This window comes from Bos indicus, chromosome 5 (genome assembly GCF_029378745.1).
Source record: "Bos indicus isolate NIAB-ARS_2022 breed Sahiwal x Tharparkar chromosome 5, NIAB-ARS_B.indTharparkar_mat_pri_1.0, whole genome shotgun sequence".
NCBI classification, from domain to species: domain Eukaryota; kingdom Metazoa; phylum Chordata; class Mammalia; order Artiodactyla; family Bovidae; genus Bos; species Bos indicus.
In genome coordinates this window covers 107,826,646-108,899,394 of record NC_091764.1, presented here as the reverse complement: position 1 = coordinate 108,899,394, position 1,072,749 = coordinate 107,826,646, and the positions used below count along the sequence as shown (strand labels likewise).

At 46.5% G+C, this 1,072,749-nt stretch overlaps 13 protein-coding genes, 4 long non-coding RNA genes, 3 other non-coding genes and 1 pseudogene across 70 annotated transcripts; 11 read left to right on the top strand and 10 right to left on the bottom strand.

The window, feature by feature from the left end:
- The first annotated feature begins 12,533 nt into the window (after positions 1–12,533).
- DCP1B (decapping mRNA 1B) lies at positions 12,534–55,058 on the top strand. The gene is made up of 9 exons (XM_070790330.1): positions 12,534–12,716; positions 16,667–16,707; positions 18,697–18,824; positions 39,227–39,293; positions 41,483–41,618; positions 48,026–48,154; positions 49,689–50,459; positions 52,238–52,486; positions 54,840–55,058. The coding sequence occupies exons 1-9, from the start codon at positions 12,573–12,575 to the stop codon at positions 54,918–54,920; spliced, it is 1,746 nt and encodes a 581-aa protein (XP_070646431.1). The 5' UTR covers positions 12,534–12,572; the 3' UTR covers positions 54,921–55,058.
- A 15,878-nt stretch (positions 55,059–70,936) lies between these two features.
- Positions 70,937–137,333, top strand: CACNA2D4 (calcium voltage-gated channel auxiliary subunit alpha2delta 4). The gene is made up of 38 exons (XM_070790328.1): positions 70,937–71,140; positions 72,863–72,944; positions 74,225–74,341; positions 75,947–76,006; positions 76,725–76,887; positions 77,074–77,205; positions 80,766–80,826; positions 81,434–81,584; positions 82,356–82,430; positions 82,694–82,783; positions 82,860–82,973; positions 83,321–83,399; positions 84,947–85,095; positions 86,121–86,183; positions 86,941–87,021; positions 87,476–87,550; positions 88,174–88,260; positions 88,781–88,852; positions 94,078–94,139; positions 95,222–95,289; positions 95,724–95,769; positions 95,854–95,951; positions 97,308–97,401; positions 102,531–102,626; positions 103,584–103,711; positions 106,834–106,914; positions 128,737–128,798; positions 130,449–130,493; positions 130,680–130,742; positions 131,610–131,680; positions 132,021–132,096; positions 132,483–132,535; positions 132,808–132,863; positions 133,259–133,279; positions 134,070–134,187; positions 135,513–135,625; positions 136,209–136,291; positions 136,896–137,333. Exons 1-38 carry the CDS (start codon positions 70,986–70,988, stop codon positions 136,998–137,000), a joined length of 3,345 nt encoding a protein of 1,114 aa, XP_070646429.1. The 5' UTR covers positions 70,937–70,985; the 3' UTR covers positions 137,001–137,333.
- On the bottom strand, positions 109,724–123,717 carry LRTM2 (leucine rich repeats and transmembrane domains 2). The gene is made up of 5 exons (XM_019961746.2): positions 123,315–123,717; positions 117,543–117,752; positions 116,953–117,099; positions 114,323–114,913; positions 109,724–111,837 (listed from the first exon to the last, which is right to left on the bottom strand). The coding sequence occupies exons 3-5, from the start codon at positions 117,029–117,031 to the stop codon at positions 111,383–111,385; spliced, it is 1,125 nt and encodes a 374-aa protein (XP_019817305.2). The 5' UTR covers positions 117,032–117,099; positions 117,543–117,752; positions 123,315–123,717; the 3' UTR covers positions 109,724–111,382.
- A 4,106-nt stretch (positions 137,334–141,439) lies between the features above and the next one.
- ADIPOR2 (adiponectin receptor 2) lies at positions 141,440–188,060 on the bottom strand. 2 transcript variants are annotated; one of them, XM_070790329.1, is made up of 8 exons: positions 188,042–188,060; positions 162,697–162,953; positions 156,276–156,395; positions 148,895–149,066; positions 146,950–147,136; positions 146,588–146,775; positions 144,974–145,167; positions 141,440–143,963 (listed from the first exon to the last, which is right to left on the bottom strand). In XM_070790329.1, the coding sequence occupies exons 2-8, from the start codon at positions 162,865–162,867 to the stop codon at positions 143,835–143,837; spliced, it is 1,161 nt and encodes a 386-aa protein (XP_070646430.1). In that variant the 5' UTR covers positions 162,868–162,953; positions 188,042–188,060; the 3' UTR covers positions 141,440–143,834. The 2 variants fall into 2 exon arrangements, with proteins under 2 accessions (XP_070646430.1, XP_019817303.1); XM_019961744.2 differs by lacking the exon at positions 188,042–188,060 and adding an exon at positions 184,871–185,033.
- On the top strand, positions 179,901–181,817 carry LOC109558612 (protein SDA1 homolog; annotated as a pseudogene).
- Positions 188,061–194,883: 6,823 nt separating the features above from the next.
- LOC139183231 (uncharacterized) lies at positions 194,884–214,100 on the bottom strand. Its single transcript, XR_011566802.1, has 3 exons — positions 213,621–214,100; positions 197,082–197,180; positions 194,884–195,343 (listed from the first exon to the last, which is right to left on the bottom strand). It is a non-coding gene; the product is annotated as an uncharacterized lncRNA (long non-coding RNA).
- Positions 214,101–215,038: 938 nt separating this feature from the next.
- Positions 215,039–297,732, bottom strand: WNT5B (Wnt family member 5B). The gene is made up of 5 exons (XM_070790327.1): positions 297,400–297,732; positions 230,409–230,558; positions 229,151–229,398; positions 223,263–223,555; positions 215,039–218,830 (listed from the first exon to the last, which is right to left on the bottom strand). The coding sequence occupies exons 2-5, from the start codon at positions 230,483–230,485 to the stop codon at positions 218,372–218,374; spliced, it is 1,077 nt and encodes a 358-aa protein (XP_070646428.1). The 5' UTR covers positions 230,486–230,558; positions 297,400–297,732; the 3' UTR covers positions 215,039–218,371.
- On the top strand, positions 255,167–271,285 carry FBXL14 (F-box and leucine rich repeat protein 14). Of its 9 annotated transcripts, none has more exons than XR_002180839.2 (5): positions 255,167–256,674; positions 259,926–260,039; positions 265,251–265,457; positions 265,633–266,385; positions 269,246–271,285. XR_002180839.2 is itself a non-coding variant. In XM_070790326.1 (5 exons), exons 2-5 carry the CDS (start codon positions 255,745–255,747, stop codon positions 265,696–265,698), a joined length of 1,317 nt encoding a protein of 438 aa, XP_070646427.1. In that variant the 5' UTR covers positions 255,167–255,570; positions 255,672–255,744; the 3' UTR covers positions 265,699–266,573. The 9 variants fall into 9 exon arrangements, 5 of the variants coding, with proteins under 5 accessions (XP_070646427.1, XP_019817297.1, XP_019817296.1 ...); XM_070790326.1 differs by lacking the exon at positions 269,246–271,285 and having other exon boundaries at positions 255,167–255,570; positions 255,672–256,674; positions 265,633–266,573; XM_019961738.2 differs by lacking the exon at positions 269,246–271,285 and having other exon boundaries at positions 255,167–256,632; positions 265,633–266,573.
- Positions 297,733–315,387: 17,655 nt separating the features above from the next.
- On the bottom strand, positions 315,388–582,837 carry ERC1 (ELKS/RAB6-interacting/CAST family member 1). Of its 9 annotated transcripts, none has more exons than XM_019961732.2 (19): positions 582,750–582,837; positions 558,940–559,764; positions 519,961–520,377; positions 512,391–512,465; positions 507,103–507,258; positions 505,801–505,884; positions 501,994–502,161; positions 494,023–494,190; positions 480,513–480,650; positions 478,852–478,992; positions 477,816–477,956; positions 475,834–476,027; positions 461,746–461,881; positions 450,200–450,331; positions 430,850–431,010; positions 379,857–380,001; positions 360,344–360,442; positions 338,395–338,583; positions 315,388–320,266 (listed from the first exon to the last, which is right to left on the bottom strand). In XM_019961732.2, exons 2-19 carry the CDS (start codon positions 559,606–559,608, stop codon positions 320,129–320,131), a joined length of 3,351 nt encoding a protein of 1,116 aa, XP_019817291.2. In that variant the 5' UTR covers positions 559,609–559,764; positions 582,750–582,837; the 3' UTR covers positions 315,388–320,128. The 9 variants fall into 9 exon arrangements, with proteins under 9 accessions (XP_019817291.2, XP_019817290.2, XP_019817292.2 ...); XM_019961731.2 differs by lacking the exon at positions 582,750–582,837 and adding an exon at positions 582,594–582,736; XM_019961733.2 differs by lacking the exon at positions 582,750–582,837 and adding an exon at positions 582,420–582,439.
- On the top strand, positions 515,368–522,676 carry LOC139182973 (uncharacterized). Of its 2 annotated transcripts, XR_011566479.1 has the most exons (3): positions 515,368–515,565; positions 517,109–517,508; positions 521,998–522,676. It is a non-coding gene; the product is annotated as an uncharacterized lncRNA (long non-coding RNA). The 2 variants fall into 2 exon arrangements; XR_011566478.1 differs by having other exon boundaries at positions 517,109–522,676.
- On the top strand, positions 582,691–632,877 carry LOC139182972 (sterile alpha motif domain-containing protein 1-like). Of its 2 annotated transcripts, none has more exons than XM_070788696.1 (3): positions 582,691–583,170; positions 592,057–592,167; positions 628,071–632,877. In XM_070788696.1, exons 1-3 carry the CDS (start codon positions 582,767–582,769, stop codon positions 628,228–628,230), a joined length of 675 nt encoding a protein of 224 aa, XP_070644797.1. In that variant the 5' UTR covers positions 582,691–582,766; the 3' UTR covers positions 628,231–632,877. The 2 variants fall into 2 exon arrangements, with proteins under 2 accessions (XP_070644797.1, XP_070644798.1); XM_070788697.1 differs by having other exon boundaries at positions 597,851–632,877.
- Positions 632,787–658,559, top strand: RAD52 (RAD52 homolog, DNA repair protein). Of its 8 annotated transcripts, XM_070788691.1 has the most exons (13): positions 632,799–632,931; positions 641,993–642,063; positions 648,320–648,417; positions 649,409–649,510; positions 649,610–649,751; positions 649,844–649,911; positions 652,022–652,140; positions 652,770–652,845; positions 655,814–656,010; positions 656,154–656,299; positions 657,031–657,120; positions 657,412–657,627; positions 658,052–658,559. In XM_070788691.1, the coding sequence occupies exons 3-13, from the start codon at positions 648,337–648,339 to the stop codon at positions 658,111–658,113; spliced, it is 1,299 nt and encodes a 432-aa protein (XP_070644792.1). In that variant the 5' UTR covers positions 632,799–632,931; positions 641,993–642,063; positions 648,320–648,336; the 3' UTR covers positions 658,114–658,559. The 8 variants fall into 8 exon arrangements, with proteins under 8 accessions (XP_070644794.1, XP_070644795.1, XP_070644791.1 ...); XM_070788693.1 differs by lacking the exon at positions 641,993–642,063 and having other exon boundaries at positions 632,787–632,931; positions 657,412–657,668; XM_070788690.1 differs by lacking the exon at positions 641,993–642,063 and having other exon boundaries at positions 632,790–632,931.
- Positions 658,560–659,205: 646 nt separating this feature from the next.
- Positions 659,206–789,096, bottom strand: WNK1 (WNK lysine deficient protein kinase 1). Of its 15 annotated transcripts, none has more exons than XM_070788670.1 (31): positions 787,839–789,096; positions 733,484–733,656; positions 725,649–725,869; positions 723,599–723,756; positions 704,873–704,961; positions 702,846–703,065; positions 701,227–701,560; positions 700,292–700,479; positions 694,631–695,872; positions 692,294–692,377; positions 685,810–685,959; positions 683,155–683,433; positions 682,383–682,480; positions 682,019–682,181; positions 681,380–681,496; positions 680,900–681,073; positions 680,612–680,669; positions 680,352–680,474; positions 678,465–679,867; positions 677,280–677,363; positions 675,732–675,815; positions 675,006–675,066; positions 672,630–672,712; positions 670,690–671,336; positions 669,760–669,959; positions 668,209–668,403; positions 667,263–667,355; positions 664,765–664,806; positions 663,273–663,299; positions 662,261–662,448; positions 659,206–661,834 (listed from the first exon to the last, which is right to left on the bottom strand). In XM_070788670.1, the coding sequence occupies exons 1-31, from the start codon at positions 788,604–788,606 to the stop codon at positions 661,517–661,519; spliced, it is 8,064 nt and encodes a 2,687-aa protein (XP_070644771.1). In that variant the 5' UTR covers positions 788,607–789,096; the 3' UTR covers positions 659,206–661,516. The 15 variants fall into 15 exon arrangements, with proteins under 15 accessions (XP_070644771.1, XP_070644772.1, XP_070644773.1 ...); XM_070788671.1 differs by having other exon boundaries at positions 680,352–680,471; XM_070788672.1 differs by having other exon boundaries at positions 685,810–685,956.
- LOC109559769 (uncharacterized) lies at positions 789,092–811,112 on the top strand. 5 transcript variants are annotated; one of them, XR_011566475.1, is made up of 5 exons: positions 789,092–790,639; positions 791,508–791,616; positions 798,850–799,042; positions 800,783–800,999; positions 810,223–811,112. It is a non-coding gene; the product is annotated as an uncharacterized lncRNA (long non-coding RNA). The 5 variants fall into 5 exon arrangements; XR_011566477.1 differs by lacking the exons at positions 798,850–799,042; positions 810,223–811,112 and adding an exon at positions 794,711–794,827 and having other exon boundaries at positions 789,547–790,639; positions 800,783–803,946; XR_011566476.1 differs by lacking the exon at positions 810,223–811,112 and having other exon boundaries at positions 789,547–790,639; positions 798,843–799,042; positions 800,783–803,945.
- An 11,599-nt stretch (positions 811,113–822,711) lies between these two features.
- LOC139183396 (U6 spliceosomal RNA) lies at positions 822,712–822,818 on the top strand. Its single transcript, XR_011566984.1, has one exon. It is a non-coding gene; the product is annotated as a U6 spliceosomal RNA (small nuclear RNA).
- A 35,533-nt stretch (positions 822,819–858,351) lies between these two features.
- On the top strand, positions 858,352–930,660 carry NINJ2 (ninjurin 2). 2 transcript variants are annotated; one of them, XM_019961708.2, is made up of 4 exons: positions 858,352–858,751; positions 928,995–929,133; positions 929,692–929,867; positions 930,294–930,660. In XM_019961708.2, exons 1-3 carry the CDS (start codon positions 858,605–858,607, stop codon positions 929,847–929,849), a joined length of 444 nt encoding a protein of 147 aa, XP_019817267.2. In that variant the 5' UTR covers positions 858,352–858,604; the 3' UTR covers positions 929,850–929,867; positions 930,294–930,660. The 2 variants fall into 2 exon arrangements, with proteins under 2 accessions (XP_019817267.2, XP_019817265.2); XM_019961706.2 differs by having other exon boundaries at positions 858,368–858,751; positions 928,995–929,226.
- Positions 882,427–917,359, bottom strand: LOC139183229 (uncharacterized). 3 transcript variants are annotated; one of them, XR_011566797.1, is made up of 4 exons: positions 916,155–917,359; positions 905,265–905,413; positions 899,394–900,680; positions 898,130–898,291 (listed from the first exon to the last, which is right to left on the bottom strand). It is a non-coding gene; the product is annotated as an uncharacterized lncRNA (long non-coding RNA). The 3 variants fall into 3 exon arrangements; XR_011566796.1 differs by lacking the exons at positions 898,130–898,291; positions 899,394–900,680 and adding an exon at positions 882,427–882,729 and having other exon boundaries at positions 916,155–917,317; XR_011566795.1 differs by having other exon boundaries at positions 898,130–900,680; positions 916,155–917,324.
- TRNAE-CUC (transfer RNA glutamic acid (anticodon CUC)) lies at positions 884,604–884,676 on the top strand. Its single transcript has one exon. It is a non-coding gene; the product is annotated as a tRNA-Glu (tRNA).
- Positions 930,661–931,626: 966 nt separating the features above from the next.
- Positions 931,627–1,029,390, bottom strand: B4GALNT3 (beta-1,4-N-acetyl-galactosaminyltransferase 3). 2 transcript variants are annotated; one of them, XM_070790324.1, is made up of 20 exons: positions 1,029,211–1,029,390; positions 956,158–956,261; positions 955,116–955,193; positions 947,904–947,999; positions 947,417–947,507; positions 946,939–947,039; positions 946,528–946,595; positions 945,086–945,164; positions 944,904–944,970; positions 942,995–943,138; positions 941,980–942,089; positions 941,163–941,263; positions 940,891–940,952; positions 939,544–940,348; positions 937,613–937,932; positions 936,761–936,914; positions 936,477–936,549; positions 935,966–936,119; positions 935,241–935,367; positions 931,627–933,680 (listed from the first exon to the last, which is right to left on the bottom strand). In XM_070790324.1, exons 1-20 carry the CDS (start codon positions 1,029,377–1,029,379, stop codon positions 933,572–933,574), a joined length of 3,012 nt encoding a protein of 1,003 aa, XP_070646425.1. In that variant the 5' UTR covers positions 1,029,380–1,029,390; the 3' UTR covers positions 931,627–933,571. The 2 variants fall into 2 exon arrangements, with proteins under 2 accessions (XP_070646425.1, XP_070646426.1); XM_070790325.1 differs by having other exon boundaries at positions 939,544–940,345.
- LOC139183344 (small nucleolar RNA SNORA70) lies at positions 1,002,332–1,002,468 on the bottom strand. Its single transcript, XR_011566939.1, has one exon. It is a non-coding gene; the product is annotated as a small nucleolar RNA SNORA70 (small nucleolar RNA).
- Positions 1,029,391–1,045,628: 16,238 nt separating the features above from the next.
- Positions 1,045,629–1,072,400, bottom strand: CCDC77 (coiled-coil domain containing 77). Of its 3 annotated transcripts, none has more exons than XR_011566794.1 (13): positions 1,072,272–1,072,400; positions 1,071,449–1,071,641; positions 1,068,226–1,068,278; positions 1,066,248–1,066,491; positions 1,062,117–1,062,259; positions 1,056,534–1,056,630; positions 1,055,564–1,055,636; positions 1,054,038–1,054,129; positions 1,052,940–1,053,088; positions 1,049,457–1,049,673; positions 1,048,109–1,048,234; positions 1,047,342–1,048,028; positions 1,045,629–1,046,534 (listed from the first exon to the last, which is right to left on the bottom strand). XR_011566794.1 is itself a non-coding variant. In XM_019961705.2 (13 exons), exons 3-13 carry the CDS (start codon positions 1,068,261–1,068,263, stop codon positions 1,046,388–1,046,390), a joined length of 1,479 nt encoding a protein of 492 aa, XP_019817264.2. In that variant the 5' UTR covers positions 1,068,264–1,068,278; positions 1,071,449–1,071,641; positions 1,072,272–1,072,400; the 3' UTR covers positions 1,045,629–1,046,387. The 3 variants fall into 3 exon arrangements, 2 of the variants coding, with proteins under 2 accessions (XP_019817264.2, XP_019817263.2); XM_019961705.2 differs by having other exon boundaries at positions 1,047,876–1,048,028; XM_019961704.2 differs by lacking the exon at positions 1,071,449–1,071,641 and having other exon boundaries at positions 1,047,876–1,048,028; positions 1,072,272–1,072,376.
- Positions 1,072,401–1,072,749: the final 349 nt, after the last annotated feature.

Below are 1,072,749 nucleotides of genomic sequence, written 5' to 3'. Positions count from 1 at the left end.
GTATTATCAACTGAAAAACCTCATGGATAGAGGAGCTTGGCGGGCTACAGTCCATGAAGTCACAAAGAGTCGGATGTGAGTGAGCGACTAAGCACGCCTGTAGGAACGGAAAACCATCTACCATTGAAATCTTACAGACATCATTAAGTGCGAACTATTAAAGACGTGTAGGTACATATTTCATTTTAAATATTATTTAACACATTAAGAGCACAATCAAACCAAAAAAACCTGTGAGCAGATCAATCATGCTCTGGCTAGCGGGTCCCCTTGCACAGAGAACATGCCCATCAGAGGCCATCCCACTCCAGCCCCCTCCTCAAGCTCAGGTCTCTCCCCTCCCTTCTTTCCCACAAGCCCTCCGGCTGCCCCATCCAGCCTCACACTGTTGGCAGCCAGAGTCACAGCTCTACGGAGTCACTGTCTGGCCTCTGCTTCTGTGCCTTTGCGCTTAGTCCTGTCTGTCTTGAGACCCCATGGACCATAGCCCGCCAGGCTCCTCTGTTCCTGGGCTTCTCCAGGCAAGAATACTGAGGTGGGTAGCCATTCACTTCTCCAGGGGATCTTCCTAACCTAGGGATCGAACCCTCGTCTCCTGAGTCTCCTGCATTGCAGGCAGATTCTTCACCCACTGCGCCACCTGGGAAGGCATACCTTCAGTAGCATCCACAGATTCATATCTCTCAGTGGAGGAGATGGCTCTCACTCCCTCCTTAAGCAAAGTTCAAGGGAAGGTTAAAAAGTTTTTTTCTTTTTAATGGGCTTGGGACTGCAGCTCGCAGGTTGGTAAGAGAGCAGATTAGGACAGAAACCCCAGCCTGATGGTTAGGGGAAGGCTCTACTTTTGTTTCACCTGATGGTTCTGCTCACGTGGACATTCCAGCACTGTGTTTAGAATCAGATTTGCTACATCTTAAGCCAAGTTCTCTGTTTCTGCCAGGTAAGGGTCAAGCTGAACTGAGTTTTTTATTCGTTTTTCAAATAGTTTTATTCTATTTATTTTTTACTTTTGGCTATGCTGAGTCTTCATTGCTGCACAGTCTTCGTTTTCTCTTATTGCAGAGAGCGGGGGCTACTCTCTCGTTGCAGCAAATGGGCTTCTCATTGCAGTAGCTTCTCTTGTTGCAGAGCACGGGCTCTAGGGCACAGGCTCCATAAATTGTGGTGCACAGGCCTAGTTGCTTCGAGGCACGTGGGATCTTCCTGGATCCGAAACTGAATCTGTGTCTTCTGTGTTGGCAAGATTCTTCACCACTGAGCCCCCAGGGAAGCCCCTCAACTGAGTTTCCCCCCCGCCAAGTTGGTTGAATCACACTGGTTTAGACGGGGGCCCAATTCACCCTGCAACAGCACTTCTGTCCATGCAACGCCAGGCCTGGCTCATCCCAGCTGACGGTGAGGCTGTTTGTCCACAGCCCTGAACTTCATGGTTGGGGGCCCCTTCATTTTAACCCCCAACACCTCTTGACACCCTGACTCCCCTTTTCCTAGAAGAGGCGAGTGGAGCTGGCTTGAACCACCTCGGAGAGGAGAGTGCTGCATTTCCAGAAAGTGTGTGAACCAATTGTCAGATAGAGCCAGCATTAAAACTGAGTTATGTCCTCCTACAACTAAACAGATGATGACATTCAAAACAAAGGGAAGAAATACTCAGAAGCTCATCACTTCCCAACCGTCTTACTGCATTTAGTGCCATGTCTGTTCTCGGAGTTCACTCCATCACGTCTGTGTGGCGGAAACACCTCCCGCCGTGGACCTCCATGTCTTCCCCAGGCCTACATCCGGCCAGGATCATGCTGTTATTCCAAATCGAGTCACGGCGAGGGTATTTACAGCAGGAAAACCAGAAAATGCCACCTGTCTGCCGTTGATGTGTTGTTTTGGGGTCTGCAGACTGGCCAGTGGCTTGGTTTTTCAGTCCCTTGAGCTCAGAATGCTCTTTACATTTTAAGAGCTGTGAAAAGTGCTCAGGACCTCACTCTGAGGGAACATGAGTCTTGTGTCCATTTGGAAAGTAGCTGACGTTTTGTCTAAGTCGGGTGAGCCTTCCAGCCAAGAGGGGCTCTCCTGCCAGGCTTGTCCTATGAGGCTTCTTATCCTCCCACTGAGTCAGCGTCAGGACTCAACTGACAACTGACTGAACGTGATGGAGCTCGAGGGGAATGAATCCCGGCGTCACCAGCAGAGACGTGTGAGCAGATCCAACAACAGTAAAATTGTGTTTTGATGACTGGAAGCAGTAGATAAAGGAGAAAACACAGAACAACAGCCATCTCCGAATCACAATGTTAAGTGGGTGCTTGGCCATCATCCAGGTAATTGAATCAGCATCAGCAGCCGCCCCACCCCTTCTCTGCCCTCCCTCTGAAAGGTCTGTTTGGGAGCGTAATGATTGCCAAGATTACCCAAGTAATTACAAAATCTATCTGTGCCCTTTTATTTTTATACGAGTAGTAATTCATCTCCATGTCATTCTGAAACCCATACATGGCTGAGGGCTCTTGAAGGAGCCACCCTCATTTAAAAACCAACCTTCTAAGTATCAGCAGAATTCCCTAGACATTTAGCGAGAAGGCAGTGATTAAATCTCAAAGCTGAAAAACAACAGAAGCAAACATCTCAGTCACCCTGACTCCCTGTACTCTGTTTCCGGCCCTGTCCCTCCCCACATTACAGCCAGAATCATCTTTCTGAGACGTAGGTGTCACTTCTCCTTTAAAAACCTTCAAGTGCAACCCGCTGTCAAGTCCCAAAGGCCCAGTCAGATGCTGTCTCTGGTCTGTTGTACCTAAGTTCTATCCTTAACGAGCAGGAAGCTTCTAAATCAGAGGTTCCCATACTCTGATGCACATTTAAATCACCCTGGAGCTTGAAAAATTCCCCACGCTCAGGTCACATCCTGTATCAATTAAATCAAACTCTGCTCACCTTTGTTGATGTTCAGTCGTTCAGTTGTGTCCGACTCTCTGTGAACCCATGGAATGCAGCTCGCCAGGCTTCCCTATCCTCCACCACCTCCCAGAGTTTGCTCAGCCTTGTGTCCACTGGGTTGATCTGTCACTTTAGTTAACAGCAAAACTGGAATAATTTTTTGTTTTCCCAGATTGCCTGGAGAACTGGAAACTGTTCTTAGAACTTTTTTTTTTTTTTTTTACAAATCTGTCATAATGAACACACAGTACAATCATTTGTTTTACTGGTTTTCCTCCATTAAACTTTAAACTCCTGGAAAGCAGGATCTATATTTAATTTATTTGTTATATTGATGATATTTAAACAGCACTTGGCACCTAAGAGACACCCAACAGATGTTTGTCAAATCAGAGAACAACTGAATGAACAGATAAACAAATGAATTATATTAAGCGGGAGACACCGAAATACACTGAAGCTTAAGAGGCCTTAAAAATAAGGGATAAGAAACAAGGCCATCGGCGTCACTGTAAAGGACAAAGCGCCCCATTTTGCACTAAATTGATCACCATGGGCCTTGATAAATGACCGCATTGGAAAGAGCATTACCTGGAAATCAGGAGGCCCGAAGCCTCACCGTGTTCTGCTATTAACAAATAACATCTCAGTCATTTATTTTTATTAAGTACTTGATATGTTTCGGCTCTTGCATTTTTTTTTGCTTGATTCTCAACAAAAATCCTACAAAGTCAGGACCATTAAAAACCTCATTCCACAGGGAAGGAAGCCGACGTCTACACAGGATAGTAAACTGTCCCCATCCCCACCCCCACCCGAGCTGAGCCAGATTTGAACCCAAGGGGCTCGTCTTTTGATACAGGGGCTGCAGTGAGGACCACTCTGAGGACACTCCCAGTTTACGCTGCTGCTGCTGCTAAGTAACTTCAGTCATGTCCAACTGTGTGACCCCATAGATGGCAGCCCACCAGGCTCCCCTGTCCCTGGGATTCTCCAGGCAAGAACACTGGAGTGGGTTGCCATTTCCTTCTCCAAAATCAACCATATTTCAATTAAAAAAAAATTAGTGTATTAGTTTGAAAGGCCTCAGAGGCAGCCCCCACTGCCTCGTCCCACCTTAAGCAGGCTCCCCGAGTGTCCACAATCAGCAGTGAAGGTCGAGCACGGCAGAGGCCGTTTGTCACCAACAGGAAACGCAGTGATCACCCTGTCTTTCATCTTCAAGTAACCTCCAGGGAGACAGGCAAGGCTGCTGTCAGGCTTTGTCCACAGAGGAAGCAGAGCCGGCCCTGGACACTCAGACCCTGGTTTAAAGCCTCGTGTTCTGTGATGACAGCAAACAGAGTGTCTCAGAGGGCTCATTCAGCAAGGCTCACAACAGTCACAAAAGTAAGTGTTAGCATCTCCTTATCACACATCAGGAGAACCCGTCTGCTTTCAACGTAATTCCGTCCACAACGGAAGACATGGATGAAAATGCAGGAAAGCACCCACCACCATCCACGAGACCATCACACTGCCAATCTGCCTGGCTTCTGGAGGGAGCAGGCACCCCGAGAACACCATCCATGATTCCTGCAGGTGTAGACCCAAGTCCTGTCCCAGGATCTCCAGGACACCACAGAAGTGAGTTGGGGGCCTGGCAATGGCCATCATGTGGAAAATTAAGACTCACGCCCGTCAGTAACCTAAACAGTGAGGAGAGGTTATTTGCACTTTGCAGTAATGTGCTTTGTTCTCTGCTCAAAGTGCCTTAATAAACAGTGCAGCAGCCGTTTTTGTTCTGGAAGCGAGGACGGCTCTCTTGTCCAGGACAGACATAAACCCTGCTGTCACCCAGAGCAGGGGCCAGTGCCGGACCATCCACGGAGCCATGCCTCATATAGTCTGAACTTCACATGCCTTTGCTGTCTCACGACCACGTGAAGAGGCAGACATTACCATTGTCCTTATTCTGCAGATGCAGAAGCTGAGGTCCAGAATGCTCGAGAGTCTTCAAGGCTCCACAGTGTAGAGGGGACCAGACCCCAGCCTCTGACCCCAAGCTCACAGCAGTGTATTGTCTCCAAAAAAGAACGACATCATGCCACGGTAATGAGATTAAATCCTCTGAAGTTTAGGGAGTCTGTGTGCCTGCTCAGTCGTGTCTGACTCTTTGTGACCCCATGGACTGTAGCCCGCCAGGCTCCTCTGTCCATGAGATTCTCCAGGCAAGAATACTGGAGTCGGTTGCCATGCCCTTCTCCAGGGCATCTTCCTGACCCCAGGATAGAACCTGACTCTCCTGAATTAGCAGGCGGATTCTTTACCACTGAGCCACCTAGGAAGCCATGAGGGAGATTGAAGGAATCCCAAATCCTAGAAAAATCAGCCAGCTCAAGGGGCTCAGATATATTTCTGGTCATTAAAGCATCCCGTAAACACGAGGCCAAAAGTCTCAGTGACTTAGATGACAAGAGTGGGAATAGAGTCCAATCCCGGAGGATCCCAAGGGGCGTCCACCTTGCGTTTGTCCTAGAACTTCATTCCATTAGTATCACCTTCTCCAGCCACTGGGGCTCTTGCCAACCCTCCCTTCTTTTCTGCAAACCCTAGTGCTTACCTATGTGTCACAACTTAACCCTCGATTATATATTGTCTTTTACTGCCCCGGTCTTTCCACATATGTTAATCGTTGTCCACTTGACCAGATTATTATTCCTTGAACTGAGTAACAAGGCTTCATCCTGTCCCCCTTCCAGTCCATCGTGTGTTTACAACAGACACCAAGGGTGCCTACTGACATGTAGAGGGTCCTTGATGCAAGCTGCTCACTGATTTGTTAAATAACATAGACCAGGGGGTCAGCAGACTTTGCCAAAGACCAGAGAGCCACCGTTTCAGGCACCGAAGTTTGTCTGATTTCATCACATCCACCGTTGCGGGCTGAAAGCGCCCCAGACAATGCAGTTGTGCGTGGCCATGTCCCAGTGAAACAGGGACCAGACTCAGCCTGTGGGCCCGGACTGTGGACACAGCCCCACAGCGGCAGGTTCTGTCCCCACCTTGGGCCTCCAGTCCCTTCCAGGGTCCCTGCTCCCCACCAAGCCATGTGTCTTTCTAAAGCCTCTCACCTTGAATTTTGGTGTAGTTCAGCCCAACATTGCACAGTTCATTTTCCTCTGGGGATTCATACGTTAGTTCAGAAAGAGAAAAATCAACCACAAAGTGATAAGCTGCTGTGGTCAGTTGTAACAATAACAAGTAATTAGAAAGTTCTTTAAATGCATTCCACCCATTCCTGACACTTCTTCCTGACCACTTCCTACACACCTCTGTGGAAGGCATCTCAGAGAGTTAGAAACCTGCCTTTCACCTGAACTAAAAGTCCACAGCGAGCACTGATCACCCTGGCAGGAGACCATTGGAAAGATGGTGAGGATAAGCGTTCCTTCCTCCCAACGCCCGCCCAACACCTCTGAGAACAAGAAACACAACCAAGGAAAGAAGAAAAAACCTTCCTTTTTTTTTTTTTTGGCTAAAGTATTCCACCCTCACCCTTGATAGGACATAACATTTCAGAGTCCATAATGGGCTGCTCCCTTGAATTAATTGCAATACATATTAAATAGATTGTTTATTATTGCTTCTGGGTTACTCTCCGTGTTGGCAAAGATTGCTGTACCTGACCTGGACGGTTCAACCACACAGAGTCTGTAAGCACCGCCCAGACCCTTTCCTCCACAAGAGTGAGGAGACTCGCCCAGAACTGTGGACTCCGCTCAAACCAGAAGGCCATCATGCCATCCCTAGATGACTCAGTGCCACTGCGATGAACCGGCCAGGACCACACATGCCCACTTCATGTGACAGGCAGCTCAGAGTACAGTGGACAGTCCACTAACAGCCCACACAAGCCGCTCTGCCCTGGGAGAAACTCCTTCACGTGAAGTCAGCCCCACTGAACAGCGGCTTCCTCACTTACAGGACAGAGAGCTGCCTGTGTTTCCACAGACCCAGCAGCTGGTCTCTGCATGGCTTCCGCCATCCCCTCCTTGGGGCAGTCATGAAGCAGGGAGAGGGTCCACTGCCTCAGTCTGTCCCTTCCACATCCCACTGCCCTGAGTAACCGGGGACTGGGCCCATGCATGTCAGTCACCAGTCAGGTCTTAGGGTGTTAAGCCTGTTATCTCTTCATGAAGACTCAAGGCCCTTCCCTTTCGCAGCCTGCTCTGGGCTCTGGACAGCAACTGAAAAGATGCTATCATAGATGCCCCCCAGGCCCATGAAGCCATCACCTGACCCCTGACGATAAGTGTGGAAGGACTAGATTTTTTGAGAGTGGCAAAGAGAGGCAAAAAGGGACCAGAAGAGAACACGCAAGAATGGTCCTCACTCCAAAGAACCCCGGTTGCCCCAGGCCCTCTCTGAGTCGGTCAGGCAAGCAGAGCCTCAGTCCAAGCAGCTGCTGGGGCCCAGACTGGAAACGTTCTGACTCATTCTCCAGGTCACTCTCTCCTCCCCATCAGGCCTCTTCCCTCCTCACTTCTGCCCCTTCTCACTCTGTTTCAAGACCCTCTGAAAACTGTTTTCAGCCTTAACCCCTGGGACTTCCCTGGTGGTCCAGTGTTTAAGAATCTGCCTGCCAATGCAGGAGACATGGGTTCAATCCCTGGTTCATGAAGATCCCGCGTGCTGCCGAGCAACTAAGTCCGTGCGCCACAACAACTGAGCCTGCCTGCCACAATTCCTGAAGCTTGCATGTCCTAGGGCTTATGTTCTGCAACAAGAGAAGCCTGTGCACCTCAGCTGTAGTAGCCCTTGTTGGCCACAACTAGAGAAAACCCACATGCAGCTACAAAGACCCAGCGCATCCAAAAAAAAACCTTAACCCCTTTGCAATCTTGTGGGATACCGAGATATATCTCCTACATCATTTCTTCCTCTAATTGTAAACTTCCTAATAAATATGTCTCAGTTCACATCCTCTATCACATAAAAATATTGGGATGAACTGCCTTGGGATTTAATGTATCCCTTGTCACTTATGCTGAACTTTGTTGAGATGATCTGAGCCCTGGCTGGGTAATTAGACAAGAAGAATCCGCCACACACCACCCCCCCACCAGGCTTCTACTAGAAATAATGGGTGAGGATAATTATAACAGTAATAGCGTTTTCATTTGCAGAACATTTTACACATTGCAAATCTTTTCCGGGGACATTTTCTTCTCATCTACCCTGTGAAGTTGTGATATGATGATCCCCAAGTTCCAGTACCCCAAGTACATGAACTGTGAACTTCCAGATGTTCAAGCTGGATTTAGAAAAGGCAGAGAAACTAGAGATCAAATTGCCAACATCTGTTGCGTCATCAAAAAAGCAAAAGAGTTCCAGAAAAACATCTACTTCTGCTTTACTGACTATGCCAAAGCCTTTATCTGTGTGGATCACAACAAACTGTGGAAAACTCTTAAAGAGATGGGAATACCAGACCACCTGACCTGTCTCCTGAGAAATCTGTATAGGTCAAGAAGCAACAGTTAGAACTGGATATGGAACAACAGACTGGTTCCAAATTGGGAAAGGAGTACATCAAGGCTGTATGTTGTCACCCTGCTTATTTAACTTACATGCAGAGTACATCATGAAAAATGCTGGGCTGGAGGAAGCACAAGCTGGAATCAAAATTGTTGGGAGAAATATCAATAACCTCAGATATGCAGATGACACCACCCCTATGGCAGAAAGCGAAGAACTTAAAGAGCCTCTTGATGAAAGTGAAAGAGGAGAGTGAAAAAGTTGGCTTAAAACTCAACATTCAGAAAACGAAGATCATGGCATCTGGTCCCATCACTTCATGGCAAATAGATGGGGAGACAGTGGAAACAGTGACAGACTTTATTTTTTTGGGCTCCAAAATCACTGCAGATGGTGACTGCAGCCATGAAATTAAAAGATTCTTGCTCCTTGGAAGAAAAGCTATGACCAACCTAGATAGCATATTCAAAAGCAGAGACATTACTTTGCCAACAAAGGTCCATCTAGTCAAAGCTATGGTTTTTCCAGTAGTCATCTATGGATGTGAGATTTGGACTATAAAGAACATTGAGCACCGAAGAACTGATGCTTTTGAAATGTGTTGAAGAAGATTCTTGAGAGTCCCTTGGACTGCAAGGAGATCCAACCAGTCCCTCCTAAAGGAAATCAGTCCTGAATATTCATTGGAAGGACTGATGTTGAAGCTGAAACTCCAATACTTTGGCCACCTGATGCAGAGAACTGACTCATTGGAAAAGTCCCCAGTGCTGGGAAAGATTGAAGGTGGGAGGAGAAGGGGACGACAGAGGATGAAATGGTTGGATGGCATCACAGACTGAATGGACATGAGTTTGAGTAAACTCTGGGAGTTGGTGATGGACAGGGAGGCCTGGCGTGCTGCAATCAATGGGGTTGCAAAGAGTCAGACACGACTAAACTGAAGTACCAGGTGAGGTTAAAAATAAGTAAAACTAGTTTCTGTTTCCAAGGGGGTGCCTTTCCTGCTGTGGTCTGCCACTTCAAAAAGAAACGAACCATGAAACTGAGAACAACTGATAACACTCACAGCTTCAGACCGTCTCCTTCCACTGGCAGAAAGAGGGCATTCACTGCTGACTCGTGTCACCCTTTGGTATAAAATTTCCAGCATGAAGAGCTGGGAATCCATACGGGCAGCACCAGGGTATTTAAGTCATTTTAGGGTCACAAACTCTTAGGGAAGCTCCTCTTTCCCCTCCAATACATTCTGCTGCTGCTTCTAAGTCGCTTCAGTCGTGTCCAACTCTGTGCAACCCCATAGACGGCAGCCCACCAGGCTCCCCTGTCCCTGGGATTCTCCAGGCAAGAACACTGGAGTGGGTTGCCATTTCCTTCTCCAATGCTCTCAGTCATGTCCGACTCTTCGCGACCCCATGCATTGCAGCCTACCAGGCTCCTCCGCCCATGGGATTTTCCAGGCAAGAGCACTGGAGTGGGGTGCCATCGCCTTCTTCACCAATACATTCTACAACCTGACAAAGGCAAAACGTAGAGGTTCTTTATACACTTAGGGCTTCCCAGGTGGAGCAGTGGTAAAGAATCTGCCTGTCAATGCAGGAGACATAGGAGACACAGGTTTGATCCCTGGGTGGGGAGGATCCCATGGGGTCGCAGAGGTCAGACATGACTGATCACGAATACACACAAATGCAAATGAAACACAGTAAGGAGCACTGATGGAGCAGACTGTGTGTTTATGTTTCTAGACTAGCAAGCTGTAAAACATCAGTTTACATTTGTATACAAACATCCATACGTGGCTACAAAACCAAACATTTTCCAGTTTCATATCTATTTCTAAATAATTTAAGCATACTGTGTTCTTACAATTACCTTAAGTGGTGAATTTTATCTTAGTCACTGCAACGGTATAAACAACCTAAACCCAGACATTATTTTTTAAAAATACTGTAACTTGTTTTAAGTTATGGTTTACAACTTTGTAACACCAAATGTTAACACAGATCTTATCTCATAACAACAATTATAAAATAATCAAAGACTCAAATATTTGTCCAAGGTGCCATGATGAGGGGCTTCCCCGGTGGCTCAGCAGTAAAGACTGCCTGCCAATGTAGGAGCTGCAGAAGACATGGGTTCCATCCCTGGTTCGGGAAGATCCTCTGGAGGAGGGCATGGCAACCCATTCCAGTATTCTTGCCTGTAGAATCCCATGGACAGAGGAGCCTGGCAGGCTACAATCCACGGGGTCACAAAGAGTCAGAGACGACTGAAACAACTTAGCGCACACAGACGCACCATGATGAGGTTTCTGAAAACACAGGGTAAGTATGACCACGCTATGGAAGGCAGTGGGAGTTGAAGTTACATGAATTTTAAAAGAATTTGCCCATTTTAAATGGCCTTTTACTAACCTGGAGCCTCTAACTTAGTATACTTGGATAACTGATGGTGACCCAAATTTACAAACACGGATTATTCAAGTCGAAATTAGACAAAAGTCTGTGTTCTTCCTAGAAGCTTAGATATTTAAGCTTTGGTGGGCGGGAGGGGGGTGGTGCGGATAGAGAACAAAGCTCTCAGACTAGGAGATAAGCAACACAGCAATGCTGAAGTCACTGCAGCATGATATATCTCCTTTCTCTGAGTGTGATCTCTAATCTTCAAGGTCTTTCACTTTTTCTTTATTGTTTTCTTTAGATATGGAAAATTAAATGAACCTTTCAAGTTTTTAATCTTCCTTAGGATGTAAACTCTGGAAGTTCAGGACTTGCGTATTCTCTTTCATGCCAACTTAGATCTCAGTGTTCTGTAAATCATGGGCTCTTATAGAAAGCTGATACTTAATGAGTACATTCTACCAACTTATGGCTGAGTAACACAGAATCAGCATTTAGAAATCTGTATTCAGCACAAAGCACTGGACCAAGAACTAGAGAGACGACTATATACCTGAAATTATCAGAAGGTAGACCTTGCCTAAAGACCCTCAAGACTCAAAGATAAATTTCTTTATAAAAGAAATGTTAAAGCTTTATTGAAACATTTTAACAAAAATGTACATCCAGTTATACATGTACCACAGTGATTAACAGTTCACCTTTCTCTCAAGTTTTTAAAAGCAAATCCCTCATCACAGGCTTTCCAAGCACTCAGACATCTTATCAGAAAAGACTTAGTGTATTGAGAAGCTGTCAGGCTCATGGCAGTGGGTACACATTTTGTAAACTTCTCAATCTTGCTTGAAAGCTCAAAAATTATCACTGGCGACAATAATTACCCCCTTGTTTTCCTGGAAGTGACAGGTGCACGTTATTTATTTTCTAAAAGTGTCTGTCAAATGCCTTCCTGAATAACCATACTTTGTCCATCTTCCTTTCAAGTAAAAATAGTGCTTGGTAAAAATAAAAATAAAAAAACTAGCTCAGCTTGCAACTCAAGCATTCAAGTGTTTTCCTGGAAGTAAATATGGCAGCTTGGCGCACGTGCTTTACGCATTCTTCCTATTTTTTTCCACACAGAATTTTAAAAATGTACCAAAGAGTTGAAATGCAATAAAAGTAATAATTTTTCTGCCTTACTGCGTATACTGTCTAGCGATACTGGCCTGTAAAGCGCGGTGCCTGCCAGGATTCCTGCTAAGACACCTGCACTTTCTCCCACCACTTTCTCCCACCATTGTCTTTGCAGCATTCGTGCAAAGCGAGCACTGGGCACGAGTCACGTGAGTCTTAGGATTGTCGTGAAAATGGTTCTGGTCCGCAGACCCCCTGAAAGGGTCTCAGAGCCCCCCCTACTCCCCCACCCACGGCGTCGAGGACCACACTTTGCGAACTACCCGGCGTCCGTACACGAGAAATCGCAGTATTCCCTCCCTGTTCAGTTACGCACGCTCGAGGCGTGTATATCACTACAGGTCTGACCGCGGAGCGCCAGGAGCAGAAGTGCCAGGCGTTCAGCTACGCTCCGGTACCCGGGATGCGCACAGCATCGCGCGGGGGCAGCCTGGCGGTTGCCGTGGCAACGATCGCGGGCCCGCGCGGGGTGGCCATCGACCAGTGACGCCTGAGAGCTCCGCGCTCCGCCGACAGGGCTGCGGCGCCCCGCGGGCGGACGGGAAGATGGCGGTGGCGGGTGGCCCGGCGGGGAAGGGCCGCGACATTAGCCTGGCGGCCCTGCGGCGCCACGACCCCTACATCAGCCGCATCGTGGACGTGGCCAGCCAGGTCGCCCTGTACACCTTCGGTCACCGGGCCAACGAGTGGGTACGTGCGGGCGGACGGGGTCGGGGAGAGGGTGGGGGCGGGGCGAGCGGGGACGACCCTCCCGCGGTCCCTCGGTCCGGGGATCCCGACCGCCCGTCCCCGGGCCCCTCCCGTGGCGTGGACCAGACTCACGGAGCGCGGACCGGACTGAGCCCGGCCGAGCGGGTCGGACATCTCCCCCGGCACGTCCCAGCCGGCCGCGAGGAGAGCCCGGACGGGACACAGCCCCGCGCGTTCCTGTCGCCTCGCCAACTCTCTCCAGCCGGTCATTACAGTCCCCCCGAAAGCCACTCACAAAAGCGAAAACACTAAGAAGTGGGTCCTGACATGAGAGAGAAGAGAACAGCTTTGCTCTAAGTTCGTAACCGAGGAAACTCACCGAAAGGGGCAGGGATGGAGAGATGCGGGGACCCCTGTCCCGCGTGGTCCCGGGGGAGGAAGCGGGCTGTGTGTCCCCTGTTTTCGGGGGAGTGTGTCGCCTGTGTTTGTGTAAAGGACTTTGACCGACGTAATGGACAGTTTCAACGCCATCTTTTCAAATGTGGATATTCTACATTTTGCTGTTTGGTGCAGTGTAGAAAAGTGCCAGAAGCATAGTGTCTTAATGCCGAGGAAATACCAAAGTAGAGATGAGGGTCGGAAGTGTGGTTCCCTGGAGTGACTTGACACCAGGGCTAGAGTCTGGGGATTCAGAGAAGTTAACGTGTACAGAAAGGGGTCCCCCTTGAGTAAAGGTGGTTTCCTACAGGCTCTGGACAGGGTCAGTGAGTCAGGCACGTGTTACCATAGTTACCGAGTGAGTAACTGTAGTGGTTACCTGGGGAGGCCTTTCTACAGCCTCATCGGAAAGCCCAGGTGTCACAATGCATTATTTACAGGAGTTATGTTTTCCTGCTTCCTGGACTTGTTGCCTTCAGACAGTGCATAATTCATCCCACAAAAGGTCATTCTTTCAGAGTACTCATTTTCAAGGTTGTGGTAGCAGGAAAAAAAGACAGAGACCTGGTTTAGCTGCAGGGCAGTTGCTGGGGGCAAAAGAACTGTCACCGTGTCTCCACAGTGGGAGCTTTTGGACAGAAACCTGATGGAAGTGTGTGGGACATTCTTAAGATAGAGGAGACAGTACTTGGAGGTGGACATAAAGGAGGAGGGTTCTTATGACACTAAATATGGATGAAGGATGACTTCAGGCATTCAGCAGGAGGAATATGGAAGGAAGAAGGGACAGAAAATGAGCTGCTGTAAGGAAAGTTAGGGCTTCCCTGGTGGCATGGTGGTAGAGAACCCGTCTGCCAATGAGGAGACCCGGGTTTGATCTCTGGGTCAGGAAGATCCCCTGGAGAAAGAAATGGCAACCTACTCCAGTGTTCTTGCCCAGAGAATCCCATGGACAGAAGAGCCTGGCACTAGAGAGGGGGCAACTAGAGAGCCCTTGCATCACAGCTGCTGAGCCCGCCCCCCCTCAAGCCCCCTCACCCTCAAGCCTGTGCTCCACAACTAAAGAAGTGCCCAAGAGCCACAGCGAAGACCCAGTGCTGCCCAAAAGGAAGTACAGCCCGCCAATCAGAGTCTCTGGGTGTGAGGCCCAGGCATTTGTTATTCGTTGAAGGCGTCTTAGGTGACTCAGATGCTGCGTATGTGATTGAGAAAAGCAGGTTTAGAGGGTAAATGGAGACTGACTTTTCATTATTTTAACAGAATAATCAGATGTAGATTATGTTGTTTGGAAAGTGTCCACTAGTCTGCCAAACCCCAGTAGTTTGCGGACTAGCATTGTTTTACATTCTACTTTATTGTTTTAAATTTTGAACGGCTGAATTTTTTTAGCACTTCTTAGATTTTATAATATAGTATCAAATCATTAGATTGTACTTTTAAAATTTAAGCTAAAATCCCTCAGAACTGTAAACTTTTAATACTTTAACATAAAAGTCTTTTTTACTTGCAGGACGTAAGGAGAATCTAATAAAATTTTGCTTTTACTGTCTCTCAAACCCCCAAACCTGGCTTTGCATAGAAAGAAAAAAAAATCTGCTTACCCTGGATAACTGTGGAGGGAACAAGAAAATGCATGAATATGAGCTGTTTCAGCCATAATAAACCAGAAATTGACACCCAAAGGCCTTTTCATCTAAGTGTCCTAGAGCCTTTGATAAAAAATATGTTTTTAATAAAAAAGTCTAGGTGGTGTAAGCTGGTCATCCCTTTTCAGTGGAGAAACTGAGACAAAGAACATAAATCAATTCAGAATTGCATGTTTTGAGTCAGAGAATAATTTCAGGAGAAGCATGCCTTGAATTTCCAAAACTAAAATTGGACATTAAAGCCCTTTTTTTTCCCTTAAGGAAAAGGTAATTTCTGTTACTGCTTTGTTAAGGAAAAAACAAATAAGTCAAAGGCTATTAGCTTTCTCTACACTGATCTGTTCTCAAGGCAAGAATATTGAAGTGGTTTGCCATTCCCTTCTCCAGTGGACCACATTCTGTCAGACCTCTCCAATCCAACCAGTCCATCCTAAAGCAGATCAGTCCTGGGTATTCATTGGAAGGACTGATGCTAAAGCTGAAACTCCAGTACTTTGGCCGCCTCATGCGAAGAGTTGACTCATTGGAAAAGACCCTGATGCTGGGAGGGATTGGGGGCAGGAGAAGGGGACGACAGAGGATGAGATGGCTGGGTGGCATCACTGACTCGATGGACATGAGTTTGGGTGAACTCCGGGAGTTGGTGATGGACAGGGAGGCCTGGCGTGCTGCAATTCATGGGGTCGCAAAGAGTCGGACACGACTGAGCAACTGAACTGAACTGAACTGAGTACTGATCTGTATGAAATCTTGCCTAGGATATGGGATGAAATAGTCCAGAGTCAAATACTGAAAGACAGAAAAGTGTTCTGTCTTCATAGCAAGTAGTCACTTTACTTAATCCATTTAAGGATGATGAAATTACTTGAGCATGGAGAAGCTCGTGCTTCCAATTTCTTGTGTGCCTCTTGAGAATTATCATTTTAATATTATAGTTTTGTTTCCTAAAGAAAGTATTTTTCACCAAAAAGACAAGAGTACTTAAATTTTGAATGGCACTGCTAATGGACATTAAAAAATAACAAAATATTGAGAGGTTTAATAGAATGCTGGGATTAAGCCATGTAAATAGCAAAAGTATATTTAAAATTCTGAGTTACATAGTCTAATTACTAGTTAATCAGACAAATGCATACCTAAGTTTTTTTTTTTTTTTTAGTAAGCAGAGCATTTTCATCAGGGCCTGGAGAGATGGAAAAGAGCCCTTCCCAGGGAACTGAAATGATCACTTCTCATTTTCACTTTACAAGTTTCCCACTTCCTTTGAGGCTTATTTCTTGCATCCTAGCTGGGTGATGTTTCCGTCTTACTTTATTTCAGTTTTCTGCACCAAATAGGTGATTAATTTGTCTAAGAACCGCGGCTGCGTCGCTGTCTTCTATGTAGTAGATGAAGTAGAGTTACAGGCAGGTCCTCTATTCTCCTGGGTGACAGGACATGACAAGAGAAAAGGAAACCAGAAAGCGGAGGCAGAGAGGGTCGTGTGACACCAGTGGTGTCTGCGGCTGGCCGTGCCCCCAGCCCAGGGACAGAGGGCTGGCGGCGCGTGTACTACCACCCTTCTTTCTTAGGAGGCTGCGGCATGTTTGTTTCCTTTGTCCAACCAGAGGTGTGTGTGGCCCCTGTGCTTGGTAAAGAGAGGCGGCAATGGTTTGTTTGTAAATGGCAATAGGAGGGCACTTCCTGCTGCTTAAGCAACAAAGTCACCGCTGACAAAGTCTGCTTTTCGCCTTTCCCTAAGAATTACCCCCCACTTGAAACAGAATCGAATCCCTATTCTCTAAGATACTGTGTTCTCTGACCTCTGTGACTATTTCCTATTAGTGAGGAGAATATGCTTAAGTTGCTGTTTGTTTTATTTCTTAGGAAAAGACTGATGTGGAGGGAACCTTATTTGTTTACACAAGGTAAGAGTCCTTCACTTTTATAAAGAAGCTGACAGCCTTTGAGTCCTGTCTTTAGCTCTGTGTGTCCCCCTTCCTCAAGTGGAGTTTTATTACAGTTCAGAGACGTGCAGGCACTGAGTCTGAGTTTGAAGTAACTAGTTGACATATGGAAGGGAATACTGAATAATGTCATCTGTCTAGTGTGGTGAATACTAATTACAGAATATAATGTGAACTCCAGTATAGCTGAACTTAAATCTTTGTGTTCTTTTTAAAACAGAATTAAATATTTATTCTTCAGCTCAAGTGAGTGGTACAAAGTGCTTGAATATAGTGAACTGATGAGGAGCTAGGAGTGCACTGTTGAGAATGTTAGATCATTTAAGCAGTGTCTGGAAGAGAGTGTTATTGGCCACCCCCGCCTCTGACTCTTTAAAGAAGCATGATCCAAGATTAAAGATGTCTCTGAGTCCTCCATTGTATAGCTAACAAAATAAGTATTAGGAAAGATTTAATAAATTCATGTTTTAGGGTAATTTTTATCACATATTGTTAATATCTGTATAGTTAACACATACACACAGAGATATGTAGTGTGAGTACTGTCTTGACAGCTAAACTTCTTGTTCGCATAAACATTCACATAAAATGCCATAGCTGAGTCCTGTCACCATCAGCTGGTTTCAGAGATAGGACAGAGGCCTGGTGCAGACTCTTCTCATACACACACACACACACACACACACACACACACACTCTCTCTCTCTCTCTCTCTCTCTCTCTCTCTCTCTCTCTCATCTGTGTTTATACGCCCATTCATCTTTGAAGATAAACCACGGTGTGGCTAGACCATCCCCGGGATCAGGTGACAGGCAGTGCCTGGACAGCCGCAGAGGCTTTGCAGAACTGCCAAAATACTGGAAGGATCAAATTCTGATTCTGTAAAAACACCTAATCCCATTTTAAAAATGATGTCTTTGCTTCCCCCCATGTCTGTCTGTAATAGAGTTACGCCCAATGGTGGTTTTCAGAGCACCCTCTGTTGAGAGCTTTGGGAGTCACTCTTCACACTGCCCCAGAATTTAACTTGAAATGATGGTCGTGATTACATCTGGTATTGCTCATATGCCCAGCACCGCTCTACCACTCAGTAAAATAAATTAGGCAAGGATGGCCTTCCATCAGTTTTAAAATAAATCTCAAAAGAAAACTGTGGTTAGTAAATCAGGTGATTGGAGGTGAAATAAAACTTGAGATGCAGACCCCGTTTCTCCGGGTTGCACACAGCATCCCTGTGGGCGTGTCCCCCGGCCCCGAGTGAATCTGCAGGCCTGCACGTGTGCCTTGTTTTGTTACGGAAGTTGCACAGTTGGGTTGGTGTCTGGCTATCCTCCAAGGGTAGACAGATGCACTTGTGGTTGTTAGCTTCGGTGTGATCAGGGTTCTCCCTGCCTGACAGACAGTAGGCACTACAGGTTTATTGAACAAAATTAAAAATAAAAAGTCACTAAATGTACAGTTTTATGGACAAAAAATGTTATAGTAGCTTATCTGTGAGACTGTTGGCTTTATCTTGAAGAAAAGTAGATATCTGCTCTTTGCTTTAAATTGTATAAACTTTTAATTGTACTGTATATCCTCACTAGTTCATTGACCAGAGTTACATTGTTTCTGTAAGAAATGATGCAACTTTCAATTTCAGACCAACACCAACATTTCCTGTAACTGTGATACAGTCAAGCTTCTTTAAAAGTATGTGTCAGTAATTTTTTTTAAAGTGGTTACCATGTCTGCCTTAAATGAGCTTGCAGCCTAGGTGGGGAAACGAGCTGTGTGTCTGTGCACCCCCACCCCCCAGACATAGGGCTGGACTTCACTGTACTCGTGCGCACGTTGGTGCGGCTCACGGTGAAGGGGCAGGAAGGCTGAAGGTGCGACGGCCGCCCCTGTCCTGGAAACGCTTGGCTCTGAACGCCCCCTCTCCATGTCCCCTGCCCCGGCGACCTCTAGGTCCGCATCTCCGAAGCACGGCTTCACCATCATGAACAGGCTGAGCATGGAGAACAGGACGGAACCCATCACCAAAGACCTGGACTTCCTGCTACAGGACCCCTTCCTTCTCTACAGAAACGCCAGATGTGAGTCTGCACGTGTGAGGGACCGTGGTGATGGTCGTGGTGTTTGGTGTCCGTGACTGGGGTCAGCACGGGTGGCCTGGGAGGTGCAAGGCTCGGCAGGGGATGGTGTCTTCCTCGGGAGAGTTAGATGGAGACAGTGTGACTGAAGGTGTGAGTGTTTAAAGCTCGTCCTCCGCAGCTGGGCCGCTTTGTGTGTGAGCCCGAGCGGGGCCGGGGAGGTGAGTCCTGGGCCGAGAGACCACAGAGGACCTCGACTAGCGATTGAGCTTGTGGGTCCCTGCGGCTGAGCATCCAATGGGATGCTCGAGGGAGGGGGCCTGTCTTCCAGAAGCACTGTCTTTTGAGTGCATAGTAAATGGACATTAAAGTCCAATGAGGTTTTATTGTTAAGAACTTCCTAACACTTGGTAAAGCTGCAGTCCTGTTAACTAAGCAGTCCCTGTCAGGCTTGAAATGAGGTAGCAGCCGCCCACCCACCATCTATGTCCATTTCCCTCTTGCGTCTCATCTGACTGCTTGTGCTGCACTGTGGGGCGGCCCACAACAGTGGGTGAGAGTGACACGATTCAGGAGCTTCTCCACACAGGAAATGGGAGCAGACTAGGAGCTGCAGGATCACGGGTGCCTGTGCTTGCTCCGTGATGACTTTGCAGTTCAGAAATGGTTTCTGTTCATCTTCCACCCTATTCTTTGAGCTCAGGGTACAAGAATTTGCCTACTGTGTACTACTCAGTGTTACCTTAGTAACAAATGTAACACGAGTCATATTTTGTGCTTTATCCCCATTGACTTGTTCTGAAGTAAATATAGCATCACTTTAATACTATATTTACTTAAAATTATATTCACTTGTAACTGAGTTGTCCTAATAGGTGGTCATCCTATTTAGAGCATGCAGTTAACCTTTTATAAGAAAAAAATTACAGGAATGCTATTAAACATGACTTTCTAATGGCAGGTCCTGTGAAGTGAGAAGTTTAGTAAAATAGAGAAATATTTTGTTTTCTATTCCTGTTTCTTTGCCCAAAGGTGTAGTTTAATCAATTGTAACTTGTAGTTCAAATTTTTTGTGTACTTACTGTTATGTCAGGTTATATTTTCTTTTTTTGAGATTATTAGATTCTATGTGAGATTGATTTGTAATTCAAATCCTAATAAAATTAACCACAAAAATAAATATAAAATGAACGACTGTCAGTGGCTTATAATAATTTTTGGTTGCTCTTATTTTGGATAAATACTGAGTCTAGTCGATATGGATGATACTGACCAATTCTTGCTGCAGTATTACCTATTAGGTAGTATATACTATACCAAAGATAGGAAAATACAAGCTCTGTTTGACATGGTTGATCTCCTTAGCCCCACAGGGTTTGTCTGCTAGGGTCTGGTAAACATGCTCAGCCCCTCCTGGGCTCCACGCTACGCTGTCCCATGCTGTCCTGCGGGCGGCTGGTCTGAATCGAGCTGATCTGTGTGTGTCAGAAACACACTGATTTTCACAGACTTTAGTACCAAAAAAAAAAAATGTAAAAAAAAAAAAATCTCAGTAGTCTTATATCAGTTTACCTATTGAAATGGTAATATATTTTTTAGTATATTGAGTTAAATAAAAAGTCTTATTAAACTTAATTTCACCTGCTGCTTTTTATTTTATTTAAAATTCCATTTGTGGCTTTCCTTTGTGGTTCACCCATGTTTCTATCGGATGCACCGTTCCAGGTGTTTTCCTTCATTTTCCCATGTTTCCTCGTCCCAGCTCTGAGGGGCAGACTGCTCCCTGCTGCTTTGCAGCTGAGAGAACCGAGCGTCTGGGGGCCGCAGCCCTGCCAGACCCGCACGTTCTGACGTCAGGCCCGCTGCTTTCCCTGCACCTGCTGGGCTGCCCTCGCCCCTGTCCCGCATGAGCGCAAATCGAAGGCAGCCTTCTCGGTGCATGTTCAAGTGTCTCTAATGAGCTTCCATAGGAAAAAAGTGAAATCAGTTGAACAGCGGGGAGTGAAAGGGAGTGAATCTGTTTACCTTCCTGAGTTTATTTTGCTTTTTGTCTTTATTATCTGGTGCATCTTGACTGTGCAGCCAGTCATTCGGTTTTAGTTTATTTACAAAAGCCTCTTCAGCCTCTGACATCTGAGTTTCCCAGAAGGCTTTGCTCCAGGTGCTCTCAGAGGGTCAGTACCTTGCAGATGTTTTTAAATAACTCTGATACTCAGTGTGATAACTGCCCCGGGTTTGTATATTCTCTGGTGGTATAAAGATTCATTCATCAGCCTTTGGAAGATGAACCCAGCTTTCCTCAGGACTGTTTTTTCGACTGTACCTCTCGAGTTCTGTTGAGTCAGGGATCTCTGTTTAGTCCTAACGTTTTACTTGTGCCAGCGTGTGTCACAGGCCAGGTTGGGACACGTCAAGAGGCAGCACTGAGAAAGGGTTCTGGTGGGTTTTTCAGACTCTAGGTTTTTAAACACTAAGTTTAAAAAAATTAGTACCTGAAGAGGTAACTGTCCCTTTCTAGAATTGTATGGATTTAGAAGAGCAAAATAAAGAGGTAGATATCTCAAACTTTAATTTAATTAAAAACAAATGTTAATGAATAAGTAACTTTGGATTTTGGCCAAACACAACCTATATGGTTTTATTACAGTAAAACATTCATGATGTTTAAGCCTGGCTGTCATGAAGTTTGACCTCTGTAAGCTTTCAAGGTACATAGGGTAGTTGCTGTATTAGGACAGAAATTTTATTTTCTCAACAAACTTACACTGAGCATTACTGCCTCCCAAGCATGACGTCATCGCTTTCTATGGGTTATTTAATTCTCATCACTTTTCCTTAGAAATCCTCCTATTTCTGTTTTGTAAATGAGGAAACTGAGATTAGAGGGATTACATAATTTACGGAGTCTGTAACTTTTTTGAGATGGAAAGAGCATCTGAACTGAGTAAGCCCAGCCTCAGACGTGCAGGCCCACGCAGCAGAAGTGCCAGCAGAGGAGCAAGGGGTCTGAGCCAGGTTTACCTTTTAGTTTTGCAGTGTACGCTCCAGAGGTGAAAAAGCAAGTTTCTTTTTTTTTAGGTTGAGGATCTACTATATCTCAGTTATTAGAAAAGAGAATATCAAATAAAAATAATGTCACATAAAGCTGAATTTGGCCATTTCTTGTATATCATTACCCTCTAGTAACTGTTTGCCATTTCAAAACTAAATAAGATTCTGGTATAGGGAGATGTATTTTAGAACCATATTTTCCTGTAAGACTAAGACTGTATCATCTTATTTAAGATAAGTTACAGACAGCAATGGCAGGAAGATTTCAGAGCTTAGCCAGCATGTTGAATACAGTATTGTCTATGGTGACAGAATTAGAATGAAATTCTTTTGAGCTGGTTGATTTTATTGCAGACATAAGCTTGGCGCTTACAGCAGATCAGAAAAGGCAGAAGTCAAGATACTTAGAATCAAAGCTGTTTTAGAAAACCGCTCAGTTTTAAAGTGAATTCACCATATTGGGTAGTTTTGTTTTCATAAAGAAGCACAATTTGAATGCCTCATTGACATTTTAGGATCTGAGAAAAGCTGCCTCAAGTAGTGGAAAAGGGTGAAAGTGATGGTTACAGACAGTCCTCCTCTTTCGGCTACACTGCGTCCTACAAGTTCCCTTTTAAAGTGATTGGCTGGTAGACTTCTGGCTCAACGTGGTAGATTGAACACATTCCTGAAGCAACTGAAATGACAATGAAGGAGTAAAAAGAAGATACAAACCCACGAAGATGGAGGGTGGATTTTATGAACAAGACAGAGGAGGACCTGCTGTGACTGCTTCACTCATCACGACCGCTAGCTGTTGCCCTGCAGGAGGTGGCACCTCTGGTCTGTTAACATCAGACCCGACAGTGTGATCTGGTTCCTCCCGACTCACCCCTCCAGGAGGCTTTTGTATAATCCTCTCCCCACCCCAGGCCTCAAGTACGGTTGTGTGAGTCACTTTGGCCAGAGAGATGTGGGTAGAAGTGAGCAGATATGTACAAACCAGCTCCTGACTGACCACATCTCTTCCTTCTGCTGTGAGGACTCAGGTTGTTTAGGCAGAAACTGCTCTGTCAGCCTGGGTCCTGGAATGATGGTGACATGATACAGAGGTGGCCCATGACAGACATGTACTGCGTAAGCCATTGACATTTGAGTGTTGTTTGTTACTGCAGCGTAACCTGGGCTATTGTGACAGATACACAAGCCACGCAGGAAAGTGGGGGAATCCAAGCATAGGTTGGAGGTAAAAGAATTCTGAGAACAGTGGTAAAAAGTCCATGGTGACCCCCTGTGCAGCTGAACTAAAGAAAAGTCTTTAGAGTAAGAAGATGGAGGGCTTCAGAAGGGTATCCAAGAAAAAGTTTACACCTGAGAGTTTGAATCTCTTGGGGTATTTACAGTTCCTTTTTCAGTGATTTTGCTTAATGATGTAGAAACATTGAAAGCTAAGGGCATGAAAAACAACAAGGGAAGCAATTCTTAATTCCTGGGAAAACAAAATTTTGTGCAGAAAAGGAAATTGAGTCATAGTACACCATTTGGCTCCACTGATCATGAAGACAAACACCAAATGTGAGATAGTGTTATACTTTACATTGGAAGTACGAGGTGGGGAAATTGTGTTGTGTTTCTAGGTGAGAGTGTGCATGTATTGTCAGGAAACTAAATTCTCTTCAGTGTATTTTTTAAGAATCAAAAAATAGTGTAGGGACCTCTCTGGCGGTCCAGGGGTTAAGATTTCACCTTCCAACGCAGAGGGTACGGGTTCGATCCCTGGCCAGGGAGCTAAGATCACATATGCTCCACAGCCAAAAAACGAAAGCATGAAACAGAAGCACTACTGTAACAAATTCAGTAAAAGACTTTAAAAATGTTCCGCATCAAGAAAAAAAATCTTTAAAAACAGAAGGAGTACACATGACATAGGAAAACAGATTGACACAACAGAGAAAACACTGGATGAGAAAGAGATGGAGAGCAGAAGTCACTGTCAGGGAGGAGGCTGCTTTTGGGGAGCAGCAGTCAGGCCCATCATGGCTGGAGAACTCTGCTGTTGGTTGTAAAACCTCAAAGCGTCTGATATTTAAAATTATATATATATATGTTTTATTTTTATGAAAATTTAAATTAAAAATACAACTGGAGAGGGCTTCTCTGGTGGCTCAGTGCACCTGCGTAGCAGCCAGCAGGGGACATCTCGTGCCCCTGTCTATAGAGCTCGGTCTCCACGGAAGGGACTTTAGCATGCGGTGATGGCAAAGTGAACTCGAGGCTCCCAGTGGCCGGGTCTCAGCCCTTTCCTCTTTCCAGTCCCACGTCCATCCCAGGCCAGGCTTCCGTTACATTACCTGCGCTGGTTCATAACTCCTTAGAGTGAGAAATAAGCTTCCAACACCAGCCAAAATAGAGCAGGTTCACACTGACACTCCTCTCACTGGCTATAGTGAAAGTTGTGGACAGAAAACCAGAGAGCCTGCGGATTCTAAGAGTAAACAACAGCAGGCGTATCAAAAGGGAAGTGAGAACTTGAAGAACAGCCAGTGTGGTGGCGAGTCTCCTGGTTTATTTGCTCCTGCTTTATCTCCTGAGTGTGACTCAAGAGCGAGCCATGTTCCAGGACTGCGGACAGAAGCAGCAGAAACCAGGGGAAACCTCTCTGTGGAGGCCTGGAGAGTGCGCTCCTGTGACTCAGAGTGTGAAGAGTCTCCCCTCCCCTCCCAGCCCGGCCCGAAGCCGGCTGCCCTGCAAACCTAGGCTGCCACCTCAGCAGTGAGGGATGACAGGCACGTGACATCCCACGGAAAGGCTGCCTGAGAGACTGGAGAAGGGTCCCCTGTGGCCTCAAGCGTGCAGGGAACTCATACGAGATGTATATATATAGGCTTCCCAGGTTGCACCAGCAGTAAAGAATCTGCCTGCCAATGCAGGAGACGTTCAATCCCCGGGTTGGGAAGATCTCCTGGAGGAGAGCCTGGCAATGCACTCCAGTGTTTTTGCCTGGAGCCTGGTGGACTATAGACCATAGAATCACAGACTCAGACACAAGTGAAGCAACTTAGCATGTGTGTGTATACACACACACAGACACACACACACACACACGTCTTCCCTGTGGCTCAGACAATGAAGAGTCCACCTGCAATGCAGGAGACGCAGATTCAATCCCTGGGCTGGGAAGATCCCCAGAAGAAATGAATAGCTACCCACGCTAGTATTCTAGCCCGGAGAATCTCATAGACTATATAGACACTGGAGTCTCAGAGTCAGACATGGCTGAGTGACTTCCACTTTTTCATATACATATATATATATATATGGGCTTTTTTATTGATGTTTCTTTGCTTTACCCTGCACGCTGCCCAGCTATGGAGACTACTTGACAGTGTGAGAAGTTAGACCTCTTGAAAGAAACCCTGACTCTGGCCAGAAGACTGGGGAGAAGGGCCCCTGTGAGCTGGAGAGTGCGCTGGACAAAAAGACGCCCTGATTCTGTCCCTGAACTGACACAGATCCCGAACTCACCTGTGAGCATCATCCACACACACACACCAGAGCCACAGAACCGCAGCCAAGACCCAGAGAGCTAACCCACCATGTCCGCCACGGCCACGCACCAGGCCAGCCCCTGAGTGGCATCTGCACAGGGCAGACACACCTCTGAAAACAGAGCTGACTTGGGAACCATCGTCCACAGAAGGCGGGACGGGACTTCCAGTCTGTTGTTCAGTCACTCAGATGTGTCCGACTCTGCAATCCCATGGACTGCAGCATGCCAGGCTTCCCTGTCCTTCACCATCTCCCCAAGTTTACTCAGATTCATGTCCATTGAGTCTGTGATGCTATCTAACCATCCTCCTGTCTAAACCTGAACAGCGTCTCGACACTCTGAAGAGTTTTCAGAAGACTCAGATTCTCACAATCTCAACAAAATGTCCAAATGCAACGCAGCATTATCCATCACACAGAGAGCCAGGAAAATCTGACAGCTCTCATGGGGAAGGTTGGTCAGCAGATGGCTGCCCCAAGATCACCCACATGCTGGCGTGGTAGGCCAGTGGCTGGCTGTAAGGCAATTACTGTGCCCTGTGAGGTGGCACAGGTCCTCAGAGATGAGTGGAAAGATGGAAATTCTCAGCAGAGAAGCAGTGTAAGAACTCAAAGGGAACATTTGGAACAGAAAAATAAGGTGTCCAGTGAATGGCCTTACTAGCAGTACAGAGATGGCAGAGGAAAGACGAGTCAGTGAACATGAAACACATCAGTAGATACTATCTGACCTGAAGAATATACAGGGAAAAGGTTAAAAAACAAAGGAAAAACAGGGCCTCACAACGCCTGATGGCCAGTACCAAAAGGTCTGAATTTGTGTCACTGGAGTCCCACGAAAGGAGAAAGGCTGCTGTAGAAAAAGTATTTGAAGAAAGCATGGCTGAAATTTTTCCAAATTTGGTGAGGCACAAATGTATGGATTCAAGAAACTCAGAAAACCCCAAACAGGGTAAACTCAGAAAAAAATCATGCCCATAACCATCATCAAACTGGTGAAAAACAGACTTTAACAAACAAAAAGCCCTGAACCAGAAATGACCCATTACAGAACAATGTTTTGAACGACAATAAATTTCTCTTAAGAAACCTTGGAGTCTGGAAGACAGTGCTGTCCCCCTAGAATTCTATCTCTAGTGAAAATGTTCCTTGGGAAGGAAAGTAAAGATACTCTCAGATAAAAGAAAATCTTCAATACTTCCCTGTCAGCAGACCTGCTGTGAAATAAAGGCTGAAAGAAGTTCTTCAGACCTAAGGGGAGTGTTGCTGAGGGAAGGTCGGGGCCTTGGGGTAAAGGAGGAGCAACATAAATAGTGAAAAAAAAAAAACGCTCAGATTCTTTAAAATGCAAATGACACAAAAGCAAAAGTTACAGCAGTATCAGGAGGGGGATTCTTTGTGTATAGATGTAACTCACATGACAGCTGTAAGGTTAAGGGTGGTGGGGGACAGGAACTGTGTGGTTGTGAAGTCTTTGCGTTTTGCTTGAAGTGGTGAAATAACTGTGTAAACTGAAGTTAGATATGTATAGTGTGATTCCTAGAGCAGCCACTTAAGAAAGAACCAATAGATAGATGAAAACTGAATACTAAAACATTTTAATAATCCATAAGAAGGCAAGAAAGGAGGTACCAACAGAGCAAAAGACAGGGGAGACAAACCATGGAAACGCTAATTAAAAGAAAACCTCTTGGGAGTAACATACACACTACTGTGTAGAAGAAAAACAACAGGGACCAGCGGTCTACCACAGGGAGCTCTGCTCAATACTGTGTAACAACCTATACGGGAATTGAATCTGAAAAAAATATATATATACCTGAAATGAGCACAATGTTATGAATCAACTATACTTACATTTTTTAAAATAAATAGATTTTTTTTTAACTTGACGAAAGCCAGAGATGCTATATTAATATCAAAGTAGACATCAGAACAAAGAAAATTACCAGGGGTAAAGAGATACATTGCATAATCTTAAAAGGATCAATTCACCCGAAATACTTAACCATCATTAATACATGCACACTCAAAAGTTAAAACCCGCAGTTGTGCTTGGAGACTTGAGCCCCGTGTTCTGTGACTGGCAGAACAAATGGCAGCAACACATCTGTAGGGGACTTGAATAACACCATCGACTCACTTGAGGCAATTGACGTTTATCGGACGTTCCACCAACCACAGCAGAAGACAGCCTCTTCTGAGGTGCTCATGGGCCAGCGCCCAAGGTCAGCTTTATCATGGGGCATAAAGCAAGCCTGAAGATTTTTAAAGAAATAGGAACCATACAGAATATGCCCTCTGACCACAGCAGAACTGAACTAGAAACCAGTAACAGATAACCTGGAATACCCGCAAAAGTTTTCAAATTAGACAACACACATCTAAATAACTCATGTGTCAGAGAGGGAAGAAAATTAGAAAACAAGCTGAATAAATATGAAAAGACATGTCAAATGCGAGTGATATTGGGCTGGTAGGGAAATTTATAGCGTCAGATACTTCTATTAGGAAAGAAGAAAAGTCTCAAATGGGTAATTCAGGTTCCACCTTAAGAAACTAGAAAGAAGAGCAAATTAAGCCCAAAGCAAGCAGAAGGAAGGGAAAATAAGAGCAGCAATCAATAAGACACCAAAAAACAGGAGAGAAAATCAGCAAAACCTAGAACTGGTTCTTTGAAAAAAGTAAAACAGATAAACCTAAACTCCTTGCCAGAATGATCCAGCTTGCCTGTCTGTACAGGTCAACCATGACTGCCATGCACATTACCTCTTTCTGTTCTAACTAAACTTGTACATACCCAAAAGACTTCTCTACAAACCCTCATAGTAATTTTATTTGTAAGAGGATAATAGCAGTGAGAAGGTCAAATTTGCACAGATAGGTCAGAATTTGGAAGCACCCTCTTGTGAGACACTGGTTCTCGGTGCCAGGTCACCATGAATGAACTAGTCGTGGACCACCCGTGCTATGCTGAAAGCATCGGCATGGGTCGTAAATTACAGTCCCCTTGTGCACAGGCCTCATCTTATCTTTTATTTGTATTCTGTGTTACCAAATGAACACGGCAAATGACCAGATCTGGATAAGTAGGTAGGCATAATGTACTTAAAGTAACTCCCAGATACTTGTATCTTAATCCGAGTCATTACACACCTACATATGTCTGATGTTTCTGTCCAGTCTAATGATGTTCTGCTCAGGGTGATCGAGAAGGAGCCACAGAGTGGCCCCGCTTTCCCAAAATCCCTCCCTCTTTATGACTTCGTGATGGAGATTGACACAAAGATCCTGCCTTGAGCTCAGGTCACAGTGCTTGAACCTGGGCAGGTGGCGGAAGATGCAGGGGGTTTTGGTGCCATCAGCCTCTCCTTGGCCTCAGACCGCTGGGAGGAGCGAAACCTCTCCCAATCCAGCAGATTCTAAGTCCTTGAGGCTTTATCATCTGTTGTCTTAACCTTGGAATCAGTTCAGGCAGTTACTACAAAAGCAATTTGAAAGGTTAAAAGTGAGCCCTGTGTAAATTTATTACTAGGGAAATGAAAGTCATGTTATCTGCCCACAGATAATGGCGAGTTTATTTTTCCATTCTGAGATCCCTATTGGTATGTCCGTAGCCTCAGTTAGTACTTCCTAACCTTTTGGGGGTCACAGAGCCCTTTGAGAATCTGATGGGCTTCCTGCCTGCCTTCTTCCCCCACACCTTCAAATATCAGCTTTTTTCCTGCTACGGGCCAGGCCTTGTTCTGGGGGACTGTGCTTCATGCTGACCCACCTCCAAAAGCACCTGTCTGCACGTGCACACACCATCTCCCATACAAACTTCAGGGATTGAGTATTGAACCACTGAAGTTGTCTAGAGTCCAGAAATCCCTTCAAAGTAATTGTACGAGACCTCCCCGGTGGCACGGTGGACAAGAATCCACCCGCCAATGCAGGGGACACAAGTTCGATCCCTGGTCCAGGGACATCCCACAGGCCACAGAGCAGCTAAGCCCACGCAGCACCACCACTACTGAGCCTGTGCTGTAGAGCCCGCAAGCCGCAACCCCTGAGCCCGAGTGCTGCAAGCACTGAAGCCCGTGCACCCTGGAGCCACCGCAGTGAGAAGCCCACACTCCTCAACTAGAGAGTAGTGTCTGCTTACTGCAACTAGGGAACAGCCCACCCAGCAACGAAGACTCAAATACTTGACGCTCTTGCTGACAGAACCTTAGTGTTTGCAGGAATGACAACAGAATGTTGTCTGTTCAGGACCTGGGCAGGGAGAGGAAGATCCTCGTTCAGACCACGTTGGCGGGGAGGGGTGGGTACAGGGAGTTTGACCTTTCATGGCGGTCAGAAGAGGTGCTCTGTGCTGTCAGTGGGCTCATTGCTATGCATGAGTGCAGTGGCCGGGACAGCCTTCAAGGACACTCTACCCGCCCCCCGCCCCCCACCCCCAGCCTGTGCTTCTTAAGAAGAAGCAATTTTAAATTTACACTGTGGGCAACAAATCTTACTCATTGTAGCCTCCTCTGCCATTCTAACTGAAAAACTGACCTCTTCCCTACAAACCATGGCTCAGGAGCTAATGTGTTTTCATACGTGATTAAGGGGCGCACGTCTACAGGGAACTGAGTGATGACGCTTGTCACTCCATCCTTAAACCCAAGAGTTGCCTTTTTGTTCTCTTGACGGGGTTCAGCACGTGAACGGGTCTGAGCTCTGAAGGAGACTGTTTATCTCAAGAACTGGCCCGCTCTGAAAAGCCACAGCAGAGCCTCACTGTGGGTTCTTGTGTTTCTGCTGTTGCCTTGGGATACCCAACAGCTCCCTGGGTTACACGCTCTGTGTGGGTCCTCAGCGCTCCTCTCGCCTGGCCAGCCAGTCCACGCGGCCTTCACTCCTCATCCTTTGGGACCAGGGGACTCACTGCAGACAGGACCTCACACGGAGTTCAGGGGAAAACTCTCTCCTTGGAACTTAACAATCTGGCATGCGTAGATGAGGAAGACCATGTGACAGCACTGTGTAAGTGACGCACAGATACGATGTGAGAGGAGAGTCAGAGAGAGGCCACTCTGGGAGATTTCCCTGGTGGCCTAAGACCCCACGCTCCCAATGCAGGGGCCCCTGGTCAGGGAGCTGGATCCCACATGCCGCACCCGCAAGATCCTGCATGCCACAACTAAGAACCCAGCGTGGCCAAAAAAATAAATAAATATTTTTAAAGAGAGGTCACTTTTATTTTATCTGAACCACAGAGACTTAACGTCCTCGACTTTACCAAGAAACATCTGTGTAGCAGTGCTGTTTGGATTTACGCGCTGCTCTTGTGACTCGACAATGACTGTATTTTATCATTTGTTTTTGAAAGCCCAGACTAACATGCTAGAAGTCTGGATCTCGGCAGAGAGAAACTGGATTCCAAAACGTTTTCTGAAATGCTTAATGAGTGAAGCGTCTTTTAGTTTCCCTAACACGGTGCTTTGCATGTGGCAGTCGCTCGGGACGGCTGCATCGAGTGTGTCTATTCTTGTCCAAAAATCACTTAGAAAGTAGTCTCAGATAATCAATTTGAAGCTATTGGGATGTTATTTTTAACCCACAGAAGGAAAAAATTACAATTTTTTCATGTTCCTGTGGGTTTTGGAGAAAGGAAGTTTTAGGCAAGAACTGGTATTAGAATTATCCTCTGTGTCAACCATAGGACTCTAATTTAAAAAGGAACCAAACCATAATTTGACTGCTTATAACCGAAAGGGCTCTGGGTTAAGTGGGGTCTGCTATTTCCATAATTATAGATTAAGGTTGAAACGAAAGACGTACAGAAACTCCAGCTTATTTTCCCTCAGTCACAAACTAGCATGAGGCCCCATTACTAAACCACTGCTGTGTGAAATCTTAGAAATTTTTCATTGATTATATATTTCTATGGTTAGTGTATTTCAACAAAGCTATTCCTATCGCTGCTGCTGCTGCTGCTAAGTCACTTCAGTCGTGTCCGACTCTGTGTGACCCCATAGACGGCAGCCCACCAGGCTTCCCCGTCCCTGGGATTCTCCAGGCAAGGACACGAGTGGGTTGCCATTTCCTTCTCCAATGCATGAAAGTGAAAGTGAAGTCGCTTAGTCGTATCCGACTCTTCGCGACCCCATAGACGGCAGCCCACCAGGCTCCCCCGTCCCTGGGAGTCTCCAGGCAAGAACACTGGAGTGGGTTGCCATTTCCTTCTCCAATGCATGAAAGTGAAAAGTGAAAGTGAAGTCACTCAGTCGTGCCCAACTCTTAGCGACCCCATGGACTGCAACCCACTAGGCTCCTCTGTCCATGGGAGTTTCCAGGCAAGAATACTGGAGTGGTAGCCTTCTCCGATTCCTATCACTAGTAAACACTTAATTCAGTAATCTGATTTCAACATGAGAAAGTCTGTTTTTCATCAACACAAGTTTCTGACCTGTAAAAAATACTCTGTTTTATGTTTGCCTTAAACATATATTCCCCACAAACTATAATTCTATGGGACAAGACTTATATTGCTATATCGAGATTCACTCTGGATAACACAGTTTCAGTGTGTTTTGGGAAGAATTGACAGTTTTAAGATAATGTAGGTGCTTATCTATGTAAGCTTCAGAATACTACTGTCAGATTCGACCGGAATATGCTGTGTTTTCTGCCACACCAAAGCACTAATGCTTGTACACCAAGAGAAACACTTGTAAACCTGCAGATTAATTGCATTATTTGAGCTCTGAGTTGCCGGTGCCTGACAGATAGTCCATCGGGGAACTGGTGTATGGTAGCCTCGTTGTAATAATAAATACACAGGAAATGAGAACACTGGTGCCCACGCAGTGCTAGGCTGTCAGAATTTACAGCTGCAGGGAGCTGATGGCAAAAGCCCATCAGCATAAGTTATGCCAAAGATGATCAGGTGTTTGATGTAAAATAAACTCGGAGTGAGGGCGGGAGCATGAGAGGGTTGGTGGAGGAGAGCCCCATGCTGTGAGTCCCTGGGAAGCTGTGGTCGGCCATGGGGAGGCCTGCCTCGTCCAGACTACAACGTGTAAGCCGGGATGGAGGCACCTGTCGTGAAGATGGTTCAAGATCTAACGTCTTGGATTTCAGTTTAACTCAACAAACATCTGTTGGATACACCACACTGCTCGTAATGCAGTGGGGGGAGCAGTAAACACTTATGACATGGGCTTTTTCTTGTCTAGTCCAAGGATCTACAAAAAACTATAGGAGCAAAGAAGCAGTAGTCTAGAGGAGTCTTGAAGGACAAGGTGTCGGGAGGGAAGACACATCAGAGAGCCCACACCTATCTTCTGGGAGATTTGGGGGTTAACCAGTCAGTTTATGGGCAGAATTAAACTATAAATTTAAATGGCCAACAAAACAGAATAAATTGTTCCTATTTATATTTATTATCACCCATGACTATTTCTGCTGCTTATTTTTGTGTTTATTTACTCTGTTAAATCTCCCAGACTAAAGCAACTTTATCCTCAAATAAATAAAATTAGGAAGTTGGTATATAATTGAGAAGATTCCATGTGACCGTTGATGAACCTGAGGGCAGAGAGACCTCAGATTGCCTGTTCGGGAGCATAAGGACCTCTGTGGGGATTTGGAAGGTCTAATGACATAACGTGCATTTGTTACAAGTGAAACCTTTGGAAGATTAACCCATCTTTTCCTCTGAAGACAGTGAATTCTCATTTACAGTTGGGAGATCCATATAATTTGATCCAAATTAGTGTACCGGTTTAGTCGAGAGGCTGATTCTTTGTCATTGTTTATGGCCTTAACTTTGTAAGGAAGTTATTTAGAAGGAGGAAGGTTGTTTTCACTTCATAGCACTTGTCTAGGCTTTCTCCTGTTTTTCCCCAAATGTGCATGTTTCAGTCACTCACAAAATACAAGCTGCTTCTCATCCACTGGGAACCTTTAGTGTTTGGAGATCATGGGACCCCTGATTTGTGAGGTGCAGTAAAACCATGTCACATGAGAAGAACCAGACCAGGGGCCAAAGATAACAGTGCTATGTGGACTCTCGGGGCCAGCAAAGGTTCTGTCCGGGTTTGGTCAGTGGAGCTGAGGCAGAATATGAATGAAAGAATGTGACTCTATAGGCCTTAAAGAGCGTGCGGATGGAGTGCGTCTTCAGTGCATAGTCCGAATGGGGCGGAATGGCCGGTCAGCACAGAGCAGCCATGCAACCTGTTGCCCAGCCGTGGATACAGAGCCCGCCTCACAACCCCTGCCCTCAGACACCCCGCTTCCTGCACCCCCTTCTCCTCCTTCCCTCCACCCTCCCTTGGGTCCTCGTGAGTTCACACGAACCTTAGTTTAAACAAGATGACTTCCCATCTCTTACAACCACGTCTCCAAGTCATTCAAACATAAACATTGTTTTTATACTTTATGTATTTTGTTTGTAACGGCCGAAGAGGGGCATATTTTATGCAAACAGATTGAACCGGGAAACGGGACTGTGGCCACAGGAGACCACCCTCCACCTGTATGTCAGGTGCTTGAACCACCCACCTGTGCCCACCTCCAGCTCTGACGGTTCATGACCCTCACTTTCTGATTGTTAAACTATCCTGTGGTCTTTCGGAAGGACAGTATGTGTATGTCTGCATGCGCAAGCACAGGCATGCTTAGGAACAAATGCCAGTAATCAGTCACCATCCTTGAGGTCGAGCTACAAAAACTATCGGGAAAATCAGGACAAGAAATCAAGCAATTCTGTATTCTAGCAAAGCCTCAACAACAAGTGTTTACACCAAGTGTATGATTAGATGTTCTTGGTCCTTCCACTGGGATTATTATTCCACTCATTTGAGAAAGACTTACTGAAGGGAATGGGGTTTGAAGGAATTTTAAGATTTTTGGCTTATCCTTAAGTGCCCAGAAGAGGTTTGTGTAATTTACACTCCCTGGTTTCCATGGCTTTTCCCAGTGCAAAGAGAGGACTTAAATGCCTTCTTTCCTGCCTGCTGTCCTATCCTTTTGAGAGAAATTAGTGAGATCACTTTGAAAGGGAATGACAGTGGGGTGGGAGGGGCGGAAGCAGTACCACATCTGACATCCTATCCTGCTTGCACAGACGTCACCGTCGCAGTTCCAGCTGACCTACTCAGTAACCATATGGAAATATGGCTTGTATTTTAAAGTTGCCCACGTTAGCATGAATATCGCTAAAAGATCACAAACCCCCTTCATGATTTGGAGTTGAAAGATTTTTGAGGCCAAATATGGAACAAATGATGAATGTCTTCAAAGAAGAGATTTATAGAAATAGTTGTTAAAACATAAACTAGATGAGGTAACCCCCAGGGAGGTTGGAGAATAACCTCATGCACCATGCTAATGAGGATCGGAGGTCCCCTAATGCAGGTGCACTCAAGGACATCTGCTTTTCCCTCTGTGACCCTTTCAACCAGCCTCTTCAAATATCAATTTTAGACTTTTCTGCTGGAGAAATTTAAAAAGAAGAAAACAACATCAAATACCATCAGCTTGCTCTCTCTCATGTCTACTGTACCCTCAACATTCAGATGTGAGATCTAATACGTAAATTCTGCTTTGCTCATCTTTCTTGCAGAATTAGAAGGAAAGTAGAAGGCGTAAATAGATGGCATTTTAACAGACAGGTCCCAGCGGTGGTACCTTGCCTGCTGCCTCAAACATTGCTCTTTTCAACCAAGAATTCCCAAAGCATGACATAAACCAGGCTAAGGCAGTTTTTAAGCAGAATTTCACGGCTATACTGTTAAAGGCCTGCATTCATCAACATGAAGAAGACTGAACCCAAAATGTGTTCATGGCGTGGGGAGGCCCATCCTGGGCGTCATTAACTGATTTAGAGTGAACATCAACAGTATCTTCCTAGTCCTCCCCCCATCTTTGGGTCTCTTACCTCCAGGAGAGACATAGGAGCAGCTCAGCTGAGCCTCGTGCACCAGCGTACCCCTGGAGCCCGCCTGGGTTTTGGCGGGGCGGCGGGGCAGCGGCTGGTACCCGGGCGTGGAGTGGGGAAAGAAGGCTCGCAGCATGGTGGGTCTGAGGCCCCAGAGTGCTCAGAGCATCTCCCGCTGACCGCTCAGCACCCCGTGTCCCAGGCTCGAGCTAGGCTGCAGCGACCACTCCCAAGTCTGAGAATGCCAGGACCACACCTTCTCCCTCGGTTCTGTTCAGCTTGTCTTCTTTCCTTCCTGCGGCGCCCACTGCCCACCCCAGGCTGGCCTCGCCCTGCGGCCGCCCGGGAAGAAGGGAAGCGAGATGTGATGGATCTATCAGCCCGTCAGCTTGGCACCTCCCAGCCGGTGACAGGCTCTGGTTTGCGTGGGTCACCACCAGCCCCTGGGACACAGGACAGCGATAGGCCTGCCCAGATGGGAACGCGGGCCCAAGAGGCGGGGGCTCCCGTGGAATGTGGCCCAGGCTGGGAAACTATTTTAAGGAGAAGAAAGTTAGGCCCAGTTCTGTGTGTTATCTCATGCTCTCTCTCGGGAGCGAGGACTTGGTAAATCTGTTTTTCCTCCTCGACTGTTTTAAGTTGTACATTGAAATGGCACATTAACTGGGATGAAAAGAGTCGTTTCAATATGACCCCGTTCTAATCTTAAAGCCATGCTGCTTTAGAGATAAGCGGTCAGTCGGGTCCTCAGGAAACCTCCACGGTGCCCCTCCATCCCTTTAGGCCCAGCCCCCCTCCCTTCCCCCCATCGACGTCTGAAAGATGTTCCCACGGATATCTTCCCGACCGTCTGCATTTCGGGTTTCTCGCAGTAATGACATAAGTCAGACTGCTTTCCCATTTATGTCAATAGTTTGCTTGGCGTCCGATCCTTACGAGAACCTGGTTCCTTTTGTCAAGTGTCACAAGCGTGTGACATCCCCCCAGACGGCAACAGATACATTTCTACTTTCACGTTCTCCTGACGAGACATTCACGGCTGCTCTTCCCCGGCTACTGGGCTTCCACTTCCTTGGTGACGTGTTTTTCTCCGCTGCCACCACTTTCCTCCTTTGGTAGTTCTGGAAAATTCCATCTCCACCGAGAGGAAGTTTTCACTGTAACCAGAGAACAGAGCAAGATCCTGGGTTTGTAACGAGGACTGAAGCCTCCAAAACCCACAACGCCTTCAGGTTTCTTAGTCGCTATGATCTTAGTGTCGGTGGTCCAATCCACTCTCGCTCAGGGGAGCACAGGGCTGTGGGTCAGCCTGCAGGAACCTGTGGGGCAGCTAGCACCGGGGATCAGTGTCCATGGGCCGGGAAGAGCCCGGAGTCAAGTCCCCAGAGGCTCGCTTAATGGTCTTGGGGTGAAGGACTTTCTTTTGGCTGCTGAGGCTCTCAGCGCATAGCCTTCAAACCCTGACTCTTTTTTTTCCAGTGTCCATGTATCAGAGAGCAGTATGTGCGTGTGTTTCAAAGAACGCGCAGTGGTCCGACCAAGAGAAAGCTGGGGGTTTTTTTCCCACTTGCCCCGCCCCTGCACTCACAGATAAGATAGATTCCTGGTGCACGGACCACAAAAATTACCCCCATTTATAGGGGTCAGACTTATAGAGTCCTTTTAAGGATTCTGCTTAACAGCACTAAAACAACACTTCCTGTACCTTTTGGTATCTGAATCTTTACTGACAAGAAACAGAAAGACCCACAGGGCCGCTGGTAGGTGAGTCGGGCTGGGACGGGGGCAGTGATTAAAATATCACAAATGTTTTAATGACCGAATAATACCCATATAATTAAATATTTTGGAAGTTTAAATCAAAAAAATTATTTTCTTTTAAAAGTATATTTTGTTGGGTCTCATTGCGCTGTCATAACTTAGCAGCTGTTTTTGGTGAAGATTTTTTAAATGTGTGTGTAGTTAATGTGTTGTTGATGTGATTAACATTACCAGATCCTCAACTAGATCTTTATAAACTTATTTTTGACCTGTTTGTGTCATTGTTTAGTCGCTAACTAGTGTCCAACTCTTTTGAGACTCCATGGACTGTAGCCTTCAGGCTCCTCTGTCCATGGGATTCTCCAGGCAAGAATACTGGAGTGGGTCGCCATTTCCTCCTCCAGGAGATCTTCCCCACCCAGGGACTGAATCCAAGTCTCCCACGTCTCTTGCACTGGCAAGTGGATTTTTTACTGCTGAGCCACCTGGGGGGCCTTTAGACCTGTTTAGCCTTTGCTATAAAAATGACGTAGATCGTATATACTAATATATACAACTTACTTGAAAATTAACTGAATCGATAGCAACTGTATTATGCCACATTGTTCATCACTAAATCACTAAGTCGTGGTTATATCTAGTCTTTGAACAGTTGTAAATATTCTGTGCGGACACTTTGGAGTTGCAGATTCATTACTGAATTTTATTTTCCCAGCACTGTATCCTCACTTAAGGCCTCCAAAACTGATCTTTCACTTAATAACACCTTCCCGGGAAAAAGGAGAAGGGAGAGAAGCTTCCAGGCCTAATATGTGTGTCAGGCGTGCAACAGTTACAGAAGATGGAGCATGTGTGTGTGAGTGAGAGCTCTGTGTGAGCGTGTGTATATGAGACTGTGTGTGTGTGGTGAGTGTGTGTGTGTAAACCTGTTTGTGTGAGTGAGAGCTCTGTGTGAGTGTGTGTATATGAGACTGTGTGGTGAGTGTGTGTGTGTGTGTAAACGTGTTTGTATGTGTGAGAGCTCTGTGTGAGCGTGTGTATATGAGACTGTGTGTGTGTGTGTGGTGAGTGTGTGTGTATGTGAACGTGTTTGTGTGAGTGAGAGCTCTGTGTGAGTGTGTATATGAGACTGTATGTGTGGTGAGTGTGTGTGTGTGTAAACGTGTTTGTATGTGTGAGAGCTGTGTGTGAGCGTGTGTATATGAGACTTTGTGTGTGTGTGGTGAGTGTGTGTGTATGTGAATGTGTTTGTGTGCGTGAGAGTTCTCTGTGAGTGTGTGTATATGAGACTGTATGTGTGGTGAGTGTGTGTGTGTGTGTAAACGTGTTTGTATGTGTGAGAGCTCTGTGTGAGCATGTGTATATGAGACTGTGTGTGTGTGTGGTGAGTGTGTGTGTGTAAACCTGTTTGTGTGAGTGAGAGCTCTGTGTGAGTGTGTATATATGAGACTGTATGTGTGGTGAGTGTGTGTGTGTGTGTAAACGTGTTTGTATGTGTGAGAGCTCTGTGTGAGCGTGTGTATATGAGACTGTGTGGTGAGTGTGTGTGTGTGTAAACGTGTTTGTATGTGTGAGAGCTCTTTGTGAGTGTGTGTATATGAGACTGTGTGGTGAGTGTGTGTGTGTGTGTAAACGTGTTTGTGTGAGTGAGAGCTCTGTGTGAGTGTGTGTATATGAGACTGTGTGGTGAGTATGTGTGTGTGTAAACGTGTTTGTATGTGTGAGAGCTCTGTGAGCGTGTGTATATGAGACTGTGTGTGTGTGGTTGAATGTGTGTGTATGTGAACGTGTTTGTGTGCGTGAGTGAGAGTTCTGTGTGAGCATGTGTATGTGAGAATGTGTGAATGTGTGTGAGTGTGTGAAGACACGTGAGGCAGTGATGCTGCAGAGCTGGAGGTTGGAGAGTTGGGGCTCGTCTTCCGTCTGCTCATCCGGCTAAGCGTTCGGCCCGTGCCTGCTGTGTCCAGGTCCAGGTTGTGTCTGCATACCCTCTCCTTGGGCTTACAAAGCCCCAGCTCGAGGTTTTCAAGCTTCGACTCCAGCGACTAGTTCACTTATTCTACGAGCATGTACTCCCCTCACGGTGGAAAGGGGATCTGTTTCCCCTTCTTGAGGATGCTCATGCACTGGTCCTCTGTGTTTCTTGCAGTGTCCATCTATGGAATTTGGTTTTATGACAAGGAAGAATGCCAAAGAATCGCAGAGCTAATGAAGAAGTAAGTGCTGCGGGATGTGTTCTGCGTTTCTGAGTGTGTGGGACTGCACCGCGGGGTAAACAGAGCCCGTCTCTGACAGCAGCTCCTTCACCATGCTTAGCAACACCTTCACCATTACTCACCAGATGAAAAATAAGCGTAAATGACAATGTCTCACACTTCCACTCAGTAGGATTTATTATGTAGAATAGTCCCCCTCCCTTTTTTTCTGTGCATGTGATCTGTAATATCAGTTTTTCTGGGTGGCAGTTTTCCTTAATACCATCCTCATTTGTAAATTAGCAGTTTTTTCCTCTGAAAAGCTATTGGTATATCTCTGAGGAGAATGTTCAGAGTCTTTCTGAAAGGCTGCCCCATCTCCTCTTGGGTCCCCATGCCCTCCTGCCCCAAGGACTCCCCTCCATCTGCCTGTGGATCTTGAACCTCCTTCCCGTGTGAGTGAGGGCTTTGCTCAGTCTTTGTTTTCAATATCTTTGGAAATATCTGAGCTAACACTAGTTTAGTGATCAGCAGATGGACTCTCTCTCTTTCGTGTTCCTAGTCTCTTTTCTATTAATCTTTCAAGGCCTTGTTGACTGGTGCCAGTAGGCATGAGACTGGGGGGTACTTACATGACTGTCTCCTGGTCCCACTCTTGCTCCCCTGATGACCTGAAAGGAAGCCCAGGTCAGCACACTGTCCCCCTGGGGATCTGTCAACCCTCTGAGGTTCTTGAGCCCCAGGGCCGCTCATGGGAAGGGAGTTATTTCCCTGCATTCCTGTGGCTGGTTCAGAGCTTGGAAGCGAGTGAGCTTCCTGCATGCCATGACCCTGGGCCGGGACTGGGCTCAGCCATACATGGAATCCAGCTGCCTCCCACACAGGCTCAAACGAGCAGCTCCATCTGCTAGAGAACCAACCATTTGTCAGTTTTAAATCCTGGGTCAATGAAATGGCCACAGTAGCAGGGAAACATATACATTACCATCTGTGAAATAGATAGCCAGTGGGAATTTGCTCTCTGGCTCAGTCCGCTCAACCCAGTGCTCTGTGACAACCTAGGGGTGGAAGATGGGAGGGAGGCTCAAGAGGGAGGGGCTATATGCAAACCTGTGGCTGATTCTTGTTGATGTATGGCTAAAAAGTGGTCGTAAAATATGGGCTGTGGGGAGCACTTTTTTATAGATAAGACTGATTTCTGAAAAGCCGAGCTGGTGAGAGCTAATTTTAGGTAAGCAGCTCAGGCTGCAGATGGTGATTAAGTGTGTTCAAACTGGTATTTACCACCGTAACAGCTAGTTCCTAGAACATTCCTGTGATTGTAAACTGCGGCAGATAATAATAGCAGGGCTTCATATAGATTAAAAGGCACCGTGTCTCCCAGCCAGGAGGCGATGTGAAGACACTCAGGTTCTGTGGTGATTCTTCAGCAGCTGGGGCAGGACCTGCTTGGTGTCGAGCAATTAGCCAAGCACAATGCATGTGGACTCTCCACCCATCCTCAGAGCTGAGCCTCAGCGAACCCGCAGCTTTCTTTCCCCGCAAACTTCATGGCAGCAATGGGGAAGCATGAGCCACGGTCAGAGCCCTCCCACGGGAGGGAGACGCGCCCCCCTACCAGCAGGGAAGAGGCCTGGCCTCCCCTCTGCAAGGTGTTAAGGAGGACAGAGGCGCTTCCCAGTGCTGTGTTTTCACACCCCCTCTTCTGCGGTGGGACCTTCGCTGTGCTTCTAAACCATCCAGGACACAGGGGCTGGGCTCAGCTGCGCTTAGACTCCCAGGCACTTTGGAAGAAGGGGGAGACTGGATCTGCCGTGTTGGGAACCTAGTCTCCAGGTTGAGAACCCTGAATTGGGTTCTTCAGCCATTCAGGGGTCCCTCCTAATGCTCACAATGAGGAGTCACAGATTTTTTCTGAGAAGGACCCAATAGTGAATACTTTCGGGGCCACCTGGCCTCCGTCCCAGCCCCTCAACCCTGCCCTGGCTGGGTGACAGCTGCCATGGGACACCAGGCAGGGTGGAAGCCATGCCCCTCCAGATGCAGTCCTGTGGTCAGTGAACTTGGGACCTTGACTCCCATGTTTCTCCCATCACTTCCAGTGATCTTTTTTCTAACACGATCGTAACAAGATAAAAACAACTGGGTGAGGACTTGCTGGCTGTGTTGAGCTGTCTTTTCTGGTATGGATCTCGTCTTTGTTTTTGTAGCCTCACTCAGTACGAACAGCTGAAAGCCCACCACGGAACGGGAGCCGGGGCCTCGCCCGTGAGCCTCGGCTCAGGAGAGGGCAAGGAGGCCGACATCTTGCGGATGCTGACCAAGGCCAAAGACGAGTACACGAAGGTGAGTCCCGTCCCCACCATGACGCACTCAGATTCCAGGTGGGGACCTGCCCGTTAAGGCAGACTTGGTCCCCTTCCTTCCGCCAAACAGAAGCCTATGAGTAATACCATCTTTGTTGACTTTTAGTAGACTGAAGACTGTTTGCTTTTAAGTGGATTAAAACGTAGCCCCAGGGGCTTCCCTGGTGGCTCCATGTTAACGAATCCACCTGCCAATGCAAGAGATGCAGGTTCGATCCCTGGGTTGAGAAGATCCCCTGGAAGAGGAAATGGAGCCCTCTCTAGTGTTCTTGTTTGGAGAATCCCACAGTGGGCTATGGTCTGTAGGATCACAAAGAGTTGAACATGACTTAGCAACTGAGAAACAACAATAAAACACATCATGTGTGTAGTGTCCATCGCCCAGCTGAGAGATCAGTAACAGAAGATGCTCGTCCTCCTGCCATCACCAGCCAGATAGTGTCCAGAAGCACCTGCACAGCCATACTGGCCTTGCTCCATACCCTTCTCGCCTCTCACTGCCCAGCGTGTGACACCTGGGCCCCTCTGGGGCACCCACCATGTGACCAGGGCGACCCAGCCTCGCCGCCCCTGGGGGAGCCCCCTCCTCCTCTACTCATCCATCAGCAGGGGACATCTTTGAAGGCTCAGTTCATGTGTTCTCGGTCCCTCGTATGGCTTCTGACCCACCCACCAGGGGTACCTGCCCCAAGAGCCCCCAGGTTGGGCGAGTCTGCTCACGTCTGTGTCATCCACTCTTCCAATACACAGAGCGTGGGCCTCAGAAGCGGCCCGGGCCCGGGTATGGGAAGGTGGGCATGGAAACACTGCCCTTCCTCGGGAGTCTTGCTATGAGAGCATGTGACCACAAGTCTTCAGGAGGACAGAGTGCTGGATGTCGGGCACATACCAGGAGAACAGCACGGCTCTGACTGAGTCGTACACCAACTGACCGCTGAGGCCTCTGCAACTCCAAACCTCTTAAATGTGTGATAATCCCAGAAAGTGAGAGAGGAAATACTTGGAGCTGGAGGAAGATGATATTGATAAAGCGAAACCTGGCAACACTACAAATGCCTTTTTACATGAAGTTAATAGAGTAATTTGAAAAACTTGTTTTGGACAATATTTTATGTTTTCTCCCTGAAGAAGCAAATGCCTATCAATCTGCTGTGAAGTAGCAGCACCGTGACCTTGAGCTTCTTCCTCCATTAGACTTAGTTGGAGGGCAGGTGAGCTTGGTGCAGTGGCCGGGCCAGGGTGGGTCAAGGGCTGTGGGGCTTCATGCCGAGTCTTTAGAAGTGGCCTATTTTGAAGAACGTGTGCACACGTATAACTGAACCACTTTTATGAACACCTAAAGCTAATATAATTTTGCAGGTCAACTATACTGCAATAAGAAAAATAAAATAATCAGTGGGCTATTCTGTATTTAAGACTGTTTTGTGGTTTAAGGCAAGAAGGAAGATTTGTCCTCTGGATATACCTCTGACTTAGCTATGAAATTAAAGAAGTATTGTCTTTTGATGTTCAATGAGAAGATTTAGCGGAGAAAGGGAGATCAGTGGAGAAGTAACTCCAGAAAGAATGAAGAGAGCCAAAGCAAAAACAGCATCCAGTTGTGGATGTGACTGGTGATGGAACCAAGGTCTGATGCTGTAAAGAGCAATACTGCACAGGAACCTGGAATGTTAGGTCCATGAATCAAGGCAAATTGGAAGTGGTCAAACAGGAGATGGCAAGAGTGAACGTCAACATTCTAGGAATCAGCAAACTAAAATGGACCGGAATGGGTGAATTTAACTCAGATGACCATTATATCTACTAGTGTGGGCAAGAATCCCTTAGAAGAAATGGAGTGGCCATCATGGTCAACAGAAGAGTCCGAAATGCAGTACTTGGATGCAATCTCAAAAACGATAGAATGATCTCTGTTCGTTTCCAAGGCAAGCCATTCAAGGTCATAGCAACCCAAGTCTATGCCCTGACCAGTAATACTGAAGAAGCTGAAGTTGAACAATTCTATGAAGACCTACAAGACCTTCTAGAACTAACACCCCAAAAAGATGTCCTTTTCATTATAGGGGACTGGAATGCAAAAGCAGAAAGTCAAGAGATACCTGGAGTAACAGGCAAATCTGGCTTTGGAGCACAAAACGAAGCAGATCAAAGGCTAACAGAGTTTTGCCAAGAGAACGCATTAGTCATAGCAAACACCATCTTTCAACAACACAAAAGACTCTACACATGGACATCATTAGATGATCAATACTGAAATCAAATTGATTATATTCTTTGCAGCCAAAGATGGAGAAGCTCTATACAGTCAGCAAAAACAAGACCGGGAGCTGAATGTGGCTCAGATCATGAACTCCTTATTGCCAAATTCAGATATAAATTGAAGAAAGTAGGGAAGTCCACTAGACCATTCAGGTATGACCTAAATCAAATCTCTTACAATTACACAGTAGAAGAGACAAATAGATTGAAGGGATTAGATCTGATAGACAGTGTGCCTAAAGAACTATGGACGGAGGTTCGTGACATTGTACAAGAGGCAGTGATCAAGACCCAAGAAAAAGAAATGCAAAAAGGCAAAATGGTTGTCTGAGGAGGTCTTACAAATAGCTGAGAAAAGAAGAGAAGCTAAAGGCAAAGGAGAAAAGGAAAGATGTACCCGTTTGAATGCAGAGTTCCAAAGAATAGCAAGGAGAGATAAGAAAGCCTTCCTCAGTGATCAATGCAAAGAAATAGAGGAAAATAGTAGAATGGGAAAGACTACAGATGTCTTCAATAAAATTAGAGATGCCAAGGGAACATTTCATGCAAAGATAGGCACAATAAAGGACAGAAATGGTATAGACCTAAGAGAAGCAAAAGATATTAAGAAGAGGTGGCAAAAATATACAGAAGAACTATACAAAAAAGATCTTCATGACCCAGATAATCACAATGGTGTGATCACTCACCTAGAGGCAGACATCCTGGAGTGCAAAGTGAAGTGGGCCTTAGGAAGCATCACTATGAACCAAGCTAGTGGAGGTGATGGAATTCTAGTTGAGCTATTTCAAATCCTAAAAGATGATACTGTGAAAGTGCTACATTCAATATGCCAGCAAATTTGGAAAACTCAGCAGTGGTCACAGGACTGGGAAAGGTCAGTTTTCATTCCAATCCCAAAGAAACGGAATGCCAAAAAATGTTCAAACCACCACACAACTGCACTCATCTCACACGCTAGCAAAGTAATGCTCAAAATTCTCCAAGCCAGGCTTCAGAATACGTGAACCATGAATGTCCAGATGTTCAAGCTGGATTTAGAAAAGACAGAGGAACCAGAAATCAAGTTGCCAGCATCTGCTGGATCATCAAAAAAGCAAGAAAGTTCCAGGAAAACATCTGCTTTATTGACTATGCCAAAGCCTTTGACTGCGGGGATCACAGCAAACTGTGGAAAATTCTTAAAGGGATGGGAACACCAGACCACCTGACCTGCCTCCTGAGAAATCTATATGCAGGTCAAGAAGCAACAGTTAGAACTGGACATAGAATAACAGACTGGTTCAAAATCGGGAAAGGAGTACATCAAGGCTGTATATTGTCACCCTGCTTATTTAACTTATATGCAGAGTACATCATGTGAAATGCTGGGCTGGATGAAGCACAAGCTGGAATCAAAGATTGCTGGGAGAAATATCAATAACCTCAGATATGTAGATGACACAACCCTTACGGCAGAAAGTGAAGAACTAAAGAGCCTCTTGAAGAAAGTGAAAGAGGAGAGTGAAAAAGTTGGCTTAAAACTCAACATTCAGAAAACTAAGATCACGGCATCCAGTCCCATCACTTCATGGCAAATAGATGGGGAAACAATGCAAATAGTGAGAGACTTTATTTTTCTGGGCTCCAAAATCACTGCAGATAGTGGCTGCAGCCATGAAATTAAAAGACACTTGCTCCTTGGAAGAAAAGCTATGACCAACCTAGACAGCATATTAAAAAGCAGAGATATTACTTTGCCAACAAAGGTCCGTCTAGTCAAAGCTATGGTTTTTCCAGTAGTCATGTATGGATATGAGAGTTGTACTATAAAGAAAGCTGAGTGCCAAAGAATGGATGCTTTTGAACTGTGATGTTGGAGAAGACTCTTGAGAGTCTCTTGGACTGCAAGGAGATCCAACCAGTCCATCCTAAAGGAAATCAGTCCTGAATATTCATTGGAAGGACTGATGCTGAAGCTGAAACTCCAGTACTCTGGCCACCTGATGCGAAGAACTGACTCATTGGAAAAGACCCTGATGCTTGGAAAGATGAAAGTCTGGAGGAGAAGGGGACGACAGAGGATGAAATGGTTGGATGGCATCACCAACTCTATGGACATGAATTTGAGTAAGCTCCAGGAGTTGGTGATGGACAGGGAAGCCTGGCGTGCTACAGACCGTGGGGTTGGAAAGAGTCAGATACTACTGAGCAACTGAACTGAACTGAGAAAATTTTAAAGTAGAAGAAAGAAAATGAAATTACCCATAACCCTACCACCCAACAATGTCTGCCTTTAGCACTTCAAGTATATTTTCCCCCAGGCTTCCCTGCCTCGTGGATACTTGTGTCTGTGTGATAAACAGGCTCATGTGATGTAGCTGTTAAAGCCTCGGTTTCTCTGCGAAGAATCCGTTATACACTTTTGCCGATTCTGTGTGTTTTTCCAAGTAGGGAAGGGCATAGAAGCTTTGGGTAGGGAGAGTTGTAGAAGCTTCAACCTCTGGATAATGAGCTGCAAGCTGTGGAAGTCAGTCTTGTTCTGAGCACTTTTTACATGAAAGTGAAGCTTCATTGGTAGATGGCCTGTGGTGGTGACTCAGGAAGCAGCTGCTGGCCGCTTCCCCTGGGGGGTGCTGTCCACGGCCCACCTCAGCATGTGCAGAGTAAAGCAGTTGGCAACCCAGGGACCCTGAGTGCAGACGGGAGCACTCGCAGAAGTGAGCCGAGCTCCACCGTCTTCGGCACAGCCAGCAGGCTGTCAAGCCTTTTCACGCCAGCATTCTATCAGTGACTCTATCAGGGACCACACTCTGGTCTCATGTTGCTGATCCACATCTCAGAAGCCAGGCCAGTGGTCCTGTGGCCATAACTCACCTGAGAATTGGAAATAACTTTTTATGACTCAGAAAGTGTGCCATTTAATAATACTAGTGCCAGATATGCAAATGGCGGACGGAATTCTTGGCTGAAAAAAGTCCTTTGCGCAGTGAACTTTCTAAACCGAAGCAAGCACAGTGGTGATCAGCCCCAGCCCCGACATCCTCAGATAGAAAGTGCAGCCAACAGCCGTGAAGCTTATGGAAATGCTCAGGGTCCGGGGTGGGGGGCTGTTGCGGGTGGGGGGGAAGGTTGTATTCATGGCCACTCCACACTGGGGACAGAGAAGTGTGTCCTGGCCCAAGGGCACAAGTGTGCCATTGAAACGAATGACGCCACCAAGCCCACCTTGCAGAAGACCGCGCTTTACGGTTTTATTTGCTGTTTCAGCAAGGGAGATGTGGACAACGCTGCCGTACCCTCCCGGCTATGAATCCCAGCGTGTGAGCAATTGCACGGTTGATTAGATTAATGGGCGGTGATGACTCGGGATCTGAAATGACGAGGCTTGTCTCTCATCTCTTTCTCTGTGAAATTCTAATTTGTAGTGAGCGGTTCAGAACACTCGGATTTGAATTATTCTGTTTATGCAAAAATCACTCATTAAATAAGGATGATGTTAGTAATTTTTAAAATCAGTGGTTTGAGTCAGCTTTACCCGTTGGTTTATAGACCAAAGCGGGTCAGTCGCTCTGAGGATGCAGCTCTCCAGTCTTAAGTCAGCTGCCAACTGGGCTCGGAGCCCTCCCCTGACCCAGACGAGGCACCCGGGGAGCCTTTGTACTGCTGATTACCGTGGGAGAGCCGGAGACTTTGTTAAAGCTGCTGCTTCTCAGGCAGACCCGCAGACTGTCACACCTCCGGGCGTCTCGGGGCCTCTGGATCCTGCAGGCCGATGGAGCACTGCTGAACTGTGCCGCTGAGACACACTCAGTGAATTTGGTTTAGACTCAAACACAGCTTGGGCTTCCCAGGTAGCCCTAGTGGTAGAGGACCCACCTACCAATGCAGGAGGTGTGAGAGACCTCGGCTTCGATCCCTGGCTCAGGAAGATCCCCTGGAATAGTAAATGGCTACCCACTCCAGTATTCTTGCCTGGAAAATTCCATGAACAGAGGAGCCTGGCAGGCTACCATCCGTGGTGTCGCCAAGAGCCAGATACAGCTTAGCAACTGAGCACACAGATACGATAAAGAGCATGAAGGTGCGTTCTTCTTAAGAGATTAAGTTTCTTTTACACCAAAAATAAGGTTCTTTTTTCTATTTCAGTGTAAAACCTGCTCCGAGCCCAAACAGATCAGCAGCTCGTCCGCTATCCACGACAACCCCAACCTCATCAAGCCAATTCCAGTGAAACCCAGTGGGAGCCGGCAGCAGCGGGGCCCTCGGCCCGGCCAGGTGCACGGTCCTTGCTCTCCACCCGGTCCCGGTGATTCCTGAGGGACTTTGGCCCTGAGGCTGGTCAGGGGCGAGGGGGTGGAGGGCTGTGCTGTGGAGGTGCCCTAGAGTTGATCCAGGAAAGAGAGATTTCAAAGTGGAGGTTTTGTCATTATGTATAATTTGCTCTTCCTACAAAGGATTACTGTTTTGATATTTGGCATTTCCCTTACTCTGTGAACTTGACTCCTTAGAGGTTAATGTGTTCCAAAAGACAGCAGCCTAATACCACGTTGGAGCCGACGAGACTATTACCCGTTGGGCCGTATCCTTCTGAGGTCGGCCACTGACAAGAGATGCAGCCCTTCCCTTGGTGCCCAGTCCGGGGCCATGTGCCCTGTGTGGGTGGGACTCCTGGTCTAAGGACTGGTGTCAAGTCCCCCTTTAGAGCCCATGACCCGTCACTGTATTTGCCTCTAAGATACAAACATGAAACATGACATCAGTTTTTGTATGAGTATATATATTTCTCAGAATACCCCAGCATCAGCAAAAGGGCTAATCTGTAAGTTCCATCACTGAGTGTGGGTATAACCAGTACCTATGGTTATTCCTCATCAAAAAAATTTTTTTAAAGGGAATTGTTGGTTTAAATCAACTTTAAAGATGAACATGGAGCCAAAAGACATAAAGACTGGCTCATGCAAGTCTTGCATTGAATTTTTTTTTAAGTCTTTTCTAATTATCTTTTAGTTTTTATTATAAGTTTGCTTTTCGTGGAAATTGTTTACAAGAGAAACTGGAATATGTGTCTTTAGGCTACACGCGTGTTCTCCTAGCCCAACCGCAGGGAGCAGCAGCCGCAAGAGGCACCAGGGCACAGGCAGGAAGGAAGAAGGCCTGTCGCCAGCCATGGTTGGCATTTACGCCTCTGACAGGCTGTTAGAGCTACTGCTGTGTATTTGGATCAAGTTAGAGAGAGTGATGACTTACAACTCTCCAGCCCTTAATTTCTATCATTCTGTGGAAAACTATCAGGAATTCTGAAACCCTTGTGTTTCTGTGTTTGCTCGGTGTCTCCAGGTACTTTGCAGGGGGAGGTGTGCTTCCTGTTGAGGCGACGGTCCTCCATCTGCCAGTGTCTGTGATTTTGCACACGGTCGTCCCCAGGCCCAGCAAGCGTCTCCTGACTGCTCATCAGTCAGCGGATAGTGAGGGACTTCCACGGTGGTCCAACCTTTAGGGCTCCAGGCTTCCGATTGCAAGGGGCCTGAGTTCCATCCCTGGTTAGGGAACTGGATCCACATGTGGCTCGGCCCCCCCCAAAAAAATTCAACAAATACTGAAATATGACAGCTGTCTTGGGATGGGAGGGAGAAGCCTGTGACAAAATTTGATGTTAGAAAGGCAGTCCCAGATGTGTACACTTTATAATCATTAGGCTTTTCTATCCTCTAATCGACCCCTTGTAAATAAAAACCATTGGGTGGGTAAGTTAGGTTTCATTCCCCCCATCACACATGGACATGCTCTCAGACGTGTGTGTTTGTTCCAGACCTCAGACCCGGAACCCCAGCACCTGTCCTTGACGGCACTCTTCGGGAAGCAGGACAAAGCCCCGTGTCAGGAGGCCACAGGGCCTCCCCAGACCCTCCCCCTGCAGCAGCAGCAGCCAGAGAAGTTCCCAATGCGGCAGGGGGTTGTCCGATCCCTATCCTATGAGGAGCCCCGGAGACCCTCGCCCCCTGTCGACAAGCAGCTCTGCCCTGCCATTCAAAAGCTCATGGTCAGGAGCATGGACCTACAGCCGCTGGCAGAGCTGCCTGAGAGCCGGCCCTGCACAGACGCCCTCAGGGCGGCCTGCGCTGGGCCCGCCCAGACAGGGTCTCCCCGCAGCCGCGCACTCGCAGCCCCTGGGACTCAGAAACTCCTCCAGGTGCAGAGCATACCCGGGGCTGAGAACAGGTGTGAGCCCGGGGCGCCAGCACCTGCCAGCTCGGCCACCACCCCCGTGTCCCTGGCCCAGCCCACCCGTCTCAGCAGTGCCCTCCCGCCCCAGACTCCAGGGCCCCGGGCCCTCCCCAGACCAGCACCCCCCGGCCCCGGCCCCGGCCATCAGCCGGTGACTGGGCCGGGCGAGGTCTCCCCACGGGAGCTGCTGCGGAGGCTCCAGGCGGTACAGCAGGAACAGCAGCTGCCAGCGCCCGGCCGCCCAGCCCTGGCAGCCAAGTTCCCCACAGCCACCCCGAGCACCCGAGCGCGGAACCCCCTGGAGCCCTGGAGGGACCCGCCCCCCAGCACTGAGCAACCAGCTCCCCTCCTTCAGGTAAGTGTCCTCCTGCCGGGGAGCACTGGACGGGGTCCATGCAGAACACCGCGTCTACCTCCACCTCCTGCCAGGAAGGGGTCTGCTCTCTGCGCAGCGTCTGGGAGCCCTCCTTTCAAACATGCTTCATTCCTAGAGAGAAGACTTCTCGTTTCCACATGTGACATGGATACGAGAAAACCCCAGGTCGTTGTGGTTGGAAACTTAGGGTCTGAAATTGTTCCAGGGTGTCAGACCTCTGGTCCCCGCTGGATATGTCGCCCACAGTAAACTGCTGTGTATTCACGGTGCAGTGCGCGCCTTCAGGCACTGGCTGCGGGCCAGGGCCCTCTGCACGCGCTGCGTGGAGGTGAGCTGGGCGCCTGTCCCTGTGGGTGCCGCAGCCTGTGGGCTCTTGAGGTCAGCAGAAAAGCGGGTCACCGGCCCTGGAAGGCACAGCCTCCTGCCCATCTCTGCAGGGATAGCTTACTGAGGGTCAGGAGAAGGCAGAAGCTGCCCCTGCCCCAACGACATGCACACTGACTGCCAGAAAGGAAACGTCATTCTTAGAAGTGCTCTGTCCTCCGGGGACGCTGGTTCTCTGTGGTCACTAATAACTCGGGACGGTGACAAAACTGAAAGCTTGTCCGTTTCTTCACTGCCCATGTGCAGGCAGCATCTGGAGATCTGAGGGACTTTTTTCCGTTTGGGTTGGTACAGATCATTGACAGCGCCTCAGGGTTCAAGTTGGGGAAGTTCTTCCTGTGTATTATGTGTCCTCCTTGGTCCTTCTGTCCTGTTTGGGCAAGCGGCTTCCAGCGGGGCCCCAGAGTCGTTCACTTTTAGGAACCAAGGCCGCAGGCGTGGAGCACAGTCTTCGTGTTTGTCAGACTGGGTCAAAGTGCTCATGCGGGCCGTTGATGGTGAGACAGTGGCTGCTCCCCACCTGCATCCTCGCCCCGGCGCGACCTGCCCCCCTTCTCTGCTTGTCCCTGAGGATTCAGACCAGGCACTAGGAAGCTGGAGTTAATGGTTGGCGGTCACCCGCACGGGCACGTCCCCCTTCCCTGCTCACAGGCCACAGAGCCAGTGCTCTACGAGCTGCCCATGGAGGCACCTCTGCTTCAAACGACGACTGGGGACAGTTACACAAACCACCCGCCCCCTCTGCCTGCTTTCTGCCCAGGACGGTGCCTAGAGGGTGACTGAGGTCACAGCAGCTCCCGAGGGGCCAGGAGACTCTATTGAAAACTTGGTTTTAGATCTGGTAGGCAAGAAAGGCAGACTGACCCGCCCAGACAGACAGGTCACTTGCAGGGCCTGCAGGAATAGTCCCCAGGGCGCTCTCCCCCCAGGCCCGAATGCAGAGAATCAGGAGGTGGGGGGGTGAGGATGTGACTCTGTGACCCTGCCCGTCCTGCCCACGCCAGGCGAGGAACGGGGCGGCTCCCTCACAGCAGGAAGATGGGCCCCAGCAGGCAGGGGCATGGATGGCGAGCCCCAAGGGAAAGGCCAGGTCCTAGATGCGGTCAAGTGGTAACCGGAAGCGGGGAAGTGAGGTGCTACTCAGAGGACGAGCCTTCATGCTGAGGGGCCAGTGGGTATGACAGCAGACGCCAGGCCCATGGCACCGGGGTGGGGTGGGGGCAGTGCAGGCGCAGCTGGCCTCCTGTGGGCGGCCCTGACGCTGGAGCTGTGGGCGGTTAGCCTTGGAGCCTGCCGTGTCCCCCTCACTGTCCTCGCCCTCCACATGCGCCAGCCGCCCGCACCTGCCCACCTGCCTCCGTCTCCCCGGCCAGGTCCTCTCACCCCAGCGCATCCCGGCCGCCGCGACCCCACCTCCACTCATGTCGCCCCTGGTGTTCGCGCAGCCCAGCTGGGCCCCGCCGCAAGAGAGGAGCCGTGCACCCTTGCCCCCAGGAAACCAGGACCCCGCTGCCACTCCCACCGGCCTCCTCCTGCCCCTGCGGACGCCTGAGCCCCCGGGGACCCCTGGCAGCGCCCTGAGCAAGCTGCAGCTCCAGGAGGCCCTGCTGCACCTCATCCAGGTAGGCGGGCACCGCCTCCTCCTCGGCCTCACCAGAGACCCTTAGGGCACCCTGCCCACTTCCTGCCCCTTAGACCCTTGGGGTGCCCTGCCCACTTCCTGCTCCCCAAGAACCAGAGGGTGATGCAGCAGCTCAGCGCTTCTGGGTGGATGAGTCCGCTCCTCAGGGTGCTGTCCTTGGAGAAGGGACTCAGTCCTCCAGGGCAGGAAAGGAAGAGGCAGGCACCAATCCCGCAGCCACTGGGAGAGTCCTTGGCCTGGGGGCGTTGGGAACCAGCAGGAGTTGGAGAGAGGCTGCCCTGAGCCCCGGGGAGGGGGCAGCGGGGACCGGAGGAGCGGCTGTGGCAGCCCAGGCGTGTTTTACAGAGATCTTGAAGCCTGCGGTGAGGATGGGGTGGGATGACCTCCTGTGCCCGCTCGTCCCTGTGAAATAACGAGAAGAAGGACATTAGCACAGAGCTGTGCCGGGCTGGGTTTCCAAGACCAGGAGACCGAGGCCAAGGGACAGGCCTGAGGGCACCCTCCAGCGAAGAGCAGAGCGGGGGCCGCAGCCTCACCGTCCAGCGCCTCTGCCCACCCGACGGGCCCGCCACGAGGCGGCTGGGCGGCCCAGACAGAGCACAGCCCAGGACTCGGGGCAGGCCCTGAAAAGAGCAGACGTTTGCCAGTAGACCCAGACAGCTCAGCTCTCGTGCCCAGGGGTCTTTTGGGTAAATAGTCTCTTTGGGTAAAAGGATTTTCGTGTTATTTTGCTTGAGTGTCAGGTGACCTTGAGAGAGTGGCCAGCACTTCTGTGCTCTGTGCTGCTGCTGCTGCTAAGTCGCTTCAGTCGTGTCCGACTCTGTGCGACCCCATAGACGGCAGCCCACCAGGCTTCCCTGTCCCTGGGATTCTCCAGGCAAGAACACTGGAGTGGGTTGCCATTTCCTTCTCCAATGCATGAAAGTGAAAAGTGAAAGTGAATTTTCTCAGTCATGTCCAACTGTAGCGACCCCATGGACTGCAGCCTACCAGGCTCCTCCGTCCATGGGATTCTCCAGGCAAAAGTACTGGAGTGGGGTGCCATTGCCTTCTCTGTCTGTGCTCTGTAGTCCGGCTCAAAAGTTTGAAGGTAACACATTTTAGAGAGGAGGGGAAGGGGTCAGGAAGCAAGTGTGCATGAAGGCGGAGCAGATAGGAGTTGCCCACACCTCCCTGATTCCCAGGAAGGGGAGCCCCCTCCTTTTCCAGAGGCTGGTCATTGTAAGTTCATGAAGACTTGGGGACGACATCTGTACACTTCTGTGAGCAATAGACAAAAACCCCTTAAATGTGAATTGACAGGCACTTATTCCATCTAATAACCCTGTCCACAGTTCTCTGTGCAGGGGCTGAGACACTGCGGGGCTGCAGCGGCCCCTCCCCCGGGCCTCGCTAGTTAGATTTCACACGTCTGTCACCTGCACTGGCTGCTCCCCCGTGAGCGCCTGGGAGTGAGCAGGCGTGTGAGCCATGGGTGGATCACCAGAGCGCCACGGAGCTGGGCAGGAGGGAGTCTCCAGCTTCAGAAACAGAAAACCTCCATGGGTCCCTCGGCCCCTGGAGCAGCAGCAGAGCCCCCGGTCTCATTGCTGCCCACCAGCCAGGGCCAGAGCCGTCCTCAGCTAACGGGGCCAGGGCAGGGCTCTGGCTCTGGCTTCACCAAGCACGTTGCCTTGAAGTCTTAACTTTGGCCCACAGCAAAGGCTGGCCTCCGCGGTGGCTCAGTAGTAAAGAACCCGCCTGCCAATGCAGGAGACCCAGGTTTGATCCCAGGGTCAGGAAGGTCCCATGGAGAAGTAAGTGGCAACACACTGCAGGATTCTTGCCTGGGAAATCCCATGGACAGAGGAGCCTGGTGGGCTACAGCCCATGAGGTCATAAAGCATCTAAACAGCAACAACCACCACTTGTGGGTGACTTGGGGGACCTTTCAGAGCCACCAGTGATCTCTCAGCCAGGCGGGCAGGATCGAGTGGGTTCTGTCCTCCCCGAGCAGCCTCCAGAGGCCCGGTGTCTCTGCAGGCAGCAGACTGACCAGGCCTCTCTCGAGCCGGCCTCACTCCATGCATCCCCAAGGCTGGTGCCCCACGCTGCAGGCCACGAGCACCTGCTGCTTCCCCAGCTGACCGCTGAGGACCGATACCTGACTCATACCCCCCCACCTCCACGGCCTGGCCTGCAGCCCCCCTGTTCACACAGACCAGACACTGTGAGCACACAGGTGGGGAGGAACAGCTTAGGATCCGGGTGCCGGCCCAGCCCCAAGACAGACTAAGCCTCTGCTTCCTGCAGCCGAGTCTCACCCCCTCAGGGCTTCTGATTCTGTTTTCCAGAACGACGACAACTTCTTAAATATCATCTACGAGGCTTATCTCTTCAGCTTGACACAAGCAGCCGTGAAGAAGACTCTGTGAAAGCAAGACATTTCAAAACCCATGTCCGAAGCCCTCCAGTCCAAGGCTCTTTCTTGTCAAATGTTTCCCTAAATGTTTCTGCCTTTTTAAAAAGAAAAAGGATGTATAATATGAAATAAAATGTTTCAGACTTTTTCAGTCACGCGTCTTTTTTCACTCCACCCTTCAGGGTACCGGGTGCCAAGGATTGCGCGCGTGGGAAAAGCCCTTTGCTCACATCACATCACAGCAAATGCCGTGCTTCAGCGGTGTTTGCTTCTTACCCATCCTCAACCATTTCTGAAGAGTATTCTCCCCGTGGAAAGGGCCCTTCCCTTCCGGGAACGTGGTTGCTTTTTCATCAGCTGCTGCAGTTATTTCGGGACCGCAGAGAACATGCCAACCGCCAGGTGGCAGTGTAGGCCCACAACCACCGACGCGCCCCACCGGCCTCGCCAGTGACAAGGGGAGCGATTTTCCAGACAAAGTCAACCTGTTTGTCAACATCCATGGGCACCGATCGCTGAGCCCTTGATGGGAAATGCTTGCTGAAAGTATTCACCGCTGGTTTCTATGGGGCTTGTCCCAGGACTCCACACACGTCCCAGGCTTCCAGCAACACAGTATCTTTCCAGCCCCTTCACCAGAAGCGGGCCTCTGCTCCCAGGGCAACATTTTGTAATCTTCAGCAAATAGAGCTGAGAAGAAGGTCACAGATCTTGAAGCCAGTTCTCAGCCTCTGCAGGGAAGCCGTGGCTCAGACGGGCTTGTGTTCACAGAGCCAAGGGGCTCGCCCTCGGAAGGAGGCAGGAGGGCTCTCTCCAGCCCTCCAGGTTGACCTAGTCCCTGCCGAGCATCGGAGATGAAGTGAGCTTTGCATTTCTACAGCCCTGTTCTCGGACCATAAAAAGATCTCCAGATGCCCACACAGGAGCCAGGCCTCACTCTCCTTTTAGGGTCAGAAAAGAGGCGGGGGAAGTAGGTTTCCTCACAGCTTCTGCCGCCTGGACATGGACCGGAAGCGCAGACCTGGGGCAGGCGCGTGGCCACGCTGGGTCTGAGGGCGCCTCCTCACCCGCCACCCAGGGAGGGAGCTAAAGTTGCCGGGCCCCTCAAGTACAGCGAGTCCAGGGACCTGCTGTCACCCCCGAGTCAGGGAGGGACAGGTCCTTCTGCGTCTCCAACACTCACAACATCTGACGCGACGACAGACCCTCGGCACTTGAAGCTCATCGCTGCCTGTGCAGGATCTCTGTGTTCTTACGGGGCAGGAGGGCAGGGGGAGACACGTGGACCTGCTGCCCCCACACCGGGAACTACTCCCCTCAGCCCCACACCCCCCATACTCAACCTGCAGCAAAATCAACCTTCTCCCCAACTGCAGTCCGACCTCTAAAACAGGCCTGCATATCCTTGATCAGTGTTCAGGGTCGCTTCTCCAGCTGGGGGAAATGAAAGCCACTGAAAAAATTTCCCAATATACTTGTGGCAGCAAATGGCTGATTTCTGAAATAAGCATTTTTTTTACTTGATTTGGATAAATAAAATAGCCCAGTCAGAGCACCGACAGTGCAAAGATAGCTGAGAGGACGCTCCCCCCGACCCCCTCGCAGTGTGATTGGAAGGACGCCCCCTCCCGGCATGGTCCGACCGTCACCACAGGCTTCACTGGGCCTTTCTAGGTCAGCACTGCGGTGATCGGGTTTGAAAATGAATTCTCCATTCTTTCCTGGAATGAATAGCTTTGGAAGTGACAGGCCCAGTTTGTTCAGAACAAACACGGAGCCCCCTTCAAAGGGCTCTCGGAGGCGGGGGAGCTGAGTCCCTCTGTGTCTGGGGGGCAGGGGCTGCTTTGTCCAAAGGCCTTTCCCTAGAGGGTTCAGGAGGTGGACTTCAGGGCCACCTACACACAACCCCACTTTGCTTTTTCCCACCTCACCCCGATTCCGAGACCATTGCAGACAGCCCGCCTCCACGTCATCGGCTCCCGACAGCCCCTTGAGGCTGACAGAATCCCACAGGAGGAAGGTGAGATGGGTCCCCGGGCTCTAGACTTTAACCCTGGAGACGGGACCCAGGTCAGTTCTGCCTGGTGTGGGGACAGAACACAGGGCCTTGGTCAGACGGCCTTGCCCCCAAGTCCTGGAAGAGGGGCCCCATCTCAGACGCTGCTTTTTCATTTATAAAGCGAAAGCTGTTCACACCTCTCAGGTCCTCACAGGGATTAAATAGGAGTGACTCAGGGGACTCCACCTCAGGCCATGAAGGCTGGAAGCACGGGCTCCATCCCGTCAGATGGAGGGCCCAGCTGGGACTCCCATGACCTCGCTTACCACCCCGAGGGGCACCCCTGTGCCCTCTTCTCCCCTACTCCTCTATGGATGGTGGGAGATAGCTCCCCTCACCCCTTCTCTTCAGAGGAGAAGCCCTGACCTTCAAGGCACAGCAACCCCATCCCCATGACCCAGCTTCTGCCGCCGCCACCCTACCCTCATTGCGAGGCCGGAAGAAAAAGAAAGTGTCACTCAGTCATATCCGGCTCTTTGTGACCCCACGAACTGTAGCCCTCCAGGCTCCTCTGTCCATGGGATTCTCCATTCAAGATTACTGGAGTGGGTTGCCATTCCTTTCTCCAGGGGATCTTCCCGGCCAGGGATCGAACCTGGGTCTCCTGCATTGCAGGCAGATTCTTTACCGTCCGAGCCACCAGTGAAGCCCTCATTGTGAGGCTGGAGGAGGAGATGCTGAAGGGATATTCTGTCCTGGACAGTCTTTGCAGGTCTGCGCTCTGCTCTTCCCCGCTCATCAGCATCCTCAGGAACATCCCGCGCCTGGCCCTGCGACACCCACCCACTGGGTCGCCTCTGCACGACCCCCCAGCACCGGCATGGACTCCAGGCCAGGGGCCACATCCCTGGTAGCGGGTGACCGCCTCTCCCTCAGACACTGGTCACAGCCCCCGGGTCCTGTCCCAGGACAGGCAGGAGGACATGCGTCCTGCACAGGAAGATCAGCCGCAGGCCAGCCCAGCCAGAGGACACGTCGGCCCGCACCATGAAGGCCGGTGGCCCTGGTGCGTAGCTCCCAGGGCAGGTGCTGTCACGTCAGGTTCGGGCCTCTGAATACCAGTGTGCAGGTGGTCCGGCCGGGTGTCACCCAGATGCAGGCGGGAGGGGGAGCCCAGAACTGACCCGTGGAGCCCCACGGGGTGGGGTGGGGGCACAGCGTCACCTCTACAACCCAGCTGCTCACTCACCAGCAGAGCAGCCGCCTGCCTTTCCACCTGCCTGCTCTGTTCAGAGGGCTTCCCAAGTGTCTCAGTGGTGAAAAGATCTGATGCCTGCCGATGCAGGAGACCTGAGTTCAATCCCTGGTCTGGGAAGAGCCCCCGGAAAAGGAAATGGCAACCCACTCCAGTATTCTTGCCTGGAAAATCCCATGGACAGAGGAGCCTGGCAGGCTACAGCTCATGGGGTCACAAAGAGTTGGACACAACTGAGCGACTGAGCATGCACACGCACACACTCCATGCAGACCTGTGCCACCCCCTCCTTTTCAGAGAAGCCGGGTGCGTCTCCGGCCTTGGTGCACAGAGCCGTCTCTGAGGTCTCGTGTTGTCGGCAGCCAGCAGGCTCAGCAGCTCTGCGCCATGGAGTCGCCTGGCTACACTGGGGGGTGGGTCCCCAGCATTTGCTGAGTGCCTGGTTTTCTGGTTTCCGATGCTCAGCACCCTCTCTTACAATTGTAGGCGGGGTGGGGTGAGAGAGGTGGTTACAAACACTTGGTATATTTACCTCAAGCGTGAGTATCCAGATAGATTTTCACCAAACTGAGTTATGAGTAATGCCTCCCAACAGAGCCTTGCGGAAAGCACACAAATAAAAACTGTGCAGACTGTGGTCCTAAATCTCCGGGTGCGGCGGGGTGGGGAGGAGGCTGAAAGCCACGCACGGCTGACTGGCCCCCTGGTGGCAGCTCGAGCGCCACGCAACCAGCCCCCTGTGGGAGTTAACTGGGGCACTGTGGGAGGGAGGAGAGAATGTTCTGGATGGTGAGAGGGGTGGGAGCCAGCAGTTGTGAGCCAGAGGCTGCAGCAGCCACGTGGGGCAAGTCAAGGTGGGCTTCCCCGAGGTTGGCAGGTGCTGGATGGACATGTGAGGGGGCGGCGGGACCTCTCAGATCTGAAAGATGAGGTCCCAGCTAGCTGAGCCCGCACGCAACCCTGGAAGACATAGCCCGACGCCTGGGTGGGGGTGACGTTCTGAGGACCGGGGCGCCGCCCAGCAGCCAGGGGACCAGGCTCCACGTGTCCTGTGACGATGAGCCCGGGAGTTCCAGGAGATCTCTCCCAGCCCCTGTATCCTCCCTTAACCAGTAGCCCTGGAAATGCCGTCCCTGTGTCTCTGCCGCAGGGACAGTGAAGTCATCACTGGAGCAGAGCAGTGTTTCCTGAGCGGGCCCCCACCTCCTTGGGCAGAGGGGCTATATCTCTGTGTGTTTCCTGGACAGGCCCCTGACAAGCATGGCCCCTGCCCACCCGGGGTCCCCAGGGTCCTCCTGATGGAGGAGCAGCCACTTTGAAGTGGCCCTGCCAGTAGGCACCAGGTTTAATCAGTAGAAATGGGGCAGCAAAGGGCCTTGGACCACCCCCCACCTCTCCCCACTGCCCAGGCCCGGATGCCATCGGGGCCCTGCCCGACGTGAGTGCCCAGAGCTGGGCAGCAGAGGACAGAGCAGGGCCTGGGAGACCCACTTCTCGGGGGCACTGGGCTGTCAACCATCTACAGACCTCACCCTGCTCTGGACATCCGCGTCCCCAGTGAGAAACTGCAGGGGTGGGCTTGGTAACAGAAGGTAAGCAACGCCCAGGGGCGCTCTCTGCTGTTCCTGGCCCAGCGATCCAAAGTCCAGGTGCCGCTGTGGCCACTTGGTGCTCGAGTGTGGGTTCAGAACTCACAGGTCCTGGGGGACTACCCTCCCCCCTCCCCCCAGGAGCAGAGTGATCATGTCCACAGCACAACGACAGGTTTAGCCCCCAGACTTTGGGGAGCGGGAGTGTGCGGCAGACAGAGGTCCTTTCCAAGCTGAGGCCAAGGGTCCCAGACCTCAGTCCTCTCTGTTGTCCACCTGTGTCCATCAGCAGGGGGACCGCGTGAACCAGGCTGCTCTGAGCCCGAGCAGTCTGGTCACCGTCCAGACAGAGGCCAGACGTGGGCATCCTAGGCTCACTGGATGGGTGGTCTCTGCCCACATCGCCGTGTACACACGCCGGTCACCCAGGAGGCTCGGGGCTGCGAGTGAGCAGCTCCTCAGGTCAGGAGGCTGAGTCCAGGCCTGACTCTGTGGTTCGTTTGCTCATTTCTGGGTGGAACTGACCCAGGCCCCCAGCCACAGCATCCCCGTCAGTGAGGGTTTGAACCAAACGTGGCCTCGTCTAGCCCCGCCTGCCTGGCCCCCGTGTCCTCCAAGGGCCTTCCTTTCTGGTTAAGATGTAAGTTCAGGAAAGGTCAGCCCCAAGCTGACCAGGGTGCCGGTTGTGACACGGCCCCCACCGCCTCTGCCTCTGCCCCTGGACAGGGGTCTTTGAAGGACACTCGAAGACCAGTGGCTTTGCTGCTGGTGTTACCTCTGAAGGGTCACTGGGCAGGTCATGGGCCTTTCCCGGCCGCCCTCAAGAAGTGGCCAGGTCATGTGTGGACCAGGCCAGCCGTGCGGCCCTGCCTGCTTCTCCCAAAGGCCCTGAAGCTTTGCTGGAGGCCACTTTGCAAGCCTGGCCAGAGGCCGGATGGGAAAGAAGAGAGAGGACCTTGTGAAGACAAAGATACAGTCTTGATTTTGCTGCTAGAGACACAGCCCCAGGAGGAGTCCCGACCTTGTCTGGGACACCACCTCGTGCTCTGGGGACTTCCTCTGCCACCCCTCCCCCAGCCCCACGCTCTCCCCACACCCAAGGGCAGGGGCATTAGTCAACCTTCAGAAGTCAGTGTTTATTTATAAAGCTGCTACTGCTGCTTCCAGCATCTGAGAGCATTTTGCAGGCATTAATTAAGGAAGGTTCCCGAAAGCCCAAGAGGGAAGGGAGGAGGGGCCTGGGGTCGACAGGGACCAGTTCCCCAGCTGGGGGCCCTCCCTGTGTTTCCCTGTAGCTTCTCAGTCTCCTCAGGACATGCATGTGTGTACACACATGCACACATGTGCGTGCACATGTACACGCATGCACGTGCACACACATGCCACAAAGATGCCCATCGTGTTTGCGTGCACACCCATCAGCCCACTGGCACCCTTCCTAACTGCCCATCCTATCCCTGGCGGAATCTCCTGAGCATCCCTGAGCAGTGACCCTGTAGTCTGACCCCACTGCCCAGGGGGGCGCCCCACAGTCACCCCACACCCCTTCCAAAACCCACTCTGGAAGCCCCTTTCAGCTCCAGTCCCCTCCCTCGTGGTGGGGAAGTTTTCCTTGAGGCCAGAGGGTTGGGAGTGGAACCCCAGGACTAGAAGGGGGTTCAGAACCCAGCAGCCGCTGGAGTGGCCCCTGGGGTGCACGGCAAAGCGCCCCAGGATTAACAGCAGGGATGTATTGTCTGGGATCTGGAGGCCGGAAGTCAGGCGGAGAAGCCAGCAGCTCTGGCTCCTTCTGAGGGACAACTGGTCCACACATCTGCTCACCTCCGGTGGCTTTCGGCCATCTAAGGGTGTTGGGGGCAGATGGGAGGGGGCTTCTCAGGGCTCAGAGCCACCACCTGGGCTCTGCTTCCCCCTCACGCAGTGTTACCCTCCCCATGCCTCTGCCCCAGAGTCCCCTCCAGAAGGACATCCGTCGTGGAGGATGAGGGCCCATGCTGCTCCACGAACTCCGAGTGAGGTCACATCCGCAGGTCCCGGGGGTTAGGACCTCGGCTTACAAATCTGGGTGGGGGGCACCATTCAACCCTCACCGCTGTGTTTCTCTCCTGAATTTCACACAAATGGGTCACGTAGCCCATGGTCCTGGTGGCCTTCTCCAGCTCCCGTGCTCCACTCCACACCGGCTTCTTGTCTGAGAGGCTGGTTTCGAGGACCTCGGAACCGCTAGACCCGGGGCGGATCTTCGAGGGCGTCCAGGCAGCACTGCTGTGAGCACTTCTGTGCACGGCTCCCGGTGCAGGTCCGAGCTTGTTCCTGAGAGCGGAGGGGTCGCCGGGAAGCAGCCCCCGCCCAGATAGGCTGCAGATGGTGTCCCGTGACTCCCCACCCCAACAGCAGCCCCTCCAGTTCTAACCCATCCCCTCTGATGTGGTGCGTGGTGTCCGGTGGTCTAGCTTGTGTTTCCCAGGTAACTCCAGATGTGGAGCACGGGTTCTGCACGTGTGGTCCTGGCCGCACACACGTGGTCTTGGGGCCACGCTCCAGCACTTTCTTGCCCTCTTTTCAGTGTGGGTTTGTCCCCATCCTATTCGCGTCCCCATGGAGTCTTTTGCTGGAGAGAGAGACGCCTTCTCAGTCTATTGTCTTTCAATCTTCTATTGGTGCATTTTGACACAATTATAAATGCTCTTAATCTTAAAGAAGCCCAAGTCATTAAATTTTCTCTTACAATTTAGTGCTTTTTGTGTTTTAAGAAATCCTTGCCAAGCCCAGGGTGTATATTTTTAATTTACGTCATTATGATCATGTTACAAATCCTTCTTCCCACGAGAACTGTTTACACTTTTCATCCTTTGCCGTCTGCACATGGAATCTGCCGCTTCCAGTCAGCTGTTTGTCCCCACAGCCCCTCACCCTGCGCGCTCCCTGTGGTCACTCCTGTGTCGCACTGGACGGTGCTGCTGGGGGTGGGAGCGCCCGGTCCAGGGAACCTCTGTCCTCACTCTGGGCGGCTGCTCAGAACTTGGTCCCCAGGCTGACCCATCCTTCCCTCTGCGGAGGGCAGCACAGCTAAGGGGGTGCTCCAGGTGCCGGGACCGCCAGGCAGAGACCTGGACCCGCAGGCCTGGGACGCAGCCTAGGGACCTGCATTTCCGGCAGGCTCCCTGCAGGGCTCTGATCTGCAACCAGATTTCTTCTATTCCAGGAGCATTGATTGGACACTTGCTGTATATATCTGTACTGATTCAGTGCTGGGAATAGTGAACAAAGCAAACAGGCTTCCTCTGAGAGGAGATGAATAACTGATGGGAGAGATGAGAGTGATGTTCAGATGGCCACACTCACCTCGGGTTAGAAGTTTCTCGTGCGTCCACCTCCTTGGCAGCCTGTGGGCTTCCCCCTCCCGGAGAGAGCCCTGCTATCCTCGTGGCTCCAAGCTCCCAACCCCAACAGAGCCAGTGTATGGCAGGAGGGTTTGCTGGGTCCTGACAAGAAGAGAAAATGAGAAATGGACGGGGATGCAGGGAGCAGGGGTAACAGATGGGAAAAGTGAAGAGGGTCCCAGATGGCTCACAAAGTTGCATGGTATGTGGCTTCTCCAGGGGACCAGGCATGCATGCGCGGTAAGTTGCTTATCCGTGTCTGACTCTGCAACCCCATGGACTGCAGCCCCATGGACTGCAGCCCACCAGGTCCAAGGGATTCTCCAGGCGAGAATACTGGAGTGGGTTGCCATGCCCTCCTCCAGGGGATCTTCCAGACCCAGGGATCAACCCTGTGTCTCTTATGTCTCCTGCATTGGCAGGCAGGTTCTTTACCACTGTGCCACCTGGGAAGCCCCCAGGGAACCAGGAGGCCCCACGAAAGGAGAGATCAAGGCAGTGAGCCGGAAGAACAGAGAGCACGGGACCCAGAGGCCGGTGGTCACGGTCGAGTGAGCCTGCAAACACCTGGCTGCAGAGGCCCTGGGCGCCCCCCTCTCGCTGCCCTCTGCCTCCCGCCCCCGCACTCTCCCCCTCCCGCTCAGGGGAAATGAGGACACGGCTTAGGCTAAGAGGGATGAGCCTCTAGCTGCACTTCCCAAAATTGCCGAGAGGCTCCCCCGGCACCAATAGCTGCCTGTGCTCGCTCACGTGTGGCTCCCACACAGCTGCTGACGCTTGCTGCCCCCCCCAGGCCTCCCCCCTACCCACCCGGGATGTGTCACGGCACCCTCCCCATCGAGGGCGACTGGCCTGCCGATCGGCCGCGGTGTGAGGACAGTGACAAGGCGGGAAGGGCCAGGGTGGCTGCAGGACCCCGTGATGAGGGGGTTCTGCAGAGCTCGGGCAGGGAGCGGGGATGAACCATACACAGTCCTCCAGGCCCGGGCCTCATCCTCTGGGGGGTGGAACTGAGAGCCCCAGAAACGAGGGGTGTTACTCTCCCTTCCCACTAGCACCTCTGCCACTCTTTCTCCAGGTAGAATCAGGAATCCCTTCCTTGGAAGCACCCAAGGGCATCGTGGACTGAAACTCCAGTCCCCTGTACCCTAGGCAAGACCTGGGACACCCCCCGGAGGACACTGGACAGTGAAGTCGCCTCCTCCTTTCTTCCTGGAGCACAGGGTCTCTTCTTCAAGGAGCAGGCACGCTAGCTCCCCTGAAGGCATCCTGGGCTGGAGGGTTGCCCGTCAGTCAATGCACAGGAAGAGAACTTATGTGTGAACAGTAACGGAGGCCGTTTCTCAGCACCATCTCCCGCACTAAGAACTTGGTCAGAACCTCATCCATGCTCAGGCGTGCGGCAGGCACGCTGTCCGAGCAACACCTGGCCTCTTGGTCTTCCTTGGTACCAACGCCAGCCCCAGGTGAGACCCTGGGACTCGTTAGACCTGGGGATGGGGACCGTCCCCCTCCCATCTCTCCAGCCCACCTTATACCTTCGGGTGACAGTGTTGCTCGCTTCTGGCCGGTATGTCAGAGCTAAAGTCTGCCAGCAGAGGGGGCCAGTGAGACTCTAGGGAGAATGTGTGCCTTCCTGCTAAAAAGAATAGAAGCATGTGGCAAGGCCCTTCTTTCTCCTGCCTTGAACTCATATGTGATGTCTGGAAGGGCAGCAGCCATCTTGTGACAATGAGGTGACAAGTGTCACAAGAGGATGAACACAGAATACAAAGGAGGGGAGAGTGGAGAGATGAAGCACCCAGACCTTGGCTCTGTGCTGACAGTCCTCCTTTGTTAGCTGGGCTTCCTGTTACCTGCACTGAATACATACTTGCCCTACACAGATAGGGAATGTCATCTCTGTTCCACAGACAAGGATAATGGGGTGCCCTGCATGACAATGCTGAAGAAATGAGCTAGAATTCAGACCCAGAACCCAGACACCAGAGCCTGAGCTCTTATTGCCTATGAAGTCTGTTAAACAAATGAGTCGTTTAAGTAAGATTGCAAGGAAAATGTTTGTTCTATTTAAAAGGATAATTACAGGCTAATTACCAATGAGTTCTGCCTTCCTATTAAATTCAGTGCAGTGGCCCCAGCTCTAAGGACAGATGCATCCTTCCCTGGTGGTGGTCACTTGGATCACTCCTCCCCAGAGGATCTGGGACTTACCAGGCTGAGCAAATGCAAACCCTGTTGTGGGGCCGGAGCTCAGGGCAGTCTGGTCGGACACCATGCCCCAGCCCAGTCCAAGCCACCCAGTCCAAGAAGGAGCCGAGGCCACCAGGGGAGCCTCTGTCCTGAGTCCCACCTGCAATTACAGGCAAAGACCAGGCACCAGGCCTCCAGCACTTTCTGGAGCCCTCTCTTCTAGCTGCCACTCGAGCCCACTCAGTCAAGGTTGGCAGTGGCTAGGAAGACAGAAGCTGTGGGTTCCCTCTGTGTCCCCTCAGTGAAGCACGGTCCTGTCCTGCCCCCGTGGTGCTGCTCAGCCTCTGCCCTGGACCACGTCACATTCCCACGTGTCACCCCCAGCCCAACTCTGAGCCAGCCCTCACTTGTGGGTGCGGGAGGGACTCAGTGGCTGGCAGCTGGTCTCGTTTCCCCTTGTGGCCTCTCTGTGCTGCTCCTGGGTCTGAGAGAGCATGGAAATTCACCAAGTTCTTTTCCAGCAAGTCCCCCTAGCTTCCCAGGCCCCTCGGGGCCTCCCTTCTCCTTTCCCTCCCCCTAAACACACTCACTTCCTCTAACAGGTATTTATAGACCCAGCAGGTCCCCAAGGGGCCTCTCTGGGCAACCGGCGGCCTGCCTGGCCAGGCTCTAATGAGCACACACCTGCTGCCCCGGGCTTTGAAGGGTCCGAGACTCTATAGGCAGAAGGCGGGGGTCTGGTGTCCCACAGCGCCAGCAAATCCAGCTTGACACCAGGGTGATGCTGGGCCTGTGACCTGCATCCAAGGCATGGTTCCTGTAACCGCAGGGTGGTATGGGGCTGGAGGAGGTGCATGGCAGTTAGACACACAGCACCCTGCTTCCTGGCCTTATTTCTCTGTCCCTCCTCCTGGGTTAAGAGTAGGATTGGCCATGTGTGATTAAAGGCACGGGGAATCTGAGCCCAAACTCTCCTGGGCCAGAGTCTCCAAATCTCCAGGAGCCGGAACCAGTGCCTTGTAGCAGTGAATGTTTTAACTGAGAAGCGGTCTCCGGGGATCTGAGTAGGGGTCCAGACGCATGGCCCTGCCCAGGGCAGCTGCAGATGTGCCCTTTTCTCCAGCTTTTAAAAAACCCACTCACCATCTTAATCATTTCTAAGTATACAGTTCAATACCACTAAGTACCCTTCAGTATTCTTGCCTGGAGAACTCCATGGACAGAGGATCCTAGCGGGCTACAATCTGTGGAGTTGCAAGAGTCAGACATGACTGAGCGACTATTTCACACACACACACACACATTCATACCACCATGCGAGCATCTCCAGAACTCTGCATCTTGCAAAACTGAAACACCGCCCTCACCAACACTAACCCCCAGCCCCTGGTATCACCCTTCTACTACTGTCTCTATGACTCTGACTCCTCCAGGGACCTCTTACAAGCGGAATCACACAATACACGTCCCTCTTTGTCTGGCTTATTTTACTGAGTACCATGTCCACAAGTCCCCTCCATGGTGCGGCAGGTGTCAGAGCTTCCTTCCTTAAGGCTGAACCACATCCCCCTGTGTGCACAGACTGCTCTGTTTACCCACCATCTGTTGATGGGCACCTGGGCCCCCCAGCTCGTGGTGATTGTGACTGAAGCTGCTCCGAGTGACAGCTCTTCCTGTAGGACAGCTCAGCCCATCCAGGTTCGCAGGCCCGGGGATCAGTATCCGCTGTGTCCTGCTGGTGCGACTGCAGTGCCTGAGGTTTCCCCAGTACCCTATTCACCTCTTTGTAAATGTTCTTGTTGTTGTTCAGTTGCTTAGTCATGTCTGACTCTGTGACCCCATGGACTGCAGCACACCAGTCTTCCCTGTTCTTCACCATCTCCTAGAGCTTGCTCAAACTCATGTCCATCGAGTCAATGATACCATCCAACCACCTCATCCTCTTTCACCCCCTTCTGCTCCTGCCTTCAATCTTTCCCAGCATCAGGGGCTTTTCCAATGAGTCGGCTCTTCACATCAGGTGGCCAAAGTATTGGAGCTTCTGCTTTAGGACCAGTCCTTCCAATGAATATTCAGAGTTGATTTTCTTTAGGATGGACTGATCTGATCTCCTTGCTGTCCAAGGGACTCTCAAGAGTCCTCCCCAGAATCACAATTCGAAAGCATCAATTCTTCGGTGCTCAGCCTTCTTTATGGTCCAGCTCTCACATCCATACATGACTACTGGAAAAACCATAGCTTTGACTATTCGGACTTTATTGCCAAAGTGACATCTCTGCTTTTTAATATGCTCTCTAGGTTTGTCATAGCTTTTCTTCCAAGGAGCAATCATCTTTTAATTGTAAATAGTCCCTTTAATAAACTCTTTCCAAGTCAGTTGAATTGTCATCCCCCCCTTCCAGGACTTGTCCAATAGAAACAGGGGCAGAGGGCAAGCAGGGCCACGGACCCTCCAGCCCCCACTGAGCTGCCCCAGCTGACACCACGTGGGATACCAATGAGCCTCTTCTGTGCAGCCTTGCTCAAAACACACCCTCAGGAGCTAAAGAGATAATTGCTTTTATTTTTAAGCCACTAAGTATAACTTTGCAGTAATAAACAATGAGAGTCTCACTACTTACCAAAAAAGTGTTTACAGCATTATATACCCATGGTTCTCTGCTTTTGCTCCTTCTGTTTCTCCTATCCTATCCGTTCTGTATAACAGTCCCTTCAAGAGTCTCCAACTGGTGAACTCCTGTTCATCCTTTAAAGCCCAATTCAGATGTCCCTTTCACTATGGAGGCCTTCCCTAAAATTGCTCCTTGCCTTCTTCCCACCACAAGGAAAGAATAAATGTCTCTTCTATCCATACTATGCTGCTAAGTACTTCACTTAGGCATGACGGCACTCAGCCGAGTGGTGGCTTTGAGACCAGGGTCCCTGGATAGACTCTAAGTATTTATCTCAAGCATCACGTCCACCCTTCCTTCCAATCTGTGCCTCACATCTCCAGGGCATGGTGAGGGGCTGACACCAGGAAGACTCCCTAGAAAAGAGGGTTAAATTTAGGGAAGTTGAGATGAAAGACTGAAATACTCTTCCCCTTGTGGGAATAAAAGCTGGATGTAAGAATAAAGCCAGATGTAAGTTCTCTCCTTCCTGGCCAACAGCTGAGGGCTGAGCCCTGAGGTCTGAAGGTCAGAGGCCTCTCTGAGTTTGGTAATGCCCTTAGCTATTGCTCTGGTCATTTTATTCCTGCTAAGAAATGCCCCCTCTGAAGGACTCAACTCTGAAGCCCTCTGCCCTCCCCACCAAGCCCCTGCAGCCCTGGGGAGCCATAAGTGGTGCAGTAAGGGGACCCATAGCTGGAGCGGGCCAGAGTGGACAATGTGTGCACAGCGAGTTGTGTCTTAGAGATGCTGGAAAGGCGTGTTTCTTTACACAGCCTGTGGGGGCAGCACCCAGTGCTTTACCCACCACCCTAACATCACATCAGCCTGTTTCTTTGCAAGAAGTCTGCGGGCTTCCCAGCAGATCTGAGGGGCTGGGGAACCAATCACCCCCATGTCTGTGATGTGGACAGATCTTCCTAGCAGCTCCAGGGCCTAGAGCGTCAGAGTCAGGCAGCGGCCGCAGTGAGCAGGTGCTAGAATGGGGCGGGGCGGGCCAGGGGATCATGGCTCACGTCACGTGGGGGGTCACCCACAGCAGACACAGAACACGGGTGCAGAGGGAGGCATAAAAGGGAGCATTTATTTAAAATAACAGAGTCTGGGGGAGGGAGTAATTAGGAGCTTGGGATTAACAGACAAACACTACTATATATAAAATAGATAAACCAGGCCCTAGTGTGTAGCACAGGGAAATATATTCAATATCTTGTAATAACCTATAATAGAAAAGAATCCAAAAGAAGTGGTCTATGTGTATGCATAACTGAATCACTTTGCTATACACCTGAGACATTATAAATCAACTATAATTTTTTTAATTGAAAAAACAAAAAATTAAATTAAAAAATAAAATGAAAGAGTCACTCCAAATGACAAACTTTAGGAAGTGGATGAATACCACAAAAATCACAAAACCTAGAAAAGTCACAGATTCTTTTTATTTGCTAATTGACCAATACCCCTCTGTGGCACTTTTTCTGAATTTGTTATGATTCATAATGAAGAGTATGCAGAATTCCCCTGAAACCCAGCATTCCTAGGAGCTAAATTCCAGCATCTATAGCGATCACTGCCCCTCCAGACACGCAGCACTGACTCCCCACCAGGGATGCACAAGAGTTTGTCTTGGGAACCCTTGCTTCTCCGGGCATTTCTCTGCTTTTGTGGCAGCCTCACACCCCATTTTGCAGGAAGCAGCGAGTTTGATCAGGACAAAATGCACCAACCAAGCACTCTGACCGGTGGCAGGGGTGGATGTGGCCTCATAAGGCACTATTGCCAGTTTGGGCCCCCAGAGACAAGAATTTTCATCAAATCCTGTTATGTGTAATTCCTGTCGGAAGAGAAGACAGCATATGTCATGTTTATAATTATGGGCAGTCAGTGTCGACTGCTTCCTAACAGGAGCACCAGGCCTGGAGAGAACCAGGTCCCTCACCGACCACTTTATTCCATCGTGGGTAGAATCTTCTGCAGACAAGCTTGTGGTCTTGTTTCCCTCCCCTCCTGCACACTGCCAGTGGGGGACGCTGTGAGGTGGTCACGCTGCTGCTGGGGGGTGGTCCAGTTGTGGGGCAGCAGCCCTGAGGGCAGGCGGTGAGTGTCCCTGGAGCCACCCTGCCAGGATGGCTGGAGACAACAGTCTAGGTGGCTACACAAGCCAGACTCATTGTATCCCTGCTTGGCTTCCTCTCGGCTGGACCCCTGTGGCCCACAGTCCCCCCAGCTCCACCTAGGATGGGGGAAGTCAGACAGAGGACCTGAGATGCAGATTGACATAGGCCTTGACCAGCAGTGGCTGGACGTGCATTAGGGGCTGGATCTGTGCAAGGGGTGGGGAGGGCGGGGGCGGGGGGCTGGAGCTTCCCAGAAAATGGGTCCCCGACCTAGAACCAGGTGAGACGTGGAGGACTTGGGGCCATTGGCTGTGGACATTACCTGTGACCTGGCCAAAGGCAGCAGGCTGGACGTGGGAGCCCACGCAGAGACACCCTGTCCCCTCGCCTCCCTGAGCAAACAGGGATGCTCACATGGATCCCAGGATGGCTCTGAGCTTTCAGGAGCAGATTCATCACAGGGTCAGGGTCACTCTGTCGTCTCCTGGGTCCAGAGACTGGTCTGCCTCTGTGACTCGGGAGACTGAGGCTCATGCGTGGTGAGCTGGCCCCCACTTCTGAAACCAGGATAATCCCACTGAGGTCCCTGACTCCACCCTCCTGCTGCCGGGCGGGGATTAGAGAAGAGGCCGGCGGATTAACTGGCTCATTCTGTTCCAGCCTCTCCAGTCAGCCCCTCTCCTGGGAGCCTGCTGCTCAGGTGGGGCCACCCCTCTGCGAGACAGACAGGGGAGCCCCCTCCTTACGCACAGACACTGCAGCCAGGACCCTACTGGAAGCTGGGGAACCACAGGCTTGTCCAGACCCAGAAGCAGAAGGTGTGGGCCGTGCGAGGCATCTGGGCAGACAAAGCTCAGGGTCTGAGGCTGCTCCCCAGCCTCATCCCACATGGGCACCATGCCTGGGCCCCCCAGCAACCACGCAGACCCCAGCCCCATCCCTGTGACCTGGGCCTCCCTGCGGAAGACGGCGATCCTCCTGTGTCTGCTGTCCAGCACGTCCCTGTCCCCCACACGGGGGCAGGTCAGGATCCCCGTGGAAACGTAAGCCTCGAGGCCAGCCCCCCGCCCCAGATACCCTTTCCTCCCTCTCCTCCCCAGCCCATCTCAGTCCTCGCCCCCCTCCAGATCCCCTGGGGCTCGGCCACCCAGTCCCCCTGTCCATTTCCCCTGTGAACTTCTCTTCCCCAAATCTCTGCCATTTGGGGCCCCACCCCTACCCCTCCCCAGACCTGATCATGGAAGCCCCCACGACTCCTGGCACCCCCAGCACCTGCGGGGTGATCGCAGGATGAGAGGTTGGAGTGGGAGCTGAGTTGCTGGAAGTGACCATCAGGGTCCCCCAAGGATTTGCCAGGAAACCCACATCTCGACATTATGAGGGTAAACAGGCCTAAACTGACCACTACCTGTGCAGCCAGGAGTCAGGGGGAGTGAAGGGGGGTTCCCCATTCCCTTTTTACACCTGTCTGCCTTCCTCTTGGCCCCAGTCCTACATTCTGTCACTAAGAGCAGCTCCGGGGAAGTTTCCAGTCATTCACAACTGTGTATAAAGTACTGTGTGGCTCCCTGGGGGTGTCTGGTCTTTAGTGCTCAGTTCTGGTGGCTCCGTTAAATACAGTTCCAGTTGGGATGGGTGCAGAGCATCCTGGACTAAAGGGGCTACCTGTTCATCACACCTGAGCCCAGCACGAGTCAGATTGCTGTCAGCCTTGGCCTTACAGAAGGGGGCCCTGCAGCCCATGGATGCCCAGGGTTTGTGTGGGGCTGAGCCGAGCATGAGGTTTGCAGTTCACTGTCCCCACGGAGAGGGTCCCACCTCTGCATTGTCACCTGCCTGTGGCCCCAACCTCCCAGACACAGCTCAGAGGCTCGCCCTCTCAGACTCACACCCCGCCACCGAGCCTTTAGAAGAGGAGTCGTGGCCCCAGGGTGACCCTGCAAGGGGCAGCTGGAGGACAGCTGGCCGAGAAGCTGCATCTGTGCACGTCCTCAGGGTTTCCCGCCCAGCCTGCCCACCCCCAGCCTCGTTCCTTTCTCTCTAGTCCTCGGGGTGTGGGGTTAAGGCTTGGCTCCGGGTGGTCAGCTCTGCCCCTCAGCGGGGTCCTAGCCAAGGTGCTCTGATCATAGTGTAACTGTTGAGTCCTGACGGGCCCTCTGGGTCCCTGCCCTACAAGGAGTGGACTGTGTTGGTGTGTTCTCCTGGGTGTACGGCACTGTGTAATTTGTGTGTGCCTGTGTGTGTCCATGTCTACGTGTATGTCTATGTTATTTGTGTCCCTGCATGATTGTGCAGGTTTGTGTATGTGCAACAGTGGGTGTCTCTGCATGTAGACACAGGCTTCCTATGTGCATGCGTCTGTGTGCATCTATCTGGGTGTGTGTGCATGCATGTGTACGTGTGTGTGTGTGTGCATGTGTGCATCTTTGTGTCTATGTGTGTGTGCATGTGTGTATGTGCTTGTGTGTATACATGAGTGAATCTTTGTTTCTCCCTGTGTGTATATGTATGTGCATGTATGCATGCATGTGTGTGCAAGGGTCTGTGGATGGGTTGTATATGTGTGTGCATGTGTACATGCATGTGTGTCTGCACACGCATGTGTGCATCTGTCTGTGTGTGTGCACGTATACATGCACATGTGCATCTGCACATGCGTGTGTACATCTGTCTCCGTGTGTGTACGTGCACGTGTGTGCATTCATGTGTGTGTGCATGTGTGTGTGAGTGCATGCATGCACACTTGTACTCCTTCTGTCTGGCAGAGTGAAGCTGTGGGCAGACACCTTTGGCCGGGACCTGTATGACACTGTCACCAAGTACTCGGGCTCCCTCCTGCTGCAGAAGGTCAGTGCCACCCAGGGCAGCTGGGCAGTCAGCCAGGTGGTCAGAGCCAGGGACTCCGTCCAGGTGGGGAAGCAGGATGTCTGTGCTTATGAAGGGCTTATGGGGGCCATCTAATCCAATCCCCATTTCAGATGGTGAAACTGAGGCCCAGGGAGAGGAACGATTTGCCTGAGACACAGAGCAAGCTGGTGGGATGTCAGCTCAGGGGCCAGGAAGCCAACACTGAGATGGGATCAGGGAACAAGAGATTGTGGGGGTGAGGGACCGACGGGGGAGAGGGAGTGAGTGGGCCAGATGCAGGCCCCACAATGGGGAGCAGGAAGGGGCCAGCAGAGAGCCGCCCACTCAGTGCTCCACCCTGCCTGCCACGGTGTCCTGGCTGCAGGGCCCCTGGGCAGGAGCTGGCCACCACCCCCCATGAGTAGTTCACTGCTCTGTCGATTAAAGATGACCCACCAGCTTCTCACTAGACCCCTCAAGCTCCAGTCCCCCTGGCATCGCGACTTCCAGACCATCACAAAGGAGGGTGCTGCTGTCCTACTGCCCATGGCCGAGTGTCCATGTTCCCCATCTTATCCCCTCTGCAGCTTCAGATTGTTTCTTAAGCACTGCTGAAAGGGGCCTCTGGCTTTTAAGGTCATGCCTGTCCCCTCCGGCTGTCCTAGTCCTGGGCAGGTAGCAATGCCAGCTCCCCCCGACTCCCCTCACTCTCCCCACCGCCACACCAGCCCCTCAGCCAAGCAAGTTTCTTCCGATTTTCTCCTTCCTCTGACTCATGAGGGAGCTGGAGCCATGACTGTTTGGGGTAAAAGCCATGGACTTGCAGTTTGGGGAACTAAGCAACTTGTGCCCAGGTGGCTTCCCAGGGCCCAGACAGTGACTCAGTGGCCCTCTTAGCGCCCAGGCTCACTGGCCGAGGGTCAGGCAGTGCCCAGCCCTGCGGCTCATAGGCTGTGGGGGGCACAGCAAGATCTCGGGCCTCGCAGCCCCTGAGAGCCATCCCTGGAGGCAGCATGTGGAGGCCCAGCCCCTGAGCAGCTGTGTGACCTCAGTTGAGTTTCACGACCTGTCTGAGCCTCAACCTCTCCCTCTGACGGATGTGAATCAGAGGACGTCTGATAAGAGAAGTCACTTGTCATCTGCAGGAGAGGTTTTGGAGGAGACAGGGCCATCCTGGCCCCGGTGTGGACATCTAGTGGGAGGGCGGAGACTGCTAGCCATCCGGATGGACTTCTGGGTCCCAGAAAACAGGTGTGTGTCTCCATGTGTCTCCTGAACAGAAATACAAGGACGTGGAGTCCAGTCTGAAGATCAAGGAGGTGGACGGCTTGGAGCTGGTGAGGAAGTTCTCAGAGGACATGGAGACCATGCTCCGCAGGAAAGTGGAGGCTGTCCAGGTGCTCAGCCTGGGGTCTGGGGGTCTGCCCACCCCAGACACCAAACACCCGCCCTGGGCCCTCCCACTCACATCACCTTCCACCCCATAGCTCTGTGAGCCACCAGACCCTTGTAAAGGAGGTGGGGTGGGGGCAAGGGGAGAGAGAGGAGGGCTGGGGTGGGTGCCCTGCCTTAGGGAACAGCGTCCAGGGCTGGAGGGCCAGCCCATGGTGTCAAGAAAGACCTGCATCATGATTTCAGGTTCAGTGGTGGGACGGGGTGCAGAGTGAGGGCCCAGGAGTCACCGCTGAGTGAATGGTGGGTGGGGGCAGAGGGTGGGAGGGCCATGGGGTGACTGACTGCCTGTGAAGTGAACCCCCTCCCCGCCCTTCCCTGCCCTCCTCCCTTCTTCCTCCCCACCATCCCCCTTCTCCCCTCCTCCCTTTTTCCCCTCCTCCCCCTTCCCTCCAGGGTCACAGCCACAGACCCTCCATGAGGGTGCCATGGGGAATCTCCTGCAGAGCAGCACTAAATAACCTTTGCCCCGTGGAACTTCTTCATCTTGCCCTCAGCCACGAGGGTTGGGTGCAGGGCAGCAAGGATTGCTCTGCCCAGTTCACAGGAGGATAAACAGAGACCCAGAGGGTGGCAAATGATGTAAAATCCCATCTTCCTGGTAATAAATGCCCTGCTGTGTCTCTACTTCTATTTACTGCACATTTTCTTTCCTTTATCTTTTTTCTTTTAAGCTATTTGTTTATTTATTTGGCTGCACTGGGTCTTAGTTGCAGCATGTGAGATCAAGTTCCCTGACCAGAGATCAAACCTGCAGCCCCTCCACCGGAAGCTTGGAGTCTTTACCACTGGATCACCAGGGAACTCCTCTTTGTATTTTTTAATATATTTTATTTATTTATTTATTTTTGGCTGCTCCATGAAGCATTTGGGATCTTAGTTCCCCAACTGGAGATCAGCCCCAAACCCCTTGCAGTGGAAGCGCAGTCTTAACGACTAAACCCGCAGGGAAGTCCCAATGACTTTAATTTTTAAAGCAGTGTTAGGTTGACAGCAAAATTGTGAAGAAAGCACAGAGTTCCCATTTACTCCCCTGCCCTCACAAACACAGCCTTCCCAGCTGCCAACACCCCCACCAGGTGGTACACTTGTACAATCAACAAACGGACACCGATGTGTCATTGTCACCTGAAGTCCGTAGTCTGCTTGAGGGTTCACTCTTGGGGGTGTGCATCCCAAGGGTTTGGACGAACATGTAATGACATGTACCCACTGCCATAGATCACAGAGTAGTTTCACTGCCTTGCAAAGTCCTGCTCGCCCCTGGCCACGGCTGACCTCTGGGCTGTGTCCCCAGGCTTCTGTGTCTGACCTTCCCTGGAACACTGTGTAGCTTAAAGGACCCTGGGTGTTGCCTTGCAGACTGGTCTCCTGTCCTGTGACCTGCATCTGCCTTTTGGCCACTGAGACTAATGCTGCTGTGCACGTTCGGTGCAGGCGCTGGTCTGAGTGTCTGTCCCTGGTTCTCGTGGGTGGATCCCTGGGAGTGGACCTTACGGGGCCCCTGGCCTCCTTTCCCCGCTCACTCTCCCCTCGTGTCCCCACCGCAGAATCTGGTGGAGGCTGCCGAGGAGGCCGACCTGAACCACGAATTCAACGAGTCCCTGGTGGTGAGTTCTCCTGCCCCACAGCCCTGGGAGTTACGACAACTAAAGTCCCGAAGCCCTTCAGGCTGGGTCCCCTGAGGATGGGACATGGGGCGAGGGTCGGGGGGAAGAGGCCCGGCATCGTCTTTCAATGCATGCAGGTATGTGTGGACCTGAGGGCTGGTTCTGAACCGCACAGGTGTGTGTGAACCTGAGGGTTGGTTCTGAACCACAGAGGTATGAATGAACCTGCAGGGTTGGTTCTGAACCACACAGGTGTGTATAAATGTGAGGGTTGGTTCTGAACCACACAGGTATATATGAACCAGAGGGTTGATTCTGAACCATTCTGAGTCCTTGAGGAGCCATTTGTGGCCCAGTTCAGGGCCAGACTGCAGGCTGTCTCTTCAGAGGGAAACCCCCTGCAGGGACCCTGTTCTGGGTCCCAGGAGCCCTCCCACTCCCATTAGAGCTCAGGGTGCTGGTGGGGGCACCTCCATCTGTCCACCTCCCCTGAATCTGTGTCTGCCTGTCTGTCCCAATCCTGGCTATGTCCACACACCAAGCAAAGTGGGGACTGAAGACATAATCCAGACAGTTTACTTCAAAACCCGAAGAAGCAACCATCAGGTCCAACTGTTTGGAACTTGCCCCGAATCAGCGGTGGCTGGACTCCTCAGCCAATGTGGATGCCGCTCCCGTCTGACCCTCTCTCACCCCCTGTCCCTCTTGGTCACCCTAGTTCGACTATTACAACTCCGTCCTCCTCAACGAGAAGGACTCAAGCGGGGCATATGTGGAGCTGGGGGCTGAGTTCCTCCTAGAGGCCAACGCGCACTTCAGCGACCTGCTGGTGAACACGACCCTGAGCAGCGTGCAGCTGCCCACCAACGTCTACAACAAAGGTGCCCTCCGGACCCCCCACTCCGGGAGCAAACAGGGCCCCCGGGTCAGGGGAGAGTGAGCGCGGGTGTGGATGGCCTCGCTGCAGGCAGCGTGCTTTCAAGTGTGTGCTTGTGTGTGCGTGTATGTTCAGCAGGTGAAGACTGATTTCATCTCCTCTGCATTCCCCCAACAATCTCACCCTTCAGACCCAGATATCTTGAATGGAATCTACATGTCCGAAGCTCTGAACGCTGTCTTCGTGGAGAACTTCCAGAGAGACCCAACGCTGACCTGGCAGTACTTCGGCAGTTCCACGGGGTTCTTCCGCATCTACCCAGGTGAGGACCCGGGGAGGCGTCTCCACAGTCCTCTAGGCTCTGTCTCTGGGAGCAAGGTGACGCTGCAATCCAAGAAGCCCACTTTCAAGTGAAAACTGATGAAGGGATGAACCAACGATGCCGTTGGACCCCTCGGTAAATAGCCAGTCAATGCCCACCTGGACTCTGGTCCTGCAAGAAGCATGTGGGAGGTGGAGAGGAGGGCCAAACAGTTCTGACCTTCAGAAGGCTGCATCCTCACTGAAGAAATGGGACAAAGTCCATGTTCAACAGCGGGAACGAGGTTAAACTGGCTAGCGGGCAGCCCAGCAGACAGCCAGGGAATCTCCCTGGTCTACTGACCAAACAGAAAACAGAAGCCCCTCTACAAGGTCTCCAAGAGCTCTGCCTCCTGTTACTTCTCATTCAAAAGGATTCACCTCCATAGCTCTCACCCAGTCTTATTTTAGCCCCCTCTCCAGAAAACCTTGATATGGCCCTGTTTGGTGAGACAAGTGTTACTCCCCAATCAATAGAAATTGTCTAGAAGACAGACAAGAAATTCAGGCAAGGCTTTAAATTTGGGGCCCTGGCTGCAGCAGTGGGGAGCAAGAACAAAACCCAGGTTCCCTTGCTGGCTCCCGCGGGCGAGGAGCTGGTTCCTTTTATCAGGGTGAGAGTAGGGGTGCGTCCCAGGGTTGGGCTGGAGGGGTGCCTGTGTGGTCTGCCCACCCCTTGGTGGTGTTGAGTGCAGGGGACGTGCGCAGTGCCCAGGTTTTGTTCCCAGTTCTTCAGAAGTGGCAGTTGTGTTTTTGATGTTTTTATATCTTGTTGTCCATAATCTGCCTCAACTGCACACGTGTGCAGTTATTTTTAGTCTATAGTTGCTTTGTATTTTGTTGCTCAAGGAGACGTTTGTCCAGGTATAAGCACTTCAGCCAAGGGTCCCAGGTCCCCAGCCCCAGCCTGTCCTGAGGGTCCTGAGGATGGTTCCATGTCCCCCAGGGTTTCTCTTAGGAGGAGTACAAAACAACCTCAGAGCTCACGGCTTCCCCAGGGTGGACCCTCCCATGAAAAAATCGTGTGAAAATGTTAGTTGCTCAGTTATGTTCAATTCTTTGCAACCCCTGGACTGTAGCCGCCAGGCTCCTCTGTCCATGGGATTCTCCAGACAAGAATACTGGAGTGGGTTGCCATTCCCTTCTCCAGGGGATCTTCCCAACTCAGGGATCAAATCCGCCTGCATTGCAGGCAAATTTCATCCAAGCCACCAGGGACACTGCTGTCTCACTACCCAAATCCACAACAAGTCATTGGTTCTTTTCTGTTCTCTGGCGCCTCAGTGGACAAGTTCATCCCTCTTCCGTGGAACAGCCCTTCAAATGCTTGGAGACTCCTCCCATGTCCCTCATGCCTTCCCCAGGGTGGAATTCCTGCTGCATCAGGGCTCCCAGAGCTGTCAACTTGTCTACAGACACAAAGCTTGCCCGTTTTTGTCCTGGGTTGTTTGCTGCTCTGTCACTGGGTTCTCTTCACAGTCTGGCTTTTCCCTTGTACTCTGTGGATTCCCTTTGCATTCTATTCACTGTGACTTTTGACCCGCAGAAGTCTTTGTGCTTCTTGGTGTCAGGGGAGTGTTTTAATGTTGTTTGCTTCTCAATATTTTTGAATTCCCCTGTGAATTCTTCTTTGAACTTTTAGTAATCTAACAGTGTGTTTTGTAATTTCCCAATACATGGGGATTGTAGCTTTATCTTTTTATTATAAATTTCTCATTCAGTTGTTTGCAGCCAGAGAACATGGTGTATATGGTGCTGATTGTATGAAATTAGTTGGGAGCTAGTTTAATAGCTTGTCATCAACTGTTGTAAATATTCTACATGTGCTTGAGCAGAATATGGGTGTTTTAATGGTTGGATAGAAATTCTGCTCACATCATTAGATGAAGCTTGTTAATCGTATTATTTAAATTTTCCATGCCTTTACTGATTTTATGTCTGCTTGCTCCTCATTAACCTTTATAACATGCTTTTAAAGTCTATTTCATCAGATATTCATAGAGATATTAGTGTGCTCTTGGTTGGTATATGCCTGATATCTATATATTTTCCATCCTTTTACTTCCAATCTTCTAGGTCACTTTGTTTTAGCCATATCTGTTGAAAATAGCATATAGCTTTTTAATTTTTATTCAAACTGACAATCTCTTTTACTATTTGGCAAGTTAAGCACATTTTCATGTATTATATTGATATATTTGGACATGCTATAATCTTATTTTTTAGATTTCTCCCTCTTCTGTTTTTATGTTTCCTTTTTGCTTCTTCCTTTCTTTTTTAATGATTTACCTTTTTTTCATAAATTCTCCCCCTCCAATTCTTTTTTTTTTTCCTATCACTTCTGAACTTATTCCTGTTTCCATTTAGTCATTAGTCCTGAATGTGTAACAGGGATTTAACAGGCACGTGTGACACAAGGTTTTACAATTAAATCATATTTTACCCTCTTCTCAGTCAAAAAAGCACCTGAGAACTCTCCTGCTTACATCTCTGCCCCCACCCTGACTTCTTAATCTCCCCAAATTAGATGCCTTTACTGTTACCTGATACAAATATCTCGTGTGTGCTCCCCGGGCCTTTCCAGATTCTAAGAAAGCAAGGCCATAGAAATGAACATCTCTCCCTCAAGACGTGTAGGCAAGCAGAGCTCTTTATTGAAGAGGGACTGTGTGCAGCAGGGTGAAGGCAGGAAAGGATTCCAGCTCCACGAGGACCTTCAGGGAAGGGGGTTAAAGGCCATGTTGGGGAGGGGCCTTGGGAGCCCACTCATCTCCTGCTCAGGTCTCAGATTGGTTGGCATCCAAGTGAGGTTTTGAACATCACCAGTCTAGTTTCCTCCTGGTATGTTCATGCCAGAGTCAACTTCAGCCTGCAACCACGGCCTGGCCTCTATACCTGTGGGCTGTGAGCCCTGAAGGGGGTTGTACATTGTGGGGGGGAAAAAAAAAAAATATATATATATATATATATATATAAGAAAGGAAAAGGGGGGAAAGGAAAAGGAAAAAAAGGGAGGGAAACAAAATGAAAATCTCGTTTCACGTAGTCCGAGGTCCACGTGCTTGCAGTCAGAGGTTTTCATCTGTGGGGCAACCACTTAGGAAAATCTGTCGGGCCTCGCCCGTGTCTCTCCGGGCGCTGGGAGTTCAGGAGTTTGGGGTTCCTACCTGTGAAGTGAACCCAGCTCTGGGTCTGGGCAGTTGAGGGTGAGTGTCCGTCCATCAGCTGCCTCCTGCCTTGCTGCCCCCTCAGTTTATAGGGTGTGATGACTGGTCCCACACACACTGCCCACATCCCCACTGGCCCTGCCCCAGGGGCCATCCACACACATGGAGACACAAAGATGCACACACACGTGCACACAGACACACACATGCACACAGACAGACACACACGCACACACATGTATACACGCACACATATGTACACACACACCCATTCACACATCCTGGCCATCCTGGGATCAGCACCCAGCCCGGGGCTCTGGGGCAGCCTCTCTGAGTGAAGCCTTCTTTTCCCCAGGCATCAAGTGGACGCCGGATGAGAACGGAGTCATCACCTTCGACTGCCGGAACCGTGGCTGGTAAGCGACCCCAGGGGCCCGGCCTCTGGGGCTGGTGTCTCTGCAGCCTCCGGGTTTTGCCTAGCTCTCACCAAGGGCCTGTTCTGCACCCACCCCTGGGCCTCAGGTGTGCAGAACTAACCCAGCACAAGAGAAGAAGAGTGTTTGCATCACCCCACAGCTGCTCTGCTCCAGGACTGACCACACCTGTCCTGATGCCTGACACCTCCTTCCAGGGCCCTGAGCTGACTGCACACCCACCCTCTGCCAGATCCCGTCTCTCCCCACACCCCTCCTCTGGCAGATCTATAACCAGGTCTGGGGGGTCCGGCTCCCTCCCTTCCCACTGTCAGATCCCCCTGGAACTCAGGCTGGCCTGAACCAAAGAGGACAAGGGTCACTACCGAGACCCGACCATCCCCACCTGACATGCTTGCTCAGTGGGCACGGTCCCAACCGTTGCCCCCGCAATGGCTGCCCAACAGCTGGGTGGTTTCGGACACAAGCAAGCCTGGGCGTTGACTTGAACTTTGAGCCAGAGTCTGAACAGAAACAAGAGAGACCCAGCCAACAGTGGTTCTGACTCCGGCTATCCCACCGCAGACCTGTCCCTCCCCCTCTACTACAGGTACATACAAGCCGCCACCTCCCCGAAGGACATCGTGATCGTGGTGGACACAAGCGGCAGCATGAAGGGGCTGCGGATGACCATCGCCAAGCACACGGTCTCCACCATCCTGGACACGCTGGGGGAGAACGACTTCGTGAACATCATCGCGGTAAACACGCCTCCCGTTCGAGAAAAACCGTCCTCCATCTGTACCAGAGTGACCTGTACTTATGGGCTTTGTCCCCTGGAGCTAGGGCCTCCCACCCAGGACGGGCTTCCAGGGGTCCACAGTTTCTGAGATCGCGTGGGAAGTGCATATGTCCATTTCTCTGAGGCAGCAGCTCTCCTTGGGCTCTCAGACTAGTCTGGGGTCTGATCAAGATGAAGGAGATTCTAAGTAGACCTCTAACTCAGCCCCACCCCTGTGCCCTTGGTGGCGTCATCCTGGAAAGACCCTCCTTTCTGCAGAATGGGAGACCCCCAGCTCCCACTTCCTTCATCCCTGAATCCAGACACGTCGGGAGGGAGGGGCCCACAGTCCCCGGTCCTGATTCTCCTGAGGACCACTCCACCTGCCCCCAGAAAGGGATGAAGTGAAGGGACAGACAGACAGAAACGGAGAGAAGAGTTGGGCGACTCCTGGACTCTGTGAGCTCCAGGGGTGGACAGCACCCGGCTAGCCTCCCCAGAAGATGCCCAGGCCAGGACTTGGGAGAGAATGTTCAGAGTCAAGGCCCTGCTGTTCCCTGTACTCCCTTCCCTCTACTCAGAGAAACTGCCCAAAGCGTAAGGTCCCCAAGATCATATTACACAGGGGCCTGGGTAAGCCCACCCCTGACCCTCCGTGAGTCGTGAGTCGTGAGCTTCGTGACTGGGCCCTGACTTGCCAAACTGACCCTGTGTGTTCTGCCCTCTGCCCTTTGGCCTCTGCCCTCTGCAGTATAATGACTACATCCACTACATCGAACCTTGTTTTAAGGGGATCTTGGTCCAGGCAGATCGGGACAACCGAGAGGTGGGTGTACCCAGAGCCCGTCTGGCTTCTCCTTCCAGGGGTGGGGGTGGCCTTGCCCCCAGCCACTCACGGCCTCTCAGCTTCTCCTGGAGGCTTCTGAGAAACCTCTGCTGTAGACATCCAGCTGTGAAATTAGGGGATGGGTCCTGCAGTCATGCTCTTCTGGGCAAGTAGCTCTGCACAGCCTCTGAAAGTACCACCAATGGTGAAAGTTCCCAGGCCCAGCGACCGCTGACCCTCCTCTAACTTCTTGTCTCCAACAGCACTTCAAACAGCTGGTGGACGAGTTGATGGTCAAAGGTGTGGGGGTTGTGGACCGAGCCCTCCGTGAAGCCTTCCAGATCCTGCAGCAGGTCTGATGTGTCTTGGGGAACACAGGGCAGGGATGGGGCAGAGGAGGCAGGGAGTCACAACCACTTCTCCCCACAGTTCCAAGAGGCCGGGCAAGGAAGCCTGTGCAACCAGGCCATCATGCTGATCACCGATGGTGCTGTGGAAGACTATGAGCCAGTGCTGGAGAAGTACAACTGGCCAGACCGCAAGGTTCCTCTCGGGGAGGGGTGTCGGGGAAGGGGTGCCGGGGGAGTTCCTCCTCCTGCCGTGTCTGCATGCTTGGCCCATGAGACCCAGGGTGACGTTCAAACATTAGGGTGACCACAGAGCCCCACTCGAGGGCACAGAATATGGTGGGGGTGGAATATTGTGGGCTGTGAGCCTCACCAGGCAGACCCCCACACCAGGCAGGCATCCCCCTACCATGAGCCCAGGCCCTGGGCCCTTCCTAATTAGAAGGGCTGAAAGTGCACAGTCCAAAGCCCAGACCTAGACCCAGATGTGGCCAGGTCCCTAATGGCTGGGATTTGATGAGCCTACCGGGTCTCATCCACCAGGTCCGGGTCTTCACCTACCTGATTGGGAGGGAAGTGAGTTTTGCTGACCGCTTGAAGTGGATCGCCTGCAACAACAAAGGTGGGTGATGCCATGTGAGCCAGAGTGTCTGGGGCCTCTCCTGAGCACAGGTGCTGAGCCAGGGCTCTGGTGCAGAACCCAAAGCGGAGGTGACTGCATCCACCCGCTTCCTCCTCAGACAATCAAGATGGGTGCCGATTGCTCCTTGCAGGGCTCTCACCCCACGACACACCCCCTAAGACGCACCCAGAAGTCAGGACTTCGGGTCTGCAGAAGGGGGGGCCGTGTCTTCAAATGAGGTTTTACCCAAACTGCCACACAGAAAACCAGGCAGATGGGGGACCGACACTTCAATGTCGGTGCTCTCTGGTGTCCGGCCTCCATTCCAGCTGCTGCAGATGAAGCCCATGGGCTTGGTTCTGCTCCAGACTCAGGGCACAGGCCATCGCTTTCTGTAGAACAAGGCTCTGTGTATAGCAGCCCTCATCTCTTTCTGGCAAGAACCCGATACTCAGGCTTCATGGTGTTGACTCAGGCCCCTCGACCCCAGCAGGATGTCCGAGCACCTGCTCTGGACGGTCCCAGCCCTGGGAAATGGACGTGGTCAGGACGGCAGGGATGGCCCTGACTCTGTCCGGAAGACAGGGAGGTGGGGCGGGGAGACACACACGTGAGCCGTCAGTGAGGGGACGATCTGAACTGAGCTGTGGGCAGAGGGGCACAGGCTGCCCAAAGTGTGGGTGAGGGGCAGCTCTCCTGCATCTGGGGGGTCAGGGCAGGCCTCCTGAAGGATGTGTGTCTAAGGTGAGACATAAAGAAGTGGTAGGCGTGAGTCAGATGTGCAGAGCGAGGAAGGGCATCAGAATGTCTGAGACAAGAGGCGTCCTGGAAGTAAAAGCGGCCCAGCTCCCCAGAGCTGGGGAGAGCGTCCTGTGGGTGATGGTGAGCAGACACGTGCTAGACCAGTCACAGCCTGTACGGCATTTGCCTCAGCTGTAGCCCCTTCCCCATGACTGACGGGGACTGTGGTTAGAGAAAGGCGGAGGGAGGCTCTCTGCAAATAGACTTGAGGGGTGGGATGAGGGGCAGGCGGTGAGGAGTTCCAATATAAAATCAAAAATTAAATTTTGAAAAATGCTATATACTTGAAACTAACACAGCCTATCCCTTTTCCAGTGGATCTTCCCGACCCAGGAATCAAACTGGGGTCTCCCACATTGCAGGCAGATTCTTTACCAACTGAGCTATCAGGGAAGACATAAATCAACTAGACTCCAATATAAAATAAAAAATTAAAAGATGCAGGACAGAGCTGTCTGCCAAGGGGTTCACCCCTGCAGGACAGCCCTTCAGGGGGTGAGGGGCAGGCTTGTGCCCTGAGTTGAAGCCCTGCTGCTCCCAGGGCAACTCTAGATCTTGAGGGGGTGGGGGTTCTCCCAAGTCCAGGCAGGGCCAGGCCTTCATGTCCTGGCAGCACCACTGCCCCAGGAGAGGGCGGCCTCGGGAGAAGCAGCGCCCAGTGCCTGACCCAGGGCAGCTCCCAGCCAAGAGCTGTCAGCAGCTGGGGGTGTGCTCCTCGCGTCCACGGCCACCCTCTCCCCCACCAGGCTACTACACGCAGATCTCCACACTGGCGGATGCCCAGGAGAACGTGATGGAATACCTGCATGTGCTCAGCCGGCCCATGGTCATCAACCACGACCACGACATCACCTGGACCGAAGCCTACATAGATAGCAAGGTGGGGCCCCAGGGAGCAAGCGGGGGCTCCTGGGTTGGGGAGGGGTGGGCAGAGCACCTCCTGGGGAGGCATTGTGGAGTGACCTCCCCACCAGGGGCGTCCCCCATTGGACAGAGACTTTAGCCCCAGACTGTCCCTCCTCCATGGTCCTTGCCTGCCTCCCTGTCCTCTCCCACCCACTCCAGGAAGAAAGGGGACTGACCAGTGGTTCAGACACTGCAGCTTAACCCAGCATCCTCCCTTGGACCACGGTACCCAATGAGACTCTTGTAGGCCCCTCCCATGTAGGGCCAGACTTGTCAGGTAGACGGTCAGATGAAGTGTCTAGGAAAGGGACAGTCTTGTTGCTCCTCAAATCCCATCACAAACACAGACCGCCATGTCAGGTTGGGATTAAGAGAGACCTGGGAACGGTGGCTTCCATAGGAGGGACATGTGTTTCCCTCTCCCGTACAAGAAGCCTGGAGGCGGACGACGAGCTCCTGGGCCCCTCCCGCTGCCCCCTCCCCTGCCATCCTGGGGTCCACCTTGTGTAAGCGGCTACCGGGGCTCAGAATGGTGGCAGCCACATTCAAGGCTTCCGGTGGAGGAGGGAAGGGGCGCACACCCCACCTCTAAGGGAAATGTCCACAGAGTCTTACCGGACACTTAACCTGGCATCTCAGTGGCCAGAACTTGTGCCCCGGTGGCTCCTCGGCGTGGCTTCTTGCTGTCTGAGCCTTTGTTCCTGGGCTCGTGCACGGATGGACCTGTCCTGTGGGTGTGCCTGCATCCTTGGCGTGGCCGAGACAAGAGGCCTGGGTGAACGGGTTCAGGGCAGGACCATGGGCTCAGGGCTCTGAGACCCGCCCTGACTCAGGGCTTTGCTTGCTGTGGTGTCTGCCCCAGCTCCCCTCCAGCCCCTTCCCCTCCGGCCTTTCTGCCAACTCTCCTCCTCATTCAGAGAAGGAAAGCCTCTTTGCGGGCAGTCATGGTGACTTGGGTCCCCATCTGCAGACTCTGTCCTATCGCCCGCCCCCCTGACAGTTCTCCACCCGCAGGCACAGAGCCTGGCGCTGCTGACCACCGTGGCCATGCCTGTCTTCAGCAAGAAGAATGAGACGGTGAGTGGCTGCTCATGAGCAGCTGCCCAGGTTAGAGCTGGGGCTGCCGGCCGGCTTCTTTAGACCCGGGGTTCTTGACACGGGCTCAGGGTCACCATGGTCGGGTGTAAACACAGGTTCCAGGCCCTGTGCCCCAGGAACCCACGTCTCTGGGTTGGGAGGGGCCGGCGGGATCCTCACTTCTGGAAGCTGCCCTGTGATTCTGCTCACCCAGCAGGTGCTGGCCAGCTGCTCTGGGCATGGGACCCTGCCTGGGGATCCTAGGCCAGAGGGGTCACCTGCCCAGCGTCCAGCAAAGCCACACTGACCCTGCAGGTGTGGGCAGGCTTTGACTTATCTGTGAAGGCTCTGGTGGGGGAGTCTGAGAGCCTCCCCTCCTCCGTGTGGCCGGAAAAACTTTCCTTACAGGCCCTGTGTGCTTCACAGCCCCCCAGCCCTCAGATTAGGGTCCCCCCGGATCCCAGTACTTCAGCCTCTGCTGTGAAGGCTGATTATTCATTCAACTCTGTATTTCATTTAAATATTACAACTTCAGTGTTAATACAGGACAGTAATCTTCCCAGCATGACGTTACTCCTGGGGGTCTCTTCTGCTAGGTTCTAGGTTTTTATTCCAGGATCTCAGCCTAAACTCTAACTGCAGAGCAAGGACTGCCTCAGGTGCAAGTGGCTTCCTCTTGTGGGTCTGGGAGGGCTGGGGGTCCAGCCTGGCCTCACGCATGGGAACCGGGTCCCCTGACACCGGCGTTTCCTTCCAGCGGTCCCACGGCATTCTCCTGGGCGTAGTGGGCTCTGACGTAGCCCTGAGGGAGCTGATGAAGCTGGCGCCCCGGTACAAGGTGAGCCTGGATCAGCCCCCGAGTGGGGCCATAGGCCCCCCCAGGAGCCACTTCAGCAGGCTCAGGAGCCTCCCTGCAGACAGCGTGGCTGAGACCAGAGCTGGGACGGAGTCTGCATTCCTCCTCCTAATGCCCCCTCCCCAGACACTCCACCCCTGACATGCCACCCCCATCCCCCACCCAGACACGCCCCCAGACACCGCCCCCCACATCCTGCCTTCCTGCCCCACACCCACACATGCCCCCCAGACATCCACACACACACACACACCCTCGATGTGCAGGCACAGAGCAGAGGGGACGGAGGCTGCGGCCCCTGGGATCCTTGGCCACATCAGCTGCGTCCTGCTCTGTGGTCTCTGGCACTTCTCCCCATCCTGGTCCTCCTCCCTGCCCAGTCCCAGTCTTCCTGCACAAAGACCCCCTGATACCCCCTCGATCTCTGTCTCCCCAGCTCGGGGTGCATGGCTATGCCTTTCTGAACACCAACAACGGCTACATCCTCTCACATCCTGACCTCCGACCCCTGGTAGGTGCCAACCCTATTTGCCTTGACGTCTTAACCGTATGGGATTTGGGGGTAGTTCATGTGTGTGTGTTCAGTCATGTCTGACTCTCTGCGACCACATGGACTGTAGCCTGACAGGCTCCTCTGTCCATGGGATTCTCCAGGCATGAATACTGGAGTGGGTAGTCATGCCCTCTTCCAGGGGATCTTCCTGACTCAGGGTTCAAACTTGGGTCTTTCTAATTCTGGGCAGCTCCTTTACCATCTGAGCCGCCACACCCAGATTTGGGGGTAGTTTATAGAAACGGTTGAAACAGTGAATGGGTTCCATTTAAGAACCCAATATAGGGGCATCCCTGGTGGTCCTGTAGTAAAAGTCACAGGGAGACAGATTTCTGCTCTGGATGAGGGAGAACTTTTTAACAATTAGAGTCCCAAACCAGGACAAGCTCCTCGTCAAAGGAGATCTCCCTCCGAGTCCCGGAGCATCCATCGCGAATACTAGCCAGGGCCCCTCTGCCTTGGGTGAAGGAATGGCCGAGATGCTCTGGTTTATGGCTCTGCCCCACAGGCCTTCTGGAAGGGCTGGGCTTGAGCGGGGCCTTGGGTTAACCTCGTGTCTCTCCCCTGCCCGGCCCACTCAGTACCGAGAGGGGAAGAAACTGAAGCCCAAGCCCAACTACAACAGCGTGGACCTCTCGGAAGTGGAGTGGGAGGACCAGGCCGGAATGGTGAGTGGCGCAGGGAGAGAGAGTGGGTGGCTGGACGGCGGGGCCCGGGGGTGAGGAGTGCGTAGGCGCTGAGCTCACGCCGCTCCCACGGTGGAGACTTTCCGGGCCCAAAGCAGAAGTGGTGCTGCTAACAGATGGTTCTCCCTATGGCCCCAGAGAGATAACAGCTGCTCCCTCCGAGGTTGAAGGAGCTTGTGTCTGTAGCCGCAGAGGTTGGGTTCAGGCGCCTGTAGGCCAGCCTTGTTGTCAGGAGCTCCTCCTGGAGGAACTTGTGTCTGGAGGGTCGGCCACAGTGTCCCTCGCTCATCAGCCCACTGGGAGCCTTATCTTGGTGAATTCTAGAATTCCAGCTAAGGGGAATAGAGCCCTGGAAGCAGATCTCTTTTCCCACCCTGGCTCTGCTCACAGGGGAAAGGGGAAAACCAAGCGTGTTCCCAGGGTTGACCTCTAAGCCGAGGCTCAGAGCCTCCACACTCCAGTGTGTGCCAAGCAACTGATTTTGTTTTCTTTCTCCTCGAAGCTGAGAACAGCCATGATCAATGGGGAGACCGGGTCTCTCTCCATGGATGTGAAAGTCCCACTGGACAGAGGGGTAAGCACTCTAGGAAAAGGCTGAGGTCTGGTCCCAGGATGTGGCATCCTGGTTAATTAAGGTTGGCGGTGTTGACAAGGGACCTGGCTGAATCAGAGTGTAAATCTTGAGAACTTGCTGGAGCCTGGAGGGCCCGAGTGAGGGACCCAGCCCAGCCAGCATCAGCCCCACGGAGCTTTGGCCAGGGAGTGACCCTTCTCCAGGGCTTGCCTCTCAGGGGCCTAGGGTGAAGCAGCAGCAAGCCCAGCCCTTCACGGGTCTTCTTTCTGCCTTGCGTGGATGCTAAGTTGCTCAGTTGTATCCGACTCTTTGCGACCTTCCCAGACAAGAATACTGGGAGTGGGTTGCCACGCCTTCCTCCAGGGAATCTTCCCAACCCGGGAGTCAAACCTGCGTCTCTTATGTCTCCTACATTGGCAGGTGTGTTCTTTACCACCAGTGTCACCTGGGAAGCCCTCTTTCTGCCTTACCTACCTGCTATGTGGCCCTTTTCTCGTTTATGGTGGAAAGGGGGAAGGTGTTAGTCACTCAGTCGTGTTCAACTCTTCGCAATCCTATGGACTGTAGCCTTCCAGGCTCCACTGTCCATGGAATTCTCCAGGCAAGAATACTGGAGTGGGTTGTCTTTCCCTTCTCCAGGGGATCTTCCCAATCCAGGGATCAAACCCAGGTCTCCTGCTTTGCAGGCAGATTCTTTACTGTCTGAGACACCAGGGAAGCCCCTGGAAACAGGGAAAGTGACAGTTAATTTTGCAAACTGTTAGCAGCTCTTGTAAAGCATGTCATATGGGAAGAAGTTGAAAATTACTGCTGTTCCTCAGAGCTGATTTTCAGGACTGGGTCTACCCAGCGATGCCTTCCTGTCCCCACAGACTTGCTTGTCACTTACAAGGGATGGCTTCCTCTTTCGGTGTAAAAGGCCCCACTGGCTTGCACTGACTCTGCATTGTCCCTTGACATATTTACAAATGTCACCTCTTCCCTCCCACTACTGCTGCCCTTTCGCCTCCGAGGGAAGAACATGGGCATCCGTCGGCAACAATTAGACCCAGGTTCTTTCACAGACACGGACTTTCCTGGAAGCCAAACACGGAAGCCCTGGGAAGGAAAGTAACTCTCTGCATTCCTTTTAGATGTGCAGGCTGGTTCTCACTGGGACCTGCGTCAGTTCTTTGGCCTCTGCCTGTTGTTTTCAAGCTCTGGACTGAGAGGGCCTCCCTCGGGCAGACCGGTCAGCATCTCTGATGACCCATCAGGCCCAGCAGGTCCTTCTCGTGAGCCAGAAGAGGCAGGGGTGGCTTCCAGGCACCTCCACCCTTATCTCAACCAGACCTCCACTCACAGGCGTTGGGGTGCTCCCACCTCAAAAAGAGGAGAAATAAAGACAGTTTCAAATAAAGGAGATCAAAGTTCATCCCTAAGAGAAATACTTAAGGAAATTCCTCAGGCAGAAGAAAAATGACACAGATGGAAACTTAGATCAACACAAAGAGAAATGAGCAGCATTGGAAACGATGATTGCATGGGTTAGGATAAGATTTCATTCGTTCTTTTAACTTCTCAAAAAGACAACGGTTTAAAGGGAAAATGTTGACATTGTGTTGTGGGGTTTGTAATGTGAGCAAATGTAAGATAACAGCCGCACGGAGGGAAGTTACCCCATCGCATTAACACACGGAAGAAACCAGCACGCGGCTACCCCAAAGCATGCTGAACACACTTGACAAATCTTCACTGGAAGCAGAAGGAAACATCTGCGGTCTGATTAAGAAAAAACCGTGTGTGGAAAAGTTCACTTCCAGTGGTGAATGACTGAACACTTTCTGAGACTGTGAACTTGGTAAGGTGTCTGGTTTCACCACTTGCGTTCAACATTGCTGGGGGCCTGGCAAGAACCTGTCTTTGTAATAAGGCCGGGAAACAAAACAAAAGCCATGAACAGTAGAGAGGAGAGAGTAAAGCTATCTTCGTTCACAGCAAGATAATTGTTCACATAGAAAATCCCCCGAATTTGCAAAACAGCTGCTGGAACTAATAGATAAATTTAGCCAGTTCACAGAACACAGAGTCACTGTTATAAAAATCAATTATACTTTTATATATAGCCAGAAACATTTGCAAAATGAAAATACTTTTGATTTCCAATTTCCACAGCACAAATAGGAATAAATCTTACATATATGACCTCTACACTGAAAGCTACGTAACACTGCAGAAAGCATGTCAAATAAAAAATTAAATAAATAGGAACGATAACCATGTTTATGGATTGTAAGATCAATACTCCTAAGATGTCTATTCTCCCAAAATTAACCTATAGATTCACTATAATCCCAATAAAAAAATCTAACAGACTTCTAGACATAGAAGAAGGTGATTTTAAAATTTATATGAATATGCAATGTCTCCTTCAGTCCATTCTGAAGGAGATCAGCCCTGGGATTTCTTTGGAAGGAATGATGCTAAAGCTGAAACTCCAGTACTTTGGCCATCTCATGCGAAGAGTTGACTCATTGGAAAAGACTCTGATGCTGGGAGGGATTGGGGGCAGGAGGAGAAGGGGACGACAGAGGATGAGATGGCTGGATGGCATCACTGACTCGATGGATGTGAGTGTGAGTGAACTCCGGGAGTTGGTGATAGACAGGGAGGCCTGGTGTGCTGCAATTCATGGGGTTGCAAAGAGTCGGACACGACTGAGCGACTGATCTGATGAATATGCAAAAGACCTAACATGGCCAAAACTATGTTGAAAAAGAAGGACAAATTCTTTTTGTTGAATGAGATGGATGATTCACAGTATCTGATTTCAAAGCTTACTTCAAAGCTGCAGTAACCAAGCAGAGTGGTATTGACATGTGAATAGACAAATGGATCCATGGAACAGAGACTACAAAAATAAAGCACACAGAAAAACACTCAAGTCGCCAGCATATTTTCGATAAAGACACCTTGGCAAATCAATGGAGAAAGGAAAGACTTTTCAACAAATGGTGCCGGAACAATTGAATAAATGTATCAAAAGTCACTGAGATATACTCATACCATACACAAAAATTAATTTGAATGCCGCTCAATTACAAAGCTCTCAACGTACAAGCTAAAACTATAAGGCTTCTAGAAGAAAATGCAGATGAAAACTCTTTACAACCTGAGGTTATGTAGTTTTCTTTGACAAAATACCAAAGGCATTAAACATAAAATAACATTTGAAAAATTGAATTTCATCAAAAAACAATTCTGTTCATCCAGAGACACAATTAAGAAAATGAAAATCCAGACACAGACTGTGTCCAGACCATAAAGAACTTCTCCAGATTACTAACAAAAAGTCTAACAATGTAATTTTTAAAATGTGGGCAAGACACTTTAGCAGACGTTTTAGAAATGAAGAGACATGACCAACAAGCCCACGAAAAGCCCAACCAGCAACTTTAGTTGTCAGGGAAATGCAAATTAAAACTACTTCCATACCCTCTAACATAACTACAATTTGAAAGACCGATAATTCTGGCAAAGATGTGGAGACATTGGAGTTCATACATTGCTAGTGGAAGTATAACAAAATAACTTGGGGAAGTTGGCAGTGTTTTATAAAGGCAAACATAATTTGCATATTTTGCAAAGGAATTCCTTCCCTGGTACTTACCAAGAGAAATGAAGACACACGTCCACAAGAAGAACGCTCACAGCAGCTTTATTCAAAACAGCCCTAAACTGGAAACACCCCGGATGGCCACGCACGAAGGGCAGACCTAGCAGTACACCATGGTTTGCTGTCCTTGAAGTACTTACTCCTCGGAGGGAAAGGAACAGAGCACTGACGCCCCAACAACACGGGTGGGTCTCAGGGACACTCCGTGGAGCAGAAGTGGCTGCAAAAGGGCTCGTGCTGTGAGAACAGCAAACCGAAGCTGTGGGGATGGAGGTCAGGGCAGAGCTCGCCCAGGAAGGCGGGGGCTGACCGGAAGAAGGCAGAGCGATTGCGGGGGCTGCACACAATCCCTATCTCAACCCAGGAGGTAATCCCACAGCAGCATGTGTTTATCAAAACTGATGAAATGATACATCTAGATGTGCGCATTTCAACTTTTTATTCAATTAAAAAAAAAGAGAAAGGAAAAAAATGTTAATGCTCCCCAGTTTCAGACTCAAACCAGCCCCACGTGGAGCCCATCAGTGCCCTGGCTGGCCCCCAGCTGCCCCCATGGCTCCCAGACCTCCCACCCAACTGGGAGAGGGTCTGCCTGAAGCAGAGAGGGCCAGAGGGCATCAGGCAGGATGAGGCCCGAGCTGGGAACTGTCCTTTCTCGTTTGGTCCACTGCTGGTTTCCTATTGAAACAAACCTTTTTTGCTACCTTCTCGCTCTGTGTCCCATCCAACATCTTACTCCAGTTTCCAACCCAGAAGAAAAGCCTGAAAAAAAGGCAAAGGGGATAAGGACAGCCCCATGGCCAAGTGCAGTGTGCGGCTTTCCCAGAGGCATCCAAGTGTGTGCAGATGGTACAGCCTATGGGGCACCAGAGCCCAAGTCAACCTTGCCCTTCTCGCCCACTATAAACACCCTCACCACCTCCCAGCAGCCCACTGGGGATGGTCTGATTTACAAACGGAATGCGATGCCCAAGAATGTGAGGTCACTCACCCAAGCTCACCAGCCCGCGAATGACCAGTGGGGCTTAGACCAGGGCTGTATGATGCCTGTGCCTGTCTTAGCTGCAGTGCATACCCCCCGATGCCCTGACTTGTGCAAATTCAACTCAGTTCAACATGGCAGCTTTGAAAGGAAAGAGAAGCTGTGAAAGGCAGCAAGGCCTGGAGGGGTCTGGACTCCAGAGGCGAGCGGTTCCTGGTGGGAAGTACAAGTGTGAGCTCAGCCAGCAGCCTGTGCTGGTCCCTCCTGAACCACGGCCACCGGCCAGCACAGGGGCCACCAGCCAGCCAGGCTTTCTGGGTTTCCATTTCTGTTAATTGACAGTAACTGAGATTTCAAATTTCCATTCCTGAGTGGTACACATGGTAACTCATGGCCCCATAGGGACAGTGCAGTCTGGACTATGGCCCTCAGTCAGGCACACCTTCCCCAGGGCTGCAGTGTCCCAATGGGAAAAGGTCTTGGGGGGGGGGGCGGGCAGGGCGGGGCACCAGGCGGCACATGGGGAAGGGGGGAAGGGTGGTTGGCACTCCCTCCCCAGCCGGCACACTTCCCTGGTGCCTCTTTCAGAAGCGAGTTCTTTTCTTGACCAACGACTACTTCTTCACGGACATCAGTGACACACCTTTCAGGTGAGGGGCCTGGATCTTACTTGAGGGGGCTGGGGGCGGGGTACAATGTCAGGGCCAACCGCTCAGGTGGGACTTTCAGGTCTGGGACTGGATTCACTCATAAGTAGTTGGCAATTTTGTGATAACAGAAAAAGACCCAGGTCTGCACTCGGGAAAACTGAGGTCTACACCTGCTTTGCTGTGTGACTCGGTGTTGCAGTATGGCCCGGTGTTCAGGGCCAGGAGCTAAACTAAGCTGGAATCCCAGCTCCGCCACTCATAGGCTGTGTGATCTTAGGCAAGTTACTTAACTGCTCTATGCCTCAGATGTCTCATCTATAAAACGGGGGGTGATAATAATAGCTGCTTCTCTTCAGTATTGAGAGAATTATTAATAAATGTCATGCTCTACCCGGAGGTCTTAAAGCCATGCAATTGTAAGTAGTTGTAAGATGAAAGGTAAGCCTTGAAGGTCTCTCAGTTTCCCTCCCATTATATAAGCGTTCAGCTTAGCATCACACGTGCACAGAGCAAATGCCCCTATTCCTGAATTCCCCATCGCTCGATGAAGGGGGGTCCCCAGTCCCGACTGGTCCCTGGGGTACCTACAGGAACTTGTGACATTGTGTCCAGATCCTTCCTTCCTTACTCGGGATTCCTGAGGTGGGGCCCAGGCGCTAAGACCCTATAAACCCCCTAGATGGTTCAGGTATCAGCCAAGCCTCAAAAGATGATCTTCCAGGAGGGAGAGGAAGGTGAGGTGGGATTCTCCAGGCAGGAGGGGCCTCCCTGACCACGGGACATGTGGGACCCTGAGACCCTTCTCCATCCTCGGAGCCCCCGAGAGGTCCAGGGTGAATCCAACAGAACGGGAGTGGAGGGGGCCTTGCTCTCTCTTGTCCAGCTCCTTCTCAGAAAGACGCTGATGACAGAGCAGAAGTCTTTGCCAGGGTTCTGGGAGGGAGGCACTCAGAGCCAGGGCGGGGTGGGGGCGGCGGGTTGTACTCACTGTCATGGGCTGTGTGCTCGGAGGGTCCGAGGTTGGGGGGCAGCAGGCCGGGCCCCAGCTGACCTCTAGCCTGTGTCCTCTGCTCTGCCTGCAGCTTGGGGGTGGTGCTGTCCCGAGGTCACGGAGAATACATCCTCCTGGGGAACACGTCGGTGGAAGAAGGTGGGTCGGCTAGTGCCCAGGACCTCTGCACAGTTCTGAAGAAAACTAGGTTCTCCAGGGACACAGGGCAAGGCCAACCCAGCCGGGGCTCTGTGGGCCAGGCTGTGCAGCCAGAGGGGCCTGTGTGTCCCAGTGCGGGCCTCTGTGCTAAGGGTGTGGCCCCGGACATACACAGCCCTGGGCTCAGCTGGGCACGATGAAGCCAGGCGAGCCAAGGCTTCCTCAAGGGCGATCCCAGGGGGCAGGGTACGGACAGGAGGTGTTGGGATGGAAGGCATTTAGAGAGCAACATGACCACGACACCATCAGGCTCCATGCTGAGCCTATCTCTGCCTGAGAACCCGCCAGGATGCGGCTGGCCCTCCCTGCCCCTGAAGCTGCTTTGAGAGCACTGGGTCTGTGAGCCCTGGACCGAGCACAGATTCTGCTTTCAGGCCTGCATGACCTGCTTCACCCAGATCTGAGCCTGGTCGGCGACTGGTGAGGACCCGGGGGCTGGTGCAGTGCAGAGCGGGGATGGGAGGCAGAGGGGACTCGGGGTAATGGGCTCTGCCGGGTTTCCAGGATCTACTGCATCACGGACATTGACCCAGAGCACCGCAAGCTGAGCCAGCTGGAGGCCGTGGTACGCTTCCTGACCCAGGAGGACCCCGCCCTGGAGTGTGAGTGTCCCTTGGCCTGAGCTCAAGACTCCGCGGGGATGGAGGGCTGGGTGGAGGCTGGAGTGCCGTGCTTGCAGAGCTCAGAAATGGCTCAGGGAGACCAGAGAGACCCCCTGGAACTAGAGGACACAGCCAGCCCCCCGGGCCACACCAGTGACGAGGGCTCTGAGACCTGTAAGGGCACGGGTGTGTCCCCGTGGCAGGGACTAGGGTCCCGTTAAGCCTCTGTCCCCTGGGCACTGTTAAGGGCCCACAGTGACGGGCACTGGCCTGCCCATCATGTTTGTCCCCGTCACCCAGTAGGGCCCCCCAACCCCGCTCCCCAGCCAGCAGGCAAGGTAAGGCTCCCTCAAGGCATCATCTCCTGCAGCCTGTGATCTGTGAGTGTTCCCTTAGCCGGGTCCAGGTAACCCCAAGTCCCTGCACGAATGCAGGACCACCCTCCACTGGGTCCCACTTCTTCCTCTTCAGAAGGAGGTGTGGATCATCCTGTCACATCAGTGTCCCCCCGAGAGAAGTCCCCACCTCCCATGCCATTCTGACAAGGCCTCATTCATTCATTCATTCGTTCATTCCACTCTCAAGTCTGTGCCAGACACGTTCTCCAGCCAGCCAGGCGGGGTGAGGGTGGTGGTGTTCATCAGTGAAGCTTCTGATGACTGCAGACCAGGCCGAGCGATCACAGAGTCTGCGGGTGGGGGGAGAAGCCAGGTGGTGGGACCAGCACTTGAGTGGATGTTGGCTAGTCCTTGCAGGCGTGATGAGGCCATGAGTAGGTATTGTGTGGGGAAGGCGGGCCCTCATCAGGGGCGTCACTCAAGCTGCGGGTAAAAGGACCCGCCTCATGGCAGTCCTCTGGGGCCATGAGAACTCGGGGTCGTAAAGGGGGCTGCCGGTCTCTGTGCAAGTGAAAGTGCCAGATTGCATGCCATCCACAGGGTGTCCGTTGTGTGGATTTCACCGCAATAAACATCAATAAACGTTTTAGAGAAAGGAAGGGAGAGAAAGGGCCACCCAGGCAGACAGGGCGGAAGCATCAGACCAGGTATGCAGAGGCCCCAAGGCCAGTTTTTGGGGAGGGGAGGCAGGGGCAGCTGGCAGGCAAGCCTCCTGACTTCACGGAGCCTGAGAGCTGGCGAGGCCTGGGAATCGCTGAGTTCTGCCCACACACTGGGGCCGAGGACATGGCCTCCCGGCCTCCGGAGACGACCTCCTCCGGCAGAGAGCAGGGGCTCTGAGTGTTCCAGACCTTCTCTGGGGCACCTCTAGACCCTGAGGGTCAGGGCTCCTGGGCAGGGGGTGGGCGCCCACATCATCGCGGAGGAGTAAGCGGATGGTGTCCGGACTTTGCCCCAGGTGACGAGGAGCTGCTGCAGGAGGCGCTGTTTGACGCGGTGGTCACGGCCCCCATGGAGGCATACTGGACGGCACTGGCCCTCAACAGCTCCGAGTAAGTCCTGGTGTGGCTGGGTCCTGCCCCTGGAGTCCCTGGGTCAAGGCAGGGCCTCCCATGACCTGGTGGGTGGCTCAGGAGACCACCCAGGCCCTTTGGCCTAAGAAGAGGGGAGGGTGGGAAGACGTGGGGGGTCACACTCATAGACGTGGGAGGACGGCGACCCTCACAGCCCCCCGGGACAGCAGGGACTTGGCAAAGCTTCCACTGAGGAAACATCCATACCACACCCTATAGCCCAGTTCCCAGAACCCTTCCCTTGGTGCCAGGCTCCAACTGGCAGGGGCAGGGGGGACAAGCATCAGCCCAACTGCCCCCGAACAGTACAGCTCAAGCCTTTGAAGGGGCCTGTTTCCAGCTGGTGAGATTGAGGCTGCATGTGGTACAAACGTGACCTTGGTGAGTCCTCTCTCCCTCTGCTCCTCTTCACCTGGGGCTCTGGTGTCTCACGGGAAGGTGGAAAGAAGAGACAGATGTGAGTGTGTGAGCGCACACATGAGTACCAGGAGGGGGTTAGGCACTGCTGAGCTGAAGGACGCAGGGGCCACACCTGTTCTTGAACAGTAAGAGTCAACATTCACATCCCAGCGATGTCAGATCTCTCCTAGACATTTAATAATCAGTGCTTCCTCTTGAAAACACCAACAGAATCTTACAGGAACAAGCACTTAATTAAAAAAGCAAGACGTGGAACAGTGCATGGTGATATGCTCCCGTTTCTGTTAAAGGGGCAGAAACATAATAGGTAGGGGGAATGTGTACTTATATAAATCTATGGAAGACTGTGTAGGAAACAGTCCTCACTGGCTGTTCCGGGTAAAAGCACAGACAACTGACCCCAGGACAGAGAGATTTTCTCTATATAATTTTTGGTACCATGTTGAGTCCGTGTGAACATGTGTGCATGCTCAGTCCCTCCATTGTGTCCTCCTCTGCAACCCCATGGACTAGAGCCCACCAGGCTCCTTTGTCCTTGGGATTCTTTAGACAAGAATAACTGGAGTGAGTTGCCACGCCCTCCTCCAGGAGATCTTCCTGACCCAGGGATCGAGCCCCCATCTCCTGCATTGGCAGGCAGATTCTTTACCATCTGAGCCACCTGGGAAGCCCTGTGTTATCTATTCGAAATTAAATGAAACTAAAGAATGAAGGATATGGTGGGCCAGCACTGCTCCAAGTACTTAGTGTACATGAAGCCATTTGATCCTCACAACAACCTGACAAATAGATCCTATCATTATCCCCATTTTACAGATGAAGAAACCAAGGCCGAGTGAGATAAGCAACTTGCCCAAGGTCCTCTGCCTCATTAGTGGCAGAGCCAGAGTCAAAACTAGGTAGCAGGTTTTCAGAGTCTGCACTCTTGGCCCCTATACTGTCCTGCCTTCGACCATGGGGGGTGGGTCATTGGGTTTGGTGAGAAGAGTCACAGTCTTTATGTTTCCAAGTTCAGAAATTAGCTGATGTTTTTAATGTCAGGGGGACATTGAGGAGCAAATATTCTTGACCAGGGAGTACGTCAGGAAAGATGACCTGGGGTAATCAAAAGAGCACGGTATTGGCAGAAAAACAGAGACATGGATCAATGGAACGGAACTGAGAGCCCAGAAATACGTGGATAACTCCTACTTGACAAAGGAACAAATAATATACACTGGAGAAAGGATAGTCTCTTTAACAAATGTTGTCGGGAAAACCGGACCGCCACACACAAAAAGAGAAAGAAAGAAAAGAAAAGAAATTATAGACCACTGTCTCACACCATAAACAAAAATCAACTTAGAAGCATTAAAGACTTAAATATAAGACCTGGAACCATAAAACTCCTAGAAGAAAACATAGGCAGTGTGCTTCTTAACATCAGTCTTTAAAAAAAAGTAATAATGGTATTTATTTATTTATTTTTGGATAAACTGAGTCTTCGCTGCTGTGCAGGCTTTTCTCTGGCTGCGGAGAGCGGGGGCTGCTCTCTATTTATGGTACTCAGGGCTTCTCACTGTGGTGACTTCTCTTTGGTAGTGCTCTAGGGTGCTCGGGCTTCGGTAGTTGTGGCTCCCAGGCTCTAGAGCACAGGCTCAACAGCTGTGGAACCCAGGCTTAGTTGCCTCACAGATGGTGGAAACTTCCTGGATCGGGGATCGAACCCGTGTCTCCTGGACTGGCAGGCGGATTCTTTACCACTGAGTCACCAGGGAAGCCCAGACATGAGTCTTGACAAGATCTTCCTAGATCTGTCTCTGCAGGCAAGCACAACGAAAGCAAAAGCCGACAAGTGGGATTACATCAAACTCCATAGAGAAACATGTGCATGCACGTGCCTACATATCTATGCTTACATTTTTTTAATGGAAGAATAAACGAGCGAGCAAAAAGCTTACTAATAAGAAGAAGGAAGGAGCAGAGGGATGGAGACAGAAACAGATTCTTCTGAACATGGTTTACTTTGCATATTTGACTCTGGGACTGTGTAAATCATGTCATTATAAAATGAAATTAAATTTAAAAAATAAACTCTGAAAATTTGAAAGCAAGTGAACACAACTGTAAACTCTAAACAAATGAAAATCTTAAAAACTGTGTTCCATAAGCACATTTCTAGACACTGTATTTATTGGCACTGTTATTCCAAACTACATGGATAAGCAGAGCAAATAGTGTCATTAATGTTGTTAGGAACAAGATTTTCAGCCAACGAGAAAAGAGGCACAAATATTTTTAAGCTGTTTTTTTGATGTGAACCATTTTTAAAGTCTTTATTGAATACGTTACAATATCGCTTCTGATTTTTGTGTTTTGGTTTTTTGGCCCCAGGGCATGCGGGATCTTAGCTCTCTGACTAGAGATCAAACCTGCAGCCCTTGCTCTGGAAGATGAATTTTAACCACTGGACCATCAGGGAAGCCCCACAGTGCAGATTTTTTAAATCAAAGAAGTTTAGATGGAACATTAAATATGGACTGGAAATATCAATGAACTCATGATGTATTTTCCCTGAAAGAAACAAAGAGGAGATCCTTGTCCACTGAAAGGGCCGATCTCAATGAGCACCCCAGACCCAACCACGTGGAGTTTCAGTGTCCACTCTAAGAAGCCCTCACTGAAATGAGCCAGTGACCCCTGGAGAAGTGTCTGCTTCCAGGACCGGGGCAGGAGGTGGACAGAATGAGCCGGGGGCATCTCGTCATCCCAAGTGCAAGTCAGTAAAGACTAAGGAGGTTGTGCTCACAGGACATTGGAGACAAACTGAAGAGGCTCTCACCGGCCAGACGAGGGGCAGGCGGACAGCACGAGTGGACCCACCAGGCGAGAGGCAGCAGGTGTGGTAACAGCAGCTGTGGATCAGAGCACAATGAACACGTTAAAATCCTGGATTCACTGTAATACTGAAAAAAAAGATCTCAGTCATCTTTGGAAGATGGCTATTATCAGAGAGACAAGCGATAACAAGTGTTTGTGAGGATGTGGAGAAAAGGAAACCGTTGTGCACAGTGAGTGGGAACGTAAACTGATTTTGCCGCTATGGAAAACAATGCGGAGGCTCCTCCAGAAATTTAAACAGCACTATCACACGATCCAGCAACCCCACTGCTGGGCGTTTATCCAAAGGAAGCAAAGACAGGCCACTGGGGAGATGTCCACACGCGCCTGTCCGCTGCCGTGCTGTTCACAGCAGCCAAGACATGGAAACAGCCTCAGCGTCCACTGGTGGATGAACGGACAAAGAGGAGATGTGGCGTATGTACTCAACGGACTATCACTCGGCCTGGAAAAAGAAGGGAATCTTGCCATTTGCAATGACATGTCTGAACCCAGAGGGCGTTATGTTAAATGAAATAAGCCAGACAGAGGCACGTGAATACTGTGTAGTATCACTTACATGTGGAATCTTTTTTAAAAAGGTAACTAACTCAGAAACAGTGAAAAAGTGATTGCTGGGGGCTGGAGGGGCGGTGGGGGAGGAGACAGGAGAAGGGGACAGACCTCATAAGATGAGTAGGGGCCGAGGGTGGTGATTCTACTCAGAACCCTGGGTTTTGTGACTGAGATGAGCAAAGAAAGTGGAACGTAAATGTTCACACACGCACACACATACATACACACACGCACACACACACACACACACACATAATACATACACACACACATAAAAACACACGCACATACACACACGCACACACATACGCACACACACGTAAACACACACACATAAACGTACACAAACATACACACATGCATGCATACACATGCACACACGCACATGCACACACACGCACGCACAAACACGCGTGCACGTACACACACGTGCACACACGCACACACGTGCACACATACATGCGCACACACATGCACACACGTGCACACACACATACACACATGCACACACAATGGAGGGAATCCTTTCACAATATATAAATGTATCAAATCACCATGACACATGTTTAAACTACCTTACAATTTTATGTTAGTTATACGTTAGTAAAGCTGAAATCTGGGACTTCCCTGGTGATCCAGTTATTAAGACTCCACACTTCCAATGTAGGGGACGTGGGTTCGAACCCTTGTTGATCTAGGATCCCATGTGCTGCACAGTGTGGCCAAAAAATAAAAGGTAAATTTTTAAAAAACAGCTGAAATTTTTAAAAAAGTGACGACTTCCCATGTGGCGTGATCCCCATAGGGCCACTCTGGGCCTGTGAGAAGGCTCAGAGCCCTCCAGCCCACGGGCCCTCCCCAGATCTTGGTTTGCCCGGACTTCTCTGGATAGATGTGGAAGTCTGCTCCTCCCCAATCTCAGGAATAAGGCAAATATGTGAAACCGGCTTCATGGGACATGGTGCTGAGTGTGTGCTGGGAACAAGGAGTTACTTTCCTTAAGTCCTGGGGCTAAAACCTCTCTTCCTGAGTTCCTTCTGTCTGCCAGAGTCAGCCGCTGCCCCAAAGCTGAGTGCACGCAGCGGGCAGAGGCCCAGGCGGCCCCGAGCAAGGGGGGTCTCACAACAGCAAAAGCCAGTGCCCGGCAGCCCCCGAGAGATCGACCGCAGGACCTGGCTCTGGGAGGGGCCTGTGGATCCTCCCCAGCGCCTGCCCTGGCCCAGTGTGATGCCACCTGCTTTGTCTGCCCACAGCGAGTCCGAGCAAGTGGTGGACATGGCCTTCCTGGGCACCCGGGCTGGCCTCCTCAGAAGCAGCTTGTTCGTGGGCTCCGAGAAGGTCTCTGACAAGTGAGTCCCGCCAGGCACCGGGAGCAGAGTCTCTGGGGTGTCACTGTGGTTAGTGAGCAGCCTGATGCTGGACTCCAGGAGTGGGGGGGACGAAGAGTTGGGGCTGACATACTGGGGAGCCAGAGAAACCTGCCTCCTACCCAAGCTCAAACCACCCTGGACAGGTCCCCAGCAGAGGAGGGAAACGTCACCCCAAGAGGGGAGCAGATGTGGGCCCCCACAGGGATGCATCTCTGAGTGACCGGCTGGATCTGGTCGTGCCATCCTTGTTGACCACGTACCCCCTGCCCTGAGCCCACGATTCTGCCTCCCACTCCCACCCCAGGTTGACCAGGCAATGTCCAGAGACATTTCTGTTGTCACAGCTTGGGGAGAGGGGCTTGCTACCAGCAGCCAGTGGGTAGAGACCAGGGGTGCAGCCATGCACCCCTCAGTGCAGGGGGCGGCCCATGATGGTGTCCGCCCCAAATGTCTACAGTGCTGAGTCTGAGGAGCCCACTGCTGGTAAAGCCTGAATTCCAGGAGAATCCCACCCAACCTGGGACCACCCCACCAGCATGTCGTAAAGAGCAGAGACGGACACGAATGAGCCCCCCTGCGACTGTATGGTTTCCTCCCGCAGACATGCTAATTACCCAACAGAGGAATCAAGGTGTTTATCCAGAAGAAACACGAGCAGTTTACAGGGCAATGAAGGCCTTTCATTAGGCAGAACCCCTGCTCTTCCGCGCTGTGCCTGCTGATGCACCAGCATCTGATTCTGGAAAAGGCTGGAAGTGCTAGGGAGCGTCGTCTGGGACAATGCCCGCTCAGGGGCTAATCTGTCCTGCCTATACCTCCACCAAGGCAGAGGGGAGTCGCTCCCCTGGCCTGGCCACGGTGACCTTGTAAGAACAAGAAGACAGGGAAGACCGTGCTCCCGGATCTAGGGGACGTGCCAGGTCTTTTTCCTTGCAGGAGGTTCCTGACTCCGGCGGACGAGGACAGCATGTTCACCCTGGACCACTTCCCTCTTTGGTACCGCCAGGCCGCAGAGCATCCTCCCGGCAGCATGGTCTTCAACCTCCGCTCGGCAGAAGGACCAGGTAAGCCATGTCCAGAGCTCCACGGCCAGGGCATCCCCCCTCCCCCCAGGGATACAAGACAACCATCCAGATCTCGGGGTCCCCTCCCCACTGGCCTCCACCCACACCCAGGGTGGGTCATTTCATTCCCTGGTCAGCAGTCAACAATGCCATTTAAAAGCTAGAACTAAGGAGAGAGGTTGACCCAAAAGTCAGAAAGGGCTGGATTCTAGCCCAGATTCTGCATAGGAGGCTATTGGGACAGTTGGCCTCTAAGAATTTTCTATTTCTAAACTTCTGAGTGTCTCTAACAGATGCTCATACCATGAAAGAAACAGACTTTATTCCACAGTGGGGACGAGAGGGCTGGGCTGTTGACGTCTCCCAGGAGGGCAACCCTGAGCCCCAGCCAGCCCCTCAGCCACTCCTGGTAATAACAGGGTGCCTCCCGGCTGCCAGGTCACTGAGGGCTGAAGGGCCTGAGGAGGGTGGTGAATGGGCCTCAGGCCCCAGGCAGCACAGGCCTGCTCGTCCAAGGGCTGCAGGGGTGGGTTCAGAGCTGCAGCCTCCAACCCCTAACCCAGCCCCCACTGCAAGAGATGGCCCAGAAAAGAAGCCAAGCAGCTTCAACAGAGCCCCAAGCAAGCCGCACAATGTTCAGGACAGATTGGACCCGGAAGCACAAAATCTCACTCTCTTGATTCCCACTTGAAGAGCCTATGGTCCAGAGAGGGTCCACGAGTCCCCTCTGGGGCTCTGACCCTGCACAGTGAGCAAGAAGGCCTGGGAGTATCCACGTCCTCCAGGCCGAGTGAGCCGAGGGGGCAGGAGTGGAGAAAAGGGGAGGAGGGCGGCTGGGAGTCAACTTGGAGTGGAGGCTTGTCCTCCCTCCAAGGTGCCTGTCCACCAGCACCAGCACCACCACCCTCAGGCAGCCCAGCGAGAGCCGGCCCACTGAGCTGGGGCAGGGGAGGCCCAGGCCCCTCCTACGGCCGCCCTCCAGATGCCTTCCCGTCCATCTTCCCGTCGCGTTACTGTATGCTTATCCACACGAAGCTCATCTGGCGTGCACGGCCTCTTCTTACACAGGGAGAGTCTGAGGCTCACCAGGACCACACAGTTGGGGGGAGAGGGGCACAGGGCCAGGGTCTCACTGCACTTCACTGTGCGTAAGGCGGTGGTGGGGCAGGAGGCAGGCTGTGACCCCAGCGAGCACCCACGAGAGGCCCCTTCCCTCGTGGAGCCGAAGCCTCGGGGGCACCTCCTCCTTCCCATGGGTCTAGAGCGGGAGGTCCGTGAGGTCCTCAGAGGTTCTGGGGTGGCACCCTGTCCAACCCCCAAGGATGACAGGCTCCCTCCTGTCCATATTGTCACCAGAACGGGCCTCCTAGTAGCTTTGGGGGGCAGGGGACAGGAGGGTGGTGGGCGGAGCTGAGTGCACGGCGAGGAGGGAGAGTTGGGGACCAGCAAGGGGACCCTCATACATTCCCCACCCACTGCAGAGAGAGAAAACAACCTGTATAATGGGTGACCCCAAGAAGGCGAGCGGGGTTCAGCTGCAGGGTGAGGGGAGGCCCGCCTCCCCAGGCTGACTCTCAACCCTCTGCCTGACCCCAGGGTTAGCCCTGCCTGAGCTGAGCTATCTCTTGCAGTTGGTGCTAAGACTGCCAGCACAGAACAGGGTCTCACCAGAGCCCTGGCGGCTCAGGCCTGTGGCCTCCGTACCCACAGCCCCCTTTCTGGGGTCAGCCCCAGGCCCTGCCTCCACCCCCTGATAGCTGGCTCATGCAGCCAGGTGTCGGGCCGGGTAGCTGCCCAATGACACAGATGCTAAGATCCCCAACACCCCCAGAGACCGTGTCATCAGGGCCCCACCCATACGCGGGTGTCCCTTCCAAGCCCTTGGAACACACACAGGGAGTCTGTCCTGGAAGCAGCCTGCAGCCGGTGGAGCCTGCGGGGGTCATCCCATCAGTATCCTCCAGACATTTCTAGAAGGAAGTGGGGGAAGCCGGCTTTCGTTTTAGAGAAAAGGAGGGAGAGAAACGGCCACCCATGCAGAGACATGTGTTCCCGTGGGTCTTCATCATAGCGAATTCCTAGATCCCAGGACCACCTTCCGTAGATTCAGTTCCTAGAATCAGAGTTACTTTCTGTTTCTGTGAGATACTTGGTCCCAGCAAGGTGTCACGGGTGGTGCTGGCCTGGAAACAGCAAATAGGAGAAACCAGTGGTTGATTTAAGTTTCCTCACGGCTGACACTGGGAGTCTCAGGATCTATTTGTTTCAAGCAGCGTCTGATGAAAGACATTGTAACAGGAGAGCACGTGAGAAAACTGTACCTCTTTCTCAGGAATCTTAGTGAGAAACTTGACCCCGTGGACAAGAGCGCCCTGAAGAGCAGGTCCAGGGACGTGAAGTCCAGGAGCCACGGGTGCACTCGTCCACAGCCCTCAGCGTGGAAGCTCTGTGCGGATGCAGAGCTCGAGCTGGTGCTGCACCTGGCAGCCTGGCTCTCCTCGGAGCCGGGGAGCCACCTCCAGGCGGGCCCCGGAGCCTGGCCAAGTCCCCAGAGCACAGCTGCCAAGCGGGCAGTGACGTGGAGGCCCTCAGGGTTTATGGGGGCTCTGTGGATGTGTCAGACACCAGCCGGCCTTCTGGGCCCCATGCAGCCCTGGCATCTCGCTTCCCGAAGGGGCTGTCATTGTCACCTTGACTCACGTGACTGATGAAGGACAACCCAGGGTCAGCCAGCACCTTGTCCGAGAACACACCCCGTCTCCCACTCAATAGGGGGCTGAGATGCCACACAAGTCCCTGGGTGGGCTCCAGCAGGGTCCCTGGGCTCCAGCGGGCAGCTGCAGGCAGGCCAGTCCGCAGTCAGGGACCTGGCGATGCTACACCATCCAGAGGGGCAGGGACCACCTGGCAGCTTCAGAGCTGCACGGAGAGGTGGGCGTCACCCCGCCTTTAGGGCACATGTAGGAGACACTCGACAAAGACCAGAGGTGGGTGGTACCAGGCAGCCCCCTGGAAGCCCCCCACTCGCTCGGGGAACATGGTGTTTACCGTTGTCCCCAGCCCGCCCCACCTTCGGCTCCCCCTCAGGTGCTGAAAATGTGACTTGGCAATTTTTCCCCCAGAAAGTCCCAGCAAGCCTGCGGTGGTGACGGTGAGCACAGCCGTAGCCGTGAGCGTGGACAACAGAACGGCCATCGCTGCAGGTAGGGGCTGCCCCGGGGCTGCAAGGCCGGGCGGCGGGGAGACAGAGTCGAGAGCAAGGCTCAGATGTTGCAGGAAGCCCTGCGTGTGGTCTGCAAGGCCCCAGTCTGTACAGATGAAATGTGGGGCCGGGGAGTGAGGGGAGTCTTCCTGAGTCACTCTGTTTATAAAACCGTGACGCCTCAGATCTAACAGTATTCATGCATAAAGTAAAGCCCAGACAGGTGAAGAGATCTGCTCGAGGTCACCCAGGACAGAGACCACCCAGACCTCCTTCCCACCCTCTGCGTGCTGCTCCCGCCTCCACTGTCCACCAAAGGGAAGAGGGGGCTTACAACTCGGACCCTGAAGTCTGAGCCCCTACGCAAGCCCAGTGTTTCCGTGCCAGTTCTCATCCTGCCCTGGGGTGATCAGGTTTGGTTCCATTTTACAGATGAGGAAACTGAGACCCAGAAACATTGTTTGCCCAAAGCCTCACGGCTAATAGTTAATGAACTAGAATTTAAGCTCAGATCACCTCTTGAAGGCGTGGGATCACAACCCTGTGTTGCCATTGGAGACAAAATCTGCGAGAGCGCCCAGGGAGACTCGCAGGCTGCCCCAACTTCTTGGAGCCTAGGAAGGTCCTTGCCTCCTTGATAGTTGTCTGAGAGCCATGAGGCCTGTGTGATGAGGGTCCTGCATCCAACCTCCATGGCTCGGACCTGCCAGGTCCTTGGGGTCTCACCACTGTGAGTGCCGGGGTTGGGCACCTGCCTTATGGGGGACTCAGCTGCTGGGGGCCAGCACTGGGGGTCGGGACCCTCACGTCTTCTCCCCCAGGCTGGGTGCAGGGTGCAGCGCAGGCAGGAGCCACCAGGCAGGCAGGCTGCCTGCCCCAGCAAGGGGCGTACGGTGCCGCCCACATCTGGATGAAGCGGGAGCAAGTGGCTGGGTCTGGTTGCTCAGCACCCTCGTTCACAAATATGTGTGTCACAGGTGTCCTGAGGCTGTGCAGTAGGGCATGCGGGAAGGACTCGCTCTGTCCCTTTCTGTCCTTCACCTGGGCTGCTGATCCCAGGGCCCTGGCTGAGTCTGTGGCCCACCTGCCCCCCTCTATGACGTGGTCATCTCAGCTCCCGCACACCTGAACGCCCGGTGAAGGGAAGGCACGGGGGGTCAGGCTGCTGGCTGTGCTCTCCTGCTCTCTCCAATTATTTGATATCATTTTTAACTCAGTGCTGAATTAGAGCCGGGAGGGGTTGCCATGGAAACCGTGTCCGGGTGCCTGTGGTTTAACTCGCTGCAGACAATCGCTCTGACGCTCCAGAGGAGGGAGGGCACGGATGCGATCGGACGGGGCTGGGGCACTGGAGACCTTTCTCCCTCGATTATATTTCTTTCAGTCTCCTTTTGTAATTTCCTCTTCCTGGCCTATAGCTCAGCCTCCCTGAGCCCTTGAATGCTGTCCTGGCGGCTCCTTCCCTTGTGTACACACGAGCGTGTGTTGACAGGCGGCCACACGCCCCCTGTCTGTGCAGGGGAGGAGGAAGGACAGCCTCAAGGCCCAGCCGAGGGCCAGGCAGGTGGACGAGGAGGGATCCTTTGACCGCTAAGTAGCTGCTTTGCAAGAGTTTATGCAAAATTTCTAGGAATGTACCGTTCTGATCAGGACCCACTATCAAGTCTCTGTGAGTGCCAGGCCTGCTTGGGGAATATCTAGAGCATCATGTGTGGCTGCCATCAGCTGCAGCTGTGTCCCCAGCACAGCGGCTGTGGTCGGAGGATCTCTGTCTAGAGCTGCGCCTGTGTGAGCCCAGCAGGCCTTCACACCTCATGTGCCCAGAACAGCGCACCTGTGTGTTACCCACACCTGTGCAGGCTGCGGGGGCCTGTCCTCTGCCCCCACAAGCACCAGTCTCCCAGTTCTGCTGTACCCATCAGGGTTCCAGGGGGACACCTCCCCCTGCTTACCCCAACCCAGGCAGAGGTCCAGCTGGGACCTCCCCCAGTTACCCCCCCTACCCAGGAAGGGGTCCAGCTAGGACTTCCCCCCAGTTACTCCCTCCCCAGAGAGGGTCCAGCTAAATTCCTGGAACAGGGGCCTACTAGCTCTCTTCTCCCTAGGGTTTGCTCCTGTCTCACTGGGCTGGGGGTGGGGGCGGCGGTGGTCACCCAGTGGAGGGCTCCCAGTTAGGAGAGAATTCCATCTTGGTCTGAAGAGTGTAACCTGTGTAGCCCAGGCCCAGTCAGCCAGAGGCCAGTCAGGCAAGGTGGGTCACTCGGGCATCAGGTGGATGACCCACCCGGAGGGCTTCTTGTCCTCCCGGCCACTTCCTCTCCTGGCCGCCGTCCCCAGGCCTCCGGTCCATGATTTTGATCCTGTCTGCTGAACCCTTAGGAGAGGTCATCTGTGTGAGCCCCAAGTCCTATCGGCCTGTCCCTAGAGTCAGTCTTAAAAGCACAGGATGTTAAACGAGGTACCTCCTGCAAACCCAGAGACCTCCCCGAGACTGGTGAAACCTGCTCCCCTAAAGTGCCCTTGGGGAACCCCTCTTCCATCACACAGCAGGGTCCCTGGGTCATAGGTGCACCTCCTACCCCACGGTGTCAGCCCTCAGCTTCAAGATGGCCAGGCTCACGGCAGGGCTGATGCAGACCCGGGTCTCTGTGCTCCCCCACTGCCCTTTCAGGGGTGCCCCAAAGCCAGGCCTCAGCTGGGAGTTTCCATTCACCTTAGGGGACTGGGGACACCCCATGACCCTGCCTGGGGACCCTGTCCCAGCTCCCAGTTCCAGGCTCGCCTCCCGCCCAAGGAAACCAGGAGGCACGTAGGAAAATACAGTCTTTATTGGTCATCTGAAACAACAAACCAGAAATATAATTTTGCCTTTAAAAATCTTCTGTCTCAGGCTAAGACTCCACCATTGACAACACCCAGCCTTCCCCCACTCCCCGAATCCCCAGATCCGGTGTCAGCCAGCACCTCAAAAGAAGGAAGACTGTGGCCAGCCAGGTGGGCAGCCTGCACTCGGCACCCCCGTCCTTGTCCTGCCTCAGACCCGTGTTCTGGGCACCCACCCTCCCCGAGACCTCCCGTCTCAGAGCCAGAAACCGGCCTGATGGCTCCCAACCCTCCATAAGCTGGGGAAGGCTGGTCCTGCAGAGAGAGCCCCAGACTCACCTCAGATCACACTGACCAAGGAGGCAGACCTGGGCAAGGAGAGCCTGCACTGCCCCCTCCCACCCCCGCCCCCAGCCTCGGTCCCTTTGGGGGTTTAGGGGCTACGGGTAGAGATAGACAGGCTCCCAGGGCTGTGCTCTGGTTTGGGCCCCAGTCTAGGGGCCGCGAGGATTGTGGGAAGCCAGGTGGAGCAGACAGAACGCTGGGAAAGGGACCCCGCCCCCCCACTGATGCCTCTGAGCAGAATGCAGGCGGCCTTTCGCTGCTCCCAGCGTCTGCTTGGGATGTGCTGGCAGGGCAGTCACAGAGTATGAGCCAGTCCCCCACCCCGAGGTCACAGGCCCAGGGATGCTGAAGGTAGGGGCGGGGGGATGAAGGTGCAGAGCAACAGTTCTGGGGCTGCAGGCTGCGGGAGTGGGGGTGGGGGACCCCACAGGGCCTGGCAGGGATGTACTTCGGCAGCGCTGAGGACAAGCCCGGTCGGTGGTCTGTACCTAGACACCCGGGGGGCCCGCTGTCCACACACGCTGCAGCCTCAAGGCTTCTGGGCCAGCAGTGTCCCCCAGAAAGCCCAGCAGGAGAGGTGTGAGCAGGTTACCATGGCAACGAGCAGCCTCATCCAGCACCTCCACCTTGGCCCCTGGGGAGGATCTGAAAGGAATCCTCGTGGCCATGGGTTTGGGCTTCTCCCCGTCAGCTGTGGGAGGTTGTGTCAGCAAGCAGGAGATTGTGTGGTCTGGGTGCCGAGACCATGTGGGAGGCCTGGCTCTGCTCCCCGAGGTTCTACGACCTCTGTCCCCATGCGACTGTGAGTGCAATGTCGAGCGACTGGGAGAGTGACCAGTGAGCAGGGAAGGGAGGTCAGTAACTCAGGGCCTGGTGGTGTCAGCCAGAGCGTGGTGCTGGGTTTCCAAGTGCCGGTCTCAATGGCAGGGCTGGTCTGACTGCACGTTGGTACCAGCCACTGGAAGCTGGGCCCAACATCGACCAGCTCAGAAGAGAGTTCCAGAAACTGGCCCCGCACCCCAGATGCAGGCTAAATGAGTCAAGCCAGAGGTGGGGAGCATCACAGGCTGTAAGCTCTGACTGCAGGAGAGGCTGAAGGGGCATGGGGGCGCCGGGCCCAGGAGCCTCTGTGGCACACCTGTCCTTTCTGCCCACAGTCCAGAGCTCTGGGGGCCCCAGGAGGAGCGTCAGCACACGCTGGTGGCTTCCGGAGGCTCAGAGTCCATGGAGGCTGGGAGGAAGGTGGAAAGGGGATGGCAGAGAGAGAGCCAGCGCACTCCCCCATCCTCTTTGCCGGGCTCTCAGGCCACGGAGGAGATCTGCTTCTGGTCCTCCTGCTCGCCCTCCGGGTCGCCCATGAGGGGCTGGCGCTTCTTGAGCTCGCGGTGGTACTTGGCCATGAGGGAGGCGTAGATGCAGCCGTAGGCGGCGGCCACCACCATCATGATGCAGACCACACCGCAGACCACGCCCGCGATGATCACCGTGCCGATGGCCCGCCGCACGCTCACGGGCCGTGGCCTCTGCTTCTGAGGGCAAGCGGTGCTGGGCTCGGGCTCGGGCTCAGGGCCCGGCTTGGGCTTGGCAGGCTCCGGGCTGGCCTTGGTGCAGGGCGGCCCGGAGACCTCCTGCCCGGCTGAGCTATTCTGATCCTCCAGCTGGGAACAGTAGTTGAACATCTCCATGGGGACCATGCGCATGTCCTTCCCTCTCAGCTCCTTGGGCAGGGTGCAGGCCAGCTGGTCCAGGCGCCCCCCTGCATCGGGAGAGAGAAAAGGTGGGATGAGAACCAGCAGTCCCTCTCCCAGCCCCAGGTCCCACGTGGAGGGCCCAGGAGGACCATTTTCCACCAGCAAGGCAGTGAGTCCTGCAGCCACAGAGATAGGAGAGGAAAGTGGGGGACTAGCGTGTATGAAGCCTAGAGCCGGGGAGGTGGGTACACATGGTGGCATTTAATCCATGCAGAAGCCTTGTGACGTGGACAGTGTCCCTGTTCCTATTTGATAGAGAAGCACCAGACATCCCCACCTTGCCTGCTCCCTGGAGTCAAACCAGCCACCCCCTGCCCGGTGCTCAGGAAGGAGGGGCCACGACCCAGATGCAGTCCATACCCCTCTTTGCCTGATCCCCGCTGGCCCACCCAGGCACTGTCCTGATCCCTGCTGACCTGTCTGTAATCCCCGGCACCGTTCTCCCCAGAGTCTCATGCCCCCAGGCTCCTCAAGCTAACACCAAGGGCAGAAGTCAGAGCCACACTCCTCCAAGAGGGACCTTGGTCCCTAAGGTACCTCCTTGGAGAAGGGAGAGGAGAAACCACAAGAGTGGTGTCCTTCTTAGAGCAATAGTGGCCCCGTCAGTGCCCTGGCTGTAGCACTCTGAGCCCAGAGGCATCTTGTTAGGGCACTCCGAAGACCCCTGAAGGCAGAGGAGGGGCCATAGCCAACGAGGGCATGCAGGCCACAAGGCTGCCCAGGCTCGCCCAAATGACGGCAGAGCCAGACTTGACCTGGGGGAGGCGGGTGCAGATCGCAGGTGGGACGAGAGGAGAGGAGCTGCCCAGACACCCCCTTTTGGCCTCTTTCAGTGTCCGGAGACCAGGATGCAGGCACTGCCTGCCCCAGTGGAAGGGCCTGGGCTTCTACCCCCTGTCCCTGCCGGCGCCCAGCCCAGCTGCTGCAGACTCCCCACACAATAGACATCAGTCTTTCCCGGGTGCAGGAAAAGCCTAGGTTCTTTGTTTTGGTTTGGTTGGTGTCTTTTGGAGGCGTGCAGGGTGGAAAACAGCTCCAAGAGTGACAAGATCCTACAATGTACATTCCCCTCCGTGCTCTTTTCTTCCTGGTGACCGATGACCGTTTGGAGGGGCAAGGATGTCCCCTGCAGGTCACACATCGTTCTGGTTGTCCAATTCCCCCGTGCCGCCAACCGCCTATGCAAGGCTTGCACCCTGTGAACTGTGTCCAGGGCCTTTGTACCAGCGGGAACTGGCCATGGAGATGGGGCGACCTCACCTTCCTGCTCCAAAAACCTGAGGCCGACTCCCTCCCGGCCACGTCATCTTGTGCAAAGTACCTAAGTCGCGTAATCGCTCACGAGGCTCGATTTTCATGGCTGTCATAAGAATGACCATCTCAGCTGCTCTAAGGGGTCAAGCAGGTCATGGGTATGGAAAGATACTTGGAAACTGGAAACTATACAAGTGTTCATTATTATTTCTCCTCTCACAAAAAATGGGAGCAATTACCACAGTGACTAATATTTTATGGCACTTCATCATTTGTAAAATGTTTTTAATTAACTAACGTATGAGAATATTAGGCAAATAATGAGATTGTGGAAACACTCTGAAACAAAAGGAGTCAGCCTGATGAAAGCGTTAGAGTCCTTTTCACATCAATTCATTCATTCAGCAAATATTCTTGGAGCCCTACTTTGTGCTGGGCACCAAATTGGGTCTAGTTAAGCCTGGTTAAATATTACGACTTCTACCAGCAAGCAAGTGGACATATAAATGAGTGAGCTTTACTGCAGACCCACTTTACACTGAGTACTTTTCCAGTTACTTTCCATGTGTTTCCAATTTAATCTGCACAGGGATTCTCTGAGGCAGATATTGTTATTTGCCCCATTTCGCTGATGGGGGCACAGCCACAGAGGCTAGCCTACTTTCTCAAGATCACACAGCTAGTAAGTGGCAGATCCACGAAGCCAACCCAGATCTGGCGCTTTTAACCAGGAGGCTTATATCTTTGCCCTCCTGTCCATTTCATTTAATCATTTTGAAGCTTTTTCTAGGACTTGCCCGGGGTTAACAAAAGGAGTAAGGGAAGGAACTGGAAACCAGAGGCTTTGGGCTTCTTAGCTAAAGCTTTGATAACAGAACTTCTTGGGAGGAGGAGTTGAGATCAGCGTCAATATGAAAATGGGATTGCATCTGCGGATCTGAATTCCGCTCTACCTCCTGAAACTGTGGGTGTGTAAGAGGTGGCTGCATTATTCAGAGGAGCGAGGGTGGTTTTAATCCATCCCCTCTTCCCTGGGCCCAGGGATGCCGAGGGGACAGTTACACGGTGTGTTCAAGCCTGTCCTGAAAACCTACAGAAGGGAGAGCACGTGGCAGGGAGTCAGTCTGGAGAGAGAGAGGGTAGAGAAGGACGGCTGGAGTGGAGGAGACACAGGAGGAAGGGGCAGCACCAGGCCCTCTGCCTGCTGCTGGCCCGTCCAGTCTCCCCTGCACTCACCTCGGTAGGAGAACCACTCGAGCCAGCGCTTGAAGTCCCGCAGGTGGCAGTCACACTCCCAGGGATTGTCTGCCACCTGCAGCAGCTGCAGGCCGGCCAGGGGCTCAAAGGTCCGGCGGTCCAGGCTCTGCAGGCGGTTGGCGCGCAGTGACAGGGAGCGCAGGGCAGGCAGCCCGTCGAAGAGGCCAGGCGGCAGCCGGGACAGCCCGTTGAGGGACAGGTCCAGGTGGCGCAGGCGCTGCAGGGGCCGCAGCAGCGCGGCGTCCAGGGCCCGGAGGCTGTTGTTTCGGAGCTGCAGCTCCGTCAGGTTGGCCAGGTCCCCGAAGGCCATGCGCGGCAGCCGGTCCAGGAAGTTGTTGGAGAGGTCCAGCCGCTGCAGGCCCGACAGGTTGGCGAAGGCCCCGCCGGGCAGGGAGCTCAGCCTGTTGTTGAGGAGCAGGAGGCTGCGGGTGGCGGCCGGCAGGTCCGGGGGCGGCGCAGTCAGGCCCAGGCCGCTGCAGTCCACCTGCAGGCCGCGGCCGTCACACGTGCAGGGGAAGGGGCAAGCAGGGACAGCCTCCGCCGTGCACAGGGCGATCCAGCAGGCGAGCCCTGGGGGACAGACAGGGGACAGAGGGACAGACGGTCACCGCCTCCTCCTGTTGTCCTCTTCATGCAGATCCCACAGCGGGGCCTTGCCAGGATCCCCATGGCCACCCACAAGCGTGCACTAGCGTGTCCTAACCACGTGAGACAGAACTCAGTACCGCAGCACCCTCACGTGAACAGATCCCGGGTGGTGGGTCACCTCGGGCACCTGGGCCCCTGACACGATAGACGGACACGACAGAGGACGTGGGGCTGTGAGGGGACCTTCCACGTCCCTCTCCAGGGGCGCTGCAGTGGGAAAGATTCTCTTCCCTTCTCTCGATGCCCACCCCCCACACGCACCTAGAGCCGCATGGAGAGTGGGTGGGGGCCGTGCTGTAAGGGGCACACCAAGCCCCCCTACCCCAGCCTGCAGGAATCCCACAGCCAAGACGGTCCAGCACCTCAGGGTGAGGAGGGAGCCCCGGCACCCAGTTCCCATCCCGAGACTGCTGTGGAAATGACAGGGTGAGACGCCAGTTCCCCCTCCACGCAGAGGACGCTGGGGTGCAAGCCACACAAATCTTGGGCCTGGACACGCCCCACATCTGTTCTCGCTCCACGAGCAGCCTTGCCCTTAGCTGGGGGCTCCGTCCCCAATTTCTGCAGGAGGAATCCGATGGCAGCGTTCCTCTCGTGGTCTCACAGTTTGCCCAGAGCCCTTGTGGCGGGGCTGCAGGGGAAGGGGCCCTCAGAAAACAATGCCTCGCTCCGGGGTCTACCCTTCTAAGAGTGAACTCAAAGCCCCCTTCACTGTCCTGGGTGTCCCCGTGGAGGGGGAGGGAGGCTGGCCAAGCTCAGAGGAAGGCCCCAACCAAGGAGCGATGGACAAGTTCAGACCCACGCTAGCCACTTGGCTCCACTGGGAGGGGCAGCACCTCCCTGACCAGGTCCAGGAGGGGGTGGCTCTGAATCTATGTCCAGCAGGGGTCTGGGGTCTGGTGTCCCGAAGGGCAGGGCCTGAGGGAGCAGGACAGGACTGCACCCCCTTTCCTGGAGGGTCAGTGACACCTGAGAGACCTGACCAGGCTGACACCTGAGCCTCTCTGTTCTCAGGGGCGAAATGAGCACAGGTAGGGCCGTGGATGCCAGCTGGAGGCCCTTCCGGCCACCCGAGGTCACCTGCTGGACCGCTGACCTGTCGCCCTCTGAGCCGACTGTGGTCCAGGCAGCCTGCCCAACTCCCCCCGCCCTGCCACTCGGAAGTCAGCCTCCCTTCCTTCGGGCCCCACTTTCCCCAGAGAAACACTCAGCCCATCCGGCCTCCCCACTCAGAAGGACCGACAGGACTAGAGATCACCGTCCCCCCGCCCCGAGAAATTCGGGCCAGCGTGAAAGCTCCGGTGACGAGAAAACAGAGCCGTGTGTTGCGAGGTGTTGAGTGATTCTAGAAGGAGGCTGAAAGGGGAGCTTGGCGTCTCGGGGCTCAGCCGCTCTGCATGGTGAATAATTCAGCTCGTCTATGTCGTGGGGCGGTGGCATCTCAGGGCTGACCGGGCGCCGGCAGGTCAGGTGGACGGACGTCCCCCCGGGATGATTCTTATCTCTTACCCCGTAGCCCTGACCCTTCAGCTGTGCGAGAATTCCCAGGGCTTCCTTCACCCGACAGCTCACTAGTCTCCCCAGTGGGAAGTGGGCGGCCTCTGTGTACCCATATACAGGGGAGGCCTGGACCACACCCCTAGAGCCCTTCCAGCGCCATGTCCCCAGAGCCCACTGGTTCCCTCCATCGTGGGGCCCTAAGAGCGGGCTCCAGGCCCACTCAGCCTCCAGCCAAGCACAACAAGAGGTTTGCCATTAGAAGAGGGAGATGGGGCCCCTGGGCTCAGGAGCAGACCCGTCTAAGGGGACAGACCTGCATGTGGGACCCCGCTCCCGATCCGCCCATCACGGAGCTCAGAGGTGGCTCTTCCCCTGGAACCACGGGCAGGGCTGGTGACAGACACCCGGGCAGATGGTCCCTGCAGCCCCGCTAGCCCGACCTCCCCCCACCACCCACTCACAAGAGATCCGCCTCCACAGAGCGAGCCAGGTGTGCCCCTTGGTGCCCCTTGGCTCAGGGCTGCCGCCCGGGGCCAGCATGGTGGCTGACTGCGGCCAGGCCCTGCGCCTCCGGGGAGAGGAGCCCCCGTCCGGCCGTTCAGTCACTCCTGAGAGAGAGGGAGAGAGAGATGAGCAAAGCGGGCATCAGGTGTTCCAGCCCAGGGGTTGTGGAGGGGGCTGGTGTCTCTTTACACTCCTCTCCCGTTCTTCTCAGCTCTGATTCCCTGGCTGGGGGAGAAGGGGAGGGAGAGGGCTGAGAAGCCAGGAACCTCAGCCTCCCTGGATGAGTCAGGGAGCGTGCAGGGGCAGGCGGGCATCCCGGGAGCCCTCAGATGGAGCCCAGATGGCACTGAGCTCCGGGCTAGGAGGTTCAGGAGCTGTCCATCCCCCTCAACCCCAGCCCCCATCCTCTGCCTGCCCCTTCTCCTTATCTCCCTGGATGATCTCCTGAACGTGTTTGGAGTCATGTGACCTCTGTGTACAAGCCTCCCCCACATCCCAGGTGCCTAAAGCCAGGGCTACCTGGCTCCCCACCCCACTGCACTCTTACCATGGCCCCCAGGGAGGCAGAGACCAGGCCCAGCGCAGGGGCAGTCGGTAGGTCAGTCAGTGGGTGGGTCACGGGAGAGCCCCAGGCCCCGCTTTCGCCGCGGGGCAGCCCCCTGCTTTTCCTCCACGGTCTCCTAGTGGGGGAGCAGCCGTACTCCGTCCTCCGCCTCCGGCAGGTCTGGGGAAAAACTCATCAGCTCAGGGGCTCGTGCTGCAGTGGGGAGACAGGTCCAGCAGAGGGTGAGCTTGCAGGGCCAGGGACAAGGAGAGGGGGTTCTACGTCCCAGGGGACCTGCTCCCACCCCAACCCAATGGCACAGGCCCTCCCTGCTTCCCTCCCAATGTGGCCAGGGGCCCCATCACAGCTGGGCCTGGCGCCAGGTGGGGAAGGCCAGTTGGGAGGGGGACCGCGATGCTGCTCGCAGAGGGCGGCCACATGGGTCCCCCCGGTGGCTCCAGGTTGCAGCCTCCCGCTCCCCCTCCCACAGCCAGTTTAATTCTGGGAGCCCGGGAGCCAATGGCAGAGCCGAGCAGACGCTGAGGAGGTGGGAGGAGCTGCTGGGGGCCTGCTGAGCCCTGGAATCTCATCACCATCAGGGTTTCCCTCGGGCACCAGGGGCCTCTCCCGCCTCCTCCCCCCTTCCATACAGCTGCCAAGCTGCCTCCTGGCCTCTCGAGCCCAGTCGGAGAGCAGCGCCCGCGGGTCCTTAGCAGCGGCCAGGCAGGGGCACCTGCTTAGCTTGGGGGCCACTCGGGATGAGGGGGGTAGGGAGGGAGGGGACCGCTGTGGTGGGGTGGGGCGGACCTGGCTCTGGCTCTGGACTTCAGCCCCCACCCCCTGCTCTGGAGGGCTCACAGCATCGCAGGGGCTGCAGAGGAGGCACGCTGGGCAGGTGTGGAGTGAGGGCGCAACCTTGAGGATGGACCAGGGTCCTGAGCTTGGCGATGGAGGAGCAGCTCAGGGGTCATCTCCGGATGCCCCCCCACCTCCCAGCACCAGACCCCATGGGCTCCTGGCTGAAACACCCAGGTCAGGGTGGGCTCTGGGTTCCAGTCTGTGCCAGCCGCTCTGTAAGTTAAACCCCATCGGCTCCCTGGGTCTCAGTCTCCTTATCTCGAAGGCAATAAGCAAAACATACTGTCCCCCACGAGACCAGTCTAATCGTGGGAGGCGAGTTCATGTCTGCTGAACTCAGGACACACTGTCTTGGAAGACAGTCTAGGTGACCCCAGGTAGACACAAGGAGAAGCCAGGGCCCCTATCCTCCCCAGGGAGGGGTCAGCAGCTTACAAGCCTGGCCGCTGACCACTCTTTCCTGCCCCCAACCTCACACCCCTGTTCCTGAGCCCATGCCAGGCAAGCAGCTGTCACATGGCAGTCACCGTGGGCCAGGCTCACACACAGCCTCCAGACCTCCATCACCGAGGTCACTGTCCACCCTCTCGGCCCCGACCCTCGGAATAGCCCCTCAATGCTCCCACCAGCAAGGACCCTCATGTCAGCCGCTCAAAGCATCCACCCGGTACTGGGCGGGTCAGCAGCCACCCAGGCTCAGAGATGAAGACCAGCTAGCCTGGTCACACGGCCGGCCAGGGACAGAGGCCCGCTCCCTGGTGATGGTTCCCTGCAGTGGCCCCAGCAGGTGTGGGCTGAGCAGGGTGCACACACGCTCCCAACATGGCATGTGGGGAGACAACCCCAGAGAGCGTGCAGCCCGGGCACGTGCTGACACACGCATACGCATGCACTCACGCACCCTCAGATGCTGCCCCTCCGGCAGTTCTCAGGTGCCCCCAGCAGACAGGTGCATGGGGTGGCGGGGGAGGGACCGCTGGCCTAGAATCAAGATCGAGAGAGGCCCCTAGGGGGTGCTTCCACACTCAGACCCACCCACGGGTCTTTCCGGCTGCCATGGGGAGACACGTGGCGGAGAGCCCTCTCCCCCAAGCCCAGGCCCCATGCCCACCTGGGCTCATCCCCACCTCCCCACCCAATCCCCAGAGTGAGCACCTGTCCGTGAAGGTGACTTGAGTGCAGGTCCTGGCACCCCACCCCCCAGCGTGAGGTGCATTAAAGCCAGCCAGGTCCATTAAAGCCACTGTCTGGGGGGAGGGGACACTGGTGGCCCTGAGATCTCCAGAGAAGCCTGACAAGAACAAGCCCCTCCCCAGGTCCATGGGGTGCAGACTGCTCCTTGGGGAGTGGTCCTGCCTGCCTGGGGACCCCAGAAGCACGCCTCAGGGACCCCTGGGCCCAGAACTCTGCCCTCCGGCCCACCTTCAACTTGAGGACCCCCTTCCCCCAACAAAACCCGGAAGCTTTCAGCCTCGTTAGGAAAGTGTGACCTACATCAGGAAGCTGGGGGCACAGCTGCTAAGGCAGGCGCTGGCCGCTGAGGAATAAATTCACACTGTCTGGGAGGGGAGACCCCACACACCGTCTGGGAGGGGAGACCCCACTCAGGTGGAGAACGGAAACAAGTGAGGGTGGGGGTCTCCAGGCTCCGAGCCCCTCAGCCCTGTGGGCATTTTTGTCCAGTCCAGGGACAGGGGCACAGAGCGGAGGGCAGCCGTGCTGAGAGAATCGGGGCTGAGATTGGTCAAGAGCTGAGAGTCGAGCACCCTGAGTACCCCCTCAGAGCAGAAACTGGGGCTTTATGCCCCACCCAGCCTCCTGCTACTCAAGGGCAGTCCAGGGATCAACAGCACCAGCCTCCCCAGGGACTTTCTAGACCCAGGCCAGGCCGATGGGGTTGGAACCTGCCTCTTAGAAGATCTCAGGCAATTCATGTATCTGGTCAAGTTTGAAAGGCCCTGGGCTTGGTCACTCCTCTCCTGGGGGGCTATGTCAGGGGCCCGGGCAGCAGGGGGCAGTGCTGGAGTGGTACGGGTACTGGAAGCATCACCTCCTGCAGGAAGGCTCTGGACCGGGGAGACATGTTACCATAGCCACAAGTAGCTGTGCGTGGTCCCTGGTCCCCCAGCTATTCCCCGGGCTGAGACGCGCTGTCAGCCCCACTTGCAAATGGGAAAACAGAGGCCCTGGAGACTCAGTATCTTGTCTCAGGTCAGGCAGTAGAAGGTGGCAGGCTTGTGTCCGAGCAGTCCAGCGACCAGTCTGCTAACCCGGCTGTCTTTGCAGGCCTTTAGGCCGGTCCTGCTTTGCCCTGCCTGCACATGGAGGCTGCCGGAGCAGGAGGCAGGGGGCAGGGACGGGCTGCACCCTCTCAGCTGCCCAGCTTCACAGCTGACCCCATGTCTCCTTGTCCGCTGGCTCAGTGTACCTGATGCAGTTGTTCTTATCAAACTGGTCGCCCCCTCCCCGACGCCCTTCTTCCCAGGGACGCTCACAGATGCCATGGGGAGAGTCCTGGGGGGCAGGGGTCTTCCTAGAGGGGTGGGGAGGATGCTTTCTAGAACCCCTGCAGCAGGGGCTGTGCACTGAGGTGAGCATGTGGGCTGGGAGCTCCAGGGAAGCCGGGGCGGGAGGTGCTGACGGGCAGGAGGCGGCAGCTGGAGCAGAAGGGCCCACGTGCTCCCTCCCAGCCGCGTGGGGGGCCGTGTCCCCTGGAGACTTGGGGGCCAGAGTACCCTGGAGACTCGGAGGCGGGCGCCTCGCCTGGCCCCGTGAAGGAGAGGCCTGCCGTGTTCCTGCCTCCTGCAGACACCCAGCTTGGGGGGCCTCTGATCTCTCTGTGCTTCTGCACCCACCCTCTCTCCCCCTCCAGGCAGGGCTGGCTCAGTCTCCAGTTAGAAACCTCCAGGAAACCCCACAGGCCTGGTGTCCACGCCCCTCCTCACTGCTGCCAGGTCACGTCCATCCCCCTTAGCCCGGTCCACACCCCACAGCCGGCAGCGTCCACTGTGCCTTGACTGGCGCGCCTGCCCCTGGGACATCATGCCGACCGGCCGCACACCCTCCCCCCTGGACCTCCACCCCAGAGCAAGACTTCTGCAGTCTGCACTCTGCGGAGAGGTGAAGGTCACAGAGGCGAGAGGCCAGGCTGAGGCCACTGCCCAGGGCCCCGAGGGCAGCGCCCTCCTTCCCGCCTACCCAAGCCCAAAGACCCCCCCATAGGCAGGACTGGGGCACCCACGCTGAGCCCTGGGGGGTGGCACCAGGGCTGTGCCCTCCACCCGCAGCCGCCGGTCTGGCCTTCCGGGCCCTTCCCACCTCTTCCCTGCCCGGCACCCGGAACACGCGCGGCTCAAGCAGTGCGGAAGCAGGTTTTTTTAAATCTCTAAATTTGTTCTTGGAGGAGACAGCCTCCTGGTTCATTTTTAAATGCGAGTCCCGTTTTCATCCCCAACTTCCTACAGCCTGGCTTCCTTGTCAGACACTCCCGATCTCAAGCAGACCCTCTGGGAAGACGGACATAAAGTACCCCCACCCCCGTCACTTCTCATAGGAGTTGCTCTTGGGCAGGCTCTGGACTAGGCTCAATGGTGGCCTCGGGCAGGCAGGAGATGAGGAGGTCTGATCTGTGTAGTGGTGGGGAGAGACCTCCCCTGGCACCCCAACCTTTACAGACCCCTTCCCAGCCCCTCAGCTTGGGGACTGAAATGCGGGCAGGGTTTGCTCGCTTGGCCCCAGACACAGCTTCCAGGCAAACGCAAAGGAGCCAGATCGGATCTTAAGAAGCCTCCCCCTCCTCCTTCCGCCACCCCCGGCTGGCTTCCCTGGTCTCCCTCTCTTGGCAGAGCCGAGCCTGTGCAGTGGGGAGGGGGGAATCGCTGTGGGTTTCCCTCCCAGCTGGACTCCTCCACCCGTCTCCACGTGCTCAGCCTGCCCCCCAGCACCCCACCCCATGTAGTTATCTAAGCTGCCGGGCGTCAATCTGAGTCAGACCAGGTGATACCCAGCCATGGCCTGACAGCCAGGTGCCAGCCTGCCCCCGCCCACCCCAGGCAGAAGACAGCAGCTCAGGGAGAGGACAAGGAGGCCCGGACGCCTGGTCAGGGGGCCTCTGTCCTGCACTGTCTTGTCCTGGCCACCCCAAGCTGAGTCCACCACCCCCTCTAAGGCTTTCTGACCCTTTTGTAGGTAGAGGGGGTGTACAGACTCCAGCCTCAGCTTGGTTCCTGGGGCCCCCACCAGGCCTGGGTGGGCTGAGAGCTGATCCAGAGCCTTGAGGAAGGGCAGGAGGAAGGGCTTGGAGGCTCCCCTCCCTCGTCCACTCCCAGCCACGCCCCCCAGGGAGGCTCCGCTGGAACCTAGGGACTAAGGTCCAGCTGGGGCAGGCTCCCCTGCACCCCCGTCTAAGGGCAGCCTCCTGGAGGCCAGCGCCCCACACTGAGGGCATCCTGTAGAGAGGTCAGTCAGCCCCCTGAGGTCCAGTGCCCCAGGCTGCCCCCTACCCCACAGACGTCCGCTGTGTCCCCTTCACATGGCACCCAGATCCCAGGGCTGTCTGTGCCGAGCTGGGCATGCAGGTGGCCCAGGGCCCCCGGCTGGCGCCCCACATGCTGCAGGGATGGTTTCTATGCCACCGGGCCTGTCGTCTGGCCCTGTGGCTGCCTTCTCCCTCCTCCTCCGGCAGAATGCTGGCTCCTGTCCCCAACACTGGGAGGTCAGAGTTCCCTGTGCCCTTCAGCTGCCCAGATGTCCGGTCCTGAGTCCCGCCCCAGCCCCAGCCATTGCCCCCAGGTAGGAGGCATAGCAGCTGTCCCTGCAGGCACAGAACCCAGCAAGGATGGGCTCGGGCCCCAAGCCCAGCTCCCGCAACGCCCCCCCCACCCAACCCTGCACCCCCGCTGAGCACTCAGCACTCACCTTTGGCAGGAACAAGCCCCTTGAATCAGTGGTCTGAGCCGTCCAGCCAGCCCCTCCTGGAATTCCTGGAGGAATCAGACAGCGGCACAGCCCGATCCCCAGCAGGACCTGGGTCCCCAGCAGGACCCGGCAGCAGTGCACCGGCGGGAGCAGCCTGCGGCTGGCTGCCTCCTCCTGGGGCCAGGGCTGCCGGGTCAATGGCAAACGGAGGAGGAGAGGGAGGGACAGAGGGAGCCGCGGAGAGGGGCAGGCGGGGAGGGGCGCGTGTGTGCAAGCAGAGAGCAGCGGAGTGACAGTGGGGGAACATCCGCGATGACAGCGACAGGCGCGCACACGGGAGGCGGGCGCTCGGGCGGGCGGGCGCACACACACGGAGGCGCTCACCCTTGAAACCTCCCATTTCAGAGGGAGCCGCGGCCGGCCGTGAACTCCAGGGGCAGAAGCGCTGTGCACCAGCGCCCCCCACCACCACCTTCCCTCCCCGCCTCCGCAGGCTTTCCCGCCCTGGCTGCCCCCCACACAGCATCCTCTAGCTCTGTCCCCTCTCCCCTTTCCTTTGGGGACCAAGCGGCAGGACCCAGAGCACAGAGGTCCCCGGGAAGCAGTGGGAAGCCGCTCTGAATCTGTTCAGAGGTGGGGGCCGTATCTCCCACCACGCCTGCAGGAAGGGAAAGCTGAACGACAGTCTTGGTCAAAGGGACACCTTCTGGAGGGAGGGGTACATGAGCGCCCATCTGTCTGAGGTCCTCCAGGGAGGGGCCCCAGGCCACGCAGAGCCAGTGGCATGCAGACACACAGAGGTCACTGAGCCTCGTGACCCGAGACCAGGGCTATCTGGGGAGGGAGACGCAGGCAGGCTGGGCCGGGGCCTGGGGCAAGTTTTCTGGAGAGCCCTGGGGTGAGCCTGGAGGAGCACGGGGGTGGGGAAGGGGGGCAAACCAGCCCCTTCCCCAGCCTGGACCTCTGGCTGGATGGGGAGAGATTGACATCAAGAGCTCAGAGGTCTCTCTACCAGCCAGTCAGGACGGAGGCGTTGGAGAAATTGATATTCCAAGGGAAGGCAGGGGTTGACCCGAAGGAAACGAAGTCAGGGACCAGTCGGGGAGGAGCCGCCGGCCAGAGCTGGACCCTGGTGACCTTCCTGGCATCTTTCAAAGCCTGCCTGATGGCTGGACGCGTGGCGTGTTTGTCAGGGGTATCCAGAGTCCCTCTTCCTTTACGCCCGCTTTTGGGGGTCCGTGGTCAGCACTGGGTGCAAGCTGAGAGACCCCTCGACACTCCTGCACCTTCTTTCTCTGTCTGCTCTGCTGGGCAACAGCAGGAGTGCCCAGAGGAAAAGCAGCCTTCCCTCCCAGGATCCCAGCCTCCCGCCCTGCATCATGAGACTGGCCCCCACCTGCCCCACACACCCCCTTGTCGCCCGGCTGCTCCCAGGACAGCATGTCCTTCCCAGCATCTGGAACCCTCTCCTCACCCACGGGGCACCTTCCCCTCCTTGAAAACTCAACCAGAACTCCCGTCCTGGTGCGCATGTCCGGCTGGACCTTCTTCTCTGACCCATATCACAGAGGACAGCTGTCTGTGGGTGGGCGGGTCATCCCAGGTCTACAGTGGAAGGCCCTTCCAGAAGAGGGGTCTGCCTCCCCTGGCTGAGTGAGGAATGGGCAGGGATGGAAGAGCTCAGCCAGGTGTCAGGGTCCAGAGGCTCTGACAACCAGCCATTAGCTGTTTGTGAACCGGATGCGGGGTTACTCACTGCCCCAGAGTGGACAGGTGGATGACGAAGTCTCTGGGGTCCCTGAGCACCAGCTCCCCAGCTGCTACATAAAGGATGGGCCCCGTTGACCCACAGCCGCCCGACCCCCCAGGTCAGCACAGCCTGCCGCTGGGTTTCAAAGGCACGGTCGACAGGAGAGCGAGGGGGGTGATGGAGTTTCCGACTCCCAGGGCACGGCGGCTCTGGCGGGGCGGGGTTGTGCGTGTGCCGCACGGCTGTTTTGTTTTGCCGTCTGTGATGACAAAGCAACGCGGAGGTGACAGCCAGGACACAGAGCAAGGAGGAGCGTCTTGATAAGCTGTCTGCCGCCCGTGGCCTTATTGAGGCTCTTTGTCTGCCAGCCGTGTGAGCGAGCGGGTCTTAAAGAAAAACTGCTTTGCAGGAAGCAGGCAGAGGAGGGCATGAGGCGGCGTGGATCAGGGGGACAGGCAGGGCAGGGGCAGGAGGAAGGGGTCTGCTCGCCCCCCCTCCAACAGGTTGTGGCAGGTCCCCCTAGGGACCAAGGTCAGGCTCTGATGTAAGGACCTGCCAAGCACAGGCCTGGGATGTGGGGACAGCAGCCTGGGAGGATGGAGGCCTCACCTGCCTTCGGCCTCTCCATCTGCAAACCCAGGACCAAGGGGTGGTCTCACCTGCACAGAGCAGGCTTCCGGGGGGTTGCCAGGCAGGGGTGGCCAGCCTGGGGCCCACTGGAGCAAGGGATGAGGTGTGAGAGCTGCCCTGGAGTCTCCCTGGAGGAGGCTGGGCTCTTTGATGGGGTGGAAAAGCATGATTCAGTTTGTGAAGCAGGCATTGAACAAAAGGGTTTGAAATGATTCGAGCCCCAGGTAACGTGTGGTGGAGCACAGCGAGCGAGTTGTCCTTAAATCCTTGAAGATGCCCCCTTCCTGCCCACTTGTCTCCCCCCAGGCCCTGCACCCTGCCTGCCTCACTCCAAACCAACCCCTGCTCTCAGCATCTAACAGTTCTTCCCTAGGAAATTATTCTTCATGTCTCACCTGAATTCCCCGTCTCTTAGTGGATTTCCCTGGGTCCTCTAGGGCACCAGGCACAGCTAGATCTCCAGCATTAAGCACCTCCATCTCTAGGAAGGAGGGGTTCCGAGTGGAGGGAGGAGTTCTGCAAGGCCCCCACCCCAAGGTAAGGGGAGTCCTTGCAGAACTGGCTCACCAGTCAGGGGGCGGACTCTGCAGAATTCACAAGCATTTATTTTACTTAGCTCGAAAAGTATTTATTGAGAGCCTTGCTATGTGCTAAGTGTTATTCTCGGGGCTAGGGAATTCCAGCCCCCTGCTCACTGCTAGCCCCCATTCTAGGTGGGGCAAGACAGACCATGGACGAGGAAAGTAAATGTCATGCTTCCTAGAAAATAAAGAGTGATGAGATAGAGGGTGAACAGCCAGTCGAGGGGAGGACCTCATTATCCGGGAGGTCAGGACACTGCATCAGGAGATGCTGTTTGCGCTGAGATCCAGTTGTAAGACGGAGCACTTCATTAATTCTAGGGAAGTGCATTCCGAGGGTGGGGGTGCTGGTGGAGGGGAGCGGGTGGCTGGTGCAAAGGCCCTGGGTTGGGAACAGGCTTGTTCAAGGGAGTTAGGGATTCGGGCTGAAATCAGAGAGATCGGCAGGGCCTTGGATGCCAAACCACAGAGAAGTTTCTATTTTGTTCTGAGGGCAGCGGGAAGGCCTTGGAAGGTTCTGAGCAAGGGAGAGACACAACTTAACCTTCAGGAAGGTCACTCTCTAGGCTCCGTGGGGAAGGATCCGCTGGGGGGTCCGGGGCATTAATCCAGGTGGGATGGGGGTAGTGGTGGGGTTGGAGAGAGTGGGGAGATTCATGAAGTTTGGGAACAAGGGGAGCAGCACTCTGGCGGGATGTGGGAAGATAGTGACCATTAGGTGGGCGATGTGGCCTCATGTGGGGAGGGTTCTCAAGGAGGCTCTGGTTTGGGGAGAAAGCCACAGTCGGGTTTTGACCATGTGAAGTCTGAAATGCCTACTGGTGACCAGGGTGGACCGACAGCAAACAGTGAGGTGTCCCAAGTCCTAGGACCAGGGCCTAGGGCCTGGAGGGGCTCGTGAACCCACTGTGAGATGGACCCTGGTTCCGGAGCACAGGCTTGGGGGCTTGCTCCTCTGTCTCCACCCGTGAGCCTCAAAGCCCTGTCTCATTAGGGAAACCTTAGCCCCGCCCTCTCGAGATGCCCTGGGTTAGAATCCCAGAATTTCTTCCAGTTTGGAAATGCCACAGCTCCAGGAGACCCGGCCCTGAGCCATGGAGTGGCAAGGCTGAGTCTGGCTCTAGAAAGAGTCTGAGAGCTTGGACCCAGAGGCCAAGGTCAGGGTTTCTTGAATCCCGAACCATTCACACTGCTCCCCTCTGGCCATTGTTAGAAGATGCCTCCTCTTTTGCCCAGCTTCTTCCTACACGTGAGAGAAGTCTGTCTAAAATGAAGGGCAGGGCGACTTCCCCAGTGGCCCAGTGGTTCAGACCACGCTGCCAGTAGAGGGGGTGTAGGCTCGCTCCTCAGTCAGGGAACTGAGATCCTGCATGCCCTGGGGCACAGCCAAAAGACTAAAAATGAATAAATAAAATGAGCATCAGGGGAGGTTGTAACAGGAAAAACGAGGGCTATGGCTGAGGGGCCTCCTGCAGCCGTAGGGAGAAATGGGGGAGGGGAGCGTCCTATCTCCTTCCCACCCACTCCTTTCATACACACACACCCCCAGACCCGGCAGGAGCAAAGAAGCCCCCGATTGTGGTGGGAAATCTCCCTGTTGGGGTGACGTGGTCTCGTGAACACGGCAGAATGCTGGGGACCCCATTTCACAGAGGAAGGAGCCGCAGACCTCGAGGGGGCTTACCCAGGTCCATCAGCGCCCTCCCGACAGGGGCTCACATCAGGCCCAGAGGAGAGAGTGGCCAGGGGCCTTAGAGACCCCGGGCAGTAGGTCTTCGTGTTTAGGGGCCGGTGACTTGGGCGTGGATCCCCCCTTCCCCCCCGAGCTGTCTACCATGTGGACTCAAGCTCGGGACTTTAGCTGTCTGACACCCAGGACATTGTCTCTTATCTTCATCCCTGATGGTAGGAAGCAGCCTCGTTTCTTTATGCTTTCTCTTTCTCTACAACTTGCCTGTCTTCCTATTCTCTGGGCCCAGATTTCTCCTAGCCTCTGGGCACCACCTCGCATTCTCCCAGCCTGTCTGGGGACCAGAGAGGCATGGTGGCTCTTGTGAGCAGCAGCAGCAAGCCGGGTTTTCCGGGGCTGGGAGCCTCCTGCAGGCCTGCTCACTGGGTCCTGCTTTGTAAGGAGGAGCCTCTTAGCCTCTTACACGGGGGCCTGAGCGGGCCGGTGGAGGGGTGTCGCTCCCACAGGGCCCTGGACTCCAACCTGGGTCTCAGCGGGAAAGTGGGACCACCTCCCCGGGCACCCACCTTGAGCTCCCAGCTCCTTGACCTCATCATCACATCTTGGGGTGTTTTCTGGTGTTGTCGGCTCTGGAGAGACCGAGCCACACGCGCCCCCAGCCCAGGCTGCCAGGTGCCCCCAGCCCTCTGCGGATGCACCTCCTCCCTTGGACTGGTATCCAACACCTCTCTTACCATCTCTTCGCTGCACCCCCGCCCCGCTCCCCGGCAGCCGTGGGCGTCCAGATGAGAATGGAATTCCTGCAGCGCAGCTTCTGGGCTGCCACCCGGCAGGTGGGTGTAGGGGTGTGGGCGGGCCACTCAGGGTGAGGACCCCAACCTGTGCACCTGAAGTGCTGCCACCTAGGTCCTGCCCGCATCTCAGCCCCGGACCCCCCATGCACATACACAGGGCACACACGACAGGAACACACCATACACATGTCACACCACACAAGTCCCCCGTGTGCACACACCACACTCACCACATAGGCATGTGACCCCTGCATGCACACCACAGGTGTCCTTTGGGCTCCATTCCCCAGACACCACACACATACATACCATGCACAAACACATCACACACATCACACACACACCACACACATCACATCACACACACATCACACATCACATCACACACACGTCACACATCACACACCACACACACATCACACCACACATACCATGCACAAACACATCACACACATCACACACACCACACACATCACACACACATCACACACACATCACACACATACATACCATGCACAAACATCACACACATCACACACACACCACACACATCACACACACATCACACACATACATACCATGCACACACATCACACACATCACGTCACACACACAACATACATCACATCACACACACGTCACATATCACACACCACACACACTACACACACATCACACACACACATACCATGCACAAACACATCACACACATCACACACACCACACACATCACACACACATCACACACACATCACACACATACATACCATGCACAAACATCACACACATCACACACACACCACACACACATCACACACATACATACCATGCACAAACATCACACACATCACACACACATACCATGCACAAACACATTACACAGATATCACACACATCACAAACCACACACATCACATCACACATATCACACACACACATCACACACACACACCACACATACCACACGCCTCACACACACATCACACACACACCACACACATACGTACCATGCACAAACACATCACACACACGACACACCACACACATCACATCACACACACATCACACAATCACACATACACATCACACACACACATCACACACACCACACACACACATACCATGCACAAACACATCACACAGACATCACACACATCACACACCACACACATCACACACACACATCACACACCACACACATCACATCACACATCACACACACACCACACACGTCACACCACACACACCACACACATCACACATACACCACACACATACATACCATGCACAAATACATCACACACATCACACACCACACACATCACACACCATACACATCACACACACATCACACACATCACACACACACATACATACCATGCACAAACACATCACACACATCACACACATCACACACGTCACACACACATAACACACACGTCACACACACATAACACACGTCACACATCACACACATCACGCATCACACACATAACACACACATCACACATCACATCATACACATGTCACACATCACTCATCACACACACATCACACACATAACACACACACATCACACATCACATCACACACACGTCACACACACATCACATACACTGCACCACACACATCACACACTCACACGCACAGACATGGATACACAACTCAAAGCTCTGCCCTTCCCTCCAGTGTGGTGCCGCGGAGGGGCCGTGCCCAGAGAGCTGCCAGGACAGTGTGAGTGCCTCCCCAGTGGGAAGAGGGGAGGGACAGCCTCCACCCGTGTCCCCCTGATGGGCCAGTCCCTCCTTCCCCAGCCTGGGCTCCATGCAGAGGCCTCCCCACATGGTCCAGCGGGCAGGCAGCAAGACCAGGGGTCAGTGTTAGGGCCTGGCCTTGACCTCCTTCTGGGCTTCTCCCCAGGACCTGGACTGCTTTGTCGTCGACAACAATGGGTTCATCCTGATCTCTGAGAGGCCCCAGGAGGTAAGGCGCTCGGAAGCAGAACTGGAGGGGTGGGGGCGCTCACATCGCCCAGTGACCTCTACTGTCAAAAAGGCTGGAAGCAATAATCCTTGCCCAGAGACAATCAGTAGACAGTCTGAAACCACAGCTGGCACTGAGAGACCCCAGGATCCAGCCTTTTCACCTCAGATGTCCTCTGTTTTGTCTCCCCCGCTCTATTGGTGGGGGGTTCCCCGAGGCCCCCAGGTTTTGTCTGCAGCCTTGCCCTGGGGGCCCACCCCAGTGTCCTGAGCCCCTTCCTGCCCCCCACCACCTACTCCTGTCTGCCTCCCCCTCCACCCACCTTAGTTCATTCAGATATCCGGAGCAGAGCCCACAGATGGGGCAGCTCACGAACCACAAAGATGCTCTTCTCACAGTTGTAGGAGCTAGAGCCTGAGGGGGCCCCCCTGGGTAGCAGGGTTCTCAGTGTGTCCCAGCGGCAAGGGGCAGGGAGCCCCCTGGGGTCTCTTCTGAGAACACCAACCCCATCAGGTGGGCCTGTTGCCCTGGAGGCACCTTTTTGCATGTGAGTTCGAGGCACACGCTCAGACCTCAGCGCCCACCCTCCCAGCCTCCGTGGGGCCAGGATCTGGATGCTCTCTCCCCTCCTCTGGACCTCCTGGGTGGGAAAGTCCATCCTCACCAGCCAGCCTGGCCTGGAGGTGCCCCATCACACCGGCTGGCCACACACCCAGGACCCCCTTAGACCCAGAAGGGCCGAGGAGAAAGTATAACCTCCCCACACATACTTACTAAGCCCCAGGAGGGGAAGCCCAGATGCAGGTGAAATCGGGAGCTCGGCGCGACCCCCTGTCCCTCCCTCTCCCCCTCTTCTTGCCCTCTCAGGTGGGCCGATTCCTGGGGGAGGTAGACGGTGCGCTCGTGACCCAGCTGCTCAGCATGGGGGTGTTCAGCCAGTAAGTGGGGCAGGCACCCCCCTCCCCGAACACATAGAGAGGAGGCGGGGTCAGATGCTAAACAGATCAGATGCATCTTGGATCCCAACCTCAGAACAGCACAGGGACCCCCAGGGCTGCAGAGCAACCTCCTTAGGCCCGAGGCCTGCGGGGTGGGAAGGGCTGGAGTCCGCCTGAGAGGGAGAGCTAGGTCTGCTGTCCCTTGTCTTTGAGCAGCCCGAGCCCAGAAATGTCATTTTCTGACCTGCGGACAAAAACCCTGCTGCAAAGTCTCCTGGGGCAGGGTGGGGGTGGAATACGGGTGGGGTCTGGACTCACCCTGTCCCATTTCTGGCTTCAGAGTGACCATGTACGACTACCAGGCCATGTGCAGACCCCCGACCCACCACCACAGCGCCTCCGAGCCCCTGGTCAGCGTGAGTGTCCCCCCGGGGCTTCCCTCCACCAGATGGTGGCCTGTCCCTTTCTCTCCAGGAACCAGGGCCCACCTTGGCCCTCTCCCACTGCCCCTGCCACTCACAGTCTGCTCCCTCCCAGATCTTATCTGACGGGGCAGGAGGGGTCAGGGCAACTGCTCCAGCAGAGGGACAGCTGCAGCCCCCTTCTTGCCTGGTTCCCACCCTCACCCCGACACGGTCCACAACCCATCAGGGATCCCATAGACGCCACCCAGGGTGATGACTGGCATTATCCCATCATCTGCTCTACAGCAGGAATTTCCCAGAACAGCTTTCTGTTGATCCCATTGCTGGGAGGGGGTCGGGGGAGCCCGGGGCTCACGGTGTGTCCCCTCTCCCCCCAGCCCATCTCTGCCATCCTGTCGGCTACCAGGTGGCTAATGAACGAGCTCCTGCTGTGAGTGAGGGGCTGGGGACTTCACGCAGGGGTGGGCTATGAGGGGGCCCCTTGAAGGGAGCTGCTTGAGGTCCCCACAACCCCAGAGGAGGAGGCTGAGGTCCGGGGTGGAACCAGCCAGGCACATACAATGCCCCCTCCTACATGCAGCTGCCAGGGGAGGGCCTCTGCACCCCAGGAGCCTCCAGACAAGGGTTCCCTGCAGGGAGGGGCAGACAGCCCGGGGACCAGTGAGGAGGGCAATCAGGTCTCTGACCGCTTCTATCCAACAGGCTCCTGCTGGAGTGGAGGGCCTGGGGCTCCTGGCATGGGGACCACAGGGCTGAGGGTGAGTGCTCAGTTGCGGGAGCCCAGAGCCCAGAGCCCAGCATCATTCCAGCCGCCACTTGTGGGGAGGGGACTGCAGAGGGCCCACCGCTCATGTCCATCCTGTCGGCCTCTTAATCACCTTCCCTCACCTCTGTGTGACATCATACCATCTCGGGACACCACGGACCTGTGTGACATCATCCGTGTTCCATCATCCATCCCATGTGACATCATCCATCCCGTGTGACGTCATCCATCATATATGACATCATCCATGTGACATCATCCATCCCGTGTGATGTTGACCATTCCCATGTGACATCATCCTTTCCATGTGACATCATGCCCACACCATGTGACACCACCATCATCACCATCATCACCACCCCGTGCTGGGCCACACGTCCTGGACAGCCAAGACCGTCTTCCATCATTGTAAGTAGAGCGGCCGAGGAGCCCCAGTGCTGGGCTGGGAGGGTCCCAGGAACCTCTCTCCTTCCAGGACTCCTCAACAATGAAGGCCCCTCCCAACTTAGAGCCTTGCTCCTTAGGGAAGGGTGCGTAGCCCAGACCTCATCCCACACAATCACAGCCCTGCCCCAGGGAAAACGGAACCCTCCAGCCCTCTCCTGGGCAATAGCTCTGATGACACCAGAAGGCAGTGTCCTGTGGTCTAGAGGCCAAGGCCCCACACAGGGAACAGCTATCTGCTCACCCAGGAGTGGACATGGGTCCTCCAGGGCAACTGCCAGGCCTCTGAGTTTGCCGAGTCCTTTCTGAGCCCGCTTGAGTGACCACACAGGCCCCACTGAGGAGTCCAGGAAGTCTGGGCACTGGGCCCCCCGCCCACTTCTAAGTGACCATGGGGTCAGTTGCGGGGGGAGGCCCACGGCTTGTCCGGGAGCTGTGTCTGCAGAGCACCCGCTGGACCGTCCACAGGAAGTAGGGCTGTCGTCTCCCAGGCCCCCCACACCCTGACCTCCTCCAAGGCCCTGGACATCACCGCTGACGGTGAGGAGAGAGCCAGGCGTACCCAGGGTCACCCAGGGCGTCACTCACACTCAGCTGCTCCCTCTCCCCCGCCCCCCAAGTCCTGATGGCTTGCCATCTGCCAGTGGACGGAGCGTCTTCCTCCCGGCGCAGTGACCACACTGCCCAGGCTGTCGAGGCCCACCCCACGGGGGTGACCGAGGCCCCGCGTCCACACCCTTCCGTGTCCCCGCAGCCCACAAGCACAAGAAGCAGGACCTGCTGCAGCCCTGTGACACCGCCTACCCCGTGTTCGTCCACCAGACGGCCGTGCGGGAGGCCAACGGCACTGTGGAGTGCCGCGCCTGCCAGAAGTGAGCGGGGAGGGGAGGGAACCGGGTGGGGTCCCCGCGGCAAGGCCTCTGTGCCTTGGTGGAGGGACACAGGCCTCGGCCCAGAGCATGGCAGCCAGGTGGGGACAGGGCTAGCATAGTGTCCATGTTGGCAGACAGGAGAGATGGCCCTGAGGCCAGGCAGACTTGGGGAAGGAGGGCCAGCTCTTGCTTAGACGTCTGTCCACGCAGAGAACCAGGAGGCTGGAGGACGTTTCAGGAGTGGCTGGGGCACCTGATACCTCTGCCTGAGCTCCCACAGGGAGGCCAGGCTCTGGCCCAGGGAGGCCGGGAGGCCTGACTCAAAGTTCCGTGCTGCTCACTCCCACCCCGACCTTGGGCCACCGCCCACCCCCAGGATGTTCCATCCTGACCTGGAGGAGATGGCCTCCCCTAGGCTGTCCACTTGCCAGCATGCCACTCCCCAGGGGCTTCCGGGATGTCCCTGAGATTCAGGGCACGAGCAAACTGCCTTCTCGTGGGACGCCTGGGACCCTGGCCTCAGACACAGCCAGCCCATCGTGTGCAGGCAGGCAGTCATTGTAGGACTCACACATCCGGTTTCACGGGAATGTAGTTATTTGTACACTTATCTCGGAGGCTGGCAGGGTGGACACAGCGAACAGTGTGGGTAAAGCCAAGGCCTCAGAGTAAACAGACTTGCCTGAAGAGGAACTGGTGACCTTGGGTGCAACACTTTACCCAGAGGAGTCAGCTTTCCCATCTGCAAAACAGGGATAATACCAACTTCGTATGGTATGAAGAAGGTTGAATATGTACATGTGAGTCTGTTGTGCACGTGTGTATGAGCACGTGGATGTGCTGTGTGTGTGTGCACGTGCACATATGAAGTCCTCTACCCCGTAGGAAATGCCTACGGGCAGTGTCTGTGGCCAAAGCACTGGCTGAGCCAGTGACCGCAACTGGCTTGCACCCACCAGGCTCCCAATCAGGCAGCATGCGGGCCTGGGGCGCCACCTTGTGGCCAAGCCTGAGCACTGTAACCTCGCTGGGGGCCGGCCTCTCCACACCAGCCTTTACTTGATAGTCTTGACTTAGGCCTGTGTTCCCCGCGGACGTCAATAACGACTCCCATCCCCCTAGATGTCTGGGCTTCCTTCCCTCCAATCCGCTAGGAAAGGAGCAGGGCAGCTGTAAAGGCTTGTGGGAGATGCAAACCAGGTTGCCCCCCACCAGGGGGCTAACCTGGGCCCCCAAGCCCTCGCGCCATCTCCAGAAGAGCCTCCCTGAAGCCCAGCATCCGGCTGCTCGGAGCCTCCACGGGCCAACCTCTCTCGTGTCCTCAGGGCATTTGTGATGCAGCAGGTCCCCAGCAGCAACCTCCTGCTCCTGGTGACAGACCGCACCTGTGACTGCAGCATCTTCCCGCCAGTGCTGCGGGAGGCGGAGGAGGTCAAATATATCCTCTGGGGCTCCAGCCTGTGTGGGGCGGGGGAGGGTGGAGGGCAGGTCATCACCGAGGGGCTCAGATCTAGAGAGGTGGGGCCAGCCACCCTCACCACCAAGACCCTGCCCTTCCCACGGCTCCGAGGGCTGACCTCTGACCCCAGAAGGCAGTGAGGCAGCCAGTCCCACCAGAGGTTCCAGAACTGAGTCCCCAGAGGCTCCTGGGTGGCTCAGACAGTAAAGAACCCACCTGCAATGCGGGAGACCTGAGTTCGATCCCTGGGTCAGGAAGATCCCCTGGAGAAGGGAATGGCTACCCACTCCAGTATTCTTGGGCTTCCCTGGTGGCTCAGACAGTAAAGAATCTGCCTGCAGTGCGGAAGACCTAAGTTCGATCCCTGGGTTGAGAAGATCCCCTGGAGAAGGGAAAGGCAACCCACTCCAGTACTCTTGACTGGAGAATCCCATGGACAGAGGAGCCTGGCGGGCTAGTCCTTGGGGTCACAGAGTCGAACACGACTGAGCGACTGTCACACACACAGGCTCCAGCGTCATCTCTGCCTCAGCTGTGTTCACCTTAACAGTGACCTCTGCACATAACGCCTCTGTCAAGTGCGACAGGATGCGTTCCCAGAGGCTCCGCCGGCGCCCGGACGCCTGCCATGCCTTCCATCCAGAGGTGGGGGATGGGGGGGGGGTCTTCATCCCCAAACCTCAGCCCAAGCCTGTACCCTTCAGACATGAGAGCACTCTACACCCAGTGTGCAGCTGTGAGGGCACTTCTGGAACCCCCATCCATGTCCATTCATGCAGGGAGGGACCCAGCAGTGTTTTTATGATGAGACCTGGTCTCCCAGGGGCCAGGCCCTTGGCAAACTTAAACACAGCTTCTCCACATAGCCCCCATCGCACTTGGATCCACAGGGTCCGGGCAGGTAGGAGGAAACCGTTAGGCACATAATACTGTGGTGACCAGCCCTGAACACTGTAGTTGGGCTTCTTGTATTCAAGTCGTCCTTGCTAGACACGCTGAATCCACAGCCAGGATGCTCCCAGAGTTCCGGGCTTCTCTGCAGTCACTCTAAGAGGATAACTCCACAGCCCTTCCATCTTCCTTCTCCTAGAAGCAGGAGGTGGGGGGCCAGGGCTCCCTCCACTTGCTGGAACTCCCCTCTCCCCCAGCCCTCAGTCCCTCTTAGTCCCAGAACCTCCCTCCTGACTCCCAGTCTCCTGGTCGCCTCTGCCTGGACTGGTACCTCACCGGGAGTGCTCTGGGTCCGCAGGAGAATGCCCAGGACTGCGGAGGCGCCTCAGACACCTCGGCCTCACTCGCCCTGCTCCTGCTGCCTCTGTGGGCCTGGGTGCTGCCACCCCAGCTGCTGCGGTGACCCCGCCCCATCAGGCCTGCTTTGACACTGGGAAGTCAGCAGTCCACCATGCTGTCTGGCACTCTACAGCTGGGTTCTTGCCCAGGGCCGTGCTCGTCCATCGTGGACCTCCTGAGATTGCTGGTGGAGTCAGAAACCCGTCCTGAAGACCTTCTGGGGTGCCGGGTACCCTCTACCCCACGTCTCAGTGGGCAGTCTTCCCCACCTCCTCTTGGGGAGTCCAGCATGAGCTCAACCTGGACCAAGACCAGAGAGCTTTAGTTCCATCTATTCCCCCAGATATCCAGACCCAGCTAGAGACAGGGCAGCTCTTTCTAATGAGCCTGGTTGGTCTTCAGTAGAATCCAAGGACTTAAATGTCCTGAGGAGGAGGAGAGGAATGAGGCTGAGGGCAGAGAGGGGAGGAGGGCAGAGAGGGGAGGAGGGCAGAGAGGGGAGGAGGGCAGGAACGCTTCCCACTAGAGATGTAGCTGCCCCAGGGTAAGGTATACAGCAGGGCAGCTCAGTCTCACAGTTGAAGCTCAAAAAAGGTGTGTGTGTATGTGTGCGTGTGTGTGCGTGCGCGCGTGCATGAGAGAGAGAGAAGGCAGGTCCTTTACATGAACATGGCTGAGTGTGATGCCCACAAACTATTGCTATTAAAAAAGTTTATAAATGTCTTTGCAAAGCCCTGACTTACCATTTGCCTCTTTCTAAGAACCTAGTAGGTTAGCGATACAGCTGCTCCACTGGAGAAGGATGTGAGTCCAGGGCAGGGGGCAGGACCAGTTGCAGCCAGAGGGGTCCTAGCAAAAGACTGGTCTTCAGGGAGGCGTAGTCAGGGGGGTCCTGAAGGCTCCAGACCCCCCGGAGGCCCAAGGACCCATGGTGGTCTTTTTCTGGCTGATGATCTACAAGAGAGACCACCTGACTCTGGCCTTGGAGCTGGAGCTTTGGGGAGCATTCCCATTTGCAAACTGGAGTCCAGTGGGGGAGACGGATGCATCTGGGCACGCCCCCCACCCAGGGGTCTCGGGGCCGCGGCTTCCTCCCACGCAGACCTGGCTCCCCAGGGACTGCGGTCCCCATGGTGGGAGTGACACTGAAGGCAGAACCACGCAGAAACCCTGGGGTGGCCTCCACTCTCTACGTTCAGCCGGCCTCCCCGGAAGAGGTGACCGCGATGTGCAAGGCGTGCACGTGGTGTCCGTGTCCTGAACCTGAAACCTCGTGGCCTGCGGTTGGCACCCACAGCGTGTCACCGGCTCTCCTCTGAAGCACCTGCTTTCCTGGTGGAGGGGAGGGAGAAAGGACGTTGGAACAACAGGCAAGGTCACAGGTGCCCGCCGGGTGCAGGTGGGCGAGGAGGCAGCAGGGGGCCCACCTCCCACCCCCTCAGCTCAACTCCCCACCTTCACATCACAGAGCCCTCCAGGCGACAGCCCCTCCCTCGCTGTGCCCTTCTGGGGCATCGGAGCATGTCCAGACCTTGACCTCTAACCTCTCTCCAGGACAGTATCCTGTTCCCCCTCCCCACAACCAGGAAGAGTCTTTTCAGGCAATTTATTGACGCTCTTCGCCACACAATTTAAAAACCACGCTTAGGAAGTACTGGGGCCGCTCCCAGCCTCAGCCCTGTCTCTGTGTGACCAGGAGGGGGCTGTGGGGCCAGGACTCCCTGTCAGAACCAATGGAAGCAAAAACCGTTGATACGATAAAACTGCTCTTCACCTGGGAGAAGGGAACATAAGCCCTGCCTTCGGAGGTCAGGGCTGTTCTTGCCCTTTTCTATTTTGGTGGTTCTAACCCTCTGCCACCCACCACCGCCACCACCACAGCCCAGAGGGCAGCAGGTGGCAGCCTAGCTCGCGCTGAAGAGCCGTCACCTTGGTTTCAGACCAAGTGAAGTCTCTCAGTCGTGTCTGACTCGTTGCAACCCCATGGACTGTAGCCCGCCGGCTCCTCAGTCCATGGAATTTGCCAGGCAAGAACACTGGAGTGGGTTGCCATTTCCTTCTCCGGGGGATCTGCCCGACCCCGGGATTGAACGCAGGTCTCCCTCATTGCAGGCAGACGCTTTACCATCTGAGCCACCAGGGAAGCTCAGACCAACAAAGTTAAAACCAAAGTCACTGAATAGATGACAAGATTCTGGGGGAGAGAGTCCTGAAGTCCCTTTTCCTAAAAAAAAGCCTGTGGATGCCCGAGGGTGCCAGGGCTGCCAGCTCTGTCCTCGGGGCAGGGGTGTGTCAGCTCCTAAGTCACCTCTGAGCATGTTCTAGTGCAAGTGCTGCTGAAACAAAAGGCCTGAGCACCGCTCCATGACGTCAAGCGGGAATTCATTCCGGAGGGCGAGGGAGTGGATGTCTCCAAGTCAAAGATGCAGACTCGGGGAAGAATGAGGGCAAGAGCTTGGCGCAGACGCCAGCCCATCCCTGCAGCTCAAGTGAGGGATGCTGACTTGGGGTGGGGCAGGGATGAGCTCACAGCTGAGAAAGCAGCTGTCTCAGCAGCCCCGGGTGCTGTCCCCAGAGCACGGTCCCCAGGCCAGGGTGGCAGTGACAGGCCATCCTTCCTGCCCGGCTAGACTCCCGCCATCACCACCAAAGGCAGAGTCACACTAGACCAGATTGCCGCAGGTCATGGGGCTGGGGGCGGGAAAACCTGCCCAGGAGGACACAGGGGACACAGGCGTGGGGTCAGCGCTTGAGCCCTGACCGAGTAGGACACTTGGAGGCCAGGGGTTACTCACGGGCGCAACGGCGCCCACAGCCACCTCCAGGCCAGGGAGCCCGAGCAACTGTCAGGCCAGGATTCAAAGACGCCCTCATCCACTCCTTTTCCGGCACCACGGGTATCACCGTGAAAAGGGCGCCTACAGACAGCTCAGGAAAGGACTCGGGAAAGCCAGGGGGTGTCTGTAGGCCTCGAGCAGGACGGGAGGGGCTTCCTTGGCAGGTAAGACCTGGCCTTCCGATGCAGATTCAATCCCTGGCTGGGGACTAAGGTCCCACATGCCTCGCATCCACAAAAATCAAAACATAAAGGAGAAGCAACACCGTAACAAACTCAATAATGAAGACTTTTAAAATGGCCCACATAAAAAATAAAGCAGGACACGACCCAGTGTCCCACCCTCCAGGTTCCCTATGCAAAAAACCTATTCCTAGACTTAAAATCAGAATGCATCCAAATGCTGGAAATTCCCCTGAAAAAAACTAAATAAACCCAAGGCAAAAAGGGCTGGGACCTCCTCTCTTCTCTTAAATTACATAGGAGGTTAACAAACCCCCAAAACTTTCAGTCAAGACACACGAGGCTTTTATTTTTGGCCGTGCCGTGCAGCAAGGGGATCTCAGTTCCCCGACCAGGGATCAAACCTGCAACCCCTGCAGTGGAAGCCCAGAGTCCTAACCACTGGGCAGCCAGGGAAGTCCCTACATGAGACCTGAATTTCCCTCTTAGTGTAGACTATGTCGCAAGAGTCAGACTCACCTCTCCTAATCTCACCTACAAAACACAAGTGAAACAACACATCTGCTCACTGGGGGCTGGTTACAATCGCGTGAAGTGCTGAGTGCTCTCACGCGCCCCCTTGTAGGATGCGTTCTTTACGTGTTATTTTGGTACCTCTAATGATAAATTAGTAACTGCCCCTTGGAGCTGGCTCTCCCGTCCACTCTTGTGCCTGGGACCCCAGTTATGATCAAAGTGTAAGGAGGGCCGGGAAGGCTTGAGCTGGGCATGAGCACTGGTTTTTATACTGAAAGTGAAAGTGAAGTCGCTCAGTCGTGTCCGACTCGTTGTGACCCCATGGACTGCAGCCCACCAGGCTCCTCTGTCCATGGGATCCTCCAGGCAAGAATACTAGAGTGGGTTGCCATTTCCTTCTCCAGGGGATCTTCCCAACCCAGGGATCGAACCCAGGTCTCCCACATAGCAGGCAGATGCTTTAACCTCTGAGCCACCAGGGACCCTCTTTATTAACTCATCATCATCCTGCCTGCCATCATTAACACGTTAGGAAAATTAAATGGAAATGTGAAATATACAAATTACAAGATTTATCTAATTAAAACTGCCAGAGAACACCTTCAACTTTCGCACTCTCAACACTACACTGGGGAAACCACAGTATACAATATGACCTTCAAAAAACTGGTAGCCCAGTGAGTGACAAACCCCAAAGCGTCCTGAGATGTTGTACTCGGTATAGAAAATACCTTTGTGGCCAAAGAATCCTGACTATTAATAATTTCACAAGAGCTTTATCTGTTGGTCAGTCCACAGACAGCCTTTTCAGAATGGTCTCCAGCACTCAGAGTGGGATGTTTCCAGAAATTTTAGCTTCAGTATCTAAATGAAGGCTTCAAGTTAAGAAGTACCAAAAGCTATGAAGAGGGAAGCTGAGGCAGTTTTTTCTTTTAAAAAAAAAAAAAAAAAAGGCACAACAAAAAACATTCATATTCCACTTGGTTTTTTTATTAGAAGTTTGAGAATACAGCGAGGAGGGACATCCCATGGTGAATGGGGCCATCGCACAAATGCCCTTCTGAAATCCCAGCCGTCTATGATCCCCAAAAATGTGCTTTGTGGCTTTGACAATTTATAAACGGGAAGGGGGAAATACTGAGAAGGCCACTCTTCAATGGGTGAGAGGATGAAGCTGCAGAGGTCCGAAAAGGCCAAGGGCCCGAAGAGAAAACGAACATCTGCACAGAGCAAGCGAGCCTCTGACTGCTGAGAGTAAGGCATCCAGGCGCCGACCTGTGGGGTTCCCAGCAGGCAGAGGCGTGTGTGAGGCAGGCCAGGGCTTCGAGGACACACGGAGGTGGGTGCACACCCGCTTCCCAGGGAGGGGCCGGGGTGGGGGCTGTCACGGGGTCGGGGTGGGGGGACGTCTGGTTGGTGATCACGTCACTTTCTAAGTGCTTGTGCTGTGTTGAGCCAGGTGCAGCTCCTCTTTGGGGGGGGTGTGTGGGGGGCGGCTGGGCCCCGGACTGCTGGAGGTGTCCCGGGGGCCGCATGTAACACACCGCTTCCCCGGGCAGGTGACCGGACGCAAGGCTGGCTTCTGGGGGACATCCTGAAGCCCAGGGAGCCTCCTCCCAGGGGTGCAGTGGGGAACTGTCTCGTGGGCCGTGCTCCTTGGAGGGGTAATACTGCTCTCCCACCTGTCCACACGGCACCAGCACGCCCAGCACCGGGGGCAGTGCCCTCACTCAGGACCAAAATACTCCCAAGTTCTACAAAAGATTCTTGCTTCCTGGTTCCCAGGTTTTGCTGGAGACACAGGGGAAAGGAGACACCTAACCAAGAAAAAAACCCACACTGAGTAAACAGGAGACCTTCCCACGCTCACAAACACTGGTGGAGGCGGCCAGCCCAGCTCAGGACCTGTTCACGTGTGACGGCTGCCGCTCCAGGTGCGATTCAACCATCACAAGTTTTTGCTGAGTAAAAAATGGACTCGGGGATATGTGGGCAGGTGCAGGCCTCCCAGGAGCCAGACCCTCCACACCAGACTCTGACACCCCCGCAGGACACCTTTGGGGCTCAAGCAGCCTTATTTGAGCAGCTCCTCAAAGACACAGCTTCAAGGAGCCAACCAGACTCCCTGGCAGTAATGTATCACTTCCTTCTAAACCTTCCTACCACACCACCCCTAGAAAACTGGGCTCTTGGGTGCTGGTCACCCCAGCACTGGTGGGTAAAGGGCTCTCGCCTGAGGTGTGCTGCTGGCTTCCCTGTTCCTGGAGACCTGATCGGGGAGGTGGGGGTGAAGGGGGGTGAGGTTGTGTTCACGTGCCCAGCCCCCAGGCACCAGGACAGCACCACAGGGAGACTCTCCCCCACCACAGTTGGCAGGCCCTGGGCCCCTGTGCGGCTAGCCTCAGGCCAGGAGCTATGGTGCCAGGGAAGGTGGTCTCTCTCCTGGCAGGGGGCAGGGGCTGAGGGGGAGGTAAGGCAGTGATTCTCCTGAGGGACTCATACAGAGTGGTCCAGAGCTCCACTGCAGACACCTCATCCCCACCCCTGCAACCACAAAGGATGCGGGAAGCCCTGCAGGCACTCCCCCAATCCCCACCAGCCTCAGTGACGTTCCTGGGTAGGTGGCACAAACAAGTTGCTCAAACTCTGACACGTCACTACTGCCTCGATCTCACACACCCCGCTTCCCCCAGCAAACACGCCGCCCCCGCCTCGCGCTCTCCAGAGTCGCCAGGCGGGGCGGGACAATGCTGCCCCGGAGCCCGAGGTGTCCCCGTCGGCAGAAGGCACCCGGGGCGCCGGGCGTCATACATTCTGGGGCTGTCGCCTGATCCTTCGGCGGTCACGTGTGCAAAACTGGAACAGCGTGTGGCTCTCGCGTGTTTCGTTCTATACAAAAGCCTGCCTCCCTCCCCTAGCCCTGTGGTTTAAACATTTATATAAATTTTTATTTAAACAGTAAGTTAGAAATCTTATTTACATTAATTTCTTTGTTCTCCCAAAAGGGCATCTAAAATCACACTGCCACCCCTCAGAGGACATAATAAATGTTCGCCAACACTGGTCGGTGTCACCATTTCTAAGGAGAGAGGAGGGAGGAGGAGGCGCCTCCAGCTGATGGCTACAAGCGCAGAGGCCAGCGTGCCCGCGGCGCGAGTGCCCTCCGTTGGCCAGACCCAAGAACAAGGCAGGGCTGGGCCATCTCGCGTCTTCTCCACCTGTGAGGTGTGATTTATTTTTGTTTTCTCTTCCCAGTTGCGGACCACGTGGAGCCCTGGGGCGTCATGAAGCCCCGCACTGTGGGGCTCCTCTGGCACTGGCGTCACGGCCAGTGGGGGTCACGTCCCCGGCCTCTGGCCGCTGTCACAGTGCGTCCTCTTCGCTGCAGCCTCCGCCAACCATGAAACGGAACTCCTGGAGGTTCGAGACCCCGTGGAAGTGGACGAACGCGCCAGCCACCACAAAGATGTGGAAGAGCTGATGAGAGTGAAACTGGGGATAGAAGCAGGGAGGGCGAGACGTCACTAAACGTCGGCAGAAGATCCCGAAGACCACACGGAGCCGGGGCAGGGGTGGGGCGGCGGCTCAAATTCAGGCGTCCCTGGTCTCAGAGCACCCAGCAGGCACAGCACATTCTGCTGAGGGGAAGGCCCGCTGTCCCCACAGAGACGGAGCTGCGGCCCCAAGCTCGGGACGCAGTGCACACTGGCACCGGGGCCCAGCAACGTGCTGTGTTTCCTGTGCACTCTACTCCTACTCTGGCCATCTCAGGATACCCCACCTTCCCTTCAGGGCCAGGGCTCTCGCTGCTGTGAGGATCTAAAGGGGCCGCTGACCCGACAGAAGGCAGGCCTCAGGCAGTCATGAGGGCGATGGGGAGCAGCCGTGCACACAGGGAAGCTTCGCTCCCTCCCTGACCGCTCAGCTCCGGAAGTGCAGTCTTGGTTCCTAACAGGCCACGGACCGGGACTCATGAGTGGACTGGTACCAGGCTGCCCATTGGTCCCCTGCATTTTCTCCCCTGACCTTTTCCTCCTCTCAGTTTACCTTTAACAACCGTCTGGTTATCCCACCTCCCTTCCAACCACACACAGAATTCTGGTGCTGAAAATGACCTGGGTAAAAACCCAGTGTGTCCCCCTCCTCCCACACACGAGACCAAACGGAGGAGGCCTGAAAACCTGCCGCCCGGCACGGGGACAGGGGGACGACGACTCCACGCCTGCCCTGAAGGCAGCACGCTGAGTAAGGAGCACCCGAGCTCCCGGACCGGTCCCGAGAAGGCACTGGCGGCCCATCACGGGGCGGCGGGCCTCACAGAGGGGCTGCCCCTGCAGGGCTCGCCCTCAGCCCTGCACTCACCACGCTGACGCAACTCAGAGGGAAACTGGGGCAAGGGTACTTCCTCAATCATGTCACTTCCCTGGGTGCCAGTAACTAACTCACAGATGGACAGATAAGACAGTGAACCCTGCCCGCCCCCAGTTGCTGACCACACTTACCCAGATGTCACACTTGCCGGGGAAGAAGCGCTCGGGGATGCGGGCAGCGTACAGGGCCGCCCCCGTGATGTATAGGCCGGCCATGAGCAACAGCCAGCCGATCTGCCCGATGGTGGCGGCCTTCAGGAAACCCTCCGAGATGACGTAGTGCAAGGTGGGGATGATCCCACTCAGGCCGAGGCCCAGAAACACTCCTGGGAATCACAAGGACACAATAGAGACAAGGAGAAAGAAAGGAGGAACAACTTGGCACGATGCCAGTGACTCTGTAAACTGAGCATCTCAAAAGCAGGATATAACATTAGCTTCTAGTTTGAAAGGAAAAAGAAGGTTCTTCAAACCCTGGGATTCTGCCATGCAATTCAGCACGGCTACGTTCTAAAAAGAGATCTATTTACAAAGGCAAAGAGAGAGCCTCCTGCTGAAAAAGCCTTGGCTCCACAAATCAGCAGTCCTCAAGGAGCTTGGAGTGATGTGTTGCTGAATGCCTCAGGAACCAACAACTCAAGTAGTTGGCTTACAACACCCTATATGCGCTTCTTTATAAGACGCAGGTTACAGTACGGAGCAGTTCTGTAGCTTTATCCTTCCTTGAGACAACGGACACCCCGGGGTGAGAGTGAGGTGGGGCGGGCGATGAGAGAGAGAGGGGCCCCAAGTCCACCAGCATGGCCCCCCCACAGTCGGACTGCCTTCGAACCCTCTACAGCAAGTGATCTGCAAACTTCTGGACATGCCCTAGGTTATAAGACTGAACTGAGTCTGGATCACCAATTTTTTTTTTTAATGAACTGAAATAAAACATATCAGACTGTGTCAAGTTGAAGGTTAAGTACCATTTTGTCCAAGTTGTATAATTTATGTTACTTATGTATTATAAAGACGTGTCTAGGATTGAAAAAGAAAACGTCACGATCAGAAACAGCCTAAAGGTAACCGGGGCCTACAGCCACCGTGAAGTGTGTGCCTCAACCAAGCACCCCATGGACAGGAAGTGCAGGTAAACTGTGGCTTGGGCTTTAATACAAGATGATTGAAAGCAAAAAGACTGAAAGGACGAGCACCCCTTTTAGGACTTCCTGTTCATTCTCGCCAGGCACTGGGTGTGGTACTAGAGGCAAAAACACTGAGGGCACAGCCCTGGCTCCAGCGGGGCCAGCCAGGCCCTCGCACCGGAAGGAAGGGGCTTTTGGCTGGTTTCCAACCAAACAGGCATGATCCTGAACATAAAACCCTCTTCATCCTGTACCAGAGAAGGTGTGTGCTATCTCTATAACACCATCAGTTTGGGAGTAAAGACTCTTTTTTTTTTACACATTTTAAAATGAAAATACATAGAAAGGAACCATTATTTCACAAAAGTTATGGAGCCACAGCTGTAAGGACCATGTACAGCCCTAGACTCATGTACACGGTACTACCAGATGCATCAGCTCAGCACCCACCCCCACTGATGCTGTGAGACGAGCAGGGACACCCCAAGATTACAAGCCCCTCAAGAACAGGAACTGTGACTTCTCCACCTCTGCATCACAAGCGCCTAGCCTGACGCTTGGCCAACAGTGGCCCTCTTGTGCAGACTGGCAGCACGGAACCCCAGCCTGGGCTTCTTACCTGCTCTCACGCCCCGGTACTGGGGGGTGGCGAACATGTCCCACTGGGAAACGATGATGGCTGCGATGCCCAGAACACAGATAACAATCAAGTAGATGAAGCAAGGTTGCGGGTTACAGTAGAAGGAGTAATAAAGCCAAGGAACAAAACTTCCCATAATCAGAAGAGCAATACCAGAGTAATCCAGTCTAGGATAGGGAAAAAAAAAATCCATTTACTGTTGAACATCGCTGCCCACTACAGGCTCCAGGCAAGAGTGCCCGGCAGGCGGCATTGAGGGCCCTGCCAGCGCTGCTGGACGCGCTCCCTGAGCCCACGGGCTTTGGGCCACGGATCCAAACAGGGACTCTGCAGATACTTACTTGGAGAAGATCCTGGAGACCCCTTCTGAGTGGCAGTAGACTGTGTGGAACAGCCATGAGAAAGAAAGGCAGAGAATGGCCCCCAGGAAGAATAATCCGAAGACCACCTTTTCCTGCAGGGGGGCCACAAAGGAGATGTTGGGGCGAAACATATAAAAGATCCCCAGGCACAGGAAGAACACACAACCTAGAGAAGAGGACGGAAGAAAGCCAGGATTACTACTTTCTGAAGAGAGCGTTATGTATCAATTACATTTTCAGTCCTGACATCTGAATCAAAATTCTTCTGAACAACTAAATCTTATCCAAAACATTGGTCTGCTCCAGACACTGTTGGTATCACATGCCCCTCAGCTTCACAAGCTCAGTATAACAGGGTAACTTGTGATTAATCCAAAAAGAAAACAGACAAGGCCTGCTAACTAAGCCCACCTCTACCTCTAGATCCATAAGAAATTCCATTTATAATGTTTTTGGCACATGTGCTGAAGCCAGGTTTCAAAGGCCCACTCGGCAGTTTCTTTTGCAATGAACGCTGACCCCTCTAAACTCTGCTAGGAAATACAGCTTGTCTCCACCAACCGCTCTAAGGAACCACCTGCAGCTCTGATCCTCACCAGCTGGCCCACAGAGTCAGGAGTTAGGGACAGTGAAATGCTATTTGGGCAATTTCAAACCATTTTTAAACTGTTCTTCACAGTAAGATACTACATTCTTATTGCTTAGGGAAAGGCTACTTAACACAAGACAAACACAGAAATTAAGAAGTTAAAACATTTGCTAAGTGATTCTGTGTGATCATTTAGTAAAGTTAGAAGTCAGCAACAAACTCGATCTGATTCTCTACTCTGATCTACTCTCTGATTCTGGAGAACTTGGAGGAACAGAGGAAATCAAACATGTGGTAAGATACGTACATTAAACGGGGAAAAGCCAGACTACTCAATACATTCACCAGGTTGTGCGATCGTCACTATTTCATTTCAGAACATTTTCACTGGCCCAAAAAGAAGCCCCACACCTGCTCAGCCATCGCCCATCACCCCGCCCCCGCCCCCCAACAACCCTAACAAGCACTGATCTACTGGACTTTGCAGCTCGTGGACTTCCCTACCTGGGGTACTTCGTGTGTATGGATCGTACAGCGCCCGGCCTTTGTGTCCGGCTGCTTTCACGTCACACAAGGTTTTCACGGCTAGCCCGTGCTGTCGCCCATTCTCAGCAGGGCTGTATAATACTCCACTGAATCCAAATACAGTATCCATATACTGCACTTTATTTATAGGTCAGGTGATAGATACTTGGTTGTTCCCACTTTCCCCTTACGATGAATAAAGGTGCTAAAAACATTCATGTACACACCTTTGTGGAAATATGTCTTCAATACTCTTGGGTATATACCTAGAATTGCTGGTAACTCCGTTTAATTTTCTGAGGAACTGTCAAGCTGTTTTCCATACAGATTGCGCCATTTTCCAAGCCACCAGCAATGCGTGAGAGTTCTAATCTTTCCATATCCGGGCAAAGACCCGTCACTTTCCATTTTCTTGATAACAGCCCTTCTTGTCAGTGTGAAGTGGTATCTCACTGCACTTCCTCAAATGACTCACGATGTCATTGAGCACCTTTCTCATATGTTCACTGGCCATGAGGAATGACTTAAAAGTCAACTTACTTCTGTGAAATAACTACTTTCCTCTTCATGCTCATTAAAATATTACAGCCAATTCTGCAGTGCCTTTTCCTTGGCCTGGTTTAAGGACATGTCTGAAAACCTAGTGTAAACTGAGACAACCAGAGACAACCACGGAGGAACTGCATCACTAGCAATCCAGTAAACAGCAACTGCAAATTCAAAACACACTTTTTAAGTCCTGTCCTTACCCTTAAACACAGCAGTGGGGAGGACCAGAATGGTCACAGTCATCATTACTACTCAACATACCCAAGAGATGTGTCCAGATGTTGCCTGTCTCGGTGTGTATTCTGAAAATGCTCTTAAAACAGGCCCGGAAAGAAGGCATGGGGGGCCGGTGTCCATGCAGGAGGAAGTCGTTATCCTTGAGCCACTCAGGTAGCACGTCGTGAGGGATCACTCGCCATCGACCTTCCCAGACCTGGAAGAGGATCAGCAAATATTTCTGTGGGTTTAACTGTCGATTTAGCAACATTGACGGCTATCTCTTACCACATTGCCTTACAATGAGATAAAGTAAACTATCTTTAGAAAGACAAATGCATTCAAAGGCATATGGCCTATATTCTGAAAAAACTGACTGAGGAAAAAATACATTCTTTTTATTGGGGTAGGGGAGCTTTTCTAAGGAAAAGGAAAGAGCAAATGAAGTTACAGAAAATACCCAGGCGACTTCCCTGGTGGCCTAATGGTTAGGATTCTGTGCTTTCACTGGGGAAGGCCTGGATTCAGTCCTGAGTCAGGAAACTGACATGGGCAAGCCACGAGACATGGCCAAGAAGGAAAAGAAAGTGCTTTCCAGCTCTGTTTCGGTCTGGCCAAGGCAAGATGAGCGACTGAAGTTCCGCCCATACAGAAGCTCCTCCTTCATCCTTCACTACAGACTTTGTGTTAATCGTTCAGTAGTGTCCGACTCTCTGTGACCCAATGGACGGTACCCCACCAGGCTGCTCTGTCCATGGAATTCTCCAGGCACGAAAACTGGAGTGGGTTGCCATTCCCTTCTCCATGAAGTCGCTCAGTCATGTCCAATTCTTTGTGACTCCGTGGACTATACAGTCCATGGAATTCTCCAGGCTAGAATACTGTAGTGGGTAGCCTTTCTCCTCTCCAGGGAATCTTCCCGACCCAGGGATCAAACCCGCATTTCAGGCAGACTCTTTACCAGATGAGCCACCAGGGAAGCCCAAGAATACTGGAGTGAGTAGCCTATCCCTTTTTCAGCAGATCTTCGCAACCCAGGAATCAAACTGGGGTCTCATGCATTGCAGGTGGATTCTTTATCAACTCAACTACCATATATACCAGGAAAAATCCCTGTTGTATTAATAAGTAAGACCATTTTTATACTTAATATTCCTGTTGGTAGGGGAAAAACGAAGAATCACACTTAGGTACCTCTTGCTAAAATTACCTCCCTCTCCTTTGGTTTCTCTTCCAATCCCAGCAAATATAATCAAATACAAAGAGCAAAGGGGTAGGAAAACCTTGGATCTCTGTCATTACCCAGTTGAAGGAGCCTTCATTAACTACAAAAATCCTCAAGCCTCAGTGTCCTCGTTTATAAAGCGAGGACCAGAGTATGGGAACTTACGAGGATCCACAGAAATGACCCCCAGCATCCCCACCCCAAAGGCGGCGTGCAATCCCCACAAGCAGCCACCCGAGAGCTCAGGTCTGGGGAACCACCAAGGAGCGCAGCCTCCCGCCCTTTAGGCCCCTCTTCCTCGCTGCCATTCCCCTCAGGCTCTAAAGGAAAGGGATGGGGGTGGGGGAGCCTCTCTTAAAAGACACGCCAGCCTCATTACCCTGCTCCTTTCACATCTCAGCCCAGCGAGCTCACACCGTAAGATCACTTCCGCCTACACTAACCTGCCTTTGCTGAGCCAAACAGACGCCAAGGAGGAGGCAGAAGCACGTCCACCTAGGGCTTCCCCTGGCACCCACCTGCCGGCCACCGTGCCCGCCACACTCTCCCCTCCCTGCACTCCACCGGGGTGGGACGATAAACCGAGAACAGCAGTGACCCCTCACAATGGCGCTCATGCTCCTCCCGACCCCGGGCCTGTGCTCACCCGCCCTCCCCCTGCTGGTTCCTAATGTGCAGCAAAATAAACTCATCGGTCACCAGATGCTGTACTCGGCTTTACTTGGGGAGAACTTTATTTTCTAAGATGGAAACCAATCCTCACCTCCCTCCAGGCAGTTCACAGCCTGCAAACGGCTCTGCTGTGATCGTATGAGGAGAGCTACTGTGTTATCACACGAGCAGTTACTAGCTCTTACCAGTGACACCGGTACACAGTGTCAGAGCGACTTCCCCCGATGTTTCTAAACACACACTCTGGCCTCTGAAGACTGGGCCCAGGCGCTGTGCCTCCATTACACTGCACCTGCGGCTCAACTTGCAGGGCAGCCAAATGCCGACCAAACAGGTATCCTCCCCGCTCAACTCCAGGCAGGAAGAACAAGGTCAAAGCTTAGTCAAAGACACCTTTGTTTATAAGCTTGACAAGGGCAATGCCTAAATCAAACATCTTAGCAATGGCTCACTAGGTTGGTGTTAGATCATATGATAAACAAAACATAACAAACAAAAAAAAATGACCCACAAAAGACCTCTATGTCCACATGTGCCAGACTATGCTTGTAGACTAGCAACGACTGAAGGCTGGAATAAAAGAGACGCCAAACACAAACACTCTCTGAAGCCTAAATGATTTTATTTATTCCCCCTATTCCTGTAGAAAAGCCTTCTCCACAAGGGAAAGCACACAAGCAAGGTGGCAGGACACCGCATTCTCAACTGTCTGCTTACTTGCTTCCAAGAAATAGAATCCGGTGTCACCAAATACAGGCAGGCGGGTTTATCAAGGACAGTCAGAAGCTTGGCCGCGGTGGGTGGGGTGACTCAGGGAGCCTGCCCCTTTCGCTCAGACACACTTCTAGGGGATAATACGGGTTCATAATAATTTTATGACCCACTCCTTTTCCTTCAGTAAATCATAGTCTATAGCAAATAAGTGTCCTATTTATTCACCACCTGTTAGCTCTTAAACTGGAGAGTTTTATTTGCCTTACTCTCTACTCTTGGTTCAGAAGGGAGAACAAAAACTCAAGTTACCTACAGCACCCCACTGATCCATAAATATAAAAATCCCTAGTGGCTGACACTGAATACTCAACTCTGAGATTTAAGGGAAAAACTTGCTTTTGGAAACCAAAATGTATCATTTGTATTCCTTTGCTCTAACTCTACTGAGACAGTGATTACTAGAATGGGTTTAATGTTTCAATTGGCTTTTTCTTCACCAGTTTTCAAACACTGATTAAAATTTTCTGGGCTCTAAAAGTAGATCCATAAATGTTTAGACTCTGCCACCCTCTCCCCGAAATTCCTCTGGTCTTCAAAGACATGTCTATATTCAGATTATAATGTTTTCCTCTCAGCTCTGGTCCAAACTTCAGGACTCTAAGTCAACTGGCCCCAATTATTTCCAGCATCATTGTAAATGTAGAAAAACCTAAATTTAGTTTTTAGCATCTAAGACTATATACATAAAAAGTCTTGGTTTCACAAAACTCATGAAAAAGCAAAGTGTCAGAAAATTTTTTCTCTAAATGATCAAGAGTTCTTCAAAAACGTTTAATAATAAATTTACACACACAGGTTGAACTGTGTTGACCTGAGGTCACACCTGCCAGGATCGGATGGATCAAGTGGCTAAACCCATACATACGTATCAGGGTCCCTGATGATGTTTTCGAAACAAGCAACCCCAATTCCAGATGCCATTTTAGGGGAACAGAGCCCCACGGGGATCCTAATGACTCAGAAAACATACCAGCCACACTGACAACACTGGATGTGTGTGAAGACGAGGCAAGTCCTCCCTGAGGAGGAGTCTATCACCCACTGGACCCTGAGAGGAGCAGCACGCTGCAGAGCAGACTCAGGGGCCTAGCGACACCATTTCAGGGTCTGCAGGCATCAGGCACCCCCAACTCTGCTTCCTTCTGTCTTATCTAACTGGTCAATACAACATCTACTCTGTGAGCCGGTTTCCCAGCTAGATGATCTAGTTTTCTCAAACCTTTATCAGGGCTGCTGTAGACACACGAGGACTAGTGCACTGAACAGGGCTAATGTCCTGACGCTGCTCCCACTCACGGGGACACACACTCTCCCCAAAGGGACGGTACTCCCGCTCTCCTAACTCGCAGACTTCTGTTTGGGAAGGACTAAACATACAGCTGCACTCTGCTGGAGCAGCCGTGAAGAGATACCCCACGCCCAAGGTAAGACGAACCCAAGTAAGACGGTAGGTGTTGCAAGATGGCATCAGAGGGCAAACACACTGAAACCATACTCACAGAAAACTAGTCAATCTAATCACACTAGGACCACAGCCTTGTCTAACTCAATGAAACTAAGCCATGCCCGTGGGGCAACCCAAGACAGGCGGGTCATGGTGGAGAGATTTGACAGAATGTGGTCCACTGGAGAAGGGAATGGCAAACCACTTCAGTATTCTTGCCTTGAGAACCCCATGAACAGTATGAAAAGGCAAAATGATAGGATACTGAAAGAGAAACTCCCCAGGTCAGTAGGTGCCCAATATGCTACTGGAGATCAGTGGAGAAATAACTCCAGAAAGAATGAAGGGATGGAGCCAAAGCAAAAACAATACCCAGCTGTGGATGTGACTGGTGATAGAAGCAAGGTCTGATGCTGTAAAGAGCAATATTACATAGGAACCTGGAATGTCAGGTTCATGAATCAAGGCAAATTGGAAGTGGTCAAACAAGAGATGGCAAGAGTGAATGTCGACATTCTAGGAATCAGCCAACTGAAATGGACTGGAATGGGTGAATTTAACTCAGATGACCATTATATCTACTACTGCGGGCAGGAATCCCTCAGAAGAAATGGAGTGGCCATCATGGTCAACAAAAGAGTCCGAAATGCAGTACTTGGATGCAATCTCAAAAACGACAGAATGATCTCTGTTCGTTTCCAAGGCAAACCATTCAATATCACAGTAATCCAAGTCTATGCCCCAACCAGTAACGTTGAAGAAGCTGAAGCTGAACGGTTGTATGAAGCCCTACAAGACCTTTTAGAACTAACACCCAAAAAAGATGTCCTTTTCATTATAGGGGACTGGAATGCAAAAGTAGGAAGTCAAGAAACACCTGGAGTAACAGGCAAATTTGGCCTCGGAATACGGAATGAAGCAGGGCAAAGACTAATAGAGTTTTGCCAAGAAAATGCACTGGTCATAACAAACACCCTCTTCCAACAACACAAGAGAACGCTCTATACATGGACATCACCAGATGGTCAACACCAAAATCAGATTGATTATATTCTTTGCAGCCAAAGATGGAGAAGCTCTACACAGTCAGCAAAAACAAGACCAGGAGCTGACTGTGGCTCAGACCATGAACTCCTTATTGCCACATTTAGACTTAAATTGAAGAAAGTAGGGAAAACCACTAGACCATTCAGGTATGACCTAAATCAAATCCCTTATGATTATACAGTGGAAGTGAGAAATAGATTTAAGGGCCTAGATCTGATAGCTAGAGTGCCTGATGAACTATGGACTGAGGTTCGTGACATTGTACAGGAGACAGGGAACAAGACCATTCCCATAGAAAAGAAATGCAAAAAAGCAAAATGGCTGTCTGGGGAGGCCTTACAAATAGCTGTGAAAAGAAGGGAAGCGAAAAGCAAAGGAGAAAAGGAAAGATATAAACATCTGAATGCAGAGTTCCAAAGAATAGCAAGAAGAGATAAGAAAGCCTTCCTCAGCGATCAATGCAAAGAAATAGAGGAAAACAACAGAATGGGAAAAACTAGGGGATCTCTTCAAAAAAATCAGAGATACCAAAGAACATTTCATGCAAAGATGGGCTCGATAAAGGACAGAAATGGTATGGACCTAACAGAAGCAGAAGATATTAGGAAGAGATGGCAAGAATACACAGAAGAACTGTACAAAAAAAGATCTTCATGACCCAGATAATCATGATGGTGTGATCACTGACCTAGAGCCAGACATCCTGGAATGTGAAGTCAAGTGGGCCTTAGAAAGCATCACTATGAACAAAGCTAGTGGAGGTGATGGAATTCCAGTTGAGCTATTCCAAATCCTGAAAGATGATGCTGTGAAAGTGCTGCACTCAATATGCCAGCAAATTTGGAAAACTCAGCAGTGGCCACAGGATTGGAAAAGGTCAGTTTTCATTCCAATCCCAAAGAAAGGCAATGCCAAAGAATGCTCAAACTACCGCACAATTGTACTCATCTCACACGCTAGTAAAGTAATGCCCAAAATTCTCCAAGCCAGGCTTCAGCAATATGTGAACCGTGAACTTCCTGATGTTCAAGCTAGTTTTAGAAAAGGCAGAGGAACCAGAGATCAAATTGCCAACATATGCTGGATCATGGAAAAAGCAAGAGAGTTCCAGAAAAACATCTATTTCTGCTTTATTGACTATGCCAAAGCCTTTGACTGTGTGGATCATAATCAACTGTGGAAAATTCTGAAAGAGATGGGAATACCAGACCACCTGATCTGCCTCTTGAGAAATTTGTATGCAGGTCAGGAAGCAACAGTTAGAACTGGACATGGAACAACAGATTGGTTCCAAATAGGAAAAGGAGTTCGTCAAGGCTGTATATTGTCACCCTGCTTATTTAACTTCTATGCAGAGTACATCATGAGAAACGCTGGACTGGAAGAAACACAAGCTGGAATCAAGATTGCTGGGAGAAATATCAATGACCTCAGATATGCAGATGACACCACCCTTACGGCAGAAAGTGAAGAGGAACTCAAAAGCCTCTTGATGAAAGTGAAAGTGGAGAGTGAAAAAGTTGGCTTAAAGCTCAACATTCAGAAAACGAAGATCATGGCATCCGGTCCCACCACTTCATGGGAAATAGATGGGAAAACAGTGGAAACAGTGTCAGACTTTATTTTTCTGGGCTCCAAAATCACTGCAGATGGTGACTGCAGCCATGAAATTAAAAGACGCTTGCTTACTCCTTGGAAGGAAAGTTATGACCAACCTCGATAGCATATTCAAAAGCAGAGACATTACTTTGCCAACAAAGGTTCGTCTAGTCAAGGCTATGGTTTTTCCTGTGGTCATGTATGGATGTGAGAGTTGGACTGTGAAGAAGGCCGAGCGCAGAAGAATTGATGCTTTTGAACTGTGGTGTTGGAGAAGACTCTTGAGAGTCCCTTGGACTGCAAGGAGATCCAACCAGTCCATTCTGAAGGACATCAGCCCTGGGATTTCTCTGGAAGGAATGATGCTAAAGCTGAAACTCCAGTACTTTGGCCATCTCATGCGAAGAGCTGACTCATTGGAAAAGACTCTGATGCTGGGAGGGATTGGGGGCAGGAGGAGAAGGGGACGACAGAGGATGAGATGGCTGGATGGCATCATTGACTCGATGGACGTGAGTTCTGAGTGAACTCCGGGAGTTTGTGATGGACAGGGAGGCCTGGCGTGCTGTGATTCATGGGGTCGCAAAGAGTCGGACACGACTGAGCGACTGAACTGAACAGAACTGAAACATACAGCATGGAATGACCAGGAACAGCCATCTTACCTTACAAACAAACTCTTCCATCCTCTCCATGGCATGGTGGGCTTGCAGGAGGGGGGACATGCCCATGAACCCCTCATCTTCCTGAGATGCTCCATCATCGCACTCACGCTCCTCCACGCTCTGCAAGGCAATCACAGAGACAGTCAGGGACAGAGGTCAGGAGCCAGAGGAAATGAACAATACCTTTTCCTTGAAAAGATTACACTGAAAATCTCTTAAGGTTAAAACAAGGCCTCAGACAAGTTAACAGTATAGGAAGTAAGGTCTGTCTATTATAGAATTACTACAAGTACTAAAAATAAGAGGTGCCTGATTCTTCTCTGCAGACAACTGAACTATGACAGCAGCATTCCTGCTTGTTTCAGTAGCAAGGTTCAGGAGTGGCCTTGGATGCTTTGTTTTTTGCTGTAAGAATTATACTCATAGACCACAAAATACTATCACATATACAAAGCTGAGACATTACTGAGGGGACAATCTCCAGTAATCCCTCCTGGAACGTGTAAAATAAATCTAATGCAGGAAGTGCTCTAGGGGAAAGGAGGAAAAACAGTGTAAAACTATTTACTAAATCCTTAAAACACACCAAGCCCAAAAGAAAGGCCATTAATTTAATCCTGACAACTCTTACTGTATCAGTATTCTTATCTAAACTTATCTATAGCACATCAGGCAGGGACTTCCCTGGTGGTAGAGTGGATAGAATCCGTCTGCCAGTGCAGGGGACGTGGGTTCGACCCTGGTCTGAGAGGGAGTGCCACCGCACGCTCTGGGGCAGCTAAGCCCACGTGCCACAACTACAGCCTGCGCGCGAGAGCCCAGACCTGCAGCGACGGAGCCCACAGGCCACAGCCGCTGAGCCCGTGCGCCTGAAGCCAGCAAGGCTCAACTGCTGAGCTTCAGTAGTGGAAGCCCGTGCGCCTAGCGCCTGTGCTCCACGGCAGGAAAAGCCACCACAGTGAGAAGCCTGAACACCACAACTAGAGAAAGCTCACACACAGCCACAAAGACCCGGCACAACCAAAAATATTAACAAAATAATCCCGTGCACCACAACTGCTGAGCCTCTTATAACAGAATACTCACAAACGTGTCCCCAAAAAACAAATGTCTAAGACACAGGACTATAAATAGCTATTTATTGTGGTCAAGCATTGCAGAGTTGCTAATTAGCGATCTTCACAGAGTGGGTGGTAGTAAATTAAGTTTCCTTGGTTAAACAGAGGATAACACGGGAGGAATTAAGTGGCCAGAACAAGGACAAAAATGTTTTCTCCACGACACATGGGCAAATTTACAGCTCTGCCACATGATGACGGTCTGGAAAAGTCTGCGCTGGGCACGATATACATTATATAAAAGCCTCTGGCTTCCAATATGGACTCTAAAGAATGACCCTGTCAGGATTGGAAATTACTTTCAATTCCCCTTCCAGTGGCCACTAAACCACAGACCCAAAGATCTGTTTCAACAATGAACTGCATCTAAGGCGATCACACATGAGGGCTAAACGCACACTATGTTCTGCTGCTCTCGTCACACCTCTAACTGCCATCAACACGAATTATGAGGAGAAACAGGGCAGTATGAATGGTGAACAACGAAAACCCAAGCTGCCTAAAGTAAAGGCAGAAACCGTAATGCTCCAAGGCTTCCTATGAATAAATCACTATATCTACACTTAAAGAGACGTCAGTGCTCTGAAGTGAGTACAAAGACGCTTTCAAATCATTTTTTCCTGCCTCCGTCAGTGAAGTCCATCTGTGAGAAGAGTTAAAGTGGGTTATATCTCAAAATACAACAATATCCAACTGATGATCCATACAAAGTACAAGCTAAAATGTTAATTCTCCAAGGTGTACTTTACCTTTGGAAAGAGAACCAGAGTGATAAAGACCAAAGTCCTTAAAGATCAGTCTAACACAAAATGACAATAACCCATCAGTCTACTGGGTGTTTGTCTGCTTCCGCCCAGCTCAGCTCAATTCAGTTTAATAAATACTTATTAAAAGGATGTTTTCTATAAAGGTGAGTAAAATACAGTCTCTGCCTTCCATGCGTGTACAATCTAATAAGGGACCAAATTAGCCACAAAGATAAGTGTAACAAAAATAAGGTACAGTCAGTTTAGAAACAGAATGTGGAGCTCAAGAAAGGCTGCATGAGGAATTAGAATTTTGGAAAGATACAAGAACTGTCGAGACGGAAAAGCAAAAGCACTCTTTTGAAGAAAAGAGACTAGTTCAGTTCAGCTGAAACTTAGGGGAATAGCTGGACATAAATTACATATTTACATACTAAAAGTCAGCAGACAAGTGCCACAGGCTACAATCGTTGTTGTTCAGTTGCTCAGTCGTGTCCAACTCTTTGTAACCTCATGGACTGCAGCACGCCAGGCTTCCCTGTCCTTCATCTCCTGGAGTTTGCTCAAACTCATGTCCATTGAATGCCATCCAACCATCTCATCCTCTATCGCCCCCTTCTCCTCCTGCCCTCAATCTTTCCCAGCATCAGGGTCTTTTTCAATGAATCGGCTCTTGGAATTAGGTAGCCAAAGTATTGGAGCTTCAGCTTCAGCATCAGTCCTTGCAATGAATATTCAGGGTTGATTTCCTTTAGGACTGACTGGTTTGATCTCCATGCTGTCCAAGGGACTCTTCTCCAGCACTACAGTTCAAAAGCATCAATTCTGTGGTGCTCAGCCTTCTTTATGGTCCAGCTCTCACATCCTGACTACTGGAAAAACCACAGCTTTGACTATATATACCTTTGTCCACAAAGTGATGTCTCTGCTTTTTAATACACTGCCTAGGTTTATCACAGCTTTCCTTCCAAGAAGCAAGCATCTTTTAATTTCATGGCTGCAGTCACCATCAGCAGTGACTTTGGAGCCCAAGAAAATAAAATTTGTCACTGTTTCCACTTTTTCCTCTTCTATTTGCCATGAACCAATGCGACTAGATGCCAGAATCTCAGTTTTTTGAATGTTGAATTTTTCACTCTCCTCTTTCACCCTCATCAAGAGTCTCTTTAGTTTCTCTCTACTTTCTGCCATTAGAGTGGTATCATCTACATATCTGAGGTTGTTGATATTTCTCCCAGCAATCTTGATCCAGCTTATGATTCATCTAGCCCGGCATTTCACATTGATGTCACTCTGCTTATATGTTAAATAAGCAGGATGACAATATACATACAGCCTTGACATACTCCTTTCCCAATTGTGAATCAGTCCATTATTCCATGTCCAGTTCTAACTGCTGCTTCTTGGACCTGCATACAGGTTTCTCAAGAGACAGGTAAAGTGGTCTGGCATTACCATCTCTTTAAGAATTTTTCACAGTGTGTTGTGATTCACACAGTCAAAAGCTTTCATATAGCCAATGAAGCAGATGTTTTTCTGGAATTCCTTTGCTTTCTCTATGATCCAACGGATGTTGACAATTTGATTTCTGGTTCCTCAACCTTTTCTAAAGCCAGCTTGTACATCTGGAAGCTCTTGGTTCATGTACGGCTGAAGTTGGCTTGAAGGAATTTGAGCATAACCTTGCTAGCATGTGAAATGAGTGCAACTGTACAGTACTTTGAACATTCTTTGGCATTACTGTTCTTTGGGAGTGGAATAAAAACTGGCCTTTTTTGGTCCTTTGGCCACTGCTAAGTTTTTCAAATTTGCTGACATTTAAGTGCAGCACTTTAAAAGCACCGTCTTTTAGGATTTTGAATAGCTCAGCTAGAATTCTATCACCTCCACTAGCTTTGCTTGTAGTAATGCTTCCTAAGGCCCACTGGACTCCACACTCCAGTATGTCTGGCCCTAGGTGAGTGACCGCACCATCATGGTTATCCAAATCATTAGGACTTTTTTGCACAGTATTCTTGCCATCTGTTCTTAATCATAATCATAATGCTGTCCACGATGAGAAGATAAAGGTTGAGGAAATGGAAAGGTATCCGGGGCCAGGACACCAAATCTGGGTCAAAGTGTGTGTGCCCCTCCAGAGGTCTGAGAACGGAGGCCTGCTGTATCCACATAATTACAAGGACTACAAGCTAAGGCCCCCATACAATATGACTTCGTGTGTTCATAAAATACCTGCCCAGGAAGATTAAGGACACAAACCACTAGGTGACTTTATAAGCTTCAGAACTTCTCAAAAATTCACTTACATTAGACTGCTCAACCAGCTCCTTAGTACAGTTGCTGAACTGGGCAAATCTGCTCCCTTCCAAGTATCCGCTCACTAGACTTGCTCCAACTATCAAAACTATCATAAACTCTGTGCAATGTCAGTATGATCTCGGTACTGAAAGAGCTGCCATAAACCACAACAGTCAGGCCCCAAACCACACACATGCTGTCCGCGACCTCCCCTTTCTGAACAAGACCCTTAGGGTGCTGCTCACTTTTCTGCAGTAAGGAACTTCGCTTCATCTCATCAACAAGTTATTGTTTGCTTGCTTGCCTTTTTTAATTAACCATTTTTTTAATTGAAGTACAGTGACCTTACAGTGAATGCTGTGTTAGTTTCATGTGTGCTGCAAAGTGCAATTATACAATTATACATCAACGGGCTATATCTTGATAGTCTTTTTGCAAAGTTGACAGGTTGAATCCAGCCTTAAATTTAGAAACCTGCAATGTGTAGTAAGGGCACTAGCAAGCTGATATATCTAAGCCCGTACACACACAGGGGTCAGTGGAAACTAAGGTGTCCACAAAAACAAGAGCTGAAAGAGTAAGTGCTGCTGACTGCGTTTCCGGTATCATCCGACACAGCAAGTGCAACAGCTAGTCTCCGTGAACGTTCCTCTTGGTCTGCCGAGAAATATACATACTCTCAACCTTAAAGACTAGTTCTCTCTATCAAAGTTTGATGGAAAAGATCTTTAAAATCATCCAATTTTTTTTTAAAATTCTCACAAAGCAACTGTTTTTTAATCTTTATTGAAGTTCCTAAGTAGACCTCAAGAAAAGAAAACAAAGTGGTTGGCAGACAGGAATCTAAGTACAAATCAGCTTTCTTATGATAAACTAACAAACTGTGGCATTCTTATGAGTTTGGTTAAAGCAAATCAGTCCAAGAGAATAAATCCTAGGTTAAATGAATGAAGAGTTGGTTCTAGCCCCCATTTATGAGGAAGAATCTGGAGCAGAGGAAAAGTAGGACAACCACAAAAGCTGTTCTCTTTATTTAACTTTATACCTTAAAAACTCAGAGATATGAAATAAAGCCATAAAACTAAAGATCAGGGTAACCTGGTTTGAAATGTCTCTTTTGTGTTATCTATAGGTGCTTATGAAACACAAACTATAAACTTCAGCAAATACAGTTAAAAGAGCCAAGGCTTTAGAGTCAGAGACCTAGAAGTAATAGTCTATGCCCTTCAACCACTGCATAACACTACGTATTTCAGAAAGAATTTTGGCTGATAGGATATTGGGACAAGGGTTAAAGATCTGGAATTTAGACTCCACTGTCTAGGATTATTTGTTAACAAACTGACTCCCTGTACCCTCTGTCCTTCATTCCAGCCATACCGAACATTCTGCAGGTTCACACGGCAGCATACACCAGTGTGCATGGACACACTTCGCTACTATCGTTACTGCTATTCCCTAAAAGCACTGTGCCCTTTCTGAGTCTGCACATCTGCTACTCCCTTTGCCTGGAGTGCTTTCCAGACCTTCAGGAACCAAGTCAAGACTCATCTAGCTTCGCTTAATACATTTCCACTTCCTTTTAGATAACCCCAGTCATAGAAAAAGCAATCCTAAAATTCATATGGAATGACAAAGGACTCTGAACAGTCAAAGCAGTCTTGAGAAAGAACAACAAAGCTAGAGGCATCACACTTTCAGACACATTACAAAGCTACAGTCATGGACACGGTACGGTACTGGCGTAAAGACAGCCACACTGGTCAGTGGCCCTGCTCAGACATCTACACCTTTGCTCTCCAGGAAGAGTTACTTGAGTCGCTTAAAAGGTGGTCTTTCCTCTGGAAGGTAAAACAAAAGACTAGGTTCTTTTCCCAGAAGCCTACTAACTCCCAAGATATGCACTGGAGACAAAGCATCTGGAGAAGCAGTTTCAGCACACACTCAGGATTTCTCCAAAAACAGAAACGATAATGCCCTCACTAAAGCATGGTCAAACCATAAGGGATATACGGTAACTACAAAATCCATATCATTCAACAAGATAGGGCAGCTTAAGTGTGGTCTTATGTGTCAACAGAAAAGGTGTGACTAACTCCTAGATAACTTAAGAGACTTTAGAACCTCACAAACGTCCTCGAGGTTCCTTTTCAAAACACCATCCTCTCTCCAGCACAGTCCCCATAATTTTTAACATTCTTCCTCCAGCCACATTCTCATAAATCTGTTTTTACTCACCGTTCTTTCACTTTAACTTACTTTTTTATGATAGGAAGAAAGGACAGACGCCTCTACAAGAGGCTCCCGACCTCCGTGGTGGACGCCACTGTCACCGTTCCTCGCGCCATCGAGCTGGTGCCCTTTCCTGAGCCTGAGAGCTGGCTCTGGAGTCTTGCTGTGCTCCAGCCGGTTTTCCTCTGTCTCGTTCATGGGACACCCAAGGCTTTCTGACAAAGAGTTCTTTCTTTCTGTCCCTTCTTCTTGGGAGGGTGGATGTTTAGGATACTGAGTTGACTCTACAGGAGAGAAAGCTCTGCATTAACGTATTTGCATGAGTGACGGGAGAAGACATAGGTTGTATTATTATACACTAATATTAAAAAAAAACCTATTTTGTTGAAAAAAGGACTGCCAAAATCTACTTTTAAATGAAAAAAGCAGAATACAAAAGATACATGCATAATATTCCCACTTACGTATTATAATAAAAGTATATAATCATAAACAAGTATACTTGTGTACACAGGATCGCTATTTAAATATTCAAAACTGTGTTTTCGGTGCACAAGTATATACACAAGGAAGAACCTAGAGTCAGGAGGGAGGCGGCTTGCTTTTCATCTTATTCTGCCTGCATTTTTCCCCCATATGCCATATACTACTCTTTCAGTTAAAAACATACCTAATATAGAAAGAATATAAGTGGATTTTATGTACTACAACTAGGTTTTACATATTCAGTTTCATTTACATCATCACAACGATTCTTCAGGGTATTCTAATTTCTACCTCACAAGTAAAGAAATCAAAATTCACCACACTTTTATGAAATAAAACAATGCCTCTGACTGACAGGGCATATATATTACTGGTAATGTTTTGCATTTAAATTGCTTAAATGTCTGAAATTTCAGTATTTTTGAGCTGTTTTGAACTCTAACTGGACTACCCTGGAAGGTAAAACCTCAGGGCCAGAGCACCCTTTCATACCCCTCTGAGCTCCCAGAAAGTGCTGTTCACATAAATGTTTAACAAACAGGATGACATTTAAATGTTCTTAAGTGGTAAAAACACTTTCAGAAGTCATCGATATGTCTCTAAACTGGATCACATAAGTTTCCTAGGAGTTCAATAATTCCAAGTCCTTGGCCCTAAACTCGTAGGACACAAGCTTATTTTAGAGATTTAAGTTACATATCCAAATAAGGAGATGATCACAGCCAATCCAACTAAAAAGATGAAAACAGGAAGAAGCCAAGGTACATGTTATACTCATAAATCCCAGGAGATGCAAAATTCTTACTGAGGGAAAGGAGGAGTAGGGCGAAGTGGGAGGGCCTAGCCAACATGCAGAGAAGGTGAAAGGAACATTTAGTGTTTATGTGGACACACAAGACTAAGCATTAGCTCAAGAGTTCAAATTAGACTAAGAATTAGCCAGCTGTTAGTTTCATGAACCATCTGAGTTTGTTGCAAGAGTTCTCTCAAGTTTTTAGAACAAGAACAAACACAATCTTTAAAGATCACCAAAGCTGGGCCTGTGCCCATCACATACGGGCCTGAGCAAGCTCATTCTGATAGTGAGATTATCAACTGTGCTACAAATGCCCACTTGTGAAAGAGCAAATGTGAGTGACTTACACACACACACTTACAAAGCTGTTTCACACCCATCATTTCACTCTGTTTTAGGGAAGAGGGATCTAACATCTACTGTGGATCGGCAAAGTTAAATTCTGTATCACAGGATCTCACATAATTCTTACGTATGGCCCTCTAGGGTATTTTACCCCCCATTATACAGATGTGGAAACTGAGGCTCAGAGATTAGGTTACTTATCCAAGGCTGTTAGTCTCTAAGAGCAGCTGGAACTATGGTCCAACAGTACTTGCATAAACGATTTTCTTGCTAAGAAGAATAAAAAACAGGGGAAGTATCTGGAATTAGGCTTTAATTTGCTCTAAGATTCTTAACAGGAAAAGGGAGTGAGATGGAAATGGAAAGTAAGACTTCAGAGTACCATTATCTGTTAACCCAAAGAGTTATTCTAAGGGAATAGTTAGCACATTCTAAGTTATTCAAAGAGAAATTTTTCATTCATCAAGATTCTATGAATGTTATGCTTGCTGTATTACACAGAAGTTGACAGAGAGAAAGAGAGGGAAAAGAAAGAAAGGAACCCAATACACAACAGCTGGCAGGAAAAAACAAGTTAACTGAGAGGTGTTCTGAGTCTATGAACAGACGTAGAAATCCTACACAAGTCAAACTGGGTAACTTCCAGCAAGCAAAGCAGATCTAAGGTCTTTGAAAAGTGGCCTCCTGTGTTCTAGGAGCAGACTCAAGCGTCACTTACTCTGCCCAAAAGCAATGGGGGTTTGCCAAGCAGAGTAGAGGAAAGGTACTCTGTGAGGAGAAAACAGCAATATGCAAGGCAAGGAGTCCAGGGTCTGCTCAGAAATGAGAGAACAGGGACAAATTCAAGATATGCTCAGTAGAGAAAAATCAACATTTGGATAACTGAATGAGGGTCCATGAAGACTAGACAGAAAGAACTCAGATGACTCATGCTTCTCGCTCGGGCAGTCGACTGCACAGAGGACGCCACTCACGCAGATGGAGAGATGATTTGGGAGAAGTGAATTCATGGGAGAAGAATGAATTCGTTTTCAGAAATGGGGTCTGAAGTACAAGAAACGTTCAGCTGGCACCAGGAAACACAAGTCTGGAATTCAGAGGAGAGAATGAGCTTGAAAACAGAACTAGGCGTTACTAGAAGTGATACTAGCATATTAGTTAATACTGGACAAAATCCTTTTTTAAAAAAGTTATGAACTGTAGCTCTAGAGAAGATTCTTGAGAGTGTCCTGAACTGCAAGGAGATCAAACCAGTCAACCCTAAAGGAAATCAACCCCGAATATTCATTGGAAGGACTGATGCTGAAGCTCCAATACTTTGGCCACTTGATGCAAAGAGCTGATTCACTGGAAAAGACCCTGATGCTGGGAAAGATTGAGGGCAGAAGGAGAAGGGGATGACAGAGGATAAGATGGTTGGCTGGCATCACCAACTCAATGGACATGGGTTTGAGCAAACTCTGGGAGATGGTAAAGGACAGGGAAGTGTGCTACAGTCCACGGCATCACAAAGAATCAGCCAGGACTCAGTGACTGAACAACAACAACAGGAGTTTGATGGGGTAAAAATCAAAGTAAAAAATCCAGGAGAATGATTACCAAATAGTAGACTGTAAAGTCAGGACTGGAACCTACTAATCTCTCGACTCAGTCAACTGTACTCACACCAGGGTTTCCTTCCCAATGGGAAAACCATGAAAAATTTAAAACTCTACTTCTTAGACTTCATTTTCCCTTCAAATAATACTGTATAAGGTAAACTTATTATGTTGCTTAAAAGCAACAAGGTTGCTTAAATGGTTACCTTAAAGCAATTTTTTTCTACCTGAAGAAACTGCTAACTTAATGGTTTGATACTTGTGGTGTAAAAATCTAACTCTATTCCAGAAAAGGTATTTTCTAAAAACCAATACTTGTCTGCACGTTGGTCTCAGGATGTGCTCACTGCTGAGAGCAACAGATACATAGGTTTCCTGAATGAATGTTTCATTCTCCAGGGGAAAAAGAGAAGTACTTAATCACAGTTACACTGGGTTCCTGCCAAGGTAGACTATAGTGCAATGTATAACTTCACCTATTTCATACTGTTCATTTTTATGTTGCCCCCAATTTTAAAAAAGCGAGCAAGCTGTGGAAAGCAGTATGGCAGTTCCTCAAATAAATTAAAAATAGATTTACTATACAATCCCAGCAACTCCACTTCTGGGTATATATGTACTGGAACTGAAAGCAGGGTCTTGAAGAGACATTTACACACTCATGTCCATATTCACAACAGGTGAACAAAGAGCAGCCCGAGTGTCAATGGATAAACAAGCACAACATAGTGATACACACAAGAAAACATCAGCCTCCAAGAAGGAGAATTCTGACTCAAGTCACAACCTGGATGAACCCGAGGACCACATGGTAAGTGAGGTAGGTCAAGTACAAAACCCAAATCTGTACGATTCCACTTGCCATAGGTGCTTAGGGAGTCACACTCATAGAAAGAATGGTGGCTGCCAGGGCTGGGGGAAGAGGAATGGGAGTTACTCCCTAATGGGGATAGTTTCCGTTTTTGCAAGAGGAAAAAAAGCTTTGTGGATGAATGGTGGTGATGCTTGCACAACAACATGGATGTACAACAAGGTGACTACACACTTAAAAAGTTACAGTAACTTTTATGTGTATTTTACACGTTTTTTTGATTGGGGGGTAGAAATACACTGTGGCACTATATTACATTGCCTCTTTGTCTAGTAAATTTTTTATTGATGTAAAAAATATATTCAGAAAAGCACACTGAGGACACAAAGCTGACAAAGCGTAAGTGCAGTGTACCCACGAACACTAGCGTCCAGAGGACCTCACTCCCTGACCACTGCAAAGCTTTGTAAAGTGAGAACTTTGAGAGGTCCAACCCCTTTCATTGCCAGTTAATGGCAAGAGAAATCTTCCAGCAAGGTTCTCTGAAGACTGGCCAACTGCCATGGACCTAAGTCTTCCAATTCTGAGGACCAGCAGTGTAATGGCCCACTGTATAAGCTGGGGCACAGAGAGTGGTGCGCAGTCTAAGGCTGGTGGCATATCTTCCCAGTTCTATAATTAGACTCTTCAGTAGTGGAAGACAGGCTGTAAAATGTGTCCCATGATTGTGCTGGCTTCCCCTGAGGTGAAAGTAGCCAATTTCAAAGTGACTTGAAAGTTGTACACTGAAATCACTCCAGCGTGCCCTGTCACTCCACACTGGGGTATGCGTGTGAAGTCAGTACATGGGTAAAATGAGACTTCTGGTATCAAGTTCAGGCTTTTCGCGTTGGGAAACCTGAGTGGTACAGAATGTCCTACATGAAAGTACCAGCAGGTTACGCCCCTCCTGATTTCTTTAGGATGCAAATCTAAACTTCTAATAATGAAACGAGATTATTTTTTAGGATGGAATGATTTATTTCAACAATGGAACCAGCAGGGATATTAAAGGCACAAGATTTTCTTTTGAATACTAGCTATTTTTTCTCTTTTTTAAATCATTATTAAAAGTAAATACTAGATGTGTTACCTTGGCTGGTTTCAAGTCTTCAGAGAACTTTGCTGGAAGATTTCTATCACGTTAACTGGCAAGGAAAAGGGCTAGACCTCTTACAATTTACCCTTTTAAAAGCTTTACAGTGGGAATTCCCTGGCAGCCCAGGGATTAGGACCCAGGTTCAATCCCTGGTTGGGGAACTAAGATCCCACAAGCTGCGAGGTACAGCCAAAAAAAATAAAAACATAAAAATAGTTACAGTGATGGGGCAGAGGGGTCTTCAAACACCCCAATCTACTATTTCCCTTCACTAACTTTCTGATTCAAGCCACCACCACGTCGTACCTGTCCTAATACAAGAGCCAGTTACCCACCCCCCCAGGCCACTCCTGATCCTCAGGACCCAGTTCCCACAAGGCAGTCACAGGGTAACTTTATCAAAAGGCACTCCCTTGCTTTCTGAGCCCTCCAGTGGCTTCTCTTCACACCTAAGGAAGCTCTCACCTGGGCTTACAAAATCTTAAATGACTTAGCCCCGAACTCTGGCCTCACCCTGTACCCCTTTCCCCCTTGCCCACTACGTTCCAGCCTCAATCACCTCCCATCTACTCCCCAAATACTCCAAATGCTCAAAGGGCTCCTCGATGTCACTGGTTCCCACGGCCTGGAATGTTCAATGCCCAGATCTTCCCAGGGCTGGGCTCCTTCTTCACATGCGAATCTCTATTTAAAGGTCACCTATTCAAAGAATCCTTCTCTGACCACATCATCTCAGTCTTTCCTTATCACATCACCTTTTAATCTCACAGCACTTGTCTCCGTTATTTTTATTTGTTTACTACTAGTCTTCTCTCACTAGACTGAAAATTCCTCAGAGACATTATGTATCTTCTTTACTCTTATATTCCAAGTATCTAAAATTGCTTCTGGCACACAGCACGTGTATTCACTAAACATATGCTGAATAAATAAGCGGGGAATCACGACCCACACTTCAAGGATAAGTTAGGCAGAAACTAACTTCCCTGACTTCCCCAGGTTCCGGACATTGACTCCTTCAACTCTTCTTATTTACTAATGTTTCTATTATAGTAGCTGTCAAAATTGACTACATTTCTCTGTTCACTGGTCTGTCTGCCCCTTCTCAACTGCAAACTTCTCAGGGTCAGGGAGCCTTTTGTGGAATCCACTTTTGTATCCACAACCCCAAGCTTGGTCTGGGATGCAAAGAAGGACCTCACAATCCTTCCCTGTATGATGTGGAGGAAGGAGAAGACAGGGACAGCTAACATGCAATCAGCACCAAGCGCAAAGAACCCTGGATTCTCTCTTGAAATCCTTACAACAGTTTTGGGAGACTGGCACAACTGTTTCCTCCATTCTGGAGATCACAAACACCCAGAGGGATATAAATAACGTGTCTTAAATGACAATAATAAGGGGCAACCTAATCTACCCAATCAATCTAGTCCACCTAATACCCCAGTTAATGCTCTTATCCACAACCCTCTATGTTAGCATGAACCATAAGCTGTTCTCAAATAAACGCACAGTAGCACTTAAATGACAAAACCAGGAGGTAACACTGACAGACTGCTGTACTTTACAGCAATGTTGAAAATATTAAGAAACGGGAAGAAAATGGGGAGGAGCACAGAGCCTTGCCACATACCACAAACAATAAAATGACTGGTTAAAATTGGAATTCTTTCCAAACACTCAGAACATTTCTGAGTAGAAAAAAAATGTTAATTAAAAAAAAAAAAAAAAAACGGTAACTTGGAAAAGAATAACTGATAAAACGGGAAAAGTTCCCAACATATGCTACTGACACAGCCCTTAACAAATGGCACAGCTGATAACTGAGATGGAGCAACAGTTAGATTTTTAAGACAGGCACTATTATGCATTCATGTTCATAAAATCTCAACTGTTGGAAGCACAAAGAAACATTTCAAATCAAATGCAGCTATTTCTTAAAGATGATCTTGAAGCTATAAAGACAGGCAACACTCATCATTTATGCTACTTTCCTTCTTAGCATGAAGTAGGGTAACTTTTAAGTAATATCACCAGGAACCTCACTCTTCTAACTTACTGCCCCACCCACTGACCAACTTTGCTGAGAAGAAACCAGGCAAAGTTGATCCTGTGCAGCAGAGCTGGGGCAAAGCCAGTGAGAGCCGGCCTCTCAGGCTTGAGACCTACTTCCCAAGTACAGTGTTACTGTCCATCTCTACCCAAGTTCAGAGGCTAATTAAGAGGGCCACCAAGTGCCAGAGAAGGTGAGCCTTTACACATTCTCTCATTTTAACTTTAAAACCTGCCTGCTGCAGACAGTACAAGCTCTATTTACAAATAAGAGGACAGGGGGTAAGACCAGTCTAGGTTACACAAGTCACAAAACAAAGAAGCGAGAACTGCCCAGTTAGGCCCCCTCCATGATACAACACTGCCTCCCACAAAGGGAAGTGGTTCTAGTCTTCCTAGTCATGATGTTATCTCTTTGAAGGGAGGTGAACCGTTGCTCAACACTTAACGGAGCCAACTCTAATAGCTGACCTTTCACCCATCATCTCATTTAACCCTCCAGCAATCCTTATAAAATGGGGTCCTATCTTACAGATGAAGAAATTGACACTAAAGGAGATCAAGTAATTCAATGACACAAACTGAAGTGGAAGACTACAAATTCAAATCTGTATCTGACTCTAAAGACCAGATCTTAGCTCCACCTTGCTATTGCTGTTCAGTCATTCAGTCATGTCCGACTCTTTGTGACCCCATGGACTGTAGCCCACCAGGCTCCTGAGTCCATGGAATTCTCCAGGTAAGAATACTGGAGTGGGTAGCCATTCCCTTCTCTAGGGGATCTTTCCAACCCAGGGATCAAACCCAGGTCTGCCACACTGCAGGCAGATTCTTTACCATCTGAGCCACCAGGGAAGCCCATTACTCCACATTACAGGGCTTCATTTAAGGTACAAACAGTGCATTATAGTGACTGGTCATGGTCATGAATAAAAAAATATTTTATAAAAAGGACTTCCTACAACTCTTATAGTCATGTTATGATGTCGTTTCCCTTTCCCAAGACCTATAAGCAACTCTGAGTTTCTAAAACAAAGAACAGTGCACAAAAATCCAAGTATAGATGAGAAGAACAACAGTCCTAAATGTAGTCAGTCAGGGAAATCCTGAGAAGTCCAGGGTATATAAACTGTCATACCTACAATGAACCAAAATACGTAAATTATGCAAAGACTTCCTTCCAGAAATCATCTGCCCTACAATACCACATGTGCTTAGTCGCTCAGTCATGTCCAACTCTTTTCGACCCCATGGAATGTATCCGGCCAGGCTCCTCTGTCCATGGGGATTCTCCAGACCAGAATACTGCAGTGGGTTGCTACGCCCTCCTCCAGGGATCTTCCCAACCCAGGGATCAAACCCAGGTCTCCCGCATTGCAGGCAGATTATTTTACCACATAACCATACTCGTGTTCCAACTACATCAGAAATAAAATCTTTCCAGGTATATCTGGATATCTGGCCTGTAGAGTCAGTGTTTCAGGCAAAATCAAAACCCCTACACTTCAGTAAAAAGCTGTCTAAGCAACCATTACTCAGGGCCCCATCTCATCCTGCATAACACCCTCTACAATACAAGTTTGTTGGGGAGAAGGGGGATGGGGGAGGGTTACAATGCTGCAGATGGAGAAACCAAGAAGTGGTTAATTATCTTTTTCAGTATCACAACCAGAAATTTAGGAATAAAACTTGTATTTGTAACTTTTCCCAGGATCACTGAATTCCATTAAACCACAAGGTCTTCTTTCGATCACCAATTAAAAAAAAAAAAAAATGGGGAAAAAGAAAAAAGAAAGATAGAATATATAACTATCTGCAGACCTCACAGCAACTGAACACTCATTTCAAGTGGAAACAAAAATAGTTTTCATTCTTAAATTGATTTGTAGAAGTTTCTATTAGACATTTCAGAAAGACTCAGATTTATATGTATTAATACTATGCCAAAGCCTTTGACTGTGTGGATCATAATCAACTGTGGAAAATTCTGAAAGAGATGGGAATACCAGACCACCTGACCTGCCTCTTGAGAAATCTGTACGCAGGTCAGGAAGCAACAGTTAGAACTGGACATGGAACAACAGACTGGTTCCAAATAGGAAAAGGAGTACGTCAAGGCTGTATATTGTCACCCTGCTTATTTAACTTCTATGCAGAGTACATCATGAGAAACGCTGGACTGGAAGAAACACAAGCTGGAATCAAGATTGCCGGGAGAAATATCAATATCCTCAGATATGCAGATGACACCACCCTTATGGCAGAAAGTGAAGAGGAACTCAAAAGCCTCTTGATGAAAGTGAAAGTGGAGAGTGAAAAAGTTGGCTTAAAGCTCAACATTCAGAAAACGAAGATCATGGCATCCGGTCCCATCACTTCATGGGAAATAGATGGGGAAACAGTGGAAACAGGGTCAGACTTTATTTTTGGGGGCTCCAAAATCACTGCAGATGGTGACTGCAGCCATGAAATTAAAAGACGCTTACTCCTTGGAAGGAAAGTTATGACCAACCTAGATAGCATATTGAGAAGCAGAGACATTACTTTGCCAACAAAGGTCCGTCTAGTCAAGGCTATGGTTTTTCCAGTGGTCATGTATGGATGTGAGAGTTGGACTGTGAAGAAGGCTGAGTGCGGAAGAATTGATGCTTTTGAACTGTGGTGTTAGAGAAGACTCTTGAGAGTCCCTTGGACTGCAAGGAGATCCAACCAGTCCATTCTGAAGGACATCAGCCCTGGGATTTATTTGGAAGGAATGATGCTAAAGCTGAAACTCCAGTACTTTGGCCACCTCATGCAAAGAGCTGACTCATTGGAAAAGACTCTGATGCTGGGAGGGATTGGGGGCAGGAGGAGAAAGGGACGACAGAGGATGAGATGGCTGGATGGCATCACTGACTCGATGGATGTGAGTCTGAGTGAACTCCAGGAGTTTGTGATGGACAGGGAGGCCTGGCGTGCTGCGATTCATGGGGTCGCAGAGTCGGACACAACTGAGCGACTGAACTGAACTGAACTGAATTCTCCTAAAACCAAAACTGAAAGTCTCAAACTTCAGAACATATCCATAACAGCAACTGGATGACTAAATACATGTAAAGATTTTGAAGTTTCCAGTATCAAGGAGTCAATCAATCTAACACCTGCTTATCAAGTTTCCAAAGTCTGTGAGTATTAACCAACAAAGCAAGACACCAGCAACCTGTTCCCTCCATCAAAGTTGATCATCAAACCATCTGCACCCTTGGTGCTGTTGTTCACTCACCCAGCGTGTCTGCCTCTGCCACCCCATAGACTGCAGCATGCTAGGCTACTCTCTCCTCCATCATCTCCCAGAGTCTGCTCACATTCATGTCCACTAAGTCAGTGATGCAACCGAGCCTCTATTTAAAAACTGGCTGAGAGAAATGACATCTGCATGAGACCTACAAAATGTGGTATATCTATCTACTCCTCCAGGTTCTGTTTCTGGATCAAGTAATCCACTAATGGATCAAACCTGAACATGTAAAGCAGCCTGATAAAAGACAAAGAGGCTGTTACTACACTGAACCAGAAAATGCTTAAAAGATTTACAATTCAAATTTAAAAACACACTGTATTTTAAACAGGCAAACAGTGCTGTGATGATTGGCTGTGCATATATTAAAAAAAAAAAAATTAGATCCCTGACTTATACACACAAAAAAATTCTTTTTAGGCAATATCAAGACCTAAATATAAAAAACCAAACTTCTAAAGCTTTTAGAAAGAAATGCAGAGACCTTAATGCCCTTGGAGTACAGAACAGATTTCTTAGATAAAGCACAAAGAATACAAATCAACAAGGAAAATGATAGATCTGATAATCATTTCCATTCACCAAAACAAACCACATAAAAAGGTGACAGATAAGCCACACAAACTAGATGATACTGCAGGTCACTTCACAGATACAAACAGGATATACAATAAACTACTAAAAGCAATTTTGGAAGTCAACGCAATTAGGGGTAGGGGAGATGGACAGGGACAGACTCAGCCAAGAAATGGAAATCTGAATGGTCACTCAACATTTCAACATGCTCAGTCTCACAAACAATCAAGAAAAAATTTAAGGTAATATCATTTCACACTCATCTGACTTGTAAACATGTAAAAAATCTGACAATGCCATGGATCTATAAGGATTTAGTTAGATACAGCAAATTCTCTTTCTCATGCTAAAAAACACCAAGGGACACAATTCTGGAGAACAATTTGGCAATGTCTGATAGAATTTTAAATTCTCATAATCTCCAAAATCTCAAACCAGGTAAATACCACTTCTGGGTAATTTACACCAGAGAACTTCATTTCAAAGTCAGTAACCATACACCACACACACACATACACGATCACAGAACATTGTATCTGCCTGCAAAACAACCTGATACTTCTCTAACCTACTTTGATTCCTAAAGTGATTTCATAACCAATTTATGGCTCCCAACCTGTAGTTTGAAAAACCTGCCAATGATTTTACATATGTGCACAAAGATTTCTAACCAGCAATGTTCACTATAGCACTGTTTTTAAAACAGGAAAAGTGGGAACAACCTAAATACCTTACCAACATGAAAAGTAAATTTAAACTGGTTGCATTTGTATAATACAATAATACAGCTATAGAAGATAAAAGTGATGACTAATTAGGATGAACCGTATGAAAGTGCCATTTTTGTAGGTCAAAATGGGTTTAAAAAAATCAGCATTTTCAAGAATCTAAAAAACATGTTTCATGAAAAACAAGTTACAGAATATGTAGAATATTGTTTTATATAAAGTTTGAAAATGCCCAAGACATAATATTGATTTGTTTATGAATATACTCCAATGTAGTAATTACATAAAAACAGGCATTAGAAATGATCAACACTAAATTCAAGATAGCAATACTTCTGCAAAGTGAAATGTAACCTAAGAAGGTGCTTCACCTGTATGTGGGAAAATGTTAAGATTTTGAGAGAAATGACATGTATGGTGGGTATGTGAGTGTTAATTATATTGGTCTCTGTATTTTCCATTTTAAATATGTTAATGAAAAAAATTTTTATTAGCCAAATAAAATACACACGTGCAACCTAAATTCAAACCAACTGCCCTTTACAAAACTTCTTTCATTGGTTTGAAATGTTAATACATCATCCTTCCCCTTTTCTAAACTCAGGCTTCTAGCCAAAAAAAAAAAGGCTTTATGTAATGCCCAATTTCCTTAAAATCTGTCAAGGGAAGATTTATCCCTAGAAAACTGGTCTAGTTCCTTCTTCCAGTTCAGTGCTACGTATTTTACCATATTTTCATTTTTATCTCGGCTGCCAAGAAAATTCAAATCCAAATTTTATTCTTAGTCATTGAATTAAGCTGCCACTTGGAAAAAGAATATATGCTTCCTCCTTTTCCTTATATATATATATATATATATATATATATATATATAAAATACATGTATTTTTCATTATAGGAGACTAGAATGCAAAAGTAGGAAGTCAAGAAACACCTGGGGTAACAGGCAAATTTGGCCTTGGAATACGGAATGAAGCAGGGCAAAGGCTAATAGAGTTTTGCCAAGAGAACGCACTGGTCATATCAAACACTCTTTTCCAACAACACAAGAGAAGACTCTACACATGGACATCACCAGATGGTCAACACCAAAATCAGATTATATTCTTGCAGCCAAAGATGGAGAAGCTCTATACAGTCAGCAAAAACAAGACCAGGAGCTGACTGTGGCTCAGACCATGAACTCCTTATTACCAAATTCAGACTTACATCGAAGAAAGTAGGGAAAATCACTAGACCATTCAGGTATGACCTAAATCAAATCTCTTATGATTATACAGTGGAAGTGAGAAATAGATTTAAGGGACTAGATCTGATAGAGTCCCTGATGAACTGTGGACGGAGGTTCGTGACATTGTACAGGAGACAGGGATCAAGATCATCCCCATGGAAAAGAAATGCAAAAAAGCAAAATGGCTGTCTGGGGACGCCTTACAAATAGCTGTGAAAAGAAGAGAAGCGAAAAGCAAAGGAGAAAAGGAAAGATATAAACATCTGAATACAGAGTTCCAGAGAATAGCAAGGAGAGATAAGAAAGCCTTCCTCAGGGATCAGTGCAGAGAAATAGAGGAAAACAACAGAATGGGAAAGACTAAAGATCTCTTCAAGAAAATTAAGAGATACCAAGCGAACATTTCATGCAAAGATGGGCTCGATAAAGGACAGAAATGGTATGGACCTAACAGAAGCAGAAGATATTAAGAAGAGGTGGCAAGAATACACAGAAGAACTGTATAAAAAAGATCTTCATGACCAAGATAATCCCAATGGTGTGATCATTCACCTAGAGCCAGACATCCTGGAATGTGAAGTCAAGTGGGCCTTAGAAAGCATCATCACTACGAACAAAGCTAGTGGAGGTGATGGAATTCCAGTTAAGCTATTCCAAATCCTGAAAGATGATGCTGTGAAAGTGCTGCACTCAATATGCCAGCACATTTGGAAAACTCAGCAGTGGCCACAGGACTGGAAAAGGTCAGTTTTCATTCCCATCCCAAAGAAAGGCAATGCCAAAGAATGCTCATACTACCACACAATTGCACTCATCTCACACGCTAGTAAAGTAATGCTCAATATTCTCCAAGCCAGGCTTCAGCAATACGTGAACCGTGAACTTCCAGATGTTCAAGCTGGTTTTAGAAAAGGCAGAGGAACCAGAGATCAGATTGCCAACATCCGCTGGATCATGGAAAAAGCAAGAGAGTTCCAGAAAAACATCTATTTCTGCTTTACTGACTATGCCAAAGCCTTTGACTGTGTGGATCACAATAAACTGGAAAATTCTTCAAGAGATGGGAATACCAGACCACCTGACCTGCCTCTTGAGAAACCTGTATGCAGGTCAGGAAGCAACAGTTAGAACTGGACATGGAACAACAGATTGGTTCCAAATAGGAAAAGGAGTACGTCAAGGCTGTATATTGTCACCCTGCTTATTTAACTTCTATGCAGAGTACATCATGAGAAACACTGGGCTGGAAGAAGCACAAGCTGGAATCAAGATTGCCGGGAGAAATATCAATAACCTCAGGCATGCAGATGACACCACCCTTATGGCAGAAAGTGAAGAGGAACTCAAAAGCCTCTTGATGAAAGTGAAAGAGGAGAGTAAAAAAGTTGGCTTAAAGCTCAACATTCAGAAAACTTAAGATCATAGCATCTGGTCCCATCACTTCATGGGAAATAGATGGGGAAACAGTGGAAACAGGGTCAGACTTTATTTCTGGGGGCTCCAAAATCACTGCAGATGGTGACTGCAGCCATGAAATTAAAAGATGCTTACTCCTTGGAAGGAAAGTTATGACCAACCTCGATAGCATATTCAAAAGCAGAGACATTACTTTGCCAACAAAGGTCCATCTAGTCAAGGCTATGGTTTTTCCAGTGGTCATGTATGGATGTGAGAGTTGGACTGTGAAGAAAGCTGAGCACCAAAGAATGGATGCTTTTGAACTGTGGTGTTGGAGAAGACTCTTGAGAGTCCCTTGGACTGCAAGGAGATCCAACCAGTCCATTCTAAAGGAAATCAGTCCTGGGTGTTCATTGGAAAGACTGATGCTAAAGTTGAAACTCCAGTACTTTGGCCACCTCATGCGAAGAGTTGACTCATTGGAAAAGACTGGTGCTGGGAGGGATTGGGGGCAGGAGGAGAAGGGGAGACAGAGGATGAGATGGCTGGATGGCATCACCGACTCGATGGACATGAGTTTGAGTGAACTCCGGGAGTTGGTGATGGACAGGGAGGCCTGGAGTGCTGCAATTCGTGGGGTCGCCAAGAGGCGGACACAATTGAGTGACTGAACTGAACTAATACGTATAATTATACTTCCAGATCTTTTAAGTTACAGAAATTCTGGAATGAAATAAAATGAAAATAAATTTGAAGAAAATAAAAATAACCCTTCTGCTCCACAAGGTTATGGAGTTTTCACCATCATTGCTTATTTCCTGACCAAAGGAATGGGTATGTGGATAGAATTATGCATACATATTCATGAAACTAAAATTTCAGGACACACAGGATTAAACTCAACATGCTACCAATGAAAAATAATTAGGTAATATACTAACAACAAAATGTATGCTAAAGAAAGTGAAGTTGGTCAAAATTTAATAGGGTAATTATTTCTTTCTCTTCAAGACCGTTATGCTTTGTATGCTTTGTTTTCCTGTGCATGGACATTGTAGAAAACTCATAAGTGCAGTAAGAATATGTAACTTAGAAGCCACATATAAAGTAAGTTCTGTATTTTTTGTGTGTGTGTATGTGGTGTTCAACTGAAAAACTTGAAATGTCCTTTTGCACAGGTATTTTCCCCATGCCTAAAGATATTCTGGCAGCTTCCCGACTTCGGCTAGCCTTTCCCTTCTGTCTGGACACTTACAAGGTCTACCGAAGCCAAGATACCATTTATGCGGTACACATGCCCTCTACCACACGGCAAACTCCAAACCAGGGGTTACATGAAACAAACCCCCTAATTAACCCAGTCCTTTAACTTCCAAAACTGAATGTGTATGTACTTACTAAATAGGTTTGGTTAATGATTTCCTTACAAACAGGTCCTAGGATATTAACCAGTCTTATTTACCTCATTTTAGAAATAAAGGATGATATAGATAATATACCCAAGATGACCAATTTATGCTGTAATTTTTCAAGTTTACATTACACAAAGACTTTGAAAAGGTTATTTTTTAACAAAATTAAAGCACTTCACTTTATTTTAAAGCACTTCACTTTAAAGAACTTCACAGTAGCCCAAAAGAACACAATCTAATTTAGGTTTTAAAAAGAACATAACATTTACTCACCACCAGGACTGCAACAGACATGAAGAAGTTATATACACCTATCCTCAACAAGTATATTGTCTACTGGGCAGTCACCCAGATTCTTTTAGCAGGGTTGGCAAAATTACACTGCCTTTCAGGGCTAGACAGGGAATCTAAACAGGTGAGCAGCTCTATCTAAGGGAGAACATACTAGATAGAACTACTACAGAAAGCTTGGTCTTGCCTAAAGTAACTCTAAACCAACTTCAAACAAAATATATCTCCCAGTGAGAGAGACAGACTACACTGCAAGATATGTTCAACTGCCAATCAGATAAAGATTGAAAAAAAGTTCAAAATGGTATAAAGAATCTAGACCTCAGCCACAGTTCTGACAAGAGTTTACACTGCTGTGACCTTTCTGGGTAGCCGTCTAGTAATATACATCAAAACGAAAAATATGCATTTCCTTCAACCCAGTAACTAGACTCAGAAAGTCACCCTAGGGACTTCCCTAGCGGCCCAGTGGCTAAGACTCCGTGCTCCCAGTGCAGGGGGCCCGGGTTTGATCCCCAGTCAGGGAACTAGATCCCACATGCTACAACTAAGGTTCACATGCTGCAACTAAGACACGGCAGAGTCAAATCAATAAATATTGAAGAAAAAAAAGAAGACAGCTACAGAAAGTTGCCCTAAAGGCCACCAGCACGCGACATTGTACATACAATGCATACATATTAAATTTAAACACTAGGCAATCTATTTAAACAATCTAAACACCCAGCAATAGGAAAAACTATTAAATTATGGTGCACACATTCAATAAAATACCAGGAAACTAAAGGATGGAGTAAATACAAACATACTGACCTGGAAAGCCATCATGGACCTTGGTTTTTAAGCACACTCCATGTGTTCAGTCGCTAAGTCGTGTCCAACTCTTGCGACCCCGTGGACTGCAGCCCCCCAAGCTCCTCTGTCCATGGGATTTCCCAGACAAGAAAATTGGAGTGGGTTGTCATTTCCTCTTCTGGGGGATCTTCCTGACTCAGGGATTGAACCCATGTCTCCCGCATTAGCAGGCAGATTTTTTTTTTTTTAACCACTGAGCCACCTGGGAAGCCCCTTAAACATACTATGACCAAGATGCCGCCATCAGCCAAGCTCCCAGTGCTACTTCTGGTCACACCTGGAAGAAGGACTCCAAGACCCAGCCTGAGAAGGGCTGGCTACTATCAGTGGTGTGGGTCTTCTGAGAAACGCTCAAAGAAAGTCAGTCTACAGTCAACTTGTCAAGCAGAAATAAACACAAGCCGCCCAGCAACCTATGGCAGTTACAGGATTAATAAAGTAGACCCTCTGGTCTACACTGAGAAGCTTACACAGCTGAATATTCACTGCACATCCAATATGGGAGAGTTTCAAATTGCAACCAAATAAATCTGGAGAAAGGAATGGCAACCCACTCTAGCATTCTTGCCTGGAGAATTCCATGGACAAAGGAGCCTGGTCAGCTACAGTCCATGGGGTCACAGTCGGACATGACTCACAACTGAGTGACTAACAGACAAACCCAGCAAAGAACTGGCAATGCTGGTGATGTTTATGGCACAGACTGGTCACTGCCACCCAGAACATCTAGACAACTTTCCTCAAGAACCAAAAGACCTTCTCTCCTACGCTGTCCTGAATGTAGACCTCCCAATAACACCTTGCAAAGCTCTGACCTCACCAAGAACCTCATCAATCCATCAAGGCTGCCAGAGTTCTTTTTTGAACCTCTATGATGCCATGTAAGCTTCTAAGACTTTGTACACTCATTTTGTGACTGATGAGAATAAAGGTGCAAAAACCAAGAATACAGTGAATGCGTATTGCAGAATTGCACACACACATGTTAAGGGGCAGCAGTGCAACTGCAGCCAAGATATCTCTGGAAGTGGTGACTAAACTACAGAAGAAATAAGTGAAATGATGCCAAGACCATCAGTCAGTGTTATCACAACTGTACGCTTCTCTAAGGTCACCGAAGTATGAGTAGCTGCCTTGACATTCCTCCAAGGGCAAGATGAACAAGAAGAACAGGGCAAGGACTTAGAGTGCTAATGCTGCATGCCTCGGGGAGAGGCTCCGAACACAGGACAAGAATGTTACCAAAGTACTTCAAAAACAAGACAAAAGTTACAACTGTTAACTTCTCAATGATCCATTCAATTCAGGAGCTCCAAAGATTTGCAGAAAAACCACTAAAGCAGCTGAAGAGTTATAAGCAAACTTCTGAAGTGAAGATACTGCTCATGAACTTCATCTCCAGACTGGCAAGAATTCACAAGCTCTTTCTGTCCCATTGTGCACAGGTTTCTGCAGCAGCACCAAGAGGAGGAACAAGACCCTTCTGTTTGCATTACCGACTTCTCTGCACCTGGTAGTCCCAGAGACCCCTGAGGTGCTGCTCAGGACCACGCCACCCATTCTGTCATGACAAGAACTCTGGGGAAGTCATGACAGGAGGAAGCAATGCCCTGAGAGAGACAACAGCTCAATGACTGAAAAACTTCCTGAAGACTTGGCCCAGTATAAAATACACTCTTGACCTCTCCTAGAACTCTGATTCAGTTCTTCTGAAAACTGAATCCTCAGGTATCACAGAAGGAACTCCAGGGTAAGCCTACAGAGGCCTCAATAAAATCAAGGGTGCAAGAATATGGAGACTTAGATGCTAAAGATTACATTCCAGGAACTGAACTTCTGAAAGCTGAGGAACAGAACGCTGAGAACCATCTGGATAGGTGGGGAAATACCAGGCTCAGTGAAGAGGAAGCTGATGTAAATGGGGGGTGTGCACCACTCCTTTGATGAAGAACAGCTAGAAATCTCCAAGAAACTGAACAAGCTTCATGGAGGAGCCAGAATGTCCAGTCCAAAAGTAATTGCTTCTTCAGTGAAGAGCAGCTGGTGCTACAGGATAAACTTCTGAAAAACGAAAAAAGCAGTAACTTCCAAGCAAATTTTCCATTCCAGGGAAAATGCTAAACTTGTGTTATTAATCTGAGTATTAGTGAATTAAGATTGTTCATTTGCATTTAAAAGTCCAGAAGCACTATTTTTTGAAAATCACCCCAAAAAAAGTACACTTGCTGAACAATGACTGGTTTGATCCCACTTTAAAAACTCTGTAATACAAAACTGAATCCTAATATGCAGATTTTAATTAACAATGAAGCAACATTGGTTTATCAATTGTAACAAACAGAGTATGTTAATGAAAGATGTTATTAATAAGGGAAAATGGAGTGTGGGTGATATGAGAACTTTCTCTACTAGCCACACAATTTCTGTAACTCTAAAACTGCTCTAACGAAGCCTTAATTTTTGTAAAACCTGCATGTGTTAGATGGATTTGCAAATAAACATTTGCATATGCAAAGAGAGAGGGAAAGCTCTATATCAAATTTGTTAGCAGTGGTTTCCTACAGAGAGTAAGGAGCATAAGGAAGAATTTTTACATTATGTATCTCTCAACTGTCTATTGAGGGCCTGTTATTGAGGGCCTGGGTGCTGAAACCAGACTGTGTGTGCTCAGCCGCTCAGTCGTGTCCGATTCTATGTGACCCCATGGACTGCAGCCTGCCAGGCTCCTCTGTCCATGGGGATTTTCCAGGGAATTCTACTGGAGTGGGTTGCCAGGCCCTCCTCCAGGGGATATTCCCAGCCCAGGGATCGAACTCAGGTCTCCAGTATTGCAGGCAGATTTTTTTTTGACTGAGCCACCAGGAAACCAGACTGCATGGACTCAAACCCCAGCTCCATCATTAACTATCTGACCAACTCAGGCAGCTAATCTCTCATTGCCTCCAGTTCCCTCATGTGCAAGTAGGGACAACAGTTTGTGTACCTGTACTGAGCTGCTGCAGACATTAAATGACTCACTGCCTGTAACATGTAGACTGGAAAACTATCTGGTCCGTAATAAGTGCTCAATAAATAGTGTCCACCACCAATAAGCATCTATTGTGTTCAATAAATAGTGTCTACCACCAATAAGCATCTATTATGCCTCATTAAAAAAAAAAAAAAACCTTGACTGGTAAAACAAACAAGGAAAACTTGGTTCATCAAGCCCCTTCTAGTGAAATCTTCAATACAGAAAATACAATGTATTCAACTGCCAAATAAAAATGAGTATTTAACAGACTGCAAACCAATATTTGGCAATATAAGCCCATTTACACAGAAATAATCACCAATAGATTCTACAAAGATAATCATAAAAACAAACCCTTGATTTGTGTTGTGATTTTTGCTGATTCTATTTACTTTTTCCTTTACATTTTTCTGACTCATTTTAACTTTCTACATTGAATATGTGTTGTTTTTAATAAAGTAAAGGAGTTGGCAAACATTTTCTTTTGAAGGCCAGATAGTAAATATGTTTACCGTTTACAGGCCACTCAACTCGCACCACAAAAGCAACCAGACAAGACCTAAATGAGAGCATATGGCTATGTCCCATTGAGTATTTAATTTACAAAAACAGGCAGCGGGTAGGACATTGCCCACAAGCTGTCACGTTTGCCCACCCCTGAAATAAAGAGGGAAACAAAACTGTGTTCATTTTGGAAAACAAAAAGAAAGTGCATCTGCTAAACTGACACTGTTGACTGGGGGGAAGGGACTTGTTCATTCATTAATATATACAAGAGTAGGGACAAAAAAAATCAACTTTTTTATTTAGGCTCTGGAAATTCTCCTTCTCATCCTTAGTGCCCCAGTAAGAGAAAGCTTGCTAAGGAGCCTAAAGTCTGAATGGGTACACATGCTAGTAGCTAGGCAATTACAAATACAGGCAAAAAGAAATACCTTTCGTATTTATATAGATTTGAAATTTCTTCAAATGTCATAATAATTCACCACCAGTGGCTGCCACCACAGGGCCTTAAGTCCCAACTAACTGATGAAAAGGATTTTGGTTTTGGATCAGGACTGTCAGCACGGAAAAATTTATGAGAAGAGATGAAAACATCTATGGACAACTACCAGCACTAGAAGTGAAATTTCTATGAGATAAACATGAGGAGTGAAAAGAATCAGGAATGAACCATCTATGAAAGTCTAACAGAATTACAGTCAGAGGGTGGCAAGACGAGACACGCAAGTGGCCTTTGGGAGGACACTTCAAACTTCAAAAAGTTTCTGATCTTCGCCCCAAAAATAAAGCTTTGGATTGGAAGAAACTATTCTCAACATTTCACTTGGGAAGCAATTTGAAATGTTATGACAGATTTCTCGGAGTTTTAAAAGGTTTCTTTGGAGGATGGACGAAGGGCTGCTTTGGGAGGAGATGCGATGGGAACAACCCAGGGCTGAGGAGTCCAGAGTCTAAACATAAAGACGTTAGCAGACCCCTCTGCTTAAAAAACACGCCGACCCTGCACCACAGTCCGCGTGCCGGGTACGAACGCGGCGGGACCCGTGCACCTTTCTACCCGCGACCGCGCCAAATTGTTAAGCCCCAGCGGCGAACGAAAACAAGGTCCAGAGCCAGGGGCGCCCGCAACGAGCTCCGGCACAGACGCCCAGACCCGCCGGACCGGTGAGCAGCCGCCTCGAGGGGCAACAACGACACACCGGGCCCAGGACCCGGTCCGGCCAAGCCGCCTGCGCGCGGGCAAACGCCGGTGAGGGGTCTTCCCGCCGCAAAAGCCGGATCGGGGCCCGAGCGGAGCCCACCTCTGAGTGCGACCGGCGGAAACCCGGAAGGGTGATCCGGGGCCGAGCGGACCCGGGGCTGGGAGGGGAACGGGACCGAAGGAAGCCGGGGACCCTGGGCCGGGGGAGCCGTGGCTGAAGGGGACCCGGGGCGGCGGGACTCGGGACTGAGGAGATCCGAGGCTGGGGGAACCAGACTGCAGGGAGCGGAGGCTGAGAAGATCCCGGGGCTGAGAGGATCCCGGCGGAGGGGGCCGGGGACTGAGGGACGCCGGCCCGGGGGTAGGAGAAGGGGACCGACTAGCGCGCTTCTCGCTCGCCCCGCTGCCGGGACACCTGCCCTCAGCCCTCGCCCCCGCCAGCCCAGCCTCCCTCCCTAGTACCGCGCTCCCACTCCAGAACCTCACCAGAGCTCGCCGCCGCCTCGCCGCACGTCTCGAGCTCCTCGGAACCGCGGCCGCTGGAAGTCCAGAGGAGCGGAGGTGGCGCCCGCTGTCGCCGTCGCTGCCGCCGCCGCCGCCGCCGCCGCGACCCAGCGTCCGGGAGGCTCCTACAGCTGCCGCCGCCGTGACGCTAATCACACGAGGCTGCCCTAGCCAATGAGAAGGCGCCTCGTGCGCAGCCGCGCTGGTCGAAGCCGGAAGCGTCCCCTGGCCGCTCCCGGACCTGGAGCAGCTTGGGTGGGTCGGGAATCTAGCGGGAGGCGCCGAGCACCCGGGGACACGGAAGTCCCTTAGCTGCCCTCCCACCGGAAACGGGAGCGTGTGCAGCGGAAGAGGCGTGGCCGCCCTGCTCAGGACGCTTCCCGGTTTCTATGGATACGGCCCGCAAGCTGCGGTCGGAACCGAAACCAGGGATTGCTAGACACAGTCGGAGGCGGCTTCAGACCTAAACGCGAAGCGTCTTGCGACAACAGCGATTGCTTTTTATTACCTCACGGAGACACTACCATTTGTGCCTCATGACTTCCAGAAAACGAATGTGAGCCCGCTCCTCTTAAAAGTATAAAATTCAGAGCGATTCTAAAAATGTTTCAGTGTAATAGCAGGTCAGAAACTAATTCAGCAATACTGTGTCCATTTGCCCAAAACGATTAATTTCTACTTGTTTCAACCGAGCTTTAACTTCTTTAAACCCAAAATCTGCCTACATACTTATTCTATAACAAAACAAAGTGTAGAAGTTGGCCGGTGTAGAAAATGTTTTCTTCACATTCAGTGCTCTGAAGAGGTTATATTGCCTTAACTGTCAAAAATCTTGTTATACTAATTAAAGGAAAGCCATAAGCTTTCAAGGACGCCCATGCCCCAGGCTTGTCCATCCTGAAATTGAGTGGCACCTTGTGAGGCTCCCAGGCATGGAGGCCTCGTTTTTATATCCCCCATTCCTTGTAAGCAAGACTCTACCCTCCACGTCCTTCCGGAGTTCCAAAGGGCAGATTTGAACTGTTGCTAATCAAGGGAGGAGACGCCAAGAAACCACCTGAGGCAAGATTAAAGGGACCAGAGGAGTTTAGCTAGATTAGGAGACCACGTGAGACCCTGCAGGGCTTCCCTCCTAGCTCAATCGGCAAAGAATCTGCCTGCAATGCAAGAGACCCAGGTTCGATTCCTGCGTCAGGAAGATCCCCTGGCGAAGGAAAGGGCAACCCACTCCAGTATTCTTGCCCGGAGAATCCCATGGACAGAGGAGCCTGGCAGGCTACAGTCCATGGGGTTGCAAGAGTCGGACACACTTAACAACTAAACCACCACCAGTATGAGATCCTGTACACACCCTAATCTTGTCAACAACCCCCACCCTTGGGAAATATTGCTGTATAAATGCATGCATGCTCAGTCATATCTGACTCTTTGTGGCCCTGTTGACTGTACCCTCCCAGGCTCTTCTAAGACTCCTTATCAAATCCTCCTGGATAAGAGGGCTCTCACCCAACTATGCTGGCACCCTGATCTTGAACTTCTAGCCTTCAGAACTATGAGAAATAAACTTACGTTGTTTATAAGCTTTAAAAAAAAAAATCTTCCTGGGTGGGGACACATTTTCTCAAGGCCTGCTATATCTGCCTTTGCCTGGCAAAATAATAAAGCTATCCTTTTCTACTTCACCCAAAACTCTACCTCTGAGATTCAATTCCCCAATGGGGTATAGAGAAGCTGAGCTTTCAGCATCACTCCCTGGGACCATACCAAGAGAAAAAACAAAGGAAACTGGAAAAGCATCACAGATCTCATATCAAAAGACCTAAGGTCTGATACATAAGGGAAAATGTTTATAATAGAGAACTCTTCAGCCTGGAAGTGTAAAATCGTAAAAGTGATTAAAGTTACTAAAATCAGAAAAAGCATGAATAAGATGGTCTTAATACTAGTATTTTAGAATACTGGTATTAAGTCTGCCCAGGTAAGCTTGAAAAAAGCCAACAAGGACTTCCCTGGTGGCTCAGTGGTAAAGAATCTGCCTGCCAATGCAGGAGATACAGATTCGATCCCTGATCTGGAAAGACCCCCACACACCAAGGAACAACTAAGCCCATGTTCCACAACTACTGAGACTGTGCTCTGGAGCCCAGGAGCTGCAACTCCCGAGCCCTAGAGCCCATCAGATCAGATCAGTCGTGTCCGACTCTTCAAGCCCCCATGAATCGCAGCACGCCAGGCCTCCCTGTCCATCACCAACTCCCGAGTTCACTCAGACTCACGTCCATTGAGTCAGTGATGCCATCCAGCCAGCTCATCCTCTGTCGTCCCCTTCTCCTCCTGCCCCCAATCCCTCCCAGCATCAGTCTTTTCCAATGAGTCAACTCTTCGCATGAGGTAGCCAAAGTACTGGAGTTTCAGCTTCAGCATCATTCCTTCCAAAGAAATCCCAGGGCTGATGTCCTTCAGAATGGACTGGTTGGATCTCCTTGCAGTCCAAGGGACTCTCAAGAGTCTTCTCCAACACCACAGTTCAAAAGCATCAATTCTTCCACAATGAGAAGCGTGTGCACCACAGCTAAAGAGTAGCCCCTGCTTTCCACAACTAGAGAAAGAGCTCCCGAGGCCAGGAAGATCCAGCACAGCCAATAATAGAATACATAAATAAATTAAAAAAAATTTTTTTTTAAAGCAGACAACCTTATACTTATACAGCACCTCAGAAACAACGCCAGTGTGTCTGCACAGCAAATTTGACTTACAGAAGGCAAAGAGAACTGGGGCCTCAGGCTTAATGAGAGGTCTACTGAGGACAACAGAGCTACATAAAGACGAGATTGTTCAAAGACTTCAAACTTTGTCTGCATTCTTCTCTAGGTGATTTTGTTTTGACAAACCAAAGCACTTTACTCTGGAGCAGTCCTTGCCCTGCTGAAACATATGAAAAAGAGCCTTATCATTTTCCCCCCAAGATATACCTCCCATTCTATCATTATGGTCCCGCCCTCAGATCACTGCTGCCAGTTCCTGATGCCCCCCAAAGATGAAACAAACCCCACCATTTCTTCAGAATGCTCACACCTTCTCAGTCAATGAAGACATTGTCACCATCCCCAACCTGAAGGACTGTCCGTGAATGGGTTCACCCATATCTCTTACCTAAAGGTCACCATTAAATGTCCCAAAGCAGATTTTTCACGTCTCTCTTGCCAAATGCTCTTCAGTTCCTAACCTTTGTATATTGTCTTCTAAGTAGTCATGCAAAAACCAAGGGGAATTCAGTCAAACTCTGCATCCTCCAGTGTCAGCTGCATCTTTAGAATGTGGGTTCCCTCCATCCTGAAGGTGTCCCACTTCTCCTCAGGAGGGTGGAGTACCTCCTCTCAGCAGCACCCACAAAAGAGTCCCTTCCCCACCCACTCCCCATCCTAGTCACCGGTGACCCAACACTGCCCAGCAGCACAGCTAGTCGGATGTGGTCATCTGTACAATGACCAGATGCTGCTGACAGCGAGGCGCATCACTGGGTAACATTCACAATCCAGGTGCGGTCACTCCGTGACGAGGTATCAGGGGTGCCACGGGGTGCAGCTGAAATGGTGACAATGGACTTGCTCTGAGGACAGCCTCAGCCTGCATTGTGATCTGCAGGTCAACAGCCAATGAGAACTGAGAGGTCCCCAAAGTGAGCAGCAAGTGAAGGTGCAGCTTTCAAATTCTGAAGCATAAAGAAAATACTCTAGACCGCATAGTGAATTTAACTTTGCGATCCCAGTTGGTTTTATTTTTTTGGGGGGGAGAGGGGGAGCAAAGTTTGTTTCCTTCTCCAATAAAGAAAAGAGAAATTATTTCATTTATTATTTTTTAATCAAGGCAATTGCTATTTTTAAGAGAAAAAGAAAAATTGTTTTACTAGTGACAATCAAAATTAGCAGTGTTCTTCGAAAGAACTTTTCAAAGTCTACAGCTTTTCCAAAAAGAAAAATTACAAAAGGAAATTTACGCTTCATTATTACAAAATACCTAAAACCAACCTAAACTTTTCTTTTCTCTTCCAATATCTCTAAGCTTTTGAAAGATAAACATCAGAACTAAGGGGAAAAAAATCTGGACAAAGTGGGAACTGGACCATGAAAAAGAGAAACCAGGAAAAAAAGAGCAAGAAATGTCAAACCATCCCTGGTGTTTGTCCCATATATATGTTGTAGAAAAGAGAAAATGTATTTATACCCTTTTAAGTACTATGGTGGGCCTAAGGAGTAAACAGAGATAAGACATTCACAAGAGAAAAACTTACAAATTTAATATTTTTACATGTACACAGGAGTCTTCAGAAAGAAAATGAAGACGTGAGAAAGTCATTAGAGTCAAAAGCTTATATTCCTTTTTACACAACAAAGAATTGCGGTGATGCCACAAGGCGAAGGGGCTTTGGTGAGGGGCAGCAAATTGGGGTGACCCAACAGTGCCCTGCAGCACAGCTAGCTGGAGGTGGTCATCTGTACAAATTGGGGGACAATACCTAGGAAATATGCTGCAGGAACTCGTGAAAGATCAGGCTCACTCTAGTGGGGTTCTCACTACAGGTCCATTTTGGTTTAAGTCAGCTCCCAGTCGAAGGAGATTCTTCAGAGTCATCACATTGTACACAGTAAACTTATACAAAGTTTAATGTCAATATCTCTCAAGAAAACTGGGAGACAGAAAAATAAAAGAATGTTCTCTTCTGTTATAAGGAAATATCTTTTTCATGGGAACTGTTAGGAGACCTGCTTTTAGGTAGAAAGGGGGAGGGTTGGGACTTCCCTGGCTGTCCAGCAGTTAAGTTAATGCAGGAGGCATGAGTTTGATCCCTGGTCAGGGAACTAAGATCCTGCATGCCAAGCAGTATAGCCAAACAAATTTTAAAAATAAATTTTTTTAAGAAGAAAGGGGGAGGGAGCATAAAGAGCCCTTCCTGTATCCCAATTGTCTTCAGCTCACAATAATAAATACACCAAAGAGGCATACTTTGGGGTTATGTATTCAGGGCCTCTTAAGTGTAGGACCAACGGTCAAAAGCAGGCAGCTAATCAGACTTTGAAGCATTGGGATTCAATGCTGTTAACTGCTTTGAAACTAATTTACAGCAGAATTAGAGAGAAATACATCAATATCCATATTCTGGATTGTTGTTCAGTCGCTGAGTCATGTCCAACTCTTTGTGACCCCATGGACTGAAGCGTACCAGGCTTCTGAGTTCTTCACTGTCTCCCAGAGTTTGCTCAACAAACTCATGTCCATTGAGTTGGTGATGCTGTCCAACCATCTCATCCTCCGTCGTCCCCTTCTCCTTTTGCCTTCTTCTCCTTTTCTAGAATCAGGGTCTTTTCCAATGAGTCAGCATCAGGTGGCCAAAGTATTGGAGCTTCAGCTTCAGCATCAGTTGTTATTCTGGCTTAATTGTTATTAAACTGATCTCAGATACCTATACTGATAAAAAATAAGAAATCACATTCATCTTAGATTTGCAAGTTTCCAAGGAGTCCATTTCAAATGCTCGGAAAAACATCACAACACCCTAAACTCTCATTTGTGCCACATGGTGGTCATGTTTAAAACTGAGGATAGACAGCAGTATAAACATTCTGGTAATCGTGTAAATTACATTAACGACTTCTCAAGCACAGGTTAGGTAACATGGCTCTGGGGAAGCAGCATCGTTACCAGTGAGCTGCTGACTCACCGCTCAGCTATGGCCCATGTGTTAGCTCTTGCTCAGCTTTGTATCATCACCAATGAAAAGAAGATGCTTGCTACTACATTTTTTTTTAATGGACAGAAAGAAAACACACAGCTTTGTGGAAGTGCTTGACACTGGGGAGAGGTAGAAGATAGGTCTGAGAACTAAGAAGGCTTCACCTTTATCAGTAATATTTCATTTCTTCTATGTGAAAAAAGCGAAAGCAAAAGACAAAAGTGTTTAATGTTTATTAATCCTGGGTGCTGTGGCTGTCTATTAGCATCTTTTCAGAATATCTTTTGGAGTTTGTTAAAATAGGCTTTTAAAATAAAATGTGAAGATAGGGAAAGATTAAAGGCAAGAGGAGAAGAGGGCGGCAGAGGATGAGATGGTTAGATAGCATCACCGACTCAATGTGTCTGAACTCGAGCAAACTGGGGGCGATAGTGGGGGTGGGGGAGCCTGGATGCTGCAGTCCATGGGGTCCCAAAGAGTTGGACATGACTTAGCAACTGAACAAAAACAAAATAGACTTTATTGAAATATATTTTACATACAATAAGATGCACCAATTTTTTGTGTACAAAAGGATTCCCCCGTCATGTTAATGAACATACCAAAACCTCATTTATTTACTTTTTTTTTTTTGGTGAGAACCTTTAAGCTCTACTCTCTGATTTAATTTTGATTATACAATTCAGGGACTTTGCTGGTTGATCCAGTGGTTAAGATTCTGCCCTTCCAACGCAGGGGATATTGGAAGGGGAACTGAGATCCCACATGCCACAGAGTGCGACCAAAATAAAATAAAATAGTGTCCTCAGATTTTGGTAATGTCAATGAAAACATAATCAGTCGATCTAAGAAAAAAATTGGAAAATTTATTCCAGACAAATTTGAGGACTATAACCTGGGAAGAGCATCTCAGAAAGCTCTGAGAACTGTCCCTCCCACGAGGAGTCAAGACATAGCTTATTTAAGACATTTTTGAGACAGAGGGCTGTACATTAAATGACATACTATTGATAGTTTGCCAATTCCAGACTGAAGTGCCATCGTAGTGGCTCATGTGACCCTTTACAAGATCAAGAAGGAATGTTATCTCTTGAGGAGTTATCTATTGGTACAGGGAGAATGTTGCTGTTTATGGCTGAGCAGGTATTTCTGCTTATAGGGGAGCTTCAGTTGATGCCTAAGGCAGACACATAATGCGCAGTGCAGAGAGGTGAGGTCAAGGGGCAGATCATTTTATGTTTAACTTTTTTCTTGTTATAAATATGATTTTTGTTTTTACTGCAACTTGAAACTTCAGTCTTGCAAAAGTAAATCATGGGAATTCATCGAGAAGCCGTCTCCCAGGCTGTCATTCTCACTGGAACACTGAATAAATGCTACTGTGCTCACAGCTCACATTTTTGCACTTGTTTCCAGTCCACAGTTAGAACCATCTCATTAGAGTTTTAATTTGCCTTTTCCCGATGACAAATGACATTGAAACTTTATCGCATACTTATTGGCCATTCTTTTCTTTCACAAGGTATCCGTTCAAATTCAAATCTTTTGCCTGTTTAAAAAAAAATAGATTGCCTTCCTCCTTATTATTGAATTGTAACAGTTCTTTGCTTACAAGTCCTTTGCTAAAATAAAAAGCAAGCAGAAAAAAATTTTTTTTAAACTCTAGGGTTACATAATATTTCAGTTACAAAAGGCTGTTTACATGTAGTCTCTCATTTGCTGTGAGAATGCAAATAGATACATAAAAGTTTTAATAACCATAAACACATGGTAACAATGTTGTGTTAGAAGGTACAGAAACTGAAAAAAAAACAAAACAGGAAATGGAGGTGAAAATCAATAAAGAAAAAATTAGTTTCATAAGTAATTTAGAAGCAGCCGTTGGTTTAAAGTCTGTTTTTTCTGAAGGAAAAATTCAAGACAGCATCTGTTCTGCTTAGCAGCTCCTTAAGCAATCATCCCCCACGCAGAAAGCTGTGAACCAAAAAAAAAAAAAGAGCATTTGTTGCACTAAACTTTAAAATCTGTAATACAAAGTAGTTCATGTGCTAAATGCGTACTATGTGCTAAGTCACTTCAGTTATGTCCAACTCTTTTGACTCCATAGATTGTAGCCTGCCAGGCTTCTCTGTCCATTTGATTTCCTTAGGCAAGAATGGAGTGGGTTGCCATGCCTTCCTACAGGGGATCTTCCCTACCCACGCCTCTTACGTCTCCTGCATTGGCAGGCAGGTTCTTTACCACTAGAGCCACAAAGAACTTTACTAACCTTTAAATGTCTTGACTTTAAATGTTTGACTGTGTAGATCACAACAGACTGTGGAAAATTCTTCAAGAGATGGGAATACCAGACCACCTGACCTGCCTCCTGAGAAATCTGTATGCAGGTCAAGAAGCAACAGTTAGAACCAGGCATGGAACAACAGACTGGCTCCAAATTGGGAAAGGAGTACATCAAGGCTATATATTGTCACCCTGCTTATTTAACTTATATGCAGAGTACATCATGCTAAATGCTGGGCTGGAATCAAGATTACCAAGAGAAATATCAGGTATGCAGATGACACCACCCTTATGGCAGTAAGGGAAGAGGAATTAAAGAGCCTCTTGATGAAAGTGAAAGAGAAAAGTGAAAAAGCTGGCTTAAAACTCAACATTCAAAAAACTAAGATCATGGCATCTGGCCCCATCACTTCATGGGAAATAGATGGAGAAACAATGGCAACAGTGAAAGACTTCGTTTTCTTGGACTCCAAAGTCATTGAAGATGGTGACTGCAGCCATGAAATTACAAGATGCTTACTCCTTAGAAGAAAAGCTATGACCAACCTAGACAGCATACTAAAAAGTAGAGACATTACTTTGCTGTCAAAGGTCCTTCTAGTCAAATTTATGGTTTTTCCAGTAGTCACATATGGATATGAGAGCTAGACTATAAAGAAAGCTGAGTGCTGAAGAATTGATGCTTTTGAACTGTGGTGTTGGAGAAGAGTCTTGAGAGTTCCTTGGACTGCAAGGAGATCCAACCAGTCAATCCTAAAGGAAATCAGTCCTGAATATTCATTGGAAGAACTGATGCTCAAGCTGATGCTCCAATACTTTGGCACTTGATGCGAAGAACTGACTCACTTGAAAAGACTCTGAGGCTGGGAAAGGTTTAAGGCGGGAGGAGAAGGGGATGACAGAGGATGAGATGTTTGGATGGCATCACCGATTCGATGGACATGAGTTTGAGCAAGCTCCAGGCGTTGGTGATGGACAGGGAGGCCTGTCGTGCTGCAGTCCGTGGGGTTACAAAGAGTCAGACACAACCGAGCAGCTGAACTGAACAGAAATGTCTTGATGTACAGCTAAAATCAGAACTTATACCCAGCAGCTTATCAGGGTCATTTGATAAGAATTCTCTCATCAGCTTACAAGGATGAACCCTGGGACCTGGGGCTTACACTTTGGTAAAGTGACGACTTGCAGAAATAAGTTCCAAGAACTGGCATTTACTGAGGAGGGGACAGGACTGACCTGGAATTGAATTCCAATGCATGTGACCTGAGAGTCACTGAGGATTGAACTGTGTGGTTGGGGCTGTTCTCAGAGCTTGTTTCGCGGGCTCTTGTCCCTTTTCTGTTGCTTTAGGTTAGAAGTTAAAGCAAACTGGGGGGAGTAGGGGGATGTGGCAGAAAGACAAGATTCCTGCAGGATAAGTCCCCAGGCCCTGCAACGAGTCAGCCTCTCCCTTCCAACTTTCTCTGTTGAGCGATTTTATCAGCCCTGCCTGTGGGGCCTCTGACAGGCCGAAACCAGAAGGGAACAAAAGAGGAAAGGGTGAAAGAAGAGGGTGTGAGCACCAGGAAGGCTGGAGGTGGCACAAGGTGACCAGTTCAGCTCCGTCCTCACAGATAAAGAATCACTGCTTCTTCTTCCCAAGCAAATGGAGGAAAGAGTCAGAGGTTTTCAATCCTTTGTGCACAAAATCAACACCTGGAGGGCGTGTTAAGAATGTGGGATAAATTAGGTGTTTGGGATTAACATATACACACTACTGTATACAAAGCAGATAACCAACAAAGACCTGCTGTACAGGACAGGGAGCTCTAGTCAATGTGCTGTAATAATCTAAATGGGAAAAGAATTTGAAAAGAAATGAATATATATATATACACACATACACAAAATTGAATCACTTTATTGTACACCTAAAACTAACATTGCAAATCAGCTATACTCCAATATAAAACAAAAACTTAATTTAACCATATGTAAAATAGATAGCCTGCAGGAATTTGAGGTATGACTCAGGGAACTCAAATAGGGGCTCTGTATCAACCTAGCGGGGTGGGATACGGAGGGAAATGGGAGGGGGGCTCAAGAGGGAGGGGACATACGTATACCTACAGTGGATTCATGTTGGTGTTTGACAGAAAACAACAAAATTCTGTAAAGAAATTACCCTTCAAAAATAAAAATAAATTTAAATTTTTAAAATTTATTTTAAATAAAAAACCTTTGCCTATACAAGATCTTAAATGAATTTTTAATTAAAAAAAAATCAAAGACTCTCAGGTGAAAAATGGCTTACATACCTCTAGAAACTACGCTGCTGCTGCTGCTAAGTCACTTCAGTCGTGTCCGACTCTGTGTGACCCCATAGACAGCAGCCCACCAGGCTCCCCCTTCCCTGGGATTCTCCAGGCAAGAACACTGGAGTGGGTTGCCATTGCTAGAAACTATAAAAACAAAAATATTAGCTATATAGAAAATATCTGCAATATGACCATTGCTGATTTCTGTAAATGTACTTAGTCTTAATAAGAAAACTAGAAAACAGAAAGTGAAATAAAAAATCAAAGTTTTGGGGGCTTTTTGTTCCAGGCATACGTTTATTTTATTAAATCAGGTGTCAACCAACTTTCTCTAAAGGGCCATAGAATAAATACTTTAGGTCTTGTTGACTATAGAGTTTCAGTTCCAACGATTTGACTACTATTGTGGTACAAAAGTGCCCATAAACAACATGAAAACAAAAGAGCATGTTTATGTTCAATATAGTTCTTTTTTTCTTTCTTTATAGAAAGACTTTTTTTTCAATATAGTTCTTTTCTTTTCTTTTTTTTTTTATAGTTCTACTTATAAATATTGGGTGGGTAGGGAGGACGAATCACTGTTCCCAGAGATTCTGATGCATTAACACAGTAGGCTTCAGAAATCAAGATTTTTCTTTTTTTTGGCTGTACAATGTGGCATGTAAAATCTTAGTTCCCCGACTATGGATGGAACGAGAGCCCCTGCAGAGGAAGCATGGAGCACTAACCACTGGACCACCAGGGAACTCCCAGAAATCAGATTTTTGCCTGTCGGAATCTGGCAATTCTGATACCCTGGTCTCCTGCAGGCTCAGTTTCCCTGCATCCCTCTCTGTACTCAAAAGGACCGATAGGTACTTTCATGTTCTCTTGTCCCTGTCCTGAAATTCTGAACAGGAGGCCCACACTTCCATTCGACGCTGGGTCTTACAGATTACATAGCTGGTGCCATCTGCACCCATGGACCGCGTTTTGATAAACATAGCAAGGGAGGTTAGCTCTTAGCTTTGAATCTCCCACTCCTGAACATATTCAGGCAATTATGTCTAGACCTATCGGATTTTAAGTCTCATGGACAACCAGCATTCGAATAAAATCCCTTTGCACAATTTCTTACTTGGCAGTCTTGGGTCAGGGTTTCCAGGAATGTTTATTTCCAAAGGGAGAGCCCAGGGAGAGAGGCGGCCATTACTGCAGGAAGCGAACTCCTGGGGTTGGTTGTGGCAGAGGTCGGTAATTACTTGTGCAAGGAAGGAATAAAGAAAAAAAAAAGAGCGAAAGAGAGACTTCCCTCCTAGTGGTCCAGTGGTTAAGACTCCTAGCTTCCACTGCAAGGGGCTTGGGTTCAATCCCTGGCTGGGGAACTAAGATCCCACATGCTGTGGGTGGCACAGCCAAAAATAAAAAAAAGGAGAGACCTCAAAAATAGTACACGGGAAAAATATCACTGTCAGGCATTTGAGAAGGTCAAATTGGCCCAACAGAGGAAATAGATAAGCCTGAAATTCAACACTCTGGAGAAAACTTTGGTCATTGAAAGCTGGACAAAGTTGACATTTGGAACAAATTCTAATCTGATCTAATTTGATGAACCGGTTCAGCAGTGGATGTCAAAGGGTAGAGATGTGGACTCAGGCTGCCATAGTATTCTGTGGGAGAACCAGGAGAGAGGAGCTTTAGGACAGCTCATCCAAAGTTCACATTTCCCAGGGACTTCCCTGGTGGTCCGATGGTTAAGAGTCTGCCTTCCGATGCAGGGGACACAGGTTCGCTCCCTGGTGGGGAACTGATGCCTCAGGGCAACAGGCCTCGAGAGTCCATATGCCACAAATGGGGAAAAGCTGCAAGGAAGACCCAGAGTAGCCAAAAACACAAAGTTTACATTTCCCAGTCCATCGTTCACTCCTGGTGCAGCGTCAAGGATGCTCACTCCACAGGTTGGGAAACCAGAACCATGGCCATGAGTCAGTTCCACCCCAGACTGGAAAATAAAATCAGTACACATTTGAGTTATATCTAAAAAGCAAACTGCTTTTTCCACTATAATTGCCATTATAATTGAATAGACTCATCTCCACAGTCAAGTCCGGTTACCCAGGCTTAAGAGACTGGCTGGCCTTAAAGGAAAAGACTGTGTTAGTTTTATCCAGAAGAGTCAGCTGATTATTCAACAGTGCTTGTTGGTTTCCTTCTCATTCACTCATAAGTGGCTTCAGGAAGGTATCAGTCATCAGGATTTTCAGTATCATTGTCATCAGTGCCACATCTATGCAATAATTATAGTAATAATAGCTAATACATTTATGGAGTATTTACTATGTGCTGAGCATTTTCTAAGCTATATATACACTCATGTAATCCTTAGCACAAGTCCTAACGTATGACTTAGCACCATTGCTCCAGTTTACAGATGAGGAAACTGAGGCCCAGAGAGCCTCCTTATTGTTTAAGGTCACACAGCGATGAAATAGCAGAGCCAGGATTCAACACAGGTGCTATGACTATGTAACCCAAGCACTTAACCTCCAGATTATGTAACAAAGGGCACCAAGCAGGGAACTTAGTGAAGCGAGGCAAACAGAGTTGTTCTCAAGGTTTGGGGAGTTACAGAGTCTTTGGAGAAGCTATAACCTTCAGAAAAATATATAAACAGATATTTACAAATTTCCAGAGGACATCCCCTACTCCTGCAGGACCACATGTTGAGCTTTAGGACTCAATCCCAGGTTAAGAAAGCCTGCTCCAGACACTAGTTGCTTCAAAGTATACAGTGGTTATTGCTACCAAAAGACAAAAGGATTATTTAAAAGCTAATGGCTCCAGGGACTTCCCTGGTGGTCCAGTAGTTAAGACTCTGACCTTCTATTGCTAGGGGTTTGATCCCTTGTCAGGGAGCAAAGATCTCACACGCCACGTGGCAAAAATAAGCTAATGGCTCTGTGAACTGTAAACTCAGCAATAGTCAGACAACAAGCCTGACACTCCCACCACGTCACCAAATCCAAGAACTGGCTATTTTTAAATAACAAAGTTCAAGGCTTTTCATCAGCTGCCAAATAATTTCGAAATGGAAGAGCAGATCACTGCAATTTTTAGCATAGAACGTGATGCCTGGCCTGCATTGAGTCCTCAACAGGTGTAGACAGAGAGAAGAAAAGCAGACAAGGAAGACACAGAGAACTTGACGCTTCTTAGTGCTGAACCCAATGTGATTTCAAAAATATCATTCAACTTTTCTTTCTTTGTATCTTTTTTTTCATTCCACTTCTTTTTAATGGCATTCACTTGTTTGTTCACTTATATTCTAGACTCGTTGAGTATTTCCTTTGAAACAACGATGCTAGGGCCTCAAGGCTGCAAATTTAAAAGTTACTGTGGGGGCTGCCCTGGTGGTCCAGTGGTTAGGACTTGGTGTTTTCACTGCCAAGGGCCTGGTTCAATTCCTGGTCAGGAAAATAAGGTCCCACAAGCCTTTGAGCCAAAAAAAATTTTTTCAAGAAAAAAATAAAGAAAAGTTACAGTGGAGCAAACACAGCACAAATGTGAAATAGGAGGAATGCCAGTTGTCATGTGACAAACAAAACCAGCTATTAAAGAAGCGTATCAAGGAACTGTTTTTGTTGTTGTTTAGTCACTAAGCTGCGTCCAAGTCTTTGGGACTCCATGGACTACAGCCTGCAAGGCTCCTCTGTCCACGGGATTTCCCAGGAAAGAATACTGCAGTGGATTGCCATTTCCTTCTCCAGGGAATCTTTCCAACCCAGGGACCGAACTGGCGTCTCCTGCATTGGTAGGTGGGTTCCTTACCACTGAGCCACCTGAGATTTGAGTGACATAATGATCTCATGTACAGCAATGCTCATGGGCCAGCCTCTAAATGGCAAGAGGACTGGAGACCACAGAACTATGAGTCAGAGGAGAATGGATATATACGGTATGGTATGTACGTACGTTGTAATACTATGCGTCACTAAAAGGAATAAACTCCATCCACACAGATCTCAAAAACACACGGGCTAACACCAAGTTGCGGAAGAACATGAAAGGTAAAATCACACTGATCTGAATTAAAGAGAAAAACGTGTAGGATGGAGAGACAGAGGGAATAGGACTGAGAGCACCGGGTAAAGGGATTTTTAGACATTAGACATTTGTAATGTTTTATTTCTTTGCAGGAAAAAAAGACAACCCACATAGGACAAAGGTATAACGGTTATAAATCTTGGGCTGTGAGAACAATGGTGTTGGTTATATTGTTCATGTTTTATATGCTATTATCTGTGCTTAAATTTTTAAAACACCTTTTAAATTTCTGAAGATTTTACACATATATTTTATAAGAATTACAGAATCTGAAGAACAATGTACAATTTTGGCTAATATCATCTGAGTTGTATAAATAATCCTGCTAAGACATGAGGTTTATTGGGGCTGTGCCCCAGCTCCATGGAGTTGGCCCCACCAAGTCTGCTCTGCATTCTATCCTTCCTAGATTCTGACGAAGTGGACACACACGAGTTCAGATCTTCTGTCCTCACGAATTTAACTCCACCATGGAATTCAGGGTAAGTTATAAGGAGCATTCTGTTTGAAGTAATAAAGTCATGAATTAGGGAGAAATGTTTCTCTTGCATTTATCTTTGCTGTTTACCATGTCACCAGCGTCTGGTAGGAGTGGCTTCTGTTTGAGAGATACAGCTTTGTGGGCAAGGCTGCAGCCAGATAGGAAGCGGACCTTGCTCCAGGCGCCGGGTGTCGTGGCTGACCTGGACTCCTGACGCAGAATGCTCTTCCCCAGGGAGTACATCTGATAACCCACCAGCCTCACATGGTGAGAAAAGAGTGTACATAGCTGAAGTGAGGACACTAAATGAGTAAAGTCTTTTGGAAAAGACCCTGATGCTGGGAAAGATTGAGGCCAAGAGGCGAAGGGGGCGACAGAGGATGAGATGATTTGATGACATAACTGACTCAATGGACATGAGTTTGAAGCTCCAGGAGATAATGGAGGACAGGGAAGCCTGGCGTGCTGCAGTCCGTGGGGTCGCTCAAAGAGTCAGACAGCGACTGAACAACAACAAAAGTCTTTTCAAGTGAGATGTAAATTATGTCATCTCTTTAGGGAAACGTGTAGTGAGAGGGATACATTAGGAGTTTGAGATTAACATATACACACTCATATACAAAATAGATAACCAGCAAGGACCTACTGTATAGCACGGGGAACTCTACTCAATATTCAGTAATAACCTATACAGAAAAAAACCTATTCTTTTCCCATACACACACACACACACACACACACACACACACAGACATATAACTGAATCACTTTGCTGTACACCTGAAAACAACACAACGTTGTACATCACCTATACTCCAATATTAAAGAAAAAATTAAATTAAAAAATAAATTATGTTATCTCTTCAATTAATGGAAGGAAGTCTAAACTTCTAGTGATTTTAGATTTTAAGGTCAGAATATACATGGTGGGACTTCTCCGGGGGTCCAGAGCCTAAGACTCTGCATTCACTGCAAGGGACACAGGTTTGATCTGGGGTCCAGAAACTAAGATCCCACCTGCCATAGGGCATCAGTTCAGTTCAGTTCAGACACTCAGTCGTGTCCGACTCTTTGTGACCCCATGAATCGCAGCACGCCAGGCCTCCCTGTCCATCACCAACTCCCGGAGTTCACCCAAACTCATGTCCATTGACTCAGTGATGCCATCCAGCCATCTCATCCTCTGTCTCCCCTTCTCCTCCTGCCCCCAATCCCTCCCAGCATCAGAGTCTTTTCCAATGAGTCAACTCTTCGCATGAGGTGGCCAAAGTATTGCAGTTTCAGCTTTAGCATCATTCCTTCCAAAGAACACCCAGGGTTGATCTCCTTCAGAATGGACTGGTTGGATCTCCTTGCAGTCCAAGGGACTCTCAAGAGTCTTCTCCAACACCACAGTTCAAAAGCATCAATTCTTCGGCACTCAGCCTTCTTCACAGTCCAACTCTCACATCCATACATGACCACTGGAAAAACCGTAGCCTTGACTAGACGGACCTTTGTTGGCAAAGTAATATCTCTACTTTTGAATATGCTATCTAGTTTGGTCATAACTTTCCTTCCAAGGAGTAAGCGTCTTTTAATTTCATGGCTGCAATCACCATCTGCAGTGATTTTGGAGCCCCCCAAAAATAAAGTCTGACACTGTTTCCACTGTTTCCCCATCTATTTCCCATGAAGTGATGGGACCGGATGCCATGATCTTCCTTTTCTGAGTGTTGAGCTTTAAGCCAACTTTTTCACTCTCCTCTTTCACTTTCATCAAGAGGCTTTTGAGTTCCTCTTCAATTTCTGCCATGAGGGTGGTGTTATCTGTATATCTGAGGTCATTGACATTTCTCCCAGCAATCTTGATTCCAGCTTGTGCTTCTTCCAGCCCAGCGTTTCTCATGATGTACTCTGCATATAAGTTAAATAAGCAGGGTGACAATATACAGCCTTGACGTACTCCTTTTCCTATTTGGAACCATGGGGCATAGCCCCCCAGTAAAGAGTATATGTGGTGAATCAATGACTAAATCATTGGGATTTCCTCCATTGACTAGCTTTGTAAGACGTGTCCTGTTGATGTGAGGATGGGAGGGTGAGAACAGAGGAGACTGGAGGAGGGAAGGGTGCAGCCCGTGGGGCTGTGCAGATGGCTGCCTACAGTGACACAGGGTTCAACACTCAGAGCCAAAAGCCAAGGAAGAGAAGTTGATGACTTCTGGTTCCCCCAGGTGAAGACGCCTCTGCCCCCCAGCAGGCTCTCCAGGGAAAACAGTGGAGGGGCCTGCACCCCTTCTTCCTCCTTTCACTCTCACCCCTCCAGGAGCTGGTCCTCTTCCAACCTCAGAGTCTCAGCCCTCAGAAAGGTGTGTGACTTTAGCACCTGCCTTTCTGCGTTTTTCCAGAAAGAGAGTCAGACTGGAGTGCGGGAGATGTGAAAGAGGCCAAGTGTCCCCTTCCAGCCTGAGTCCCGGAGCTAATGCAAGGCTGCAGTGAGCCCTGCGTTCTCCTTTCCTTTTTCTTTAAAAAAAAAAAAAATGTATTTACTTATTTATTTGGCTGCACTGGGCCCTAGCTCCAGCACTCAGTCACGGCCTGTGGGATCTAGTTCTCTGACCAGGGATAGAACCCAGGCCCCCTGCATTGGGAGCTCGAAGTCTTAACTGCTGGACCAGCAAGGAAGTGCTGAGTCCTTCTTCTAACAGCAGGAGAAACAAACTGTGTTGATGGGTTCTTTGGTCTGGGAAAGGGTAGTATCCCAACAGAAGCTTAGGATGTTTCTGACAAATTATTAGAGATCATTTGATACAGAAAAACCCCAAAACAAAAACGTGTCAAGAATTTCAATTGAACCCACTTATTATTATAGTCCATTTTCCCTAGCTCCTCTTTGGCAGCCAAATAAACTGTAGTTGAAGTGAAAGGTCTTTGAGGACGAAGATCAGATTAGGGTTATTTCAGCTGTTTCCCAACTGTCTGGAGGTGTTTCTGTTTCTCCCTGGTCTGAGTCTGATGGCAATGATGTTCCCGGCCATCACAGACCCCATAGCGCTGAGTGAGAGGCTTAGGGACCAGAACACAGGCCTCAACAGGCACCCCGAGGGGCCCTCTCATTGGTGGAGGCCATGTGGGGTGACAGGCCACTGCCACTCAGACGGTTATTTCAAAATCAAGAACAGGGAGAAGTAGGACCAGCCGGGTTGGGCCATCCCCACATAAAGTTACAAAACCAACATTGGCCTGGCGTCAGGCATCCGAGGTATGTCTTCCAGATCCCCGATTCCCTCTGCCCTAGACTCCCTCTACCCTACTTCTGCTCCCCGTCCAAAGGTCGGGGCTCGCCCTAATGCCTGAAGTTGCAGATAGACTCGCTCACATGGATTATGACACTGTCTTTGGACACAAAGCCAACTGGGCACTGGCGGAAAGGTCAGATAGCAGTGAGATGCTGTTCTCGGAGGGAGAGTAGTCTTTTCTTTCCTGTTGTTAACATTTGGTTGTTTCTTTGGCCACACAGGAGTCTTCGTCATAGCATAAGGGGTCTTTAGTTGAGGCCTGTGAGGATCTGGTTCCCTGACCAGGGACTGAACCCAGGCCCCCTGAACTGGGAGTGCAGTGTCTTGGCCACAGGACCACCAGGGAAGTCCCGGGTCAGTAGTCTTGGATCAAGATCTTATTTTCCCTGTCCAGGGTTTGAACCTAGCCACCAGCCCACCAGGAGCTAGAGGCTAGAAGCAAAGTTCCTTGATTCTTACCCCTTCTGAAACTAAGAATGTTTCAAGGAGGCAAAGCTGTAAAACAAATACAAAGTTTATTATTAGGGACACAGCATATACATGGGAGAGCGCACAGTGGAACAGTTTATTCTTTTCTGTCAGAGGCAAGGCAGAGACACACAGCCAGGCAGGAGTGTGGGCATCCTGAATAAGGAGCGCAGTAGAGAGGGGACACAACAGTTTGTATAGGTCAGTCCTTGCAGGGTTTTGCCAACATGTGGCCAATTAACTTGTTTCTTTCTCCATACCTGACTGGTCCTAGGACCCTCGTCAAGATGCGTGCGCAACCGTTTTCTAGGATGGATCCCGCCACAGAGGCCTATGGGTGCATGTCCAGACTTATTATGGGATGGGAGCCCCTCCCTTTCCCACCCCCAAGAAGCCTTCCTGTACATGTGCAGACAGGGAAGTCTTCCTCGACCTCAGCCATGGGCACTTCTTCTCTGTGCTTTAGCAGAGCTCAGTTTCTGCCACTAGCTTTGTCCTTGGAGTGTCTAGGTGAGAACAAAGCTACGACTTTATTCCACTTGATGAACGCCAGGTGTCCAGCCCAGGGGTCCATCTACCTCCTACCTTGATGCCAGCCTGGGAGGAAGGGCAGCTGTGGGGGGGACTTGTGCGGGAGGGGCTCTCCGCTGCAGCTCTGATCTCTAGGCCGGAAAACAGTGGGTTGTTCCCGCTCTGTGGGGAGGAGCCTGAAGAAGACTCACTGGACCTTTCTTTGTTGCTTTTAGTTTGGTTTTGTTGTTTTATTAGTTTTACATCTACATGTTGTTATGCTGTTGTTCAGTCACACAGTTGTATCCGACTCTGCAACCCCATGGACTGTAGCATGCCAGGCTTCCCTGTCCTTCACTTCACAGAGCTCTAACTCGTGTCCATTGAGTCGATGATGCCACCCAACCATCTCATCCTCTGTCATCCCCTTCTCCTCCTGACTTCAATCTTTCCCAGCATCAGGGGCTTTTCCAGTGAGTCAGCTCTTCAAATCAGGTGGTCAAAGGATTGGAGCTTCAGTTTCAGGGTCAGTCCTTCCAATGAATATTCAGGGTTGATTTCCTTTAGGATTGACTGGTTCAATCTTCTTGCAGTCCAAGGGACTCTCAAGAGTCTTCTCCAACAACTTAGTTTGAAAGCGTCAATTCTTGGGCACTCAGCCTTCTTTCTGGCCCAACTCTCACATCCATACATGACTACTGGAAAAACCATAGCTTTGACTGTATAGACTTTTGTCGGCAATGATATCTCTGCTTTTTAATATGCTGTCTAGGTTTGTCATGTTGGATATGTGTTATAGTAACATATATTTGTGTGTGTATATCTATATATTTATATATGAATGTCAAAGTTGCATTTCACACTCTTGTCAGAAAATTTATAGGAAAAAAAAATATGAACTTGTTTGGTTAAAGATCATGAGGCAACACACTGGTTACATCCTGCACCTTTGAAAGTCAGTTAAGCCAGATAGGCTTCCCTTGGTGGCTCAATAGTAAGGAATCCGCCTGCAATGCAGGAGGTGCAGTTTTGAGCCCTGGGTTCAGAAGATCCCCCGGAGAAGGAAATGGCAACCCACTCCAGTATTCTTGCCTGGAAGATCCCCTGGACAGAGGTGTCAGGCAGGCTACAGTCCATGGGGTCGCACAGAGTTGAGCACGACTGAGGGATGAGCATGCAGGCTCACGAGATAACATTTACCATTTTAACCGTCTATACGTGCATAGCTTGGCTACACCAGGGACGCTCACAGGCTTTTACAGCCGTCACCACCGTCTGCCCCCAGGGCCTTTTCATCGTCTCGAAACTGAAACTGTATCCACATGAAGCACCAGCTTCCCCGACCTCAGCGCCGGGACCTCCATCCACTTTCTGCCTTTGTGAAGGTGACTCCTCTGGGGACCTGGGAGAGGCAGACTCCCTCAGACCTGTCCTGCTGGGACTGCCTTCTCAGCACAGTCGCTGCAGGGATCCTTTGTGTTGTGAGTTCACAGCTCCTCTTCCATCAGCTCGACTCTTTTGTTTTCCTGCTGGGGACTCTGACACTGAAAACAGACAACCAACTAAGTGTGCTTGGCCCAGGGGCTTCCCTCTCACCACCCTAAGGTATACTTAAATACCTTTGCCAGAGTGGACATTTTCCAGTGTTTTTTCCTGCCTGTCCACCTCACGATTGGAGTGTTAACAGCTACTCCTGAGAATTTCCTGGTGGTCTAGTGGTTAGGACTCTGTGCTTCCACTTCAGGGGGCACGGGTTCCATCCCTGGCTGGGGAACTGAGACCCCATCTGCCGTACAGTGTGGCCAAAAAATAAAAGAAAACAAAAAATCAGCTGCTCGATGCTCTCACTGCTAAGGGCTTCCCAGGTGGCGCTAGTGGTGAAGAACGCACCTGCTAATGCGAGAGGCATAAGAGATGCGGGTTCCATGCCCGGGTTGGGAGGATCCCCTGGAGGAGGGCAAGGCAACCCACTCCAGTATTCTTGCCTGGAGAGTCCCAAGGACAAAGGAACCTTGCAGGTTACAGTCCATAGGGTCGAAAAGAGCTGGACGCAACTGAAGTGACTTAGCACACACAGCTCTCAGTAGGACCCGAGCTGTGACTATGAGGATGGAGGGCCGGAACTGTCTTCCCCCATCAGGAACCCGAGGAGGGCAGGCCTCTGCTCACCTTCCTCTCCAAGTACAACAGGCTCTTAAAACGTGCTGTTTGTTTGCTTGCTCTTTGTAATTATTATTTGTAAGTAGTATGCTCAAATGGTTAAATACACACACAGGAGCAGCGTGTGGTGAAAATAAGCCCCTCGCCACCCCGAGCCCACATCCTGGTCCCCTCCCAGCCGTCGTCTGTCCAGAGACGTTCACAGGTAACAAGCACGTGGGTGTCTTTTTACACGAAAGATTTCACCTCATGCCCAATGCTCTGAATTGTGCTCTTTGAAAAAGTACATAAAAGTCAGCGTGTAATATGAAAAGCTCCCACCACCCAGCGCTGATAAAAACTCATCTTTGCTGTTTCCTTTTTTCCCTTATATAAAAGAAGTAAAATGTTACAGATAAAGTTGAAATATGCTGTAACCTTCACAGACAATCCTCTTCTCAGCTCCTTACCCCAGAGCTGAACACTGTCACTTATTTCTTTCAGTAATTTTGTATGTTTCACATGCAAATTTATATATGGCTGTGAACAACACGTAGTATCACTTTGTGTGATTTTCCAGTTCACATAATAACCATGTTTAATACCCATTCCCACTGACAGGCACTTAGGTTCTTTCAGACTTTTACTCCCCAGATAATGCCACAGGAAACTTCTTGCACATACATTTTTGTACACACATGTGAACATATGAATAGGATAAACTTGTAGAAGTGCTGTCACTGGATCAAAGCATACGAGCATTTTATTTTTAGTTTACTTTTCAAATTTTAATTTATATTAATTTGTTTATTTTTGGCAACCCCAGCACATGTAGGATCTTAGTTTCCCATCCAGGAACTGAACCTGTTGCCCTCTTCACTGGAAGCATAGAGTCTTAACAACTGTGCCACCATGGAAATCCCAGGATATGTGCCTTTTACATTTTGATAGATTGTTCTGAGGAAGTGGTGCTACTTTTTGCTCCCAGTAGCAATGCATGGAGGACCTGTTTCTTCCCTTCATCTCCCACACAGCAACACATCAAATTTGCTCATCTTTACTCATCAAAAGGATGAGGAACCAGAGATCGAATTGCCAACATCTGCTGGATCATGGGAAAAACAAGAGAGTTCCAGAAAAACATCTATTTCTGCTTTACTGACTATGCCAAAGCCTTTGACTGTGTGGATCACAATAAATTGTGGAAAATTCTGAAAGAGATGGGAATACCAGACCACCTGACCTGCCTCTTGAGAAATCTGTACACAGGTCAGGAAGCAACGGTTAGAACTGGACATGGAACAACAGACTGGTTCCAAATAGGAAAAGGAGTACGTCAAGGCTGTATATTGTCACCCTGCTTATTTAACTTCTATGCAGAGTACATCATGAGAAATGCTGGACTGGAAGAAACAAAAGCTGGAATCAAGATTGCTGGGAGAAATATCAATGACCTCAGATATGCAGATGAAACCACCTTTATGGCAGAAAGTGAAGAGGGACTCAAAAGCCTCTTGACGAAAGTGAAAGTGGAGAGTGAAAAAGTTAGCTTAAAGCTCAACACTCAGAAAAGGAAGATCATGGCATCCGGTCCCATCACTTCATGGGAAATAGATGGGGAAACAGTGGAAACAGTGTCAGACTTTATTTTTGGGGGGCTCCAAAATCACTGCAGATGGTGATTGCAGCCATGAAATTAAAAGATGCTTACTCCTTGGAAGGAAAGTTATGACCAAACTAGATAGCATATTCAAAAGTAGAGATATTACTTTGCCAACAAAGGTCCGTCTAGTCAAGGCTACGGTTTTTCCAGTGGTCATGTATGGATGTGAGAGTTGGACTGTGAAGAAGGCTGAGCGCGGAAGAATTGATGCTTTTAAACTGTGGTGTTGGAGAAGACTCTTGAGAGTCCCTTGGACTGCAAGGAGATCCAACCAGTCCATTCTGAAGGAGATCAACCCTGGGTGTTCTTTGGAAGGAATGATGCTAAAGCTGAAACTGCAATACTTTGGCCACCTCATGCGAAGAGTTGACTCATTGGAAAAGACTCTGATGCTGGGAGGGATTGGGGGCAGGAGGAGAAGGGGACGACAGAGGATGAGATGGCTGGATGGCATCACTGACTCAATGGATGTGAGTCTGAGTGAATTCCAGGAGTTGGTGATGGACAGGGAGGCCTGGCATGCTGCAATTCATGGGGTCACAAAGAGTCGGACACAACTGAGTGACTGAACTGAACTGAACTGACTCATCTATTAAGGATTTCCCAGGGAGTTCAGTGGTAAAGAATCTACCTGCCAATACCAGAGACATGAATTCTATCCCTGGGTTGGGAAGATCCCCTGGAGAGGGCAACCCACCCCAGTATTCTTGCCCGGAGAATCTGATGGATAGAGAAGCCTGGCGGGCTACAGTCCATGGGGTCACAAAAGAGTTGGACACAACTAAACAACAACAGCAAACTCATCTATTAGGTGGAAAAATTATATCTCCTATGTTGCTGCTGCTGCTGCTGCTAAGTCGCTTCAGCCGTGTCCGACTCTGTGCGACCCCATAGCCGCCAGCCCACCAGGCTCCCCCGTCCCTGGGATTCTCCAGGCAAGAATACTGGAGTGGGTTGCCATTTCCTTCTCCAGTTCGTGAAAGTGAAAAGTGAAAGGGAAGTCGCTCAGTCGTGTCCGACGCTCAGCGACCCCATGGACTGCAGCCTTCCAGGCTCCTCCATCCATGGGATTTTCCAGGCAAGAGTACTGGAGTGGGGTGCCATTGCCTTCTCCATATCTCCTATAGTTTGAACTAATATTTCATTTGCTCTAAATGACGTTAATCACCTCTTCATGAGTTTGGCCGTCACTCCTCTGAGGTGGCTGGAGGACAGCAACCAAAATGGGGGAGGCGGTCTGGCTGGAGCCCCTATGGAGCCAGGTCTTTAACCGTTGGGTGTGGCAACTCCCCCCACCAGACCAGATGGCCACACCTGGGGGCTGGGAGAAAAGAGGGCCTTTACCCCAGAGGGCTCTAACCTAAATGGCTTTGTCAGGAAAAATACAGATTTCCGTCAAGGCAAGAAGGAGTGAGAATGTTTTCTGTCCACGGAATTCTCCAGGCAAGAATACTGGAGTGGGTAGCCTTTCCCTTCTCCAGGGGATCTTCCAGACCCAGGGATTGAACCTGTGTCTCCTGCATTGCAGGTGGATTCTTTACCATGTGAGCCACCTGGGAATCCCAGCTGTGTAAGACTGTGTTTCCATGGAATCTTCTGGGCACTTTCCTTAGTTTTCCAAAGTTGGGTTTTCCGTAAATGAATGAATCTTAGGCTTCATGGTCTCTTTCTTGTATTATAAGGCCTTGTATGTCATTTGTAATTTTAAAAATTGCCGTGCCCCACCCCCCCACACACACACCCACCACCGCTCTGACTGCGTAAGCTTTCAGCCTCATGAAACTCTTTCCACCTCTGCTTAGAATTCTACTAGTCCCAAGATGGCATGTCCAGCCTTCGGACTGTGGTTAACACTGTTGTATGGAATGTCTAGAGACTGTTAAGAAGGTATGGCCTAAATGTCCTCTTCACAAGGAGAAAAGGTTTTCTTTTTAAAGTCTCTAGGAGGTTATGGATTTTTTTTTTTTTTTTTCCTGCACTGCTCAGCTTGTGGGATCTTTGTTCCCCGACCAGGGATCAAACCTGAGCACCAGCAATGGGAGTGCGACATTCTAACCACTGGACCCCCAGGGAATCTTGAGGTAACGGATTTACACTAAACTCATCGTGGTCATCATCTCAGAATCTGTGTAAGTCAGGTGTTGTTCCCCTAAAACTTAGTGTGTCAATTACATTTCAAAAATATAAAACTGAAAGAAAAAATAAATAAAGCATTTCTCTACATGCAATGCAAACAAACAAGCAACACCAAGACAAAACAAAACAAAAACCCCAAACGAAAACCTCCATGTTCTGATTTCTTAACAATTTCGCTTCCCCTGTTGTGTTAAGAGATGAGCAGACACAGCAAGAGGTCCCCACCCCGCCCCAGGTGTGAAGTTGGTTCTCAGTGTTTCTGTCCTAGATGGTATCTGAAGGCGTGGATGTGACCTCAGCAGAGGACACAGGCACCCCGTATTCTTCAGCTCTGAAAGAAGAGCAGGTGCATGTGGGCAGGACGTGCCAGGGCCAGAGGCACAGGATGTGTTCCTTCGGACCAGCCTGCCTGCATGCTCATGTTCTGAGTAAGCGCTGGGACACTTGCAGGGTGTCTGCTGGCTTCCAGGGTGACACCCCACCCACTCCCTCTCCCAGGGAGCAGAGTGTCCCCGTCTGATGAATGGGCATTGTTCTCCGGGAGTTGGTAAGTCAATTGTTTAGAGTTAGAAGGCATTTCCCCAGATAAACAAGGGAATGTGTGAGCTTTGCTATTCAGGGCAGCTCTAGACAACCGCCTGCCTTGCTGAAATCAAGGCCAGGGTTGATGGTAGCAGAAGCCCCACCCTGAGTAAAGACCTGCTTCTCAGCTTGTATCCTCTGTGACTGCAGAGCAGTCCCAGGTCTGGGCCCTCCAAGTGGCTGCCTGGCCTGGGGTGTAGGCAGCGAGGAGACGGGGCTCCGAGTGGGTGGCCAGACCCTGTGGAGGGTGGAGTAAGGGCCTGGTTCCTTGGCCACATCTTCCAGAGGTTCAGGGTCGGGCCCGCTTCCCTACTGCTTCTGTGCAAGGTTTCTTTGCCCTTTTGAGGTTCCCTAAGGTCCAGGAACAGCAGTAAATAGACTTAAAAAGTGGTTTCCAGACTTTCCTGTAGTTAAGATTCCACCTTCCAATGCAGAGGATTCAGGTTTCATCCCTGGAGGAGGAACTAGGGTCCCACTTGCCACACAGTGCAGCCAAAAAAATTTTCTTTAATACATTTTTTTAATGACTTCTTTTGGAGGAGCACAGTGATCCCCTTCTCAAGAAAGACCAAAGTCAACCTAGAGAATGGTGAATTTCTGGGTGTACGAAAGGCCAAACGAATCCAGGTTAGATTTCTTGCATTTGCGATTGGCTCTGATCAAGAGCGTGCATGCAAGCTCAGTCATGTCTGACTCTTTTCAAACCCTGGACTATAGTCCACCAGGCTCCTCTGTCCATGGGATTCTCCAGGCAAGCGTACTGGCGTGGGTTGCCATTTCCTCCTCCTGGGGATCTTCCCGACCCAGGGATCGAATCCTCATCTCCTGTATTGGCAGGCAGGTTCTTTACCACTGAGCCACCTGGGAAGCCGCAACTTTGATTGAGAGATGATTCCAAAGATCTTATGTGTCATAATTGTGTGCTTTTTAAAAACCATGTTACCTTTGATCTTGTGTTGATACAAGTTCAACGTTCCAATATCTCAGTCTTTAAAAAGACCTTATGGGACTTCCCTGGGAGTCCAGTGGTTAAAACTCTGTACTTCAACCACAGCAAGCGTGGCTTTGATCCCTGATCCGGGAATTAAGATCCTACATGCCGCACTGTGAAGCCCAAATGTATAAAGAAAAAAATAAACTAGGCCACAGTGAACTTTCTACACATGTATTTTAAAAAAATCATAAAATTTTAAAAAATAAGACTTAATGTTTTACAAAAAGCTTTCACAGCCTTTATCTTATCCGAAGAAAATATATTATGGTGGCTCAGATGGTAAAGAATCTGCCTGCAATGTGGGAGACCCAGGTTCAAACCCTGGGTTGGGAAGATCCCCTGGAGAAGGCAATGGCAACCCACTCCACTATTCTTGCCTGGAGAATCCCATGGACAGAGAAGCCTGAAGGGACACAGTCCATGGGGTCGAAAAGAGTCAGACATGACTGAGAACTAACACATGTTATGATCCTTGTTTTATTGCTAAGGGAACTGCCTGAGATCACTTAGCCCATCCTCTGCACCAAACCTGAGCCCTTCTGTGGTTAGCTCCCCTGAGGGAGGCAGGCCTCACAGTCCTGTAGCTGAAATAAGTCGCCAAGGAGTATCTGGTTTTCAACCTGTCTCCAGACGCTACTAAAGTTCCCCAAACATCTCAATGCCCCTTATTTTCTTAAACTTCTCTGGGGAGTGAAATCTATAACTCTCAGTTACCTACCCTGGTGACAAATAGCCTCTTTCTGCTTAGAAAGATATCCTTTATTTCCACTTTGATTCTTTTTGTTACCAAAAAAAAAAAAAAAAAAAAGTCTATTTGGCCAAGAGAGTGTTTTGGTTTTTTTTCGTTTTTGTTTTTTAACCATTTTATTGGGAATACACAATAAGGGGATCAGAAAACAAGCCAGGGATCACTGGGTCAGTCCACAGCAGACCTAAAATAACAGCTAAGAATGGGAGTGGGCACACTGTTCAAAGTTCTCGCCTGTCTTCTGTGGCAGCCGAGCCTCACAAAGCCCGCCTCGGGGCAGGAAGCACTGGATAACAAACCAAAGCCTGGAATCCTGGTGCTGCATCCAGGGCTCTCGCACAAGCTGTGAGTAGAGCCGGACAGGAATTCTGGTGTCTGACTCTGGGGTTAAGGAGCAAGTCCTTATCTTACAGGGTCACGCTGACTTGTAACTTAACAGAATTTTTATCTGGGAGAGCCCTCAATTTGTGGCCAGACTCAGGACTGGTGGAAGCAGAAGCAGAGGTGACCGCAGTTTCTTTAGAGAGAATGTGACGTCCACGTGCTGGCTGGTGGCCTCTGCTGGCTGGTCCCCGGCCAGGATGGGCGGAGGGCATGCAGTGGCCAGCTCTGCCCTTCGCAGACCTGTGTGGGTACTGGCATCAGCAGAGGCTCCTCTCGGGCTGCTGTCCCCTGGACTGGGACCATCTGAGCGCCCCTTCGGTGCACAGTGTCCTCTGCGTTTCTCCAAAGCTAGACGGGCCAATGATGAAACCAAGCTCAAGGCTCAGGTCTGCCTCCAAGAAATGCCCTCCTTATCTGGCCATCCAAAGTGGTCTAACTGACCACAGCAGAGATTAGAAACAAGTCTAGGAAGTTATTATCCGTTCACACATCTTACGAAGGAGGAGGCTTTGGGGACAGACTGTACTGAGTTTAGTTTCTTGTGTGTGTGTGTGTGTGTGTGTGTGTGTGAGCTCAGTCATGCCTGACTTTTGCAACCCCATGAACTGTAGTCCGCCAGGCTCCTCCGTCCATGGGATTTCCCAGGCAAGAATACTGGAGTGGGTTGCCATTTCCTTCTCAAGGGGATCTTCCTGACCCAGGGATTGAACCTGTGTCTCTTACATCTCCTGCATTGGCAGGTGGGTTCTTTACCACTAGCGCCAGCTGGGGAGATGCTATCAGGAAGGCCCACTGTCCGCTCGTGCAAAGTCAGTTTTGAGCGCCAAGACACTGACTTCTACCAGGTTGATGCCTTTCACACTTTAACCCCAGCTCTTCCGCAAACAGCCATCTCCCTTGTGTACAAAGCAGATTCTCTGAGCCCGCAGCCCTGCACAGCTGGTCCTCTTACCTTAGATTGAGGAAAGCCTTGTGCCTCCATCAGAAGAAACTTCCCTGCTCACCCTCCTCATCCTAAATTCATGGTGGTCTGAGGGACAGATCAGTGTGCACATCTGAGGCTCAGGAGGAAACAGGCCCCTCTTACTTCACATCCTGGGATCACTCAGAAACCCACCAAGGAGACAGAGGGGCCCCTGGAGTCAGTCAGCACCAGCCAGCAGCTGTGTGAGTCAGAGGGTGTTCCTTGACTTCTCTGAGTCTTTCCTCCCATCCGGAACTTGTGGATAATAACACCAACCTTGCGGAGATACCGAGGGAATCATAGATGATGTATGCAAAGCAGCTGGTACAGTCAGTCCTCTGTGGAAACTACAGTGACTCCCCACCTCTGGGATGATGACCATCAAGCAAGAAGAGCATCTGGCTGCCGGCTCAGAGGCTGACGCAAGCCACTTCCGAGCCCGAGCTCCACTGTCATCACCCATGTCTCGGTGGCCCATCCCAGCCGGACCGGGCACTCCCCTTATCTTCCTTCCACACTCAATTTTTAACAAATTAGTAAAATATGGGAGTTCCCTGGCAGTCCAGTGGTTGGGACTCTGAGCTCTCACTGCCGAGGGACAGGGCTCAATCCCTGGTTGGGGAATTGTGTGCTGTGTGTTCAGTCACCCCTGTGGACTGTACCCCGCCAGGCTGCTCTGTCCATGGGATTCTCCAGGCAAGAATCTGGAGTGGGTTGCCACGTCCTCCTCCAGGGGATCTTCCCCACCCAGGAACAGACGGCTGTTTGCAGAAGAGCTGGGTTTAACGTCTGAAGGGCATCCGCCTACTAGAGGTCTCGCAGTGTGGAAAAGAATTAGTAAAATCACACTGACCTAATTCTTCCCAAATGTGTTCAAATGAAACATTGAAAACTCAGCTGTGCTGCTGCCCGGAGTCTGTTTCTGGCACAAGCACCCCATGTCCAGCTTTTGAACTAACGTGTGAGTGGCAGACGCTGGGCTGGAGCTGGTGAAACAGCGCCACCGTGTGGCCAGACAGGAGGGCAGCCAGGCGCAGAGCTGGGGACCTGGCCATGGCTCAGGGAGATGGAGGTCAGGTCCCCTCCGAGGAAGAACACAGCCCCTTACATGTGTGAGTGGACTCACGTCCTCGTCCACAAACGCTCCTCTCGTCCTCAGCCCAAGACGGGAAAGCAGGACCATGAGTGCTCTCCAATCAGAAGGATGCAAGCAGGCGGCCGCAGGGCATTTGAAGGGCAGGGCATTTGAAGCGCAGGGCATTCCACATTTGCCGTCTCTGCTCCCAAGGGCCCTGGGAGATCTACAGGAACATCTGGCCACCCTCATCCCTCCCAGACGTTTCCTCTTGGTGAGGACTCCGGCCCTGCCGGCCAGGGGGTGCAAAGGAAGCAGCTGGCACCGTAGAGTCATTACCCTCAAAGGGGAATATCTTTATTTTGTTGTTGCTTTTTGTTTAATTGTTTAAAAAAATCTTTTTCTTCTTTCTCAAAGGGACATATCTTTACAATTTGGTTTTGGCCATGCAGCATGCAGGACCTGATCCCCAACCAGCGATAGAACCCGAACCCCCTGCAGTCGGAGCGCCCATCGCTAATCACTGGACTTCGAAGGACATCCCAAAGGGAAGTATATTTAAATCATTAGCAGGAACTCCTGACCCTTCAAATCGAGCTCAGAGTAAAAGTCTACATTCTGGGATGGAATGGCAGCAGGTTTGCCACCGTGTGGGTATACCCAGACGGTGTCCAGTCTGGGGACACCTCTTAGCAATTTTACCCCCTCAACCCTGCGAGACAGAGAAAGGCTTCACCTCACCCCTGAAGGTTTTGAGGGAGCAGGAGCCCCCCTCACACTCGGCCTGGGCTCAGGTTTTCACCCCTTTGAGGAAAGTGTCAGGACCGGCCCCACAATTACACGATGTCACGGATAAGGGACTTTGCTTGAGCGTGTCCAGAGTAAACAGTTAGGGGTCTGCATGGGACAACAAGCTGGAGTGTGTCCTCCCATCCAAATACCAGCAAAGAAGCCCCTCTCACCTCCATGAACTCTGAACCCCCTGCTGAGGTCCTGGGGAAGTGGGGGGCACCGGCCAGGGGTCCTCCCAGGAACTTGGCTCAAGGACCAGTGAGGGAGTCAGAGTGACTTCCAGTGGCTGTCAGTTCGGACCCTGTGGTTCCCACCACGAGGAGCCGGGCGGTAGGTCCCGAGGGCCTGGAGCACACAGGATCCCTCTGAACCCCGATGTTACCCTCCTCCTTTAAGCTGGCTCAGATCAGTCTCTGTCCCTTGCAGCTTTGAGAACAAACCACACAATCTGAAGCCAAGGACATGGTTTTAATCTTTTGTAGGCCAGTTGGTTTAAACATCTTCTCTCATGGACCATTCCTCTTAAAAATGTCTACCAAAGGAATCTGAGTGACCGTGTGAGGAGCTGTTACGGGCACAGCTGGACGTCCCTTGGTGTCGAGAAAGGAGGTTCTTCTCTAGGTACTGAAGACACAGCAGGAGACGGGACCACAGATGCCCTTAGGCAGAACCTGCAGTATCATTTGCTCTTTATAACCAAGTTAACTCTGCAACCCCATCCCTTCCCTAGAAACAAACTTTTCTTACATGAAACTGGTGTCTTGAGTGGCTACTGGCTCAACATCTCTCCCAGCAACTGCCTCCCTTTCTAGAGTCCCTGAGCTCTGCCTTATTCTCCCTGGCCCCAGATACTTGCTCCTTGGAAGAAAAGCTATGACAAACCTGCTAAGCTGCTAAGTCACTTCAGTCGTGTCTGACTCTGTGCGACCCCTTAGACGGCAGCCCACCAGGCTCCCCTGTCCCTGGGATTCTCCAGGCAAGAACGCTGGAGTGGGTTGCCATTTCCTTCTCCAATGCATGAAAGTGAAAAGTGAAAGTGAAGTCACTCAGTCATATCCGACTCTTATTGACCCCATGGACTGCAGCCTACCAGGCTCCTCTGCCCATGGGATATTCCAGGCAAGAGTACTGGAGTGGGGTGCCATTGCCTTCTCCATGACAAACTTAGACAGAGTATTAAAAAAACAGAGACATTGCCAACAAAGATGTGTATAGTCAATGCTATGGTTTTTCTAGTAGTCATGTATAGATGTGAGAGTTGGGCCATAAAGAAGGCTGAGCACCCAAAAAAATGATGCTTTTGAACTGTTGTGTTGGAGAAGACTCTTGAGAGTCTCTTGGACTGCAAGAAGATCAAACCAATCAATCCTAAAGGAAATCAACCCTGAATATTCACTGGAAGGACTAACATTGAAGCTGAAGCTCCAATACTTTGGCCACCTGAGGCAAAGAGCTGACTCACTGGAAAAGATCCTGATGCTGAGAAAGACTGAAGGCAGGAGAAGGGGGCAACAGAGGATGGCATCACTGACTCAATGGACATGAGTTTGATCAAACTCCTGGAGACAGTGAAGGACAGGGAAGCCTGGCGTGCTGCAGTTCATGTGGGTCGCAGAGAGTTGGACACATCTGAGTGACTGAAAAACAAGCAGATACTCCAAAGCTGGAGTTCTGGCCCCTGGACTGGACATGGTGACACAGAGAAGCCAGCAGAGAGCATCCCCATCACCCGTGCCAATCCAAGAGCCCAGGAGGATCGATGGGAGGTAAAACGAGGAAGAGGGGCCAAATGTGAGGTTTCACCTCCAATCTCTGAGTTCCGTTCAGAACAGCAGAGTTAACAGCCATGGTTGATCCCTGAGTTGCCTTTGTGGGGGGTGGGCATACATGTATCACCTTATTAATTCTCACGACATCCCCTGTCCCTCTCACCCAGACCAGGGCTCTGAATGATCCCTGTCCCCTCACCCTCATGTGTGTGTGCCCCGTGCAGCAGGTTTTCGAGGAAACGTATCCAAATAAGGAAAGAAATAGAAGCTTCAGTGGAGGGTATTTAATGTCTGAGGGAACTACATCCGAGGCAGAGCCGAGCCCATGCCAGGAGCTGGCCCCGGCCTGCCCCGGCCAAGGAGGGCCAATGGAAGTATCAGAGCATCTGCTCCCAGTGGTTTGGGAGCCCGGTGCGACCACCTGACTGGGCACCACCTGGCTTTCTGCAGCTCGGGCACAGGTGCTGTGGGAGCCGAGGGGGGAGCCCGTGAACCCTGGAGTAAGAAAATCTCTCACTGGAAATATGGGCCCCAGAGTCGGGGGAGGAGCTGGTCCGGCCATCAGAGGTGACAAGGGGCCTGTCCTCTTTCCTGTAACTGTGGATTCTGCAAGCACATACAGACGAATATGTGAGAAGGCACTGGGCCTCTCACGGAACCGGTCGGTGTTCTGCTGGAGACCCAGAAGGTGCCAGGGGTGAGGCTGAGTTCCCGTCACCATCCAAGGGGCTGCCTGGCTTAGCAGCCAGGGTCGCAGGGCCGTCACCCACCCAACAAGGACTCCAGATGCCATCCACTTCTCCCTCCAAGCACCCTCTCTGTCCTCAAGGCCTCGTTGGGTAGACCATGGACATTCCCAAGCCCCCACCTCTAGAGAGGCCCCACCAGGGCAGGAGACAAAGCCCGTGTCCCACCCACTGGGAGCAGAGACCCCCAATCCTCAAAGATCTCCAGCATCTCTTAAATAAGTTTCTCCTTTCTGTTGTCTTCTTTTAATTATTTACCATCCAGCCTTTCCTTTATACAAATATAAAATATATTTATATAGATTTATATCCCATAGACTTCCGGGCCCGGCTCGGAGGAGCGGGCGGTGGCCCCGGCTACTTGCAGACGAACTGGTCCACGACCTGCGTGCACTTCTTGCAGCGGACGAAGCAGCACCAGTGGAACTTGCAGTGGCAGCGCTCGGTCCGCACGCTCTTGAACTGGTCGTAGCCGCGGCCGCAGCACATGAGCGCACAGCCGTCCAGGCCCTCGGACGTCTTGTTGCACAGGCGGCCCCGCGTGCCCAGCGAGCCCGTGCTCTCATCGCGCAGGCAGTAGTCCGGGCTGGGGTCCACGTACACCAGGTCCTCAGGGGTGGGCGGCTTGAAGCGGCTGTTGACTAGCTCCAGCTTTCCGCGGCGGGTGATGCGCATGGCGGCCGCGCTGTCGTACTTCTCCTTTAGCTGGTCCCCCACCTTGCGGAACTCGGCCAGCTGCAGCCAGCAGGTCTTGAGACTGCAGGACCCAGAGACGCCATGGCATTTGCAGGCCACGTCTGCCGTCTTGTACACAGCCTGCGGAGGGGAGAGAGAAGAGGATGAGAAGAACGTCCCAACAAGAGATGCCCAGAGGCCGGCTGGGGTTGCCACAGGGCGAGTGCAGGCGGGGGCTGGTGGGGTGGGCCTGTGCAGAGGCGCAGGTTCTCCAGCCGCGTCCAAAGGTCTCTCCTTAGCAGTAGCACATAGAAAACTGCGGGGAGGTGATGCCCACGTCTGATCTACTTCCAGAACGGCACTTGCCCTTTTGACTTTGCTGCTGTTTGGTCGCTCAGTCATATCCAACCCCATAGCCTGCAGCCTGCCAGGCTTCTCTGTCCATGGGGTTTCCCAGGCAAGAATACTGGAGTGGGCAGCCATTTCCTCCTCCAAGGGATCACCCCAACCCAGGGATGGAACTCGCGTCTTCTGCATCTCCTACATTGGCTGGCAGGGCCACCAGGGAAGTTCCTTTCTGTGTTATCCAACTCTTAATACTTAAAATGTGTCATAGTTACCAGCAGGGGAAGAAAAGAAGATATTTCTATCTTGATCAATGTCTCAAACAAATAAAAACCAACAAAATGAATCCAGCTTCTACCTAATACAGAGTCCAAGACAGAAAAAAAAGAATCAGCTGTACCAGGAGCCTACAACAGAGACCCTGTCTGGCCACCGATCCTGCCAAGTCCCCCAGGAATTAAACGCTCCCCTTTTCTGGGTTAAGTGGGTCATTAGCTCTGCAGAGCCGTCAGGCACCTCCCCATAAACCACAGCACACTTGTGACAAGACACCCCCTGGGAGTGGCTGCGATGGGGAGAAGTGGGGCGGGCCCTCTGCCACGGGACAATGGATCGGGGGAGGGCGATGCTGGGAAAACAAACCCACCCAGAAGTCACTGAACCACAGCAGCGGGAGGAGACTGAACGTGGGCTACCCCAGACCCAAAGGGAAAAGCAGGAGCGGACCAGAAGCTGCTCACAAAGTGCTTTTCAGCGAAAGCATACGGACGCATTGTGTCCAGCGGCCCTGGCAGCCGTCCCAGAAGTGCAGATGGTGGGATAAAGATGCAGGTCCGCCGCCCAACATTTTCTTCTGCCACGGCTATTGTCACCGATGCAGGCAGGACTCATTTGTCAAGGGCTCCTCTCAGCTTTCTTTTCAAGGGTCCCCAGATTGTGTCTTTATTCGGCAGGAACCACTGCAGGTGCAAGCAAGAGCTTCCGCACCATCAGCTCATATTACGACTGCCTGGACTCCTCCCGATGTTTTTCTGGTGCAGGACTACCCCCACTGTCTTAGGGTGGAGACACTGAGGACCACCCAGGAGGGAGTACACCCCAACCTTGGAGCTTAAAAAGGGTTTAGGATGGAGAAGGCGGGCAGGCCCCTCCCCGAGCACTTGGCTGGTGGCTTGAAGGCAGAAGTGACCCCCCATTCCTACAGACACTTCAAAGACAGCGCCTGCAGTCACCCTCTGGCTCCAATCATTCCCTGGAAATGGTCCTCGGTTTGGAGAGGGACTTCCAGCACCCGGCGCTGTTAGGACTAGGAGGAAACATTAAGGGCCTAAAGCTGTGTACCTGTCCTAAGTGAGTGGGGGAGAAGGCAGGATAGCATCTATCTCCGCGGGGAGCAAACACTCAGGGGGATTTGGGGAAAGAGAGTCAGGAAGGCTCCAGGGGAGGGACAGGAATTTCAGTAAAACAAATCTAGAAGGGAGGGCGCCACTGAGCCCCGCTATTAACACGTTCATTCTCCTTCCTCTAGGAAGAAAGACATCACAGAGACAGTAATGCCTGTATTTTACATATTTCACTGTTGCTCATATATAGACACGCCTCTTGCAAGAGAAGGGGGAGGGGATTTTTGGCCTTCCTGGTAACTGAAAAAGCAATAGCATGTTTTTAAGTTTTTCTTAGTGCTCTATCTTGCCCCCAGCAGAGCCCCCCTCTTCCACATGTAACAGTGTGGCTGAGCTCAGTTACTGGCAGGATGTCACAGGATGGGGCAGTTTTCATCTAGAAAATGCTCAGAGGCCCTGCAGGGACAAGGCGGTATCAACCCACTGCTCTGGCCTTCAGTATGTAAAATGGGGTTTGGAGGTTCTCAAAGGCAAGAGAAATTTCTCACAGTGTCCCTGAGGTTTACATTGCACCAAGATCTCAGATCCTAGATAGCCTACTTTAAAAAAAAAAAAAAAAAATCCAGTTGTAAAATAGCAGTTCAGGGACTTCCCCATCCCTGCCAGTACTCAGTCCTTCCTGAGGAAGGTTCTGTGTAGGTGTGAGGACGTGGGAGGTGATGGATGGAGGAGGCCTGCTCCTTGGAGGTGGGATGAGAACTCGAGAGAGACAGAAGTTCCCCACCTGGAGCAGATGGAGGCCAGTGAGAGATAAAGTGTTGTGAAAAGGTATGGAGCCTACAGGATGGGGGCCCAAAGACGGAGAGCAGACGGAGGAAGCCGGGGAGGGTGTGGGAAGGGCAGATGGAAGGCGCAGCAGAGATAAGGGCTGGAAAAAGCAAACAAACAATTAAGGGTGATGAAATGAGCAGCCAGCAGAAGTGAGGTCAAGATTCGACAGACAAGACCGGATGAGGGTAGATGCCTGGTCCCCTCTGCCTCTGCAACAGAGTCAGAGAAGGAAAACCTTCCTCCCTGTGACCTCTTGCTAGGAGGCCCAGGGGAGTTTCCTCTGTCACGTGCGCCCACTCGCTAAAGAGAAGAGCAGAGGGCCCAGGGCCCCCTGGTCCTTGGGAGCTGCAGCTGAGATGGCGAGGAACGGGAAGCACGTCTGAAAGGCTCCACTGCCCTCCAGACACAGATACCACGGAGCACAGGGGATGCGAAGACAGTGGAAGGCAACTGGGCTTCTTTGGTGTCTCAGACAGAAAAGAATCTATTTGCAATGCAGGAGACCAGGGTTCGATCCCTGGGTTGGGCAGATCCCCTAGAGAAGGGATTAGCAACCCACTCCAGTGTTCTTGCCTGGAGAATCCCATGGACAGAGGAGCCTGGTGGGCCCACGGGGTCGCAAAGTCAGACACGACTGAGCAACTAGCACAACACCTGCAGGTGGTATTTACTGGGATCCTGAAAAATGGGTAGAATTTGGGCATTTAGGAGACAAGGTGAACCTTAACCTTTTTTTTTGTTTGTTTCTTTTTATCAACCAGGTTAGATGCCCAAAGACTGGCAAACAGAGAGGAGGTGGAGCAGATGGAAGAAGCTTCACAAACGGCTGGCGGAGCCGAACAGCACTGGTCTCTGAGCCCAGGTTCACAGGCCAGAGCTGCGGCCTGGACTCCTGACTCACCACAGATGGGCACCCACGCCTGGCTAGACAGCACTCTGAACACGGACTCTGCAGAGATGATGCTGGGCAATGACCAAGTCTAATCCCGATGTCAGATAGTGATGGTGCTAAGTGTACACGCGGGTCCTGCATCCTACCAAGACCAGGGACCCCAAGTCACATGAGAGGTGGTTCCAGTCCCTCTGTTTGACATGTGCTCCTATGAAACATGAGTTAATTTTTTTTTTTAATTTAACATAGAAACACTTTTTAAGAAGTATATCCATATCCTATTATTGAATCACCAGTGAACCAACATTAAATTTCTGAATTTATTTCTCCTCCAGAAACTGCTGTTCCTGTTTTTTTTTCCACTGGCTCATCTTTGGTCTCGTGAAGAACCTTGCCAGGCCCCAAACCTGGGTTTGACATGGACCTGGGTGTGGACAGCTCTCCCGGAGCAAGGTCTGTGTGCTTTCCTGAGAGGTCAGGGAGCAGAAGGGTCTCCTGCCACCCAGCACTCGGGCCTCACACCTCTCTCCAGGGGGACCTGGATGCACAGTGGACACCTGACCAGCAAAAGACAGAGCTTCCAGCTGAGCAAGCCCTCTAGCCCCGACAGAGCAGACCCTGCCCGGGAAAGAGGAGCAAGCCGTGTGCCCGGAGGCTGGGGGCTCCCTGAGCAGGTACAGCGGATGGGCACAGAGCTCTCCAGCAGCCGTTCAGGAAGCCTAGCGACCTGGGGCGCTCTGCACATACGATAAAGCCAGCTTCCCGAAACCTACGTGTTACTTCCCACTGAAATTGAGGCTCAGAAGCCCTTGAGTCTTATATGAGATTGATGAGCCTGGGCCTTCAAAGGGTGGCCACCTTCTGCACTTCCACTCAGGTTAAAGCACACGCACAGGCAAGAATCTCAGTGGTCAGACTCATCTCTTCCTGGACCAGCCGGCAGCGGGCAGCACAGCCCAGGTACAGCCGATGGTGTAGGTGTGTGTGGGGTGGGTAGGGTCCTCCGTCTGGGTGTGTATGGGCTTGGGGGGTCTACAGTTTGGGTGCTTGTGGGGAGGGGGATTACATGGTCACTGCATATGTCCCGGTGGCCAGCAAGCCGCCCAGGTGCACAGGGGGCAGAGCCCACCCTCCAGGTATGCGTGTGGCGGGGATCGCTTACCCTCCGGCCTGCCTCATTGTTCTGCAGGTTCATGAGCACGCGGCCCTGTTCCTCTGAGCCCTTGGCGAAGTTCTTCTCCCTTTCGCGGGCGTCCACGAACTCCTTGGCGAAGCGGTAGCCGTAGTCCACGTTGTCGCCGCAGCCGCCCCACAGCCAGTCCCGGGGCAGGTCCTTGGGCCGTGCGGCCCGGCTGCAGCCGCAGGTGGACAGCTCGCCCTCACGGCAGGCACGGCTGATGGCATTCACCACCCCAGCCGCGCTCACGGCGTAGGTGAAGGCTGTCTCCCGGCTCCCTGCGGACAGAGGGGCAGACAGACAATGGGAGAGGTGAGGCCCTCCCCCACACACACACCCCCCACCACCCTGGCCCACACCGGGAACAGGGCATCTCCCACTGCCGAGGCTCCAGGGTTAGAAAGAACCTGGACCAAGAACCCAAGTTTCCCTTCAGCCCTAGCCAGCACCTCATCCCATCTGGATAACTTTACGCACTGGCACCTTCCTATCAGGCGGGCCTGAATGGACCAGACAGTGGAATTAACATGTTTGTGGACCAGCTGGAAGGAGACTGAGTAGGAATCATGGGACCTGGAGCGCAACTCCTGGCATTCATCTCTCCCTCACAGACCTGCTTCTCACCCTCCACGAGTCACACATCTGTCTGTCTGTGGTTGCATCACCTAGGTAAACTCACACATCTGTGTACAGCTGCATCCCCTAGCTAAACAGCAGCCAAGACCAGGAGTAGAAGTGAGCCAGGATCACAACGACCAGAATCATCCCAGCAGCTTCCCTCTGTCTCCAAGGTCCCCACTGCCTCCAACCCAACAGCGCTGGGGCACAGACGCTCGGCACAGTCTCTCTAAATGTCCAGATCATTTCCTGTAAAGAATCCATGGCTACAGCGAGCCACTTAAAGGGCCGTACGTAGGATGTATGCTCTACTTCAATAAAAATGCTTATAAAAATAATACTTGGCCAAAAGAGACATGCAAATCAAAACCACAGGACATCCCTTCACACCCGCGAGGAAGGCTATCATCCAAAAGGCAACTAGTAACAAGTTGATGAGGACATGGAAAAACTGGAACCCTCATGTGCTGCTGGTGGGAACATTTGATGGTGCAGCTGCTTTGGAGAACAGTCTGGCAGCTCCTCAAAAGGTTAAACACAGAATTACCATGTGACCCAGCAACCCCAACACCTAAGACTATAACCAAGGTAAACGGAAACATGTGTGCACAGAAAAACCTCTACCTGAATCTTCATCACAGCATTATTGATATCATCTAAAAAGGTGGAAACAACCTATAATGGCCATCAATGACACAGACGAATGGGTAAACGGAAGGTTGTACGTGCAGTGAAATAGTATTCAGCCATAAAAAGTACTGAGGTGTTGGGGACAGGCTACAGCATGGATGAACCTTGAGGTATTAACGGGAAGTGAGCACTTCACATTTGGTATCCTGCATTGGACAGACACAAAAGGCTACATATTGTATGGCCCCATTTATATGAAATGTCCACAGTATGAACTTTCATACAGACAGAAAGATGAGTGTTGTCTGGGGTTTGGGGAGGAGGGAGAAGACATGGAGCACGCCCACGAACAGGAGCTCGGTGTCTCCATAGGGCTGTAACAACATCCTGGCTGGCTGTACAGCCTGCTGAATATACACTGAACTGTACACTTTAAAATGCTGTGTTGTATGGAATGTGCATTATATTCAGTAAAATCATTATGAGAAATAATAAATCATACTCGTATGGACCCAGACATGGAAACAGGGAAGGTGTTCTTAGCAAGGAACTGAGATTCAGTCCTGATTTCCGTGAGGAAACTGGGCAGAATCTTCTTTTTGAAAATTAAATAAAATTTTCAACTTTTTAAAAATTAAAAAAAATTAAAAAAATTTAAACATTAAAAAAATTAACATTTTTGAAAATTAAAAAAAATTTTTTTCTTCTTTTTGGCTGCACTGCATTGCACGCAGGATCTTAGTTCCCTGACCAGGGATCAAACCTGTGCCCCCTGCAGTGGAAGCGTGAAGCCCTAACCACTGGATCACCAAGGAAGTCCTTTTTAAAAAAAAATTTTTTTTAATTGGGCAGACTCTTCTGCTCCCCATGTCCCCCTCTTCTGAGCCTCCAGGGTCAAAGATGGCCATCCCATAACCTTGTCTTGGCAGGTGGTGAGGCAGGCGGTCTGAAGTCACTGCTACGTCCAGTGTGATCTCCCACCTGGCCCTACTTCTGGATGGTCAGGCAGGACACAGTGAAGTTTGCCACCAGAACACACGGGGCACATCAGTTTTGCTCCTTTAAGCAGGGGCCGACTTCTGGTCAGATATGGAGTAGAACAGCACCAGGAAAGCCAGGTGATACAGGAAGCCACACGGGGACCAGTGGTTGGGACTGACATTTGAGCCCCTGTGAACTTCGGCCAGAGTCAGGATCTATGGGTCTAGGGAATCAGACTGTGTCAGCGCCCAGGATGGTAAGATGGCCAAGAACTCTTTGGGAGGAGGGGGCCTGGATCCCCCTTTGAGGGAGTCATGTCTGAGAAATCTTCTTATAACAGGCCTTGACACCCTACCTGGCATCCCAGGACAGATACCATCTGAAGCTGGACCAGACCTACACTCTGTCTGTCGGGAGCATTGCTTTTACAACCTGCCTTGGAGAATCGGGGCCTTCCCTGATTGAGATGGTAAAGAATCTGTCTGCAATGCAGGAGACCTGGGTTTGATCCCTGGGTCTGATCCCTGGATCGGGAAGATCCCCTAGAAAATGGAACGGCAACCCACTCCAGTATTCTTGCCTGGAGAATCCCCTGGTCAGAGGAGCCTGGCAGGCTATAGTCCATGGGGTCACAAAGAGTTTGGATACGACTGAGCATCTAGCACTAACACTTGGAGAATCATGTTGGGTTCCCAAGGCCACCCAGTCTGTCTGTGTTAAATGACACTAATCACCAGAATGTTCTTTCCCAGAACAAGCTGAAAGATGACTTCCTATCACTTCCCTCTGCTGGAGCTAATCCCTCCTCCATCTGACAGCCCTTCAGTATTTGAAAACAACGAATATGCTTTTTATGTTTTCTCTTTTCCAAGTTACATATGTCTGATTTCCTTTTTTTTTTAGTAAACACACTTTGCAGAGCTGAGTCACCCTTCTCAGAACTGCCTTTAAAAACAATGTTTCTGCAGCTGAGCGTTTACTGCAGACACCAGGGCTCTGAGGGTCCCAGCCCACCATGTAGCTGGTGAATCACCCTCTGGTGAATCCGCCTGGCATCTCTTCCAATCTCTCTGCCTCCTTTGTTTTGGAGCATCACTGGGCCTGGAATGCAGGCAACCCCGCCCTACTGGGGCAGCACGAGAGTCTCAGGGGAGCCTCGGAACGGACCTCGTGCTGCTCTCAGCGAGCAGGTAACTGGGGACTTCGGAGGGGAGGAGCAGTGTGGGGACATCTCTGTGTGTGTGCGTAGTTGCTCAGGTGTGTCTGACTTTTTTCGACCTGTGTGGACCGTAGCCCACCAGGCTCCTCTGTCCACGGGATTCTCCTGGTTCTCCTGCACTGCAGGCAGATTCTTTACCATCTGAGACACCAAGGAAGCCCATGTGGGAAACAATTCAGAGGATAAAGGCTGATAAACCAGCAGCCATGGAACTCCTGAGAGATGGTGCATCTCCACCCAACAGGGAGACAGCAGGACAACATCACGCCCTCTGTCCCACAGCTGCCCAGCCACCCGGTAGGTGCCTCCAGGTAAGGGGCCTGGTGCCCTCTGGGGCGCTCTGCTGCCCTCTGGTGGTGGATGCTTGCAGTGGCTCTAAGGGGAGGTTCCGCAACAGTCATAGGGAGAGGGCCCATGAGAACCCAGCCTCCGCCCACCTTCCCAGGCAGCACAAGCCTGCAGGCAAGGTGCAGAAAGGGACAGTGACAACAAGGACAACAGCAGCGTTCCGTTTGTGACAGAACAGGGCACAGAGACTGGTGTCCGCTTTCACTGGTGAAAGCGTGCGTGCTAAATCACTCACTCGTGTCCAACTCTTCGCGACCCCCTGGACTGCAGCCCGCCGGGCTCCTCTGTCAGTGGGCTTCTCCAGGCAAGAATGCTGGAGTGGGTAGCCATTCCCTTCTCCAGGTATCTTCCCGACCCAGGGACCAAACTTATGTCTTTTGCGTCTCCGGCACTGGCAGGCGGGTTCTTTATCACTAGTACCACCTGGGAAGCCCTCCCCACGCAAACTGGCACACTCCACGGAGACTGTGGTCCCGACACCCCTTCGTCTCTAAAGCAAAGCCTCACTTTTTTGGTCTTCACATGACGTGACAAAACTACATGAACTGAACAGAATCTGGCCAATGTCAGGCATTCACTTGGTCCCAAAGAAACACTAGTTCCCTGGCAGTGACTACGGGGTGCCACTCTCTATACCTTTTGCGAGGAAGACAAATTGATGTGGGGGCGTAATTCTTGAGGTATGAGCCTACTGTGTTCCCCTCTCTGCCGGCTGAGAATTAAAGCCACCTTCCTATTTCCTCCAAACTCTTTCTCCGTATTTTTTATACAGCTTTGGTAGGCAGACAAAGCCAAGATTTTGGCCTACAACATACCTGGGCCATTCTAGTTTCCTCACCTGAGATACAGTGGGCAGGGAGAACGGCTGACCCAGATACCCACCAGGAAGAAATGACTATTTGAGAAGAACTGATAAAGAGTGCCTTGGACTGCAAGGAGATCAAACCAACCACTCAATCCTAACAGACCTCAGCTCTGAATATTCATTGGAAGGACTGATGCAGAAGCTGATGGCATCACTGGCTCAATGAACATGAGTTTGAGCAAACTCCAGGAGATAGTGAAGGACAGAGAAGCCTGGTGTGCTGCAATCGATGGGGTCACAAAGAGTCGGACACGACGGAGTGACTGAACAAGGATAAACTATGAATGAACCCCGCCTGACCCCCAGGTCCATTCTTTTGGGAAAGTTGCCCAGTGGGAGGGTTACAGGAACTCATGAGCATTCCTTTCACAGATGTCAAGCTGATATTCAAAAGAGAAGCAAGGTTCCAAGTGTGCTTCCCCAACCTCACTTTCTCCATGTGGGCCAGGTGCTAGGACTCCACAACAGAGGCAGAGAAGCCTGAGCTGCTCTGCCCACTGCCTGCCAGAAACGCAGCCGAGGGGGACTCCAGAATGTCGCCTTTAGGGGGAAGCTGTTCTGGGAGAATGTGAGCTGGGACCTGAGGCTCTAACACCTTTCTTTTATGGCCCTGGGGATAAGAGCCAGTAGAATAGGGCCGGATTTCTCAATTTCTTGCCAGGGAGGGGAGGACTGCATTTCAAAAGGACCTAAAACAATTAGACCCCAGATCACACCTCCATCTAAGCAATGGGGCAGCCAAAGAATCTTGGGCCAGGAGCTGGAGAGGGAAATGTGGGAATCCAGGTGGGGGGAGGCTGAGGGCTTCAGGGAGTGGCGGGTGGGCGCCCATCTTCCTCCTTCAGTCTGCCCATCCCCCACTTTCACACACATTCTCTTTCAAATGAAAAGGCCAGGACTGGATCTGGGTTGGGTTAATGACAGCCACTGCCAATCTGACCCAAAGCCTCTCTCCCAGAGTCCAAAAGGAAGAGATGAAACTCCGTAGGTAGTCAGGGCTGCAATTCTGTGTTCTCTGCCCACAGCTCCGGAGGAGGCCCTGGAGCTGAAACTGGGGCACTGGTGGTGAGTGGGCTTCTCAACGTGCTCAGACTCAATGCGGACCCTGACCCCTAGCTCGAGGCCTTGCCCGCTGGGTGGGAAACAGGGCCAGCTGACCACCCGCCACTGGAGACGCCCTCCTTGCCCGCAGGCCCCGCCCGCCCCGCTCACCGATCTGCAGGACTCTCCCAAAGACGGAGGCGTCGTCCACCGTGCTGCAGTTCCACCGGCGCTGCCGGAACTGATGCTGGCACTCCCTGATGCCCGTCCTGGCGCCCTCCCCGATGTAGGCCATGTGCTCCTGGTAGAGTTGGCACAGCTTCCTCTGGCCGGCGGACAGCCCCGGGAGCTGGCTGCACACGGGCTGGGCCCCGATGATGAACATCTCGGGTCTCTGCACCGGGCTCATCGCCAAGGACCTGCAGCCAGAGGGCCGGGGTGAGCGCACGGGCCGGGGCAGCAGCAGGCCCGGAGCTCCACGCCCTCCCAGAGGATGGGCCCTGAGCCAAGGGCTTGGGAAGGAGAGTTAGTACAGAGTTCCTGCCTTCAAAGGGAAACAGAGGCACAGATGCAGGCGACACTCGAGATGCGGAATGCCTGAGACCGCCCGCCTTGAGCATTTAGATCCAAGTGACCAGAGGGGGAAGGGCGCTCAGCGATGGGAGCAGCCTTAGGAGAGTGGGGCGAGTATGCAGGGTGGACGCAGGGTTCTGTGCAGGAGGGTTGAGGCCACTGTGGCCGAGTGTGCGAGGTGTGTGGAAAACAAACGAGGCCTTCAAAGAGAATTCCCCTTAGGCCTTAAAGTAGAATCTGATTTACATACAGGGCCAGATACTCTCAAAGTTCTCACTTCCTGCTCACCCCCACAGCCCCTGAGCCCACCCTCTAGGGCTCTCCCCTGGCTCATAGAATAAAATGCTGAGCTGTGGATCTGCCCGCCAAGCAAGATGAGAGCAGAGCCCAGACCAAACAGGGGTGGGGTGGGGGGTGCCTGCTGTTTCCCTCTGCACCTAGCAATGACAGTCATCTTAAAAACACAAAAGGAAGCCACACGTGGTCCCGTCAATCCCTCATGCGGGTTTTCAGACTTATAAACCAGGAACCCTAGTCTCCTTGCCCTCACCAGCAGAAGAAAAAAAAATCAATATTCTTATTGATCCTATAACAACAAAAGAGCTATTTCTAACAAGCCGTGGAGATGGGGGCCGGCGGGGGGAGTGGTGGGACACGGAGAAGGGATTGTAGCCAGGACCAGAGAAGCCAGATGAACTAATCCTTCATCCTCTGGGAGCCGTCATGTTAACTCTGGGGCTGGAGAGAGAGAGGAAGACCTGTCCGGTGTCCTGGGGTTCTATAAAGGAATGGCCCCTTCTCCCCACTCCATCGCCCAGAGGAGCCAGGCTGGGAAGGGCTCCGGCTCAGCACTCACCACCAGGAGCTGGCTGTGGCTCGGAGCGGGGCCCAGCAGGCGAACAGCAAGGCGAGCAGGGCCGGCAGGCTGGGCATGGTCCGCCTGCGCCCCGCCCCCCCCAGGGCCGGGGACGACCCCGGGGACCGACGGCTTCCGAGACGGGGCTCCCTGGAGGGAACAGATGGAAGGGAGAATCAGTTTGGGATGCACCAGGAGACCCTGCTCCCCCGGAAGGCCTGCCTCCCCGCAGGCTCTTTTCCACCCTGGCCTTCTCACCTGAGGGTTGCCCCTGGCTGGGGGCGGGCGGAGCAGGGGAGCCCTGCTCAGGACCACTCCCTAAGGCAACTGGGAGCCGAGAGACCAGGAAAGAGAGGAAAACGAGACATTTCCACATCAGGCCAGAGACGTTCGGGATGCTGTGTACACACCTGCCCTCCTCCAGAGACAGGACCATCCCCTCTGCCCACCCCACCCAGGGATGTAAACGTTGTATGGAGCTAAAAACATCTGGCGAGTCCATTCCCTACGGGGTTCTCGGGAGCCTTCCCTTTCAGTCTGCACCTTCTCCCTTAAACCCATCTTCCACATCCCAGCCCACGTCTACCAGGACAGACAGGAGAAGGCAAGGATGTTTCAGTTTCTCAAACCCACTTCTCTGGGAGATGTAAAAGCCGCCCCTGGGCTGTGTGGTGGTATCCCCACTCCAGTAGCCGTCCTTCCTCTATGCTTTCCAGGGGCCCCATCAGCCCCCGCTCTCCGGCATGGATGCTGGAGGAACTCTCTGGAAATGCACCCCTCCCCTGCTCCTCCCTAAGCACCCATCCAGGGCATGACCCACACCTCAAGGCCCCTCAGCACCCCAAGCTTCATGAAACCCTGGCTCCTACACTCTGATCCGCCCCCCCCCAACCACCCTTCACACACACATCTCACCGCTCAGTGCAGGGCTTCCTGGCTCTCCCGGAGGGGGCGGCAGGGCTTCTGGGTCATCAGCCCAGGAGGTATTTCTGTTCTGGGGCCACCGGGAGAGGAAGGTGGCCGAGCAAGGCCCGGGGGTGCTGGGCCACAGCTGTCCCCACCCCCTCCGGGCTTTTCTTCGGGAGGTCCCAGCTGGGGCGGGGACACCAACAGGCAGGTGGCGGGCAGCGTGGGGTGGGGGGCAGATCAAAGCCAGGACTCGCTCCTGCCCCTTTGTCATGCAGAGCCGGCTCGGAAATGATCCGGCCTGGCCGGCCACTAACAGCTCCCCCACACCCAGCTTTCCTAACAGACCTCGCGCCCTCCCCGACCCTCCCCCGCCCCATAAATCCTCCAGTCCCCCAGGGCAGGAGGTCTGTGAATGCCCGCCTGGGACCAGAGATGGAGCAGAGATAGGGCCGGCACCAGAAGCTAATGGCTTTATGGAGGGGAGGGCACCAGGGCCGGAGCAGGACGGGAGGGAAGTTTCAAAGAGTTTCCTTGTCCAAACACCCTGGACACCACCACCAGCCCTTATGGGGGACTGGAGGGCCGGGTGCCCCTCCCTGGGGTCCGCTCTCTCCACGCCCACTTTGCAGCAGGCCTGTCCCCACACCTGAGAGCCGAGTTCTCTCTCCCAGCGGGTGACACTTCTCATCCCCAGGTCCCTCTCTCTCTCAAGCCTGTCCGCCTCGCCACCACCATCAGGCCCCTGTGAAACCCCTAGGGCTCTGCAGGCCCCAGGTTCAGCCGAGGCCACACTGGGGCCCTGTCTCTGTGGACAGGAGGCAGGGCAGCTCTGACCGCCGGCAACAGGCGCTAAAGCCAAACTTCCCTGGAGCTGCTAATCTCGGCTCATAAAAATCACCCGGGGCAGGAATCACCAAGCAGCTGTTCGGCCACCCTGTGCTCTCCAGCAAACTCTCGGCTCATTAAAATACATATATGTGTGTGTTGTATTTTACGTATGGTGACATATATGCTTCCGGTGCTCTGTGACAACCTGGAGGGGTGGGATGGGGTGGGAGATGGGAGGCAGGTTCGAGAGAGGGGGGATATATGTATACCTGTGGCCGATTTACGGTGATGTATAGCAGAAACCAGCAGTTATCCTCTGATAAAAAGTTTAAATATATAGATATTAAAAATGGGGGGGGGGGAGACCCTACCACGTGTGCTAGCATCTTTCTGTACCTTCCAGATAGGCGGCACCTGAAATTGAACACTTCCGCCCCCAAAACACACACAGCATCTCTCAGGACACATTCTTTCCTCAGGACAGAGGTGACACCACCCCCAGGGGTCATCTCCCCTGCCTTTCCAGGGTAGAGGGGCAGGAAAGGCAGGTGTTGATGACTGGCCTCCTTGGCATGGACAGAATGGAAGCAGAGTCTTGCCCTGTCCAGCCGGAATAGAAGGCAGAGCTGGTTAAGTAGGCGGGGTCCAGGGCAGGATGCCACACACTGCCCCCAATCCCGCCCAGAGAGCCAGGTCAGATAGCTGCTCTGCCCTCCTGACTTGGTGTTTCATTCACTCAGCACAGTCATCCAGCAGATGTGCCCTGGGGGCCTGCTATGTACCTGTCACGCCCCTAAGTGCCAGATACAGCCAGAACAGGCAAGGACATGCTACTTCAGGTCCAGTGAACCCCGAGGAAGGACTGAGTGGGGACAAAAACCCAGAGTGAGGGTGTCAGTTCATCCTGAGTAGGGCCCTCTGGGGAAGCCTCCCCCAAACCCCAAGTAGACAGATGGGGTGCAGCTCTGGGGCCGGCGGGCCCCTCTGTGCACGTCTAGGATCCCTACTGAGAGTTCTTCACTGTCGCAGCCAAAGGGGCACATAACTGAATTGGGACTTTGCCAGCCACCGGTTTTCATTCCCGAAGAGGCCGCGTCCACCCCGTGCAGTTAGGAGACCCAGAGAGGGACTCGGGTGGGTGGAGCTGACCCAACAGCCCTGCCCTGGAAGGGGCGAGTTGGTGCTGTCCACACAGAGAGCGCAGGACAAGCGCCTGCCGCGGTCACTGCTGCCCACAGAACCCCCACTGGGCTGCCCCCAGAGCCTGAGGACTGGAGCAGCTTAGGTGCCCATAGGAAGGGTTGTCACCTCCCATACCTGCCCCGGGCCTGCCCCCGCCCTCCACAACCTGGAAACCTACCCAGAAGGAAAGCCTTTCTGAGGGTCGCCACTGGTCACTGTGTGAGCCAGCGAGGAGTCGTGTCATTCAAAGGCACATGGCAGTTTTGTCAGCGGTCCTGGCCCGGCAGGCGGATAGCCTCAGCGTTTGGGAGGGGAGCGCGTCCCCCTGTGACCTCCCGGGCGCTGTCCAAGTGCTGCCCTTGGTCCCCGGATTTCTGAGCCTGGGGGAGGGGTGGGCGGGGCAGGGGAGGAGGGTCCTAGCGCCTCAGGCCTGTGCCTTCTGTCCCCCAGCCACTCCATCTGTATCTACCACCGCGGAGAGGGCTCTTCATGGACCTCAGGACTCCTGACAACCCCTCCTGGAGTGCAGTCTCCTTCACCTCCATCCCACTTTCTGGAAGTGCTCTCAGCCCTGGGGCCCAGACATCAGCTCTCCTGCAGCATCACCATGCCCTCCCTGCCAGCCCACCGCCCCCCTTCATTTGAAAACTCTCGAAAGTTCCCAGCCGTTGAGCCCCCGAAACTTTTCCACCTGGCCTCCTTCTACCTCCGCTCTTTGCCTGAAGTTCCCACCATAGGGTCTCCTTCCCAGTCCCCCTCCTGCTCTCAAACAAGCCCTGCTCCCCTCAGGAAGGATCTCACTCCGAGCCTCTTCCTCTCCAGCAACTGAGCCTCAAACCACTCTCAAGTCCACAGTCAAGGTTCACGTCCCCGCTAAAGCTACCTTTGTTTAATCCAATGCCAGGAGGCTCTTTCCACTGACCTTAGCACCTAGAGGGCAGTGTCCATCCTGCCCTGCCCAGCCCACACGCACCCTGGGGACCGTGTGTGTTCCTACTTCTCCGGCAGGTGCAGCGTTTCCTGAAGGTACAAGCATGCTCCACCCTGCCTCATCCACTGGGTCCCCCATCCTGCCCACTGAACGTGTACCTGGCAATAAACAGGTTCTGACTGATGACCAGTGACAATATCTAATGCTAGTGAACATTTATTAAGTACTGTCTACATGCACTGAGCCAGATCTGTTGCATCCATTTTTCTCATTTAACCGTCACTAAAATTCTATGGTATAGGCCATTTTTATTCTCACTTTGAGCAGAGAACTGAGGCAAGGAGGGGCCAGGTAACTTGGTTTCACAGCCATTGAATGGGAGACCCTGGCTTGGCAATGAGGCCTTTCCCTTTTCCCCCACACACAGGTAAACACACATGCCACCCCCGGAGCAAACATTTTCTCTGCTCTGCTCTCCTGGGTGTTCACCACTGTCCTCCTACCAAAGCTGTCCCAGGACAATATCCTGACTTAGGAAGTGGCCCCAAAGCAAATGTTGAATAAAAACCTGCAGATCGTGGACTTTCTTAGTGGTACAGTGGATAGGAATCTGCCTGCCAGAGCAGAGAACATGGGTTTGATCCCTAGTCTGGAAAGATTCCACATGTCTCAAGCAACTACGCCTAAGAGCCGCAACTTCTGAGTCTGCACGCCTAGAGCCGGTGCTCTGCAACAGAGAAGCCATCATGGCAAGAAGCCCGAGCATCGCAACGAAGAGTAGGCCCCACTTGCCACAACCACAGAAAGCCCATGAGCAGCAATGAAGACCTAGTGTGACCAAAAAAAAAAAATGCTGATTGCAAAGTAACTAGTATAAACACACACACACACATACACACAGAGCCTGTGGTAGGAGGGAAAGAAAGCCAGACTTGCCCTCAACTAGAATGATATGCGGATTGAGAACAGGTCAGGCTACTTAAGGCTGGAGAAATTAAAATAGAATAAAAGAATTTTTCTTTCATTTTTTTCATTGAAGTATAGTTGATGTACAAGAACCAGAATGATAGTTTTAAGGAGCTAGTGTTTACGCTGCAATGGGGAAGCCCAACCAAGCCGAGAGTTGAGGGCCTGGGGAGACTGCCTATGGTGTGTTGTGAGGTTTTAGGGGAGACGCAGGCAGAGGGGAGGAGGAGCGTGGTTTTAACAAGCAATGCAAGGTTTGGGAGAAGGTGGAAAGAAGTTTCAGATTGTTTATAACAGGGCTGCTGAGCAAGGGACTGTGACCCCAGCTGGAGACCCTACTCTGACAGTGAAATCACATTGCCTTTCAATGAATACAACTGTCAAGGAGTTTTTTTTATTTTTTAAATTAATTAATTACTTTTTTGGCCATGCAGCTTGGTATGTGGGATCTTAGTTCCCTGGCTAGGGATCAAACCTGTGCCCCCTGCAGTGGAAGCTTAGAGTCTTAACCATTGGACCAGCAGGTAAGTCCCTAAAGTCTCCTTCTTAATGCTTCAAAAATACAGAATTCTCCAGGTCCCAGGGCCTCAGGAAGTGTGAAGTGCCCTTTGCACCTGCTGGAATGAGTCCCACAGAGCAGGCAGGCAAGTGCCCAGACCCCGATCCCTGTGCAGTCACCAGAAAGGCTGAGCCTTACCAAGTCCTCCTCATCTCACTTGGGAAAGCAGAGTTTTCTCCCCATGAAAAAGTGATCGTGTTAATTGCTCAGTCATGTCCGATTCTTTGTGACCCCACCAACTGCAGCCTCTGTCCATGGAATTCTCCAGGTAAGAATACCAGAGTGGGTTGCCATTTCCTTCTCCAGAGAATCTTCCTGATCCAGGGATCAAACTCAGGTCTTCTGCACTGCAGGCAGATTCTTTACCTGAGCCACCTGGGTGCCAAGCAAAAATTCCTCCGAAGATAAGAAAGAACTTTTCCTCCTCCTGAATCCTGATAAATTAACTTACAAAGATGTTCTAGAGAAGAAGGTAGAACCATATGGCCAGAGGTGAGTGTGGTTCTGGAAGCAGGGCACCTACACCCATGGACTTCATTTCTAGGACAGCCGAGAGGAGAGGGGAAAACAGCCTGAGTGCGCCCACCTTTTCCCATTGTCTGTGTTCACTGGGTCTGCTCCTCTGGGGGAAAGCACTTACCTGGGCACGTGCCACCCACGTCTGTGCATTGCTTGGTTGGGATACAGTGAACAAGGCAATGAATGAAGCTCTGGATCTCCGCTGCTGGCAGGCGGATGCCCTCTCTTCATAACAGGCTGATTAGAATTAAAATGTTTGTCTTGTGCTACCAAGTAAATATGTTCCTGTTTTTGCAAACCTAATCATATTGTAAATGGACCTGGGGAAATCTTACTATTTAAGAAAGCAGGACTTGGGACTTCCCTGGCAGTCCAGCGGTTGGTCCACTGTAGGGGGCAAGGGTTCCATCCCTGGTTGAGGAACTAAGATCCCACAGGCCACTCTATGTGGCCAAAAATTAAAAAAAAAAAAATCAGGAATCACCAACCATCAGACAATCAAGTTGCTTTGACTAATATAAGGTTCTGAAATATGAATGCTTCATGGGTTGGGGAGGGGACACAGGCTGATTTTCCAAACTCCCCATCATTCTCTATTGCCTCTGTCCTGGCTGCTTCACGAATTCATTTTGCTTGCCAATTTCCTAAAAGCTTTTAAGCATGTAACTTTGTTATTTATTTTTTGTGACTCTGTTATTTAAAGGAATCTTAATATGTGTGGTGGTGGTGGTTTAGTCACTAAGTCATGTCTGATTTTTGCAACCCCATAGACTGTAGCATGCCAGGCTCCTTCCTCCATGGGATTTCCCAGGCAAAGATACTGGAGTGGGTTGCCATGTCCTTTTCTAGGGGATTTTCCTGACTCAGGGATCAAACCCACATCTTCTGCTTTGCAGGCGGAGTCTTTATCACTGAGCCGCCTGGAAGCCTACTATGTGTATTAAATATTATATTTTTATATACCACTTATAATAGTCATTTTACCATGTGAATAGTCTTTCTGAACTATTTATAATTCTGGATTTGCACACATGGGGTTTTCTGAAAGCAGTTACATATACCGGTTCTTTTTCCTAAACAACTCTGTTATTTCTTCATAGAACCAGAGAGTTTGGATAAGTTATTCCCTCATCTCACTCTGATCTTTTTGCTTGGATCCACAGGGCTGGAATAGGGATGTGGGACACTGGGCATCCACCTCCACCAGCCAGGCACTGGGGATGTAGCTGAGGAAGGACCAGCTGGACAGGCTTCCAGGGCAGAGCGGAAAGGATGGGGCGGCTGACGGTCCTAAGACTGACAGCCCACACCGACATGCCCCCTGGCTGCCACGAACTCTAGATGATGCCCGTTGCCATCTCTAGCTGGTCCCCTGGTCTGGATTGACCCTTGGGCTGTGCTGCAGAAGAGGCAGGTCCTCAGAGGGAAGAAGTGCCAAGCATCCTTCTAATGACGCTGGAAGCAGGAAGCGCTCATCCCGGGCAGAAGCCCCTACTTCTCAGCTTCCCTACCCAGCTCGACACCCACATTTCCTTTCCCCAAACCAGAGTCACACGGGTGCCTTTGGATCAGGTCTGGGGGTCTCACAGGTTCTGGCTTTTGGGATTAAATGACTCGTGTGGCTGCTTCTGGGGAAAGCAAGGTCCCCCTGCCCCGGACAGGTTGAGGGGGCTCTTGGCTCATCACCGAGATTCTTCTCTTTCATGACTCTGCCAGGCTCCTTCACAGGCTCCCAGCCCTCCTACTAAGGCTCCCAGTGAACGCTGCAAGAACAAAGGCCGAGCTGGGTGGCCAGGTGGCCAAGGTTGCCTCATTGGGGTCCACAGAGAATGCAGGGAACACACAGACGCCCGCAGGCTCCTCGAACTCTGCAGCCCCTGCTAAGCATCCAGTGTCCATCCTGTGACAGATAATGACTGTGGGCCCACCGAGCACCACGGAGGGGCAGACAACAGATGAGTGAGGGGTCACTCCCCCTAGGAAGACAGCCTCACTGCGCTGCCCGATATGGTAGGCCACCGGCTACTCATGACTACTGAGCTAAAATGACTCAGCATTTCCCTGGGGTTCCAGTGGTTAGGGCTCGGCGCTTCCACTGCAGGGGACCCAGTTCGATCACTGGTCAAAGTTAGTTTTAAGATGAGGACCCTTGTAGCAGGACCAGGGGAGGAGCGGCCAACCCAAGCAGGCCCAAAGATCCGGCCCGAGTGCCATCAGCGGCGGTGACAGAGCTGTAGGACTCCTCGCTGTGGTTCAGCTCTGCGCCTCCCAGAGCATAGCCGACTTGCATTATGTGTTGAATCCAACAGAAGCACCACTTGGGGCGGGGAGGAGATGTCCATATTTATTCTCTTTCTGTGACAGCCGCATCCAATGAAAAAAAGGGCTACAGGGTCCACCCAGGATCTGGAAAGCCAGCTGGGCTGTTGGAGCTTGTCTCCATGTCTCCATGAATAAACATTCGGCAGAGGAACCCTGAGCAAACAATGTCACTAATGACGTGCAAAGCAGATGGGTCCCCAAACCCCACCAGCCAGGGCAACACCAGCTCCGCCCGGCGAACTCTAGCACAGAAATGTGTTTTGCCGAGCAAGGCCAGTGACTCTGTAACTGGACACACGCTGAAGTTCCACGGGGCGGAAGTGTTGAATCAGGAGGCATCTTTTGACTCTGCAGCTTCCCAAAGCTGACCATGCTCTGTGACCATAGCCTGTGTCTAGGTGATGCAGCAGTTCAGGTCGCAGAAAAGAAAACAACTCTCTCCTGCCATCTGGGTTCCATCAGCAAAATAAAACAGCACGGTGGGTTTCAAGAGCAGTCGGAAATTCTAGAAAACTGATGTAAGTGTCTGAGGTCCACCGCAGCAACACGACTACTAATTCCTGGAAGAAGCAAAAGAGAGGTGTGTCTTCTCTGCGTTCCTTCCGCACTAGCACGGTCTCCGCACCAAAGTGATGCACGTTCGTGACAAGGTCCCTCCCTAATTTATATGTCAGTTGTATTTCAATAAAACAAATAGACTTAGAAAACTAACAGGGAAATTCTAACAAGGACCATTTGCAAAAAATGCCCAGAAGCCAGTGCCTGCAAGTTCAAATCAAGGACACATTTGCAGGAGCAAGAACGAGGCAGGAGTGTTTTTTTTTTTTTTTTTTAATTAATTATATATTTTTCGCTGTGCTGGGTCTTCACTGCTGCGAGTGGGCTTTCTCTTCGTGTGGTGAGCGGGGGCTACTCTAGTTGCGACGCACAGGCTTCTCATTACGGTGGCTTCTCTTGTTGCAGAGCACGGGCTCTAGGTGCATGGGCTTCAGTAGTTGTGGCACGTGGGCTTAGCTGTCCCAGGGCATGTGGGATCTTCCTGGACCAGGGATCGAACCAGTGTTCCCTGCGTTAGCAGGCAGAATCTTTACCACTGAGCCACCAGGGAATCCCTGGCAGGAACGTTCTTGATCTTCTGCGAAGGGCCTCACCCTTGCAGATGCCACTGTCTAGGGGGCAGAAACAGACAAGACAGCTGGGTCTGGAGCCCTCATGTGTATGACAACAGTCAGCTTCCGCTAGGCTCCCTGGCCACCGGGCTGCACAGGAGCGACTGCAACCCCTCAACCTGCAGAAAGGCCTGAGCTTTTCACCCACAGGAACGTGAAAAAGCATCCTGATGACAATTTCCAGGTTCAAAGGGTCAGACCCCTAGGAAAATCTCAGTACTAAAAGGTGTTTGCATCGAGAGAAACCAGACACCCAACCTGAAAAGCCAGTATCAACAACCAAAGAAAACCTCCCAGCAGAGCCCAGAAGTATAATGGGACCTATCAGGCTCCATGAGGAACAGCAGGGAACAGGGTACAGGAATGGTGAAATGGTTGTATTTGTCCAACATTCAGAAAACACCCTGAAAGACAGAGGCAGATCCAGAAAGGTCTGCATTCTCACCCAGTCCTGGGGTGCTCCCCATGACACAGTCTCTGCTCTAGGCTTTAAAAGACAGCTTCCTTCTCCCTCTCTACCCCCTACGCAAGACACATATTAATTAAAAAAAAAAATCAGATAAAAGAATATTTGTTGTTGTTGTTCAGTGGCTCAGTCATGTCCGACTCTTTGCAGTCTGCAAGTCCAGGGACTGCAGCATGCCAGGCTTCCCTGTCCTTCACCATCTCCCAGAGCTTGCTCAAACTCATGTCCATCGAGTCGGTGATGCCATCCAACCATCTCATCCTTTGTCAGCCCCTCCTCAGCATGAGGGTCTTTTCTAATGAGTCAGTTCTTCACATCAGGTGGCCAAAGTAGTGGAGCTTCAGCATCAGTCCTTCCAGTGAATATTGAGGGTTGATAAAAGAATATTTATTGGGTGCCAACTGCATACACTGTACCAGGGGCTGCAGGAAGTGAATAAGAAAGACAAACTGCTCGCCCTGGTTCAGCGAGTGCAGCCAGGCTGGAACTGTCCAGGGAGGACATGGCGGTCACAGAGGGTGGTACAAGTGCTAGGGCCACGTTCCCAGCCCTTTTCAATTCCAGGCAGCCGCTGCCAGCGAATCTCTAGCTGTTTGGTCCACTGAGCAAACAGAACTTGTGATGATATGTAAGCATAGAAGTAAACCTCCTGTGACCTGTTAAGCCCCCTTTGACTTAAACAAACAAGCAACTTCAAAAAAAAAAAACAAACTGAAATACATATACACAGAATAAAATGCACAAATAAATACACAGCTCGATGAATTCTGACATTTGTGTACACCCACGAAACCACCACCAGATCCAAGTGCATCTAACCGTGAAGCAAACCAAACTGGTATGCTGCAGAAAAATGGGGAAAGAATCTCTGATACGCCTCTCTAAAGTTACTTTATTGCTGTTGTCCAGTTTATTTGGATGTTTCGAGATAGTTTACTCTTTTCGGGGGTGAGGTGGAGGTGCGGGAGGTCCACTCAAGCAGGATCTAGAAACACTCTTAACAGGCACTAGGCGACCCTCCCCCAGGATGGAATAGTCTGCTTGTTTAATTTTTCAGGATCCCTAACGTCTAAGAGATGGTCACGAAAACATTCAGGCTCCAACCTACAAAAGGGGTGCGAAGCAACTCAACTTTCACGTGGAACTGGGTGCTTTCTCATGTAGAACACCACAGACGTAATCCCTCTGCTGCTGCTGCTGCTGCTGCTGCTGCTAAGTCACTTCAGTCGTGTCCGTCTTTGTATGACCCCACAGACGGCAGCCCACCAGGCTGCCCGTCCCTGGGATTCTCCAGGCAAGAACACTGGAGTGGGTTGCCATTTCCTTCTCCAGTGCATGAAAGTGAAAAGCGAAAGTGAAGCCGCTCAGTCGCATCCGACCCTCAGCGACCCCAGAGACTGCAGCCTTCCAGGCTCCTCCATCCATGGGATTTGCCAGGCAAGAGTACTGCTTTTTTATTTTTTGCCACCCATTGCTTTTCATGGTAGAACAGAAGTGGCAGACAATGTTTTCAGGTCTTCAAATCTCCCTTTTCTAGCTTTGTTTAGAATTTAAATGGATGGAATAAAAAGATTAAAAAAAAAAAAAAGTGGGGACTTCCCTGGCAGTCCAGTGGTTAAGACTCAACACTCTCAGTGCCAGGGACCCAGGTTCAATCCCTGGTCAGGGAAATAAATTCTCACAAGCCCAAGCCCTACACCATGGCCAAAAAAGGAAACAAAACAACTCCCCACCCTCAGTTTGGAACACAATCCATGCATCAGAATGGAACAACTAGCTCTCTCCAAGGACAATTTAAGATGATCAAATTTTAAGATCTTTTTCTATTTATTTCTTGATGTAGACCACTTTAAAAGTCTTTATTGAATTTGTTACAATATTGTTTCTGCTTTATGCATTTTGCTGTTTGGGCATGTGGGATCTTTTTAGCTCCCTGACAGGGATCAAACCTGCACACCCTGCATTGGAAGGCAGATTCTTAACCACTGGACCATCAGGAAGTCCCTAAGATGATCTAAACTAAACCATGGAATCTGTTTTTTCCCCCTTCAAATTAAAGTACAGTTGATTTACAATATTGTGTTAGATGTATAGCGTATCGGTTATTTTCGCTGATTATACTTTATTATATGTTATTACAGGGTAATGGGTATAATTCCCTCTGCTGTACAGTATATCCCTGTCGCTCATCTATTTTATACGTAGCAGTTTGTATCTGTTAATCCTGTACGCCTAATTTGTCCCTCCCCTCTTAAATCATGAGATTCCTTATGTTGCTTAAGGATGAAGAAATGCTCAAATCTTAGCACTTCCTATTTTATACTATATAACACAAAGATATTAGCATATTCACATGGTACTCACAGCTTTCCATTGGTGTAGGACACCTCTTCTTAGTAAATGCTGTGTTTATAGTGGACACGTGGCTGGTCAAGCCTCAGCCCAAGAAGCGGGTGCACCATTTCTACCATGAAGCATAAGACAGGCTGCGGCTGGGGTCACAGTGCAGCTCGCCCACTTCTCTGTCTGCTAGAACAGTTTCTTAGCTTATGTATTATTTTTCAAAGTATGCCAAATGTTTAGCATTTATATATAAAATCAAGAGAATGGAGAACCAAGCAAAAAGAAGACCTCAAGGGCGGGGATTTCCATTTCCCCAGAGCACGTTTCTAAAAAATTGTACTTGTTATTTATTTATTTTTGACTGTGCTGACTTTAGTTGCTGCACAAACTTTTCTCTAGTCCTGTGAGTGGGGGCTACTCTCTCATTGCAGAGTGCAGGCTTCTCATCGCAGTGGCTTCTCTTGCTGCGGAGCACCGGCTCCAGGCCACGCGGGCTTCAGCAGTGATGGTGCACAGGTTTAGCTGCTCCGTGGCATGTGGGATCTTCCCGGACCAGGGATCGAGCCTGTGTCTACTGCACTGGCAGGAGGATTCTTTACCACTAAGCCACCAGAGACGCCCGGTGCTTTTTCTTTCAATATACTTAATAATATGTTTATTATTTATTTGTTTATTCCTCCCACCCCAACCCTCGGCACATTTAACAGTTGCTCACACCACTGTTTGGAGGAGCTGTTTCTCCTCCCCTGCTGCAGTTTATCAGTCACCATCCTCCTCACTTAGTGGGGGAAGTGAGGCCACTTTTGTGGACTTCTGCCCACGCCTGACTATCCTTCCAGATGCACAGTTTTTTTTAATGTATATATTTATTTATGCATTTGGCTGTGCTGGGTCTTACTTGCAGCAGATCTTAAGTTGCGGCCTACAGGATTTTTTTTTTTTTTGAGGATAATTGGTTTATAATGTTGTTAGTTTCTGCTGTACAGCAACGTGAATCAGCTATAAGTATACGAAATCCCCTCCCTTGTGAGCCTCCCTCCCACCCCTCCACCCCACCCCTTTAGGTCATCACAGAGCTCTGAGCTGTGCTCCCTGTGCTGTACACCAACTTCCCACGAGCAACCTATTTGACACATGGTAGCGACCTAGCAGCAGCAGCAGCAGCAGCGTATATATAGGGCTTCCCTGGTGGCTCAGATGGTAAAAAATTTGCCTGCAATGCAGGAGACCCAGGTTCCATTCCTGGGTCAGGAAGATCCCCTGGAGAAGGGCATGGCAAACCACTCCAGTATTCTTGCCTGGAGAATCTCATGATAGAGGAGCCTATGGGCTATAGTCCATGGGGTCGCAAAGAGTTGGACACGACTGAAGCCACTTAGCAGAGTGTCAATACGTCAGTGCTACTGTTTCAATTTGTCCCACCCTCTCCTTCCCCTGCAGTGTCCACAAATCCATTCCCTCTGTCTGCATCTCTATTCCTGCCCTGCAAATAGGTTCATCTGCGCCATTTTTTCTAGATTCTATACATATGGCATTCAGGATCTTTGGCTGCAGCATGCAAACTCTAACGTGACATGTGGAATTTAGCTCGAACCCGGGCCCCTGCATTGGGAGTGTGGAGTCTTAGCCACTGGACCACCAGGGAAGTCTCCAGACACAAGGAGTTCTCATAAAATGTCTCATACAAGGGCAAGCCTCTGTGAGAGGTTCCCAGAGCCTCTGCAGTCCCAGGAGAGACCCCGTGACCCTGAGAAGGTCACTTCTCATTCTCCGCCTTGTTTTCTCCTTTTGTAAAACCAAGAGCTGTCCTCATGTGTCCTCACCGCGCCCTCAAAGCTTCAAAGGGAACCATCATCCAGTCCCTAGGTCCCCTCTTCTCCCCAAATGCTGACAGCTTAGTCCCCCCAAACAACTAAATCAATGAATTCTGGATAGCCAACAGGAGGCATGGACCACTTGGGTCAGTTACTTGAACTTTTTGGCTTTAAACACTACATGACGTTTAGAAATCAATAGTAAACAAGAACCTCACTGAGCTCAGCACTGAGACAAGTTGTCCCAACTTTAGGAAATGGGACAGGATTTCTGTGCCGCTTTCACACCCTACACAGCAGGAAGGCCCTGCTTGGACCTAGTGGCCCCTTTGGAGTAACTGTTTATCAAGAAAGTGACAGACCCCATGATTATGTAAAGATGTGATTTTTATCCTTCCTGGGGTGTGAAGAGTTAACACCAACAAGGCTAGATTGTGCTTTTTCACCCTTTGAGATTCTGGCTATTTTTATTTTTATTTTTTTAAAAAACCTTTTAACCCTATCCTCTTGGCAGAAAAGAAGATCTGGCTGTGAGCTCAGTGTCAGAGCCGACCCCTAGTCCTCAGTGGGTCTGACATCATGCAAGAGATGTAAATGCCCAGGTCCATCCAAAGAGGACATTCCAGCAAGGCCTGGCTCAGTGCCAGCACCTATCCAAAAGGGAACAACCTTCAGACTCCGGCCTGTAAGGCTGCAGACAGCATCGTCCTAGGATCTCGAGGAGTTACAAACCTATGCTGAGTAAGATTGGTCTCAGTTTCCTCCCTGCATTTGCAATATTTATCAGGATTTGACCAAAAAAAAATTCCAATGAATATTCATTGGAAGGACTGATGCTGAAGCTGAAGCTCCACTACTTTGGCCACGTGATGCGAATCATTGGAAAAGACCCTGATGGCTGGGAAAGACTGAGGGCAGGAGGAGAAGGGTACGGCAGGGGATGAGATGGTTGGATGGTATCACTGACTCAGTGGACATGAGTTTGACCAAACTTGGGGAGATGGTGAAGGACAAGGAAGCCTGGCGTGCTGCAGTCCTGCTGCTAAGCTGCTAAGTCACTTCAGTCGTGTCCGACTCTGTGTGACCCCATAGACGGCAGCCCACCAGGCTCCCCCGTCCCTGGGATTCTCCATTGGCAAGAACACTGGAGTGGGTTGCCATTTCCTTCTCCAATGCATCAAAGTGAAAAGTGAAAATGAAGTTGCTCAGTCGTGTCCGATCCTCAGCGACCCCATGGACTGCAGCCTACCAGGCTCCTCCATTCATGGCATTTTCCTGGCAGGAGTACTGGAGTGGGGTGCCATTGCCTTCTCTGTGAAGGACAAGGAAGCCTGGCGTGCTGCAGACCATGGGGTCGCAAAGAGTCGGATACGACTGAGCGACTGAACAACAACAGGACAAATCTGTGAGGATCCTGAAACAAATGACCTTGCACGACGGAGAGAACACGGCCCCAGGCTGGGGAGAAGCAGCCTAGCTACCTGTCTACTCAGGTGGTGAAAGTTTGGAATGTACTCAGCCCTGGGAGCTCGTGGCCGACGCCTACTTCTCTTGGAAAAAGGAACTGAAACGCCCTCCAGAGAGACAGCCCAGGGTGCAGCACCCAAGCCTGCAAACATGGAACGGCACTCACGAAAGATGGATATGCACTCTGTTCCTTACGTCATTGAGATTCCACACAGGAGTGATGTCATATGATGTGTCCTCTGTTTGACTTACTTCACTCAATGTGATAACCTCTAGGTCCATCCATGTTGCCGCAGAAACAGACTCACAGACACAGGAAAAAGGATGATTACCAGAGGATATGAGGGGCAGGGGAGGATACAAGAGGAGTTTAAGATTAACAGATACACAGTACTATGTATCGGAGAAGGTGATGGCACCCCACTCCAGTCCTCTTGCCTGGAGAATCCCATGGACGGAGGAGCCTGGTGGGCTGCAGTCCATGGGGTTGCAGAGTCAGACACGACTGAGCGACTTCACTCTCACTTTTCACTTTCATGCATTGGAGAAGGAAATGGCAACCCACTCCAGCGTTCTTGCCTGGAGAATCCCAGGGACAGAGGAGCCTGGTAGGAGGCTGTCTATGGGGTCACACAGAGTCGGACACAACTGAAGCGACTTAGCAGTAGTAGCAGTACTATCATATACAAAGATAAACAACAAGGGCCTGCTATATAGCACAAGGGAGTATATGTGATGTCTTGAGGTAACTTGTAATGGAAAAGAATCTGAAAAAAAAACTGTATATATTGTGTACATATATGTACACGTGTACATGTGTACATATATGTGTATATATATACATACATGGGTCTTCCCACGTGGCTCAGTGGTAAAGAATCCAGCCGCCAACGCAGGAGCTGAAAGAGATGTAGGGTTAATCCCTGGGTCAGGAAAAGTCCCTGCAGGAGGAAATAGCAACCCACTCCAGTATTCTTGCCTGGGAAATCCCATGGACAGAGGAGCCTGGAGGGCTACAGTCCATGGGGTGGCAGAGTCAGATACAACCGAGTGACTTAGCACACATACCATACATCCATATGTGTATACATGTATAGCTCCATCACATGCTGCACAATTGAAACTAACACAATATCACAAATCAACAGTATTTCAATTAAAAACAAATGGTTAAAAACGTTTGAAACGCAGGAGCCTCTCTCTTCTCTCCTCTCCAGATGCTCTGCCTAATCTTTGCCCTCTCCAGACCCCACCTCTCCTGCAGCCCAGGGCCACACTCCTCTTTTCCTAGCACTGCCCCCTGACCCCCCCGATCCCCCCACCACCGCTCTCCCCCACTCCCAGGTTCCCTGAGGGTCTCCTCGCCCCAGGTCACCTGCACCGAGAGGGGGCTGTTTCCTAGAAAGCGGGCTAATAGGGAAGCAACCACTAGAGGGTGACATGATTACACATAAGCGTGCTCCTGGGGATGGAGCAGGGCCAGAGCTGGCCAGGCGTCCAGATGGAGGCCCGGAGAGCGAGCAGGCCTCAGCACAGGTGACCCACTGTGACGAGCACACTCACAGCAGTGTCTTCAGGCTCCGGTCATGTCTATCTGTCTCTCTGTGTGTGTCTGTCTCACACACACGCACTGACCCATACTGGCTGGCTAACCAACCAGGGCCTTAGGTGTTCTGCACAACAGCCACTCCTGGCCGTGGTCCACGACCGTGAATGGCAGAGTGCACATCTCAGCCGCTGCTTTCACGGCCCTCCTTGCAGCTCAGCCAGGTGGGAGGCAAGCTGACATGCCTCTGCAGGGCAGTGGAGCTCATGGGCTTAGAAAGTGGCTCAAGACCTGGACTATGGAGCTCAAGTTCCAGTTCTGTGGGCCCATGGGTCCTGAGCACTTACCTGTCTGTGCCATGGCTTCTCCACCTGTAAATGGAGGTGAGCTGATGCAAGGAATAGCTAAGTTCATACTCGTAAAGACCTCTGAAGAACATCTAACACACAGTAAAATCTCAGTAAATAGCAGCTGTTTTCCGACAGCCGGGAGCTGCGCTGGAAGGTTTCGTGCATTATCCCACTCAATCCTCACAAGCCCCCAAGATACGAAAGTCACTAGTCCCATTTCACAGATGGAAACACCAAGGCTCCAAGTGGTTAAATAGCTTGTCCAGAGTCACAGAGCTGATAAGAGACAGATTCCAGGTTTTAAGTCAGAATCTGTCTGACTGAAAACCCATGTTCTGGGACTTGACTGGAGGTCCAGTGGTTAGGACTCCTCGCTTCTACTACAGGGAGCATGGTTTCGATCCCTGGTTGGGTGACCTAAGATCCCACATGCCACGTGGTGCAAAGTAACTCAATAAAAATAAAATAAAAGCCCACGTTTTTTCACTACATCATGGGGAAAACTTCGGACTTTGCACGAGAAGACTCAAAGGCAAAAGATGGGGGCAAGGGTGGGGGGAACAAAATTTTTTAAACATTATTTGTATTTTACTAAAAAAGGAAAGCCTTCAAGAAATACAATTTAGCAAAAGTTTTACAGCAGGAGAAGTTAAACCAGGGAATGGGAGGTTCTGGCAGCAGCACCGGGGAACCTGCTGGACATGTGAGTTCTCGGCAGCTCCCCGGACCTCTGACCCAAGGCCTTCCAAGTTACTCGGATGCACACGCAGGCTTGAGAGGCACAAGGAAACCCAAGAGCTGGTGCTGAAAACCTAGGTCAGAGGCAAAAGGCGGGACGTCTGTCTGGCAGACACTGAGTCTGGGACTGACTCTTCCTGCCTCGGGGAGGAGAAAACGAGGGGCACAGAGCCAGGGCACCCCGACGTGAACGCCCATCTCATGATGCTCTTGTGAGTCAACCGTTTCTGTTCCTTTGACCTGCACATTACTCAGAAACAGGAAATAACATTTTTTAAATACTTAACTGTCAGTAAGAATGCATCTGTGTAATTTGGGGGCACATTTGTGTGGGGCTTTTTTTTTTTTTTCATGGTACGTTTATAAAAGAAAAAACCCAGAACAGCATTTGTTAGGTCCCTCCCAGGGGCCAGGTTCTGCACAAGGACCCTCCCTCTCCACTGGTCCTCTACAGGGAGGACATTTTATTTATAACCATCAGCCGTTGGCACTTCCACCACTGATAACCGGTCACTATTTTGCAGTGTTTCTGAGTCCTTAGGAGCAGACACACCCTCTGCATCTCTGTCTCCTCCAGGGCACAGAGCCGTGCATACCAGCTGTATGTATGTCCCCTGAACCATCAAATGATTGAAAACCTTGCCCAAGTGTTCAGTGCTTAGGAATGGCTATGTTTACAACACGGGTTATTCTTATTTTAGGGTTGTCATAGCTACCTGCTTAGTAACAAGCACCCAAGGTGTTTGTTACTATTAACAAATATTAGCTGATACTTGGGGTTTTTCGATCCAAGTAATTCTAATCCTTTGGTTGGGTGTTGGAATACGTGAAAATAGGTATGAGAGTTGGACTGTGAAGAAAGCTGAGCGCCGAAGAATTGATGCTTTTGAACTGTGGTGTTGGAGAAGACTCGTGAGAGTCCCCTGGACTGCAAGGAGATCCAACCAGTCCATTCTGAAGGAGATCAGCCCTGGGATTTCTTTGGAAGGAATGATGCTAAAGCTTAAACTCCAGTACTTTGGCCACCTCATGCGAAGAGTTGACTCATTGGAAAAGACTGATGCTGGGAGGGATTGGGGGCAGGAGGAGAAGGGGACGACAGAGGATGAGATGGCTGGATGGCATAACTGACTCGATGGATGTGAGTCTGAGTGAACTCCGCGAGTTGGTGATGGACAGTAAGGCCTGGCATGCTGCGATTCATGGGGTCGCAAAGAGTTGGACATGACTGAGCGACTGAAGTGAACTGAACTGAACACTCAAAAGTTGCAAACGACAAATTTCAAGTGGTAGCCACATTTCCAGAGTAGACGGAGGGAGTGTCCATCCATCTGGGGGTGACTCTCAACAGTCACTCTTTCTGCATGAGTTTTTCCAGTTAGGACACAAAAGGGTACAGTCATCCTGAAGTGAGGGCTCCAGCCAACCAGACCCCAAACCCTTATTTTTCTTGGGGTGGATAAAGCCCTTGTCTGTAGGATATAGTGAACTAATAATTTGGGAGTCAGTAAACAAGTGGTTTGGGGGTGTCCCCAATGATTTTTGATGTGAGAACAATTTTCACCTATTTTTCCTATTTATTTATGTCTTCATTTCACATTATTTGCTGTTTCTTTCATTTTCACATAATATGGAAGATACTATATCTTCCATATTTTCCTATATTTTCATTTTTAATTGTTGCAAAATACATATACAGTAAAATTTACCATCATAGCTATCTTAAAGCGTAGAATTCCATAGTGTTAAGTAGATTCACATGGTGCAATAAATTCCCAGAACTCGTTCATCTTGCAAAACTGAAACTCTATGCCCATAAACAGCCCCTACCCCTCAGCCTCTGGCAACCACCCTTCCAGATTCTGGGATTTTTCACCACTCTGGACACCTCACATAAGTGAAATAATACCCTATTATCTTTTTGTGATTGGTTTATTTCACTCAGAATAAAGTCCCCAAGTTCCCTCCATGCTGTGGTGTGTGACAGCATTTCCTTCCTTTTTAAGGCTGGATAATATTCCACCGTATGGACAGACCGCATTGTGTTTATCCATCATCTGTGAGGGACACTTAGGTTGCTCCTACTCAAACCTTGCATCTCAGACTGGGGCTTGAACCCATGTGCTGAAACTTAAACCTGGCCAAAATCTAGTTTGGGACTCAAACCCACATGGCCAGGACTTGGTGGTGGTGGTTTAGTCCTAAGTCGTGTCTGACACTTGCAATCCCATGGACTGTCACCCACCAGGATCTTTTGTCCATGGGATTCTCCAGGGAAGAATACTGGAGTGGGTTGCCATTTCCTTCTCTAGGGGATCTTGCCGACCCAGGAATCGAACCCAGGTCTCCTGCATTGCAGGCAGATTCTTTACCAACTGAGCTATGAGGCCAGGACTTGAACCTGCCCTAAATCCACGGTCCTCCAACTAAGATCATACACCTGGTTTCAGGACCCAGTGAAGCTCAGGATCTTGATGTCTCATGGCGGACAGAATTCAATGAGAGACAAAGTGATAGGTAAGGAGTGGATTTATTTAAAGAGAAACACACTTCACGGACAGAGTGTGGGCCATCTCAGAAGGTGATCATGCATGCTGAGCCACTTCAGTTGTGTCCGATTCTCTGCAACCCCACAGCCCACCAGGCTCCTCTGTCCATGAGGATTATCCAGGCAAGAATCCTGGAGTGCGTGGCTGTGCGCTCCTCCAGGGGAATCTTCCTGACCCAGGGTTTGAACCCATGTCTCTTATGTCTACCTGTACTGGCAGGCAGGTTCTTTACCACTAGCATGAGAGCAGCCTCAAAAAGTGGTGTGGTTAGTTTTTATGGGTGAGGTAATTTCACACGCTAATGAGAGGGAGGATTACTTCAGCTATTTTGGGGAAGGGGAGGAGTTTTCCAGGAATTAGGCCACTGCCCACTTTTTGGCCTTTGATGGCTGGCCTCAGGAATGGTCATGGTGCCTGTAGTTGTATCCTTTAGCTTGCTGACGTGTCACAATGAGTGTATACTACGGCTCAAGGTCAAGTCGATTCATCCACAATCTTGGACCTATTTGGTTCTAATCAGCTTATGTCCTGTCCTCTGGCTATGTCATTCTTTTAAAGGGTGTGCCCTGCCCCTTTCCCTCCTATTTCACCATCTTCTGGTTGTTGCAAATAATGCTATGAACTCGGGTGTACAAATGTTTCCTCTAGCCTCTGCTTTTCTTTATTTTTGATATATACCCAGAAGTGGAATTGCTGGATCATAGGGTAGTTGTATTTTTAAGTTTTCGAGGAACTGCCACGCTGTTCCCTACAGCAGCTGTACCATTTCACATTACCACCAACAGCACACCAGAACTCCAATTTCTCTGCCTCTTCACCAACACTTATTACTTTCTATTTTATTAACTGCAGCCATCCTAATGGGTATGAGGTAATGCCTTATTTGGTTTTGATTAGCATTTTTCTAATGATTAATGATGTTGAGCATCTTTTCATGTGCTCGTAGGCCATTTGTATGTCTTCAACCACATTTACGGAGTGCCTCCTACACAGGGATGTGACATGCCATGGATACTATAGAGTTAATATAAAACACACACAACATAGTTTAACTCCTTTGATCCAAGGCCTGCCAGCTAGACTCTGGTTCAGTTTCTAGACACATATATATTATATATATACATAATTGTCAATCACCCAGTCTCTGGACCATAATGCTCTCCCTCTATTTTTGTGTCTCAAATCATAGCCTAAACTGAAGCCCCCACAAAGCCACGTGAAATTGTCCCTACTTTCCCTTGAATTGGGAACAAAGTGAAATGTTGGGATGAGACAGAACTCAAACACTCATGCTTTTCCATAGTGTGACTTGTGGGAAGATCACTGTAGACTATCCAGCCAGTCTGCCCTGGCAGAACACAAGGAAACTGAGACCCAGAGTGGGAGGCACTTCCTCCTCACCTCAGGCTCAGCAGACGGGGCACCCATGCCACGCTGTGCCCCCATTTCTTCCTGATGCTTACTCTATTTATTAAACATGAACATAATCATATTGCTGAAAATCATGGTTATATGTTTGAATATCTCAAGTAAAAAGGCCCTGTACTAATAAAAGTCTAGAGTGCAACTCAAGAAAAAGTTTTGTGAGAACTAGCAGCAGGTGATCAGCTTCTAGAGAAAGCATTTCCAGGTACCACTAAATGACTTTTCAGAGTTGAGAGCAGGAGTGAAATGAAAGTCACTCAGTGGGGTCTGACTCTTTGAGACAGTCCATGGAATTCTCCAGGCCAGAATACTGGAGTGGGTAGCCTTTCCCTTCTCCAGGGGATCTTCCCAACCCAGGGATGGAACCCAGGTCTCCCTCAATGCAGGCGGATTCTTTACCAACTGAGCTATCAGCGAAGCTAATAGAGCAGGAGAAACAGGGTTAACTTAAGCTCCTTCACTCCAGGTCAGGCAACCCCCAGCCCCACCCCCACCCCCAAGCAAATCTCCCCTCCCTCCCATAAAGTGGTTGAGGACTTTGTTTTGTGTTTGGGAGGTTTAAGGTGTTTTTGATTAGGACCTTGATAACAACACAAACATATCTGCGCCCACAGACCAACAAGAAAAGTCACTTTACAGGGCGTGTAACCTGAAAGTTTAGGCAGCAGTGGTGGGAGACCACCATAAGCCTGGATATACCCCAGGACAAGAGTGCCAGACCAGATGTGCCCCAGATTTGTGACTCTATTGGACAGCACATTTGGAATCCTCTAGATGACCAGCACAACCCTGTATTATTCCACGTGTGTGCATGTCAAGTCGCTTCAGTTGCATCCAACTCTTTGCAACTCTGTGGACTATAGCCAGTGAGGTGCCTCTGTCCATGGGATTTCCCAGGCAAGAAGACCGGAGTGGGTTGCCATTTCCTCCTCCAGGGGATCCCATAGCCTGCATTGGCTGGCGGATTTTCACCACTAGAGCTACTTGGGAAGCCCATTATTCCAGGAGAGTTATACAAATCTATGGGCCTCACACCAGGTGCAACTGGGGAGTGGGGTGGGGGGATTGGGTGTGTGTGTGTGTGTGAAGGATTTTGCTTCTGCATTTCCAGATGGAAGAACAAGAGAGGTAGGTGGTAAAGTCTAAAACGTATGATGCCTATTACCAATCTGTATGTACTTAGCCCACTACTGGTCTCCTGGGCAAAACAGAAGTGGCCAAAAGTGAACCTCATATACTAAATATGGAACGCAGTAAAAATCGTGTTCATGCCCTTAAACAACCAATTAAACCATTCCCCACCCCCACCCCACGCGAGATATTAGCACCTTAGTTTCTCAACTAGGACTAGAACCAGGACTCCTCGCATTGGGAGCCCAGTCTCAGCACTAGACTGCCAGAGAAGTACCCCCAATTTCCTTCTTTGATAGCTGAATCACGTTTGTGTGGATCCACAAATTCATTAAAAACAGATTTTCATTTTCTGATTGCGGAATTCTTCGTTAGGGGAAGTTAAAATGAAACTCTGAAATCCTATCCTCTGAGTGGTTATTTAAAACCCAGAAGCCACTTCTAGACTACAGCATTTCATGATTCCAGCAAACACAGTTTATAAACGAACAGACATTTGGTGAAGCACTTTAAATCAAGCCCAATCGTCACTCTGTTTTACCCAAAGGCAAAACTGTGAAGGCACACAAGAATTCCCTGGCTATCAGCACGACTGGGCCCTTCACCGTCTAAGAGGCTGACAAAGAAGGCGATGCAGAGAAGGGCTTGGGGAGGCAGGAGGATGCGACCCGGCGCCGCCCGGGGCTCCCGGCCGAGTGCAGAAGCGGAGGAAGTTGTGATGCGCAGGGACCGAAGGAGCGCACAGGCGGCGGTGTCTGGAAACACCCGGAACATGCTAGAAGGAAGTGGTAATGCCTAGATCCCCAGTGCGCATCGGGGGGCCGAGCTCGGCTAAGGGACGCGCGGACAGAGCGGAGTTTCTCCCTAGTTTACCGCACAAGACTGGAGAGAAAGGAACCGTGGGAAGCTGCCCAATGGGGAGAACCGAGGGGGTCGCCGCACAGACGCGCCGCGAGGCCCCGGGGACTCAGGCAGGGAGGGAAGCGGAGCGGCCCCCAGCCAGGATCTGGGCAGGAGAGTCTTGAGGGAGGATAAAGGGAGCCAGCGGGAGGCTGGGCAAGGGGCGCGCGGGGCAGCCTCGGACCGGAGGCTCAGAGCCCAGACGCGGGCCGGGCGTGGCCGGCAGCTCCCCGCTGGCGGCGGCGGCGGCGGCGGAAGCGGCTGCGGGCTTCCCACGTCCAGACGGCGAGCACAGGGTTAACCCGCGGCGGGCCGGCGCTCGGTTTCCAAGGCAACGCCGGCAGTTCCGGCGCGCAGGCTCGTACCATCGCGCGCGCGCGGGGGAGCGCGGGGGGCGGGGGCGCGGAGGCGCGGAGAGCAGCGGGTCCGGCCCGGACGCCCCCGGCGCGGCCGCCGCTCGCCCCGGGTCGGCTCCGCGCGCGCGCTCCGTGCCGGCCAGCGCTGCCCCGCGCGCGGACGCGGGGGCCGAGAGCGCGCCGGCCCGAGGTCCCCCCGCTGGGGAGGCCGAGTGCGGGCGGCCCGCTGGCAGCTTTGAAAAGCGGGCGAGGACAAAGGCGGCCGCAGCCTCCCGGCGCCCAGCCCGAGCGCGCAGCCCGGCCCGCGGGGCGCCGGAGGATGCGGCCGGGGGCGCGGCGGCGGCGGCGGGGCGGCGCGGGCCGGGCGCAGCGGGGCTGAGCCCAGCGAGGGCCGGGCCGCGGGGGCGCCCGCCCGGGATGTGAACGCCGAGCGCGCCGGGCGGGGAGGGCGGGCAGGAAGGACGCGCGGACTGGAGGAGGAGCGGCGCCGAGCCGGAAGGCGGGAGGCGCGTCCGTTGGGCCCGCGGCGCGGCCGGCCAGCCGCCTCGTCGCTCGGGCGGGAGCGGGGCCCGCGCCTCCTCCCCGGCGCCGCGGGGAGGAAGATGGAGACGCACATCTCGTGCCTGTTCCCCGAGCTGCTGGCCATGATCTTCGGCTACCTGGACGTGCGCGACAAGGGGCGCGCGGCGCAGGTGTGCACGGCCTGGCGGGACGCCGCCTACCACAAGTCGGTGTGGCGGGGGGTGGAGGCCAAGCTGCACCTGCGCCGGGCCAACCCGTCGCTGTTCCCCAGCCTGCAGGCCCGGGGCATCCGCCGGGTGCAGATCCTGAGCTTGCGCCGCAGCCTCAGCTACGTGATCCAGGGTATGGCCAACATCGAGAGCCTCAACCTCAGCGGCTGCTATAACCTCACCGACAACGGGCTGGGCCACGCGTTCGTGCAGGAGATCGGCTCGCTCCGCGCGCTCAACCTGAGCCTCTGCAAGCAGATCACCGACAGCAGCCTGGGCCGCATCGCCCAGTACCTCAAGGGCCTGGAGGTGCTGGAGCTGGGCGGCTGCAGCAACATCACCAACACCGGCCTCCTGCTCATCGCCTGGGGCCTGCAGCGCCTCAAGAGCCTCAATCTCCGCAGCTGCCGCCACCTCTCGGACGTGGGCATCGGGCACCTGGCCGGCATGACGCGCAGCGCGGCCGAGGGCTGCCTGGGCCTGGAGCAGCTCACGCTGCAGGACTGCCAGAAGCTCACGGACCTGTCCCTGAAGCACATCTCCCGGGGACTGACGGGCCTGAGGCTCCTCAACCTCAGCTTCTGCGGGGGCATCTCGGACGCCGGGCTCCTGCACCTGTCGCACATGGGCAGCCTGCGCAGCCTCAACCTGCGCTCGTGCGACAACATCAGCGACACGGGCATCATGCATCTGGCCATGGGCAGCCTGCGCCTCTCGGGGCTGGACGTGTCCTTCTGCGACAAGGTGGGGGACCAGAGCCTGGCTTACATCGCGCAGGGGCTGGACGGCCTCAAGTCCCTGTCCCTCTGCTCCTGCCACATCAGCGACGACGGCATCAACCGCATGGTGCGGCAGATGCACGGGCTGCGCACGCTCAACATCGGCCAGTGCGTGCGCATCACGGACAAGGGCCTGGAGCTGATCGCGGAGCACCTGAGCCAACTCACCGGCATCGACCTGTACGGCTGCACCCGCATCACCAAGCGCGGCCTGGAGCGCATCACGCAGCTGCCCTGCCTCAAGGTACTCAACCTGGGCCTCTGGCAGATGACGGACAGTGAGAAGGTCAGGTGAGGGCGGCAGCACCCGTCCCCCCCGCGCCCCCCCCCCCCAGTCCCGCCCTGTTCGCCCTCGGGCCGCGGACGCGGTGGGGCGATGACCGGAAGCCCCCAGGCTCCCCTCCCCTCTTCCCTTCTCGTGTGTCCGGGGTGGGGGTCCCTCCACCCTCCCCCCCCCCCCGCCCCTCTCCTGTTCCCTGAGGGTGTGGAGATGGACCCGCCGCCCACCACCCACTCCTCCCGTTGGGGGTCCGGAGGAGGGACTGAGCTACTGTGTCCGCGCTGCGCCTGGAAGTGGGGGTGGGGGTGGGAGTGAGCAATCCCTCCAGCCTTGGGGAGTTGAGGAAAATGTCTGCCTTCACTTAAGCTTTCATTTGAATACTGTGATCTGGTTTTTATTTCCAAATGTATAAAAGCAAACCCAACTACAACGGCCTTTTCACCCTTCTTCCACTTTGTAACTAATCCCAGTCTCGCCTCATCGCTCCTCTGACAGCACTCTGCTACTCACGCTCATTTCATTCGTATTGTCTCTTTTTTTATTTTTTGAAGAAACTTGACATCAACTTGTCTCTTTTTTTTCTGCTGAGTATATTCTATATATTATATATATATAAGTTATATATATATATATATATATATACACACACACATATATATGTCTGGCTACCTCGTTTTAGTTTACTTTTTTCTCTGAAGCCCTGGAATTCTACAAGAGAGATATTTTGAGACTGAAACATTTTTGTGCCTGGACTGGAAAGATGCCCATTGGGTTTGTACGTCTTTTTTCGTTTTGGCTTCTTCCCAAGCCCCATCCATCCAGTGCTCCCCACTTCACATTTCTGGCTCTTATTTTTCTTTTTCTCCTTGTCCGTAAGCATTTGAGGACCCAGCCCGTGCTCCTAAATCTTGACTTAATTTATAGCACAAATGTGTGGGAGACATGAGAGTTGGACTGTTGTTTTTTTTGTTTGGTCTGTCTGAGGTGCAGATTGTGTCTTGAAAATGATGATTATATATGCAAAGTCTGCCCTGCCCTCCCTCTCTTCCACATTTCCCCACGAAAAGGTCACAGTGAGGCTTCCTGTAGGGAGCAGAGGAGCTGGAACTGGCACTGGCTTAGAGAGGCCCCGGGCCCTGGTGTGAAGGGAGGAGACTGAAATTCATGTCTTATCTCTATTCTGTTAATAAAACAGGTGTTGGTGGGTTTTTTAAAAATTCTGTTTCTAAATGGAGGAATAAACGCCTTGCTTTATTTTGGTGGGGGTTGGGACTTGTGGCTTTAAAAAAAAAAAATCACTTCTGAGTAGGATGTATATTTTTCTGTTGGAGTTTTTTGTTCGTTTTGTTTATTTTTTTAGAATCCTCCACAGCAACATGCGAGACCATGGAGTTAAAGAAACCCAGAGACCTTTATCAATTAATTGTACTGTTTGTGAATTTGTATAAATAATAACAAAGATCCTCTTAAAACGTTTATATTCTTACAGTAAAAGGTTAAACTGATATTTATATAATAAAAGAGGAAATATGAAGTATGTTTTTTGAAAAAAAAAAAACAAAACCAAAAGCCTTGTATCTGTGAATTATTTTTAAGGCAGTGTGTGTGTTTGGGTCCAGGCCAAAGTAGGAGGTGGGTTTGCATCTCTGAAGTAAAAGTATAAGATGCAGGGTTCGGTGGAGCCTATGTGGTGTGAGGAAGCTTGTGGTGAAAAATTTATCCTGTATAAAGTTTACTGCTGACATCTAAATGTTCTGTTGCTAGAAATGTGATTAGAATGGAGATTTATATCATTTCTGAACTGTCAACAACATGGAAATTTAAAGAAACTGAACAAAATGAAACTTTTGTAAGAGTCACAATTCCACCAGGGTGGCCAGTTTTTCTCCACAAGGTCTCCACATGAGACCTAGGGGAGATGTTTGAGAAATGGGTCATGAGATGTGGAAGTGGGAAGAAGGATGGGTTTCTTGATCCCTAGAGGGTATGGGGGAGGCTGCGAGAGGGCGGGGCGGGCACCAGGGCCATTGTTGTTGGGAAAGTTAAGGGCACTCAGGCAAGCGGACTGAGCCTCAGAGGGAGCTGTGGGCAGGGGAGGGGGGGCACCCGGTCCCTCCTTAGCATTCTCCACCAGCCCCACTGAGTCGGTGGGGAGGCGGGCCTGGAGTTCTTGCCTATTTGCATTTTAAGAAGGAGGCGGGCCTGGAGTTCTTGTCCATTTGCATTTTAAGAAGGCAGCCACTCCATCCGCTCTGGTGGGTTCTTAGCCTGCACTGGGGCAGAATACCAACCAATTCCAGCAAGGAGCTCCTTGTGGTAGACAATAACTAAATCATCTGACACCCTGTGGTTGGGCTGTGGAAACAGAAGTGTATATAGCGAGGCTGTTCATATTCCTGGTTTCACATAGGCCTGTCTGGTTTTAATACTGATCTCAGAAAACGCTGGTCAGAGCAGCACAGCACTTTCCTGGATCCACACCTCTTTCCAGGAAGAGAGCAAGAACCAGGTTTCTCTTGGGGAAGATTGTTCTGTAAAGTTTCCAAGCTTGCTGCTGGGGCTGATCACAAAAGCCGCATTGTTCCTTTTTGGAGAGCTTTCACAAGTGGGTCTAATGGGGCCTGACACTAGATCCATCTTCCTTTTCTTTGGGGAAGGTGTGGATTTGTCCCTTTCCTCTTAGGTTACAGTGCTTACTGCCTGGGGAAAAAAATGTGTGAGCCCTGGTGAGGACGAACTCTGAATCAGGGTCAGCTTTCTGATTCAGCGTTTGCCTCTACAGCCCCCACAAGCAGTTGAATTCTCAGACTGGTTTTCTTCTCCCAAGAGACTGCAGGGCTGTGCACATTCAGCCAGTAAAAATCTGACCACCTCCTAAGTCTTAGACTCTGTGGTCACTCTGATTTAATACGAAAAGTAATCTGCCAACTGTAACCAGAAGGTTTTTCTGCTTCTCCGTTTGTTTTTTACTTTCAAAGTTAAATATAAGCTTGATTCAACACTGGTAAGTTAATGTTTGGAAGTTAAGATCGGGGGCCTAGTTCCTCATCCTGAACTGGGCATACTTCAGAATCCATCTGGAGCGTCTCTGGCAAACAATGAACAAACCTCCTTCTTCCATCAGAGGCGACTGTCATCCCTCAACGTTTTGGGACGGAAAGAAAGGAATTGGGGTTGAGACCCTGTGTTGTGCTTTGCCTATGCTTGTACACATCTAGTCCTCAAAGTGGCCTGCTGAAAGGTACCCTCTTTTCCAGGTAAGAATACTGCTCGCCTTAAGTCAGCCAGCCACTGAGTCCAGGCCCTTCTGCTCCCCAGGAAGGATCCGCTACAGACTGCACCTTGGTTTCATGGAAGGTGACCTCCCGGAAGTGAGTGCTGGCTGCCTGAATGCAGGATGGACAAGCTCAGGCCACAGGGCACCACTTGAGAGGGAGAAGTGGGTTTGGCCTCACTGTACCTTCAGGAATAGAAGGGGATGCTTTTAAAGAAGAGCAGCACTTAGAACTCGAGTGGATACGTCATTTGTGGGTGGTACACACATTAAGAGGCACTGCAGGGCAATTTTTAGAATAACAGAAAAAAACCTGGCTGGGGTGTTTGCTGAAACTTCAGAACTGACAAACCAAAATAGGAACTTAGTGTCAACCTTATCGTCTAGAAGCAACAAACCTCAGTAGGAACTGTCTGGGTGGCAGTCGGGAAAGGGTTCCCCCTGCTTATCCACAACACATGGGGCAAGAATGTTGCTTAAAAGATGACCTAAGCGAGGGCGGGGTTCAGGCAGCACCTGCAGCCCCTCCAGGACCAGGACAGGCCCCTAGCTAAGAGTGCTGGGTATCCCGGAATAACTCCCCTCCTCAGATTCCTTCCTGCCCAATTCCTCCATCCTAAGGTGCAGGGGTAGGGGCCGGGGAGGGTGGGGGGGCCCACTTGATTCATTCCGAGTTTGGCAGCAATGACAAGGATGCTTGCTCAACTTACGGTACAACCTTAAATAGTTCAGAAAATTCAAACTGATCATATGCTTTCATGATTCAAATCAGCCAACAGAGATCTGAAAAAGCAAAGGTTCCTTTTATGGAACGTTTTTTTTTTTTTTTTTTTAAATATTTATTAGGCTACGTCGGGTCTTCCTTGCACCATACATGCGCTTAGTTGCTCTGAAGCGTGTGGGATCTTAGTTCCCTGACCGGGGGGACCAGGGATTGAACCCACAACCCATACATTAGCAAGGCAGAGTCTTAACCACTGGACCAGCAGGGAGGTCCCAGCAGTTTCTTTTTAAAGCTAAGAGCCTTCTCTTAAATGGAGACATATGCAAACTAAAGCACGGCCTTTCCCCCACTTTCTCAAAGTGGCTACTAGACAGGTGCTGATCTCCAAATATTAGTAAAATCTTTTCCTTCTGACTTTGAGAATTTGAACTTAGGTTTTCAAAGCCAGAGAAGAGGGTCAAGGACCCCAGGGAACACCGTGTTCACAAAATATTTGTGCTGAGTTGTGTCCAACTCTTTGCAACCCCATGGACTCTAGCCCGCCAGGCTCCTCTGCCCATGAGATTTCCCAGGCAAGAATACTGGAGTGGTTGCCATTTCCTCCTCCAGGGGATCTTCCCAACCCAGAGATCAAACCCCCATCTGTCAGGCAGATTCTTTACCACTGTCCCCCTGGGAAGCCCAAAGAATTTTGTTGTTGTTCAATCACTAAGTCATGTCCGACTCTTGGTGACCCCATGGACTGCATGCAGCGTGCCAGGCTTCCCTGTCCTTCACCATCTCGCAGAGTGCACAAATTCATGTCCATTGAGTCCGTGATGCTAGCTAACCATCTCCTCCTCTGCTGCCATCTCCATTTGCCTTCAATCTTTCCCAGCATCAGGGTCTTTTCCAATGAGTTGGCTCTTCACATCAGGTGGCCAAAGTATTGGCACTTCAGCATCAGTCCTTCCAGTGAATACTCAGGGTTGATTTCTTTTAGGATTGAGGAGTTTGATCTCCTTGCAGTCCAAGGGACTCTTAAGAATCTTCTCCAGCGCCACAATTCAAAAGCATAAGTTCTTCGGTGCTCAGCCTTCTTTATGATCTCACATCCATACATGATTACTGTAAAAACCATAGCTTTGACTGTAAGGACTTTTGTTGGCCAAGTGATGTCTCTGATTTTTAATATGCTGTCTAGGTTTGTCATAGCTTTCCTTCCAAGGAGCAAGCGTCTTTTAATTTCATGGCTGCCATCACCGTCCGCAGTGATTTTGGAGCCCAAGAAAATGAAATCTGTCACTGTTTCCACTTTTTCCCCATCTATTTGCCATGAAGTGATGGGACCGGATGCCACGAATAACACTCTCTTATTAAGAGATCAGATTTGTAACCAAAACCCAGACCTCCTACAGCTTCTGACAGCAGCCCCTCTGCTCCCAGGGCCCTGCTGTGGCCACGGGGCCAGTGGTCGCCCCTCTGCTGCCCTCCTCCCCCTGCATCAGTTGTCACCCCCTTTAAAAAGCTAATTCTGTGCCTTTACTAGAGGGCAAGACCTAAACTGTGTGTCACCGTGACCCATGAGGAGTCCGGGCTGGAGCTCTGTGGATCCTGGGAAGCACAGGATTAGAAATTGGAAGCCAGTGCCCGGGCCACACCTCTGTCTCATCTTGTCGAGGTCCTTGTTCAGAGTGGGGAGCAAGCAACAGTTTTTGAAAAGTGAATGTTATCACACAGAGAAGACCTCATATTTGTGCCCGTGCCAACTATTAACAACTTAGAATGTCTCCAGGGTGAGTACACAGCGGGGAGAAGAGCGGACACTTAGGTCTCGGATAGAAGACGGATATTTCCAGACATCGCACCTTTAAATGTCCACACCTGGTCAGTGTCAGCCCTTTCGTCTTTTCCAGGAGTGGCTCTGACATTGCCTGCTGGAGCTGCCTGTACCGAGTGCTGGGTACCACACTCAGCCGCTCCTTCAGTCTAGGGGCAAGAGGGAGTCGGCCAAGAGCAGGAGACAGCCCCAGATGGGGTATATTAACGCCACCCCCGGCAAGTAAAACAGAATCCACGTGGAATTCCTCTACCTCCTGTACGTTAACACAGAAACGTGCACATACTTTCTTAGAAGACTTAAAAGCATTTTATGAGCTCGTCACCCTTCCACTCTGTGTAAAGGACAAATGCCCCATGTCCTTGTGTGTTCACTTTCATCTGTGAGTGTGAACAGCCTCCTGGTCACACATGCCAGGCAGAGTCGAGTGGGATGTGGACACCGCCCCCGGGTGCACGGAGTTGGGACCCTGTGCGGCTTCCCCATCTCACAATTCCTGTTTTCCCAAATCTGGTAGATACTGGACATTTCATTTTAGAAATGGGGAAGGAGGCTTGACGAGGGTAAAAGACCGTGCCCAGGTGATGGCCCCAGGTGTTCCCCATCAGCGAGGAGGCCTGTCCCCAGCCAGCGGGAGCCAGATCCTGGTTGTTGAGCTGTTGCTAAGCAACACCGGACACCCCATCCCACTTCTGAAGGAGCTGAGCCAGGGAATGTTATTTTCACCTGGAGGAAGCACCCTGAATGCTGAAAGTTTTGTGTTTTGGTTTTTGGGCCTCTCCACGTGGCATATGGGATCTAAATTTCCTCCAGCAGTGATCTAACCTGTGCCCCCTGCAATGGAAGTGTGGAGTCCTAACCATGGGGCCACCAGGAAAGCCCCCTGTAAGTTATTATTACTAGTTAATAAGTGTTAGACTGTGCAGACTCAAACGCGGTGTCCAGCATTTTGCAAGGAGCTGGAAAGCTTGTGTGAGGATTTGGTCAATGGCCTTAGGGTACCAGTCCCCCAGTCGGTCCCCCGCTGTCCTTCAGCACATGAGCCAGCCCCCAGCACTGCTGCGTCACGGACACTGCACACACCTCCACGCTGAGAAGTCACAGCCCACCACGCCACACACTCCGGGCCGCCCAACTCAGAAAGAACTGAGCTGTGGGAACATGGGCTGTGTTCTCACCACTCAAGGATCAAGGGTCTTGACTTTCCAGCTGTTTTACCTACAGATCCCTCTTGTCCCTAGAGTAAAAGGGTCTAGTTGCTCCCACTGACAACCACTTCTGTCTCCCACTCCTTGGTGGACATAACCAGGCTCACAGTGCTGGCGGAGACCGTCCCCACCCCACCCCCCATATCAGGGTCTGAGCAATGGGAGTGGCACCTCGGGGAAAGAGTTGAGTCCAGATTCGTTTTTTATAACTAGCGTGAAATTATTCCACATGGCTTGGGAAGTATTGTTTTCCTGGTCTAAAAAGATCAGGAAAGTATCTACTACAAACGTCCGTAATAACGTTTCTCCTTAGGAAATCTTACCCCAAACCGGCAGTTTTATATGGACACTCGTGCACATTTGTGTTGGAATAGCTACTGCCTTCCATTCTGCTTTTTGAGAAGCAATCTCTAAATAGAGAGGAACCCCCAAAGCAGTAGATACTCCTCAGAATCTTTAGTAAAATCACTGAGGCCAAAATTGGACAGATGGGTAAAACGGGAATTGTAACAGCTACACACCTCAAATTCTTAGCCTTCTCAGATGGAAGACAAGCTGACTATGGCTTTCAGGAGGCATGAGACTTGGGTTCGATCCCTGGGTCAGGAAAATCTCCTGGAGTAGGAAATGGCAACCCACTCCAGTATTTCTGTCTGGAGTATCACCATGGATAAGAGGAGCCTGGTGGGCTACAGTCCATGGGGTCGTAAAGAGTCGGACATGACTGAAGCAACTTAGCATAGCACATTTTAAACTTTAACTCCATGGCTCAAACCCTACTGCTATGAATTACCAAAAAGAAAAGAATAATAAAAAAAAAAGGGCCAGCAAGTGTGCCTTGAGCAAACTATATGAAAATACCTAATTAAAGTGACAACTTCTAGCTCTTCTAATTCATTTCAAATGGACAATCTTTAGAATCTTTAAGAGATATGTGAAAACAGTAAGGCAGAGTTCCGTGGTCTGAACTTTGTCAAGCTCCCAGTTTGCTGCCGCCAGAAGCAGAGAAAGGCCTTGGGGAGTTTTGAGCCTAGACAGGATGGACGACTGGGCTTTCCAGCTCCCTCAAGTCCAGACGCCTGTCAAGGGGCGACAGGACAGCGTGACCCACGGGAGAGGCAGCTGGTCCATCTTTCCTCCACACAGGAGGGTCTAATTCTCAACAGGATCACAGGAGGACCACTGGAAATGCACCCCAGTAAGCAGGGCACAAGGTTGAGCAGCAACAGCCCCGCCCCTTCTTGCTTCAGAATTGAAACCGTGTCCACACAAGTTAGGAGACAGGTCACGGGCGGCCCCTTGTGAAACGCAGGGGTGGAAAGTCATTCTCTCCTCCTGGGTTGCTCCTCGACCTCCACCCCCTCTCCCCCAAACCCTCTCCCACCCGTTCAGCCTCCCCACCGCGGGGATGGCCCTGGGCCGTGTCCACACCAGTGTCAGAGCCGGGGGTCTGACCTCATGCTTTCCTTTACCCCAAGTTCACTAGGATCCACTGGAGGGCAGAAAAGTAAAGTACCATTCATACAAAATTCTACGTATTTTTTTTTCCACGTGGAGGCTACCACCCTCTTTATCCACGGCGCCTGTGAGCTTTGCGTCCAGCCAGCAGGTGGCAGCGTTGTCTGTGAACTGCTGCCCAGTTCCGAGCACCCGACAGAGAACTTCAGAGCGGGAGAACCTCAGGCCTCCAGAAAGATGATACGGAATTTTCCAGTTTCATCCGGGTCAGGGATCCCCGTCCTGGGCACGCCGTTCAGGGAGCAGGTATCAGATGCGCCCTGAGGACGGTTCCCTGATGTCGCTGGCAGGGACCAAATGTCACTGATTTCAGTTTAAGACCATCATATATAAATCCTGTTAGATTGGCATATTCAGGGGGTTGGGGAGAACAACTTGGGAAAATGTTTGCCCTCATACATGGAAATATCCATTTTAACAGGAGGAGCGAAGGTGCTGGCTTTTTTCAACTACAAACCAGAAAAAAACAGAAGTGTACTGTTTGTGATGAAAAATTCTAGAGCTCCTTGGAAAAGAAACAACTGTTTTAAAATTTGGGGAGTATCAATTCTTTTGTTTTTAATCAAAATGAGTATCTTCTAAAGGAACCTGTGAACCTGAGAACGATTAAAAGGCCTGATAAAGCAGTGAGGGGCTCTCATTCCTAGATTCCTCCTGGGGGAAACAGGCATTAGGAAAAGGCAGCAGAAATAAGGAGAAAGAACTTCTGAGCCAACCTGGCCAGATTCCATAAAATGGCACACGAGGAACAGGCTGGGGGCGCCTGCCATCTTGGTCTTGATCATCTGGCCTCAGCAATGGAAACAAGGCTCCAAAGGGCAGCTGGTACAGACGTGGAATAAAAGCGTGGAAGCCGGGAGGTGGCCGTGCCTCGCCAGGCCAGCCCGACGAGGCTCGGCCCCCAACCTGGTGACACCAAGGTGGTTTTTGGTTAGGAAATGGAAGAGGAGAAAGGAGAAGTTTCTGGAGCTCAGGGCCCAGGCCTGCAGCTGATCACCACTCCTGCCAGCGAGAAGGCTGAACAAAAGCAGAAGCCCTCTGGGCAGCTCCATGGACTCTCAGGCCGAAATACATCACTGTCAGCGACCCGCAGAACACAGAGATTCAGGGAAAGAACCCAGATAAAGAAAAGAGGACACAGATCACTCAAGTCAAGCAAAGGGGACCAGGTGAGGTAAGCGCAGAAGGACCGCCAGCCTGGTCCCCAAGAGGGGCTGGGGGTGCTCATCTCCCCAGAAGGGGCTGGGAGCTCGGGTTTTCAAGAAGAGAGGCCTTCTTCTCTGGTTGTGTCAAATCAGACACCAGACAAAAATCCCAGCTACAGTTCCCAGGCTGGGAATAAAGTGATATGTCCCCCTGTGAGGTGGTGGGTCTCCTTGTAAGGTGGGGGGTCCTCCCTGTGAGGTATCGGGACCCCTGAGAGGTGTTGGGCCCCCCTGTGAGGTGAAGGGTCCCCCTGAGAGGTGTCGGGACCCCTGAGAGGTGTTGGGTCCCCTGTGAGGTGGGGGGTCCCCCTGAGAGGTATCGGGACCCCTGAGAGGTGCTGGGTCCCCCTGTGAGGTGAGGGGTCCCCCTGTGAGGTGTTGGGTCCCCCGTGAGGTAGGGGTCCCCCTATAAGGTGAGGGCTCCCCTGGGAGGTGAGGGGTCTCCCTGTGAGGTGTTGGGTCCCCCGTGAGGTGGGGGGTCCCCCTATAAGGTGAGGGCTCCCCTGTGAGGTGAGGGGTCTCCCTGTGAGGTGGGGGGGTCCCCCTGTGAGGTGAGGAGTTACCCTGTGAGGTGAGGGTTCCCCCTGTAAGGTGTCAGGTCCCCCTGTAAGGTGGGGGGTCCCCCTGTGAGGTGTCAGGTCCCCCTGTGAGGTGGGGGGATCCCCCTATGAGGTGGGGGTCCCCTGTGAGGTGAGGGGCTCCCCTATGAGGTGAGGGGTTCCCCTGTGAGGTGTCGGGTCCCCCTGTGAGGTGAGGGGTTCCCCTGTGAGGTGGGGGGTCCTTTGTGAGGTGAGGGGCTCCCCTGTGAGGTGAGGGGTTCCCCTGTGAGGTGTCGGGTCCCCCTGTGAGGTGGGGGGCCCCCTGTGAGGTGAGGGGCTCCCCTGTGAGGTGAGGGGTTCCCCGTGAGGTGTCGGGACCCCTGAGACGTGTCGGGTCCCCCTGTGAGGTGAGGGGTTCCCCTGTGAGGTGGGGGGTCCCCTGTGGGGTGAGGGGTCCCCCTGTGAGGTGTCGGGTCCCCCTGTGACGTGAGGGGTTCCCCTGAGGTGGGGGTTCCCCTGTGAGGTGAGGGGCTCCCCTGTGAGGTGAGGGGTTCCCCTGTGAGGTGTCGGGACCCCTGAGAGGTGTCGGGTCCCCCTGTGAGGTGAGGGGTTCCCCTGTGAGGTGGGGGGTCCCCTGTGAGGTGAGGGGCTCCCCTGTGAGGTGTTGGGACCCCTGAGAGGTGTTGGGTCCCCCTGTGAGGTGTCGGGTCCCCCTGTGAGGTGTTGGGTCCCCCTCCCAGGCTTCAGTCATTGCTGTCCCCCTCCAGGCCGTCACTGTCATCAGGACGAAGGTGTCCCTGTCCTGCAGGGAAAATCAGCCGGCCTGACAGTGTCCTAGGGATGTTGTGACGGCCCCTGTGTCCTGAGGCTCCGCTGGCCTGGACTCTGACCCTCAACCCCCAGGAGTGGGGCCTCTGTGCCCTGTCCTGGCTGCGAAGGTCTGGCCGGCACGCGAGTCGTCCTTCCGTCCCTGGCCTGGAGACCCCAGCACAGTGAGCAAAGCCAGGTGGCTGCACCCACTGTGCACACACCCTTCCGCTCCCCATGTCCGCTCCCTCCTCCCCACAAAACACAGGGGCCACGCAGCCAGCACTGGCCCTTTGAAGTGGTCCGGCCGGGCCGCCTGCTCCCTGACTCCGTGGAGACGGTGATGGGGTGGGCACGACCTGGAGCAGGCAGGCCCCTCCGTGCAAATGCCACAGCCTCTTGCCACCACCTGACCCTGATGCCTGGAGGGAAAGACCCACGAGGAGCCCCCATGCCCTGGGGTTGGTCCCCTCTCCCCCATCTGCTCCTTCCCCTGCACCTGCTGGGGACCTCACGGGGCTGCCGAGGAGACCCTGTGGGTAAGTGGCCGCCAACACCTTCCCGCCCTCCCAGAGCCCTGCCCGGCCCGCTGGTGCTAATCCACGCGCAGAGCGGCTCAGCGGCTCCGCTCCCCTAAGCCCCTGATAACGGTTTTACTAAAATCCTCTTTTGATGGAAAAAAACCCCAGCTGGACATTTCAGGCCTCGCACAATGTCCAGGCCTGCGGGTCCCCTTCCCACTTCACAAAGGCCTCTAATCAAGTGGAAAATGTGCTGGAGGCCAGAGGTTGGCTCTGCAATTATTTTTGAAGGGATTACGGAGAAGAATAGGGGCAGCGAGGCCCTCCCCTGCTTCGTTTTCCGCTGGGTCCTCGATGGAGACACAGGGGGCCAGTGGCAGCCGCCCAGGGTCTTACCTCTCCTTCCCTGGAGGAAGGAGGGCAGCTTTGAACACCCTGACTTCAGGGAGACAGGGAGAGGCTGGAAGCAACACGCAGGCCCTGTTCTGACCCCTGTTTAATCCCCTATTTATAAAGCCATGGTGGGGCGGGCTCCCGTGTGTGGGGAGAGCCCTCATTCATTAACCTCTAACCCTGCTCTGAGTGTGGAGGGGAGGGTCCATACGCCGCGGGGACTGCGAGCATTCAGGGGGCTTCCCAGGCTTTGCAGGGCAGAGGTCGTGTTCCCAGTCTTGCCGGGTCTCCTCCCCCTTATTTATATACATTGACCCTTCCCCTCACTCTGAGCAAATATCCAAGAAACTCCTAATGCACAACACGGATAAGAATGCAAGGTGCCCACCATTCTTATCAGCCTACTTGGGATCTTTGTTGAGAAATGAACGCTACGGAAGGGGATGTGCCCTCCCTGTGCACTGGGAAGGACCTTTTCTGACGTCATTTGTACAGGAATATTCCTTACAGATTAACTGCTGAAGATGAGCATCTCCAGTTGGCCCTCTGTTTTCATCCTTCTATTTCAGCCTAGAGAAACCTCATCCCTCCAGACCAGCTGGTTAGTGATGTATGCAGATCCCCAGTCAAAAGGACACAATCGCAAATTCCTAAACTCACCCTGGGATGGTCAAGGATTAGGCTGTTCGGCTCTGAGAGGTAGAGGTCAGCATATATATCAAAATAAATACCAGGCTGAGTGATCATTTTCAGATCCTCTCTTCAAAGTCGCTGAAATGACTTTGGTCAAAAAACAACAACAACAACTACTACTTCTACCAGCAAGACAACAAGCCTGGCCTGTTTTCATCAGCATAAACGACTTGCCGACACATTCTGCCTCATTGATTTTCCAATGCTCCTGCAGAAAGACCTTAAACCGTCAAAAAGTAGATGGGGAGAAGCATGACGATTACATTTAGGATATTACACCTAACACGGCGCAGATTTGACCCCAGTATTTGATGCTGGCCCTCCTAGTGCCTTTGGTGGGTATGACAGGAGGAGGGGAACACGGTCTGTCTGGACCCGCTGGGGTCCTTGACCCAGATCGTGACAAACAGGCTTGCAGAATCATTGCTGCTTGTTATCACAACTCAACAGCCTTCTCTAGGAATGAATGAGTAATCTTCACCCTGCTGGACAAGAAGATGAACTTTGAAAAAGTGCATGGCAGGAGAAAGTGGACCACCTCTGAAGCAGAGCTTGAGGGGGCCCGACTCCTGAAATAAGAGCAAATCACAAGAGAAGCCTGCCTTTCACGGGAGGGCTCCCAAAGCCGCCTCCCCTGGCACACTTCCTGAGTCACTGCCCAGAATGCCTGTTTACCGCAGTCCTGGGCTTATCACCCTCATTTTCGGATTCATCGTTCTCCTTACACTTCTCCATCCTTTTAACAAACTCTGCGGAACAAAAGATCAGTTGTTTTCAAAGTCGCTCTTTCAGGACTTCCCTGGCGGTCCGGTGGCTAAGACTGCACACTCCTCCTGCAGGAAGCCTGGGTTCCATCCCTGATCAGGGCACTAGATCCCACATGCCGCAACTAAGAGTTCGCATGCCTCAACTAAAGATGCTGCGTGCTGAAAATAAGACTTGGCAAATCTGTGTTAAAAAAAAATAACCCATGAGACTTTCCTCGTGGTCCAGTGGATAAGAATCTGCCTTGCAACGCAGGGGACACAGTTCGATCCCTGGTCCAGGAACTAAGATCCCACACGCCACAGGGCAACTAAGCCTGCGTGCCACAAATAAGACCTGACAGCAACCGAAGAAATGACTATTTTTAAAAAATCATCCAGAATAGAAAATTTTGGATGACAAAGCTGCCCTTCGACCTCCATCTGAAGCCTTGTCCCTCCCCCCAGGGGCTCTGGTGACAGTGGCCACATCCTTTTGGATCCAACTCCAGCTTTCAGAGTTGCCAACAGTAGTGAGGTGATAAATACCCCCAATTTGGGGCTGATAACATTATCCTTGGGGCTTCCCCAGTGACTCAGGGGTAAAGAATCTGCCTGCGATGCAGGAGATGTGGTTCGATCCCTGGGCCGGGAAGATCCCTCAGAGGAGGAAATAGCAACCCACTCTAGTATTCTTGTCTGAAGAATCCTATGGACAGAGGAGCCTGGCAAGCTACAGTCCATGAGGTTACAAAGAGATGGACAGAATTGAGCAACTGAGCCCTCAGTCTTATCCTTGGTCTGTATAAGATCTTGAAATTAAGCACTAGCCAGCCTGGGTGAGACCCCTAGAGGGTCCAGAGTAATCGGACCACTGAAGCCCTTTTCCCCGGGCTCCTGCTCCAGAACCTCTCCCAGGACGATGAGGCTATCCACGTGGAGGTGACAGTCGAGCGCAGGGCCCATAATGCCTGAACCCGGCCTTATCACTTGTGGAGCTAAACTCGCTTAAAGAGTCTATAAAACACGGACAAGTATCCCTCTGACCAACCCGTACAGCGTGGGTACACATCATAGGAGCCTGCTGGTTTATTGGGATTAATTGCTAACTAATAGTTAAAATGCTAGAGTTTATGAATGACTTGTTAAAAATACAAATTAGTGTGGGCTCAAGGCTCTCCTTTGCTTGGTAAATATTTATTTGGCAGCAATGGTGGCGGAGGCCCTGGGCCAGGCAGGGGATGGAGGCCCCTTCTCACTGGGGGAGAAGGAAGAGGCCAAACTGGGAGCCGCCCCCAACCCGCACCAGACTGCTCTGCGCTGCAGCTGGGACCTGGGGGTCCATGGGGGAGTGCTTCTGTGTTTTCGTGGAAACAAAGTCAGAGATGGGGGTCCCTGCTACCAGGAGGGCTCGGTGCAGGAGGCTGGGCTACAGCCCAGGAAGGGAGCCGAAGTTCACGCAGTCTACCGCCAAGTTCCCTCCAGCCCCAGCTGCTCCCTTGGGTCAGCCAGGCTAGGCTTGACTTTGTCAGCAATGCACAAGCTAAAAGCCTCCGGGGAGGCCAGGCCGGCCCAGGTCCCTGACGTCCAGGACCGTTTGCGTTGTCCCTGGTCCCCTCCAGTCATTCTGTTTTACTAGAGAAAGCGTTTGTGAGAAGGAAAGGAACAAGGTAAGGGTTCCTCCTGCCATTGGAAGCCAGTGAAATGTAGACAGAACCTTGCTGGCTGTGCAGGGGGCACCATCTCCACGGGCATCTCTGAATGGACAGAAGCCCGAGGCACAGGCTCCCTGTGGCCAGGACCCCGTTGACCCAAGATCCTGGAGAGGAAGACGGTTGAGGGCTCGAGCCCAGCCTGCACCCCAGGCTCAGTGAGTCCCAGGATCCGAGATGCTGTGCCAAGGACCGCAGCCCTGCCCTCACCTCCCTCCACATGCAGGAAACTCCAGCCCAGCTCACTCGCTGCTGCTCCCGGGGGGCCGCCAGGCGCCTTCACGGGCTCCCAGAACCGCCTGCTCGGAGGCAGAGATGGCTGGACAGAAGCCAATAGCAGCTCTGGGGGCAAGGGCGCCAGTGCTGGGGGTGGAGAGGGCCCACCAGATCCCAGAGCATCTGGGAGCCGCGAGGGCAATGAGGAGGAGGACATGGTCCCAGTGCCCCTGTGAGTGTTTATTCAAAGTGCCTTTAGGGGCTGCCCTGGCGGTCCACCGACTAAGACTCCGCACTCCCAAGGCAGGGGTCCTGGGTTCAATCCCTGGTCAGGGAACTAGATCTCACAGGCTACAACGAAAGATCCTGCATGCCACAACTAAGAACCTTGTGTGGCCAAATAAATACATAAAATGTTTTAAAAAGTAAAGTGCCCCAGTCCTAAACAAAGACCTGTGCTTGTATTCATGCTTGTATCAGGGCCAGGCAGGCAGGCAGGTAGATAAATGAGTCTGTCTAGACTGACTTTCTTTTTGTTCAACTTTTAATCAGCATCTCCTGAGAAACTGACCTCCTTTCATCTCAAAGTGGAATAAAGGAACTCTAGGGAGCAAAGGAGGCCAAAGCCGTGGGGGATCTTTATTTTTATTTTAATAGAAGTTTTTTTCTCCCTCGGGGTTTTGCTTATCTGTCCATATATGTGCATAGAAAATATTATTCTTAGAGTCCAGAGTCTGTTCACATTTGTTTGTACAGATTCCTAAGGGCAGATAAAAGACAAACAGAGATATATACTTTGATACTAACTGTTGTACTTAGATGGTGTGTTTAGATCTTTCCCATCTAGTTCAGAAGTAATTTGTTTACGACGATGGACCTAAAAATACTTTTAAATACACTACTGAGTTCATCAAAGACAACTTGTAAAAGAGCCCCTAATTTCTCCAGCGAACTCCTAGCAGACCTCTTGATGGCCTTGACTGCTGGAATTAGACTGAAGTGCTCAGGGGATACCCCGGGGCTGTGGCCAGTCAGGACCGAGGAGAATTGCTGGGGACTAAAGACATCAATAGGAGGTCAGACTGACCACGAGCAAATCCTGTCCCACCAGTTCCGTTCTCTCTGCCTCTCTTCAAATCACCTGGTCAGTTTGATCCGTCAACCTCTCTTGGTCCACGTTTCATAGCCACAGGGCCTGGATTCCACAGGACACAGCTGAGGAAGCCCAGAGGGGCGCACCATTCAGTGACATTCTCCTCTAAGCTCTCCACCAGCTGTCAGTTCAGCTCTGATGGCCACAGGGTTGGAGAAACCTTGTCTCTTTCGATTGTTCCAGAAACCGCTGTTTAAGAACAGTCTGAGGACCCTGAAAACCCTCCCCTTCCTGCTGCCCAGTGGGCCTTATTGATGTATTTGGTTGTCTCAGGTCTAGTTGTGGCATGCAGGATTTTTGTTACGTCATACGGGGTTTCATTTGTGGCGCATGGACTCTCTAATTGTGGCACGCGGGCTCAGTTGCTCAATGGCATGTGGGATCTTAGTTCCCCAACCAGGGATCAAACCCGCTTCCCCTGCCTTGGAAAGCAGATTCTTAACCACTGGACCACCAGGGAAGTCCCCAGTGGGGCTTCTGGTTTGGTCTGTAGTGTAAGGGTCCCAGGGCATGAACTTCTCTCATGCAAGCCTGGTGGGCTCCGACCTGTAGCTTAGGGAGCCTTCCTGAAAACATGAGGATACTATCCATCTTGGACAGTTTGATGGTAGACCTCATACTGAATCACCAAGATTTAGAGGTAGTGATTATCTAGTCCCCTGGCTTTAAACTTATTATTTATTTTTTTTAAGAAATAGAAGCCTGCTTTTCTACAGAAATCGTGTGCCGAAGCAAAAGAAATAAAAATTACGTGTGTAGTTGAAACTTGGGGAGGGGAAGGGACCTCCAAACTGGCCCCTCGGTAAGAACTGTTTTCATAAACCACTTGTCTAGCCCAGGCAGTCCTCGATGTTACAGACAAGGAAATGGGTCCACAGGGAGGTCAGGCCCATTTCCAGGTCTCAGAGTTAGTGACCAGTCCAGTTCCCTGAGGCTAAATTCTCTGCCCTTTCCACGGGAACACCCTGTCTTTGCGAATCTATTCTGAACCTCCTGAATTCCATGTGGCAACATTAAGCCACAAAAATGACTGACTCTGTCCTCATTAGAGACTCACCCCTGCTCATTCCCTGAGGATAACTTTTCAGTTCTTTGTGCCACATTAACTCCGATCGGTAACTGTGAATTCCTCTGGCAGAGGTAACATAGGTCAGATTCCATTAGACACATATCAGCAAAACAACAAAAAAAATTTTTTTCAAACCCAGCTCATGGTCTACAAACTCCAGTAAAATTTAATCAGCAAGAGTTTTGTACTAAACTAAAGAATCTGGATAGTGTTTTGAATTTTACTGTGAAAAGATTTGCCTGTATTGTATCTGTTGGCCTGTATTGGAAGATTTGATCATCCAGACAGCAGTGGACTTCCAAGCCCTCCACCAGAAACATGGCCAGACGTCACAGAATCCATCGTGGGGACACCCCGGCCAGGACCCTGAGGCGTTTATCCCCTGCTCCACTTCCCTCCCCAGGCAGTCAGATAAGATATGCAATTTGCTGCCCTGGCTCAGGGCCCCTAGAGCCCCCATGGCCCCCACAGGCCCCTTCTGGGATGGGCTCTGAGACCCCAGCTTCATCAGGAGCTGGATTGTTGACAAGACTGGAGAACTTGTTGTTTTAGTTGCTAAGTCATGTCTGACTCTTGCAACCCCATGGACTGTGCCCTGCCAGGCCCCTCTGTCCATGGAATTCTCCAGGCAAGAACCCTGCAGTGGGTTGCCAGTTCCTCCTCCAGGGGATCTTCCCGACCCAGGGATCGAACCCAAGTCTCCTGCTTGGCAGGCAAATTCTTTACCACCAAGCCACCTGGGCAGCCCACTGGAAGACTTACTAAAGCAATACTGTCCAAGGCAGTTCAAAAGAAGAGAAGATATGAGAAGTGGAAAGAAATGTCCGTGCATATATGAAACGGGCAGGCAGAGGCGGGTATGGGATGAGGGGTCAGCACCCTGTGAAGGTGCCTGGAACCAGGGTCCCTCTGACTCATCCCTGTATCCCTGGAGGGGGGTCGAGGAGAGGGGAGTGCTGCATTTTCAGGAAGGACCGGTCGCGAGAGCGACTACAATGAAAGGGAGGTTGCAGGAACGAGGAAACCGTCCATACAGGGTATAAACTCAAGGCCAGGATCCAAGCAAAACATCGAACTGAAAAGAAAAAAAATAACAGAAACATTTCAAATGACAAAGTTGAGACTCTGAGGCGGCTCCTCAGATCTGCCTTTCACGCTCGACAGCCAGAATTGGAGCCCTGTCATCTCCAGACACTGGGTCGGGGATGCGCCGGGTCCCTGGTGCAGAGGGGTGCCGGGCCATGGGTACAGAGGGTGCCAGGTACAGAGGGACCCGGCCCAGGGTACAGAGGGGCGCCAGATCCCATGTACAGAGAGGCCCGGCCTGCCACGCAGGGGTCAGGGCAAGGGCAGGGACAGGTGTGTGTGGGCCAGTGCACCCCCTACTCGGGTTTCTCAACCATCAGCTTGCACTTGGAAACTGGTACTAGAACAGTTCATGCTGGGACGCTCCCTGAACTCTTGCCCTGGTCTCCTGGCACTTCTTACCTTGCAAAGGGAGGGAAACTTAACAGCACAGAGAAAACAAGAGAGAGAGGATGAAATAATTGTGAAAGCACTTGTTAGCACTGAGTCATGCACACACATGCCTGGGAGTGGTAAGGGGACCGTGTGTTCTGTGATACGTCTGATCTCAAGGGGCGGCCAGGCTCAGCTAAGGCTGAGAAGCCAGCCAGGGTCTAAACACCAGGGCCTTTTCAACACCGCCGTACCACACGGTGGTGGCAGTGGCGGCTCAGTCGCTCAGTTGTGTCTGACTCTGTGCAACCCCATGGACTCTAGCCCACCAGGCTCCTCTGTCCATGGGATTCTCCAGGCAAGAACACTGGAGTGGGTGCCATTTCCTTCTCCCGGGGATCTTTCTGATCCAGGGATCATACCCATGTCTCCTGCTTTGGCAAGCAGATTTCCAACCACTAGACCACCAGAGACGTCCCCGCTGAGGAGCATTTAAAAGTAAAAGTTGCTGGGTCCTTTCCCAGACCTGCCGATCAGAACCCCTGTGGGTGGGGCTCCGGGATCTGCCAGGATTCTCAAAACATCCCAAGGAATCAACCCAACACAGACGTCTTGGTCTCAGTCCACCGTAAGATCCCTCTTAACGGTGAGGTCCCGTGATAGATTGCTGTAACAGAAGCTGAAGCTAAGGCCCCACAGAAAAGGCCCCAGGCAGGGGCCGTGAGTGTTGGGAGTGGGGAGTTGGGAGTTGGGCGGGACCATCATGGAAGTGGAGCTGAGTGGGGACAAGGGTGGGGACTGGAACCCGAGCTCAAGGCCAAGAAGCCAAACATCTGGCCGGAAGACAAAGCCCTTGAGTGGGAGTGATGGGACGGAGGTCGGAGAGGTAGGCTGAGACCAGCTTCACACACTCATTCATTCATTCATTCACTGTGTAAACTTATTTGGAAATAGGATCTTTATAGAGGTGATCAACTTAAAGCGAGATCACTAGGGTGGGCTTTAATCCAGTGTGACTGGTGTCCTTATGAAAGGGGGAAATCAGGACACAGACAGACATGCCCGGACTGGGGAGATGATGCGGAGACACAGGGGGATGCCAGGGGTAGGTGGGGGGATCGGAGTGTGAGTCTATAATCCAAGAACCTGCAGACTGCTGCCAACCACCAGGAGTAGGGACGGGGCCTGGACAGATCCTGCCCCGTCCCCCATGGCCTCAGAGGAGCCCATCCAGAAGACGCTTTGACCTGAGACCGCCAGCCTCTGGATTGGGAGATGATAGATAGAATTTGTGTTTATTTCAGCCCCCAGCTTGGGGTTGGTGCTCAGTTGCTACAGCCCCTGGAAAGCGATGTGAGCGGTAACGGCAAAAGGATCAGAGGGAGGTTGTGGAGTCGAGCCCTGCCTGCCCATTTCCTGGACTGTGGGGTTAACCAGCTAATTATGCACCCAGGGGTGCCGGGAACCCCTTGCTGAGTATCATCCAGTGTCCATAAATATGTGCTGAGTAGTTCATGAGATGTCGGGGGAGCAGAAGGCATAAAGAGGGATTCTTGGGTAGCACGGTGGGACGTGTGGTGGGACTGAAGTTCCCAGATGAGGGGACGTCTCAGGGAGAGACCCCGAGAGGTAGCTGACACAGGAGGGACCATTGGGAGGGAAGTTTGGGCAGAGATAAAGCTTCAGGAATCGTCCATCCAGAGAGAACAGACCAGATACAGTCAGAAAAAATTATATAGGAGAAGAAAAGAGAGTAGTTGAGGGTCTCAGAAAAGAACAGAGGAAGGAGAGAGGATGTGACCAGTGGCCGAAGTTCAGGAGGAGGACGTGGCTGCAGCACACCTGGATCGGGATGCAGCTGTGACACGCGTCACATTACCTCCTGCCCAGGTAACCATGGTTCTTTCTTTTCTTTATGTGTTTTTTTTTTTTTCAATATTTATTTGGCTGTGCTGGGTGTACTTGAGGCAAGAGGGATCTTCGATTTTAGTTGTGACAAGTGGGATTTAACTCCCAGACCAGAGATGGAACCGGAGCCTCTGCATTAACAGCGAGGAGTCTTAGTTACTGGACCACCTGGGAAGTCCCTGGGTCTTTCTTTTATCTCTCTTTTTTAATAATTTTATTTATTTATCTTAGTTATTTGAGCTGTGCTGGGGCTTTGTTGCTGCATGCAGGCTTTCTTTAGTTGCAGAGAGTAGTTGCTGCGCAGGCTTCTCATCGCAGTGGCTTCTCCTGTTGCAGCTCCTGGGCTCTAGGGCACAGGCTCAATAGCTGTGGTGCATGGGCTCAGTCGATTTATGACATGTAGGATCTTCCCTGAACTAGGGGTTGAACCTGTGTCCCCTGCATTGCAAGGCAGACTCTTAACCACTGGGCCACCAGGGAAGCCCTCTTTCTTTTTTTAAAAAACATAAATCCATGGAAAGCCTTGAATGATTTTAAATGGAGTAGCTTTTTAATTTCTTAAATTCATAAAAACATTCTCAGAGGGGGAAAAAAAGTGCATTGTTAATCCTGACTTTCAACAGCAACCCTAACCTGACAAGCTCAAAGAGCACAGGATCAAGCAAAGAATCTAGCAGCAAATATTACCTCCCTCCTGTCACAGGTGAGAACACTCAGAGAAGTACTGATCTGTAGCCCAGAAAATGGGGTTCGGGTGAAGGGCTGGGTTCTGACTCCTGGGTAAATATTTGGATCAAAGCACCAGTGGATTTATTTGTCTGCTCACTCATTTGACACGTTACTGACCGGCTGGCACTGCCCTAGAAACACAGAGATGAATCAGATCATCAAGACACTTCAGACAGGCACACAGTCGGGTAATTTTTTTAAAATGTTGAAGACCTTAACCAGAGAAACTTTAAAAAACGATACCCTCCCACTGATGGATGACTGGATAAACAAAATACGGTGCACGCACACAGCGAAACACGGATGAGCCTTGAGGACCTTGTGCTGAGAGAAACAAGCCAGGCACAAAAGGACAGGCGCCGCACGATCCCACTTATCTGGGGTCCCAAGAACAGGTGAGTTCACAGAGCCAGAAAGCAGAGGGCGGCTGCCTCGGGCTGGGGGAGGGGAGGGGGAGCTGGTGTGGAACGGAGACCGTGTCTCAGGGAAGATGAGAAAGTTCTGGAGACGGCGGTGGTGACTGTGCACGACAATGTGAGTGTACTTCCAGCCACAGAACTGTTCACCGAAAAGTGGTTGCAAAGGTAAATCTTACGTCATGCGTGTGTTGCTGCAATAATGTCTGTGAACCTATCAGGTAACTGAATACACGGAAGGATATTTTTTTTTCGGGAGATTCTATAAGAACACAAAGCTTTTCAGCCCCCCAAGTTGCTAAGTTCTTATGCTTCCAGATTCCATGCTGAAAGGAAAGCACTCTGCTTTCTCCTACCCAGTTTGAGAGTCTCCCACGTGGCACTAGCAGTAAAGAATCCAATGCAGAAGATGCAAGATCAGATCAGATCAGATCAGATCAGTCGCTCAGTCGTGTCCGACTCTTTGCAACCCCATGAATCGAAGCACGCCAGGCTTCCCTGTCTATCACCAACTCCCGGAGTTCACTCAGACTCACATCCATCGAGTCAGTGATGCCATCCAGCCATCTCATCCTCTGTCGTCCCCTTCTCCTCCTGCCCCCAATCCCTCCCAGCATCAGAGTCTTTTCCAATGAGTCAACTCTTCGCATGAGGTGGCTAAAGTACTGGAGTTTCAGCTTTAGCACCACGCGGGTTTTATTCCTGGGTCAGGAAGATCCCCTGGAGAAGGAAATGGCAACCCACTCCAGTATCCCTGCCTGGGAAATCCCATGGGCAGAGGAGCCTGGTGGGCTACAGTCCATGGGGTCACAGCGACCAGGGACGCTGCCCTTTCATTTAGATTATGTGTCACCACCAACAGTAACTATTAACATTGGTCTGACAACTGGCATTCCAAGCTTCCTTTCAATACACCAAGAAAAGCACAAAGAACAAAAGCAAACAAACAAAAATCAATACACCAAGAAGGTGTGATTGACCAAATTCAAGTAAGACACCTGTTATTCTAGGACATACTACATATGTTAAAGTTTTTATCACAATTAGCATTTGCATCATTAAAAGAAACTTTTGGGTTTTACTTTACTACATGCTCACTGTCAGAAATACTAGAAAGTAAGAATTAGAAACGGGAAGAAACAGCACTTCAAATGCTATCATGTGGAACTTCCCTGGCGGTCCAGTGGCTGAGACTCTGCACTCCCACTGCAGGGGGCCTGGGTTCCATCCCCGGTGAGGGAACTGGATCCCACATGCTGCATGTAAAACCTGGCACAGCCGAATAAATAAGTAAATACTTTTAAAAACTCTATCACCTAGAAACTAACACAACTTTGTAAATCAACTAATGAAAACAAACAAAACCCATCACCCAGGGAGAACCACGACTCCCACTTGGCCACAGCACTTGTAGCTGAGCTTGTCCTCTGTTCAACTTTCTGAAGCTCAACCCCCTGTGTGGAATCTACCATCCTCCCCAGTTACAAGTGGCAAGTGCAGTCCAGAAGGAAGGGTGGGGTGACTCCCAGCATCTCACAGTCTGTCTGGAGGGAAGTCAGAATCAGCCTTCGATCCTCCTTGGCTGTCTGTGCCTCCTGCCTGTCCAGTAACTATCTGGACTGTCAGAGCCATTGTCAACCTCAGCCAGGGCCACTGGCTGAAAACACAGCCTCCTCTGAGATGGTTTCCGTTATTGGGATGTTTGAGAGCCAGCCAGAGCCTGGCCTGGGTGCTGAGCAAACATCTGGGTGAGGGACTCGCCAGAGAGCCACCCAGCAGCTGGGGGCCATATGGGTAAGGAGCCTCCCAGCCGGCAAGGCCTCCCTCTTCCTCCCTGCACCCCTTCCTCCTCCCTGCACCCCTTCCTCCTCCCTGCATCCCCTTCTCCCTGCATCCCTCCCCCTGAATGCCCCTCCTCCCTGCACTCCTCCTCCTCCCTGCACCCCCTCCTCCTCCCTGCATCCCCTTCTCCCTGCATCCCTCCCCGTGCACCCCCCTCCTCCCTGCACTCCTCCTCCCTTCATCCTCCTCCTCCTTGCATCCCTTCTGTGGACGGAGAGTGGTGGCCAGGCTTCTCAGTACTTCTGCCCAAAGCACACAGTTCCAAGAAGCCACCGTCCATCAAAGTCGACGCTCCAGGACATTCTATCACAGTCTAACAACTCTGAAATCAAATGAAAATTTCAGTGCTGTCAGCCAAGCACACTTCAGTGACAGAACTGTCACTGCTTCGGAATGAGAGAATCCGGTCAGCATTGTTCACACTGTTGTCACTTCAGCTGAGCAGGGTCCACTGTTGGTGCTGCACGCGCTGAGGCTCACTGCCGTTTAAAGTGTTTCCAAAAAGATGACACACCAAATCAGAGATCATGGTCCCCAGAGGGGCATGAGAATAGCACAACAGAATATATTAGCACATTTCACACTAGTAAACACAATGTCATTGGAGGACTGACCAGCATTCCATACTTTATTGCAAAGTGATAACCAAAGGGCTCGTGGAACCTAAGACAGGAAGGCACCCTGGTGAAGCTGGGCCATTTCCTACTGAGATGCTCATCACAGGCCAAACAAGGCACCAGGGCGAGAGGAAGGGACAGCTCTCTTGGAATGGACAGGAGACACCACAGAGCAAGAGAGGTATACATCCATCGTTCCTTGGGACTGTCTAAAAGGCCTCATGTCACAGGAGTATTCACTGGAAGGACTGATGCTGAAACTGAAGCTCCAATACTTTGGCCACCTGATGTGAAGAGCCGACTCATTGGAAAAGACCCTGATGCTGGGAAAGATTGAAGGCAGGAGGAGAAGGGGACAACAGAGGATGAGATGGTTGGATGGCATCACCGACTCGATGGACATGAGTTTGAGCAAGCTCTGGGAGATGGTGAAGGACAGGGAAGCCTGTTGTGCTGTAGTCCACTGGGCCGCAAAGAGTCGGACACAATTAGCCACTGAACAACAACAACAATTTTCTCACGGAGCCCCGAGGCTCCAAGAAATACCGGCTCATTCCACCGAAAGAGTAGCTAAGTCCAAACAGCGCAATAAAGTTTATATTCCAACATCCTAGGAGCCATTAGAGAAGACGAAACAAATAAATTGACAGGAAACTAGTTGTACTTCATTCTTAAACAACCTCACAATGACCCCTCAAAGTGAGTTCTCAACCTCCTTCAGAAATGAGGAAGTTGAAGTTCAGAGACGTTCAATGCTGCTCCCGAGGTATCCGTGCTAAAAAAATGCCTCTGCCCTGTAACGTATGTCTTTGCTTTCTTTGTTTCTCCTTCGAGGCAGGGATTGTCTTCGCCATGTCTGCTTCAGCAGCACCTAGGATAGCATTTTGCCACAAAGTAGAATTAAGAGTTCTTGAATTAAGTCATCTGTTCCAAAGAACCCCTCAGGTTACAGCATCTTTGGCATTTTGAGTAGCTAACTCCACCACGTTGAACAGCATGGTGAGAAAAAGGTGCCAAAAGAAATTAGAAGAAAGCGTGCTTGGTGGCAGAGCCTGGATAGGGGTGGCTCAAAGTCACCAAGCGGAGACCCTCGTGGGTCCATGAATCTGTGTCATGAAGCATTTCTTCTCACCTGCCTCCCACACCCTGAGCCTGAGCACAGGATGTACGGCTACCACGGAGCTGGCGGAAACTGTCCCCGGGGCACACACCGAGGACGTGACATGAGAGGTGCCCACAGGCTCCTGCAGCTTGGAAATGACCACATGCGGAGAAGCAGGGGTCAGAGACCTCCAGAGACCATGGGACCCATCCACTGGGAGGCACGTGTGGAGAAAAGATCAGGGAACCAGACTGAACGAAAACACCCCCGGGGGGCCACTGTTAGGTGGCCTGGACACTGTGCAGAAGAATTCCTGCTCCCAGGCCCTGGGTGTCCCCCTGACCCTTGAGTAAGACCTCTTCTAAACACAGTCTAATAAAATATGAAACTGAACTTCCCGTAGCACAGATTCCGACAACAGGAAATTAACAGCGCCAGAGCATTAGTAACTAAGTATTAATTGGTGGTTAAGTGGTTAAGAATCTGCCTGCCAATGCACGGGACACGGGTTGAAACCCTGGTCCGGAAGATCCCACATGCTGCTGCAGCAGTTAAGCCTGTGCACCACTACTACTGAAGCCTGTGCTGAGAGCCCGGGAGCCTCGACGAGTGAACCCATGAGCTGCAACTGCTGAAGCTGGGATGCCCTGGAGTGTGTGCTCCGCAATAGGAGAAGCCACTGCAACGAGGAGCCCTTGCGCCGCAGTGAAGAGGAGCCCCCGGCTCGTCGCAACTAGAGAAAAGCCTGCATGCTGCAACCAGGACTCAGCACAGCCAAAAATAAATAAATAAATATGTTTAAAAAATGGAAAAAAAAAGGAAAACCAAGTCCTAACAAGACCTACAGGAAAGATGGCGTTTGAGTCCTGCCAAGTTAAAGTCTGCGCTGTGGACAGACCCACGCTAAGTGCCACCCCGCTGACACTGGCACCAGTGATCAGCCAGTAATTTAACTGTCTACAAGAACAAGACACAACACACTTTAGGCACTCCCCCCGCACCACCCCCAACACACAAATCAGAGAGGGAATGCACAGAAAACAAACATCAACATGGCAGACTTCAACCAAACCATAACAAAAACTGCATTCACTGATCCAAAGTTAACATCCCCAGTGGTAGGAAGGCTGACATCACGTACCCCCGAGAGGATGACACAGCATCCCCCCCCGAGTATTTCTGTCCGACATGCACAGCCACCACCTGCTCAAGAGAAGAAAAGGGGCAACCCACACGGGCGGGGAGAGGGGGGAGACGTACGCAAGCACACACACCCGACTGTCAAGGTCAAGGAGCACAAAAGGGGCAGTGTTACTGACTGGAGGACACCCAGGGGACATGACAACTAAATTTCATGTGAGACTCACGGCTGGACTGGACCAGGGGCCAGAAAAAGACATTAGGGAAAAGCTGGTGAAACTGGAAGCAGATCTGTGAAGCACTTAATAATACTGTAGCAATGTTAATTTCCTGCATTTGGAATCTGGGCTATGGTTATGTGAAAAGGTTAACACTAGCGGAAACAATTATTTTTGCAACATTTCTGTAAGTCTAAAATGATTTCAAAACAAAAAGTTGAAAGACTGAATTAAATCAAATGTAAATAGATTAAGCAGGACAATTAAAAGACAGGGACTGTCACATTAATCAAAGTCTAGAACAATGGAAACAGTGACAGACTTTATTTTCTTGGGCTCCAAAATCACTGCAGATGGTGACTGCAGCCATGAAATTAAAAGATGCTTGCTCCTTGAAAGAAAAGCTATGACCAAGCTAGACAGCATATTAAAAAGCAGAGACATTACTTTCATGATAAAGGTGGTTTTTCCAGTAGTCATGTATGGATGTAAGAGTTGGACCATTAAGAAAGCTGAGCGCCAAAAAACTGATGCTTTCGAACAGTGGGGTTGGAGAAGACTCCTGAGAGTCCCTTGGACTGCAAGGAGATCAAACCAGCCAATTCTAAAGGAAATCAGTCCTGAATATTCATTGGAAGGACTGATGCTGAAGCTCCAATACTTCGGCCACCTGATGAGAAGAACTGACTCATTGGAAAAGACCCTGATGCTGGGAAAGATTGAAGGCAAGAGGAGAAAGGGACAACAGAGGATGAGATGGTTGCATGGCATCACCGACTTGATGCACACGAGTTTGAGCAAGCTCTGGGAATTGGTGATGGACAGGGAAGCCGGGTGTGCTGCAGTCCATAAGGTCGCAGAGAGTTGGACAGGACTGAGCAACTGAACTGAACTGAGAATAACCTAAATGTCCATCCAAGGTGAATTCAGTGGTATAGGTATAACACAGCAATCAAAAGAAATGAGCTATTAATAAGCTCAGCAACAAGGAAAAATCTCATAGATACCACACCAAGCAAAAGAAGCTGAACACCAAAGAGCTGAAACGAAAACCCGAATTATTCTGGTATAATTCTGTTTATGTGAAATTCTGGGCTCACTCAGTTGTGTCTGACTCTTTGTTATCCCATGGACTGTAGCCTGCCAGGCTCCTCTGTCCATTGGATTCTCTAAGCAAGAATACTGGAGTGCGTTGCCATTTCCTACTCTAGGGAATCTTCCCAATCCTGGGATCGAACCCAAGTCTCCTGCATCTCCTGCTTGGCAGGTGGATTCTTTACCACTAAGCACCGGGGAAGCCCCTATGTGAAATTCTAGAACAGGCAAAACTAGAATGACATCAATCATCAGTGTTTGCCTGAGAGTCGGTATGTGTTAGCATGAAGAGACTCAGGGACCAGGGGATTTTCCAGGAACACAGAAATCTCGTTTGGCGATGCAGTTGCATGAGTTTGTCCAAATTTATTAAACTATACTCTTAACAAGGTATGAATTTTATTGCACACAAATGATACTTCAGTGAAATTGACTGCAAGAAAAAGTAACGGACTTCCCTGGTGGCCCAGTGGTTAACACTCTGCACTTGCACTGCAGGGGCCACAGGTTTGATCCCTGGTCAGGGAAGTAGGATCCTGCATGCCATTCAGTGCAGAGAATAAATAAATTAAAAAAAATAAAAAGTAAGCCCCCCTCCATCATACAGTTATGGCAATACAGGGTAGCAAGTGAAGAAACAGAAGCCTGAATGAATGAAGCTTATGAGTTTTGACACTGCCAAGACTTTCCCCAGCCTTCAGATACAAACAGCTCAGGACGTTTCTTCAAAAACAGCCTTGCAGGTTTCACCAATAAAACCTAGAGGCCACTTAAGGCTCTTCCTCAGCACCTGGCATAGTCAGCCATGCACCTCTACAATCTCACTCGGAAGTAAACACCCCCAATCTGTCTGGCAAGGTTGAGACCAGGATTCTACTGATTTGGTCCCTGTAGAGCAAGCATCACCTGAAAATGCAAAGTTGCTGCGGTCAGGTTACTGTGGAGCTGACATGTTTGTGTAATTTACTGATGCCACACCTAAGTGTAAAAATAACACCAACGCGACTCCTTCTCTCCAGACACAACCTGGCTTCTGATGATGTCAGCAGAGCTAGTCCCTGGCAACTGCACAGGAGTGATTTATGTGGTTGTCCTTCCCCGGTGGCTCAAAGAATCTGCCTAAATGTAGGAGACCCGGATTCAATCCCTGGAGAAGGAAATGGCAACCCACTCCAATACTCTTGCCTGGAGAAGCCCATGGATAGAGGAGCCTGGCGGGCTACAGTTCGTGGGGTTGCTGAGAGTCAGACACGACTGAGCGACTGACACACTTTCACTAGAAGCATAATTGGTCTTCCCAGGCGGCACCAGTGGTAAAGAACCTAACTACCAAGCAAGAGACATGAGAGACTCAAGTTCGATCCCTGGGTCAGGAAGATCCCCTGGAGGAGGGCATGGCAACCCACTCCAGTATTCTTGCCTGGAGAATCCCATGGACAGAGGATCCTGGAGGGCTACAGTCCATGGGGTCACAAAGAGTTGGACACGACTGAACAACTGAGCATGCATTAGGAGCATAATTAGTGTGCCGTCTGCCAGGCAGGACTTTCTACAGGCAACGCCCTGCTAGGTGCTTTCCATGCGTTTAGTTTAATCCTCACAGTGGCCTCTAAGCACTCTCTTAAATTGAGATTGTTTTAAAACAATTACTTATTTATTATTATTTTTGGCTGCGCTGAGTCTTGGTTGGAGCCGGGGCTGCTGTCCAGTTGCCGTGTGCAGGCTTCTCGTCGTGGTGGCTTCTCTTGTTGCAGAGCACAGGTTCTAGGGCGTGTGGGCTCAGGGGTCAAACCCACGTCCCTGCACTGGCAGGTGGATTCTACACCACTGGGCCCCCAGGGTAGTACTCTAAGGATTTTAATATTTATCTTTATTTATTCGGCTGTGCCAGGTCTTAGATGTGGCACACAGGATCTTCAGTTGTAGCATATAGGATGTAGTTCCCTAATCAGGGACAGAACCTGTGCTCCCTGCATTGGAAGCATGGGGTCCTAACCACTGGACGGCCTGGGAAGTCCCACTGCTGCTGAGTTTTGAGGCCACAATCGGGCTCCTATTGGGCTGCAGAACTTGATTTCTTAAGCGCTGCATGTAGAGATGAGACTTACTCATTCATGATAAATACATTCGTGTTAATATTGATGATTTTTTTTTTCCAGAAATACTTTCTAATGCCAAGACAGTTAAACAGGAAAATATAAAATGGGGGCGGGGGGAAGCATGGCTGTCTAGTTATAGGGTGTAAATTCTTCCTGAAACTTTGGGATAGGGTTTAGCCTCACCAGACAAGCTTCCACAAAGTTTTCAAAGACTCTCCTAGAAACAGAGAAACGAGAAGCACGGTGCCAGGCGGGAGTCACTGTCAGGTCACCTGGGGCTGTTTTGTCTCTGGGTCACCTTCCCACTCTGATGAACAGTGCCTCACGTTGAGTGGAAGCCACTTTCACGCACACGGTCTCACTTAATTCCACAACTTTTTGAGGTAGGCACGAAGGGCACATTGTGAACCCATTGGCTTATTAATTTATCAATACTGTTGAGTAGTGACAGTGCTGATTTCGGGGGCTTCTCAGAGAATCCACTCAAATCAGGTCCTTCAAGGGAAATTCGCAGAGCCTGGAACCTGGAGCTCTTGTGAAGAGCTCCTTGTGAAGGCAGCTGTCACGGAGGTGTATTTTCACATCTCCTTTGCCTCCTCACTGTCAAAGCAAACCAAGTTCCAAACACGCAGTTCTTCTGGATCAAATCCTGAGCAGGTCCTGGAGCATCTGGGTGACGACCCCCTGACACCTTCACTTTGTTCAGTGAAGAGTTAAAGAAGGGGGCTGACCCTGGATGGCCCTAATTCACACAAACCATCACAGCGGATTTTCAGGATAAATCACCCTAGGAGCTGGCCTTTATCATCCCTGTCTACAGGACGAAGAACGGGGAGCTCAGAAAAGCTCAGGGGTTGGGGTGAGGTCCTCAGGTGTGAACGGCTGAGTTGGGATTCTAACTCAGGTCCGTCCACTTGCCCCCAGAGGCTGTGTGCTCCCCACTGCTCGAGGGACAGGAAGCCGGGGCAGGGGGCAAAGGCTTTACATGCCTGAAGGTCACAGCTGTGCTGCCCTGAAGCCTGGAAGGCTGCTTTCCAGCCTGATACTGTCTAAACAACTGCTCGGCACACAGTGGCCCCTCTACTGAGGACACCCCACTTTCGGGGGACCCGCTGTCAGCTGGGAACCTCCCTGAGGTGGCTCCCGGCACAGTCCCGGCAGCACGCAGGGCCTCATCTAAGATGTGATGAGAACACGGTGTCACCAGCCACGTGGCTGGGAGCAAGGATGAGACGCGAACACAAGTGATCACAATGTAAGACCAAGTGTGAAAAGGACCCCACGGGTGAGCTTTGAACAGAAGCAGCCCTTCCCAGCCAGCTCCCAGACAGAGGGGTCCTTTCTGACAGAGGCAGGCAGGGGGCTGACATCTGGGGTGCCCACAGGAAGAGGATGGGGGTAGGGCAGGACTCTGGCTTGGCTGAAGCACAGGGAAGCAGAGAGAGGACTCTGGGAAGGTCATTAGGGGCAGGATTGAAGGTATTGAACCCGGAGTAAAGATACTCTGTGAGCTGAGTAGGGACAGGAGGAGTCACTCAAGGATGCTGAGCAGGGGGGCTTCCCTGGTGGTTCAGTGGCTAAGAATCCACTTGTTAATGCACAGGACACTGGTAGGATCCCTAGTCTGGGAAGCTCCCACAGGCCGCAGGGCAGCTGGGCCCTTGCACCGCAACTACTGACCCTATGCTCTAGAGCCCAGGGGCCAAAAGGACCGAGCCCACACCCCACAACTACCGAAGCCCGCACACCTACCGCCTGTTCTCTGCAACAAGAGAAGCCACCGCAATGAGAAGCCCGGCCTGTGCACCACAGCTAGAGAGCAGCTCCCCTCACCATAACTTGAGAAAGCTCGAGAGCAGCAAGGAAGACCCAGCACAGCCAAAAATAAATAAATACTAAAAAAGAAAAGAATGCTGAGCAGGGGAGGGATGAGGGGCAGCAGGGGAACGTCTGGGAGCTGGTGAGCGATGTCCCTGGGGAGTGGGCCAGGGATGAACAGCGGGTGGGAGAGCTGGGGCTATAATTCACATCCCGCCCGGCAGGAGCACCAAGACACGATGCAAAATGGACAATCGTTCCAAAGGATTCAGGGGAACTGGACACAAGAAAAGATTCTCTGAAAGTCACAGAAACACTTTAGAACAGTGGTTCTCAGACAGGGTCAATTTTGCCCCCTGGAGACAACTGGCTGTGTCTGGGGACACTTTTGGCTGTCATCACTGGGAGGCAATGCTGCTGGCATCTAGCAGGCAGAGCTCAGGGCCGCTGCTCAGCAGCCCACAGTAGACAGGACAGCCCCTACAGCAGAGAGTTACCAGGTCCAAAGTAAACAGTGTCGAGGTTTGGAAACGTGGTTTGGGGATTATAAGGAAAGACAAGGGGCACCGATGTTCCTCTCACCAGGAAGCTTGTGAGCCTGAAAAGTAGAGGAACCACCCGGCCTTCCCTGCAGAGACACAGCTACACACCAGGACCCACACACAACTGTGCCCCCAGGACTTTCGTTCACACTCCCAGAATCTGCTACGGCCAGGCCCGACAGGCAGCAAAGGTGAGGACAGGCCTGGCATCCGCCCTCCAGGCATTGCCACCCAGAAGGGAGACGAGCTGGTAAGAAGTACACACGTGTCTGAAAATGTATACACGCTTGCACATGTCTGTGCAGTAAAGACTGAACAAGGGGACGTCCCTGGTGGTCCAGTGGTTAAGACTTTGCACTTCCACTGCAGGGGCTGTGGGTGTGCCCACCGCCTGCTGCATCCCCAAACCACCAGTGACGTATGTGCACCGTCACAGATGGGGTCTTCACCACAGGAAATGTTGTTGTTTAGTCACTCAATTGTGTCCAACTCTTTGTGACCCCAGGCTACATCCCCCCAGGCTCCTCTGTCCATAAGATTCTCCAGGCAAGAATACTGGAGTGGGTTGCCATTCCCTTCTCCAGGGGATCTTCCTGACCCAGGGATCAAATCTGCCTCTCCTGCACTGGCAGGAGGGTTCTTTACCGCGGAGCTACCAGTGAAGCCCCTAAGCAAAGAAGATGGGAGAATAGAAGACTCAAGAGGTTTTAGAATTCTGCACACTTACTGTTTGTACACAGAAGGAATTACTAGAACAAAATCTAGGAACTGTGTCTTATGTCTTCAGCACTTTGGACATGCCTGGACCAATATTTATTATATGAATCATGCAATCCAATTCAATCCACAGAAAACCATTAAGGATGGCATTTTTTTTAAGGCAAAATAGGCCTCTTTCTAGCAAAGAACGTGCTACACAATTACAAAACTCACAGAAGATCAACAGTCAACAGCTATTCTGGGAAGGCTTTTAAGCTCAGGCGCTCTCAGCAGGGTTTCAGCTCCAGAGACTCGATGGGAAACGTGACATTCGTGGGGCAGCCGACGTTGAACAGGAACCAACAAAGCAGAGAGTTAGAGGCGCTGACGGGCGCTCTAGAGCAGAGAGCCAGGAACAGAGAGTTGGGAGGTGGGCAGCGGGCAAAGCTGCCACTGAGACTTGAGGGCAGGGGTCAGCACAGTGAGGACAGCATCACGTGTGCCCACGTGGATAGGATGACAGGACCAGGCCATGGGGGAGCCTGCGACCACAGCAGTGGAGGTAGGAAGGGTGATCACATTGGGAAAGACACAGAGAATCTGCAGGAAGGCTCTGAACCTGAGACTCTGAGAGGTGGGACCCTTGAGCAGCTGGAGGCTAGGTCAGGAGCAGGGCTGGGGATTGTGGACTCTGTGCTTTGACATTTAAAGGACTCAACCCATCTGTGCCCCCTGCCACCAGGTGAGGCATTACCTCCATCCTGGAGAAGGGTGGTCGCCCAGAAAACCAGTGGGTCCCCGCTTGCGGGCCCGGGGTCCCCTGAGGCCACCAGGAAGGTCTCGGCCAGCATCCAGCCAGCAGAGGGTTTTGGTGGGGCTGAGAGGGTGAATTTAAAACCCTTGAGGTGGGAAAGCCTCTCCAGTGTGCACGCGAGCCTCCCACTGCTGGTGACCACCCCCTCCTCCTCTATGTCTGCCTTGCAGGTCGGTTCTGCTGGTTCCTAGACGCACCTGATGGCAAGGCCCTTCATAGGTGCTGCATCCTGTCTCACGGGGTGGATGGACCTGGCCTGGGAAGAAGAAAGACACCCATGTGGTAACTCTCCCTGTGCATTTAAAGCTTACTTCAGATGTGATTTCACAGGGGTTACCCTTTTAAGAAAAAGACAACATGTCAAGATACTGAGTGGTTTCCAAACACTGTCTGTCCAGGCATCTGCTGAGTTGAAAGAACAGATGTGTTTGAGATGGGGGTCCGTGAGACCCCTCCTCCCCTGCCAGGGCCCTGCTCAACCCCCAACCCTACAGCTCTGATCAGCACCCCAAGGGGCTCCACTTTTCCTTCCCTTCACGAAGGCTGACCCCAAACACCTGCCCCTGCTGCTGGTGGTCGTTCCACAAACCCAGAACCTCTGTCCTTGAATGTCGTGCCTGATGGGACATAGTTGACACCCGTGAGAGCCACTCCCTTCCAGGACTGACCCAGGCTGACCTAAGCAGCGGCTGTTCTGCTCATGGGAGCAAGAGGTGGTAGGGCTGGGCTGAGGGTTCTAGGTGCCTCCCTGATAGCATCATAGTCAACAACACCGCCCCCCGCAACACCTCCAGCCCTGCAGAGTCTGGAACTTTACAAGCTCTGATCCTTTGCAGCCCTGATCCTCACCACCAGCTACTCCACCAGCTACCACATGAGAGGAACAGGAAGTTACTGTTGCCACCTACAAGTGAGGACATCAAGGCACAGAGAAGCCAGGCAGGTGGCTGGATCCAGCCTCCACTCTCTGAGCTGCCCACAGCCTGTGGACTCAGGGCAGAGCCCACAGAACCATCTAGAACCCCCACTCCATCCACCAACTCCTGCCCCTCGGTGGGCTAGGCCATTTCTAGCCCTACACTTAAACACAAAAGCTCTTCAAAGGTTTCAGCACTTTGAATGCAGGTCTTGTACCCCAAACAACTGTATGAGGTATTTAGTAATGATCGCTCAATGTTTCCCAGGAGAAACTTCCCAATGAGCATCTCAGAGATGATTCCACAAATGGGGCTTGACTTCCCTCAGCCTCTCTCAGCGATGGGAATCCTGACATCTCCAGGTATCTCCTGGGAGGAGAAATGGGGGGAGGGCTGGCAGCAGGAACAGAACCCAGGGGCTCTCTGCAGCTCCTCCCCCAAAGCCTCCCCTCAAAAGGAGAGCAGAGTGAGACTCAGCAGGGAACAGGGTCACCCCAAGTTCATTTCGGAAAAGCTTTGTTCTCTTTTCTTTTTTTTTAATACAGTGATTTTTATTATATTTTTATTATATGCTATGTAATCTTTTTTTTTAAGCTGTGTCGAGTCTTAGTTGTGGCACGTGGGGTCTTGGGATCTTTCACTGTGGTGTGGGCTCTCTAGTTGTGACACGCAGGCTTGGTTGCCCTGTGGCATGTGGGATCTTAGTCTCTGACCAGGGATCACACCTACGTCCCCTGCATTGCAAGGCAGATTCTTAACCATTTGACCATCAGGGAAGTCTCTCATTTCTTATTATTTAAATGGTGCACTTTCTTTTTATTTTATTTTTGGCTGTGCTGGGTCTACGCTGCTGCACGGGCTTTCTCTAGTCTCGGTGAGTGGGGGTTACTCTCTGGTGCAGTGCAAGGGCTTCTCCTCCTGAGGAGCACGGGCTCTGCGGTGCAGGCTTCAGTAGTCGGGGCTCGAGGGCTTACTGCCCCATGGCAAGTGGGATTTTCCTGGACCAGGGATCGAACCCGTGTCCCCTGCACCGGCAGGCAGATTCTTAACCACTGCACCACCAAGGAAGTCCTGTTCTCATGTCTTTTGCTCCCCTAGTAATGCTCAGAGGGAAGTTCTGTTCCTGTGGCTTTTGCTCCTATAGTAATCCTGAGAGCAAACTTACTCATTGTTGGACGTTCCAAATCACTCAGATGTGACTCGGGGGCTACAGTCTGTAAACCAAGAACTTCTCAAAATGAAGCCCAGTTTAGTTCAGTTGCTCAGTTGTGTCCAACTCTTTGCGACCCCATGGAATGCAGCACGCCAGGCTTCCCTGTCCATCACCAATTCCCGGAGCTTACTCAAACTCATGCCCATCAAGTCAGTGATGCCATCCAACCATCTCATCCTCTGTCGTCCCCTTCTCCTCCCACCTTCAATCTTTCCCAGCATCAGGGTCTTTTCCAATGAGTCAGTTCTTTACATCAGGTGGCCAAAGTATTCGAGCTTCAGTTTCAGGACTGAATGAATATTCAGGACTGATTTCCTTTAGGACGGACTGGTTTGATCTCCTTGCAGTCCAAGGGACTCTCAAGAGTCTTATCCAACACCACAGTTCAAAAGCAACAGCTCTTCAGTGCTCAGCTTTCTTTATGGTCCAACTCTCACATCCATACATGAGCACTCAAAAAAACATAGATGGATGCCCAGACCCCAGGAAATCCCCGGCCCTATTAGTCAAATGGGAGTGACCTTCGAGGGTTAGCATTTCTGTGGTTCAAGGAAGCCACAGAAGAGAAGGGACCCTGGGCCCTGGCCCCCATGTCTCCAGCAGCTGGAGACAGGACCTCCTCACTCCATCGTGGGACGCTGGCTAACCACAGGGGCCCTTGAGGCCAGAGCCGGGAGCACAACCTAGCCCCTGGCTGGACCACAAGCCCTGCCTGAAGCCATGGAGGGTGAAGCAGGAATCTTGTGAGACACCCACTGCTCTTGGTGGGGACGGCCCTCCTTTCATTGGCGGCCACCCACCCCCAGGCCTGGGCCACAGCAGAGGGATTTCCAAAATGGAACCAGCCAAAACTGTTGAAAACAACTGTCTATTAGAACTGGAAGAGGCCTCCAGGTCAATCTAACACCCCATGTGACAGGAGAGACAACTGAGCCCCCAGAGGAGATGCTACGATGCACCCCAATAAACCTCCCTCAGAAACTTCATGCAAGAACAGGACATACAGGCAGGCTGGGTTCTCCTGGAGTATGGAGGGTTAAGAAACACCCCTGTGTCTTTAGGGCCCTGGGCTGGGCTGGCAACAGTTACAGTCAGTGTGAGGGTCTCGGTCAAAGCAGGAGTCAAGGGTCCCTGTGCTTGATATTTGGGGGTGGGGGAGGTCAGAGGAGAGCCTCCCCCAGTACTGATCAGCTTCCACAAAGAGGTGGGAAGAAAGCCCCGAGGGGAGACGCAGGAAGGAGAGAGGCTGACTTTAGAAAGTCTGGAAGAGAACTTGGGCTAAACAGCTGGGAAAGACTCAGCTGCAACCACAGGGGCCAGGAAGCCTGGAAATGCTGCCCAGCGGCCAGAAGGGCGAGACCCAGAGCCAGTGGGTCAGACTGGAATGAGGGGGTGGATGCTTAAATTTAGCCAGGTAAACAGTTCCAGCAGAGGGGCTGGGAGGAGTGGGCCACCATTGCCAAGGATGGCCAGATTGGACCAAACGTCAGGTCCGCTTTCTGGGCTCCACCAGCTTGCTGCCTGGAGGGGGCAGTCTGTACCCCTCAGAAATGGGGAGAGGGTGATTTGTACTGTAAAAGGTGGCTCAGATGAAAAACCTCAGGGATTTCACCTTCACCAAGTGTCCATCCCCAAGCCCTCTCCCGGGTTTCTCTGAACTGCTGGATGCAGTTTGAAGATGTTTAATAGATACATCACCAACTCAATGGACATGAATTTGAGCAAACCCCGGTAGATAGTGAAGGACAGGGGAGCATAGCACGCTGTAGTCCATGGGATCACAAAGAGTGTGACATGACTGAGCGACTGAACAATAACAACAGGAATTAGCTAGGGATGCCCCCAGAGAAGGCAATGGCACCCACTCCAGTACTCTTGCCTGGAAAATCCCATGGATGGAGGAGCCTGGTAGGCTGCAGTCCATGGGGTCATGAAGAGTCGGACACGACTGAGCGACTCACTTTCACTTTTCACTTGCATGCATTGGAGAAGGAAATGGCAACCCACTCCAGTGTTCTTGCCTGGAGAATCCCAGGGATGGCGGAGCCTGGTGGGCTGCTGTCTATGGGGTCACACAGAGTCGGACACGACTGAAACAACTTAGCAGCAGCAGCAGGGATGCCCCAAGGTGAGAGTGGAGAACCACTTCCCTCCGCTCTGTCCTCTCCCCACTGGGGACTTCTAGATACACTGCTGTTGTGAGGCTCAAGAGACTTGAAGGAGCCCCCCAAACAGCAACAACCAACTACTGAGAACTCTACGGACTGTGTTCAGGTGTGGGGAAGAAGCAGGGGGACCGGTTGTGCAGAAGACGAAGGGGATTAATGGCAGGCAATTTGGAACAGAGCTCGGAGCAGAGAACAGCAAACAGGACAGCTCTGTGGGCTTACTCGTGTCTATTTTAGAGACGGTGAGGACCAGCACGGCACGTAAAGCCTCCTCCCCTGCCAGACACGCCAGCATGGCCATCCAGAAGCCGCAGAGACACCAGGAGCGAAAATCAGAACAGGCTAGCCTGGGCTCTGGTCCTCCTTGAGGAAGAGCAAACAAGAAACTCTTTGAGCTGCCACTAGAGTAACAGCAGGGTGAAATATGCAGGTGAAGGGCAAGCCCCGGTTTTTCCTTTTCGTAGCATATGGCTCCCAGCAATTTGGCTTAGACTTTGGGCATAGAAAAATCTTTTTTCTTTTTTTTTTTGTTTTAGAAAAGGGTTGTTTGCAAGCCAATCAGACCCCTTGGAGGCAACGGCTCCACAGAAAGGACCCAAAGAAGGCTGTTTTCAGACTGAGCAGATGTCTGTTCACACATCCATACTCGAATACCTGAGAAGTTGGGGCCTGGGACTGCAGGGCCTGCAGACCCCAGCAAGTCCCAAGCCCGAGGGCCAGTTTTTCCTAGAGGGAAAGGAAGGGGGTTGCCCTCAGATGCTTATCCACATGCCACCTCGGTAGGTCCTTGGCTCCACAAACGTCCTCCTCTGTGCCTGCTCCACCTCTGATGGTGCAGAGACCTCTGTCCTCAGGTTTGGGACTGGACCTCCCCACAAACGCCCTGCGCATCATGGCTCCCTCAGCGTGCAGAGGTCTCAGCACCGCCTGCCCTTTCCAGTAGAGGTATCTCCTTCCTCCTGCTATTTATAGCTACAAATCTTCTGTGTGAAGACAGAACAGATGCTATTTTGAAATGGAGGAAACCACCAGGCAGCCTTCCACATCTCATGGGTCGGCAGGTCTGCCGGGGACCGAGTGGGCACCTAGCAGGCATGTGGGTGCAAGCTCAGGCTGGGTATCACTCATCCACGCCTGAGAGGGAGCCTTGCGCTTGGTAAGTGAATGGCACATGTGATTCCCCACCGGAGGGGCGGGCTCCAGGAGAGGGTCCTTGGCTCTCCCAGGTGTGCCCACTGTCCCCAGCCCCTGTGTTGCCTTAGGGCTAGCCTCAGGAGGGGCCACCCTGAGCTTCCACTGCGGCCCCTGGCCCGGTGCTGGTAATCTGGCCAGGAGCGTGACTCTGCCCACTGGAGATTACCGCACCCACCCTGACGGCACGCATCACATTGCTGTCAATGGAAACTTCCTAGGCCACTAGACTGGTAACAGGATTCTCCTCCAGGTACCAGGCTGAAGCTCTGCCCGGGTGGTGGTAACTGAAGGCGGTGGCCAAGCAGCCAGGTGGCAAAAGGGCCGGGGGGCGGGGTGGGCAAGCGGAGAGCAAGTCCCCCAGCACAGCCAGGTCACACCTCAGCGCCTCTCTCTGTCGGAGAAGCAATCCTGCTCCAAGCAAAGACAACGAAAACATCCAGGAAAGGGCGCTCTGTCTGGAGTGCGCGGCCAAGTATCCCCCGAGGCTCCAGGAGAGGGTGGAGAAAGGCCACCCCGCACCTCTCGCGGCCAGCAGGGAAGAGGCAGGGGGAGCGGAGGCGCAATGAAAGAAAACAGAAAACTCAGAGGACCAGCCGGAGACCTGCTCGGGCTTCGGCAGGAATCCAGGCACCAAACTCACACTGCTCGCGGGGGTTAAAAGAATCCAGATGGAGCCTCGCCACAGTCTGGCGGGCGCGGGGCGCAGAGCCCACCGCGGAGCCCAGCTGGGCCCGAGCAAGCGGAGAAAAGCGCGCGGGAAGCTCGGGGGCTCGCGGCGCGCGGACTGCCCGGGGCTAAGCCTGCGCGCCCGGGGGGCGGCTCCCCGCAGCTCCCGGGACCCGAAAGAGGCGACACCCGCCTCCCGGAGGGCGGGGACCCTTGCTACCTGCCGGCTGGGGGCGGCCCGGGCGGGGCGAGAGCCAGCGGCCCCAGCTTTGTTCGGCGGTAGAGACCCCTTCCCCTGCGCGCCCCCTGCCCCGCCGGGCCCCCCGGCCCCGCAGACCCTCCCCGGTCCGAGCTCGGGGTCCCCGGGGATGCGGTGGGGTGGGGCCCCTCCTGCACCGCGCCTCTCTGCTCCCGACACGGGCACCCAGACTGGCCGGCGGGCGAGGGGCGCGGGGAAGTTGGGCGGCGGGGCGGGGGCTTACCTGCGCGTCCGCGGCTTGTCAGGCCCGCGGGCTCCCGCTTGCTCTCCGGCGGCCCGGCCCTTCCAGAGCCCGCGGGGCCCGGGTGGCCGGGGGCGCCGCCTCTCCGCGCTGCGGTTCGGTCTCGCCGTGCGTCCGCCCGGCTCCAGGGGTCGACCACTCGACCCCGCGGAGCCCGAGCTCTCTATTCGGAGGGCGCCTGGGTCCGAGCCGGCGGGCGGAGGCGGGCAGCGGCCGGCGGTCGAGCGGAGGAGGCCGGGCGCTGCGCGGGGCTCGGGCCGGGGGCTGCGCGCTCCTCTCCAGCCGCGGTCGGGAACTTGGGCCCGAGTTGGCTGCGGCGGTGGCGGCCGCGGCTCCGAGTGCAGGGCCGGCGCCGGCCGGCGGGTCCCGGGCCCCGCGCTCCGCCCCGCGCCTCCTCCCCGCCCCCGCCCCGCCGCGACAACCCGCCCCTGGGGCTCCTCCCGGGCGGGACCGGGCCTCGCACCTGCCTCCGCGCCCCGCGCGCCCGCTCCTTCTCGGGCCAGACTCCGGGGCGCGCGTGGGAAGCCCCCCTCCCGGGACACCCCGCACATCTACCGCCCACTTCGCCAGAACTCTGCCGGGTCCTCCGGGAGCCCCTAAGGACTCAGTGGGCAGCAGCCCCGGGTGCAGCCAGCGCTCCTGCCGGGAGCCCCCAGCTCACATCAAACACTCGCACGCGCTTTATCCTCCTCTGGGTCCCCCCCGAGGAGGAGAGGATCTGTCATTTCTGGCTCACAAACCCGAGCCATTCCCTTGGTCCTGGATCCCTGGACAGCACCCGGCAGAGCCATCCTTCGGGTGAGGACGGCCCCCGCGGCAGGGCTCACGAGAAACGCGTTTCCAAAAGGAAAATGCGCGCCCTCATCACTTCTGGGACACGGTTCGGGCTGAATTACTCCGGTAGTCACTGAAGGGAGTTAGAGCCTGAACGGTCACTAGAGCCTCGGCTGGGAACCATGTCCCAACATTTTGATTGCAGCCCCCAAATCTGGGGAGCGCGGTACCATCTGGTACCCCTGGGCGAGCTGTCCCAGAAGTAGTAGCCAAGGTCCCACCAGGGCAGAGCTCCAGCTCCAGCCCAGGAGCCTAGTCCAGAACCCAACTAAGAGGGCCCCAGGATGTGAGGCCCACCCTACAAGGGCTTTTGTTGTTGTTGTTAAATATTCTACGCCCTCTTCCCTTCCCCTAGTGAGTAGAAGGTTGTTCTGCTAAAGAAATTATCTTTGAATGCAGTAGGTGAGGGAAAAAAGGCCATAAAAACAATAGCAATAATTGAAGGCTTGGGCTTTTTAAAATTGGTATCACAACAGGGTGACAGCCTTCCCCTTTCATTGGGGAAGGGGCTTCCGGGGGTGGTCAGAGACTGAGGGCCCAAGAACCCACCACAGTGGGCTGGCAGTAAGGATCTATTGTGCTCTGGGTTTTACAATAAGGAAAGTAAGCGCAGTTTTAGCAAATACCACGCTAATTAGGGAGAAAGTCTTCTCTGGAATTGTGCTGGGCTGGCCGGAGGTGCCCCAGGACTCTTGTCACCTCACAGTAAATGGGGTTTATGAGACCAGGTCCAGCAGCCTGAAATGAATGGCCTGTAATTGCCATGGGGCTGGGGGCCGCCTTCCCCGAGGGGAGCTAGTTCAAGGCTCTATCTGTGGGGACAGATGAGACGTGCAGGGAGCTGGTCTAACGCAGGACCCAGGAAAAAGCTTTGAATCCATCTTGACAGATTACAAACAGGCTCACCTTCTCTCCTCCTCACAAGAAATGGGTTCTGAGGTTAGGGTCTTTGTGCAAGCAAAGGAAGGCCCCATGCAGAAGAAAAGTGGCAAGCAGCCTGGCAGAAGCTGGGGATTCACTTCATACTCTTGTTTATGGAGCCCTAAACACACAGAGATGGCTAAGAGCAGCTCCCAGCCTTGGGAGGTTAAAAGTCTAAAGGAATAACCACAAGAATGAGCGAGTTTGCTTGGACCCTAGCTGACCACCCAGGGGGAGGGGAGGTGACAGATGACAGCCATCCCAGCTGAATGTCCCCCGCGTGGTCCTGCACCTCCCGCCTCCATCTTGGTCCAAGATGAGTCAACGCTTGTGGCCCAGTGAGGGAAGCTGCAGCCCCCCAGGAAAGGAGTTTGTGGCTGAGTAGCTGGGAAAGCATTTGAACGAGGAGCCCCGAGTCCTGGGCCAGGTTCCCAGGGGAAGTGGTGAGCGCCCCACTGCTTGAGTCAGCCCGGAGGCCAGCGCTGTGGGACTGCGGACAAGGCTCGCCCATGTTTTGTCTGTGATGGCTGGGTGGGGTCTCCCGCCTTCTCCCCCAGATAAAACATATCCTGACTTGGCACTTGTGGTTTAAACATAGAGAAAGCAAGTTTCTGGACCTATGGAAAAGAGTAATGGTTCCCGCTTTGTTTACTGGAGACACTGTTCCTCCTTCCTGGTCATGCCCCCACAGGCTGCCAGCCACCCTCAGAGGCTTCTTCCAAGGCAGAACGGCTAACAAAACCCTGTTGGAAGGAGACAGGAGGAGCCAGCCCCCTCTGTTTCCTTAGTTCTCTGAGGCTCTCTGTTGAGGCCCTTTAGGGCTGACCTCTGCCCCTTGGGCTGTGCACACTGAGGGCAGCTGTCCCCTTTCCCATCCCAGCACCGGAAGGAAGAGTTTCATGGACCACGGCTGCTCTGGCGCCAGCGCCCTGATGTGAGAAAGTCCTCTACCCGACCCAACCCAGTCTGCTTCTCTGGCCCCTTCCTAAGCGTTTATTTGGGAGGCACAGAGAATTTCTTGGGGGCACTGGCCTGATGAGCCTTCGAAGCCAGGAGAAAATGGAGAAACAAAGCTACAGAGCTAGTAGCCATTTTGCCAACAGCTACTCCATGGGCACATAGTCTGTGCTGGACAGTGTTCATCTTGCGCTTGTTGTCTGGATGCTCTTCTGAAAACAGGGGCTTGAAAAGCTGGTAGATTCTGACCCAAATATCAAGCTGCCATCCATAGATTCCCCACAGATTACCCCCTCCAATCCCCTGCCTGCCTCAGACTCACAGTAGCTGAGACATTCTGGGATGTGTGGATCAGGAGGTATGAAACGCTAATGGCACCAGGGTTGGCAAGAGGAGAACTCTGCTGTCATGGGCTTGAATCTGCCTCTGCAGTGACTTGTCTGGGAAAAGTTCACAGCAGGAGGCCAGCAGCTCGAGGGAGGCAGAAGGAGGCAAGAGTATTGAGTCTCAACACTGATAGGTACATCTTGATTGAGATCCATCTGGTGAAGACAGCCCTGCTCAACTGCCCTTGGAGGGTCTCCTGTAACCAGTTCTCCCCAGAAAGACCAATGTCCTCCAGGGAGAGATCTAGCAAGGGTGTTGAGCAGGGGGCTCTACATCAATACCACCCCCCCATCCCCCTGACCCCGGACATCCGGACTCACTGTCTGCATACGTGATCTTGGGCAGGAACGGCTGTCTCTCAGCCACTGTTTCCTCATCTGTCAGGGAGTGGCGGTGAGACAGCCTGCCTCAGGGGGTGAGTACTACGTGGGGTGAAGCAAGTGAGGAAACTGAGAACCACCTCTTATGGACAGTATGTGCTGTGTTCTCAGTCGCTCAGTCGTGTCTGACTCTGTGTGACCCCATGGACTGTAGCCTGCCAGGCTCCTCTGTCCATGGGATGCTCTAGGCAAGAATACTGGAGTGGGTTGCCATTTCCTCCTCCAGGGGAGCTTCCTAAGCCAGGGAAGGAGTGGACCCTGCAAAGGTCACCTCCTCTGTCGGGGCCGCAGTGTCCTCAACAAAACAAATCCATGATGGAGTGAAAGGGGAAAGGGAGGTAGATGGCGGTGTGGAGGGGAGACGAGAAGCTGACTCTGTGTCCATCTCATTTTGAGGGTCAACGGGAGCAGTCAAGTGTTGACAGCAAGAAACGGCAACGGGAGGGAAGCTGGAGGTCAGGGTGACTGGAGACACAGCTCCAGCAAACTGAACTGACAGCGGCGAGGGTCCAGGTGGAAGGGAACTGAGCCTTGGGGATGATCCTGCAAGGCTAACTGTCAGGGAGTGGGGCTAGGGAGTAGGACTAGGGTCAAGTGATGTACCCTTCACAATAAGGGAACCCTGCATACGCTTGAACTCAGAAGAAAAGTGAGGTGGGTGAGAAACTCCTGGTCTTGGGGTGGAATGGGGAGGGGAGGAGGGAGCCAGGAGCTCCAGGGCTGGGGGGTTGGGTGGGGGGGTGGTGTGTTGTCGGTCCAGGCCTGAGGGGCCTTCCTCCCTCCTCATGGGGGCTGTGGAGTCTTGAGATCAGAGGGTGTCTCATGGTCATTGGCTCAGAAACTTTGGGTTGGGAGGCTTCCTGGGGTCCTGGTGATTTGGATTGTGGGTTTTTCAGCATCTCTCAGGAAAGACTGTCACAAACACAGACTCCCAGGCTGCACCGCAGGCCTTTTGAGCAGGTGTGTTTGTGGTCTGTAACTTTTAAGCTCCCACAGGTGATTCTGGTCTCCAGCTCAGTCTGAGACTTGGCCGCGTGTGCGCACACATGTGCTCAGTTGCTCAGTCGTGTCAGACTCTTTGCGACCCCATGGACTGTAGCCCACCAGGCTCCTCTGTCCATGGGATTCGCCAGGCAAGAATACTAGAGTGGGTTGCCATGTCCTCCTCCAGGGGATCTTCCCAACCAAGGGATTGAACTCTCATCTCTTGCATCTCCTACACTGGCAGGTGGGTTCTTTACCACTAGCACCATCTGCGAAACCCCTGAGACTTGGCCCCCAAAGTCCACATCCAGCGAGCCTGAGAGGAGGGAAGAGGTGCCCTGTCTCCAGAGGACCCTGGGGAATCCACTCCTATCCCCTTGGGTGGAGGCAGAGGGCAGGGCAGCAGAGGGGAACCCACCTGGTACCCCAGCCCAATTCCTGCCCACCTTGGCCTTGGGGATGCGTCAGCTGAGACTGGGCTCCAGTTATCTAAATGGTACTAATGAGGATGATAGAGGAAATCTGCAGGTAACCCAGACATCTCACGGTGAGTAATGGTTTGCCTACGGACCTATAATTATCATCAAAAGCATTTCTAAACTCCTGAATTCCGCCCTCGGAACAAGAATGCTTGGTTGGCAGTTTCCTGGGTGAAGTTTTTGTTTGACTTGAGAAAAAATGTTTGTACCACAACAGGCGAAGGGGGACACATGGGAACGCGGCATCGTAGTGGACAATAGCTACGTTGGACAACGTGAAATTTAATGCATTTAACATAACACCCTCCCCTGTTCTCTGATCCTCTTCACTCTATCTAGTGGGACAAGCCTCTGAATCCTAAGATATAACTAAGTTCAGCACCTGAATTAACCCTGGATGTTTTTTTAATGTGTTGATCAATGAAAATGACTCACAGAAAATAGCAATCAGTTATAGTTAATTAGACTTGAAAAATTCTTCCATTCTAGAGGCTCTTCTTTTTTCTAAAAATATTTTGGCTGCACTGCTGAGCATGTGGGAGCTAGGTCCCTGACCGGGAAACAAACCCACGTCTCCTTCAGCAGAAGCTCAGAGTCTTAACCACTGGACTGCCTGGGAAGTCCCCAGAGAAGCCCTTCTTGATACTTCACACTCTGCCCACGAAGACAACAAGAGAGAGATGATCAGGAAAGAGACCAAAATTCCATTCAGTATTTCAAGTTTCAAACGTGGGCCTTAAATACCGTCAATACTAAGAGAAGAAGCAGATACGTACTGTGGTTTGGAGAGGCCTGGTGGTGGACTGTGGGGGCTGACCTGAGTTTCCCAAACCTGAGTGGAGAGAGCCCCAGGGAGAGGTGGCCGGCCAGGGAGGGGAAGGTTCCCGCCAGTGACCTCACCCCCTCCTTTATCAAACTCCTAGCCACCCTCCCCCCTTTCATTTCCTCTCTGCCTTCCTGCAGCCTGGTAACCACACCTGTGTCCCGCCTGCTGCTTTTCTCCTTCGTGGGCTGTCATCTAGGGTGTGTTTTAAGCAGGAATTTCTGGGAACAAAAAAGCTCCCGGGCCCACAGCAGATTATCCACTGGTGGGATTTCAGGCACCAGAGCATTTGGATGGAGGAGATGGTCTCGGGCCCTGGGGGTAGGAGGTGGGGATGTGGGAGACTTTCTAGTGCCTTTAGATCTTACACCCAGGTGGCCACCAGCCTCCAGTCCACTTCCCAGGGCGCTGTCAGGGCTCCCCAGGCCCGGCCAGTGGCAGAAGCTGCTTGCTCAGTTTTTAAGTTTAAACATCCACCTGGGTTGGTGGTGAGGAACAGGGTCTCCAGAGCTGGCAGAGAAGGCCCAGGTCATCGAAACCCAGGCAGACAATCCAGGGTCCTAGGATTTTTGCTTTCCGTGAGGCATTATGAATGTGTGTTTCAAAGATGCTTCATGCTAACAGTTAGAGAGTCAGAACCAACCAGGTCACAATCAGTATTTCATTAATAAAACCCTTTCCCTTTGCACTTCGAGAACCCTGAGCAGGGACGCGATGGCTGATGACAGTGACCTGGACAGACAGAGGACACTCACTGGCTCCAGATACAGAGCATGTACGTACTGACTTGGGGCCAAGCCCTGGCCCGAGAGCCTTTGATGTGGGGGAGATGGGAATGAATCAGGCGGCTGGCAGTTGGGCCAGAGCAGGGGTGAAGTTTCTCTCTGGGGAGCAGCTGGCTCAGAGCTTCCCGAGGAAGGGGGGCCGAAGCTTGGGGCCCCTCGAGCAGGGTGGCCTGAGGGGGCAAGGGAGGGGAGCTTGCGGGTGCACTGGGAGGGCCTTGGGTCACCCTCTTGGCAGCCAAAGCCACTGGCTGGAGGGGCCCTCACCGAGCAGAGTCCTCACTGCTTGAAGCAAAGAGTGCAATCTCAGCCTTGTACCCTGGGGGCAGAAGGCCAAGCCGGAAGAGAGTCACCCCCAGTGAGGGAGGGGTGGCAAGGAGGCCCCTCGGCTGCCCAGGACTGGGTTCCAGAACCTCTACCACCAAGAGGTGGTCCTGAGGCTGACTGTCTGGGGATGGTGCGTCCTGTCCTGTCCCCATGGGAGGCCCCATCGCTGGGCCCAGCCCCCATGCCAAGACCCCGCTTCGACCGCAGGGCCCCAATCTGACTTTCTTTCCCATCTTAGTGGGTTTGGGAAAGCGTATTGGGCTGGGAGCAATAAAGGCTGTTTTTGAGCAGCTGAACCCACAGGCATAAACTCAGCTCCGGACAAGCCTTGGGGCAGCCCCCCCCCCCACCCCGCCCCCCTGCCTCCTCCAGCTCAGCCCTTACCGCCTGGGGCTGCGACAGGGGGAAGGAACCACCTGGGCTCCTGACTTAGGGAGATGCTCACCTGCTCCCAAACCTGGCCAGCCCTCTGCCCCTTCCAGTAGCCCCGAGAGTCCTTCCACCCAGGTGCGGTGGTCAGGTGGGGAACACCCTCTCCACCTCTGAACTGCTGTTTGGGAAGCAGAGATCTTGCAGCCCAGCTCTTGGGAAAACCTTCCAGATTAGGGTAGTGACCATGGTGATGAGTAAAGCAGGGATACTGTTAGTTTTTATGGATTTTCCACTGCTGTGTGGCACCAGGAATCATGTGGAGGGAAACCTGCTCGGTCAGCGTCAGGACAGCACAGACCAGTCCTAATGGAGCGTGTACCATGAGCCAAGGAATGGTACCCTCACAACTGCATTCTGACGATGCCATCCCATCATGCTGGTGAGCCCCAGCCAGGCCACAGGGACCCAGGTCAGGCCTCACCTGTCCCCAGGTGTACAAGAGCCCCTGTGGAGACAGAGCCTTCTCCAAACTCTGCCCCAACACCCAGGGTCTCCATCCCACCCCCACCATCACTCAGGGGTGGGAATCAAGCTGGCCAGGCTCTATAAATAGCAGTGGTGGTTGGGGTGGGGTGGGGGGCTGGGCTGGAGGCCGTGGGAGAAATGCAGAAGATAAAGTGCTTTTCTGTGTAATCTGTTCAAGCTCACAAGGAGGCAGGAAAACAATTTCCCCGCAAACTAAGAATCAAGGAAAGTCCAGTTCTCTCGCCTCCGGTGGCTGGAGACTCGAGGCTTTTAATAAAACAATTCTGGGACAATGCCTGTAGGTCCAGGAAAGACCCCTGAAGCTGCTCAAGCTGGGGGAAGAGAGCGGGGATCAGTCCCTAAGCAGCATGGAGGCTGTTTCCTCTGCAGTGGTCTCCAGTCTCCCCACCCCCACTTCCACCAGCCAGAGGCTGCCAGGAAATCAGACCCATGGGATCCCAGGGTGGGGGGCTCCCTCTAGTGGCCCCTCGGACCCACTGGCACCTGGCCCCTGGGGTCTTAACCGGAGGAGTGAAGGAAGCAGAGGTTTGAACGCCTGACAGAGGAGAGGCTGGTCCCCTCCCGGGCATGAAACCCGGGGACGGACGGAGAAGATGCACCGGACCTCGCGCTCACGGCAGCATCCTTCACCAGAGCGCAGAGGTGGTAATAGCTCAATCGCCGCTGACGGATGGGTGGATAAACACAGTGGTAGAAACACAGTGGAACGTTATTCAGTCTTAAAAAGGAAAGAAAACTTGACTCAAGCTACAGAATGGATGAAACTTGAGGTCATTGTGCTCAGTGACATAAGCCAGACACAGAAGGACAAATGCTGTGCGACTCCACTTAAGTGAGGCCCCGAGAACAGTCAAACACACAGAGAGGAAAGGAGAATAGAGGCTGCCCGGGGCTGGGGGAGGGGCGGGGCTTCAGCCAGGGACAAAGAACACGTCTGGACCCAGATGGTTGGACAGCAGTGTGAATGCACTTAACCTTATTGGACTGGACACTTACAAGTGGTTACAATGGTAAATTTCATGTGATTTATATTTTACCATAATAAGGGGGGAAAAAACAGGAAAAAAAAAAGAGGGAATATGTCCATCCATCCTTGTGGGGGAAAAAACACACCTTCTTCCAGAGTCCTAAAAAGTTTGCCACATGACCCAATTTGTGTTGAAATTTCCTGGGTTTGTCGCAGCCTAGAATGAAATCTAGGGTCTTAAAATTCACTCAGTTTGGAAGAATAAACTGGGAAGAATTTCTGTACTTGAATATAGTTGGAGTAATCAAGACAGCATGGCCTTAGCGGAAGGACACAGACCAATGGAACCCGGGAACAGACCCACACAGGCACTCCCAAATGCTCTGACAAAGCTACTTCAATGGGAGACGAACAGTCCTCACAATAAGAAGTGCTGGGGCCACTGGACGCCCACAGATTGAAAGTGGCCTCAAGGTCATTCAAGAATCAGGGTGCTCATCCCCCCTGCCAGTAGGAACACGCCAATGAATTCCATAGGGAGGTGTCACTGGAGACCCACGAGAACAGCTGAAATAGGAAGCTGGATCTCTCGGAAGTTGCCGGCAGGAATTCAAAATGGTGCAGCCACACTGGAGAAGAGTCTGGCAATTTCTTAAAAAACCAAACATACATTTACCATACAATCCAGCAATTGCACCCCTGGGCATTTACCCCAGAGAAATGAAACCTTGTGCTCCACAAAACCTGGAAGTTCACGGCAACTCTTTGTAACAGCCCATAGCTGGAAATGGCCCACGTGTTCTTCAACAGGTGAACAAAATGTGGTCCATTCAGGCTACTTAGTAAAAGGCACCACCTTGCAGAGCAACCTCATCAAGCCCTGGAACCCAGCCTGGGGCCAGAATTGTGATGAGGGGAAAATTCTGGTATTCCCAGGTCAGGGGTCAGCAGACCATACCTCAGGGGCAAATCCTGCTGCCACTCCTTGTATGACCTGTGAGCTGAGAACAGCTTCTACATTTTTAAGTGGTTGGAAAAAAAATGTTTGAAAAGAATATTACATGAGATATGAAAATTAGATGAAATTCAAATTTCAGCATCTATCATTTCATCAGAAGACACACGATCCACAGGCTTTGCCTGCAATCAAGACTTCCTACAAAATGGTTAAGGGACTTCCCTGGTGGTCCAGTGGGTAAGACTTCAAGCTCCCAGTGCAGGGGAATTCTCCAGGCAAGAATACTGGAGTGGGTTGTCATTTCTTCCTCCAGGGAATCTTCCTGACTCAAGGATCGAACCCTTATCTCTTGTATATCCTGCATTGGCAGGCAGATATTTTACCGCTGAGCCACTAATTGGTCACCCCAAGTTAGACTCATTTTCTTTCTTGATGGGATCTTTTGGGGTGAGGGTGCGATGGGTGCACCAGCCCTTTCGTTCAGGCAGTCACCCCACACTCACCCCAAAATATCAGAGGCAGTCTGTGACATCCCTTTTCTTCATGAAGAAGTCAAAGTTTTAAAGTGTTAATATTTTGGGGTTTTCTTATTTCTCAGATATCATGATAACTCCTTTGAAACTGCTCCATCAGCCTGGTAGTTGGGTTGAGAAGTTATGTTTGAACGTTATTTCCAAGTTATTTGGGCTTTTTTCCTCAAGTCCTTTAGAGGCTATGTGTGAAGTTCAGTCCATAGTGGCACTGTTCTCGGATATGGTAATTCAATTTGGTACAAACCTAGGAAGCAGTAACAGTGCATAGTTCTGCAACAGGGCGAATCTCTGAGGCTCACTTTTATGCTTTGCAGTTGCTGGCAATTTGAGAATCCCAGTGAGCATCACCAGTCTTCTGCTGTCTCCCCTGGACACCGACTTTTTAAAAAAAAATGCGAGATGCTGCCTCCATGGGTGGCATCAGTGAGGTGTCCGCGCCTGTTTGGATCTTTGCTGTTTCTGGTAGCACAGAGTTATTCTTGCTGTGGTAGGAAGGCTCGAAGTGGATCCAGGCACAGCCTGTGCCCAGCCTCTAGTGAGTAGACCTTGGGGAAGACATGCCCTTCTCTGCCAGTGGACAAGGAGGCTCCTCGAGCAGGTACCACAGCGGGAAAGGGCTCCAGGTGGCCTGTGATTCAGGTGGGGCTGGGACCCCAGCGCTGGAGGGAGCCCAGGCTGCAGGGCAGAGGTCGGGCGCTGCCCCTAAGTGGCCATGGGCCCCTGACTCCCACATTTAGGAATGTTTGCAGACTTCCTTCTGTTTAAAATGAAGAGATTGGACAGGGTTTTGTTCTGTTTTTTCTTCATATACACTTTAGTTACTTAGTTAGTTTTGGTAGCACTGGGTCTTGGTTGCTTCGTGCAGGCTTTCTCTAGCTGCAGCGAGTAGGGGCCAGTTGATTGCGGTCCAGGGGCTTCTTATTGCAGTGGCTTCTCTTGTTATGCAGCACAGGCTCTAGGGCATGCAGTCTTCAGGAGTTGCAGCATGTGGGCTCAGTAGCTGCGGTGTGCAGCTCTAGGGCAAGTGGGCTTCAGGAGTTGCGGCTCGAGGGCTCTAGAGCGTGGGCTCAGTGATTGTGGCGCACGGGCTTAGTTGCTCTGCATCATGTGGAATCCTCCTGGGCCGGGGATCGAACCTGTGTCTGGTTCAGTTCAGTTGCTCAGTCATGTCTGACTCTTTGCGACCCCATAGACTGCATCACGCCAGGCCTCCCGGTCCACCACCAACTCCCAGAGCTCACTCAAACTCATGTCCATCGAGTTGGTGATGCCATCCAACCATCCCATCCTCTTTCGCCCCTTCTCCTCCTGCTTTCAATCTTTCCCAGCATCAGGGGCTTTTCCAGAGAGTCAGTTCTTCACATCAGGTGGCCAAAGTATTGGAGTTTCAGTCCTTCCAGTGAATATTCAGGACTGATTTCCTTTAGGATTGACTGGTTTGATCTCCTTGCAGTCTAAGGGACTCTCAAGAGTCTTCTCCAACACCACGGTTCAAAAGCATCAATTCTTCAGCGCTCAGCCTTCTTTATGGTCCAACTCTCACATCCACACATGACTACTGGAAAAATCACAGCTTTGACTAGACAGACCTTTGTCAGCAAAGGCAGATTCTTATCCACTGTGCCACCAGAGAAGTCCTGGACAGGACTGTTTTCAAGATCCTTTCCAGCTGTAATCACCTACAAGTCTATAAGGAAGAATTTTGTAACATAAAAATCTACTCAGAGTCAAACTGGCAGCCTGAAAGGGTAAGGGGAGCTGTGTGTAGTCCAGGGGGCCCTGTAACAAGAGGGGCATTTGGGTGACCCCTTAATAGAAAGCAGTCTCTCTCCACTTCCTATATGAAGTGAATTCCTCAGAGGGTTTCTGCTCTAAACCAAATAAATCTAATAAAAGGTAGTTTACTCAACCTCCTTATGCCCTCGTCCCTGTTTGGAAAGTGGAGGAAGCAGGCAGGTGTCCTTTAGGGCAGACAAGAGGGGGCAAAAGACTGGCTGGGCAACCTGGGGCTGGTGGGCGGTGGGAGCTTTGGGGATGGGCCAGTAGGCGCTGCCAGGACACTGTCAATATTCCAGAGACCCTGGTTCAAACTAGGGCCAGGGCTGAGCAAGGGAGGGGGAGGCCCAGGGCTGCTGGGCCCGGGGAGCTAAGAGCCATGACCAGGCAGTGGATGGGCCTTGGTGCCTGGCAGACCACCCAGGGCTTCATTCAAGAGGAACCTTGAAAGACTAGACTAGAGAGCAACAGTGCCCAAGACAGCAGGTGTTTGCTGTGGATCAGCCTTTAAAAAAAAAAGAAAATTTTGTGTGTGATTAAAAAATATGTAAATAACATTTATACCTTTAACTATTGGTAAGTACACAACGTGGGCTTCCCAGGTAGGGCCAGTGGTAAAGTGCCACCGTCCTGCCAACGCAGGAGACGTAAGAGACATGGGTTCGATCTCTGGGTCAGGAAAATACCTGGAGTAGGGAATGGCAACCCACTCCAGTATTCTTGCCTAGATAACCCCGTGGACGGAGGAGTCTGATGGGCTACAGTCCACGGGATTGCAAAAGAGTTGGACACAACTGAAGCGACTAACACACCGCAAGACACTCCAGCTGCTCCTGTTAGCACAGGGTACACTGACGAAAGAATAGACGTGGGCCGTGGTCTCACTCAACATCCGTCTGAAACGTAGACAGGACACGGTCGTCGCATAAAGGGCGGGCTTGGCGTCTGGCCAGCCCTTCACCAGGAGCCCCTCCTGTCCTCCCTTCGTGGCTGGGTGACCGAGGGCACTGCCCGTTCTCTGTAAATCACTCCCCTCTCAGTCTTGTTTATTAAACTCACAGAGGGCCACGGGGGCAGGACAACCACGAACCCTGGGGTACTTTGGTGGGGCACTGGTGGGTGGACACAGGGGAGCTGGCGCCCACCCTGGGGCCTCGAGTCGCCCCCAGCCATGGCGACTGACGCAGACCTGCAAACAGAAGGTGCCCCAGGAAGCATTGGTGGCATGAAGACAGAAAACCCGGCGTCTGGCGGGGGGACTGCCCACCAGCCTGCCCGGCTGCCAACAGCTGGGGTTCTGTGTTCAGGACACTCAGCAAACGCTCCTCCCCAGACCTACTAGAATGGGAGAACCTGACCATCCCTGATCCTTGCAAACTGGGCAGTTCCCAGCCCTGGGTCTCCTTGCACGTGGAGGAGGAGGACATTTGGCAGGGGGGTGGAATCTTGTTAAGCAAAGAGAGAAACTGGAGAGAAGGAAAGAGAAGGTGGCTACTGGGAAAGGTCTGTCAGGCTTGGGGGAGCAGCCGCCGTGGGGCGGGGGCGACCTCGTCTCCCCCCCACCCCAGGGTGACTCCGGCCCTTACTACAGCCAGTGTAGCCCCTGCAGCCCTTGCTTCCCCACTAGGCCCTGGCACGCCCCTCCATGCCCCCGCCTTCCCAGGGGGCAGGGGGAGAATTGCAGAAGCTCCAGGAGGAAGTGATTACACTCAGAAGCCCTGGTTTGCAGACACAGGTATCCAGCTGAGAATATTAAATCGCTGTTCACAGAGTCACCTACGTACACATAGGTGGGAAGTCATCCCCAGGGGGATTAGAGGGCCCCCGCCCTGCTCTTGGGAGCTTTGAGAGGTCTAGAGGTTCTGGGTGGAGAGGTTGTGTCTGCACTCCCCGACGACACTGGGAGGCTTGGAAGACGTTATGGCTGGTTCCAAGCTGTGCTGGTGATTTTTAACACCTTATAATGCAACCAACGCTTTAGTAAAGACAGGAAGTCTGACTGGCCAGACAGATCCAGGGCCCCTGTCCACGGCGGAGGCCCCCTGGGTCCAGCTCAGGGGTGGGGGCTTCAGCCCCTCGGCCGAGGCGCTGCCGAGCCGTGCTCCCACCCTTGCGAGTGGGCTGCAGAGCTCAAGGCACAAAGTCACAGTGACTATTGTGACGCAGAGCTCCCCTCGGAGCTGACACGGAGCCGGGGCAAGGGCTGGGCTGGGGCCAGGGAGGCATCCGGGAGTGGCTTGGGTTGGAGGCGAGGCTGTCCTGGGGGAGCCCCTCTGCCCAGTCTCTGCACCCTGATCCCGTCCGTCCTGGGAGGTGCTGCTTCCCAGGTCAGAGGATCTCACATAGCTTCTTGTGTCTCGTGAGAGGCCGGGTAGGGCCCTCATCCTGGGAAAGAGGGGGTCTCCTGTTCCAGCAGGTCTGGGGAGGGGCATTTCCTGGGTGTCCTGGACACAGAACCCCAGCTGTTGCAGGAGGGTGGAGAGGATGGGAGGGCAGCTGGGGCTCCCTGTCCTGCGTGTCTCCCAAATGCCACTCGGGGGGCACCTGTGGCCAGTCCTGGGCCAGCTGGAGTGGCTGCTCCTCCCCCTTACCTGGAGTCCTGGGGGTTGGAGGCTCCACTGGTTGAATAAGGAGCGTGAGGGAGGGTGAAGGGAAGGATCCCAGGGTGCGAGCCTCCCCACTCCTGCCGGCCAAGGCTCCACCCGCTTCCCCCTCTGATTCCTTCTGGATTAGCTCAGGGCGGCTTCACCCCAAAGACCGTCCAAGTTGGCAACAGCCACATGTCGGGCTGCTTGGCTTTTAATAAAATTTATGATTTAAATCTTGTGCTCTTAACACCTTCTTTGCAGGCCTCCAAGGGGAACAAAAATGTTGAAGCTTTTTACTCATTTCCTTCATCGCAGGGAGACCCTCACACTGGGCCAAAGCCTGTACGGGGGTGTGTGAACCCCGAGTGCACACATGCGCACGCGTGCACTCACACACACACACTGGGGAGGGGAGGGGCCTTTACAAAGACCAGTTGCGTCTCAGTCCCTGGCAAGTTCCCAGAACATCCATCGAGCCTTCAGTACAGAGACTCTCTTCTGAAGCAGCAGCACCTGCCTTAGACGCGGGGTGTCTGACCCCCGGCCGTGAGGTAGGAAGGAGCCTCATCAGTCAGCTCAGGCGCACTGAAGGAAATTCCACGACCCCGAGGACCTGAGCCCAGGGGGTGCAGATGGTGAGGCCTTCCACAGTGAGACCCTCGCAAGGTCCCGGGCTCCAGGGTCAGGCCCAGACTGCCCCTCTCCCAGCCACCCTGGCCCTGAGCAGGGGGCAGCTGGGGCCCCGCAGGCTGGCTCTGAGGTCCAGTGCGCAGGGGAGGCCGCCTTCTAGCAGACGCCCAGCTAATGCACGTCCAGCGACACAGCTGTGGGACCATCCTGGCGTGAAAGCTTGTGGGAGAGCTGATGGGAGCAGGCCCGTTCCCGTGCCTGGCGGGTTCCGCTATGAGCCCGAGTATGCACCACTGCATTCGGGGCCAGAGGAGGAGCAGACGCCGCCCTCAGGGACTTTCCAGCCTCCGGCCTGGGCGGGGAGCCGGGGTCAGAGCATCCCCGCAGCGTCTGCAGGGTCCAGTCCATGTTGGGGGCCGCGGGCTGGACTCTGCATCGTTGACGTCCTGGCTCAAGAATCCGGCGTCAGGTTCCCGTCTCCCGGGTGTCCTTTGTCACCGTGACTAAGAGGCAGGCAGACAAAGCCCGCATTCAGGAGCCCATCCCTGGGAGATTGGCGCGGCCTGGCCAGTGAGACAGCACGTTGGCATCTGGGCTTTGCCCTCTAAAGCAGAAGCCATGTGACTGCTGGCATCTGACGCCCCCGGGTGAGGGCACTGTGGCCAAGTTCCGGCAGGGGGTCAGGTGTCGGAACAGGGCAGGCGAAGAGGCTGGTGATCCCTACCGGAGAAACCCCCTCCTCCAGGCCTTGTGTTCCCACACCTGTGGCAGTGGGCATCCTTATCCCTGTTTTAAAATGAGGAAACTGAAGATGAGAGAAGCCAGGTGAATTCTCGAGGCCACAGTCTGACACACAGCACAGACCAGAAGGCGATCCCGCCGTCTGACTTCTGGACCTTTGCCTTCTCGTGCACGGCCGAGGTTCCCACGGGCCAAGCCCTGCTCTGCCCTGGCTCCCCGCCCGTCCAGCAGGGTGGGCATCCGCTGGCCTGGCCTCTCCTGGACAGCCACCCATCAGGCCCCCTGGGGACGTCCCACAGGGGCCCCACAGACCCAGGCCTAGTGGCTACTCATGTTCTCTTTTCTCCTGAAGTGTCAGGAGGCTCCTGAAGCCGCGGCTCATCCTGACTTTTCACTGCGGCGACAATCCAAGGAGAGCCAGGTGGAGCCCCCGGCTCCCGTCTCCCTGAGCCGTCCGGGGGTGGAGGCCACCCGCTGCCCACTCACAGCTCTGGAGGGGGGCGAATGGACACCACGGCTTCCCACCAAAGTCCGAAAGGAGCCCTGAGAAATAAAGTCACAAGAAAAGGAAACTGGAGCCCGAGTTTCCAACCGAGGAAACCAACCCGGCAGGAGCCGCTGGCTTCAGCAACACTCATGGGCTGGTCTCCACGTCCACGTCCTGCTGGGGGCCGCCTCCGGGTGCACCTGCCGGGTGGTCTCAGAGAAGCTGCAGACCTGAAGAATGCAGTTCTCTGCTCTCAAGCAGGAGAAACACAATTGCCCATTATCCTCATCATGGCCTGTGACCTAGAGAACGTAGCAGGGCTGAGGTCAAGGGCGACAGAGGCTCTGGGCTGCGAGTCCAGGGCCCTCTCCCACACTCCCCTAACACCTGGGAAAGCGTGTAGATCTCAAAGCAGCTTCCTTGGAATGCTCCCTCAAGGTCTAACCAGCTCCTAATTATCTTCGAGCCAGCCCAAGAGGCTCCAAATCATAGTCTTCTCCCAATCCAGAGGAGAAACCAAGTTCACGGGCGGAATTCTCCACTGCCAAGTTCTCCTCTCACGTATTCTCCTTACACCTCGTGGCCTCTGCGTCCCTCTGTCTGCAGCTGAGCAGGTGACCACGGGGCGAATCAGCACGCAGCAAGGCAGGATGAATGGGAGACCCTGGGGACAGCGACCAGTGTCACCCAACAGGTCGCTGTGGTGGACACATTGGCGCGTGGTGGCGATTTCATTTATGCAGCAAAACACACATCCTGCAGCGAGACTATGCACACTCTAGGCCTTCCCTGCTGGAGGGAGCGAGGCCCGGCAGAGCCGGGTGTGGGCAAGGCTGCGGGAGGGAAGTGTTCGGCCCGTGTGCCAACGTCAGTGGGCGGCAGAACCTGTATGGAGAGGGAGGGAACGCGGCGAGCGGGCCGGGTCCCCTTTGCAGCAGACAGAGAAACAAAGGGAAGCGGAAAAAAATAACTCTCACCAAAGTCCCCAGAACAACTTCTCGACATCAGGCCCAGAGCTGCCAATCTTCCTAGCTGATGGTCTTGGCAGCCCCCCATGCCCTCCTTGTTCCCGGCCTCCATTCTGTCCGATTCTGCAGCTCATGTGGTCCAGGGTATACATGTCAGCACATATCCCGGGGTTGGGGGTGGGGTGTGGCTCCAGCCCCATCTGAATCAGACCTGTGGGTGCTGCTCTGGGACAGAGTGAAGTGGGGGCCCTGGCATGCAAACCGTGAGCCACAGTAAGAAGGGCGGCCAGCCCCGAGTCCAGGTGGATGCCCAGAGGGGCTCCCCCTTTTCAGAGAGTCACTGTCAGCCTGTCAGGGCCGGGGTGCTGTCCACTCCTCTGCCCTCCCGTGACCCGAGCATCCCTGCTTCCCAGGGATCCCTGGTGTGGCTGACCGCGCGGGGACCGCTGGACTCTCCTGCCTTTCTAGCATCTGAGGACACATCCTGCCTGGATGAGCAGACTGCATGAGGCTCAAAGAAAAACAGCACGCGATTTTTAAATAACTTTATAATTTCCTGATGGATTTAGTTTGTGAATAAAAAAGAAAAAAAATGAACAAAGTGTTTACAATAGTTATCAAGGCAAAGTCGACTCTAACACAGTTTCTCTGTAACATCACGATCGTGTCAGCGACACCACCGGGCCGGCGTGCAGTGGACGGCAGTGGTGGGCCCGCTCAGACACCACCCCTCGGCCGCTACCGTCGCCAAAAGGACTCAAGCTGCAGGGTCAGCGCCCGGGGCCCCGGCACCTCAGCAGGGGCAGCTCTGCCTCCTGAAGCCGGGGGGCAGGGGAACCATGGGAGATCCCAGTCTATGCCCTGCACACCTGCTGGACTCGAGCGCCCTGGGCTGCCCCTGGGGGTCCAGGGCGTGTGCAATACTGCTGTGGTGGTGGGGGGGAGGCAGCCCCACCAGGGCCGGGCTCTCTGGCTCAGTGGGGGACACCTCCTTTCCTGGCCAGGCCATTGCTGGGGCCCAGACGGGCAGCCTGGGGCGGGGGTCTCACAAGCTTTCAGGGAAAGGCTGCAGGGACTGATGCCAGAGGGGCTGGGCTCTGAGCCGGCCCCCAACCTGGACCGCAGGCTCCAGGCTGGCCGGGGCTTGGCCCATCCTGGATGGGCCCCAGAGAGTATAGCACCAAGTGGGCAGGAGGAGGCTCTGTGGCTGGTGTGGGGCTCAGGAGCCAGCGCCAGCCCAGGTGACCACATGGGACCTGGCACGCTGGGCGGGGGCCAGTGTGGGGGTGAGGGCAGCTACGGGGTCAAGGATCTGGGAGTCTCTGCAGAGTCCCTGAGGGTGGATAGGCAAGCCGGGCCCCAGGAGCCTCTCCCAAGCTCAGTGGCCGGTTGCCTGCCTGGATCTGGACCTGGCGTCTCCCCAGCGGCCGGCCCGGCTGCCACCTCGGCCACCTTATGGGGAGAGGGGCGGTGTCTGGCTGCCCCAGAGCTTGAATTCCTTTGTTAACATGATATTGGTTTGATTTTTTTTTAGAAACACAGCTCTTTAATTTTTCAGTTCTACAACTACTCTGTAATATCTTAATTATCTTAACAATGGACACAATGGAACCGCCCCGATTCTCTGAACCACACGGACAATATCGACAAGCAGAGAAACGAAAGAGGAGATGGGGAGGGACAGGAACCCACCCCCATAAATCAATCCCTAATCCACCGCTCCCCCGGGGTCAGGAGAAAACACCTATGATGGGGTTCACAGCACTCGCCACACAAGCTGGGAAAAACCAGGAGACACTTGGTTACAGTTTTGACACTAAAAAGTTTTTAAAGTTTTTGCTTAAAAAGCACAGGACAGCCATTTTGTTCAGAAAGATTTTCCCTGTTTTCTTCCTGTGTTCCCTTAGTGTCCAGGGAGGAAACACCAGATTCCTCTCAAGACCTTTCTCTGATGGTTGCGCCCCTGCTGAGGGGTCAGGGCTGGCAGTGGTGGGTGGGCCTGGGTCTGTATGGCCGGCTGCCCCTCCCTCTTCACCCCCCGCCCCCACCACAGCCCTGCGCTCTGCTGCTGATGGGAGATGAGGCTGGGGTGGGGTTGGGGGCCCACACAGGGTCCACGGGGACTCAGGAAGAGCCACCTGAGCCCAAGTCCACCCTCGCTCTTTCTCCGCCCTGGGGCTTTGCTGACATGGTGGAGTCCAAGGGGGCACGGAAGGGCATGCGGGTTGGGTCAGCAGCAAATCCTGACCGTCAGCAGTCATCCACACCTGGAGATGACTTCCTATCCTCCTCTCGCTCCGGGGGGCGGGCGAGCTGCTGGAAAGCCCAACAGACCTTTCTGGACACAAAGGGTGAGCCCAGCTGCTGCCGTCCATGCTGGAAGCGCCTTGGGTTCCGTCTGCTTCACTTGTGTTCCTAAGACGAGTTAGGAGGAGGGAGCTCTCAGGCCGCCTTCAGATGGTCAGATACATGGTCAAGGTCAGAGTTGAGACGGAGTTGCAAAGCCCCGCTCCCTTCTTCACACGTGACAGCCCACATGACGTCTTTTCCATTTCAAACACTGTCCACATCCTTGCAGACCTGCACCCAGACGCTTCATCACGAGCCAAGCGAGTGCCTGCGATGGAGGGGCAGGACCCAGGAAGAGGAGACAGGCACCGTGCGAAGCTTCTGCCCTGCACCCCAGGTAGGTGCCACCCACTCTCCTTCTCGCTGCCCCCCGTGACAACTGTTACTTGGGGACAGAGCTCGAGGTGCTCAGGGCAACGAGACGTGCCAATGGGATGGAGGGTTTAGTGAGCATGTTAGGCGGCCTGCAGTGTGTCTCCAAGGTCACAGACCTTCGGGAGCAGCTCATGACCTCATACAACCATGAAGCCAGGAGAGGTCTGGGGACACAAGGCTCGTGTGCTGGGAACTGAGCCTTCAGCAAACGTTGGCTCAGAGAGAGAACTACACTCAGTAAGATGCTAAATGCTGGAGATTACATTCAACTTGCCCTCGTGGTATAGGCAGGTCCTTGCTCACTATTAAACTTCAGCCAGAGTTGACCCTCATCCAGGACCACTGATGTGTGAGGAGGACCACCCAGGAGGCAGAGGAGAGTCCTGCCTGGTTCAGGGACAGACAGATGGAGTCCGCCCAGAGTACTCCTACAGGTATCCACAGGCAGGCAGCAGGGACCATTATCTGGCGGGGAAGGTGGACCCAGCAGGGCCCGGAGGACCACCAGAAGAGCTGGTTGGGCCACCGCCCTGCACGGGGCCTCTTCCTCCTGCAGGCCAGGGAGGAGGTCCTTCTACCTTGGTTCTCCCATTGTGGTGGATAATTTGAGATTCCAGGACTACGGCCCTAAAACACCGGGGCTTTCTACGTGATTTATGGGCAGTGCAATAAATAAATGGGGTTGAGGTAATTGACTACGAATGGCCACCACTTACTGTCTGAGCCCTGCGGCACCCCTGCTCTGGCCAGCCCGGCTATCAGGAAACATCTCAGTAAGAAATTTATGAACAGAGTCCATTTAAACCTTCGATAAGGAGCACTCGACAGCTTCTCACGGGGGTAAGCTGGTTTATGGCGGGGAGTGGGGGCTGCTGGAGATGTGACCATATAAGTTAATGGTACCGTCACGGGCTGCTGGCGGGAAGATACAGGACTGACGGCTGTGACGACCTGACAGGCAGCCTCGGATTCTCTGGGTGAGTAACTCTGGGGAAGGGGAAGGAAAAAACCCATTTAACCCAGCAACTCTTTTATCAGAGGATGTGAGCGTCTGCTGGGTGTCTGGCCAGGGAGGTGATCAAAGGGCGAGATTCGGGTTAAGTGGTCTGTTTCTCAGTGCCTGATATTTATGACTGCCACCGTCTATGCTTGGGGAAGACATCAGGACTCTCAACCGGATCTGCAACTTTGGGGTCGATTTTCTGGTTTGCAACATGGAGCCGGCCAAGTTCATTGAGAAGCACACGGATGTGCAGAGAAGACACCGTCCACTGTCGTAGCCCTTTACACAGCACGCTCCTTCAGGGGAACAAACCCCCAAATTCTGAGTCATAAGATGGGATCCTATCCTACAGGCTAGTAACTGATGCAGCCTCTTGCCCCCCAAAACCCATAAATTCCATTATAATGAGAAACGCTGATTTCTGGAAGATTTTTCTGGAAAAGCTGCCCTCTATTAAGAGTTAAGATCGGACCAGGTGCATCTCACAGAATCCTCGACCCCGCCCCACCCAGAGGCTGTCTTCATGGCTGGTGCCTGGCAGCCACGCAGGCACTTCATAAACACGGTCTGAGCAGAAGAGGGGAATGATTGCATGTGTGATGAACGACATCCGTGTGCAGCAGAGGCTGTGGGTCAGGATGAAGGCTGCAGCGGGGGCGGGGGGGGGGGGGAGGGACCGGGGCGTGCCCAAACCTGAAGTGCAGGGTAGGGGTGGGGTGGGGGGAGGCAGAAGCACTCTTCAGGGGTGAGACAGAGACGTTCCGGGGAAGCCAGCCTGACCCAGAGGACCGGTCACATTCTACAGAAGCAGAGCTGCAGGCGTGGCCACACAGCCCTCTTCTCTTAGTGACAGGCGTGATCCACTGCACCAAGGAAGAGCGACTCACCCAGAGGCCGAGGACAAGCGCAGGGCCAGAAGGCAGGGAGGCCGGTTCCCCGAGCGCCCGCCCACAGGCCTGCCCAGATGCCTCTTGTGGACAGTCACCAGCATGGACAGGAGAGGAGAAGAGCTGGTTGGCTCCAGGTCCCTGGTCCCTCTCCTCCTCCACTCTTTCTGTTAATACTCTTTTGGGGATTTTTTTTTCTACCCTTTTAGGGGAAAGCACCTGTTCTGGTATCAGAACACATAGCGCTTGGGTCCACAGTGAAGCATCCCCCAGAAAGCTGAGCTCCGCAGCGTCCAGACTCCATCCTCATGCCATGGATGGGGGAGGGGGGCTCTCCCTATGTCCCCATCAGGGCGTAGCCACCAGCATCCACAGTGTCACTGCTGATGGCCGGAGGGCAGCTCTCCACGGAGACTCGGCTGCTTGCCTGGCTGGGATGGCAGGACAGTTAGTGTGGGGACGACACCCAAAGAAGGAAGCAGGTTAGAAGACAGACGAGAAATGGTGCTGGCGCCTCACTGGAGGGATTAAGCGAGACGGGACAGGGTCTGTAGTGTGTCTGGTGCCAGGAGCCTAGGGCCCGGTTCCTCGAATGCCTCCTCTCCTGGCTCCCGGGTTCAACGCTCGGGCTGCTGGGCCGGCTGTTCCCGCGAGGGGTCAGGATGACTCTTCCAGGGCGTTGACCACCTGCTCCAGGATGTCGGGGCAGTGATCCGCGATTTGCTGCAGGACGGCGTTGGCAAACTCCTGCAACTCGGTGTTGTCCCGCTCACCTTTCTCCTGCTCGCTCTGAAGCTGAAAGGAGAGACGTATTCAGGTGAAATAAATCAAGCCTGTTCGCACTGAGTTCAGAATTATCCTTCATCAACCAAGGAAGGACGCTGGCAAACATGTGGATGAGCCTGGAGGGCATCGCGCTCAGTGAAATGAGCCAGACCCAGAAAGACAAACAGTGCGTGGTATCACCTACACACGGAACCCGGAGGGAGAAACGTCAAGTCAGATTCGAGCAGCAGAGAGAGGGACAGTGGCTGCCAGGGGCTGGAGGTGTGAGAAACGGAAGTGGGGGGTAAAAAGGCACAGACTTTCATTTCCGAGATGAATGAGGTCTGAGGTGTAATGTACAACCTGGTGACCACCGTCAACAATACCGTGTCACACACTGAAATCTGCTAGGAGAGCAGGGCTTAGGGGTTCTCATACAGAAAAAGAGGAAATCGTGACACAACGTGTGTTAACTCAACTGAAAGGCTGGAGAAACTGTTCACGATGTCTGTGTACAACACGCCATCAGGTGTACCCCTTAAATATATTACTAGTGTGTCGATTTTAGCTCAGTGAAGCTAAAAAAGAAAAAGAAAAAAGAAATGAAGAAGAAGAGTCAGTTTCCATGTGAAGTCTTCCTGTATCAGAATTAACAATTAGGAAAGTATAGAAGTTATCAAATGTCTCCTCTTGAAGATGAAGGTTAGAGGCTGGTCCAAGGCCCCCAGAGGGTGACCTGTGGAGCTGAGATCCCACCCTGGTGCTCTCACCGTGTCCTCCCACCAGGCCACGCCGTCACATTCAGGCCCAAGAGGGGGTGGGGCTCATGTGTGATCAGACAGGATCGTGCACACTGGTCCCTGCCCAAGGGAGGGCCCCGCCCCTGCCACGTGCTTCTGCTCAGTGCACGAGACTCCCTACCGCAGGCCACTGAGCCAAAGAGAAGCCAAGCTTGTTTACAGTGTATCTCTTATTGTTTAAACACTTTCTGACATTCCTCCATGCACTGCACCAGCGTGTATGAGGGCCTACTCTGTGCTCAGCGCTGAAATGCGACGGATTTGACCATTGAGCCCAGCAAGTACACAGATGACTATGACCCAGCCAGGAAAGGGCGGTGACCGAGGCCTGAACACGCGGTGAGGCAGACAGGAGGATGCTTGTGTCACCCTGGGGGGAGTCCCAGATGTTCCTGAAGGCTGAACAGGAGTGCATCCGGGAGGTCAGAAATAGAAGCAGCGGTCGAGCGGACAGAACAGGTGCAGACATGCAGAGCCATGGAGGGGTGCGGGTCTAGGGACGGTGAGAGACACCCCTCCCCCAGCAGCTGAGCATCAGGCGGGGGACGGAGTACAGAATGGCAGAGGTGCTGGAGGGACAGCCTGGGGCCAGGCAGCATACGGAGAGCTAAGGGTTCAGGTTTCATCTGGTGAGAACCACAGGACGACAGCAGCAACTGGAAGCCCAAGAGCTTTAAGACAGCACAGTGATGTGATCGGTGTCGTGTTCTCAGAAGACAGAATGAAGTTGAAGCAGGCCACGTGGGTGGAAGAAGAGCACGTCCAGGGAGGTCACTGTCACGAGCCCAGGGGGGAATGAAGGAGGAATACAGGTTTGGTGGGGGACGTGGGAACAAAGAGGGGAAGGTGGGTGGGAGAATTTCTTAAGGCTGGACTGGTGGGAGGTGGGGTTACATGAGAGAGGGCAGAGAACAAGTCAGATGAGCCTGAAAATATAGGAGGCTGAGCAGCTTTTAGGGAAGGAAGGAAACTGAGTTTAAAGTGTAAACACACAGACTCAGGAGTGAGGCTGGCTGGGACTCAAGCTCAGCTCTGCCAATGACTGGTCTGCATGACCCGGACCCCTTGGAGCCTCAGTTTCCTCATCTGTAAAAAGGAGCAATGATATTACAGGGTGGTTTTAATGTCTTAATATTTGTATAAAGTACAGCACAATGTCTGACACACAGAAAGTGCTTGGGAAATGTTAGATGTTGTTATCAAAACTGTTATTGCTGTTTTTTATTAAGCAGATAAGATAACCCAGAAAGAGCATGTGGATTAAAATGCAAAAAGCAGCAAAGTTTCAGTTACACTGTTGACAGAATCTAGATGCTCTGAGCCAAGAATGAGCATGCTGCTTTTTCAAATATATCAAAGACCCGGGGACAGATTCAGAGCTGGTGACCTTCTGTTAAATGTTGAAAAAAGACCAGAATGTCTGGTCCCGAGTGTCTGGCAAGGGCCAGGTTCAGACCGTGCGAAGTCGGGTGTGTCCCGAGCTCTGGCTGTGTCACGTGACTGTGAGTTTCCGAAACGGGGAAAGCAAGGGGGTCGGGTGCCTTGTGAACACAGCGGCCTGGGCCAGAGCCCCGGGGCTGCGATGCTTAGGTCTCACCCGCCACGCAGGCCGAGAGAGGAGGTTATGAGGTTATGCTGCTGCTTCAGCTTCTTATCTTGGGCTGGGGGACAGATAAATCCTCTTTATCTTATTCTTTGTGGGCTGTGATGACTGACTGTGTGTGTCCCCTCAGATCCTTATGTTGAAATTCTCATCTCATCGTGATGCTGGTCTGAGGTGGGGGCCTTCCAGAGATGCTTGGACGTGAGGGTGGAGCCCTCATGAATGAGGAGAACTCAGAGACTGGCCTCCCCACCTCTCGTGAGGACCTGAGGAGAAGTGAGCCATCTGCAGCTCAGAGCACAGCCCTCGGTAGAACCAGCTTGTGTGCCAGGATCCTGGGCCCGCAGCCTCCAGAACCCTGAGGAACAAACCTCTGTTGCTGATAAGCCACCCAGCTTATAGCATTTTGTTATAACAGCCTGACTAACATAGCGAGTAGTGCTTTTAAAGAAAGCTATGGAAGGAAAAAACAGGGGGTTGGATTTGGCTAGTCGAACATTTAAAATATTTGTATGGACTCAGAAAAGATGTAAGTAAAAACACAAGTTTTTGCTTGGGAAACGTTTAGAGTAAATAAACAAAGAATTGCTATCAATATATTAATGAAAGTAACAATAATCCTAATAATCTAATAGAAAAAACAGGCAGAGGATATGAACCAAAAACTCACAGAAGGAATGTAAATAGTTAATAAGCACATTCAATGATAGTCAGCTGTTGTGAATTAAAGAATAGCAAATTAAGCAAGATAGGGTTTTATTCTACCCCCCGCACCCCATCACATTGGCAACAAAAGCTACAAAGATTGTTAACAATCAGTGTTGGTAAAGACCTGAGGAAGTGGGCCCTCATATATACCACTGATGAGAGTATAGACTGGGGAGCCCTCTGGTCTCTTCAACCAAATTTGATTGCATGTGTACTTTATGTAAGTAATTCCACTTTCTAGAGTATATTCTACAGAAAATACCAGTAAGAAATTCAAGAATGTATGCACAGGTATGTTTACCAAGGCAATTTGTAGGAATGAAACTTTTTTTTTTTTTTTACTAACCTCAGTGTCGAACAAGAGGTGATAGAGGTCTGTATGTTTGGGCTTATGTACAGAAAAATGTATGGACAAAGAAACAGACCTGTGAAGAGTGGTTAGTCTGAGTGGATGGAATGATCTGTATTTTACTCTGTATTCTTCTGTACTGTTTAACACCCACAAGTACTGTCGCTCTTACTAAAAGAAATACGAATGAAAATATGTAATATAAATATTCAAAGCTGCATGTATTTTTCAAATGTGTAACTGTTACCTATTGTAAGACTAAGAGAAGAAAGCAACAGAAATGTATAAAACATTCATTCAAAAAGTACTGACTGGTTCGCCCATGAAAAGGAATGGAATTCTGACCCAGGCTACCACATGAACCCTGAAAACACTATGCAGTGTGAAAGAAGCCGGCCACAGGAGGCCACATTCTGGACGCTCCCATTTTTATGAAACGTCCAGACAAGGCAAACTCAGTGAGGGGGCGGCCAGTGCTGCCCAGGGTGGGGGCGGGACGGGGTGGTGGGAGGGCCTGGGGAGTGATGAACACGTTGAAAGCCGGCTGTGGTGGCGGCCACACAACTCTGAGAATCATGCCTTTTAAGTGAGTGGATTGCACGATGTGTGAATTCTGTCTCAACGAAACCGTAAGGACACAGTGAGTCCTGCTTGCAAAGTCCTGCAGAGCAAATGCCGCCGAGAGGGAGGAAAGTGCTGCAGCCTCAGCCAGGGTGGAAAGGAGGAGAAGAGGGGACAGTCCCTTGAGGAGGTGGAGGGAGATGTTCGAAGACAGAGAAGGCTCGTTCCAGACAGAAAGCCAGCAAGAGTGGAGCAGGCGTGGAGCAGGAGGAGATGCGCTCGGCTGGTCCCTGGGGTTTGGGGCCACAGAAACTACCAGATCTTGGCAGAAGTAATGCAGGTCTCCCTAGGCTGGCCGGGCATGGGCACTGCCCCCAGGGACCCCCAGCCCTCTCCACGCTCTCTGTGATGCCCACCGAGGGCTCTGGTCTCCACTGCAGGCACCTCATTATCAAAACAGTGGGGACAGACTGGAGTGAGCTGAGAGCGCGACGCAGGTACGACTCAGATGCAGGGTGAGAGGAAATGTGATCGTGACCCAACATCATCAGGGCTGGAAGCGGAAGGGGGAAGGGCAACAGAATGGGAGGAGGACCAGAGAGAGTCAGGAGTGATGGAAGAATGGAAGAGATCAGGGGGAAAACCAGAGGTCAGCCACAAAGGCTATGAGTTCCCAACATCTAACGAATGGTCTGCCTGGGGAAAGGTGCTTAGACACAGAGGGGTGAGAACAGAGGCGGCAGTGCTCCTTCACTGGCGGGTCCCTCTCCATCTCCGGGGACTGAGGCTGGCTTGCACTTGATCTGGAAGCAGCACCACGCGTGGGCACAGTGGGGCAGAGAGAGATTCCACTGGCACTCGATCCATTATATGCTAGTGATTTCCTGTCTTGAAAAAAAACCTCAAAGATCAACCTTTCCTGTGAAACGGGAACTGCTTCTCAAATGAGGATTTCTGTTTTGACTCTGAAATGCAAAGCTTTAGTCATCTGAGGTCCGAGGAGTGCTGAGTGTCGGGAAAAGTGTCGTTAAAACTTCAGACCACTTAGGGAAGAAAGGCAATGTGAAGAAACCAAACGAAGACTTGAGACAGCTGTGCTCTTGCAGCACAGGTGTGAGAACAAATCCTGAGGGGGATTAGTACCTCGTTATTTAACAGTATTTCATTAGCATGCACAGCACATGCAAAAAAGAAAAAAAGGGCAGTTTCTGTGTGGTTTCAGCATGTAGTAGACCCCGTGGATGAACCAGGGAAGGTGTATTCTGGCTTCCAAAACTGAACTTACCAGCTTGTCTCTCCATCCTTTGCCCCGCCCCCGCAAAGAAAAGCCCCTTAGACTTAGCACAGAGAAGGATTTCCCCAAACGTACAGACATGCAATATTGGGGATTTAATGAAAAAGGTCATTCCATCTTAGATGCACTGCTCCTCCGTCCCTCTTCCCTTCCTTGTTAAAGTGACAAATCCCAAGTTAGTAGATACAAACTCAGCTGAGTAAGCCAATAAATCTACCATATCCTACTTTCTTCCTTCTAATACTGCCAGGCCAGTTCTACCCCTGCAAGTACTACAGTGAAAAAACACTACCGTCTTGTTTATTTTCAAAAACACCATAATCATATGCAGTGTGTAGGTTCACAGAATCTCCCCCTCTAGATACAGAGATGCAATTTTCTGGGTATGTGCTGAGAGCTTTGCATCTAAAGACAAACAACCACCACCCTAAGAACATTTCCAAATACATTTAAAAAACAAACGTGTTCCCATGAATCCCATAAGCTCCTGTAACAGCAGCATCAAATCCCATACCTCAGCATCTCTGCTTTCTCCATAAATAAACACCTAACATGAAATCTTCCCCAAGCGCCTTGGGCCTCTTCCTACTTAACCTTAAGAGAACTAAGATACTCTGGAGGAAGGGAATCTTGGAGTTAGAGGTGTACAGCCATCTGGCTCCAGAAGAGAAGATAGAAAATAGGGTTGGCTAAAAGAAATGGGGGGTGGGATTTGGTCCAGTGCCTAAGACTCCCCACTACCAATGCAGGGGGCCGGGTTCCATCCCTGGTCAGGGAACTAGGTCCCACACGCCGCAACGAAGACCTGGCACAGCCAAATAAATAGCTTTTAAAAATTAAAAAAAATAATAAAGAAACAGGGACTTGGAAATGTGCCTGAGGATGACTGGGAGGGTGGCATCCTGCATGTGGGTGCTACTGCTGTCCATGGCGAAGGACAGACTGCTCAGGGGGCTGGCAGCCATGAGCCTGTTGTGCAGTTGCTCAGTCCTGTCTGACTCTGTGACCACACGGACTGCAGCATGCCAGGCTTCCCTGTCCTTCATCTTCTGGAGTTTGCTCAAACTCACATCCACCATCTCATTCTCTGTCGTCCCCTTCTCCTCCTGTCTTCAACCTTTCCCAGCATCAGGGGCTTTTCCAATGAATCGGCTTTCGAATCAGGTAGCCAAAGTATTAGAGCTTCAGCATCAGTCCTTCCAATGAATATTCAGGGTTGATTTCCTTTAGGATTGACTGGTTAGATCCCCTGGAGAAGGAAATGGCAACCCACTCCAGCACTCTTGCCTAGAAAATTCCATGGATGGAGGAGCCTGGTGGGCTATAGTCTATGGGGTCGCAAAGAGTCAGACACGACTGAGCAACTTTACTCGTTGTTGGTTTGATCTCCGTGCCGTCCAACGGACTCTCAAGAGTCTTCTCCAGCAACAGTTTGAAAGCATCAATTCTTTGGTGCTCAGCCTTCTTTATGGTTCAACTCTCACAACTGGAAAAACCATAGCTTTGGTATATGCACCTTTGTTGGCAAGGTGATGGGAGCCTGAGGAACTCATTACTGAGGTAACACAGACACGACACATCCGATCTCAGAACAACGCCACGACGCTCCTGCTCCTCCAGGTCCCACGGCCCTGGCCCGTCGACTAGCTCTGTTCCCGCCCTCTCCCCTGCCCGGCCTCTGACCACGGCCTCCGGGGGCTCTTTCACCCAAGCTTTCTGGACCCACCCCTCTCAAGTGCATGCGTGCCCAGTCGTTTTCCTCTCATTCACCATCAAGTGTCTAAAATAACTCTACATTTCCTACCTCTGCTTCCCACTTTCCTCCTTAACATCTAAGAGTTTAGCCTTCTGCCATTTCGCCAAAATCGCTCTCTCAAAATTTGACCATGTACCTTAAATGGAGATACGACACAATCCCAGGTGGGAAGCCTCAATACTGTAAGAGTGTTGATTCTGCCCAAACTACCTGCTGGTACAGTGCACTCCAATCACAGCTGTGGCAGGTGTGTGTGTGTGTGTGTGTGACAGACACGCTGATTCAGGGCACGAGAGGGAACGTAAAGAGCTCAGAGCAGCAGAACGACCACGGAGAAACAGTGCTACAAAACAGGTCTTCACGTGATGAAATATTCCTCTAGAACCCAGATTTTAGAAGGGCTGCACTGTAACCCTTTTTATGGATGTATTCTAATTTATTTCACGAATTCAATTATTAGAAATGTAGTCTGTTTTCACTACTATTAATATTAGTGTGTTGAAATTTTCTAAACATAAACCTATGCATATCTACGGCTGTCTTCTTAGAATCCTGCATCAAAGGGTATACACCTTTTTAAAGCTCTGGACATGTCACCAAACTGTTCAGAACAGCCGCGCTAACTTTCAGTCAACACATAAGGGTGGCCATTTCCCATCCTCCGGGTCCCCTGGGGTCACACCCACCTCCCCTGCAACCTTGCCAATGAGACAGGGCTGTTTTCATTCGCAGTTCTACGTAGTGAAGCCAAAAACAGAGGCGAAGCATTTAAAAATATGTTTATAAGGCCATCTCCTCTCTTGAGGAATTCCTGTGAACATCCTCTTCAGGCCACCTTTCTTTTGGTTTAGTTTCTTCCTCTCTGATCTCCTGGTCACAAACCTGACCCCGGCTCTTGGATCTTAGCATCTTCTGCTTATTGCAATAGCTTCACAACCATCTCTGGAGAAGGAAATGGTAACCCACTCCAGTATTCTTAACTAGAGAATCCCATGGACACAGGAGCCTGGTGGGCTATGGTCCACAGGGTTGCAAAGAGTTGAACACAACTGAAGGGACTGAGCACACAGCACCATCTCAACCCCTTCTAAGATGGCTTGGGTTAAGTTTGCTCCTCCTCTTCCAAGACCTTAAATGATTTCCTCCCTACAAACAGAGTCCAGTCCCTCTGGCACAGCAGCCACCATCTGTCCCGTCCCACTTTCCCAGTTTCATCTCTAGTATATCCTGGTCATCCTCTGTGCTTTCGCTCTGATGCGGGTCCCTCACCCTGGGACATGGACCATCTTACCTCCGACACTGCCGCTTCCCATCTAACTTATCCTTCGTCATGGAGACGCCCCTTGTCGGAAGTGAACACTGTTGTTGAAGCATTCATTTTGTCTCCTGTCTCAGGAGTTGGCTACATGTTTAATTCCCCTGTGCTTCAGCAAGTTCCTCAATGAATTCTTTTTTACATACCAAGGCTGCTGAGCAAAGCAGCCTGCACAGAGCAGACAATCGAAAAACAACTGGAGGAGGAACTGAAGGAACAGATGCTAACCCCGGGGGAGGGGGAACACCCGCAACTTTTCCAAGACCTCTTAAACTTGAAGCATCTCCAAGTCAAGACTGTCTGACGGCGATGGCCTTGTAGCACGACGCGTCAACCGATCACCGAGACACCCACGCTGTTAAAGTTCTCAAAAGATGGACCGTGGGACCCATACAGGATACCAAGCTTGCCTCTGGCACAAATTTTCTGGCTTTGTCTGCTGAATGTTATGATAATGTATTCTGTTCTTAGTAGCTATTCCAGCCCTCGCTGAATTCAGAGTAGTAATATGATTTCTAGAGGGACTCGGGCCAAGAATCACAAATGCAACAGCAACTCAATCTGGATTCTCAAAGCAACATGCACGGGAGGGAGCAAGGGAGAAGGGAACGGCAGGGAGAAGATGCCCCACAACCCACAAAAACACGTCACGACAGGCTGGCTGTGAGGGAGACCGTGTGGGCTCCCACGCTGCCTTCCATGTCAGAGAGCAGAGCTGATGGGGGGAGACAGATCAGGACCCTGTGGGCGGGATGGAGAGGCAGGGGGGCAGCGGAGGACGGGCTGGCGGCCCTGGAAGCGGCCCAGAACCTCCACCGCCCAGCACGGGTCAGGGAGTCAGGGTGGGGACGGCTTCTCTTCACAGCCCAGTCAAGGCCAAGGGAGAGCTAACAGAGACCCACAAAACAGGATGGTCTTAAATGAGAGGAAAAGCCTTCCTTCAAGGCAAATGGCCCTGTGTTCGCAGACACAGGATGGGGAGAGAGAAGAGGGCGGAGAGGTGGGTATAAAGGCGGGAGGGATGGTTACAAGAGACGTGACTGGACGAATACCGCTGTGCCTGGCAGTGACTCAGATTCATTCGTGTTTGTAGCTGGGTTGGTGGTGGGCGGGAAAATCACAGAGATGCTCGGTTTGGTTTTAGCAGACAGGAATCTGAACTTGAGGTTTCTAACAGTGAGGTCCCAGGATGCAGAGGCCATGAGGTTTGAGCTGTCAATGGACATGATGACTGGAGCCTTGTAGAGGTGACGGTCCTTTATCGGAGTGGTCCTTTATCCCAGTCAGATCTAGGCTATAGTCCCTGGCCCCAATTTGCAGGATGTTTAAACTATATTGACCCAGGAGACATGAAACAATCCAAGTTTGGATTTTTGAACAACTAGAATAAACTGCTATGTGTTCTGCCATAATTATTTGCTGCTGTTGTTGTTGTTTAGTCACTAAGTCGTGTCCGACTTTTTGTGACCCCATGGACTGCAGCCTGCCAGGCTCCTCTGTCCATGGGATTTTCCAGACAAGAATACTGGAGTGGCTTGCCACTTCCTTCTCCAGTGGATCTTCTTGGCCCAGGGACTGAACCCGAGTCTCCTGCCTTGGCAGGCAGGTTCTTTACCATCTCAGCCACCATTGAAGACTTCAATTATCTGCTGAATAAAACATGAAACTTACGTGGTCAGAGGGACCTGACAGCATGGTGCACATTTCATGTCCAGGCAGTAAATACTTCGTTTACTTTTCCACAGGAATGTGGTCAGCTTTGTGGCATCCCTCTGGCATTTGGTAACAGGGAAAATGGAAGTTGACCTTGAAGAAGGTGCCTACAATCGCTCCCCATGGATTACAGTAAACCGTGAAGCCCTCTCTTCCATCTCAAGCCCGAGCTTGCAGCTTGAACTTTCCGGGTTTCTTCCCAAGGTCTCCCTGACCCCAGCTGCTGGCCACCCTGCCCTGGACTCTGCAAGCTGCCTGGCCGTGCTGGTGGCCGGGACGCTGCTGCTGGGCCTTCTCCTCGCCCTTCCCTGCATTGCAATGAACCCTCTGCCCGGCAATGCTGGGTCTGTCTTCCTAAGAAGGAGAGGCTGCTGCTGCTTAGGCCAGAAGCGAACCGGGTGTCACGGCTCCTCCAGGATGAATCTGGAAAGAGTCCACTCACTCCACCACTGGGATCCATCACCGTCGGTTCCCCGGTGACAACATGCAATTGCACGGTGATCTTCTTGAGGTGCAGCTGGGGACATAAAGGACCATCCTCCTTTCCGTCCCTCATGTCGGGCGACAAGGAGGGAGCAAAGCCCAGCCCTGAAGCCCCTAAGCGTGAATAACACAAATGCCACCCCAGGACTGTCAAGAGCGTGTTAAGTCCTGCACACAGGAGGCACTCCCCACACGGCCTCTGGATGAACACGGGCCACGCACCCTGGGGAAGGAGCTAGGCTTTCTGACGGTTAAAAACCGAGCAAAGATAACAGCAAAGCAAGGGTGTCTTTGCTGCCCAGCACTGAAAGCCCTGTGGCCACGTCCCGGCCCCGAGGAGAGTACGCACGTCAGGTCTGCGGTGGCCCTGCATCTGTACAAAGCACGCAGTCCAGTTTTCTACACTAACCCCCTCCCTGACAAAATCCAACGGTGGACCCGCCAGACCTAAAAGCAGGCCGGCTCCGAAACTGAGCCTCATACGCCTGCAAGGGGGCTAACCGGACTCGCGGTTCAGTTCTCCAACCTTCAGGGAAGGTGAGTGAGGCCCGAGGAGGCCGAGTGGCCAGTGTTGTGTAGACTGGTGGAGCCTGAGTCCCAGGAAATCCAGGGTTTGTCCCCCATGCCCCAGCAGCCAGCAACCAGGGGGTCAAACTCGGCTGTCTTTATACACAAGTGCTCCGGAGAGAAACAGAGGGCCTGTCCCCACCTCAGAGGTCAGTTTCACAGGACATCTGGTCTTGCCCGCTAACCACCAGATCTCAGGGTTCCCATGTCACTCACGGCCGCTTACCGTCTTCTGAAGGCTACGGTCAGTCGTGGTTTTGTGAGTCCAACAACCTGGAGTCCAGTGACCCACGTGAACTGGGCTCAATGGATGTACAGGACTGAACACAGCTGCTGACACCTGTTCCCCCAAAGTAAGCTCCCTGGGGACAACCGGGGCCGGACCCAGGCACGGACAGTGATGGGCCAGTCCGGGTTTAGATGGTCATCTGCCATAAACCACCACCAACTCCTGCTTTCTGATAATTCTCTGCTGGACTTGCAGATGTCACTAACGTACTGATGTCTTCATCTCCAGCCTACTTAAGTCTGGACACTTGTAAAGTATTTCCTGCCTGAAGTATTCGCCACTGGCTAAGATAATCTGGGTTTCTCTACGTGATATTTGACCTCCCAGGTTAGACTCCTTCCTGAGAGAGTCCATCCTGACACAGGTGTTACACCTTCTCTGAACCAGCTGGGGAAGGGAGTGAAGAGAGAAAGAGATGGAAGACATGCTGACAAAAGACGGAAGTGGGAACAGACACCTGCTCCAGATGCAACAGGACATTAACATCGGTCTGACTGGCTCCCAAGAGACTGAATTTTAAGAGTCAGGACAGGGTGGAATCCTCTCATGTAAAAATGTCCCAGAACACCAAAGGACTGATGTATCGTCCCGTTCAAACAACAAGCCAGCTGAGACTACAGTTGTTAACACGGTCTTATATAACTGAAATTTGCTAAGAACATAGAACTTTTAAAAAGGTAGGTAATGAGAGGTGATAAATTAACTTGATGAGGAGAATACTTTCACAAAGTCAGCAATCACCACCCTGCCCACTTTAAACATCTTACAATTTGTCAACTGTCTCCCTGTGAATCTGCAAGAATGAGCCAGGTACCCCCATGGGGGGGGGGGTGGCGTTCAGATGCAGTGCGGCCTTAGGCAGAGACGGACCTTGGCCTGTGCCAGGCCTCCCTGTCCCCACTTGCTGGGACAGAGCTGGGGGCTTGAGAATGTGTGGAGGCTTTTTTGTTTTTTAAATCTTAGGACATAGATTTTATTAAACACATTTTCTACAAAATGTAAATTTTACTGCCTGTTTCTCCACGCTTCTTGTATACCTTCCAAGACAATACTATCCAACACTGATATTTATGGTTCTTGAGCACCAAAGAATTTGAGTATCATACAGCTCTAGAAATTAATTTTATACTTTGTTATGCAATCTTTTGGAGAAGGCAATGGCAACCCACTCCAGTACTCTTGCTTGGAAAATCCCATGGATGGAGGAGCCTGGTAGGCTGAAGTCCATGGGGTCGCTAAGAGTCAGACACAACTGAGCAATTTTACTTTCACTTTTCACTTTCATGCACTGGAGAAGGAAATGGCAACCCACTCCAGTGTTCTTGCCTGGAGAATCCCAGGGACGGGGGAGCCTGCTGGGCTGCCATCTCTGGGGTCGCACAGAATTGGACACGACTGAAGCGACTTAGTAGCAGCAGCAGCATGCAATCTTTTAGTGCTATAATAGTTTTAAGAATGGACTCGGTTCCAAAATGGATAATATATATATATGCCATGACCCATTCTTTAAAGATGTTTCCTCATTCTGAAAGGAGTTTATGCAGCACCCCAAATACTACCGTGTGGAAGTTTAAACAGGATTTCCGCCCGGCAGACTCTCAATGGGTAACACCTCACACCACCTCCTACAAACCTGTTAACTAGCGTGAGCACAGACATTTATGCTGAGGGCCGGCCTTGACCACATGGAGGAGAACGTCTCTCTCTGCCACAGGGGCTGAAGGGCAGCAGCTGGGTTCTGGGAACTGCGGACATGCCGGCCAGTCCAGCGAGTTTGGTTTGGCTCTCAGAATTGAGCGTGTCAGAGGGGGAGGATCAGAAACAGATAACAAACCACCCAGACAACTAGTGAGACCTTTAACGCTGAGGCCATCGGGACGGCAGGAGCCTCTGCTGCGGCTGAGGTTTAAGTGCTAAACCAGCACACGGCTCACCCACGCCCACGAGTCCCTGCGGCCGAGCAGGACAGAGGGCAGTGGCCTTGGCGGCAGTGGCGTGTGGTCAGTACACACTCTCCATTCAGCACATGACCCCCGACTCCAGGGCCTTGTGACAGGGAGGGAGGAGGGCAAGGCTCCCTCCCTTGCTTGATTTTTGCCTTCTTAGTGCCGACTCGACACCTTCCCTGAGTGGTCTCCTGGCTCCCTGGTGAGACAACAGAATGACCTTTTACAAGCTCCCGGTGCAGCAATTCAGAGGGGCCATGGAAGGGGCTCCAGTACTGACCAAATTTCCAGGGTCACGTGGGCTGCTGAGGGACCATGGCCATTGTAGACAGGACCATGCACAGTGGTGGGGGGCAGGCACAACGTGATAATTTAGCAGCTGTACTGATGCAGAGAAGACTGCAGGGGGCTGGACAGTCATTCATTAGGGGTTGTTAAAGGGAAGCATGTGTGATATGATTTGAAAGCTCTTGGGGAACGTTGGGTTTGAAAGGAAAACATTCCCACAGCCAATAGAACTCAAGATGGGAGACCCCAGACCTCCAGTCCAGTCTGGCTCAGTGGATGCTCAAGGCTTCGCACACGGGGAGCCTCGGCCCCCAGAAACGTGGGTGAAGCCACACTTTATGCCCTAATGTCTGTGAAGCAGCTTTAAGGAAAGGCCCAGCTACTAAGTTCTGTTCAGAGCACTCTGCAGCGACGTCACCAGCAGGCCCTACAGCCTCCAAGGGAGGAGGTCAAAATCAGTGGCCGTGAGAAAGGCTCTCTAGCACCCCCGGCTCGAAGAAGCAGGGCCCGGGATTCATGTGGAGGGCCGTTTCCAGAGTTCGTCTGGAAGCTGGTTGTTCGAAGGCCTGAAACAATCGCCTAAGAGGCAGTTAGGGCCCCAGGAGCCCCTGGGCTACTTTTGTTCACCCGGTGTCTGGCTGTCTGTGACCCCGTGGACTGCAGCACGCCAGGCCCCCCTGTCCATCACCAACTCCTGGAGTCTGCCCAAATTCACGTCCACTGAGTCAGCGATGCCGTTCAACCATCTCATCCTCTATCGCCCCCTTCTACTCCTGCCCTCAGTCTTTCTCAACATCAGGGCCATTCTAAACACTCAGCACAGTGAGCAAGGTAAGCAAGTCCATGTAATCATGAACTCTCGGCGAATTTCAGCCACTTTTGTGGGACTGCGGTGCTCTCTCCTTGTGACTTTTGTTTATATGTGGGCACTGTCTTCACGTGCTTGGTTTGTGTATTTTCTCTTGCAAAGTGTTGGTTCACGTCTTCTGCCCATTTAAAAATTATGCTGTTTTGTCTTTTTGTTTCTGATTTCAAAAATATCTTCTTGATTCAAGTCCTTAGTTTGATATATATACTGTGAATATTTCCTCCCAGTATTCTGACGAACAGAAATGTCAAGTTTTGATGAAGTATAACTTTTCATTTTCTCCTCTCATGTTTAGTGTTTTAGGTCTCTATGCCTGCTGAACTGGGGGTAATCTTAGCACTTTGCTAACATCTAGAACTTAGAAGCATTTCTTTAGTAAGGCTTAAAAACAACCATCCACTGCTAAATCCTTGGTTTGTGTGCTTAGTCGCTCAGTTGTGTGACTCTGTGACCTCATGTACTGCAGCCCGCCAGGTTTCTCTGTCCATGGGATTCTCCAGGCAAGAATACTGGAGTGCAGTTGCCATTTCCTTCTCCAGGGGATCTTCCTGACCCAGGGATAGAACCCAGGGCTCTTGCATTGACAGGCGGATTCTTTACCACTGAGCCACCTGGGAAGCCTTGGTTTACAAAGCTTCAATTTTAGAACCCAAACACTGACTTCACCTAGAATTAAAGGGCTACTAAGGTTTTAAAAACAAAAAGTGCCCTTTAAAAAATATTCACTCATTCAGCACATAGGTCGCACGTGTCTACTGGCAGGATGAGATGATCTATATCAATCGGGCACAGTGCTGACAGGTATGCCAGGGCTGGGGAGGACCACAGAGTGTCTGGGGCTCAACCATAGTTTCTAAATCTCTCTGAAAGGAAATTCTATTAACACACTTCTCTGCAATTTGTCCCGTGGTCACAATTCTACATTCAGATTCTTCCCTATGTCTAACTGAAGTATTTATTTTATAATTGAATACACTCTCATCTTGGAGAAGGAAATGGCAACCCACTCCAGTATTCTTGCCTGGAGAAACCCATGGACAGAGGAGTCTGGAGGGCTAGAGTCCATGAGGTCACAAAGAGCTGGAAGTGACTTAGCATGTACGCTTCTGTCCTCAGTAGAATATGAAAAGAGAAACCTGGCTTCCTCACCATTGAGACAAAAGCTTTCATCCAGTAACTGAGCTCCATGCTTTGTCTATTTTTCTGTGTAATCCACCTTTTAAAATGCTTATTTTTTAATACTCCAGTCTTCTTCAAGTGTTTTACCTAATTTTTTTCTTTTGGTAGAGTTTGGGCTAGGTCACATTTGAATACAGCCCTAAAATGAGGGGTAAGTTTACATCCCCTTTACGCTAGAATAACCAACAACCAGGGTTGGAAAAAAGCCAAGAACTAATCTGACTGCACGGAGAAGGCAATGGCACCCCACTCCAGTACTCTTGCCTAGAGAATCCCATGGACGGAGGAGCCTGGTAGGCTGCAGTCCATGGGGTCGCTAAGAGTAGGACACGACTGAGCAACTTTCCTTTCACTTTTCACTTTCATGCATTGGAGAAGGAAATGGCAACCCACTCCAGTGTTCTTGCCTGGAGAATCCCAGGGACGGGGGAGCCTGGTGGGCTGCAGTCCATGGGGTCGCTAAGAGTCGGACACGACTGAAGCGACTTAGCAGCAGCAGCAATCTGACTGCAATCACCTCCCGGAGCTGGTCCCTTCCACATCCTCCTCCTCCAGGGAAGAAGTTACCCCACACGTGCTGTCCAGTCTTCTTGTGGACAGCCGAGTTCTTTCTGCTGAGGTCTGCCTTCTCACGATGTCTACTCACGGGCATGGGGTAAACAGGCTGTCTATAGGGAGGTCATTTCCTCACCTGTAATTGACTGTATGGGGCTTCCCTGGCAGCTCAGTGGTAAAGAATCCGCCTGCCAAAGCAGGAGACCCAGGTTTGATCCCTGGGTCAGGAAGATCCCCTGGAGAAGGAAATGACAACCCACTCCAGTATTCTTGCCTGGGAAACCCCATAGATTGAGCAGCCTGGTGGGCTACAGTCCATGGGGTTGAAAACAATTAGACACAACTTAGCGACTGAAAAACAACAAACAACTCTGATATATCACTGTTCCTGCTTTGAGATGCCGTCTCTGCAAGATTTTGAAGTAAAGTTTCTAAAATTAACTAGCCACGTACTGTTTTCAGTGGGCTTCCAGTGGTATTTTAACCACATAGTTACTAATATCAAAAGAACCTGTCAGAAATTCAATCTAAATCTTTCCTGCAAAATTTTCCCTCTTTTAAGAAGAAAGTAAAATTTCCGTGCTAACACCCTCAATTTGAGAGGTAGGCCTTGCCTTTTTCATCACACCAATCAGGTGGTGACTGACAGGCCCTCACATGTGCTTGGTTTTAGGGAACGTCCACACCCCGGAGTCAGTCCCACCGTGAGCCCACAGCCTACTTATCGCCACCTCTGCTGGCATCGCTGCCTGCGACCCTGAATCACAGAAGTGTCCTATTTGACACAGCCTCCCCTCTCGCATCACTGGTGAACAAACAGGATGCATTCAGCTGGGAGACAGAGCACGGCTTCAACCCTCTGGAGCAGACGTATAGCCGACTGACACCATGACCACCGTCCATGAGGGGCTGGGACACCACGACCCCCCTGCAGCCAGGAGTGAAAGCAGCTGGAGATACACACTCGACACTACTCCAGTTCTTCTTCTATTTTATTTCTCAGTGTTGATTCAACTTTTCTTTCCTTCAGTTTCCATGACTGCTCTCTACCTCTGTCCTCATCCTGTTCTCCTTGGTTCTTTTATTCATGGTTTTTGTCTCTGGACTAGCCTTCTCATTTTGCTACTGAACTCAAAAATCATAGCATGGAAAAAAAGAGAACTGATGGATTTTACGGACAACACTAAACAGAAAATGTAGCGGGGGTGGGGGGGGGCGGGGGAAGACCACCTAAATTCATTCATCTCATGGTTCTCTTATTTGAAAAACTCAGTAGGTCATGAACCACAGTTCCTGAGAGACAGCTGACCCGCCAGAGGTCCTGCAGGTCAGACTTCCCGTCTGTGGCCACCATCACATGCCCCATAACTGTCTCCCTTCTTTATTTGAGAGAGAAGAAAGAAAGAAAAGGGAAACTGATTTTCTTTCTTTTCTGGAGCAGAATTGCTTTATCATGTTGTGTTAGTCCCTGCTGTACAATGAAGTGAACCGGCCATATGTATACACGTGCGCTCCCTCTTGAGCTCCCCTCCCCTGCCACCCCACCCCTCTAGGTCATCGCGGAGCACCGAGCTGGGCTCCCTGTGTTATATGTCAGCTCCCTGCTGGCTCTCTAGTTTACACGTGGGTGTGTATGTGTCAGTGCTACTCTCCCAATTCGTCTCTGCCTTCTCAACCAGCCCTTTCTGATTCTTTAGCAAGTTACACTGAAGGAAGAACAAAATGGGACTTCAAATGGTGGCTCCTAATTTCTACTGAAGAACCAACCCCTGTTAAAAATCTTGATTCTGCACCCTGAATTCCCCAAAGCAGCGTCTACTGCATCAACTTATAGAGCAGCTGGCTTGGGCAAGGCTGTCATCCGAGCCCAGGTGGGGGTCTTACCTGTTCCTGGGTCATCTTCTGCAGCTCATTCTCCCACGCTGCCTGGTCGTCGTCCAGCTTATAGGCGGCTGGTGGAGTGAGTCCTCGGAGGATCAGGGGGTCTCGGTCGTGGCAGAGGGCGGTCAGGTGTCTGATGTACAACTTGAGCTTGCTTCTGTTTTGGTCAAGTTCTAGGAGGGACTGGATGATCTGAGGGGAAAACAATGAGGAAAGTCAAGGTCAGTCTGAAACAAGAAGGTCCAGTCTCTTTGTGCCTCCCAAGGCAAAGAGACAGAGTGAGACTAGAGCACTTGTAACCACTAACCGCCCTCTTTGTCCGCACGCCTGCGCATCTACGAAGCCACACCCACCCATCACCGTGTTGGGAGCCACGTGGGGGACACTGGCATGTACATCAGCGTGAGATGGGATTCCGTGTTCAGGTGGGGACTAAGCACAGGACTGGCTTGTTTTTGCAGAGATGACATTCCTGCTACACAAAGACTGCAGTCCACTCACAACTGCTCATTCACCTATTTACGGGCAGCTACAAAAACCCTAGGTATTCTTTGAGTTCCCAAAGCTGGGTTGGAAGGGAAAAAGGATTACAGTGACCAGACTCCCCCTGTCCCCTTGTCTTTTCCTTCCAACCCAGCTTTGGGAACTCAAAGAATACCTAGTCCACCCTCTGTCCCTTCCCCTCTCCTCAAGAGTCCTGCTCATACATTGCACTCCATGCTCAGTGGTCACGACTATCCACTGGGAAGCAGCATTCCTGGCTTTCCTGTGAATGATCCCATTATCTACCTGGTAACGCTCTGTTCCCACCACCTCCATGCCACAGCATTGCATGGGTTTAGGGCAGCCAAGAGCGGAGAAGAGGCTTGTAGGATACTGTGTGATATCTCTTATGTGCAATTTAAACAATACAAATGAAGAGACATGCAAAACAGAAACAAACTCAGGTCTAGGGGCTTCCCTGGTGGCTCACTGATATAAAACCTGACTGCTGATGCAGGAGATGTGGGTTCGATCCCGGGTCAGGATGATCCCCTGGAGGAGGAAATGGCAACCCACTCCGGTGTTCTTGCCTGCAGAACCCCATGAAGAGGGGAGCCTGGCAGGCTACAGCCCATGGGGTCGCAAAGAGTCAGATACGACTTAGCAACTACACAACTACACACACACACACACACACAAACGCTGCAAGTGAAACGTGCTCATCTGAAAGCCTGACGCACACGCGTGTCCCTCCACCTCCTGGAACAAAGGATGCCTCTGTCCCTGGAGGGAGAGTGATCCTCTTGGATACGGGAGGGGTGACAAGTGAACTCACAATGGAATCTGCCTTGTCCTGGCTGGAGTCCCTGCACTCGACTCACAGAGGCATTGACCCTCCTTTTAGACATGACGGACGAATCCTCACACAGCCCTGAAACCTGAGCCCCAGCTGGGCGGGACCAGCTCCACTCGGGGTCTTCTCTCCAGAGATGGGCCAACGCTCTCTTACATTCCCTTTACCCAGAGAAATGACCACCACCTCGGCTCCCTTGGAGAGCACATCGCACAACACACGACCTCACTGGATGGCTCTCGGAACAGCTTTGGCCAGGCCCTCGGTGCTGGGCAAGCCTGGGGGTGCGCAGAGGAGGGCTGGGCTGGCCCCCTGTCTCCGATTCTGAACCGAAGGCACAGCGTCTGCCTGACACCCACCCTTGTGGGGGCCGCCAACCCAGCAGATGCTGGCATGTCCCCGACGCTCCCTGGGCTCAGGGCAGAATCTGCACCTGCTGGTGTCACGGGGCTGGCATTTTTCACCAGTAGGACGCCCTGATAAGGAGCTTGCTAATCTTCAAGTCAGGAGAAATGAGGCCTGCTACACTGAATTCTGCCACCCCCTCTCTCCAAAGAACTCCCCTGCCGCTTTCCTTATTTCCTTTTAAAAGTTTCTAAAATACAGTTTTATGTATTTTTTTAAATTAAAAAATCAATGCAGATTTTACTCTGAAAAGTATGGGGGGAAACAGGAAAGAAATAATAAACAGTCTATAGGTTTTCCATCAAGAATAGCACTTGCAACATTTCGCTGATTTTCTTCCAAGTCTTTTTATAAACTTACATAAATCAACTTTTAACTGTATCATACTTCACATTTTGCTTAAGACCCTGTTTATCCATTTAATGTTACATTGTGAGTCCTATTCACGACATTACGTATTTCTGGAAAACATGATTTTAATGGTTGCTTTATAAATATATCACATTTCCTGTTTCTAATGCTATTTCCATGAAATAATTAAGACAGGCAAGAACCTCGGCTTAGTGGCTAAAACAATCTCTAACTTACTAGAGAGATCAGAGTGCAGACCTACATGGTATATAATACAGAAGTTGGAGCCTAGCTAGGAAAACCAGAGAAAGTGAATCAATTTAGCAATATTTTGAAACAATATTTTGAAATCAATTTTTGAAACACACACACTCACACAACTGTCTGGGGACAAAGGTGATACACTCAGGGGCTGGGGGTCGGGGGGAAAGGCTCTGGGCTCTTAAGGGACCCTCCAGGTCCAAGGCCCTGTGTTGCCTGTGGTGTCAACACTGCCAAGCACAGAAGGAAGAGCTGTTTCAATAAAGCACAAGGTCTGGAGAGTAGGGAAGTCGGACAGCTTTTCACAAACAACGGTACTCTCTCAGAAAAGACTCAGGTTTTCTTTCTGGCCACAGATGCGTATTCACACTGTAGAGAGCTCAGAAACTGAGTTTCAAAGCAGCATCTTTAAAGCCAAGTTCCAGGCCGTACTTCTTTAGATGCGTGCCCACTATGCACGTCAACAACCCCACCGTCTGGCCGCTGTTCCCTCCACACCCCTCATGCCGCCACGCACCGCAGCCATGTTTCCAGCTTGGCCTCCTCCGGCCTTTCATGGACACGCTGATTTAAACAAAAAATCACTCTGGGGATTTTCATTGGATTTGTGCAACTTACTCCCATTTCGTGTGTGTGTGTGTCTACATATAGTTGCCATCACATTTGGGCTACAAGAAAGAGCTGATATACCCTAGGTAATTACTGTTTGAGTTGGAAAACTGACATAAAAAAGCATGAAGACAATCTGATAAATGGTGGTAAGGGGAAGGTCAAATTTCTTATAGTAAAATGGAATCTGGAAACATGCTAGCTCACTGCTGTATGGCTGGGAATGAAAAAGTGGACTCTCAGGCCTCTGTTCTTAATCAGAGATGAATCTCACACTGACTTAAATATATTTCATGCTCAGGTGCTAACTGATAACAAAATACGTAGTATTTTGCGCTCTGTAATTTTTCAAAGTCCAACTGAAAAGTTACAAAAATAACAGAATTTGAAATTTTTTTCCAGGATAAAAAGTATTTCTGTGCAATGGCCAAGATGCCCTTTTCTTCTCATGTTAAAGGTAATTGCTTTTTAAAAACAAAACAAAAAACTAGAGAGCTTACTCCATGAAAGCATATGAAACTGCTCAGCCAGCAGTCTCCGAACGTGTCCATTAAGAGAAAAGTCACTGTAGCCTCTGTGAGACACATTTAGCCATGTCCATCACGGGGAAAATGCCCTTATCTCTCCCCTCCCCCTCCAAGTCTAACTTGGGCCGACCACTCAGAAAAGAAACTGTATTTCCCGCAAGGAAGAACTGTGACCGCCTAACCTCAGGAGGGAAGAGGGACACTCGCCAAGTAGGAAGAGGACGCTCACAGGATCCAGAAGTTGTCTTTGGCCCACACCAACTTCAGAGGATTGGTAAGAAGTCCCACCAAAAGCAAGATGATCAGGCCACATCACAGTTCTACAGCTGTGCAGAACTAGAGCTACTTTTTTTTTTTTTTTTGGCAAAAAGAAGTTAAAAAATGAACTTGTCGAGATAACCTCTGCTTCTAACAAACAGAATGCCAAAATGGCAACATTCCCCGAATCCTACATTTACCAAGTTGTTGAGGAAAATCATTTAAATTTAAAGAACAGATGAGAGCCTTTCAGTTGATGTCTTGAAAGCTTTGTTTCTTCTGGTAAGGATTTACTTGCTTATGAATCAGATCCTCAAAATGGATTCAGAGGCCAGTGTGTGATGACATAAAGTGACTTCGGGAAGGTGTTTATCTTAACCTCCCCTCCACTTGAGTAAGACTGGATGTCCAGAGGTGTTTTAGAAGACAGGCAAGTTGCTCCTGTATGCTATGACACAGACTGTAATGGAAAAGTCTACAGCATCTCATTTCTGCAGCCCATTCATCTAAGAGATGGGGACACACCAGGATGGGACATGTGATCAAGTCCATGGCTGCTCTCCTCTCCCCACTGTTTCTGCATCAGACCTTCTTAAGTACAGGGTGGCTGCTTGTGACACATTCTGGGAGCTCGTTTTGGGAGCAGAGGTTTTATACCTTGTACTGAACATTATGTGGGACTTAATGCATTTGCCCTTGTGGTACTAATGTTTTACTGTTCAAAAGATGCCACTATTTTTTAAGCTGCTGCTAAGTTGCTTCAGTCGTGTCTGACTCTGTGTGACCCCACAGACGGCAGCCCATCAGGCTCCACGGTCCCTGGGATTCTCCAGGCAAGAACACTGGAGTGGGTTGCCATCTCCTTCTCCAATGCATGAAAGTGAAAAGTGAAAGTGAAGTCGCTCAGTCGTGTCTGACTCTTAGCGACCCCATGGACTGCAGCCTACCAGGTTCCTCCGCCCATGGGATTTTCCAGGCAAGAGTACTGGAGTTGCCATTGCCGTCTTCGTTTTTTAAGCTAATTAACATTTATTGATCATTTACTGTGTTCCTGGCAAAGTAATTTTGTACTGATGATTTCTCTGTCACTAAAAGATCCTCTTGTTCTTCCTTCTGTCTGCTGACATCCTGGGAGGCATGTTCAGATGTTCCTGAATTACTGCATAAACACCAGAGGCAGTTCTGATTTCTCATTGGGTCACCATCACACTGCTGTCTCCCAAGGTAGGCTCATCAAGAAAGTCCCAGAACAACCAACGCATTGACTTCCCAAAAACATTATTCTCTTAATGATGCTCTTGTCCAGAGGCCCCAGCAGAAAGCTGAACTTTGAAAAGTAAAAAAGAAGGCAAGCAAAAGTGAACAGGTACATGAAAAGATGTTCAACATCACTACTTATTAGATAAATACAAATCAAAGCTACAATGAGGTACCACCTCACACCAGGCAGAAAGGCCATCATCAAAAAATCCACAAACAACAAATGCTGGAGAGGGTGTGGAGAGCAGGGAATGCTTCTACACTGTTGGTGGGAATGTAAATTGGTACAGCCACTGTGGAGAACAGTATGGAAGTCCCTTAAAAAACTAAAAACAGATATCATATGACCCTGCAACCCCACTCCTGGGCAAAAATCCAGAGAAAAACATGATTTGAAAGGATATGTGGACCCAATGTTCACTGCAGCACTATTTACAGTAGCCAAGACACGGAAGCAGCCTAAATGTCTATTGACAGAGGGATGGATAAAGAAGCTGTTGTACATATACACAGTGGAATATTACTTAGCCATGAAAACGAATGAAATGCCATCTGCAGCAACATGGGCGTTTCTAGTTAGAACCAGACATGGAACAATGGACTGGTTCCAAATTGGGAAAGGAGCACTTCAAGGCTGTATACTGTCACCCTGCTTATTTAACTTATATGCAGAGTACATCATGTGAAATGCCAGGCTGGATGAAGCACAAGCTGGAAACAGGTTTGCACAAGATTGCAGGGAGAAATATCAATAACCTCAGATATGCACATGACCCTACCCTTATGGCAGAAAATGAAGAGGAACTAAAAAGCCTCTTGAGGAAAGTGATGAAAGTGAGGAGAGTGAAAAAGCTGGCTTAAAATTCAGCATTCAAAAAACGAAGATCATGGCATCACTTCATGGCAAATAGGGAAACAGTGGAAACAGTGACTTTATTTTCTTGGGCTCTAAAATCACTGCAGATGGTGACTGTAACCATAAAATGAAAAGACGCTTGCTCCTTGGAAGAAAAGCTATGACAAACCTAGACAGTATATTAAAAAGCAGAGACATCATTTTGCTGACAAAGGTCCCTCTAGTTAAAGTTATGGCTTTTCCAGTAGTGATGTATGGATGTGAGAGTTGGACTATAAAGAAGGCGGAGCACTGAAGAATTGATGCTTTTGAATTGTGGTGTTGGAGAAGACTCTTGAGAGTCCGTTGGACAGCAAGGAGATCAAACCAGTCCTGAATATTCATCGGAAGGACTGATGCTGAAGCTGAAGCTCTAATACTTTGGCCACCTGATGCAAAGAACTGATTCATTGGAAAAGACTCTGATGCTGGGAGAGACTGAAGGTAGTAGGAGAAGGGGACGACAAAGGATGAGATGGTTGGATGGCATCACCAACTCGATGGACATGAGTATGAGCAAGGTCTGGGAACTGGTGATGGACAGGGAAGCCTGGCGTGCTGCAGTCCATGGGCTCGCAGAGTCGGACATGACTGAATAACTGAACGGGGGGGTTCAGTTCCTTGGTGGCTCAGATGGTAAAGATTATGCCTGCAATGAGGGAGACCTGGGTTTGATCTCTCGGTTGGGAAGATCCCCTGGAGGAGGGTATGGCAACCCACTCCAGTATTCTTGCCTGGAGAATCCCCATGGACAGAGCAGTCCGGTGGGCTATAGTCCATGGGGCTGCAAAGAGTCGGACATGACTGAGTGACTAAGCACAGCACAGCACCGGAAACACAGAGGGTCCTAGAGAGTGTCATACTCTCTATGACATCCCTTTTATGTGGAATCTAAAAATAACTGATACAAATGAATTTACATACAAAAAAAAAAACCAGAAAGAGACTCACAGACTTAGAGAACGAACTTATGATTACCAGGGTGAAGGGATAACTTTGGAGAGGTCACGTACACACTTGGATAATTAAAATGGATCGCCAATAAGGACCTAACTGGGAACTGTGCTCAGTGTTAAGTGGAGCCTGGATGGGAGGCGGGTCTGGGGGAGGATGGATACATGTCTGTATCTGGCTGAGTCCCTTCGGTGTTCGCCTGAAACTACCACAACATTGTTAATCAGCTATTCCCCACTACAAAATAAAAAGCTTTAAAAGTCTGGGGGAAAAAAAGGAGGCACAGGAATAAAATTTGGCAGCCTGGCCTCAAAGTCCTTTTTCATGCCAAGAACTGAGTGTATCTTCTTGGTTATGATGAGTGTCAGGACCAGGAAGATGAAGGATGGCACCAGGTCTCTTCACAAAGGTTTGGAGCAGGTGTTACCTTCTCACTTCAATGCAGCTACTTTGTGAAACAATGCGGTTCTTTCAAGAAACAGAGTGAATGGAAATGACATTTTTGCTACATTAATTAGATATACTGTATATCAACTCACACATATTATTAACACTAAAAAAATTATATATTTGACTTAACAAACATTTAGTGAGTGCCTTTATGCTGGGCCACACACAGCTTTTGCTGGCAGGAATATTAAGAATGACATGCATGAATGCTAAATCGCTTCAGTTGTGTCAGACTCTATGCAACCCCATGGACTGTAGCCCACCAGGCTCCCCTGTCCATGGGATTCTCCAGGCAAGAACACTGGAGTGGATTGCCATGCCCTCCTCCAGGGAGATGTGGCCCTATTTTGCATTAAAAAAAAAATCATGAGATAATGGAGCTAATGTGTTGAGTGTACAAGAGAATTAAAATGTGTAAATTCAGGATTCATATCTGTTTTAACTTTCATTTTGAGGTTCCCTTCAGGCAAACCTTCTAACTGCTAAATAAACCTCTTTATCTTGATTCAAGGCTTGGTTTGACTTGTTCTTCACAGATAACGTTATAAAATTCAACAACTTTTGTATTCTTAACGTTCTCTAAGATCCAACTTTTTATTTAGCCTTCCTATCTGGAGCACAGACAGGACACTCAATGGATCCCCTGCATGTTTTTGGTGTGGTGGTCCTTACTCATCTTTAATCCTAACAAACTGAAGACAATTGTGCATTCCAGAACAGCCTTCTGTCTTATGCATCTGCAAGAGAGACGCTGGGCAAACACATGCCTCGTGGGGCTGCACCCTCACGAAAACCAATAATGCCAAACTAAGAAGGGTTCATGCTTTACACCTGCATGCCCTTCATCAAAAACCAAACTTCACTGTTAACAATGAAAACCGGGAACATTTCAGCAGTGTTAGCCTGAGTTGGTGCCTAGCTAGAGGGCTACAGTGATTGAAAACGAAAAAAAATTTCTTTTTGGGGGGAAGTCGATAAACTTCTAAAATTTCATGAAAAGTTAAAGGATAACCTAAAGTTAAATGCAGACAAGTTCAGAGCTCCAAGTCCTGACCCTCCACGTCACAACCATTTTTCATGTGTGTCTACTTCACTCCCCACACAAACTTTACAGAATGGGAAACAGTCTTGCATTCCTCTTCCAAAACAAAAAGTCATGACAAATACAAAAGCCAGAATGACATTGAAAGTGTTAGTCGCTCAGTTGTGTCTGACTCTTTGTGACCCCTGCCAGGCTCTTCCGTCTATGGGATTTCCCAGACAAGAATACTGGAGTGGGTAGCCATTCCCTTCTCCAGGAGATCTTTCCGACCCAGGGATCTAACCCAGATCTCCTTCATAGAAGGCAGATTCTTTACCGTCTGAGCCACCAGGGAAGCCAGGATGACGTTACTTCTACTATAAATATTCACTGTGGGTTTTGAGCATGAGCTGCCCATTCTCCCTGCTCAGCTCTGCAATAAACGCTCCCCTTGCCCCACCAGAAACTGGTGTCAGTAGACTGGCTTTGCTGCATGTGGGTGAGCAGGCCCAAGTTAGGTTTGGTGACACAAGGTCACTGATATGAATAGATGTTAATCAGAAAACTTACTGTAAACAAAAATACCTGGTTCTAAGAGTAAAAACTCTCTCCAAAGGTTTCAGATTTAAAAGGTTTCATGGCTTGTAAAAGTGTGTGTTTAGGAAAACTGGAAAAGGTTACAGATTTGAAACATGAGAAAAAAAAAACAAACCAGTGGGAATCGTTTACAAACTAAAATGCAATCATTTCCTCTCAGTTTTACAGCTCAGAAATCTGTTGCCAATTTTCCTTTAAGCGCACATCACCACTCCAGCAGAACCAAACAGAACCTCCCCTATTTCCTGATCCAGATATTCTGTACTCACAGTTGTATGGAGATGGGGAGCGGGGTTCAGAGTAAGATGAATCTGGGAATCTGAACCACAGGACTGCTAACTGCAGTGTGCCTATTTACTCCTCATTCAGTTAAAACCCAACGTGTCTTATTCAGATCCAGAAATTCCACTTGAACAGAGAGCAGTGTGAGGGAAGGAGGCTCTGGCTGAGCCCACCTCCCTGTGGCTGAGAGCAGGTTGGGGCAGGAGGTATTCTAAGTTCTTGCTTCAGTACTTGGAAACTTGTAAAATACATGAAAATGAGGTGACTCACCAACAAGAGGGCAGACAGTACATCCAGATGAAGATGGGGGAGATTAATGGGCAGCAAGTGGACAGAATGCTGCAGGAGGCAGAGAAGCCGGACAAGCCAACCCCTGGAGGGGACACCAGGGGACGCACAGCGGGCACCCTAAAGGGGTGCTCAGACAGGACACAGACTCAAGGAAGCACCCACTCTGTGAGACTCAGAGCTGCTAGGAGCAGGTATGTATCCCAAGATTCCTCTTCCCTGCTCTTTAAATAAAGATGGGAAAGAAGCATCTTCAATTTAGTTCTTGGCTTGAGGCTTGCCTCTTCACAATAAATTATTTATTGTATTCTAGTAAACAACGTAGGGGTTAAATACTTGTGTGTGTGTGTGTGTGTGTGTGTGTGTGTGTGCGCACGCATCGATGTGTATATACTTTACATGACTTTCCCATAGCAAAGTTCCAGGGCTGTATACTAATGAATGTCAAATTATGGGGAAAATGTCTGGGCACAGGAGAGAAAATGAGGCAAAAGAGGAAGAAGCTCACACTTTTTGAGCGAGCGAGCCAGCTGAGGGTGGATACTGAATTTCACAGGAAAAACCAGGTAGGCAGCTGGCCACAGGCAAGAACAGTGGCCTCAGCTCCTTGTGAGTCTGTTCACACACCATGTGCCCACATCAACTCCCACACCCGCCGGTCCTCTGGGGCCTAAAGTCCAGCTGCTGCTGGACTGCTGCTGTGGTCAATCACTTCTTGGCTTATTAAATGCTTACAAGACAGAAGGATGGATCTGAGAAAACAGCAACATGCTTGTTGCTTGCTGGGCGGAACACAGTGACGACCTCATCAGGACACTTCGTTTTCTTCTCTAACCTTTGGGAATGGAGGGCGGGCATGAAAGGCTGACCTAGCTAGGATCTCAATGAGTCACCAGAGAGGAGCGTCTAGGTTATGGGTCGCCCAGCCACTCGGTCTGCCTCAGGGTCCACAGGAAGACAGAGAAGGAAAGAGGCAAGCGTGGTTATCTAGTGACTAGGAGATGTGACAGCTGATCTATCAAGGGCTCCCAAGTGGAGGCCAGGCTCTGGAGGAGACTCTTCTGTGACGGGCATTTATTTTGAGGCTGGGTTAAAAGGACAGGTGTGTGTGTGTCTGAGGATGGGGGTGTGTGTGTGTGTGTACGTACACGCGGAGGAGCTGACACAAGAGATTTCGCCACCAGTTCCATGTGATGGCAGTACCAGTGTCGACGCCAGCGTCTCCAGCTGAAAGCGCCTGACCACCCCACCCCCGAGGGTCACTGTGCCCTCTGAAGCCTCATTAGACAGGAAGCTGGGCTGGGAGGGTACAGGAGGGAGGGAAGGTTCCTATAGCCTGGAAGGCAGGGAAGACGGAAATGTATCTGCATCCCTGTGTACACATCAGAGACGAGTATCCATGCTGTCAGAAACGAGCTACATACAGGCACTGAATCTCCTGATGCTGAAGCTGGAGACAACCAGGACATGTCCTGTGGCAGGTCAGAAGCATCTGTGACTCGGTGTGTGCAAGGACGTACCTGTACACAACTTGTAAGGGCAATGGGGGGCCAGGGGGCAAGATGGGGAGAAAGACCTGTGCTCGTATTTCAGCAAGAGGACAGCTCAGGACCTGCTTGACTGAGAGGCAGTAAACACTCTAGGACATCAGCCATCAGCCCTTCAGGGACAGAGAACAGTGCACCGGGGGTGGGGGCGCAGGAGCATCAGGGTGGGGCCTTCACCCCTCCAGGCTGAACCAGCGCCCCACCTCTACCCGCTGCTCTGCCTGTGTCCTCATCCCCGACCCCCCCACATGAAGAATCCCCTCTCCATCCACACACACCAAAGTGTCATCCATCTGAGGACCCAAGCAGGATCTTGGCTGCTCTGAGCGGTCCTGCCTGGACTTAGGTCTGCCACAGTCAATCAGGAAATCATCCTGAAAAAGCAAATTCTTTCTGAAAATTTTATACACCATGAACAAATCCCACGGATTAACGATTTCCAGACATCACCCCCTTCACCTTGGGAGTCATCCAGGCTTTGGGTGGAAGAAAAAGATTTGGGAAAAACAAAAACTAGGAAGACTGTTTTCCGTTATGTTTTTCCCTACCCAGTTTTTCTATTTGAGAATAAAACCTCCCACATAGTCACTGAATTAATCTCTCCTTCCCCTATTCTCTGTTAAAATTCTTTAGCATAACAAAAACTCTGATAGACATCACCATTTCAATCGCTAGTTGCTGAGGTTTAAGCAAAGCTTTATTATCTGAGGATACACCAGTGACTCTGCCAAAGAGGCTCAGCACGGAAACCTACAAGTGGTGACTGATATCATACAAGGTAACAGCCAGGGTTACCTTTATTTTCCTGGGCTCCAAAATCACTGATATAGTGACTGCAGGCATGAAATTAAAAGACACTTGCTCCTTGGAAGAAAAGCAATGACAGATAGATAGCATATTAAAAAGCAGAGACATCACTTCGCCAACAAAGGTCCGTCTAGTCAAAGCTATGTTTTTTTCCAGTAGTCATGAATGGATATGAGAGCTGGACCATAAAGAAGGATGACCACTGAAGAATTGATGCTTTTGAACTGTGGTGTTGGAGAAGACTCTTGAGAGTCCCTTGGACTACAAGGAGATCAAACTAGTCAATCCTGAAGGAAATCAGTCCTGAATATTCACTGGAAGGACGGATGCTGAAGCTGAAGCTCCAATACTTTGGCCACCTGATGCAAAGTAGCTGACCACTGGAGAAGATCCTGATGCTGGGAAGGATTGAGGGCAAGAGAAGAAGGGGATAACAGAGGATGAGATGATTGGATGGCATCACCGACTTGACAGACATGAATTTGAACAAACTCTGGGATGTAGTAAAGGACAGGGAAGCCTGGCACGCTGCAGTCCATGGGGTTGCAAAGAGTCGGATACGACTTAGTGATTGAATAACAACAATAATAACCTTCACTATTTACATGTTGTCTGTGGTGGGTTCCTTACTTCATGAGCAGAGCTGGCTAGATCTGACAAAGGGTAAAGATCACAAAGGATATAACACTTACTCTCTGTACCTTTACAAAAAGGTCTGCCAATCCCTAAAGCAGACCTATTCCAGATAACGGGTGAACATAATATCAGAGAGGAAATGCTTACAATCTTCTCAGATTATTTAAGAAGTAAATAATTACAGTTAAAATTTCAATTCATAATGAATATCACTGCTATCAATACTAACATCAGGGGCTTCCCAGGTGGCACAGTGGTAAAGAATCTGCATGCCAATGTAGGAGATACAAGAGACATGGGTTTGATCTCTGGGTTGGGAAGATCCCCTGGAGGAGGGAATGGCAACCCACTCCAGTATTCTTGCCTGGAGAATTCTTCCCGACAGAGAAGCCTGGCGGGCCGGAGTCCACGGGGGTCATAAGAGAGTCAGACATGACTGAACATAAGCACAACAGCAGTTTTGCTGGTTGGTTGGTTGTTTTAAAGAAACATACAATTTGCTTCCTATCTCCCAATGCCAATACATTTCTATAGCTTCTTCCCTTTCAAAAAACAGTAATAACAACGCAAAATAAAACACTGGTTGAACAGAGAACTGGATGTGGCAATGAGTAGAACCAGAAAATTCAGAGGGCTGCTGTGTCTCCGGCTTGCTCCCCTCCCACCCACCGCCTACCGGTTGCCACGGAACATGAAGGCCATGGTGATTCACCCCCTGAGGGCACCCCCAGGCTCGTGGCTTGTCACCTGCCCCAACACCTGTGGAGGGTGATGGTAAATCCATCTATTCTTTGACATTTCAGCCCTCAGAAAGTGAAGCCTGAGATGCTCTGCCCCACTCCACGCCAGATGGTCTTGGTGACTCGCCCTAAAGGAACAGGACACAGCAGAGGTGAGCATGTGTGACTTCCGACTACAGGACCTAAGAGTCACAGTGGCTCCTTGCCACATTCTCTTCATTGCTCACTTTGGGTCCATATGGATAGGAATGGAAGGTTCCCGCCAGCAGCTGGCATGGACCATGAGTGAATATGCACCCACATGGGCTCTGGCTGCATCAAGCTTTAAACTACAGATCCAGCTGACATCCTGCCTGCAGTCCCAGAGACACTCAGGCAAGAGCTACCAAGCCAAGCTACTCCCAAATTCATGACCCAAAGAAAACCCTGAGATAACAGAGATACAGTGTTTTTTTAATGCTGCCAGGTTCTGGGGTAATGTGTTATGCACAAATAGAGAATTAATTCCAGTAAGATGGATGAACCTAGAGCCTATTATACAGAATGAAGTGAAGTAATTCATTAATAGAGAAATAGAGCTACTAGAGAAGGAAATGGCAATCCACTCCAGTACTATTGCCTGGAAAATCCCATGGAAGAGAAGCCTGGTAGGCTACAGTCTGTGGGGTCGCAAAGAGTTGGACACGACTGAGCAACTACAGTTTCATAGAGATACACCTTCAGCAGCACCCACAGGGAACCACCGAGAGGTCACCAGATTCACACGATAACTGCCTGGCACACTGCCTGCCATGCTTAGTCGCTCAGTCGTGTCCACCTCTTTGCGACCCCATGGACTGTAGCCTGCCACTACCTGCCCCTTCCTCCGTGACCCTCGAGTCTTTGGTGCAGACCTGGGTTTTTCTACTGCACCTCGGATAATAATTTTTTCTGTTGGAGAAAATCTGTCATTCAGTATTTGTTTCATAGTCCTAAGACGTGTATTTCAACCCACCTACCTGGTGCAGTGTAGGTACACGGAAAGACTCCCAATAAACAGTTCTGAGCTAATTTTCTCATTTCAGTCCATTTTAAACCAAACCATAAAAACCTCAGACCACACTTATGGACTTATTCTGTGTACCTTTGGACCCAGGAGTCAGTGGCAGGAGAGTGGATGGAGAATGTGTATTTTAACTTGTAAAAACGTGAAGTCAAGGATAAACAGCCTGGTTCAATTCTGGAGGATGTCACAGTGTGAACACTAGATTTTAAATAGTGACCCAACAAGTGACTATGAGAACGTAAACATCTAAGAGGCTTTCGTTTAATACCCAAAATGCCTTAAGAAAAAGCTGAGTGACGTATTTTATAGTCACATGAAAAGGAACCCAGACAGTGTCAGAGCATTCTGGGCTTGCCAAATCCCTCCTCAGGCAGAAAGTCTATGATTCTAGTCTTGAAACTGAGAAAGAGAGGGAGGTACATGTCCGTGCTATCTTTCAATGAGAAGACATGAAATCTCACTAACAAGTGGTTTGCCTTAAAACCTGAATTTTCACCAAAAAGAACCAGCCATCTGTTTTGAATATTTTAAAGACTAAGCCTCTATTTGAGCTGTGCTTTGATCTCCTAGGATAATAGGAAGACAGTGATACAGTCCAGCTACACCTCAATCAAGTGTGTGCATTTAATTCATCCCAGAAACGCCGACCGCCAGGCCCAGCTGCAAGCTTCAACCTCGTCATCGCGGGACTAGAAGGAAGGACAGAGACATCAAGGGGGAATGGCTTTTTTGTTTTGGTTGATGATGCATTTTTGGGTTCAAGAAAATAGTCCTTTAACCCAAAACAGACAGTAATCCTAAAGACAGAGAGAAATATATAGAAAATAACAAATTAGGGAGAAGTTGAGGACAAGTTAATGAAAGAAATACTGCAGAACCCTATTGTAACACGACTGTTGTTTAACAGCTCAGATAAGATGCGAGTCAGATCACATCCTCCAAAACATAACTCTATAAAATAAAAACATGATGTAATAGGCAAGCATGAGGGCTGTCTCCTGGAACTGGTATTAAAAGGGGTCTCGTCACATGTTAGCTGAGGGGTAGGTGATAAATTTGGCAGTGTATCCTAGAAGGTGCGCTAGGAACTGACTGGGATCCCCCACACATGAACTGTGTCAGATCACAGGATGACCTGTCAGGGTACAGAGCTGTTCAGTCACTAAGTCATGTCTGACTCTGCGACCCCATGGACTGCAGCCCGCTAGGTTTCTCTGTTCTTCACCATCTCCCACTGTTTATTCATACTTATGTCCACTGAGTCAGTGATGCCATCCAACCACCTCATCCTCTGTTGCCCCCTTCTCCAGCCCTCAATCTTCCCCAGCATCAGGGTCTTTTCAGGGTACAGAGTAAATTAAAAGTTTAAAAATACCTACTACACATGCATGAAACTTCTAATACATGCAACTTTTTTTTAGGGCAAAAGCTCCCCAGTTTTTTTTTTTTCAAAAACTATTTATTGAGCTCCACAGGGTCTGCCCACAGGACTGTGAAAAACAATTAGGATGTGAAGGATTTTATTTTGCATGAAGTGCAAGGATATTTTTATTATCCAGGGAGAATGCCTGAGTTACAAATAAGGCCACAAACAGAAAGAAGAGGGCACATCCTCATTAGTAAAATGCTCCTAATTGTTAAGGACCCATGTTCCAGAAATGCTTAGAACACCGCAATTTTCAGTTTAAGTAATAAATCAAGTGAGTCTCAGGACAACGTCACCTTAAATCATTCAGCAGAAACTATAAAAATGTAGGGGGGAGCCTGTGGAGCACTGTATAGTGTGTCTTAAAACTACACTGAAAGGGCTCTCCCCGAGTATTTATAGCTCGATCACGTGGCCCGAGAGGCCCCTGCCTCACTGAGCTCACGTGATCACCAAGTCCCTCAAGAATCACTCAGACCCTCTGTGTCGAGGCAGCCTGCAAACCATCCTCAGGTGAGAAAACTTTAGCAGGAAAAGGTGCCTGCCAGCGTGGTTACTTCTTAGAAGGCGATGGGGTCTGACTTAAGGTCTGCAGCTGACCTCCCACAGGGACACCCCTCAGGCAGGATGGGTGATGTCATCAACAATTCAGAGATTCTGAAAAGAAGACGTTTCTCTTGCTGCAGGAAAAATGAATTACTAGGACTGTGCGTGACTTGTGCAGCGAGAGGAATGTTACTGCATTAGGAGAGAGGGGAAATCTATGAAGTAAACAGTAGCACCAGGGGATCCTGTGAACCCTGGAGGGGTTTAAGCACTATCACTACCAATATCACACAGCCCACTGAGCACTTCCCGGGTGCTGGGCCAGGGGCTAAGTGCACTGAGAACGTCTGTACTTGTAACCCCACCAGGACCTTCGCTGTAGGTTTCATCACTGCCACTTAGCAGATGGGAACCTGACGCTTGGAGGAGAGGTGAAGTGACTCCAGGGAAATTCCACAGCTACTGAGTTCAAATTCGTTTGAGAGGCAAAGCATGTTATTTAACACCAAACTAAACAGCCATAAAATAATATACCTGCCATACAAGGGACACAAAAGAAAACATGTTTTGTCAGTTTCACAGGTGGGATATAACAGAGAAACTACAAAAGGCAGGATAAATAAAATCAGAAATGAAAAAAAGAGGGACTTCCCTGTTGGTCCAGTGGTTCAGACTCTGTGCTCCCAATGTAAGGGGCCTGGGTTGGATCCCTGGTCAGGGAACTAGATCCTAAATGCTGCAACAACGAGTTCACACGCTGCTATTAAAGATCCTGCATGAAGACGGAGGAGCTCAAATGCTGCACTTAAGACCTGGCTAAGCTAAACACATAAATAAATATTTTTAAAAAAAGGAAATGAGAGAAGAAACGTTATAACTGATACTAAATACAAGAATTATGAGGCTACTATGAACAATCACATTTCAATAAACTGGACAACCTAGAAACAAATTAATTCCTAGAAACATAAAACCTACCACATCTGTTATCACGAAGAAACAGAAAATGTAAACAGACCAATGACAAGTAAGGGAAATGAATCTAATTAAAAACCTCTCAAGATACAAAAGCTGAGGACTAGCTTGTTTCACTAGTGAATTCTAAGAAACATTTCAAGAAAAAGTCACACCAATCTTTTGAAAACTTTTCCCAAAAAATACAAGACCGGAGAACTCTTCCACATTCAGAAGATACCTAAACCAGAAAAAGATGTTGCAAGAAAAGAAAATGACATACCAGTATCTCTGCTGAACACAGATGGAAAAGTTCTCAACAAAATGTTAGCAAACTAAATTCAACGACACATTAAAAGGACCATTTGCCACAATCAAGTGGGGTTTATTCTAGGGATGCAAGGATGGTTCAACACCTGCATTGATGGTTGAAATCAGTCTGTGTGAAACACCACATGAACAATATGAACAATCAAAGTTATATAATCGTCTCCACAGTGCAGAAGAAGCATTTGACAGAATAACATCCACTTACTAGGGGAAAAAAAAGCCTCTCAAGCAGAAAGAGAGGGAACTGGAAGGACAGTCTGCTCTCATGGATTTAAATAATTAATATTGTTAAAATGTTCCTACTACCCAAAGCAATTTACAGATTCAGTGCAGTCCCTACCAAAATTCCAATGGTATTTTTCACAGAAATAGAGCAGAGAATTCTAAAATTTGTATGAAACTGCACTGGGGCCTTTTAAGACTCCAAATGTGGTGGGGCCTGTAAATGTGTGAAAATGTGGTGTACATGCAGCTGACCCTTTAACAATGCAGGGGTTGGGAGCACTGACCTTCTGCATGGTCAAAAATCCGTGTATAACCCAAGAGTCGGCCTTCTGTACCTGCGGTGCCTGTGCGTCCCTCACTCCGTATCCGTAGATGCGGCCGATGGTGACGGTGCAGTACCGTAGTACTTACTGCATAGGTGGACCTGTGCAGTTCAAACCTGTGCTGTTCAAGGGCCAACTGTACACACACACACACACCGAGTACTACTACTCAGCCATAAAAAAGAAGAAAATCCTGCCATTTGTGACCACACGGATGGACCTTGAGGCCATTATGCTTAGTGAAGTGACTCAGAGAAAGACAAGCACTGCACAATCTCACTTACATGTGGAATCTAAAAAAAAAGCCAAACTCATAGATGCAGGAACAGATGTGGTGGTTGCCTGTGGTGGGGTTTAGGGGTGGGCGAAATAGGTGAAGGGGGTCAAAAAGTGTAAACTTCCAGTTTAAGATGATAAACGTGTCCTGGAGATATAAAGCACGGTGTGTACGGTTAATAATACTCCACTGTATATTTACATGTGTGCTCAGTCGTGTCCGACTCTTTGCAATCCCATGGACTGTAGCCCACCAGGCTCCCTTGTCCATGGGGATTCTCCAGGTGGGAATACTGGAGTGGATTCCTCCTCTAGGAGATGCCTTCCTCCAGGGAATCTTCCTGACCCAGGGATCGAACCCGCACCTCTTATGTCTCCTGCACTGGCAGGTGGGCTTTTTTACCACTAGAGCCACCTGGGAAGCCCCCCTTGCTAGGAGTTAGACTCTCCTGTGGGAGCAGACAGGGAGGATGGAGGCTCAGGATCTGTGGGCCCTGTTTCCTCTGACACCATCAGGTCTTCTTCTATGTCTGGAAAAAGGGTCAGCAATCCAAACCCAGCCCCCTTCCCACATGTGGGGAGGGGCGCCCTGCTAGGGCGGCACGGAAGCCCCTATGCGCTCCCAGGACGGACAAGGCGGCTTTGCTCTAGGTGGGGCCTGGTGATCTCCACCTGACTCCTGCACGACTCCCCCCGAGGCTCCACAATGACAATCCCGCCCCTTGTGGGGCACAGTGTAGACCATGAAAACCAGCGCGCTGACTCGCTCAACCTCAGCTCTGTCTGGCATGCAGCATTCCAGCCCCAAGAGCTTCCTGGCTGGCACTGTGTTTCAGCTTCTTCCACAACCTCAGGGTGAAGCCACGTGGCAGGTTTCCCATCTTCACAATGCACGCTCCTTGCCATGACTTACCTCATCGTTCTCCTCGGCTGTGTCTCCATGAGAGCTCTACACCACCCGTGTGATTTGATCGGGGGTAACACCGAGACACAGACTTCTCAGGGAGAACTGACCTCAGCAGAGCGAGATGGCCAACAAGCATGGGCAGTGAATCCAGAGGGTGCAAGGCCATCAGGATGTGTGAACTTATTCATCACCATTATTATTTTTTCTAAGCAAAGGATTTCCTCAGTCAAACCTCCAGGGCACCAGATCAAAGAGAGAGGCTGACACAGCCGGACCGCATTTTCTAGCCAATTGGCCGGTAAAGCAGAATCTAGACAGTGTCCTGGCAACTGTTTGACGCGGCAGCAATCCACAGAGGAGGGGAGAGCAACTCTGGAGACTGACTCTGTATTCAAAAAGTCTTGTATCGCTTCTTCCCTTCTCTTTGGGAGCAATGTCCAAGCCCCAGGGGACTGTCCCACTGGGCACTGTGCAAGAAGCACTGACCCTGAGAATCCAGAGCATTCTTCTATACACAGAAACTGAAGCTTTTAGTCCAAAGTGCAGGTTTGTTTGTTTTTTTTTTTAAAGACTAAATAGTATTAATTATCATAAGAAGTACACCCCAAACCTACTGGTAGAATATCTGATTGATTTCTTCTATTTCCAGTTTGATGTGAGTCAATATAAACCTTACCAGGACACTGTTAAATCATGCCAGAGTGGGTAGTTTATAAATAAAATAACAACAGGAGAAATTTAGCTACATGCCCTGGAAGTTCTTCCAAAAATGTACAAAAAGAAATGACAAAAGTGACTATTAACATACAACAAGGAAAAATAAAAAAGCCACAGAACCCAAACCCTGCTATGTCACAAGCGAGCGATACACACGGGAACCAGGTGAGATGAGAAAGCAGAGAGCAAACCAAGGATTCAGTGAATCACAGAGAAACAGGATGTGAAATGATTGTGTGGAAGAAAAAAAAAAGTGAAGGCAAACAGAACACGTTTCTGTAGTTCAGGAAAGCCGTTCTCACCGTTCTGAACAAAATGGCTGAACTAAGAGCAAGTGGGGGCTACGCCCAGATGCCCTCCTCCTCGTCCTACGGGGAGGACGCAGGGCCCAGCGCAGCGTGGGGACGAAAAAGAGCTGGTTAGTACTCAAGACAGAGACAGGCATGACGCAGCCGCAGAGAACGGCCTCTGGCTCCCGACCCCCCACACCAAGCTCTGACCTGCCCTCGTTTTGTCCCCGCACGTCCAACCTCCCCACTTCCTTGACACGCTCTTGTCTTTTGGGCAAAACGACCAAGCTGGAGGCTTTTCTTTCTTCTTCCTCAACCCTTCCCCATTCCTGTTTGCCTCCCGCTCCTCCCAGGCATCCAATCCTGGTATTAGTTAGCAAAACCTGTTTCAAGGGAAGGCTGTAATCCTCACCCTACGTGTGTGCTGAATTCTCAGTCATGTCTGACTCTGTGTGACCCCATGGACTGTAGCCCACCAGGCTCCTCTGTCCATGGGGTTTCCCAGGCAAGAATACTGGAGTGGGTTGCCATGCCCCGCTCCAGGGGATCTTCCTGACCCAGGGATCAAACCCAAATCTCCTGCATTGCAGGCGGGTTCTTTACCACTGAGCCACCAGGGAAGCCCCCTAAAATCCTCACCCTACATAAACTGGCATAAACTCAGTTCCAGGTATCAAGAAAACAGTCAGAGAAAAGCAAATGGCTTCTTGGCGAGGACAGATTGCTGCCACTGGGCAGACAGCTCTCTGCTTTGCCTAAAGATTGCACTCTTTCCCTCTAAAGTATAAGCCGCCTCTACGGGCTTAGTGAATGTCATCATACAATGATTATAACCTTCTAAATCTTAGAAAAAAAACTGCATTTTCGATATTATTGTGCTTTCATGTGCAGCGTTTCCTCTTCGTCTCCTAAGACGGAGCTATGTATCTGGAGGAGGGGCTTAGTGGGGGAGTTCCTCTGGACTCTTCGATCATATGGATGTAATTACTTAACTATTATTTTTCTCCCTCAGCTGTATATGTTAAGATTGAGTGTGATGGAGATGTTGAAATCTGATTTTTGGCAATGGGATATGAGGTAATCTGTTCACTGCTCTCCCCCATCCATCATATTCAAGATCTTGGGAGAGTTCCCTTCTTCCAGAACTGGCACTGGATATGGCTCCCTTCAGGCTGACTCAGTGCCTCCTTTGCACTCATGAGGAGCTGAAGGCAACAGTTTAAGGAGGATGTGGATGGAGAGGTCCACCAGGGAGACAGGAACGAAAAAACTAAGTTTCAACCTTTCCGTTTAACAGGTGATGAGCAGAGATTTTCAAATTTTCAGGTAAATACACACCCTGAGTTGTGTGTGCCTCACTGAGCTTATACGGAAAGTTTTCTTTTTCTACTGAAGCAGGACAGATACAAATTAGTGAGTTTCTCTGAGAAGATTAATTTTTTTTCTCATCTCAATTTAAGGATTCTTTAGTGTTCCTTTCAAATCTGTTGGGTAACTCCTCTTAAAATACTCAGAATCAGGCACCACCTTCCTATACAGAAATGGACTCCGTATTTAGAAAAAAAGTTTTCAGAAACTGATTATTTTTATTTTTCTAACTTGTACCCCAGAGTCTGTAACACGCTACTACAGAATACATCAAAACAAAAGCATGCTGGTTTTTCAGAAGACAACCGAGAGCAGCCTTACCTGGTCTGGGGAGGGTTTGTGATTGCTTTGACCGGAATGGGAGGATCTGAAGTGGTCGTCCTCGTAATTGTCGGCCATTAACTTCATTCGATTTTGTGTCTAGGAGGAAACGATTCACAAGGTCAAGCTCAGGCAAAATCTCTACGACACACTGTACAGTAACAAGCACATTAAAAATGTACCAAGAAAGGGTATAACGGATCCCGTCTGAAATAAATTAAACGTAGGATTTCTGAGGATACTGGGTGGTGGTGGGGGGAAAGCTCGGGCACTGCTACACGCTGAACTGTGCCCCCTCAAACCCATGCTGAGGGCGTAAGCCTCACATACCTCCATACATATGGAGGCAGTCTTCGGGAGCTGATTACGGTGAACTGAGGTCATCAGGGTGGGACCCTGATCTGATGGGACGGTGGCCTTCTAAGAAGGGGGAAGGACACAGTGGGGAGGGGGCTTCCGAGAGCCAGGAGGAGGGCTCTCATGGGAACTGGGTCAGCTGGCACCCTGACCTTGGATTTCCCAGCCTCCAGGGGGGTGAGAAAACAAATTTCTGCTGTTGAAGTGACTCAGTCTGTGGTATTCTGTTACAGCATCCCAAGCAGGCTAAGACAGGCACCTAAACTGGCATGCGAATTCTGGACGGAAGAGTAATTTCCTTAAATTAAGAACTTCATGCAGTGCCTGTTTTTATTTTTTAAAATAAAGAGTGGATGACACCACACATGAGAGAGAACACTGTGACCCTATTTTTTCACTTCGTGCTGGGCAGCACCCATCTTGCCAGGTCACTGTGAGAGTTACTCATCCTTTTAAACAACTATTCCATTTGGGGGAGATGTTATTTAACACACAGACCATAAATACCGGAGGAAAAGTTATCCTTATCTGTAAATGAAATGATTATATACTGAGAAAAATCCAGAGAATCATCTGAAAAATGATTACAACTTACGATAAAGTTCAGTAAGGTGATCGGACAGAAGCAACATATTAAAATTCAATGACATCACCATTTTCTTTATACCATCAATAAACAATTCAGGCTTTGGAAATGAGTTAAAGATTCTGAAATCCTTCTCTTTAGTCCTAAGACTGGAAGTGGATTATTCTCTCATGGCCTCTCCTCCAAGTTCACCAGAATGGAGGAGCAGATTGGATTCTGTGTGGTTGGTTAACTTAAGCCCTAAGCGAACGTATGGACACACACACATATATATACACATCTATAAAACATTTTAGAGAATTTACTTTGCAGAACAAGCAATTTAGAAAATCCACAGAACCCTGTGCATATGATCAAACAGCAATATTGTTAAAACCTGAGGTTCTGAAAGCATTAAAAATACATTTGCTAATGTTATATGATTCAAAAATGTTCACTGTAGATAATTTAAAACAGAGAAAAAAAATTACCCCTAAGTCCCTCTAACCAGTGATAATCATTGTTAATATTTATGTGAATCTGTTCAGTCTCTTTCCTATGAACCTAAATAGTAGCATGTTCTGATTTATTCTTTGCTTTTGCTATAATGCAGTATTTTAAAACTGTGATTATTGTGCAGTGTATTTTGACATCTGGTAAGACATGTCCTTCTTCACCAATTCTGCTTTGTCAAAATCTGATTGGGTATCTTTAAAACATTTTCTTGGTAAATGTAAGACATTTTGTCTAGTTCCATAAAAAAGTTTGCAGAGATTTTTCTTTGGTACTTTTTTCACATAATGATGCCTAAGCAGGGGCTTTAGAGCCAAACTGCCCAGGCCTGAATTCTAGTTCTGCTTTTTACCAGCCAGCTCAGCTTGGGCAAGCTGCTCACATGCTCTGAACCTCAGTTTCCTCTCCTTTAAAATGTGCATAGCAATACCTTCTCCCGGTAAGACTGTTGTGAAGATTAACCAACCGAGGTACTAACATAAGCGCTTACAAAGGCACCTGGCATAAAATCAATACCCAACTAATTTTAGCTATCCCTATTATTATGAACATTCCATGTCACTAAATATTATTCTAAAAATCTACTCGAGAGTCCCTTGGACTGTAAGGAGATCAAACCAGTCAATCCTAAAGGAAATCAACACTGAATATTCTCTGGAAGGATTGTGAATTCACTGGAAGGATGCTGAGGCTCCAATACTTTGGCCATCTGATGTGAAGAGCTGGCTCATTGGGAAAGACCCTGATGCTGGGAAAGATTGAAGGCAGGAGGAGAAGGGGACAGCAGAGAATGAGATGGCTGGATGGCATCAACGACTCAAAGGACATGAATTTGAACAAATTCCAGGAGACAGTGGAGGACAGGAAAGCCTGGTGTGCTGCAGCCCATGAGGCCCACAAAAAGGCAGACACGACTGAGCGACTGAACAACAAACTCTAATTTTAACCGGCTGCACAGTGTTCAATTGAATGGATGCTTAATGAGCCCCATACTGTTGGGCACTTGGGCTCTCTAGATTTTTACTGAAAAACAATATACATACATTTGTAGCCAATTCCTCCCTCCAGGATATAATGACAGAAGAGAAAATCCTTATCAAAAAATTGTGATATCAAATTTCTTTTCTGAGAAGACTCGAAGTGGCCTTGAAAACACGCAGGGGAACGTTTCTCATGTCACGTGGTGCTGTGTGACCGATGGAGAGGCTTCTGCAACGAGGGAGGGAAAAGCAAAGGGCAGGGGCACGCCAGAAACACCTCCACGTCAACTGTAAGAGGAATGTGCGGCAGAAGCACACTTGGACAGCTATTATCTTAGAACGTGACACACAATCTTGAAGGCCTGATACTCAGTGCGAGTTTAGAAACTTGGAGAAGAACTGATAAAGCACACGCAAATCCCCTTCCAGAGCAGGATGTATCTCAAGTATCTCTGAGGTATGAGACTGAAAGCCTCCAAGAAGAACTGATCATAGGAGATAGATAAGACCAAAGGTTACTTATTTCATGTAAGCGAATGAAGAAGTAGATACAAGAACGTCTCCATTTCTGAAAGACCTGAGGTGTATCCAAGTTGAGCCAGGGTTCCCAGGCCTAAGGTTCATTAATTTGGTGTGAAGTCTGTTCCCTGCACAGACAGAGGCTGAGCGCTAAGCACCCGACAGCTCACAGAGTAGTAGATGTTATACAGACCCTGCAAACGGCACTGTTCTCAAGGAGCTCTTGTACCGCTCTTCTTAAGATAAGCCAGCAAGCATGAAAGGTGCTTTTTAGCCAAATATCTTCCCTTCTGAACCATGCCACGTGCCTATGCAGACAGCTGGACTCCCTTGGTCCCCTGACATGAAGAATAAGATTGTTTGAAGCAGTAAAGAGAGGGGGGGAAAAAAAAGATGGGAAGAAACTTGCTGAAATCAACTTTGTAAGCCATAAACGTGTACCTCTGTATACAGTTATATACACCCGTTCAGGGAATTCGCTGGTAGCTCAGTCAGTGAAAAATCTGCCTGCAGTGCAGGAGACCTGGGTTCAATCCCTGGGTTGGGAAGATCCCCTGAAGAAGGGAATGGCAACCCACTCCAGTATTCTTGCCTGGAGAATTCCGTGGACAGAGGAGCCTGGTGGGCTACAGCCCATGGAGTCACAAGAGTCAGACACGACTGAGCGACTAAACCACCACCACTCTGCCAGAGGAAAAGGAGCTCCTCGTTTAGATTGCTAACCTTTTCTTCTGAGACTGAGATATCAGTGCTCAGACACGGCAGTTCAGAAATGACACTTCACAGAAAAATATTTTAGTTAGGCTCAGAAACAGTATATGCTGGTGATCCAAACCCAGGTACTAAAAAATGTTTGAATTCTGATCAGTTATCTGGTTGTTCACTAATCTTTGCTTTTTGGCTTCTGAGAATGCTATTAACCTACCTAAATGAGCTTTAGAAAGAATAATACTTAGAAATATTCTGAGATATTTTAGAAAATATATAAATAAAACTTTACTAATTAGCATTATTTCCAATTATCTTGAAGAAAGCAATAAAATGATTTCTGCCTACATTCATTGAACCTTGGAAATCATTTTATTAATATTATAGTGAATTTCAGTTAAACTTTGTTATATTGGTATTTGATATATAAAATGAAAAAAGCATAGTCTCCATTATTTTTAGGTGGGTCAGATGCAACATTGGCTATAAATTTTACAAAATTTCAACAAATTACCTTTGAGCTTTATTTTAAACTTCATTACATTAAAAAGTATAAATTAGTTATTATTCTTTAAAAATTTTTAAATTTATCTTTGGCTGTGCTGGGTCTTCACTGCTGCAACTTCATTCTCTAGTTGCAGTGTGTTGGCTTTTCATTGAGTGGCTTCTCTTCTTGTGGAGCCAGGCTCAAGAGTGTGTGGGCTCAGCAGTCGCAGCTCCTGGGCTCTAGAGCACAGGCTCAGTACTTGTGCACGGGCTTAGCTGCTCTGTGGCATGTGAGATCCTCCTGGACCAAGGATCAAACCAGTGTCTGCTGCACTGGCAGGCGGGTTCTTTACCACTAAGCCACCAGGGAAGCCCTATGAATTATTCTTCAGTTGTTCATTTATCTTTCTAGCTGGCAAAGTTCCTCTTCCACTGGTTGGACAGCTCTGGGGGGCTCCCTTGGAACAGTGCGGGAGGCAGAGGACAAGAGCTGGATCAGAAGAGAGAACTGTGCTGAATTCAGCCCAACAGCTGTCACTGTCAGACTACCTTCACACCCTATTCTCTCAACTAGAGGGCAAGCTCTAGAATAGAAAAATGTGTTTCCTACTGATTTTAAGATCTTTTTTCTTTTTGATGTGGACCATTTTGAAAGCCTGTAGTGAATTTGGTATAGCATGGTTTCTGTTGTTTACCTTCTGGCTTTTCGGCCATGGGGCATGTGGGATCCCAACTCCCTGACCAGGGATGGAACCTGCACCCCCTGTATTGGGAGGTGAAGTCTTAACCCCTGAACCAGCAGGGAAGTCCCCCAACCAATCCTGTTTTGCTTTTCAGAGAAACAAGTTTGGTAGTTTAATTATGGTCCTGGTTAGGATCACAATGGGAAAGGAGAACCATCCTGCGCACTTTCTATGTGGCAGACTTTCTGTGTCCTTGGACGTGACATCACCCCTGCATTCTGGCAAATACGCGCTAAGCTCGTCTTGTCTGTCCATTTCTTGCTCCAGATCTAGAATCAGCCACTTTACCGAAGAGCTCACTTGGTCAGCGGGACACCAGTGGGTTAGGATGCTCAGGGCTGCAGGATTATCGCTGCTTCCAGGCTGTTTCAGTTCAGAGCTGGGGAAAACTTTTTTGTAAAGATGAAGAAGATTATGAATGAACAGCAGTATTTTCAATTTAGATTTAAGAGTCTAGATCCGACCCTTAAAGAATAAGTTTTTACTTAACCTCTTTGATTTTATACTTTATATATCCTTTTTCCTCTTAAGCTGAAAAACCTTGGTTCCTTACAATGATGTAATTAGCTTTTATTGGCTTTATCCATCAGAATAGTTCTTTGAAAATACCAATACCAATGTAACCACTATCAATATGCCTTCAGCATGAGCTTTAAAATTTCTTTGCATTATTTTTCTTCTCACTGGCGAGTATTTTACTGAGAATGTACAGAGAAAGATCTGTAATATATACAGTTAGCTGAAACAATCCTAGGCTCTATGTGGCTATGTCAACAATTTAACAAATAACTAGATTCATCTGTTTACAAAACTCAAGAACTGCTTTCCCCACTTTCTGATATGATTTTATTTTTATTTATGTAAAACATCTGTATGATTCTAGGGTCAAAACTTTATATATAAAACTAGGTCCCTTCAGAGAAAACCTGCTTTCAACCCTGCTTCTCCATTCTATTCATTTCCTCTTTTCATAGGAAATTTTGGGCGTAAATTTTAAATTCATCTTTAAATCTTTCTTTATGTACGGTAAGCAAGCATGCACTCTCACAAACATTTCTGCATTCACCCACCTTCGTCACATGAAAAGTAGAATACTGAGGACTTCCCTGCTGGTCCGCGGCTAAGACTCTGCGTTCCTAGTGCAGGGGGCCTAGGTCCCACCCTCATCAGAGAGCTACACCAAACTACATCCCAGGAGCCGCAAGAAAGACACAGGATGGCCAAATAAATGATATTCTTAAAAGCAGAATATTAAATACACTATTCTTGCTTTTTCATTTACCAAAGTATTCTAGAAGCGGCTCCATCTCTCCCTCCATTCTGTTAGATGTACTATAACTGATTCAACCAGCACCCACCGCCGGACACCTGGGTTATCTCCAGTCTACTGCTATTACAATCAACCGGCACCTGGGTTCTTCCCACCCTACTGCTATTACAAACACTACAATAGCTAACACTACAGTAGCACATGCCGAGTTACCTGTGTAATGTTATTCTGTAATTGTGAAAATGTATCAGTATTTCAGTAGGAATTTCCCACACCCAGTGGTACTCTAAATCTGCTGGAAATTCTGGCATCTTACTGGGAACCCGGGGATCCTTCCCAGGGTCATGGCAGAGGAAAGTTTTTCTCATTCACTGGCAGTAAAAGTTTGGCTGAATTGGCCTTGCTCTCCTTCCCCTTGAACAGCGCTCCTCTGATGTCCCAGCCCCGGCAGAGGTTCAGTTTCAGCGCCTGGTTCATGGCATCCTCATGTTCCAGCTCCATTCGCCGTGCGGACCCTAAAACCCAGCCTGACCTGAACTGGTCACAGCAGGTCACAGCACCCTAGGGCTGCTGCTGCTTTCATGCACACTGTCTTTGCTTCTGACACCTGCGGATTTCCTCTTCTGCCAATAAGCTCAATCACACATCACAGACTCTGCTGCTGCTGCTGCTAAGTCGCTGCAGTCGTGTCCGACTCTGTGCGACCCCATAGACGGCAGCCCACCAGGCTTCCCGTCCCTGGGATTCTCCGGGCAAGAACACTGGAGTGGGTTGCCATTTCCTTCTCCACCACAGACTCTGAGAGGGAGTTAAAGCTTATCCAGTATCTTTAGGTTGGGAACAAAAAGCGTTTCAGATTCTCTGAATCTGTCAGATTCTCATAACCCGTCTGCATGTCTCTTCTTCCCATGGATCGAGTCTGTGAGGGCTGGGACGAGCACTCCTTCAGCCATGTGTCAACCCAGTGCCCAGTAAAATCGCTAGTACATGTGTGTGTGTACACACATATGTACCTATATAGTCCTTTTAACACGTGTTTGTCAAATTCAAGAATCTGTTTTCTAAGGTTGGTGCATTTGGGATTGTATTTTATTATTGTTCCAGCAATGAGTTTTATATTTTGAAAGCTTTTTCTATGAAATTATCTTGATTAAATAATGCTGTTTTCCCATTTGTATTAATTAAAAATAGACACGCTTACCAAACAGAATTTCTCAAAACTATGAAAAATCCAGCATTATTACAATGAGTTGTCTCAGCCAAAAGAAAATGGACATCTTAACTAACCAGCAAAGTTTTATCTCAAATAAAAACATAACTGCTGCTACTTATAATAGCTTCAAAAAGAAGCCCAGAATCCAGGCACTCTGGTTTTCTTAGCTTCACCGAGTTTTTTCCTTTGATTTCCTCGTATACAAATTGATTTATGTAAGAAAAAGGAGAACTTTTGATTATGGATATTCAGGTATTTGTTTTGGTATTCAGGGGATTTTTTTCCTTAAGGATTCATGTAATCTTCCTCTCTCATCTCAAGGGTATTCTTGGATATGTCACCATTTATGGCTTTCAGTTCATAGGATGTCTGTTCTTTCAACATATTCTGTGTTTCCTACCAAAACCCTGCTTTTTCCCCCACTCTTGGTAGAAAGTAAAGAAAACAAACACATAGCAAACTTTCTACTTGCCCTTTTTAAAAAATAAAAAAATAAAGGAGCCTAGGTTTTTTTCATCTTATTATAATCATTCCTTAGTTCTCAGAAAGGTTTGTGTGGGACTCCTTGCTTCCCCAACAAACAATCACATATTCCTTCCTCCTTAGCCACCAGAAAGTATTTATTTATTAATCTTAATACATAGTCCTGCTTATTAGGTATGTCTAACTCTTTCCTATATGCCATGAAGACTTTACCTTTGAACTCTGGAGGGACAGCAGCCTATACTTTCTCTTTTTCAATGAATATTAACATGAAGATAAAGATATATCCAGTGTTTAAAAATTAAAAGACACTTTGTAAGAATTTCTAAGTTTTGAGCGCTGTCCTGTTTCTGGCGGGGCTGTGGTGTGTAACTGCAGTACACCAAGGTGAAAACTCAGAGCCAGACCCACGAAGCCAGAGAGTTCCAGGAATGGAATAGCTCGTAGGCCAGCTTGCTAAACTGACCCAAACCAGGGTCTGAAATGAGACTGTTTAAAACAAAGTGCGATTGAAACTTTATTCCTGATCACTGCCTCACTTTCTAGCACACACTTCTCACCTTTGCAATAAACCTGAAGCAACCCTATTCGAGTTTTAAGGTTACCAGCATCGTTTCTTCCAGCTGTGTGTGTCCTTAAAGAAACAGAAGCCCCACATTTTGCAAAATATTTAAGGGACTGCTAGCCAGATACAGTGAGACTCACCATCACATCTAAGGAAAGAAGATAATGTAGGCAGGCGTTTTCTGTTATTCTAGAAACCAGTGAACAAAGGCCAGGGTCCGAGAGCATTTACCATAGAGTTATGTCTACAGATCAGGCCATCTGGGTGGCTAAGCACACACAGTTAAAATTTTAGATATGGGGGCCACAAAAAAAAGAGAAGTGACATTAAATTCCTTCACATGTAACAGAAAAGACAGATCCCCTCCATTAAAAAAAAAAATCTTAGATGGTGTCAAACAGAATCTTAAAAAAATCACTTTCTCAAGAATGGTGGTACAAACCACAGGTATCAATTATAATGCATCTTAACCCAACAATTTTGTGCTGCAAAGCAGAAAAGTTCAGTATTCTCCCTTCAAACAAGACACCCTTTCCTTTAGTAAACACATTTATTTAATGCTTTTCACTAAAAACAAACAAAAAAAACATTTCCCCTGTCTGAGGAATAGCCAAGCAGGCAATGGGGTAATCTTCAGAAATTCTAAGCACTTTAAACACATACACACACACACACACAAGAAAAAAGATGCATTTCAGATAAGAAGGATCAAAATTCTTGAAGTTCTGAGGGGACTTTATGCTTTCTTTTGACAAAACCATGGTCCGTGCATGGAAAGGGAATGAACGGAACTGACTCAGTGTCAACTATGAACCGCACACTCACGCGCACGTGCACTGAAGCACCTTCAAACAAACCTGGGACGTGAGCGCATTCGGTTCTTAATGGAAACCACCCACCCTGAGCAACGGACACAGGGCCAAGACCCTCAGCTCCAGCTTGTCTTCCTGCTCTGAGACCTCACCGCAAAAGGACTTCTCTGTACCTGGGTGCTCTCACAAACTTTTAGACGTGGTTAAGTTGTTGGAATCAACAAACACTGACCAACGCATTCTAGGTATCTTCTCTAGTCTCCAAAGTTACTTCTCTGTGTGTGTGTGAAATTGAGCTAAACAGCTTTTAGTCTTTTGTGAAAGGAAAATAACCCTGACATTTATTATAATCAGGCCTTTCTTAAAAAAAAAATTCTTAATTTAAAAAAGTATCTTAAATTGATCTCCTATACTTAAAGCTGTAGAAATACTTCACTGATCATTTCAATAAACTCAAGTATTTGAAAAAACTTTGATTTCTAGAAATAAACAAGAAGTACCAGGCATAGATTGATTCTAATAAGGAATGAATACTCATTAAGGGTCATTTAAAAGGAATTAGTGGCTGAATAAATTAGTGAAACTGGACGGCAAACCAGTCAATCCTAAAGGAAAACCTTGAAAATTCATCAGAAGGACTGATGCTGAAGCTGTAATACTTTGGCCACCTGATGAGAAGAGCTGACCCATTGGAAAAGACCTTGATGCTGGGAAAGACTGAGGGCGGGAGGAGAAGGGGGCAACAGAGGATGAGATGGTTGGATGGATCACTAACTCAATGGACATGAGTTTGAGAAAACTCTGGGAGATGGTGAAGGACAGGGAAGACTGATGTGCTGCAGCCCATGGGGTTGCAAAGAGTCAGACACAACTTAGTGAATGAACAAACAGGCAGCAAAATGCACCTGCTACCAAAGGCATCATTTTCTGAAACACATCATAAGGTACTGGGGCTGGGGGACAGAGTAAACGTGAAGCAGAGGTTTACATAGGATCCAGAGCCACATAGCGTGAAACTCCAAACACCTAGGAGTCAATAAAAAAGCACACACAAAAGAACCAGCAACGAGCTCATTCTCGAACTGAACGAGCAAAGACAACTGTGGTTAAAGGCATGGGGGGCCCGAAAACCTTCTTTCCAACAGATGGAGGCATTTGGGGGCAGCTGATTAGAGACCACAGCAGGGCTGTGAGGGGTCAGAAGAAGTCGGAAGCTGCCCTGGCAGGCCTGCCATGGAGCACCTCTCTTCCACCAGCAAGCCCTGGTCTGTCTCCTCCCAGTCCTGGAACAGACTGGGAACTCGGGCGGAGGCGGGGGTATGGGGACTAGGAGATGGGGCCTGCATGTGTCCGAAGGTGACCCAACTCTTAGCAGCAGCTTCCAGGACATTCTGGGTCAGAACAGCCTATCCAGTTCACATCTCTGCAGCCACATCACTACAGGTACCCGTGTCTGCAACCAGGTTCATCTGATCACCCCAAACTGTAGCTCTATTTTGGTGGTAGTCACACTCCACCCGAGGACCGCAGTCACCCCTGGAATGCCTACACATGTGCGTGTAGGTTTCACTTTCTTAAGTCATGTAGAAAACAAAAACTACAGTTATAAAACACTGTTACGACAATACTAGCTTTTATAATCGCCCAAGTGTTTACCTCTGTTGAGGTCTTTACTTCTCCACGCCAGTCTCAGACTACCATCTAGCGGTCTTTTCTTTCACCTTGCAGGGCGCCCATCAGCGTTTCTTGTTGGGCAGATCTAATGGCCATGATCTCCTGCAGCTTTTGCCTAACTCAGAATGTCTTAATTTCTCCCTCATTTTTCAAGGATAGTTCTACTGGATATAGGATTCTTGGTTTCTTTTAGCTCTTAGAATATATCAGCCTCCCCAAAGAAGTCTTCGTCTTCTGGCTTCCAAAGATTCTGATGAGAAATCTGCTGAAAACCCTACTGAGGATCCCTTGTATGTGATGATTTCTCTCCTCATCTTTTGAAAGTCTGACTATAATTGTCTCATTTTGAATTCACCTAACTTGGAATTTGCTGTCTTTCAGCAAATATGGGACGTTTTCACCATTATGTCTTCAGATATTCTCCCTGCCCCTTTCCTGCCCTCTCCTCCTTCCCATGATGTGCATGCTGGTCCACATGATGCTGCCCCAGGGGTCTCTAGGCTCTGTTTACTTTTCTTAAGTCATTTTTCTTTCCGTTCCTCAGCCCTGATAATTCCCATTATCCTATCCTCAAGTGCACAGATTCTTCTGCCTGCTCAAATTTGCTCTGAACCCCTCTAAGTGAATTTTTCATTTTGGCTAGTGTACTTTTCAGCTCCAGAATTTCTTTTTGGGTTTCTCTTTAGATTTTCTTTGTTGATATTTCCACGTTTTCACACACCATTTTCTTGACACACCCATTCCATTTCTCTGCCCATGTACATATATGATAGTAACAGTATTTTATTACCAGAGTTATTTGTGATGGTAATTTAGGGTTTTAAGCACATAGCTCTTCAAATTTGGCTGCTTAAGAATCAGTCTATCTGATTTCAGATACTGAGTTCTCAATTAGACTTCTCTCTCATTCAGTCAACAATTTCTAAAATAATTGTTGAAATGAGAAGATACCTTTGATATAAGGTGGGGAAGAGATTTTGGCCTGTCGAGATTCTGAATTTTTCTGACTGAGCACAGTCCTTTATGCAAATTTATTTTCACTGTAACTTAGGAAAGAATTTATTAAAGTGCACGAGACAGAATTACTGGGTTATTAATGATACAGCTAAATGCTACTGAGTGGCTCAGATGTAAAGAATCTGCCTGCAATGCAGGAGACCTGGGTTTGATCCCTGAGTCAAGAAGATTCCCTGGAGAAGGAAATGGCAACCCATTCCAGTATACTTGCCTGAAGAATTCCATTGACAGAGGAGCCTGGTGGGCTATAGTTCATGAGGTTGCAAAGAGTCGGACATGACCGAGCAATTAATACACACAAAGGATACTGAAATCTCTAACCGAAAGCCTATGATGATGGCAACACATTTTGGTGTAGCAATCGTCAATGTTGGCAGTGGAGTGACATGGTCTGTTCTGAATCCTAGCTCCGCGCTTACTAGCCATGTGACTCTGGGCAAATTTCTCGCTCTCTCAGCATCTCCTCTGTACAATAAGGATAATTGTGCTTCACAGGGTGGTTTCTGTGTAATTATATGACTTAATTTGTGTGAAGCACTCAAAACAAGCTTTAACTCAATAAAATTTGGATATTCGTATCTGTGAATGCTTTTTCAAGAAAGCCAGACAGTAGTACAGATAGTTTAATTTGGTCGTGTGGGCTGTCCATGGGAAGGGTACTCTGTGATGGTTAATGCTGCAGTTTGTCTACCATCACTCCTCTTGTTTCCTTGAGTACAAGTATCACTTAATTCTATATTCGCTTTTCGTAAGTATTCACATTCTTTCAGAGAGACCAAAAGAGGCAGCAGGAACAGATTCTGTGGAGCGTACTGATCTGATTCCTACCAAGAGAAGCTGAGTGGGAGAAAGGTGAATCACCCTGAACCTGTCTTCTTACTCACGCTTAATGAGATCCTCAGACCAAGGTCAAGGGGCTCAGGAAGCAGCTATAAATCATGCCACCTGACAGACAGCGAGGGGTCAGGAACGGGAGGGGCACGTGCAGAGGGGCAGGAAATCGAGGTTGATTTATTTGCATTGAGACGATTCAGGAGGGATCAGAAAGATTTATAAATTCCCCGCAGCATCACAGAAGGCGGCAGTCTGACAATAGGAACGGCAAGCGAGATGTGATGCTCGAAACAAGGGGAAGAGAGGGTCTTATCAAATTCTGTGAAGAATCTGCCTACATCTGGAACTGATGACAAAAGAGACGGAACAGATGGAAGGAAGGAGCCTGGGAGGAATTCAGATTTCCCTGTGTCTCCCAGCCTCTGGACTTCACCGAACTCCAGGCAGGCAGAACTCATCAAAATAGGATCCATTTCTTTGCAGGATACGAAAAAGGCTTCAGGGGGATAGTGAGTAACCAGGATTTTTTTTTCAAACTTTAAAATGCAATATTTATTACTTTCATAAGATAAGCAAATATCTATAGACAGTTTTAAACAATCCTTACATATGTGTTTCCTTATGCTTTACAACTGCTTCTTTTAAAACTGTCCTTAATGTCAGCAGTTAGCAGATAATACAGCTACAGGTAAATACACTGACTTGTCAAAAATTGGAAAATATAGACTTTAGACCTCAAAATCAATTTTATCTATCCATCCAACATTACAGATGAGGAAGATAAGACCCAGAGAGGTTAACTGAGGAAGCTTGTGACTTGATTTGTTAAGAAAACCAAAAGAATAAATTTGTGTCCAACACTTAGATATCAAGAGATTTATAAGTGAAGAGATTTATAAGTGAAGTACAGGCGTGTTATCTACTTACTCTTTATAAGTCAAAGAGTAGAGACTTGCAGTTATTAAATCCTGGGGCTGTGATGTACAGCATGGTGGTAACAATTAACAACACTGCACTGCATATTTGAAAGCCGCTGAGAGTCAAGATCTTAAAAGTTGTCATCACAAGAAAAAAAAAAATGTAGTGATAGATGTACACTGACCACAATACACACATAGATACAATTATGTTGCACACTGAAAACTAATATGATGCTGTATGTCAATTACATCTCGGTTTTTAAAAAAGAGCTTCACATACGTGGATTCTTGGTGTGGGGGGAATGGGTGCTTGTGTAACAGGGGGCTCATGTCTTGCACGGCCATAATGAGTTGGAAGTAGATGATCTTATTTGAAAAACAGAAACACAGGAACAGATGCAGAGAACAAACGTGGGGACACCAAGAGGGGAGGTGGGGTGTGTGTGTGTGGGGGGATGAATTTGGAGATTGGGATTGACACAAATACACTACTATACACAAAACAGATAACCAATAATGAGAACCTACTCTACAGCACAGGGAACTCCACTCAGTGCTCCTTGGTGACATGAATGGGAAGGAAATACAAAAAAGAGGAGATACATGGATATACATAGCTGATTCACTTTGTTGTACAGCAGAAACGAACACAAACTGTATAAAGCAAATGTACTCCAATAAAAAACAAAGTGCCTGCCTCCTGGACAGCTTTTGCCCAAGAAGGGACAAATGTGTGAGTGAAAATAAGCAAAGGCTGGCTTTCCTAAAGGTAAGGAGCTGATTCCATGGCTAGGAAATTCCAAACTACAAAGATGAGTCTTGAAGTCAAGATTAAAGCAGAGATTAAGCTGAGGAAGTAGGAGGCAATTCCAGCGGGGAGGACGGGGAACGGAAAACGCTTTGCATCCAGTTCCTTTCAAATAAATCTGGATGCCGTTGGCAGGAAACATGGAGCTGATCCTAATGTTTGTGGTGGTTTAAAGGAAAAAGTATGTACACTGAAGACTTAATATGTAAGAATCTAGGACTGAACGGAGGCAGGATAATTAAAACGAGATGAGCACGTTTATCTGACCAAGTCAGTACAGGCAGTTGAGTCATGAAACAGGCACTGACCAGTAATTGTCTATTCTGTCAACTTCTGGATGCAGTATATCCTAACCGGACGGGTTTCACTCGCCACAGAGGGGATAAGGGCCCACAGGACAGCTGGGAGGGTGGCTGTCCCCTCGTGGACACAGCAGGTACACGACAGGCCAGGGCTGCACACAGAGGAGGGTCCTCTGGCCATGACGGACCCCATGCGTCCTCCGAGGAATGACCGCCCTGGCCAAGCACCTGACTTCAGCGACATGTGGGGAGTGGATACACGGACGGTCCCAAGGCTGGCCTCGTCATCAGGGGCCGGCGCTCAGCGAGAGGGACACGTGTCCGGAGCGGCTGCTACAGTACTCAAGCTACCTCTGCACTTGCTGCTTGCTTTCTTTCTTTCTCACTGACATTGTAGCTTTAACTGTTTCTGTTCTCTTCATAGAACAAAAAGTCATTTTATTGCTCTCCCTTCAACATTTGAGGTCACTTAAAAAAATTACTTAATTTTAATTGGAGGATGATTTCTTTACAATACTGTGGTGGTTTTGACATATATTGACATGAATCACCCACAGGTGCACGTGTGTCCCCCCATCTTGAATCTTCCTCCCACCTCCCTCTCCATCCCATCCCTCTGGGTTGACCGAGAGCACCGACTTTGAGCGCCCTGCTTCATGCATCGAACTCACACTGGTCATCTATTTCACATATGGTAATATACATGTTTCAATGATATTCTCTCAAATCATCCCACCCTCCCCTTCTCCCACAGAGTCCAAAAGCTTGTTCTTTACATCTATGTCTCTTTTGCTGTCTTGCATATAGGTTTGTGGTTACCATCTTTCTAAATTCCATATATATGCATTAATATACTATATTGGTACTTCTCTTTCTGACTTACTTCACTCTGTATAACAGGCTCCAGTTTTCTCCATAGAGGTCACTTTTTAAAAAAAAATTATTTATTAATTGGCCCCGCAGCATGTGGGATCTTAGTTCCCGAACCAGGGGTGGAACCTATGTTCCCTGCATCGGAAGGTGGATTCTAAACCACTGGACCGCCAGGGAAGTCCCTAGATGTCCCTTTTAAGCTAGTTTAACACTCAGATGAATGGGCTTTCCCAGCTGCTCCAGAGCTGGTGGCCAGGGCCCAACACTGGGGACAACAGGGCGCTCAGTAGGTTGCATCCGAGAGAGCCCGCTCAGGGGCACCGCTGTCCGCTAGGTCTGCCCTGGGCACACACCTCCTCTGGCCTGAGACTGGTGTGTGGGTGATGCTGAGCCTGGCAGAAGGAATCTTGACGTCACGGGGAGCAAACAGTCACGCACGAGGGCCCTGTGCTCAGAGAGTTCAGCCCTAAGTCCTGGCGTCTTCAGTCCCGAGGATGGGGGGTGAGTGAGGGAAGGGAGATGAGCACACATGCAGGGATCAGACCTGCTGATGTGACGATGAGCAAGGTCCTGAACACAGAGGAAGAGGGAGACAGGCCTGGCAAGGACACACCTGTCTGCCTCTTGGGGGCGGAGGCGGCAGGAGACGAGCAGGCTCTGCTGTGATGTCTCATCTGCTTTCTGAGGTTACTGTGGTCTTCCCTAGAGCTGAGCAGAACCTGGAATCGCACAGCACGTATTTCTCCACGTCTCGGTGTTTCCAAACCATGCCCCCTCTGTCACGTGTTCCTGTCCAGGGCTGAGCAGTGTCTCATGCAGGAAGACACTGCTATCTGCTGCTCACTCACTGCCCAGGTGGCCAGCCCGCAATGACCCTGACGCTGTAGGGCAGGTGGACGTGGCCACCAGGATGAGGGGAGTGGCGGTGGCCCCACTGAGACAGGTTCTAACGTCCTGACTGCTCTCTCCCCTCCCTGATCGCTTGCCTAAGGGGGAGCCAGCCCCACATACTGAGCCACCCCACAGAGAAGCCCAAATGGAGCAGAGCCCAGGGCCGTGGGAGTAACTCTGGGAGGAAGCCCTGTGGCTCCAACCACAGGCCAGATAAGTGCAGGCCTGACCAAGAGCTGGACTGTGCGCTCACAGGGGTCTCAGGTGAGAACAGCCAGCCTGGGCCGGTATCCTGGGCCTGCATGGCAGCTGTCGGAGCCCTCAGCTCTGCCCGATGAAGCCACAAGTTGGGGGGGCACTGTGAAGCTGGCCCATGTGTCACAGCAGCTCTCTGGGACGGGTCACCTGGTAACTAGGTGGTGGGCACAAGTTGGTAACGGATGGTTACTTAATGCATGACTCACTGAATTCAGATGCTTTTCCATGCTGGACCTATTGAAAATACTTGGGGCAACAGTAAAGTACCCCTTTTCCATTGAGAACTTGAGAGATCAGGGAAATTAAGCAGCCTGGTAATGCTCAACACATAAGACACACACAACGTAACAGAAAACTAGAAAGGATGCTTACGGAAACACCCGACTGAAGAGGACACGGTCTCCAACTTCTGGAAGCGCCCTGTGGGCGGCCGGAGGGGAGGGATGCAAGGAAGGAGAGTGAAAACCACGGTGAAAAGACTGCAGGGACAGAAGGTGATGTCTGGCCTGGGACAGCAGACCAGAAAGCCAGAGACCCGAGCAGGCTTGGGCATCAGCTTGCTTCCCCCGGGGGAGACACCTTTCTGCAGGACACGCACCGGGACACCTCAGCTTACCATGCAGTTGTGTGGGACTCACTGCTCGTCTGGAGATCTTGGTTCTCTCTGGAGACACTAACTGATCTCCACTAGCTGTCCCCTGATGAAATGGGTTGGGGGGTGTGGTGCGGCAGGGGTGAATAATATATAGACATACAGATACAGGGTAGCTCACTTGAGTTTTCTGCAGCCTTTGCAGAAGTACAGGCGTGTTATCTACCACCCCTCAGACTCCTCAGTCAGCTGAGCAGGCTCATTCATTTGAAATTCTTCTACTGAGTGTAACAGAAACTGATCATTTGTTCAGAAAATATGACATAAGGACCAATTAGAATTAATCATGGCTGTTAAAATGAGACAGAATGAGCAATGTGGGACTGCATGACAAAGTGATATTTTCTTTGCTCAGTTTTCTCGTGTACTATGAAAGAAGTCTTTTTTTTTGGTCAAACTAGGTGATCTGAAAATGCTTATGTGGCAGAATTCTTAGAAATGCTGAATAAAATAGGTGAACCTTCCACAAAGGGGAAGCTTTCCTGACCCTGCGTCACCAGCACCCAGAAGAGGGTAGAAGTTCACAGTGACTCCGTCTCTTAAGGGGATGATGGTTCAGGGGTCCCAGTGCTTAGTGGGTATTACCTACATAAAAGTGAAAGTTGCTCAGTCGTGTCCGACTCTTTGCTACCCCATGGACTATACAGTCCATGGAATTCTCCAGACTAGAATACTGGAGTGGGTAGCTTTTCCCTTCTCCAGGGGATCTTTCCAACCCAGGGATTGAACCCAGATCTCCCGCATTGCAGGCGGATTCTTTATCAGCTGAGCCACGGGTATTACCTACATAAGCTGCAAATATTTTTGTTCATGAGCACTGGGTTGTTTTTGCTGGTCACCCTTCCATCTTGCAGAAGGGGACATCTTCTGGTGTTTTTCTCAGCAAAATCAGTCACACAAATAAAGTCTATTTATAAGCAATTTTAATGTCTACAAACAGAGAAAATTTCCTTATTGCATAAATACTGATTTCTGCTCATTCAAACGTTAAATATTACGCTATCAACTGATGACTGATCCTCTAGAAGTAGAAAAGAAATTCCTTAACTTGAAAAACTCCTTTCTACTCCAGTCACTTCAGGCAGAAGAGCAATCGTGGGCAGCTAAAGTGCACAGGAAGAGTGAGAGAGGGGGAGGACATGAGGAAGTGGGAGTGGACCCTGCGAGCGGCACAGGACTGGCCACTGAAGTGGGCGCAGCACAGATAAAGAGGATTTCAACAGTCAGCTTTCTCATTACTTTCAAAGGGGAAAACATTTTCCCCCAGTTTAAAAGCTGTGGTAAAGTATACATAAAATTTACCATTTTAACCCTGTTTAACTGTATAGTTATGTCTGTTAGGTGTATTTATATTGTTGTGCAACCATCATCAAAGAGGAGATTTCTAGCTTTTATTTTCACAAATGAATGGGCTCACACAAGTATTCAGCATTAAATTTGGGGAAGGTTTTGGGTGGAAGAAAAAAGGGCAAAACGTTTCTCTCACTGTCAGAGCTTACCCAGCCTTGAAGAACAGGAAATTAGTTAAATGAAAATATACTTAGTGCCTTCTACAGAGAGTGTCTGATGGGATGTAAAAAACCAACCTTCTCACCAGTCGGTGGTAAGAGCACACCAGCTCCACTCCACTGCCGCCTGCCCTGACACGTGGCCTCTGGACCTGGAGGCACCTCTCAGGACTCTGACAGCCCTTGAAGATACCCCCCAGCACTTGCCAAGGCCACATAGCGGTCAGTGCTATGGACCCCTGGGGCCTGACCCAGAGAGATGTGCAGAAATAAATAAAAACCATCAACAACCAAAAACACTTCTTTCAATTCAAGTGGGCAGAACTGCACTAATTTCCTCCAGCCACTGTAAAAGTTAAGAAACATTCTCCAAAGATGTGTGACACCTCCTCAACCAGTCCTCTTACCAAGAAGGCTCTGTGCTTCCTGGATGGAGCCAGAGGCTTGAAGGCTGAGGTCTCTGCTCGGGAAGACGAACTGGACATGGGTCAGACGTCTGACCTGCGTGCACAGCTGGCAAGGATGCAGGCGGCCCCCACCCCCTGTCCCCCATCAGTCATACCTGCTGCTTCAGCTGCTGTACCAGCCGATCCTTCTCCCGCTTCAGGGCGGCCACTTCCTCCTGCGTCTTCTTCTTCGAGGACGACAGTTCCAGGAGAGCTATGTTGGCATCTTTTTCACTGATGGCGGCCAGAAGGGCTTCCTGCCTGCGTGAGAGAGAACACGCCCAGACTTCAGCCCTCACAGCCATCCTCTCGGGTTACTACCACCATTACCCCATTTATGGGGGTTGAAGCTAGGTCTCAGAGTACACAGCTGAACTTGGGGTTCAGTTCACACCTGAACTTGGGGTCTGGGCAGAAATCCCATTCAGGTCCTCTCGACTCTAAATGTTTTTATCAGGTCATTACACTGACATCTGAATAGAGAGTTCTTTAGATCCAGTTGCAGTTAAACTTGGAAAAGTAAACAAAGTTCATTACTTTTTTTTTTTTTAGGTAAGAACTATTCTGTCATTTACAAGTTTTACTGATTTGACTCATCCTTTTGATAAGTATTCTGTGGCTTCCAGAGAAACCAGGTACCACTAAAACTGAACACATTTTTATGTACATAATGTATAACAAATAGCAAACTTAGTAAACAGGATTTAGGAAACCAGCCAGCGATTCCTGGGGCATCTATGGATCTCAATACAAAGACGTTTCCAGTCAGGGCTGTATTTTTCATGCCTGTTCTCAAGGCGAGAACACTGAAGAGTACATCAAGGCTGTATACTGTTACCCTGCTTATTGAATTTCTGTGCAGAGTACATCATGTGAAATGCTGGGCTGGATGAATCACAAGCTGGAATCAAGACTGCTGGGAAAAATACCAACAACCTTTGATATGCAGATGATACCACCCTTACGAAAGAAAGCAAAGAGGAACTGAAGAGTCTCTTGATGAGGGTCAAAGAGGAGAGTGAAAAAGCTGGCTTAAAACTCAATATTCAAAAAATGAAGATCATGGCATCTGGTCCCATCACTTCATGGCATAAAGATGGGGAAACAATAGAAGCAGTGACCGATTTTATGTTCTTGGGCTCCAAAAATCACTGTAGGTGGTGACTGCAGCCATGAAATTAAAAGATGCTTGTTCCTTGGAAGGAAAGCTATGACAAATCTAGACAGCATATTAAAGAGCAAAGACATCACTTTGCCTACAAAAGTCTGTCTAGTCAAAACTATAGTTTTTACAGTAGTCAAGTACGGATGTGAGAGGTGGACCATAAAGAAGGCTGAGTGCCAAAGAATTGATGCTTTTGAGCTGTGGTGCTGGAGCAGACCCTTGGGAGTCCCTTGGACGGCAAGGAGATCAAACCAGTCAATCCTAAAGGAAATCAACCCTGAACATTCATTGGAAGGACTGATGCTAAAGCTCCAATACTTTGGTCACTTGATGCAAAGAGCCAACTCACTGAAAAAGACCATATGCTGGGGAAGATTGAGGGCAGGAGGAGAAAGGGACAACAGAGGATGAGATGGTTGGATGGCATCATCGACTCAATGGACATGAGTTTGAGCAAACTCTGGGAGATAGCGAAGGGCAGGGAAGCCTGGTATGCTGCAGTCCATGGAGTCACAAAAAGTCAGATATGACTTAATGATTGAACAACAACAACTGGGCTTTATTTGGCAATGATCTGCACACTTTGAGACAACGATTTAAACTCTACTGATTCCAAGTGGTTTAGCTAACAACTATTTTTGGTTCATATCCAGAAGGAAAAAGTGGGATTTTAGGGTGGGGTGGGATGTTGAACTAAGAAATTTACAAAATAATCAGAAGGAAGCTGGTGAACAATTAGTCTCATAGTCCAAATGCATTCCTTTGGAGCTCATCTTTTAGGGAACAAGTCATCTGGAAGAAGACAGCTTTGATTTACAGGAACTATATAAGTGGCCTGAGCTTTTGACCCGAGGAAGTGCTGAATCTGAGAAGGCACTGCCCAAGTTTAACCTTGCTTCTGTCTCTTGTTAAGATAATTAGGCTTCAATAGCAGTCATATGGAAGAGTTTTAGTTCAGCCACAAACTGGAAGGCTCTCTTTTGAATGTTCTGACAAGGATATTCCGTATTTGGATGGGGAGGTCTGGGGAGCTCTGAACAAGCGGTGCTAACAAATGGAAGATGTAGGTCAGTTTACATCACGGAAATGAAGATTTGTTTAATGAGTCTTGCTGTTGGAAGGGAAGATTCACTGACCCCAGGATAACTTTCCACTGTCCCCACTTTCTGTGACTCTAAGAAATGGCAGATGGCTTATCCCATGAAGCTCTAGTCGACACCAAAGGGATAACGACAGTCTAAATATATCCACTGACCACTTGAAAAAAATATGTTAAGTGGTGAAATGAGCTTAAAGGTGAAGGAGTTCAAGATGGTCTCACTCTGCGGTTTCCTGCTGATTGCTGTCATCTGTTCCCTTTCGGGGAGCGTGGAGACTGACAAGCTGGAATGAGAAATGCACTTTTTCAAGAAGGGGGCTGCGTTTCTGTGCATCCAAGTCAGAATCACACATTTAGCAACAGGCAAGTAACAGAAGATGAGTGAAAGAGAAATTATTCTGTCCAGTTAGACCAAGTCATGAGAACACTTGCTGAATGCCAGACAAAAGGCCACGGGATCTGAGTTCCATTCTGTGCTTAAGGAAATAAGCACGACAATATGAAATACTAATAAGCAGGCTATGTTGTTGAAGCATCTTGCCTGAATTGAAGCATCTTGACTCTTATAAATGGTATGCTTGGCCAGCTAATGTGGTAGAGTTAATCTCTGGGGTAAAATGTCACATTCTCCAAATGCAATATAACAGATGACAACTCAGATTCTAAATTTTAAAATAAAGGATGTGGCATTGGCGTCTGGGCTATTGGAATGGTGCCTCCTTAATAAGATACATGTTTTGTAGACTTTTTCCTTTTTCTATACGATTCTATACGAATTTCTATAAAATTTCTATAGAAATTTTATGTCATTGATGCTATTTACTTCTTATTGAGTGTTGATTATATAGCTCATTGATAATATGTTATGAACTGCACAGAATCAAATTTTCTCTCCCAATACCCAAGGCTCTCACCCTCTAAAAATTCCCTAGCAGATTAATATATCACTGTCCTTTCCATTTTAAAAGTACACTCTGGATATTGATTTCTTACCTGTGTATGTGCCTAAAAAGGGCAATTCATGGTCAAGAGAATAAAAGGTTTTGATCACATATTGTACATATGATGATGTTAACTCCGTAATGTCAGTATCTTTTGTGGGTTTATTAGTTTTGGGGTTTTTCTCTTGCTTTTGGAAGAGGACAGAGATAGTATCAGTCTATCTAAATTTTGGTAAATTTGCAATGGACACCACAGGGGAGAACAACGTCTTGAAAATAATTTGGGGGATGGGCACAAAAAGTAAAGCTGATAAACAGTAATTCATCTAATTTTTGGGGAATAAGAAAAAGTCTTGTTCCCTCAGTAAAAGTGATAGTAAAGACAATATCAGTAGGTAAACTTCCATGGCTAAGCTTTACAGGGAGCATTCAAGTGTCTAAATTAAAATTTTAAGAATACCCTGCATTTCAGAGGAATGGAATTTAGACTGAAAAAAAAAAAAAAAGAAAAACAGCAAAAAATTTTATTTTAGTAACCATCTATTCTTAATATAATTGCTTTGAAAAACAAGCTACTTTCTGACAACGAAGTCACATCCATTCACTGGAGAAAAATGGAAAGGTACAGAAAAGTATGAAGACGAAAAAAATAACTGAAATGGTTCCTTTCTAATCAGAGTCAATGACTTGTGATCTGAAAGTCAGCTATTCAACTACTACTAAGGCTTATTTCAGAGAAAATGAGCTTTGGCGGGGACGGATAATCGACCTCAGCAGCTTTGCTAATTGAAGGCTCTCCACAGAAAAGAGCACTTGCTGGTGCTACAGAAATGAGACTCCTTCCGACTTCAGCCCCCATAAGCCGCAGGAGTAACACATAAAACAGACAAGGGAACATACGCAGGCCACAAGCCCAGAGAAGGCAGACAGGAACCAAAACGCTCTTCCACCCAAATTACTCCCCTTGTTCTGTTAGTGGCTTTTCCTCAGTTAAAAAACAAAAACTGAAAAATGTGCACACGAAATCCTTCAAGGTGATTAGTGACCCCCCACTGCATGACCAACAGGCCACCTGACCTGCATAATGAGGAGGCAGTAACAGAAATCCAACTTTAAGTCATTAGTCTGGTCACTCCATCCCTGGGGCTTTAACGACCAGAACAGTTGAACCTGTCCTTTGACCTGTGAACGCTAACAGAATCAAGATGTCTCAACAAGTTCAGCTGTGGCAACTCAGCTTCAAGAAATGGTAAGACCACCTCCTCTGTCCCCTCTCTCTTCCAGCAGATTTCAGAAGCAAAAGGCAAAAACCCATGCAAGTGAGGGTCAAAATCCTCAGGCGATTCCTGCACCTTTGAGGACGACCCATGAGCCCTCTCTCACTAGTGAATGAGAAATAACCGCACTGTCGGAATGACGGTGACTAGTAATTTAAGAGTCCTAGATAAGCCTGTGGGTGTAACATAAACACAAGACAGAAACGGAGTAAGAATGGAGGCATGTTAGAAGGGTTTATTTTTCCCTCTTCCTCCAACTGGGTATTTCAAATGGCCTGATTACATCATCATGTTTCATAAATTCCATAATCCAGAAAACCCCCCGAGAGCAAGCGGATGAAGCAACGACTAGACTGGTGGCTCTGGATGGACCACTGACAAGGATGTGCAGGCAGAGCCGAATCTACCCCAATAAGATAAATCTGAAGTCCTGGTTCTCTCACAAAGGCCCCCTTTACTCGAATTTAACCAATTAACTATCCAGAGTGAAATCCTCGCTCTTCATTTCACTTGGTGAGCAGGTCCCTTCAGCCTCCCTTGATGGAGGTCTCGAGGAGCATGGCGGAGACACCAGCTGCAACAGCTCAGTGAGCCTGGCTGGAGTGCTTTGATCTTCCAAACTCTGGTTCCCGAGTGTCTTCTGTTCTCTCCAGCCGCCTTTGCTAAGATACCCAGAACTACCAGAAATGTAAATGTCAACACCAAGTCACATTTTTCAGCCATTATGACGAATCTCTCATTCAATGTTAACTGAATCACCACACTCTGAGGCCCACAGACTGGCAACACTGAAACGATCTGACTTCCTCTTTGTTCCCCAGAACCAATACCCAAGTTTGGCTGGATCCTCCTTTTCAATAGTTTTTAACGAGCCCACTGCTGTGTACCTGGCATGCTCACTACTGTGGTCCCACCTGCCTTTTATCACCGGCCTGCGAGATTCTTAAAACGCCTGCTTTGACTTCACCCCCTTCTCACTGTCCCACCTCATCAGGTTTTTTTACTTCACATCAAACACCTGGGCCTAATACCGGACCAGCAACGATTTTCAACCCACTTTTTCATGAGTGTCCGCCAAGGACCATGCATTTCCACGTGGGGTCATGCTCCACCTGACAGGCCTGGGCTCTCTCCTGGGCTGCTGCTTTCTCTCTGTCCTGCACGCCCCTCCAGGGCATTCACAGTTCAGGTGAAGGGGCAGCTGCACTGTGGGTGTCCTTCAACCCTTCTCCATGTACAGGGTCTTTAAAGTTTCCTTTTAACGTTTCTACGAGTTTATTGGTCTCTGCATTTATTTGGCTTGCTAATTTTTTGTACTTTTTTTAAGATTAAGTCTGTCCTTTTAGGGCATCCCTGGTGGCTCAGTGGGTAAAGCGTCTGTCTGCAATGTGGGAGACCCAGGTTCGATCCCCGGGTTGGGAAGATCCCCTGGAGAAGGGAATGGCAACCCACTCTAGTACTCTTACCTGGAAAACTCCATGGACGGGGGAGCCTGGTGGGCTACAGTCCATGGAATCACAAAGAACTGCACACGACTGAGCAACTTCACTTCTTTTAACTGTGAGATTTCAGTACAACGAATGAGATGAAACAAAAGTGCTAAGTGCCAATAAATCGTATGGGCTGTTAAGTACTGAAGTAGGTAATACCCCAGACAGAAAACTGCCTTGGGCTGAAGACATGGGAATTGAGTGGGCCTATTTTGGCAGAGATAATAATAAAGACAGAGAAAGTGACATCGATAGAAGCAGTCACGTGAGGACACACTACATGACTGGATGAGTGGGTTTCCACAAGGAAGGACAGACTGAGGGGGATGCTGAAAAGGTAGCTTTGAACTGGAGCACAGATGGTCTGGGATGGCAGGAAGGAGTAAACACAGGCTGTGAAATTCTCGAGGGTTCTAACCAGAACCCGGCAAACAGAGGGTACTCAAAATGCTGAAGAAGAAATGATCTGATTTTGAATATAATACAGAAGCATCAAGAGTTCCAGAAAAGTAGAGTAAGGTCTAGAGAGGCAGACTCAGAGGCAAGGAGAGAGGAGATGCTTCTGGAAGCAGAAGGGTCAGGAGGCTGTTGCTAGAGATGCGCCAACTCTCACGTTACAAACATGGTTTAAAGGACAAGGAACAGAATGCTGGCTGACTCCGGATTCCTGAGCCAATAGGAGGACTGGGACAAACCACTACACTAGTCAAAGAATATGGGACATAGAATCGGTACTGCATTTCTGCTTTGCCGCTGGAAAGAAACTTGCAAACATCACTGAACATAGACTTTCTTAGGACACTTGGGTCCAGCAGCACATGCTGGGGCCCCGGCTCCCGTGACCTGCTCCTGGCTAGTGGCCAGGCCTCTGCACACACAGCTGTGCTGCCTGTCCCACGTCTCCACCTCCTGAAACAAGGGGGAGAGACTGATCTCTGCTGAGAGACACACTGGTGAGAGAAGGGGAAGAGACGTTATTCTGGTATAGACGGACTTCAGTATTTCAGAAGTCTCTCAGAAGAATCAAAATTAACACAAAGGCAGAAACTGCTGGTAGGTGGAGCTCAGTAAGATCGCCTAGAGGAGGGCATGGCAACACACTCCAGTGTTCTTGCCTGGAGAATCCCCATTGACAGAGGAGCCTGGCGAGCTACAGTCCATGGGATAGCAAGGAGTCAGACATGACTGAGTGACTAAACTCAGTAAAGGAGACTGACTGAACAATATTCTGTGTAGGAAAGCTGAATTCAGTTTTTCTTCTCACTTTTTTCTGAAAAATAAACATTTTGATATATCCAATCCACCACAGATTACGACAATTTTGGAAAACCCGACTTTTATTGTGATACTGATACTTCGGTTATAGAGCTTTCTGCCTGCTTCTGAAAAGGGCAAAAATTTGATGACTGTATCTCCAATTTGTGTGTGTGTGTGGGCACAAAACCCAGAAACCTGTACCTTTACCATTTGTTTAAATATAAAAATGGTAATCTAATGCACAAAGAAGTAGAAAGCAGATCAGTAAGTGCCTGGGACTGAGGGTTGGAGCTGCCGAATACCTGGAAAGGGACATGAGGACCTTTGGAAGTGGAGTCCAGCTCGACTATGGTGGCAGCTGCACAGTGTACACATTTGTCAAAACTCACCATACTGTACACACGGGCACCATAAATACGGCATAAACTACATTCCATGATTAAGTCGTCCTGCTCCAAAATAAATGTCCTTGATTCCAGCTCTCCTGAGACCAATGAAAGTTTAGTATTACCAGTATCTAAAGATGATCCTTTTAATCCTGTATTTCCTTAAAATATAGCAAATATTATCCAGTTGCTTCCTTCATTAAAATATACCTGTACTTAAACTTCAAGTGAAAGACAAGATCTTCAAAGAATTCATTTTAGGAAGTTATTAATACATAAAAACATTTATTCAATAATGCTGCCAAATTTTTACTTAAAACTGGCTGCAAAATCTATTACATTATTCAAGTATTTGGAATTATGGCAAACGTTCTTTTTATTAAACTGCGTTTAAGTTCTGACATCAAATCTGGGCACTGAAGTTAGACAACAAATCAAGATGGTATGTTTTTAGGGATCACAGTGAGGTCTAAAAATATGTTTATTTTCAGAGGCACCTTGTAAACGGGCTCTGGAAGCAACCCTCGAGAAAAGAATTACAAATATATTTTTAGCAACAACGGCACCAAGGGAATAAGTGTGAAACTGTCCAGACGACTGTTCTGAGGCTCAGCTGGATCCTCTGTTCCAACATTCTTTTTTGTAAAGCTTATTTATTTATTTTTGGCTGTGCTGGGTCTTCATTCCTGCACGTGGGCTTTTCTCTAGCTGCAGACAGCGGGGACTACCTCTAGTTTCGGCGCACGGGCTTCTCATTGCGGCGGCTTCTCCTGCTGTGGAGCACGGGCTCTAGGGAACATGGGCTTCAGTAGCTGCGGCTCCCGGGCTCTAAAGCACAGGCTCCGTAATTGTGCAGCATGGGCTTAGTAGCCCCATGGCATGTGGGAATCTTAGATCCCTGACCAGGGATCAAACTCATGTCCCTTACATTGGTAGGTGGATTCTTAATTAACCAGACCACCAGGAAAGCTCCCAACATTCTTATTAAAAAAAAAAAAAAATTTCTCACTACTTCTTCACGACAGATCAGGATAAATCAATCTCCTCTAAACAATACTGTAGGTACAGTCTAGGTAGAGATGCCCTTCTCTGGGCAGGACATCCAGATTCTTGTTTCTGATATTCTAAGTTTCCTTACTTTTGAATTTTACTTAAAGGAGCTTGTTCCTCGTGTGTAGTTCAACATGTCCGCACCCCCCCAACCCCACCCCACGGCGCTGTGAGCCACCATGGATCATGTGGATGAAGGTGAAACTGCAGGAATGGCAGGGCAACGAGAGGATGATTCTGAACCCCTAATGACTTTACAGAATTACTGTCCCAGTCTGGACTCTCACGTGGAAATGAGACAAAATTCTGTATGTAGTTTGCTCCGTTAATTTTGTTGGAGGAGATGAATGTTATGTCCTAACTATTTTAATTAAGTGTTTCAAATCCACTTAGCGTTTTGTATACATGAGGGATAATCTATGAAAAACTTGCAAATAGTACAACACAAAATATAACTGGAATCTAAAAATTAGAAAAGAAATTAACAGACAAGAATTAGCCTCAGAATACAGCCCTAAAAAAAATAAATAAATAAAAAGGCTAGAGGAGAAGGGAATATCTTGTTAAGATATAACATCTGCTCATTTAATAGGTTGTTTTGCTTACTGATTAGGATGCAACCCCATGGACTATAGCCCACCAGGCTTCTCTGTCCATGGGATTCTCCAAGCAAGAATACTGGAGTGAGTTGTCATTCCCTTCTCCAAGGGGATCTTTACAAACCAGGGATCGAACCCTTGTCTCCGGCATTGCAGGTGGATTCTTTACTGCCTGAGCCACCAGGGTAGCCCCTTTTGATACATTAAGCTGGGAATTTATGGTGAAACATGACACCATGAAGGAAGACAGCACCTTCAGGTGAGAGTCTCAGGCCTGGTTTTCTACACAGATTTTGCTTGTTAGTGAGCTTTCTCTCCGGTCCAGTGTAGACATGATTCCTGAACTCTACCTGATGTTCACCTGTTTCCAGAGAGAATGCATACAAATGAAGAATGTGTTTCACCTGATCTAAAATGAATTGCTGTTCACACCACAACTACGGATGCTCGTCTGAAAAGAAAAACAAGCCTCCACTGACTGACTTTCCTCTAAAGCTGCTGTGCCTTCCTTCTCCCCATCCTGGTCACACTTTTTCAGACTTCAGTACAGTACTGCAGTCCTGATTTCAAGCGGGCAGAACTAAGATCTGTCAGCCCCCACTCCTCCTCTGGAAAACCGTCCCAGAACACCAGGACAACAAAATGCAGAGACAAACCCTACCTTTGATGATACAAGGCTTATGACACACACAAGTACAGCGCATACAGAGAAAACAGACATGCAAATTCTCAGCACCTGAAAGTCGACCCAAAGTGCCTGCTGAGAAGGAAGCAGATTTACCTGTAGAACCCAAAAAGACCTCAAAGATGCTCAAGTCCACAGCTGTGGAAAGGTGTATGAGCCAAAGAAGTATACTGGGCTTGCTTTACAAACAGTGGTTCTCAAACAACAGAAATGACTACTGACGGAAGGCTGTTCCATGCTCCTGACCCGTGGGATCTGAATCTCAGGGGATGGCTTTCTAGACTTTCAAGACTCTTTCAAGAAAGTACTTGAGACACACTATTTCTACAAAGAACTGACTTAAAAGACCAACAGTAGATCCACACTCTTGCCAAGACTGCGTTTTTAATATGTGTATTTGCTTTTCCAAATTCACTAAGTACATCAAAACCTTTCAATTCCATTGTAAAACCAATCAGCTATTTTAAACTCTAAAATTCTGATGACACTGTAGATCCTCGTAAAATGGACCATCACTGCACTTGAAAATATCGTGGACTCCTGTGGTGTGGCTCTAGCCAACAGATGGTCTGGAAGGCAAGCATCTTATAATGTATTTACAGGCAAATTTCCTCCTTGCCATTTTGATGGCAAGGGCCATCACAAGACAGGTGAACTTGAGGATCTTCTGCTTTCTAAATCTCTGCCTGTAAAAATAGCTGGCAAGCCCAGGGATTTTTTTGTTGGGGATTTACTCAAATCCTACCAAAATCCCTAGTGAATTATGTCTTAAAGCCAATGATTTGTGTTGGAAATCTGGGGTTGGGGGGTAAAAACAGCTTAGCATGAGCCTCAAGAGATGAAGTTAAGTAGTGGGCTCACAGTAACATCTGGGGATGATGTGTACAAAAAGATTTATATGGCCTTTTCTTTCATTTTGTCTTTACTATTTCATAATAGTATGTCCTTTAGGCCTGCCTCATGTTTGACGGTATAATGCGAACAGAACATTCCAGAACATGAACCTCCCTTATAAAGATCCAGTCCCTTCAAAATAACGGTCTGCTGGTTATCGTCACATTCTTACTTTGGGTTGGATCATTTACTGTGTCTTCTTTTCTTAGGAAGTTTCTGCTTCCAAAGGAAAATAAAGTCTTCTTACACTGTGCCTCAGAACTCAAACACCAGAACCCTTCCGTTTATTTAGATGTCTGTTTTAAGAATCACTGAATGCTTTAAGCAATTAATCCCTGCACTTTGTCACTGTCCCCCTGTTTACTTAACCTTTTCCAGTTGGAGATGGATAACATGTCCATGCCAGCTGTCCACACGGTGCTACCGTGGGGCTGCCTGCCTTGCCTCTAGCTCACACGGCACTCCAATCTGTCTGCTGGGACACTGGCTAGAAGAATGCCAGTGTACGTGGCACTCACTCTCCATCTCGGGCACAATGGAGAGCTAAGTGGGCCTCAATTTCATAAAGCAGCAGACATTACACAGAACATCTCATGTCTGAATTTGTGGTACACTGTCTGAAAAAAAAAGAGTAGGAAGAGTTCCAGGGAGTAAACATCCCAGATACTCTTCAAGCTGCCTGCGAAACCTTGAGAGCTCTAGGGACACATGTGCGTGACTGCTGGGGTGTGGGGTTGGGGGTGGGTGGTGGTGCTGGAGATGCTGGGGCTTCAGAAATGCTGAAGATCACCAAGGCGTTTGTTGACCAAAACAGATGAAGACAAACTCTGCAGTTTGTTCCCTTCCTGTATTAATGATTCAACAATTCCATCACTCATCTGCTATCAATTGGTTGGTGAAGATCGTAAGACCAACTCCTCTTCTACATGGGTTTGGAATGAAACATCTGGTGGGGAAATTCCATGGGAGAAGAAAAGGCAAATGGGTTGCTTGCATTTCGCAGATGAGTCGTTACTCCCATCAGCTAGAATCCCGTCTTCTCTGCATTCTCCCTCATGTTCCAGCCGCTTGTCAAGTGCCAGACACAAGTCAGGAAGTGGCTCCCTACACCCACCCTTCTGCTTTGTACATATATAAGGTGTATGTGGTGATGGAAGGCACTGAAGGAGGGGGAGACGTAGAATCTTCTGATCAATTTTTTAAATTTTGATGTTTTCTGGCAATAGCAGTGGTACTGTTTTTAATGTTGGAAATACATTTGAAACTAATAAAGCAATAACTATCACTGTACTTCTCAAAGATACAGGAAAAGGACAATTGGAAATATTCTTTCAAAAGAAGTTTTAGAATTTACTGTAAAGTGTAACTGAAGTCGCTCAGTCATGTCCGACTCTTTGTGACACCACGGACTGTAGCCTACCAGGCTCCTCTGTCTACTGGATTTTCCAGGTGAGAGTACTGGAGTGGGGTGCCATTTCCTTCTCCAGGGGATCTTCCCGACCCAGGGATCAAACCCAAGTCTCGCATTGTAGTCAGACGCTTTACTGTCTGAGCCACCAGGGAAACCCCCATGGAAATTAAAAAAGTTTTTAAACTTTGCTTATTTTAACAAAAGAAGTAAAGATTTTATGTTCTTAAAAATTTTTTTTTGATGTGGACAATTTTTAAAGTCTTTATTGAATTTGTTACAATATTGCTTCTGGGTGTTTTTTTTTTTTTAATGTTTTGATTTTTTTTGGCTGTGAGTCAACTATGTGGGATGGGATCAAACCCAAAAAGTCTTAACCACCGGATCGCCAGGGAAGTACCTATAGTAGTAAAGATGCTAAAACAATAAAAGATGGTAGCAATGACTGCTCATATTCTGACATGGCCCCTGGATCTCTCTCTCTTCAACTAAGTATTACCCATACAAATCCTGAGTGCAATTCTAACAGAACCTCTTTATCACAGTTGGGGAATTAAATGAAGCTCATAAAGCTAGGTAGGACTTTAAGCTTACTTCAACACTGGCAATCACAAACTTAGATGCAAAGGAAGATGACTGATCATGGCTTAGCAGTCCAATGAAGAATTTTACAAGCAAAAATTTCTTGAAAAGCCTATGAGCAAATATTCAAGTCAGTTCTACTTTATAGAAGACAAAATATTAATAACAACTACATTTCAGAGCTGATTCTTAGGTTTGTAAGCAATGAATCAAAGACTGTTAATCGACAGACTGAAACAGCACACGAAAAGCCCAGGGACACATTCCAAGAAGGATGCTGAACTTCACCAGGTTTGGAATGAACGTCCCCATCAAACAGGAAGAGATCTCCTGGACATGACATGAGCTGTGGCTGGCTCTGCCTCATTTCACTTTATGGATTTATGGCCCCTTCCCAGTTAAAGACCCATCCCAGGAACCATGTGTGGCTCATGTATTTGTCATTCCTACTATGGCATGGCATGAATAAATCATGGGCCTGGGTCTGTGAAGCCAGCCTGTGATTCATGGAGCCGAAGCACCACCCCCCAGGACTGTGTGCTTTATCACAGTAAACCTTGGAACAAGACACAATTTCCTGACTCAAAAAGCAGCCTTTAAATCAGGACACCTGGACAGCCCTGGAATCACTTAAAAAATGCACCAGGTCTCAACTCATCTTGGTTCCTCAGGGCTGGCCTGCACTTGCCCCAGGCCAGCTCCCTTTAACACTATTCAAAATTGACCCTTTCTGAGGGAATCACTGTGGTGAGAGAACTACAGAATAAACCAAAATGTATCTCGACCTCTGATCTCCTTTGTCCTCTGTTTTTTCCTGACTTAATTATCCATTCAAGAAAACCATATTCCCCAAGTCAAATGTGGCTTCCCAGATGGCGCAGTGGTAAAGAATCCACCTGCCAATACGGGAGATGCAAGAGACAGGGGTTTGATCCCTGGGTCAGGAAGATCCTCTGGAGGAGGGTTCAGCAACTCACTCCAGAATTCTTGCCTGAAAATTCCACGGACACAGGAGCCTGGTGGGATACAATCCATGGGGTTGCAAAGAGTTGAACACAACAGCACACACGCACTTCGAGTCAAATTTCTCTCTCAATCCTTTTCCCAACTTTTAAAACTCAAACCAAGAAGGCCATCTTTTGCTGCTTAAGATGAAAAAAAGCAAGGGACTGTGAGCCTGGCTTCCATCTAGGTAAGGCAATGAGCTGGAGTGACGCTGGGGATGAACCTGCCAGGGTGTCACTTGCTTGGAGACCTGCATTGCCATCAGTGTGACCCGTGCAGACACTACAGATACTTCAAACCGAGACTGGCCACAGTACCAGCCTCTCGTCTAGGAAACAGGAGATAATAACCAGTTGTAAAGGTTATGTGTTGTTGGAAAAGGGCTTTTGACATTAAGCTCTAAGTATAATCACCAAGCTAGCTTTGTTGTTCTGAACTCTTTGCAAACAACGCTTAAAGCCACTAAGGAAACAATTCTTCTCAACAATCACGTGGGGCAGCCACTGTGGCCAGAGCTCCTGAAGCCACAAGCACGCCTCAGAGGACTGCAGCCCAGGGCGCACTTGAGCAGCACCTTCATGAGAGGACCTGGGCCAGAAGCTCACAATCAAGTGGTTCCCGAACACCTGACCATCAGAAACTGAGATGGTAACTATTTTAAGCCACTACATTTGGGATAATTTGTTTATGAATACAGAGGATAAAGGCCAAATTCCATAGGGTGGTACAGAAGGCCCTTGGTGAGCCTGAACACTGCCTGTCTTCCTCCTATGACCCAGCAGCTTTTCACAACCCTTTCCTGATATCGTACCTGCCAAGAAGTCACCCTGACCATCAACTCCCATCACCCTTGTGTCTCATACAACTTGAGCACGGCTGCAACTCTGTGCTACCTCCACCCCCGGCAACACCCAGGGCCAGCTGCACAGCACAACTGGAGCTGGAGTCGGCATGTGAACCACGCACACAGTGGCTTTGTGTACGTGCTCCACTTTTTGAACTTGATCATTCCTCTATGTATTTGTTTATATCTCTCTCCTTAGCACCTAAAATAGGTATTCAATAAACACTTGAATGAACAGACTTGTGTTAAAATTTCAATATAACCATAGTATACAAACACTTAAAACATACAACTGTAAAGAACAAGAACTGTGTAGAACTAGCAATATTAGCAATTAAAAACTTTCACCTCCTATTTTAAATTCTAACTCCAGACACAAACTTTTCATCCACAGAAAAAAGAACAGATTGTAGAGATGCAGTCAGTGTATTCTAGGCAATTCACGCCCCAAACAGAAAAGGATTTTGTGGTCAATGGAAAACAACATGTAAACTTCGGGTCCCTTTTCATGCCGTGAAGCGTGTGTTTTGCTGTGTGTGCTTAGTCACTCAGTCGTGTCCGACTCTGTGTGACCCCACGGACTGTAGCCTGCCAGGCTCCTCTATCTATGGGATTCTCCAGGCAAGAATACTGGAGTGGACTGCCACACTCTCGTCCAGGGGATCTTCCCAACCCAGGGATTATACCCAGATCTCCCACATTGCAGGCGGATTCTTTACCATCTGAAGCACCAGGGAAGCCACGTGAAGCACATGGAAAGTGATAATATTTGCAGAGAAAACTGTGCTGAAAGGCTGAGGCTGCTTGTGGCCCAGCACCGAAGCCTGTCTGGGACGTGGCAGCGAGCTGGGGCTACATGGTGCACATACTTGGTCTTCTCTCAGATCGCCTTTGTAATTAAACACGGCAAATCTGCCTAAAAGTGGCAGATTTCAGAATCTCCCCCCAACCCCTGCCAATACCTGGAAGAAATAAGCAAAACACTGCAAAAGCCTGCAGAACATTCACCTGTGGGAACCAAACAACACAAAGGTCAGAACCTTGGAGGAAAAAAGATTGAAAGGGTACATTAACAGTTCAAGAGAAGCAAGTCAGGAGGAACACATCTCTAGAAACCTCGGTAGAGGCGAGAGAAACTACCAAGATAAGCTATTTTCTAGGGAACACTAACGTGAGTGTGTGCTCAGCTGTGTTTGACTCTTAATGACCGCATGGACTGCAAACCACTGGGCACCTCTGTCCATGGGATTTCCCAGACAAGAATACCGGGGAGGGTTGCCATGCCATCCTCCAGGGCATCTTTTTGACCCAGGGATCAAACCCATCTTTTCTGAGTCTTAGCAGGAGGATTCTTTACCAATGAGCGGCCTGGGACACACAGGGAACACTAAAGTATTTAAAGTATTTAGCAAATGGTCTGAACCCTACTTGCTTTTATCAGGATGAACGGTACGCCATTTATCAAAATTCCAGAAGAAAAAAAACAAGCCCAGGTCTCCTGACAGACTCTGCACTGCCCCAGTCGAGGCACTGTCTGCTCTCCACACACCCTAAGACCCAGAAGAGGAGACTGAAGGCAGCTCCCAGCCCTCACACATCTCAGAGGAGGAAGCAATGAGGTTTCAGACGAGGCAGGTAGGAAAGGGATCAGGCGGCAGTCATTCACTCCATATCCGGAGCGTCAGACCCGGGAATTTCACAGTCATCTAGATCTTCAAGTACAATGGCAGGATAAATATTATCGAGTGTGCAAAAACAAAAAAAATGAAAAAGAAAAATTCAACATCTGTAAGTCTTAGCTGAAAAAGCCAATTAAAGATAAACATTTAATAAACAAAACAAGATGGAAAAAATCAAAGAATTCAGGAATGTAAAGAGAAAATTCAGGAAAGGGCAGGTGTTAAAGCACAGAATTTAGATGCAAAACTGACACTGAGTAAAGTTGGAAATTATAGCCATAGATGAAATATAAATATTGCAAACCTTCGTGAAGCTGAAATTAAAATGTAACTTTAAAAACTGGTGAGAAATGGTAACTTCCTCATTTTTGACAGCATGACTGCATGCTGCTGAAAAACATGACTTAATCTCTTAGTTTTTTTTTTATCCTTGGGAAGATGTCTCAGGAATTCTTCTCCTGGAAAGAAACCGCTGAAACTCCATTTGTTCATTCTATTACAATCAAGTAAAATTAAACTCAATTTTTATCCAAAACAGCATGTTCCTATGAACCCATTAATTTCTCCCCTCTTTTTCTGTCTGTATATATGATTAGGATGGACTGGTTTGAAATCTCCCTGCTGTCAAGGCACTCTCAAGAGTCTTCTCCAATCCAGCACCCCAATTCGAAGCATCAATTCTTCGGGGCTCAGCCTTCTTTATGGTCCAAGTCTCACATCCATACATGACTACTGGAAAACCATTTTAGCTTGGACTAGCGCTTAGCAGCAGCAGCAGCAGATGGACCTTTGTTGACAAAGTGATGTCTCTGCTTTTTAATATGTTGTCTAGGTTTGTCACAGCTTTCCTGAAATTAACCCTGCATATTCACTGGAAAGACTGATGCTGAAGCTCCAATATGTTGGTCACCTGATGTGAAGAGCTGACTCACTGGAAAAGACCCTGATGCTGGGAAAGATTGAGGGCAGAAGGAGAAGAGAGCAGCAGAGGATGAGATGGTTGGATGGCATGACCGACTCAAAGGACATAAGTTTGGGCAAACTCCAGGAGATAGTGAAGGACAGGAAAGTCTGGTGTGCTGCAGTCCATGGGGCTACAAAGAGTCAGACATGACTTAGTGACTGACAATAATATATCTTTAGAGATATGATGATAATCAATATCTACTACAAATGATTACTTCCCAAACAGCTGAGTTTCGGGCTATTTTTTACTTTCTTACTTCTACTTTTGCTATTGCAAAAAATGTTTTAAAATAAAAGGATAATAATAAATACATAATTAAAAACCTGACTTAAGACACAGTATGACAAGAGAAAGCAAGTGTTTGGACTCCAACTCTGCCATATACTTGCTCTGTGGTCTGAGACAATAACTTCTCGAACCTCATTTTTCTTATCTATGAAATGGTAACACAAATGTCTAAACTTCCCAGAGTGGTTAACATTCTGACAGTTTAAAATACAGCACCTCTATTACAGCTGTGAATCTGGCACGTGGAAGGCACTTAACAAGTGTTAGTTTTCCTAGAAAGCTCAGGCTGTGATAACAGAAGTAGAAAGAAGAAACCCACTTATACTCTTGGTCTTATATTTCTCTCCAATTATACTTTTTAACCTTTAGTCAAGAGCCAAATGGATATGAGTTTTATCTCCGAGGATTAGCGTGGCTGAGGGCTGTTAGTTTTATTACAACATGACGATGAAAATGTACTAGAACGAGTTTTCAATGTAAACAACATAAACCTCTGTGCGGTTCCAGTCTTCACTCCCTCTTGAGAAATCTGTATCTTCTTAACTCAATGCAAAGAGAGTATCACATTTAAAGTGCACTAAAAATATCTTTTCCTCCACAGAGAGTTTGACAGGATCTACTGAGTTCTGAGAGTAAAGGTCATGGTTAGCAAAGAGAAACAACCACCACAAAACTGATCACGTTATCTAAAAAAAAAGTCCGTCCCCAAAATGGACAATCTCCCCACCTTGAGGTCCATAAGACAACTGTAACATGTCAGAGGTTTTATTTATAAGCAAAGATGAAATATTTGAACCTATGAAATCTGTAATTTAGAAGAGAAGTCTCAGACAACAGCTCATTTCAGCACGTAGCCTGGAAGCGCTAGGAGACGAGGTGCACAGACAAAACCAGAGCTGTGCGGAAGGAAAGGAGAGAGGCTGAGACCCGAGTCGGGTGGGTGGGCACGGACAAGATTCATGACACCCATCTGCAGAGGGGAGAAAGGGTAGTTAAGTGACTGAGAGATGAGTCAGTATCAGAAATATAACTTCCTTTAAAAAATGACTCAATACCAAGTCAGTTGTACTGAGATGGATGAACCTAGAATCTGCCATACAGAGTGAAGTAACTCACAAAGAAAAACAAAGAGGAAGAGATGGTTGGATGGCATCATCGACTCAATGGACGTGAGTCTGAGAAAGCTCTGGGAGATGGTGAAGGACAAGAAAGCCTGGCGTGCTGCAGTCCACGGGGTCGTAAAGAGTCAGACACGACTGAGTGACTGAGCAACAACCAACAATGCATATATATGGAATCTAGAAAAATAGTACTGATGATCCTATTTGGAGGGCAGGAATAGAGATGCAGATGTAGAGAATGGACTTGTGCACCCAGTGGGGGAAGGCTGGGATGCATTGAGAGAGTAGCGCTGACACATACATTAAGTGAAAGTCCGACTCTGTGACCCCATGGACTGCAGCCTGCCAGGCTCCTCTGTTCAATGGAATTCTTCAGGCAAGAATACTGGAGTAGGTGGCTGTTCCTTTCTCCAGGGGATCTTCCCATATATATACTACCACGTGTGGAATAGATAGCTAGTGGGAGGCTGCTGCTCCCACAGGGAGCTCAGCTCCATGTTCTGTGATGACCTAGAGGGGTGGGAAGGGATGGGGAGTGGGAGGGAGGCTCAAAAGGGAGGGGACATATGTATACCTGTGGCTGATTCATACTGCTGTACGGCAGAAACTAACACAACACTGTAAAGCAATTATTCTCCAATTCAAAAAAAATGACTCAGTATCAATACCAACATAGTTGAACTCCAAAGTTACAACACAACCTGCTTTAAGGAAGACTAGACAGGTAGTTTCAGAGAAGGCAATGGCACCCCACTCCAGTACTCTTGCCTGGAAAATCCCATGGACAGAGGAGCCTGGTAGGCTGCAGTCAATGGGGTCGCTAGGAGTCAGACACAACTGAGCAACTTCACTTTCACTTTTCACTTTCCTGCACTGGAGAAGGAAATGGCAACCCACCAGTGTTCTTGCCTGGAGAATCCCAGGGACAGCGGAGCATGGTGGGTTGCCGTCTATGGGGTCGCAAAGAGTCAGACACGACTGAAGCGACTTAGCAGCAGCAGCAGCAGACAGGTAGTTTCTATGGTAGACACAGTTTTCCTGAAGAAACCTTTTACATCACAAGCAGTATGACGACTGGGTGGGATATTTTCATGTCAAAATAATGAGAAGCAGGTATTTACCAAACTGTAAAATATCAAGATTCATACCAAAACTGCTGTCATCTGAAGGTGCCGTGAAATACTTTAAAATCAGTGATACAGCTTAAAGGGGAGAAATGAAGTGCAACAAATGGTTCTCTCCTTGGGGTGATGGACCAGGCTGTGATGGGAAAGAACCGTCCTCTGCTTTGGATGCTGGTCTGCACCGGGCCCTGTGGGTCTCCAGGCACTGACATGAGAAAACCTGCAACAGAGGTAGTATCTGCTCGAGCCAGGAGCTCCCACGCTTGCCTGTACAAACAGGGATGTTTCTGAATAAACACTTCAAAGCTGCTGAGGGCCAGGACTGGCTAGCTCAGGGGCTGTCAGGAGTTGTGGACAGCATGAGTGACAGGTAAAAAAGACAGATTACCTAGAAACTTATTTCATTAAAGTTCGAGTGTGCTTGATTCTTAAATGTAGACAGTATTCCTGTCTGCATTCATCCAATGGACTCCTTACTGGTCTTCTGCTCTGGTCTCTCCCACTTCCAACCCATCCCAGATAGAACCAGCACTGCCTTCCTGAAATGTGGATCCGATCACGTCACATCCCTGTTCCCTATGGCTACAGAATCAAATTTTCAACATGTGGCACAGCTCACATGACCCTTTTAGCACTGTCCTTCAGAATTTGCCTCTAAAACCTCAGATATGCAGATGACACCACCCTTATGGCAGAAAGCGACGAGGAAGTGAAGAGACTCTTGATGACAGTGAAACAGGAGAGTGAAAAGCTGGCTTAAAACTCAACATTAAAAAAACTAAGATCATGGCATCTGGTCCCATCACTTTATGGCAAACAGATGAGGAAACAACAGAAAGAGTGACAGACTTCATTTTCTTGGGCTCCAAAATCACTGCAGATGGTGACTGCAGCCATGAAATTAAAAGACACTTGCTCCTTGGAAGAAAAGCTAGGCCAAACCTAGACAGTATATTAAAAAGCAGAGATACTTTATTGACAAAGGCCCGTCTAGTCAAAGCTATGGTTTTTCCTGTAGTCATGTATGGATGTGAGAGTTGGACTATAAAGAAAGTTGAGCACCGAAGAACGGATGCTTTTGAACTGTGATGTTGGAGAAGACTCTTGAGAGTCCCTTGGACTGCAAGGAGATTAAACCAGTCCATCTTGAAGGAAATCAGTCCTGAATATTATTGGAAGGCCTGATGTTGAAGTTGAAACCCCAATACTTTGGCCACCTGATGCGAAGAACTGACTCGATGGAAAAGACCCTGATGCTGGGAAAGACTGAGGGCAGGAGGAGAAGGGGACAACAGAGGATGAGATGGTTGGATGGCATCACTGACTCGAAGGACATGAGTTTGAGAAAGTTGGTGGAAGTTGGTGATGGACAGGGAGGCCTGGTGTGCTGCAGTCCATGGGGTCTCAAAGAGTCAGACACGACTGAAGGACTGAACTGAACTGAGTCTCTGCTTCAGCAATACTAAATTTTTCATAGTTCCTCAAATACACCTTAGCATTCACACCCCTGTGACTTTTCATATTCTATCTTGTCTATTAAGACTGCTTTCAATGCTCTCTTCCCTTATTCTGCTTGAGAGATAGCTAATGGGTCCCTGACACCTGCCTCAACAATCCCAGGTAGACTGGGTCCCGCCCCTGCTTCAAGTTCCCACTGAGGGACTTCCCCTGTGGTCCAGTGGTGAAGACTGTGTGCTCACAGTGCACGGGGAACAGGTTCAATCTGTCGTCAGGGAACTAAGATACCACATGCCGGGATGCGGCCAAAAAAAATAAAACAAACAGCTTATCACCTGTTTCTAGAGAAGTCCCATAATTCTTAAGGGACCTACCTAGGTTAAAAACAAACACAAAAAACTGCCACTGAACCCAGCTCTTATGTCATTTGTATCTATTAACACAATATATTGTGATTTCCTGCTTTTCATGCCTTTCATATGTGAATTACCAAAACAGACCAGTAACAGGCACAAACTGTTTACCATTCTGTGAAATACAAGAAGAAACTCTTATAAATATTTTCCCAAAGTTCAACATTTTGAATATCCATTCAGTGGTTCAGAAACAAAACTATCCACAGAATTGCCTTAAGAATGCCAGGCTGATCTTGGAGCCTCAAATTGCTCTTGACACACACTACAACATGAATGACATCTGAGTTTATCATGCTATGTGATAAAAGCAGATCAAAAAACTTTACGTTATGCAAGTTTTTAACTGCATAAACTATTTATTAACCAACGACCTCCACACAATTATTTCTTCCTGGACACACCTGTGGTGCGGCCACGGCAGCTTGGCGTGCTGGCCTTGGACACAAGTCCCCTGGACTTCAGTCTGGGGGCCTGAGACTTCTCCGGTAACTCTGGGTCTTCCCAAGGCTTTTGTCCAGACCCTTGGCCAGGACCTGGCTGTGTTTTCCGCCTGTCAGGTCCTCTGTCTGTCTAAGAATCAGTCTAGGGGCCTGTGCTGGCGGGGATCCTGCGTGATGGTGACCACCCGCTGCACTAGTCCCAGGTGAGCTGTCTTGCTCCCTGGGCGAGGTCCAGCCTGCTTTCCTCAGCAGCACATGGTGGATATTTGCCCCACACCCTTAACTGTAGTCATGGCTAAAGCAATTTTCCGCTGGGCCCTGAGTGCATCTCCCTGCCTCAGCTCTTATAATTTCCTTCCATTGGGAACTGTTAAGCTAGTCCCTAGAATTTCTTGAAGGAGAAACCAAACACATTAGAAGGCTTCCCAGGTGGCTCAGTGGTAAAGAATCCGCCTGCAATGCAGAAGACGCAGGTTGGATCCCCGGGTTGGGAAGATCTCTGGAGAAGGAAATGGCAACACACTCCAGTATTCTTGGTGGGAAATCCCATTGACAGAGGAGCCTGGGAGGCTACAGTCCATGAGGTCACAAAGAGTGGGGCACGACTTAGTGACTAAACAACAACAAGCATACTAGAAAACTTGAGGTCAAAAGTCTTGGGAGTTTTTTTTTGCTTACATCACCTTCGATCATCCCTTTGCTTCAAACGCCATGTATTCTCATCATAGAATCTTCTGTTCTTTCTACTTCCTCAAATCTTCCTCATCCTCTGCCTATACCTATCTATCTACTGAAACTCACTCAGTCATGTCCAACTCTTTGCGACCCCATGGATTGTAACCCGCCAGGCTCCTCTGACCGTGGGATTCTCCAGGCCAAGAATATGGAGTGGGTAGCTATTCCCTTCTCCATGGGATCTTCCCAACCCAGGGATCGAACCCTCTGCCTACAAAATAATGCTAGTTCATGATTTCGTGCCTGAATTACTTTAAGGTGTCCTCTTTTAGTATCTTAATCACTCACACATTTTCTCCCCTTCCTCAATGAGGTAGGATTTAGGCAAAAGGAAACCAAGGTGTTAGATCTGTTCCTTGTCACTTATCAGGAAAAACGGTAAAATTACTCCTGTCCTGTGGCCTCCGTGGCCTCCACCCTGAAATGAGAAGCTTGAAGGCAGCTCTCGCTGGGGCTGCTGCGAGGGTTCCCGAAATTCACTCAACATGATACGCACTTGCAGAATGTGAAAGAATGCGATGATTTTTATTACTGCACTTATCACACCTTTCTGCACACCAAAATGGATTTCATCTACAGAGAGCTGTCATTAAGCATTTGTGATGTGTGGCTGATTTGTTTCAGGCTTATGTAAAATTATTTTTGTGATACTAAATGAGTCTATATTGAAGAATTGAGGGAAAAATACAACTTATTTTGAAGATTAAAAAAAAACCACCTTAATTTTTAAACAGACATTTGTTTATGAAACAAACTCTTAAGGAGTTCTAAGAATGAAAAACACAAGAAACCCCCCCTTCTTCCTCAAGTTCAGAGACTGATCTTCACATTTATACTGCCAGGATGCAAAGCAGTTCCTAACACTGACTCAAGATGCTAGTAACAGAAAACACACGCAAGGATCACTTCAATCCGTGGCGGAAAGTAGTAGGAAACGAGAGGTTCCCATCACACTCAGAGAAAGTGGTGAATAGGTCCTGCTGTGGCATCAACCGGACAGAGAAGGGGGTGGGAGGAGAGAAAGAAACAGAGAGGTGCGTGAGGGAGGAAAGGAAGAAGGAGAGGCTGAAGCCGTGCTCAGGGCCAGGACACGCGGACAAAAGGGAGCGGGCAGACAAGAGCTTCGGACAACATGCTAAGGAGCCTGAAGTTTACCCCGAAAGCAAAGCCTTCGGAAAAGTCCAACAGATATAACATGACGCTTGTGTGTTTTCCTAAGTATTCATCTAGAAGTAACAGTGAAAAAGGACTAGAACAGAGCAACATGAGCTAGAAGGTCAATTAAGATTCTGCTGCAAATACGAAAGTGATAAAATACCAGAAACACGATTACGGGGTAAAAAAAACGATGTGGAAATATAATTCAGAGGATCCGAGTCTCTAGGATTATGACTGAAAAAGCTGTGCGGGGGGCACAGCAGACAGAAAGTTAGGGATTATTTACCAGTGTCTATCCATTTACTAGTGTCTACTAGTGTCTATCTCAATGAGTGAGGATTACATTTATTGATGTTGAAAATACGGAGGAAGAGCGTTTTTGTAAAATAAACGGTGGGCATAATTTTAGACATATTGGGACTGTTTGTGTGGCGTTTACGAGGTCACTTCCAGTTGGCAGCTAACCTGAGGTCCAAAGCTTGGGAGTGAGACATGGGCTAGAGTGTCTATTTGTACTTGGATGTCATTAGCAGTTACAGATGGTAGCAGAAGCCATTAAATAGCTACGTTGCTTGTGGGGGGCGGATGAAGGTGGACGAAGTACACAAAGGGGACAGACCTTGTCTGACAATGGACTCTTTGGGAGAAGCAACCACAATGGGGAGAAAAATGAGTCCTTTGAATAAAGGTCAAAGAGACGGCAGGGAAACCAGTAATTAAAAGAGCCAAAGATCAATTTCCCAGCAATGGAAAGAATTTCCAACATAAGAACTTATTTAGAGGCTGGCTATCATTAAATGCGTTATACTCACTAGGGTAAAAGGCCTCTAAATGTTACTCTAAGTAAAATGCTTCTGTAAATACACATTTATCTTGCTAAAAGAAACTTATAAGAAGTTCATTGTTAGAACATAAAGATATGAGAAATGACTCTAAAGGGATGGGTCCCCAAAGATGTACGAAAAGAGTGATTTTCACAGAAACGCCTTATACTTTACTTCTCCAGAGAAACTGGCCCCTAAAACATAAAGGGGTTGTAACTCTGGATTAATGGAGTGATTAATAAACTGAGCACACAAGGTTTAAAACTACAGCCAGGCCGTTAGATGTGAAATGATTTTAAATGGTGTTGATTTTCAATAATAGATATATAAAGTAAAAAAACTACTCCCCACTGCAGCATTCAGAGACAACTATACATGAGTTAGTACGCTAGGTGCTATACATTCATCACCAACTAAAACATTTTTGTTCTAGTAAAATGAAGGTCAACTTGTAATATCATATCCACAGACTTCTGAAATCAGTATTATTTTTAAACAGCATGGTAAAAGTTTACGTCAAGTTGAGCCTGGAGTAATGTGAGTGATTATGCCACACTCTTTCATTTGGGAGAAAGGCAAGTAGAAACAGGAAGTTCTACTTTCTGTTGGCAATATTAAGCCTTTCCAAGAGGGAGAAATAATGAAGTTTAAATAACTGAAGAAATTACCTTATGAACTATTCATAAACAGGAAACAACAACAAATACTTAGTTTTTAATCTAAAACATTTGTCCTTCTGAGCAGTTCCTAGTAAAACTAAAGGGAGAGCTTTTTCTTTATGTCTCAAGAATCAGCTTTCAAACATCAAGAATTAGGGCACAGAATCTGTCCCAAGCTCTTCCTGTGCGTAATCCTTTTGGTTTTGATAAAGAAGGTTTAACCAAGTTTAGTCTGTAAACAGTGCTATCATGCAGGACCAAAACTGAGTCTGCATCCTTCTGAGAAACAGATGAACTTCTTTTCTGCATCAGAGGCCTGATCCTGAAGAATACCTTCAGCTTCAGGATTATCCAAGACTGACTAGAGTCCAGCACCTGACAATCAGGGAATTTAGGTGGAACGACAGGACATAATACAGTGAGCTATTCAGTCTAGTTCGTCAGGTCAAGGGCCGTTTGGCCAGACTCTGGATTACCCCTTTTCCATGAACGGGCTTTGAGAAAAGTGCCTTGCTTCTAACTCTGTTCCACTTTGCAACAGGCTGCAAATCAGTATAGCGAGGGCTTTTCTACTTACTGTCACAAAGTAAGGACTCAGATATAAACCAACCCGTAAAAGATTCAGAAAAGAAGTCAATGTGTATTTCTCGGACTACTGACGCCACACTGACGTTGGCTCATTTTCTCCAAAAGAATGAGAAGTTTTCAGATCATGATTTTCAAAGTAGAAGACTGGTGGTTTCATATCACAGGTGGGTCCCTGAAACCAAATGGGCTAATTTGACTCCATATGAGTCTGCATGTTGTTAAATCAAAGCAACGTCAAATTGAAGTCTGTATACAGTGGTAACGATTAATGACCAAGTAAAGAAACATAACACAAAGAAGCAGGCAGGTGTGGGGAAGTGGAGAGGATGAGCAGGTAAGGCAATCTGTACCTTTGTTAGGAAAGAAATTAAAGACACACTACACTCAGGAGCAATAAGTGCTGTTCTGGAATCCTGTGCTGTGCTTAGTCGCTCAGTCGTGTCCAGCTCTGTGCGACCCCATGGGCTGTAACTCGCCAGGCTCCTCTGTCCATGGGATTCTCCAGGCAAGAATACTGGAGCAGGCTGCCATGCCCTCCTCCAAATCTTCCCTATCCAGGAATCAAACCCAGGTCTCCCGCACTGCAGGCAGATACTGTAACCCTTATTCTTTAATGTCTACACAATTTTTACTTATTTTTGCTTTTTTCCCTCAAGAAAGAGGAATGGGTGGTTGGTGTGGTCAGTTATAAGAACCGCAGTCCTTAAAAATCTAATCTAGGGACTTCTCTGGCCAGAGACACCAGTTTGATAACTGGTAGAGTAAGACCTGGTAACTAAAAAAATCCCCAAGACAACAACAAAAAAGCTAATCTGAAAAACAAATGGAATCAAAAAAGGTTAAAATATACACAATATCCCCTTTATGGAACGAACTATCCTGTCCAATTTCTGTCCTAATATTAAATTTACCAAATTTCATGAGACGGGCTCTCATTTACATGCTGAGCAATAAAATCAGTCGTCTTGGATTCTGTGGGTTGTTTTACTACAGCAGAGAAAACACCAGTAAATAGAATAAGAAACAAAGCCAAACTCAATGCTTACTGGACAAGATTGGCAAATCTGATAAAAACCTCTGGATCTGCAACTACTTAGCATTTTTCAACCTCTAATCTACTTAGAAACAGCACACTATGGATTCCTTGAAATTAATAAGAGAAGCTAAACAAGAAAGGCCCTGACTGTATTAGTATATTAGACTGTTCTTTAATGTCTATTAGTATAGGGATGCACATTAACACATAAACTGCTTCTGTTTGTAAAATTTTGTCTTAAAATATGATTTTCTGGGTTTCCCTTATCAAGTCTCCTTGCTGGACCACTACGAAAATCAAAGACAAAGGCAAACTTTGATGGATACAATAAAATATTTTTTTAAAAACTTCCCAAAGTTCATGCTCTAAAACCAAAGAAGAGAAGCTTTAGAGCTTCTCTATAAACACCAAAGACAAAAAACTGTTTCATTAAATAGTGAGTAGGAAATGGTCTATCAAATATTTCTTGAAATTAGTGCTTGAAATCAATTTCAAGTCACTGATAAATCTTTTGATTATTATGATCACAATCATGACTGATACTGATGATGATTTAATTCTCACAACAACCCAAAGAGGTGCTATAATTATTTTCATCTCAGAGATGGGAAAGACAAAGATAAATTAACTTATTCAAACTCTCATAGTTAAAAAATGGCTGAGATTTTAACTTTTGTTTTGACCTATATCACTGAACTTCAACACTACCAGCAAGAACAGGATTACTGAAAACAATTTAATCTGACAAACCTGCAAATTTAAGGATCAATTTATTAAAAAAATTAATGGAGGAGGAGTAGCGTTATTCGCTTAGTTGCGTCCAACTATTTGTGACCCCACGGACTACAGCCCTGCCAAGCTCCTCTGTCCATGGGACTTCCCAGGTAAGAACACTGGAGTGGGTTGCCATTTCCTCCTCCAGGGGATCCTCCCAACCCAGGGATGGAACCCGTGTCTTCTGCATTGGCAGGCTGCTTCTTTACTGCTGAGCCATCAGTGAAGTCCCACGGATGGGTGGAGAGGGAGTAAATATTTCACTGTTGTGAAACCTGAAAAAAAATGCTCAGTGGAAACTGAATTTAGAATAATGAGAGGTTCGCTAGCATTTGAAACTGAAAACAACACTGGAAAGTTTACTTTTAAATTCTGATGCTGTTTTCAATTGAGTTTGGGATGGTTTGAAAACATTTCCAGAAATCAGATAAATAGAGGAGTACCTAATAATTCTGGAATGTCTCATTTGGCATATTGTATACAGTATCAGATAGTTTTTAAATATATGCATCTCCCTCATCCTCACCCTGGGTAAAAAAGGTGGCCACAGTTATTTAATAGTTTGCTGCAAGTAATTCATTCTCATTCTCTCTCTCTCTCACACACACACACACACACACACACACACACACACACCCTCCTTCCAGTGTTTCCACTGCCTGGATTATAGTCACTGGGACTTAAGACCTCTAACTTGGCACATTAAGAGTAACACAACGTATATTCTTTGGTTTCCATGAGAGCCAGGTACCCAGGAAAAGTTCACCTGTTAACCTCCTTGAGATGCATCCTATGAAGAAGTAAAAATACTGGCAGGCTCCAGAGTGAGGCCAGCACACTGTCCGGGTTCCCTGCCTACTTGGCCAGGAGGGCAGACTCTCGGATTCATTATCACCTTATCAGTACATCTGTCTGCTGCCAAGGGTGAGAGAAGACTAAGCCTCTTACGGCATCCTGGACTTTCTGACTTCTCTAAAGCAAAAGCAAATCCGGAACAGATGGATACGTTTTAAACCTACTACACACATTTATCCACGTTATTGGGTCAATTAACTCAGCTCAGAGTTGGAAACGACTAACAGTGGCTCTGTCACCATATGGGCGCCATTCGAATACACTGTGGTCAGGACGAAGGACGGGAAAGCTGGCCGGGGAGCTGGGGGGAGAGAGATGCGTGATTAACAGCGTGGGCTCAAGCCTGACGGAGACTCAGAGCTTAGAAGGTGACAGATCAGAAGAGAAAGAACAACAGTGGGAGGGAGAAACAGCTGACAATTCGTGTTGCACATTTAAGAGCAGAAATGTGGGGTTCTGCTTTTAAAAAAAAAAAAAAGACAAAAACAAAAAGCAATCATTCCTTCTAAGCAAAAATTTTCCCAGAGTCTTTTCTATTTTAGAATGTGGGTTAAGTCTTTAATTTTTCTCTGGGTAAAACATGGCCACACAATTTCTCTACAACTAACTACTATTCTTTCTGCCCACACTCAGACTTTAAAATTGGAATTATTCAGGTTTCAGACACTATACACTCAAGCCCTATTGTCAAAAGTATACAGAATATTCACATTCCTCACAAAACACATACTATATACCAACTTGGACCTTCTTTTTTAAGACAAAAGATTACTTTAGAAATGTAATTTTTTGCCAGTCTGATATTGAAGAAGCCTAGAAACAAAGAGAGAGATGGAAGAAACAGAAGGTCTCTCAATTCCCAGACTAGAATTCTACCAGTCCACTGTGAAGGCACACAAACTCTTATTAGTGTTTAATCAGCAACAGTAAAGAAAATCATGTGTGAAAAAGGAAGTCTGCAAGAGGTTAACTGAATTAATGCAATAAAATCTAAAAGGGACAAGTTAGGCTGGCAAACTGGAAAACCATGTTAGAGATCAAAAGTTTAGAAAATACAAACATGCCCCAAATGGGAAAACGACTACTGAAGCAAGTCACAGCAGTTTTCAATAAGGATAAAAGTGCAGAACTGGAAAACTGTGTCAGCTGGGAAGACGTGAACCTAAAAGAAACTGCTGAGAACTGCGGAATTACCATTCCTGGAGATTTTCATAGGTTGGAATTCAGCACCCATCTCTCTGGAATGGGGTTAGTGTAATGAATGCTTAATGCACAGCAATTTCTATAAGCACCAGATATCAGCAAGACAGCAAAGAAAAAAAGATGAATCAATAGCTTTTGTTTGTTTCTCACTGAAAATTGTACACACAAGAATAAATGAACACAGATGTTTCCTGGGATAGTGGGAAGAATCCAGTGGCAACCAAAGTGGGAGCCTGTGCCAGTCCTGTCACTAAGCTGGCTCTGACTGCGTGTGAATCACTCCCCCATTCCGAGCACCAGTGGCCCTGCCTGCAAACGAAGAGAAGAGACGGGAAGACAGGAGAGCACCCTGTCCCGGAACCGACAGCACCCAGGAGGCGGGCGACCATGTGGCTCCTCCTCACAAGTGAGGAAGCTGGCTCCCAGGGCCACTCGCCCACAGTCAGACCTACAGAGTGGGCAGTAGAGCCAGGCTGTGTGTCCAGCTCTGTTTGGCTCTGAAGTCCATAATGTAAAAAATACTGGAGACGGGAGATGGGCAAGCTCCGGCCACACGAAGGGAGCACCAGCGTCTCCGGGTGGAGACGGTTCACCCCCACAGGTACTCACTACCTACCAGCTACAGAACGGTTAACATGTGCTAGGTGCTGGGATGTGCAGAGATAATAAACAAGCAGCAATCCACAGTCAAGCAGTGAAAACAGATTACAAGCAAATAACTAACATACCAAATCACGGCTCAACAACAACAAAGGTCATTATCAGAGACAAGACGTAAAGAGAGCAAGGTACCACAGAGTCAGAGGGAGGAAACAGCTTCAAGGACAAAAGGTGGGGCTGATTAGTAGGGGACCAAATATTACACAGCATCCACAGAGAAGGGGGATGAAAAAGGTAATAGTTTGGGTCTTAACTGTTGTTAAGTAAACAAATTCTGAACTTTCATAGTGAAGGAGGTGGCGTCTCTACTTAGGTATTTTCCCCAGGTGTAATTAGAGATGCCATCTTTTTCACTATGAAATTTCAGAATTTGTTTACTTAACAAAACCCAGGTATAAGGACTTTGCTGGTGGCTCGGCTGGTAAAGAATCCACCTGCAATGCAGGAGACCCGGTTTGATCTCTGGGTTGAGAAGATCCCCTGGAGAGGGGAATGGCAACCCACCCCAGTATTCTTGCCTGGAGAATTCCATGGACAGAGGAGCCTGGCAGGCTATAGTCTACGGGGTCGCAAAGAGTCGGACATGACTGAGTGACTGACACTTTCACTTTTTCCCCCCAGGTGTAGATCAGAAAAATCCCATAATTCTAAACATCACATATGCCTAGACTAACTCAATGTCAAGTACTTTAACAATGGGACTTTAAGTCTCTCACTGCATCAAGCAGGTAGATATCAATTTGAGCATATAATCTTGCAAGAGCACAAGGTCATTTGTGCACTCCCCTGTCACAAACTTGGAAGCAGATGACTGACTACTTCTCAATGCATTAAAACCCAGAAAATGATCTGATCATTGGTTCTAAAAGGACTGGTGTGGAAAAAAAAAGTTAATTCTTTATTTCTAGGAATATGCTATTAATGTGGGAGTGAATTCCTGCTTCTGCTACTGCTAAGTCACTTCAGTCGTGTCCAACTCCGTGCGACCTCATAGATGGCAGCCCACCATGCTCCCCCGTCCCTGGGATTATCAGGCAAGAACAATGGAGTGGGTTGCCATTTCCTTCTCCAATGCATGAAAGTGAAAACTGAAAGTGAAGTCGCTCAATTGTGTCCAACTCTTAGTGACCCCATGGACTGCAGCCTACCAGGCTCCTCTGTCCATGGGATTTTCCAGGCAAGAGTATTGGAGTGGGTTGCCATTGCCTTCTCCAGTGAATTCCTAGTCTTTATTTAATTTCATTAGCATGAAAGCAGAGAAGTGTCCATGCTGTGTAGTTGGGTACAATGAATTCAATGAGCTTATGGGAGCAGGGAACAGTAAAGGAAGACAAACGTTTGTTATGTGAACACCCAAGTGTTCTTTATAAAGATTTCTAAAGCAACTGCCTGCCTTCCCAGTATAGCACCCGAACCACGGGTAAAAACTACCCTATCCAAAGTGCCCACAGAGAATCTTCACTGGGAGTAGAACAACCTTTAAAGGTTTCAAGTTTCCATGAATGAAGCCAGTTTGCCTTTAAACTAAGCAGAAGCTGCATTTCCTAAGTCAACACACAATCGATAACTTAAAAACAGCACTGACAACCCGGCTCCATGGTGCACGAGCAGCAGGCAAGTGCTACTTTCACAAGAGGCACTTGTGTCTCCAGGAGAAGACGCAGCAAAGGAAATCTAAGCTTGATATAGTTACATAACGTGTGTAGCAAAGTGAAGGCCAACTGATTTTATAACAGGTGGTAGAGGAACGAGCCTGGGAAAATAGAAATAAATCTAGTTTGTTAACAGCAGAAGTAAAAGGCAGTCAAGCACAGACAATGCTCCTTATTCGTGGTGGTGATGGTCTATAAAGCAGGTGTGGCCACTGAATTAGTAAATCCTGGACTGCTACTCCAAGGGAGATACAGGATGAGGTTCCCGTGAGCTTCTGATTACAACCTTTACATCAACCAATCCATACCAAACTGTTTTACGTGTGTTTTCGTTAAAGGCACTGTATTTAATGGGCTTCCCTGGTGGCACAGTGGTAAAGAATTCACCTGCAATGCAGGAGCTGCGGGTTCAATCCCTGGGTTGGGAAGATACCCTGAAGGAGGAAATGGCAACTCACACCAGTATTTTTGCCAGGAGAATCCCATGGACAGAGGAACCTGGCAGGCTATAGTCCCTGGGGTTGCAAAGAATCAAGACATGACTGAGCGACTAAACCACCACAACTGTATTTAACGTGTGCTGCTGACTCATGAACACTGAACTCATGAGCACTACTGCTCACACCTAAATGGAGCTTAGCCAGCACACGGGCTTCTTCCACAAGGTGCATCACAGGGATGCCAGACTGCACAGCCCTCCATGCAAAGGAGGGGAGCAAGGGGCCTCCTCAGGCCACGAGGAGGACCTGTGTTGAGCAGGCAGACAGCTCTCGGCTCAGCCCTATTGGGATGTGCATGGAGGTGAGTCTCAAGCCGGGCCACCCTCCCAGGTTCACGAACGGCTGGGTCGGCTGTGTCTGAGTACCACGTGTGCAGTTATGAATAACTGTCAGCAGCAGGTGAACTGGCACATACAGAACGCCCGCAGATCACGATGGTTGACTTCACTTGTTTCAAATGCATTAAAAGAAAACAAACCTGTATTTTCCACCCCATTAATCAATCCTGCTTCCTATTAGAGTGACTATGAGCTAACAGGGGTGGGGGAGGCATCCCTTTTTGCTTCAGCTTTGCTTCTAGTTTAGAAAAGAAACAAAGCTGTTGCATATGAAGAAACTAAGCTAAACCCAGGACAGAATACCTGAGGGGTTCCCATGCCTCAGTCACAACATTATAACTTCCTGAATAAGAACACGTAAAGAAAATTGTGGACGGATTCAGTCAAGACCAGATCTGAACAAAAACCTGGAACTCTCAATTCTTTATCTCCTCGGATTACACTTCCTTCTCCCTCTCTCCATTCTTTCAAAAAACACTCACATGCCATGTAACATGCTAGAAGGTACAAGATTAAAACGAGAGCCTCAATAAATTCAGAACCTATTGGAAGAGACTGCAAGTAAAGAGGTAAATAAAATCTAATGTGGTCTTTCTGTAAGATACCCAAACTGGAAACAAATTTCTAAATAGAAATTTCCAAATTTCTATCTATGGTTGAAGTGTATAAAGAAAGTGTATAAAGAAAACAAATTTCTAAATAGAAATTTCCAAATTTCTATCTACGGTTGAAGTGTATAAAGAAAGTAAAGCCACAGGTGGGAACACTACACAGCAATGAGAATATATGAACCACAACCACCTGTGGGGGTAGCAGAAAGTAAAAGAGAGATCACAGGGAGCTGCACACACCATACTAAGAAAGTAAATCTTTTGTGGGGACATAAAGGGAGGAGATACAGACACCGAAAGATTTTAAGTCGAAGATTCATCGGATTTGAATTTTACACCAATCATTATGTCAGGCGATGTGATGCATGTATTACAATAAGACAAGAAGACCACACAGGAGACAATAAAGGAAATTCCAGCAAGAATCAGCGTGAAGGTACAAGTTACGAAAGAGGATGAGACAAGTCAAGTACACACGATCATAACGTGAGTGAGCAGGAGAGTCAGAGGAGACCCGAATCATTCTGGGAGGAGTGCGTGGCATTTTTTTTTCTCTGTATTTTTTTCTCTTCTTTAATTAACATTCTTGTTTTTACTAGAAATACAACACATACAGAAAAGTGCATAAAATGTACACATGTAAACTGACACATCATAAAACAAACACTCATGTAACCACCAAGACAGGGGCACGTAAGTGCCCAGAAGTCCTGCCTGTTTCCATCCCTTATCCTAGTAACTACTCATCTGCTTTTCTTTGCTTTTACCCTCTAAGTATGCACCCCTAAATCTGCAGTATTTAAATAATAAAAGACTTAATTGCCAGCTAAGCTTTGCACACACAGAAAATTTTAAAATGAAAGCTACAAGTTACCCCCAAAATATTTGTGAATGTTGTATACATTGGACAGTTCTTCTATATTACATAGGTAGAATGGAATACAAACTGCAGACCTGGGGCATAACCGTGCATGCTGTAGTCCACACGCAGAAACCGTAACGTTTCTGGATAAGGCAGCCTGTGTGGAGGCGGACCTCCTAAGGAAATATGTGAAAACCCTCAAGCGTTGCAACATCTTCAAAGACAGAAATCACACCAGAATGCTTGAGAAACAAAGTAAAGAACACAGGAATATCGTTACTTTAGTGCTGTTCTAATTGCTGAAATAAGTGAAACAGAAATAAAATATCAAAATGTTCTGCATGTACTATAGAAAGGGAAGTATTATTAAGTGAGACTTCCTTCAGTAACACAGAATGCAGTGTGTGCGCCTATACATATGACATGTCTAGGGACTTCAGTGAATTTAAGCAAAGGTCATCTAGAGACTTGCAGGAAAAGCAGATAGTGTATTAACTTCAGAATGAGTTACCACCTTTGAGCATGCTTCTGAATATGAATTTTTACAACATCCCAGAAGGAAGTCTAGAGAGTAATTAGATTAATACTCTATGAAGTCATTTTAAGTCACTTAAAATCACGTTAAGAATATAAAAAGAAGGACTTTCACGGCTATACCTTTGTGTCAGTAAATAGTTTATCTTTTATAATTGCTGACCATCTGAAGTCACGAAGAGATTGGACAGGGTAAACTGAAACACTCCCAAATAATGTACTAGATGCAAAATTTGGGGAAGAAAATAAAAGAAAAAACACAAACAAAGAATCACACTTAAGATCACTTCAGTTCTCTGGAGTTGGGAGACCAATACTCAGGGCAGCTTACTCTCTGGAAAAGACCCCGATGCTGGGAAAAATTGAGGGCAGGGGGAGAAGAGGGTGGAAGAGGATGAGATGGTTGGATAGCATCATTGACTCAATGAATATGAGTTTGAGCAAGCTCCAGAAGCTGGTGATGGTCAGGGAAGCCTGGCATGCCGCAGTCCATGGGGTCGCAGAGTCTGACGTGACTTAGCAACCTAACAACAATAACAATAAAGCAAGCATCAGTCAGGTCAAAAGTCAGAAACATGGAAGAAACACGGGCTGCAGGTTCTCTTGTTTGGAAACTTTGGGAACTTGCCCCTTTTTCTTGGGTTTGACATACTCCAAACACTTAATGACTCCCATAGAGGAAATGCTTTTCCAGAAACTCTTCTTCACAATTACTGAGAGCTGAGAATCGCACAGTACATTTTTGGCAGTGAACCTGGGCGAGACTGTTGCCTGGAGCTGCTAGCCCCAAACACTAAGCTTCCCAGCGAATGGTGCTCATCTCAGTAGAAGGCCCCCTCTCCGGAGCCCTACAGGTTCTCCGGCCCCTGCCAACAGCCCTTTCAATCTTCCCCAGGCTCACTGGCAACCCTGCATAACTTGCCAGTGTCTCTCGGCTCCTTCACCTGCAGGGTTTCATTTTTCTGTTTGACGCCTAATGTGGACTTTCCTGCGGACTACAAAAGAGCCCTCTCCGGCTGTTTCTCACACGCCGACACAATCGCTCCTCTGTAACTCAGGAGAGGATTAATGATTGGGTTTTATTTGATTGTAGTTTTGATTAATCCTGACTTTGTTTAATTTGTGACCTTTGCTGGACTCCCGAGGGCTGGGAATTAGAAGGCGCACACTGCACCGCTGTGTTCAGAGCGGGCTGAGCCTGCCAATTTACTGCATGCCTCATTAGCCACAAAAGCGATGAAATTTTAGTCCAAACCCAGCTTCACGTTTTTTTTTTTTTTCAGGGTATGGGTACAAAATTCCTCTATGAGCTTTTCTTTCTGACTTAAATATAGCAAGCCAATAATTAAGTCTATCCTGGTTAAGCTCGGAGGGTTCTAATTGCAATTGGCAGGTATCTCAGTAAATTACCAAACCCAGGCAAGTCATGTCCCAACGCAGCTGTCGTGACTTCCTGGGTTTAGAATTAGTGTTTGTGAAAGGCTGGGAAAAACCTGACTTTTCCAACTGCAAAAAATTACAATATTCTTTAATACAGCGGTCCCCAACATTTTTGGCACCAGGGACCAGTTTCGTGGAAGACGATTTTTCCACGGGCCGGGGAGGAGGACGTGTTCAGGATGATTCGAGCATATCACATTTGCTGTGCACTTTATTACACCAGCTCCACTCAGATCATCAGGCGTTAGATCCCAGAGGTTGTGGACCCCTGCTTTAATAAACTTGTCTTTGGAATTAAAACCAAATTTATATGAATAAATTTATCCTAGTTTGTGTTTAAGATTTAACACATTGTGGAAAAGTTGCTGTAGCTTTTCATTATTTACTATTTGAGAATCAGTTATTTAGAATGCTTCTATAAATCATTTGTAAGACAATATTCTATATAAAAATTGCACTTTCTGGAGCTGCCAGAATCAACGAATTATAAGACACTGTACAAGATGCCCCTTTCTGTGATAACTCAATTCTGCTGATTCAAAAGGTTCATTAAAGAATGAAAAAATGTACGTGCATGTGCACTAAGTCACTTCTGTCACGTCCGACTCGGTGTGACCCTGTGTACAGCAACCCGCCAGGGTCCTCTGTCCGTGGGATTTTCCAGGCGAGAATACTGGAGTGGGTTGCCATGCCCTCCTCCAGGGGATCTTCTTGACCCAGGCATTGAACCTGCGCTCCTGACATCTCCTGCGCTGGCAGCCGGGTTCTTCACCGCTGGCGCTTTTGATGCAGGAAAGGGCCAAAGCTCACTGTGTGAGCCAATGCCTTAAACCCTGCATTGTACAGAAAGCACCCTCTCAAGTCCCAGTTCTGTTGAAGAAGGGCTGGTACTTAAAGACATTTGAAAGCAATTTCAGTTTCAAACATTTTTATATTAAAAAAAAATTTCCTCCTTAGTTGACGATTACCTCACTTTTACCTAATTCAGCAACGATTTTTAAACAATGATTTTTACTTTTATCTTCTCTCCAAAACATTCAGCTTTAGTTTCACAAAAATTTTTTTTTTCTTACAAGAATATCATTGGTTTCATAAAAGATAAAAAGCATGATTACAATATCCTGAATAAGTGGAATAAACAAGAATGGAAACAAACTAACTTAAGCAGTCACTCAGCAAGTCAGCTGCAATGCCTGGGGGTGTGTCAGGAGTGGTCTCACAGCTGTCCTAGCTCTTAGTCCCTGTCTGGAGCAGAGAGAAAATACAGCCTCAATTAACCTGGTAAGCAGGTTAAGGGTTAAGCAGAAGCTGGTCCAAAAGGCTTCTCATATATTTAATATTAATAGTAGTCCTCAGTTACCCTAATAGTGCACACTAGGGTAAAAAAAAAAAAAAAATGTTACTATTCCAAACTGTGGGTCTGTGCTTCTAGAGATAAAATAATTGCTATCAGTTTTTATGAAGTGATGAAAGGAAAAGCCATGATTCATGTTCTTGTCTTCCTGTAAACTCCATTACACCATCTGTCTCTTATCTATTTCTATCATTCAACAGGCCAAATCAAGAATAAAATGAACAGACTATTTTACAGGTAGAACAGCACGTGGAAAGGAAAAAGTCTAAGGATAAACTTGGGACAGGCCACAGCTTCAAGTTTTAAAAACTTAAAGAAAACCCTCTGAGTATGCTACTTACTCTAAAAACCAAAGAAGAAACAGAAGACAGAGGCATAAGGCCCTCATGGAACCAGACAGTTAGGCAAGTTTCATCTGGAAAAACGTGGAGGCTTCACAAGAGGTAAAACTGACACCAACAAGTGGACAGATTAAAGCAAAACAGATGAATGAACAAAGAAAGCTGCCACAATTACTTTTTTTTTAAAAGTTACATATCTGAATCTAATTAGAGACGGTTGCCATTATCCTTCTAACACGAATGTGAAAATAAACTAAATGCTCGTGGCTTACATTTTCTCTAGAAGGAGAAAGGTTTGACAGTAAATTATATATTTATGTCTTATACAGTTCCATGTGATTTAATTAATGCATGAAAGAAAAAAAAAACTAGTTTAAGTTTAAAATACCTGTTATGAGTCCAGTAGGCCAGTCACTGTGCACTTGTGTACATTTTTAAGGACAAGTTTCTTGAAGTAGAGTTGCAAAGTCAAAAAGGTCTGCTTTTAAAGCTTCTGATAAATAAACCCAATTTCACTGCAGAAATGCTTAATAGCTTAGTCAGACTCATAACTTACTGTATATACTTTAAAACATATTCTTACTGTAATGGCGGTGTTATCATATCTGTCCTTTTGTGTGAGATATTTGAGAAAGGCATCTTTTAATTTTCTTTTGTCATACGTGACACAATATTTTCCCGTAGTGTTACTGGCCATCTGCATTCATATTTTGTTCATGACGCATTCATATTCTTTGCCCACTTTTCTATTAGCACCAGTGTTCTCATCTCACAGATGAAGAAACAGAGGCCCAAAGAGGTTAAATAACTTTCTGAAGGCTCTTACAGTGAATGACTCATATTCCTGGAGTTAAAATTTTGGTATCCTTCTCATCTTTCTAACAGAGTGTGTGCAGGAAGCAGGCTGAAGTCCTGATGGGTGGTCATCTCTGAATCAGCCCGAATGAAGGATGCTCACCACCTGCATAGGTCCGTGCCCACCACTACAGCCAAGGAGACAGAACAATACCTGAAAAGAATATTTGAAATTTTGGGAAAAGTACTGAAACGGTCATGGGAAAAAAGTCTACTTTTTTGTTTAGGATCCTCCTCACACATATTCTGCTCAATTTTGTATACAGTTTGAATTAGGAATGGGAGGCGAGTAGGGGATGCCTCTGAAGGCCTGATGCTGGTCCTGTCATCCCATCTAAACTGAGGAGTGGAACTGCTGGGCACAGTGGAGCGGTGACACAGTTCTCAACAGGAGGGCTGGCTGCCTGTCCAAACCCACAGCCTCACCCTTGTTTACTAATGGGATCTGGATTGTGAATGGGAAAGAACAGTGAAATGTTTAAAACCAAACTCAATTCCTGTGAAAGAATGGAACTACTCAAAAAGAGGGAGGATGACTGAAGCCTAAAAATACATATGATTTAACAGACAGGGGTACTTTTTCAAGGAGTAATGAAACAATCAGCCGAAGTCAATATATTAAATTATGTATGTAAATAGATTAAAATGTATTTTTAAAAACAATGGCTTTTCTTCTCTGAGAAATAAATACATTCTGAAATCATCTCCAATGGGTTAGGAGGTCAATAAGCAAACATGCCACTTTCTTTCACTTGTTTCTAACATCCTTCCTGCTTAAAACCAGAGGTCAAGCAGAGGGCACCGAAGGGCATTCAGTTCAGTTCAGTCGCTCAGTCGTGTCCAACTCTTTGCGACTCCATGAACTGCAGCACACCAGGCCTCCCTGTCCATCACCAACTCCTGGAGTTCACTCAAACCCACGTCCATCAAGTCGGTGATGCCATCCAGCCATCTCATCCTCTGTCATCCCCTTCTCCTCCTGCCCCTAATCCCTCCCAGCAACAGTCTTTTCCAATGAGTCAACTCTTTGCGTCAGGTGGCCAAAGTATTGGAGTTTCAGCTTTAGCATCGTTCCTTCCAAAGAACACCCAGGGTTGATCTCCTTTAGAATGGACTGGTTGGATCTCCTTGCAGTTCAAGGGACTCTCAAGAGTCTTCTCCAACACCACAGTTCAAAAGCATCAATTCTTTGGCACTGAGCTTTCTTCACAGTCCAACTCTCATATCTATACATGACCACAGGAAAAACCACAGCCTCGACTAGACGGACCTTTGTTGGCAAAGTAATGTCTCTGCTTTTCAATATGCTATCTAGGTTGGTCATAACTTTTCTTCCAAGGAGTAAGCGTCTTTTAATTTCATGGCTGCAATCACCATCTGCAGTGATTTTGGAGCCCCAAAAAATAAAGTCTGACACTGTTTCCCCATCTATTTGCCATGAAGTGATGGGGCCAGATGCCATGATCTTCGTTTTCTGAATGTTGAGCTTCAAGCCAACTTTTCACTCTCCTCTTTCACTTTCATCAAGAGGCTCTTTAGTTCTTCTTCACTTTCTGCCATAAGGGTGGTATCATCTGCATATCTGAGGTTATTGATATTTCTCCCGGCAATCTTGATTCCAGCTTCTACTTCTTCCAGCCCAGCGTTTCTCATGATGTACTCTGCACAGAAGTTAAATAAGCAGGGTGACAATATACAGCCTTGACGTACTCCTTTTCCTATTTGGAACCAGTCTGTTGTTCCATGTCCAGTTCTAACTGTTGCTTCCTGACCTGCATACAGGTTTCTCAAGAGGCAGGTCAGGTGGTCTGGTATTCCCATCTCTTTCAGAATTTTTCAGTTTATTGTGATCCACACAGTCAAAGGCTTTGGCATAGTCAATAAAGCAGAAATAGATGTTTTTCTGGAACTCTCTTGCTTTTCCCATGATCCAGCAGATGTTGGCAATTTGATCTCTGGTTCCTCTGCCTTTTTTAAAACCACCTTGAACATCTGGAAGTTCACAGTTCACGTACTGCTGAAGCCTGGCTTGGAGAATTTTGAGCATTACTTTACTAGCATGTGAGATGAGTGCAATTGTGAAGGGCATTCAGCAGTACTAAATTCAGAACAGAAACTCTAATGGTGTATGCCACCACAGCCCTATCACAGATAAACAGTCCCGCTTACACCCATTGTTGCCCTCAATGGAACCATACAAATGGCAGCCACAAACAGAAGAAAATGCACTGCTAACGGAAGAAATTATGCTATCCAACATCCAAGCTGAGACACAAAAGACAAAATGCAATTATGTAACCCTGGGTAGCATAACCAATAACTGGTTTAATTTTCCCTACTACAAATCCAATCACAAAGTCAATGGAAACATTTTTATATTACTCAAACATAATCAAATTCCAGTCTATTCAGCTGTTGAAAACACTTTTGGTTATATAATGTATCTCCACAGGAAGGAAGAAAGGCATGATTAGTTCAAGAGAAAGAGCCGGAAAGATAATTGATAACTCTATACAATAATGCAACTACTTTTTTTTTTTTTTTTGAGCAAAAAAAACCAAAACAAAACCATAATAGTGCTTATTTAGTTCCACTCCAGGAAATTCCTAGTCTAAAATAAGTTGTACACGTTAAATTCTGGTAACCCAGAACCCATACAGGAAAAAAGCCTGTGATACATGCAGGCAAAGGAAAGACTCCTTTTAGTAAAGCAACAATGGATTTAGATTACAAGTGACAATAAAAATTGTACTGATAAACTATTTTCCTAGACTTATCTAGAAAGACCAAAGGCATGTCCCTCTTGTTCTCTAAGTTCATAAAGCCTTTAGTATCTTATGACCAGAAAACATTCCTTACCCTTGATCATCTCAGCTCTACTATTTGAGGTTTCTGCAACCGACTCTATGAACCAAGAAACACTGCCACCTTAGATTTCTAATGATAGTTACCAACCTACTTCACATGATGCAGCTGAAACAGTAATCTGAGGGATCTGGTTCATTCATAACAAATGAGACCAAAGACTATCTCAATGGGAAAATAAGAAAGCAGTGTATCCATGTCAATCACTACATTATATGAAGTCATAATTATAAAAATTAACAAGAAAGAAGGCAAAAATTACAATTTAAGGCAATTACCTCAGGATTCACATGTAACATCCTTGACACGGGCTCGGAGGCTCTGTGTGATGTAAATCTTGCCCATCTCAGGCATCCTGAATACTCCACCTCACCTTGCACGCTATTTCAATGGCCTTCATCAGACCCTTGAGCACTCTCAGCCCACCCACCACTGGGCCTCTCCTTATGCTGACTCTGCTGCCTAGGAAGTTCTGTTTTTCTCTAATACCTTTCCATCAGACAGCATTCCTACCCATGCCTCAGGTCCTTCTTCAATGTAGATCTTTCAATTATTTCCAGTGGTTTTCCAGCTTACTGAGCTATTACTAATGTATTAAGACTCCTTCGTTCGTCAATGCACTGTTATTTCTGTGCTTCACTCACGTAGAGGCTGGATCCCTCAATGTGAGTCCTTGACTCTTGTAATGGTATTTTTGTGCAGGGACAGTCGTTCAAGCTGATGTTTCTGGCGGAGAGAAGAGTGCTAGGGAGCCCCAGGTCGCCACTGTGCTGACACCATTTCCAGTCTTAAATGCCAGCTCACCCAGAAGATCACTGCAGAGGAGCTCAGATTCCTTGTTAGGAATTTTAATTTAATACTAAACTTATTGTTAATTAGATATTACAATCATAACTAAATTCCTACCTGCTTAACATGCCCTCATATCAACAGAGTATTAGATAAAGGGACTGAATATATCTTGTTCAAAATTACACTGCCTGGAAAATCCCATGGATGGAGGAGCCTGGTAGGCTGCAGTCCACGGGGTCGCTAAGTTGGACACGACTGAGCAACTTCACTTTCACTTTTCACTTGCATGCATTGGAGAAGGAAATGGCAACCCACTCCAGTGTTCTTGCCTGGAGAATCCCAGGGACAGCGGAGCCTGGTGGGCTGCCGTCTATGGGGTCGCACAGAGTCGGACACGACTGAAGCGACTTAGCAGCAGCAGCAGCAGTACAGTTCCTGAAACACAGGTATTACTATAGATGTTTATTAAAACAGAAGAAAGAAACAAAGACTAGGAAAGAAGAAGAGAGAGGGAGAGGAGAGGAGAGGATGGGAGGAGTAAGAACTAACTGCAACACTTACTGGAAAAACTGTTCCGCTGTTGAGTATGTTTATGAAAAATAAGCCAAGATATTGCACCACTTTTTGCAATGAAAAAGATGGGCTATATATATACTAACATAGCATAATTTAGGAGAAGGCGATGGCACCCCACTCCAGCACTCTTGCCTGGAAAATCCCATGGACAGAGGAGCCTGGTGCGCTGCAGTCCATGGGGTCGCTAAGAATTGGACATGACTGAGCGACTTCACTTTCACTTTTCACTTTCATGCATTGGAGAAGGAAATGGCAACCCACTCCCGTGTTCTTGCCTGGAGAATCCTAGGGACAGGGGAGCCTAGTGGGCTGCTGTCTATGGGGTCGCACAGAGTCGGACACGACTGAAGCGACTTAGCAGCAGCAGCAGCAGCAGCATAATTTAATAAGCTGGACTAAGCATTATGTATCACTCTTTGGACTGCAACGAGATCCAACCAGTCAATCCTAAAGGAAGTCAACCCTGAATATTCATTGGAAGGACTGATGTTGAAGCTCCAATATTTTGGCCACCTGATATGAAGAGCTGACTCATTGGAAAAGGCCCTGATGCTGGGAAAGACTGAAGGCAGGAGGAGAAGAGGGCGACAGAGGATGAGATGGCTAGATAGCATCACCGACACAATGGACATGAATTTGAGGAAACTCTGGGAGACAGTGGAGGACAGAGGAGCCTGGCAAGGTATAGTCCACGGGTTCACAAAGAGCTGGACAAGATTTAGCAACTGAACAACAACCACCACTCTACTAGCTACAACTTCCCAGAAACCATCAAATGCAGGGACAGACTGATAGAAATATGCTATCAGAGTAACTACTGCTCAACCAAGGTCGGTCTCACGCCCCTAACTCCACTGCAGTTTGAGAAGAGCAAACATGAATATATTTAACACCGTATGAATGGAACAGGGAAGAGAAGTCAGTGGTCCCTTTTTCTTGGAATGCAGTTGTATCTGTTATAGGGCTCCTGGAAATCCCAGGTTGCCCAAGCAAGCACACTTAAGTGAGAAGGAAGATTCAGACCCTGTGTGTCTATCCTCAAAGTTCACATCAGGAATGACACCCGACTGCTAGAAGTTATGAAACACCAACTTGATTATGAGCCTCCTGAATCCCTGTGAAACGTTCCCCCTCCTCTCAGGATAACATTCCTCATTCTCCACGTCTGCCCCTCAGCTCCCAGCCTCACTCCCATGAGAGTTATCTGACTGGCAAGTTTTGACGAGGGAGATAAACAGGCTCCTTTCAGTCCTTCTGCTCTCCTGCCTTCTACACAGAATGTATGTCCTGTTCTCTGCCTGTAGTCATCAGCTGTGCTTTAATTCAGGAGAGAAACATCACGAAGGCTTGGTCTTGGCTGCAAACATAGTCACGTACTCTAATCAGCTCTATCAGTATGAAGACTGCTGTCGTTGTTGAGTCGCTCAGTTGCGTCGACCCTTTGCCACCCCAAGGATGTTAGCCTGCCAGGCTCCTCTGTCCCTGGAATTCTCCAGGCAAGAATACTGGAGTGGGTTGCCATTTCCTTCTCCAGGGGAACTTCCCGACCCAGGGATCAAACCCACGGCCACGTCTCCTGCACAGCAAGCAGATTCTTCGCCTCTGAGCCACCTGGGAAGCCCAGAATGCAATAGGATACCACAGTAATTTCACCTGGAACTTTTTATTAGCCTATGGTTTGGTTCTGATCGAACCCGTGAAACGCAGAGGTCTAAGTTAAAAGCCTCTATTTACAACAATTCTTTAAGAAGCTGAGTCGAGAAGGAATACCACAGGGGATATGATCCCTGTGACCTACAGAGCAAGTAAAAATGCTCAGTTTTAAATAAAAACTCTTGGGAAGTATAAAGGAATCATTGATGTAACTAGCCAGTGACCGGTGACTGAAAGGCTGCTCTGGTCTTAGTTTAAAATAAAAACAAAGCACAGCTCTGGAATCTTTCTTATGCTTTAAAAGTGAAAACAAAGACAAGATGGGGAAGCCCCCAATGCTAAAACACGGTAGGAAGAGAAGATAATGCTGTGGCCAAGACATGCCTTCACACCAACAACAGCCCAGGTGAATACAGGGAAGAGTCAGTTCATTCAAAGTCCAATGTGCAGGGCCCCCCTGGTGGCCCAGTGGTTGGGAACCCACCTGCCAATATAGGGGCTGCTGCTGTTGCTGGACATGGGTTCAACTCCTGGTTTGGGAAGATCCCACATGCCGTGGAACAACTAAGCCCGTGTTCCCCAACTCCTGAGCACTAAAAATCAACAACTACCTTATCTAATGTGATTCTACAGTCTCACTAAAGCATTCTGTTCAAAACTTCAGAGCAGGGGTATGGAGGCGGGGTAAGGTTGGGGTGGTGTCTCATACAAAGACACTGACAACCGCTGACACTGGTAATATAGCCCTCGTCTCCATGACAACAGAGATGGGTGTGAGTGACCTCTGGTGGGTGACACATGGGCTTCCGGGCTGCTCTTCCTCTGGACCCATCTGGGCATCCCAGAATGGTGGCTGGTAAGAAGAAGGATCTGCCCGCTGTCCCTGGATGAACTGTCCCCAAAACAAGCATGCTGAAGCACTTCCACTGTTTGCATGTAATGGATACATCAAAGTCTGTATGTGTTGTGCAATTATCTGGATACTTTCTAACAGATGGAGCAACAGTAAGAGGGGAGGAAAACACTCCCTCAATTAGCACAGGCCCAACTGGATGTGTGTATCTGTTCTGGTGAAGAAGCCCTCTGATGAGGTCCTCTTCCACATCTGGAACCACTGACAGCCTGAGCCACAGGGCTTCATCCCCAGCAGAACGGGCCGGAGGACCCACTTAATAACACAACGACTTGACCCTGGTGCCTTAGGGTCTTCATACTGAGGGGTTTAGTCACGTTAAGCCTGCCTATAAAAGAAAAATAAAACAACTTAAAAAAAATCAGACCTAGAAATAAAAAGAAATGTCCTCCGGCACAATTTTATGTGGGGAAATGGAAACACACGAGTACAGTGTGACTGTCTTATCTCTCCAAGAGATTAGTGGCTAGAAAGCGTCACTCCTCTAGTTTCTGCTTTCATACAGATGGGTTGTGCAATTACCACATGGAACTAGCCCCCTGAATACCACCTGGTCTACTTCCCAGCAGCGAATTCCACTCCCATGCTTGTCATGGCTCATTTGGACAGCACAGTGAGTCTCCTCTGTGGGCCTGCTCCCAGAGCCCACAGAGTCTAAGACAGAATGAGATACGAAGGTGTTTATCATGAGGCAGAATGGAACTCGGAGCCAAAGCAACAGGAGCTCTGTATCGTGAGCAGGCTGGGAACAGAAAGGTTTTTTTCTTTACAGTATACTGGAAAAATAAACTATTCCACAACACACACAGAGTTTGGGTAAAGGTGAAAATTCTTAGGCAGAATCGACTCCCCACCTTACAGAAATTTAAGAGAACAAAACAACATTTAGAAACAGAGACGAAGAAGGGCCAGCACATCTTTCATCACTCCCTCTTGCTGCCTTTCCACATAAAATTTTGGTTTAAGAGAGTTGTAATTTACCCCATCCCTGAAGAAATGGCAAAAACTTTGCAACAGATGTTCTGTCTAAAAAGTAGCAATCAAAGTCCTTGTTATGGATTTTGAAGACTTCAAGAAGGAAAAGTATGTAAATATACAAAAAATAAAAGGCCAAAAAAATTGACAGAAGGAAAAAACCAAAATTTTGAAAATAAATTTGGTTTAAATGGGAACTTAAATTTCTGATAAATATTACGAACTAAGCCAACATATAAGGACCCTTCCCTCTTGCTCCAGACTCATGAAAACACTCCATAAAACAGAAAATGACAATGAGGGATCAAGCATGAGCTAAAATAACCCAGAAGTGCCCATATTCATGATAGCAGTAACTGAGCTATCTAGAAATAAATCTAATAAGAGATGTGTGAGAATTTTGCTGGCAAAATGCACAAAATACCAATGAAGGTCATAGAAGAAAACATAAATGGATAAATAGGCTATGTAAGTAGATGGCAAGACTTACTGTTATAAAAATATCTAATTTTGCCTGTTACGTCTATAAAAAATGCAAATTCTTATCAAAGTCCCCAAAGGAATTTTTTTCAAGAAGAATCTAGTCAGTGTCACTGTAAAATTTCTATGAAAGAGTAAAGTTCCAGGTGATTCTGACTGAAGAACACTGAGGAGATTTCTGTCCAGGAATTGAAACAGGGTCTCCTGTATTACAGGCAGATTCTTTACCCTCTGACCACCTTTACCATTCTTTACTTCCTGCTACCGCAGAAGCCCTGCCTGTCATACACCAGAACTTAAAACAGTATATAAAACAGTGACCAACTAACACGGCCATACAGGTGAATGGAAAACCACACGGAGTCCAGAAACAGTCAGGCATACACAGGCACCTACCATATTACATGGATGACATTACATGCTTTCCACAGAGGAAAACTGAAATGAAAAACTCTCTTCACATAACACATTTCAGGTATTTTAGGCTTTCAGGAAACAAAACCTTCAGACAAATACAATTCTATAAAAATATCTGCCTTTCACACACACACACACACAAGACAATGCATAGACAGCTTGATTCTTTTTCTAAAAAAGTAAATAAATAATATCCAAACACACATTTGAATCAACCATACTAGCCCTGTTCTGTCCCAACAGACAGCCATGTTTTATCTAAGACTAATACATGCTTATTATGGAAAAATTAGAAAATGCAACGAGTATGAGAAAGAAAGAAGAGAAAGATCCATATTTCCACCATTCAAAGATCAGTACTTTTAACATTTTGAGGATTATTCTTCCCAGTTTTTATTATCTTTGTTAAAAATACACCCATATATGCACAGAAAAATCAGTTTTATAGTGTGGGTTCTGCCTTTTTTTTTTACTTAACATTGTATCGTGACTATTTCCCCAATGTGTAAGATATTTTTTGAATGAGTCACTCACACTTTTATGAGAGAACTGTCCTGTTTTTACTGTCTCTTTTCATAACATTAACTGTCAATTCCAGATTTGGAACACCGGATAAAGGCAATTAAGACACATTCGAGGATTATAAATATTTTATAAGTGAGCTAAGAAAATGCAAACATATAGGAAATATAAACAAGCAAGACAGCATGATAAAAACAAGAAATGGTGAGAGAGAAGGAAGGTGTGCAGGGTAGATGTGGCTGAAGACAAGGAAGACCAACGGGACTGTGGTCTGTCTGGAATGTTGTGAGCTTGAGAGACAACACCAAAGTGATCCCAACCCCCGAGCCCAAGTGGGCAGCTGTGCTCTGGTAGGTTCACTGCAGAGTGTACACTGCCCTCTCCGTGAAGCTAAGCTTAATTTAAGATCAAACTGCTGTCTCTGCTAGGCAGTAACCACCCTGCTCTGGAGACCAACAGTATCTCCAATCAAACACATATGGCCACAAACATTGAAAAGAAGTAACTTAATTCTTCGTGGAAAATTATACCAACGTCCACGGGTCCTGGGAGAATGTCATTATGTGGAAGAAAAGGCAAAGAAGAAACAGAACGAAGCCAGCCATCACTGCTTCCGCACACACAGCAAAGACATCCTCTGCTAAGAGGAGGGGTTCACCTGTTCCCCGACAGTGACTCTGGTATAAACTCGAGGTGTACATTACAGATGTTTCCTCGGCAACTGTTCCTATCCTGACAGGCATCCTAACAAAATAGCTTCCTAGAATATTAAGCCAGAGAGAAAAGAACTCTAAAGAACTCCGGATCTAAACAACGTTCCATCTGTCTTAAAGGTTTAATGTGCAGAAAGGACAAACAATATGCAGGCTGTTTAAAACCATCAGTGATCTGGTTACAAATCCTCTTAGAACACATAATGGGAGAGTGATTCGGCACAATTCAAAGAATATTTACTGAGTGCCAGTGTGCTGGGTACTGTGCTTGCTGCTCAGAATTCAAGATGAGCAACACTTCCAAATGTCAGGAGTATAGAGGAAGCTGACAAAGTTTACAAATCAATGATTAATGCAATAGGGTAAATCCTACAGAAACAGACAAAATAGCCTAGAAATTTAACGATCATCTGCAGAGTTACATACGAAAATCCTTTTCATGTAAATACCTTATACCTTTACCATTCATTTTCTTCATGGTATCTGTTGAAGAACAGCCTTTAATTTTGATGATGTACAACTGATCAATTGTTTTCTTTTATGGTTAGTATATTATATGTACTAAAGAAAAGTTTTTGCCTGTTTCAAAGTTTCCCACTTTCTTCCAGAAGTCTGTGGTTTTTCCTTTTATGTTTAGGTATATGATTCACTTTGAATTAATTTCTGCATATGTATGAGGTCCCTACCTCACTTTGCCCTACGGACATTCAGTTGTATCTGCATCATTTATTTTATTTTTTTAACTTTTTATTTTGTATTGGAGTATGGCTGATTAACAACGTTGTGATAGTTTCAAGTGAACAGCCAAGGGACTCAGCCGTCCACACACATGTATCCATTCTCCCCCCAAACCCCCTCCCATCCAGGCTGCCACGTAGCACTGAGCTGTATCTGCATCATATAGTGCTTCCTGCTAAATTACACTGGTGCCTGTGACCGTGTACCAGTGGGTCTGTAATATATTCTCTATTCTGCTCCGTTCTTCTACATGTCAGCCTTCACACCCTTCTACACTTTTTATTACTGACTGTATACCAAGACTACAAGTCAGGCAGTAAAAACTGACTCTCTTTTTTGGCTAGATCCACTGCAATTTAATGCAAATTTAAAATTCCAGTTTTGTGAGTTTCTACAAAAAGTTCCCTGTGACACTGGCTGGGATTGTGCTGCAATAATAAATGAACTTGGGGGAAATGGGCAGCTTAAACTTTGAATAATTCAAATCATGAACTAGGCATATCCCTGTATTTTTTTAGATATTTTTTATTTTCTCTCATTAATATTTTGGGGTTTTCTATGTAGACATCTTGTGCCATTTCTATTAAATTTATTCTGCAGTGCTTTACGCATTTCGATGTCATCATAAATAACATTTCCTAAAATTTCAGTTTCCATTTGCTGATTGTGAACATAGAGAAAAACAACTGATTTTTATGTGTTGCTTGATGATTATACTGTCAGTGAATAAAGACAATTCTGCTACTTCCTTCTGAATTTTATTATTTCCTGATGTACTGCAGAACTAGGCTCTCTGATACAATAATGAACAAGGGACTGAAGTGGGTATCTTTGGGTCTGTCCCTTCGCAATGGGAAAGTGTTCAACTTTCATCATCTGTTTCCTCAACTCCTGGCCCCTGTCGTGACATCACAACAATCACGCCCCATGAAAACACACACTGAGGTGTCACAGCAGACCCTCAGCTTCTCTGAACTCTCACAGTCAACATTTACTGATGGTTCAAAGTAGGAGGAAACAAGAGATGATGTCAGCTTAAAGCGCTGGCTGGGCTCAGAACGTCTATTGACTTTAGGTCAAGGAGACTGTGGATTTAGGAGTTTCAGAGATACAACTGGACACAGATACATACTCTAGAGGACTTACTTTTCAACAAGAAGGAGGCAAAACCTGTTTCTATTTGACCAGGATTTGTCCCAAATCTAAGGAGCAGGTTAGCCTTAAGTGTGTCGGGGTAGCCAACGGCCAGAAGATGAAAAGTGACGAGGACCAGCACTGCTGGCGAGTGGAGAACGTGGTAAAAATACTTACTTCATCTCCAGCACTTCCTCCAAGTGCTTCCTTCTCTCGGCCCGGAGGTTGGTCAGATGCGTTTCCTTCTCGGCCAGCGACTGCTGAGTGGAGGACAGCTTCGCCTTCATGGACTCCAACTCCTGCTTCACCTTCTCCATGGCCATTAGTAACTCTTCCACCTGCGAGGGATATGGAAAAAGACAGAAACTGAGGGCCCAGGCTGGAGACAGTCAGAGGAGCTGGGCGGTGGGCAGCACCTGGGCCAACAACATTGAAGACACGCACATCGGAAATCCTGCTCTCACTGTATCACACACACGTGGCAGGTAAAGAACTGCATCTCCCATGGCTGCTCTTAATCATTTCCACTTGAGGACACAAAGAACTTCATTTTCTTTTTGATAAATGCAAGAATATCAGTTCAAGAAGTAACACTCTGCCACAGACAACCCCTTTAAAGGAACTTACTTGGAAATAGTCCAGAAACTTTCATGGAAATAACACTATAATGCAGATAAAAATATAAGGACCAAAATCATAATAAACATTTCTAGAAGGGTTTTAGGACACAAAAGCTATTAAACTTGACTAATACCAGATGCAGAATAAATATAAATGAGTCACTTTTATTTGTTCAAACTGAGGTTCTTCTGTTTACACCATCACCAAGAATTTTGAGCTAAAGGAACAGCTAGAATTCAATCGATAATTTCTTGCTCTAAAGCCAGGTAGGTAGAGTTTTCTCAAGAAAGGCAGAAAGAAAAGAAGAAATGTATCTCTACGACCAGATGGAGAAGAGACAGGATGCTCGAGAAAGACCTGTAAACACACCAGAGAGAAAGAGGACAGATGCTGAGAAGAAACAAGAAACTAGGAGAGCAAGGCCAGAGCTTTATCAGTTATCATATGGTTCCAAAAATTAGAATTATTTAAATAAACAAGAGGCCAAAATATGCAGACAAAAAGTATCTGTTATCACCTAAAAGCAACCTCAGCAAGATAACCAAACAGCCAAGTATACCAATCAGAAGATTACTGACAAGAAATAATCTTGGTTATTAATACAATCCTTTTCAGAGGTAAAGCTGAGTATAAGTAGTTTGGTAACAGCAGACTCACTGGAAAAGACCCTGATGCTCAGAAAGACTGAGGACAAGAGCAGAAGGGGACGACAGAGGATGAGACAATTGGATGGCATCACTGACTCAATGGACATGAGTTTGATCAAGCTCTGGGAGATGGTGAAGGACAGGGAAGCCTGGCGTGAGCAGTCCACGGGGTCACAAGGAGGCGGACACAACTGAGGGACTGAACAACAACAAATAGCTGTTAAAAACTAACAGTAAACAGATACATTTAGTTTGCTGGCGCTTGAATTACTTTGAGTATCTTTTCAGAAGGGGTCAAGTTACTGTTCTCAGCCAATAGCATTCTGACTATCCCACCTGCTCTGAAGACTTGTGTTATTATGCAGATCTCCTCGGATATATACTCACATATCTGCAAGCTTTACAACAAAAAGGCTTTGCCTTTTTGAAGACTGTCAATAAAGATGACTCCACATTATCAGTTTAATTCATATCCTGTCTTTCACTGCTCCAGGCAAGCTATGGTATCAGTTTCTTAGGTAACTTGAAGGGGTACCTTATATATACACAAGCATGTAGAATACATTATTCCTCCTCTTTCTATACAAAGGTAAGCCCACTCGGAAAAGTGAAAGTTACAGTCGCTCAATTGTGTCCGACTCTTTGCGACCCCATGGACTGTAGCCTACCAGGCTCCTCTGTCCATGGGATTCTCCAGGCAAGAATACTGGAGTGGGGAGCCATTCTCTTCTCCAGGGGATCTTCCTGACCCAGGGATAAAACCCAGGTCTCCTGCATTGCGGGCCGATTCTTTACCAACTGAGCCACCAGGAAAGCCCCAAGCCCACTCTACACATACTCTTATGTATCTAAAACTTTTAGTAAACCTTTATTGAGCTAAAAACACACAAATAATAAATGTACAATCTGAAGAGTTCTAAGTGAACAAATCTATGTAAACAGCTGGCAAACCAACAACCAGAGTATCACCAGGACCCCCACCCTCATATCCCTTTTCTAGGTAAAGTGTAACCATTATTGCAACACTCTAGTCTATTTGTTTTAAGGTTATACAAATGGAATTACATAGTATATACTTTTAAGCACTAGTGTTACATCTGTGAGATTCATCTACATTGCTGGGTCAAACTGTAGTTCTGTAGTTCTCATGACTGTATGATATTCCACTGTGTGAAAAGAGTGGAATTTATTGTGCCAAACTACAGCAATTCATCTTCTGATGATACCAGTATTGTAATCCTGGAATAAACCTCACTTCAAGCATTTCTTTTTCACATACACCACTTGTGGACTGGCAATATATTGTTTAGGAATTTTTATATTTATGTTCATGGTTGAGACAGGCCTAAACTTTTCCTTTCCCGCATTAGCTTTGTCAAGTTTTGATGGGAAATTATGCTGGCCTTATAAAACATGTCCCTCCTTTTATAGTTTCTGGAATTGCTACCGTAAGAATGAAATTATCTGCTCCTTTATGTTTATTAAAAATCACCAATATAACTCTCTGGGCTTGAAATTTGTGGGAAAAAATTTTATTACCAATTCTTTTTTTCCAGGTTTTCTTTTTCATATTTAGCTAGTTTTGCTAAAGTTTCATTTTTCTTGGCATTTGCTCATTTAGCCTAAGTCTTCAAATATACTGGCAATGATACCCCTATTCTTGTTAATACCTGCAGGACTTATGAGCCCTGGATCATTCCAACAGTTGCTCACTGAGCCTTCTCTCTTTTTCTCTTTAGTCTCACCAAAGACCAGTTAATTTTCTTAGTGTTTTCATAGGACCAATTTTGGGCATCACGGACCGTTTCTACAAAAAGAGAGAACTGATTGTCTGTTAGACTCTTCACCTTAGGCTACCATGGACCTTTTCTTTCATCCTGCCAAGATGAAAACCCAGCATTTAAGTTCAACAGCTTAACAATAACTTATCTTTGAATTCTTTCTCAATTCACCCCCTGGCCTGAGAATGCCCTACATTCTTGACAATGTATGAATGCATATTTTATTAGCCATCCTCAATTGTTTCTCTGGAATTATTTTCCCAGCATCTAGTCTGCCATGGTTACAGACATGTGCTACCTTTCATTCCAAAGTTACACTCACAGAATTCTGCTTGTTAGTAAAACATTGCTTTCTTAAGGATTGCTTAATTTCCCATCCATTTGAGTGCCAGACCCTCAAGGTAGTTCCACCTCAGATCATACATTTATCCAAATAGCCTTTAAAGCATTTTGGCATCTAATGCAAGAATGGTCCTGTAAACCAGGACTTCCAACTAATCACCTGATTTATACTCTGGCTCCAAGCCAGGGAAACAGCTTCAAAGCCAAACTGAAATTCTTCACTTTCTGTTACTTTTCCACAGGCCCAGAGAACACAGTCAGCTGTCTCCACTCGGACATTCATCCCGTTTCATGCCCACCTTACAATAGTTGTTATGTAGTTTTGGGTACAGACGCTGTAGTCATGTATGGATGTGAGAGTTGGATCATAAAGAAGTCTGAGCGCCAGCTACTTTTGAACTGTGGTGCTGGAGAAGACTCGAGAGTCCTTTGGACTGCAAGGAGATCAAACCTGTCAATCCTAAAGGAAATCAATCCTGAGTATTCTTGGAAGGACTGATGCTGAAGCTCCAATACTTTGGCCACCTGATGCAAAGGGCTGACTCATTGGAAAAGACCTTGATGGTGGGAAAGATTGAGGGCAGGAGGAGAAGGGAGTGACAGAGGATGACATGGTTGGATGGCATCACCGACTCAATGGGTATGAGTCTGAGCAAGCTCCAGGAGATAGTGAAGGACAGGGGAGCCTGGCGTGTTGCAGTCCTTGAAGTCACAACTTAGCGACTGAACAAGAATTCAGACATGAAGGTAATGAAAGCTGAGTAGAAGAAAAGAAGTAATACACACCACACCAAACAACGAAGAAATTCTCCACGATTTTAAAATGTGCTTCGGGTCACAGTACGATTTTCAAAAGCACATGTTTTAAGACATTAAAAAAAAAAGTCCAGACCAGAGCAGGGATTCAAGTATGTAACCTAAACTGCCTCCACTAAGACATTAAGTAGGGAGCTCTAGGCGGACAGTGTGCAGTGCCAGCAGCACCAGATGGTTTGCTTAAATCACAAGCTAATAAACTTCGACTGAGAATCAGAAGGGAACAAGTTACGGCTTCACCACGGGCCGGTTTCCCTAGGCAGCAAAGAGCCTGGGTGCCGCGGGGCTGGCAAAGCTGTCTCCACGCTTCCCACAACCAAGAGCAAAACGCTGTCTGCAGTTTTCAGGATGCTTCTGAAAAATCTTGTTAGAATTTCTTGGGAAGATAAGCGGCCTAAGTCTCCAAAGAGAAAAGGAAAATAATCAGAAGAAAAAAGGAAGGGCACAAAAAGAAGATTATTTAGAGGTTAGGCATTCACTGATAAGTCAGATTTTCACACGGCAAGTCCACTCGTTTTCCTGATTTCAACAAAATTCTAGATTAAGACTCACTCTGCTATACAATCACCAAAGAAAAAAGTCACCTAGCTCCTGAGTTGAGAAGCCTGACTGAAGCATGAATGAGAACAGACACACATACCTACACGTACACATTCCACTAACTTCTCCTAACGAACTGCTGCAGGTGTCTCACAATCAGTACTCACAGGAGAATTTGAATTTATAGAATTCCCAAGAGATTTATGCTAGCATTTATATAAGAAATCTCTTTATTCCAGTATGTTCTTCTGGCCAACACATGGTACTTCTGTGGTAAGACATACACCAGCATATTTATGAATATGGAACCATTACAGCTATTACAATAAGAATAATAGTGACTGGTACTATTTGAGTCCTTTGAAATGCTCTAAGCACTTTACATGTGTTGTCTCATTAAATTCTCACAAGGATCCTATGAGGTGGTATTAATATTATCCTCAGTTCTACCGAAGAGGGAATGGGGTTTAGCAGGTTCAAGTGCCTCATTCCGGGTCACACAGCCAGAGGAGGCAGAGCTGGGATTCCAACTGAGGCAGTGAGGTGCCACTGCGTGCACAGATGCTGCTGCTCTGCCGTAGGGCATCAGCGTCCAAAAGTCCTAAGACAGCTTTCCATGACTGCATCTAACGATCCCTCCAGGGAGCATTCCCAGGCCCACTTCTGCATCTTTCTATCCTTCTTTTCTCTCCCTTCTCTTCCCCGATCCAGATACTTAATCCTCCCCCATGTGCCAGGCACTGTGTTATACCACCAGGGCTTGACAGACATACATGCTTCCCGACTGCCCTTGCGCTCAGAGTCCACACAAAGATACAATCATTTATTAATCACACTCAGCAATGTGTAATCATGAATAGATTCATGTAAGGAAGCACAGGATGCCATGAGGATAAGCAGCGTGAGGCCTTCATCCATGCTGTGGGGGACCGAGAGAAAGATCCCCCAAGGAAGTCAAGGAGCTGGTGCGGAGGAAAATAGTACTCCAGCCCCTGGGCCTGGCGTGTTTAGAAGTCCTGAAGTGCGAAAGCGCATGTCGATCTGAGAAGATAAAAAAGATGAAAGCAAAGCCCTGAGAACACGGGAAGAAGGGAGGCCACATGCAGGAAAGGCAGGAAGCGGTCAGACGCAGAAGGACTGAGAAGGCCTCACGAGGGGTTTGGGCTTTTCTCCCTAAAGCAACAAGAAGGTACCAAAGGACGGGACGAAACAGGAGCAAGAGGATTTACAGTTAAGATCAGGACGACTAAAACAATGGACCAAGGAATCTAAGCTGAACAGAGAGGGGCTAGGATAAAGTGAAAAAAGACACAGGGGCTCTAATGACACACACAGACAGCTGTCGTGGGACCTTGAAAGCTGAGGTGACAGGAAAAGTGATCTGAGAGGAAGGCGCTGTCATGAGGCAGTTGGAGGTGGACTACGGTAATAAGATCAAGGATGTCAGATGTGGGATGAAGAAAGGCCATCCCACTGCCGAGAGGCAGTGACCTCTCGGGCCAGGAAGTGGAGAAGCCAGACAGATGGGTCATCCATGTGGGTGCTCAAGTCAGTGAGGCAGGAAACACTTCACGGAAAAGCTTCACACCTCAGCTGAACAGCCTGAGCCCTGAGGAAGCAGAGGCTCCCATAAGGCTGTGCTGGACAGCATTATGAAGGGCAACAGGAAACAGGACAGCTGAGAGTCCGTCCTCCAACCCCGAGGTGCAGAATAAACATTTACTGATCACCAGAAAGGCTTGCCAGGTGGCTCAGAGGTAAAGAAACCACCTGCCAGCTCAGGAGACGCAGGTTTGATCCCTGAGTTGGGAAGATCCCCTGGAGAAGCACATGGCAACCCACTCCAGCATTCTAGCCTGGAGAATCCCATGGTTGGAGGAGCCTGGTGGGCTACTGTCCACAGGGTCGCAAATCATTAGACACAACTTGGCGACTAAACAACGGCCATGATCACCAGAAAGGATTGTGGGGAGATCCCAGGGGAAAGGACAGATTAACAGGCAAAGAAGGTCAAAGTGGCTCCAGAAGTAAAGTAAGAAGGTAAGTGCCAGGGCCTGGAGCAGAGCAGACACTCAGTGAATATTTGCTGATGGGGTGAAGGAAGAGACATGAATCTGTAAACTCTGGTGATCTAGTAGGAAACATAAAAGGGAAAAGAGGAGCTGAAGAGCTAGGTTAAGGCAAGAAAGCCCTGAACAGTGTTGGGGTGATGGAACAGAGCTCAGATGATCAGGGGCTGAGGGAGACAGAGTCTGGTAAAATCCAAGATGAGAGGAACAACAGTAAAACTAACTAGGTTCCCTGAAGAGGGCGGGCACTTCAAAATGAATCAGACGCTACCAAAATAGGAACTTAAAAGTTTTATTTGTTTAGTTTCCATTTAAATGCACATGACTTATATGATAGCATTAGTTTTAACTTCCTATTCTGTTTATTGAAAATAAGATATAAGTGATTCTTGAGGTGACAAAGAGCACTGAATTAAGCACTGTGTTATCTGGCAACTGTCAGATACCACTGCTGTCTGTTAGCCTCCTGACACTATGAGGAACCCAAACCTTAGCACAAGTTGCAAAGAAGACACTGCAGAAACTACCACTTGGCTGGGGAGTCCCTTGATTTCTTGCCTTCTGATGCACTGCTGGATTTCTCCAACAGTCCCAAATAAAATCAGCAAATGATGAGATTCCCCTGGTGGTCCACTGGCTTAGACTCCATGCTCCCAATGCAGTAAACCCAGGTTTGATCCTTGGCCAGAGGGCTAGAGCTCACACGTCCCAACTACAACCTGGTGCAGTGACATGTGTTTAAAAATATGTATTTTTAAAAAAAATCAGCAAATGATACTTTGAATAATTAATGTGCTCCCATGGGTGAGAAATGTACAAAAAAAATTTTTTTTAATGTCCTTCAAAATAGGCTTCACATTCCCCTAGGATGCACCATAACGTCTGATGCTGCATGTGGCTCCCGAACACCCGTACAGTTAAAGCCAACTCATCAAGGAGCTAGATTCACGTTGACTGGCTGTGCCCCTCCACTGGCAGCTGCCTTTACGTTTCCAGGAATAGCATGCTGTGGCTGACACATCTTCAACTTGGAGATAAATTTGAAAAGAGTGGAAACACAATAACGTGAAAGAAATGCTTCTTTTTCAAGCCGTCTCAATTTTCACAGAGGGCGTGGGTAGATAAATCCTATATTAAGTACTCATTACTCCACTGTGGAGCCTGAAAACTCAGACATCAATAAAATGTGGGTGCATGTTATTAAAGCAAAGCAAAAACGTCCTCCTGCTGGGAGAACTTCCATGATCTGAGTCACAGGGGCCGGAAAGAGGCTGTGGAGGGGCCAATGTTTATCTCATGATCGATTCTATTTAGGTGATTTCCTGGTGACACAACATCGAAACTAAGAGCTCAAAATCTGAAGTAAGCACTGAAAACTTTTTTTTTGCAGAGACCATTACTTGATTAATTTCTCCTATAAACTGCTTATTTTAGCAACAAATAGCTTGTACCAGAACCAAGTAAAATATAAAATTAATAATTTCCTGGGTCCACATAAACTGCATGGCTCCTCTTCTACACCTGTGAGAAAGGAGGGCAGAGATAATCTAGATGACATTACATTTTCTTTCTCCAGTGAAGAAGACGCGGCAACCATCATTTTAACCTCTTCTGCACCTGGGTGAGTTAACTCAGGAAAAGAAACACAAGAAGAACCAGGACAAGACTTCTCCTTGAACTGTGAGCTCTGGTAAGTTCTCTCCTGAAAAAAAATTTTTTTGTGCATTGCTGGAAAGTCAAAGTGAAAATGTCAGTCGCTTAGTCGAGTCGGACTCTTTGTGACCTCATGGACTGTAGCCCACGAGGCTCCTCTGTCCATGGAATTCTCCAGGCAAGGATACTGGAGTGGGTAGAGCCATTCCGTTCTCCAGGGGCTGTTTCCGACCCAGGGATTGAACCCGGGTCTCCTGTGTTGCAAGTGGATTCTTTACCACTTGAGCCACCAAGGAATAGATATAGAACACACCAGGACACAGAAGACACTAGAAGGGCTGTGCAAGCTGTCTAGGTTTGGGGAAGACATTTCCTTAAAGTTAGTTGGCTACACATATGTATAGAATCTAGAAAAATGATACTGATGAACCCATCTGCGGGGCAGGAACAGAGACACAGACACAGAGAACAGACTTGTGGACCCAGTAGGGGAAGGGGCGGATGGAGGGAACTGGGAGAGCAGCACTGACATACAGACATTCTCATGTGTAAACAGACAGCTGTCGGAAGCTGCCGTGCAGCACACGGAGCTCAGCTCGGCGCTCTGTGCTGACCCAGAGGGGCAGGGTGAGGGGTGGGTGGGAGGCTTAAGAGGGAGGGCATATATATATAATGTATAGCTGACTTACTTTGCTGTACAGCAGAAACTAACATGACATTGTAAAGCAATTATCCTCAAATTAAAAATAAAATTAAAAATTTATATGGTCACTTCACAGGGAGAAAACCGTAATTCAACTTTATTACAGAAAACAGCAGTCCTCTTCCTAGCATGAAGTCAAAACATTTAGAGCTAGAGCCCCCTCCTCTAAGGTCAAATGCACAATCTGCATGAAACAGTTTCAGACTGTTTCCTTAAGTTTTCACCAATAAAAACAAAAACTTATTGACATTTTAACTGGAAATTTTAATCCCTATCATTTGTACTGCTAAAAAAAAAAAAAATCAAGCAGCTACCTAGAAGTAAAAAGTGCTACTTCATTAATTAGAGATATATGTTGTAGAGAAAACGTGATTTCAATATAACCCTTGAAAAAATGGTTACAAAGAAAATACTGGCAAAAGACAATTATTCGTCTGTATAAAGTTTATTATTAGCTAAAGGAGAAAAGTAAAAGTGTGGGATTTAATGTCTGGCAACCCAAGGACACAAAGAGGGAACTCACATGTGAGCATGCACACACTCATACACTCTATGCAGGATTGTTCTGGTCTGGCCATAATAAATGAGGCTCAACATCTGTGTCCTGCCTTTACAGAAAACCAGAACACCTGTCGGGGTGATAACTGACTCCACATAGGTGAGAGCACAGAGGCCTAGAGGCACTAGGGGCCTCGCCCTCCATCACCGCTAATAAACAGAAAACGCCACAGCACCCACGTCACCTGATTCTGGCTCAGAGCCCTGCACACCTTCATTCACTCAAGAGGGTGGAGGCCATAGGAAGAGACCAGTGAGCACCGAGGCAGAGCTTGGGCCATGCCACACACATACACGAGAATTCTCTGCTGTGCAAGCCCAGCCCCGCTGTGCAGATTTCTCTAGGAAAATAGGTTTCATTAAAAACATCCAGGAAGGCGCAGCCAAGAGGAACATAAACTGCATATAAACACCAGCGGGAAGCCATCTGGCTCCCACGACTGTACCTCTGTCTGCATTTTGGATGACTGCCTCTGTCGTCAATAACTCAGTTTATCAGACTGCTCAGGAGGAGAGTCCAGGGTAAGGGCCAAACACCCCGAGAACGCGGTACGAGCAAACAGACCATCATCTGTCACAGACCTGCCAGGAAGATTCCATAAGCGCCTCCCAGTACAGCAGCAGTCACACGTGGTGGACACAAGCCTAACAACTGCCTGCTTGGAAATCCAGATCTATAGACTGCGGCCCTCAACTCTGGGCTCAACGTGAGGCATGCCAAAGTTTTATTCCTTCTCCACTGCAGTCACTATTTTCATTTAACTTCTGAAAATGCAGATGTGGTCTTTTAGTTGAATAAAAAGAAAAAAAAATCAAGCTGAAATTCAGAAACAGATATTTCCTGAAGTTCCAGGATAAATATAAGCATGCACTATTTTACCAGAAAGTTCCTAAAAGGAAGACAGGAACAGAGAAAGACAAAAAGAAGTTGTCTTTTAAAGAACTACTTCACAAATTAAAGTGATTCTTAATTTCTTTTTAAGAATTACTTTACAAATTACTGATGAATATAGGGATTTTTTTGTGGGGGGGATCATAACCATCACATGTGGTTATTTCCTGGGGGCTTCAGTTTTCCTTTCTAATTTCTTTAGCTGTTGTCTACTGACCCCATCTGGCAAAACAAGAGAGGAAGTTATACTGGCCCAAGCTTCTGGCAAGTCTAAATTATTCATTTTACGTAGGAAGAAACTAAGAAAACAGAAGCTCAGGGTGGAAGAATTTGAGGGTTTCTTAGTTTAACCCTTCTACAATACATATGGTAAGAGGGGAACCCCATAAATAACAAAAGGTCACGGCATTCTATTAATAACTGGAAGACTTCACGTTGCTGCCTTTTCCTTGTTATCAAAAAGATGCTTGTTAGGATTCTGATCTGCTATTACAAGTTTTATTAAAACTGAGATTTCTGCTTGCTTGCTTGTTCAATAATGATACAAAGATTATTTCAAAAGTGTATCCAGCATAACTGGATAAGATTTTAAATAGAACAAACTTAAGTTTTTAAGTACAGAGTTAGTAAATATAGAGAAATGTCAGTTTAAACCATGCAAATCAGCCTTGAGATCATAGGTTGCTGCTGTCTCTCATTCTTACGATCAACATTCAGAACTAGTTTCTAATTAAAGGGGGATAAAAATTACAAGCAGAGACTGAAGGACAGTTTTTAAAACACACAGAGTTTCATTTTAATTTACATCTGATTTATTCTGCATTTGTGAAGGTGACTACAGCATTCAAACACTTTCAACTCTTTTTCAAATGTTCGCTGAGACACTTGAGTCTTTAGACTTGCTGTTATTTGAACATATTTGGGTGATTTCCACTAACAAGTGGATTGAAATGCAGAATAATATTGGGTTGCCATCACTGCAGACTGTATCATTCCTTTAACTTAACACGCATTTCATACATCTCTCTAAGATCAAAAGGAGAAGTCTAAACACAGAGATTTCTGCTACGGCTGGGTATGGCCATTTAACTGCTTCTTTCAACCAGCCAGAGATGGCAGGACCCTCCTTTGAAGTGGCAGCACTGGTGGCCTTTGAAGTCCCTGTCAACTGCAGAGAGGCTCTGGTGGGGTTTGCCTTGTAGCCAGCTGTCACCGTGAAGGCAGACATGACGTATTTCCAGCAGTCTCACTTCAGTCTGTCAAGCGCCTCATTTCATAACCAGTCACCATAACAAAGGAGACCCGAACTCTGACACCAGAGCAACCATCTACAAGGAAACTTACTAGGTGCATCTTGAAGGAGCCTAATTTAAATGCTGGAATGATTACACACGGCGAAGAGATCACGGCTGCGAATTTAACTGTCACATCTCCTCAGACCCTTGAATGTTAAACACGTAGCTTCCATATGTTTATCAATAAAATGTTTCATGACAACAGCATCTTCAGTGTTTGCACTGATGAAGAATGATGAAGTCTGCAGAAATCAGTGAACTGCTTTAAAAGCACCGTTTACGTTGCTGACAACCAAACTTTCTCACATTGTTGTTGCTCAGTTGCGTCCGACTCTCTGCAGCACGCCAGGCTTCCCTGTCCTTCACTTCACAAACCCCTATCCTGGAGTTTGTTCAAACTCATGTCTATTGAGTTGGTGATGCTATCTATCTCATCCTCTGCTGCTCCCTTCTCCTTTTGCCTTCAATCTTTCCCACCATCAGAGTCTTCCAATGAGTAGGCTCTTCCCATGAGGTGGCCAAAGCACTGGAGCTTCAGTTTCAGCATCAGTCCTTTCAATGAGTAATCAGGGTTGATCTCCTTTAGGACAGACTGTCTTGCTGTCCAAGGGATTCTCAAGAGTTTTCTCTAGCACCACAGTTTGAAAGCCATCAATTCATATGACATCTCATATTTCCCCATTATTTCACAGCATACGTTTCTAAAGCTGTCCAAACTATCTTCAAGAGGAAAACCTGAAAGTAAATTGGAAAATTATGGACAGACTATGCTCCTGCACTGACCTAAGACATGCTCTCGGAGAATGAAGAATCCGGTGGCCGGAATGATGACCACATGGCCTGCCTGTTAGTAGGCTGTGGCAGCCTCAGCTGATGCAGACGCTACAAATTCCAGGCCAGGTGAGGGGAGGGGACAAGGATTTCCTTAAGTGACAAGGATGAAAACTTGTATGAAGCATATGTATGAAAACGGTTACTTAAGCATGTCATCACTGTTGCTGGATCAACCAGGAAGGGTCTATGGATTCTAAGTTTCTCTGGGGCCTTGGACTGGTGGGACCAGCCCGCCCTATGGGGCTGTCAAGGGCCATGGTGGAGACAAGAGAAGTGTCAAGGTTGCTGATGTCTACCGCCCACCTGTCTCCAGGTGCTGCATGCACACAGCCTCTCCTCACGTGGCAGGTGCAACACGTTACACCAGCACCTTCGCAGCACCACGCACACACCAGTGCCCTTCTCCGACCGCTCAAGCAGCTGAGGCAAAGCAACTCGCCTGGGATCACAATCTGTAAGTGGCGGATCCATAATTCCAACCAAGGCGTCTAGCTCGAGAGCCCGCTTCTTAGCCACTGGGCACGAAGGTTTCCCTGCAGCTCTGGAGGGGCCTCTGAACCAGAGTCACAGCACAGAGTCTCGGCACCTGAGCTGTCACTCCTGCGCTTCTCGGACTCGACTCCCCTCCCACCAACAGCGCCTGAGGAGTTCCGCAGGATAAGAGCGCTTTCTCAGATGAGATGAAAAAGCCTGAGGGAAAGACTGGTTGGAGAGTGAGAAATCAAGAGCTCTGAATTTGGATGGCTTCCGGTTGAGATGGCAGTGAAATACTGGAGTAAAGATACACGGCCGATATGAAGGAGACTTCGCTTGCATCTCAGATGAGGGAACTGGGCTGAAAATACAAACCTGATGTGGTCACAATTCTACTACCATATAATACAGCTAACATTCTTCAGCAAAGCCTAAAGAATAACCTAGAATGGATAAATAAATAAAACCTTTTCTTTGCCTGACACTAAATAAGACTGAGTGCATGCATAAGCCATCTCCTCCAGGAAGCCTTCTGTGGATCTCTCTGCACTGGATTACATGCTGCCCTTCTGCTTCTAGTTTTTTTTTTTTTAAGTGAAAGTGGGTTTATTTAGAGAGACAGACGCATTTCATGGGCACAACGCTGTTGCGCTCAGAAGGTGAGAGTGGCCCTTCCTCTTCTACTTGTAAAGCCCTCTATTCAGATCCTGACCAGTGGCACTTAGCAAACTGAACCATGATTAAAGACAGGTTCATTCTCCAATCTTTCCCAATAAACGTGAACTTCCTGAGGCACAGGCTGTATCCTGTACCTTCTTGTTTTCAATGCTCAGTATCTGGAAAAATATATGGTATTCAATAAATGCTTATGGAAAAGGCAGCATAAGTAAAAGTATTTTATTTTCTGAGCATGACTATCAATTTAAACATGAGGAAAATGTAATTTGCTATAAATACTCAGATCAGTACAGGATTAGGTTTATAAAACCAGACTACAAGCTATCCATTTTGGCAGCAGCTGAAAGTAAGAAGGCGATGGGAAGGCTGGGGAGTCCATTCACAGGCCCATTGCCGCACCGTCTTCTCCAGGCCGCCCAGCTACCAGTTCTGCTTCATGGCGCTACCCGGTCCGTGTGAAACAGTGCTCGCCCTATCATGGCGATAACTGCTATGGAACTGACTGGGCAGACTCACAACCGCAGGGGATTTAATAAATCCTTAAGAATAAAAACTCTGATGCTGGGAGAGATCAGGGGGCAGGAGGAGAAGGGGACGACAGAGGATGAGATGGCTGGATGGCATCCCTGACTCAATGGACATGAGTTTGAGTAAACTCTGGGAGTTGGTGATGGACAGGGAGGCCTGGGGTGCTGTGATTCATGGGGTCGCAAAGAGTCGGACACGACTGAGCGACTGAATTGAAGAATAAAAACAGGACACCTGGCAGCAGCCACTGTGCAGACCCCACCTGCCTGCGTCCAGCGCCACTTCCTCTGCAATCACACCTGACAAACCAGAGTGAGGAAGACAGAACCGCAGAGAAAAATGCACCGCCTTCAGAAGTGACAATCGAGCAGGAGAAGCAAGCAGGCGAGCTGTAATGAGGCATGTGCTGCCCGTGTGCACCAGGCACGACACAAAAGGAAGGGTACACAAGTGTAGTGCTACACAAAAGGCACTACACAAAAGGGAGCGGCACCGCGTTCAGGCGACTGTGCTGCCCGTTTCCACACCAAAGAACCAAAAGCTACTGGCAAGGAGGTGCGCCTGCCTCTCCCTCCTGCCGGCCCGGCTGACCGGGAAGGGAGAGGACTTGCAAGCTGAAGGGAGCTCCTCGGGGCGCGACAGGGAGACCTGGAGTGGAGACGACAGTGGTCCAAGGTGTCCTGCAGGCTGTGAAACGCACTTCAGTCAGGTGTCACATTTTTGTTCAAATAATTTTTAAAATCTGCACAATTTTAATATGCAAATAAAAATTTTTTAAAAATCTGTGTTAAAAATAAAAAAGATATCCAGCAAACCACTGGTAAAACCTCATTATCTTCTAGGTCAAGAATTTACACTTAACATACATGCCAAACATACATGCCAAACAATGGCAAAATGGCAATTAAAAAAAAAAGTATTGCTATTATAAATGAGCTTTGAAAGTAAAATAGGTAGTGAGGTGAAGTTGCTCAGTCATGTCCGATTCTTTGAGACCCCATGGGCAGTAGCCTGCACCAGGCTCCTCTGTCTACCACATGTAAAACAGATAGTTAGTGAGAAGCCGTTACATAGCACAGGAAGCTCAGCCTGGTGCTCTGTGATGACCTAGGGGGTGGGACGTGATGGCGTGGGGGGTCCAAGAGGACAGGTGTACATATATAGCCAAGTCACATGGTTGGACAGCAGCAAACGGCACTGCTGTATATCACAACATTATAAAGCAATTATACTCCAAAAAAAAAACATGAAGGGATTTTAAAAAAGGTAAAACTCAGAACTCATGCACATATTAGTCATATTGAGAGAAGATATTTTCATTGCTCAAAATTTTTAAAAATACACTTTAGGAACAGATATAAACCCAACTTACTGAGTGACAAGGAAAAAGTCTTGCTATTTTAGAGGCGTTCTTTAACATTTAGTTAGCAATGTGCTCTTTTAGAAAATAAATTTACTCTGGAAGAATACCAGCAAAGGTATTTACAACATTCAAGTGCTAAAAAACAAAAACAAAACCATATCCAAAATTTTACCTTCACAGCAACATTGCTGAAGGTAGACGTTGCTTCTACCCCCCGGCAACTCTGAAACTGGTTTACAAGAGAGCAATTTTTTACTCTGTGTTCGTACAGACTCTCCAACAAAACACAAAACCTGCCACAAGTTGAGCAGAGTGAAGTTTCAGAAGAAGAAAATCATGTGGAAAAGAGCAAAGCGAAGGTGAGAGAACCCCCTGAGTTTCCCCCTCAGTATGACTGAGTCCCTTCATCCTCTCCATCTGCTGACACAGGTGAGGGGAGGGCTTCCTTCCCTGGATCATCGCCCCACCTCCCTAAGTGTGGGGCGTGGTCTCCACGTAGGGCAGCAAGTAGCGGGAACACGGGTAAGTAAGGGGGTTCTGTTAGAACACAGGAAAGGCAGAAGGATCATCTTCCTCTGATGGGTTTCCTCTGCTCGTGCTTGAAAAGGTTCTGCATTTTGTTTTAATGACAGTTCCCAATTTCCCATTGCTCCTTGAGAAATTCAAGATGCACAGATCCTCCTTCTATCAGGAGGGGCATTTCTTGTCAGAGGCTAAACTGAGGCAAGAGACGGAGATGTTGGACCTGAGGAAGATAGTGAGTACTGCGGCTGAGCAAAAAGTTTGTTCTGTGAGGGAATACGTTCTTTAGTACAGTTCTTGATGAAAATGAAACATAGGCCTTTTATTTGTACTTAAAACCAAATGAACATTTTGGCCAACCCAATGGAATGTCCCTAGCCAAAAAAGCCATTTTAAGATATTTCAAACAAATACTTGTAGATTACTTTGGTGCAGGTGCATACAATTAATACATTCAGGCAAATTAACAGTAGGATTAGAAGACAGATTAAAAAAAAACAAAACAAAAAAACAGGGACGGATGATGAAAGCTGGAGAGGACAGTGGGTGAAGGCTATGTGGCCCCAGAAAAACAGACATAAAAGCGGTGTCTTCATACCTTAAACCACTTAAAGCCCCAATGACGGGTCTCATGCAATATTTCACTCAACAGCTTCAGACAGGCAGTGAGAAGCAGAATGGTGGAAAGAAGATAAACAAGAAAGAGAGAAAGAAAAAGGCATGCAATTAAAAGCAAATTATTTACAACCACTTCAAAAGATATTTCCAGTTTCTTACAAAGCTCAATATAGTCTTCCCTACAATCTAGCAATCACACTCCCAGGTATTTACCTAGATGAGTTGAAAACTGATGTCCATACAGAAACCATGGATGTTTACTGCAGCTTTATTCACAATTGGCAAAACCCTGGAAGCAACCAAGGTGTTATTTAATAGGCGAAGGAATAAGAAAATTGTGACACACCCATGAGGTGGAATATATTCAGAGAAAAAACAAAATAAGCTCTCAGGCCACAAAAAGACGTGGGATAACTTTCAATGCAGAGGCTGAAGGAAAGAATCCAGTCAGAAAAGGCTATAGGAAAAAGATTAGGGAGCGGGGAGGTAGGGGGAGATGAAGAGGAGGAGCGTGGGGAGTTTTTAGGGACTGAATCTACTCTGTAGGATCCTGTGATGATAGATACATGCCATTAAGGACTCAGTAAAACCTGTAACATGTGTAACACAGACAGTGATCCAAGATGTAACCTATGGACTAGTTAATAAAGTATCAATACTGGCCCATCAATTTTAACAACTGCATCACATCAACGCAAGATGTTAACAGAAATGGAAACTGAGGTTTAGGAAGGCGGATGTGGAAAAACTGTATGTTGCTCAACTTCTCTCTAAACTAAAAAACTGATCTAAGTATCAATCAGCCCCAGAAAGCAAATTACAAGCAGCTCACACAGTAGCCTAAAAAAGAACATGTAACAGCGGTCTTTATACGTGATTTATTACTAATTGCCAACATTTCTACATGATCTTTGGTAGAAAAGTTGTTGTTAGTCACTATGTTTGACCCTTGCAACCCCATGGACTGTCACCTGCCAGGCTCCTCTGTCCGTGGGATTTCCTAGGCATGAATACTGGAGTGGGTTGCTGTTTTTTTCTCCTGGGGATCTTCCCGGCCCAGAGACTGAACCCACATCTGTACTACAGGTGGATTCTTTATCATCTGAGCCCACAAGGGAAGCCCCTGGTATGGAAGAAGAAAAAGTGAAAGTGAAGTCGCTCAGTCGTGTCCGACTCTTTGCAACCCTGTGGACTGTAGCCCACCAGGCTCCTCCGTCCATGGGATTCTCCAGGCAAGAATACTGAAGTGGGTTGCCAATTCCTTCTCCAGGGGATCTTCCTGACCCAGGGATTGAACCCAGGCATTGCAGGCAGACGCTTTAACCTCTGAGCCACCAGGGAAGCCCAGAGTATGGAAGACTTGTCGCTAAATAATGATCCCAAAGCAGAAAAAAATATCTTGATAGAAAAACAACAACAACAACAAACCAGGGGTGGGGGGAAATTCTGAAAAGAAAAGGGAAAAATGTAAAAAAGGTAATACCCAAGAAAATCCCTCCTTGCCCTTGGACAGTGGCTGACACCACCCTGTTCTCTGAGGCTGTCCACTACCCCAGGATCTGCTTAACATTAATAAACACTCAAATAGAAAGTGGGCCACGAAATTTATCTAAGAATAGAGTGCTAAAAGAAACTCATTCTGGAAAGACTGATTTTCCGTCAACTTTGCTAATAAACGTCAGTCTTTCTACACTTGACACTGAAGAAGCCACATGCCCGTGTCCAACGTATGAGGGGACTGCCTGGTGGACACCATGACGTGTCTGCTTTGCAAGGCATCCTTCTCTCCGGCTATGAGATACCCTAGTTCATAAACAGCCATGGTGGTCTGAGCAAAGGGCTCCCCGGGAGAGTCATGTCACCCTCTCAGTGAACCCTGTTCACCTGGTTTAGCACTTAACGCTTCTCCAACAAAGAGATGGAAACACTGAGAAAATTGCGGTGAGAGCCTTCACTTGTTGAAACTATTTCTTCCTCTCACACCTCCCACCTTTATTCTTCCTAATAAAAAGTTTAACGCAAGGGTATGAGGCTCTAAAAAGATGTATAAAAACAGAGAGAACAGACAGCGGCAGAATTCTTTACCAAGTCACCTCGAGGTGGAGACATAATGATCTGGGACTCCAGGTGTCATGACACCAATGTCCCTCACACCTGTCATCAACCTCAACTTCTTACAACTTTTAACTGCTCCCGTGGACGAGACAGACTACAAAAGAAACGTTCTGCTCTTTGAATCACGTCTGGCTCAGAAATGTGTATGTGTTCCCATCCCATTTAAAAGCAGAGTTGTGCTTAGTCTGGTAACACACAGGCAAATTCCATTCCATCTCATCAGGTGTGTGTGTCAGCATACACATCAATACACACAAGTCAGCCCTAGAAACTCAGAGCAGAGACCTCTGCGTGAACACGAATCAATTCTCACACGACTATATCTCAAGTCTTATTTAAGTCTGAATACTTACACTCGATGATGCGTATTTGAAAGCCTGCAAACACATGTTATGTACAGTTCACCTAGACTACACTGGTTGGGCTTTACCTTTCCTCTACCCAGAAGCATGGCCTGTAACTGCACAAAATCGCAGACCTGTTTCTCAGCACTGGTCCTGGCTGACTCCTCCTGCGCCAGCACCATCTCTCGCTCTGCGGTTATCTGCACACTCTCTCTTAGGGCTTCTTCCAGCTCTTCAATCCTGTCATCCTTCTTACGGAGACTGTCCTGGAAAACGATGGAAGACTCGGTGAAGGAGGCTAATTGATTAACCCAAAGAGAGCCTATTTATCAAGAAAAGGGCTATCTGCTGATAAAATGTTCTTCTATTCAGATGTAAATCTAGGACAGAAAGATGTGGACACAAAAGAGAATAAGACAAGGGAAGAAAGAGTAAAGAAGCTCAAGAAATATATTGTTATTGAGAGCAAAGCATCAAGTGAATTAAGCAAGAGAAACCTGTGATGGACTTTCTCCATTAGCAGAGAGAAGAAAATTGTGTTAGGCAGATAGGTAGCTAGCGCTTGATTAGGTAAAAACACAAAGCTGTTTTTGAACTACTCTCTAAACTGGGCTCAAGGCCAGCTTTGATGAAGCCTAAGTAATAAGACTCAATAGCAAAACATTCTCTTTCCCTCTGAATTTAAGCCTAGATGAAAAAGTTAAGTAAACAGTCAGATTATATTCTACATACAGATTATATTCTACATACATACTGTTGGCAAACTAATTTTTAAAAGAAATAAATGAAAAAGGAGATTTTTCCCCTAATGAATTCAACAGAGCAAAAATTTTTCTCAATCTCATACAAGAAAACTACACATGATAACTTGATGTAGGTAACTGGTCTGCCTAAGGACGAGTAATTTGGTTAGACAACCAAAACCACTAGCCCTGATAATCTATACAAACTAAGAAGGAAGTTCTGGGGAGGTAAATATGGACTTCTATCAGAAAGGCAAACATGGCCTATTACACACAAATATGAATTACTAGCTGAGAATTCTTATGGCAAACACTGCCCAAAGCTCTAACGAGTCACTGAAAACTACTGCAATGATAACATTAACAAATTCAAATAGCACTTACTCTTCTACCAATAGAGAAGACCAAACTGCGAATTGCAAGGAAAAAGAATTCAGGCTTGTGGCGGATCACTTTAATACCTAGGATACAAAGTGCTTATTTTTTTATTTATTGTTCTGTAACAAGTTACCACACACTTGGCAGCTTATAGTAATGGAGAACAAATTGTCTACACAGTTTCTGTGGGTCAGGGGTAGTTTAACCTAACGGATCTGGCTCCAGGTTCTCTGATGGGGGACAGCTGAGATGTCAGCCAGGGTTCAGCCCTCTGCTTCCCATACATGGGGGCAAGTTGGTGATGACCACTGGCAAAGGGCCTTCGAGGCTCCTCTCCCCACGGCGCCTGGCATTCCTCGGTGCTGGTGACCCAGGAGGGCAGGGCGTCCATGTCTCTTGTCCCAGCTTCAGAAGGCACATGTTGTCATTTCTGACACTTTCTACTATGCACGAGGGCTGCCCCTGACACAAGGCTACACACACAAGGGCCTGAGAACCAAAAGGTGAGGATGCTCTGGGGCCGTCTTGGAAGACAGTGTTCACGGTTCCCAAGGGTACGGCTCCAGTATAAGAAAAGTGGATTACTAATGAAGAATGAAGACGGAGATTATCCAGAGTGCTTCTGAGAGAAACCTAACAGTTTGGACAACAGAGCCCTTACTGAAAGGACAGTTTTGGTTAGGAGATTATTTCAGCGTGGAAACCAAACAACACTAAATTAAAATGAAATCCAAACATACCGAAAATGTAAAAGGCTGATATTCAGAAGACTTCACAAAACTGAGTAATATACCAGCGTATCTACTGGATATGAGATTAGCAAAATATGCATTCTGTCAAGATTTAGAAGAAAACCTGCAATTGGCTTGAGTTCTAATGAGAGGTGTTGAGGTTACGGTGAAAAATAAGAGTAATCCAACTTAAGTCAATGACAATTCAGTCCTAGGAATACACAACAATATGCCAATCAAAGTTCAACTGAAAAAAACTACTGGGTCAATGTCTAGATAGCTATACAACAGAGGTTTATTAATAAGTTGTTACTGCTCAGTCACTAAGTCGTGTCCAACCCTTTGCCACCCTATGGACTGCAGCATGCTGGGCTCCTCTTTCCTCCACATTTCAGTGAAGTTCCTTTCTTTGAGGAATGGACCCATTTTTTTTTTTTTAAGAAAATACGAGAATGAAATATTCAGAGTCTTGTTGACTCCCCCTAGGTATTGCCCTCTGTAATCTCCTGATCCCTCATGAATTTTCAGCATAAAGTCTATCTACTCTTTAGGCAGACAGGAGGAAAAGTCACAAAATTCAGCCAAAACAAATCTAATTTGAAACTACAAAAAGAAGACTGATTTGTCCTGTTTGGAGTTAACCCACTTTTTAGCATTCACTATCTGGAAGAAAAATATGAAACTGCCAGCCTGGGGTCAGGGAAGCTTAAGCAGAGAAAGAGACTTTCATTCACTGGCTCTCAAACTGACTTTTCACACGGTTGAACTGATTCGCGCAACCCTGAACTTAAGACGTGTCCTGTGCGCTACAGACAACTCAGGAAAGAGCCAGGTGGAGACAGTACAGGAACACGCCTCACCATTTTAAGGAGCTGCTTTCACTTCAAATGCAAGAAGTGAATTTTATGTAGAATTCACTTCTACATAAAATATCTGTAGAATTTTATGTCAGCTGCCATAAGTTACATGTATGCTCCTCAATACTAACACAGGCCAGTTCTCTGGCTCTGGATTAGGCACTGCAGCCTGTTGTTATGCCAGCTCTACTTACTAACGGGGGTCCAGTGCGATCCCTTCATTCATAGAGGAAAGGGTTGGAGGAGGGGTTTCTATGACTAGTTGAGTGGGGTGGGGGGCGGTGGTGGGAGATGGGAGAGGGAGAAAGGAGAAGAGACGCTACCGAAGAATTCCTCCGACTCTTAAACAGCAAGCCTCCTACACTCACACAAGATTAGGCACAAGCTGCGACAGCTGTAACTCTGCTCAGGCAATTCCACAAGAAGACAGGGCGGACCTGCTGGCAAATCCCATAATCCCACCCCCGATTCCCTCCTCTGAACTTTGCTTCTTGACATCAGCTCTGTCAACATCAGCTCTGTGCCAGCTGTGAGACTACTCCCCACTGCCTGGCCTTCAGATCAAACGTTCAGAAAGAAAAGCAAAGGAAAAAGAAAAAAAAAGGAACAGTGGCAATTAAAAATTAATTTTTTGTTCCCTTCAAACATCTTCCTCAAAATTAAAAGAAAAGACTCAGTAATACAGTAACATAAAAAGAGATCACTTGATTCGGACGGATCTCATTAAACTTTTCTCAGCAGGAGAAGGAAGGGCAGTGCAGACTTCATGAAGGACTCTGGAGGTAACAGCACCACGCACTCATCGCCCAGTCCCTGGTCCTGCCAGTGGAGGTCACTCACTCGGGTAAACGTTGAGAGCCGCTTCCTCTGGGGTAAACGGCACTCACCGGAGAGTTTAACTTGCGCTGAGAGATACTAATGTTATCCATCATCCTTAATGTGAAGAGACGGCAATTCTTTATCATCCTCTACCCCACTGCTTACCTTTCCTTCCTCCTTCTCAACCCCCAAGCACAAATACACATGAGGAAGATTTCATTAAAATCATTCAACATGTCAGAATTCAATGGCCAACTTCTCAGATGTTTAGTGAGGCGGGGGGTGGGGTGGTAAAAAATTGAAGCCAGATGCACTGATGAAGTCAATTTTAAGAAAGGAACGCTAGCCTAACACAGGGTCAGAATTTGGTTTCACACCACTTTATTTTTTTTAAGGAAATGCCTTGGGTTAAAACGAAAGATATGTTCTTCTCCACTCTCTTTAAAGTCACTCAAATATCTCCCACAGTTCAATTTGTTAAAAATCAAAGTCAAAACAAAAGCAGGTGCATTTCATTAAAGAAATGGAAACAAATACACAAAAAGCAATGCTATATATATATATATATAAATATATATAATGTGCATAGAACATCTAGGACAAACAGCCCACATGGATGGCCAGGTTCTCATCTTGAAAATTCTGGTAGCTGATTATCGTAAGCTTGGGCAAGGACGTGTGGTTTACTTAATCATAGGACATCTCCTCTGATCAATAATGCTTATAAAAAGAACAAGCACACCTTTTCCAAGTCTTCACCAAAAACCCCAAAGATAACCTTTTACTTAATGTAATAAAACAACTGATGTCATCCGTAAGAGGGTGTCTCTTGTCTCTGAGGTCTTGGCAAAGGGGCTGCATAGACACCTGCTTCTGCTCTCTGTTAAGGGCTCTTCACCTTCCAAATTCAGAGGAGGAGCTTCCACGATAACACAAAGGAAAGGATTAAACCATTTGTTTCACTGAAGGAGACCCCAGTACTTTTAAGAATTTTCCTGCCAAATGTAACATTAACCACTCATCGTTTTATGGGGCTCATTCCTGAAATAAGCTCAAATGATGTGACTAAAAGTTCCCATAGAATAGGGCTAAACTTAAGTAAAGGAAACAGCTTATCAGGCCACACAGTTGTACTATCAGTAAACACTCTTTCCACTGGCTATCAAATGGAACTGAATTCTGCCCAGGGGGAAACGTATCTATTGAGGACATTTCAGACATGGCAGAATTTCTTTAAATAATTTTAAGACTTGTTTTGCTTTTTTCTTAAATGGTAAGAAGGGGCACCGTTTGAGCGAAAAGCTTTAAAAAGTTACACACGTGCCAGCAGTATGAGTAGGTGCTTTCCCTGCAGGAAAACATAATTTTCGGATTAATTTCAGCAACTATCCACACACGTGTAAAAACAGATGCTGATTTGTATGTACACTTTTCCTGTGTAATCTCTAATTCCATTTAAATGTATTAAGAACTCCATAACAACCCACCTATGCTCACATTCTAGACAGAAGAAGCCCTAAGAAAAAAATTAACCAAAATGGAAGAAATGATGCAGAATTAAATCTTTAAATAGGTTGAGAAGATCTGTTAAGAAGAAAGTCAAAATTTATTTTTACAAAAAGAAGAACAGTAACATGTGGCATGTGACACATCACGTAGTCTTTCTAGAAAGGTGTCAATCTTAATTTTTTAAACGGTTTTCTTAAATAATTATCCCCATGGCCAATGTAAAAACCAAGGATAAGTAGTCTTTATTTAACAAAAAAAAAGTCTCTTACCAAAATGGAGGAAAAAAAATTTTTGTAGGTACAGCAAATAAAATGTAATTTTGAAGAAAACACAAATGTTTCACTGATTCTGCACTTAAGAGGAGAATATGCCTAAATACATGGAAAACTGCTTTTTCCTATTTCTCTCTCTACTTTCTCTGAAGTCTGTCCTCAATATTCACTGGTCTCAGGAGAGCTGGTTTGTGGAAGCCGCCGTGTCTTTTCAGCAGGCCCATCAGTCTCCCTGACAGTGCCCTCTCTCAAGGTTAAATCCAGATACCTACCTTTGTTATAAATAAAAACAGAGCACTAAACACTACTGATGTGAGCCCCCTGCTCCCAGTTCAGTCTGCCCTGCCGTATTAGAATGTGGCTAAAACCTGTAGTTCTGTCAAAAGACAAAGTAAGTGTCACTGCTGAAACAAGAAAAATACATAAGGTGACCAACCATTCTGAACCAAGGGAGGATGGTGTTTCCTTCATTAAAATGTGAGAGGCTTGTAATGGTAACCTGTGAAAATTTTCAAGAATATTAGGATGCTAAATATAAGATCATTATACATGATTTTTAAAATCTGTAACTAAATTTTTAATTTAATATTTATAATAATTATAGCTGTAATTAATGAACAGCTTGGGGGCTCAGATGGTAAAGCATCTGCCTGCAATACAGGAAACCTGGGTTCAATCCTTGGGTTGAGAAGATGCCTTGGAGAAGGAAATAGAAACCCGCTCTAGTATTCTTGCCTGGGAAATACTATGGTTGCTAAGAGTCGGACACGACTGAGCCACTAACATTTTCACTTTTTTAACGTATGCAAAACATTAAGAAAGGCCAAAAAGAAATTTTAAAAACTAGCCCTGAACCTAAGGCAGATACAAACTAGACAAAAAGGGGGAAGGAAGGGAGGATTAAATCACAAACGAGGGAGGTGGGAGGGAGGGTCAGGATGGGGAACACATGTACACCCATGGCTGATTCATGTGACTGTATGGCAAAAACCACCACATTATTGTAAAGTAATTACCCTCCAATTGAAATAAAAAGAAAAAAAATCACAAAGGAAGATTTCTGAAACAGGGTACTGAAAAATATAAAGCAGTAAAATATAATTAAACACACAGGCTGTGGAACAACAGGGAAGACAGTAACCAGAACAGGGTAGAGCTCACCAACAAAAGTTCATTTTAAGCCGGAACCTTTAGGTGGTAAAACTAGAAATTCACAGAAAGACTGCCTAAGTAAAAGAGTGCACATCAGAAAGCCAATAAACTATATTTAAGGAAGACCAACACCACCAGGTTGTATAGAATAGGGTAGCTATGCTAGTGAGTATCTCACCTAAAAATGAGCTAGAAAATACTTAAAAGACTGAAGCTCTCAAGGTCAGGCTAAGATGCTTGTGAATGAACAGTTTCTGACATCTATTGATACAACTGAAATCAGTGAACAGTTTTCTATAGAGAACAATGTGCAAAGTACCAAGACAGGTTTCCCAAACTCAAATATGCAAAAGAGACAGCACACACACTAACAGCATGTAATAAATACAAGGTAAGAAAATGAGCTCTGAAATTAAAGCAGAAAAACTGTAATGGAACTGCAATACAGAGTGTGATTAATTCCCACTACGAGGAGTTAGGCAGGCTTTACCAGGCAGGGGACATTTGATCTGAACCTTAAAAGATGGGTAGGCTTTCAATACAAAGCTTTTCTAATCCCAAAATGACTATCGGTCAAATCAGCTAAGACCTGCTTCCATATACTGTTTATCTGGGAGGCTTCCGTTGCTGGGGTTTATGTAATTCCAGCTCTTCACATGGCAATTGCTCATGAATTGCACTATGTCACATGGAATGTGGGCAGTAAGGGAGAGGCAGGAATGGGAATGTAGAGGCAGTAGTGGAAAGTATGGCGAAACTCATTGCAGAATGTCAACAGAAGAGGAGCAATGATTGAAAAACACGACTGTGGGAAAGGCTCATCTCCAGTCTGTGCTCACTGTTTTATCCTCCATGCCTGGCATTTGTGAGTATTGGCTGGAAGCTTAAAATGGTTCAAATGTTAGTATGCATGGGTTGTGGCAGAGATCCTTTAAAGACTCTCTGTGTAACCATGTCTTAGAACAGTCACATATATTCAATACATCTAAGCAGATACTCCGGGCTTCCCTGGTGGCTCAGATGGTAAAGCGTCTGCTGCAATGTGGGAGACCTGGGTTCGATTCCTGGGTCAGGAAGATCCCCTGGAGAAGGAAATGGCAATCCACTCCAGCACTCTTGCCTGGAAAATCCCATGGACAGAGGAGCCTGATAGGCTACAGTCCATGGGGTCGCAAAGAGTCGGACACGACTGAGCGACTTCACTTCACTAAGCAGATACTCCAAAGATCTTGGCAGGTGCAGTGAATCTAAGTGAGCGTCCGACAGAAAAACTGGTCAAGGGAAGTGTCTGGATGGATGCGGGACCATCTATGGCACTCAAGGTCAAGAGGTCAGAATGGAAGGCACCCCCTTAATGAGCCCAGAGGGATTACTGAGTACCCTATCTTGACCATCCTGGATACGGTGGACCAGAGCGTGCATGGATGCTGACCTCCTTCTCAGCCTCCTGGAGGCATCCCCAGTCTTCCCCTGACCTCAGGGATGCTGTACCTCCTTTTCCTCTCCTGCCTCGTCCAGCCTCCTCATTTTCGTTCGCTTCGAGCGCCTCTCCTAATTACTCTGGCTCTAAACAGGGAGGATGCCAAGGGTTCAGCTCTAACTCCATATTCTTCTGTCAGTATTTTATCTCTAGATGGTGTCGGATTCTTACAAATCAAAACACGATTTCTGAGCTCAAGTCTCCAAAATTAACACCACCAGGCTTCTCTAAACTTCAAATCTGCACACCCCACTGCTGGCTCAAACCTCCATTAGGAAAGCTCTCAGACAGCTTCACTTGTTGGAAATGGACATGTTCTCTTTCCCTGGAGAACCTGGTGATCTCAGGCTTGGGGTTAACCCATCAATCACTGAGTGCTGGCACACACACAGTTGCCCATGCCAGGAGCCTATGAGCCATTCCCATTCCTGCCTCTCCCTTAGTGCCCACATGCCCATCTGTAAGAGCGTCTTGCCTTTTGACTTAAAGGTAACTCATCTCAAATTCACTCTCTCTTCTTTCTTCTCTTCACTACCAGAAAGCTCTCTCAACTTCCACCTTCATCTTACTATGGGGCCTCCTACTGTTATCTGAGCTCCTTCAGAGGCGAGACCTTGGTCATCTTACATCATCACTATTTACACAAAGCACATGTGCAACACATATTTATTCACATATACTTTCTTTTTAAAAAATATTTTACTTGACTGCACCACATCTTAGTTGCAGCCTGGGTTATCTAGTTCCCTGGCCAGTATCAAAAGCAGAGACACTACTTTGCCAACAAAGGTCCGTCTAGTCAAGGCTATGGTTTTTCCTGTGGTCATGTATGGATCTGAGAGTTGGACTGTGAAGAAGGCTGAGCACTGAAGAATTGATGCTTTTGAACTGTGGTGTTGGAGAAGACTCTTGAAAGTCCCTTGGACTGCAAGGAGATCCAACCAGTCCACTCTGAAGGAGATCAGCCCTGGAATTTCTTTGGAAGGAATGATGCTAAAGCTGAAACTCCAGTACTTTGGCCACCTCATGCAAAAAGTTGACTCACTGGAAAAGACTCTGATGCTGGGAGGGATTGGGGGCAGGAGGAGAAGGGGACGACAGAGGATGAGATGGCTGGATGGCATCACTGACTCAACAGATGTGAGTCTGAGTGAACTCCGGGAGTTGGTGATGGACAGGGAGGCCTGGCGTGCTGTGATTCATGGGGTCGCAAAGAGTCGGACACGACTGAGCGACTGAACTGAACTGAATCTCTAGAACCCAAGGTGGCATCTGATAAAAATTAATCATTAATCATCAAAGTTCAAAATATTAGTCATTAGTATAAAGGATGTCTTTTTAACATGATGAAGAATATTTTGTAATACTAGAATTATTATGATATCTACACTGGAAACACTAAAGTAATTCTTTCCCTTCACCTCACCTATTTCGTGAAAATATCAGTAGATGGACCTGTCTGTATATTCAGAAACTTAAAAACAAATTCAGGTAACGAGAACTTCGTACAACACAAACCTTCCATCAACTGTTTTCCTACCCCTGTCCACCACAAGGGTTCTACCCAAGAATCCCCAGGGTCCCTCAGCAGGGACTTCTATTTAGAGGTGACCTTAGGGTGCAAGTGATACTCACCACCACTGGGGTGTGTGAATGGATAAGAAAGCTGTGGTACATATACACAGTGGAGTATTACTCAGCCATTAAAAAGAATACATTTGAATCAGTTCTAATGAGGTGGGTGAAACTGGAGCCTATTATACAGAGTGAAGTAAGCCAGAAGGAAAAACACCAATACAGTATACTAACACATATATATGGAATTTAGAAAGATGGTAACAATAACCCTGTGTACGAGACAGCAAAAAAGACACTGATGTACAGAACAGTCTTATGGACTCTGTGGGAGAGGGAGAGGGTGGGAAGCTTTGGGAGAATGGCATTGAAACATGTAAAATATCATGTGTGAAACGAGATGCCAGTCCAGGTTCGATGCACGATACTGGATGCTTGGGGCTAGTGCGCTGGGACGACCCAGAGGGATGGTATGGGGAGGGAGGAGGGAGGAGGGTTCAGGATGGGGAACACATGTATACCTGTGGCAGATTCATTTTGATATTTGGCAAAACTAATACAATTATGTAAAGTTTAAAAATAAAATAAAATTTAAAAAAAATGAAGCACCTTAAAAAAAAAAAAAAAAGAAACAAGCAGCAGAGCAGTGAAATAACTTTCTATACTCTAGTGAAATTGTTAGCAATGAAGAAAAACATAAGACCCTCACCACACAAAATAACATAAAATTATTTAAATTAAAAGGTTATAAATGAAAGACCAAAACAACTTAAAAATATTCATAGGTAAATATTTATCTGTTCTTAAAACAGGGATAAACTAACTAAAAAACCCACAGGGAAAAAGCCATCATGAAAGAGAGAGATTTTAACTATATTAGTTAAACAAATGAAAATGTAAGACATGAAAAAATACTCAGCCCTCACTGGTAAATCAGATAAGTATAAATTAAAACAAAAATTAAATATTTTCCACCCATCAGATTGGCACTAAAAAATAAAAAAAGAGGAAAAAATTTATAGTATCAACCGTTATTGGCAAGAGTGAGGGAAAACTGGTGGTGGCTTTTTTCAAAAGTTGGCACATCTGAGGAAATTCATACTGTTTCTATAAGGAGTATGTTATAAGTAAAAGCTATATAAAATAGGAATGAAAAAAGGAATTAAAAAGTCAGATTTTCATGTCAGAAGTGAATTTGTTATTAAGCCTAAAGATGGCTTCTATATAACAGACAACTCCTCCAAATCCTCCAGATTTTGTGACTATGTAGTGTGGCATGAACATTCTATCATACCAGTTAGAGAAACACAAGCTGACAGCAGCTAGTGGTCTTGGCAGGAGCTTTAGAGATCTCCACTGTCCACGGCATGGTCTAAAACTTAAACCTTCATTCAGACAGGCCAGCGATCCCGGAAGTCTCAGTTCAAATGCTAGCTGAGCCGGAAGTGGCTGTGTGCATGTGGGTAAGTAATTCGATTTCTCTGAGACAGTTTCCTCATCTATAAAATATGTAAAACCCATCTGCCCCTCGGATCAGTGAAGGTTAGAAACAGGGACTTACCAGTCCCTGTGGTTCCTGGACACTGCCCTGGTGCCCAGCCCTGGGCACCCAGCTGGCACTGGTATGGTCACTGCTACTCTCGGTACTGAGGCTGGTTTAAGTATCTTTTGAGTAATTAGGTCTAAACATCAGTGAAATAGAAGAGTATGTTTCAATACATTCTCATGACTGTGAAACACAGTCTCTGAACTGAATTTTTTAAAGTAAGGGGAAAAAGGGAAGGTGGGGGAAGGAAAGGAAGATGAAAAAAAGAAGGCAACCTGACACACACCAGATGAATGATGTGCTTTACTGAAGGAAAAGGCCATTCGATGCTGACCACCTGAAGACCCCGCTTAGCCCGTGGACACTGAACTCACCAAGCAGGCAGATTCCCTCCAGGAGATGGATTTTCTCCCTTGCTCAGGTTTCCTCAACAAAGCTGTGGAATAAAACTGGCCTTTTCTATTGAAAGCCACTCCTTTACTGCTAAACAGCTGCACTGAGAGGAAGGTAGCAGGCAGGGTTAGAAGGAAAAAGAGCGGAGGGTGAGGATGCAAAGAGCCACGTGCCCGTGGGGAGGGCCCTGCCGGGCCTGGTCCCCCCACCCAGCCCCTCGCCCACCTGCAGCTGCTGGGAGCTGTCGCTGAGGGTGTCCTCCCGCCGCCGGGCCTCCTCCAGCATCTGGGCGCTCTTCTTCTTCTCCACCTGCTCCTTGTGCTTCAGGCTGGCCACTTTCTTATTCTGGTCTTTCACCTGCCTGTGGAAAAGGGGAGAAAACTCAAGCTCTTCATATACATGCACAGGAAAGAAGGTGTTTATTCACTGACACCACGATGCAAGGAACAGCTCAGAAGCCGCAAGAGTTCCTGCTGTGAAATCCTCCCAACCTGGCCGAGTGCTCCATTCCAAGAGCAGCTAGCTGTTAACCATGGTACTCTGGGAGCACATGTGTGAGTGAGTACTTTGTGGAGCATGAAGAAACATAAAACAGAAAGAGGCCTGGGACAGAGTGAGATGGCAGAAGGAGGAAACCAATTCAGAGATTTTTGTTGGCATATGAAAACAGGCTCTTGACATCAACGCTATGAAACTGGAGAACGGCTGATGAAGAAAGGTCTGTAACACAACTCTAATTTTACTCTTATTAAATATTTTCAACTTTCAAAAGCTATATGTAACCTCGTTTAGTCGCTCAGTTGTGTCCGACTCTTTGTGACCCCATGGACTGCAGCACGCCGTCTTCCCTGTCCTTTGCTGTCTCCTGGAGTTTGCTCAAACTCATGTTCATTGAGTCGGAGATGCCATGCAACCATCTTATGTAACATATATGTACATAAAATTATGGCATAAAGATCTAAGGCCACAGCTTAAGCAACAGGTCATTCCATCTACTTCTGAAGCCCCCTATTGGACTCCACGGCCTCCATACTAGATAAGAAGACCACGCCAAACTCCAGGTCACAGGTAGAGAAGATTAATCTCATTGAAGAGTGGAATCATGACTAATGATCAAGAAATGTGTGTAAGGTGCAGCCCAAGAGAACCTGGGCTCTGCAATGCGAGAGAACCTACATCCACCTGAGCTCTGACACTCTGCTAAGCCCATCACATTTTCCTTACTCATTAAGGAGATGAGTATTTGGCTGAACTCCACTCTCACGTATAAAACACTAGGAATATCAATCCATGAATAAAAACAGTTTCTGCTCTCAAATATCTCCCAGGCATCTGAGCAAATACAGGATATGCTAAGTGCTAGGAAAGGGCCCCGGGAAGGGGGCAGGGGTGGCAGTGGTGATCAGGAAAAGCTTCCTGGAAGATGACCTGCCTCTGAACTTCCTGAGGGACTGGTCCAGGTTACTAGGCAGAGAGAAGAGCAGGGATAAAGCCCTGAAAAAAGAAGAGTGTGTCCCTTTTGGGGAAGCCACACTCAGTTTGACTGCAGCATAAAGTTGGACCAGCAGAACAAAGAAAAAGGAAGCCGAAAGTAAACAAAGGCCTGTTTCCTGCTGAGCAAGGAAGCTGCAGTTCATCCTAAGTGTGAAAGACTTAAGGAAGGGAAATGATACAATCAGATTTCCAAACTTCTGGAAACAAATCGAAGCAGGATGATGATAGTAGGGAGGATGCGACAATTAGAAAAATCCACTCAACTGCGCCCAAAAGTTGCATCAATAAACTGAACTAACAATGAGAAGCCACCGTGGTTTATATCTAATTAACATCCTTTGAAATCAGGTAATGACAGCCTGTGGCACGTTCTCTCACACTCGTTGCTTAATCTCCAAACTAGATCACTGCGGTTTGTTAGATAAAGATGTTCAGGCAAAGTCATATTCCAGATAAACAGCAAATAATATTCTAGTTAAGAATATCTCAATATTCACAGGATGTATTAATACAAAAAATTTATTCATTCTATCTCTGAAATTCAATTTTAACTGGACATCTCAAATTTTTATTTGCTAAATCTGGCACCCCTATAGGAACTCATATCGTGACTAAATGAAAATTAGTCTTTCCTCCCTTCTCTACTGGATTCACCAGCTTTATCTCACCCACAGAACACCAGGTAGGTATCTACAACTGCGATCTAGAAAAACAATGTTTACCATGTCTCAATGTGTGATGGCGTGAAACTCAACTCTTTTCAGTGGAAGACTTTGGTGGATCAGCACAGGTCTGTGTTCACACACTTATTTCCACCAATGAATCATTCAAAACAGTAAAACTATGTTATTTAACTTTTATTACATAATAAAATAGGGACTCTGGGCTTAACACAGTAGGAAGCATCCCCTAGATTGCAAACATTTGAAGAGAGGTCTGCAGAGGTCACGGCTAAATAAAGCGTGAGTAATAATAATATTGAGCCCAATCTGTTTAGATCTAAGAGTGAGAGAGATGACATTTACAGGCTTCACTTTCTTGATGTCTTGCCTTTAGCTGAAGCTGCTGTTATACAATAAAAAGTAAAGATGAACTGTGGACTGAATCCTATCTTTTCGTCAATACATGGAATCTGTTCTTTGTATTCATTCTCTGGGGTTAACGTCCCTGAATCGGAACTAAACAGATGTGTATCTAAGGATTCCGAGTGTGAACCTTCAGTCGTTATCACTCTAAATAAAATCTTTCTGCTCTGTACTTGAATGGAAAGGTGGACAGAGGAGGGCAGGGTAGGACAAGAGAGGAAGAGCAGAAACAAACAAACCCATTCAAACTGGAAAAGCTTAGCGGAGACACAAAAATACAAACACTACAGGTAACTGTCACTATTAACACAAAACAGGCTAAAGCAAACAGTGGAGGGTTAAGCATCTTGCCCAAAGTCATATAATAGAGTTATCTAAACATCCAGTCCATCAATAAATTAGACTCTCTTGATGACCTATTCAACTGGACTTGACAAAACCGTAATTAAAATGCCTCTAAGTAGAATAAAAAAAATACTGCATTAAATTCCACTCTGAAGTGAAAAGAGGGTTTTTAATATACTATACAGCCAAAACGATCCTTGCCACTAGAAGAACAAAGCTTGTTGCATTTTTTATTACTTGGAAAAAACTTCTTTAGGAATAAGTATAGTTTAATGGCTTTTACCACTAAATAAAAATGAACAGCTAACAATATTATAATTAACATAACTTGTAACTCAGAGAATTATGTCTACACCAATGACTTCCATGGAAAAAATCTTCTGGAGCCTTTCATAACTGTTTGTTTAGTAACATTTAGATCAAAATATGCAAAAGACAAAATGTGGGACAAAGCAATAAAACTTCCCAGTAAAAATATGAGCATACTTGAAGCTTAATTTAGAAAGTCTCACACACAAAGCAAAAACCTTCATGATATTTTTCTACTAAAGCTGACTTGTGTTCAGACTTGGAATTACTTACGTGGTACCCTAACTGATTTACTACAATGTGGAGAAAATGTTTAAAGTAGAAAATTGGAAAATCACTTTTCAAATGCAGCATTTGTGCTTGCTACTTTTACTGCAAACACTTAGGATTTCTTCTGTAATGAAATCGGTTTATTCACGGAGAGTTCCGTAAAAATGTTTCAAAAAAATTTTTTTTCTTTTTTTTTTTTTAACAAACTCATCATATTAACAAAGCTGCTTATTTTTAAAAAGAGTCAAAGGTGGTTAACAAGTCTTTGGTGGTTAACAAGTCAAGTGACAGGTAACTTAGGTGAAAAAAGGAATTTTTTTACAAAACATCAAGAAATGTGTAAAAGACAAAAAGCAAAATAGGCTAAAAACTGTCAAGGAGGTGCTAAGAAAGCTTCCAGAAAATAATGTCACATAAACTATAGAAGCACAGTTTCAAAAAGAAGGGAGATGGTCACTAACCTAACCTAACCTAACAGACAGGTTTTAGACAGGTCCAAGACAAACAATCTTGCAAAGGGTACGTCACTGAGGAAATTTCAGCCTGGCAATGAGAGAAGATCCCAAATTATACTGCTCTGGAAAATGAACGGGAAGTGTGACTGTGGACGCATAGAGCATAAATGATTCTTTCAGAAACTGTGCAAATGGGAAAAAAAAAGTAAAAAGTACAAGTAAGATACTGTGGTGAACTGAAACCAAGGGAAAGATGATGGAACGCTTGCTCACACGTCTCCTGAAGGATAGGGAAGACTAGATTATGCTTTATGTTTGGGAGTCTGTGGGAAGGAAAGAAGAGAAACAAAGGAAATGAGGAGGAGGAGGAGGAGGATTCAATTTATGGAACAGGGTTTTGAAAACTGGTCAGAGGGAAGGAGTGAATAGAAGTTTAGCCTCAGAACAGAGCTGGGACGTCAGTACCTCTGACAAAAACAAGGGAGGACGAGCACAGACAGACCTTCTGAGACTGCTGCTGTGCAGACAGAAAGCAGAGGACGGTGTGAGGCTGACCGAAGAACCCCTGCATGAATCAGACTCCTATAAGTGATTACAAAACAAAGGTTTTATTTTATTAACAAACTCATCATACCCTGAACAAACTGTTTATTTTTAAAAAAGAGTCAAAGGTAAGAGGACTTTTTCAAAAATATCGTTAAGTCTTGAGAATAAATATCAGGGAACAGAAAAGGGAAAGAGAACCTTTTTCCCAAAAAAAGCCTCAACTTCATCTTTCTACCTGTAACAGAAATTTCAGGCCTGAAAAATAGTCTGAAAATATCATTACAGAAGAAACAAGGCTTCCTTCCTCATCTTCCGCACACATACAACTCTGCAGTGGGCTCTACTTCGCACTTGCTATCAATCCTGACAGGAATCAAGGGCACCGTGTGGTGGGATCCAGGACCAAACAGGACTCTGAGAAAAAAGCAACAAAGAGTGATCAAAAACAGCTCCATTTACTGACTGCTCAGCCTGTGCCAGATGCTGCTCCAAGGGCTATTTGTATTAACTCATTTAACATTCACAACAGCCCTTCAGATCGGAGAGAACTACCCCAACTTTACAGATGGGAAAATGACAGTGAGAAAAGTACCTAAGAACCTCTGAGCAGTATGGGACCCCAGAGCTCAGATTAATTCCTAGGCTAGAGTGTGTATCATATGAGAAGCCCTGAGGCTGAAATGAGAATATCTGGCTTCAAATCTAAGGACTACTACCAACTAGGCAGCTGACCCTAGATGTAGAAATCACATTGCCTAGTCTCAGATCCTCATCAGAATAATGATCTGACCTATGTAATCCATACGCTATATGTGAGAATCAGAGACAAGTGCTTTTATAGACAGCAAACATATTAGAAAACCGCTGCTAGGAGAAAGGTAAAAAGGCTGAATGCCAAGGAATTGATGCTTTTGAACTGTGGTGCTGGAGAAGACTCTTGAGAGTCCCCAGACTGCAAAGCGATCAAACCAGTCAATCCTCAAGGAAATCAACCCTGAATATTCATTGGAAGGACTGATGCTCAAGTTGAAGCTCCAATACTTTGGTAACCTGATACGAAGAGCAGACTCACTGGAAAGACCACGATGCTGGGAAAGATTGAGGGCAGGAAAAGTGGGTGACAGAGGATGAGATGGTTGGATGACACAATCGACTCAATGGCCATGAGTTTCAGCAAACTCTGGGAGATAGTGAAGGACAGGGAAGCCTGGTGTGCTGCAGTCCATGGAGTTGCAAGGAGTTGGGCACGACTGAGTGACTGAACACCAAGGTAAAATGCATGTGGTATTAACAATATCATTTCCTGAACCTGATCAGAAATTCTCATACCATGATTTTACAGTGCCATGGCTCACAGGCAGAATAAACAACTTTTAAAATGAAGACTTATGATTGTTTTCTGCCAGCTTCTCTTACTAATTCACTTAGTAATGAAGACGGTTGAGTTACTTAATGGGCTCTGTAATTGTGTTACTCACCTGCAAAGTGGAAATCGCAAACCTTGCTACATGACTGCTGGGAAAATCAACGGAAATAAAACCTGTGAAGCTTCCACCACAAGCCCCTGACACATGAACAGCAGCACTGGTGGCTGTTTCTGTTGCCAGCATTCAGCAGTCACAAAACAACCCCCAAACTGAAAGGGTATGCATAGGTCTGTGCAGTGAAATCACTCCAAGGCTCTTACACACATCTAGACTGTGGCCCCTCTCCCTCCCGCATCCATGCTGCACTTGACCTGCTAGTGTAAGAGCCATAATGTCTCTGATGAAACTGTAACAAAGTTAAAGCAGTATCTTCACCTGCTCGCTCCCCCAGTGACTACTTTCCCCCTTCATTTCTCTCCCTCAAAACCTGGTCGGTCTGATTCTTGCTCTCTGACCACTCTCCCAACCTTGAACGGTAGAACTGTAATGCCACTCTTCCAATCAATCTAACGCTCATGACATTTTCTACACTCATACCTGAATTTCTAGACATCTTGTTCCTGGGGTAACTTTTTGGGTTCAAGACAACGTCAATATACAATGTTTTGTTACATATCTTTGTTTTAGGACAAGCATACTGACCTTGAGGTGAGACTGAAGGAAACGGCAAATCCAGGAAGGAAATGTGAAAGAGAAAAGTTAGAAAGTGTTAATGAGGGCAGTATTCAGAATTCGCATAATTCACAGACACAGAGGAAACATACAGCACAGGATTAGAGAAAGGAACGGAGACACACAGATTTGGCACAGACACCAAAAGTGAGTAAATTCAGACTTTCAACAAGTATATTTTCATATTAGATTACACCATTGTACCTTAACGTAAGTTTCTAAAGGGATGAATTTTGTCTAAAATTTACCATTTCCTGGGGCAGGAAAAAGAAAAAATAATTTCTCAAACACAAAGGAAAAGAAGGGAAGGCCAGCTGTTGTTCCCCTTCCTTTTTGAGTATTAATAGCCACCTGTGACCTAACGACATTAGTCAGCTTGGGTTTATACACACCCGTCTTAGAACTGACAACTCCTTTACCTACCCCGGCCCATTTCTTAGACCCAACTTATCACGGAGAAAAGCAGAAAAACACAGAAATGATTCTGTAGAATATAGAACTCTCATTCATTTGGAAAATTTGACATAATTTTCTCAAATGTGAAAGTAATGTTTTGCTAATTACACCCATTATGTCTCACTCCAAATCTATCAAATCTGTCTCCAAATGGTGCAATCTAACAGCAATAAAGAAGAAGATGTGGCTCTACAAATAACACTTCGTTTCTGATACTGCTCAGCAGACAGAGATGCAGAGTAGTCATGCTTTGTATTCCTTACCGAGCACAAACCCCTGAGGTTCATTATTGCTTTCATATTCATAATAACAGGCAGCTTTCCCTTTTTAACAATTAATCAATTTCACTGAAAGTGGTCTTCCAAACACTTAAGACTCCTAAGAGCCAGGGCCATCCAGCTTGTCATCAGGACTGAAATTTTACTTTAAGAATCTAAAACGAGAGGTTTATTTCTTGAGTGCCAGCACCATTTCAACTTGTGCTTTAATGTTTTCTAACATTTCAATACTAAAATGAGTTTTTTAAAAACTCATTGTTAAAATAATGGAAAGGCAAGGATAAAATTTATGATTTCCATTATAAAATAGAAAAACAGAAAAACAAAAAATGAAAACAAAATTCCTCGCAACCACACGGCAAGTACACGGTGGATCCCGGAGAGGAATGCAGGTCTGCAAACACACCTCCTGGGTGTACTTTTATCTATTCTCTGATGCTTACAGGTTCTTGAAAGGAATCTACAAAAATCCATGGATCTCTAGCAGAATGCATACAATGTTCAAAGTCAAAGTGAGGTCAATCATTTATCTACATGACTGTTCCCAACGATCTTTTTTATTTTTGTTGGTTATGACAGATTAAGTTGGAATAATTTTAAATCAGCAATGACACTGAGATCTCATACAGATGCAAGGCTTTATATGAAACATGGGGAAATCCCTGAAAAAAAATTAAGTTTATTCTTGACAAGAGTGAGCAACTTTAAGGATCTTTTTACCTATTTTATAGTTCAGGAGTCATAGTTTATGCTGGCATAACTTTTAGCTCTTGGGAAATAAATTTAGGAGGAAAAAAAATCTGCATATAGAGTAACTATATACAATTCTAATGTTTACATTTTAAAGTGTAACACCAAAATTTCTATCAAGACTGTAATAAATTATAAGGTGCTGTGCCCACAAGAAACTGTGGAAAGATGGTGTAGTAGAATTGACTATGTAATTAAGCTGTGTAATTTATTCTTCTTTTAAATGAAAATCAGTGAAATTCATCGAGGAGAGGAAGAAGAAAGCAGGCTGAAGCAAGCAGGATCAGATAAAGAACAGTCATCTCCAGTTATGACACTCAAAGCATCTTGCTTTTCCTCTTTCATTTTTTAAAAACACCATCCATTCTCCCTCAAGAAAGAACACACAACCACCATGCTCATTTTCCTTCTTTTCCAACTACATCAAGACCCGACACTGTCCTTCATGGACCAAAGACACACAACTGCAGACTTTAAGGAAATTCTTTCAGGAATCTTTTCCCTCATGAATTGTATACTAATTTATGCCAATCTACATACAGCTTAATTTCCTTATGGGAGATTTCTGAAGACATTAAGCTGCATGATCAATTCAGAAATTCAGAAAACATATTTACAAATATGAAGACTAAAGATGTAGGTTTATATTTCCAGATTACACTGTGCCATAGAGGCCTGAATACACTGTGATACCAAAATAAATCACAAACATGAAACCCACTTTCCCAAGGAAAATGTCAAAAAATTTTAGGTCAGCCTAAACAAAAAAACTTTCAGGATGCAGTTACAAAAGTCAAATACCTAATTCTAACAATAAACACATTCCTTTGGCTACATACATTTAAAATGGAATACATGAGAAAATAATGTTGATTTGGAAATACTTTCTTTCATTCCCACACTCACTGAAATAATTTTATTCACTCTCATTGTAGACATTTTCAATTCACCAAAGAGAGAAGATGCACCAGTATGATTAAGAAATAAAAAATATATACCAATTAAACCATGCCATTATGTATGTATTATGTACATCCATATATGTACATAATATACATACATATATGTACATACATATTTAATACATGTATGTATTAAACATGTATCCCAGTTTCAGAGATACTAAAATATAAAAATAAAACTTAGAACTGGTATTTGATTGTAACAGAAGAGTTTATCTACATGTTTGTTTAACGTGAAGCAAGAAAAGTAACCCTACTGAATTATATTAAATAAGACTATTTAATGCATATGGGTTTACTTATATTTTTACAGAAAAAAGTATATGTGCAATGGTAAACATATTACAAACATATACAAGAAATGAACATAAGAATATTTTCAATATAACAAACAGGGAATAAGACTAGTATCTATTTAATGAAAGGTCTGAATGTGCAGGGAATGGGAAGATAAAATGTGGGATGATTAGAGAGGGAAATGAGAAAGGAGCCACATCTCTATGTTTTAACATACATCTTCAATGGGCCCTGAACAATGTACAGTCCTGGGAGAGACTGAGAGAGATACTATCAGAAAAGCATAGAAGAAGGAAAGAAATTATTACCTAAGGGAGGTCAGTAAAGCTTCCCCTCCAAAAAAAGGTAACAGTTACAAAGGGTCAGATTCCCACAAAAGAATAAGGGGAAAGAAAATTTTAGTCCATTTTCATTACATGAAATTCAAATACTAGTAGGTTTTAAAAGCAAATAAAAAAACCACAAAAGGCCACATCCTCAAGCCACAAGGTTTAAGGGTGGCATGATGGGAAAACAACACCATTCTCTGTGTTCAAGCTCAGTTCATCATGTTGATCTTGATCTACAGAAATACAGACTCATCTCACCAAAATGAGGTTTAAAATTACTGCTTCAGCCATTTAGACTGTTAATTTGAGGGGCTACCTTGAGCCTGAACTCTGAGCAAACAGGAAACACTCTTGCTTTAAAAAAAAAAGTCAAGGGACTTTTCTGGCGGTCCAGTGGTTAAGGTTTCACCTTCCAATGCTGGGGATGCAGGGTTGTTCCCTCTCCCTGCCAGGGCGCTAAGACCCCACATGCCTCACGGCCAAAAAAACAAAACAGAAGCAATAGTGTAACAAATTCAATAAAGACTAAAACAATAATAAAAATTTTTTAAAAATCAAGTAGCTCCAAATCTTATGAACAGATCATATATCAATCTTTTTAAATAAAGCCAGTTGTTTATAAGTCAGAATGTATTAACAGTTCCCTTAGAAACGTTATAAACACAAGTACTCTTGCTAGTCCATAAAATCTGATTTTAATCATGATGCAAAAGCCTAGAATTAATAGTTCTAGATGAGGTCTGGAAAAGACAGCAAAGGAAATAAAATTAACCATCACAAATAGAAAAACTAAGTTTCCTCCTAACAGTTAAACTACTTACAAGCCTGGCCCAAAAGGAGTGAGTGAGTGAGGGAGTGAGTGTGTGTGTAACTAACACACCACCAATCCCTGGTTCTCTTGTCTTTTTCAGAACAGTTACAGCAACAGGACACTATCTTGCCTTTTCCTCTCCATTGTACATCTCTACGTACACTAAAGTTCTAGGACCTAAAATGAGCAGTCTAGGATCCAAAATAACCTACTAACCTTCCATCTAAACATCCCCTCAAGCCATTATCATTTAATATTGGCCACAAAAATTAAAAGACTAGACTTGAGTCTAAAGTTCAACAAGAAGCCTTTTCTATAGTAATGTTGTACCCTGCATAACACTGTCAATCTCCAGGTTTGTTTTTATTATTTTCTTACCTAAATTGATCTAGGCAGACTACCCAGAACCACCAGGTGATGACTTTCTGGAAGTGTCAACCTGGCTAGGCTACAGCACCCCATTAATTTAATCCAAAGCTAATCTAGATGTTGCTATGAAAGTATTTTACAAATATAATTAAAGCCTACAATCCATTTAAGTAAAAGAGATTACCCCAGATAATCGAAGCATATCTGAATCCTCTGGAAGGCCCTAAAAGCAGGCTTCCCAAGGAAAGAGAAGAAATTCTGCCTGTAGACCACAGTATGGACCAGGCTATTCTGCGGGTGGTCTGCTCCTCCTGACAGCTTTCCTGTTCAGTTCTTAGACTCGCTTAGCCAGCTGCTGACAATCACACTAGACAATTCCTTGTGATAAATCAGATATATGTATGTATACATCTTGCTGGTGGTTTAGTCGCTCAGTCGTGTCTGACTCTTTGTGACCCAATGGACTATAGCCCACCAGGCCCCTTTGTCCATGGAATTCTCCAGGCAAGAATACTGGAGTGGGTTGCCGTTTCCTTCTCCAGGGGATCTTCCCCACCCAGGGACTGAATCTGGGTCTCTTGCACTGAAGGCGGATTCTTTACCAGCTGAGCCACCAGGGAGGCCCATATGTACCTTATATAAATAAATGTATGTATGTATCTCTTCTACTGGTTCTGCCTCTTTGGTTGAACTCCAACTGATACACAACATAGGACAGAATATAAATTTAGAAACGGTACTGCTTAGATTTAATTGGGAAAAATATTTTATATCTGCAGATGTATGGGCAGGCTTACTTAATCCTCAGTAGCTCAAGACACTGGTACAACACTAAATCATCTGCCAGAAGCTCCTGTTGTTTTGTAAGAGCAGTGAAAGGGGCTATTTATTTCCTCAAGACCACAAAGAATATGTCTGGGAATTCTTTATGAGTTAATCTAAACCTTTTAATGTTAGAGAATCTTATATAAGTACTAGGAAATTTTAAAAGAATAATAAGATTTTTCTTTAGGCCAATGATTGTAACAGCATGTGTTCATTTTTGCACTTAGCAGGTTGCTGAATGCCCTGTAAAAATGCATCTACTTCCCGAACGAATTGGCATTTGGCATCACAGCCGCACCAGCTAAGAGGCTACTCCTTAACAGGCACTCCAGCAAAATAACCACCACACAAACGATGGGCTTTGAACCAAGAATGAGACAATTAAAACCAGCAATATCGGAACCTTACCAGAGAGGACACATACTTAATCCACAAGTGGTGGACCTAAGAGGTACTGTTCAGCTGGACATACAACCGGCTGGTCTTTATTTCTCATCAAGCAGATTCCCCGGCAAGCCCCCAGAGGCAGCAGAGTGGCAGCAGCAACTCCTCAAGTCCAGAACTGTCACCTTACTCGACACTCACTTTCCCAGGAAGTCCCAAACCAAGCCCCCCGATGATGCAGGGATGGAAGCCTGGTGTGGAAGGCACAAAGGGTGGGAGACTGGCATCCTGAGGGACGCGGACGCAGAGCCCAATCCCCAGTGCAGCGGGACCAGGGTAAGACAGATCAAGAGAATGGTGAAGAGGCTCAAATGACAGATGACAGGGAGACGGACACCCACACACAGGACACAGCGGAAACGGCAACGCGAGAAGCGAAACTGTTAGTAAGACAGCGGGAGCCGAACACATGCACTAAATCTGGGAACAAAAGGCAGAAAGTAGTTTCAATCGTCTTTCATTCCTGTCTTGAACTGTGCTGCTCAGTAAACAAATTACAAAGCCAGGAGCAACAGAGTCTTTTAGGACTGTATCTTTTCTTGGTAGCTAAAAAATTATGTGTCAAATCTTAAAACAAGATTATGACACTGCATGACCCGAGGACAAAACTCTATAGTATATTACATTCTGTGGAAAGAGCAGATCATTAACAACTCTCTCCCAAAATGTGAAAAATGCAGTGACTAATAAAAGCTATTTGGTGTGCTCTGCATATAAGATAAAGATTTAATCCTATTTCTCACTCTCACTGAAATCACATTCTCTCCCAAATCAGTACTGGGTCCAAAAATGAATTAAAACATTTTTCAAGGACGCTATCTTGAATAGCCAGTGATAATTTCAATGTATAATTCTAACAAAAAAAAAATCAAGCAAGTTTATCAAGAAATTTCTTTTCTGAAATACTGAAATACATTTAGTGGATTTGGTGGAAAGTCATTATCCATATAAAGTACTGCATTTTAAAATCTATGAAGATGAAGTACTGCTGTTGATTTCAGGCTGATACAACGGCAAAGAGAGGCATGTACTAGCCCAAGTATGCAAGGGGCGTGCGTTTCCATTTTGGGGGGTAAAGATGCAGTGCAAATATGGAAGAAGACACACAGAAATGTATAAAATCTAATCTTGAGACTCTGATAATTTATTAATTCTGACTTAAAGAACGTTATCCACCCATTTTCTCCGGACTTACTATCAAAATAAGAAGAAACAAATGAGTACGTGATCAGCTCATGTTATTCATACTTTCAACTTTAGTGAAGAAGAACCGTGAGGGTTGGAATTTAGTTTCTTGAAAATCAAAATCCTACAGGTACAGAACAAAAGGAAAAAACGACTTCCAGGGGAAAATATCAAGTCTACCCATAAACCTAAAATTTAAAACTGAATAAACTACTTATGAAAGTAGTCTATTACCTCTTGACATCAAGAGCACAAAAATATTACAACAGGCTCAAGGGAGCCTCAGGATTAGTGAGTTCATGCTGTCCTGCTAGTCTCTCTTTTCAGAATACAGTGATTAGCATAGCTCTATTGGAAGAACTATTTCTATGCTCTTGTGAATTTATGTTAAATACATGGTGTAAAGGAAGAGCCAAGAGGCATATGCTTTATCTTTGGTACAAAATACCCTAACAAGAGAAAAAAAAAAGGCAAAGAAAACTCCCAGAGAGCGGTCTGGCTGGCTCTGTTCAAACAGAGGTCACTTTCAAGTAGTCAAAGGTAGAGCTCAGCAAACACATCCATGTCTCACGAACTGTCCTCAAAATGTCTCTCCTTCTAAGCTTGACCTGCTTTAACAGCTTGCTGCTCCACAACACAGAGTCTAAACATTCACGGCCTAAAAGACCACTGGCTAAGAAAAAGGCCTGAATGAACTAAAACATGCTAGCTGCTTGAACTTGAGGCTCACTTGCTCCTGAAATAGATAAAATAAAGGGAGACTTTCTCTGTCAATCAATGATACGGAAGTCCACAGCTTTCCCATCTACTCCACTCTGTGCAGCCTTTTAGAGACTCACACTGACTTAGAATAAAATGGAAACAATGAAGAAACCAGGCACTCAGGAAGGTAAATTTGGAGAGGCAGATATATTGGAAAAACATGACCCCAAACTACTTAGTTTTAAGACCATCCTTCACCCTTCCTAACACAGTGAGTCCCTGTTGAGCCTCCCTCTCCTTACCTTTCCAACTCAGCAATCTTCTTATCTTTGTCATTCTTCTCATTTTCCACCTCCTTTAAGATTTCCAAGAGGCGGTCAACTTCCGCCTGGGCCTTGCTGGATTCATCTTTGTACCTGGCAATCTCTCTCTCCAGCTGCTGTATTCGATCACTCATCTCGGGACTGGCTCTGGCTTCCAATGTTGCCTCATGTGCCTACGAAGAAAATATCCAAATTCTATGAGACATGCATAGAGTGGCAATGGACAAACCAAGTCCCCGGAAGCCACCTATACTCCAGTGTAAACAAGACATTATCAAATCCCTAATAGCTAGTCATTAATTTATAAGGTTTTCCTCTGCTTAAATATTACACAGACAAAACATTCATAATACACAGATAAATAATTATATTAGAATCTGAACAAATTATTTAAAATAGTACACCTCTGAAACCTAAAGAGTGTATTAAAAACCAGAGACATTGCTTTGCTGACAAAGGTCCGTACAGTCAAAGCTATGGTTTTCCCAGTAGTCATGTACGGATGGAACGATGTATGGTGAGAACTGCACCATAAAGAACGCTGAGTGCTGAAGAATTTCAACAATGAGCACAGCCTTTTGAATGAATATAAACACCAACCTTACACCAGTTATGGTTTTCAGCAAAAAGAAAACACGCCAATACTAGTTCCTGTACACCTACAAATTAACTACAAAGTAAATCAAACAAGGGAAAACATGAAAAGAAAAGCAGCAATGGTAGAAAAACAACTAATAAATCAAAGAAGGGGAAATCACCAACTCCTCTACCCAAAGATAACTTTAATTTTTCTTATGAACCTAAACACAAAGTGTAAGAGATCATCAGAAATAACCAGCTGTAGAGCTACCATGATAACAAGCAGATTAAAAGTGAAAAAACAGAAAATGTGGGATTGTCATACACGGGTGAGTTTGGATTATTAGTGAACAACAATTACTGCTCTTGATAGTTATTGTTCAGTTTAACAATCCTGAATACATCTAACAGTTTTACCGTCAATATTCTGGTATTAAATAGAAAATTATCTCCACTTGTTTAGTGAGGGGGGGAAGTCAATTATCAAGTCTGAATTAGTTAATCTCAAAAAAAAAAAAAGGATTTTTCTTCTTATTCAAAAGTAACTTTAAAATAATGGCTTTTCTTCTTTTCCTTAGCTTAAAAATATGACTTTATTTTTGGCATATCCTAAAAAATGACTCATTATGAGTTTCATGCTGAATACACCCAATATATGGAAAGAGTGAGTGAGTGAAAGTCGCTCAGTTGTGTCCAGCTCTTTGTGACCCCATGGACTGCAGCCTGACAGGCTCCTCTGTCCATGGGATTCTCCACGCAAGAATACTGGAGTGGTTGCCATTTCCTCCTCCAGGGGATCTTCCCAACCTAGGGACTGAACTCAGGTCTCCTACATTGCAGGGGGATTATGGAAAAAGAACACCACCCAAAGTGTCAACACCAGGCTTGACCCCCTTTTCATCAGTAATCATATGAAGTGGACTCTGTTAATCACAGTTGATAACCCAGAAATAATAAATATGCAAGTGCTTTGAAAACTACAAATGGCTATATAAATATTACAGAGGAATAAGTCAATGAAATGGATAGTAAGTATCCCTACCATATTCTAATATTCACCATATGGGTGATTATCACTGTAAAATTATCTCTTTCCAGGAAGCCTAAAGCTAACGGGAGAAAAATATCAACTGAGATTTTTACACTGTGGTCTTTTACATTTCTTTCTCTATATAGGAGCTGCATATTTGAATCTTACTCTGAATTATTAATTTTCTAAGAGTTTGAGGACTCTAAGGAGTAAAGATATTAATGCTGCAAGAATTAATCAAGGTATAAATAGTATTATTAGTCCATTAGTAAGTTATTCCATCCAAATACTATAAAGTTTTCTACGTTCTTATTTAAAAGCAGAGCAAGAAAATGGATCAATATTCTTTAACCTTTTTCAACTGTGATTCCATCTTCAGACACTCCTCTTTCTTCTGCTCCAAAGCAATTTCTAGAGTCTTAAGCCGTGAGTCCTTTTTCAGTCCTGAGGAAGCCAGGGACGAGGCGTGTTCTTTCAGATCCAAGAGTGAAGCCTAAAAGAAGCAACGCATATCTAGAATAAACACTATTAACCAAATGGAGACTGAACTTCTTAAATTTATTTTCCTGGTGGTTTCTAGTTTCTTTCCATTACCATATACTGACATATTTCCAAGAACACGAAATATAAAATAGCAGCATTACCTCTGGCTTTCAAGTCCTAACTGAAACAAAATGAATCCCCAAGAAAGGCCAACTGAATAGTGACTTAAGGAGTTCTAGCAATACCTATCCATTCTCACAAAATAAATGGAAGAAGGTCAAGCTCTGTGGATATAAGCAGTCAGCCTTAGTGGCTACACTGATTTTTCTCTTTTAAAAGAAATATTCTATTAGAAACTTCAATTTCTATACATTTTCCTAAAGGTATTAGAAAGAAAACCCTGAGAATGTCCCTAAAGCTCATGATTATCTGATCATGAGGCATTAGGCACTTTTGCTGTTCAGGTGGCATACACGAGGTTCTCCAGAAGTGAGATGGAAATGTATGAAGGCACCTATCTGGTCAAGAGTTGGGTAAGGTTTTCCTGCTGGTGTTGAGGTGATCCCTAAGAGTGGCTGTAAACAGACTCCTCCTAGTGCATATTCCCTCCATCTGTCACCTTTCTTACCACTGGCACAATAATTCTCCAAATGTACCTGGAGAAGTTCTATTATTTTGGAATCTACAAAGTGTCATTAACAAGTAAGAAACCAACTCCTAATGGCTGGAAGAGGCAGGAGGTAAGGCTTAGGAAATGAATCTTTCCATCTAAGCTTCCTGAAACAGCCTTGGCTCTAAGAAGAGTCTGTAAACCTTCCATCAGACCCTTTTCTGCACGCGTTATGTCCACACCGACAACATACACACAGGGCACTGACTAAGCATCCGCGGGGGGTGATCCCGACCTCTTTCTCTGAGAGGTCGCCCTGCAGCACGCTGACTTTCTCTTTCAGGTCTTTAAGGTCTTTCTTGTAGTTGTCAATTTCCTCCTGCTTTTCCCGCTCATCTCGGTCGCGCTGCTCCTTCAAGCGTTCAATCGTCCGCTCCTGTTAAGAGAAGATATCAGTGCATAGAAAATTCCTTTCTAGTTCTACCTCATGACTACAATTCAGTTCTGAGCTCATGCAGTTTCACACTTCCATCCTCCACTTAAAAAAGACAGTGATAGGTCATTAATAATTTACTTTTTAAAGAATTCATCCTTCCTGCCTATCTTGCTATAACATACATCTGGCTTTGTTCTTTTGATTCCCTTAGGTTTCTTTCCCAATAATCTTAATTAGTATTAGACACCACTAAAGTAGTCTTTCAAATAATCTTGTTTATTCAATTCCCAAGTAACAAAAAACTTACATGTATATATACCCTAAGTACCAAATATTTCTTCTCTATATATAACTCATATGTTTCTACAAAGCAATGGAAACAATTTCTACACCAAAGAGGAGGAGGTTGGAGAGATTATGATTTGTTGAGCTTAAAGCATCAAGAAAGATACAGAAAAAAGAAACCATTAAAACTTCTGTCAACAGATACTCAGGAAGTTTGAAAGCTGAAGCAATTTAAGTATATTTCTGGGTATTATTTCTGAATAGATTTGGGGATCAAGCCATGATCCCTGTGAAGGCAGCTTGAAGCATTCTGCATCCAAGAGGCTTAAGGAACAGTAACTGTATTCCTTAAATTAAAAAAAAAAAAAAATTCCAATTAAAATGCCCCACCAAGAGTCTTTAAACCTTTTCCAAGACATTAACACTTGTTACACCGGGCTACTTCTTTATTTACTCAATCATACCTGAAAAAACTAGGTTTGCTCACAAAGCAAAACGAAATGGCAAGGCCACAACTTGAAAAACAGCAAGTACATTGTATTAAAAACCAAAGCCCGTGAGGACAAGAGGTCCCAGTGTGGCCCAGTGAGAGGACCAATGATGCCCCTCAATGGTCAGTGTCTGACATGCCCACTTGACAATTCAGGCTGATCATACAAACCCAAGGGGCGCTTCTGAGAGAGCAGCACTGACACACTACACTACCAGGGGTGATGCAGACAGCTCGCGGGAAGCTGCTATGCAGCACGGGGAGCTCAGCTCGCGCGCTGTGCTGACCCAGGGGGCGGGTGGGGAGTGGGGATGGTGGGCGCGTGAGGAGGCTCAAGGGGGAGGAAGTATACGTATACATTTAGCTCATTCACTTTGTTGCACAGCAGAAACTAATACAACACTGTAAAGCAATTATACTCCAATCGTATAATTAAAATATTATTCAAATAAAAAAAAGTTTGTCTTCAGAAGACAGTCAACAGGTACACATGGCTGATTCTCTAGAAACTTTAGCCCCTGCCCTCCAGTATGGACTCCACCCTGCCCAGTAACAGATGCTTAAACCACCAACAATAAAATGGATCTTCTTTCCCTCACACTATCAGCAGTAGGGGCAGCTCTTCTCCCTTCTGCCAAAGCGACTTCCTCTGTCTTCTCCACCCGTCTCATCACCGAGTGACTTCTGGATTCACGAGGAGACGGACAAAGTGTGTGTGTGTGAGGAATCTGGGCTGGTCACCCACCTTCTCGGCAAGGGCCTCCTCCAGAGTGGTCAAAGCGGTGTCGGTGTTGGTGGTGTCCGCCTGCAAGGACTTGACTCGCTCCTTCAAGCTGCTCATCTGCTTTTCCTTATCTCTAAGCTGCTCTTGGAGGTTTTCAATCTGAGTTGTGAATAAAAATCATTTTAAGTTGGAAACAGACAGGTCAGGGTTGTTTGTGAGTGTGTGTTCTGTAGAAATAATTTAATCCTAAGGGTTTTAGAATTTCATGCAAACCTTTAAGCTGAGAATTTATAGCTGAGAAAGAGAAATCACACACATTGGCAGGGGGGCGGGGAGTTATTGGGCACACATGTAGAGTCATGACTCTCAAGAAGTAACTAGGGAGAAAAGACCGCACATACAGGGATGGGGAGAAGGAGAAGACCTAAAGAGCCATGAGCAGTAACTGGATTACTCCCCAGCAATGGTGTGGATGCCCAGAGGGACTCCTCTAAAAAGTGCTGGAGGAGGACAGGGAATGGGCCAGCGGGACAGTAGAAAAACAAACCAGCGTGTAAAGGAGCAACTGTTCTTAAGTGATAGTGTTCCAGTTAGATTTTTTATACCACCTTTTATCTAAACAGCAAGGATTTTCAATGAAATTTATTATTGTAGTTACTCATTCTTTCATACACACTTACACGCTTCATTTAATCGAAACAAGTAGTGCTGGATTCTCTACTATGCCAGGTGTGGGTGACACAAAGAGAAGTGAACAGACCCATTTCCATTAGAAGGTGGGAAGAGGACTCTCTGAAGCTGAACCCAGGACATGGACATGGGTAGACAGACGGGAGCGACGAGGGACTTTTAAGCAAAGAAATGGTCTGGTCAAGTTCTCTGTTTCAGACTGATTAGTTCTGATGGCTGTGGAGAAGATATCTAAGGCGACTTATGTAGAGACATGACAACAATTAGAGGAGACCGTGTCAATGCAGGTAACAGAGCTTGGAAACTAAATGAGCTAAGAGAGATGGAAAAGACGGGATGAGCTTGTGAACGTGTGGAAACAGCATGTTATCAGTAAGGAGACAAGTGTAGGTACAGTGAAAAAACAGTAAGAAAAGATAAGGAGGAACTCAGATGTTCTTGATAAGCTAAAGGAAAATAATAAATAAGGCCACTCCTAAAACTCATAAACGTCATTCTTTTGTTCAGCATATATTTGCGCTCTTGCTACAGGACAGGCACTTTTCCAGGTGTTGAGAATTAATTAAAACAGACAACCCCGTCCTCAAAGAGCTTATATCCTACCTACATGGTAGACAGTCGATGAATAAATAAAATGAATACAGTACTCAGGACAGCGGGTAAGCCCTATAGAGAAAAATGAAGCAGGAGAATACAATAGTCCTGTGTTCTTGAACTACCTGGTTTATCTCACACAGCTTTCAAAAAGCAACATGTCTTACCCCCATGAACAAGATGACCACAGTCTACACTCCTCCATACATGAACATATTACATTTGCACACATACACACTGCATTCTTTTGTCTATCTACACTTTTATCACATTTATCTCCATTAGTCCATCTATCTGTACATTATAACGCTAATCTCCAATCATCATCATTCATTTTATATACATCTCCACAAGTAGACTGAATCCACCTTCTCTACATTGTAATGCTAATCTCCAACCACAGTCATTCATTTCATGCACATCTCCACAAGTAGACTGAATCCGACTTCTCCACCCCAGTTTTGTACCTTCGTATCTGGCACACGTCATGTCCATGATAAATCTGGCTCATTAATCAGTAAATAATGTATAATCTTTGACTTTTATAAACTGTATTTAGGCATACACATAAACTTTTGCCAAGAAAGGAACTACAAAAGAACCCTAGATCCAACCTTAAAATAATTTCCTACATCAACTTAATACTGTATTATAAGCTCTTTAAGGGTCTGCTTCATTCCAAAGGGGGAAGAAAAGCAAAGGCCCCTTTCTAGAGTCAATGAAAATTTCATAGCAGAAGAAATAAGCTAAGCAAAAAAGATTTGGTGAATTAGGTGAACTTATCAATAGGAGACCATGAATACTGTAAAGCTTGGATTTTTACTCTTTAACAAGGAAATAATCCTACAGGTCAACCATTGAAACTGGTTCCAACCTTTTCAATGCCAATAAAGTCTAAAGCTTACTGTCTGAGAACAGAATATCACGTATGAAGAAGTATTAGTTCCCTTTAGTTTAATCAGACCCTCCTACTGGAATCTCATACGGATCAATATTTAGGTAAACCCACAACCTCTAAAGAGTTTTGCCACTTAAAAATCTAGCACACCATAAACACACAGAATGCAATGCCCTAGTGTTTACATGTTTAACCAGCTGTGCACCTAATTCTAGTTGCTAACATATAAATCCTACTCAAATAAAAAGATACAATCAGGTCGATTAGATTTTCTCACCAAGAAAGCTAACATATAAACCCTAATCAAATAAAAAGATACGATCATGGTGTCGATTAGACTTTCTTACCAAGAAAGAGCAGTACAACAGCTTTTCTTACAAAATGAAATTTCCCAAAACCAACCAAGTTTTATGTATCACAAAACAAGAGGTCTCTTTTATGAGCCTGTCTAATATACAAACAGCCCTTACATGCGTAATAAGGATAAGTACCCTTCGTTCTCCTCCGTTATCAACATCTAAGAAATTAAAACATTAACTGTTAACAACTTTACTTGTATAATTTATATGTAGTCCAACTATTAAAGGAATCCATTTATTCTCTGCTGGTAAAAACAAAAAAACAAACAAAAAAAAAAACCTTTCCTGATATACTCGGGTATAGAAGCTGCTAAACTAGGTAAAATCCCCTTTAACAAGTTCCCCCTAAGCTGCTTTCTTATTCAATCACTCAGCTGTCTAAACAGATTGTTGAGTTGGAGGGAAGGAAAAGGATGGCTATTCTTGGACTCCTATTTACTTCTAAAGAGCAGAAATAAACATTCCATAGTGACAGGAACCGACAAAATGAAAAAAGGGCAGTGGTCACTAAAACTGCCTTCTTTGGGCAAGTTGCCATCAGTGAGGAAGACTTGAAACAGACTTGAAACAGATGCAGATATGTGCAAACTAGCTGCACAGGCATTAAACAAACTCCCTCCTGTGCGGGAGGAGGGTGTATACAAAACATTTTTAGTTATCCAGCATCGGGATGGACAATAGTTAATCCTACTAAGAACTCCTCTTATATATCATTGCTTTGTTTGTTGTTATTTAGTTGCTAAGTCCTGTCTGACTCTTTGTGACCCCATGGACTGTACATAGCCTGCCAGGCTCCCCAGTTCAGGGAACTCTGTAGGCAAGAATACTGGAGTGGGTAGCCATGCCCTTCTCTGGGGGATCTTCTCGACCCAGGGATCGAACCCAGGTCTCAAGCACTGCAGGCAGATTCTTTACTGTCTTAGCACCAGGGAAGCTGTGGACCTGATGATTAATGGAGAGGTCCAATTAGGTAATACAAACAGCCTAATAGCATAGGAAAGAACAATGAAGAATTCAAGACGGAAATATTTTTAAAATAATTATTTAGAGAAAAAAGACATTTTCCTTAAAATGATCCCTCTAATTAGAGTATATCCCTGGTAACTGGGCTGGAAAGAAAAGAGAAATAATATACCTATTACACTACATAGAGCCTTTCTTTTCCTTATACAATTTTTATTTTACAAAGAGAGAGGAAAATTGATGGAGGAAGAAGACTGATGTCGAATGCAGGCCGCACATAAATCCATCGATCTGCACAGCAGCTCCATATTGGCACAGATTTCTTAACATCTTTTGTTTTGGTTTTTATCAGCATTTCCAGTTGTCAGAAACTATCATGTTTCAACATGGGTGATTTATTCCTACTCGAGTGGAACTGATTACTCTGCCAGGCCCTAATCACTGAGCGAAGGTAGAGGAGACTTTCTATAGGTTGTAGTACTAAGGACAAGAAATCCCCCAATACTTCTCGCAGCCACCTACCTACTCTGAGCATCATTTGAAGGAAAAGAATTTTTCAATGATGCCTCCACACTTATTCTAAGCAGTCATCAGTGTCAAATTTATTGTGTGAAGTAGGTTCAGGAATCTTAGGCTCTTCCTTTCTTTTTTTAATCATGTATCTACTTGGTGCTCTTCTCAGACATTAATTATCAGCATATCCTGGGTTTATTCTAATTATCCTTCTGTACCTGTATTTACTAGGTTTCCATGGTAGCTCAGTGGTAAAGAATCCCCCTGCCAATGCAGGAGACGCAGTTTCAATCCCTGGGTTGGGAAGATCTCCTGCAGTAGGAAATGGTAACCTACTCCAATATTCCTGCCTGGAGAATTCCATGGACAGAGGAGCCTGGTGGGCTACAGTTCATGGAGTTGTGAAGAGTCAGACACAACTGAGCAACTGAGCACATGAACACAGGAACCCTTGTATCCCAACTTGTTTGTTTCACAAATTCTGGGTATTTTGAAGCAAGAGTTCAATGATGACCTTAAGGTATGTCTCACATTCCAGTCCACACAAATGAGCCATGGGCATTTTTACATGAAGAGCACCAACTGCTTTCATAAGAAAAGTTAAAAACCATTAATCGGTGGCATTCTATTCAAATACCCACAATACTGCCTACAGTGAATAGTCACTTCACTTAGAACCGCCTGCTTAGCTGCTGTGTCAGAGTCTGGTCTGGCTGGGATGCTGGGAGGACAGAACGACAGGAATCACAGGTCCTCACTATACGCAACCGAAACCCAAGAACCTCATCAAATTTAGGGAATTTTTCTTGGTCAACTTGAATGATTTTTCTAAGCTGAAAAACTCCTGTAGGAAAAGAAAAAGCGTTAGGAGATAAAAGTAAGGAGGTCTAGCAATCACAGGAAGATGAAACAGATAAAGAACAAAATACTTGTCTGATGCTAGAAGCTATTTTCTGGTGAGGGTACAGATCGGTGTGGCAGAGAGAAGGAAGGGCACAGACAGTGATTTCATCAAAGTCTGATTTCATATTAACTTCTTCAGGCGGTTAATTATTTCAGCTTCTCAACTAGAGTTGACAGGCACCTAGGCATCTATCCAAATAGGGATTCCCACAGGTGAGAAGGCAATGCGAGTTAATTCATGTCAAATGAGAAGCAGTTTTAAGCAGAATATTAACTGTGCTTTGAAACTTTGATCAAGCGTTGTTGTTGTTGTTTTCAAATCCTTTATCCCTTTCCAGATACCTATCTATGTCTTTATACGCTGACTAGTTCCTCCTACGAGGTCTCCTGAGAGACTACTAAGAATAACCTTTGTCCCGAAAGGGACCTGACCCTTTCATATTGACTTGTCAATTACCATTTTTCAAGTTTAAAATGTATATTCGGTCAAAACAGAATTCAGGACACTGCAAACTAGAGCCTGCAAGAATCTGAGGATATTAATATGGCACACGATCAACCAAAAAAGGACACATTCCATAAATCCTCAAATTATTTACTAAGCTGCTCAAAAGTCCAAAGAAATGATGTTTTAATAAGGGTCAAGATTACTTCTATGTTGTACAAAGCATTACAGCATAAGCCTCTGAATGGTTCTTATTTACATTATGCCTTAGCCACTGAAAATACAGAATTTATCCAAAGGCCACGTTCTCTCAGGTCTGTCCTTAGTGCCTCCACAATAACGCCGGTACAACAGGGCTCCACATTTCCCCAGGTGAAAAATACAAAGCTCTTTAAAAACATATCCACACTTATCCCAGGAATGCAAGACTGATTCAACATACAAAAATCAATCAACAGAACAGTCAGACATGACTGAGCACACACATAGATGCTGCTGACAAAAACGAAGTTAAATCAGACTTTGCAAGTTCAACCATCTACCCTCCTCAAAGTTTTACTTGAAAAGGTGAGGGGGGGAAAAAGTTACATAAGCAAAGTAAATCCACATGGAGCACACTCCCCAGGAGAAATACCACCGTCAATCAGACTTCATTGACTATGTATTGTTTTTTCAATAAAATACTGTAAGAATTTAGCTATATATATTTTCCACTGAGGAAAAAAAATTAACATTTTAAAAAAATAAGTAAAAGAAAGAAAAGGGAAATCCTAATGCCTAAGTATATTAAGCTTTCAACTTAAATGCAATTAGGGCCTGACCTTGTCCTCTTCTAACCTAGCTAATAGCTTGTGACTTTAAAACAATATTTAGAAAACACTGCAAGTAATTCTTATTAAAAATCATTCTTGCTGTTTAGTCACTGAGTCGTGTCCAACTCTTTTGTGACCCCATGGACTGTAGCCCCTGCAGGCTCCTGTGTCCATGGAATTTCCCAGCCAAGAATACAGGAGTGGGTTGCCATTTCCTTCTCCAGGGGATCTTTCCAACCCAGGGATGGGACCCACATCTCCTGCATTGGCAGGTGGATTCTTCACCACTGAGCCACCAGGCAAGCCCTTGTTAAAGACAAGGCAGCACAATTTTTAAAATATTAATTTTCCCAGAATAAATTAGTAAATGTTGTTTTCAATGATAAAACATATCTTTCCATTTTATGATATGGAAAAACTGAAGAAACTAACATAGTCTTAAGACTCCACAGAAAACAAAGTATATAAAGAACGTGTTCTTCCTGACTTCCTACCGAAAACAAAGTAACAGGAGACTTAAAGAACCAATCTAGAACCAAGAAAGGGGAAACCTTCTAATTCTATGCATCAGTAGCTTTCTGCTACTGTTAGATCTGAACACTAAATACTGACACTCAGGACACTGGAGATGCAGGCCAGGCAAAAGAAACAGACGTTACAGAGCAGAGACAGCAGAGATGATAATACCTGCATCAGCAAATTAAACTCCAAGCTCCATTACCATTTATAAATCCATCAAGCAAGGGGCGGTACAATTTTAACACACATTCTGAATGCAGCTCAGATTCAAATGCTCAGTTACATTTTCCAGGTCAGTGGTTTATTATAAAAATAAGAGATCTACTGTAACACAAAACTACTTTAAACCATCGGGGAGAGCCCTGAAAAGGAGGGGCCGATGCTAATCCCGTTGTACAGCACGCCTGGCCATCTGCTATTGTCTCATCTCACTCTCGGAGCACAAGGCTATCACCATGCATACAAATACATTCATTGCCTAGAAAGCTAGAGATGGTGGGCGGGCAGGGATGGCCCAGTTTACTTCAGTCACTCAGTCGTGTCCAACTCTTTGTGACTCCAGGGACTGCAGCATGTCAGGCTTCCCTGTCAATCACCAATTCCCAGAGCTTGCTCAAACTCATGTCCATTGAGTTAGTGATGCCATCCAACCATCTCATCCTCTGTTGTCCCCTTCTCCTCCTGCCTTCATCTTTCCCAGCATCAGGGTCTTTTCAAATGAGTCGGTTCTTTGCATCAGGTGGTCAAAGTATTGGAGTTTCAGCTTCAGCATCAGTCCTTCCAATGAATATTCAGGACTGATTTCCTTTAGGATGGACTGGCTGGATCTCCTTGCAGTCCAAGGGACTTTCAAGAGTCTTCTCCAACACCACAGTTCAAAAGCATCAATTCTTCGGCACTCAGTTTTCTTTATAGTCCAACTCTCACATTCATACATGACTACTGGAAAAACCATAGCTTTGACTAGTTGGACCTTTGTTGGCAAAGTAATGTCTCTGCTTTTTAATATGCTCTCTAGGTTGGTCACAGCTTTTCTTCCAAGGAGCAAGCATCTTTTAATTTCATGGCTGCAGTCACCATTTGCAGTGATTCATTCTGGAGCCTGAGAATTTAAAATCTCTCACTGTTTCCATTGTTTCCCCATCTATTTGCCATGAAGAGATGGGATCGGATGCCATGATCTTAGTTTTCTGAATGTTGAGTTTTAAGCCAACTTTTTCACTCTCTTCTTTCACTTTCATCAAGAGGCTCTTTAGTTCTTTGCTTTCTGCCGTAAGGGTGGTATCATCTGCCTATCTGATGTTATTGATATTTCTCTCAGCAATCTTGATTCCAGCTTGTGCTTCATCCAGCCTGGCATTTCACATGATGTACTCTGCATAGAAGTTAAATAAGCAGAGTGACAATATACAGCCTTGACATACTCCTTTCCAAATTTGGAACCAGTCCATTGTTCCACGGCCAATTCTAACTTGCTTCCTGACCTGCATACAGATTTCTCGGAGGCAGGTAAGGTAGACTGGTATTCCCATCTCTTACAGAATTTTCCAGTTTGTTGTGATCCACACAGTCAAAGGCTTTGGCATAGTAAAGAAAGCAGAAGCAGATGCCTTTTCTGGAACTCTTGCTTTTTCGATGATCCAGTGGATATTGGCAATTTGATGTCTGGTTCCTCTGCCTTTTCTAAATCCAGCTTGAACATCTGGAAGTTCTTGGTCCACGTACTGTTGAAGCCTGGCTTGGAGAATTTTGAGCATTACTTTGCTGTCGTTGAGATGAGTGCAACTGTGTGGTAGTTTGAACATTCTTTGGCATTGCCTTTCTTTGGGACTGGAATGAAAACTGACCTTTTCCAGTCCTGCGGCCACTGTTGAGTTTTCCAAATTTGCTGGCATATTGAGTGCGGTGCTTTAACAGCATCATCTTTTAGGATCTGAAATAGCTCAACTGGAATTCCATCACCTCCACTAGCTTTGTTTGTAGTGATGCTTCCTAAGGCCCACTTGACTTCGAATTCCAGGATGTCTGGCTTTAGGTGAGTGATCACACCACTGTGAATATCTGGGTCATGAAGATCTTTTTTGTATAGTTCTTCTGTGTATTCCTGGAGAATATACTGGAGAAGGGAATGGCAAACCACTTCAGTACTCCTGCCTTGAGAACCCAATGAACAGGGATGGTCCAGACAGAGCCCAAACTGGTCCAGAATGTGGGATAATCCAACCATTACCACAGCTGCTACTATTCTCAAAAAACAAAGTTTAACGCATATTTAATAGGCCAAAGTAATACATTATTTCCTGATATTCTCCTTAAATATTAAAATAGTTAAATATTACTTAAATAAATGGTTGTAAGTAATATCTGTGAAAAGATGATCAGAGAATGCAGATGCCAAGAAGATGAAAGGAGAGTTACCATCTCCCTCTTCCTTATGGAGTAAGTGTCTAAATCAAGAAGCCAAGCAGGTTAAGTGTTGTGTAGAATTAAGACATGTCTTCAGGAATATCTCAAGTTCCATGGGTTGGCTTAAAAGCTCAATTTGTTTTTTCCTTAAGATGCTATGGAAAAACCAAAATAAACTTTTTGGCCAATCCAATACCTAAAAGGTTATGCTTAATATCCCACTGCAGATCAATTTCTAAAGTTTCTAATGGAAAATCTTCAGGACCAGGGGAAAGAAAAGTTGAATTCTACTTACTAGTTTCCTAAATAAAGTAACAGGATAACAAAGATGAATGCATTCACTGAAAAGCTTCTCATGATATAAGAAGTGGGAATAACTTTCCCAGAGACTCTTAACAGAGTTCATAAGGAGGCGGGTAGAAAAAAGAATTCAGAGCTAGAGATCTGCCATGAATTTTTAAGAATCCGTATTATAAACGTATGAAGAATGGAGGTTCCATTCTGGGACACAACCCTCTTGGCAAGGACACGACCCACCTTTTTCACTCACAGCGCTCCCTCAGCCTGGGACACCTCACCCCTCCCCCATCTGCCAAGCAAACTTCATGCATCTTCAAGACTCGGCCGCTGTGACTTTTCTCAGACTCCTCTCGCGCAAGGTTGAATCTGAAATGCTCTGCTTTGTGCCCACGTGTGCCATTCGTGTAGCAGCCTCTTTAGCTCTGAGAGTCTGAGAGCAGGAGCCACGTCTTGTCTGTGTGTTCACTAGCACAGCACCAGGCACACAGCAGAAGGTGCTACGTTGTCAGCATGAGGGAAGACGGCGGAGGATGCCTGGGACGACCAGAAGCCCAACAGAACACAGTGACTGTGTGACTACAGATGTCCTCAGGAAGCAGAGGAGCCAAGGAGACTCCCGTGTCCACAAATACTCCCTGCCCTAAAACGAATGGTCCTGTTCCACCGTGCGACTATGCCACAACTCACCCACTCAGTTCTGTCAGTGACCATCTGCACAGTGTTTCCTCAGTTTTATATCTTTCCTCAATCCAAACAAGGTTACTATGAGCATTCCTATATATACCTTGGAGTTCATCTAAAGTATATGTACAAGGCACTTTACATTTAATAAGTGCTTTCCAAAATACCTGTATCTAATTTAAAAGCCCAACAGCACTGCATGAAAAAGAAATCCAGCTGCCATATTTACCAATACCTGATACTGTCAGACTTCTTAATTTTTGCCAATATAGCTTAAAATGGAAAGTATAAAATGATTTCTTAATCTTTTACTTTACATTCCCCTGATGACAGTGGGGATAATGGGTAAATCGCTGTTCATATTTACTTGCCACGTGTATTTCCTCTTACATCTATTTGCTTAATACACACTTAAGTTGCACAAAAACACATTATCCTGGCCTAAGGTATGGGTGCATGCATAAACACCAAAGCAAGTATTTATTTCTGGGAGATAACAGAGGGGAATACTATCAAGAAAAGGTATGCCAAAGAACTTGGACTGTATTTGAAATTTTACTTCCCAAGTCGAATAACTACAATTACTTATTATGTTATTCTCTATGTTTTTTGTATCTCTCAAATAACTAAATTATGAAACATAAAAAGATAATATAAATGCATGGTCAACAAGCATGCACTTATGACCACTCTGGGAAAGGCATTCAAAGGATTTCTTGGGGAACCAAGAATTAAATGAAATGTAAACCTTGGAAACAAGGCAGGCTATGGTGCAACAGCTAGAGGTAAACGTTAAATTCACTGAAACGCAGAAATGAAGGCTACACAATGTGAATTACCATGACAGAAAAGACAGTTCTTTCCCCTCAACAAGAAGCACAATGTAAATATGAAAAGTACCGTAGACACAGCTAAAGACAACAAAGTTTACCAGCAAAAATCAGGAAGGGTGATTATAAATACACTAAGTATTTTTCACAGAAAGTAGTCAACAGACATTGCTTCACTTTAAAATGTGTTAAATTCAGACATAAAAATTAAATACATTGCTAAAAGTAATACGGAGATTAGGAAAACTAGACACAAGTTATATTTTCCCTACTCCATGAAACTGCTGTAATCAAGGTTACAAAGGACCTTTGCAGTATTAAACCCAATGGCAAATTCTTAGTTTTCATCTTATTTAACTCATCAGCAGTACTTGACAAGGCTAATCATCACCCCCTTGAAACTTCCTTAACTTGATTTCTAAGACATCACGTTCCAGTGAAAAGTCATAAACCTATTCTTTGAAGAGAGAGATTTGACAAAATGATGCTCAAGTTCATGTGGAGAAAGAAACAAGTGAGAAAAGTCAGAAATTGCTACAAAAAAAGGAAAAGAATAAAGCAGAACAACCTTACTGAACACTAAATGCATGATTAAAGTGCAATAATTAATAAAACTTGCTACTGGGACAGATAGAGAGGCAGATACATGGAACAGGCCAGAAATAGGCCCAGATTTACAGGACAATTTATCTGTGGCATCTCACGTCAGAAGAAAAAAGGTAGATTATTTAACAAACATTATAATGACAGCCGTCTGGCTACATATAAGAACAAAAGCTGAATCATTACAGCCAAAACATAAATTTCACAAAATAATGTTTAGATGTAAAGAAAAAAGAAACTTTAAACAAACCAGAAGAAAGCGTGTGTGAGTTACTTAATAATCTTGGCGGGCATAAGGGCTCTTTGAGCATGACCAAAAATTCAGAGGACTCAGAGGAAAGGACTACTAAGTCTGAAGTATAAATTCTAAGACAAACACCACCAAGGAAACAAAGAAGAAAAGGACAAACAAAACATATTTTGCAAAGCATGAAGAAAAGAGGCCAGTTCAACATGGGAAAGAAATTAATCCATGTGATAGAAAATGTAAAAATGAAAGGAACATGTAGGTTCCCAAAGAAAACTATGAAATGCACTCAGATTTAAACAAATATTAATCAGGAAGGTAGACATTTTTAATTATCTACGAGGTCAGTGGAAATTTTTAGAGGTTTGGCAACAATCGTCTGATGAAGCTGTGAAGAAAGCCATCTGAATATAAAAAAGCCACAGGCTTTGTAAAAAACTGGGCATCTGTTGTTTTTTTTTTGGATTCATACAATATCATTCTTGAATGAGGTGATTTATGTCGCTGTTATGCTGTTATGATAAATATGTAAATAAGGAGGGAAAACCCTATAAATATCTACTGACACAGCTGTAGGACATTAGTTAATCATGGTGTAAGACACTGAAGGCCATGCAGACATTAAAAACAATGAGATAAAGCTACATATAAAATGACATTAACATGTTTACTTTTAAACAAATAAATAAGTATGATCCCAGCTGTCTTTTTTAAAAAAAGGTGTGTGACACAAACAGGCCCACATATATACCCAGATATTTAATAAAAGAGTATACAATAATTACCAGCAAGTTACATCTAAAGAGCTTCACTGACAGGGCCAAAGAATGAGAAAAAATAATTTCATTTCTGATGTTTTTGTACTTCTTGAATTTTTTTTACCTTGAACATATATTACTTTCATAATTTAAAACTAGAAAAAACGTAGAAGAAATTAGCATCCACTAACAACGTATCATAGGCAACTATTTAGAGTGATCTAACTTTTATGTTTACTCGAAAGCAGATGAAAACCAAACTAATGTAACAGAGGACAAATACTAAACACAGTCCTCTGTGCACAAAGGAAAAGCTGAACTTGAGGTTTAATAAGGTGAGTTATCTTCCCTGGCTATCGTTAGAGGTTAAAAATGAGCTGGGACAACGTCAAATACTTCTCATCCATCCCCTCAATGGAGAGGAGCAATCAACAGCAGTGCCTACTCCAACTGTCACCTCAAGGGCAGCCTTAATGAAGCTACATGTGGGAGGGGCAGATGGTCAACAGTACTTTCCTGACTGATTATAGAGTGTTAGCCTCTTCCCAGTAGTGATTAAGGTAAAAAAGGAAAGAAAGTCTTCTTTTCCTTGAGATATGCATATTACATGTCAGTACAGTAGCACGGGTCTCTATTCAAAACTGTAGTCCTCTTAACCCCGAGGATGGAGCAGCAAGCACCCGGCCCACGCACTACACTAACATGTCAGCACAGTTGCCGTATGAGACAGAAGACCAGGAGAGGCGGAGCGATGCCAGAATAATCGCTCGGGCAATTTACAAGGCACTGTGCACAAACAGTAACATGGGGAATGTGCCTGAAGATACCAGACAGTGTTTACTTGGAAACTTTAAGAACCGAATGTGCAGAGCAGTTTTAACAACCTACCTCCTTCAACAACAGTTTTCAACTCCTTCCTGCAGAAGTATCAACAGAGGAATGAGAGGCAGACTTTGACAGCATGTGGGTACAAGGCAGAGGGCCCTGGGTTCAGAACACGTGCACCTCACCTTCTTCTGAAGAACGTTGACCTTCCGCTCCTTCACGTCCAGCATGTCCTTGAGGTCGTGGATCTCCCCGGCCTGCGTCCCCTTCTCTTCAGCCATGTCCTGGATTTGCTTTGTCTTCTTATTCAGCATGGTTTCCTTCTCTTCCAAACGCAACCGCAGAGCGTCCACCTACGAGTGTTGAGATTTTTACAAGTGATTAACTGAAAAGAAGGACTTCCCAGGTGGCTCAGCGGTGAAGAACCTGCCTGCCAATGCAGGAGACTCCAACTCGATCCCTGGGCTGGGGAGATCCCCAAGAAGGGCATGGCAAGCCACCCCAGTATTCTTGCCTGGAGAATCCCCATAGACAGTGAACCCTGGCGGGCTACAGTTCATGGGGGTTGCAAACAGTTGGACATGACTTAATGACTAAACAATAACAACTGAAAAGAATGGAATGTAATTCCTTCCCAATAGATGTGCACTGTTGCCCAAGTAATATTTTTATAGCAAGCTTACATTAGAATTCAAATAACGGGGCTTCCCTGATAGCTCAGTTGGTAAAGATCTGCCTGCAATGCAGGAGATCCTGGTTCAATTCCTGGGTTGAGAAGATCCACTGGAGAAGGGAAAAAGCTATCCACTCCAGTATTCTGGCCTGGAGAACCAATCCATGGGGGTCGCAAAGAGCCGGACAGGACTGAGCAACTTTCACTTTCTGGAGAAGGGAAGGGGTACATACCACTCTGAATGTAATCATGACTACTTAGAATTAAACTCTAAAATTTTGTGAGTTCTTCCATAATGAAATAAAAATTTTACATCAGTTAAATTACGATGGTATCAAGATAAATAGATCCAAATAAACGGGACAAGATAGAGAATTGTTAAAAATGGGCCGAGCTTTGCTACTTCTATAAAAGCAGGTATGATCTATCATGTTTCTCAAATTTTACATGCATTAGAATCCTTCAGAAGATTTGAACAGAATGCCAGGACAAGCCATCAGAGTTTCTAATCCAGCAAGGTTGGGGCTCAAGGATCAGTATTTCTAACAAGTTCCCAAGTGATACCACACTGCTTTAGAAAATTTAAAATTAGAAAGAAAACTGTAACTGCCACCAAACTTGACACTTGCTGAATCAAATACTACAATCCACCTGCAGCTGACAATATTATCACACACTCAGAGATCTGTGAGGCCAAGCAAGTCTACCACCAGCTCCTCTGACTAGACAGCCCAAGTTTGCTGTCCAAGTACCAGCACATCCGGAAATAACAGCATTATAACTATAGTATCAGTAATATATCAAAACTATATCATATCAAAACACTAAGGAGGGAGGTTCAAGATGGAGGGGACATATGTTTACCTATGGCTGATTCATGCTGATGTATGGCAGAAAACCAACACCAGATTGTAAAGCAACTGTCCTTCAATTAAAAATAAATTAAATAAATAACTGCTACTGCTAAGTCACTTCAGTCGTGTCCGACTCGGCGCGACCCCATAGACGGCAGCCCACCAGGCCTCCCCATCCCTGGGATTCTCCAGGCAAGAACACTGGAGTGGGTTGCCATTTCCTTCTCCAATGCATGCAAGTGAAAAGTGAAAGTGAAGTCGCTCAGTCGTGTCTGACTCTTAGCGACCCCGTGGACTGCAGCCCACCAGGCTCCTCCATCCATGGGATTTTCCAGGCAAGAGTACTGGAGTGGGGTGCCATTGCCTTCTGCGAAATAAATAACTAGTATTAGCAAAAAAAAAAAAAAGAGCATAAAGAAGGCTGAACATCCAAGAATTGATGTTTTCCAATTGTGGTGCTACAGAAGACTCTTGAGAGTCCCTTGGACAGCAAGATCAAACCAGTCAATCCTAAGGGAAATCAACCCTGAATACTCATTGGAAGGACTAATGCTGAAGCTGAAGCTCCAATACTTTGGCCACCTGATATGAACAGCCAACTCACTGGCGAAGATTCTGATGCTAGAAAAGACGCTGGGCAAGACTGAAGGCAAAAGGAGAAGAGTGTGGCAGAGGATGAGATGGTTGGATGACACCACCGATTCAATGGACACAAACCTGGGTGAACTCCGGGAGATAGTGAGGGACAGGGAGGCCTGGTGTGCTGCAGTTCATGGGGTCACTAAGAGTCAGACATGATTTAGCAACTGAACAACAAAGCAAAAACCTCCCCCACCCAAAACTAACATTATATAAAAATAACATGGTCTCTGAGTACCAATACTGTGTGTGTAGTAGCATTTACTGCTCAATAGATACTGAGGAAAATTTCCTAGGAAACTAGTCTCATTTGAAACTGCTATAGATAAGCCATCATGTACTTACAAATAATCTTAAACTATGCTAGAGAGGAAAAACGTATAAATGAAAAGATTTCACTCTGCTCATCTCTATTTCAACCACTTCAATGCCACCAGGGTCGCCAAGCCGAATACTGGGGAGCCATCTTTTCAGGTCTGATAATTCTTCACCACAAGTTCCACTGTCCCCTCAATAAACACTCCCTTATCTGTAACTTTCCTCTGGTTTAATAAATGATACATGGCAAGCTTTCTTATATTCTGCAAAGACTCACCTAAGAACTGTCAAACTCTGAAAATCTTATTTCTGAAACTCAGCTCTTTCTTTTATGCCTGCTAAGCCTATTCTTTGTTCATAGCATAACCTCTGACCCATCACCCTTTTTGTTATCCACCTCCCTTGTAGTTTTATTTCTCTCCCAGCCTGAGCAATCATTTCAAATACAGCCTCACATCATTTTGTTTTGTTTTGTTTTGTTGCAGTCATGTTTACTGCACAAACCTTTACTTCTAAATTAACCAGTTTACTTCATTCTACCCTCACACTTCTGAACCTTCTTGCATGTGGTCAGGTATGTGCTTGCCAACCACACATAGAGTATTATCGAAAGCCCTCAGAATTCTGAGGACAGTAACTGTGAGACCTCAGAGAGCTGCTGCTTTGCGGAAAGCACCTAGATGCCCTGCTGCGTTTTTGCATCAGACCCCTGACTCTGCTAAGTGACCTGGAGGCGGGCCTGTGCTAACCACTCACTAAAGCCTGCGTGCTGTTCTGATGGAATGTCAGGTATGAGACCCACAGGAACTGGTGACTGAAAAAGGTAATGAGTGAAAAACTCTTGTTATAGATACACAAACTTTTGGTGTTACTGCAGTGGGAAATGCCGGCTTTGATATTCAAAATAGTTTATATCCCAAAGATTAGGCACAAACTACCCGCGCCCACATACACCCTAATCACTAAATGATCTTTTCAAGTCAAGTCACCTGTGTACACTTTTTCTTGGTCTGCTTTTTCATGCAACGCAGAATTTAAATGTGCTAGTCTGGAGATCTAAGATAAAAAATACCACAAAAACCACTTTGCTACTACTAGATTAATCGCTCTGAATTCTACACTGATCTTTTGGTTTGAACTAAATTCATAGTGTAATTTTGCGTGAGGTCCATATTTCACAAACCACACACACACACAAAAAGCATATTCAGGGAAACCCCTCAGAGATTAGCAGGATACACAGTCATCACCCTAACACCATTCTTGGCAGGGGGAATAATGCCTTGTTTATTCATGTCCGCTGGGCTGGAGGAACAGCATCTCTCCAGCTTGCCAAGCATCAAGGTCTGTGGCAAGCAGGTTATGCCAACTTCAACATAAGTAGGAGGCTTTTCCTCTGCAGGATTTTCCCTACCAATGGACGTGAACAGAAAAATGGCTACCCTGCTGTTCCTGTCTTTTACTTCATCAATATCAACCCATCTTAGCCTTCTTCTGTTTTATATCAATAAATAGATTTACCTAAGAGCACAGTAGTATTTGCATGGAAACAATGGTGTATTTCCTGTAATTCCTCTCTTGGAGTTACAGGACTCACTCTGCTTCCAACTCTCTGACCACGCCTTTTCAATGTTCTTCACTGGTGCGTGATAAGTCACTTCAGTGGTGTCTGACTCTTTGCAACCCCATGGACTGTAGTCCACCAGGCTCCTCTGCTCATGGGATTCTCCAGGCAAGAGTACTGAAGTGGGTTGCCATGCGCTTCTCCAGGGGATCTTCCCAACCCAGGGATTGAACACAGGTCTCCTACGTTAAGCCAGGTCCTACATTAACAGGTGAGTTCTTTACCACTAGCGCCACCTGGGAAGGCTGTTCTTCACTGGACCCTCTGTCATTTCCCTCTATGTCTCACTCCCTACAACTTCCTCTGGAGAAACCACTTCATTCTTGAGGCTTTAGCCACCATCCCCCTAACAACAGCGCCCACATATTTATTCCCGGTCCCAACCAGTTTTAAAAACCTGAGATTCTAACAAAAGTTTCTGCTTAAATCAGATATACCACTGAATATTCTGTTTAGAATGAGTTTGTTTTTTTTTTTTTAAGAATCTTTGCTTTTAAAGGACCTTTAAAAGTGGCCAAACATTAATGCAGATTAAATCTGAGTGATGTCTATTATGTTATTTTCTGCATTTTTCCTGTATTTGACAGTATTTTGTAAGGTTTTTAAAAATTAAATAAACTACTCCTAATTATAAGACTACAAAAAAAGCAAAGCCCACACTAAGTGACCTGCCCAAGATCACAGCATAACCTCCCGTCACCACTTCTCCCACTGTCTCCGCCTAGAAAGAAGGATGAACGAAGGGCACTGGGCCAGGAGACCAATACCGCACACAAGCAGACCTTTTAAGAAGGCTGTTCCAACAAACTCAGTGAGTTCGTTTGACACCCCATCCCAATGAAAAGCTGAAGAGCTCAGAGAAACTTCAAGAAGACCACAGGCAGAGATGTGTCATTCCAGTTTATTTGTACAAGGGTAGGAGGGGGTGCAAATGTATGGTCTAAAAAAAACCAATGGCAATATTTTAACCCAGTGATATTTAATATTAATCTCCAAATTCAGATGAGCACATCATAATTAAAAAACTATTCTAGCCACATTTAACGTCTATTTCAACCTTAAAAAGTTGGCATTATTATTAATTTCATGGACCGATGAAAAAATGGAAGAGGAAAGAGGTAAAATAACTCATCCAAGGCCACATAACTAATAAATGCAGGATGCTGTGTTTCAAACGGAGGTTTGACTTCAAAGCCCAGGCTTTTGACCACAATGTTGCTAAATCCAGACCAGCTCTGTGGAGGTTAACAGATCAACAGTGGTGTTCACAAAACAGGAACAATTCCATGGGTGTCATTAATACACACTACCCCCAAAGACCTCAATCCCTGGCTTAATTTAGTGATTTGAGAGCCAGATGAAAGTCCAGGATAGCTTCAGAGAGGAAGACAAGATCAATTAAGAGCAAGAGAAATATTAGTAATTACAGAAATAGATGAGAACTTTTCAACAGTTGGTTCAAACTGACTTTTAGGGGATGCAACAGGAGAAACCTGCTTTGGAAAAAGTGACCCTTGTCAAGTGTCATCAGAGTAATTTACGAAAAAAAGCAAATCCTAATAAACAGGCATATAACACTCATAAAATCACCCCAATTCAAAAGGAAGCTAGCTTTCCTACTGTTATTGTTCAGAATGAGACACTTACATTTGAGCAGTTGTCCTGATAACTTACGGGGGTAAATTGCTGAAACTCAGTTACTCCCACAATGGCTAAAAGCAAATATAAAAACCATCCAAGAATGACCACAAATACAGTCTTTGTTCTCTATGGTACAAGAAGCCAATCACAAGCCCATGTGTGTGAGACCCAGTTAATGAGAACATTATTTGAGAGGGGTACAAAGAGAAGGATGAATTGCCAAGGGGGAGAAGTCATCTATTAGACTGTGACAAGCTTTTAAGTGTTTGCATCATCACTAACCAACTGCCTGGGACTCGGGTTCGCACACCTGCCACCTCCATCCAAAGCTATCACAGCAGCAGGCCTGGAAGCAGGCTCACTTCTAAAGCGAGGGTGCCCTCTTCTGACTCTTTCACAGTACTGCATGCAACCAGGTACTAATGTGAAAAACTCTTTAATAAAGCTCTAAGTTAATAAATTTGCAGGTTACATTTTCCAGGTAGTTCTGCATCTGCAATTCCATGAGTAAACCTTAATTTTGCTTGATAAAATAGTGAACAGCAGAACTTCCACATAAAGTTTTGCCAATGAAAAGTGACCACGTTCTCTCACTGTTTTCGCAGTTTACACACATTAGCTGACAGTATTATAAGAACTACGATGATGTCGATAGCTGATGTGTGAAGACTTTACTATGCGACAGGCACCAGACGTGAATAAACTGGCTTAATGCTAACAACCTAACAAGGCCGGCACTCCTCTTCACCTTACAGATGTGAAAAGAGGCTCAAAGAACTTGAGCAACAGGTCAGAATCTGCACCTGCTGGCCGGTGGTCAAACTTGGTAACGCTGATGCCAGAGCTGCATTCATACCCAAAACATGCTTCTGAGGTAGGAAGCTGATGCCATGATTAAACGAAACACGATCAAAATAGAAAAGGCCTAAGTAAGCTGTAAGGAAAATTATAAACATACCATCTTAAACTGCTCATTTTCAACAAAATCCCACAGTATAAAAATAATATAGTATGTGAAATATTTGGGTCATTTTTCTCTTCCTCCTCACTTGAAGACACTGAATTTCTGAGTCTGTGATGTTTTTCTGCATTCTTTTTACTACCCATTTCTTTTTCTCATTAAACTATACCTTTGTTAATTATCCAGTTCTTTAAAACAAAACCTTAATCCATATTACATGCCTTTTCTTCTGTAAAGCAGAATTGCAAGGAGATCAAACCAGTCAATCCTAAAGGTAATCAGTCCTGAATATTCCTTGGAAGGATTGATGCTGAAGCTGAAACTCCAATACTTTGGTCACCTGATGCGAAGAATTGACTCATTGGAAAAGACCATGATGCTGGGAAAGACTGATGGCAGCAGGAGAAGGGGGCATCAGAGGATAAGATGGTTGGATGGCATCACTGACTCGATGGACATGAGTTTGAGTGAGCTCTGGGAGTTGGTGATGGACAGGGAGGCCTGGAGTGCTACAGTCCACGGGTTGGCAAAGAGTAGGACATGACTGAGTAACTGAACTGAAAGCAGAACTGCTTACCTACTCCTACCTAAATTCTCTACGTCATTGAGCTCTTTAGAAGATATTTTCCTTTAGACAGTAAATCCGAACAGCATCATCATTGCAAATATGACAGATTCTCATCTGTATGAAATTATTGGGTATGTTCTTATCTAAATCTAGGCTGACAGCCTAGGTCATCTTCTAAGATTTCTAAAAATGATAACCCTATTTTCAAACAGGACGTGAAGGCACACATCTAATAATCTGTTCAAAACGAGATGAATCTTGAACATTTTTGTATTCCACAGTTTGCGTACTTAAAGCTATTCATAGTACCAAAAATTAAGGACACTTAATAACCCAACACAGGCTGCCCAAGCTCATGGTCATTCATGACTGCAAGATTTACCATGGGTGAGAACAAACATTTTTACAACTATCTTTTCATTTCTTAATGTGTGCATGCTCAGTCAGGTTTGATTCTTTCTGACCCCATGGACTACAGCCCGCCAATCTCCTCTCTGTCCTTGGAATTCTCCACGCAAGAATATTAGAGTGTGTTGCCATTCCCTTATCCAGGGAAGCTTCCCAACCCAAGGATCAAACCTGCGTCTCCTGTTTCCAGCATTGGCAAGCAGGTTCTTTACCACAGAGTCACCTGGGAAGTCCTAAAGTATATTTAGAAACATCAAAAATATATGTAAACTGCACTGGTTTTAATTTGTTAGATCCAAGAATGACAGAAACAAGATGATTATAGTCTAGTACAATAACTGATCGCACTGCTATAGAATCTCTCACAACAGTATCCACAGCTCCCATATCTCAACACAAAAAGTGCACACGTAACACAAGTGCCAACGTGCCCAGGAACGGTATCCCTGCAGACCCTAGCACGCCTCTACCTCGGTCTGCAGGATGGCAGCCCTCTGCTCCTTAGCCGTCAAGGACTCCTTGAGCACTTCGATGTGTTGTTTGCTGTCTGAGAACTGGTTGGTGAGGGTTTCCAGCTTTGTCTGCAGGGCTAGTAGTTCCGTGTCCTTTCTGGACAGCTCCTGCTTCACCTGACCAATCTAGAGAAGAAAAATAAAACAGTGTAAGGAAAAAAGAAATAAAACCAAGAACCTCTAATCTGGATCTCAGACAGATCCAGGTCGAGATATGCAGCATTAATTTTAGGACAGGGCACAATTCATCTTTTTGCATCATCTAATCTTAGATGACCACCCCCCCCCCCCAAAAAAATCAAAGCTTATTCAACTAATAGGAAAATTCCCAGCTTTCATTTACTGTCTTCTAAACTTTTTGAAATCCTTTAGAAAAGGAATGGATGACGAAAAATCCCAGGTCACTTAGATAATGATGATTAGATAACAGTAAACATCTGATCATGACTAAAACAGTTTTCATTTTATTAAGTCATAATAAACTTCAAATCATAATAAACTTCAAATCATAATTAAAGCAGGATTAGTGTAGATGTAGTACAGAGAGAAAAAAGAAACTTCCTAGCATGGCTATTTAAACTCAAAAGCTGCTATTGCAGTTCTTTTTTCTTTTCATTCTGAAATGAAAGTTTACATGAAGTCTCTGTCTCAAAAAGCCACTTTTAGAGTTACAAAGCATTATAAATGTGCTTTAAAAAAAAAAATCGTATCATTTTGAGGAGTTAGGGATACTGACCTAAAAAAAAGACTCCACCTACAAAGTTGTATCACCTACAACATGTCGTATCAACTAAATGGATAAAAGTACATAACCTAAATAAAGAATGCATAAAATCTCATTCTGTTAAGAGTCTGTATGTGTAATTTGAAGTTGAATTACTCTGACAGAGTAATCCATAAATCAACAGGTGCCACTCACCCCCCTCCCACAAATTTTTCTCCTCTTGACATGTCTGTTGCTTAGTTGCTAAGTTCTGTCCAACTCCTTGCGACCCCGTGGACTGTAGCCTGCCAGGCTCCTCTGTCCATGAGATTCTCCAAGCAAGAATACTGGAGTGTGGATTGCCACTTCCTCCTCCAGGGGATCTTCCTGACCCAGGGACCAAATTTGTGTCTACAGCACTGGCAGGCAGCTTCTCTAATACCAAGCCACCAGGAAAGCCCAAAGATTTGATTAACTGACAGAACAGTGAACAATTTTGCTTTTTTTTGGCTGTGCTGCATGGCACGTGGGATCTCAACTCCCTGACCAGAAACTCAACTTGTGCTCTGTCCACTGGAAGTCAGAGTCTCACCACTGAACCACCAGAGAAGTCCCATCTGGACTTAGAAAACATTTCAATTCAAACATCTCCTTTACATTCTACTGTGTTTCTAAGAATTTTTAGTCTTTTATTCTAAATGTAAGCTAACGTAACAGTAATGACATCTGCTTTTACATTATGTTTACTGCCTGGGGCAAGGCATTCATGCACTAAAATACAGACTAATTACTGGAAGTATAAACTTGGTAAGAAGTCAGTAATCACAGTATCACTGAGGAAACAAAAAACGTTTTTTTTCAAGTTGAATGTATCTAAACTATTTTGGCTGCGATAATCTTAGGCACTAGGGCCAAAGCGTTTGAGAACAATTTCCCATGAGAAAGTATGAAATAAATTTTACTGTAATTAAAATTAGACTTTTTTAAGGGGCACTAAAAATAAATTTCTAATTTACTCTTCTGTTTCAGCAGGAAGTCAAGCATTTTCCTCATATGCATGAAATCTCTATTTATAAATCTAATTATTCATTCATTCAACAAGTATTCCTGTGAGCTCACTGAATGCAAAGTACTGGCTGATACTACTGACATCAGAGGAAGATCATTGCCAACAGCAGCTGTCTCCACCCTGAAATACAGAAAGGTGCCCAGGAGTCACCACGTACTGGTGGTGTGGCATCATTTCACGATACCCCTTTACCAATAAAACACACACAGGGTGTTATCCCATCCCTAACAAACAGAAGGCATGAAAAACGCACTTGTTGTATGAATGAATATACACGAGGAACGTTCCCACCTCATCAACTAAAGAACCTATGGCTTAATCCCAATACAAAAAAAAAAAAAAAAATTGGATAACAACAACAAAAAGAACCCATGGCTTATAGATGACTCAAATTTCCAGCTATCTCTGACCATGTGATCAAAAGTAAACATAAAATTTCAGTTTCCTCATCTGCATTATTAAATAATCCTCAAATAATACTATACTGACCATAAAGACTGAGAAAGAGAAGAAAACATTCTAAACAGAAGAGTTTGGAAGCACAAAATTTGCCTAGAAGTTAAGAGCATACAATGTTACGTGGCAGCCCGGATGGGAGGAGGAGCTGGGGGAGAACGGATAAGGTATACCTATGACTGAGTCCCTTGCTGTTCACCTGAAACCGTCCCAACAGTATTCACTGGCTATCCATCAATATACAATAAGAAGTTAAAAAAAAAAGCAAAGTTAGGAGTACAAGGCTTTGCAGTCAATCCCAAGTAAGGATAAATGTGTCCTCTACAATAATTTCCTCTCTAAGCCTTGGTTTCCTGATCAGTAAGATGGGGAGAAAGCAAACCTGTGCCACTATATCGTGTACAGGTTAAACAAACAAGAAAAAAATGTATGGGATGTTTAGCCTCTTGTTTGACACAAAAAGATATTAATAATAATAGCTGAGGGAAAAAAAAGTTATAGATCAACTTTTCCTCTGGACAATTCATGGTTACCACAAACCAAATTGGACCCTTTTAGACAAAATATCTCACTTTTCTATCTACACTACAAAGGGGTCAATAAATAAATAGCGAACACACCAAATTAGCACAAGTTTTTGTTTTTTTTAAATGCTGCATTCCAGTCTTATCCCACCATTATTTTCAGATGCATTTTTCCCCTGACACTTGTGAGACAAACGTGTGCCCGACTAGCTCAGGGCAGAGGCGTGCAGGCCCTACTGGCACAGGTCCTGGCACTCGAGGGCTTGTGTAAAATCAAACTGCCTCTCACTAGCTGAGTATCCTGAGCACCCCTGTGTGCCCTCAGTTTCTTCATCTATAGACTGGGTTGATAATATATCTATCTATATCTAACTTAGTAGGTTACAAAATGCTTATAGTAAGTACCCAAGTGTTAGCTATTTTTTTAATAATCATTTTATCACAGTTTGAAGTGGAATTCCAACTTCTCTAGACAGGAGATGGAACTAGATTTGGAGACTAATTTACTAGATAATTATAAATTAAGCTAACCACTTCCTAGACATCTGTTCCACAGAAAAGTAAAATGTGTTGCAAAAATCACCTATCGGGGACTTAAGAGGTGATGTCTATCTAGCAGGGTAAAGCACTTCACTCAAGAAGCGAGATTCAAACAAACCCTGGGTCGTGGACCTAGAACATCTGCACAGTCTTTGTACCTAAGAAGAGAAAGAGACTGTCCACATACATCAGGTGTCTGGTGACAGGAAAGGAGCCGAGGGGAAAAAACAAGCTTTGAAGAGCCATCCACGCAGTGACAGAGCAACGATGGAGAACCAAGGACAGGCCCTCCGGAGTGCGCATGGCTCACGGCACACAGAGGGGGAAGAGGAGTCGGTTAAAGAGCAGCGCGGGCTGGTTAGTGCAGCGCCGGGCAGAAATGCCAACCACAGAGGGAGGGGGAGCACCCAGAGCCAGCCGCAGGTCCCGCCGCGGGACCACGGCACGCAAAGGGTAGATCTTACGGCAAAGACCTCGGCCTGCAGACCAGCCGCTCTCTTTTTCAGCTCCTCCCCTTGGGCCTCTTTGGAACTTAGCTCCTCCTTCAGTTGCTCTACCTGTCACGACATTGTTATTCCTTTTCACTCAGGTGTCAACTTGGGTCGTCGTCTTACCTGCTTTTGAGCCAGAGCAGGAACTGGAAACAACAATAACTCATAGAACACAATCAGATTGGTTCCCCTAATTCCCTCTTCAAAGGACCCCTGGATGGGTTTGCTCTTTTCACAGGGCATTTTTCAGGGACTGGAATGTGCTAACTGGCAAACGGGCAGCAAAGACAATATTTTATTTTTTTCTCAAGTGAGAGAGACAAATCAAGCTAACAGAAATTTGGATGTGTGGATTTTTCAGTTCTGGAAGTTACATGAAACTAACTGGCTGTGGTCACACATAACGGATTCTTAAGATAAAAGAGGAATATTCTACAGGTATGGGGATCACAGCAAGAAGCCAGAAACTGTACCATTAGAGGAACAGTTTCCACTTCTGAGAAACTGGGGAATTGACACAATTGGGATATTGGGGGGAGGGCGTGTTGGGGGGATACTTATTTTCTAGCTAATATTTTATAACTGAAATTATGATCTTTAATTAAAACACCACAAACCTGATAAACTGATAACGGTAATAAACTAAATCCTCCAACTTGCCTAAAATAGTTGAGAAAATCAAACTAAGTGCCTTTGGATCTAAGGAAGGAATACTGTGACGGAGGTTATAATGCAGACTGCCGTGTCTCAGCCTTCCTTACTGTACATACAGCCAAGTGCATGCGGGAAACAATAAACCTGATATGCACGGCTCTTCCCCAAGGGGGAGCGCAGAGGACTTTCCTTTAAGGACTGTGTTTGAAGGGAAGATGTGATTTTATTTAAGCCATTTCAGGGGGGGGAAAGAGGGATGGGTTCAGCCTTTTGGTGTTCTGACTTTTAAACTGTTTCACAAGAGAATGTGATCTTTCATACAGGGAGAAAAACTCATCTGGATGTAATTCTGCTTGCCTCAGAAATACTGACAGACATGAAGTGCTAAACCATGATAATACACACCTAGCCTCACACAAGTAATTTTAAGTGAAATTTGAAATATCCATACAACATCAGTAATTCTGACGTTAATACTGGGAAAGTTTTATCTGAAAGAATTACGTTTCAAGTATTCTTCCCTAAAGCCTGATAAAGTAGTGTGAGGTCCATCATCACTAAAGAGGCAGGAATACACGTCAGTTTTTCAACCCCCTCCCCCTTTAAAAATCAGGTATCTCACACCATTACCTTGTTCTTCATAAATTTAGAATGGCTCCGGTACACCTCCATTTGCTTCATCTCCTCCTCTCGCTCTTCAGTACTCAAAGCCCCGTTGGATTTCAGCATCTGGATCTCCTCTTCCAAGTCTCGGAGCCCACGCTCCATAGAGGAGATTTTGGAATCCTGAGGGCAACACAAGATTGAGACATTAACGTCTTCGCGAAAAATCAGCGAGGGTGAACAAGCCGGTCTTTACAGTGTGAAATTTAATCAAGATCAACATATACGTAGAAAAGCTACAAGAGGTGCCCTCCTTCTGAAGTCTATCCTTCCTGGACATAGTATGTTTTTTCTTGAATTCCTTCCTCTGTGCCCTTCTGATTAAAGCTAACAGTATTAATGAAAGAGGCAGAAGCAATGGACAACTGGTTGGAAGTTTCTGAGCACTTTATGGTCAACAAACTTGTAGTGAAAACATCTGTGATATTAACAGAAAAACCTTTCCAGGTTGTAATACTTTACCATTTTACCTGGAAACCTGAAAAGGTTTATCTCTGCTCCCAGTGGAGTAGGGAGAAGAGTAAGAAGGTTTTGAAGACTTACAGTAATGTGTCCATCTACAATCACAAACCTCTGATAACATCCCACTGCAGAAAAGCAAAGGGATGAACTGTTAATTACATCAACAGCTGCAGTTTACCCTACGGTGGTCCTGTCTTATCCCGTTTTGCTTTCTGTGGTTTGGCTTTCCATGGTTTCAGTTACCCGAGATCAACTGTGGTCTGAAAGTACCAAATGGAAAATTCCAGAAAGAAGTGATTCATTAGTTTTAAATTGCACACTGCTGTTCTGATCAACATGATGAAGTCGCACACCTCTGTCACCCCAGGACATGAGTCACCTCTTCGTCCACTGTATCCCTGCCCACTGGTCACCGAGTGGGAGTCTTGGTCATCAGACAGACTGTCCCGGCATCGCAGTGCTTGTGTTCAAGTGACCCACAGCACAAGCGTAGTGATGCTGGCAACTGAGAATAGCCAAAGAGAAGCCATAAGATGCTTCTTTTAACTGGAAAAATGGAAGTTCTCACTAAGGAAAAAAAAAATACGCTGAGGTTGCTAAGATCTACAGTACAGATGAACCTTCCATCAGTGAGATTGTGATGAAGGAACAAGAAATTCATACTAGTTTTGCTGTTGTACCTCAAAGTGCAAAAGTTAAGGCTACCGTGCATGGTAAGCACTTAGTTTAGACGGAGACAGCACCAGAGTTGAACAGTAAGAAACCGAGAGAGGATGAGACCACTCGCCTTTTCATAAAGTATACTGTTCTAACTGTTCTATTTTATCATTAATTATTGTTAATCCCCTACACTGTGCCTAGTTTATAAAGTGTATCCAAGGAATGTACAAGGGGAAAACACAGAATATACAGGGTATGGTATTATACTATCTGTGGCTTCAGCCATGCACTGAGGGTCTTGGATCATACCCCTCATAGACAAGGGGGAGTGCTACTGTGTTAGTAATCTTACTTATTCTCTAAACTTCACCATGAGTTTGAAATATTTCATAGTCATTTTTAAAAAGAAACATCACTGTTCTTGTAAATCAGCCTCACCACAAATATCCACCTCCCAGTACAATACCTTCTATACCATTTTCTTGATTTGTCTGTCACGGTACCTAGCTTATCCCCAGATTACTTTAGATGTCATAAGTTACAGAAAAACTCCAAAAAAGAACAGATATTTTTACATCGATAGTTGCATATGCTTATTCACCTATGAAATAAAGACCTTAAAGAGCATAAATTAAGTAGAACTTTATTTTATCTGGAAATTCTGAAAAACCATTCCCTCAGGAAGAAATTTTGAGATTGACTTGTTTTTTCACTTTACCTCCAGGCTGTCGTGACTTACTTTCCTTGCTATCTGAAAGCATGCAGATAAGAGTTAAAAGACTTATCATTAGACAGTTATAACTATTTTTAGGTTCAGGGGAGAGGTAAGGGCTGAATTCCTCCGACTTGCATTGAATTACCTTTAAAAATAATACAACAAACATTTTCATTTACAAAACTATTCAAATGAAACTTACATTTGGTTCAAAATTAAACATATTGTATTAATACAATCAGAGACATTCTAAATCTGAACTAGGATTTTTTTTAATATTTGACTGACGTAAGTAACACTGCCATTACTTCTTAGTATTCTATGTATTTTTGGCTGTGCTGGGTCTCATTGCTGCTTGGGCTTTTCTCTAGTTGTGGCCAGCAGGGGCTATTCTCTAGTTACCACGTGTGGGCTCCTCACTGCAGGGGCTTCTCTTGCAGAGCATGGGCTCCGCGCACAAACGCTTCAGTAGCTGTGGCACAGGGCTTAGTTTCTCCATGGCCTGTGGGGTCTTCCCAGACCAGGGCCTGTACCCACGCCTCCTGCATTGGCGGGCAGATTCTTTACCACAGAGCCAGCAGGGAAGCCCCCTTGAACGAGGATTTTGATTTACCTGTTTAAAATTACCCCGGCTCACAGAGAATAAATAAACGACTTCAAATGCACTATCTGAAAATTAAGATGACTATAAATCTTCCTGGGTAAATCAAGATGTTGTCCCTCAAGAATAACTACAATAATAGAAACAGGCATGTAATTAACCTGCCAATGAAGAAACGGATACATGGCTCTCCTCTGACAGCAGCCTGGGCGGCAATGAAAGGGGAAGCAGAGAGAGGGGGCATACTTCTAGCACCACTAGGGTGCCACACACGTCAAACAGCCTCCAGCTAAGAACTGTGGCCCCGCACATCAGCAGCCCCTTCCTCTATGAAGCCCCACAAGGCCCTGGCCAGGACACATTTCCCATCTTCTCCCTGAATCCCAACACACATTGATGGGCAGCTGTGGACTGGATCAGCTGGACCATTTCTCACACCCCAAGATCACGCAGAAAGGACTAAGATTCCAGCTCTGACTGCCCAAAAAGAGCTCCTGCCATGCCTGATACGCTGGACTAGTTCTGGCACCAACTGGTCCTCAGGCTGGGTTTATTTGAGGACAGTCATTCCAAAGGAGGTTTTAGAACGGATGATAACTAGATAAATAAATCCTCTACCATCTTAATACTCTGTTCTTCCCCAACAATAATCAACTGAACCCACTGAAATCCTCTGCTCCTTGTTAAATTTCCCAAATCCTCAACCTTTTTTCAAAAGTTGTCTCAGCTGCATCTCAGCGTCTTCGGTTGTGATTTCAATATAACATCCACCTGACCCCACTGGGCCACTGGCATCTCCGTCTCTTGCTTCTTAGCAAAATGGCTGGAGGTTAACACAACTTAAAATAGATCCACTGCGTTTCCGTGCTGTCAGAGGCAAGCAAGATGACTGTGAACGTGGGCTCTGCCATGTGCTTCCCTCTTAGGTTCCAATGGGCTCGGTAAATAATATGCGCAAATAACCACTAGGGAACGTGAGAATGCAGTCCAACCTTCCCAAAGGCTCTTTATAAGATTACGTTCAAGACTATTAATTGTCTGACTACAAAGAACCCAGAATCCACTAATTTGGAATTTGTCTGGAAAACTCTTTCCCCAGTGAGAATACAGATGTATACAATATAAACAGTTTTAACAGGAAACCATCTAAGAAAATCACTATTGTAACTGTACTTGAGAAGCATCTATTTACACAGAACTATTTATATACCAAAAACTAAATATTCACGTGAATATTTAACAAATATTAACAAATATTTAATATTTAACAGATATTAAATGAAGGTGCACGATGCAAAATACTGCATTAAACTATTTAGGGGACGTGAAGAAGGTAAAAAGAGAAACAGAGATGAGGGAGAAAGGAGAGGAGGGAGGGTCCTTGTCTGTAAGAGTCTTCCGCTCTTGTAAGAAAGAATATGCTGTTAATAAAAACTATAACAGCAGCAGCAGCTAACACTGACTGAATGTTTACTATGTACCAGGCCCTGTTCGAAGTGTTTTAGTTGTTTTAAAGAATTTAAACTACAAACAGCCCATGGGATAGGTACTAGTATCATCACCATTTATCAGTAAAGAAACTGAGGCATAGAGGGGTTGGGTTACCTGTTCTACATCATACGGCTGATTACACAAAGCCAGGTTTTTAATCCAAGGGATTTCACACAGAAGGCAAGCTCTTCATCACCAAGCACCATTACATTCAGCCTAAAGATTTCTAACTACTCAGTACTTAAAGCAGAGGTCCGTGGAACCCGGGGGTGCCTCCCAGCCCTTTTGAAAAGCCAAAACTCTTTTCATAGTAATTCTCTGACTTGTGGGCCTTTTCCACCGTGCTACTATGTGCAATGAAGGTAGAAGACAGACAACAGACTGGGTGCCTTAGGACAATGGCAACAGCATGAAACCATGCTGGCAGGCAGCGTGTTCTCAGGGTCAGCGCCCTCGGGCAAACAGACAAAGAAGAAAGAACATTTTCAGAACGCTGGCTCACTTAACAATGTCCCTGATTGTGACTTCTCATATGCTTAACCCTTAAGCACACATCTTTTCACCATTCTGTGTAAGGAAAGGGGAAGGGGCCAGGTCTGTCTGCTGTGTCCGGAGTATGACACGGCTCCCAGGACACTCGATGGGCTGCAACTGAATCAAGTACTTTTTTTCACGAAACCCTATGCTTCCCTGATGGCTCAGATGGTAAAGAATCCACCTGCAATGTGGGAGACCTGGGTTTGATCCCTGAGTTGGGAAGATCCCCTGGAGGAGGGCATGGCAACCCACTCCAGAATTCTTGCCTGGAGAATCCCATGGACAGAAGAGCCTGGTGGGCTACAGTCCAAGGGGATGCAAAGAGTCAGACACGACTGAGCGACTAAGCACAGCACAGCCTTACTTGAGAGAAGAATAGACATTTTCCTTTCTTTTTTTCTTTCTGGCTGCGCCTCGTAGCATGCAGAATCTTGGTTCCCCAACCAGGGATCCAAACCAGGCGCCCTGCAGTGGAAGCACAGAGTCTTAACCACTAGACCGCCAGGGAAGTACCTGGCAGACAATTTCTTAAAAACAAGCAAGATGAGTCATTTTAAGAGAACAGGGACCCTGAGACCAAAAGGTTTGAGAAGAGCTGATTCCAAGAAATGCTGGGCAAGAGGAAATGAAACTGAAGCTCTTTTCATGTGTCGTGCTCATGAAGTCTATTTCTTCTCCGTCTACAACGTGAGTGAACTAAGTACCGCTTTCTAAAACTCACACATCAAAGTGTGATCACTGGAAAGTGCGAACTGATGCAGTAAGGTTCCTTATTAGGTTCCCACTTACCTTCATTTCAATAACAGTTTGCAGGGCTTTAGTTTTGGCAGAATCAGGGGCATTCTCAAATCTCCGATGCATCTCCTAAACACAAAAAGCAAGAAAGAGAGTAAGTGTCCTCCTCTTCACTCCTATTTTCCCCAAAGAAGGTAGGGGTGGCGAGGGAGTAGTAGTTGCATGCAGAGATGCCTTCCCCAGCCTTGTGAGACACTGATCACCTCCTGTCTCCCTGCGGACCAGGAAGCCCACTGCCCTCAGCTAAGGGGGACGGGAGGGCCCCATCTCTGAGCCCCTGGGTATACACACAGTGTGCCCCAGAGGCCTCAGCCATCACGACAGGTGGTGCTCCGGCATGTCCCAGGTTGGTGCATCGCTCTTCCACACGGCTCGGCAGCGTATTTTCAAGACACTAAGCAATCCAATAAGGGGATTAGAAATATTCCCTTTTCAAAAGGAGAAGTCACAGCAGTCCAGTGCGCAAGGCACAAGCTACTGAGACATCTGTGTGGACAGCATCCTCTGCATAACATCTGCCCGAGAACCACAGGCCCCTGGCTGCCCACAATGGACACCTCCGGTTTCGTAGGGGCCATGGTCAGAAAGAAAAAGAGGGTAAGGCTACTGAATGAGTGTCCAAAGTAGTCTATGGTCAGCCAGTGTCAAAAAACAGAGCTACTTTTTTAATCCAAATTTCCGTGAGTTCAGGATCAGAAAGGAAGGAAAGAGGTGGAAAAGCACCACAGTAAGAATCTTCAAGAGATTCCACCTGAAGTTATGAACCTTTCCTGTCAGACTCTGAGACTGTCTCTCAGTCAGCCGGTACTTCCCAAGTCCCCTGGGATAGCCCAAGTGACCACATGGGTGCCTTCCATCTCAGCAGTGCTGGCGAATGCCCAGGCCTGCCCTCTGCTCTGCCTGTTTGACAACACTATACAGATGTCCACCGGGTCACTCAAACTTACCTCATCCAAAACAAAACTCCTGATTTCCTCCTCTTTAACCTGGCCCCTCTTCTGAAGACTGGTGAGTCTTGCCCATGTCCTGAAAGGACACTAGCCTCCTGGTGGCTCAAGCCAAACACCAGAGGGTCTCCTTCAAGTCCTCCCAGATCCTTATCTCCTACCACCTTCCAGAGCAGATCCTAACTGTTCCATCTTCAAAATACTCAAATTTACCATTTCACTCCATTTCCAGCCTAGTTCAAACCTAGATTATTACAACAGCATCAAGTTAACCTTCTTTCCATTTCTTCTGTCCATTTTAAAGAAAGCAATGGGGTAATCTTGAAAAAGCATCAACAGATGATGGCACTTGTCATTAAATCCTTCAATGAGTTTCCCATTTTCTTATCACTCTACAAGGTCAACACAATCTGACCGTAATGGATAGAGGACTGGCCTCCTGGTGTAAACTATGTTAAAATTAGACAAAAATGCATGAAGCAACTGTTTTCAGACATTGGAAGACAAGCAGCAGAGGACTATGATCCTTGAGAGAAGAGAAACTAATGAGTTTATGATCCAGACTTGCTATCTGATGTGTGATGTGCAGAGAAGAAGGCAAATGGAAAACTGCAGTCCTGCAGGGCTCGGAACACAGACCAGTGGGTCCGAGTCCCCAAGATGCTGGAAACATGTGAAGCAGAGTAACAGAGAGGAGGAAGCTAGCTGGAAAAGCGTCTGATCCAACAGGGTCCCCTGGAGTCTTTGGGTAAAAGCTAAGTATTGGTACACAGGGAAAGACTCCATGATGTCAGACAAAGAGCGACTGTTGGTGGGCAGAACAATGATCAGAGAGCAACGAGTGAGCAACCACCTGAGCTCACGGGGGCTGTCGAGATTCAAGCTCCAAACAGCCCAGTGGAGAGAAGGTCAGCAGCGCTGAGCAGAGACATGCTAGCCCTGGAGAGACAACCACCTGGGCCAGCCCCAAAAGAATGTAAAAATAGGTCTCATTAACAGTCAAGTTCATCCACAATTAACTCTTGCCAGGCAAAACAGACCACTAAGAGACACAGAAAAATCCACAACATGTTAATCCAGGACAAAATCTGAACCCATGAGTTCAGACCACAATCACCTGCCACCTGCATTAAGACAACAAACTCATCAGTGACTCCCAGCCTCCAGTCTGTCCTACACGCCCTACACGGTCAACAGGTGATAAAGTGGGCACATGGATGTTTAATAATATATGTTTAATAAAAATGTATTAACAAAAAGAAAATGAATCCTGCTACCTGTTAACTGATCTTCATCTATTAATAAAGTCTTCTAAGGGCTTCCCTGGTGGCTCAGATGGTAAAGAATCCACCTTGCAATGCAAGAGACCCAAGTTCAATCCCTGGGTTGGTAAGATCCCCTAAGAAGGAAATGGCAACCCACTCCAGTGTTCTTGCCTGCCAGTCATGGACAGAGAAGCCTGGCGGGCTACAGTCCACGGGGTCCCAAAGAGTTGGACACGACTGAGCAACTAACACTGACTGACTGACCCTACACATTTATCTACTTGAAATATTAAAACTGCATTTCTTAGAAGTATCTCATAATTCAGACACTGAATTAATTTTAATTAATTAATTTTATCTGACCTTTTTCCCACAACCGACTTTCAATTTAGGGAAATTTCCAAATGCTTTAGGTGGAACTATTAGAATTAGAATTTCATTTAAACTCCAGCAAGCATTCCGGTAGTACATAAAGAAAAAAGCACATCTGAATAAAAAGAAACCCTCCTCTAACAAGGAACTTGGGTGTACTTTAAACCATTTGCAGGTATAAAACCTTCCAACTAAGACATTTTAAAACCTATCGGTTGTAACAGATTTCCATTCAAAGGCCTGCACATTGAAGCTCATTGTGAATACATCCTGCAGTTGGTAGACTCATCAGTTCCCCTTTCCCACTGACACATCATCCCTCTGACGTGTGCACTGTCAGTAGAGAGACAACTCTGGAAATAAAAGTGAAAGCACTATTCAGACAAATGTAAGAAGTAGAATATGCTACGTGCTCGCTTTATTTCACTCTCTTTAGCCTGAAAACTTTCATTCAAAACAAATTCAAGTACAGGTAGAATTATCTGGAGCCAGTCATGCTGTCGACTGTGGTGCATACTAGAAAACGGCTTCAATCCTCTCATCCATACACGAAAGAATAATGACTAGACAAAGAAAACGAACGAGGTAGGAACAAAACCTCTCTCTTGTTGTAGTTTTCTTTCTTCTTAAAAGTAAGTCAAAGCTTGCTTACACAGTTGAGAGAAAGGAGTATTCGGGGCTGAAAAGCAGTACTTATGTCTGAACTTTCTTTTTTCCAACATTCAGGTTTTAGCCTCCAGCACCCCTGGTTCACAGGTAGATGTCCCTTCACCAGATTTAATTCTCCGCACAAGTTCAGGGCTGACGGTATTCAACACAGACATGTGGGAAAGAGCCCTCAGGACTCTGCCTACACCTGAACTCCAGACATCGGGCGAGGGCACTGCACTGCAACCCCTCACCACCTCGACTGACAGCATCATTCTGAGAAAACACACCCTCCTGCCAAAATGAGGCACAAATCACACACACACACACACACACACACACACAATGAGACAGAATAAGTGGAATCACTAAGGTGTGCGATATAGCTGTTTGCATTTTCCAAAATTACTAGCAAAGCGCACGCTCACCGGGGACCCTTTTCCTTTTTTAATTCTCCCTACTCCTTGTCCACTGTTTCCATCTTTTCTCTATGCCTATTTGTTTCTCTTTCTTCCCTCTAAAGTCCTCTGTTTTTACCTTACAACTGCCGGTAATACAGACAGGCATTCCTCAGATGTGCTAGTCAGTCAGTCAGAGTTTCTACCTAGAACTAGTCACACAGTAGGTCTTTTAACCTCAAATGCTTCTGCAAATACTAACATGACAGCAATTGTTCTAAACAAGGTTTGCTGACTGAAATATTATACAGACAAAAATTGGCATACATGTAAATACAAACCAGTATTTTATTCATCACAATAGGATCTACATTAACACACACACACCTGAAATATTTATTCCACTTATAGACAATGCTCGGACTGCATATGGGTTGCTGATCCAAGAATTCCATAGCCAGATTAGGTATGGTCTGCCAACAGATTGAGAACCAGACTTTGGTGTGTCACAGAACCACCTGGAAAGCCTGTTAAAACCCCACATGCCCGGGCCCCAGGCCCTAACCACGTCTGGGCTGCAGTTCACTATTTGTCCAACAGATGTCTTCACTCTTCTACCCATCAAAGGAAAGATACTCCAGTAAACAGACAAAATCTAACCATAAGTCACTTTTAACAACGTACTTCCACTACAAACAGAAAATACAGGATTAACTTAAATTTTATTTTTCCTTCTTTAGCTTTTGTTTGGGGGAATCATTTACCTGCTATTGACGGATTCATGGTCATGAACAAAATGGAAAACTAAACACAAACATTTCTGGATAGGAATAACATTTTAATGTTACTATATCTCATCAAATCTAAGATGCCACCGATTGTATGGCAAACTGCTGTTCAATGTGCTGGAGAGAAAAGAAGGGAATGCTTCCAAATAGATTGTGACTCACAGAGTCATTCAGAATTTTTATTTTATATTGATTGCAAGATTCTTTTTCACTTATTTAACCATAAAAGTTTAACCATATACAACCCTAAACTGTTTTTACAACTTTCCTCACATGGATAACTTTTTGTTTCAGTGCAGATTCACATCACAGTATTACTGAAGGGGCACTGAACATCAGTTAAAGTTAACAAGAAAAATAGCAACTATGCTCAGAACATGGGCTACATGGTGACAAAGTGAGCAGCTGTGACCGGTGAATGCACAGGTCCAGCAGGACTGCAGCCTTGCCGACAGGGCCTCGAAGACACCACCAAGGGAAAGAGAGGGAAAGCTGCTCAGCCGTGTTTGACTCTGCAACCGCAGGCTGTAGCCCACCAGGCTCCTCTGTCCATGGGGATTCTCCAGGCAAGAGCACTGGAGTGGATAGACATTCCTTCTCCAGGGGATCTTCCTAACCCAGGGATCGAACCTGGGTCTCCCACATGGCAGGCAGACCCTTAACCATCTGAGCCACCAGGGAAGTCCCATCAAAGGTAAGACTTAATTTCACAATGTTAAAATGGGGAAAACTGAGTCTTGGAATTGATGAATTACTGCTGTTTTTCAGAGGTGGACGATAATCTAATAAGAACAAAACCTATGGATGTCTCAGTGTTGTCAACTTATAATTCTTTCTACCTTTCTTGACACACTGGTGCTATAATGTACAACAGTCATTTCAAGTCACCACTCATCAACCCAGATTAGAGCCATTAAGAGTCTTTACTAGACTCCCTTGATCACTTGTAACGCCCCCTCCCCCATCTATGCTCAAAACAACCGGACTAAATTTTAAAAGCTAAACCAGATCTTATCACTCCCTTGATTAAACACTGTGGCAGTTTTCTCTTGGCTTTGAATAAAACTGTTGCATCACCTGCAAGGATCATGGAGGCGAGCGCTCTGTCTCCAGAGGGCAAGGACTGTGTTCACTGCGGCTTCCCTGTGCTCTGCACCCGGGTGAGCACCCAATGAACACCTGATGAGTGGAATGAATGAACCTGGCCCCGGCGACCTCTTCAACCTCACATCTCATGCCTGCCTCCCCCTGAGACAATACGGTTTCTGCCTTCTCATCTCCTCACACTCCTTCCCCTCAGGCCTTTGAAACCATTAACCTTCTCCAAGGTTAGGGTTAGGACATGTTTTACACAAATGCTCAGAAAGACTGTTTCAGCTTTCTTCAGTGTTCCCTTAAAGGGCACCTCCTCAAAGATGCTTGCGTACCCTGTTAATCCCTTCTCTCGACATAATTAGACTCAACTAGTTTATGTCAGGAGAAGGCAACGGCAACCCACTCCAGTACTCTCGCCTGGAAAATCCCATGGACGGAGGAGCCTGGTAGGCTGCAGTCCATGGGGTCGCTAGGAGTCAGACACGACTGAGCGACTTCACTTTCACTTTTCCCTTTCATGCATCGGAGAAGGAAATGGCAACCCACTCCAGTGTTCTTGCCTGGAGAATCCCAGGGACGGGGGAGCCTGGTGGGCTGCTGTCTCTGGGGTCGCACAGAGTCGGACACGACTGAAGAGACTTAGCAGCAGCAGCAGCAGCAGTTTATGTCATCTCATAATTATCAGTTCACTGTCTCTCTCCAGATATTTAGTTCTGGGATGGCACAAACGGTGTGTTCTGACATGAAAAATGTAAGTGTATACCCAGTGCCTATCCCAGGATCAAATACAAACTAGAGGCTCCATGGATACCTGCTGAGTAAATGAGAACAGAAAGGTGATGCCAAGTGCCTCTAGCACCTTACTATTCTGGAAACAACCTTTATGTAACAGTTGAGCCACAAATTGCAAAACTCCACCCCAAACAATCACTTTAACTTTTGTTAACTGTATTTTCTAACATACACACATTTAATTATTCAAGCTTCTTGCTATGGCAATAAAGATTCTTTCCTATTTCAAGATTATATTAAAAGCTTTTTACTTACATTTTCTTCTAGTTGTTTTCATCTTTTAAAAAGTAACTATTTATTTCATCTAGAATTTAATTTGATGTAACTACGTAAACTGTTTTCCAATGGCCATTATTCCAAAACATACATCATAAAACTATATTATTTTTTAAATAGAAGAGAAATTCTGCCTCATCAATTTAGCTATCTATTACTGTGCCAGTACCACACATTTTAATAATCACGGGTATAAAATACATTTGCTTAAACAAGCGTTCCTATACTGAAGAAACTATGTTTCTTCATTGTTCACAATGTGAAAGTTAGCTGAAGTCTCTGACCTCATAGAATGAGAGCGGTCAATTTTTTTTTTGAATTCAACGTAAGATGAATTCTTCAGTTATGATTTCTTAAAATGAAGTATTATATAGAAAAGTGAAACGTTACCAGTAGTCACAGTGGTCAGCTAAAGCCCGAGTTTCCTCTCTAGAAAATAAGTGGCAATTTGCCTCTATGTCATTCCTCCAGCTGTGCCTCTATGGTAGCAGATGCTTTTTATCACATATCTTTTATAGCATGGCAACAGTTTCCATAGAAACCACAGGGCAAACATCCATTACTGCTGCCCAGGACTTTATAGGCATACTCAAAACTGAAGTCACTGCTCACTTTCAATGATTAACGCATTTTAAAATTGAGCAATAGTTAGCTACTCTGATTCTGATTTTGTTGTGTGTGTCTCTATGAACAAATCAAGAGATGAGTAATCAATCAAGAATATTCTGTGCCCCTCTAGCAACAAAATAAGTCTACAAGAGGGGAAAAGAAAAACCCAGAAAGTCATTAAGCTGGTATACATGCCATTCAACATCAGCTCACACAAGAAAGCAAATCAGAACAGAAATCGGTACAGAATTTAGGTACCAAAGAAGGAGTTCCCTTCCACTAGCTCAAGAGAGCGTATAAATTCATCTAGGCCAAGATGCTAACTAGTAAGGGAAAAAAAGAGTGTCGTAACAGCTGAGAAAGCGGCCACTCACCTCTCTCAGCAGAGCGTTCTCCTTTTCCTTCTGCTCCAGAAGGCTTTCGAGGTGGTGCACATGCATCTCTGCCTCCGCCAGCCTTCGTGTCCTCTCGTGGTCCTCCTCAGTGGCCTTGGCAGAGAGCCCCTTGCTCTGCAGCATCTCCAGCAGCTTCTTGATGGACTCGTCGCGTGCGTTCAGGGTCTGCTTCTGAGTCTCGATCCGCAGCTCCATCTCCTCCAGCGTCTTGCGCAGCAGGAACAGCTCCTTGGCCTGCCGCTCGTGCTCCGCGTGCAGCCTCTGGAAGTTCTCCTCTGTCAGCTCCGCCACACACGGCTCGCCGGTCCTACTGCTGCTGTCTTGCTGGAACAGCTGGTTCAGGTCCCTCTGGATCCGCAGCTCGTCCTGGAGAGCCTGGATGGTCATCTGCATGTGCTGGGTCCAGACAGAAAACAAGACCCAGGTCAGCCCTCCTCCTCCAGGAGCACAAACAGAGCGGGATCAGAGGAGGCAGGAGGCAGCTACCACACCTCTCAGAATCCCGCGCTGAACAAATCAGGAATCGTGTTATTCTGTACACTGTCTTTCCTATCTGTAGTGTCTGTCACTCAGTCATGCCCGACTCTTCGTGACCCCACGAATTGCAGCCCACCAGGCTCCTCTGTCCATGGGATTCTCCAGGCAAGAATACTGGAGTGGGTTGCCATGACCTCTTCTAGGGGATCTTCCCAACCCAGGGATTGAACCCAGGTCTCCCACGCTGCAGGCAGATTCTTTACCATCTGAGCCACCAGGAAAGCCCTTACAATCTGTAAAATGTCAGTAATTTAACTTGTGTTTATTATCAACAAGAAACAAGGTGACTCCAGCAACTCTTCACTGTGCTTAAGCTACGACTAAATAAAGATACTCTTCAAAATTAATAGAGGGTATCACCTAGAACTGAAGGAAAGGAAAGGGGAAAGACAGGGGAAATCTATAGGAATGCAAACATACCATAAAAAAATTTCACCAGAAACCACAAGGGATACCAAAATACAAATGACTTTTAAGTGCTTTACAATTAAATTTCGACAGTAAATAATAAACATAAGAGTGCATGCCAGTATAGCTGAATCACTTCACTGTTCACCTGAAACTATCACATTATCCCAATAGAAAATTTAAAATTTTTTTTAAAAGTACATGTCAGAATGTGCTTAGCACTCTTTAAGTGTTCATTTATTTAATCCTCACTATAACACATGTACTATTATTTGAATTTTATTGATGCTGACACCAAGCATACACAGACTTATATAACTCACCCCAAGATCACACAATAACAGAGCCGGCATCGAATTAAAGCAATCCTCCCAGCCCATGGATGCTAGTACCCAAAGGTACTAAGATAACCTGAAGCTTTAACCACAAAAAAAAAAAAAAAAAAAAACCCCACAAAATACTGAGACTGTGGGAGCTATTTATACAGAAGAAGAAAACAATATAGGGGAGTAATTATATGAAGATGTCTGTGCAGATGAACTCCTAAAATGCTGCTGAGGATGTATCTTTAGCTATATCCCTAAAGATAGTATATGAACCTCTAATCTGAATTGATAAATTCTAGAACATTATGCTGCTGTTGTTGTTCAATCGCTAAGTCATGTCCAACTCTTTGCGACCCAATGAAATGTAGGCCACCGGGCTCCTCTGTGCTTGGGATTTCCCAGGCAAGAATACTAGAGTGGGTTGCCATTTCCTCCTTGAGGGGATCTTACCAACCCAGGGATGTCTTCTGCATCTCCTGTATTGGCAGGTGGATTCTTTACCACTGGGCCACCTGGGAAGCCCCTAGAACACTATACAAAGAATCCAAAAGGAAGTTACATTGAGAACCCTATTTTTAGAAATGAAGAAGCAACAACAGAAAATCACTCTTGGTAGGCAGGTATTCAAGCCTGGCAGCGCGCCATGCTGGAAGCAAACTAGCCCACAATCAGAAGACACTAGCTTCAGCTCCAGCTCTCGTACCAAACAGCTACCTAACTGGGGACATATGGTCATCTTTTATAGTTTCAGATTTCTCGTCTTTAAAATGAGGATAGAAATACCTGCACCATGTTTTCACAGAGCTAATGACATCATGGAAATCAAGGTATGTCAAAGCATACATTGTTCAGTATTTCTGGCAAACTGTAAAACAGCAGTAAATATCTCAAGGAAACGATCTGGCAAGTGTACAAAGATCCTCACTGTTGTTTAAACCACTGACAAAATTAGAAACAACCTAAAAGGGTATTAATAGGTGATGAGTTGAGTAAATGAGGAATGACCACCCAGTTTAATATCATGCATCAATACTTTAAAATGCAGCTTTACATTTACTGATAAAAACTATATTCACAACATATTAAGTGTAAAAAAAAGCAAACTACATAACAGCAAGTATAGGATGATATCAATTCTATTTTTTATAAAAGTATATACATGCAGAGAAAAGTCTAAAAAAATATAAACAATTACCAGTGACTATCTCTGGCTATGGGTAGATTTTATATTTTTCTTCATGCTTTCTTGTATTATCTAAATCCCCTATAGTAAGCACATAGTCAATAAAGAGACATTTTTACTTTTAAAAATAAGAGAAAAAGACTTCAGAGATGCCTGCTTGGCTGTGTTCAATTTACTACCACTTTGGTGAAAAGGGACGGAACAATAAGTATTTACTGTAAGTAAAAAACAAAATATTCGTTAAGAAATAAAAATACCTCTGGAATTATACACAACAATTTAAATGTTATTTTGGGTATGGAAGGCAGGGAGGGAGAGAGAGAAGGAGAGAAGGAAGGAGGAAGGGACTGGAATGACTGAGGGACAACCTGTAAGAAACTTTATTCTACTCTGCATAAAAATGTTTTTAACGGAGGTGTAATTGAGATTGAAAACTTTTTAATGATAGCTTTGTGCATGTGTGCTAATTTGCTTTAGCCACGTCCCACTCTTTGAGACACTATGGACTGTACCCCGCCAGGTTCATCGAATACTGGTGTGGGTTGCCATTTCCTCCTCTAGGGGATCTTCCCAACCCAGGGATCGAACCCTCGTCTCTGATGTCTCCTGCATTGGCAGGCAGGTTCTTTACCACTAGCAACACCTGGATATTGAGACATAATTCACATATACCATAAAATTCCCTGGTTTAAAGTGTGTGTATAAGTCAGCAGCTTTCAGTGTATTAAAAGGTCTCCATCAATCACTACTATCTAATTCGAGAACACTGCCATCACCCCTTAGAGACACACATTTGCAGTCACTTCCCATCTTTCTTGCCTCCTAACCCTCCTCTTCAATTTGAAGGGTTCAAGAGAATGGATGGATGTACTACAAAGATGGATGTACTATTCACTCAGAAGTTAAATTTTTAAAAAATGCCTACTAACACTTTTCAGCCTCAGATAGGAATGAAATTCTGACACATGCTACAGCATGGGTGAACCCTGAGGATATTACGCCAAATGAAATAAGCCAGTCACAGAAGACAAATATTATGATTCCACTTACATGAGGGATCTGGGGCAGTCAGATTTAAAGAAACAGAAAGTACACGAGTGGCTGCCAAGGGCTGGGAAGGAGGAGGGAGGTGGAAGGAGGAGGGAGGTGGCAGGCAGGGAGTGACTGCTTGATGGGCACAGAGGCTCGATTTTACAGGATAACAAGAGCTCCGGGTGACGGCTGCACATCAGTGTGGATGCACCTATTAACTGTACACCTGAAAACTGGTTAAGATGGTAAATTCAAGATGGTTAATGTAAGATGTGTGTGTGTGTACATGTGCGCACACGTGAGCACACTCAGTCATGTCCGACTCTTTGCGACCCCATGCACTGTAGCCCGCCGGGCTTCTCTGTCCATGGGATCTTCCAGGCAAGAATACTGGAGTGGGTAGCCATTTCCTTCTCCAGAGGATCTTCTTGACCCAGGGATCGAACTTGAGTCTCCTGCGTCTCCCACATTGGCAGGCAGATTCTTTACAACTGAGCCACCAGGAAAGCCTGATGTACTTTATGGCAGTTTAAAACCTGGGGAAAAAATATGCTTGTCACAGAATTCCAATGTGTTGATATTAATAATTTACTTGTAACTACTGATAATTAGGTTGGTCCTCACTCTTCACTATTGTAACAGGCACCTTCATATGTACATCTCTGCACATAAATCCAGATTTTTACTGGAGATGAATTCTGAAAAGTGGAAATGCTGGATCAGAGGGAATCCAGTTATAATTTTAACACAGACAACAAATTTATCTCTAAAAAGGTTTGTATCAGCTTCCACCACACAATGTCTGAGCACTTTCCTATATCTTTGACAGTGGGGGTATTTTCTTTCTTCTCTTTCTTTTTTGGGCTTTTCTTTGCTTACAAGTGAGACTGAACATCTATTCATGTATCTACAGGCACCCCTGTGACTCACCTGTTCTTGTTCTTTCCCATTTTGTTTGGGGACATTTAAAAGCCTCTTGATGAAAGTGAAAGAGAAGAGTGAAAAAGTTGGCTTAAAGCTCAACATTCAGAAAACTAAGATCATGGCATCTGGTCCCATCACTTCATGGGAAATAGATGGGGAAACAGTGGAAACAGTGTCAGACTTTATTTTTTGGGGCTCCAAAATCACTGCAGATGGTGACTGCAGCCATGAAATTAAAAGACACTCCTTGGAAGGAAAGTTAAGACCAACCTAGATAGCATACTCAAAAGCAGAGACATCACTTTGCCAACAAAGGTCCATCTAGTCAAGGCTATGGTTTTTCCAGTGGTCACGTATGGATGTGAGAGTTGGACTGTGAAGAAAGCTGAGAGCCAAAGAATTGATGCTTTTGAACTGTGGTATTGGAGAAGACTCTTGAGAGTCCCTTGGACTGCAAGGAGATCCAACCAGTCCATTCTAAAGAAGATCAGCCCTGGGTGTTCTTTGGAAGGAATGATGCTAAAGCTGAAACTCCAGTACTTTGGCCACCTCATGCGAAGAGGTGACTCACTGGAAAAGACTCTAATGCTGGGAGGGATTGGGGGCAGGAGGAGAAGGGGACAACAGAGGATGAGATGGCTGGATGGCATCACTGACTCAATCGACGTGAGTTTGAGTGAACTCCGGGAGATGGTGATGGACAGGGAGGCCTGGCGTCCTGCGATTCATGGGGTCACAAAGAGTTGGACGTGACTGAGCGACTGAACTGAACTGAACCTTTCTCCTAACCCACTTCAAGGGCTTTTTATATTTGGAAAATAACCTTCCACCTGCTGTGCATGTTACAAATGTATTTCCAAATCTGTTTTTTTTTTTTTTCTTTTAACATAGTTTATGGCAACTTTAAATGGATCATTTTTTAATGCAAAGAAAAGAGCCTTTTCTTTTATAATTTCCAGTTTGAGTATTATGCTTAGCAAGTAATAAAGATTCATTATGGTAGTCTTCAAACTCTTGAAAAGTACTGCTTTTTCTTATGAAAAATGAATTTACAATAAAATTATCAGGTATCTGAATTCAGGAATATCATTTTTAAATACATTTAACTGCCCACATCACACTGTAAATATTCTTCAACAGTTGCTGGACTTCAAAATCAATTCCTAGTTTCATTCTTTATCTTTGGAAGTAAAAAAAAAAAAAAAAAAATCCAAATAAATTCTGACCAAATAAAAGGGATGTATCAGAAGCTAAATTTAACAACAAAATGGATTCCTAGGTACAACTGTCTGTCTGTTCTGAACATGCATCACTGAATTCATTTAATTTAGGAGAAACAGACGTTTACCACAGCTCATGGAGTTACATACACACTGTGATTAAACTAGCATGGCAATCACTATTCTGGTGAAGAAAGAAAATTCAACTGCCAGCGCGCCCTGCTTCTTGAGCTCCGCTCTGCCCACCCTACTGGGATACAGAATGAAAACGATGCTCTGAACTGGTGACCTAGAGGGCTATGCAGCAATCTTCTCCACTGAAATGGGAATCAACACCCTTCTTCTCTGGGCTACATTCAAGCTAGCTTCACTTTGTAAGAATTTCTGCCAACAACCTTGGAGGAGGATGCGGCGGAGGCAAGAAGCCAGGCTGCTCTAGCACGTGACACAGAAGACGAAGTGAGCATAGCTACACAGAGCACAGACATTTCCCACAATCAACCAAAAACAGACGTGCTGGATTCCGAAGGAAGATGTCACGTGTCAGGTATTAGGAGACGTGCTAGTTGAGAACTCCGCTCAGGACACCCTCCAAAGCAATCTCACGCTTCTCACCTTCCAGACTTTATACCAACCCTCACTGGTCTGCTTCTGTTCACTCTCCTGCTCAGCTTGATCTGGAACATGGAAAAAGTGCTTAAAATTTTCTCTACAGCAAGAAAAGTTTAAAAAAAAAAAAAAAGAAAAAGAAAAAAATTTCTACCCATAGGATCTTCTCTCTCTGAAAGAAGGAATGAGAGAAAGGACAGAAAAGACAGAGAAGAATCCTAACTTCTCTCCTCTCATCCTACATCCTGAAATGGCATCTTTCCCTGAGAATTCCCACAAAATACAACTACTTCTATCTTCCTACCAAAAATTTGATGTCAAAGATTCCTATAAAAATGATCTTGGAGATAAGGACACTGAAAATCTGAAAGCAAGAATAACCAGTAGTTTCAACAATCTCCTTTCTGTCCTCTTCCTATTTACTGAAAAACTGAATAAGCAAGTTTCTTTTTTCTGTCAGGTATCTGAAAAACAAAAAAGTCATACAGGGATACCTGATTCATTACCAATGTTTAAACTATTTTTAAACTAAATATATGAACTGGGATAGATGCTCATATAATTTTTTTTCTGACAACTTAAGAACAAATTCTTCGATCTCCATATTATAAGGAAAATCAACTTTTTGAAATAACACTTGATCCAAGGTATCTACACTGAAATAAGAAAACTTAAATTAAGAGGTTCACAAAGGAATATCTGATGACATTAGTGAACCTAAAATATTTCATATTTCTAATACATATTTAAGCATAAGAAAATTTAAATCCCAACCTATAGACAAGTTCCACAAAAACATGAAACCTACAGGAACCCAAGAAGAGTGTTTTCTCCTAAGAGGAAAAACTAACTCCGAGCGTGTTTCAGTACCAGAAGAAAAACAGATTTTAAGAGGGCTCGGGCCACCCTGGGAGTTCTCTCCATCAAGAACAGGAGCTAGTAATTAACTTGAAAGAGTCCATTTCAGACAATTCTGCCCACAGAGGCGGTGCTGTTGAAAAATAAACTTAACCAAACACTGAAGAACAGAGAAGAAAATAAAAGTGTAACTAACCCCTTCCTGATGGGAGAAAGATCTTTATCGGCTACCATGCAGTAGGCATTACGCTCCCTGCCAGGGACACAAGGCAGATGGGCATAACAAACATGGCCTTTGTCCACATCAAGGTAGATAAGATAGTTTTTAATCCCAGCAAAAACAAACACACACACGCACACAATTATAACTGCAAACAAGGATAAAAGCCATAAATTCACGGTAGTAAGAGATAAGAGAAGGTTTGGGGCTGGCTGGGTGAGATGTGAAGAAGTTAACTTCTGTTAACTATTTAAAGACACAACATGTACCCTTACTTAGGTAAAGACTCTGAAGGAGGAGGGGACAGAGGAACTAAGGAGACTGAGCGCCAGGGAAGTGTGGCAAGAGGTGTAATGGTTTTTAAGGGCAAGAGGAAGCCTGAGAAAGTTCTGGGCAGAGAATGACCCTCTCCACCATCGTCACTAACAGTCACCAAGTCCCGGCCACATGCCGGGCACACAGTACTGTGTTGAATTCTTCCAACAGTCACATGAGGTAAGACTGAATACCCATTTTACAGGGTCTGTAGAGGTCTGGAGAAACTCAGCAGCCTGCCAAGGTCACGTAACTAGTGAGTGAGCCAGGATTCACACATCACAAGTGCATTTTCGAAAGCTCCAACTGGCTGCAATGAGGCTGTGTGTGTGTGTGAGGCTTGGGGAAAGAGAAAGACTGGATAAAATCGGGAGACCTCAGCCAACAGTGACAGGACCGAAATACGACGGTACTGTGGGGTGGGAAACGGATGGTTTAGAGAAATACTTCAGAGAAAAAAAGTATCAGGATTTGACTGGCAGGGCGGGAAAGGAGGGTGGTGGCAATCAAGGACGATTCTGAAGTTTCTGACTTAAAACACCATGGACAAGCTGGTGGAACCACAAACAAAAATGGGGAAAAATAAGCAAGGACCAGAACTGAGAGGAGATCTTGAGCTGAATGTGAGATGCTTCTGAGATGCTGAGAAGAGGTTTAAGGAGCAACTGTGCAGGTGCGTCTAGAGCTTCAAGGAATGAAATGAGGTACAGATGCAGTGTGTGTGGCTGTGTCGCTTTCCTGCGCACCTGAAGCTATCACAATGCTGTTACTCCAGTGCAAAATAAAAAGTTTAAAAAAAAATGATGAATTAAACTAATTGTTAAAATTCTTGGAAAAAAAAATAAACATAAAAGTGTGGAAGCTCTGATACATAGATCTGTCACTTGAGGCCAGGGTAGTGAAGGAGCCTCCCTAGGAAAAGAAAAGAGACTAAGAGGAGATAGTCACAGGCCTGATTCAAGACTAGGTGCAGGCGGAGGAAGAGCGGCTGGCAAAGGGACAAGAGGAGCCGTCAGGAGAGTGAGCAGAAATCAGGGACACAGCATCACAGGAACTGAAGGACGCTGATAAGGACTCTTCCTCGAGGTTAGGGGAGAACATGGAGCAAGGAGGATTTGGCCATGGGTTCAATTCCTGGTTCCCACAGGACAAGTTCAGCAAAGTTCCTTAAACACTCTGAGCCCTACTCGAGTAATCTACACTATGAGCTCTGCAGGTTTACCACAATCATTAGCAGTAAGAGAGAACACCTATCACACTGCAAACTGTCAATAAGTGGCAGCTGCTGCTGCTCTTTGTACTAATAAAATCAAAAGGTCTGGTTAGCGGCTCACAGAACCCGGCCCTAAGAAGCCCCAGGGGTTCTAAAGACCATCTTCAGGGAAAGCCTGGCGGGGCCACACCCAGGCACCTGGGCCCCCAGTCCTGTCTCAGTCAGAGCAGTCCGCTTTCTTTTTCATTTTACTCCTTCAAAGAAGTTTTATTTCCATACCTGAACAACATCCATTTGAAAACATGGGTCTGTGGCTTAAAATGTTTTTCACAAAGCACTGACTGGATCATCTCAACAGTCCTTTCAAGTCAGCTGGATTATTAGCTTATAATGCTTCACCACAGTAAAATATGTGAGAAATAACAACAAAACAACTTGTCTGGTAGCATAATCCCTAACATGAACCTCATATTTTATGATGATTACTTAATGAGAATAAAGGTTATAAATCAACTAGCTCTGTGTATCTACTGAAAACTGTACTGGGGTCAGTGCCATTCCTGTCACTGAAGCACCACAGTCTTAAAATCAGCGATTTTTTTTGTTTGCTTAAGATTACAACTGCCATGAAAAGTGAGGAAAAGAGTTAAAAGAGTTAAGCACAACTAAAATCACATAGGGCTTCCTCTTTCATGAAAAGTAATGTTGGCTAGCGTGCGCAAATGACTTGTTTTCCTTTTGATAAGCCCTGTGTGAAGGAAACCGCTTAAGAGAGCGTCAGAACATCTGCCTGGACTTTTCTCACTGAAATCGGTACCTCAAAAAGCTTTCTCTCAAAGTCCTTTTCTTGTGCTATTGATGGGTTATAACTAATCACTTTCTCTGTCACTGCGGTGTCTGGTCCTCTTGACTAGTTACCCCACACTCCTCAGTTTAGTCTGCTGAGCAATGGCTGCTCTGCTGCAGCTGAAAATTCTCAGGGAAGCTCCATGACACAGATGTCCTAACACTTCATCTTAAAGTGGGACAAACGTTTTACAGAGCCTTGCTGATCTTTGTCCCGGACACTGGTCATCTTTTTTCACCTAGGACATGATCAAAAGTGTACTGTATTTTTAAAAATGTACTGTATAACATCAGTTTTTAACTACAACTTTAGAATTTATATAATTCATACAGCAAAAGTCAGTTCTCTTAAATGACAGAATTTGCTAGTGGTTAGAATTTTCAGTGGCAGATTAAACAGCAAATATTAAGACAGGCTGTACTTTTTTTTAAAAAGGCCTTAGTTATATCTTTCTTTTTATGTATTTTAAAACTATGCTTTTGAAATGTTCTTGATATTCTTATGACATAGTGCATAAAGGAAATTCTGAGCAATTAAATAGGAGCTGACGATGATCAACAGCTGTCTTCATTTTAACAGCTCACCTAATGATGAAGAACAAGAGAAGTGCATCTAGAAGATTTGGTATAAAATGAAATGACCTCTGAAAGGCTGGTTGATTTACTTGTGCTTATACTGGTGCAGGCTGCCCTATTTTAGACAGGGAAGGTCTCTTTGAAGAAGAACCATTTAAGCTGACACCTGAGGCAGCCAGCATATAAGAAGTGTGTGGTAAGAATGTCTGACAGCACCTAAGAATAGAGTTGAGAATGGCTATATATATATATATGTATGTGTGTGTGTGTGTGTGTATACACAGGTATATGTGTACATGTGTATGTGTGCGCATGTGTGTATACATATATGTATATGTGTGTACATGTCTGTGTGTGTAAAAAGGAAAATTTTTTCAATGCCCAATCAGTCATTAATACAAATTATAAACCTGTTATAAACCATCAATGTGGTCCAGAAAAAAGAATATCAACAGAGAGATCAATGGGACAAATCTCACAATAATTAAGCCCTTAAGAAAAAGGAAATGCCACACAAAAAGGAAAGAGAATGATCGCAGTATTTAGAAAGCTTTTCAATTATCAGGAAAACATCAAAATAAGTATGTTATCTCCATATGCAATCAAAAATAAGTTCCAGGAAGATTAAAGAACTAGGTATAAAATGCAAATTAATCAGCAAATAAAAAGAAAATATAAACATTTAATGATATTCAGATAGAGGAGGGATTTCTAAACAAAAAAATGTAAGAAATTACCAAAAAATTACAAATATAAGAGAAGTATGTTACACTTTACTGCTTAGAAACCTAGAACTACATACATCAAAAATCAAAAACTAAGGAGCAAATGACAAAAACTAAAAGTTATTCACAACTGTGAAAGAACTTTATCTTCACTGTTGAAAAAGCCCACATAAGTCAATGAAATACTAAGATCTTCCTGTCCCTAAGACAGATTAACAAATAAGAATGTACCAATCACAGCAAACTGTCAATAAACACATGAAAATGTAAACAAAGAATTGCAAAGGAAAACAGTATGTTTAACCTAGCCCTAAAGAGTTAAGTTTTTTTCAGGCAAAAGGTTTTTGAACATTATATGAGCAGGTAAGGTAAAACATGCATTCTTACACACCTGCTGGTGATCATCGAAAGTGGTCCAATCCTTCTGGAAAGTGTGTCAGTAGTCATCTCTTGCATTTTATGAGCACAACAGTGTCACCCTTAGGAAGCAGAACCTATCTGCTAGCAATGTTGTTTTTCTCTCCAAATACAAATATAGTAACTTGTAGGGTCATTTCATAACATGTTCTCACTACAAAGTAATAAATACATGTGTTAAACACTTTAAGAATACATAAATTTATATGGGAAAAACTCTCCTATAATTACATCAATCCTCTTTGATTAATGGATTCCTTTTTTTAAACCTATCACAGGAAAACAATCAGAAATGTGAAAATGTGTTAATAAAGATGACTATCACAGTAATACATATAACAAAAAAATGGAAAAGGCCTAAACATCTGACAGTAGAATGGCTAAAAATATGATGATTTTATGTAGTCATTTAAAATAATGCTCCTGAAGAATATGTACTAACATAAGAGAAATGCTTATTTACCTCACATTAAATTTTAAAGATAGTACAAAGAGAGAGAGAGAGATTGTGTGTGTGTACACATATAGACAAGTACACACATAAATACAATCCCAACCAGGTATGTCTATATAACAAATGGGATTACAGGAGAGTTTTTTTTTTTTCTACATACATTTATGTATTCTTAAAATGTGTTATCATATGTATTACTTTTTAATGAGAAAAAATGTTCTAAAAATGACTTTGTACAAATCACTGTACTATCTACCCTGTGTTTGGAGAAAGAAGCAACACTGCTAAAATACAGTATCTGCTTGCTAAAGATGACATAACTGTGTTTCAGAAAAGAGAATGAATTAAAGAACACACAGAGCAATATTCTTAACAGCACTTCTCTGATAATATGCCCTTCCACATACTCTAAAGTCAGTCTCCAGTCAAGAAACTTTGATTACAACCACAAAAACTATGAAATGCACTGACCTTTCAAATACAAACCAATGAAGGACATTTAGAAGCCATTAAGGTACAGTTTTCCTTGAGATTTGGCCTATATGTACAATCTGCCCGCTAGGAAAGTCCCTTCCCCATTGAGGGTCATCAAGGTCCTAATCAAGTTCAAAATTCAGGTAAGTGTAAAACTTAGACAGCAAACAACATGAAATCAATATATAAAAGCTTCATTAGGCAAAATCAATGTGATCCGCAGACTCAAGACAAGTTCTCACTTGAGCAATACTCGAGAGTTTACAGACACAGACAGGAACAAAGAAACTGTAAAATCATCCTCTGCTCCTAACAAAAGCACTGCGGAGAGTTTATGCCTATCATTCAGAAAGTCTGAAGTCACCGTGTGACGTTTGCAAAAAGACTATAATATGATCTTTGAATTCAAAATGTCAAGCTGACACAACCAGCTAGAGAAATTCCTGCAAAAAGCAGCAGCTACAGTGGAACACACTGCGAGTGGCAGGCTCCACAGGACACACACACAGCCTGTTTTGCCATAAAGCGTGTTTTTATATTATGAATCAGCTCATACACAATCATGGTAAACAGACGACTGTCATTACATCAAAGCTCGTCTGGTTCAGAAGCAGTGTTTCCAGAGCAAAGGGACAACAGGGGGCAGACGCAGAGTCACACCCCGCAGCAGGACCCGCACAGACAGGAATCCGTTCAGCTTTCTCTTGGGACACCCAGCAGGGCTCTCTTCAGACAGGCGCGCACCCCAAGCACCCTCAACTCTCCGTTCCAGCCATGCTGCACTTGGTCTTGTGCTCAGAGATCCGTCTCCACCTCCACTCGCTTATTTTTAAGAGTTTTCAGTACTCATCGGAGCAGCCTCCAGCCACAAGGACCTGCAATCCTGGAGCCACTGGAGATCTCTCCTGAGGTACCATTTATTATTATCTCTGCTAACTGTTGGGGCTGCAAAGTCGCACAGATTTCTGAGGAGTCTCCCCCAAACTTTAACTACAGAAAAATTTCAGAGACACTGGTGACTTTTCAACCTGCCTTATTAATCATGAGCTGTAAAGTCAATCTGGTAGTTGACAACCTACATATTTTTCAGTAAAACAATAAAATTTAAAAATACCTAAGTACATCTCCCACAGAGAAAGCCAATGTTTTATCATGAAGCTTATGTTTTGATAATTGAGGCATACATATTTTATTACATGATATAAATATATATATTTATATAATGGATTATGATTTTATAAGTGCTTGTATATACATATGTTAGTCACCAAGTCCTGTCTGACTCTTTGTGACCCCATGGGCTGCAGCCCTCCAAGTTCTTCAGTCCATGGGATTCTCCAGACAAGAGTGCTAGAATGGGTTGCCATTCCGTTCTCCAGGGGATCTTCCTGACCCAGGAATCAAATTCAGGTCTCCTGCATGGCAGGCAGATTCTTTACTGTCTGAGCCACCAGGGAAGTCAAAAGTGCTTAGCTAATGCCAAATATACATTGCTAAAGTAATTCAAAATACTAGCTGTAACTAATCAGCTTAAAAAGAAAGATTAACTACTGCAAGTTACTAAAAGTTATCATAAAATGACCACCAGTTTTTAAACTCAAAGTGCTACTGAATGAGGCAAGCATTCATTCATATAATGCTCTCAATGGCCCAGTCATGTCTAAAATATCGACATCTGACAAACCCGCAAATAGTATATTTAACTAGGAGTTAGAACTGAGTGCCAAAAAAAGGAAAAAAGAAAATAAACTATCAAAATGGAAATTCCTTTCAGAGATAAAAAAAATTACTATTTCTTTTAAACAAACCAGCTATTTAAAGTATTTAATACAACATGTATGTAGTTTTGCTAAAATTTTAATTTTCATAATTTCTTTTAAATTAAAAAAATCTTTTCAACTACAATACTGAATACTGGAAGATAAAAGAAGAATTTAAACAGTGTATATTCATGATCAGATGCTTCAAATTGGCCATTTCCAAAGTATCAAATTAACACAACAGGTGTAAATTTATGACTTAAGATGCTCTAAACATACCAGAGCCAGGTAAGGGACAACACTGCTCCCTACTGGCCAGTCTCTGGTTAGATTTCAAGCTCACTCTTCAATTTGATTGATAAACTAGGGTTAAAGTGATTCAAGTCAGTATCTTAAAGAATTTTTTAAGCCTATGATATAGTTCTTTGTTTCTCTTTTCCTAATACCTATCTTTCAATGCTGCCATAAAGATTAGAATAAATAATAAAGACTCTAGCCTTTAGTAAATACTCAACAAATGACAGTATTCATCCTCGTAAGAACATGTCTTATTAATGGCTGTTTGTAAACTTAAAAAAAAATAATCTATGCACATGAAATTCACAGCACATAAAATTAACCATTTTAAACTGAATTAATTCAAGCATTTAATATACCTGCAATGTTGTGCAACCACCCCCTTTATCTAGTTCCAAAATATTTCCAACACATCAACGTTAAAATTCCTTCCTTACCCACTAAGTACTATCTCCCCACCGCACCCTTCCCCAGCCCCTGGTAAGCACCAACTGGTGCTCTCTCTCTCTAGATGGATCTATTGTGGACATTTCATATACATGGGATCATATAATAGGTGACCTTTTATATCCGGCTTCTTTCACTTAACAGAGTATTTTGGAGTTACACCCACATCACTGATGGCTTCCCTGGTGGCTCAGTTAGTAAACCTGCCTGCAATGTGGGAGATCTGGGTTCGATCCCTGGTTGGGAAGATCCCCTGGAGGAGGGCATGGCAACCCACTCCAGTATTCTTGCCTAGAGAATCCCCATGGACAGAGGAGCCTGGCGGGCTGCCGTCCATAGGGTTGCAAAGAGTCAGACAGGACTGAGCGACTAAGCACAGCACATCCACATCACAGTGTGTATCAGAACTTAATTTCTTTTTATGAATATTCTGTTGTATATACCCATTTTATTTATCCATTCATCCACAATAAATATGTGAATTATGGTTACTGGTTTTTGTGAATTATCCTGCCATAAACATGCATATACATGTACCTGTTTGCCAGTTCTCAGTTCTTCTGAGTATATATTAATACTTAGGAGTGAAACTGCAAAGTTATATGGTAACTCTATTAACTTTTGGAGGAATTGTCACACTGGTTTCTACAGTGGTGGAAACATTTTATTTATATTCCCACCAGGAGGGTAACCAGGGTTCCAATTTCTAAACATCCTCACCAACACTAGTGCTTTTCCTTTAAAAAAAAATCATTATTATAGCCACGCTAGTGGGTGTGAAGTGGTACTTTACTGGGTTTTGACTTGCATCTCCCTAATGACCAGTGGGGCTTCCAGTGGCACAGCGGTAAAGAATCCACCCGCCAAGCAAGAGACAGAGGTTCAGTCCCTGGGTCGGGGAAGATCCCCTGGGGAAGGAAATGGCAACCCACTCCAATATTCTTGCCTGGGAAATCCCATGGACAGAGGAGCCTGGTGGGCTTCAGTCCACTGCGTCACAAAAGAGTCAGTCACAACTCAGCAACTAAGTAACAACTGACTAGTAATGCTGCACATCTTTTCATATGTTTGTGTTCGTAATCTTCTAAGTGAAGAAATCCCTTCATTTTGAGTTCTGCTTCCCATCAAGAGAGTGAAGACTCAAACCCCGACACTCCCTTGTAGCCAGACCCAAGCAGAGGACCCAGACTATGCCAGGTGGATATATGCGCAGAGACTGATGTGGAATCAAGTAACAAGAGTCAAGAGGCTCTAACTTCCGTTTTTACTGATACAGATGGTGACACGTGAACCTGGTTCTGGGAGATGGGAACAGAGAAGTTTCCCAGGGATCACGAGGTCGATTCTTGGCTCTGAAGTGGCATCAGCCATCACCTGAAAGGTTCGGTAAAGCAGCAGGAATAGTGGGAGGTCCCTCATCAGTACGTGTAGAATGTTCTAAAAGAGCCTAATTCTCCAGCCCTACCAGTAATTCTCTGAGCTATTCAATATCCATTTGATAAACTCCTTTTCTATTATATCACTGTTCTGGAAGAAGCATCGGATTTATCCCACCTAGCTCCAAAGAGAAATCGAAGATAAATGTCACGTGAGTTACACAGGGGCAGGTCTAGTTTGATCTAAGAAAATTTCTAACACTTAGATGTCGACCAAACAAATTTTTTTAAAGTGAATACATTACTGTAAACAACCAGTCACTGCAGATTTTACCTTGGTATGACATCTGTCACAGACACTGTGGAGAAGGTGGACAGAGAGCAGAAGAGCCAGCCTTCAGGATTTTCACCTCTGCTTTTCTACCATGTTTCCTGAGCCACACTGTGGACAACTGAAGGATAAAACCACAGGTCTGTGGCCCATTCAATATCACTCAGTCAGTTACTGGTTTACTAGCAACTGATTCTAGCTTTTGTCTTGTAACAATTCCCTTAAATGCTCAGACTAAATCTTACTCTTATCTTTTACTTTATTATATAAAGCATGCATGTCTCCTGTAAGAAAAAAAAAGGAATTAGAGATAAATAATAAGAAAAAAATCCATAATATTTCATCTGAGAAAAATCACTGAAAATATTTTGCTGGGTATCCTTCAAAACATTTTTCCTAAGCTGAAATTCACCTTTTAAGAAAAAAAAAAGATTATAATGCTTACCACATAAATGCACTGTGTATTTTAATTCATAAAGTCCTCATATCTACCCCCTGATGCACTATTACTATTTTCATTTTATAAATGAGGAAACCAAGACACAGAGAAGAAAATTAACCTGCCCTAGGTCACTTGAATCATAAGTGGCACATCACCCAGCAGTCTGACCCCACAGTTTTGGGCTTTTAATACTATATGACAATGACTCTATACTGCCTCAAAAAAACTGACCATAGCATACCTATATACCATTTGTATGCCCTAATATATTATGAATAGTTTTCCATTCCAGTAACATTTTTAAATCCTGAAACTGTGGGACATACACTACATATTTTGATACGCTAATTTTTTAAAGTCGTCAGTTCAGTTCAGTTCAGTCGCTCACTCGTGTCCGACTCTCTGCGACCCCATGAATCACAGCATGCCAGGCCGCCCTGTCCATCACCAACTTCCGGAGTTCACTCAAACTCATGTCCGTCAAGTCAGTGATGCCATCCAGCCATCTCATCCTCTGTCGTCCCCTTCTCCTCCTGCCCCCAATCCCTCCCAGCATCAGGGTCTTTTCCAATGAGTCAACTCTTCGCATGAGGTGGCCAATGTATTGGAGTTTCAGCTTCAGCATCAGTCCTTCCAATGAACACCCAGGACTGATCTCCTTTAGGATGGACTGGTCAGATCTCCTTGCAGTCCAAGGGACTCTCAAGAGTCTTTTCCAACAATACAGTTAAAAAGCATCAACTCTTCAGCGCTCAGCTTTCTTCACAGTCATATATAGATATTAATTTTAAGAAATCTTTAATATTAAATAATACTCATCCTTATGAATAATTCAATTCTTAAAAATAGTCTAGGCCAAAATACACTAGAATTCTGGACCCTCCGAAACTTCATCTTTATGAAACCCCAGGGCACATCTATTTTATACCATGCTTTTAAAAGTCCTCAAATGCTGTCACTGTTTCTCCTTCTCCTCCCTCCTCTTTCTTAAGAAAACTCTCAAAGCACCAGCCTACACTGGGCATTCATGGTAGGCACTCAATAAACACTTACTGATGGACTGGCTGGACAATGCTATGTTGGACAGAGAACACGCAGAAACAAAGGTCATCTTGTGAGAGTGGAGGCAGCTGGGCCTCCTTTCTCTCATCAGGAAACCACATGGACACCCATGGACAAGAGAGTCCAACTCAGCTAACGTGCAGTGACACACCACGAGAAAAACCGCTAACACTGCCCCTCACTTTGAGTAAATGCTGAACTTTGACCACACAATCTAAGGTCAGTAAATACTCAAACAGGCAAGGTTCAGATAAGAATTTTTTTTCAAAGGTGGGTGGTGGAGGGGGGGTGGAGTGGTGGTGTGAGGTGAGAGTCCTATCACACACAAATGACAGGCAAAGGCTTGCAATACGCAGTCCTCGCCAATCCAGGCGCTCCGTGATGTCTGTCACACGGCAGGGCGTGGTGGGGTCCTGGAGAATCACATGGCTTGGAAGCAGCCCCCTGCAGTGAGGCAAGGCAAGTTCCTGATGGTTCAAAGTCTGGCTAATCCTCTGGAACTGAGAAGTAGCACAGTTTAAACTTTGAATACGGAATTTTTATAGCATGTAACATTTAAATAATTTTCTCTCTGTGAATTTTCAGATCCTTATTCATGAACACAGGGAATTCTCTTTTTAAGAAAAATAACCTGTTTTTTCCCCTGAATGTAGAAGGCCAGGGCACTAGAGAAAACACAGCAAATTACTGGAAACACAATGAGAGCAAATACTGCCTAGAAAGGCAGGGTAGCTTAAAGACCACACTCTCATTTGCAAGGGGGAAAAAAAAGTGGTTTCTAGAGAGAAAAGACCAATCCCCCAGACTATGTAATAACTGGAGCAAACACCTCTCTAACTTGCAAAGACTCTATTTTTGTCTTCTACTACCTACGAATACTCAGAATGGGAGTTGCAAATACGAGCTTGCCTCCTTGTTAAAAGGAAAATATAAAGGGTTATTTTCCTAAGGTCTACTCTATGAGGGAAGATACAGACTTTCAGCAAGAGGGAACAAATATTCCAAGAAGAAGAACAAACACAAAGAGTGTGCAAAGTAGAAAGAAGCAAGCGTGTCCACAGGAAAATTACAGGATATATGTGATATTCAGAAAGCATCAACAGAAAAGTGGGTGGATGGGAAGGAGGGAGGGAAGGAGGAAGAGGAACTGAAGCTATACAAAGCTTTTCCTCAAGGTAGTGATCCCACATTTTCCAAAGCCACATGCAAATCCTCACTTCAAAGAATGGTGAGGAAAATTGATAGAACCTAGCAAGTTCAGGGAATCCTGTTACTAGCTCCAAGATGAAAAAAAGAAAAACACACACACAGAAGTAATCAACAATGCTTCTTCTGATCAAGAAGAACAGCATTATTTCAATCTGGCAAAACTAACTTGGCTGGGAAGGTCTCTACCAAAATGAGCCACCTATTTAAAGCAGGACAAAAAAAGGTAGGTTAGACTAACCAAAACCATTCTAATTATTCCAGAATCAAGTTGACAGCAATGATTATGAATTCAGAGATTTTTTTCCTCTTGTTTTTTTCCCCATTATTTGGCAGAGAATGTCAGTTACATTTAAGGAAGAACAAATTGTTTCAGAGCTGAACAAATGATATATCCCAGAACCCAGGGTTCTGAGTTTCTATGTTTTCACAACTGTCACATTTTTATTTTTTTTATATATATGCAAATTCAGGTATAAAATATTAGAATAATAAGTATATCCGACTATTGATGATACATACAGTAAATGAGATCAGTGTTTTCTCAGTTTTGTAAATGACATATAATAAATGGAACTGAAATGCAATTTGAATAGTACTGCACTAGATTTTTCAGAGTATTTTAATTATAATGAGTAGCTTTTTCATTGTTTAAGATGGGTTTAGCAACACTTCTGAGATGGGTTTTATTTTTATTTTTATTTTTTTTTGTTTTTATTTTTTTATATATATATTTTTTAAAATTTTATTTTATTTTTAAACTTTACATAATTGTATTAGTTTTGCCAAATATCAAAATGAATCCACCACAGGTATACATGTGCTCCCCATCCTGAACCCTCCTCCCTCCTCCCTCCCCATACCATCCCTCTGGGTCGTCCCAGTGCACTAGCCCCAAGCATCCAGTATCGTGCATCGAACCTGGACTGGCATCTCATCTCATACATGATATTTTACATGTTTCAATGCTATTCTCCCAAATCTTCCCACCCTCTCCCTCTCCCTCAGAGTCCATAAGACTGTTCTATACATCACTGTCTCTTTTGCTGTCTCGTACACAGGGTTATTGTTACCAACTGTCACATTTTTATATCACCGTACATAGCAGGTTACTCTTTCTGTTCCCGGGTTTCTAGACATACAAATAAATTTGGCTTATTCATTCTGTGAACCATTCAAATAAATTATGTAAGTGTAAAATAGGATAAAATGATTGCATATGACAATTTCACTTCTAAATATATAATACTTTTTCATGTTTTTCTCAGATTGAGCATAATAATTACGATTGCACTTTTCCCCTGTCCTTATCTCACTCTGTTGCCTACAAGACCGATCGAACAAGTTAACAGAGCACAGTTACCTCTTCCAGATTATGACAGTTTACCCTAAGGAACACAGAGCTCAAGCCCAGGGAACCTGCCATACTTAACTCCTTGGAAAGTTGTGAAATAAGGTGAAACTGTGAAATAAACTGGAAAAGTATGAAATAAGATACAGGAGCCTATTAAGAACCAAAAAGAGAATACTAATTCATAAGGAATATATCTCCACACACCATTGCTGCTGCTGCTGCTAAGTCGCTTCAGTCGTGTCTGACTCTGTGTGACCCCATAGACAGCAGCCCACCAGGCTCCTCCGTCCCTGGGATTCTCCAGGCAAGAACACTGGAGTGGGTTGCCATTTCTTTCTCCACACACCATTAACACCTGCTAATTCTAGATAATGTATACATGGGTTTGTGCCGGTTTTTTTATTTTTCAAGTTTTCTAGACACACACAGGCTTCCAGCTCAGTTGACTAGTTCACAGTTTCTTCAAGTGTGATGCCTGGTCCAGCAGCATGAGCATCACCTGGGACATCGTCTGCTCCAGGTTCATTCAATCAGAAACCCAGAGGGTAGGGCCCAGCAATTTGTGTTTTAACAAACTCTCAACCAGTCAATGCTATTGGAAATCAACCCTGAATATTCACTGGAAGGGCTGATGCTGAACCTGAAGCTCCAATACTTTGGCCACCTGATAAGAAGAGCCAAATCACTGGAAAAGACCCTGATGCTGAGAAAGACTGAGGGTGGGAGGAGAGAGGGGCAACAGAGGATGAGATGGTTGGATGGCACCACTGACTCAAAAGACATGAGCTTGAGCAAACTCTGGGAGATGGTGAAGGACAGGGAAGCCTGGGGTGCTGCAGTCCATGGGGTCACAGAGAGTCGGACACAACTTAGCGACTGAACAACTGTGTAGTTCTGATGCACACTTAAGTCTGAGTACCATCTGATTAGATAAAACACCTTAACATTCACCCAGAACAGAGAACAAGGCAAGCAGGCTGGGGCAGAGGAGATATTGAGGATAAATACAGATAAATAATGTGTGCCTTACCAACTCACCTTCCTTCCCTCCTTCCTGCCACACCCCCAGGTGGCCAGCGTCTTCCTTCTAACTCTACCAGACAAATTTATTTAGGGCTCGTAAATTTATGCTTAAGCCTATTTACATTCTGTTTTAATCTCTAAATTCTCAGCACAAAATCTATATTACAATGACCTGGGAAAGTGTTTCAAAGATACTGATGCCCACTGCTTCTACCACATGAGGACAAGCAAAGAGAAGGAACCCCAAAGAGGGTCCTTGCCAGAACCGACCCTGTCATGCAGCATCCTGACCTCCAACTTTCAACCTCCAGAACTGTGAAAAGTAGAGTGTCTGCTGTTTATTTAAAAAACAAACAACAAAGCTGATGCCTAGGTCCTAGCCCATGCCAATTCAGTCAGATCTTCTGGGGCTGGAGCCTGGCCAAAAGTATTTAAAAGCTCCCCAGGCAATCCTAGTGTACAGTCAGCAGAAAAACCACTCAGTCTAAATAAACGTTTTTTGTCTCTATTTGATGTATTTCTAAGTATGATGAGAAAAGTACTTGTATCAGAATCACCAGGGGCACATTTCTCAAAATGATAGTTAAGATGATCTTCAATGATACATACATTTGACTTTTTTTTTTTTTTTTTACAAATAGCTGTGCATTTACTTTTATAGGGTTTGGCGGGGGTAGGTTTGCAAGTGATATGATTTCCACATATAGCAGTGAGAATTTCATTTTAAAATAAGATTCCACTTTATAAAGTGTGCCAACTTAAAAAAAAAAAAAAAGAATAACACAAGGGATAAGGCAAACATGGTGAAGATGCTAAGGGAACAAAAAAAAAAGTTTGTTAACCTTAACCAAGGTGCTTGTTAAAGATGGATTCCTAAGTCATACCCCAGCAGTCCTAACCAGAAACTTGGGAGTTCGGTCCAAAATTTACATTTTTATCAAGTGCTCCCTGGTGATCCTTATTTACTAAAGCTTAGCAACACTCTAGTAAGGGGTATTTGAGCCTTGTGTCACTAGGCAGAAAACAACTTTGGATGTAAAAAGGACCCTCTCACTCCATTCATTTCACTACCACCCCTTCCTGGTCTCACAGAAGGATGAGCCCCAGATACACCTGCTGGGTGAGGAAGAAGCAGTTTCTACTTGAAGACCAATCCTGACTTCCCACTTCATCCCTTTATCGCAAGTCTCCCAGAAGCCAGAGCTCATTCTAACTCTGCTGTCTCCTTTTCACCCCCTCATCCTCCTTAACAACAGCCCTATGCATTGAGCAGCTCCACTCCAATCAGACCTCGTGTCTCCTCCTGCTCACCCATGTCTCCCAGCTACCCTGTGAAGCTAATGCTTTTACAATGTCAAAAGATACTAACATCATCTGATCACCCCCAAGTTATATCTGTGTCTCAAATTCCAGTGATAAACATTCTCTATCCATTCAAATTGAAATTGTTTTTGACTGTCTGTGTACTGTAGCTTGGTAACAAGTTCTCCCACTAGACAGAGGACAGAGAGAGGTTTCAGATCACCCACCAGCTCTTATCCATTAGAAGTAGCCAGTGGTTCCAGCCTTGACAGCACATTAGAACTACCTGGGGAGCTTTTAAAACTCCCTACATGGAGGCCCCAGCCCCAATTAAATCAGAATCTCCAGAGATGAGGGTGAGACCAGGCATCTCTTCCCCCGTCCCCCACTTAAAGTTTCTCAGGTGATGCGGACATGCAGCCAGGGTTGAGAGTCACTGAGCTGGGTTCATCTAGCAAGATTAGAAGACAGATTTAGAGGCTGCCATGGGTGGGCAACACTTTTGACATTACTACATGAGGTTCTTTGTTGCTTAGTCACTCAGTCGTGTCCGAATCTTTGCGACCCCATGGACTATAGCCCACCAGCCTCCTCTGTCCATGGGATTTCCCAGGAAAGAATACTGGAGTGGGTTGCCACTTCCTTCTCCAGGAATCTTTCTGACCCAGGGACTGATTCTGAGTCTCCTGCATTGCAGGTGGATCCTTTACCACTGAGCCACCAGGGAGACCCACAAGGAGATTCACTCAGCCAAATACGGGAGACTGACAGAACAGGGACTTCTGAGGACAAAAATTCCAAATTCCAACACTACTGAGGGTAACATGCACAAAAGCAAGAAGAGATAAGAAAGCCTTCCTCAGCGATCAATGCAAAGAAATAGAGGAAAACAACAGAATGGGAAAGACTAGAGATCTCTTCAAGAAAATTAGAGATATCAAGGGAACATTTCATGCAAAGATGGGCCTGATAAAGGACAGAAATGGTATGGACCTAACAGAAGCAGAAGATATTAAGAAGAGGTGGCAAGAATACACAGAAGAACTGTACAAAAAAGATCTTCACGACCCAGATAATTACGATGATGTGATCACTGACCTAGAGTCAGACATCCTGGAATGTGAAGTCAAGTGGGCCTTAGAAAGCATCACTACGAACAAAGCTAGTGGAGGTGATGGAATTCCAGTTGAGCTATTTCAAATCCTGAAAGATGATGCTGTGAAAGTGCTGCACTCAATACGCCAGCAAATTTGGAAAACTCAGCAGTGGCCACAGGACTGGAAAAGGTCAGTTTTCACTCCAATTCCAAAGAAAGGCAATGCCAAAGAATGCTCAAACTACCACACAATTGCACTCATCTCACACGCTAAAGTAATGCTCAAAATTCCGAAGCCAGGCTTCAGCAATACATGAACTGTGAACTTCCTGATGTTCAAGCTGGTTTTAGAAAAGGCAGAGGAACCAGAGATCAAATTGCCAACATCCGCTGGATCATGGAAAAAGCAAGAGAGTTCCAGAAAAACACCTATTTCTGCTTTACTGACTATGCCAAAGCCTTTGACTGTGTGGATCACAATAAACTGTGGAAAACTCTGAAAGAGATGGGAATACCAGACCACCTGACCTGCCTCTTGAGAAATCTGTATGCAGGTCAGGATGCAACAGTTAGAACTGGACATGGAACAACAGACTGGTTTCAAATAGAAAAGGAGTATGTCAAGGCTGTATATTGTCACCCTGCTTATTTAACTTCTATGCAGAGTATATCATGAGAAACGCTGAGCTGGAAGAAGTACAAGCTGGAATCAAGATTGCCGGGAGAAATATCAATAACCTCAGATACGCAGATGACACCACCCTTATGGCAGAAAGTGAAGAGGAATTCAAAAGCCTCTTGATGAAAGTTAAAGTGGAGAGTGGAAAAGTTGGCTTAAAGCTCAACATTCAGAAAACGAAGATCATGGCATCCGGTCCCATCACTTCATGGCAAATAGATGGGGAAACAGTGTCAGACTTTATTTTTTGGGTTCCAAAATCACTGCAGATGGTGACTGCAACCATGAAATTAAAAGACGCTTACTCCTTGGAAGGAAAGTTATGACCAACCTAGATAGCATATTCAAAAGCAGAGACATTACTTTGCCAACAAAGGTCCATCTAGTCAAGGCTATGGTTTTTCCAGTGGTCATGTATGGATGTGAGAGTTGGACTGTGAAGAAGGCTGAGCGCCGAAGAATTGATGCTTTTGAACTGTGGTGTTAGAGAAGACTCTTGAGAGTTCCTTGGACTGCAAGGAGATCCAACCAGTCCATTCTAAAGGAGATCAGCCCTGGGATTTCTTTGGAAGGAATGATGCTAAAGCTGAAACTCCAGTACTTTGGCCACCTCATGCAAAGAGTTGACTCATTGGAAAAGACTCTGATGCTGGGAGGGATTGGGGGCACGAGGAGAAGAGGACAACAGAGGATGAGATGGCTGGATGGCATCACTGACTCGATGGACTTGAGTCTGAGTGAACTCCGGGAGTTGATGATGGACAGGGAGGCCTGGTGTGCTGCGATTCATGGGGTCGCAAAGAGGTGGACATGAATGAGTGACTGAACTGAACTGAACCTTCTTTTGGTCATGAAGGCCCTCCATTGTTTACTCTGACCTGGCAGGTGTTTTTCTAGAGTCAAACACCAGACCTCCAAATACAAACAGAATTTTTATAGAATTAAACTGGCTCAGATTTAGGTTTAGAATTCTCTCTAGTGCCTAAGACAATTTCATTTACACCCACCATGGGCAATAGAGACTGAGCAGACAGGTTAAAACAACCAGACATGACTGTCCACATGGACCATAAAGTGTATTTAAATAGAAGTTCAAAGTTCGATACTATACTCACAAACAATTTCCACTGTTTTTGGAGTCTCTGTGATACAAATCCATTTCGTGTTTATATTCCTTATACCCAGTACAACTGGATCTAGTCATTCAATATCCTTGACAAACAGAATGCAGTCTCATATACTCATATAAATCTTTTGAGTATGTGAAATTTAGATTTTAAAGTCTGTTTTGTAGTAAATTGGCCACAAAAAATATTTACTATACAACATCAAGTGAAAAGTATATTCTTAAAAAAAAGTAATAAAACTCATTTTACTCTTGGTAGGACAAAGAAATGATGTTTAATTTTAGGAAGCGACAATGCTTCTAATAAATGAACACTTGACAAAGAGAGCCACAGTTGTATCTACTTCCTGCCATAAATGCCAACAGCAAGTACATCCAATTTCAAGTTCCTCTGAAACCAATGAGTGGGCAGGAAAAAAATCACAGCCAACATGGGGAACACACGGCATTCATTCTTTGGAAAAAAAAGTCAGCAGCGGATTACAACCAGGAGGGGAAGCCATCTGTCACAAGAAGAAGAGGTGGTGGCAGCTCTCAAGGACTAAAACATGCCAGCTCAACCTGGGCAGGGTTGGGTTTTAGATTCTAATTCCAGCTAATGCGTGTAATAAGCAACAGTTTTCAAAATGATTGGGGTCAAATTATGGATGGAATAATAAGGGCTTCCCCTCTTGGCTCAGTTGGTAAAGAATCCGCCTGCAATGCAGGAGACCTTGGTTTGATTCCTGGGTTGGGAATATCTGCTGGAGAAGAGATAGGCTACCCATTCCGGTATTTTGGGGCTTTCCTGGTGGCTCAGCTGGTAAAGAATCCATCTGCAATGCAGGAGACCTGGGTTCGATCCTGGGTTGGGAAGATCCCCTGGAGAAGGGAAAGGCTACCCACACAAGTATTCTGGCCTGGAGAATTTCATGGACTGTATAGTCCCTGTGGTCACAAACAGCCAGACACGACTGAGCAACTTTCACTTTCACTTCACGTATGGAATGGCTAAGAGGAAGAAACCCCACCAACACTGGAACTCTTGCCTTGCCATGAGGAAGAGCAACAATACAGTGGAGGGAAACCACCCACGCCCAAACATCAGAACAAGTCAACACTTGCACAAATTCAATGTCCCCCAGTATAAAAGTGACTGGCAGTTTTATCTGCATTATAGTTCTAGCCAATAAACATTGGCCCAAAATGAAAAAAGAAAGCAACTTTCCAAATATGAGAGTAAAAGTCAACCCCAAGTCAAAGATCAACCTCTCACGACTGCCCCACCCACCACCTAACCCCATCCAAAGACCCCAGTCACACCCTAAGCCCTGCAGAGCACCAGGATCTCCACTTGGGGACACCAGCTGTAAAAAGGTGTATCACTGAGCAATTTAAAAGATTTGAAAAAATGACCTTATTGAAGCGTCAGACCCATCTTCTCTATGGACCGAAGGCCTGCTAAAATTGATCTCGGACAAGGAGGTCTAGGCTACAGGAGATCACAACACTTGAGTGTTAGTTACCATCATTTTAAAAATCTCAAAATACAGGTGATGTTTAACTCAAGTGTAGCCACTAGATCTCTCTTTACTTAAAGAATCTGCCTGCAACGCAGGAGACACAGGAGACTCAGGTTCAATCTATGGATCAGGAAGATCGCCTGGAGGAGGAAATGGCAACCCACTCCAATATTCTTGCTTGGAGAATCCCATGGACAGAGGAGCCCAGCGGGCTACAGTCCACAGGGTCATTGAAGAGTCAGACACGACCAAGCATGATGCACGACAGAATGTATAAAAGCTGCTTTTGAATATAATACAGTATTTGTGAAGTTACAACTGGTCACTAGTCCCTTACTTGTTAATATTCCTTTCCTCATTCAAGTGGCTTTTCAAAATTCACTTCCTCCCTTCAGAGCCTTCTTCCCTAAAAGGAAAACAGTGATTTCCTCTAGAATAGATTCACCTAGATATCCACCTGCTGGTAACTCTCTTTTTTTCCAGACTTTGGCTTGCAAAGCCATATTTATTCTATTTTTAAAAAGCCATTACACAACTAAGAGTTCTCATATCGCAACTAAGGTCCAGGGCAGCCAAATAAATAAATAAATCAAAAATACCACTATAGTTTTTAATTAAAATATATCTGCATATGTCAATGGCTTGGGAGGTTTCCCTTGTGGCTCAGCTGGTAAAGAATCCACCTGCCATGTGGGAGACCTGGGTTTGATCCCTGGACTGGGAAGATCCCCTGAAGAAAGGAAAGGCTATCCACTCCAGTACTCTGGGCTGGAGAATTCCATGGACTGTATAGTCCAAGGGGTTGCAAAGAGTCGGACACGACTGAGCAACTTTCACTGGGAGGTATACCTTCTCTCAAAAACAAAATATAATAAATATTTATGACAGTGAAGAACACAGTTACTCTCCAAGTTTATAGTTATTATTCTAATTATACCAAAAATTAGACAATATGGTCCAGAAATGACCTTCACTTGCTCAAAAGTTCAGTAAGTAGGATGTCAACTAAGTAGACCATTTCAATCAACAAACCTCTGGGAAAAATCTAATGAGTCAAACCAAAAAGTTCATGAATAATGAAGCCATCACTGTTGATTTCATTCTGCTCCTCACTGATAACGTGTGATCAGCTACAGCACAAGGTTACTTCCCTCTGTTCCTGAAAGAATTAAAGTAAACGTGAAGCATGCATGCAGCGTCATGAAGTGCCGTTTGCTTCTTTTTCGTGACCACCTAGTTTAGCAGGAAGGAGCACAGACGTGGAGCACACCTGGGCTTGAATCCTGCCTTTGACACTCTACAGCTGTGTGATCTTGGGCAAGTTCTGTGTTCCCTCTAGGCCTCTGTTTCCACATCAGTAAAATAAAGACAACAGGGACCTCCACCAGGGACTTCTCTGGTGGTCCAGTGCTAAGCCTCCAAGCTCCCAGTGCAGGGTGCTGGGGTTCAATCTCTGGTCAGGTGCGGCAACTAAGAACCGGCAGAGAGAGAGAGATAGATAACAGTACCTACCTCCAAAAGATTGTTATGATGATAATGCAAGCAGAGCACATAAAACAGGGCCTGCTTCTTAGCAAACACTACACAACCATTACCACTTTGAGTGGCAGTAGCTGAGAGTTATCACTACTTATCCTGCTATGTAGACCAGATGTTGGCAAACTTTCCCTGTGAGTGGCGAGATGAAATACCTTGGGTTTACCGGAGCACATGGGCTCTGTTTAAAACTACTCAACTACACCGCTGTAGTGGGGAAGCAGCCGTAGACAACAGGCAAATAAATAAGCACGGCTGTGTGCCAATCAATCTTTGTTTATGAACACTGAGGTTTAGATTTCATGTAATTTTTCACATTCACAAAACATTACTCTTCTGATTTTTTTTTTAAATCACTTAAAAATGTAAAAATCATTCTTGGCTTGCAGGGGATATAAGAATCCTGTGGGCAGGATTTGGCCCACAGGCTGTGACACAAAACTCCTGGTGTAAATCAGTGCATTTTAAATGCAAATCAATGACCAGGTTTCCATCAGTCCTTAATAAAGTCATCACGGCAAACTTAAAAGCTGTATTTTCTTGGGGAGGACTGTCCTCTACTCTGTGATGATGCAATTTCAACTCCTTTGGTATCACAGTGTTTTTCATCTTATAAAATGATGCTAAGAGTATGGGGTCATTTAAGTTTTTTTAATTGTCTTTATTTGAAAATCCCATGCCAAGTCTGCCCCCTTCCCGCTTTTTTGCAGGGAGTGTAGCTGTTGTTCATTTCTTATTTAACTGGTGTGTAAGACCCAAGTCTAGGAATTGTTAACCTAAAGCTTTCTGCCTAGTTGAAACAAGAGTAGTGATCGCTATCACCGGCACCTGCTGATCTGTAAGCTAATCAAGTCAATCTTCAGCATCTGCTAAGCTGGCCACCTGTGTCTCTCCTCGGTCCCTTCTCTTAACTTAATGTTAACTCCTTCCCAGAAGCCTTCGGATCCTCTGCTAACATCCATTCTTGTATTTCCTCCTCCAACTAAAACAGATAGGAATCTTAATGTACTTTTTCACATTTAATGGGCTTCCCTGGTGGTTCAAACAGAAAAGAGTCTGCCTGCAATGTGGGAGACCCAGGTTCGATCCCTTGGTCAGGAAATTCCCCTGGAGTAAGAAATGCAAACTCACTCCAGTATCCTTGCCTGGAGAATTCTAGGGACAGAGGAGCCTGGTGGGCTACAGTCTACGTGGTCTCAAAGAGTCGGACATGACTAAGCAACTAACACTTTTACTTTCATACTTAATAAATGACTGCCCACATTAATTTTTCAATAAATATTTTAAATGAGTATTTGCATTTCACTCAGCCGTTCTTAGTTGAAAATGCCACCATGGCATTTTACTGGGCTTTGTAACCAGAGAGATGAAGCTGTGTCACTTCCCAGATGTGAGATGTGCACAGAGTACTTTCCTGATTTGTAGTTTCCTCACCCATCAGTAAGGACAGTATCACTTCCCTAGAGGAGGGCTGTTAGAATTAGAAATAACATACAAAAGAAGCTAGTATGGTATTTGTAAATGCTCTATTTGTTTACTTGCTAAGTCATCTCCAACTCTTTTGCCAAGCCATGAACTATACAGCCCGCCAGGCTCCTCTGTCCATGGGATTTCCCTGGCAAGAACAGTGGAATGGGTTGCCATTTCCTCCTCCAGAGGACCTTCCCAGCCCAGGGACTGAACCCTCATCTCCTGCATTGGCAGGCGGATTCTTTACAGCTGAGCCACCAAGGGGGCCCAAATGCTCCATAAAAGCAGTTATTATTAACACGTGCACCAGGTTTCTAGAAGTACTCAGAGACGTGTTTGACAACAGTGTCACGGTAAGGCTTCATTTTCACTGACAAAACTACTACACTACTTTTAAAGGTACAACAGATGACACACGGAAACCAAAGAGAACATCAGACGCAAGGTGACATTTTTTATGTCAGCGAAGTAACAACAGAGATAATGTAAGCAAAGAGCACTTTTTCGTGACATACAAAAATTTCAGCTAGAAAAAAGACGACAGCACGGAAATAGTTTTAAATAAACACAATGAGTAAATATAAACATTCTGTGTTGCCCCTTCTCAAGAATTCCCCATCGTTTCGTAAAGGTTAAGTCTTCTTCATACAAAGGCACACAGTTTAAATTATTTACAGAGGGTTTTAGGTCCAACTAACCAGCCAGAAACTCCTTACCACAGAGAGAAAATAGAGTGGTAAAAAAATTATTTCCAGCAATATTACATTCCTTTTGGGAAAGCACTCTATAATTCATGGATGAGTCACTGTGGAAATAAAAATCTTAAATAATGGATAAGACTGTAACTGAAAATCCTGAGAGCTAATTACCCTATTCTATGTTCCTGGTAACTCCTTCAGGAATATTAAGGTTACACTGGTAGTGATTAGTTATCCAAAGGAGACTTCTTATCTACTGTGACCCACTTTCTAGCAACACTGTTCAGGTCCCAGGCTACTGCTTCCCTCTTCGCAGCTGACTGTAAGATACATGCCATACTTCAAAAAATGTTGTACAGTAGTCTCTGAAGTTAAGAAATATCTGACTTGATTCTAAGTAACATTTATTACCTATTATGGGGTTTCCCAGGTGGCTCAGTGGTAAAGAATCTGCCTGCCAAGGAAGAGATGAAGGTTCGACCCCTGGGTTGGGAAGATCCCCTGGAGGAGGAAATGGCAACTCACTCCAGTGATCTTACCTGAAGAATCCCATGGACAGAGGAGCCTGGCGGGCTACAGTCCATGGGATCACAGAGTCAGACACAGCTTAGCAAGTCAACAACAAATACCTACTGTGCCATTTAGTCTTATCCATGATTTTATACATAGTATCTCCTTTAATCTTTCATTATCACAACAATCATAAAAGCATTTTCTCCCTGTGACAACTCATTAAACTCCAAGAAAGCTCTTTGCACTTTATATGCAAGCCCTGGTTTCAAGCTGCCTATCTTGAAAAGGAGATCGATTGTCAAGTACTTCTCACTCCCAGAAAAGCCTAACTCAGTTATGTGAGTCAATCTCGAACTAGGGCATTAAAATAAAAATGAAGAGACTCTTCAAGAGAATTCCATTAGGAAAACTGGTCAAAACAAGTCAGATAACTGTACAAGAAAGAAAGAATCCCTCCGGGGATTACAGATGAGAAAACGGGCCCAAAAAGATTACACAATGTACCCACGGTCGCACAGCTACTGACTGGCAGAGCCAGGACAGAAATGAGAACGAGAAGTCTCCTTTTCTAGACGGGGTGTCCTATCCATTACACCAGCAATTCTCAAGCTCATCAGACCCAATGCCACCCATCCCTCTTCTTCTAACAAATATTTTGTAATGTGTCCTTTATTATCTCAAAATAAAATTCATAGATAAATAAGCCTACTCTCACAGGCAATCCAAAAAATTAATATAATGCTCTGTGAAAGAGAGAAGAAAAGTTTTATAAGAAACAAACATGCATGTTAACAGGTCAAACGCTGAGACATGGCCACACCAAAAGACATGGGCACATGCACAGAGAGACTGGTGGACGTCCTGGTCAACAATGCAATGCTGAAGTCCTTTTCTAAAATGATAAAAACTCTACGTCAAGTTCCAAACAAAACAAAGTACAATAAAATTTTTTTTAAAAATTAACGGCAAACATCACATTTACTGTAAAAGAAAAAAAAAGGACTATCTGCCATCAACTTACACAGTAGTTCCAGTGCTGGAAAAGTTCAGTGTATACTGAAGTTATTCCAGAAATGCTAATGCATTTACGCACACTTATGTAGTTAGAAATGGGTTCAGGTCATTAAAAACAGCTTTCTCATCTACACACATTTCTGGGTGAGATGTTTGAAAACCACCTGGAATGAGGGAGACTTTTCCAGAGCAGGACTGCCCTAAGCATCGCAGGGTACCTAGCAATCCCGGGCCCTCTCTACCCCAAATCTAAAAAATGCCTTCTGCCTTGAAACCATGCTGGCAGCCAATGCACCCATGACTTTCGAACAACTGAAAACCAATGTGCTACTCTGGAAAACAAGCACCTATCACCAAAAACGCCAAAAGAAATTCAGGAATTCATCCAATACAACTTAAATAGACTATCTTCTGCCTGCCTCATTTCTTGAAAATGCTCTGTACCATGGGCAGCAAGTTTTCACAGAGAAATAATACACTTCATGAAATCACAAGACAGAAAAGACTGGAGCTCATTAAAGTATGCTTCTGTCCTAGGAATCTGGCACCTATTTAAGTTCCTGTGCCCATGATGAGCCATGTGGCAAGAATACATTGCTAATTACTCAGATTATCAAATCTACGAAAGAGAATCGAAACTGGGAACATTTTCTGAACATGTTCTTCTACTTTCTCAGCAGATTTTAAATCCCACACAAGTTTTCACATAGCTCCAAAGAATGTTGTCCTTTGAAATAGAGTGAATACTACAGGATATTGATAATGTAAACAGTGCAATTGTGTAATAAAAAATTTTAAATACTGTGCTTAAACAAAGATTTATCTGTGAACAGCTAATCAAAGCAATTTTGCTTTCATTTTATTACCACTATCTCAGATCAACAAGAGGAATGAAACTGGTGTACAGAGAATAACACACATATAAATAACTGTCCAAAACTCTTTGCCTCAAACAGATCAACTACAACGTACCATTATTGATATTTTTTAACAATGAGTATACCTGAGTTACAGACACATATCTCTTCCTGAATTTCACAAAACATGGAAGAACTCAACATAAATAACGAAGAACCTTAACCTGAAAAACCGTTTCCTTCTGTTATGCTTTCAAGATGCTGTGGAACAAAGGATGAAGTTCTTAATCACAAAATTTTACAGCATGGAGGAAAACTTAAGAGATTAACCTTATGCAAAGTGTGTGTGATAAACTGGTGGGCAACAACCTCTTGTTGTATCTTATGCTGGCAGTATCAGAAAATAAAAGTATGTATTTTCTCTTTTTTACCATTCAGAGAATTTAAAAACCAAGTCAAGATGAAACATACAAAACAACAGGTCTACAGATACACAATGGAACTTTAGCAGAGAAAGCACATATCCTGGGCTCTGTACTCAACAGCAGTTCCTCATCTTAAGCTTAATGGGTATGCCTCAAGCACAAAGTACATAACAGAAAGTTACACAACCATCTCCATGAGAATGGCTTCATATGTATTGCCTGGCAATATTCTTAAAGTTGAGCTCTCTCTCTCCCAGAATTTTACACTGCCTTCTAATACTTAAGCAATAGGAATATAGATTCCCACTGTCAAGGAATTCTTGATGATCTGCTCTCTTTTTCTGAGCAACAAATTATAACGTGCAAGCACTGCCCAGAAGACCATTTTTAAAGTATGCAGTGATTCTTAAAGACGTTAAGTCCTTTATTTAGGGTTATGGATATTAAAAAGCTCCCACAGACTGAACAAATTTAAAAATCACAGTTTCAATCAAAAATCATCACCACTGTTGTTGTTGTTCAGTTGTTAAATTGTGTCTGACTTTGTGACTCCATGGACTGCACGCAACATGTCAGGCTTCCCTGTCCCATTCACCATCTCCTGGAGCTTGCTCAAACTCATGTCCACTGAGTCAGTGATGCCACCCAACCATCTCATCCTCTGTTGCCTCCTTCTCCTCAATCTTTCCCAGCATCAGGGTTTTTTCCCAAGGAGATGGCTCATTTCATCAAGTGGCCAAAGCATTAGAGCCTCAGCATCAGTTCTTCCAATGAATGTTCAGGGTTGATTTCCTTTAGGATTGACTGGTTTGATCTCCTTGCAGTCCAAGGGACTCTCAAAAGAGTCCTCTCTTGCCTCATCATCTATATTCAAAGATTTCTTTGAAAACATCTCATGGATGTGCACCTTCTTCTCCAGTCCTGTAACCCAAATAACTCCAGGCTTTCTGCCGCAAACTCACTCGCTCTCCCTTCCTGCATGCCTGCCTGCCTGCCTGCCTGCAGCCCTCTCTGCTGATCAGCAATAAAGGCTGCTCCTAAATAATTTTTTGGTTATGTTTCAGGGCAACTTTCCTCCCTCCCTCCCTAGGGCAACTTTCTGTTCCTTTCCTCAAATTCTTCTCTGAATAAGTCATATTAAGAAAGAAAGAAGTTATACACTTTTAAAGGATCAATTAAATTTTACCTCAATAAAGTTGTCACAAAGGGAGAGAGGGAGGGAGCGAGGCAGGGAGCGGCAACAGAGGAGGGCAGGAGGAGGGGGGCTCTCCATCCCACCCCCAGTGAAGTCCCTGCAGTCATCCTGCAGAGGTCAAAGACTCAGCGCACCCACACCGCTGTCAGCAGCAATCTGGCCTCCCAGGAACCAGGTCCAGTGGTGGTCAAGCACCGTTCTGTGAAGCTGACTCGTCCATCAGATGGAGACAGCGCTGGGAGAAAATACATTCCTCCATGCAGCCAGAACCTAAAACCTTCATATTGGCACTCATTTTTCCAGGACTGGCCTTCCAAAAAAAATACCCCAAAAGAAAGAAAGGGTGGGAAAGAAAACTTCCTTCCTCACAGCTGCCTGTTGAATACACAGAGCATATGTAAAATGTCACAGGTCTCTTATTTAGAGTCCCCCCACCCAATCGCTTGTTAGAAAGCAGGGTCTCTGGGCCCCTCCAAGCCTCTTACAGAGCACCCGTGACATGATATCAAAGTAAAATGGAACTATGACCTCCCTTGATCAACAGCAGGGTAACTACAACAACTGGGTGCCCGAAGTGCACTTTCTGGTTTCTTTGGCACAAAAGAATAAAAAATGGGTTTCCCAACTCATATTTAAGCTGCCACCTGCAAAGACTGTGTAAATAAGCAGACACATAAAACCAATTCCATCACTGAGAGCAAGTCCCACACGCCACCGCACTGTGAACTGTACGGGAGAAGGGGAAGGAGACACTGCAGTCCTCCAGCAAGTTCCACCTCCTCACAGATAAGCCTTATCGGGCATTTGTACAGACTTTGTTTATTAGATTCACTGGATCGTTTTTCATAACACTCCACTACATCCCAGGTGAGCAAATTTACCAGCTCTACAGGAAACCAATTTGCCATCCCATTCATGTACCTCTGCACAAGACAAAGTCCAGGGGACGGGTAGCTTCTGTTTCTATAAGCTGGACAAATTCTGCTTCCCAAAAGGATTGTTAATTCCCCAAAAGGAGCGTATCTATCTTACATTTAATTTTCTCAGGGCATCCCACACAGTGCCTCTAATATATCTCATTTCTGGAACACCAGAAAAGATCAAATCTATCTGAAAAAATAGACTGTAATACAGATTTATCCACAGTACTCTGAAAAATCATTCATAATTCATCTCTAAGTTACAACGGGATGAGGAGAAAGAAAAGTTAAACAGTCCAAGACAGAGATTTCAGATTTTCAAATCAGACTTTTAATGACAGGGAAACAATTAGCAACCTTATGGAAAAACTGATTTAAATTCAAATAATGGCTTTCCCTATGTGACAAATCAAGGCAGAACCTAAAATTATTAAAATACTAATAGTCACCAGGGTCCAAAGAGTGAGAACAAATGACAAAGCAAATATTTACAGATAGTAAGTCTCTCTTGCTGTCTACACAAATAAAGTCAAACTCCAAAAGCAAAAAAAAAAAAAATAGAACAAAACATTAAACTCACCTGCTACACTGTAATTTTTTAAAAGTTACTCTGATCACACAAAATGCCAATGAAAGTGATTTAAAACAATTATTTTCAAAATAAGCTTCCAACTCAACTCAACATGTAGGAATATTACAGGAAGGCATTATAAGCAAAAAAGGAGTATGACAATATCTTATTAGATACTGATAAGAACAAAATTAAAAAATATAAATCATCCAAAGCCTTAGTTTTGTAGTTCAACCAAGATCACAGCTGGATTTTTATTCTCCATCAAATAAACACACCAAAACCCTTCCTCATTCCCAATTTAAGAAAAAGAAAAGACCTTTCCTGTGAAAACGTATATTGTTCCATTTCTCCAGCCACCAGTACTTGAAAGTTACAAGTACTTTCATACAAGAGGAGTATGAAACATAAAAACAACTGGGTATTCATTTTTGAAACAATCTTCTGAAAGGACTTCATAATAACTGTACACATCAGGCAATTCTAAGCAAATGTGTTCTTTTTCATTTGATAGGATTCTAGACCAAGATCTCTGTGGTCCAATCAGATCAAACATCAGAATGTATCTAAATCCCCAATCTCAAACTGAAATGGGGAAATTTGTTTAATTACTGTAAATCCTATTAAACCAATCTTCTTTGTAAAGTGGAAATCTCTGACCTCTGAGGACTGCAGAGGGTGTGATGAATGCAGAGTTTAATTAGGGCCCAGACTGGCTCACTGTAATCTATTCATTAGCATTCTCAATTCTCTATATCTCATTGCTGTGTTTCACTTTACTTTAAAATTGCACCCTTCGTTTTTTGGAGCAAAGTCATACAATTTTAGGATTGTGTGGTAATTATAGTGGGTGCAGGAAGAATCTGTTCCTGCCAACACGGGTGTTTAATTAGGGCAAGGGGCGGAATCCAGATAAGGCGGCGTTCACCCTCCTTCAGCGCATATGGTATTTTTGGCACCAGAGCCCTGTGCACTGTTTCACGTCCACTGGACTCAAGTGCCAAGTTCCCACCACAGTCATTTCGAAAGATTCGAAGATTTTGCCTCTGAATGTAGCTTGATAATTAGAAAGGTTACTGTCATTTGCTTTTTTATCCACACAGCTTTTAAAAACAGGCACAATTAGCTGCCTGAATTATTTGAAAATAGAGAAGTAAGCTGATAATTTTTTTCCTCGTAAATATGGACTTTTTCAGGTTGGTTGATGATAAAAACCATCTTGGTGATGGGCATATTTTCAGCACCAACAGAAAGGTATATTGATGGCTAGTTAACTCAAGGATAAATTCAATAACATCAATTTAACATTCAACTTCTACGAAAGTCTAATTTATATCTCATACATAACCAATCATACCAAGCTGCTTTTCTTCCACCTAAAATCCTCAAATTTGACCAGTTAAAGAATTTTTCTTTAAAAAAGATTCAGAAGTTATACTTTCTTATAAACGTCAACAGAAAGAACTGCTACTCCCTGTTGGTACTTAATAAATATTTACATCATCAACTTTTTAAATTAATTTCCGTCCTCCGGTACTGTCAACACAGATTTGCCTTGTGCTGGTTTTATTAAGATTGACTTTTTGTGGCTCAGCTGGTAAAGAACCCACCTGCAATGTGGGAGACCTGGGTTCGATCCCTGGGTTGGAAAGATCCCCTGGAGAAGGGAACAGCTATTCTGGCCTGGAGAATTCCATGGACTACACAGTCCACGGGGTCACAAACAGTCAGACACACTGAGCGACTTTCACTTTTAAAAAAAAAAAAAGAACACATTTGCTATGATAAATCTTGGGCTTTCCTGGTAGCTCAACTGGTAAAGAATCCACCTGCAATGCAGGAGACCCCAGTTTGATTCTTCGGTCAGGAAGATCCCCTGGAGAAGGGATAGGCTACACACTCCAGTATTCTTGGGCTTCCCTGGTGGCTTAGATGGTAAAGAATCCACCTGCCATATGGGAGACCTGGGTTTGATCCCTGGGTAGGGAAGATCCCCTGGGGGAGGGAATGGCAACCCACTCCGGTATTCTGGCCTAGAGTATCCCTATGCACAGATGAGCCTGGCAGACTCATGGGGTCACAGAGTCAGACATGACTGAGTGATAAGCATGCACACACATGGTAAATCTTACAGCACGTGGCAAAAGTACATTCTCACAAGAACAGAAAAAAGAAAATATGTGCTGAAAGAAAAGACAGGAAGAGAAAGAGAAGCAAAACGGGAAAGAATGATGAGCAAGCAGACACGGTAACCAGAAAAAAATTAAGGCACAGGACCAGTCTGGAAAAGGCCAAGAAATGGGGGCGCAAAATATAGTACTAAGAAAAACAGGAAAAACGAAAAGAAATGAACCAAGAGAAAAATCGTTTCATTTGCATGAACTCTGATTCATTTATGCCAGAACACACGCGAACTAACCTGGTTCTCCTCCTGCACAACTCTGTACTGCTCCTTCCAGACGGTGATTTTGGAAGCTTCATCCTTCCTCAGGGCTCGCTCCTTCTTCAGCTCTGGGCTCCAGAAGGTCTTGATACTGTTCATCGAGGAACTTAACTTGCTCTCCTTGACCTCCACGTCCTTGCGTAAGAGGTCATTTTCCCTTAGCACCTCCTTGAGCTGCGTCTGCAGATCCATGATGGTGTTATCTCTGGCCTGACGGAGGGAGTGAGGAACGGTGGAGGCCATGCTCACCGGGGGCAGGTGGTGCTCCCCAAACGCTATGGTGTCACTGGCGACCCCGCTGCTCGCTATGTTGGGGCTACTGCCCATAGCAGTCATCCGCACGCCATAAGGCAGACGGCCCCCGGATCGGCCAAGGGTCATGGTGCTCTTGGGTGTCTCTGAACCCGCGTTCTCGTGGTCACTTAGGTACATGGGGCCAGAAGTGGCATAGGCAGCATTGAGGGACTGGATGTTCTCCATGGAGAGGGTCTTCCCACCGCCACCTCCAGCGCTGCTTCCAGAGCTCCCTCCGGTGCTGTTGGTTCGCCGATGACCCAGGCGAGGGGAACGAGGAAGTCGAGGGGACCGCCCCGGGCTCTGGGTGCTCGGTTCCACCTTCCCCACTGAGCGGGCACTTCCATACATGGCTGCAAGATGGGTTCAGGAGCCGGGAAAGGTATGCAGCAGAAAGCAAAACACGGAACTCTGGGAGGCTGTGCTATGGCTCTAAGTCGGCTTAAGGCTCATCAGAAGTATCAGGCCCTCGCTGTCCAACCCAGAAGAAACAGCTCATGCCATTATCTGTAACGGAAAGTACTGCACGTTAGCTCTTGCAGGAGCAAACATCTCCCCTCGCAGACACTTTCACTGCCCCTACTTGAGGATTTCCCCTTTCAGCATCTGCTGACTGGTGCATTTGTTCACAGCACAACTTACTTCTCAGTAAGCATCATTCCTAAAACATCCAGCACGTCTCAGAACAGAACACCGAAACCGCACCAAGCAAATGGAAAAAAGAAATAAGGGGCATAAAGACTGGCAAGAAGAAGATAAAACTCAATGTTTCAACATATCATTTTCTAACTGGAAAATCCAAGGTCATCAACTGACAAAGACAAGACTCAACAAACTACTCACCCACAGACCAACACATAAACACGGACACTTTATTGTCCATCAGCAATGACAGTTGGAAAATATAACTTTTCAATTCCGTTCACAATAGCAGCAAAACCATAAAAATGCTCTGACATGCATCTAATAGAAATGTGCATGAAATTTTTGTAAAAACTAAAACTTTGCTGAACAAAAGGAAAGTTATCCATGTTCACAGATGAGAAGACAAACACTGTTGATGTGTCGTTTGTCCTCCAGCTCCTCCACGTGTCAATGAAAATCCCTACAAGACTCCTCACATAACCTGACAGACTAACTCTATAATTCAAACGGGAGAGTAAGGCACAACCGCCACAGAAACAATCTGAAACAGAAAAACAAAGGAAGATGTCCCCTAGATAGCAAGATATTGATACACTATAGGTCCATGATCCTTTATTTACAATGCAAAATTTTTTTAAACTCTGAAAATAAGTCTTTTTTCCCCCTCTTTAACTCATTTAGCAGCAATATCTGGCATGATCTTATATGAGGTCACTTATCACTTATAAGTACCTCACCTAGTGTAATTATTCATACACTTCACTGAGAAAATGACATGCACAATTACAGGACACTGCATAACACCCACTGGACATCGTGGAGAAAAAACCTGGACTCCAAAACCACATCTGAACCCTGGGATTTCTCAAAAGGACTCAAAGCCTTTTAAAGCTATAGTGATTAAAACTGTACAGAACTGGCCCAAGAATAGAATCTAAATTATACATGAGCATATAGTACATGCTGAAAGTAACATTTCAAAACAGTAAGAAAAGGATAAATCATTCAATAAATGGAGTCTGAACAACTGGTGCCTGAGAAAAAAATAAGTTACATCTTTACTTCACACAGTACAGAGCAATAAAGTCTATGTACATTAAAGATATAAAATTGTAAACTATTAAAAGTACTAGAAGAAAACTTACTGTGTAAGAAAACTTACACAGAGAATATCCCTGTGAATTTGAGTAAAGGTAGGGGGCTGCCGTCTATGGGGTCACACAGAGTCGGACACGACTGAAGCGACTTAGCAGCAGGGCTTCTTAATTAAGAAACAAAAGGCAAAAATACATAAAGAAAAACAACTAATACACTCAATTATGTCAAAATGACAAAGTATACCAAGAATGAAAAGAAAACCCAAACTCTTGGTGAAAAAAAAATCTAACATATGTATAAAGATTTGTATACAAAATATACAAAGAATTCCTACATGTGAAATGCCAAATCTGAACATCAATGGTTAGAGGCAAGGGGAAATTCTAAGGTTGGGGGGAAATGTCTGTGGAGACTCTTAGCTTCACTTGTAAAGCTTTATCCCCACAATGCACAAATACTTGAATTTTTTAATAGGAAAATATGTTCATATTCTAAAGTACAGTAACTAAGAAAATTTCAACACACATAGCATAGCCACCTATTGTACCCTTCTCTTAAACATAAAACAATACAGATCTAAACTAGATCTCTGTCATTTCCTAATAGCATTCTACCAAAGAACTGGCTTAAGTCAAGTAACAGACTTCAACATATTAAATAATATTTTAATATGCAACTGAAAATACAATCCAAGTAAATCATATGGTCAAAAATAAGATTTTAGAGTGTCTATATAGTCCAGCCAAACTCAAACGAGTTAAAGATCTTCAGAAATGCGAATACACTGGCAATCCCATCTCCACTTTGGTGATCCAGTAAAGAGAGCCCTGAGGTAACAATAAGCAGGACAGGAAACACAGTCTTGTCTCAGAAATAGCAACAGGGCACCAAGTTCAGACACTGCAATACTCTGCTAGTAACGTTAGGAAATTCCTTCCCAGGAGGAACCTAACTCAGGAAGCAAAAATCTGGACTGTAGGGTAGGTGACAAGCAGTAATCTACATACTACTGCAGTGAATTCATCTTCAAGATCAAAGAGGTTTGCAAAGTTTTTTCTCTTTGAAGTAATCTGAATATTGCTTAAAACAAGAGAGCTACTCATTACCCAGAGCCCCTTAAATGATAACAAAAGCTAAGGCATAGTAAATGTTTACCATATGTCAGGCACTGTGCTAAGAATTTTATAAGATTTAATATTTATAAGCCCCCTTGCTGTTGTTGATTAGTCACTAAGTCGTGTCTGACTCTTTGCGCCCCCATGGACTGCAGCATGCCAGGCTCCTTTGTCCACGGGATTTCCCAGGCAAGAATACTGGAGTGGGTTGCCATTTCCTTCTCCAGATCTTCCCGACACAGGGACTGAACCCACGTCCCCTGCATTTGCAGGCGGGTTCTTTACCACTGAGCCACCGGGAAGCCTCCTACAACACAGGTGCTACCATTATCTCCACTTTACAGATGAAAGTGAGGCCTACGGGTGTTGAATGACTCATCTAAAGTTACACAGCTTTTAAGAGGTAGGGCCAAGATCTGAATTTAGGGCATCTAATTCTAGAGCCCTGGGTGCTCCCAATTATTACACTGTGCTTATCTGCCATCATCTGCTCATCTCAATTGTCCAGTTGCAAAGCAGTGTGTCCTGCTAATCTAGGACTCTAAACCTAAACTTTAAGGCATACCTTAGGTATTCTTGGGTGTAATGCTTAAATAATCATATTTATCCCTCTATTAAGGAGAACGTCTTCTTTAAAAGATGGTGGGTAGAAGAACAGAATCAGGAAAACTAACAAAGAGCAGTAATTCAGTCTCAGGAATCGTGCCACCAGAACTTTGAAGTTGTCACGCTCAAAAAAAAATTCCCAGCTGTGCTTTGGTGCAAAACTTTGTCCTGTAGTTGAGTAACTAAATCACACTAAAGAGGCTGAGATCCAGGAGCACAAATCCACGTCGAGTGTTCAACGTGAGCAGGTGCACTCCAGAGTTTCAAGCCACTTTCAGACCCAAAACGGCATTTGCACGTGGAGTCTTTGTTACTATTAGAACTGTATTCATTTCTAGTAACACCACAAAAGAAGAAAACCCACTAGCTCTGTCTAAAGGCCTCATTCTGGCTTTCTAATATGAGCTTCAGGGAAGACAGTGTTTAAAAAATTCGAATTTCTTTTAAAAATATGCCAGATCCACAACCACAAGATAATAATCCTTGTACTTTATAACAAACAGCTGACACACACATAAAAAAAAATGTGACCAAGAAAAAAAAATTAAGCCATATGATCCCATTTATATAAAATTCCAGAAGGAATCTATTAGGCCAGAAAGCAAATCAGTATGTGCCTGGGGCTGGGGGTTGAGCCATGGATTGTGAAGACGGATCAGGGATCTTGGAAGGATAGAAGGAAACTTCCGTGGTGACAAAATGTTCACTATCTTGACTGGGGTGAGGCTTCCCAGGGGTACACAGGTCAAAATTCAAACTGCACACTTTAAATATGTTCAGGGTATTGTACATAAATTATACTACAAAAGCTTGAAAAAAATACTTCCACATTCCAAACTCCCCTGCCCTGAATTAATCCAAAGAAACACCTTCTCTGATTACCTACCTGGCTTCCTGACTGCTGCTGGAAACAACAACAACACACGTTGCAGCTGTTTAGTTTGAGCCCATGATAAATTGGCCCCAGAGTTCTCCGAGCCCCTTAGCTTACTTCCTATCCAATATTTTGTTAGCTCCCTATCCTGTATCTGCTGTGGTTACTTCACACCTCTTCACTCTACTCATCAGACAGCACACACAAGGCTCCTGGGTCAGAGACGAAGAATTTTGCTACTCACATCACAGCCAGCACTATGAGCATCTTACCCACCCACTCGAAGTCCCACAAGGTGGCACCGTGGGGCCCAGGGAGCCACTACACATGCAGTGTGTCCGCAGAGGAACACGGAATTCAGGGAGCCCGCCACCTGACAGCAAGCAAGGCTGATCTCTCCCAGCGGGAGGCAGTACCTCACCCCTCAAGGTGGCTTGCTGCAAACACGATGCTGAGACATGCTTTTTCTGAATCCAGTAAGTCTTTAGATAACTTTTTATATAAGAGATAACACAGTATTGTTTCCTGAAACTTTTGTTTCAGGTGTGCACATGAACACACATGCACACACTGGATCACAAGTTAAAGTTCTTGTTGTAAACCACTGCCAGAATGGTCCTCTAACAATGGCCCAGATGAAGAGCAATCAGGACCTTGCACTCAGGGCGTGCAGGAAACAGACACATGGAGGACACGCCCTCCTCCTGACAAGTACCCTGTGGTATTTTAAGGTACCCGCCTAAATCATCTGCTACTCCTTCCTTCAAGAGGGGAGGCAAAATTCCTCTGTGTACCACCAGTCTTAAAGGATTTGCTTCTGACAATGTATCACTTCCAAAATGCACTCATAAAGACACAGAGGCTTCAGTCTTGGTCACTCTCTTGGATCTCTGGCTCTGGGGGCAGTTAGCCACCATGCTGTAAGGGTATTCCAGTTAACCTACAGAGAGCACCAACAGCCACGTGAGCAGGCCTGGAAAGGGACCCTCCGACTTCAGTCAAGCCTTCAGACGACTGCAACCTCACGAAACACCTTAAGCCAGAACCACCCAGTGTGCTCTTCATAACAACTGTGTTGTTTAGTCGCTAAGTTGTAGCCTACTCTTTTGTGACCCTATGGATTGTAGCCACCAGGCTCCTCTGTCCATAGGATCTCCCAGGAAAAATACTGGAGTGGGGTGCCATTTCCTTCTCCAAAAACTGTGAGATGACGTGTTTTTTCTTAATCCAGTTAAGTTTTTAGATAACTTTTTACGTAAGAGATAACTAACACAGACAGTATTGTTTCCTAAAACTTGCTGGGTGTTCAGGAACACACATGTGCACACTGGATCACAATTTAAAGTGCTTGCTGTTCACCACTGCCGGAATGGTCCTCTAACGCGACGATTCCCAAGCGAGTCAGACTCCCTGCTCCCCTCAAGCCCACAAGGTGATGCAGAGGGGCCCAAACAGGAGATGCGGGAGTGCAGAACTGTTTTCACACCACATCACTTGCTTTTTCATTGTGCATTCTCACAAAGGTATAGTAGTGTTTTCCAGAGGCTCCGTGATGGCTAATGGAACGTGCAGTCCTATGCTTTTAAATTTTCTCAGTTTTACTGTCTAATATGGTAAACAGTAACTGATACAGCCCACATAAAAAAGCTATTTAGAGTCTGCATAATTTATGAGTGCAAACAGATGCTGGAACAAAAAAAAAAAACAACTAGGAACCACTGCTCTAAAATTTAAATATGACATGATCACACACACCTACATACTTCCTGTGATGGCATCCCAAAATAAGAATCTGAACTCCTTGGCACTGCAGACAAAACGTTTCACGATCTGGGACCTGCCTGCCTCTCTAAAGATGGGTCACTTCTTAACCACTCTCCTTTTCCGTGTGACAACCATTCTCAGATACCTGCGATTTCCTGAAACACCATCCTCTCTTTTGTTTCCATGAGCTGCTTCTTCCCCATCAACTAGCTTCTTACAACTCATTCTTCCAAACTAAGCTTAGTAATCACAATCCTGCACAAACCCTTAAACCCCTAATTTAGGCGCCGCTCTTAAAGTACCAAGGGCTTTTAAAACAATACATTCACTATGTTTTAGTTAATGAACTACTTTCCTTACAGGCAAAGGAGCGCCTTATTTCCAAAACCCAGTGCCATGCCTAAAACAAGTAAGCCAAGTGTCTGCTAACTCCACAGGTTAACCTAAATGCTAGTAAAATTCATTAACATAGTTCCTATACGTTCAGGAGGTAGCGGTAATCTTGAAATGAGTTTATGGAAACAGCAAATAAAAGCAATTAAGACAACTGTAAAGGAAACTTGTCATTTCCTTCATATTAACAAATTTCATTTTTAATTTTAACCAAATTCCATAAACTGACAACCTTCTTCTCTGTCGGCACTGTGATGTATTTTTGTCCTCTCATATTATGCCCTGAAAATCACAAACATCAAGATCTGAAAGAATGAACTTAATTTTTAAAACAATGAAGAGTCATTTTTTATTTATTTTGGGGCTATGCTGGGTCTTCATATCTTATGAGATCTCTCAATTAAGCAAATGGCAACTAAAGGTTAAATCAGAATAAAAAATGTGGTATCCTGCTTCTATAATTACAAAATTTTTACAAATTTTATTGCTTTTAATAATTCATTTCTATTCTAAAAACCCTTCTACACATGGGGATTTGAGTTTTTCTCCCTTAGAGCTTTTGTACAGTTCTTTCTAAAAAACGTCCATCTAACTGCTAAGAATAAAAGTGCTTTTTCTCTCCCTTAACCAGAATATATAGAAGCCATAAAGAAGCAGTGATAGTGAGAATAATCCACTCTGATACCCCAAAAGGAATAAGGGTAATAAATGCTGCTGAGAGAAAGCAGAACATGGAAGGCACAAGAGGCCGATTCTTTGTCATCTAAGGTTTTTCTTAATGTTTTAAATCCTACTTCTCATAGTCGCTACTATATTTCTGTGAGTTCTTAAAACAGCAGCAACAAAACAGAGTTCAGACCTGGCCACTACTATATATTCATACCACGAAGCTTGTCATCTAGGTCAGGAAAACCATAAAGAGAAGAATACTGGAAAATTCCAGGATCCCTACAAGAAAGGCCTTGGTTCAAAAATCTATATACATGAGGAGAAAGAACACCCACCCCCTAAGCCCAGCTCCAGCCCACATACAAATACATACCCACTGAGAATCCTGGAGTCCAACCAGGGGCCTAAGAGTAAAACACTAACACACACAACGGTCGTGTGCTAGCCTTCCATGCTCACTCTTCCTGCAAACAGTGCGGGCATCACAGCCGCCCTCACCCTCTCCTTGCAGATTAAAGGATAGTAACAGCGCTCCACATTCTGAGTCTCCAGAGGAGCACCAAGTACTCATAAATCAAAGGAGGGCAGAAAACCCTCTAACACAACACAGTAACCTACTTCCAGTTAATGACAGCTGGAAAGGCTGACACCCATGTGCTAGCAGATATTTATAAGAGGAACTAGAAAACACATCGCCCGTTGGCTAGTTAAGATTTACGTATGGAATCTGACCCAAATCTCAAAATTACTAGTCCAACCTGCTGTGATGAGTTACACTATTACTAAGTAGCATCAACTATCAGAAAATGAGTAGAGTATTTTAAAAGGCCGTATTTCAACATTTTTTTAAATGATGCATAGTTGATTTACAATGTTGTTAGTTTCACATGTACAGCACAGTGATTCAGTTACACACACACACATACTCTTTTTCAGATTCTTTTCCCTTCCAGGTTATTACAAAATATTGAGTTCCTGGGCTATACAGTTGGTCCTCGTTGATTATCTATTTTATATATACTAGTGTGTATATGTTAATCCCAAACTAATTTATTCCTCCTCCGTAACTTTTAAGATTCTGTTCATTTTGTGACAAAAATGTCACTAGGGACAAGAAATGTGCTGCTATATTAAGCCCTTTATTAAAAGACTAACAATAGACCAAAATTCTAAAATCCAATTCTAGTACAATTTGGTGGAACCAAAGACATCAACCATCTATCTTTTAATCCTTTGGAGGTATTGTAGGACTCAAAATGCTTGATTTATAAGGTGAACCCAGTTCTCTTGTACATCTTCCACTGCTGTTAGTTTGGGTGTGGTTTCAAAGAAAATATACTGATCCATAAACATGAAAAAAAAAATGTGCATACCCTCTGGAGGTCTTGCTTTTAAAGTTATTCTCTGCAAAACATATTTCACAAGTTTAAGGATACAAGTGCAGTTATGTTCAATTAGTGTATGATTTTGTACCAGCAAAAAGAGAATTTAAATTTCTACCACCAAGAGACTAGTTAAATTATCCTATCGCCACACTATAAAATACTGCTGTGAAGAAAAAAAATATATATAAGTAAATCTTTATATTTGACAATTTCTATAAAGACATCTATGATGTATTGTGAAGTGGAGGGTAGGGAGCATGTTACAGAAGAATTGTCTGTTGTTGTCCCAACAGCAGACAAAAGGAGACATGTATGTGCGCATATACACAGCAATGATTTGGATGGCAAGGAGCTATTTCTCAAAGGTCAAATAGAGCCACTCTTCCCCTGTACACATGCATTTCTTTTTTTCTTTTCTTTTTCAATTGTTTTAACAGAAAGCATGTATTACTTTTACTCAGTCTTACCACAACTAAGGGCTTCAATAAGGCCCTCGACCATTCAACACTATAATATGGTAATTAATGGGCTAGGCCCTAAGCTGACAAGGTCTCTGTGATGAGTAAGAGGTTAAAGACAGCCCCACAAGTTAAAGAAGCACAGATGTCTCTGCTTCCACCCCCAGCATGGGGCCTAATAGTTCTGCTAACACCAGACATCAGGCTGTATGATCTTGATCTGATCCTCCTGGAGACCAAAAATTACAGACCTGCAAGGCTGGGGCATGTTGTGATGACACGCCAACAGGAAGAGAGGACCTTTGCTAACAGCAGCCATCACCACACCCGTCACAGGTGTCACTTCACTCTTTTTTATGGAACGGTGAGAAGGCTGAGTGACTCAGTTACGATCAGCTTAATGGTGGCTTTTAATAATTTTTATTAATCAGTTAAGCTAATTGTAAGGTCTATCAAAGCTCTCACCATGACAAGTAATCTTGTCAAGCAAATACTTGGAGTAAACACAATGTAATTAATCATGGTTGTTCTCTACTTAAATGAGCGACCTGAGCTACTCACTCAGTTCAAAAGAGCCACATTCTAGGTTGTGTAGCCTTCCCCAGTGACTCCAGTCCTCATTGCTATTTGATTTCTACCAATCCTAAAATACTAAACTGTTTGGATGGTAGTTACCTTCCATTTTAAAGCACATCTCCTACTATGTTACAATCCATTCAACAAATACTACCAGACTGATCACACTGAACAAGTATACTGGAGAGACACACATGTTCACGACCATGCATCTCAATTCTGAAAACCACCAAATTCTGTAAATAATTTCATGACAAAAATTATACCTGAACTGATATCAAAGACAAAGCCTTTGACTGTGTGGATCAAAATAAACTGTGGAAAATTCTGAAAGAGATGGGAATACCAGACCACCTGACCTGCCTCTTCAGAAACCTATTTGCAGGTCAGGAAGCAACAGTTAGAACTGGACATGGAACAACAGACTGGTTCCAAATAGGAAAAGGAGTACGTCAAGGCTGTATATTGTCACCCTGCTTATTTAACTTATATGCAGAGTACATCATGACAAACGCTGGGCTGGAAGAAGCACAAGCTGGAATCAAGATTGCCAGGAGAAATATCAATAACCTCAGATAGGCAGATGACATCACCCTTATGGCAGAAAGTGAAGAGGAACTCAAAAGCCTCTTGATGAAAGTGAAAGAGGAGAGTGAAAAAGTTGGCTTGAAGCTCAACATTCAGAAAATGAAGATCATGGCATCTGGTCCCATCATTTCATGGCAAATAGATGGGGAAACGGGGGAAACAGTGTCAGACTTTATTTTTGGGGGCTCCAAAATCACTGCAGATGGTGACTGCAGCCATGAAATTAAAAGAGGCTTACTCCTTGGAAGGAAAGTTATGACCAACCTAGATAGCATATTCAAAAGCAGAGACATCACTTTGCCAACAAAGGTCTGTCTAGTCAAAGCTATGGTTTTCCAATGGTCATGTATGGATGTGAGAGTTGGACTGTGAAGAAAGCTGAGCGCCGAAGAATTGATGCTTTTGAACTGTGGTGTTAGAGAAGACTCTTGAGAGTCCCTTGGACTACAAGGAGATCCAACCAGTCTCTCCTAAAGGAGATTGGTCCTGGGTGTTCTTTGGAAGGAATGATGCTAAAGCTGAAACTCCAGTACTTTGGCCACCTCATGCGAAGAGTTGACTCACTGGAAAAGACTCTGATGCTGGGAGGGATTGGGGGCAGGAGGAGAAGGGGATGACAGAGGATGAGATGGCTGGATGGCATCACTGACTCGATGGACGTGAGTCTGAGTGAACTCCGGGAATTGGTGATGGACAGGGAGGCCTGGCGTGCTGCAATTCATGGGGTTGCAAAGAGTCGGACACGACTGAGTGACTGAACTGAACTGAATATGTTTGATGAAGGAACTGGAGGGTGCCCCCTGACTTTGCTTGGAAAGTTAGATAATACACAGTAGATGCAGCCGATCACCTTTCTGAAACCTAAGAAATTCTGAATTCTGGCCCAAAAGGTCTTGGCTATAGACCTGTGTTATGGGATAAGGTTAAACAGTCACATCATTGTTGGTAAAAACACATTTATAACCAGGGAGAACTAAGCACAAAGTTTTTAACTATATAATTATACATTAATCTAGGTGGTGAGTACACAGGTATTTATTAGACAACTCAATCTTTTTGCATGTCTGAAAAGAAACATTTCATAAATTTAAAAGTTTAGGTGAAAAACTGTTAGTACCCTATGTTTTACTGTCTTCCTTAAAATAATAAAAGCATATGTATTCTAAGTGCTTGCTTTCATCCTCAAAAAATAAGAGCATTTGGGAAGCAGTAAGTTTGAAAATGGTCAAGTGTCTTAAAAACATTCATCTTTTGATCCAGTAATTCCAAAACCAGGAAACCCTATCTACTTAAATGATCCAAAATGTAGAAAAAACCACTACATTATGATATACCAGCTTTATTAGTACTTGTTCAATTGGGAAACGTTTAAGTGAAATCTTTATGATTACATTCCATCTGCAAAACACATTTATAACCAATGTCTGATATGAAAAATGTTTATAATACAGTAAATGAAAGTGGACCTACATTTTCACATATACTCTCCATTTTGCAAATACAATTTATCCATGAACTCAACAGGTTTGAACCTCACACGTCAGATTATACGTGGATTTTTTTTTCAATGGTAAATCCTACAGTATGACACAAAACACAGATGGCTGAATCTGTGGACTTGGAACAACCCCTGTTACAGAGGACCAGCTATAAGTTATATACAGATTTTCGACTGCAGGGAGGGTCAGAGCCCCTCATATCCACCCCCGTTGGTTCAAGGGTGAACTGTATACAGATAAGCTCATCACAAAGAATGGTAGGAAATCTGTTAGCCTTCTTCCTAACAGTTGTCAAATTTTTCCAAATGGGCATATAGGCCTTTTTTAAAAGGAAAAAAAATGTTCAAAATATTTAAACAGAAACGAAAGGGAAAGGCCACTCTCATTTAGGGTGAGCATTTCTTCCTTTGGGACCTGGGCTCAAAAACCCATCCCATACAGCACTTCCAGCTGCCACCACAAAATGCGGTTAGCACGTAACAGCAAACCTATCTGTTGGTCCAAAATGCATCATTAAAATTTTTCATTATTTACAACAACACAGATGCAAGATGCCTAACATCAGATGTAAGGGAGTACACAGGGCATGATATGAAAAAGACAGCGAGATTTTCCAGCACACCGTAGGTCTGTAGCACATGGGGGTATTGTAAAAATGTTTGTCATCTTATCCAACACACTTGAGAAACAGTGCAGTGACAGATATAATGGGCAAGCTGGGAGCTGAGGGACAGACCTGGAGAAATCTGCAGAGCCGTTAAAAAAATCACAGTTCCTTCCTCTTTGACCTAGTAGAGTCCATTTTTCTCCCCTTGGTTACCATGCTTCTCCGAATACCATGAATTACATGGGGATTTTTTCATCATAATTTTTTACATGTTTATACCCAAATGTAGAATTAGAGACTCTATAGATTTAGCCCAGAATACAATGAAATCATAATTTTAAAAATACCCAAAGAGATTCAAGCACAATACAGTGGCTCCTGGAATAACTAAGAAAAAGAATGAGACGATGATACATTTCAAAGTTCCAGAATTAAAACAGATTTTCTATTACAAATTCTACTTAAGTGAAATTTTACAAAAGAAATAACATGTTACATCTCACATTAGGAAAAAAACCTTTCACGGCATCATACAAAGCACTTAACATAGAGTGTAGACCATAATGAGCATTCATCCATGTGAATAATAAGTATATTTCCTTTACTTTAAGATATACTTTTCCTCATAACTTAAAGCTTCACAAATTGGGATTCAGCTCACAACAATATGCATAATTAAAATACGTTTTTTCCCTAAAAAACGAATAAAGTTTCAAACTGATAAAGAATAGAGTATTAAAGAGAGGAGCCTGACGGGCTACAGTCCCTGGGGGTCGCAGAGTCGGACACGACTGAGCACATGATCACACTCCACAAGAAACGTCAACTAAGAAGTGAGGAGACGCAGCACTATACGTGGTTAATACCTGCCACGAAGACTCCCTTTAACACTCCCAGGAAACCTTGTAGGCAGAGACTGTATCATCCCATTTCTAGACGAGGAAACTAAGGCTCAGAAAGGCTTAGTGAGTTGCCCAAGATGACACACCTGACCCAACCACTGCAATATTCTGCACACTCATCAACTGCCTTACTCTCACAGACACACTCACAGATTTTTTTTTAAAAAGAGTACCAAGAACTAGGGCTTCCCTGGCAGCTCAGATGGTAAAGAGTCTGCCTTCAATGCAGGAGCCCTGGGTTGGATCCCTGGGTCAGGAAGATCTTAGAGAAGGAAATGGCAACCCACTCCAGGATTCTTACCTGGAAAATCCCGTGGATGGAGAAGCCTGGCAGGCTACAGTCCATGTAGTTGCAAAAAGTTGGACACGACTGAGCAACTAACACAGAGAACTTAATATTGGTTTGTCCAAAATCAAGCTTGTTTTTTCATTTCCACATTCCTCACAGTCCCTACCATCCACCTGTCTGTCCCTGCACCTCTCTTCTGAGCTCCAGACCTGAATTTCCAACTATCAAGTGAATGTCACTGGTCGTTCCAGAGTTGCACTGTCCAATATAGTGGCCACTAGCCACTCATGGCTGTTTACTTGAAAAGAGCTAGTGAGACTGAGGAACTGCATTTGTTATTTCATTGTTAATTAAAAGTTAAATTTAAAAACCTGGTAATTACTGGAAAACTTTTAAGCATGTTTGGAATGAGCTGGGCATGTGAATCTACTTTTCCAACTGTAGATGTTATGAACTCTAAGTACAGATCAAGTATTTCTGATAAATCACAGCATCTGAATTAATTTATGCTATAAAAGTATGCAATTGATTTTAAATACTCAGTATGAAGAAATAATGTAAAGTTGCCCATTTTAAATATGGTATGTTTCATATTTCAAAGTGTTGAAAATGGTATTTTGGATGCACTGGGTTAAATAAAATACATTATAAGATTATGAACTCTAACCATTATTTTTTAACTCTGTAATGTGACTACTCAAATTTTAATCACATAAGTGGCTCACACGATTGTCTACTGGACAGCAGTCTTCCCAGAGGTTCCTGCTGCGCCACCACAGTCATCAGCAGCCCACTGAATTGCATCACCATCCCTCTGGCTCAGCGCTGTCCAACAGCACCTTATCTGATCATGAAAGTGTTGTGTATCTGGCAATGACTGGATGATGGTGGTGGTGGTAATAGTGTCTGACTCACAGAATCCCTTAGGTTACTCTGGAGCCAGAGCTCTTCAAAGACTGGAGAAAACCACCTATTATTTTGACTTTCCTCTGGGGGAAGAGCTAGTTGCTACCCAAAATTGCCGACCAGAATAATGCAGCAGACCTTTCTGTGACAATGAGAATATTCTCTATCTGTACTGTCTGATAACAGATATCATGACTCCCATTTGGCTACTGGCCACATGAGATACAGCTAGTGTGACTGAAGAACTAAACTTCAAATCTTAATTCATTTAAATCAGTTTAAATGTAAATACCCATGTGTAGTGACTACTGCGTTAAGACAGCACTGCTGCTAACCTACCTGCTCCGTCCAAAAGTCTGGGCGTCACCTGTCTCCTCCCTCCCCACCGACTGCCCTTTCTCCCACAAAAGTACATGTACATACACGTACATACACCCACACACTCAGCCGGTCCTGTGTTCTTTAAAGCTTTCAATTCCAGATGCTTCTCTATCCTCACTGTCACCACTTTCTGTTTCAGACTTTAACAAGATTAAGGCCCAGCCTCTTAATCGGCCTCTTCACTTAGCCTCCTCCTACCCACTCTTTGTAAAATGTAAATAAAGTTTGTTATTTCCTTTACTCAAAAGTCCCAAAGTCCTGCCACTGCCCCAAGGTCAAACTCTAGACCCTAAGACGACTGACATAGCCCATCGTAGAGGTGACTCACTTGGCTGTACACCAGAAAACACAACACTGTAAAGCAACTATACTCCAATGTTTAAAAAAAGATAGACAACCAAAAAAAAGACTATCCTTTCCTCCACTGAATTACCCTCCCACCTTTGTTGAAAATTAACTACAAATAGGTGTCTGTACTTGGACTCTCTACTCATTTCCATTGATGTCTACATCGTCCCTATGTTGATACCATTACTGATCACTGACCATGATCGTCACTGACAATGACTGTCAAGACATTCTTGGGAAAAAACAAGGCGGGAACACTTTAACAGGCATGAAGACGTACTATAAAACTAGAGTAACCAAGTCTGGCACTGGACCAAGACAGAGAAACGAGTGGAAGGGAACAGAACCTCGAATTAGTACAATGCAGTTGAAAAAGGAAGGAACTGTCGATAAATGATGCTGAGAATATCAGGAACCATATTGGAAAAACAAAAATAAACCTTAAAGCATATGCAAAAATCAATTATAGGCAGATCACAGAGCTATATGGGAAAGGTATAACAACGCTTCCAAGAAAATAACAAAAGAGTAACTTCAGGACCATGGGGTAGGGAAAGATTTTTTACACAGGAAAAGCACTAACCACGGGTTCCCCTGGCGGTCCAGTGGTTAAGACTTTGCTTCCAGGGCAGAGGGTGCAGGTTCAATCTCTGGTTGGGGAGCTACGACCCCACATGCCTTGTGGCCAGAAAACCAAAACATAAAACAGAAATGATACTGTAACAAATTCAAGAATTTAAAAATGATCCACATTAAAAAAAAATTTTTTTTTAAAAAGCCCTAACCACATAAACACTAACTGGATCACACTAAAATTAAGACTCTTGTTCCTCAAAAGACACCATTAGGGGCTTCCCTGGCAATCCAGTAGAGGCTTCCCTGGTGGCTCAGACAGTAAAGAATCTACCTGCAATGCAGGAGATGTGGACTGGATCCCTGGGTCAGGAAGATCCCCTGGAGGAGGGCATGGCAACCCACTCCAGTATTCTTGCCTGGGAATTCCATGGAACGGAGGAGCCTGATGGGCTGCAGTCCAGGGGTCGTGAAGATTAGGACATGACTGAGTGACTAACACTTACTTACTGGCGGTCCAGTGGTTAAGAATCCACCTTCTGATGCAGGGGATGTGGGCTCAATCCCTGGTTGGGGAACTAAGATCCCACATGCCGCAAGGTAACTAACACTACACATATTTCTGGTAGTGTCATTTAACAAATGAAGGAACCGCAGAGAAGAGCAGGAATCACACACGTTTAGTTTGGGATCTGCTGAGTATAAGGGGCGTTCGAGTGGCAGCACTGGACAACAACAGCTCTTTGACACGAGAGAGGTAAAGCTGAAGATAGCAACACAAATACTCAGCACACAGATGAGAAATGAATAGGTGATGAGATCACCCAGAGAAATTCAAACATTTAATGACTGTCAGAAAAAGGTTCAACAAAGATGACTGGAAAGAGAGCCCAGAGAACCAGAAAGGAAAACAGAAGTGTGATCTAAAGACCCTGAAAAAAGTGCGAGTTCTACCAGAGGAGGAGAAGTGAACTGTGTCAAAGGCGGCTGTAGTAGGCAATCCTGAAAATGGCTCTAATGACATCTACCTTTGAGTTTCTTGCTATTGTGTAATCTTCGCTTGCCTGTGCTGGACCTAGGACTCCATTCCAGTGAACAGGATACCGAAGAAGTGATACAATGTCACTTCCCAGGTTAGGTTACAAAAAGGACTCCCTCCTCCTCCACAGACCCCTCAATCAAGGAGAGACTGGTACCATGTTGCTAGAGTGAGGTTATGCAGAGACCCAAATGGCAGAGACGGACTTCTCCATCAAACAGCCAGCAAGGACCTCAGGCCAGCCAACAGTCACACAACTGAGGTGGGAGCAGACCCTCCCTCAAGTGGAGTGCTGAGATCACCAATCCTAGCCAACATCTGATTGCAGCCTCCTGAGTGACCCTGAATCAGACGCACGAAACCCAGATGCCTGACCCAAAGAAATTATAAAACAGTAAATTGTTGTTTTAAGTTAAGTTTGAGGGTAATTTATTGCATACCAAAGGACTATTAATATGGCTGCTAAGAGATTAAATAAATGGATAGAAAAACAGCCAGGGCATTTAAAGAAAGACATTGGTAATCCAAGCAACACAGTTTCAGTGAAACTCTGGAGACAGAAGCCAGACAGAAATAGAGAAGAAAAACTGCAGGTCAAGAAATGGAAACATAAAGCAAATGCAAACAACTCTCTCAACAAAGTCTGGCTGTAAAGCAAAGAGCAAAAGTCAACTTAAAGCAAGAGACAGAGAAAGTATGAGCTGAAAAATCTGTTAAGATGAGAGAGTCTTCTCTTAAAGTTTAAGTGATGATTAAAAAAAAAAAAGAAGCCACTCGGGTGGGGAAATACACTCGCAAGGAACTTCACTCTATTACCAAAGAACTCCTCTCAAGGTGCTCAGTACCTCTGCCTTCGCGGAGAACTGGCTCTTCCAGGATGCTCTTCCCACGCAGTCCCCTCAAGTGGAGACTGTGAAGACGCTTACATGCCACGCCCCCTCCTGGGAAACGAGGCTGGTACCCTCCTTTCTTCCACTGCCACCTCCAGACCACTATTTCTGAACCCTCGTATAAAAATCCTGTGAGTTTGACTTCCATGCTACTCAGCAACACAGTCTCTTCCACCCCTGCCTCTTCACCAGCAGCTAGTGATGACCTGGACATCCTCCACGCTCAGTGAGGGTAGGCGGGCCACGGGTTCTCATGGCCACTACTTCCTGTGCCACTGCTCCTGGGTCATTCCAACACTACACACGCGGATGAGGTGTCCATCTAACACCAGCTCCCCTAATCCATCATCTTGAGTGAGCAACTCTCTATTCTCTGGGGAGGGCCATTGACAGCCAGTTGTGACTTCACTTAATTGTACCATTATCCATTCAGTCATCAAATATTTAGTAAGTATCTATTATTTGCTCAGTAGAGAACATGTGACATAGTCCCTATTCTCACGAAATCTACAACATAATTTTTCATATTTCCCACAAAGACAACACGAAAAGATCTAGCTGAAGTCTAGACACATTACAACTACTACATTTCCTTTATCTGTCTAGGAGCCATGTCAATTCTAGGAAACTACAGCGTTATTTTCTGATGTGACCTAGTAAACCCATGCTGTAATCCACCCCCTGGTGAGGCTTCTAAAACTACTTTTTTAACTTTTAAAAATTATCGACTCTATAATACTGCCACAATTCAATATGAGATTCCTCAATCTTTAAGTGTCTAACTGTGCTGCCCAGTATAGTGGCCAATAGTCACAGTAGCTATTTAAATTACTTGTAATATAATTAACAATACAGCCTGTCAGTCACACTAACCACATTTCAAGGGTTCAAAAGGCCCATGAGGGGACTTTCCTGCTGGTTCAGTGGTTAAGACTTCGCCCTGCAATACAGAGGATACGGGTTCTATTCCTGTTGGGGAAACTAAGATCCTACGTGCCTTGGGGCCAAAAAACCAAAACATAAAAAACAGAAGCAATGTTGTAACAAATTCAATGAAGACTTTAAAAATGGTCCACACCAAATAATCTTTAAAAAAGAAAGGCACGTGTGACTAGTGGCTAAATACATTTAATGGTGAATCAGAGAACATCCCTACCATCACACAAAGTTCCACGGAACAGTGCTGGTCTCAAGCTTTGGGCAGTCACTTCCTTCTTCCCAGAAAAAAAAAAAATTTAAATGACAGGTCATTTTCCAGTCTCCCAAGCACTCTGTGAGGCTCCAAAATACCCTAAGGAATTCCATTTTTCAGGATCATTGTCACAACATCATCAAAACCACCCCCCCAATGTCATCATCAGGGCAGCTGGATTTAGAGTACTCACTATATTTCAAGTTTTATGAGCACTATCTCATTTATTCTTCACAACAATCACATTGGATAGGACTACAGATGAGAAAATTAACTGAGTTTTAGACAATAAAGTAACTCACCCAAAGTTCTATAGCTAAGAAGTGACAGCAATCCACAGTTTAAGCAAATTAATACTGTAATTATTTTGCTTTTTTAAGACAGCACACCTTTTCACAGAAAGGAGAAGTGACACCCACACCACTCAACACTGCAGCCAGGTCAAACCATCTTCATATCCCTCACCTGCCTTATGGCATTCTTGCCTTTGAGTCCTGCACACGTTGTTTCCTCGGCGTGCATCCTTTTCATCTAGCCAAATCACGCTTATCCTTAAGAGACCTCATCTTAGATCTTCCTGCAATCCTATTAGGGATCCATCCTATAAGCTGATGTAGAACCCTGTATGTCACTTATCGAAGCACTTAACATAGCAGACCACAAAAGCCTGTTAACTTTTCCTCTTTTCGCACTATAACGAAACTCCTTGCTGAGGTTCGATCCCTGTTCAGGGAACCAGATACCATCTGCCACAACTAAAAGACCTGCAACCAAGTAAATAGATACTAAAAAAATTGCTTTTAAAAAGAGAATATTAAAAGTAAACACTAAATGGCTTCACTGCCATTTAACTGGAAATGAAGTAATTCACAAACATTTTCCCCACATACTATGCAAAACAATACTTAAAAACCAAACGTCAGGGAATGACAGCTAACGGGTTTGGGACTTCTTTTGGAGAGGACGAAAATGTTCTAAAATTGATCATGGTGATGAATGTACTCCTCAAAAAAACTTAACTATACACTTTAATGGGTGAATTGTATGGTATGTGGATTATCCCTCAATAAAGCCATTACTTTAAAAAAAAGGTCTGTGGGTAGTTAAGACTTCAACTATAAATATTAATTTATAGTTATTTGTAATTAATATAATTACAAATATTAAACCTGTGAAAAAAATACCTAGAGGATAAAATACTTGTTATTTTTATGCAATTTAAAAATAGCTTAATGCCATATTATTGCACAAAATTTCACTGGTTAGGAAAAACAAGAAACTGAAAACAGTGTCTGCCTTCAGGAACAACTGAATGGAGAAGAGACTTATTTTTTTCCCTGTGTATTTTCATAACTTCTGATTTGATACATGTGTTTAAAAAAATAAGTGTATATATAATCAATAACAATAACATCATACCTCTCCTCAAAGTGAAGGTTGCTCACTCGTGTCTGACTCTCTGTGACCCCATGAACTATACAGTCCATGAAACTCTCCAGGCCAGAATACTGGAGTGAGTAGCCTTGCCCTTCTCCAGGGGATCTTCCCTACCCAGGTATAGAACTCAGGTCTCCCCCATTGCAGGCAGATTCTTTACCAGCTGAGCCACAGGGAAGCCCTCTCCTTAGTATAAGTATAAACTCCCAGGCTGCATATTTTGTTCTGAAAAGAATAAAGTATGAAATATATATATATTTAAATATATATTGTATATGATTTAAAGATATATATTTATATATGATTTATCACATGTAAATCATAAAATATGATTTATATATAATTTAAATATATATATTTATACATATATTTATTTTAAATCAATCCAAGGAAGTAAAAAACTGATTCTTCCATTTGCCTCCATCTCACACTAAAAAGCATTTAGTCATCTCTCTGTTATTAGACATCAGGCAGAATTCTTTCCTGCCCAACAGTCTGACACATCTTTAAACAATGGCACAGTTGATCATTCCCTCCTCCTTGAAACCTTCCTTTCCTTCATTTCCAGTACATCATACTCTCCTGGTTTTCCTTCTACCTCAATGGCCTCTTATTAATCTCCTTTGCTGAGTTCCTCTTCATTTCCCCAGAAGGTATCCAGAAGGTAAGTTCTATGAAGGTGAGAATTTTAGTCAGTGTTGTTCACTACTATATTCCCAATGGCTAAAAAATTTACCCAGAACCATACTCAAAAAATAACTGTTGAATGAATAAATGAATGAGCCAGAACCCCAAAGGCTCACATTTTGAAAAAGCAAGTCATAGAAATAAACTGTATTACACATAACCTTTATGCTTAATTTACTTTATTACATTGTATGTGTGAAAATCCATAATCAATACACTGCTTGTTATTTGATTAGCCAAAATACTTCACTCCCTCATCTTTCTCCATCAACGTTTTTGTCATAGTACGTGCAAAACACATTTAATAGCTCTTATAGTGTTTCTAAAAGCATAAATGTAGCATAGAAAAAGAACAGTTGTTGCTTTAAGAATCTTCGCTTTTCATTTTAGTATTAAAGTTGACCTAACAGACTGACATACTTATCTGACTTTAGTAATTTAAAAAAAAGGGAGGAGGGGGGGAATACCCCAGTAGACTCAACAAAGATATCATAGTAATGACTAGTAAATGACACTTCTTAAAAATAAAACATACCGGTTTTCTCAGGCATAAGAAATCCTAAAGAGAAATAGATCACCCTACACTTTCCCCAAATTATATGACTGCATTCCAATAAGGAGAACCACATCCCACTGTCAGCCATGGAAATGTGATTTTAGCAAAATACACACACAGTTTCACCTGGTATCTCAGTTCACATCTGTCCCCATATATACTCAATTAAGTCAAAGTATAATATAAAAGCCAAAACCAGATATGTGAATTTTAATCTTTCCAAGTGACTACTCCAGTATCAAAACCATTATTATATCAACTTATAATTTGACTTGTCTGAATAGTTAATTAAATCTTTTGTTTATAATTACAAATTGGACCACACCTATTTTCACTTAATAGCTATTATATCATCTGTTTCCTATAAGTTTCTTCAAGCAGAAGTATTTGCTGGAGGATAATAGTCTGCTCATTAAGTAGACACGTTAAAAAAGGCAACCACTGACACTCACCCTGATATTTCTCTCTTGGGTTACAGGAAAGCACTTCTCTGGCTATGTTCCCAAATAAATTGAATAAGCCTTGGGAAAGTCACTGCTTAAATTCCATTTCATGACGGTTTCTCTTCCTCCATAAATGAATTATTGAGAGTCATGCCTACTTCCATCTATTACATAATACATGTCCATCTCAGGGCCTGTTTTCCGAGCAAGAAATAGCTTAAATGATATTAACTGACAGGTAAGGCCAGGGAGTTCTGTAATCTGATGGGGAGCAGCAATCCAGAAAAGGAGATTCTGATTTAATGTGCTAAGTTGTGAAACACCACTGTGAAGAACCTTTACTCTTAGTAACATCTCCCTATGCAGTTACAGACACATGCTCCCAAAAACATTTTAAGAGCACCTGACTTAAAGAATGTTTCTCAAAAATGTAGGGACCTACCAAAAACTTTTATTCCACTTCATTTTAAGTGTATGCAATTGAGAAACTTCAGAAATCTCCAATAATTATCAAACACAAAACAACTGTCAAGATCTACTAAAAACTGAGCTGCAAAAGACAGTCGTGCTTTAAAACACGTAAGTATGTTTCATTTAATTAGCGCCAACAGGAATGTGCAAATTGTTCATCTCATCCATCCAAAGCAGTCAACCACAACCACCCGCAACTACTCAGAAACGTGACTTCCAAAGGAACCACCTGATCCTCCGGCCTTCTCTTAAGGGGCCAGGATAAAACTTGAAGATGAGGTATACAGATCGTATAGGCACCAAAATAAATAAAAGACTGGAAGATAACGCCTTTTAAGAATTAAGTGTAAAGGGACCTATTACCTAATGTTGCTCCAAAATGAAGTTGTCTAACACAAGATCTCGGCTCCTCTTCAAGGGTGTAAAACTCCAAACCCGTCCACGCTCCACAATTTCCCCACCCTGAGCCAAAAGCTGAAGGAGTCGCTTCCCTCCTCGACCCCCACCCCGCCTAAAGGGGAAAAAAAAAAAAGACCCCAAGCCCTAAGTAGAAACGTGAGACCTAGTGCAATAGCTTCTCCAACTGCTTCAAAGGCAACATCCACAGCTCATCTCCTTTCTGGAAGCCAACCCTCCATCTCCCATCTTACTACTTCACAGAAGAGACCAGAATCCTCGTCTCTTTCAACGCTGCATATCGGTACCCAAACCTCAGACCCACCCGACCGCACCCCAGCCTCCTGGGGCTCCCCGAGGCGTGCAAGTCCCCACCTCGCCCGCAACATCATGCCTCTGAAGCCGGCCGCCCGCAGCCCCCACGGGTCCCCGCCGTCGCCGCCCCCGAGCCGGTCTAGGGACACCCGCCGGTGGGCTGGGTGGGGCCGCCCTGCCGGACGTCCCATCCCCCCGGCAGGGCGCGGAGGGGGAGGGGTCCCCGCGCCTCACCTACGGCTCCGCCCTCCCCGGGGGCGCGCTGCCCGGACCCAGCCAGGGCCGTGGGGAGGAGCGGGCGCAGGAGAGCCGAGGGCCCTGGCGCCAGCGACGGGCGGGAAGCTCCAGGCGCCGCCCGATCCCGAGCTGCCGCTACCGCGGCCGTCTCACCCTCCTCTGGGCTGCCGATGCCGCTGCCCGCCCGGGTGCCGCCGCCGCCACTACCGCCGCCGCCACAGCTCGGCCTGGGCGCCCGACGTCACCGCGCCCCGCCCCCTGCGCGAGTCCTCAGCCCCGCCCCGGGCCGACGTCAGCGTGAGCCCCGCCCCCGCCCGGCCGCGCCCGCTCGCCATCACGCAGCCTCCTGGGAGGGCGACTCGGCCGCGCGCGGGCCTCGGGCGCCTTGCAAGAGGCCGGTGGGCAGGGGGCTGGCGGGTGCGGGTGTACACGCGCACACACTCCCCGCGCGGGGCGCTAGGCGTCTGTCTCCTCCCGCTTGCCGTAGGAGGCGGCGCGGCGCCGACAGTGGGCAAACCACTACCGCTTCGGCGGACCGGGGCCGCGGAGCCGGGGCCCAGGTCTCCGAGGGCAGGTGAGTTTCCCGCCCCAAGGCCCTCGGACTATCCGCACTGCCCGGAGACCCCGCCTGCGGCCTGTCCGCGGTTCACGTCGGCGGCCTTCCCTGTCCTCGTGGGTGGCAGGCGGCCCCGCGTCGTGCGCCCCAGTTTGTGGTGCCGAAGCGCTGGCAGGTTTCCTAGTCTGAGGCACGCACCGTTACTGTGAGGCTGTAGGTAAGCTGTCGCCGCCGCAAGAGTGATGATGTGGGTTGTTGGCAGCCCCTACCAGCGAGTGTTTTATCAGTAACTAAACACCCTGAGAGCAGTTGAGTCACAGCAGCGTGAGTTCCCTCGTGGTCCCACCGCCACCTTCGCGCCCCTCCTCAGGGTCCTCGTTCGTCACCGCGTCCCCCTCCGCCCAGCGTCGCCGCCCTCGGGTTCCCCCGGCCCCGGTCCTGCTACACCGTCGCCCCCTTCTGTACGATCAGGACCGCTGCCTGGGGACGGCGCGGTCCTGCCAAACGAAGCGTCGTAAAGTATTTGATTTTCCCAGACTCTTCACTCAGGAAAAGCCTACCCCCTGTGACTCACGGTCCTCCTCACCTGACTGTCGATCCGCTCGTCCTGTAAACTCCCCAGCGATGTGAGACGGTGAAAGGAAAGCAAAGTGGACTTCATGCTATCTACCTGGTTTCCCCTCGCCCACCCTCTACTTGTGTGACCTTGGGAAGATCACAGTACTTCTGGGTCCTGCTTTTCTTAAATGTAAAGTGGGGTGTGGACGAGATGTCTCAGGTTTATCTTCAAACCCTGAAATGTGTGGGTTTGAAGAGTGGAAGATGCTAAGTTAAGCATTGTTCTGCCTACACAGGAATACTGTCCACATCACAGGCTTAGAAAATTTTTTGGTTTCTCTTTTTTGTCATTCCACTATTCTTGTTTCTTATTCCCTACTCTGCCCTACATATCTTTTTTTTCTTTTAATCTACATTTAAGTAGGGTCTTTTTTTTTTTTTTTTGGCCACCTCACACAGCATTCTGAATCTTAGTTCCCTGACCAGGGATGGAACCCATTCCCCCTGCACTGGAAACTTGGAGCCTTAACCACCAGACCACCAGGAAAGTCCCAGGGTTTTTGTTTTTTTTTTTTTAATTCAAGCTGGCTGAGTACATTCTTTAATTGCCTTCTCTTCCTAAAACCCTGTTAAAATGCTCATAAAGAAATGAAAAATGATACAAATCAGTACAGAACAGAAAATGGGAAGGGAGCCACCAAATTTTTTTTTTTTTTTTAATTTTACACCGAGAAAGTGAGTGTGGTCTGATTGAACAAAATGGAAGAAACCATAGTTTGGAATAGGTGTAGGGAATGAGTACTGCGGTTGAGGAAGGAGGCCTAGCAGCCAGAAGTGATTTAAAGAAATTGAAATTTGGAGACATCAGCACAACAGACCAAGAGTGAGAAGCAGGGACGAAAACAAGGAAACTAAAGGTTTCTATGTAGAACAGCAGTACCCCAGCCCTCCCCACCCCATACCTCAGATACAATAGCTAGGCATTTATCCCAGGCTAAAAATCAAGTTCTTATAATCTCTGGGGAGCATTTAATGACTAAGAGTAAAGCATTCTTTATTCTGGCACAATAGCCAGCTTCCTACCCACTCACCCTAGAGTGAAGTTGGCAAGACCCTCCCAAGTTCTAAAGATTCGTCATCAGCGTCCAACTATTTCATCTTAAATATGAACAGATAACCAAGGGCTGTTAGATATTTAAGGGAAGTCTCCAGCTTGGGGCTGACAGAGGAGAAAATGTGACCACAGAGGAAAAAGACACTTCGGAGAACTTAAAAAAAATATAGTATGCGCCCAACTTATTACAGCTATGAAACAAGGATAATATACTCATATAAGTTAACAATCCAGGAACAAAAAGTAAATCTTAAATTAAAAATAAGAAATTGCCAAAATTGTAAATTCACTTTTGTTGAAAGGTAAAGTCCATTAAGTTTTAAGGAAAATAGAAGAAATATGCAAAGAGATGGAAATTGCAAGAGAAAATATAAGAAAAAGTCAATCCAACAGTACCAATATTACAAGAGAAAGAGAAAACAGTAAATAAAAGATGGGAAATTAACCCAGAAATAATGGAAGAAAGTTTCCCAGAGCTAAAAATTGTCCATTGGTGGAGAGCAAAAACAGAAACCAACCTTGTAAAATGTTAAAATGCTGAAGATACAAGAAGGTCCTGAATTTCCCAGGAAAAAAGTGACCCATAAAAGAGTAAGACTGTGATTAGAATTCTTACCAGCAACAGTAGATATGAGAAGATAACAAAGACCTTCAAGTGTCTGAGGGAAATATTTCTTGAGCTTGAAATTCTAGGAATTAAAAAAAAAACCAACAACTATTCCTAGCTGAACTATCATTAAAAGATCAGAATGAGAACATTTTCAGATATGCAGAGATTGAAAACGTCAAGCACCCACATAGGCTTTTTTTTCAAAGTTAACTTAACCATGAGGTAGAAATGAGGTGTCTGACAACACTACTGACCAGTAATCAGTGGATCTAATTCAGAAGTAAAGGGATGTCCCAAGAGCTAGATTAGGGCTTCCCTGGTGGTCCAGTGGTTGAGACTCTGCCTTCCAACACAGAGAACATGAGTTCGATATCTAGTCAGAACTATGATCCGGCAAGCCACAGGGCAGCTGAGCCCTTGTGCTATGACTACCAAGCCTGCGCCTTCTAGAGCTGGTGCTCTGCAACAAGGGAAGCCCCCTTGTGCTGCAATGAAGACCCAGCACAGCCAAAAATTAATTAATTAATAGCTAGGCTAGATTGGGGTGGAAGGATAGGCATTCTGGGAGAGAAATCTGGAAAAGAATTGAACTGAATAATTAGTCGATAGAAAGCTTAGTGCTGGTTTCTAATCTTGCTGTAGTTAAAGCATAGTTTATAAGTTATACTGATGTTGACAATGTAAAGGTAAAAATATGACTGGTAGTTGAAGATGTGAAACAGAGAGGGGAAAGGTAGAGTAAAGGTAGAAGCACTCCAGAGATGACATCTGTAGTTGGCAGAGTCAGAAACAGCTGCTAAAATGTACTGTAACAAGTAGGAAAAGTGGCCAGTGGAGGAGCGAGGAGTTATTAGGCTTATTGAGAGGCTGGGAAGACACCAAGTATAGAGTTTATAATTAAGCTAAATTGTGACCAAGAAGTAGAAGACTTAATATTGTTACAATAAGCAGTACTCCTTTATTTATTCTACAGAGTCTATGCAATCCTATCAAAAATCCCAGTTGCTTTTTTTTCCCCCAGAAATTGACAGGCAGATCCTAAAATTCACATGGCAGTGCAAGGGACTCAGAATAGCCAGAAGAATCATGAAGAAAAAAGCTGAAACATTCATTCTTCCTGATTTCAAAGCTGACTACAAAGCTCTAATAATCAAGGTAATATGTGGTACTGGAATAATAATAGAAGTATATAATGTGGAAAAGAATTGAGAATTCAAAAATAACCCACACATTTGTGGGCATTTGATTCACTGGGGAACTAAGAGTGTTCTCAACAAAGGGTGCTGGGACAATTGCATAACCACATGCAAAAAAAATGAAATCAGACCCCTACCTCACATACACAGAAACTGATTGACAATGGATCACAGGCCTAAATATAAATGCTGAAACTACAGTAATTTTAGATAAAAGCAGGTGTAAATCTTTATGACCTTGGATTAGGTAATAGTTTCTTAGCTATGAAACCAAAACTGTGACAAAATTTTAAAACTGGACTCCATCAAAATGGAATATACAAAACTTTTGTATGTTCAGCTTTAAAAAGGAAGGGTATTCTGACACATGCTACAATATGGTGAACTTTGGAGACATTATGCCAAATGAAATAACCCAATCACAAAAGGACTGTACGTGGTACAGTTTCACTTATATGAGGTACCGGGAATAGTAAAAGTCACAGAGACAGAAAGCATAAGAGTGCTTGCCATAGGTTGGGGAAAGGCAGATGGCCATTTGCAATCCAGCCAAACCTGCCAATGCCTTGATCTTGGATATCCAGCCTCCAGAAACGTGTAAAATACATTACTGTTATATAAGTTGCCCAGTCTGTGATGTTATGTCAGCCGTACCAGACTAATAACAGATTTTGGTACTGAGAAGTGGGGTGCCACTGTAACAAATGCCTTAAAAATGTGGAAGGGGCTTTGCTAGTGGGTAATGAATAGAGGCTTCCCAGGTGGCACTAGTGATAAAGAACCCTCCTGCCATCACAGGAGACACCAAAGACTCAGGCTTGATCCCTGGGTAGGAAAGATCCCCTGGAGGAGGCCATGGCAACCCATTCCGGTATTCTTGCCTTGAGAATCCCAAAGAGTTGGACATGACAGAAGCAACTTAGCACAACACAGCACAGTGAGTAAAAGCAGAAGGGTTTTTGAGGTGTGTTTTGGGAAAAGCCTAGATTACCTGGAAGAGACACTCTTGGTAGAATTAATGCAAGTTAAGAGGTGACTATGATGAGATCTCAGGCATGAGGAGCATGCTATTGGAAACCGGGGGAAAGGTGACCCTATTTATAAAGTGGCAGAGAAGGTCAAACTGTTTCCTAGTATTCTGTGGAAGGTAGAAATTAAAAGTAATAAACTTTGATATTTAGCTGCAGAGATTTCTAAGCAGTGTTTGTGGTACAGCCAAATTTCTTCTTACTCCTTAGAGTATACAGGAGGTGAGAGAGAAATTAAAGGAGTTGTTAAACAAAAATGAACCAGAAGTTGAAGATTTGGAGAATTCTTAGCTTATCTGCAATACAGTAACTTGCAAGAAAAATATATTGGTGATCATTTTGTAATATGTTTAAATGTCAAATCACTATGTTGTACACCTGAAACTAACATGACAATGTACATCAACTACAGTTTAAAAAAAAGAAATACACATTTGGTCTCAGACAACTAAAATATATCTCTCATATGTATATTTGGTCTTCATCCAAGGTTCTTGACCCAGCTCCCAAAACCCTTGGAATTTCCTGAGGGACAAGAGCAACAGGAACTTCTCTTGTAGGGTTCAGTCCTTGTTCCTCAGTTCCTGAAATCACTTTCAGAGCCATAAGGTGAAATAGGTATCCTGTTATTTAAGTGTTTATGTTAGTGAGGTGACTTTTAGAAAGCCCTACAACAGACTGGTTCCAGATAGGAAAAGGAGTAAGTCAAGGTTGTATACTGTCACCCTGCTTATTTAACTTCTAGGCAGAGTACATCATGAGAAACGCTGGGTTGGAAGAAGCACAAGCTGGAATCAAGATTGCCGGGAGACATATCAATAACCTCAGATGTGCAGATAACACCACGCTTATGGCAGAAAGTGAAGAGGAACTAAAAAGCCTCTTGATGAAAGTGAAAGAGGAGAGTGAAAAAGTTGGCTTAAAGCTCAACATTCAGAAAATGAAGATCATGGCATCTGGTCCCATCACTTCATGGCAAATAGATGGGGAAACAGTGTCAGACTTTATTTTTGGGGGCTCAAAAATGACTGCAGATGGTGACTGCAGCCATGAAATTAAAAGATGCTTACCCCTTGGAAGCAAAGCTATGACCAGCCTAGACAGCATATTGAAAAGCAGAGACATCACTTTGCCAACAAAGGTCCGTCTAGTCAAGGCTGTGGTTTTTCCAGTAGTCACGTATGGATGTGAGAGTTGGATTATAAAGAAAGCTGAGCACTGAAGAATTGATGCATATGAACTGTGGTGTTGGAGAAGACTCTTGAGAGTCCCTTGCACAGCAAGGAGATCAGCCCTGGGTGTTCTTTGGAAGGAATGGTGCTAAAGCTGAAACTCCAGTACTTTGGCCACCTCGTGCGAAGAGTTGACTCATTGGAAAAGACTCTAATGCTGGGAGGGATTGGGGGCAGGAGGAAAAGGGGACGACAGAGGATGAGATGGCTGGATAGCATCACAGAATCGATGGATGTGAGTCTGAGTGAACTCCGGGAGTTGGTGATGGACGGGGAGGCCTGGTGTGCTGCGAGTCATGGAGTCACAAAGAGTCAGACACGACTGAGCGACTGAACTGACTGAAGGATGGAGGTCATTAGCAAAGGACTCAACCAGGGAATACAGGGTTGGAACTTCAGCCCCACCCCCTTACCTCCACGGAGGGGCGAGAAACTAGAGGCTGAATCAGTTGCCAATTACCAATGATTTGATCAATCATATCTAAGTAATGAAGCCTTCACAACAGTCCACAAGGACAGGGTTCAGAGAGCTGCCTGTTGGTGACTGCCTGGAGAAGTGGGGAGAGTGGCAAGCAGGAGGGGGCTTGTTATCTCTGTGCCCTCTCCCCATGTCTTGCCCTGTGCATCTCTTCCATCTGGCTGTTCTTTTTATAATAATAAACCAGTCATCCAGTGTGTAAAAATTTTTCTCTTGAGTTCTGTGAGCCACTCTGGCAAATTAATCAAACCCAAGAACGCAGTCGTGAGAATCTCTGGTTAATAACCCAGTCAGTCAGAAGTACAGGTCACAGCCTGGACTTGCACTTGGCATCCTGAGTTGGGAGAGATTGTTGGAACCTGTAGTTTGTGACCAGTGGGTCAGAAGCACAGGTAACAACCTGGCTTGCACCTGGCATCCTGAGATGGGGGAGAGAGGTGTACAGTAGTCTGTGATCTGCACAGCCTGATGCTGTCTCTGTGTAGATATGTCAAAATTGAGTTGAGGTGTAGGACACCCAGCTGGTACCCAGAGACTTGCTCCTTGTTGGTGTGGGGAACCACCCCACTCCTCACATGTTGGAATTACATGCAGAACCCAGTTACTATCCATATTACACGAAAAGAAAATGTCCTGGGAAACATGTCAAGGGTGTAGCTGGACAACCATTTGATAAAGAGATCATGGGTCCAATTGATGGATTTCATCAGTCATCTCATAAGTAGCCAGAAATAGAACTAAGATTATACCGGCAGAAACACTGCCAGTTTGGACTAAGGGCATAGAGACAAGACGATGGAGGAATGCTGTCAGACTCCTGAGACTCTTAGGACAGGACACTAGAGCTATCTGGCTGCCAGTTACATTACCCGTCAAGAAAACGGAAAAATGACAACAAACGCGATTCAGAGATCAACACAGCTGCTACTCCAGCCACCAGCCCACAGAATACAAGTCTGGGGGGCAAGGCTGTCTCCTTGGTTTAAGTGGAGCCTGCTACCAACCAGTGCCTCAGGAATAAAACTGCTGCCCAGGGCTGAGGGGATGGAGTCACCACTCAGGACCAAGAGGATAAGGTTGCCACCCCGGTGGGCTCAGAGGGCAGAGCACTGAGCCCAAAAGGGTTCTTCTTGAGCCTTAAAAGAGGCTCAGTTTGGGGCATGCTTTGGACCCATGCCCTTTTCTGATCTCTCTCTTTCTGAATGGAATATCTCTGTATGCGTGTCTCAGCATTGTATTTTGGAAGCACTTAACTTGTATCACAGGCTCACAGCTAGGGAGGAATTTTGTCTTAGAATGAATCATATCTCAAGTTTCAACCATACCCAAGGGTCAGATGAGACTTTGTGCTTAGAGTCGATGCTGGAATGAGTTAAGACTTGGGATTGGGGTGAATGTGTTTTGCATGTGAGAAGGACAAGAATTTGGGGTATCCACAGGACAGAGTGTTTTGGACTGAACTACGTTCTCCCAAAATTTATGTGTGGAAGCCCTAACCCACATGTGTCTGTATTTGGCGACAGGGTTGTTAAAGAGCCAACTGAGGTTAAATGAGGTCATATACAGTCTGTGGTATTTTGTTATGTCAGCCCTAGTGGACTGATTCAGACAGCACCAGGAAAAAACAGGCAACTCACAAAATGAGAAAAAAAAAAATTGCAAACCATATACCTAATATTTTATCTAGAACATTTAAATTATTCTTAAAAACTCAATAATAAAAATACAACTCATTAAAAATAGGTACAGGATTTGAATAGATATTTCTCTAAAGAAGTTGTATAAATAGCCAGTAAGTACATATAAAAATGCTCAACATCATCAGTTATTAGGGAAATCCAGTGGAATCCACTTCACACCCATTAGGATGGCCATAATCAAAAAGGTGTGTAACTGTCAGTGAGAAATCAGAACCCTCATAGACACCTGGTGGAAATATAAAATGGTACAGTCACTTTGTGAAACAGTCTGACCCTTACCTTCTAGGGACTTCCCAGACAGTCCGGTGGTTAAGACTGCCCTTCTACTGCAGGGAGCACGGGTTTGATCCCTGCTCTGGGAACTAAGATCTCACATGCCACATGGTGTGGCAAAAAAAAAAAAAAAAAAAAAGGCAATTATACACCTAGCTGTATATGTAACAGAATTTAAAATATCCACACAAAACCACAATAATTTGTATATGAATGCTGCTGCTGCTAAGTCACTTCAGTCGTGTCCGACTCTGTGCGACCCCATAGACGGCAGCCCACCAGGCTCCCCTGTCCCTGGGATTCTCCAGGCAAGAACACTGGAGTGGGTTGCCATTTCCTTCTCCAATGCGTGAAAGTGAAGTCGCTCAGTCGTGTCTGACTCTTAGCGACCCCATGGACTGCAGCCTACGAGGCTCATCTGTTCATGGGATTCTCCAGGCAAGAACACTGGAGTGGGTTGCCATTTCCTTCTCCAATGCATGAAAGTGAAAAGTGAAAGTAAAGTCGCTCTGCCATGTCCGACCCTCAGCAACCCCATGGACTGCAGCCTACCAGGCTATAGCATCATTATTCACAATTGCTGAGCAGTGGAAACTAAATCATGAATAAATTACCAAAAACCATAATTTTTAATTTCTGGCCTGCAAGAAAGTAAAGGAATTGTTCTCAAAGACTGACTAGCTTATAAAAAAGCAAATATTTATTTCTAACTTAGCTGGAGTTTGACAGCCGGAGGAGGGGCGGTCAGCTGCTGTGCTGTGCTGTATCAGATCCACCTGTCACCTGCGTTCTATTTTCCTCATGATGGAAAACAAGCACACAGGAGGTAAGCCGAGGAAACTCATTGCAGCCTCTGCTCAGGTGTGTCGTATGTCATTAACCAAAGTAAGTCACGCAGCAAGGTCCAACATAATGGTGTAGGAAAGTATATGCCTTTCCCCTTAAGAAAACTTCCTAAAAAATTGTGCACATCACTTGTTTATATCCCATGGTAAGAGCTTAGCTCATGGTCATTCCTTGCTGAAGGGCCAATTGGGAAATAAAAATTTTATTGTGGATGGGCAAGTGTCCAGTTAAAATTAAGAAGTTATATTACTGAAATAATATAGAGATTACTCTCTAACAACAATAATATAGATTGAGAGACAACTATCAATCTGCCAGAAACTTCTAAAACAATTGTTTAGTTGCTCACTCATGTCCAGCTCTTTGTGACCTCATGGACTATAGCTCACCAGGCTCTTCATGGAATTTTCTCAGCAAGAATACTGGAGTGGGTTGCCATTTCTTTCTCCAGGGGATCTTCCTGACCCAGGGATCAAACCCATGTTTCCTGCATTGGCAGGCAGGTTCTTTACCAGAGAGCCACAAGGAAAGCCTCTAAAACAATTAATGATATTTTAAAATTTTAAATAGACATTAGATGCATCTGAAGAACAAAATGAGGTAGAAGATGCAGTGGAAGAATTAAACTGCCTAATTAAACTGCTTAATAAACTCTCAAACTGCTTAGAATGCAGCACAGAGAGACAGGGAGATGAAAATATGATGAGTTTAAAGATGTGGTAGAAAAGGCAGTCTCCTTCTTTAAGCCTCCTAAGAGTATTTTAAGGAGATTATAATGGAAGGAGGTGAGTGAGTGTTCATATAATGGGTGAGGACTTTCCAAACCAATAAGCAAAATAAATCTACAGATCAGGAGTTGCTAAGAACAGAATCAGTCAAAAGAAATCCAGCCTAGATACAATGTAGTGGAACTGAGAACCTAAAGGACAACACGTCTTAAATTCACTTGTGTTGGTTTCCCTGGACTACTGGAACAGAATGCCACAGCTGAGTGGCTTAACATCATAGGAATTTAGAGTCACAGTTCTAGAGGCTCAGTTCAGTTCAATTCAGTCCCTCACTCATGTCCAACTCTTTGTGACCCCATGGACTGCAGCTTGCCAGGCTTCTTGTCCATCACCAACTCCAGGAGCTTGCTCAAACTCCTATCCATCGAGTAGGTGACGCCACCCAACCATCTCATCTTCTGTCATACCCTTCTCCTTCCTCCAGTCTTTTCCAGCATCAGGGTCTTTTCCAATGAGTCAGTTCTTCACTTCAGGTGGCCAGAATATTGGAGCTTCAATATCAGTCCTTCCAATGAATATTCAGGACTGATCTCCTTTAGGATGGACTGGTTGGATCTCCTTGCAGTCCAAGGCACTGTCAAGTCTTCTCCAATACCACAGTTCAAAAGCATCAGTTCTTTGGTGCTCAGCTTTCTTTATGGTCCAACTCTCACATCCATACATGACTACTGGAAAAACCACAGCTTTGAGTTTTCGGACCTTTGTTGGTAAAATAACTTCTCTGCTTTTTAATATACCATCTAGGTTTGTCATAGCTTTTCTTCCAAGGAGCAAGTGTCTTATAATTTCATGGCTGCAGTCACCATCTGCAGTGATTTTGGAGCCCAAGAAAATAAAGTCTGTCACTGTTTCCATTGTTTCCCTATCTGTTTGCCATGAAGTGATGAGATTGGATGCCATGATCTTTGTTTTTTGAATGTTGAGTTTTAAGCCAGCTTTTTCACTCTCCTCTTTACCGTTCATCAAGACGCTCTTTAGTTCTTCACTTTCTGCCTTAAGGGTGGTGTCATCTGCATATCTGAGGTTACTGTTATTTCTCCTGGCAATCTTGATTCCAGCTTGTGCTTTATCCAGCCCGGCATTTCACATGATGTACTCTGCATAGAAGTTAAAAAAGCAGGGAGACAGTTTACAGCCTTGAAGAATTCCTTTCCCAATTTGGAACCAGTCTGTTCTTCCATGTCCAGTTCTAACTGTTGGTTCTTGACCTGCATACAGGTTTTTCAGGAGTCAGGTGAGGTACTCTGGTATTCCCATCTCTATCAGAATTTTCCACAGTTTGTTGTGATCCACAGTCAAAGGCTTTAGCATAGTCAATGAAGCAGATATTTTTTCTGGAATTTTCTTGCTTTTTCTATGATCCAGCGGATGTTGGCAATTTGATCTCTGGTTCCTCTGCCTTAGAGGCGTGTGGTCTAAAATCAAGGTGACAGCAGGGCCTTGCTCCCTCTAAACAGGAGGGGGAGTCCTTTTTGCCCCTCCCTTGTTTCTGGTAATCTGCCGGCAGTCCTTGGCATTCCATGGCTTGCATCTGCAGCACTGCACTGTCTGCCTCAGATCTGTGTATCTGTCTCTTTTCCTCTTCTGATAAGGAACCCAGTTATATTGGATTAAGGGCCCACCCTCCTCCAGTACAACCTTACCTTGACTAATTGCATCCAAAATAATGTCCCATTCTTTAACACTGGAGGTTAGGACTTTAACCTGTCTTTGTGAGGAATACAGTTCAACCTATAACAGGAGATCAAATAAAAGATCAACTCACTTACAAAGGAATAGTAATTAGACTGATGGCAGACTTATGAACACACAAGGGAAGCCAGAAGATAATAGAATAATGCCTCCAAGTGCTGACGGAAAATAACTGTCATCAGAATCGTGTCCCCAGTAACACTAATGGACAAGATCAAGGGCAGAATAATGACAGTTTCAAATAAACAAAAGCACATGGTTTATTACCAACTGATCTTCATTAAAGGAAAATCTAAATGATACTTCAGAGAAAAATAATCCTAGAAAAGGGTTTGAAAGACAGCAAGATGATGATCAGAAAAATTCATGAACATGTATGTATAAACACTATTTGTCTGTAACTTCCCAAAACTGACTGAAGAAGTAGAAGTCTGAATGTTCCTTTAGAAAAGAAGTTTGGTTGGTAGTAAATCAATCAAAAATCTTCCACTTAAAAAAATGCCCAGAATGTTTTATAGATCTGTTTCTTGGAAATATTCAAGGAAAAGTTCATTTTAAACTTATTCCAAGTCTTCTAGAGAATTTACAAAAAAAAAAATAGAGTGAGAGAAAACTCTCCACTCCAACTCATTTAATGAAGTTATCAAATATTGATACAAAAGCCAGACAGGGATAGTATAAGAACATTAAATTACAAAGCAATCATATGAAGAAAGGTGCAAAGATGTTAGTAGCAAACTGATAAAATGTATTTAAAAAATAGTATAACTAAGTTGAGTTTACCCAAGTGTACAAACGTGAATTAATATTAGAAAATCAATGCGATTTACTATAATATATTGAAGAAATCATATCAATAAATGCAGAAGAAATATTTTTATGACAAAACTTAGCAAAATGATTATGAAGGAAAGCTATAATAAAAAGCTACAAATGTGTATAGCAAACTATTTTTTTGATGGAAAAACACAGAAAGCATCTCTTTAAATTTAGGGACAAGACAAAGCCACTGTTGTCACTTCCATCAGTGTTCTATCCTCATCTTAACTAGCATACCAATACAGGAAAGGAAATTTATAAGGATAATACAGGAAGAGATGTAACTATTATTATTCACAAATGAGATGATTGTCATCTCAGGGTTTTCTGCGTTAAAAAGTTGACAGACTAGGAACTTCCCTCACAGTCCAGTGATTAAGACTTCATGCTTGCACTACAGGTTCAATCCCTGGTTGGGGATCTAAGATTGCATACGCTGTGTGCTGTGGCCAAAAAAAAACACACAAAATTGACAGACTGAAATCTGACTTACTAAAATAATTTAGTACTGTATCTAGATAAAAAATAAATGTACAGAACCAAGCATATTCTACACCCTAATTAGAAAATCTAATTTTAAAAAAATGATAACCCATGAAAAATACATATGCATGACCCATAAACATATTACTGCAGATGGTAACTGCAGCCATGAAATTAAGACACTTTCTCCTTGGAGGAAAAGCTGTGACAAACCTAGGCAATGTATTAAAAAGCAGAAATAGCACTTTGTCAACAAAGATCCATATAGTCAAAGCTATGGTTTTTCCAGTAGTCATGTATCAATGTGAGAATTGGACCATTAAGAAGTTTCTGTGATGAAAAATTGATGCTTTCAAACTGTGGCATTGGAGAAGACTCTTGAGAATCCCTTGGACAGGAAGAAGATCAAACCAGCCAATCCTAAAGGAAAGATGCTGAAGCTGAAGCTCTACTACTTTGGCCACCTGATTCAATTGGAAAAAAACTCTGATACTGGGAAAGATTGAGGGCAGGAGGAGAATGGGACAACAGAGGATGAGATGGTTGGATGGCATCACCAACTCAATGGACATGAGTTTGAGCAGATTCTGGGAGTTAGTGAAGGACAGGGAAGCCTGGCGTGCTGCAGTCCATGGGATTGCAAAGAGTAGGACATGACTGAGAACTGAACAACACAAACATATGAGAAGCACAACTTATGATAAAAAGAAATGTAAATTAGAAGCACAGTGAAATATTTCTCATTAATAGATCGGGAAAAATTCAAAATCTTGACAACACTCTGTGGGTGTGGCAGTGAGGAAAAATACAAAAGAGAGAGACCCTCATACACAGCTGATAAGGATATAGAATGGTGCAGCCCCTCAAAGGAGTCATTAAGAATTATCAAACAAAACTACCTGTGTGTACCTTTTAACTCAGCTATCCCTTTTCTAGGGATTTACCCTGAATAGGCACCTCCACAGACATTACACAACATACACATAAGGTTAGCCACTCAGGCTTTATTTGTAGTAGTAAAACATTGGAAACAGTATAAACTATGATAAATATATACAATAAAGAAATGCAAATATAATAACCTATACTGGAAAAGGATCTGGAGAAATATACATACATGTGTATAAATATATATTAACTTTTACTGTACATCTGAAACATTGTAAATCAACTACTTCAATTTATAGAAATACGGGTAAAAACAAATGAGAAAGATTTCTGTAGACTGATAAAAAAGTGCTGTATAGGAAACATTGTTAAGTGCAAAAGAGCATATAGTATGTTACCTTTTGTGTAAGAAAAAAAAGGAAGTGTTTGCTTATTTTCCTGAAAAGAAACACAGGAGGGATAAACCATATATTAATTGTTAGTTATTTAGTATGATAAACCATATATAAATTATCTCCTGTATAAGCCTGCTAGGGCTGCCATAACATACCACAACCTGAGTGGCTTAAACAACAGAAACTTTCTCAAAGTTCTGAGGTTGGAAGCCCAGGACAAGGTGCCAGAAAAATTTGGTTTCTGGTCAGGCATCCTTTCCTGGCTCGCAGATGGCCTCCTTGCTGTGTCCTCACTTGGCCCTTTCCCCGTGCAAGTGCACAAGGAGGGAGAGAGCGCCCAGGTGTCTCTTCTCAAGGACACCAGTCTTCTCTGATCAGAGACTCACCCATATGATCTCATTTAACCTTAGTTTCCTCTGTAAAAGCCCAGTTTCCAAATACAGTCACATTAGGGATTCCTGCTTCACCATACACATTTTGGTGGTCGCTAAGTTGTGTCCGACTCTTGCGACCCCTTGGACAGTGGCCTGCCAGGCTCCTCTGTCCATGGGATTCTCTAGGCAAGAATAATGGAATCGGTTGCCATTTCCTTCTCCAGGGATCTTCCCAACCCAGGAATCAAAGCCAGGTCTCCTGCATTGCAGGCAGATTCTTTACCAACTGAGCTATGAGGGAAGCCCAATACACATTTTGGAGGAACGCAAATACGTAAGTTACCTCTGGGATTTGAGTGGAATGGATGGATATAGTAATGAGATTTCTCAGAGCGTATCATTATTTATAACGTTTTACATTTCTAGTCACATAAATGGTTTACATATTTTAAGTATATGAGTTCAAAAAACAATGAAGCAAATGAACCTAATTTTATCAAATTGATATGTAACCACATTGACAAAAGTTTCATTGAAGTCACTTTTGAACATAGTGTTCTCATGTACACCCTGGTAGATAGTCTAACAGCTACAAAGAAATTTTGAAAGTTACTTCGGCTTGTTATTGGTAGCATCAGTGGAATAGCAGTTCTGGAACTAGTTAATCTTTTTTGTAGAACAGAACAAACCAGTGACTATACTGGTGTCATTATGTGAGGTAGGAAGTTCACATGTGGAATGGGGGAAGGGGAAGAGGAACCCTGCAGTGGGATTTGGATTGAAGGTGTCCATGTGAACTGATTTTCCCCTGGACCTGTCCACTCGAAGGGTCTGCAAGCAAAGAAGTTCCAGTAGCAGGGACAACACAGCAAGAGCCAGGTGATACCTGCACACACTGTGGAATGGGTTACAGGAGAGGAATCCCTAGTTAGGGAGCTCCAGGTTTTTATAACAGGCTGCATGCAGACATGCCTGAATTGTGCCTTATGCATTATAGATATTACCTTATTATACTGGATAATAATAATGTTGTTCTGGTGGGATACATTACCTCTAGCCTCCAAGGCTACTCACTGTCAGCTTTAAAAATAAGATAGGTCATATGTCACCAGCAAAATGAGTTTATTTGGGAATAGCTAGAGGAGTTGCAATTCAGGAATGCAAGCTCTGGCAGACCATGGGCATCAGAGAACAAAAGAGGGGAACCTGCTTTTATAGAGAAATTGGGGGTTAGGATGGGCTGTTTAAATGAAAGTTCACCAGAGGAAAGTAAGAGTTCAGGGTGGCGCTAATTCCTCATTGACTGAGCTGCAGAGCTTTCCATTGGATGGGCTTGTTGCTGGGCGAGAAGAAAATTTTCCTTTCTCCTGCTGGGCTGTAGCAGAGAAGGCAATGGCACCCCATTCCAGTACTCTTGCCTGGAAAATCCCATGGACGGAGGAGCCTGGTAGGCTGCAGTCCATGGGGTCGCTAGGAGTCGGACACGACTGAGTGACTTCAGTTTCACTTTTCCCTTTCATGCATTGGAGAAGGAAATGGCAACCCACTCCAGTGTTCTTGCCTGGAGAATCCCAGGGACGGGGGAGCCTGGTGGGCTGCTGTCTATGGGGTCGCACAGAGTCGGACACAACTGAAGCGACTTAGCAGCAGCAGAAGCAGCTGGGCTGTAGAGGGACCTTCTTACTGGAGATGCAAACAGGTCTGTCCTATTTGGGGTACTTGACAAGGAGTGTTAGGGCATGAGAGTTCCCTCTAAAGAATTTCCTGACTTTAATTGTAGTTGAAGTTTCCTGTGTTAATTTTCACATCGTTATTCAAATACTTTGAAAAGATAATTCAAAACAAAAGGACAATTTGTGGCTCTCCGCTCACAAGTCATGAAGAAACATGAGATCATGGAGAACTATCTCCCAGTAGCCAGTTTGTGGGTCATTCTACAAAGCAACCGGTCATAGTTCATTAAAAATATTAATGTCTGGACTTCCCTGGTGGTCCAGAGGATAAAAATCTACCTGCCAGTGCAGGAGACGGGTTCAATCCCTGATCTGGGAAGATCCCACATGCTGCAGAGCAACTACGGCCATGTACCACATCTAGAGAAAGCCCACACAGCAACAAAAGACCCACTGCAGTCAATGAAATAAAAGCATTTTTAAAGTATTAATGTCCAAGCAAACCTTGTTAGTGGCCTGCCCACATTCCCTCAACGTTTCCACCTCAGTGTGCTGTCTTGGTGTCTCTCTTCCAGATTTTGCATTTCTTTGCCTGAGTGTTTTTTGCCTGAGCTTCTGCCTAAGGCTGATGGGGAATCAGCTCCTTTAGGAGCAGCTCGTGAACAATGACTGATAAAAGTTGGAACATAGATTACCCCAGGTCCCTTGCCTTCTGTGTGGGTGGCTCTGAGGCATAGGTTGTAACTGACTCCCTGAGTTCCCCAACAGTAGAAAGCAGTTTCCTTCCATCATAACTGGCTTGATGACATACCCTATTGTTTGGTCTCTTTCCCTGTCTCGCGTCCCTGTGACATTACTGGTGTTTCCTGAGTTTACCTCTCAAATAAGCTACTTCCAGTTGAATCCTTGTCTCAGGTCCATTCTGGTAGAACTCAAAATAAGACGTCCCTGTGGAAATGTCAAACATGCAGTCAGATATGAATCTGGAATTCAGAGAAGAGGTTCGCTCAATTTGTGAGTCGTCAGCAGAAAGATGGTAATTGTTCCAGTTATCTATTGCACCAAGAGAGATTACCCTAAAATTTCAAGGCTGAAAACAACCACTTTTTTTCTTTTTTTTTTGTAACTTACAATTTTGTGGATCAGAAATTCAAGCTTGTCAGCCAGGCAGTTCTTCTGTTCCACATGACATCATCTGAGGTCAGTCATTCCATGGTATTCAGCTGCCTCTGCAGGTAAAACTGAGCAGAGATAGGAAACCGAAGATATGAACGGGGATGAAGTCCAAGCTCTGAAACTTCCAATAGTAAGAGGCCAGCGAGCTGAGGAAGAGCCAGCAGCAGAGAGTGGGCACTGCCTGCATTGTATGCTGCTGATAAATCAACGCACATTAAAAACTGACATTGTGAATATCTGTTGGGACCCAGAGATATTGAATAATGTCCTCCCAACTGAGAAGGACCTTTGAGACCAAAACATGAAGGAGGAAACCCCATAAAGTGCAGTCAGGAAGTTTATGTTGGCAACTTACAGGCATGGTCCTGTGGACCAGCATCCAGGGGCATTCACAGCTGCACTCTATGTCACCAGAAGGGGTACCAGGGACTGGAAGGGGCCAGGCTAAAAATAGAACCTGCTACCAAGTGGGAAGCACGTCCACAGTGATGGGAACGCAGGGTTTTTCTTCCCCCAGGGGTATCTCGTGATCATTAACCACCTGCATCAGGACAAGGCATTCTTCCAGGTTCCATATCAGATGAAGGCAAGGGTAAATGTTGATAGGAAACTTAGAGGACTCGGATGCATTCCTGTGAGTGAACTGCAGCTCAGTCACGTGGAACAGGGAGGGGTAGGACTAGCGGCCCAAAATGGGGCTGACAAATGGAGTCAGTATGGTCCAGCCACATGGCATCACGTGGACCATGGCAAGAGCAGGTATTCAGGTGAGTCGAAAGTTTGATTAATTGGTTCAAGGGAGAATGGGATGGGTGGAAATAGAATTGTGTTAGCGGTTCTTCAGAGAATTTCTGTTATATACAAGAATGGGGAGATGGGAGGTCAGCATTGTGTTCCCACGTCCCTTTCTCTTCCAAGATTCCATCTGACGTCATCCACTTCTGCACTTCTGGTTTGGAACTTGTACATGGAGGCGTAGTGGCTGGTGTGATAGCTTGGGATCCCCCTTTATTACCCCTTTATTATTTGCATAATGAGAAGATAACTAAACTTTAGTAATAAGTATCTCCTATGGCACTTTTTAACTCCAAAGCTGCAGGGAGGAGGAGTATGAGTATGGTTTTTTTTAATCATTATTTCACCATGCACAGTATTACCTAACTTTACCCATTATATTTGAAGTTTTTATACTTGATAAATGTCCATATTTATGTGTAGGTAAAAAAGGATTTGCCATAGTGAGGTTTATAGTTTTATGTCAAATTAAGCAGGCACAAATAGTAGAAGGCATTAATAGCAGAGTCTCAGGGGCAACACAGTTCAGTTCAATTCAGTCACTCAGTCGCGTCCAACTCTTTGCAGCCCCATGGACTGCAGCAAGCCAGGCTTCCCTGTCCATCAAAAACTCCCCGAGCTTGCTCAAACTCATGTCCATTGAGTCGGTGATGCCATCCAGCCATCTCATTCTCTGTTGTCCCCTTCTCCTCCTGCCTTCAGTCTTTCCCAGCATCAGGGTCTTTTCCAGTGAGTCAGTTCTTCGCATCAGGTGGCCAAAGTATTAGAGCTTCAGCTTCAGCATCAGTCCATCCAATGAATATTCAGGACTGATTTCCTTTAGGATTGACTGGTTAGATCTCCTTGCAGTCCAAAAGTCTTCTCGAACACCACAGTTCAAAAGCATCAATTCTTTGGCACTCAGCTTTCTTAATGGTCCAACTCTCACATCCATACATGACTACTGGAAAAACCATAGCTTTGACTAGACAGCCCTTTATTAGCAAAGTAATGTCTCTGCTTTTTTAATATGCTATCTAGGTTTGTCATAGCTTTTCTTCCAAGGAGCAAGCATCTTTTAATTTCATGGCTGCAGTCACCATCTGCAGTGATTTTGGAGCCCAAGAAAATAAAGTCTGTCACTGTTTCCATTGTTTACCCATCTATTTGTCATGAAGTGACCAGATGCCATTATCTTAGTTATTTGAATGTTGAGTTTTAAGCTACTTTTATCACTCTCCTCTTTCACCTTCATCAAGAGGCTCTTTAGTTCCTCTTCACTTTCTACCATAAGGGTGGAGTCATCTGCATATCTGAGATTATTGATATTTCTCCCGGCAATCTTGATTCCAGCTTGTGCTTCACCCAGTCCAGCATTTTGCATGACATACTCTGCATAGAAGTTAAATAAGCAGGGTGACAATATACAGCCTTGATGTACTCCTTTCCCAATTTGGAACCAGTCCATTGTTCCATGTCCAGTTCTAACTGTTGCTTCTTGACCTGCATACAGGTTTCTCAGGAGGCAGGTAAGGTGGTCTGACATTCCCATCTCTATCAGAATTTTCCAGTTTGTTGTGATCCACACAAAGGCTTTAGCTTAGTCAATGAAGCAGAAGTAGATGTTTTTCTGGAATTCTCTTGCTTTTTCTGTGATCCAACGGATGTTGGCAGTATGATCTCTGTGGTTTGTCTGCATTTTCTAAATCCAGCTTGAACATCTGGAAGTTCTCAGGTCACATACTAATGAAGCCTAACTTGGAGAATTTTGAGCATTACTTTGCTAGTGTGTAAGATGAATGCTGGGCTCCATATTGTGTCTTAATCTATCCTTGCCCAGTTTCCTTATCGAAACTGCAGACAATAATAGTAAAGGTGTTATAAAGATTAGATAGGAAAAGATCAATGCATGTAAAGTGCTCAGACTAGTGCATGTGACTCTTTGTGACTCTATGGACTAATAAACTCTTCCTAAGTACATAGTGGAGCTTCCCGGGTGGTGCTCATGGTAAAGAATCCTCCTGCCAATGCAGGAGATGAGGCTTCAATCCCTGGGTCAGGAAGATCCTCCGGAGGACATGGCAACCCACTGCAGTATTCTTTCTTGGGAAATCCCATGGACAAAGGAGCCTGGTGGGCTACAGTCCATGAAGCTGCAAAGAGTCAGACACAACTGAGCAACTGAGCACACACATACACAAGTATATAGTAAGTCCTTGATAAAGTTAGCGAGTGTGTTATTACTGAGCAGCGAATCTACTGTCAGTAGAAGACATGACTTACAGTGGCTTAAATAAGAAGAGATTGTTCTGATGACCCAGCAGGCACCCTGGAGCTAGGTGGTACTAAAACCAGCTCATCTCTACAATGCCAGGGCTTTGCCCCACGTCAGTTCCCTTAAACTTTCCCTCGTGATTACACTCCCGGCAGTCACCACAATCTCAAACAAAGGCATTCAAAGGCAGAAAGCAGGAGGCAAGGAAACAATTTCTGCTCCGGTGCCTTTCTCTTACTAGGGAGGAAACCACCTCTCGGTGGTTGTGTTTGTGTTGTGTTGCGTTGTGTTTTTCAAGATTGCCTTAGTTTGAGAAAGCCCTCTGACTAAGAAATGGAAGTGCTGGCTGTTGGTCCTAAGTGCACTGATAAGGTCCATGCAAGGGGCAAGATGCTCAAGGCACCCACTTGCCGCTGAAAGGGCATCTGATGTTGGGCGTGTACACACTGGAATACTACTCAGCCACAAAGAGAAATGATGCCATTTGCAGCAACATGGATAGACCTAGAGATTATCATACTACGTGAAATAAGACAAAGACAAATATCATGTGATATAACTCACATGTGAAATCTACAGTATAACGGAAATGAACATATCTTCCAAACGGAAACAGCCTCACAGACAGAGAACAGACTTGTGGTTTCCAAAGGGGAAAGGGAGTGGGAAAGGATAAATTAGGAGCTTCAGATTAGCAGATACTGCTATATATAAAACAGATAAATGACAAGGTCCAACTGTATAGCACAGAGAACTATATTCAGTATCCTATAATGAACTATAATGTGGAAACATGTTTTAAATAAAGGGCACCTGAAATCTTACAGATTCAAGAACAAACTTCTAATTTCTATCACCAGATCTGCTCTTCCCCATCTCAGTAGCTGGCACTCCATCCTTCCAGTTACTCAGACCAAATGCTGGAGTCCTCCTTAACGCCTCTCTTACACATCACGTTCAACTAGTTAATTAATGCTGTCAGATCTGCCTTCAGATTCTATCCAGTCACTCCCATCACCCCTGTCATTACCATGCTGGCCCAACACACTATCATTCCTCACCTCCATTATTTTAGTCCTTTTCTGACCACTCTCTGCTTTCTCCCTACCCCCACTATCCTTTTAAAAGGTAAATCATAATTATGTCATCTTCTGGTTCAGAACTCTCCAATCTCACTCAGAGTAAAACCTGGTTTCTTCTCATGGCCTACAATTCCTCTAAGAGAGTCAGTCCTCCTGACTCTGACCTCACCTGCTCCTTATACCTTCTAGCTCATTCTGCCCAGCTGCACTGACTTCCTTGCTGTTCTTCAGTCTGGCTGAGCATGGTCCCACCTCAAGACCTGCTCCTCCTGACAAGCACACAAAGCTTGACCCCTTACCCCACTTCCTTCAGGCCCCCTTGTCCCCACTACTGCCACCTTCCCTGGCCTTCTCCTGTCCTCCCTGCCTCCCCACTGTTTTATTTTTCTCCATCTGACTCGCTGTGTATGTGTATTTATATACAAGGACGAAGTATGCTTCCTCGGAGAAGGCAATGGCACCCCACTCCAGTACTCTTGCCTGGAAAAATCCCATGGACGGAGGAGCCTGGTAGGCTGCAGTCCATGGGGTCGCTAAGGGTCGGACAGGACTGAGCGACTTCACTTTCACTTTTCACTTTCATGCATTGGAGAAGGAAATGGCAACCCACTCCAGTGTTCTTGCCTGGAGAATCCCAGGGACGGGGGAGCCTGGTGGGCTGCCGTCTATGGGGTCACACAGAGTCGGACATGACTGAAGCGAGTTAGCAGCAGCAGCAGCAGTGTGCTTCCTTACTTTTTTCCTGTCTCTCCCACAGAAATGTAAGTTCTGTGAGGGAAGGAACTTTCTTTTATTACCTGTTTTAACCCTAGTGCTCGAAACCTGGTAGGCACTTGGGGGAAAAAATTGCTAAATGAATGAGCAAACAATGCTTAACATTCGGGTTATTTAAGCTTTGTACAAAGGTTTATGCATATTTCCGTATTTTATGGTTGATAACTTTTGTGAATAATTCTCAAAATGAGAAGGTAAAGACATTTTTTGGCTTCTAGTAAAAGTTATCAAACTGCTTTTCAAAATATTTAAGCCAGTTAAGCAGAAGATGGGGGCTTCCTGGGTGGTACAGTGGCAAATGATCCGCCTGTCAATGCAAGAGATGTGGATTCGAGCCCTGGTCAGGGAGATCCCCTGCAGTAGGACATGGCAACGCACTCCAGTGTTCTTGCCTGGGAAACTCCATGGACAGAGGAGCCTGGCGGGCTACAGTCCATGGAATCACAGAGTTGGACACAACTGAGCCCAAGCAGAAGGAACCAGTTATGTGATGCTCCTGCTAGACATTCTTGGTTGAAACTTTTGCATGTGTTTTGTAGGAAAGACTAGCAAAATTGATTTTTTTTCCATATTTATCTGTAGCCATCAACAGTGCTGTTGTTTTTTCCCTTCAGTTTTATTGAGATGCAGTTGACATACAGCACTATGTAAGTTTAGAGTGTTCAGACTAATGATTTGACGTACATACATCATGAAATGATGATCACAGTAAGTCTAGTGAACTCCCATCACCATAAGCAGATACAAAAATTAAAGACAAAATTGTTTCCTTTTGATGAGAACATCAATAGTATATTTAAATGAATTAATATTACTTTAAAAAATTAAAATCTCACCCACTGGCTTTCTTGTATTCATCCACCTTTTTGGTTCTGACCTATCCTTGTTGTTGTTGTTCAGTCGCTCAGTCGTGTCCGACTCTTCACAACCCCATGGACTGCGGCACGCCAGGCTTCCCCGTCCTTCACCGTCTCCCGGAGCTTGCTCAAACTCATGTCCATTGAGTCAGTGGTGCCATGCAACCATCTCGTCCTCTGTTGTTCCCTTCTCCTCCTATCCTTAGTGATTTTAATTAAAGGTGAACTTATCAACCTACTTTAAACACTCCTTCCTGTTTTCCTGCACTAAGGGTCATATTGGCCTCACAAGTTCTGGATTCTAAGTCCTGTTTATTAGCATTTATCTTACTTATAGAATTCTCACACCAGAGGGAAAGGCAGTTCTTTCTGCCTCCATGACTATGCCCTTTTAAAAAATACCAGGCCCCTCCCCATGATATTTTCTTTATCCTGATAATATGAATATATGTATAGCTTATATATGACCTCTTGAGTATAGTTTATACAGTTGTATTTTTTCTGTTTTTGGCTGTGCTGGGTCTTAGTTGCAGAATCTTAAGCTGTGGCATGTAAACTCTTAGTTGCTGCACATGGGATCTAGTTCCCTGACCAGGGATGGAACCCAGGGCTCCTGCATTGGGAGCATGGAGTCTTATCCACTGGACCACCACAGAAGTCCCACAGCCCTGGGTTTTTTTGGCCACACCGTGAGAAAAATGTATGAATATATATTGGTCTCTGTCCCTGCCTCCTTGTATCTTGCTCAGTGGTAAGAGTGTCAGAGCATCTTTTGTTCTAATATTTGATCTTTGACCTTGGTTCCTGACACAGAGACTTAGGAATCCCTTGGCATTTCTTGTGTGATAGGAGTGTCTTTTGTTCTAGTGAGGTGACTGTGGTGGGCTTCTCAATAACTTCAGAATGGGGCGAGGGCAGTGCTGGGCACCAGAAAGACCAAACCATGATTAGAAGTTCACCCCTCATCACCTCTGAGAAGAGGAAAGGGGCTGAGAACGGAGCTAATGACTGATCATGCCTCTGAGATGAAGTCTCCACAAAAACCCCAGAACTGGGGTTTAGAGAGCTTCTGGTTGGTGAACATGTCCACATATTGGGAGGGAGGCATGCCCCAACTGAGGCATGCCTCAGGGACAGAGGCTGTCATGCTTGGGGCCCTCCCAAATCCGGGCCCTGTGTATCTTCTTATCCGGCTGTTCATTTGTGTCCTTTGTTACATAATACACGGGTAAACGCAGGTAACTGTCTCCCTGCATTCTGTGACCCGTTCTAGCAAATAATCAAGGAGGTGGGCAATAGGAACCTCTGATTTGTAGCCAACTCAAACAGCTTTTGTGGGTAACCTGGGGACCTATTTTTTATTTGCAAATGGCATTTGAAGTGAGGGGCAGTCTTGTGGGACTGAACCCTTAGTCCGTAGAGTCTGCCTAACTGCAGTTAGTGTCAGGATTGAATGGAATTGTAGTGTCAGCTGGCAGTGTAGAGAACTGCATGATCCATGGGAAACTCGCACACTTGATGCTGAAAGAGTGAGTGTGTCAGTATCATGACAGTAAAGGAGAAATACACAGGAGGAGAAGGGCAGGTTATCCCACGTACCTTCTCACTCATTTCATTTTCTTGTTTGCAAAGCCACTGTATCAGAGATGCCTTCCCCGAATCATCCCTTGATCTAAACAGCACCACCGTTCTCATTACTCTGGCTTCTGCCTCAGTCTTGGTCATGGCACCTCCTTCTACCAGCCAGACTTTATAACTGTTTGCTTGCTCATCTTTTCTCTGCCTTCTAGGATACAAGTTCCAGGGGAGCCCAGACTTTGTTCTTTGCTCCATCCTCAGCTCCTGGATTAGTGCGTCTCACATAGGAGTGGTTTAATAAATATTTATTTGATGAAAGATGAATAAATGAATGAATAATAAGTACTACCCATTTACTATACTACGGGAGCCCTTGACTGGTAAAATATTTGGAAGTGACATGTTACACAGCACTCTACACAAAACAGAAGAAACCCGCACATCTCGTGTCTGCATGCATGATGTCACTTCAGTCATGTCTGACTCTGTGAGACTATGGACCAGAGCCCTCCAGGCTCCTCTATCCGTGGGATTCTCCAGGCAAGAATACTCGAGTGGGTTGCCATGCCCTCCTTCAGGGGATCTTCCCGATCCAGAGACTGAAGCTGAGTCTCCTGTGTCTCCTGCACTAGCAGGCAGGTTGTTTACCACTGTGCCACCTAGGAAGGCCCACACATCTCACAGGGAAGCTTAAGACCATTTAAACTACATAAATGAGCACTTTTCTTTTAAACCTTTTTCTTCTATGCACAGCAAAGGAAACTGTCAACAAAATGAAAAGACAACCTGTGGAATGGGAGAAAGTATTGTAAGTGATGCAACTGACAAGGGGTTAATATCCAAAATATGCAAAGAGTTCATGCAATTCAACATCAAAAAACAAATGAGCCAATCAAAAAATAGGCAGAAGACCTAAATAGATACTTTCCCAAAGAAGACATACAGATGGCTAACAAGCATATGAACAGATACTCAACATTGCTCATTATTAGAGAAATGCCAACTCAACCACAGTGAGGACAAAATGACCATCTCAGAAAGTCTCTGGAGAGGGTGTGGAGGAAAGGTGTTGGTGGGAGTGTAAACTGGCGCAGCCACTATGGAGGACAGGATGGAAGTGCCTTATAAAACTAAACACAGAGCTACCATATGATCCAGCAGTCCCACTCCTGGGTATATCTGGGAAAAATGAAAACTCTAATTAAAGAAGATACATTCACCACAACATTCATGGCAGCACTATTTACAGTAGCCAAGAAATGAGATCAGCCTAAGTGTCCATCAACAGACAAATGGATAAAGAAGATGAAATATATATATGTACACAATTGAATATTACGTGCCATAAAAAGAATGAAATAATGCCATTTGCAGCAATGCAGATGGACCTCAAGAATATTACGCTTTGTGAAATAAACCAGAGAGACAAATACTGTATGACTTTACTTATATGTGGAATCCCAAAAATAATACCAGTTAATATGTATGCAAAAAAACAGACTCACAGATGCAGAAAACAAGCTGGTGGTTACCAGAGGTGGGTGGGAGGAAGAGACAAATTAGGGGTATGGGATTAGTGATGCAAACTACCACACATAAAATAGATAAGCAACAAAAAATTTATAGCACCAGGAATTATTTGTCTTGCTTCCCTGGTAGCTCAATGGTAAAGAATCTCCGTGCCAAGCAGGATTTTGATCCATGGATTGGGAAGATCCTCTAGAGGAGGAAATGGCAACCCACTCCAGTATTCTTGCCTTGGAAATCCCATGGAGAGAGGAGCCTGGCATCCACAGAGGAGTTACATCCATGAGGTCGCAAAGAGTCAGATACAACTTAGCAACTAAACAACCACCAAGAAAGGTATAATGGAATACAATCTGCAAAAAAAAAAAAGCAAACCATGCTGTACACCTGAACCTAATCCAACATGGTAAATCAATTATACTTCAGTGAAAATTAAAGTTGTTCTATTTTTGTTCCAGTCCCTCATTCATGCTCCTTACATCTAGTCTGGCTTCTGACGTCTCTTCCCTCAGCTTCCAGATGACCACCTCCTCTCTATGTCTCTGTGCTCCTGTATCCCGCCCTGGTGTCTCTATTTCCTCCTCTTACAAGGACACCAGACAGATTGAATCAAGACCCACCCTAACACCCTCATTGTGCCCTCTTAGCGCAGTAGGCAGCGCGTCAGTCTCTGAAGGTCCTGAGTTCGTGCCTCAGAGAGGGCAGATCATACCTTTGGACTTCCCTGGTGGCTCAGACGGTAAAGCGTCTGCCTACAATGTGGGAAACCCAGGTTCGATTCCTGGGTTGGGAGGATCCCCTGGAGAAGGAAATGGCAACCCATTCCAGTACTCTTGCCTGGAAATCCCATGGATGGAGGATCCTGGTAGGCTACAGTCCATGGGGTCACAAAGAGTCGGACATGACTGAGCGACTTAACTTTCAACTTTCACCTCTTTACAGGCCTTATCTCTAGTTACAGTCACAATCTGAGGTACTGGGGCACAAGCTTCAATGGGAATTTTGGCACAACACAAATCAGTTCACAAGTAGCTTCTAGGCTTCCCTTCTTACCTCACTGGCCATTCTCTTTGAGCTTTCTTTGTTCCTTCTCTTTTGTCTTGCCTCTAATGTTGCAGTGCTCAGGATTCAGTCTTTGGGATCCCTTCTCCTTGTTATCTACACTTTATTCTTACATTATCTCATCTACTCCCATGGCTCTAAATATTATTGTGTTGGCCAAAATGCTCCTTTCCCTTTTCCTGTAAGATGGCTCTAGTAGCCCTTAGGTGTCTTCAACTTCATTTGAAACAATTTTGTTAGATTGTATTGTGACAGCTATCAGATCAGCATGCATTTAAAAAAAAATCAAAATGGATGAATTTTTGTGTAGCTATTTTAATATTGAAAATGGAAGAGAAAAAGCAACATTTTTGACATATTATGCTTTATTGTTTCAAGAAAGGTAAAAACACAATTGAAATGCAAAAAAAGATTTGTGTAATGTATAAAGATTGAACCTGTCAAACCTGATTTGTGAAGTTTCATGCTTGAGCTTTCTCGCTGGATGGTGCTCTACGGTGGGATAGACCAGTTGAAATTTATAATGTCAAATTGAAAAACTAATTGAGAAAGTCAACGTTATATCATGCAGGAGATAGCTGATATACTCTAAATATCCAAATCAAGCACTGAAAATCATTTGTACCAGCTTGGTTATGTTCATCGTTTTCATGTTTGGGTTCAATGTAAGTTAAGTGAAAAAAATCTTCTTGACTGTAATTCCACATATGATTTTCTACTTAAACTAATGAAAATGTTCCATTTTTAAAACAAATTTTGACGAACAATGAAAAGTGGATACTGTGCAGTAAGGTGGAATGGAAGAGATCATAAGGCAAGTAAAATGAACCACCAACAACCACATCAAAGGCTAGTCTTCATCTTAAGAAAGTGATGTTGTATATATGGTGGGATCAGAAGGGAGTCCTTTGTTATGAGCTCCTTCTGGAAAACCAAACTATTAATTCCAACAAGTATGGCTCCCAGTTAGACCAACTGAAAGCAGCACTTGATGAAAACCATAAAGAATTAGTCAACAGAAAATTCATTGTCTTCCATCAGGATAAGGCAAGGCTGCATGTTTCTTTGATGACCAGGCAAAACTGTTACAACTTGGCTGGGAAGTTCTGATTGATCCACCGTTTTCACCAGACACTGCACCCTTGGATTCCCATTTGCTCTTGTCTTTACAAAGTTCTTCTAATGGAAAAGAGTTCAATCCCCTGGAAGACTGTAAAAGTCACCTGTAACAGTTCTTTGCTCAAAAAGATAAAAAGTTTTGGGAAAATGGAATTATGAAGTTGCCTGAAAAATGGCAGAAAGTAGTGGAACAAAATGGTGAATATGTTGTTCAATAAAGTTCTTGGTGAGAATGAAAATGTGTCTTTTATTTTACCAAAAAACCGAAAGAACTTTTTGGCCAGTCCAACGCCTACATACCAGTGACACCTGTGTGTACATTTCTAGCTCTGACCTCTCTCCTGACTTCTACTCTGATGCTCTCTAGCCTTGCCAGTTACCTCACCTCTCTGAAATGCACTTTTCTTACTATGAATAGCAGTAACAGTGCCTAGTTCTTAGAGTATTTTGAAAATTTAGCACAACAGTGCATATTAAACACAGCATACTGTTAACAATTAACATCAACTTTATTTTTATGTCTTTGGAATTTCTCCATGAAGATGTTAAACCATATGCCTAAATGCTTCTTTCTCCAGTGAGTGGAGTGGCAGTGCCTTGGTAAGCAGTGGAGCTGCAGTCATACAATAGACAAGGACAGGAAATGAAAGAACTCCCTGTCCCCCAGGGATCATGGCTGCATTCAGAGGGGCAGAATGTTATTACTGGATTGGGAACCTGGCTGAGTCACGCACACTAATACAGTGATGCTTGAGAAAGCTGCCTCCCAGCCTCCAGCAGCCAGACTCCACCCAGTCACTGAAGCACTGCCCTCTCTATTTCACGTAAAACAGAAGGAACTGTGAATCATCATGTCGGCTCCATACCACCCACATGCTTCCAACTGCAGCCTGCATTAAATGTGAAGTCCATAATAGGCCAGCCACCAGCCAACCACGTCATGTCCTGGCCCCAGTCTGCTATGGCAGACGACATCAAAAAAAAAAAAAAACCAACTATGCAAGAGGTGGAACACTTCCCAGCTAATGTTATGAGACAAACTTTAACCTGATGTCAAAACTAGACAAATATAAGAAAACTTCAGACCAGTATCTCCCATGTATATACTACAGAGGTCTCTAGAAAACTGTAGCAAAACAAGTCTAGCAAAATAAAAACCTTTATGACCAAGTGAGTTATTTCCCCAAGGACACAAAATTGATATAACATTGGATTAGAACAGGACAGAAAGCCCAGAAAGAAACCCACAAACCTGTGGTCAGTCAGTCCGTGACAAAGGAGGCAAGACGACACAATGGTGGAAAGACAGTCTCTTCAACAAGTGGTGCTGGGAAAACAGGACAGCTACACGTGAAAAAATAAAATTAGATTATTCTTTAACACCATACACAAAAGTAAGCTCAAAATGGTTTAAACACCTAAATGTGAAACTGGACACTATGAAACTCCCAGAGGAAAACAGGCAGATCACTCTTTGACATGAATTGCAGCAATATCTTTTTCAGTCCATCTCCCAGAATAATGGAAATAAAAACAAAAACAAATGGGACCTACTTAAACTCAAAAGCTTTTGCACAGCAAAGGAAAGAATCAGTTCAGTCTCTCAGTCATCTCCGACTCTTTGCGACCCCATGGACTGCAGCACACCAGGCTTCCCTGTCCATCACCAACTCCTGGGGCCTACTCAAACTCCTGTCCATCGCATTGGTGATACCATCCAACCATCTCATCCTCTGTTGTCCCCTTCTCCTCCTGCCTTCAACCTTTTCGAGCATCAGGGTCTTTTCAAATGAGTCGATTCTTCACATCAGGTGGCCAAAGTACTGGAGCTTCAGCATCAGTCCTTCCAATGAATATTCACAACTGACTTCCTTCAAGATGGACTGGTTGGATCTCCTTGCAGTCCCAGGGACTCTCAAGAGTCTTCTCCAACACCACAGTTCAAAAGCATCAATTCTTCAGCGCTCAGCTTTCTTTATAGTCCAACTCTCACATCCATACCTGACTACTGGAAAAACCATAGCTTTGACTAGATGGACCTTTGTTGGTAAAGTAATGTCTCAGCTTTTTAATATGCTGTCTAGGTTAGTCATAGCTTTTCTTCCAAGCATCTTTTAATTTCATGGCTGCAGTCACCATCTGCAGTGATTTTGGAGCCCCAAAAAATAAAGTCTGCCACTGTTTCCATTGTTTCCCCATCTTTTTGCCATGAAGTGATGGGACCAGATGCCATGATCTTAGTTTTCTGAATGTTGAGTTTTAAGCCAACTTTTCCACTCTCCTCTTGTACTTTCATCAAGAGGCTCTTTAGTTCTTCACTTTCTGCCATAAGGGTGGTAGAATATCTGAGGTTATTGATATTTCTCCTGGCAATCTTGATTCCAACTTGTGCTTCATCCAGCCTGGCATTTTGCATGATGTACTCTGCATGTAAGTTAAATAAGCAGGGTGACAATACGCAGCCTTGATGTACTCCTTTCCCAGTATGGAACCAGTCTGTTCTTCCATGTCCAGTTCTAACTTTTGCTTCTTGACCTGCATACACATTTCTCAGGAAGCAGGTCAGGTGGTCCAGTATTCCCATCTTTTTGAGAATTTTCCACAGTTTGTTCTGATCCACACAGTCAAAGGCTTCGGCATAGTCAATGAAGCAGAAGTAGATGTTTTTCTGGAACTCTCTTGCTTTTTTGATGATCCAGCAGATGTTGGCAATTTGATCTCTGGTTCCTCTGCCTTTTCTAAATACAGCTTGACCATCTGGAAGTTCACGGTTCACGTACTGTTGAAGCCTGGCTTGGAGATTTTTGAACATTACTTTGTTAGTGTGTGAGATGGGTGCAATTGTGCGGTAGTTTGAACATTCTTTGGCATTGCCTTTCTTTGGGATTGGAATGAAAACTGACCTTTTCCAGTCCTGTGGCCACTGCTGAGTTTTCCAAATTTGCTGGCCTATTGAGTGCAGCACTTTCACAGCATCATCTTTTAAGATTTGAAATAGCTCAACTGGAATTCCATCACCTCCACTAGCTTTGTTCGTGGTGATGCTTCCTAAGGCCCACTTGACTTTTCATTCCAGGATATCTAGCCATAGGTGAGTGATCACACCATCATGGTTATCTGGGTCATGAAGATCTTTTTTGTATAGTTCTTCTGTATATTCTTGCCACCTCTTCTTAATATCTTATGCTTCTGTTAGGTCCATACCATTTCTGTCATTTATTGTGCTCATCTTTTCATGAAATGTTCCCTTGGTATCTCTAATTTTCTTGAAGAGATCTCTAGTCTTTCTCATTCTATTGTTTTCCTCTATTTCTTTGCATTGATCACTGAGGAAGGCTTTCTTATCTCTCCTTGCTATTCTTTGGAACTCTGCATTCAAATGGGTATATCTTTCCTTTTCTCCTTTACCTTTGGCTTCTCTTCTTTTCTCAGATATTTGTAAGGCCTCCTCAGTCAACCATTTTGCCTTTTTGCATTTCTTTTTCTTGGGGATGGTCTTGATCACTGCCTCCTGTACAATGTCACAAAACTCCATCCATAGTTCTTCAGTCACTCTGTCTATCAGATCTAATCCCTTGAATCTATTTGTCACTTCCACTATATAATCATAAGGGATTTGATTTATGTCATACCTGAATGGTCTAGTGGTTTTCCCTACTTTCTTCAATTTAAATCTGAATTTGGCAATAGGGAGCTCATGATCTGAGCCACAGTCAGCTCCTGGTCTTGTTTTTGTTGACTGCATAGAGCGTCTCCATCTTTGGCTGCAAATAATATAATCAGTCTGAATTCAGTATTGACCATCTGGTGATCCCGCAAAGAGCAATATTGCATAGGAACCTGGAATGTTAGGTCCATGAATCAAGGCAAATTGGAAATGGTCAAACAGGAGATGGCAAGTGTGAATGTCGACATTTTAGGAATCAGCGAACTAAAATGGTCTGGAATGGGTGAATTTAACTCAGATGACCATTATAGCTACTACTGTTGCCAAGAATCCCTTACAAGAAATGGAGTAGCCATCATAGTCAACAGAAGAGTCCAAAATGCAGTACTTGGATGCAGTCTCAAAAATGACAGAATGATCTCTGTTCGTTTCCAAGGCAAACCGTTTAGTATTATGGTAATCCAAGTCTATGCCCTGACCAGTAATGCTGAAGAAGCTGAAGTTGAACCGTTCTATGAAGAACTACAAGACCTTCTAGAAATAACACCCAAAAAAAGATGTCCTCTTCATTATAGGGGACTAGAATGCAAAATTAGGAAGTTAAGAGCTACCTGGAGTAACAGGCAAATTTGGCTTTGAAGTATAAAATGAAGCAGGTCAAAGGCTAACAGATTTTTGCCAAGACAACACTGGTCATAGCAAACACCCTCTTCCAACAAAAGAAAGAATAAACAAAATGAAAAACATCCCACATTCAGGAGAAAATACTTGCAAATGCTGTGACCAACAAGGGATGGCTCCAAAATTTACAAACAGTTCATGAGGCTTAATATCATCAAAACTAACAACTAATTAAAAAATGGCCAGAAGACCTAAATAGGTATTTCTCCAAAGAAGACATACAGATGGTCAAGAGGCACATGAAAAGATGTTCAGCATCTCTAGTTATTAGAGAAATGCAAATCAAAACTACAATGAGGTATCACCTCACACCAGTCAAAATGTCCATCAACAAGAAATCCATAAACAATAGGGATGGTCCAGTGGCTAAAACCCAGAACTCCCAATGTAGGGCACCTGGGTTCAATCCCTGGTCGGGTAACTAGATCCCACATGCCATAAAGAAGGTCAGAGATTATGAGAGCTGCTACTAAGACCCAGTGCAGCCAAATAAATAGTTTAAAAAAAAAATAAAAGAAATTCACAGAAAATAAATCCTGGAGAAGAGAGCAGGGAACTCTCCTATACTGTTGGTGGGAATGTAAAATGGTACAGCCACTGTGGAGAAAAATGTGGAACTGTTCTCCTGAAAAAACTAAAAATAGAACTACCATATGACCCTGCAACCCTACTCCTGGACATAAATCCAGAAAAAAATGGTTCAAAAGGATACATGCACCCCAGTGTTCATCATAGCACTGTTTACAATAGTCAAGACATGGAAGCAACCTAAAGTCCATCTTAAGAAAATGATGTTGTATATAATATGGTTGGATTGGACAGAGGAGTGGGTAAATATGTGGTGCATATATACAATGGATTATTACTCAGCTATTAGAAAGAACAAAGTAATGCCATTTGCAGCAACATGGGTGGATCTAGAGATTGTCATACTGAGTGAAGTAAGACAGAGAAAGAGATACAGTGTATGATATCCCTTACATGTGGAATCTAAAAAGAAATAATACAGATGAACTTATTTACGAAACAGAAACAGACTCACAGAGAACAAACTTATGGTTTCCGGCAGGAAGGATGGGAGAAAGGATAGTTATGGAGTTTGGGATCGACTTGTACACACTGCTATATTTAAATTGGATAAACAACAAGAACCTACTGTACAGCACAGGGAACTCAGGTCAATGCTATTGGCAGCCTAGATGGGAGGGGAGTTTGGGGGAGAATCAGTTCAGTTCAGTTCAGTCATGTCCGACTCTGTAACCCCATGGACTGCAGCATGCCAGGCCTCCCTGTCCATCACCAACTCCCGGAGTTTATTCAAACGCATGTCCATTGGGTCAGTGATGCCATTCAACCATCTCATCCTCCGTCATCCCCTTCTCCTTGCACCTTCAATCTTTCCCAGCATCAGGGTCTTTTCCAGTGAGTCAGTTCTTCACATCAGGTGGCCAAAGTATTGGAGTTTCAGCTTCAACATCAGTCCTTCCAATGAATATTCAGGACTGATCTCCTTCGGAATGGACTGGTTTGATCTTCTTGCAGTCCAAGGGACTCTCAAGAGTCTTCTCCAACACCACAGTTCAAAAGCATCAATTCTTCAGCGCTCAGCTTTCTTTATAGTCCAACTCTCACATCCATACCTGACTACTGGAAAAACCATAGCTTTGACTAGATGGACCTTTGTTGGTAAAGTAATGTCTCTACTTTTTAATATGCTGTCTAGGTTGGACATTGCTTTTCTTCCAGGGAGTAAGCATCTTTTAATTTCATGGCTGCAATCACCGTCTGCAGTGATTTTGGAGCCTGCAAAAATAAAGTCTGTCACTGTTTCCCTGTTTCCCCATCTATTTGCCATGAAGTGATGGGACCAGATGCCATTATCTTAGTTTTCTGAATGTTGAGTTTTAAGCCATCTTTTTCACTCTTCTCTTTCACTTTCATCAAGAGGCTCTTTAGTTCTTCTTCGCTTTCTGCCATAAGTGTGGTGTCATCTGCATATCTGAGGTTATTGATATTTCTCCCGGCAATCTTGATTCCAGCTTGTGCTTCCTCCAGCCCTGCATTTCTCATGATGTACTCTGCATGGTGGAGAGTTCTGACAAAATGTGGTCCACTGGAGAAGGGAATGGCAAACCACTTCAGTATTCTTGCCTTAAGAACCCCATGGGGGAGAATGACATGTATATTTATGTCTGAGTCCCTTTGATGTTCACCTGAAACTTTCTCAACATTGTTGATCTACTATACCCCAATATAGAATTTAAAATTTTTTAAAAAACACAAAAAATACAAGTACTTTATTGCTAAAAAATGCTAACCATCATCTAAGCCTTCAGCAGATTGTAAACTTTTTGCTGGTGAAATGTCTTGCCTCTATGTCGGTGGCTACTAACTGATTAAGATGGTGGTTGCTGAAGGCTAGGTGGCTGTGGCAAGTTCTTAAAATAAGACAAAAGTGATATTTGCCACATTGATTGACTCTTCCATTTGTGAACAATTTCTATGTAGCAGCAATGCTGTTGGTTTGCATTTTACCTACAGTAAGATTTCTTTCAAAATTGGAGCCAGTTCCCTCAAATCTTGCTGTTGCTTTGTCAACCAAATTTATGTCATTTTCTAAATCCTTTGTTATCATTTCAACAGACTTCACAGCCTCTTTACCAGGAGTAGATTCCATCTCAATAAATCACTGTTTTTGTTCATCCACAAGAAGCAACTCTTCATTCCTTAAAGTTTTATTGTGAGACTGCGACAATTCAGTCCTATCTTCAGGTTCCACTTCTAGTTCTCCTGCTATTGCCACCAGGTCTGCAGTGACTTCCTCCACTAGTCTTGAACCCCTCAAAGTCATCCATGAGGGCTGGAATCAGCTCTTTCAAATTCTTGTTCATGTTGATATTTTGACCTTTTCCCGTGAATCACAAATGTTCTTGATGGCATCTAGAATGGTGAACCCTTTCCAGAAGGTTTTTCGTTTATTTTGCCCACATCCATCAGAGGAATAACTATTGGGTCTTAGCCACCAGCTGGTCCATGCTCCCAAGACAGGGGGCCTAGGGTTCAATCCCTGGTTGGGGAACTAGATCTCACATGCCACAACAGAGATCAGAGATCAGAGGTCCAGAGTACCACAACTGAGACCTATACAGCCAAATAAATTTAAATAAATAAATTTTTAAAATAAGAATCATTTACACCTTGATCCATCGGCTGCAGAATGGATGTTGTACCAGCATGGATGTAAACACTAGTAATCTCATTGCCCATCTTCCATCAGAGCTCTTGGGTGACCAGGTGCATTGTCAATCAGCAGTAATATTTTAAAAGGAATCTTTTTCTTTTTTCCTGAGTAGTAGGTCTCAACAGTGGATTAAAATATTCAGTAAACCATATTGTCAAAGATGTGCTGGTTTCTTTTATCCAGACCCCTCAGACTTTCTCCATATCAACAATAAGGTTGTTTTACTTTCTTATCATTCTTGTGTTCACTGGAGTAGCACTTTTAATTTCCTTCAAGAACTTTCCCTTTGCACTCACAACCTGGCTATCTCTTTGGTGCAAGAAGTCTAGCTTTTCTATCTCAGCTTTCAACGTACCTTCCTCACTAAGCTTAGTTCATTTCTAGCTTTTGGTTTAAAAAAGAGTGTGACTCTTCCTCTCACTTGAACAGTTAGAGGCCATTGTAGGGTTCTTAATTGTGTCTCGGGGATCCCTAGGGAGGCTCAGGGAGAGGGAATGAGATGTGGGAGGGTGGGTCAGTGGAGCAGTCAGAACATGTATAATGTTTATGCGTTAAGTTCACTGTCTTACACGGGTGCAGTCCATGCTGTCCCAAAACAACTACAACAGTAACGTCAAAGACCACTGCTCACAGATCACCATCACAGATACATTGACAGTGAACATTCTTGAAGTATTGTGAGAGTTACCAAAGTGACACAGAGACACGAAATGTAACAGCAAATGCTGTTGGACAAATGGTATTAATAGACTTGCTCGATGCAAGGTTGCCATAGTTCTTCAATTATAAAAACAAAACTGCAGTATCTGCAAACTGCAGATAAGTGAAGAGCAATAAAACGAATAGTTTCCTGCACTGTATTTTGTACCTACTAAGTGATCAATAAATATCTGTTGAATGAATGCAGTATAATCGGTTCACTTTTTATTTGGGAAAACGAAACCACCGTCATGTGAAAGAGACATTCAGCTTGTTCTGTGTGGTCCCAAAGGACGGATCAGGCAGTGCAGAACTCTGATAGAGAAGCTCTGTTTTCCAGTTCCAGTTGCCCAAGGATAGATTTACTGACCTGTGAATGAGGTCTCCACCAGCAGAAACGGAGAGATCACTGAAGATGCAGAGAGTTGAATGTTTCTCAGCTCTGAGGCCAGACCACCCCCGTTGAAAGTCTGGGTAAGCCACTTGCTATCTGGGAAGTTTTGGGGCAAATCAGTAAATCTGGCTGTGCCAGTCTCTGTGTCTACAAAGTGGGGATGCTTTCTTTGATGCTCAGATGCAGTTATTTCAACATTTCTAAATCAGGATGCTTATCACAGTCATTGTCAGCCAGATGGCAGCAGTGGCATAGTTGTCTGCCCGTGTTGGGCATACTTGGAATGAGCTGTGTGCAGTTGTAGGACTCCGTGTGTACTGAGCTTGACTGTCTTTTAAAAAAATGTCTTTGAAAAGACTGTGGCATAGATCGGTATTGAAAATTAACATTTTTTGTGTATGCAGAAAGATAAGGGAACAGCAGTGGGGTGTAAATTTCAGATTAGTGAATGCTGTTTACTGTTGATTAGATTTTTTCTTTTCTTCAGGGTTAATAACCTAGTGATAAGTCTTGAACTCGACAGCATCTGAGATTCAGTGAATGTGGCATCTCACTAGTTACCTCGTGAGGTTATTATAAAGGTTGTAAAGTTGTAAGGATTAACACCTGTCTGTAAATGGCCTAGAACGGGGCCTGGTGCAAAGTCAGCACCATGAAAGTACTGTTGTTTTATTTTTAAATACTTAGTCATCACTGATTTCAACAGTTTCTGCCTCTCATCTAGCTTCTGAGAGGTGCCATAAGCATTAAGGTCATGGAGACTGCAAAAGAACAGTCAAGGTTTCTCTAAAATAGAGTCTCAGAAATTCAGAGTTGATGCTACTGAAGTTGAGGAAAGCCTCTGAAAATACAGGAAGTTTTTATAGAACCAGACATTTTAAACTCAACAAGACTGATTGAAAAAGAAGACTCTGGAAATAAAAAATCAAGATTGGGGCTTCCCAGTGGCTCAGTGGTTAAGAATCCACCTGCCAATGCTGGGGGACACAGGTTCCATCCCTGATTTGGGAAGATCCCACATGCCGCTGAGCAACTAAGCCTGAGCACCATAACTCCTGATGCTCATGTGCCCTGGAGCCCATGCTCCACAACAAGAGAAGTCGCCGCAGCAAGAAGCCCGTGCACCACAGCTAGAGAGTGGCCCCTGCTCTAACTGGAGAAAGCCCGGGCGCAGCAGCAAAGACCCAGCGTAACCACAAATAAATTTTAAAAATCAGGGTTATGGCAGCACCGGCCTTCTCTCTCTCATTCTCGGCAGCTTGTGTGCTGACCCACATTTCCCTCCACCACGTCACAGCCTGGCAAGGATTCCACCATTCTGAAGATTTATCACTTATAAAAGACGCAATTTCACTCTAAACCCCGACTGACCCTGCAGCAACAGGAGAAAGCCAGTGCTTCTCCACACTTCCTTGCCTGCCTCTGCCTCAGACCCAGCAAAGCTACCCGTTCCCAGGAAGTAGCTTAGTTGGGAAAAGATGTTTTGCATTGAAACAGTTCTGATACCAGCTGGCTCCATCTCAGAACACCTGTTTGGGTATGAAATGATAATTACTGAAAGAACACAATATGGAGATTTCCCCTTGACAGCTGCTCTTGTGTTCTCAAAGCCTCTTACTTCCTTGTTAAGAAATAGGTAGTAGAATGCATAGGAAACCAGGGCTTGTTATGTGTACCGCCTGGGCTGAGACTCACACCTGTATATTGTATCTTCTAGTGTGTCAGCCCCTGCTTTGCAGCATACAGCAGTTAGCCAGTCATTGGTTAAAATTTCCCTTGTCTTATTCCAAGGACTAAGTTCACTTCTGCCAGAGCTTCATGAGGGTCAAGCAATGGGGGAAGGCTCCAGGGTTTGGGGAAGGAGTCAAGGGTCTCAGGAGACCTGCCAGCTCTCTCACCCCAGGATACCAAGGGAGTAAAGACATGAAGGACCAGCAGGCTCTGAAAGTATTTTAGATTGCTACCCACCCTTCTTCAACTCCCCTCTTTCTGGCTCGAAAAGTGTGAAGATTCCATCATTTACACCAGATTGACAACCCAGGTAAGGAAACTCAGTTTTCATTATGGCTGGTTTAATGTGTGCTTGCAGGCAGGTTCACAAAAACCAGCAGCAGTACTGGGAAGCAGAGAATTTGCACAACTTGCCAGAGTGTGTTCCAAGTTGATAAAATAATGCTCTTGTTTTGAGGTATGATTCAATGTGGCCTGTCTCTACCATGAAGAATCAGGCTCAGGATAAAGTGTAATTATAAAATCCTGGAGCATCTTAGAAGGAAGTTGCTCGATAAACATCAGGTGCTTTAATATTGCTGACTCAGTCATTGTGAGAAGACTTGCAGAAGCATCAGGCTCCAGGTGTGGAGGTGACACTGAAAGCGTGAATGCCTCCACTGCCATAAAACTGTATTTTTTATTATTATAAAAATAATACCCACTTATTATGGGAGGATACAAAAATGTGTAAATTTAAAGAAAAATAATGTCACCTATATAGTCCCATGAAATTAAAAGACACTTTCTCCTTGGAAGAAAAGCTATGACCAACCTAGACAGCATATTAAAAGCAGAGACATTACCAACAAAGGTATGTCTAGTCAAATCTATGGTTTTTCCAGTAGTCATGTATGGGTGTGAGAGTTGGACCATAAAGAAAACCGAGCACCAAAGAATTAATGCTTCTGAACTATGATGTTGGAGAAGACCCTTGAGAGTCCCTTGGACTGCAAGGAGATCAAACCAGTCCATCCTAAAGGAAATCAGTCCTGGGTGTTCATTGGAGGGACTGATGCTGAAGCTGAAACTCCAGTACTTTGGCCACCTGATGCGAGGAACCGACTCATTGGAAAAGACCCCAATGCTGGGAAAGATTGAAGGCAAGAAGAGAATGGGACAACAGAGGATGAGATGGTTGCATGGCATCACCAACTTGAAGGATATGAGTTTGAGCGAGCTCCAGGAGTTGGTGATGGACAGGGAAGCCTGGCATGCTGCAGTCTATGGGGTCACAAAGAGTAGGACATGACTGAGTGAACTGAACTGAACTGATACAGTCCCATCCCCCAGAAAAGTTTGATGTTTCTTTTTCCTCTTAAAAAGATAAGTAATACATAATACATATGACACAAAACTAGTATCATATTGTATTTACAGTATTTTAAAACTTTTACTTGAAATAGTTTTAAACAACACAAAGTTGCAAAAATAGAACAGCACAAGGAATACCTGTGTACCCTCACCTCATCTGCATTATCTGTATTCTCTCCAGCTAGCCATCCATCATATATCCATCTATCTGTAATTAAAGGGTGAGTTTCCTCTATCAAAGCTCTCTTACCCCTAAACACTTCAGTGTATATTTCCTAAGGAAAAGGATTTTTCTCCTTTAAGGTGACCACAGTTGTCAGCCTAACAGATTCATAAGCTTATGTTGATTTAAGAATTTAATCTATCATCCATATCCCAATGTAATCAATTAAGTGAAAAACATTCTTTATGGCAGTTTTCCCTCCAGCACAGGATCCAGTCAAGGGTCATTTCATTGTCAGATCTCTTTAGCCTTCCTGATCCTGGGACATTTTCATGTTGTTGTTAGTCCCTCGGTCGTGTCTAACTCTGCGACCCCATGGACTGTAGCCCGCCAGGCTCCTCTGTCCATGGGATTTCCCAGGCAAGAATACTGGAATGGGTTGCCATTTCCCCCGCCAGAGGATCTTCCCCATCCAGGGATCGAACCTGCATCTCCTGCATTGGCAGGCGGATTCTTTACCGCTGTGCCAGCAGGGAAGCCAGGATATTTACATATTTATCTTTTGTGACACTGCCGTTTGAAGAAAGCAGTGTCTCCACCCCTGTCCCCTAACACACAGCTTTCCCCTTAACTGGATGTCCCTTCTTCTGCATTTGTCCGGGGTTTCTTTGTGCTCCGACTGAGGCTAGCATTCACCATTGGATGCTGAGTAGGTGAAGCTGTGTCCTCCTTGGGGTGTCACACCTGGAGACAGTGCCCTGCTGTCCTCACTGACGACGCTAATCTGATCACCTAGTCAGGGCCTGTGTTTGCCCAGTTTCTCCGCTGTGCCATTACTGTTTGTTTGGTTTTGCTTATTTTCCAATCTTCCTTTGCAGTTTATGTCTGTGGGGAGACAGTTTAGGATCATGCAAATATCCTGCTCCTCCTCAAAATCTTCCCTGAGATTTAGCATTCATTGATGTTGCTTTCCTGCTTCAACCTTGACCATGACAGTTGCCAGATCCACTCTAGCGCCTCCTCAACATTTTCCAGTTGGCTCTTATCACTCTTTTTTTTTTTTAATTGGTAAGGACTCATTAATTCTTCTCCATACAATTTCTCACACATCCAAAACAGTCAGATAATCTCTCAGCATCACTTCCCCCTATGGACCCTTCACCTGGAGCTCTTCCCCTCTTCTCCACTTCAGACCTGTGGTCTGCTGCCTGCCGCAAAGCTGCCTCCCCGAGATTCTCACTTCTTGCCATCTAAGGAAGTTCATGCCTCTTTTTTTCCTCCTGTGTTGGACCATGTTTCCTGAAACCTGCGCCTTCCTCTTTCGTAGTTTCTCTGTTTTGAAGAGAAGACATTATTCTCTAACCTCCTGAGAAAAGGCAGGCAGCCTTTTTTTTTTGGAGCATACGTGTGTCTAAAAATGTCTTTGCTTTTTCTCTCACTTTATTGATAATTTGGGTATTGAATTCCGGGTTTGAAGTCATTTTCCCCGAGACTCCTGAGGACATTGCTTCAGTGTGTTTTAGCTTCTACTATTTGCTGCACAGGAAGCCAAAGCCAGTCTGATTCCTGGTTCTTTTGATGTAACCCGAGACTTTGTATATCACGTTTTGGTTTTCATTCTGCATATTTTCACTTAAGATTCTTGTTTCCTCTACCTCTTATGATCTAAAATTTCTCAGTGTAGCTCCTTGTTAACTCATCCCACTGAATTCTGGGATGGGAACTTTCAGTTTGAAGACCTGTGTCTTTCAGGTCGTAAGAGGCTTTTTGTTTTTTTGTTCATTTCTTCCAGGTGTTTTCTTACTCTCTTTCTGAAACACATATTCAGACGTTGGACTTGCTTGACTAATGCTTTAATTTTCATAGTTTCTCTTTTATTATCCATCTCAACCAACTTTCTGGGAGTTGTTTTTTTTAACTTTATCTTCCAAACTTATTAGTGACATTTTTATGTTGGATATTATATTTTAAGTTTCTAAATGCCTTCTTTATCTAATATATTTTTTCTTTTCTTTTTTTAGAGCATACTGTCTTGTCTTATCCTAGAATGTTATTTATTGATTTTTTTTGGAAAAAAATTTGTTTTCCTTCTCTCTTGGGTTCTTTTTTCATTTGTTTTAATACCTTTTATCTCAAAGATATTCCTTGTGATCCTTTACTGTCTTCATAGTTAATAACAAGGTATTACATCAGCTCATATGGAAGCTCTCTGATTTGCCTCACTGTTCAGTTCAGTCACTCAGTCGTGTCCGACTCTTTTGCGACCCCCATGAATCGCAGCACGCCAGGCCTCCCTGTCCATCACCATCTCCCGGAGTTCACTCAGACTCATGTCCATCGAGTCAGTGATGCCATCCAGCCATCTCATCCTCTGTCATCCCCTTCTCCTCCTGCCCCCAATCCCTCCCAGCATCAGAGTCTTTTCCAATGAGTCAACTCTTCGCATGAGGTGGCCAAAGTACTGGAGTTTCAGCTTTAGCATCATTCCTTCCAAAGAACACCCAGGGCTGATCTTCTTTAGAATGGACTGGTTGGATCTCCTTGCAGTCCAAGGGACTCTCAAGAGTCTTCTCCAACACCACAGTTCAAAAGCATCAATTCTTTGGCTCTCAGCTTTCTTCACAGTCCAACTCTCACATCCATACGTGACCACTGGAAAAACCATAGCCTTGACTAGACAGACCCTTGTTGGCAAAGTAATGTCTCTGCTTTTCAATATGCTATCTAGGTTGGTCATAACTTTTCTTCCAAGGAGCAAGCGTCTTTTAATTTCATGGCTGCAGTCACCATCTGCAGTCATTTTTGAGCCCCAAAAAATAAAGTCTGACACTGTTTCCACTGTTTCCCCATCTATTTCCCATGAAGTGATGGGACCGGATGCCATGATCTTCGTTTTCTGAATGTTGAGCTTTAAGCCAACTTTTTCACTCTCCTCTTTCACTTTCATCAAGAGGCTTTTGAGTTCCTCTTCACTTTCTGCCATAAGGGTGGTGTCATCTGCATGCCTGAGGTTATTGATATTTCTCCCGGCAATCTTGATTACAGCTTGTGCTTCTTCCAGCCCAGTGTTTCTCATGATTTACTCTGCCTAGAAGTTAAATAAACAGGGTGACAATATACAGCCTTGACGTACTCCTTTTCCTATTTGGAACCAGTCTGTTGTTCCATGTCCAGTTCTAACTGTTGCTTCCTGACCTGCATACAGGTTTCCCAAGAGGCAGGTCAGGTGGTCTAGTATTCCCATCTCTTTCAGAATTTTCCACAGTTTATTGTGATCCACACAGTCAAAGGCTTTGTCATAGTCAATAAAGCAGAAATAGATGTTTTTCTGGAACTCTCTTGCTTTTTCGATGATCCAGTGGATGTTGGCAGTTTGATCTCTGGTTCCTCTGCCTTTTCTAAAACCAGCTTGACCATCTGGAAGCTCATGGTTCACGTATTGCTGAAGCCTGGCTTGGAGAATTTTGAACATTACTTTACTAGCGTGTGAGATGAGTGCAATATGAGCATTCTTTGGCATTGCCTTTCTTTGGGATTGGAATGAAAACTGACCTTTCCAGTCCTGTGGTCATTGCTGAGTTTTCCAAATTTGCTGGCCTATTGAGTGCAGCACTTTCACAGCATCATCTTTCAGGATTTGAAATAGCTCAACTGGAATTCCATCACCTCCACTAGCTTTGTTCATAGTGATGCTTTCTAAGGCCCACTTGACTTCACATTCCAGGATGTCTGGCTCTAGGTGAGTGATCACACCATCGTGATTGTCTTGGTCATGAAGATCTTTTTTGTAGAGTTCTTCTGTGTATTCCTGCCACCTCTTCTTAATATCTACTGCTTCTGTTAGGTCCATACCATTTCTGTCCTTTATTGAGCCCATCTTTGCATGAAATGTTCCTTTGGTATCTCTAATTTTCTTGAAGAGATCTCTAGTCTTTCCCATTCTGTTGTTTTCCTCTATTTCTTTGCATTGGTCGCTGAGGAAGGCTTTCTTATCTCTTCTTGCTGTTCTTTGGAACTCTGCATTCAGATGCTTATATCTTTCTTTTCTCCTTTGCTTTTTGCTTCTCTTCTTTTCACAGCTATTTGTAAGCCCTCCTCAGACAGCCATTTTGCTTTTTTGCATTTCTTTTCCATGGGAATGGTCTTGATCCCTGTTTCCTGTACAGTGTCACAAAACTCTGTCCATAGTTCATCAGGCACTCTATCAGATCTAGTCCCTTAAATCTATTTCTCACTTCCACTGTATAGTCATAAGGGATTTGATTTAGGTCATACCTGAATGGTCTAGTGGTTTTCCCTACTTTCTTCAATTTAAGTCTGAATTTGGCAATAAGGAGTTCATGACTGAGCCACAGTCAGCTCCCGGTCTTGTTTTTGTTGACTGTATAGAGCTTCTCCATCTTTGGCTGCAAAGAATATAATCAATCTGATTTCAGTGTTGACCATCTGGTGATGTCCATGTGTAGAGTCTTCTCTTGTGTTGTTGGAAGAGGATGTTTGCTATGACCAGTGCATTTTCTTGGCAAAACTCTATCTTTGCCCTGCTTCATTCCGTATTCCAAGGCCAAATTTGCCTATCACTCCAGGTGTTTCTTGACTTCCTACTTTTGCATTCCAGTTCGAGACGAGCAACCGCACGTCCAAGGAGCGGTGGCTGCACGGGCGCAGGAGGGCCTAGAGGAGCTATTCCACGTTCAAGGTCAGGAGGGGCAGTGGTGTGGAGATACCCCTCGTCCAAGGTAAGGAGCAGCAGCTGTGCTTTGCTGGAGCAGCCGTGAAGAGATACCCCACGTCCAAGGTAAGAGAAACCCAAGTAAGATGGTAGGTGTTGCAAGAGGGCATCAGAGGGCAGGCACACTGAAACCATAATCACAGAAAACTAGTCAGTCTAATCACACTAGGACCACAGCCTTGTCTAACTCAATGAAACTAAGCCATGCCCGTGGGGCCACCCAAAATGGGCGGGTCATGGTGGAGAGGTCTGACAGAATGTGGTCCACTGGAGAAGGGAATGGCAAACCACTTCAGTATTCTTGCCTTGAGAACCCCATGAACAGTATGAAAAGGCAAAATGATAGGATACTGAAAGAGGAACTCCCCAGGTCAGTAGGGGCCCAATATGCTACTGGAGATCAGGGGAGAAATAACTCCAGAAAGAATGAAGGGATGGAGCCAAAGCAAAAACAATGCCCAGTTGTGGATGTGACTGGTGATAGAAGCAAGGTCTGATGCTGTAAAGAGCAATATTGCATAGGAACCTGGAATGTCAGGTCCATGAATCAAGGCAAATTGGAAGTGGTCAAACAGGAGATGGCAAGAGTAAACGTCAACATTCTAGGAATCAGTGAACTAAAATGGACTGGAATGGGTGAATTTAACTCAGATGACCATTATATCTACTACTGTGGGCAGGAATCCCTTAGAAGAAATGGAGTAGCCATCATGGTCAACAAAAGAGTCCGAAATGCAGTACTTGGATGCAATCTCAAAAACGACAGAATGATCTCTGTTCGTTTCCAAGGCAAACCATTCAATATCACAGTAATCCAAGTCTATGCCTCACTGTAGGCCAGCTTTTTAAAAAATATTTTAATTAAAAAATTTGAAACCGCAATAAGATACACATAATATTTACCATCATAATATTTTCAAGTGTACATCTCAGAAGTGTTATGGACACTCACATGGTTGTACAGTTAAACTCCAGCTCTTCTTCTCTTGCAAAATTGAAAGTCAATATTCATTGAACAGCAACTATCCATTTCCCCCTCCCTCCAGACCTTGGCAACCACTTCTGTCTTTATGATTCTGACTACTTCCGGTCCTCTAAGTGCAATCATACTGTGTCTCTCTCTTTTGATGGGCTTCATAATGGCCTCAAGGTTCATCCATATTGTCCAGCGTTTGTCAGAATTTGCTTCCTTTTTAAGGCTGTGAAACATAGTCCATTGTGTATACACATCACGCTTTGTCTATCCATCATCTGTCAATGACACAGACACAGGAGATGCTTCCGTCTTTTGACTAATGCTGCTATGGACATGGATGTGCAAATACCTCTTGAAGACTCCGCTTTCAGTTCTTCTAGGTATATAACTAGAAGTGGAATTGTCAAGTCATATGGTAATTCTATATAACTTTTTGAAGGCCTACCATTGTATTTGCACCATTTTATATTCCTATCAGTAGTGCACAGTATTCCCATTTTTGTACATCCTTTTCAACATTTGGTTTTTTTTTTTTTTTTTTTTTTTTTACATAGTAGCCATCCTAATGAGTGGGCAAGCAGTTATATGTGTATAGTTTTAGGCCCTGCTTTTTCCACAGAAAGTGATCTTGAACATTTTTTTTCCATGTCAATAGGTATTTTTTAAAACCTGATTTTTAATGGGTGTCCTATTTAACAGATTTCATAATGTTAACATTTTGTGTCCAGTAATTTTTCAGGTATAAATAATGTTATATAGAATATTCTTATAAAGAAATCTTTGTGTACATCCCTGACATTTTCTTTAGTGGCTCATGTTCTAGAGGCTGAATTCCTGGATAAGAGGGTGTTTTTGATATGTATTGCAAGATTGCTTTTCTGCAAGCCTGCATCAGTTTATATTCTTACCAGCAGTATTAAAGTATCATCTGTGCTGCATATTATCAGACAAAATATTTCAATGTATGATCATAAATACAAGGTCAGAAAGACTATATATATCATTAGATAACAGTGGTCAACTCTCAGAATAGTTCTGGTTTTTCATACAAGTGGTAATGTAAAATGCTAGATGAATTTTTATCATTTGTGTTTTTCAGTTAAGAATGTATTAATGTAAATTTTTATAAAACATTTTAATTTCCTAATGTAAAAAAGAAATGGTTGAAATTATGCACTTATTTCAATATGTATGCTTTTTTGTTTTATTAAACATTTTTTCCTACTTATTATCTTTCTCCTTTTGCGAAATAGCCACTCAACTTATTTGTCTAATTTCTTGAGTTGTTAAAACTTTTAATATATGAATTCACTTCATCATACATGTCAATAATATTTCCCCCTTTTTCTTGTTTATTCTTCAGAAGCTAAAGTTAAATATAGGTAGCTACATTTATTCATCTTTTACTTTATGATTAATTTATCAGCTTTTACAGTTAGAAGGCTTTTCTTCATTCTGAGGTCAGATATTAATCTGCCTATTTTTTATGTGTTATTGTTGTTATTGTATGGGTTTTATGTGTTATTGAGGTCGTGTCCAACTGTTTGTGACCCCACGGACTGCAGCATGCCAGGCTCCCCTGTCCTTCACTATCTCCCGGAGTTTATTCAAATGTATGTCTATTGAGTCAGTGATGCTATCTAACCGTCTCATCTTCTGCCCTCTCCTTCTCTTTTTGCCTTCAACCTTTTCCAGCATCAGGGTTTTTTCCAATGAGTAGACTCTTCACATCAGGTTGCCAAAGTATTGGAGCTTCAGCATCAGTCCTTCCAGTAAATATTCAGGACTGATTTCCTTTGGGATTGACTGGATTGATCTCCTTTCAGTCTAAGGGACTCTCAAGAGTCTTCTCCAGCACCACAGTTTGAAAGCATCAATTCCAGAAAAGATCCCAGAATCAGGATCTTTTCTAAAGGGTCAGTTCTTTGCATCAGGTGGCCAAAGTACTGGAGCTTCAGCTTCAGCATCATTCCTTCTAAAGAGTATTCAGGACTGATTTCCTTTAGGATGGACTGGTATGATCTCCTTGCTGTCCAAGGGGCTCTCAAGAGTCTTCTCCAACACCACAGTTCAAAAGTATCAATTCTTTTGTGCTCAGCCTTCTTTATGGTCCAACCCTCACATCCATACATGACTACTGGAAAAACTATAGCTTTGACTAGATGGACCTTTGTCTGCAAAGTAATGTATCCGCTTTGGAATATGCTGTCAAGGTTGGTCGTAGCTTCCAAGGAGCAAGTGTCTTTAATTTCATGGGTGCAGTCACCATCTGCAGTGACTTTTGGAGCCCAAGAAAATAAAACCTGTTACTGTTTCCATTGTTTGCCCATCTGTTTGCTATGAAGTGATGGGATGGGATGCCATTATCTTCGTTTTCTGAATGTTGAGTTTTAAGCCAGCTTTTTCACTCTCCTCTTTCACTTTCACGAAGAGGCCCTTCAGTTCCTCTTTGCTTTCTGCCATAAGGAAGCAAGTGAAGTCGCTCAGTCGTGTCTGACTCCTTGCGACCCCATGGATAACAGCCTACTAGGCTTCTCCGTCCATGGGATTTTCCAGGCACGAGTACTGGAGTGGGTTGCAATTTCCTTCTCCAGGGGATCTTCCCGACTCGGGGATCGAACCCAGGTCTCCAGCGTTGTAGGCAGACACTTTTACCGTCTGAGCCACCAAGGAAGTCATTCTGCCATAAGGGTGATATCACCTGCATATCTGAGGTTGTTGATGTTTCTCCCAGAAATCTTGATTCCAGCTTGTGATTCATCCAGCCTGGCATTTCACATGATGTACTCTGTATATAAGCTAAATAAGCAGGGTGATAGTATACAGCCTTCAGGTACTCCTTTCCCAATTTGAAACCAGTCCATTGGCCTGGGGACCCAGCGGCAGGGGGCGTGTTCCGGAGAGCCCGTCCCCCTGCAGTCCCTGCCGGGCTCTGATGACCACAGCAGCCTGGATGAACCGGGGGCGCCAAGCAACCGCGCAGTCCTTGCTGGGCTTGGGGCGCAGAGGGCGGTGCCGCGAGCTCGCAAGGCGCCAGGGGGCAGCAGAGGACACGGCGGCGCAGGGCATTCGGGAGCCGAGCGACCGGCACGGAGGTCCGGGTAGCACTGCCACCTTGCTTGATGGCTCTCAACAGATGGCTCTGCTCCCATCTGCTGACTTGACTTGCGGCTCCTCTTCCTATGCCCCACAGTGGTCCGGCGCGAGTTCAGTTGGACCTACTCCATTCCCACAGTCCTCTGCTCAGCCATCCTAAGTAGGATCGGGTTCGGGCCGCCCCGCCCCGGGGCGTTGTCGCCCAGACCTTCTCCCCATGGTCCTCTGCGTGCCCTTCAGGCCTCCTCGTCCGTTGCGGTGTCTCCGAAACCTTCTTCCCAGGGTCCTCTGCGCGGCCGTTGAAGCTCCCTTATGCGTGTTGAGGTCACCCCCACTGTACCGGTTTCTGCCAGACCTTCTTCCCAGGATCCTCTGCGCGGCCGTGCCTATCGCCTTTCGGCGCGTTCAGGCCCTCCGCCCACGTGGTCTCGCCTTGACCTCAGGGTCCTCTGAGTATCGCGCCTAGTGCCCTTCCGCGCTTTCGGACCGCCTCCGCTGGTGTGGTCTCGCCCAAGCTTCTTCCCAGAGTCCTCTGCGCGGCCGTGTCTAGGGCCCTTCCTCCCTCGCGGTCTCGCCCAGACCTTCTTCCCAGGGTTCTCCAAGTGGCCGTGCCCCAGGGAATTTCTGCGCGTTCAGTCTGGACAGACCTCTGTCCGCTCTGCGCTGCTGAGGCGCGTAAGTGGAGTCGCGGCCGGGTGGGAGCTCGCCTCGCGGGTCTCGGCTTAGCGGTCCAGCGTCCAGCGGTGTGTGATAAGCCGTGAGGGCGCCGGGCCGGGCGAGCGGGCGGGCAGCCAGGGCCGGGGCCGCGGGGTCAGTGATGCCCGGGGCGGGGACCGAGGGCGGATCAGCCGACGGGCCCCAGGCGGCAAGCGGCTGCGGCCCGGAAGGCGTTGGGGTTTCGGCGGAGTTTGACAGGTCAGCGCGTAGTCAGCCCTTGTGGCGCTTTCAAACAACCGAGCCGCAATCCACACACGGTGGAATCCCTCTGTCTGAAGAGACCGGCTGCGTGGCTTCGGCGCGTTCGCCGGGCCGGGCCGCGGTCGCCGCTGGTGCGGAGCCTGGGGGTCGCCCAGAGCCCCGCGAGCTAGTTAGCGGACGCGGCTCACCTGGTCCGGCCCGGGTCGGCGCTCTTCGGTGCGCGGCCGCTGGGCGGCGTTTCGTCTAGGGGGGACCTTGCTTTTTCTCCGTTAACTGATGGGCGTTTGGGCTTTTGCGCTTTCTGGTCTCCCAGCCCGTTTAAGGTCTGTTCCTCCCGGGGACTCACAGACCGAGGCACAAACTTCTGAAATCTAAATTCTCCCCCAACCTGGAGCTCCGGGCCCGGGTCAGGCGTTTGGGCGGCCTCGGGTCTGGTTGTTTCGGGAAGGTTTGTACAGTTTTCTGTTCTCAGTACAGCACTCCTGGACCCTTGGCGGTCACGAGCAGAGCAGCCTTCGTGTGCGGGGCTCGCTGGAGACGCCGCCAGGCCGGCCGTCCAGTGTTGGGCACCGGGTGGGCTGGACACGAGCGGACGGATGATGTAGCAGAGCCGGGGGACGGGGGAGCTCATCTCCGAGCAGACCTAGCGCGTCTTCCGTGTTTTGTGTGTTCACGGACCGGTCCCCGAACAGAACCAGCCCTCAGGGCGCCTGGCCGGTGTGCTGGGTGACCCTCGCGCTGTCCCTGCCGAAGTCCGGCAGGCCGCACCTCTGCCAGCTTGTTTCAGACTGTAAACCAGCGGCCTCGTTGTCCTTCAGGCCACAGTTTACGCTTTTTATTCGTGACTCCACTGTTTCTTTAGCACATCTTTAAAAAATTGGAAGATTCTTTAAATTCTGTAATTCTTTACAATTTTCCAGTTTCGCTCGCACGACATCGTGCGCATAAGGTTGTGTGACAACCCTCGTTTTCCCACTACCCCTGCCCTGCCCCTCCATCCTTCCCTCCCGCACTGGCACCACCGCTGAGCTCACTAGTGAGTCCGCTTCTCTTGTGTTGACTAGTTTGTTGTGTTGTTTCAGTTCCACCTGTGAGTGGCATCACACGGTGTTCATCGTTCTCACTCTGACTTACTTCACTTAGTATAACGCCCTCCCAAGTCCATCCCTGTCTAGAAGGTCCTCCAGACTTGTTGATGCAGAAAGGCAGGCGTGTTTCCGATGAGCTTTGTTCAGGTGTGAGTTAGGTGCTGTCCACTGTGAGTTCAGTGTTAAGGAACCAACACTGTGTCTTATATAGGCTGCCTTTAATTGAAACATGCAAAGCAAGGCTTTGTACTGACTGGTTGATGGAAATGAAGCAACTGGAGGCTCGCACTGGCGGATACCTAACCGTGCTTCTGCAGGAGCAGTGGCTGGGTCTAGGGTCAGTCAGTGCTCAGATTACCTGTGGAACAGATCACCACCAACAGTGAGAGTGGACTCTGTGATCAGTTTAATTACTCAGAAAGCTCTGTGGGGATATTTATTCAATTTCTGTGGCTTCTAACATTTTTCCACTCATGGTATTCATTTTTAATAAAGCCCTGGCAGTTTTGAAGTGGAGAAGAGCTAAAATAAAGCTACCATTCTCTTTATTCTACAAGTAGGGTAGGGACTGTGCTAAGTCCTAGAGATCCAGTCAGTAGTTAGTATATGGCCCCTGTGTTCTCAGCAGTAGCGTGGATTATAGTGTTACCTGTGCTGCGTGCAGTCGTGTTTGACTCTTTGTGGCCCGCCAGGCCGCCTGTCCATGGGATTCTCCAGACAGGGATACTGGAGTGGGGTGCTATTTCCTCCTCCAGGGGATCTTGCTGACCCAGGGATGGAACCCATGTGTCTTGCGTCTCCTGCATTGGCAGGCCAGTTCTTTATTGCTGAGCTACCTTGGAAACCCATGTGCTGTGATGTCTGTCTAAATGCTGTGGGAATTTAGGATTCATTCTGTTCAGAGTGTAGTGAGGTGTGTCAGGTTTCAAGGAAGAGAGGACATTTTGATATCTTTTTTCTTCTTAAATAATGGTTTTTCTACTCTTGCTAAATTTAAGAAAAGTTTTACAAGCATGCGAGCAGCATGTACATAAGTGAAAATAAAAGAAAGAATTTTGGTATCTAGTCTTGTTGGTCTTTATCCTCATAGTCAGCACTTCACTGATTACTGAGCTTGGTCAGCTCTGCCTCAGTGACGCACATACAGAATCCATCATGCTTGTCATCTGTGGCTGTCACTTAGGTTGAGCCTCTGTCGTTTTCCTCTGCTGACTGTTGTAATGTAGACTCCAACTGTGCTCTCCTGCAGTTATTCACTGATGACAAGGAACGTTTCCAGGTGAAAATATTGTATAATTCTCAACTTAGAATTTCCACTGCTCCCCCATGTTTACAAACTAAAGTTTTAAGCTTTGAAAAGTGGTTCATTCATGATAACACTACCGGAACGGTGTGTGTGACAGGAGGTCCATCTGCTCACCATTCAAAAGCCAATAAACAGGCCAGGTTGCTGGAAAGGAAAGTTTGCTTTGTTTCAGATGCTGGCAACTGAGGGGAAGTGTGGTGGACATCTGTCCAAAGACTGACTCTGCACCCTCTGTCCCCACAAGCAAGGGATGAGAGCTTTTATAGCTAGAGCTGGAGGGGGAGCGGTGCGGGCTACATGCAGAAACAGCACAGTCATCTCTTAGTCATCTTCAGATTGGTCCTCACTGGTCTTCCTAGCATCATCTTGGTGGTTTTAGGCACAATTAATCTTCAGTTCTGGGGTGCACTTCTTCCCATTTCTTTGCAGTTAGTTCTCAGAATTGTGGCAGCTTAAGTCCTGGGTTCAGTCTGGCCATAAAGTAGTTATGGCCATCAAGTAGTTAACTTCTCCACCTGTTGTTTTAGTATCTGTAAGACAGCTCATAGGATACGGTTCAAGGTATTACCTATAGTCCTTGAGAAAAAACTAAAGGTCCTTGACTACGCTTCATGACTACGTTATTATTTAGTCTCCTTCAACTGTTTTCCTTTGTTTCCACATTTTTCACTTTTCTGATTAAACTCATTCTTTGGAATTTTCCACAGACAAAAAGCAAGCAGAGGACATGGGTGGGGGGCAATCCCCCAACCCCTTTAAGCATTAAACTTAAAGCCAGCAGTCCTACACATCATGAGTAGTTATACCCTGTGACAACGTTCAGTTCAGTCACTCAGTCGTGTCCGACTCTTTGTGACCCCTTGGACTGCAGCTCGCCAGGATTCCCTGTCCATCACCAACTCCTGGAGTTTACTCAAACTCATGTCCATTGAGTCCGTGACGCCATCCAACCATCTTATCCTCTGTCGTCCCCTTCTCCTCCTGCCTTCAATCTTTCCCAGCATCAAGGTCTTTTCAAATGAGTCAGTTCTTTGCCTCAGGTGGACAAAGTATTGGAGTTTCAGCTTCTACATCAGTCCTTCCAATGAATATTCAGGACTGATTTCCTTTAGGATGGACTGGTTGGATCTCCTTGCAGTCCAAGGGACTCTCAAGGGTCTTCTCCAACACCACAGCTCAAAAGCATCCATTCTTTGGTGCTCAGCTTTCTTTATAGTCCAACTCTCACATCCATATGTGACTACTGGAAAAACCATAGCTTTGACTAGACAGACCTTTGTTGGCAAAGTAATGTCTCTCCTTTTTAATAAGCTGTCTTGGTTGGTCATAACTTTTCTTCCAAGGAGCAGGCAGCTTTTAATTTCATGGCTGTGGTCACCATCTGCAGTGATTTTGTGACAACATTACTAGACAGTTTTTCCATCCTGAACATTAGTGTCGAAAGTATCATTAGAAACAAAGCAATTACTTTCTATTGAGTGTCTGTTAACCAAAATCAGATCAGTATTCCAGGAGAACTTTGCTTTTTTAACAGAGGGGAAGAAAAGGAAAGGTAAGTCTTGTATTTAGTTTACTGTTAATAGCAAAATTTATATACCTAATTATATTTAGTCTAATCTTAATCTTACAACGTAAATTTTTTTCAAAAAAATTTTTAATAAACTTTTTATCATTTTTTGGATTTGAATAAATTTGTCCTATATTTTCCCCATTGAGAAACAGCTGTAGGACAAAATTATTACCATCATTTTTTTCAATAAAAATATTTTTGTATGCCTTTTTTTTGCCAACAACACGTTGTCTTACTTGTTTTTACATACCGAATGCTTTCCTTATTATTTTTACACATCACAGTTTTTAACCCTGGAAACCATAACAAAACCAAGAAACAGGTAATTGAAATGTTATACCAGCATTTTCTGATTGGCAAATGTAGGAACATACTCCATAACATCAAAAAACATACACTTTTAATAGCATAATTTTTTTAATAGTACATGTATGTTTAATAAACCCAAACATCTTTAGTTTTCCTCTTGGTTTTATAAGAAGACAAAAGTAGGTAAATTTAGATTTGTTTGATTTGTAAGCACTTATATTTTTTTAAACCAATTAAGTAGAGCTTCTTTACAAATTAACCTCAGCAATATCATCCAAAGACAAAAACACATACTGAGACATGCAAACATCCAAACAGAGATCTCACTGTTTTATCTTTTTACATTTTATGAATTAGGCATTGCAGTTAATCTTACCAGTTTATGGATAATAGAATAGCCAAATTTACATACTCAATTTTAAAAGGTTTTTTTCCTTTTTTTTTTTCTTGGCTTGAAGTTTCACAGTTAATCCAAGGCTGGAGTTCCAAGCAACATGGACTATGTTTGTATTTCAGGGACATGATAAGTGTTAATCTCAAATTTTTCCCTAGGCTTATTTTTGTTTCCTCAGGGTCTGAAAAAAAGCATTTTATCAAGCCAGCTTTTCCTAACTGTATATGTAAAGAGAACTGGCTTTTTTTGAATTTTAAGAGTTCCATTTTAACCTCTCTTCTCTGGAGTCTAAAGAATTCTGTTGCCATACATGGTCCAAAAAAAAAAATCATCTTTCTTTAGTCATAATTTTCCAGCTAAAATTTTTCTTAATGAATTGAACCTGAATTTCCATTTTACATAAGGCAACAAGAATACCAGTCACACAGATGGAATACACGCTCACACACCAATTGACAGATCTGTCATAAACCCTCTTCAAGGGTGACCAGTACGGAGTCACAAACAAACACTTCCCCAGAACGTCAAGAACACCCACGTAGCACTGTGCGTGTTAGTTGCTCAGTCGTGTCCAACTCTGCAGCCCCATGGACCGTAGTCCACCAGACTCCTCTGTCCATGGGATTCTCCAGGCAAGAAATACTGGAGTGGGTTGCCATTTTCTTCTCCAGAGGATCTTCCCGACCCAGGGATCGAACCCAGGTCTCCTGCATTGCAGGCAGATGCTTTTCCGTCTGAGTTACTAGCACTCACAAATAGGAAGTTTGCCTGTGTGCACACCGGTGGACTTCCCTGGTCTTAGGGCTCATCATCTTGTCCCAAATGTAAGTTTTTATTCCACCAAGGAAAAGTGTACATTGGCAGCCAGTGCTGAGCAGAGGGAGGATCCTCAAAGCAAAAGGTTTTGGCAGCTGCTGAATATCCCCCAAATGCCCTACTTGGGCTCATTCACCACGGACAGGTGGATACAGCATCATGGCCACAGCTCTCCTCTGGAAGACCCAGGAGAGCCCGGTGCTGTGAAAGCACAGGAGCCAGCCCTGAATTTGCACCAAAATCTGTTAACTGAAAGGGTGTGGAAGGTGGGGTTCGGCTGCTCATCACTCAAAAGGTCAGTAAACAGGCCAGGTTTGGTGGAAAGCTTGCTTTATTTCAGATGCCGGCAACTGTGCCGGGCAGTGGAGGACATCTGTCTGAAGGCCATCCTCCCTGCCCCCGGCACACAAGCAGGGGGTGAGAGCTTTTATAGACAGAGTTGTTGGGGGGTCTACATGTAGAAACAGCACAGTCCGCTCTGACAGTCGTCTTCAGTCGTTCATCAGTGGTCTGACCAGCACCATCTTGACTGTTTTGGGTACAATTCCAGGATCCACTTGTTCCCATTTCTTTGCGGTCAGTTCTCAGGATTGTGGCAGCGCATGTCCTGGGTACAGTCTGGTCATCATGTAGGTAACTTCTCTACCCGGTGTTTTAGTATCTGTAAGACAGCTTGTAGGATATGGCTCAGAATAATATCTATAGCCCTTGAAAAAGAACTATAAAGCTCTTTGTGCTTAAGGACTACATTATTATTATTTAGTCTCCTTTTACTGTTTTCCTTTGTTTCCTCATTTTTCACTTTTCTGATTAAACTTAGTTTTTGATTAAAGTTTTCCATAGACAAAAGTCAGGCAGAGGACATGGTGGGGAGCAAGGACCATAGGGCCCTGCTCTGTTTCAGTAATGCCCTGTCTTGTCTTTAATAAAGATGAGAAGAGGTCAGACAAGAGAGTGGGCTCAGTCACTCAGTCGTGTCTGACTCTTTGTGACTCCATGCACTGTAGCCTGCCAGGCTTCTCTGTCCATGGGATTTCGCAGGCAGGAATACTGGAGTGGGTTGTCATTTCCTTCCTCCGGGATCTTTCCGGCCCAGGGATCGAACCTGAGTCTCTGCGTCTCCTGCATTGGTAGGTGGAGTCTTCACCACTGAGCCACGTGGGAAGCCCAGACAAAAGAGAAAGCCATCCTTATGTGGCATGTCTCCTTCCCACCTTCCTTCTGCCCTCCACCACTAATTAGAAGTGCTTTTAGGTGAGAAGGAAATAGATAAGAATAAAGGCATTGGGGGCAATCTTACTTATCTTCTCAGTTCAGTCACTCAGTCTGACTCTTTGCGACCCCCCAGACTGCAGCACGCCAGGCTTCCCTGTCTTATCACCAGCTCCTGGAGCTTGCTCAAACTCATGTCCATCGAGTCAGTGATGCCATCCAACCATCCAGTGCTCTGTTGTCCCCTTCTCTTCCTGCCTTCAATCTTCCCCAGTATCAGGGTCTTTTCCACTGAGTCAGTTCTTCACATCAGGTGGCCAAAGTATTGGAGTTTCAGCTTCAGCATCAGTCCTTCCAATGAATATTCAAGATTGATTTCCTTTAGGATTGACTGATTTGATCTCCTTGCAGTCCAAGGGACTCTCAAGGGTCTTCTCCAACACCACAGTTCAAAAGCATCAATTCTTCGGCACTCAGTTTTCTTTATAGTCCAACTCTCACATCCATACATGACTACTAGAAAAATCATAGCTTTGACTAGACAGACCTTTGTTGGCAAAGTAATGTCTCTCCTTTTTAATATGCTGTCTAGGTTGGTCATAGCTTTTCTTCCAAGGAGCAAACATCTTTTAATTTCATGGTTGCAGTCACCATCTGCAGTGATGTTGGAGCCCAAGAAAATAAAGTCTTGTCACTGTTTCCATTGTTTCCCCATCTGTCTGCCATGTAGTGATGGGACCCAATGCTATGATCTTTGTTTTTTGAATGTTGAGTTCTAAGCCAGCTTTTTTACTCCCCTCTCTCACTTTCATCAAGAGGCTCTTAGTTCCTCTTTGCTTTCTGACATAAGGGTGGTGTCATTTGCATATCTGAGGTTGTTGATATTTCTCCTGGCAATCTTGATTCCAGCTTGTGCGTCATCCAGCCTGGCATTTCTCATGATGTACTCTGCATATACGTTAAATAAGGAGAGTGACAGTATACAGCCTCGATGTACTCTTTTTCTTCTTAATATCACTTGAGTTCATCAATTTCTTGCTTACAACCACTGTACCTAGTTCAGGCTCTTACCTACCAGCCCCCAGAGCCTTTTTTTTTTTTTTTGTCATATGTTTTTATTTCTTTGGGAAAATACCTATCAGAAGACAATTCTTGGGTCATGTGGAAAATTCATGTTTAATTTCTAAAGAAGTTATCAGATTTGTTTGCAAAATTATAAAACCACAAAGCGTCTAGAAGAAAACATTAAAAAAATAGCTTCATAATCTGGAATGGTGCAAAGGTTAGACTCAGAAAGCAACAACCTCTTAAAAAAAGAATAGTTTGGATAACATCGAAAGTGAAAACTTCTCATTTAAGGTAACTCTACAAATGAACAGGCTCTGACACCTGTTTGACAAAGCACTGATGTCCAGGGTTTGTAAAGAACCACTGGGGTTCAAGGGCTGGAACCAGTCCTTTGTCGCTGCTGCTCTGCCCCCTGGGATGCTTGGCTTCATCTTCAAGCCGTTCTTCTTCCGTGAAGAGTACCCTGTGTTTACAGCCGTCAGCGGTGCATGAGTGTTCTGGCTGCTTCACATCCTTGCCAACTTTTGGTGTTGTCAGCCTTTATTTTTAGCCATTCTAGTGGGTGGAAAGTGGTGTGTCATCATGGTTGGTTTTAATTTTAGTCCTCGATTCCGAACAATGCTGAGCACTTTCTCCCGTGTTTATTGACATTTTATATCTTCCTTTGTGAAGTGCCTGCACAAATCTTTTGCCCATTTAAAACTGGGTTAATTGTCTTTTTATTTTTGAGTTGTAGGGGTTCTTTATATGTCCTTTTTATATCCTGGATATCAGTCTTTGCAGTTGCCCCTTCATTTTCTTAAGAGTTGTTTTGATAAGTAGAGTTTTACATTTTGATGTAGTCATATTTGTCTTTTTTTTTCCTTTAATAATTATGGGTTTCTAGGTCATAAGTAAGAAATCTTGGCTACCTCCAGGTTGTGAAGATATACTTCTGTATTTTCCTGTAGAAGTTTTAGTTTTAGCTTTTATGTCTAGGCTAAAATCCATCTCCAGTTTTTGTGAATGATGTAAAAATTATTTTGTGAAAAATATTAAATGTTCTTCCCGTACAGATCTCCAGTTGTTCCAGCGTCACGTGTTGAAAATGCCATTGTGCTGCACTGGAGCCTCTGTTGGGATTCAGGTGGTGGCTGATTTCTGGACCCTTTTTCTGCTCCAGTGTTTCGTCCTCACCGCTGCTTTTTGCTGTTTTGTTTTGTGTTTCACATTGTTAGCTGCTTTTGACTGTGCTGGTCTTCGCTGCTGCCCCGCCTGTCTCTAGTTGTGAGTGGGGCTCTCTGTTTCGGTGCGCAGGCTTCTCGCTGTGGTAGCTTCTCTTGTTGGGGAGCACAGGCTAGCGCATGTGGACTTCAGTAGTTGGGGCTCCCAGGCTCTGCAGCACAGGCTCAATAGTTGGGGGCCACAGGCTTAGTTACTGTATGGCATGTGGGATCTTCCCAGATCAGGGATCAAACCCGTGTCTCCTGTATTGGCAGGCAGATTCTTTACCACTGAGCTAATAGGGAAGCTCCCCACCATCCCCACAGTGTTTTAATTATAGTAAGTCTTAAAGTCATGCAGTGTAGGTCAGCAACTTCTTTGGTTTTCAAATTTGATTTGGTTAGTTTAGATCCTTTGCATTTTGTTTGAATCATCATCCTAGCAGTTTCCGCAAAAAAGTCTGGTAGGATCATGATTATGCTGTTATTGCCACATCATTTAATAGGGTACATTTTTGAGAGTGGTCTTATTAATGTTCCCTTTTGCAGATGAGAAAATTGGGGCCCAGAGAGGTTAAGGAAGTGTCCTGTTTAAGTCCTTGGAGCTCAGTCCTGACCCACGTTGGACTCTGACCCTCATACTTTGCTTTACCACTGGGGATGGTTGCTGACCTGCAGGCCGCAGCTGCCACCCCTTCTGTAGTTACGTTTTTGTTTCTTTCTTTTTGGTTTTCATTGTTTTTTTAAATTTTTATATTAGAGCATAGTTGATTTACAATATTGTGTTAGTTTTAGGTGGACAGCAAAGAGATTCAGTTATACATATACATGTATTTGTTCTTTTTCAAATTCTGTACCATTTAGGTTATTACAGAATTTTGAGTAACATTCCCTGTGCTGTACAGTAACTGGTCCTTGTTGGTTTTCTGTTTTAATAGATACCTATCAGTGTAGCAGCGAGTACATGTCACTCCCAATCTATCCCTTTCCTCTACCCTTCCACCCCAACCATATGTTTGTTCTAAAAGTCTGTGATGTGAATCTGTTTCTGTTTTGTAAAGAAGTTCATTTGTGTAATAAAGTTTTATTGGGACACAACCACACTCATTCATTTGCATATTGTTAGTGGCTTTTTGGGAGAAGGCAGTGGCACCCCGCTCCAGTACTCTTGCCTGGAAAATCCCATGGACGGAGGAACCTGGTGCGCTGCAGCCCATGGGGTCGCTAAGAGTCAGGCACAACTGAGCCACTTCACTTTCACTTTTCACTTTCATGCATTGGAGAAGGAAATGGCAACCCACTCCAGTGTTCTTGCCTGGAGAATCCCAGGGACGGGAGAGCCTGTGGGCTGCCGTCTATGGGGTCGCACAGAGTCGGACATGACTGAAGTGACTTAGCAGCAGCAGCAGCAGTGGCTTTTTGTTCACTCACTAAGTCATGTCCGACTCTGCAACCCCATGCTCTGCAGCGCACCATTCCCTGTCCTTCATCTCCCGGAGCTTGCTCAGACTCATGTCCATTTAGTCAATGATGCCATCCAACCATCTCATCCTCTGTCATCCCCTTCTCCTCCTGCCTTCAATCTTTCCCAGCATCAGGGTCTTTTCCAATGAGTCAGCTCTTCACATCAAGTGTCCAAAGTACTGTAGCTTCAGCATCAGGCCTTCCAATGAATATTCAGGACTGATTTCCTTCCTGACTGGTTGGATCTTCTTGCAGTCCAAGGGACTCTCAAAGGTCGTCTCCAGTGCCACAGTTCGAAAGCATCAGTTCTTCATTGCTCAGCCTTCTTTATGATTCAATTCTCACATCCATATATGACTACTGGAAAAACCATAGCTTTGATTATATGGACCTTTGTTGGCAAAGTGATGCCTCTCCTTTTTAATATGCTGTCTAGGTTTTCATAGCTTTCCTTCCAAGGAGCAAGCGTCTTTTAACTTCATGGCTGCAGTCACTGTCCTAGTGATTTTGGAGCCCAGGAAAATCAAGTCTGTCACTGTTTCCACTGTTGCCCCATCTGTTTGCCATGAAGTGATGGGACTGGATGCCATGATTTGTTTTTTGAATGTTGAGTGTTGTTTTTTTTAATAGCTTTATTGACGTTCACCCATACAATTCACCCACTTTAAGTATATAATTCAATAGCTTTTATATTTGCACACTTGTGAACTATCACCATCATCGGTTTTAGAACATTTTCATCACCCTGAAAAGTAACCCTGTGTCCAATAGCAGTTACTCCCCGTTTGCCCTGTTGTGCCTCCTGCCCCAGCTTATGGCAGCACTGATCATTTTTTTATAGTGGTTTAGTTGCTAAGTTATGTCTGACTCTTGCGACCCCAGGGACTGTAGTAGCTCACCAGGCTCCTCTGTCCATGGAAAGTTTCCAGGCAAGAATACTGGAGTAGGTTGCCATTTCCTTCTCCAGGGAATGTTGAGTTTTAAGTCAGCTTTTTCACTCTCCTCTTTCACCTTCATCAAGAAGCTCTTTAGTTCCTCTTCACTTTCTGCCATTAGAGTGGTATCATCTCCATATCTGAGGTTGTTGATATTTGTCCCAGGAATCTTGATTCCAGCTTGTGAGTCATCCAGCCCAGCATTTCACCTGATGTACTCTGCATATAAGTTAAATAAGCAGGGTGACAATACACAGCCTTGATGTACTCCTTTCCCAAATTTTGAACCAGTATGTTGTTCCATGTCCGGTTCTAACTGTTGTTTCTTGACTTGAGGTTTCTCAGGAGGCAGGTAAGGTGATCAGGTATCCCCATCTCTTGAAGAATTTTCCACAGTTTGTTGTGGTCCACATAGTAAAGGCTTTAGTGTAGTCAATGAAGCAGAAGTAGATGTTTTTCTGGAATTTCCTTGCTTTTTCTATGATCCAGTGGATGTTAGCAATTTGATCTCTGGTTCCTCTGCATTTTCTAAATCCAGCTTGTACATGTGGAAGTTCTCGGTTCGCATATTGTTGAAGCCTAGCTTGGAGAATTTTGAGCATTACCTTGCTAGCTTGTGAAATGAGTGCAGTTGTGCAGTAGTTTGAACATTCTTTGGCACCGCCTTTCTTTGGGATTGGAATGAAAACTGACCTTTTCCAGTCCTGTGGCCACTGCCAAGTTTTCCAAGTTTGTTGGCATATTGAGTGCAGCACTTTCACAGCATTATCTTTTAGGATTTGAAATAGCTCAGCTAGAATTCCATCACCTCCATTAGCTTTGTTCACAGTTATGCTTCCTGAGGCTCACTTGACTTCGCACTCCAGGATGTCTGGCTCTAGGTGAGTGATCACACCATCATGGTTATCTGGGTCATTAAGACACTTTTTATACAGTTTTTCTGTGTCTCCTTGCCACCTCTTCTCAATCTCTTCTGCTTCTATTAGATCCTTGCAGTTTCTGTCCTTTATTGTGCCCATCTTTGCATGAAATGTTCCCTTGGAATCTCTAATTTTCTTGGAGAGATTTCTAGTGTTTCCCATTGTACTGTTTTCCTCTGTAGAGGAAATACCCTGCTTCATTTTGTACTCCAAAGCCAAACTTGCCTGTTACTCCAGGTATCTCTTGACTTCCTACTTTACATTCCAGTCCCCTGTGATGAAAAGGGCATCTTCTTTTTGGTGTTAGTTCTAGAAGGTCTTGTAGGTCTTCATAGAACTGTTCAACTTCAGCTTCTTTGGCATTAGTGGTTCGGACATAGACCTGGATTACTGTGATGTTGAGTTGTTTTGCCTTGGAAACAAACCAAAATCATTCTGTCGCTTTTGAGATTGCACCCAGGTACTGCATTTCGGACTCTGGTTGACACTGAGGGCTGCTCCATTTCTTCTAAGGGATTCTTGCTGATGGTCAGCTGAATTAAATTCTCCCATTCTCGTCCATGTTAGTTCACTAATTCCTAAAATGTCGATGTTCACTCTTAGCATCTCGTTTGACCACATCCAGTTTACCTTGATTTAAGGACCTAACATTCCAGGTTCCCATGCAATCTTGTTCTTTACCGCATCAGATTTTACTTTCATCACCAGACACATCCACAACTGGGCGTCCTTTCCATTTTGGCTCAATGTCTTCATTCTTTCTGGAGCTTTGTCTTTGCTCTTCCCAGTAGCATATTGGACACTACTGACTTGGGAAGCTCAACTTTCAGTTTCATATCTTTTTGCCATTGCATAGTGTTCATGGGGTTCTCAAGGCAAGAATACTGGAGTGGTTTGCCATTCCCTTCTCCTGCGGACCACGTTTTGTCAGAACTCTCCACCATGACCCAACAAGGGCTGCTGTCATGCTGCAGTGTCAAAGTGAAGCAGTGACAGAGACTGTAGAACCTGTCACACCTAACACGTTTATTCCTGACCCTTTATGGAAAAAGTTTGCTGACCCCTGCTTTTTAAATTTTTGTTTAAGTAATACATGTATGTATTTGAAAAGGAAATAACACTGAAATTTTTATCTTTAAAAAGACGAGCCTTGCTGCACTGTTGTTCACACCGGCACCACTCCTCAGGGATGCTTCATCCTTTTAAGTGTCTTCTCTGGCATTTATCGTTACATTCTGATAATATTCTCACTGCACTGTTTTTTAACAATTTTAGACACTAATTATTGACTAGGCCACTCTTTTTAGTGCAAGATTATAAATAAATTTATCATTTCTTAGCTGAAAGGTAACGTTTTATGATCATTTAGTTTTCTGCATTTTCATAATGTACATAAAGAAATTAACAAGCATTCAGCAATAGTTACCGTTTATTTAATACTTCATATGTGCCAGGCACCTTCTAAGGCAGGTTTTAAAAACTGAAGTGTAGTGGATTTAGTGTTGTGTGAATTACTGCTGTACTGCGCGGTGATTCACTGATACATATATATACACTTTTAAAGTATCCTTTTCCTTATGGTTTATCATAGGGTGTTGGACATAGTTCCCTGTGCCGTACAGTAGGGCCTGTTGTTATCCAGTCTGTGGAAAATCTTACACCTGCTAACGCCAGCCTCCCACTCTCCGCCCCACCCCCGCCTTGGCAACTACCTGTCAGTTCTCTCTGTTCCTGATTCTGTTTCATAGATAGGTTCGTTTGTGTCTTAAGTTCCACACGTGAGTGATATCATGTGGTGTTTGTCTTTCTCTTTCTGACTTCACTTAAGTATGATCATCTCTAGTTGCATTGATGCAGTTTTATGCAGTTTCACACAAATCTTCACAGAACTCCTAGAAAGTGTAGGCACTATTGTTATCTCCATCTTCCAGATGATGAAATGTCACTGGAGAGCTTATGTGAGACTTCTCTTGGTCAAGACCTCATGGGTGATGGAGCCAGAAGTCAGCATTCGGAATGTGAGCTCTTAAACACTGTGCTGTAATGCCATGTGTGGAATCATATACTACTTGATGGTCACAGATTTGTGGCTCTGTAGGTAATCTGAGGATTTATACGCAGAGATTCATGCACAGGTCCGCTGAGGCCCCACTTGGAATCTGCTGGGTGTGCGGCAGGGCGGGGCCTCAGGTAGCAGGGGGCCCTCCCGAGGTAAGGCTGTGCACTGCCAGCCTGCGCACTAGCGTGGGCTCCATCTGACACACTGGCTCTCAGCCTGGAGCTGATGTCAGAATCGCTGGGTGGGCTGGCTTCTGAGTCAGTTGGTCTAGGGTGCGGCCTGAGCAAGGTCCCGGGAGATAAAGAAGCTGTGGGGACCATGGGTGCTCAGCGCTGTGTTCTTTGTGGACACGGGGTCTTCTGTGCCACACGACCCTTCCATGGCATCATGGTCCATGACAGTTCGGCTGCTGTGGCTTATGTTTCCTCTTTGACCCCACAGAGGTCAGGGTCACGATGCTCATATAGTTGGTGATCGTAAGCTGGTTATTGGCTCTTCCCTAGCGTGCTTTTGTAGTTTTGATTTTTTCTATTGCAAACATTGTAATTATAACATATACCACATTCTTACTGCAAAAATCACCTTTAGTAGCAGCGCCACGCTGGCAGAACTCAGCAGAAAGGTAGAAGCAGCCCCTGAGGGGTTCAGAGGCCTATTCAGCGACAGCCAGGCACTGAGGAGCTGCGCCCCTGGCCTGTGTTTAAGGCCCGTGGAGAACGTGACTTCATCTGATTGTAGCAGAGACTTGCTTTTCACCATTAGCCTTCTTTCAGACCTCTGTTTTGCTCTTCTGTTTATTTAGAGTCAACCTGAACCAGCATGTCCGGGACTGAGGAAGCAGTCCTTGGAGGCCATGACAGCCGGCCTGCCGGTGGCAGCCCCGTGTTATGCTTCGGTCAGGTGAGTGTGTCCTCCTCCCTGGAAGGTATGAGGTAAGTGAAAACCAAGACGGTCTGGGGAAGCAGTGTGTACAGCACCATTATATACATGTAAGCTGTTATTTTCATCTAGAGACTTCATTTGGGCATCTCTGTTGAGCTCTGAGAGTGTATTGGAGCTTCAGCAGTGCTGGGGGCTACATTTAGATGTAAATTGTTTTTGAATAGGTTGCATTTTCATATGCTGTAACATTCCAAGTGGAGCAGACTCTGTGTGAAAAGTCTCAGTGTTTGCTGTCACTCCTGTCCCCATGGCACTTGGATCTCTCTTTTTGGAGGCATCCAAAGTTTCTGGGGTTTATGGAGATACTCTTTGCATATAAGGGGGATTCTTGCTTTGTCCACCCACATTCTGTCTGTCTTAGCAGAGATCTGTGTGTATCGTTCCACTTGAATGGGGCCAGGGGCGAACTACCAAGGCGTCGAAAATCTCATCACAGAGCGGTGCAGTTCTCCGTGTGCAGGACGGGAAACGGTTGAATTGGAGGGCACACGGAAGCAAGGCTTCCCGCCCTGTTTTCTCCTCTTTCACGTCTACATAAAGGTCATGAGAGATTCTGAGACGGGAAGTCTTAGTCTCTTGGTTGTGGTTGGAGAGAGTTGTGGTAACATGGTAGTCACGTCTGAGGCAGTGGTTCTCCCAATGTGGTCCAGTGACCCTGGGGTCCATAGGACCTTCCAGAGCCTGTGAAATCAAAGTTATTTTCATAATACTACTAAAGTACTCTGCCTTTTTCACCCTCATTCTTTCATGAGTGAGGGTGGAGTTTTCCAGAGACTGCATAGCGTGTGCCGATGTCATTGCTCTGCTAGTTACTGGAATGTGTGCCTGTGAAGTTTTAATTCCTTGTATTGATAGACAACCCACATGAACAGCAGCTCATGGGATCCTCAGTACGTCTGAGCGTAGGATTGGCAGAAATGTCAGTTCAGTTTCCCCTTTCTGGTTCCAGTACCAGTACACAGTGGAAGAACACCAGGCTATCCAGAACGCCCTGAGGCAAAGGCTGGGCCCAGAGTACATCAGTAGCCGCATGGCTGGAGGAGGCCAGAAGGTAGGCAAATTTTCTGCCTGAAAAGTGGGGGCCCGTGATGCTGACTGTTGGACGGCGAGGAATTTTAACAAGGTGTTTTGTCTTCTTTATTTTTCCCAGGTGTGTTACATCGAGGGTCACAGGGTCATTAATCTGGCCAATGAAATGTTTGGCTACAACGGCTGGGCGCACTCCATCACACAGCAGAACGTGGGTGAGCACGCCCTCCTGGCATTGCCGCCTCCCGCCGGACGCGCCGCGGGTGAGGGCCGGGGGGGCGTGCTCCGTCCCGGCAGGAGGAGCACGGGTGAGGCAGGTCAGCACGCCCTCACCTGGCTGTCTTTCCCACCCTAGATTTTGTTGACCTTAACAATGGCAAGTTCTACGTGGGCGTCTGTGCGTTTGTGCGAGTCCAGCTGAAGGTGAGGGTGACGGAGGAGATGTGCGGCGGGAGAGAGAGCGGGCGCGGAGGCTCTGGGCCAGAGTGGGCTGTGCATTCACTCGGCCTTACTCAGGCGCCCGAGAGAATTTTGAGGAGCTTGTTCTCCTGCACATTTTTAAGTGACTATTTTCACCACATAGACAAACAGTTGCAAGGGTGCATTTTTTGGCATATTGTAAAATTCTACATTCTAAAATAAATCTGCTACATCTTTTTAAAATGTACCAATGGATTCTATATATTAATACCATAGAAGATGACATACTGTCATCTATTTTTAAAAATATGTATACAAGCTACTTTTTATTTGAGCAAGTTACTCTTTAGTCATCAGAAATTTAACATTGTTTCTTCTTGAATACATATTTCCATCCCATTTCTCCACCGGCTTTTTTTTTAAAATAATGCAAAGTGATGCTTTGTTTATTTTTGGCTGCATTGGGTCTTCATTGCTTTGCAAGGGCTTTTCTCTGGTTGCGGTGAGCAGGGCTACTCTGGGTTACAGCACCTGGGCTTCTCACCGAAGTGGCTTCTCTCGTGGAGCACAGGCTCAGCAGTGGGGCTGTGGGCTCAGGCTCTGGCTCGGGCGAGCAGGTTAGTTGCTCCATGGCACATGGCATCTTCCGGGACCAGGAATCAAACCCGTGTCCCCTGCATTGGCAGGCGGATTCTTACCCACCACACCACCAGGGAAGTCCCCTACTGGCTTATATTATATGATTGAACATCTTTTATTAATAACTATTATACTTCTCTGCCTGTGTATGTTTGTGTATGTGTAAAAATTTGGAGGGGGGAGTAAATTTCCAGTGATCTTAAGGCTCTCTATTAAAACATTTCTTCTGGATTGAGTTACTATTAATATTACAGGTGTTATTAACACACAGTAGAGTCAATTGTGTTTATTTTGAAGAGACAGCAAAACTACATCATAATATAAAATTTTATGGAAAATGCATTTCTTGACAAGATGGATGAAGCGTTTTTTTCTATTGTTAATATATCTATAGTTAATATTACTTATTCCTAAACATTTAGAATTAATTCTGCTCTGACTTATTTTTGTAAATAGTACTGAAAACCTTGGGCTTCCCGGGTGGCGCAGTGGTAAAGAAACCCGCCCGCAATGCAGGAGATGCAAGAGACACAGGTTCGATCCCTGGGTCGGGAGGATCTCATGGAGAAGGAAATGGCAACCCACTCCAGTATCCTTGCCTGGGAAGTCCCAGGGACAGAGGAGCCTGGTGGGCTATGGTCCATGGGGTCACAAAGAGTTGGACGTGACTGAGCGCACACACACACAAATTGAAATCCTTATTCCCATTCGCTGGGACTGGAAAGAGTTTCATTATAGTGCTGTTCATCTCTTTGACTGTTTCTGAGTTGTATTTCAGAATCGCAGTGCTATCATCAGGAGTTACACTCGGCTGTCAGCTGACAATTACACTCGGCTGTCAGCTGACAAGTTGACCAGGCTGCCTTTGCTTTTGGTGGAAGCCGAGAAGCATATCCCACCTGACTTGTGAGAGGGTTTGCTAGCCAGTCATTAGAATCAGTTATATATAATATTTCAAATTTCCCTTTTTCCTGGTATCCCCAAGGTTTTTCTTTTTTTAACTTTTTCATATTGGAGTATAGTTGACCAATAATGTTGTCAATTTCAGGTGTAGAGCAGAGGGGACTCAGTTATACATGCATCGTTCTTTTTCCAATTGCTGCCCCATTTAGGTTATTACAGAATGTTGTGCTGAGCTCCCTGTGCTGTACAGTATGGCCTTGTTGGTTATTTTAAGTACAGCAGTGTGTATATGTCTATCCCAGTCTGTCCGTCCCCACAGGCTTTCCTCCTGTGCGGTAGTGCACCTTAGTAAGACCTGGGCTGGCTTAGACACGTGCCTTCTTATGTAAAGAGAGAGAGAGAGAGAACTGTCTTGACACTGAGCCCTGGCACCTGTGGGTCCAGATCTAGTCCAGGAGGCGGCCCCGGCCGGACTGTCGCCCAGTCTGAGCGTGGCTGCTTGATGACGAGAGCTGTGAGGGATGGGCTCTAACCCCTCACGGTGGGGCCTGAACACCTTTTCTGCCCCCAGGATGGCTCGTATCATGAAGATGTGGGCTACGGTGTCAGCGAGGGCCTCAAGTCAAAAGCCTTGTCCTTGGAAAAGGCCAGGAAGGAGGCAGTAACAGATGGGCTGAAGCGGGCGCTGAGGTAGGCAGGCGCCGGCTGCTTTCAGACCTGTCCCCGGCCCCGCCCCCGCCTCACCCTTAGCCCCAGACGGCTCGTTTCCTGCTGTCTTTCCCTTCTGCATCCTTACTCCAAGGCCCTCTTTGGGGAATACGAGGTAGGAGCCTGTTTTGTGCTGGACTTTGCCTTCCCCACCCCTGCCCTCCACATGAGCCCACAGGTTGCTTCCTCGTTGTCTGTAACGCACCTGCATAGTTCTTTGTTATGTGTGTGCAACACAATTAACTTAGTTACACAGAGCAGGATTTTAATCTTTTTGGGGGTTAAAGATGCCTTTGAGAATTGAATTACCAGAAAAAAATACAGATACAACTTGCTTTAAAAATTCGCAGTGCCACAGCCTGTAGGGGATCTGAGCTTCTCAGTATAGAAGTCTAGTCGTGAAGGTTGTGCCCTGAGCGCTGTGCTTATGCACTGGGGGTCGCAGCGGTCCCTGGGAGGGGTCTTAGCCCTGGAGCTTGCGTTCCACAGCGGGAAGGACCAGCCGGCTTTGTGAACGACTGACTCACGCCCTGTGCTCCGGGGGCAGGGACGTGCGACTGTCCTGCTCACTGCTGTGTTCTCAACCCGCTTCCACTCTGTTTTACCCTTAGAAGTTTTGGGAATGCACTTGGAAACTGTATTCTGGACAAAGACTATCTGAGGTCACTGAACAAGCTTCCACGCCAGGTACGTTGGAAGTGGGGATGGTGACTGATCCCCTCGTGTCTGAGTATGTGGTGATGGAAAGGGACGTGTCGGCCGGCTCTGTAGAGGGTCAGGAACGTGCACTTCCGCTGTCTTGAGCTAGCAGGAACCAGTGGGCTTGTTTACCACCGAGGACGATGAAGCAGAGTCCACGGTGGAGAGGAGTGTGCTTGGCAGAGCTCTGAGAGATGGGAGCACAGGGCCCTCCCAGCCCATTGCCATTTCTTCCAGACACCCAGAGCCTCACCGGCCCAGCCCTCCCTCTTCCGCAGCTCTGCGCCTGGAGGGGCTGGATTCCCATTTGTGTGGGTGCATGTCACGTGACTGCACTCGCCTTTGGAGAGGGGTCTGGAGTCCAGCGTGACCTGGGCTGGCCGGGCTCGGGAACGGCCCTGTGGCCTGCTGAGTGTGTCTGTGGTTCCTCGGGCCCCTGCAGAGCTGCCACCTGCCTGGCAGCCTCCCTCTGCTGTACTTCCGGGTCTTTTTCTTGTGCTGCCCCTCATAGAGGTGTGTGTCAACTGGCAGAACTTCGTTTCTTTCTTTCCTTTTTTAAAATCTTTTTAATCTATTATTGGACTCAGTTTGCTATTAATAATATTGTTTAGGACTTCTGTATCTTTTTCATGAGGGATATTGTAGTTTTGTTTTGTAGTCATAGTAAGAAACAAACAGGAGCCCCCAGTGGTGCGGCGGTAAAGAATCCGCCCACCAGCGCAGGAGGGCCCTGGAGAAACGGACGGCAGCCCGCTGCACTGCTGCCCTGCGCCAGGCCGCTGCCGGCCAGTGCCCGAGCAGCCCACCTCCGCTGCTGTGACTCTGCTTTGGTCTCACGGTGGCCTGAGTGTTGGCACCTCTTAGCTGGTCACTGCAGCTCCTACAGGGGAGTTCCGTCTGTTTACGGATACCTTGGTGTCACTGGGAGGGAGGGCCTGGAGCCTCCTAGGCAGCCATTTTGTGGACCTGACTGTATTTTTTCACTTTTTTTAAAATGAAGTACAATATATACACAGCTGTGAAAGTCATAATGGTACAGCCTGGTGAATTTTTGGAAGTGAACACAGCTGTCTACACCTCAGATTAGGGAAACCGGACATAACCATTCTCTAGAAATCTTCTGCTCCCCCCACTCCACGCACTGTTTTTTTTTAAACTTTTGGCCGTGCTGTAGCTTCGTTGCTGTGTCAGTACCTGTGCTTTTTGTGCACAGGCTTCTCACTGGTAGCTTCTCTTGTGGAGCACAGGCTCAGCATGTGGGGTCTTCCTGGACCAGGGATTGAACCCGGGTCCCCTGCATTGCAATAGTTCATAGTTTACTGAACCACCAGGGAAGGCTGACTTTCTTTTTAAAGCAACTTTTTTTTTTTTCAGTCTTTTAGTCAGGTTTATTCCTGCTTTTAAACTTTATATAAATGGAATTGTATGGTGTGTGCTTTATAAAAAGTGTTAAAAAGTACAACATAGCTATGTAGACAATGGGCACGTGATAAATGTTCAGCTGGATGAATTTTAAGGCACACACACCCACGTAGCCAGCACGCGAGTCAGGTCGAGTATCACCGCTTCCCGGAGTCTCCGGGTGCTCCCCCCGCCCCCATCACTGCTGAGGAGACCACGCTCACCACGGGCTAGTTCTGATTGTTCTTTGCTTTTGGGACTCACATTATGAACTGTTCTGTGTCTGGCTGTCATTCCACGTGTGTGATTCATTTGTGTTGAATGTAGCGGCATCTTCTGTGACATGAGTCTACACTTGGTTTTCCCATTCTGACTTAATAGACGCTGGAGATTTTCGTAGCTTTTGGTTGAATAGGGCTGCTGTTAGCATTCTTGAGCATGCCTGGGTGTGCACACACGCATTTACTGTGGAAATTATTAGCGAAGCTCAGAGGGTTGGGCATATGCTTGGTTTTAGTAGGTTCTACTTCCAGTTGTCCAGTATGGCACATAGCAAGTATGTGAGTTCCAATTATTCTGTATATTCAACAGCATTTAGCTTTGTCTTAAAATTTTTTTCAGTGCTCATTTTCAATTTTTTTTTGTGGTGGTAAAATATACATAAAATTTACCTTCTCAGACATTTTAAGGGTGCAGTTCAGTTGTACAAAACACTTTGCTAACTGTAAAGTGTTAGCATTTTACAGTCTGTAACTGTCTGTAACTCTTTGCTGTTACAAAACAAGTTCTACCCACTGTACGGTGACCCCAGCTCCCTCTCCACACAGCCCGGCACCCTCTGCCTTGTCTCTGCTTCTCGCTCCCCTTGGTGCCTCTTGTCAGTGGAGCCATCTTTGTTCCTGGCCTGTTTCACTGAGCATACCATCCTCAAGTTTCCTAGCGTAAGCTCATTTCCCCTCAAGTTTCCTTTTTTTTGGCAGCAGCATGTGGGGGCTCAGTTCCCTGACCAGGGATTGAACCTGGGCCTTTGGCATGAAAGCCTGGAACCAGGGAACTCCCTGCAGAAGCTCATTTCTTTTTGACTGACTGACTTCCCAATGTAGATAAGAAATTTCACAGTGTAATTTTCATTTTTAGGTTATCTTTACCCAAACGTAGTCGTCTCAACCTGATACTCCGCTATTCTGTGAGCCTCGCATTACTGAGTGAGGCTTTGCTTGTGGAGCACAGGCTCTGGGTTTCTGTAGTGTGACTGATGATGCATGATCATTTCCATAGGAAAGTGTGTCAGGCACAGTTGCCAAGTAAAGATTGAAGTTAGATTTTACAGAGCATTTTGCCCTAAATAAAAACTGAAGTGAAAACTCTGTTAACACAAAATGGCACAGGTGGAAAATGCAACTGTTTTACTCCACATAGAGTTGAAGTTACTTGCACTTGTGGATCCTCTGTCTCAGCTTCTCAGGACCTCGAAGGAATGAGGGCAGTGAACTGTGGAATGTGTTCAAGGAAAGGGCAAGAGCAACTGAAGGAAATTATTCTCTCTCCTTATTAGCCGCCTCTTGAAGTGGATTTAAGTAACGCAAAGAGACAAGACTTTGAACCATCTGTTGAACAAGCCAGATATAGCAGTTGCCAACAGAATGTGACTCTGGAACCCCCTAAAGCCCAGGAGGTGACCTCACCTTGCAGACTGAGCCACTCAGCTGGCCCCCACGCTATGACGCAGGGGGACAAGGAGAGCAGCTCCAGGTATGGCCGCCTGCCCTCTCTGCTCCTCCCCCCACTTGCACCTTCTCAGCAGCACGTGGGTCCCTGAGCCCCCTTGGGAACTGTGTGCTGTTGACCAGGTAACTCGGAACCCTCCCCTACACCTCACTGGTCTCCTGTTGCAGAAGCCTGGCCCCTGGTACCGCAGAGAGCGAAGCCACGCTCCAGCGGAAGCTCCGGCAGAAGCAGCTGCAGCAGCAGTTCCGCGAACAGATGGAGAGACAGCAGCGGGCCGCCACCTCTGCTCTGCCCGCCGGAAGGACCGACCAGGGTGAGAGGCTGGGGGCACCTCTGCCTGGAGCGGCAGGTTCGGTTCAGACCAGGGCTCGGCACACATGGGGCCAGGGCTTTCAAGCGCCGGGTCCTGCCCCACGTTTCCCCGTGGGTGAAGAAAACAGCCCCTGACGTCTCCAGAGCCGGACCTCTCCGGTGCCAGAGCTGCTTCGGGCCTCAGTTACTCTGGCCACACAGACATGAGCTCCTTGTGAGGCAGAAAGTTGGGTGTGCAGGTGATGGGGCTTCTGGCAGTTCTTTCTCCATGAGCTCGCGTTTTTTTCCGAGTCCAGATTCACTGGGAGTAGTAGTTTTGAAGTCTTTTCCAGAGACTATAAACAAAGACAAAATGGATTTTTCCCAGCTTCTCCTTAAAAATTATTACGGTTCTGAGGCCTTGGTTTCTGTTTAGTTCTTTAAAACTCCCCTCAGCACTGGCCAGCTGAAATTAATGAAGGGAAAAGCCCACAATGGATTGTGCTGGGGCTGTTCTTAGAATTATTCTGGTCTCTAGCTTCCAACCCAGACTTTTCAGTTTTTTCTCTAGGTTGATGAGAAGAATATGGTGTTTTCAGCCCTAGTCTATACAGATGAGTAGGTGGGACTGGACGCAGGGCCCCGAGCTCAATGCTGGCTCTGCGGGGTGTAACCAGGCAGCTCTGCACGCACCCCTGAGGCTGCCCAGCCCCCCGATGACGACGGGAGCTCAGCCTGCCCCTCTCTCTGCAGCGCAGCCGCCACCGGTGCCTGCTGCCAAGCCCAGCCTCCCCAGGACCCACTCACCTCCAGAGCCACTCACCCAGAGAGACCTGCTCCCAGGTAAGCGGAGCTAGAGGCGTGACCTAAGGCCCAGTCAGTACACACGCCAGGTGCCTGTGAGTCACTGGTCGTCACACATACACCTCAGAAGAGGCACAGGGATCTTCACTTCTGTTGGTTCTGTACCAAGGGATGCGAGTGGCCCGATGCTGGGTTGACTGCTCGCACATGTGCAGCTCCTCTGCTGCACCTTGGAGAGGCCTGGTGTCCTTCCACAGGACGGGGCTCTCACCACACAGAACCTTCTCGTGACCTGCTCTTTTCTCTTGTCTGTTACATTTTCCCTTGCAGACAGTCTTGAAATGTGGGACATGGCTTTGGATGCAGAGGACAGCGTGCTCAGGCCCTTGTTGAAACCAGAACCACCGCAGACCCCTGCCATCTCGGTCCTAAAGAACCACATGGAGACCCAGAACAGGATCCCACCAAGCCTTTGCCACCAGAATCCACAGGCACAGTCTGGACCCTGGCACCTCCAAACTCCCAGCCTTAACCAACACACCACAGGTAGCCGAGTGTTCTAGGAGCAAACACCAAGCGGAGCCTAGGTGTGTGTGATTCACTGAGTCAAAAGCAGAATGACATTCCATTTTAAGAAGTCTGGTGGACTCCTGTCAGAGGGGCAGCAGTTTAAGAACGTGGAGGACTACTAGTTTAAAAGCCAGAAGTTCCCCTGGGGTCCCGACCTGAGGGCTAACTCTTCAGCTGTATTTAACAGCTGTGGTTAAACGCAGACCCATCACGATTTCTCCTGTAGCTTGGTCTCGTGTTAAAGGAGGGATCTGTCCTAACAGTTTTCATTCTTGGGCTTTTGTGGTTTAAAGTAGGTCCAGTAGGACTGTTAGCTAATGACTTCTGGATTGCATCAGCTGTTAGTTTACTCCTGATTTTAAAGTCACTGCAGCTGTCTGAACAGTTTCCTTCTCCACAGGCGACTGTGATTCCTCTAGGAAGAATCAGGACATGAAGAAAAGGAAACTGGATCCACCTTAACCACAGCTCAGGTCACCTCCTAAACTCTGTCCTGATGGGACTTCCTTTTGGTCATGAAATGACTGCTCCTGCCTGAGGAGTGCGCTGTGCTTCAGGGCTCCACCTGCTTCATCCTGAACTCTGCCTGAGGACTCAGCACCTGCTCACATCAACTCGGGCATCACATCAAGCTCTGTAGAGACTCGGTGCCTTTTCTTGGGCTCCTCACTCTTTATTCCTAAGCTATTATGTTAATGAAGACAGAAATCACCTCGGCCTGTGGTACATCCCTGAGTGACTGCTGACCTGTTGCCGTGGGGCCCCCCGTTTCCTAACGCTGTCACGCAAGATTGCAGTCTTCATCACTATTGTTCATTGGCTCATGAAACTACTTCCCTTTTCTCCTAAGACCAGAGAAAAGGCATTTTTAAGAAAGCAAAATTAAATCCTACCCTGTAACAATATAACAGGCATGCCTCTTCTTATTGCACTTCACATTGTTTTTAAAAAACAAACAGGTTTTGGCCACCCCGTGTGGAGCATTTTAAAGATTTTTAAGATACAATGCTAGTGCACATTTCAACTACAGTGTCATGTGAACAGTATTCATATGGATCAGAAAACCAAAAATCTGATGGAAGCAGCCATTCAGTTTCAGTCCAGAGGCAGCTGGAGCCCAGGCCTGTCTGTGACGTGGTGCCCGAGACAAGGACCCCCATGGCAGGCCTCGGCCACCCAAGCACCCCCGACCCCTCACCTGAGCTGCAGAAAATTTTTTTCTGGTTTTGGTTATTGTTACCGCTATCTTCCTTGTCTGCAGCATCAGTTAAGGTCAGAATCACTGAAAAAGTTTCTGGAGATAGGAATCCAGTTATAAATTGCATACAAGTCATATCAGCTAATGTGATCACGAAAAGGCACCTGCTGAAAATGAATCCCCACAGCTCAATAAAACCAAGTTTGGTTTACTCGCGTGGCTTCGTCACATGTCCACAAGCACAAAGTGCACCCACAGCGCCAAACAGGAGTGACGGCTGCCAAGAATCCCCAAGGTTTGAATTCAGTTTATTTTTGTTTAAACAGTGTACATTGTTAAATAACGTAAGGAAAACATTTATAATTCAGAAAGATTTTTTTAATGTGGAAAAAGATACTCAAAGTGTACTATTAACACGAAAATAATTTAAACAGTTCAGTAGCACTGGTTCATTCCTCTAGGTTTCAGTTATTTCATCCACAGGAGGGGAAAAAAATCAACAGTAAGTAAAACCAGTTCTTACTTTCCATGTGAGTGAAGAGACCTCAACATCATTAAACCAAAGTGACCAGAGTCGTGCTGCACTTGGCTCCCTCCTTGGGTACAAAGTCCGTCCCCTCTGTCCACGTGTCCATTTCCCATTTCCTCAGCACTTCTTGTTCGGTCCTTACTCTTACCATTTCTCAAGGATTACAGGCAGAGAAAAAGTAAAGTTTCAAAGCAAAGCTTGGAGCACCTGCCCTTCTCATCTCTTACCTTCCTAAAAGCCTCAGCTTTCGTTTGCATCTTTGGGGCCTTGGCTAACTTAAAAGAAAATGGCCAACGAAGGACAGGACAGCCAGGCTCTTCCTGTCATGGAGATTCCTGGGTTGGGCCACTGAGGTGGCTCAGGGTCAAGAGAAGAAGCACCCCAAGATTAAGAGTCCTAGCTTCTTGCCCCATCTTCTGGGAGAACAGAGATCCCCAAAATAGGCAATGGGAGGATATTTCCTGAAGTTTCTGAAAATAAAGAGAACTGCCCATCACAACCAGGCATAGCACTAAATAATACTGGCTGGTTGCAGTTATTACTTGTGGGGAGTCTTTATATGAGAATATCCATTGTCACTCTAGAAACAAAGGTAGCCGGGAGATTATGACCCTGCAACCCTCTGGACATTATACAGAAGTGAGGAGGAACAAGCAGCCGTTCCTACGGTGCTTATTTCAGATGTGGGGCCACTTGCCACAACTGCAGGACCCCACGTTGAGAAATACACGGTACATTTGCACCAAGAGGAAAGGCAAGGCAAACAATTTTTCTTAGAGCAACTTTCTGCATCTGAGACGTTTCACTATCACATTTCCCAACTTAAAAACCAGCCCCTACCCGCTTCCTTTCTCTTCAGCCATTTCTTCTCAATCTTCTGAGTTCAAGCCCAGCGCAGGTAAGTAAGGCTTAGGGCAGCCGCTGGCCAAGCACCACGTCTTCAAAACACATCTGTTCTGCAGCCTCTAGTCTCTCGGCACCAATCGCACGCCACGCTCAGCCTGGTAACTGCCCGACTTGGTGACAGCCTCCCTCCTCATTTGTCCTGAAACAGTTTTCTGCTTTAACCACTGATGTCAACTTAACTTCTCACCCTGCTCATCTTACAAAACTGCTAAATGACTTGAAAAAAATACCCTTCCAGTTTCCTTACAACACAGTCCACTGCTGGGTCACACGGACCCACGCTCTCCTTCCACACACCCTCGCTGACCAGCTGACCAGGGTCTGACGAGAAGTTGATGCAACGGCAGAAGCGATAGAAGTCCAAGGCACTAAGCATCCAGCAAGCGGTACTGGGAGGACGGAAGTATTCAAGTAGAGTGATTTATACAATTTTACATTCACATTTATTTATCTAATACAATGGAAATACAAAGGAGAAAAGTGAAATCTCAGTAAGTAAAGGACAGAGCTAGCCTTTTTAAGCCTTTCATATTTTACTTTTAAACTACTGTTGTCCAACAACATTTATACATCACAGTGTTTCCACATCAAAACTGATGGCAAAGTTACATGTCCGCAGGGAACTTAATTTTTTTCCTAATTGCTAATGCTGCAGTCAAAGCTGCGAATATCATTTGCTTAAAGCACTAATGACCTATTGTAAGAAAGGGCTGAAACCTCCATCCCTCCCCTGGTGTCTGCACTGGGTTCTAAAGACTGGCTGGATTGGGGTCGGGGGTAGGGGGAGACAGGAGAAAGAAAAACAGTGGGCGACAGGGTAGGAGAGAGCCCAATAGTTTAAATTTTTTGTCTTGTGGTTTATATTCTTGAGGGAGTAAGTAAGGGGTTGGGGTGGCTACCAAAATGAAGAGCCCCACCACCTGAAAATGTAGACGGCTCTGCTTTTCCAGAGCTCTCTAGGAGCCTTCTGACCAACCCCACTTCCCAATGGCTCGCTGCTGGGTCTGGGCAACGACAAAGCGCACACAAGACAGCTGCCCTCCCCTCCTCCCACTCAGGCGATGGTGAGGGCGGGGGGCTCCACTCCAAGGGCTCTAAGCGGGATTAAAACATTCCTTTCTGGCAAGAAATGACCAGTTAAATGCAGCACTAGTAGTCAGCATATAGGCTATGCCCCCGACCCCCCACATTCCATCTCCTGTCCCCAAACCTGCCCCAGGATCGCCTCGGGTCTACGTGGTCCGCAGGTTGGAACCTGGGGGGTTGCTGATGGATTTCTGCAAGTTGCTGATGTTGAAATTCTGTAAGGAGGCTGTTCCCACAGGCTGGAACTGGCTAAGCGGCTGGGGTGCCGGGCCACCCGTCCCGCTCCACTGCGTGCCAAACGGGGGGGTAGGGAAACCGTACTGCTGAGGGGGGCACATGGACTTGGGGAAGTGCCCTAGAGAGGTAGCTGACGCTGCAGAGCCGGGGGCAGAGCCGCCCAGGTTTGAGGTCATGGAGACGCACAGCTGACCGGGCGCAGAGAACTTCCTTGCCATGCCAGGGCCCTGGAGAGAGAACAGGCGGTGAAGCCGTGCAGGTGGGACGGGTACAGGGCGAGAGAGAGTTCTAGGCCTGGGCTGCTCTGACCTTACAGGGTCGGGAGAACAACTCCCAGACAGCCTTTCATCACCATCACTGGCTCCTGACACTCACCACATACCTGTTCTGACTGGAAGGGGGTGGCATCGCATGCCTCGCATGAGTGGCGCAAGCACACACCATTCAGAGTGTTAAGGAAAAGGGAAGAAAAACTGGGCTGACTCAGTTCAGAGCAAGGAATCCAGGGAAAGAAACTAAGAAGGGACCTAGCTGATTGCTGTCTTTTTTCCCGGAAGTGCTAGCACTCAGGAGCCCCTGGAGGTGGTCACGGCAGGGTCCCCGTGCCCAGCGACACTCAGACAGGCAGGAGGAAGCACGAGGGGTGCGCTGACCTCATAGCTCACGTGTCCTTTGCTTCCCCGCCTGCCTGAGAGACTCATGGCGTCCCGGGCCCAGTTGTCCACCAGCTTGTGCAGGTCGTCCGTGAACATGCCCTTCCTGCTGGACGTCACGGCAGGAGGCGGAGCCGGGGCGGCCTGGCTGCTCACGGCTCCCCCAACGGCGTTGGTGCTGCTGGTCCCTGAGGTCAGAAGAAGCAACAAGGCACGCCCGTTAGAAGGGACTTGGGTGGTGACTTCGGGAGAGGAGAGACCTCCCACGATGATGAAGGGCAAGCCCAGGACGGGGGGATGAGCCAGGGAGCCATGCAGAAGGGAGGTTTCAGGGTCTCAGGAGCCAAACGCTGCGTATAGCAGGGCCGGGGGAGGCTCTCCTCAGGAGCTGCTGGGAGGGAGGAGGGCCGGGGCCTCGCTCCGCCCGTCCCCACGGTGTCGGGAGCGCGGACACTTGGTGCTAGGCCTGTGCCCAGTGCCCGCTGAGGAGAGCTGTGTGGTGTAGCCACCAAGCCTGGCTGCCCTGAATGCTGCAGGACAGGGCAAGAGCCGAGGGCCCCCTGAGCACGGGCAGGGTCCTCGCGGGAGCCGAAGCACTGCGAGCACAGGCCTGAGGAGAGCTGGGCTCCCAAGCCACGGGGGAACGGGGTCCGGGACGCGCTCAGCCGTTCTTCCACAGAGAGGGAGACGAGAGAACGCGTGCTCTGTTCAGAAAGCTTCTTCGCCTGGGCCCATAAACATGAATGCAAACATCAACTTGGGAGAGTGAAGGCTCAGCCTCTCCCAACTCCCTGTGAGGAAAGCACGAGGAGGTCTCTGTGCTGCGCCCAAGCCTCTTGGCTCCAGGAAGACACGGCTGCACGGCGGCTGGCTTCTCCCCGCCCTGCCCCTCCCCAAAGAGCAGGCACTCTCTGTGCACCCAGGGAGGCAGGGGGTGCGGGGAGCAGAGGCTCTGGGGCTGTGATGAAGGGTCTCTATGGTTTCATGAGGAAGAAAGGAGTCTGTGTCCTGCCTGATTTCGGCTCTGCTGGAGGGCACACTGGCGATTATTCGAGAGGCAGGTTTGAGGGAAGAGGGAAAGAAGAGTCAGGGTCTTGTGTATTCCCCGCACCCCCACTTTCTTACCAGATCTCACATGTGCTGCAGAATAACTGTAAGCGGCCACTGTAAGGCATGAGCCAAGAGGACTCCAGATCCCCAGTCAAGGCCAGGGCTGAATGTCTACGTGCGGACACTGCCCGCTGTCACAGTCCAGCAGCGCCAGAAGCAACTCGCCCCCCACCCCCCAGGCCCCACGACGGGGGTGGCTCACCCGCCTGGGCTGGGCACCCAAGCCCGAGTGCGGGAGGAACAGCTGTCGTGAGGTGAGGCTGCCCAGCGCAGAGGTCCCGTGCTTCTCAGCACCCAGGCAACACAGCGGGCGGGGGCCGGGGCCGAGTTCCTTACAGGGCGGCACCCAGGAGGACAGTGGGACGCACAGGACACAGGCTTCCGGGACGGCAGCAGGGAGGCAGCGCAGGCGGGGACGGGGGTGGGGGTGGGTGTCAGCGCATGCACGAGGACCGTCTCGCCCCCCGCCCCCCGTGTGCGTGACCACGGCGGTGTGAGCTTGGTGGCGAGTGAGACGATGAGGACGACACAGAGGTCACAAGTGAGCAGAGCTGTCAGCAGCCACGGAGGGGAGCGCAGCTGCCACAGGCCGGCTCAGCTGGGTGCCGAGGCCCCTCGACACTGGGTGCAGCGTGGACACCGGGGGAGCGCCAGCCACACAGGCCACCTTCTCATCCTGGCTTCTGCAAACCGCCTTCCCACAGGAGGGTGACACACACCCCCCAGCTTTCCAAGCAGAAATTAACTCTAGGAAAAGCTGGCTTGGCTACTAAACCCAGGAGAATGGGGGTGCACGTGGTTGGTGGCAGCAGGAAAGCGGTGACGAAACCAGCAGAGCAGGTGTTTCTGAGACACGGCCAGCCTTCAGAGGACACTCACTGTCCTTTAAACCCTTCTCAGTTCTGCTCAAAAATTCTAAAAGCAGTGAGTGCATGCTTTCTCACCAAAAATGTTCTCCTGCCATATAGTCAGCCCCCACCCCTGCCCCCTTCTAGTAACAAGAGCCCACTATGAGCCACGCTTACTGCCCGCCTCCCAAGCACCGTTTTCTGGAAGAGCCCCTTGGCGGCAGCTGCCATTGTCTGCACCATCTACACAGCTGGCTGACTCCTCAGGGGGCGCGAGGCAGCCCCACTCGCCCTACACACACCCGCGGGCGCCCCCACCCACAGCTGTCACAGAGCCGGGTGTGGGCTGTCACCGAGAGCATGGACTGTGAGGGGACTTGGAATCTGGAAGGAGAGCCAGTGGCAACCACTGAGTGTGTTGAAGACGACACCAGAAAAGGGTGCAGGGCTGGGGTCCAGGAGTCGAGAGGCTGCGGGGCGCAAAGAGCTCAGGGCGACGGGCTTCACAGTCAGGGACCAGAAGTAACGGAAAGAAAGGATAATTACTACAGAGCTGGTTGCAAGGGCAGACTTTTTTCACCATCTTCCCTGAAGCACAAAGAGAGAGCAGTGTGTTAAAGATTAGGAAACAGAAGTAGAAATAATTAGACTCTCCAAACAGCACACCAGGGCCCAGCAGGAGAGAGGGAGGGGAGAGGGCCTGGGCTGCGCGGGGGCCCCTCCCGGCCCACGGCCCCACCCCACGCTGTCTGGAGGAGCGAGCCCCACACCAGGCTTCTGGGGCTCTGGCCTCACTGCTGGAACCTCGAATACCCAGGCAGTCTCTCCACGCCCTGGCCCCCTCCTGCTTCTCCTGCTGGGCTGTTAGGACGCACTGCATTAAATGCATTCGCAATTCCACCACAGGAGGCTGACAGGTGGCACCATCATTACAGTTCTCATTTAAACTGGCTAACACACTATTTCCAAACCCTAGACATACATACTAACCCCGTCCCCCCTAGAAAAATCTTTTAAAAGTATGTGGAAAACGAGCAACTTTCAAACAAAAATAAAGCATGAAGCCAAGCCGTGCTTCCAAACCATTATCTGTTTTGAGCACAGAGTGAAGCACCCCAGACTAGTTAAGACCCCAACACCCGAGAGCCCAATATCTCTGTCCATATTTGCTCTTTCAACTTTTTTTTCTTTTTGGCCACACCACACTGCTTTTGGGCCTTTAGTTCCCCGACAGGGACTGAACCAGGGCTCGGCAGTCCTAAACCACTGGGTTTATTTGCTTTAAATCTGCATCTTGCGATCTGCTCACAAAGGCTTACATGATGGACACTGACGTGCCTTCAACGGAGGCAGGATCTCTCATTCATCTGAACGACACTGTAACACCACCTACCTTTCCAAGTGCGATGGGAATGTTCTGAGCTAACCGAAGAGGTGCCTGTCACACAATACCTCCCTCACAAAAATGCCCTGGTCTTCCTCCTTCCCTCTGAGACACTACAGGCCACATAACACCGGACTGACACCTCCAAACACTTGTCCCCTGCTGTTACTGTCCCTTCAGTCATCTAACTGGACACAGGACTTCAAGTGCTGACTTAAGTGCCGAGGAGCTAACACTGTTGGTCAGCCTAGCCTAGCCAGGCCCTGACAGCTCAGCTGGTAAAGAATCTGCCTGCAATGCAGGAGACCCCGGTTTGATTCCTGGGTCCAGAAGATCCCCTGCAGAAGGAACAGGCTACCCACTTCAGTATTCTTTGGCTTCCCTTGTGGCTCAGCTGGTAAAGAATCCGTCTGCAATGCAGGAGACCTGGGTTCCATCCCTGGGTTGGGAAGATCCTCTGGAGAAGGGAAAGGCTACCGACTCCAGTATTCTGGCTGGAGAATTCCATGGACTGTGTATAGTCCATGGGGTCACAAACTGTTGGACACGACTGAGTGACTTTCACTCACCCACTAAGGCTTGCCAGGAAAGCCGTTGCCCTACCAAGCGGGGAAGGCCTTCCACCTCCCTCTGGGCTACACAGCCCTGGACTAGTGTTGTATGAGGCCCAAGGACCTCTGAACCACACTCAAGAGACGACGACAGTCCGAGCACATGCACTTAAAAAGTATGTCAACAGCCACATCAGAAGTTTGAGGCCTTAACAGAGAAGATCTTTTAAGCTCTAAACAAAGGTTTTTTACTTAAACCTCAGTTTTGTTTTTAAAATTCTCATTTCAACATATGCTTATCAACTACTGGAATGTGCCAGGCTGATTAGAGAGAAAAGACGTGTGCTTCCCTGGGCTCCTGCCTCGTGCCTGTGATCTCACCGGGTCTGTGCAGGACCACCCACACTCCACATGCAGGGAGGTGGGCTGGAGAGGCAGGAGCCTTGTTTTGGGGAAGAAAGCTGAGAAGTCCCAGCGATTTTGTTAAAAAGCCCATCTTGGCTTGCAGGTGCTGCCCCTCGGTCTTAGTGAGCTTAATTTATAAGACGAACTACACCAAAACCCTCTTTGAAACCCTCAGAGGGCAGTGGTGGTGAAAACATCCAGGGAAGAGATTCCAGCATCTTTACAATTGATAGGTGGTTATGCTTAACTGAGATTACGAAAACAAAAACAAAAACAAAAAAAACAACTTTCAATCTACTCTGAAAAATAATACAAAAACAGGGGTTCAGTTCTCCCTGCAGCGGCGGTCAGGAAGCTTGCTGTGACTCCTAATGCCAGAGCAAGGGGTAGCACTATGCATGGCTGGGCGCGCAGGCATCACTATGCTGAACGACCCAGCAGTCCCTTGCCCTGGACACCGTGCTGCCCTCTGGCACAGGCTGAGGAAGAGGCAGTTCTACCAGAAAATTCATTTTGAAGTTTACAGAAACCTATGATCAGATCTCCATCTTCTATCGTAATTAACAGAGGCCCAAACTTCTGAGGGCGACACTAGCTCAGCCAAGCCACCGCAGAGACGATGCACAGACACAGATGAGGGTGGACTGCGTGAGACAAGACCCGCGGCAGACACAGGGGCGAGGAAGAGTAAAGGTGTTACACACAAAGAGCCAAGCAGGGCGTACTCAGAAATCGCGTCCTCCTGCCGCCAGCTTTGAACGTCACCTGCTCGGACGCACAGTTAAACTTGGCACAGCCTGTGAGAGGGGAAGAACGGGGAGAACAGGGAGAGAAGAGACAGAACACAGCTACGAGACGTTAGAACCCGAGCTGAGAGCCAGATGTACTAGGACGGCACACAGAGGGACGAGCCTGCAGGACAGGCCTGCGCGCCAGAGGCAGGGGTCAGGTCTGTCCCCCACCAGCCCAGACTGCGCCACCCACCAGCACGCTCAGAGACAGGCTAATCTCTAACCTTCGCAAAGCTGCAGCAAAGGCACCTCCGTTTGCCATCTAGATTCCCCTCATTCTTTTCCACCCAGATGCCCAACAGCTTTTAAGTTTTGTCTAATGTTACTAAAAGGTCTTTCCTCTACAGGAATGTTCTGAGTGATCACTTTATTAAACCTCTGTTTATTAAATGACCTATACTTGGGAAGTAGATTAAAGGTAGCAACTTGAATTTTAGGGCTATTCACTTTAGTATGTCTCTCTCACACTTAGAAATTATTAAAGTCTACATTGGCTGAACAAATGCATTAACTTTCAGAAAGGGCTAAAACACCTAAGAATCTGGTTTCAGGAAACCCTAGTCCAGTATTAAATCATAAGTTCCAAATCCCAAAGGAGTCCTGCACCACACTGAGGCGTCACAGGGCTACTTTCTGCTGTAATCCCTTGAAGAAAACCTACTTCCACCAGAACGGAGCAGTGATCCCACCCAAGCGAGTTGCTACCCACCCCCCTCTGCAGCCCAAAGAACCATGTAGGCAGCAGGTTCCAGGTCAGCTGCTCCCCCAAGCCACCCGCCTGCCCCAGGCTTCTGCCCTGCATGTGGCTGTGTCTGCATTTCAAGGCTCCCGGAGGATGGTGGCTGCCTGTGGCTCTCACCTTGACCTGGCGCAGAAAGGCTTGGTACTGAAATGGCACCATCGCTGGTAAAGGCCGAGTACAGGTTGTCACTGGAAGGAGATGGCTTCACAGGCTGTAACAGCTGGTTGGGCCCTGTCTCCGGGACGCTGCCAGGAGCGGGGAGGGTCTGCTGAGGGTGCAAGACTGAAGCTGCACTCTGGCCAGACAGGGTACCTGTCAGAAGACACAGTGGTGTGAGGCAGGGCACAGCTCTCCCCCTGCCCTGGACAGTACTGTCTGCTGTTTGTCCCACCAAGGGAGTGATAACAGGTCAGAAGCTACAGACCAAAGGGCAAAAGCCTCTGGACGGGATGGGGAGTAAGAGATGAAGGAGAGGCAACAGGGCTGCAGGACCCCGTCCCTGAAGCTGCTGAGCTGCAGATAACCCGGGGGACTCAGGAGTCCAAGCTGGGTAAGATGACAGCACGTGCAGGAGACAAGGGAACGCCACTGCGTGACCTCAGCCCTGCCTTTTACCCTCTCATAGCTGAGAGTGGTCCACAGACAGTCTCTCCTTAGTCCTTCTGGTCCATGTGTCAATCAAGTACAAAGAGGTGTCAAAAAATGATACAGGGATTATAGAGTAATGCATATTTAGAGTTATTTTTGATAGGCAGCTTTCACTCATTAGCCAGGTGTCCTGAAGTGGACACCTGGCTATTCCTTAGTATAATTAGTGGAACAGAAGTACACTCCAAAAGAAGGCTGAAATTGGGATCAGAATCTAAATTAGCTGCTGTGACTTATGATCTCACATCTCATAATGAATTGGCTCTAACATCCCAGAGAAAAGGTTTGGGCCCCTGAAAACTTGCAGAGAATGGGAAGCTATTAGGCCTGCAAGTGCTGTCCAATACAGTTAACATGAGAACTGAAGAGCAAGTGCCAAGTGTACTGGAGTATAAGTATGTAAGTGTGTTACAGCTGCTTTTACTTACAACTAGTTATCTAACATTACCATAACTTCACCGAAGGGGAAAAACTCTACATAATAGAGAAAAAACAGGCAAACCACAAAAATAAGAGATTATGATTTAACTATTTTTTTGACTATAAATACTAGCATGTTCTTTATTCCCATACAGCTAAATAAAACAAAACTTTAATCAAGGACATTATCACATGACATACCCAAACACCTATATGAAATTTACATTCATCCCAATTGTGATTATGACCACTCCACTCATTAAAAAGAGAGAACTGACCTGGACTTTACTAAAGAGAAAACAGTGTGTTTTCTTCCAGCTGCCTAGGAGTTTGGGGACATGTGAGTTCTATGAGTCAAGAACAACTACACATGAAGGAAACCACCAGACAGCAATACAGGCAACACAGGAAAAGGCCACAGTACTACCCTGTCTTCCAGGCTCAAAAAGAGGTTCTATAAACATGGGGAGTGAAGGCAAGGAAGTGAGACTATAGGAAAGTCAAACTCCTTCACAATTAATTCAACTCAAGTAGCCAATATTCAACAGCTTCTACACACAGATGGAGACAGAAACACAAGACAGGATGGCCACGGCTGACCTGGCCCAGGGCTTTTATTCCCCAAAGAGCTGCTGCGACTGGACTTGCTCCCTTTGCTTTTGGTGGGTCGCCTCCTTCTCCCTGCAAGGGGGGCTGCTGGGGGAATGATGACAGCAGGAGGAACCTTGCCCAGTTTGGTGTATAAAGACTCAATTTCGTGCTTCTGGCGACTCTGCAGGTCCTGAATCTCTTTAAGATGTCTACAAAAGATAACCAAACAATTAAAAAATAGAATAACCACCTCTGTTCCAAAAAGAATTAACATGATTTCACCTTCACGCACAGGTTTACTTACTAATGAATCTGTCCCTCAAATGCACTTCATCTAACTTCTACCAGCTTGAGATTCTCGTCTGTCAGCTCTTCTTGCTGGCCTCTACCACCCAAGCCAATTCCAAAAAGCTCCTAAGTGAAGTGAAGTCACTCAGTCGTGTCCAACTCTTTGCGACCCCATGGACTGTAGCCCACCAGGCTCCTCCATCCATGGAATTTTCTAGGCAGGAGTACTGAAGTGGGTTGCCATTTCCTTCTCCAGAAAAAGCTACTAGCCAACCACAAATGGCTGATGATGTTCCAGAAGGATTTCCTGACTTTGAGGCTCTATACAGGATACTGAACTGGCAACTCAAATCCAGTTTGTCAACTGTGACCAAGAAAACCTGTTCAAGTATTCTACACCCCAGTGCCATTACCAGATTCATTCAGTAGGCTAAGAAATGGTCAAGATTAGGTTAATAACGCTGAAGTGCTAGTGTTAAAAACCACATGTAGCAGTCATGCACAGGTGCTGAGGCAGTTCTGTAACTAGGGATGCCCTGAGTCCTTCCAAGAACTACATCCAGAGGCCCCGCTCCTGTGTCACCTCTCCAGCACCAGGAACTGGGTCCTCACACAGCTCTGCTGCCACCCTCATGGGAGAAACACACTCACTTTTCCCGTAGTCGGCGAAGCTCTAACTTTAAGTCCTCGTCTTCAATGTCTGACTCATTGTCGCTGCTCATGTAGGAAGAGTTGAAGGAATTGCTGAGGCTCTGACTGAGGCTCTGGGCAGGAAGGCTCTTGGAGCTCAGCTGCGGAGGGGAGTGAGGGCTCCCTGAGCCAGCATCCACGTCCCGGCTGAGGAAGGCAGCCTCCAGGTCGGAAGACGGCCCGTTCAGATGCGAAGGCTCAGACAGTTCGGGTTTCTCTTTCTTTGGCGTCACGGTGGGAGGAATGTCGTGTTCTGAGTCCATGAAAGGAGAGACCACTGGCTCCTCTCCCTTCACCTCAGCCATCTTGTCTTCAGTTCTGGACACAGAGAAGCGACCCACTCTGCTCGCTGTGGTGGTCACCTGAAAACGGCCCACCTTGCTAGGCTGCCCAGCTTCTGAGGCAGGTGGCTGGTGGGCGCTGTCAGGCATGTCTGCAGAGGCGCCCCGGACGGCCAGCCCGTTGGGCTCTGCTTTCACCACGGTGCTCTCGGGGCTGCTGCTTGACAGCACCGAGGACTCTGACGTGCTGGATGCGAAGTGGACAGACTTGGCATCCTCCGACTTACTTTTACCCTCCTTCTGGGGGTCATCCATTGCAACTGAGACCTGACACAATAGACCAAAGTGAGACTAAAGAACTCCCAGACACTCCATTTTCACAACAGATGATAAAACAGTGAAGCACTTCAAGTCCCAGTCTGAGTAGGCTGATCATTTGTTTACACAGGCCCTCCACCTCAGACTGCGAAAACAGAAGGAACCGCACTGCAGAGCATGACACGTCTGCACTGAGATGTGCAGTCAGATGCCCATTCTGAGCAGCTGGCTAAGCCCAGCAAATTCGCTACTTCCATTATCTCCTGTTGTGCACAGGACTCAGATCACATCTTATTAAAATATAAATAACAACAGGTCACAGAATATTGACGATTGCTTGTAAACAAGAGAAACTACAAAGATTACATCCAATAAATGTTAAATGACAGCTAAGCTTCAAGAAATAGGACAACTAGCTAGCGCTAAAGGAAGGATCCAGATTCCTGTGCTAGTTCAACAATGTATTAGAAATACAGTCAGTGAAGCCACAAACTCCGAGAACACTTTACAAATAAGAAGAATGTGATCCAATACCCCCAGCTTCAAGTGCTATCCTGAGAATAGCTAGAAAGTAGCTAAGAAAACAGAAAAAGATTTTTTAATCCCAAAGCATCTTTATCTCATACTCTTTTTTTTTTTTTTAACTTTACAATATTGTATTGGTTTTGCCATATCCCTATCACTAACCCAGAAAATATTCACTTGTTTCCCAACTGGGAAAATATAATTACATGGTGTCATTTGATGCTGACTCAGTATTTTCACTATGGAAATCAAACTTAAGTTATCCTAAACATGAAAACTTTTTTATACAAAGATGTTTACTGTTACTTATTAAAAAATTAGAAACTGCCTAATGACTGACAATAGGAGAATGGCTAGGTAACCCTACCCCTAAATGGGAAAAGCTACAGAGAGCTATCAGAAAAGAAGCAGGGTCAATGTCAGGTCCACACATGCACAGAGCAAAAGGAAAAGAGGAGGATGGGCAGGGAGGACAACTGTCCACTGCTTCTCTAAGTATTCTTCAGAGTACTTCAGAATACCACTCTGAGTATTCTTCATTTTCCTGAATGAGCATGTGTTATTTTAAGAGAGGAAAATGATAAACAGCTCTAAAGTGCTCCTAAAAAAGACGTATCATTGATGGCAATTAGGTCCCCAAAGACAGATGTAAGTTTCTTATATACACACTCCCACCCCGGAATCGGAAATCCCTTATCATACATACACCACCACTCACCATATCGGGGATCGATCCTTCGTTACACACACACTACCCCTTAAAAGCGAGAGTCTCACCTGAAATCGCCCCATCTTCAGAACACCAGCTGTGGAAGTGGGCGCAAGGACAGGAGCTTCTGTGACTTGAGAGACTGAAAGAACTACACCGAGGAGGAAGAGAACGAATGTCAGCATCTTTTTAGCAGCTTCCTTTCCCTAGCCAGAAGCAGAGTCAACAGAAACTGCGCATTCCAAGAAGAAACTCGTTAGAGGAGAGGAACACTTCCTTTTGTCTGTCCCCCTTCGCTGCGCCCAAAAGGGGAAACGGTTACTGCTCACCTTCCTACCAGACACCTTCTGTGTAAAGATTACATCGCTGTGAAACCCTCTGTCTCCCCTGTATACCATACAGAGGACAGCACACCACGTGGAGGAATAAAAGCCACACAGCAGCAACGCGGCTTCCTGGCTTAGCTCACACAAGAAGAGATACTAAGGCTGACGGGCAGGGACACTATAGCTCTGCCCTGTAACTCAAAGATCATGAGATTCTGTTGAGGACACTAAAGACCCATTTTAAATGGGAACTAGCTATAGCAGACTTTTATAGCAGCAAATGCTCTAATATGTATATTCTTATATTAAAAATCTGTACAGTAAATTAAGAATGGGAGTACTGAATCACTGCCATTTAAAACTCTGACAGACATAAACTGATCTCCAAAAAGGCTATATATATACACCAAGTCTCCAGTGGCTATTAACTTATGAATTTACCAAGGACAGGGGAAAAATATGACGACTTGTAGTTTTATTCTACTGTTCTGTTTCATAAAGGAAGTTAAATATTTTCACGTCTATGTTTGTGTTTTTTTCCCCCGTTATCTTTTTTTTAATTTTGGTCTATGCCAAATTTACAGAAATTCTTTATACTGGCAAAACAAAGTCCTTTTTGTGACAGGCATATACAACACACACATTTCCCAGGTTTTCATTTATCTTTATCTTTGGACGTAACAGTACTTTTCCTCCATGCAGAAATTGAAAATCTATTAATGCTTCTGGGCTGGGTATTAAATGTAATAACAACATCTTTCTCTGTATCAGGGAGTAACAAACTATGATCTGTGAACCAAATCTAGCCCACAGATTGTTTTTATAAATAAATTTTATTGGAACATAGCTCATTCATTTATTATCTATTACTTCTGTGGAGCTACAATAGGTTAGATATTTGAGTAGTTGTGACAGAGACTGGATGGCCAGCAACACCTGAAGCATTTCCTCTCTGGCCTCTTACAGAACAAGTTTGTCAACTCTGCTCTAGATAGTGGGGAAAAAAAGATCCCTTTTGTTTTCTTACAGTTCTGCTTTATGGCAGCATTTTCCATCTCTGTTCCACTCTGAATTTATTTTGGCCTAGGCTAGTGATACATCTTTACTTTTTTCCAGATGGCTGTCCAGTTGTCCAAACTACTTAGTGAAATACCCCATCTGTCTCATTGACTTAAAGGCCATCCTTTTCATATTCTACATTCCATTTTAGTTTGTCCATTTCTAGACTTTCTCATCTATTCCACTGATTTTCAAGTCACTTCTTTCAAAATAAGAGCCAATTCATAGTGTGACTGTCTTGAAAATAATTTAATTTAGAAAGGTCTTAAGTGAAACTTAGCACTTTTAAGGAAGACAGGAAGTAGTAAGAGCATTCAGGCAATCTTACTAATAGTTATACAGGGAATTATACTTATGGCAGGTGATGTTGAGGAGGATGGTTATCTGGGAAAAGGCAACAACAAAAAAAGTGTCAAATTTCCCATGTTCGGTGGGACTGATGGTGAAAAGAGATTTACAACAAAACTTTATAACAACAATAGTTGATATGAACCTACAACTAACATCATGATAAAAGCTGTAATAAAACATTTAAGCTGTTGGTATGGATAATTTTTACAGAATTAAATTTTTTTGGAAATGTGTCTTTTAAAAACAGATTATTTTATAGACATGCCAATTCTAAACAATTCAGAAATAGACAAATAATGTTTAAAACTGAGAATCTGAACTCTTACATGTGCATTTTCACCATCCATGCTGTTCAAGCTTCTATATTTCTATACATCTCAAAAACTAAGAGGCTGTGAATAAATTAACTTTTATCAATATGCTTGAATTTCCTTGTTATGTTTTAGCAAGGATCTGGCCTAGCTAAAAACAGAGTTTTATGCTAAGAAACTATCATTACCCCCTAGGAAGCCACCACTCAAAAAGAAGTAAAAACCTCATGACCCTACTGCTCTAGATGTTAGTATCAGTTCTTGTCAATCAGGAAATACGTAAGAATGTCCTCTGACAGTCTCAAGGACACCTGCAAACTCTCAAGAACGTGTACCTCCCCCCATCAACTACAGGAAGGCCTGGCGTGGGAACAGAGAGGAAGAAGGGTGCTCTCACCATCCTTCGGAAGTTGGGCTCCGGTCTCCACAACTGCTGTTGGAGCCACCACAGACACGGGCTGCAAGACACACACAGACGCCACCACGGCTTTAGCGTCAGAGGCTGAGGAAGAGGGTCTCTTCCCTGCTGCCTTTCCACTGGCCAGAAAGACAGGATGTGTGAAGAAACGCTTTTGTCTAAGGTGATTTTTCTTTAATAACCTAAAAACTAGTCTGATATAAAGAAAGACAGATAGTAACCTAAAAACTAGTCTGATATAAAGAAAGATGGATGTTTCAGAGATTTTTAAAAGAAATTTTGAGTCTTAACCTTTCCAAATCCCTTTCTTAATTTTTCTTATGGAATGCTTAAACGTGGATATTCACAGAAAGGTAACTTAAATCAGAACATTATTTTGTCACAAGCCTAAAAGGAAGACGTTAAGACTTCAAACTTAAAAGTGTGGCCTCCTCCCAGGCATAAACACGGAATCCACAGGGCTGGTCTGTGGGAGAGCTCTAACTACAGGGAAGATGAGAAAATCAAAACCAATGTCTTGCTCGGTTATGCTACTAGGTCAGTGTTACTCCTTCATTAACCATCTCATTTCTGTTGACTGGAGCAAAAGCAAAGACTCCACTTCGGTGCTAAAGGTATTCAAAGTGGTCAAGGTCACAGCTTACATCCCAGGAACATAACACATGAGGGTTATGGGGAGATTTTATCAAGGTCATCAGAACTCACTCCAACGGCAGACGTCAGCATGCCACTCTCGGGACTGAGGGTTCTTCTCAGCTGAGCGTCCAGGTCTCCCAGGGGCTGCGGGGGCTGAAGGACACAGCATGGTGAGCACAGCCTTGGGCACGGCCAGTGCCAACGCACACGGGACACACTGCTTCCTGCTCAGACCACATGGCATGTCCTTCTCTGCTCACTCAGTACTAAACCCAATAATCTACACTCATCTTAGCTTTCCTGCTTGAATGATTCACCAAGCTCTCTAAACAGTATCATCAAGTTCTCAAGATACACAAAAACCCAGTTACATTTATGTTTTTACAGTTTTGAGGTCTTCTTTCTTATATCTGTCCTCTCCATAAAAATATATTCTGAAACATGTACAGGGTTGACTGGCAGATTAGCCGTATTGTTCCCTATTTTCTTCTTCAGTTTGGTCTTCTTCCTGAGGACCTGTCCTTGTGAATAACAGTAGGTATTAGCACACCGTCACTGCCTTGGCTTCTATCAACCGTGCGTCTCTCTAGCCTTCCTCTGCTTAGCCTCACTCCCAAAGGTCTAATTTGCAGTTTCTCATTTCACATTTTGGGCCTTCTGAGGAACTGGAATACATGTTTTTAATGAGAAAGTAAGTTCAAGACTTTCACATTCTTTTCCAAAGTTTAGCAGCTGATGGAGTGGGTTCTCTATTGGAGTTATTACTTTATTTAGCAAGTTGCTTAAATTATGGTTTTACTGTGTATCTGGGATCAATTTCCCATGTTTTTTCTTACATCTTATTCTAAAGTTAAGTCCCTAATTTATTTTCACTGTTTACTAGCTTGTCCCGTGTCACAAGCTCTTACATAGCTACAATGGGATCATGCCCAGTACTTTATAGGAATTTGACTCATGTGTGGTATTGGGGGTAGACTGGGAAAGGCCATATTAATTCACAGACTGTAGGTGATTCTGACCCCGAGTGAGCAGAACGGGTGTGAGATGGGATCTCATTATTATGTCACTGGTTTCACTTGTCTCTGAGCAATCTCATGTTAGCTGAGCTCTGCTGGGTTTTGGATTTTAAGATTAATACCTGTTTTTCATAACCATGACCCTCTCATACCCAATTACGTACTTCATTAGGAGGTCACTGAGAGAAATGTCAAACATTCAAGAAAAAAAAGGCCGTTATCAGTTATCAGGGTGGCACCCTTTTCTTAGGAACTTTCACCATTAATTTAGATTACATAAAAATTTTTCACTTGCACAATGGTGTAATCTTTCAGTATTCTACAAAAGTATGAATGACAAAGCAGTTCTATCTTTTGTCAAAATGTCACGTTTGCTATTATTTCCATAAGATATGAAAAAATATTAACAGTAAATGATTTCTAGATGATTTGCTTCTGACTTTAAGTAGGGCCTATATCATCAGCTACGGTGTTTTAAAAGCAAGTTGTTACTAAGTTATAACCAAACAGGAGCCAGAGGCAAGATCCTGCAGTGGAGAACTGCAATAAGCTTTGAGAAAGAAAGGAGGCACAAACAGAAATTTGCCAAGTTGCAGGGCACCTGAGTTAGTGAAGGTCCTGGAAAAGGTGGCAGCTGCTCGCTGGGTGGAGTACCAGCTGGAAGTTCAGTGCCCATGGGCAGCACCTACAGACAATGAAGGGAAATTCAAGTCCGTGAGATGCTGAGCAGAGACAGCATACAGAGAGCAAACCGACTAATTCAAATGCAGAAGCGTAGGAACAGGACGCATCTGGTTAAGGGAACTCTGTTGCCTTGGTTACACTCTGGTATCTATCGTAAATAAAGGACGTTATAACCGTGGCACTCTTAGAAGGGTTACCATGATATACCAATACAATGAACAGAACTTAGTAAAAGGCTGTTCCCGAGAGAAAGCAGAGCAGATGAAGGCTGTTGAACATGAGGCACAGGCCAGGCCCTCGCAAGCCTGTCTGGCACAGTGTCATCAGGCTGTCTGAGGGCACAGCACAGTTCAGAAATAACTATGGGGCAGGTCTGATAGCAAAAGGCATCAGAAATCTAATGCTATCAAGTCATCTGTATGCTGTCTGAGTGAAGCCACTGTACTACCCCTCTGTACAAGGGATCTCACGCCGAAGGCAAGGCAGAAAGAGGGGGAAGCACACAACAGGGGAAACACAGCCTTGTTATCTGGAGAAGAGCAGAGACTGAAGATGGCAGAATGAGAGGAAGGCTCCACAGCAGAACCAGCAAACACATTCTAGTAATCGTATCCTTAACGTTAGATTCACTTCTCCTTCCATCAAATTTACCACCAACTTCCAACTTTTTATAAACTCCAAATTGTGTGTCTATGGAATCTGAGCAAAGCAGAAAGCCTGCTTCATTCTCATGGAAACAAAGACTGTGAACTGCTGTGGCCAGGCACAGCTGCCTCAGGAGCACCCCACACCCTGTGGGGTACGGGCTTCTTCAGTCTCAGTCTGCACCAGTTCAGAAACAACGCCTGTATTTTACCTTCTATACATTCTTAGAAAATCTTATAGTTAACCCCCAATCCTGCCACATTTCAAAAGAGAAAAATCTCCAAGTTCAATGAACATGTATTCTAAAATCACCTTCAATTAATTTAATAAATATCTACTATAAGGAAGCCAAGCATCATTGTAACTATACTACAAGGCTGAACTGAAAAAGTGTACTTGAGGGTGGGGGATAGGGAAGAACAATATTTTCCCAACTATTTCAAAATAAGAATCTTACTGGAGGCTTAGTTAAAGGTGGCTTTGCTGGAGCAGTTTCAAGTTTCACTCCTGGCGCAGAGCTGACTGGGGTGGAAACTTGACCAGGAGTGACCGTTGGTATAACTGACAAGCCAGCTGCTCCTAAGGGCAGACTGGTTGGTGGCAAGCAAGTACTGGCAGTGGAAGTCAGAGGCTTGCTTGGTGCAACAGCAGTGGTTGGGAGGCCTGCTGTGACAGCGGTCTCTACAGTGAGCGAGGTCTCCAGAGAGACGGGGGCGTGTTGGGCTCCAGAAGAACTGTGCTCACTAAAGAGAGATCGCAGCTTTTCCTCCAAAGTCTTGATGTCGTCGATCCCGGGAGCTTTGGGTTGAGTGTCGGCGTCTATCTCGGGACAGTGAGTGTGGGGCTGGTTGGGGAGTGGAGCGGGCTGAGGCTGACTATGAACCAGGGTCTGTTGCACAGCAGGCACACTGACAACAGGTTGTACCAGGGGTGGAATACCGGGTACCTGGGGCAGTAGAGGTGCTGACATGGGTCCTGCCTGGGAGAGTACGGGAGTAGAGGTTACGACTGATGGGAGGACCAAAGGGTGAGCCGCAGCAGTAGGCTGAGAAACAGCACTGGACACTCCTGCTCCAGGGGCGGGAGAGGACGAGGTGGCAGGAAGGGACAGAGCCAGGCCAGTGGTGCTACTATGGGCCGTCTTATCCAGTGCGTGGGCACTGACCAGCACTGTCTCTGCCAGAGCTGGGGCAGAGGTACTGCTGCTGAGAGCAAGGGACGGCAGTGCCGTGAGGCTAGGGCCCAGAGCGGCAGCGGGCACGGCTGTCAGCGTGGCCAACCCGGTCGAGCTGCCTACCGCGGGCTGAGACGGCACAGGCGGAAGCTGAGCAGCAGAGGCAACAGCGCTGCCCACAGCAGAGGCTGGTGTCAGGGATGCGGGTGCAGAGGGGAAAGTGCCTGCACTGGAGGCCCCGCTGCCAGGGGTGGGAGCCTGTGCCGCCTGGGGCGCTGGTAGTGCCGAGAGAACTGCAGGGATGGTGACGCTGGGGGCCACGCTGGAAGGTGCCAGGGACTCAGACACAGGGGGTACAGGGAGACCACTGGGAGGCATGACACCTGTTCCAGGGGCCACTGTCACCTCAGTCTGAATGACCGATGTGGTCACGTCACTAAGAGGGTGGCTCGGGGCAGGGGCTGACACCGAGGCTGCGGCTGCTGCGGCTGGGGCTCCAGGGGCACTGCTCAGGGTGGGAGGCACTGCTGGAAACACGGGGCCTGTCTGACCAAAGTGGGGAGGGGCCGTACTCGGCCCTTCTGCCATCCGAGCATGTCTAAGTTCAGAAAAGGCCTGCTGCAGACTAAGGGATGAGGCAGAGTGAGACAAGTTCATTCCAGGGCCAGCAGATGTGGAAGCAGCAACTGCAAAGGAAAAGGAAAACTCAGACTCAGTTCGTTGTAAAAAGCCAGTTCAGAAGGGTGCCCTCACCTATCCTTGGGAATCTTAACAGTGCCACACACCCAAAAGGTACATGAACCCTCCTGAGCAGGTGTCAGCATGTGACAGGGGAGCTCAAGCAGAGTAGGTCATCTTGTATGAATATGTACTTCTGAAGGGACACGGAGGGACCGCAAGCTGTCCATGGTAGTAGGCATGGAGACACACATGGTGCTGAACCCACTCGGCTTCGGTCATACAGGCTATGTCTAGTGTGGCCTCCTTCCATGCCCATTTGCTTACATCCACTCTGTTCATCATCTATTTCCCTTCTCCATATGTTTATCTGTTGGTTAGTCAATTTTCTACTCCTCTCTACTGTCTACATGTCGTCATTTGACCAAGCTTCCAATCTAGGAGGGAGAGACATAGGATTTATACACGTATGTGGGATAAACAATTTCTTACCCGTATCTGAAATTTCAGTGAAAAGTTTTGATTCTCGTAATCGACTTTCTGGCACAGGACTTACTATAAACCGTCTTCCAGCAGAATGAACAACTTGAGTTAAAGAACTGGCAGGAATGCCTGCTTAAAAAGAAACAAACCACTTAACTGTGCTATTATTACATACACAGTCACCAACACAAAGCTTCAAAATTTCATCATTAGCACACACCTTCTTAGGTAAAAGGTTAGAATAAACAATAAAAAGAAAAGAAATTCACCTATCTGTTGTGGCAAGGAAGATGCAGGAATTGGTTGTTTGAACTCTCCTTCCAATTTCTACAACAAACAAAAGAGATTAAATGTGTTCTCTAACTCAATCTTAATGATCAAGCAAAGCAAATGGCCACATGCAAAGAGAATATAAATGCTGATCGTCGCAGTTACAGGTGTGATGTGGTATCACTGGACGCTCGCAAAGTGTCAGACTAGACGGCTCAGACTCCGCAAGGCAAATTCAGCATACTTTTACCATAAACAGAGCTTCACCATGGGAATGATGAACCTACCTGGGTGCCTGAGAAGCCATAGTCATCCTTGCCATGGAGACTCTCCAAGCTCTGGTCACCCTCTGGCTCCACGCTGACATCCTCACTGAGCATCTCGTCAGCTTTCTCAATGATCTCCCGCACTTGCTCCACAAACGCATCTCTCTCCAGTGCCAGAATAAAGTCATTGTTCACCTGTAAGAGGAACGCGGCGTCAACCTTCCGTACAGTGCTGGGGCTTTAGTCATCCCACCACCACTTCTGCCCGTCTGTGTAACACCCATACTGGATTTGATTACCACATAAGTCGGTTCTTCAATACCTAGTTATACACGACCTAGAAAAAAACACCTCTAAATCACAGGTTTGGTGTGCCAGTTAAATTCACACTGAAATAAATATGTTACTGTCAAAACAATTCACAGAATACTGCACATGCGCCTACGGCAGTGGATATAAAGATCAAGGACATAGGAAAAGTCTGGAACTCCAGAGACGTACCATAATTGTGGCTATCTCCTCAGGGTTGTCACCATCTAAATCAAATTTGAATGTAACCATCTTCCGATTGTGAGTCTCTAACTGACATTCTACCACCCGATCTCCCTTATTTGAAACCTAAGAAGAAAAAAAGAAAGGTACTTCATATCTCAGAACACCACACTCAGCTCTGGGACTGAATGTGACAGGTAACACAGGCCAAGCACTGCCTCTTATACTACTAGCAAGGAATCCTGAAGAAAATATCAGCCTTTCAGCTACTTATATACTTATGGAGAAGGAAATGGCACCCCACCCCAGTATTCTTGCCTGGAGAATCCCATGGACAGATGAGCCTACTGGGCTACAGTCTATAGGGGTGCAAAGAGTTGGATACAACTGTAGCAACTTAGCATGCACTTGCATACATCTTTCACTAAAGGGTCTGGAAGAAACGTAAGGTCTTTGTTCTACAAATAAAACCGTATTTTTTCCCTAAAAGATAAGACAGTGCCTTCTCATAGAAAGATCGAATGTAACAATATCATTTGGGTGATTAAAAAAAAAAAAGATCCCAAACTTTCATCAATATACCCAAGCTTTATAAATATTTAAAAGTTATTAGTCAACTACATGAGGCCAGAAGTCAGCAACACTTACATTGAGAATTCTCAGTTTGGGGCGGGAAGGCTTCTCGTGACGAGAGCGGCTCCTTATAGACTTCCGATGCAGCCGCTTCGTGGTCCTGCCCTCGTGCCTCCCGCTGGATGAGGGGACATTCTCGTTGCCATCACTCAGGCCTGAAGCCACATCTGAATGTGCGCTGCAAAGACAATGTGCAGTTTATGGTGCAACGTCAACCTCCCTTCTATTCATCCTCCCACCAAGAGCGGAGAACTGCCCTTCATATTTCAACCTCCCTTCTACTCCATCCTCTCGCCAAGAGCGGAGAACTGCCCTTCACATTTCTACCTCCCTCCTATTCCATCCTCCCGCCAAGAGCGGAGAACTGCCCTTCACATACCTGTCTATAGAAGAGACCACCGCGGCTGGCTGGGCAGGCTGTGGCTGAGCCCCGGGAGCTGGCTCTGGAGGAGCCACCTGAGAGACGACCTGAGTGCTCTGTGAACAGAAAGGGAAATTCACACCTCGGCCATAAAGCAGTTTATTACTGACCATCCCCAACTACTAGTCTTTTTTTTCCTTATCCCTCCCCTAAGTCCTAAAAGCACTATAACTCTCAATTTCAGCATCTACAGACAGTCGTCTTAAAGTTGCGAAGGAAATTTCTAAAGCTAGTCTCTGGTACAGACTGCATGGTATGTCATCAGCCAGAGGAGCGGCCAGGCAGCAAGAAACTACAACCTGCCATGCGCCAGCATCTCACCACAATGTGCAACCCGGCAGGCAGAGCAAATGCAGAAGACGCTCAGAGCTCTCTCGGAGGGGGCAGAAAGGGCCACTGGGAGCATAGCGGGGGAAGCTATTCTGGTGACTGCCCACGGCAGGAACTTGTGAAAGAAAGGGTTAAGAACGACGGCTAGAGGGCCAGCTAGAGAAGTGAAGTGCTAACAACCGTTATTCTTCTCAAGGCACACTCACTTCCCAACAGAACAGCCAGTGGCAACAAGGCCCCCACACTGGCATTTCATTCTGCTGTAAGAAAAAGTCATTCACAAGTTAGTTTGAAATAGTTTCCAAATGAATCCTAAGCCAGGGAACCTATGTTTCTCCTTTGTCATTTCTATCCCACTGTATGTATGCTTCAGATATAAACATGCAGGAACTCCATTTACCTCCAGAGCTGCTTGCTGGGAGGATGTGGTGGGGGCTTGTGCTAAGCTCACTGCCGGCTGGGACACCTGGACCTGTCCTCCTACACTGCCCACAGGAACCAAGAGACTGGATTCCACATAGGGCTGCACCATTGCAGGAAAGTAACCCGGGGCAGCCAGCGCCTCTGTCGGCATGGGAGGGGACAGGACTGCAGAAGGCAGGCACACAGAAGCTGCGCTGGAGGAGGGAGCAATGTTTGAGTCTCCTGGGTACTGCGATGGCAGTCGAGGTGGGAAGCCCTGTGACAGAAACGAGGAAGGGAAATTAGTGCAGGTTGGGTCATCAAATGAGCAAAACAGCAAGACATGCAAGGGAAAGAGAAAAAGAAAGGCAAGCACACAGCAAAGAAAGTAGCCCAATCTCTAATAATTTAAAGAAGATTTTCAAATGAAATGATTGACTGATTTCGATTTAGAGGACAGGACAGTACCTAAATGAACTTTTAAACTGCTACTTTTTCCGAGATCATTTTAAATAGGAAGAATAAACATAATTCCTCCAAAAAAAACCACCTACTTTCCAGGCAGTCCAACATGAAAATGCAAAAACTCTTGAAGGTATCAGTCATGCCAGTCACATAACGACTTGCTAGTATTCTAAATCTAAACCCTGAAGGTTTCCATTGATACCATGTTGGCTACCCACCATTACTCCTCCCATAAAAAAACGCAGCCTGATACAACCTACTGTTGAGTCATACCGAGCTCTCAGCTCACAGTGAATGTGGAGAGAGCCATTTTTCTCTCAAGGAGGGGTCTTGGAAAAGATGCAAATGATTCAGACATCTCTACTGGGTCCTTTCTCAGATGTGGACTATTTTGGCATGTCTGGTTGAGAATAGCAACCTGTGTTATTGCTGGTTATTATGATATTCAGTTACTCGGTTTTTAAGTCCCTGATGTTCTGTCATTACGACCAAACGCTCTGGGGCCCTTCATCTGCCAGCCAGCACAATACCTGGTAGAGAATATCTCCAGGGGGAAGTGGCACCTCGGCAGTCTGTCCAAGGCTGGCGGGGATCCCCATGGACTGAACTGCTGGCTGCAGGAGCTGCGGGTGAGCCTGACTCGGCAGCTGGGTCACAGGCTGCAGGAGGGCAGGAAGCTGACTAGGGACCACAGTGGGTGCCCCGGGGACGGCCGCCGCCGCAGCAGATGAAGCCAAGGTGAGCAGAGGCTGACTAACGCCAGCTGCCATCGTGACCGGCAGGGGTGGGAAGCCTGGCTGAGCCACAGACACGTGAGGAGGAGCAGAGGGGAGCTGAGAGATGGGGGGGCAGCTGAGAGACGGGGTACTGGGGCAGTAAAGAGGGTGGGAGTGGCTGTCCCACAGGAAGGAAGTGAGCACCAGCATGGACGGGAACGACTGAGGGCTGTGTTGCAACTGGGATCTGAGGTTCGCCTTGGAGAGTTGGTACTGGCTGGGAAACTGGAAGCTGGGAAGGTAAAGAAAAACAAAACAGACAGACTTAAAAAAAAAAAAAAAGCAAGGCTGCCAAAAGCAAGACTTGTTTATTAGCCAAAAAGAAAGAAAATTAAAACAAACACCAATCCCTGCATATATTAGTAGTTATAAGTTAACGTGCCAACAGGATGAGGGAGAGGCAGCTGCAGACGGGCGGCTGATGGACTGCTGCTGTTCTAAATCTGTGCTAGAAAATTCCACTCACACTTCACCATCAACAACAGAGAGCTCTTGCATAGGAAATGTCTTCTGCACATCCTGACTGAGGCATGTTTCACAAGCCATAATCCACTGGCACGTTTGCTGTCGCTAAACTTACAACTGCTATTATAGTAATGGCTGAAATTCAAAGGACTTTCTCCCCAGTGGACTTATAGCTCATCCATATTGCTTCCACAGTTCTCATGTCCCACCCAGGCCTGTAAGAGTAGGTCTATGACCATATTCCACTAATTGCAGGATGTAACCATGCCTTTCCACATGGTCATTTTAACACTTATGAAATTAAGATATAACTTACAATTAATGGTGCGTCAGTTCTCAGTGTTACCTAAGATAACGGTGCATTTTACAACTGACAGAGTCTCAGATGTGACAAAATATGACAGGAACAATACATTGTATCAAAATACAAGCACAAGTCCCATCCTTAAAGTTGAAAAAATGTCACTCAGAAAGGTGTATCTTCAATAGGGCTACTTTTCAAGTGACTAGAAGGATTATTTAGGGGAGAAAAAAAAAATCACTCCGTATAGGGTTTTTTAATGACTGTCAGAAGACAATGAGGGCAGGGAACAACATGTAAGTCTATGTGAAAACACGGCATAACTGCAAACCTAGAACAGATACAACTGACAATTCTAGAAAATGTCATCATTGCAGCCCTTTATCAGTTCTACATCTGTCAAACTTATTTTAGGCTGATAAACCTAAAAGTTGAACATTTTTGGATTACCACTGCTTTATAAACCCATTTATATTAATCAATTCATATGTACAAAAGACACGCCATGGACAGAGGAGCCTGGCGGGCTGTGGTCTGAGCGACTGAACGGGAACAATGCACAGAAGTAATGTTCATTCCACTTTGCAGTTTTACCACCAGGGAAGCAGAAGTCATGCGGTGCTCCTTCCAGAAGTGTGGCACTCACCTGTTTTCCCGCGGACACGTGTGGCAAGGCCTGTGGAGGTGGAGGCTGACTCACAGGCTGTGCAATCGTGGCCTCGCTGGGGGCCGATGTCTGAGGGAGCGGATACTGCACCGCCTGCTGAGAGGGGGCTGTTGGCTGCACTCCTTGCTGCTGAGAAGAAAACCATCACTCAGTTTTATTTCAAGTCATTAACAGCATGTTTCTAAGGCAGTACATCTGCTTATCAGTGTCTGTAAGAGATGGCAATTTTAGTAATCAAGACATGCACAAAGTCAAACTCACCAATTCCCCTTTATACATCTTCATTTTTCCTCTGCTGCTCTGTGTGATGGGTCAACCAAGAACTAACCCATGTTTCCGAGTCTGAGTCACCACTGGTTCTTCACCTGACATGCTTCTTGCCCCAGGAGCAGCTCAGATATTTAGACACCTTCAGATCCAGGTTCAAACAGATGTTCTCTCCTCCAAATGCCCTCCCCTCTTTGCTCCCATTTCTTGATAGCAGCTCTCAATGTGGTTCATATTATCTTAGTCTAGTTTCTCAACTGTGTAATTAATTTGCTTAAAGAACAGCTCTGACAATAGCTACAAAATAGAAGAAAACCACTGAATTTTGAACTCTGCCATAGACTAGCTCTTATACCTTTGTGATTGCTCATTTTACTGCCAAAATGAGGTTTCTTTCTTTGAAAACAAGGGCACAACCACTCAATTTGAAGTGCAGCAAAGTGAACGACATCTGGGAATCCAGCATGTGCTGGACCCTCTGGTATAATATGTCTCTACTCAAAGCTGACATGTAACTGTACCCAAATACTAAATTTTGCAGTAAAATTAATGGCCCCCTCTAGTTGAAACTCTGAACTTCACAGCTGACTTTGAAGATTCTCTAATACCTATCAGTAATTTAAAAATTAATTTTAAATACAAAACAAACACCTGTTTGTAATAAAAATTTTAACCATTATATTACATTAATAGAGTTAAATGAAAACACCCAACCTCATTTCTCCAGATATAACCACAATTAGTGGTCTGGTGCACTTGCTTTATGGATTTTCTGCTACGCATGAGTGGTCACTTACACACATTGATTTAAAAAAAAAAAAAAAAAGCCCATTTTTATAAATACTATTCTCTGACCTACCACTTTCATTTATCTATGGTACCAATATCTTAATGATGAACATTTGCTTGACTCAATATTTTGTTACTTAAAATAATGCTACAAACAATAACAGATTTCCACATATGTCCTGGTCCATACAACGAACTAGTTATTGCTGATACAAAGATAAGCTATCTGTGTGTATGTGTTTGTGTGTATGTACCTAATTGAAATACAACAGGTAACACAGATTTGATATATGTACATACTGCAAAACACTCACCACAGTAAGTCTAGTTAACATTCATCACCACATGTAATTCATATTTTTTTTCTTGTGATGAGAACTTTTACAATCTTCTCTTAGTGGCCTTCAAACATATAATACAGTATTATCAACTTTAATCATGATGCTATACACTGCATTCCCAAGATTTTTGTTTTAATATTTATTATGCATCTGGACACCTCAATAAGCATCCTAGATTTTGTTAGGTAATCACCTGTAAATAATATATCTGTTCTCCATGATATTTATTTCTTATTTCTTATTACACCAATTAAAACCTTCAAAAGAATTCTGAAATGTAATAGTGACAGTAATTGTGTTTTATTTAATTATTTCCGATACTGTATCCTTATTAACTTTAAAAAATTACGAACTAATGGCTGTTGAATTATAAAAAATTTATTTTCAGCAACTAAGATATATCATAAATACCCAACTTTAAGGCAACTCTGAATATAAGACAATTATGCCCATTTTCCCACTAAAAACTAAAATAGTAGAAAATGCTTTTGGTTAACTTGAATATATTGAAACTTTAAGGAATTCACATGGAAATATCTAAGTTAGCTAAGCCATTAATTTACATAGCTAAGTAAGACTGTGTATTATATAAACAGACTAATTCAGAAATACTGCTTCCCTTGCCTCATTCCAGTTCTTCACATGCAATACATCAGCATCTTTATCTTGAGGAGACCTAGACCAGGAACAGTCTCACTTTTCTGGCACACAACACAGTACCTTTCCTTTAAGTTGTGTCTTGAGGTGAAATCTGCAGTGATAGTAGATTTGTCTGACATCTGTTTGGTTAATATTAGGATAGATGTAGTGTTCTGCAATTGCTTCACAGGAGTATATTCATGTAACCTTTAAGTTATTTACAGTGAACCTGGAATAGTGAGGTTGTTCCCCTAAGAATAAGATGTATGATGTCTCAGCTTATATAAAACCAACTCTGTTAGACACTGCCTACAAACATTCCCAACCATACACATACCATTTAAGATCCTTACAGGCACATCTGTTCTCAACAGTCTTACTTTAGTCCATTCATATTTTTTATGTTATTGTTCAAAGCAAAGAGCAGTGAGAGCCCTCTGATATGAACACTGGATCAAGGTCTGATTATCTAGTGGTCCCCTTTGTTATAAGGGGTAAATCTGAGGAAAACCTCCACCTTATATTTATACATATGATTTACCTCTCCCCTGACCTCCATCATTGTGGAACCTTGCTTACATCAAGGTTTGGACTTAATTAGCTCTTTTCAAAAAGAGCTTCACCTTCACTTTTCCCCGCTATGTTTTAGGCCATATGTGGGATCTTAGTTCCCTGACTGGGGGTCGAACCCCTGTCCTGGTCTGCATTGGGAGTGCTGAGTCCTAATCACTGGACTGCCAGGGAAGTCCTGATTTATCTGTATTCTGGTTACACTGAAGCCAAGGTTGGTTGGTTTGTCTCACAGCTGTCTACCTTTCTGCCTTCCACCTTGCTTATACTGCCCCCTAGACTCCTTATCCTTCATTTGAATATAACTCATAATCACAGTCCAGTTCAAAGGCTTTCACAAACCTACTGATATCCCCCTCTGCTCAGAAGAGATATAATTTCCTCCTTTCATGGAGTCAGACTGCTTGGGTTTAAATACCCTCTCTGAGAAGCTGTGTACATCTGGGTAAAGCAATCAGCCTCTCCAGGTCTCGTCTCAGCTTTCCCATCTGTACAATGGAAATGATGGTACTTGGAGGATTCATGTAAGGACCAAATAAAAAACCAGGTAGAGTGCTTCGCACATTGTGTATAATGTTACTATTATCCTCACTCCTTTTGTAGCGGCTGACATACATGTTTACCAGATGACTCAGGCTCCCTGAAACTAGCCTTCCACAGGCCATCTGGCCCCATGGCCAGTGATGGGCTGTCCATCACTGCCCACTCAGCACATGGTCCTTCAGAGCATGAACTCAGTTTGGAAAAAAACTGTTTAATTAGTTGCTGTGTGTGTGTGGACTGTCAAAAATAAGCAGTTTTATAGACATACCCTCACTCCTTGCTTAAAGTAATAGAGAGGCACGTATGCCAGCTAACCCTTAAAGAATTTACAGAAAAGTGGCACCTCTGAACAAGCCAGGAGTATATGGTATGGTTTTTTTTGCACAATCACCCTGGCTAATAATCAACACTTTAGCCAAACAAATGTTGTTTTAGCGTAACAGCTTGATACCATGCTTTGCATAAAACTGCCTCATGAAATCAGTTCACATAACCTATACAGACTGTGTACGATTTATCGGACAAGGGTGCTTGAAAAACAAAAAAATACTCCTAAGCCTGCGTTGAACAGAAAGTAAGAAATACTTAAGTCTCTACATGTGTTCTGCTGGATGAAATTAAGTCAGTAGGGTAGCTCATGACCTTTCTTGGCGGCAAAATACTGTTTTCCAAGAGAAAGGTATTTTTGGTACCACTTTAAGACACAACATACCATTAGAAGAGATTCCTGAGGAAAACCTGAAAAGACACAATGCCTTATTCATTTTATTTCAGAAACACAGAAATAAAGAAAATTTCAGCTAAAGTTCATCTCTTTCCTTTCACTAATAAAATTAGAGATGGTTTCCTAAGGAGGCACTGGGCCCTGACAGTACGTAAAACATAAATCACATCTAAAAAGAGACTCTAATTGAATAGTACAGAAGATTTACCATCTTTCTTTTCTATATATGGAATCCCAGAAGATAAAACTAACTAAATGCAGCTTCTTGGGCACCTTTGCATAATCCTGAGTCCCCAAAGAACTTTAATATAGGGGGGAAAAAAAACTACTGGAAGAAATCTTAGGTTCTGGTAACATTTCATTCTATCTGCCTACTAGCTATGCAACCCTGGAAAAGTCAGTCCATACTGCATACATTCATGCAGACTGTGATTCTACTTAATTCATCCTATATTTAAAATAAAAGTGTCTGAAGAAAAGCATCACTGAAACAGGCACTTTCGTCTGTACCGCAGAGATAGCCATTTAGTCACACCTTTTCCCAGAGAGTCAGCCACCTAATTCCTTTCAACTGAGAGTTTGCAGAGCTGCCCGCCCGACTGCGCACCCTCTTATCATTGCTACTCTCAAGGGCTTCCTGCACTGTCTGCTTCATTACATGCCCGAATATGAGACATCTAACAAATTCCTTTGAAAAGGAAAAAGAGCATACACTGAAACCTGTACATTTTACCGGTATTGGTAGGAAACTGGTACCAACGGCAGTGTCTGTTCTCACCCAGCTTTATGGAACTTTAAATCTGTGTTCTTATCAGAGGTTGTTAATGTAATTAAACCTGTTAAGGGTGGCAAAAATGTGACTACTTGAATTTAACTATAATTACATACAGATTAAGATACTTGTCTGGAAGAAAGGGCAGAAGCAAGACAAAACAAGTTATTTCCAGCCCTTCCATTCTATAAGACAGAGATGTTGGTCACAGAGAAAATGGATTATGTAGGTACCTCAGAGATAATACAGATCACTGTAATATAGTGAATATTACAATAAAGCGAGTCACATGAATTCTTTGGACTGAATTCCTCGTGCATATAAGTTATGTTTATACCTTACTGTAGTCTATTAAGTGTGAAATAGCAGTATGGCTAAAAAGACAATGTATGTACCTTAACTTAAAAATACTTTATTGCTAACAGATGATCACCATCACCTGAGCCTTCAGCAAGTCATAATCTTTTTGCAATAGTAACAAAGATCACTGATCACAGATCACCATAACAGAATAATAATGAAAAAGCTTGGAATACTGTGGGCATTACCAAAATGTGACACAGAGGCACAAAGTGAGCAAATGCTGTTGTAAAGGTGGTGCCGACAGACTTGCCTGAAGCACGATTAACACAAACCTTCAATTTTTTGTTTAAAACAACAACAAAAAAAATTGGTACCTATGAAGCACAATAAAACAAGGTTTGGCTATATAGCCAAGTTAATCTTGTACAAAGAACACCTCATCTTAAGCCAGCATCACGACTACATGATCACATGCTGGATGATAAGCAGGCCATCTGTAATAAGAATTAAAAACTTAAGTTTCAAAAATTAATAAAAACAAGCCAATTCAGAATTTGGTGGTTTGAAAACACACTTTGTAGGGAACTATTAACAATATAGTTCATTGGGAAGTTTTTATGACACATGTAGTGACTATAAATTTTATTTGTAACGGATAATAAATACTCAATTGTGCCCCTAAAGCATTATTTCCTTATAAATAACTACTGCTAACTAATAGCAATGATGATCTACAGATTCATAATTTTAGAATCAGCAGTTTTGCTGTTGAATACTTCAGCACTGTATCAATCTCTTGAGCTCTCTGTACCTTTGGGAACAAACTCCCCCAATCAGAAGTTTAGAACATGTTATAAAAGTTTCTGAAAACGGTTCCTAGGCTTTCATTCGCTTTAGCATAAAATCTGATACCCCATCCCACAGATTAGAAATAATTAAAAAGGTGTGTAGAATCATTAGAGTCAAGCACAAGGAAAGCAATGGTAAAACGTTCATAAAAGAACAAATCATGAAATATACAGAAATAAAATTGATATTCTGTGTAGAGTTGATCCTTGAATAACATGGATTAGAATGGCACGGATTCACTTATACGTGAATTTCTTTCAGTACTATACAATCCAAGATTAATGAATCCATGGATATGTAACCATGAATAGGGAAGACCTACTATAAAGTTACACAGATTTTCAACTGAACAGAAGGCCTGTGCCCCTAACCCCCCGTGTTGCTCAAGGGTCAACCACATTGTTAAAACAGCATAGAATCATCTGTTTAAGAAGGCACATAAATTATTTCAGGAAAAATTCTTTTGAATTTTAATATGTGTCTAATCTAATAGACTATTCAAAAATACATTAAACAAAAGATTCTTTAAAATGTTACCGAAGACAAGAAATGTTATGTTTCTCGATTTTCCTTTCAAAAACTTAGCAAGCCACTTACATCAGGAACCCAATTCATGAAAGATGTAAACAGGGTTCTGGATAAAGCGCAGCAATGAGTTGCTCTCACCTGCTGAGAATGCTGCATGGGTTGGGAGGATGGAACCCCTGTTAAACTACTTGAAGATGGCTGACCCTGGCTCTGCCCCTGTGCCTGAAGGAAAGAAGTGAATACAAAAAATTAGAGCAGCCCAAAGGTACCCATGCACAGAGGTCAGGGTTCTGCAATAAACATATGAGTTCCTGAGAGTCTGCCTGAGCAAGATGAAACATTAGCTTGATCAAGTATGGAGGGAGAGATGGCTGGGGCAGGTTTTTAAAGAGAAGGGTAGAGAAGGATCATATTATAGAACATACCATGCAAAAACCACTGATGGTTAAAACCTAACCTATCCCACTGCTCAGGCTATCATTTTTACCAAAATAGTAAGATTCGTAATAAAATTGTTACTGAAAATCAGGAAAAAAGTAACCAGACTATCAATTTGAAAAACCTATCTGAACAAAGAAAAGGGGGTATTTAGATAATGTGACTTTGGTTCCTTTTGCTATTTCTTATAGTGATATAGTGACTTTTGTCAAAAATGTAAAAAACAAAAACCTGTTACTACTACTGCCAAGTACCTAGAGCAATGGTTCTCAACCAGGGCCACTTTGGGTACCCTACACCCTTCCCAGGGACATTCGGCAATATCTGGACGTGTTTTTGGTTGGCACAGCTGGGAGAGGTAGCTGCTCCTGGTATTTAGTGAGTAGAGGCCACAGATGCTGTTAACATCCAACAAATGCACAGAATAGCCCCCACAACTAAGAATCACCTAATCTAAAATGTCAATCAGGGTGAATCTGAGAAACTCTCACCTAGAAGAAGTTAAACAAGAAGGTGAGAGTTGAAAGAAGAACTTGGCAGAGGTGAGTTATGAAGACGAGAAGCCCCACCTCTGCTGTCCATCTCAGTTCAGAGGCACTTCTTTGGAGCCTACTTGGATAGGACATCCAGTCCAACTGCATCTTAGCCATCTGAGCATACACTCCTGCTGCACCTTTCCTGTAGACTACCTGATGTTTAAAATTTCATTCTGGAAGTTCACAGAGTCAAAGTGGCAGTGCGCACATCTAGAGCAGAGCTGACAACCAGTGTGTTAACGTGAGCTTATCACACTGCATGTGCACGCAGCACAAATTTCCAAGCTCTGAATCTTTCTGCTTCTTAGTACTACTCTAGGTAACTAGTATTTGATGTATATTTTGGGGGATACTTTTGCCTCAGATGAGGGAAGAACACAGGAAGAAAGTATGAAGAACATACAGTAATTTATATAAAAGTGAGATCACTTAAAACATCCAAATAACATCCTGAATACGTAACTTAAAAGTTTCCTAATTAACTGCATAGTCTCCTACATAAGACTTATACATTGGACAAAATGCATCAAGGGAATATATAAAACAGTCAATACTGATTCCACTTCTTGAATCCTACTATGTCCATCACTTTGTCTTTAGTTGCAAGAGGCTGCATACGTTCACATACATAAACAGAATTTAATCTGTTGAGGAAAAATCTAAGAACCGAGATATCTCATGTTCCTTACCTTGCAACATATGTATCACAAATTCTTAAGACAAAAGCCCCATTACCCATACTAGATTCTAATTTAGTTACTAAAAATTAGAATTAGTCAACTTTATGGATTAACATTTTATTTGAACATATAATACATTGTGACTTGTTGGATGCCATTTTTAAAGGGCATCTTCATTTGTTAAGACAAATTCCTAAGGTGTTTCCTGTCTTTTAAGATCCTTTCATATTAGTGGAAATTCTATATATTCCTAATACTACTTCAAAAAAAAAATTCCCTATTTTCCATCCTTCTCATTTTAGGGGGAAAAAAATTATCTCCTCCAAGTTTTAAAAACTAGCCATGTTTGTTTCTAGGGAGAAAGAAACATTTTACAGTACTGTTTGTAAATAATCAATGCTCTGTCAACTTTATAGACACTAACACGTTCACAACTAGCTGAAAACTCCATCCATTCTATTGAGCTGACCAAAAAGTTTGTTTGGGTTTTCACATACCATCATACAGAAAAACTCGAATTAACTTTCTGGCCAACCCAATACGTTACTGGACAGAAATAACTGATTCTGACAAGTAATTAAAATTCTAAGTTTTTGTGTTCTTTTTTCCAAGGGTTTGTACACATTATAGGTCAATCAAGCCGCTTCGGTCTCAAATTTTGGTCTTAAATACAAGTAGTTTAAAATCACCCTTCCCGCTCAATGGAGAAACTCCACAATAAATTAAACAATATCCCTGATGAATGGAAAAGAGGGACAGAAAACTTAAATGTAACTGTCACAGCAGGGTAGTGTAAAAGAACCGTGAAGTTTTCCTATAACCTGTGGATGGAGTGCAGATCCTCCTGAAGAAAATGAGGCGGATAAAACCTGCGGAGAGGTGGCTCCTTGGGGGAAACAGAAGAAGAGTGGGGATTCTTGTAACACTGTCTGAGGCACGCGGATAAAGGGTAATGAGACGTCAGAGCCAAAAGGAGCAGCTGCTCCCCCTGTAGGGGGAGGTGACTGAAATTCACTGGGGTCTGAAGAAGTGACCTGGGAGGAATCACTGGAGTACTCTGGGCTTCCTATGGGCCAGGTCTGTCCGGTGGGCTCCACCACAGAGATGGTCAACTCTGGGGCCTGGGGCATCTGCTGTTCTTCAGTCACAGGCTGCAGGCGGCTGTGTAGTCCTGCAGGTTGAAGAGGTGGTTCTTCCTGGTTCGAGTCCACAGCAACCTGCCGATTTCGGTAAATGAGCTGAGGTAAAACTCCTCCCCCTCCTTCTCCTGAAGAGGAGCTTGGAGTATGAACGTGAAACTCAAACACACAACTGCTTCTGCTCTCGTTGTTATGAGTTAACACAGCAGGTGCAGAATGAGGAACAAAGACAGGGTGAAACTTCAAGCGTGTGGCATCTGTACTGATAGGTGCAGAAACGCTAGACTGGGGAGAGCCTGGGCTCAGTCCCGAATCTAATCTTACATTCTGGAGGTGTCCTACCAGGAAAGCCTGTCCCGATGGAAATTCAAAGACAGAACTGGAGGTGGGGCCCCCGTGCACTGGCTTCTGCTCAGGTGTCTGCTTCATAGGACTTGACAGGACTGGTGAGCTGTATGGAAAACCCTCAAACTGTTCTGCCACCTGGGCCTGGTAATGTACCCCGGCTAGATACACTGCTTCTGGAGGGAGGAAGTAGTGAGCTTCTTCTGGAAGCATCAGTCCAGCTCTGTAGTCACTGTAAACTGGAGCTGGCTCGAACACGGGATGGGCCTGCACCTCACACAGCTCTCCAGCAACTCTACTGGCTGCAGTGCCCCACATGACTACAGTCTCTGGAGTCCAGTTAGGTGGGCTGCCACCAGGTGGAAGAAGACTCTGCCCGACAGTCCTCAGCAGGGGTTGGAACTGGTGAGTTTGGGCTTCCAAGAAGGAGGTGCTCTTACGCCGCTGGGCAATGGCCACCTTCGGTGGACAGGTGGGAGGTGGTGAAAAAGAAACTGGACGTTCATGAATAGTTGGGAAAAATATCTGTGATTCTGGGTATGTTGGGGTCCCCCCACGCGGATGCGCCATGGACTGAGGCTGTATCAACATGAATAAGACAAGTAATTCATACATTCATATGTGAAATTACATCAGACATGCACAACTGGGCAGCTCTGTGTAACCCTACAAAACGGTTACACCAAATTTATAATTAATAAAGAAATACAATGCTTTTGGAAATTATGTGCATAGTAAAAACCCATTAAATACATCCAGGGTCAATAAAACTATTCTGTGGGGATCTTTGCATTAGATAAGAGCTGCTTTTCCACAATGCTCCCCTCCTCAAAGGAAAAGAAGAATTTAACCTTCCTAGTGACTATTCTGCTTTTACCCACAAGTAACATGCTCACCTATGACTGTACCAAATCTTCCTACCCTGAAGCCTTATTGTCTTCTGCTATGTTAAGAGGCTCCAGGGTTCATTTCTGATTAACTAATGTCATGTCTTCTAACTAGAAATCAGAAGAGATTTCTGGTGGGTAGTGAAAGATACACAGCTTGGCTGGTGACCATCATGTCTTTCCCCGTCTGTCCCAAACCATATGCAGTTAGTTTTATTACATGAAACATGTTACAGATGCCAAACCACTGAATGCCCACTTTTCTGATACCAGTTTAAGGGTCGACTAATTTGCTGTTCAAATCAGGTGAAAAGGGTAATGTAAATAGCCAACTTGATTTGACAGCATTTTTTGGTCATAGAAGCAGTTCTAGGTTAAACACTCTCAAAATGAGAATTGTACCCTGTCAAATGCAAATGGTACACACTGTAATAATTCACTTTCACGGGCCCTTTTTTAAAGGATAGATCAGTTTCACTCTTTCAATAGGAAAGATCCTATCAAAATCGGAAAACGGCTCCACTGTTACTTCTTCACAACAGTTAAAATGAGGTTTCTATTTTGAATCGGAATGCTCTGGTTTATTGTTGTTTATTCAAGAGTATTCCGAGGCCACAAGACACTATACAGTTAATCACTGTCCTAGGTACAAATCTGAAGGTTTTGGGATTCCTAGATCAGAATGCTAACCAAACCCTCTATCTGGAAAAGCAGCAGCAAAGTCCCACAGTGTTTGAAATAACCTTAACAGATAAACACATCTACAGACATTAATGGGCCAAAGCAAACTGCATGTATTTTGCGTGCATCTAACGTACTGCCAGAGTCAAGGTCCATTATTCAATCTAAAAAAAAAAAACTTGCCAAGAGGGAACATTATGCGGCCTTTTAGTTTGTTGATCCCTCATTTTAAATAGGTAACAAATTAAAAGCAACTTTCTCTCTTCAATTATTCCTCACTGACTATGGGAAAAAATGCAGCATTATTGGTATCTCTCTGGAACAAAGTGAAAACATATTTCAGTAATTTTTGATAAAGAGAAAGTTTGCTTTCGAAAAAGCCAACGAGTTTAAAATAAAATAACACACATTCTCTTTGGTAAAATGTGAAAATGCAAGGAGTTTAATACACTGGTAGGGGATAGGAGATTATAATATAGGCTAAATTTTGCTGCTCACAAACTGCTATGTGCCAAGGGTGTTATAAGCATTCTCTCTGATTGCCTCCTTGCTTTTCTCCCCATTACAGCCTTATAACAAATTACAGGAAAAACCTATTTCCTAAAAATGTACTAAGTTCAGTCCTGCTTTTTAATCGTTATTACAACTCCTGATGCCTGGATGTATTCATTGGTGATAAATGTTCATCTGTCAGGAAGTTGATGTTACATACAGCACTGACAAAGAGGGAAGGCAGGCTGGAGCGTCGGCACTTGCGCTGAGAGGCAGAGTACATAGGCAGGACCCTCTCCAATGCTTTAGAAAGCTTTTCGGCAAAAGTTTCCTCGGGGGCAGTCCGGAGGAGGGAAGGAGAAAGAGGTGCGGACAGCACTGGTGGTGGGGTGGAAGGAGCACTGGGAGAGATGCGGGACAGAGAGGGGACAGCAGGAAGATGGGGGACACAAACCGACATGCTACGGCCACGACGAGGCTAAACAGAAAACAAACACACACGTGAAAAACACAGCACTCTGAAAACAAAACAAAATGTACAATGGTAACAGGGCATAGCTGACATAAAGAAATGTTCCATCCTCCCCCCATTCCACGAAGTCATTTTCTGAGGAGACAGAATTCCACAAAGCACACTTGGCAGACCGTACTATTCTCTCTACACTGTTGGTCAAATACAGGTTTCTTAAAATTAACCACCAAAATAATGATCAAGTACCTTCCTAAACATTCTGAAATAACATTAATTGTTATGAGTGTATGAATAAGAATGACCAACTGAGGCAGCAAAACAGACTGGGAAAACGATGAGTTCTGGCTTGCAGTCTCTGCAAACTTGTTAATAAATTCTATCAGTTTAATGCACATTATAAGATGCAGAAGATCTTAAGACTGGATTGCTCTGTTGGAGCTCTGGGAACCTCAGACATACAAGATTTCTCAATCCGATTTTAGAAGGCAGTAGACAAAAAGTTGCTGGCCGATAGAATAGTTTATCACATTTGCCTATCTGTCTATAAAGCTAAAAGTCATATTCCAGGAAAAGCATTAGTTTTCTAGACATAATTCGTAATAGGTACGGGAAATATTCTGTATTTTTACTAATGTAGTCAATGGAAAAATATCTAAACTGTGAATCTCTAAAGAATAACGTTAAATTTTTTTCAGCCATATCAGAGGTTCAACTTTGGTTTAAAAGTTTAAAGCATCTTAAGATTTCAATATAGCTACAAAGCAGCAAATCTAAAGCTCTAAGGCTGTCCTGAGCATGTCTGTTATTTCCTTTTAGAAACTGTGAGCTGTTTAATTAATTAATTTTTCCCCCACTCTTGCTTCTCTTGTATTTTTCAATTTTACTCGTAATCGATATGCTATTGCAAGCCATGGTAAATACTTCCTGGAATTAGGACTGATTACAAAAGCTTTGAAAAATCCTCAATATTTAGTAATTCTTCATGACACTTCCATAGAATATTATCATTAAAAGGCAGGAATGTTTGCCTTTTTTCATTTCATTAATGGTGTGCTTTTAGAACATTAATAAATATAGCTATATTTGTGGCTTAAATATTTAGCATCTTCATAAATGGTCAATCCTTTTCCATTTCTAAATAGAGACCCAAAGTTCATATCCTGTGATGCAGGAAGCCAAGAGATTAAAAAGTTTTAAAAAAAATCTATAGTTATGATGATCCAGAAGAAATCAACTAGAGTAGAAACTGATAAGAAATACTGACAAATAATATTTGTTACACCACAGAAATACACTTGTACAGTCTGTATAAAGCTGTTCTTCCCTACCTACTTATTTTAAAGGTCAGAGAAATAGATTGCTATTACAACTGGAAGTTTTCTTTCTGTAATTGTGGCCGTTCATCTTAAGATGTAGCCAATGCAGAACTAACTAACAGACTCTCAAACAAGCAAACATCTTTTATTCCAGCTGTAGGGTAAGAGACCAGAACAAGCAGAAGTATTTTCTTACCAGAGAAACGAGTTTCATTCAATGAAGAACAAGAGTTCCACAAATCCAGATTAAAAGTTTCTGAGACAGAGGGGCAATCTATCTGCCTAAAGATCTCACTAAACAAGAGCACTGTAGTGACCAGTTATTCTCAATTCCGTCCTGAGGCAGAAGATGCATCTTGTTCACTTCTGAAGACTTCATGGAAGGTTGACCAAAGAAATGGGGTATTATCTACTGGTCTATTTGAACATTCTCTGTATGAGAAGCAAGAGTGGCTAACGTAAAACATGGGTAGTAATGTGTGTGTGTGTGTGTGTATATATGCATAGGTACAAATGCACAATATATACATCAGGATATAATTGCTACAAATTAAATCTGAAAATAAATCAGTCATAAAACAGATACCAAAATAAAGGGGAGAAGCAAATGAACATATACTGGGGAAGGAACTTGTGTCCAACACAGACTTTAAGGCAAGAACACGCATAGCAACTGATGATTAAACACAAGCGCTAAATTAAATGGTCATTCCTTTTCTCTTGTGTACTCACATGCAGCATTCTATAATGGTTTGAAGGTCTTACCTGTGTTTTACACAATAAGACATCTTACAGAAAATACTTAGTAATTCTTTCAAGTAACTTGAAAAACTCTCCTTGCCCCCCACCCCCAAACCATTTGTATGTCTAACTTACATTGCTTTGAACAGTTTCAACTTTAAAGTGCTAGAGAGCATGATCTTTAATCAAATGCTGATTAGTTTAAATCCTGTGAACAGTGTCTTCACAGAGTAATGCATGTATCCCACCCTGCCTGAACCACTCCGACGGCACTCTATAATAAATAACCTGCCTCTTCTGGAAAGGCACCACTTGTACTTTTCACTTTGGACTCGTGCTGTCACTCATTCAGCGGCAGAGTGTGCCCTGAGCATGTTACAGGCGTGCGCGCTCTTGCGCAGTTACTCACCAAACTTGAGGGTGGATATACCGCATGGGGCTGAGCCTGCGTTTGGACAACAGATGCTGTGTGCCCTGGGAGGGCGCCAGTGGAAGGTGCCTGCTCATGCTGGGACCCGTACGAAACTGTCTGTTGGCTGCTGACTCGAGATTCCGTGAAGACAGAAGACCCCTGACCACTGTCAACCGTCCCGTCAGCTGAAGGAGAAGTTGCCAAAATACAAGACAGAGAGACAAATCATGAAAAGGAGATGCACATTTTCGCATCACAAACCCCTGATTTTAGAGTTAATTGGTCTTATCTTTGCACAGACCTGAACTAAATAAAGAATGACTAGTTTTAATAAGTAGATTTCTTTGTTTAATGGAGGAATCCATGTAGAAAAGTTTCATCTTAAAAAAAAAAAAGAAAATCCCCTGGCCATCACAGAATTTACCACCTGATGAACAAGGGGGAATAAAACAGAACAGTTGTTAATAGGCCTGAAGTTTGACACAGCTTCCAAAGTCTGAACCATGGAGACCAGCGGGTTCTAATTAGTTAACTAGTAGCCTCATTAATTTCTAGTTTATACGTTATTCAGCTTTGCTAAAAGAGCTGAAATCAGTTTAAGCAGTTCAATATTAAGTAGCTAAGATAAACCTGTCACATTTCACTATTAAGAAATTGTAAAAGGTAGGAATCTACAAATAGAACATCCAAGATGCTGGAACCTGCAGAATTTCTCACATCCTAATCCCATTTCTCCACTGTCCCATTCTTCTATGCTATTAGATGTGAACGTAAGAACCAAAAGGAAACAGAGACAGAAACCATTTCAAACCTCTTTTTTATATGTTAGATTCACAATTCAAAACCAAGAGGCCAGTGCAAAACGATGATCAGGAAGACAGAGCGTCAGCTAAGAGCGTGCCTAGCAACCTCACTGGGCCCCTGATACTCACATATCACAGACACACCAGGCTGCTGGTACTGCAGCTGCTGGTGCTGGTCGGCCTCAGGCTCTTCTGGCTCTACCTGCGTGGAGACGGACGCAGACGCAGCAGAGGCAGCGGGTCCACCAGTGCTGGTGGCAGGGGGCTGCTGGACTCCGGCCTGGGCAGTGCTGGGCTGCTGCTCCACCTGCTGCTTGAAGCTGCTCTCCTCCTGCTTTCTTTTTTCTTGCTCCTCCCGCACTAATTGACGCTGTTCTCGTTTTCTCTTAATTAACGACACTCTATCTTTGATGGCTTTTGCCATGGTCTTGTGATCACCTTCACAGACATACCCAGAATCTACCTACAGGATGAAAGGGTACATCAGGAAGCAGCAGGATAGCAAAAGAAAACAAACCAAACACAAACAACAGCCTTTGGGGAAAGGAAAACAGAGAAGGAGAGGGAGAAAGAATTGTCCGAGGACTGACCTTTACCAAACAGTGAAACCACTGGTCTGCACTATGCACTTGCCCACCGTTTTTGCAGATACTCATGGAGTAGATGCTGTTATCTTTATACAAACTCATGAAGTACATGTACCTTCACTAATTATAACAAATCAACAGGGAACCTAAGCATCCAAGTGGTAAAACCAAAAGGCTCATTTTACTATACTCAATTCCCCACTCACACATAACCATCAGTATGAACCTGTGTTGCTTTTACTTCTTTTCACTAGAAAGGAAAGAAAAGAAAAGAAAGTGAAGTCGCCCAGTCGTGCCTGACTCTTTGCGACCCCACAGACTGCAGCCCACCAGGCTCCTCCATCCATGGAATTTTCTAGGCAAGAGTACTGGAGTGGGTTGCCATTTCCTTCTCCAGGGGATCTTCCCGATGCAGGGATTGAACCCAGGTCTCCGGCACTGTGGGTAGACGCTTTACCATCTTTTCACTAGACAACCACTTAACCAAACAAAATAACTGTGGTAAATATATGAAGGTTAAAAATAAAAACTCAAATAATATAAAAACCTGACAATTAAAAATAAGTACCTCTCTCATGCTGACTGCTTCTCAGATATAAGTACTGAATGGCTCTGACACATTCGGGCAGAGACTGTCTGCATCTCTGCGCAGTAAATGGCTATTAAGGCACCATGGAAAGCCTAAGCTTGGCAAAGCGTTTCCTTGAAAACGACTGGCCAAAGCTGCCTACTAATGATCTATCCTGAAAATTTTCTTTGACATAAAAACAATGTGTGATCTGCTTATTGGGTTTATTACCCAGATGACTGACCAAAGGCTAATGTATCAATATGCAAAACAATTTTTTATTCTAACTAAATAGGTTACACTAATTAGAAGTCAGTCAACCTTACAGACTTTGAAAATGACTTCAAAATGTCCTCCAGTTCATTCCCTCTCTGTGTATCTGCCTGCCTGCCTGTCTGTCCATCCACCTATCACTATACATAACTATGCATATACATGTCTTCTAAAATAAGAATAAATCTTGGGACCATTAATGTAATTTTTTATCAATAGAATATGACATACACACTGCTTCATAAATTGCTTTTCTATCAATAGTATCAACGTATATAAATCAACATAAAATTTAAATGGCTTGATCAGTGTTAATTTACCATTTCTTGAGCAACGTCTTCTGGCACATCTTTCTCCAAGTCAAAGGAAAACTCGATAGCTTCATTGTCTTTGTATTTCCCCTTTAGTTTCTTAATATCTTCAATACGTAGCCATAATTTAATGGCTATCTTTTCTCCATCATCTTCTTCTGCTAATTCTACCCGTACCCCTGTTTCCTCCTGGAAGAAGGCATGGTTCAAAAGGTCTTTGATAGAGTATCTTCAAAAGAGAAGGGAAAGAAACAAAAAACAAAATGCCATTAGATTTAAAAGATAATTCTCAAATATGTTATGTTTAGAATAATGAAAAAGGACTACAAAAAGAACAGGAATTTTCTAATTCATTTCTATACTGCTTCATTTAAGCATTGATTACAGTTTTATTCAAGTTATGGAAGATCAAAACAATCTCATTTATGAATAAGGGCTGAAAGTGATACTTTTTATTACTGGAGTATAATTGTCTTAAAACGTTGTGTTAGTTTCTGCTGTACAACAAAGTGAATCAGCTATATGTACACATACAGCCCCTTCCCTCTTGAGCCTCCTACCCCTCTAGGTCATCACAGAGAACCCAGCTGGATTCCCTGTGCCATACACTTTTCCTAGTAGGTACCTATTTCACACATGGTAGTGTATATATGTAAGTGCTACTCTCCCTGGAAGTTATATTTTTAAATGTGTTATATACTGCTTATTTTAATAGTTAACCAAAGTCTTGTATATGTGATCTCATCTGATTTCTGGTATCCAATGAGATACCATTTCCTGATCAGCAGGAAATAGATGGATTCTGAGAGAGACTGACCATCTTGCTCAGTTATAAAAGTCATAAATCATGGAATCAAAACTCAAAAACCTTTTATTTCTGTAGTACATTACCTTCTAATACAGCAATTTTTCTTTACACAATAAATCCTCTCAATTCTCGGTTCAGCACCTAGTGTACTAGGCAAGCAGAAGTCTGATTATGAACAGTTTTCTCTAGATAAATGGTCTCAGAATACCAGTAATCTAGTAAACTGTTCCATCCAGACAAGAAACAAGAGGACCACATTCTATGACTGGAGACAAATATTCCTTTATGGTTTTTTAAAAAAATGTTCTTCAAGAGATTAAGGCGTCTCCTTTTCAATCAGTGTATATAAAAACAGAAACCCAAACTAAATTTCTACTAAAAAGCCTTAAAGATCAAGATCTTATTAAGCTCTTCCAAATAACAAAGTTATGAAAAGAATATGAGACTGGAGAAGTGAAGATATGGAATTCTTTAATTTGGCTGAAATACCTGATCACTCACATTCTTCAAGAGGTAGATTATGTTCAATTTACACTTTGTACTAGTGCGTCTACTTTTTCTTCTGTGGAGAGTGACGGGGATGGTTGAAGGTAGATTATTTTTCAAAAACAGACACTGGACCTTTGCCATGCCTAACGGGTGATGAATCAGCTATATGGCAGATCAGATACTTGCCACTCCTCTGAGAAAAGCCCTCTGTTAGCATAATGACTAAGCCAGATCTCCTCCCAAGCCCTGGGTGAAGTTGTCTCTTCTTACTCAAAGGAATTTTGACATTTTGCTCTTCTTCAATTCTGGCATAGCAACAGTAAATCGAGACCAACATAGCTGAGTTGATTTTAAAGAGCCAAAATTTTACTTCATCTTTAGAATTTAACTGGTAAACAGCTAAGGAAGAGATCTACTGTATCAGGATAGAACCTAGTGAGTTTTACAAATCAGGTAGATGCTATAAGTAAGTAGCTCTTATCGAATGTAGAAGCTACATTTAAGGTGGTTCTGGTATATTCAGTCTACCAAACCACATTTTTACGATATTTCAGTATACTAAATCTGAATACTACCTCCAGTGGACAGAACTTTACTTTCAAAGATATTACAAGACATAAACAGAGAAACTAACCACAAGTCAAGTATTACATACACCTTAGGTTGACGGTTCTATTCAAAGCATATTATACTTGAAGTTTCTGTTTAAGCAATATCCAGGTCAAAAGAGGCAACTTACCTTTCATCTTTGTTTTGCCGTATGCATCCTTCAATAATTTCCTTCACTTCAGGAATTGCTACTTTGTCAAAACTGGCTGGCTTCACCCCCTGAAAATCATAAAAATGGCAACAGGAACACATCAATGAAGGCAGGGACTTTGAACTTGAATTTGAACTTGCCTCCTAAGGTTCTACCAGACTGCCTTCTCACCATCCTGGCTTTTTCCTGGTTTGCCTGCAGGATCTAGTTCATGCAGGGTCAAAGCTGGGTAGTAGCAATTTAGCCCCTCCAAGGTAACAATAGGGAATAGTTAAGAAAGCGGAGTCACTTCCATGGCCACGACATTGCTGGTGACAAAAGCAGACTATCGTTAGCATCTTTTGCTATGTTTCAGGTAATGGAAATTTTGGCTAAAACAAAGCCCAAATGTTCTAATTGGTTAGAAGATCTTTTGTTCAACCTTGTTCCCTAACACATTAATCAACCTAACATGCAACTCTTTTGAACAGAGAACCCATGTGTGGGCATGAATTCACACGCTTAGTCTGGCAGGTATTCTATCATTACAGTACTCCTTAACAAACTCAGTAAGAAGGGAAGAATTTAGACTGGTTTGGTATAGTAACTGAAGAGCAAATTGTCTTGTACATATGAAAACATAAAATGACAACACATCAGACACATCTGAAAGACAAACTTTCTAATTAATTTCAGAAAAAAATTTAACATCACTATTATATTAAATAGCATCATTGTAATAGTTAAAGAATTTTCACAAAAGGTAAATTCTTTGCCAACAAAAATTTCAGCGGTGTGTGGAAAATGTATATAAGATAGAAGAATAACAACCTACTCCTGTCTGAGAGGTGGTGTGGAGAAGAACATCTCATTATCTATTCCTGCCTCTTCTAAGTCACACAGACTGAGCTGAAGTAGCAACACAATATACTTTCCAAGAGGCACAGTAAGTCTATGACCACCTAACACACAGCAAGGAGGAGACAGGGACTAGAATTAATCATCTAATATCTCGGTGACAATACATATTATTTGAATTTTTCCTCAATCTTCTTATTTTTCAAGTCTAGCTAAGTCTTCCCCACCAGTCCTTGTCTTCACATAATCATTCTAATAAAAACAAAAAACAATGTCATTGAAGGAAAAGCCTGCTTTAATTGAGCAAGCTGGTATGGTATGGCATGGTATTTTAAATTAAAGCTAAAGAAAACAGGAACTGTTTTTTTTTTTTTTTTTTTAAAGGATGATGCTCACTAAAAGTTCTCTGGTAGCAGAAACACTGGAGATTTTTTATATTTGCTTTTAATTTTTACAACAAACATGTGAAAGCATAAAAGCAAACTTTTAAGATGCCAATTATAAATATAATGGGAAGAACAGTCTAAAATACTTTTAAAAAAATAAAATAAGATACTGTATATTATAAGTTCCTAGAACACTCACTGTTGGCAGAAAACTATCTGAAAGATTCTTCTTTGGTAAAATTAGACACTAATACACAGCTGGCCTTTCATGTAAGGACACTTCAAATGTTATAGGAAAGAAGTTAAAGAGGATATAGAACAGGATTAGAAGACATGTTCCCACTTCCATAAACACACGCATTTTAGAGGAATGAGTCTGACCTTCTGGCAACTCTACATATTGAGTTAATAAATCACACATATACTGACTATATTAAGACTCCTCCATTTCAATTTAGCATAGGCATACTGGAAAGACGAAAGGATAGAGCATAAGACTTGAATTAGGCGTGAGCTGGACAAGCAGAAGCAGCTCTGAGCTTTGTTTCCCTGTCTAGCAAAGGGGGATAATACCTGTTTAACTATATTCATGGGAACTAGAATCATATGTGACTATCCAAGTTGAAAGCTCTGGATTATTAAGTTTGCTGACCTAAGGCACCTTTGACTTCAAAAGTAATCACCAAAGGTAATAAGGCTTAGAGTTAAAAAGAAAGCATACAATTCTCTTTGAAAAATCATCACCAAGATCCACAGTGAACATGCTTTCAGCTTTGGTTATCCTTAAAAACAATCCTCTTGTTAACCCGACCCATGCAGACAAACACACTCACAACAGGAATTTCTATTTACAGGTAGAAAAGCGAGTTGAACAACCGAGATACCAGATCACAGTCGCAAAACCAGCAACTATGCATCATATAACACACTGACTCTACTAGGGTAAGCTGCTTTCTCAAAGTATAGCCAAGATTCAGGTACAGAAAACTCTGCATCACTACTGTACAACTGCCACCGCCACTGCCATATTCAGCTGCTACTGCTGCCTTAAAGAACACTGCAGGCACTAAGACAGCCAATACAACAGAGACAGTCCAGCAGCTTGTATTCAGACATCACCCACTAAAACAATGAAAAAGACAAGAAGAAATTTAACCAAGCACCAGAAGTCAGGATTATCCAAATATATATCAAAATATCTAACAGAGGTATTCTGAATCATGTGGAAAGAAGCAAGGATATATAGGAATTATATATTAAAAGTGACCAAAAAAAAAGGAAAAATAAGCATAAAACGTCAATGACCTTGAATGTGACCTACTGAAGTCATCTGGGGCACCTGATGGAAAGCCACTTAAAATCAACAAGCACATGTTTCAATACACAAGATGCACCATACTCAGAAGCTTCTTGTTCTATCTAAGAGAACTGTTTTTTAAATAATTGATAATTTTTTAAATTAAAAAGTTGATTTAAGATTATTCCAAAACATGATTTAAGCACCAGACAGAACAATAAGAAAATGTTTTCATGATAATATTTCATCTTTTTTCCCTGAATTTATTTCAAAAAAGATGATTAACTTAAGAGTCTAAAAATCCTTCAAATGACACCTCTTTTCTATACTCTCTGATTTAGCCCCACACAGTCTTATTTCAGTTCTGTTCTGACCAACACAAGCAAAGTTTTGCTCATCTATTCTGAATGAGGTTCAAGAACACAAAACAGAAAAGAGTACTAAGGAATATAAATTGAGCTAATGTTTTACACATAAGAAAACCTAAGTTAAAGACTGGCACCCTGTCCCTTCACCCTTCCAGAGCTAGCAACCTGCCAACTCCAGAAACACTCTTCCTCACTGCTGTGATTCACAAGACCTCTCTTCAGGCAGAAGTGCCATAAAATGTTTCTTTGACATGAAACGGTGGCTTGTTATTCTGCATTACACACAAGTACTTCTTCAACAGCTAATGTATATCCATTTAAGACACCTTTGAGATTAAAATTATATATTCTCATAAATGAAACAAAAAGGTAACTTTTATGCAATCTTAAATGGAGAACAAAAAGAAAAAAACAATTGTGATTCTCCAAGGGTACATCAGAGTTGATATTTTTAAAAAAAAAACTGACATAAATCTTTATAAAATATGTTGCTTTATTTAAACTAAGAAAAACTCCAAACTTATATGCATCTCACAGACTGAGTTTTTCTGTCAATTCTATATACTTATAGTTTGCAGCTAATCTGCTGAAAAAATAAAAGTGAGTCATAATAAAAATTAAAATGAGTCATAATATAGTATTCTCCAGTTCAATTTTCTCACTCTTAAAAACTGTCAGCACTTGCTTCTTAAAAACTTAAGCTGCAGTGTGTGTCAGGGTAACATTTTTCTCTTCCTAAGAGTAAAAATTCTCCTAACCACTCAGAATTGAGAAAAGTCTCCTTCCTCCTCATAGAAAATGCTGTGTAAGTTAACTGCAGAACTAATTTATTTTGAAAAGCATTCTGAACTAACAATCCCAATACTTTAACTAAAATCTTCCATACATAAATATCACAACACACCTTTGGTATATATTGGAAATTCTTACCCACCTCATTTATACAATCCTTTTGAGAGCAGCAGCAGCAATGAGAATTTACGAAGACAAACACTGAGCAAAAATCTCTCTTTGTAAAATCCATCAGAAAAGGCAAAACAGACTTGTTAGAGGAAAATGGGGGGGAGGGAATTGTATAGGATATAAGTTAACAGGATAACTTAGCCCACAGCATAAGCAAGGCAGACATCAAAATCAGGCTGAAGATGAATTTTCTGTTTAACACTAGCCATGCTTCCGCGACCCTCAAACATGGGTTTGCTCTGCGCAGCCAACAATCTCCTTATTACTTACTGATCAGCCCTTTAAACACAACTACATGCTGAACAGCAGGCAAACTTATTCTGCTTCTCCTCCCCCTGCCTCTCCCTCAACAGCAGCAGGTCCCTACACAAACACAATTCTTCACTTGCTCAAAGCTCCACCCTCGCCATGTCCACAGGTTCCGCCTCCTTGACACTAACACCTACACTAGAAATCTGTTTATCTGAACACCCGCTTCCCCCTACTTCTGTTGACACTAAGCTTCAAAAGAAAATGGGGAATGAATTCAGTGACCAAAATGTAAACTCAGAATATACAGCCTAAAGAACACTGGACAAGAAAGAAAACCCCAATACTGGGGTTGAGCTCCCAGTATACAGAGTTCAGTCTATAGATACCTAGTCTGTGTGACCGGGGCCATATTCTTTAAACTCACTTGAAGTGAGCGTAACAGTTCCTGTTTACCTAATTTAGAAAGTGGTGACATTAAGGTAAACTGTCTTACCACGGTCTCGTGGTACATTAAAAAAATTTTAACAGCTGCGAATTAGTACACAGAAGTGGTAAGAATTTATTCTTCTCCTTTTCCTTCCCTAAAAGCCTTAATATATAGATCTACCTAAAGACATCTCCATTTACCAGGAAGAGCTCATGGACCCAAATGACTCCTGCTTTGATCCTGGTGATTAAAGAAAGGTTTCTCCTCATAGCATTTAACAAAGATGACAGAAAAAGCACTGCTCCTGGCAGTGTTATGATGGGTAACATAACAAAGTGCTGTCCCTTGTAATGTGGTAGGCCTGAATCCCCATTAAGGCAGTGCATACTGAGGCTTCAATCACTCAGGAACAGTAGCATAATGGCTTAGAAGTTATTTGATAGGAATATCTCTATTCTAAAGGCTAGAAATGACTTAACTCCAACAATTTTCCTGCTCAACATAACTCATCACTACCAAGCACACCAAGTAGGTAGTGCACAAGGCCAAGATTGGTCCTAACTACAGCAGGTAGTCCAACACTACCTTTAGCTTCAGAGTGTGAGCAAGCCTGCTCAAGACTATGATTAGATAATGAAAACGAAACAGAGGAAAACAGGTATCATGTTCTCTGCTTCATAGGTTTATCAGATATAAGTATGTGAGAATGTTTTTAAACTTTACTGTGCAACAAACAAAACCAAAACTCAGGCAGCTTTTTTTGGACAAAGGTAAAATATAGGGACAAATATCTAACTCTGTGAAGACCAGTCTTTTTAATATACCAAAATTAAGAGTTTTCACTATGTACAATAAAATACCATTCACATATGTGTAACAGTTTATAGGTTTAAATCGTCCTTCTCTTCAACTCTGCCTTTCTCTGGACTTCACCAATTTCTTTTAAAGGCATCATTATTTCCATGATCCAGAATAGAAACCTTACTCATTCTCAGATGCGTCTTCACAACATTTAAGTACTATTATTCTCTGGGAGCTCCTTAAACAAAGAGAAACGTTTAAAACAGCAGGTAACAGCGAGCTGCTAGTACTCCTACTTCCCCTCCAATGGCTAAAGGTCTCTGGCTGGACAAAAGTGAGATTTTTACTGGCTTGTTACTTCTCAACATCATTGCTTTTTCTGCATAACTGTGACCACCAATCCAGACTGACAACATCAGTTCAGTTCAGTTACTCAGTCATGTCTGACTCGTTGCAACCCCATGGACTGCAGCACGCCAGGCTTCCTTGTCCATCACCAACTCCCAGAGCTTCCTCAAACACATGTTCATAGAGTTGGTGATGCCATCCAACCATCCCATCTTCTGTTGCCCCTTCTCCTCCTGCCTTCAATCTTTCCTAGCATCAGGGTCTTTTCCAGAGAGTCAGTTGTCAGTTCTTGACATCAGGTGGCCAAAGTATTGGAGTTTCAGTCCTTCCAATGAATATTCAGGACTGATTTCCTTCAGGATTGACTGATTTGATCTTGCAGTCAAAGGGACTCTTCTCCAACATCACAGTTCAAAAGCATCAATTCTTCAGTGCTCAGCTTTCTTTATGGTCCAACTCTTATATCCTTACATGTCTACTGGAAAAACCATAGCTTTGACTAGACGGACCTTAGTCAGCAAAGTCATGTCTCTGCTTTTTATTACACTGTCTAGGTTTGTCATAGCTTTTCTTCCAAGGAGTAAGCGTCTTTTAATTTCATGGCTGCAGTCACCATCTGCAGTGACTTTGGAACCCAAGAAAATAAAGTCTGTCACTGTTTCCATTGTTTCCCCATTTATTTGCCATGAAGTGATGGGACTGGATGCCATGATCTTCGTTTTTTGAATGGTGAGTTTTAAGCCAACTTTTTCACTCTCCTCTTTCACTTTCATCAAGAGGCTCTTTAATTCTTCTTTGCTTTCTGCCATAAGGGTGGTGTCATCTGCATATCTGAGGTTATTGATATTTCTCCTGGCAACCTTGATTCTAGCTTGTGCTTCATCCAGCCCAGCATTTCACATGATGTACTCTGCATATAAGTTAAACAGGCACATTTACAGTATACAGCCTTGAAGTACTTCTTTCCCAATTTTGAACCAGTCTGTTGTTCCATGTCCAGTTCTAACTGCTGCTTCCTGACCTGAATGCATACAGGTTTCTCAGGAAGCAGGTCAGGTGGTCTGGTATTCCCATCTCTTGAAGGATTTTCCACAGTTTGTAGTGATACACATAGTAAAGGCTTTAGCATAGTCAATGAAGCAGAAGTAGATGTTTTTCTGGAATTCCCTTGCTTTTTCTATGATCCAACGGATGTTGGCAATTTGATCTCTGGTTCCTCTGCATTTTCTAAATCCAGCTTGAACACCAGGAAGTTCTCGGTTTACATGCTGTTGAAGCCTAGCTTGGAGAATTTTGAGCATTACTTTGCTAGCATGTGAGAATGAGTGCAATTGTGTGGTAGTTTGAACATTCTTTGGGATTGCCTTCCTTTGGTATTGGAATGAAAACTGACCTTTTCCAGTCCTCTGGCCACTGCTGAGTTTTCTCAAATTTGCTGGCATATTGAGTGCAGCACTTTCATGGTAGCATCTTTTAGGATCTGAAATAGCTCTGCTGGAATTTCATCACCTCCACTAGCTTTGTTCACAGTGATGTATCCTAAGGCCCACTTGACTTCACACTCCAGGATTTCTGGCTCCAGATGAGTGATCACACCACCGTGGTTATCTGGGTCATTAAGATCTTTCTTGTATAGCTCTTCTGTGTATTCTTGCCACCTCTTCTTAGCATCTTCTGCTTCTGTTGGTATTCCATCTCATTTCTGTCCTTTATTGAGCCCATCTTTGCATGAAATGTTCCCTTGGTATCTCTAATTTTCTTGAAGAGATCCCTAGTCTTTAGCATTCTGTTGTTTTCCTCTATTTCTTTGCATTGATCGCTGAGGAAGGCTTTCTTATCTCTCCTTACTATTCTTTGAAACTCCGCATTCAGATGGATATATCTTTCCTTTTCTCTTTTGCCTTTGGCTTCTCTTCTTTTCTCAGCTATATGTAAGGCCTCCTCAGACAACCATTTTGCCTTTTTGCATTTCTTTTTCTTGGGGATGGTTTTGATCACTGCCTGCTGTACAATGTTACAAACCTCCATAGTTCTTCAGGCACTCTGTCTATCAGATCTAATACCTTGAATCTATTTGTCACTTTCACTGTATAATCCTAAGGGATTTGATTTAGGCCATACATGAACAGTCTAGTAGTTTTGCCTACTTTCTTCAATTTAAGTCTGGTTTTTGCAATAAGGAGTTCACAATTTGAGCCACTGTCAGCTCTCAGTCTTGTTTCTGCTGACTGTATAGAGCTTCTCCATCTTCGGCTGCAAAGAATATAATCAATGTGATTTCACTATTGACTCTCCAGTGATATCCATGTGTAGTCATCTCTTGTGTTGCTGGAAGAGGGTGTTTGCTATAACCAGTGCTTTCTCTTGGCAAAACTCTGTTAGCCTTTGCCCTGCTTCATTTTCTACTCCAAGGCAAAACTTGCCTGTTAGAAGTATCTCTTGACTTTCTACTTTTGCATTCCAGTCGCCGAGGATGAAAGGGACATCTTTTCTGGTGTTGGTTCTAGAAGGTCTTGTAGGTCTTCATCTATATCTGTCAACATCTCACCTCCTTAAACTAAGACCAAGTTAAGATGGGCCTCACTGCTGCTTTTCTCTCCAGTATTTATTTTACACCATGGCCTGTTCAATCACCTAGCTTCATCCAATCATCTGACACTTAACCATTTCCAATTGTCTGATATCATTTAATTCGTATCACACGACTCAAATATGGTTAATAATTCCCCACACTTACAAGATGGCCATAGGATCAGAGAGCTAGAAAGAATCTGAGCTAGAGTCCCTACCTGCTCACACAAGACAACTGTAAAAGACAACTGTATGCCAGAAAGATTAATGCCATGTCAAGGTCAGAATTCAATACCTCATGGAACCTATGAGGAGTCATGTCCAGTCCAGTCTGGTATGTATCAGACACCTACTAGATATACTGCATCATCAGTAGCACCTGGAATACAACAGAATATATTCTAGGAAGTAAGGGCCTAGTCAATGGTAAAGTAAAAACGAGAATCCAAATTCAATAATGTCTAGTTCAATGTTTCAGTCCATATTACAGTACTAACTTAATCTGGGGCAGAAAGCCCTCACAAGCCAACTTCTACCTATTCCTATCTCCCCAAGTAAGTCTAGTGAAACTGGTTGCTTTTTCACTGAATACTACACATTTTCACAAGCATTTTCTTTCTACTGCTCCCTTTTTTAGTCAACTGAGTCCTACCTCAGTATTCAAGGTACACCTCAAACCACCCAGAGACAAGGAAAAACTACAATGTATCTGTATCAACCTTCTGGCACACAGATTATCTACAAGATCCCAAGAAGCTCAACACTGTATGCTGCACTTAAAACACAGCTGCTAAGTTGTTTCAGTCATGTCTGACTCTGTGCAACCCCATAGACAGCAGCCCACCAGGCTCCTCTGTCCATGAGATTCTTCAGGCAAGAACACTGGAGTGGGCTGCCATTTCCTCCTCCAATGCATGAAAGTGAAAAGTCAAAGTGAAGTCGCTCAGTCGAGTCCGACTCCTAGCAACCCCATGGACTGCAGCCCACCAGGCTCCTCTGTCCATGGGATTTTCCAGGCAAGAGTACTGGAGGGGGGTGCCACTGCCTTCTCCTTAAAACAGCAGCAACCATCTTTCTACATCCTAAGTAGATGTAGAAAGTAAATGTAGTAAAAACTACAGTTTTTACTTGTAGTCTAATGCTGTGAGAATTACAAAACAACATTTAGTTGGGATAAGGAAAATTAGTTTTTCTGAGAAATTCTCTAACAAGGATTTTAGGACTATTGTTTAGCATCTAAAACGTTGGGAATGATTTCCAACTCTGTGGTTTAAGATTAATGGTCTGATTTATTACGTCTGGATATTAGGACCCTTTAATATTAATCAAATCATAGGAGAGTACTACAGTGACTTTGAGAATCATGCAAAATGTTCCCAGGATACACTAGATGATACACAAAGTTTTTGCCTATGTGTGTAAACTAAATTTACTAGATGGAAATAGGAATAAAATTTATAAAGCAATCATTTCAGCTAATTCCAAGTGGATTTAGATCTCTGGGACATCACCAAAAAATTCCAACTGCTAATGAAAAAAATACAACGTTTTTCTCAACTTTTCAATCCCTATCTAATCAGGAATCAGCTCCACGTGTTTCTGTAAAAAAAAAAGTACGCTGAAATGCAATCTGTTATATAAAGACCAAAAGGAATTTCACTCCAACTGCTTTAATTCTGTTTTTCCCAGACAGAATGTTCAAACCTTGCAATCCAAAGGCTAATGGAATCAGTGACAAAGTCAAATTACACAAACAAAGTAATTAAAAATCCCCATTATTTCTACCTTGGTTGTCAGAAGGCTGGATTCAGCCAGATTCTTACTGGTATGAACCATTAGTTTACAGGAATTTGAACAAACCTTATGATCCCACTGGAAAACAAGCCTTTTCAAACTCCCTACCAAATCTGACTGGCTCTATCCAAGGCAATTAGCTGACCTCCTGATTCCCTGAGGCTGATTACTCTCTGGATCCATGGGAGCCTGTGCACTGCTCCAAACACAAATGCACTATCCTCTACACCAAAAACTGATGCCACTGTGATTCCTTTACTTGCAGACAAAAATTGTGCTAAGTACCTCAGCACTCTTATTTGGATTTTTTCAATGCCAGTGGGAAATTTCAAGATAACTTGAAGTTTTTCTCTTTTGAACAGGGGCTCAAACCTATGACACCAATGTTAGACTTATCAATCTTAGACTCAAGGCTGTATATTGTCACCCTGCTTATTTAATGTCTACGCAGAGTACATCACGCGAAATGCTGGGCTGGATGAAGCACAAACTGGAATCAAGATTGCCGGGAGAAATATCAATAACCTCAGATATGCAGATGACACCACCCTTATGGCAGAAAGCAAAGAAGAACTGAAGAGCCTCTTGATGAAAGTCAAAGAGGAGAGTGAAAAAGTTGGCTTAAAATTCAACATTCAAAAAACAAAGATCATGGCATCCAGTCCCATCACTTCATGGCAAATAGATGGGGAAACGATGGAAACAGTGACAGACTTTATTTTCTTGGGCTCCAAAATCACTGCAGATGGTGACTGCAGCCATGAAATTAAAACACGTTTGCTCCTTGGAAGAAAAGCTATGACAAACCTAGACAGTGTAATAAAAAGCAGAGACATGACTTTGCTGACTAAGGTCCGTCTCGTCAAAGTTATGGTTTTTCCAGTAGTCTGCTATGGATATGAGAATTGGACTATAAAGAAAGCTGAGTGCCTAAGAACTGATGCTTCTGAACTGAGGTGTTGGAGAAGACTCTTGAGAGTCCCTTGGACTGCAAGATCAAACCAGTCAATCCTGAAGGAAATCAGTCATGAACAGTCATTGGAAGGACTGATGTTGAAGCTGAAATTCCAATACTCTGGCCACCTGATGCGAAGCACTGACTCACTGGAAAAGACACTGATGCTGGGAAAGAATAAAGGTGGGAAAAGAAGGGCACGACAAGATGAGATGGTTGGATGGCATCACCGACTCAATGGACATGAGTTTGAGCAAGCTCTGGGAGTTGGTGATGGACAAGGAAGCCTGGCGTGCTACACTCCATGGCGTCACAGAGTTGGACACATCTAAGCGACTGAACTGAACCAAACCCATGTACTCTCAGGTCTTCTCCCTTGAAATCTAGGGGGAAAAAGTTTAAAAACAAAGGCAAGCAAAGGAATAAATTCTAAGGTTTGTATTAGTTAAGAGATGCTTAAAACGGATTTTAAGATTAAATCTTAAATGGATTAAATTCCATTTAACATGGATTTTATGCATGCATTTAACATGCATAACATTAAGGATTTCTGATCCTACAGTTACTATTTCTCCTTCATGTCCTTGGGCAAAATGCTTAACCCCTGAATCTATTTTCTTACCTGTGAAATTTAAGTATTATCTACTTACCAGAATACAAAAGATTAAAATAAGATAGTATATGTAAAGCACTTTGCAAGGTGATTGGCAAGAGGCAAGATAATAAATGCTAGCTCATTTGCACTCATTTAAAACTTAGTGTTAAGTTCATTAAACACATTTTAAACACTGCTGTTTGTTGAATGTCACTAGATAAAAGAATTGAACAAGAGACAGCTTATTTTACTACCTGCCATAATGATGCTAATGCTAATAATAATGGTAATACTTAGTTCAGTTCAGTTCACTCGCTAGGCCTCCTTGTCCATCACCAACTCCTGGAATTTACCCGAACTCATGTCCACTGAGTCGGTGATGCCATCCAATCATCTCATCTCTGTTGTCCCCTTCTCCTCCTGCCTTCAATCTTTCCCAGCATCAGGGTCTTTTTAAATGACTCAGCTCTTCACATCAGGTGGCCAAAGTATTGGAGCATAAGCTTCAGCATCAGTCCTTCCAATGAATATTCAGAACTGATTTCCTTTAGAATGGACTGGTTGGATCTCCTTGCAGTCCAAGGGACTCTCAAGAGTCTTCTCCATCACCACAGTTCAAAGAATCAATTCTTCAGCGCTCAGCTTTCTTTACAGTCCAACTCTCACATCCATACATGACTACTGGAAAAACCACAGCCTTGACTAGATGGACTTTTGTTGGCAAAGTAATGTCTGCTTTTTAATATGCTGTCTAGGCTGGTCACAGCTTTTCCTCCAAGGAGTAAGCATCTTTTAATTTCATGGCTGCAGTCACCATCTGCAGTGATTTTGGAGCCCCCCAAAATAAAGTCTGTCACTGTTTCCCCATCTATTTGCCATGAAGTGATGGGACCAGATGCCATGATCTTTGTTTTCTGAATGTTGAGTTTTAAGCCAACTTTTTCTCTCCTCTTTCACTTTCATCAAGAGGCTCTTCAGTTCTTCTTTGCTTTCTGCCATAAGGGTGGTGTCATCTGCATATCTGAGGTTATTGATATTTCTCCTGGCAATCTTGATTCCAGCATGTGCTTCATCCAGCCCAGCATTTCTCGTGATGTACTCTGCATATAAGTTGAATAAGCAGGGTGACAATTACAGCCTTGACATACTCCTTTTCCTATTTGGAACCAGTCTGTTGTTCCATGTCCAGTTCTAACTGTTGCTTCCTGACCTGCACACAGATTTCTCAAAAGGCAGGTCAGGTAGTCTGGTATTCCTATCTCTTTAAGAATTTTCTACAGTTTGTGGTGATCCACACAGTCAAAGGCTTTGGTATAGTCAATAAAGCAGAAGTAGATGTTTTTCTGGAACTCTCTTGCTTTTCTGATGATCCAACAGATGTTGGCAATTTGATCTCTGGTTCCTCTACCTTTTCTAAATCCAGCTTGAACATCTGGAACTTGATGATTCACGTACTGTTAAAGTCTGGCTTGGAGAATTTTGAGCATTACTTTACTAGCATGTGAGTTAGGTACTGACTGCTAACTGTATTTAGGCACTTTTCTCATTTATCCTCAGTACTAGTTTAGGCTCAGAGAAGTTAATTAACTTGCCCCAGGTATCACAGCCAGGAAATGACAGTGGCAGGATCTGAACACAGGTAGACCCACCTCCAGAGCCCACTTCCTCCATGGCAACACTGTGTTTCACTCCCTATAGTTCTGGATTCATGCATTCATCTCACAAATACTGAGTGCCTTGTACCCACTGGGTCTAAACACTAGGAATATAGCCCAGAATAAGCCAAATAACACCGCCAGCCCGAGAATATGTTCTAATTGGGGCTTTAGGTAAACACAGTAAGGCTGTGACAAAAGTCATGAAAAAAAAGAAAATAATAAGGAGACAGAAGTAAAGTGTGTGCGCTTGTAAGGTCATTTTAGATGGATGGACAGGGAAGGCCTCTCTGAGCAAGCACAGACAGTAGAACCTGAATGAAATGCATGTGTACAACAATGACACACAACAGTTTATCATCAGTGCACCACAGAATGTAATTATTCAGCTGGTAAATTACACATCTCCACCCTTCACGTTGGCAGTTACACACAGGTTTAAAGGCCCTCAGGTCACAGACTGACACTGCACTAGACATTTATGGATTCAGTACAGAATTCTGATATAAGCAGGGGACCTGGAATAACAGAATAACAAATAATCCTGTTATATTCTAGATATGTAATCACAGGCTATCCATTCTGAGCTTCAGACTATTTATTTACAAAATGTAGATACTAATACTAGTAAATCGCTCCTGGCCAGGGTTGTTGGAAGAATTAAATTACATAATATATGCAAAGTGCTTAATGCAATGTCTGAGACTAGCATGTACATGTGTTAATACACTGCTAACATCTGCTATTTACATGGCAGTTGTACCACTGCAAGGTCAGACATGTAATACACTATTTCAAGGTCTATTTCAGTAGAAGCATCACTATTGCTTATATAATCATATAAATCACTGTATAACCTAGGTACTTAAAACTCTCCACACATTTATCTCAGCACCCAAAACATGGGGGAAAAAAAAGCGGCTAGAAAATTTAAAAAGGACTAGTAAAAACTGCCCCTTTTATTTCTTCAATGGAAGTCAGAAGATGGGAATGGAGGTTGGTGAAACCAAGACAACACTTCCCAAATAAGAAATACAATAATTGACAGTACAGAATAATGAACTGTGGATAATATGGAACTCAATTTTCAAAGCTAAGAGGAAAAATAAAGAACACGTAAATGCTTTCAGTATTCTTAGAAATTAAGGATTCCAACAGTTCAACTGACTTAATACCTCAAGCTTTTTATTCCAACTTTTCTGCAGCTTGACTTACTTACTATTTTGCATTTTTAAAAAGCAACTACTGAATACGACAAAAAAAAAAAAAAACAACCGCAATTAAATAGGGTTAGATTTCGAAGTCAATTTGTTTACTTATAATGTTAGTAAAAATGTTCCATGAACAATGGAACAAAAATTTAGTCAAATAATGTTTGCTATTACAATAGTCTTTTTTTTTTTTTTTTTTTAATTTAGCCAAAAATAAGGTATACAGACCTGGAAGGGACCTGTGGTGATCACTGTTCCAGCTTACACTTCTCAAAACTTTAACATACACAAAAAGTATCTTTGGATCTTGTGAAACGCTGGTTTTGACCCAATCTGTCTGGGATAGGGCCAAAATTTTACATTTTGGGGGACTGCACGTTGCACAGCAAATATCTAAATAGTGATGTGAGAACTGACAGAAGAACACATGAATAGATGACTTTATCAAATGCCTTTCTAATCCTGGAATTCTGACTCTGTCAAAGTTACTGTTTTCTGCTTGATTTATACCAAGTAGTTTCCCCCATTTTACAGAATATATTGTGTATGTACATATATAAAGTTTATCAGTTTCTAAGCCACTACTTGATTTCACATCAGTAGGATAAAGTTAATATTTCTAAGGTGATCTTATTTGCAGGGTAAATTCAACTCCTCGAAACTTACTAGTGTCCGACTTGACTATTATCTGGGATTCCTTTAACTGAATCATTTATTCTTTAAAATAGCACTGAGTACCTACAACACGCTGAATGCTATGCTACAAACACAACACTGTAAGCAAAGATTTAATAAATCAGGCTCTAGGACAGTACCTTTTAAAACACTGTATATTTCATCCCTTCTGTTCCCAACTCCTCTCCAGGTGAGGGTGGCTATAGGTTCAAATAGTTTAAACAATGAGAAAAGAAGGAAGAAACTACAGAAATATAAAGGACATTCATACGATGCAATATTATTCAGCCATAAAAAGGACTGAAGAACCAATTCATGCTAAAACATGGATAAACCCTGAAAACACTATGCTATATCAAAGCATAACACAAAAACAAAGTCTAACACAAAAGGCCATATATTTAATGATTCTATTTGTATGAAATGTGCATAACAGGTCAAATCACAGAGACAGAAAGCACATTAGTGGCTGTCAGAGGAACGACTGCTAATGGGTATAGGGCTTCTTTCTTGAGGTGACAGAAAGGTTCTGGCATTAGTGGTGATGACTGCAGAACACTGAAAACACTAAAACCCACTGAATTTTACACCTTAAAATGATTTAAACAGTTAATTTTAAGGTATGTAAATTTTTATCTTAAAAAAACCCCCACACAACCCATTGAGAGACTGAAAAAAGTTAAATACCATACTAAGACTATGGAAACTGTGATGTTGGTCTTCTTAGGGTCTATTAAGCTAACACCAGACTTTTTTTATTTGAGAAGGGGATTCTCCTCTCAACTGAGCTAGAGCTCGCATTTGCAAATAAAGATTCATCTGTTAATTGATTACACTGTTTCATATGCATTATCTTAAAATCAAATTGTTTTCTTTACTTTTACCAAATAACTACTTACATAAACTTTTACCTAATTTTATGGCAGTGCTGTCTGTGCCTGACAGTCTGAAGTCAAAGAACTCAAACCATTGGTTTTAGCCCTGAGCCTCTGGTGAATAGCTTTTTACCGATAGGGCTGACTCCATCCTTCACGTACTCATCTTACTTAGTCATTATTTTAACTAGGTAAGCATATTTGGTGGGTAAGTATGAAACAGGGTAGAATTTAATACAGGTCACCCTTTCATTCTGCATTAAAAAAAATTGGTACTACCATGTAATTTATAACTTAATTTTTTTACATAGGAGAGTTATTTTTTGGACTTCATTTAACAAAAAGAAACTAAAATTCCATGATCCTTTGAGATATTTTAAGTACCAACCTTTATTTGTTTAGAGAAATAATCAGGAGTTGAATTCACAAGATTAATCAGAGACACCTACCCCTAGACCACTAGTAATGCCTGGGCAGTCTCTCTGACAGCAAAGCACTATCTGATAATTCTTAACAAAATCTACCAAGTTTCAAGTTAGAAATACTGCAAGATCCACAAAGAAGGGCAGTAGCTGAAAGAGACAGTAGAGAATGTTTAACTATTTAGCTAGCTTATGTGTACTTAATTCTTCTGGTCTGTTCACTATCAAAACATTCAGCATTGCTAGAAGGTAAACAAAGTATTTCTGTGAATAGGTATTTGTGTTTAAAATCTAGAATTATCACCTCAAGCAATAATGCTAGGTTTAACATGCTATCTACTCTTTGGCAATAGAAAGAATAAATATGGCCAGTGAAAAATGGTTATTACATTAAAATCTCTTATGTTCTCACCACTGAAGTGATAATTCTACTCTTAAGAGAGAGAAAAGACTGCTTACAAATTATCAGAGCTGATTACTGAAGTAACTACTTGTGTACATTGAGATTCTCCTGTCTACTCCAAGTATAGAGGCTAATGGCACTCTAACAGAACATCACCGCTACTTCGACAGATCAGTAATTATTTACAGAACTCTTCAAAGAACTTTTTAAGTTTTGGTGGCATATATTTAGGAGTTGGCAACTTTCTGTTAAGAGCCAAACAGTACATAATTTAGGCTTTTGGAACTAAACAGTCTGTTGCAATTACTCGACTCTACTATTATAATATGTGAAAACAGACATAGAAAATACAGAAACAAATGAGTGGCTATCTTTACTTTCTTCATGGATACTGAAATTTGAATTTCATATAATTTTCACATGCCATCATATACTATTCTTTTGATTCCCCTCAACCATTAGGAATGCAAAAAGCATTCTTAGCTCATAGGCTGTACAAAAATGGGTAGCAGGATGGATTTGGCCCATGAACCTTTGCTAATTCCTGGTTTAGAGTATAATGGAATGAAGAAAAGTTACAGATGGTTTAAGTGAGTAAATAAATTACACTAACCATTCTACATACAAACTGTAAATTTTATAGTCCTAAAATTAAGGTATTTAACCTCATAATCAAGTTCAATATTCAGTTTGATCTCTGTTCAAAGGATATGTATTTACAAAGGGTATTTTCATATTATTGTTTGTTTTCATAAAGATTAAGCGGAAAAGAACACCTTAGCTTAACTGAATTCTAATCTATAAAGAAAACTGATCTCTCAGCCATCTGCTGTGGCCACTTCTAATCCTTTATTTCAGCCTATTAGTTATTCCTTCAGATTACTGCAATACTTCTTAACTGGGTTTTCAACTTTTATTAGTTTCCTAATATATCCATCCTCTATCCTGCAGTCAAAATAATCTTTTAAAAATTTAGGTCTGATATTATAACACCTACCAAGTGTGGGGTTTTCTTTTTTTCGCTGTACCGAGTGGCTTGTGGAATCTTAGTACCCAGTCCAGGGATCAACCTATGCTCTCAGTAGTGAAGACACAGCGCCCTAACCACTGGACCACCAGCGGAGTCCCATGACACCTACCATGTCTTACAGTGGCTGCAATGGTTCCCCCAGCGCTCAAGCAGAGTCTCAACTTTCCTTTCCTCCCTTATCCCTTGTCTCTTCTTTTTCCTATTTCCAAACTGCAGACACACAAATTATAGATTTTTTTCACATGCAGTATTATCTTAGTCACTCCCTGTTTCACGTAATTTCCCTCACCTGTTCAAACTCAATCAGGCACAATTACTACATGCTTTGTTACATACTGACCCTAGGAAAACTGTTTTTATACCCTATGGTAACTGTCTGGTTTACTTGTTTACTGTTTACTACTCCTTCACTGAGTAGTAAGCTCTTGATAGACAGGTTTGTCTTTTACTTAGCAATAATATTCAATACCTAGGATCTAGTAAGAAGTCTGGAACATAACAGAGATTTAAATATTTGTTGGATGAAACCATGAGCTATTATGGGTTGAACAGTGTCACCCCCACAAAAAGATATGTTAAAATTCTAACCCTCAGTATCTCAGAATGTGATCTTATTTGGAAACAGGATCACCGCAGGTGCAATTAGTTAGAAGAGCCCAATCTGGAGTGGGCTGGACACAACGCAATCTGACCAGTGTCCTTATAAAAAGAGGAGACATAGAGAGACGAGGGGTGAACACCGTGTGATGCTTTCTACTGTTGTTCCCTTCTGCATGGTTTGACGTTACCCAGCTTCTTAGATATGGCCTAAGATCACCAGTCAGTTCTGACAGGACTTACGCTGGTCACACGACGGTAGATCTGTGCAGCGTTCTGACACTCTGAGTACGGGTATTCAGACGTGGCCATCTCGAGCATGCACATCCCAAAAGCATAAACATCAACGGATTCATCGTACTTCTCTTCATACATCTCAGGGGCCATGAACTCTGGGGTACCTTAAATTAAAAGAATGATTCAGACTCAATGTGAGGAGAAACTGCAGATGTACTTAAGGAGGCGGGGGGGGGGGGGGGCAGCAGAGGGGCTCATCTGTGAGAGAGAAGTATGTAGAAGGGGTAAAGATGAAAGAAAGACAGGTAGGAAGTGGGGGGAGAGGAGAGAAATCACCTTAGTCTGCTCCATCAAATCTGTTACAGACCTCTCACAGCAATTCCTTTATAAAAAGAAGAGGACCATGCATCTGTTTATTTACTGTTTCAAGTGGATTACTGTTATACAATGTCAAAATAGAGCCTCACATAAAAGATAAACTGATATAACTCATATGAAAACAAATGGAAGAAAAAGGTAAGAGAACAGCAAAGAGTAAAGCAGAGAAAATGGCATCTATCTGTAAGACAGGATGATAGGTTAAAAAGATAAAAATACTTGTCTGCCCCCTACTGTATGAGAGCTGTAAAGTTAACATTTAGAGCTAGTCTCTTGCCAATAACAGTCTATTGATCAACTTCACTTTTAAGGCAGCTTTGCAGTGTAAAAAAAAAAAAAACCTGACATTCAGTGCATTTTTAAAATAATACAGTGTAAACGTCTGTGAGGCCACTCACCCTCCCCGTAGTCTGCGAATCTACTGCAGGTGTAAGAAATGTGAGGGACACCCTACAGACACACACACACCATTCAGTCTGTATTTGTGTTCTCATACTGAATTAAGAGTGTGGTGTGATTCCACACACCAAGTTTCCAATGTTTCCAAAGAAATTAAGCCCAGATACCTCAAATTACAGAACATTTCTAAGAACAGGCTTGCACAATACAATTTAAACAAGAAAGAAGAAAAAACTCTTGGGCCAGAGATTAACATACCAAAGACAATCAAAGAACTGTTTCCTTTATAGGCAACAGGGAAGGCAGAAGGGAAATTCAGCTTTAAATAACTCCCCAGAACACTATTTTTTTATCAGGATGTGCAAATTACTGGTATTCTGTGTTCTTTCTTACTAAAACATAGGATTCTAGCCCACTTAAAAATGAGTAGTTTTCTTGCTGTTGTCATTGTCACCTTTTGAGAGAATAGAGTTCATGAAGATTTCAAGCTTTCAAACTGTCGCACCCTCTTCAGAAGGGAAAGCTTATAAAACAATAGGCATTAAACTATATTTTCAGCTGCAATGTCCTGACACACAGCCTTGTCCTGTAAATCAATGACTGTCGAGGAGGGCAACTGGCCCCACAGGGGACATATTTGGCTGTCACGACTGGAGGGAGGTGGACAAATGGGCATGCTACCAGCATCCAGAAAGCAGAGACCAGGGGTGCTGTTAAGTCATCTTACAACGCACAAGACGGTCCTCACAACAAAGAACCATCCAAACCAAAGTGTAACTAGCACTGAGACAGAAAACTGTTTTAAGCAGATCTTTTGAAGAGCAGAAGAAAAAGTTGATAATGAACCATTATATTTTTACATTTTAAAAGTTTTAATAGGCAGATTTTTTGAATATAAATATATACAACAGACCTTTTCAGAAATTAAATTATATATAAATTCAGTTTCTTTCATGGGGAAAGTTAACATAGTTTATCTATTATATAAGTGTATGATACTAAGCATCAACAAAATGACCCAAGAAGGTGATAGTGCTATTACATAAGGTTTTGTCAACAAAGTTCACCTTACTTCTATTCATGTAACTTCACAAAACAATTGTCTTCAGGATGCTTCTAGAGGCATAAATGCAGAGAACTCCATATCACTTCCTGGGTTCAAGCTATGAATTTCTGAAGGTTTATTTCACATTATAAAAGCTCTGACAGAGTCAGGTTTCTAAATAAAGTGAATGTCAGAAAGCCAGTCAGACTTTCACAAGGTACCTGTGAAACATACCTATCACACTCTTGGCAAAAGAAGCCCGCTTCAGGGTGGCCAGACCTAGGTCTCCAATCTTGACTGAGCCTGTGGGGCCAGTGATAAAGATGTTGTCACACTTAAGATCCCGGTGAATAATAGGTGGAGTTCTAGTATGAAGAAACTGAAGTCCTTTAAGAATCTGACGGCACCAGCTTCTCAAAACTTTGATCTTCATCACCTTAAACCTTTTCAGGTACCTAGAGAAGGCAAGTTACACCAAACAGGTTATCGATGATATGCGTTTACTGCTTTGAAGAGTTCCATTAAATTCTAGCATATCTAAGATGGGAATATCAAATTTAGAATATTAAGATTCAGTAACCTAAGGTTAGCACTACTTTTAGCAAGGTTAAAGGGGATAGGATAACAAGTAGTTGGCAAGCAAATTCTGATAACAAAGCACAAAAAACAAATTCCTTAAAATTAGATCACTGCCAAGATGACTGACAAGAGGTAGAGTTTGACTTCTGGTAAATGGTGGAGCAACCCTTACTGGATGCAGATATAAACTCCAGTGAATATACGTGCGCGAGCGAACACATACACACACCTGAAGATTCTATAGATCAATCAAAATCAGGCACAAATTGGAAGGGAGGACACATGAGAAAAAAGGGTAAGCACTAGTCTGTGCAGGTTGCTCAAACCTGGACACAACCCTGTAGTTTTATTGGTTGAGGAATAAATACAAGGACAGAGTTCAAGATGACTGCAGCACCTAAAACAGTGTGTTCAATACAATTTTCTACAATAAAAGTCCATCCAATACAATACCCACTAGACAATGAAAATATTTATATTTAAATGAATTAGATACATTAAACTTAAAAAGGTCATCGCCCAGCTGCACCAAATTTCAAGTGCTCAACAACTGCACATGGCAAGTGGCTACCATTTTGGATGGTGCAGATTACAGAACATTTCCATCACCACAGAAAGTTCTGTTGGACAACAGAGATCCTGAAAGGTGGCAGGGGTGGGGGAATCCAGAAAGGAGGTACAGAAGGGGCACTCCAAGTTCTGCATATTCACTCTGCCCAAATCTCTGGCTAACCTCTCAAATATATGTGTATGCAGCAGATTACAAGCAACCCAGCTAAAGCTAAAAGAACAGAGTTTTCTGACAAACTGAGGTCAGATGCTATTTCATCTGGACATAGAGAAAAAAATGAAGCACACAAATGGTAAATATAAAAGAATATACTTTCCTAGCATTATCTTTGTTACATGTGACTACCTAAAGGAAAATTTATAACACTGTGTTACAGGATCTATACAACAGACATACATAATATAAAGCTTATAGCATAAATTATAAGTACTAGAGATAAATGGGCCTATATTTGTGCAAGTTTTCTTTATTTTACATAAAATTGTACAGTATCAACCATAAGCATGCTGTGAAAAGTTAAAGATTTAAGTTTAAATAAAGATTTAAAGATTTAAACTGCTAAAAAAAAATACCTAAAATGTACACATACACACAAGGAAGATTAACTAAAAAGAAATTCTGCTTCACTTGGGGGGTGGATAAGAGATAATTAAAGAAAACTTAGGATGAAAGTTGGTTTTATGGTTTAAAAATATATAAAGAGTTAATCCTGGAGAATGAGGAAAAGGTTGTCAAAGAAGAGTAAGGCATTTACTGAAATGAAGGAAGTGTTCTATATGTTAACAGTTGTTTTTTTTTTTAAAAACAGTTTTGATCAAAACTTATCAAATGATAGAACTATGATTAATATTTTCACTGCTTATAAACGTCATTATAAGGAAAAATCAAGCATACAAATATTGGAACTTTGATGAAATGTGTATGTACTCAAGTGTTTACTGATGTCTGCAACTTAACCTGGAATGAAAAAAGAGGGGGATGACTAGATGAACATATTTGGTAAAGCAGACACAACAGAGGTTAACTAAATTAAAGAATCTAGGAAGAGACTATGTATGTGTTCACTATATAATTCTTTCAACTTTTATGTATAATTGAAAAATTTTAGAATAAAATGTTGGGAAATGTCAATTATCTCTCCTTACAACTGGAAGAAAAAATAAAGAATACATATATATATATATATATACATTTAAGCTTATATATGCATGAGAAACAATGAAAAATAAGAATTAAAATTATGACTTTTTAAGAGAAAAAATATTGGGGAAAAGATGAGGCTAGCTTGTATCTCTTTCACATCTACAAAATGATAAAATATAATAGACTGTCTATTAAACTTGTATCTTATAACCTTATTAAATGTTTAGAATCACTGGAATTTTCTATGTAAACAATTACATAATCTGCAAACAGGAGCAGTTTTATTTCTTCCTTTCCTATCTTTTTGTTTTTTCCTGGTTTCCCCATTCTTGTTCTGGGCAGGCCCCTTTAGAACAATACAGAACATAAGCAGTGAAAGCAGGCATCTGTGCTGTGTTCCTCACCTCCCAGGAAGTAGTGATGTATAAAGCTTTTTCACAGATGCTCTTAGCAGTCTGAGGAAGTTTCCTACCACCCCAAGTCTGCTAAGAGTTGTTAGTAAGGAATAGATGCTGATTTGTCAAATACTTTTTCCACATATACTGAAATGATCATACAGTTTTTATTCTGTTGCTGCTAAGTCACTTCAGTCGTGTCTGACTCTATGCGACCCCATAGACGGCAGCCCACCAGGCTCCCCTCTCCCTGGGATTCTCCAGGCAAGAACACTGGAGTGGGTTACCATTTCCTTCTCCAATGCATGAAAGTGAAAAGTGAAAGTGAAGTAGCTCAGTCGTGTCCGACTCTCCGTGACCCCATGGACTGCAGCCTACCAGAATCCTCCATCCATGGGATTTTCCAGGCAAAGGTACTGGAGTGGGGTGTTAATGTGTTTAAAAACATTAATTCATTCTATGTTAAACCAACTTGGCAATCCTGGGATAAACCCTATTTGTCACCGACATACTGAAATTCCCATGGATAGCAAGGAGATCAAACCAGTCAATTCTAAAGTAAATCAATCCTGAATATTCACTGGAAGGACTGATGCTGAAGCTGAAGCTCCAATACTTTGGTACCTGATGTGAAGAGACGTCTCACTGGAAAAGACCCTGATGCTGCGGAAGACTGAGGGCAAGACGAGAAGAGGGCAACAGAGGATGAGATGGTTGGATGGCATCACTGACTCAAAAGACATGAGTTTGAGCAAACTCTGGGAGACAGTGAAGGACAGGGAAGCCTGGCGTGCTGCAGTCCATGGGGTTGCAGAGTCTACTATGACTGAGCGACTGAACAACAACAGTGTGATGGCTAGAATCCAATTTGCTATTATTTTGTAAAGGAATTTGGTACCTATATTCACGGGGGACACTGCTCTATCAAGTTCTTTTGCTGTATCTTAGGATTTTGGTATTGGGGTTATGCTGGCTTCAAAAAAGGAACTGGACACTATTCTTCCACTCTGTTTTTTGAGAAAAGTCAACACACTTGGTCCCCCTCCACTAAAATAAAGTATGATAAATATATAGAACATAAAATGTACCACCTGAAGTTGTTGAAGTATTAGTCACTCAGTTGTATCCAACTCTGAGACCTCATGGATTATAGCCCACAAGGCTCCTCTGTCCATGGGATACTCCAGGCAAGAATACTAGAGTGGGTTGCCGTTCCCTTCTCCAGGGGATCTTCTCAATCCAGTGATTGAACCTGGGTCTCCCACATTTAGGGCATTCTTTACTGTCAGAGCCATGTTCATATTATTATGCACAATCATCACCACCATCCATCTCCAGAACTCATCTTGTGAAACTGAAACGCTATACCCTTTAAACAGTGACGCTCCACTTCCCCTCCCCACTGAGGCCATGCAACTATCACCCAACTTTCTGTCTCTATGAATTAGCCTACTCTCAGTATCTCATGTAAATGGAATCATACAGTATTTGTCTTTCTGTGACTGGCTTCTATCAGGTAGCACAATGCCCTTAAAGTTCATTCCTGTTATAGCATATACCATATATTTCCTTCTCTTTTAAAAAGGCTGAAAAATATTCCATTGTACATATACACCACACTTTGCTTATCCATTCTTCCACTGATGAACACGTGGATTGCTTCGACTTTGGGTCCATTGTGAATACTGCTGCTATGAACACGGGTGTACAAGTATGTCTTTAAGACCCCGTTTTTAATTCTTCTGGGTATATACCAAGAAGTGGAATTGTTGAACCATATGCTAATTCTATTTTTTTATTTTATTGAATAAATTGTATAGTTGATAACGTGCTTTAATTTTTACTACACAGCAAAGTGACTCAGTTATACATATATATATTCCTTTTCATATTCTTTTCCATTTATTTTTTTATTGAGATGTAATTAACATATGTTGGTTTAAGGTATACAATATGATGATTCAAATATGTATATATTGTGAAATGATCGCCACAGTAAGTCTAGTTAAAATCCATCACAAAACTCCAACTTTTTTTTTTTTACTGTGATGAGAACTTTTAAGATCTACTCTCTTAGCAACTTTCAAATATACAGCACAGTATTATTAACCGTAGTTACCATGCTATACATCACATTCTTAAGACTTTTATTTACAACTGGAAGTTTGCACCTTTTGTCCACCCACCCATTTCATACTCGCATGCACTTGCCCCTGCCTCACCAATCTGTTCTCTGTTATCTATGAGTTTGGCTTTTTGGTATTGTTCATATGGTATTTGTCTTTCTCATTTCACTTAGCACAACCCCCTCAAGAGTCCATCGATGTTTTTGGCAAGATTTTCTTCTTCATGGCTGAATAGTATTTTATTATAGATATACATACCATATTTTCTTTATCCATTTATCCATCAATAGACATGTAGGTTGCTTCCATGACTTAGCTAGTATAAATAATGCTGCAATGAACATGGGGGTACATATTATCTTTTTAAGTCTGTGTTTCAGTTTCTTTGGTAAATACTCAGAAACTGAATTGTGGGGTCATATAGTAGTCCTGTTTTTAATTTTTTGAGGAGCCTCTGTACTGTTTTCCATAGTGGTTACACCAATTTAATCCCCACCAACAATGCACAACAGTTTTTTATTTTCTCCATAGCACTTGTTATCTGTCATTTTGATAACAGCCATTCTTTTTTTAAAAAAAGAAATTATTTATTTTTGGTTGCTGGGTCTTTGTTACTGCACGTGGGCTTTCTCTAGCTGTGGCAAGCAGGGGTTACTCTAGTTGCAGTATACATACTGGCTTCTCATTGCTGTAGCTTCTCTTTTGCAAAGCACAGGCTCTAGGGCATGCTGGCTTTACTAACTGCAGCTCGTGGGCTCAGTAGTTGCAGCGCATGGGCTCCAGAGTACTGGCTCATTAGTTGTGGCACACAGGGTCAGTCACCAACGGCAGGTGGGATTTTCCTGAACCAGTATTGAACCAGTATTCCTCACATTGCAAGGGAGATTCTTAACCACAGGATCCTCAGGGAAGCCCTGATAATAACCATCCTAACAGGTTACCTCATGTGGTTTAGATTTGTGTTTCCTTAATGACAGGACACTGAGCATCTTTTCATGTGTGTATTAGCTATGTCTGTATCTTCTTTGGAGAAATATCTATTCAAATTACTTGCCCATTTTTGAATTGAGTGTCAGCAGGAATGTAAAATGAGTCAGCCATTGTGGAAAACAGTTTGGTGGTTCCTCAGAAAGGTAAAGAATTACCATATGACTCAGCAATTCTACTCATAGGAACATAGATCTAAAAGAAATAAAACCAGGTACTCAAACACTTGTACACAAATGTTCAGAGCAGCATTATTCCCAATAGCCAAAAGGTAGAAACAGCCCAAATATTTATCAGCAAGTGAATGGATAAACAGATTGTGGTTTATCCACAAAACATTATTTAGTCATAAAAAGGAATAAAGCATAGATATATGCCACAACATGAACCTTGAAAAGATGGTAAGTGAAAGTAGCCAAGGACAGACACATATTTTATATTCCATTTATATGAAATATCTTGATCAGATAAACCCTTAGAGACAAAATAGTTGGTAGGGAGAATGGAGAGTTGTTTGATGGGTTTTAGTTTCGGAAGATGAAGAAGTCTTGAGATTTGTTTACATAGCAACATGAATGTATCTTAAAGTACTAAACTATATACACTTAAAAATGATGAAGACAGTAAATTTTATGTGTTTTTTACCACAGTAAAAAAAAAAAAAAAATTCCCATCCACAAATCCTAGAGATCAGCTAGTCCAACCATGCATTTTACACATGGAGAACTGAGGCCCAGGGAAGGGGCTCTCATTGCCCTAAATCCCAGCTGGCCAAAGTCAGAGCAGGGAGCAGACACCAACTACGGTCCAGAGCTCTTTCTACTTTACCTCTTGCTGCCTTTGCTATGAGGCTCAGAAACTGAAACAGATGAGGATGGGAAAAGAGAACATTAAACTTAAAAGAAAAATGCCTAAAAACTTAATTGTGTGCAATTAAAGAAAAAATATATTGCGTGTGGGAGAAGGCAATGGCACCCCACTCCAGTGCTCTTGCCTGGAAAATCTCATGGACGGAGGAGCCTGGTAGGCTGCAGTCCATAGGGTCGCTAGAGTCGGACACGACTGAGCGACTTCACTTTGACTTTTCACTTTCATGCATTGGAGAAGGAAATGGCAACCCACTCCAGTGTTCTTGCCTGGAGAATCCCAGGGATGGGGAGCCTGGTGGGCTGCCGTCTATGGGGTCGCACAGAGTTGGACACGACTGAAGCGACTTAGCAGCAGTAGCAGCATATTGCATGTGAAGGGGGATGGGGTGTTCTTTTAAGGTGACAAAAATGTTTAGGAACTTGACAGATGTGGTTATAAAACACTGTAAATGTAATAAATACCAATGAATTGTACACCTTAAACAGGATAATTTTATGTTGTATGAATTTTATCAAAATTAAAAAAACTACTGTGTACTGACAGAATGACAACCCACTAAGTATTCAAACCAGAAAAAGAATCTCAAGAAGATACACACAACTATTACCAATTTTCCTTAATTTCACAAATTTCCTTAATTCATTCAAATATTTATCGAGTCTCAGGTACAGTACCAGGGAGCACAGTCTAAGAAAAGAAAAAGACATGTGAATAAGAAGAATCCTGGACAACTTAGAATAAAGATGTTGCCATAAATATTAGAAAAGTTGGAAGGGAAATTAGAATTTGCAGGGAGAGATAATCTGTTGGCTTTTCACATGTCACTTTTATGCATCCACGGGCACAGGCACAGGGGTACATCCAGGAGACCCAGGACTATCCATACTTGACCTATCCATATTCCTGGAAGAGGTGATTGATCTAACTGTTTTGGCTTCAATTTCTGATGCTCCTGTGGGAAACTGAATTATCTGTATAAATGTCACAATACAATTGGCATTCAATACAAAATTTGCAAGGACATAGCAAAAACTGCCCAATATGAAGTGATAAAATAAATTGGTAAAACTTGTCAATAAGCTTCAGCTTCATTTCAACCACTAGAGGGCTCCCTTGTCACTTGATTTCTGATCTCTCAGCCACTCAACTTTAGAAAGGGCATTCACCATGACTTAAAAGTAACTAGGCTTATTCTGTGACAACGTCTCAGTTAATACTTACCAACACATAATTACCAGACCACTTTATACACCAGAGGACCTTGTGAGCAGGGAATGTGCTCCCATACTAACGTTTCCTCCTTAGGATGTTGGGCAACAAGAACTGATAAGGCCTGAAATAAGAGATTCAAGTTCTCTTCTATTTCCTCGTCAGCTTTTCTAACAGTGATAAACTTACGTTTTAAGAGTTCCAGATGTCATCAGTTCAGTCACCAACACAATGCACTTCTTTCCCTTTACTGTGGATTCCCAGGAATCATAGAATCGAACAATATTGGGATGCTGAAGACCCTTTAACATTTCAGCCTCTTCTTTAAATCGCTGCCTCTCAGACTTTGTTAACTTTCGATCCTATAATCAAAAAGCAAAAGAGAATATGATTTAAGATTAGGAGTTTGGGACTAAAATAGGTATACACTACCATATTTAAAGCAGATAACCAAAGGACCTACTGTATAACACAGGGAACTCTGCTCAATATTCTGTAATAAACCAAAAAGGAAAAGAACTTGAAAATGGATACATGTATAACTGAATCACTTTGCTGTATATCTGAAACTTAAAAAAAAAAACCAGAATATGGTTTAAAATAAAAAAAACACACCAAGCCACATAGTCACACTTAGATGCTAAACATGTGCTATATTATAATGACCAACAATGTTAAAATAAAACATCCTAACACTGAAGTTGGGAGAAGGCAATGGCACCCCACTCCAGTACTGTTGCCTGGAAGATCCCATGTATGGAGGAGCCTGGTAGGCTGCAGTCCATGGGGTCGCTAAGAGTCGGACACGACTGAGCGACTTCACTTTCACTTTCCACTTTCATGCATTGGAGAAGGAAATGGCAACCCACTCCAGTGTTCTTGCCTGGAGAATGCCATGGACGGAGAAGCTTGGTGGGCCGCAGTCCATGGGGTCGCACAGAGTCGGACACGACTGAAGCGACTTGGCAGCAGCCGCAGCAACACTGAAGTTACTAATAATAACTTCATCAGCCTGTTACGGGGAGTATGAGAACAGGCTAAACTGTATTTAAGAAAACTCTCGATTATAAGGTCACGCTTGAGATTATTTTACTATCTTCACGGTTAATGTGTGCTTCAGATACACAGTTTTTAGGTACCGTTAATTTACCAATTCCAAGGTAAGTCACCTATTGACAGAGACATGCAATTTAATAATGAAACAAGATTGCATTTTGGAAGTAGTGAGATCTTAATTTCTCCCCTCTCCCCCACAAGGAAATTGAGGGATGACTGTGTATGCCTTCATTTCATAGGACTGTTATAAGAAGTAATCTACTAGGCATGTTTCTATCATATATTTAAAGTGCCTGGCACTTTACGGGTTAATTCACTTCTTATCTGAGATAAATGGAGAAAAGCACTTAATCTGATGTTCTTCCTTTAACAAAGCACCATACACACAAACTCTGCATTGCCCTGTAAATTAAAGTTTAAACTGTCAACTACCAAAGCACGTAATACATATTTTAACAAACTATTCCAGGCATACAATAACATAATGTGTTTAAACACTAAAGACGTAATGTAAACTCTCCTGTGTAACTAGATAGCCTTTCCCATTGCTGCCCTTGAATAACTCTTGGTAAAGAATCCGCCTGCAATGCAGGAGATTCCAGTTTGATTCGTGGGTTGGGAAGATTCATTGGAAAAGCAATAGGCTACCCATTCCAGTATTCTTGGGCTTCTTTTGTGGCTCAGTTGGTAAAGAATCTGACTGCAATCTAGGAGACCTGGGTTCGATCCACCAGTACTAGTACCCACTTCCACTACTACTACTACTGTTACTATTACTACTACCCTGATTAGATATACCATTCCTATCTTAAAATACCACACTAGGCATTCTTTGAAATTACACTAGTCATTAGATCTTCTAGGAGAGCTTATAAATATATACATTAATAATGCATACTATATCACAAATTCAAAAGGTTTAATAACTATTTTAATACAATTTGTTTTCAATATACAGCCTTGACGTACTCCTTTTCCTATTTGGAACCAGCCTGTTGTTCCATGTCCAGTTCTACCTATTGCTTCCTAACCTGCACACAGATTTCTCAAGAGTCAGGTTAGGTGGTCTGGTATTCCCATCTCTTTCAGAATTTTCCAGTTTGTTGTGATCCACACAGTCAAAGGCCTTGGCATAGTCAATAAAGCAGAATGATCCAACAGATGTTGGCAATTTGATCTCTGCTTCCTCTGCCTTTTCTAAAACCAGCTTGAACATCTGGAAGTTCATGGTTCACGTACTGTTGAAGCCTGGCTTGGAGAATTTTGAACATCACTTTGCTAGTGTGTGAGATGAGTGCAATTGTGTGGTAATTTGAGCATTCTTTGGCATTACTTTTCTTTGGGATTGGAATGAAAATTGACCTTTTCCAGTCCTGCGGCCACTGCGGAGTTTTCCAAATTTGCCGGCATATTGACTGCAGCACTTTCACAGCATCATCTTTTGGGATTTGAAATAACTCAACTGGAATTCCATCACCTCCACTAGCTTTGTTTGTAGTGATGCTTCCTAAGGCCCACTTGCCTTCACATTCCAGGATGTCTGGCTCTAGGTGAGTGATCACACCATGATTACCTGGGTCATGAAGATCTTTTTTGTATAGTTCTTCTGTATATTCTTGCCACCTCTTAATAGCTTCTGCTTCTGCTAGTTCCATCCCATTTCTGTCCTTTATTGAGCCCATCTTTGCATTTGGTATCTCTAATTTTCTTGCCGATCTCTAGTTTTTCCCGTTCTACTGTTTTCTTCTATTTCTTTGCACTGATCACTGAGGAAGGCTTTCTCATCTCTCGCTATTCTTTGGAACTCTGCATTCAAATGGGTATATCTTTCCCTTTAAACCATGCCTCTTAGTCAACAAGACTGGCAACTGTCCCAGAAAAACCTCAGTGTCAATTCACTTTTCCTACTCTGGTTTCTAGTTTCTTCTTAGTTTTTAAACCTTGGAAATCATCCTGACATCCCCACAAGCTCAACTATGCATTTAAAAGGATAGGATTTTGTAGTTCTTCTCATTAAAATTTTCAAAGTATCTGGTATTATACAGTGGGAAGAATTTTCAGCTTGTTTCATTTTCCATTTACTGACAATAGTGTTTATTAATGTATGTTTTATTAAAAAACTATTGTTTACCATATATTCTTACACGTCCTCATTTCAGGAAACTATTCCAAAAAGAAAACCTAGATCACCTGTTAACTCTCATACATTACTGCTGAATTATGAAAACTTAAAGAAACTGTAACGTTAATCTACTCTCAGAACAATCAGAAGACTAATCACACATGAGCCAAATGAATTATAATATTCTACCTACCATTAAGTAATATTTAATTTTTATATTTTCATATATAGTCTACTACTTGTCTTGGTAAGTACTCTTATTTTCTGAGGCATACAACATTCATTTCAGTTTTAGCGATTATTGTCTCTCTTCATAAATGGTTAATTAGATTTTAAATACTTGAGTACCCTGTGTCAGGCAATAGGATACGACAAACGTAAGAGACAAGTTTCCTGCTAGTCTAGACCTTCCAATGTAAGAGGCAGAGGCATTAACTTAATAGATATTAAAAAGAGAAAACATTTTTATTTGTATTTATAAAGAGAGTACTTCGAGAGCAAGTACTGGATATAAGACCCAATTCTGTGTGCACAAGCTAGTGTTGTCCCCCACCATAGCAGGCTACCCTAAGCACTGAGATCATGGGCATGGAGCTCTAGTGTTAGAATACCCAAAATGCTTAAGACCGCAAGAGTCTGCAGAAAGTGCTAAAGGCAAACTCGGAAATGCAGGATATAGACTGGAGGCAAGGAGGCTCAGAACTTTAATAACGGTGAGCTACGAGATTTAAACTTATTCACTTAAATGTGTTTATTCAACCAGAGTTTAGAGCCTCTGGAAAGTGTATCACTTACAGTAGACCACTGCAGCTGAAACTTGGAATTTACATTGTACCGGATAAGGTAGTTTACAGTACTTAATAGTAAACAAAATGTTTTCTCTCAACTGGTATAGCCAGAAACTGTCACTAGAGGTTAACCAAGACTGTAGCATACTCTACATTGTTACTTAAATTTTAATTTATAATCTACATAAAGATTGTTTCTATGCTATCCACAAGTGTTTTAACATATACAAGACTTGTAAACCTTTTCTCCAGAAAACTCAAACCAAAGTAATTTATTCATGTCTTTCTCTACTGCCTCCATCCTATTTCATTCAAGCTGTCACGATCTCCCTCTGGATTTCTGCAGTAAACCTACTAGCTGTTTCCACACATCTAATCTTATTACCCCTGTACAATGTGTATTCCACTCTGTCCAAATACAGTCAGAATATTTTAACATCAATTTAATCAATTCTATGGTATGCCCACTTCATCGATTCTTAGAAATGTCATTTTCCACATTTTTAACATCTCTGAAATTAGAGTGCATCATACAACTGGAATCTTAGACTCAGTGAAGTACTGTATGTCATAATCCTGTTTAAAACTCTCTACTAGCTTTCTGCAGCCTTTAGGATAAAGGTAGAAAACCCCCATGACCTACGAGGTCCTACACAATACAACCCTTGCCCACTCTCAGAGCCTTCTTTCTTGTCACTCTCATGCTTCCTTTCTCAAGCATGCCATGCCTCTTCCCATTCAGGTCCCTCACACATGCTTCCTTCTATACAGGATGCCCTCCCGTGGGCCTTTTATGCCCGGTTAATGTCCAGTCATTCACACACGGACAGCACTGTTGACTGCCCCCTACTCTAGGTTATATCATCCCCTCCTGCCTATCTGTACAGTGACATGAACTATCTATATGCCTCTTTCAGAGCTCTTAGTCACAAGTAATATTATAGTGAGGCTTATTCTAAAAGCGGTGACAAAATGCCTTTTCAGGGTTCTATCTTTAGCATCTGACAACTTAGCATTGTTCAGCTGCCATGTGTTAAATGAATTCATGAATGTGCTTTCCAAAAACTAAAGTGTGTGTACATTCTTCACAAGTAGTTAGCACTTCCTCAGGAATAAAATAAATTCTTACGACTTAAAAGAAAGGTAAGGATTAAATTTGGGCCTCTGAGACTCAGTAACTTAACACAACTCAAACACTACGACCAATCTGCAAAGGTCAAGGCTGCCACCATTTTGATTTTTAAAAGGATTTGTTAAAAGCCATTGTAAAAAGTCTGCCAACTACTCATTTATAGGAAAATATAAAGGGGGGGGGGGTGCGCTAGTAACGAAACAGGGACTTCTTCCTCAACAAAAATCTACAACCAATTTTCTTCTACAGAATAAATACGCTGAATGCAACTTTTATCTAATTTTGCCTCAAAGTCATCTATACTGTAAATGGAGACTATTTTATGTGTCTATTATAGATTTTTATCCTACCTGAAAGCTATTGATGACTTATTTTAAGGGAACCTTCTTTAACATTAGAAATATGAGAACAGGACTTCCCTGGTGGTCTAGAGGTTAACTTGGAATGCAGGGGACATTGGTTTGCTTCCTGGTTCAGGAAGATTTCTACATCCCGAGAAGCAACTAAGCCCATAAGCTACAATTACTGAGAGCACCTGCAGCAACTACTGAGCCAGCACCTGATAACTACTAAAGCCCTCAGGCCCTAGAGCCTGTGCTCTGCAACAAGAGAAGCCACCACAATGAGAAGCCCACACACCATCAAGTAGCCCCACTTGCTGCAACTAGAGAAAAGCTCATGTGCAGCAATGTAACACTCACCACACCCCCAAAATTAATATAGATTAAATTAAAAAAAAACTATGAATACATATTACCGACTAAGTAGGGAAAAAGTCCAACCAAGTAATTTGGTGTTTCTTTCAATAATCTGTTAACTTGTTCTATCTATAAGACTTCTTAATCTAGGACAATTTCACATCTCAGAGAACTACACTATTTTAGCATCCACAAGAATTTGTAAAACAATGTAAAAGAGATGAAAACTAACAGAAGCACACAGACCATAAGCACACCTGGGGCTTCTTAATTAATATTTGTCAAGTGTTTGCTATTTGCACCAACTGGTTGTTTTACTTCTGTTCCCATTCTCAGAAAACCCATGAGATACAGAAATTTAGAGTCTCCCTCAAATTCACAATGAGAAGCAGAAGCACAAATTAAATGAAGATTTGATTCATAGCTCATGTTCCATTCACTAAACTAGACAAACATATCTTAATTTTTATATAGCTCCTAGAACATTTTTCTTCTCAGAAGAGCCATGTTGATATTTGTTATTAACTAGGGATCACTGAAAAGAACTAGGCACTTTACTAAATTATAAACTACAGTTGAAGGTAAAATAAGAGGAGTATATATTGTTTAAATACTATCATTTGTCAAATGTAACAAAAAAGAAGTAAACTCACAGATACAGAGAACACACTTGTGGTTACCACCGGGGGAGGGGGCCAGTATGGCGTTGGGGGCGGGGGGGGGGGAGTACAAACTGCTGCGTATGTGACAGGCTATACAGATGTGCTGTACAACACAGGAAATACAGCCAATATTTTGTAATAACTGTAAATGGACTGTAACCTTTAAAAGTTATATAAAAAAGAGAGACTTGGACACTTAAAAAAAACATTGCTAAGTGACAAATTATCATGAAGTCAATGGTAAAATTTATTTTTTATTTTATTTTTTGGCCACACCATGCAGCATGTGAGATCTTAGTTTCCTGAGCAGGGACTGAACTCAAGGCCCCTGCATTAGGAGCAGAGTCTTAACCACTAGGGAAGTCCCTATTTCTAACTCTAAGTATCAAAGAAAATTTCGAGCAGATTAACACAGCTGTTGCTTTTTGGCATCTTTTTCTCCAACACTATCAAACTGGGTATTTCTGGGGGCTTGCTACACTATCCCTACTGCAACACTCATTACCTTCGGTGTAAATGAGAGCTGATGCAGCTAACCCACTCTATTCGTTTCATTCATTTCTTTCCACCTACATAAAATTGTTTTGACAGGCTAAATGAACAAAACCAAGGATCACTGTCACATGGCCTCCCATAACATGCACAGTTCCAGGCAGCTGGGGGTGGAGGTGGGGAGCCTAACAACAAGTGAAACAACCGTTCATCTCAGTGCCGTCCAAATAACAGTGCTCAGGAGATTATTTGCTGATGCAATTTCTTCTTGGGTGAGAAATGCAATGTAGAATGACCTACAGCAATTTGACTCTCCAGTTCCTTGCTCTGTATATTTTAAACATCCTCTGGAAGCATTTTCTCATTCCCTAAATTTCAGTATTCTCTAAAACAGCAATCCTATGCCTTCCTATTGATTATTTTATCAGCCCCAGAAACAAACCTTCCAAACAAATTGCTTAACTGAAACAGTGAGCTTGATTTTCATAAAATCAAATCAGAAATATTTCCTCTATTAGTTAATTAACATCTGTACCCCCAGAAAATTTGACACTTGAGACTTATTAACATTTAAACTTCTATGCATTTTATTTTTAGCAATATTCAAAATTTTACTACTAAAATAAGAACACATATGATAAGTCTACCCATCAAAATATGGGTGGAGAGCAGTGTCTGGAGCTCCTTGATTAGAGTATGTGAGGTCAATGCTGGAGTCCTCCCTGTTTATCACTGTCTGCACCACACTGACTTCACACAGCCCTGAGCACCTACTCCATCTTTTACAGTGATACGAATTGCTGGGTGTTGGAATATGGAAATAAAAACTTGTCTTCAGGCATAGAGAACAGCAGTTTGAACCACTGTTTGGGCCCATGCAGCATGGGTTCCAGTAAATATTTACCAAAAATTTAAATTATTATTCTGTATTTTGAAAGAAAGTTATCACATAAAGTTATCACGTAAATGACTAAGTCCAGATTCCTCTTTTACACAGGCCTTCATGGTCTAAAATAACAATTCAAAGATAGTATTTGAATTGAAATACTTAACAAAGAAAAGTATTTTGTACTCTTAAAGTCTTCTATCTACTAAATACTTTGCTTTTTAACTACAGGTAACATCTTCTTCTTCTTGAAAATCCCCAAATAATCAGACTTGAGGCTTGAAGGCTTGAGGAAAGGTGGGGAAAATAACTAATAGAAGCAAAATAATGATGCTCATGCAAAAACTCTTAACTGTTAACAACAACAACAAAGATTAATAGGGCTTTTAAGGTGTTGTGAAATACCCTGTGAAAATTAAACCTGAGTTTTACACGGCCAAATCTACAGAGTAAAGCCATGGTGGCTCAGTGGTAAAGAACCTGCCTGCAGGAGACACGGGTTTGATCCCTGGGTCGGGAAGATCCCCTGGAGGAGGAAATGACAACCTACTTCAGTATTCTTGTCTACTAAATCTCATGGCCAGAGGAGCCTGGCTGACTATAGTCCATGGAGTCGCAAGAGTCGGACATGACTGAGCGACTAAACAACAAATTCCTTCTACAAATTTCATTATGACCTTCCAATATGATACCCTTAGGAACAGGGTCTATCCTGTAGAGAAGAGAGTCTATTTGAATTTTCCTCAATAGGTCAAGTCATCAAAAGAAGAGCAAAAAAGAACCTAGCTGTTCTAACTCCTCCTCCACTGCTCCCTTCTCCCTCTGGCTCATCTTTATTCGCATTTTATTTTCTTACAAAACGTTCTCTGTTTCAAAGCAGGAAGAAAAAATAACCTACTTACACAAGAAAGTCTAGAGTGCTCTCTCAAACCAGACTTGTGCTAATTTATTTAATAGTTCTACCATTAAGCATCCTCCACGTCATCCCAAATCTGGGCCACAAATAAGTAAACGTGGGGCTTGAGATTCTCACCACCCTTCTTTTTTCAGAGGCACAAAACCAAAAGGAAATAAAAAATATCTAAAGCCTGGTACATATAGAAAGCTTTATGTTAAGACTAAAAAATGTAGCAGATACTTGTAATAGCTGAACCACAAAAGAATAAACATATTTAGTCCTATCAGAAAATAGCTATTTTCACTAAATGACTTACAATATCTATTGTTTATAATACAGCAAAATTCAGAACACTACCTAGTCTCATAAATAGGTTTCATTGAGATAAATTAGATTTATCTGAATGTGAATGCAGTTAACTGAGAGGGCTAAATTCCAATGGTTATCGGGTAGGAACTTATTCTAAAACTTTCTAAGCAAAGAAAAGAAGGCCAAGGGGGGACAAGGAGAGTTGAAGGTGGATGCAAAGATCAAAAAACTCTTGATAATTTACAGGAAGAAAATTTTACACTTCAGAGACAAAAGTTACTCTGCAATGGATACCGAAAACAAAGTCCAAATGAAATGGGGTTGATGTATGGTCACCAAGGGAGAGACCAACGAAACAAAACTTAGTGGGTCATCCTGGTAAGAACTGGCCAGCATTGGGAACTTAAATGTGGTGGGTACACATCACAAAACAGCAAGAGTTTTATCACAGAATTCAGAGTCTGATATCCAAACTGTTTTGTTTTGTTCAGGAAAGAAGTCAATAAAGTCCAGTCCAGTATATAAGAACACGGGCTTCCCTGATGGCTCAGTGATAAAGAACCACCTGCCAATGCAGGAAACTCGGATTCCATCCCTGGGTTGGGAAGATCCCCTGGAGAAGGAAATGGCAACCCCCTCCAGTATTACTACCTGGTAGATCCCATGGACAGAGGAGCCTGGTACAGTCCACGGGGTCACAAAGAGCCAGACACGACTAAGCATGTAAAAATACAATGCGTGAGCTTTTCTACGTGCCTGACAAGATATTAATCCAAGAAAATTAGAACAAAGCCAAAAAACTTTTAATTAAAAAAAAGGAGAGAAGACTCTTTAACATAGCCATTCATATGAACTTTAAATACTTATATACCCTCTTTTCTTCTAAAATCCTCTCATTAGCTCAGCCTTAACCTCTCTCTTTACCATACCCACTTCCGAGGCAGTGAATTCATACTTAACTTTACAAGGAAACTCAGAAGTACAGACAGCAGTAAGATTTGAAGAGTAAGGAATGAAAAACAAACCCAGAAAGCCTGATTTGCACAAGTACATCCATCTTTAGAGTTTTATATTGAGAATGAATACTTGATATCCTCATGCTTATCAAGGTCAAGACTATTTTAATGTACTGTTTTACCAATTCTGGAGTACAAATTATTATTTACAAATGTCTACTGGACATTTTACAGTCAAAACTTCGATGTATCTCCTACTCTACAAAGTTTCTTCCACAAATCAGCTTATCCACTTCAATTTCCTTGTTTCTCTCTGTCTTTCCAAGTAGTAAAGGTGGAATCTCCTTTAATCTCTGAAATTTCATCATTTTCCACGTGTCCTTTACATTATTGCAACCCAGTAAAAGGTATAACTACGTCCTATCAAAAAATCTATCGCCTAATTACGCTTTTTTCCACCTCATTCTATCCTTTAGATTCATATGTTCTCCAAAATACTTTTTAATCACACCAAGTCCCCTGCTCTGAAATAGTAAGTGTAAAATTAGCCAGTCAATTTTGCCTCATTACAAGAATCCTCTGGGGTAGCCAAGGATTCTCATGCACTGCCCTCACCCTAGTGAATCAATCAACAGGGGAAAGAATTTCTTACAACCACTAAGTTTGGGAAACCCTCGGGTACATCAAATCCATGTTCCAAAGCCACTCAGATCCAACTTTTCTTCTACACTTTCCAAAACAACCCATACAGGTAGGAATGAATACTGTGATCCACACAGCATACTCATCTCTTCTTCTGCACTCCTGTAACTAAAGAAACTGCCATGAGTTTTCTTGCTGTAAAATGCAAACATCATCCTTCTTGACTAAGTTATTCTGAGGAATCGACATACTGCATGCAAACTTTTAAAACTGTGAAAATCATTACACAAAAGAACAGAATTTTTATGTCAGATACTTCATTCATAGGGATTTATTCGATATATATTCATGAATACAATTCACAGTTGGCCAATTTTACACTGCAGTGGAATAGACTACTGAAGAAGTCATCTGGAGAAGTTAGCATTTTCTTAATTTGGGACTGCAAGACATATCAAGAATGGGTAAAACAATTCTGGAACCTGAAGTCAAGTGGACCTTAAGAAGCATCACTATGAACAAAGCTAGTGGAGGTGACGGAATTGAATTCCAGCTGAGCTATTTCAAATCCTAAAAGATGATGCTGTTCAAGTGCTGCAGTCAATATGCCAGCAAATTTGGAAAACTCAGCAGTGGCCACAGGACTGGAAAAAGTCAGTTTTCATTCCAATCCCAAAGAAAGGCAATGCCAAAGAATGTTCCAACTACCACACAATTGCACTCATCTCACACACTAGCAAAGTAATGTTCAAAATTCTCCAAGCTAGGCTTCAACAGTACATGAACTGTGAACTCCCAGAGGTTCAAGCTGGTTTTAGAAAAGGCAAAGGAACCAGAGATCAAATTGCCAACATCCACTGGAACATCGAAAAAGCAAGAGAGTTCCAGAAAAATATCTACTACTGCTTTACTAACTACACCAAAGCCTTTGACTGTGTGGATCACAACAAAATGTGGATTATTCTTCAAGAGATGGGAATACCAGACCAACTGACCTACCTCCCGAGAAATCTGCATGCAGGTCAAGAAGCAACAGTGAGAACTGGACATGGAACAACAGACTGGTTCCAAACTGGGAAAGGAGTATGTTAAAGCTGTATACTGTCACCCTGCTTATTTAACTTACATGCAGAGTATGTCATGTGAAATGCCGGGCTGGATGAAGCACAAGCTGGAATCAAGATTGCCAGAAGAAATATCAATAACCTCAGATACGCAGATGACACCACCCTTATGGCAGAAAGTAAGAAGAACTAAAGAGCCTCTTGATGAAAGTGAAAGAGGAGAGTGAAAAAGTTGGCTTAAAAGTCAACATTCAAAAAAAAAAAAGTCAACATTCAGAAAACTAAGATCATGGCATCTGGTCCCATCACTTCACAGCAAACAGATGGGGAAACAATGGAAACAGTGATAAAGACTTAATTTTGGGGGGCTCCAAAATCACTGCAGATGGTGACTGCAGCCATGAAATTAAAAGATGCTTGCTCCTTGGAAGAAAAGCTATGACCAACCTAGACAGCATATTAAAAGGTCTGTCTACTCAAAGCTATGGTTTTTCCAATAGTCATGTACGATGTGAAGGTTGGACTATAAAGAAAGCTGAGCGTTGGAGAAGACTCTTGAGAGTCCCTTGGACTGCAAGGAGATCAAACCAGTCCATCCTAAAGGAAATCAGTTCTGAATATTCACTAGAAGGACTGATGCTGAAGCTGAAACTCTATCCAATACTTTGGCCACCTGATGTGAAGAACTGACTCACTTGAAAAGACTCTGATGCTGGGAAAGACTGAAGGCAGGAGGAGAAGGGGATGACAGAGGATGAGACGGTTGGATGACATCACTGACTCAATGGACATGAGTTTGAACAAGCTCCAGGAGTTGGTGAAGGACAGGGAAACCTGGCATACTGCAGTCATGGGGTCATGAAGAGTAAGGCACGACTCAGTGACTGAAGTGAACTGAAAAAAATTCTGTGCTCGACTTAGAGAATGAATTACAAATTTATATACATATGAAAGTGAAAGAAAGTGTTAGTCATTCAGTCGTGTTGGACTCTTGGTGACCCCATGAACTGTAGCCCACCAGACTCCCCTATCCATGGAATTCTCCAGACAAAAATACTGGAATGGGTTGCCATTTCCTTCTCTAGGGGATCTTCCTGATCCAGGGATCAAACCCAGGTCCTCCTGCATTGCAGGCAGATTCTTTACTGTCTGAGCCATGGGTTTCCCAAGTTATATGTGTATATTCTGGTTCAACTAGTTGAACAGAAGATTTAAGGCAGTTTGCTTTTTTAATTAACTACATTAGCAACCAGATGATAACCTAAGTGGCAGTTTATAAATTCAAGTCATTGTTAATTTTGTTAATAAACTAAGTTTGGCTGTAAGCAGGTTGGCATGCCCTAAAATGTCAGCAAATTTCCCAATTAGTTACTCTGAATTCCTTTAGCAGTTAAAGGGAGTATTTCTGCAGTTATCATTTGTAATTAAAGACATTCTCATAGGAATAAAGTATTTATAAAGGAAAACTGCATTACAACTGCAAAATAAACATTAATTTGATTTCAGTTTAATTTGAAAAACTGAAAGTATATTTTGATTTTATAGTTAAGATCTATAAAACACAAGGAATATATATTGTTTTCTACTTACACAAATAATATGTTAACAATTTAAGTTAACTTCAAACCCATTAGGAGGCTACCATAAAAACAAAAAACAAGAACAACTTAGAAATTTAAATGTTAGCAAAAATACAGAGAAACTGGAACCTTTGGGCATTATTGATAGAAATATAAAATGGTATAGCCACTGTGGAAAAGTGTGGCAAATTTACTCAAAAATCTAAACAGAATTAGCATATAATCCAGCAATTCCACCTTTAGGTTTATACCCAAAGAAACTGAAGCTGAGACTCACACAGATAACAACTTTTATACCACTGTTCATTGCAGCAGTATTCACAGTAGACATAGTGTGGAAACACCCCAACTGCCCAACAACAGATGAATGGAAAACAAAACCTGGTAAATATGTAAAATGGAATACTACTGAACCAAATAAAACTGTCGTATTTGTCAGTCATAATGACTGAATACAGTAGTATGAGTCAATCTTATGTACGACTGAATTATTTTCCTTTTCATGTCTTCTCCCAGCAGTGTGGAAGGTACCTTATTTCATTCTATCAGAGTTTCCTTTACTTGTCCAACAACACTCTTTGCCTTACATCTAGAGTCAGGCTCTCTGGAGTGCCTTACAGTAGTTTAAACCATGTTTACCACCTTCCTTACCTCTTCTTGCTACAGTTATCTGGAAATTGATTAATGCTTCCTTTTTGATTCCATAGACCATTCATCACAAATTCCCTTTACAGCCATGCTTACATTTTTAACAACTTCATTTATATTGTCAGTCATTATAAAATAGCTTCAATTCTCGATGCCTTAAGTCCTGTTTCAATACTCTAATTCCTTTAAATAGTACACGCCATGGTCTTCTGGGAGTCTGACTTTGCATCTTTAGTATTAATAAATAACTGTATTTCTCCACATGGACATTTATAAGCTGCCCTTTTTCCTAATCTTTAAAGTTCAATTATTTTGCTAGAGTCTTTGTCTAAGATGTGTATTTGTTGGTTTTTGATGAGAATGAAGTAATGAGTTCTTTCTGTCTGTATGCAAAGAACTTTTTTAACTCAGAAAAATCATCTTCTAGGCTATCAATTATTGGTCCCTTTAGAAACTCAACTATCCATAAATTGTTTCTCTCTTCTTTGAATTCACTTCTCATTGTTATTGACTTTCTGTGGCATCTGCTTTTTTTTTAAATGATATTCAATGTAGATTTAAATTCTGCTATTGTTGTCTTGAATTGTCTTCTCAAGCCCCCCTTAAAGTAGTCTTTCTTTCTCTCATGCCAGAAATCCAAGTTTCCATGCATCTTACTGAATATGTTAGCATTTTAATTTATACTTTTGGATCCTGCATGATTCTTCCGAATTCTCTTATACCCATGCTTTTTTCTTTTGGCTCTTTCTTGAACGAAGATCGATCTTCCAAACTTGTGTTTATAGCCCCACTGTGAGCCACACATATGGAAGGCAGGTGACTGGGAGGGGAAAAAAAATTGACAGCCATGCAGCAGGAAACCTGAATGCTAGAGAAAAGCTCAATGATTTTGTATTTTTTCTCTTTAAAATATTAAAAACTCATTGCCAAATTACAAGGTGATCAAAAAAGATGAAGCCAAAAATGTGGGGCGGGAGGGGAGAGGCGGGAGAGAGAAAAAGATTTAGAACTGTCAGTTCAGTTCAGTCACTCAGTCGTTGTGTCCGACCCCATGGACTGCAGCACGCCAGGCCTCCCTGTCCATCACCAACTCCCGGAGTTTATTCAAACTCATGTCCATTGAGTCAGTGATGCCATCCAACCATCTCATCCTCTGTCGTCCCCTTCTCCTTCCCCCTTCAATCTTTCCCAGCATCAGGGTAACTTTTCAAATGAGTCAGTTCTTCGCATCAGATGGCCAAAGTACTGGAGTTTCAGCTTCAGCATCAGTCCTTTCACCATACAAATAAATATGCCCCAGAAAAAAAAAAGAAAGAGAGAGAATAGGGAAAAAAAAAAACAGGAGTAAAAATCAGCACATTCCCCAAAGCAGCAAAACATTTACAAGGGTCCATTAACAAACTGCCCAACACAAAGGATGGCATAGAAAAGTTAAAAACAAAAAGGATGCTCATGAGAACCAATTATTCCAAGTTAATAGAGGCTGATAACAAATTTTTAAAGGATTTACGTGTGATATTATGGTTTTAGGATTCTTTCCATAATCTTTTCTAAAGGAAATCGACCATTTTTTCTTAGTATATTATATGACAGTAACCTTATTTTTATCCTAAATTTACTATTTAGTTCTCTTGTACATGCCTCATTTTAACAGACAACAGGTAGACCAATATATTAACACACTGTCCTTCATAATTTTATAGATTTTTCAGGTCATCCAATTTTGCTAAGCTCTGCCTTAAATAGTTCTTTCATAGACAGCTGACAATCTGGTAACTCAATGATTCTAAAAACCACAAAGAAAAGGTCTGACTTGTTCTTCATGACATAGCCCTTTAATGACTTGGCAACCGCCATCATTGCTAGACCCCAGAGATTTTATTCTTTAGATGGAGAGGGCTGGCTGTGCTCCACTGCTTCAAGTTTATTCCTTAGCAGTAGGAGGATGACACAAGTGTCTTGGCCTTATTTCTTAATTACAGTAGCTACAATGTATTACTCACCAAGAACTAGTTACCATACTAAAGAGTCCATATGTAGTCCCATTTATTCTGTGTATCAACCCGTTTAGGGAGATGCTATCATTATCTTCATCTTACAAATGAAGAAAATGGAGGCTTTTAATGACCTAGCTGGAATCTGAATCCAAATCATGTCTCTTTTCCTCAGTTCAGTTCAGTCGCTCAGTCGTGTCCTATTCTTTGCGACCCCATGAATCGCAGCACGCCAGGCCTCCCTGTCCATCACCAACTCCCGGAGTTCACTCAAGACTCACATCCATCCAGTCAGTGATGCCATCCAGCCAGTCTTTTCCTCAGACTTCCGTAAAAACTCCACAAGGACAGAATAGTCACAGAAAAATGGTTACCATTTTTAAAAGATGAATATATATTTGTGCAAAGGTCTGGAGAACCGGAAGCACATGAAAATGCAAAAAATACATGGTTGCCTCCGGGAATAGCAGTGAAAGCAGGACGACACAGACAAGGAGAAACTTTCAGGTTCTGTTGTAAACATCTGCATACAGCTTTATTATTAAACAATTCAAATTTATTCCTATGTGCATGGTTTTCTCTTACAAGAGTCACAGATTACAAAAATAATAAGAAAAAAAAAGTCTTATTAACCAGAAGTAAAATTACTATGGTTCTGTGCTAAGCTCTTCCACCTTTGTATCTTTGCTCTTCCTCAGCCTGTAACACATGTATTTCCCTCCCCGCCTTCACATGGCTAATTTCTTCCGCCAGAAAACGCATATATATGGAATTTAGAAAGACTGTAACAATAATCCTGTGTACGAGACAGCAAAAGAGACACTGATGTATAGAACAATCTTATGGACTCTGTGGGAGAGGGAGAGGGTGGGAAGATTTGGGAGAATGGCATTGAAACGTGTAAAATATCACGTATGAAACGAGTTGCCAGTCCAGGTTCGATGCACGATACTGGATGCTTGGGGCTAGTGCACTGGGACGACCCAGAGGGATGGTATGGGGAGGGGGGAGGGAGGAGGGTTCAGGCTGGGAAACACATGTATTCCTGTGGCGGATTCATTTTGATATTTGGCAAAACTAATACAATTATGTAAAGTTTAAAAATAAAATAAAATTTAAAAAAAAAATTTTTTTCAGATATTAAAAAAAAAAAGAAAAAGAAAACATCCTTGACAAACTCTTGCACTTTGAGGGGGAGGTAGGAAGTAGTAGTGCTTCGGATTTACCCAGATGGTTAAGAAAGTTCCTGTCCTTAGGAAGACAGACAGTTCAGTATAATGGGAAATCCTACAGTTCTTCTCTTCCATTGTGCGGACTCTGGCTACAAGGCTGAGTAAAATCAAACTGCTATTCCCAACTGAAGCCCAGTAGTGGGATATTATGACGCATATTTAAACCTGGACTAACAAATGATTTTCGATCCCCAAAAAATAAAGTCTGACACTGTTTCCACTGTTTCCCCATCTATTTCCCATGAAGTGATGGGACCAGATGCCATGATCTTTGTTTTTTCAATGTTGAGCTTTAAGCCAACTTTTTCACTCTCCACTTTCACTTTCATCAAGAGGCTTTTGAGTTCCTCTTCACTTTCTGCCATAAGGGTGGTGTCATCTGCATATCTGAGGTTATTGATATTTCTCCTGGCAATCTTGAATCCAGCTTGTGCTTCATCCAGCCCAGCGTTTCTCATGATGTACTCTGCATAGAAGTTAAATAAACAGGGTGACAACATACAGCCTCGACATACTCCTTTTCCTATTTGGAACCAGTCTGTTGTTCCATGTCCAGTTCTAACTGCTGCTTCCTGACCTGCATACAGGTTTCTCATAAGGCAGGTCAGGTGGTCTGGTATTCCCATCTCTTTCAGAATTTTCCACAGTTTATTGTGATCCACACAGTCAAAGGCTTTGGCATAGTCAATAAAGCAGAAATAGGTGTTTTTCTGGAACTCTCTTGCTTTTTCGATGATCCAGCAGATGTTGGCAATTTGATCTCTGGTTCCTCTGCCTTTTCTAAAACCAGCTTGAACATCTGGAAGTTCACGGTTCACATATTGCTGAAGCCTGGCTTGGAGAATTTTGAGCATTACTTTACTAGCGTGTGAGATGAGTGCAATTGTGTGGTAGTTTGAGCATTCTTTGGCATTGCCTTTCTTTGGGATTGGAATAAAAACCGACCTTTTCCAGTCCTGTGGTTACTGCTGAGTTTTCCAAATTTGCTGGCATATTGACTGCAGCACTTTCACAGCATCATCTTTCAGGATTTGAAACAGCTCAACTGGAATTCCATTACCTCCACTAGCTTTGTTTGTAGCGATGCTTTCTAAGGCCCACTTGACTTCACATTCCAGGATGTCTGGCTCTAGGTGAGTGATCACACCATCATGATTGTCTTGGTCATGAAGATCTTTTTGGTACAATTCTTCTGTGTTTTCCTGCCACCTCTTCTTAATATCTACTGCTTCTGTTAGGTCCATAACATTTGTGTCCTTTATTGAGCCCATCTTTGCATGAAATGTTCCCTTGGTATCTCTAATTACCTTGAAGAGATCTCTAGTCTTTCCCATTCTGTTGTTTTCCTGTATTTCTTTGCACTGATCGCTGAGGAAGGCTTTCTTATCTCTTCTTGCTATTCTTTGGAACTCTGCATTCAGAGTTTTTTTTTGGGGGTGGGGGGAGCCTCCAAAATCACTGCAGATGGTGACTGCAGCCATGAAATTAAAAGACGCCTACTCCTTGGAAGAAAAGTTATGACCAACCTAGATAGCATATTGAAAAGCAGAGACATTACTTTGCCAGCAAAGGTCTGTCTAGTCAAAGCTATGGCTTTTCCAGTAGTCATGTATGGATGTGAGAGTTGGACTGTGAAGAAGGCTGAGCGCCAAAGAGTTGATGCTTTTGAACTGTGGTGTTGGAGAAGACTCTTGAGAGTCCCTTGGACTGCAAGGAGATCCAACCAGTCCATTTTGCAGGAGATCAGCCCTGGGATTTCTTTGGAAGGAATGATGCTGAAGCTGAAACTCCAGTACTTTGGCCACCTCATGCGAAGAGCTGATTCACTGGAAAAGACCCTGATGCTGGGAGGGATTGGGGGCAGGAGGAGAAGGGGACGACAGAGGATGAGATGGCTGGATGGCATCACTGACTCGATGGACTTGAGTCTGAGTGAATTATCTGAGTTGGTGATGGACAGGGAGGCCTGGCGTGCTGCGACTCATGGGGTCGCAAAGAGTAGGACATGACTGAGCAACTGAACTCAACAAATGATTCCTGTATCACCACACATATAAAAATACAAAGACTAAAAACAGCCAACACTCTTGCAATTTAAGATTAGAAATGGAGAGAAAATTAACAGGAAAGGACATATCAGTCATTTTAATGTGTGTTAGCTGCTCAGTCGTGTACAACTCTTTGCAATGCCAAAGACTGTAGCCTGCCAGGCTCCTCTGTCCATGGGATTTCCCAAGCAAGAATACTGGAGTGGATTGCCATTTCCTTCTCCAGGGGGTCTTCCCAACCCAATCCAACCTGGGTCTCCTGCATTGCAGGCAGATTCTTTATCATCTGAGCCATCAGGGAAGCCCACTCATATTAATAGTTAATGTTATATACTTTAGTACAATGTTCTGTGCTAAATAAGCTACAGACAAGTTTATCTGCCCCACTCAATATTTTTCACAAAGTAAATAATAAATACCTGAAAACTAAAATGGCTGACCATTTTATGACAAGTTATGATGACAGTGATCAAGAAATTCAAGAAGACAAAGTGGTTGTCTGAGGAGGTCTTAAAAGAGCTAAGAAGAGAAGCAAACGGCAAAGGAGAAAGGGAAAGATATACTCAACTGAAGGCAGAATTCCAGCAAATAGCAAGGAGAGATAGGAAAGCCTTCTCAAGTGACCAACACAAAGAAAGAAAACAATGGAATGAGAAAGACTAGAGATCTCTTTAAGAAAATCGGAGATACCAAGGCAACAAACATTTCATACAAAGATAGGCGCAACAAAGGACAAAAACAGAAGGATCTAACAGAAGTAGAAGAGATTTTGAAAAGATGGCAGGAATACACTAAAGAACTATACAAAAAAGCTCCTAATGATCCACTTAACCACAATGGTGTGATCACTCACCCAGAGCCAGACATCCTTGACTGTGAAGTCACGTGGGCTTTAGGAAGCATCACTATGAACAAAACTAGTGGAGGTGATGGAATTCCAGCTGAGCTATTTCAAATCTTAAAAGATGATGCTGTTCAAGTGCTGCACTCAATATGCCAGCAAATTTGGAAAACTCAGCAGTGGCCACAGGACTGGAAAAGATCAGTTTTCATTCCAATCCCAAGGAAAGGCAATGCCAAAGAATGTACAATTGCACTCATTTCACATGTCAGCAAGATTATGCTCAAAATCCTTCAGGCCAGGCTTCAACAGTACATGAATCGAGAACTTCCAGATGTACCAGGTGGTTTTAGAAAAGGCAGAGGAATCAGAGATGAAATTGCCAACATATGCTGCATCACAGAAAAAGCAAGGGAATTCCGAAAAAACATCTGCTTCACTGACTATGCTAAAAGCCTTTGAGTGTGTGGATCACAACAAACTGTGGAATATTCTTCAAGAGATGAGAATACCATACCACATTACTTTCCTCCTGAAAACCCTGTATGCAGAACAAAAAGCAACAGTTAAAACTGGACATGGAACAACAGAGTGGTTCCAAACTGGGAAAGAATATGTCAAGGCTTATGTATACTGTCATCCTGCTTATTTATGTACTCTTCTATGCAGAGTACATCATGTGAAATGCCAGGCTGGATGAATCACAAGCTGGAATCAAGATTGCTAGGATAAATATCAATAACCCCAGATATGCAGATGACAATACCCATATGGCAGAAAGCAAAGAACTAAAGAGCCTCTTGATGAAAGTCAAAGAGGAGAGTGAAAAAGTTGGCCTAAAACTCAACATTCAAAAAACTAAGACCATAGTATCCAGTCCTATCACTTCATGGCAAACAGATGGGGAAAATGTGGAAACAGTGTCAGATTTCATTTTTCTTGGGCTCCAAAATCAATACAGAGGGTGACTGCAATCGTGAAATTAAGAGATGCTTAGAAGAATCGCTATGACAAACCTAGACAGTGTATTAAAATGCAGAGACATTACTTTACCAACAAAAGTCTGTATAGTCAAAGCTATGGTTTTTCCAATAGTCATGTATGGATGTGAGAGCTGGACCATAAAGATGACTGAGTGCCAAAGAACTGACGCTTTCGAACTGTGGTGTTGGAGAAGACTCCTGAGAATCCCTTGGACAACAAGATCAAACCAGTCAATCCTAAAGGATATCAACCCTGAATATTCATTGGAAGGACTGATGCTGAAGCTCCAGTACTTTGACTACCTGACGCAAAGAGCTGACTCCTTAGAAAAGACCCTGATGCTGGCAAAGACTGAAGGCAGGAGGAGAAGGGGGTGACAGAGGATGAGATGCCTGGATGGCATCATGACATGAGTTTGAGCAAATTCAGGGAAATAGTGAAGGACAGAAAAGTCTGGCATGCTATAGTTCACAGGGAGGCAAAAAGTTGGACATGACTTAGTGACTGAACACCACCAACACGATGGCTCAGACAATGAAGAATCAGCCTGCAGTGCAGGAGACCCAGAGTTAATCCCTGGACTGGAGGAATCCTGGAAGAAGGGAATGGGTACCCACTCCAGGATTCTTGCCTGGGAAATTGCATGGACAGAGGAACCTGGCAGACTCCAGTCCATGGGGTTGCAAAGAGTCTGACACGATTGAGCGACTAACACTGCATGCATGAAATGTACTCCCCCTCCTCCTTTTGCTTTTTTCTTTAAAAAACAAAACAAACAAAAAAAAAACCACCTCTTTCATGCAAAGTACCTCTTGGCCAAATATAAACTTGAACCAGAATTACAGAAAAGCACACATCTAGATTTTGGGTAAATTAAGGACTGTGTTGTACAAGAAGTTCTTACCATATAAGTCTTACAAACAACCAACGTTTATAACAGCATTCTGATATGGCTAAAATTTTGAGTATACACACGAAAATTTCCATTTAAGCCTATTTGTGTAGTAATTGCCTCTTTTTCTTAGTTACAAGAAACATTTTTAATATGTTTCATAATTAAAAACAATAAAACTCTATTACCAACATTTCTAGATTTCTTTTCCAAGTTTGCAACTTCATTAACAATATACTATGGTATTATGCCATCCACGAAATTTATAATACCCCACCAACCCTAACAGAAACAATTTTATGTCCCTTTTTAAAATACTAGCTCTCTATAATTTAAAAAGATCGAAAGACAATCATGTTTCGCATCTTAACAGCACATTTTCCTTGGTTTTCCACTGCAGCTGCAATTCATCACCCTAAACACCACAGTTTCTAAACCTAGCTCTGCTGCTGCCGCTAAGTCGCATCAGTCATGTCTGACTCTTTGCGACCCCATGGACTGTAGAAACCTAGCTCCACTCACCAAATAGTATCAAGCAAATCATTTAATCTTCTCGGATTTCTACATCTTCACCTCTAAAATTATAAGGACAAGATCAGCCAGTGCCAAAGATATACTAAAGTTCCATTCCAAAAAAAGAGAGAGAGAAAGGAAGAAAATGAAGAGAAGGGAAGAGAAAGAGGGAAGGAAGGGAATGAGGGAGGGAAGGAAGAAAGAAACAGACAAAGTAACATTTAGGCCCTAAACTGGAATCTCCGAAAGTTTAAAAAAAAATGTTAATACTAAGGTATGGGACATTGAAAGATTTTTGTCACTTTAAAACAGTGATTAGCAGTTTCCTATAAGGCCTCTGTCTCACAGAAAACATTTCATTCAACTAACTGCTACATGTTCCTTTTAAAGCTCACCACAAAGACAAACATAGAAAGTGAAGACAGATTCACAGGGAAATATATTATATTAAACATGTTTACTATTCTTAACAAAGAAAAGACAAACAGCAAAGAGGATGGCTTAGAAGGCTAAAGCAAAGTCTCCCTACCAACCTTCTCTGTTCACAAAACTTCAGTTTAGAAACCACTTTATCCACAAGCATTCTGTCTCCTCCTACTTGAAGTTCCTTCCCATCCCTCAAGACTAAGTAGCAGGCATTGTCCACTGCCTACTCACCATTCCCAAACTCCTTCTCCTTGCTAACAGTGTTCACTTACTTGGTTCAAGCATCCACCTTGCGACAGAAGAGAAGCAGGTCCTACCTCCAGTCCAAGGAAAGGAATCACGACTGGCCTAAACCAGTCGCAGAGTCCCATTCCCAAGACTTGAATTAGGCATGGGCACATAACCACAACTCTGGCCAGTGAGACAAGAGACAATCTGAAAGAAATGGTTTCTTCTGCTGCTGAACCCCGTCCAGGTCACATGTGATGCCTGAGACTGGCACCAAGGGGCACTGGCCCGAGAATGGCAAAGATACTGCTGATGACATGACTGAATCAACCTATCTGGAAATGCCCTATCTTTTATGAAAGATTATAAATCTTTATTCACTAAAGCTGGCCTTTTGGCTACTTGCTGCCAGAAACATCCTGAAAACTCTCAGCACTTTCAGAAGACACTTTTATCAAAGTAGATGTATCTAAAAACACTATCACAGGACTTATCACAGACTATTTGTGACTTAGAATGACTCCTTGATTTTCTCAGTGTATGAGCTGAGAATATAACCTCAATACATGTTCTGTGAATAAGTGCGCTGGTGTATGTGTGTAAGGTGTACGTCTGACATATTACAAAACATACCAAGAAAGAGTATCAAATTCACTTGGGAAATGTTGGTAAAAACTAAATTAAACAGGCTTCTTTAATGCAGGACTTCTTATGAATCTACAATACACAATATCCACTCAACTCCCAAATATTAGGAAAAAGCAATTTCAGGCAATGGAAAGTAAAGTGAATATCAACTTGTTTCATAAAAACAACTCATGGCAGCACACAAAAAGCAGATTTTTATGTATGACTGGGTGGGAAATATGGTGGGCACATGCAAGGGTTAATGCAGCAAATGCAGGAGTCAGTCAGACCATCCAGACACCAGGATGAGGTGGCGGCCCACATGAAGGCAATGGGCTGACACATGATCCTCAAACATCAGCTCATCAAGTAGTCTAACAAGGTAAGAATATATGGATTTAAGCAACATGATGAACAAATGCAGAATATTCTCCTCTAATAAATAACAGAGCACATGATCATAGAACTTCAACTTCCTCTAAAGGAGAGATGACAGAAACCAACCATAAGTTATTCTCTGGCCATATGCAATAAACCTAGGATTCTGATTTGCCTAAATGAAAACATCTAAATACCAACATCGGAGTTCCAAAAGATTCCCCAACAGCCCGGTCAGATCACAGTGAGACACAGAATAAACAAGCCCCAGCCATTAAACTGCTTATCCGTTTCTCAATGCCTAATTCCAATGCCAGCAAGCACCTTGAGGTTCATCAACTTGAAGAAAACATTTAAAACTAAGGAGCAACTAAACTCAATAAAAAAAAATACCTGGGAAAAAGCAGAAGCTAGGAAAAGAGTTGAAAACTTCAAGGAAAAAAGAGAGAAAATTCTCAAATGAGAAAAGCTTGTATACACGATACAAGTTGACTTATTTTTTTTTTTAAATAAAACCCCTTGGAAGTTAAAAAATATGACAGCAAAAATGAAATAGCATGGTTAAGCCAAGATTTTCTAAGACGCAAACTAGAGAAAAAAAGACATTAAAATACGAGAGAAAAAAAGACAAGGAAATTATTAGACCATTGTTTTAGAAGAACCAATATACATATGTAATAACAGGAGTTCAGAAGGAGCAACAGGGAAAATCAGTTCAGTTCAGCTGCTCAGTCATGTCTGACTCTTTGCAACCCCATGAACTGCAACATGCCAGGCTTCCCTGTCCTTTACCAACTTCATGGAAAATAAAGGGTAATAAATAAAGCAACAAAGTAAAAATTATCTGCTGATGGCCAAGGAATTTTCAGACACAAAGAGCCACATGGAAAAATTAGGCCCACACCAAGAAATGGCAACCCACTCCAGTGTTCTTGCCTGGAGAATCCCAGGGATGGGGGAGCCTGGTGGGCTGCCTTCTACGGGGTCACACAGTCAGACAAGACTGAAGCGACTTAGCAGCAGCAGCAGCAAGGCACATCACTGAAGACAAGCTGAGAGACCTAGAATCTTTGCTAGAGAAAAAGTATGTTACAAGGGACAGAGAATCCTACCAGCAGCAGACTTCACAGCAACATTAAAGTTAAAACAAATTATAGATTCTTTAGGAAAACTATTTCCAATCTAGAATTTGGTATCTAAATTGCCAATTAAGGAAGGGAGGAAAAGTGAAGATACTCTCAGAAAATGCAAGGTTTCAAAAATATATATATCTCCCAAATACCCTTTCTGAGACAAATATTAAGGTACACTTCAAAAATAAGGGAAGAGACCAAGAGAAAGAAATGGAATTCTGTAACCAGGACCCACCATTAGCTAGAGATAAAAGAATTGAGCGAATGAGCGAAAGGAGACCCCTAACCCGGGCATCAACCTGGAAAGCAAGCAATATGGATTGGCGAACGTTGTTAAGTCTCTAAAAGAGGAATCTCCAAAATGGAAGAATATCTAGAAGATTCAACACACTGACAGAAGATTTAAACAACCAGGAGAAGAACTTTAGGGGGAAAAATGAAACACATAGAAACTAAACAAAAACTCCAGAGAAAGCAAAAGGTTGTACAATAAGTGAAAACTAATCATATATTACTAGGCTCAACTTTGCAGAGCATTTACATAGTCATAAGGATGTAAACAAAGAGTCAGACACAACTGGGCAACTGAACAAGGATGTAAACACTAAATATTTCAACTTCTTTGCAGGAGATGACAGAAAAGGATACATGACAGATGTGGGAGTAACCCACAGAGAGAATCAAAAAGACAGTATCAAAAGTTGAAAAAACAAAACAAAACCCTACAACTGCAGAATGTTAAGTAGATATATGGAGTAAATATCTACAGAAATAACTTAAAAAAAAAAAAACCCTGCAAGTAGGTATCTCTGAGGACTAGGAAATGCGAAGAGGAAGGTGGAAAGAGAATGGTGGCTGCTTTTTCGACAATAAGCCTCACAGAACTATTTATCTCTACCAATTATGTAAGCAAGCAACCTATCATAAAATTAAATGTGCTTCCCCAGTTATATATGTTTGCTACGGTATAATCTGAATACATGGACTAAATGTTCCCTCAAAATGATTAAGTAATTTATGATATGGTTATACTATTATACTTTGAAAGCTGCAAAATTGTCAGTGTGATACAGAAAATTATCAAGTTTTAAATTTAAGCAGGAAGGGGTAGAGGTGGTAACAGTATTTCAACTTTTGCAAAAAGCTGTTAATTTCTACAAACATTCATTGGTGACTGCTATAATGTGTACAGGGTTTCTTTCTGGAGTGATAAAAATGTTGTAAACTGCTTGTGGTGTAAGCCACACAACCCTGTGAATATACTGAAAGCAAAGCTGTACACTGTGGATGGGTGAATTTATGGTATGTGAGTATCTCAGTAAAGCTACCGAAAAAATGAATGAGGAACACAGGTACAAAAACAATTAAGTGAAGGACAGTCTTTTCACCAAATGGTGCTATCACAATTAGATAGCCACGTGCAAAATAATGAACTTCAATCTATACCTCTTACCATATTCAAATAGACCTAAATGCAAAACCTAAAATTATAAAATCTCTAAAACTGGGTTAGGTGAAGCTTTCTTAGATATGACACCAAAAGGATAATCCAAAAAAACCAAACTGACAAGACTTCACCAAAATTAATAACTACTGATTCTTTACAGACATGTTGCTAAGTCACTTAAGTTGTGTCCAACTCTATGCGACCCCATAGATGGCAGCCGACCAGGCTCCCGTCCCTGGGATTCTCCAGGCAAGAACACTGGAGTGGGTTGCCATTTCCTTCTCCAATGCATGAAAGTGAAAAGTGAAAGGGAAGTCGCTCAGTCGTGTCCAACTCAGCGACCCCATGGACTGAAGCCCACCAGGCTCCTCCGTCCGTGAGATTTTCCAGGCAAGAGTACTGGAGTGGGGTGCCATTGCCTTCTCCATACAGACATGTTAAGAAAATAAAAAAAAAAACAACAAGCCACAGACTGTAAGAAAACACTTATAAATTCTTACACCTATTAAAAGACTTGCATTTAGAATACATAAAGGACTCGAAAAACAAACCGATTTTTTAAAAGGTGGGCAAAATATTTTAACAGACATGTCACCAAAGATACACAGAAGGCAAAGCAGCACAAGAAAAAGATGCTCAACTACATTAGTCATTAGGGAAACACAAATAAAAACCATGACATACCACTACACACCTATAAAAATACCTACAATTAAAGACTGACCATACCATGTATTAGGGAGAATGCTATATCAACTGAATTCCTATATCCTGCAGGCAGAAATGTAAAATAACACACTTAAAAAAAATGGCTTGACAATATTTCAAAAAATTAAACATATACCTAACATACAATCCCACCTTTCCATTAACAGTATTTATTCAAGGAAAATGAAGGCACGTAACCGTACAAAAAACTTGAACACAAATACACATATCAGCTTTATGTGAAACAGCAAAGACCGTGGAAACCCAAATATTCATCAAGAAGTAAATGGATAAGCCGACTATGATACAGCCATTCAAAATACTACTCAGTCATAAAAAAATAAACTACAGATCCACACAACATTGATGGTACTCTAAACTGTTACAGTGAGTGGAAAAAAAAAAAAAACAAAGAGGCACAAGGAGACTTTTGGAGATGATACATACGTTCATTATCCTGAATGCTGAGATGATTTCATGGATCTACACATACACCCAAGCTTGTTATTAAATTATACACTTTAAGCATGTGCAGTTTACTGTATGTCACATAAAACTTTTAACATGAAAACATAACAGAAAAAGTGATGAATTATACGACACTCATAATCACATGAAAAGCAAACACAAACAAAACTGTACGAAAAACTGACACACAGACAATATGTTGTTTAGTCGTTAAGTCGAGTCCGACTCTTTCTCGACCCCATGGATTCTAGTCCACCAGGCTCCTCTGGGATTTCCCAGGCAAGAACACTGGAGTGGGTTGCCATTTCCGCATCCAAAGAATCTCACGGATCGAACACGTGTCTCCTGTATTAGCAGGTGGATTCTTTACCACTGAGCCACCTGGAAGTGGCTCACAAAGGTAAACAACATAATGATTTGATATTTGTATAAACTAACAAATGTTCACCACAGTAAATCTACTTAATACCTATCATCAAACACAAGAAAATTTTTCTTGTGACAAGAATTTTTAAGATCTTTCTTAGTAATACTCAAATATGCAATGCAATATTATTCATTATAGTCACCATGGAAGTCAGTACCTTTTGATCCCCTTAATCTGTTTCACTCACTCCCCCGACCCTGACTCTCGTCATCACTACCAATCTGTTCTATATACAAGTTCAATTTCCATTATTCTTTTTAAGACTCTACATGTAAATGAGGTCATATGATATTTCACTTTCTCTCTTTATTTCATTTAGTATAATGCCCGCAAGGTCCACCCATGGTGCCACAAATGGCAAGATTTCATTCTTTTTTATGAACAATATTTCATTCTATATAACACAAGTGTTTTTCTTTTAATATCTAGATCTTCCAAAATGTGTATACAGAGTATTACTATTTCTTCAACTTGAAACTGAGGAGAACTTGGGAGAATCAAATTTCATCTATGCTTGCAATCACAGCCTCACTATCATTTGGGATAATCTAAAACTTTTATCACTAACTTCTTGAGATGGTGGGGAAAGTTTGCTCAAGAACAGTTTAACAAGAGGTCCTTAACATTCAGAAGATAAAAAAAAAAATTTTTTTTGAACTATCAGAACTGAGTTGTCCAGTGATGGTAGCCACTAGCCAAACATGGCTAGTAAAATACTACTTTGAAATGCTGCTGTCAGGGAATTATATTCAGTATCTTATAATAACCTATAATGGAAGAAAATGTAAAAAAAAACAATATATTCCTGTGTGTGTGCTGTGCTTAGTGCTCAGTGGTGTCCAACTCTTTGTCATCCCAGGACTGAAGCCTGCCAGGCTCCTCTGCCCATGGGGATTCTCCAGGCAAGAATACTGGAGTGGGTTGCCATGCCCGCCTCCATGGACTTCTCAACTCAGGGATCAAACCCAGGTCTGCCACATTGCAGGTGGATTCTTTACTGTCTGAGACACCAGGGAAGCCCAAGAATATTGGACTGAATAGCCAATCCCTTCTCCAGGAGATCTTCCCAACCCAGGAAATCGAACCTGGATCTCCTGCATTGCAGGTGGATTCTTTACCAGCAGAGCTACCAGGGAAGCTGATTAGTGTGTGTATGCATAACTGAATCACTTCTGCTATACACAAGATACTAAAAAATATACACTGAATTCTGAAGATTTAATAGAAAAAAGGAATATAAAATATAATTTATAGACTAATGCTATAATGAAATTTTGACATAGAGGGTTATATAAAATATATTGTTAAAATTAATTCTACCTCTTATTTTCTTTTAATGTGGCTACCAGAAAATGTGGGACTTCCCAGGTGGCTCAGTGGTAAAGATTCCACCTGCCAATACAGGAGGGCAGGTTTGATCCCTGGGTCAGGAAGATCCCCTAGAGTAGGAAATGGCAACCCACTTCAGTATTTTTGCCTGGGAAACCCTGAGCCTGGAGGGCTACAGTCCGCAAGTTCACAAAGAGTCAGACACAACTGAGCGACTGAGCATACATGCGCTAGAATATTTAAATCACATTATGTGGTAAGTCACTGTATTTCTACTGGACAGTGCTGATTTAGGACGTTAATTTTTTACATCTAAATTTGTCATCAGTTCAGTTCACTCAATCAGTCGTGTCCAACTCTTTGTGACGCCAGGGACTGCAGCACGCCAGGTCTCCCTGTCCATCACCAACACCTGGAGTTTACTGAAACTCATGTCTTGAGTCAGTGATGCCATCCAACCATCTCATCCTCTGTCATCCCCTTCTCCTCCTGCCTTCAATCTTTCCCACCATCAGGGTCTTTTCCAATGAGTCAGTTTTTGCATCAGGTGGCTAAAGTATTGGAGATTCAGCTTCAGCTGAATGAATATTTCAGCTTCCAATGAATATTTAGGACTGATTTCCTTTAGGATGGACTGGTTGAATCTCCTTGCAATCCAAGGGACTCTCAAGAGTCTTCTCCAAACAGTGTGGCGAGTCCTTAAAAAAATTGGAAATAGAACTGCCATACGATCCAGCAATCCCACTGCTGGGCATACACACCAAGGAAACCAGAACTGAAAAAGACATGTGTACCTCAATGTTCACTGCAGCACTGTTTACAAGAGCCAGGACATGGAAGCAACCTAGATGTCCAATGGCAGACAAATGGATAAGAAAGCTGTGGTATATATACACAATGGAATATTACTCAGGTATTAAAAAGAATGCATTTGAATCAGTTCTAATTAGGTGGATGAAACTGGAGCCTATTATACAAAGCAAAGTAAGTCAAAAAGAAAAACACCAATACAGTATATTAATGCATATATATGGAATTTAGAAAGATGGTAACGATGACCCTATATGCAAGACATCAAAAGAGACACAGATGTAAAGAACAGACTTCTGGACCCTGTGGGAGAAGGTGAGGATGGGATGATTTGAGAGAGTAGCACTGAAACATGTATATTATCATATGTGAAATAGATGGCCAGTCCAGGTTTGATGCATGAGACAGGATGCTCAGGGCTGGTGCACTGGGATGACTCTGAAGGATGGGATGGGGAGGGAGGTGAGAGGGAGGGTCAGGATGGGAAACACATGTACACCCATGGCGGATTCATGTGAATGTATGGCAAAAACCACCACAATATTGTTAAGTAATTAGCCTTCAATTAAAATAAAAAATAAAATAAAAATAAAATAAATAGGATTATTCCATTTCTTAAACAAACATAAAAGAAGAGCCTTCTCCAACACCTCAATTCAAAAGCATCAATTCTTCGGCACTCAGCTTTCTTTATGGTCCAACTCTCACATCCATATATGACTACTGGAAAAACCATAGCTTTGACTAGACGGACCTTTGTCGGCAAAGTCATGTCTCTGCTTTTTAATATGCTGTCTAGGTTGGTCATGACTTCCCTTCCAAGGAGTAAGCATCTTTTAATTTCATGGCTGCAATCACCATCTGCAGTGATTTTGGAGCTCCCCAAAATAAAGTCAGCCACTGTTTCCAATGTTTCCTCATCTATTTGCCATGAAGTGATGGGACCAGATGCCATGATCTTAGTTTTCTGAATGCTGAGCTTTAAAGCCAACTTTTCACTCTCCTCTTTCACTTTCATCAAGAGGCTGTTTGGTTATTCACTTTCTGCCATAAGGGTGGTATCATCTGAATATCTGAGGATATTGATATTTCTCCTGGCAATCTTGATTCCAGCTTGTTTCTTCCAGCCCAGTGTTTCTCATGATGTACTCTGCATAGAAGTTAAATAAGCAGGGAGATAATATACAGCCTTGATGTACTCCTTTTCCTATTTGGAACCAGTCTGTTGTTCCATGTCCAGTTCTAACTGTTGCTTCCTGACCTGCATACAGATTTCTCATAAGGCAGGTCAGGTGGTCTGGTATTCCCATCTCTTTCAGAATTTTCCACAGTTTGTTGTGATCCACACAGTCAAAGGCTTTGGCATAGTCAATAAAGCAGAAATAGATGGTTTTCTGGAACTCTACTGCTTTTTCGATGATCCAATGGATGTTGGCAATTTGATCTCTGGTTCCTCTGCCTTTTCTAAAACCAGCTTGAACATCTGGAAGTTCATGGTTCACATACTACTGAAGCCTGGCTTGGAGAAATTTGAGCATTACTTTACTAGAGTATGAGATGAGTGCAATTTGTCATACATAAATATAATTAAGATGAAGTCTCTCACTACAATTTTACTTCCACCTTGTTTTCCTTGAATTTCACTTCCATGATGTTTTCCTTGAATTTCACTTCTACATCTAAATTCTAGTCAATTTCACTGACTTAGGAACCCCACAGTGATAATCTCAATGATACACACCAAAGCCCCATAGGAGGATCCTCAATTTTAGAAACGTTATTCCACCAAATATTTTCCTTGGTTTTCTCATCTATAAAATAGAAATGACAAGATACTACATACAGGGTTACTTAGAGAACTGAATGAAATGATGCACTACAGAACATGTAAAGTGGTACTGTTACAGAGCCACTAGATTAGTTAGCTACGTTAGTTAACTGCTACTATACGATTTTCTCTCAGGATTCAAATCTAAGACTCAGTGAAGTGAAAATTAGGTGATGAACTTTTAGGATCACTTCCAATCAAAAACCTCAAGTTAATTTCCAAAGTCTAACCTCAGAAGTTAATTTCCATATTGTGTGTGTGTTAGTCTCTCAGTTGCGTCCAACTCTTTGTGATCCCACGGACTATACTTGCCAGGCTCCTCTGTCCATGGAATTCTCCAGGCAAGAATACTGGAGTGGGTTGCCATTCCTTTCTCCAGGGGATCTTCCCAACCCGGGAGCTCCCACATTGCAGGCAGATTGTTTACTGTCTGAGCCACCAGAGAAGCATATGATAATGACTTTTAATTACATAAAATATCACACTGTACTATGAGTATACTGCCATTATTTCCTCGGTATTTAAAATAACCCAGTCCAAAAAAAAAAAAAAAAAACCTAGTCAAGTATACAAATTATCATTTTGAGATGAGGAAAAAGACTTAGAATTTAAGGAAATGAGAGGTCCAGAGTTACCAATATTAAGTATATTCCAAGAGAACTTCATTTTAATCCTTACATTAAAAAAGTAAGCCACAAATTCCATAAAAACTCAAACCTGGGAGCAGAAGGATGGGGAGAGAAGGAATCTGACAGGATTAAAAGACTGGTAAGTTTGAGTTAAATCTCTCTACCTTTCTTGAGGGTTAGAACCCAAAAGGAAAGAACCTATTTAAAATACATGTATGCGTTAAAATTATATATGTGTCTTCTACAAAATACCTTTAAAAACTCAAACGCAAAAAGGTGCTTAAGGGTTTTCGTGCCACCAGTTTGTGTCATAGCTAATGCCAGTCTATTAATAAGGGACTAAAGAAAACTAACAGATCATTAAATTATCTGCACTGAAGACTAAGCAACTATAGATTTTATATACGCCTAACTTCAACTGTTATGAAAAATCATTATCTGTTCCTCCCGAAGAATGAACACTATATTCAGAGCTTGTGTTACCGGCAGGAGCTGAAATTTATACAGCCACTATATTTTTCATTTTGGGGAAAATATTTATCAACAACTTTCTGCTTTATTTAACTAATTCAGTTTAAGAAAAAAAAAAGAACCCAGTTTCAAGTTTATACTTTAAATAAAGTGTTTTCAAAGAGTACACTGTAAATCACACACACACACAGATGAAACTAAAGAGATACATAACTCTTCACTGGTAAGGTAATTTGTCAAACTTCTGTCATTTAAAATGTGTATACGCCTGGTCTAAATGTACAATGTATTTCTTAGAATAGAGCTCAGTTAAAAGGTTTGAAATCTTTAAAAGTTAAAAAGGAATCTTCCCTAGTAGCTCAGACGGTAAAGAGTCTGTCTCCAATGAGGGAGACCGGGGTTCAATCCCTGGGTTGGGAAGATCCTCTGGAGAAGGAAATGGCAACCCAATCCTGTATTCTTGTCTGGAAAATCTCATGGACAGAGGAGCCTGGAGGGCTACAGTCCATGGGGGTCACAAAGAGTAAGACATGACTGAACGACTCACACAAAGGTTTGAAAACACTGCAATGCAGTCTGTGTATAGCCAATCTACTAGGCATCAAGTGACTAGAGGAGCTGTCGGGGAAATCAGGCTCAAAGTAAAAATCTTCCTTCTTGATTGTTCACGAGGAAATGAAGCATATTTAAGGCAACAAACGAAAGCTGAAAGGACCCTTAAACAATTTCACCACTCATTTTATCAGTAAGACAACATACTCACCCAAGGTCATTCTTCTATAGTTAGCATTAGAACCAAGTTTCCCATTTTCATTCTCTTTGCACTGTATTAGGCAGCAGAAAAAATGTTATCAGTATGTAAGTGCTAATTCTGAATTTCCTATTTTGGTTTCTAATAACCAAAAGAAACTGCAGTTTAACACATGCAGCCATTTCCTCAAGCACTCTTCTAGTGGATTAATGACCACACCAGCTCTCCCATTAAGAGTTTTTCCCAGCTAGTTACCTGGTACTTAGCTTTTTATGGCACTTTCCTTTTCCCATTATGCTCAGCAGTGCATGCAACACACTAAGTTTAGGAATGCAACTCCACTGCTTTGGAAAATGCATGGCCAGGGCCACAATACAAATGAAAATTTCCTGAACTTCTACATTCTGTCCCCATTTTAGAAGCAAAGTACTACAAAATTCAAATGGGGGTTTTTGGTAATCTGTGTATCTCACTCAGTATGAAACATTATAAACATTTTAAGTGGTCTCTATTCAGAACAATAAACCTGGATGTAAACACAAAAGACTTCCTATCTACTAACAAATCTTCATCAACTGAGTCAGTAAGAAAAGAAACATTCAAGGTCTGCAGTCTAAACAAGGGTGATCTCTCTACAAAGAGCAAGAAACACTAAACTCTGCCCATGGTGGGCAGATCATCACCACTCCATACCAGAGTGGTCATACAAGCAATGACTAGTCTCCACATCCTTCTTCCTAATACCCATAAAGTCATAATATCATCTGCAAGGAATCCCCAAAAAAGATACCTCAAAATTATTTCTTTAAAGAATATTAACTGCTCACCCTTAAACAATTCTATTAATGATTAACATCAAAATTCCAGATTTAAAAAACTGCTCAACACTGGGAATGGTTGAGACTGGAAGTTATTTCTTCTGATTTCTGAGCATTACACTGAGTAGTCAAATTAGTGTCGTACATAGACTATTTCAAACAAACGCAGGGAAGAGGAAATGGGAGTTGACTGAGGTAGTGTCCTTCACACTCAAACAAAAGGAAATGTCTTAGTTATTCTCTACTTCTCAAACTTCCAGGGTAGTGGTAGATATATTTTTAAAAACAGTATTTCTATTCCAGTCCATTCAATTCACAAGACTGTATATGGATTTTTTCTTAGAATATCAAGTGAAAGAGAATTTATAAACATACATATGTATGTGTATATTTTAAAATTATATTCACAGCAACATATCTTATTTTCCCAGCAGGGAATTCCTCATATGCAAATAAAAGAGTTGCTAAAGTTCACATACTAATTTTTCTAAAATATAACAAAAATAAATATAGTGTTCATCTCTTTTGAGAGAGTTGACAATATGATCATCACTGTCAGGAGAAATATATAATCAGTGGCAGTTTTAACAGAAAAGAATGCTATCCTCCTGAATGTGGGGGTGGGGCAGGAGGAGGAGGAATCAATCCATTTTCCATTTTATAGTAGTAAAATCGGCAGAACTGCCAATTTCCAGTCCTCCAACAGTATTCCCCGCTGCTGCTTACTCCTCTCTCATGTTTATTCCTCCCTCAGTTCCAAGATTTTCCTAAATTTTAATTTCCTGGCAATATGTGACTTTGACAGTAATATTTTTTGAACCCCACCCTGGCCCTGTGGTGGGGTTCGCCATGTTACCAGGGAGAAGTTATACCTGTTACTAGACTGCTGGTGCTGCTAAGTCGCTTCAGTCGTGTCCGACTCTGTGCGACACCATAGACAGCAGCCCACCAGGCTCCGCCGTCCCTGGGATTCTCCAGGAAAGAACACTGGAGTGGCTTGCCATTTCCTTCTCCAATGCATGAAAGTGAAAAGGGAAAGTGAAGCCGCTCAGTTGTGTCCGACTCTTAGCAACCCTAAGGACTGCAGCCTACCAGGCTCCTCCATCCACGGGATTTTCCAGCCAAGAGTACTGGAGTGGGATGCCATTGTCTTCTCCTGTTACTAGACTACTACCAGTATTACTAAGAATTTAAAATTTTTGTTCTGCAGTTTAGAATATATATTCCTAGTGGTTTTTTTCTTAAAATCTTTTATTTTTCCATAGTTTGGTTATGTTAATCTCTTTACAAAGTGGGTATGTCCTATCCTATATTATTAAATCATTCATAATCCTAAACCGTAATCACATAGAGTGTTTCCTTCCAATTTCAACAAATCACTTTTTAACAAATTACTCACCTGGTATGATAATCTAGTCACAATATGTCAACTTTTCTAGGTTTATGTTATATTTGTGTGCACGCATGCTCAGTTGTTCAGCCACGTCTGACTCTTGTGACCCAACGGACTGTAGCCCGTCAGGTTCCTCTGTGCATGGGATTTCCTAGGCAAGAATACTGGAGTGGGTTGCCACTTCCTCCTCCAGGGGATCTTCCTGACCCAGGGATCGAACCCTTGTGTCCCGCATTGGCAAGCCAATTCTTTACCGCTGAGCCATCTATGGTCATGTAATCCAAGCCTTTACCTTCCACATTTCTTCTGAATGAGCACCTACTTTGTATGACTAGGTCTTTGCATTCTAGTCAACAATTACGACTCTCAAATACAGGATTACCAATTAATTTTCTATAGTCCATATTCTTTTCTAAATCCCATTTTCTTTTACTGCCTTTTGGAAGTCCTTGGAAAGTAAGTAATTTCTCTCCCAAAGCACCTGCCCTGTTACAAATTCCATACAAAGCAAGAATACATTGAGATTCAACTTTGACCACATGTACTTAAGACACAACATCAAATGCCAGGTTAAAAACTGAAAAATTATCAATTTGGCTTTTGGGTCACACATAGACAACCTACAGTATCCATTTTAATGTGCACTACTAGGTAATTATAAAGTTTGAAGAGAAGCATACTGGCTTTTAAAACAAGAACAAAAAGAAAAACACATAAACAAGAATGACTTGGACTTAACTCCCACTTCCATCACTTGCCAGTTGTGATCTGGGCCAATTATTTAATTTCCAGTCTTTTCACCTGCAAATGGTAATTGATCTCTGTGTGTCACAAGAACTAAATGAGAGTGTATATAAAACATAGTGCCTGGTCGATAAAAAGTAGACCCTAGAAGGAACTGTTAATGAAAACACAACTTGTCATAAAAACACAGAAATCTAAAGCAAACTGAATTAAAAATCATTGTGTCACAAAAGTATTACCTGACGTGCCATTTAACTCATCACATTAAGTAATGCCTTAATTTACTCTCTAAATACTATATGAAAGAAAATAGAAATGAGGAAATAACCATTAATGTGATTGCAAAAGTAAAATTTTTAACACTGAGGAGAAGCTATACATTTGTCAAAAATCTGTATAAATTAAAATTTGAATCTTAATACAACAGTATAAATATGTCCACAACAACATAACAAATTTTAATACTAAGAAAAGAAAAATAAGAAATTAGAAATAGTTACCTAACTTTGGAGGAAAGACTTGCTACAATTAAAAAGTAATGAAGAACAAAAGAATAAAGTCAAGTTCTGAAGACATAAAATATAAAGCAATGAGAGTTTCATGATAATAAGGGCAGTGAAGTCTCAGTGAGGTCACCAAATCTCTTTTGGAAAATAATCTCGCCATGTGTAGAAAGTACATAAATATTCATACTCTCAGAACCAGTAATTCCATTTCTGAATTTAATACTAAGAAAATAGCTCTGAACAGTGAAATCTGAGGTATCAATTCGTGTTTTGCTTACAAACCAATAGGTAAATTCTTTGCCTCAATTCCCAGCCTTTGAAGTCCCTAGCCTCCAGGTCTTTTGTGTTATTTTAGAACCAGCAAACAGAAGACAATCCCTTCAACTGGGTTCTGTTTGAGAAAGCACAGCCCAAAGAGAGACACCAGAAGCAGGGGTGGTAAAAGCACTGAGAAGGAGTTTGAGGAGGTAGAGATGGGAGGGAAAGAAGGGGATAGCAGGATTCACCAGACCATTATCAGTACCCTTTTCAGTACACTGACTGGGAGGTGAGCTGGTAAAGGGAGAGAAAATGATGGTAACGTTGCTTCAGAAAATTCTAGAGAAGATCCTATTACCCAACAGTCCCTGTAACTTGGCCTTCAAAAGAACCTTCCAGGCTTAACATAAAGGAGCACGTCATTCAAGTGTTGTACATACTAACTTAAGATCAAAATGTCAGTTCTGAAACTGACATCACAAAAGCATATGCAGCAGTACTAAGAAGCAAAAGCAATTATACCAGTGAACAGGATGCTCACACACACACACACCTATGACCCCAGCAGAACATGAGGGCAGGATTTTTCTCTATTTGCCAACTAAGTACCTGGCACGTAAGAGTTTATCAGTTGATATTTGTTGAATAAATATAAAACCCACCTTGGGCAGGGAGAAACAAAAGGAAAGTATTCCAAAATGATACATAAGCATTACTTTTTTAGTGATGGAATTTCAGCAGGGTTATTTTAGTTTCAATTTTTCCCTGTTCTCTAAGATGTCTTTGAGCATACACAACTTGTATAATGGAAAAAGCAATTAGGAAGCAGTGCACTTTAAATGCATTAAGAACTTCCTGTACTTTAAAAACTTCTCTGTAGAGCTCTACAGTAGCTTGGGAGTAGACTTTGCTAAAAATTTAAATAAAGGAAGCAGATTTAAGTTATCTGAAGTGGGAAGGAAGTAAAAAAAAGAAAAAAAGCACACTAAGGCTTTTTCCCCTGTAATCTAGTCAATGTACAAAACTAAACTTCCTCAAAGAACTTCCAATGTACTGTTATTAAAGCCCCTAATACTCAACTTTTACAAACTTCTCAACCACAGTAACTGTTCTAGAAGCAAATGCCTGATTTAAAATAATACTCTGACCATGCCCAAAATCATGAGGTGAATGAACTCTCTGCTAATCTCTTAACAAAGGCTGAAGGTGAAAAACTAATCAGCTTTGCAATATATCAACCGTGACTTTAAAACTTCTGTTCAGAGTGATCAAATCCATCAGTGATTGGTTTCCAAGATTTAGCCATCACTAAACGTAGGTATTTGTGAGCCAGACATCCTGATTTTCTCTTAATGAGAATTAAGAAGAATTAATACATACTCAAGTAGGAATTCAAGTGTTTTACATACAAACTTATGATTAAAATATGAGTTCTAAAACTCATGTCATAACTGCAGGTACAGTCGTTAAAAAGCATCAAAAACAATTCTAACAGTGCACAAATAATATTTTTATCTAAATATTTAGTACTTTTTAATCTAAAATTTCAAATTTTTAACATACGAAATGCTCTTTTCTATATAAATCAGGAAAATTATGTGACCTTAACAGTATATTAACAGCGACATTAACACACACACCAATTATGACTATGAACAGAATTTGCCGGTTGATCTAAAAACCTCAAATGTTTAAGGAAAATGTTTCTGCTATACAATGAAACTAGCAAACTGTAGGACCATACAATATGATCACCGCTATAAAAACAAAAATCCAACACACTGAAATTAGACTGTTAGAAATCCTAACAATGCTTATCTGTAGATGAAGTGGCACATTCCAGGTAATTTATATTTCCTCTTTGCCCTCTAATTTACTAATTTTTATGAGAATGTATTACTTTTATAAAACTTTCTTGTAAGCCTTTGTCTGTGACTTAAGGTTGTAAAATCTATGATGGAAATAAATGAAGCTTATAATTCAGATAACTAAGTCAAAATCAAATTAACAGGTAGCTCTAAAAAGTGACTACCAAAACGTCCTTAAACAAAAAGGAAAACTGGTTTCCATGGTCATTAAACTATCATACAGAGTTTGAAAAGCTTTGTCTTGCTATCTCAAATATTTTACAACTTTATTAAAGCAGGTAGCTATATCTTCACTAATCTTTTCAACCTTCTTTACTGTACAGGAACAGTTAGTCAAAACATTAAGTATTTTGGAGAAACTTAATGCAAATAAGTTGTTGAACTATAAATAATGTCTCTTTTTATAAGCAAAAGATACCAATAAATCAATGTAACCTATTTATCAATATCATTAAACTTAGGAATATGGACACTAAATGAGCCAACAACTTTAAGAAAACACAGTGGCTATTAATGATCAAAGAATATAAATAAAGCAGCAAGTTTACACATTCAATATACATCCAAACATGCATTTTATTTGAAATAAAATATTTACAGAAAACATTTCAAGATATTTGCTGAAAAACTGACTTCTAACATTCTCCTTGCAACAACTAAAGTACTCAAAGAGTAAGATCACAAGAAATATTTCTGATATAGACATGTTGGTAAATAGCAAAAGACAAGATAAAATTTTAATGAACTGGATGCCAATTTTCATAATAATCATATTAAAAGCACCACAAGCCCAAAAGAAAAGACATTAAAAACCCAAATTTCTGTGTTCAGCAACAGCAAAAGAATTGTGCCTTGCAAAGGGTGCTAATGAAAGAAACCACAAAAAGGAAGGTGCTAAGATATTTTTTTTTAAAAGGAAGTAGTAAACTTAATTTACTGCAGCATCAGCTCTCTTACAACATTTTAACAGAACAGTCCAGGTCAGTGGTAGCCAAGAGAAATATAATGTGAACTATGCTGCAATTTTTCAATTTTAAATTTTCATGTAGCCGTACTTTAAAAAGAAAAAAGAAATTAATATTTATTTCCTCAATATACCCAAACATTATCATTTTAATATGTAATCAATTTTTTTTAATTGGGATATTTTAACTTTTAAAAAAAATACAAAGTCTTCAAAATCCAATGAGTCTTTTTTTATACACAGCCACCAGGGAAGCTCTTTTTTATACTCAGAATATATTAATTTGGATGCTGAATTTTCATCAGAAAAAGACTGAAAAAAACACTAATTATTAAGTCAGTGCAAATGTCATCGCCATTTTTTGCATTGTTGAAATTTACCATTTGATATTGGAATACATTCTTAAATAAATGTGGTTATGTTATACATTATTTCAATGCATATTTCTCTTTTTTTTTTTTGCGACAGACTTTTTACTTGCCATTTATTTTAGACTATGGAAATGATGTTAAACAAAAAGCGATTTCGAGCAATTTTCTTACTCAAGTTCAAAATAGGTCATAAAGCAGCAGAGACAACTCACAACATTAAGAACACATTTGGCCCAGGAACTGCTAACAAAGGTGCAATACAGTGGTGGTTCAAGAAGTTTTGCAAAGGAAACGAGAGCCTTGAAGATGAGAAGCACAGTGGCTGGCCATGGGAAGTTGACAACGACCAATTAAGAGCTGTCATTGAAGCTGATCCTCTTACAACTACAAGAGAAGTTGCCCAAGAACTCAACCATTCTATGGTCATTCGGCATTTGAAGCAAATTGGAAAGATGCATTCTGAAGTGTCATCTCTTATTCTACACAACAATGAACCATTTCTCAATTGGATTATGACATGCGACAAAAAGTGGATTGTATACGACAATCCATGATGACCAGCTCAGTGGCTGGACAAAGAGGCAGCTCCAAAGCACTTCCCAAAGCCAAACGTGCACCAAAAAAAGGTCGTGGTCACTGTTTGGTGGTCTGCTGCCTGACTGATCCACTATATATAGCTTTCTGATTCCTGGTGAAACCATAACATCTGAGACGTATGCTCAGGAAATTAATGAGATGCACCGAAAACTGCAACACCTACAGCCAACACTGGTCAACAGAAAAGGCCCAATTCTTCTCCACAACACCACCAACCGGACATGGCACAACCAACAACACTTCAAAAGTTGAATCACCTGGGCTACCATCCGCCATATTAACCTGACCTCTTGCTAACCAACTACCACTTCTTCAACCATCTCAACAACTTTCTTCAGGGAAAACGCTTCCACAACCAGCAGGAGGCAAAAAATGCTTTCCAAGAATTAGCTGAATCCTGAAGCATGGATTTTTATGCTACAGTTCAGTTCAGTCGCTGTGTTCAGTTCACTCAGCCATGTCCGACTCTCTGTGACCCCATGAACCGCAGCACGACAGGCCTCCCTGTCCGTCACCAACTCCTCCAAACTTATGTCCATTGAGTCAGTGATGTCATCCAACCATCTCATCCTGTGTCGTCCCCTTCTCCTCCTGCCCTCAATCTTTCCCAGCATCAGGGTCTTTTCCAATGAGTCAGCTCTTTGCATCAGGTGATCAAAGTATTGGAGTTTCAGCTTCAACATCAGTCCTTCCAATGAACACCCAGGACTGATCTCCTTCAGAATGGACTGGTTGGATCTCCTTGCTGACCAAGGGACTCTCAAGAGTCGTCTCCAACACCACAGTTCAAAAGCATCAATTTTTGGCGCTCAGCTTTCTTTATAGTCCAACTCTCACATGCATACATGACTACTGGAAAAACCATAGCCTTGACTAGATGGACCCTTGTTGGTAAAGTAATGTCTCTGCTTTTTAACATGCTAAGTTGGTCATAACTTTCCTTCCAAGGAGTAAGCATCTTTTAATTTCATGGCTGCAATCACCATCTGCAGTGATTCTGGAGCCCCAAAAAATAAAGTCTGCCACTGTTTCCCCATCTATTTGCCATGAAGTGATGGGACCAGATGCCATGATCTTAGTTGTCTAAATGTTGAGCTTTAAGCCAACCTTTTCACTCTCCTCTTTCACTTTCATCAAAAGGCTCTTTAGTTCTTCTTCGATTTCTGCCATAAGGCTGATGTCATCTGCATATCTGAGGTTATTGATATTCCTCCTGGCAATCTTGATTCCAGCTTGTGCTTCATCCAGCCCAGCATTTCTCATGATGTACTCTGCATAGAAGTTAAATAAGCAGGGTGACAATATACAGCCTTGACGTACTCCTTTTCCTATTTGGAACCAGTCTATTGTTCCATGTCCAGTTTTAACTGTTGCTTCCTGACCTGCATACAGGTTTCTCAAGAGGCAGGTCAGGTGGTCTGGTATTCCCACCTCTTTCAGAATTTTCCACAGTTTATTGTGATCCACACAGTCAAAGGCTTTGGCATAGTCAATAAAGCAGAAATAGGTGTTTTTCTGGAACTCTCTTGCTTTTTTGATGATCCAGCGGATGTTGGCAATTTGATCTCTGGTTCCTCTGCCTTTTCTAAAACCAGCTTGAACATCTGGAAGTTCACAGTTCATGTATTGTTGAAGCCTGGCTTGGAGAATTTTGAACATTACTTTACTAGCGTGTGAGATGAGTGCAATTGTGTGGTAGTTTGAGCATTCTTTGGCATTGCCTTTCTTTGGGATTGGAATGAAAACCGACCTTTTCCAGTCCTGCGGCCACTGCTGAGTTTTCCAAATTTGCTGGCATATTGACTGCAGCACTTTCACAGCATCAGCTTTTAGGCTTTGAAATAGCTCAACTGGAATTCCATCACCTCCACTAGCTTTGTTCGTAGTGATGCTTTCTAAGGCCCACTTGACTTCACATTCCAGGATGTCTGGCTCTAGGTGAGTGATCACACCATCATGATTATCTGGGTCGTGAAGATCTTTTTTGTACAGTTCTTCTGTGTATTCTTGCCACCTCTTCTTACTATCTTCTGCTTCTGTTAGGTCCATAACCATTTCTGTCCTTTATTGAGCCCATCTTTGCATGAAATGTTCCCTTGGTATCTGATTTTCTTGAAGAGATCTCTAGTCTTTCCCATTCTATTATTTTCCTCTGTTTCTTTGCCTTGATCGCTGAGGAAGGCTTTCTTATCTCTCCTTGCTATTCTCTGGAACTCTGCATTCAAATGGGTATATCTTTCCTTTTCTCCTTTGCTTTTCACTTCTTTTCACAGCTATTTGTAAGGCCTCCTCAGACAGCCATTTTGCTTTTTTGCATTTCTTTTTCCTGGGGATGGTCATCTTGATCCCTGTTTCCTGTACAATGTCATGAACCTCCGTCCACAGTTCATCAGGCACTCTATCAAATCTAGTCCCTTAGATCTATTTCTCACTTCCATTGTATAATCATAAGGGATTTGATTTAGGTCATACCTGAATGGTCTAGTGGTTTTCCCCACTTTATTCAATTTAAGTCTGAATTTGGCAATAAGGAGTTCATGATATGAGCCACAGTCAGCTCCTGGTCTTGTTTTGTTTTTATGCTACAGGAATAAACTTACTTCTCACTGGCAAAAACGTGCTGATTGTAATGGTTGCTATTTAGATTAATAAAGATGTGTTTGAGCCCAGTTATAATGATTTAAAATTCATGTCTGAAACTGCACCAACCTAATAGGAATTAATGTAATTAATTCCTAGTAGAAATTAAATACAGACATTATCTGTATTTATAGGAAATGATTATGAATGTGCTGAGGGAAAAACTCACCTGGATTACTGCAATATTCTTAAAGCAAATTCATAGCAATTTATGTCACCTGTTTTACTGTAGGCTTAAAAAAAAAAAAAAAAGCTGTACCATATCCCCAAAAGCAGCAGTAGAGAGAATATAAAAGGACAGAAAGTGAATTAATTTTCAAATAGCCTTGCTGGAGTGAGAAGGGTGCCTAAGGGACCTCCATCCAGAGGAGCCAAGAGACTACTGGCTATTCTGAACTCTGTTATTCTCAACTCCCTGACTCCAACTGTACAGTGTTCTTCACACCACCAACAAATGTTTCAGCTCTTTGGTCACCAACTGGGTGTCCTACTGATTCAACTCATTTCTGACACTAACCACCTGGAGTCAGCAGGGACCCCTGCAGATGCTAAGTTCCACAACACTGCCTTCACTTCAGACACTAGCTTAGCTGCAAGTCCCAGGTTGCCACCTACACTTCTGACCAACCAATGAATCCAGGGTTTCCATGACCCCTTCTTCAGGTTTGAGAACTTGCCAGAGTGGCTCAGAGAACTCAGGAACCGCCAAACACAAGAGATACACAGGGCAAGGTATAGCCTCTGAGGAGGGTCACACAGCTCCCATGCCCTCCCTCTACAGTGTACCACCCTCCTGGCACCTGGAAGTGGTCATGAACCCAGAAGCTCTCTAAACTCTGTGAATCAGGGGGTTTTATGGAGGTTTTACTACTTAGGCATGGTTGAGTGAATCACTGGCCATTGGTGAGTAGCTCAACCTCCAGCTCCTCTTCTCCTCCACTCCCAGAAGCTGGGGGTGGGAGAAGGGCTGAAAGCTCCAGCCCTCTAATCATGGCATGGTCTTCCTGGTGACCAGCACCTACCCTGAAGCTGTCTCTGAGCCAGTCAGTCAAGAGTCACCTCATTAGAACAAAAGATACTGCCATCTTCCTGGAACTTTCAAGGCTTTTAGGAGCTCTGTCAGGAATCAGGAACAAAGACCACATACGTATTTCTAGATTATGCCAGTTCATACATACATTTAGGATAATAAGAAGCAAGTTTGTCACTCTCACAAGTAGGGTGTGTATATAAATGGAAAAGGGGAAAGCTAGAAAGAACTCTAGAACTGGAGATATGAATGTGAACTCATGGCTTTCAACAGACAGACAGAGCTTACCAATACTATAGGGGTTTCCCAGGTGGCTCAGTGGTAAAGAACCCACCTACCAAGCAAGAGATTTGCGTTCAATCCCTGGGTCGAGAAGATCCCCTAGAGAAGGAAATGGCAATCCACTCCAGTATTCTCGACTAAGAGTTGGACGTAACCGCACGACTGCAGACACACCAGCACTGTAACCATCAATCTGTCTCTATTAGGTGGAAGTTTGATACACAGCGGCCACTAAAAATAACATCCCGTCTCAAAAATTTAAGTCTAAAACAGACGTTCAAGGGACTTCTCTGGTGATGCAGTGCTTAAGACTCCACACTTTCACTGCAAAGGCTGTGGGTTTGATACGAGGTTAGAAAACTAGAATCCAGCATATCACAGGGAGCTGCCAAAAAATTAAAAATAAACAAAAGTAATAAAAAATAAACAGACGCTCTATATCATAACCAATATAAGTAACTTAGGATACACCAGGAAGTTAATAAACACACCATCTCCCTCCTTATAGCATCTACTAATGTAAACTGGTTAAAAGGCTACTGAAATGGAGATTTACTTCATGAACTGAAAGTATAAAAGGTATAAGTTGCTCAATAACAAATTGTAATTGCTAAACAGAACAAAAAAATTCAATTCCACTGTAACTCAAACTTCTTCCTAGTTTAACTGAAGTATTTTGCAGTGGAAAAAAACAAGGACTCAGATGCCATGTGATCTTAAACATGCTATTAAACCTATGTTTGTTTCCTCAAATATAAAATGTTTAAAAATCTGCCTTGTACTATACCTCTGAGAATTACAAATAATATGCTATGGGCATAAGACTATGCTTATCACCAAAAAAATCCTATTAGGTAAGTATTAGTAATTATTAATACTTTTCCAGATTAATTTAATTAGCAAGGAACACTCTTCAAAAAGACAAGGGCTTAAAGAAGTTATTTAGGCTTTTTGTTGTAGATACGTCCATTTCAACCACATTCTAGAAATAGTGTAATAATTAAGAATCTTTCTTGTAATAGTTTCACGTGAAATCTGCTTCCTCAAGTGACACACAAAGACAGTCATTTCAGAGATGCCCCACTAAAAAAGTCTGTATCGCCAGATTAACACCCAAATGCAGCATTAATGCCAGAGACTAACTACAGAGAGAAACAAGCTGTTTTAAGAATCAGTTTATCATGCCCAACAATTGAGTATTATAGAAACTAGTTGACAAACAGCATATGAAGTATGAAAACCTATTTTGGATTGACTTAACTATCCATAAAGAATAACCAAAACTAAAACAGTAACTGCCTTAGAACAGACTCTTATCTGTGGCAGAGAAAGCAGACACATTATTATATATCAATGTTTTAACTTTTAAAGACCTTTCCCTGCTCATCTATCCATGTTCTCCAAGATCATGCCTTCTACTTACCCAATCTTTCTTGCCCCATATTTGTTCAAACCTGTCTAAAGAAATGGCCTACTCTTACCGTCTCTACTTCTTAACCTCCCTTGTGCATGTGTGCTCAGTCACTTCATTCATGTCCAGCTCTCTGCAACCCCATGGACCATGCCCCACCAGGTTCCTCTGTTCATGGGATTTTCCCAGGCAAGAATACTGGAGTGGGTTGCCATGCCCTTCTTCCTCAGCCACTCTTTAAACTCACTGCAAGTCTTCCACTCTTCTGAAACTGTAAGATCACCAAATATCTAGAGTGAATGTGACATAACATTAGTTATTGTTAATTCTGCATGTGTATGTGAATTTGTGGTAATATCCTTTGTATATCTTTGAATATATTGAACTTCTCTGCTATATTCCTTCCTGGAAATTTTATTCTTTCTGTTCTGTTCTCCTGCTGTTTTGTTTAGTCTCCCTGGGCTCCTTTTTCCTTTGCCCACCCTTTAATTATTGCTGTTTTGCCCTAGGCCCATTATTCTTCCCTGTCTTTTCCTCTGTTTCTCTTCATATATATCCTTTCCTTAGATAACTGCATTTACTTCCATCATTTCAGCTATGACTAATACAGACAGCCTCTATTTCTACCTCAGACCCATTCTTTTACGCTTCAGGAATGTATCCAGTGGCCTGGTTGAACTTCCTCCTGGAGGTATCACAAGCACCTCACACTCATCACGTCAACTGAATACACCTCCACACCCCTTCCCCTCAAAGGCTTCCCCTCCATTCTTTCCTATTTCCTCCCTCAGCTGACAGTACCATTTTTTATTCCCACCCTCTCGCCTGTGCTTCATTTTTCCTCCAAATTCCACTTCATCAATAAACCCTGCCCATTTTCTCTACTAAATATTTAAAAATTCCGCTCTTCTATTGTCTTAGTTCAGGCCCTAGAAAGCTCACACTCATACATAAAACTAAACTCTACATATTCGTACTCCTTAAATAATTCTCCACAATTAATTTTATACTCCTCTGCTTCAAATTCTCTCCACTGCCTACAGCCGAGTATTTGTGTGGGAAGGGTGTGTGGACAGTTCAAAGAGCATGTAAATACGATAATGTCTACGAACTCTTTAGCATGTTAAAGAGATGTTATATTGCATTTCCCAAGTCTACCATAACCCAGGATGAGTGACCAGTCCAAGCAGAGAGAAAATCCACAGAGATGAATATAGTCACCCCTCAAGGTCCTCAGGGAGCTGGTTCCAGGGACGCTCCCCAGCCTCCACCCAGGATGCACAAGTCCCGTCTATAAAATGGTGCATTACTTGCATTTAATCTATACATATATTCCGTATACTTTAAATAATCTCTAGCTCACTTATAATACCTAACACAATGTAAACGCTACATAAATAGTTGTAAACACAATGTAATACACACAGTTGCTACAAGTGCAAAAAATTCAACTTTTGCTTTCTGCTATTTCTCTCTTCCAGTATACTTTCCATCTACAATTAGTTGAATCTGTGAATGCAGAACCTGCAGATATGGACAGTGACTGTACATCATGTTGTCTGGCTCAAAACCATTGGCCAGGAAGAGAATCCTATCATTACCTCAAACAACATGTTTACTTCTGTCAACTAACAGAGACAATGACAACATTAATGATGTGCTTCACTACTTCATTTCACTTCTCACTGTTTGGTTTATATATTAGTGCTCGATTAACTCAACACCATTCACCAGGTACCTAATGACGAAAACACAGATCACCTGTGTCTGAGAAACTGCAACCTAGCAGCTCAAAAGGCATCTACAAAAACAGTGGATTTTCTTAACTAACCTGAATATGATTATACCAAGCAGATTTCCAAACATTTTCTTAAATTATTCTTAAAATGTTAATTTCTTAATATTTCTTAAATTTCAGGGAAAACTGTATTTGCTTGTGATGACAAAGCTTATCTGACGATTCTTTTCTAAAAATCATTAAGCACATTAACTTAGCACAGCACATTTAATATGTCAATCTTACAATGCCAAGACTCAAGTCAGAACATCAAAAACTAAATGATTTATGAAAGCCCACTCGAAAAGCTAAATTAATACAAATTCAGGTAGAGATAGTCTACAATGAAGTCAACCACAAAACCAAGCAAATACTAAAGTTTCTTCTCTCCTGAAGAACATATCAATAACCAATCTTTTTAGAGCCACACACAAAATTAAGCCTGCCAGTTGTCAAAGGCATAATCCTCTTCCAAACAAAAAAACTCTTAAGAAAAGCTTCTGGCAATTTCTTTTCAGTCCAAAAGCTGCTCTTCAGTCTAAAAGCTGTCTTAAGATTTAATAAAACCCTTAAACTCAACTTAAGATTTAATAAAACCCTTAAACTGAACAATATGCTCCTAAAACCCAACTACGAAGTTTAAAATAATTAATCTGTAACAAGTGATAATTAATAGCCTTCGAAATGGATTTTTCTTTGAAGTATCATACTTTACATTTTTCAAAGTACCTTCACATAGTATTTCAGTTGCTCCTCAGCAATCCTGTGAAGTCAATAAGACATGTTACTAATAAATCAGTCTTACAGAGTTAAGTTCCTTACTCAGGGTCAGATAATTGGGTAACACAGAATCCAAGTTATCTGCCTCAGAGCTGGTTTCTGCTATATGTGTTGTATTATACCAGAGTGAAATCTCAAAATACAAGATTAGAGAATCTGCTGTGGACCAATGAAAGGCAAGGAATATGGATGAAAAAACCCTGAGATCTACAACTATTTCTAACTTAGTAACAGAAAAAATTTAATACTTACCAAAGTATATGGAGCATCTACTTATGTCTTCAAAGAGCTCAAAGACTAATGGAATAGACAAAGAATGTAAATGATTTTTAATCAATGTGAAGAAAGAATGATCCCAAGAGCAAAGATCTCAGCAAATTCTGGAAACTAGTCATTCAGAAAGACTGCCATTTGGGAGCAACAAGTTATGAAATTAACAAGAGGAAGTTAGGCAGAGGACAGGTAAAGTTAAAGGATGTGAAAACACTGATGACACCATGTTCAATTCCAACATTTCTCCTGTAAGAATGGTAGCAACAGTATGGAGGTTTGCTATATTTTTCAAGAATAAATGTAAACAAATCAAAATTTTCATCAGTACCCTCAAAAAGGTAGCCTAAAAAAAAGATGCTGCATCATCACAGTTAATATATATGTGCCACATTCGGTGCTAGAAGTTTTTTATATATCCTAATTCATTTAATCATCACAACAACTCTGTAAAATAGGCACTCATTACATTTCACTTTACAGGTAAGGAACTAACAAAGAAGTTTACCCAAGGTTACACAATCATTAGCTGAGCCAGGATTTGAATGGAAAGTCAGGCATTTTAGTTCTTAATCACGGTGTTATACTGCAGAAAAAGAGTGCCTTTTCCAAATCCAAGTGCAGGTCATGCTAAGTCTCACCTAATCCCGCACACTTGATTTTTAATACAGGACCAAAAAAAATATAAAATGCGAACAATAAGTAAATATAAAGAACTGGCATAGCAAAACCTAGAAACCAATTATTGTGAATTTTTCACAGTATATGAACATTTTCAGAAATTATAATTTGAACATAACCATTCTTGCAGTTTTTACAGCTTTATCTAAAATATTAACTTATCAGGAAACACAAATAACACACTTGATTTCTGAAATCAAGCTGATTTCTGAAAATGAGAGCCCAGTTTTAGCTGAATGTTTCCACAGGGATTAACCAAGATGACTCTAAATGACCAGGATCTTGCACTAGAATCTGAATGTCAAGAAATGAACTCAGTCACCCACAATAGATTCCCAGTTTGTTTTACACAAAAACAATCTCTTTCCAAGTTCTTACACTACAAACAATTGTGATACTAAAGATCTGAAAAAAGGTAAGAAAAATGGAAAACATTTAAGCCCCTAAAACAAAGAACTATATTAAAAAAAAAAACAACCTAAATATAATCTTTGTCCTGTACAAAGGTTATTTCTTCAAACAATAAGTCTACATATATTTTAAATTAACTCTTACCTAGCCAAAATTATTCTGTCTTTAATTATTATTCTGTCCTGTTGAGAAGGGACAAAGGATTACTTCAAACAAGTCACCAATCATTCTTTAATTTGCACAGCAGCTACCCTTGAGCTACCTGAATTTTGCCCATACTCCAACAAATCAGTGGCTCTGAAAATTTAAAAGCAAAAAGACTCCAAAGACTATTCTCTGAAATTTAGTTTCTGAGACTAAAAGTTAGTACAGATTCCTAAAAACCAAGGAATGTGGCACAAATTTAAAACATTAAGGTAAGAAAAATCCTCACTATTCAAAATGGGAATAACAGTTCAATGAATTAAGAACAAAGAATAAGTTATGGTTTCTTAATCACAGAACCACAACAAATTTCTACACACCATCAAAAAACTTTTCATAAAACATTGATATCATATACTCATGATGAGACATGAGCCTTAACTTGCTAAAAGCCAGAAAAAAGCATACACTAAGTATTTTGGAGTTTAATCAAAATTTATGATTTGACTTCTCCTTTCAGGCAGATCTGGAAATAATCTTATCAATATATTCAGTGAACTCTGTATTTAGAAGCAGCATGGGCAGAAGTGCTTAAAGTAAATGAATCGCAGTGTATAATTATGTTTTATCAAAGCAATTATGCTATGTTTCTTTAAAACAAAAACAAACCCTCCCTAAAAAAGGCAATGTAAATTCTGTAAAGTCCAGCAGTAACAACATTTTCTGATCAAGCCAAAAGAGAAGTAAAATTAAGGCACATCACCTGCCTAGTAAAACCAGGTAAGTAAATATGCACCTTAATGGATCTCAGTTATCACTTAAGATCCTGTAGTATCAAAGTACTACCCACATATTAAGAGTCAGTATTTGTTTTAATAGATAACTATGCATATTGTGACTCTAAAAATAGGCTTGATGGAAACAAATTTGACTCACATACCACACCCATCCATCCTTCATCCCCAAAAGCCTATTTATTTCTCCATTTGAAGTGATAAAATCGCTACCCATATCATAAGTCTGGAATCTGCCAGGGTTACAGGATCAGATCTCTCCAAAAATCTGACAGTAACTTCCACATCAAAAACAGAACTGCTTCATTTGAGATTTACTAATTAACCATCTACTAGACTACAAATGCTTTAACATTTCTCAAATTATTAGATCCTAACCAGTTAATTTTATTCCTTATCAACCCAAGAAAGTCATTTACAAATAAGTTACTCTACTTCAGGTTCTTCATTTATCAAATAAGAAGCTGGGCAGAATAGCCTAAGATTTCTTCCAGTTTTAATACATGACATTTTTAACTCAACAACACAATATTTCTCCAGTCTTCCTACAGAAAAATTTGTAGTAAGTATACATTTAGTGAGAAAAGTTTATTTTTTCCCCAATGATTTAGTAATCCTTTGGCTTGTCCTTTAACTTAGATCCAAAGACAATAACTCAACCACTAACCTACTGAGTAGGTTGTTATCAAGTGTTTTGGCCAAAACATCATAAATACTGTCCAACTACTGCTATAAAAGATCTTGGGACTAAGATAATCACATTTTAAAAACAAAAATGGAAAACTGTCAAAGTAGGATCATAAAAGGAAGGTTCCAAAGCAGGGTACCACTCAAATGCATTTTCATTTGGTTCTCCAGCCAAATTCCAAACTAGCATAAAAATAATATGGCACTGTTATACATAGAGAGAAGATATTCTTTTGTTTAACCATGACCATGCCTAGAGAACAAAAATCAAAAATTCATGAGTTCTAGAAAAAAAAAATGAGAAGCTTAGACAAAATCGTGACATTAGACAAACTGAGGTTTTTTTCACCCACTGTATCAGTAGTTTCAAGATAATAAACTATCTGAAGATTCCAGGTGCAAAAAAAACATACATTCTGAGAAGTCTTAAAAGTTAAAAACTGAATCTAACAAAGTTAATCCATAAAGTGCTCAACACTTACTTGGGTCTAGTCTTGAGAGTAAGGTAACAAATAGAGGGGAAAAAATTATTAAAAAACACCTATTCAAATATGAAACAATAAAAGAATACAATACAGGATCAGTAGCAATAAGCACCTTAGGTATTAAAAACGTAACAGGTGTTTGTTTGCTTGTAACTAATACTCTGCCTGTAAGCCAAAACAAATCAGATCAAAGTTTCTGAGTAAGAATGACCAAGGAATAAAGTTATAATTTGACAATTAAAAAAAAAAACACAGGTCTACCACCTTTCGAACTCTTAAAACACTACAAAATTGAGTTTTTATTTCACAATGCCTTTAGAAGTTCTGTATCACTAACTATAAAATTTAAGAAATTATATTCCTAAAAAACTTGTCAGTTTTTTAAGTTTACTTCCTTCCACATGTTAATTTTCCTTCACACTTGATATGACCTTGGTCATTTGGAAGGTGACATTCAAAAGGTTAAATGTTAACATATTGGGTCACGGATAATAGATAAATTCCTAGATCACTCAGGTACTTTCATATCCTATTTCAGCTTGGTTCATTTCCTTTGCCAGAAAAATATGGATACTGGCATTTTTCACGTATAATGTCAGTGGTTTTTTTATTCAGTTCAACTCCACTTCTTCCAATAACCTATGTGAACACACATAGGTGAGGACAACTTCAGTCAAGCTGCTACAGATCAAGCCAACAAGTAGCCCAAACCCCGTTATAACCTTGTCAACCAGGATGACACACCATTATTTACACCATGAAAACCTCCTAGAGGTTAAAAATGAAGCCTTTGTCACTCATTTGTACCCTTGAGAAAGTTTAGCTTAAAAATCTTTTACAAGATTAAAACAATGATAATGACATTACAACTCTCAAAACACAATTTACATAAGCTCCTGTATTACCCACAGAACAGCGAGTGGGCTAAAGACACACTAGTTTTAATAACAACGTCTGCTCACGGTTATCAAAACTTGCTTAAACATCATCAGGTGGAACGATATCAAACACCCAACTGTAACTTTCTAATCTCAAACTATCCAGTGAAGGAAGCCTTTTTTAGTTTATTAGATGCCGGTGCGACCACCAACTAAGATTCGTCGAAAAGAAGGTCATTCGTGAGCAAGGTCGTTCTTAAGACCGCCTGTTCTCAGGAATGGAAACACGCATCTAACACACCAGCAGTTCATCACTGCAGACCTCTGATGAACACAAGGCAAGAGGACTGTACTTTCCGAACTCAAAAACTTCCCCGCTCATTCCGTTTCCTGCCAGACACTAAAACAATGACGAGGAGGCAACGCGCTGGTATCCGGATGACTTTCACCACTCCTTCCCTAGGAGCGAATCTCTGGCTACAAATACTAACGCCTCACCTGTGCCAACACCCCAAATCCTGGTGACTCTTTCGAAAGTTGGCCTCCCCCCACTCGCAGCGAACAGTCAAGAGGAAGACACGTAAAGGGAAAATTCGGCCAAGTGGCCGAGCCAAATGTGGGACCCACAGCACTGTAAGAGAAAGAAGGTGGGGTATACCTGCAGCTCACACCAGGCGACCTCCACGGTGGTCTCGGTGTCCAGACCCTTGTAGACCGTCTTAAAGGAGCCCCTGCCAATCTCGATGTCAAACTTGAGAAAGCGGCCGTCGTTGGACATGCCCACGGCCTTGGTCTCCAACTCCTCGATGTCATCCTGCTGCTGGCTCCGTTCCTCCTGGGGCTCCTTGGCGCTGCCGCCGCCGCTGCCACTTCTCGACGTCGGAGGCTCCTCTCGGCTCCCCGCGGGGCCCGGCTGGACAGCCTGGCGGTCTCTGCCCGCGCTGCTCGGGGCCGAAGAGGTGGCCGGGCTCGCGGCGACCGGCTCCTCAGGGGCGGCGGCGGCGGCGGCGGCGGCGGGCGGCTGCTGGGCCACCTGGGCGGCAGCGGCGGGGATCAGGGTCTCCTCGCGCGGGGGTTCCGGGGGGCTCCGCTGCGGGACCACGGCAGCCGCGCCGGGCTGAGGCAGCGGCAGAGGGAGGCCGGGCAGCTCCAGGGCCGTAGCGTTGGAGTCGCAGATGACGCTGCGGCGGAAGAAGCGGTGCTCTGTGGTGGTGGTCGCGGCCGCCCCCCGGCTGTCCTTGTCCATGGTATGGCGGCGACGCCGGTACTCCTCCGTCCGGCCGGCTGCGGCGTCGGCCGCTGCGGCGCCCAGTTTCTCCCCCACCGAGGAGTCCGAGCTGGAGCCATTCTTGGGGGCAGGCGCCGGGGGCGAGAGGAACAGCGAGCCCTGCGCGCTGCTCTGCTGGTCGGCGGCGCCGCCAGACATGGTGGGAGCGGGAGCGAGGCGGGCTGCTCGAGTTCGCGGAAGAAGGGGGCCGGCCCGGGGCGGCGGGGTGACGGCCCCTCACTCAGCACTGACTCGGCGGCCCGAGCGGGAGGCGGGCCCGCGGGCCCGGCTGCGGCGGCCGCTGCGGCTCTCGAGGCGCGCTTGTCGGGGGCGGCGGCGGGGCGGAGGCACGGGGGCTGGCGCCTCACGGCCCGCACCCATCGTGCGGCGAGCGGCGGACGGGCGGGCTGGAGGGCCGGGGGCGCGCGGTCATGGGGGCGGCGCGGCGGCCCGCACCGAGTCAAGGAGGCGGCGGCCGGCTCTCCACCGCTGCGGCCCGGGGCGGGCTGGACCCCCGAGCGGCTGCCGCTCGGCGCGGAGGCGGACGAGGCCGCGATGGGGCTCGCGGCCAGGCAGGCGGCCGCTCCTCCTCCCCGCCCTGCTGGACGGCCTCAGAGGCCGCCCATTGCCCGACGCGAGGGGCCGAAGCGCGACACGAAGGAGCGGCCCCCGGCCCCGGGCCTCACCGCCCGCCCCGGGCCGGGCGGACCCCTTCCTCTCCGGGCCGGGGCCGGGGGCTGACGGAGGGAGAGCCGGTGGGGGAGGGCCCGAGCCCGGTGCTCCTCCGGGCCGAGGAGGGCCGGGAGAAGTAAGGGCAGTCACCCGGTCGGGCGCCTTCTGTCACGGAGATGAGTGCAGAGAGGCCGCGGAAGAAGAGCCGCGTCCGCCGGCGAAACTCCGCGCTAAATGGCGCCGGGAATCTGAAGCCTCCACACAGCCCGCTCGGGCCCCGCCCCCCGCCGCCCGGGGCGCCCCACCCCCACTCCGCTCGCGGGGCTCTCGCGCAGGCTGTCTTGCCCTGAGACGCTCTGGGACTTGTAGTTGACACCTTGAGGAATGAACGGGACAGAGCAGGAAGACGCCTACGACTCCCGTGATGCCCTGCGGTGGCTTAGCCTGAGGCCCCACGGGAGCTGTAGTTCCCTTTGAAACCGCCTCTTCTGGAAGGCGGATGGGAGCGTCACCGCGGGTCGCTAAGCCTCATCCTTTAGTGGGCGCTAGCTAGGAAAAGCATGACTTGGGCATTAATTGTGGAAGAAGGGAAGAGAAAACAAGAGAAGGACTCAGGAAGAGGGGAGAGGCTCCCACCATGCTGTGCTGAGGAGAGAGCAGGCTCTTGGGATTGCCATGGATGGAAAACGAGCTGCTGTTCCTATTTAAATACGGTGGCGCGACCGGAGCGTGGGCGGAGAGCCGGGAGGAGCCGGACCCCCTCTGCTCGGGCCACAGACTTTGTGCATAACACTGATTGGCTGGGGGAGGGGGGAAGCTCCCTTCCATGGCACTTAAGGCCGCATCCTGGGCTTCAAGCCCAGGACAGATCCTCTGACTCGCAGAGACGGGCCGCCCCACTGCAGTCAAGGGTCACAGCGAACTCCGCCCGGAAAAAGCGCACAGCGCGCGGGAGGGGATGGATTCGAGAAGAAACGAGGTCTACGTATCTTTGCGGCTTTTACCACAAACTTGAAGGAGCTGAGTTGACTTGGATGAAACTTAATGTGCTCCTGTCTCTCTTGGTGCTTAGTAAAAACAGCCTGCCTCTTCCTTTAGAGGTGCCTGAGTGTGCCCGTGTGATCCACACCCCGGCTTTGGACGTGCGGCTTTCTCGAAAGCATCCTCGGGCTCCCTGGACCCCTTGCTCCGCGCAGCCGCCACTCAAGATGGTGCAGGTGATGAGCACCAGGGGGCACCCGACGGAGCAGGAAGCCGGACCCAGACGGCGGTTGAAAGTCTTAAGCCCAACGGTAGGAGCGGGAAGCGCTGAAACGTGCGCAACTGCTCCGAGCGCGCGTGCGCTCCGCCCGGGCTCCGGCCCCGGCCCCGCGCCCGCGGCGGACCGGCTCCGGAGCGCACGGGCCGTGCGGCCGCACTGGAAGACCAGCGGTTGGAAGCAGCCGGACGGAAGATTGGTTAGCGCTTCGTTTCCTAGCAAATGCCCAAAGCTAGCTGCATGAGCTCCACTTAAGAGAGAGGTCTGGCTCTACAATCCAGAGCGATTTATCTGATACGTAGAACAATTACTCTTTTTTTTTTTAATGTTTTTAATCAAAAGCTACCCTTTAGGTGTACAAAAAAGTTTGTTGTAAAGCCAGCGGTTATTAGGTTTCATGAAGCTAGCAGATTATGAACATTTTAAAACAGTTCAGTAGGGGCCACTGAAGTCTTAGTGTTCGCATTCCATTGTTTTAGAGACTATCCCCTTCCCTCATTTGCTTTGGTAATGGTAAATATCATTACGGTGTATTAAGTGGTTTGTCTTCATTTGTAAACTTGGTGCAAAGGGGAGAAATGCCTCTTACATGGGACTTCTTGAGGCAGCTCCTTAGAACTTGACGCAATTGTTGCTTTTTACTAGGGAAAATAGCCTACTTTAAAACAGACAATTGATTATAAATTGGTGAGTTGAAAGGAGATCAGTAACTCACAAAGTTCGTGTTTGGGGAACATAAAAAATGAGGATGTTTATGTGAACGGCCATTGAAAGCCTTTGTTACTACCTGGTCGTACTTACTGGACCATGAAGCTCTGGCCACACTGCACTGAACACAAGCCGCATGACAACCACCAGGCCCTATCGACAGTCAGGAACAGCTAAATTCATTGTAAATAATTTCATTGTTAACTCAAAACCCATGTGACGGCTTTTCCAACTTGTGTAATGGTAGCTTCACCAGGAAAACAGGTGCAGTGCTAGATTTAAAGATTAAACTGTGTATGTGAATATTTTACTACCGCACTTGCTTGTTGGGCTCCCTTTTTAACACCTACGCACTTTCAGTGGTATTTGCTATGAGTCATTATTATTATATCCCAAATCGTGCTTTTCCTTTCTCTGTAAAGTCAGGTGTCCAGTAAAGAACCGACCTCTGTAATCCAAATATAAAAAGCATCAAGAGGTAGCAGAAAGAACCCAGTGGATACTCTAAGCAGAGACTGGACTGCCTGGCAGGTGGGTCCATAAGAATACAAGTTTTTATTTTCTCTCACCATGTTCTTTACTCATTTAGGTCCCTGTTCATTTTCTCACCCTGATTCATGTTTCTTTCTAGCTCCCATCTGTTCCCATTTGATGTTTACGTGGTCCCTGCCATTGGTAACTGAACAGCAATGAAAGGCACCAATAATTCAGACAGTGGCTGAACACACAAACTTATTTCATGTTTATTTGGCATATTCATAGGGTAGCATCTTGAAGTGTAGAGGGGGGAAAAAAAAAAAACCATCTTAAGAGAATTTCTCTTTCTCCATTCTTCATGCTCCTTGTCTTGCCTATGGTAATTCTTTTTTTTTTTTTTTTTTTGGTAATTCTTATTTCACCTCTTTGTCACTTGCAACCAGAGGAAGAAAAGAGAATCAGGCAGTTAAACAAGGAACAGATTTTGAAACCTTTTTTTATTATAAAAGAAATAAAGGCGGGGTGGGACTTGCCCCATATCAGAGCATATTGGAAAATCATAAGATTAAGTCTGCTTATTGTGATAAGCACAGATAATGGAGAGAATACAGAAACGTGTGCATAGGAGGTCCATAAATGAGGAAGATGGCAATCTTCTTCAGGTCAGTGGGAAAAGGTTAATAAACAGTGCTTGAACAATTAGTTATTCCTTTGAAAAAGAAATTAGATGTCTACCTCACACCATTTACAAATTGATATCCACACAGTTTAAGGAGCTAATTTTTTTTTTTAAAGAACTCTAAGAATTTTTGAAACATAGGGAAACATGGGATAGGAAAGGACTTCAAAGAACAAGCCAAGAGCCATAAAGAAAAACATTTGACTATGTTAGAATTGACAATGCTGATCGATAAAGCACAAGGATGAGCTGGCAGAAAAACTTGGAACCTGTATACCGGAACCCTAATAGCCAAAATACATAAATAACACCTTAAATATAAAGAAAAAGAAAGATAGCTGTATAGAAAAGGCGGAGAAATTAGGAAAAGAAAACTGAGGTAGGAAGAAATGCATATGGAAAAAAAAAAAACACGAATCCAGTAACTAGGGAACTGCAAGTTAAAATAAGATATGTATTTTTCCCTCAAAAAAATTGGCAAAATTTTTATGGATTTATAATATCAAGGGTTGACAGAGGTGTGGAGAAACTCATGCGCTGCTAATGATAACATAAATTAGTACAACTTTTTTTGAGGGCCGTCTGTTAGTACTTATTAAAATGTGCAGTGTGCATAGCCATTGACCCAGTAGTTTCCCTTCTTGGTACCCAGCTTAGAGAAATGCTTGCGCATATGCACTAAAAATAACTCTAAGAAGGTCCACTACAGCTTTGTCTATAACCAAGAAATGAAACAATCTGCATGTATGTTGACAAGAAAATAAAGTATGGTATAAATTTTGATACCATATAGCCATAGAAGAGCACAAAGTAAATAGATATGTAGTCACATAACAATAGTAAATAAAAAACTCAAGTTGCAGAATAATAGGTATTAGATCATATATTATACTTTAAAATTGTTTCTGTATGTATTAATATTAAAGTCTGGGCAATACCCAAATAGAAAAGATTAAGCTGACTAATATCAGGACCACAAGAAAGGCCATCATATTAAATCCTACAGAAATTAAAAGGATAATTGGAGAACATGCTGAACTACTTTATGCTGATATATTGACAAATAAGATGAACAAGTATGTTGAAGCACAAACTATCAAAGTTCACTTAATGAAAAAAAAGAAAACTTAGTGTCCCTATATCAAAGAAACTGAATTTACAGTTGATCTTCTCACAAAGAAAACTCCAGACCTGATGAGTTAATTGGTGAATTATACCAAGCACATAAGGAAATATAGCCATATAATACAAATTCTATACAAACTTTTCTAAAAACAGAAGTGTAGAAGCAATTCCCAACTCATACTATAAGGCTAGCATTACCTAGTTAGCAAAACCAGACAAAGATATTACACAAAAAGAAAACTACAGTTCAATACCTACCATGAACATGATGTAAAAATCCTAAACAAAATTTTAGTAAATCTAGAGATTTTTTTCTAAAAGGGTAATACATCATGTCCATGTTGGGTTTATCTCAAGATTTAATAGTAAACATAAAAGTAATCAGTGTGATTTGCCATTTTTTTTTTTTTATTGTGGTTAGTTTATTTAACTTAGCATAATGTACTTAAGTTTCACCCATCTTGTAGCATATAACAGGATCTCCCTCTTTTTTAAGGATGAAAATACTTAATTTTTTTGTTTAGTCACTAAGTCATGTCCGACTCATTGGCAACCACATGGATTGTAGCCTTTCAGGCTCCTCTGTTCATGGGATTCTCCAGGCAAGAATACTGGAATGGACTGCCATTTCCTTCAGGGGATCTTCCCAACCCAGGAGTCAAACCGGTGTCTCCTGCATTGCAGGCGTATTCTTTATCACTGAGCCACCAGGAAAGCCCTATCAACAAAAAAGAGAAAAATCATACAATCACCTCAAGAGATGCATAAAAATCACTTGACAAAACTCAACTACTAGGAGTTCCTGGTGGTGCAGTGGTTAGGACTCAGGTTTTCACTGCCATGGCTTGAGGGTTTAAACCCTAACTGGGGAACTAAGAGCCCTGCAAGCCACATGGCATAGCCAAAACAAAGAAACAAAAAACTCAACAACTGTTCATTATATATATATATATAAAAAAAACCCTTCAGCTGACTATAAATAAAAGGGAACTTTTTCAACATGATAAAGTACATCTACAAAAAACCTAGAGCTAACATCATGCTTAATGGTAGAACAAATGCTTTCTAGGATGGCAAATAAGAATATTCATTCCCACCACTTTATATAACATGGTACTAGCAGTCCTAACCAACGCACTAAGAGAGGAAAAAAGATGAGACACATGTAGACAGTAAAGAAACAACCCAAGGAATGCAAAAAAAAAAGGCCCTACTAGAACTAAATGATTTAACATGGATAGTGGATACAAGGTCAATATACAAAAACCAATTAATTGCATTTCTATATACAAGCAATGGACAATTGAAAATTAAAAATTTTAAAACATATCATTTGGCTTTCAGACTTCAGCAAGTTTCCAATGACTGCTCCCTCACAGAAATATCAACTTGAACGAATATCCACATGCCAAAATACCTTCACAAGAGCTAAGGATTTTAAGTGGCAATTAGAGCACTCAGGTAAAGCAGAGAAATAAGATGCATTGAAGAGGGAAGGAAAGACAGTTTTACCTTATCCTTAGCACCCCTTCCCCAATCCCAGGCAGCCCAATGTGAAGAGAGATACCCTCCCCGTTGGAGAAAGGGAATGAAATGACACTTAACTTTACTGAAGTCCCAGGACAAGGCCTACCCCAATGCCAGAGAATGAGCCTTAATCCTTTCCTCATACAATACTGAAAATTAACTTGAGATGGATCATACACTTAAATATAAGTTAAAACTATAAAACTTCCAAAAGAAAACATAGGAGAAAATCAATGTGACCTTGGGTTAGGCAAAGAATTCTTAAGACACAAAATGCACATAAAGGAAAAATTGTTAAACTGGACTTCATAAAAATTTAAACAATTTGTCATTCAAAAGAAGTGTTACCAAAATGAAAAGGCCACAGACTTAGAGTAAATACTTCAAAACAAATATCAGGAAAAATATTTGTAAACAGAATATGTAGGGAACTCTTACGACTCAACATTAAGATAAACAGTGAGTGCAATAAAAGTGTGCAAAAGATTTGAGCAGATACTTTATCAAAAAAGATAAATGGATGATAGATAACCACATGAAAAGATGTATAGCATCATAGTCACTGACAAAGTGAAAATTAAAATCACAATGTAATATCATCACATACTTACTAGAATGGCTAAAATTAAAAAGAGAATACCAAGTGGTGGCGAGAATGCAAAGTATCTGTTTCTATCACACATATAATGGTACAGCCAGTATGGAAAATAGTGTGACTTTGTAATCAAGTTGAACATACACTTAACTATATAATCCAACAAATCCACTGCTAGATACCCACCCAAGAGAAATGGAAATATGTGTCTACACAAAGACATTTCAGAGCAATTTTATTCACCATAGCCCAAAACTGGAAATACAACAAATATCTATTGACAGGCAATTGAATGGATAAGTAAATTGGTATTTCCATGTACTGGAATGCTATACAAACAAACTACTGATATGTACGGTAATATGGATGAATCTCAAGAGCATGATGCTAGCTGAAAGAAGTCAGACGTGAAAGGTGACTGATTTCACTTACATGTGAATCTAGAAAAGGTAAAATTATAGAAACTGATCTATTCCTGGGGCAGGGGTAAGAAGGGGCAAAGGGGACTGACTGCAAAGGAACACGGGACTTTTAAAGTAGAGGAAATATTTTCTATCTTGATTTTGGTGGTAGGTATGGGCTGTATTCATTCAAAACTCATTAAACAGTACACTTTAAATAGGTGAATTTTAACTGTACATAAATTATACCTCAAAAACCAGAAAATAAATAACAAAGTGGAAAATTCTTAAAGAGATAGGAATACCAGACCACCTTACCTGTCTCCGAATAAACCTGTATGCAGGTCAAGAAGCAACAGTGAGAACTGGATGTGGAATAACTTATGGGTTCAAAATTGAAAAAGGAGTACGTCAAGGCTGTATACTGAAACCCTGCTGATTTAACTTACGTGCAGAGTACATCGTGCAAAATGCCAGGCTGGATGAACAAATCACAAGCTGGAATCAAGACTGCTGGGAGAAATATCAACAACCTCAGGTATGCAGATGATACCACTCTAATGGCAGAAAGTAAAGAGGAACTAAAGAGCCTCTTGATAAAGGTGAAAGAGAGTAAAAAACCTGGCTTAAAACTCGACATTCAAAAAACGAAGTCATGGCATCTGGTCCCAAAACTTCATGGCAAAAAGATGGGGAAAAACTGGAAGCAGTGACAGATTTTGTTTTACTGGGCTCCAAAATCACTTTGGACAGGGACTGTAGCCATGAAATTAAAAGACACTTGCTCTTTGGAAGGAAAGTTATTGACAAACCTAGAAAGTGTATTAAAAAGCAGAGACACCATTTTGCCACCAAAGGTGTGCATAGTCAAAGCTATGGTTTTTCCTGTAGTTACGTACAGATGTAAGAGTTGAACCATAAAGAAAGCTGAGCACCAAAGAATTGATGCCTTAGAATTAAGAATTGTGGAGCTGGAGAAGACTCTTGAGTGTCCTTTGGACTGTGAAGAGATCAAACCAGTCAATCCTAAAGGAAATCAATCCTGAATATTCATTGGAAGGACTGATGCTGAAGCTGAAGCTCCAATCCTTTGGCCACCTGATACAAAGATCTGACTCACTGGAAAAGACCCTGATGCTGGGAAAGACTGAAGGCAGGAGGAGAAAGGGACAACAGAGGATGAGATGGTTAGATAGCATCACCAACTCAATGGATATGAACCTGAATAAACTCAGGGAGATAGTGAAGGACAGGAAAGCCTGGAGTGCTGCAGTCCATGGGGTCACAAAGAATGAGACATGACTTAGTGACTGAACAACAATAAAAACTATGCAAAGAAGATTTTTTCAGTGGCATATAATTCTGCCAAACCAGTCATTAATGATCAAGGAAAAGTATATGTGCTACTTTAACATTCATAATTTAATAACATTTCTCTTAAAATGGTTTTACTGAACATAATTTGCTTATTAATCTTCACAGATTACAGTCAGATTAACTCTGTAACTAGAAAGAATATTTAGCAAGTTCAGTAACAACAGCAATAATAGTTCATCTTCCAAATGTCTGTATGCATTTAGACCAATTGAAGACATTGTAAAATTTGTTCTCTTAGGATGGCTGAGAATTAGGAAAAGAGCTCCAAGTTCTACACTGAGTAATGATCTACAGTAGACAGAAGTATACATTATTTTAAGACAATACTAGTAGTCCTTAAGTAGTAGGCTCATCTTTCTCCAGTTGAATCACAAAGCTCCTAAAATTATACACAGTACAAGGATCCCCAGGTGGTGCTAGCGGTAGAGACCATACCTGCCAATACAAGAAATGCAGGTTCGATCCCTCGGTCAGGAAGATCCCCTGGAGGAGAGCATGGCAATCCACTCCAGTATTTTTGCGTAGAGAATTCCATGGACAGAAAAGCCTGGCGGGCTATATATAGTCCATAGGGTCGCACAGAATCAGACACAACTGAAGTGACTTAGCACACACGCACACACAAGGCAACAACAGGGAAAGATGAAGGAAGAGGAGCCTGGACCACCCAGGGGTATAGTGGATGAGACTCTGGCAGAGCTGGACTCTTCCTCTAACTGAATTCATAACAAGTTGGTTTTCCTTTGTCAGAGTGGCGAGTTGCTTCAGCCTACTCCCCTTGGGACTTCCAGTGAAGTTTCTTTATAATTTCTCTAAGAAAATCCTAAAATGATTCTTTCTTTCCCTCTCCAAGACTCCCCCTCCATCACACTCCCCTAAAGCACTTCTCGGGTTCTTTTATGTGCATCTCCTGATTAGGTTCCCACTGCAGAGAGAGTATGTCTGATTTCATACTTTATATGCAATATGATTTTAATTCTTGAATAAGGGTGCTAAACAGTAACAAAAGTCATGATTCTACTGGGTTAGGGATGTGCATGTGGTATCTAAATTTGGATGTAGGGGTTTCCTAGAAAAAGACAAGACAATATTGCTATTGCTTCATAGCTTAGCACATGTTGGGAGCAGCTTGTCAAAGCAGACCTTTTCAACTGCTAGGCTGATTTTAGCTGTCTATCTGCGCATCTCTGCAGCCCTGATCACCGAGCTTCAACAGAGGTATTAAGTTATGACACAAGAGGATTGGGCAATCTTATCACTTGTCTCTGCCTATAACAAACCAGGACAGATTGAAGTGTTGGATTAGCTACCCAAGAATCAGGACATAAGTGCTAGGCACTGGTTAGAAAAAATTGTCACAGGTAGTAATTAGAAGGAGGCCCAAAGGCTGAACCTGGCCTGAAGAGAAATTTAAAACCCTTTTAAAGACTTAGCCCCTATCTTATTGCCAAATCAATTTTATTTCAACTTTTTATAAATGGGGGAAAATGTCTTAAGTCAGCAGATTCCTGTGACACATGGTTATTACCTAAAGACAGATAACATCCCAAAAAACACTGACTAAGATGTTTTCAAGTGGACAGGTCCTCTCAAGAAGCAGCTTCTAAAAAAAAAAAAGAAGAAGAAGAAGCGTCTTCTGATCATCAAATTACATGAACAGAACATCATGTAACAACTGGCAGAAAAACCCATCGGCTTGTTATGGTGATTGTTACTGACTTTTCCACATATTTAAGCCTTTTTTTCCACATCGGATGTAGGCCTTCTGTAAACAAGGTGTGTGCTTCATAAAAACCGTATCCTGTACAATACCTGGGATGGGGCCCTGGTCATAGCAGATGTCAACCATGTGATTAATTTGAAAGGTTAAATTTAACTCTGTGTATCCAAGATCTCCCCCACAACACACACACATTTATACACACTCACACACATTTATACACACACACACATATTTATACACACTCACTTACATTTATAAACACTCACACACAACAAACCAGGTTTATAATAAATTCTATTCATCGGAACAACAAAGGACATATTTTTTTAAATTACATTATTTTATCTGTTTAAAGAATGGAAAACCATTTTATTTATCTGTTAACACTCTTTAAAAACCAACCTTCACTGTTTTATTATTCCAGGAGTATACATATTATTTTTAGAAAATTTACAAAATAGGATATAAGGGGGGGAAAGTAAAAATCAGTCATAATTCTGCCATAGAGAAATAACCACACTAATATTTTGGTATATTCCCTTCCAATATTTTATCTGTGTTTTTATTTGTGGGTATATTTCTTACTTTCTTTTTTTTTTAACGTATGTGTTGTTTTACTTTTAACCTAACACTAATCATATTTCCATCAAAATTATCACTAATTTTTAAATATACAATATTATTTTACGTGTCAGAATAATCTTTCATCACATGGTTGAACTTCAGTTTTGGACTTTGAAGTTGTTACCAACATTTCACCCCCATATACAAGCATATACAAGATGCCTTTGGAGGGTCTGTCACTATTCCCAGGCCCATAGGGGAAGCTACCTGTCGTGGGGAATAGAAAGAGGGTAAAATGTGAGCTGACCCCGCTGTGACAGAGACCTCCTTCCTCTCTTTCAGGACTAGCACATCAACAGACTTCCCTTAAGACGGCCTTTAAAATTATTATTATTCAAGTACTACCTATAGGATATAAAGCTTCAATTATTTACCTCTCTAACCTCACTTGTCCACTTTGCCCTACATCTTTATATTCATTCCTCCTTCCCCAAAACTGGTTTCTCTCTCCAATAATACAAATGCCAATTTCCTTCATGAAAAGAACACTTCAAACTTAATGCAATCTGATAGTCCTGTTGCATTGTAATTACACATAGAAAATATGTAATATTTTCACTGGATATTCACTGGGTATTATTTCACTGGGTATTATCACTAGCACATTCTCTAGAGGAGTTGGGGAGAGAACCAAAGGGAACTTCTTCCTGAGATTGTGTTTGTCAGTGTAAGCTCGTGTCAGAGCCTTCGATTCTTACTGTTAGAAGCTCTGTAATGAGTCTGATTAGAAATAGCTCTCTTAAAAGATGTTAGCTAGACTTACTGCCCTTATCATTTTGAAATATATACAGATTCCACATCATTATGTTGACACTTGAAGCTGATATATTGTTGTATGTCAATTATATTTTAAAAGAAAGAAAATAGTTCAGTAAAGGAAGAGAAAGAACCTGCCAGCCTGTGTTGTTTTCATCACTCAAACTAATATATTTCTTTTTCCATGACCACTGAGAATAACAAGAGTTGACAATGGGGAAAAAGTGGGGAAGGAAATAAGTAGGAAATTGTGACAGACAGACATGTGGGCCAAGCTTCATTTAAAGGTCAATAAATTCATTTAGATATTATGATATCTTGTCAGCGTCTAACACACTGTAATCTTTCAGTATTTATTTAGTATTAACTGGAGTTTTTGTTTTTTTTTAAAAAGACCTTTATTATTTTTTCAGGTAAAAATACAGGCACCAGGAACAGTCAATGTTGTGTCCAGTGAAGTCTGATGTGCCTGATCCTGACAAGAGCCCACTGCACAGCTAAGATTGACAGTAGTCGCGGAACTTGAAGGGGCGATCCGTGTGACTCAACCTGAAGACAGTCCTAACCCTCACATTTAATTTAGGATGAGATGGTTTTCCAGCTGGGTTTGCATGTCTGTGTGTTTGAAAGGTGATGCAATGGCATACAGTTATTTTACCATAGTTTTAATTCTTTAAGTGTGTTCATTGGCCTTTAGTTGTTATTTCTCAGGACAGGTCCAGTCTAATAGCATCCTGTATTTCCCTAGAATCTTTCAAACTCAAAGCTTTTCACATAGCCATACTATTATTGTCATTTTCCTGAACTCCCTTTGAGGAGGGGTGAGGGGTGCAGATAAAACAGGTGAGAAAATGAATACACAGAAAGGGAAGCGTGATGCCCTGGTCACCCAGCCAGTGACCAGTGGGCTCTCTTAGTCCAAATTATCACATCTAGCTAGGCCAAGGCATTGGATCTTAGTGTAGCTTATGGATATTTTTTTTCCCCTTGTACATGCTAGTGAGAAAGAACTGAAAACAAACTTTTCTGGGCAAATAGCAAGTGCCAAGGTTGCTCTTTCATTCTCTTTGACTGATATGCAATCTGGAACCAGAGCTGAAATCCTGAGAGAGGAAACTACATCTGCAGATGATGATCCAAGACTTCCTTAACACTGAATTTGGGATTTTTAAGACACGAGGCTGGGGGACTTCCCAAGCCATCCAGTGGTTGAGACTCTGTGCTTCCACTGCAGGGGGCATGGGTTCAATCCCTGGTCAGAGACAAATCTCTTGCATGCCGCATGGTGCAGCCAAATACATAAACAACAACAAAAGCCCACAAGGTTGTTTAAGCACATGCATTCTCCAGGCAAACGAACTGGGTGTCTCCAAAGGCCAGACTGGTAGGCGATACCAGGAGACACATTTCAGCTTAATATAAGCAAGAATTTGCTAATAATTAAAACTGCCCTAAATTGGGATCAACTGTCCTGTGAGCCAGTGAACTCCCTACTATAGGAAACATTCAGACAGAAGCTAGATGACTGATCTGTACATGATATTGAAGGGAATTCCCACAATGGATGGTAGATTGATTTGGATGACCATTAAGGACTCTCAACTCTTAATAATTTTTTCATTCCCTGATCCTTGACAATGTCAGGCAGATTTCCTTAGCACCCCTTTACACCACCCCCAAATAAGAATGAGAAGTGTTTTTATCTACCTGGTGCTTTTTGGTTACAATCAATGGAGCATGTAAAGTAGTAGCTTCCAAGAAAGAAAGATGACTTAAATAGAATCATAAAATAGGGTCTTAGAAGAAAATTGAAAAACCCTTAGAGATAACCTGGTCCTATTCCCCACCCTGTGTGTGTGTGGCAAGTCACTTCAGTCCTGTTCGACTCTTTGTGACCCTATGGACTGTAACCCACCAGGCTCCTCTGTCCATGGGATTCTCCAGGCAAATATATCAGAGTGGGTTGCCATGTCCTCCTTCAGGGGATCTTCCCCACCCCGGAATCAAACCCACATCTCTTGTGGCTCCTGCATTGGCAGGCGGGTTCTTTACCACTAGTGCCACTTGGGAAGCCCATCCCTCACCATACCACACCCTACCCTACCCCACCCCACTTTAAAAAATAGATTTAGAAACTATGGCCTAAAGAAACTATCATCCCAAGAATCTTATATTCATCTACTAGCCAGGTTTGTTAAACCTAGAATATTCCTTTTTAAACTGCCAAATATTTGTTGAGTGCCAATAGGGAATTACTTTTCCTGATGATAAGGATTTGTTTTAAGATCACAGAATTGTGTACAAACCCCATTGGATAACTCAGATTCGAATTGGAGTGTCTGTGGATTAACCAGAACTTTCTCCTCTCTTCTCTGAGTGTCTATAGTCTAGGCTACTTATACACTCGATAAAGAGCACAAAGGGATATAGAAGCTTAGAGGGGAAATTGGAGAGCGATGTTGGGATAAAAATTAGTGGCTAAAATTTGAATGTTGGATTATCTTTGGGTTTTATTTTTCCATGTTACCCCTTCTCCTATGATCAATTCAGATCAGATCAGATCAGTCGCTCAGTCGTGTCCAACTCTTTGTGACCCCATGAATCGCAGCACGCCAGGCCTCCCTGTCTATCACCAACTCCCGGAGTTCACTCAGACTCACATCCATCGAGTCAGTGATGCCATCCAGCCATCTCATCCTCTGTCGTCCCCTTCTCCTCCTGCCCCCAATCCCTCCCAGCATCAGAGTCTTTTCCAATGAGTCAACTCTTCACATGAGGTGGCCAAAGTACTGGAGTTTCAGCTTTAGCATCATTCCTTCCAAAGAATATCAATATTTATTGAGAACCTATTGTGCACAGAGCATTGTGATCATCCACAGAGCCATTAGAGGGATTATAAAAATTAACTATTAACTCCATCAAATTAGCATCAGGCTTAAGACAGCCTCGGGGAATGTTAATGTAAGGTCAAATATCTTTTTTCTTTGGTTACCGCCAGCACCAAATAGAAACAAATTTGCAGCAGGGCTTACGTGTTTGTAAGTCACATTCAGAAGATAAAACTAGCTCTGTTCACTCTCAATAGGTAATTGAGAGATTAGTAAATTTCAAAACTATGTGTAAAATATTGGATGAATTTACAAAAATGCTTAATTAAAAGTAAACATAATTTGAATCCACAGCAAACACTGTACTCAATGGTGAGAGACAGTGCTTTCCTCTAAGATCTGGAACAAGACAAAAATGTCCGCTCTTGTCAGTTCTGTTCAACATTGTATGAAAGGTTCAAGCCAGGGCAGTTAAATAAGAACAGATTAGAAAAAAGGAAAACTATGCTTATTTGCAAGTGACATGATATAGATAATCCTAAGGAATTACTAAAAAATGATAAGAACTAATATTGAATTCAGCAAGTTTACAGGATACACAAACAACATACAAAAATCAATTATATTTCTATATACTAGCAATGAACAAACTGAATTCAGAAAACAACTCCATTTACAATAGCATCAAAAAGAATAAAATAATTAGAATTTAGCAAAAGATGTGTAAAACTTGTACCCATATTGCAAAAAGAAATTAAGGAAGACCTCAATAAACAGAAAGATGTCCTGTGTTCATTGATTGGAAGAATTAATATTGTTAAGTTGGCAATACTCTCTAATTAAGCTACAGATTATCACAGTCCTTATTAAATCCCAGCTTGCTTTTTTGCAAACACTGACAAGCTGATCCTAAAAGGTGTACAGAATTTCAAGGGAATAGCAAACACTATCTTGAAAAACAAGAGTAAAATTAAAACACATTTTCTGATTTCAAAAACATACTACAAAACTACAGTAACCAAGGTAGGGTGAAACTGACATACAGATAAACATACAGCTCAATGGAATTAAGAGACTAGAAATAATCCCACCCGTTTGTGATCAGTTTATTTTCAACAAGAATGCCAAGACCACTCAATGGGGAAGAATGGTTTTTCAGCAAACGGTGCTGGGACAACAAACTAGCCACAGGGAAACAAACAAAAAAGAAAGTGATTCCTACTTCATACCACACACAAAGATTAACTTGGAAGGGATCATGTATCCAAATGCGAAAGAAAACCTAGGCATGAATCTTCATGAGCTGTAGCTGGGCACTGGTGTCTTAGATATGACACTAAAAGCACAAGCAGCAACAGCAAAAAATAGATTCCCTGGACTTCACCGCTGTTAGGAATGTAAAGTGGTGCAGCTGCTCCCTCAAAAGGTTAAACACAGGGTTACCCTGTAATTCCAGCAATTCCAGCTGGAATTGGACTATTTATGTACTTGATAAATGGGGATAAGAGGATAAAGAAGCTTAGGAAAATTCCACTCCAAGGTATATCCCCAAGAGCAATAACACATGCCTACACAAAAACGTGTACATGAGTTTTCACAGCAGTGCTGTTCATAACAGCCAAGAGGTAGAAACAAATGTCCATCAACTAATGAATCGATAAATAAATGGTGGTATATCCATACAATGGAATATTATTCAGGTATAAAAATTAATGAAGTACTAATACATGCTACAACATGGACAAACTTTGAAAACATTACAAATAATCTGCCATTAATCCCACCCAATATACCCATTACCTCAGACACTATTGTTTGTACTTCTGTAAGTTGAATTTGGGTCTTTTAAAAATATCATCCATGTTTCTACTTAACATATTCAACCTTTTCTCTAGCCTTTTGAACCTATGGAACAGAGTTATAATAACTATTTTAATATCCTTGCCTGCTAATTCTAACATCTGCATCAGTTCTGGGTCAGTTTGATTATTTACTTTTCTCATTATGGGTCATATTCTCCACTTACCTGTGTGTATGCCCAATAATTTTTCATTAATGCCATTCATCATGAACTTACCTTGTTGAGTGCTGGATATTTCTGTAGTTTCAATTTTTGAGTATATTCTGGAGCACAGTTCAGTTCAGTCACTCAGTCGTGTCCGACTCTTCGTGACCCCATGAATCACAGCACACCAGGCCTCCCTGTCCATCACCAACTCCCAGAGTTTACCCAAACTCATGTCCATCGAGTTGGTGATGCCATTCAGCCATCTCATCCTCTGCCATCCCCTTCTCCTCCTGCCCCTAATCCCTCCCAGCATCAGGGTCTTTTCCAATGAGTCAACTCTTTGCATGAGGTGGCCAAAGTACTGGAGTTTCAGTTTCAGCATCAGTCCATCCAATGAACACCCAGGACTGATCTCCTTTAGGAGGGACTGGTTGGATCTCCTTGCAGTCCAAGGGACTCTCAAGAGTCTTCTCCAACACCACAGTTCAAAAGCATTAATTCTTCGACACTCACCTGTCTTCACTGAAGCAACAGCAGCAGTAGCAGCTTTCTTCACAGTCCAACTCTCACATCCATACATGACCACTGGAGAAACCATAGCCTTGACTAGACGGACCTTTGTTGGCAAAGTAACATCTCTGCTTTTTAATATGCTATCTAGGTTGGTCGTAACTTTCCTTCCAAGGAGTAAGCGTCTTTTAATTTCATGGCTGCAGTCACCATCTGCAGTGATTTTGGAGCCCAGTTACTTGGAAACAATTTGATCCTTTCGTCTTATTTTTAAAAATCTGAAAAAAAAAAAAAATCTGTTAGGCAGGACCAGACCTGCATTTAATCGAGAGCCAGCTTTTCTCCTACAACTGAGGCAAAATCCTTCTGAGTACTTTGCTTAATGATCTGTGAGTTATAAGATTTCCAGTCTGGCTGGCGGGAACAGGCACTCTGCAGGCCCTGGATGAGTTCTTGTTTCTGCAACACCTTCAGGTGGTTCTTTCCCTGGTCTTGAACAGTTCCCTCGAATTCACGTGCTGGTGACAATTTTGCTGAACAGCTGAGGGGGACCCTCTGCAGATCTCTAGACTTTGGTTGTTGTCATTTTTTCTGTGTGTGTGTGTGTGTAGTGCTCTCCTCTCTGATATTCTGCCCTGCAAACTCTGGCTGTCTTGGTCTCCCTGGACTCTAGCTCAACTTCTCAACTCAGGGAATCTGCCAGGCTCTACCCAGATTCCACCTTTCCGTGTCACCATCTGGAAAATCTCTCAAGGCAGTAGGCTGGGCGTGCATAGGGCTTACCTCATTCTTTTCCCCTTTCATCAGGTCTGATGTCCAATATCTTGGGTTTTTTTTTTTCAGACTTTAGACTTTCTATTTCATATTGGGGTATAGCCGATTAATGATGTTATGCTGGTTTCAGGTGAACAGTGAAGGGACTCGGCCATACGTGTACATGGATTCATTCTCCCTTAAATCTGCCTCCCATCCAGTCTGCCACCTAACATTGAGCAGAACTCCATGTGTTAAACAATAGGTCCTTGTTGTTTTTCTATTTTGAATATAGCAGTGTGTTGATATCCAATATCTTGAAAATGGCTACTTAAAATACTTTCTCTAGATTTTTTTGTTGCTTCTGGTAGGAGGGTAATTTTGGTCCCTTTGACCGCCATCTTGATAGGAAGTGGAAGTCCAAGCTCATACTAAATTTAGCACAAAAAAAAAAAAAAAAGTAGAATTAACTGGTTCACAAAACCACAGAAAGGAAGAAAGTACACTAGCCTTAAAGCTGACTGGATATATCGACTCAAGTTTCACCAGAGCACTTTCTCTTTCTCTCTCCCTCGGTCTTTCCGTCTCATTTCTACTTCTGTGTTTTGGCCGCATTCAAGTGGGAGTTACAGCCACTGTTGGCTCTAGAGCCCACCCTGACAGCCAGCATGCCGAAGACAAAGACAGACCTCCCTTTCCTTCTCCAACTAGGACAACTCGGTGTGAGAAAGAGCTTGATGTGGATGCGTCCCATGTCTATGTATGGCTTCCCAAGTGGTGCCAGGGGGAAAGAACCCACTCGCCAAGGCAGGAGACGCAGGAGATGTGGGTTCCATCCCTGGGTCTCGAAGATACCCTAGAGGAGGAAACGGCAACCCACTCCAGTGTTTCTTGCCTGGGGAATCCCATGGACAGAGGAGCCTGGCGGACTACAGTCTATGGTGTCACAGAGTCAGACACAACTGTGTCACTGAGCATGCACACACGTCTAGGTACCAACCACTAAGTCCTGGAGGGTACATTAAAAGGCTGACCCAACAAGCAACGACCAATGATATTTCACTGTTATTTTAATTTGCAGTTTTTTATTTTTCCTGAAATCAAGTGTTTTTCATAGACATTCATTCATCCAGTGGGTATTTACTGAGTGTCCGCTGTGTGACAGTCACTATCCTAGACACTAAAGGTCTATTAGACTTTTGTATTTATTTTGTGACTTTCCAATCATTTGGTCATTTTTCTACTGAGGAACTTGTCTTCTGCTTATTGATCCATGAGAATTTCTCATATATAGACAGCATCAACTCTGTCACACACATAGCAATATTTTGAAAGTTAAGTCATTTGTCTTTAATTTTGTTTTTTATAATATTTTGGTGTACAACTGTTGACTATGTAAAGCCCTTTAGATTCCTGACCTTTATGTTGATATAGTCTTCTCACTTTTAAGTTGGTCTAACATTTGGCATGTTAGCCAGTTTCTACTTGAGATCCACCGAGTCATATGTAAAAAAATCAACTTTTGGCAAGTGTCTCTTCTGAAGTTTAATTGACTCCTGGTCCTTGTAAGACTCCCAGCACTGCAGGCAGCGATGCAAAACAGGTTTTCTCCCAAAAGGCTAATTAAGGGAGGGAAGACTTCTGCTGTGTTTTCCAAGCTCATCTCAGACTTGGGTTATAAACAGATAATCTAGGTGGTAATGTCATCAGATTATCAATTTAAGAAAAATCTGTGAGTGAGGAGACTGATAAGTCAAATAACAACACATTCATTTTTCATTTAGGACACTTTAAATTTTGATCTGCTCTGATCTGAGAGCTGACTTAGTTTCTGGTAGCCCCAGGAGAAAAGCAGGATGCCTGCCTCCATAAAAGTCAGTGTGCAGGAACTGCTTCCGTCATAGAGACCCACTTGTTGGGAATAAATAAATACCCTGCATGTTCAGGAAAAGTAACAGATGGAGACTGAGGCTTCTTGGCTATGTTACAAGGGGTCCTCTAGGCTCCAAATACAACTTTTTTTAAGTGTGTAAAAGAAACCTTTCCTGTGATCTTTTGCTTGGCAGATTAGGGTCCAATAAAACCTTCTGCAATGACAGAAATGTCTAATATCTGTGCTATTCAAGATGGCTATTGAGCTCTTGAAATATAGTGAGCAAGGCTGAGAAAATAAATTTTAAAATGTTTATGCACTTCAATTAATTAAAGTTTAGCTAGCCACATGTGTAGGGTTACCAGACTTCAGTTCAGTTGCTCAGTCATGTCCAACTCTTTGCGATCCCATGGACTGCAGCATGCCAGGCTTCCCTGTTCATCACCATCTCCCGGAGTTTACTCAAACTCATGTCCATTGAGTTGGTGATGCCATCCAACCATCTTGTCCTCTGCATCCCCTTCTCCTCCTGCCTTCAATCTTTCCCATCACCAGGGTCTTTTCCAATGAGTCAGTTCTTCACATCAGGTGGCCAAAGTACTGGAGCTTCAGCTTCAGCATCGGTCCTTCCAATGAACGCTCAGGACTGATCTCCTTTAGGATGGACTGGTTGGATCTCCTTGCTCTCCAAGGCACTCTCAAGAGTCTTCTCCAACACCACAGTTCAACACCAAAGCATCAATTCTTCAGTGCTCAGCTTTCTTTATAGTCCAACTCTCACATCCATACATGACTACTGGAAAAACCATAGCTTTGACTAGATGGACCTTTGTCACCAAAATAATATCTCTGCTTTTTAATATGCTGTCTAGGTTGGTTATAACTTTTCTTCCAAGGAGCGAGCATTTATTAATTTCATGGCTGCAGTCACCATCTGCAGTGATTTTGGAGCCCCCAAAATAAAGTCTCTCACTGTTTCCATTGTTTCTTTTTTTTTGTTTCCATTGTTTCTTATCCATCTGCCATGAAGTGATGGGACCAGATGCCATGATCTTAGTTTTCTGCATGTTGAGTTTTAAGCCAACATTTTCCACTCTCCTATTTCACTTTCATCAGGAGGCTCTTCAGTTCTTCTTTGTTTTCTGCCATAAGGGTGGTGTCATCTGCATATCTGAGGTTATTGAGATTTCTCCCAGCAATCTTGATTCCAGCTTGTGCTTCATCCAGTCCAGCATTTCTCATGACGTATTCTGCATATAAGTTAAATAAGCAGGGTGGACAATAGACAGCCTTGATGTACTCCTTTCCCGATTTGGAACCAGTCTGTTGTTCCATATCCAGTTCTTACTGTTGTTTCCTGACCTGCATACAGATTTCTCAGGAGGTGGTCTGGTATTCCCATCTCTTTCAGAATTTTCCACAGTTTGTTGTGATCCACACAGTCAAAGGCTTTGGCATAGTCAATAAAGCAGAAGCAGATGTTTTTCTGGAACTCTCTCACTTTTTCGATGATCCAACAGATGTTGGCAATGATCTCTGGTTCCTCTGTCTTTTCTAAAACCAGCTTGACCATCTGGAAGTTCACGGTTCACATACTATTGAAGCCTGGCTTGGAGAATTTTGAGCATTACTTTCCTAGCATGTGAGATGAGTGCAACTGTGCAGTAGTTTGAGCATTCTTTGGCATTACCTTTCTTTGGGATTGGAATGAAAAAGCAAATAAAAATATAGGATGCAGAGTTAATTATTAATTTCAGGTAGGCAACCAATAATTTTGTAGTGTAAGGATAACCCAAATATTGCATGGGGCACAATTACACTACGAATTTAGTCTTTAATTATCAGAAATTCAAATTAACTGGTGTCCTGTTTTTTATCCAGCAACCTTAAATGTGTGGCTAGTGACATTGGACAATGCAGGTAAGAATGGACTGCCCTGAATTTCTTCAAAATTACTCAACGACTCCCACTGGATGATTTTAAGGAGGAAAAATGGTCATGGTCATATTTTGGCAAGAAAAAGTAACCTGACTTCTGAAAGAAAGCCATCAGATGCCAAGGCCAGGACTACCAAAGCAATGAAATTCAATCCAACAATCATTTACTGGAAGCCTTCCACGTGCAGAAGAGATACTCAGCCATATGCACCAGTATAGCTGTACAACTGCCGAGACGCGTGTCCGCTGGATTTGGTTGGTGCCTGTTTTGGGGAATGTAAAGGGTCAACCTCAGAGGGAGCCATTGGATGGATAAGGTTGTTTGTTCAGTTGTGGTTTTTTGTTTTCCTTTGTCAAGATCTAACAGACTCTAATCTTCTTACCTTTTCTTCCTAGGGCTTGACATGTGTTATGAATAGGACTTTTAGACCCCTATACAGTATAGTTAAATCAAGGTGAGCATACTGGTGCATGCACACTCTGGGGAAAACCCCCACACTTTCCAAAAAGAGCACCAATGGATCCCTCAGACAGAAACTCCAAACCAGTGAATCACTATTCAATTCAAAAAGACATCTGTTGAGTGACTACTCTGATTCCGGGCTACGGGGTAAGTTCCCAGGTATTGCAGTCCATTGATTCTACTTCCTTAATTGACAAGGAACATGCAAATTTCCCCATCACACCCCAGACCTCGCTGGCCTGTACTCAGGCCACCTGGGCCAGGCTCTAGCCCATCAGCACTCTGGAAAGCTGCCAATTACACGATGGCCCTTCCCAAATCTCCGCTCCTAAGTGGGCTTCTCTTCATTTTTCCTTCATGACTACTCTCTAAAATCATGACAGTCTGACACTTTCCCTAGATTTTGAACTTTGAACGTGGCTCACCACCTCGTGGTGGGTTAGCGAAGCTTCCAGCCGCCGAGGTGTTAGCTGCTGGTGGTTCACAGCTGAGCCCCCTCCGAAGGGTCAGGGAGGGTGAGGGAGCTGCCTCGCACAAGGTTCTACCCCTCTCTGGGGCGGCCAGCATGCAATGGCTGGTCACTGGGGATGCAAGGCCACACCGTGTTTTACTGGAGACAACTCTGCACTGTTGTCCAGCCACCGTGGGCTCAGCAGAGGCCCTGGTGCTGCAGCATGCAAACTCACCTCCTCCCCTTACGGCCGTTCACATGTCGTTCCTGAGAGGACACTCCACCTCCCAAACAACAACAAGAACAACAAAAATAACTGGGACTTCCCTGGTGATCCAGTGGCTGGGACTTCACCTGCCAACTCAGGGTGTACGGGTTCAATCCCTGGTTGGGGAACTAAGATCCCACATGCCCCATGGCTAAAAAATAAAATAAAACAGAAGCAATATTGTAAGATATTCAATGAAGACTTTAAAAATAGTCCACATCAAAATAAAACTTCAAAAATAAAGACAATCCCAACACCCTGCATGCATGTCTCCTCCTAGGAGTCTGTTTCAGGGGAGACTTACCAAAGACATAGGTTGTTGAAATATCTCTTAAGTAAACTTCCAGTTTCTTAGGACAAACTTCTTGCTTTGTTCAGCCTGGCTTTTTCTACTGCTTGGGGAAAAACACGGCCTGGACTGCCTTCTTCCAGACAGATGGGCACACTTCAGAGAGGCTGAAGACCAAGCAGTTTCTGGAATCAGAGCAACCATCCAGGGTTGGTTGGTTTATGTGGGATGAGCAGACTGGCAGGTGCCTGCAATTAATCTTCCTGTTATTCCTCACTAAGGTGCCGAGGACCTAATCCAGTCCTGGCTAACAAACCAGTCACTTGTTACAGGGAAGACATCCCAGGAACTGATTTCACCCTCTGCTGGGAGAAAACTACCTCCACTTTCCTCCGGCAGATCTCTCCCTCACCCTCTCCTGACAGACCTTTCTCACAAGAATAAAAGCTGCTCTCTGGGGTCTTGGCAGTGGACCTCACCACCTCTGATTCACATCCACCGAGTCCTGCGGAGCTGGACCAGCATCTCTCTCATCACCAGCGGTCCTTGTCTGTTTTATCACCGGCACTCATCTCCCCCCGGGCTCTGTGCCTTCCTGCGGCTTAGCTGGGAAATGAGGGTGGAGCGGAGGGCAGGGCTCATAGGTGTGCAGTTCCTCTGTGTACCACACTCTGTGCTGGGCCCTTCACATGCTCTCATTAAACCTCACTATATATGTGTGTGTGTGTGTGTGTGTGTGCGTGCATGTGTATAGTGTGTGCTCAGTCGTGTCTGACTCTTTTCAACCCCTTCCAGGCTCCTTTGTCCATGGGACTCTCCAGGCAGGAATATTTTCTACTCCAGTATGTGTGTATAACATGTACAATATATACGCCCTTTCCCCACCCCCAACACACAGTCAACACCAAGGTTCAAAGAGTGACATAATTTTGTTCTCTGAGATGTGTAACCTCTCCTCTAGGAAGTTGCTGGCTTAGCTAGGTTTCCATATGATTGTGAAGCAGTGTCCTAGGTTAATGCAACTCATGTCCACATTGGTCAGACTTGGTCTGATGGTGGTCTGGAGGCAGATCTAGCCCTTTAGTACCCCCTGACTTTACTCTGAGATCCTTTACTGTCTAAACTGTCCTAATGCTGGCCATCAGAGGAGGCATGGGAAATTGGGAGGGTCTCCCACCAGCTGCCCAGCCTTCTTGTTGTATCACAGATTAATGAACTTATTTGATGAGTATCTACTGCACTGTTGCTGCCTTCAGTGTGCAGGGAGCATGGCTGGGGGATGCTGAGGCCCAGGAAGGAAGGGTGCAGACTTGGGTCAGACAACCTGAATGTGAATCCAGCCTCCATCACTCAGCAGCGTGACCTACTGAAGATCTATGTGTGTGCTGTGCGTGCTCAGTCCAACTCTTGTAACCCCATGGACCGCAGCCCACCAGGCTCCTCTGTCATGGGATTCTCCAGGCAAGAATGTTGGAGTGGGTTGCCATGCCCTTCTCCAGGGGCTCTTCCTGACCCAGGGATCAAACTCGTGTCTCTTGTATTTCCTGCATCAGCAGATGGATTCTTTACCAGTGTGCCACCTGGGAAGCCCAAAGATCTACTATACTAGATACTAATCTACTGTACTAGATGTTGTTAACCTTCTGGGTCCTCATGTTTCTCGCTTGTAAAGTGGAGATAACACACCTACCTCATAGGGTGGTGTCCTTCTAAAGAGAAGGATGGATCCTGATTCAGGAAACACATCATTTGGGAGAGGAGATAAGATGTGTGTGTGTACACAACTTGACACAAATTTAGAAGGTGATGGATGCTATGGTGGTAGGAATCACATGTGATGAAACTTAAGAGGAAGGAATGATTACTTCTCGGTGAGGAAATCAGAGAAGACGTCTTGCATAAATTAACATTCAAGATGATGGATGATATTCACACCAACCAATGTTAAACCCGTGAGTGGCAACCTTCTAATGGACCAGGAAGTACCACCCAAAGTTTAAAACAGCACCAGACTTCCCTGGTGGCTCAGTGGTAACGAATCCACCTGTCAATGCAGGGGACACAGGTTTGATCCTTGGTCCAGGAAGATTCCACATGCTGCAGGGAAACTGAACCTGTGCACCACAACTGCTGAGCCCACATGCTGCTACTAGGCCCATGCTCTAATGCCCTCCAGCCACAACTACTGAGCCCATAGTGCTGCAACCACTGAAGCCCACACTCAGCAACAAGAGAAGCCACTGCAATGAGAAGCCCGTGCATCCCAACAAAGAGTAGCCCCCGCTCCTGCTTGTCACAACTAGAGAAAGCCTGCACATAGCGACAAAGACTCAGCACAGACAAAAATAATAAAACAAAAAACACCACCAAGTAACGGAGCCCTGGAACACTGTACCGTGAGGCCAGGTGCACACTGGGGGCGATGACATGCCTCTGAGATTAGATGCAGGTAACACACACCCAGTCCCCTGATCCTGCTGCCCAGATGGCTCCGTGGGTCATTCTGACCCCAGGCAAAGCATCTTCTGCCCAAGTGACTTCAGTCTGGGCAACACTCAAGACTTTACAGAGTTTATATGGTCTAGTTAGGAAAGTAAGATTCACATACAAAATGATTTTTATAACACTTATTGTTCTTTCTCATGTTTAGAAAAGCAATCCAATTTTACCCTAGAAAATACAGAAAATTAAAAAGAAAATAAAAATCATTCCAAGTTTCCCTGTCCGAGATTAACCACAGTTAACCGTGTGAAGCGTGCATTTTTTACCCACTCATCCTCCCTGCCCCCCACAGACAGCGCACTGCCCCTCCCCTCACCTCATGTTTGCTCAGGGGAGGGAGTTCCTGGGGATCATAAAATTCTCCTGTTTCCTCTTTCCCTTCTGGAGACTTCTGCAGAAATTTTAAATTGTTAAGTAGTCAAATTTATCAAGCATTTCTTCTACAGCTTCTGAATGTCATACGCTGCTTAAAATACTTTAGTCACCTGTATGAGCTTGCAAGCCTGCAGTAACAAAGTACCGTGGACAAGGTGGCTTAAACAATAGAAATTTATCTCCTCGCAGTTCTGGAGGCTGGAGGTCCAAGAACAAGGCATTATCAGGGTCGGTTTCTTCTAAGGCCTCTCTCCTTGGCTGTAAACAGCTAGCTGCCTTCTTCCCGTGTCTTGTCTCTATGAGTGTCTATGTCCTAATCTCTTACATGGACACCAGTTATATCAGATTGGGCTTCCCTGGTGGCTCAGTGGTAAAGAGTCTACATGCAATGCAGGAGACCAGGGTTCGATCCCTGGGTTGGGAAGATCCCCTGGAGGAGGGAATGGCAACCTACTCCAGTACTCTTGCCTGGAGACTCCCCATGGACAGAGGAGCCTGGTGGGCTACAGTCCACAGGGTCACACAGAGTCAGACATTACTGAGCAACTGAGTAGGAGCAGCAGCAACATATTGGATTAGAGCCCACTGCCTCAACCTTATTTTAAATTTAATTACCTTCCCTATCTCCCCAAACAGTCACGTTCTGAGATCCTGGGGGTTAGGACTTCAAAATATGAATACTGAGGAAATACAGTTCGGCCCATGATATCACCCAAGATTATTTTCTTAAATTCTCCCAATGTTTTACTTTTACAGTTTTATTTTTAGCATCTAAGTATTTGATACTTTAGCATCTAAGTATCTAAAGGAGGAAATGGCAACCCACTCCAGTATTCTTGCCTGGAGAATCCCATGGACAGAGGACCCTGGCAAGCTATAGTCCACAAGGTTGCAAAGAGTCGGACACGACTGAAGCAATTTAACACTAACACATTTGACACATCTGGAATTTGTTTTGGTATATGAGGAATGAGGTAGGGATCCAGTTTTGTTTTTCTAGGGCTTCCCTGGGGCTCAGAGGTTAAAGCGTCTGCCTGCAATGCGGGAGGCATTGTTTTTCTAGATAGTATGTTAAATGTTTCAATTCCATTTATTAGTAATCTCCCCACACCCCAATCCTGAAATTCTATCTTTAGATGTAAATATCTACCTTTATCTTAAACACATACAGCCCACATGTATGTTTGTATCTATTTATGAATAGCTAGTTTATACCACTAATCGGTCTATACCTGTGTCACTGGCAAACTTTTAATAATGGTAATTTTATAATATATTTCAATCTTCTAGGGCTAATTTTACCCTATTTTTCTTTTCAGAATTTTATTACAATTTTTGCGCCTTTACGTTTCAGCATTTACTTTGGCATCACCTTCTCTGTACACCTTCGCTGTAAAAAAAGTTCTGAAAGCATTTTCGTTGGAATAGCGTTCAGTGGCTCAGCAGTAAAGAATCCACCTACAACACAGGAGACATGGGTTTGATCCCTGGGTCAGGAAGATCCCCGGGAGAAGGAGATGGCAACCCACTCCAGTATTCTTGCCTGAGAAATCCCATGGACAGAGGAGCCTGGTGGGCTATTAAGTTAAATAGCCAGACATGACTTAGCTATTAAACTAAACACCAAATGTATAGATGAATGAGCAAGACCGTACATGTTTGTATAATGGAGGCTCTCCATGTCCATATCATCGCTTAGCATTGCTTATCCTTCTGTACTGCTTGAATTGTGAACCTTGTGCATCTTATTCTTTTAATGACCAGGAAAATGTGTATTTCCACTCAAATAAAAACAGTAAAAAACACAGTGGAGTAAACAATGACTAGCAAAGATAAATTTATCTGGAGGAGCCATTCTGGAACTCCTTGAGTTCTCAACCCCAAAATTACGTCTTCTGTTCATGGCTGGGCTGAGCCTTGCTTTCTCAAGGTTAGCGCAACATAGATGCAGCAACACGTTTTGACACAGTGTGCACATTGCAACCATGAGAAATGTTGGTTCTCCCCTCTGCTGCAGCTCATTTCTGCAAATTTAAGAGACACGCCTCTCTCAAAGGTTGTCCAGGCTGAGGGAGGCCGACTGTGAACTTGGCCGGTTTATGTGCATCCCCAGCCAAGGCCATCCTCGTGTGACAGCTCCCAAGAGGCTCGGGTTCCCAGCGACAAAGGATTTGCTCCGGGCCTTCCTCCAGCCTCACCAGCAACCAGCTGTCCTTCTCCCTGGAGCTCCAGTGTCCTGCCCGCCCCTGCCAAAGCGGGCCTGGCACACGGAGCCTCCTGTCTCTAACGCAGTGAGAAGGTCAACAAGGAGCCACGTTTCTCTTGAGACGGTGGTTTCCAAGATGTTGGCTTGGTTGCCAAGTAAAGGCCGCTGGTTCTCATCATTTCTTCCCTGCCCCCTCTTTCTTTCCTCCATTCACGCCCGTTTCCCTCTCAGGTGGGTGGTGGGACGAGGAGTGTGAGTTCCATGGGCTCTTCTGACCAGCCGAGCTCCTGGTCGCTGCCTCGCTTCCCAGGATTTATGTCAAAGACACAGTGAGCGGCAGAGGGAGCTTCCGGGGGACGACGTGCTGCCAGGGAAAGAATCTTTCTGAGAATAAAGTCAAGACAGAAGAAAACAGAGCCCACAGACTCAGGGGGACAGTGGACACGAGCAATCCGTCTGACAGCGATGGACCCAGCTTCGCTGAAGATGATAACTCTGAGACCTACAGCTTTTGTCTTTTCTCACGAGGAAGCTGAAGTTGGTTTTTTTTGTCATGTGCCAATGAAAGAGTCCTGCCTGATTAACGCCTGAGCTGAGGCTCTGAGATGTGCATGAATGGAGAGCTGAGATGAGCTGATGGTACAGGGAAGATACTGACAAACGTGAGCACAGTAGAAACTGGACGCATCACTTCGGTTTTTGTCGTTTGTTTTGTTGTTGGGTTTTTGTTTTTACTGTTCCATGTCCTTTTATTACAATCCTGTCCTTGTGTTTCAAAATGAATGGCTATTTAACACACAACCCGAAGCACTCCTAGAATGGATCTGACCTTCCCATTTCTTTCTCAATATATTGAATCAAAAGGAAAAAAAAAAATCTTCAGAAAAAAAAAAATCACCAGGTTTGGTACATCCCAGAAAAAGCACCTTTACTAAACAACAGGAAACAAAAATATGCCAGGAATCTGACCAAACAGACAAAGCAGCAGGTGAGATTCCTGACAGGAAAGGATGACTCCCGGTGGAACATAAATAGATCCCCTCAAAGTACACATATTTCACGTGAGTGGACACATCGCTTTCAGTGAGAACTGATCAACATTTTCCGGGGTCTGAACAAGCACGTGAACTAAAGAAGCCACTCCTTCTAATCCCACTCCCTCTTAAGTAAGTGTTAGTCGCTCAGTCATACCCAACTCTTTGCGACCCCCTGGACTGCAGCCTACCAGGCTTCTCTGTCCATGGGATTTTCCAGGCAAGGATACTGGAGTGGGCTGACATTTACTTCTCCAGGGGATCTTCCCAACCCAGGGATCAAACCCAGGTCTCCTGTACTGCAGGCAGATTCTTTACTGACTGAGCTACAAGGGAAGCCCACTCCCTCTTAGCCACCACCCAAATACCATCACCACACTCTGACTGTTTCTACAACATACACACACCAACCGTTGCCTGCAACCTCCAGCAAGGAGAGCAAGGAAGCAAAGAAAGCCGTGTGTACATCCACCAACCCACTGATAGTAAGACTGGTGTTGCTCCTGAATCTCAGCAAGCTCCGGGAGATGGTGAAGGACAGGCGAGCCTGGTGTGCTGCAGTCCAGGGGGTCGCAAAGACTCAGACACAACTGAGCGAGTCCACAACAACAGTAACCAAGGTGAAGGGCACACTGTCCTAGTAAGTGATCACACACAAATACTGATGTGTAAGGCCCTAGGAGAAAAACTGTGGTGCTTTCAGGAGAGTGGAAAACACTGATCCTTCTTTCAGAGAGTTTATAAGGTTCATGGGGAGATAAAGCCTAAATAGTGTGTGTTCAGTCACTTCAGACTCTTTTGGGGCCCGTAGCCCGCTGGCTCCTCTGTCCATGGGATTTCCCAGGAAAGAATACTGCAGTGGGTTGCTATTTCCTTCTCCAGAAGATCTTCCCAACTGGGGATCGAACCCTCATCTCCTTCATGTCCTGCATTGCAGACAGATTCTTTACTGCTAAGCCACTGGGAAAGCCCAAAATAATGTATATAGAGAGTTATTTAAAAAAAAAAAATACAAGTGTTTGGGAAACCGCTTGGCAATTCCTAAAAAAGTTAAACATGGGAGTTACCATTCTATTCCTAGGTATTTACCCAAGAGAAAAGAAAACATAAAACTTACATATAAATGTTCTGTTCTGCTGCTGCTGCTGCTAAGTTGCTTCAGTCATGTCCGACTCTGTGCAACCCCATAGACAGCAGCCCACCAGGCTCTGCCATCCCTATTTGCAATAGCCAAAAGGTAGAAACAAACCAAATGTCCCTCAACTGAGGAATGGATAAACAAATGGAATACTATTCAGCCATAACAAGGAATAAAGTATTATGGAACAATAGTAAATATATGTCTGGTCCCTGTCCCTGATTCCTGGCATGGAGCTCCTAAAGTCCTGGGATTTCCTAAGTGATAGGAGAGTCTTCTGTTATTGATAACCATCGCCTTTCAATCACATCTGGGTCTATGCTAATGAGCTGACTCTTGGCGGCTCTTAGGTGGCTTCAGGATGGGAGCTGGCAGCAGGAAAGACCAAGCTATGGTGAGAGGGTTGCAGCTTTCAGGTCCATGCCCAACATCAAGAAGGGAAGAAGGGCAGGAGACTGAGTTCAATGACCGACGGCTAATGATTGAATCAATCGCATCATCAACTCCCCCAAACCCCCTAAATAATGGGGTTCAGAGAGCTTCTGGGTTGATGGAGACATCAAAGTGCTGGCAGAGGGTGTGCCCTGAGAGGCCTCACCACACTTCACCGCCTGCACCTCTTCCATGTCTGTGCCGACAACAAACTAGTATGTCAAGCGGTCTCCCGATTTTCGAGCTGGAGTCATCCCAGTGAGGTATCAAACTTAAGTGGGGGAAGGGGTCATAGGACCCTCTGAATTTGCAGCTGCCTGGGCAGAAATGTGCAGCTTGTTTCTCATGTGGGGGCAGTCTTGTGGGACTGAGTACTTCATCTGTGGTGTCTGAGCTAACTCCAGGAGTTAGTGCAATAACTGAATAAAATTGTTGGGCAACCAACTGGTGGCAAAGAATTGGCTTGTGTCAGGAAGTAAGAACTCAGAAGTACTGACCCAGGTTATGAAGTAGATGAACCCTGAAACCATTACGCTAAGTGAGAGAATCCAGACACAAAAGGTCACGTACGGTTCCATTAATAGTAGGCGTCCAGAATGGGCCAATTTATGAGACAGAGAGTGGACTAGTGGTTGGTGGGGATCTGAGAGTGATGGGTTATGGACACGGGTTTCTGTTTGGAGAGATGAGAAGATTTGGGAGTTAGATGGTGGAGACGATTGTACAACTTTGTGAATATACTGAAAAACCACTAAATTGTACATTTTAAAAACAAATAAGGAATGGGACTGCCCTGGAAGTCCAGTGGTTAGGACTCCAAACTTCCATCGCAGGGGCATGGGTTCGATCCTTGGTCAAGGAACTAAGATCCTGCATGCCACATGGCGCGGCCACCAAGTAAGAAATAAATAAGGAAATAAACCTTTGATTAGAAAACCAAAAGGCTGGCATGTAACCCAGTTACACAGGCGGAGTTATCACACCGGCGGCCTCTGCACAGAACGATGCCCTGGGCGGAGGCGCTATAAGGACAGACCAGGGAAATTACAGCTTCCGGTCAACTGACCGTGACTTCAGAACAGCTGATTCCATAAGAGCGGCTATTTTCAGGCTATCGCCTTTGCTGAGCCTGATACAGAAACCAAGTATTTCTATCTTGATCACAGAGCCATACCCTTCCTTGCTGACTCTTAACATTTACTTTCCTTTTGTCTTGTATCACTGCTTACAAGAAATCATTTGTTTCTGATTTAAAAAAAAAAAAGAAGAAGACCTATCAGAAGACTAGGGCTACTGTGTTAGCCTGTGTTCTTCCTGGAAAGCAAGGATTGAGACCAAAGTCTGAGTAGAAGCGTTGGTGGTAGGGGGTGGGGGTAGGTGGGCAGGAACTGGGGACGGTGAGACAGGAAAGGAGGAAAACCAATACAAAGGTGTATTTTTGGGAAGACTGTTGTAGGGAACTGAGGCTGCGTGTCCTTAGCACTTTCCAAGGAGCCGTGCTGAAGGGCCTCAGAATCATCCACCCCCTTCGCTCAGGAAGGACTGCTTCCTGATCCCATGGGTCAAGGTTCGCCCCATGGGGCACCGACTCACCTGCACTCCCAGGCAGTGTGTGCCTGAGCACCGAGGGGATTCTTTGGGTATCCCCAATCTCAGTCCCCGAGAACTGTGCCCAAGAAGAGCCAGTGGCTTCTCCACAGGACTCACACCATTGGCCCCCCTGGTTCTTGGGACCTCAGATTTGGATGGAGCTGTTGCACCAGCTCTCCAGGGCCTCCATCTTGCAGACGTCAGACGGCGAGACTTCTCAGCCTGACCTTGCATTAGAGGACACTGGATGCATGTACGGAGAAGGCGATGGCATCCCATTCCAGTACTCTTGCCTGGAGAATCCATGGACGGAGGAGCCTGGTGGGCTGCAGTGTAAAGTCATGCCTAACATAGATCCTTGGAGAAGGCAATGGCACCCCACTCCAGTACTCTTGCCTGGAGAATCCATGGACGGAGGAGCCTGGTGGGCTGCAGTGTAAAGTCATGCCTAACGTGGATCCTTGGAGAAGGCAATGGCACCCCACTCCAGTAGTCTTGCCTGGAAAAATCCCATGGATGGAGGAGCCTGGTAGGCTGTAGTGTAAAGTCATGCCTCACGTGGATCCTTAGCCTGACATTCAGTGAATCATAATGAGCTGTCCAAGAGATCATGGGAGCCTCTTCCTTGGTCTCCTAGATCGCTCCTCTGGGGACAGTTGGGTACCACATCGTGAGGACACTTGAGAATCCTTACAGAGAAAACCAAAGAGGAGCTAAGGTTTCCTGCCAGCATCAGTCTGCCAGCTACAGAGAAGATGTAGTCTAGGAAGTGAGTCCTCATCAAACACTGTGAAAAATAAACTTCTATAGTTTGTGAGAAAAATAACTGGGGCCCTGGAGTAAAAAGTGCCAATTGATAATTTTTTAAAAATTAAAACACCTTAACTTTACACACTGCTAATGTCAAATACATTTCAATTTAAAAATCCACGCAAGGGACTTGCCCAGGGGTCCAGTGGCTAAGACTCCACACTCCCAATGCAGGGGGCCCAGGTTCAACCCCTGGTCGGGGAACTAGATCCACATGCTGCAACTAAAAAGAGATCTCACAAACTGCAGCAAAGACCTGGTGCAGCCAAATAAGTAAGTAACTAGATAAAACATTAAAATAATAATCATAATGACTAATTTTTTAAAAATAAAAATTCATGCAAAAAAATATAGGCCATGAAAGCTAAGAGTCTGATACAGGACGAAATTGTTTCAGGATGAAGAAGTAGGGCATCATGGAAGAGGTGAGACTTAGATCTGTAATATTAACACAGATCCACAGAAGAGTTATCTGGTTTCAATATTGTATTTACCTAAATGTAATATATTTTGCTCATCAACTGCTTACAGTTTAAGTAATCCCCACTTTCCTTACCTTAGCAGGGAACTTAAAAATATGTAAACATAAAAGAAAATAAGAAATGGGAAGGATAGTCTTTCCAACAAATGGTGCTGGGAAGTCTAAATAGTCACATGCCTGAAATTGGCTCCTTTCCTTACTCCATACACAAAACTAACTCAAAATAGATGGAAGACCTAAACATAAGTGCTGAAACTGTAAACCTCTTAGAGGAAAATATAGGGGACGTTCTCATGACATTGGATCTGACAGTGACTTGGCACCTGACAACAAAAGCAGAAGCAACAAAAGAAGTTAATAAATTGGATTTGATCAAAATTAAGGACATTTGTGCGTGCTCGCTTCAGCAGCACACATACTAAAATTGGAACGATATAGAGAAGATTAGCATGGCCCCTGCGCAAGGATGACAGGCAAATTCGTGAAGCGTTTCGTATTTTTGGTAGAAAAAACGGTTCAGTGTTTCAAAGGACAGATGTGAATATAACTGTGACTTGAAATAGTGGCAGATGAATACGTAGCTTATCACTGATTCAGAATAAAAGTTATTTTTCAGAAACAAACAAACAAAGGAACATTTGTGCATCCAAGAATACTATCAAGAGAATGAAAAGACAGACTACAGAATGGGGGGAAGGGCTTCCCTGGGGGTCCAGCAGCTAAGAGTCTGAGCTCCCAGTGCAGGGGCCCCGGCTTTGAACCCTGGTCACAGAACTATATTCCATATGCTGCAACTAGGAGTCTCATGGCCCTACTAAAGATTCCACTTACCGCAACTAAGATCCAGTGCAGCCACACAAACAAACATTTAAAAAAACATGGGGTGGGGGAGATATTTTCACATCATATATCAGATAAGGAATCAGTATCCAGAAGATATAAAGAGTGACTACAATTCAATAACAAACAAACAAAAAAATACCACTCAATATAAAAATGAGCAGAAGGCTTGAATAGATATTTCTCCAAAGTATATACTCAGATGACTAGTAAGCACATAAAAAGATGATCAAATCACTAGTCATTAGGGAAAAACAAATCAAGACCACAATCAGATATCACTTCACAGCCACTGGAATGGTTATTATACGTAATGTATTCTTTTAAAAAACGAAAGTAACAAATGTTGGTAAGGACGTGGAGAAATTCAAACACTTGTGCATTGCTGATGGGAATGTAAAATAGTGCAGCCCTCATGGAAAACAGTCTGACAGTTCCTCAAAAGCTAAACATAGTACGACCATATGATCCAGTCATTCCACTTCTGGGTATACACCCAAAGGAATTGAAAGCAGGAACTCAGACAGATATGTTGCACCCATGTTCATGGCAGCATCACTCACCGTAGTCAAAAGGAGCTCCACAGATGGATGGAGAAACAAAACGTGGTCCATCCATACACAGGAATATTGCTGCTGCTGCCAAGTCTCGTCAGTCGTGTCCGACTCTGTGCGACCCCATAGACGGCAGCCCACCAGGCTCCCCCGTCCCTGGGATTCTCCAGGCAAGAACACTGGAGTGGGTTGCCATTTCCTTCTCCAGTGCATGAAAGTGAAAAGTGAAAGAGAAGTCGCTCAGTCGTGTCCGACTCTTAGCGACTCCATGGACTGCAGCCTACCAGGCTTCTCCGTCCATGGCATTTTCCAGGCAAGAATACTGGAGTGGGGTGCCATTTCCTTCTCCAACACAGGAATATTATTCAGTCCTAAATAGGAAGGAGATCCTGGTGCTGGCAACAACAAGGATGAACCTTGAAGAAGTTGACTATGTAAACTAAGCCAGAAGCAAAAGAATGAATGTGCTTGTATAAGTTACTTGAAGTAGACACATTCCTAGAGACGGAAAGTAGACCAGAGGTTATACCAAGGTCTGGGGAGGGAGGGAGGTGGTTACTGCTTAGTGGGTACAGAGTGTCCATGCTGGGTCACAAAAAAGTTTTGGAAATAGATATTGGTGATGGTTGTAGAACATGCTGAAGGTAATTAATGTCACTGAATTACGTACTTAAAAATGGTTAAAACGGGGACTTCCCTGGTGGTCCAATGGCTAAGACTCTGTGCTCCCAATGCAGGGTCCCCAGGTTCAATTCGTGGTCTGGGAATTAGATTCTACATGCTGCAGGTAAGATTCTGCATGCTTCAATTAAGACACAGTGCAGCCAAATAAATAAATATATATTTTTTAATGACTAAAATGGCAAATTTTATGTTTTATGTATTTTGTCACAATTGAAAAAACAGAAAACAGTGCCAAAAGAAAGGAAAGAAGGAAGGACGGAAGGAAGAGAATAATGTTAAAAGCCCTTCAAAGGAACCCCTTCAGTAACATCCAGGGCACCCAGATAACATCTTTAATAAAGCAATTTTTTACAGGCCTCTGGAATACGTGATAAGGTGACGTGATGAGCAGGACAGGTGTGTGATGAGCACACACCTGTGTGTCGAGTGGGGGCATCTGCAGCTGCTGTTGGTGCCTGGTGGTGACGACACTTTGAAAAAAGCAGCTTCAGGCTGGATGGTTGGCTCCGGTTACTCTGAAATCCAACTCCTTCAAGGTTGAGCTCCCCTCTTGACCTCCTTGTTTGGCTGCTCTTTGGTTGTAATGAGCCAAGGCCCAGGCCAGCTCACCGCCTGATTCAGGAGACACTCAGACGTACCATCCAGGTGTCTTTTCAGCTTCTACCGCAGGCAGCTAGAATCCTCAGTCTGATACTCGACTACCCATCCTGCTCTGTCATCTCTGCTTTTATTTGTTTATTTTTGTATCATTTTATTTGTATCATTTTGTTTGCTTTTACTAATTTTATTGGCGTATGGTTGCTTTACAATGTTATTGTTTTTTGCTGTGCAGCAAAATGAATCAGCTATATGTATACATATTTCCCTTCTCTTTTGGATTTTCGTCCCATTTAGGTCAGGCTTCCCTGGCTCAGATGGCAAAGAATCTGCCTGCAATGAAGGAGCCCCAGGAGACCTGGTTCAATCCCTGGGTTGGGAAGATCCCTTGGAGAAGGAACTGGCAACCCACTCCAGTATTCTTGCCTGGAGAACTCCATGGACAGAGGAGCCTGGTGGGCTACAGTCCATGGAGTCGCAAAGAGTTAGACACGACTGAGCAAATAACACTAAGTCCATTTAGGTCACCACAGAGCACTGAGTAGAGCTCCCTGTGCTGTACAGCAGGTTCTCATTTAGTTCAGTTCAGTCGCTCAGTCGTGTCTGACTCTTTGCAACCCCATGAACTGTAGCACACCAGGCCTCCATGACCATTACCAACTCCTGGAGCCTACCCAAACTCATGTCCATTGAGTCGGTGATGCCATCCAACCATCTCATCCTCTGTCGTCCCCTTCTCCTCCTGCCCTCAATTTTCCCCAACATCAGGGTCTTTTCAAATGAATCAGCTCTTTGCATCAGGTGGCCAAAGTATTGGAGTTTCAGCTTCAACACCAGTCCTTCCAATGAACACCCAGGACTGATCTCCTTTAGGATGGACTGGTTGGATCTCCTTGCAGTCCAAGGGACTCTCAATGTGTCTTCTCCAACACCACAGTTCAAAAGCATCCATTCTTCGGCGCTCAGCTTTCTTTACAGTCCAACTCTCACATCCATACACGACTACTGGAAAAACCATAGCCTTGACTAGATGGACCTTTGTTGGCAAAGTAATGTCTCTGCTTTTTAATATGCTGTCTAGGTTGGTCATAACTTTCCTTCCAAGGAGTAAGCGTCTTTTAATTTCATGGCTGCAGTCACAATCTGCAGTGATTTTGGAGCCCAAAAAACTGACACTGTTTCCACTGTTTCCCCATCTATTTGCCTGAAGTGATGGGACTGAATGCCATGATCTTTGTTTTCTGAATGTTGAGCTTTAAGCCAACTTTTCACTCTCCTCTTTCACTTTCATCAAAAGGCTCTTTAGTTCTTCTTCACTTTCTGCCATAAGGGTGGTGTCATCTGCATATCTGAGGTTAGTGATATTTCTCCTGGCAATCTTGAGTCCAGCCTGTGCTTCTTCCAGCCCAGCATTTCTCATGATGTACTCTGCATAGAAGTTAAATAAGCAGGGTGACAATATACAGCCTTGATGTACTCCTTTTCCTATTTGGAACTAGTCTGTTGTTCCATGTCCAGTTCTAACTGTTGCTTCCTGACCTGCATACAGGTTTCTCAAGAGGCAGAGCAGGTGGTCTGGTATTCCCATCTCTTTCAGAATTTTCCACAGTTTATTGTGAGCCACACAGTCAAAGGCTTTGGCATAGTCAATAAAGCAGAAATAGATGTTTTTCTGCAACTCTCTTGCTTTTTCGATGATCCAGTGGATGTTGACAATTTGATCTCTGGTTCCTCTGCCTTTTCTCAAACAAGCTTGAACATCTGCAAGTTCATGGTTCACATATTGCTGAAGCCTGGCTTGGAGAATTTTGAGTCACTCAGTCAGGTCCAACTCTGCGACCCCATGGACTGCAGCATGCCAGGCTTCCTTGTCCATCACCAACTCCTGTTAACCAATAAGGTTCTCGTTAGTTATCTATTTTACACATAGTAGAGTATCTATGTCAATCCCAACCTCTCCATTCATCCCACCTCCACCCTCCTGTCACCTCTGCCTTTGGAACCTCAGTCTTTGAGCCCTTCTAGGTGCTGAATGGACTTCAAAACCATTGCTTTGCTTCTTCCTGTTTAGCACCTGCTGTTGTGACTGCCCTCCTCCAAGGGGCACGGAAAATGACTCTTCCTGACCATTTCCTTTGACCGTGGTGCATCCCCTGCTCCAGGGGGAGTGCAGCCAGGAACCCAGGTGCTCTTCCCACTCTATTCCTGCCTTCAGATCGTCTTCGCTGGACACCAGAAGCGCCTGTCCTGCAGCCACGGCACGGCCAACCCTGTGGCAGGCCCTCCTGCACTTGGCACCGTTTCCCCTGAGAACTTCCTGCTTGTTCTTTTCCATGATTCTTCAGGGCTTTGTCTTTCTCCAGCCGTATCCTGTGGGGGGATTCACCTCTCTCCTTCAAAGGCTTACGCCAGGCAGGATCTCAGATCGTGACCATTTTCAGAGAACTGTGTACACAGGAAAAAGTCTGAGACATGCTCTCTAAAATGCTCCTTTGCTGAAATTTAATTTTGACATCTTGCCACATGAAAGTTTGGTTTTTTTTTTTTCAATTGCGGTAAAATAGACCAAACGTAAAATCTGCCATCTTAAGCATCTTTAAGTGTGCAGTTGAGTAGTATCAAGTATATTCACACTATTGTGCAACCAAACCCCAGAACCCTCTGCGTCTTGTAAAACTGAAGCTCTGCCCCTATTAAATAGCAACTATCCTCCCCCCACCCAGCCCCTGGCACCACCATTCTTCTTTCGGTCTCAGTGAATCTGACTGGTCTTCCTCATTTGAGGGCAATCATACAATAGTTGTCTTTCTGTGTCTGGCCTATTTCATTTGACATAATACTCTCACAGTCCATCCATGTTGCAGCATGTGTCAGAGTCTCCTTCCTTTTGAATGCTGAATAATACTCCAGCATGTGCATACACCACATTTTGCTTACCTATTCATCTGCTGATGGATTTGGGGTTGCTTCCACCTTTCGGCTACAGTGAATCATGCTGCGGTGAACACGGGTGTATTAAATATTTTTCACTTCCTTCGGGTACATACCCAGAAGCAGGATTGCTGGATCATAAGGTAATTCTATTTTTAATTTTTTTGAGGAACTGCCATACTGTTACATAAAAGTTTCAGAGGATAACAAAATCACCCAGAAATGATCAGTGGAGAAGACTGGATTAAAGTGATACAAGGTGATAAGTCTGGCATCTTTAAAACTCATCATCAATATTTTCTTTGGCCTTGGCTTTTCCTTAGATCTGTCCCTTTCCTTTAATTTAGGCTACAGAGTGAAGATGGTACTCTTCTCCAAGTGCCCGAGGCCCACGGTAACAGTCTCAGTTTATTGGAGAATGCCTCTGGGGTCCATAGTGGAGGAGGAAGCAGGATTGAGCAGAAGGAGGAGTTGAGCTGCCATGCAGGCGTTGATGGCAGTCTTGCCCAGCCCAGCAGGACACTCGGGAACCAAAAGGTCTTGTCACATAATTCTGTGCTGGGCCAGAACAGCAGTCTACACACCCTCCTTGGTCACTGGATGTGGGCTGTCTTGGAACGAACATGACCTTGAGCTTGGGGACCCTCTGCAGCTGAGATGGGTTCTGAAGCCAGAAGCTGGGGCCACATCTCCATCCTTGAAGGGGAGTCTGTGCGGCAGATCACCATGTCCACTGTAGTAGTTTCTGAGAAAGACTGCTGACCACAAACACCAACGAGAAGGTGGCCAGGCTACCATATGATATCACTTATATGTGGAATCTAAAACATGACGCAAATGAACTTGTCTATGGCACAGACTCCCAGACACAGCGTGGGTGTGTGAGTGCCAAGCCGGGGGAAAGGACTGATGCTGAAGCTGAAGCTCCAATATTGCGGCCACCTCATGCAAAGAGCCGACTCATTGGAAAAGACGCTGATGCTGGGAAAGACTGAAGGCAAAAGGAGAAGGGGGTGAAAGAGGATGAGATGGTTAGACAGCATCCCTGACTCAATGGACATGAGTTTGAGCAAACTCCAGGAGATAGTGGAAGACAGGGGAGCCTGACATGCTGCAGTCCATGGGGGTCACAAAGAGTCAGACACTACAACAATGAAAGAGATTCACAGATACAGACAGCAAACTTGTGATTGCCAAGCAGGGGGTGGGGGTAGGGGTTGGGGGAAGGATGGATTGGGAATTTGGGATTACCAGGTGCAAACTATTACATACAAAATGGAAAAACAACAAGATCCTACTGTATAGCACAGGGAATCATATTCAACATCCGGTGATAAACCATAATGGGAAAGAATATGAAAGAGAAAGAATATATATGTATAACTGAATCATTTTGCTGTACAGAAAAAATTGATACATTGTAAATCAACTATACTTCAGTACAATAAATTTTTTAAAAATGTGGCCATGTTAGTACAAAGCAGGTCATTTGCTGGAAGAGGGTCTGTGTGGGTTGGTGACGAGCACAGAGCAGCTAGGTAGGAACCCTCGGCTTTGTCTTCCTCAGCTCGGTGACCTTGGTGAGGTTACTGACCCCCCTGTGCTCCAGCTTCCTCCTATGACAGGGGTCATGCTAGAATCAGCCTCATATAGGCATTCACCATCGCATCACACCCATAACCAGCTCCGTATGTGTAACTGTCACCACAGATGCTTTGAGTGAAGATGGGGTTCTAGAACCTGTGGAAGCAGCGGGGAAACTAGGAGGGTGAGGATTCAGAGAGTGAGGATAAAATGAACAATGAAAGATGAGCAAGGGAGCCCAGAGGTAAGAAATGAGACACTCAGAGAAAATAACACAAATGGCTGGGAATACAGTGTCCGATTGAACTTTAAAATCAAAGGGCAACAAACAAAACAATTTGGAAACATGAGCTGGGAGCTGGTTCTCTGAATATTTCTGGGATCTTGTAGCAAAATCTCTTCTTACTCCGGCTCCCTCTCCTCTTTCCAGTGACACCACTACTTTTCTCTTTCTTCCTCCTGGCTTTGCAAGTCCCAACCCCTACGGATCCATAGTGGGGGACCACCTTTGTAGGCACATCTATTACAAGTTGTAGTAGGACTTGGATGATGCCGTGCAGCAGGTCAGGGAGAGGTGGGACGAGAAGATCAAGGCACAAAAGAAGAGACTAAGACATCATTCTGTCAAGTAGGGGCTCCAGGCAAAATGAGCACATGGGAGTGAAACCCGGGAGCGTGACGTGCAGCCCCTTCCACACTGGCCATCAGATGCCCCTAAAGGTGGGAGTAAGGGAACAGCCAGGAGCGCAGTCAGCCTTGCTGCTGGGATGGATCAGAAATGGACAATGTGTATAAAAGTTACAAGCCCTTCAAGATAGAACACAAACAAAATAAAAGGAAGAAGTGAGAGCGCTCACATACACTGAACTGACAGATGACCTTTCATTGTCCTGACTCGATGGAGTCCTGCTCCATCCCATCCACATGAGTAGGGCCTCTCCTTGCAGACGCCTCACCCCTGCACAGCGAGCCCACCCAGGCCTGCAAGAGGGGCTCCTCTGGGCTAAGTGTGCTCCGAGTTCTAGACTGTGTCCCTAGCGCCTGTGTGGTTCAGCATTGCACTGACAGCAGATTTCTCCCCTGACTTCCCAGCATGACAGCACATCTCTGAAAGCGGCTGAGCTCCTGAGAGAACTCGGGATGGGAGGAGAGGAGCACGCAGAGATCCCCACGCCCAGAGCCCCGCTTTCCACCGCACCAACAATGGAGCGCTCCTCTCCTCCCTCCACCAGCAGGTCCATTGTCCTCCGGCTGCAAACGAGAGTGGGATAAACAGCAGCTGCGAGGCCCCTGCCCTTCCTCCTCGGAGGCCCGGGTATGGAATGTGAGAAGCCTGGCCTTAGTACAGCCGGTTCTGACCGCTCTCCAAAGAGAGCTGAGGAGGTGGGGACATCAGACCACTCGTTCAACACAAAACATCGTCTGCAGGGAAAGGCTGCGCAGTTACATCAGCCGTCATCATTAATATTTTCCTATATTCTGCACATGCAGTAACTAGAGGAACGACATAGTTTTGCATACTTTATATATGTGTATTTGCATCTGCCTGGCTCAGATGGTAAAGAATCTGCTTGCAATGCAGGAGATCTGGGTTCAATCCCTGGGTCAGGACGATCCCCTGGAGGACAGCAACCCACTCCAGTGTTCTTGCCTGTAAAATCCCAAGGACAGAGGAGCCTGGTGAGCTCCACAGGATCTGGAGGGTTGCAAAGAGTCAGACATGGCTGAGCAACTAACACACACACACACACACACACACACACACACACACACAAAGCCTTATGTAGTCTCTGAGTCAAAAGTTAAGTTTTTCTCCTTTTCTAATTAACTTTCGTGGCCCCCTACCCCTCGGATTTCTCAGATACATAGTAAATCCGCAGTTCCTGGAGTCAGCGTGCTCTGTGAAGTTGCTCCAGGTGAGGGGCCTGCAAGTCTCTTGCCACGGCATTTCTGTCAACTGACCATCTGTGTGTATTTCTGTTTAAAGACATCTTCTTCGACATGTGTTGTTGGGTCATTAACACTGAACCTAGGGCCCACAGCACACAACTGGTGTTTACCAGGTACACAGATTTTCTCTGAGAGGCCTGGCCCAGCCCTTCTGCACTTGAGAACACCAGGCAGCACTTTACCATGACACCCAATCTCAACAGCAGAAACATGAACGACAAGTATATAACTACGAAAACATGGCACCAAGTAGACATGGAGTAGGACACTTGTCTCCAGAAGAGGCTGAACCGAGAAGGTCAGCATCGCCCCCACCCACCCCCCACTGCAACTGGGAACACGCACGTGTTCAGGCAGCACTTGTGTGCATCTGCAAACATCCTCAGAAGCCCTGCCAGCGTGCTGCGACTCTGGGGTCACAAGTACATTTTAGCAAGGAGACAAATTCACAGGTACAGAATCCTGGAACTGCATGGAGTAGAGAATGTCCTGTGGGCGAACCCATGAGTGAAGTCGCTCAGTCCTGTCCGACTCTTTGCTACCCCATGGACTGTAGCCCACCAGGCTCCTCCGTCCATGGGATTTTCCAGGTAAGAACACTGGAGTGGGTTGCCATTTCCTTCTCCAGGGGATCTTCCCAACCCAGGGATCGAACCCAGGTCTCCCACATTGCAGGCAGATGCTTTAACCTCTGCGCCACCAGGGAAGCCTGTGGGCGAACCCGTATGGAACCTGAAATCAAGAAATCCCGGTTCTATCAGCTTTCAGAATGTGGAGAATTCTATTCCGGGGCCACTTGGGACGCACTGGCCACTGTGCACAGAAGTGACGCTGCCGTGTTCCGACCCCTGTCACTAGATCACCTACGGGGAGATGCTTCAAAGTCAACGATTCTCAACGTATGGCCCTGGACGCAACTTTTAGAAATTCAGATGCAAACTCTTATAACATAAACACAAGGTCCTACTATGGGTTTCCCTGGTGGCTCAGACAGTAAAGAATCTGCCTGCAATGCAGGAGAGCCAGGTTTGATCCCTGGGTCAGCAAGATCCCCTGGAGAAGGGAATGGCAACCCACTCCAGTATTCTTGCCTAGAGAATCCCATGGACAGAGGAGCCTGGCGGGCTACAGTCCATATTGTACAGCAAAGGGAACTATATTCAATATGCCATGATATACCACAATGGAAAAGACTATGAAAAAAATAAAAATATGGCTTCCCTGGTGGTCCCGTGTAAAGAATCCACCTGCCAATGCAGGAGACATGGGTTCAATTCCTGGTCCAGGAAGATTCCACCTGCATCAGAGCAACAAAGCCCATGCCCCACCACAACTAAGCCTGTGCTCCAGAGCTGGAGAGCTGCAACTACGGAAGCCTACGTGCCCTGGAGCCTGTGCTCCCAACTAGAGAAAAGCCTGGGAAGCAACGAAGACCCAGCACAGCCAAAAATAACAAGTAAGTAAATTTAAATATATATATATATATATATATATACACACACACATATCTATAACTAAATCACTTTGCTGTACAGGAGAAATAAATACAACACTGAAAATCAACTCCACTCCAACTAAAACATTTTTTAAATAAGAACATGTAAATTCCCGGGCCCCACTCAGATCTACAGGATCAGAATCTCTGGAGATGGGCCCAGCAATCTGGGTTTTAAGAAGCCCTCCAGGAGACCCTGCTGTGTGCGCAAGTTTGAGAACACTTTTCTAAGTCACACAGCTTCCTCTGGTCCCCAGTGGCTCCTGGCCTGCAGTGGGCCTGACTCATTCTCCTTCCGTGTGGGAAGAGTCATGGCTTAAAAGTCAGAACAGAGTTCACATCCCACTTCTGCGTTTTACAATGGGGAGACCTGAAAGGACTGAAATACTCTGACCCTGCAGCTTCTTCATTTATGAAAACATGGAGATGAAAAGAAATATAGTAGATGAGAAAAAGTGCTCAGCACACACGAGGCCCTCAGAAAATGTTAGCTTTCTTTTCTTTCCCTCCCTTTCAGTATTCATCCCTGAACAAAACATGAAGGGTGAAGGGAAAAAAGAAAGAAAGAAAAAAAAAAAAAACAAAAAAACAGAGAGACAGTGTTCTTTCTTTAGAATAGAACAGAGCTTGGGGCTTATCTCAGAGAAAACAATTACTATGTTCATCTCTCTCTCTCCCTCCACTCCGCTTCTCCCCTACTTCCCCCAATACCCCGTGTGTGTGTGTGTGTGTGTGTGTGTGTGTGTGTGTGTGTGCTTGGAAAGCTGAGACTCCGGTGTCAGTATGGCTAGAGGGGGGAAAACACACTGAGGTCCTTTAAAGAGAACTCAGACTATTTTACTGAGCTCCTTGACCTTCATAAACAGTGAAAAAGCCAGTCCCTAGACTCCTTATATCCTTCCTGTTTCCATCCTGTCTTCTGCCTCCACCAGGCAATTCCTCATTCTGCTCTCCTTCAGCCTAAGGAACTAGAAACTCCTTTCAGCTGGCTTGCTAGGATCCTCAAGGACTTTATTTGAACAATGGGTGACTGCAGATTACTGCCAACCACCCCTGTGACCCCCCCAGATGGAACTGAGGGAGAATCCAGGTTTCATCTCACCAGCCCTTCCTTCATCCTGAGTTTGAAGTCACTAAAAACAAAGGAGGGGCTTCCCAGGTGGCGCTAGTGGCAAAGAACCCGCCTGCCAGTGCAGGAGACACAGGAGATGCAGGTTCGATCTCTGGGTCAGGAAGATTCCCTGGAGAAGGAAATGATAACCCACTCCAGTGTTCTTGCCTGGAGAATCCCATGGACAGAGGAGTCTGGGGTCTACAGTCCATGGGGTCGCAAACAGTCGGACACAACTGAAGCGACTTAGCACGCAAAATCAGAGAAGCCTAGCAAGGTGTTGTATTCAGAGATTCTAATTCTGCATGTTGGAAAAAAAATTTTTTTAATGATTTATTTATTTGGCTGCACTGGGTCTTAGTTTCGACAGACAGGCTCAGGCAGGCTCAGCTGCCCCATGACATGCAGGATCTTAGTTTCCTGACCAGGGGTCAGACCAGCATCACCTGCTGCTGCTGCTAAGTCACTTCAGTCGTGTCCGACTCTGTGAGACCCCATAGATGGCAGCCCACCATGCTCTGCTGTCCCTGGGATCTTCCAGGCAAGAATACTGGAGTGGGTTGCCATTTCCTTCTCCAATGCATGAAAGTGAAAAGTGAAAAGTGAAGTCACTTAGTTGTGTCTGACTCCTAGTGACCGCATGGACTGCAGCCCACCAGGCTCCTCTGTCCATGGGATTTGCCAGGCAAAAGTACTGGAGTGGGGTGCCATCACCTTCTCCGGCATCACCTGCATTGGAAGGCATATTTTTAACCACTAGACCACAAGGGAAGTCCCAGAAGTTGCCTTTTTTTTTTTTTTTTGGTTCCTCCTAGGACTGCAGTCTTTCTTTGACTGCCTTCCCATACACTATCTTTCTAGAGACTTGCTGCTGCTGCTGCCAGTGTCTAAAATAATTTGTCACAGTCTTGATTCCTGGCCCCCGAGCAGTGGTAACACTCAGCAAACTAACCAACGTTTACAGTGAGGAAGAGACGGTTATGGTTTGGAATTTAGTGGAATTTAGTGGTTAAAAACCAGCTGCCCTGTTCTGAGTCAGGGAGATTCCTGAATGCAGGTTTCGAGATGTCTCATCAGCCTTCCTCACCTTAACTGTTTTATACGTCAACTCAGGCTCTGCTTCAGCTAGACAAGCCTACTACTATTTCCTTCCTGATGCAGTTTCCTTCTCTGAAAACAGAGCTGGAGGCAGCTCAGACCCAGCAAAGAGAGACGACTGATCCAGATCATGTTTGGGTCCAGGGCTCCTTCTCCAGCATTACACCTCTCTTCCCAACCCCTAAGCCATTGTCTTAGGCCTTCCCAGTAAACTTTCCTGTGTGTGCTCAGCTGCTCAGTCATGTCTGACTCTGTGACCCCATGGATTGTAGCCCGCCAGGCGCCATGAGATTTTCCCAGCAAGAATACTGGAGTGGGTTGCCATTTCCTTTTCCACCCTGAAACCCCAAACCTTGCTTTTTCCTTTCTACCAAAACCTGTCCTCAAACCTTTCAAATCTCTTGAAAATCTGGCTTCTCTGAACAATCAGACCTTTCTGATCCTCATCAGACTCTGATCTTCCCATTTACTCCAAGATCCTCTCTCTTTCAAGCAAAGAATGATACACAGTAGGACCATCGAAATTTCTGACTTAGAGGATTATCCCAGTTTTTAACAGATAAGGACCCCAACTAGCTACATCATTAGTCAGAGGTCCCTAAGCTGGTTAAGGAACAAAGTCAAAGTCTAAAACTCATGTCTCTGAGTCCACAGTTCAGGATTTTGTTTTCATTACATGAAAGTGTCTATTTGTGTTTCTTTTCTCCATCAATATTCTAATGTCTTTTTAAATTTTTTCTTTATCTACTTATTTATTTGCCCGTGTCAAGTTTTAGTTGCCACACTTGGGATCTCTGTTGCCCCGTGGGATCTTTTTTGTTTGTGTTTAGTCGTGGCAGATGGGATCTTCTAGTTCCTTGACCAGGGATTGAACCCAGGCCCTCTGCATTGGGAGCACCGAGTCCTAGCCACCAGCCACTGCTGCTGCTGCTGCTGCTGCTGCTAAGTCGCTTCAGTCGTGTCCGACTCTGTGCGACCCCATAGACGGCAGCCTACCAGGCTCCGCCATCCCTGGGATTCTCCAGGCAAGAACACTGGAGTAGGTTGCCATTGCCTTCTCCGGGAAGTCCAAATATTCTTCTTTTTATATCTTTACATGAGGTTGTTTCTTCAAATTTCCTTTGTCATCATTACTGGCAACATGATAAATCTCAGTCGACATCACGACTCAGCATTTCCCCAGAGTACCCCATGTGGAGCACACAGTGGCACCCGGAACCCCTGCGGATGGCCCACTCCCTAAACTCTTTCTCCTTATGTCCCAAATGACTCTAGCTTTATCCTCCAAAGAGAGTCCAGCCCCCTCAAGCCTCAAGGAGGCCAGAGTTGGTACAACAAAAGAAACATTGCTACTGATGCAGGAAATCCACTCCTTTATCTGAAACATGAAATATCAAAATACAGCTAGCTGAACTGGAAGAGCCTGACAGATGGGGCTCACAGGGGACATCATATTGTGGATACTGACTCAAGGCTCCTCTAATAGGACTCACAGGACCCGATACCCACTAGTGTGAAAGTGCCAGACCTCAGAAGAGCCATTATGACCCAGCTATAACGCACTGGGAGCAAAGGACTCCGGCTGAAAGCTGGGCCAATCAAACTCTCTTATGGCAATTTAGAATTGAGGCCTCACACACTGGTATGTGTCCTTTGGAGGCTAGAATTGTGCAGTGATGCAAAGTTAGGGCCCAAGTGGCCTTGCCTGATGATACTGTGAACAAGGGAGTGAAGCAGAACCTCAGAGAAGCAGAGGTGAGACACTCAAAGAAATAGACAGGCACCTCGGGATTCCCATTCCTGGTTCCACCTCTTTGTGACTTGTATGTATGCATGCTCAGATGTGTCCAACTCTTTGCAACCCCATGGACTGCAGCCCACCAGGCTCCTATGTCCATGGGATTCTGGAGTGGGTTGCCACTTCCTTCTCCAGGGATCTTCCTGACCCAGAGATCAAACCTGCATCTCCTGTGTCTCCTGCATTGGTAGGTAGATTCTTTACCACTGAGCCACCTGGGAAGCCTGTTTGTGGTTTGCAGGAAACCCAGTAAGTCCACCAAACCTGTTTATTCCCCTTTCTTTCTTTTTTTGCTGCTTGGCCTGAACTAGTCGAGTGGGTTTCCTCTGCAACAAAGAAGTCTGGACTGAGACTCTTCCCTTCCAGAGCTGAAAGGTGAACCGGGCAGCTGACCCTGGCTGGGAGGTCAGGGCAATCTGGCCAAGGACTGGAAGGTGGTGACTGTTTCCTTCTCTGTAGGCAGTAGTGTTGGTCAAGCTTGGATTTTCCATGCATCGGGGCTCTCAACCTGAGATATTTTCCTCTGTCCACCCTGACTCCCATCTAGGTAAACAGAGCAGCGGTTGCCAGCCCTCAGCATTCACAGAACTTAATTTCCCCTCATGCACTTCCTTCTGAAGCACCTAGAAGACACTTTTGCTTGTTTAGAAGCAAGCCCAAAACCTTATAAAAGTGAATCCAGGGACTTCCCTGGAGGTCTGGTGGCTGGGACTCCACACTCCCAATATGGAGGGCCCCGGGTTCAATCCCTGGTTGGGGAACTAGAGCCCACATAGCGCAACTAAAGTTAGCATGCTTTAAGTCAGCATGCTGCAACTTAAAGAGTCCACATGTTGCAACTAAAACAAGAAAGAAAGAAAAAAAAAGATCCTTCATGCTGCAACTAAGACCTGACACAGCCAAATAAATAAACATTAAAAAAGAAAAAAGGGAATCCAACTGGTTTTGGCTTTTTGCCTCTAACTTCTGTTGGGAGCAGAGATTCTCCACCTCCAGTCACCAGCACTGCTTTTATAATCTTTGATAATTCTACATACCACTGGTACTATAATTTCCTTACTATTTAAAAATATATATATATATATTTTTTTGTTTATCCTAACCTGTAATATTCATTAATAAAACCATGGGCTTATAATGCATATTATATTTTTTCTAATAAATACCTAAATGCAAAACTATTACAAAAAAAAAAAAAAAGGTATTTTTTTTAACCACCTAAGATCATCTCGTGTGTACCTTAGGAAACACTAGTTATCATGTGGGTTTGGGATCAGCCAGGCTTGGTTCAGGTGTTAGCTCTGCCATTTAATACCTGCATGACCTTGGACCAGTCACTCAATCTCTGTAAACTTCAATTTTGTCACAATAAGTCTGTCTAGGGACTTCCTCTCTGGTCCATGGCTAAGAGTCGGCACTCCCAATACAGGGGGACAGGGAACCCCCAGGTGGGGAACCCGATCCCACAGGCCGCAACTACAGATCTCACCTGCTGCAACCAAGACCCAACGCAGCCAAATAAAAAATAAGTGAATAAACAAAACAAATAAACATTAAAACAACAACAACAGTAAAAGCGTGTGTCCTCGTGGGGGTTTTGGTGAGGATGCAGTGGGGCAGTGGTACGCACAGTGTATTCAGCCGTGCGGGATGGCACCCAGCACGCAGGAAACGCTGGGGGATGTCGCCTGGCAGGGCTTTTGGCCCTGCCCCTCCCACTTCTTCACTACGTTAGCTCCTCTTTCCTCCCTTTCTTCTCTTCTCAATCAAGGCACCAGCATGAAGTGGGTTTGTTTACTGAGGTATAGGGAATTTATACAGATCCCTCCCAGAGGCCAGGATAGAAAGCTACGTGTGCAGCCTCCGAGAGGTCCAGATTGGTGGCAGCTAATGACATGACTTATTACTCTGCCTGCTGCAGTGGCCAAGATAATGACATTGCCTCCACAGAACCTTGTTCTGAAGGTTTTCAAAGCCATGCAGACATTATTGAATGCATCCCCAGTAAGTGTGGACAAGCATTAACTCCTCCTTTATCGGGCGTGGGAATCAAGACCATAATGGGCCTGGTCTGGTTATTCAGCAACAGTGGCAGAGCCTCACAGAAGAGTCCAGGACCCCCTTCAGAGGCCCCCATACTGCCTCCCCACATGACATGGAAGGTCCTGTGAGCCTTCTGGAAGTGAGCAGGGAGGGGGTTCTGTGCACAAATAAAATATGAACACTGGGGACTTCCCTGGTGGTTCAGTTGTTAAGACTCCACATGCCCAGTGCAAGGCAGCCTGGGTTCAATCCCTGGTCAGGGAACTAGATCCCAAATGCCTCACTAAGACTTGATGTAGCCAAATTTTTAAAAATATATAGGAACACTGAATCAAACACAGTTAAGACAGGTTTCTTTTCTGCAAGACTTCAACTGTTCATATGTTAATATGCATTACGATTCTCCAACAGGGAGACAGAGAGAACTTACTTTTGTGCATGTGACCACAACCCTGTTGTTGTTGGTCAGTCGCTAAGTCATGTCCGACTATTTGTGACCCATGGACTGCAGCACACCAGCCTCCTCTGACCTCCACTATCTCCCAGAACTTGCTCAAATTCATGTCCATTGAGTCGGTAGCATGATTGATGCTATCTAATCATCTCATCTTCTGTCAGCCTCTTCTCCTTCTGCCTTCAATCTTTTCCAGCATCAGGGTCTTTTCCAATGAGTAGACTCTTCACATCAGGTGGCCAGAGTATTGGCGCTTCAGCTTTAGTATCAGTCCTTCCAATGACCACGACCCTGCTGCTGCTGCTGCTGCTGCTGCTAAGTCGCTTCAGTCGTATCCGACTCTGTGCGACCCCATAGACGGAAGCCCACCAGATTCCCCTGTCCCTGGGATTCTCCAGGCAAGAACACTGGAGTGGGTTGCCATTTCCTTCTCCAGTGCATGAAAGTGAAAAGTGAAAGAGAAGTCGCTCAGTCGTGTCCGACTCTTAGTGACCCCATGGACTGCAGCCCACCAGGCTCCACCATCCATGGGATTTTCCAGGCAAGAGTTCTGGAGTGGGGTGCCATTGTCCTCTCTGGACCACAACCCTACCTATTTAGCAATTCTTATGATACATATCCTCAGAGCTCTTGTTTGGAAGCAGGGCTTGAGCTGATGATACTGGCATGAATGCTACTCATCTGATTCCCTTATATGATTAAGCTACTCTTAGAACACTGAAAAATAGCCATGTCTGAAGTTATTCTACCCCCACATCCCCATGGTCCCACCCCAGAGACTATGGTCTCATTTCTGTATCGTAAGCCATTATACACCCCAGGAGCTGAGTCCCTCCACAGCTCACCTCGGTCACACGCTTGCTAGTGTGCAATATGTCAACTCTTTATTTGGTCCTTTTTAAAATCAAAAACAACCAACTTTAGGTACCTCCCTGGCAGTCCAGTGGTTAGGACTCCAAGCTTCCACTGCAAGGGGCATGGGTCGTATCTCTGGTGGGAGATCTAAGAGTCCACGTGATGTGCAGCACGGCCAAAAAAATTAAAAAAGAAAAAGGAAAAAAAACCAACATAAAAAATTTTTTTTTCCCATTTTTTAAAAAAAGTTATTTTTTTAAATAAATTAGACCAGATCTTATTTAATAAATAAGACCTGGCTGCACCAGGTCTTGGTTGCACCACGTGGAATCTTTGTTGAGGCATGCCAGTTCTTTAATTACAGCACACAGGATCTTTAGTTGTGGTTTGTGGGATCCAGTTCCCTGGCCAGGGATTAAGCCCGGGCCCCCCTGCATTGGGAGCACAGAGTTTTAGCCACTAGACAACCAAAGAAGTCCCCCAACTTTAAAATTTTGTTAATATTTTTTATTTTAAGAACTTAAAATAATATAATAAATTATTATTTAATAATAACATATAATTACATAGTATATTAATGTTTATAAGCATGATTTTATTATTTTAATAAAAATTATTTCTAATTTTAAAAAATAAAATATTGATAGAGATAGGAGATATGCCATTTTACAAAGACATGAAGCCAAATCCTAGGGAGACCAAGTCTCACAGCAAGACCACAGCATTCCTAGAAACAGAAGTGAAATATCCTATCTCTGGGCATAAGGCTGCTTTACACAACTGAAGTGATTCCTCAGCTTAAATGTGCAGGTCAGGGGTATGACAGAGCCCTCTGAATTACGTGGACTCTGTGTCTCTCATCTGATGTTTCGTGTGAAGTACTGCATGGGGAGGGAAAAAGAGACAGTCATGGAAATATCTGCTTTAGAAATACGAATGGACCCCAAAATACATCTCCACAGGGGACCCCCTCGTTATACTGCTGTGAAAGGTGAGCACCAGTCCCAACAGAGAGTTGCTGGGGCTGCGTCAGCCTCTTCCTTAGCTTAGTGGCTGTGCTAAGGGTCAGTGAGCAGTCCCCCGCCTGCCGCAGCTGAGGCTCCCTCCCTGTAGGGGAAAAGGAGCATAGTCAACAGACAGAGCCTGAAGTGGAGGTGGTGTGACAGAGGATCCATGCTCCATGCACTTTTGTTTTCTCAAGAGGTGTGAGACAGCTTTCAAAAAGGACAATGCACACCATAAGTTAGTATCAGGATTTCTGAAAGTAAGAGGAAGCAAAGCAGGAAGGCCACCATACCTACTGAGGATACATTTGTCTTTGAGCTTCCTGGCAACCACAGCAAAAAGGGAAACATGTCATAAACAAAGGTGGATAGTTGGATAGTGGGGCTTCCTGGCAGTCCAGAGATCAAGACTCTGCACTCCCAATGAAGCGGGTATGGGTTCAATCCCTGGTCAGAGAATTAGATCCCACATGCCATGCCATGGGGTGTGGGCTAAAATAAGTGGGTTTTTTTAAAGATAAAATAAATAACAACAATAATATAAATAAATAAAAAATAAAGAAAAGTGGATGCCTACTAATTACCCACTAATTAGAAAAAGATTTTCTTGGAATTAAATTCTTTTTTTTTTTTTTTTTAAAGGAATAGACTTTATTAATCTAGCTCTCAAACATTAGAGGCTAAAATTCAGCTGAACTCTAACAATCTATTTACAGAGTGCTGTCAACAGACCAGGCGGGGCTGGGCCGCTCTTCACCGCACAAAGGACGTTTACATACACCTGACCAAACCCTCAGCGACAGGATACCAGGTGGGAGGGCACCAGGTCAACAGAGAGACGGACAGACAGACACAGACAAAGGCCAAGATGGCCGAGCGGGCCCGCGGGCCTGGCTCAGTGCTTTTTACCTAAGACCTTATTTTAGGGGCTACTATGCAATGGAGAAGGCAATGCCACCCCACTCCAGTACTCTTGCCTGGAGAATCCCATGGATGGAGGAGCCTGGTGGGCTGCAGTCCATGGGGTCGAGGGGGGTCGGACACGACTGAGCGACTTCACTTTCACTTTTCACTTTCATGCATTGGAGAAGGAAATGGCAACCCACTCCAGTGTTCTTGCCTGGAGAATCCCAGGGATGGTGGAGCCTGGTGGGCTGCCATCTGTGGGATCGAACAGAGTCAGACACGACTGAAGCGACTTAGCAGTAGCAGCAGCATGCAATATAATGAACAATGTCCAGGACAGTAGGTTTACAATAAATGCAGAATGTTTTCATAGGACTGTTTCCTATAACAAGTTTGGATTGGAGTTAAGATTGTTATATCAAAGTGAAGTGGTTATGGCATCAGACTGGTCTTTGATGAAGTTGTTGTTTAGTCGCTAAGTCATGTCCACGTGCTTCTCAAATCTTCCAACCAGAGGACTTCCCTGGTGGTCCAGTGGCTAAGTCTCTGCGCTACCAATGCAGGGTGCCCAGGTTTGAACCCTGGTCAGGGAACTAGATCACATGTGCCACAGCTAAGACCCAATGCAGCCAAAAAGACAAAAAAAAAAAAGCTTCCACCCAGAAGTAGCACCTCTATTCACATTTTTCTAGCTAAGGTAAGTCATAGGATAATGCCTACCTGCTGAGAATGTGAGCAAGTATGGTCCCCCCTGCGCCTTGGAGGAAAGCCAGAATATTCATGGACAGACTGATGACGAATATCCCCAGATCAAGCTTCCCCTCCATTCAGAGGCAGTCGCTGCCATGAACTAGGGGCATATCTAGATCCTATTTATGTTTTTATTACAAATAAGCATTTATAAATAGTATAGCATCACTTTATGTACTTTACAAAACACTGGTTGAAGATATCACACCTTTATGTAGCCCTACAATTTTAAAAATCAACATTTTGCTTTCAGGATTTATTTCTGCTGAATCATATAGATCTGGCTTATTTATTTAATCTGCTGCATTGAATTCCATGTTATCACAGACTGGGATTTATTTATTCACTCCCTACACAGGAACACACTGTTTATAACTTTCTATAATTACTGGTAGGGTGTATTGCAAACATACTTGGGAGCATCCCCTGGCAGTCTTTCTCAGTTGGGTTTAACATGACAAATGTCAAAATGCAATCGCTATGTGTAATGAGTTAAGTTCTCTCTTAAGCATCCTGAATATTCACTGGAGGAACTGACGCTCAGGCTGAAGCTCCAATACTTTGGCTAACTGATGCGAAGAGCCGACTCACCGGAAAAGATCCTGTTGCTGGGAAAGACTGAAGGCAGGAGAAGGGAACAACAGAGGATGAAATGGTTGGATGGCATCACTGATTCAATGGACACGAGTTTGAGCAAGTTCCAGGAGTTGGTGAAGGACAGGGAAACCTGGCGTGCTACAGTCCATGGTTTCAAAAAGAGTCCATACGATTCTCACAACTGAACAACAGCAGCTAAGTATCTAGAATGATATCAGATCAGTATAATACTTGGGAGAGTTGAGAAAAGTCACTTAAATAACTGTCTGTGCTCACCATGGCTCACAGGAAGAACCCAGTTTGGATTTCAACAGTTGCTAATAAAGGGAGGAGCAGCCAGGAAACACCTGAGGCAAAATTTAAGCATCCAGAGAAGCTCATCAGGATTAGGACACTGAATAAAAAAACAAATGAACAAACAAGGAGACCAACCACCTGAGATTAAGGGACTGCAAGCCTTGCTCACACCCTGATCTTGTCAGACTCCACATTTGAAGTGTTATATCACCCTTCATTAAATCCTCTGGGGTTGAGACACAAAGCATGATACTGTCTATGTTCCATACATGCTGCTGCAAATGGCATTATTTCATTCTTTGTAGGGCTGAGTAATATTCCATTGTATGTAAGCACCACATCTTCTTTATCCACTCACCTGTAGATGACAGGTTGCTTCCATATCTTGGCTACTGTAACTAGTGCTACTATGAACACTCGGGTCCAAATTATAGTTGCTGTCTGGATTGATGCCCAGGAGTGGGATGGCTGGATCCTATGCCAACACTTGCTATTGTCAGACATCCTACTTTGGGCCAATCTCATGAGTGGGAAACAGCATCTCATTGTTTTTAGTGAGCATTTTTTAATAATTAGCAGTCGCATTTCTTTCTTTGTGCATCACTGTTCAAGGTCTTTGCCCATTTCTCTTTTGAGTGGTTTATGTTTTTCCTGTGGATTTGTAGTATTTGTTGTACATTTTGAATCTAATGATTCATCTGTTACTAAGTGGCATCTTGAGGCAATTCTAGTACATTCTCTGCCTACACATAACCCACCACCACTAAAGTAATTTATTTCATTTTTTTAAGTCATCTTCATCTCTAACATTTTATGTATCCATGTCATGACTTGATACAGATACATATATACACCCAAAGCTAAGTTATTTTAAACCAAGTTGCAGTTTTACTAAATACACAAATGCATTTTATATATATTCCTTCTATCCCTAAGCAACCTCTTTCCTCAACAGAGGACATATTCTAGATTTGCCTAAATTACAAAGAACTTTGGAATGGCCAGATCTGGACATGGCTGTGTTTGTTACAGTTATTGTTACCTGAAGATCAGCCAGTTCAAATTCCCTCTTCACAGAGGCTTTCTCTGCCCTACTGGACAACAGAACTGCTTAAAATGAGCTGCTGCTGCTGCTAAGTCGCCTCAGTCGTGTCCGACTCTGTGTGACCCCATAGACGGCAGCCCACCTGGCTCCCCCTTCCCTGGGATTCTCTAGGCAAGAACACTGGAGTGGGTTGCCATTTCCTTCTCCAATGCATGAAAGTGAAAAGTGAAAGTGAAGTCGCTCAGTCGTGTCCGACCCTCAGTGACCCCATGGACTGCAGCTTACCAGGCTCCTCCATCCATGGGACTTTCCAGGCAAGAGTACTGGAGTGACAGTCCTTTAAATGAAACTTGATTTGTGGTTACTCTCTAACAGACCAACAGAGCAGTCAACAGTGCCCTGTGCTCATGCATTGGCAATAGTATCTTGCAAAGGGAACATTAGCTTAAAAGACATTTTAGAGCAAATAATAGTGTGGCAAAACTATAGAGAGTGAAAAAGCTGGCTTGAAACTCAACATTGAAAAAAGATCATGGTCCCATAACTTCATGGCAAATAGATGGGAAACCATGGAAATAGGGACATATTTTATTTTATTGGGCTCCAAAGTACTGCAGACAGTGACTGCAGCCATGAAATTAAAAGATGATTGCTCCTTGAAAGAAAAGTTATGACAAACCTAGACAGTGTATTATAAAGCAGAGACATCTCTTTGCCAACAATGGTCTATACAGTCAAAGCTATGAGTTTTCCAGTAGTCGGGTATGGATATCAGAGTTGGACCATAAGGAAGGCTGAGTGCCAAAGAATTTATGCTTTTTAATCGTGGGGCTGGAAAAGACTCTTGAGAGTCCTTTGGACTGCAAGGAGATTAAACCAGTCAATCCTAAAGGATATAAACCCTGAATATTCATTAGAAGTACTGATGCTGAAGCTGAAGCTCCAATACTTTGTCCACCTGATGTGAACAGCCAACTCACTGGAAAAGACCTTGATGCTGGGAAGATTGAAAGCAAAAGAAGGGGGCGGCAAAAGATGAGATAGTTAAGATAGCATCACTGACTTAATGGTCACAGCTTTGAGCAAACTGCAGGAGATAGTGGAAGACAGAGGAAGCGAGCATGCCGCAGTCCATGGGGTTGCAAAGACTCGGACACGACTTAGTGACTGAACAACAACAACAAAATTATAGGATTAAGGAGAGTTTCAATTTTTCCTAAAACATCGTCATTATTAAAGTTGACTCTGTGCAGTCATATGTTAGGATTATGACGTTTTTACGGCATTTTTTGTCCTTTTCTCTAGTCTCCAAATATCCTGTAATAGACCTGTGTGTGTCAGTCACTCAGTCCTGTCTGACTCTGCGACCCCATGGACTGTAGCTCACCAGGCTCCTCTGTCCATGGGATTCTCCAGACAAGAATACTGGAGTGGGTTGCCATTCCATTCTCCAGGGTTCCTTCCCAACCCAGGGATCAAACCCAGATCTCCTGCATCGAAAGCAGATTCTTTAGTGTCTGAGCCTACAGCGTGGATACAGTAGACCTACATACTATAATATTAATTATTAAAAAATCATAATGAGAAACAAAACCAAAATGTGACCCACTGTGATTACAAGGATTCTTGGTTTCTCAAGTAGGTATTCACCTCAAGAGGAGGGAGAAATCAAAGGCAGAAAAGTCTAAGGGCCTTTCCCATTTGTACGTTTTTCAAAGTCAATTTGAAAGTGCTAGAAACCTGCAGGCTCACCCAGGATGGGGGCGGAAGTGGGCACATGCTATAACAGAAAGCGCGGAGAAAAAGCGCTGTGATGGAGGAGGGGGATCAGAACGGAGCGAGGGGGCCAGGCTCAGGGGGTCCGGGAGGAGTCTTTACCCCTGCCCGAGCAGGGCAGCAGGTACAGGGAAAGAGGGCCAGGAACCAACCCCCGCCTGTCCCACCTTCTTCGCTGTGACTGACCCAGGGCCATCCTCCTGGGGGACACCCTTAGGACATGGCATTTTGGGGTAAGAATACTTTGTTCTTATGTTGTATCTAAAGTCTAATGATGCTATTCCTCCCTAAGTCTTTTTTTAAGATTTTTCTTTAGCGGACCATTACAGTCCTTATTGAATTTGTTACGATACTGTTTTATGTCTGGTTCTTTGCCCTGAGCATGTGGGAACTTAGCTCCCCAACCAGGGACAGAACCTGCACCCCCCTGCATTGAAAGGCAAAGTCTTAACCACTGGACTGCCAGGGAAGTCCCCTCATTAAATTTCTTTGTGCCACACTGGGTTAAAAGGGCACCATGTCATCTAGAAAGATGCATTTTGACAGGTGGAAACTTAAAGCCAAACGAGGAAGGCTTTTTTCCTACCCCAATGCCCTCGGCTTCGGGAGGGGAGGGGTGACACCACCAGATATTGTTAACAAAGAAACTGGCCTCAGGCTGGTGTCCCTCACTCAGCTGCTCAGCCTCCCAAGATTCCACTGACCCCAGCGACAGACGTGATGACCTGTGTTCTCTCTCTCACACACCCCTAAGGCTGCACTGGGTGATCTTTCTTTCCCCTGAAATACACTGTCTTCCTTTAAACCACAGCTCACCAGCACACACACCCCACGTTGTAACATGTGAGAGGAAGTGTGTACAGTAACAGGCCTTACTTGCCACCCCACCTCCAGTTCCTAATCCCAGGGACCACAAATATGGTGGCAGTTTTCAATGAAGAGTTAAGGCCTCCAAAGCAATTCTAATTTGCAGTGACCTCTGCTTCGCTCTTAGAAATCCCCTGCTTTGGGAAAAGGCTGATTACACTGGTGGGGTAGCTCATATGAGCTCCATGTTACCTCTGTGGCTACTGAGACTCAGACTGAATTCCCCAGAGTCTGGAATGGTATATGGTGAGATTTTTAATATGAGCTTCAGAACTGGTTCTTTTTACATGTATCTCCGTGATTGCCAGCGGTGGGAGGGTGAGTGCGCACCCCCTAGAGGGATATGTGTGTGTGTGTGTGTGTGTGTGTGTGTGTGTGTGTGTGTGTGTAAGGGGAATGCTGAAATCATATTCAATACAATAATTTAATGAGTGCTTGGAAAACAAACCCTACTGACTTCCTTTGCAAACTGTAGAAAATAAAGTCTGATAGAACTCTTCTTGGCTCTCGGGGACGTGCAAAGACATCTTCCTTACTATGGAGGGCATCCAGAGCAGAGACAGTGAGGTGTTCGTGGTTTGTTTATCAGATGAGGGGGTAGGTGCCATCTCCACTGGCCACGTGGTCCTGCTCTGGCTCACTCACACTTTGTATTTCACAGCATCTTGCAATGGAATTGTTCTCAGTATTGTGTCATCTGGAACTATTGCCTACCAATAGCCATTATTTTTCTCCTACATCTAAGGCCACCATCTATGGTCTGAATGTCTGTGTCCCCTACCAGACTCACAGGCTGAAATCACTGTAACCCCCAAAGCGGGTACCAGTAGGTGGAGTCTTGGCAGGTGATTAGTGCATGAAGATGGAGGCCTGCTGGGTGGGATCAGTGCTCTTACAAAAGAACACTGAGCCTTCCCTGGTGATCCAGTGGTTAAGAATCTGCCTTGTGAGGCAGGGGACAGAGGTTCGATTCCTGGTCTGGGAACTAGATCCCAAATACCTCGGAGCAACTAGAGAGCCTGCACACCAGTGAAAGGTCCTGCACGATGCAACAAAGATCCCGAATGTGGCAACTAAGACCCAACACAGCCAGAAATAAACAAAAAAAGCACACAGGCCCCTGGCCCTTCCACCACGTGAGGTTACGAAGCAAGGTCTCTGCACCCTGGAAGCCCACCCTCACCCGACCACTCTGGTGCCCTGATCTCAGACCTGCAGCTGCCAGAACACAGAGCAACAAATTTCCGTTGTTCATAAGCTACCCGGTCTGTGGTATTTTCTTACAGCAGCCGGAACGGACTCAGACAAAACAGACTCAGGAAAAAGGTACTGGTGGTATAAAAACAGAAAGAATACAAGGTTTTACACATAGTATAGTCTCAATTTTATGAAAAAAATTTTTTTACTAATTTATAAGTTAGTATGAGAAGCAGTGTGCTGTAGTTGGAGAAAGCACGGGCCTGCAGTCAGAAGGTCTCTGCTGCTTACCAGCTGCATAAACGCTCTGCTCCCCTGTTGTCTTATCTGCAACATGGGCAGTGTGGGGAAAGAGCTACATTTATTTCAGGAAAGTTGAATTAAATCAGAACTGATTTAAGTAAAACACTTTGACGATAGAAAGCACTCAGTAACTGATCTTGCTGTTATTCTGAGGAGGGACTAGACAGAGCCAGATTCATGAGCATACAACTGGGGCCACACAACGCCTGGTACCTGGCAAGCGCTCTGAACTTGGTTTAAAGCTGGGCTGCGGCCATCTTAAAATGCATAATAATGTTTTAACAAGGGGCTCCACATTTTCACATTGGGACTTGCAAATTACATCACTGGTTCTGAGAAAATACATACACACACACACACACACGCACACACACACACACGGAAAAGACTGAAAAGGAATACATCAAAATCTTAACAGTTTATCTTTGGGTTATTTTAAAGGTGATTTCTATTTCATTACTTATTCTTCTGTAGAGTCTACATTTTCCATTTTGAATATATATTACTTTGTTTCCGAGGGGAAAAAAGTGAACACATGTTCTTTTATAAAACAGTTCTCCCCATTTTGCAGATGAGTGAAACCAAGGTAGCAGATAGATAGGAAATGACTCACACCAGAGCACATTAAGACAAGGATGGGGGAAGCGCACCCCTTCTGGTCCTGCTCCCCTCACAATGGTCTGAGTTACCCAGCGTTTCCAGCATGAATGTCTCTGGGCGTCTGACCTGGTCTGGGGAACCAGCTCCACACTCTGCAGAGGGAGCCCCAGATCCCTGGCCTGTGAGCATGCGCACAGGCTGACTGCTTTCAGAGATTTGAAAGCAGATGCCACAGTTCTGCTCCCAGACGGCTCCCAGCCGAGTTGTGCATGAGGTGGCTGTGCACACTCTAGATGCTGTGAGAAGAGCAGGTAGGACCTGGTTGAGCAACTGAGGGGCTTCCCTGGGGGTCCAGTGGCTAAAACTCTGTGCTCCCAATGCAGGGGCCCCAGGTTCCAGCCCTGGGTAGGGAACTAGATCCCACATGTCACATGCCACAGTGAATATGGAGATCCTGCATGCCACAACCAAAACCAGTGCAGCCAAATAAATAATTTTAAAAAAATGAAAAAGAGCAACTGAGAGCACTGAGCAGTCTTTTCAGTCAGGTTCTTCACACAGAAAATATAAAGGCTCCTCTGAACCTCCCTCCCCACCCCGAAGGTGTCCAGAGGTGAGCAGTATGAAGGAGCAGGGGGTGTGAACACAAGGGATAATCCCACTGTGTTCCCCACAGTTCACAGTATTAAACATCTCTAACAAAATCCCACCAAGATGGTTTCTTTATTTCACGCTCACAAAAGCCCAGCCTCCCCTGTGCTCTGATTTTCCCTCCTGCACTTTCTCTTCCCCTCCTGTGTCTCTTGGCAAGCATCCAAATCAGAATTTTTGGTGCTCTTCCCCACCCCGGCCCCAAGAATGCCTCTTGAAGGTCCTCACAGTTCATTCCTACTTCACCCAACCCTTCCTCCTCCAAGAACCAAGCCTGCTCTCAACAGCCCCCTGAATCTCCACAGACTAGCAATCTTTACAAACCATTAGAACTCATCTCCAAAAAAAAAAAAAAAAAAAGAACTCATCTCTGGTAGAATTTTCTAGGCTCAGACTCGAGGCTCTGGGCTGAGATCAAGAGAATAAAGGAAAGACTCGGGGGAGCTCAACAGCCAGGCTCACGCTGGTGAGAGTCACATGAAAATTAACATTAGCTCCATTATGGAGTCCTTCTCACACCATCCAGGCAGGTAGTTGGCTTTACACCCATGATCTGACTTAGTTTAATCCTCACCATGATCTTGATAAATTAGGTATTAAGGCCCCCCTTCTTACCAGATGAAAGAGGCAAAGTAACATGTTCAAAACACAGGTAGTCAAAACCCACAGAACATGCAACACCAACGCGGAACCCAATTTCACACCTCAGACGTTGGTGATCATGACATGTGACATAGGTTCATTGTTTGTAAAAAATGCACCCGAACAGCAGGGATGTGACAATGGGGTAGACTGTGCTCTGTGTGTGTGTGTGGGCGAGGGGCGGGGAGGTCTATGGGGACTCTCCAAACTGTGCACTCAATTATGCTGTGAACCTAAAGATGCTCTAAAAAACAAAGTCTATTAAACACAGACAGACACAACTAGTAAGGACCAGGAGTTAAAAGTAGGTCTGTCTCCTGCTGTATAGCACACGGAACTCTGCTCAACGGTATGTGGCAGCCTGGATGGGAGGGCAGTTGGGGGAGAATGGATACCTGTATATGTATGGCTGAGTCCCTTCACTATTCATCTGAAACCATCATGGCATTGTTTGCTAATCAGTTATACCTCATTACAAAATAAAAAGTTAAAAAAAAAAAAAAGCAACAAAAGAAAACTAGGTCTGTCTCCTTAGGTGATGGTGAGATACTGTCTTCAAAAACTCGTTGAGCTACATTGCACAGGCAGAAATAATGACAGTGTGTGTGCGTGTGACATCCTATTATAGATCACATTGGTATGTCTGTGTGCATGTTAAGTAGTCACCACGGAGAAAAGAGAAAGAACTGGAAAAGAGAAATCTTAAACTGAGTCCTGCCTCCATCAGGAAAGTAGAGTGATCCTGGGTTGGTCACTCTGATTTTGATTTCTCCATCTGTAAATTGCAACTGGGTCGTTGGGAGGCTCAAGTGAAATAAAGTGTGTACAGAGTACTCTGAAATCATAAGCGACTCTCCCCATATTGGTGCCCCCACATACACACCCATATATACCCACGCACACTCACATGTTCACATCCATGTGACTGAGGGGTAACCAGGAACCTCTGCTTCCACCTTCCCCACTGAGCTGCTGGCCACCTGTAACACGGAGTGGCTGGACTGGCACTTCCACCTCAGTCTGTGAGCTCTGACCTCCAATCTACTCACAACCCGAAGTAGTACCGTTTGAGCCCCCGCCCCTGCCCTTCCCGCTGGTCTCGGGGCCCTGTGCGCAGCCCTTGCACCCTCACCCCTGCTCCCTTGTGGCACCTGCTGGCCTCACCCTCCCCACACCCTACCCAAGTCCTGGTATGACAGTAACATGCAGATGTCACTGTCTGGGGACACTGTCAGCAACGAGGCCCTGTGGACCAGTATCCCACCTGCTGCTGGGGTAAGCAGTCATAATTTTGACTGTGCTTTTACAATCGCCTTCTTCCCCTTATCTCTCTCTCTCTTTTTTTGTCCTATTGTGTCATTTCAAGACTTGAAAAACCCCACGTGATCCTGTGTGACTTGTGATTACACAGCCCCAACATACCCAGAGGTGCTTAGAGGCATATAAACCACGCTACCTGCCTGGAATTCGAGTGGTTCCCAGGAGGCACCTTAGGGATAACTTGAGAAACAGACGGTGGGTCAGCAGGGACAGGAGTGATGTGATCCTAGGGTCCCACCAGCTTCCCTTTAAGCTGCTTGACAGTAATGTCTCTATAAGGTTTCATTTAAGAAAAGATCCCCTTGCTCTGAAGAGTCTGAAGTCTCTCTCTCCTATGACTAAGAAGAGATGAGCTATTCTCACCCCTGAGCCACCAAAAGAGTGCCAGGAGCCTTTTCATCACAGAGGTGAGAGGTGTTTTGTGCCAGTGCAAGGAGAACCAGGTATTAATCATTCACGGAGCTCTGAGTCACTGTTAAAATCCCCGTACTCTGAATGCAAAAGAACAAAGGGGAATTTTACTGACCACAACCAAGAGCATCCCCAGGCCTCCTGGGGCATTCCTGCGAGACCTGCGTGCCCTGGGTTCCTACTCATGTCAAATCAGCCTTCACCTAATGAACATCCATTGTGAGATGCGTGTCCAGGATGGGAATGTTTAATAGTAGTGGCCACTGCTCAGTAATGCTTTGAATATGTGAATTTTGCTTCAGAAGCTCCTGGCTGTTGTGCAATATGGTAGTTACCAGCTACTTAAATGTAAGTGCATTAAAATTAAACAAAATTTAAAATTCAGACTCTCAGTCACACTAGTCACATTTCATGTATATTTCATATTTCGAGTCATATTTCAGTCCCTACATGTGGCTAATGGCTGCTTTCACCAAACTCTGAAGGTGGAAATGCTCTGTTGGATGGTGCCAGAGCAACCCGACCTCATTCTTAATGACCCCTTTGGCCAGCTGGGCTCCTCATCAGTCCCTGCACTGGTGTGTGCCTGCTCAACTGTTCAGTTGTGTCCAGCTCCTTGTGACCCCATGGACTGTAGCCCACCAGGTTTGTCTGTCCATGGGATTCTCCAGGCAAGAATACTGGAGTGGGTTGCAATTTCCTTCTCCAGGGGGATCTTCCCAACCCAGAGATTGAAACTAGGTCTCTTATATCTCCAGCATTTGGCAGGCAGATTCTTTACCACTGAGCCACTGGGGAAGCCCTTAGAGATTCTTAACTTCTACTAAAATTCAGACTTGGATCTGAGATCATATACTGTTACACAGGAAGTGTTCGATATAAACACACTTTAGAAACAGAATTTAAGAGCTTTAGGGATGTTGCTGCTGCTGCTAAGTCACTTCAGTCATGTCCGACTCTGTGCGACCCCATAGACAGCAGCCCACTAGGCTCCTCTGTCCCTGGGATTCTCCAGGCAAGAATACTGGAGTGGGTTGCCATTTCCTTCTCCAATGCATGAAAGTGAAAAGTGAAAGTGAAATCGCTCAGTCATGCCTGACTCTCAGTGACCCCATGGACTGCAGCCCACCAGGCTCCTCCGTCCATGGGATTTTCCAGGCAAGAGTACTGGAGTGGGTCGCCGTTGCCTTAGAGATGTTAGGAATCCTCTTTTGTGACAGCATTACTTTTCACGAAGGAGAATGTAAGATCCAGAGAGGTTCAGTGATGTGCCTGAGAACACACAGTGACTCAGCACACACGATCCCAGGTCACCCAGTTTTCACCCAGGGTTTGTCTCACCAACTCAGCATTAAGGGGTCTCCTCACTGCAGGACCCAATAGCTCTCTGTGCTTCCTACATGGCAAGATAGCCCTAGGGTCTCATTGTGGGCCTCCTACTCCATGACCACTTTCTGAGTTGCTCTGAGTGTTTACTTACATATAAGTTCAAGCACATTAAAAAAAAAAAAAAAATACACACTTTCCAAGAGACAGTTTCCCTAAAAATATCCCATGGGCTTCCCACTGCAGAAGTCACCCTGGCAGTAAAGAGAAACAGACTGAACAGCCTCCGTGTAGGTACAGTTTCAGTATTACAAGCAAAGGTCAGAAGCACTCTTCACTATAACTTAACTTGCCATGCGTGTCTCACAAGGGCATGTATTTTTATTTGATATCATATTATCTTTCCAGGGCTTCCCCAGTGACTCAAATGGTAAAAAAAAAAAAAAATTTGCCTGCAATGCGGGAGATCCAGGTTCAATCCCTGGGTGGGGAGGATCTCCTGGAGAAGGGAACAGTTATCCACTCGGGTATTCTTGCCTGGAGAATTTCATGGACAGAGGAGCCTGGTGGGCTACAGTCCATGGGGTTGGGAAGAGTCAGACATGACTGAGGGACTAGCACTTTCACATCTTTGCAGTAGGGGCTCAGCTGTCACTTCTCCAGTGGGACTAAGACTTGAAAGACCTGGTCTGGCATAAAAAACAAACTTAGAGTAACCAAGGGGGATGGCCGGTGGGGGGGAAGGAGAGATAAATGAGGAGTTTAGATTTAATATATACAGGCTACTATATAAAAATAGATAAACAATAAGGACCTACTGTTTAGCACAGGGAACTATATTCAACATCTTGTAATGACCTATAATGGGAAAGAATCTGAAATAGAATACATGCGTTCAATATCTTGTGATAACCCATAATGGAAAAGAATCTGAAAAGGAACGGATATACGTATAGTATAACTGAATCACTTTCCTGTACCCCTGAAGCTAACACAACATGTAAATTAGTTATGTTTCAATATTCTTAAGGTTATAGAAAATAAATAAATTTTTCTTAAAAAAAAAAAAAGACATGGTCTGGGAACTTGGACCTAGCTGTGATAGTGAAGACTCTAGATTCTCTTCCTGTTTAGAAACAGAAGTCAGCAGATTATACAACCCGAGGGACCCAATCAGGTCCACTCTCTGTTTTTGTAAATAAAGTTTTATTGGAACATGGCAGTAGTTCTTCATTTACATATTGTCTGTGGCTGCTTTCAGGCTGCAATAGTAGAGCTGAGACAGATGTACTAGATGTAACAGAAACTGGAGGGCCTATAAGGGTAAAAAATATTTGTTCTCTGTCCCTTCTATCACTTTACAGAAAAAGTTTGCTGAGCCCTGGTCCAGTCAGAAGAGATAAACCATCTCCCAAATCCTGCTTGCTATTTACTTCCAAACGATGCTTATGAGGTGGGGAAAGTCCAAATCCAGGAAGATCTTGCCAAACCGAAACCATTATTGTAGCCAATTACAGCTGTTTCCTTTTAAAACCAATGTGCTTTTAATAGGGGTTTGGAGGGAAAATATCTTCAGGTGCTTTTCTCTTTTGCATTTTTTTGTTCTGATTTCCCCTCTATTTAGCCAGTTGTGTCATATTGTCTAAAGGATGACTGAGGTTGTTACAAACAGAACTGCAAGGAAAAAAGTAATAATTGATATTTTGCTTCTTACATTCAAAATAAGGTTTTCCATTGAGACTATATTTTTGATAGCCAGGTTTTGTTGAGAATAAGGATTTTTTAAAAATATTAATTTATTTGGCTGCATTGGGTCTTTCTAGGTCGGGGTAGTAGTAAAGAATCTGCCTGCCAATATAGGAGCCCCAGGAGATATGGTTTCAGTCCCTGGGTGGGGAAGATCCCTGGGAGGAGGGAGTGGCAACCCACTCCAGAATTCTTGCCTGGAAAATTCCATGGACAGAGGAGCCTGGCGGGCTACAGTCCATGGGGTCGAAAAGAGTCGGACATGACTGACTGAACACACGTACAACATTAGGGCTTAGTTGTGGCATGCGGGCTCAGTGGTTGCCCCATGGCATATGGAATTTAGTTCCCTGACCAGGGATGGAACCCATGTCCCCCAAGAATGAGAATCGTCTAAATGTCTTTATTTCCTTTTTGAATTATTATCAAGGTGTTCCACATAAGGCAAGTCCCAATCAAACAGAAAGAGAAAGAAGAGAAAGCCCACCTTCTCTGACCCAAAGTTATGTGGGTTATGGGAAGAAGGGAAGCAGAGAAAGAGAAGGCAGGTGTTCAGATGTGAGTCCCAATTTCCCCTCTCTGAGCTGAAATCATGGGTGGGAGCACGACTCTGAATCCAGATCTCCTGGGTTCAAATCTTGGTTCGACCCTGGGCAGCATAACCTCTTTGTGCTTCTGTTTCCTTGTATGTGAAACGGCTTGTGGTATCACCTGCCCTGCTGCTGCTGCTGCTGCTGCTAAGTCGCTTCAGTCATGTCTGACTCTGTGCGACCCATAGACGGCAGCCCACCAGGCTCCTCTGTCCATGGGATTCTCCAGGCAAGAACACTGGAGTGGGCTGCCATTTCCTCCTCCAATGCATGAAAGTGAAAAGTCAAAGTGAAGTCGTTCAGTCGTGTCCGACTCCTAGTGACCCCATGGACTGCAGCCTACCAGGCGCCTCTGTCCATGGGATTTTCCAGGCAAGAGTACTGGAGTAGGGTGCCATTGCCTTCTCCGATCACCTGCCCTGAAGAACTGTAATGAGAACCGAGTGACTGCGTGAGTGCTAAAGTGCTTAGAATAGTGTTGGTCACTTAGTGGCATTGTAGTGGAGATGTGGGGGGTGGATGTTGCTGTAGATTTTGGAAGGAAGGCTCAGCAGATGGTGGACTCTGTCTCTCACTCTCACTTTGGGGTCTGGAAGGAAGTCACCCTAAACTGCCCCCGCACCAACCTGGAGCAGTTCTGTCAAAGCAAATTCTTCACCAGAAGTGGGGATGGGCCTGGCCTTCATCAGAAACTCAGGACCAAGAGCCAGGTGTCTGGTAGGAGGGTTTCCAGAGGGAACCATCTTGGCGGGTGGGGAGAGGGGTGAGGAGACCACTGATCTGAGACTACCCGGAGAGGAGCTCGTGGGAGTCATAGCAAGTCTCAGGTGGTCCAGTCACCACCAGAGTCCAGATGGGGAGAGTGAGCAAGGGAGCCCCTGGGGTCCTTAAGAGCAAAGAGAGAAGGACCAGGAGGTACTCTGGCCACAGACACCAGCCACCAAGGCTGTTCAGCAGGAGCCAGGAGCAGAGTCGGGCTCTGCCTAGCAGCTCCAGCGTAGAAACTAGCAGAGATGGACAGGCCATCACCCCTCTGCCAACAAGCATACAGAAACCACACCCCTCTCCTGTGGGGGACGGGAGTGGAAACTGGAAAGACTGTGCATTCTCTTTTTTAAAACAGTTATTTATGTGGTTGTGCCAGGTCTCAGTTGTGGCAGGCAGACTCAATTGCAGCAGGTGGGATCTAGGTCCCTGACCAGGGATCGAACCTGAGCCCTTTGCATTGGGAACGCGGAGTCTTAGCTAGTGGACCACGAAGGAAGTCCCAAGACTGTGTATTCTATCTCGGCTGGACTGTTTGCTATTTAAATTAAATGCAAATGTGTCTCTTAGATTAGGTGGAAATACAGCCCTCATCCCACAGTCCACCCTCCCTCACAGCACCTGTCCAGCAGGAAGGGGACTTATAAACACATTATATCACTTCATACAAGCAGAGAAATTGCCCTTTTACTGCTGTGTTTGAGGGCAGTGGGAGTACACTTGTGACTCTCCCCTTCTCCCCCAACCATTAAACTGGGTTATACATTTCACAGGGCCTCTCACGCCCACACACGCACAAGCTGGTGTCTAAAACCAGCTTTGGGAACAAACCAGAGGCGTTTCTGGCTCTAAGGTAAACAAGAGGAAGAAAATCTTTCCAAAAAAAGACTCATTCCTGGTAGCTTTATTTTAAAAACAGGGGAAATGCAACTCCTTGCATAAACAGAATTTAAAAGTACAACTTCTTCCTCCTCTCTTTCTAACTAATCAAGGGAGAAAATGACAACCGAACTGTCCATACAAATGTATTGTTCACACACTTAGTAGAGTAAGGCTTATGCTTCGGGCCTATTAGGTAAATGACAATTTTTTTAACTTTTCAGGGCAGAGGAAACTAAGGAAAGCGGAAATCCCTGAGCCTTAATCTTGGAAATAAGCTGGAGGCCCCCCGGCCTGGGTGACTGGGGACCATATTTGGCTCCACCAGCAGGAAGCCAGATGGTGTCTTCAGGCTGTTTCTCAATTTCCGGGATAAACCCACAGGATTTCTCTGCCAGGAGTAACACTTGCTAAAAGCAGGATGAGTGACCTCAGATAGCTCCTCTGGGGCATTGGAGCCACTGGGGTCAACGGTGCTGTCGCCACCGACTCAAAAGGCCACCTGCCAACGTGCCACATGCCACTGCCAGGAGCATAAACACACACACACACGTGTATGCACATGTATACTCCCCAGGGGCCGAGGCCAGCACAGCATCCCACATCAGACGGGTGGACAGCATGTCTGTCCCGCCACTGGGAGGTCTCTCCCACCCAGAGGAAACGGCAGAGACCAGACGGCAGGGCCTGGAGCCCACACAGTCTGACCAGCGCCCGGCGGGTGAGAGCAGCAGGATGGAACCAGAAAGAGGGATCGTCAACCCTCAGGTAAGGCCTCCTGGGACAGAGGGGAGAGGCGCCGGGGGCAGAGGAGGATGCTGAGGAGCAAGGATGAACATTCTGGTACTGGATACTCTCCCCTCGCTCCAGTTTATCCCTTTTCTCCCCATCTCCCTGCCGGACTCTCAGCTTGTTCTGAAATGTGTGAGAAAGGGACTGTTTGAATCCCTCTTGGGCTCCGCTTCCTCGTGTCAGTCAAAGTTAATTATGCTGCTTTTACCAGAAGACAATTGCACATCCCTCCCAGCACTTTTCCCCAAACCCCATAGCTTCTGTGAGGGCTGCGGGCAGTTCCGCTCCAGAGAAGAGGAAAGAGAGGAGTTTGGGTTTAGGGAGGGGGCAGCTGGCCAGCTCTGCATAGCACAGGTTGGAAGAAACTGGAGCCGTTCCCCCATCTCCGGATAAAGCTCTCCAGTGAGGGACAGAGTGTCTTCTTCCAACAGTGCAAGATCAGGAGGAGGTGGATACCTGAGGCCCTTCCTAGGGGGATGGGCGTGGGGGGGGTCAGTAAGTCCAGTCCAGTGCCGCAGGAGGAGGCAGAAGGGATCCCGACGAGGAGGGTCAGGTTGCTAGGACTTGTACTTTCTGACTGTTACTGAGCAGAGTCGGACAATAGAGGTTGGATGAGGACTTTTCAGCGTCCAACAACTGAAGGATGGAGGAGTCTGGAGATCAGGAATTTGTGATCATGGGATCTGTTCTTAGAGCAAAATCTTAAGCAGCACCCCAGTACGTGCTTCACATTGAAGCAGAGCTGTAGTGTATGTTGGGCCAGGTTGGGGGGCTCTGCCTTGGTTCCTCCACTCCTGGGACAAAACCACGGAGGTCCTAGAATTGCCTGGAAAGCTGTGTCCAAACCGCTGATGTGGTAGCATCTCGTCTCTGTGTCTTCTTCCTTGTCATCCATCCAGATGTGGTCCCGTCTCAGGGGTGCTGGTCCCTCCGCCAGTAAGGCTCTTGCCCTCGACTGGTTCCCTGACACATGCAGGTCTCAGCTCAAATGCCACTGTGTTGGGGGGACCTTCCCTCCTCCCTCTCAGGAGGAACCTCCCCTGATTTGTCCTCGCGTGTGCGTGTTTAGACGCTCAGTCCTATCTGACTCTTTGCGATCCCGTGGACTGCGGCCTGGAAGGCTCCTCTGTCCATGGGATTCTCCAGGCAGAATACTGGAGTGGTTGCCATTCCCTTCTCCAGGGGATCTTCTAGACACAGGGATTGAACCCAGGTCTCCTTGCATTGCAGGCAGATTCTTTACCATCTAAGCCACCAGGGAAGCAGTTACACTGCCTGTTTATTGCTTACTCAACCTAATCACTCTCATTAGGATGTGAAGTCCAGGCCAGCAGGACCTCCTGTTTATTCACTGCTGGATCCCTAGTGCCCAGGGCTGTACTGGGTACGCAGCCTGTGCTCAGAAAATACCTGTTAAATAGTCTACGGCCATACAACTCTGAACACGCCCCATCCCATCTGATCTCAGAAGCTAAGCAGGGTTGGGTTTGGTTAGTACTTGGATAGGAGAAAATACCTGTTAAATGAACCATGAGTTAGAGGGGATCAACTTTAAGGTCATAAAAGACTCAGGGCTCCAACCCAGATCTCTGACCCAGGGGTGTGCCCTCTTGTACTTCATCTGGTTCTTGCCTCCACTGGATCCTAAGTAGCTGAGGAAGCAGTACTGCTCATTTTCAGTCTCTGAAGAACGAATTTCTTATGTGCAACTGGGCTAAGCTATCCTAAATTACAGGCTAAGGACTCCGCACTTGGGAGAGAGGGGGATAGGGCTACGGGGGAGGCAGGGTCAGCCAGACCCTGACAAATGTCTCCGCCTCTTGCAGGTGACTGACACAGGGGTGCCCTTCTTTCCCTCTCTTAATACACTCTTTTATTCTGGAATCTTAGTCACACTTCCCTCTGGTCATCTTTGTTTATTTGGTTGGTCAGAAGGCTATCCATTAGTTTCCACAAATTCCTGACTGGCTTCTGGGTCACATTAAGTCTTGGATCTTTTAGGAAGCTGCAGTCATCTGAGGTGGCAGGCAGTGGTTAAGGACAGGTGGGGCCTCTGTCAACTGGTAGCAGGATTCCACCCTCTCCTCCCGTGCGGCTACCGCATGGGATCTAGAGGAGCGATGTGTATAAAGACCACAGCATGTCATGTACTGAGTAAACATTTCTTTCTCTGTCTGAGGATGGTTTTCCGGGGGTAGTTAAGCTCTGTTGACTGTAGATCAGCGTCTTATCCATCCATCCAACTGGTGTCTTCTGATCAATGGCCATATACTGAGCTCCCTGCTTTCAAGGTATGGAAAATTCCTCTTATTTCATGAGGTCAGTATAGTGGATTCAATTTCTCCATGAGCTAAATGTTGCTCCAAGACTAATTCTTAAATGTGTAGATGTGTTATTTATTCCAAGAAGGACAGATAGAATGTGAATGACTTACTGTTTTCCAGCCTGATCCCTCCAGTCCAAATTATGATGACATAGTATTTAAACCAGGGCGACTTTTTTTTTTTTATACCATTTTACTTTTTATTTTTTAAATATTTATTCATGTATTTATTTGGCTGCATTGGGTCTTAGTTGTGGCACGTGGGATCTTTCACTGCAGCACGTGGACTTTAGGAGCTGTGGTGTGTGGTGTTAGTTGCCCCGTGGCATATGGGATCTGAGTTCCCCAGCCAGGTATTGAACCTGAGTGCCCTGCATTCAAGGTGGATTCTTAACCATTGGACCATCAGGGAAGTCCCAGGGAAGCTTTTTCTTCATATTTATTTATTATTTTTTTCTTAATATTTATTTTGGGCTGTGCTGGATGTGGGCTGCACGTTGCTGCGCGTGGGCTTTCCTGAGTTTCGGGGAGCAGGGGCTACTCTCTCGTTGCAGTGCTTGGGCTTCTCGTTGTGGGGGCTTCTCTTGTTGCGGAGCACGGGCTAGAGTGTGCAGGCTCAGTAGTTGTGGCGCATGGGCTGAGCATGTGGAACCTTCCTGGACCAGGGATCAAATCGGTATCCCTTGCGTTAGAAGGCAGATTCTTAACCACTGCACCACAAGGGAAGCCCCAGGGCAACTTCCTTGACCATATAAATATTGCTCTCCCCTTTATAATCCTGACCTTAGAGGCTTCACTTATGTTAAGCACCTAGATTAACCCTTATTGACCAATATCCCATCACCAAAACAAACCAAACCAAAGGAAGGAAAATATTTATTAAGCCTCAACACTCAAATAAAGCACCAAAGAAACCATGATACCTGACTTTGGAAAGCTTATGATTAAGGGAAGGGAATACATACAGTCAACTATAATATAAAGAAACTGTTTAGTTAAAACAGTTGTTTCCCAAAGATGTGGTCCAATTACCACCAGCTGGTAGTAAAAGTATTAGCAACGGAGGACAATTTTCTTTTGTCATGGTTTTCATTATAGTTTTAGTGTGTGTTACAGAATATCTAACTAATCCATCAAACCTGTGATTTCAACATTTTTACTGCTTAAGATGAGGCTAAAGCAAGTGGCATGATACGCTTTAAGGCAGACCTTGCGACTGACGTAGGCACATCCTGAATGTTTCAGTCATCGTCTTAATTGTTGAGAAGTGTGATGGCTCGGGTGATATGAATCAGGGGGTGTGTGACTGTGCGTATTGATGGTTTCTTTTCACTAAAACCTGAAATCTTGAATAAAGTACAGCTGAAGTTTGGGAAATGCTGATCTAAAAATCATGAATTTAAGTGTCTGCAATCAGCAATGCAGGTGCTTTCCAAGGCCAGGACCGTGAGCCTGAGATGGGTGCAGTGGGCCAGCTGTGAGGGAAAGGGTGACCGGGTCCTCAAGGCAGACTGCCACTACCCAGGCATCACAGGAACTGCTCCCTCCCAGGCTCTGGACTTGATTGGTTTTCCATCTGCCCCAGCTCCCAGAGTCTGGATGCGTGAACGGCTGAAGACCAGCCCTTTCTTCCCTTTGAACCAGTGATGCGTCCCCACCCAGAGTGTGGAGACCAAGATGCTCTCCCTTCTCCTTCCCAAACTGAGCTCTTCTCCAGCTTGCACATTCCCCTAAATGGATTCAGTCCTCAGCCCCCTTTTTTCCACGTGTGCTGGAGGTGGAAGGAGACAGGAGGATGATAGGAGACAGTCTCCTAACATGAAAGTTGCTCAGTCGTGTCCGACTCCTTGTGATCCCCATGGACTACACAGTCCATGGAATTCTCCAGGCCACAATACTGGAGTGTGTAGCCTATCCCTTCTCCAGTGGATCTTACCTACCCAGGAATCGAACTGGGGTCTCCTGCATTGCAGGCGGATTCTTTACCAACTTAGCTATCAGGGAAGCCCTCAAGACTGGTACATATCAAATGCAAACTCAGTATAGAAGGAGTGTAGTACAGCAAGAGACAGAATGTAATGGGAGTGGAGGTAAAAGTGACTCATGAACAGGAGGGCTAGAAAGTGCTTGGCAAGTATCTTGCAATCGACATCCAGAAAACAATTTGGTCATACGTATCAAGAGGCTTAAAAATGAGCCAGTAATCCCACTTCTAGAATCAACCTAAGAAAATAACCAGACACATGTTCAGATGTGCAAGGATGTTCACTGAAATATTATTCATATAAAAAAAATGGAGTAACCAACAATGAAGGAATGGTTAAATAAATTTTGAAAGTGAAAAGTCAAAGTGAAAGTTGCTCAGTGTCCAACTCTTTGCAACCCCATGGACTATACAGTCCGTGGACTTCTCCAGGGCAGAATACTGGAGTGGGTAGCCTTTCCCTTCTCCAGGGGATCTTTCCAACCCAGGGATCGAATCCAGGTCACCTGCATTGTGGGCAGATTCTTTACCAGCTGAGCCACAAGGGAAGCCCAAAATAAATTTTGACACTTCTGTTAATAGATATGGATGTTGAGGTTTGACAGAAAACAACAAAATTCTGTAAAACAATTATCCTTCAATTAAAAAATAAATAAATATAAAAAATTATATATCATGGAATTTTTTTTCAGTGTTTGGGAAGAATATTTCAACAAATACCAGCCTGAATGTGACAGGGGTTTGGAGGGGAATGGATACGTGTATATCTATGGCTAAGTCCCTTTTCTGTCCACCTGAAACTATCCCAACATTGTTAATCAGCTATTCTCCAGTATGGGGCTTCTCAGGTGGCACTCAAGTGATAAAGAACGCAGGAGATGCAGGAGACATGGGTTCAGTCCCTGGGTTGGGAAGATCCCCTGGAGGAGGGAATGGCCACCCACTCCAGCATTCTTGCCTGGAGAATCCCATGGACAGAGGAGTCTGGTGGGCTACAGTCCAAAGAGTCGCAAAGAGTCGGAAACAAATAAAGTGACTTAATACGCATGCACTCCAATATAAAATAAAAAGTGTAAAGGAAGAATAGAAAAATGCTAACTATATTTTAAGTCAAAAAATTAATTTATAGAGAATGTTTATACAGAACTACATAAACATTTATCCCAAATGCCTAAAAAAAGAATCATATAGGATAAATACATACAGGAAAACTATTCACAAGAAATATACCAAAATGTTAATACTGGCTACTTCTGGCTTATAAATACTTATTTTCTTCTCTTGCTTTTATTTTTACTTTTTATTTCCTTTACACATTTTCTTCTAACCCATATATTATATTTAGAGTAGGAAAAAAAACCCTGCAAGTTAAAAAAGAAAAATAAGAGAAGTAGCTGTGCCTACATGCAAATGAGATTTGTGAACATGAGCCACAGCAGATACATACATACATGCATATTTATTTCCCATCTCTGACTACCATGGAAATAAACAGCTGACTAATCCATGTTAGTTGGTTTCTCCTTTGAAGTGGTTGTCCCACTTTTTAAAATTTTTACGTAGTATTAATATCTCAACTCTAGCTTTTCACATCTGAGAATGTGCTGAGAACAGACTTCAGAAATGTGAGGTCCAGGGACAGGCCTGCAGGCCACTGAGCTCCTTCAGAGGGACACTGTCAGACATAAACGGGGGGGTGGGGGTGGCTGCACCCTGATGGAGTTACATCTCACGCCTGATGACCCCAGCAACACATCCTGCTATCATCCACAGAAGAAAGCAAAAATCACTGTATTACATAGAGAGATACAGAGGTGATAGCTAGACAGACAGACAGATGACAGAAAGATCTGGGATGCATCCTTGGAGGGGCAGTCACTAGGTGGACTCGGAAGCATGAACAGGACTGAGCAGCAGAGAACATTCTAGCTGTGAGGACAGTGTGAACAAAGGCAGGACATCATGGGGCATCTTTGAGGAAGGACAAGTAGCTCAGTTTGTCTAGACTACATGGTGAATGGAGAAAAGACAGTGAGAAATAAGATTATAAAGGTAGGCTGGAACCAGACCATGATGGACCTTGAAGGCCATGTCACCCTCCTCTGGGGTACACTAACCAATGGCTCTGGTGACGGATGATGTTCTGAGCTCTGCAGAAGCACCTGGGCTTTCAGATGGAGGCCCTGGAGAGGGGCCGGCCAGGATGAAAAACGTGGCCATGCCTCCAAAGATCTAACTTCCTCCCAGAGCCGAGTTTAAAATGGCTACCTGCATTGAAATAGGGCAGACCTAGCAGATCCAACAGAATGAAGGCCTTGTTTATAGAGGAAAAAACTGAGGTCCAGAGACACATGATATTCAGCTGGACCTTAGAATCCTCATGCACACAATCTGTCCACGTCAGCCACCACATTGAGCCAAGTGTCCGATGGACAGCAGACAACACTTCAGTAAATACGGTGTCTGCTGACTAACTACATGCTCAATCTGCAGGCACAGTGAAAGGGTCCTTCAAATACACCAACCAAATAATCCTCCTACCCACCCATCGACCATGACTCCGCCTTTAATGGGGAACAAGCTAAAGCTCAGGGAGGCCAAACACAGCATCAGGGCAGGAGGGTGGCAGGGCCAGGGCTCAAACCCAGGTCTTCTTTCTGCGCTGCTCTGGCTTGGTGGTTTTCAGATGTGGTCCTGGGGCAGCCGCCTCCAGTCACTTGGAAGCTTGTTAGAAATGCAAATTCTCAGTCCCCACTCCAGACCGTCTGGTCAAAGCTATGGTTTTTCCAGTGGTCATGTATGGATGTGAGAGCCGGACCATAGAGAAGGGTGAGCTCCTTCGAACTCTGGTGCTGGAGAAGACTCTTGAGAGTCCCTTGGACTGCAAGGAGATCAAACCAGTCAATCCTAAAGGAAATCAACCCTGAATATACATTGGAAGGACTGATGGTGAAGCTGAAGCTCCAAAACTTTGGCCACCTGATGCGAAGAATTGACTGGAAAAGATCCTGATGTTGTGAAAGAGTGAAGGCAGGAGAAGAGGGCAACAGAGGACAAGATGGTTCGATGGCATCACCAACTTAACAGACATGAGTTTGAGCAAACTCCGGGAGATAGTGGAGGACAGAGGAGCCTGGCGTGCTGCAGTCCAGAGGGTCACAAAGAGTAGGGACAAGACTTAGTGACTGAACATCTCCATATTTACAAGATCAGAAGCCCTGGACATGAGGCCCAGCAATCTGTATCCTAGTACATTCCCTGCTGATTCTGATGGACGTGAAGTTTCAGAGCCACTGCTTACAGACATGGCTGATTGATGTTGGGGCACAGGGGGGTGGGGGGCGTGTGGGGAGATGGCATAGAGGCTCCAAGGCTGGCCTCCTTTCTCCGAGGTACTCCTAGATCCATGAGCCCAGGGGAAGCACTCACACCTGACCTGCAGGGAGCAGCCCGCCCAGGGTCCGGAAAAGATGGGGGCAAGCCCAGGGCCCAGGCTGGAGCGGATGCCAGGGAGGGGGGCTGTCAGTCTCCTTCTGAACCTTCTGAGAGCACAAAGGCCTCAGCCCCCGAGTCTAAACTTCTTGTTTCGAGGCAGACACCACTGCACTGTCACTGCTGCTGCCTGCCTGCCACTCACCTGGGGGATTTACACCCACTCTGATGAGAGACGCATTGGGGTACTGCAGCCCGGGAGAGAGGTGTCAGGCAGGCCCACCCTACCCTGGGAAGACTAAGCATGATGAGGAAACTGTGAAGACGGATGTCTCTCTTCTGTCACCCAGCCCTGCCTCTCACACCAGGAGGGCAACTCCAGGCAAGAGTGGGGACTTCCCCCTGGGCACTCCACACTGCCCTGAGTGGGGGGCTCATGCTTTCTCTTGGGGTGGGGAAAAAAAAGCCCAGGGTCTTGGGGACAGGAGGAGGAAGGGCAGCCAGATGAGGTCATGCAACGTGGAGTGTCTCTGCAGAAGGGCTGCAGTGTCCCGGACAGCCAGCCTCAGAGCTGGGCGCTCGCCAGGCCCCACGCCAGGAAAATGGAAAACCCGTGGGCCTGGCCGAGGTGAACTCCCTGTTTCCACAGCCCCCATCCAGGAACCGGGGGAGTTCCCCGCCCCAGGTGCAGGGTCAGGCTTCGGTCTTTGTTCTGCGTGCTTGCCTGGGCACCAAGTCCAGGGACCCGAAGACTGCCCGGACGCAGGTTCTCAGTCCTCCTCTGCACACAACTAGCTAGTCTCATTCACACAACTGGGAACTTTCTCCTTCAGCTGCAGTTTCCTAGAAATGTGGCCGCCCCGTGTTATGATTCAGACAGGGCTCAGTCCCTAGGGGTGCCAGGGCAGGGCGGGGCTGGCAGCGCTGGACCTTCGGGTCACGCCCTGTCTCTGCCTCTCTGGTTTTCACAGAAATCCACACAATTGAATGCTCATCCACACCCCTTGCTGTGAACGGTTTTCAACAGGGTGAGGGCTGGGAGTGGGGAACAGAGATCTTGCTAAACCCATGATCGCTCTGTTGCCACAACAGTCTCTGTGAACCGGATTCTGGCAGCAGCTCCAGGCAATCACTGGCCAGACAGCCAGTGCCCTCCCAGTCCCATGGGCCTCCAGGGGCTATGGGGCTCAAGGAACAGAAGCTTTGGACTCTGTGAAAGCTGAGCTTTCTCCTCCCCAGAATCTGACAGTTAGGGGACGCAGCTTGAAGAGGAGGCGGGGGTGGGGTGGGGAAGGAGAGCAGAGGGTGGACAAGCTTCAGTTTAATACAGTGTCCACTGGTGTCCCCAGACCCCAGGAGTCCAGGATTGCCTGTGCTGTCCCCACAGGCATTTCACAGTAATAGCAGCCTACAGGAGACCATCCTTGTGAGGGACAGAGGAAAAGAGAGGCCGAGGGATGGAGAGACAGGGCAGAGGGGAGCCCTGTTGCCGCCTTTTCCATCCTCCACAGGAGGGACCTGCAGTATTTTTCCTCCTCCTGTAAGGAGTCAGCACCCTCCCCCGCCACCCCAATGTGACCTACTTATCTACTCCCTTTATAGGGAGGGACCCTGGACAGCATCCCAGTCCAGGGCAGGGCTGTCTGAGTCTCAAAAAGACGAGTTCTCTAATAAGAGAAATCCAGACGCTGTAAGTGGGCTTCCCTGGTGGCTCAGATGGTAACGAATCTGCCTGCAATGTGGGAGACGTGGGTTCGATCCCTGGGTCGGGAAGATCCCCTGGAGAAGGGAATGGCAGTCCACTCCAGTATTCTTACCTGGGAAACACCGTGGATAGAGGAGCCTGGAGGGCTACAGTGCATGGGGTCACAAAAGAGTTGGACACGACTGAACAATGAATACTAGACCTGTAAGGTGGTAGGGAGGTTGGACAAGGCTGGTAAGAAGGAGGATGGAGGCTGGTGGCTCCCAAGGACAGTGCTCATCTGTGGCTGCTGGCCATCAGGCCCAAGTCACAGCCTGACTAAGGGGAAGAGATATGGGGCCCGAAGGAGTGGCCGGGGCAATCGAGGGAGTGCACAGACTCAAGGGAAATCGCACAGAACAGCCAGCTCCTGCAGGTTCTCCAACACACTGCCCCGAGAGCATTGACCTGAGGTATCTCACCTCTGAGCCCGTTTCCTTATCTGCAAAACAGGGATAATAATTTCTACTTCAGACGACGATGAAAAGAGAAATTATGTAGCCCACCCTCAGTTCCTTCCTAAAGAAAACTCGACTAGGTCTCAGAATAACTGCACCCTCAGGATAACAGCGACCCAGCAAGGAATCTGAGGCTCAAAGAAGTTAAATCATTTATGCAAAGTCACACAGCCAGGAGCAGAGCTGAGGTTCACGTTCCTGACTGTCTGCTCCAGACATGTGCTCTCAAATCCCACCCCAACCCCCACCAGAATATCACTGGCCTTAATGAGAAAGGGTTTGGCAAAACCCATGTCCCCACATCTTAAGTAAATTTAGAATGCTGAGTCAGATTGGGGCTGGAGGAATCAAAGACTAATTGGCTTGTATAATGCTGTGGCTTTATCCTCTTGCCTTCTGGAGGCTGTAAGCGGCTATCTGCTCTCAAGCCGCCGGGCCTCCAGCCTGGCCTCCCTCCAGCCCTTTCTTCTCACTGCAGCCACAGAGAACACTGTCCTGCTTCTAGCCGTGGTTCCCGGCTGCCCTCAGGATCTCATCCAGACCCAGTGCGGCCAGGGCCCAATCTATCCTCAGTAGGTCCTAGGCCAGGGGGAGGCAGCCCTATCCTGTTTTTTATCAAATGTACCAAAATATACCCATGCTGCTACAGTTGTGTCCCCGACTCTTTGAGACCCCATAGATGGCAGCCCATGAGGCTCCCCCGTCCCTGGGATTCTCCAGGCAAGAACACTGGAGTGGGGTGCCATTGCCTTCTCCAATGCATGAAACTGAAAAGTGAAAGTGAAGTCGCTCAGTCGTGTCCGATTCTTAGTGACCTCATGGACTGCAGCCTACCAGGCTCCTCTGTCCATGGGATTGTCCAGGCCAGTGTCCTAGAGTGGGGTGCCATCGCCTTCTCCCAAAATATATCTTTGCTGCTGCTGCTGCTGCTGCTGCTAAGTCGCTTCAGTCGTGTCTGACTCTGTGTGACCCCATAGATGGCAGCCCACCAGGCTCCATTCACTAAATACAAATGCTTTCATGTAAAAAAATTTTTTGAAAGGCTTTTTAATCATTTGAACCTTGAAAAATCAATTTAAATACTCAGTTTTCATACACAGGTGCTAATACATTTTTTCAGGCCTCAGATATTTGGGGTATTTGGAAAGTGCATAAGTACTACATGTACATGCCGGTCACCTCTGACTCTGTGACTCCAAGGACTGTAACCCGCCAGGCTCCTCTGTCCATGGGCTTCTCCAGGCAAGAATGCTGGAGTGGGTTGCCATTCCCTTCTCGAGGGGATCTTCCTGACCCAGAGATCGAACCCTCATCTCCTTTGGCTCCTACATTGGCAGGCTAGTATTGTGCACATGGTGCCTAAGGGCTGAAGGAGCCGTCTGTGCAGCGCTGGGGCCACCCCCCACCAGGCCTTTGTAAAGACTGTTTCCTCTGCTTTTGTTTTTCCTTCTATAAATGTAAATGCTCACACCATTGTCCCCTCCCACACTGCTCTGTAGTTTATTTATTTTGATCCAAGTTCACAGATACTTAACCTCTCAGTTTCCTTGTGTGTAAAACAGGAATTATAGTGACAACCACTTCGTGGGGCTTTTAAGAGGACAAGTTCATACATAAAATGAGATTCATGAACCATCACCTGGAAGCATGTTAGAAATCTCAACAAGATCCCCCTGAGATTCAAATGCCATTTCAGTTTGTGGAGCCCTGCGATAAAGCACTGACCACAACGCCTGTTACATGATAAAAACTCAGTGACAACTGTGTTGATCACTATCATCATGACTACTAAAGGTCAAGCTTTTACGGTTGTCTCCAGTTTCCCTGTTTGACTTATTTTTAACTCCCAAACTCTAGTTCAGTGGTTCTCAAATGGAGTTCCTGGGGAACACTGGCCTCCCTGGCTCATCCCAGGTGAACGCAGAGGCTGCCATCAAGAGGTGCTTCCTGCTCTCAGGCAGCTTCCCTCCATCTGCAGGAGACCCAAGGATAGAGGCAGCTGCAGCAGGGCAGCAGCCGGGGTGAAAAGGGCTGCCAAGGTGCTCAAGGAGGCAGCTGATCCAGGCGGGGGCCAGTGGGGGTTGGGGGGAAAGGCAAGGAAAGTTCTATTTAATCTAAGAGCTGAAAGATGAGCTAGTAACCCAGGATTCTCCCCCAAAGTGGCAATGTGGTCAGCACTTAAACAGTGGACTGACTGCTCCCACAGTGTGAGAGGGGCTTTAAAGACTAACTTTGCTCCAAGGAGCAAAGCCCCATCGTGTGTGTGTGTGTGTGTGTGTGTGTGTGTGTGTGTGTACGTGCACACGCGCTCAGTCATGTCCAGCTCTTTTCCAACCCCATGGACTGTAGCCCGTCAGATTCCTCTGTCCATTGGACTTCCCAAGCAAGAATACTGGAGTGCGTTGTCATTTCCTTCTCCAGGGGATCTTCCCAACCCAGAAATCAAAGACGCATCTCCCGCTTGGCAGGTGGATTCTTTACCACTGCTCCACCTCAGAAGCGGGTAAGACATATTGTGGATCTAGATCCACTGGCTTTGCAGTTTCCTCCCCCACGCAAACAAGGGAGCCCTGAGGGCTTGAGTCTGAACCCTGTACGTAGTGTGCCGGTATGAAGCCCAGTTACTTATAATTAATTCTGGCTTCTTTGCAAACCAACCCTCAGTAGAAGCAGAACTGTTGTTCTGGGCACCTGGGGTTCCTCAACTGCAGGATGAAAACAATGATCCGCCCCTACAGGATACCTGTAGGGATAAAGTGGGAGGTCCCCTCCCAGGCCACACAGCAAGACAGAGGCAAGTTCTGTCTTAAGTAGCAGAGTTCGGCTCTTGAGTAGCAGCATCTGGGCCCGCGCGGGCTGGATGTAAATTTCTTTGCAAGTACATTTCTTCCGACGTGTACTTGCAAAGACCATCCCACCCCTGCCCCAGTCCAGACTGCGGGGCTGAGAGGCTGCAACAGCCAGTCAGCAAGCAAGATGCGGGGTGGTCAGCGGGGGCCAGCGAGGGTCTCGGGTAACTGGCTGGTTCTGGAGAGAGGAGAATGGGCGCTGTTTCCCGTGCCTGACAGTCCCTGACGGATGCTCTGAGGGCTCCAGAGCAGACACGGCCCAGTGCGGACGCTCGCAGAGGCCCCGTGAAAAGAGGAATATTCGTTACACCACTTGCTTTACACGCAGTGCACTACAGAGGGCCTTTCCCGCCCCACGCGCCACGAGAGGCCAGCGCGCAGGGCCAGATTGGCTGAGAGGAGTAGAGCCGCCGCCGATTGGCTGAGAGGAGGCAGGGCCGCCGCCGATTAGCTGAGAGGAGGCCGGGACGTCGCCGATTGGCTGCAAGGGGCCGGGCCGCCGCCGATTGGCTGAGAGGATCCCGCAGGACCACTCTGCGGGCCCAGCAGCACAACCGCGAGGTCAGCTGACTTGGTGCGGCTTCGGGAGGAAGCCGCGATGCGGCGCTGGGCGGGCGGTGGGTTTGGCCTTGAGCTTTTGTTACGTGGCTTTATCGCTTCCTTCCCCTGCTGAAGGCCGAGGCCAATCCTCACCCTTTTCTGGAGCAAAACACCCCCTCCCCACTTGGCGGCTCCAGCCTGATGGTAGAGGACCCCTTCACTTGGGGCGGGCGGACGCGCTGACCGTGGAACCGCCGGGGCTATTTCGGTTCCTTCTCCGCCCCGCGGCCTGGGCTTCCTGCTGAGTTTCCCTGCGCTTCCCTTAGCTCACCAGTGACCACAGACGCCGCTTTCAGAGAACTTGCTTTATGTCAAACAGACCATTTGCGTCTTGTTTGCGTCTTTTTTTTGTCTTTTTTTTTGGCCTGATTTTTTAGGGCAACGGTGCGGATATCCTTACCCATTCCCCCTCCCCCTATTACAGGTGAGAAAACATGCAGTTCAGAGAACTTAATTTGCTGAATGTCACAGCTCGGAAGTGGTTCAGCTGGGGTTCACCTCCTTGGCTGGCTGGCTGCAGCACTGTGCATTTTTCCCCTGCACTGCTCTCCCTCTGGGTAAGGCCAAGCCAGGACCCTGCTGAAGAATGGTGGTGGTCTGCCAGATTCTACCCTTGAGTCACACTGTCTTCAGAGACATTTGCAGGGGTGGGGTGGGGTGGGCAGGCTAGGAAATAAGCTAGCTCTAAGGAATTGTTGGAAAAGATTTCCCCTGGAGCCTGTTTTCTTCAGCGCAGGGATCTAATCAAAACGAGTGATCTGGAATTCTTTCTTGGCTTCTGTGAGGAGCGTCCTGGTTTAAGGCACGTTCCTCCCCGCATCCTCATGCCCCTTCCTGCCCCCTGACCCAGCAGAGAAAGGTAAGGCCCCGCATGTGTCTAAGGCCTCTGCCACTGAAGCTCATCTGCAAATCAGGCATAAAGGTCGGGAACCCAGAGAAGGAGAACGCGAGGCTTGGGCACAATCTGCTTCCAGTGCTCAAGAGTGCCTGAGAAAGACAGCCGGGTCCTAGGTCCTCTCCTACTTGTCCCCTTGTAGTAGACACATCTCACATTCCCCTGGAGAAACCTCTTCCCAGGGGTAGGGCAGAATAGTGTGAGAAAGTGGCAGCTTTAAAAGTCAGATACATTGTACACCTGGAAGACAGGGTTTTTGTGTTTTGATGGGACATCTGTAAGGCCATGGCTGGTCTTTACTATTTAAAAATAGTACAAGCAAATCGCCAAGTAATTCCACCTTGTAAACATAAATACATAAGAGAGAAGCTAGACAAAGGGGATGCAAACAACTTATGCATATCCCTTCTTATCTCTTGTCCAAGCTCCAGCCCTCCATCCAGCAGGGATGGGTGGGGGCATCAGCAACTTCAGAGCTACAGAGAGGGTGGGGCGGGGGGTGATTCTCCTTCTACATGGAAGTAAAATGATATGAACAGGGTATTCAACAGGTAAAAATACCGTTAAAAGACAAGGAGGAACAAAAAAGTTATCAGGCACCTGAGGTGAATTGATGGCTGTAGTTGAAGGCCCTGGAGCCAGAGAGGGGGAGGTCTGAGCCCATAGTGCTGGGGCTCCAGTATTGTATTTAAAAAAAAAAAAAAAAACTTTTAACTTTTCTCAGGTGGGAAGCTAATCCCTACCCTTTTGTAAAGCTTCAGTTTCCACGTTTGTAAAAGGACTTTAGATAAGATGGTTCCTAAGCTGCCACACATCTGGAGACTCCTGATTCTGCAGCACCCAGATATTTTCATTAAATGATGCTCGCCTCCTCCATCTCAATAATGTGTGAATCATCTGACTGACTGCTCAGCTTCCCTGCCTTATGAGATCACCCCTGCCTGTTCCAATGCATTTGGCTGCCAGAGAGCAAACATTCCATGTGTGAGCTGGGGCTACATGTTGTTGTGATGATAGATCTGGCAAATTTGAGGCATGTGAGTTTAATGTGAAACAGCACAAAATGCAGTCTCCCGGGGGCCTGGGCCTGGTGCAAAGCCCCCTGATTCACTTGCAGGGGGTGTTGGTTGTCATGTGTTGGGGCTTGGAGGAGCCCAGAACCATCCACCTACCTATCTACCCTCCTCAAAAAGTTGTCCAGTCTACCCTCCCCTTCCATCGGGTAGGGTTCATTATGCCCATAATCATCAGCCTTGCCTGCTAAGCCAAAATTCTACTTCATAGAACCCTGGGTCTCTTCATTGCAGGCAGATTCTTTACTGTTTGAGCCACCAGGGAAGCCCCTTGAGAATCCACTGTTGGGGCTAAAGTTGTCCTCAGGAGGCACTTGCTAGAAAATCTGTGTACACCACACACGAAAACACAATCATGCTTCCCAGATAGCACTAGTGATGAATCCGCCTGCCAACGTTGGAGACGTAAGAGACACGGGTTTGTTTCCTGGGTCGGGAATATCCCCTGGAGAAGGAAACAGCAACCCACTCCAGTATTCTTGCCTGGGAAATCCCATGGATAGAGGAGCCTGGTGGGATCCATGGGGTCACAAAGAGTCGGACGCGACTTAGCAACTAAACAACAAACACAGTTGTGGTAGATGGTCATGCTCTCTCAGTAACCACCCACAAACAATTTCCAGAAGGTACCAGGAACCCCTTATAGGAACCTCACACCTTCAAATCCACAGATGAAGCCACAGGTTAGGGTGGGAAACAGGATTCTTCTTTGCAGTTAATTGTCACACAGTGTTCTGAGTGCCATCACTGAGCGTACGAAGGAGAAGGAAGGGAAAGGGTGCGGAAGGGGCACACGTTTTAACACGTTCAGCACAGTGGTCAAGAAAGCAGGCTCTGGCTCTGGATGGCTTGGACTTGAATCCTGGGTCTTCCATTTCCTTGCTGTGCTGTCTAACCTAAGGCAAACTATTTAACCTCTCTGTGCCTCAGTTTCTTATAGGATTGTTATGGGGGTGAAATGAATGAATTCTGGTGAAGCACTAAGAAATGCCTGCCCCATGTAAGTGCTCTATGAGTGTGACCATTATTGTGACAAGTCCTCCACTAACGACCTTACACATATCATTTCTTTAACAACCATTTCTTTTGAAAAGGAAAATCCAGGAAATAACTGCGTTCTACACTACTTACAACAATGTCTGTGACTGGGGGTGTATGTGAGAAAGGAAATAAACAGATATTTGGACCAGCCCTTGTTTCTTCTGTTAGTCCTTTCTATAATATATAAAGTGTTTCTTTTTTCTTTTTAATTTATTTTTATTTTTGGCTGCACTGGGTCTTCGTGGTTGTGCAAAGGCTTCTCTCTAGTTGTGGCAAGCGGGGGGCTACTCTAGTTGTGGGGCAGGGGCTTCTCCTTACCTACGGTGGCTTCTCCTGTTGCAGAGCACAGGCTCTAGAACACACAGGCTTCAGCAGTTGCAAGTGCTTAGGCTTGGTCATGGTGATGAAGAGGTTTAGTTGCCCCTCAGCATGTGGGATCCTCCCGGATCAGGGATTGAACCCATGTCCCCTGTACTGCAAGGCAGATTCTCAACCACTGGACCAACCACCAGGGGAGCCCCCATAAAGGGTTTCATACAATGCCTGATTGCTTTTCTTTTTACTTCTGACATAATAATATGAATTGGAAATCTTTCCATATCAGAATGTGTAGGACTATCTCATTTTTTTTTTTATCTCATTCTTTTTAAATGCTGCACAGTATTACACAGTATGGATATACAATAGATTATTTATCCATTCTCATATATTTATTGGGCACCTAATATTTACTGTGTCCATACAGGATGTGAGAGGAAGCATAGGTGGCAAAGTCACACAGAGCATGTTCCCCAAGAAGCTTGTGATTTTTGGGGGAACCCAGGACTTGGGTGAAATAATCAGAGACCAATACAAGAAGGCATGTGATAAAATATTCAACTGAATTTAAAATTTAAGTGTCCATGCTAGTGATTTAATAGGAATTACAATAGATTGTAATGATGCAGCTGAGGGCCTGCCTCCTGGAAGCCTTGGCTGGGAGGGACAGAGAGGAAATTTACCCATTAGTTCTTCCAGCCTCACTGAAAGATTACTCAGGGCAGGAAGGACACGCCTGCACTCCCTTACAAGCTGCAACACAGCAGCACTGGTGTCCCAGCTGGAGGTGGAATGCAGCAGGCCTGGTGGCTCCTGCAGCTCGCAGGCGTGGGCAGCCCTTTGCTGCCGATGTGCTTCCGGGGGCTGTCCTCCCCTCCACCTTCTGCTGGGGGCCCGTGCTGCTCTGCTTGAATCCCAGGGGGTGCAGACCCCTCCAGGCACAGCAAGTCTGTTCCAGGAGCCAGAACGAGAGGCCCTCTGTCCTCTGTCTGGCCTTGCTTCCAGGGTCGTGAGAATAGCTGCCCCATAGGCCGGACTGGGGATATTCTGTGTGTAGGTACTCGGAAGCTTTTGCCAAGGTTGTATTTCTTTTACCCCACCCCTGAGCTCAAGTCACTACCTAAATCAGTCACACTTGGCTGCCTCAGAGAATTAGGGGGTGTTAAAGCCTACACTTGACATTCCTTCTGCAAGGCCCTACCCAGCGGCCTTTTAATACCTTAGTGGTGGTAAATCTTTTAACCTCAGCCTTGACCACTTACGCTTCCACACATGCCTCTGTGTTGACAAAGTCAATAGTCTATGAACAGAGAAATATTTATTAGGCACTTACTATGGATTTAGGTCTGTACAGAGCCTGGGGTTTGGGGTGTTGGGGGAGGGAGGGTTATAGGAAAAGAGAGAGGTGGTCATGCTATAAGGGCTTAAAACTTCAATGTGCAGAGAAGCACAACACAGTAGATCCACAAGCGATCAAAGTGGGTGGTGTGGACAGACTGCTGAGGGGGAGCAGAGAAGCCACCCTGGTGGAGTGGAGGGCCTCTAGCCAGTCGCTTTTGACGGGAGCTCTATTCTCACTTCCTAAAGAATCCACGTCCTGGGACTTCCCTGGTGGTCCTGTGGCTAAGACTCCGAGCTCCTAATGCAGGAGGCTGGGGTTTGATCCCTGGGCAGGGAACCAGATCTGCATGCTACAACGAAGATGTGGCACAGCCAAATAAATAGATGAATATTAAAAAGAAAGAAAGAGTCCACGGCAGTTCCTCCAGGGAGTGAGGTCAGTAAGACAGGATGGCCCGATGTGGCAAATAGATCCACATTCTGTTCTCGGGGTCACAGAGAGTCAGCGTTTCCCCCTCATCTGAATGACTGTCCCACTTTTTCCTCTAACTTTTAATTTTCCAGTACAGGAAAGTGGAAAGACTTGTACAATAATATCATTAAACTCTTCACCTACATTCATCAACGCTGTCATAAGTACTTTATCTCCTTCCGTAGATATACATTTCCTCCCTCAGTTGGAAGTAAGCTGCAGATACCATCCCTAAACACTTGATGTAGATCAGCTTTCATAAATATTCTCCTACACAGCCCCGGTGTCACGTTCCTTCTAAAGAAATTCAACATTGATATAAAGCTCATATTCATCTTTCCTAATTGTCCACACAACGACCTCTATTTGTAAATTAAAATGTAATCAAGGAAGGACTTCCCTGGTAGTCCAGTGGCTCCAACTCTGGGCTCCCAATGTAGCTGGCCTAGGTTGGATCCCTGGTCAGGTAACTTATTAATAGATCCCACATGCTGCAACAAAAATCAGGCGCAGCCACATATAAAAAAAAAAAAAAAAAAAAATATATATATATATATATATATATATATATAATGAAGGATTAGTCATTGCATTTGGGTGTCCTGTCTCTTACAACTCCTCCCATTTGTAACAGGACCCAATTCCCTTTTGTTTCCCTTTCATCATCTTGACATTTTTGAAGAGTATAGGTCAGTCACTCTGGTGAATGACCCACGGTTTGGATTTGTCTGATGGTTTCCTCATGATAGAATTTATATTCTTTTTCTTAAAATAGTGGTGGTTTAAACATCTATACCACAAAATTTACCATTTTAACCATGCTGATGTGTCAATTCAGTGGCATTAAATACATTCATAACAGGGCACAGCCATCACCACTGTGTTTCCAGAAGGCTTTCATCATGTCAAACAGAAATTCCATACCCATTCAACACTAACTCCCAGCTCCTGGCAACTGTCATTCTACTTTCTGTCTCTGTGACTTTACCTTTCCTAGGGTCCCTCACATAAGTAGAATCATACAATATTTGTCCTTTTGTGACTGACAGTTCACTTAGCATAATGTTTTCAATGTTGCAGCATGAGTCAGAATTCCCTTCCTTTTTAAGGCTGAGTAATATTCCATTGTATGTCTGGACCACGTTTTGTTTGTCCATTCATCTGTTGACAGACACCTTGGGTAGCCTCCAACTTCTGGCTGTTATGAACACTGTGGCTATGATCACTGGGACACAAGTATCTGTTGAGTCCCTGCTTTGAATCCTTTGGGGTTAGGATTGAAATTCCACCTGGGAGAGGAATTGCTGGATTGTATGTGGCTCTGTTTCTCTTCTGGAGGGACTGCCTGACTGTTACCCACAGCAACTGCATCATTTTATATTCTCACCAGCTTGTGATTCTCCTGAGGCTTGAGATTTCATGATTTCTCCACATCCTTGCCGGAGAAGGCAATGGCAACCCACTCCAGTACTCTTGCCTGGAGAATCCCAGGGACAGGGGAGCCTGGCGGGCTTCCGTCTATGGGGTCACACAGAGTCAGACATGACTGAAGCGACTTAGCAGCAGCAGCAGCAGCCACATCCTTGCTCTTTTTTTGTATTTATTTTTTATAATAGTCATCCTACTGGGTAAGAGGTGGTATCTTTTTGCCATTTTGATCTCAGTTCCCTAATGCCTAATAATTTTGAATGTCTTTTTATGTGCTTATTGACCATTTGTGTATCTTTTTTGGAGAAATGCCTATTCAAGCCATTTGTCCAGTTTTGAATCAGGTTGTTTGTTTTTGTTTGTCCTTTAGTGCATAAAAGTTCTTAATTTTGATGGAGTTGAAATTATCTATTTTCTTTATTACCTATTTGTTTGTGTTTTTGGTATCATATCTTGGAAAGTATTGCCACATCCAATGTCACAAAGATTTCCTTCTGTGTTTTCTTCTAAGAGTTCTATAGTTTTAGCTCTTAAGTTTAGGTCTTTGATCCATTCAGAGTTAATTTTTGTGTGTGGTATAAGGAAAGTGTCCAGTTTCATTCTTTTACATATAAGCATATCCACTTTTTCCAGTTTGCTGAAAATACTGCCCTCTCCCCATTGAATGGTCTCAGCACCTTTGTCAAAAATAAATTATTTCTGACTCTCTACTCCATTGGTCTATATGCTTGCTCTGTTCCATTTTAAGACATATATAGTTTCTTCCAATCTCCTTCTAATACTTGTATCCACTCCCTCAAAGAGGAGAATGAGGAGGAACAGTCTTAACCTCAAAGGAATTTAATGTTAGGGGGCCCTGGATTTGAATGCCAGCATGAGTACAACATTCTCAAGGTGCCCAATTTTCCGATAAGCATCCAAATTGTCAGTGTTGAGCAAGCTGTTTATTCTATCTGAATCCATCCACTTACTATCTTGGGCACAAACATTCTCTACATTTTTTTTCCCTGTTACCAAACTTAGAGGACCCAAATATGCTTCGAGTTATGTTGTTTTGAAATTCCACACAACGGGGACGAGACTGGTGTTGTATGTGTGTTTAGCCTTTAACTCACAGAAGTAGGAGGATGACAACGAACCAGCAGTTATTTACTTTGTGTGGAGCGCTGTAACATTAAACCCATACTCGCGGTAGCATACAGTGCAGTTGGAGACGCACTGTGTGTGTGTGTGTGTGTGTGTGTCTTGAAGAGTACTTGGAGATGGGAGAGATTAAAATGGAAATAGTTGGGAAAATCTCCAAAGGTGGGGTCTTCAGGGGATTGGTAGAGGGGAAAAGTAAATTAAGATTCAGGGTAAAGGGCTTCCCTGGTGGCTCAGTGGTAAAGAATGTGCCTGCCAATGCAGGAGACATGGGTTCAGTCCCTGGGTTGGGAGGATGCCACGAAGCAACAAAGCCTGTGTGTCACAACTATTGAGCCTGTGCTCTAGAGCCCAGGAGCTGCAAGTCCTGAAGCCCATGTGCCCTGGAGCCCGAGCTTCTCAACAAGAGAAGCCACGGCAGTGGGAAGCCCATGCACTGCAGCTAGAGACCAGCCCCAACTCCCTGCAACTGGAGAAGAGCGCTCACAGCAACAAAGACCTAGCACAGCCAGAAATAAATGAATAAGTAAAATTAAAAAAAATTGGGAGTTGAAAAGTGGTCAGTATAACCAAAGAAGCAGACTCACAGATACAGAGAAAAACCTAATGGTTACCAGCGTGGAGGAGGGACAACATAGGCTGGGGGAGTGGTCGGCACAAGCGACTGGGTGTGCAGGAGGTTCGAGGGTGTATTGTACAACGTGGGGAATATAGCCAACACTTTGTAATCAGTGTAAATGGAAAGTAGCCTTTAAAGCCGTATACAAATAAAAAGTTATTTGAAAAAAAAAGATTCGAAGTTGAAAGTGAAGGATACTGGGTATTGCAAAGGCAGGAAGGAGTGAGCCCTCTGGAGACGTGAGAAGGGCAGCTGGACTAGATGGGCAGGTGTGTAGGAGAGAACTCGAGTGGGTGGCTAGGGGGTGCGGTACGCTAAGTTATGTAGGACTTTAAATAACCAGACAAAGGAATGTGCACTTGATTTATGTAGACAGCAGGTCACCCTTAAAAGTTCTTAAAAGGTGTGACTAATTTTTTGAATAGGAGTGTGGGGCCCCTTATAGGTAGGTTGGTCCAGAAGGGGATGTGGAGGAGATTACTGGAGAAGAGGAACTGATTTATTTCTCATAGGGCTTCTTTGGAAAGAAACGCAGTCCATCTCTGCCCCAAGTCCGACTCCAGGCTGAGGTGTATACACAGTCCCACTTATTGAAATCTGCTGTTAGGAAACGCGCTGGACCTAAGATCCTATGACGCCTTGCCCACATTCAACCCAGCCCACTAGTCTTTTGTGTTAATGGCATAAAATTTCCACCGTCAGTTCTGCTGGCACGCTCCCAGATCGCCTCATCGCGGTGCCGTGCTCCCAGCACTTCCAAGCTACGGGCAGGGCTGTAATTTTACAGACTGAAGCAAGGAAGAAACAACAAAGTTTCTTCGTTTCTATAAAAGGTCAAGTTTTCTAAAGCTATTAGTGGGTCAGCTGAAACTTGTCTGTGTCGAGAAGGTGAAAACTGGGGGACCCTACAGCTGACCTTGAGAACCTTCTCCCCACTTGTCCCTCCCCCCACCTCCTCCCAGCTCCCTTCCCGAGACCCTGAGCCTCAACGGGACCTGGAGCTTCCTCTTCATCCAATGCTTTCCCACAACAGCTGAGAACTACCTGGGACACACTCTAGGGGTTCAAGCCGCTCAGTCCCAGACAGGGAGGCTGAGTCTTGCCAGATGACATTCTGGGGGATCACAGGAAGATAGGCTAAGCAGGAAGTGTCCTGTGGGCTAGAATCAGGGAGATACAGGGACACTGGTGACCATTCCAGAGCGCAGAGCCGGATGATGGCATGGGGAGGGCCATTAGGCTGGCATCCCCCGTGGTCAGAGGCTGGCTGCGTTTTTACCCTCCCCTCCCTGCCTGGACACTCCCGGCTCTGGCATCTCTTTACATGGCTACCGTGTTTGGTTTTCAACCAGGACAAACAAAGAAAAGAGATTTGTTTTCCTGTCTGCTTCTGCTGAATGGAATCTCTGACTCTACTTACTGGTCATGCTTCAGACACCCTGGGGCTGGTTAGGACTTTAAACCCTGAGCACACTCAACTCCTAGCTTTACTGAATCCTTTTCCATGTCCTGAGCCTGGTACAAACTTCATCCACCCCCAATCTTCCTTCAATCAGTGGGTGATTCTGCAGCCAATTTCCTGGCTAATATTTCACCCACAAATTGCTATTTCAGCTGAACTCCCCTAACTTGAGCATCCTTACCAAATATTTTGGGCTTCTTCACAATGCAGTTATGTTATCTTCAAATCTGCAAGCCTTTCTGCTATAATTCTGAAGTGGTGAAAAATCTCCTCTAATTTTAAAGGGCATAGAGTAAGCTCAGTCCCCTAAGGAGTACTGCAGAAATCTGGGGTTCTACCCTATTCATACTGAATTCCAGCCTTCCAGGAGTTTCAGTCAAAATGTCCTAGAAACCTTTGTGCTTTGGTGTTATTTTTTTCACCACCTTTCCCCCTTAACTGAAGATGGAATCAGAATGATTAAAAAGCATCACACACAACATGAGGAGTCTATATTTCCCACTTCTGCTCCCGGGGTCAGGAGGCAGAGGCGACTGTCAGGTGAGTAAATTTGCAGATGCCCACGCATGTCCAGAACATTCCCCGGGGGTCATTAGAGACTGCCCAGCGGGGGCGTGGGGGCCGGCCTTCCGTTTGGGGTTTCTTCCAGAACTTCTGTCCTGAGAGCATCCTGTTCTGTTATATAGATACCTGTGACCGTCGCCAAATTGCTAGGCTGAGTACAGCAAGCGGTGCTCAAGGGCCTGGCGCTGGGTTAGAAATAGAAACAGAGCTGAAAAAAAAAAAAGAAACAGAGCTGAAAGCCCCGGGCCCCAAGCCTGGGACAGGAGCTATGGTTCCTCCCCACCAGACCCACATTTGCCTCCCCTCCTCCTCCAGATCCCAGGCTTAACTCCTTCCTCGCTCAACGGTTGAAGGCATCTCTGTTTTCAGATGCACCCTGGATCTGGGCACCTACTTAAGCAGCAGCTCTTACCCGTCCAGAGCCTAAGGCATGAGGTCGACCCCCTCCTCCCACCCTCATGGGGGTGGGTGGCTCGGCAGCCGCCTGCCCAGGAGGGGAGAGGCTGAGCTGGGGTCTCAGGCGAGAGGGCCCGAGGCCCAGGCACACAGCCGCCCCCCACCCCAAGTGAGGGCACCTACAAAGGGGAGGGTCAGCGCCCCACTATGTTTAGAACCAGCTTTCCTGCTTATGGAGGGCAGCGGGCCAGTCTGGTTATAATTATGACTGGAGAGTCACTTTCCTTCCAAAACTCTCCTTTCAGGTGTTAAAGCCTCACAGGCAGGTGCTCCATCTCCAGGAAGGGGCCTGGGAGGATTTGGTCTGGTTCAGTTTCCCTGAGCGGTGATCGAGGGGCCCGCAGGGCGCCAGGGACTGGGGTCTCGTTTCCATCACCTGGACGGTCAGTGGGTCTCAGCTTGTTTGTGGATGGACCAGGGAGACGGGCTGCTGCTCCCTGTGCAGACCTGTGCTGCCTTCATCCGGGTGGCACAGTGGCCAGCAGAGCCGGACGGCCTGGGTTCAAACCCTATCTTGCTACTTGTGTGACCTGCTTACTAGCTGTGTGACCTGTTTACCAGTTGTGTACCTGCTCACTAGTTGTGTGACTTCCTTACCAGCTGTGTGACCTGCTTCCTAGCTGTGTGAACTCCTCCCCAGCAGCACTGGCCTCATAGGGACATTGCGATGACGACAGTGTATAGGACAGGCCTGGTCTGCAGCACATGAGCGTCACCGTGATGATGTGTTCTCTTTCCTCGTCAGTAAACTGACCCCTCAGTAAACAGTAAACCTCAGTAAACCTCTGAGGGGTCAGTAAACAGACCCCTCAGAGAGATGCTCAGAGCACATGCAGAAAGGGAAAACCCGCTCCCCACCTGCCCCCTGGGGAAAGGGCTGTGACACAGAGGCCAGTCAGAGGCTCGGGCCCGAGGTCACTTCTCCACCCTGAACAGGACACCAGCTTAGCCCGGGGTCAGAGCGAATTGTGGACAGGTCAAGCCTGGCTATGATGTGGGGTCTGCACCCCTGCCCTGGTGACAGCTGCTTCTCACGCCAAGCAGCCAGCTGTCTGGTGTGAAAGAGGAGCCAGACAGACAGAACTTGGCCTTGCCGACTGACCAGGGCTCTGGCCAGGGTCTCTTGGGCAGCTGATGGGCTCCTGTTGCTGGGCCAGAAATCTGCCCCACAGATTCTGGCTCCACCTCTGGGCCTGGACCCACAGTCAGACCCCAGGCTCTGGACTCACCACTGCCACCCCGTGTGTGTGTGTGTGGAGGGCCACAGCCGTGTCCCCCAAGTCTGCCCCACCTCTCCAGAATCCCCTTTCTCCTCTGGGCTTTTATAAGTGGAGTCTTCCTTGCTTTGTGTTGTCCATCCAAATCCTACCCACATCTGTCAAGTCCATGTCAATCTCACCTCCTCCAGGAAGCCCTCCCTGCCTGCCCAGCTCACACCACCAGTCTCATAACCCTAAATTCCCTATTACCTGTGCCATTCGTTTGAAAATTAGAAATAGGCTTCATTACATTTCCCCCAATTTTCGAGCCCCTATTTGACAGCCAGGCCCTGGGTATGTGTTGGGGCAATCTCTAAAAGGAAAGGACAGGGCCATCTTCTATCAGGAAAATTAGACACTGAGGAATTCCCTGGTGGTCCAGTGGTTAGGACTCTGCCCTCTCACTGCCGAGGGCCCAGGTTCAATCCCTGGTTGGGGAGCTGAGATCCACAGGCCATGCAGTGTAGCCAAAACAAAAACAAATCAAACAAACAAAAAAACTTATACTCTAAAGGGATGGCCTGGAAAACTTCCTCATGCCCTGTGTTTTCAGGTCTGATGTTATTATTTAACTTGGTAATAATAATAACAAACAATTGAGGGATTCTCATGTGTGCTGGCCCTGTACTAAGGACTTCACATGGCCTAGTTGATCTGCAGTAGCCCTCGTATATGGTTAAGTGTGATTGTCTTACAGATGAGGAAACTAAGATGCTGAGTACCTTAGTCTCCTGATCTGTAAGACTGTTAGGTGATTGCCCAGTGTCAGCTCATGAGACAGCCATATGTGAACCAGGCAGCCGGACTCTGTTACGCTCGTAACTGCTGTGCCATGATTTTCTTGGGTTTCACCTTCTCTGTTCAATAAGAGTGAAACCGGCGGAGGCAGGCGCCTTGCCTCATCCCTCCATGCAGCCCTGTAGCCCTCAGTGTACCTTGGCTGCTGTGAGCAGGAAGCCTGTACATGTCATGAGCACTCAGTGTCTGGGAAGCTGTGGCCAACAGGCCGAGCCTGCAGCGGAGAAGGGCTTGTCCACAGGTTCCTAGTCCAGGGGTGACGGAACTAGGAAAGGAGTCCAGGAGGCCAGGGCCCAGACACGCTCTGTACTGACCCTTAGCTCATACTGCCTTCTTGCACACCTGGTTCTCTCCCCCGGACCAGACCACGGAAGCATCCAGCTCGGCCTTAGGACTTTGTGTGATGAAGGCCCGCTGGGAACAGGCCCGGAAGCCGTAGTGACATCAGGTTAATGCTCACCAGGCCCAAAGAAACCCTAACACTGGGAACAACGTCCTGTCTTGAGAACAGACTCAGCCACCCCAGGTCTCCAGCCTCCAGTATCCTCAGGGTGTCTCACCAGAGCTGCCAAGTTATAGAGGGATTGTACGTCTGAGAACAGAGAGCACTTCAGGCAAGAAAATACCCATCCTTATTCAAGGGGACAGGTTCTCTGATGTTAAATGAAAATCTGGCTCATACTCTAGCTATTCACTATCAGGTTATCTATTTCTTTCATATTCATTGATTGACTACTTGGTATAAGAAGCTATGTAAGCGCCAAGATTCTTGTGGCAAGAATACCGGAGTGGTTTGTCATTTCCTCCTCCAGTCAATCCTAAAGGAAATCAACCCTGAATATTCATTGGAAGGACTGATACTGAAGCTGAAGCACCAATACTTTGGCCACCTGATGTGAAGAGCCGACTTACTGGAAAAGAACCCGATGTTGGAAAATATTGAAGGCAAAAGGAGAAGTGGGTGGCAGAGGATGAGATGGTTAGACAGCATCACCAACTTAATGGGCATGAATCTGAGCAAACTCTAGGAGAAAGTGAAGGACAGAGGAGCCTGGTGTGCTGTAGTCCATGGGGGTCACAAAGAGTTGGACATGACTTAGTGACTGAACAACAACAACCTGTATTTATTTAAGCATCTTATTTCCTCCAGCAGACAGCTGGTTCTCTGAAAGCAGAACCCAAATCTCGTTCGTTCTTATATTTGCCCACATCCTAGTATAGCTCTGTGTTCCTCGTATCCTAGCATCCTGACCTGATTAGCACTCCATAAGTATTTATTGGATAAATTAAGTTGTCTAAATCAAAGAATAAAATAATCCAGGGGGTGCAATTTGTATGTGGATCCCCCTGCCAATCTGCCCTCGAGGTGCTCCTTGCTTTACACAACCTGTAAAGATGTTTAGGCAATGATGCCATTAGGGTCCTAGAAGGCCCAGCAGGGTGAGACTGTGGAGAACAATGCGTCATTTGCACAGCTCACTGCAGAGGAAAAGGATGGGACCAGAGTTCAGGGTGGGGGGAGAGGAAGGGCCGCAATAGAAATGAAGTTCATTCTTTGCAATGTTGTCCGACATCCTGGCATTTGGGGAATGTCCCTCCCCCGTGCAGTGTGAATCGTGCACCCTCACCAAGCCCAGCAGCCCAGATCCTCCCTGGTGGACCGGCTGGTTTCCTCCAAGCCCCTCCAGGCCTCCTGCCCCTCCCTCAACCCAGAGAGCATGATGGATGGAAACTAAGTCTGACAATGGGTGCTCCTGGGCCAACTGAGCATGGGCCCAGGTTCATAAGCGACCACTGGACCTTCAGATTCAGAGCAATGTCTTGTGTGGATGGAAGAAGCCCCTCCCTGATTTTGGCTCATTTATTCAGGGTCTTGAAGCACTGAGCGGGCTGTCTCAGCAGAACAAGTGTCTTCACCTGGATCTGAAGGCAAAAGGGGAGCTGTCCTGCGGAGTGGAGGTGGGAAGGGGCATGGGAGCTGGGGTCCTTCCTGGAGAAAAGACGTTCTTACTATTCCAGGGATCACAGCGCTGCAGGTCCATAGTTTCAAGCATAGAAATGTATAAAAACAGCACTGTCGGGGGGTTCCTGGCTCTGGGGTGGATTCTGTTCCCAAGCCTCTGTCTTGGCTCCATTCACCTCCCACCAGCTGCCCAGAGAGCCCGGCTCCAGGGGAGGCCGGCACATGCGATACTCCATTTTGGAGCACGGGTCTGATGAGTCTCCCAAACCTAAGGAGCCTATAATAACCAGTTTGGGAAAGGGGACATTTCAAGGTCCTATTAATATCCTCTGAGGGACGTCTCTGGTGGTCCAGTGGCTAAGACTGTGTGCTTCCAAAGCAGGGGGACCCAGGTTTGATCCCTGGTCAGAGAACTAGATCCTGTATGCCACAACCAAGAGCATTCATGCCCCAACTAAGAGAGGTCATGTACCACAAGGAAGATGCCACAGGCTGCAAGTAGAGATCCCTCACGCCTCAACTAATCCAGGCCCAGCCAAATAAACAAGTACATTTTTAAAATAAATAAATAAAATAAAAGTCCTCTGGGACTTTAGGGCTTGGATCTGTGGAAAACGAGAAGGTAAATGCAAGCGTATTGAAAGCAACCCGTGTGAGAGCAGGACCTCCTCACCCCGGGGTGGGGTGGCGGGGGATGGGGTGCCCACGGGGGCTCCCCCTGAGATGCTGAGAATCAACCCTGCACGGCTAGGTGCGGCTGCATACTCTCTGGAACAAGGGTCTGTAACCTTTATCAGATTCTTAATGGGCCTGTGACCTCCTGAAAAGTTAAACAAAACAACACAAGGCATTTTTCTAGAGGATAAAGGTGGGAAACCGGGCGTCGGGGGAATTCATAGGACATTCCAACCCCTCCCACTTCCCACGTGCTGCGGACATGTGCAGTGGGAAACAATGACAAATGTGGGGAAGTGACAGGTCGCCTTTTTAAAAAGACCGTCGCATGCGCAGCATCCTGAGGCTTCCCGGGTTTTCTTGCAGAAACTGTCCTCCTCCCCTCGCCTGTCCCCCTCCTTCCGTCCTGTCCTCACTGCCACACACCACCTGGTCCAGTCTCTGTTCCCTGTACAGGGAGACCGAGGCCAGGAGGGGAGGGGCTCGGTTGTCAGGCTGGACTAGGAACCAGTCCAGGAGAGGCTGCGCACACCCTTCATCTCATCCTGCAGGAGCCAAACTCTTCCAGCCTGTACCTCTTGAACACTTCAGAAACTCTTCTGGGGACTTTCCTGGGGGTCTAGCTCCCAACGCAGGGGTGCCGGGTTCAATCCCTGGTCAAGAGAACTAGATCCCGCCTGCCACAACTAAAGAGCCTACATGCCAAACTAAGACCTGGTGCAGCCAAAGAAATAAATATTTTTTAAAAAACACTCTTTTGGATTCCTCCAGGTAGTTGTAATTGTACTTTTAATGTCTTTGAGTGTCAGCTGCGTGCTGAGAGAAAGCTACAGGCCATTCAATAATCCTTTTAATACATCTTAAAATTACAGCAGCATCTCTGTGTGCTTGGAAAACAGCACAGCAGCTCTGTGTGAGGTGATCTATTTGTTCTGGAGACAATGCTTAGTGGGCATCGGGTTTTAAGGACACTGTATGGTAACCGAGGACCCTCCCCTCTCACAAAGCAGGACTCATTGGTCTAATTTCAGCTCTTCATGTAACAGATGAGGAAACTGTGGTTGAGAACCCAGGCTTCTCTCTGTCCTAAGAGGCCCCCTCCCTCACTCACTCACTACCTGAAATGGACGGGCTCGGGTAAGACCCGTCCTGGACTTTCCTGGGGGTCCAGCGGCTAAGGCTCAGCACTCCAGCGCAGGGGGCCGGGGTCCATCGCTGGTTGGGGAACTAGATCCCACAGGCCACAACTAAAGATACCCACGCCAGTGCAGCTAAATGAATATTTTAAATAAATAAAAAAGTCCCTCCCCTGCCTCTTTCTTTTTTCTTTTTGAAAAAAGCCTCTTTCCATGGCGACTTTCAGAACCACGTGGTACCACACTGGTTTTTCATTCCTTCCAAAGCATTTTCTCTTTGCCTGCCTTGTGTCTCTCCTGACTCCCACGTGAGAGTCTTAAACCCCAGTGAGCTCCTCGGAAGCAGGCGCCAAGTCTTAGACATATTCTGTCTCCCTCGCCCGCGGCGCCCGGCTCGAAGTTGGACACATCGTGGCCCGTAAACAAGGAGTTGCTGAATTAAATCCAACGGTCCTGGGAACAAATGTCCCCACTCCAGAGAGAAATGCCGTTCCGGCTTCCCTTCCCTCCAAAGACACTACAGGATCCTGTTCCCTGTCCCGTCCCCACAGGGCTCAAGAGCCTGCTGGCGTTTGTTTTTGTCAGAAAGAAACCTGACCTTTTTGAGGACCTCTTGTCTGTGGGCCCCTGGCTCTGCCTGGAGGGCATGAGACCTGCTTTTCTGCACCGGGTTGGGTGGCTCAGGAGTCCAGGCAGCGACGGCGGGTCAGGCAGAGCCCAGGGAGGTGTGGTCAGCTAGGTTCTCATCACTTCTCAGGGGCTCTTGTGAACCAAGTGTGTTTGCCTTCTGCTCCCCTGGGAGGCCAAGAGCCGCTTTTCCTCTGCAGACCAAGACGGGACGTCTGGGGTAAGAGGCAGTTCAGCTGCTGAGCCAACAGCCCTGTCTCCCCTGAGCCCATGCTCTGGCACTGCAGCTGGGCTGAGACGGCCCTCGGCTGTGGGGTGGTGCCCCATGGACCTCACTGGGTCCACCCAGTCTGCTAACAGAGGCCTGGCGGAGTCTTGAGCCAGCCATAGGCCTCTCTGAACCTCAGTTTCTCCATCTGTAAAGTGGAGGGGTTGGGCACCACTGCACACGGGATTCCTCCTGCAGTGACGTTCTGGAGCCTAAAACTGTGAGGCCTTCTCAACACCAACCCCACTGCTACCCCCACCCCGACAATGACCTCCCCAGGATCTCTTACCACAGTGCAGTCAGGGCAAAACCTTGGCATTCTCTGGCTAGGGGTTCCCATGCACTGGGACAGGCTTGTTGACAGAATAAGGCTGCTGCGATCCAGCACCCTAAAGAACTCAGCAGTGGTGGGGCACGTGGGGCCTTCCCTCAGGTGGACGTTGAATTAGTAGTTAGATCCTCAGGTTCCTCTGGAAAGCGCTTTATTCCTTTCAGACGACTGCAGCACTGTTACTCACTGAATAATTTTAATGATGATAACAGCTGGAATTTTGACCTCATGTCGACAGTTTATGAAATGATTTTACCTGTACTAACTCAACTTAAAATCCTCCTGACAACCTCGTGTAGAAGACAGGGCTTACAGGGGTTCCCATTTTGTAGGCCAGATGAATGGTCAGATTAACCCAAGTTACCCAACCAGAGTAACAGAGCTGACAGTGAGTATCCCAGTGGAAACCACAAGTTCCTGGAAGCCAAGTACAAACACACGTCCCTTTATGGGAGCTACCTGTGTCAGGGAGAAGTCAGGGGAGCATCTGATGAACCAAGCTCACTAATACATAAACTGTATGCAAACAACACGAGGGGTGGCCCTGGAGGCATTGCAGAAGGACATGGCGGCTCTCATTCTATCCCTTCCCCAGGTGGGAGTCAGAGAAGCAGAAACAGGATATTGGGCTATTTCCTGGTTGCCCTGTTCTTCCTCCTGACAGTTTTTGTTGGGGAGAGAGGCCGTGGGGAGGGAAGGAGGGATCTGGGCTGGTGAAGGCTGGGAAAAGAGAAAGGAGCTCTTGTGACAGCTTTCTCAAAGCCACCCCCACCACAGGAAGTCAGGGAGGGAGGGAGGCTGGGCTGCGGCCCCTCCACGCTCCACCTACGTGCTCTGACTCTCCAGGGCTGGGTGCTGTGACCAAGCCTCCTACCTGCACACGGCAAAGTCTGATCTTTCTCTCCAGAAAAGACTTTGAAGATGGTGACCAAGTTAAACTATGTCATCACCTAAACTGGGAAAAGGAAAACAAGGTGACCCTTAAGAAGGTGACACAAGGACTTCACTAGAGGCCCAGTGGCTAAGAATCCACCTGCCACTACAGGGGACATGGTTCGACTCCTGGTCCGGGAGGATCCCACATGACTGAGGCAGCAGAACCCGTGCACCACAACGACTGAAGCCCCCTGCGCTGCAGCTACCGAAGCCTGTGCACCCAGAGGCCATGCTCCGCAGCAAGAGAAGCCACAGCGCTGAGAATCCCGTGCATCACAACTAGAGAGTAGCCCCTGCTCGCAACCAGAGTCAGCCCACACAGCACCAAGGGCCCGGCACAGCCACAAAACGAAGACAGAAATTGTAAAAGGTGACGCAAGACCCCCACACCCACAGCATGTCCCGTCTGGAGCAGGAGGTCAGTGACCCCGGGGCGGCCCTTCCGCATCTGTCTACACTGTCCCCAGGCCCAGGAGGAAGTCAGCTGCTCTGCGGCAGGAAGGGCCCTGGGTCAGGCAGGGAAGGCCACTCGCCTGGGCCATTCAAGCAAGACCTACTGACCAGAATCCATAGGGTGACCGCAGGGCTAACATAGACAACATTTCTCAGAAAAGAAAACCACTGTGCTTGCCCTTCCTGAAGGCCGACACTTTAACATTATCTCACTTAATCCTCTAAATATCTCCGTAAGAAGGAACTCTTCTGCACCTCATTTTACAGTGGGTAAAGGTCAAGGTCACTAGCCCAGGGCAGAGCCAGGGTTCATACTTATAGAGGATGACCCCAGAGCCTGAACTACTGCCCAGAGCACAGTGCTGCCTCCATGTGGTGGGGGGACTTTGACTTGCAACGCCAGAGGAGCGCCCAGAGTCGGGGACAGCAGGGCTTGGTGGTGACCGAGGCCGCCCGCTGGACAGCAGTGGCTTCAGGTGGACTTAGGAGGCAGAAGCCAGTTCCTAGGAAGAAGGGCCTGGCTCTGCCACCCCACGGTGGTCGCCCACCTTCTGCGGCTCAACAGAGAGAGCTGGTGAGGAAATCAGAACATCCTGCTTGGGGAGCACGTGAGGAGCCGAGAACCCGTCGACACCATGGGGGTGGGGGACACCCTGCGAGCCTCCGCCTGCAGCCACCTACTGGGAGACTCAGGGACCTGGGAGAAAACCCCCAGGGCCAGGTTAGTCCTTTCATCTCGAGGAGCCTGAGAGCTTTACTGAAAGCCCTTAATGACATGGGAAGGCAGGGCACAAGGACTGTACTTGGGCAGGACTGGGGGCTCTGCAGCTGGTGTGAGGACAGGTCTGGAGGCCAAGGAATGCTGGGCGGTGGGAACGGGGGTCAGGTGCTAGACTGGGCTTCTCAGCTCAGCAGGGCTTTGACTCCAAGGGGGATGAGCCGGGGAGCCTGTGCCAGTATACGCTGGTCCCCCGCTTCTTTCTTCTGATGCCATCGAGGCAGGTACCAGCCTTCCCGATAACCCCTCCCTAGGTCAGGGGACCCAGGACAACAGCAGCAGGGACCACACTCTTACGGAAAAACAGGCAGCTTGAAAGCTGCGAGTGCCAGAGACTTGGCACGTTCACTGGGAAGGTGAATGTCCAGGTATTTTCAATCCTTTATCCGCATAACCAGGGATTCTTATCTTCAGAAGAGGTCACCGAAGAGGCTGCTGCACAAAAGGGTGCTCCATGGGGACACATCTTAAAGGTATGAGGAAGGAAGGCGCCATGCAGTTTCCCCACAGTGTTCAAAAGTCGTGTTTCTAATTTAGACACTGGGGGACAGGCTCACCTCATAATCAAGAGGCCCCAATCTATTTGGGGATGGGGGGAGTGGGTTTCTTGGTGCAACTGTAACACTATTGTTGTTGTTTGCTCTGGGACAGAATGTACACGTTCACTGTCCTAAAGAGACACACGGATGCCTTTTCAATATTCCATCCCTGGAAACTTTGTGTTGCTATCAACTGAGGATCCGGGCTTCCCAGGCAGTGCTCGTGGTAAAGAATCCGCCTGCCAATGCAGGAGACGTAAGAGATGTGGGTTAGATCCCTGGGTCAAAAGGATCCTCTGGAGGAGGGAATGGCAACTCACTCCGGTATTCTTGCCTGGAGAATCCCATGCAAGGAGGAGCCTGGTGGGCTACAGTCCACAAGGTCGCAAAGAGTCAGACACGACCGAAGCTACTGAGCAGGCACACACCCAAGGGTCTAGGGTCAGGCCCTTGAACCCACGCACACTCCTCTCCTGTGCAGCCCATAATCAATCAGTAGAATGAGTGGCACTGTGAGGCACAAACCAGAGGAGGTTAGTAATCTGTAGGAGCACTACCCAGCTGCTCAATGCAGCGTGACACAGTTGGCCCCAATGACCAGGTCATCATCATGGCCTCTGTTTCTTGCGGCCCTCCTCAGGCCCCCACTCCTGGAGAAGCCCAAGTTTGCTCCTAGAGCTGTTCTGCCTATAGGACTCTGCCTCCATCCCGGCCAGGTAGCCACTCAGGATGGCGGTGTGGTTCTGGGTTTCCACATCCAGAAATCTGCCTGAACCAGTCCCTCACCTTCCTGAGATCTTCCTCTGTTCCTGGAAATTCTCATTACCTTTTGTAACCAGTTTGCCTCTAGCACATCGTGTTAAAAGAGCTCTCTGTAGCCTTTTACCCCAGACAGAGTCCGCTGGGATGGACAATCCGTGTCTCAGACAGTGGTCCTCACTTTTCAACCCTGTCCTTCCCGTGCTTCCTACACCCACACCACCTCTCTGTCAATCAGCAGGGCCTGCTCTTGCATGTCTGTGGATCTGGAATCAGGTACAGGAAGTCCTGTGGGGCACGCTTCCTGTGTTCTAGGAGCATGCAGCCCACAGGTGGCCCTCTGCCCTACCAATGGGACATGCTTTCCGGGGGCGGGGGTTGCGGTGAACCCGATGCTCTGGGAGGATTGAGAAAGAGGGAGAAATTTAGCCCACGAGGCTGAGGAAGGCTTCCCAGCTGAACTGGGCTCCGAGGGGTAAATGGAGTTTCTTCAAGTAGAGCAAAGAACAGGAACAGCTTCTGAAAGGGTAGGGTCAGTCCTTTAAAAAAATCATGCTCCTTTCGATAAATATAGGTTTCCATTGGGTTTCGCTGGAGGTGCAGTGGCTGGGAATCTGCCTGCCAATGCAGGGGACACAAGTTCAATCCCTGGTCCAGGAAGATCCCACATGCTGCGGGGCAACTAAGCCTGTGCTCCACAACTTCTGAACCTGTGCTCTAGATCCTGCGCTCCACAGCAAGAGAAGCCACAGCAGTGAGAAGCCCACTCACCGCAACTAGAGAGCAGCCAGCACAGCAATGAAGACCAAAGGAAGAAAAAAAAATATATATATATATATATATGTTCTCATTTATCACTCTGACTCCTGAGATTCCGATGTCCCTTCCTCATGAGACCTGCATCTCTCCTTTGAGAATCACTCGTTGAAGTCCGTCTAGTCAAAGCTATGGTCTTTCCAGTAGTCACGTATGGATGTGAGAGTTGGACCATGAAGAAGGCTGAATGCTGAAAAATTGACGCTTTTGAACTGTGGTGCTGGAGAAGACTCTTCAGAGTCCCTTGGACAGCAAGGAGATCAAACCAGTCAATCCTAAAGGAAATCAACCCTGAATATTCATTGGAAGGACTGATGCTGAAGCTGAAGCCCCAATACTTTGGTCACCTGATGTGAAGAGTTGACTTATTGGAAAAGACCCTGATGCTGGGAAAGATTGAGGGCAGGAGGAGAAGGGGGCAACAGAGGATGAGATGGTTGGATGGCATCATCGACTCAATAGACATGAGTTTGAGCAAACTCCCAGGAGATAGTGAAGGACAGGGAAGCCTGGTGTGCCGCAGTCCATGGGGTTGCAAAGAGTTGGACACAACTGAGTGACTGAACAACATTGAAATGGGAGACAACTAGAGACTGTCATTTCTATCATCACAGTGAAACCAGAGGGTTCTTCCACACATTTACACGTGCATGCGCGTGCACAAACACATACACACACACACACACACACCAGCACTGTCTAAACCTCCTGCTCTCTTAAGCTGTAGGGAGGAAGTGCCTCTTCCCCTCACTCGGGTGCAGAACAGGAAGTTCTTGAGCGGATTGCAGAAGTTGCTGTGATAACACGATAACACAGAGTTCTGTACAGAGGTGGTTCCAGGGCTGCGGTTCTGGCAGCGCCATGAGGGCTGCTCACCTGGGGGGCTAAAGTGACTTCCTGCAGGCGCGGGGCCCATCCTGCCACCGTGATGGGAGCAGCGAATCCAGCAGTGAGGCTGTGCGGGGCGCCTACTGCATGCAGGGCACATGCCATATGGGGGGAGGCTGTGCCCGCTGGCCCTCCTCTCAGCCGCCAGCCTGACCTTCTCTTCACCCATGCACTTCCGGCTCACTGGTCGGTCCTTACATGACGGGTGTGAGGCTTGGCTGGCATCGGTGGATGGATGTGTCAGGAGTGACGGTGCACAAGGGGGCTTTGTGGCCGAGCAGATGCCACTTTGGGCAAGAAAGGAGCCAGGGGTGACGCCAGTTCCCAGGCAGCACTGATTCAGTGCCTGTCCGGCTGGGACAGGGCAGGGGGTGGATAAAAATGCCTGCAGGAGCAGGACCTGGGGGTGGACCCCGTAGCTCTCAGTCACAATGATGCCCAGGGGAGATCTGCTGACACGGAGCTGGGCCGGAGGTCCACTTGGGGCCTCACCTACATGGCTCCGACTGAACTGAGCATCCGTCCACATTCAAACATCATTTTCCCCGTTTTAAAAAATGGGACACTAACTGCCTTGCTGAATGTGGCCAGCAAAGGTGAGGTCTGTGCTCCCTGGTCCCTGTGTCCTTCCACACCTACAAGTGGACACACCTCCCTGTGTGTAGTGACCCTGCCGTGCACACTGTGTGGCCTGAATCCACAGGATCGCCTACTCCACATACAGTGCAAGGAAACTGGAAGTCAGCAAGGGATGGAGACGAGCCGGGTGTTACACGGGCCAGCGGGGACGACAGGCATGGAGAGTACCGATGCCTCTGCTCCCGGCCTCACCCCACTGCCTCCGGCTCGGCTGGCTAACACCATTCAGGCCAGAAGCATTAGTGGACAGGAGCTGTCTTGGCCCCCTGTCCACCAGGGGCTCTGGAGCCAGACTGCCTGGGTTTGAGTCCCAGTTCAGCCACTCACAAGCTGTGTGACCTTGTCACAGCACTTTATACCTCAGTTTTCTCATCTGAATAACAGGAACCAAGACTGTATTTCGGCTCACAAGGAAGTACTGGCACTCGGGGAGCACGCAGCCCGTGTCCATGGCTCCTTGAGGCTGACATCAGGCCTCTACGGCTGCCGTGTCTACGCAGGTGGTGACCACAACAAGCACGTACAGGGCAGCCATCTGCTGAGGACAGAGTTTGTTGTTTCCGAGGGTGAGATTCCTACAGGTGTTCTAAGGGCCTGGGGCTCTACTATGCAAACACTGGGAGGGTTTGGGTGTTTCTTGGGTAGAGCCGGACAAGGACTGATACAGCACCGTCTGGCTGGTGGACAGTGGGAAGCCTGCCCGGTAGCTCCAGACGAGGCAGGCACGTGGGATGACCACCTCTATCCACTCGCACTGAGGGTTCACATGGGACTCCAGCTTCCCCTGAGCACATCGCCTTCTCCTTTAAAAATCTTTAAAATCCCAGCTGTATGTCAGATTTGCCCAGTACTGGAAAATCAACAGAACCCCTAGCACAAAAAAGGTGGCTGAAAGCTAAAAGGATTGGAGCCAGGAAAACCGTGTGCAAGGCTGCCCTGCTCCCACCAAGATGGGAAGGGATCCCCTGCCCCCGTAGGGGGACCCAGCCCCCCCTCATTCCTAAACCCCTCCCCCGCCCTGCCATCCCACGGGGCTGAAGAGGCACTTAAGAGTTGCTCATTCAGGACACGTCCTCCTGACCCGCTTCCTGAGTGCTGGGCCAGGATGCCCGCCCACTCTGCTGAGAAGGTGGCCTAGCCAACATCTCCCCTGACCCCACCCCATCAGACATCACCCCAGGTGCTGAGCCAGCCTGTCACTCACTCATAGCCAGCTGCCACACCTGAGAGGTGGTTTTCTCCATGGTTTCCCATGCTGACACCTGGTCTGACTAACCCGACAGGTTCCTGGAGTGGAGTTGAAACCCGTTTTCTGGTACAGACGTGCTTTCTGCCTTGTCTCTGTAATTAGATGCTGAGCCGCCACGCGCCATGGTCCTAGGAATGCTTCCCTAGATTGTCATCCCAAGTGTTCTCAGCCCCGCCAACATCCTCACCATCACCACCTACAGAACACCTCACAGAGGACCCATTATGGGGTTAGGTATTTTACATACTATCTTTAATCCGCCCAACCTTGCAAGGTCAATCTACTAGGACCGTGCTGTCATCTGGGAATCTTGTTAAAATGCAGATCCTGTTGAGTGGGTCTCGGGGAGGGTTGTAAGCCTGCATCTCTAGCAGGCTCCTGGGTGATGCTGATGGTGCTGGTTCCAACTCTGAGGAGCAGAGGTATCAAGAGGAACATTTTGGTTGCAAGAGACTAAAATCTTGCGTGAACTGGTTAAGCAGGAAGAGGAACTCGATACAAAGAGGTCAAGTGTCTCATAAGGCCAGCTATGGATGAACACTGAGCCTTGGGAAGACAAGAAGCTGGGGAGGACTCTCCCAGCCTCCTTTTTTTTTTTTTTTTGGTGTTGGGGTGGGGGTACACACTGCATTGCATGCAGGATCTTAGTTTCCTGACCAGGGATCGAACCCGTGCCCACTGCAGTGGAAGTGTGGAATCTTACCACTGGACCACCGTGGAAGCCCCTCTCCCGGCCTCCAGACTCTGCTTTCTCCGTGCACCCACTTCCTGGCTTCATTCTTCCTCTATCCCTTCCCTCTTTCCCCTCTGCTCTGGTTAGTGCCAAGTAGCTCTCCCCACTGTGGATTCCACATCTTCGTCCTTGATCTACTATTTGTTTTGATCATGCATACCTTCCAGGGACATCCTAAGAGGGTGAGCAAAGGAAGTAAAACTTTTGCTACTAACATAACTGAAAATGTCTATGCACTTGATTGACAGTCTGCCTGAGTATAGAAATTTAGCTTCCAGAGTGGCTGCTGAGATGACCCAGACCACTTCACTTCTCTGTCCTTTATTCGTCTGGTCTCAAAGTGTTCAGATTCTTCTCTGGCCTCTTGTGCTCTCAAGGTTCACAGGGATGTATCCTGGGATGGGTCTCTCTTGTTTCATTATCCCGGGCACTTAAGGAGTCCTTCTGACCTGGAGATTTACATTCTTCTGCTCTTAAAAAAAAAGAAAGTCGTTAATTGTGTATTTGGTTATTTCTTTCCTTCTCTTCTCTTTGTTCAGTCTTTCAGAAGCTCCTGTTACTAGGATGCTGCATCTTTTAACCAGATCCTTTAAACTTATTTTCTGTATCTAATTTTCCCTCTCACTTTGTTTTACTTTCTGTGAGATTTCATAAACCTCGTTTTCTAACTTTTCAAGTTGAGTTTTAAATACTTATATTTCATATTTTTAATTCCTAAGAGTTCACTCTCTCTTTTTTTTTTTTTGTTTCTGGACTATTACTTCTTTTAATAGGATACTGTTCTTATTTCATTGATGTAATGCTTCTCTTCTGTCTCCAGAGATATTGCTTTCCTTTTTTGAACTTTTAAAATTTTTATATTCTTAATTCTTTTCTCTGAGTTTCTGATTTCTCTATCATGGTCTCTTTCATGTAACTTTATGTTAAAGGATGAATGCAGCACTAAACAGTTTACTGGAAGGGGAACTATGTGGTGATGCAGAGAAGCCCTCTTCATTGTACCTTTCTTAACCTTTGAATTCTGAGTTGTATTAGCAGAAAGACTATTCAAAAAACAAAAGTTTTTAGAGTTTTAGCTTCATGTGCTGAGTATGGCTCGTCCATTGAAGAACTTCACTGTAGGTAAACAGAAAAGAAAGTGAAAGTGAAGTCGCTCAGTCATGTCCGACTCTTTGCGACCCCATGGACTGTAGCCTACTAGGTTGCTCCATCCATGGGATTCTCCAGGCAAGAATACTGGAGTGGGTTGCCATTTCCTTCTCTAGGAGACCTTCCCAACCCAGGGATTGAACCCTGGTCTCTCACACTGTAGGCAGATGCTTTAACGTCTGAGCCACCAATAGAGGGAACTTCTAAATGTCAGTGCTTAAGAATCTTCTCTCTGGGTCATCAAGTATTTTCTGATGAGAATTTTCTGGATTCCTGCCTGGGGACAGATGCTGGGGGAGGGTATACACCTAGCTGACAGTTTTCTCAAACGAGGGTGGAAGGAAGGCTGAATAGCCCACTGTTAAGAACACAGACATTCAACCAGGTACTCCAACCCTCTCCCAACTACACACCACTGACCTGTCAGCCTCTAGAACATGCTTCTCAACCAATCTGTGCTGGGCACTGATGGATAATCTTCCAATCCGGCAGCACCGACAGTGGTCCTACAGTACATGATGGTACACGTGATCCACCACTACACGTGACTCATGGTAGGAGGTCAATCATCCAGACCAGCCTGTATCCTGTTCAGCAAGAGGAGGCCACTGCGCAGGCACCTGAATGTGGAGGCAACTTCAAATTTCGCTAAAAATTCTAAACACTCTTTATTTTTTTGTACATCTGTACCTTACTGGGGCTAGTAACAAAGTCTGTGGACCTAAACCAGTTCACAACCACACTCTAAGAGCGCTGCCCTGGAAAAGAACAAATATCTTACCTGGGGAAGGAGCTGCCCCCCGGCTGAGAAGGGAAGGGGGAGGAAATCTGGAGGGTTCAGTCAGTTTAGTTCAGTTCAGTCGCTCAGTCATGTCCAACTCTTTGCGACCCCATGAATTGCAGCACACCAGGCCTCCCTGTCCATCACCAACTCCCAGAGTTTACCCAAACTCATGTCCATTGAGTCAGTGATGCCATCCAACCATCTCATCCTCTGTTGTCCCCTTCTCCTCCTGCCTTCAATCTTTCCCAGCATCAGGGGCTTTTCCAATGAGTCAGTTCTTTGCATCAGGTGGCCAAAGTATTGGAGTTTCAGCTTCAACATCAGTCCTTCCAATGAACACCCAGGACTGATCTCCTTTAGGATGGACTGGTTGGATCTCCTTGCAGTCCAAGGGACTCTCAAGAGTCTTCTCCAACACCACAGTTCAAAAGCATCAATTCTTCGGTGCTCAGCTTTCTTTATAGTCCAACTCTCACATCCATACACGACTACTGGAAAAACCATAGCCTTGACTAGACAGACCTTTGTTGGCAAAGTAATGTCTCTGCTTTTTAATATGCTGTCTAGGTTGGTCATAACTTTCCTTCCAAGGAGTAAGCGTCTTTTAATTTCATGGCTGCAGTCACCATCTGCAGTGATTTTGGAGCCCAAAAAAATAAAGTCAGCCACTGTTTCCACAGTTTCCCCATCTATTTGCCATGAAGTGATGGGACCAGATACCATGATCTTAGTTTTTTGAATGTTGAACTTTAAGCCAACTTTTTCACTCTCTTCTTTCATTTTCATCAAGAGGCTCTTTAGTTCTTCCTCACTTTCTGCCATAAGGGTGGTGTCATCTGCATATCTGAGGTTATTGATATTTCTCCCGGCAATCTTGATTCCAGCTTGTGCTTCCTCCAGCCCAGTGTTTCGCATGATGTACTCTGCATATAAGTTAAATAAGCAGGGTGACAATATACAGCCTTGACACACTCCTTTTCCTATTTGGAACCAGTCTGTTGTTCCATGTCCAGTTCTAACTGTTGCTCCCTGACCTGCATACAGATTTCTCAAGAGGCAGGTCAGGTGGTCTGGTATTCCCATCTCGGCTGAACTGCTCTGTAAACAGACCTGCGGCCCATCCCCCACCTCAGCACTGCATGTCGCTACCACTTGCCTTGGTACCCTGTGTTTCCAAATTTAGTGCCTTCCTGGATGGCTCTGTCCCTTTATTGGGTCCTTTCTGAAGGCACCAGGACACAGCTTCTACTGCTCGACTGAATTGTGTACGCCTCCTTTTTCTTGTTTCTGCTCCCAGTCTCTTTCTCCTTGTAGTTTAAGCATTTAAAAATACCTTTACTGCTGCTAAGAGTGCAATGCTCCCCACATTGGTTTACAGATTTAAGGGACCCCTATCAATGTCTCACCCAATTTCTTGGCAGAGTTGATTCTAAAATTCATATGGAATTTCAAAGGACCCAGCCTAGCCAAAATGATCTTGAAAAAATGGAACAAGTTTGGAGAACTCATATCTGCCAATTGAGTAATCATGTGTGATAGTGGCCTACAGATAGACATATGGGTCAGTGGAATAGAATTGAGAGTTCAGAAATAAGCCCTCAGCTCTTTGATCAATGGGTCTTCAACAGTGGTGCCAGGACCACTGTTCAGTGGCAGGGGGTGGGGGGCGACGGTGTGGGGAATACTCTTTTCAGTAAGTGTTGCTGGAATGACTAGATACCCACATGCAAAAGAATGAAGTTGAACCCCTACCTCACACCATACACAAAAACTAACTCAAAACACATCATAGACCTAAGTGTAAGAGCTAAAATTTGAAAACTCTTAGAAAAACTATAAGAGCAAATCTTGGACTGAGAGGATTCCATATATGCAGGGCAACCAGTCTGTGTGCCACAACTGCTGAGCCTGCACTCTAGAGGCCAGGGTCTGCAACTACGGAAGCCCACGTACCTAGAACCCATGCACCACAACGAGAGAAGCCGCCACGATGAGAAGCCCGCGCACTGCAACGAGAGAGTAACCCCTGCTTGCCACAACCACAGAAAAGCTCAAGCGCAGCAACGAAGACCCAGCACAGCCACAAATATAAACAAATAATTAAAAATAAATTAATTAATTAAATCAGAATTTTAAAAAGAAAGTGAAAAAAGAACTGACACAGTGCAAGAAAATATTTGCAGATCATATACTTGATGAGAAACTGGTATGCAGAATATTTTTTTAAAAACTTTTATAACCTATAATAAAAAGACAAATAACTCAATATTTAAATGGGCAAAAGATCTAAATAGACCTTTTTTTCCCCTCAAACAAGATACACAACAAGCACACCAAAAAATGCTCAACAGCATTAGCCATTAGGGAAAAACAAACTGAAACCATAATGAAATACTACTTCATATTCACTGTGAAGTGTCAGTCGCTCAGTCAGGTCTGACTCTTTGCAACCCCAGGGACTGTAGCCCGCCATGCTCCTCTGTCCATTGGGATTCTCCAGGCAAGAATACTGGAGTGGGTTGCCATTTCCTTCTCCAGGACTCACAGGGAGGCTATTATCAGAAAGACATAATAACAGTCGTTAAGGATGTGGAGAAACTGGAACCACACATACTACTGGTGAGAATGTGAAACACTTTCCAAACCAGCCACTTTGGAAAACAGTCTGGCAGCTCCTCAGAATGTTAAACACAGACCATACAACCCAGAAATTCTACTCCTAGGTCTACACATCCACACAGTGAATGAGTGTAAAGCAATGTCATTCACAACAGCTAAAACGTGTAGACAACTCAAATGTTCATTATCTGAAGAACAGACAAATAAAATGTGGCCATATTGCGTACTATTGCTCAACAGTGAAAAAGAAATGAAGCATTGATACATGCCTCAACATGAATTTTGAAAACATATTAAGAGAAAGTCACAATGGATCACTTTTGTATGATTCCATTTATATAAAATGTCCAGAATAGGGAAATCTATACAGACACAAAAGTAGATTACTGGTTGCTTAGGCTGGAGCCTTGTGGGTGGGAGGAAATGGGCATGGGCTGTCTTTTGGGGGTGATAAAAATGTTCTAGAATTGACTGTGGCGATGGGGGCACAACTCTGTGGATATACTAAGAGCTACTGTAACTGCACACTCTAAGCAGGTGAATTATATGGCTTGTCAATAAAGCAGTTATAATGGAGTCAGGCTACCACGTCTAACTGCGGGTCTCCAGCACCATCGGCCTTGACTGTAGGCATCTCCAGCATGTCTTACGCAAGGGTTTCTCAGTTACCACCCTGTTAGGGATCATATCTGCAGTCACGTTTGTTCTTAGCCTAATGGTAATTTACAGGATTGCTATTAGGTTCATTAGGGGATGTATCTAAAAATGGTGTTTACAGAGTCAGACAAATCAATAAACTGTGCCTGACTTTTCTATCTTATTATGCAGAAAATGGTTTCTTTTATTTTTAAGGAAGATATCTCTTTTTGTGAATAGCAACTAATACAAAAAGCACCTGCCTACTTGCCAGCATGGGAATGCATTCTGAATGAGGATACACACTCAGTTCATTCATTTATTCAACAAATATTTATCAAGCGATCACTGTGCACTGGCTGCTCTGCCAGATACCACAAAGGCAATGATGAGCAAATTGCAGAGAAGAAAAGGCTAAATAAACAAGCCTTCAGGTCAGTGTGGACACAGCTTTCAAAGGACAGCGGTCTCTCTGCCAGAGGGCCTGGTGGTGTTTCTTAACTATCGAGAGGTTCAGAGAAATATCTACACGCTTTTTTTCCCTTTGAGAACTCAAGGTTGAGGTTTTCAAATTATATAAGTATTAGAAGGAGACTAACAGAAATGGGGCAATGTTTACAATAATTCTGCCAGCTGCCCCTCCCCACCCTGCCCATCCATCTAATTTCAAACCTTTTCTCCGCTCCACCTTATTTTCTTACAGCTTCAACTCCATTTCCAGCAGAGCTTTGGTCACCTTGTCTGTATGTCTCCCAGAGGACCCCCTTCAAAGTACCTCCTGAGATTCACTGAGAATTTCAGACCTGGGGCTTTGAGGCCTGGTGGCAGCCAAGACTCCGGAGGCTGTAAAGTTGAAGCCCAGTGCCAAATTGCTACTGGGCGCCTCCCTACCCACTCAGAAACCAGGACATGGGGGACGAGAGGAGGGGAACAGAGAGCTAACATGCTTCCCCACCCTGGCAGTACCCAGGGCTCCCAGCACCCAGCTCTGTGGAGGCAGGTCCTGCCTGGCAGCAGGTTCAAGGGTCAGAGACATGATGTAAATAAAGCCTGGTGCAGCCTCGGTTCTCAGGAATGACAGATTGTGCTGTGCTATGACCCCTACCCTGTTCTCAGGGGCTGTGATCCCCTACATTTCTGGGAGTCTGTTAGTCTCAGCACTTTGAGACTGGAGTGTTTTGGGGTTTTGTTTTTAATCTTAAAATGCTTATTTTACAATATGACTACAAAGTAATACATCCTTTTATAGAATCTTTGAAACTTTCAGAAAGACAACACAAAATCAAAATAATCTATAATCTGACCACTCAGAAACACTCAGTTAACACTTTCATGTAGACTGTCCCATTATTTGCTCTGTGTGCACAACATGATAAATTATGCATCTTTAACATCTTACTTTGTATTCTAATGAAATTATTTGAACACTAACCATGTCATCATAAACTTCAGGGATCTCCCTGGAGGTACAGTGGATAGGAATCCGCCTGCCAAGGCAGGGGACACAGGTTCGATCCCTGGTCCAGGAAGATTTCACGTGCCTCAGAGCAACTAAAGCCGTGAGCCACCAGGACTAAGCCCCTGTACCACAACTACTGAAGCCCACACCCTAGAGCCCGTGTGCTGCAACTACAGAAGCGTGTGCCCCTTTGAGCCTGTGCTCTGCAACAAGAGAAGCCAGCGAGAAGCCTGGGCACCACAACGAAGAGTAGCCCCCGCTCGCCGCAGCCAGGGAGAGCCCACGCGCAGCAAGGAAGACCCAGCAGAGCCAAAAATAAATAAGCAAATAATTTTTAAACCTATATTAAAAATAAATCTTACATAAAAGCATTTTAAATAATTAGCATTTAAAATGCTATTATCCCACAGTACGATTAGAGTGTAATGACTTAACCAATCCAATACTATTAGCTACGTCCAGTTTTCACTATTATAGATAGTACCGTCATGAACACTCTTAAAGCTAAATCCTTGCACACATTTCTGATTATTTTCCCAGGATGAATTCCTAAAATGGAACAACGACCCTCAAGTTTTTGAGACCCACTCACGAATGAACTGGGGAGGAAATATTTTTTATGTTTGTGTTTTATCTGTTTAATATTATCTCTTTTTCTACTTATAAGAGAAATATGTTCTCATCCAAAATTTTTCTTAAATGCAGAAATATGTGTTAAAAAGGATTTACGCTTTCCCTGAATTCTACCATCCAGAGATAGTGCTGTTAATCGTGTGGTGTATATTAGGAGTACCTCATATGGTGGGCTTCCCAGGCGGTGCAGTGGTAAAGAATCCGTCTGCAATGCAGGAGACGCAGGAGATGTGGGTTCAATTCCTAAGATGGGAAGATCCTTTGGAGAAGGAAATGGCAACTCACTTCAGTATTCTTGCCTGGAGAATCCTATGGACAGAGGAGCCTGGTGGGTTACAGTCCATGAAGTCACAGAGAATCAGACACGACTGAGCACACACACATACACACATGCGCGCGTGCACACACACACATGACATCAAGTGGGTGGACTCAATGGATAGCCAGGTTTTAAACATCTCCCCGCCTTTTTCCTCATTTCTCAGAAGCCCAGGCTGAGTCATGAGTGAGCTCCTTCTTTGAAGGTGGCCTGTGGCCAGGGCTGCACCGTTCACATGCCCCGCACAGCCCAGGCCAGGAAGGGGCAGCAGGACAGAGCAGAGGAGACATCCCCCGGTAAACACAGGCTCTGGCACCCGCCCCCTGCTGCCCCGGGGTGGTGGGGAGTGAGCGAAAGCCCTTGAGATGCAGTCAAGTCTGCAGTCCTCCTTGGGCACACCAGAATCAGGTCACTGGAAAGTAGTCTGCATGTAACCACACGCACACGGGGTTCACAGCTCCAGGCTCACACACAGCATCAGTGCCAAGATTCTGTGCACCAAGCTCCCTACCTCCACCCGCCCGCCCCCCATCCATCAACACGCTTGTTTCTATGCAGAAAACTTATCTGCAGATGCTTGTGAAATATGTTTATATATGAGAGATTAATTTGTCTCCAGAGGGGACCTCACACCTACACAGAAGAGCCCAGAGTCACAAAGAAAACCCGATTGGTGATCAGAAGAGGTCCCTTATGCTGGAAGGGTCATTACACTAGAGGGGCAGCCAGGCAAAGGCCTTGGCGCCCTCTGGCCTGTAACAGCCCGGTGGCCTGGCAGATCAGCCACACCCCAGCCCATCCTCGCCTTCCAGGGTTCCCTCCACATCCTAAGCTACAGGCTCCTATGCGGCTTCCCAGTGCTAACTACTCCTGGTGGCACAGTGGTAATGAATCTGTCTGCCAATGCAGGAGACGCAAGAGACGTAGGGTTGATCCCTGGGTCGGGAAGGTCCCCTGGAGGAGGAAACGGCAACCCACTCCAGTATTCTTGCCTGGAGAATCCCACGGACAGAGGAATCTGTCAGTCCACACAGTCTATGAGGTCTCAAAGAGTCAGACATGGTTGAGTTACTGAGCGCACACACAGGCACAATTCCAACTAAGAAACCCCCTTCTTTGTCTTCTAAGATCCTACCTCCCCCATGACATCTTCTTGGCCAATGGCAGGAAGTGGGAATTCCACTTGGCCATATTTTGCAGACAATTTCAACTTATCACAAGTATAAAACATCTCCTTGGCTTTCTGTAATATAATATGCACTGCCGTTCCTTGATGTGCCTGACCTATTTTCCCTTGTTCATTCCTTGTTAACTTCTGAGTCTGTCAGTGTCAATATTCTCATGTGTTACCAAGTTCTCAGGACACCCTTTAGTATCCTGGTCAACCGAAAAGCAGCCCATGTGTAAGAGAACATAATTCTAGAGTCACTGAGCACTTACCACTTGCCAGGTGCCGCTTTTATGTCTTGACGTGCATTAACCCGTTTAGTCCTCTCAATAACCCTACCAGGAAGGTGCTATTGTTACTTTTGTTTCACCTGCGAGAAAATCGGGCACAGAGGTTAACTGCCCTGCCCGAGGTCACACAGGTGGTAGAAGTACCAGCAAGCTCACAGCCAGTACCAGCAAGTACCAGTACCAGCAAGCTCACAGCCTCCAACCGCTAACATTTTAGAGTTCAGCTGTCCACTTTTTACCTGTGTATGTAAACCATTTTATTTTAGAAAACTGGGATCATAAATATACTTAAAAGGCTGTTAAGTATGTTTCTTTGCTCAGAATATAAATCTGTAACATTTGCCTTTTAAGAAGTGTTTCATGTGGCGGAAGTTTTAACATCTTGATATCTATTAGTCTTCTTCGTGGTGATTTCTGCCACTTGGTTTAATGTTTGGAAAATCTTTCCCCCTTACAGAGTCACTATCTTGTCTTCTGGGTTGGCTTGTTTGTCTAATAATTGTAATTATTTTTGGCTGTGTTGAGTCTTCATAGCTACATGGGCTTTTCTCTAGTTGTGGCAAGCAGGAGCTACTCTTCTGTTGGGGCGCATGGCCTTCTCACTGCAGCCGCTTCTCTTGTTGAAGGGTACAGGTTCAATAGTTGCAGTTCCCGGACTCTAGAGCACAGGCTCGATGGTTGTGGTGCACGGGCTTGGTTGCTCTGAGGCATGTGGGATCTTCCCGGATCAGGGATCGAACCCATGACTCCTGCATTGGCAGGCGGATTCTTTACCACTGAGCCATCAGGGAAGCCCTTGTCTTTTGGTTTTATTCTTTTTTTATCTTTAGCAATTTGAGCTATTTGAAATTTATTTGATTAATAGTGTATCTCTTTTCCTGTGGTAAGTTTGTGATACTTCCTTAACATTAATTTGGTTCTTGTTTATGCTAAGACCTGTTTCAAAGTTGACTAATCTGTTTATTTAATAGATGTTATTTTGTAGGGCAAGTCTTCCCTCTTAAGTCTTTTTTTTTTCTAAGTGTTCTTAGCAATCATGCCTTACTATTTTGCCCAATGAACAACAGGATTTTATATCAAGTTGCTTTGGCTGGTGGACAGGTGCGTGGTTTCTCCATGTACAAGCTTTCAAATGGATAAATGTTTTCACTTCTCTTGGGTGTTTATCTAGGAGTGGAATTGCTGGGTTATATGGTAACTCACTTCCCTCATAGCTCAGCTGGTAAAGAATCTGCCTGAAATGCAGGAGACCTGGGTTCGATTCCTGGGTCAGGAAGATCTACTGGAGAAGGAAATGGCAACTCACTCCAGTATTGTTGCCTGGAGAATCCCATGGACAGAGGAGCCTGGCAGGCTACAGTCCATGGGGTTGCAAGAGTCGGATGCAATTTAGCAACTAAAGAGAGAGAGAGAGAGAATGGTAACTCTCCAGGGGATCTTCCTGCCCCAGGGATCAAACCCATGTCTCTTGTATCTCCTGTATTGTTCTTGCCTGGAAAATTCCAAGGACAGAGGAGCCTGGTGGGCTACATGTAGTCCATGGGGCCGCAAAGACCCAGACACGACTGAGCAGCTGAGCACATATGGTAACTGTGTTTAGCTTTTTGAAGAACTGCCAAGCAGCCCAAGTGGTCCCACCATTTCACATCCCTGCCAGCAATGTGAGTTCCAGTTTCTGCACTTCCTCATCAACAGCTGGTATCTCAATCTCTTTTATTGCAGTCATTCTGGTGGGTGTGACATGGTGTCTCATTGATTTGCAATGATAACTAATGATGACTATGTCAGCATCAAGTGCTTATCAACTGTTTGTGCAGCTTTTCAAGAAAATGGCCATGTTCAATTGGGTTTTTTGTCTTATCTATTGGGTTAGAAGAGTTTTTTTATGGATATTAGCCCTTTGTCAGATATACGGTTTATAAATATTTTCTCCCATTCTATTCTCTTTTCATTTCCTTGATGGTGTCATTTGAAACACAAGTTTGTTTTTTTTTTTTTTTTAACTTTTTAATGGTTTGTCTATTTATTTACTTAGGCCATGCAGCAAGGCAAATGGAATCTAAGTTCCCTGACCAGGGATCAAACCCATTCCCCCCTGCAGTGGAATCGCAGAGTCCTAACTCCTGGACTACCAGGGAATTCTCGAAAGTTTTTAATTTCAACAAAGTCCAATTAATTTTTCTGTTATGATTTATGTTATTGGTGTCATATCTAAATAAACACTGTCTAACCCAAGGTCACAAAGATTTACTTCTATATTTTCTTCTAAGTGTTTTATAGCTTCAGCTCTTTAATGTAAGTCTAGATCCTATTTTGAGTTAATTTTTTGAGACCAAGGCCCAACTTCAGCCATTTGCATAAAAATATCCCATTGAGATGTGCTCTAAGAGTAAAGCACACACTGAATTCTAGAGACTTAGAAATACTAACATGCTTGAAGGAATCAAGTAGAAGATTCAAAGGAGAGAGGAAGAACAAAGATTACCAAAATAAACTGAAAAGATTAACAAATTGACAAAGCAGAGCTTCTGGAAATGGTGGGACAAGCGCAGAAAGCTCAACCCTGACTCCCTCCAACAATGATAGCGCTCATCATTGGTATTATTGTCTCCAGTGTTATTCCAAGGGCACTGCAATCGTTTTACATGTATCTTCCCTTTTCATCAGCACATAGCCCAGTGAGGTGAGGACCATCATTTGTCTCCATCAGGGAACTCAGCTTGTCCACGGTCACCAAGCCGGCGAGCAGGAAAGCCAGGCTTGGACACCACTCAGTTCAAAGTCCACATTTTTATCCTCTACAGATTTTTGCAGGGCTTCCTTGGTGGCTCAGTGGTAAAGAATCCGCCTGCCAATGCAGGAGACACAGGTTTGGTCCCTGGGTCGGGAAGACCCCCTGGAGTAGGAAAGGGCAACCCACTCCAGTATTCTTGCCTGGGAAATCCCATGAACAGAGGAGCATGGTAGGCTACAGTCCATGGGGTTGCAATAGAGTCAGACACGACTAAGCAACTTTCACTTCACTTCATAGATTCTTGCAAGAATGCAACAAGAATGCAAACAAGATAAGCATTTTCCTACAGCCTGACCTAAATTTTAGACAGTTGGAGGGATGAGCAGAGCTGAGAATGGAGGAGGGCTCTCTCTGCCTAAAATTGACAGCTTATGTCACAGACCACACCTGCGGTTAGCTGGTTTGCTCTGAAAGCTCTCTTGTTACATTGAGGCCCAGACCCCGCCCCCTGCGCCTGGCCTTCAGAGGCAGCTCCCACGAAGCCTGGCAGTGCCCCCAGTCCAGCTGCACGATAAGACAAGACAGGAGGAGGGACCCAGGGAGAGAAGTCAGCCTGGTGACGCCTGACAGCTCCCTCAGTGATGTCCGCCCGCCACAGACACCACTCCCCTAGGGGCTCAGGGCTCAGCCAGGAGGCCTCTGTTTAGGACCAGCTCCTTGGAGCTCCAATAGCGCTGCCCTTCCAGAGACTTCTGCAATCAGAAATGCCCAAGACTCTGGCAAAGGCAGTAGACCAGCCAGCCTTTGGTCCTGGGCTGGAAGAGAGCAGGAGCCTCGCATCAGGAGGCTCAGCACCCTGGCTGGCCGACGTGTGCGACATGTATGGGGCAAGCGCTGTGAATGTGCTGGGGCTATTTCTGCCCCGGCAGATTGCTGTCAGCAGGCAGGAGGTGAGGGGTGAAGCTGCAGGGAGTTGTGAAATCTAGACGCAGTCCACTGGGACCTCGTTGAGGGCTGGGGGCCCTTCAGCCTGCAGGACCTAAAGCTGGCCCCACTGTGGGTTCACAGAAGCCGTGGGAAGGAGAGGCACTCCCATGACCCTGACATCCAGACAGGAGCCAGAGCGCCAGGACCACCACACAACCCCCACAACCCGGATCGTGGTGCACTATTCACCACCTGCTTGGAAGTGGTACTGCCTGTGGATACCCTGCTAAACTGTAAGGATGTCACTCTGCCGAGGAAAACCTTCTCACCGCTCCCCAGGGCTCTCAGGATAAAGTCTAAGTTCCTTACGGGCCCTGCCCCATCTGCCCCACCCCCAACCCACCAGCCTCACCTCCCACCTTCAGACCACCTCCGAGGACCCTTCAGTCCTGGGCTGAGCCCACCGCTGCCTCTCTGAAGGCAGACTGCTTGGTAATCCTGGTTTGTCTAATATACCAGCTCAGTGACCACGGGTTCAGTTACTGAACCTCAGATTCACGGGTTTTTATGAGAATGAAATGAGTTAACATAGAGAAAGGGTCCGGCACAGGGCTTGGCATGAAAATCTGCTGTGAGGGTATATGCTGATGTTACTATGATCACGTGCGCGCTTAGTCGCTCAGCCGTGTCTGACTCTTTTGAGATCCTGTGGACTGTAGCCCACCAGGGCTCTCCATGGGATTCTGTCCAAGGGATTCTCCAGGCAAGAATCCTGGAGTGGGTAGCCGTTCTCTCCTCTAGGAGATCTTCCCAACCCAGGGGTCGGATCCCTGTCTCCCTGCAGGCGGGTTCTTTACCAGTTGAGCCACCAGGGAAACCCTGTTATTTCGATTATTTGTATTCAAATAGGCTTACTTTTTACATGATCACATTCACTGATCTGTTATGACTTCTGGATTTCACATTATGTATACAAAGGTTTTCCTCAGTCTGAGATTAGAAAAATATCCAGTGGGCTTGTCATTTAAAAGAGTCTGTGGGACAGTAAAAAAGTTGGCTCAAAGCTCAACATTCAGAAAACTAAGATCATGGCATCCAATCCCATCACTTCAAGGCAAATAGATGGGGAAACAAAGGAAACGGTGACAGACTTTATTTTCTTGGGCTCCAAAATCACTGCAGATGGTGACTGCAGCCATGAAATTAAAAGACGCTTGCTCCTTCGAAGAAAAGCTATGACCAACCTGAAAGTGAAAAGTGTTAGTCACTCAGTTGTGTACGACTCTTTGTGACCCCATGGACTGTAGGCCACCAGGCTCCTCTGTCCATGGAATTCTCCAGGCAAGAATACTGGAGTGGGTTGCCATTTCCTTCTCCAGGGGATCTTCCCAAGCCAGGGATTGAAGACGGCTTTCCCACACTGTAGGCAGACTCTACCCACTGAGCCACCAGGGAAGCCCTAGATAGCATATTAAAAAGCAGAGATATTACTTTGCCGACAAAGGTCCGTCTAGTCAAAGCTGTGGTTTTTCCGGTAGTCATGTATGGATGTGAGAGTTGGACTATAAAGAAATCTGAGCACCAAAGAATTGATGTTTCTGAACTGTGGTGTTGGAGAAGACTCTTGAGAGTCCTTTGGACTGCAAGGAGATCCAACCAGTCCATTCTGAAGGAGATCAGTCCTGGGAAGGACTGATGTTGAAGCTGAAACTCCAATACTTTGGCCACCTGATGAGAAGAGCTGACTCATTTGAAAAGACCCTGATGCTGGGAAAGATTGAAGGCAAGAAAGGAAGGGGACGACAGAGGATGAGATGGCTGGATGGCATCACTGACTCGATGGACGTGAGTTTGACTAAGCTCTGGGAGTTGGTGATGGACAGGGAAGCCTGGCATGCTGCCATCCATGGGGTCGTAAAGAGTTGGACACGACTGAGCAAACTGAACTGAACTGAACTGTGGGGAGTCCATTGCCGTACGGCCCCTCTCCAGCCCTCCCTCACAGTGCTTCTTCTAAGTTAATTCAAGATGTTTTTAAAGGGGAGGCCTGCCTGTGTCTACCGTGTGCAAGGCCCAGGGAAGGAAGAACGCGTGGCCCTTTGGGAAATGGATGACAAGTAGCTGTTGTTTCCTGTCTGAAGCCATGGGGCCTAGGCAGGTCACCTCACTTCATAAACTACAGTGAGTCCCCTACACACGAACCTTCAAGCTGTGAACTTTCAAACATGCGAACGTGCATTCACACGTCCAGTCACACAAGTTAGTTCACGTGTCTGGCGTACTTTTCAACGTACTGTCCTGTAAGATCAAAAGTGTTTATTTTTGTGTTTGTTTTTTATGCAGTCTTTGTGTGAGAAGTATTATAAACCTGTTACAGGACAGCCGACTGTGTTAGATGGATATCTAGGCTCACTTTTTTGAACTTAACAAATACGCTCTTGGAGGAGATTGGGCGTGTTCAGGGTGGTATGGCCGTGGACTCGAACCCGCTCTTGGAATGGGACTAGTTCCTATGTCAGGAACTTACTGTAAACAGCTTTGTTTGTCCGTAAGTTGTTGACCCTGAAGGAGTTCACGTTCCAATGAGAAAACAGACCAGTCAGCAGACCGAAGGTATCATCAAAGGCCTACCAGGGAGTGGGGGCCAACATCCTTGCTGGGAGGAGGTTCAGTGGGTGGTGGCGAGTCGGGGTACAGAGGACATTCTCAACGTAGGGACAGAAAGTGCCATCCTGATTCCACAAACACTTGCCAGCACCTCCTGCCACCTCTGCCCACAGGCCCCAGGGCGCAGCGCTGGATAGAGGTAGAGAGGTGGAGACCAGCCAGAGGCCAGGGCAGGGAGCTGGACCAAGGCAGCAAACCCAGCTTCTCTCCCAGTGCCAGGACTAAACTAGTCAGATGGTCTCTAGGAAGTGACTTGATTCCTCTGCGTTCATTGCTCATCCTTACAACACAGCCTCAGCTTGTGTCCTGAGGCAGCTGTGCAAATTCTATTCGATCACACATGTGCAAACATTCTACCCTGTACAAGGTAAATATTTGATGCCCTTGGGCACTTTCTGCTGCTAATTGGTGACTGGAGTTGTTTCTGCCTGGGGGCCGTGTATCGGTTCAGCCTGGCTGCTTTCCCTAGGGCTCAGGCCTGCTTCCTGAAGTGAGGGCAGGGACCCCCACCCCCACGTGTACACCCCCTCCTGTGTCCTGAGTCTCCACTCCTGGTTCTCCCGGTCTTGCTGTTGACCCACATTAGGACTCTCCTCTGGCACCTTTAACAGGACAGAGCTCCTTCCCCCACAGGAAGGGCCCAGGCTCCGCCCCCAACAGGTTTTAGCAGCAGGACTACCTTTGGCACAGGGCTCTCTCCTTCCCTGTCTATTCTACTGTCTGCCCAAATTAAGGGTGAAAAGGCATGAGCCTAAAGGTGAAAGGTCATGAGCCTCTTCCACCCAGATCTCAACTCCTCTCCATACCACTAGAGCCCCGTGAGCAGCGTCCTCCGGTGGGCAGCAGTGGTTTCTTCAGCCCTGGAGGGTCTGGAGGCCTGAAGACCACTGCCGAGGGCAGCCCCCACCCCCGGCCCCCACAATCCAATGAAGAGGGCTCCTTTAGGGGAAGGGCGCTTAGGGGGCATTTGTAAAACCTGAGTTCTGGTTTCAGTGTTGGCGAGTCGTGTGACCCAAACGGTTCTCCTGGCCTCTTTGGTCCCCAGTTTCCTCATTAGAAAGACGAGAGGGTGGGGCATAGGGCTGAAACAGATGCCCTGTTGGCAGAAAGAAGAGTGCATCTTTTGAGGCCTTAACGTGAGGCCAGCACTTCCCTCAGAAACATCTCTTGCCACGTCCACCCCCGAAGGCGTGTGTGTTTGTGTTCTTGGCTGCTCCCTGGTCTGGGTGCTTGGGAAGGGAGCCTGGGGCCTCCAGCCTTGCAGGCACCATTAGAGAAGAGAGCACATCCCTAGCCACCAACAGGAAGGGTTAAGCACAGAACCAGATCTGGTTGGGTTAGCTCGCCTCTGGAGCCCAACCTTAACCCGAGATGCTGTGAAGAGTCGTCTAGCTTCCCAAGGCTGGTGGTCCTCCCAGCGACAGAAATCCCTCAGCCTTTTCCTTGCACTTGCGAGCAGGCTGGGCATGGCAGCCCACTCCAGTGTTCTTGCCTGGAAAATCCCATGGACGGAGGAGCCTGGTGGGCTACAGTCCATAGGGTCGCAAAGAGCTGGACACGACTGAAGCTACTTAGCATGCACGCAGGCGAGCAGGCCGGGCTGGCTTCAAGGTACTGCTCAGAAGGGCCAGCACTGAGAAAGGCCCTGTGCTTGGCTGAAGGCCATCACCATCTTGAAATTCTTAATACATTTTGTACCAGGGATCCCTCGGGGTTCCATGAACACCACTTAGACAGTCCACTAGCCTCTCCCCCAGGAAGCCGTTTCCCAAGGCAGGGCTCTGTGACCCCCAGACGAAGGACATTCTGGAGGACTCTTCTCGTCCTTCACGATCCAGCCGAGATGGCCTTCAAGTCCACAAGAGCTCCTCCAGGCTCCCCAGAGGGGTGGTCCTCTGCTTTTCTGCTTCGTTCCTCTCTCCCACAGCGCCCACCCCTCTCTGTAACCCGGCCCAGGCTCCCCACCTCCAGGCCACGCCCCCTGTACTCTGACTTCCTCAAAACAGAGAGATGCTCGATACACTTGTTGACTGAGGAAAGCAAACAGAGCTATCTTCTCAGGACAGGGCACAGGGCACGGCACACAGTCGGCGCTCAATCAATGTTGCTGACTCATGCACTGAGCAGGCTGGGGCACCGCACTACATGGCCATGCCCACCCTCAACCAGGGCATCACACAGATCGGACCGTCATTCTCTCCCCTTCTGACCTGGTGAGGAACGGTAACCCTAGGGCAGCAGAGCTGATTTATGGGGTTTCCTTGTGCGGAGTTGGAAAACTTACTCCCTCCCCATACCTGGGTCCCAGTTCCTAAAGGCCCTGCCAGAAGGAGTGTTAAGAACCCCCGACACTGGAGCTTCCCCAGTGTCCAGCCAGTGGCTAAAACTCCACGCTCCTAGTGCCAGGGGCCCAGGTTCAATCCCTGGTCAGGGAACTAGATCCCGCATGCCACAATGAAGGTCAAAGATCCCGAGTGCTGCAACTAAGACCCAACACAGCCAAATAAATAAATAAAAATAAATATTAAAATAAGAACCCCCAACACTTGGAAAGCCCTTTAAAGCTTGCAACCTGCTTTCATTAACTTGCTCCTCAAACTGTCCTTTGGTGGTTTAGTCCCTAAGTTGTGTCCAGCTCTTGTGACCCCATGGACTGTAGCCTGCCAGGCTCCTCTGTCCATGGGATTCTCCAGGCAATACTGGAGCGGGTTGCCATTTCTTTCTCCAGGGGATCTTCCCGACCCAGGGATCAAACCCACATTTCCTGCACTGCAGGTGTTTCTTTACCAACTGAGCCACCAGGGAAGCCCCAACTGTCCTGTAAGTCAAGACAAACACTTAAATATCAACTGTGGGGTGGTTGTTCTAGCATTTTTTTCTTTTGCTGCTTGTGTTCCTTGAGGAAGAACTTGGAAATACAGATAGAGCCCAAAGAATAAGGATACCTCCATCTGAGCATCCAGCGATGACGCTGTTAACATTTCAGTCCAAATCTCATGAGATTCATTTCCACACATGAAATACACCTTTCAGAACACGATGACACTGCCACTGCTTTGTCGTCTTAGTACTCCCAGTTGCGTAGGAGGCTAACAGAGGTCGCTGGTCCCGCAGATGCTGGGGGCAATGCAGGAGCCTGACTCCGGTGTCCTGACTCTGAGGCCAGTGTCCTTATCTTTGAACCTAGCTGCTGTTCAGACTCCAAAGGAGCAGGAGGGACTGATGGCCCTGGACTCGGAGCCCCAGCGAAGAAGGGTTTGCTCTGACCAGGCTTTGGGGAAAAGACCCCGAAGCCACCCGGGTGTCCCACAGCTCAGCACAGGCTGCTCAGAGCTGCTACCTCCGCACAACTGGACTTTGTCCGGCAGTAAATAGCTCCAGGGATATGGGGTCAGCTGTCAGGTAGGATCCAGAAGGAGCAGGTGCCCGGTGGCACGAACTGACCCCACAGGGCAGCTGGAGATCTGTTTGGTGGCCTTGGAGGGCTCGTCTCTTTGTATTTTTAGAAAAAGCGAGGGCACAGCAGTGACCCAGCAACCGCCTCACTGCCTGTGCATCACCCTGGGCCGTGGAAAGGGGTTGGCAGCCTGGGTCCGGGCTAGTGGTTCAGGGCAGGACCAGTCGCCTGCCCACCTTTCCTCCCTCCTTCCTCCCACTCTCCCTCCCTTCCTCAGCACCTGTTGGCCAGATACTCAGCTGGGCACTAGAGGCAAGATTTACTCAGGGCACTGGCCTTCCACTGCGGTCCACGGGGCCACAGAGTTGGACAGGACTGAAGCAGCTGAGCACACACACGCACTGGCCTTCCGCGAAGGTGGTAAAAGAATAAGAGCTGACCAGAGGCTTACAGAACTTCCCAACGCAGGTTCAATCCCTGGGCAGGGAAACAAGATCCCACATACTGTGGAGCGACTCAGCCTGAGCGTCACAACTAAAGAGCCTGCAAGCCGCAGCTGAGACCCAAGGCAGCCAATAAATATTTAAAAAAAAAAAAAAAAAAAAAGGCATGGTTTCCTCATCGGCAGCCAGAGTCTACGTAAAAATAAATAAACAACGTTAACAGCAGGAACTCTGGCATCAGACAGTTGTTATTGTTGATCAGTCGCTAAGTCGTGTCCGAATCTTTGCGACCCCATGGTCTGCAGCCCGCCAGGCTTCTCTATGCTCCGTGGTCTCCCAGAATTTGCTCAAACTCATGTCCATTGAGTCAGCAATGCTATCCAACCATCTCATCCCCTGTAACCCTCTTCTCCTCCTGCCCTCAATCTTTCCCAGCATCAGGGTCTTTTCCAATGAGTCAGCTCTTTGCATCAGGTGGCCAAAGTACTGGAGCTTCAGCTTCAGCATCAGTCCTTCCAATGAATATTCAGGGTTGATTTCCTCTAGGATTGACTGGTTTGATCTCCTTGCTGTCCAAAGGACTCTCAAGAGTCTTCTTCAGCACCAGAGTTCTTCAGCGCTCAGGCTTCCTTAGGGTCCAACTCTCACACTCCTACATGACTACTGGAAAAACCATAGCTTTGACTATACAGACCTTTGTCAGCAAAACGATGTCTCGGCTTTTTAATATGCTGTGTAGGTTTGTCATAGCTTTCCTTCCAAGAAGCAAGCATCTTTTAATTTAATGGCTGCAGTCACCAACTGCAGTGATTTGGGAGCCCAAGAAAATAAAATCTGTCACTGCTTCCACTTTTTCCAGACAGACCAGGGTTCAAATCTCGACTCCCCTGTCTCTAGCTGTGTGACCTCAGGCAAGTTGCTTAATTTCTCTAAATCTGCATGTCCCCTCTTAAGGTCTATGAGAAGGAATTGAGATAACAGATAAACATGCTTAGAAGAGGGCCTGGAATGTGATAAGAGCTGGAGAAATGGAGTTATGGAAAGAGAGGCTGTACATGTGGAGCATTCTGGAGCTCGGGCTGTCCCGTGTGGGCAGCAACCCCGATGGGTCATTCCCAAGGAGCCCCGGGGGTTTGGGTGAGGATGGGCCTGGGCTTCCACAGCCCTTTAGCTGATGATTTGGCCGAGTTCAGCAGCGGCTCACCCTTTTAACCACACACTAGCTCCTCACAACAAAGGAGCTGGAGGGCTGGCATCCTCTCCTTTTGCCAAAGAGGAGCCTGGGAAGCAGAGGTCTTGTGAGCTGCCTGAGGTCACCAGGGGAAGAGATGGCACCCCAGGCTCCAAGTGCAGAACCGCCTGTCCCCTGACCTTCATCTTTTTCAGACCCTGGCCCATGACACCAGAGCCTCTGCTCAGGCTGCAGGAGCTGGGGCCGGGAGCTGTGATCCTAAGGAGGGAAGACAGCTCTGCTGGGCCTGGAGGGAGAGCGGGTGACTCCTGGGGCTGGGGCAGCAACAGGCCTGGCAGTTAGGCTCTGCGCGCAAGGGGGCATATGACTCAGAGCTGGCTAATGTTTTTTTTTTTAACTTTTGGTCACACTGTGCAGCCTCTAAGGGATCTTAGTTTCCCTGACCACTGATGGAACCCTTGCTCCCTGCAGTGGAAGCAAAGAGTCTTAACGGCTGGACCACCAGAGAAGTCCCAGGGCTGGCTAACCTTGAGGGTCGTGTGCAGCTGGCTTTGATCCATGGGCACCCACTGCCCACCCTCTGGGTCTCACCTGCTTGGAGTGGCAGCTGGGCAACAGCAGTGAGAACAATAGCGTCTCCTGCCCGGCACCAGGCACGGCCCACCCCAGAGACAGTGGACACACACACACTTACAGAGGTTGTGAAGTCACACCAGGGCCGCATCAGGAGTGGGCACACCCATGGGACACCACCTCCTGTCCCCACAGACAGCTCCATGTGGGAGGTCCAGGGAGCGCTGCTCGGCGGTCCTGCCGCCTCAGCCCCTTCTGAATGAACACAGGGGTGACAGAGCCATCATTCTCTCATCCAGTGTGCCGGGCTAGGCGCCGATTTCTGGGACACAGCAGAGAGCAAGACAGATAAGTCCTTGTTCCCGTGAAGCTTATCTACTGGAGTGGGACTAAAAGGCCCTGCTATCTCCCTTTCTGCTTCCCTCTTTAGGCGCTTGATTCTCTGCTAAACCTTGTCATGTTAGGGGACACGGGGAGCAGGGGTATACGGGAGAGGCAGGGACCTCTGGACATGCCAGGGAGCTGAGGACATGTTGGATCTTGGCAGGCTCTGCTTATGGCTGGGTGGGGTGGGAAATTCACCACCTTCCCTTTTCCCATCTCCGTGTCAGATATGATCTCCCAATGAGGTCTGCTCCCCTGGATGGCAGCCAGGGACTGTCGGCACAGTCCTCGCGGCTTCTGACTGCCTAAGGTTCCAAGGAAATAATTCTCACCTTCTGCAAACGTATCATCCAGTGGGAAGGTACAAAATTAATGTGCACCGTCATGTGGAATGTTGATATTTTGCTTTATGACTTTTTAAAATTGGAGGATAGCAGATTTACAATATTGTGTTGGTTTCTGCTGTACAACGTGAATTAGCCATAATTATATATATATTTATATGGCTTCCCAGGTGGTCGTAGTGGTAAAGAATCCACCTGCCAATGCAGGAGACACAAAAGACGTGGGTTTGATCCCTGGGTTGGGAAGATCCCCTGGAGAAGGAAATGGCAACCCACTCCAGGGTTCTCGCCTGGAGAATCCCATGGACAGAGGAGCCTGGTGCGCTACAGTCCATGGGGTCGCAGAGAGTCGGACACAACTGAGGACTGAGCACACACATATATATACGTATGTAATTATATCTCCCCTCCCTCCTGAGCCTTCATCCCCCTCCTATCACTCTAGGTGAAGTAAGTCCGAAAGAGAAAAACAAGTACTGTGTATTAACGCACATATATGGAGTCTACAAAATGGTACTGATGAACCCATTTGCTTAATGATTAGTTGTTCTGAGAGTCGTTTCCATTTACCTGTGTGTTGCCTCCCATCTGGACTCAGGTCCACCGCAAAATCTAAGGTTCTGCAAAACCAAGAAGGGCTCTGTAAATGTTTGAGTGAAGACATGAAGACAGTCTGAGGGTGAACAGGTCAAGCCTTATAAACAGGGTGGGCAGCACCTGGCCCTGGGGACTGGGGTTGGTGGTCTGTGCTGCCAGCTGGAGTCAAACGCAGGGTTGGATTTACACCCTGTTCAGTGAGAAGAGCTGGAAAGATTCCCTCTGCATCCTTCAGACTAGGGTACACCTCTGAGGGGTTTCCAGGGACTAAAGACTATAATGGGCTTCCCAGGTGGCTCAGTGGTAAAGAACCTGTCTGCCAATGCAGGAGACGCAAGCGATGTGGGTTCAAACCCTAAATCCAGAAGATCCCCTGGAGGAGGGCATGACAACCCACTCCAGTATCCTTGCCTGGAAAATTCCATGGACAGAGGGCCTGGCAGACTACAGTCCACACGGTCGCAAACAGTCAGGACTGAGTGACTGAGCATGCGTGCAAAGACTGTAGGGGTTGAGGACACAGGCTCCAGAGCCTGTCTGGGTTCAAATCCCAGCTCTTAAGATCAACAGCTGGGTGATCCCAGGGCAAAAGTACTGAACTGTTCTGAGCCTCACCCATCTCGTCTGAAAAATGGGTCTTGTTAAAAGAATTCAGGGACAGCCGATGGAAGGGTCTAGCACAGAGCTTAGACGGTGGCAGGCATGTGAAGCGCCAGCTTCAGTGTGGTAGCGCGGAGTCGATGGATGGCACTCACACTTTAGCCGCGTCGGAATCCCCTGGAGGCTTGTGAAAACACAGATGGCTGGGTTCCAGCCTGCGTCTCTGACTCAGAAGGTCTAGGGTGGTGTCTGAGAATCTGCGTTTCCAACAAGTGCCCAGGTGCTGCTGCTTCAGGGACCACAATTTGAGAACCACCGGTGTGTAACAGAAAAGAGAATTCAGGTGTAGGGTTCTGGCGCTAGGACTGTCCCTTATTATCTGGTGACTTTGGGCAGCTAATCACTGAGTCTCAATATCTTCACGTGTAAAACGGGACTGTTAATACCCACTTCACAAGAATTCCCTGGCAGCCCAGTGTAATCTGGGCTGTAATCATTGCCAAGGGCCCAAATCCAATCCCTGGTCAGGGAACTAAGAGCCTGCAAGTCGCTTGGTGTGGCCAAAAAAAAGAGAAAAACCCACTTCATGGGGGTCAGCCTGGTATATGGTATTCTCAGTATTCGGTTATCATTGTTTAAATTCTGGCCAGCGTGTTGGTCCTGGAAGGATGGGGTGGGGTTACCATGAGCAGAGGTGGGTCAGGAGGGCTTGGGGAATGCTGCCAAGAACCCCAAAGCCGGGAGCAAAGTGCCGGGTGGGTCTCAAAGCCCCAGAGCAATGTGTTTATTCGGAAAGAACTCCTGCTCCATTTCTTTGGCAGTTTCTGTGTGGCAAATCCACACAGAACCCTGGTGGGGGTTGGGGTTTGGAGAGTGGGGGAGTAATTTGGCTGCACTGGGTCTGAGTTGCAGCACGTGAGATCTAGCCCCACGGCCAAGGATCGAACCCGGGTCCCCTGCATTGGGAACTCCGAGCCGTACCCACTGAAGTGTTAGGAAGTCCCTCTAACCCCCTTTTGTCAGAGAGAAAGTCACCTCACCTCAGCGGGATCAGCGGCGCTCCGGCCCAGCCGCGCGGTGCGCTGCCGCCCCCTGGCGGACGAGGAGGCGCTGCACACCCTCCCGGGACGGTCTCCGAGCCGAGTCCGGAGTGCCGGCGGCAAGGCCCGCGGGCATCTGGGGGGGTGGCTGGCGCCTCGCAAGGCTGCGCCCCCGGCCTGAGAGGAGACTCCTGGACCAGTTGGGTGTTATTACGGGAACAGCCCGCGGACACCCCACCCGCGGTGGATTAGAGACTGTTGACTTTTAAGGGCGAGACCCATTGCGCTTGGCACAGCAAGACGGCAGGCTGAGTGCCGGCCCCAGACACAGGCCTCGGGGCTCTGGGCCTTTGCGGGCTTTGGCCTGAAGACCAGTGGCAGCGGCCAGCCTGAGTCACTGGTTCCCTGAGACCGGGAGAAAGGGCTACCCCTGGGCCAGGGGTTTCAGTTTGATATTCACTGTCCAAGTACCACGCCCCTCACCCAGCAGTTCTTGGGTCTGCAACCCCACCCTCAGAGATCCCTTCTTTTTTAGCCTTTTCTGGAAAAACTCCTTGAAGTAAACCCTTCATATAAAAAAATTCAATGCTGTCATCATTTACTGTGCCTTTAATGTGGGCAAGCCACCAAGGGGACCCAGGAACACGGAAGATGCATTCCCCCTAGGAAAGCAGGCACTGGAGGGGCCTCCTGGAGAGGAGGGTCTAAGAAGGGAGGGCTGACCTGGGGGTGGGGGGCCACGGGGAAGAAAGGCCTTCAGCCCTGGAGGGAGTAGAGCTGGCGGAAGGGTGGGGTGTGTTCAGGAACGGTGAGTCATGTGGTGTGGCCCAGGAGGGAGGGTGAGTCTCGGCACAGGCTGGAGAGGGAGGTGGGAGCCAGCCAGGCAGGGGGTGGGCGTGGGGGAATCGGGTCTGCACAGCAGGGAACCCACGGTAGGTGGGCTTGTCTGAGAATCTCCCTCCCTGAAAGAGGCTCCCCGGCAGGTGAAGAGAAAGGTTTCCAATGGGATGGGCTGGGATGGGTGTGTATGAGTGTTTAGTGTTCTGACTCTTGGCGACCCTAGTGGCCTCATGGGCTGTAGCCCGCCAGGCTCCTCTGTCCATGGGCTTTAGCAAAGATACTGGAGTGGGTTGCCATGCCCTCCACCAAGGGATCTTCCCCACCCAGGGATCGAACCCACGTCTCTTACATCTCCTGCATTGGCAGGTGGGTTCTTTACCCCTGGGGCCACCTGGGAAGCCCACCTTGGGTGTGGAACCATTTCAAAGATGGGTGTGAGGGGCTGCTGAGATGACAAAGGGGAATTTTGAAGTGTGGGCGGGGCCAGGCCATGTCAGAATCCTCCACTCAGATGCCTCTCCGCCCACAGGTGGGAGTGTGGGCCTGTGTGGGAGGGACTTCCCTCTCATCTCCTCCTTGCTCTAAGGCTTCAGTCTTCAAAGCACATTCACCCACATTATCTCATTGATCTTTTCAACAGCCCTCTGAGCTAACCAGGGCCTGCTGCTGCTGCTACTGCTAAGTCGCTTCAGTCGTGTCCGACTCTGTGCGACCCCGTACACAGCAGCCCACCAGGCTCTCCAGTCCCTGGGATTCTCCAGGCAAGAACACTGGAGTGGGTTGCCATTGCCTTCTCCAATGCATGAAAGTGAAAAGTGAAAGTGAATTCACTCAGTCGTGTCTGACTCTTCGCGACCCCATGGACTGCAGCCTACCAGGCTCCTCCGTCCATGGGATTTTCCAGGCAAGAGTACCGGAGTGGGGTGCCATCGCCTTCTCCGAATCAGGGTCTATTATTCTCATTTTACACACGGAGAAGCTGGGTCCCAGGTGAGACAGAATTATAAATTCTGCTTTATATTAATCATTGGCCTCCTGGGGTCCATACTTCTTTTTCTAAAAATACTGTATTTACTTTTGGTTGTGCTAGGTCTCCAGTTGCATTGAGCAGGGGGCTACTCTGTTGCGGTGGCTTCTCTCGTTGTGGAGCACAGGCTCTAGGCACTCAGGCTTCAAGAGTTGTGGCCCACGGGCTTCAGTTGCTCCAAAGCAGGTGGAATCTTCCAGATCTGGGATGGAACCCTTGTCCCTTGCGTTGGCACGCAGATTCTTATCCACTGTACCACCAGAGAAGTCTTGCATACTGTGTTTTAATTTTTGTTGTTGTTGTTTTATGATAGTTCAAACACTCAGAGGGGTCAAAACCCAAAACATCCAGATGAAACTTTCTCTGTCAACCCTATTCTCTCCAACCCCTCCTGGGTCACCTCTTAGCAGTGTGAACTCTAGCCTTTTGATTATGGGTGTTGGGCCCTTTCTGCAGGGGCTCAAGGCACAGCCTGCTGTGACCAGAGGAGCCCAAGGCAAGTGTCGCCCCAGGAGGGGTGTTATTCCTCCCCTGAGCAAGTGTACATTCGGTCTTCTTTCATCTGCAGCCACATGAGTCTATCTTTAGATCCTAAACTCCTTGGAGGCTGGGAGTCTATCTTCTGGGAGGCTGAAGTGTAGGAGTCACAATTACAGGCTCTGGCAAATAGAGAACTGGCATAAAATCTGTGTTGCCAAACCTTGAACAGGTTACCCAGGCTCTCGGAGAGCCTCCATTCTTGTCAACTACAGTAATCACAGGTTTGATCCCTGGGTCGGGAAGATACCCTGAAGAAGGAAATGGCAATCTACTCCAGTATTCTAGTCTGGAGAATCCCAGGGACAAAGGAGCCTGGCAGGCTACAGTCCACAGGGTCGCAAAGAGTCAGACACGACTGAGCGACTGACCGACCAACCAACCTAAGGGTGCCCTGACCCCTAAGGGTGCCCTGACCAACTTCATGGGACTGTGTGAGGACTGGATAAGATGACTCATGTCCTGTGTTTAGCCGAGTCAGGCACAAGGTCTGTAATCTGTAAGAGGAAACTGTTGTCATCCCCACTGCCGGGACCTACTGTGCAAGCCCATAGTAGGACAGACCCAGGCACCTTTTCACACTTAACCCTGACAGAGGCTGAGAGCTCACAGGTGATAGGGTCTGCATGGGGGCTCATTGTTAAGATGGCTCATTATGTCGACCTTGCAAACAAAGAGGAAATCACAGTGATCCTTGAGACTGACCAAATTGCCCAAATGGCACCCTGTTATCTCACTGTGCCTATCTTCTCAAAGCTGCGAGACCACCAGATTCCAGACCTCCAGCTACGTGACCGTCCCTTTGGAGAACTTCTCATTGGTGGGGTATAAGAAGGACTCTGTCAGAAAGGGAGGACGCTGGTTCTCCTTAAGAGTCAGTCACCCTGTCTTTTCCCTCTAATAATTTTCTCTTTTCTTGCCTGACTGCCGGGTTTGCTCTCTTCTTCTCTGCACTTGCCTTACAGCACCTCCTTAAAGGTGAGTTGGCATAGTAGGTCGCCCCAATCCACACACCTGAACGAATCGCTCTTCCTGGGCTAGGATCCGCCTTTCCCCTTTTTGAAACCAGCCTGGCTCTTTGCCATCTCCTGCCAGGTGGCTTTTCTGGGTAGTCGGGCATCTTGAGGCCAACACGGGGCCAACAGCCCATGGCTCCTCTGGGCCTGTTGTGTCTGACGCCCTGTGTTATAGCTGATCCACAGGGAAACTGCCATGTGGCTTTTCTCAGGGCTGACTGACTCAATGGAGGGTCACCCCTGCCCTGGAGCTGCCTAGGGTGAGTGACTCAGGGCCTCTGACGCTGGCCTGGTGCCCAGCCACCTGGACTCTGCTTCTTAGAGGGTATATCCCCGGCCCCTGAGACTCCACTCAGAGGAGGGACTCCCCCGCACCTAGACCACCCTGGCTTGGAAGGGACATAAGAAATCATCTATCCTGCCTCCCTCATCTCGCAGATGAGAAAGGGAGCTGGGTGATGGGAATACCGAGCTTGTCACAGAAGCGGGATTTGGACCTGGCCTGCCTCCTGTGGTTCCCACCAGCTGTCACAAATCCTCCTCTCCTGGCCTTCCCACCAGGCCTTCTCCTCCTCTCAGGGCCCCCACTCCTGCATCCAGTGGGCGGGCTCCAGGTCCTAAACTCTCTGAGAAGGGCATCCCATGGCTTTTTGGTAGGACAGTTACTTACCCCCTTGGGAGAACACCCCTGTAACCTCGTTTCCAAGAAAGGGCAGAACGATCTCTTGAAGCGGGTGGCCCCCACCGACCTTACTGTCTATAAGTTCAGTTCAGTTCACTCCCTCAGTCGTGTCTGAGTCTTTGCGACCCCATGGACTGCAGCACGCCAGGCCTCCCTGTCCATCACCACCTCCTGGAGTTTACTCAAACTCATGTCCATCGAGTTGGTGACGCCATCCATCCATCTCATCCTCTGTCCTCCACTTCTTCAACCTTCAATCTTTCCCAGCATCAGTGATGGTGGTGGTTTAGTTGCTAAGTCGTGTCGGACTCTTACGACCCATGGACTGTAGCCTGCCAGGCTCCTCTGTCCATGGGATTCTCTAGGCAAGAATACTGGAGTAGGTTGCCATTTCCTTCTCCAGGAGATCTTCCCAACCCAGGAATCGACCCCAGGTCTCCTGAATTGCAGGCAGATTGTTTACCAACTGAGCTATGAGGGAAGCCCACCCAGCATCAGGGTCTTTTCAAATGGGACAATAAACAACTGCAAAACTGTGTTTACTTTTCTGCTCAAAAAGGCATTCCTTCCCTATCCAACCCAAGTTTCCTCAAGAAACAAAAGTACAGGCCAGCAAGGATGAAGGGATAAATAACCGTCTGGCGGAACAATGGAGCGCAGTCCACGGTTTCAAGGGTTGGAACCCACACCAGCCTGGGGAGCTGGACTTGGCAAGCGGGCTGGGGACAGTGCAGTCTGAAACGGACCGAGGGCAGGGCGAGGAAGAGCGCGTGCCCGGCTGTGCCCGGCGGCGTGGGGCGCCCGCGGCCCGGGGCGGGGTCTGCGGGGTCAGCCACCCCCGCTCTCCCCACCCACGTGGCCTTGCCGCCCAGAACGCCGGGCCCCAACTTCGTGTCAGCAGAGCCGGCCTGGGTGCTCAGCCGGCGCGGTGGGCAGGCTGGGGGCCGCGCATCTCTAAGGAGGACCCTGGGGTCTGGGCCCCCCCGCGCCCCCCGCTGTCCTGGAGGAACAGTGAGGGCGGAGGGGGGCTGAGACAGACGCTGAGGGCCAGGGGTCCCTGTGAGACCGACCTCAGATGGGAAAAACGAGGCTCGGAGATCTCTTTCCGTCTCACTCGGACGCCTCTCGAATGGCATTAACCCCCCGTTTGTGGGTGTGGAAACTGAGGCCCAAAGTGGGAGGCCCAGAGCCGGGGGTGGGGGGGGGGGTGCGGGGCGCGGGCGGTGGGGCGTCTAGGCCCCGGCCCCCGCCCAGAGGAGCCGGACAACTACAAGGGCCATCTGCGGCCCGCGCCCACCGCGCCGGCTCCTCAGACCCCTGGGCGCAGGAGGGGCAAGGAGGGGCCGGGCCGGGTGGGGAGGGCGCGGGCACGGGCAGAGGAACTGAAGTGACTCAGGCCGGTGCGCGCAGGCCGGGCCTTTGTTCCCGGACGCCCGGCCTTATTAAAGGCCCAGCGCCCGAGGCAGGCGCGCGCCCTGCGGCCGTCCCCGCCCACCGGCCGCACTTCTGGCGGGGCCGGGCGGGCGGCTAGGGTGGGAGGGGGTCGCTCCTGGGCTCCTGGCTGTGAACAAAAGAGGGGCATCCATCAGGATTCGGGGGTTCATCCAATCGGATCCTCAGGCCATAGGGAGGGCCCCCTCTAGTCATTTCAGTCATCCCTCTGCCTCAGGGCAAGGCTGCACCTAAATCGTCCAGAAGAATTTAAGAAAACCCTTCCCCTGCTTTTGGGGATTCCCCAGGGGCTCAGAGGGTAAAGCATCTGCCGGCAATGCGGGAGACCTGGGTTCAATCCCTGGGTCGGGACGATCCCCTGGAGAAGAAAATGGCAACCCACTCCAGTACTCTTGCCTGGAAAATCCCACGGGTGGAGAAGCCTGGTACATGGGGTCGCAGAGAGTCAGACACGACTGTTATGGGGACTCCTTGCTAGGCACCGCCTCCCCGAGTCTCTCAGCCGTCTGTCCTCTAACCACAGTCCCCACCTTGCAGGGTGACTGGCCCACCCAAGTCAGCACTGGGTCATTTCAACCCCTGTTTCACACCTTTGGTGGGTTTTAGGTCAGCCGAAGCAGACCTGGGAACAGGCTCCCATCCTAGCCTTTGTGAGGCCAGGTTTCACACCAACCCTGCCTTGTCAGTGGATTCCTCAGGGAGAAACACCAAACTGTACCCCACCCCCCAGCGCCCACACCCCAGCTGCCCAAGCTGCTCCTTCGGACTCGAGCGCCACCACGTGGACACGGGGCAACGGTGCCTTGCGGGACCAGAACCTTTCAACATGTCTCCCCGGCTCTGGGCCCTCTTTAGGCTGTGCATCCATATCCAGCGCCATCCTAAATGAATCGCCTCAAAACGCGCCCAGTTCTTTCGAGAGACTGCAGGTTGCCTGCAGCATTCCGTTTGCCCCCTGCCCCCACAGCCCTGCTTGTGACCCTCTCTTTTAGAGTAAGTGGCTTCTTGAGAGTAAAACTTCATCTTAATGTTTCAAAAGCAAATCAAATGTAAATTATGCATCAATAAATTCTAGCTAAAAAGTAATAACAAACAAATGAATTCTTTTGACCGGCCTGTACTCCTGTGTACATACATGCATGTTCACAGACGTGTGTATAATGGGCTGGGTGTGACAGCTGGGGTGTGTGTGCCCGAGCAAGGCTGTGGCTGCAGGGGTCCCCACGAGGTCAAGTTGGAGCAGAACCCAAGAGTGCGCAGTTCCTGTTCCATCTGTGGCGCTCTGCACCCCGCCTTGGGGCCCACATCGTTCTGGGAGGAGAGAGGCCTTTTCCTTGTCCACTCAGCCTCAGAACTCCTCATCCTGTCTTCTGCAATGCTCTCCTCTCAGGGGAAAACAGAGGTGGTAAAGAACCCACCTGCCAATGCAGAAGACTCAGGTTCGATCCCTGGGTTGAGAAGATCCCCTAGAGAAGGGATTAGCAACCCATTCCAGTATTCTTGCCTGGACAATCCCATGGACAGAGGATCCTGGGGGGCTTAGGTCCATGGGGTCACAAAGAGTCAGACACAACTGAAGCGACTTAGCACACCCCTTCCCAGCCTCTCAACCGCTTCCCTTCTGGAGCCTCCCGGGTAAGCCTGTATTTTGTCCCCAACAGCCTGGGAGCCCCAGCCCAGGGAGCAGCCCGCTCGTCAACCTGAACCGTTATGCCACCAAGAAGAGCCTGGCGGAGAGCTTGCTGGACATGGCGCTCTTCATGTCCAACGCTGTGCAGCTGAAAGCGGTGCTAGATCGGGGTCCGTCCTCCTATAACTACTTCGCCCTCGTCACCCTCCTTAGCATCTCTCTGATCCTGCAGGTGGTCATCGGAATCCTCCTCGTGGTCATGGGTGAGGAGCCCGGGCCTGGAGCTGGCCTCGGGGGGTCGGTGGGAAGAAAAGTCCCGAATGCCTCCCTGTCACACCGTGCGTTTGCACAGTCTTACACTAACCTGCTGTTAGCCCTGTGCACCTTCAAGTGCCCAAGTAACAACCACACAGTGCAGGCAGGCACCCTGACCTACCTCCTAGCATCCCATCTAGTAGCCAGTACAATACCTGCTAAGTGACCATGCTCACTAACTCGTAGCAGCATTCCTTAGAGCGTGCATTCCCCACTCTGAGAAGACCCAGTGTAAGTTTCCAAAATTGGCTCTATTGAGTACCACGTGAACACCCCTCATGGTCAGTGAGGGAGAAGGCATTGCAGCACAATGGCCACCAACTCCTGATCTCTGAGGGGCTGTGGTGGGGGAAGCTCCAGGCTGTCATCTCCCCACCCCCAGGCCATCATTTGCTTCTCCCTCTTCTCCACAGCTCTACTGAACCTTAATGAGGTGGAAAAGCAGTGGCGACTCAACCAGCTCAACAACGCAGCCACCGCCTTGATCTTTATCACTGTCATGATCAACATCTTCATCACAGCCTTCGGGGCACATAGGATTGGGCTCCTGGCTGCTGGGACCCCTCTCTGAACAAGACCTGGAGCCCAGGTGAGGGAAGATGGGAGGTGCACAGGTGGCCCTTCTCACCTCTGTGGGTTTGGGCTGAGAGAGATGCTCGCCAGGCAGAAGGGGAAGAATGTAGACCTGGGGCAGGGATGAGGTCATGGAGCAGAGCATGGGCTGAGACTCACCAAAGTCCTCTGCTCTCTCCTCCTAGGCTGAGCTTCTCTGCAGCCTGGGAGGGTGGAGGCTGCGGTTAGTGGGGGAAGAGGGAGATGCGGGTGTTCTCCTTGACAGAGTCCAGGACCATGGGGAGCCAGCTGGCAGCACAGAGCCTCAGGCCCTGCTTCAGGTTTGGATCTGAACCCGCAGTTGCACCCTGGGAAGGCACCAGGTCGATTGTGTGACACTTGGGCCCGAGGCGCTGGTCTGGCCTGGCCTGCCCTTCTCTTCATCTCTTTGCTTCCCCTACAGGTGCTGGGCCTGGAACTGCTTCTCTCCCCCTTGATCTGCGAGGCTGAAGGGCACAGCATACAGCTTCGGGGAGAGCTCCTAGACTCAGAGGGCAGTATAGACACCCCTGCTTCCTACCCTCGGTGCTGGAACAAAGATGGGCTCTTCTCCCAGCTTAAGCGGGGTCATCTGGGCCTGGAGTCCTGAGCTCGGACTCGAGTACCACCCACCTGTTTCCTGGGCCTCAGGCATGCCTATGGAAAGCTGGGTCTGCCCAGCTTAAGGACTCTGCTTCTGACCCCACCCTGTTCCTTCCCTCTGCCCCAGCTTGTTTTCTCTTTTCTATAGGATGGAATGATTTCTCTCCATAAAGCTTTCTGCAGATCCACCATGAGTCAATCTTTGTGTCTTCAATTGTGAAGGCTCAAGCACCCGGGCGGGCAGCTGTCTCCATCTGTGTCCTGGAAATGGCTCAAAGGAGCAACCCCAAGCCTGGAGGGGAAAAGGCTTTTAAGTCACTCCCTCTCCTGTGGGTTCTGCTCTGAGTCAGGTTTCCCTGCTCAGTGCCTAGGGTAATTACCATCTGCTGCATTAGCAGCAGACCAGTCTCCTCTGGATGCTTTTTGAGAAGCTCCAATTGGCTGCCTCTGGGCTTCCCTGGTGGCTCAGACAGTAAAGAATCTGCCTGCAATGCAGGGGACCAGGTTCTATCCCTGGGTCAGGAAGATCCCCTGGAGAAGGGCATGGCAACCCACTCCAGTACTCTTACCTGGAGAATCCCATGGACAGAGGAGCCTGGCAGGCTACAGTCCATGGGGTTGCAAAGAGTTGGACATGACTGAACGACTAACAAATTGGCCGCCGCAGCTTTCACAGAAGCACCCTCTCTTGGGCATGTGCTTAAGGAATACAAACTAATTTCAATCTCTGCCTAGATCAGATATGACCAGGATGGTACCTTTGTACTGTAACGCATCAACAGGGCATGCCCAGCTTAAACACAGATGCTTTTCGATTGTCCGCTCTCTTAGAATAAGCCACACCTCAGCTCCTCACCCGACCTTCCTGTGTCCATCAGCCTTTCTCAACTGAAAGCTCCAACCTGCATGAATCTACTGCACAGGAAATATTCCTCAGACAGGAACCTCGTGGTCCCCCTCCTGAGTAAACCACACCGCAGGGAAGGCTGCCTGCCCCCCCACCACACACACACACATACAGGTGATGAAGGGCGATACGGAGAGTCCCTGGCATGTCCACTGGAGGCCTCAGAGCTTAGAGATGGCCACGTGAGCCTGGGCCCTCTGCCCAGCCCTCTCCCACCCTGATGGGCAATAGGAAAACACGAGGGCACTTTGTTTTCTGAGACTTTGCTGTATTTAACGCTTTCCCTCCCCGCACCCTACACATTTCCCTACCGAGTAGGGGCCGTGCCAGGCCCCCTCCATTAAGGCAGACGGTGTGGAGGTAACAAACGCAGAATGCAAGGCACTGGCTGGGGCAGGGGGGTGGCAGGCCGGGGAGGGGAGGCTGGGCAGACATCTGTCCTCAGGAGGAGTGAAGCAGGAGGACCATCTGGGTGGACTCAGGCCTTGCTGGGCAACGCCCAGGGATAAAAGTAGCCCCAGAAAGAAACCTGGCCACCCAGGCAGCTGCGGCTCTCATCTACTCCCTACAGTCCTTCCCTGAAGGCACAGCATGTGAGCCAGGACCATAAAAGGCCATAGCCTGAGGGCAGATCGAGCATCCACAAGCCACAATCTATTAACCGAAAAGTCTGTGTCCTTCACGATTTCTTAGGCGGGAGGCAGGGGTTCTCGTCAACCTCCAGAAGGTTCTCGCCGGGCTCCATTCTCCCGCAGGCCAAATTTGTGCTCTGGCTGACCGCGGGGCCCACCGGGCAGACCCTGCAGTTCCACACACCGAGACCTGGACTCCATCACGACACCGAGCCTGGCCCAGCGGACTGGCCTCCCGGGCCCCGCTGCACCTGCTCTGGGCCCTTCCTCGCAAATGCTGGGGTTTGCGAGGCCGCACGTCCAGGGCAGCGGTGGTGAGTTAGAGCAGTGCAGAAGGCAGCAGCAGTAGAAACATCCCCAGTCTAGAGGCGCCTGGGACCATTAGTGCAAGAGAAGTGTGCGATGCGATCTAGGTGACAGAAAGGGTGCCCCAGGCCCCAGAGGCCGAGGGCTGTGCTCCCTGAAACGGCTTCACTTTTCAGTCCTGCTCCCGCTCTGTGGACAGAACGACATCCTCGCCTCACCTCCCCAGACCTTCCCCCCTGGGGCCCCGTTCCCCAGTTCAGAGGGTCTTTCTCCTCTTCCTCCCTGCGGGGCGGCAGGAGGGGGCTGGGCTGTGAGGACTCAGGCTTCCCGCTTCCCTTTCATCCCTCCCCTTGGACCTCACCCCTCCCCTCCCCCTCTCCCCGCGCTGCTTCATGTGGTCCCCAAGGCCCAGCTCACAGGTGGCTGGGACAGAAGGGGTCTTCTCTCCCTGCCATCCCCCCACCCTCCCTCGCCTGTGATGCACGTCCGCCCTGCACCGGGGAGCCAGGAGCCCACCACCCCAGTAGGTTCCCTGGCCCCCAACCCCCTGAGGCACTGGGAGGAGTTGGTCCACTCTGTGCTTCCAGTCAGTCTGGAGACAGTGCGGCTGGAGGGTGAGGTTAATGCCCTGATCGGCGGCCAGCTGTCGGTCGGCTACCTGGAAGGTGTATGTGTCCCAGAGGCAAGGACCCACGGGGCAACTACTAATGGCTCCACGTGGGGCCAGCTCCCCAGTTGCCCGGTCCAGGGCCCAGGGACGTACCCGTGGGTCTGAGGTATGCAGGGAGGGAGTGCCCTTCCTATAAATGTACAACTCCACCCCCTCACAGTCTATGCTGGGTCTGGACATGTGTGGTTTTGGTTTTCTGTTAAAAAAAAAAAAGTAAAACCCCAGTAAAATTCATCCAATAGAAAAGCTTCCAGTCCATGGTCACTGCCCCGCTAGGAGCCCCGGGTGGGCACTGGAAGGCACCTCCCATCAGTGTGGTGTGGCCAGGCTGGGCTTGCCTCCCTTGACCTGGTCCCGCTGCCCTTCCTGAGAACTCTGCCATCTCTGTCTCGTCTCCTGGCCCCAGAGGCCCAGAGGTGGAGGACGGCTGCTGGGGCAGGGGGTACCGACTCGGAGGCTGCTTGGGCCCACCATGGCCCCTGCTCCCCTCCCTTTCCGCTCCGGCAGTGAGCGGGCACTGGCCGGGCCACTGTGGTCCAGGTGCCAGAAGCCATCGGTCCAGCAGGTGCCCCCTAATGCCGGGGTTAAGGCATCTTCATCTGGCGGCGGTTCCACATGCCCCGCTTGGAATGGAAGTAATGGAAGAAGTTTCGGAGGGAGAGACGCTCCACTTCCAGGCCAGCTTGGAGGATCCTGGGGGGAGGAGGGTGGGATGAGCCACAGAAGCACCGAGGGAAGTGGGGAGAGGGCCAGCCCGCCTGCCACGACCCCACCAGGCCCTGGCCGCGTCCCATGGGGCAGGGGTTGGGCAGAGAGCCAAATGGCCTGGGCCGTGTCTCAGAGCCTCTCTCCCTAGAAAGGATAAATGGATACAGTGGTGGATGTGGTGAGGACCAGTGAAGAAGGGTACAAGTGCTCACCACACCTGGAGGTCGGCCAGCAGGGGTCCCTCCACCCTGTCTGATGGAGGGAGGGGGAGTCAGGAAGCAGACCTTGTCCCAGCTCCCACCCTCTTCCCGCTGGGAGGCCTGTGCTCCCAGCAGGTGGAAATAACTGGAATTTGGAGCAGTTTCTTACTCCCTGGGCCTCACAGGAGGCAGAACTGTGGAGGTCTGCCTTCCCCCAGGGGTGGAGGTAACACCAGGCTTCTCTCCGCTTTGGGGTCTGACCATGGAGCTTTACGGGAGCTGTGTTATCTAACACAAGCTCCCTCATGGGCCCTCGTTTGCACCTTAAATTCTCTTAATATTGTCACCTTCTTTCCTGCCTGCCTGACTGCCCTCTAGGGAAAAATCAAACAGATCCGATTTTCAAGTTTTCAGATCGGGTTTTCAAGACAGTCATAGCTGAGAGATTTAGGGCAAGTTGTTAACTTCTCCTCAAGGCTTAGTTTTCTCACCTGGAAAAGAGAGATGACCACACGTCCCTCCCAGAGTCTGGGGAGTGGAGGATGTCCACTAAGAAGGGGGTGGAGGATGTCCATCGCCTACCCAGTCAGGTGCCCAGTGACTAGGTGGTGAGGAGGTGTCCGGTCTCTCAGGGAGAAGAGTGTCTTCCTCGTCAGGGTCCCCTCCCCCTGGGCCCCTGACCTTGCCCCGTCTACCTCCTCTGGACGCTGCTTCAGCAATTACATCCTTTCTCTCTTGGATTCTCCTCCTCTCTCTCCTTCACCCTCACTCCTAAAGCTCAAATCTCAAGGTGTCATCCATTTTCCCCCTCCTCCCCTTGGTGGCAAATTTCCTGAGGAATTTTGAGGTGGAATCTCAGACTAAGCCTCCTGGTTCCTCACCACCCACACACACGCCCTGAAACGCCCTCTCCCTGCATCCCGCCAGCCTGTCCTCCTCTGCAAAACTGCCTTCTCCCGGGGCTCCAGGGACCCAGAGCCTCCTGGATACTCAATGCTTTCAACGGTCCACGCTGGCTCTTATGCTGACCCTGTGTTGACTCTCTCATAAACCCCCCAAAACTCCAGCCTTCTCCCCAGCCATGTTCTCCCAGGTGAGCAAGGGGGTGCCCAGCGGACAACATTACCATTCACACCCTTGCAGCTCAGAGTCTGTGCCCTTCCCTAACTGTCTGCCAAGCACCCTCCACGCCTGCCCTGCCACACAGGCAGAGGCAGGATCCCCTCCAATAGTTCAGTCTCAGCGAGGAAAGGAATCCAGGCCAGTGGGGCCAAGGGGGCTGGACCTGGGGGGCTCTAGCCCCGCCCCTGCCCCAGGCTCCTCCCATAGGCCCCTCCCCAGTCACCTGTCCAGCAGCTCCCAGTCCTCTCCGCCCCAGCGGTCTCGGAACTCCTTGGTGTTCATGCCGCCGATCCTGTCCAGGTCTGACTTGTAGATGCCTAGCAGCCCGAATCCGTTCACCTCCCAGTAGCCTGCAGACAGACAAGCCCCGGGGGAACTGAACCTGGGCCAGGAGGTGGACCGAGGGGGCTCCAGGGTTGCACCCCTAGACCCTTTACTGGGAGGCGCAAGACTCTCATCTGAATGAGCCCTTTTCCTGTTTGTGGGGAAAGCCCTCTGAGCTAAGTTTCCCGGTCCAGAGAAGGCAGCAGTCCTCCAGGGAGGGACCAAGGGCTGGTGACAGGCTCCCAGGAGGCTATGACAACAGCAGCCCCCGAGGGTGCAGCCATGCCCGGCTCCCTTTCCAGGCAGGAAACCTCTCTTCTCTGCATCCTGAGTGGGCACACAGTCTGGCACATAGTAAGTGCTTGGTAAATGTCTGACGAACAAATGAAGGGGAAAACCCAGGAAGTGTTCAGCCTTGCTGCTGCTGCTGTCGCTGCCGTCAGCTCAGCCCTGGGCCACTTCATGGTCTGCCCAGGTGAGCAGGGCTGCCAGGTGAGTGGAGATGGGGAGGGGGAAGAGATGGAGAGGGGGTGCTGCCGCCGGAGACAGGACTGTCTCCAGCTCCGGGTTAAGCACCAAGGCACAGAGGTCTTTCCCACCCTCCCGAGCCCAGGGCAGGCTCACCCTCAGGCCACTGGGGGGTGGCCCCGCAGTGCAGCCTCATGACCATGGGGGCAAAAGCCATCTTGCCCTCCACGCAGTGCTTCCGGATGGTGTCGATGATGCCAGCTGGGAAGTGGATGTGGAGGTCGCAGAGGAAGATGATGCTGTGCGGGTCCTGGGGACAGATGGGGGCGTCAGCAGTCCCCCTAGACCAGGGTGAGGAGCCCAGGACACTCTAGGACCATCCTCTGGCTCTCTCCCATTTCAGTGACCGACAAGCTTGCGTGAAACAAAGTGCTGGATGGATTTCCACGGCCCTGGGCATTGGGGCACAATTCTCGTGATCAGAGAGGCAACCCTGACTGTCTTCATGGATGCTGGGGACTCCGGACAAACGCTCCCACCCTGGCCCTGGCCCTGCAGAGTAGCAGAGAGGACCGTGTGTCTTGCGGCTTCCTCTCTGAGGAGCTGGCCATCTGAGGGTCTCTTCACCAGCCTTTGTCATCTCCCAGGCCCCTCTCAGGCCACTTACCTTCACCAGATCCACACCAGCCTGGAGTCCAGCCGAGCGTTCAAAATTCCCACTTAGCTTCATGTACTGGTAGCTGCGGGGAGAGCAAAAGAGAGGTTGAGCCTCAGGACCCAGCTGTGATGGTCCCAGGAGGAAGCCAGCAGGCAGCACAGAGGTGATGCAGGCTCCTGGGATGGGACTCTGGGTGGGTGAATCCTCTGGAAAGAGCTAGACTGAGAATCAGGGCACCGATGGGACTTCAGGAAGAGGCTGCTCAGGCTGCGCCCCGCCGGGAACACCCTCACCTCCGCAGCTTGGACTGTTTCAGGGCCGTCTCGATGTCCATGTCCTCGCTGCTATAGTCAGTGATGATGATGTTGAAGTGCGGGTCACTGGTGACCTGGGACAGGGTCTCCATGTCTCTGATGAATTGCTGCACCCAGCGTGCCTGGTTCTTCACTGCCCAGCAGGGTGGGGAGAAAGAAGCAGAGTAATGCAAAGGAGCGCCTCTTTACTCCCAGGTCCTGCGTGGTCAGGAGTCCCATTGGACCTTTGCTTAGGGCAATGCGGCTACGAGAAAGGTTAGCAGGGCAGTAGGGGTCGGAGGGCAGCGGAGAGCTCCTGGTACGGGGGCCTCTCCACCCCGTCCCTGCACAGCCTCCCAGGCAGGGCCCCGCGGAAGGCCTGGAGCTGGAGCTTGTCATCCACTCTCATAGTAACCCTCCTGGGCCCTGACAGTCCAACTCACCAGCTGTCCATCCCATGATCACCCTGCACTTCCTGTCTGACCCCCTCCCTCCAACCCGTTCTACTCCTGTGACCGGCTCCCCTTTCCCTCTCTTGTTATGAAAACCAGCCAGCCTGCTCCCCAAGCCCCTCCCTGTCTTACTGCCCCAGGCCAGCAGCCCCAGCCCATTGTTCACTCCCAACCCTGCCTGCAGGTTCCAAAGGAAGAGCTGCCGGTCAGCCGTCCTTCTCAGCTCCCGCCCTGACGGCCCAGGTCACCTGAGACCAGTTACTTCGCTCCCGTGAGCCCGTTTCCCACGGTGGCCTTTCCCCCAGGTTCTGTGAGATCACATCAGGGAGCAGAGACCAGGTGCTCGCTATCTCACGAGGCCTCTGCTCGGCCGAGGGTGCCTAGGCAGTGGGAGGCTCACCCGGCACGATGAAGTGGACCACGGCGCGGTGGTTCCAGGAGAAGCCCTGGGGCCAGCACAGCTTGGGCTCCGGGGCCCGGGCACCCGGGCCGTGCCTCTGGAAGTCATGCGGGCTCCACACCAGGCCCTGCAGGTTCAGGGCCTCGGCCTCCTTCCCGCCCACGGCATCAGCGCCCTGCCAGCCGCGCGTGGACACGAACTCCGAGAGCCGCACCAGGCGCTGGCCTTGCTCCAGCAGCTCGAGCTCCAGGAGGTAGCGGCCCCCACGGAGGTGGTCCTGCCGCTTCTCTATATTCACGATGCGCTGAAGCTGGTACCTCCTGGAGGAAAGGGCGGGAGGCTTCTGTCACTCCACCCCATGTGTCAGGAGACCCCGGGCTTTGCCCAGCTTTGCAGCTGGTTAACATGCTCACACGATGCCTACCCGCTCCAGTGGGCACTGCCATCATCTTTAAAAAAAGGATCCGTAGAGATGGATGAGCTAGTCTCTTAGAGCTCTAAGACCCTAAGTATTCAGCACGTAAGGTGGAGGCGTGAGTCACAGTGAAAAGATTCCTTTAGAAACTAACCCTCATTACTACACAGCTCTGTTCAGTCCACAGTGCGAAAGACAACGGGGACTTCCCGGCGGTCCAGTGGTTAAGAATCCGCCTGCCCATGCTGGGGACATGGGTTCGATCCCTAGTCCTGAAAGATCTCACACACCGCAGAGCAACTAAGCCCGTATACCACAACTCCTGAGCCTGTGTGCCACAGTGACTGAGCCTGCGTGCCACACCTAGAGAGCAACAAAGACCCAGCACAGCCAAAAAAATTTTTTTAAATATGTATGGCTAATAAAAGAATAATTTTAAAAGAAAAGACACGACAGACGATTGGAAATGCTGACTGGTTGGCCCGACATCACTAGTCACAAGGGAAATGAAATCAAAACCACAGTGCAATACCACTCCACATCCACTTGCGTGGCTATTTTTTGTGTGTGTGTGTGGCTATTTTTTAAAAAAGGAAAATTAGAATTGATGAGACTATGGAGAAACTGGAGCCTTTATACACCGCTGATGGGAACGTAGAATGGTACAGATGATTTGCAAAAGAGTTGGCAGCTCCTCAAAATGTTAAACCTAGAGTTACTCTATGACCCAGCCATTCAATCCCAAGGAATTTAGCCAGGAGAACTGAAAACAGGGTCACGCAAATACCCTGTACATGAATGTTCATAGCAGCATCATTCATAAGAGCAATAGGTGGAGACAACCGAAATGCCCATCAGCTGATGAATAAACAGACATGTAGTCTGCCCAGACAGTGGACTATGAGACAGCTGTACAAAGACATGAAGCACTGATACACTCTACAATGTGCATGAGCCTCGGAAGCATCTGCTAAGTGGAAGACGCCAGACCCGTGTGAAATGTCTGGCATAGGTAAATCTACAGAGACCAAGCAGAGCAGTGGTTGCCGGAGCCCGGGAGGACGGAGGAAACTGCTAACCAGATTTCTTTTAAAAGCGATGAAAACATTCTAGAATCAGATAGGGGTGGTGGCTGCACAACATTCTAAATATACTTAAAACCCACTCAACTGTACACTCCTAAATGGTGAATTAAACGATATATTCCTTTTATCTCAGTTAGAAAAACATCAGTGGGTTGAAAACAAATGAATGGATGAAAAAAACCAAGTGCTCAGTCGTGCCTTCTGCCGCCGCCCTTCCAGCCCACATCTGGGGTCTCAGGGTGTCTTTTTAGCGCCAGCTTTGCTGGTTCCACCTCTTTACCGGCTTCTTGCACGAGCGCCTTCCCAGAGCTCAGCCCGGGCCCAGGGCCAGACCCAAGGATTTCAGACCATGCCCAATGCTGGGAGCAAGGCCTGAAGGCCCGCATTCGCAGGCGCCCCTCCCCGCCCGGCCCGAGAGCCCTTTACCTTACCCCCGGATCCTCTGGTTGAGCTTCTTCAGGAAGACCCGCGTGACCTCGAGCGCCTCCTGCTCTGGAAGCAGCAGGTTGCCTGACGTGTTACAGCTCAGGTCGATCCAGTCCGTCCGCAGCGCTTGGAAGTCCAGATCGTGGGCGCTGAAGGTCTGCTCCCAGTTCACCACGGGGTCGAACATAGACAGATACTCCAGCACCTCGCTCACATCCTCCTCGTCCTCCCCCTCATCCTCTCCCTCGGCCTCACCCTCTGTTTGTCCTTCTTGGCCAGCTCCTGCCACCACCACATCCTGGTCCTCGGGCCAGCCCCTCCTGGGGTCTGGAGGCTCCATCCTATCGCCCCTTCTCTGCTCTGCGATGTACGACTCGACCTGGTTCAGCCACTGGGACCGCCCGAGCATCTTCCCGGGACTGGCACCAGCGGGCCTGGGCCTCTTTGCTGGTGGTGAGTGCCCAGCCAGGGGCCCCGGGGGCCACTTGTCAGGATGCTGCGGAGCTTGGTGGGGCTCGAGGCTGGGCTTCCTTGCCTTCTTGTCTGCTGGCTGGGCAGGGGTGGTGCTGGGCCTCACGGGGAGGGAGGCTGTGGAGTTCTGCCAGGGAGGGGGCGCTGCCAGGCCCTCCTGGGCCCGAGCCAGGAGTCTCCGCAGGTTTCGGAGGCGGCGGTCAGGGGCGTCCTTCCTGAGGGCTGTGGGGGGGCCTGACTTCCCCACTTGCATCCTGGCATTCTGGCCATCAGGGGCAGGGGTGTCCTCTGCCGCTTCTCCATACTGGGATTCTTCTAGAAGGCCGTCCTCGAAACCTGCTGTTAAAACCATCCCTCACATGGGCTTTTCAACGTCTCCCCAGCAAGATCCAGAAGACAGCTGAGGACCAGGGAGGTGAGATGCGCAGAAGTCCCCGGCAAGACCCAGGGTGAGTTACTCAGCCTCAACTAACCCAGCGTCTCCATCGGCATAAAGCGTTGTTGTCAAGGATGGTGACATGAGGGACAGAAAGTGCTAGCAGGGGCCCAGCGGATGGCCGGGGTCAGGCCCCAGCCCCGCAAAGTGAGAGGCCGTGGGAGGACAGTGCTTCTGTAGGGCAGTTTCCTAAGTGTAGGGCAGGCAAGGCCCTCGGGCCCTCAGGATGTGTCGCCAGGGCCCTGAATCTTCTCCTCTGGACCACCCCACTTTCGAAACGTCCCAACTTGTGTCTTGGAAATTAAGGGGGCGAAGGGCTGCTCCCCATCTCTTAGGCCTGGGGGAAGGGGCTGCAGGGTTTGCATTCTAAGCTCCTGGGGACGGTTCTGGCCCAGTCTGGACTGTCACCCTCCAGCCTGGCCCGGAGGCTCGGCCATCACTCTACCTGGCTGCTCTGGGCCCTGCTTCTGAGGCTGGTCAATCTTGATGTAGTCTTGAAAGCTGAGCCTGCAGGGGGGAGGAGGGGAGCTCTGAGGTCACAGCTGGTCGGGGGTACAGGGGAGAGGGGTGTGAGTGTGTGTGCATGTGTGTACATATATGTGTGTGTGTGCATGTGCATGTGTGAAGCACCCAGGAAAAGCCAAGGGCCCCGGTGGAGTGCCCTCACAGCCCCTTGGTCCAGGGAGCTCTCCTGGCTCCCCCCACTTGGCGCCTCACCTGTCTTGGTAGTAGGCATTTTCCTGGTAGAAGCACTTATTCTGGGTCTCCATGTGGCTCAGGCGCGTGTAGTCATTAGGGTAAACAAAGGACAGGTGAATCTGGCGGGGCGGAGGAAGGCACGGGGCTGCTGTGGACCAAGCATCTGGATTCCGGCCACTCTTTACACCCCCTCCTGGGACCTGGGTGGTACGTGCCCCCCAAGCCAGGCTCCCCAGTGCCCACTTCTCGTCTCCTGCCCCAGCTCATCCAGCTGCAGCCGGGACCACCCACCTCTCGTCCTGTGGCCTTTCCCGCCGACTGCACCCCAGGACCAACCCCCGCTACTCCCTACACTGCTTTTTGCCCCCCTTCAAACACAGCTCTAGGCCATGGCCACCAAAACCCTCTCAACCCTGCCCCACAGCTGGCCCCGGCCCTCTGTCCTGCCTCCAATCTCCCCCACCGTCATCTCTGGGCCCAGGAGCCCAGCATCACCCCGCCTCTAAGCCTCCACACGGGCTCTGGGTTCTCTAAAGTCGAGCCCCTCCACAGTTCACCTCCCCAGCGTCTCGTCTATAGTTTGATAAATACCACTGCCCTCGGGCGGAGGGTAGGAGGCCTCAGCCAGGCCACACACTGCACAGCGCTGGGCTCCACAGGGCTGCCCATCCAGGCTGGGCACCCGCGGAATACCAGCACTGTGGTGTGGGAAGGCCGGGCACAGTGGAGTGCCAGTTCTCCAGGCCCAGGGCCTCCAGGGTGTGGCGTGGGGAGGAAGGGGTCAGCCTCAGTCAGCCCCTCCCATTCCAGCCCCTGTCACCCAGGCGAAACTTACAAACCGGAGTCCCTGGTAGCGCTGCAGAGGGAGCCCGTCCACCAGGTAGCTGGGCTTGTAGGGGCAGTCAGGCAGGACATGGCGGAGCTGAGCCTTGGGGATCAGAGGCACTGGGGGTGGAAGGAGGTGGCTGAGGGCTGCGGGCTGCAGCCTGGAGCCTGCACATGTCTGTCTTTGCTCGTGAGAGAGTCCACATCCCGTGGTTGAGGCTGCTAAACCAAGCTGGCCCCCCCTCGAGGGTGGGGGTGGCATTCACAGGGAACCTTGGAGATAAGGAGCTTGGACACAGTCCCTGGCTCAAGGCACAGTAGAGCGCTGGGATCGCTGTATACAGCCAGTCTCAAAACAGGTTTCAAAACTTCCAAGAGGCCACAGAGCCTCACCCGAGTGCAGCTTCAGTAACTGAATTTCCTTCCACTTGTCATGGAGGGGGCGTGTGGGGGTGGGGGGAAGGGGACACGTCATCTTTTAATTTTTATTTTAAAGTATTTATTTATTTATTTGGCTGCTCTGGGTCTTAGCTGCCGCATGTGAACTATTTAGCTGTGGCATGTAGGATCTAGTTCCCCGCCTGGGGATGAAACCTGGGCCCCCTGCTTTGGGAGCGAGGAGTCTTAGCCACTGGCCCCTCAGGGAAGTCCACGTCAACGTTTAAGATGTAAATGCCCCTGGCAGTTTAAGGCCCCAACGCCTTAGTGGGGACACACTTCTCTCACTGGACAGGAGCTAGAACCCAGTGAGAAGCTGATGCCTGCGGTTGCAGAGGCATGTCTGGATTCTGGCTCTACTTCTTGTCCCGTCTCGTTTGCTCTGTAATGATCGCTACAGCTGTGAAGCGGTCCGTCTGTATTTCTGCACTGTTCTGCACGTGTGTTCTATTTCACACACGTGAAAGCAAAAAGCCTCTGGTTTGGGGACGCTGTGCAGGACAGAAGCCTCCCGAGTCTCCTCCCTGACACCATGGGCCTGGCAGTACATCCCCAGGCCAGAGGTCAAGAACGCGGCGAGGTCTTACCTCTGTAGAGAGCGTCCCGAGGGTCGGGCCGCAGCATGTCGACGGGTGGTTGTTCGTCAGTGGGAAGGGGGTCTGGGGAGCGCACGTGGCTGGCTGCTGTCTGCGGGATGTGGTCCACCTCGTCCATCCTCAGGAGGGTCTCATCTGGGCCCAGGGAGGAAAGAGCAGGACAGCCGTGACTCCCAGAGAAGCCAGCCCAGAAGCCAGGCCCCTGCCTTCTCGAGAGGCTAGGAAGGGGCCAGGTCAAGGTTCCGGTACCAGCTGCCCCACAACCTGGTACAGTGTGTGTGTGTGTGTGTGTGTGTAGTTGTTCAGTTGTGTCTGATGCTACAATCCTTTGGACTGTAGCCCTCCAGGCTCCTCAGTCCATGGGATTCTCCAGGCAAGACTACTGGAGTAGGTTGCCATCTCCTCTGTCAGGGAATCTTCCCGACTCAGGGATCGAACCTGCATCTCCTGTGTTTCCTGCACTGCAGGTGTATTCTTTACCTGCTGGAGCCATCAGGGAAGCCTGGTACTGTATAGGATGTGCCCAATCCCTGCTCCCCCCACAAGCCGTGCCCCCAAAACTTGTGGTTTCAGCTGTTTCTCTCCCCTGGACCCCCTCCACCAGCCCCATGGCTGGCACACACCACAGTTTTGTGTGAACTGGAAAAAGCCACCTCTTACTCAAAAGGTTTTACGGCCACCTGCTAGAAATCTGTCCTTAGAAGTATGTTCAGTTTAACAAATACGTGAAAAGCACTTCCTACATAAGCCAGACACTGTTCCGAGCGTCTTACAAATATCAACCCTTTTAATCCTCGTCACCACTGTGGCTTAAATACAGCGTGCTTCCTATTTTACAGACAAGGAACTCGGGCAAACAGAATCGGAGTCTTGTGCCTGAGATCACACAGCTGACAGGCTGGCAAAGCTGAGTGTGAATGCAGGGTGTCTGCCTCGGGCTCCCCAGCAGGCCTAAGCCCATGCCCAGGTGAGCAGGGCACCCTGAGGCTCAGCACCTCCCTCTGGCCACTGGGGGTGTTTGCTCTCTGCCTGAGGCTTCAAATTGCCTTGGCCCACAGAGAGTTTTCCTTCTATGCTAGAGGCTGGCAACCTCTGGCCCATCTTATAGGTTTCCTACCTGAATTTGCTGCGGGCTTCTTTATTCTTGGTTCACACTGATTCCAACTCTCCCTTCTTCTGGCGCTTCTGCTCTGACCCTGTGGCCTCTTGCTTGGTCGCTGGCAGCCTCCCCTCACCCACCTTATCTCTTCCCCACGACCACCCTCTTCTGTGAGCCAAACGTGCCATTTCTTACTCCTTCCTGCCCTCCACACACACTGCCCGCCATCTCCTGGGCTCCTCCAGACCTGCCTTGCCTTCTTGCTAGGGCCTCTGCTGCGCCCCCTCCTCCTACACCTGGGCCCACGCGGGCTACACCCGCCGGTAGAGACTGCTCTGTGGGGCCCCCAGACAGGAAATCAGAAGCCATGATGAGTGTGATCGGAGAGTCCACGGGCTGCAGCCGGAAAGCAGGTCAGCACGCTTTCTCCCCCTGGCCGTGGCTGTGCAAGAACCACGGCGGCTCATCTGCAAAGCAGGGTCCTGGCCTCCCTCTGAAGTTTTTTTCACCTGGACTGAGCCTCACAGTTTCTGGAGCGCCTTGGAATCATGCAGACAATGCTGTGTGGAGGTGGATGGGCATTGTTCTGGGGTAAGGACTCCAAGAGCATGCAGAGGGTTCTCCCAGGTCACTGACCCCCGGGGGCTCAGGACCTCTGACCAAGGCACTCCTTTGGCCTCTGCTCCTCATCCCACACCCTTCACATTTGTGTTCTGGCCTCCACATGCCAGGCCCCCCAGCGGACAGAGCCCGGCAGGCTGGCCCACCTGGCCTCGTCCCCAGGCTGGGCAGGACACTCACTTGTGAAGAGGGACAGGGAAGCAGAGTCGATAATGCTGAACTTGGCCCCGGGGTCATTCCGCCGCCACTGGAAAGAGGCGAGGGTGGACATGAAGGGTCGGAGGTGGCCGATTGGGAACAAGGTTCAAGGGAGCAGGCAGAGGGGTGGCCAGGTGGGTGCCGAGGGGACAGCGAACACTCACCGCGACTTCCACGTGGTCGGTGCCCTGGTCGTTCTGCTTGTGCAGCACCTCGAAGTAGTACCGGCGGGCAGCTGCCAGGCTGGCGGGAGAGACGGTACGGGGCTGCCTCCCAGCACCACGCGCCCGGCCCCTCCCTCCTTGCTCCTGATCCCTCAGACCTGCCGCTGAGCATCTGGGTCAGAGTCCCCATCACCACTTACTGACGGGGCAGCCTCAGTTTTCCCTCCCGTGAGATGGGATAATGACAGCACAAACCTCCCAGAACACTCAGGGAGTCACGTGAAATAACAGTGCTATCCTCAGAGAGCTGTTCCTATGTGTAAGCATCAAGTGCATGTGTGTGTGTGTGTCTACACACTTAATTGTGTCTGACTCTGCAACCCTATAGACTATAGCCCGCCAGGCTCCTCTGTGCACGGGATTTTCCAGGCAAGAATACTGGAGCGGGTTGCCATTTCCTACTTCAAGGGATCTTCCCAACCCAGGGATTGAACCTGCGTCTTCTGTGCTTTGGTAGGTGGACTCTTCATCACTGAGCCACCTGGGGAGCCCATGCTACCCCTGTTTGTAGATGAGAATGCTGAAGTGCAGAAATCTTGGGTAATTTGCCCAAAGTCACCAGGTAATAAGTGGCCCCGTTGGGGTTTGGACCCAGGAAGTTGGGTCTCAGCCCCGGTTCTCAGTTGCTCCTCTGAGCCGCATGGGCAGTGGTGACCACAGGGGCTGGCACGGCCAGTGCTCTGTGCAAGCTGGCCTGTTTCACCACCATCAACGCCAGCACCGGCACCATCAAGCCCACACATGTTCTCGTGGGTGGGTGGGTGTGGGTGTGGGTGCACGTGGGTGTGGGTGTGGGTGCACGCGTGCGTGTGTACCACCAGGTGGCGCTCTGAGGCTGGGCTAGTTCCCGCCCCAGCCACTCCAGGAACCATCAACCCACAAGTGTTCTCACCGTGTGTGCATGCATGCATGTGTGTGTGCAGACCACCAGGTGGCGCCCTGAGGCTGGGTTAGTTCACTCCCTAGCCACTACGGGCCTTCCCTCCAGCCTGCTCAGGGGTCCCCGCCATTCAGAATTTTGTGCAGCACAGAAAGCGCAGGGGGGACTCTGGGCTGCACAGCTGTAGATCTTTCCAGAGATGGAGAAAACGGGCAGAGAGAAAGGAGACCAGTTCTGTTTCCCAGCCCTGAGTGCCACCCAATATCCATGTGACTCTCATTAAGTCACAGCCCTCTCTGGGCCTCAGGTCTTCATCTGTAAAGTGAAGAAAGATGGTCCAGAAGGTCTCTGTCATTCTCCCGAAATGCAGGGGGCCCTGGCTTGCTGGACCTCTGTGATGGGGGGTGGGTGGCAGAGGGGTCCTCCTGGGGCCCAGCTCCTAGCCTGCCTCTGTTCCGTAAGGAGGTTGAAGGATCTGCTGCTCATCACGACCCATACTCACCTGACTGGCTTTGAAATCTGACTCCGGAATTTTGCGAACTCTCCAGGGGCAGTCCACTCTTTTCCAGTCTGGAGGTGTGGGGAGAGGGGGAGGGTGGGAGTGATGAGTGAGGAGACAAGGAGAAAGGAGGGAGGTGGGAGGACGGAGGAGGGGAAATGCTGAGGGATGGAAGGGGGCTCGGGACCACTCGAGAAGCAACTGTCTTTCCTCGAAGTGCTCCCCCCAGTGCAACCCGAGAAACCACATGAATCCCCGGCACCAGGACCAGGATGGGTGTGGCCTAGACCTGAGTCTTCTCCAGGTCTGTTCCCTCCCACATCCTGTCCATGCCTCTGTAAGAGTGACCTGATGGAGGCGTGTGACCTGGCTCCTGGGGGGACGGGAGGGCCTGTGGGGCTGAGCGGACCCTACCTTGCCCACGCTGGCCAGCAGCCGCAGGCCGGAGACCTGGTCATCCCGGCTCAGCCAGAATTCTGCGTTGTCGTCGGCAGCGATGGCAAACTGGATCTCCCCTGGGCATGGGGGGTGGTTTTCCCAGGTGAGGGCAGGACGAGACTTCCCCTAGGGGGCACTCATGTCTCAGAGACTAAATTCTCTGTGGGGCCTTGTGCCAGCATGCCCGCTTTGTAAAGCAGGGGTTTCTATACCTGGGAGACTCCGTGGAGTCTCTGGGGACACTTACAGAGAGGGGTAAGCTAGTCTCGGATCAGGGTGTGCAAATCAGGGTGTGAAGTGGCCACCTGGGGGCGTGCATGAGGCCTCACCACGTCCAAACCCTGCTCCCCTGAAAGTGGGCTAACAGTCCAGCCAGCCCAGGGCAGGCCACATGCCCAGGCACCCCGAGAACTCGGACAGGAAGGGGAAGGGCAGGATGCGGGACTGGCCTCACCGTCCGTGAAGGGGTGCAGGTAGCCGAAGATGCGGAGGCCGTAGTTGGTCCACTTGGGAGACACAGCCAGCTTCCTTAGGGTTGTGCGGATCTGTGCCAGGAAAGTGGGGGATCACTACCCAGGGAGGGAAGAGGAAAGTGAAGCAACGGGTCTGCTCAGGGCTGGTGGGACAATGGGAGGGAGGCAGGTGGAACCCGGGTACAGGCTCCCACGTGCTTCTTTATTCAGACCTTGAACAGTGCAGAACCGCACAACTGGATGTGATGGCCCCTGGGGAAACCATATTGTGAGCCATGAGGAAGGTAGGGAAATGGACAGGATCTCTCAGGAGGGAACAAGGGAGATAGTGTGGGCAGATGAAGGGCATCCATGGGATAAAAGGAAAGGAAGTGAACCAAAAAAAACAAGAGGAGGAAGGCAGAAGTCACGGGGGGAGAGGAGTGGTGAGAGCCAGGAGCGGGGCAGGAGGGGGCAGGAGGCACTCACGTGGGGGTACAGGGGGAAGTGGAGGTTCCTCCGCAGCTGCTGGACGGAGCTGCCACACCAGTCCTCAAACACGTGCAGGTTGACACGGCCGCGGAACTGCGGGGGTGGGGAGGAGTGAGTGTGAGACAGAGGCCTGGCCTGCCCAGCCCAGCGCGCCTCACTGTTCAAGGTCACAGTCCACGTTGGCCCCTTTCCCATCCTCGCGTCCGTGGCTGCGTGGCCTGGCCCCGAGGCCTGGTCTGTTTTTCTGGGCTTGCACGTGCTCACATACAGATGCACACACGCAGGTACATGCACACACACACACATACACTCCCGGCTCTTCCCACACAGGAAGGGGGCTGGTCTGCACCCCCCAGGCAAGGGGGGTTACGGGGCAGGACAGAGTGGCGGGAGGGAGGCGCCAGGCCGGGCTTCAGCCGGTCTGGCCCCTTTCCCTTTGGTCTCATGGAGGAGGGCATGGCAACCCACTCCAGTATTCTTGCCTGGAAAATCCCACGGACAGAGGAGCCTGGTGGGCTACAGTCCATGGAGTTGCAAAGAGTCAGACGTGACTGAAGCGACTTAGCACACACGCACGCCTTCAGTCTCAAAAGAGGAAAGCCGCATGGCTGTCTGGCTTGGGTGAAACCTCACCCCCCTGGTCTTTGAGCTGCCCCCTCAGCTGGCAGAAGGTCCTGAGGCTGGCTCACCCGAGAGTCAGAGCCTCTCATGGACCACCGCTCAGGTGCCTGGGGCTCAGGGCCAGCCAAGGGAAAGTAGGAGCAAGCAGGTCCCCTCCCCTCCTAGGCTAGGGGCTGGTGGGCACAGGACTGAGCTGGGAAGCACAGGGACCCCCTGGGGGAGAGGGAATGGGCAGGAAGCCAGGACTCCAGTGGGTGGAAGGGTGGAGAGTTGGGGAGGGAAGGGAGGGGAACCTGTCCCGAATCACCTGAACACAGCGCTTCAGGTGATCCCATCTTATTCTCCCCTCTCCCCATGCCCCCCATCTCTAGATTATGGGAGGTGGACCCCATCAGGCCACACGAACAGGCCCTTCCTTCCCCCCATCAGATACCAAATCCCAGTGGCCTTAGGGAGACAGAGGAGGGGCTACCTGAACTGGAAGCCCTTCCCACATAGAAGGCCTTCAGCAAGAGCTCTGGAGGGAGGGATGGTGGTGGTGGGAGAGAGAAGGGACTGGTCAGAGCCCACCCCCCAATGGGACTGCCAAGACCTGAGGTGCAGCTGGAGGGGTCCCCCGTCCCCACTTGGAGAGCCTGTCACCCCATCCCCTCAGAACTTGGCTCCTCCCGCGCTCAGCAGCCTGGGGACCTTGGGGAGCAGCCATCGCTCCCTGGAATGTGAGTGTGGGGCTGGGGTGGGTGAGAGAGAGAATGCAGGCTGCTAGGTTGGGGGCGGCCTGGGGCTGCTTGGAAGAAAAGAATGGGGACATTGTGCCACTTCTGGGGAAATTCCTGAGTCCTATTTACAAGACTCAGTTGTCTCCTCCAAGCTGCGCCCCTCCCTGCCCCTCTCCGGGAGACTCTTGAGTCCACAGAAAACAAAGGGTGGAGGGGGACACCCCCAGAAATCTGCTTGTTCAGCCAGGAGGCCAGAGGCCACAGGGGCTGGGACAGGGGAAGGGCGAGGGAGGAGGGAGCTGGCCGCCCTCATCTGCCCCATGGCCTGAGCCACAGGGGAAACCCAGGCAGGTGGATGGAAGTGTCCACATCCCGGGGGGTAAAGCCCTGATTCAGTCCAAAGCCCACCCTCCAGCCACCCCTCACCCCTCTTAGGCTCTAGGTGGGGGTCCCCTGAGGGACTAGTCAGAACCTTCTTACTCCCCAGGCCTTGATGGTGACCCCACCTTGGTTTGTGTCTCTCCAAGCCTTGGTGATGGACAGGGAAGCCTGGCGTGCTGCGATTCATGGGGTCGCAAAGAGTTGGACACGACTGAGTGACTGAACTGAACTGAACTGAAGCTTTGGAGACATTGTGTCGGGCAGGGATGTAGGACTCGGGCTGGTCAGCACTGCCCTTTGCCCCCTTCTCACCATCCAGCAGGATTAAGGCCCAGGGAGGAGCACTGGTTACTGCCAGGGCCAGAGCACATCCATGGCCAAAGACAGACATGAAACGTCCAGCCACAAGCAGCGGAGAAAATACCTGTTGAACCTTTTCCTTTCAGAGTTGACACTATTAAAGCCCAGAGAGGTAAACTGACTCCCCAAGGACACACAGCAATGAACCTGTGGAAATGGGAGGGCATCTAGGGGTGTGAATACTGCCTGTGGGTGCTCACCTGGGAACGTCCACGGCCTTGCACCACGACAGGGCCTCTGCCAGGCCTCGCTGGCCTCACAGAGCCTCCCAACAGGATGGAGGCGTCTCCCACCACGGATTTCCTCACACTGCCTGCAGAAGTGTCTTTCTAAAGACAGATCCGGGGACTGGCCTCACAATCCAGTGGCTAAGACTCCACTGCAAATAAGAGTTCACACGCTGTAACTAAAGATCCCGCAGGCTGCAAAGAAGACCTAAGACCCCACATGCTGCAACTGAGACTTGGTGCAGCCAAATAAATAAATAGAAACTGGGAGAAAAAAAAAAAGTTTCTAAAGACAGATCTGACCATGCCACTCTGCCGCTTTACACCTCTGAGGGTTCCCAGAGGCTTCTGGACAAAACCTGGCTTCCCGGCCTCGCCTCACCCCTCTCCCAGTCACACCTGCCCTCCACCCACACACACTCCTCTCTGCCTTTGCAAACAGATTCCTGGTTGGAAGGCCTTTTCCTTTCTTCCCCACCCAGCAAATTCTAGTTCATCCTTTAAGGCTCTTCTCAAATCCCTCTCTAGGCGTCTACAATTTCTCCAGGCAGAGTTACAGCTCCCTCCTCGGGACTCCTTGCACATCTTAATTATCCAAGGGAACAAGTGCTCAGAGCAGCTAAGCTTGGCGCCATATGTTCCTTCATTTATCCTATAAGCACTGGAGATGTTTGTACCAGTGTTGATGCAAAGATGGAAAGGGGTCCCTGGAGGAGAGAGACATGCAGAAGTATGAGCCACCTGTGCCAGGTTACTGCAGAGGCTGAGACGCAGAGGGTGTGAAGGTGGTCCACCCCCCGGGGCAGTGGGGCAGCCCAGCACTGGTGGGAGCGTGGACCAGGCTGCTGCTTGGCCAGATTCACACTTTCAAGACCAGCACACCTGACAGGACCATGTGACCTCCACCCAGCAGGACAATTGAGGCCTGTACTCCGAACTCCTGTTTAGAGTCTCTACTGCCTCTTGATTCTTACTCACACCTGCCCCTCAAGTGAGCTCCCCTTGGGAATCAAGGGGCTCCCAACTCTGGATAAGAGATTTCTCTGGACGGAGGAAGCGACCAGAGCCCCATCTAGTGAAATCCTAGTGGGGGACATTACCCCCATTTGAGGGGGGTAACCCTAACCCTAACCCTCTGCATCTCAGCCTCTGCAGTAACCCTGGCACAGGTGGCTCGTACTTCCACATGTGTGACGGTGGGGGTTCAGGGCCCTGACAAAAGGCAGGTCTAATCTGCACACAAATGTCCACAGCAGCGTTATTCCCAGGAGCTGAAAGCAGAAACAGCCTAAACACCCATTTCCGAGGATGAGATAGCGAGGTCCGTCCACACAGGGGAAGATTACTCAGCCAGAAAAAGGAATGAAGTTCTGATACAAACGCTGCCACACGGATGGGCCTTGAAAACATAATGCTAAGTAACACAAGCCAGACAAGACGGCCACGTACAGTACAAGTCTCTCTATAGGAAGAGAGTCCTCATATAGAGTCTATCTGAATGGGAAGATCCAGAGAGACAGATTAGACTAGCATTTCCTGGGGTCTGGGGACTGGGGGTAGTGAGGCTATTAGGTGAGGGGCTTCCCTTAGTGGTGACGAAAACCTATTAATATTAAATTGATAGTTATGGATGACAACTCTATGAATATACTAAGCGCTATTGACTTGTACACATTAATTGGGTGAATTATAGGGACTTCCCTGGTGGTCCAGAGGGTAAGAATCCACCTTCCAATGCAGGGGACCCAGGTTCAATCGCTGGTCAGAAAACCAACATCCCACATGCAACTGGAGCAACTAAGCTGGAGTGCTGCAACTAAGACCCATCACTGACAACAAATTCATATTTTTAAAATTATGAATTACATGGTATATGAACTATATCTCAATAAAACTGTTAGAGGAAAAAAAGGGGTGGGGTAGAGCCTGAGAAGGGAAGTCAGAATCCCAGCCCTTGGGAGAGAGATACCAAGTCACAGAGCCCACGCGACATGACCCGTGGACTCCAACTTGCTTTGATCTGACTCTATATCCACCACATTTCTTTCCTGTAACGATGTTGGCTTTGTAGGGGGAGCAGAGTAGCAGACAGTGTTCGGTCAGTAGACCGAATACCGACGGTAAGTGAATGCACTGCCATTGAGGTTTGTTAATTAGTGGGGTTTGCTAGTCAGAGTCTCATGATTTTAGCTGACAGGACAGTTTCTGAGGGCAGTTATGTCATGAAGCCCAGCCCGCCAGCTGTCCACTCCCTATCTGAACAGCAGAGCGATGACTAAGCCTGCTGCGCTGGAGAGCCACTTCTGGCCTCTGAGACTCTGAGCTGCCAGCTGAAGGCTGGGGAGGGGAGCTGGGCAAAGAAGAGACCACAGGCAGCCTTCCCGTGTTCTGTCCATGCTCACCCACAGGGGAGGGTGCAGGAGCTATGCCACCTTGCGGAGTGACTGGTCAACCCCTTTGGAAGCCATTGCCCAGAAAGGGGAGATAATAGTGCAGCCTGACAGCCCCGGACAGCCAGCAGATGTGCAGTAAAGCCCTTCCTGCTAAAACTGTACGTCCAAAGGCAGGAGATAGGCAAGGAGAGGGAATAGAGGTCCCCACGGAGGGCTGGAGGGGAGGGCCCCACTGCAGCTGGACGGCTGCATGTGTGAGGACCTACGTGCCCTCACTGGTGAAATGAAAAGACTGGATTGGTGATTCCCTGAAGATTCACGAGAGATGTGAGGAGGATTTTATAAGCCACTTTCTTTTCTTCTTCCTTTTTTTTTTTGGCTGTTTTGCGTGGCTTGTAGGATCTTAGTTCCCCCAGCCAGGGACTGAATCCCGGTCCTCGGCAGTGAGAGCATGGAGTCCTAACCACTGGACTGCCAGGGAATTCGCTGTAAGAAGCCACTTTTAATAATAAAATACCAAAGTCAGTGGAAATCAGGCATTTACCACCAAAAGGCTAAACACACCTACTAAAAGATCAACTATTCCTTTTAAAAGTTAACCACATTTTAATCACTATTTACTACTTGTTACTGTTTTCATCGAGATATATATAGATATATCTCCAGAGCTTCCCTGACGGCTCAGTGGTAAAGAATCTGCCCACAATGCGAGAGACAGGGATTCGATCACTAGATTGGGAAGATCCCCCGGAGGAGGAAATGGCAACCCACTTCAGTATTCTTGCCTAGAAAATCCCATGGACAGATGAGCCTGGCAGGCTATAGACCATGGGGTCACAAAGAGTTGGACACAACAGAGCATGCAAGCAGATCATATACATCTCCATCTTTGACTGGCCAAGAAAAGCGGGAAAATTAATGATTAATAAATGCAGACTATGATGTAGTTACAATCTTTCAAAATAATTGGTTCATTCAGAAAAATGATCCAAACTGGCCTCAAAGGAGAGAAGGCTGAATCGCTGGACCAGTGGTTTTCACAGTACTATCTCCAGGTGGGGTGGGGCCTAATTACCCGATGATGTCACCTGGTACAGGTGTGCCAGTGATGTAATCCACTCTCTCAGGATTTAACCAGAGGCAATTTCACGGTAGATAACCTACCATCATATTTCGCATAACACCACCGCCTTCACTCTCGCCCCGCAGCAAATGGGTGGACTGGAAAGGAAATCACCCAGGCGGTAGAGACCAACCTGTGATAGGTGTGGATGAAGACAACTGGCTGGCCGCCACCACCCGGCCAAGAGAGGCCTGGACAAGTTGCATGGTCCGACGCCCAAATTTAAAATGTTCACCCCCAAATCACTATGCTGCTCTGGAATGTCTGCACAAGCGTTTACTCCAGGTAATCTTGTGTCTGTAATAAACCTGCAAGCCTCCGTTTCTATACCAAGAGAAAAAGAATCTGTCCAGTCCAACATAAACAAGAGGTGTGATGATGGTTATGACAATTTTTATTCACACGTTTGACCGCTTCCTATAAAAATTTTCTAAAGCAAGAGTTTCCTAGCATATAGTCCCTCAGTGCACTGGTTTCATAGAGCACCAAAGTTGAATGGAAAAAGGCAGTTTGGGAGGTGACTAAGTTTGGTGCGTGCTGGGAGAAATGAAGTCAAATAGAGGATGACAGAACTCAGCATCTTTCATGTACTAACATGTATTTTCAGGAAGTGGATGTCTATAGATTTTAAATCATATTTCACAGTGGATTCCTTTCTGACTGGAGTATCTTATGGGACTTAATGGTCCAAGAAAGACAGTTTGGGAAGCCGAATTTTACGACTGGGGACTGGCATAGACATGAAAGTCCCATAGCTTTCTTGAGCTTTACTTTTCTCACCCATAAAATGAGGACACTACACTGTCCCACTGGATCATAAAGCTGACAGGTTACACACAAAGCCCGGCACACGGTAGTACTTTTGTGCTTAGCTGCTCACTCGTGTCTCACTCTGTGTGACCCCATGGACTGTAGCCTGCCAGGTTCCTCTGTCCACAGGATTTTCCAGCAAGCATACTGGAGTGGATTCCAGGGGAATCTTCCCAGCCCAGGATTGAACCTCCTGCATTGGCAGGTGGATTCTTTACCACCGAGCCACCTGGGAAGCCCCTAGGTGGAAAACTTTAATAAAAACCACTTCTCTCTGTTAGTTAAGGAAGAAAATTCAGTGAGCCTGGACTCTAACTTTTTTCTTCAAATTAGACGACAAAAAACTTTTTTTTTGGCTCACTGAGCTGCATGTGGGATCTTAGTTCCCCAACCAGGGATCAATCCCAAACCCCCTACAGTGGAAGTGCAGAGTCTTAACCACTGGACCGCCAGGGAAGCCCCTAGATGAAAAACTTTAATAATAACCACTAGAATAAAATGCTCTGTGGCCTCTGGAGTGACCTACTAATATCAACACTGTTTTTTTAACCCTGCCTTTCAAGGAGCAGCCTCACCTCTGAGAGCCAGGGCACCGGCTTATTCCACTTCAGGTAGCTGCTGTTTCCACTCCCACCACGTGCTGAGCCTGGGTCCTGGCAGAACAGAGAAGAATGAACTTGGTGGGAATATGAAGGGGGCGATAGGACCGGGGCCCCTTGAATGTGCCTGAGGGGGATGCAGAGGGTCAAGAGACATAGTCCTGCTGTCGGAAGCTTGTCAACTTAAGGACATTCCTGTTTCTGGCCCACACACTGTCCCTCACCAACACACCTCCAACATAGACTTCTGGGATGTTTCCGCTTTCCTGACTTTTCTCAGTCTTCCCATACCAAAAGCATTCTTTTCTAATTAGACCAGGCTCTCCTGAGGACAGGGACCCTGCCTCCCTCTTCCTCTACACCCCCTTAGGGTGCAACTCATTTATCCTAACATTTGTCCCCCTGGGGACACCCCAACTCTTCCCTACCCTGTAGGTCCATGGGGTCAGTTAGGCTCTGGTCCAGCCTTGGGGGCAGTATCTGTTCTAGGCTCAGAAGCTCAACCTTACGGCTCCAAGCTGAACTGACCTTGAGTTCCCAAACCCCCACCCAGAGCTGCTTCTGGGGACCAGCAGCCCAAGAAACACTATCAGGAAAATGCTCCATTATTTGCAGCTATTTTCAGGGAGGGGTGTCTGTCTACCACATCATCTGTGACTCTTGGCTGCCAGCATCCGGGATTGTGACTGGAGGACCAGCCCAGTCATCCTAGCAGGAGGCGAGACGTGCTGGTCCTTCCTCCAGCCCCTGTTCTTGCAGAGATGGAGGCCACATCCCTGGACAGCTCAGACTTGGGCATCTTGAAGACATAATAAAGGCTTTGAGGAGGGAGGGCAGGATGGATATCTCTACCCACAAGGTAGGAGAGCCCAGGACGCCAGTCTGCCATCCAGGGCGTCCCTCTGCTCTGCTTCTCCTAACACGGGAAAGTGGAGGATGCCCTCAGGGCTATGTGGGTGGGCGGGTGGGGGACCCGAGTTAAGGCAGCAGCAAGGGGACAGCTGACCCTGCCACGTACCTTGGGGCCCAGCCTCTGGGGACGGTAGAACTGCAGATTCGGGTCCACAGCCGGAATGTTTCTGCTGGCCAGAGCCTTGGCCAGCTCCCTCCAGCTGCTGTACCCTGAGGAGGGGAAAGAGGAAGAGAGGAACAAGGTCAGTATGACCCGAAGACCGCATATATCCGTGAGACTCAGGGCAGGAAAACTGAGGGAATGGTATTCCTTCTGCTGCTCCTCACGGCTGGCTGTGGGGGTGGGGGTGTTGGGAGACAGTTACACCTTGGCCAAGGTCAACATGGCAGAAAGCGAGGACATGAGCTCATCTCCTGTTGGGATTTGCTGTCTTTCCTAAGTCAGAGAGGGAGCCAGGCCGGGTGAAAGCGGAGCTTTGTCCTGCCGCGGTGACCACCACAGGCTGCCTCTCCAGGCCTAATTTGCCCAAAAACCAAGGAAGAGTCTCACAGGATGGTGGAGCTAAGCTTTTTCCCTCCGCAACTTTCCCTCCTCCAAGCCAGGGAGCCAGCGGGGTTGTCTGACTGGGAGGCCCTCCCCCTGCCCACCGCTAGTTGCTGGGCAGCTGGATGGGCCAGAGCTAGGGGTGGGGGCAGGAAAGGGTGAGCCAGGACCTGGCGCCCACCAATCGGATCTAGCAACAGCCGGAGTCGTGAGATTCGAGGACCGGCTCCTCCTGGACTGACCTGGAGGCTGTGAGCCGGCTGACGCCTGTGCCCTCACACACAACCCGAGAAGGTCCCAGCCACACCACAGTGAGAGCGAGGGGACACGCGCGCATTCACCATCACGCAGAGGGGCTGCCAAGGGTGGGGTGGGAGAGTCAGAATTCAGCCGTCAGCACTGATGTCCACGGGGGGCTGGGGCCGCTCCCAGGTGAGCAGGATGGAGACTTTGATATGTGGAAACATGAGCCAGAATCACAGGCTTCCAGGAGCTGGGAGGGGCTTTCAAGACCACCTACTCGGGACTTCCCTGGGGGTCCAGTGGCTGGGACCCTGGGCTTCCAGTGCAGGGGGCCTGGGCTTGATCCCTGGTCAGGGAACTAGATCCCACATGCCACAATTAAAACTCGGCGCAGCCAAGAAAAAAAAACAAGACCACCTAGTCCTCATTTCAGGTGAGGAAATGGAACCCCAGTTATCTGGGCAGCAAACACAGTCAACCCCCTGTCCATGAGGGGTATGTTTAAGACCCCCCCACAGCAGATATCCTAAAACCACACAGAGTATCAAACTACATATATATGCTGTTTATTCATACACACCTATGATTAAGTTTAATTAGACACGGTGAGAGATTAACAATATGAAAAGTAAAATAGAACAATAATACAGTGTATCGTAATAAAAGTTATATGAGTCACTCTGTACAAATATTTTACTGTACAAGTGAATGCCTTTGCCGTCTTAACTGAGCACTTATCATGCACTGAAGCTATAACTTGAGCAGTTTCAGGTTTGACAGCAAAACCAGTACAAATTTCTTTTCCCTTCTTCACAATTTCAGGAGTAGAAGATTTGCTCTTGCTGTAGATCTTAGCAAACTTGGTATATGATTTTTTTTTTCTTTATTAGGTTTCATCTCTTCACTTAAAAGAAGCACTTTAAGGGACTTCCCTGGTGGTCCAGTGGTTAAGACCTTGCACTTCCACTACTGGGAGCACAGGTTCGATCCCTGCTCTGGGGAACTAAATCCCACAGGCCACATAGCATGGTCAAAAGGAGGCAACGCGTTAAGGCTTCGCTTTGGCAAATTCACATCCCCAGCATTACTACTCTTGCACTTCAGGGACAGTATTAAGTTGAATAAGAGTCACCTGAACACAAGCAGTGCAATGCCAGGACAGTCTGATAGCCGAGATGGCCACTAGGAGACCAACGGGACGGGATGTGGGGGAGAAAGAGGGTGGCCCACCTCCTGGGCAGGACTGGACAGTGAGAGATTTCATCACACTGATCAGAACAGCACACAACTGAAAGCTTATGAATCGCTCACTTCTGGAATGTTCAATTTAATATTTTCAGACTGTGGTTGACCCTGGGTAACGGGAACATTAAAAGTGAAATCATGTCATGGATCGGGGCAAGCACTATAGTTCGGACGGAAACCACTTTGCTGCAAAGGTGCAGGAACCTCTGCAACAGCTTCCTCAAGATGCCCCTAGGACAGCGACTTCCCTGGGGGTCCAGGGCTAAGACTCCACGCTCCCAATGCAGGGGGCCCGGGTTCTATCCCTGGTCAGGGAACTCGATCCCACCTATAGCAACTAAGAGTTCCCTGCTGTAACTACAGATCCCGTGGACCACAACGAAGACCTAGCACAGCCAAAAAAGCAAATACATAAATGTTTTTAAATGAACCCCCAGGACACCACAGCGGGTGCTGCGTGAGAGTGAGACTGGCACCACTGGCCCCTAGGAGCCAAGAGCTCCCCGGAGGCCGAAGCATCCTAGGACCTCCACACCAGCACTGGTAGAGACACCTCCAGCCAAGCAGACACAGAGGAAAGAGCACAGCCCACAAACACAGGCCACAGCAGGTAGACACCAGCATTTTGCCCAGGTGTGTGTGTGAGTGACTCTGGGAGAGGGAGCTGGACAGTGGGGTGCAGTGGGGGCTTTTCTTTCCCACTCTGGGGGTGGCCCCTCAGGGTTTCCTTCGCACCTCCCAGGCATGATCTCATCTGAGCCTTGCAGAACCTGGGGAGATGAGCCAGGTCTGATTACCCCCCTGCACAGATGGGGAAAGAGACGCCGAGACCTGAAGGTCACAGAGTCCACTGCTGTTGCAAAGCCAGGGTCAGCCCAGACAGCCTGTCTATCTCACCGGCCAGTCTTTCCTCGTCCAGCCTATATTTTCTCCTGGGGATGCTGTCTGGGGAAGACTGTGGGGAATCTGGCAGGCAGAGGTCTTAGCTGGAGATTGGTGCCCCTGGGTTTCTACGCAGACATTAGCCGTCTGCTGCTGTTGTGTTTATTGAGACTTTTGCAGGTTTATCCCACTGCATCAAGGTCTCTGCTGTTTCCATGGCGGGCCAGCTGGCAGGCAGAAACAGGTCATACTAGTTCAACGCAGAGAGATGTTTTAGGGAAGCAGGATTCTGGGGCTGGTGATGTGAGATGAGGACAGGGGAGGGGGGCAAAAGGAGGAAGAATGTTCCGGAGCTGGTCCTGACTTTCTGCACGAGCTCACAGGAGAGATGCTTGTCCCCCACTAACCCTGCTCAGACACCACTAATGATGGAGCCCCGTCTCTGCCTAGGCCCCGGGGGCTCTGGGTTAGTGGCTGGGGCGGGCGGACATATGATTCACACCGTGGGAGGGGAGGGTGGACAGGCACTGCCTTGTCTCTGCCTGGGGACGATTGGGTCACCTGTTCCTTGACTCTGTGTGGTGACTGAAGACCATCTCCTTGTAGACACAGGCATGAGAACACAACTCTGAAAACATAATGCACCACATTCTCACACACAGGGGTTCCTGTGTGTCTCACACCCACATTCTTTCCCACAGACTTGTCTTCACTTCCGGCCAAATTCTCTGGCTCCTGGAAGTCACGCAGAAGGCAAGATGACTTGCCCTATGGTCAATGGACTCTCACCGTGGTCTCACCATGCCTTGTCCTTATGTTTGCTGGGAAGGGACAAGGAACACCTGCTCCTGGGCCAAACTCTGGATGGGCTCCTCTGAGCTCTCTTTTTGACTAGGCCTTGTCCTTAAGCCCTGTCCTTGGCCTGCCCAGCCCAGGTTTTAGGAAGAATCCTGTTAAGTCTGCTTACAGAATTCCCCCTATCCTTGATAGTTGAACCTGATAGGTAGCCAGGGTCCTGTTGGGCTTTGCTGGCAGGAGTCCCCCAGCCTGATGGCTCCTCCTGGTCACTTCCCATCCGCTGACCCCTCACTCTGCCTACGCACTGCGAATCCCCAGCTGCCTTTGCTGTCTTTGGAACTGAGCTTAGCTCTATGCCATGGTCTTTCTCCCATACTGTGACAGTTTCGAGTTCAATCTGTCACCTTTAACTTGTGCCTGGCTCTACTTATGTCTCTCTTTTTAAAAAAATTATTTATTTATTTTAATTGGAGGATAATTACTTTACAATATTGTGATGGGTTTTGCCATACATCAGTATGAATCATGTATGAACAGACATACATGTGTCTCCTCCATCCTGAACACCCCTCCCACCTCCCCCCACCTTATCCCTCTAGGTTGTCCCAGAGCACCAGCTTTGGGTGCCCAGCATCATACACCAAACTCGCATGGGTCATCTATTTTACATATGGTAATGTGCCAGGAGAAATATCAATAACCTCGGATATGCAGATGACACCACCCTTATGGCAGAAAGCAAAGAACAAAAGAGCCTTTTGATGAAAGTGAAAGAGGAGACCGAAAAAGTTGGCTTAAAGCTCAACATTCAGGAAACTAAGATCATGGCATCCGGTCCCATCACTTCATGGCAAATAGATGGGGAAACAGTGGAAACAGTGGCTGACTTTATTTTTCGGGCTCCAAAATTACTGCAGATGGTGATTGCAGCCATGAAATTAAAAGAAGCTTGCTCCTTGGAAGGAAAGTTATAACCAACCTAGACAGCATATTAAAAAGCAGAGACATTACTTTGCCAACAAAGGTCCGTCTAGTCAAGGCTATGGTTTTTCCAGTGGTCATGTATGGATGTCAGAGTTGGACTATAAAGAAAGCTGAGTGCCTAAGAATTGATGCTTTTGAACTGTGGTGTTGGAGAAGACTCTTGAGAGTCCCTTGGACTGCAAGGAGATCCAACCAGTCCATCCTAAAGGAGACCAGTCCTGGGTATTCACTGGAAGGACTGATGTTGAAGCTGAAATTCCAATACTTTGGCCATCTGATGGGAAGAGCTGACTCATTGGAAAAGACCCTGATGCTGGGAAAGATTGAGGGCAGGAGGAGAAGGATGACAGAGGATGAGATGGCTGGATGGCATCACCAACTTGATGGACATGGGTTTGGGTGGACTCTGGGAGTTGGTGATGGACAGGGAGGCCTGGCATGCTGCGGTTCATGGGGTCACAAAGAGTCGGGCACGACTGAGCGACTGAACTGAACTGATGCTGGGAAAGATTGAGGGCAGGAGGAGAAGAGGACAACAGAGGATGAGATAGTTGGATGGCATCACCGACTCAATGGACATGAGTTTGGGTAGGCTCCGGGAGTTGGTGATGGACAGGGAGGCCTGGTGTGCTGCAGTTCATGAGGTCGCAAAGAGTTGGACATGACTGAGCGACTGAACTGAACTGAATGTGTATATCTCAATGCTATTCTCTCCTCCCACCCTCTCCTCCCACTGAGTCCAAAAGTCTGTTCTTTATGTTGGTGTCTCCTTTGCTTCTTTTTTTTTCTTTGGCTGCACTGCATGGCATGCAGGATCTTAGTTCCCCGACCAGGGATCAAACCTGCATCCTTTGCAGTGGAAGTGTGGAGTCTTAACCATTGGACTGCCAGGGAAGTCCCTTTATTTCTCTTTAAAAGAGGGTAAGAGGTGGGTTTCCCAGTGAACAAGGACAAATCCACTGAAGGGAGGGGAGGCCAGTGGTTAAACCTAACTGGGCCCTGCCTGGGTCACAGACACAGGGCCCAGTTAGGTACATGGCTTTGAAATACCTGGAGCGAGACAGTCAACAGCCCAGGTTAGCAATTCAAGGAGCAGGAAATGCTCTTTGCAGATGTCACAGTATGGAAAAGACAAGAAGGCTCTGGAGTCAGAAAGGTCTCTCTGGCTTTCCTCCATGAGAAACGGTGGCCGGACCGCATGAGCAACTAGTTGAAGCTCTTTGACCTGGTTTCCTCCTCCGGCTGGTGGGGGTGATGACACCTGCCCCACGGGAATGCCACGAGGAGCCAGTGATGTCCGTCAGGCCTGGTGTGCGGTCGGACAGAGTTAACACTCCTTCCTCCAACAACATCTGCTGAAGACATGAACTCCAGCCACTTCAGAATGTTGCAAACTACAGACAGCCAGTGGCTGCTGTCTCCTCTCCGTACAGAGCAGGCAGACCACAGGCCAGCAGTGACTCCGTGGTAAGGGTACAGACAGTCTCCTCTCTGCTGCGCGGCTGCTCCCTGCACCCCTCCACCTATTCCCCGCTACCCTCCACCCATGTTAATATTCACTGAATCCATAGTAGGCATCAGGCACTGTGCGGGGCTTTTCCTGTGTTCACTCTGCCAGTAGAGACCTCAGCCCTGATCAGCCTCTCTGCAGGGACCAGGAGCTAAAGAATGTGCCAATTCAACTACTGACACTTGTCACCTGCCCTCAGCTAAGTGAACTCCAACTCCCGGCCAGAGTGCCAGCTGCCAGGGCCTGTCTCTCCTGCACCAGGTGTCACATTTGTGCCAGGAGACAGACACCCTGATCTCAGGTGACAGACAAACACCAGCAATGGGCCTCACATTCGGGCCTCACATTCTGCCCTCACAGAGCTGGGCTATCAAGTTCAGCATCAGCCCCTACGCCACCAACGCCCCTCCCCTGCATAGCATGGACTCTTCAAAGGCCTAGAGATCATCTCTTCAGCTCTTAGGTGAAAATATGGCATACTCACAGCCCATGGTCCTTTATTATCTTTTTTTTCCCCCCAAAAAAACTCTCATGTGCATTATTTCACTGCATCCTCACCACCTCCGGCCTGGGCAGGGCTGCACTGTTAAGGGCTGGCGTCTGCCCTGAGCTAAGACACACTTTGCAAGACGGGAAGGCCTGAGCCCTCGAGGGCCGCAGGAAGGCGGGGCTGAAGGACGAGCCAGCAGGGCGGGTAAAGGACCCAAAGACCCGAGGTGAATGCAGACGATTTGCTAAGAAGCTCAGCATCTGTACAGAGACAAGGTGATGAACCCTGGAGGAGCCAAGCGGAGAAAGAGCCCTCGTCCCACCAGAGAACAGCAGGCTGTCCAGGGGACGGGAGGTCGTGACGCCCGGGCACAGCTCCACCAAGGCTGGGAACCAGCACTGCTTCCCGGGACCAGAAAGCAAGACTAACTCTGACCTTGGCATGCACCTGAGGGCCAGTCACACGGGCCCTGCAGAGCAAAGCTGCTGTGGCTGGACGCCAGCAGGCCCCGGGCGCCACCAGAAACCCAAGGTGGCACAGACAGCTAGGGGTGGAGCCAGGCACTGTCACCTGAGAGAGAGTCTCAGACAGCAAAGACACAGCCTTTCCTTTCCAGTCGTGACACCCCAGGGACCTGATGCAAGAGGAATGATTATTACTGCAACCTTAGCATGTACGGGTCATACACGTACTTATGTTTATGGTAAAAGAAATATAGATGATTCTATTCAGGACAACAAGCCTAGAGGAAAACAGGGCTTAGAGGATAAAAACCTCATTGAAGTCACAAGGATAGCAGGTAGGGTTTGAACCCTGAATCCTAAATTCCACGCTCTCTACGGGACACACTTGAGAACCTGATCCAATTCTGCCACCACCATCACCGTCGCTTCCTACTCACCCCCACACCTCCCACACGAGCTCCCCGCCCCTCCAATTTAGCCAATAACACCTCCCCAAACAAGCCCCGGAACAGCCATGCCTGCTTGCTCAGTCGTGTCTGATTATTTGCGACCCCAGGCTCCTCTGTCTATGGGGATTCTCCAGGCATGAATATGGTAGTGGGTAGCCATTCCCTTCTCCAGGGGATCATCCCAACTCAGGGATCAAACCCAGGTCTCCCACATTGCAGGCAGAGCCACCTGGTGGCACTGAGCCACCAGGGAAGCCTAAGAATAATAGAGTGGGTGGCCTATCCCTTCTCCAGGGGATCTCCCCAGCCCAAGGACTGAACTGGGGTCTCCTGCATTGTAGGCGGATTCTTTACCATCTGAGCTACCAGGGAAGCCCAGAAAGACCCAAACACCCCCGAAGAGCTGGAAAACTGGACAGAAAGCATCTGCACACAGGCCTACTACCCTTGCCCTGGTCTCTGAGCCTCGTGCTTCTCAACACAAGGGCGAGCCACGCAGCAGCCGTGGGTCACGCTCTCTCGGAGCTCAGGTGTATGGGTGGGAAGGGGGTATGGGATGGGAGATGGGTGGGGCCCCAAAGTCTCCCCAGACCCTCCGATTTGATAAGCAGAGATACAGGAAGGGCCCCAAAGAGCCTCTTCCCCTCCTCACCTGCCGCCCCCTCCAGATGCTGTGCTCAGAGTCAAACAGCCAGCTGCCCGCTCCTCCCTGCCGAGCTAGCTTCTCACCACCCCCAGCACCCTGCCGAACCAGCCGAACCAGCCGGGAGCTGCTGCGGGGCCTGGATGAGCAGGGTAGGCAGGGGCTTGCCAACCAGACACCAGGGACTGTCCCTACCGCCCTACCTGGGCCGCCTGAGGGGACCCAAAGGGGGCGATGGAGCTGTGCAGGGACGTGCTGGGCACTTTAGCCCTGCTGCCATGTCCTGCTCACCTGGACTCCCAGATCTGAGTGAAAGACTCTAAGGGGATGGATGAAGCAAGGAGACAGAGGGAGGGAGCAAATGCCCTTTGTCTTCTGTGCTCTGCTTGGGGAGCACAGGATGTACCTGCACACGGACCCGCCCTGTAACTTTCTGCCACCCTCCAGCCGTGGACTGACCCACACTGACCTCCCTGAAGGTCTGGCCAGGCCCCAGGGCGCTTCCAGGATATTGTCATCATCATCATCACCGTGACAAAGAAAAAACAGAACTGACAACACTTCAGGCCCTTGGGTACACGTCCAGGTCTATACAGCACAGTCACAGCTACACACACAGTTCTGTCTGGGGGAGTCTTGACAAAGACGCTTGATGAAATATGATGGTTTCTGGAAAATCTAAAGGTAACAGGGTCCAGGGGGGCCTCCCAGGTGGTAATAGTGGCAAAGAAACTGCCTGCCAATTCAGAAGACGTAAAAGACTCGGATTTGATCCCTGGGTCAGGAAGATCCCCTGGAGGAGGGAATGGCTACCCACTCCAGTACTCTCGCCTGGGAAATCCCATGAACAGAGGAGCCTGGCGGGCTACAGTCCATGGGGCTGCAAAGAGTCAGAGACAACTGAAGCAGCTCAGCACCCGGACACACAGCAGGGTCCAGGGTTTCTAAAACAGGCCCAGACCCACTTAACTCGGGTGGGTGGACGAGGACGAGGACTCCTCAGGTCAGACTGTCTTGTCCAGTCATCCCTCCTGACTGGGACACAGAGCAGCTTCTAAATGTGGAGAAGCAGAGGGACAACCCTTTCCTGTCTTGGAGAAAAGCGGGAGTTCAGAGGTGGTCAAGGGTAAGCAGTCAGCAGACTGCGAAGAGCATGAATCAATGAACCAACCAATCCCCAGGCATTTACTGAGCACCTGGTATATCCTTGGAGCTCAGCTAAGTGTTGCGATGGAGAGAAAGGTAGAAGTGGAGTCTTTCTCATCCCTCACTCAAGGTGCACTCGGGATGGACGTCATGTGAGCGAAGGGACCGATGTGTCTGTGGCCCCCTGTGCCTGCTCTGGGCTCGGGCCCCACCCCACGCAGGGTGAGCACAAGCAGACGACACACACGTGCACGCCGGGCAGCTGGGTTCACAGGGGCTAATGGCGTGGTCCTGTGACTATCTCCAAGACTTGAGGGAACCTCAGACAAAGTGCTCTACTAACATTTCTTGGGATCAGAGAACCAGTCTCTAGGATCCCAGAGTTCAAGAGAGGCAACACAGACGGAAGAAAACCCTGGAGTCAGCCCAGCAGACAGGACCTCCCTGAAGACCTGACATGGCCCACGGAAGCCCTGGCATGTGGAGCCACCGTGGGCTCTAGGCGCTTGGGCTTCTGTAGTTGTGGTGCATGGGCTTAACTGTGCCATGGCACGTGGATCTTCCCGGATCAGGGACTGTACCTACATCTCCTGCATTGGCAGGCAGATTCTTTACCACTGAACCACCAGGGAAGTCCCGGCTCATTTTTAAAAAATATTTCCTAACAAGTATCCTTTGTTTATTGAGTGGGAAAACAACAGAATCCAAAGGAAGGAGGAAGAGAGAGGAACCCTGAGGCTAAGACAGTTTTCAAGGTCCACAGAGGGACTCGGTTTGGTACCTGGAGCCACGGATATGCAGGCCCCTTCCCCCAGGTGTCTCCGCTGCAAACAATTACTCTTTCAAGCATCTTGCTTCTCCCTTCTCCATCAGCCTGAGGGCAAGGAAGATGCAGGGTCTGATCTGAAGGGCTGCCAGCTGCCGGGGGGAAGGTCTGATGGAGCTGACTTGCCAAAGTCAAGCTGAGGTTGTTGTAACCTGTCCTGGGAAGGAAGGCAAAGAGTGGGGAAGAAGGGCATGCCCACAGCTGCTCTGGTCTCCAACGGAGAACCTAGGGCCTGCATTCCTTGTGCCCGGAATATCACCCAAGGGTGATACCACACTTAGGATGGAGGCCATCGCCATGTGCTACCCCCAGCCCCAAGCTGGCATCCCACACCATCCAGATCCATCCATGGGATCCATCAGATCAGAGCTCTCTTATCTGTTCATCCCGATCCTATTGAAGAGGAAAAGTTAAAATTTTACATAACATCCTGATCGTTCTGCCTCTGGAACTCAGCTTGCTCCTTATAAAGTCTGGATCATGTAGGTCACCTAGTCTCAGAAAGTGGGGACTTAACAATACTAGGAACTGGAGCTTATCTCAGCCACCCTTGTCCTGCTCTTTGAAATTGTCCAGCCCTGAAAGCCTGCTTAATCACGCCTGTCTGATTAAAGGTTAGGCATCCCCTTCCCCATCTTGACTGCTGTTCCCAAGCGTGAAACCCCTTAGCTTAAACAAGTGTATTAGCAGCTAGTGTTGCCCACCATTGTAGGTCTATAAAAACTCTGTAACCCCTTTGTTCAGGGCCCAGAGCTTGGGGTGTTAACTCCTCTGAGCCCACTGGTGTAATAAACCTGAGTTTTCCAATTCTCCGAATGTGGTGCTTGGTTTCTCGATTACTGGTTTCTGCAACACTATGAGTCGTGTCCACCTTGTTGACGGGTCACAGAGACCCACAGCCTAGTTAACGGACTTGCCTAACAATGTCAAAGAGGAGCCTGGGTAAGCCCAGGCTAGAGCCAAGGGCTCAATGTTCACCACATCACAGCACCATACTCACCTGTGGCTGTGGGATTCAGTGAGCTACAGGGAGCCTGGGTGGGGGAGGACCTGGCTGCACCCACTCTGGAAGAGGGCCGACCATTAGCACCATGCTGGCAGGAACCAGGTCTCATTATTATATTCCCGCCATGTAAATCGGCTGGAATTAGAATCACCATGCTACTTCCTGTCTCTATGAATCTGACCATTGGACATCTCATCTAAGTAGAATCATACAATATTTGACCTTTGTGTCCAGCTTCTTTCACTTAATATTTTCAAGGTTCATCCACATGGTATCATGTGTCAGAATTTCCTTCCTTGTGCAGGCTGGACCACATCCCATCGTATGGATGGACCACATTTTGTTTCTCTGTTCATCCGCTGATGAACATCTGGGTCATATCTACCTTCGGCCACTGTGCTCTGAACACAGGTGGGCGAGTGTCGGTTCCAATCCCTGCCTTCTTTCCGGAAGGCACTGTCTTTTAAACTGCTGAAAATGGATTCTCCCGGCAGCACAGAGGATAAGAATCCACCTGCCAAGTCAGGGGATGCAGGTTCAAACCCTGGCCCGGGAAGATTCCACATGTTGAGGAGCAAAGAAGTCCCTATGTCACAACTTCTGAGCCAAAGCTATAGAGCCTGTAAGCTGCAACGACTTAAGCCTGCACACTCTAGGGCCCACGAGCCACAACTATGAAAGCCCACGCTCCTAGACCCCTGTGCTCTGCAACAAGAGAAGACACGGTAACGAGAAGCTTGCGCACCGCACCTAGAGATTAGCCCTCCGCTCATCGTAACTAGAGAAAGACCTCGTGCAGCAACAAAACCAGTGCAGCCAGAAAGAAATACTAAAAGAAAACCCACTCTCTTAAACTGCCTAAATGTTTGTCCATTCTTCCAGAGACAGGCCAGAGGGCGGGGATCAGGCTGCCACCCTCATGGTAGAGACACGGTGGGAACCTCATGTTCACCTGAGAGCAGCCTCCCCGGTGACAGGTTAGGAGGGGGAACAGAACTTCCAAGTGGACCCAGGATGGGCCCTCCTCAGGGACAGTGATGTCCTAGTCCACCAGCCTGTGTGGAAACAAGCAACTTCAATACAACCCAGCCTCAGAGAGAGGCAACGTTGCCTGGGCCCCTGGAACTGCAGCCCGGTGCCAACAGGAGTCCACAAACTGGTCCTCAGGGAGACAGGTACGGAGGCTCAGAGCAAGCATTATGAACCCGTGAGTGCAAGCTGAGGTTTCTGTAATATCAACATAGTACAGGGGGTGGAGGCCATCTGGGATGTCTTGAACTCCCCCGGAGAGTCATATGGGCTGCAAGCCGCACACTGTAACATGTAACGTAGCCACAACGGTGATGGGTTGGGAGCCAAAATCCAGAACTGGAAAAACCGGCTCTTCCTCAGGACAGTATGTTCAGTTAGCATCAGAGGCAGGCCTGCCTGTCTTCCCTCCTTCTCTCTCTCCCTTCCTAACTTAGACGCGAGGTGACCTCAGGAAAGACTACAAGTGTGGCCCACAGAATCAGGAGAAGCACACAAGCAGGCCAAACCAGGGCAGCGATGGAGTCCCTACCAGCTAACAATGCTCCAAACCCTGTGTGTCTCCGCTTGGAACACAAATTCCCAAGAAAGAGCCTCAGCTTGGGCCGGGTGTCCCTATGGTGTCAAAGGGGGTAAGACCCCTGTGGTTTCACTAGAACAACAGGTAGGGGGAGTGAGGAGTCTCATCATGGGGGATTTTCTGAATCGTCCATGCGAAAATGGCTTAACTCAATAATTGACCATGATTCCTAAAACAAAAGTATCTGAGACTTGTCTGAGAGGCATATTTTTTAAGCAGGGGCACATATGTGCAGACACTGCTGAAAGTGTAGACATAGACACACCATGGAGTTAGCTCCATAATGCCTAAGAGACTTCACAGAATATGGGGAGGGTGGGAGAGTGGATTAATTAGAATATCCTTGGGAGGGACTTCCCTGGTGGTTCAGTGGCTAAGACTCCACACTCCCAATGCAAGAGGCTCAAGTCCAGTCCCTGGTCAGGGAACTAGATCCCGCATGCCACAGCTAAGACCCAGTGCAGCCAAATAAATAAATGCTGCTGCTGCTAATCAGTTGCTCAGCCGTGTCCAACTCTTTGCAGCCTCATGGATTTGAGCCCACCAGGCTCCTTCGTCCATGGGATTTTCCCAGGCAAGGATACTGGAGTGGGTTGCTATTTCCTACTCCAGGGGATCTTCCCAACCCAGGGATTGAACCCCTGTCTCCTATATTGGCAGGAAGATTCTTCACCACCGCACCACCTGGGAAGCCCTCAAATACATCAGTTCAGCTCAGTCGATTAATCGTGTCCGACTGTTTGCAACCTCATGGACTGCAGCACGCCAGGCTTCCCTGTCCATCACCAGCTCTTGAAGCTTGCTCAAACTCATGTCCATTGAATCGGCAATGCCATCCAACCATCTCATCCTCTGTCATCCCCTTCTCCTCCTGCCTTCAATCTTTCCCAACATCAGGGTCTTTTCAAATGAGTCAGTTCTTCGCATCAGGTGGCAAAGTATTGGTGTTTCAGCTTCAGCATCAGTCCTTCCAATGAATATTCAGGACTGATTTTCTTTAGGATGGACTGGTTTGATCTCCTTGCAGTCCAAGGGACTCTCAAGAGTCTTCTCCAACACCACAGTTCAAAAGCATCAATTCTTCAGTGCTCAGCTATCTTTGTAGTCCATCTCTCACATCCCTACATGACTACTGGAAAAACCACAGCTTTGACTAGACGGACCTTTGTTGGCAAAGTAATGTCTCTGCTTTTTAACATGCTGTCTAGGTTGGTCATAGCTTTTCTTCCAAGGAGCAAACATTTTTTAATTAATTATTAATCAAATAAATAAATATAAATATTTTAAGTAAAAAATAAACTTGGTCTATTATAATGCATAACACTCAAATGTTTATTCAAACTTACTTTTGTATGATGTTTTCCAGTAGGTGATCTAAAAAGTGGTTGAAGTGCAAAAGAAAGCAACTTTAAGGAACAAATCCAACTGCACTAGATATGCTTGTAAATAATGGCATTAAAAAAAATGAAGACGTTCAATGAATGACTGATGATTTTACTGAAATAACTTTCAACATTTTCACCATAGCTTGTCCTCTAAACATCTTTATTAAGAAAACATATATCTACATATACAGGGCTTCCCTTGTGGCTTAGCTGGTAAAGAATCTACCTGCAATGCGGGAGACTTGGGTTCAATCTTTAGGTTGGAAAGATCCCCTGGAGAAGGAAAAGGCTACCCACTCCAGTATTCTGGCCTGGAGAATTCCATGGGCTGTATAGTCCACGGGATCCTAAAGAGTTGGACATGACTGAGCGACTTTCACTTTCACAGAAATATCCACAAGCACATTAAATATTCCTTTGCCAGGCTATCTATCTACATTCTATTGACAGATGGAAGGAAAAAATATCCTTTTCTCTGGGTTAACATCAACTTCTTAAAATAAATGAACAAACAGAGACTTCCCTGGTGGTCCAGTGGCTAAGACTCTGTACTTTTTACTGCAGAGGGTGCCAGTTCAATCCCTGGTCAGGGAACTAAGGTTCCACACACTACATGGCATGGTCAAATTTTTTTTTAATTTTAAAACTTACAATAAATGAACAAATGTAAGTATATTTGATAATAAGGAGGAATTTAGAATTGGTGGGAAAGGACCCAAGCAGCAATGGTTGACCTTGTCTGTTTTCTACCTTCACAAATAAGACTCTGCTCACTGGACTGCAGTGTAGTTATTAAAATATCTCCATAAGCACCGACACTACCGAACTAAATACCCCAAGAGAGTCTCTCCCAGGCTACTCTCAGCTTCACAAATGCAATGAAAGCCTCTACGATGGCTGATTAAATGGCTGACTCATGTTGATGTTTGACAGAAAACAACAAAATTCTGTAAAGCAATTATCCTTCAATTAAAAAATAAATAAATTTATATAAAAGTAAACCATTAATATAGGGTTTTTATATCTCAAACAGTGAAAACACCAGCTCCAGGTCTACAGGGGAAAGGGCGATGAGTAGAAGACTGAAAATCTGATGAAGTCCACTGATCATCTGATGTGTCAGCGACCAAACTTTCGGAACCCAAAGTCAGGCTCTGTGGTCTGACCAAGGCAACAGCATGTCTGCCGCAGTTCATCTTTCCTGGAAACCCAGGCCAAATAGCCACATTGTTTATCTGACACTATGTTATTGGTTTCACAGATTGCCATTGTCTTAGCCTCACCAAAGTGGCTAAATTTGCTGTTGAAATGACCGGCAGGACCAATCTATACTACTCTGTCTAGCCTATGTATAGCCAGGATAACAGGAATGCTGGCCAGAGATGCGCAAATAGCTCCAGAGGATAGAGTTCATTCCAAGACCCTGTAGCCAGGCTGTGCCCTCACCCTGCACCCCCCAACTGTTCCCCACATTCTCCTCCTCTGAGCCACAGACCACACGGGACAGAGGGACAGCCAGCCCCAGCAGTACACAGAAGTGGGGGCAGCACGGAATTACTGAGAGGCTGGCTGAGTTCTGAAATCCCCGCATGTCAAGGACATGCGGAGCGGGTGGAAAGCGAAGGGTGTCCAAGCGGCTCCCCTGGCAGCAAAGAATTCCAGGATAAACGTCCCCAGAAAGGCACTATGTAAGAGAGTGGGGGCTTCACTCTGCCCACTTTTTGCTGAGGATACTGAGCTCCATGGGGTCTCAAAGAATCAGACACAACTTAGCAAATGAACAACAAAAACAGAGCTGAGAAGCACGGTCACCCAACCTGAATCCGTGTGCCCAGTGTGTCTTAAAGAATCTCAGTGAGAGAGTTCCCTGGGGATCCAGTGGTCAAGATTCTGCCTTCCAGTGCAGGGGGTGCAAGTTTGATCCCTGGTCAGGAAGCTATTAAAAGATGTGGGTTCCATCCCTGGCTTGGGGAGATCCCCTGGAGGAGGGCATGGCAACCCATTGAAGTATTCTTGCCCGGAGAATCCCATGGACAGAGGAGACTGGAGGGCTACAGTCTACAGGGTCACAAGGAGTGGGACACAACTGAGCGACTTAGCTCATTCCCTCACTCCGGGAGCTAAGATCCCATGTTCCTCGAGGCCAAAAAACCAAAACATAAAACAGAAGTGATACTATAACAAACTCAATAAAGACTTTAAAAATGATTCACATTAAAAAAAAAAAAAAATCTTCAAAAGAAAAGAACCTCAGCAAGCCAACACATCAAGGTCCAGCAGGGACCAAAGAGGAACTCAAGGGTTCATGCTCCAAACGGGACAGAATGAGGATCCTTCTGGAAAAAGGAGAAAGTGAGAGAGCGAGCTTTGGAGATGAGCCAGGACCCAAGAGGCTCCAAAGACTAGGAGAGGGGGGCTTGCGACCACCGAGCCAAGACCTGCTGTGATCTTAGACTCGGTCCGAGCAACTCTCGTTTCACCTGCATGAAATGGTTTCTGGAACATTCTCCCACTTGGGGTACTTGTGAAGACAAGTGAGGCACAGAGAACTGAGATTATTTTTTTGGCCTCCTGAGCTTAAACTTTGATATTTAATGACCCATGATAGCGGTCAGTATCCTAGTAACACAGAAGACCCTTGGGGATCTATTAACTGTTTAGCATTCCCAGGTCTTAGGGGAATATGTGTTCCGTCTTTCAAAGAGCCTGTTGTAGGCAATTTGGAGAGTAAGATACAAATATGCCCATGAGCAGGCTGAGCACAGCGCTAGGTTTCCTCGGAGCTCACCAGCGCACAAAAACACACGCAGGCTTCGCACAAAGAAGGCAGTCTCATACTGATTTTGAAGTGGCTTCTTGGATCAGCTTGTTAGAGTTGCAAGGGCTACACTAAATGGCTTACAGTGGGAAGGAAGGTTAAAAAGAGACCTGTGGAAGGAAAGTGGACGCTGCACCGTGGTCACTTAATGGATTTATTGAGCACCTAGTATGTACACGGTAGCCGCTCTTCCCAGCTCTGTGCGAAGTACCAGTGCCGGAGCCGGGAAGGTCTGGAATCAAATCGAGCCCCAGCCCCATCACTTCTAGCTGTGTGACCTTGGGCAAGTTCCTTAACCTATCAGGGCCTCAGGCAACTCGCCTCGCCACCACCACCCCATTGTTCACTTAGGAAGATTATTAATAATTAGGTCTGTGAATGAATTAAAGCAACATCTCCTCCCTGTAGGCAGGATAAGAGATGGCTCCCTCAGCACCAGGGTCCCCAGCTGCTGTTTACTGATTGTTTACTCCACCCTTGCATATTTCATTCATTAATATCCAACACACACTAAGCCCGTAAGGTAAATGTTCCTCTCCCCATTCTCCCAATAATAAAACTGAGGTTAAAGAGTTTACAAGATTTGCTCAAGATCCTGTAAATGGCCCAACTGGGATTCCAACTAGACTAGTCCTGTTTGGCTTCAAAGTTCACAGTCGTCCTGGTAGCCCCGTGAGCCCTGCTTCCTCAGCCCCGGTCTGCCTCACACATTGAGGGTACAGTGAGGCCCCTGGAGTTCACAGAGAAGGATCCTGGCAGTCCAGGAAGACCTCGTGGTGGAGGAGCATCCAGAGCAGGTGTTCTGGGAAGCAGGTGGAGCTGCTGGGCCTGGGAAGGAAAGGGAGTCACTGCTCCCAAGGAGTCATAGCTTTTATGGGGCAAGCTGGGTTGTTACTAGCTCTAAGCCCTACCCAGGCACCTGCCTTGGTTCCTGGAACACAGAAGCGTTTCACTAAAATGAATGTAACCTGTGAGCACCACCCTCTCCCAGTGCCAGAGTGCAGACGTGTACCAGGTAGAAGTCGATGACCCCAGCAAGCCCCACTGCCCCGCTTCTGGCCACTGCTTGGTCCTCTGGCTAATAGCACCCTTCATTGCTCCTACCTTCACATCAGCCCAGCCCACCTTGGGCTTCAGTCTGGAACCCCTTCCATTACTTGTCTACACACCCCTACTCTCCAATCTCATCTGGTCCTTGGAATCCCGTCTGAATGAGGACGGCTTCCCTAGCTGCCCCTGCACACCCCTTGAAGGCCACCTTTGTGTCTCTGAGTGATGAATCCACTCCCTCTCCTGGAGACCAGAGAGACATCTCCAACTCAACAGGCCTGAAACCAAACTCTTGATTTTTCCTGTCAAGCCTGCTCCTCCCATCCTCCCCATTTCAGGAACTGTAATTCCAGCCTTCCAACTGCCCAGATCACAAATCTTGGAATCATTCTGGATTCCTCTCCCTACATTAAATGCATTAGCAGGTCCCTTCATCTAAACCTTCAAAAACTACCCAAACCCAGCTTCTGCTGACACTTCTATGGCCTCCATCTTATCCTGGCCACCACACCTCTGTCTGGTCTGTGTGCCTCCACCCTCAAACCCTACAGTCCAGCAGCTGAGTGACCCCACTAAAAGGCATGCCACGTCAACCTCCTGCTCAGAACACGCCAAGTCCTTCCCAGCTCACTCAGAGTACAATCCAAGGTCCTTTAGGTCCTGTAGGTGAGGCTTGCCCGGGGCAGACCCAGGCTACATTGTTTGTTCTGGCAGTGATTATCAGCATCCAGTTTCACTGTCAAAAGTGTCTCAAAGAATATAAGTTGGTGTAGCCACTATGGAAAACAGTACAGAGGCTCCTCAAAAGACTAAAAATAGGGACTTCCCTGGTGGTTCAGTGGTTAAGAATCTGCCTTGCAATTTATGGGATGTGGGTTGAATCCCCGGTCAGGGAACAAAGATCCCACATTCCAAGGAGCAACTAAGCCCATGAACTGCTTCTAGAAAGTCCATATGCCTCGATGAAAAATATTGCATGACCCAGTGAAGATCCCTTGAGTCGCAGCTAAGACTCAATGAAACTAAATAAATACATAAATATTTTTTAGAAGACTAAATATAGAGTTACCGTATGATCCTGCAATCCTACTTTTGGGCATATATCCAGACAAAATTATTATTATTTGAAAAGAAATAAACACCCCCATGTTCAAAACAGCAATAGCCAAGACAAGGAAGCAACCTAAATGTCCATCAACAAATGAATGGATAAAGAAGATGTGGTACATATTTACAATGGAATACTTATTTAACTTACATGCAGAGTACATCATGAGAAATGCTGGGCTGGATGAAGCACAAGCTGGAATCAAGATTCCTGGGAGAAACAGCAATAACCTCAGATATGCAGCTGACACCATCCTATGGCAGAAAGCAAAGAACTAAAGAGCCTCTTGATGAAAGTGAAAGAGGAGAGTGAAAAAGTTGGCTTAAAACTCAGCTTCAAAAAACTAAGATCATGGCGTCCGGTCCCATCACTTCAAGGCAAATAGATGGAGAAACAATGGAAACAGTGACAGACTTTATTTTGGGGGGCTCCAAAATCACTGCAGATGGTGACTGCAGCCATGAAATTAAAAGATGTTTGCTCCTTGGAAGAAAAGCTATGACCAACCTAGACAGGGCATTAAAAAGCAGACATTACTTTGCTGACAAAGGTCCATCTAGTCAAAGCTGTGTTTTTTCCAGGAGTCATGTATGGATGTGAGAGTTGGACTGTAAAGAAAGCTGAGCACTGAAGAATTGATGCTTTTGAACTGTGGTGTTGGAGAAGACTCTTGAGAGTCCCTTGGACTGCAAGATCAAAGCAGTCAATCCTAAAGGAAATCAACTCTGAATATTCATTGGAAGGACTGATGCTAAAGCTGAAACTCCAATACTTTGGCCACCAGATACAAAGAACTGACTCCTTGGAAAAGATCCTGATGCTGGGAAAGATTGAAGGCAGGAAGAGAAGGGGATGACAGAGGATGAGATGGTTGGATGGCATCACCGACTCGATGGAAATGAATTTGAGCAAGCTCCGGGATTCGGTGATGGACAGGGAAGCCTGGCATGCTGCTGTCCATGGGGTCGCAAAGAGTCGGACACGAAAGCGACTGAACTGAACTATTTGAACCCAAAAAAAGAATGAAATAATGCCATTTGCAGCAACGCAGATTGACCTAGAGATTATCATACAAAATGAAGGAAGTCAGCCAGAGAAAGACAAATATCGTATATCACTTACATGTGGAATCTAAAATAGGACCCAAACGAACTTATCTATGAAACAGAGAACAGACTTGTGGTTGCCAAGAGGAAAAGGGAAGGAGTGGGAGTCTGGGGCTAGCAGATGCAAACTATTACACATAGAATGGGAAACAAGGACCTACTGTATACAACAGGGAGGGTGTTCAGTATCCTGTGATAAACCACAGTGGACAAGAATCTGAAAAAAATTTATATATACAAATACACACACATATGTGTAACTGAGTCACTTTGTTGTGCAGTAGAAATTGACACAACATTGTAAATTATACTCTAGTAAAATAAAATTTTGTTAAAAGTGTCCTACAGGGGACTTCCCTGGTGGTCCAGTGGTTAAGACTCTGAGCTCCCAATGCAGGAGGTGTGGGTTTGATCTCCGGTCAGAGAGCTAGATCCCACATGCCGTGAACAGATTGAAGATCCCACATGCCACAACTAAGACCGGTGAAACCAAATAAATTCTTTAAAGAAAAGGTCCAGAGTCAGATGCCGTGGTATCTGGCTATGGGACCTCAATGTTTAAGCCTTGGTTTCCTTCTCTACAGAAATAACACTAGTAGGATTTACCTTATGGGGTTACTGGTTATGAGGATCAAATGAAAGGAGCATATGAGTGCACCGTAATACTGGAAATAATAATAGAGAAAATAAGAGTCATACATTTAGCATTTACTGTTACCAGGCGGTGTACGAAACATTTTATAAACATCATCTCATTTAATGCTCATAGAAACCCTTTGAGGCAGGCACTATTGTTAGCTTCATTTTACAGATAAGGAAACTGAAACGCAGGGAGGTTAAGTCACTTGGCCAGAGCCACACAAGTGATAAGTGGCAGAGCCAGGATTCGAACCCAAGGTGGGTTCAATTATCCTCCAATTAAAAATAAATAATTAAAAATATACAATCCATTTTAAAAAATAGTTGTAACAATATTTCATGCGTACAGCTATAGCACAGGTTAGCGGACTGTTTTCCTACTAACAGACGTTAACTGGTTTCTAAATGATGCTTTAGCTTGTGTGGCTGTTATACTTTTTACAGATCAAGTTTCAAAGTTAGATGTCAAAAAAAAAAAAGATGTCGAGGTACAGCATATTTTAAAAATTTTAGTAATTGTCATATTACTTTCCAAAATGGTTTGAAAACAATCCATGCTGTCAGCTGTGTTATTTATGGGTTTCTGTTTCCAGGCAACTTCATTAGCACCACGTATTCATCTTTAAAATTTCTGCCAATCTGATGGAAGTATGTGTTTTTGAAAACACAGATGGGTTTATGTATACACATTATCCTGCAACTTGCCTTATTCCCTTCAACGATAATAGCAAGGCCATCTTTCCCATTCTTTCTAAACGCTGTTGTTCATGTCACAGATTCACCTCTGTGACTTGGAACACATTTCCTTCCCACCTGGGACAACTGATCTATGCGTGAAATGGGGATGATGATGCCGACCTGCTTTAATTGGCAAGAGAAGGTAGAAACTATTTCAAAACGAGTACAGAATCACTTCACACTCACTGGGATGGCAGTCAGCAAAAAGATGGACAACGACAGGTGCTGGGGAAGAGGTGGAAGAAATCGAAACCCTCATACACCGCTGGGGAGAATGCAAAATGGTGCAGACATTAGGGAAGACAGCCTGGCAGTTCCTCAAAAAGTTAAACATAAATACCATAACTTTACTCCTTGATGTATACCCAGGAGAAACAGAAACATCACAGCAGCATCACTCAGATGGCCAAAAGTGGAAACCAGCCAAATGTCCATCAGGGATGAACAACAAACAGAAAGCAGTAGTGTATCCGCTATGGAATATCATTCAGCCATAAAAAGCAATGAGATGCAGGTCCAGCCTACAATACGGACGGGCCTCCAGTGATGCTACGTAAAACCCAGCACAAAAGGCCACGTAACACATGATCGCATTTATGTGAAATGTCCACAAGAGACAGAGAGTAGATGAGAGGTCTCCAGTGCTGGGGTGGGGAGGAGGGGAGTAAGGAGTGACCACTGACTGGTACTGCATTTTTTCTGAAAATGATGAAAATGTTCTGGGATTAGATAGTGGTGATGGTTGCACAACCTCGAGAATATACTAAAACCATGGAATTGTACACCTTAATGAACAAATACACCCACAAGGCCGCCACTTCTCTTTCCACCCAACATCTGGGGCTCCCCGCTGCCCTCCCTCCTTCCCTTCCACAGCATCTCCGCCACCGCCCCTACCCCCCAACCCAGCATCTCCACCCCCACCCCTCCCCTCCACCCAGCATCTCCACCCCCAGCTCCGGATACTCATCCCTAGAGAGCTGGCAACAGGTTTCTTTTCAAAGCTGCGCGGTAGGGTTTGTAGATAACGCTGCCCCCCTCTCAGATGCACCCCCTCCTCTCTGTGCCCAGATCATTTACTTATTAAACCAATTAGATTAAATGACTCACACCGCACCCTTGGGCAGGAGGCAAGTAAACAGCTCACAAAGAGTCTGACTTGCACTGCTTGAAAGGGCCTGTTTCTGTCTCAGCCTAGACTCTCCTTACCAGCGCCCCCTCCCACTCCCAGCAGCCCCGACAAAGAGCTTCTCAGATGGCGGGAGGAAACCTGAGATGCTGCCCCCACCTACAGTGCTTTCTCACCCACTAGGAGCCCACACCAACCCCTCAAAGAGCTGACACAATAGTCTTATCTCCATTGCTCACAAAGCCAGCAGGCCACCAGCTCAGCTTCTGGGCAAATGCAGTAGGATTCCCGGTTCTCCAAAACATTTGTCCTGGTGCAATGTGGCCAGGAGGGTACCTTGTCTTGCCAGCCCTCTGCTGCCACAGCTCAGCCCCCACAGAGGGCACCAGCTGCCCTATCCATGGCTGCTCCATGCCTGTCAAAATGTGCTTGGGCTGGATGGCACGCAGAGGTCCTGCAGCTGGCTGGCTAAGAAGGGGGAGGGGGACCCTCACTCATCTTACCTGAAAAACAAGGGTCGGGGGCTGGATTATTTCTCTGGGTTCTAAGACTCAGTCCTGTGAGCATGGGCTACATTCTCCAGGTCCTGGACAGGACCATTGTCATAAGGTCTCCCGCCTCGGGGAAGACAAGAGGGCTGACCCCTAAGGAGACTCTCTCAGGACAAGGCACAGGCTCTCCGGGAGTGAGGACAAAAGGGTCCCTTCTGCTCCCTGCTTCTACCATCTCAGCCCACAGCACCCTTCTCTGCCCTGTAGTTGGCTCTAGCTGGGGACACGCACGATGGAGACCACCGTTAGAACCACCCAGTCCTGCTCTCAGCATCTCCTTCCAAACACCACCTCCGTCCAAACACCATCTCGGAGGCAGCCCCTCCCCCCTACCCCCAGGCTGGAATCCAGGAGGGAGGTGTGATTTGAGTCAGATCCTGTCCTAGAGTGAACCACATCCTCCTGCCCCCCCACCCCACCCCCATGCCCTGATCCAGACATTTCCGCCTTTGTATATTTATAAGACTCTCTTAAAATAGGTCCCAGCAAACAGGAGCAGAGACCTGATTCGGGTCGCAGAAATGAGCATTGGGGAAAGTAAAGACTCCTGGAGCAAAGCTGCTCTTTGTCCTCCCAATCCACATCCAGGTTTCAGGATCAGCCCAGTCCTCCAGGACAGCTCCCCTCCCTATCCAGGACAGCTTCTCCTGTTGGCCCCCATCCTCTCAATGCTGAGTTTCCTAAAACACAGTGGCCCCAGAAAGTGAAAGTCACTCAGTTGTGGCCAACTCTTTGCGACCCCATGGACGGTAGCCTGCCAGCCTCCTCTGCCCATGGAATTCTCCAGGCCAGAATGCTGGAGTGGGTAGCTGTTCCCCTCTCCAGAGGATCTTCCCAACCCAGGGATCAAACTCAGGTCTCCCACATCTCGGGTGGATTCTTTACCACCTGAGCCACCAGGGAAGCCCTCTAATGCTCATTTATTATTAAGCAAATGCACTCTGCAAAGTACTTCTAGGCTGTCAGCCCTTGGCTAAAGAAGCCCATCCCCCCCACCTAAATGGGGTCCTGGTTCCAGAAGGAGGGGACATAGAGGACCAAGGGGATCAGTAAGTACAGACATCCTCAGGACAAAGTATCCTTCACCTGTGAAGGGCTGCAGAGCAGCATCCCGGGAGTGTGTCTGCCTCAGATATCTGCTTGGACCTGGCAGAGACTCCCGGTCGGGTGAGAAAACCAGTGGGGTCTCCACCTTTCCCAGTGGAGCCTGGTGCTTCTGCCCAGCATGGGTCACACAATGTCTGGTCAGCCTTCCTGGGCTGTGTGGGAGAAAGGACTTCGGCTCCCTCATTCCCTTCTGAGAAAGGGCTTGTTCTATTTTGCAGCGTAGGAAGCCTCCTGGGGGGATATTTGTGGAAGGAGACAGAGGGCTATATCTTTCTTCCCTTATGCTGGCTTGCCTAAGTCCCCAGCCAGAGAAGGTCATGCCTAAATGGAGTCTGTGTGTAATCCCTGGCCAGGGGAGCAAGGACTGTGGAGCTCTGTTTTAGGAGACTGTGTAGAGGAGAGGTCAGAGGGAAAAGGCCAGGGCTGAGAAGGTGGGGAAGACTCAAGGCAGGAGAAGGGGACGATGGAGGATGAGATGGTTGGATGGCATCACTGTCTCGATGGACATGAGTTTGAGCAAGCTCTGGGAGTTGGTGATGGACAGGGAAGCTGGCATGTTGCAGTCCCTAGGGTCACAAAGGGTTGGACATGACTGAGCAACTGAACTGACAACTGAGGAGGTGGGTGTGGGGCTTGGGATGGTGGAGAGGGTTTGAGGCAGATCAGAGTGACTCAGTGGTAGAGAACCCACCTGCTAATGCGGAAGACTCAGGTTCAATCCCTGGGTAGGGAAGACCCCCTGGAGGAGGGCACGGCAACCCACTCCAGTATTCTTGACTGAAGAATCCCATGGACAGAGGAGCCTGGGGCGGCCACAGTCCAAGAAGTCACAAGAGTCATACATGACTGAGCACACACACAGAGGCTCTGATGCTCCAGGGGATGTCTGCAGAGAACCCAGCCTGGGTTCAACAGGTGAAATAGAAAATGTTGTCTGAAGGTAAGTTTGGGTCCTTCTGAGGAGCCAGAGACAATGTGAAAGATCTGGAAGCTTTCCATTTATTAACTAAGATTACTTGGACGCCCACCCTTGGACCAGCCTGGGGCTGCAGAGAAAGTGAGAAGTGACTGCAAGAGGAGACATTCTGGCCCCGCTGCCTGGGACTAGGGCTACGTAACTTTTCAGCTCTTTTCCACTTCATTTGAGAATCATCAGGGACTTCCCTGGAAATCCGGTGGTTAGAACTTTGTGGGTCCACTGCAGGGGCTCAGGTTTGATTCCCTGGTTGGGAGATAGAATCCTGCATGCCATGCGGCACAACCGAAAAAAAAACAAACAAAAACCACACCAAGTATTAAAAAATTTGGGCAGATTCTTTACTGTCTGAGCCACCAGGGAGGCCCACACCTCCCCCCCCGCCCCCCAAAAAACTGATAACCATCAGGAATTCCTTTCACATCAATACCAAGCCTTTACCCAAGTGCTCCTGACAGGTGGCCGCCAAGCCCCTGCTGGAGACGCCCAGGGCCAGTCAGGGGTGTTCTGCGTGTGAGGTCGGGTGGTGGTGGCCTCACTGATGGGTGGTTCCCATTGTCAGCATCCCTTCCTTTTGAAGGACTTCCCAGAACAAGCCCAGCCCTCTTATACGGAAGCACTTCAACCAGCAGTGTAGACCCTCAAACTGGTAGAGCCAGTATGGGCAGGGGGTGAAGGTGGCTGCCCGGCAGCACTGGAGGCCTCTAGCCCCTCTCCTCCAAGCTCCATCAGTCCATCTACACCCTGGGTCTCTGCCTCCTGTCACGTCAAAACTCCGAGGCAGCAGGGAGCGTCTAGTTCACTCCCCAGGAGGAGGCCCCAGGACACTGCCAGACGGGCTGTCTGCCAAGGGCAAATAAAGGGATGGGGAGGAGACTTTCAGTAGAACACTGGTGACTTAGAAAGGCGTGGAAGGCCTCACTCACTCACCTGGAAAGATGCTCACATCTGAGTCATGGGGGAAAAAGTCATCAAATATATTACAGAAGTGAAGCTAGCTCAGCAACATTTACAACTGTCACAGCCTAAGGAGACATGGTGGATAGATGGCGTGTGGTGACGTGGATGGGACCTTGGAACAGAAAAGGGCCCTCTGAAAGGAAACAGGAATGAAGTGTGCACTTCATTTAGAAACGATGTACCCAGGACTTCCCTGGTGGGCCAGAGGCTAAGACTCTGCATTCCCAGTGCAGGGGGTCTGGGTTCAATCCCTGGTCAGGTAATTAGATCTCAGGCTGCAGCTCAGACCCAGTGTAGCCAAATAAAGTATTAAAAAGAAATGATGTACCCAAATTTGTTTATTGTAAAAAAAAAAATGTACCGTAATAACTAACTTAAGATGTGAATAATAAAGGAAATTAGATGTGAGGTAGGTTTGCCTGGTGGCTCAGTGGTAAAGAACTTTTCTGCCGATGCAGGAGACACAGGTTGGGTCCTTGGATTGGAAAGGTCCCCTAGAGGAGGAAATGGCAACCTGCTCCAGTATTCTTGCCTGGGAAATCCCATGCACAGAGAAGGCTGGTGGGCTACAGTCCGTGGGGTCGCAAAGGACATAACTGAAGCGCCTTAGCCCGGAGATGTGAGGCAAATTACAACTCCCTGTACTATCTATACTTTTTTGTGAATATAAAACTATTTTGAAATAAAAGCTTTATTTAAAAATGCACGTTTGTCTTTAGATATAGGGGTTTGTATAGGCATAAACAAAACTGAGCAGAAAGCATGCCAGGCCTCTGTCCTGGTTACTTCTTAGAAGACATTGTTTGCATATTATGCCTTCGAGTTTTTAAAAAACACAGTTTTTAAATAGATGGAAGGAGATAGAAATACAATAGAGGCGAATCAAAATTAGAAACCTGTGCTGTTTCCACTGTCCTGTGATAGGATGGGCCCTGGGGCAGGAGTCCTTGTTCTCTCTTGAGCTTTGTGACCTCTCTGAGCCTCGGTTTTCTCCTCTATCAAATGATGACTTTTAAGGATATTCCAGAGACTTCCTTGGGGATCCAGTGGTTAAGAATCCGCCTTTCAATGCAGGGGACCAGGATTTGATCTCTGCTTGGGGAACTAAGATCCCACATGCCGTGGGGCAACTGAACCCGAACGCTGCAACGCTGAGTGCTTATGCTGCGATGAAACATCCTGCATGATGACCTGATGCAGCCAAATAAATGATAAATAAGCATTTTTTAAAATAATAATAATCATCTTTATCTACTACATACAAAATAGGTAGCCAAAAAAAGACAGTTAACAAGAACCTACTGTACATACAGCACAGGGAACTCTACTCAATATTCTATAATGACCTATATGGGAACAGAATCTGAAAGGTGGATATATGTATATGTATAACTGATTCACATTGCTATACAGCGGACACTAACACAACATTGTAAATCCACTACACTCCAATCAAAATTAATTTTTTAGATGGGGAGGGAGATGGGAGGGAAGTTCAAAAGGGAGGGATATATGTATACCTACGGCTGATTCATGTTGAGCTTTGACAGAAAACAACAAAATTCTGTGAAGCAATTATCCTTCAATAAAAAAATAAATTAATTTTTTAAAAAGGGATATTCCGAATGTTACCTTCTGAGATTCGGTGATAAACACACATAAATGAAAACTGCATTTTGTTGGCAGATCTATTATGGGTTCCATTAAATATTACAGATTACAGTCCCCCAGTACATTTAATGGGTTTCTCTGGTGGCTCACACAGTAAAGAATTCGCGTGCAACGCAGGAGACATGGGTTCAATCCCTGGCTGGGGGGGAACATCCCCTGGAGAAGGGAGTGACTACCCATCCCAGTATTCTTGCCTGGAGAATCCCATGGATAGAGGAGCCTGGCAGGTTACAGCCCATGGGGTCGTAAAAGAAGTGGACATGACTTAGAGACTAAACATCATTAACAACACGATACGTTTAAAATAGTTTGGTCCCTAGAAAACATTCTGAACTACACAGAATTTTTCAGGGACAAGTCTATAGGCACACTGTACCAGTGCAGTTTTTGAGGTTAAAAAAATGTGAGAGAAATTGGGTTACAGTCTGATTTATAAGAAGAGTATTGGCCAAGGCTTAACTGGCTCAAATCTATGCAAATAGAAGAAGACAAAAAACCATGGATGGAGTTGCAGGTGGCACTCCTCCCGCTTGTCACCGATCTAGGGCTCTTCATGTGAGAGGGCTGAAAACGCTTGGCGGGCTCCACACAGCTTTGTTTCCAGCTCCCCACCCACCGCCCCCAACTCCTATCAGCTCCGGATGCCGGCGATTTGAGAGGCAGACCCATTCAGAGAGCTATCTCCTGGCAGACAGCAAACCTGGGCCAGGTGAACCGAGGGTCTCCGGGATCCTCCCCCAAAGACAAAGGAGGGTGGCGGGGAGACAGTATCTCACCCAGCGGGACATTCTGAAAATGGGGTGACAAAGCGTGAGAAAGGCCAGAAATCGCAGATCACCCCACGGATGGAGACAAATGTCTCCCCTCGGCAAATCTCAGCAAGAGCCAATTCTTAATCGATCTGGGGTTTATCCAAAGAAACTCTGTGATCCAAGAAGGATGGGGCTGGGGAGACAGTGTAGATAGGCCTTCCTTTCCCTCACTGGGTTCTCAGGGTCCCAGGTGGGAAAGGACACTGGGGCCAACGCTGGTTCCTGGGGACGGTCAGCATGGTGCTCATTCGTCCCCCACTTTACCCTTTCACTTGGTTTTTATTTATCCCAGACAGAGAGTCAAAGCAGAGCTACCAGATAACCAGCTAAGTCACTGCTTAGGAGTGAGTTAGCGCTTAACTAGTGTAGAAGTCTGCTTAACCTTGTGAACACAAAGAGGAAAGGTGAGTCTTTTACAAAAGCATCAGTAGAGAGAAATTAACTTAGTACAAAACTGTGTATATACCCGGGAACTACTGTCCCTGGTTGTCCAGTGGCTAAGACTCCATGTTCCCAATGCAGGGGGCCCAAGTTCCATCCTCAGTCAGGGAACCAGATCTTGCATGCTTCAACTATAGACTCCGAATGCTGAAACTAAGACCCTCATAGCCAAATAAATAAATAAGTAGAAGACTTGGTGCAGCCAGATAAATAAATAAAAATATGTTTTAAATATGTTATCCTTCCTTGGTCTGGGAAGATCCCACGTGCCTCAGGGCAACTAAGCCTGTGTGCCACAGCTACAGCCCATGCCTGCAACAAGAGGAGCCATCACAATGAGAAGCCCCTGCTCTCTGCAACTAGAGAAAGCCCAACTGCAGCAACAAAGACCCAGCACAGCCAAAAATGAATTAATTTCATTTTTAAAAAGTATATATATATACACACAAAGGCAAACTGAATATAACAGTGGTCTCTGTTACGAAGTCTATACTTCCTTCCAGCCCGTGCCGGTCAGCATGCATGATAATCTGATCAATGACCCATGCTGTCTGGCACAAAGAAGAGGAGAGACCAGTGTGGTAGGACACCTGTCCTGCTCACAGTCTCACTCGCTTTGCCCTTATCTCAGCAGGGCACTCAGACCCCTCTCCCTCCACCCGCCCATGATTTTACAACTGTGACAGGACATGACTTTACTCCCCTCCTTCTTCCTATAAAACTCACTGCCTCCACAGGTTTAGGATTTCAGATACTAGACGCCCGTGGCCCATCTGTACTCCTGGTTTCCTCAGCTCTTTTCCTCCCAACTCATCTGTTCTTCTCTCCCTGCCTTTCCCCAGCTTTCCTTCTTTCCTTGGGGTAGCACAGGAGACCACCCCCTAATTTCTGAGTTAGGGGTTCCAAAGGAGGGGGAGAGAGTTATGAGGCCAGTGCTGTGGGCAGAGAGTGTTAGTCACTCAGTCGTGGCCGACTCTTTGTGACGCCATGGACTGTAGCCCACTAGGCTCCTCTGTTCTTGGGGTTCTGAGGCAGGAATGCTGGAGTGGGTTGCCATTCCCTTCTCCAGGGGATCTTCCTAACCCAGGGATCAAACCCGGGTCTCCTGCATTGCAGGCAGATTCTTTACAGGCTGAGCCACCAGGGAAGCCCCAGTGGGCAATGAAGACATGGTTTGATCCTATTATATTTGGCTGTTGGGCAGTAGGTTCATCTTATGGCACCTTTTCTCAATAACCAACTCTTGCATGTTGGCAGGGGTGGGGCAGGTATTAAGACTTTGTTTTCTGAGGCCTGCTTGTTCAGTTTTAGGCTGAGTGGCACTTGATAATATAAGGCAGGCTTAGCTGTCACCTTGGCCAAGCTTTCCGGGGCACAAAGAAATGGGCCATAGATGTTCCTAGATCTGCGGTCCAGTGCACGGCTGGCAGAACCCCCATGCACAGTGTCAGAGAAAGGGACATGACCCGGTGGTGGGCTTTGGAGTCATATATCCCTGCGTGTGACCCCTGGTTCTGCCACTTAGCTGGTGTACATCCTAGATAAATTCTGACCCTCTGTGAGCTGTGGGCTTCTCAGCTAAACATCAGAGCTCACGAGCTCTGGCAGAAAGGGACTGGAAGACAACCTCACATGGAACAGTTGAGCCGGGTATGTTCCGAGTTGAGGACCACCACCCATAAGTGGTCCATGGAATCAGTTTAGTGGGACACAAACAGTATCTGTATAGAAAGAAAAACATCACCGTCACCCCCCACCTTGTAGTTGGAGGAAGTATTGTGCTGTCAGCTTGCTCCTGTTATATATAGAATGCAGAGGTGTGTGTTTATACTGGCAATGCAAAGTGCACTTTTTGGTGGATCATGGCAAAGAAGTTTGAGACCCTGACACAGAAGGATCAGCTAAGATCTGGGGAAAACGTGGCAGGTGATGTCACACCCGGCTCCTACACGGAATATCCTGTCTGAATCTATAGATGATGGCCTGACACTCATGTGTCCATTCTTCTCAAACTCCCTGGCCCATCACCCCAAGGCTCCCCTGTGCTCCCTTCTCCTCCCCCACCCTTGGGCTCAGGTTCAGCATCTGTATAACCACTGTCCTGGCTGGGGCTTGCTTACCTCTCCCGAGTCCAACCAGGAGTTCCCTGAGGGCAGCTGGCAGCTTCTTATCCCTTTTTCTCAATAGCTGGCCGCACAGGCCCTGCACTGGAAGGGGAGTGGCTGACAGGATAGGCAACACTCGGTAAAAGCGGGAGCAGCCCAGGTCTGGGGAGGGAGGGCAACTGGGTCCCTTTAGAATCTAACTCAACAGCACTTACTGAAGGCTCACGCTTTGCCAGGAAATGTGTTGGCACCAACACTGGCATTGTATTTAACTTCAAAAGAACACGAATTATTATCCCAATTTTAAGGGTGAAGAAACTGAGGTTCACTCAACAAGGAAGCAGCAGGGATTTGAACACTAGATCTTATTATACACTCATTCCTTCATTCACTTATTTTTTCAAAGGATACTTAACAAACGCCCACAATACACTAGGCACTGTGCCCAGCATCGAAGACACAGAGAGAGACGACCAGTCCCCAACCTCAAAGGAGAGCTAAAGACACTTGAATACGAGAATCTGGTAAATGCTTAGAGAAGGGGGTGGACAGAGGGGGCTGGATTTGAGGCACATTTCATGATTCTACAGGAGAGGTGGGAGAAGTAGTGATTCTTACATTTTACTTAAACGCAAGTCAACAATGTTGGATTTTTCTCTTTCTTTTTCTTTCTTTTTTTCTTTAAACAGCATGCATTATTTGCATAATTTTAACAAGAAGGACACAGGTGGTAAGCGGCATTCGGATGCTCTGGAGGTGAGCAGAGTGAGGCCTGGAGAAGGGGAGACTGCTGAGGCTTGAGGCCCCCGGGGGCCCTGCCCTAGAGTCTGTGCTTGTGTGCATGGTAGACGGTCAGGAAGGGAGGCAGGGCTGCTGGGGGACAGAAGCCGACTTTGGCCAATCTCTAGTCTGACAAGCTCCAAGCTCCTTAAAGACAGGAATTCACGGCTCCACACAGCAAGGAGGAGTGAGCAGCGAGCCCGAGGCTCATCTTACAGGTCAGAAATCTGAGACAGAGACAGGAAAAGATGCTTTGTGCCAGAGCTGGGAGGATTTGACCCCGATGGCAGCGATGTCGGGGCTCCCAGGAAAGGCAGGCTTGTAGGGGGGTGGGGGTGAGCCAAAGTCACAGCCCTGGGCGGGGAGGCAGAGCTGGGAGGTGTGGCCCCAGGTAGGTGGAGGACCGGTGTGTAGCTGAGAGAAAGAGGTGGGCCAGGTGTGGTCGTCCAACAGGGAGGCCCCGGGGCATGAGTCACATGTACTCCCCAGATCTCGTGGGAAATGCCAGGGAGCAGTGGGTGAACCCCACAGGCGGACTGCTGGTCTTTGTTGAGTCACCCCATCCATTTAGGAGTTGTTACTTGGGAACTTATTTAAACAAAAGGAAAGATGTTACCCATCCTGAAATCAGGTGAAGGGGTGGTCACACCCGCCATTCACATCAGCGCTGAGAACGCCCCATCCCAGACTCCCCCAGCTCCTTCCCAGGCCTGGCATGGCCTCTCTTCCTGAGACTCTTCTGTCCCTCTTGTCCTTTCTCCCACTGGCCCCTCCTCCCTCCTCTGCCGCCTCTGCAGCAGGGTCTCCACCCCCTGACTCCTGTGCCACCTTCTGTGTCCTGATCGTCAGGAACTAACAAGCCGTCCCCGCAGGCCATGACAATATCCTCCATCCGGGAGGCCGGCCATGGGCAGGCAAGGGGCCCGGCAACAGCTGCTTCTCAGAACTCCGAGGGGGCAGGGGCACCAGGGTGCAGGAAGCCCTGTCGACAGGTGGCTTGCATAGGCTGGCCAACTGGGTCCATGCCCCAAGGGAGGAAACGATGAAACTGCCCACAAACAAGTTCCTCTGCCTGGACCGGATCTCCCCTCCAGGAAGAACACCCAATCCTCACCCTGAGTGTCTGGTTTATCCTGAAGCCCGAGACGCCTGGACTCCTCTCCCTGGGCCTTTGCTCTTAGCATTTAGGGGGCCCTAGATCCCTTCCGGGGCTGGGACAAAGGTGTGTGACAGGGGCGGCAGCAGAGTGCAAAAAGGCCCTACCCTAGCTGGCTGAGACACCACCCACACCCCACCCAGCGTGTGCCTGCACCCACACAGGGTTAGCATCCTTACTTAAGTGACTTGCTTGGACCTTAACTTTTTGACCACCCCAACCCCAGACCTAAACAAAGGTCAGAAGGACCACAGCCAGACAGGAGACTCCCATGATGCTAGTCAGCCCACCCTGCTGCTAGTTCAAGCTTTCAGAGGGGGAAGACCAGCCCCTAGAAACCTCCCCAGGCCCCTCAGAGTGTTGTCCTCAGATTTTATTAACACACTGTTAGAGTCTCTGGGCTCTGACCCAGAACACCCCACCCCCCAAGATTTTGTACCTTCTCATCAAAGCTCCGCTGCTGGGTTCCTAGACTCACTGACTCATCATTTAACTGGTTTTCCCAATTTTACTGTCCAGGCCAGGGCGGTGCCCCCATGGCCATCCAGATGCTGGAGGAGCCTCTTTAAGGATGGACTTGGGAACATCCAGGAAGACAAAGTTATAAATGCGGCTTTATCAATATCCATTCCTCAGCTCTGGTGTCCTAGGTCTTCTAACTTAGCCCCACACATCTGCTTTCCCTCAGTTTGTTGCTCCAATCAGGAAACTTTCTTTTCTCGTAGGTTCCATTCCAGCCATACCTGCCCACCCATGATCCCACACATGCAGGAATCCTTCCTTCCTGAGTATGTGTGCACGCTCAGTTGTGTCCGACTCTCTGTAACTCCATGGACTGTAGCCTGCCAGGCTCTTCTGTCCATGGAATTCTCCAGGAAAGAATACTGGAGTGAGTAGCCATTTCCTCCTCCAGGGGATCTTCCCAACCCAGGGATCAAACCTGCGTCTCTTATGTCTCCTGTGTTGGCAGGCAGATGTTTTTACCAACTGTGCCACATGGGAAGTGCTCTGCTTCCTGAGAGCTCATTGAAAACTGATATGAGGGGGGACCAAAATAAACAAAACCCCCCAAATGAAAAACGGATCAAGAACAAACAGAAATCAGGAAATCAGCATCACATGGGTCCACAGATGTAACTATTAAACTTTATCCCAGGTCCGACAGCATCCCTCGAGTGTGTGGTCCAGGACACTGGTTTGAAGCATTCAGAGCCAGCAGAGTGTGACCGTGGAGTGCCCTGTAGTCTGGAGTGTGTAGTTTTAGGGAGGCAAGTGGACTTGGGTGGAAAGCAGGGTGTGGGAGCTGAGGCTGGGGACCCAGGATCTCATTCAAAGCCACCTCTCAGGGACTTCCCGGGCAGTCCCGTGGTTATGACTTCGCCTTACAGTGCAGAGGGTGTGGGTTCAATACCTGGTTGGGGAGCTAAGATCCCAGGTGCCTCGTGGCCAAAGAACCAAAACATAAGAAAGACGATATTGTAACAAATTGTAACATTATTGTAACAAATTCAATAAAGACTGTAAAAATGGTCCATATCAAAACATAACAAAACACCTTTCAGCGTTAAGAGGCGTAAAGGTATAAAGGCAGGCCTCATGATACCCATCAGAGGCAGCATCAAGCGGGAAGAGGGAAAACAATCTCTCTTCAGGTCAACTGTGGGGCACTGCTAAGGTATTAATAAGCCCAGGAGAAAGCACAGAGGACTTGGCAAGTGGCCAGGGCAAGGGAGGGGCATCAAACTAGAGGAGTAGAGGGAGGTCTGTTTAGTGTTTAGCCACTGCTCTGAAAATCTGGGGTGGGCATCCCAGTTGGGGGAGAGGGGAGGGCAGGGACTAAGAAATCCAGCAGTCAATGGTCAAGACTCCATGCTTCCAGTGCAGGGGGCACGCGTTTGATCCCTGGTAGTGGAACTAAGATTCCACATGCTGCACTGTGGAATCTTTTGCACGGCCAAAAAAAGAAAAGGAAAAAGAAAGCCAGAGGACACTGTACCCAGAAGGTGACTCAAGGATCACAATGGCAAGGAAGTGCTTAGGGCAGGAAACCCGGACTCCCTGGAGAATGGCCGTCCAACTGCACAAGAGAGGAGCAATGAGGAGATGACAGGCGGACCTCACCAAGAACAGGATGTCTACCTCCCAGCATGGAGACAGGTGGAGGTGAAAGGATGGTGACGGGAAAGCTAAGCGTGGCAAGAAGGAGCCCCCACCCGGTTCAGGGCTCAGAGAGAATGAACAAAGGCGGCTCCTCCCGAAGAAAATGCAGTCACCACATGACCCAGCAATTCCACTTCTGGAGTGTACACCCAAGAGACCTGAAAACTGGTGTCAAAACAAATATTTATGTACCACTGTTCAGCACTATTCACAACAGACAAAGGTGGAAGCCACTCAAATGTCCCGTCAGGGGATGGTCCCGCACAATGGAGTATGAGTCAGCCACAGAAAGGAACCAGGTACTAATTACATGTCGCAGTATGGATGAACCTTGAAACCATGATGCTAAGTGAAAGACGTATGAATCCGTTTATACAAAATATACAGAATAGGTAAATCCACAGACAGGAAGCAGATTAGAAGGTGGGAGGGTTGGGGGAAAGAGGAGAGTGTCTGCCTGAGGCATACAGAGTCTCCTTGCAGGGTGATGAAAATGTTTCAGAACCAGGCACAGGTGATGGTTACACAATATGGATGGTGTACTGAATGCCATTGAACTGTACATTTTAAAAGGTCAGTGTTATATGAGTTTTACTTCAGTTAAAGAAAGAAAAATGAATGAATGAATAGAGGCAGTAAGGGAGCCCAGGGAACAAGGCTGAGAGAAGACAGAAGAGAAAACAGGAACTAGAGGTGGGCCAGAGACTGAGTTAACACGACTTGCTCTCTGAGTCCACAGCACTCAGCCTTCTCTCGGCGCCAGTCCTTGACAGGGTACCTGGCAAGGCACATCTGTGGGCATAGCTGGGGCTCTTCTTGGTTCTCAAGGACCTAACAAATGCCAACCTTTTCTCCAGGCCTCAAGAAAAGGTATTGGAATACAAGTGAGGGAAAAGGATACAAAAAAGCTTTTATCAATACTTTATAGATACATATGTAAACACTCACTGGAAAAGACCCTGATGCTGGGAAAGATTGAAGGCAGGAGGAGAAGGGGACGACGGAGGATGAGATGGTTGGATGGCATCACCAACTCGATGGACGTGAGTTTGGGCAAGCTCTGGGAGTTGGTGATGGACAGGGAAGCTTGGCGTGCTGCAGTCCATGGGGTCACAAAGAGTCAGACACGACTGAGAGACTGAACTGAACTGAACTGAACTGATGCAAACACAAAATATACACTACCAGCAAAGTATGTAAGAATGTATACATATTTTTATGATATAAACCATTCATGGGGACTTCCCTGGTGGTCCAGTGGTTAAGATTCTATCCTGCAATGCAGGGGATGCTGGTTCGATCCCTGATGAGGGAATAAGATCCCACAAGCTGCGGAGCAACTAACCCTGCATGCCACAGCTCGAGAGTCTGTGAGCTGCCACAAAGATCCTGAGTGCACCAACTAAGACCTGATGCAATCTAATCAACTAATTAATTAAAATAAATTATTCAAGAGCATTGATATTCTTGTCATTCTTAGTAACCATGAGTCCCCTGCTTCCATCATTTCCTTGGGGCACAACTTTAAGAAAAAATTGCTACCCGAAGGCAAGACTTAACCCTGAATGCTCCAACACAGTTAGGACCACCATTAGCCTGAGATCAAAGGGTGGGTCTCAGCCTCTGCTGCTACTCATGGGATCTCGGAGGCAAGGAAAGCCACTATTCCTCGGGAAACTGTCCCAAGTTAAACTAATTTTACCTGAATGTGGGCCTCCCTGCCTTAAGCCACCATCCTTCCAATCCTTCAGGGCTGCTGCAGAATGAGGAGGAGGGAGAAGAGACTTCGGAGGACTCACCTTCTGACCCCTAAATTCAGGATCAGGGTTGGGTAAGCACCTAGCCAGCATATTAAAAAGCAGAGACATCACTTTGCCAACAGAAGTCCATATAGTCAAAGCTATGATTTTTCTAATAGGCATATATGGATGTGAGAGTTGGACCATAAAGATGGCTGAAAGCCAAATAATTGATGCTTTTAAACTATGGTGCTGGAGAAGACCCTTAAGAGTCCTTTGGACTGCAAAGAGATCAAATCAGTCAATCCTAAAGGAAATCAAACCTGAATATTCGTTGGAAGGACTGATGCTGAAGCTGAAGCTCCAATACTTTGGCCACCTGATGCAAAGAGCTGACTTATTAGAAAACACCCTGATGCTGGGAAAGACTGAAGGCAAAAGGAGAAGTGGGTGGCAGAGGATGAGATGCTTGGATGGCATCACCAACACAACGGACATGAGTTTGAGCAAACTCTGGGAGATAGTGAAGGACAGGGAAGCCTGGCATGCTGCAGTCCATGGGGTCACAGAGTCAGACATGGCTGTGACTGAACAACAGCACCAACAACACGCAGAGTTCAGTTTAATGTAAAGTCCTGGCTGTTTGAGATGCCAGAGCCTGCCTGCAATGTGGACTCTCTGCGGGTGCATTTTGGAGAATGGGCATTAAGACCCTTTTCTAAAGTTGACCTATACCCATGAAGATAAGAATTGCATTAAGAAGACTTTAGGCTAAGTGACTGATGAGAAGCACTGTCAACCTTTCCAGCAAGAACTCCATGGCCACTGGGCCATCAGTCCTTGGAGATGTAGAAAACCCATCACCTACCTCGATGGCTGCTGTTACTTTTATTAATTTTTTAAAACCACCTCTAAATCTTGATGATTTATGTTTAAATGAGATAGAAAACGTACCTGAAGTGATGTTAAAGTTCATAGATAAAGGCAGGAACTACTGAGGAAATTGGTTGAGATATTGACAGTTTTTAAACTCTTGATAAATACAGTGGTGAATTTTGAAAGTGTTCCCTCTAGGATCAAGACAACATTCATTGTATTTCAACACTGAAGGTCTTAGTCACCACAGCAAGGCAAGAAAAATAAATAAAAGGCATAATGACAGGAAAGGAATGAATAAAACTGCATTTATTCTTAACTGAAAGATTATATACTTAGAAAACCTAAAGTAATTGACAAACTATTAGAATTGATGAATTAATGTAGCAGAATCTCAAGATACAGGGTCAATATACAAAAGCCAACTGTATTTTCTATATACTACCAATAAACAGTTGAAAATGAAATTTAAAATACAAAGTTTATGAGAGTATCATAAAGCATTAAATACATTGGAATACATTTAGTGAAAGATGGGCATGAGCTTGACATTGAAAACCACAAACCACGGTTGAGAGAAATTAAAGAAAACCGACAGGGAAATCCCTGGCAGCCAAATGGTTAGGACTTGGCCCTTTCACCGCCAGAACCCAAGTTCAATCCCTGGTCAGGGAACTAAGACTGCAAGTCACGAGGTGCAGCCAAAACAAGAAAAAAAAGAAAGAAAAAAGGGAAAGGAAGAAAAGTGTCATGAGGAAAAGTATCATTAAGGAAAGAGAAAGCCTACATAAGTAGAGAAATACTCCATTTTTGTGAGTTGGAAGGCTCAATATTACTAAGATGTCCATTCTCTCCCAATTTTATTCCATTCACCATCCCAGCAGACATTTTCCAGAACTTAATGAGCTGATTCTAAAAATTTTTGGAAAGCTAAAGGACCACAGATAGCTAGGACTATCATAAAGGAAAAGAAAAAAGTTGGAAGACTTATACTATAAGATTTCAAAACTTACAATAAAGAGGCAGCAATTAAGACAGCGTTATATGGGTATCAAATTTGGATAGTCCGTGGACTTCCCTGGTCATCCAGTGGTCAAGACTTGGACTTCCACTGAAGGGGGTGTGGGCTCAATCTCTGGTTAGGAACTAAGATCCCACAGGCCACATGACACGAAAGGCCAGAAAAAAAATTTTTTTTGGATAGTCCAATAGGAAGTCTAGAATAAATATACACACACACACAATTGGTTTTCAATAAGGATTCTAATGCAATTCAATGGGGAAAGGAAAATATGAAAATATTTTAAAACAGAGTTAGAACATATAGATATTTGTATGGAAAAAATTAACCTTAATAAGGCTGAAAGTGAGCAGGAAATGTGTAAAACATGACTGACAAAGGACTCATACCCAGAATATAAAAAGAACTCCTACAAGTCAATGAGAAGACAATTCAATTTAAAAATGACCTAAGATTTAAATACTTCATGAAAGATACAGGAATAACCAACAGGTAATGGCAAAGTCCTCAGCCTCGCTGGTCATCTTAGAAATGCAAAGTAAAACCACAATGAGATACCACTTCATACCCACTTGAATTACTAAAATTAAAAGACTGATATTGCCAAACGTTGCAAGGATGTGGACCAACTGTATTGTTTATAACTTGGTGGTGAGAGTATAAAATGATACAGATACTATAGAGTTTAGCAATTTCTTACAAAAACTAAACATATGCCTACCCTATGATCCAGCAATTCTATTCCTATATACCCAAGAGAAATAAAATTATGTGTCTACACAAAGTCTTATACAAGGAAGTTTATAGTAGTTTTATTTATAATAGCCCAAAATGGAAAGAACTAAAATTCCCATCAAGAGAAGAGTTGATAAACAAATTGTGGTTTAGCCAAAATTAGAAATGCTACTCATCAACTGAAGAAAAAAAAAAAAACTGATGCAAGCAACAACATGGACAAATCTCAAAACCATTTCTAGTGAGAGTACCAGACACGAGAGTCCTTTACCGTATGACTCCATTCATATCCCAAAAAACCCATCATAAGTTGAAAACATCATAAATCAGAAATGCATTTAATAAAAAAAAAAAGAAATGCATTTAATATACCTAACTTAACAAATATCACAGCTTAGCCAAGTACAGAACACGTATATCAGCCAACAGTTGGGCAAAACCATCTGACACAAAGCCTATTTCATAACAAGTGCTGAATATCTCATGTAATTTATTGGTTACTGTACTGAAAGTGAAAAACACATGGCTGTCTGGGTCCGGAATCGTTTGAGTGTATCAGTGGTTCACCCTGTGATAGCGGGACTGCTGCTGCCAGCATCCCAAGAGTGTAGTGGACCACATATCGCTACCGCTGGAAAAGATCAAAATTCAAAATGCAGAGTACAATCTACTGAATGCCTATTGCGTTTGCACCCATCACGAAGTCAAAAAATTGTCAAACCATCGTAAGCTGGGCAATGTCCAAACGAAGTTCAAGAACAGACAAAATGGATCTACTGGAGAAATTAGAACAGTGGTAGCCTGGACTGAGTGACTTCACTTTCACTTCCATGCATTGGAGAAGGCAATGGCAACCCACTCCAATGTTCTTGCCTGGAGAATCCCAGGGACAGGCGAGCCTGGTGGGCTGCCGTCTATGGGGTTGCACAGAGTCAGACACGACTGAAGAAACTTAGCAGCAGCAGCAGCCTGGGAAGAATTGATTGAAAAGAGGTTTTATTCACTGCTCTAAAACTCCTCTGGGGACTTCCCTGGTGGTCTAGTGGTTAAGAATTCCCCACCAATACAGGGAACACAGGTTCGATCCCTGGTCCACGAAGATTCCACATGCCAGAGAGCAACTGAGACTGTCCTACAACTACTGAGCTTGTGTGCCTAGAGTCCATGCTTCACAAAAAGAGAAACCAGAGCACCCCAGCTAGAGAGTAGCTCCCACTCTCTGCAACTAGAGAAAAGCCTGTGCAGGAGCAAAGACCCAGCACAGCCAAAAATAAATAAGTAAACTTTTTTTTAAAACAGGCAACCAAAGGATAGGTTAAAAAAAAGAAAAAAAGGCTCCTCTCACTCTACTTACTCATACCTCCCTTTGACTAATTCCAGACAATCAGTGATATTTTCAGTGTCCACAATTTCACCTTTTCCAGAATATCAAATATTTGGAATCATTCAGCACATGGCCTTTTCAGACTGGCTGCTTTCACTTAATAATTCACATTTAAGGTTCCTCCATGTCATTCCATAGTTTGACAGCTCATTTCTTCCTAGTTCACTGCCTGGATGTACCAGTTTAAACCATTCACCTACTGAAGGACATCTTGCTTGCTTCCACGTTTTGGTAATTATGACTAAAGCTGCTATAAACATCTGTGACGAGGTTTTGGTGTGGACACAGTCCTTTGGGTAAAAATCAAGGAGTATGATTGTTGGAGCAGATGGTAAAAATATATTTTGTTTTGTAAGAAACAAACAAACAGTCTTCCAAAGTGCTGTACCATGGTGCCTTCCCCCCAGCGATGACTGAGAGTTTCTGCTCCACAGAATCACCAGCATTTGTCTTCTCAGTGTTCTTTGGCTACTCTTACAGGTGTGTAGTGATACTTCACTGTCATTTTAAAATCCAATTCCCGAATAAAAGATGTTGAACATATTTTTCATTTGCTTACTTGTCATCTGGATATCTTCTTTGATGAGTAACTGTCTGGGTCTTTTGCCCATTTTTTTAAAAATTGAGCTATTCTTCTTATTGTTGATTTTAAGAGGTTTTTTTTTTTGTATATTTTGGATAACTGTACACTATCAGATATGTCTTTTGCAAAGGTTTCTCCTAGTCTGCGGCTTGTGTTCCCATTCTGTTGACATTGATTTTTGCAGAATAGACGGTTTTGATTGCAATGAACTCTGAAAAGTGAAAGTGAAAGTCACTCAGTCGTGTCCAACTCTCTGTAACCCTATGGACTATACAGTCCACAGAATTCTCCAGGCCAGAATACTGGAGTGGGTAGCCATTCCCTTCTCCAGGGGATCTTCCCAACCCAGGGATGGAACCCAGCTCTCCCACATTTCGGGTGGATTCTTTACCAGCTGAGCCACCAGGGAAGCCCTAGAATACTGGAGTGGGCAGCCATTCCGTTCTCCAGCAGATCTTCCCAACCCAGGAATCGAACCGGGGACTCCTGCATTGCAGGCAGATGCTTTACCAGCTGAGGAAGTCTAGTTTATTAATTATTTCTTCCAGGGATTGTGCCTTTGGGGTCACACTGAAAATCACTGTTATATCCAAGGTGAGATTCATCGAGCTTCTTGTTATTAAGTACAATATCAGCTGCATGTATTTTGTCGATGTTCTTTATCAGGCTCACAAAGTTCATCTCTACTGCTGAGACTTTTTATCATGAATAGATGTTGGATTTTGTCAAATGCTTTTTCTGTGTGTATTCATACGATCATGTGATTTTTCTTCTTTAGCCTGTTGATGTGGTGGATAACATTGATTTTTTAAAATTTTATTTGGCTATGTTGATTCTTAATTGCAGCACACAGGATCTTTGCTGGGTCATGTGGGATCTTTCGTTGTGGCTCACGGCCTCAGCTGTTGCGGCTATTTGCAGCTTGCGGGTTCAGCAGCCCCATAGTATGTGGGATCTTAGTTCCCCGATCAGGGATTGAACTTGTGTCTCCTGCATTGCAAGTTGGATTCTTAACCCCTGGACCACCAGGGGAATCTCCCATTAATGGGTTTTTGAATACGCAACCAGCTTTGCATATCTAGGATAAATTCCACTTGACTGAAGTGAAGTTGCTCAGTTGTGTCCGACTCTTTGCGACCCCATGGACTGTAACCTACCGGGCTCCTCCATCCATGGGATTTTCCAGGCACGAATACTGGAGTGGGTTGCCATTTCCTTCTCCAGAGGATGTTCCTGACCCAGGGATCAAACCCAGGTCTCCCACAGGGTAAGCAGACACTTTATTGTCTGAGCTACACTTGAACAGGTGTATAATTATTTTCATACATTGTAGATTTGTTTGCTAATATTTTATTAAAGATTTTTGCACTTGATCATGAGAGATAATGGTCTGCAGTTTCCTTTTCTTATAATCCGCCCCTCTGCCCTGTTTTAGTAGTAGGGAAATGCTGGCCTCATAGAATGAATTTTAAGTAAAGTTGACCCTTGAACAATACTAGCTTGAGCTGTGTAGGTCCACTTATACATGGATATTTTTCAGTAGTAAATACTACAGTACCACATGATCTCTGATTGGTTGCATCCATGGATACACAGGAACCACAGACACAAGGGCCAACTGTAAATTATACACCAATTAACCCCTGCATTGTTCAAGGGTCAATTGTGTTCCCTCCACTTCTATCTTCTGAAAGAGACTGTTGACAGAACTGGTATACTTTCTTCATTTAATGTCTAGTTAGAATTCACCAGTAAGCCCATCTGAGTATTGTGCTTTCTGTTTTGGAAGGTTATTAATTATTGACTGAATTCCTTTAATAGATATATACCTATTCAGATTGTTTCTTCCTAGTTTTAGCAGACTGGATCTCTCAAGGGATTGGTCTAGTTCCCCCATGGTATCAAATTTGTAGGCAGAGAGTTGTTCAAAATATTCCTTTATTATCCTCTTAATGTCCCATGGAATCTATAGTAATGCCCCCTCTTTCATTTCTGATACTAGTAATTTCTGCCTTCTCTCTGTTTTTCTTAGTGATTTGGCTAGAGGCTTGTCAACTTTATTGATCTTTCAAAAAAAACCACCAGCTTTTGTTTCTGTTGATTTTCTCTACTGATTTCCTATTTTCAATTTTACTTACAATTCTGATGTAATTTTAAAAATTTCTTTTCTTGCTTAGTTTGGATTTAGTTTGCTCTTCTTTTCTAGTAGCATCTGGTCCCATCACTTCATGGGAAATAGATGGGGAAATAGTAGAAACATTGTCAGACTTTATTTTTTGGGGCTCCAAAATCACTGCAGATGGTGATTGTAGCCATGAAATTAAAAGATGCTTACTCCTTGGAAGGAAAGTTATGACCAACCTAGATAGCATATTGAAAAGCAGAGACATTACTTTGCCAACAAAGGTCTATCTAGTCAAGGCTATGGTTTTTCCAGTGGTCATGTATGGATGTGAGAGTCGGACGGTGAAGAAAGCTGAGCGCCGAAGAATTGATGCTTTTGAACTGTGGTGTTGGAGAAGACTCTTGAGAGTCCCTTGGACTGCAAGAAGATCCAACCAGTCCATCCTAAAGGAGATTGGTCTTCTTTGGAGAATGTTCATTGGAGAGACTGATGCTGAAGCTGAACCTCCAATACTTTGGCCACCTGATGTGAAGAGTTGACTCATTGGAAAAGACCCTGATGCAGGGAGGGATTGGGGGCAGGAGGAGAAGGGGATGACAGAGGATGAGATGGCTGGATGGCATCACCGACTCAATGGACATGAGTTTGGGTGGACTCCGGTAGTTGGTGATGGACAGGGAGGCCTGGCGTGCTGCGATTCATGGGGTCACAAAGAGTTGGATACAACTGAGCAACTGAACTGACTGACTGACTAAAGGTAGAAGCTTAGATTATTGATTTTAGATCTTTTTTCTTTTCTAATATGTATGTGTGTGTGTGCTCAGTTGTGTCTGACTTTTTAAGACCCCATGGACTACAGCCCTCCAGGTTCCTCTTTCCCTTGGATTTCCTAGGCAAGAATACTGGAGTGGGTTGCCAGTTCCTTCTCCAGGGGATCTTCCCAATCCAGGATCAAACCCAAGTCTTATGCACTGGCAGGCAGATTCTTTACCACTGAGCCACCTGGGAAGCCCTTTTTAATACATATATTTCAACAATGCTATAAATTCTCTAAGCACTGCTTTCAATGTATCCCACAAATTATAATAAGCTCTATTTTCACTTTCATTAGTGCAAAATACTTTTGAAATTTCTTCTTTGACTCTTTAAAATATTTAATACTTTAAACAACATACTTCTAAAGTATTATTTTAAAGTATTATTTAAAATATTATTTTAAAATATTTTAAAGTATTTGAGGCTTTCCAGCAATCTTTTTGTTATTAATTTCTAGTTTAATTCTGCTGCTGCTGCTGCTGCTGCTAAGTCACTTCAATCATATCCGACTCTGTGCGACCCCACAGACGGCAGCCCACCAGGCTCCCCCATCCCTGGGATTCTCCAGGCAGGAACACTGGAGTGGGTTGCCATTTCCTTCTCCAATGCATGAAACTGAAAAGTGAAAGTGAAGTCGCTCAGTCATGGACTCCTAGTGACCCCATGGACTGCAGCCCACCAGGCTCCTCCGTCCGTGGGATTTTCCAGGCAAGAGTACTGGACTGGGGTGCCATCGCCTTTTGTGGTCCAAAAGCAGACACTGTATGGTTTCTATTTTTTTTTTTTTTGACAGGAAATAGCATTTATTGGCAGAGAAGGCAATGGCACCCCGCTCCAGTACTCTCACCTGGAAAATCCCATGGATGGAGGAGCCTGGTGGGCTACAGTCCATGGGGTCGCTAAGAGTCAGACACGACTGAGCGACTTCACTTTCACTTTTCACTTTCATGCATTGGAGAAGGAAATGGCAACCCACTCCAGTGTTCTTGCCTGGAGAATCCCAGGGACGGGGGAGCCTGGTGGGCTGCCATCTATGGGGTCGCACAGAGTCAAACATGACTGAAGCGACTTAGCAGCAGCAGCAGCATTTATTGGTGAGCATGATTAAGGAGGGGACAGCATGGATGCTCATGAGTGCAGGGCCCACCATTTGTCCAGGGGACCACGATTAGGGATGTATTTGACCCCACAGCCATCTGGGATGAGTCGCTTTTCTGCCACCATGTTCTCAAATTCATCCACATTGAACTTGGTAAATCCCCACTTAGAGATGTGGATCTTCTGGCGGCCAGGGAACTTGAACTTGGCCCAGCGGAGGGCTTCAATCACATGTTCCTTGTTCTGCAGCTTGGTGCGGATGGACATTATGACCTGGCCACTGTGCCCTGGGGCTTTCCAAAGGCACCGAGCATACCTGTCTGGAGTCTAGATTGGGAAACAGCAGGCCAGTCATGAATGCCCACTAGGAAGAGTTGTCTCCAATGTCCCTTAGGGCAACCTGTACAGGCAACAGGTTGTGTACACTACCAAGGAGGCTGCTATTTGCAGCCACTGCACACTGGGCCCCTGTGGGGAAAAGAACACAGTCAGGGTTTCTATTCTTTTAAATTTGTTAAAGTGTGCTTTATGACCCAGAAAGTGATTTTGCTAAATGTTCGCTGTAAGGTTAAGGAGAATGTGTAATATGCTCTTGTTAACATTGAGGATTGTTATGTCTTCCTGTTGTATTAATATATAATCCCCCTCTTTATCCCTGATAACTTTGTTTGCTCTGAAATTTCTTCTCTGAAGTTAATACAGCTACTCCTGCTTCCTTTTGAGTATGTTAGCATAGTACATCTTTCTCCATTCTTTTACTTTTAATCTATATATCTTTATATTCAAAGTTGGTTTCCTGTAGTTCGGTCTTGTTTTTGAATCCATGTGACAATCTCCATTTTTTAACTGGTGTATTTAGACCACTGATGTTTAAAACATACATAAGCATTCACAGTCAAATACATTGTTGCTATTATTATTTGGAACAACTTATCTGTGAAGCATAAAAGGTTTTATTTTACTTTACTTTTATGTATTCATTCTCCAATGCTCTTCCTTTATATAGATTTGAGTTTCTCACCTATATAGTTTTCCTTCTGTCCGAAGAACTTTTTAACATTTCTTGCAAGGTAGGTATACTGGCAATAAATTCCTTCAATTTCTGTTTGAGAAAGTATTTCTCTTTCACTCGTGAAGGATAATTTCACAGGGTACAGAATTCTAAGTTGGTGCTTTGTTTTTGTTTTTTCCCTTTAACACTTCAGACACTTCACTGAACTCTCTTCTTGCTTGCTTGCATGGTTTCTGAGATGTCAGATGCAATTCTTAACCTCTGCTCCTTTATAAGTGAGGCGTCCCCCGCTCCCATCTTCTTTCAGAATGTTTCTCTCTATCTTTGACTTTCTGAAGTTTGAATATGATGTGGGGAGGGGATTTATTCTGCTCGGTGTTCTCTGAGCTTCCTGGATCTGTACTTTGATGTCTGACATTAATTGGGGAAAATTCTCAGTCATTATGGCTTCAAACATTTCTTCTGTCCCTTTCTATCTTCTCCTCTGGTATTCCATTATACCCATCATACTTTTGTACTTGTCCCATAATTCTTGGATAGCCCGTCCTGTTCTGTTTTGGGAATTTTTTCCTCAGTCTTTTTTCTCTTTATTTTTCAGTTTTGGAAGTTTCTAGCATCATATCCTCAAGCTCAAAGCTCTTTCCTTGGCATGTCCAGTCTACTAATGAGCCCATCAAAGGTATCCTTCATCTCTGTTACAGTGGCTTTGATCTCCAGCATTTCTTTTTCATTCTCTCTTAGAATTTCCGTCTTTCTCTTTACATCATCTGGTTTTGCACGTTGTCTACTTTTCCCATTAAAGCTCTTAACATATTAATTGTAGGTTTCTAAGTTCATAATCTGATAATTCCAACATTTCCACCATATCTGATTCTGGTTCTGATGCTTAGTCTCCTCAAACTGTGTTTTTGCCTTTCAGAATGCCTTGTAAACATTTACTGAAAGGTAGACAAGATATACTAGGTAGACAGGATACGCTGCAGTCAACAGACCTTTAGTGATGTGAGAGTAAGGTTTGGGGTAGAGAAGGGGTGCATAATCCTGCTATCAGGTCTCAACTTTTTGGTGAGCTGGTGGACCATGCCCTTCACTGGTGCTTCTCGGTTCTCACTCCCCACCCGTAGGTGGGATAGCATAGCTAGAGTGGCCTGGAGTTGGCACTTCCCTTCCCCCAGGTAGGCCAGGCCCTGGGAAGACAGCTTCTCCTCAGAGCAGACCTTGTTGAGAAGAACAGAAGTCTCTGGCACATTTCAAAGTGGTCCTTTCCCTTCCTCCTACCGGAAGCATTTTCCTCCAGGATTCACTGTAGGGGCTTCCCTGATAGCTCAGTTGGTAAAGAATCCGCCTGCAATGCAGGAGACCCCAGTTCGATTCCTGGGTGGGAAAGATCTGCTGGAGAAGGGATAGGCTACCCATTCCAGTATTCTTGGGCTTCCCCTGTGGTTCAACTGGTAAAGAATCCACCTGCAATGTGGGACACCTGGGCTGGGAAGATTCCCTAGAGAAGGGAAAGGCTACCCACTCCAGTATTCTAGCCTGGAGAATTTCAAGGACTGTATAAGACATGGGGTCGCAAAGAATCGGACAAGACTGAGCGACTTTCACTTTCACTATTCACTGCAGATGAGTGAGGACCTGGTGGAGCTCCAGGAAGTAAAAAACTCCCAGAAGCGTAAGTTCCACCTCCAGCGACTGGGCACCCCTGAAGTTTAGGATGTGTTTTTGCTTTCTCTTACCAAGTTTCAATTGTCATAATTAAGTGTACTATATGTTGATTTGCGGAGAAGGCAATGGCAACCCACTCCAGTATTCTTGCCTGGAAAATCCCATGGATGGAGGAGCCTGGTAGGCTGCAGTCCAGGGGGTCTCGAAGAGTCGGACACGACTGGGAGACTTCACTTTCACTTTTCACTTTCATGCATTGGAGGAGGAAATGGCAACCCACTCCAGTGTTCTTGCCTGGAGAATCCCAGGGACAGTGGGGCCTGGTGGGCTCCTGTCTGTGGGGTCGCACAGAGTTGGACACGACTGAAGTGACTTAGCAGCAGTGTATGTTGATTTGATACATTTATATGTTGCAACGTGATTATCACCGTGGCGTTCACTAACAGCTGTATCATGTCACATAATTATCATTCCGTTTTTTTTTTTTGTGGCGGGAACAATTATGATCTAGTCTCTTAGCAACTCTGAAGTTTATGACTCGGTATTATTGACTGTAATCACTATGTGATGCATTACCTCTCCCACCTGAAGTTTTCAGCTCTCAGACTTGTCCACACTGAGCCTCCAGCAATTTGTCGATTACAGGTTAGGTTTCCCTACACTGGCGCTGGCTCCCGTGGAGGTTTCTGCTCCGCTATGTTTTGTTTTTAAATTAACTATATTTATGTATAATTTATATATAATAAAATGTACCCATTGTAAGTAAACAGTTGCATAAGTGCTGACAAACGTACATACGCCTGTGTAACTTTCACCCCTTTGCCTGGATTATTCAGCTTCCTGCATCGTTTAGTATGCAGCTAGGCCTGAGAACCACACTCTGTTACTCTCTGTCATCCGTTGCCAACTGAGGGCTCGGGACTACCACTTCTGAGGTTATTCACTTATTTCTGGAGCTTAGTTTCTTCATATCCTCTGTTCTTGGATGGAATATCTGTGAGCACAACCCCACCACAAGAGTACCAATTTGCTGATCCCTAATGTTAAAGAATCAGGCTAAAAGTGAACACAGAAAATTTACTTACATGGTCAATTCATCAACCCTGGCACTTCCCCGGTGGTCCAGTGGCTAAGACTCTGCATTCTCAATGCAGGCGGGGCCCGGGTTCGATCTTTGGTCAGGAAACTAGATCCCACACGCTTGAACTAAAAAATCCTGCCTGGCTCAATGATGATCAAAGATTCCGCATGCTACATCTAAGACCCAGTGAAGCCAAATAAATAAATATTGAAAAAGAGACAGACAAAAAAAAAAAAAAAAAACTCAACAGGGACTTCCCTGGTAGTCCAGTGGTTAAGACTCCACACTTCAAATGCAGGGAGCACAGGTTTAATCCCTGGTTAGGGAACTAAGATCCCACATACCATGTGGTGTAGTCAAAAAAAAAAAAAAACCAAACAGTTCATCAGTCCTTCACATGTGTATTAAGCTTGTACCAATTTCCTACAGCTGACTCCTGCCTCCCCACCACTCGACTTTAGCTGCCTTTGGATTGTAAGAACTTCTTTCCTTTTCCTGCTCACCTTCCCTGGGGAATGCAGTCACCTCCTCTCCCATCAGGGCGCAATGAACAGCCTGGGCTGACCCTCTGTCTTCATCTTCCCTCATCTCCCTTAATCTAAGTTCTCTGTCTCAGGTAAGTCCCATTTCAAATCCCACCTCCACCATGAAGCCTTCCTCCCCCAGCTAGAATTACTGGTACCAGACACTTGAGCGCATAATCACGCTCCAGATGCCCTTGGCCCTCACCTTGCTCTAGTTGTTTTAAACAATCAAATTCAATTAAACAAACATGGAATCAGTTGAGGGCTTGCTTCGGACAAGGCGTAATGCTGGGTTGTGGGCAATAACGGAATGGTGACTAAGACACAAAATACACAGGGTCCCTGCCCTCAGCTGACAGACTGTAAACACGAGTAATAAGCTTTGCCCGAGGTGAGGGCTTTCTGGGTGCTGGGGAGAACAAGTCAAGGGCATGCGCTATTTCCGATGTATACGTCTGTCTGTGCAAAAACATAGGTCCTGGGACACCAACAGGGCGGGGTTCACGTTTCTCTGTGCCTCCTGAAGCTCTCACACACTGCATCATCAAAAGTTCACTGGCTGGACCTGAACTCACAGAACAGGTAGTGCTGCACAAGTACAAGGTCATTACAGGAGGCAACCTAGCATCCTCAGTCACCAAGTCTTTATTTTTTTTCATTTTCTCTTTTCTTTCCTGCTCATGGACTCCTTCCTTCCCTGTCCTTGTCCCATTTCCAGTCCTCCCTGGCCTAATCCTGGACCAGTCTGGGACCCAGGGGTAGCCTGGTCATTGCTCAGCTGTGTTCTCCCTTCCTTCATCACCGCCCCTTATTTCTTAGCTCTTTGCATCGGGAGAGGAGGTGCAGACCTTAAGTGGTCTACCTTGGCTGCTCTTTAGACTCACCTGGAAAGCTGATGCTCAGGCCCCACCCCTTCCCAAGCTGATTGACTTGAGGGGAGGTCAAGACCTCACTTCAGTGTTCAGGCTCCCAGGTGATTCAAATGTGCAGCCAGATTGAGAATCACTGGGATAGACTAAGGACTTCGAAAGCTCCACCTTCTCAGCTGAGGGTGACGGTCCCTCCCCACAGATAACCATGGAAATTGGCGTAGGCCAAAAAGACAGCAGCACTAGCTTAGTGGGTGGGCTAATGACCGAGCTTCAAATCCCCAGCAACTCAGCTCCAGAATGGATGTCACAGCAAAATTGAAGCCACTCCCTCTAGAGAAGGCAGGGAGAAGAGAGATTTAACAGAGGAATGATGAGGAGGAGGCAGAAAAAAAGTGAAAGTGTAATCGCTTAGTCCCATCTGACTCTTTGGAACCCTATAAACTGTATCCTGCCAGGCTCCTCTGTCCATAGGATTCTCCAGGCAAGAATACTGGAGTGGACTGCCATGCCCTTTTCCAGGGGATCTTCCTGACCCAGGGATCAAACCCACGTCTCCCTCACTGCAGGCAGATTCTTTACCGTCTGAGCTGCCAAGCAGACTGCTTGGTAAAATAGGAATCATGTGTTGCTCTGGGTGGGGGAAGGGGCAGGGAGAGGGGAGCCGGAAGATCAGAGGAGGTACCGCTAGAGAAGCAGCTGGCACAGCTTTAGTTTTCAATAAATGTCAGCTTTACCCTGATACAGTGCTTTTATAGTCAAATTATTTGCACAAGAAGGAGCACCCAGTAAAATGAGTTCCATATCCTACACTGGGAGCACGAGCTTAGAGAGAATGAGATTATCCATCTTTCCAACCTCCACCCAACCCCACAGGCCAACTGACTAAAGAAATCAACCCAAGGAATGGCTAGGATATTTGCACTCAAACTTGACTGCGAAGAGGATTGGCCATGAAGCCCTGAACAAGGTAAGTAACCTCTGTGAACTTCAGTTTTCTCACCCATAAAGTGGAATCTGTATAAAGGCTCCCATCCCCTACACAGCAATTGTGAACACTGAATGAGCTTGGTGCAACATACACGCAGTGGGCTCTTATTACAACAGCTCCGCACAAGCACTCCTCACCTGCTAGGTGATAACATTTACCTGTCTCTCTCCTCCTTACCTAACTCTCTAAACATTTATCTAAACTCCCTGTATTGTTTCAATTTTTTGTAAGAATCATATCATACATATAAAGGGATAGAGATCAGGGGCTTCCCTGATAGCTCAGTTGGTAAAGAATCCACCTGTAATGCAGGAGACCTCTTTCTGTTGGATTCCTGGCTCGGGAAGATCTGCTGGAGAAGGAAAATGCTACCCACTCCAGTATTCAGGTCTGGAGTATTCAATGGAGTGTGTAGTTCATAGGGTCACAAAGAGTTGGACAGGACTGAGCAACTTTCACTTTCACTTTCAGAAATGGTTTAGAGTTAACACCTGTGTGTCCATCATTCTACCAAAAAAATAGACATAATCAATTCCTGTGAAGCCCTTTGTGCCTCTGTTCATCTCCCCCCACAAAATAACCACCTTCCTGCAGGTTTCCTTGATTTTTACTTTGAAGGTCAAAATCTTTAAGTTTTGCCAACATGATGGTGGAAAAAACAGTATCTTTTTGTTGCTGTTGTTTTTCCCTTGATTTTCTTTAAAGCAAAATAGATTGTGTCCCAGCAACTATTTTTCATCTTTGTATTTCCAGAATGTTGAACCTTACAGTATTCTATAAATATTGGATAAATGAAGGAATGTCCTAGTAGAACTAGAACCAAAACTGGCTTTTTAAATTCTCACCTGGGTACTTTCCTGCTGGTCCAGTGGTTAAGACAATGGGCTCCCACTACAAGGGGCCTGGGTTTGATCCCTAGTTGGGGAACTAAGATCCTGCATGCCACGCAGCATGGCCAAAAGAAGTAAACAAATTTTCGTCTGTTTAACCTTGGGCAAGCTTCTCTAGTCCACAGTTTCCTTGCTCCTTGGCCTCCCTTCCAGCCTAAGTCATCGGTGAACCCAACAGCTGTCTCCCAGGGCTGGACTAAACAAGCTGGAGATGACCCCACAGCTTCCAACCCCTGTGTCCTGGCCGCTAGTGGACTTTGCGTGGGTTACACAGGTGCCTGCCTAGTGTCAACCCCTTGGGTTCCTGGGGCAGTGGGAGCTCAGCCACAAATATGCTTCTCTCTTTATCCCACATGTGATGCAAATACATTTTCCCATCATTTTTGATGTGAGCCCATAGGAAAAGAAAAACGGAGAATGAAATGGCAACGCAATCCAATATTCTTGCCGGGAGAATTCCATGGACAGAGAAGCCTGGTGGGCTACAGCCCATGGGGTCACAAAGAGTCAGACACAATTGAGTGACTAACACTTTCATAGGAAAAAGATTGAGACACACAATAGTAGACTATTAGATTGGTGGAGAGAGGGAGGCTAGATTTAGCCCAAGATCAGGACAGTTTGGGGGTTCTTTCTCTTCTCCACGTTGCCCCATATGCCCCACTCAGAGGCCCACTGGCCCACAATACAGGTGCCCGTCAGTAGGTTCCGGGGTACAGAGCGACCTAGAAAGAGATGGAGGACTGAATGATCCTCCATTTCTTCGCAAAAAAAAAAGTATTCAGCTGCGCTGAATCTTATTTGAAGCACGAGGGATCTTTGATCTTCCTCCAGGCCTATGAGATCTTTAGTTGCAGCGTTTGGGATCTAGCTCCCTGACCAAGAATCGAACCCCAGCCCCCAGCAGTGGAAGCACCGAGTCTCAGCCACTGGACCACCAGGGACGACCGACCCAAGGACTGAGCTATCTAAAGGCAAGGAGGAGAAAGGAAGACTTGGAGAAGGCCATGGTTTCAGATCCTACCCCTGTGCAGAGGAACTCTTGTCCCTGCCCCAGTGGTCCCTGCTGCTGAGAGAGCAGACCTGGAGGGCCATGTCCAGGGCTCCCCGCGGGCCGGCAGCCGCAGCTGTTGGCAGGGAGTCTCCATGTCTAAAATTAGCCTCCTGCTCTCCACCCAGGCAGCTCTGAGCTCGCTCTGGCAGGCGGATCCTGCGGTGAGGTAATCATGGGGACAGCGAGGGGGGCGGAGCAACAGCCCAGGGCAGGGTCCTCATCCCCAGTGGGCACCCCCCACCCCCCACTGGGCTGAGCATCTGTGTGCAACCTCGCCTCTCCTCGTGGGCACCTCTGCGTCCACCCTGACCTACACTGGAGGCCCACGAGGAGAGGAACACACGCTTTCCTGATAAACGTGCCAGGGCCTCAACTGACCAGTACAGTCCTGTGGGGTCGGGGACACTGTTCCCATCACACAGAACCCTCAGGGATGGGATGTTCACTGTGTCTGCTGATCTGAGCCTGGACCCTGGGAGGGGGAGTCCAAGTACCCGCCCCCTTCTTGGGAAAGGGTACCTCTCAAGGCAGAGCCCAAGCCAGAGACCCCGAGACCCCCACCGCCAGGTCCCCGGCTTCTGATGGTCTGGTCAGGGAGCCTGTGGCTGGATTGGCCAAAACAAGCGGCAGATCCTGGGCAGCAGGCCTGCCTCCCCGGGCGGAGCACACAGAGGCACTTAGTGAGGGCTGGGCCAAGGCGGAGAATGGCAGGGTGAGGCTCTGAGGTGGGGCCCGGCCAGCAGTGCAGAGCAGGAAGCGGGCCACAAGAGAGATGCCCGCGGTCACCAGGGCCTGTGAAAGGCCCTCAGGGGCACGGAACCTCTCCAGCCAGGGGCTTCCAAGACCACCTCCTAAAGCATCATTGCCCAGGGCTCACTCAGCCTCACCCCTTCCCCATCACCCCTACCTGGGGAAGTGGAAGAGAATGCAGGAGGGGAGGCAGGGGACGGCCACTGTCTCCAGATTGGGAGCAGGACCCAGCACCCTCCCAGCCTTGCCTGCCTGGGAAGGCAGGATCACAGGGCTGGGAAGGGAGTAGAGATGGATCTGAGTCCAGGCCCCTTCCAGCTCCCCAGTCTTTCTCCAGCCACTTCCAGTGCGGAATCCCCAGTGCTGGTGCAAACACCGCATCCTTTGGGAACAATGTCAGAGCTAGAGGGCGTCTCGTGGACCAAAAAGCCGAGTCTGCCCTACTTGCAAAACAGGAAACTGAGGCCCAGGGTGGAACCGACTTGCTCAACATCACAGAGCCAGTTCACCTCAGAATTGAGGCTGGAACCCAGGTCCCCTGACTCCAGCCCAGAGTCCCACCCCCCAGGTCCTTGTCCAGCCCAGACACTCTGGTTCTATAACACGGCTTCTCCTTTCCTTCTTCCGCTAGGACACACCCAATCGATCATCCCACTCAGCAGTGACCTCCCGCTCCTTGGCCAAGCACGTGAGGCCTCCCTTCTGCACCTGACACCCCTGCTCACCTTTTCCTTAGCAGTATGATGCCCCCCCGCCTCAGTGGCAGCCCCTTTTCCTGAAGACCAGATTCCATGTCCTGCTCCCCTCCCCCTCAGCTCTGGCAGTTCAGGAAGCATCCATCAGCTGGTGGAGGGAACAGGTCTGGGCAGGAAAGGATGGTGACACCCTTAAGGCACAGCCAAAGGTCCCGAGCAGAAGCTGAGCTGCCCCTGGAGAAAGTCTGAACCATAGACTCCTGACCCATCCACACCTCTCACCTGTTCTGAGAGTCAGAACCCTTCACAGGCCTCGTGGGTCTCTGTGCCAGGCACCTCTTCCTCCCTTCTTCTCTAATAAAGGAGACGCCGTCTTCCCCGTTAACTACAGGGCCCAGCAAGCAAATGTCCTGCCACCTGGCCCCCACCCACAGGCTGCAGCCGAGGACACCTTCCCCGACAGGTGGGAAGGACCGATCTTCATTCAGGAGAAGGGGCAGCCTCTAGTCCTAAAGTTAGCCTGCGGCCGGAGCAGCTCCAAGCTCCCGGAGGAAGGTACCCGGTGAAACAAGGGCCATTGTTCTGCGGGGCGGGCACTGCATCCCCCATGTGACCCGTTCATGAGTGCCCTGCCAGTTCGGGAAAGTGTTCACCACTCTAGAACTTTCCAGACCTTCTCAGAGACATAAAGGAGAAGAAATGTATAAAAAAAAAAAACAACTCTTTCTGGGAGTTTTTTTTTTTTCTTGGTTTTAGAAGAAACAACTTCAGGGTTTTTTTTTTCTGCCTTTCAAGCTTTCCAATGTCTAAATATACCAAGCATAATCACTGAAGCAAACCAAGTTATGTACAATATATGTTTATCTTGTTAAACTAACAGAAAATGACTTTGGGTCTGTAAGGGGTGCCAGAAGAATTTTATGGTTGTTTCCCTAAAAATATGACACTATATTTTCATTTCCCAGAAATCAAACCCCCCACTAACTTTTATATCAACAAGCACTGTGGGCAGTGTGCCCATTTCTTTTCCTCAAATTGGTAAATATCAACTTCCAATTGAATAGCGCTCTCTTCCATCAAAGTTGCCCCCAAACAGGTAGTATTTCCTAAGTATATAATGAAAGCTTCACTATTGTAAAATGTTCCCTTTGCAAATATCTCCCCAATTTTCACACATCAGAATAAATCAAGCTTGAGTATTATTTTTTCTATCTCCTCTCTGAACTCTTTCAAAGGTGTTTGACCCCACTTATTGCTACCTATCTGCAATGTTTTCTTCAATTTGTCATCCATTTCATCTTTTAACACCACAAAGAATTGCCAGTTCCATAATCCTAAAATTAGCATTATGAAAATATCAGCCCCCTCAGGTAGGATCTTTCTACAGAAAAGAAATAAGTAACATCTTTTTTAAAACTTGTTACATACTTTCCTACCAAAGACTTTCATGATTCAAGGGCTCCAGTTTCTTCTGATTTGGGCTTCCCTGATACCTCAGTAGTAAGGAATCCACCTGCAAATGCAGGAGACATAGGTTCAATCCCTGATCCGGGAAGATCCCACATGCTGCAGAGCAGCTAAGGCCTTGTGCCACGATACTGAGTCTGTGCTCCAGAACCCAGGAGCTGCAACTACCGAAGCCCAATTGCCTTAGGCCTGTGCTTTGCAACAAGAGAAGCCACTGCAACAACAAACCCGGGCACTATAGCTAGAGAGTAGAGAGAAGGCGGCACAGCAATGAAGACCCAGCACAGCCAAACATAAACAACTAAATAAAATTTTAAAAATCAGCTTCATCTATGTATTCCTATTCCCGTCCCTCCTCAACTCAAGCAGGGGAGATAGGAAATCATAATTCCACTTGCTTCTTTTTGTTTTTAAAACTCTATGCTTCTTTAGCCGAATGGGCTCTGTTCTGAGAATGGGAGGGTGCAGGGGACAAAGGGACCTGCTGGATGAGGAATGTCACATCATGTCTTGACCATACTTTGCAATATGAGAATGCAACATCAACAGGAACTTCCTGGCAGCTGACTTTCAGGTAATAGTAGAGTATCGACATAGAGCGTCACTGGATAAAGTTCAGAAAAGCCACAGATCACCCACAACAGCCTCTGAGTTGGGCACATGACACCCCCAGCAATAACTTTAAAGCAAGTTGACTAGCAAGAAAAGATAAACAGATCTGAGAACCAATTATATATATACATACACACTTAGTGCACATCGGGGGGAAAAAGGACCGCATGAACCCCAGATATTAAAAGGAAGTTTCTTGACTTCCCTGGTGGCCCAGTGGTTAAGAATCTGTCTGCCAATACAGTGGACACGGGTTCGACCCCGGGGCTGGGAAGATCCCACGTATGGTGGAGCAACGAAGCCCATGCACCACAACTAATGAGCCCACGACCGCCACAGCTAGAGAAAGCACATGTGAAGCAACGAAGACCCAACCCAGCCAAAAATAATAAGTAAATAAATAAATTAAAGTATTTTTAAAATAAAAGGAAGCTTTTTAGCAAACAAAAAGGATGGTGAGAGCACTGGGTGAGCACCTCGAGCTCTGGGCCCAGCACTGCTCCTTGGGCTGTAAACACTCTCAGTCTTAAATCCTTCACTGTAAAATCAGCTGTTCAGTTGCTCAGTCGCGTCCTACTCTTTGTGACTCCATGGACTGTAGCCATCTGGGCTCTTCTGTCTGTGGGATTTCCCAGCAAGAATACTGGTGTGGGTTATTATTTCCTTCTCCAAGGGATCTTCCCGACCCAGGGATCGAGCCCACGTCTCCTGCATTGGCAGGCAGGTTCCTTACCACTGAGCCACCTGGGAAGCCCTGGTAAAATCAGTAAGGCTGGGCAAACATTACACTAAGAAGCAACTCCAATCAGCTTGCAGTGACAGCCTGGCAAGCTGTGTTGAGAAAGATTCTGAGTCTGCATCTGGGCTCAGGAAAAGAATTTCATGTTCTACTGGAGATGTGTGCCACTGACCCCAAACATTTTCCATCTCAGAACTGAAAAATTTCTGAGGTCCATTCCTATCCTAGGACTCTTTATAATATGTGAGAGAATGCACCCAAAACCAATCAAAAGAGAGGCAAAGGGGCTTTACAAGCTGATCAAGTAACAAAAGCAATAGCAGCTAACATTTAATAAGTGTTATATATCAGGGACTGTTCTTAGTACTTTATATGTGTTATTTCTCTTAATTGTCACAACAAAACCCAATGACGTGGGTACTACTCTTAATATTCCCATTTTATAGATTAGCAATTGGGCACATTGAGGCTCAGTCATCTGCTCATGGATTTAAACTTGGGTAGTCTGACATCAGAGACTTGCTCTCAATCAGAAGGAAGGAAGGACGGGAAGGAGGGAGGGAGGAAGGGAGGGAGGAGAAGTAAAGACAGTGGCGGGGGCATGCAGGACACCACAGCAACTTCAGAAGGCAGAGGGATAGCAGTGTCCACAGGGAGGAGAGCTGGGCCTGATGAAGGCTGTGTGGGCTGAATTCTAACCTGACCACCTGCCTTGTCCCAGGATCCATCCATGCTCATGGGGAGCATGAAGTCAACTGCGGTACCCAGACACTTCAGAGCCACCTCTGGCTTCTCTGACAACCTAAGCCAGCATTCACAAGACCAAGCCAGATGAAGGAAAGGAATCAAAGAAAAGCATCAGCTGTGAGTTTCACATAGTTCAACGGACATTCCAGAAAGGGTGAGGTCAGTTGGTACCGAAACGACAAGGAAGGCTCAGGGAAAGGATTCGGCTGAAAGACCGGCAGGCAGAAGGGTAGCATGAGCCTAGAGAGCAGCAGTCAAGAGTCTAAGGGAAGGGACTTCCCTGCGATCCAGTGGTTAAGCATCTGCCTTCCAATGCAGGGGATGCGGGTTTGATCCCTGGTCAGGGAACTAATATCCCTTACACTTTGGGGCAACTAAGCTTGGGCGCCATAACTAGAGAGCCCAGATGCTCTAGAGTCTGTGCTCCACAACAAGAGAAGCTCACACACCGCAATGAAGACCCAGCACATCCCCCAAAAAAAGAGTCCAAGGGGGAGAGGAGGCCCAGCTGTGTTCTTCACTTAGTAAAGCTACTGCTCTCGGGTGCTCAGTCCCAGAGTTTATACATGCTCCCTCGCATCTCCCAGCAGCAGGGCTGCTTCCTGGCTCTCTTTCTACCGCTGACATGTGTCTCTGCAACTAGGGTTATTGTTGTTCAGTGACTAACTCATGTCCATCTCTTTGAGGCCCATGGACTGCAGCATGCCAGGCCTCCCCGCCCTTATCTCCAGAAGTTTGCTCAAACTGATGGCCATTGAGTCAGTGATGCCATCCAGCCATCTCATACTCTGCTACCCTCTTCTCCTCTTGCCCTCAATCTTTCCTAGCATTAGGGTCTTTTCCAATGAGTCAGCTCTTCTCATCAGGTGGCCAAAGTATTGGAGCTTCAGCTTCAGCATCAGTTCTTTCAATGAATATTCAGGGTTGATTTCCTCCATGTGGTTCAAGGGACTCTCAAGAGTCCACACCACAGTCTGAAAGCATTAATTCTTCAGCGCTCAGCCTTCTTTATGGTCCAACTCTCTCATAGGCGGATTTAATTGGGAGGATATCTCCAAGCCAACCAGAGTCTGAGAACTTGTCACATACAGGTATCAGGCAAGGCACTCAGGCAGAGTTCTCAACTAGGGATCTATGGAGAGGGGCCAGGGGCCTGTGCACCTCCCATAAATAGCACTCAAAATATGAGGGGCAGACACATTTCTGGGGAGAGGGTCTCCAGGTCCTTTCCCAGATTCTTGCAAGTGTACACAAGCCACAAAAGATTTAAAGTCTCTGCACAAAGTGCCCAGGTCCGGCACTCAAGAAATTCAATCTCGTGGAGGAAGACAGATGGACAGAAATAACTCAGAGGCAAGGCAGCCTCTGATAAGTATGCTAACGGAGCACAAAACGTGCAGTGGGGGAGGGGCAGAGGTTCATTCCCATGGGGCTGTCTGTAGGATGTCCTCCCCTCATCCTGGTTTCAGGATCCAAGTTTTCCATGAGGGAAAAACAGCCATTACAGTAAGTCCCTATGTATGAGCCGTCAAGTTGTGAACTTTCAAAGACATGAATGCACATTCCATCAATGTCAGGCAGCTTGCCCTCCATCTCCTGGTCCTTCAGCTCCACCATCTCCCACCTCCTCTCCCTTCTCCAGTCAGTAACTCTTTGCTCCTGGTTACTTGATGCCAGCCCCTGTATGCCAGCTGTGGTACTGAACTACTGTACTTTGCAAGGTACCATACTGTAAGATTAAAGATGAAAAAAAAATTTTTTTTGTGCTTGCCTTTTATGTATTATTTGTGTGAAAAATATTGTAGACCTATTACAGAGCGGTACTATATAGCTCCCCAGCTGGCTCAGTGGGTAAAGAATTCGCCTGCGATGTAGGAGATGCGGGTTTGATCCCTGGGTCAGGAAGATTCCCTGGAGGAGGAAATGGCAACCCACTCCAGTATTTTGAAGTCTTTATTGAATTTGTTTCAATATTGTTTCTGTGTGTTTTTTTTTTTTGATCACACATGAGGTATGTGGGATCTTAGCTTCCCTACCAGGGATCGAACCTGTACCGCCTGCATTGGAAGGCAAAGTCTCAACCACTGGACCACCAGAGAAGTCCCTAGAGGAACAATTTTACAAAAGAAACCAAATCAGAACTAGAACCAAATAAAACTCACAGATATGAAAAACAGTCACTGAATCAAATTTAAAAAATGGGGTGGATGCCTCTGCCTCCACTTCCCACTCTAATTTTCTAGCCCTGCTTTGAGTCTGTCCAACTTCCCCTCCTTCTGCTGCTGGAAGTCCTTCACCTGAGATGTACTCCCAGTGCTCTGCTCAGCTGATATAACAAAAGAGGACCCAGGGCTGAGAGCTCACCCTGACTCCCTGGGACTGCCTCCATGTCCTCGCTCCCTCTGCCAATCTTTGGCTCAGAGGTGGTGATGAGGGATCTGGACACCAGCTGGCAGGTGGGGGGGCGGGGGGCATGCATGTGTACAGGCCTGCACACATGCATTTGGACCCTGGTTGGCAGGAAGGGTGGAAAGGAGAGGATCAGAGGATTTGTAAGGAGATCTCAGCAGAGAGGCCTTTAATCTCTGAAGCAACTGCTTGTGTGGAGGCCACGGGTGACCTTGGAGGCCAAATGGCCAGAAGCAATGGGACAGCGACCACCCCTCCACCAGGCAACTGAGTCTTGAAGACCTGAAGGCCAAGGATGGACTGGCCCCCTGGCCAGTGACCCAAGAGAGGTTCCAAGCCTGCCCCTGAAACAAGAACCTCACTAAACGCAAGATTACCCAACTGAAGCCCTCAAGAGACATAGGACCTGTGAAAGCACCCGTGGTAAGTCAGCTTCAAAGCTTGGATTAAAACAGAGATAAAGTCCAGTGTTGCTTCCTCCGAGTCCTGGACATCCTCTGAGCGTGCTCGGGGGCAGGCAGTTGGGCCATGTTGCCCAACTGCTGAGCTTTGGTGCCCTGGTCCAACCCCCAGATGGCTCTCCTTCTCAACAAAATCCTTGACTCCTAACCCACCCCGCCCCATTGGTGCACATGGAAAGAGGGAGGCGGCACCGACCATCAAAAAAAGAAGACTGGTGGAAGGAGGTGGTGGCAGGTGCAGACATGCATGGTCTGGTGATGGGGAAGTGTTCTCAGCATGGCTGTGTCGTGGGCTGAGAAGCTGGAGGGGCGGCAGCAAGGAGGCTGGCTGAGGACCATGTCCACACACTCCCACCCAGCCTTTCCCTAACTCCCATCAGACTGTGAACTCCAAAGGGGAAGAGATGGGAACCCACGCTCTCTGAGCTCCTGACATGTGCTGGGCTTATGTTGAGTCTCACTGGGCACTTAACATGTGTGAGGGTCACTGAGTCTTAATCATAACAGCTCTGCAGGGAGGTCACAGAAGCCCATTATCCAGACAAAGCATCTGAGGCTTGAGAAGGAATAAACACTTTATACAAAGTACTGCAACAGGTGAAGGATAAAGCTTGGATACGAACTCTGCCCTGTCTTCAAATTCCATGCGTTTTCCCAAGAATTATCCACGCTTTTTATCCCAGTCAGCAGCCCCCCAGAAAAGTAAATATTCCAGAAATATTTTTACTTAAGTTTTAAAATAAATCACCTTTGTAGCCATTCAAGATTTGCAAAAGAAAAGAATTGAAAACTACACCTCACTCAATTTCCTGAGCATTTATACAGGCATAACTTGCTTAGTGCAGTTTGCAGATATTGCATTTTTTTACAAATTGAAGGTTTATGGCAACCTTTGTTGGGTGTTGAGCCAGTCTGTCGGCACCATTTTTCCAACAGCATTTGCTCCCTCTGTGTCTCTATGTCACATTTTGGTAATTCCTGAAGTATTTCAAGCTTTATCATTATTATTTTACTTGTTATGGTGATCTGTGATCAGTGATCTTTGATGTTACTTTTTTAAAATGATGCTACTATTGCAAAAAAATTATGACTCACTAGAGACTCAGATGATGGTTAGCATTTTCTTTTTTTTTTTTTTTTGGTTATGTCACATGGCATGTAGGATTTTAGTTTTCAGATCAGGGATCTGGCCCCCTGCAGTAAAAGCATGGAGTCTCAACTACTGGACTGCCAGAGAAGTCCCAGCACTTTTTACTCAGTAAAATTTCTTTTTTTTTTCCTCCTGAATTCAACCAATAAAGTATTTTTCACTAAGCTATATAGGTAGGGGTTTTTAGACATAATACTACTGTGCACTTCAGTTCAGGTCAGTTGTCAGTCATGTCCAACTCTTTGCGACCCCATCGACTGCAGCATGCTATTACCATGTCCCCATCCATCACCAACTCCCAGAGCTCGCTCAAACTCATGTCCATCAAGTTGGTGATGCCATCCAACCATCTCATCCTCTGTCGACCCCTTCTCCTCCTGCCCTCAATCTTTCCCAGCATCAGGGTCTTTTCCAAGGAGTCAGTTCTTCACATTCAGATGGACAAAGTATTGGAGTTTCAGCTTCAGCATCAGTCCTTCCAATAAATATTCAGGGTTGATTTCCTTTAGGATGGACTGGGTGGATCTCCTTGCAGTTCACGAGACTCTCAAGAATCTTCTCCAACACCATAGTTCAAAAGCATCAATTCTTCAGCACTCAGCTTCCTTTATGGTCCAACCCTCACATCCATACATGACTACTGGGAAAACCATACCTTTGACTAGATGGACCTTTGTCAGTAAAGTAATGTCTCTGCTTTTTAATACACTGTCTAGGTTGGTCATAGCTTTTCTTCCAAGGAGCAAGTGTCTTTTAATTTCATGGCTTCAGTCAACATATGCAGTGATTTTGGAGCCCAAGAAAATAAAGTCTGTCACTGTTTCCATTGTTTCCCTATCTATATGCCGTGAAGTGATGGGACCAGATGCCATGATCTTCATTTTTTGAATGTTGAGTTTTAAGCCAGCTTCTTCACTCTCCTCTTTCACTTTTATCAAGAGGCTCTTTAGTTCCTCTTCACTTTCTGCCATAAGGGTGGTGTCATCTACATATCTGAGGTTATTGATATTTCTCTTGGCAATCTTGATTCCAGCTTGTGCTTCATCCAGCCCAGCATTTCACATGATGTACTCCACATATACGTTAAATAAGCAGGGTGACAATATATAGCCTTGAGGTACTCCTTTGACAATTTGGAACCAGTCCGTTGTTCCATGTCTGGTTCTAACTGTTGCTTCTTGACCTGCATACAGATTTCTCAGGATAGACTACAGTATAGTGTAAACATAACTGTTACATTGGAGTAGAAAATGGCAACCCACTCCAGTATTCTTGCCTGGAGAATTCCATGGACAGAGGAACCTGGCGGGCTACAGTCCAAGGGGTCACAAAGAGTCAGGTGCAGTTAACTGAGCATACATTCAACTGTTACATGCACTAGGAAACCAAAACCTTTATGTGGGTCACTTTCTCGCAATATTTGCTTTATTTCAGGGGTCTGGATCTAAACTCACAGTATCGCTGAGGTCTGCCTGTGTAAAACCCTTGGTCTGTCTGGAATGCCATTTCTCTATGCCCTCATCCTCCCTTCTCCTTTTCCCACCCTGGGCCCTGTTCCCCGGTCTTGGTGCCATAAAGCACACTTCCACCTTTGATCACTTGAAGGATCTCAGTTCCCTCACCAGGGATCAAACCTGGATCCTGGCAATAAAAGCAATGAGTCCTAACTCACCACTGGACCACCAGGGAACTCCCAAGAACAGTTTAAAAGAAGAGAAGAAAAGGGTAGGCGGCAGATACCACCTCCTCCCCAGGCCTGTTTTCTCATGTGAGTAAAGGCACTGGACCGCTGATGTCTGTGACATCCAGAAGAAGCCACAGCTCTTCCCTGGACTGGCCTCAGCGGGTGGGGCTGAACCCACAGGACTGACTTGAGATTCTTGGCCTTCCTGTCCAGTCCCCTGCGTTGTTTTATTAGTATTGTCAGTGGTGCCCCAAGCTTTATTAAATTCCTTACATTTATGTCAAAGACAGTCACTCAGGTCCCAGCATTTGCTAGTAAATTTCAAGCTTTTGATATTTTCTTCATATATAAGGAGGTGAGAATTTATTTTTTTTAATTATTGATTTTTTTTGTTCATCGGGAGTTTCCTTTTTTGCACCAATTTTTATTTTTATTTTTTGACCACTCCACACAGCATGTAGTATCTTAGTTCCCCAACCAGAAGTTAAACCCATGTCCCCTGCATTGGTAACACAGAATCTTAACCACTGGACTGCCAAGGAAGTCCTAAGAATTTATTTTTAAATGTCATTCAATTTTTCAATACCTAAATACATTAAAAAAGAAAAGAAAACAATTTTTCAGGTTCTGGGGGGTTTTAATCTAGAATTCTTTCCAGAATCAGGCATCTGGTTATCATAGCTATTATACTTTATTTTTTCTTTTCAACAATCTATATGTCAAAGCAGTGAGGTTACAGGTGATGGTTAGTTTCCTCTTCATATTTTTATATATCCCATTCATTTACTGATTTCTTTATGCCCTGATTTAATCTAGAAAAAAACTGAATTTTTTTGTGATTTTCAAGTACCACAGAAGATAAGATGACATAAATTAGAGTAGTTGCAGGGGAAAAAATGAAAGGATACAGGCACAAAATTGATGCCAAAATGCAGTTCATAAAATCTTTTACATGTTTTTCCAAATGATCCAAAAACTGAAGCTTTCTAGTAACCAACACAAAGGGAGAAACCTGAGTAGTAGTACAACTTGCATGGCCAATAAAAAGGAAAATGAATGGGTTGCTCAAGCATGGCTATTTCAATGATCAAGACCAGAAGAAAAGATCTCATCACAAGGAAAAAAAATTATAATTATGTGATGATGGATGTTAACTGAACTTAGTGTAGTACTCATTTTGCAACACATACATATATCAAATCATTATGTTGTGTTGTTGTTGTTTAGCCGCTAAGTCATGTCCCACTCTTCTGCAATCCCATGGACTACAGCCTGCCAGGCTCCTCTGTCCATGGAATTTCCAGGCAAGAATACTGGAGGGGGTTGCCATTTCCTACTCCAAGGGATCTTCCCGACCCAGGTCACCTGCACTGCAGGAGGATTCTTTACTACTGAGCCACCAGGGAAGCCCATTAGATGTACACTTTAACATTTCAATTATATCTCTAAAACGGGAAGAAAAAAAATAAAGACCAGAAGAAACATTTCTGGATGGCTCTCAATCCCATTCTTGGAGAATCTCTCGGGGCTATACGCATAGCACTGAGGTTCTGGTCTTCCTTGGCCCCTCCTTAAGTTACTGGATCCGTTATGTGGAGAGCTCGATGCACAAAAAGATAATTTTATAGTAGTTAATATGGTCCAGCAAAGGTCCGTCTAGTCAAGGCTATGGTTTTTCCAGTAGTCATGTATGGATGTGAGAATTGGACGGTGAAGAAAGCTGAGCGCCGAAGAATTGATGCTTTTGAAGCATCAATTTGGTGAAGACTCTTGAGAGTCCCTTGGACTGCAAGAAGATCCAACCAGTCCATCTTAAAGGAGATCAGTCCTGGGTATTAATTGGAAAGACTGATATTGAAGCTGAAACTCCAATACTTTGGCCATCTCATGCGAAGAGTTGACTCATTGGAAAAGACCCTAATGCTGGGAGGGATTAGGGGCAGGAGGAGAAGGGGATGACAGAGGATGAGACGGCTGGATGGCATCACCGACTCAATGGACATGGGTTTGGGTAGACTCCGGGAGTTGGTGATGGACAGGGAGGCCTGGTGTGCTGTGTTTCATGGGGTCGCAAAGAGTCGGACACAACTGAGCGACTGAACTGAACTGAACTGAATTGAATATGGTCCAGGCACACAGCCATTATCTGGTATAATGAACATGTATTATTTTTATAATCATAAGGAAATTCTATTTAAAAAATAAATAACACACTGTGTGATTCATTTCCATAAAGTATAAAAATTAATCTATGCTTATGGTAGTGACAACAAGTGCTGGTCAAGTTGTTTCTTCCTTGGAGTGTTCCTTACACAGGTATGCTCAGTCTGTGGAGATTCATCACGCTGCTTCCTTACATGTGCACTTTTCTGTACATGTAATATACTTCCATGAAAGGTAAAACAAATCAGGGACCACATGGACAATTCGCATGCTTATTTTCTAAAAAAGTTGGTCAATAGTTAAGAAATTTAAAAGTTTAGCATAAAAAATTAATCACATACTAAACTATTACAGAGATTAAAAAAAAATTCATGACTTCCCTGCTGGTCCAGTGGCTAAGACTCCAGGCCAATGCAGAGGACCCAGGTTCAATCCCTGGTCCGGAACTAGATCTGCAAGTCGCAACTAAGATCAAATATCCCACATGCCTAACTAAGACCCTGTGCAGCCAAATAAATAAATATATTTTTAAAAAATTCATTTCTGCTCATCTCATGGGTACTTCTAACACAACGCAGCACTTGTAGGAACCTAAGAGTCTGTAGAAATGTAAAGATGTATCCATCATGCTTTGCTCAGATGCACTGACAGGTTCAGCCCAAAGGCCTTTATATACCCTGTCCAAACTGCTCTTGGCTCTTCCAGTGGTCCTTTTCATATCAGATAACATTTAAACCCATTAACTGTGGGTCACAAGGTCCGAGGAGAGTTGTCTGAAAGCTCAGAACGTGTGCTTGGCCTAGCTGATGCCTCGTCATCCTCGGATAGAACGAAATGTGCTCGTGGAAGTTTAAAGGGAAGGCCCTGAGATTGGTGGAACTCAGTGGAGAAGCAGGCGGTGAGAGGCCAAATCCAAGAGCAGCCTCCAGGCCCCGTTCCAAAGCAAGCCCTGTCCTGGCGGCTGCTCTGCTCCGCTCCATAAAGCCCAGGCTGGAGGGCAAGGCCAGCCTCTGGGGCCTGGAAAACTACTGCAGGCAGCCCAGCCCCTCTGCAAGCCAGCACAGGAGCGGCCACTGCAAAGATCTCATGCTGCTTGGACACATGACTCCCAGGACACAGTCGGCATCCGCAGCACCATCGACCGGGGCCTCAGCTCACCCGAGGGTCTCAGGTTGGCAGGAAGAGAGCAGGGCCTGCCAGGCTGCCAAGACTCTGTGCCCACGTCAATGAGGACTACAGAACCTAGGGAAAGGAGTGGTCACAGCTGAGTCCTTGTCCTTGCTTCCCCCAGGCCTGCTGCAGACCGCGCTGGTCCAAAGGAAACACACTTCTAATAAGAAAGCACTAAAGGCGTCATTCTTATCCTTTCATTTGCATTTAAAGGCTATTGTTGTTTGTATGTATTATGGAACGAGGAACAAGAATTCCTAGGTTCTATTCTTGGATCCATCACTGATAAACAAAGTATCTGCCAGTGGAAAATATCAGGTGCTTGGAAATTCAGAGCTTACCATCCAAACCCAGGAGGTATCTGAGTGCCCAGTATTTTCCCTGAACTGGATACTGATCTGAAGTTGCACGCGGCAGCTGGATGGCAGCATAAAGAGACAGACGACTTGTGTCCTACAACGTAAGGAGGACAGAGGGACAGGAGCCAGAGGGACAGCCCAGCCCGGGGTGGTGTGGACAGGTTCCAGGGGCCACAAGGAGCCACGGAGCAGCTGGGCTTCCCTCCCCACTTGCCTCTGCTGCTCCGAGTCTCAGCATCCTGGCTCAGCCCACACATCTGTCTCTCCTGCTTCTCCCTCTCTCCCAGTCTGTGTCTCAGATTACTCTTCTACCCTGAGTTACCTCCATGACTGGGGGGTTTGCATCCCTTCTAAGTCGGAATGGCTGTGGTGACCCCAGAAGCTGCGGGGCCAGCCTGACCTCTGTGACTGTAGCTCCCCAGTCTGCTCAGAGTCCATTAGGAGTTGCAAGGCCAGCCAGAGAGAGGTGTTTTAGGTTTCAGGTGGTGGAAGCCAATGAATTCCTGAGCTTGTGGACACTCTGGGTTGTTTGGCAGGTAAACTGGGCCTTTATATGGGGACATTGCAGACCCAGCCTTGCGAGATCTGGAAAGAGGCTGGTACGCACGACTGCTAAGCCCTGGCTCTGTGCCCAGAGATGACTGCTTGGTTCCAGCATCAAGTTGGTCACAGCAGCAGGTCAGTTACAGATCAGAGAACCTAGAAACCATTCTAGTCCAGACCTCTGCCCTCTGGCAGGACGAAGCTAAACCAATCTGAACAAATGGGTCTGGCTCGTTAAAACCTGCCAGAACGGACTCCTTAACTTCCAGTAATCGTCTGTGCCCAGGGCTGCTTTCAGCCAGTACACACCAGTACAGCTGTGCCAGTTCTCAAAACACTGGAACATTTATGAACATGTTGGCATATAGTGACTGCCCCAGACCCTCTGAATGTCCCACTAGATCCCTGACCTGTCCCCAGTGGAGCTCCATGACCCAACAGCTAAAGGCCAACGCAGTCACAGCATGGAAACTTCCGCCCCGACCCAGCACCACCATCCATACAAAAGTACAGTCTTGTTAAACAGTTTCACTATCTTTCCTTTCCTCCCATTCAGTTTTAAACCTTTGAACTGTTTTCTCTTATCTGCTGAATAAACACCACCCTTTAAGGTTATTAAAAGTCTTCCCTAATCTGGCATCATTCTCCTTCACCAAACCCAGACACCCAACACTCCCAAACATGAACTTCTTGACTCTTGGTCTGGGCTTCTGCTGACCTCTCTGCCTGGAACATCGTTCTCTTTGTGCATCTGCTAAAGTCTTACCAACTCCTCAAGTTCTCCTGAAATGTCACCACTTCCAAGAATTATTAGTTCAAAGAGCCATGTCTCATTTTCACAAGTGTCACAGCAATGGGTAGTTCTATCCATGTAAAACACGATGGCTGTCTCATACTGTGATTATTTTCACACATGCACCCAAACCGCCCTCCAAGAGGGAAAGCTGCGAGAGACAGAAACCATAACGGAGTCATCACCACATCCAAGTGACGGAGCACGATGCAGTACTCGAGCTATGTGCTGAACAAATGTTTGTTTAAATGAGCAAGTGAACAGCTCTCTGTCTTTTGTTCAAGGGACCCATTTTTCTATCTGTGAACGATTTTGGATACTCCCCATGTGGCTGTATCTTTTTCTAATATGGAGCTCAAACTGCACATCGCCCATGTCAAACTATGGGGTTACTCCAAGAAGCAGCAGGAAGCATGCTCCCTGTCATTACCTTACCACCCTGGAGTCTGTTAACTGCCATCTCTCCCCACACTTCTCCCAGCGCCAGATCAGGGCGGCAGCCACACAGGGACAGGCAAATGAAAGGTTCCTGGTAATGGAGGCTGGCCTTATAGATGACAGGAAGGCTGGTGGTGGGGTGAGTTGGCAGGACTGCTAGAGGGAGGCAGGGTGGTCAAGATGGGGTTCCGGTTGCTGCTGTGTGCCAGGGTACATGGCAAGGAAGGCCTGCAGCCCTCTTCCCACCCTTCTGCTTCCCAAGTCCTCCTCCTCCCCCACTCTCCCTCCAGAGGAACAGCTGGGAGCAAGACCTAGAAGACAAGAGAAGACTTTAATGCTTGGTGTCTCGGCTTCTTAAAGACAAATGATGGGAGACAGGGAGCCAAAAATCACAGCCACTGTCTAAAAGTCTCATTCCAACAGGAAATCAGAAAAGAGAAGAGGACTTCCCTGGTGGTTTAGTTGATAAGAATCTGCCTGCAAATGCAGGGGACACGGGTTCAATCCCTGGTCCGGGAAGATCCCACATGTCCCAGAGCAACTAAGCCCGAGAGCCACAACTGTTGAGCCTGCGCTTGTGCTCTAGAGCCTGAGAGCTGCAACTACTGAGCCCCCTAGCCCTAGAGCCCATGCTCAGCAGCAAGAGAAGCTGCCGCAAGGAGAAGCCCATGCACCACAACTACAGAGCAGGCCCTGCTCATCACAAACAGAGAAAGTCCTCACGCAGCAATGAAAACACAGCACAGCCAAAAATGAATAAATAACTTTTAAAAGAAGAAGAAAAGAGTAGACTATGATGGGATAGCCCCGCATGAAAAGCCACCCTAACAGCAGGTGGCCTGGAGGAGTTCCAAGAGGCTGAAAAGAGGCTTGATGTTCAGTGGCTAAGTCGTGTCCAAGTCTTTGTGATCCTATGGATTACAGCATGCCAGGCTTCTCTGTCCTTCACCATCTCCCGGAGTTTGCTCAAACTCTTGTCCATTGAGTCAGTGAGGGGAGGCTTGGACCCCCGAGGACCCTTAAAGACGAGGGTTAGAGGAGTGGAAAGCTGACTGTGGAGTAGGAAGCTGGGGACATTCCTCTGGAGAAGGGTCAGTTTGGAAAAGGAAACAAAGAATAAGGAAACCCAGGTAGACAGTGATGGTGCATCGAGAAGGGGAAACAAACAGACCCAGGAACTAACGGATGGAGAAGGATGAGGCAGCCAACAGGAGACAGAGGGCGGGAGCAGGTGTGAGAGAGTATGACTGTGGCACCCCAGCTCTCTGAGGAGAAAGCACTCTTGAGGAAAACAGGCTGGGGGAGGGGAAAGGGAGGCCCTTCACCTCAGGTCACCAAGCAGCTGCCTTCCCCTCTGTACTAATCTGTGCAGAGGACCCCACAGGCTCCCACATTTGACAAGATGGTGGCCACACTGAGAAGGGGTGTCCCAAGGAGGAGAGAAGACAGATCTCACCCGGACCTCCTACCCACCCACACTTCACCTGGGCTCACCCACGTGGGTCGCTCTGAGTGGCCATGGGTCTGGGAGTTTCCATCCACTTTGTCCTTCAGAGGGAAGAGCTAGGCTTGGGGAGGGAAGACCAGCTGCGGGACGGCAGACCGGTCTTCAGAGGGAAGCACCCTCCTCCTTAGAGCCATGGACCTGACTGGGAAGACCCTTCCTCACACCGAGCGGAGCTCCCGGACCCCAGCAATGCTCAGGCATGGAGATCACCCAGTCTGAGTGCCCAAATGGAAAGGGACCAACTTCCCCCTTTGGCCTGAGCAGCAGCCACCTGCTCCTGGATTCTCCAACTCCGTTAGCAGCAGAATCAGGGATGGAACCCCAGTCTCCTCACCACAGCCAGAAATATTTCCACGGCCACAGAGGCAGAGGTTCTGCCACAAGTATCCATCTCGATCCTGAAGCGGCTCAATTACTGACCCAAGTAATTCCCTGTCTTTCGCCACAAGAGGAGGCAAAGCACCACACCCAACCCGGGGAAGAGCAGCTGACACAAGAACTCAGAGCATCTTCTCAGCAGAGCTTCACCAGCCGCTCCTCTGGTTTCCTGAATGCAGTGGGGGGTGGGGGTGGGGGGATGTTTATCTAGAATTCCAGACAACATTCTGGGATTATAAACCTCCACCCTTCAGGCCCGGGAAGGACACCTGGTAGTTCTGGGAGATTCTCTTTATCCCAACTATCACAGTGACCTTTCAGACAGTCTTGACACTTTGAGGATTTTTACTTCACTCCGTCCTTAAACTGAAAATCGCCTCGGCTAGCCATGCCTGTGGAAGCAAAGCTCTCTCTCAAGACAATCCTCTCCCGTTTTCCTAGGAAGAAGCCGAGGCACAGAAAAATTAAGTGGCTCTGGCTCCCTTGGAAGAGTAGGAATCCACCCACCGTCCGGTCCACGGAGGTGCCCACTGCGCCCTGACCGGGGTCCGGGGTTCAGCCCATTCTGCAGGGTGGTCTGGGGACTGTAGACAACCCGCTGTGGGGGGACAGTGCGCGGTCGGGATCCCGAGAGGAAGCCACTTAGGGGGAGGTGGGCGACTGGAGGAAGAGGAAGGGGCTGGGAGGGGAGTGGCCTGTGGGAAGGTGGAGGGGGTGGAGGGGGTGGGGGGGCGGGTGGCTCTCGGCCCTATCGTTAAAGTAAGGAACTCCCCCCCACCCGCCCCGAAAACGCAGCTAGGGAGCGAACCCAGTGAGCCGTGGAGACACGGCGGGGAGAAAAGTCTGGGCCCCGAAGACAGGAGCGCGCGGCCTGCCGGAGGCGGCCGAGGGACCCAGAGGGACATGGACCCGGCCCGCGTGGACGCGTGTCTCTGGCAGCGGGTCTGCGAGCCCAGCGCCGCCGGGGTGGCCCGGGTCCCGCCGGCGCCCGGCACCTGGGGACCCCGCGAGTGGACACCCGGTCCGCGATAGGGGGCAAGACCTGCAGGCGGGGGCCGCCGGCCCTGCCCCTCCCCACCCCGCGCCCCGGCGCTACTCACTGCGGTTCAGGGGGTTCCCGCCGACCTGGGCAGACGCCGCCAGTTCCAGATAAAGCGTCCAGAGCCCCACGGACACCACGGCAAGCAGCAGCAGCAGCCGGAAGCGCCTCCGCAGCAGCTTGACCGGGCGCAGGAGCAGCCGGAGCCGCGCGGCCCGGGGGCCCCCCATGACCCCGCGCCCCCGGCCCGCCCGCCCTCCCGCCCGCTCAGCGCCGCGCCCCGGCCGCCCGCCCCGGCCCCCGGCTCCTGCCCACGCCGGCTGCGGGCTTGCAGCCGCCAGCCCTCGCTCTGCCCATGAGGAGGTTCCCCAGGTGCGCCGCCCCGCCCCGCGCCCCCGCCCGCGGCCCACCTGCCCCGCCCCCGGACCGGCCCCGCCCCCGGGCACAGGTGGGCCCCGCCCCCGAGAAGCGGCGGGAGGGGGACTGCTGCTCCCGCCTTGCTGGTCACTCCCTGGCACCTCTGCAGATCGGGGTGCGTGGGGCGTAGAGGGCAGTTGTGATCCAAACTCTGCGCGGGACGGAGACCCGGCAGGTTTGCTCCCAAAGCGCAAGTGGTGTCGAACTGGGCACACGCGGGACGCGGGGGCGCGCGGGGAGGCTTGTCTGGGGGCGTTTCGTGGCCTGCAGCGAGCCTGCTCCTGCCTTAGAGTGGACGTTCGAGTCCGGGAGCCAGGGCCCCTTCGTTCAGCCGCAGTCCCCTCTCCCAGCACATCTCCAGGAGGCCCTAGGGGAGTTACACGGCCCCTAGGGTGACCCCAAGCAGTTGTTCTCAGACTAAGATGACAGAGCTTGGTGGGAGAGTGGATGTTGGAGGGTTCTGAGGAAAAAATTACAAGTCAAAAAACAAAAAAGCCTAAAGGAAACTCACTCCTTGAATTAAAAAACTTCATCAAGATATTCCTCCAGGCAGGTAAGATTTTATCCTCTTATTTAAATGAGAGTTAAGAGTTCAGAGGGGCAGAGTGGACTACCTAAAGGGACAGTGCAGTTTTCTTTTTCCATTTTTCTCCTGGGACGACACTCAGGAGACTAGAGAGAAAGTGGAGAACCACAAGCCTTCCTGGACATTTTAAAGCCAAATGAACTGCATGCAAAATACTGTTCAAAGACAGAAGCTCACATAATTGAGTGCCGATCCCCTTCTCTCAGTTGCTGAGAGTAGCTGGATGTCGCACCGTCCCACAGGCTCCACTGGACTATTGTAACTTTTCTAACTAGCCGCTCAACTCCAGACTCCCCACCTGCATGCCCCCATCTTCTCCACTACCACCAGATCGTCCTTGTAAAATTCCTTTACACCTGCTCAGAAATGTCTATGTGCCAGTGCCTACGGACTAAAGTGCAAACTGTAATTCTGGAATTCAAGGCCTTCCAAAATCTTGTCCAACTTCATAAGACCATATGAAAGCTGCTGCAGCTAAAATTAGAGCTTATTCACTGCCTCCGAGACATTTTTCTTTCCAGTTGGTCAGGTCTGACTCCTCCTCCAAGGTCCATTTCAAGTGTATGAAGCTTTCTTGGACCAGCCCAGTCCTGAGTAACCCCACCCTCCTTGGAGCTTTAACACACTGCCTGCATGATATGTACCCATCCACTGACAGGTACACACTTATTTTGAGTTTGAGTCTTGTCTTCCAAGATTGAGTCCTTGCATCACCGACTCAATGGACATGAGTTTGAGCAAACTCTGTAAGATAATGAAGTGCAGGCAAGCCTGGCATGCTATAGTCCAAGGGATCGCAAAGAGTCGGACATGACTTAACGACTGATCAACAATTTGTCTTCCAACTTCGCTGTAAGCCTTCAAAAGTGGGAACTGTGCAGGCTTAGGATACAGTATGGCATCCATTTAGCACTCAGTACCATTGGTACCATTTGAGGACCAAGGCAGCACCAGGAGCGAACATCCCCAGAACTCTGTGTAGTTCTTTAGCCAAAGGTGAGTCTAGAGAACAAGTCTGTACCAGTAGCCTCAGGGGAATGTCTCTGTGAAGGTCCAGACCACAGATATGGACACTTACCACCCCTTCTTTCTCTCCAGGAGACCAAGACAGGAGCACCCAGAGTGTAGAAGCTTGGCTGAGGCAGAAGGGAGGTGACCAGGGTCCCTGCACGTGAAGTCTCTCTCTCTCACTGGGGCGATCACCCTTGATATTAGGCTGAATCACTTTCAGGATTTTGTCATGAAAACTGGTGGCAGCCCCATGATTCTCTCCTTAAAGTTTGGCCCTCTGGAGTGATGGATGCAACTGCTTCAATGAACCAGAGCCTTGAAGTGTTTATTATGTGGGAACAAGGTGAGAAATAAAACACGGAGCATACCATTTAGGAGAAAAAAATATTCCACCGAAAAAGAAAGCTAACACTTTAAAGGTCAAGTTTCTAGTCCAAATAGTGAATTCCAGAGAAATTCGGAAAACGAAAAAGGAAAAAGACTGATCTTTTCTGCATCTCTCAATATTGTGCCCTCCTCTTCTCACTCCTCCTCTGTTCTTACACCTTGAATGGTGTCCTTGAAGGGGATGCAGGGGTGGGGAGGGGTGAGGGTCAGGAAAACCCTGGGACTCTGCTTCCCTCTTCAGACTCTGCTTTCATTTTTATTTATTTTTTAGATTTTGACTGCGCTGGGTCTTCGCTGCAATGCATGGGCTTCTCTAGTTGCTACGCTGTTGCCTGCAGTTTTGTGGGATTTTAGTTCCCCAACTGGGGGGTTGAAACTCTGTCCCCTGCTTTGAAAGGTGGATTCTTAATCACTGGACTCCCAGGGAAGTCCCAGAGCAATTCTTCTTCTAGACTACAGGGATGTCAGAATATACTAACTCCTGTAACCCCAGGACTTGCCTTCTCAGTTCCTGAAACCTGATGTCTATGTTATAATACAGCACCTGGGCTGCTTCATTGTTTAGGACTCTGTGCTCTCACTGCTCAGGGCCTGGGTTTAATCCCTGTTTGGGGAACTGAGATCCCACAGGCTATGTGGCTTGGCCAAAGAAGAAGAAGAAGAATGCAGCATGTTTGAGCTTATAGTATACCTGATTTCATCACTTACTGGTTGACATACCATACTAGTAAGTGATGAAATCAGGACTAAAGCCAGATCTTAGCCTCTGGCTTCTTTCCATTGCACCCAGATAGTCCTGTCTCAGTCCAACCTTCCATAGTCCTTTACGCCTATACAGACTTCCTTCTCCTCCTCACTTTTATTTTAGGAGCTTCCCTGCTATTCACATGTTATTTCTTGGAGATACCTTGGTTGGAAATTCCAACGATAAATTCATGGGGAGCTCTGGGCCATCACTAAGACAGTGGCTTAGATGGAGACATAGAGGCCTGAGTTCCTTTGAGAGAATTCCCGAGAGAGAGAGCTGAACAGTGCGATCCCCAAGGGCCACGATCAACTCACATAAATCATCCGTACCCAAAGCTGTAGGTTTCTCTGATTCCATTTTGCACGTGGGAAATGGGCTCAGAAATGGTAAATAACTTACTCAAGGCAATAAGGTAACTCTGTCTCAGATGCGACTCAAACTCAAACTTATTAACTTCAGACCCAATGCTTTTTTTTTCCCCCCTTTGCACATGTTGCTACCTTGGAAGTTCCTCTGGAGAAATATATTCACCCTGGAAACTGTGAGCTCATCCTCAGCACATCCGTAACTCACTCAGCCACATGATCCTTCTTCTCATCCTCTCCTCCCCACCCTCATCCGTGCCTCCTGGGCCACTCTTTGCTAAAGACATCTTTTTTTCTTTCTTTAGCAAAAGAAAAAGATGTCCCTTCCTTCCAGGAGTCCATCTTTCACAAATCTCTTTTTTCCTTAAAAAAATTTTTTTTTAAATGTGGACCATTTTTAAAGTCTTTTTTTTTTTTTTTTTTTTAATTTGTTACAATATTGCTTCTGTTTTTCGTTTTGTTTTTTTGGCCTCAAGGCATGTGGGATCCTAGCTACCTAACCTGCACCCCTTGCATCAGAAGGCAAAGTCTTAACCACTGGATCACCAGGGAAGTCCCCATCTTTCACACGTATTTCTGCAGAGTTTGCTACTGCAGAGGCTACTCCCAGGAGAAGGTGGAGACCCTCACTGAATGCTTCTTCTTGTCCACTTCTGATTTCTAATGCAGTTGAGCCCTTCTGTCTGGCTGGTAGAAGGAATCGTATGAGCCCAGTTCAAGCTCCAAGCCTTAGCTCCACTGTCTGTAGTCCTAAATCATTCTGCACACCAGAATAGGAAACAGATGAATATTTACCATCCCTGTAGAAGGATGTATGCACTACTGCATCACTGAGTCAAGGGAACCTGAAGAAGAGGACATAGACATGGTGGTAAAGGGTCAGAACAGAGCTCATTGGCTGGGAAAGATTCCGGGCAGCTCACACACTGAGTGCTTGTGTCTTCATCTCGAGTCGTGAACGCAGCCCTCAAAAGCAAGGTGTGACCCAGACCAGAGCTACACGCTTTGAGGCTTGTCTGGCATTGATGGCTGGGCCTGGCTCCCCTTTCTGGCGCTGTGATTGCCTCCAAATGATTACAGGCACTCCTCCAGCAGTCTGCGCTCTGGGGAAGAGGATTCCCCAGCAAGTCAACAGACAATTATCCAAGTTGAAAAACGGACTTTGCCTCATGGGGTTTTCACCTGAGTGATGCCAGTTATTTCCCTCCACTCGGGTCTGTGTGGTTGCTGGGAAACTGAAGAGGAGAGAAAGGGTGAACGGTAGTCTTGGTTGCTGGTCAGCTGGTGCTGAAACAGAAGCTAAATCAGCTTGCTGAAGATCCACCCCCTGTCTCTCTGACGCTAAACACAGTGGAAAGATACTATTTCACCTTCTCTGCGAAGATGGTCTCTCCTGTCTGTGGCCTCCTATTTGCTGACAGACAACAGCCAGGCTTTGCACTGAACATGAGGGTGACAGCCCACAGCTCAGAGTACACGTGTGGTGTCTAGAAGGCACATGGCTAGCCATGGCTCCAGACGCATGCAGGCTCACTCAGTCATGTCTGACTCTTTGCAACCCCATGGACTATAGCCCACCAGGATTCTCTGTCCCTGGGATTTTCCAGGCAAGAATACTGGAGTGGGTTGCCGTTTCCTCCTCCAGGGGATCTTTCCCACCCAGAGACTGAACCTGTATCTCCTCCATTGGCAGGCAGATTCTTTACAACTAGGGCCATCTGGGAAGTCCCCACGTGCCTCTGAACAAGCTCTCAGTCCCCCTTTCCTCCCTTCGGGACACATCCCGCAGACTTGGTCCCCATGTGCACAAACACACAGGTGAATGCACAAATCCTTGAGGGGCTACACAAATGTCAGCTTGCTCTCATGCCTGAGCTCTCTGGCACCACCTCCTGCAGTGCTGAGGGTGTTCTCAGCATTTGCTGAATAAGTTGTAGGTCTCCAGGCCCCTGAGCAAAGTTGGATTTCCTGCTCTTATTCTTTCATACTGGAAAGATAAACTCTTCCATGTGCGTCTCCCACTCCGGACCTCACACTTCTCCCCAACAGGGCTTGTCGGTGACCACGTCTGTCTTACAGTCTGTCATCTGGACTGCTTCTGAAGCATCCTGCCTAGAAGTCATTCAGTAAACACTATAATCACAGAAAATATTCTTACTTCCTGTTCATGGAGGCTGCTGTCGTTCAGTTGCTAAGTACTCTTCAAACTTTTTGACCCCGTGGACTGCAACACACCAGGCTTCACAGTCCTCTATCTCCCTGAGTTTGCTCAAACTCATGTCCATTGAGTCAATGATGCCATCCAACCATCTCATCCTCTGTCTTCCTTTTCTCCTCTGCCCTCAGTCTTTCCCAGCATCAGGGTCTTTTCCAGTGAGTCAGTTCTTTGCATCAGGTGGCCAAAGTTTTGGAGCTTCAGCTTCAGGATCAGCCCTTCCAATGAATATTCAGAGTTGATTTCCTTTAGGATTGACTGGTTTGATCACCTTGCTGTCCAAGGGACTCTCAGCACCAAGAAGACCAAGGGTCTTCTCTAGCACCACAATTTGAAAGCATCAGTTCTTCAGTGCTCAGCCTTCTTTATGGCCCAACTCACATCCATACATAACTACCAGAAAAACCACAGCTTTGACTATACAGACCTTTGTGCCTCCTCCAAAGTCCATTTGTGTAAGGACGTCTTCCTCTCATGAAGCAAAAACAGGAGTGTGGATGTTCCTCCTCTTGCCTCAAGTACCACTGAATCTGCTCCTCTGCTGGGGATGCTGCAGGCTGCCCAGGCAAGTGCTCAGCTTGACCATGTTAACCTACCTTATGGCTTTGCTATGGAAGAACAATGATGCTAAAGCCTGGGACATGTGCAGGGTGCCACCAAACAGCTCAAGTGCTCAAGCCCCAGACAGACTTTCTGAAAACCTTCTTTGTGTAAGTTCACAGGTCCGGGCTACGAACCCTGGAGCGAGAACCCCAGCCATGCCGCTTAGCGCTCAATCACAGCCACATCTCAGAGGCCCGGCTCGGGTTCCAGACAGCGATGCTGGCCTCTGATGGGAGGCAGGCGAGCTGTGGGTTTCGGGTTTCTCAGCTGTGTTATCTAAGGACCGGCTGCTCAGGGTTTGATCAGGCCTGGCATGGGAGAGAGGCAGACGCCGCCTTTCCCCCAGAACAGACTGCTCTTTGAGCTCTGCCGCCGCCCAGACTGGGGATGGAAGAAAGAAAACACAAATCCCCACTGTATGTGGTTCTCCGGAATTTAGCTTGGCCCTGGAGAGGGAGAGCCAATAGCAACATTGCTCCCCTCTCTGCGCCCTCTGCAGGCGGCAAACTCTGTCAGCTGAGACTTGGGACTGGGAAGGGTTAGGGTGGGGTGGAGAACCACGTCTGACCCTCAGTAGTGGCAGAGGCTCCCATCTCCTTCCAGAGACTGATTCAAAGTCTATTTTCGAGGACTGACTGACACAGAACATTGTCCTCTGGCCAAGCTCTGGAGAAAGGAGACCAACCCAGTTTCGGAACCTGGAACAAAACAGCGAAACACGTCTGGGGGTGTGGTTTGGGTTCTGTTTTCCTGGCCTCTCATCTTCTCCCCACATTCATCCCTCAGGTGAAGGTGATGGAGGGCCGTTGGGGAGGGTGTTCAGTGTAAGGACCTGTCTTTGGAGAAAGTGACAGCCTTTAGAGCTGACGAAAAACTCTTCTGCCTTGACAAAGATTCTGTTCTTTATCCAGGCATCTTACCCTCCAAGGGCTTCCCTTGTGGCTCTGTGGTAAAGAATCTACCTGCCAATGCAGGAGACACGGGTTCCATCTTTGGGTTGGAAAGATCCCCTGGAGAAAGAAATGGCAACCCACTCCAGTATTCTTGCCTGAGAAATCCCATGGACAGAGGAGCCTGGCAGGCTACAATCCATGGGGTTGCAAAGGGTTGGACACGACTGATCGACTGAGCACACCAGCAGGGAATATATAGGGAAAGAAGAGTTTTATAAGGCTATTTCTAGGGGGATAGAGTTTGTTGTTTTGACATGAAGCAAGAAAGAGAACAGAGCTCTTTGCCCAAGGGAGTAGAGCTATTTTCTGCAGAAGCTTATCAGGTGCTAGCTGGGACTGGGGAGTGACAGGAGAGGCAGGGTTGCAGTGGGGAATCGCTCGAAATAAAAGAACCCTGAACAGACCAGTTCAGCCTTGACTTACCACTGAGCTTGGTGCCAAAGGAAATCTTTTAACAATCTGCAAGACAACGCCATTACAGCATCCAGATTCTGGATCCCTCTAATATTTCGTTTTTATTGGCATATAGTTGATTAACAATGTTGTGTTAGTTTCTGCTGTACTGTAAAGCTATATGTATACATATATCCACTCTTTAAAAAATTTTTTTCCCATATAGATCATTTAATATTTAATTATCACTTTACACATGTCAAGATGAGGTGGTCAATTCAGAGACTCTGGAGCAGTCAACATGGCAGTATCAAAATTGTTCCCATTTAAAATTAGCATGAACACTGCTAGATACTAAGGTGCTCAGTGGATATGAGACAACTGGGAGCTGAAAGGAGAGGAAAATGTCACAAAACCAATGCAAGGCTCAACACTGTGGTCTAATTTGGAGTTATTGGGATGCAAAAACTGCAGGCTAACCATGTCCAAATGGAGTGGCTGACTGGGGGGAGACCAGGAAAAAAGTACACAGGATCACTCTGCTCTTTCTTACAACCACATGTGAATCCAGAACTATCTAAAATGTTTAGATAGATAATTCAAAATATTTTAAAAAATGGATAGATAGGTAAGTAGGTAGGTAGGTAGATAGATAGAGGCAAGCTGACAGTATCAAGCATATTATTTTATAATGAGTATTTGTTCAAAATTAAAAAATACTTATTTCAGACAAATATTTAGCTTGTCAACTTGAAATGCCTCTGTAACTCAAATTCTAGTGTTAATTGGCTCTGTTTCTCAATCTTATATTCTTCACCACTGACTGGTCAGTTTCTGTGTCAATACAACACAGTTAATTTTTTAAAAAAAATGAGTGGCTGCTTTAATAAAGAGGCCATGCAACCCAGGAAGCAAAGGCATGCCAAGATGTGCAAACAGAAGCACTGACAGCCGCCCTTGAGGTCACTTGCCCAGAGGGTGTAAGGGCCTTGGGTATCTCAGGGAAAATCTTACTCCACACAGTACACACCACTTCAGACATGAGTTTTATCGTCTGGTAGCTGCAAAACAAAGGTGCGTCAAGTCCTAAATGAGGGATCGTCTCTACACTATGATGTGGGTAAACCGCACAGTGACCTTGGGAGGTGAGTAATTCTCCAGAAGTCCATGCAGGGTTCACACCAGTCTTTTATAGGGCTAACTAGGACCAGCCAGTGCAGGAGGGGAAGACTCCACAGCTCAGAACCATGAAACCATGTTTTCATAGAGAGACTTAAAAAAAATATATATCTCTTAGAGGAAAACATAGGCAGAACTCTCGATGACATAAATCAAAGCAAGATCCTCTATGACCCACCTCCTAGAGTAATGGAAATAAAAACAAGAGTAAACAAGTGGGACCTAATTAAACTTAAAAGCTTTTGCACAGCAAAGGAAACTATAAGCGAGGTGAAAAGACAACCCTTAGAATGGGGGAAAATAATAACAAATAAAACAACTGACAAAGGATTAATTTCCAAAATATGCAAGCAGCTCATACAACTCAATGCCAGAAAAACAAACAACCCAATCAAAAAGCGGGGGAAAGGCGTAAACAGACATTTCTCCAAAGAAGATATACAGATGGCTAGCAAACACATGAAAAGATGCTCAACACTGCTCATTATTAGAAGAATGCAAATCAAAACTACAATGAGATATCACCTCACACCAGTCAGAACGGCCCTCATCAAAAAGTCTACAAACAATAAATGCTGGAGAGGGTGTGGAGAAAAGGGAATGCTCTTGCACTGTTGGTGGGAATGTAAATTCATACAACCACTCTGGAAGATGGTATAGAGATTTCCTCACAAAACTAGGAATAAAACCATCATATGACCCAGCAGTCCCGCTCCTAGGCATATACCCTGCGGAAACCAAAATTGAGAAAGACACATGTATCCCATTGCTCACTGCAGCACTATTTTTCAATAGCTAGAACACGGAAGCAACCTAGATGTCCACTGACAGATGAATGGATAAAGACGTTGTGGTCCATATACACAATGGAATATTACTCAGCCATAAAAAGGAACGCATTTGAGTCAGTTCTAATGAGGTGGATGAACCTACAACCTATTGTACAGAGTGAAGTAAGTCAGAAAGAGAAAGATAAATATCATATTCTAATGTATATATATGGAATCTATAAAAATGGTACTGAAGAACTTATTTACAGGACAGCAATGGAGAAACAGACATAGAGAATAGACTTATGGACTTGGGGAAAGAGCCGGAGAGGGTGAGATGTATGGAAACTTACATTACCATATGTAAAATAGCCAACGGGAATTTGCTATATGGCCCAGGAAACTCAAACAGGGGCTCTGTATCAACCTAGAGGGGTGGGGTGGGGAGGAAGACAGGAGGGAGGTTCAAAAGGGAGGGGATACATGTGTACATATGGCTGATTCATGTTGAGGTTTGACAGAAGACAACAAAATTCTGTAAAGCCATTATCCTTCAATTAAAAAATAAAATTTTTAAAAAAGAGGTTAAAAAAAAAACATTTCCCAAACACTTTCCTTGCTGTGCCTCTCCCTTTGCTTGGCAGCCAAGCCCTCCCTGTAGCTCCATCTCCTCACCTGCCTTCTGTTCTGCTGGTCTGCCTAGTCTGATCCTCTGGGGGCTCTGTGCCCTTAATCTTTGGAAGCTGGACAGGGGTGAGGGTGGGGCGGCATGAAGGGGAGAGGGAAGCTGACTGATTTGCTGTCATCTGAGGCATTTTCCTATTGGCTGTCAACTCAGCTCAACAGCCTTCACTAAGACCTACTTCTAGGGACTTGCCTGGTGGTCCAATGACTAAGACTGCTCCTTCCAATGCAGGGGATGTAAGTTCGACCTCTGGTCTGGGAGCTAAGACCCCACACGCCTTGCAGACAAAAACCAAAATGTAAAACAGCAGCAACACTGCCACAAATTCAGTGAAGACTTTTTAAATGGTCCACATCAAGAAAAGAAAAATCTTTAAAAGAAAAAAAAAAAGACCTACCCCTAACAACTCTATCGCTCGCCCTCCTCCCTCCTTCTTGTCTTCCCAAGTAGTCTCACACTTCTCAAGCTCCCTGTCACACCCATGCCCCTTCTCACTCTCGGTGGAGGGCTTTGTTTTTATTTCCTATATGAGAATTAGGCAGCCACACCCTAACAGTCCACCCACTTCTCTGCTCTGATTGCTTCCATCAGCACCAGCTCCTACCCTCCAGCAGTGCCTTCCTCCACAAACACCCTCTCGCCTTCCATCCCTCTATCTTCAACACCATCCTCCGGCTTGTTCCTTTCAGCCTCTACATGTGGGCACATCGTCCCCAACCTGAAACCATAGCACTCCATTCCTTGGTTTTCTCATCTCTAAAGCTGCTTCACAGCTTCCTCGTTGTCTCACTCCTGAGCTGAATATGGGTCGACTCCTGTCTCCACTTCATTGGGATGGCTTTATTTATTTAATTAGGCTGTGCTAGGTCTTAGTCACAGCATGCACGATCTTTAGTTGTGGCATGTGGGATCTAGTTCCCTGACTAGGGATCGAACCCACATCCCCTGCATTGGCAGCTCAGAGTATTAGCCATTGGACCACTGCAGAAGTGCCCTGGAATTGCTTTAAATCCCCTGCTACTAACTTGCCAAATCCAATATCTCAGTTCTAATTCACCTTATTTTTCTGCAGCCTTTGACAATCCTGCCAACCTCTCACTTCTAGTTCTCATTTCCCTAGGTTTCCAGAACACTATTTTCTTCTCATTCAGACCATTCCTTTTCTACCAGCTATCTCATCTAACCATTAAGGTTCCCCCTCTTTGGCCTCCTTCTCTTATTCTCTATGCTTTCCACCTCTGATCTCATCTGCATCCATGGTTTAGATACAAGACTTCAGTAATTTTCTATATGCTAATAATTCTCCATCTCTATCATTAATCCTAACTTCTCTTTGAACCTCCATATCCTTTTTCTCAAGTTTACTGGAAAACTGCTACTTCTCATATGTGCTGCTGCTGCTGCTGCTGCTAAGTCGCTTCAGTCGTGTCCGACTCTGTGCGACCCCATAGATGGCAGCCCACCAGACTCCCCTGTCCCTGGGATTCTCCAGGCAAGAACGCTGGAGTGGGTTGCCATTTCCTTCTCCAATGCATGAAAGTAGAAAGTGAAAGTAGGAAGTCCCTTGGTCATGTCCGACTCTCACCGACCCCCTGGACTGCAGACCACCAGGCTCCCGTCCCTGGGATTCTCCAGGCAAGAATGCTGGAGTGGGCTGCCATTTCCTTCTCCAATGCATGAAAGTGAAGTCGCTCAGTCGTGTCCGACTCTTCGAGACCCCACGGACTGCAGCCTACCAGGCTCCTCCGCCCCTGGGATTTTCCAGGCAAGAGTCCTGGAGTGGGTGCCATCGCCTTCTCCGTCTCCTTTGTGCTGAATCTCACTTAATAGTGTCACGTATACATGGTGCCCCAGCCGGAAACTTTGAGGTTAGAGAACTGCTCTCCGGACTCCCTGGCAGTCCAGTGGTCAGGACTCTGTGCTTCCACTGCAGGGAGCCTAGGTTTGATCCCTGGTTGGGGAACTAAGATCTGGCACGCAGCTAGACACACAAAAAAAGAACTACCCTTGACTCTTTTCTAACACTTACATCTTCTCCATCACAAAGAAACAATGTCCTTTCTACTCGTGAATGCTCCTCAGACCTGCCCCTTCCTCTCCAGTCCTAATGTTTCCCTTGAAACCTGGCCTTGAATTCCTCTCCTGGATCAGGGCTATAGCCCTCGATTTCCTTCTGTTCTTGTGTGCAGTGAGTGGTGACAGGACCGTCTGCTATGTTGTAAATATTAAGGGTGAATCTTGGTAGCCAACCTAGTGTGGTGTGGGTGGAGAGCAGTGGGAATCATAAGACTGAACCAAAAATAACATAGCCAGAGCTATTTTCTGTTGGGCAAAATCACATAAATTTCATGGATAAAAAGTGATTTATGGAGAGGGAAATGGCAACCCACTCCAGTATTCATGCCAGGAGAACTCCATGGTATGAATGGCTGTAGCCGAGCAGGCTACAGTCCATGAGGTTGCAAAGAGATGGATATGACTTAGCAACTAAACAACTGTATATATAGCACAGGGAACTATATTCAATATTCTGATAAACCACAAAGAATATTTTAAAAAATAATATATGTATGTATGTGAATCACTTTGCAGTATGGTAGAAATTAACACATTATAAATCAACTGTATTTCAATAAATTTTTTAAAGTGATTTATGGAGGAGAGTGAAAAAGTTGGCTTAAACCTCAACATTCAGAAAACGAAGATCATGGCATCTGGTCCCATCACTTCATGGGAAATAGATGGGGAAACAGTGGAAACAGTGTCAGAATTGCAGCCATGAAATTAAAAGACGCTTACTCCTTGGAAGGAAAGTTATGATCAACCTAGATAGCATATTGAAAAGCAGAGACATTACTTTGCCAAAAAAGGTCCATCTAGTTAAGGCTATGGTTTTTCCAGGGGTCATGTATAGATGTGAGAGTTGGACTGTGAAGAAAGCTGGGCACTGAAGAATTGATGCTTTTGAACTGTGATGTTGGAGAAGACTCTTGAGAGTCCCTTGGACTGCAAGGAGATCCAACCAGTCCATTCTAAAGGAGATCAGTCCTGAGTGTTCATTGGAAGGACTGATGCTAAAGCTGAAACTCCAATATTATGGCCACCTCATGCAGAGCTGACTCATTGGAAAAGACTGATGCTGGGAGGGATTGGGGGCAAAAGAAGGGGATGACAGAGGATGAGATGGCTGGATGGCATCACCGACTGAATGCACATGAGTCTGAGTGAACTCCAGAAACTGGTGATGGACAGGGAGGCCTGGTGTGCTGCGATTCACAGGGTCACAAAGACTCGGACACGACTGAGCGACTGAACTGAACTGAACTGATTCCTAAGTTAAAAGCTAAAAGAGAAACTTTAAAAGACAAAGCAGATAAGGCTTTTTTTCTGAAGACCTAAAGACCATCCTTTGCTTGGTTGCTGTAGATACTGCAGTAAACCCTGATAGACTGTACCTTGCTTGCTTGTTAAGGCACTTCAGTTGTGTCCGTCTCTGTGCGACCCCATGGACAGCAGCCCAGCAGGCTCCTCTGTCCATGGGATTCTCTAGGCAAGAACACTGGACTGTACCTTACCCTCAAAGATTTCCCAAGAAATAAATGTTTCATAGATTTATTATTGCATCATACTTACTTCTTACTCCTGATTTTTAAGAAAGTGAGTATGCTTTTCAAATTCTTTCTTCATACATGAATTGGTATCACTGTTTCTGATTTTGGTTATTGGGGCTCCCCTCCCCCCTTTTTAAGCAAAACCAAATGTTTCCAATTATTGCAAAAGATTTTAAAATATGTAACAGATTTATATCATTGCATAAAATGAAATTTCATCCCATGTCCTATGCCTGTCTCCCGTATCACACTTCCCCAAACTTTCCACTCTCCCTGCCTTTGCTCTTGTTGTTTTTCCATCTGAAATACCCAGTTCTCTTCCTCCAAAAGCACCGCTGATTCGGCTCAACGTTACCTCATTTGAGCCACTTTCTCCGCCTCCTGTCCTCTGCACCCACAGCACTCACCTTCCTGCCAACCTTTGGAGCACGCTGTTTCTGTGTTCTCTACAAACTTAAGATCCAGCAGAATTTCTAGGACAAAGCACCTTAAAGTGAAATGCTGAATGAAAGAATGAATGGTATTAAATACAACCTGCTATGGTGAGAAATTCATAGGAAGTCAACTGAAGCCAAAAAACAGAACAGTTGATTATAATTGGACATGGGTTGCTTTTACTTTTTAGCTACTATGAATAATGCTGCTTTGAACATTTTTGTACAATTTTTCTGGATGGGTAATTTATCTTGGGTGTATACCTAAGGAGTCAAAGTACAGGATCACATGATAATTGTGTTTAACTTTCTTTTATTGAAGACAGTTGATTCACAATGTTAGTACTAGGTGGATAGCACAGACTCAGTTATATATATATATGTATATATATTTTTTCAAATTATTTTCGCATATAGATTATTACAAGATATTGATTAGAGTTCTCTGTGCTATACAGTAGGTCCTTGTTGGTTATCTATTTTACATATGCTGCTGCTGCTAAGTCGCTTCAGTAGCGTCTGACTCTGTGCGACCCCATAGACGGCAGCCCACAAGGCTCCGTGTCCCTGGGATTCTCCAGGCAAGAACACTGGAGTGGGTTGCCATTTCCTTCTCCAATGCAGGAAAGTGAAAAGTGAAAGTGAAGTCGCTCAGTCGTGTCCAACTCTTTGTGACCCCATGGACTGCAGCCCACCAAGCTCCTCCGTCCATGGGATTTTCCAGGCAAGAGTTGGAGTGGGTTGCCATTTCCTTGTCCAGTGCATGAAAGTGAAAAGTCAAAGTGAAGTTGCTCAGTCGTGTCCGACTCTTAGCGACCCCATGGAGTGCAGCCTACCAGGCTCCTCCGTCCATGGGATTTTCCCGGCAAGAGTACTGGAGTGGGGTGCCATACACTAGTGTGTGGTTAATGTGAAGATGAACATCACTGGAATTGAGGCTAGGGTGTTAGAAACATTACTGACTGGTTGGTCAAGTCAGTGGTGGCAGGCCTGATTTTCACATAAAATAAAATGCTGTATCTCGACATGATCTCTGAGATTCCTTCTTACTCTGAAATTCTGTGATTTAATAAGCCTTTTTGTTTCTCCAGCATCAAAACAGCAACAATCACGGACAGCCAAGGCCTTGAGTGTCAGGACAAAAGGAGGTACCACCCACTGACCAACATCCCTTGAAAGCCCAGGACTGGTCCCCTTGGGAACCTGTCTCAGTTTATTAGTGAAAGACACTTGATGTGCTACCATCAGCTTTAGAAAAAAAAATAAAACACAGCATCGCCTACTAACAGTTTTCCTTAACACAAATATGAACACCTGAGTCCTTTCCTCTGTCGTGGGTACATTAGAATGATGCTATTCTAAGCCACTGTTGTGTTCAGCCACTAAATCGTGTCTCTTTGTGACCCCATGAACTGTAGCATGCCAGACTTCCCTGTCGTTCACTATCTCCTAGTTTGCTCAAAGTCATGTCCATTGAGTCAGTGATGCCATCCAACCATCCCATCCTCTGCTGCTCCCTTTCTTCCTCCTGCTCTCAATCTTTCCCAACATCAGGGTCTTTTCCAGTGAGTCGGCTTTTCGTATCAGGTACAGATACCTTTTCATATCAAGTCTTTTCATATTAAGTACTGGCGCTCCAGCTTCAGCATCAGTCCTTCCAATGAATACTCTGGGCTGATTTCCTTTAGGACTGACTGGTTTGATCTCTGTGCTGTCCAAGGGACTCTTCAAGAGTATTTTCCAGCACCACAATTCAAAGGCATCAATTCTTTGGCACTCAGCCTTCTTTATGGTCCAACGCTCACATCTGTACATGACTATTGGAAAAACCACAGCTAAACCATACTAAGTCAAGACCAACTGAATTCTCAGAGGCTGTCTAGGTATGTTCACAATTACTTTGCCCCAGATGGACAGTTATTTGCTGAAAAAAGGACAGAGATGAAAAAAATGGATATGGTTTTAGTGCCATCATCTTGTACTCTCTTTCCTGCTACCTCCAAGACAATCTCAAGGGATGTATCATAAATGTATAGCACTGCAGAAATCATGGACAGGTAAGTAAACAGAGTCATCAACAAGTATAAATGTGGTTTTAACAAGAAATTATAGAAAGCTCAAATAGAACATTTTCCACTATGTTTTATTGAAAAATGGCTAATTTAAAATATATACATTATTTAAAAAAAAAAAAAAACACACACATGGCACTGGTAAAATACTGAATTTTTCACTCACTCTTACCAAAGTGGCATCTTTATGTTCCCAGATGATTATTTTGCTTAAGAGGAGGGTCTCTGGTGCCCTCTGGTGACACTTCTTGAGGCTGCTGTCCAGAAAGGAGTAAGAGCCCCTCAGCTTAGGGCTGAGAGAATTAAGGACAGTTCATGTCTGACTGGCCTGTGTTCTGTGGCCTTTGCCCTCTGCCCAGGAGAAAGGCAATCTTAGTGGGAGTCTTAACCTCCTGGGGGAAGTGTTCCTCCCTTAACACTCAGCCAAGCCGACAGCAAAAATAAACACTTTCGTTTTTGTCACTGTCTTCTTAAAAACACAAAAACAAACAAATGAAAAAACCCCTATCATTATAAACTCCCAAATAATGTGGGAAAGTCTCTAAGTAATTCAGGTTGTAATCCAGACCAAAAAAAAAAAAAAAAATTAATTAATCAAAAAACCCCAGTATCAGTTAACAGGACAGCAAAACCCATAAATCTTAGGATGCAAAAAAAAAAAAAAAAAGTTGATTCTTCCCCTTGTCTTCATAACAACGGACACCACTACTCTGGACAACTCTGTGCCTATGGTTTCTGGGAGTGGATGACTTTCTTGAATTTCAGGAGGCAGACCTACTCCAGACCTGTGCCATTCCTAAACTGTAACATCAGCAGAGCCTAAGTTCATTCTCTAGACCAAACACTTTGGACTTGAGGTTCCTCAGTTCTCCCTGTATCTTGTGTGCCAGTCGATTGCTATCACGAACCTCACACAGAATGGCAAGATCCTGGTTTGCCTGGGCGTTGAGTGTGGCCTAGAGATTCAAAAAAAAAAGAAGTGATTATGGCAGATGCCAGAGGAGAGAAACCTGGCACGAAGCCCCAGCTGTGCCAGCTCCTTTCTCTGATACTCTTAGTTCACAGGGTAGATTCAATGCTTAGTCTAGAGACTCACTGAGAAAAGGGAAATGTAGAGTTAGGGCTAAAAAGGCTCGAAACCATTGCTTCCCCACACAACAGGACAGAAGCCTGAGTCAGAGGACAATCAACAATTAACAGTGAGAAAAGAGGCCAATATAGACATTATTAGTAAATCTGCCAAAGCATGAAAGGCAGCATCGCTTTGTTTCTGTGTGAACCTGCTTGGCAGAGTGACTGCTCAGGGTGTGTGGATGGAGAGTTACATCTCTTTAAGATGACACTGGAGGCACCTCAGATTCTACGTGAAGCTGTGTCTCATAGGGAAGAAGTACTTTCTAACCCAGTTACTCACTTTCCCTATTTGTAAAATAGACAGTTTTTTGGCCAGGCCATATGGCTTGTGGGATCTTAGTTCCCCGACCAGGGACTGAACCCGGATTCTGGCAGTGAGAACGCTGAGTCCTCACCACAGGAACCCCAGGGAACTCCCCACAGACACGACTCTTTTTTTTTTTTTTAATTCATTTATACATTTATTAACCTCAACTTGCTCTAAATCAGAAGCCATACGAAGAACTGGGGATCCCAAGAAGAATAAAACAAGGTATTCCTGCTCTTGAGCAGCTCTCAGTGTTGAGTTTTATTTGCAAAAATGTAATATTTTAAGCCATCATTAATTCACAATTGAAGTAGGCACTTACTCACGCTGCTGCTGCTGCTAAGTCGCTTCAGTTGTGTCCGACTCTGTGCGACCCCATAGACGGCAGCCCACCAGGCTCCCCTGTCCCTGGGATTCTCCAGGCAAGAACACTGGAGTGGGTTGCCATTTCCTTCTCCAACGCATGAAAGTGAAAAGTCAAAGTGAAGTCACTCAGTCGTGTCCGACTCTTTGCGACCCCATGGACTGTAGCCCACCAGGCTCCTCCGTCCATGGGATTTTCCAGCCAAGAGTACTGGAGTAGGGTGCCATCACCTTCTCCAAGACACGACTCTTTGAACCCACTCCTTGAGTTGGGAGGGATGAATACTTGTGCTGAGCTGAGCTCAGGTGGAAATACTCTGACATTGTCCTTAAGTTGCTTCAGTCTGTCCTGTCTTCCTCTGGCACGCGCTGTTTACACTGATTTCAGAGAGACCAGGAGGATGGTGATGTGGCCCAGCCTCCCTCAGAGGGGCCCTTGTGCTGTGTACTCACCCACACCTCTACTCCCTCCTGGTAATTCAGGATCAAGTACCTTATAGAGTATCTGCTCCACGTCTTTTAGTTTTTGCCGGAGAATCTTAATGTCTGTCTTAAAGCCTTCTACCTCTAAGACACGCCGGGTCTCCAAGGCCTCGTAGCGCTTAGTCATGGCCTGCAGGCGTCTCCCCATCCTGCTGGTGCGGTCCTACACCCGGAGGGCCTCTGTGAGCAGAAGGGGCACCCCTAGCCAGCTGCCCGCCCCCCGAGAGGCAGAGAACCCCACACCTTAAAGATCTCTCTCCTTGCTCCTTCCTCCTCACGAATCCGGGCCAGCTCTTCTTCCAGGGAAATGCACTGCTCTTGGTACATGCTGGACAGCCTTCTCTCTTGTATGAGCTTATCCTTTAGGGACTGTGGGTCAGAAGGAGAGAAAAATTCATTTGTTCTTTAATTTGGGTAATTCAAATAGCACTGAGGGAAAGAAAGAAAGGACTTCCAGAAGTGCTAAATCAGTGAAGGAACAAGACATCACGGAGAACATCTGAAAACCTACTTCTGGAGGATTCTCTAGCTTTTTTCTTAATGTGTACAGAGTAGGAAATTCTGGGTTTTTTTCCCTTTATTTTTTAGAAAAATTTTTAAACGAAACAAATATTTTCGGCTCTTGGAAGAGTCAGATAAAAGAGTTAGGAATTGTACCAAATAAGACATTACAAACTATTTGGGGATACACTTCTTAAGTTTTTCTTTAAAAAGAAACATCAACAGCACTTAAAACACATGCTCCACTGAGCAGCCAGGATGATCCTGAAGAAGCCCAACTTGGATGCCCCTTCCTTACACAGAATCCTTCAAAGACACGACGACGCTCGGAGCTGTGCATCCTCAGCAGGAGCGTGACGTGACGGCCGCCCTCCCTCCACCCTGCGTGCCCACCCCTCACGGCCACATGCTCCCTCACACCTGCCCTGATGCTCTTCCCCGAGGTCTGCCTGGCAAGCTTCACTCTCCAGGTCTCAGCAAAAATGCCAGACTCCAGATAGTGTCCCAGTGCTTCTCAACAAAAGTAGACCTCCAACAGCAACATACAATCTTCACAGAATCCTTCTAATTCTATAACACCACTTTTTTTCCCTCCGTAAATTTAATGTATTTTGGCTGCACCACCTGGCTTGTGGGATCTCAGCTCCCTGACCAGGGAATGAACCTGGGCCATGCACTGAGAGCCCAAAATCTTAACTACTAGGCCACCAGGGAACTCCCAGGACCACTTTTCTGTAACCCATACTTGGTTATTTGTTAATGTTTCTAGTCTTTCTCACCTGTTAGAATGTAAATGCCATGAAGACAGACCTGGTCTAGCCTTCTGCTGCTGTACACTCAGAGCCCCGCCCACCACAGGACTTCAACAAACATCTGTTGAATGAATCTGTCGATCAGTCAACACTTAGTGTTCTAAATCCCCAAACACAGTAACAAAGAGCTACTCTTTGAGACCTATTTCTTGAGATCGTTGCTACAAGAGCTTCCTGGACTGGATCTTATATGACAATGATTAGGTTCTTTGAAATTCTCCAAGTTCTTTCAACAATTCCAGAATAAAAAAAAAATTCTGTAAGATAGAGGAAACTACCTTAATATATTCATTTTGGTTGTGATGACTCTCGTGAACTAGCCACATTTTCCCCATTTTCTCTTCTTTCTTCTTACACTGCATCCTGTATTCCTTAATCTTTGACATCAAGTGATCCTTTTCAAGCATCCAGGACTTCTCCTTATTTTGGTTTTCAAATCTGAGTTGCAGAAAGTCTTTGGTGCTCTCGTAGAGCAGCTCCTGGGTGTGGTGGAGACTAGGGAAGAAAGTACAGATGTGGACATGAAGATGCTTCCCCAGTACATGTGACAGTTACTTCAAACGCAGCCAAGATGCAGGTCCTTTAAAAACTGTGTAATACATAGATTCTGTAAATACCATCAGCGTTTAAAAAACACGCTTCATCTGATCACCAGCAGTCTTACATGTTTTATTGAACAAGGTATAATGCACCTACATTGGTTCATAGACCGGCCTTTACAGATATTTTTCTGGGTGCTAATTTCAGGTTACATAATTAGACGGACTACAGAAATATTTACACACAGCCTAAGTATGGACTTTTCCAAGGCACCAGACTTTACAATAAACTAAGTCATGGGGTTCTGACTAAAGGTTAACACAAGTTCTAAAACAAAAACATCCACACAGCTTTGCTTCTGTCTGGGCCGAGCTCCCCCGTGAGCTGTTGGGCCAAGCTGCCCAACAGCAAATCCTGTCCTTTTTCTGAGATAGGCTTCCTCGGTGGAAGCACCTCAATGGCCTCAGCCCACGTGGCCCCTCCATTCTTCGAAACCCCTCAGTGCTTCCACTCTACGCCCTGTGCTGTAGCGCAACACTTCTTAACCTTATTTATCATTTATTTTTGCCAGCTGCCACAAGGACCATCAAGGACAGTACCAGCTACTAGACATACACAGGTACTAAATAGATTCCTGCTGAGATTTGGGAATAGACAAATGATGTTTCTGTCTTCAAAAAAAAAATATCCTGAAGAGTTAGCAACTCATCAGTTTAACATCAGCAGCTAGAAATATACTGTATCAAATGATCGGACTGCTTGCAAAGGGCACTAAATACCATACCGCAGTTTTCCACTGAACACATATGGTGAGATCCACTTAGTTCTTCTCATGAGTAAGAGAGTACACAGAGAAGGGGACAAAGACTACATAATGTCAGAGGAGTAACCGGCATCTGATGAATATATTCAGGTACGCGTGTGTCTGTATAAACAGGGAGAGATTGAGTCAGTTCCCTCAAGGACTGCTCTTGCTTGCAACAGGTTATTTTATTCTATCTGGTGTTATGCTCTCAGTTACAAACAGGGGAAGCATGCTCTTGAAAATGTACAAATGGTCTCAAAGTGACACCTAACAGGCAGCCATTAATGGCCTTGGATTTCCTGCCATTCAACACCCTCAGGATGCCGATCTACTGGAAGGAGCCAATCAAGTGCTCAGATCTGCAGAAGAAGTTGAACTAGGAAGGTTATTAATATTCTGACATGTAAAATCATACTTTACTCTGACAATTTAAAAATATTGTTCCCTGAAAAACAATTCAAATCCAATAGAAACTGGAGATGCTACGCTTAAGCACAAAATACCAAAAATAAAGATGGAGAGGTACCAGCCAAATGCAAACAAGACATGATGTTGGAAGCAGCAGGGCCTGCCAAGGGCCAGGGGCATCTTCTACCTGCAGTGGTCAACGAGTTCAACTTGAGTATCATGTCTAGTTTAGCGACCACGCTTTAGAATGGAGGAAGAGACACTAAAAAAGTTTGTGAAGTAATAAAAAAACCAACAGGATGAAGACTGCAAGGTGAAAAAGAATATACACACACACACTCCAGGGGATCTTCCCAACGCAGGGACTGAAATTGAATGCAGGTCTCCCACAGTAGAGGCAGATTCTTTACCATCTGAGCCACCAGGGAAGCCCATATACACACATACACACGTGTGTGTACATATATATACACATTTTTTTGTTTTTGGCCGCACCACATGGCTTATGGAATCCTAGTTCCCCAACCAGGGATTGAAGCTGGGCCCTTGGCAGTGAAAGCTTCAAGTCCTAACCACCAGACCACCAGGGAATTCCTGTGAAAAAACATTTTAAAATGTAGGATATTTAATGCAGGATAGAGAAGGTAAGATAAAGGTCATCAAGTGTTCAAGAATTATTTATGTGCCTGCTCTGCACACAGGAAAAGACCCTGGGGAAGAGACATCATTAAAACAGAAGGTGAAAAGGTCCATCGCTGAATCACGCTGGTCACCACAGGCGATGTGGGGGAGATGTGTAAGGAAGAGTGCACCCATTCCTGGGAAGGTCAGAGAAGGATGACCGCACAGCGAGGGGCTGCTGCAACGTGAGTGCTGCGTGACCCACAGCCGCAGGAGTCTGGCTAAAAAACGAGGTGAGCTATAGCCAGAGGAGCAGAGACTCAGGGCTGAGACTCCCAAGGGTCAAGGCAGCAGGAGACACTCACAGGGAGGAAGCCTGCAGGGCACAAGGGGACCGGCGACAGCAAACACAGCTTGGTGACAGCAATGATTAAACCAGAACACAGCTTGAGCCGAGAACGAGAGGGCAGAGAATGGACAGGAGAGGCTTCCAGGTTCACAGATGACGGGGTTTGGAATCAGAAACTGGAGAGTGGGGAGCTGAAAACGACCCAGAGTCTCCAAACTTGAGAAACTACATGGATGCGACGGCACTGGGCTAAATGGGAAAGAATGGAGCAGCAGGTAGATGGGGAAGGGTGCTTGTCGGGAAAGAGAAAGTTGAGTTTCAGTTGTGGTGAATTTGACATTTTCAAACACACTTTATTGAAGATGTCTCTACAGCCTAGCTCTGGTCACTGCAAGTGGACAAACAGCTGAGGAGGGTGAAATGGGGAGAACCAAGAAAGACAGGTGCTGCGGGAACCAAGGGAGATGGATTTCAAAGGGGGTGGTCAGAGGCCCAGACACACAGAAAGATACGAATGAACTCAGTGATGACTTTAGACAGGGCACGCTAAGCAAAACAGGGAACAAGAGCAGACTGCAGAGAGTGGGGGACAGGCAGGCAGGAATGGGGTAAAAACAGTACACATAGTTTCCATTTTCTGGTGCAGGTATGTGAAGTCGAACAAGAGAAAAGGACTGTTATGCTGACTTAGATAACCCATCAGTGGAGAAAAGGATATTCCAGGACAGTAAGATCAGACTACAACTCTCCGAGGGGTTGAGGGGAGAATGTAGAGCCCCAGTCCTGTAGGAAAAGCATCAGATGAGCATGCCAGGGAACTGGGAGAGAGGCGGGGGGTGGGGGTCTGCTGAGACGGTTCCTTCAGTGCCAGGACCCTTGCTGCTACTGGACAGGACTGCCAGCTTGTGGAATCTTAGCTCCCCCACCAGGGATCGAACCTGCCACCTTGGCAGTGAGTGTGACAGTCCTGACCCCCGGACCTTCTAAACCACATGGAAGACACCTGAAACCTGTCCAGTGTGGCTCATGAGTACCCACCTTCTGGTGAGCTCTGTGATTCTGTCCCGGCTTCTCTGCTGATGAACCTGCACTTCCTCGACGCAGATCCGCCTCTCCTCCATGAGCCCTGCCACCTGCTCCCGTGAGAGCCGAGTCTGCTCCTCCAGCTGCGCCTGCAGTGCCTCCACCTGGACAGGCCAGAGGGGCGAGGCGTCCACTCCCGCTCTACTCCTGCTCGCTTCTCGCCCCTAACAGCGAGCCTCTCTCCAGAAAAACAAAAACCCCACAAACAAAAAAAACAGACGTGCAGCAGCAAAACAAACAAGAGAAAAATCTCGACTGGACTCCTCTTTACGTCTTACATGTGGTCTGAGGCCACATGAGAGCAGACTCCATCCACACCAAGCAGAGCACCCAAGTCACACCAGAAAGGCTGGACAAGCCCGTCTCCCCTCTCCGAGATGCTCACCTTCTCACCATCTCTCTCTCTGGGCTTTCAGAACTGTCTCCCTTTTGGGACTTCCCAGTTGTGTAGAGAAAGACTCATGTCTTCATTTTTAAATTTAGAAAGTGTGGCAAAACAAGTATAATGTGATTTCCTTGTCTGAGTCAGGCTGTCTTGACCCCACATGGCGACACTGGCCAAAGGTAGAAACTGTCCATTTACATCAACACGCCCTCTGATAAGGACAGGAACTTGAATGCCGTTAGATGAAAAATCAGGGTTGTAGGTGACATATGATGACCAGATGGTGAGAGGGTGACTCATTACTTTCTTAGACTTTGGAATACATGCACCAGACAAATGGATGTACCCCCAAAGGTCACCGTTTGGGGACAGACAGCTGCAGCTCTGCGTGTCCCAGGCCAGCTGCACAGGGAGTTCTGACTCTGACGACTCTGGTGGGAGGGTTCGGCCTATGAGCTGAATGAACTGCAGGTTCACACCAGCACTTCTAGAATGGTGCAGTACAGAGTAATGGTTGTAAAGATAGAGCTCTGGGAAATTAGGAACAACCTCAAATTTCCAATCCCAAGATGCCCAGAGGAAATACGTGTGCCAGGAGACACGTGGCACATGCTAGTGAGGGCACAGGACCCGCTCCAGGCCTGTGTGCGGAGCGGCGACGATCGTACCTGGAGGGCGAGGGTCTGGACGTCTCTCTGATGCAGCCCAGTGCTCACCTCCTTTTCTCTCCCTGCTGATTTCCTCCTGCTGCCTTTAGAGTCTGAAACAAAAAACAGTGGAGACCTTCACTTAGCTTTTCTTTCTGCTTTTCAAGCATCAACATTATCTTTGCAGAGAAGTTGGTTTTCTTTATATGGAAGAGAAGGAAAGGAAGAAAAAGGACAATGTACAATAACTACAATGCTCAATTGTGCAAATAGGAATCTTTTAACGGAACTCTGTTAGGATGTCACCTGGATCTTTCTGAAGAATAAACTACTAAATTTCCCTTTGGAGTTATATCTAATTTCTTTGTAAAATCTTATTTAATGAAAAAGGGTAATGAATTACAAAAACTAAATCTAAACATTTTAGTTATGATGTATAACCCAATTTTCAATGGACAAAATGATTTTATCAGCAAGCAACACTAAAACTGCACTAAACATAATTTGATGATTTAGATGAATCAAGAAGCTTATTTATTCTTTTTATTGAGGTATAGTAATTTATAATATTTGTTTCATGTGTACAACATAGCAATTCAAAAATTTTATAGATTATACTCTGTCTATACTTATTATAAAGTACTGGCTATATTCCCTGTCCTGTACAATATATCTTTGTAGCTTATTTATTTTATACATAGTAGTTTGTTCCTCTTAATCCTTTACCCTTATTCTGCCCCTTCTGTTCCTTCACTCTGCTGGTAACCACTAGTAAGTATGTTCTCCACATCTGTGAGTCTGTTTTTGTTCTATACTCACTAGTTTATTTTTTAAATTCCATATATAAGTGATATCATACAATATTTTTCTTATTTCTTAGCATTATGCCCTCTAAATCCATCCATGTTGCTGCAAATGGCAAGACTTCATTTTTTTTTAAATGCCTGAGTAGTATTCCATTCATCTGCTGATGAACACTTGGGCTGTTTCCATATCTTGACTATTATAAATAATATTGCTGTGAACACTGGGGTGCACGTTATTTCGAGTTAGAATTTTTGTTTCCTTTCTAAGAGCAGACCTCAAAAGTGCTTCTCTCCACATGCGTAGTGATGGCATTAGCTAGACTTATTGTGGTGAATATTTTGTAGTATATACAAATACCAATTTACTACTTTGCACACTTAAAACTAACATTATATGTCAATTATATCTCAATTTTAAAAAACTGAGATTTCCATTAATAAAAGAGGAAAGGATAAGGAGACTGAGGGTTAGAAAATAATTAACAGGCTGTGACTCCACATGTTATCCAAGTATATTTTATGACTTATCACCATAAGCATTTTAATTAGATATATTTTTTATTCTACTTTATTAAAACATCATAGAAAGGTTTTTAAAAAAAAGCTCAGTAAGATCTGAAACCACCAGCAGCATGATTATGAATATTTATTATCACTGTATAGTAGGAAAAACTGTTTAATTATTTGCACCATGGTTTTTAATTCTGCATCAATAAGAATTTCTAAAAATACAGTTGGTACCTGCTCTGAGAGCTGAAGACTCATTCTTTTCACGTACTTCTACAGGCTGGACAGTCTTCTGGAGAATGCTGACCTGAAGAAGCCAAAAAAAAAAAAAGTACAGAAATAGTCTTCCTATAAATACAGTATTTCATTTTTTAGCTTTAGTTCTCCAGATCAAACACCATTCATAAATTAAACTGGTCAAAACTTATACAATCATATAAGGATGCCAAGCATATGGGAGACCAGAGAAGACAAACTGGATAAAACCCACTAACAAACTGAATACACACTGACTAAAACCACTGCTGGTGATAGAAATGGAAAAATAAAATTTCAAAAAAAATAAAAATAAAAACCAAAAAAAAAAAAAAAAAGAAAGTGGTCTTTGACAAGGTCTTTTAGGAAAGTAACAGAAACACTGAAGCATGCATATATAGATATGTATAAAGATGTTCACTGAAGCACTGTTTATAGAGTGAACAAGTGGAAATCTCAATTATACACATAAATGTTTCTATATGAGTAGGAAAAAAGCTTTATCTCTAGGGTACAGAATTATGGGACACTGTCACTTTTCTATTAGATTTCTGAAATCTGTGTTTGTTTTTAACAAAGACCACGCATTACTTTTGTAATCGGTATAAATGAAGCCCTAAAAAAGAATCCAGTATTGAAACTTGCTCCCACACTAAGTCTGTTCCTGCTGCTCCCTCTAATCTCATCCAAGACACCTCCTCCTCTAAGCTTAAGGTTTCCAAATGGCAGAATGGGGTAAACAATGCTACTTTCCAAGGCTTTTGAAGAAAAAGAATAAAATCACAAACCTGTTTGTAATTGCAGAAAATGCTCTGAAAAAAGCAAACTGAGACCATGGTAGCTAATTCTCCTTTGAGCTTCTTTAGCAAGGATCAAAGTTGTCTGATTAAGGACCCAGGCTGCATTTTGTAAAAGCCTTGTCTACCTTGCTATATAAAGGAGGACTTACTTTGTTGGGAGGCTCCTTATAAAAATAGGTCACTTCTCCAGTGTCTGTTCCCACAAGAGCCAAGAGATTCTGAATCTTCTTCTTGTCTTCTAGCTCCCTGCAATTCTCATAGAGAATAAGCATACATTGTGTCCAGAGTAAGTAAATGTTTGTTTAAAGGATCTCCCTTCTGACTCATTTATTTTTAAAGCAATGATAACCTCAAGTTAAAATTAAATTGGATTAACCTCCTACACTATTGGTGGGAATGTAAACTGGTGAAGCCACTATGGAGATCATTATGGAGGTTCCTTAAAGAAACTAAAAATAGAGCTACCATATGACCCTGCAATCCCACTCCTGTGCATATATTCGGAAAAGACGAAAACTATCTAATTCAAAATGATACATGCACCCCAGTGTTCACAGAAGCACTATTTACAATAGTCAAGACATGGAAACAACCTAAGTGTTCACCAGCGGGTGAATGGATAAAGAAGATGTTCTAAACACAGAGGGCTTCCCTGATAGCTCAGTTGGTGAAGAATCCACCTGCAATGCAGGAGACCCCGGTTAGACTCTTGGGTCAGGAAGATCTGCTGGAGAAGGAATAGACTACCCACTCCAGTACTCTTGGGCTTCCCTTGTGGCTCAGCTGGCAAAGAATCTGCCTGCAATGCAGGAGACCTGGGTCTGATCCCTGAGTTGGGAAAATCCCCTGGAGAAGGGAATACTCCAGTAATATACTCCAGAATACTCCAGTATTCTGGCCTGGAGAATTCCATGGACTGTAGGCCATGGGGTCGCAGAGAGTCAGACCTGACTGAGTGACTTTCACTTCACTTTACTTCACTACACACACACAATGGGATGTTACTCAGTCATAAAAAAGAATGAAATAATGCTATTTATGGCAACATAGATCGACCTAGAGATTATTATACTAAGTGAAGTCACACAAAGACAAATATCATGGTATCACTCATACGTAGAATCTAGAAAAATGATATAAATAAACTTATTTACAAAACAGAAACAGACTAATAGATGTAGAAAATAAACTATGGTTACCAAAGGGGAAGGGGGGAGGGATCAACGGGGAGTTTGGATTAACATATGCACACCACTAGATATAAAGTAGATGGCCCTACTGTACAGGGAACTCTACTCAATATCCTGTAATAACTTACCTGGGGAAGAAAAGCTGAAAAGTAAATATATTTGTATACCTATATATATATTTATAGGTATATACACATACCTATGCATAACTGAATCACTTTGCTGTATGCCTGAAACATTGAAAATCAAAAATGTCAAGAGAGGAGAGAACATCAGCAATAAGCTCCAAAAAATTAACTAAACTAAATTAAATTAAATAGGATTTATCTAGACTTCAGCTCTAATTTTAAGAGCATCAGGCATTTAGATTCAGGAATTCAGAGAACCCAGCGGGAAATAACTTCAATCAGTTGGTTGAAGAGCGTGAAGGCAGACACCAGGGCGTACTGCTCAAATCTGCCTCTTCAGCTACATGGGAGCTGACAGTTCACAGCTGGATCTCTCTCCAGGCCTGCTCTGAGTCTAGGCGGCCTGTCTCACCAACTGTCTGCTTGAGGAGCAGCCTGCACCCGGGGCCTGGCTACTGAGGGGTGCGAAACCCAGTCCTCTCACCTCGTTTCAGGATCTGAGGACCATCCTAGAAGGGCACCCTGTGGCAGGGGCTGAGGCCTGCTGTCACTGAATCGCCACTTAGCCTCTGCACACTCAGACTCTCCAGAGTGCCCCCTGGTGGTTTACTCCTGAGCACACTCCCTGAAAACCTCCTGCAAGCAAATCTCCATTGCGGAGTTCATTTTCCAGGAAACTGACCCCAGACAGTTGATACCACAAATGGACCAAGGAAGCAAACTTTAAGAGAGATGTCAGGGACTTCCCTGCTGGTCCAGTGGTTAAGACTTCACCTTCCAATGCAAGGGGAGCAGGTTTGATCCCTGGTCAGGGAGCTAAATCCCACATACTTTGCAGCCAAAAAACTAAACATAAAGCAGAAGTAATATTGCAACATGTTATAAATTCAATAAAGACTTTATTAAAAAATCTTTTAAAAACACAATGAGATTTCAGAGCCTGGGATGTGCAGACCTGTTACAGTGTTCTTAGGAGCAAGACAGGTGAGTGGTCAACAGGGGAGAGGCTAAACAATCAAATAAAAGTAAAAGCAGGAGGAGAGCTGGGCTGCATTCTATACAAACTCACAATCTCTGCCCCATTTCCCACACCCCAGCCAGCTGTCAAGACTACTACCTAAAGAAGAAGCTGACTCTCCGAGAGGTAAGGTCTGGTGAGGCCTCAGCCAGAGCCCATGGTCACGATCACTCAGCCTTTCTTCCAAGGGCCCACGGCCATTTATTCCAGTAACTGTGCACTGTGGAGAAGGGCTGCTGGGCAGTCTGAGCTGACTTTGACACCTAGTGAAATGAAGCATTATCTAGGGCATACAGGAACCAGGTAATAAACAGAATTTTGGTTCCAGTCCAGCTCAAAGTGGGTCCACTGGATCCAAACCCAGTCAGGAGTCATTTCCCCATCTCCAAATGTATAACTGAAATGAACATAATTGGCAGTTGGCAAAATCTCCAAATTGTTTTCTTGGTTTCGGTGTTAAAGCAAGTGGAAGCCTCTGAAACTGCCTCTCTGCACCCCAGCCACGATGGTAAACAAAGACTAAAGGATGTAAGGGTGAGGGTCCCCATCAAATCCCCATTAATTCACAAGCATGATCCTGCAAAACCAGACAGGCAACAACGCAGTGCTACCAAGTAGGTACAAGTCGGTGACTGTGCCAGCTGCAGTAGCATTTTTGCTAGAGCAGAGAACCAGGTCTTAGGTACACAGCATGTGGCTATGGTTAAGCAAATGTGCTGCTCCCTTCCACAATCAACAGGCCCAGAGCAGTTCTCGTTCAGGTGACATGAACAAGAGGATATTTCTACAGGCTTTCTGAGGACCATTAGCTCTTCTGTTCAATATCAAATTTGTCCAAAGGGACCTGGATCTGTTCACTACTGAGCTATCAAATTAAATCAGATGGGACAAACAAGAAGTGCAAGTGGGTTAGAACCCTCAAGTGTACTCCAAAGGGCCGGAGGTAAACTCTACATAGCACATCAGCCAAGTTTCAGGGGTCTGATCGAGGCATGCCAGGCCACTCCCTTCAAAATGAAGGACAGATTATTGTACCTCATGCCTACCGCCACCAAAGACTCATAATGCCAGAGGAACTGCTCAGTGTCTGAAGACAACATGTCCTTTCTCTGGGACACTGCGCTGACCCATGTAACAGGTGACATGGAAGGTGACAAGGAACACTGTGCTGACGCTTGTAACAGGTGACGTGCAAAGTGACACAGGACACTGTGCTAATGTTTGTAACAGGTGACGTGGAAGGTGACACAGGACACTGTGCTGACCCGTGTAACAGGTGATGTGGAAGGTGACACGGGACACTGCCGCAACCCGTGTAACAGGTGACGTGGAAGGTGACATGGGACACTGCACCGACCCGTGTAACAGGTGACGTGGAAGGTGACACAGGACACTGTGCTAACGCTGTTACTGCGGCAACCCGTGTAACAGGTGACGTGGAAGGTGAAATGGGACACTGCGCTGACCCGGGTAGCAGGTGTCGTGGAAGGTGACCCTTCCTCGTGGCCCAGAACTGAAATGAAGTGCTGCATTAGGTCAAGGCTGAAACCATTAAGAAGATTGAGCCAGGAATCAAAAACCTCCCAACAAAGAAACACCCTGGACCTGATGGCTTCCGTGGTGAATTCCACTGAACACTTAAAGAAGGACTAACAGCAATCATCCTCAAACTTTTCCAAAAACTGAAGAGGAAGCAACAGTTACTCTTACTTTTACTTTCTATCAGCCAGCACTCCCCTGATACGAAAGCTGGACGGACACTACACGAAAACCACTACAGACCTTACAGACATCGATACAAAAATCCTCCACAGAATATTAGTAAACCTGCATTCGGCAGCATATTAAAAGGATACACCACAATTAAGTGGAATTTATTCCTCGAATACAAGCAAGGTTCAACATATGGAAGTTGATCAAAGTAATACATCACACGGACACAATGAAGGAGGAAAACACACGATCATCATCTGATACAGAAAAAGCACCTGAAAACATTCAACACCCTTTTTAGATAAAAACACTCAACAAATTTAGAAGAGCGGGAAACAATCTCTGCACAACAAAAGCCACAATTGAAAACCCATGGCTAAAGTCACACTCAATGGTGAAAAACTGCAAATTCTCTACTAAGATCAAGAACAAGACAAGGCTGCCCATTGTGCAACTTCTATTTAACTTAGTACTGAAGTCCTAGCCAGACCAAGTAGGCAAGAAAAAGGAAGAAAAGACACTCAAGTTGGAAAGCAAGAAATAAAATAATCCTTATTCACAGATGACATGATCTTATTCTCAGAAAACCCTAAGGGTGCCACAAATTTTTTTTTTTTTTAACTTTAAAAATTGTTAGAACTAGTAAAGGAATTCAGCAAAGGAGCATAACACAAATCCAACATGCATTTCTATACACTGACAATGAAGTATCGGAAAAGAATTTGATGCACAACAGCATCAAAAAGAATATTCAGGAATTAACCAAGGAAAGGAAAGACTTGTATACTGAAAACACTCCTAAAAGAAATTAAGGATGAAATAAACAAATGGAAAGATATCCTGTGTCCATGGATTGGAAAACATAATATTAAGATGTCAACTTTGCTCAGAGCAATCCTCAGATTTCATGCAAGTCCTATAAAAATTTTCTGTGTGGGATGATGAGAATGTTCTGGAGATGGACAGTGGTGTGGCTGCATGATGACACTTAACGATACTGAACTGTACACTTAAAAATGATTAAAAGAGTAAATTTTAGGTTAAGTATATTTTACCAGAATTAAAAAGAACTGCGCTGTAGTGGGTGTTCCGGCACACTGTTCAGATGCCCATCACCCAGGGGCTCAGTCCTTCTCCAGCAACTGCCCTGGGCTGAAGGGGGCCGCCTCCCCAAGTTTATATCCCTCCCTGGTGGGAGCTGCGTCCAATGACAGATCACTCCCTGTGGGGCTGACCAAGATCTCTGTCCCTTGGTGGACTCTGGTGGTGGTGGTTTAGTCACTAAGTTGTGTCAACTCTTGCAAACCCATGGACTGTAGCCCACCAGGCTCCACTGTTCATGGCATTTCCAAGGCAAGAATATTGGAGTGGGTTGCCATTTTCTTCTCCAGGGGATCTTCCCAACCCGGGGATCGAAACTGTGTCTCCTGCACTAGGTGGATGCTTTACCACTGAACCACCAGGAAGTCCTTGATGGACTCTATCGTAATTCAAATTCTCCCTCAACCCAAATCTGCTCAGAGCTGCTCCCCTTAAGAGTCTCCCTACTGACCATCGCCCAGGCAAACCCCTATCTCAGAGCCTGCTCCCTGGGAACGCAGCTAAGAGGACCACGGAAGAAATGTATCTCGTTCCATGCGGTTTAGAAACATGCCCCTGGCGTCTCCTTCCTCCCGTTAGTACCTGATTCTTAGGCGGTCGTTTTCTGAGTAGAGGCGTAGGACGTGCTCTCGCTCCTGGAAGAGGCAGACCTGCATGTCACTCAGAGCTTTCTGCAGCTCAGCAATCTCTTCCTCCCTCTGCTGCAAATCCCATTCCAGTTTATGCTGGTGGGGAAAAAAAAAGGCAGCTGACAAGATATTGGGCTTCAGAGGAGTAGCTCTTATTGCATGCAGTGGCGTCAGTTCACGTAGAAATATTACAAAGTGGACAGTTTCAGCAATGCAGGCTCCAAATTACAACAGGCTGCGTACAGATGAGTTTAAACCCACAAGGTGAATGACCTCAGAGCTCTCACATCACCTCCTCTTACGGACGACAGAACCCAGGACACCACATGATCCACCTGTTCTAGCCACTCCTTTAATCTGGCTACAACGTGCAGCTTGCAGGATCTCGGTTCCCAGACCAGGGATCGAACCAGTGCCCCCTGAGGTGGAAGCTCGAAGTTCTAACCACTGGAACACCAGGGAATTCCAAGTCACACTTTAATGCTTTTTATGTAATATGCATTATAAAACTCTGGAAAGCAAAGATGAAAGGTGTGACTCCTGCTTACAGAGCAGGAGGAACTGTGTGGGGAGACAGACATGCCAATAATTAAACTGAGAGGACTGAATGCAGCACACATGGGGGAGGGGTGAGCTGGCCCAGGAAGAATCCCTGACAGCTGCTGGGGGGTCAGAGGCCACCAGAGAGCTGAAGCCTGAGAGGAAGGCAGAGATGGAGGAAGGCAGTGCTCTCGGGGAAGAGCTGGAAATGCAAGGACCTCAGTATCTCTGATGGCTCAGACAGTAAAGAACCTGCCTGCAATACAGGAGACCCGGGTTTGAGCTCTAGGTTGGGAAAATCCCCTGGAGAAGGGAACAGCTACCTACTCCAGTATTCTTAAAAACAGGCTTCCCTGGTCGCTCACATGGTAAAGAATCTGCCTCCAATGCGAGAGATCTAGGTTTGATCCCTGGGTCAGGAAGATCCCCTGGAGAAGGGAATGGCAACCCACCCCAGTATTCTTGCCTGGAGAATCTCATGGACAGAGAAGCCTGGTGGGCTACAGTGCATGGAGTCGCAAAGTCAGACACGACTGAGGGACTAACATACAGCATCACTGGAGCGGAAAGTGAGAGGTCGGTGGAGCAGTGTGACCCTAGGCGCTGGATCCTAGGAGCTGTTCAGGATGAATAGGAGTTTGAGAGTGTGGCATGAGAGTCTGAGATGAAACAGGAGTTTGGACAGTGTGGTTGCAACCATGATGAGGTGGCTGGAAGGGACTGAGCAATGTCTGGGAGGCAGGATCAGCAGGTCTCAGCAAGTGACCGGAGGGAGGCTGGGCAGAACCACAGGCACTGACGCCATCATGAAGAAGAAAGAAGCATTAAGAGACAGGAGTGGAGAGAGGGGATGGCAGGGGTCTACGCGTACGCATAGGTAGGGGGGAAGGGGGTTCCTGACTTCAGATATGGACACAGCACCATGGAGCTCAGCAGGAGGAGGAGTCAGCCCTAGTTACCTGGGGTGTCATCGTCCCGTTGAAAGAGGAAACAGACAGAACAGGCTCCATCTTGAAAGCAGGACTGCCTCTTGGGCCGGACTGTGGACTTTGAGCTATACAACCAGTATCTATGGAAACGACATACCAACTGGAAAACCAGACCCCTTAGATGGAAGAGCCCCAGGGCTTCTACGGCTAGTACCTAGACTCTCCCCGGCCTACAAAAATACCCTAATTATCTGTGTAACTGAATAAAATCATAAATTCTATTATGCTTATTGGGGTATGACCACAGGCCTATTGATAATTGTCCACTGTTAACTACCTAGGCTTAAGGCATACGAATCATGGGTTAACTTTGATTATATCTTTCTTTTCCTTTGTTCAGACTAGTTTCAGAGAACTTAGGGAGAGGGGTTTGGGTACGTACACTTAGGGTATATAAGGTTTTCACAAAAACTGGTCAGGGTCCTTGGGTAAGAGGAGACTCTGCCTTGGGCCCACCACTGTAATAAACTGCACTCCACTATCTGCATTGTCCTTCTGAGAGTTTGTTTCCCAGAAGGCTTGGCTACAACACCATAGGCAGGAGGACAACGCGTGGACAAAATGAGATTACTTACGGTAGAATCACAAAGAACTTTGACATCTAAGGCTAAGGAAGGAGAGGCCATTCTCACCTTCTGAGTGGCCCATACTCGTCTGTGGAGTTTCCCTCTACCTCTTGAGTCTCATTTTGTCTCTCACTGAGTTTTTCTGCAATGAGACATCAAGAACCTGATTTACTAAGCTCTGAGACCAGAGACCAAAACCCCCTCCAGGTGGGAGAAGTTAGCAGTTAATGTATTGTATGCTAACAGTATGCTGCCAACAAGTACATAGACCCCAGACAGGTTGGAACTAGCAGGGGGATGATGCTGACTCCTGATGACCTCACCACCAGCCAATCAAATGAATGTCCATGAGCTGGTCACACCTTCTCTGAACCATTATGATATAACTTCTCACTACCTTCCCCAAAGGGACAAAGTTTTGAGGGTTGTAACTTACGTCTTTTCTACTTCACTGTTCCCCCCGCCCCACCTACCAAAAAAAAAAGAATTAGGAAAGAAAGTTGTTAATCAAGACTGAGAACTAGTCAGAGAGGCAAGCCAGACACTGGGAAAGAAAAATGACTCTGGAATCAAGACAGAAGCAGACCTCTCAGAGGAGAGGTCAATAGGGAACATACCGCAGAGGTCACAGAGAGGTCACTGAGGCAACATATCCTGGAGCCATGGGAGGAGCAGCTGAGGACTGGACCCAGCTGCAGTCAAGAAGTCGCCGAGCAGGTGACCAAGTCAAACTATTCTGGAAGGCTGACTGGGAAAGAAAGCCATCCCTGCCCTGAGAGAAGAGTTAGGGAAGCTTGGCTAGAGGCGGGGCCTTTCTCCTTCATTGGGAAAGACTTGAGTCTACCTATATACTGAGGAGGAAAAGCCAATGTGAAGAAGAGGTTAAAGACAGAAGACAAAGGGCAGTTCCCTGGTGGCCTAGCGGTTAGGATTTGGGGCTTTCACAGGCATGGCCCGGGTTTAACGCCTGGTTAGAAAATGGAGATCCTGCAAGCTGTGCGGCATGGCCAAAAAATAAACAGAAACTGCTGGATCTGTTCAGCCTCACTATGCTCCCTGGAGCAGTGAGGAGGAGGGGACGGATACGGGTGCAGGTGACTGAGCGTGGTCGGGCGGAAAGTGAGGCTGCCAGAGGAGAGGGGCCTGTGGGCCAAAGGAGAGCAGGGAAGGCAGGGCCTGGGCCTGGAGGCGGGGCCGGGACCGGGAGTCTACCACCAAAGGGTAAAACTTCCATGTGGTGTCTGAGGATACCATGATTTATCTCCTGTGAATTCATCTTGCAATGACCTTTCTAGGCAGCGGTTCTCAGCTGGAGGGTGGGGGGGGGGGGGGGTGGGGTTTGCCTAAGCCCCCAGGAGAACTCTGGTGATGTCTGGGAGCATTGCTGACTGTCACCACTTGGGGGTGGGGGTGGGGACTACTGGTATCCGGCGAGCAGAGGCCAGGGATGCTGCACACGTCCTTTGTGCACCAGACCGTCTGTAGGACAAAGAACTGGCCAGCCCTCACCGTGGATAGGGCCATGGTCCAGAGGCCCTGATCCAGGACCAAGGTGGGGGACAGGGGTAAGCCACAGGGCGAGCTGCTGCCAGCAAGGGGCACAGACCAGCAGGGCCACATGCGGCAGTGCAGCGACTCCTAGAGTGAAGCCAAGGGGGTGCCGTTTAGAGAGGGACAGGGCGGCCAGAAGCTGACACACAGCACTTAGTAAACGGAGAAGTCAGGGAGTTGTGGAGGCGACACTGGAGCAAAGTCAGGCGTGAGAGGGAGAAAGAACCAGAGGCACAAGAAGGCGGAGAGGAAAAGACACAGCAGTCTGGGGCATCGTGGTCCAGCGAGGCCCTCGGGAGGAGGGCAGCTCGGCAAGGTGGGAGGGACCTACAGAGAACACGGACGCGTGTGCTCGGACGCCAGCTGGCACTCGCGGGTGTCCCCAGCACTGGACGGGCTTGCTCAGACTCCAGGACGGCCGCACCGGGTCCTCCTTACCTGCCCCTCGCACGCTTCCCTGTACAGCTCCAGCTTCTTCAGCAAGTCCTCGTTCTCTGCCTCACACTCAGACATCTTCTTCTGATAATACTCCAGAAGCTCCTGAGACGGGCAGAGGACAGCCAAGCGATCCTCCACCGAAGGCAGGGGAGTCGACTGTACAGAATCGGAGAAGGACACACCCTTCCACCTGGTGGGGCTGCTAAAGCTGCTGGCAGCCTCATGCTTGTGGACAGCTGCAGGCCTGTGTGAGACGGAGAAGGACACATTCATAAAACTGTCTGAACGTCTATGAGATGTTACAATTCCTCAAATTAAAAATAAAGCTTATGTTCTTAAAGTGCTCATAATGAAGGTGCTCACAAACCTGAGAGTTTAATGTTACGGGTTTGTGAATAATCAATCTTATGAACTGCTCTCCAGGTATTAAAGGCTTAAAGCTGGATTCAAAATACAAGTTAGACAATAAAAAGAGTTCATTTAAAAGAAAAAAAGGAATATCAACTAAGTAAGGCCAGAGAGTGACAGTCAGAAAATTTGATACTATTAAGAATACAGTAACGGGAACACTTATATGCTGTTGGTGGAGTGTAATTCGATTAACCTACAGAAAGTAAATTGGTTAAATCTAGTAAATTGCAATTCTCTTGTCTACACATACATATAATGTGACATACACAAAAATGTTCATAGAAACCTTATTTGTGATAACAAAAACAGTAAACTTTCCAAATTTTTGTTCAACAGGATAACGGATAAACTGTGGTGTATTCAGACAATGGAATATTTTCAAAGTTACAGAAAACATGAATTAGAGATACCTGTATGACTGAACCATCTGAACAATATTAAATGGGAAAATGCACGCAGATGCATATACAGAAGATATTACTATTCATTTATAATCAGAACTTGAAAAATGAAAGTTTACTTTAAGGGACAGACAAATAAGTGGATCAAGATTCAGGATTAGAAAACAGAGCCTTGGGACTTCCCTGGTGATCTTGTGGCTGAAAGTCCAAGCTCCACATCAGGGGGCATGAGTTTGATCCCTGGTCAGGGAACTAGATCCCACACACAGCAACTACAGTTTGCATGTCACAACTAAGACCCAGTGCACCCAAATAAATAAATATTTTTTAAAAACTAAAAAAAATAAAGCCTCATCAATAATCACACAACCAATCAGAGCCCAACATCTAGCATCAGAGACTTGAATTACACAGACCAAAACCAGCCAAGTGCAAAGGCTAGATTAGAGGGTTTTTTTGGTTTGTTTGCTTTTAGCAAACGAGACAATGAAAGTTATAGAAAACAAATGATGCAGAAGCAGAGAAATTCTCATGTGAGAATTAATTCACTTTAGCTAACTGCCTGCAGTTTACAACAACAAAATAGACCACAGAGCAGAGAAACTTTATACCAGAGTTTAAACAAGCCCAGAGTTGTAGTTAATGAAGGTTATGGGCAGCACTTTTAATAGATGAGCATGACGAAAAAAATACTACTTTATAAATCATTAAAAGCTCGTGACAGAAATACTACTGAGTTTCGTATTTTAAAAAGGTGTTGCCTTCTGATACCTCTGGCAAATAGGTTAATGGATAACCTAACTAAAAGGTATTTCTGAAGTTCTACAAACAGGAGTGTGTTGATGACGAGGAGGGCGATGAAGAGGAGGTGTCATGCAGGCTGACCGAGAGCCAGAGTCCAGTCTCCTGGTTTTGTCTGTTGGTTGTTTCCCCTATAATCGAGGCTCACTCAAACTGCCTGGATTCTGGTATTAACATTTACTATGTCCTAGTTTTTAATCTAAATTCCACATAACAAGAATAGAGAAGTGAGGGCTAACATAGTTCAAATCCAGAGTTGGGAAGTTCTCTTCCAAAACCCTTCTAGTTCCTAAGCCAGTGGGCACTCGGGTGCCAGAAGTCTAGGCTCTTTATTTCAACAACTCAAAAATAAGCAAATGTCTTACTTTCTGCAGACAGGGGACTGCGTCGGGGTAAAGTTCATGCTGTCCTTTCACACCTGTCGAATACACAAAAGATCCAGAACGAGGGGTCAGGAACAGGAAAAACAGGACAGGATGCGCAGACCGGTCCACCCAGCATCATCAGAATGTGCCGTTTTAGAATGCAGTATTATTTGGGCAGCTCCAGATCACGGGATTTTATTCAGACATTCTTTTTTTTTTCAGACATTCTTCCTCATCATTGTTTTTAAATACAATCAGACTGACATTTAACATTTCAATGGCAAGCACACAAAAGAAAAGCCCTCGTATGAAAGTTTTCTGCAATGAATTTACACGCAAAAACAAATTGACAATTCTTTCCGTGAAATAATAGCAGAGGGAGATACAGAAAACTTTCGAATAACCAAGAGAAATTAAGTGGGAATTCAGGCCGAGGACTCAACATGCTAAATTTAAGTTAAATACAAAGGCACTGATGTTAACTGTATTTGGTGTGCTGCATCTATTGTTTTATCTTTAAAAAGCTCGTGCACAATTTCCATTTCAATTGATAATACAGATCACATTTCTTACTTTAATTGGATAATTACAATATTGGGATGGTTTCTGCCATACATCAACATGAATCGGCATAGGTCTACATGTGTCCCCCCAATCCTGAACCCCCCTCTCACCTCCCTCCCTACCCCGTCCCTCTAGGTTGTCCCAGAGCACTGGCTTTGGGTGCCCTGCTTCACACATGGAACTCACACAGGTCATCTATTTTACATATGGCAATATATATGTCTCAACTATTCTCTCAAATCATCCCATCCTCCCCTTCTCCCACGGAGCCCAAAAGTCTGTTCTTTATGTCTGTGGCTCCTTTGCTGTCCTGCATGTAGGACTGTCGGTACCATCTTTCTACACAGATCAATCTTGTCACAGGAATTTTCAGGAAGATAAACTTCACTGTCAAAGAGGGAATACCATGTTATGTGAAGGAGAGAGGGGAGGAGGGAAGATGCGGAGATGGGGCATGGGAGGGGTTCTTCGTAAACCTGGCTTTGGGGAAAGCTTTCTCGTCAAGCCTGCTGTCACTTCACTGTGACTGTGAGCAGGCGAGAGGTGACCTAACAGTCTATCCCAGTGCTCTTCTGCTTGGTAAATGTCTGCCTACAATCTTCAGTCCCTGGGGAGCAATTCTGTGACAAGGAGTGAAAGCACGCACCACTTTGGTTAATTCCAGGTGCCATTTTCCTGCTCACAACCCCGTGTTCTCCCCGCTCCTCCCCCCACCTCCTTGAGCTTTCCTGCACTTGGCCTCCAGGACACCATATGCTCCTCATTTCCCTCCCTCCTCACTGGCCACTGATCTTCAGTCACTTCTAGTTCTCAGCTCATCCTTACTGCCTTGGTGACCTCATGCAGCCTTGTGGCTTTAAATACCAGGAACACACCAGCAGTTCTCAAATGCAGCCTCCAGTCCTGAGCGCCCTCAAAAGACTCATGCACTTCTGCCTGAGCAGGTCTACTCAAGCTTAACACGCCCCACACTGAGCCCCCCAACACAGACCTCCCACCACCAAACCTGCCCTCTCAGGAGGTATGATCCACATTCCAAACAATTCATTCATTTCAACATACAGCTCAATGAGCTTAGTAGAGTCACAGACACGTGCAACCATCACCATCAGCAGCTTTAGAACATCTTCAGCACTTCAAGAAGAAACCCAGGTAACCTCCAGCTCTCCCCTACATTCCACTCCACTGCAGCCCTAAGCAAGCACCAATCTACTTCCGCTCCACAGAGGTTCCTGTTCTGGACTTGCATGCCCGTGGAATCATATGGTATGTAGTCTTTCTGACTGACTTCTTTTATTTCACCTGATGTTTTTAAGGCTCTTCTATGTTGCAGCACTCCATTCCTGTCTATGTATCTGGATGGCATCTGAAATGCCACTGTCCTCAAATCAGTGAAGAGTAAGTGGAACTTTCTAAGAACTTCTAACAACCTGCAACCTCTCACCTCCCTCTCTTCCTTCCTCCTTCCTGATCTAGTGTACACCTACAAAAAGTTGTCTACACTTATGTCTCATTTAGCTTTATAACCTCACTTCTGCTACTACATCTGCACTGAAGTTGCCCTTCTTCATCAGCAGACATCCACATTCATAAGTCCAACTGTTCTTTTGCTTCCATCCTTCTCCATTCAACAAGTGCTTTGATTGCGTGCCTGACAACGTTAACCTCTTTTAAAATATTGTTTTGTGGTTGAGAGCACAGGCTCTGAAATCAAGCAGACTTGGGTTTGAGCCAAAGTTCTGTCCCCAGTTAGCTGTGTGGCCTTGAGGAAGTTTTTACTTAACCTCTTTAAACTTCAGTTACTCATTAGAAAATGGGGATAATGATAGCATATATGTCACAGGCTGGTGTAAGGATTAAATGAATAAAAGAGCAGAGCACATGTCCAGCACATTTAAGCACTCAATAAATGCAGACAATTACTATTTTCACTGAAAATTTTATTCCCTTGGTTCAAAAGGTTTTGTGTTCAACTCTCTTTACTACTTCCTCTCTCCATTTCTTTGGGAACATTATTCCCACTTCTTTTTGATGATTACCTGTATCATCTAAAACACGACCTGGAAAAGAATAACTTACAATGACTTCTAGAGTGAATAAATGAGATCTTTCAATCTCCTGACTTGAATTTCCAATTATGTAACATATTTTCATCTATATGTGTCCCATTGGAGCTTGAAATGTTTAACTTAAAAAAAGAAAAAATCAGAATGAAACAGCTCACTCCTGGGTCATGAACCCAGAAGTGTGGTCATAACTGACCAATGAAACTCCTTAATATTAAAAAAAAAAAAAAATCATTCAAGCCACGTATTTTTTAACATCTTAAAGCTAATGCCTCCCAAACCAAATACATCATCTTTGTCACCCAAACATGCTCCTTCTGACTTTACTATTTCAGTTACCAATTCAACATCTTTCAAGTAACCTGGATTTGAAAGTTTAATCATTTCACTACTCCTTCTCTTGACCCTCTTCTGACAACGACAGGTGTTATTTAGGGATCCTCCATGTCTTCTTACCTAACCTACTACAATGACTTAACTGTTCAACCCCTCACCCGACTAAGTTAAGATTCATCGGTGTTTCTCATAGTCTAATGCTCTAAATCAAACTCTGCCTAAGCCTCACGGCTTTTAAATGTACGGCCCAAACCTACCTCTCCTGCCTTGTTTTCCTCCACTCCCCTAGTGTACTCCGGCGTCCATGTCTTTGTTCAGGAGCTTCCCTTCAGCTGGTCCATAGTTCCCTCCACTCATAATCTCACTCAATGAAATCCAATCTGCACACGATAAACTCAAGTGCCACCTCCTCCATCTCTTCCCTGAGTCACTCCATCCAAAACGAACTAGCTGCAGAGGAAGCGCATTTGTCATTCTCTAAAAGGGGACGGAATAGAGTTCTCTGGGGCTCCCACCTCTCCCACGACCGTGTGTTCTACCTGCAGATGGGAGCATCGTCCTGTCTCCTGAAAGAACTTGGCCCTTCCCTTGTTTATAACACAAATTACAGTGTTTCAGCCAGCTTCTACCCATTCCTATGATATCTTTATAAGGTTTACATTTTCCATAGCTTGTCTACTTACAACTAAAATCTGTTTGGCACTTGGACATTTATTACTTTAAACCCACAACTCTGTGAAGGATCTCATCTCTCAACTTCACAAATGAGGAACGTGAGGCTGAGCCCGGCGGGGACGATGAGGGAACCCCAGGAGCTTACATTCCGTACTCCTTTCTCCATTTCGTCCTGTTTTGATCCCCCGGAGACCAGAGCCCCCATCCTCCCGTGCCGCCTATCCTCCCCGTAAAGATGCTAACTGTCCGTTACGGCCCGGGCCTCCCGACGAGCCCTCTCAGGCTCCCACCCCTTCCCTCCGCACTGCTCACACAGTTAGTACCCCCGCCCCGGGCACAGTCCCTCTTTTCTTTCCCAGACCCCTTCTCTGACCTCCCACTCCTGGAACCCGGAACTCTACTCACCCTGCCTGGAGCTGCAGACGCCAAGAGCCCAACAGAAAAACACTCAAACCGAGGGGCGGCGCGGCGGGCGCAAGCCCGGCCAATCGCCCACTGGCTTACACAGCCTCTGGATTGCGCACCATTAGGAAAGCTGTTCATACAAAGGCCCGCCCCTTCCCGCCCTCCCTCGCGCTCCTTGCCCCGCAGAGGTTACTGGGAAATATAGTTTCACCTCTGCACACAGCACTCCTGGTGAAGGAGGTACCGGGTTGTGGTGTTTGGGGTCAGTCGTGCTAGACCTGGCGCAGTTTAGGTCTCCCAGTTTAGGCTTGTTTTCATGAATGCAGTAAATAATCACAGGATTATTATGAGTTGTGATATACGAATTTATCTCTAAGGAGGTGAAGAGTCTAAGATATTATAGTTTCTCCTTCAATGATCTGGTGGCCTAGAGCCAAGACAGGACTTGCTGGATCAGTTTGTACAGTCAGAAGAATAT

Bases quoted from the DNA above. Each gene is read 5' to 3' on its own strand.
- DCP1B (XM_070790330.1), top strand. From the start codon at position 12,573: ATGGCGGTGGCGGGTGGCCCGGCGGGGAAGGGCCGCGACATTAGCCTG. The intron at 12,717-16,666 runs GTACGTGCGGGC...TTTATTTCTTAG, and splicing joins GTCACCGGGCCAACGAGTGG to GAAAAGACTGATGTGGAGGG. The intron at 52,487-54,839 runs GTAGGCGGGCAC...TCTGTTTTCCAG, and splicing joins CCCTGCTGCACCTCATCCAG to AACGACGACAACTTCTTAAA.
- CACNA2D4 (XM_070790328.1), top strand. From the start codon at position 70,986: ATGGGCACCATGCCTGGGCCCCCCAGCAACCACGCAGACCCCAGCCCC. The intron at 83,400-84,946 runs GTGGGTGATGCC...CTCCCCCACCAG, and splicing joins GATCGCCTGCAACAACAAAG to GCTACTACACGCAGATCTCC. The intron at 95,290-95,723 runs GTGGGTCGGCTA...TTCTGCTTTCAG, and splicing joins GAACACGTCGGTGGAAGAAG to GCCTGCATGACCTGCTTCAC.
- LRTM2 (XM_019961746.2), bottom strand. From the start codon at position 117,031: ATGCTGGCCCCGGGCGGCAGCCCTGAGCCAAGGGGCACCAAGGGGCAC. The intron at 114,914-116,952 runs GTGAGTGGGTGG...TCTGTCCCCCAG, and splicing joins TCTGTGGAGGCGGATCTCTT to GGCTCGCCTGCTGGATCGCC. The intron at 111,838-114,322 runs GTGAGTGCAGGG...CTCCCGATGCAG, and splicing joins CGAGTGGTTCTCCTACCGAG to GGGGGCGCCTGGACCAGCTG.
- ADIPOR2 (XM_070790329.1), bottom strand. From the start codon at position 162,867: ATGAACGAGACAGAGGAAAACCGGCTGGAGCACAGCAAGACTCCAGAG. The intron at 149,067-156,275 runs GTAAGATGGCTG...ATCCTCTTCCAG, and splicing joins TGGAAGAGTTTGTTTGTAAG to GTCTGGGAAGGTCGATGGCG. The intron at 143,964-144,973 runs GTAAGTGTGGTC...TTCTATCCCCAG, and splicing joins CCGGCAAGTGTGACATCTGG to TTTCACTCTCATCAGCTCTT.
- WNT5B (XM_070790327.1), bottom strand. From the start codon at position 230,485: ATGCCCAGCCTGCCGGCCCTGCTCGCCTTGCTGTTCGCCTGCTGGGCC. The intron at 223,556-229,150 runs GTGAGCGGGGCG...CTCTGTCCGCAG, and splicing joins TGGGAGAGTCCTGCAGATCG to GGAGCCGGGAGACAGCCTTC. The intron at 218,831-223,262 runs GTAAGCGATCCC...TCCCCTCCGCAG, and splicing joins ACAATGAGGCAGGCCGGAGG to GCTGTGTACAAGACGGCAGA.
- FBXL14 (XM_019961737.2), top strand. From the start codon at position 255,481: ATGGAGACGCACATCTCGTGCCTGTTCCCCGAGCTGCTGGCCATGATC. The intron at 256,675-259,925 runs GTCAGGTGAGGG...CCTCTTTTCCAG, and splicing joins AGATGACGGACAGTGAGAAG to GTAAGAATACTGCTCGCCTT. The intron at 265,458-265,632 runs GTATCAGATGCG...CCATTTTAACAG, and splicing joins GCACGCCGTTCAGGGAGCAG to GAGGAGCGAAGGTGCTGGCT.
- ERC1 (XM_019961732.2), bottom strand. From the start codon at position 559,608: ATGTATGGAAGTGCCCGCTCAGTGGGGAAGGTGGAACCGAGCACCCAG. The intron at 494,191-501,993 runs GTAGAGGCGTGC...CAACACTCGTAG, and splicing joins CTGCCATCCTGCAGACCGAG to GTGGACGCTCTGCGGTTGCG. The intron at 476,028-477,815 runs GTTAAAGAATAT...TTTTCTTCGTAG, and splicing joins TGGAATCACAGTTGAAAAAG to GCACATGAGGCAACATTGGA.
- LOC139182972 (XM_070788696.1), top strand. From the start codon at position 582,767: ATGCCGCTGCCCGCCCGGGTGCCGCCGCCGCCACTACCGCCGCCGCCA. The intron at 583,171-592,056 runs GTGAGTTTCCCG...TTTCTAACTTAG, and splicing joins GCCCAGGTCTCCGAGGGCAG to CTGGAGTTTGACAGCCGGAG. The intron at 592,168-628,070 runs GTAAGCCGAGGA...TTTGCATTCCAG, and splicing joins GGAAAACAAGCACACAGGAG to TTCGAGACGAGCAACCGCAC.
- RAD52 (XM_070788690.1), top strand. From the start codon at position 648,337: ATGTCCGGGACTGAGGAAGCAGTCCTTGGAGGCCATGACAGCCGGCCT. The intron at 649,511-649,609 runs GTAGGCAAATTT...TATTTTTCCCAG, and splicing joins TGGCTGGAGGAGGCCAGAAG to GTGTGTTACATCGAGGGTCA. The intron at 649,752-649,843 runs GTGAGGGCCGGG...TTCCCACCCTAG, and splicing joins TCCCGCCGGACGCGCCGCGG to ATTTTGTTGACCTTAACAAT.
- WNK1 (XM_070788670.1), bottom strand. From the start codon at position 788,606: ATGTCTGGCGGCGCCGCCGACCAGCAGAGCAGCGCGCAGGGCTCGCTG. The intron at 703,066-704,872 runs GTAAGTTGCCTC...TCTCTTTTGAAG, and splicing joins CGGCAAAACAAAGATGAAAG to ATACTCTATCAAAGACCTTT. The intron at 701,561-702,845 runs GTAAATTAACAC...TTCATCCTGTAG, and splicing joins AAGACGTTGCTCAAGAAATG to GTAGATTCTGGGTATGTCTG.
- NINJ2 (XM_019961706.2), top strand. From the start codon at position 858,605: ATGTCTGTCCCGCCACTGGGAGGTCTCTCCCACCCAGAGGAAACGGCA. The intron at 858,752-928,994 runs GTAAGGCCTCCT...TGTCCCCAACAG, and splicing joins GAGGGATCGTCAACCCTCAG to CCTGGGAGCCCCAGCCCAGG. The intron at 929,227-929,691 runs GTGAGGAGCCCG...TCTTCTCCACAG, and splicing joins AATCCTCCTCGTGGTCATGG to CTCTACTGAACCTTAATGAG.
- B4GALNT3 (XM_070790324.1), bottom strand. From the start codon at position 1,029,379: ATGGGGGGCCCCCGGGCCGCGCGGCTCCGGCTGCTCCTGCGCCCGGTC. The intron at 955,194-956,157 runs GTACGTGGCAGG...CTGTTCTGCCAG, and splicing joins CCCAGAGGCTGGGCCCCAAG to GACCCAGGCTCAGCACGTGG. The intron at 944,971-945,085 runs GTGAGTGTTCGC...GCCTCTTTCCAG, and splicing joins CCGACCACGTGGAAGTCGCG to TGGCGGCGGAATGACCCCGG.
- CCDC77 (XM_019961705.2), bottom strand. From the start codon at position 1,068,263: ATGAACTTTACCCCGACGCAGTCCCCTGTCTGCAGAAA. The intron at 1,053,089-1,054,037 runs GTACGATCGTCG...TGGCCTGTCCAG, and splicing joins TCCAGACCCTCGCCCTCCAG to GTGGAGGCACTGCAGGCGCA. The intron at 1,046,535-1,047,875 runs GTACTTGATCCT...TTGAATCTCTAG, and splicing joins TGGAGCAGATACTCTATAAG to GCCACACTCAACGCCCAGGC.